The following is a 1,153,433-nucleotide window of genomic DNA, read 5'->3' as shown; positions in this document are numbered from 1 at the left end:
AAAATTTTCAATTGATAGAGGCTTTTCTTCTTTTGAGTGTTTATTTTAACTATGTACTAGTATTATTAGACTGTGATAAGTACATGTTTCTGTATTGTCTTCTTTTTAGATTTTTATTGAACTAAATTGTCAAAAGCTCTGCCAGCCAGAATTAAGACTATAATTATTTAAGATACAAGATCTTTGTTCTCTCCAACTTTCTATTGGCAGGAAGCAGGCTAAGACAGCTTATTCTTTAGTGCCAGCTTCAGAAGTAGCTAAGGAACATGATGGTAAAGAAAGACTCTTCTAGAGAGCAGCATCAAGAGTCTGAGAACTATAATATGAGGACTTACTCTAAGTGGGGGTAAAGTTCAGGCTAGTAAAGAAAAATGCTCTACTCCCAGGTTAAGTGGCAGACAATACTTGCCCATAAGACTTGCTGCTGCTGCTGCTAAGTTGCTTCAGTTGTGTCCTCCTCTGTGACCCCCTAGACAGCAGCCCACCAGGCTCCACCATCCCTGGGATTCTCCAGGAAAGAACAATGGAGTGAGTTGCCATTTCCTTCTCCAATGCATGAAAGTGAAAAGTGAAAGTGAAGTTGCTCAGTTGTGTCCAACTCTTCACGACCCCATGGACTGCAGCCTACCAGGCTCCTACGTCCATGGGATTTTCCAGGCAAGAGTACTGGAGTGGGGTGCCATTGCCTTCTCCCATAAGACTTGAGTACTGCCATAAACCAGTGACAGTCACGTAACTCCTTTTCATGCCCTGTTTGAATGGCTGTGCCTGTAGAGGTTAGCCTGTCTGTGCTCCATCCATCAGGATGGATAAGAGGAAATAATTTACAATTCTCCTAGGCAAGAGGAACCAAATTCAAAACTAATATTAATGAGAGCCCAGGTGTCATAATTGGATGAAATTTTGGCATGTCTTAAATAAGAGTAAGTATATTCTGCATGTGAGATGGAAGTAAAGATAGATAAAAGAGTAGACTGTGGTAGACTAAATCGTTGTTCTCAATTCTTCAAGTCCAGTCAGTTTTAGAAGTCACTTCCTTTGCCATGTGATTTTACAGTAACACCTCTTGGCCTTTAGCTTGGAGCCCTGTGATCCAGCCTACCTGAGTGGAGTTACAGCTAACTTATAGATCCACGAACAAAAAATAATGTTTGTTGCTTTAAGCTACTGAGACTTGAGTGTTTTTTTATACAGCAAAACAAAAACTACAGGGAAAAGTAGAACAAACCACAAAAACATACATTTTTTTAAGAATTAGAAAGAAATAAGTCTAGATAAGAGATCGTTCTCAACTTGCAATAGGGCTACATCCCAATAAACCCACTGTAAGTTGAAAATATCATACATTGAAAATGCATTTAATAAACCTAGTCTACCAAACATCATAGTGCAGCCTAATCTACCTTAAATGTACTCAGAACACTTACATCAATCTACAGTTGGATAAAGTCATCCAACGCAAATCCTCTTTTATAATAAAGCATTGACTGTCTCATGTACCTTACTGAATACTGTACTGAAAGTGAAATACAGAATGGCTGGATAGAGAAGAGTTGTGAGTGTATGAACAGGGTTGTGAGCATTGACCCCAATGACCGTGTGGGTAACCGGAACCTGGGCTACTGCCCAGCATCATGAGAGATTGTACCACGTTATCCCTAGACCAGGAAAGGAACAACATTCAAAGTACAGTTTCTACCGAATGCGTATCATTTTTTGTGCCATCGTAAAGTTGAAAAATCATCAGTTGAACTGTTTTAAGTCAGGGACTGTCAGCATAATGATAGAAAATTACAAAAACTGTATAGACTTCTTTGCCCAACTCTATGCAGATAAATTTGAAAAGTGAGACAAAATGCATAATTTTTTAGAAAAGTACAATGTTCCCAAACCAGCTCCAAATAAGACAGTAAGTCTTAACAGATCCAGTTTCTATAGAAGAAATAGGAAAAAAATTGTCAGAGCTCTCTCTCTCATCAATTTCATATTAAAAGCAGTGGACTCAAATGGTTTCACAGGAGAATCCTAAGAAATCTTTAAATAACACACACCTCCAGCATTATTTGAACTCTTCTAGAGCACAAAAAGCTTCCCTGGTGGCTCAGCAGTAAAGAATCCACCTGCCAACAGAGGAGACACAAGAGACATGGGTTCAATCCCTAGTCTGGGAAGATGCCCTGGAAAAGAAAATAGTAACCCACTCCACTATTCTTGCCATGGAATCTGGCATGCTACAGTCCATGGGATTGCAGAGTCCAACACGACTTAGGAGCCCGCCAGGCTCCTCTGACTGAACAACAAGAAGAGCATAAAAAAGGAGGGAAATCTTCTAAGTATTTTCTAATGAAGAAATAGTGATACCAAAATCCAGCAAAGAAAAGTCAAGTACAGCACAATCAAGTACAGATCAAACTGATGTATGAATACCAATAGAAAAATATTTAATAAACTATTAGCAAGTGATATCCACTTCTAATAGGTAACACGTCTGACCTAATGGACTTTATTCCAGAAACACAAAATATATCAATACTAAAATAGTTTTATTAATATGTTTCACCATACCATATTCTAAGAATAAAAGTTGTATTATTTCCATGAGTGATGCTGATGATGTGTTTGATATATTCAACATACATTCATACTAAAGAGTCTTTTTCTCTTACTCAATATTTTTAATCGAATATAAATACATGGATATTCTCTTAACATAACAGAAGAAATCTGTCTCAATCCAGAGCTGGCCTTATGCTTAATGAAGAAACATTCTTTTTTAAAATATAAGTTTCAGGTGTGTGTGTGTATATTTGTGTGTGTGTGTGTGTGTATGTGTATGTGTGTGTGCGCTCAATCATGTCCAACTCTTTGAGACTTCAAAGACTACAGCCTGCCAGTCTCCTCTGTCCGTGGAATTTTCCAGGCAAGAATACTGGAGCAGGTTGCCATTTCCTCCTCTAGGTAATCTTCCCAACCCAGGGAGAGAACCCGGGTCTCTTGCATCTCCTGCATTGGCAGGCGGATTTTTTACCACTGCACCAACTGGGAAGCCCCAAGCTCCAGATGTACAGCATTATAATTCAGTATCTTGTACCCTGCAAAATGATCCCTACCATGAGTCTAGTTACCATCCATCACCATAGAGTTGATCCCTTTCACCCATTTCACTCAACTTCCAGCCCCCTTCTACTATGTTCTCTGTATCTATGAGTTTTGTTTTGTTTGTTTTTGATTCCACATATGAATGAAATAATAAAAACATACTATTTGTACAAACAGAACATCTATATACATATGAATACACAAGGTGGGCATGAGTTGGTGATGCATTTCAGTTCAAATCAATTCAGTCGCTCAGTTGTGTCCAACTCTTGGTGACCCCATGGACTGCAGCACACCAGGCTTCCCTGTCCATCACCAACTCCTGGAGCTTGCTCAACCTCACGTCCATCAATTTGGTGATGCCATCCAACCATCTCATCCTCTGTCGTCCCCTTCTCCTCCTGCCTTCAATCTTTCCCAGCATCAGGGTCTTTTCCAATGAGTCAGTTCTTTCCATCAGGTGGCCATTGGAGTTTCAGCTTCAGCATCAGTCCTTCCAATGAATATTCAGGACTGATTTCCTTTAGGATTGACTGGTTTGATCTCCTTGTAGTCCAAGGGACTCTCAAGAGTTTTCTCCAACACCACAGTTCATTTAGGTGGGTACATAAGGACTCTAGAATTTCTGGATTAGAGTATATGAAGCTCCAATTTTATAAGACAATGAAAAATAGTTTTGCAAAGGGACTCTCCCAAATTACCCTCCCATCAGCAGTGGATAGAAGATCTTATTGATCCATATTCTCACATACATTTAATGCTGTCAAACTTCTTACTTCTATGGCAGGCTGTAGTTATGTTAGTCCAAAATAAATAGCATTAATTACACACTATGTGCCAGGCAATTCCACACGGACTGTCTTATTTTAACCCTATGCTACCATTAGCATTGTCGTTTTACAGATGAATTTTGTTCAGAGTCACAAAGCTCCCCCAACAGGCAGCCCTTCCTCCCAAGCCATAGAGAAGTTAAAATTTTATCAGCTGGGATGGAGCAGCCCACCAAGGAGCAGAGAGGAGAGAAGCAGACCCGGGACAAGCACAGATGTGTCCTTAGTAGCCTCCGGAACGCCCACTGCTGAGACAGCTTTAGGTGTCAAGGAAAGAATAGAGACTTAGGAGCGTGGAATGCAATCTATGTCCCCCTGCAGACCAGTTTAACAAAAAAAATAGGATAATTACAGACAAGATTTTCATGGAAACCAGAAATCACTGTTCTAGGTAATTTTACATAGATGTGATGCTACAGGCATAAAACAAAACATGTATTCTAGAGACCAGAAAAATACAGAAACATAAAATTCACTTGAGACAAGCAGAGCTTCAAATATAAGCAATACTTTACAACTTAGCTTCCTAAAAATATTAATAGTTTTCCCGTACATTCTCTACAGAATTGTCTGTTCTCAATATCTCTGTTTTAGCCAATGTAAAAATAGCATTCCCAAGTTATCTGGACTCTCCCTAACCTGAGTTAACATTGACGCTACCCTTGCCAACCCCAATCGGCTAACATATCCTGCAGATTATTCCTTACGTAAAACCTGTCTCATCCATCTCTTCATGTCTCCCTCTTCTCCTCCAACTATTTCAGACACCCTCTTGGTTTTACTGAAATTTTCTTCTCATTCTCATTCCTTAATCCACCCACTAAACAATAAGACTCTAAAATATTGTGTTATTCATACCATTTTCCCTGTTCAAACACTTCAAATAGAATCCTACTGCCTAGAATAAAGCCCCAAATTATTTACAGGGGCATTTTCAGCAATCTGACTCTAATTCCTAGTGTCATGTGCAATCCTTCTTTCCTTCCTTCCTCCCTCCCCTTTTTTTTAAACTTCTTTCCTTCAATAAATATTTATGGAGCATCAAGTACATGCCCAGCACTCTGCTAGCCAGAAGAGATTCAATAGTAAAGAAAGAAGACACAGACCTTCCCTTTAGGAGGCTTAGGGTCTCGTGGAGAAAGAGACTGTAATCAAATACTGACACAGCTATACAAATGTGTGTGTCATACAAGTATATAGCAAGGGTTTTAAGCTAATTAAGAGGAACACGTGACTTCACACCACTCCAGAATGGAGTGTACCCAGAACGGAGTTGTGCCACATAGCAGCCATGGTCTGGACAATCAGACAAAGCTTGAGTAAGGGACATTTGAGTTGTGAGTCAAAAGATAGACTGGGATTGACCAAGCTCTGTATCCATGATCTGAGGGGAAGATCCTTCCAGGCCCAGAGAATAGTATGCTCAAGTCCTTGAGGCAAAAGGAGCTTGACATGATCACAGAGAGGAAGCCATGTGAATGCAGTGCAAAGAGCACATAGAGTCTGAGTCCCCCTGAGCCAGTCACCTCACTGTCCCCATATCACACCTTGGAAGCATCAGCCTCCTTCGCTTTGCTCCCACATATTTTATTATCTCCCTCCTTCCTCTTAGAATTTAGTTTATAACTCAAAATGGATCACAGCCCTTGATGCAAAACCTAAACCTATAAAACTTCTAAAAGAAAACCTAGGAAAAAGAATTTGTGACCTTGGGTTAGCCAAAGATCTTCTAGCTATGATACCAAAAGCTTGATCAACAGACAAAAACTTCTTAAATCAGACTTCATCAAAATTTAAAACCTTTCATTCTTCAAAAAGTACTATTAAAAGAATAAAATGATAAGTCACAGACTGGGAGAAAAATACATGCACATTACATATCAGATAAAGGGCTTGAATCTAGAATGTATCAAAAAGCTTTCTGGACCAATACTGAAACAAACAACCCAATAAAAAGTGGACAAAAGATCTGAATACGCACTTGACCAAAGAAGATATCTGGATTGAAATAAACACAAGAAAAAGTGCTCAGCATTATTAGTCATTAGGCAAATGCAAATGAAAACCATAATTAGATACCACTACATATCTATTAGAATGGCTAAATTTAAAAAGACTGGCCATATCTAGTGTGGGTGTGGATGTGGAGCAAGTGGAATTCTCATACGTTGCTGGTGGAGGTGCAAAATATTACCACCGTTTTAGAAAAGGAAAACTTTGGAAAATAGTTTAATAATTTCTTAAACAGACACTGGGGCTTCCCTGGTGTTTTAGTCTGTAAAGAATCTGCCTGCATTGCTGAAGACCCAGGTTTGATCCCTGGGTCGGGAAGGTCTCCTGGAGAAGAAAATGGCAACCTACTCCAGGATTCTTGCCTGGGAAATCCCATGAACAGAGGAGCCCATCAGTCCATGGGGTCACAAGAGTCAGACAAAACTTAGTGACTAAGCCACCACCAAACAGACACTGATCACTTGACCTAGCCGTATGGTAGTTACAAGACTTCCCTGGTGGCTCAGACAGTAAAGTGTCTGCCTACGATGTGGGAGACCCGGGTTTGATCCCTGGGTCGGGAAGATCCTCTGGAGAAGAAAATGGTAATCCAATCCACTATTCTTGCCTGGAAAATCCCATGGATGAAGGAGCCTAGTAGGCTACAGTCCATGAGGTCACCAAGAGTCAGACATGACTGAGTGACTAAACTTTCTATGATAGTTACCTAAGATAAATAAAAATATACATCTCCTCAGAGAACATAGCCCTTAAGAGAAAGCAGAGCATATGTACTCCTCCAAAGACTTGTACATGAATATTCACAGCTTCTTTATTCGTACCAATTAAAAACTAGCAATAATTTAAAGGCCCATCAATAGACAGATGAATAAGCAAACTGGGTATTCAACAAAAAAGAATGAACTATTGATAAATACAACAACTGAGAGGAATTGCAAAATAACTGTGCTATTTAAAAGAAGATGTGTGCTGTGTGCTCAGTCGCTCAGTCTATCCAACCCTTTGCAACCCCACGGACTGCAGCCCACCAGGCTCCTCTGTCCATGGGATTCTCCAGGCAAGAAAACTGGAGTGGGTTGCCATGCCCTCCTCCAAGGGATCTTCCCAACTCAGGGATCGAACCCAGGTCTCCTGCATTACAGGCAGATTCTTTACCACCTGAGCCACCAGGAAAGCCCTAAAAGAAGGTAAGACACACATTTTTAGCAATGCAAACCCTAGTGACAGAAAGTGACTGTCTGGAGGTAGGAAGGTGTAAGTGGGAGGAACTCCAAAAGAGCACAAGAAAACTCTTGGAGGAGATGAGTACATTTATTATCTTGACTTTGATGATGGTTTCATGTCTGTATACATATGCCAAAATATATGAAATTTTATACTTTAAATATATATATAGTTGATTGATGCCATTCTAATCCTATATGGCTTCTATAAGTAAAAGCAATTTCATAACACAGTTCATAATTCAAATCTTTTAAAAATTTTATTTATTTATATTTGTCCGCACTGGGTCTTCACTGCTACACACGAGCCTTCTCTAATTGTGGTGAACAGGAGCTACTGTTTGTCACGTTGTGCGGGCTGCTCATGGTGGTGGCTTCCCTTGCTGTGGAGCACAGGCTCTAGGGCCCTTGGGCTCAGTAGCTGTGGCCCACAGGCTTAGTTGCTCTACAACATATGGGATCTTCCCAGACCAGGGCTCGAACCTGTGTCCCCTGCAGTAGGAGGCAGATTCTTAATCACTGGCTACACCAGGGAAGTCCCATAATTAAAATCTCTTAAAAGGTATCTCTGACCCCTTTTTATTCACCTCCCTTGAGACACATGAGTATTTAATGCTTCTACTATTCATTTGACTCAACACCTGCTGTGTTACTGATTATCATTTTGGGGGTATGTTTCTGAGTTACCACCTCATGAACAGAATTAAGGCATCTGTTTCTCCCTTACCCCCTAGACCAGTTCTTTCCCCAAAGTAGGTCCTCAATAAATGTTCCGTTGAAAGATTTCACCTTGCACCTCTGGAGAAAAACATTTTGTGTTGCTTTTCAGAAGACAAATTATGGAACTTCCCCCGACATTTGATCAAGTTTATAGGAACAAATCCCTAATTTATACTTAAGCAGCACATTGCCAAACACAGCAATTTTCAATGTGAAAGATATTTACTAATCTAAAAGCGCCATAAATCAAGTGTGACAAAAATCAGGGTGTTTTGGCCAAGGATCAGAGGATTCACATCATAAGCCACTCAATTAACTGAGGCTGCCAAAGTAAATGTCTCAAAAGAAGCTAATTTGTAACTGATCTTATTTGTTTGTTCTTTATTTATTTAGATCTCACATCATTCCAAAATGTGTGTGAGCAGAAAAAAGTGAAAAATCATCCCAAAAAATCATGTGTTCCAGATCAATTTGGTATCTCAGCTTCAGAGCATCTAAGTTTTGTGTCAAGGCATTTATTTCATCCTATACAATATCACTGAGTAAATGTTACATCAGACAGCAGCATAGCAAAGGAGGTAGAGTGCTGCAAATTCTGTATCTCTAGTTGAAACCTGAGTGTTAGCTATGATAACCACCATTTCCTCTCCAACATTTGGAGAAAAACTGCCATGAACCCTTGTTCCTGGTCGAAGTGTAATGCTCTTGCCAAGGTTTTAGCAGATGTCAGAGGGGTTCAGAGTCTCCAGATCTACCTCTGGTCTGAGATCCCCTCATCTGTGAATTCATTCCACTTTGGAAATTCTTGACCCCTGTCCATGCTCTCTCTCTCCTGTACCACAAAGAACCAGCCATGGAATGCAGCACTTAGCTAGTTTTCAACAAAACCACCACCCCTAAAAAACAACTGTGTGCGTGTGTTATGTTTAGCAGAACTTTAGGAAGACTCGCCATTACATCTCAACAATGCAAATAGAGCAAAAATACCAATTCTAAAAGATACATGCATCTCAATGTTCAGAGCAGCATTTTTTAACAATTGCCAAGGCACGGAAGCAACCTAAGCGTCCATCAGCAGATGAATGGATAAAGAAAGTGTGGTACGTATATACAATGGAATACTACTCAGCCATAGAAAAGAGCGATATTTTGCCATCTGCAGCAACATGGATGGACTTTTGCCACATGAAATTAGTCAGACAAATACTGTTGGACAGCAAACTAGTGAATAACAGGAAAAAAGAAGCGGACTCACAGATACAGAGAACAAACTAGAGGTTACCAGTTGGGAGAAGCAAAGAGGGAGAGGCTACACAGGGATAAGGGATTTTAAAAAGGGGTTATTATGGGATTAAATGAAATCATGTGTGTGAAACTTTGGAACCCTGTAGTGCACCAGGTGGCTCAGTGGTAAAGAATCCGCCTGCTGATGCAGGAGACACGGGTTCGATCCCTGGTTCGGAAAGATCCCCTGGAGGAGGAAATGGCAACCCACTCTAATATTCTTGCCTGGGAAATCCCATGGACAGAGGAGCCTGGCAGGCTACAGTCCATGGGGTCGCAAGAGTCAGACACAACTTAAGAACCGGACCACCACCACCATGCTGTATACAGTATAGTAGGGTATACAGTAGTAGAAACAGAACGTTGTAACATGAAACTTACATAATGCTATAAGTCAACGTTACCTCAGTAAAACAAAGTGTTTAAAAGTTGAAGTGAATATTGAAATAAAGAAATAAACAATACTTTATCAGGCCATATAACCATCTCAAAAAAACCCAAAAAATCACTGAGTGGCAAATCAGATACTCAGTCCCAGATAACAAACGTGCAAATCCCTATGAGAGTGAAGCTGTAATGCCACAAGTTAGAAATGGCCTTTTAAACCCATACAAACAACAAAACCAAAGAGCTTTTCAGCCCAGAAAGGTACACAGTGTACCTTTGATTGTTCAGCTTCTCCTGGAGCAGGCTTTCTGCAAGCCTTGGCTTTCTGCTCTCAGCAATTCTCTTCTAGCTGTGCGGCCTCTGGAATTCGCAGAGCCCACTTCACTCCGCGATGACTCATACTCGCCATGTAACAAATTGGCTCCATTTTTATACCATTTGGGGGCCCTAGACAGAAAGACCATAACCCTGTTCCACCACAAAAGACGGTTTCTCAGTAAAGAGTTTTCACCCACCTCCTCTCTCAGCTAGTTTTCCCAAGAATAATTATAGAGCAAAAGTGGAAGCTCCCTGAAAATATGAGCTGTGTCTAACCTTCCTGTATATGACATCGTACATAAACTTGACCTTAGTAGGTATTCAGTACATGCTGAAACACACGGAAATAACTGTGAAGTAGATTCAGCACAATAGTGACTTTAACAAAATATGTATATGTGAATAGGTATGTATATGTGTGTACATGCATGGTATATATCCATACATATATACCTATGCACATACACACAGAGAGAGAGCCTGCATTGTAGATAATAGTATTGGTGCTTGATCATTTATTGTTCTGTATATACCACACTATACCATCTGTTTATTCATTCATTCCATCAATATTTACTAAGTTATGACATGCCAGAGAGAACTCTTAAGATGGGAGGAAACAATTTCTTGTCTCTTGACAGCTGTCTCTGATTTTTCTCTCTGTTGGAGCATAGAGGAGGAAGAGGAGATGGAAAGATAACACAGCCTCACTTTCTAGCCCCATCACTGTTGGAGAATATAGATGAGGTTATTAAAGAGCAGAAGGCATAAACCCCAGGCAGGCCCCAGCACCAAGGAAGTGCCAGGTAAGGGCTGAACAAACATCAAACTCACGTGCTTCAAAAGAGGCTATCAGACACCTGATCTCAGTATGAGGGAAATGTGACTGGGTAAGACAATATCTACAGAATCTGATTCAAAAAAAGAAAGGCAAGCACTGTATATGCATGGCGTGGGCTAACTGCCACATTCAGAGGACAATGATCAATACCTATTTCAGATGGAGGTGTTTATCAATCAAAACCTCAAAACCCATACTATTTCAGAGCCAAAAAGACCTTAAAATTCCTCTGATCCAACGCTTCCCAATTTTTTATGTGCACACATAGAAAATGACAGTATTGGTAAAGCTTTCTGGAATAAATGAAGACAGATGCTCAGGGCAGGAGGATACTGGCTGAGGGACCACCCAGCCTCCCTCAGGGCTGTGGGATACCGTCAGTGTCCCGAGACACCAGCTGGGAAATCGGCTTCAGGTCAGTTTCTTAACTTTGTGCTGTGTTAGTTGTTCAGTCGTGTCCGACTCTGTGTGACCCTGTGAACTGTAGCCTGCCAGGCTCCTCTGTCCCTGGTATTCTCCAGGTAAGAATACTGGAGTGGACTGTCATGTCCTTCTTAACTTTAAAGGTGAGGAAATGAGATCCTTGTTCACGATCTTCCAGCAAGAGAGTCACAGAAGAGCCAAGAAAGGAGCTTTCAGTGTCTCTCTTGATTCAGATTTCTGTGACTCCAGTGGGCTTCCCAGGTGGAACTAGTGATAAAGAACCCACCTGCCATTGCAGGAGACATAAGAGACATGAGTTCAGAGATGGAGGGGGTGAACCCTCCTGCCATGCCCTGGAGGAGGGCATGGCAACTCACTCCAGTATTCTTGCTGGAGAATCCCATGGACAGAGAAGCCTGGCGAGCTACAGTCTATGGGGTCGCAAAGAGCTGGACACAACTGAAGCGACCTAACATGCACACACGTAAGTGCATATGGACCATATAAGTAAGGTCCCAGACCAGCAGCTTCAGTGCCACCTGGGAACTCATTTAGATGCAATTCTTCAGATCCAACCCTGGACCTACAGAATCAGACAATTCAGAAGCCTTCCAGGTGATTCTTACACTCACTCAAGTCTGACAACCACTGACGGAATCTGCACTAACTCTCAGTGCTTCTACAAGCTACAGGGTTAACACGCAGGGTGTCTAACTCAGGGACTGGCAAAGTTTTTCAGGAAAGGGCCCGATACTAAATATTTCGGGCTTTCTAGGCTGTCTGGTCTCTGTCACAGCTTCTTAACTCTGCCACTATAGCACAAAAACAGTTATGGGCAATACTTACATGAATGAGCATGGCTGTGTTCTAATAAGACTTCGTTTATAAAAATAGGCACTGGGGTGGCTGCAAGCCCAGGGGCCATGGTTTGCCAACCCCCTGGTATCAAATGACTGGAATAGATTCTTGAAACTCATAATTCAAATGCTTGGGCATTCTGGTTAATATCAAAATCTGTTAGGAACTTATGGCATCTCTCAATGTTGGTGTCAATATCTGTCTTTTCCCATTCAATTGACATGTGCTAAATGCCTCATAAGTACAAGACTCTGGGCATACAGAGATGAAGAGATCCAATCCATGCCTCCAAGTATGAGAATTTCATGTAGCAGAGGAGCAAGACATCAAGTCAAACGACATTATTTTTGAATGTGGCCTTGTTGAGGGAAATGCCCACTTAAATGTATTAATTTTGCTGCTAAATATGTTAAGATTTTCCATTTATAAATGGACAAAAAGCATGATAATGCATACTCCAAATTCTATGCCAGTGGGGATGGCAATTGAACTGGCAACCACTGTTTGATTATACCCATAGATTCTGTGGGTCGGGAATTCAGACAGGGCAAACTGGGGATGTTTGCACCCGCTGCACAAAGTTTGGAGCCTCTATGCAGAAGGTTTGAAAGACCAGGCATGCCAGATTTGAAGGCTTCTTCACTCACGTGTCCAGTATCTGGGCTGACATGCTAGTTGCTCAGTTGTGTCCAACTCTTTGCAGTCCCGTGGACTATAGTCCACTAGGCTCCTCTGTCCATGGGATTCTCCAGGCAAGAATATTAGAGTGGATAGCCATCCCCTTCTCCGGAGGATCTTCCTGACCCAGGGATCAAACCCAGGACTCCTACATTGCAGGCATATTCTTTACCATCTGAGCCACCAAGGAAGCCCCCTGGATGTGATTCAAAGACTAAACTAAACTGGGATAGCTGGCCAGATGCTCTGTACATGGCCTTTCCACGTGGCCTGGGTGCACTCACAGCATGGTGGCCTCTGAGCTGATAGACTTCTTACAGGGGAGCTCAGGGCTCCAAGACCATGTATTCTCATGAGCAAGGGCAAAGCAGCATGGCCTTTCATGATCAAACTTGCAGAAGCGCATTCCATCATTTTGCCATAGTCTATTGACTGAAGCAACAATAGTCGGCCCAGATTCAAGAGAGGGAGGTACACACCCTGCCTCTTAAGAGGAAGAGAGTCAAACAGCTTTCATCCATGATTTAAAACTGCGAAGAGTCAGAGACGACTAAGCAACTAAAGAATGTTTTAAAACCACCAGTCACGGGAACCAACAATGAGAAACGCCCTATTCCAGAGTAACAGGGAATTTGTGGAATTTTCAAAACTACAGATAATATGTTAAATCAAAACCAACTCTGCTAAACATCCAAAATGAAAGAACAGGTCTGGAAGTTAATTGGTTTGGTTGTCCTCATTAAATAAATGATTCTCCAAAAGAGGAATTTCAGAAATGTTTCTGTCTCTCCATAGAACAAAAAAAGACTACAGATGTTGCATAGATCTGAATAACCTAAAGAATTCAGTTCAGTTCAGTCACTCAGTCGTGTCCGACTCTTTGTGACCCCATGAATCGCAGCACAGCAAGCCTCCCTGTCCATCACCATCTCCCAGAGTTCACTCAGACTCATGTCCATCGAATCAGTGATGCCATCCAGCCATCTCATCCTCCGTCGTTCCCTTCTCCTCCTGCCCCCAATCCCTCCCAGCATCAGAGTCTTTTCCAATGAGTCAAGTCTTCGCATGAGGTGGCCAAAGTACTGGAGTTTCAGCTTTAGCATCATTTCTTCCAAAGAAATCCCAGGGCTGATCTCCTTCAGAATGGACTGGTTGGATCTCCTTGCAGTCCAAGGGACTCTCAAGAGTCTTCTCCAACACCACAGTTCAAAAGCATCAATTCTTTGGCACTCGGCTTTCTTCACAGTCCAACTCTCACATCCATACATGACCACTGGAAAAACCATAGCCTTGACTAGACAGACCTTTGTTGGCAAAGTTACTGGCCCATATATTAGACTGATATGACTGGCCACTTCCCTTGTGGCTAAGCTGGTAATGAATCTGCCTGCAATGTGGGAGACCTGGGTTTGATACCTGGGCTGAGAAGATGCCCTGGAGAAGAGAAAGGCTACCCACTCCAGTATTCTGGCCTGGAGAATTCCATGGACTGAATAGTCCGTGGGGTCGAAAAGAGTCGGACACAGCTGAGCGACTTTCACTTTCACTTTCATACCAAGGCAGGTAATTGGCTATCATCAAAGAATAGATGCTCACAGTCCTTTACCAAGCTGCCAGAAATCTTAATTATCAGAGAACAAGGGTGGAATTTCAAGTCTTTATTTGTACATTTTCATGAGTGTATCTTGAAAAAAAAAAAAGAAGCAAGCTTGAATTTTCCTTCTCTTGTATCTTTCATTTAAAATTGCTTACTTCCTGAGAATTCAGCACTAATTTAGAAATAACTTTCTAATCCTTTAATATAGGAAGTTGAATAAGTGTTTTTCTTGGTGAAAAATGAGTTGTTTGTACATATGGTAGATCTTTTTCATCATCTGCATGAGAAGTAGTTAGGACAATAAATGATAACAATTTTCTTAAATTCTTCCAACTGAAGAATTTGTTTTGAAAGAAGTTTAGCTCAGAGAAATACTTCTTTCTAATTTGTCTATTTCTTTCTCTAAAAATAAAGAATTGTTTTTCTAGTAAAAGGAGTGAGACTATTCAATTTAAGACAATAAAGTGAGTGAGTGGAGATAATGCTAATCTACTTCCTTTAAAAGTAGAACTATACTTCAAGGACAAGTTTGAATACTTACTCTGAAATCACGGCTATGTGGTTAGTCATAGCCTCTTAGATATTTACAGCTATAACAGGGCCCTGAAGAATTACCCAGTTTAATCCTATCATTTTGTAGATGAGATGGCACAAAGGTGCCAAGAGTGGAAGAGACAGTTTCTGCTCACCAAATATTCAGAAGATCTTTTCTATTTCCCAGTCTCTCCTGAAGCTAGGCCATGTCCTCAGTTCTGGCCCATGAACCATGAGCAGAAGTGACATGTCAGTTCAGTTCAGTTCAGTCGCTCAGTCGTGTCCGACTCTTTGCGACCCCATGGACTGCAGCACGCCAGGCCTCCCCGTCCATCACCAACTCCTGGAGCTTACTCAAACTCATGTCCATTGAGTCAGTGATGCCATCCAACCATCTCATCTTTGGTCGTCCCCTTCTCCTCCTGCCTTCAATCTTTCCCAGCATCAGGTCTTTTCCAATGAGTCAGTTATTCACATCAGGTGGCCAAAGTATTGGAGCTTCAGCTTCAGTATCAGTCCTTCCAATGAATATTCAGGACTGATTTCCTTTAGAATGGACTGGTTGGATCTCCTTGAGGTCCAAGGGACTCTCAAGGGTTTTCTCCAACACCACAGTTCAAAAGCATCAATTCTTTGGCACTCAGCTTTCTTTATAGCCCACCTCTCACATCCATACATGACTACACTTTCTGGCTAAATTAGTGAAGAGCTAATATGCCCCCTGCATCTCTTTTTCCACTTGGTGGCCCCCATATTAATGGTAGAGCCTCCAAATAAAAAGCTGCCTGCATCTCTGAGTTATCCCTGAAAAAATACTGCCCTAGAGAGTTGCCCAGGGCTCATCAGACTTCGCATAAGCAAGAAACCAACTTTTGGGATGTAAAGTCATGGGGATTTCAGGATTTATTTGTTCCCACAGCTTGGTTTATCTAGCTTAACGGAGGTACCAATCAACTTGCTCAAGTTTGCTCAGCAAGTGAATAGCAGAGCTAAGATTAGAACCGAAGTCTCTTGAATTGTCAGCTCAGGACCATATACTTTATTATCAGGAGAATCAGTGTAGGCACCACCACACCAAGTCATTCAGAAAATGGACTAGTCAGCTGGAAACAGACAGACTATGTAGTGGGCCAATACAGATGTGGCACCCATGGATCAAAGCCCAGAACCAGAGAAGGTGTGATCCAGAAGGACAGAAGCCTCAGTGTTCAGCCTTCACATGGGACCAGAGAAGATGTATCTGGGGGTACAGATAACCAAGATTATCCACAATGGTTCCTTTATGCCCAATTTGCACATATTTTCCAAGTTGATGACAACTGCCCCTAGACCCTGTAGCCCAGCAAATAAATTACATGCCCAAAAAGAAGTGTTTCCACCTTTTTGTGTGTGTACAGCAGCCATTAAACACAAACAGGAATCCTATGTCTCAGACCCAGATTAATTCAACACGATGTAGAATTTTTAAAAACAACAAATTGGGGTGGGAAGGGATGAAGTTTTGGTTGCTAGGCAACGTTAGTACAAAGCTCTTCCCTTCTCTTCCAGAGCATTCTCTCCATCTTCATGGACAAAAAGTCAGAGAGTCCTCAGCGACAGGCATATATTTGGTTGTGACATCAATACACAGCAAATTGAATTCTTCCTGAAAACAACGCACTGCATTGCGTCAAGCACTTCAGGGTTCCAAATCACTCCCTTTGGTGCATAGGATGATGCTTCCTGTTCTGAAATACTCATTTTTCTCTGTACAAACAGGTCAGATGGCTACCTTTGGGCAGTAATCAAAATATAAGCAGAGATTTTGCAAAGTCATGCTAGTTTCTTCTCTCCCAAGGACCCAAGGGGCTTAGCTGGGAACCATTCTCTGTCTGCATGTCAGGCAGCATCTGTCAAAGGGAGGTCTCTCTCTCTCTCTCTCTCTCTCTCTCCCAGTCTCCTCCTGAGAAATGGATGCCTCACCCCTGCTCTAACCTCCTTAGATACATACACTTATACTCAAATGTGAACAGAAGGAAAGCTAACCATAAGCATGGTGACCACATCTCTGGAACAGTCTAGAACACTTTCCACTGACCCTCTGGGTTACACAACTTCTTGCATTTCTTTGCTCAGTTTCTTCTTCCCCCACCCTTTCACTTTCAGCTTAGCTTCACCCTCTGGCCCTGATAGTTACTTCAGCATCCTTTGCCCAACATCTATTTTAGACCCAGTTCCCAGGATGAAGCTTACCAACATCGCTGGAACTCGTTTTTGCTAGGAGCCCCCAGCTCCAAACAAAAGGGCAACTTCCTGGAAGAAAGGGAAATGAAAATGCACTTTAGGGGATGACATCCAAATGCAGTTGCCCTAGAGATGCCACTTGACCTGAAAAGAACCAGGGATTAGGATGGTCTCCATAGCAGTCCCCTCGTGGACACAGAGAGCTTCTCTGAAGAACTCACTAGGTGTAAGACACCGTAAGAACTATAAAAAACATAAAAGAAGAAACGTCATGATGTTAGAGGAAGTAAGACCAACACAAAAGAATGCAGCCCTGACTACTCACATCACTCAATTTTGTTTTCACGAGAATTTTACAAGAGATGAGGAAGCCAGGAAAGGGGAGACAAACGATAATTTTAGAGATGGTGTTGGACCACTTGGGATTATCAAATACCAAATTCCCAGTGACCCTCCTGTTGGACAGGAGGCCCCCAGAACACTGTCCAAGGTACTTGGCAGAAACAGGGACCTGTTAAATCCTGACTCCCTGGCTTGGCCTTTTTATTGATCCCTCCCAAGCCTGATCTCTGAATGGTTTGGGGAGATTGGGGTCTCACTCTCATTGTTCTCAGACCTGTAGAATTTTCCTGCTTCATTGCCAATGCCCGATTCCCGTCTTCTCTGATTTTCTCCTCTTCCACCCCATCTATCTGGAACCAGCTGCCCACATTAGATTTTTGAATTCAGCACATTCCCCCTCTGCCTGACTTCTGTCTTCCCTCCCCAAAGCCTACATTAGATACCACAGTGGTAACCACTGGGAACACAAAATCAGGGGAAAAAATTTTGCCTTTATCTTTATCTTTGGGTTTATCATCCAAAATAGGTAACCAACACACATGCAAAGTTACAAGTACCACAGAGGCTAACACCTGGACAACGTGGATGCTCTTGGTTGGAGCATCTACATGAATGGCAACAGTTAAGTTTTTCCAGTTCGTTTCAGCTGAATCTGGTGCAAGCAAAACATCTATACAGGAAAAAAAATTCCCACCAAGAAAGTTCAGTTCCTATCCTTCAGACAAGGATAACGCTTGAACTTCCCTGCTTAATCCAATATTCTGAACACAGGGCATTTCTGGACACAGAAAACTTGCCCATTCAAGTTACAATATTGAAAGGTAATTCATTCAAAGGGACTTCTGGTCTTTTTCTGCTTCTGGTCTCCCTGCCTCTCCCTCTTATACTGCCACCAACCCCACCTACCACATACACACTGACACACACACACACACTCCTACAGCAATTTTTTTTTACAGAAATATGCTTTGCAAATTTCGAGGGTACTTCACAAACACTGGATATTATCATTATATCCTATTTCCCTCCTATTCCCTGTAGGAATAAGACACCCTGGGCATCACAGCCCAACACGTGCATTTCAATCCATTTCCTTCACCTCCCACACTGTCATGGAGGTGAAGCCAGCATCAGGCAGAAATAAAGCCAGATCCCAGTTAAGGAGCTGTCTCTTCATCTCGGCACTGCCCAACCTTGTGTGACCCTGAAGCAGCTTATTTTTCATTTCTTGATGAGTGTTCTAGTAAGAACAGACCTCACATCTTTGTAAAGTCAAAGCAGATTACATCCTTGGCTTCCTCTCTATTGATTTGGCTTCCCACGATGTCCTTGAAAAAATGGAATTGGTCTGCCAGGATTTATACTTTATGAGGTCTCACATTATCACCCTGAAATCTGTTTTCCTCCAAGGGCTTTCAGACCCATACCAGTTTCTTCAACATTTTTTCAGGTAGAGAAGTGCATCTTTGAGGATCTTCTCATCCACACTGAAATCTTGCAGAAATGAGAGCTCTGTGTGTGACGGATTTGATAGAAAAAGTTCATAGCACGAGAAAACTGCCTGCACAGGATGGTGATCAATGGAAGTCGTGACAAATAGCATCCTTCAGATATTGTAAAATGGTTTAATCGGTGGATCCAAACTCAGAACTCTAAAGTAAAAAATTAATAAATAGAAAGTTTGTTCTATCAGACTGTTGACTTGAAAAACAGTCACAGCCTAAAAATTGAGAGTGAGGTTTTATTTGATGGGAATTTTTATGACTTCAAGCCCGGGAGGCAGTATCTCAAGTGACAGTGGGAGAGAACTGTTCCGAGGAGGTGGGGAGGGCGGGGGAGGAGTCGGGTTATATAGAAGTTTGCAAAAAGGAGCAGGTAGTCTGAACATCAAAATAGTATTGTTAATTAAGGAAAAGCAGATATCTCAAGTTAAGGAATTGAGGGCTTTTCTGTGTCTGGGAGGATGAAAGGTCTGGGCTTACTGAAACCTTTCCGTTCACATGCATCTCAATTATCTGGGGCCAGAATCCTGCATTTTTTCAGACTCCCCCACACCCCAGCTCCTCGGTGCTCACTGTCAGAGAGGTTGTGCTTGATGGCTGCTGGATAGCAGGCGTTGTTTTTCCTGGATGCCCTTCAGTTCAGTTCAGTTCAGTCGCTCAGTCGTGTCCGACTCTTTGTGACCCCAGGGACAGCAGCACGCCAGGCTTTTCAGAAATTCACATTTGGAGGGCCGGAATGGCTGGTGGCTCTGACAGCCTTGTTTATTGATATGGCAGGAAATACTCCATTTCTCAAAAGAGAAGCTCATTTCCGAGGGCAAGAAGATCCTGCGGCAGTCCGAAGATGGCTTCGATGATTCTAAGAGCCCAGTTAGTTGCACAAAAGGCATGCCACTCAAGGAGCAACAAATATTATGTCCTTCTGTCTTTGGAATCCTAGAACCAAGTCCCTGTTTCCGACATGACCTAGCTCTGAGTGCTTGCGTGCTAAGTCACTTCAGTCATGTCCAACTCTGTGTGGCACTATGGACTGCAGCCCGCCAGGCTCCTCTGCCCATGGGATTCTCCAGGCAAGAATACTGGAGTAGGTTGCCATGCCCTCCCCCCAGGGGATCTCCCAGCCTAGCTCTACCTGTGTTCTTTCCTAGAATGACTAAGCTCTAAATATTTTAGCAAGAGCACTTTCAGCAGGGTAAAAGCACTTTTTAATGTGGTTTTTGTTTTTGTTTTTTGCAGTTGTTCTCAGCAAGGCAGCAGTGAGCAGTGATATGAATTGAGATCTTAATTCCCTACCCAGGGACTGAACCTGGGCAGCCTGGATGGGATCCAGGAATCTTAGCCACCAGACCAGCAGAGGTTAGAGGCTAGAAGCTACTTTTCTCTGGATCTTTGCCCCCAGTGAAAAATGCATCTATCCCAGAAGCAGATACTGTAAATGCAGGTACAAAGTTCATCACTAGAGACACAGCACAAGAACAAGTGGGAAAGCACAGAGAGAAATGGTTTGTTTAATCAAGACGGAAGAAAGGCAGAGATGCAGACCTAAAGAGAAAGGCTGTGGGCGCCCCCTTAGTGAGGAGGAGCATAGTAAAGAGGCAGTTAAGCCAGTTACATAGGACAGTTCTTCTGGGTCTTTGTCTACCTCCAGCCAACTATCTGGCTCCTTTTTCCACACCTAACCTACCCTGGGACACTCCCTTGGATGTGCGTGCTCCCCTTAGCCAAGATGGATCTCGAAGTGAAGGCTTCTGGGAGGTACAAGACTCATTATGGCCTGGAATTATCCCTGATTTTGACCCACAAAGAGCCTTTCTGTGCATGTGTAGTGTCTCCCTTGTCCTATAAGAGGTGAGGAGGGGGAGTAGAGATCCCTTAATCCTTTACTCAAACAAGGTTTTGCCCCTCTTTGTCTTTCCCATGACTATTACCTTACAGTGTTTACAAGAGATAAACACTGGCTATTTACCCTATCTCTGTTGGTACTTCCATTTCGGAGGGCAAACAGGAGGCTGATTGTAAATGCCTTTACTGGAGCCCACCTATCTCATGTCTCAGAAAATGCTAACAGTTGTTAAGCATCCAGCCTGAAGCCCACTTCTTTGTGCCCCGTGGAATGTAAACAGGAGGCCAGTTGTAAATGTCTAACCTGGAGCCTGACTGTCAGTATGAATAAATTCCTTTTTGAAGACCCTAAGCTAGTTGGGGGTGGGGGTGGGGGGTGGGGGGAGGTTGTGATTAATCTCTAGACCTATCCACCAAAAATATAGGTATATGTATATAGCTAAGGTATACCTATAGCTGTAAACATATATCTACATACATTCAAAAATATTTTTGAAATGATTGGAATTCTAGCGTCCTAATATTTTCTGCGGGTACTGCTTTCCTACTGCCCTGCAAGTTTTTCTATCTTAAAATATATTGTCTAAGCAGAAAAAAGTCGTCATATTGATCAACCAGTATTTATAGAGAACTAGCCCTGCACCAGCACTGTGAGATTAGTCTGGGGAGGAAACTACAGAAGAGTCATATGATGTGATATCTGTTTCAAACAAGATCACTGTCTACCCAGGAAAATCAACCCATGAACTTGCATAAGAATATTTAACATTTACATTGTATGACACTGTCCGGGCTGTATTAAGAGGTGAGGATGGACAACATGTTGAGAGGATCTGGGATGGACATGTGCTTATTTCAGGGATGTGCTCTGCACTTATTTCAACCAGAAGGGCCCCTGGTCCCATCTCAAAATCAAGGTCAATGCTCCCCTTTCAGCGAATCCTTCATCAATCCCTTTGGGACCGCATTGTTTCCTTGGGACTGCATCAGTCCCCTTTGTCAGCACTAATTATTCCTTTTGCCAAACTCCTAAGTAGCAATTTGCTTGTACTTTTGTTAAAATCATTACTTAATTCTGTGTTCATTTATAATTAACTAGTAAATATCTATCTCTTCTAATAAGCATCTTGAAGAAGTTTCCCAAGATTCTCTCCCAAATCAGCACCTTGCATTTTTAAAAAAATAAATTGTCAATGTTCAATAAAGATTTGTTGATTTTATTTACTTTTGTCATGATACAGAGATTATACTTTGACAGAATAATTCATGTGCCTTTTCATATTAGTGTCCTATTGACTATGGAGCCTCAGCTGAAATAAGATATGTAAAGTTCTAATATACTGTTCACCATTAAAGCACACATATTCAGGTTTTCAATGATGTATTACTTTCCTCTATACATTATACATCAGATATTTTCCCATAGGATAAAAACGAATTCAATCCAAAAAAAAGTATAATATTATGCCAATAGCATGATAAAGTTATTTTTTCCTTCTTTAACATTCACATTTGGAAGTAAGAGCCTGGTTAAGTACAAGGAAGCTCTTAAATCACACGCAACACATTTAGAATATTCTGGGGGGAAAGTGTTTTTAAAAAAAGCAGTATTATGTCATATTAGTAATATCTAGCATTTATGATACACTTACTGGTTGCCAGGCAGTGTGCTAAGCCTTTTACATAAATTGTCTCATTAATTTATCACAAAACTTCAGATTCTAACATTTTGTTGTTGTTATCACATGCTCTTCCCCTGTCCTTGTGAGGCGGTCTTTTTAAAAATCTTTTTGTTTAGTTTTAGTGGAATTGCTGAAGGGAAAATATTCGATGTTTGTGTTTAATCTGCCTTCTTAGTCTGACCAGAATCCAGCATTTATTAAAATGAAGGTATTTTTAGGATTGTAATCAAGAGATCAGGCATTGATGACAGACTGCTAGAGTTTGAATCCCTATTCTAAAAATTATTAACTATGAGACCCTTAGATACTATTCATAGAGAAAAAAAGAATTTTAAAATATCTTTAAATCCCTCAGAGACAGAAGAGAAGGTTTTCAGCCATGAAATAAAGACAGAAGGCTATTTTTAAACAAACAAGTAAATATTCAAGAAACAAAAGAAATGGCTTCTTGAAATTACAAAACACAATAGCACAAATTTAAAAATCAGCTGAAGTGGTGGAAAATAAAATGAGGAAATCTCCTGGAAAGATAATAACATAGAAAATAAGAAAGAAAAGCAGGGAAAATCAGAAGACAAGTCTAGAAGCTGAACCTTAAATAAAGGAAAGAGAGAGTAAAGAAAATGGGTGGGGAGGAAATCATCAATGAAATAATGCAAGAAAATAACTAGAACTGAAGTGTATGCATTTCTAGAATGCAGGGGCTCCCTTTAAAACTGTTGCTTGAACACAGTTTACTAGGGCATGGAACCAACTTAGATGTCCATTGACAGATGAATGTATAAGGAAGTTGTGCTACATACATACAATGACATATTCAGATCAGATCAGTCACTCAGTCGTGTCCGACTCTTTGCGACCCCATGAATCACAGCACGCCAGGCCTCCCTGTCCATCACCAACTCCCGGAGTTCACTGAGACTCACGTCCATCGGGTCAGCGATGCCATCCAGCCATCTCATCCTCTGTCGTCCCCTTCACCAACTCCTGGAGTTCACTCAGACTCACGTCCATCGAGTCAGTGATGCCATCCAGCCATCTCATCCTCTGTCGTCCCCTTCTCCTCTTGCCCCCAATCCCTCCCAGCATCAGAGTCTTTTCCAATGAGTCAACTCTTCGCATGAGGTGGCCAAAGGACTGGAGTTTCAGCTTTAGCATCATTCCTGCCAAAGAAATCCCAGGGCTGATCTCCTTCAGAATGGACTGGTTGGATCTCCTTGCGGTCCAAGGGACTCTCAAGAGTCTTCTCCAGCACCACAGTTCAAAAGCATCAATTCTTCGGCACTCAGCCTTCTTCACAGTCCAACTCTCACATCCATACATGACCACAGGAAAAACCATAGCCTTGACTAGGCGAACCTTTGTTGGCAAAGTAATGTCTCTGCTTTTGAATATGCTATCTAGGTTGGTCATAACTTTCCTTCCAAGGAGTAAGCGCCTTTTAATTTCATGGCTGCAGTCACCATCTGCAGTAATTTTGGAGCCCAGAAAAATAAAGTCTGACACTGATTCCACCGTTTCCCCATCTATTTGCCATGAAGTGATGGGACCGGATGCCATGATCTTCGTCTTCTGAATGTTGAGCTTTAAGCCAACTTTTTCATTCTCCACTTTCACCTTCATCAAGAGGCTTTTTACTCTACATACATACAATGACATATTACTCAGCTATAAAAAGGAATACAACTGAGTCAGTTCTAATGAGGTAGATGAACCTATAACCTGCTATACAGAGTGAAGTAAGCCAGAAAGAGAGAGACAAATATCATATATTAATGCACAGATATGGAATCTAGAAAGATAGCACCAATGATCCTACTTGCAGGACAGCAAAGGAGACACAGACATTTCGGACACAATGGGGGAAGGTGAGGTGGGATAATAGGAGAGAATAGCATTGAAACACATGTATCGCCATATGTGAAATAAATAGCCAGTGGGAGCTCAGAGCCTTCATCTGTCTCTGGTGTATCACCCCCTTCCCTACCCATCCAGGTGTGCTCTCTACTCAGGTTTTCAATCAATGCATCACTAGGGATACACACTTGCATGATAAAACTCTGAAGAAAAGCACAATCATTGTTAACATGAAAGCCAGGGTTTCCTCCTTCTGGGGGAAGGAGGGCAATGTACTCAGGGAGGAGCGAACAGGACAGTGGGGAGGGGGGCAGCAGGGTGTCTAAGGCCTGGGACTGGAAATGTTCCATCTCTTAACCTGAGTGGTGGCTATAGAACATTCATTTCATCATTATTCTTAAACTTGCACATGTAAGTTCTATACATTCTTCTACATCTTGTTGGTGTTCAGTCAGTCAGTTGTATCCAACTCTTTGTGATCCCATGGACTGCAGCACGCCAGGCTTCCCTGTCCTTAACCATCTCACACTCATGTCCATTGAGTTGAAGGTGCCATCCAACCATCTCATCCTCTGTTGTCCCCTTCTCCTCCTGCCTTCAAGCTTTCCCAGGATCAGGGTCTTTTCTAATGAGTTGGCTCGTCACATCAGGTGGCCAAAGTATTGGAGCTTCAGCTTCAGCATCAATCCTTTCAATGAATATTCAGGGCTGATTTCATTTAGGATTGACTGGCTTGATCTCCTTGCTGTCCAAGGGACTCAAGAATCTTCTCCAACACCACAGTTCAAAAGCATTAATTCTTCAGTGCTCAGCTTTCTTTATGGTCCATCTCTCACATCCATACATGACTACTGGAAAAACCATAGCTTGACTATAGAGACCTTCAAAGGCAAAGTGATGTCTCTGCTTTTTAATATGCTGTCTAGGTTGGTCATAGCTTTTCTTCCAAGGAGCGAGCATCTTTTAATTTCAAGGCTGTAGTCACCGTCCATAGTGATTTTGGAGCCCAAGAAAATAAAGTCTCTCACTATTTCCATTTTGTCCCCATTTATTTGCCATGAAGTGATGGAACCAGAGCCACGATGTTAGCTTTTTTTTTCTTGGCTGTGCTGGGTCTTTGTTGCTGCTCACGGGCTCTGTCTAGTTATGGCAAGTGAGGGCCACTCTGAGGTTACAGTGCTCAGGCTCCTCATTGCCATGGCTTCTCTTCTTTTGGAGCATGGTCTTTAGGGCACACGGGCTTCAGCAGTTGCAGCTCATGGGTACTAGAGTGCAGGCTCATTAGTTGTGGTACATGGACTCAGTCGCCTGGCACCATGTGGGATCTTCCTAGACTAGGGATTGAACCAGTGTCCCTTGCATGGCAAGGTGGATTCTTAACCACTAGACCACCAAGGAAGCCCTGATCTTAGTTTTTTTAATGTTGAGTTTTAAGCCAGCTTTTTCACAAAGGACACAATTCACAGTTCATAAAAAAAATAAGATGACTGAACCTCAGCTCAGAATACATGAGGCTTTCTCTACCTTTGATTGCCCAGATGACTTTAGACAATTTATTTTTTTTAATATTTATTTATCTGGCTGTGCCAGGTCTTAGTTGTGACATGTGGGATCTAGCTCCCTAACCAGAGATTGAACTCCAGGCCCCCCGCACTGGAAGCGAGGAGCATTAGCCACTGGACCATGAGAGAAGTTCTGACAATTCATTTCTTATGAGACCCTGTTTCCTCAACTGCCAAGAAAGATAATTCCTCTTCCACCCACCTCAACATGGGTGCTGAAAGAGGAAATATTATCACACATTTGAAAGTGCTGTCTAGTATATACACTGCAAAATAATGTAAAAGTAGAGGTATTGATACTATGATAAGACCTCTTGCCAGGGACAGCTGTAAATAGAGTAATGCCCATGTCAGGGCCAATGTATTCCATGCCTCCTGTGTATCCCAGAGATTCGTATCAGGCTCTTTGCTATTCTTGGATTCCCTTGGTTGTAGCACAAATATTTGTTCTCTCTTGGGAATAAATGGGTGAAATAAAAGTTTTGCTGTTGACAGCTTTCTAGAGAGAAGGCACAAAATTTATATCCTTAAGCGCACTACAGTTTAATAATAATTTTAGTTGCTGTGCTTGATCATTAAGGAAAAAAACCTTCTAAACTGTTATAGCCACAGGACCTGAGAACAGGGTGAGTCTTGTCCATAAAACAATGTACCTGGAAGAACTTGGAGCAATTTAGGTTATGTAACCATCACCAGCTGCTGTTTTCTTCCTGTGTGCACTAAGAGAAAAGCCAGAAGTGGAAATATTTTTTGTTAACAACTTGTACAGGGGATTCCCTGGTGGCTCAGTGGTAAAGAATCTGCCTGCCCATGCAGGAGACACGGGTTCAATCCCTGATCTGGGAAGATCCCACATGCTGAGGAGCAACTAAGTCCATCACCACAACAACTGAGCCTGTGTTCTAGAGCCTTGGAGCCGCACAACTGAGCCCACGCCCCGCAACCAGAAGCCTGTGCATCCTAGAGTCCACACTCCAGAACAAGAGAAGCTGCCACAATGAGAAGTCGGAGACCCGCATGGAGAGGGTAGCCCCAAATCGTCACAACTAGAGAAAAGCCCACACAGGGATGAAGACCCAGCACAGCCAAAGATAAAGAAAGGACAAGAACCTGTAATGGGTTGAATTTTGTACCCTCCCAAATTCATATGCCGATGTCCTAAACCTTGTACCCTTATGTGGAAATAGGGTCATTCAGGATGTAATTAGTTATGATGAGGTCATTAAAGTGAGTCCTAATCCAATATTACTGGTGTCTTTATTGTCATCTGAAAAAAAAAAGAAAAATGCACAAGAGTTGTGAGTCAGGTTTAACCTGGGGCAAAATGAGGAGTATAGCCCGGGAGACAGCATTTCAGATAGCTCTGAGAAACTGCTCCAAAGAGGTAGGAGGGAAAGTCAGTGTTATATATGATTGTGAAGTGAAGTGAAGGGGGGCGGGTATGTGCAGTCAAGCACATTTTTTTTTGGCAGAGCCTTGGTGCTCGCATGAGGAGCAGATGTCACCATTAATGATTTTAGTGCTTTTCTAGGTATGGGGAGATGCAAGAATTGGGCTCATAAAATCTTCTCCTGAAAATACCTCTCTGAAGACTTGTTCAGTTTTCCCCAGTGCACAGAGTATCTCATTCTTCATCTCCACCCTGAACCCCCTTCAGGGGGTGATGAAGGTCTGCAGTGGCTCTCGATTCAGTCCTTGTAGAGCTAGCTGGCAAGTGCCAGTTTGTAGTTGGCAATACAAAAGGGGAAATCTGGACACGGAGATGGGTACAGAGAGAACCCAAGGGATGTCTGAGGCTACCCCAAGTTAGGAGAGATGTCTGGGATGCACACTTCTGCACACCCCTTAGAGGAACCCATCCTGCTGACACCCTGACCTTGGACTTCCAGCATCCGCACTGTGGGAGAACACATTTCTGTTGCTGAAAACCACCCAGTGCGTGGTATTGTGTTACAGCAGCCTTCAAAACTAACAGAGGTAAAGTGTGAAAGTGTTAGTTGCTCAGTCATGCCCGACCCTTTGCGACCCCATGGACTGTAGCCCTCCAGGCTCCCCTGTCTGTGGGATTTTTCAGGCAAGAATACTGAATGGGTTGCCATTCCCTTCTTCAGGGGATTTCCCAACCCAGGGACCAATCCAGGGTCTCCTGCATAGCAGGCAGATTCTTTACCATTGGAGCCACCTGGGAAGCCCCAATAGCAGTAAAAGGGAGACGAAAAGCATTTCTATGTTGTCTGTGTGGAACCGCATATCCCCCTGGTCACGTTTTTCTGTATTTTCCCTTTTCATTTGGCCTCCAGTGTCTTGTGCATCTCCCAGAGCCTGAAGCTGAAATGCGAGCCATCTGCAGGCAGAGAAGGTCATGCCTGCCGAGTGTCCTGCCTGCCTTTCATCCCTATGATCCTGCAAAAATTGGCCTCTTCCATGCCTCAGACCTGGGCTATGAAAAATGAGCCACACTCCTGGCCCCTGCTTCCTTCTCCTTTATATCTGTTTGTGCTGAGGTCCAGGCAGTGCAACCCAAGCCCATAGGACCCCGACTGCAGCCTTCTCCCCAGCAGCACTCAGCCCCCAACCCAGAGAAGCAGTCCACTCCACTGGACCAAGCCCCCTTAAGCCCTCGCCTCCTCAAGTCTGCTCCCCAGTCCTGTACTGCTTCCCCAAACAAGCCCCTCCAAACAGTCCTTGCTGCTTTTCCTCCCCCCTTTCCATCCACCAAAATAAATTTAAAGAACAGACATGTCAACACAGGGCAGCAGGGGGTGAATTAAGGGATTGGAGTTGACATATATACACTACTGTGTGTAAAGCAGATAGATAGTGGGGAGCTGCTGCACAGCACTTCTCAGCAGCGCAGGGCTCTGTGATGACCTGGAGGGCTGAGATGGGGGAGGAGGGGAGGAGGTCCAAGGGGAGGGGGTATATGCATACATATAAGTCATTCGCTTTGCGGTAACAGCAGAAACTAGCACAACATTGTAAAGCAAATATGCGTGTGCGCTCAGTCGCTTCACTCGTGTCAGACTCTGCGATCCTATGGACTGTATAGCCTGCCAGGAGCCTCTGTCCAACGGATTCTCCAGGAAAGAGTATTGGAGTGGGTAGCCATTCCCTTCTTCAGGGGATCTTCCCGACCCAGGGATCAAATCCATGTCTCTTGCGACTCCTACACAGCAGGAAGATTCTTTTACTGCTGAGCCACCGGGGAAGCTCAAAGCAACTAGACTCCAATTTAAAAGAAGAACGGCTCTTTGAGGTTCTCCACACTGGCTGTATATTAGTCTCTGTTGGGTGGTTTTTTTTTTTTTTTAATGTAGATGTCTGGGCCCACCTCAGACCATTTCAAGCAGAATCTCTGGTTGGAGGCTGCGGTACAACATAAATATGTACCTGGTCTTTGCGCTCAGTTCTGAGCACAGAGACCCTGAAACCCCTGGAGTTTCCAGGGTGGTAGGACTACCTTTCTTACCCATAACTTATTTTGATGAGCTCCCTCAGGCTATCTGAGTCTATGCTAACAAGGTGACTCAGCATTGGGTTCCTGGTAGGTATTTTCAGCATGGGGGCTGGTCACCAGAAAGACCAAACCTGGATTAGAAGGCTGGAACTTTCAGCCCCACCCCCAGTTTCTAGAGAGGGGAGGGAGGTTGGATGTTTGAGTTAAAGCTCTTGAGAGTCCGAGAGCCCCCAGGTGGGCAAACACTTCAAGACTGGGGATGGGTGCACCTGGAGAGGGCATGGTGCCCCCCTCCCTGGCACCTCGCCTGGGCCTCTCTTCACTTGGCTCTTGCTAAGTGTGTCTTGTAATAAAGCTGGAACCACAAGTAAAGCTCTTCCCTTAGTCCTTTGAGTCATTCTAGTGAATCATCAACCTGAAATGGGGGGTGAGGACCCCCAAATTTGTGGTCAGCAGAAGTGGGGGTCACCTGGGGACCCATCTTACAGCTGATGTGGGGGCAGTCCGGTGTTTGGTTCCTCTGGCAACCAGAGCCCATCCTAAGCTATCCAGGGACCCACCCAGAGTCAGTTCATAAGCGTACACTCAGGTACAGTTGAAAGGGGCTCATTACAAACAACAAGAAACGCTCCTCTCCCCCTGTCACTGAGGTAATTCCAAGAATTTTAGAAGTCTTAGTGTCAGGAAGCTGAAACAAGGGCCAAATATTAAATAAAACATGCTCCTATCATTTAAGAAATGATAAGAGTTTTAAAAGCCTTATGCCAGGAACGGAGGACAGGCCATATATTTCTTAATTATATCATAATATCACACAAATTCACAAGACTCAAATTTGATTTCCAGGGAGTTCTATCGAAATCAATAGAAAGAAAACCAACTTCTTCAAACACCCTGGCAAGGGAAAGTGGGAAGGGAAGGAGGGAGGGGGAGGAAGGGAGAGAGACTCTGTGTGTGTGTGTGTGTGTGTGTGTATAACACGGCTTCCATAGCCTGCCATGCTATCAACACACATACTTTTGAAATGTAGAGATTTTTACATCAACTGTCTCCAGTAATTTCTGGCTTTCCTTTTAAAAAATGCATCACTAATTATAGGATAGTTATCCCAGCTGGGAGCCTTTTATCCTTGCTGGATACAGCCATTTCCCAGCAAGGCTAAAAACCAGATAAGTGCTATGCGTGGCATTTAAAAAGTCAAATATTACACAAGGTCACATACAAATCACTTTTTCCCCAGATGAATGCGTTATTTTGATATTCCAGGAAACGTGTTCTAATACATATTTTCTTTTAGCTTCAATTATTAAGCAATTTAAAACACAGGCCTACATCACATCCCACCAGACCGCCAATCTCTGAGAGACAGCTTCACATAAGTATAGCTAAGCAGCTCTCTATAAATGTGGAACAAAAAGAGAATAAAAAAGAAAACACGAATATTTTCTGTAGCACTTTTCATTTGAGCTGTCATCTGAAGTTGAAAGAAGAGTGGCCACAATAACTGTTTCATGCACAAGTTTTATTGCTTTCTTTTGTTTTTTTTTTTTTTACCATAGCAACATGTATAGAATATAAAATTTACCATTAACAACACCTAATTCTTTTCATAGCACATTGGCTTCTGGCATACTGTATGTTCACATCCTGTCCCCAGACACATACACAGTCCCTCATACACTCACAACATGTGTGCACCTCTAACCTCACCAATAGACATGAGTTTGAGCAAACTCAGGGAGATGGTGAAGGACAGGAAAGCCTGGCATGCTGTAGTTCATGGGGTTGCAAAGAGTCAGACGTGACTTAGTGACTGAACAACAACCTTGCCTTGGGAATCCTGACACCTAATTGAAACATGATGAGCATCAGGAGGTGAGTGGACAAGAAGAGTGAGATGCAGCTTCTATAGAGGAAGAAGACAGGATTTGTCCCTGTTGGGCAGAAAATAGATATCTGAAAATCTAAAACAATGAAAGGGGTTAACATATATAGAACTGCTTTGCATGCTGCTGGGGCTGCTAAGTCACTTCAGTCGTGTCCGACTCTGTGCGACCCCATAGATGGCAGCCCGCCAGGCTCCCCCGTCCCTGGGATTCTCCAGGCAAGAACACTGGAGTGGGTACTGATTTGCATAGGAGAGCACAATTCTGCTTCTTTAGCTGTCCATGGTTCCTTCGCATAAAGATAGGAATGAAAGTGGAATTTCAGAAACATGGACGGAAACAACTGCCTCCTCCTCAAGCCATCTCCACATCTCCTGGTGCTTTTCATAAGCAAATACTTTCAAGTCAGAGTCTATCCTCATCTCTCTTAAGTCCCTTGCATTCTCAACCCAATGCAACCTTCATTTCTGCCCTGACACAGCTCCTAATAGTTATCTCCTAATGACCAGCCTAGTTGAAGCCTCTACAGCACTTGACATTATTAACAAATGGCCTTAACCTCCACTCCCTTAGCTTCTAGAACACCCTTCTCTTGTGACTCCTTCTTCGGCTGCTTCTCCTGCGTGCCCATAAGTGTCTGGATCCCCAGCTTCTTTCCTGGCCTCCTGCTTGTACTTATTCTACATCCTTTTCTTGGACAATCTCCTGCGTTCTCTTGGCTTCTGATTCTATTCTGAGAGTTCTCCAAACCATCTCCTGACCTGTCTGTGGAGCCCTATCCCAAGGTCAGAGGCATGGAGCCCTGTACCAAGGTCACAGGATAAAAATCTCTGGAACTGACCAAAGTGAAGTCATTCAGTCATGTCCAACTCTTTGCGATCCCATGGACTGCAGTCTACCAGGCTTCTCTGTCCATGGGATTTTCCAGCCAAGAGTACTGGAGTGGGTTGCCATTGCCTTCTCCAGGGGATCTTCCTGACCCAGGGATCGAACCCAGGTCTCCTGCATTGCAGGCAGATGCTTTACCCTCTGAGCCAAAGCATCTGCCTACAACCCCATAGCAACTGTTGCCTTGAGCCTCTGAGTTTAAACCAGTACTTCCCTGACCCCATATTACATAAAATACCCACCCTATAGCATCCTAACCAATCCCCTAATGCCACCATTCCTGTAGGAATTTTCTCTGGCTTGAGGCTATAAAAATTGGCTGTAAGCCTGCAAAAGGGTTTGGCTCTCCCTTGAGCTGGTCTGCTGTTCTAACAGCATCTCCCACTCGAATAAACTCAATTCTCCTCTCATTCTGCCTCATGTCTGGAAATTCTTGTCCAGTCCATGCACGGACCATGACACTGACTGCTCCCCATTGGTCCTGGTCCATGTCCCCAGCTGCCCACTGGACATCTCTTCCTTTCTGCCTTATGAGCATCTCATACTGCGCATGTCCAAAACCAAACTAAAAATAAATAAACACAACACCAAAAATCCCCTGTACTCTTTCTTTACCTGAGTTAATGGTACTTAACAGTTAGTCATGGCGCTTGGGCTGTGAAGACAAAATGCCATAGACTGGGTGGCTTAAAGAACAGATATTCACATCTCACAGCTCTGGAGGCAGGAAAGTCCAAGATCAAGGTGCCAGCAGATTGTTTCTGGCGAGAGCTTTCTTCCTGGCTGGGAGATGGCCATTCGCTCACTATGTGCCCACATGGAGCAGGGACTGACAGACAGAGACAGAGAGGGACAAAGAGAGCTCTCTTGTGTCTTCTAAGGACACTAATCCTATTAGATTAGGGCGCCATCCTTATGACTTTACACTTAATTATCTTTTAAAGGCCTTATTTCCAGACACAGTTACATTGGAGGTTAGGGTTTCAACACGCAAATGGGGGGCAGGGGGTTGGGGGCAGGGGGACACAATTCAGTCCATAGCAGGCACCATGTCCCAAGGTAGTGAGCACCCTTTCCTCTTCCTCTCCCCCACAGTCATCTGGACACCCCAGTTTATGAGCTGTTGGCCCCAAACTTCTCTTTAACCCATTCCTTCATTCCGCCTCTACCATTACACTTCCAGTTCAGGGTGCCCTGTGCCTTGCCTGGGCCACTCCCTGTGGTTGAATGGCTGTTGCTCCTCTGTGGTCCTTCCACTGTGGTGCTGCTAGGTCGGCATCGCAAATAACAGACCTGGTCAGGATGTCCATGAACTGTTCAAGCGGCAGTGTCCCCTAATCTAGCCCTCATCTAACCACGCGGTGGGTATGGTCTCATTTCCAGCCCTGGTCCCATGCTTCATGTTTTGAGCATACTGAGCCTCCAGCTGCCCCCCATGTGCCACCCACTTCAGACCTCCTCCCTTCCTCCTTCCTTCAGCCGGGACTTCCCGCTACTTGGAATGTGCCTCCCTTCCTCCTTCACGTGGTGCATTCACCCCCACCTTTCAGGCCCCAGTTTAGCACCATCTCCAAGGAGCATTTCTCAGCCCCCAGGACTCAGCCGGCCCAGCACCCCATTCTCATCCCTGGTGCGGCACCTGCCAGGTTTATCCATTCGTCTCCTCATCAGACCTGCGGTTCCTCATGAGTACTGAGGGATTCTCCCTTGATCTCGAACACCTGCGCTCCACCCAGACTATCTGATAAATGCAAAGAGAAATAAATATGTTTTAGGGAACCCAGCCTGGTGCCCTGTGACAACCTAGAGGGGTGGGATGGGGAGGGGTGGGAGGGAGACTCAAGAGGGAGGGGCTAAATATACACTTATGGCTGATTCGAGCTTCTGTACAGCAGAAATCAACACAACTTTGTAAAGCAATTACCCTCCAAGTAAAAAATAATAAATAAATAAGAAATGAGTGTGTTTCAGGAAAGTCACGAGCAGACATGCTGTTCAAACTTTGCCCTTAACTTTTCTAATTTAAAAAAGTAAATATTAAAATATTTTTTCTTATTAAAATATATTAAAGTCTTAAAAATAATAGTAAAATCTTTAAATATTTTCAATTATGTATTTAATAGACCATTTAATTCCTCTGAATACTGAAATATTAGACTTTAAATATGGATGCATTATTCCTTTTATGTTTACATACATAATGTTATTTTTTTAATTAAGAATATCACCTAGATAACAAATCAATTCTTCCATTTTCAAAAAAATGTATGCTACTTACAACCAGATATTTCATGTAGGATTCAAATATGATTTTAAGTCAATTTTATAAAGGTAAGGACCATTATATTTTAGTGTCACTCAGCTTTAATATTTATTTTAGGTTTAATTTTAAAGAAATCTAAAAGAAGAAGGTTACAAATGTCCTGAATTTAAAGCTCCTCTTGGGATGAATGGTCTGACCTCTGGTCTAGAGCACCAGGATTTTTAAAGATCGTATAAAAGGTGGGTTGATATTAAAACAAAAGTCTTCTTAATTAGCCAGGATAAATCTCTGCGCATTGCTGGCCATATGCTCCCAGAACAGCATCTCTTCTCATGAGAATCCTTTGAAATGAAATATCTACCAGAGGTGGAAATGGAGACAAAACCACACGGAATCACGTGAGGAGAACAGAGCCGGAAACATCAGGTGGTCTTTACAGGAATCGCTTCTTACCTATTAAACCAGATTTTATAAAATCAAGCCACTGAGGGAAAGCTTTTTTGTGAGCAGGAATCCTACGGTGAGGAAATTCAAAGACACAGAAATGTTCAGGTCAGGACGTTTCTATGACCTTAGACGATGCTTCAATATTCCCTCTAATTAACATCATCTGGGAGCTTTTGCTTAACGATGAAGGGAAGGAAGTCTATCTCTGAAATCAGAGAAATCTCAGGCAGAGCAGAGCTAGCCCTCCCAGTGCCAAGACTGGGTCCTGAGCAGTCCAGAAACACGGTATTTCTCTCGCAGCTGAATAAAGATGAATCGACATCAAGGCACTGATTTCATGAAACTAAGAAGTCGAGCCACCAGGGCTCAGCAGTGCTGGGCAATGGGGACAGGGGCAGGGGCTTGGGTGTTCCATGGGGGTTTCCAGCCTGGGACGCCAGTGATTGCACCCTTAACGGGTGTGGGAACACATCTGCTATGTCTTTACAGGTTGGTGTGCACCCCACACCTTGTGCTGGCCAGATCCTGGTAGTAGATTTCTCTCTTCCTACTTCCTGCTTCCAAAACTGCTCCCCGCCCACATCACCAATGCCTACTGCTTAGTTGCTTCTCATCCCGTTTGCCTCTTGCCACCCCATTCCCTGCAATGCCATTTTAACACCCCACTCCACCCCCTCACCTGAAAACTTGCTGTTCAGTTCTTACAATTCAGCTCTGTCACCTCCTCCAGGAAGCCTTCCCTGACCCTTCCCTCCCAAGCTGAGTTAGGGTCTTTCTGCAGGCTGTGAGGAAGACTGTTCTGGGCCTCTCTCCTAGCTTCTGCTGGCTTTCTGGCAATCTCAGCTGTTCGTTGGCACGTAGAAGCATCACCGCGGTCTCTGCCTTTACCGTCACATGGCATTCTCCCTGTGTACCTGTGTGTTTCCCATGTTCCCCTTTTTACCAAGACACCAGTCATACTGGCATAGGACTCACTCTAAAGACTTCATTTTAACTTGATTACCTCACTAAAGACCCTCTCTCCAAATATAGTCACTTTCTGAGGTCCTAGGTATTAGAGATTCCTGGATATGAATTTGGGGGCCGGGGACATAACAGACCCCATTACCTGTATTTCCATAAAGGCCTCAATTATCCCTGTCATTACTTTATAACTGTACCTGCAAAGGGCTGCTTCCTTCACTGGACAGTGAGTGCCTTTACGGAAGCTTCTGTATTCTCTGATCTTTATGTATCCACTGCTCAACATAAGAACCAAATGAGTGAATGAATGAAAGTGAAATTGTTAGTCACTCAGCTGTGCCTGAATTTCTGCGACCCCGTGGACTTTAGGCCACCAGGTTCCTATATACATGGAGTCCTCCAGGCAAGAATATTGGAGGGTGTAGCCATTCCCTTCTCCAGGGGATCTTCCTGACCCAGGGATCAAACCCAGGTCTCCCGCATTGCAGGCAGATTTCTTTACTGCTGAGCCAGCAGGGAAGCCCTCACAATTGAATGAATGAGTGAATAAGGCCTTGGAGAAGAGCCAGAATGAATGAACTGTGAACAGATTCACTTCAAAGCCACCTTAAACATGCATTTTTGTGTTTGTTTTTGTGTGCCAGATTATACACAGACGACACATTACACACATGCTATGTAGGTATCACCGAGAGGGGGCTTCTCCTGAATCTCTTCTCTTTCCCACCCCAGTAAGCAGTTTCCCCGAGTCACAGCCATTGGGTGAATACAAAGACCGTCCTGGGGCTCCTGGTGCATAACCCTGTTTCCATCGCTATTTTTGTTCCTGTTGTCTTTGCAAAACTCCAAGGCACTGAACTTGCCCTTTCCAAGGCACTGCCCTTTGGCACTTCTTGCCCTGCTAGTTCCTCCCCCAGGGGAGATTTGGGCAGGAAGGGAAGTGTTCTCGGGCAGAATTCTGCCCGGAAGGCTATCCCCCTCCCACATTACTTGGAAATTGTTGGTTCCATAATTATTTCCCAATTCTCACTGCAAATATTCTCATAGCAAATCCAGAGACCTCAGACCCAGCCACTCTGGGGAAATGGCAGCTGAGCTTGTCCTCGGATGCAGATAAGCTCTCCTGCTCTTCTGTTCCCACGACATGCGGGTCACAAGTGCTCAGAATGTTTTCAAAAGCTCTGAGACATCTCCACATTTGAGTTTGCTCTGGTTCATTCCTAGTTGTTCTCAGTGTCTTCATCTCTGTTATTTCCACCTCTGGGAGTTTTACTCACTGGCCATTAGAAGGACCTGGCACCCCAACACGACACAGTCAGATGCAGAAAAGAACATATACAAGCATGTGTGTGTGTGTGTGTGTGTGTGTGTGTGTGTTTTAAACTGTATACTGGCCTGATTTGCACAAGTATTTTTAATAAATAGTTACATTAAAATTCAAGAACAAGAACTGGGTCCTAAGTGTCAATGTGGCTCTGAGTTTCTAGGAGTGAATGGAAATATCAATCCATTGGAAACCTGCTCTTAGCTTATAAAAGGGCTAGTTGAGTTAAACTTTTACTTTTACCTTTGTATGCTCAGTCAGGTCTGACTCTTTTGTGAGCCCATTGACTGTAGCCTACCAGGCTCCTCTGCCCATGGGACTTTCCAGGCAAGAATAGTGGAGTGGGGTGCCATTTCCTACTCCAGGGGATCTTCCCAACCCAAGAATGGAACCTGCCTCTCTTGTGTCTCCTGCATTAGCAGGAGGATTCTTTACCACTAGCGCCACCTGGGAAGCCCATGTTAAACCTCACAGTGACTTAACCATGGGCTGCCTCCAGAAGTCACTCTTAGAAGCTTTGAAGTCTACCCTTTCCTCTGCTGCTTCCTAGCAGTTGGGCCTGGGGTTACCTACTACAGTTCTATTTCTCTTCTGCAGAGTGGCCATGTGAACAGCAGTTCACGCACTGGTTTCTGATCATTAAACAAGAGAATACACCACATTTAAAGCTTCAGTCAGTTCACTCACTCAGTCGTGTCCAACTCTTTGCGACCCCACAGACCACAGCACACCAGGCCTCCCTGTCCATCACCAACTCCCGGAGTTTACTCAAACTCATGTCCATCATGATGTCAGTGATGCCATCCAACCATCTCATCCTCTATCGTCCCCTTCTCCTCCCGCCTTCAATCTTTCCCAGCATCAGGGTCTTTTCCAATGAGTCAGCTCTTCACATCAGGTGGCCAAATTATTGGAGTTTCAGCTTCAACATCAGTCCTTCCAATGAACACTCAGGACTGATCTCCTTTAGGATGGACTGGATGGATCTCCTTGCAGTCCAAGGGACTCTCAAGAGTCTTCTCCAACACCACAGTTCAAAAGCATCAATTTTACTTGGTGTCTAATGGCACACAACGAGCCCCGAATAGATATTAGTTAATGTTACTAATGTGTATAGGTCTGTGTGGCTCAGTGTCATACTCTTGAAGATACCTAAGAAATTTTTCTGTAGGTTTTCTTTTTTTGCATTTTCTCTTTTTTATGGTTGCTGCTGCTGCTAAGTCACTTCAGTCGTGTCTGACTCTGTGCGACCCCATGGACGGCAGCCCACCAGACTTCCCCATCCCTGGGATTCTCCAGGCAAGAATACTGGAGTGGGTTGCCATGCACTCCTCCAGGGGATCTTGCCAACCCAGGGATCACACTCGCGTCTCTTACATTCCCTGCATTGGCAGGCGGGTTCTTTACCACTGGCACCACCTGGGAAGCCCTTACACTGTGGTAGAAAATAGCAAATACAGACAAACAAGCAGTTTCCAACTGAGACAAGTGCTTGAAATAATAAAAGACGGTGTTAGGAGATAGTATGATACAGGACGCCCTTTAGAATGGATCATCAGGGAAAGCTCTCCTGCAGTAGTGACATTTAACTGAAGCCTGAAGGATTAAGGATGAATGGGAGACCATTTGATGAAAATAAGCAAGATATTCCCAGAATTAGGGAACCCAAAACCAAACTGTAAAAAGATATCCTGACCCACAACTCTGGGACCCCACTGGTTGCCCCTTTAAATGACCCACCATGTTGAATCAACAAGAAATGTCATTGACTTTTCCTTCTCCATCTTCAGCCTGAAGTTTTCCTAGACCGCCCATACTGTTTTGCTCATGGTTTAAAAAAGAAGAACAAGAGCAGTCAGGAAGTATCTGACTGCTGGATGTTCAGTCAGCATTGCAATAGTCCAAACGACCACAATTCCCTCTGCAGAGGTGGTTTTCTTTCATTCGACCCTAGTCAATCACATTTCAAACTCAGATGGCCTGGGGTTTTGAGACCAGGACCTCTCGTGTCCCTTTGTCTGAGCGCAGGGTTTAGACGGATGGTGGCCCACATGCTAACAGTGTGATCACCTCGTGACCTGACAGGTAGAGGTCACCACATGCTCTACCTCAGGGAGGAAAGCGTGGAGGTGGGGTTCACCCCTCCCCACTCTTTACGCTGCTCTGATCATGCCGCCAATGCCTTCCGCATTCCAGCCATGGTGGGAGGAGCAATAAAAGATAGAACTGGGAGTTAGGGAGACAGCAGAGAGGAAAGCAACAAGAAAGGAAAATGTATCAGTACAGGAGGGGATAATAAAAGCCCAGAGATGGGAATATTCCATAGGAAACTGGAGCTACTCACACAGGGAGAGAAACATTGAAAACAACGATAGATACTGACACATATACACTAGTGATACCATAAAACAGACAACTGATGGGAACCCACTGAATAGCACAGGGAACTCTACTTAATTCTTTGCGCCCATGCTAAGTCACTTCAGTCACCCAACTCTTTGTGACTCCATGGACTGTAGCCCACCAGGCTCCTCTGTCCATGGGATTTCCCAGGCAAGAATACTGAAGTGGTTGCCATTTCATCCTCCAGAGAATCTTTCTGACCCAGGGATTGGACCCGCTTCTCTTATGTCTCCCGCATTGGTTGGCAGGTTTTGTTTTTTGTTTTTTTACCACTAGAGCCACCTGGGAAGCCCACTTAATTCTCTGTGGTGACCTAAATGGGAGGGAAATCTTAAAGGAGGAGGATATATGTATTTGTATGGATGATCCATCTTGCTACACAGTAGAAGCTAACACAACATTGTAAAAAAAAAAAATGCAATAAAAAATTGAGAAAAAATAAAACATCTATGGATAGCTACAAAAAATAAAATAATTTGTTAAAAGACAGGTTTATCACATTCCTTTATTCCTGCCCCCAAGTACACATAGGTACATGCTGGGCCCAAAAATATACAGATTTCTATTTTACAAGTGCCTATAAGAAGATTCCCTACATCCTGCCCAAACACCAAAACAAAACACTGAGCCTGTGATCCAGGTTGGACTATGCATCTGTGTGTATTAATATGTTTGTTTTGCTTTTTTCAGTAACACAAGCCTCAAGACATCACACCTCATGGGTTCCCTCATAATGCCCCGGCCTAGTCTGCCTTTCCAGTGTTCTGAGGAAGAAACTGCTAGGCCCACATTGCTCCCCTGCAGAGGAGGTGCCACTATTTTCTTCATGAGGACGTGCTTTGATGTCGTCCTTGCAGGGGGAAGGGAGACAGAAGGAGGAGGAAGCGGGGAGGGAGATCAGCTCCGAGCAGGAGGCTGAAGGCACACACCAGAGTTGAGGATGATGTGTGACCGGCTATGATTTTGACATCAGTCAATAGATTGTCACTGGCCTCTTGGTGACCGCTGCTCTGTTCACTCTGCACCTCCCCCCAGCCCCAAACAGAACCCAGTGTGGAGCTCTGGATGGCAGTTCATTAACTGAGCACCCCCCAGGCTCTGTACTCAATGAGATACTGTTCCAGCTCCTACAGAGTCCATCCTCTGAAGGGGAAGAGAAATGGACATTGACGACCACCTAAAAAAAAAGCCACACAGTTCTACTGTCCAGACAAATATAAATCCGTACACACTCATACACTCACTTTTCTGCCCCAGCTCCCACTTCCCACTACTGGAGAATTAGAAAAGCATGTCCAGCCCTTTGGGCAGATGAGCCCCGAGCTCCACAGGCCCGGGGTTCTGCTCATCACAGCTATCCAGAGGAGCCCTGTTCACTGCACACATTTTACATCTAGAATCCGAGGGAAGAGGATCTGGGGTTTATTCTAGATTCCAAAGAGTATTAAGGTAGCATCTCTGGATATTTTGATAATGTACCAAAAAAAAAAAGAGGGATAATAACTGAATATCCCTTTGTATCTTTTTTCAAGACACCAACTGAAGCTTCCAAATGTTAAAAGAATTTTTCATTAATGTTTTTGATATCTGTCTAGGCATCTGCATATGCTAATGGATATTTCTACTTAATCCAGATGACAGGGTTCCACATCCCTCATAAAGAAAAGTTCCTCTGCTGTGGTTCTCTGTTTTACTAATTCAGAAACCTGACATTTCTGGAGGTGCCGCGACAAGTAATTTCACGATGATAAATTTTCTGAGACAAAATACTCTGCTCTGCGGAACTCAAGAGTAATTTAAAAGGAAGATAAACAGTTCCGACATTTAATGAGTAAACAAATGTGGCAGGATAATTTATTGAGATATTAATTTGTGATTCTTTTCTTGCTCCTAGAGGAGCTTGGAAAGATGGAAAGGGACTGTCCTCCTCCCAGGCGAGAAGGTGGGCGTGTTCTAAATGGGGACGCCTTTGCCTCTGTTGCTGACAGTGTCTTGTCCTGAGATCTATGATCGAGACTGCAGAGCACACATCCATGGAAGGAACTACACATACAGAGAGCGACAGACCCACAGCGGCTGGGCCTGGGGGGCAGAAAGAGAGGTTTCCCAACATACGGGAAGGGAGGGGGTCATGGTCATTCTGTAGAAGGACCAGGAGGATCTGGAGGAGATGGTCCCCAGGTTTCCCCAAACAGCTTCATCTGAACTACTCTGGTTACAGGTAATCATTCCCAGTGCTACCCTTGGTCATGAGACTTCTGAACTAAACTGGTCCAGGCTTCACTCCCCAGTGTTATATTCTACTAAGGAACCTTAGGTTAAATTACAGAGACTGGTCATCAGTTTCTCACATCTCTGCCCATTAAGAGGTGGAGTCTGTGTTTCTCCATCCTCTGAATCAGGCCTTGGCTATGTGACTTGCTTTGGCCAACAGAACACAAAAGGAAACCTGAAAGGGATCTGCTCGTTTGGAATTGTCTTCTCTTGCTTTTTCTGGAACAGTCCTCAGGTGCAGAAGCCTGAGACTGCCTGCTTGAGGCTGGGCAAACACGGCCCAGCAGCCCGCATTCTCAGAGCCCACCACCAGACACGAGGGAGGCTGCCAGAACAACGGCCCCTAGTGACCCAGCTGCACAGCCGCCAGGGCGAAGGCATTAAAGACCACTGGAAAAACCACTCGGCTAAACTCAGGCCACGCTGGCAACCTATAAAAAGCAGGAGATACGGTGTGGGGAGGTTGGTGCTGAAGCGGTAACTGACACCAGGTTTTAACAAGACTCAGACAGTAAAGAATCTGCCTGCAATGCAGGAAACCCGGTTTTGATCCCTAGGTCGGGAAGATCCCCTGGAGAAGGGGATGGCAATCCACTCCAGTATTCTTGCCTGGAGAACTCCACGGCCAGAGGAGCCTGGCGGGCTACAGTCCATGGGGTCACAAAGGGTCAGACATGACTGAGCGACTAAAACCTTAACAGGATGGCATTCTAGGTACCCCCCTACTCCAGTGGCATCACACGAGTCATGCTAAGCCTTGCCCATAGCGGCAAGCACAGGAGCCAGGTAAAAACCCAGGCACCAAATTAGCCAGGGATCTCCCACAAATTGACTGCATTTTCAAGCCACAGTATTCCCTGGGCACAGTTTTTCTCTCCAGAAAGTCAGGATAGAGCCTGTCTTAGTGCTTCCGGCTCACTCTGTGGCCACTGCCCCCGTCCCTCTTCCTCACCATGGACTGTCTTCACCTGCCCATTCCTCCCCGAGAGGAACTGTAACTTCACTGCCACGGCCTGACCTGGAAGCAGACCCTGAGCAGCGGCACTGTGGCCATCTGATGGCTTTCTCTTAACTCAGGGTCTCCAGATGTTACAGGTGGACTTGCGTCCTCCCCACACCTCAAGTTCGTATGTTGAAGTCCCAACCCCAGCGCATCACAATGTGATCTGATTGGGAAACAGGTTCTTAGGAGATGTAATTAGTTAAGGTGGGATTATACTTGAGTGATGTGGGCCCCTAATCCTCATAAAAGGGGGAAATGTGAGTCTCCCTTATGTGGTAGAAGGTTTCCTGACACCCAGTGTTCAACAAATGTTCGGTAACCCCTTGCCAAGGAGGACCATTAAATTTAAAATGTCAACACCTGCTGCCCCCACCCCAGTATTGCTAGCTTCTGCCCCTATATTATCTTTTTCATAACACATCACTTTCCACTCTAAAGCATGATTGAATCATGTATGTGTATATCATTGGTCTGTCTCTACTGAATGTAAGCTCCTTGAGGGCAGGGTTTTCATCGGTTTTGTTCACTATCGTAACCTCAGTACTGAACTCATGGTAACCACTTAGTCAGTATTAGCTGACTGAATGAATCAACCGGATGAAAGGTTGAACTCTGTGACCTCTAAGACCCTCGACAAAGCTAAAATAAAGTATGTGTGTGCATATATTTGGGGAATTCTCCCGCCTCCGTTTCTCCACCTCTACCCAAGAAAATCATTGACCCAATTCTCACCTTCCATAAGTCTTGGGATGAGCATCCTTGATCACATACCTCAGGCAAGCACGGCACATCCAGCACTAACCCCTGGCCAGCCCACCGTATGCTGGCAAGGAGTCCTCTAGCCATGACTGGCGATTAAATCTTAATCACAGCCTTCTCCTGCAATCAAGAGCCTTGATTAACTCTATTCACAGTCCTGCAAGGTCAAAAATGAGGAGGTGGAAAGAGCAGAGAAATCAGAGGGTAACAGTCACAATCCAGTCCTGTAACTTGTCCCGAGCAACAATTTCATTTCCTGCCAGCCCCTAAGTGATGACATCCCAGGATTGTCAGGCTCCTGTCCTGCACTTTCCCTCTCAGGGGTTTTTCTGCTCTGAGCCCCGCTGCCAATCACTGCTCCAAGGGGAGAAGCTACCACCAAGAGAGGATTGGATACGAAAAAGGAAGCCAAGCCAAGAATATACCTGGTCAGGCAGGAAGGACTCCTTGTCCAAAAGCTTAGTGATGTAAGAGTGGAAAAACAGCAGTTTCAGAGGCCACCACCCACGACCTTGAGTGTTCCTTACAGGGGTACAGTTCCCCCTATAATCCAAGCCTTGCTTGGTTTTCAGCTTACTTAGTAGAATTTTGACTGTTCTTGGGAGTAGCTGTCTGACCCCATCGTGACGATGAGGTCAAGGTTAAAGCTCTTGATCCCTTTCTGTCTCTTCTGTGAGTCCACCACCCAGGATATTTTTGGTTTTGAACCTCACCTTACATTGTAAGGGCTTCCCTGGTGGCTCAGATGATAAAGACTCTTCCTGCAATCTGGGAGACCTGGGTTTGATCCCTGGGCCGGGAAGACCCCTGGAAAAGGAAATGGCAACCCACTCCAGTATTCTTGTCTGGAGAATCCCATGGACAGAGGAGCCTGGCGGGCTACAGTCCATGGGATGGCAAAGAGTCGGGCACAACTGATCAACTAAGACTTTATACTGTAAAGACTTTCCATGTTTGGCTGCTATTTCAAGAGTTTTCTGTGATCTAAACAGTCCTCATTAGATCAGATCCTCCACAAAGCACTCTGAGGACATGTCTGGAAAGAAATCTACAACCTTGGGCAAAGCAGAGCTTCAAACAAGGTCCCCCTGCCAAAAAAAAAAAAATGATCATGGGCTTAACTGTGGTTGAATCTCATCTGATGGGAATCCAGAAAGTCCTCAGGGGGGAAAAGAAGCTTTAGAGATAGGCGTAAAAGAAGGAGAACTATTTCAACAGGTGGGGATGGGGTGTGAATATAAAATGTTCATGTAAGCGTCTCAAACATTCACACCTTTAAATTTTCCCCTGAAATGTGCTGGGCTTAATTAATTCAGTCTAAACCCCTCATTTGCCTCTTCTCTCTCTGCTTAAGATACAGAGAAATGGGAACACCGTGTTCCTGCTTCCTCCCACTGGCTCCTGGAAGCAGAATGCTTGGAAGGTACTGAGAGGGTGAGTCGAAGACTCTATTCGTACCTCGTGGCCCGGGCTGTGGTACTGCAGCTCATCAGACTCAGGAAAATGCGCTCCACAAGTGTGATGTTTTTGCACCGAAAATAGGTTTAAGCCAAGTTAAGTTTTGTGAGACTGCTCAGGCAGGACACTCATATTTAGATGAGTCCAAAAGGCATCATTTATCGACTGCAGCTCACAGTGCCTTAACCACAGGTCACAGACAGCAGCTGGGCTGAGGCACGTCTTCCTCTGTATTCAGTTTCCCAGCAAGGTCAGCACAGGGCCTGACACAGACAACAGAGCCCGCACTGGAGCTGCCCGGGAGACCCGTCCTTCCGCCCTGACCCTGGCTCCTTTCATCTGGATGATGCCAGGAGAGGCAAAACAATGCCAGTGTTTTCTGTGTGCTCATTAATTAACTCTGCAATTAAGACACTGTCATCAACAATCGAACAGATGCCAAGGGCCCTTCTTGTTTCCTTTGAAATCAAGATAGCTTTGGAACAACATCGTGTCTAGAACACACCACCAGGGCTACAAACACGTGCACTGCACACCGTCTCCTCTAATTGCACCGTAAGGACACCCAAGGATTTGAAAACATATTTTTCAGGGAGCTGCGAGGTCTCTGATTTTTTTTTTTTTTTTTGGAGTATGTTTTCATTTCAATGCTTATATCAATGTAAATATGTCCTCTGGGTAATGACTGTGTAACCAATTATCTCCCCAGATGTTACTGTTCATGCTTGCATTTATACTTAGAGTTATGTTGGAGACAAGGAGAGCTATCCAGGCTAATAAGAAAAGAAGTGCAATTAATCCATAAATGAAGCATTATCACCAAATGAGAACAGACTGATACTAAAGTGACCCACTAGACAAACGAAGATGTATCACGGTTTATATGGAAAAAAGTGCTGGGATAATTGATTGATCACACGGCCCATGGGTGTGTAAGCATAGGTAACTTACTATTTCCTTGCATTCGCTATATACATTTGATTTTAATCAATCATTTAACAGAGTTTACAAATAAATTTTTAGAAACTAAGTTAACAACACTAATTGGATATGTTATTCCGAGTTTGGCTAAACTAAACTGCTATTACCTGAATATGGTAATAAGTGCCTAGTTTTATGTCTGCATATGTGTAGGTAAAATTACAAAAATATTAAAATTATTTCAGTCAAAACTACAACTCTCCAAAAAAATTCTGTTATCCTTTTGCTCAAATATGAGGAATAATGAAATATGCCTAATCCTTTCCATTTGCCTAAAATGTGATGGGCCATTTTTTTAAACCATTCTATTAAAAGAGAAGAGCTTAGTATAACGAAAGAGAAAAATGGTCCAAGAGCTAAGAATTCAAATCCCAACTATGCCATTGAAAGGCTGAGAGTCCTTGAACAAGCCACTACAGCCTCTCTGGACCTTGATTTTATCATTCGTGAAATAAGATCTTAGCAGATTTTTTTTTTTTTTCAGGTTCCTTCCAACTCTGAAATTTTATGGTTCTGTTTGTCCTTTAAGTCTGCAGATGGTGAAATTGAAAAGTGAAAGTGTCAGCAGCTCAGTCCTGTCTGACTCTTTGCGACCCCAGGGACTGTAGCCCGCCAGGCTCCTCTGTCCATGGGATTCTCCAGGCAAGAATGCTTGAGTGGGTTGCCAATTTCTTCTCCAGGGGATCTTCCTGACCCAGCGACTGAACCTGGGTCTCCAGCATTGCAGGCAGATTCTTTACCATCTGAGCCACCAGGGAAGCCCCCCGGCTCACAAATGCCTGCCCTCTGCTGGTCATAACCCGTTGTTGCAATCCTGACACCAGCCAAGTAGGACTGGGGGTAAATAAAGGTGACTAAATAGGCCTTGGAGAAGGCGATGGCACCCGACTCCAGTACTCTTGCCTGGAAAATCCCATGGACGGAGGAGCCCGGTAGGCTGCAGTCTGCGGAGTCGCTCGGAGTTGGACATGACTGAGCAACTTCACTTTCATTTTTCACCTTCATGCATTGAAGAAGGAAATGGTAACCCACTCCAGTGTTCTTGCCTGGAGAATCCCAGGGACGGGGGAGCCTGGTGGGCTGCCGTCTATGGGGTCGCACAGAGTCAGACACCACTGAGGCGACTTAGCAGCAGCAGCAGCAAATAGGCCTCACCTGCAACTCTTTCCCTTCCTCTTTCTCCTATTTTCTTCCTTCTCAGATTCTACCGTTGAGGACAAGTGAATACTACCTGGTTGGTCTCATCTCTACCCTGTTATCAGAAAAGAGCTACAGTATGTAGGCTTATCCCACAAGGTCCCACCCCACACCTCACTATCCCTGAGAGCAGCTCATCTTGAAACAATTCAGCAACTACAGAGCGACCTCAAGTGGTGTGGTAGCCCACTTCCAGGACATCCCCAAGGGAGCCCCCTTCCTGACATCATGTCCTGGTGTTATTCCTCCCACAGCAACTAGGGCAGACCTGGGTAAGCAATAGGATGTTACAGCAATGGTACTGTGTGATTTCCAAGGCTAGTCATTAAAGGGAGCTGCTTCTGTCTTGCTCACTCTTGGATCACCCCCTCTGGGAGACGGAAGCCAGTCGCTGCGTCTCGGGGACACTCAGCCTGGGGAGGGTCCAACATGGTGAGGAACTCGAGCCTCCTGCCAACAGCCGTATGAGCGAGCCATCTTGGAGAAGATCCTCGGGCCGTGGTCAAGTCTTAAGATGATTGTGGCTCTGGTCAGGGTCTTGACTACATCCTCATGAGCCAGAAACACTCTTGAATTTCTCCCTTGAAATCCTGATCAACATGAGCTCAGAGATCACAAAGGTCTACTGCTTGAAGCCACCAAGTTATGGGGTAATTATTTATACAGCAACATATCTAACATGGGACTCCCCTGGTGGCTCAGCAGTAACAAATCTGCAGGAGATGTGGGTTCGATCCTTAGGTTGGGAAAATCTCCTGGAGGAAGTCATGGCAACCCACTCCAGTATTCTTGCCTGGAGAATTCCATGGACAGAGGAGCCTAGTGGGCTACAGTCCATATGGTCGCAAAGAGTCAGACACGACTGAAGAGACTTAGCATGCATGCACACATATCTCTAATACAAGAGTTAAAGCTCTAAGGGTATCTTTTATGGAAGCTAGGGGAATTTCCATCTTTTATGGCAACTAGGAGCCTCTGACGTTATGTCCTCCTGCAGTCAGCCTTACCCAGATGTCCTAAGAAAGAGGGTCTAGAAGTTCTCACAGGAGTGTTACAAATAGCTCTGTATGGAGGCAAATCTCTGGCCAATTGGGCAGATAAACATAATAGAATTATGGCATAAGAAATTAGTCAGAGAATACACAAAATTTAAATCCACAAGTAAAATTACGTGGCAATTTTGGCAACAAGACTTATTAAGACAAAAGTAACTGAGCTAGAAAGAACATGTCTGTGTTCATGAATGCCTTCAGAGGGTGGGGGATGTGCATGCATGTTGGGATATAAGGGAAGGATGAATACAAAAACCAAGACTGATAAAGACAGGGCTAGGGGAAATGGCCAGCACTGTAGGCCAGTCCCTGTATAAGGTGATCAGAAAGTCCTATCTGTTGTGTCCAAAAGAGCATGGCCAATCTGCTTGCTTGGGGAAGACATCAATATCCAGGGAGGTTTTATCTGAATGATGAGACATCAGCGTAGAGAACTATAATCACTATTTTATAATAATCTAGAAGGAAAAAGAATCTGAAAAAGAATAGATGCATGTGTATAACTGAATCACTTTGCTGCACATAAAACTAACACCACATTGTAAATCAACTCCAGTGAAAAAATTTTTTAAATAAAAAAAGTTTTTAATTGCATAGAAGTCTGAAAATAAATAAATAATTAACTGAAAATGAATGGTGAGACATCACAGCTATTCAGGTCTTAGGCAATCAGGCCTAGGAATAACAAGAAAGCAGAACATGGCCGGGAAAGTCATCAAGACTCCCTTCCTCAATAGAAATGGGGTTTGGAGGACTTCCCTGGCAGTCCAGTGGTTAAGACTCTTGGCGGTCCAGGGGTTAAGACTCTGCACTTCCATGGCAGGGGGTGTGGGTTTGATTCCTGGTCAGGGAACTAAGACCCCACATGCCATGCTGTGTGGCCTAAAAATGAAAAAAAAAAATCTAAAAAAAGAAGTGGTCTTCGGATCAAGACTTCTGGCTCAGGAGAGAAATCGAGGCAGTGGATAGGTTGGATCATCTCAACTAGAATAAAGGGAAGGCTAGGACTCTTCAATAGATACATGCATGTCTTGGTTTAGCCAAACACAGTGGGTGACAAGACTCATCTAATTCCTGATCCCTGGAGCTTCAGGGATGATTCCAGAACTGGGTGAGGCTGGGAACACAAGCACTGACAGACAACCTGGATGGTGCTGATGATACTGCTCCACCGCGGCTGTTGGGGACAAACCAACTTTGCAGAATATTTATTGATGTTGATGAACTATCCACGCTGGTGAGGGAGGGTTTCACCTGAAGATTTCTGTAAAGTTGTTGTTGTGGTCACTCTGTAGAATCGCATGGACCCTCATGCAAAAGCTGGTTCAGATGTCAAGACTGATGATGCCTAGAGAGTAGGAAGGGCTTGTTATTCATATCATGAGGCTTCTGGGGGAAAAGCAGGATAGGATTCCTAAGCTGGTTCAAAACCGGCCTGGAAGAGCAGGGAAAGGAGACTAGGCTTTTGTTGTGGTTGGGGGTGGGGCTGGATCAGGGTTACTGGTATGAACCTCCTGCCAGCTCCACAGGAGGGAGCACCTGGGCTTTCTGGTCAACTTGCCTAGTTATGGGACACGCGGAAAGAGGGAAGGTAATGCTGCCAGCCATCAAACATCAAGACAAAGGGTCAGACTCTATTATAATTCTTAACTATACTTTGTGTATCACATTTTACACTTTTCAAAGAATGTTCATCTCTTTTGCAGTTCAGTTCAGTTCAGTCACTCAGTCATGTTAGACTGTTTGCGACACCATGGACTACAGCATGCCAGACTTCCCTGTCCATCACCAACTTCCAGAGCTTACTCAAACTCATGTCCATTGAGTCAGTGATACCATCCAACCATCTCATCCTCTCTCGTCCCCTTCTCCTCCCACCTTCAATCTTTCCCAGTGTCAGGGTCTTTACAAATGAGTCAGTTCTTTACATCAGGTGGCCAAAGTATTGGAGTTTCAGCTTCAGCATCAGTCCTTCAGTTTGATTTAAATGAAATCAATTTAAATGACTAATCAGGAAGACCCAATCAAATTTTCCTATAAATATGAATTTTTGGGGTATGACCTTAGTATACATTTTTCAAAAACCCTGTTAGATGTCACAGAAATCATAAAATCACAGAGGTACACACTAGACCATGAGTCTGACATTTTATGATTAATTTTCTAGTCATAAAGAAAACCAAACTGTTACATGATTATTTTGTTCTGGATTAGTCACAGAATGATGAAGCATTGCTGACCCAAGAGGTGAGTCAAGAATATGTAGGGATATTATTTTTATGCTGTACTAGGAAAACAGCTGCCATCAAAGCCATAATCAAACATTACACTCAACATTTGAATTGTGCTTTATAGCTTAAAATCCGATTTGCATTTTGTTTATTGTCTGTCTCCCCACATTAGAGTAAAAGGTCTATGAGAACAGACTTTACTTCTGCTTCCCCCTCTATGCTATCTTCAGAGTAACAGAATCTGGCACGTAGCAGGCACTCATGAATGAATGAATGGGTAATCCAAAGAGATTACAAAGAACCAGAACTTGAACCCACATCTCCTCCTTATATTAAGACATAAAATTTTCACCAGTATACTCATTAAAACAAGAGCAGAACCCTTGGCCAGAAAAGGACCTATCCCAACCATTGCACATCATAAAAAATGGTTAGAATGACTCCGTGATCATCTGTTTGACTGTTCCACGTGAGCAGGGGCAAGCAGCCATGACTTGTGGCTTCTTGTCAAGGGATCAGCAGTGATTGCTGTACAAGGTTTCAGCCACCAGGCAGAGTCAAATGCTACCAGGAATAAACACAGGTGCAATAACAGTCGAATGCAACACAGATAACCACTTCTCTAATCAGAAAATCAGTTCAACTGGATTAAATATTCACATTTTTAAATTCTTAATGAGTAAGTCAGACTAAGACAAGTACTGTATCTTCTAACTTACACATGGAATCTAAAAAAGCCAAACTGATAGAAATCAAGTGGAGACTGAAGGAAGGGGGAAGTGGGTAGATGATGGTCAAAGGGTACAGAGTTTCAGTCGTAAGATGAGTAATATGTAAAATAGATAGCTAGCAAGAAGCTGATGTATATAGCACAAGGAGCTCAGCCTGGTGCTCTGTGATGACCTAAATGGGTGGAGTGGGGGGTGGGGTGGGAGAGAGGCTCAAGAAAGAGGAAATATATATATATATGGCAGATTCATATTGCTGTATAGTAGAAATTAACACAACATTGTAAAGCAGTTATATTCCAATTTAATTTTTTTTTCATTGAAAAAAAAGATGAGTAAATTCTGGGCATCTATTGTACAGTACAATGATTAAAGTTAATAATACTGTGTTGTATACATGACATTTGCTGAGAAAGTCGATCTTAAATGTTCTCAGTATACACACACACATAAAACGGTAACTGTGTGAGGTGGTGGATATATTAACCTACCTTATGTGGTGGTCATTTCACAGTTTAAACACAGACCAAATTATCATATTGTACACCTTCAACTTCCACAATGTTATGTGTCAGTTATAAGCTAAGAAGAAATCTGGGGAAAATATTTTTAATTAATGAATTAAATTGTTCATGAAAACTATGTATAGTACAATCTAACTTAAAAAAGGAATATATTGATATATGTATCAGATCAGATGAGATCAGATCAGTCTCTCAGTCGTGTCCGACTCTTTGCGACCCCATGAATCGCAGCACGCCAGGCCTCCCTGTCCATCACCAACTCCCAGAGTTCACTGAGACTCACGTCCATCGAGTCAGTGATGCCATCCAGCCATCTCATCCTCTGTCGTCCCCTTCTCCTCCTGCCCACAATCCCTCCCAGCATCAGAGTCTTTTCCAATGAGTCAACTCTTCGCATGAGGTGGCCAAAGTACTGGAGTTTCAGCTTTAGCATCATTCCTGCCAAAGAAATCCCAGGGCTGATCTCCTTCAGAATGGACTGGTTGGATCTCCTTGCAGTCCAAGGGACTCTCAAGAGTCTTCTCCAACACCACAGTTCAAAAGCATCAATTCTTCGGCACTCAGCCTTCTTCACAGTCCAACTCTCACATCCATACATGACCACAGGAAAAACCATAGCCCTGACTAGATGAATCTTTGTTGGCAAAGTAATGTCTCTGCTTTTGAATATGCTATCTAGGTTGGTCATAACTTTCCTTCCAAGGAGTAAGCGTCTTTTAATTTTGTGGCGGCAGTCACCATCTGCACTGATTTTGGAGCCCAGAAAAATAAAGTCTGACACTGTTTCCACTGTTTCCCCATCTATTTCCCATGGAGTGATGGGACCGGATGCCATGATCTTCATTTTCTGAATGTTGAGCTTTAAGCCAACTTTTTCACTCTCCACTTTCACTTTCATCAAGAAGACATCTAAAAGGATGCAGCAAAGTTTTGTTCAGAACCTACTGTTAGGAAGTGGAGATCTGGAAGGACAGCAGAAGACACGAATAAGTGAAGAGCATACTGAAGATTTTTGCTGTTTCAGATGATTCTAAATTGTTTTTTTTTTACATAAACATAGGATTTTTCTAATTTTTGAATGTTATAATTACAATATAACATAATTCTTTACCCTATATATAGCACGTACTCAATGATACTGGTTGATAATGTTGAAAATATGCTTCCAGTGGCCACCCATGCCAGATTTGCCTTAACTCCTATGCTATTTTATCCACATATTCATATTTATTTAAATATACACTTATATTTCCCATAAAATAAATGTATGTAAATATTTACACTCATTTTAGAATTCTGTATCTCATACTAATAACTCTTATTGGCATGATTTCTAAAACTGGCACAAACTTTTATAAAAAAACAGAAAATAACAAGTGTTGGCAAGTATGTGGGGAAATTGGAACACTGTATACTGTTGGTAGGCATGTAAAATGATACAGTCATTATGGAAAACAGTATGGAATTCCTCAAGAAATTTAAAATATTGATAGAATATCAAAAATAGAATTACCATATGATCCAGTAATCCCACTTCTGGGAATATACCCAAGGGATTGAAAACAGAGTCTCAACGAGAAATTTGTATTCTCATGTTCATAGTAACACTATTTACAATAGCCAAGAGGTGGAAGTAACCCCAGTGTCCATCAAGAGATGAATAGATGAACAAAATGTGGTAGAACATATATAGTGGAATATTCTTCAGCCTTTTAGGAAGGAAATCCTATTACATACAGCATGGATGAACCTTGAGGATATTATGTTAAACGAAATAAGCCCATCATGAAAAGGCAAATATGTATGATTCCACTAATATGAAATATCTAAAGAAATAAAATTCATAGAAACAGAAAGAAGAATGGTGATTTCTAGAGCTGGGGGAAGCATGAAAGGGGAGGGGTTGTCTAACAGAGTTTCAGTTTGGCAAGATGAAAAAGTCCCAAAGATGTTTCACAACAATGTAAATATTCTTAACACTACTGAGCTGTACACTTAAAATTGTTAAAATGGTAAATGTTTGACCACATAGTTTTTACAATTAAAAGCAAACAAACAAAACTTAAAAAGGGGCATAAACTACTTTGTACTCATAACAATCTTTTCAACTAACTATTAAGCCCATTTTACAGGCAACAAAGCTGAGGCTTAAAGAAAACATGGAAAGATTCCAACTAGGATGCATCAGCCAAGTTGCCTAGGCCTTACTGATTTGTTGTTGTTTAGTGGCTCAGTCGTGTCAGACTCTTTGCGACCCCATGGACTATAGCCCACCAGGCTCCTCTGTCCATGGGATTTTCCAGGCAAGAATACTGGAGTGGGCTGCCTTTTCCTCCTCCAGGGGATTTTCCCGACTCAGGGATCAAACCTGCATCTCATGTCTCCTGCATTGACAGGCAGGTTTTTTACCACTGGGACCACCAGGGAAGCCCATAGGCCTTATTGATTGGGCTCAACTCTGGGAAACAGTAGAAATGGTGCCAGTCAAATTGGATTTCCAGTTATGTGTTAACTGTTGAACTATAAACTGGTTCCACTCCCATCAAATTAAATAGCATTTGTAAATGAGAATCAAAATAAACCCTTCTTACTAGCTCTGGCCTGTCTCTGTTTGGTGCTTTTGACTCTACAACTGCAGACGACTGGATATCCAAAGCAGCGCACAGTACTGTGCTCGTTATTGAGGACTGTGCTGTGCTGTGCTTAGTCGCTCAGTCAAGTCTGATCCTTTGCGACCCCGTGGACTGTGGCCCACCCGGCTCCTCTGTCCACGGGGATTCTCCAGGCTGGAATACTAGAATGGGTTGCCATGTCCTCCTCCAGGGGATCTTCCAAACCCAAGAATCAAACCCAGGTCTCCCACATTGTAGGCGGATTCTTTACCATCTGAGGCACCAAGGAAGCCCATGAAGACTGGTGTGGATAGCCTATCCCTTCTCCAGGGGATCTTCCCGACCCAGGAATCCAACCAGGGTCTCCTGCATTGCAGGCGGATTCCTTACCAGCTGAGCTGCCAGGGAAGCCCTGTTGAGAATTAGTCTCATATTTTATTATCTAAAGTCTAAATGCTTTTATCTACCTTTCAGAAAGTTGTTTTGTTTAGAAAATTGCAGAAGATATTCAAACGAGATTAAAAAAAAAAACAAACTACAGAAAAAGTGTGAAACATTTTCTCCACTTGGGCCAATGGAAAGGAACCAGTCCATCAATCTGGTTTTGTAAATAACTTCATTAAGACGACATCTGTGTCTCTGGGGCTTCACTGAGACATGCCTGAGTAAATTCTTAAAAGATATCAGTGTGATAGAAAGACAATTTTGACTTCTTCGGAGCACCAACTTCTGCCGCCTTGGGCTATCAACCCTTGGTCACAGGACACTCTCGATCCTTATGCACCTCTGTCACCACACTTACCTTTAATTTTTAAGATAATGACCTGTAATTACGTATTTCCTCCACTAAACTGAGCTCCATGAAGGTGGTACAGTTATCATCTTTGCATCCCTGGGTCTCAGTAACCAGCCCGGTGCCTGAAGAACAGGAGTGCCCATAAATATTTATTAAGAACTGAACGGGGCTTCCCGTATGGCTCAGTGGTGAAGAACCCGCCTGCCAATGCAGGAGGCCCAGGAGATTCAGGTTTGTTCCCTGAGTTGGGAAGATGCCCTGAAGACGAAAATGGCAACCCACTCCAGTATTCTTGCCTGGAGAACCCCATGGATAGATGAGCCTGGCGGGCTACAGTCCATGGGGTCACAAAGAGTTGGACATGACTGAGCATGCATGTTCATAAAACAACTGAATACATTAAAAAAAAATGTAAGTCAGTGTTTGAAACATGTGACTAACCCTCATTCACTTGGGAAGACTATAAAGTCCTAGTTCACTTGGGAACACTATAAAGTCTAGTTAAGCAACTCAGCAGAAATTGGAGTTCGACAACAGTGCAATCCGATCTCATGAGGCAGTTTAATTAACTGAGATTTAAAGACGTTTACTCCTTGGAAGGAAAGTTATGACCAACCTAGATAACATATTCAAAAGCAGAGACATTATTTGCCAACAAAGGTTCGTCTAGTCAGGGCTATGGTTTTTCCTGTGGTCATGTATGGATGTGAGAGTTGGACTGTGAAGAAAGCTGAGTGCCGAAGAATTAATGCTTTTGAACTGTGGTGTTGGAGAAGACTCTTGAGAGTTCCTTGGACTGCAAGGAGATCCAACCAGTCCATTCTGAAGGAGATCAGCCCTGGGATTTCTTTGGAAGGAATGATGCTAAAGCTGAAATTCCAGTCCTTTGGCCACCTCATGCGAAGAGTTGACTCACTGGAGAAGACTCTGATGCTGGGAAGGATTGGAGGCAGGATGAGAAGGGGACGACAGAGGATGAGATGGCTGGATGGCAGCACTGACTCGATGGATGTGAGTTTGAGTGAACTCTGGGAGTTGGTGATGGACAGGGAGGCCTGGCGTGCTGCGATTCATGGGGTCACAAAGAGTCAGACACGACTGAGTAACTGAACTGAACTGAACTGAACTGAACACCTTTATGTATTATGGGCTTCCCTCATAGCTATGGGCTTCCCTCATAGCTCAGTTGGTAAAGAATCCACCTACAGTGCTGGAGACCTCAGTTCGATTTCTGGGTTGGGAAGATCCCCTGGAGAAGGGATAGGCTACCCACTTCAGTATTCTTGGGCTTCCCTTGTGGATCAGCTGGTAAAGAATCTGCTGGCCAAGCAAGAAACACAGGTTCAACCCCTGGTTCAGGAAGATCCCCTGGAGAAGGAAATGGAGACTCACTCCAGTATTCTTGCCTGGGAAATCTCATGGACAGAAGAGTCTGGAGGGTTACAGTCCATGAAGTTGCAAAGGAGTAAGACACAATTTAGGGACTAAACAACAACATCAGCAATCCTCTTTCCCTCCTCGGTATCCATTCATTTGTTCCTCTATATCTGTGTCATGGAGCTTTCGAAAGAAAAAATTATGTTGAGAATATGGTAGTGGTGAGAATACAGCTTTATATCAGGTGGTGAAGGGGGACCTCAATGAGGAGATGGCATTCCAGTGAATTAAGAAGGGAATGAGTTAAGCAGTAGCTGGAGCAATGGAATTACATGTAGCAATGGAATCCCATGTAGCAATGGAATCCCAATCTGCACTCCAGCTATGCCAACCTTCGAAGGCTGGAGGGAGCCTGGTGAGGCTGAAGCCAAGTCAAACAGGAGGAGAACAGTGGGAGAGATGTCAGAAGAGAGGTGGAAGCCGGGCATGACACACACCCACCCTTCAGCCTAGCTCATCCTGGGTTCTTCTCTACAGGGTATCGCGATTGGAAGAACCAGGGCTTTAGACTCCAAAAGGTCTGCATGGGAATTCCTTCTTCACTTTTCGCCAGCTCTTGAACTTGGGGAAGTGGGTCCGTCTGACCTGTAAAATAAGCACTTTTTGCCAGTCCTCTCAATTAATCCTTTGAAGTGCTCCCTGAGAGTTAGAGGCTTTAGAGAGGATTCAATAATTTACTCGGAATTGTCAGCCTGAGAAATGACAGAAACAAGACGCGAATTCCAGCGATCAGATTCACGCCGAGCGTGTGTCCTTCCTGGAACATACATGCTGTGCTCTGTGCGTCAGGGACATGTGTGCATGTGCTCAGTCGCTTCAGTCGTGTCTGTGACCCCATAGACTGCAGCCCACCAGGCTCCTCTGTCCATGGGCTTCTCTCGGCAAGAAGACTGGAGTGGGTTGCCATGCCCTCCTCCAGGAGATCTTCCCAACCCAGGGATCAAACCCACACTTCTTATGTCTCCTACTGGCAGACAGGTTATTACCACTAGCGCCACCTGGGAAGCCCGTCAGGTACATCACGTGCCCAATAAATGTAATTAGTTTCTCTCTCATGACCTTGAAGTGGTTCCCTGAGGTTGTCTGCCTTCTTGGAAGGGTGCAGCACCTCTGGGTGCTGTCAGCTCCTAGGATCCTCATTTTCACATGAGGACCCTCTTGTTTCCCAACACAAGCCCTACCCACAATGCTAAATGCCTGTCCAGTATCCCGGCCATATGGCCGGGGGAACGTACATCCTCTCTAGTAAACAGGGTTTGATGATGCTTGCTCTGATGGTGAACACACAAGAGGGAATCCCCAGAAGGCATGTCTCACCGAGGCTTCCAACCTCTAAGAGGCGCCCACCGCTAGTTGTCATTATCATTGTGTCTTCTGGGACTTGCTTTGGACCTTCCGGGCTGGTCTCTCACCAGCCATTGATTGGCCTGCCCCACTTCAAAGGTGGACAGGATTGTGCATTCTCACCCCTTGTGGTCTGCTCAGAAAGCCCTCTCATCATTGGCCCTGGCACCAGATATGACAAATACATCTGATTTTTCGAGCAAGCATGTAGATTCTAATACTTTTAATGTTTTAGATACAGACTGGGGGATGGGGGGCAGGAAGGGCAACTAACTCCACGGGAGCCAATTTATCCTGTTTATGTACTTAGAATTTTCCTAGAATTCATATGCTGGAAATAAAAGTCTGCTAATTATTACAATTTAGAACATGTTCCCTATTTAGAAAGATTAATATAAACAGGGCTGTAGTCCTGCACAGCACCAGGAGGTAATGCTCATGTGTTACTGTATGTGGCCCTTGGAACTGGGTGACCCTAGGTGCACAGAAGGCCTGGCTGTGGGTCAACCCACAGCTGCTGTGTCACTGGTGGGTGCTAGCTGTCACCTTCTCCAGAGAACTGTCCTCGCCAAAGGGAGCCTCCGCCAGGCCCACGAGGCCAATGGGAAGGTGAAACAGTTAACGTGCAGAAACATTTGGCAAATGTTGCCAGTTCTCTCTGTTCCTGGTGGCAGAGGTGTTTCATGACTGGTTGACCCGGGATGGTAAACCACGACTCCTCATCCTAACTCAGGCCTCTTCCACCGGGTGACATCCTCTACGGAATTCAGCTCACTCTGACATCTATGGTTTTGATCCACCCACTCTCTAAATCAAAATTCAGACCTATCTCCCCAAGTTGGCGTTCTTTCGAGGTTGAACAAAAGTTATGAGTCATGGAGAAAGGAGGCCAAGAAGAGGCTCAGATTTCCAGCTCTAAACCTCAGAAAAACAGCAGCAAAATGTTTTCTTTGGAGAACCCAAATCCCTGCCCTGAGAAAGCAAAAATCTCAATTGCCAGCACTGAAAGCAGAACCTATCAAACTAGCTAGGTTGGGCTGAGTATATTGAAGCTGTGATAAATTTCATGATTTACCATCAGTTTAAACAATGCAGATCTTAACATTTGTCAGTAACTCTGAAGACAGAACAGCACTGTTCTGATATGCACCCATTTGTGTATCAATATGTCATGCTTCCTTAAAAGAAGACTCAAGAAAGGATTTAATTCAGAACTCCTTGAACTGATTTAATTCAGCTACTTAGATGCTTCAGTTTTCAGCTAACTGCCCACTTTCTTTAAAAGTCACCTTAGAGTATTAAAAGACATTAAATAGTGATGATGTTTATGGAGGCATAACCCTATCTCAGGCAAATTCTCTTGGATGTTAATATTGGAAATATATTTACTTTCTCTAAAGGAAACAGTCAATGCTTGGAATTTTCAGCCGCAGAACCAAAAGAGTTAGAGCCCCATCTGGTGGATCTGATACTTATTCAGGAGACAAAATGAAAGTTTTCACCAAGCCTTTCCTGAGTGCTATGCTATTACTGCTTTCAGAACATGGCAGTTAATCTCTGTCTCTTCATTTTATGTGTGGTGTATATTTCCTTTTATCTGAATGACTGGACTTCTTTCTCCCTCCTGAATCTGGCTCACTCCCTTTCTATTGTGAGAAACAGCCTTCAACTTGTGCATGATCAGCAGTTTTCTATATATTAAGCATAATATACAAAATAACATTTCAAAAGGGTGTATATAACAAAATAGATTATACAACTTAAGCACATAAATATATCACAACATAAATATTATTGTATATGTGATGTGTATTGAATTTTATCATGTTAAAATGAATTTTAACATGATAATTGAATTTTATCATGTTAAAATGTATATATTAAACTTCATGCTGTACTGTACTTAGTCGTGTCTGACTCTTTGCGACCCCTTGGACTGCAGCCCGCCAGGCTCCTCTGTCCATGGGGAATCTCCAGGCAAGAATATTGGAGCAGGTGCTCATTCCCTTCTCCAGGGGATCTTTCCCACCCAGGGATCGAACCCAGGTCTCCCACATTGCAGGCTGATTCTTTACTGTTTGAGCTACCTATGCTGTCTCTGAAGGTATGTTAAATTAAGATTTTATCTTGGTGCAGTATTATCACTTCTTTTTAATGAAAAGCAGGACATATGAGCAAAGAAACACTGTCTGCATTCTCTACTATCTACTCTAATCACCCCTCAGTGTCCATAGGGAACTGGTTCCGGGACACCCGCCCCCCCGACCCCACCCTGCGAATACCAAAATCTGTAGATGCTCAATCCCTTACAGGCAGACAGACCTCGTTTTTTGGCCCTTTGTTTTATTGCGTTGCACAGATACTGGGGTTGTTTTTTTTTTTTTACAAATTGAACCAAATGGCAAGCCCACATCAAGCTAGTCTATTCGTGTCATTTTTCCAACAGCATTATTTTATATATATATAATTTTATTTATTTATTCTTGGCTGTGCCGGGTCTTTGCTGTTGCGTGGCTTTCTCTAGTTGTAGTGAGCAGTGCTCAGGCTTCTCACTGCAGTGGCTTCTCCTGCTGCCGGGCATGGGCTCCAGGGTCCAAGGGCTCCAAGAGTTGCAGCTTCCAGGCTCTAGAGCACAGGCTCAATAGTTGTGATGCACAGGCTTAGTTGCCCCACGGTATGTGGGATCATCCCTGCTCAGGGATGGAACATGTGTTCCCTGCATTGGCAGGCGGATTCTTGACCACTGAGCCACCAGGGAAGAGAGAAGCCCCCAGCAGCACTATTTTTAAATTGAGGTATGTACAGTGGTTTTTTGAGACATAAATGCCATTGCATACTTAATAGACTGCAGAATAGTGTAATGGTCACTTTTATATGTGCCAGGAAACCAAAAAAATTCACGTGGCTCACTTTATTGCTAAATTCATTTTACTTTGGTGGTCTGCCACCAAACCCATAATATCTCCAAAGTAGGCCTGAATAAAATGGCATAGTTCAGTTGGTAAAGAATCCACTTGCAATGCAGGAGATCCCAGCTCGATTCCTGGGTTGGGAAGATCCCCTGGAGAAGGGAAAGGCTACCCAACTGCGGTATTCTGGCCTGGTGAATTTCATGGACTGTATAGTCCATGGGGCCACAAAGAGTCGGACACAACTGAGCAACCTTCACTTTCTACTTTCACTTTCTTTCAGTATTTGCCCATAAGCTACACACATTTTCCCATATACTTCACATCATTATAATACTTAACACAAGGTAAATGCTATGTAAATAGTTGTAAATACAATATAAATGTTATGTTTATAGTTGCCAGTGTACTACAGCAAATTCAAGTTTTGCTTTTTGGGAACTTTCTGGAATTTTTCTTTAATAGTTTTGATCTATGGATGCCTAACTGGCAGATACAGAGGGCTGGCTGTATTTTCCTAGCAAGGCTTTATACAATGAAAGTTGTGCCCCCCCAAAAAAAAATTGTGCCAGTTTCTAACTTATTGCTCCTCATCTCCAAACATGCCTTGCTTTGCTTTGATTTGTCACTGTCTTATGAAACACTTTTCCTATTATTGTTTGGCTTTATTATTGAATGCATGTAGTTCCCTAATTGTCTCACAATATACCTGTTCTGCTCAGTAATGTAAAGTTTGCCATAGCTGGCATTTTGTTTTAAACGTCTCTATATCCCCAGCACCCGGAAAAATAAGTCATACATAACACTTACAGACATGCCTAGAATGAATGGCAATGGCAATGTCACAACTAGGATAAAGTATACTAAGATTGTAACTATTTATTATATACTCCTAGACTTAAAGAAAGTTAATGACGTAGTTTTTTCTAGAAGACACATAAATATGATATGAAGCTTCAGTAATTAAAACAGGGTGGTATTGGTTTTAATTCCTTAAATCAATCAAACAGATATAAGGGCTCAGAAACTACAAAGTACAAATGGGATTTTGTTATCTGAAAAAGGTGGCATGTTAGATGGACTTGGAAACTGGGTACCTCTCAAAATATAATGATGAGGAAATTGGCCATGTATTTAGAAGAAAAGTTAGATTCCTGCTTCTTCACTCGGCAGCCCCAAATTGATTCCAAATAGAGTAAGATTTAAATGGCTGTAAATTTTTATATTCTGGTAATGGTGAGTTAGGTTATTCAAACTCTCCCAAAGGAAACAGCTAAATATTCCAGGTAAAATATTTTAAGATATTAACTGCATCAAGGAGCAACAGATAGAATGGAATTACTGAGTTAAAAGCAAATAAAATTGCATATCCAGAGAGCTAAACTGACATGGAAGCCACTTATGCTCTAAAAGTACTTGCCAATCCAGGCAAACTTGAACTTTTGTTTGAGTAGACTCAGGGAAAGAGTGGAATAGAGGAACTCTTTGAAATTATAAAGGTTGAGACATTTTCAGATGTGACTATACCACCAACCAAAAGAACCCCAAGTTGAAGTAAACTTTTAAAAAAAATTTAATTAGATATATCATTGTGAAACTTCAGAAGACCAAGCACACAGAAAAACCTTAAAAACAGCTGAAGAAAAAAAAAAATCAGAGGTAAATTTCCTACCATCAAAAAAACCATCATGAGCCTGACAGAGGACGTCTTTAGAAACAGTGGAAGCAAAAATGAAGGCTTTCTCTCAAGTTATTCTATAGATCTTTGCCTTCAGCCTGTATTTTCTGTTCCAGTATGTCTCTATCTCCCTTAAAGGGAAGGGGAAAGATTCAGAAAGTTCAGTATTCCTCGCCATAAAGTGATCTTGGAGCACCCTCTCATTAGCGCTTAAAATAATTGAGAACAAAGCTCTCCGGGCAACTGCAGGGCTGCAAACACACCGCCCTGATTTAAGGTGAGTCTACTGCATCGTGGAGTCTATTTGCCATTTCCTTCAGGAACGTGAATCTCGTTTATGAGAATGGCACCTTTTATCCGTGCCACCAATATTAGGCGTTGCGTTAGGTTCTTGATATATACTATTTAATTCAATATTCACAAGAAATCTGTGAAGAATGCTTTTATCTCCTTTTGTCAGATGAAAAATTGAGGTTTAGAGAGATGTAATGTGTTTTATGATTGCACAGAAAATGCAGGGAGAGTCGGAAATCTAACAGGTTCTCTGCCCTCAAGTTCTGTGTGTTTTCCACCCCTCCTATCTTCCCCAAAAACCCACAAGTCAAAGGCATGATGACATAAATTACACGTTATTACCAAATTCTGTCTGCTTCTGTCTAAATCCTAACAATTCTGCATACTGCACGAAACACACACACACAAAAGCATCATGATACGTGTATAATGCAAAAAATTATTCTCAATTCCAGATGTTTGTACCTGGGGAATAACAACAGTTTTCCCCTATTCAAATGTCAGATTTAAACAGGAGAGAACACTTAGGAATTTCCACAATGGGCCACTTGCTGGGGATTATTTCTGCACGTAGATTTCCCAATAAAACAATATCTGTCTAAATACTGTATAATAAATTTTTTATTTAATAACAAGGCTGTTTCTTTTAATAGAAAATAACTCTCAGCACACACTAAAGCCTCCTATTTGTTTTATGTGACAAAGCAGTATTTTACTGCCAAACGAGAGACCTTTTTACAATGCACTGGATTTCTTAATTTTTATAACTCAATTTCAGATTCTTCTTTTATGGATAAGAAGAACTTAGAAGAAACTACCTTTATTTTTTTCCCAACTGCTTCATAATCTAGTGTTATTTAACAAAACATTTGGAAGGGTATAGAAAGCAGGCTTGATGTTGTTCAATTGCTAAGTCACGTCTGTCTCTTTGCGACCCAGTGGACTGCAGCATGCCAGGCTTCCCTGTCCTTCACCATCTCCTGGAGTTTGCTCAAAGCAGGCTGGATTCAGTGATTTCAATATAAGTAATAACCTCTTGAGTCTGCTCTGCCCAGTGTAGTAGCCACTAGCCCCGTTTGGCTACTGAGTGCTTGAAATGTAGCTCATGTGAACTGGGACACACTCTAGGTATAAATCCTGGAGGAGGGCCTGGCAACCCATTCCAGTATTCTTGCTGGCAGAATCCTATATAGACAGAGGAGCCTGGCGGGCTACAGTCCATGGGGTCGCAAAGAGCTGGACTTGACTGAAGCAACTTAGCATGCACGCTAGGTATAAAATGTGCAGTGGATTTCAGAAACTTAGTATGAAAAAGAAATGTAAAATATCTCAATAGTAATCACTTTCTATTGATTACATATAGAAATGATGGTATTTTGAAATACTGGGTTAACCAAAATAATTAAAGATAATTTTACCTGGGACTTCCCTGGCAGTCCAGTGGCTAAGACTCCACGTTCCCAATGCAGGGGGCCTGGGTTCCATCCCTGGTTGAGGAACTAGATTTCACATGCCGCAACTAAAAAAATCCCACACACCAAAACTAAAGATCCAGCACGGGCAAGGAAGATCCTGGGAGCTGCCAGTAAGACTCAGCACAGCCAAATAAATATTTTCCTAAAAAATAATTTTACTTGTTTTTTTTTTTATTTATTCTAATGGGATTACCAGAAAATTCTGAATTACTTATATGGATCAATTTATAGCTCATACTGTATTTTTGTTGCACGGTGTCATCTTACAGAAAGGCATCGGCCCCCTAAGTGGTGTACCTGCTTCCACGTAAGACTCCTTAGTCCATTCACAACAGAGGAGTTCAAGTAAACCCTATAAAACAGGAGTCAGATCGTGTCACTCCTCTCTGGAAACCCTCTCTCAAAGTGGTTCGTGCCTGAGCCAGAGTAGAGGACAAAGTCTTTACAACAGTCCAGTGGGCACTCTGCTTGATCCCCATCCTTTCCACGACCTCCTTTCGCCCAGCTCTGTCCCCACACATTCGGCCCAACCATGTCCCTGTTCCTTACAAACCCCCCAGCGCTCTCACCTCAGGGCCCTACCACTGGCTCCTCTCTTTGTCTGCAACACTCGCGCCCTAGTTATCCTCCTGGCGGACTCCTTTAGCTTCTTCAACACTGCTTAAAACTCACCTTCCCCGTGAGACTTCACTCTCCTCTCATTTAAAGCTGCAACTTCTGGGGGCTTCCATGGTGGTCCAGTGGTTAACCCCACACTCCCAGTACAGGGGGCCCGGATATGGGTTAGGGTTCAATCCCCAGTCAGGGGAACTAACATTGTTGCGTGCAGCACAGCCAAGAAAGAAAACCTTCTTAAATAAATAAATAACAGCAAAGCTGCAACTTCCCAAAATTGGCACACCCCTTTCCTCTGCCTTACCTTTTTCTTTTTGTCATAGTCTTTATCATCTTTAAAACCTACCAAATAATTTACTTATTCTGTTATTACCTACTTTTCACTGTCTTTTAATAATTGTTGAATGGATGGGGGGAGGGCCATTATTACATAGTACAAATTCTTAGCACTTTCAGGAAATCCTTGGCAGTAAAAACAGAAAAACTGTTACACATAGAAGAAGGAGGGGGGCGGGGAAGAAGAGTGGGGAAAAAATCAACAGACAGAGCTTCAGTAACATTACTCTCCTCACATAGACAGTATCTTCAAGACAAGAACTGTGTCTTAATCATACAGTTAACCTATACACCTAGTATAAAACCTATAGTATATTGATTATTCACTCTCCCATAGTAAAATTACTCATTCTTACTCTTTGCATGGGAGAAGCAAATGGAGTATATTTCCCCATTCATTGACTTCGGACTTGGCCGTGTAACTTGCTTTGGCCAGTGAGAGATTAGCAGGCATAATATAAGTGGAGGTTTAAAATGTGTGTGCGCAGATTGCCTTGACCTTCTTGTGCTTCCAAAATCCTTTGTGAGAACACTCTCCAGGTAGCCACTGATCATCCAGTCTGAGCCTCAGAGTGAGATACACAGAACTAACCTGAACATGACCCACTGGCCCAAACCCAGGAACAAAGAGTAAATGATCATTACATGCCACAGATATTTTGTGGTTATTTGTTATGCAGCAAACACTGACTAATACAGCACCTGCCACATAATGCTACTATAAATAAAGTATTTATAGAAAGTTTTCAAATATCAAGTGAGAAGATGTTATATAAACTGTCTGTCATATCTGATGTCTGACCTCCTGCATCAATGTTCAGAGCTTCAGGAACATTATTGAATGCATCAGCGTTCAGTATTTGTTGCTCCTGACTCTTGATTGCACGTTTGGTTTCTGCTCTTTGCTTTGTGTCTAATGGAATGAACTTACTACTTGGCCCCTGACTAATACAGATACATATCTCACTCATCATCTTGTTCCCAAAGCTTGAACTTGACTAACCCAGCCTAGCCACCTACCATGTCTAAACTCTGCCACAGACCATTGCCCAACCCTAAGTAACAGCAGGTCTATCCAAAGAGGTAAAGAGCAGATAAACTTGAATAAGAGGGAATAGGACACTGGGCAACATGGTTAAGAGGGGAAAGAAATGTAGAGTATGTAGAGAAAACAAACTTCCAATAATCGTCTGAAAAACCCAGCCACATATGTACAATGATTTCTGCAGAAATCCAGCTCTCAAGAGTCTGGCGTTTTCACCCAGCAGGAGGTAGAATTTATTTCACATTTTTTCTTTGCATTCTCTTCTCAAAGGCCTCCCAAGAAGCCCTTGTCTACTACCTTGAGAAATCATCACACTTTCTCCAAAGTCCATCAGATGAAAGAGGTCACCTCACTAAATGGAAAACATCCTCCAGAAAAGATGACCTTCCCCGTGCTGCTGCTATGGGACTCTTAACAAAACAATCCACTTTCATCTTCAATGCCACTGCCATGCAAATGCTGAGGCATGGCTTTGGCATCAACTAAAATCTCCCTAGTGTGAAGTTTTCATAACCACAGAAATTTCTTCTTTTGAATTCATTTGTATAAATGCTGATTACTTGGCTTCAAAAGGACAGAGCTTTTAGAGACAATTCTCAAGCCATCAGAGGTTCTTCCCCTTTTCTGATGGTCTTCCTCTGGATCATATTTATCAGTGAAGTCCATTTCCTTCATTGGTTCACCAAATCATTTCACAGTAAGGTACAGGGTCAACCTTCTTGATGATAAATCCAAACTATTGGATGCATTTTATCCGGAGTCATCTTCTTTCTTTCTCTAATGATAATAATTTGTGGGCATTTTCTTCATGTGTGTGTTGAAACATGAAGAGGGACCATTTTTTTTAAACTTGGCAGTGAAGTGCAGCATACATCCCCAAAAAAAGCACTAACCAAATATCTTGAAGACTTTTCACAAAGTAAATACACCAATGTATTCAGGACTTAGATCAAAACACCAGACCTTACCAGCCCCCTAGAAACACCTATTACCCATGCTCCCTCACACACCCAAAGGGAAACCACCATCTTGACTTCTAACACCATGACTTAGTTTTACCTGGCTTTGAACTTCACATAAATTGCAGTCATATAGCATGTAAGCTTTTGCATCTGTCTTCCTCCATTCAAGATTATATCATCTTTATTCATTTGCATTATGTAGTCACAGTTCAATCATTCTCATTGCCATATGGGGTTCCATTGTAGAAGAGTACATTTGTTTTATCCATTCTACTGTTGATGGACATTGGGATTGCTTTTGGGCTATTACACACAGTGATATGAAAACACTCTTTGATATATCATTTGATGAGCATACATGGACATATATGGAGCTCAGTGGGTAAAGACCCCACCTGCAATGCAGCAGATGTGGGTTTGAACCCTGGAACGGGAAGATCTCCTGGAGGAAAGCATGGCAACCCACTCCAATATTCTTGCCTGGAGAATCCCATGAACAGAGGAGCCTGGCAGGCTACAGTCTATGGGGTTGCAAAAGAGCTGGACACGACTTAATGACCAAACAACAACAATATGAACATATATTTGACAAACATGTATGTTTCTGTTGGGATTATACCTAGTAAAAATCATTTTAATTTAGAGATTCTACCTATAAAGTCACTCTGAATATTCTTGAAGAGACTAGTACTTTTACATTCTGAGTTCCAGATCCAAACCCCCAGGAAAGGTCCTTTATATATTTTCTTATCTGGAAAGGAAACAGATCTCTGTGGAAGAAAGCGAATCAGACGCGACTGAGTGACTAAGCACCCATATACACACATACATTAATACTTGAAATGTATCCAAGTATTAATAACATAAGAAATGTAGTTGAGAAGAATATTAACACTTAAGTAATTTATACCTTAGGTTCAGTGTTTTGAGTTTCATTTTGGGGAGCATTCAAAATTTTAATTTCCTTAATATGCTTTAATCTCTAAGGAAAATGAAATCTGGCAGCCAGAACCCAAAGCCAAGCAGGTTTTGCCTCCGTTCAGTCCAGCTTCACTCTCCAGAGGGCTGGCTGGCTGAAGGCTGTACTAAAGGAGCATAAAAACAAGATCCTGCCAGTTGTCAGTGATCCATCTGCAGCTTTGTCTCCCCAGGACACAGCAACTAAGAGCAAGGACAGTCAAGGGACGTGGGTAACAAGAATAATGCATTCAAAAATAATCGTTCAAAATGCAAAATGGGACAGCCACTCTGGAAGATATTTTGGTGGTTTCTTACAGAAATCTCACCATATGTTCCAGTAATGGCGCTCCTTGGTATTAACCCAAATGAGCTGACGGTGTTTGTCCACACGGAAACCTGCACACAAACATTTGCAGCAGCCTCGTTCATTAAGAGCCAAAACCTGGAAGCAGCCAAGATGTCCCTCAATAGGTGAACGGATACACAAACTGTGAGACACCTACACAACGGGGTATTATTCAGGAAAAAGAAACAAAAAGAAATGAGCTGTCGACCACAATGAGATACAACCTCCCATCCACGAGGATGGCTATTGTTAAATAAACAAGCAAATAAACGATAAAAGAAAATAACAGCTATTTGTAAGAATGCAGAGAAATCAGAAACTTTGTGAATGGTTGTTAGGAGTGTAAAGTGAGGTAGTCACTAACACAGTATGATGATTTCTCAAAAAAAAATAGAATTACAATTTTTTTAGATTCAAAAATAAATAATTATCTTTTCTCCACACTGTGTAATATATAGACACACACACACACACACACACATATATATATACACATACATACAGGGCTTCCCTCCTAGCTCAGTTGGTAAAGAATCCACCTGCAATGAAGGAGACCCCGGTTCAATTCCTAGGTCAGGAAGATCCGCTGGAGAAGGGATGGGCTACCCACTCCAGTATTCTTGGGCTTCTCTTGTGGCTCAGCTGGCAAAAAATCTGCCTGTAATGTGGGAGACCTGAGTATGATCCCTGGGTTGGGAAGATCCCTTGGAGAAGGGAAAGGCTACCCATCCAGTATTCTGGCCTGGAGAATTCTATGGACTGTAGTCTATGGAGTTGCAAAGAGTCAGAGACAACTGGGCAACTTTCACTTTCAGTTTCACACACACACACACACACACACACACATATATACATACATACACATGGGCTTCCCAGGTGGCACAGTGGTAAGAATCTGCCTGCCAGTGCAGGAGATGCAGGAGACCCAGGTTCAATCCCTGGGTCAGGAAGATCCCCTGGTGAAGGAAATCGCAACCCACTCCAGTATTCTTGGCTGAAATATCCCACGGACAGAGGAGTCTGGTGGGCTACAGTCCATGGGGTCATGAAGAATCAGACACAACTGAGTGACTAAGCACACATATACACACATACTCAATATATATTCAGAATTACTGTGTGACTCGGCATGAGGGTCTCAAAGAGATAAGTGCACAGTCATGTTCACAGAAGCATTATTTTCCATAGCCAAAAGATGGAAGCAACCCAAGTGTCCATTCAGAGGAATGGATAAACAAAGCATGGTATTATCCATACAAGGTTTACGGATGAACACTGAAGACCTTGTCAAACAAGTGTTAGCTGCTCAGTTGTGTCCAACTCTCTGAGACCCCGTGGACTGTAGTCCACCAGGTTCCTCTGTCCATGAGATTCTCCAGGTAAGAATACTAGAGTGGGATGTTATTCCTTTCTCCAGGGGGTCTTCCCAACCCAGGGATCGAACCCAGGTCTCTTGCATTGCAGGCAGATTCTTTACTGTCTGAGCCACCAGGGAAGTCCCTATTCTAAGTGAAATGAGCCAGACAAAAGGCAAATACTATATGACTCCACCCACGTGCAGTACCTGGAGTAGTCAAATGCACAGAGACAGAAGGTAGAATGGCGGTCCCAGGGGCCAAGGAGAAGGCGGATATGGGGAGCTGGACTTCAACGGCTACAGATTTTCAGTTTTACAAGACAAAGGTACTACTGGAAAGGGATGGTGGGGATGGTTGCACAACAATGTCAAAGTTGTTAATACCACTAAACTGTCCACTTCAAAATGGTTATGATAGAAACTTTCTGGTATAGATATGTTATTGTTGTTGTTTAGTTTGTGACCACATGGACCGTAGCCCACCAGGCTCCTCTGTCCATGGGATTCTCCAGGCAAGGACACTGAAGTGGGTTGCCATTTCCTTCTCCAGGAGAGCTTCCCAACCCAGGGATCAAACCTGCATCTCCTGCATTGGCAGGCGTGTTCTTCACTGCTGAGCCACTAGGGAACCCAATAGACATGTTACCACAACTGAAAACAACTGAGAGGAAGAAAGAGTGAAGGAAGAAAGGAAGCTATCGAAAGAGTGAAATGAGCTAGTGAACAAAGAAAGGCCACGGGCGGGGAGGAGGTTAAATGCATATTGCTAAGTGAAAGAAGTCATTCCAAAAAGACTACATTCTCTGTAAGTCTAGCTACATGGCATTCTGGAAAAGGCAAAACTACAACGATAATGAAAAGATCAGTGGTTACCAGGAGTTCAGGGGAGAAGGAGGGAGGGACATACAGGTGTGGCAGGGGAGAATTTAAGGGCAATGAAATTATTCTGTGTGCTCCTGTGATGGTGGATACATGTCACTATACAACTGCAAAAACTCGTAGAGCTGAACAACACAAAAAGTGAACCCTAATATAAACCACAGACTTTAGTTAATAATATATGAATATTCATTCATTCATTTGAACAAATAAACCGTTCTGTTTCAGTCAACTCAGTTGTTATAAGAAAGTACCACAGATACTGGGGGACTTATAAACATCAGAAATTTATTTCTCACAGTTCTGGAAGCTGGAAGTGCAAAATCAGGGAGCAAGCATGGTCAGGAGAGGGCCGTCTTTTTGGTTGCAGACTTACTGTTTCTCTTTGTTGTTCTTGTTCAATCACTCAGTTGTGTCTGACTCCTTGTGACCCCATGGACTGCAGCACGCCAGGCTTTCCTTTCCTTCACTGTCCTTCTCTATCTCCCAGAGTTTGCTCAAATTCATGTTCATTGAATCGGTGGTGCTCTCTTTCATAGTTAAAAGGGCAAAGAATCTTTCTGGGGCCTGTTTTATATGAGGGCACTAATTCCATTCAGCTCTTCATGACCTAATCACCCCCTAAAATTATCACCTGGAGCATTAGATTTTAAACACATAAATTCTGGGGAGACACAAGCTTTTAGACCACAGCACAGCAATGTGAGATGTTAATAACAGGGGAAATTGTTGGTTGGGGTGATAAGTTTATATAGGAACTCTATAGTTTCTGACGGAGAAGACGATGGCACCCCACTCCAGTACTCTTGCCTGGAGAATCCCAAGGATGGGGCAGTCTAGTGGGCTGCCGTCTGTAGGGTCACACAGAGTCGGACACGACTGAAGCAACTTAGCAGCAGCAGCAGCATACTTTCTGAACAGTTTATCTGTAACCTAAAACTACTCCAAAAAATAGAGTTTACTAGGACTTCTCTGATGGTCCAGTGGCTAAGACTCCAAGCTCCCAATGGAGGGGGCCTGGGTTCAACTCCTGATCAGGAAACTAGATCCCAGACCGCAACTATGAGTTCGCATGCCTCAAATAAAAGGATCCCACCTGCGGCAACTACGACCCATCACAACCAAATAAATAAATAAATGCTTTAAAAATGAAGCTAGGTAATTAAAAAACAGTCTTGGACCCTGTTGTCTAATAAGCAGAATCCTGGAAATGGACTTTGCAAAGCTCCTCCCCTCTCTTGGAAGAGTCAGGTCGCCATTCTTTTAGTGGTCATGAAATCCCTCCCAGGCCACCTCTGATGCCTTTGCCTTCATAATCCTAGCTGCCACAGACCCTCCTATTTGTCCAGCATGGGCTCACTTTGCCCTAATTCTGTCTGGAAGATGTTGCCATGATGGCAACCCGCCAGCCATCTCTGCTGAAGCTGCCCTGGCCTCTGGCGGTGGTCTTGCTGGAGGAGGACACTGTCTCTCCCACCAAGAATATGATGAGCACAAAGTGACTGAATGGGGCGATCCTGATTTTTCAGTTTCCTGCTGCAGTCTTTGATACCCTTTCATCAGGTCTCAGCTCTCCTATAGCTTCTGCCTCCTTCCCATGTCCAAGAAACCTAACATAAGCTGCCCTTGAGACTGAATACTGTGTCACATGAGTGACCCTCCACAGATCACATGAAAAATGTCCCTTTGTGCTGGAAGCAAGTCAGTGATTAGAGAGATTATGCTCTCTGCCTTCCTCTTACCTCTGACATTTCCTTATCACCAACAACATCACCAAAAACATGGAAGCCCTAATGCCTTAATAGAAGGTCCTATGCACCTCAAAATTAGCCACTTCAAAGACCTTGAAACTCTCTTTCCTAATGGAATCATTGATTCTACATGAAATAGGTCTCTAAGGGCTCTACCCTAGTGTTCCAGGGATCTCTAGAGCTGAGATTCCCAACTATTGGCCCATGGCAAAGCACTCATAATTCCATAGCAAAATGAGAAAAATGATACTGTAATGACTTTTACCATAAAGTCAATCTTGTTGTTGTAGTTTAGTCACTAAGTCATGTCTGACTCTTTTGTGAGCCCATGAACTGCAACCTGCCAGGCTCCTCTGTCCATGGGATTTCCCAGGCAAGAATACTGGAGTGGGTTGCTATTCCCTTCTCCAGGGGTTCTTCCCTATCCAGGGATTAAACCCTCCTGCATTATAGACCGATTCTTTATCACAGAGCTCCCTGGGAAGCCGAGTCAAACTTAACTAAACTTAAAAGTTTGCCTTTTTGTCATAAATTAAATCCTTCTATCATAGAAAAAAGTAGGGCTATTTAAATGTCAGTTTCGTAATGAAATGGTGATACAAAAGTCTTTTTTTTAGGTAGATAATTATCTTTTAATTCAGTAAATTTTAAAAATCAGAAGCTTACAGAAAAGTTACAAGTATTAGTTCAGTTTACTTGCTCAGTCATGTCCGACTCTTTGTGACCCTATGGACTGCAGCACGCCAGGCTTCCCTGTCCATCACCAACTCCTGGAGCTGGCTCAAACTCATGTCCATTGAATTGGTGATGCCATCCAACCATCTCATTCTCTGTCGTCCCCTTCTCCTCCTGTCTTCAATCTTTCCCAGCATTCGGGTCTTTTCAAGTGAGTCAGTTCTTTGCATGAGGTAGCCAAAGTATTGGAGTCTCAGCTTCAGCATCAGTCCTTCCAATGAACACTCAGGTCTGATTTGCTTTAGGATTGACTGGTTTGATATCCTTGTAGTCCAAGGGACTCTCAAGAGTCTTCTCCAACACCACAGTTCAAAAGCATCAATTCTTTGGCGCTCAGCCTTCTTCACAGTCCAACTCTCACATCCATACATGACTACTGAAAAAACCATAGCCTTGATTAGATGGACCTTTGTTGGCAAAGTAATGTCTCTGCTTTTGAATATGCTGTGTAGGTTGGTCATAACTTTTCTTCCAAGGAGTAAGCGTCTCTTAATTTCATGGCTACAGTCACCATCTGCAGTGATGTTGGAGCCCAAAAATAAAGTCTGTCACTGCTGCCACTGTTTCCCCATCTATTTGCCATGAAGTGATGGGACCAGATGCCATGATCTTCGTTTTCTGAATGTTGAGCTTTAAGCCAACTTTTTCACTCTCCTCTTTCACTTTCATCAAGAGGCCCTTTAGTTCTTCTTCACTTTCTGCCATAAGGGTGATGTCATCTGCATATCTGAGGTTATTGATATTACAAGGATAGGATAAGCAATTTCCCCCCACCCTCGGACCATTTGAGACTAAGTTGCTGACCTGAAGCCCTAAGTACTTTAGTATTAAGACAAAGAAATCTTCCTATATAACCAAACTGCAACCATCAACATCGGGAGATTAACGTTAATTTCTACATGGCAAAAGAAGTTTTTTAAAAGGCCTTATTTGGCTAAATACAGAGAGCCAGCAACTTCTGTTGATCCCTAAAGTTGTTTAGAAATTTTTCTGGTCCATAAAAATTCAAAAGTCTGGAATTCACTATCCTAGATGAATATACTGACAACTTCCTCCCAGAGTCTGAAATATATAGGGAAAAAAAAAAAAAACTGGATACCTGAAATCACCTCCTCACCCAGAAACTGTCCACAACCAAAAGGTCCCACCACCTCTGTCTTACACCAAATCTCCTGCTGGAGCTGCCAACACAGACAGGCTTTTCTGTGCACCTTCCCTTCCTCTCCTTGATGAGTTACTAAGTTTAGGCAACAGAAGGGAGGAGATAAAGACCCAAGACTGACTCATCCATCTCCTGGAAAACAAGAGCCTTGAAAACAAGGTTTCTCTGTAGCCCAACCCACGGTGAGACTTGGTGTCCAGTCAGAACCTCACACACCAGACCCGAAATCCTGAATTGAATTTTCTAATTAACAGGAGCAGGTGTCAGGAGTGAAAGCACCGACATATTCACCGAATAATGAAAGTTATTCATTTTGGTATGAATAACATTTCTCGGAGCATAGCCACCTGCAGGCTTAGCGTGGCCCTAAAGATCATAAGTTTGTATGCGATCTGCCTGTCCCTGTGGAGTTTTAAGGAGCTTGCACCAAAACCATTTTCCAGGAAGAGCATCCCACAGTGCTTGAAGCAGAGGACAACACTGCTTCTACTGGAAAAAGGGGGTTCAGTGGCTTTAGAAGAACCCTCTGGGAGCCATCCCACTAACAATTTCTTTTTATCCAACCCCCAAAGTTAGACAACTCCATTATTAGTCATTAAGCCAAGATTTATATAAAAATTGGCATCAAGGAAAGTGTTGGCTTATCTAAGATAGAAGAAAATTTCTTTACCCATATCCATTTTCAAATTAGGTTCGTTATTTCTCTCTGGCTTTGCATAATGATTCACAGTGAACTTGAATCCCTTTGCTGGTATCATTGAAAACAGAAGGGAGGTTGCTATTAGTTAATATAAGCATTTTGGAGACAGGGAAATGGAGAGAGAGAATGAATCAATAGACCAGCTGGAAAAAAAAATCCCTTTGCTCATCACCATAGCTTTTGTCCTGAGTTCAGACCTTATTCTCTTAGAATAAAGCCCCTTAAGAAGTATGTGTGTGTGTGTGTATATATATATATATATGTGATCTTAGTGAAAACACAGTTCTTTGGCTTCTAAGATTCTCTATTACATATAATGTCTATCTGAGTCCTAAATTTGGTCAAATGAAATGATGCAACAGTGAGGTTTTCAACTGTGCTACACAGGCAGGGACCACATGAGGGGAGAAAAAGGTGTAGATGTGGGTGTGGGCATTAGAAGTGTTAAAAATCCACCCCTTGTTCAACCAGAACAAACCCACTTTTATATCTGCTTACATATTGTGTGTTTGTGTGGTATTTCAAGAAAATGCACATTCCTTTTTTTAAAAAGAAAAAAGTACAGATTACTCATAAATATGAAAATGTTTTATGAACTGTAAGGCACCATGCAAATGTAGATTCAGTATAGATTTTTCTACTACATACACACAAAGAGCGTGAAGTCCGCTCATTAGTGGGGATAAGCAAACCTTTATTGAATGTCCATTTTACAGATGAGGAAAAAAGAGGTAAATTCACACATTTAACAATATCTGAGAAGACTAATTCCAAAGTCTATGCTTTGTCTTCTTTATCAGTTTCTCTAAACTTTAAGCCAATGTATGTGTCTGGCTCTTCAGAAAATTCAGCAATCTTGGTTGTAAAACACCCTCCGTATTTCAGGAGAAGTTAAAGAGTGGTCATTTCAGCTTTTAGTGTTAATAGTATTTATTAGTTTCACACTTAGGAGAAGAAGAATAAATTTCCTTCTACCATTCTGAGACCCCCATAATAAAAGACAGATTATTGGGTTTTCCCTGCTTTCCAGTGGTTAGCACACAGTGCTTTCACTGCCTGGCTCAACCCCTTCCTAGGGAACTAAGATCCTGCAGGCCACACAGCATGACCAAAATTAAAATAATAATAATACAAGGAGAGAAATAACATGTCTTGTTATATAATAAGAGATATAACAATTCTTGGATTGGAAGAATCAATATTGTAAAAATGGCTATTCTACCCAAAGGAATCTACAAATTCAATGCAATCCCTATGAAACTACCAATGGTATTTTTCACAAAACCAGAACAAAAAAATTTCACGATTTGTTATGGAAACAAAAAGACCTCGAATAGCCAAAGTAATCTTGAGAAAGAAAAACAGAGCTGAAGGAATCAAGCTTCCTGACTTCAGACTATACTTCAAAGCTAGAGTCATCAAGAGAGTATGGTACTGGCACAAAAACAGAAATATAGACCAATGGAACAACATAGAAAGCCCAGAGATAAACCCACACACCCATGGGCACCTTATCTTTCACAAAAGAGGCAAGAATATTCAATGGAGAAAAGACCTCCTCTTCAATAAGTGGTGCTGAAAAACTGGACAGCTATGTGTAAAAGAATGAAACTAGAACACTTCCTAACACCATACATAAAAATGGATTAAAGACTCAAATGTAAGTCCAGAAACTATAAATCTCTTAGAGGAAAATATAGACAGTACACTCCTTGACATACATCACAGCAAGATCTCTATGACCCCCCTCCTAGAGTAATAGAAATAAAAACAAAAATAATCAAATGGGACTTAATTAAACTCAAAAGATTTTGTACAGCAAAGGAAATAATAAGATTAAAAGACAACCCTCAGAATGGGAGAAAATAATTGCAAATGAAACAACTGAAAAAGGATTTATCTCCAGAATATATAGGCAGCTTATACAGCTCAACATCAGGAAAACAAACAGTCCAATCAGAAAATGGGCAGAAGACCTAAGCAGACATTTATCCAAAGAGGACAAACAGATGGCTAATAAACACATGAAAAGGTGCTCAACATCACTCATTATTAGAGAAATGCACATCAAAACAACGAGGTATCACAACAGAATGGCTATCATCAAAAAAAAAAATCTACAAACACTAAATGCTGGAGAGGGTGTAGAGAAAAGGGAACCCTCCTGCACTGTTGGTGGGACTGTAAGTTGATACAGTCACTATGAAGAACAGTATGGAGTTTCCTTAAAAAACTAGGAATAAAATTACCTTATGACCCAACAATCCCACTACTTGCCATACACTCTGAAAAAACCATAACTGAAAAAGACACGTGTGCTCCAGTACTTACTGCAGCATTATTTACAATAGCTAGGACATGGAAGCAACCTAGATGTCCATCGACAGATGAATGGATAAAGAAGGATGTGGTATATATACAATGGGATATAACTCAGCTATAAAAAAGAATGCATTTGAGTCAGTTCTAATGAGATAGGTGAAACTAGAGCCTATTATACAGAGTGAAGTAAGTCAGAAAAATAAATATCATATATTAACACATATATATGGAATCCAGAAAATGGTACTGATGAACCTATTTGCAGGGCAGCAACGGAATTGCAGACAGAGAACAGGCTTGTGGACACAGTGGAGGAAGGAGAACAAATTAAGAGAGTAGCACGGAAGCATACGTTCAGTTCAGTTCAGTTCAGTTCACTCGCTCAGTCATGTCCGACTCTTTGCAACCCCATGAATCGCAGCACACCAGGCCTCCCTGTCCATCACCAACTCCTGGAGTTTACTCAAACTCATGTCCATGGAGTCAGTGATGCCATCCAGCCATCTCATCCTCTGTCGTCCCCTTCTCCTCCTGCCCCCAATCCCTCCCAGCGTCAGGGTCTTTTCCAATAAGTCAGCTCTTCGCATGAGGTGGCCAAAGCATTAGAGTTTCAGCTTGCATCATTCCTTCCAAAGAAATCCCAGGGCTGATCTCCTTCAGAATGGACTGGTTGGATCTCCTTGCAGTCCAAGGGACTCTCAAGAGTCTTCTCCAACACCACAGTTCAAAAGCATCAATTCTTCGGCGCTCAGCCTTCTTCACAGTCCAACTCTCACAGTCATACATGACCACTGGAAAAACCATAGCTTTGACTAGATGGACTTTTGTTGGCAAAGTAATGTCTCTGCTTTTGAATATGCTATCTAGGTTGGTCATAACTTTCCTTCCAAGGAGTAAGCGTCTTTAATTTCATGGCTGCAGTCACCATCTGCAGTGATTTTGGACCATATGCAAAATAGATAGCCAATGGGAATTTGCTATATGACTGAGGGAGCTCAAACCCAGTGCTCTGTGACAATCTAGAGGGGTGGGATGAGGTAGGAGATGGAAGGGAGGCACAAAAGGGAGGGGACATATGTATACCTATGGCTGATTCATGTTGATGTATAGAAGAAACCAACACAATATTGTAAAGCAGTTAATCTCCAGTTAAAAATAAATAAAAATAATTTTTTAAAAGAAAATAATAATCATAAAAGATTATCAAAAGAAAAACACTCTGAAGTTTATTAACATGTATTCTGCTTTATTGACTATGCCAAAGCCTTTGACTGTGTGGATCACAATAAACTGTGGAAAATTCTGAAAGAGATGGGAATACCAGACCACCTGACCTGCCTCCTGAGAAATCTGTATGCAGGTCAGGAAGCAACAGTTAGAACTGGACATGGAACAACAGACTGGTTCCAAATAGGAAAAGGAGTATGTCAAGGCTGTATATTGTCACCCTGCTTATTTAACTTATATGCAGAGTACATCATGAGAAACGCTGGGCTTGAAGAAGCACAAGCTGGAATCAAGATTGCCAGGAGAAATATCAATAACCTCAGATATGCAGATGACACCACCCTTATGGGAGAAAGTGAAGAGGAACTCAAAAGCCTCTTGATGAAAGTGAAAGTGGAGAGTGAAAAAGTTGGCTTAAAGCTCAACATTCAGAAAACGAAGATCATGGCATCTGGTCCCATCACTTCATGGCAAATAGATGGGGAAACAGTGTCAGACTTTATTTTTTTGGGCTCCAAAATCACTGCAGATGGTGACTGCAGCCATGAAATTAAAAGACGCTTACTCCTTGGAAGGAAAGTTATGACCAACCTAGATAGCATATTCAAAAGCAGAGACATTACTTTGCCAACAAAGGTCCGTCTAGTCAAGGCTATGGTTTTTCCAGTGGTCATGTATGGATGTGAGAGTTGGACTGTGAAGAAGGCTGAGCACCGAAGAATTGATGCTTTTGAACTGTGGTGTTGGAGAAGACTCTTGAGAGTCCCTTGGACTGCAAGGAGATCCAACCAGTCCATTCTGAAGGAGATCAGCCCTGGGATTTCTTTGGAAGGAATGATGCTAAAGCTGAAACTCCAGTACTTTGGCCACCTCATGCGAAGAGCTGACTTATTGGAAAAGACTCTGATGCTGGGAGGGATTGGGGGCAGGAGGAGAAGGGGACGACAGAGGATGAGATGGCTGGATGGCATCACTGATTCGATGGACGTGAGTCTCAGTGAACTCCGGGAGTTGGTGATGGACAGGGAGACCTAGCGTGCTGCGATTCATGGGGTCTCAAAGAGTCGAACACAACTGAGCGACTGAACTTAACTGAACTGATTCCTCATGCATATACAGAAAATATCCAGGAAACAATGAGTGACTCTCCGAGGTGGTTTAGAATTCAGGCTTAAATAATACCGCCTTCTCTTAATAGAGAAGTCAGGGCAGGATGTAGGTCTCTCAAGCAGAGAGTGAATGATGTTTAGGAAAGATGAATGAGCCCTTGGAAGAACAGATGGGAGGTATGATAGTTTGTGAAGAAGTTGGTCTGGGTGTGGGGTCAACTCCTGGTAACCCCTTCTGTAACAAAAGTCAGTCTCCCCTAGTTGATAAAACTCCTAGAGAGTTGAACTAGGACAGTTGAGTTCTTTTTGGAGGACTGGTCTTCAGGCAGGTAGGTGAGTTCAAAGAACGCCTCTCCCTGCATGTGCTGTCTTTCTAGTGAGTCTGGCCCAAATTAACCAGTATACCAGGGTGGTATATTTAGGGGAGGCACACCCTGAACTCCTACAGTCTGTTTGGGGGTGGTGTATTCTGCAACTCTCCACACCAGCTATCAATACATGTTTTTAATTTTTTTCTATATTCTTTGTTTCTTTTCTGAAATAATACATGTTCATTTCTTTGAAACATATTCCTAAATTTTTCATTAGCAACAAAGCCACTAGGTTCTATATGGTGTGTATTAGCCTTCATGAGAAAGAAACAGCCAAAAATGTGAATCTCTAAAAGTGTTTTATTCAGTCTACACTGCATTTTCCTTTTCTGCATCAGCTACAGCCCATATGGATGAACCTGTCGCTTGAAAAATGATTGTCATCTTTCTCAATAATTCTGATGAGGAGCCTTATTTTTAACTCCAATCTAAAACACATTAGAGGAGCCATCTAGTGTTTTGAAGTTGGCATTTAGGAGTTATATAGAACATTCCTCCTCCCCAAATTCAATTTACCATCTGTGTTCTTCTCAATGTTCCAAAGCATCAACACAGGGTATATATTTCATTTGGGGGAGAAATAAGATTAAAATTAAAGGCTCTAAGCTGCCTCACACCTGATCCCCTGGTATTTGAATAAGGAACTTAACTCCAAAGTTACTGTCAGTTTCTCCTGAGGACTGGGTACAGGAAGGTGATGTGGAAATACTTGGCCCATCTGAAATAAACACATTGCATGTTCAGAAGTCTCCCAAACAGGAAACCTGGACTCTAATTGGCTATCCTTCTACACCAAAATAGAGCCATACTTGGATGTAGGCAGTCCAGGTAACAGTCGACTTGATGAAATTTCCAGGAGCATCAGGAAAAACTGAACATCCTCCTCTGCCTTCTGCTTTATGAATGCTGATTTCATAACAGCTTTATTGAGATGCAGTTGATGTATCATAAGCTGCATATATTTAATAAGCGATGCCATTACATGAGCTTCAGCTTATGCACACACCAAAAAAACCATCACCACAATTAAGATAAGGAAATCTTATTATCCCCAAAAGTTTCCTCATGCACCTAAGCCACCTTCATCCTCTCCTCCCCTTCTCATCGCCAGGTAACCACTGTGCTGCTTTCCGTCAATAGAGATTAGTTTGCATTTTCTAGAATTCTATAAAAATGAAACCATACAGTATGTAGCCTTACCGGACTAGAGCATAGGGATTTTGAAATTCTTCCATGTTGTCATATTTATCAATATTTTGTTGCTCCTTATCAATTGATAAGGAGCTCCTTATTGATAAGGAGCAACAAACTAGGCTTCCCTAGTGGCTCAGCTTGTAAAGAATCCACCTGCAGCGCGGGAGACCCCAGTTCGATTCCTGGGTTGGGAAGACCTCCTGGAGGAGGGAACGGCTCCCCACTCCAGTATTGTGGCCTGGAGAATCCCAGGGACTGTATATAGTCCATGGGGTCACAAAGAGTCGGACCCGACGGAGCGACTTTCACTGCACTTCACTCACATTCACTGCAGTGTGGGGATATGCCACAGCTTGTTGATCCAGTCACCGTTTGATAAATATTTGAATTTCAAGTATTTGGCTATTACCAATATAGCTGGTACAAATAAGCATGTTTAAGTCTTTTCATTAGTGCAGTATAGTTGCTTCACAATGTTGTGTTTCTGCTGTATAATAAGGTGAATCAGCTCTATGTATACACATATCCCCTCCCTCTTTGAGTCCTTCTCCCTCCCCCTCATCCCACGACTCTAGGTCATCACAGAGCACCAAGCTGAGCTCTCTCTGTTCTGCAGCAGCTTCCCACCAGTTATCTGTTTTACAAATGGTATACATATCAGTGTTACTCTCTCAAATTGTGCCACCCTTTCCTTCCCCTGCTACGCCCACAAGTCTGTTCTCTGCATCTGCATCTCTATTCCTGCCCTTGAAATAGGTTCATCTGTACCTGGAAAATCCCATGGATGGAGGAGCCTGGTGGGCTGCAGTCCACAGGGTCGCTAGGAATCAGACACAACTGAGTGACTTCACTTTCACTTTTCACTTTCATGCATTGGAGAAGGACATGGCAACCCACTCCAGTGTTCTTGCCTGGAGAATCCCAGGGATGGGGGAGCCTGGTGGACTGCAGTCCACAGGGTTGCTAGGAATCAGACATGACTGAGTGACTTCACTTTCACGCATTGGAGAAGGACATGGCAACCCACTCCAGGGTTCTTGCCTGGAGAATCCCAGGGACAGGGGAGCCTGGTGGGCTGCCGTCTGTGGGGTCGCACAGACTCGGACACAACTGACGGGACTTAGCAACAGCAGCAGCAGTACCCTTTTTCTAGATTCCATATATATGCATTAACATATGATATTTATTTTTCTCTTTCTGACTTACTTCACTCTGTATGACAGACTCTAGGTCCATCCACATCACTGCAAATGACCCAATTTCATGCCTTTTATGGCTGAGTAATATTCCACTGTATATATGTACCACATTCCTCTTTATCCATTCATCTGTCGATGGACATATAGTTTGCTTCCACGTCCTGGATACTGTAAAGAGATATTTACTTTTCTCTTAGGTAAATTCCCAGGAGTGAAGCTGTTAGGTTGAGTGGTTGGTATACATATAACATTCAAGAAATAGCCTGTTTCCAAATGGTGGTATCGTTTTTAATCCCACCAGCAATGTATTAGAATTTCACATCCTCATCTACACTGATATTTTATTTGAATAAAATAAAAGTTTATGTCTTCCTTTACAATCTGTTTACCTTTTATTAATATTTCTTTTTCTTGCCTTTTTGTACTGGCTAAAATCTCCAATACAAGGTTGAATAAAGGTGGTGAGAGGAGACATCCTTGCTTTCTTCCTGATTTTAGGAGGAGAATATTCATTAAGTATTTTGTTAACTATGGTTTTTTCACAATTTTCTTTATCAGAATGAAAAAGTTGCCTTCAATTCTTAGCTTCTGGGAGTTTTAATCATGAATAAATATTGGATTTTGTCACATGCAAAAGCTCTCTCCCTACTAAAATGACCATATGATTTCTTTTTCCTTTTCTTCTTTAAAAGTAGGATTTATTTTTTTTAGAGCAGTTTTAGGTTCACAGCAAAACTGTGTGAAAGATACATAGGTTTCCCATAATCTTTTTATTCTGTTAATAAGTTGCTTCTCAAATGTTAAACGAATCTTACCCTACTTGGTCATGATGTATAATCCCTTTAATATATTGGTGAATTGACTTGCTAAAATTTGTTTTAGAATTTTTCTATCTAAATTTTTAAGGGATATTAGCTTATAGCTTTCTTTCTTGTACTGACTTTCTTTCAAGAAAATTCTGTACCTATAGAATGAGTCAGGAAAGATTTCTTCCTTCTTATTCTCTGGAAAAATTTGCTTACAATACACATTATTGTTTTCCTTAGATGTTTGGTATTTATCACTAACAAAACCACTCTGTCATGAAATTTTCTTTTAGAAAGGTTTTTAGCTACAACTTAACTTATGTAATAAATATGGGTTTATTTAGTTTATCTATTACTTCTTGAGTGAGCTTTGGTAGCTGTTGTTTTTCAAAGTTGGAGAAGGAAATGGCAACCCACTCCAGTGTTCTTGCCTGGAGAATCCCATGGACGGAGAAGCCTGGTAGGCTGCAGTCCACGGGGTCGCACAGAGTTGGACACGACTGAAGCGACTTAGCAGCAGCAGCAGCAGCAGTTTTTCAAAGTATTTATCTGTTTCATATAACTTATCAAATTCATTGGAGTAGAGTTGTTAATTAAATTCTCTTACCATCCTTTCAGTGTTATTTTAATTTCTTTAATGTTCCCTCTCTCATTCTTGATATCGATAATTTCTGTTCTCTCTCTTCCTGATTATTCTACTAGAAATTTTTTCATTTTAGTAATCTCAAAGAACAAATCTTTGTTTCACTGATTTTCACTATTCTTTTTTTAAATATCTCATTTACATTTGCTCTGTTTTTTATATCCTTTCTTTTACTTACTTTGCAATTAAATTTCCTTTTCTTTCTGTTTTCTTGATGTGGAAGCTTAGAAAATTAATTGTACATTATTCTATTTTCTAGCATAAGTATTTAATATTATAAATCTCTAACTCTGATTTCACAGCATTCCACAAATAATAATGTCATGTTTTTATCTTCATTCAGTTCAAACTATTTTCTTGTTTCCCTTATGATCTCTTCTTTGACCCATTGGCTATTCCAAAGTTTCCAAATCTATTCCAAAGATTTTGTTTCCAGTATTAGACAGTTCCAAGATCTCTTTCTGGAACTGATTTCTAGCTGAGTTCCAGTATGGTCTGTGAACACATGCTATATAACTTCAGCACTTTTAAATTTGTTAAAGTCTATTTTATGGCACAAAATGTGATCTATTTTTTTAATGTTCTGTGCACACCCAGAAAGAATTGTGTTGTCTTGCTGTGGATAAAGTGTTAAAATAATTTAGAAAAATTTAATTTGATCTAGATGACTGATGATGTTTTTCAAGTATCTATATCCTTACTAATTTTCTATCTACTTGTCTCAGTAATTGTATTGACAGAGAGGTGTTGAATATCTAACTATAATTGTGGAGTTGTCTGTTTATCTATTCAGTTCTGTCCATTTCTGCTTCACATATTTGAAACCCTGGTATTATGTACCTAAACATTTAGAACAATTATAACCTCTCTTTTAACTATTATATCCACTTAATGAACGGACCCCTTTATCATAATGAAATGAATCTTTTTATCCCTTGAAATAGTCAAGATTCTGAAATCATCTTTGTCTGATATTAACAGCCACTTCAACTTTCTTTTTATTAATGTTTACCTGGAATATATTTTTCCATCCTTTTTATTTAAGCCTAGCTATGTAATAGATAGCAAATAATTGGATCTTGTGTTGCTATTTTATTTTTAATCAGTTGACAATCCTTGCCTTTTAAATGGGATGGTAAGACAATTTATATTTAATGTGATTATTGATGTGGTGGTGGTTTTTAAATCTACTATCTTGATATTTGTTTCTATTTGTCATATCTGCTCTTTGCTCCCTTTTTCTTTTTCTGTCTTCTTTTGGATGAACTGCATTTTTATGACTTTATTTTTTAAATTTATTGTTAGCTATATGTCTTAGTTTCATTTTCTTAGTAACTGACTTAGGGTTTACACTATGCATGTATAACTTACCACACACAGCCTCAGTTCAGTTCATTTCAGTTCAGTCGCCCAGTCATGTCCAACTCTTTGCGACCCCATGAATCGCAGCACAGCAGGCCTCCTTGTCCATCACCAACTCCCGGAGTTTACCCAAACTCATGTCCATCGAGTTGGTGATGCCATCCAGCCATCTCATCCTCTGTCGTCCCCTTCTCCTCTTGCCCCCAATCCCTCCCAGCATCAGAGTCTTTTCCAATGAGTCAGCTCTTCCATGAGGTGGCCAAAGTACTGGAGTTTCACCTTCAGCATCAGTCCTTCCAATGAACACCCAGGACTGATCTCCTTCAGAATGGACTGGTTGGATCTCCTTGCAGTCCAAGGGACTCTCAAGAGTCTTCTCCAACACCACAGTTCAAAAGCATCAATTCTTCGGCGCTCAGTTTTCTTCACAGTCCAACTCTCACATCCATACATGACCACTGGAAAAACCATAGCCTTGACTAGATGGATATTTGTTGGCAAAGTAATGTCTCTGCTTTTGAATATGCTGTCTAGGTTGGTCAAAACTTTCCTTCCACACAAAGCCTACCTTCCAGTAATATAATATCACATCCCTGAAGTGTAACAACCTTACGACAGTGTAATTCCATCCCCCCCATCTTTTCTGCTATCTTTGTCACACATCTTACTTTACATTTGTTCCATTCCTTTAGACACAGGCTATAATTCTTGTCACTGTTCAAACACCTTTCTGGGTTCATGTTTGCTGGGGTGTGAACGAAGCATCTGAACAGGTTTTTATGAAAAATGGGGACAAGAGGAAACCTTGACAATTCTTGGTGAGTAAACACAACACCAAGAGATAAATAGGATGAAAAAAGACTTTTGAGAAGGCACTCCTAGCCAAAGGCTAATGGTTTGAGACTTCTCATCAGTTTTCCTACCAGACTCAAGATTTAAAATGCTAGACAGTACAGTTAGAGCAAGAATCTATGCACTTAAAAGCCACAAGAGTTAGTCAAGGTGAGGAGAGTGTTAGACTGGGGCTTTATTATGGGTATAACTAATAATAGTTCATTCAAAAATCAGCTGATTCCAAAGAGCAGTCATACCGTTATTGTTACCACATGGGGTAAACAAATAGTCGAATGTGGATCCTTTTTCACTTTTCTGCTCTTATTTTCACTATCACGTAGGCCTGCTAATTTCTCATAGACCAAACCAAATATATATTATAATAGAAATAAAGCAAAGTTAAAAATAAAGGAAATTTTACCAAACATCGTGCTATACACACAATTGTTTATTCACTGCTGCTGCTGCTGCTAAGTCGCTTCAGTCATGTCTGACTAGGAAGTATTAAACTCTTTGGGCTATAAAGCATAAAATCTTACAAAAAGACTCAGAAAATATGAAGTCTTCCTCTCTCTCTCTTATCATCCCTTACACCCACTCCTACTCTTCCATCTGCCTGGACTCCAACACCCAGAATAGAAAGAGATTGGAAATCCACCAATCCCATCATCTTGGCAAGGTTTCAGGCTTAGGGATTCATGTTCCTATATCTCAATGATATTCTAATATGTCACTAAGAATTTTAGGTATAAAAGAGCCATTGTAGATAGAAAGTCTTAGGGATTCTTTTTTTTTTTTTTTTTTTTTTTTTGCAAGATATGTGTTGGCCAAAAGTTAGTTAGATCTAAGTTTTCTCTAGATCAGCTCATTTCTGTAAAAGATGTGTCTTATCTAGGGTGTGGTCTCTAATAAATTTCACTCTCCCTTTCTTCCTCCCTTTCCATTCTCTACTATCTCTTTCCCCCTTTTTTCCCTCCCTATCACCCCCTCTTTGTCTCTATTTTTCTCCTCCTTCTCTCCTCTAAATAGATATGACTTGCCTGTGCAATGAAACACTGTTGAAACTGAGCTACCAGTGGAAGTTCATTTATCTAAACGTCCACTAGATTGTGAGGTCCTTGAGATCTCAAATAATGTCATGCTCCATGGGTGCCCAATAAGTGTTTATTAAGTAAGTAAATGAAATTGTACCTAGTAACTATGTGAGCTGACAAAGAGTAATAGAAATAGTGGTCTACAAGAAATGTACCCAATTTACCCAAGAGTTGGAAAAATGTAGGTAGTGTGTCCAAAAACACCCAGACCACGTGTAACTCAGCATCCACTCTACAAAAATTTTAAGAAGGAAAATGATCTTGGTGTTTATGCCCGCCTAAATTAAGCATGATTAATGAGATAAACTACAACAAAAGTTTTTTCTTAAGGCACTCCAAAGCAAAGTCAGACCAAATAATGTTTAATTGCCTGGGTGTTTTATTCAAACAACGTCATTAACACCACTTGAATTGCAACTTCTGGGATCATAAACTTTATGTATACCTGTCATCAAAGTCCTTGAGGGGCTCCTAGTTTAAATGCGTTTTACTACACAATGATTATATGATATTAAAGAAAGAAATGAGTTACTTTTCAGTTGCTGAAGGATAAAAAAGGTTGTTGGTGTGAGATGAGCAATTTATGTATCATGATCAAAGAGATGCTTGGCTCTTTGAGAATATTTTATATGTATATGTAATCTCCCTTCAACACATGTTTAAGTTATGTGGCATTCCACTTTTAATGCTATCAGAATCCTAATGGTTCTCAAAAAACACAATTGTTTCAGGACCCCAATTCAAACTCTACGTGAAATACTGATTTTAAAAATCTGTCAGAATTGACAGCCTTCACATCCTGGAAACATAAATTAGACAATTTGGCTTGAAGATGAGGCCAGGGAGAAACGTTTCTCTCATGTTATTGATAGATGTCCCAATCTGTCTTCAGATTAAGCAGATACGCTTCCAGTTTATTCATAGAGCACATTTCACACCTCCTCTGTGTCATAAGTTTAATCTTCTTCTTACAACATATTGTATCAAAATGCATCACTGAAATTGGTTCTGTTATAAACTGTTTAAAAATGACAAAATTCTAAAATTGGATTAGTACTGGGCACTATTCATACCAAAAGATGTTGATGAAAGATTTCCACTTATTGTTGCAATTACTTTACAGGAAAATAAACTACTATCAGGTATGATTTTTCAGTGTTAATGTCACTTCCTTTTGAAAGATTTGGATCCCTCCTCCCTTTAAAAGCTCATTATGATTTTGCAAAATATATTTAGTCCATAAACCATTTGATATTTACAATTCAATCACTTTTAAGTATTCTTAGCAGTTTTGTGACACCAATTATTCCAATACAATTCAGGACAGATGTTGGCTAAAGTGTCAAAATTTTTTTTCCTTTGAAAACATGAGTTATTATCATTTCAAATGTGCCCCTGAGATTCTTTCCAGAACATTCAATTCTGTGTATATTCAGTTGGCAATGCTAATCCATCATCAGTAGGAAATGCACTGAATTATTCTGCTCGCTGTGAAGAAGGGTCTGTAATTAGGCATTTTTGCTCTCTCAAAATCTTGTCTTTGCCAGTGATGTTCAGGGAGTGTAGCTTTCTCTCAGCAATGCTACCCAAACAATGCAGTAACTAAATTCATCACTGAGGTCACATTAGTACCATGCTAATAACCTGAGTTACCAAATCAAGACACTTTCTATTTTGGACACTCTTCTCACAGGTGCCATCAACAGACACCCAGTTAAACTGGCTCGGTCAAAACAGAGAACTGACGGGCTCTTGGGATAGCTATTCAGTCTGAGGGCCTGAGTTCACAGCCAGCTTACGACTGAATTCACTGGCTCCACATAGAATGTCAGGGCAGGTGCCTCACCCTCTAATGTCCCAGCACCGACTTTCTCTGACTTCATTCACGGGCAGGACTTGTTCACAGTAGGGTCCCAGCTACAGGAGGCTTACACACACCAATTAGCCACACAGGTAGAAAGTGTGTCTCTTTCCAGATTCCTGGGCAAGACTTTCATACGTCCATCTTTGAACTGATTACAGTGCCCATGGGATGGACAGGACACCCTTACCGGCCAGGGACAGGTGACAGTTTCAGCAGGTGGGGTGAGTCCCTCATGAACTACGAACTGAGAACAAAAGAAGGGTTGTTCCCCCAAAGGAAGGGTCTGTGTGCCTGCCCAGGAGGCAGAGGAGTGGGGCTGGGCCCGCTGGAATGACAGCCATGCGCTCTGTCCTCCACGGATGGCAGATGAGGAAGACCCCACGTCCCTCGGTGACCCTCAAGTTGGTACCAAAGAAAACACAGCGAAGTCCCCCGGTAGCAGAAAGCACACGTGGCTCTCCGTGAGGATGTGGGTTCTCCTTCCCTCAGTAATTACAGAAATGACTGAGAGAGTTGCTGACTCTTCTAGCCCCATTTCCTTGCCGTTTCATAAAATTCCCTGGACTAGGCATCGGGCATAAGAGGCTTCAACAGTGATGCTCCCGCTGAAAGCCCCTCAGTTTAAGGTTTTCCAGATTTAATACACTTGGGGTCCACTCATTTGACCTCTTAATTGGGGGTCCACTCATTTGACCTCTTAATTGAGCACTGGCATAGGCAGAATAATAATCCGAGTGGCCCGGTATAATTCTATCCTTAGAAAAATGTATAATACAAAAACATGTGTGGTGTTAATGGCTCAGTCTTGTTCTGATATTGTCTGATATTGCCTGACTGACTCAGACCTAAATACTTGAATAAAGGGTGAATACATAAGTGGATGGGTGAACAGATGGATGGATGGATGGACAATGAGCCCATGGGTGGGAAGGATGGTGGGCCTATTTAATAGCAATATAATTCTACAGATAAAAACAACAGCTTATTCATCTTACACAGGACACATATTTTTAAGTCCCAGGAAGAGAACCTCATACTGCTTTACAGAAAGTGTTCCTACCCTTCCGACTGTGATACCAGCAGGGCCGAGGGAAGCAGTGAGGAGGCAGATGCTGGCCAGTGGTCCATGACAAGGGCTCCTGGCTCATAACTTTCTACTTCCTTCAGGTTCTCCTTCAGCTGCTTTGTGACCTCAACCTATCCTTCCTTTCCACCTCATTTCGCTCCTCCTTCTCCCCAGCCTTTCACAATGTCGCGCCTTTCTCTTCCATCAGAGCACAGTTTATTAATAGAAGGGAGCCTGATACATAAAGAAAACCTGATAGATATTTGTCAGTACTTATTAATAGCATCTCAGCATCCTTAGAATAGCTTAATTCCCTCTAATCCTTAACATGGCGGGCTACAGTCCATGGAGTCGCTGCCTAAAATGTCAAAATAACTATATGAGGTGTGGTATTTTTGTGTGTAACCCAAAAGAAATGTAGCCTGCTTGCTACTGATTCGAGATTTAGGTTAGGTCTGAGACCCATTACAAGTCGAAAAACAAAAAGCCACGATGAGAAAATAGCAAAGTATTCTAAATGTGTCTATTAAGCCCCCATCTCCCTTAAGTCTCTCATTGTTGTCTCTCTCCAAAAATCAAACATCAAGAGGGCTTTTGGAAATGGTTCCTGAGCACCATCCCCCTACTTCTCCGGTCTTCCCTCCCCCTGACTCACTTCCCTCACCTTGTGTGTGAGTGCTAAGTTGCTTCTGCTGCTGCTGCTGCTGCTGCTGCTGCTGCTGCTAAGTAGCTTCAATCATGTCCGACTCTGTGAGATCCCATAAATGGAGGCCCACCAGGCTCCTCCGTCCCTGGGATTCTCCAGGCAAGAACACTGGAGTGGTCGTGTCCAACTCTTGCCAGGCTCCTCAGTTCATGGGGATTCTCCAGGCAAGAATATTGCAGTGGGTTGCCATGCCCTCCTCCAGGGGAATCTTGCCAACCCAGGGATCAAACACACGTCTCTCATACCTCCTGCATGGGCAGGTGGGTTCTTTACCACTAGCGCCACCTGGGAAGCCCGCCTGTGATCTCCTGAGCAGGTAAATCCCAACTTCCCCAAGTAAATTACAAATTTCCCAGATATCTTCACTTCCTTCCCCGGATGAGCACAATCGAGGCATGGGAAACGAGGCAGGGAAACGCTGTATTTAGGTACCTGTCACGTGTGATTTGTTGCAGTTGGTTTTCACCACAACGCACCCGATTTTGTTCCGGGGAACGCCAGGTCGGTCTCGGAGCTGGCTGCGCCTCGGAGGTGATGTGCGTGAACGCATCGCTAGGTGGTGACAGAGCATCGCTACCAGCCCTTCACTCTCAGAGCGCGAGGAAGAGAACCGAGTTCACGCCCCGGGAAATCACTACCAACTCTCCTCCTATATCACAAGTCACTGAACCTCCTGTCACGTGGCAAAGCAGGCCAGGGCAACAGGCCTCTACCGGTCTCTTCCAGTTGATGATTTATTGATTTTGTTGGCTGGCATTTTCACTTAATCCTTGGTTTGATTTAACTGAGCTGCGGGAGTTTGTTTGTTTGTTTGTTTTAGTTGGTCAGTCTTGCTAGAATTCTACCCAAAGAAAAATAAACCTTGTTTATTATCGCCTATGGTGGGTCCAGTAGTTCTATGGATTCTAACAAGAAAACTAGCTCATGGGCACTGTTTAATCCAGATGAGGAGAGAGCAGTAATGCTAATGAGGAAAAGGTCAGCAGGTGGGCGGCTGACTCCCAGCTGAAGTTATTCCAGCCCGTGACCCCAGGCTGGGCCCCTAAATCTTAGTTTCTATTTGTACAAGTCGTGTGTCACAGAGAGGCTGGCTGAGAGTTGCAGCAGTCTGCTTCTGCGACCAGAGAGTCCAAGGGAGGGGGTATCGGTGCCACAATTTCACATGCAAATGACAGCCACAGCGAATCCATCCAAAAAGCTTTGTTGAGTTTCCTAAAAGGTCCAGATCCTTGGTGGCTCTTGCTAAAGGTTGATTTCATAATCAATCTGATTTAAATCAACAGCATAACTGCAGATTAAAGAAAAGTATCATAGTACCATATGATGCTTCAACATGTCTTGAGGGAACTCTAACTCGCATTGATTTTTTGTTTTGTTCTGTCATTGCATGTTCTAGAAATCACATATGTCAACTCCAAGAGAGGAAGTCATTGCACCAAACTGAGGCTTAAAGAGTTTAACTGTTACACAGACACTAAATGGAAGGATTGGAAGTACCCTGGTCCTTTCCCCAACACTCTAATCTGACAGATTTTGGAGCAGTAGTCTTCCTTTAATAATAATTCATATTACTAAAGATGAACTATGGGATACTACAGTGGATTCACCGTAAAATTTACCATTAAGTTTTGCAAATGAGTTTCCAGCTTGGCTTACTAAGACAAGCCAAGGGAAAATTGGACAAATTCCTTGAACCAAAATCTTTCAGGTCTACAAAATCTGAACATGGAGGGGCTTCGTGCAGGGTTTCTGCGCTGTTGTTTAGTCACTGAACACAACACCTGCAGGAGACCTGGCTTCCATCCCTGGGTTGGGAAGATCCCCTGGAGAAGGGAAAGGCTTCCCACTCCAGTGTTCTGGCCTGGAGAATTTCATGGACTATACAGTCCATGGGGTCGTAAAGAGTCAGACACGACTGGGCGACTTTCCCTTTAGTCACTAAGTCGTGACTCTTTGCGACCCTGTGGACTGTAGCCCGCCAGGCTCCTCTGTCCATGGAATTCTCCAGGCAATAATACTGGAGTGGGTTGTCATTTCCTGCTCCAGGGGATCTTCCCGACCCAGAGATCAAACCTGGGTCTTCTATGTCTCCAGCACTGCAACAGGGTTACCACTAGTGCCGCCTGGCAAGCCCTTTAGAAGCCAGAAGAGGCAAGAAAATAGGCTCACCTCCAGAGCCTCCAAAATGGGACACAGTCCTATAACAGCTGGCTTTTAGCCTCATGAGACCCATGTCAGATTTCTAATAATACACAGAAGTGTGAGAGAAGTTGTTTTAAACCATTAAATTTGTAACAATTTGTTGAGTAGTACTACAAATCCCAACCCAGGTCTCCCGCATTGCAGGTGGATTCTTTACCAGCTGAGCCACAAGGGAAGCCCAAGAAAGGGGACTGGGTAGGCTATCCCTTCTCCAGGGGATCTTCCCAACCCAGGAATCAAACCGGCATCTCCTACATTGCAGGCAGATTCCTTACCAACTGAGCTATCAGGGAAGCATAAATCTAATACCACTATATTACTCTAAAAATACTTTATACCCAACTGAACAAACTAAACACCTGCATGCATGCTCAGTCACTCAGTCGTGTCTGACTCTTTGCAACCCCATGGACTGTAGGCCACCAGGCCCCTCTGACCATGGAACTTTTCAGGCAAGAATACTGGAGTGGGTTGCCATTTCCTTCTCCAGGGGATATTCCTGATCCAGGGATCAAACCCGAATCTCCTGTGTCTCCTGAATTAGCAGGCAGATTCTTTACCACTATACCACCTGGAAAGCCCAACTAAACAACTAAATAAAGGATAAACTGGTTAACACCTAATCCCAAAGTTATAACAATTCTGAGTTTGTATGTGCTTGAATAACATTGCCTTAAGATATGCATGGCAAAAGTAGGAATTACTAGGAGGAATTAAACTTAACAAACTTCTCAATAACTGACAGATTAAGAAAGTAGTTAAGGAACAGAAAATCTAAACATGTAATTCCAACTTTCACAGTGCAGGCAGAACCTATGGAACTTTATTCTGCTTTAGTGTTAAACAGAAGAAAATTATAAGATTAGGCTGAAAGTAATCTGAGGAAGTAACATTTTAAGAAAAATTGGAGGACTTCCCTGGTCCAGTGGCTAAGAACCTGCCTGACAGTGCAGGGGACATGGGTTCGATAACGGGTCCAGGAAGATTTCACATGCTACAGGGCTTTGCAGCTAGTGAACCCACGTGCTCTAAAGACCATGCTCTGCAGCAAGAGAAACCACTGCAATGAGAAGCCCCCACACCACGACTAGAGAATAGCTCTCGCTCACCACAACTAGAGAAAGCCTGCACCCAGTTATGAAGTCAAAACATAAAATCCCATTGTTTCTTTTCTACAGTTTATAGATAATGCTATCATAAAACTTCTGAAATATTTATGCTATTACAGGAAATATCAATGTCGAAAGATCACGTGATGTCAGAAACTAGAACAACTGAAAAATCGTGAGTTCAGCTCCAAGTAATGGGTCACAGTGGCTGTGATGAATGTTGGTTCCTCTTGGCGGCCAGGTCTCAGGTTACCTCCTCACTAGATCTAAAAACAGTACAGGAAACACTGAGGAATGCGGCAGGTTCTAACACAGGTATGTCTCACACTTATAGAGAAGCAAAAACAATGTTTAAGAGACAACAAAACCCTGGCCTTGCTTAGAGTTGGGTAGAAACCACTGGGAATGAATCAAATTGAAAATGCCCGGTGAGTGACCATTGAAAGTTGATGAGCCTGGTTCCACAGCATGGCCAGGTTGAGTTAAATGCATTCCCCACACAAGCAGAGTCATTATTTCAAATTCAACCATCCACTTGGAAGTCATTTTCTTAGCTCTGGCTGATTACTTGGCTACATGAAAGGGACAAATTACCCCAAGGGGGTAAGCCACCTCAAATTAATTTTTACCTTCAGACCTCTTCCTATCAGAACTAACTCGAATGACACAGGGTGCCCTATAGCTCAGGAAGGCCCAGTACACTGGGGAGAGCTGTTTCTGTGAAATTACAAACGGGGGACACAGGGGCAGCTAGGTCACCCAGAGAAAGCTTGTCCTGCCCCCTCCCCCAACCCGATCTGAAGTTCTCTTGAGTGAGTGAGTGCAAGTCACTCAGTCGTTTCCCACTCTTTGCAACCCCATGGACTATACAGTCCGTGGAATTCACCAGGCCAGAATACTGGAGTGGGTAGCCTTTCCCTTCTCCAGAGGATCTTCCCAGCCCAGGGATCGAACCCAGGTCTCCCACATTGCAGGCAGATTCTTTACCAGCTGAGCCACCAGGGAAGCCCAAAGCTCTCTGAACCAAGCTGATAACCCATTCACACAACAAGAGCAAGATGTGCAAGAGTTGAACAGAAGGACACTGGAAACACAGACTGGGTTGTAACTTCTCCTTCCTTGGTTGCAAAATGATAATGAAAAGACACAGTTCATATTAACAGCGGCTTCACCTTCCAGTCACCTGTTAGACAGGTAAGTCAGCACACCTAGAGCTGACACCCCACATTTATATGGGGTGCCTAATCTGAAAATCTTAGAGGTCCCTGCTGAGTATGTGAGAGACATGTCCCCATTCTGTCTACACAGACATTAGCTGCAGGATAGGGGGAAGTCCCTAAAGTTCAGCACGTTGAGATGAAGGATGATGGGGAATAAATAGCAGGGGGACTGCCAAGCCGAGGTAGCAGCTCTGCAAGCCTCTGAACCAAGAGGAACCTTGATTGGGTAAGGGAACAATCAGCAGCACAGCGCCCCTTGGTCAGAGGGCACAATACAATGGAGAAATTGGCAACACTGGCAAGACATGAGGCTGAAAAAGGGAAGCAGAAGTTGTGTCTTATTTGAAGGCAATGGTTCTCGCACTCATTTAGCGACAGCAGAACCACCTGGAGGGCTTGTTAAACTGGAGAAGCGTGCCCACTCCGAGTTCCTGGTTTCATGCATCTGGGGTGGGCCATGAGAACTGCATTTCCAACGAGGTGATACCCGATGCTGCAGGTCCAGCAAACCATGCTTTGAAAAATCACTGCTCCGAGATGTTGCTACATTATCTCGAATGCCTTGGACATGAACAGATACAGAAGGTTTCTGGAGGTGTGTCATAGCCGACTTGACCAGTGCGTGGTACCTGCCGAGGGCAAGGGCATGGCTGGGAGTCAGGAGGGCACACGGGGCCTTGAGGGGAGTGAAGGTGTTTTGATATGTTTGTGGCAGAAGAGACAAACCTGTGCAGTGGTTCAGGTGGGTGGCTGAGCAAGTGTTAAAGTAAGGATGCAGGGGATCTCCCTGGTGGTCCAGTGGTTAAGACCCCACACGCCCAATGCAGAGGTACCAGGTTTGATCCCTGGTCAGGAAATTAGATTCCACTTGCCCCAGTGAAAGATTCCGCATCCAGCAAGGAAGACTGAAGATGCCACGTGTTGCAATAAGACCCAGTGCAGCCAAATAAATAAAAATAAATATACAAAGAGAAAAAAAGCTTGGATGTGGTTGGAGATGATATCCTTGTAGTGGCAAAATGTTACCAGTCGTCTGACTTTCCCAGCATGAGCAGGACGTGCAGGTGTAACAAGAGAAGTACAGTGGTTTAATATCAAATAAAAAGAAAAGGGGGAAGAAAGAGGGAAAGTGTTGGGCAGTGGTATGATTTTGTAATCTTTTAAATTTATTTTTAGCTGTGCTGGGTCTTTGTTGCTGTGCTCCGGCTTTCTCTAGTTGTGGCGAATGGGGGCTACTCTTCGTTGCAGCGCACGAGCTTATTACAGTGGGCTTCCCTCGTCGCTCAGCTGGTAAAGAATCCGCCTGCAATGCGGGAGACCTGGGTTTGATCCCTGGGTTGGGAAGATCCCCTGGAGAAAGGAAAAGCTACCCAACTCCAGTATTCTGGACTGGAGAATTCCATGGACTGTATAGTCCATGGGGTTACAAAGAGTCGGATATGACTGAGCAACCTTCTTACTGCAGAGCACAGGCTCTCGATGCCCGGGCTTCAGCAGCTGCAGCAGGCAGGCTCAGGAACTGTGACTTGCTGGCTCTAGGGCACACTGGCTTCAGTAGTTGCAGAGCTCAGACTTAGCTGCCTCACAGCATGTGAAATCTTCCCAGACCAGGGATTGAACCCCTGCACTGGCAAGGCAAGATTCTGATCTACTATACCACCAGGGAAGTCCATGATATCGTAATTTATAAGAAATACAGATATGGTCATTCAGATGAGCCAGCTATATTTCTTGTTTGTGTTTGGTCTTTATTTATGGTTCATGGCCCATACCTCCTCAAACCCTTGGAATTTTCTGAGTGAAAAGACAACGGTAGTGTCTTTTATTACAATGTTTGGTCTCTAGTTTCCAACTCCTAAAAAGCTTCAGAGCCAAAAAGGTGAACTGGGTATATTGTTATTCCTGATAGGTCCTTTCCACCACAATTGGGCTTAGGTTAATGAGATGACTTTTGTTTAGTCTCTATTTTTTTAATTGAAGTACAGTTGATTTACAATGTACAGATAATTTCTGATGTGCAACAAACTGACTCAGTTATACATACATACATAATACATATATACACATTCCTTTCTATTTCTTTTCCATTACAGTTCCAGGAGATTGAGAGTTGTTCCCTATACAGCAGGACTTCATTGTTTATCCATTCTACATGTAACAGTTTGCATCTCCCAACCCTAAACTCCAAGTCTGTCCCTCTCCCTGCCCATCCCTTGGGAGACACAAGTCTGTGCTCTGTCTGCAAGTCTGTTTAGTAGGCAGGTTTATTTCTGCCGCATTTTAGATTCCACATGTAAGTGGTATCATATGGTATTTGTCTCTCTGCTTTTGACGTACATCACTTAGTATGATAATCTCTAGTTGCATCTATGTTGCTGCAAATGGCATTATTTCATTCTTTTTACAGCTGAGTAATATTCCACTGTGGAGAAGGAAATGGCAACCCACTCCAGTACTCTTGCCTGGAAAATCCCATGGATGGAGGAGCCTGGTAGGCTACAGTCCATGGGGTTGCAAAGAGTCGGACACGACTGAGCGACTTCACTCACTCACTCACTCAGTGTTTGCATCAGAGAAGGCGATGGCACCCCACTCCAGGAGTCTTGCCTGGAAAACCCCATGGACGGAGGAGCCTGGTAGACTGCAGTCCATGGGGTTGCTGAGGGTTGGGCACGACTGAGCGACTTCACTTTCACTTTTCACTTCCCTGTATTGGAGAAGGAAATGGCAACCCACTCCAGTGTTCTTGCCTGGAGAATCCCAGGGACGGCGGGGCCTGGTGGGCTGCCATCTATGGTGTCGCACAGAGTCGGACACGACTGAAGTGACTTAGCATCAGCAGTAGCAATATTCCACTGTACATATGTACTACATCTTCTTTATTCATTCATCTGTTGATGGACATTTAGGTTTTTCTATGTCTTAGCTATTATGAATAATACTGCTATGAACATAGGGGTGCACATATCTTTGCGAAGTGACTTTTGGAAAGCAGCAAGGGAACCAACCATGAATAGAAGGGTGAAACTTTCAGTCATACCCCCTGGTTTCTGGGGAGGCGAGAGGGGGTGAAGGTTGAATCAATCACCAATGGTCAATGACCTAATCAACTGTACCTATGAAACCAAGCCTTTGTAAAAACCCCAAAGGAGGGGGTTTGGAGAGCTTCCAGGGTGGTGAATCAGAATGCTTCCATATAACACTGCACTGGGTCCAAACTCCATGAAAGTCTATGTCTACATACCTTGGTCACCCACAAATACCATTTTAAAAGATGGACAGGACATCAATAAACTGAAGGAGTCAACCAACAACATGGGAGGGGTGACAACCATGGTGAGGGATGCAATTGGCAGACGAGATGAGAACATACACACCCCAAGCAAGTCGAGTAAAGCTGGCTGCAGCAGCCACGTGAGTTACCTGTGGTGAGGAATACCCAAGACGCTCAGGGTCACGTGGTTTCTTTGTGAGCTGACTGCTACACTCTAAACGAGGGGTGCCCAACCTCTGGGCAGTGGACCGTTATCTCTGTCCAATCGGTGGCGGCATGAGGTTTGAAATAAAGTGCACAATAAATGTAATACACTTGAATCATCCTGAAACCATCTCCCCAACCCCTGGGGAAAAAAAAAACAACAAAACTGTCTTCCATGAAATTTGTCCCTGGTGCCAGAAAGGTTGGGGACCACTACTCTAAACCAATAATAAGTAAATAGCCCTCACCTCATCATAAAACTTGCTTATCCACAGTGTCTAAATAAATGAAAGAAATTATAAGATATCCACCACACATGATCTATTTTAAATTGCAAATGGGTCAAGGGATACTCACCATTACCCCCAAACCATATCAAAGACTGCTAGGCAACAGCTGTTATCCACCTCATTGAAGAGAACGTTCTATGAGAAGCGGGCCAAGCGTGGAACCTTTGGGAGGCCAGCCGAATATAGCACAAATGTCTATATTTGTGATCCCAGAGGGATCCAGGGATCCAAGAGCTGGCTTGCAGCTGTTCAGCTTTCAAAGACATGAATCCTCTTGGATATTTCTGGGCCAGAATTAGCACCCATGTTCTGTGAGTTAGCTCCCTTATGCCGTTCGGCTGACATTCTTCCTGCCCTTTCTGAGAAAGTAGCTGACCTGAGAGGGTAGGGTAAAAAGTTCCGAAGAGTTTCATGCTCTCCTATTTCCCTAAATAGCTGTGGTCTGTCTTTAGACCTGTAAAGAGCTACACAGCAACAGTGGATCACAGATGACCCTAACAAAGGAAATTACTTGTCAAGGAAAAGCCTGCCCCTTTAACCAGAATCCAAAGTCCAGTGGATGACCTTGCCATTTAATTTTTTTCAACATCAAAAGCATTTTGTATTGGGGGTTTCCCAGCTGTCACTAGAGGTAAAGAACCTGCCTGCCAATGCAGGAGATTTAAGAGACGTGGGTTTGATCCCTGGATCGGGTAGATCCCCTGGAGGAGAGCATAGCAACCCACTCTAGTATTCTTGCCTGGAGAATCCAGTGGACAGGGATCCTGATGGGCTATAGTCCACAGGGTCACAAATGAGTCAGACACAGCTAAAGCAACTGAGAACATAGCCAATTAACGATGTTGTGACAGTTTCAGGTGAAGGGACTCAGCCATACACAAAAACCTTAGCATTTCTGAATCAAGAACTGTCCTCGGACTAGAACAATGAAAAAGCATGGTGGAAAGAGGGCTGAAGCGGGGCTGGAGGACTTGGTTTCTTATCATTGTTGTTAACCTTGGGCAAGTCAACTGAACTCTAAGCCTTCATTCTCGCTGTCTTTAGAAACAGGAACAGAGTGTTCACTGGCTCCTCTGGCTTCACTCTGCACCCTGCTCCAACTTGCTTTCTACCTTGAGACGCTGACCTGTAGGAATGACAACAAAGTGTCTTTCACCCTCTAGATTCTGGCTGGGAATCTGCCAAAGGGTGCTCCTGGTGATCTCAATGAGGCAGCAGTGAGCGGCAATGTGAAGCAAGATCTTAATTCCCTGTCCAGGAATTGAACCTGGGGAGCCTGGAATCCTCCCTGGAGGAGGGCATGGCAACCCACTCCAGTATTCTTGCCTGGAGAATCCCCATGGACAGAGGAGCCTGGTGGGCTACATACAGTCAATGGGGTCGCAAAGAGTTGGACACGACTGAGCGACTAAGCACAGCATAGCGCAGCCTGGGATCCTAGCCACCAGACCAGCAAGGGCTAGAGGCTAGAAGCTTTTTATCTTTGCCCCCTGAAAAATGTGTTTCTCATGGAGGCCAAAACTGTAAATGTGCATACCCAGCTTATTATTAGAGATAACCGCAACAAGTGGGCAAGCACACAGAGAAACAGCTTAACAAGATAGAGGCAAAGCTGCACACCCAGAGAGGAAGGGCATGGGCGTCCACCCCCTAGTGAGGAGCACAGTGAAGAGGCAGTTAAGTCATTATATAGGGCAGTTTTTCTGGGTCTTTGTTGACCTTTAGCCAATTATCTGTTGTCCATACCTGATCTATCCTAGGACCCTCCCCAACATGCATGCACAACTTTCTCCAAGATGGATTCCAGCCCAGAGGTGTACAGGATCGCATATTAGCCTCATATATAATGGGGTGGTGCCCCCTCCCTTCTCACCCCAAGGAGCTTTTCTGTGCACGTGCAATGTCCCCCTTGCCCCAGCGATGCGAAATATATGACCCTCAGATCCCTTACTCAGAAAAATTTTAGCCCTTCTCTGTTCTTTCCAAGATTGTTGTTATCTTAAAGCGTCCACAGGAGACAAAGCCTGACTATTTACTCTGTTTCAGTTGTTACTTCCACAGTTGTAAATATCTAACCTGGAGCCTGGAGCCCACCAATCTCCTGTTTCAGGAAATGCAAACAGGAGGCTAGTTGTAAGTGTCAGACCTGAAGCCCGTAATTTTTTTCTTGCCTCAATAAATGTAAACAGGAGGCCAGTTGTAAATGCCTAGCCCAGGGTCCATCTATCTCATGCCTCACTGGAAGGCAGTAGGATAAAGGAGAGTGAGACTGGGTATATACTCGTTTTTTTCCTGGAGGGCGTCTTGGGAGTGGTGGAGACCCTCTCCTGAAAGTCTCTGCTCTCTCAAGACAGCACCGCCTACACGGTCATCCTCCAGGTTCCCAGCGCTCGCTCAGCTCACCCTCAGGTCTACTGGTGAGGCGTCCCACCACCCTGTGTGGCTCCGCAAGCCTGCCTCCACTCTCGTAAATGCTTTAATAAAATGAAAGTCTCCTGGAAGCACCCTAATTTGAGAGTGCCAACTGCTTCCTGTTGGGGCTGTGGCTGATACAATGCTAGATTAGAGGTATACTGAGTATCATGGGACACTTCCAAGATTTCATTTGCATTTTGATTTGAACTGTATGCATGTTAGCTAAATCTGACAGAAGACCGCAAAACCAGAAATCACCAAATATGAGTTTTGGATTCTTCCAAATTGCTTGGGCTCCTGTGGTGGCTCAGTGGGAAAGAATCTGCCTGCAGTGCAGGAGGTGCAAGAGATGTGGGTTCGATCCCTGGGCTGGGAAGATCCTCTGGAGGAGGAAATGGCAACCCACTGCAGTATTCTTGCCTGGAGAATCCCATGGACAGAGGAGCCTGGAGGACTACAGTCCACAGGGTTGCAAAGAGTCGGACACAACTGAGCACACACACACACACAGGAGTTGCTTTACTCTTCTTGTTGATTGAGGCTAACATAAGTCCACACAATACCTTTCAACTTAGAAAGGCATCTTAATAGCCAAATTTCATCTGACTGGTTTTGCAGATCAGTGTGTCATGTAAAAGGAAAACAGGCTTTACTGCTTTCAAATGTTTGAAAACCACCAATAGGTGGCTTCTGGGTTCCTTCCAAGATTCTTAGATATATATTCCTTTCAAGAGTTGAGCAATACCTAAATCTCTCTCAGCCACGCTTCTGGGTGATGAAACAGGGTGACAGCCCCTAGAGGTAAAGTACAGAGGGAACTCTAAAGGCCACTTCCACCCCTGCCCAGGGTGACAGCCACTGGAGGCGGGACACCAAGAAGGTTACGTCACAGGATGCAACAGCATCCTCCCACCCCCGACGCCCTCATCCCCTCAGCTCAGACGGCTCATTCTTTTCCTCATCAGGATCTCTCCAGTAATAATATAATGATGCTCATAACTACCAACCATTTCTTTGTGCTACTATGTGCCTACTATGTGCCAGGCACTGTGCTTAGAGCTTTGTATTTGTAACCGGTCACTGATATGACAGTATTATTCCAAAATGGAATGCTGTCAGCCCGATCGCCCTGCCCAGCAGGAAGTCCAGGGCCCCATCCCAACCCCTCCCACCAGCAAAGTGCTCCCCTACCCGATCCCCACTCTGGGGCGGGGCAGGGGGCTTTCAGGTGGTCCCACTGACTCCATCCTCTCAGGCTAAAACTTTACCCCAAACTGGACGGGGCTCCCTTTTAGGTTATTCTTCTGAGCTGCTTTTTCTAAGGTCTAACTCTGCCCTCGGGAGGGCCAGGTAGGGGAAGGTAGCAAGCAGGCTGGCTTCTTGGGGGACCAAGAGACACCTGGACTCTGCGCTGTTCACCAGCTCAGGGCTGCAGGCCGGCCACCACCCCCAGGGCCACATGTCTTTCTACCTTAGTGACAATTTTACTTCAGCATCTTCATCAGCCTGTCTCTGCTTGGAGTCCCCCTGGACCTTTCAGAAGAGTGTTCTGAACCTCGATTCTTGGGGACAAGAGGTTTCTCTTAGAAGGTCCAGTGCTCTGTATGCGGGTGTTGAAGAGCCATCGAGCACTCTGCTTTCCAACAGCATATGTGATGGGAGACTGATGGAGGCATTCTCCCTGTGGGCCGCCGCCCCCCACCAGTAATTCAGATCTTCTGCAAAGTAATATTTGCAGTCTCTACCAAAGGCTCGCCAAAGTTTTAGGACCCAAATCACCAAGCACTGCCAACTGTCCACATTCTATTTTCTCAGCTCCATTATTCCCGTGTTACAGCGGCAGTCTAGAGTGTCCCAGAGCCTAAACACAGAAAAGATTGAGCTGTAACTGTCAGCTTTCAGGGCAGAAGAAAATGCCAACAATTATGCCTATTTCTAATTTCTATTATGAGCAGAGATCTCTCAAATAAATCCTCCCGCTCTGACTTTAAAGTCATCCTGTATTGTCAGGACACCAGATTCTAAAATAGAGCCCCTGGGGAGCCAGGGGTAATTTTTAGAATCACAATGAATTACAGAGCATGCAGAGCCTCAAAGTTAGAGTAAGGCACGTGTCTCTGATGAATGAGTTAGCAAAAAAAAAATTTTGTTCTAGTTCAATTCAAACCCCAAAGTCAGACTCTGCTGTTTTTAGAATCTGTAAGGGTTCTGCCTAAGTGCAACTCGAGTTCAATGGTGTAAAGAAGAGGCGTTCGATTGTCACTGCGATACAGGAGGAAGAACTCCAGCTTTGGAGGCAGGGGAGCAGACTTTAGTCCCAGCTCTGTCTCGGGTGGGTGCGTTACTTAACCTGCCTGCAGCTCAGAATCATCATCTATAGAAGAGAAACAGTAGTAGCGACTTGGTTGTGAAAAGTCAGAGATAACACAAGCTGAACCCCAGACAAGTCCTGCCACACTGGAGACAATAAAGCACCTGGTATTCACGCACAGACTACTCAGTAAAGTTGATTTCCTCCTCTAAGTTGAAGCATAGGTGTGATTGAGGTCATCCAAGGGGAGAACAGACAGTGAAAAGAGGGAATTCCCTGGTGGTCCAGTGGTTAGGCACTTTCACTGAAGTCCCGCAAGCTGCTCGGTGTGGCCTAGAAACAGAAAAAGAGCCATGCAGGCATGCAGGGATGGGCAGGTGAATGAGGTGGTGCCCACAGATGACACCCATCATGGGGACCACCAGCTGCCAGGAGGTGGGGCCGGGGTGAGAGGACATGCAGAGATGTCCACCACCTGGTGCTGAAGATCAGAATGGAAATATGTCCCAGTGATTAGAAGATTAGGAGGCCCTTGGGCTCCAGGGTCAGAGTTCCAGCAGAAACGGATGGCAGGTCCAAAGAGAGCTTCATAGAGACTATGTGGAAGGCTGGGGGCAGACTTACAGAAAAGTGGCCAAGGTGAAGAACCTGGCACTGAAACAGCAGGAAGCCACTACCACCCTTGGGCATACTGGAGAAGGTGGATCAGGTTCTCCAGGGCCCGGGGACACAGACTGGAAGAGGGGCCATCCACGTGGGGCCTTGGGAGAGAAGGCACAGCCCTTCAGAGATGGCCAGATGGGGCAAAACTGCTGCTGACTCTCCCCTGTCCCTCCTCCCTCTGCCCACAGTCTCCGGACCTCCCCGCTCCCCTCTCCCCACCTCCATCTCTCTCCACCTTCCCTGTATGCATGCTGCTGCTGCTGCTGCTGCTGCTAAGTCGCTTCAGTCGTGTGTCCAACTCTGTGTGACCCCATAGACGGCAGCCCACCAGGCTCCCCTGTCCCTGGGACTCTCCAGGCAAGAACGCTGGAGTGGGTTGCCATTTCCTTCTCCAATGCATGAAAGTAAAAAGTGAAAGTGGAGTCGCTCAGTCCTGTCTGACTCTTAGCGACCCCATGGACTGCAGCCCACCAGGCTCCTCCACCCAAGGGATTTTCCAGGCAAGAGCACTGGAGTGGGGTACCATTGCCTTCTCCCTCCCTCCTTTTTCCTCTCCCCTCCCGCCTCCCTCCATCTCCCCCTCCCTCCACCTCTCCCTGCACCTCCTCCTTCCTCCCCCTTTCCTCCCCCTCCCTCCACCTCCCCATCCCTCCCTCCCTCCCCAACTCTCTTCATCTCCCCCTCCCTCCTTCCCTCCCTCCATCTCCCCTCCCTTCCACCCCTCCCTGCACCTCCTCCTCCCCTCCCCCCTCCCCCCTCCCTCCCCCATCGCTCTCTCCCTCCCTCTCTCCCTGCTGGCCTCCACCGGCAGCCAGCAGTCAAGGGAATCCAGGTGGTGCCATGGGTGAAGGGTGGACCTGTGGCCCACCGTCCCACCCTCAGTGCCAGAGCAGTTTTCACAGCAGGGAAGTGGGGAGAAGGTACATCAAGCCCTCTACTCACAGCAGCTCTGGGCACAGCCCAAGTCTCTCTGTAACCCTGAAAAACAAACCACTACACACTGCACCTCCTATAAGACAGTCTGTTGTTCAGAATGAAGACAAGGTCTCCCTGGCTCCCCGCCCCTGCTGAGCTGGGTGTTCCTGCCCTCTGTCACCGTGAGCTGCAGATCAAGCGCTGTTGGACACTAAATAGAGACACCTCAGCAGCTGTATTGGATGGCAACAAGCCACGGCACTGTTTCTCTTAGAAACTGTAATTCCCAGACCTGAAAACCCTCTGACAAAGAACTAAAAAAAGGAGCGTGTCTGCTCCGCTTCTCTCTCTTACGTCATCACCGGGCAGGGATGGGAGATATTTCAGCTCCTCCTTGGAGGACAGACGTGCCCTGACCCACCTTCCCTACCCCTGACCGCCCGGAGCTATCTTTGAAACTGGGTCTGCGCTGGGGCCTTGTGTCCTCAAAACCTTGGAGAGCGAATCAAGCAGGCACTAAGGTCTGTGGGCAGGGAGTCGGGGAGCAGGGGGCTTTTGCTTTTCAGGACGGCCCACCGTCTACCCGACGTGCGCATGCGCACTGGCACACCACACGCCATGGTCCGCACCCTCCAAACTTGAAAAGCGGTGTGTCGCCTCCACCCCGAGGGAAGCCAGGCCTCCTGGATGGCGCTGGAGGTCCTTCATCCCACCTGAATACCCCCAGGCCACGGGGCACATGCAGGGAGGTCTTGCGGCTCATGGAGCCGAGGGTCAATGCACCAACTCTCTTACAGACCCTGCGCTGCTCGCATCAGCAATTCTGACAGCATTCGGCTTGTTCCATTTTCCTCCAGGCCCTGTTAAAACATCCTTTGCCAGCAATTTCCCAGACCTTCTGAACGTGAAATATGACAGGGTCAGGGGACATTGGGGGCCCTAAGCATCACTCTCCATCTCTTCAGGGGATTCCATCAGTTGATGCGTGGCTTGAACCATATGGAATTGCTGTTATTCTTAGCTCAAAAAAATGGTTGAACGTCAGCATTCGAGTGATCCAACCTAAATCACAGAAAGAACCAACCGTCAAAATATCAGCTTTATGAATGTCTTGGACAATGCCCAGCAACGTCCCAAAGACAAGGCTCTCTGGGGAAAACTAAATTAGCTGAAGCGCATCCCAGAGGCCTGAGTGGAGTCTCCAGTTGCCTTTGCCTAGAACTGCTGACCAGGGCTGCCACACACGTCCCCCCAGGGCACAGGGAGAATGCGAGTCCCCCCTCCAACCTGGGGATGACTCACCGAGGTCTCCTGTAGAGGTCACAGGAGGCAGGGTAGGGCGAAGGTTACCCCTTTACTTCATTCTGAACAGTGAAAAGTGGCCACCGAACAAGTTGTCCTGCATTAGCCTGGGGTGTGGACACAAGAGTGAAACTGGAAGAACAACATGGTTGCGATGGTTAATTTTATGTCAACTTCACTGGTCATGAGGTGCTTAGTCACTCAGTCATGTCTGACTCTTTGTGACCCCATGGACTGTAGCCCGCCAGGCTCCTGAGTGGGTTGCCATGCCCTCCTCCAGGGGATCTTCCCTGGAGATTAAAAATCAGTTCTGATGTGTCTGTGGGCTATCTCCAAATGAGATGAGTGTTTGAATCCGTGGATTCGGTGACACAGATCATCATCCTTCCCAATGCACGTGGCCATCATCAAATCCACTGAGGTCCTGAAGAGAACAAAAAGTGGAGAAAAGAAGAATACCTGACCTCCCCCCCACCCCCGCCCTGCTTTTTTTCCTGCCTCACTGCTTGAACTGGGACCCTTCATCTAATCTTATTCCGTTCTTGGACTTGGGTTTACACCATGGCTCTCAGATCTTCAGACTTAGCTGAGTTACACCACTAGCTTTCCTGAGCCTCCAGCTTGCCGGCAGCAATCCTGTGAGCCAGTTCCTTGTAATGAATCTCCCTTTGTACATGAGGATTGTCTCCTATTGGTTCTGTTTCTCTGGAGAACCCTGGCTGATAGAATGGTTCACCAAAAGAGCACCCTGGTACTTTGCTTCCCCAAGCTTCTTGTGGCTTCCAGGGGCGTAGGTAGAACCAAGAAGTTCCTACAGTCCCTACGTTGAGGACTCAAAAGGCAGCTGAGTTAAAAGCAGCCATGGGCCTGCCATGGTGACAGGAGGAACAACGAGAAACAGAGGCCTGGGGTGGACTCCCGACCAGGGAGCCAATCCAGAGATTCAGTGTGCTTCAGTTCAGTTGCTCAGTCGTGTCCAACTCTTTGAGACCCCGTGAACTGCAGCACACCAGGCCACCCTGTCCATCACCAACTCCCAGAGTTCACTCAAACTCACGTCCATCGAGTCGGTGATGCCATCCAGCCATCTCATCCTCTGTCGTCCCCTTCTCCTCCTGCCCTCAATCCCTCCCAGCATCAGAATCTTTTCCAATGAGTCAAGTCTTCGCATGAGGTGGCCAAAGTACTGGAGTTTCAGCTTTAGCATCATTCCTTCCAAAGAAATCCCAGGGCTGATCTCCTTCAGAATGGACCGGTTGGATCTCCTTGCAGTCCAAGGGACTCTCAAGAGTCTTCTCCAACACCACAGTTCAAAAGCACCAATTCTTTGGCGCTCAGCCTTCTTCACAGTCCTACTCTCACAGCCATACATGAGCACTGGAAAAACCATAGCCTTGACAGAAGGACCTTTGTTGGCAAAGTAATGTCTCTGCTTTTAAATATGCTATCTATGTTGGTCATAACTTTTCTTCCAAGGAGTAAGCGTCTTTTAATTTCATGGCTGCAATCACCATCTGCAGTGATTTTGGACCCCCAAAAATAAAGTCTGACACTGTTTCCACTGTTTCCCCATCTATTTCCCATGAAGTGATGGGACAGGATGCCATGATCTTTGTTTTCTGAATGTTGAGCTTTAAGCCAACTTTTTCATTCTCCTCTTTCACTTTCATCAAGAGGCTTTTGAGTTCCTCTTCACTTCCTGCCATAAGGGTGGTGTCATCTGCATATCTGAGGTTATTGATATTTCTCCCGGCAATCTTGATTCCAGCTTGTGCTTCTTCCAGCCCAGCGTTTCTCATGATGTACTCTGCATATGAGTTAAATAAACAGGGTGACAATATACAGCCTTGACATACTCCTTTTCCTATTTGGAACCAGTCTGTTGTTCCATGTCCAGTTCTAATGTTGCTTCCTGACCTGCATATAGGTTTCTCAAGAGGCAGGTCAGGTGGTCTGGTATTCCCATCTCTTTCAGAATTTTCCACAGTTTATTGTGATCCACACAGTCAAAGGCTTTGGCATAGTCAATAAAGCAGAGCTTAGAACACCAGTAAGAACCAACGCCAGGTCACAGGGGAGGGCTACCAGGCTCCATGTTATTTGTGAGAACAACTTAACACATTAGTTCCCACCAAGACTGTAGATGCAAATGCCAGGAGGGTGTGTGGCAACCAGAGCCGCCAGGAAAACTTACACCTGAGCAAGCTGTATTAGTCACTATCCATGCTCCATGTATCCAGAAGCCATCTTAGATGGCAGAGAACAGCACTGAAATAAACAACAGCAAAAACACAAGCAACACCAACTTGCTAAACACTCTAAAACACTGACTTACTAAAGAACCTGTTTACATTTACTAGATTAGACCATGTTTTTCCTCTCCTCCTTAATGTGGTGATATTTATGAGAAAGACTAGATAGCTATAGAAGAAAATTAAGAAACATCTGAGAATAGTGTGAGCAGAATTTGTGACCCTACTATACTTATGAAAAGTAATTTATTCTGAAGAAACAGAAAAAGACTACACTATACCTTTTGCTGGAACCTTATATAATCTAGATGGATTCTGGTACATACCATATATGCATGACAACCAAAAGGCTTAGATTACAAGAATGCAGTGGATAAAACTATTGGTCCAAACTCTTCCTTCATCCCTATATCTATGCCCTTTGTCATGTGATTTTGAAGTTACTGCTACACAAAATGTGGTGTGAACTTCCCCACCCCTTGACATTCTATGTGACCATGTGACTTGCTTTAGCTAAAGAGATGTTAGTAGGAACTAGACATGTGGTTACCTATTGAAGCCTGTTCTCTATTCTTCCATCACTGATAGGTAACGGGCCTTGGCTGATCTCAGAAGAATGAGAGCTATTTGGTGCAGAGATATCCTCACTGAGCTGGAACATAAAACAGTTGACTCAGCTGCCTCAAATTCATGAGCAAGAAATAAATGTTTATGGCTGTGTGACATTGAGATTTTGAGGTTGTTAGGCAGCGATAGCTGACTGACACAAAGAAAGAAAGCTGTTTAGTATGCCGGAAATAGTCCCAACTCAATCTAGGTGGTGGTTACATAGGTGTATAAAATTCATTGAGCTAATCACTTAAGATTTGTATTCTTTGGTGTTATATAAGTTACGCCTCAATTTAAAAAACAAAAAATTATTAATATTAGTATCAGTAAGCTTTTTTAAAAAATTGAAATCAGACAAAAATTTAAGATAAAATCTGCTTGATTTTCACTCATCTCTTTTCCCTTGAAGCATCTTTAGTTTGGAGAATTACCTGATATACTCAATGGGGACACATTTCTAAAACAAAAACAGTTGGCCATTTTTAAATGTTATACAAAGCATAATGCAGTTAAATCTATTTTTAATCTTTTCTTTTTCATTTTATCTTATAACATGGGACAGTCTTTTCTTCTACAGATCCTTCTGAGCTGTAGTTAGTTGACTTGTAAAAAGAATGAGAATTTTCTGTGCCTTATCTGAGCCATAAGAATTTGTGAACAAAATCCTGCTAGCATTCAAAAACATTTGGATGTTGTGAGGAATATTTAGAATATGTGATGTGGCATTCTAGCCTAGGCTAGCCTATGCACCAAATGTGTTGGCAGATTCCTTTATTAATTAATGAGATTTCTTTCATTGTGACCATTTCCCCTTTTTTAACTTCTATCTTTTGAATATAGACTGTATTCTGAAACATAAAGTCTAAGAAGTGTCTGACACTTTAGTTTAAATCACTAAGATACTAGACTCTCAAGCTTTGCCTCCCCTGGAGTAAAATGTGTGTTTGAATGGAGTTCCAAACAGACATATCGAACTCCAAACTGTAGCTTATCAGGGCACTTTCCATAGCTTTGTAGATGGGGCAAGAGGCTTGTCTGCAGAAACCCTTTCCCTGTGTACTGAGGACTTACCTTTTCAGGGTCAACCCTAGATGTTCTTTGACCCCAGAATCTCCTTTAGAATCTACCCCCACTGCCTCTCTGACCTGGTTCTCCTCCAGATACCTGATGGTTGGGCACCTCCTGACTACAGTGACTTCCCCCATGACTACTTATTATGAATTAGAGTGGTTCCAAAATCAGTGTCATTCCCCATCTCTTTAGCAAATTTGCCTCACAGCACATCATCCATCTACAAGATAAAAGAACATTTAGCTACCACCAGTTCTGCTAATGAAATGCCTTTTCCCTACTGGGGAAAAAACAACCAAGGAACCTTTTCCTCCATCTCTGGGGAAGGCTGGGGGATTCATGCTTCCTAGAGTTCCTCCCATGCTTTTCTACTCAGCATCTTCTAGATCTAAAAATCTCCATCCCTCCCTCTGGGTGTACCGCTACCGCTTCCCACGTGATGGGCACTCAGTTCATTCATCATATGAACTGAAGCTGGAATAATGGCATTTAGAATTCCACACTGATTTCCTATTAAAAAGAATCTAGGCCTGTGCCCCTTGGGAACAAGAGTTACTTTTACAGGCTTCCATGAATATATCAGTACTAAATTAATTTAGAATGTCCAAAGTTTAAAAAAAAAAAATCTTTCAAAGAACTATGACCACAATCATAAAATTCAGACCACAAGACTAAGAGACAATAAACAGGGAATGGTACTGATGATTTTCAATCCTACAGAGCCTTTTACAAAGCAAAAAGAGCCTGAGCTGAAAACAAGATTTACACATTACCTATTTCCGTGGGTTTTTTCCCTTAGACGCCACCTGGGCAGCTGACCTATTTCCCTGTCAGCAGCAATGACATGAGGCTCTATGTGATATTTTCCTACATCTGTAGGTTTGAAAATAAACAATTTTGAAAACCTGCAGCTCAGCACTTGGCATTTCACCAGAACTTTCCCAACTCCCAAAAGCCAAATCTGTTTTTTATTCCACTATGCAGTGCCTCATCTATCTTTCCAGGAGAAAATATAATAAAAACTAGAGAATTTGGTTCAAAGGGTATATAATGGATACTTAAAACAATCCTATAATAACAATTTTTATGAAAAGCATATCAGACAGATTTATATATATACATATATATTATGTAGATAGATTTATATTTATATACACACATATAAATAGATAGGTAGATTATATATAAGTATATTTATATTACATACATATGGTCTAGTAACCCAGTTTTTATTCTTTTCTATCTCTTCATTAGTAGAGTAATAAAATTTGGGGTGAGAGATAGCAACAGAGCTAAATGAAACAGATGCAAAAGACCAGTATTTTAGTATAATTATTTACAGAATCCTGAGGATAAATTTCATAATATAGCTAACATCATACCTTTAGTCAAGAAGGGACAAATGGGCTGGTGCTGTCTTTAGAGCACATGAAAAATTCATTTTTTCTCAGCAAAAAAAAAATGATAAAAATTGATCTATTCCTTCTAAGAAAAAAATTTACTATGGTGGAAACACTCAATAGTGCAGTCATTTATTACAAATGTTGAATTCAAGAAGTACAGACTTGGTCTGCCCTTGACTGGTCAGATTTATTTCTCTAGGAATAATGTGAAAAATCCCTGTACAAATGTAAACCATCATGTGAGTCAGGGTGGCCAAAGGCCTGACATAGGGCCTGCTGATTTAAAACATGTACATGGGCAACTATACTCCAATAAAAATAAAATAAAACATGTCCATGTATTATGTTGACCGAAACTTTAAACACTGTCAAAATCTTAGAGCGTCTAAATCAAAAGCCAATTATCATTTCCTGCAAAATAGGGCACTTAACCACCCATGCCATCTGCATTGTCAGGGGCAAAGGCTCGCCTCCGTGATTATCTGAAAGGCCCCCCACCAGTTCACCCAGGGCTTGAGGGAGCCAAAGAGCTATTCAACTGCTTCAGCTACCCACAATCCCAGCCCAGAGTCAAAACAAAAGCAGAAGCTGTTGTCCCAGCAAGAAGAAAGCTGTGCACAAAGGGGAAGACCCCACTGAGCCTGCCGGTCCGTCGAGCAGGTGTTAACACTGTCCCCACCTTCCGAAGAACAGGAAGGCTCAGCTGGTGGAAATGGCACAGAGACGCACGCCCCCACCCTTAGTGGCCTGCCTGCCTTGGGCCTTAGAAGAGGAGTTCCCAAGTTCATTCTCAAGGGATAGACCAGACTAGGATGTCGCGTCTAAAGAAAGACACTTTGCACAGGTTAACTCAGAATACAGAGGAGCTCTGGCTAAGCTGGTGGAAGCTTTCAGGACCAGTTACTATGACGGATACATGGAGATCTGCCATTACTGTGGGGCAATATACAGGTCCAAAAATTATCTGTGGCTCTCATTGCCAAGATGGAAAGGGAAGGGCTAAAGATTTTACCACCAAACTGGGATAAAAGCACAATGTTAACTTTTCTGTGAAGAAAGCTGAGCGCTGAAGAATTGATGCTTTTGAACTGTGGTGTTGGAGAAGACTCTTGAGAGTCCCTTGGACTGCAAGGAGATCCAACCAGTCCATTCTGAAGGAGATCAGCCCTGGGATTTCTTTGGAAGGAATGATGCTAAAGCTGAAACTCCAGTACTTTGGCCACCTCATGCGAAACGTTGACTCATTGGAGAAGACTCTGATGCTGGGAGGGATTGGGGGCAGGAGGAGAAGGGGACGACAGAGGATGAGATGGCTGGATGGCATCACTGACTCGATGCACGTGAGTCTGAGTGAACTCTGGGAGTTGGTGATGGACAGGGAGGCCTGGCATGCTGCGATTAATGGGGTCACAAAGAGTCGGACACGACTGAGCGACTGAACTGAACTGAACTTTTCTGTACATAAAAAATACAAATTACCCTTCAAATAGACTCAACCCCATAACACTATCTTCACTCTCCAAATTCCCATACTGTGACTATGTCCTAGCACATGCAAACACATGCATGAATACATAGGACTGCATGCTGTTTTCTTCCATTGAGTTAAGGTGAGTGACATGTCTTCACTAGCTAAGTTCTAATGTACAATTTATAATCTCCCCAAGTCTAGAAAACGTTATCACTCTACCTTTTATTTTAATTACTTGGTATCTGTTCTAAAGCTCTCCTACCAGGCTGCAAGTTTACTGGGGGGAGAACGTGTGTTACTCATGCTTGGACTTAACTGATTTATGGCTAAGATCATGTTGTTGTTGTTGTTCCTGTTGTCAAAGTTCCTCATGCAGTAAGAGTATGGCAGCAAATGAGCAAAGCCTAAAGAGGGCCCCCAGGAACTCCACCATGTGCCCAGATCCACGTCAGATATCAATCTCCCCACCTCTGGGATTATCTCAACACTGCAAGTGGTGAATGGGTTGCTGCTGCTGCTGCTAAGTTGCTTCAGTCGTGTCCAACTCTGTGCGACCCCATAGACACCAGCCCACCAGGCTCCCCCGTCCCTGGGATTCTCCAGGCAAGAACACTGGAGTGGGTTGCCATTTCCTTCTCCAAGGCATGAAAGTGAAAAGTCAAAGTGAAGTCACCCAGTCATGTCCGACTCTTAGAGACCCCATGGACTGCAACCCACCAGGCTCCTCCATCCATGGGATTTTCCAGGCAAGAGTACTGGAGTGGGGTGCCATCGCCTTCTCCAGTGAATGGGTTAGTAGTTCCCAATTCTCTCATGGTTGCAGGACTTAAAAGAATCAGCATCACACTAGACTGAACTACAGTAACAAACAGATGCCAAAATTTTAGTGGCTTCTCAAATCCAAAGTTTCTTTCCTATTTACAAAATGTCTGATAGAGCTGCTGTCCTGACATGGTGACTCAGTAATAGAGACCACCTCCCTCTGTGATTCCTCCATGTCAAAATACCACAAAAAGGAAGAAGATTATAAAAACCTAGACTTCTTTAACTCCCTTGGACCAAAAGTGACAAAAGTCCCTTTTGCTCATGGCCCACTGGCCTTAATCTAGGCACCTGGTCCCAACTCAGTTATAAGGGAGGTTGAGAATTAGGGGTGTCCATGGAATTATCTGTTGAATATTGCTGGCTCACCATACAACTGAATTTATAAAATGAAGCAGGGACCAGTTAAGGAATGACACTTGTGTAGAGAGATGGCTGTACCAACAGGGTACACAACGAAGATGTAATGTTTCATCATATCATTGAATCAAGAGCTCCACCATTTTTATATAAGATCTAAGTTTTTGCAATTTACTTTTGCCATTTTCAAGGAAAGCAAGTCCTATAATAAAAAACATGTTTTCTATTGCAGATAAAGCAATAAGGTGTTATGACTTTGGAGGAAAGTTCTTAAAATAATATATCAGGCTCATCTGTTGAGGCCCTTCTGCTGCAGCTTGCTATTGCCCAGTTTGCTGTCTCTTATAATAGTAACCAGCTTTGAGGCCAAAATAAACTCTCTAGTTGTTCTTTAGGACACCCCATCTGCCGCATCCTTCAACACCAGGAGTGCTTCCAGAGCTCTCGATGGTTATGGCAGTGTGTAGTATAAATCAATGGTCACGTGGCTTCGTTCCATCCAGGCTAAAAAGATGTGCTCATTTCATCACTATTGCAAGAATACTTGAATTTTTAAAATTTCATACAGCAGTTTTCCTCATATCTCTAGCTTAAAGACCATCTTTGGGAAGGCAAACAAAAATTATCTAAAAACATTCCTTGGAGATCAAAATAATATCAGAAGAGAATAATTACACACAAAAAAATAAGTTTTGCATTTTTTAACAAATGCATTTGTTCTATTTACATGCATAGACTAATCATTTCATCATAGCCCTTTTCTTAGTTTACTAGAGGGAAAAAAGAAAAAGACCTCTTTTTGTAACTTATAAATAATGTTTTTATAACTTATAACTCTACTAACTCCTTAAAGTCTGTGACCAAAAAAAATCAAAACAAAAAACAATTATAAAAATGACACTGGTGTTTCACAAATTCCAATAAAAGGGCATCCTCCAAAATGCCAGTACTCTTCCAAACTGTCAAGGTCATCAAGAAGAAGAGTCTAAACATCACAACCAAGAGGCACCTAAAGAGACATGACAAATAAATATACTGTGGTACCCTAGATGTAATTCTAGAGCAGGAAAAATATCATTAGATACAAACTGAGGAAATGTGAATGAAGTATGCACTACAGAAAGCAGGAGGCTGAGGCTCCAGCTGAGGCTGGAGGGGGATGGGAGTTATTGTTTAACGGGCAGAGAGTTTCAGTTGAGGATGATAAAAAGTTCTTGAGATGAACAGTGGTGACGGTGGTCCAACAAAGTGAATGTACTTAATGCTACTGCATGCCCACGTGCTCAGGCACGTCCAGCTCTTTGTGATTCCATGGACTTTAGCCTGCCGGGCTCCTCTGTCCATGGGATTCTTCAGCCAAGAATCCTGGAGCAGGCTGCCATGTCCTTCTCAGGAGATCTTCCCAACCCAGGGATCAAACCTGTCTCTCTTGAGCCTCCTGCATTGACAGGCAGATTCTTAACTACTTGAGCCACCTAATGCACACATAGAACTGGTAAAAATGGTAAATTTTATGCTGCATGTATTTTACCAAAATAAAAGCAATCATAAAGTGTGAAATGTGTCACAGTGGTATTACTCAGTTTAGAGATAGGTTTTATAAGCATCAGGTGTGTTCTCTGTTCTCAAGGAACTCCAATATATTCTAAACATTAATAACAATGGGATATAATTCTAAGTGAAGGCTCAGGAAGTGTTGCTTAGTCAAGAACAGGGACGCTTTCCCAAAAAAGTGTAACCTGAAATCCTTCTAGAAGAAAAAGAAAATTTGGCTGAGAGGAGGTGTTGATGGAGAAGGCAACATTTGATCCAACAAATGTTCTTCTGCAAAGAATTAGGCTTCTAACTGATTTTGGATTAGATTTGCTTGAGTGGATTCAGGCACAGAATGTGGCTAACTCTGACTAGCCTTATGGTTGCCACCACCCACCCACACCTTTGTAAAATAAACTTCCCCAAATTACCCAAATCTGAGTAAACCATCTGTGTCTTGTTAGGACCCTGACTGGCACATGGAATCAAATTATAAGTCACGGAGTTCGGATTCAACCTTGGACAAAATTAAAAAGAAAACTGTAGGTAACACAATATTTGATGAACAGTTTTTTGGAAGAAATAATATGTTGATATAATTTGCAAACTCAAAAAGATGCTGGTTATTATCCTTGTTGATAAGATGAGAGGACAGAGACAGTAGATAGAGGTCAGCCTGGGCTTCCCTGGTGGCTCAGACAGTAAGAATCTGCCTGCAATACAGGAAACCCAGATTCGATCCCTGGGCTGGGAAGATCCCCTGGAGAAGAAAATGGCAACCCACTCCAGTATTCTTGCCTGGAAAATCCCATGGACAGCAGAGCCTGATGGGCTACGGTCCATGAGGTTGTAAAGAGTTGGACATGACTGAATGACTAACACTTTCACTTTCAGAGCAGAAAGCAGGATGGAAAAGAGTTGAAAGTGTACCTGGAAGGGCAAAGGGAAGCTATCCAGCACATCCCGTGGACGCAGGAGCCTGGTAGGCTACAGTCCGTGAGGTCGCAAAGAGTCAGACACGACTGAGCGACTTCACTTTCCTTTCACTTTCAGACCAGAAAGCAGGATGGAAAGCAGGAGTTGAAAGTTTACCTGAAAGGGCAAAGGGAAGCTATCCAGCACATTCCACAAGAAAAACACTAAAGAAGGATTGTGAGCTGTGTCGATTATGATATTTTGGACTATAAGAAATAGTAGACCCAACTGATAGAAATTAAAATAGGGATTTATTATTTTACAGTAAGTCTGGAGAGGGAGAGGGGAGCTGTTTCTAGGTAAATCCATGATGTCCTCAAAAGTCAGGGGCCTTCCATTTCACAGGCATGAGAGCGAAGTCTCTCCTCTGGGCCACAAGATGGCTGCAGATGTTCCAGATGTCACACACTAATCCAGCAACATCAACATCTAGTCAAGACTAAAAGTGTTTTTCCTCCACAGTTTTATTCAGTGAGGAAAATCTTTCACAGACTCTCCATGTAGGATACCTCAGATCTCATTAGCCAGAATTCAAGCCTAAACCATTCCCTAGCAATGTGATTGAGACTATCACTTAAATTCATCATGATTGACATCTGGGATCAGGATGGACCCACCAATTCAGAGCTCTAAAAACAAAGAGAAGGGTGGGAATTTCTGAGGGCTGTTATCCAAAATGTCTAGCTCTAGAGAGGATAATATATTAATAACATTCTTTTCTAGAAAAAGGCTTGGCTTTCTTGTAGCTTCTCCCTCCTTCCCCCAAGAGATCTTCAAAGTTAAGGTAAAACTTTTTAGTGAGAGGAAGATTGGAAATTCCTATTCCTCTCTGCATCCCTGCCTTTAAGAAAGTGCATTATGGGGCTTTTTACTTAATCTTCTCCTGCTTTCATTCATTCATTCATCAAATATGTGTGGAGAATTTAACATGTGTCCAACTGGAGATATAACCAAAAATAAAAAGACAAAGTCCCTGAATTCTAGAAGCTCACAACTGATATCAAGTGAGCGACCATAGAAAGCAGCCTGTGTATGGAGGAAGGGCAGGTAACTGCAGTCAAAGAATGGGCAAAGGTGGCCAGGAGGTAGCTTCCACTCTGGAGAGCTGGATGGAGAAAAGGAAGCCCCAGGAGACAGTTGCTGACAACTTATTTTAGATGTTGACTTTTTAAAAAATTTTATTGAAGTATAGTTGACTTGCCATGTTGTGTTAATACCTTCTATACAGCCAAGTGACTCAGTTATATATTTTTTTCATATTCTTTTTCATTATGGTTTATCGCAATATGGTTCCCTGTGCTACACACTAGTGCCTTGCTGTTTATCCATCCTATATAAACTAGCTTTCATCTTCAAATCCCAAACTCCCAATCCTTCCCTCCCACGCCCCACTCACACTTTGGCAGCCACGAGTCTGTTCTCTATGCGTCTGTTTTTGTTTCATAGATGTGTTGATTTGTGTCATATTTTAGATTCCACCTATAAGTGATATCATATGGTATTTGTCTTTCTCTTTCTGACTTACTCTGCTTAGTATAATAACCTCTAGATCCATCTATGATCTTGCAAATGGCATTATTTGATTCTTTTTGATGGCTGAGTAATACTCCATTGTGTGTAGCTATACAATATCTTATACACATATACACACACACACACACACAACATCTTCTTTACCCATTCATCTGTTCATAGATATTCAGGTTGTTTCCATGTCTTGGCTATTGTAAACAATGCTATGAACATAGGGGTACATGTATTTTTTTCAAATTATAGTTTTGTCTGGGTATACACACAGAAGTGGAATTGCCGGATCATATGGCAACTGTTTTTTTGAGAAGCCTCCATACTGTTTTCCCTACTGGCTGTACCAATTTACATTCCCACCAATAATATAGGAGGGCTGCCTTTTCTCCACACTCTCTCCAGCATTTGTTAATGATAGCCATTCTGACCAGTGTGAAGTGAACTCCAACTTTAGAAGGGAGGTGCAAAGACCTTACTAGGATAAGAAATAGGGAAGCAGGACAAAGTTTCTTTAGATGAAGGTTGTACGGTTGACAGAAGCCCTCTCTGAGCTGCATCTCAGGAACCAGAGTGGAGCAGCGATGACTCATGTTGAACACCTTCTCATAAAAATGCAGGGAGGGGCATGGTGGGACATCCCAGCCAAGAGATTTCACCGGAGCCAAGGTTCAGAGATGAGACTCCCAGAGCTAAATGCATACATGTGCGAGATAAACCTCCCTTGGAGCAGAGGTCCGTGACTACAGAATGGTGGAATATGGAATACAGGTCTATGCCACATGCAATGAGTTCCTAAATGAACAATCCTAATGATGGCTGTAGAGATGACCACAGTGATAAAGACGATGACAATGACAACATCCTGACGGTTGACTGTGATCACTATTACAAGCCTTAGGTTAATGTAGGTCTTTCCTTGACTGCTCTTACAGTGTCACCTACAGGTAAGCTTGGGAACGACCTGACCCTTTTTATCGCTTGACCCATAAATCCTGACAACCTCTCTGATGCTTTTCAGGAGGATGTTGCTAAATATGAATATTTAGCTAAGTAATACTTCTATCACTTCACATGATTATCATTTCTTTTTTATAGTGGGAACAATTAAGATCTAGTCTCAGGACTTCCCTAGTGGCACAGTGGATAAAGAATCCACTGCCAATGCAGGGGAGATGGGTTCAATCCCTGGTCCGCGAAGACTCCACATGCCATTGAGCAACTAAGCCCGAGCGCCACAACTTCTGAGCCTGTGCTGTAGAGACCATGTGCCCAGAGCCTGTGCTCTGCAGCAGGAGAAGCCCTTGCACCGCAACAAAGAGAAGCCCCCGCTTGTCATAACTAGAGAAAGCCCATGAGCAGCAATGAAGACCAAGTGCAGCCAAAAATAAATAATTTTTTTAACTTAAAAAAAATCTAATCTCTTAGCAGTTTTGAAGTTTATAATACAGTATTGTTTTCTAATCAGTATGCAGTGCATTAGATCTTCAGGATTTATCTACTAGTTCCAAGTTTGTATCTTTAAACAATGCAGCCCCAATTTCCCTACCCCCACCACCAGCATCTGGTAGCCATGCTTTTACTCTGTGTTTCACCAATTTGTTTCTTTGGATTCCACATATTAATGATATCATAAGTATCTGTCTGTCTTATCTTGATGCTTAGCATAATGGCTTCAGATCCAAAGGTCCATCCATCCTGTTGCAAATGGCAAAAGTTACTTTTTTACTGTGGCTGAATAATATTCCATTATATGTATACACTCCTATCTTCTCTATTCATCCATTGATGGGCACTTGTTTCCCCTCTGTTGACTGCTATGAATAAACACTGCAATACATATGGGATTGCATACATCTCCTTGATATCCTATTTCCATTTCCTTTGGGTAAATACCAAGAGGTGGAATTGCTGGATCACATGGCAGTTCTATTTGTAATTTCTGGAGAAACCTCCATACTGTTTTCCATAGGGACGGTAAGATTAATATTTCAAGGAAGAGAGAGCAATTCCCTGAGGCTGTTCTTCCGGGAAAGTCTCTGGGAACGGGTAGTCGTGATCTCCGGGGAGGACTCCTAGGCCCCTCACTGCTTCGGGTGCAGCGCGAAGACACAAACAAGCTCGGTGCGATGGCAGGGCTCGCACCTGGACCTGGTGCAGTCCTGCACCTTGCAGACGTTAGATGGGGCCCCAGCGGCCCACAGCAGAAGCCTGGGTTCCTGGCGTGGCCCTTCGGCCTCTCAGAACTTGATGCACTTGCAGCACAAGCACGAGCAGTTCCCTCTCCCACTCGGGCCTCGGGTGCTCCAGCCCCTGCAGAGCCACAGGCCTGAGCCGGGTCCTTAAGAGCCGGGGGTGCAGCTGGGATGAACAGGCCGCCACACAGACAGCCTCACGAAGAACGGCAAGAGGGGAGGCAGCCCCAGGAGCAGCTTTGGCCGGGTAGACGATGGGAACCAAGCTCCATTCTGAGTGAGGCACCCACGTGTTTCCCCTTTCAGGAACCTCTCGCCAACCTCTTACAAACCCGCGAGATCCTGTGAGACTTGGCTTCCACTGGGGAAAGGGCTTCTGGGAGGAGCCTTTCGGGCCTGATTCTGCCATCCTCTGGGCTACCTCCTGCGGCAACGTATCCCAGCTCATCTTCTTCCTGCCTTTCCATATGGTCTTTTATTTACCACCCCTCCCCAATCCCCGCCCCGCCACCCATACACGTTGTGGATCACAACAAACTGTGGAAAGTTTAAACAGTTGGGAATACCAGAACACCTGACCTGCCTCCTGAGAAATCTGTATGCACGTCAAGAAGCGACCGTTAGAACAGGATATGGAACAACAGACTGGTTCGAAATTGAGAAAGGAGTGCCTCAAGGCTGTATATTGTCACCCTGCTTATTTAGCTTATATGCAGAGTACATCATGAGAAATGCTGGGCTGGATGAAGCACAAGCTGGAATCAAGATTGCCAGGAGAAATATCAATAACCTCAGATATGCAGATGACCCCACCCTTATGGCAGAAAGTGAAGAAGAATTAAAGAGCCTCCTGATGAAAGTGAAAGAGGATAGTGAAAAAAGTTGGCTTAAAACTCAACATTCAGAAAACTAAAATCCAGTGGCATCCGGTCCCATCACTTCATGGCAAATAGATGGGAAAACAATAGAAACACTGACAGACTTTATTTTGGGGGGGCTTCAAAATCACTGCAGATGGTGACTGCAGCCATGAAATTAAAAGACACTTGCTCCTTGGAAGAAAAGCTAAGACCAACTTCAGTTCAGTTCAGTTGCTCAGTTGTGTCCAACTCTTTGCGACCCAATGAATTGCAGCACGCCAGGCCTCCCTGTCCATCACCAACTCCCGGAGTTCACTCAAACTCATGTCCATCGAGTCAGTGATGCCATGCAGCCATCTCATCTTCTGTTGTCCCCTTCTCCTCTTGCCCCCAATCCCTCCCAGCATCAGAGTTTTTTCCAATGAGTCAGCTCTTCGCATGAGGTGGCCAAAGTACTGGAGTTTCAGCTTTAGCATCATTCCTGCCAAAGAAATCCCAGGGCTGATCTCCTTTAGAATGGACTGGTTGGATCTCCTTGCAGTCCAAGGGACTCTCAGGAGTCTTCCCCAACACCACAGTTCAAAAGCATCAATTTTTCGGCACTCAGCTGTCTTCACAGTCCAACTCTCACATCCATACATGACCACTGGAAAAACCACAGCCTTGACTAGACGGACCTTTCTTGGCAAAGTAATATCTCTGCTTTTCAATATGTTATCTAGGTTGGTCATAACTTTTCTTCCAACTTTCTGCCATAAGGGTGGGGTCATCTGCATATCTGAGGTTATTGATATTTCTCCTGGCAATCTTGATTCCAGCTTGTGCTTCATCCAGCCCAGCATTTCTCATGATGTACTCTGCATATAAGTTAAATAAGCAGGGTGACAAGAAGTAAGTGTCTTTTAATTTCATGGCTGGAGTCACCATCTGCAGTGACTTTGGAGCCCAAAAAATAAAGTCTGACACTGTTTCCACTGTTTCCCCATCTATTTCCCATGAAGTGATGGGACCAGATGCCATGATTTTAGTTTTCTGAATGTTGAGCTTTAAGCCAACTTTTTCACTCTCCTCTTTCACTTTCATCAAGAGGCTTTTGAGTTCCTCTTCACTTCCTGCCATAAGGGTGGTGTCATCTGCATATCTGAGGTTATTGATATTTCTCCCGGCAATCTTGATTCCAGCTTGTGCTTCTTCCAGCCCAGCATTTCTCATGATGTACTCTGCATATAAGCTAAATAAGCAGGGTGACAATATACAGCCTTGACATACTCCTTTTCCTATTTGGAACCAGTCTGTTGTTCCATGTCCAGTTCTAACTGTTGCTTCCTGACCTGCATATAGGTTTCTCAAGAGGCAGGTCAGGTGGTCTGGTATTCCCATCTCTTTCAGAATTTTCCACCGTTTATTGTGATCCACACAGTGAAAGGCTTTGGCATAGTCAATAAAGCAGAAATAGATGTTTTTCTGGAACTCTCTTCCTTTTTCCATGATCCAGCAGATGTTGGCAATTTGATCTCTGATTCCTCTGCCTTTTCTAGAACCAGCTTGAACATCTGGAAGTTCACAGTTCACATATTGCTGAAGCCTGGCTTGGAGAATTTTGAGCATTACTTTACTAGTGTGTGAGATGAGTGCAATTGTGCGATAGTTTGAGCATTCTTTGGCATTGCCTTTCTTTGGGATTGGAATGGAAACTGACCTTTTCCAGTCCTGTGGCCACTGCTAAGTTTTCCAAATTTGCTGGCATATTGAGTGCAGCACTTTCACAGCATCATCTTTCAGGATTTGAAATAGCTCAACTGGATTCCATCACCTCCACTAGCTTTGTTCGTAGTGATGCTTTCTAAGGCCCACTTGACTTCACATTCCAGGATGTCTGGCTCTAGGTGACTGATCACACCATCATGATTATCTTGGTTGTGAAGATCTTTTTTGTACAGTTCTTCTGTGTATTCTTGCCACCTCTTCTTAATATCTTCTGCTTCTGTTAGGTCCGTACCATTTCTGTCCTTTATCAAGCCCATCTTTGCATGAAATGTTCCCTTGGTATCTAATTTTCTTGAAGAGATCTCTAGTCTTTCCCATTCTGTTGTTTTCCTCTATTTCTTTGCCATTGATCGCTGAGGAAGGCTTTCTTATCTCTCCTTGCTATTCTTTGGAACTCTGCATTCAGATGCTTATATGTTTCCTTTTCTCCTTTGCTTTCCACTTCTCTTCTTTTTACAACTATTTGTAAGGCCTCCCCAGACAGCCATTTTGCTTTTTTGTATTCCTTTTTCTTGGGGATAGCCTTGATCCCTGTCTCCTGTACAATGTCATGAACTTCCGTCCATAGCTCATCAGGCACTCTATCTATCAGATCTAGTCCCTTAAATCTATTTCTCACTTCCACTGTATAATCATAAGGGATTTGACTTAGGTCATACCTGAATGGTCTAGTGGTTTTCCCTACTTTCTTCAATTTAAGTCTGAATTTGGCAATAAGGAGTTCATGATCTGAGCCACAGTCAGCTCCCGGTCTTGTTTTTGCTGACTGTATAGAGCTTCTCCATCTTTGGCTATAATCAAAGAATATAATCAATCTGATTTTGGTGTTGACCATCTGGTGATATCCATGTGTAGAGTCTTCTCTTGTGTTGTTGGAAGAGGGTGTTTGCTATGACCAGTGCGTTCTCTTGGCAAAACTCTATTAGCCTTTGCCCTGCTTCATTCTGTATTCCAAGGCCAAATTTGCCTGTTACCCCAGGTGTTTCTTGACTTCCTACTTTTGCATTCCAGTCCCCTATAATGAAAAGGACATCTTTTTTGGGTGTTAGTTCTAAAAGGTCTTGTAGGTCTTCATAGAACCGTTCAACTTGAGCTTCTTCAGTGTTACTGGTTGGGGCATAGACTTGGATTACTGTGATATTGAATGGTTTGCCTTGGAAACGAACAGAGGTCATTCTGTCATTTTTGAGATTGCATCCAAGTACTGCATTTTGGACTCTTTTGTTGACCATGATGGCTACTCCATTTCTTCTGAGGGATTCCTGCCCACAGTAGTAGATATAATGGTCATCTGAGTTAAATTTCACCCATTCCAGTCCATTTTAGTTCGCTGATTCCTAGAATGTCGACATTCACTCTTGCCATCTCCTGTTTGACCACTTCCAATTTGCATTGTTTCATGGACCTAACATTCCAGGTTCCTATGCAATATTGCTCTTTACAGCATCGGACCTTGCTTCTATCGCCAGTCACATCCACAACTGGGTGTTGTTTTTGCTTTGGCTCCATCCCTTCATTCTTTCTGGAGTTATTTCTCCACTGATCTCCTGTAGCATATTGGGCACCTACCAATGTGGGGACATCCTCTTTCAGTATCCTATCATGTTGCCTTTTCATACTGTTCATGGGGTTCTCAAGGCAAGAATACTGAAGTGGTTTGCCATTTCTTCTCCAGTGCACCACATTCTGACCAACTTAGACAGCAAATTAAAAAGCAGAGACATTACTTTGCCAACAAAGGTCCGTCTAGACAAAGCTATGGTTTTTTCAGTAGTCATGTATGGATGTGAGAGTTGGACTATAACGAAAGCTGAGTGCTGAAGAATTGATGCTTTTGAACTGTCGTGTTGGAGAAGACTCTTGAGAGTCCCTTGGATTGCAAGGAGATCCACCCAGTCCATCCTAAGGGAGATCAGTCCTGAGTGTTCATTGGAAGGACTGATGCTGAAGCTGAAACTCCAATACTTTGGCCACCTGATGCGAAGAACTGATTTATTGGAAAAGTCTCTGATGCTGGGATAGATTGAAGGCAGGAGGAGAAGGGGAATGACAGAGGATGAGATGGTTCGATGGCATCAGCGACGCGATGGACATGAGTTTGAGCAAACTCTGGGAGTTGGTGGGGGACAGGAAAGCCTGGCGTGCTGCATTCCACAGGGTCACAAAGAGTCGGACATGACTGAGCAACTAAACTGAACCCATACCTAAAGCCACAAACACACCCTGCAAGCTCCAGCCTGTAGACTCTGCTTCCCTTCCTGGCAAACACCAGGCACTATCGCCAGTGGTTGAGAACCCATTTGGTTCAAATTCCAGGTCAGACACTATTGGTTTGACCTTGATAAATTCCACAGAAAACATAACCAGATAACAAAACTAATCTTTCTAATCCTTAGCATCCTCATCTGTAGACTGGGCACAAAAATATTTACATCACTGCATATACAAAAACTATACAAAGCAATATATGTAAAGTACAAAACATAGGGCTTGCCACATTTTTACCAGGGTGGCATTCATTTAAAGTATCTTATAGGGCTTTTCTAGAGAAGGAAATTGGTATCCCACTCCAGTATTCTTGCCTGGAGAATCCTGTGGATGGAGGAGCCTCGTGGGCTGCTGTCCATAGCGTCACACAGAGTCGGACACAACTGAGGCAACTTAGCATGCATGAATGCATTGGAGAAGGAAATGGCAACCCACTCCAGTATTCTTGCCTAGAGAATCCCAGGGACGGAGGAGCCTGGTGAGCTGCCATCTATGGGGTCGCACAGAGTCGGACATGGCTGAAGCGACTTAGCAGCAGCAGCAGCATAGGGCTTTTCAGCTCTCCAAACGTGAGGAAAATGGATATAAAGTGTATGTAGAAATGTAAGTATATGTCCAATATGCACACATACACTATAGATAGGTAATAAATATGTTTAAATATATACATACAAAATAAAAATGTGTAAAAGAAAGTACAGTGACTGAGATGATTTCTCTATTATACTGTTTCTGGATTATTTTTTAAATTCATCTATATTTGTGTATTTTCTGCAATAAACATGAATGACTACTTTTTGTAAAATTTATATATATATTTAGCTAAGGTGATATATATGTATATCACATCTAGCTAAGTGGCTCAGTGGTAAAGAATCCACCTGCCAGTGGTAAAGAATCCACCTGCCAATGCAGGAGACTCCAGAGATGCAGGTTTAATCCCTGAGTCAGGAAGATCCCGTGGGTCAGGAAATGGCTACCCACTCCAGTATTCTTGCCTGGAAAATCTCATGGACAGAGGAGCCTGACTGGCTACAGTCCATGGGGTCACAAAGAGTCAGACACGACTGAGCACATATACACAAGGATTTGCAATTGGATTTTCAACCATACCAACAGAAGCATGATCATCCTGTTTGAAAGGCTCCCACTTCAGAAACCGGTACCACCCCACAAGTTAATGAGCTTTCTATACATAGTTTCTTCCAGTGTATAATTACTGGCCTGGCTTCATATTATTTTAGGATAGTTCAGCAGCTAATCGTGGTACAGTCTGAAAGCTCTGAAATGAGTTCGGCTGGGGATGAGAATAGCTCAGCAAATTTAGGGCTGTGTGTGCATCATTTTTCAAGTCTATTGTTTAGAAGGACACTGAACATGGCAGATTAATGGTGGCGTCCAATTCAAAGGGCAAATGACTGTGGAATCTGACCTGCCTCACATTTCACTTTGAACTTCCTAAACTGCTCATTCCTCGGTACCTATTTGTCACATGCAACCATCCTAGGATATTTGAGTTGACCTAAGCGTGCAGGGGAGCCTCTGGTCCTGGCAATTCTGAGTCCCTAACATTGTTGCAGGATCTTGTAGAAAAGGGAGCATTTATTTCCTCCCCCTTCAGATTTCCCTTAAAGGAAGGGAACTCCTTTCCATTCACCTGGAGGCAAAAATGCATGCAGAATTTTTCTGGCCTCTTTTTTCTTCCTTTTTTCATTCCTTAGGGTACAGGAGTATGTTATCTGATGGATCTTTGGGAAAATTAATGACATTACTAACTTAGTTACCATCACTCACTCTTTCTGTTACTCCTGTTTGGAGATACAAGTCTTCTTTTCCACATGAAAACTTGCCCCTGTAGGGGAGACTTGTACTTACTATGGCAAGCTGTGTTTCCCTGACAGTTTTCCCAATAATTAACAAAATCATTTAAAGTGAACGTGTTAGTCACTTAGTTGTATCCAACTCTTTGTGACCCCATGGACTGTAGCCCTCCATGCTCCTCTGTCTATTGAATTCTTCAGGCAAGAATACTGGAGTGGGTTGCCCTTCCCTTCTCCAGGGGCTCTTCCCTGGCCCACAGATCGAATTTGGGTCTCCCACATTGCAGGTAGATTCTTTACTGTCTGAGCCACCAGGGAAGCCAAATTCCACATATTTATTGAACCAAAAGTTGTAGTATAACTACAGTGGGAGGATAGGGGAGATAATGAAGAACAACAAAGCTAAATACTTACCTACCATCATGCAAAATTAATAGACAATGCCTAAAACTGATGAGTCATAAGATAGTGCCATATGGAATTCAAATAGGTAGGACAGGATAAATGCCAGAAGAAACAGTTTAATCCATCTAAAATTGTTACCAGTAGGAGAAAAACCAGAAGCAGGGAAATATGGAGATATGAGTCTGCTCAGACTGTCATAATGAAACACCACTGGGCGGGGGTGGGATGGACTTGGACAACCGAAATGTATTTTCTCACAGTTCCTATGGCTGGGAAGTTCCAGATCAAGGCGCTAGCCAATTCAGTCCCTGGTGGGGCTCTCTTCCTGGTGTATAGATGGACTCCTTCCCATCGTGTGCTCATGTGGCCTTTCCTTGGCACCTGCATGAGGAGGGGGAGAGCAAGTTCTCTGTGTCTCTTGTTATAAGGGCACTAATCTTATCAGCTCAGGGCCCTACCCTTATGACCTCATTTAACCTTAATTCCTTCTTTAAATACAGTCACACTGGGGGTTAGGACATCAACAAAGAAATTCTCAGCCCATAGCAGAGGACCTCTGTGTCCCTGTACATCTGGGAACTAGCGTGACACAGCTAGATCATAGTGTTCTCCTGTTGCACATAAACCACCTCATGGGAGACCACCATCAGTCAAGGTGTGATGTGATGTAGTGAGACAAAGTAAGCTCATATCTAAATTTTGTGTTTTTGTTTGGTCACTAAGTCATGTCCGTGTAAGGAAACTAAATTGTGTGTAAGTAAAGACAAAAACAAGATTTCTCTGCTACCCACAAAACACCAAGCATTCTCCTTCCTACTTAATAAGAGTGGCAACTGCCTTCACCAGTCATAACTTTATCAAGGTCTAGTCTGCCTTCTCTAACACAACTACACATGAAGTTGGAGAGACGGGAATGGACTCTGATGGTAGTGAAACTGTGCAACTTAGAGTGGGGCTTGAACCCACCAGCCAGGACTCGAACCTAGCCAAAACCCAGACTGGGACTTGAATGCAGTCTCTCAACTGAGATCACATCTGATCTCAGGATTTAAAGAAGCTCAGTTTCTTTATGTCTCTTTGAAGAAAGAATTCAGTGAGCAACAAAGTGATAGGTAAGAAATAGATTTATTTAAAGAGAAACACTCCACAGAGTATGGGCCATCTCAGAAAGAGAGAGTTGCCTGCAGGTATGAGGTTGTCAGTGTTTATAGACTAATGAGTGGAAGAAGTATTCCAGATATTTTGGAGAAGGGGTAGGCCAGGAATTGGGCTTCCCTGGTGGCTCAGACTGTAAAGAATCCACCTGCAATGTGGGAGACCCAGGTTTGATCCCTGGGTTAGGAAGATCTCCTGGAGGAGGAAATGGCTATCCACTCCAGTATTCTTGCCTGAAGAATTCCATGGACAGAGGAGCCTGGCAGGCTACAGTCCACGGGGTCGCAAAGTGTTGGACACGACTTAGCAAATGAGCACAGCACAGCAGGCCAGGAGTTGAGCTGCTGCCCACTTTTTGAACTTTATAGTTGGCTGTCGAACTGTCTTGGCACCTGTGGGTGTGTCATTTAGCTTGCTGGTGTGTTCCAAAGACTGTATACTGAGGTTCAAGATCTAGTGGAAGTTGACTCATCTGCTATCTTGGACCTGTTTGGTTCTAATCAGTTTACGTCGTGTCCTCAGGCTATGTCATTCTTTCCAAGACTGTGCCCTGCCCTTCTTCCTCCTGTATCATTACTGCCAAGGGCCTAGGTTTGATCCCTGGTTGGGAAAACTAAAATCTGACAAGCCATGCGGTGTGACAAAAAAAAAAAAGGTACTAGATCTATCTGTATGAATATTAATATGTTTTTTAAAAAGTTCAGTGGAAAAATCTTGATGTAGATCAAATATATTGTATAACATCACGGATATAAATTGAAAGCAATAACCTCACAAAACAGTTTTATATACTGACTGTAGATCCATATATATATGAAAAGAAGATGAAGTGAGCAAATATCTACAAAACTCATAATAGTGGGACATGAAGTCAAATGTCACTTAAATGTTTATCTATAATACTTAATTTAAAAATAAAATGATAAATATAACAAAAATATTCCATGTTGATCCCAGGTGGTTAGAAACTAGTGTTTTTTACACTATTCTTTTCTGTTTATTCTTCCTACCTTTCTATCCATGTAAGAAATAGTTAATCTGTTTTACAGCAATTAGTTGAAGGAAAAGGAAAGTCATTTTGCACATTTATGCCCATATGAGATTATTTTTGCCTTGAGGAGATAAAATCAGATCTCTGTTTTGGACTCAAGAAGAAGATTAAAATGTTTTCCTGCCTTTTCGTGGGTAAAAGAGGCCTTTTAGAATTCTTACAAGGCCTCTGTGCCTTTGGGCCTTGGCAATCACTTCCTGTTAATCCTCTTCAACAACCTCAGAGGTAGGGTCAATATTGCTTTCGTTGTTTTACACAAAGAGGTCTGTTCACACAGTCCTTCAACCTACATCCAATCAATTAATTTAAAAGAAAAAAAAAATCTCTCCATCCCTGGGATGAGGTCCAAACTCTGAGATACCATGTGGGCTGGTAAGAAAGTTTAAAGCAAAATACTGACTTAGGCTTATTGATTTCATTGATTTTATTCATCTGGGGGCCTGGATGGGCCCCAGTCTCATTGGTTATGACTAGAAAGAAATAAAGTGAGTTACATTTAAACTACAAGGTAATAATCAGGTACTTCCTGCTGGTGCCTGTGGTGATTCAGGTGGGAAGATGGGGTGGGTCCACTTCTTCCTCCTAATAAGCATTTTTTGCAAATCTTAGAATTCATTTTTTTGTAGAGATTTCTGAACATGTATCCAATTCCAATCGATATTGGTGTTAAAAATCTGATCTCATATTCATTTAGCTTATTTCATTTACATTTCTACCAGATCTTAAATTTCTTTATGCTAAGATTTCAACCTCTGAAGCTGACCTTCAAGGGGAAATTGATCTCTATCACTCCTATGCTTAAGCCCTAGCCTTCAGACTCAGCACACACAAAAACAGTGATTTCCCTTCTCTTCTCTGTGGCAAGTGGTGGTGGTTTAGTTGCTAAATCATGTCCGACTTTGTGACCCTACAGACCATCGCCCACCAGCCTCCCCTGTCCATGGGATTCTCCAGGCAATAATACTGGAGTGGGTTGCCATTTCCTTCTCCAGAAGATCTTCCCGACCCAGGGATCAAAATCAGGTCTCCTGCATTGCAGGTGATCTCCTGCATTGCAGGCAAATTCTTTGCCAACTGAGCCACCAAGGAAGCCTTCTCTGTGGCAAGTGATATGTTTATTTCTCAATACTTGAGTATGAGAAAGTAGGTGCTTCTCGCTAAGCCAGGTAAATCATGTAGATTCCCACTGGTGGTGATCCTGGTCAAGAGAGGATCTCTCCACAGTTCAAGGAATTATGAGACTCCTGGTGCCAGAAAGCAGGAGGGCTGGTCCAGGGCTTTCACCTCACTGCTGGGGCTCCCTCTGGGATGTTGCCCAGGTCCTCTCTGGGTGAGCCTTCATGTCAGGCAAATGCAGGAGTCCCTCTGTTGATCACCTGTGGAGCACAGAATCCTCCCTAGAATGCATCTCACTGCTGCCAGCCTTGGTCATCCACAGAGATGCCCATTGTACAATGTTTCAGGGGGTGGAGGATAAGTGAGGACTTTGGGATGAACATATGCATACTACTATATATAAATCTTCCCTTGTAGCTCAGACAGTAAAGAATCTGCCTGCAATGTGGGAGACCTGGGTTCAATCCCTGGGTTGGGAAGATCCCCTGGAGGAGAGAGATGCTACCCACCCTGTATTCTTGTCTGAAGAATTCCATGGATAGAGAAGCCTGGCAGGCTACAGTCCATGGGGTCACAAAGAGTCAGACACAGCTGAGTGACTGACACGCACACACACACGCATACAATAAAACAGATAAGCAACAGGGACTTACTATATAGCACAGGGAAATACACTCAGTATTTTTAATAAACTACAAGGAAAAGAATCTGAAAAAGAATAGATACATATATACATAGATTATATTATATATAGATACATATATATAATACATACATGTATATATAACTGAGTCACTTTTGCTATATACCTGAAACTAAAACAACATTGTACCTCAACAATACTTCAATAAAAAAATAAATTTAAAAAATTATATTAAAAAACAATTTATTAAATAAATTGTACCAGCAGGCAAGGACCTGTATATGACAGTGAACTATAGTTAATATCTTGTAATAATCTATAATGGAAAAAAATCTGAGAAAGAATATATATATTTTCCATATGTATCTTTTATATCTATATATATTTTATATATAGATTCAGTTTAATATCTATATAGATACAGCTATTAAATATTACTGTATATATATATATATAGATTCTATTAAACTGAACCACATTGCTGTATACCTGAAACCAACACAACATTGTAAATCAACTATACTTCAGTTTAAAAGGAAGTACCAAAGGGTACATTTCTCCAGCAAAGAAGCCTGCTATGTGTTTCTAAAGGCCCTGGGCTGCCACTAAACCCCCACCTCATCATCTTCCACTTCTCCATTCCTTTCCTGGGGAGGAAGAAAGTTTTTATTTCTCACACCTTTTGAGACTAAGGAAAAATAAACGTGACTGATCAAATTATACCCACCAAATGAACTCTGTTTTTAAAATGTCTTGACATTTTTTTCCCAGACTTCCACACCAAACGTGAGAAATTAAACATTTAAATGTTGAAACACATGCATAAAGAAATCTCATTTTTTGACATAACTACTAATTTTTTAATTAAAAGGATGACATATATTTTGCAGATTTTAATGTGTTCATATCTCCCCTTGCCTTCTTACATGTTATGAATTCCTCTCTGGGTTTTGCCCATCATCTCACGTCGGTCTCCCCCAGGAAAGGAAGGGTGACAGTTATGAGTCTATCCTGGAAGATGCTAGATTGTATTCTAACTTAAAGAAATCGTTATCAAACGTCAGTGCTTTATTATAAACATAGATAAATTGTGGAACGCCTGACCGATAGATGCACTCAAGAACTCATTCTACCGCATTTCTGCTTCTATATTATCTCAACCTTTCCCACTCTCTAAGGCCAAACCCAAACATGTTTCTCCTTCCGCATTCCCCAGGGTGCCTGCCTCCATTTCCTGTTGGGCCAGAGTCCTGTCCTTTCTCTGGCTTAAAAATGCCAACCTGACCAAGTTCCTCTCTCCTGACTGCTTACTGCCTTGAGAATAAAATCCACAATACAGCCTCACCCCTGGAAAAGTGATGTGGGGTGCCTGCTTCTCCTTCCCTCCCCCCAAACCACCCCCCCCACCACCCACCCCAAATCCCCCAACAGGTTCCAATTAGCAAAGACTCTGCCAGGAATACCACTTCCTCAACCTTCTCTCCCTGACCACCCCTCCCACTCAGCATCACCTTTGCTTACTCACATACTTTTAATGCAGGTGGGATCTCAGACCAAACTACTTGGATTCAAGCCCACTTATACCTCTGTGTGACCACAAACAAGACCCTTAATTTCTCTGTGTTTTAGCATCCATAAGTATAAAATGGATATATGTGCCAAGTTGCTTCAGTCGTGTCCAACTTTGCGACCCCATGGACTGTAGCCCGCCAGACTCCTCTGTCCATGGGATTCTCCAGGCAAGCATACTAGAGTGGGCTGCCATGCCCTCCTCCAGAAAAAAATGGATATACTGAGATGTTAATTTAACAAATAATGATTGTTGATTAAAATAATATTAATAACAGCACCTATTGGCAGGGTGGTGGTAAGAATTAAATTAGCTACGAGCAAGCTCCAGGAGTTGGTGATGGACAAGGGAAGCCTGGCGTGCTGCAGTCCATGGGGGTCGCAAAGAGTCAGCCAAGACTGAAGGACTGAACTGAAATGAAATACTATTCAGTGCCTGGAGCAAAGACCAGCAGGTGAAAAAACCATACCACCAGCTCTGCTCCAGCTTGATCTCTGAGGAGTCTCCCCTCACTCCTCCCAACTGCCTCTAGCTTCTCCTGTCTGTGTTGTGATGGTTTCTCAGCGTTAGATAGAGGGTTCTTCAGGTCAGTGATGTCTTTGTCACTACCTCTGTGCCCAGAGCAGATCACATTACAGTGAAAACAGCACCGATACTGGCGTTCAGCCAGACCACAGTTTTCCAATCCTAGCTGCACATTAGAATCACCTGGGGGAGGTTTTAATACGCTCTCCGATGGGCTCCTGACGTCAGTACTTTATAAGCCCTTCCCTAAGTGATACTAAGCTTCCCTGATGGCTCAGACGGTTAAGTATCTGCCTGCAATGTGGGAGACGTGGGTTCAATCCCTAAGTGGGGAAGATCCCTTGAAGAAGGAAAAGAAATGGCAACCCACTCTAGTACTCTTGCCTGCAAAATCCCATGGACCAAGGAGCCTGGTAGGCTACAGTCCACGGGGTCGCCAAGAGTCGGACACAACTGAGCGACTTCACTTTTTCTTTCAGGTGTTAACTAACATTCAGCTAGGAGTAAGAACTATTGCACAACATACACGCAGGCTTCAACTCTTCCTCACTTACTAGCTCAAGGACCTTGGGCAAGTTACTAAAATGCCCAAGTCTAGGCGTGGGAAAAAAATGTCTAACTGCAAAAGTCGCGTGCAGAACGTGTCGCTACCGCCCTCACCCCCTTCACAAATACCCGAAGAGACACAGAGCCATGTTCAGCCTCCACCTCCTCCATCCCCCACACACACATCAGGGATAGACCCAGCGAGGTCAGGGCATTTATTTCTCGGCCTTCCACCCTCCCAGGTCATCTCACATGTCTTGAGTCCAGCCCCCAACGGCCACAACTGCCGCTGGGCAGTGTTTTCCTACAGGCAGAGTAACCGTCTCCCTATTGTAGTAACCGTAGCATTCCCTCGCTTTTCCAGTGCAGGCGCCATGATGGCTGCTGTTCTCTCTGTCCTCAAAAATGTTCGGTGCGCCTTGTTGCTTCTCCTTAACCGCCCACGTATTTACAGATACAGATGCGTTAAAATTTCCCATAAGCCCCTTGGAATGTGCCATTCTTAATCCTGCCAAGATTGCATTGGGGCAGGGAACAATGACAATAAAGAGAGAGAAGAAATTAGAGAAAAAGTGGAACATATGGTTAAATGTTTATAAAAGTGTAAACACACAACACCCTCTAAATCCTGTGTTTACTTGCAAAATTCTCCCATGGAGCCCTGTGCTATGCTGTCTGTGCTTAGTCGCTCAGTTGTGTCTGACTCGGTGACCCCATACACTGTTGCTCGCCAGGCCCCTCTGTCCATGGAATTCTCCAGGCGAGAATCCTGGAGTGGATATCCATGCCCTACTCCAGGGCATCTGCCCAACCCAGGGATCGAACCCAGGTCTCCCGCATTGCAGGCGGATTCTCAGCCACCAAGGAAGCCCTCTAATACTGGAGTGGGTAGTCTATCCCTTCTCTAGGGGCTCTTGCTGACCCAGGAATCCAACTGGGATCTCCTGCATTGCAACCAGATTCTTTACCAGCTGAGCTACCAAGGAGCTCTAGAATGCTTCAAAAGTACTCTGGGTAACTATGGTTCACTATTTGGGGGAAGAAATAACACAGCAAACTGAATTTTATCTCATGTTTCTCTGAGACTTTGTTTCAGACTTTTTTCCCCCTAATTCATTATATTGTTCCCTTCTTGTTCTCTTCACATTGGCATAAATCATCTAACAGGATCACTGTGAAGATTAAATAAGATACACCACGAGGATACATACCTTGTGGTAACAGTGCAGTGGAAGAAGCTTGGGCTCTGGTACTCATGTAGATACAAATTTGAATACCAATCCTTGTTCTATAACTATGCATTTTTGCATATTGCCTCTGAAAATGGGGTATTAATTCTTATCTTACTGGGTTGTTGTAAGATGATATATCATAATAATGATAATAGTTATTATTTCTGAGCACCATTGTGTGTCAGGCGATGTGATATGTACTTTATATGCCTTAGCTCACTTAATTCTCATGAAAACCTGTGAAGTAAGTGCTGTTTGTTGTCCTTATTTTACATATGAGGAAGCTGAGGATCTGGGAGGTTAAGGAATTTGTTCAAGATCAAATAGCTAGTAAATAACAGCATTAGGCAATAATGTATGATGTAAGGTGACTGGAGTGCAAATTAGGTACATATTAATGATATTCCCTGATATTTTGATAATGATTAATTTTCCTTCAAAAAAAAAAAAAACAAAAACCAAGATGAGTTCAGGATAATGTCATGAAGTTCCCAAGCTGAGTAATCGTATCATTTGTTTCCTACCTCAATAGTCTAGCTTTCAAAGTTTTTCTGTCTGGAAATTGAAAATGGGGTATAACGTCCAGTATTTTTACTCCTACAAATTTTCCCAGTAGAGAGTTGTATTCTTTTTATTTGTATTTATTTTTTGGCTACTTCTTTTCTGCACACTCTTTGCTGTGCACCTGGCTTTCTCTAGCTGCAGCAAGTGGGGGCTACTCGTCCTTGTGGTGTGTGGCCTTCTCATTGCAGGGGCTTCTTTTGTTGGCTTCTCCTGTTGCAGAGCACGGGCTCTAGGTGTGCAGGCTTTAGTAGCTGTGGCTTGAGGATTCTAAAGCACAGGCTCAGTAGCTGTGGCTCACGGGCATAGTTGCTCTGAGGCAGGTGGGAGTCTTTCTACACCAGGAATCGAACCCATGTCCCTGTGTTGGCAGGTGGATTATTAACTACCGGACCACCAAGGAAGCCCAAGAGTTTTATTCTTAACCATCTAAAACTAGAAACTACCCAAAAGATAGTGACAGGTGAAAGTCTCTCAGTTGTGTCCAACTCTTTGAGACCCCATGGACTATATAGTCCATGGAATTCTCCAGGCCAGAATACTGGAGTGGGGAGCCTTTCCCTTCTCCAGGGGATCTTCCCAACCCAGGGATCGAACCCAGGTCTCCTACATTGCAGGCAGATTCTTCACCAGCTGAGCCACAAGGGAAGTCCAAGAATACTCGAGTAGGTAGCCTATCCCTTCTCCAGCAGGTCTTCCTGACACAGGAATCAAACCAGGGTCTCCTGCATTACAGGTGGATTCTTTACAAACTGAGCTATGAGGGAAGCCCAGAAACTACCCAAATGTCCATCAATGTAAAATGGAAGAATGAATTGTAGTATAGCCATGCAGGGCTTCCCCGGTGGCTCAGACAGTATGGGAGCCATGTACCTCCTTATTCCCATCCAACAAGCGAGAGTGAAGGAAGGACTTCCTGTTACTCTCTTAATAACAGAGAGAGGGCTTTTCCTGGTGGTTCAGTGGTAAAGAATCCTGCTGCCAATGCAGGAGACATGGGTTCGATCCCTGGTCTGGGAGGATCCCACATGCTGCAGAGCAAATAAGCCCGTGCACCACAACTATTATGCGTGTGCTCTAGAGCCTGGGAGCTCCAACTACTGAGCCCACATGTCACAATTACTGAAGCCCGTGCACATAGAGCCCGTGCTCCACAAGACAAGCCACCACAGTGAGAAGCCCATTCACGTCAACTGGAGAGTAGCCCAAGCCCAGCACTGAAGACTCAGCACAACCAAAAAAAAATAATTTTTTTTTTTAAGGGAGTGGAGAACTTACCTAGAAGTCTCTAGCAACACCCTGCATCTCTTTGGCCAGCATTGGATTGCTCACATGTTTATGAACTAATTCACTAGTCAGAGGACTCAGTTATTCTTAGAACAGTCAAGCGTGCCCTGGAGGAAGAACAATCTCCCAGAATGCACGCTGCTGCTCAATGGGGAGGAATAAACTTGGGCGCGCCAGCCATAATATCCGCTAGAGGAGCTTTAGGAGACCGAGGCCAGATGGTAAGGGTTAACCCAGATTATGGAGATGCTTTAATAACAGACCAAGGAATTTGGATTTAACATAATAAGGTGCAAGAAAGCAACCTAACGCACATGATAGTTGTAGGATTGAGAGAAGGGTATTGGATTTGAATTTGCAGGTTCTAAATCTGTTTCTGCTGCTTGCTGACTGCCAAAAAGTGGGCAGTGGCCCAGTTCCTGGGAAATCCTCACCCTTCCCCCAAATAGCAAGAATATTCCTCCCACTTGTTGGCTTATGAAGTAACTCAGTCCATAAAAATCCTCAACCCCATGCCCTGGGGCTGCTCACACGTTCTAAGACGGTTGAGATCTGTCTATAGAATGTGTATCTGTCCCAATAACCTGCTTTCCCTTTACTTTGGCTGGGTCTTGAATTCTTCCCTGGGCAAAGTCAAGAACTTTCACTTGGCATCCCAAGGACTCTTGACTTTTCCCTGTCCGGTAACATCAACATGTGAAAGTGAAGTCGCTCAGTCCTGTCTGACTCTTTGCAACCCCATGGACTGTAGCCTACCAGGCTCCTCTGTCCATGGGATTTTCCAGGCAAGAGTACTGGAGTGGGTTGCCATTTCCTTCTCCAGGGGCTCTTCCTCACCCATGGATCAAATCTGGGTCTCCCACATTGTGATTGCGCGCAGACACTTTACCATCTGAGCCACCAGGGAAGTCCCTGTACATCAGTGTACAAAGTATTAAAGGATGCTGTCATACTTGATCAGTATTTAGTCAAGATTAAAAACAGGATTTAGATATAAGAGAGAAAAGACATTTTTGCAGGTTGATCAAAGCTGTCACAGAGAGAATAGTTGACAAGGTAAAACCAAGTTGTCCCCTGAAGACCCTGGGATGTGTAAACTGGAAAGTTCTAGATTTTGCAGGAAAAGAATTGATTTTTCCCTCTCACAAATTCCTAGTTTAATCTGAGATCCTCTATTTTAAAAGGGAAATGTTTTTCTGGAATTACATCATACATATGGTTAAGTCCCTAAATCTCAAATTTATAGCTCAATGAATTTTCACAAAAGGAACCAACATTGGTAATCTCCACCCAGATCAAGAAACAGAACATGACCAGCCCCTGAGAAACCCTCCATGGGCCACTTCCGAATCTTTACTCTCTTTCACTGCAGAAACTTCCAGTATTCTAACTGCTAATCATATAGTATACTTTTTTGTGTGTTGGAGTTTTTACTCAACACTACATTTGTGAGATTTATATGTAGTTGTTTATAGAAGTAGTTTTTTTTTTTCATTTTCTTTTTGCATAGCATTCTAGTGTATGAATATATCACGATTTATCCATTCTACCATTGATGGAAATATGGATGTTATCAGTTAATGATTATCACAGATATGCTGCTCCATGCATAATTTTACATCTTTTAGGGATTTATATGGAGACCTTTCTACTGTGTATACCTGGAAGCCGAGCTACAGAAAAATATAGTCTAGATGCCTAGCTTTTAATAAATAGTTGGACTGGGAGACTCTTCTGAAAGGATTTTATGTTTGTGGCCAGTTTGCATTAAGAACGTATGTATTGCCGATGTAGAGCATGGACTTGTGGACACAGCGGGAAAGGAGAGGGTAGAATGAATAGAGAAAGTAGCATTGGCACATATACACTCCCATGTGTAAAACAGATAGCTAGTGGGAAGCTGCTGTGTAGCACAGGGAGCTCAGTCCGGTGCTCTGTGATGACCTAGAGGGATGAGATGGGGGGATGGGAAGGAGGCTCAAGATGGAAGGGATATATGTATTTGTGACTGATTCATGTTGTGGCATGGCAGAAACCAATATGACATTGTAAAGCCATTATCCTCCACTTTTAAAAATTAATTTTAAAAAAAGAACTTATATAGCAAAGAACTATTCAATATTCTGTAATAAACCATAATAGAAAAGAATATATATATATATAAGTGAATATATATATATATAACTGAATCACTTTGCTGTACAGCAGAAATTAACACAAATTATAAATCACTGATGTGTGTTAGTCACTCAGTCGTGTACAACTCTTTTCGACCTCATGAACTGTAACCCAACAGGCTCCTCTGTCCATGAAATTCTCAGACAAGAATATTGGAGTGGGTTGCCATTCCCTTCTCCAGAGGATCTTCCCAACCCAGGGAGCAAACCCGGGTCTCCTGCATTGAAAGCAGTCTTTACCACTGAGCTACCAGACAAGCCCCCCTAAAATTGCCTATACTTCAATAACATAAAAAAATTTTTAAAGATAATTACAATCCATAGGGTGCTAAAAATAACAAAAAATAGAAACAAACAGAAAAAAAAAAAAGATATATCAGTTACTGCTGCTGCTGCTGCTTAAGCACGTCAGTCATGTCTGACTTTGTGACCCCAAGGACAGTAGCCCGCCAGGCTCCTCTGTCCATGGGATTCTCTAGGCAAGAATATCAGAGTGGGTTGCCATGGCCTCCTCCAGGGGATCTTCCTGACCCAAGGATTGAACCCAGGTCTTCTGCACTGCAGGCAGATTCTTTACCACTGAGCCACCAGGGAAGCCCCATCAGTTACTATGTGGACCATAATAAACAAGACCAGAATTTAGAATCTATTTTGCTGTTGTGATTCATGACTCTGTAGATCAGCAATTTGGTTGGCTAAACCAATAACCTTTTCTGCTGGGGTCACTCCTGTGGCTGCAGCTATCTGACAGCTCAAGGAAATTCAGTGGGATAAAACATCCTTATTTATGTCTTGGCTGAGCTCTAAGTCTCCAGCAGGACAACCTGTGCTTTTCACAGGAAGCAGAATTACAAAGGACGAGAGCTGACGCTGTAGTACTTCCTGAGTCCTAGGCTAGGAGACTGTACAGCATCACTTCTGCTGCATCCCATAGGTCAAAGCAGGCAAGCCCCATTCAAGAACAGTAAACACCTCTTTTTGATAAGAGAGCCAGTAAAATATTGTGCCCACTTTTTTTTCAAGTTCCCATGATCTTCCACCTGACCACAATTACTTATTTTCCTCTCACAGGCAAAATATGCTCACTTCCACCCCAGGAACCCCAAGTGTCTCATCCAATTATGGCATCAGGTTCAAAGTCTAAGATCTCACCACCTGTGAAAGTATTAGTCACTCAGTCATGTCCAGCTCTCTGCGACCCTATGGACTGTGGCCCGCCAGGCTCCTCTGTCCGTGGAATTCTCCAGGCAAGGATACTGGAGGGGGTTGCCATGCCCTTCTCCAGGGGATCTTTGTAACCCAAGGATTGAACTTGGCTCTCCTGTGGCAGGCAGATTCTTTACCATCTGAGCTGCCAGGGAAGCCCATTTGGTCCAAATGAGTGATATCCTCAGGTGCAGCTCCTGTGAGGAAGGACACCTGCCCCCACAAAAAGGCAAGTTTCCCACTCCCCACACACCCGAAATATATTAGGAAGGCAGGATAACCACAGCAGACGCTCCCATTCAAGGGAGGGGGAGGTTGGGAGGCACATAATAGTCACTGTTCCGTGGAAATTCTGAAATATAGCAGGGTACATGGTTACTAGGTCCCCCTGAACCAGAAATAGGAAGGGACTCTTTTTTTTTCTTTTTAAAAAATATTTATTTTTATTTATTTATTTGGCTGTGTCAGGTCTTAGCTGCAGCGTGTGGGATCTTCTGTTATGGCTCACAGACTCCCTAGTTTTGGCCCATGTGCTCAGTAGTTACGGCTCACAGGCTTAATTGCTCCCTGGCTTGTGGGATCTTAACTCCCCAACAAAGGACCGAACCCGAATCCCCTGCATTGTGAAGCAGATCCTTAACCACTGGACCACCAGGGAAGTCCAAGAAAAGTTTCTTGATCAGGGTCCATCACAGCTCCCTGGGTATTGAACCATCCAATCCATTTTTCTGGAAGCCTCTTGACTCAGCTTCTATCAGACATGGCCCATTTTGCAGCTGAGTAGGTTTCTCAGTCTGCCTACTACCTGTGTTGACAGCCCAGAGTTTGTTGATTCATTATGAACTGTCTCAGTTCCTTTTAGTCTCAGCTGGCAATGATTTTTCCAGCAACACTCTCTTTAAAATTTTGTGTATTTCCTCTGACTCTGATACAGGTCTACTCGGTGGGGCAAAAGTCACATTTACAGTTATTTTTGAGGCTGGTCTCTTTCTATGTTGGGTCATAAATCAGGCAACAGTCGGACAATGCTCTTTTGTCTCCTGAGAGAGTCTAGCTGACTCTGCCTCAAATTGTCCAATGATCTTAAGTGTGACATTACAGCTGTATGCTGGATTTGGACCTTGGCCCCAGGCCTCCTTTTATTTTGAGAATCTTATTTGCTATGGACACTGGGCATAATAAACAATTTTATTTTACAGCTGAGCACGTCTTGGATACATTATGTTTTTCTCAAAACTGTGCTTGCAAATTAAGCAGTTGCATTTTGACCTCGTCCATCTCTTCCATATGCATCCAGGACCAACAAAGTGACACTCACATCATTCTGCCTGGGGATTTCTTTAGGCAAATCCAAAAGTTTATTAGTAGCATTTCCTATCTTCCAGGTTGTTAGAGACAACAGTTTTGTACATTGTTGGGGCACTGCATAATGCCACATGCCATTACCCACATCGCTGATGAAGTTTTCTCACTGCTTTTCTAATCCCCACTAACAGTTGGTTTGCCACTAATCCAGCTTCTACTGAAAGTTTTCTCATCACTGCCTGCTCTTTTTCCAGGGCAGAATAGTTTATTCAGGTGGTAACCTCGAGCGATGGATTAGTATCTCCCCAGGGATAAGGAGCAGGCTTGCTTACTGCTCGCTCTAAAAGCAGTGGATTCCCCAAGCTCAGTGTTTCTCAGCTGCATTCCAAACCCACTGCATAGAGAGCACTCATCTGGGCTGTATCACATCACCCACACAGGACCCAAGGGCAACGAGAACTGAAGCAAATATGCTGATGTGCATGCTGCTTGCTCTTCCATGAATAATAAAGTCCCACATCTCAGCCCCGGGAATCTTTGTCTATCACCAGCACTCAGGAAATAGTCACAGGCTCGATGATTCGCTTGTAAGTAGGAAAAACCAAATCCCGGATCTAATAGTCTCCATCTCCAGGAGGCATTTTCAGTTTAATTTTCAATAAAACTTAACACTACCAAAGTCTGGCCATGACCTGAAAAGAAGTTTCATTTTCCAAAGATAAAAAGGGGAGTGAAAAGAATTTTTTTTTCCAAAGTTAAGAACTATATCACAATTCAGAACTGAAAGCAAATCCTGTTGACACCTCTGTACCCGTGTTACTTTGTGTCTCCAGAGCTGGCCTGGCCTCAGATCAAAAGACAATATTACAGCATTGTTGAAAATTGTGTATTCTCTTCAAGAAAATGTTCTCTTTTAGGCCATTTATCAATCCAGCAACAGAAAAATTCCAACAACTGGCCAGCTTCAATGATTTACATAATTTCTAAACAAACATAGTCATCTTTTAAGTACTTTTTTGAAAACAATTTCTTGGCCACACCATGCGGTATGTGGGATCTTAGTTCCCCAATCAGTGATCAAATCCATGTGCCCTTCATTGGGTTTGGAGTGTGAAGTTTTAACCGCTGAAACACCACGGAAGTCCCACGGAAGTCTTTAACTCTGTGATCCCCAAATATGTCTGTCTTATAAAACAATAAGTCAAAGGAAGAAGAGGGGTATCAGAAGTGGGGAAAAAAGATCAATATCATTCATACAAGAAAGACAAATACTGCATGGCATCACTCAGATGTGAAATTTTAAAAATTCAAATTCATAGAAACAGAGAGTACATTGGTGGTACCAGGGGTTGGGGGGGTTGGGAGAAATGGGGAGATGCTGGTCAAACAGTACAAACTTCCAGTTGTAAGATGAATAGATCTTAAGAATTAGATTTGAGGATATAATGTGCAACCTGGTGACTATAGTTAACCAAAGTGTATTGCATACTTGAATGAACTTACAAAGCAGAAACAGACTCACAGACTTTGAGAACAAGCTTATGGTTGCCGGGGGGAAGGATAGCGGGGAGGGGATAGTTAGAGAGTTTGGGATGGACATGTACACAGCGCTATATTTGAAATGGATCACCAACAAGGACCTGCTGTACAGCACAGGGAACTCTGCTCAATGTTATGTGGCCGCCTAGATGGGAGGGGAGTCTGGGGGAGAATGACAACATGTATATATAGGGCTGAATCCCTTTGCTGTTCACTTGAAACTATCATAACATTGTTTGTTAATCGGCTGTATCCCAGTACAAAATAAAAAGTTTAAAAAAGTGTATCGTATACTTGAAAGTTTGCTAAAAGAGTAGACCTTAAGTGTTCTCACCACAAGAGAAAAAAAGATTTAAAAAAATTATGTGAGGTGTTAGACGTGATAACTAATCCTATTGAGGCAATCATTTTACTAGAAATACGTATATCAAGTCATTGCATCACACATCTTAAAACTTACGCAGTATTATATGTCAATTATATCTCAATAAAGTTGTGGGGAAATTCATGGATCACTTGCCATATGCCAAGGAACTGTAAAAAGTTCTTTTACTGACACTGAAGTGAAACTTTATTATGCCTGTTGTTGTTTTAATCTTCCAAGAAATAGCATAGCTTAGTGCCTGAGATCACAGGCTCTGGAACCAGACACCTGGGTTCATAGCGTAGCTGGCTGGTAATTAGCTCTGAAAGGACAGGTGTGTTATTTAGCTTCTCTAGGCTTTGTTGCTTCATCTGTAAAATAGGGGAAATACTGGCTGTGAATTCACTGGGGCATTGTGTTGAATTAAAAGAGTGGCACATGTAAAGTGCTTTTCTCAGTAAGTGAAGAGGATGAGAGAGGATTGCTCCAACATGCAGGATCAAGAATGACAATTTGCAGGACACCCTGAAAATCCAGAAGACTGAGACGTCTTTAATGCCTGAATTTCTGGATAATGATAAACAGACTCTGGAAGCATCTTTCTATAATCTAGGAATCTAGTTTCTTTGATCTTGGGTTCTAGTCTCCATAACTGTGAGACATTACATTTCTGTTGTTTAAGCCTCTCAGTTTGTAGTACCTCGTAGTGGAAGCTCTAGAAAACAAATACAAAACACTGGGGCAATTCTGTCATTTTCTTTTTTTTTAATTGAGATATAATTAATTTACAATGTTATTAGTTTCAAGTGTACAGGAGAGTGATTCGATTATACATACATATATTCTTTTTCAGATTCTTTTTTCATTATAGGTTATTGCAAGATATTGAGTATTATTCCCCATGTATTTTCTTTTCTAATCAAAGTATGACATAGCACTGAAAGGCATTATAACAAGTAACAACTTCCTGCCCCATCCTTCCCCTCTCTCAGTGCAGTTCTTTTAAAGGACCCCTTTATAAGTCAAACAGAGAAGTAGAAATATCGTATGACATCGTTTATATATGGAGTCTAAAAAGAAATTATATAAATGAGCTTATAAAAACAGAAAGAGACTCACAGTCAGAGACGGAATTTATGGTTGTCAGGGGGAAGGACAGGGGGAAGGGATAGTTAGGGAGTTTGGGATCGACACGTATACACTGCTATATTTTAAATGGGTGACCAACAAGGTTCCCAGGTGACTCAGTGGTAAAGAATCCCCCTGCCAATGCAGGAGACAAGAATTCAATCCCTGGGTTGGGAAGATGCCTTGGAGTAGGAAATGGCAACTCACTCCAGTATTCTTGCCTGGGAAATCCCATGGACAGAGGAGCCTGGTTGACTACAGTCCATGGGGTCGTGGAGAATCGGATACAACTAAGTGAATAAGCATGAATAGGGGAGTAATAGCTCAACATATTAAGCTCAGTGCTCTTCTTTCATCTTTTTTTCTTATACCACACAATTGTTTTATAATCTCTTTTCATGAGGACAAGATCTCTACCTGTCTACAAATTTTTGCAAACATGGAACAGTTATTTTAAAAGCCAAAACATTTTTTTTTCTCCTTCTGTCCTTTCTTTCTTCCTTCATTTTTTTTTCTTTTTTTCTTCTTTTTTTAGAAAGAGTCAAAAAGCAAAGCTCTGAAGATGCCACTGGTAAAGTTTATCTTTAAACAAGACCTGGGAGGAAGTTAGGTTTTTCTGGCTGAGGATGAGAACTCTGGGGGGTGGTGAAGGGAAGAGGTAGGTCCCCCATTCCTGGGGGTTCCTTTCCTCAAGGAGCAGAGTCCCCTCAGGATAGCCTGGCCCCTCCAGGCGAGCATCTTTGGTCTTGGTTCCCGGAAGCTAGGCTGGGAGCTCGGTCAAAGTTAGCGACCACCACTGCCATTTGGGAGCACTTCGTACTGCAGTGCTAAGAAGCTGCAATGGTTTTGTTGTATCCCTAGAGGGCCTCCCAGCAGCAGCCAGTGATGTGCCAGGTGACCCTCAGCAGGAGGGACTCCTGTGAGCAGCTTCAGACTTTGTACAGCCCATCCAGAATTACACAGGGCCCAGGACACAGGTCTGTGTCTGACCCTATGTGACTATATGGACTGCAGCCCACCAGGCTCCTCCCTCCATGGAATTCTCCGGGCAAGAGTACGGGAGTGGGTTGCCATTTCCTTCTCCAGGGGATCTTCCAGACTCAGGGATCAAACTGGAGTCTCTTGCATCTCCTGCATTGGCAGGTGTATTCTTTACCACTGAGCTTCCTGGGAAACCCCTTTGTGTCCCTAAGTGTATCCCGATTCTTGAGCAAAATACCAGCTGTCTTCAAGGTTTGCTTTAAGGATGCAATAACCAACCTGGAAGTATCCATAACAGAGTCAACCTCAGCTGTATGGAGGTTTGTTTTCTTAGGCAGGCCCATCTCTAACTCCGATCACACAGGAATTGGGGGAGTGCTATCGCCATCTGTACAAAGTGTTCTATTTGCTGATAACTCAAGTAGCGTGAAAGAGAGGGAAAAGAAACACCAGTCACCTCATTGTGTGACTGTAAGTAATGAGGTTGGTTCTCCTGAAAGATGGCCATCTGACTCTGAACAAAATTCCCCACAGAGGAGGATCCATGCAATTTTGAGCAATGCCGTCACTGGGAAAAGCACGCAGACTCCCTACTTTGAAGATCAGCACTTACTTAGGTGTGTGAACGCTAGTGACTGTTGTTCAGTTTTCTAAGTCTCTTTATGATGTAACTGGCCTCCTGAATATTATGAGACATTTGTGATTGTTTAAGAGGCTTTAAAAGAAGTTTATGTTTCTCAGAAATCATTAGACCCACAAAAAAGTCTACCTGGACTGTAAAATGTTTATTGTTACATTTTTATTTAATCACCGCTTCCATCACAAGGCAACAAATGACATCAGTATTTCCTGAGTAAATACCAGGTAACTGCATTTTTATAGGCCGTGAGATGTTACAAAGGAGAAATGAGACATGATCGCTTAACCTCTGGTTTCTGAGATCTGACCAGAAAGATAAGACAACAGTGAAATCAATAGAGAAGTGGGGGAGGAAGGGTCAACTAGAAATATGTTTAACCATTTTTTATAATTAACATCGATTTTTTACAAGGCCAAATTTGCAAGGAAAATATTTTGTTGACTTTTTTATGTTCTTAGCTTTGTTCACATTTATCATGATTTCATCATGCTTTTATTTTCATGCGTATTTTATTTTTTACTATGCCATATTCACTATTTTTTTAAAAAATTGTATTTATTTGGCTGTGCCAGATCTCAATTGTAACATATGGATCTTGTTCTCAAACCAGGGATGGAATCCAGGTCCCCTGCGTTGGGAGTTCAGAGTCTTAGCCACTGGACCACCAGGGAAGTCCCTTTATTAGTTTTAAGAGGAGATGATGAGATCGAAGTAAAATGCGCCACCCTAAAAATTAGGCGCCATAAATATTCTCCAAGGAAAGAATTCTTTCAATGACAGCATTTTTGTTTCAATTTATAAATATACAAACCACTGTTAAAATCTTTGCATTACAATATTTGCTCATGTACTCATCAGTGGGAACATTTCTTAGAGAGAGGTATGTAGCTTATATGAAGCCCATTTGACTTAAAAGGAAATGTACACGAGGGGGTCATGTGACTTCTCCAAACTCTCACCATGAGTCATAAAAGCAGAAATCAAGTTTCCTAACTTGCTTGGTCTTCCGCTGCGTCCACTTCATACTGTGTTCACTGATTTTAAAACGCAGCTACTTCAATCCGGTTTTAGGTTCTTTGCAGAGCTGGTTATAGTTATGCCTACAAGTGGCTCAGGAAAATATCCATATTTTATGTGTCTAGTTTTCTCACAGGACACTGACATCTTCACAGGACTTCAGAGCTGCAGTGGGTCCCTGAGATCTAGTCCAACACTCTCATTTTATAGATTGGGAATCTGAGGCCCAGAGTGGTTCAGAAGCTCCAGGAGAGGAGATGCTCCAAGGCAAACAATGGTGTAGAAATGGATACTATGAAAAAAGGTGAAAGGCGCTGACGTTGCTTCCTCCAAACAGCTGATCAAATATGACCTCTGAGTATTAGAAGCGTCATGATTCAGGAAGTTTAATAAGGAAGTTGTTTCCCTCTCTCTGTCTCTACCAAACACAAAAGGGAATAAGTTTTGCTTAGAGTGAGCAAAAAAAAGAATGAGAATAAATATAAAAAAGAATTTTCTGGCAGCCAGAATGATTAAAAAAGCTGAGATAGGAAACCTAGAAATACAGTTCACCTACTGCATGATTCCCCTATAGAAGGTGTCAAAGTCAATGGTTGTTAGTATAATATAGTCACTGTTGTGCAATGGTAAACATAATCCATTTTAGAACATTGTCATCAACTCAGGAAAAACCCATACCCTTTAGTTTTTGCTCACCGTCCCCTCCTTTCTCCTAGCCATAGGCAACCCCTAATCTACTTTGTCTTTACAGATTGATCTATTCTGAACATTTCATGTAAGCAGAATCTTATAATATATGATCTTTTGCGACTATCTTCTTTCCTTAGCATCAAGTTTTCAAAGTTCAATGTTGTAGCATGTATCAGTTCTTCATTCCTTTTTTAAAGTATTTATTCTTTATTTAGTTTGGGCTGTGCTGGGTCTTATTTGCTGCACATGGGCTTTCTCTAGTTGTGTGGAGCAGGGGCTACTCTCTAGTTGCGGCATGCAGATTTCTTACTGTGGTGGCTTCTCTTGTTAAGGAGCATGGGCTCTAGGCACTTAGGCTCAGTAGTTGTGGCTCACGGGCTCCCGAGTGCAGGCATGGTTAGTGTGGCTCATGGGCTTAGTTGCCCCGTGACATGTGGGATCTACCCAGACCAGAGATCGAACCAGCATTGCAAGTTGGTTTCTCAACCACTGGACCACCAAGGACGCCCTCTTCATTCCTTTTCATCGCCAAAATAATACTCTGCTGCTAAGTCACTTCAGTCGTGTCCGACTCTGTGCGACCCCATAGACGGCAACCCACCAGGCTCCCCCATCCCTGGGGATTCTCCAGGCAAGAACACTGGAGTGGGTTGCCATTTCCTTCTCCAATGCATGAAAGTGAAAAGTGAAAGTGAAGTCACTCAGTCGTGTCCGACTCTAGCAACCCCAAGGACTGCAGCTCACCAGGCTCCTCCGTCCATGGGATTTTCCAGGCAAAAGCACTGGAGTGGGGTGCCATTGCCTTCTCCAAATAATACTCTATTGCATGGATATACCACATTTTGCTTATCTGTTCATCGGTTGACAGGTATTTGAGTTGTTTCCAACTCTGGCCTTTGTGAATAATGCTGCTGAAAACATCCATCTGCCAGTTCTTGTGAGGACATCTGTTGTTATTTCTCTTGGGTATGTACCAAGATTGTGGAACTGCTGGGTCAAATGATAACAAGTACATTTAACTTTTTAAGGAACTGCAAGACGGTTTTACAAAGTGGCTGCCCTGTTTTCACTCTCACCAGTCGTGTAAGAGGGTTTCAATTTCTCTGCATTCTTACCAACATTGTTATTATGACTTTTTGATGCTGGCCATTTTAGTGGGTGTGAAGTGATATCTCATTGTGGTTTTGATTATTATTTCTCTAATGATTAACGATATGGAGCATCTTTTCATGTGTTTATTGGTAATTTGTGTGTCATCTTTGGAGAAAGTTCTATTCAGATCCTTTGCTCATGAAAAAAAAAAATTGACAGGTTAAGTGCAGATTAGATTCTTAGTCTCTGGGTTGCTTCAGATCAGATCCTCTATTATATAAGAGTCCTAGTTGCATGAATTTGAATTGTTCCAATTCTGGTTCCATGAATCTACAATTTGGAAGAATTTATGTATTTTAAGTTTGAATTTTATAGAAGGAAAGGTGAGGAATAAAATGTTGCAAAAGGTCCCCACTTCCTACAGAGATGAACTTTCAAGTTAGAAGAGCTACAGAGACGCCTTTCAGGAAACTCCTCAGTTTGCGTGTAAGTCCTGCAAAACAGGTTTTCCATATTGGTGCAAAATCTGGCCCAGAAAGGAGCCAGTGGGCAGATGTGCTTAACTTCCCATGGCCTTTGAAAAAAATAAACCTAGTTTTGGTCTGAATTACATTATGGGATGATCCATCTTCAACCAGCTAAGAGGGTAGCTACGTTGTGATGGGGAACACAGGTATACCTGTGGTGGATTCATTTCGATGTTTGGCAAAACTAATACAATATTGTAAAGTTTAAAAATAAAATAAAATTAAAAAAAAAAAAGAAAATATACATCCCAAGAAAAGCAATTCAACAGGGTCTCTTTATAGACATGCTCATGAAAGGTGCAGTCTTGGCAGGGAAAGCCAGCACTTTGCTTCCAGTCCTTTCCCTTCCTCTGAGTTCTTATGTCACTTAATTTAAAGATGAACATTTAGGCCCTTCCTGGGGTCCAATAGTTAGGACTCCGTACTGCCACTGCAGGGGGCACAGGTTCAATCCTGGGTTGCAGAACTAGGATCCTGCAGCCACACGGTGTGGTCAAAAAAAATTAAAAAAAATTTTTTAATAAAGATGAACATTTAAATTTGTTTTAATTTTTTTTTAAGTCTGCAGGCTCTGCATTCCTATGTACCAGATTGTGCGTGCGTAGATGTAGTAGTTTGAGGTTTGAGAATTTAGGGTAAAAAGATGTGACCTGGGGCCAGTGAAGGCACCACAGTTGATCATTTAAACACAGTATGAGCTCACTGAATATTTAAGAATGAGTGACAGGAATTTTTATTTTTTCGAGAACAGAAGATATTTACATTATCCATCACTAATATGTCCGCCACCATCTCAAATAGAATTTAAATGGTGAAGGCTACATGAACAGCTTAAAGGATTCAAACCTATTGTTGAGTGAAAAAGGACACCGTATCTAAGTAATCATTAGAAGGTTTACATTTTAAAAAGAAGAAGGGATCGTGGTGTTTTCTGATTATCCAAAATTCTTATGGCTCATTTTGTGTCTAAACATGATGCATGCATGTTCAGGCACTTCAGTCATATTGACTCTTTGCCACCCTATGGACTGTAGCCTGCCAGGCTCCCCTGCCCATGGAATTTTTCAGGCAAGAATACTGGAGCGGGTTTCCATCCCCTCCTCCAGAGGATCTTCATGACCCAGAGATCAAAACCACATCTCCTGCATTGCAGGCAGAATCTTTACCACTGAGCCACCCGGGAAGCCCTTGCCTAACATGGACTGCTGCTGCTGCTAATTCACTTCAGTCGTGTCTGACTCTGTGCGACCCCATAGACGGCAGCCCACCAGGCTTCCCCGTCCCTGGGATTCTCCAGGCAAGAACACTGAAGTGGGTTGCCATTTCCTTCTCCAGTGCAGGAAAGTGAAAAGTGAAAGTGAAGTCGCTCAGTCGTGTCCGACTGTTAGCGACCCCATGGACTGCAGCCTACCAGGCTCCTCGGTCCATGGGATTTTCTAGGCAAGAGTACTGGAGTGGCTTGCCATTGCCTTCTTCACTAACATGGACTAGAAGGCAAATAAAGCCATAATGCAAAGCATCCACCCCAAGCCCTTTATACCTGATTTTCTAGCCTACCCTTACCTCTATGATGCTCCCTACTCAACTATTTTTCCATCAGTTGCACCTACTGATGAAGAAATCAATAGATAGTCCCCAGATTACAGTCTTTGGTATTGGTTTGAAATGCCCAAAGGTCAGCCAGGGCAGCCAAGGTCAGCCAGCAACTGGTCACTTTCCCAGGGGCTGGAGGAATGGCTGAGATTCACTCCTTTAATATGTTTGTCATACGTCCTACGATCACCTTGTAATCAAGCATTGATTCTTAACCTGCATAACTTCTGATTTTGGACTCTTGGTAGGATCCTCAAGCAAAATGCCATGAGGACACCTCACAGACATGAGCCCTGCTCAGGAGCCAAAATATTAGAACAAATCACACGTGATGGAACTGGGGACAAAGAAGTGGGAAATTGGCACCAAAGAACTTTCAGGATTGGCAGGGAGACCTTGAAAGTGCTGAGACCTCACATTTTACCAAGGGGGGAATAAAAAGTGACCTTTACAAAGGGGTGTGCATGTGTTTTATGAAACAATTTTATAAACTGAAAATATTGATTTTCAGTCATTAGTGATGAAAATTAAGAAACAGAAGAAATACTAAACACAATGAAACTAGGTCATCAAGGACAATCTAGGCCAAATTTGATCAATTAATATATCATATAAGAACTTAAAACTACAGACCAAAATGCCATATGCTTATTTAACAGGGCACTGCCTTCTGCTTCTATATAAATTTGTCTCTATCTACTTGAGAAATCAGTTTCTGTTTTCAGTACTGAGTAGTAGAATAGAAGTGAAATCCTAGGTCAAGAAGCTAAGTAGTTTCAAAACTGAAGTTGTTGACATATTTGGAGTCTGAGTAACCCCCAACCGTATGAGTTGTCCCTTCCGTGGCTTTGGGAACAGTTGGGTCAGCTAATAATAACTGAACGGCTGAGCAGCCTGGGAAGTCTGTATGGTGGGCAAGTTGAAGGGGGCCAGCAGCGTGGTACTGCTGACCTGCAGCGGGTCACAGTGGTAGTTGGCGGTCTCCATGGTAACGTCTATGAACCATGAGGTCGGAACTGTGGGATTAATGACATCCCACAACTGGAGCAACCAGAGTGCTGAGAACAGCTTTGACTACGGTAAGTCATCCCTGGACCTGAGATATAAATGAAAAACTGGAAGAACTCAATTCATACTGAGGACAAATTCAGGAGATTCTGGAGGGCAAGTCTTTCGTGTGAGATCCTGCAGGGTCTTTTCTCTTTCTCCCCATTTGCGGTCCCCACAGTGGTACCAACAAGGGAGGAAAGGCCAGAAAAAGTGATTCTGAGAATGGATTAGACAGAAACCAAGAAAGAAAGAATGTGAATTCTGTGACCGCAAGTTATTCCTTGAAACTGTGTCTTAAATTAGCCGTTGACCGCCTTTGTGTATTTAAGGAAGCATCATTTGGTTAGAGTTGCCCAAAAGAATGTAGACCATTGCCCGAGTGATCTGGGTGGCCATCCTGAAAGAGTTGGAATTGCGTTTTTGTTTCATTTAGGTGGTTCTGGGAAGAAACTTTTCCAGGACCTATGTATGGGCATGGCTGTTTCCCCTGATCAGGATCCTTGCAGCACCCAAGTAAGACTAAAATTATCAGATACATTTTGTTATATATCTGGCCACTGCTAACTGCATTCTTTGTTTCCTTTATAACAAAAAGTATCTACTCTTTTCTTCTACAGTGATGATATTCATTTCTTGATCATTTAACCTTCTAGTCATCAATAGATTGCAATCCAAGTCACCAGGATTTTCCACCTGACTTTCCCACAGGAAAATAATCACTTAAAAGCAGTTTGACTCTTAGCGTCTTTCATTTCTCAAGCATCTCAAGATAAGCTCTGTTTAAAGTCTTTAGAATTTCCATCCTAGGCCTCCATACATCCTGGCTGCTTCCTCTCAGAGGCTGAGGACACGTTATTTTCATTTTCAGGGACTATAGGCTAGTAAAGGAGGGATAACATAATTCATTTTCATTGCGGGAAAAGTAAATCACTTAGTAGTCAAAAGACTACTTACTTGATGGACTACCTTACTTAACTGTTTCTCTGAGAACTTAATCCCCTAACAAGGTATATGAAGTTGCTGAGTCGTGTCCAACTCTTTGCGATCCCATGGACTGTAGCCTACCAGGCTCCTCCATCCATGGAATTTTTCAGGCAAGAATACTACAGTGGGTTGCCATTTTCTTCTCCAGGGGATCTTCCCAACCCAGGGATCAAACCCAGGTCTCCCACATTGCAGGCAGACGCTTTACCATCTGAGCCACCAGGGAAGCCCAGCAAGGTATAAAAAAAGCCAAAATTACAAAGAAAATGATTAGATACAGGCGACTTGTCAATGGCAATGCTCTTATTATTTAAAGTTCTAATTTAGGCCTCCCTAAACACTTTTGCTCCACGTTTTTAAATGTGTTGAAACATATATATGTCGGAACCTCTGTAACACTAGCAGTGAGAGGCAGCTTTGTGCTGGGGCATTGGGTCTGCACCTGCTTAAATGTTTGGAACACAATTAGGAAGCCCTCAGTGAAAAATATCTGAGAGGCCAAATAGTAGTAAAGTTCATGCACGGGACTCTACAGAAAATATACTCAGTTTTCCCTATTTCATATACCATTTAATATACTTGGTTATTCAGTCTCCAGAGTCCACAGCAAACCAGATGATGAGAGCAGTTGACAAGGAGAGACGGCTGTCATTTTACGTCAGCAGCTATGAAAAGTGGCAGGAGACCTGTGTTCGATCCCTGGGTCGGGAAGATCCTCTGAAGAAGGAAATGGCAACCCACTCCAGGACTCTTGCCTGGAGAATCCCAGGGACAGAAGAGCCTGGCAGGCTAAAGTCCATGGGGTCACAAAGAGTCGGACATGACTGAGCGACTATTACTCACACACTCACTCATAAGAAGTGGCAGCTGAACTGACAGGAAAAATGAAAAACGAAAAAGAGAAAACTTCTAAAAGCCAGGCAGATATAAGACCTCAAATCCCAGAGGTGCAGAACAACTTTGTTTCAGGACAAGCACCTCTAAGTGCCCTCTGTAGTCATCTGTTTCAGCAACAGAGAGATAATTGACTTAATTATTCTCAAAGCTTGGTGCTGGAAAGATTTCTTGGGACTCGGCCCAACTCTGCCAATTCACAGATGAAGAGATGGAGGCCTAGGGAAGCTCCAGGGGCCCAGGTCAGCATTGTAGCTGGTTAGTAGTGGGGCTGTAGTTGGAACCAGTTTTATTCTGACCCCAATACACTTTTTTCTTGAGAAAATGGTTGAAGCCTCATTGGTTAAAGATGAGGATCGACTGAGATCAAGTACAGAAAGTTCATACAAAAACAGAAAGAAATTGAAATCTTGTTAGCTATTATTATGAATTTTTAAATCTGATCTAAACAATGGTTGAGCATTTTTAATACAAATCTTTTAAATATTGTTTCTTCTTCTGAAAATTAATTTCCATGAAGCAACCCATTCTTGGGTGCTAAAATGTCACCTCTTCAGAAAGGTTCTCCCTTGATCACCCTGTTAAAAACAGTGCCTCTTTCTTTTACTTTCTATCTCCTTACCTTATAACCTACCACCATATGAAGTTATATATCAGTTCAGTTCAGTTGTACAGTCATGTCTGACTCTTTGCAACCCCATGGACTGCAGCACTCCAGGCTTCCCTAGAGTTGGCTTCACCAACTTCCAAAGCTTGCTCAAACTCATGTCCATCGAGTCGGTGATGCCATCCAACCATCTCATCCTCTGTCATCCCCTTCTCCTCCTGCCATCAGTGTTTTCCAGCTTCAGGGTCTTTTCCAATGAGTCAGTTCTTTGCATCAGGCAGCCAAAGTATTGGAGCTTCAGCTTCAGCATCAGTCCTTCCAATGAATATTCAGGACAGATCTCCTTTAAAATTGGTTGGATCTCCTTGCAGTCCAAGGGACTCTCAAGCGTCTTCTCCAACACCTCAGTTCAAAAACATCAATTCTTTGGTGCTCAGCTTTTTTCCATAGCTTTGACTAGATGGACTTTTGTCGGCAAAGTGATGTCTCTGCTTTTTAATATGCTGTCTAGGTTGGTCATAGGTTTTCTTCCAAAGAGCAAGCGTCTTTTAATTTCATGGCTGCAATCACCATCTGCAGTGATTTGGGGAGCCCAAGAAAATAAAGTCTGTCACTGTTTCCATTGTTTCCCCATGTATTTGCCATGAAGTGAAGGGACCAGATGCCATAATCTTCATTTCTTGAATATTCAGTTTCAAGCCAGCTTTTTCACTCTCCTCTTTCACTTTCATCAAGAAGCTCTTTACTTCTTTTTCGCTTTCTGCCATAAGGGTGGTGTCATCTGCATATCTGAGGTTATTGAATTTCTCCTGACAATCTTGATTCCAGCTTGTGCTTCATCCAGCCTGGCATTTCACATGATGTACTCTGCATATAAGTTAAATAAGCAAGGTGACAATATACAGCCTTGATGTACTCTTTTCCCAATTTATTTATATATATATATACACACACACACATACACATACACACACATATAGAAAGGCTTTCCTGGTGGCTCAGTGGTAAAGAATCTGCCTGCCAATGCAGGAGACACAGGTTCAGTCCCTGGGTTGGGAAGATCCCCTGGAGAAGGAAATGACAAACCACTCCAGTATTCTTGCTTGGGAAATCCCATGGACAGAGGAAACTGATGGGCTACAGTCCATGGGGCCACAAAGAGTCACACACGACTGAGCCACTGAACTGAACAAATTATACACACACACACACATATATAAATGTAAATTATTATAACAAGCCTAAATTATAACATATAACAAAATCCTTTTATAACGATGGTGTTTATATATAAGTACCAATATTCCCACCTTAAACTGAGTTCTATCAATATTTTCTATCTGGAGTTAGGTTTTAAGAGGAAATATTTGGGCTGCAGTAGAGGTGAATTCATGTAACACAAGCATTCTTTTTTTTTTAATTAATTTGTTTAATTGGAGGCTAATTACAATATTGTAGTGGTTTTTGCCATACATTGACATGAATCAGCCATGGGTGTACATGTGTCCCCCATCCTGAACCCCCCTCCTACCTCCCTCCCCATCCCATCCCTCAGGGTCGTCCCAGTGCACCAGCCCTGAGCGCCCTGTCTCATGCATCAAACCTGGACTGGTGATCTATTTCACATATGGTAATATACATGTTTCAGTGATATTCTCTCAAATCATCCCACCCTCGCCTTCTCCCAGAGTCCAAAAGTCTGTTCTTTATATCTAACACAAGCATTCTTATAACACAGTTTCAATGTTACTGTTACTGGACATGGCATATAAAAATTAGAACACCTTCCTGAATCTTCCAATTTACTTTCTATGTTCTTTAAAAGGGCCTGGACTTTCCTCTCTGAAGATCAAGCAAAAACTTAAGTGTAAACAAAATTTAGATAACAGCTTAGATTGAGATGGGAAAAGAATAGCATTTGACATCTTAGTTTTGATTTGATCTTGTAATTGCTTTAAATGATCATTTTAATTCCATATTGTTAAAGCGTGGTTTCTAAGTGAGCTTGAGAAGTAGATGAGATAGTAGGAAGGCTGATAGTCGAAGATTCAGAGAAAATAGTATTTCCTCAGTACCACCACCACTACCACATCCCCTGAAACGTGAAAAATAAAAATAGGGAGACTTCCCTCATGGTTCAGTGGTTAAGACTTCACCTTCCCATGCTGCAGGGGCACCAGTTCCGCTCGCTGGTCAGGGAACTAGATCCCACATGCCTCATGGGCCAAAAAACCCAAACAGAAAACAGTAACAATATTGCAACAAAAGCAGTAAAGACTTTAAAAATGGTCCACATCAAACAAAATCTTTTTTAAAAATCCCCTCAAATAAAATGCTGTGCAATTGACATTTAACATTTGTACCGACTTGTTCCTTTGACTACCTGTACTTTCGCCCTTAGTGGACGCCTAGATGTTAAAACAGCCCTTGCAAACAGATCAAAGGAAATTAGAATATAAGGGGACAGGTTCACTGTGCCAGTTCCCTCTTATGATGATATGTGTGTTATGTACGAATTAGAAACCTCCTGCTTGACCTCTAGTGTTAAGACGTCTCGAGGCTGAGTCCTTGGCCCCCTTCTCTCTTCCCCAGGCAACATCACCCACTTCCACAGCTTTAAATGCCATGAATGTGATGGCTGAAGTTAGTATTTCCAGCTCTGCCCTCCTCCTTGATCGCCTGGCCTCTCTGTCCAACTACTTGCTGGACATTGTCACCCAGGTGCCTAGTGGCATCTCGAATTCACCATGAACAAAACCCAACTCTTATTTTCTTCTCTCCAGACCTTACCCTTAAAAGATCTTCATCTAAATTCCATCACCCATTCTCAGACCCCAAACCTAGGTATGCTTGATTTGCTTGATTCGTCCATCTCATCTTCATCAGAGAAGGATCCACCATAACGCTTATGAAGTTTCATCTGCCATGCCTTCCACACGCACAGGACCCTTGCAAGGCACCCCATTTTGTGTTCGGGTTTTCATTTTTCTTACAGAGGGCCCTCAACTTGTGTATATTTCAGGTCCCATTAAACTTGGATCTGCCTCTGCACCCTACCTCCTGCCCTATTTCGTAAGAAAAGTATTTCAAGCCACCACCTTCTCTGACCTCGAGTACAACAATGACCTCCTGATGTTCCCCAGCTTCCTCACTTCCCTCTATATAGCAGCCAGAATGATCTTTTGAAACTGTTTTCCAGTGGTACCCCTTACTTAACCCACTGGCTTCCCGTTCCACTTAAAATAAGTCATACCACGGAACCATCACAATGCCTGTGGTCATCTGGTCCTTGCTTAGCTCCCAGGCCTTTCTCTGCACAGCTGACTCCCCTCTAGCTGTACCCTTCTTTCCTTGCTGGAATATACCGCAGTCTTTTTTGCCTCAAGGCTTTTGTACTAGCCCTTTCCCTGGCTTAAGGGAATCTTCCCCATTTCTTCACTTGTCACCTCATCATTCAAGTCTCCCTCGTGGCTCAGACGGTAAAGTGTCTGCCTGCAGTAGAGGAGACCAGGGTTCGATCCCTGGGTTGGGAAGATCCCCTGGAGAAGGAAATGGCAACCCACTCCAGTACTCTTGCCTGGAAAATTCCATGGACTGAGAGGCTCCTTAGAGCCTCGTAGGCTGCAGTCCGTGGGGTCGCAAAGAGTCAGACACGACTGAGTGACTTCACTTTCACTTTTCATCAAGTCTCAGCTCAAACGTCACCTCCCCTCAGAAGACTGTGTTCTTTGGGTGGAGATTCAGCTCCACCCCAGTCATTCTTGATCCCATTATCCCCTTTTTTCACTTGTCACAATAAGAAACTATCTACTCAGTTTTCTTTATTGTCTGACTTCTTTCAAAAGATTATGTACTCCCTGAAGGTTCACTTGCTCACCACTGAATCCCCACAGCCTAGCAGTATCTACTGCAGAGAAGGTTCCCATAAAGTATTTGCTAAATAAATGCACAAGTGAAATGTGTGTTAAATAAATACTGATATAGTAAAATATACTACACATAGTGTCAGTAGGATTGAGGAATACGAACTTTTTATGAAGTTTTTTTTCACTTGTTCCTTATTAACTGTAGACTGTTAAAACTTTATCTTTCCAGTGGATGCAAATTTGAGATGTGAATTGATGTCACAATTAATATTCCACTCTGTACAGCATCATAATATGTGAGCTAAAATGTATATGGCATTGTCTCCAAACTGTAAGGTATTTGCCATAAGTAGCAAGTAAATGGAGAGGAAAATATACAGACTAAATCTTATCTGAATCTCCCCATTCCTCTTGCCCCCAGACATTGGTTCAGGAGTGCTCAGGTTTAAGAGTTATGAATGCCATCCATATATTCTTAACAGAACTACATATATTGTGAAAAAAATAGGAAAAAAAATCAGTATTTGAAATCTGCATCAATTTCCTTCATCTAAGGAAAGGCATTTTTTTTTAATATCCATTTTATCAGAGATATAATTCATATACCATAAAGTTCACTCTTTAAAAGTGTACAGTTGAGTGTTTAGTATATTTACAAGAGTTTCACATCCATCACCACAATCACATTCCAGAACATTTCACTCCCCCAAGAAACTCCAGACCTATTACCAGTCACTCCACATTCCCTCCCCTCCTCTCTTACTCAGCGCCCTCACCTCCCGGCTCCCGGCAACCACTAGTCCATGTTCAGTCTCTCTGAATTTGCTGATTCTGGAAATTTCATAACCATGTAACCAAAAAATATGTGACTTTTAACATTAGGTTTCTTTCACTGATAATGTTTTAAAGATTCATCCATGTTATACACTGTGTCAGTATTTCATTTATTTTTATTGCCAAATAATACCTCATTGTGTAGACAAGCAACATTTTATCTGTTCCTTGGTTGATGGACATTTGGATTGTTAATTCTTTTTGGCTATTATGCATAATGTTGCTATGACCATTCATGTACAAGTTTTGTGTAGATATACATTTCCATTTCTCTCAAGGATATACTTCAGTAGAATTGCTGAGTCATATAGTAGTTCTGTTTAACTTCTAAAGAACTGTCAGACTGTTTTGCAAATCGACTGCTCCATTTTACATTCCCATCAGCAGGGTACGAGGGCTCCAGTTTCTACACCAATCTTTCCACCAGAACTTGCTATTATCCTTTTTATTACAGTCATCCTTGTGGTATGAAATGGTACCTCATTATACATTTCCCTAATAATTAAGGATGTTGATCATCTTTTAATGTACTTAAAGCTATCGGTATCCATATATCTTCTTTGGTGGAGTGTCTATTCAAATATTCTGCTCATTTATTAGTTTTGGGGGGTTTTTTGGCTATAGAGTTGTATAGTTCTTTATACATTCTGATGTAAGTCTCTTAACAGCTATATGATTTGCAAATATTTCTCCCATTCTATGGATTGTCTTTTAATTTTCTTGATGGTTTCCTTGCAAGCACAAAAGTTGTATCTGTTTTTTTTTTTTTTCTTTGTCTTTTTGTGATTTTGGTGTCACATCTAAGAAACCAATGCTTAATTCAAGGCCATGAAAATTTGATCTCATGTTTTCTTCCAAGAATGTGATAGTTTTAGCTCCCACATTTAGATCCATGCTTCATTTTGAGGTCTACACACTGTGCAAGCTAGCAGTCCATTTCATTCTTTTCCACGTGGATATCATGCAAAAGATAATATCAAGTTGTACCGGCAATCTTTGTTAAAAAAAAGAGTGTTCTTTCACATTGAATGGTCTTGGTACCTGTATATATCAGCATTCTCCAGAGAACCATTAGCATACATTATAGAGAGATTTATCTTAAGGAATTAGCTACCACGATTGTCAGGCCTGGCATGTCTGAAATTGTAGGGCAGGCCAACAAGTGGAAATTCAGATAAACGTTGATTTTGTAATCTAGAGCCTGAACTTTGCAGATCAAGTAGCAAGCTTTCTTATGTTGCCGTCTTGAAGCAGAATTGCTTCTTCTTCTGTAAACCTGTCTTTGCTGTCCAGGCCTTCCACTGGTTGAATGAGACCCACTCACATACTGAGGGTAATCTGCTTTACTTGGATCAACTATTGTAAATGTTACTGACATCCACAATACCTTCCCAGCAATATCTAGACCAGGGTTTGACCAAACAACCAGGCTTCATAGCCTAGTCAAGTTGAAACATAAGACTAACCATCACAGCACCCTTGTCAAAAATCACCTGACCACAAATGTATCATTTATTTCTAGATTCTCCACTCAATTTCATTGATCTATATATGCCTATCCTTATGCCAGTACTGCTGTTTTGATTATTGAAGCTTTATGGTAAGCTTTACAATCAAGGTGTGAGTCCTCCAACTTTTGTTTTGTTCAAGATGTTTTAGCTATTTTGTAGTCTTTGCAACTCATACGAATTTTAGGACCAGCTTGTCCATTTCTGAAAAAAAAAATAAAAAAAGAAGTTGAAATTTTAATAGTTACTCCCTTGAATCTGGGCTTCCCTGGTGGCTCGGACGGTAAAGTGTCTGTCTGCAGTGCAGGAGACCTGGGTTCGATCCCTGGGTTGGGAAGATCCCCTGGAGAAGGAAATGGCAACCCACTCCAGTACTCTTGCCTGGAAAATTCCATAGACTGAGGAGCCTGGTAGGCTACAGTCCATGGGGTTGCTAAGAGTCGGACATGACTGATAATTTGAGGAATACTGCCATCTTAATATTGTCTTCAATTCATGTACATAGAATGTCTTTCCATTTATTTAGCTCTTTATAAATTTCTTTTAACTATGTTTTATAATTTTCAGTGTACGAGTCTTACTCTTTTGTTAAATTTGTTCCTGAGTATATTATTTTTGATGCTGTTATAAATGGGATTTCCTTAATTTCATTGTTTTGATTGGTCATTGCTAGTTTATAGCAACGTAATTGATCTTTGTATATTGAGCTTGTGTCCTGCAACCTCGCTGAGTTCTAATAGCATTTTTGTGGATTCATCTGGATTTTTTTCCATACAAGATCATGTCATTTATGAATCTACAGTACAATGTAAAATAGAAATGATGAGAATGGACATTCTTATCTTATTCTTGATGTCAGGGACAAAGCATTGATTTTTCCACCCAGGAAGCATGATATTAGCTGTGGGTTTTTCATCAATGGCTATTATCAGTTTAATGATGTTTCTTTCTTTTCCTAGTTTGTTGAGTGTTTTTTGTTATGAAAGGGTGTGGGATTCTGTCAAAGGCTTTTTCTGCATCATTGAGAGAACATTGTGATCTTTGTACTTTATTCTATTACTATGATATATTACATTGATTGATTTCCTTATGTTATACCAACCTGGCATTCCTGGGATTAACTCACTTGGTAATAGTATATAATCCTATTATATGTTGCTGGATTCACTTTCCTAGGATTTTGTTGAGAACTTTCACATCAATATTTATATTGGTAAGTGGCTCTTCTGAGCTGTCTTTAGTTTTGGTATCGGGTTAACATTAGCCTCATAGAATAAGTAAGTGTTCACTACACTCCTGTTTTTTGAGTTTAAGAAGGATTGGAGCTAACTCTTCTTTGAATGTTTGGTAGAATTTACAGTGAGTCCTGGAATTGTGAAAAGTTTTTTTTTAATTATTAATTCTATCTCTTTTCTATTCCAATTTTCTATTTCTTCTTGAATTTACTTTCAAAGTTGAGATTTTCTAAGAATTTCCCCATTTTATTTAGGTTATTTAATTTGTTAGCATATGATTCCTCATAGTATTCCCCAATAATTCTTTTTATTTCTGAAAGTTTAATAGTGATCCCCTCTTGTCTTATTTTATTTTGGGGGGCTGTGCTGTGAGGGTTGGGGGATCTTAGTTCCCTGACCAGGGGCTGAATCTGGGCCACTGCAGCGAAAGCACCAAGTCCTAACCACTGTGCTGCTGCTGCTGCTGCTGCTAAGTCGCTTCAGTCATGTCCAACTCTGTGTGACCCCATAGATGGCAGCCCACCAGGCTCTCTCGTCCCTGGGATTCTCCAGGCAAGAACACTGGAGTGGGTTGCCATTTCCTTCTCCAATGCATGAAAGTGAAAAGTGAAAGTGAAGTCGCTCAGTTGTGTCCAACTCTTAGCGACCCCATGGACTGCAGACCACCAGGCTCCTCCATCCATGGGATTTTCCAGGCAAGAGTACTGGAGTGGGGTGCCATTGCCTTCTCTGCCTAACCACTGTACCACAAGGGAATTCCCCCCTTTTTTATTTCTAATTTTAGTAATTTGAATCTTCTTTTCTCGATCAATCAAGCCCAAAGTTTATCAATTTTTTGACTTCCCAAAGAATACAAATTTTTTTCTATATTGTTTTTCTATTCTCTATTTCATTTATTTCCTTTCTTTTTATTTCTTCTTCTTACTCTGGGTTTAGTTTGCCCTTTTCCTAGTTTCAGAGAAATTAGATTATTCATTTGAGATCTCTCTTCCTTATTAATAAAGATCCTTACAACTCTGAATATTCCTATGAGAATTGTTTTCACTGTATCCCCTAAGTTTTGGTATCTTATGTTTTCATTTTCCTCCATCTCACACTTTCTAATTTCTCTTGTGACCTCATCTTCAAGCCACTTTTTATTTAGGAGTGGGATGATTAATTTCTACTTATTTGTGAATTTCCTTTGTTCTTAATCTCTAATATCATTTTACTGTGGATGGAGAACGTACTTCACATGACTCCAATCCTTTTAAGCCCACTGAAGCTTGTTTTATGGTCTAACATATGATCGATCCTGGAGAATGTTCCCCATGCACTTGAGAAGAATGTGCATTCTGCTGTCACTGGCTGGAGTGCTATAGAGAGACGTCTGTTAGGTCTTCTATTTATTGTTGCTTTTCTGCCTAGTGGTCCTACTCGTTATTCAAAGTAAAAATTGAAGTCTCCAACTATTTTATTAAATTTCCCTCTTCGGCTTATTAAAGCTTTACTTCATGTATTTTGGGGCTCTATGGGTAGGTACATATGTTTATAATTGTTAAGTCTTCCAGACTGATTGACACTTTTATCATAATAAAATGTCCTCCTTTGTCTCTGATAACAATTTCATTTTAAAATCTATTTTATCTAACATTAATATATCCATTTCAACCCTTTTTTGGATACTGTTTGCATGTATATCTTTTTCTATTCTTTTACTTTTAACCTATTTGTGTTCTAAGGAACAACATTAAACTTAAAAACTAAACTGTTGTGCTAAGTATATTTTTGTCTCAGGTATTAAAATGCAGCAAATGATGGCTTTAAAATCCATTTACCACATTTAAATGAAAATATCTAAATAATAAAAGATAGTCTTCCATCCCCCCCATCTCTTAACCAGTCCTTGATTTAACCCATAGCGGTTTATTCCACAGGATTAAATCTGGAGTCTTACTTACCTTCTAAAGGTTCACCAATCCATTTATTGTCAAACCAGCAGGGAAAGGAAATTCCTAAGCAAGGAACACTGCTCAGAAAGTACTGTACCATGTCTCCAAATCCCTGAGAATCAATTCTGGAAAACTGGAAGCAACGGAGAGCACTATAAGGTAACTGATTTTCATTTGAGTTCCTAAATCTAAGTGAACAAAGTACTCAGGACACCTGAGTTAGTTTTATTATTTTATTCTCTGGGAAAGCACTGTCCAATAAAAATATAACATGAACAAATGCAAATCACATATGTAAATTTTAAAGTTTCTAGTAGCCACATATTATTAAAAAGAAAAAAAAAGCCAAATTTATTTATTATTTAGCTAATAATTATAGTTTATTAATAAATATATTTTATTTAACCCAATATAATATCATTTCTACACATGACTAATACAAGATTATTATTCTTTGCTGTTGTTCAGTACTAAGTCATGTCCAACTCTTTGCAACCCCATGGACTGCAGCACACCTGGCTTCCCTGTCCTTCACTATCTCCCAGTTTTCTCAAATTCATGTTATTCTTAATTTCCTATTGAGTCTCTGAAATTTACACTTAAAGCACAACTTAATGAAAGCTAGCCACTTTTCAGATGATTAACAGCCATAGTCACTAATGGCTACCACACTGCACAGTGCAACAGTGGTATTTAAAGCTGAGAATTAGCCTTGAAATCCTCTATGATGACCAAATCAAACCTAAAATGTTTTTCTAAACCACAACTATTGTCCATTGCTTATATAATAGGAGCATAAAAATGTAATAACCTAACAGGTGGTACAATCAGAATTAAATTTACAAAATTTGGAAGTTCCAGTCTGCATTGGTTCAACAGACTGCATGGAACAGACTGGTTCCAAATCAGGAAAGGAGTACACCAAGGCTGCATATTGTCACCCCGCTTATTTAACTTATATGCAGAGTATATCATGCGAAATGTCAGGCTGGATGAAGAACAAGCTGGAATCAAGATTGCCAGGAGGACTATCAATAACCTCAGATATGCAGATGACACCACCCTTATGGCAGAAAGCGAAGACTAAAGAGTTTCTTGATGAAAGTGAAAGAGGAGAGTGAAAAAGTTGGCTTAAAACTCAACATTCAGAAAAGTAAGATCATGGCATCCAGTCGAATCACTTCATGGCAAATAGATGGGGAAACAATGGAAACAGTGACAGGCTTTATTTTGGGAGGCTTCAAAATCACTGCAGATGGTGACTGCAGCCATGAAATTAAAAGATACTTGCTCTATAGAAGAAAAGCTATGACCAACCTAGACAGCATATTAAAAAGCAGAGACATTACTTTGCCAACAAAGGTCTGTCTAGTCAAAGGTATGGTTTTATCAGTAGTCACGTATGGATGTGAGAGTTGGACTATAAAGAAAGCTGAGTACTGAAGAATTGATGCTTTAAATTGTGGTGTTGGAGTAGACTCTTGAGAGTCCCTTGGACAGCAAGGAGATCAAACCAGTCTAGCTAAAGGAAATCAGTTCTGAATATTCACTGGAAGGACTGATGCTGGAGCTGAAACTCCAATACTTGGGCCACCTGATGAGAAGAACTGACTCATTAGAAAAGACCCTGATGCTGGGAAACATTGAAGGTGGGAAGAGAAGGGGACGACAGAGGATGAGATGGTTGGATGGCATCACCGACTCGATGGACATCAGTTTGAGTAAACTCCGGGAGTTGGTGATAAACAGGGAAGCCTGGAGTGCTGCAGTCCATGGGGTCACAAAGAGTTGGATATGACTGAGCGACTGAACTGACTGAATCTGCATTGGTAATGATTTGTAACATTCATTAAGCATTTGCTCTGTGCCAGGCACTATGACAAGTATTTTAAAACATGGTGAAAGTTACTTCTGTTATCTCCATTTCATGGAAGAGGAAACTGGGGCTAAGAAAAGTTAATTAACTTGGGCAAGATCAAGCAGCATGTAAGTTGTGAAGTCTCTTTATGGCTGGCTCTGGAGCCTGTAAGCCTAGCCTCCAAATTCTACTGCCTCCCTAAAATGAATCAACCACTTGCAGACATATAGTGAATTTCATATATAAAGCTATGAGAGAGAGTCCAAATTTCCCCTGCGTGTGTTCAATTCAGCAATTTGCTGAGGGCCTATTGTGTTCAGTGCCCTTGGGAATCAGGTTTCACTCACCCCTGGCTGGCATGCTCTGACTGAAACTGACTGCTTCAGAGAGGGGCTTGAACATTTTGATAAAAAGCGGCAGAAGAAATGTGAACTATTCAGCATTTTTTATTTTGAGTAAATAGCTCTTCAACAGCTCTCAACTTTTTCTGCTTGCTCTCATCTAGGCAATTGATAACATCAGTAATGGAAAGAGTTAGAAATCTTCTTTATAAGCCAAGTGTCTACTAACTATTCTTTAAATTCATCCACGTACTATTTTAATTTGTATAATTGAAAGATTAATAGAAACTATACAGATATATTTTACACACACAGAAATGTGATTACACATTTATATCATATGTAGCTTTAAAAGTAATTATTTAAGGCCTGTTTATTATTTAATACCCAAATCCATCTAATAATAGCTGCAACTGCCAAGTAAATACGATGCAGATGCCACACTATGTACATTTACAAATGTTATCCTAGCTTTTACAACACTCCTATGAAGAAGTATTATTCCCATTTTACAGATGAGGAAACACAGCCAACTTTTTTTTCAGTATGTTATGTTATTGGGGAGAGGGCAATGGCAACCCACTCCAGTACTCTTGCCTGGAAAATCCCATGGATGGAGGAGCCTGGTAGGCTGCAGTCCATGGGGTCTCTAAGAGTCGGACACGACTGAGTGACTTCACTTTCCCTTTTCACTTTCATGCATTGGAGAAGGAAATGGCAACCCACTCCAGTGTTCTTGCCTGGAGAATCCCAGGGACGGGGGAGCCTGGTGGGCTGCCGTCTATGGGGTCACACAGAGTCAGACACGACTGAAGTGACTTAGCAGCAGCAGCGGCTATTAATAAAATACAAACATCTGTAAATAATATCATCACCTTAAACCTGTGTACAGTTACAGATGATAATACTTCCATTTACATCATCCAAACTGACTCTCATAATAAGTCGTGATACAGAAAGCCCATGTGCTTATAACTACCAGGATAGGTAATTAAGGTTCTTTTGGAGTCCTGCAGCAACTTTAAAAAAATTACAAATTGTTCATTTGGGAGAATCTTATTTTATTTGCATTCAGCACCTAATGAACCAGAAATGACAGACAAGACCAAATTCTACCACAGCTGACAGGAGCTTCCACAGAAGTTTTATAAGCCTCATTTCCCCAGTCTCCTCCCATTTTTAGGACAGGCCCATCCATGCCCAGAAAACGAAGAGCAGCAACCAGAGAGGATTCTGAGGCTCTCTTTTGCCTCCTGTAGCTTTATAAACAGACTGATGGCCAGTCAGCACAGTGCCTTCTCATAAACTTCAGATATCCTAAACTACCTAGACGTCAGGTCGCAGGTGACAGAAACTTGCAGCTTTCCATTTTTCCCACCTCACTGTCTTTTACAGTGAGTTGTAAATGCCCTAAGCAACTATGCCTCCAGAATTTAATAGAGGTCTGGAGAATTCCAGACTGTACAGTCCATGGGGTTGCAGGGTCAGACACGACTGAGCGACTTTCACTTTCACTTTCAATAAGCTAAGACAAAGGCATCAAGAGCTGGCTGTTTTCCCAGTTAACCAGCCCAAAGCAATGCCAACCCATTGGCAGTAAGACTCAAAAAGTTTTCTGCTCCTCCATTTCATTCCCAATTATACTTTAATGTTAGAACTTTTGTGATTAGTAATATCATACCTTATCAACCATTATTATTCCTTTTTATAGATGAGACATTGAGTTTTAAAGACATTAAGTGCTCACTGAACTTCACATGACTAGTAAGAGACTAAAGACTCAAACCGGTTCAACTCAAGTTCAAGGTTCTTTATATTAAACCATCTAATCTCCTTGGGAAATAAATCTCTATTCTTGTGGACTGCCTTTATACAATATCTGAGCTATTTTCTTATGGGGAGATAATACGCAAAAAACAAACTGCATTATCTCCATGGGAAACTGGTTTCCAGTGCAGTAAATTCCTAGAAAGCCGAGCATTACAAACTCTTCTAAGGTGGCAGGCAGCCCTGCTGCTAAGAGGACAGTAGGTCTTGCGATCTATCCACCTAGTAGGTGTTCTGGATGCCAAAACTGGTCTCAACTGTTCTGTTACCTACTCCAAGGTTATAGGCATTTCTCCCATTTGGGAATCTCCTTATTCATTACCCTTAAAAATCTCCTTCTCTTTTGATTAGATGCTTACAATATTAAAAGAAAGATGGGCTGTCCGTCCATATTCTAGCAGTTGATGTCACCACTAATACGAACTTGTGTTGTTTCTAGCCTGAAATAATTTTATGCTTTTTTGCCTCATCAAGCTTCCTATTTTGACAAATCTGTAGACTTAGGTTGTGGTTTAGTTGCTCAGTCATGTCCAACTCTTTGCAACCCCATGGACTGTAGCCCAGCAGGCTTCTCTATCCATGGGATTCTCTAGGCAAGAATACTGGAGTGGGTTGCCACTTTCTTCTCCAAGGGATCTTCCCGACCCAGGGATCAAACCCGCATCTCCTGCATCTCCTGCACTGGTAGGTGGATTCTTTATCACTGAGCCACTAAGGGACCTCTAGGCTTAGGTTGGATTTTCTATTATTTGAGATATTTGAGATAAATATATGTAATCTACAGAGTCATTGCCTATAAACACACATACTACAGCAGGTGTTAGATCAGGCCATACTCTGAGCAAGCCTGTAGGCAATTCACTTCATAGGTAAGCTAGTCATTAAAAGTAATTGTTGTAGTAGGTAATTCCCCAAATCCTAATAAACCTTGGGTGAGGTTATTAAGCCTCCTCAGAATCCAGACATGTCCACTGCAAAAAACAAAAATCAAAACCTACCCCAAATTAATGTACACAATGGTTTGTCTTTGAAGAAATAACGTGTTGTAAGGATGACAAATTGTCACACCTAAGAAACATCAATTCTACAAAGCTAGGTTGGCAATCTTCTTATGGACACCACCGTCACAGTCAGAGATAAAACTCTCTAAGGGAGTTTTCTCCATGAATCAGTCAGAATTCTTTAAAAATATTTTGGCCAGCAATCATAGTTTCATGTGGATCCCTGGCAGCTCAGCTGATAAAAGAATCCGACTGCAAAGTGGGACACCTGGCTTGGGAAGATCCCCTGGAAGAGGGCATGGCAACCCCTCCAGTATTCTTGTCTGGCAGGCTACAGTCCATGAGGTCACAAAGAGTCAGGCACAACTGAGCACACCTAAGCCACAGCACCCAAGCCTTGGCCCACAGATTCTGGACACAGTGGTCTAGACTCTAAATGTACAGCCGAGGGTTTATCATTCACTCAGAAGCAAATGTTGCAAGACTTTCAAAGACTAGAACCTCAATAGAATAGTCAATGGGAAATTAAATCCCCTAAATAAATACTACGAGCAGCGAGAAATGTAGTCATCTCTATGTACTCGATGTGGAAACTTCTCTCTACAAATGTGTCTTCTTGAGACAGAAATGAATTGTCATTTTCTTCACTGTCACCTTTAGCCCAATGCATTGGACACAGTAGGAACTCAACAGAAGTGCCCTTTGATTGGAACATTCCTACTCCCTCAGCCTTTGGCACCTCCAATGAAGGCAGATTGGGGGTATTATCCATGCATTGAGTGAAGCAAAAGTGTTATTTGCTCAGTCCTGTCCCACTCTTTGCGGCCTGTCCGTGGAATTCTCCATGCAAGAATACTGGAGAGAGGGTAGCCATTCCCTTCTCCAGGGGATCTTCCTGACCCAGGAATAGAACCTACATCTCCTGCATCGCAGGCAGATTCTCCACAGTCTGAGTCACCAGGAAGCCCAGGATCTATGGATTAGTGAACTTCAAACTGCAACCAGGTCTCTGAGCTCCTAAGGACTGGTGTGAACCAAACACTTATTGAAAGATCACTACAAGCCAGTCTTTCTTTAGGAAAGGGGATGGGGGTCTTAATTTACCCCAGCCATTTAAAGAATGGCATCACCGATTCAATGGACAAGAGTTTGAGTAAGCTCCGGGAATTGGTGATGGACAGGGAAGCCTGGCGTGCTGCGCAGTCCTTGGGGTCGCAGAGAGTCAGACACGACTGAGCGACTGAACTGAGCTGATTGAAAGAAATGTGACCCCCAAACAAGGAAATCAAAGGAATAGTCTAGGATCCTGGGGTGAGAAGAGGGGGAGGAAAGTGTGCTACGTGGCTATCTCAGGACGACAACGGGCTAGGAGAGGAGGGTAGGCCTGGCGGCAGGGCCCGGGGCTGAGTAACCCCTCTTCCGGGCAAGCCCAGGGCGTGAGTCACCGGTGAGCGTGGCGGGAGGAAGGGGTGGCCTGAGTCACAGCCCCGGGGAAGATCAGGTCTGACTGACGGTGGGATCTGTGGAGCTGGGGGTAGAATGGAAGTAGGAGGTGGATTTTGAAACCCACTCACTCCCTCTGGGGCGGGGGCGGCGGACGGAGTGAGAGGGGTCTAACCTAGGGTCCCAGGGGCTGGGGGCGCTGCTGGGGTAGCAGGGAGGGGCTGGCGGACAACAAGGGGAGGAGACCCGCCCGCCTGCGGCGCCGAAATCTCCCGCGCTCTGGAGTTGGCCCCTCCTCCCCAGCCCGGTCTCACGCCCCCTCGCAGCCCGGCAGGCTGGCCCACCGGCTCCTCCCGCTTTCCCCGCGACACAGCCGAGACCACAGCTGGGCTGCCAAGGCCCCGCCCCCGCCCCGCCCCGCGCCCAGCCAGGCGGCCAGCCGCGCTGCCAGTGACGGCGCTGCAGGGTGCGTGGCCAATCGGCACGGCCCCCGAGGAGGCGGCCTCGGCTCCGCCCCTCCACCGGCGTCCAGGGCCAATGGGGCGCTGGCGCCGGCGGCCGCGGCGGGGGTGAGGGGTCACGAGGCCCCGCCCCGTCCTCCCCTTTCCCCTTTGCCCCGCCCTTTCCAGCCCGCTCCGCCCCCCCGCCCCCCTCCTCAGTCCCGCGCCGAGGCTGGTGCCGGTCCCCGCGCTGGGCCCGCCCCCGCCCCTCCCGCCGGCCCGCCAGCGCGCCTCACGGCTCCTGTCTCCCCTCCCTCCTTCTCTCTCTCTCACGCCTAGCGCAATGGCGGCGGCCGCGGCGGAGCAGCAACAGTTCTACCTGCTCCTGGGAAACCTGCTCAGCCCCGACAATGTGGTCCGGAAACAGGCAGAGGTAACCAAGCGCGCCGCCCCCCGACTCTCGGCGCCCCGGGTCGGCGCGCCGACCCTGCCCCCCGACGCCGCCCGCCCGGGCCTCGGTCGGTCAGCTGCGGCGGCGCAGGCCAGGCCGGGCCGGGCCGGGCCGGGCCGGGCGGGCGGCGGCCGCGCAGCCCACGTGTGAGGCAGCCCGCGGCTCCCTGCGGTGCCCCAGGGCCCTTCCGGCCCTTGCAGCCGCGGCGCCCGGCGTCAGTTACCTCCCCGCCGCCGCTCGCACACACGTGCGGCCGCTGCTGACACGCTGCCCCCGCCCAGATGGGGAAGCCGGGCGGCGGGGAGGGATGTGGGGTGTGGGGCGGGCCCCTCGGCTCCCCTCGCCCCTTTCCCGCTTTTCTCCGGCTGGGGGCCTCCCCCGCCCTTCCAGCTGCCGTCTCCACCCTGCCCAAGCCCTTTGGTCCCCCCCAAACCCAGGCTGCTCCCTGAACCATCACCCCTGCTTTTCTTCTCCTGCCCCTCAACTCTTCACACCACCGTCGGTCCCTCCCTTCCCCGACCCCTCCTACTGAATAGTGTGCCTCGTCTTCTTTCCACCTATTTCCATTTCGTCCTCTTTCTCACTCTAGTTCCTAATATCAGAAGCCGGATTTCCATTCCTCTCCCGCCTCCCCCCTCGCCCCCACACACAAGTTTTTGCGAAGTTGCCTTTAGGATTTCTTTCTAAGCAGCTTGCACCTTACTTTGCTCATCTTTCATATAAATTTTCTTTGGTCTCTAGAGACCAACGGGATATCCCTGGACTTCCGTTGTCTATCTGGGCTAGTGCCACATGTTTAAGGCTTTTTTTAATTTCACCCAATCTAACCTGAATTTCTCTTTTTTTTAACCACCTTATTGGCTCCTGACCGCCAAAATGTGGAGCTGTGGATAAAGTATCAAGAGACAGTATTTGAAATGTATCTGCAAGTTCATTTATCAGGTAGCGGTAAGGCACACTTGGTTCTGTAGAAGACTGTTGTTCGAGTGTGTTGAGATGCGATTTGAGACACGTCAAGGGAAGGGCAGAAACTTTCCAGTTTCTGTTTAGTGCATTATCAGATCCTATCCTCAGACTTGATTACATATGGAATTTTTGGTCACCACGTGATTGAAGATTTTTATAAGATTCAGTGAAGGAAAAGAAAAAGATTCAATGAGGGATGTTCAGCCAGATATTCTTACAGAGCAAACATTTATTTTTACGTAACTAATGAAATCCTTTTCAGGACTCACGAGATTTTATAGTTGTTTTTAAAATCACAGCATCATTCCTACTTTAAATAGAGGATCTGCTAGTTACACTTAGTGGTTTTATGATCTGTGAGGTAAATACTTTGGAAGTTCAGTGCTGTGTGAAAAGCATTTTAAACTATGATTAACTTTGTCCTAATGACTGTCGATTCATTTATTATACACGTAATACATACTCAGGGTAAAAAATTCAAATTGCAAATAGTTTTTTATCCCATTCCCCAAAAGTAACCACTTTTAAGTGGTTATGCATCTTCCTTGCAAAATATTACATCTATATATGTATACATTTATTTTTACACGAATGGGTTTATAATATGCATCCTGTTGCCAAACTTGGAATTTTTTATTCAGTGTATTTCACATTGCCCTATTAGAGGGTTTTGTTTTGTTTTTTAAAGCAGCTATGGATGCCTTTACTCAACCAGCCTCCTATGAATGAACGTTGAAGTTTCTAGTGTCCTGCTGGTAGAAACAGTGCTGTACATAGGAACACGTGTATACTATCTTTTCAGACTTCTGCCAGGTTTGTTTGTATAATACTTAAAAGTTGTCTTTTCCTTAGAAGTGATATGCATTTGTTGGTTGCATCACTTTGCACTGATACCAGTGGGATGTGATGAGCCTGTAAAAATGTTTTAATGCTGTCTGCTAACTCTAGAGGTGATTTTTCACCAAAATAAGTTCTTAATCCCAACCCATAATAGAAATTTCCATGTGTTGCAAAGCAGAACAGCATTGTAATTAGTAAGCTAGTTTAATTCTCCCTCTTCCCTCCAGTTGCTTAAGTCTCTATTGTCAGGCCTAGTGGGGAATCTCTCTTCTATTGAACTAAATACCAATGTCTGGTTCAGCTTGAATTCCAATTGGTGCCTGTTGTAAATCTTTTATCTCTCCCATCACTTTGGGGATAGTTAGCAGCATTCAGCACATTTTCTCATCAAGAACAATTGAAAATAAGTACTTTTACGCTCTGAGTCTCTTTATTCTTAGTGAAAACATTCAGATACTATATTTTTCCTTTCATTGTCTATCCTGGGACTATGTTAACATGTAAAGTAAGTACTATAATACACAATTTTCTTAATTTGACAGAAAAGGTAAATGTTTGAGAGGAAGCTCCCTGGCACCATATAATATAGCACTAAACTTGTCTGTAGATAGAGCTCCTTAGGAAAGCAAAATATTTGAAACAGAAATGGCTGCATGAAATGATACCTTAATACTACCTTCTTCTCTTTTTTGCCTTACAAAGTGAACCTTTTATAACTAATCAAACTAAATAAAATTGAATATTACAGTTTGTTGTAACCTGGAAGCCATTGGGCTTCCCTGGTGGTTCAGCAGGTAGAGAATCCACCTGCAGTGCAGGAGACACGGGAGACACCAGTTTGATCCCTGGGTGGGGAAGATCCCCTGGATTAAAAAATGGCAACCCACTCCAGTATTGTAGCCTGAAAAATTCCATGGACAGAGGAGCCTGGCAAGCTATAATCCATGGGGTCGCAAAGAGTGAAGCGACTGAGCGCGCATACACACCACAGCAAATAACAGAATTTTTTCTTAACTAAAGAATTGGCAAGGGCTCAGTAAGTATTTGTGTAATTTACTCAGTCAAAATAAAAATACTTAGTTGACACATAAATACCAAACTGTTGACTAAGGTGACTTGTTTTGACTCCAGATATGAAGTCAAGTACATTTAAAAACTTATTGTTATATATTGTTGAAATCATTGAATGGCTTCAGAACTTTTAAAAAGATAAAGCTTTTTACATTGTACAAAGCATTTGGTAGGCTTTATTTCTATTAAATCTTAAAGGATTTTTCTTTTTAGCTTTACAAAAAAATGTTTCTGGTATTTGGAGAAATGATTTAAATGCCTCTAAGTCCCAAAATTCAGTAATTAACAGAATAAGTTGAATGTCCATGGCATTCATGACTGGACATTCTTCTATGACATAACCTTGAGTATTTCACTAATCATATATGCATGGATTTTATATTCTCAGTTGTTTCCAATGACTTATATTCTTCATTGATTCTAGTACGACACTTGATTGATGAGATTTGAAGGAGGGCAACGTTTTAAAATTTTACCTGAACCACAGTGTTCATTAGATAAAAGTTGTTTGTCCTCTCTACATTTCCACATACAAAGTAAGTGAAAGTGTTAGTTGCTCAGTTGTGTCTGACTCTTTAGGACCCCAGGGACTGTAGCCCACCAGTCTCATCTGTTCATGGGATTTCCCAGGCAAAAATACTGGAGTGGGTTGCCATTTCCTTCTCCAGGGGATCTTCCTGACCCAGGTATTGAACCCAGGTCTCCCACATTGTAGGTAGATTCTTTACCATCTGAGTCCACCAGGGAAGCCCATATACAACATAGGCTTGCCATAAATATGAATGGAATGAGTAAGATGAGTGCATATTTCTCCTTTGGGAGGGTTGGATGAAGTCTGCTTTACATTGTGTGATTGTTTTTGATGGTATCAAATGGAATTGCGCTTTTATTACAGTGACACTGCTCACATTTCATTGAACCTGCCTGGTTTAGTGCTAGGAATATTCTTAGAAAAATTGTATTTGCTGTTCTCTAACCTGCTCGGTGCTGAGAATACAACCAAAAAGTGATACCATTTCTGTCTTTGTGGAACTCCGTCTACTTACACTAAGAAAAAGGTATTCTTTTGACTTGAGGGCTGTGTTCTTGCTGCCAAACTATCCTGACGATGTTGTGGTATAAATGTAATAATACTAGATATGGATTGCCACACTGAAACATATCAAATGGGGAGAACCCTCTTGCAGGAGTCAGGGATCACACTAAACTCTCATCTAGTTGACTTTTAATTTGTTATGGAATCGAGTTTAATAAGTTTTCTGAGCATGGTGTCTTAGTGAAGAATATTTTTTTTTCAGAACTTGATTTAGACCACTGAAAACTTAAATGTTTATAGCATCTACAGGGCAACAGGGGCTAAGCTAGTACAAGGAACAAAAAGACATTTTTATTGTACTGTGAGAGAATTTGTTTAAATGAAAATACCTTTACATGAATTACCTCATTTCTGGATAAATTCAGACCCTCTTCTCTCCTCAGCTGTGAATGCTTTTGGTCACAGTTTTCAGCAGTGTTATGTTCCTATATGTTTATGTACTAGAGAGGAACTTGAGGTCATCAGAAGATTTTGTATTGTCTTTTCCTCAAAATGTGTTCTTCCCCAAATTCAGATACTAAGAAGTTTGAAAACTAAATAGCACTGGTTGTTTAGGACAGTCAGGCTCCAGAGGTGAAACCCAGAGAGAGCATTCACTGTTGGGGAGGTTCGGGGTATGGTTAGCCTCGGAAGACCAGAGTTCTTTGCACTATTTATTGGCTGTGATATTGAGCCAGTTGTTTAACTTCTGAGCCTTTATTTCCATATCTGTCAATATCCCAGGGTACCACAGAGCACTAGACAAATGGGAGATGTGGATTCAGAGAAGTCCAGTTTTCCTTTCCCTGTCTTCGTCACTTCTGACTAGAAAGAAACTAGGTAAATTATAGGGCACAGCTGTTTAGAGTGCAGGCCAGCTCTTTGAATTTAGCCTGCTGAGATATTAATGTGTTATCTACATGTTATACCCTTAAAGTGGATAGATGAGAATAGAATGTTTACTCAGAGACTTCTTGGGGAAAACAATTCCAAGTGTACTTAAAAGAATGATTTCTTTCCTACATTATTTGCATGCACATAAATCTATTTGTTGTTCAGTCTCTAAGTCATGTCCAACTCTATGCAACCCGGTGAATTGCAGCCCGCCAGGCTTCTCTGTCCATGGGGATTTCCCAGGCAAGAATACTGGAGTGGGTTGCCATTTCCTTCTCTAGGGGATCTTTCCAACCCAGGGATTGAACCCACATCTCCCACATTAGCAGGTGGATTCTTCACCACTGAGCCACCTGGGAAGTCCACGTGAATCTATACCTCTCTTAATTTACTTTTGTAGGCATCATATACTTAGGTCTTTTATTTTGATCCACTCTAACAATCTGCCTTTTAATTGGTGTCAGGTTTTGTTTTGTTCAGTTCGCTGTCATTATTTATGTGATTAATGGAAAAGGGAAGAAGTGTCCTGAGTTACAAAACCTAGATTTCTAGATCTATTAAAGTGATATCAAAGAAATGATACTAAGTTTTCTGGCCAATTTTCTCCTGACCTTCTATTTATGTATATAAAATGATTTCAGTATAATCCTTGCTTGAAAGAAAATGTAGCATAGAGAATTTGAATACTTGCCCTTTCTCTGACTTGCTTCATCTGAGCTTGTTTCTCTGGTGGTTATAAGTGGTAATTTGAACCAGTTCTACATCATCTAATCAAAACAATGTTGACAAAATAAGCAGTTTTCCATGATGGAGAAGGATATTGAGTGAGCACTTAACTGGCAGCATGATAGCCCAAGTCACATTGATCAAGGTTTTGGTTCTCTTAGGCCTTGAATTTTTGTTTTGTTTTGTTTTTTCCTTTTAATTTATTTATTTTAATTGGAGGCTAGTTACTTTACAGTATTGTAGTGGTTTTTGCCATACATTGACATGAATCAGCCGTGGCTGTACATGTGTCCCCTGTCTGAACCCCGCTCCCACGCCTTGAGTTTTATTAGTTAGAGGAGCCTAAGATCCTGTACATCAGAAAAATCTATTTAAGAAGGGTAGAAAGGATCTTAATTAAGTCACTTATTTGATATTTTCCCTTTCCTGGCCTGTCCAAAGTATGTTCTGTCACAGGAGAAAACTTCCACCAGACCCAGATTGGTGGACTCATCATGCATGAATCTTCCCTGCTCCTCTTGTCATTTCCTGTCACTGGTATACTCGTGAAGTTTTCTAACATGATATTCTAATCTTTAATGTTTTTCATGTAGGAAACCTATGAGAATATCCCAGGCCAGTCGAAGATTACATTTCTTTTACAAGCCATCAGAAATACAGCAGCTGCTGAGGAGGTACTTCTTTAATACCTGAGAAATGTGCCTTTTTTTTTTTTTACAAACAAGTTGGGTATCAGATGGTGGTCAGAGTGAGTAATGCGAACTGTTGTTTACTGTGTAGACGTTACCAGAACTCTGAACTTAATTCGTTGTGAAAAGCTACTTGGAATGATAATTTTTTAAAATACTCTGTTTTAAGAGTGAGAATTTCTTTTTTTCCATGTAAGATGGTGTATCTCGAATGTTTTCGAATTAATGGTTCTTAAAATAATTACATACAAATTATTAAATTTAAGTGATTTTTTTAAGAGTTATAAAAATTTTTCTTCCTAGGAACAGTTCATTCTAAAGGAGGAAATTGAGTTCAGTGTTCTAATGTGTTGCCAAATGAAAAAATACTTTATGCTTAAGCTATCTCTGGATGGTGAAGAATTTGTGCTACAGATGCGTAAGAACAAGGACACACTTTGTTAGAATCCTTTAAAAATCATGATTTTTAGCCAATTACCTAACTTCTGTACTGAATTCAAATGTATAGTTTGTTACTGCTCTTCTATTCGTTTAACAGCCAACTTTGTCTTCTCAAAAGTAATATCCTTGTGTATAATGAATGTTCATTGAATAGCCTCCCTCATGGAAAAGGCATCAAAATACCCAAGTCTAGAAAACTTACTCCAAGTACAAAACATTGCATTAGAATTTTGTAAAGTGATACTTTATTGCTAGCAGTACATTAGATGTAAAATGCGTCTATTAACACATGATGGAAATGAAGTCACACTCATCTTCTTATAGTGTTAAACCTGCCTTCTAGTAGGTCAGTTTAAGCTGGCAATTTAGTGCTTTCCAGTACCACTTAGGAAACACTATAAATGTGCCTCAGTTTTTTAAAACAGGTGATAAAAGACACTTCTTCACCTTTGTAACATACTATTTTTAATTCAAAATAAATGTCAAATGTGAGGAACAAACATAGAAGTAACTTAAATCCCTAAAATAGTTGGCTGTTTTAATTCTTGAAGATCGATGCAGGTTAGCTGTGAAAAGTTTTCAAGCCAAGAATAATGTGAAAATTATTGAATTTTATCTTTAAAAACCTATTTTGAACCCTCTTTAGATCTTACTTTTATTTATGAACTAGCCTCAGAACCTCCAAAAGTCAGTGTATGTGTGAGAAGAATTGCACTAATTTTAACCATTGTTTAACCTCTCTTGAGGGGCTTCCCTGGTAGCTCGGACGGTAAAGAATCTGCCTGCAGTGCAGGAGACGCGGGTTCACTCCCTGGGTTGGGAAGATCCCCTGGCGAAGGGAATGGCTACCCACTCCAATATTCTTGCCTGGACAATCCCCATGGACAGGGGAGCCTGGGGGGCTACAGTCCATGGGGTTGCAAAGAGTTGGACATGACTGAGCAACTAAGCACTGCGTAGCAACCTCTCTGAATCCTTTGTAGAGCATAAATTAAATTTTCTCTCTGCCAGAAATGATTCCAAGTAAGATTCAGATAATGGAAAAAGTGGAAATTTTTATTTTTCTGGCTTTTTGTTTTCACAATATCAAAATACAGTGATCCATGAGTACTTGCAGTCCAGAAAAAAAGAACATGAAAAATTCAGTTTAATATTTTCAGTGGTTTATTGACTTATGATAAAATTTTAAAATGGCGTTTGTTTCAGCTTTCTTTTAATAATCTGAAGGACTATTATGTAGGAAATGCCAAATTTAAATACATTTTACAGATTTGAAAATGGGTTAGTAATACACTTGCTGAGATTAGTTAGTACTTTTTAGGTGTGGGGAACTTGTAATATTTGCATGAATGAAATATAAAGACAGATGGATTTGATAGCATTTTATGTAAGAGGCTAATGAAAGGGTAATAATATAGTAAGATAGGCCAGGCTGAGAGCATAAGATTAAATAGGAAAGGTACTTTATATACTGGAATGAGAGCCAGATAGAGACATAAGAAAAGACTTATTATAGGGTTTTTGACTTATATAAGATTTGCTTTTCTCCAAAGAGAATATTAAAAATACAAATTAAAGACAGGTTTATCATTACCAAGATTCAAGGTATAATATGCTCAGGACTTTTCCTCAGCTATAAACAAATAGCTTTTGTATGGCATTTTCTGTACAAAAGACTAATGTGATTAGAAAGATTTTTATATTTTTTATGTATTTTACCTTTTTTTAAACAAAATGCTTTTGAAATGAACTGTAAAAATAGAATAGTGAAATATATCAATGGCAGAGTGAATGTAGTTTGTTGGAAATTTTTTCTCCAGTAAGACACCAGGTCATTAACAATGTTATCTATTTATAGGCTAGACAAATGGCTGCCGTTCTCCTAAGACGTCTTTTGTCCTCTGCATTTGATGAAGTCTATCCAACTCTTCCCACTGATGTTCAGACTGCCATCAAGAGTGAGCTACTGATGATTATTCAAATGGAAACACAGTCTAGCATGAGGAAAAAAATTTGTGATATTGCTGCTGAACTGGCCAGGAATTTAATAGGTGTGTATGCAAATACAGTTATCATTATGTTACAAAAGAAAGTGAGTACATATTTTTGTTTGTTTGTTTCAGTGGAATCTTAGAGGACGAATCACAAGTACTTGAGTATCATTTATTCTGTTCAAAATGAGAGTGATTGTGGATTTTGCATTTAAAACCAAACATTACAGATGTTGTGAAATGCAGATATAATTCTTACCTCTTAATCTTCAGAACCATTTCTCTGTAGAGAAATAATTTTCTAGTTTACTGTACAATTGTCAGTTTTATCTTCCCCATAATCTGTAGTTTTGAAAGTACAGTCTAACTTACAAACCTGGCAATAGAAGTAGAAATCATGGACTCCAGGAGATTTTGTGCTATATATTTGTGTTTATAAAGTAAGCACATGTGCTTACTATACTACTATAGTTTGTTATTCAGTACCACAAAATATTTTTAGAAATTAAGTTAAAACATTTGAAAATGCATTTTATCAGCAGCCAGATCTTTTTTTGGTCACACTTAAAACAGTAGTAGTATAATTGGATATGCTGTTACTTTTTTTTTTGACAGAATCATCATAAAGTCTGTTCACTTAGGTGGTATTTTTTAAAGGTTGAAAAGAATAATTCACTAAGATAAGGCTAACTTGGAGAATATTTTTAGTTGTGCTTAGTGAATTATGACATGACTTTTTAAATCTCCTTTCCTGGTGGCTCAGTGGTAAAGAATCTGCCTGCAATGCAGGAGATGCAGATTTGATCCCTGGGTCAGATCAGAAAGATCCCCTAGAGAAGGAAATGGTAAGCCAGTCCAGTATTCGTACTTGGGAAATTCGGTGGGCGTAGCAGCCTGGTGGGCTGCAGTACATCGGGTCACAAAGGGGCCAGAGACGCCCGAGCAGCCAGACCACCACCACTAGTGATGCGTATGTCCACTTACCGAGACGACCAGTTCTTGAAAATTAATAGGAAATGTGTTAAGTTTTTAAGTAAGTTCTAAACCCACAGAAACTTGAATTTTTAAGTAACTTGGGAAGTTCTATTTTCAAGTTTTTTGCAGATGAAATTTTTATAGGTTACATCACTCCTAACTCAAAATCACTTAATAATGGAAAAAGTGCTCTCTCCATAAATTTTTTTTGTCATCCCACTTCTCCTTTCAGAGAAGTTCAGCAAATATGGGGGCGATTTTTAAAAAAGAAAAAATGCATAACATGTCTATATTCTCTGTAACTCCTAAGTTCTTTGTGACAGTAAAACCAACAAGTCTTAACTGGTTCAGTAGATTTTTGTGGTTCATTTTTATCGCAAGGTATCACAAAAATCTGTGTTTTGAAATCTGTTTAAAATGTCAACACATTGATAACATCCTGTAGCACTTAAAACTGCAAAGCGTGAGCAGTGCTCTGGGATTCCCATTCTGCAGTTTGTAAGCAATAAGTATTTTGGTTTCAAGACTTGTTATCAGATACTAACTTTGCCTACTTTTTAGCCTCTTTAATAGCAATAATATGTGTGAAGGATTCAACTAGTCACATAGTCAAAGTGTGCTTTCTTTTCTCCAAATCCCCCTCCTGAGAAATAACCACCACTAATACCTGTGCTTCTGTAACCCAGATTTACACAGTTGTTTTTTACTGGATTATAATGCCATTTTATGATTGAAGGACTTGATTTCATTAAAATTTTTGTAAAAACAGAGCAAGTGACACTTTCTATAGCCACATATTTTGAATGAGGCTTATGAAATGAATTCACCATCAATATTTTGAAGTTTAACTTACACACCTTATGCCTGGATTTCTTTACTTTTAGATGAGGATGGCAACAACCAATGGCCTGAAGGTTTGAAGTTCCTTTTTGACTCCGTCAGCTCTCAAAACATGGGACTGCGGGAAGCTGCCCTTCATATTTTCTGGTATATACATTGGGCTGATAAGCTTGGAAGATTTAATGTTATAAGTGCCCGAAGTGCATTTTAATTGATTGTTTTACTCTAGTTTAACGTTTTAGCCTTAAAGAATGCCTCTAGATAACCTTTGTACTTTTGTTGGAAGCAAAATTGGAAAGAACAAAGCTTTTCATTTGATATTATGAATCTTTTTGTTATACGAGGAGTCTGCAATTTTTATTCCTTTCCTTTGTCCTTTATGATTCTGAAAAAATTTCTGGGACAGTTTGTTCTTCAAGAGATTAACAGTACCAACTGTAACTTTTAGAAAGCCATTCTAATATTAGCATCTGAAAGAAAAGAAAGAAAATTGTGAACCCCCACTGTCTTGGTCTGTGACCAAGTCTTATAAAAATGTATTTTAATTACATCATTTATAAGCAAATGATCTAAGTTTAGAATTAAATGATTGTCTGCATTTAAAAAGTTTGGCCTAGTGTACAGTTCTACTGCATTTAAAATAATAATATATAATTGAATTTGTAACTTACCAAGATCTTTTTTTTTTTTAATGAGATCTACCTTGAACCTCTAAAGAAGGGTAGATAATACACCATTTTCTACTTTAGTTGTCAAATGTATCTTGTTTCTATCAAAGGTCCAAACTGGAGAATTAAGTAAAGGTATTCAGTTTAATTATTTACCAAATTTAAAACAGAGCAGAATGTGGACTGCCTGGATACCAAGGCTGGAAGCAGCTTGTGAGCGTGGTTAGTATAGTTACCCCTGAACCCCAGTGCTTGCTCTTGTCCCGTCCTGCACACCAGATCAGCTTCCTGCTGAGACAGAGCAGTAAGGGTAAAGCAGAGACCTGGGCAGGTGTGCTCCTGCGTCTTCTCTTCTCCCAGTCTGATCTCCTCTGCTGCATTGTTTCTGTTCACCCAAGCCCAGAGTAGAATTGCTTGGAGGTCGGGTAGGTGATGTTCAGCCTTAGGGATTAATGTAAACTATTGAGTCATGTAAATAAACATAGAATTAGATGTTCTAGCTGACACCTTACTAAGATATAACATAGTTTTCAAAGGATATTTTCTATCGTATTTTCAGGAACTTCCCAGGAATTTTTGGGAATCAGCAGCAACACTATTTAGATGTCATCAAACGGATGTTAGTTCAGTGCATGCAAGATCAGGAACATCCATCGGTGAGTAATTTCCATTCCATTAATATTAACACATAATTTAATACAGCATCTAACTTGTGAAAGAATCTATGTGTTTGGAGATTGTCTTGGCTCTTATACTTGAAAATATAAATACTAGTTTTACTGATAAAGAAAATTTCATCTTGTGGAAGGAAACTTGAATTTGCATATCTGTCAAAAATGTCTCATGTTTGACATTTGTCCTGTCTTCATTTCAGATCCGAACATTATCTGCTAGAGCTACCGCTGCGTTTATACTTGCCAACGAGCATAATGTTGCTCTGTTCAAGCATTTTGCAGACTTGTTACCCGGTTTCTTACAGGTAAGAAAATAGGTGATAATTATATCCTTAACTAGTTTTCTGTTGCTTAAATTCTCATCAGAGTTCTGTATTGCATTCATTTATTCATTAAATATTTATTGCCTACTGTGTGCCAACTAAGGATACAGCAGTGAACAAAACATGCACGTTTCTTAATATTTTTTGCCTTTGATATACCTTGGGTCTCTTCATTTCAAATTTTTCTTTAAGGCAAATGATAATAAGCAACATATGCTTATTATTGAGTATATAATCACAGTAGTTATTTCTGTTAGAACAACCAAATAACCTATGAAATGCTCATTTTACAGAAGGAAAAGCTAAGGAGGGGATAAGAAACTTGCCCAAGGTCACAGTGTTGAGTGGTGCATGGTGGAGTTGTGCATAGTTGAAACCCAGATTGGACCATAGTCTTTACTGTTAAATACAGGGCTTGTGACAGTTTATATCACAAAGTAATTTTACAGTTAAACATTACTGGAAGCCAAGGATAAATTATTATTTTAAGGACATCTGCCCCAATGAGAAAGTAAAATAAACTTGGGGAAGTTAGAGTAATTGGTCTCAACCTTGTCAGACTTCAAACCTCCTTTTATAACAAGTATTTTATAATTTTCCATATTCTCTCTTAAAATGAAATGAATTTGTGTGCGTACAGCTCATGTACGCACATAAGTTTTTAAAATATCAATGTATGGTCGTAAGTGGATACAAAGGAAAAAGAGAAAGTAATGTCTAGTAAAATGATATGCTTTTCCACATATAAATGCTAGGGCCTGACCCAACACAGACATAGGAGACGAGGTGATTTCTACATGGTCTATACGAATGCAATAGCTAAAAATGTGGACTGATAGAGAGATATCATTGGCAATTTGAACACCATGATTTCTGTTACTGTTGGTGTTTTGAACTGGTGATTTCCAGAAAAGGTACGGTTCCAGATGAAACAAAATACGGGTTCCTTCTTTATTTGTACAGTATCTGCATTTTAGGGAAGAAATATATCATAGTACATTAAAACCAGGCAAAAAGGAATTTGTGAGTTAGGGTCTAGGTTGAGACCATTATAAATGAGTTTTTTATATATATGTTTGACATAATCATGTAAAGATGCATGATAAGGTCAAATGAATTTCCTCATAAGCATTAGTGTCACAGGTGTGGGACATCTAGTACCCCAGCCTTTCCATGTCCTCAATCTTGTGACAACCAAAGAAACACCTCCTGAGAGAGATAGTGCCCTATTGAGGGCCAGATTAGAGAGGGTTTAGGGCAACTGAAATGGCAACCCACTCCAGTATTCTTGCCTGGAGAATCCCAGGGATGGTGGAGCCTGGTAGGCTGCAGTCCATGGGGTCGCTAAGAGTCGGACACGATTGAGCGACTTCACTTTCACTTTTCACTTTCATGCATTGGAGAAGGAAATGGCAACCCACTCCAGTGTTCTTGCCTGGAGAATCCCAGGGACAGCGGAGCCTGGTGGGCTGCCGTCTGTGGGGTCGCACAGAGTCGGACACGACTGAAGTGACTTAGCAGTAGCAGCAGCAGGGAATCTGAAACTAAAAAGTTCATATGTGATGGAATTGCTGCCAGGACTTAGTAGAAACTGTTTTGTTTTTCCCATGATACTAAGCTGAAAAGATAGTTTAGTCAATGACAAAACATTAGCTGATGAAACAAATGTTTTATATTACTGACACATCTTGACTTACTATTTAATTTTGTATTTTTCTTGTCTCAATTTAGAGTAAGTTAAAATGTTAGCCAGAACTTCTAGGAGTTATGGCTGTGATATAGGCAAAGGTAGATACAGAATGCTATATTAAAATTCCAGTGACTGAACTTGTCATTAAAGAGAAATACAGTATAATTGGACACTTTAAATATATCATGGGATCTAGTATTTACTATCTGTATGAATTTTGGAAGGACAGAGAAAAGGAGATTCCTCCTGGTTATGAAAACACTTCCTTGCCGGTCTTAAGTTTTGTCGTTGTGGTTATTGGAGATTGACTGGTTTTAATTTTGACTTAGGTTTAAATCTTTATATTATACGTTTCTAGTTAACATTAGACTAGAGTAAAATATGTACGTAGTTGTAGGTAGAACATCTGCATAAGATTGATTGCAAAGTTACTTAGTGAAAAACAGCACGCTAGTGTTTCTCTGTTGTCCATTCCTCTTGATATTCTGGCTAATGAGGCATCATAAAGTGACTGTTGAACACAGACTTTTTTTTTTTTTTTTTTAATCTATTTCATCTTTTCTAGGCTGTAAATGACTCCTGCTACCAGAATGATGATTCAGTCCTAAAATCCCTTGTTGAGATTGCAGACACGGTTCCAAAGTATTTACGTCCTCATTTGGAAGCCACTTTACAGCTGAGTCTAAAGGTAAATTAAATACTGCAGTGAATGTTCTGTTTCTTGTTTTCAATGAATCAACTAAATGTGTACAAATATATCTTCTTTGTAGTTGTGTGGAGACACTGGCCTCAATAACATGCAGCGCCAACTTGCCCTGGAAGTAATCGTGACCCTCTCTGAGACTGCGGCTGCTATGTTAAGAAAACATACCAATATTGTTGCACAGACAAGTAAGTCAAAAGTCTAAATAATTTGTTTTAAGGTGGAAAAATTGTCGGATAGGTTTGCTGAGAGTTGTGCAAGGCCACAGATTTATTGGAAGACCGAACGTCCTTTCAAACTCAGGTGAATCTGTGAAAATGCACCCATACATTCTTAACTGCATAGGCCCCGCATGATGGCCATGCTCCAGCAGCCTGAAACCTCCGCGTAGCAAGCGTAGTTTGTCATACTTGGAAGTAAACCGAAAGATGTATAAGACCTCTGGGGAAAATTGGGTAACACATTGAAAGACTAATAAGAGAACCCAATGTCAATACCCTTCAAATTAACCTAAAAATTTGGTATAATTTCAGCCCAAAATTATAATAGAATTGGTCATGATAAGATAGAGTCTAATGTAGGGCCTGGAGTAGCCAAGACAATTTTGATGACTGAAGTGCAGGTCTTGCCTCTCAGCTATGAAGATTTAGTTTGTTGATGGTACAGCTATAGACAGATGAATCAGATGGGACAGGGTGGCCCAGCAGCAGATCCAATCACGTGGAAACAAATTGAACTTTGATAATTCATCAAAGATAGTTTGCACGACTGGTTGTTTCTATGGGAAAAACATATTCGAACCTCAATTTTCAGTTGATTAGACATGAAATAATACAGATACATTGTACATGTAAAGCTTAATAGTAGAAAGTGATTTTTTTTTTAAAGACAGAGTCAAAACCATAAGTGCAAAACATTGCTAAATTTGTACTAAAACAGTTGTTTGACCAACCAAATACACCATAAGTGAGATCAAAAGATAAGCCAGACTGGAAGAAAGTAGTTGAGTGCACACATCAACAGAGTTTTGCTGTGCGGAAAACAGTGGTTGGAAACAGGAAATTCACAAAAGTTATAGCTGTTGAACACTGCTCAGTCTCAATAAACACAAGTGTGATTGTGGAACACCAGTTTTCAGAGTTTGACATTGTCAGGTGTTGGTTGATCAAGGGTGTGGGGCAGAGAGGACTTACAGGAGACTTCACAACTGTGACATAAGATCAGCCTCCTTTTGAGCTTCCCATAGGAATTAAGTTTATGGTGCCACTATGGAGAGCATGTGAGTGGGTTCTAGTAATAAAGATACTTGTAACAGTTTCAAGCACAGAAACCGAGGAAAGATTGATTTTCCAGGGTTGGATAGCCTGGTTGTACAGACCGGGTTTAATATATGTTCTCTTCCTTTTCCCAATGCCCTGACCTTGCTCTTGTTAAGGAAATATGTGTATCTCATCAAAGCACATTTTGTCATGTCCACCGCAAGGTTGATGTGTTTATGTAATGGAATGCTGTGAAGTAATTCAAGTGAAATCCATGTGTCTTGAGGAAAAAGCAAGTTGCCGAAGGGTATATGTACCATTTATTATATAGAAAATAAAACCTTTGAATACTGCTATATGTTATACACAGAGAAAACTGTAGTTCAAGTGTAAAAAAGAAAAAAAGTTTGATAATGAGGAACACTGATTTTATTACGGTCTTACTTCTGATGAGGGAGGAAGAAAACGTAACAGGACTTGGAAATTTTGATTTTTCGCCTTAATGTTTACTTCTTAAAAAAGAACAAAACGTAAAGCCAGGGAGATGAGAAAGGTGAAAATAGAACAAGCCACATGTGGGAAGCACAGGCAAATAAGTTTTTTGTTTCAGTATGTCCTTTGTGTTTTACCTCTTACAATTCTTGAGGGTGACATTGACAAGATCATAGCGTCATGGTCTTTGGGTATGAAGTAGTTCTTTTCTTTAGTTCCACAGATGTTAGCCATGATGGTTGACCTTGAAGAGGATGAGGACTGGGCAAATGCGGATGAACTGGAAGACGATGACTTTGATAGGTAATCACACGCCCCGAACACTGTACGGAGCTTCCCTGGTGGGACAGAGCGAGGCCAGCTGGCGGTGAGAGCTTAGGGTTACACGGTCTGTCTCTGCCCCACGTGGTGGTCTACAAACCTGAGGTTAAGCTTTTAAATTTGAAACGTGGGACATTTTGGCTTTCTCCATTGTGTGTTTTCCTATATCAAATTTTGTAGATATTTATTTCTAGTGAAGGTAGCTGTCTTTTCTACCCTGTCTTACTCTAAACTGTTCGTCACGTCAAAAATTTTTTAGGAGTATCTTCAGAAATATATATGAAGGAGCTCTATTGTGGTAAATACCTTTGTGTATGTGTAGACCTTAACTTATAATAGTTGTTTCAGCAAATTCCTTGTGTTTTCCTCATATAATGCAAGTTAAATGTAGAATAGAAAAGGGGAATGATGGTGAGATTTACACACTGGATGACAGTGACACTGAACTTACTGATTCACTTGTTTTGACTCAGTAGGCGCCCATGAATACAGATTCCTATGGAAAAGTCCCCAAAATGTGTATTCACTGTGAAATGGTGAAAATGGCCCCTTAAACATGTATGAAACATAGCGCCTCAGAGCTACCGTTTTAATTGACCTTTCAGTGGGCCTGAGGGTTTAGTATCCTATTTTAAGTGCAGAAATGGAGAGAAAGATTGAGTGACTTGTCCAGGGTTTATGGCCAGTTAGTAGACTGGACTTAAAACCAGTTCTCTTACTCTTCCCAGGACATCAGACTGCCTAACCTCCTTTTCTTAAAAACAACTGAAACTATTTCCCTGAGAGATTGGTAGTCAGTGTAAGCTACTTTTAGAGATATAATTAAAGACATTCGACTTCGAAAATATATGGTGTATTTTTGAAGCTTGATCTGTCATTAAAAATGACTGACTTTTGGCCTGAATACCCTATAGAAGTATATGAAAATAATCCTTGACTGGAAACACCTAAATAGGGCTGAAGAGGAGGTGGGGCTCTGATTGAGTTTCCTTGTCCTGGTTCAGTTACTGTGATGTGTTGCTACCCTGGCTTTTAATTTGCCCTGTAAAAGGCACTAAGGTGTATGTGGTGTTAAGAAGCTATTTTTTTCTGAACTAGATGAATAAGATTTTATCTCTGAGTAAGTAGGACATAAATACATTTTCAAGGTCAGGCTAAGTCTTAAGAGCCTGTTTTCAAGGTCATAGTGTTGTCTTTCTGGTCTTACCTTCACAAAGCAGTTAGAGGTCATGTACGTGGCAACTGCTAATCTTGAGGTTCTAAAACAATAAATGTGCAAAGGCATTAATGCCCAAATTCCTTCAATTTTCAGTGAAAAAACTGTAATTGAGTTTCACTTACACATAATATTTTATAGGGCAGACTGCACCCCTTTAAAAGATAAATAAGCTCCCAGTTTAGAGAAAATCACATACAGGCTCAGCACCCTTTTCTGTTTTCTGTGTTCTGATAAGTTTGAAGACTATATTTCCAGGAAATGTGATTCAGAGGCTCTCCTAAACACTGCTGATCCCTCTGAGTCTTCAGAGTGTCTGATTCAGAGGCTCTCCTAAACACTGCTGATCCCTCTGAGTCTTCAGAGTGTCAGAAGCGAAGTTTTAACCAGTGAGTGGGGACAGAGGGAAGTCGTGAAAGATCAGATTCAGACATAAGACTTTTAAACTATTGATGAGGCATGATAAAAATTTTATCCACACACCCCCCCCCCCCCCGCCACTTTTTAAATTCTAGGGGTTTTAACCCAAAACTTCAGTACATATATTAGAAAATACTACTCGAGCTATCTTCTTCAGTCTCGGTTTAAAAACATGTCCGTGCAGTGTCCTGTTTTTACGTGTTTCCGTATGTCAATTATATTGTTCTCTGTGTAGCAATGCGGTTGCTGGTGAGAGTGCTCTAGACCGGATGGCTTGTGGACTCGGTGGAAAGCTCGTCCTGCCGATGATCAAAGAACACATTATGCAGATGCTTCAGAACCGTAAGCTATTACCTCTTTGAAATGCTGGAATAGTGGGGCTTGGCTTAGACTGTGTCTGAAAGTTAGTCTTTGCCTTTTTATATTCTCTGTTTAACCTACTTCTCATATTGATAAAATACTACTTAGTCATCTTTAGAAGCACTCAGTCTTAATGGTAAAGAATGTTTTTTCCTCGATACTGCAGCTATTGCTCTGTTCTCCCTCCTCAGAATTATTAGCTTCAGTATATAGGAAAAAGTTTTTAATTCTAGGAAAAATTGTTTTACTCCCTAGTCAGAAATACCTAAGTTCAAATTTAACGTACCAGTATTTGCAATGTTTATGAAATATTAGTGTATTTGATTTAGTTTTCCTTCATCTAATATCTTTTATTTAAAAAAAATAAAATGCCTTGTACAAATCAGAGGGGAAGCCATGTCAGTTTTTGTTTTTATAATTTAACAAATACTTGGTCACTAGCCTTGAACCATGTAATTTTTTTCAATAAGAAAAATTGTCATTTTTGTGTTTTATATTACAAAGTGATTGTGCTCGACATATTTTAAAAAGTTCAAATCTGAAATGTATAAACTGAAAGGCCCTTAACTGAGATTCAGAGGTGTTCACTGTTAACAGTTCTCTGAGACTTGAGTCTCTGTCCTCATTACGCACATAGGCAGCTGTGTTTAACGTGAGTAAAGCACCCAGACCCCATGCTTCCGGGAGCTTCTGCCCCACAGCGCATCCTGTCACTGCACAATAACCTCCCATTCGCTTAACAGCGACACAGCGCTGCACAGTTCCCCATTAAACTGAACAGTTTTGTTGGCAACAAATAATGCCACTGCATACATTCTTGCAGAAGTCCTGGCTTACCTGTATTAACGTGTATGTTTGTAGCGTAAATTGCAGGAGACGGACTTGAGGGTCCAGCCTTTGATTCTGGGTCTCAATAACAGCTTCATACCAGCCCTTATGTTTTTTATTATGTAGGTCCTCCTTATGCTATAAAGCTCTTATGTATTCTAAAAGGGCATTGTCCAAAACCATTGTTTCTTTAGGATGATGGTGATTTTACATCTGGGTCTTGAACAATAGGTTCCGCTTTTATTACCCCTAAATTTTGAAGGATTTTTCCCCAAACAGAGATAGCATCACAGGCTGGTCAACCTGTAAGAGCTAGTAGAGAGAGTCTAGCTTTTCCATTTTTAAGATGAGGAACGTAAAGGCCAGAGATGTGAGAGTTTGCACAAAGTCACCCAGTTGTCAGTGTTTCACACTGCTTAGTGCCAGTCTTCAAATATATTGTGGACCTGCTCATTTGCAGTTAAAGAATTTGATTGTAAGTTTCTGCTACAATATTAGCTGGCTGCAGAAGGCTTTGCATGTATTACAGTGAACTCACATGTGTTCACAGTAAGGCAGTGAACTTTTGGTACGGATTTGCTGTTGTTAAATGTGTGGCTTGGAGCAAGTCTGGACCTTTGATTTCCTTGTTCATGGAAAAAAAAAGGCTCTTCCCGTGGAATTAGGGTCCAAAAGTGTATTTAGTGTTAATACTAATATTTAGTGTTAATAGTGTGAGAAGGAAATGGCAACCCACTCCAGTATTCTTGCCTGGAAAATCCCATGGACAGAGGAGACTGGTGGGTTGCAGTCCATGGGGTCACCAAGAGTCGGGCATGACTGAGCAACTAACACTTCACTGCATGTGAAAAGAGTGTTAAAAATGACAAACAATACTTTTTCTCTAGTAACTTAACATCTCAGTCAGTTCAGTTCAGTCTCTTAGTCCTTTCCAACTCTTTGCAACCCCATGAACTGCAGCATGCCAGACCTCCCTGTCCATCACCAACTCTGGGAATTCACCCAAAGTCATGTCCATTGAGTTGGTAATGCCATCCAACCATCTCATCCTCTGTTGTCCCCTTCTCCTCCAGCCCTCAATCTTTCCCAGCATCAGGGTCCTCTCCAATGAGTCAGCTCTTCGCATCAGGTGGCCAAAGTATTGGAGTTTCAGCTTCAACATCAGTCCTTCCAATGAACACCCAGGACTGAGTTCCTTTAGGATGGACTGGTTGGATCTCCTTGCAGTCCAAGGGACTCTCAAGAGTCTTCTCCAACACCACAGTTCAAAAGCATCAACTTAACATCTACCCCACTGTAATTTTTTTTTTTTTTTTTTTTTTTGTTTATTTTCTTTTTGGCTGTGCTGGGTCTTCACTGCTGTGTGGGCCTTTCTCTGCTTTCAGAGAGTGGGTCTGCTCTCTCGTTGTGGAGCACGGACTCGAGGATGCTTGGGCTCAATAGTTGTGGCTCCCAGGCTCCAGGGCACAAGCTAAATAGCTGTGGCACAGGCTTAGTTGCTCTGCAACGTGTGGTATCTTCCCGGATCAGGGATCGAACCCATGTCTCCCCCTTGGCAGACGGAGCCACTGAGCCACCAGGGAAGCCCTTGTTTTTTTTCTAGCATTGATAAACAGCAATTTTTTTTTTAATCTTAAAATTCAAAGCAGGAAGACCATTTTCACATCCCAGTACCATCCCATCATATTTGCTGAATATACTTCCAGGAACTCTGCCCATTGAGAATATATGAGACATAACTTTTAAATGTCCAAACCAAATATAGACATTTTTCTATTTCAATATTTGTTGCATTAAAGTTTTTTCTTTACTATTTATTTTTGTTTGAGTTATTGTCATAACAATATATTGGCTTCAGATGTATAGCATAATGATTCAGTATTTGTATACATTGCAAAATGACCACCACAGTAAAAGTCTAGATTAATCTGTATCCAATATTCGTTTCTTAAGATTCTTATTCCTCAGTTGAGAAATTCTGGCTTAATAGTATAATGATAACTGGAATACATTTAAAGTGTGTATCTATTTCTGCTTTATTGACTATGCCAAAGCCTTTCACTGTGTGGATCACAATTAACTGGAAAATTCTGAAAGAGATGGGAATACCAGACCACCTAACTTGCCTCTTGAGAAACCTGTATGCAGGTCAGGAAGCAACAGTTAGAACTGGACATGGAACCACAGACTGGTTCCAAACAGGAAAAGGAGTACGTCAAGGCTGTATATTGTCACCCTGCTTATTTAACTTACATGCAGAGTACATCATGAGAAATGCTGGGCTGGAAGAAGCACAAACTGGAATCAAGATTGCCGGGAGAAATATCAATAACCTCAGATATGCAGATGACACCACCCTTATGGCAGAAAGTGAAGAAGAACTAAAGAGCCTCTTGATGAAAGTGAAAAAGGAGAGTGAAAAAGTTGGCTTAAAGCTCAACATACAGAAAACTAAGATCATGGCATCTGGTCCCATCACTTCATGGGAAACAGATGGGGAAACAGTGGACACAGTGGCTGACTTTATTTTTTTGGCTCCAAAATCACTGCAGATGGTGATTGCAGCCATGAAATTAAAAGATACTTGCTTCTTGGAAGGAAAGTTATGACCAACCTAGACAGCATATTAAAAAGCAGAGACATTACTTTGTCAACAAAGGTCCGTCTAGTCAAGGTTATGGTTTTTCCAGTGGTCATGTATGAATGTGAGAGTTGGACTATAAAGAAGGCTGAGCACCGAAGAATTGATGCTTTTGAACTATGGTGTTGGAGAAGACTCTTGAGAGTCCCTTGGACAGCCAGGAGATCCAACCAGTTCATCTTAAAGATCAGTCCTGGATGTTCGTTGAAGCTGAAACTCCAATACTTTGGCCACCTGATGCGAAGGGCTGACTCATTTGAAAAGACCCTGATGCTGGGAAAGATTGAGGACAGGAGAAGGGGACGACAGAGGATGAACTGGTTGGATGGCATCACCGACTCGATGGACATGGGTTTGGGTGGACTCCGGGAGTTGCTGATGGACAGGGAGGCCTGGAGTGCTGTGGTTCAAGGGGTCGCAAAGAGTTGGGCACGACTGAGTGACTAAACTGAACTGATATAATAATGTTATCATAAATAATAAAGTTTGAATGTTTAGCAAATAATTCAGCAGTTTTTTCAGTAAAGTTAGTTACAACATACATCTTTACATGAGTTTTGGGCTTTTCCTTTGGGCTCCCCAAAGGAAAGAATTAAGTCTGATCTCTCATTTAGGATTTTCTTTTATAACTTAGTTAGCTCTTACACCAGCCCTTCTCAAACTTTATAATCTCAGGACCCCTTTACAGTGAGGATCTCAGAGTGCTGTTATTTTTGGGTTTTTTATATGAACATTTGCTTCCCTTTATAATATGATGAGAGCTTTTTTTTTCATTGAATATAGTTAATTTACAATGTTGTGTTAGTTCCAAGTGTACAGCAAAGTGAATCAGTTAAACATATTTATCTATCTATCTATATATATGTATCTCCACTTTAAGATTCTTTTCCTATATAGGTCATTATCGAGTAGGGTAGAGTAGAGTTCCCTGTGCTATAGAGTAGATCCTTATAACTATTTTATGTATAGTAGTGTGTATATGTCAATCTCCCGTCTCCCAATTTATCCTTCCCCCTCCCCCTGGTAACCATTGGTTTGTTTTCTACAACCATGACCCAGAGTGTGTTTGTAAAACCTGTTACATGTTAACAGAAATGACATATTTCATGAAAAACGACTCTCTTTTCCAAGACAAACAGGAAAATATTAGTGAGAATGTCTTTTTTTTATTTTGGGCATTTTTGTAAATATCTTAGGTAAAACTGAATTCTTATGTCTGCTTTTGGGTTGATTTTCTTGATATTCCACATATGCTGTAATCCTGAGAATGCTCTCTGTACTCTCAAAATGAAAGTGAAAGAATAATGTTATTAGGAGAATGATTTTGACCTTGTGAACCCCATGAATGAGTCTTAGGAAATCGCAGGGTTCTTGAACCCCACTTTGAGAACTATTGCTCAGGTTTTTATATTTAGGTGTATCTTCTTTTGTTCCACAAGGAATTTAAAGCAGCCTTAAAGTGAATGATAATATAGTAAAAACAAATATTTAGAAATGAGAGTCAGGGAAACTATATAGAATAGGATATGAAGTCCAGTAAAATAAACATTGGTTTAGTTAATATTCCCTTAACGAAAAAGCAGATAGCCATTATTAATGTTAGAATACAGATAAGGTTCCATGCTCATTTACCATATTATTAAATAAAAATTTTTCAAAAACAGCATCTTTTCTCCTTGGCGTTTTTTCTTTTTAGAGAAATATGACTGTGGAGATCATTATGTCTCTGTTCAGTGAACAGCAGTGTGTGACACAGAAGATCCGCATCTTCACTGCCCATAGTCAGTCTGTGGGGATGTGTCCTAGTTTAGGCGGTTGGTATAAATGACAAGCCCTTTGCCGCCACACTATCTTTTCAACTTTGGGAGTGAAATGCTTGTGTGACGTAACCGCTGTGACAGTAAAGTAATCCAGAAACAGAGTTTTTCTGTTTGCCTACCTAATAGCCATGTATAACCATACTTTGTTACTGTCATACTCCTGACGACTGGAAGGCCCCATCAGTGGTGTCTAATTGCTCTTCCCCGCCATGTAACTGTTCCACAGCTGACTGGAAGTACAGGCACGCGGGGCTCATGGCCTTGTCCGCCATTGGGGAAGGATGCCACCAGCAGATGGAGGGGATTCTCAACGAGATAGTAAATTTTGTTCTGCTTTTTCTTCAGGATCCTGTAAGTACCAGTAAACATTTGATTCCTTAATATATTGCCATGGTTTCGCAGGGGACCCTGTTGCCTTTACTAACACACGAGCTCCTCTTCCAGCATCCCAGGGTGAGGTATGCGGCCTGTAATGCTGTGGGACAGATGGCTACTGACTTTGCACCTGGTTTCCAGAAGAAATTCCATGAGAAGGTAAGTAATGAGTCTGCAGACACTGAAAAACTCCAAGAAGAGGGGTGGTGTTTGAAAAGCCTGTGTGATTTCATTTCACAGGTGATTGCAGCGCTGCTGCAGACCATGGAAGACCAGGGCAATCAGCGTGTCCAGGCCCACGCTGCCGCTGCCCTCATCAACTTCACAGAGGACTGTCCCAAGTCACTGCTTATTCCATACTTAGACAGTTTGGTGAAGCATCTGCATTCCATCATGGTCCTTAAACTTCAAGAGGTACGTTTCACGGTCTTTTAAGCTGTCTGTTTGGCTGGTAATAGTGGAAATCAGAGGGAATGGTGATTCTGAAAGAGACTTCTCAGGAAACGTTAGCAGTTTCTGCCACTTTGATTTTAAAAAGATGAAAGAGAAGGAAGCAAAAAGTGCTGACCACTCTCTTAACCAGAATGACAGACATAGAGAAGACGTGAAAAAAGAATATCCTTTTTGTATTATTAAACATGTTGAAATCTTAAAATAAGGCCTGGCCATCCAAATAGAAGATGGTTTATAGTTTACAGCTTAAGTAAGAGGCAACCTAAAAACAAGTGAATAATAATCAGTGCAGCAGCAGAAAAAGACAGGATGCAGGTAAGACAGGCAAAAACAGAAACCTGGTTTGTTATCAAGTAGAATGAAATGAAATTTTTGCTATAAAATAAAAAGGACGCACAAAATAAAAGCCTTTTAATTTGAATATTCAGCAAACATAAAGTTACTGTCAGATTGCTATAAAAAATTTTTATAAACACTCAGCGTCTGTACTTTGGCTCATGATGAACTGGTAACAGTTGGTAAACCGCACTTCACCTAGCCCTGGTCTAAAGGAGAGCAGAGAGGAAGACAGGAAATTACAAGGTCCCAGAAGGCAGAGAAGGGGTTTGAAGCAGAGGATGGGCACTCAGTGAACTACGATAGCAAACTAAGAGCATGATACAGGAAGGTGAGTGTAGTATGTGAAGACAGGGAGGTAGTCGAGTTGAGGGCAGATCAGTTAGGTTAGTTAGTTAAATCAGAAATAGATGGGTCAGATAGGACATTCGAGTAGATTTGGCTGAAGGGTGGCTCTATATAACCCAGCTCCCCGCTGGGGACCCGTGTGTGAGGTGCAGACTGAAGGAAGGGGCTGCTGAGATGGGATAGGGGAAGAGGGTCGTGTGTGTGAGAAGAGCTGTGCGGAGGCAGAGTAGCCAAGGAAGAAAGATGTTCCTGTGGGATCACAGGCTGATCATGACGTTAACCGCAGAGCAGATGCGAGATGCCAAAGGAAGGAGTGAGCTCACCTTGCAGAGTAGTGTGGGGACTCGAGGTACAAGTAGAAAGAGCTCTGCCAAGAGTGGCTGTGGTTGATGAGGGGGTGAAGGGTCCGGAGCAGTTGCCGGCTCAATTATTTCTATGAACCCCCAAGGAATTACAGAATAACATTGCCAGGAGCTGACATGGCCTGACCGCAAGTACCCAGGAAGGATTTTCCTCGGCAGGTCAGAGAACACTGGATTGTTGGTGCAGGGGGAAGGCTGATCTCACCTGTTGCACCAGGGTGGAGAAAGAGGGCACCTCTCAGGGGTGTCCTCAGTGGTATTTTTCTGGAGAGAAATAGAAAATAAAGGAATGGGCCATAAAGGGAACTTTCTCCACGACCTAATCGGACAGCACAAGATATAAAATTAAGTAGTGGAAATAAATGCAGAACAATGAGTAAAATTAAGCTTGCTGGATACAAAAATTTAAGGGAGTTCACATTTATGCTCGAGAATTAGCCGTGCTTTGAGATAAAGTGGACACAAGTGAGGAGTGCTGTGCTGACAGGAGAGAACACCTCACAGATAGTTCAGCGGGGGCTCTTCAGTTTGCGCCGAGACCTAGTCTCCACTCTGGCTGCCGTAGGGTGGGCTCAGCGTGCAGTCTCAGTGCAGCCCTCGGGAACTGGCCAGGAGTGCTTGCCCCATCTTCTCCTCTGTGGGGCTGATGTTCTGTTGTCTTCCTTCCAGTTGATCCAGAAAGGCACCAAGTTAGTTTTGGAACAAGTTGTGACGTCTATTGCATCAGTTGCAGATACTGCAGAAGAAAAATTTGTCCCCTACTATGACTTATTCATGCCGTCACTGAAGCACATTGTTGAGAACGCAGTTCAAAAGGAACTCAGACTTCTCAGAGGAAAAACTATTGAGTGCATCAGCCTCATTGGTCTGGCTGTTGGGAAGGAAAAGGTAAGTGACTTGTCAACAATGTGTTGGGTTTGTTGTGTGTCATCTGGCTTTGGGGGCATCAAGGGTACCAGAGGATTTTTTCTTTCTGATAAAAGGTTTTCTGAAGATTTAGTTGTTTTCCATCATCTTATTCTTGTATTACTTTAATTTTATATATAAATTGTCAGCTTCATTTTTTCATTGCTAATAAGATTTCTTCTTAACTCAGTCATGCTTTTGAAACCTTCCCTTACATGTGCAGTCTTATCTCTGGAGGCTTGTGGAATTCCAGACCCGTATGTTCAGTTTTACCCATATTTAAACATATGCTCGGGGGACCCAAGTCCAGTGATTGAGACTCTGTCTTCCAGTGCAGGGGGCACAGGTTCCATCCCTGGTCAGGAAACTAAGACCCACATGCCTCAGGGTGTGACTGAAAAATTTTTTTTAAAAAACTAAAACAAAAAGTGCTTGGGAACATTCCAGTTGCAATCCTGTTAATCCCCAAAGCTTTGAGTGTCCCAAGAGAAATATGCATTTAGATCTTCAGAAAAGAATTAAAAAGGACCGTTGGCCCATGTGTTTTTCATCCTAGCCAGCATCTCAGCTGTCAAAGCTAACCCCAAAAAAGTTTCTGTTGTCAGCCCCTCCCATTCTGATTCTCAGAGCTTTCAACATAGAACCTTTCTCTCTGGTCTCCTCCACAACTAGCACTCTTATCTTACAAATAGTTTTCTGGGAGACACTGAGAACCTAATCAGTAAAACATTTTTATGTTCCATACTCTGTATTTTGGCTTTCAAACTATCTTTGTGCAGCACTGCCTGTTTATACAGTGGAGATAGCCAAAACTAAACAGAGAAGTGAAAACCATACAGCTTTTGCAGCTCAGTCACTCAGTCGTGTCCAAGTTTGCAATCCCACGGACCATAGCCCACCAGGCTCCTCTGTCCCTAGTAGGATTTTCACAGAAAGGATAGTGGAGTGGGTTGCCATTTCCTCTTCCAGGGGATCTTCCCAACTCAGGGATTGAACCAGGGTCTCCTGCATTGCAGGTGGATTCTTTACCACTGAGCCACCAGGGAAGCTAGAGAGCAATCCAGAATTGTTTTTCTGAATTTGAGTTATCTTTTTACTGCTGGAAATGCATAAGCCATGGACCAAAACTGGATGCCACGAGAACTATCTTTATACTGTAATTCATTTTGACTTCAACTGGAAAACATTTTTCTAGAAATTCTAGAGCACTAAATCTATTGAAGTATATGTGAAAACTTCTCTATATAGTACTTTTATCTAGTACTTTTATCTGAGGGGTTAAAACTCACGTGGGAAATGTTAATAGATTTGGGGAGAGAGATTTATTATTATGTGAGAAACAAAATTAGGTGGCAGTAGTATCTCTGTGATGAGATATACATGAATAATATGTGTCTTCCCCAAACATTTCCTTCCAGTTCATGCAGGATGCCTCTGACGTGATGCAGCTGTTGCTGAAGACACAGACAGACTTCAGTGACATGGAAGATGACGACCCTCAGGTAAAGCAGCGCTCACGGTCCCCTCCATCCTGGTTGATAGCGCAGGGCTAAATACTGAGAAGAAAAATTGAGCAATAGGTTTCTTGAGATAATACCAACCCCTGGTTTCAGGGGCATTCTTCACTGGCTTCCACACCGTGTGTGCATACATGTGTTTACTTTGCACACCGTGTTTTTCCTCAGTCGATTTTCAGGCTGCTGCTCTTGTGACTGAAGGTTTTTGGTGCTGTTGATCTCCATTATCCTAGGTGCTCAGATCTCCTCACTTCACCTGAGCAGTGTCATCCACAGTCGTGGCTTTGGTTTTCCTCCATAGGGTTGTGACTTCAGTCACTGAACGCAGGGTTTATTTATCCAGCCACTTCCAAGACATGTCCGTTTGGATCTCTTCTGGCCCGTTCAGTGCCACGTGACTTCCTTCCACTTTCGAAAGCAAAAGAAATGTCGCAACCAACAATTTTAGAATGTGTTGTGCTCTTTTCTCTGCCCAGGAACAAACATCTTGTAGCTTAGAAAGAGCCGTTCCCACTCAGCCTTTCTAACTCCTGCCCAGATTTCCTAGCCGGTACAAGTCTCAGTGGTGGGTGCTTAGGACCCGGTTGTAATAATGTTGCAAATGTCTATCCTATTCTTGGCGATATTCCCAGTGCCTGCTGCACAATGAGCATTCAATAAATAATTGTTGGATTAAATTTTAACTTTGCACAGCCATGCTGTAATTGTTTTCCATACTTAAAATGTTTTGTGGTTTTTTTTTTTCAAACATTTTTTGGTTTTGTTTTTGAAATTAGGAGTAGGGGAGTATGTTTGCACATGCAGCCACATGAGGTAAACAGGTATATAAATAGATGCCAGAGGGTAAAAATCCCTTTGTGGGCAATAGAGATGAAACAGAACCAGATTCTCTAGGGTACTTTGTAGTGATTAAAGTCTTCGTAAATTGAGTAGTAGAAGAAGTATCTTAAATGTGGACGACCCCCTACACAGAAAACTTAAACAAAGAGGAGAAAGGGGTGATTAATATTGACTGAGTGGAGTGTTAGGCTGTAGGCAAAGTCAGGTAAAGTCCTGCCTTGGGGAAAATTAGCGGCCAGGGGTTGATAAGTCTAAGTGGATTTTTGTTACATGAATCATGTGCTGTTATGTACTGCTTGAAAACATAAGACATAGCACTGGTCTGTCTCTTGCCTCACCTGTTGTCTGTATCCTTATGTAGAAGTAAGTTCTCAGTGACTTTATTGTTTCCGAACATTTTAAGTATGTGGTCTTTAGCACACTTGTTGCTTGAAGGGCCAAAATAAAACATCATTTCTATGAGAAGGGGAAAGGGGCTTTACACATTTTTGAAACATCAATTTAAATTTAATTTCTAATTGTTTTCCCCCCAGATCTCTTACATGATCTCCGCATGGGCCAGGATGTGCAAAATCCTTGGGAAAGAATTTCAGCAGTACCTACCGGTGGTGATGGGGCCTTTAATGAAGACAGCTTCAATTAAGCCTGAAGTAGCCCTTCTAGATAGTAGGTGTCTTCATGAGGAAGTGGCACTTGTAGGATTTCTCTTTGTTATCATTTTTAACAAAATTAAAATGAATTTGCTTTGATTCTTTGTTAATAGCTCAAGACATGGAGAACATGAGCGATGATGATGGTTGGGAATTTGTGAACCTTGGAGATCAGCAAAGTTTTGGTATTAAAACTGCAGGACTGGAAGAAAAGTCAACTGCTTGTCAGATGCTGGTAATTATGTTTACTGAACTTTATTTTACAACTTCTCATGAATACGTGTGTGTGTAAATATATTTCATAGGAGTGCTTTTTATAGATATTGAAGAAGTTAGTTTGAAGAGCCAGGAATGTATTCTTTAAGAAATAAGATATAGAAACCTTCAGACTCAACATTTCCACTTACAGATTTTGATCCTAAAGAAATCATGTGGATGAAACCTTTCATTACCAGTGCTGTTTTTAATAACAAGAACAAAGTGAATAGCCCCAATACAGTGAACAGCCCAAATACCTGTTGTTAGATGATGATCAGGAAGCACTGTGCCTTGGAGTATTACAAAACTGTTACAGAGCTAACTGAGGGAAGGATTTTTGCCCATTTTGTGCTTAGTGTATGACAGGGGCTAAGGAATGTTTTTGAATGAACAAAAAATGTGCTCATAGTATTAAAAATAAAATTGGTATGATTTCATTGTATGAAAAAAGACATGGTAGGAGAACCAGGATATTTACAGTGATTATCTTAACCTGTATGAGCATGTGTTGTAGACAGGGAGGGGTAAGTTTTGTTTTGTTATTAACTGGTTAAGAGACTATGGGAACACAACTTTGTGAGTCAACTAAACTTGAGTAAAAAAATTTTTAAGAGATTCAGTTCAGTTCAGTTCAGTTCAGTCGCTCAGTCATGTCCGACTCTTTGCGACCCCATGAATCGCAGCACGCCAGGCCTCTCTGTCCATCACCAACTCCCGGAGTTCACTCAGACTCACGTCCATCGAGTCGGTGATGCCATCCAGCCATCTCATCCTCTGTTGTCCCATTTTCCTCCTGCCCCCAATCCCTCCCAGCATCAGAGTCTTTTCCAATGAGTCAACTCTTCGCATGAGGTGGCCAAAGTACTGGAGTTTCAGCTTTAGCATCCTTCCTGCCAAAGAAATCCCAGGGCTGATCTCCTTCAGAACGGACTGGTTGGATCTCCTTGCAGTCCAAGGGACTCTCAAGAGTCTTCTCCAACACCACAGTTCAAAAGCATCAATTCTTCGGCACTCAGCTTTCTTCACAGTCCAAATCTCACATCCATACATGACCACTGGAAAAACCATTTTATGATATATTATAAATCTAGCAGTTAAGTAAGCCTAAATAAAAACTAATGGCTTCAATTTTATTTTTCTATTAACAAGGCATTGTTTTCTAATTCATTTAAGCATATCTCTTGAACTTACTCTTATCAGCACCTGTGTGCTTATTTACTCTATTGTGTTAGACTCTGTGACCACATGGACTGTAGCTCACCAGGCTCCTCTGTCTGTGGAATTCTCCAGGCAAGAATACTGGAGTGGATAGCCATTAGCTCCTCCAGGGGATCTTCCTGACGCGAAGACTGAACTGCATCTTGTGCGTCTCCTGGGCAGGCGTATTGTTTACCACTGAGCCATCATATTTGCCTATAATTTATAAATATTTTGGAATTTTTATAGTATCAACTTGAGAAAAAATATAAATGTAACATCTTTTATAGTTACATAAACACAATTATCAAATCTTTTAATGTGGTAAAAGAAAAGAATTACGATTTTTTTTTTCGTTTGATTGTTGTAATGATTTTTTTTTAATTCAAAACAGAAACTCATAGCTGCAGATTTACAGAAGAGATGTGCCGTGATTACATTTTCATGGTTTTTAAAATAACTTTTTATATTGCCTTAATTAAGTGGTATCTTTCGTTTGAAGTATTTTCAGAGTACGGAAGCTTTTGCTAAATTCTTCCCCACACTAAATAAGAATATGAAACATTCCACCTTTTAAATGACAATATATTTTACAGTTGTTTCATGGCCCTTTCCCATTTTACAGTTCCCATGAGTTTGACTAATTTCCTTGTCCTGCATATAGCTTTAAAAGTAGTTAACTCTAGTTAGGGTAGAGCATTCTGTGGTCCTTAAGTTTTGCAGTTTGTAATAAAAAAACAAATGCATGACATGGATCTTGATTTCTCTTCCAATACTTTCATTTCAGGTTTGTTATGCTAAGGAGTTAAAAGAAGGGTTTGTGGAATATACTGAACAGGTTGTCAAACTCATGGTACCTCTACTGAAATTTTATTTCCACGATGATATCCTGTAATTTTTGAACAGAAAATATTTCTAGATAGACTTCAGGTGTAGAAGTATTAGACTTTGTGCTAGCTGAAGTAAGTGGACATCACCAGTATTCTGTTTGCACTGACGGTGGTTTCAGATTCTTTGCTTGTGCCTTTGTTTCACTTGTGCCAAAAACCGGGAAAGGAGAATGTCAGCTATCCACTAGTTTGACAGTTCTCTGTGAAGCACTGAAGAGTTTTAAGGACTGGGATTTTATTAGCAAATATCTATAATTGTGTATTGCCACTTTCCCCAAATATCTTTTGGTGATGTTAAGAAAGTAAGATTCTTTTTAATAGGTTAGAGACCAGCTTAACTTTCTAGCTCATTTCAAATGTGGATAATACCTCTGGGGAGAAATGTCTCTTAATAAATCTGCATGTAACAATTGTCCTCTTCAGTATAATGGTAGTTGTAATAAGTATAGGTATATTTTTACACCTTTTTGCACATGCACACACACACACACACTTTAAGATGGGTTAAAAAATGACAGCGCAGTGGATTGAGAGCCACACACGCGGATCTGCGGCCCCAGAGCCCCTTGGTTGCGGTTCCTCGCGCAGTACCTGACGGTGGTGTCCTTCACAGAAGGGGGCTTTTCCCCAGCAGACGTCCCATAATGCCTGAGGACAGGGCAGAATCATTTCTAAGAGGAATTCTCAAGACATTTATTTTAGACATGATATTAGATGGGGGAGGCAACTGTGCAGAGACTGATTCAGGAAGAGATCGTTGGTAGTTTTCTTAGTAAAGTCATTACTTCAGTTGCCTTTGTAAGAAATGTACTACCCGAAGTTTGGGGATAGGTATATCCTGAGATGCTGTGAGAGTCCTGGCTCTTTCCTCTGTTATTTTTGTGTTGAGGGGTTATATTTGAACCTTTATTCCTGTTATATTGTAGGTGATTGGAAAGACAGGAAGTATGTCTTGGGGCGGGGAGACTTGAGTTTTTATACACAGGTTATATTGAACGCAAGCTCTTGGAGAGCACTCTTAGATGAACAGAAGTTGCCTAGCACTCCTGTTAATAACTGACTGAGCACTTCAGTATGTAACTGAGCAAAACAATAGAACAATATTGAGGATAGTAATCACGCTAAATGTTGTCTAAGGTTCGTTTGAGTACGTTTTCCTTAACAATAAAACGCGTTCGAGTGGCAGCAGCAGAATCCATGCCTCTTCTCCTGGAGTGTGCAAGGGTTCGTGGTCCTGAGTACCTCACACAGATGTGGCATTTTATGTGTGATGCGCTAATCAAGGCCATTGGCACAGAACCAGATTCAGATGTCCTCTCAGAAATAATGCATTCTTTTGCAAAGGTAAATATTTTTCTCTTCAAAATTAGTGTAAACGGTTTGTGTGTTCATATATTTGTCTTACTAAATAAATGGGGGGATTTTTTTTTTTATGCTGTAACATAATTTGCAACCAAAAATATTTAATTTGGTGTTATGACTCTTTTCCTTACTTTTTAAGAGTAGCTGCTCTTGTATTCTGGTCTTGATTAGTTTCCATCGTCATTTACCCAGTAATCCAACCACCAGATGACACTTGGGTGTCATCCAAGTCAAGTCTAGTCTCTATCCTCTTCTCTCCTAGATTTCTCTGTTTTTTGCTGTATTTTTTCTTTTTGCTTGAGCCTCACTTAATCTGCTCCAGAAGCCATTCCTTCTTTCCCTCACAGTTCAGTCACCTTTCCTCAAGCATTAATTTGCTCTTGAGTCACTCCCCATTTTCCAAGGCTTACAACTCCATAGCTTGCTCCACAACTGGGTTTAAAAATTCTTTGTCCTCATTTGCACTCCTCAAGTTCAGATTTTGTTACTTTTCCAAAGAATGCATGCTTCCATGCCTTTACTCATCTCATTCCCTCCATTTGTGGCACAAGCTTAGTCTTTCTCCAGCACCATCTCTGTACAGAGTATGCATGTGATAACAGCTTCTTAAGAGCTGGTTGGTCTTTTCCATCTTTGAATTTGCAACACCCAGCATAATTCCTGGCACTTAAGACGTGCTCAGGACATGTTTAAAGGGAAAATATTTTTTAAATTATTTTTTTTAAAGTACTGATGTGGTAGCAAATATAATCCAAGTGTATCTACTGTTTAATCTCAGGGTAGGAGTTATGTTCATTTTTCTCAATGCCTCCATCTGATTCTTAATGGAGTTTAACTTTTGACTCCAAAACACTTAAATCTCAAGAGTTGCTTTCTTTCCTCAAACTCATTTTTAGTGCATTGAAGTCATGGGAGATGGATGCCTTAATAATGAACACTTTGAAGAGTTGGGTGGTATACTGAAAGCTAAACTTGAAGAACATTTTAAAAACCAAGAATTGCGGCAAGGTAAGTTTTCCACGCTTTTATTTCTGGATGTAATTCTTGACCATTTTTGGCGACCATTTAAAAAGACATTTATTTGGGTGTGTTTTAGTTAAAAGACAAGATGAAGACTATGATGAGCAGGTGGAAGAATCACTACAAGATGAGGTAAGTTACCCCATTTAGAACTTAACTTATGTGACCATTTGCATTAATGCTTAAGCTTCTCATTCATCTGACTTCTCCTAAAAGGTACTTCTTAGTAATTTTCAGCAGAAGAATCTGATGTGTGTTTGTTTCATTTATTAATTTAGAGATTAAATGGTTTGAGGTTAGCTGGTTTGTGTTTTGGGTGCTGTGTGTGCGCTTTGTTGCAGTGACCTTACATATAAAACCTTTGGAGTTCCCTTGTATCTTCTACACTCTCTCACAGCACTCATCTGTGCCTGCTGGTGCTTTCCCCATTTTGAAGATGAGTGAACTCAAACTCAGATGTTAAGTGATTGCCTAGAGCCACACTGTTGACACTCTCATGCTTAAGGCCAGGTCTTTCTGTAATACCAGCTCTCTTTCCCCTGGACCACAGAATTGTGCAAGTTTCCCTATCCCTATAAACAATAGGCATGTGGTTGACATAATTCTTCACGTTGTTACTCAGAACTCCTACCATCAGACCACTTGATGCCATCAACATATGTCAGCTCTATATGTAGGGTCTGCCGTGTGTGGCATGTGGCCATCTGATGGACCCGTGCTGGCTCGTGGGACTCATCCCTGTCCTTGGCAGGTACTCACCCTGACACGCACATGGTTCCCGGGGATGAGGTGTTGTAAATAACTGACCCCACATCTCCCCACCATCCCACTCCAAAGCTAAAGAAATCCTAGAAAACAAACAAAAGATAGTAAAGTAAAATCACTCATTTCAAAACTTTGAAATTTGGGATAGTCTTTCAACCATCTATTTTAAATATATTCCAAGGAAAGTATTTGCAGTAAGTGTAGTACTTCAATACTCCTTCTGTCTTTTTATTGCCAGACAAGATATCACTGGAGTAACCTCAGTCTCTGGACTCTTGCTATGCTCTTAAGAAAGTGACAAGAAACTTAATTTTCTGTGTTTCTTAGATTTTTTTATAATAAATGTTAAGAATAGTGAGGACACTTTTTAAATACATACATACTGTTTTTAACACATAGTATGCCCACTTGGTTTTTTTTTAGGATGATAATGATGTTTATATTCTGACCAAAGTGTCAGACATTTTACATTCAATATTCAGTAGCTACAAGGAAAAAGTGTTACCATGGTTTGAACAGCTGCTTCCGTTAATTGTCAACCTAATTGTGAGTATTACCTCTTTTTGAAAATTATTTTAGATAGTTGACCTGAAAATCTATTACAGCATTTGAAAATTTAACACTTTCAGGTTAAAATGGATCCTAGAAATCATAGTTTTCACCGTACCTCTTTAATTTACTGAGTTTATTGCATTGCCTTGGATACTTTCTCAGTGTATGCTTGGAAGTTTACTAATTAGGTTTTCTGTAGTCCAATTAATTTATAATGCAGTCTAAAAATATACAACTGACTTTTTATTATTTCAGATTATCTATACTCTGCTAAATTAATAAATGGAAACAAAATGGTTACAGGTTTTTGTTTTAAAGTAGACCCTAGAAAATTCAGTTTTGATCTTTATTATGTACCACCAACAATCATAGGTTCTGGATGATAGCATTACATATTCAGTTTTTTTACATGTATTATAAATTAAAAGCAGTCATTGGATATTTACCCCTTTTTGGCTTTTAATTTTGTGTTTTGTGATACTTCGTAGCACAGTATGTTTCTAGAAGTGATTTAGGCATGTGACATGCTGTCGAATCAGTACTATAAAGTTTTGCAGCTTTTGCTGTTGTTGTGTTTTTTAAATATAGCATTGCTGTTGTCTTTTTTGTAAAGTAAATGTATGTACGTAGATGCTGCTGTCATTCTTCCTCATACTTGGTAATTTCAGATGGTGGAAAATCTGTAGAGTAGTTTGAGGGTTGTTATTCATAAGAACTGATTGTTGCAATGTTTATTTTTCATTACCTGTATCAGGAATATCCCTGTGAAATGACAGCCAATAGTGAGTGTTTGTTTCTTTATAGTCTTCACTCCAGTATCCAAAGCTTAAAAGAATGTCTCTTTTGTAGTGTCCACATAGACCATGGCCAGACAGACAGTGGGGACTGTGCATCTTTGATGATGTCATAGAACACTGTAGTCCAGCCTCATTTAAATATGCAGAATATTTCTTAAGGCCAATGCTCCAATACGTATGTGACAGCAGCCCGGAAGTCAGGCAAGCAGCTGCATATGGCCTGGGAGTCATGGCACAGTATGGTGGCGATAACTACCGTCCTTTCTGCACAGGTACTTCTGTTTATCTGGTTACGTGCATTTCGCCCCAGACATCCCTGTTAGCCCTACCTTGCTTTCTGCCCTGACCCTGAAAACAGTATACACTGCTTCCTTCTCTTTTCCTTTTGCAAACACCTTATTACAGCACTTAGACATTTACCATCCTCATTCGCATAGAGATGGGAATGAAGTCTGAGTGGGACCAGCGCCTCCTCGCCCCGGTCCCAGGGTGCAGTTCATCTGGGGCTTGGAGGACGTGCTTTTAAGGCACGTCTGGGTCCCTGTGAGTTCAGCATAGGACTAGAGCTTGGAGGCTTTTAAAAGCTGTAGTACGCTGAGGTGATCAGGAGTGCAAGTCTGGAGACTGCTGACCTCTTGGGGCCTATAAATTAATGTAGTGAGGCTGGTCCTGAGCACACCCGGCAACCTCCCTCTCCCCTGTCATGGTTCTGAAGTCATGAAAACAAAGTGCTCCTTACACTTGAACATTTTCTCACTGTGATTTGTAGCTGGACCAAAAAATAAGACATATTTTTGATCATTTGCATGTAAATGAGCCTTGAACTGACTTCTTTCCAAATGCTTATTTTAGAAGCACTTCCACTGCTGGTAAGAGTTATTCAGTCTGCTGATGCTAAGACCAAAGAAAACATCAATGCTACTGAGAACTGCATCTCAGCGGTGGGGAAAATGATGAAGTTCAAGCCTGACTGTGTGAACGTTGAAGAAGTCCTCCCACACTGGCTCTCTTGGCTTCCACTGCATGAGGATAAAGAAGAAGCTGTTCAGACTTTCAATTATCTTTGCGACCTCATTGAGAGGTGGGCAGCGGGACAGGGCAGCCTTACTTCCTTCCCCTTCATGCAGCTTGGTGATTCCTGTGCGTGCCTCTCAGGCGTTCAGGTCCTAATAATGCTGTGTTTATAAATCAGGTTAAGAAGCCTTGTCACAGTTAGGAGTGCCTTATAATCACATCTAATTTTGAGTTATGTGCAATTCAGTTCAACAGATGAGGCATTATAGAATAAGATGTTCAAAGAAGGTTCTGTTCTGTCTTCCACCCCATTCATTCATTCTTTTATCCATTCAGTCATTAGCTTTACGGAGGCATCATTGGCATATCATTTATTAATAGAATGAGACGAAAGAACATGGGTTCATACTGTTATTTGACCCTCTGAAATACTAGTGTTTTTCTTTGAATTAAAAAATCAGTGGTCTAAGGGAAATATACCAGCAGGGCACTCATGGTCTGGCCCTTGACCTTTGGCGTTATTAGTGTTATTTTGTGTCTGTGAGTATTGCTAAGAATTAGAACAACCAGGAGGTTACAAAAGCTATCACATCAAAGTTGTGTCCATTGGTGGTCTGGGCTCTGTCACTATTAACTACTGCTTTTAGTTCATAAATCCAGGGGCTACAACCACTCATCTCATGGGGGTTTGTAGAAATGGGCCAATGGGTGTATTCCTTCACACCTAAGTTCTCACTGGTCATAGAAATACTAGAAGTGTTTTCACTGAGGACATCATTAAGGAATACTTCAGAGCCTTCATGGAGACGCGTTAACCTGTTCTTGCCTCTGAAGTGACCTGTTCTCCATCATGCTATTTAATCTTCTCCCTTGGAAATGACTGCTCTGGAATTTTCCTGATGAAAAGGATTAAACTAGTCAGATTCACTGTTAGGGTTCTTTCCATTAAACTTGACTGGAACTCATTTCCCAGTTTACTTTTGAAATGCCTGTAAGTCTTTTTGAACTTCAAATTTATTTTAGAAACCATTCTGTAGTATCTAAATAAAATTTATGTTAAGGAACTGTTCTTATATGTATGATTTACATGGGAAGAAACTGCAAAGCTAATCAGGTTTCCTCCTACTGGATTTAAAAGGCAGTTGATTTTAGTGCATAATCATTGTGTAAGGAAGGACCTAATAACAGAATTTGGTATTGGGGGAAGGGTATGGGAAAGTATATGAGTGCTTGAGTGATTTTCTATTACAATTTTCACTTTGATGGTTTTCTTCTCTTATTTCAGTAATCACCCAATTGTTCTTGGCCCAAACAATACCAATCTGCCCAGAATATTCAGTATAATCGCAGAAGGAGAAATGCATGAGGCAATTAAACATGACGATCCTTGTGCCAAACGTCTGGCAAATGTAGTTCGCCAAGTACAGGTAAGCTGATTTAGTTAAATTGGGAAAGAAGAACTAAAATGGTTTTGGGGTTTTTTGTTTAGTTTTGTTTTTCTGTATTTTTTCTATTAGAGGAAGAGAATAGAAATTCAATAAGCTAAGGAAATTTCACTTTTATATTATCTTGTCATCAAGCCTCAAATAGATTATACTTAATATAATCTATCCGTATATTCTCATTATCTATTAAAACTGAAACCTTTGTCTTAAATCTGAGATTAGCACATACTCGTTATGTTCTTTTTCTGTATATATGTGAAAACAGAAGGGCGAGACGTTAATCGTAGTAACTGTCAGCTACCAACGTTTTATAATCGAGTTTTCCTCCCTAAGTGGATGTGTGTAGATAACTTGAACAGATCATCAAAAGTGTAGCTTTATCGATGTAAAAATGAGAAAGCTTACTGTGAGTGAAACATACTTCATAGAAATGAAAAGATGTCTTGCTTGTCCAATGGTGTTCATCAAGCTAATCTACTGGAAAGAGTACTTTGCCATTACCGTCTGCCTAATGCTGGTTATGAGAGCACTGCCCAGTGACCGTTTTGCCAAATCTAAACATGTGACGTTGTTCTTTCCTAGACTTCTGGAGGACTGTGGACTGAATGCATAGCGCAGCTCAGTCCCGAGCAGCAGGCAGCCATACAGGAGCTCCTGAACTCTGCCTGAAGGGCCTTACTACCACCACCAGATAACTAACTCCAAATAAACGTTTACCCTTTTGTTTAGGTTTCTTTGTTTTGTTTTTGAGCAAAAGAGAACGGTAGAGTTGTGTGTAGGCCATTCTTCTGCAAAGCCACAACAGCAGAACGAGAAGCCCTGGGCTTCAGGATGGTGTGTAAGTGGATTTCCCACCACCCGACTACTGAGGAAGTCCCGTGAGCCCTGCAGTAACACTGAAGAGTATTTTTCTATTGGTGTGACCCACCCATGTGAAGGCAAAAGGGAAATAAAATTAATTTTCCTCACTAGATATAAGGAAACTTAAGACAAAACAGCTTTAATTAAGATCCGTTCCTCAGCATAAATGTGTGTTAAAACAAGTTGCTGTACACCTAGTATTAATTGGAGTGTGAGCCTTTTTGTGGGGTAGAAAGAAGCCTTCTACCCAGCAAGCTCATGGATCCAAACATTGAAGAAAAGCTGAAGACAAAAACAACAAGCATGAAAATGTTATTTTACATCACTCTCGACCCTTTTCCCTAAAAGGCTTATGCAGTGACTCAGTTTGGAAAGCTTTTTGGCTTCCAGCCCTTGAATGTGAAGTGTCGTTGGCATGTCTGGCAGTAGTCTCGTTCACTCCTCAATAAACAACGTTGAAATACAAAAGAAGTTTGTGTAAAAATTTAGTACTGTCTGGCTTTGATTCATTTAATGTTTTTAATATAAGAGTAATATTTTTTAAACTGCTGACAATGGCTCTGAGTTTTGTTTCCCCCTGATATTTTCTTCGTGCAATTCAAAGTTAAAAGCATCTAGTTTTTACCATCTTCGACTTTAATTTAAGCTAAGTTATGATACACCTACACCATTCACAATTGATGTGCAAACTTCAGTCGTTTTAAAGCTAGCATTGTTCTTGTTAGAAAAAAAGAATTTGGCTTAGTATTTTTATTGCAAATTGTAATTGCTATGGAGCCACACACAACTTTTAAACGTTTAATTTTATGATAAGTATTATGGCTAAAAGTATTTACTGATAAATTCAGTAAAATGTGTGAATGTTTTTTTCTTTATGTATTAACCTCATAGCAGTAAATGACTTGCTGTTGTTTCTTTAAGGAAATTTTCTAAGAGGTCTTACTAGATTTCTGTTGAAACTCAAGTGTTAACAGTTTTATAGTTTGTACTGAATTTAACCGTGATACAAAAATGAATTTTATGCTTAGATCAGAATTTAAAATTAAAGGTTTTTTTCTTTAAATGATTTGCATTACTTTATTAAAAGTAAATCTGAAATGAAGTAGAAAGTAGAATAAATTATATAAAGATGGTTTGGTTGGGAGCAAATACCCTTCACATGTATTTTGTTTCCAGCCCAGAAGCTTTGGTATCTGGCAGGGCACACACCATGTTGAATGACTTCCCAAGAAGATCATTGCCTTCAGTGGTACCTGTTTGACTCTCTTAATATGGTGGGAGGGGATATTTGAAGCTCCCTAATAGCCTGTCTTCCTGTTGGAGTAAAATGTGGTAGGACAACCCATCAGTCCTTTCTTAAACAGAATGCTGTTTGGAAAGCTCATTCAGGTAGTGATGGCAATCAACTGGAGCAAGTTAGATTTGCTTTTTTTTTTTTTTTTAACTTATTACTATACTTAAAACATTAAAAATGTGTGTGCTCACCTAATTTGAGATGGAATATGGTCAGAAGATGGGTACATTTTTTTGGAGAGTCTAGTGTTTGTGGAAGGCTGTACTGAGCACTTACTTAAATGTTTTTTGGAAAAAGTCAGAAGACATACCCCTGTCACAGGGGTCTAAGGTCCCTGAAAGAAGTAGGTGGGTACAGATCAATCAATTGCAGGTTGACTGCATCCTTCTGCATAGAAATAGAATAAATAATTGGAGTTGAACCAAATTAATCAGAGAAGTTGGGTTTTAAAGACAATGTGACATGATCCTGAAATCCAGGGCTTGTAACTAATTGTGACACACAATTCTTTGAAATTACCTGGGGAAACCTTTTTAACACCTCTACAAGATTTTGTCTCTACAAGATGAAAATTCATGTGGTTTTTTCTTTTGTACCAAGTTTAGTGGCCTTGCATGACAGCCAATAATGATATATTTACGAATCCGAGCTATTTCTAGAGGAAAAAAATGTGTGTGACCCTTACATTTTCTGGGTCTTTTGTAACACAGAGGGTTAAGCTATGTGCACAAGTGTCAGAAATTTTTAGCATAACTCATTTGGAATATTTTTCTTAATGCTGTAAATCTGAAGAAAAAATTGTCTTAAAGCTCATATGGTACTTCCATAATGAGAGTCAACTTGATCGTAACTCTGTAGTTGTCGTTTGACTAACAAAACCATCAGTAAATACGTAAGCAAATAAACATCCATGATGCACCTGGTCTCCTGATAAATACCGGGCAGTGCATGCTTGCAGTGCCTTACGCGTTGTGTCCTCGTGATCTCATGTTGAATGACGGCCTATTTGGAGGGCTAAAGAGCTAAACTAAACGGTTCACTTAGTAGTTAGTGCAGCTTCATTCTGCCTACAAGTATTGCATCAAACCATCTGGCTCTTGGCTTGTTCTGTAGAAATCACTTTGTTCCTCCTAACTCCCTGCCTCAAAGGAGTCATAGCCAAAATCTTTCATTTCCTCAGCCCTGAAGGTATGAAGCTTTAGAAGGAAGTGAATTACCTGCAAGGAGTGGGGTTGGATTTTTACTTCCAACACTTGAACTTCTGACCAGGTAGGGTGTTAGAACCATCCTGGACTGACTGACTCCACCCGCCCCCCCCCCCCCCTGTGTTTCCCTCACACAATCTGTAATCTTAACAGTCGATTGCTGGACAATATTTGGTCATGTTTTTTCTGTGTATGTTGTATGTTTGAGTGGATGAATACAAATTCTTTGAAGATAAACTGTAGCTCAGTTACTCATTTCTAAGAAATCCCAAAGCAGTGTGATCTTAGTTTTTGTGTAAAACACCACAAAAATTGTTTTAAAAAAAAATTCCAGTTAGAGTAGCAGAATATTGTTTTGAGACAATACTTAAAGGGTGTGCCAGTAGACTACAGAAACAAGATGGGCCATCATGCCTGACAGCTGATTAAAAGCTTTGTTTGGGTTCCAGAATCTCCGCATACACGGTACATGTGCTGAGACTCCAGACAGGCTAATAACTTCAGTATGCTAGTTGCCTTCTCTTTAAAATGGAAATAAAATAGTACCCACCTTATAGAGAATTGAGTTGGGTTTAGAAGTCAGGCTTGGTATTAGTTAGCATCATTTAAGTTTTCATTTTTTCAAAATCAAGTATCTTTTTTGCAAATTCCTTGAAAAGCCTCAGCATTGAGAGGAAGTTGTGAAAAGGATCATCTTTGCAGAGTCAGCGGAGTGGTACCAGGAGTGTATCTGGCCGATGGAAATGGGATTTTACTTGCTCAGCACCAAGTGGCTGGTGTTTGGAGATGTATGCATGTGGCACAGCCCCTGAAGCCACCCATTACCTCGTCTGTACCACGACCTCAAAACGAAGAGTTTGTCCTTGATTAGGGAACACACTTCAAGCCTTGGGTGGTTCTGTCCACCAGACCAGGGACTCGTGCCCTTACGGTGACTGCCCCCCCTGTAGGAGGAGGTCTCCGTGGTGGCCATCCAGAGGTGGGCAGCCTGACCCCACTGTCGCCAGTCTGGACCCTCGGGAAGCTCTTTGGCCTTTCTGTGCCTCAGTGCTCACTTGGAAGCTGTCCATCTGGGCATTCCAGCAAACTGCACCAGACACTGAAAGTCTGGCCTCCCCTGGTCACTGGGAAGCCCTCCCTGAGCGGAAGCAGTCTCTCCAGGCCTGCTACTGCCGCAGGCTGTGTCGCAGATGGCCCACGTGGGAGCACTTGCAACCAACGTGTAGCGTGTGCTGTCTTGGAGGGTGAAAGAACCAGCAGCAAAAAGAAGGCTGAGTCTCTCTAAGCCCTCCTCACACCCACCTCTGGTTCCTGCTAGGGACTGTATTGCTGCTAAGTCATTGTTGGGTTGACAGTGAAGTTCAGTTCAGTTCAGTCGTGTCTGACTTTGGAGTGGGGTCTTTGTGACCCCATGGACTGCAACACGCCAGGCCTCCCTGTCTATCACCAACTCCCGGAGTTTACGCAAACTCATGTCCATCGAGTCGGTGATGCCATCCAACCATCTCGTCCCCTGTTGTCCCCTTCTCCTCCCTCCTGCAATCTTTTCCAGCATCTGGGTCTTTTCCAATGAGTCGGCTGCATTTACCCTCTTACTTTACCTCTTAGTGGGGCATCCAGTCTTGTTTGTTTCTGGCCTAGCTGTCAGTGGCCGCTGCTTTCCACTCTGTTTCACACACTCCTGGATTTTCTCTAACCCCTCACCCCTTGGGGGCTTCCCGGTGGCTCAGACGGTAAAGAATCTGCCTGCAATGTGGGAGGCCCGGGTTCAGTCCCTGGTTTGGGAAGATCTCCTGGAGAAGGAAACGGCAAACCCATTCCAGGATTCTTGCCTGGAGAATTCCGTGGACAGAGGAGCCTGGCCGGGTAGAGTCCACGGGCTGGCAGACAGTCGGACAGAACTGAGCAGCTGACACTTGCGCTACTTGCACTTGGCTCTCCCCTTGGAGGTGAGTTTTAAACAGCCATTGAAATGAAGTGGATCCCCCTTTGATCAGGAAATAGTGAAAGAATGTTTATAGGGTTACAACCCTGTCGCGTCTTTTTACTAAAAAACACACATTTAAATTTATTAAAAGGCCAGAAAAGATAGTTCTACTTTGGGAAAAATACAGCCCATCAATGTCATGTTTGTGAACTGGGTCTTAGGGGGAATGGTTACCACTACTATGAATGATCGATAAGCCCAGATAAGCTCTTCTTATGGCTGCTGTCTCAAGACGAAAGTAAAGATACAAATAGCATCACCAATTTGGAGATATTATAATGCATTGAAATAATCATGTCTTAAAAGAGCAGTTGGTGAAGGTGCATAAGCAGAGTGGAGGTTGCGCTTGAGGACACCAACTCACTTTGTGTCGCAAAAGGGATTGCTTCTTCCAAAGTTAGAAACCTCAAGGGCCCTGTCAGCAGAAGCAGAGTGAGCGGCACCTCCCTGGCCCTCAGACCTGCCATTCACCCTTTGGCAACTTGCTTTACCCACACAGCCTGCCCACCTCCAACACAGCAGCCAGTTCCTGGAAGTCACTCCCGAAGGCCTGCAAAACGGGTCGGCCAGCCAGGCCGGAGCCCATCCCCACATCTGACTAGTCACCATCCCTTTCAGTCCCAACTCTTCCCACCTGATAAGGGAGCCCTAGACCCACAGGCTTCCTGCCTAAAAAACAGTTTCCACCTGAAGGTAAGGTCTTTCCCTCTGCTTGCTCCTGCTTTATTACACAGTATACAGAGAGCATTTGCATCCAAATAGCTCAAAGGTCAAGATGGGATGTTTGCAATGAACCAGGTCGAGGTAAGAAGCAAATGCTCTCCCCTTGAAAGTGAAAGTGCTCAGTAACATTTTCATATGGAAAGCATTTGCTTCTTACCTGGACGGTTCATTGCAAACATCCCATCTTGACTTTTGAGCTATCTGGATGTTGTTCAATCGCAAGTCTTGTCCACCTCTGGCAACCCCATGGACTGTAGCCTGCCAGGCTCCTCTGTCCATGGGATTTCCCAGGCAAGAATACCAGAGTGGGTGGCCATGCCCTCCTCCAGAGGATCTTTCCAACCCAGGGATCAAATCTGCGTCTGCTGCTTGGCAAGCATATTCTTTACCTCTGAGCCACCAGGGAAGCCCATGGATTACATTATTTCCAAATAGTTTGTTCTGGGTGCTCCAAAGGCTTCCTCTGGTTGGTGTGTGGTGGAAGGTGGTGGTGAGGATTGGATGGAGTAGTGTAACCGCAGTGCAGCGTGCTTGGGGAACTCCAGTAGTGGCTGTTACTTGAGAGCTGCATCCAGGCCTGGGGGCCAGTCCCCAGTCAGGCAGACATTCCAGATACCAACAGAAGTGGAGAATCTACTAGCAATCTGAGGTTCCTGTTCCTGCTTCCCAACACTTTGCTGGAAATATTATGGAAAAAAGCACTGACATATTTTCTCAATTCAGGTGGTAGGAGCGAGTGGATAAGTAAGGGATGCTCTCTGCCTTTAGTTCTGATATGTTACAAAAATATGTGGGTATTTTGAGAAAGGGGCCCAAATTCTCGAGAGTCTTAATTTCCTTTTTTAATCACTTAAATTTTACAAAAAGGGCCACTTGAACCTGGTTCAAAATTTAAGGTTTATAAAACATTATTTGGTGAAGTCTCTTCCCACACTTTCTCTTCAGCCACCTCCACCTAGCTCTACTCACAAGGAGAACTTGATCCCTCCAGAACATTTTTGCTTGATGCAATTCATAACCACCTTCTGGAAGGAAATTAGCATCCCTGATGAAAATGCAGACATGTCTTTCTGTGGATATGAGTCTCAGGTTAAGAATTAATCTGAGAAACTGCCCACCCTCTTAGGTAACCTAGCCTGAGTTGTTTAAAACATTTGGTTATGTTCTTCCCACCCTACCCCCCATTAAGTCAACAGTGATTATCTACCCTATTTTTCTCTTTTGGCTTCTAAATACCTCTGCTATGAAAGAAATTTTTTAAATTGGCCAACTCAAGGTCTGTGCCCTTGCAATAAGTGTATAATAAAGTTCCCACAGAACTAAATTATCCGACAATTATTTTTTAAAACATTCTCAGAAGGAAAGATTGTCTATTTTAATGTATGCTTCCAGGGCGATAAACATTCAAATGCATTTTTGGAATAAAAGTACCGTCCTTTTGGTTAGGAATTAATTTTCAATATTGAACTTTGTTAAAGATGGAGGTTAAATGTCTCTTGTCCTTTCCAAAAAATGAGGATATTTAAAGTAGTATGTGCGGTGCTGGTTACCATCAAAATTTTAAAACTAGCTCATTATATTGATTTAGAACCTCATTTCATCTTAAACTAAGTGACATCTGGCCAAAATCCTTTTATACTAAATCAGCATAAAAAGTTCCACTCTCTTTAGGGAGCATATTTTCAAGAATGCATTTTCCTAAATTAATTGTCTCATTTATTTCATTTCATCTTTTTTAAGTTTAATAACACTTCTGTTTTTAATGTGTGTATTTTGTGGTTGCATGCTATTTTCATAGCAAATGATATCAGTCTGTGTTTCATTCATAGTAGTAATTTAAAATTTTCCTTTAAAAAGGCACTGAGTGGACTTTTTAAATTATACTGTAAACAGAGGCACAGTTGCTTTGAGGTATGGCAAGTACATGGACAGTATTCATGAGTGAAGTTCAGGAAACACTTTTTCTTGGATGAGGTTTGCAACACAATTGTATAGGTCCAAGAAGTTTTGTTCTACTTGATTAGAAGAAATACAGTGTGGTAATTATTCTGTCACATTAGATGAACAAAAGCCAGCAAGAAGAATATGGCTCAGCCAGTGAGACACTTGGAGGTGTGAATCAGAGGAAAACAGGAGACCTCCATAGGTTTGTTGGGGTTTGCGCGGGGGGGCAGGTTACTTTTCATTTTGAAATAATTTTCAGTTTATGAGAAAGTGTAAAAAAAAAAAAAAAAAAGACAAAAACTCCCAGGTATCTTTTATCCATACTTTAAAATACTGTGACATTTTCTCTCTGACTCCCCTGAGAGTGACAGACTCTCCTTGACCCAAGTTCTAATAAGACTCCTCTCAGCTGTTTCCCTCATCTTGCTGTTGTTCAGTTGCTCAGTCGTGTCTGCCTCTTTGTGACCCCATGGACTTCAGCACACCAGGCTTCCCTATCCTTCACCATCTCCTGGAGCTTGCTCAAACTCATGTCCGTTGAGTCGGTGATGCTATCCAACCATCTCATCCTCTGTTGTCCCTTTCTCCTCCCGCCTTCAATCTTTCCCAGCATCAGGGTCTTTTCTAATGAATCAGTCCTTCACATCAGGTGGCCAAAGTATTCGAGCTTCAGCTTCAGCATCAGTCCTTCCAATGAATATTCAGGACTGATTTCCTTTAGGATGGACTGGTTGGATCTCCTTGCAGTCCAAGGAACTCTCAAGAATCTTTTCCAACACCACAGTTCAAAAGCATCAATTCTTTGATGCTTAGCTTTCTTTATGCTCCAACTCTCACATCCATACATGACTACTGGAAAAACCATAGCTTTGACTACAAAGACCTTTGTCGGCAAAGTAATGTCTCTGCTTTTTAATATGCTCTCTAGGTTGGTTATAGCTTTTCTTCCAAGGAGCAAGCATCTTTTAACTTCATGGCTGCAGTCACCATCTGCAGTGATTTTGGAGCCCAAGAAGATAAAGTCTCTCACTTTTTCCATTGTTTCCCCATGTATTTGCCATGAAATGATGGGACCAGATGCCATGATCTTAGTTTTTTGAATGTTGAGTTTTAAGCTAATTTTTTCACTCTCCTCTTTCACTTTCATTAAGAGGCTTAGTTCCTCTTTGCTTTCTGCCATAAGGGTGGTGTCATCTGCATATCTGAGGTTATTGATATTTCTCCCGAAAATCTTGATTTCAAGCTTGTGCTTCATCCAGCGCCGCATTTCGCACGATGTACTCTGCATATAAGTTAAATAAGCAGGGTGACAATATACAAAAGGAGTACTTTGATGTACTCCTTTCCCAATTTGGAACCAGTCTATTGTTCCATGTCCAGTTCTAACTGTTGCTTCTTGACCTGCATACAGATTTCTCAGGAAGCAGGTAAGGTGGTTCCTTCACCTAGAGCTTGACATTTCAGACTGCCATGTTTGTCTCTGCATCATCCAGTCTTAGCAAGAATCCTCCCAAGTCTGTTTGCTAGCTGCTAACCACAGACGGCAGCCCACCAGGCTCCCCCGTCCCTGGGATTCTCCAGGCAAGAACACTGGAGTGGGTTGCCATTTCCTTCTCCAATGCATGGAAGTGAAAAGTGAAAGGGAAGTCGCTCAGCCACCCTCTAAACAGCCACATACAGTATTTGCCTTTCTTAGTTCACTATGCATAATACTCTCTAGCTCCATCCACATTGCTGCAAATGGCAGGATTTCATTCTCTTTTTCTTACAGCTGTACAATATTTCAGTTTCTATATGTGCCACATCTTTATTCATTCATCTGTTGATGTACACTTGGGTTGCTTCCATATCTTGTCTATTGTAAATAATGCTACTGTGAACACTGGGTACACCTATCTTTTCAAATTAGTGGTTTCATTTTAGTTGGATGTAAATCCAGGAGTGAGATTGCTGGATCATATGGTAATTGTTTTTAATGTACTGAAGACCCTCCATACTGTTCTGCACAGTGGCTGCACTCATTGACATCCCCACCAACACCGTGTGAGGGTTTCCTTTTCTCCAACATTTAAGCATGGCCTTCACAGTCAGACCAGGCTGGATTTGAAAGTCCAGTCATGTCTCACTCTTTGCGACCCCATGGACTATACAGTCCATGGAATTCTCCCGGCCAGAATGCTGGAGTGGGTAGCCTTTCCCTTCTCCAGGGGATCTTCCCAACCCAACCCAGGGATCAAACACAGGTCTCCCTCGTTGCACGTGGATTCTTTACCAGCTGAGCCACAAGGGAAGCCCAAGAATACTGGAGTGGATAGCCTATCCCTTCTCCAGTAGATTTTCCCGACCCAGAAATCGAACCAGGGTCTCCTGCATTGCAGGCCGATTCTTTACCAACTGACCTATCAGGGAAGCCCCATTTGAATTGCAGGCATCCTCATTATTAGTTGTGTGGTTTGGAAAATGCACTTGGCATCATAACCTCTCTACCTCAGTTTGCTCATTGTGAAACAGGGAACTACCTGCTCTGCTGGGTCTCTGAGAACTCAGTGAGGTCAGGCGTGCAGACGTTCTGGTGAAGGCTGGGTGCCCCCATCCCTCCCACAGACTCATTATGCCTGTGGAACCTGAAGGGGACCTGTTCACAGCAGTTTACAAATAACTTAAAACACCTTTTCGAAATTTGACCTTTCACGATGTCTAGTAAATTCTTTTATTGCCGAGCAAAAATTGAGTTGATAGGTTGATGATGGACAGTAAAATAATCAAAATTGAATTTATTCTGACAAATGTATACTGTGGGTATCTTTTAAATTTTATTTGTTTATTTATTTATCTTTTGGGCGTGCTGGATCTTCACTGCTGGGGCAAGCTTTTCTCTAGTTTCAGCGAGCAGGACATATGGGCTTAAAGCCATGTGGGATCCTCCAGGACCAGGATCGAACCTGTGTCTACTGCACTGGCCGGCAGATTCTTTACCACTGAGCTTCCAGGGACGTCCCTGTGGATATCTTAGAGTCTAAAAACATTTGAAGAAAAGGTTTTGCTGGGTACTCCTTGGTGGTCCACTGGTTAAGACTGTGTTTTCACTGCAGAGGGTGTAGATTCAGACCCTGGTTGGGGAACTATGATGTTGCAAACTGCATGGTTTGACACCCCCAAAAAGAAACTCTTTGGGTTCTTTTCTTTTTTTTCTATTTTACCTTAAAATGTACACAAAATACATTTGAAAGATACATCATCCTTGAATTTTGCTCAATGGAAAGTAAACAGTCAGCCCATGAAATAAATGTCTGGAGGACAAGATTACTGGTTTTTGTTTCTCTGTTCATCTTTGTTTTTGGCTGTGCTGGGTCTTCGTTGCGGTGCGGGCTTCTCTGTAGCTTCAGTGTGGGGGCTTCTCATTGCAGGGGCTTCTCTTGTCATGGAGCACGTCCTCTAGGTGTGTGGGCTTCAGGAGTTGTGACTCGTGGGCTCTAGAGCTCAGGTTCAGTCGTTGTGGAGCACGGGCTTAGCTGCTCTGAGGCGTGTGGGATTTTCCCGGACCAGGGATCGAACCCGTGTCCCCTGCACTGGCAGGCGGACTCTTCACCCTTGAGGGAAGCCCCAAGATGACTGTTTTTAAATAATTGATGCTGTCAATAGTTTGCACGGTGAGCAACGTATGTATGGTTTTTGTATTCTATTTGGGACAGGATTGGGGGTTATTTAAGATTTGTCTCCCTGGAGAAAAAAATGTGAGAACCTTGAGGGGGCAGCAGAGGAGCGTCACTGCTTTAAAGAGTTAGCGAACAATGACTTTCTGTGTTTCATACTTTTGGAGAGAAAAAATGCTGTTCTGTCTGGAAGCTGATTCTGAAGAATATACTGCTTATATTAGAGACACTGCACACTGAGGCCTTCTCTTCAGTCAGGTGGATAATGTGGCTGCCATCTCCTGTCACAGGCCAGGGTTACATTTTTATCCTTCTGTGGTCAGTTTTCAAAGCATAAATGGGCAAGAAATGCAGATTATCGTGAATTAGAGCCCTTGGGGCAGAAAAGATAGCAAATGATTCTCAAGTGGAAAGATTCTCTCCGGGCTTAATTACGAGTGTGTTTCTATTACTGTTTCTGACCCTCCTTCATTGTTGAGACAAATAATTCAATTAACAACTTGGTAAGGCTTAAGTCTTGAGTTATTATTTGGAAAATTTTCCACGGTGGAGGACTTAAAACTTTCTGTACTTTCAGTGCCCGATAAATGCCAACCAGTTGTTTGATCTTCAATAAATATATGGTGGAGAATTCATTGCTATTTGATATCTAGGATTGTTTTTTACAACAATATTTGGAACCCAGCTTCTAGGCATTCCCTTCAGAATTAGAGCCTCATACAATATGGTGAAGCAAGCGAGCTAGAAGAATTAGAAGAAACCACAAGAATTTTATGATCAAATGAATAACACAACAGAAGTAAGGGACTCATTGAGGATAAATATTTTAAAATATGAAAAATAACATCTATTACCCTAAAATACAGGTGAAGCTAGCTCTGTGTTCTTAACACATTTCTGAAAAGGAATATGTATACAATATGGTGAATACTTTTTACATTGTTATACATTTGGCATATGCCTATGGAGAAAATAGTAGCCTTTGTATATGATAAAAACACATAATTTTGACAGTACTGAATTTCTTAAGTATTTCTTTTATCATTCAGTTCAGTTCAGTTCAGTTCAGTCGCTCAGTCGTGTTCGACTCTTTGAGACATCATGAATGGTAGCACGTCAGGCCTCCCTGTCCATCACCAACTCCCAGAGTGCACTCAGACTCATGTCCATCGAGTTGGTGATGCCATCCAGCCATCTCATCCTCTGTCGTCCCCTTCTCCTCCTGCCCCCAATCCCTCCCAGCGTCAGAGTCTTTTCCAATGAGTCAACTCTTCACATAAGGTGGCCAAAGTACTGGAGTTTCAGCTTTAGCATCATTCCTTCCAAAGAACACCCAGGACTGATCTCCTTTAGGATGGACTGGTTGGATCTCCTTGCAGTCCAAGGGACTCACAAGAGTCTTCTCCAACACCACAGTTCAAAAGCATCAATTCTTTGGCGCTCAGCTTTCTTCACAGTCCAACTCTCACATCCATACATGACCACTGGAAAAACCATAGCCTTGACCAGACGGACCTTTGTTGGCAAAGTAATGTCTCTGATTTTTAATATGCTTTCTAGGTTGGTCATAACTTTCCTTTTATCATTAGTGTATCTCTCACACTAAATAGGCAACACGAACACTCAGTATATTAATTTTTGTGGTTAATCAAAGTTTGTCAGTATTAAAATATGATGTGGTTAATGATGGTAAACATCTTTCCATGGGCTCAGTTGCCATCCCTAATTCCTGTTTGATGAAATATTTATTCATATCTTTTTCCCATTTCACAATTAGATTGCTAGTCTGTGTTTTTTTGTTTTGTTTTTTACTGTCAAGTTCTGAGAATTCATTGTACATTACAGATATAGGTCTTTGTCAGATATGCAATTTGCTAATTTTTTTTCCCATTTGGCAGCTTATCTTTTCAGGGTCTTTTGTAGCACAAAACAGGGCAGGATCTGTGTGCTCAAAATCACATGTTGATTAAATAATCCAAAGAAGACCTGGATAAATGTAGAGATATATTGTACTCTTGGTTGGAAGACTCAATATCGTAAAGATGTCCATTTTTCCCCAAATTGATGAATAGTTTCAACACGTGCATGCATGCATACACCCTAAGTTGCTTCAGTTGTGTCTGACTCTTTCTGACCCCATGGACTATAGTTCACCAGGTTCCTATGTCCTTGGAGATTCTCCAGGCATATACTGGAGTGGGTTGCCATGCCCAACTTCAGGGGATCTTCCCAATCCAGGGATCAAACCCAGGTCTCCCACATTGCAGGCAGATTCTTTACTAGCTGAGACACCAGCGAAGCCCCAGCTACTGGTAGGTATACCTCTAACATTTTTTTTTTTTTTTTAACATGGCTACTTATTGTCCTCCTGAAAGGACAAACAAAAACTGAAAGACTCCTGTTTAAACTACAATATGCAGTAAAGTCACTCAGTCGTGTCTGACTCTTTGCGACCCCATGGACTGTAGCCTACCAGGCTTCTCAGTTCATGGTTTCCAGGCAAGAGTACTGGAGTGGGTTGCCACTTCCTTCTCCAGGGGATCTTCCCGACCCAGGGATTGAACCCAGGTCTCCCGCATTGTAAACAGATGCTTTACCCTCTGAGCCACCAGGGAGGCCCAATATGCACTACGTGTCCTTATTTAATTCTCCCACCTTGGTTCCTCAAAAGTCCTCTAATTCTGTCCTCCATCTGGGAAGAAAGCATAGAAAACCCAAGATTATTGAACCATGTGCTTTTAAATTGGTTTCGCAATCGTGCTGATGGATGTACCCACACCATCTCACTCAGACCCACTCTGAATCAGTGACATGCATTTTTAGGAGGGCTGAAATCAAAGTACAGTTTGTATTAGTAACTGTGTTAGGAGCAATGTTGAGGGTCCACATAGGGACTGAACCCATGACCAAGGCCTCTTTCCGGCTGTCCCCAAGCCACGGAGACAGCAGATGTCCAGACAAGTAGCTTTTTAGGAAGATTCTCTCTTTCCAGGGATCCTTACTGACCAAAACAAGCTTTTGAAGCAAAGAAGACAAGCTCATATTGGTTTTCTGCCTTGAAATGGAGTCGTCTTCCTCTGCTTCCTCCAATTTAATAATGAGTTGTTAGTTTCAAAGGTTCATCACACAGCTGTTGCTGCTGCTGCTAAGTTGCTTCAGTCATGTCCGACTCTGTGTGACCCCATAGATGGCAGCCCACCAGGCTCCTCTGTCCACGGAATTCTCCAGGCAAGAACACTGGAGTGGGTTGCCAGTTCCTTCTCCAATGCATGCATGCATGCATGCTAAGTTGCTTCAGTCGTGTCCAACTGTGTACAACCCCATGGACAGCAGCCCACCAGGCTCCTCTGCCCACAGAATTCTCCAGACAAGAGCACTGGAGTGGGTTGCCAGGTCCTTCTCTGACACAGCTGTTAAGAATCAAGAAATAATCTCTGACCCCGAGATTCCCACAGGTTCCCGGGTGATGCGCATGTTCCTGCACCACCGGCCACACTTCGAGGAGGAAGAATTTCCACTGCGAGGTCGATTAGATAACTTCATCTTGATCTCACACGGAAGAAATGAGGAAATACCTATTTTATGATACCTGATACTTAAGAACACAAATATGATGAGACTAAGAATAGACTCAAAGAAGGACTTTGGGAGAAATGCTTTATTAAGTGCTCTAGGTAGGAGGTGAAACCAGAAGCACCAGGGAAGAGACAGCTGGACAGACAGAGGCTTCCCAGAGGGTCGGAAACCGAGTGAGAGGAGAGCGTGGGCAAGGTCACGTGGGCCGTCCCCGCGTCCTCCCCAATCAGCAGGCTCCTGGTCTTGGTCGGCGGGGAGAGGGCGTGGCGCCTGAGTGCGCGCACTTAAGTGTGCGTGGGTTGGTGGGCGTGGGGTGGGGCAGGGCGAGTGCCTGAGATATATCTGGGTTTTGCATCTAGGCAGGCAGTGCACGGCCTGACGCAGAGCCAGCAACAAGGGTGAAGTGGACCAGGGGTCAGCTGACATCCGGTTGTGGAAAAGACCATCTTAACGAAGATAAACACACACGTGACAGTTATAACAGGGACCAATTCCTCTAAAAAGAAAGAGTCACCGAGTGAATTGAAACACCAAGTCCAAGGATTTGATGGATTTGGGATTATGTCCAAAGACCCATTAAAAAAAAAAAAAGCCAACTAAAAGGAATGCCTGTGCCAATGTAAGAAAGGCAGGAGTTTAAAAAACGAGCGCTGACAACACAGACTTAAGCAAAAGCGAGAGGCAGTAGCCACGTTGGCATGTCAGAATGAGGAAAGGCACAGTAATGAAAACACAGCAGATTCATTAGGTACCATGGACTTCCTGACTGCAGAATGTACGAATGAAAAGGTGACAGTGATCCAGGAAGCAGTCAGTGAAAATCTATTAGGATTCCTTAGAACTTCGCTTCAGAATATGGCAGATCGCATACAGGAAAGAATGGTTCTAAAGATTCAGAGCACAACAGCATCAGACAATTAGATGAATTGGAGAATCGACCTTTTCAAAATGTGTATGAGTTTCTCTCACACTCCAGATAATCATAGATGGAGAAGTTTCAAGTAAATAAAAAGAATGTGCAGACAGCACAGATATTGATAAAATTAGAAATATAATAGTAAACACTTGCATGATGTCTGTTATGTGACAGGCATTGTTCTCTGTGCATGTTTACAAATATTAACTGATTTAATTTTCATTAAATGAAATCTTATGAAGTGGATTTCGTTATTATCCTCATTTTACAAGTGGACCAACTGAAGCAGAGAAGTAACTGGCCAAAGGCCTTACTAGGACATGACAGTGACTCCACTGTATACACGGAGGTGGCCACTCTGTTTACAACAATTCTTCATTCTGTGACCCCACATGTCAGGGGCCCTGTCTGTGATGTTCCTCCCACTGGACCCAGAAGCAGACACCTGACCCAAGCTGAGCCAATCAGACTTTCTCTTCCAGCTGTTTAAAACTGACCCTGAGCTATCTGGAGTCTTGACTTGATTTCCCAGCTAAGCCCACAAGGGGGTGCCCTAGAGGCAGCCCCAGCCAGGGCTCCCAGGCACTTGCATTTGAGAGCTGGCTGTTGAGCTCTTTACTATTCAGGGCGGTCCCAGGATCCTTCTAGTACTTTCTCCCTTTGCATAAGTTACCCAGTAACCAGAACAGCCTTCACGAATACCCTGCAGCATTTAAAAACTCCCCAGGAGAGCACTGGAGTCCGTCCACCAAAACCCATGAGTGCAAAATGTTATTTAGAAGAAAGTACATTTCTGTAAATATATCAATAAGAAGGTAAAAAGATAGAAAATAGATCTCATAAGGGATTTAGAAAAGAAGGTAATTAAACATTGCTCAAGAGAACTGAAAAAACTAGAAACTTTAAAAAAGAAAAAAGAAGAGAACTTAAACCAATGATCATTTCCTCAAAAGGTTAACCAAAGTAACAAACGATTGGATCAACTTTAAAAGTTAAAAAAACCAAAAAAAAAAAAAAAAAACAATTAAAGTTTTAGAAAGCTATTAATTCCACAGGAGGAGGGAATTGGCAGTCAAATTAGACAACCCTTGTTGTAATATAAATGCATGGGATTAGCTGTGTTTATGGGCTTAAATTACCCATTTATTAAATCTGTGTATGGCTCAGCCACTCTATCTTTGTCTCTTACCAGCTAATCTCTTTGGTTTTCTGGCATTTTTTTAAAGTGCCATGTTAAGTACAGCTGCCAGGAGTTAACAAATCACAACAGTCCTGCCTCAGAGGATGGAAACAGCTCCGCCAGGGGTCAGACCTGGGTGCCTGGAGGACCTACAGGACACGGGAGCTGTGCTCGGGTCCTCTGAGGTGAGTGGGCACTCAGGCTGGTAGCCCTTCCACAGCCCATGCCCCTGCCGCCAGTGCCACCCACAGAGATCCTTGCTGCTGCTCCCATGTGGGGTGCAGCCTGAACTCCGTTCTCCATATTCGAATTCCACTCCCACCCCCTTGGAGCTGCCATGTCTGCTAAATGCAGAAATCCCCAGACCACCACTCTGGCCAATTCAGAGGAGCCTCAGACCACCTCTCCCTCCCTTCTTCCTCTCCCTAAACCTCTCATTCCAGCCTCTCAAAGCCTAGGGCTTTCACAGCCAAACACAGCAGTGGGACTTGTCCACTGGGTGCCTGGTATTTCTGCTTTTGGCTCAGCATCCCCTAAACCACTAATGAACCCCCAAAGCCCTGAAAGGCAGGTTCTTGCTTCCTGAGAAATGAGAAGAGAGAAAAGATAGCAGCAAGAGACAGACACAAATTAAAATCTCCCCTGACGTGGTCCCTGGTTCCCTGTGGCTTCCAGGGAGGGGTCCTCAGCTCCTTGAGTGAGAACTGGCTGTGTTTTGAGCCCCAGAGTCGGGCTCTTTTGGACATCCACCAACGAGTGTGGAAAGCAGAGGATGGGCCACAGAGAGAGGTGCTGAAGCCTTGACAGCAGATGGCTACTGTTCTGGCATGTTCTCTGTAAGACAGAAAACACAGTTTTTAAGAGGCTAGGAGATATTGTGCCTGTAAAAAAAGAAACCTATTTTTTTTTATTTTCTGAAGGAATCAAGTATATTCCAAAGAAAGTCAAAGGAACCTTTAACAATAGCTAAAGTCTGGGGGTTTATGGATTTTCTTTGCGAACACTGGTTTTTGTTCAGTTCAGTTCAGTTGCTCAGTCATGTCCGACTCTTTGCAACCCCGTGGACTGCAGCTCGCCAGGCCTCCCCGTCCATCACCAACTCCTGGAGCTTGCTCAAACTCATATCCATAGAGTTGGTGATGCCATCCAACCACCTCATCCTCTGTCGTCCCCTTCTCCTGCCCTCAATCTTTCCCAGCATCAAGGTCTTTTCAAATAAGTCAGCTCTTTGCATCAGGTGACCAAAATATTGGAGTTTCAGCTTCAATATCAGTCCTTCCAATGAATACCGAAGACTGATCTCCTTTAGGGTGGACTGGTTGGATCTCCTTGGAGTCCAAGGGACTCTCAAGAGTCTTCTCCAACACCACAGTTCAAAAGCATCAATTCTTCAGTGCTCAGCTTTCTTTATAGTCCAACTCTCACATCCATACATGACTACTGGAAAAACTATAGCTTTGACTAGACGGACCTTTGTTGGCAAAGTAATGTCTTTGCTTTTTAATATGCTGCTTAGGTTGGTCATAACTTTCCTTCCAAGGAGCAAGCGTCTTTTAATTTCATGGCTGCAGTCACAATCTGCAGTGATTTTGGTTTTGGTTTTTGTTAGCAATAAATTATTGCAAAAAATACAGTTGCTAAAATATACTTATTCATAAGTTTTATTACTGAAGATCTGGCCAGTGTTTTAGGTATTTGTTATGGAACACCCATTTCTGTGGTCATCAGATTAATACTCTGAGATCTATTTCTTGGCATTTGGACTTGTAAAATATAGGAACATTTTAGGATCTAAAAATATATCTCAAGATGCACTGTTAAAAAGCACCATGAGCACTGTGCTATTTTAGTTAGATTAAGAAATTATTTGGAAGGAAAAACACACTAACTTGCTAATAAATTTATTTAATAATTTATATTTACTCTAACAATAGGATTATGATAATAACAGAACCTACTTTATAATGGCCAGTAGACTAAGTGCTAAGTCATTGCCTATACTTTTCTGAGCACTGTATACGTATTAACATATTAAATCCTCACAAAAAGGGAGGTCATTTTGTTTCTAGCTAATTAAAAAAAAATTTTTTTTTCAGCTTTATTGAAGTTTAATTGACAAACAAAGTTATAAGGTATTTAAAGTATACGTAATGGTGATTTTTAAAGTTTACTCTAAAGTAAAATTAGATTTTTAAAGGTTACCTACCATTTATCGTTATCACAAAATATCGTCTCTCTTCCCTGTACAACACATCCCTGTAGCCTGTCTAATAGTTTGTGCCTCCCAGCTCCTCGCCCCTACATTGCCCCCTCACCACCCCACTGGTAATTACTAATTTGTTCTATCTGTGAGTCTGCTTCTTTTTTTGTTATATTCACTCATTTGTTGTATTTTTTTTTAGATTAAAAGGCAGTTATCATTACTACTCCTTGTTTTAAGGTGAAATTTGAAACCCCAGAAAGTTAAAACACTTGCCCAAAGTCACACAGCTACTGCATGGTGAAGCTGGGATGGGACATGAGAATTACAGCTCTTCCCTTTCTGTCTTTATTAAAATAGTCCAAGCTTCCTGCCAACGCAGGAGACTTAAGAGAAGTGGGTTCGATCCTTGGATCAGGAAGATCCCCTGGAGGAGGCATGGCAACCCACTCCAGTATTCTTCCCTGGAGAATCCCATGGACAGAGGAGCCTGGCGGGCTACGGTCCACAGGGTCGCACAGAGTCGGACACAACTGAAGCGACTTAGCACAGCACAGTACAAGCTTAGTGGTTAAAGGAAATAACAAGATGGCCCCATAGGAAAAGCTTCTTCTTTACTTGTCCTCATGGTTGTAGACCAGCATAACAAGCCAGCATCACCACCTCAAGGGTGGATTCCCAGTGATTTCCACAATGTAGCATCTGTCTGAGAGCTTTTTTGCCCTGCATCCCAGTTGGCTGATACTCACTGAGTTCTACCAGTGTGGAACCTTAGCAAACCTCCCCATCACCCAATAGGCATGGCCATGCCCCCTTCAACAAGGTCTGTATCCCCGCCTGGGCAGGCGATGGGTCCTTCTTTCAGGTTTCTTCCTTTTTTAGATGCTCTGCCTCGGCCTGGAGGTAGTGGCTGCTCCCTACGCCTTCTTTTCAGGTAATTAGTTAACAGTTCTTTACATTAAACTCTCCCTGTTTGGATTACTGTGTGGTTTCTCCCGATTGGACCCTGACTGACACAGTGAGCTATTTCCATAATTTGTAATAAAGGCTACCATTTGTTGAGTGTTTCTTACATAGGAGATACTGTTAAGCATATAAAAAAAACAAACCAACATTATTTGCCTTAATCATACAAATAGTGCTGCAATGTAAATGACATTATCTGCATTTTCAGATGAGGAAGTTCATGTCAGTATTACATGGGTAAGAACGACAGGCCTGATGGAACGGACTCAAAGTGTCTGCTCTTAACGTCATGCCACGATCAAGGACCATTAAGAAAACAATGCCATCTGACCCAACTAAGGCATAGGTGCCAATGTACCGGTAACTAGTCTCCATTACACATCCGTTCCACAGCGGAAATCACAAGCTCTCTTGGAAAGCCCATAAATAACTAAAATCGCCTTCCCTTTAAGTATGTCCCTCTGCTCCAGGGCAGACTGTCTTCCTCGGCAGTTTTTATCTCATCAGCTTCCCCAAAGACCAAAAAATTAAGGGCAATCTCTGGTCCACAGATGGTCTGTGATTTTTACTTTATAAACCTTGCCCTGACTTTGCTCAGTGACATTTGATTTATAGACAATTAATCTTCCTTGTGTATAAATTCAGTTTCAGCTGGCCTTTTAACTAAACTCATTTCTCTGAATTGCCCTTTGAGAATTCTTCCTGGAGGGCCCGCTGAGATCTTTCTGTTTGTGTGTTCATGGGAGCCTGGAGAAGCATGCACTTTGCATGTACACCTCAGCAGGAACCCTGGAATGCTGGCTTGCTTTCTCTCGGTCCCTCTGGTACGTGTCGTTCTGAGCCAGTTAAGCTCTGTATTTGTTGTTGTTGTTGTTAATGTGATTTTTTCATTTTTGGTTGTGCTGGGTCTTCGTTGCTTTGCGCCAGCTTTCCCTAGTTGCAGTGAGCGAGGGCTACTCTTTGTTGCGATGTTTGGGCTTCTCATCGCAGTGGCTTCTCTTGTTGCAGAGCATTGACTCTAGGGCGCACGGGCCTCAGTAGTTGTAGCATGTGGGCTCTAGAGCATGGGCATAGTAGCTGTGGTGTGTGGGCTTAGTTGCTCTAAGGCATGTGGGATCTTCCCAGACTAGGGATCAAACCTGTGTGCCCTGCAATGAGAGGTGGATTCTTATCTACTGTGCCACCAGGGAAAGTCCTAAGCTCTACGTCTTGCCCACTGCTTCTACTTCCTGGCCTAGTCTGGTTCTACTATGTCCATGGCCATTGAGCGGGGCGACAGGTTACATAGTGAGGATTCTCTGGGAATGTGGCTTTGGGGGAGCTCCAGAGCTGTTCTTCTTCCTCCATGGACTGATGGACTGCTTTTCCAACTGTGGTTCTAAGACTATTGGGTTCCAAGACCACTGCAGAGCTTGAGAGAGGGTGCAGAGTAAGGCAAATTAAAATGGTACAAAGATCATGGTTCTTACCAAGATTCAGCCTGTTTTCTTGAAGAAGCACTTTTTGGATTGTTGCAAGCCTTTGGTTAATTTTCAGACTACTGAAAAATTTTGTTTTGACCCTTTTTGCTGGTGTTCTCATTGTTTTTTTGGAAGATTGGGTGTTCAGAAGTCTTTACTCCCTTGTTCTAAAGTGTTTTGATAGCAGCATTGAAATAAATAATAAATTTGAGGCCTTGATTTGACTAACATTATTTCCATACAAGTACATCAGGAATCAGTTGCACAAGTCTAGAGTTACCGTATCTTGCCTAAAGTGATTTTTCCATTGCAGTGTTTTGGGGAGATTTCTGAACAAATTGATTTTTGTTATCTTTGGCTAGCTCTGGAGGAGGTTAATAAATTAGACTTTAAAGTCTCTTAAATTAAAAGGGCTTCCATTCCGATTGATTTGTGGAGATGGATAAACTCAATTTAAAAAATTCTCTGAGTTGCAGCATATCAAGTATTTGAGCTTTTTCAAAGGACTAGCCTTTGTAAACATGTGGAGTTAAAATTTATTTTTTCTCTAAGTATTCTTGGATTATGTTGTGTTGATTTATACAAGCGTATGTTAATCTCCATAAACTAAAGTATTGCCTTTACATGTTAAATTATAAGGTTAAAAAGCAAGAAAAATACAAGTTGTTTTCAAGCTAAAAAATAATATACTAAAAAACCCCACAACTTTGCAAGAAAATGCAAAGATTTGGAAGATCTTGGTATATAAATACAGAAAAATTGTATAAGGGCAAGTGCAGGTAATGTTAATAAGTATGATTCATCTTCAAACAACTTATACTGCTTTGATATTTTTGGTTTAAAAAGAATTATGTTTCTCTATGATTTTTCAGCAGTATAAAAAAAAGCATAATATTCTAGCTGATGTAAGGCCTGAGTTTATTCTCACACAGAAAACTTAATATGTCCTTAAATTTCCTATTCTGTTTTTCATAATCAAATAATATTTTCACTAAATGTTTAATATTATAAATGATTAATTATCATAATTGATGTCTTCCAAAATACAGCTGACCCTTGAACAGGGATTAGACGTGTCCACGCTCTGACCCTCTGCATAGTCAAACTCTGTGTATGAATTATAGACAGTCTTCTGCATTCCAGGTTCTGCATGTGCAGATCCAAACCTCCATGGATAGTGTAGTATATAATATTTACTACTAAAAAATGTCATGTATAAATGGACCTAGGCAGTTCAAACCCTTCATATTCAAGGATCAACTGTAATTTATTCTTATAAATTTCACACAGGCTGTCAGGATGGCCAGGTTGTCTGAGGTGCCAGACTCAAACAAATTTCACATAATGCTGCAAATTATACAAATTGTGGTTTTCCATTTGCACTGTGTATACAATTTCAGGCACCATATTTCTCCTAGATACATTTTTTTTTTTTACCATGCATCGGTGTTAGAGCTTTTTCTTTTAGTTTTTATTCTCTTTTTAAATTATTACATTTTATTGAAGCACAGTTGATTTACAGCATTGTGTTGGTTTCGGGTAGATGGCACAGTGATTGGTTTAGACACGTGTATCTGTTCTTTTTCAGATTCTTTTCCCTTATAGGCTATTACAAAATACTGAGTATAGTTCCCTGTGCTACACAATATGTCCTTGTTAGTTATCTGTTTTATGTGTAGTCGTGTGCGTATGTCAATCCCAACCTCCTAATTTATCCCTTCCCTTCGGTAATCATAAGTTTGTTTTCTGTCTGTGAGTCTATTTCTGTTCTGTAAATAAGTTCAAGAGAAAGAGCGAACTTTTTGGCCAACTCAGTATATGTGGTTCTGGAACTACCACCATCCCCCAAAATCCCCCAGTGCTTCATTTTCAACACCTCCTCCATCCACGGTTCCTAGCAACCACAGATCTGTTCTCTCTTCCTGGAGTTTGCTTTTTCCAGAATGTCACATAAATGAACTTATACAGTATATAAGTTTTTGAGACTGCCTTCTTTCACCTAGGCTAACGTTAATGCTTTTGAAAAACTTGATCAGTGTTTCTCCATCCTAGATATTTTCTGACTACTGCCATTTAGTAATGTTATAAAAACGTCACCTCCCACCTGCTTATCACCCTACTTGAGGGTCTCTGGGTACAATACCCTCTGAGACCCTTCCCAGTGTTATTAGCATGTTGTAACTCACAATGTGTGACTCACAACAAGAGCCCACTGCACTTTGTTGACCGACAGGTGTGTAAATACCACTAAGAAAAGTGTTTCCGAACTGACGTCCAAGTAACCTTTGGGAAAGAAAACCTGAAATGTGAGAGTGATGTGTGCATTCTGCTGGTCTATTCATGAACTCTCTAACGTTTTCTGTTTTGGTTTTTTTTTCCAGTTTTATTTTTATTTAGTGCTGATGGATTGAACTATTGACATTAGTCTCCCCACTACCTCATCATCTCAACTTCTTACTCTCCAGGGGTCACTGTTTTCGTTCTTTAACTGATTCTTTTATTTTTCTTCTTCTCTTTACATAATATGCTTATTTTTATATTTCTTCTTCAACCTTAAGCAGTACCTGTTGACTTCCTTCTCTCTGGTAAAGAATCTGCCTGCAATGCAGGAAACCCAGGTTTGATCCCTGGGTTGGGAAGATCCCCTGGAAGAGGAAATGGCAACCCACTCCAGTATTCTTGCCTGGAAAATTCCATGGACAGAGGAGCCTGGCGGACTACAGTCCATGGGATGACAAAGAGTTGGACACAACTGAGTGACTAACGCACATTTGACTTTCTGCGATGGAATGTAAGGATTTAACTCTTTCTTACACCTCTTATACCTTCTTATCCTCCTAATAGAACAAGAGTATAATTTTGCTTAGAATAATTTTCAGTGTCACATTCTTAGGACCATATAATTGCAATTGATACAACTGTTATGCAATAAATTCTGGTTATTTTCCTTTCCTATGCAATTTTTTCTAACTGGAGGGAATAATGATAGTTTTTTAATATCCCAAGTTTTCTATATTCTTTTTTTTTCATTTAAAAACATTTCAATTTAATTTAATTTAATTTAAAAATTGAAGTATAATTGATATATAATACTGTATTAATTTCAGGTATACAATGTAATGATCCAATATTTGTATATATTGTGAAATGATCACCACCATAAATCTAGTTAACATTCATCGCTACGCATAGTTACAAAATTTTTTTCTTCAATGAGAACTTTTAAGATCTTTTCTTTAGCATCTTTCAAATATATAATATAGTGTTATTAACTATAATCAGCATACTATGCATTATATCACTGCTGCTGCTGCTGCTGCTAAGTCGCTTCAGTTGTGTCCAACTCTGTGCGACTCCATAGACGGCAGCCCACCAGGCTTCCCCGTCCCTGGGATTCTCCAGGCACGAACACTGGAGTAGGTTGCTATTCCCTTCTCCAATGCATGAAAGTGAAAAGTGAAAGGGAAATCGCTCAGTCGTGTCAGCCTTCACAACCCCATGGACTGCAGCCTTCCAAGCTCTTCCATCCATGGGATTTTCCAGGCAAGAATGCAGTGGGTTGCCATTGCCTTCTCTGCATTATATCACTGCTGCTGCTCCTAAGTTGCTTCAGTCATGCCCGACTCTGTGTGACCCCAGAGACGGCAGCCCACCAGGCTCCCCTGTCACTGGGATTCTCCAGGCAAGAGCACTGGAGTGGGTTGCCATTTCCTTCTCCAATGCATGAAAGTGAAAAGTGAAAGTGAAGTCTCTGAGTCATGTCCAACTCTTAGCAACCCCAGGGACTGCAGCCTACCAGGCTCCTCCGGCCATGGGATTCTCCAGGCAAGAGTACTGGCATGGGTTGCCACTAGGACTTACTTATTTTATAACTGTCAGCTTGTCCTTTTTGACCACCGTCACCCATTGCATCCATCCTTTGCATCTGGCAACCACCAATTTGTTCTCTGTATCTATGAGTTTGTTAGATTCCACATAAGTGAGATCATTTTTTCTTCATATAGGCATTTATCACTATAAACCTCCCTCTTAGCATTCCTTTTGCTGTATTTCATAAGGTTTTTTAATACATAATTTTATTCATTTATTTTTTTTTTTTGGGCTGTGTTGGGGTCTTTGTTGCTGCACGAGCCAGGAGGGGCCACTGTCACGTCACAGCGTGTTGGCTTCTGGCTGCGGTGGTTCTCCTGTCGTGGAGCCTGGGGTCTGGGCCTGGGGGCTTCAGTAGCCTCAGTGGTTGTGGTGCAGGGGCTTTAGTTGCTCTGCAGCTAAATCTGGGAAGTGGGATCTTCCCAGATCGATTCAATCTTCCCAGATTGAACCCGCATCTCCTGTATTGGCACATCGATTCTTTACTACTGAGCCCCCAGGGAAGCCCACCTCATAAGTTTTTATATGTTGTGTTTTCATGTTCACTTGTTTCAAGATATTTTTGAATTTTCCCTTGATGTCACCTTTGACCCATTGGTTTCCAGGAACGAGGTGTTTAATTGCCACATAATTAACCATTGTGGTTGGAAAAGATACTTCATATGATCCAAGTTTTCTATATTCTTATCCCCAAACTTTCTCCCATTTATGTAATAAATCTCCTCTTACTGTTTTTATATGCGTTAGGTTTCTTTCTTTCGCTTTCCCTCTCTCCCTTCTTCTTTCTTTCCCGCCTCCCTTTCTTCCTTCCCTCCCTCCCTACTGAAAGAAATCTCACCTAGAGTATCTAACATGCCCCCAAGGAGACCGGTTGATCTCTGAACTAGGTGTGCAAGTTGGCCATCTTGAGATTTCTTTTGATCATCATGCTGAGAATTCCCTCATCTTTCTCTCTTGTTGGAATCCCATGTTTTACTACATTTTCGTTAACTATTGTTTTTGTAGAACGTATCATCCATTAGCTCCCTGGAAGGTAAATTCTTTTGAGACCTAAAAATGTCTTGATTCTGTTCTCCTTCTTGATGGGTAGTTGCGCTGGTACCAGGTTCAAAGTTAGATATCTTCTTTTCCTAGAATTTTGATGGTGTTTCTTCATGATCTCAAACTTCCAATGTGGCTACTACTGAAAAGTCTGCTCTTCTGATCCTCGGTCCTTTGTAGGTAACCTTACTCTCCCTCCAAGAAGCTCTTAGGATCTTCTCCTTGTCCCCAGCATTCTGAAATTTCAGAATAATGTGTCTTAGTGCGGGTTCTGGGTACTGGGGGGGAACTTTTCAATTTTAAGACTTTTTTTTTATCCTGAGGTATACTTTACTCAAAATACACTCATTTAGAATGCATGCGTACATGTGTTTTGACAATTACACACACCATGTAATCATTCTGCATCAAGATACGTTACACATTTCCCACCACTGAAAAAAAAATTCCTTTGTTAATCCCTCCATGTTAAGCCCTAGACAACCACTGGTCTGCTTTCTATAAATACAGACTGGTTTTGCCTGTTCCATAACTTTGTACTAATGGATTCACATAGTATGTTTCCTCTGAGTCTCACCGCGTTGACTGAGCACGCTGTTTCTGAGACTCAGACATGTTGTGAATGGGTTCCTGTAATTCAGGCCTTTTTTCTGCTAAGCAGGATTCTGTTGTATGGATATATCACAATTTGTTTCACTGGTGGATGATACTGGGTTATCTCCAGTTTGGGGCTATTATGAATGATACTGCTACGAACATTGACCCACAAGTCTTTCTGTGGACATGTTTTAATTATCTTAAGAAACTCTAAATGGTTTTCCAACATGACAGTACCACTTTTTTTTTTTTACTGTGATTAATGGTAAAGTTTAAGAGCTGACCCCCAAGTGTCTTTTCAATGTCCTCTGTGCCCGATACTATCACCATTGGGCTGGTTAAAAAAATAAATAAAAGGCCTGTGGTATAAACGGAGTTGTTGAGAAGAATTTCCTCCCCGTTTTTCTGTTGGCAAAACTAGAAACACTTTGCCCATTTCAAAAGTTTTTGACAAAGCCCCCTTAATGTACCTCTCCTTTACTCCCCCATCTCCATAGATGCCTATGTACTGACAGCCTTCATACTAACCTTACTTTAAACCCCTGATGGGGACTTTCTGGAGGTCCAGTGGCTAAGACTCCCTGCTTACAATGCAGGGGACACAGGTTCAATTCCTGGTGGGGGAAACTAAGATCCCATGTGCTGGATAGTGTGGCCAAAATAAATGAATAAAATTTAAAAAGAATTAAACCCCTGATGAAGCTACAGAACTTCCGAAGTGTTCTATTTTCTAAAGCTACATTCTCCCCCTACAAGTCAAAGCTTCTGTTCCTCTGTTCAGTTGCTCATGTTTAGGGATTAGAAAGGCAGTATGATTAAATGGGACTTTGCATAAAGGACTGATAACCCTTAAATGTCAATCTGAAGACTTAGATTCTTCAGTTCTGGGAAATTTTCTTGTTTTATTTTTCCAGTGACTTTTCTCATCTCTATTTTCCGCCCCCCCCATTTTCTCTTTCTAGAATTTCCATAACCTGGCTGTTGAGAATCTTGAACTTGGCCTTTATTTTCTTATCTTTACTTTCTAAATTTTTCTTTTTTCTTTGCTTTCTGCTCCCAGAAATTTATCTATCAAAATTCCTTCAAAATTATCTCTCAAATTTTCTTTTAGGTCTTTTGTTTGTGGTTTTCCACTTTTAATTTTCAAGACCTCTTTTGTGTTCTGTAATTTACAGAATAGCATCCTATCTTTGTCGACTGATGATTCAGTATCTTCTTATAAATTTCTAGGTATTATAATTAAAGTGTCTTTCTCTCAATCTCTCCACAGTGTCTATTTTTCCCAGGATGCTTTGCTGTCTGTTTGTTTATTTCCTGGCCACTGTCTTCGGTGATAGGGGCTTTCCTCCAATAGCTGGGGAGTTGGCTCTCTGATCGCAGGGGCCCCATAGGACTCACTGAATGCTCTGTGTACATGGCTAGGCTTGTCTACAGCTGGCATCAGGGTAGGTAGGGGGTGGGGCTTGGTTCGCATCAGGTCTCTATGTGAGCTTCTCTTTTCATCAGATCCTCTTTTCATCAGATTCCTCTGAGGACTTTATAATCTCGAGATTGGAGGGTAGAATGATTCCTGCCAGGGTTGGGGAGCCAGATTCAGGGCTCTGAGAAAGTGGCTAAGTGACAGTATTCTGCGTGTGACCTTCCGTTTCATCCCTCCGTTGGTTATCTGGTAACCCTGCCCTCACCTTTGCCTGGTAATTCACAACCCAGAGGCAAACGGGAAGGGAACTGGGGACTTTACTGATTCTTGAGCAATCTCCAGTCATCCTTCATTTAGCCCGTCATTCACCTCCTAGAGATGAAAATGACAGCTTGGTAGAGGAACCTCTGGAGGTTTTGGATTGTTTCTCAGCTTTCTCCACTGCTGGCTCATGAGACAGAATTCTTGGTTCTAGCCAATCCATTTGTTTTATGTGTCCTTCCCAGCCTCCAAAATTGTGTGCATTGCTGTTTCCTTTTTCATTCTCTTTGTCCTGATCGTTTTACTCCTTGGCTAAAAACAGATTCCTTTACTGAGGATTTAGGAAGTTGGGGGGATTAATGAGCACATTCAACCTGCCATCTTGTTTGGAAGTTGGAAATCATTTCATTCTTTGCCCAGAACTGTGAAATAAAAGCAATTAAAAAAACACAACCATTTCACAACCCTTCCCCGTTCTTCCATTCTTCCTTCACCTCATATTTTGCTCTTGTTGTATTGAAGTTGGGAGCAAAGATGTTTCACCCTGGAGACAAATAATCCAGGAATACTGCATGTCCCCAGGCAAGAGCAGTGTGCACCCATGCACTGCTGGGGGACGCCAAGCTGTCAGGGATGGTATCATTCATCAGATCAGATCAGTCGCTCAGTCGTGTCCGACTCTTTGCGATCCCATGAATCACAGCACGCCAGGCCTCCCTGTCCATCACCATCTCCCGGAGTTCACTCAGACTCAAGTCCATCGAGTCAGTGATGCCATCCAGCCATCTCATCCTCTGTCGTCCCCTTCTCCTCTTGCCCCCAATCCCTCCCAGCATCAGAGTCTTTTCCAATGAGTCAACTCTTCACATGAGGTGGCCAAAGTACTGGAGTTTCAGCTTTAGCATCATTCCTTCCAAAGAAATCCCAGGGCTGATCTCCTTCAGAATGGACTGGTTGGATCTCCTTGCAGTCCAAGGGACTCTCAAGAGTCTTCTCCAACACCACAGTTCAAAAGCATCAATTCTTCGGCACTCAGCCTTCTTCACAGTCCAACTCTCACATCCATACACGACCACAGGAAAAACCATAGCCTTGACTAGATGAAACTTTTTTGGCAAAGTACTGTCTCTGCTTTTGAATATGCTATCTAGGTTGGTCATAACTTTCCTTCCAAGGAGTAAGCATCTTTTAATTTCATGGCTGCAGTCACCATCTGCAGTGATTTTGGAGCCCAGAAAAATAAAGTCTGACACTGTTTCCCCATCTATTTCCCATGAAGTGATGGGACTGGATACCATGATCTTCGTTTTCTGAATGTTGAGCTTTAAGCCAACTTTTTCACTCTCCATTTTCACTTTCATCAAGAGGCTTTTGAGTTCCTCTTCACTTTCTGCCATAAGGGTGGTGTCATCTGCATATCTGAGGTTATTGATATTTCTCCCAGCAATCTTGATTCCAGCTTGTGTTTCTTCCAGTCCAGCGTTTCTCATGATGTACTCTGCATAGAAGTTAAATAAACAGGGTGACGATATATAGCCTTGACAAACTCCTTTTTCTATTTGGAACCAGTCTGTTGTTCCATGTCCAGTTCTAACTGTTGCTTCCTGACCTGCATACAAATTTCTCAAGAGGCAGATCAGGTGGTCTGGTATCCCCATCTCTTTCAGAATTTTCCACAGTTTATTGTGATCCACAGAGTCAAAGGCTTTGGCATAGTCAATAAAGCAGAAATAGATGCTTTTCTGGAACTCTCTTGCTTTTTCATGATCCAGCAGATGTTGGCAATTTGATCTCTGGTTCCTCTGCCTTTTCTAAAACCAGCTTGAACATCAGGAAGTTCACGGTTCACATATTGCTGAAGCCTGGCTTGGAGAATTTTGAGCATTACTTTACTAGCATGTGAGATGAGTGCAATTGTGCGGTAGATTGTGCATTCTTTGGCATTGCCTTTCTTTGGGATTGAGGGTGCCTAAGCATAGCAACAAACGTCCAGTATAAGCAGAAACAAACATCATTCATTGTGGGTTTTCTCTACGGGTGTTAAAGACCTAATGCCTCATGCCATACCTAGTGGGGCTTCTCCAGTGGCTGGGCAGTATAGAATCCACCTGCAATGCAGGAAATTCAGGAGCTACAGGTTCAATCCCTGGGTGGGGAAGATCCCCTAGAGGAGGAAGTCACAACCCACCCCAGTGTTCTTGCCTGGGAACTGTAGCCCACCAGGCTCCTCTGTCCACGGGGTTCAAAGAGTCAAACACAGCTTAACGACTAAACCGTTACCACCACGCCATACTAGTAATTCTTCTTGGAGAACTTACCCTCTAGATCCACTGGCATGTGGAACAAGGGACCCACATGCAGGAATTTTTGGCGCAAGGTTGTCTATAAATGCAAAATCTTGATTACAGAACAGATATCTGTCCTGGTGGGGATGGTAAATAGCATGGGGCCCACCATGCTGTGGGCATCGCTGCTGTGAAGAGGGGCTGATTCCCTTAGCGCTGATACATTAGGTGATACATTGACGTGTACTCCTATTTATGTAGGCACAGGGACTCGTACATAATGGTAAAAATATCTAGCATTTACAAGATCTTGAAATAGTCCAGGCTCAGTTCCAAGCACTTATATGCATTAATGCATTTAATCCACCAAAAGCCTTACAAGGAGATTCTGTTATTATCCCCTTTTTACAAGTGAGAAACCTTAACTTGGTCAGTGGTTCACTGTTCCTAGTTGAGCCAAGGTCCAAACCCAGACAGCCTGGTGCCAGAGTCCTGTACTTTACCGTGGAGGGGTGTGTGTACACACACACACACACACACACAACACTTCTGGAATGAGAGAAGTATCAGTAGCTGCCTCTGGGGAGGGAAGATTTTAAGGGGTAGGTGTCTTAGTGACAACAAAATATTTATTATAGAGCACCTTTTGTGTTAGCATATATTCTTTTTTTCAAATAACAAAATATTAGTCCATTTTGACAAGTCATATGGGTTTGAAGAATGACAAAACAGGATGATTAAGATATCACATCTGTGACTATACTGTGAATATTTCTTTTGTCCTCACTCTTTACCTCAACTTCCTAGTCAGCCTGCCATTGACCTTAAATCCTTGTGAAAAGGCTTTTCATATTAGCTGCATTTCATGGCAACTTTTTGAAACTATAGCATTGGAATAGCTTTTGTTAACATTTGGATAGTAGATAAAATAATCCCCCTCTACCAGAAATTGCACTTGGTTCTATAAACCAGTTATTAAACCCAGTTTATCACTGGAAAGAAAGATTTCTAGTATTTATTTGTACATGGCTTACCACAAGAAGCATCACACATAGTAAGTGCACAAGTTGCTTTTCTGTCTACAGTGGGACCTGGTTCAGTTCAGTTCAGTCGCTCAGTCATTCTGACTCTTTGCAACCCCATGGACTGCAGTGCGCCAGGCTTCGCTATCTTTCACCATCTCCCAGAGCTTGCTGAAACTCATGTCCATCGAGTCGGTGATGCCATCCAACCATCTCATCCTCTGTCGTCCCCTTCTCCTGCCTTCAATCTTTCCCAGCATCAGGGTCTTTTCTAAGGAGTCAGTTCTTTGCATCAGGTGGCCAATGTATTGAAGTTTCAGCTTCAGCATCAGTCCTTCCAATGAATATTCAGGACTGATTTCCTTTAGGATTGACCCGGTAGAAAACCAAGAATGTGACCAACCAACCTTCCGATTCTCAAGACTGTGGTTTGATCAAACCCACGTATCTTATATCTACCTGTGTTGGCAGGTGGGTTGTTTAGCACTAGCGCCACCTGGGAAGCCCAGCCATTTACTAGGTCCTGACTAATCTCTCTCTTCCACTTTTCTGTGTAAACTCTCCTAGGTTTACGAACAAAGCTAAAGAATCTACTTCATACTTGTAAAATTCTGTGTCTTTTTTCTTTACAAATAAAATATAAAGGGTCTCTATAATATATAAATATAAAGAGTAAAAATCCTGACATGGGCATCAGTGGCTGTTCATAGATAACTTGGAGGTCTTGGTCAAAATATGAAATGCCTATGTCTGGGTACTGAAATCAACAACCCAGAAAGGGAGGAGGGAAACTTGGATTGGTAGAACAGGGCTGATTGTGAGCTAATTACAAACCAACAAGCTGATGAGGCTGCTGGAAAACCCAGTGCAGGCTCCAGCCAGCTCACTAGTGGGCGGAGACAGATGAAGGAGATAACGATTTGCTGTCCTTTCATCACAGGCAGTCCTATGTTAAGACCCAAGAGCCGTAGTCTTAGAGGAGCCTGGAGAGTCAGAGTGTGTAGGCGGATGTGGCAGCCATGGGGTTATAGAGTTGGGATTGCCCTGCAAGAAGAACTTGCCCTTCAGCCTCAGGGAGTATAGGTAACTGGGAGCCTTCAGTCGCATCACCTTTAGGCTCTACTCAGCCTTTGGATGAAGCCACGCTGTGCCCTGGGTCTTCCCTGGTGGCTCAGATGGTAAAGAATCTGCCTGCAATGCAAGAGTCCCAGGTTCAACCCCTGGGTCAGGAAGATCCCCTGGAGAAGGGAATGGCAACCCACTCCAGTATTCTTGCCTGGAGAATCCCATGGACAGAGGAGCCTGGCAGGCTACATTCCATGGAGTCCCAAAGAGTAGGACGTGACTGAGCGACTCACACACACACACACACACACACAGACACGCACTGTGCCCAACAGCCCTCTGCCATGCCTGGGCTCCCAGATAGTATGAGGGACTGGCCGTTTTTGCCCAGGGCAGGACACCTCTCCTGGGAAATCGTGGAGCTCTTAGCTGGTCAAGTAAGACTCTGAGAGTAGCATGGATGCATATACACTAACATATGTAAATAGCTAGCCACTGGGAATTTGCTGTATGACTCAGGGAACTCAAACAGGGCCTGAGTTTGAGTTAATAACCCTCTGTAATAACCTAGAGGGGTGAGAATGGACAGGAAGTGGAGGGAGAATCTAGAGGGGGGACATCTGTACACCTATGGTTAATTCACCTTGATGTATGACAGAAATCAAACCAATATTGGAAAACAATCATCAGTCAATTAAAAATCAATATTTAAAAAAAAGGAAAAAAGACTCTGAGGCCTGCCACGCAGTCCGGGCTCTCTCCACTCAGTCCCACTTGCTTCCCCCTCTCCTTCCCCAAGGGTCAGGCTAGCATCCTACTCTGAAAGCTTTCCCTGCCTAGTTCTCATTTTCCCCTCTTTATCTCCTCCAGGCTTTCCTCCCACCCCTTTCTCCAAGAAATTGCTGGCACTCTTAACTCCATCTCAGCTTCTGCTTCCTGAAAAAGCTAAAAGGAAGAACTATGTTCTTAATACTCTATCTCTCTAATCATGCTATCAAAGAACCAGGTTACAGCAGGGCAGAAACTAAAATTCTATCTTTTTCCAAGAAGGCCATTTCACTGTTGGCAGCCTCCTTTTTACACTTTGATAGTTGATATAAAAACCCGGGGTCTCACCCGACCGCCTTTGTGTACCAGCAATGGGCTGTATGTCTCTGGCGAGGCTCCCAATGTGATCTCCTCAGATACTTTGTAGATTTAAAGTTCTTTGGTTCTGGGAATAATTGAGCGTTGTCACATAAAAGTGAAAGCCAATTTCTTCTGGGCTGTTCTAACAAGCAGAAATAAAAGTAGTTATGGAGAGGAGGATTTCACTCAACATAGAAAAGAACTTTTTCACCACCAGAGGAATCAGAATGGAGGGATTGCCCCTAGAAGTTGTAGGCTCCTGTATTAGTTTGCTTGGTTCAAACAATAGAAATTCTGTTTTCTATTTTCTTTCTTTTTCTTTTTTAAATATTTAATTTTTTAAATTTTTTATGTTATATTGGAATATAGTTGATTTCCATGGAGGAGGTCACGGCAACTCACTCCAATTTTTTCGCCTGAAGGATCCCATGGACAGAGGAGCCTGACGGGCTACAGTCCATGGGGTTGCAAAGAGTTGGATACGACTGGCGTGACTTGGCACGCGCATAGTTGATTTACAGTGGTGTAATTTCTGGTGTACAGTAAACTGCTTGATTTACATATATGTGTGTGTGTGTTGTGTGTGTATATTCTTTTTCAAATTCTTTTCCCATTTAGATTATTACAGAATATTGAGTAGCGTTCCCTGTACTTACAGTAGGTCCTTATTGGTCATCTGTTTTCTACATTGCAGTGTGTCTGTGTTAACCCCAAGCTCCTAATGTATCCCTTCCACTCCCCTTTCTCCTTTGATAACCACAGATTTATTTTCTATATCTGTGAGTCTGGTTCTGTTTTGTAAATAAGTTCATTTGTGTCATTTCTTTTTAGATTCTGCATATAAGTGGTGCCATATGATGTTTGTCTTTCTGTGACTTACTTCACTTAGTATAATAGTCTCCAGCTCCATCCAAGTTGCTGCAAATGGCATTATTTCATTCTTTCTTATGGCCAGTTAATATTCCATTGCGTATATGGACCATATCTTCTTTATCCATGCATCTGTCAGTAGACATTTAAGTTGCTTCCATGTCTTGGCTATTGTAAATATTTTCCCATAACATCTTACAGAAAAATCCAAACTAACTTTTTAGCTGACCCAACAACTGCACCTTTGGAACTGGGTGAAAATGAAACAGGAGGAAAATTTTTTTTTCACTCCATAGCTTTTTTTTTTTTAATTATTATTTTATTTTATTTTTAAATTTTACATAATTGTATTAGTTTTGCCAAATATCAAAATGAATCCGCCACAGGTATACATGTGTTCCCCATCCTGAACCCTCCTCCCTCCTCCCTCCCCATACCATCCCTCTGGGTCGTCCCAGTGCACCAGCCCCAAGCATCCAGTATTGTGCATCGAACCTGGACTGGCAACTTTTTTAAAAATAAGCAATCAGTTCAGTTCAGTTCAATTGCTCAGTCGTGTCCGACTCTTTGCGACCCCACGGACTGAAGCATGCCAGGCCTCCCTGTCCATACCAACTCCCTGAGTTTACTCAAACTTATGTCCATCGAGTCAGTGATGCCATCCAACCATCTCATCCTCTGTCATCCCCTTCTCCTCCTGCCCTCGATCTTTCCCAGCATCAAGGTCTTTTCTAACGAGTCAGCTCTTCGCATCAGGTGGCCAAAGTATTGGAGTTTCACCTTCTACATCAGTACTTCCAATGAATATTCAGGACTAATCTCCCCTAGGATGGACTGGTTGGATCTCTTTGCAGTCCAAGGGACTCTCAAGAGTCTTCTCCAATATCACAGTTCAAAAGCAATAAGCATCCTTTTTATTGTGGTAAAATATACATAACAGAATTTACCATTTTAACTAATTTTCAGTGCACAGTTCAGTGGCATTAAGTGTATTCGTATCTTCATGAAAATGTCATCAGTACCTATCTCCAGAGCTTTGTTCATCTTTCCAAACTGTAACTTCCTGTGCACTGAACACTCACTCCCAGTGCTTCTTCCCCCAGCTCCTGGCAGCCTCCATTCTTTCTGTCTATGAATTGGACTACTCTAGGTGCCTCAGATGGGTAGAATCATGTAGTCTTCTTGTCCCTGGTTTACTTCACTGAGCATAATATCCACAAGGTTTATCCATGTTGAAGCATGTGTCAAGATTTCTTTCCTTTTTAAGGTTAAAAATATTTCATCATTATGTATATATTAATTTTTGTTTATCCATTTACTCATCAGTGAACAGGGGTTGCTTCCCAATTTTGACTATTGTAATTAATAAGGCTGCGAACATGGGTGTATGAATATCTGTTCATGACCCTGGTTCCAGGTCTTTGGGTATATCCTTAGAAGTAGATGGATTATATAGTAATTCTACATTGAACATTTCAGGAACTGCCACAGTTTTTCATTACTCCATGCCTTTTTTTTGCCATACCCCACAGCATGTGGGATCTCAGTTCCCCAACCAGGAATTGAACCCACACCCCCTGCATTGGTAACTAGGAGTCTTAACCACCAGACTGCCAGGGAAATCCTAATACCTTTTTGAAGTATGTAAGTTATGGTATGTGGACCCCATTTTTAAAGACTATTCAAAGTTACTAAAGCGAAGAGGAACTAAAGAGCCTCTTGATTAAGGAAAGAGAAGAGTGAAAAAGCTGCCTTAAGACTCAGCATTAAGAAAACTAAGATCATGGCACCCAGTCCTATCAGCTCATGGCAAATAGATGGGGAAACAGTGCAAACTGTGAGAGACTTTATTTTTTTGGCTCCAAAACCACTGCAGATGGTGACTGCAGCCATGAAATTAAAAGACGCTTGCTCCTTGGAAGAAAAGCTATGACCAACCTGCTGCTGCTGCTGCTGCTGCTGCTAAGTCGCTTCAGTCATGTCCGACTCTGTGCAACCCCATAGATGGAAGCCCACCAGGCTCCCCCATCCCTGGGATTCTCCAGGCAAGAACACTGGAGTGGGTTGCCATTTCCTTCTCCAGTGCATGAAAGTGAAAAGTGAAAGTGAAGTCACTCAGTCGTGTCCGACTCTTAGCAACCCCATGGACTACAGCCTAGCAGGCTCCTCTGTCCATGGGGTTTTCCAAGCAAAAGTACTGGAGTGGGGTGCCATGACCAACCTAGACAGCATATTAAAAAGCAGAGACATTACTTTGCCAACAAAAGTCCATCTAGTCAAAGCTATGGTTTTTCCAGTAGTCATGCATGGATGTCAAAGTTGAACCATAAAGAGGGCTGAGCACCGAAGAATTGATGATTTTGAACTGTGGTCTTGGAGAAGACTCTTGAGAGTTCCTTGGACTACAGGGCAATCAAACCAGTCCATCCTAAAGGAAATCAGTCCTGAATATTCATTGGAAGGACTGATGCTGAAGCTGAAGCTCCAATACTTTGGCCATCTGATGCAAAGAGTTGAGTCATTAGAGAAGACCCTGATACTGGGAAAGATTGAAGGCAGGAGGAGAAGGGGATGACAGAGGATGGTTGGATGGCATCACCAACTCAATGGACATGAGTTTGAGCAAGCTCTGGGAGATGGTGAAGGACAGGGAAGCCTGGCGTGCTGCAGTCCATGGGGTTGCAAAGAGTTGGACACAACTGTGACTGAACAACAACAACAAAGTATACTTAAACACAAAAAGAAAAATAGCATCTAAAGGGAAGAAGAGTAAAACAACATGCGTTTCCTTCTGTGATGTGTCCTAGAAGAGCATGTGACTTAAGGTTTGAGAGGTATATGGTGAGTCCCTCATCCCCAGACATCAAGGCTCTTCTCTTAGTCACTCTGTTGAAGTTCTCTCCCATCTGTGACATATTCCAGTTATCGTTGCTTTTATGCCCACCACTGAAGCTTCCAGTATGGGTGTCTGCTCTTCTCTTCTCTAAATTTTTCTTTGATCGTCTCAGAATTCTGATTCCTTCCTCTGCCCCAACAATTTTCATCTTTTTGCAAAAGGGCTGGCCTTTAAACTTTCAATTGGTCAATCAGAAAACTTCTTTACAGTTCTGGGATAAACTGATCAATTACTGTCCGCCAGTAAAAAGTTCTGGGTCTGTAACATTTCAGGGTTGTGTTTGTTTACTGTCTGCAGTCACCCAGGATGAATTCAAAAGAGTCAAATATAACCAACAATGTATCTGTATCTTTATATATATCTATGGTATTCTTTTATGTAATACAGCTCTAAAGCCTTGACTTCATATAAGTACATGGGATCCTGAATAAACATGAATCCATTCAGATCATGGTGGTGGGTTATAATACAAGAGGACTTCCCTGGTGGCTCAGATGGTAAAGAATTGGCCTGCAATGCAGGAGACCCGGGTTCAGTTCCTGGGTCAGGAAGATCCTTTGGCAAAGGGAATGGCAACCCACTCCAATATTCTTGTCTGGAGAATTTCACGGACAGAGGAGCCTGGTGGGCTACAGTTCATGGTGTCACAAAGAGTCGGACATGACTAAGCAACTAACGCACATACATAATACAAGATGAAAAGGAATTTCAAACTATAAAATATTTATTCTAGAGAACAGTAGCAACCTGGTCAGGAGACATCTGCTCTGAGTCACCATAATGTAAATAGCTGCTGCTGCTGCTAAGTCACATCAGTCATGTCCAACTCTGTGTGACCCCAGAGACGACAGCCCACCAGGCTCCCCCGTCCCTGGGATTCTCCAGGCAAGAACACTGGAGTGGGTTGCCATTTCCTTCTCCAATGCATGGAAATGAAAAGATAAAGTGAAGTCACTCAGTCATATCCAACTCTTCGCGACTCCATGGACTGTAGCCTACCAGGCTCCTCCGTCCATGGGATTTTCCAGGCAAGAGTACTGGAGTGGGTTGCCATTGCCTTCTCCGAATAGAGTTGCCCTCAAAAATACCTACTGTTCTTTTCTCTCACTCTGTGTTTCCCAAGCAACCTCCTGGTTAGTCACGTAGCTTCACAAGATCCATGATGCCTGAGAATAAGGATGCAGGTTGGATCGCTATGCCTTCCCAGGGGCATGAGCAAAACAATGCAAATAAACCAGTCCATGTATCATCAGAAATTAATGAGTTGACATTCTGGTCTCTTCTGAATTTGGTTAGCACACAACAACATTGTGCTTTAAAATATATAAGATGGAGCATCAGATTTGAGATTCTGGATTCTGATAAATTACTGAGATGCTGTGCAATGTACTGTCAGGTTCCTCCCAGATGGCTCCCTGTCTCTCACTGAGCTTATTTTCCAAAACAGCAATTATGTCTCCTTGTCTGTCCTTTAGAAACATTCCGATGTTGTCTCACAAAAGGACTGTTTCTGTAAATTACAACAACAACAACACAATGCATTGGAAAATAGTCACTTAGATTCTTTCATCCTTCAGTATTGGAACATCATAAGTGTCCCTGTTCAACCTTTATAAGAAGTTACATCTTTTCTAAAAATCTGAGTAGTTGATAATCATTGGATTGCACTTCTCTTTCTTCTTTCTAGTATATAAAGCTATCACTTTCCAGGATACATTCTGAAAGGCAAAACAGAAGGAAAAGTTGCACAGTGCTAACTAAGTTATCCACTCTGAATGACGTTAATTTCTTTGGAAAAGGACAGCTGTCCACCATGAAGTTACTATGAAGTTTCACGGATAGAACTGAAGCAATGGCAGCATCAGGTTAGGACATGACTCATGCAAACCTACAAGCTAAATGTTAAGTTCATTTAGGTAATGGTCATAATAATTATCAAGCTTATCATACTAAAAGTAACATTAAGCATCTGTGACATCTTCACATTTCTAATATCTTTCCTTTGGGGAGTTTTTTCTGTCATTATTTGTATTTCAGAATCATTAGATTTTATATAGGGTTTGATCCCTGGGTTGGGAAGATCCCCTGAAGAAGGAAATGGCAACCCACTCCAGTAATCTTGCCTGGAAAATCCCACGGATGCAGGAGCCTGGCAGGTACAGTCCATGGGGTCACAGAGCTGGACATGACTGAGCGACTTCACTTTCACTTTCAGATTTTATGCAGTATCTACAGTAGTGGTCCCCAACCTTTCTGGCTCCAGGGAGTGGTTTTGTGGAAGATGGTTTTCCATGGACCAGAGAGATGCAAGCCATGGGGAGCAGCTGTAAATACAGATGAAGCTTCACTCACTCACCTGCCACTCACCTCCTGCTGTGAAGCTCGGTTCCTAACAGGCCCCAGATGGGTACCAGTCCATGGAGATCCTTGTTCTAGAGCAGGGGTCTCCAGCCTTTTTGGGACCAGGGACCCATTTCGTGGAAGACAATTTTTTCACCAGCCGGGGTGGGGGATGGTTTCAAGAGTATTTCATGTATCGTGCACTTTCTTTTTTTTAATTATGTAATTTTCGGCTGTGCTGGGTCTTTGTTGCTGCACGCAGTTTTTCTCTAGTTGCAGAGTGTGGGGCCTCCTCTCTAGCTGTGGTGTGCGGGCTTCCCACTGCAGTGCCTTCTCTTTTTGTGGAGCATGGACTCTAGGTGTGCAGGCTTCCGTAGGTGTGGCACATGGGCTTAGTTGCCCTGCAGCATGTAGGATCTTAGTTCCCAGACCAGGATCGAACCCATGTCACCTGCGTTGGCAGGTAGATTCATCACCACTGGACCACCAGGGAAGCCCCATCCCCTTCAGTGCCTCTCCGCCCCATGCACTTTATTTCTAATCTAATGCCACCACTGATCTGACAGGAGGTATCTGTCTGCAGCCCAGAGGTTGGGGACCCCTGTTCTAGAGGACAAAGCTCTCGTGTTCATTCAAGGTAAAGGAAATTCGGGCTGGCTTCCCTGCCCTCCTCTACTTACTTATATATACCAGGCTGAACAGAAAAATGATTCTAATATGAATATTTACTAGCTTCTTCTCCAAACACCAGATGCCTCAAAAAGGTCCCCTAACTCCTGACTAACCTACTTAGATTTTCATTTAAATTGGGTAAATGAGCTCAGGTTATAGAAATCGGTGGTAATGAATATTTGAATTCTGTTAAAACTGTTACAAAACGAAAATGTTATTGAAGAAAGCTAGTTTCAGTGTATCACCGTAGTCTAATTATTTTGAAAGAGAGAATCTGACCCAGAGGTCTAGTTAAACCATTAAAAAGGGTTTCATATCCCTTGTTAATTGAAAATGAAAGAGATTTTCTTTTTCTGTGCCTCACTTCAGGGAAGATTGTGCAGGGCTATTTGTATGGAGGGGACGGGAGCACAGTAGACCGCGTCTGGACTCCAGGGCCATATTGCTGCCTGCTACCCAAGGTCATGTTCAGGGTCTTCAGCGAGAAGTACTCTTGACCCTTGAGCAACACAGGTTTGAACTGCACAAATCCACTTATACATGGATTTTTTCCCCCAATAATAAATAGCACTACGTGATCCGAGATAGGTTGAAAGCACAAATGTAGAATCATGGATACAGAGGACTGACTTTAAATGATCTGCAGATTTTCAACTGCATACAGATCAGTTCCCTAAACCCCTGGATGTTCAGGGGTCGGCTGTAATTAACTCTTTTTAAAAAAACATTAATCTTTTAAAAAATTTATTAATTTCTTCTTGGCCACACCCCACAGCATGCAGAAATTTCCCCACCAGGGATCTAATCCATGCCCTGGAAGGGTGGAGTCTTTTTTTTTTAATCGATTGATATTTTGGCTACGCTGGGTCTTTATTGCTGCATACAGGCTTTCTCTAGTTGCAGACAGCAGGGGCTACCTCTAGATGCGCTGTGCAGACTTCTCATTGCGGTGGCTTCTCTTGTTGCAGCGTGCGGGCTTTAGCAGTTGTGGCTCAAGGGCTTAGCTGCTCCGTGGCAAGTGGGATTTTCCTGAATCAGGGACCGAACCCACGTCCCCTGCACTAGCAGGTGGATTCTTTACCACTGGTCCACCAGGGAAGTCCTGTAATTCACTCTTAACAAGCTGAGATATTGTCAGTGAGAGGGGTAATTTCTCCAAGCTGCCAGAATATTCTGGAAAGCCCAAGATTCTGGATTAGAATCTGGCCTTGAGAGGTTTACGAAGGAATGTTTGCAAGGTAAGCAGTAGAACATGTTGACTTTGGCACTTTGTTGGCTTGGCTGTGACTGGTGGACTATGGTGACTCCCATGGACTGGGGACCTCCCTTTGCCCTCTGGCCCTGCCCCCCACAAATGAGAAGGGCTAGTCTTTGCCACAGGCACTAGCCTCGGTGAGTGCCAGAGCTAGATTTGTCCCCAGGTCTCTTTTGCTCATACGTTTGCCTTCTTTCTGAGCTGTTTCTCTTCGGAAACAAGGTCTAGACTATATTCGTTTCCTGACGCTGCCATAGCAAAGTACCACAAATCGGATGGCTTAAAACAATAGAAAGCTTTCCTCATAGTTCTGGAGGCCAGAAGTCCAAAATCTAGGTGTTGCCAGGGTGGACTCCCTCTGGAGGTCTAAGGGGATTTTGTCCCAGGCTCCTCCCGTGGCTTCTGCTGCTTAGCTGGCAACCTTTGGTGTCCCTTGACTTGCAAATGCATCACCCCATCCCCTTCTCATCTTTGGGTGGTTTTCTCTGTGTGTCTGTGTTTATTAGCCTGCTAGGATGGCATAACAAAGGACCACAAATTGGGTGACTTACCCAACAGAAATTTATTTTTTGCTGTACCATGTGCATGTGGGATCTTAGTTTCCTGACCAGGGATTGAACCTGTGCCCTCTGCAGTAGAAGCTCACAGTCCTAACCACTGGACCGCCAGGAAGTTCCCCAGCAATTTTTTCTCACAGTTCTGGAAGCTGGAAGTCCCAGATCTAGGTGCCATCAAGGTTGGTTTCATCTGAGTACTCTCTTGCTGGCTGATAGGTGGCCACCCTCTTGCTCTGTCCTCCCTTAGCCTTTTCTCTGTAGGCATCTGGAGAGAAAGGGAACTCTCTGGTGTTTCTCTCTTCTAAGGACACCAGCCCTATTGGATTAGGGCCCCACCCTTATGACCTCATTTTACCTTGTGCTCAGTCACTTAGTCATATCTGACTCTTTGTAACCCCATGCACTATAGCCCACAAGGCTCCTCTGTCCATGGAATTTTCCTGGCAAGAATACTGGAGAGGGTTGTCATTTCCTTCTCCGGGGGATCTTCCTGATCCAAGGGATCAAACCCATGTCTCTGGCATCTCCTGCATTGGCAGGTGGCTTCTTTACCACTCAGCCTCCTGGTAAGCTCCCATTTAACTGTATTGCCTCCTATAGGACCCTATCTCTATAAGCAATCACTTTGGGGGTTAGGACTTTCAACATATGAATTCGTGGTGGGACACAGTTCAGTCCATAACAATTTTATGCCACTCGCCTCTTTTTATAAAAACACTAGTCATGTTGAATTAGGGCCCAGACTATTCCAGCATCACCTCATCTTACCTTGATGATATCTATAAGATGCTATTTCCAAATGAGGTCACATTCACAGATATCTGAAGTTAGTACGTGAACACATCTTTTCATGGGGACACCCATGAATTCAACCCAACTAATTTTTCAAGTGTGAATACATGTTGAATGACTCAGCCATCCTTTCGACCATCGACCGTGCTTTGGATATCTCATATAAGTGGAATCATACAGTGTCTGTCCTTTTGTGGCCGTCTTATATCACTGAGCATATTGTCTTCTGGCTCACCCATGTTGTAGCCTGTGTCAGAATGAGCTTCCTTTTCAAGGTGGGGTCATACTCCACTGTGTCTACATGCTTCATTTTGTTCATCCATTCCTCTGTCAATGGACAGTTGGGTTGTTCCCACCCGTTTGCTATTATGAATAATGCTATTATGAACGTGGGTGTGTGCACATTGTTTTAAATCGATTTACTTCATAATTAGCAATAACCTCAGCTACCATTATTGAATTATTTGCCCAGCTCAGATCTGGACGACCAAGAACTAGAAGGGAGTGTATAAACCCTAGGGCATGGCCATCTGATAACTGGGTCATCTGAAACCTGGCCCCTGCATATGACAAATATTTTCCTGAACAAATATAGCTATAAAAAACACTACGTCATACCTACCCTAAGAATATGCTTTTAGGCTCAATTGAGATAATGCCCGTTGAAAATGCTGAAGGTCTATATAAAAGTATAGATACTGCTATTATTTATTGGTATGGCTTTTTCTGGCCCTTATTTCCTTCAGTTCATCTGCTTCCACTGTCCCTACCTACTTTAGGGAAGGGACTAACACCCCTGAAACATCCACAGTTCCTTTCTTTATCTCTCAGATTTTATTCATTTTGGTATTTTGTATCTCTTTAGTTTCTTGCCTGATTTCCATATACTTCTCTCTTTGCCACCAATTCCTCTTGGGATCAAACAGCCGGTCCCAATGGGCCATGTAGGATTTCTGCAGCTTCCCCAGCTCAGAGCTGCTGCCCTCATCTCCCTCATAACTAATAACAGCTCGGTTGGGCTCCCCTAAGAACTTAAAGACACAGGAAGCCTGTCTTCCAGGAAGGGGAGGGGAGGCATGGCTGCCTATGAATTATTAATGCATTCCATTTGCCGCAGTTTCAAGGGTAACTAATTATCCCTTTAATAAGGGTCTGCTCATCTTTCTGCAGCACCCTTGGGGGTGGTTTCTTAAGGTCCCAGAATCCCTGAGTTTTGAGAGCTGCCGCATGGTGGCATCAGCAGTGATATCCATCCTGGAGTCAGTCTCCCCTCCCACTGTTGTCTGGGTGGGCAGAGCTGAGCATGTCTGCTACCCAGCTAATAGGAGGATGCTAATGAATTCCTTCAGATGAGCTCTATCAGCCATAGAGTCACCAGGTGATGGAAGAATTAACAAAGAACACTGACTGTTGTCTTATCATCTCTGGTTATTAGACGTGGGGTTAGGCTGAGCACACAGCTCATTTCCTACCTGACTTTCATAGAGAACTGCAGGGGCTGTGGGATTAGTTCTCTTATCCCACATAACCCCTTCTATAAAGGGGAAAAAAGAATGGCTATTCATATCAGAAGACTCACTATGGCCCCAAACAGTGGGAGCTTGGATTAGCCAAGGTCAAAGTTCACATTTTCTCCTTCTGGTCAGACTTCAGCCCCACCATTCACCATCCTTGGGGAATTGAGCAGTAGGTTTCCTTGTTTGGAACTTCCTTGCTTAATGTCCCTAAAGCGTTTGTTCCTTAGGCCACATTTTAAAACCCTTCTTGTTCCCTATCCTGTCACCACATTATTTTTTACTGTTGTTTTTTTTGAAAAATAATTATCATAAGAAAGTTGCTTTTACAGTTATCTAGGTCTAGGTGCAGTGCCCGAACATTTTTGGATAAAAGAGACCATGTCACATATTAACGATATTAAAATCCATGAGTCCACATTGCAATTGCTTGAAAAACCAACTCACCATCCTAGGAGTCCTATAGAATCAATGTATTATTTTGAAAATTGATCAATAAGGGGGAAAGAATGAGTCTTTTGATCTGCTCTTCCAATATGAACTATTTCTGCTAGATATTTCTCTTTCCAGAAGCTTTTCAGCTTCTGTACATGAAGATACAAGATTACATGATAGAAAAATCTGTAAATATTTCAGTATACATCTCTAAAAGATAAAACTGTTTGTTTGTTTGTTTTCGACACATGGCCATGATTTCACTACCACATCTAAAAATATCCAGTTGGTGTCCAAGTGTTTGCGAATGAAATAGAGTTTAGACAAGGATAGCCCATGGTCACAATGCATAAAAAGAGACAACGAGATGTGAGCTGCCTCTTGTTGGAAGCTTACAATTTCCACTTATAAAGTATTCTGCCCCACTCCCGCCCACTGAACTGAACTGGATCAAGTCTTTAAATCTAACTACAAACCACGGGAAGTACTGGGGTCAGAGGAGCATGTGAATATTATACCAGGAGGATGTTGTCACAAAACCCAGAATGTGGGAAACTACAGTATACAAGGCAAATGACCTGATTTTTTCCAACAGCAAAAAATTACAAGAAAAAAGAAAACAAGAAAAAGAACCTGTGCGTTAAAATACTTGACATATTGACAAGGGACTTCCTTGGTCGCCAAGTAGAAGGGGTACTTCCAAGGCAAGAGGCGCTGGTTTGATCCTAATTTGGGGAACTAAGATCCCACAGGCCGTGTGGTGTGGCCAAGAAAATATTTTTTACAAGAAGAGCCATATTGATGAAATGCAATGTGCAGATTGTTTGGGCCCTGCCTCCAACAGGTCAGGTGTACAAACACTGATGAGACAACTGAAGAAATCTGAGTATGAATAGTTTTAGTGAAAATAATGATATTGTGACTATATGTAAAAATAATCATACACCCACACACCCTCATACATCCTACACCAAAATATTTACAGATGATATCTAGAAGTCACTTCAAAATAATGCCAATTTTATATACATTTCTCATTAGTTTCACTTAAAGGCAGAGAATTTACTGGTAGGTGAATAGCACTTTAAAGGTACATGAAAGTTAAGCTTTTAATTTCTTTAGCTATAAAATTAAACCATAAAAATTTTTATAAACCATAAAAATGTGTTGAATGTATCCACTCCTTTAAAATAAAAAGCTTGGGACTTCCTTGGTAGTCCAGTGGCTAACACTCTACAATCCCAATGCAGGGGGCCTGGGTTCAATTCCTGGTCAGGGAACTGGATCCAACATGCTCTAAGAGTTTGCTCACCGCAACTAAGGGTCTCGCAGGCTGCAATGAAGACCCTGCATGCCACACCTGAGACCTGTTGCAGCCAAATTAATGAAAATAAATATTTAATAAAAATAAATGGTGGCACTTGTGGTAAAGAATCCACCTGCCAATGCAGGAGATGCCATTGACGTGGGTTCAACCCCTGAGTTGGAAAGATACCCAGGAGAAGGAAATGCTAATCCACTCCAGTATTCTTGCCTGGAAAATTTGCAAAGAGGCGGATACAACTGAGCTGCTGCTGCTGCTGCTGCTAAGTCGCTTCAGTCGTGTCCAACTCTGTGCGACCCCAGAGACGGCAGCCCACCAGGCTCCCCTGTCCCTGGATTCTCCAGGCAAGAACACTGGAGTGGGTTGCCATTTCCTTCTCCAATGCATGGAAGTGAAAAGTGAAAGTGAAGTCGCTCAGTCGTGTCCGACTCCTAGCGACCCCATGGACTGCAGCGACTGAGCACGCATGTGCAAATAAATAAATAAAATACAGAGCTCTATCATAAAATGTTAGTGACAAAAATGTGACCAAAAAGAAGTTAAAAAAAAAGTGCCTGGGGGACTTCCTTGGCAGTCCAGTGCTAAGACTCCAAGCTTTCAATGCAGGGAGACCCAGGTTTGATCCCTGGTTGGGGAGCTAGAGCCCACAGATCCTGCATGCCACAACTAAGGCCCGGGATAGCCAAATAAATAAACATTAAATATATATATATGTGTGTGTGTGTATAAAATAATGCCAGATTGTGTGTATTTGGAAAGGTGGCTGTATAGGATTACAGATGAAACAAGATTGGCCAAGAGTTGGTCAGTGTTGAAGTCGGTTGTTGCAAGTTCATTATATTATCCTTTCTACTTTTGTTTGTGCCTGAAGTTTTCATAACAAACCATCAAACAAATGAATGAATGAATAAATGAACAAACAAATCAACAAACACTCTCTGGTCCCTCCAAGGGACAGCATCTAGTGATGATAAAGTTACTTCCTCGCTCACAGTCATCCCAGCTCTGATTGTTCATCCCTCTGCTGAATAACCTCCCAAGAGCCTGAGGCTGCCAAAGCCTTGACATTCATTTTTCAATTCTCTGAAGTCACTTAAAACAAAAACCTTTATTGATTCAAATCATACCAACCTTTAAAAGCAATTAAATGTATACATTTCATGAAGCAGAATCAGTCCACACAGAAATGTCATCTGGTTCCTAAATATTTAATATTTTTCTCCCTGGCCCTTATAAACATTCCCTGTTTTCATCATGGGACTTGAAAATTGATACTGTTTTCCCTGGGTATGATAATAACATTTTTATTATCAACCTGCCTTGAAATGAGGTCAGCATTAATATTTTAAGGGTTGATTTTCTTCTTTCTTGTGTTCCTCATGCTTTTGGCCTACTTAATCTTTGTCAATTCTCTCTCCTTTAGCCCAGTAGCAAGGCTTCTACTGAATATTTGTCACTGAAACCACACCTCTGAGTCCTCTGGCTTCCTTTGCAGGCTCCAAACTCTGCGGCCCCCTCATTTTAGAATAACAAGGAGAAAAGCACTTCTTTTGGATCAAGAAAACAGGTGATTAAATTTTTTTCCTGAGTAAAGGGTTAAATCTTGGAAGGCTATTAATTTTTAAGAGCAACCAAAACTTGAAGGCTTTTTCAAATGAAAACATTGCAAAAGTTCTTACTTAAGATGCTCTTGGACGTTTTCTTTGTTGTGCTGGGAAAAAAAAGTCCTCAAGGGCAATAAAGCACAGAATAGACAGAGTATAATCATTTCTTTTTAACTGATATAAAGCAGCTTCTAGTTTCTAACCCTTAAATTAAAAATAAAAAAATGAATTCCCAAGTCCTTTTTAAGACTAATTTTATTTTTAAAACAGCATAATAAAAATATGTAATAAAGACATGCATCAGTTTAACACATCCCATGCTCTAATTTAAGAAGCATTCATGGGAAATGTGAAAATATTCTACCGTTTTAAGTGGGTGTAGAGGCAGAAAAAATTAGCGGTTCTTTGAAAAAATAGTTTTCCTTCTAATTTTATAGTTCTCAGTTTTAATTTGTCTTTTAAATTCTTTATGGGCAATATTCATAATTTTGGTACTACTGACTGCCCAGAATTCATTAATTTTAATATGTTGGGAATATTACATCATGATTTACCAATAATTACATCTTTGCTCTGAATGAATGTCATTGCCATGTGTCATTCCCAAATTCCCAAATGTTTTATCTGTAAAATGAAATTTTTATGGAGCAAACAACCCATGAATCTTAGTTACAGTAAGTGTTAGTCGCTCAGTTGTGTCCGACTCTTTATGACACCAGGGACTGAAGCCCGCCAGCCTCCTCTGTCCATAGAATTCTTTACTGGAACTTCACCATGGAAGTTACAACAAAGGGTGTCCCAGTTTTTTAAAAAGGAGGTAAATTGAAATTCCAGGACCCTTAGAATAATATGTTTAGCTACAATTTCTGACAAGCGTTTTAAAAATAACATGATGATTACTGGAAGTCCATAGGGATCAACTCATATTCAAAAGCAGAGACATTACTTTGCCAACAAAAGTCCATCTAGTCAAGGCTATGGGTTTTCCTGTGGTTATGTATGGATGTGAGTGTTGGACTGTGACGAAGGCTGAGCACCGAAGAATTGATGCTTTTGAACTGTGGTGTTGGAGAAGACTCTTGAGAGTCCCTTGGACTCCAAGGAGATCCAACCAGTCCATTCTGAAGGAGATCAGCCCTGGGATTTCTTTGGAAGGAATGATGCTAAAGCTGAAACTCCAGTACTTTGGCCACCTCATGAGAAGAGTTGACTCATTGGAAAAGACTCTGATGCTGGGAGGGATTGGGGGCAAGAGGAGAAGGGGACGACAGAGGATGAGATGGCTGGATGGCATCACTGACTTGATGGACGTGAGTCTCAGTGAACTCCAGGAGTTGGTGATGGACAGGGAGGCCTGTTGTGCTGTGATTCATGGGGTCGCAAAGAGTCGGACACGACTGAGTGACTGAACTGAACTGAACTGAAGCATAAGTCACATGATATTCGTCCCATTTTTTAAGGTTGACATTGAGGCAAGCGATAGTCCAATATCTTAATTTTCCCAGGCAATTAACATTGGCTTGTATGTTATAGATGGACAAATGTGGAGATTTTAGAGAAGTTGGAATAAGTTGACCCTATGTCTAAATTATATGATGTGTGCTTAGTTGCTCAGTCATGTCCACCTCTTTGCAACCCCAGGGACTGTAGCCAGTCAGGCTCCTCTGTCCATGGAGTTCTCCAGGCAAGAATATTGGAGTGGAGTTCCATGCCCTTCCCAATCCAGGGATCGAAGCCAGGTCTCCCACACTGCAGGCAGATTCTTTACCATCTGAGTCTCCAGGGTGCATTAACTTAGGGGGTCTCCAGGGGAACATCACAGGCATGGTCCGTGACTGCTCCTGGTGATGTGATGTGAGATGAACGTGAACATGGACATGCAGGAGACATTCGGCCACTCTGTAGGTAATGCAAAGATGGGAGGGATGCACACCGTGAAAGGAGATGAGCCAAGAGCTAGTTCCCATCTTGGACCACCAGCCAAGACTGCACGCGTGCTTAGTTGCTCTGTCATGTCTGACTCTGCGACCCCATGGACTGTAGCCTACCAGGCTCCTCTGTCCATGGGATTTCCAAGGCAAGAATACTGTAGTGGGTTGCAGCAGATCTTCCTGATCCAGGGATCGAACCTGTGTCTCCTGCATTGCAGGTGGATTCTTTACCTGCTGAGCCATTGGGGAAGCCCCAAAGGCCAAGGCTAACAAAGGGAAGAAATTTAATGAAGATAACTGTTTAAAAATGTACCTGGATTTATTAAAGAAGACATGAAGACATGGAAATGACTATTATGAAGGTGGAAGTTTTTTGTTTTTATATTTGAAGTCCCCTGGAGACAGGAGACAAGCCATACCAGGCCATGTGGGGCCACCCTGGGGAACACCAGGGTTCTCAAGAGGCAGACAGGTGCGAGAGGAAAACGTGGACAGGAGCCTTTATTGTGATTTCTTTGGGAAAGGCAACACAAGGGGAGTGGTGAGCTGACTTAGGACTGGCTAGTTTGGATAATCCCAGTGGGCTCTGGGGTGTAGGAGACATCCTTACTGTCCGGTGCCTGGCCCTGGGGTGATTAAGGCAAGGGAATAGTGGCCTGGAGTGTGAGGGCCCAGTAGAGGCAGCAGTTGGTGGATTGGTTGGTCTGCATTTGGAAGGCGTGCTGGCAGGAGAATTTACCATCTCCAGGAATTGGCTGGCCCTTGAAGGGGGTTGTCCCTCCAGGATCCACAAGGCCTCAAGTTGTCAAAGCATCAAAATGTGGTTATTATGAAAACACAACGCGTAAATCTCTTGCTGAAGAAAGCCCAGGAAGATCAGGTTTAATGATTCATGTGAACAAGTGTAGGTTTGGCTTTGTTTTGTTGGATGATGGGTTAACGAATCAATAATGTGATACCTTGCTGTCTATGTAGCAACTTGTCATCACTCAGGTCTAGGCTCCAAAGCCGCCTCCTCAGGGAGGTCCTCCTTGACCACCCTGTCCAGCATTGCTTCCCATTCCTGGTCACTCCCTATGACGTTGGACGGTTCTGTTCCCCTAGCACTTATTATCTGAAATGACTGAGCTACTTACCTGCGAGCTTGTTTAATGGCTGTCTTCCCTGCTAGAATGTAACCTCTTGTTCATCTCTGTGTCTCTAATATCTAGAACAGTCCCTGGCACATAGTAGGTACTCAAAAATATTTGCTGAGTGAACAGATGCAGAGTTAAAAAAAAAAAAAAACCCAGCTGCATCTTTAATTGAATTGATAGGCATCTGGTAGTTGATTGAAGGCAGGAGAAGGGGATGACAGAGGATGAGATTGAGCAAACTCTGGGAGATGGTGAAGGACAGGGAAGCCTGGTGTGCTGCAATCCATGGGGCTGCAAAGAGTCAGACGTGACTTAGTGACTGAACAGCAAAGTTGATTGCAGAAAATAATAGTTCTTCTGATTTTGTTAATAACAGATTTTATTAATAATGATTTTGTTAATAATGTTAATAAGAACATCATGTCAGATTTTGTTTTTTTTTAAATTTATTTAAATTGGAGTCTAATTACTTTACAATATTGTAGTGGTTTATGTCAGATTTTGGATGCCAGACATTTTAAGAAAAATCTGACAAACTAGAGAGACAAGAGCATTGAGAAGTGCACCCAGGATAGTCTATATGTCATCTCATTTGGGATTAAGGGGGAGAGAAGGAGCATTTAATTAGCAGCCACGATGTACCAAGAACTGTGTTAAGTTGTGATAAACTTCTAGTTGCCACATGTACGTCCCTTGCCTCTGAATTCACCTGGCTGGGGTTGTGAGTGTGCGTATAATGGGAAAGCCCTGCTCCTTCGTGTGGGATTAGGGTTCAGCTCAAACTGACGTTGTTCTATGGGAGGGGGTAGCCTTCAGCAGAAGCCATAAGGGGATGGGCAACCTCAGGAGAGAGGTGGAGTGCATGGGTCCCTGATTCTCTCAACCTTAATCATCTCAAGTGTTAGTTGCTCAGTCCTGTCCAACTTTTTGCAACCCCTGGACTGTAGCCCACCAGGCTTCTCTGTCCATGGGATTTTCCAGGCAAGAATACTGGAGTGGGTTGTCATTTCCTACTCCAGGGGATCTTCTCGACCCAAGGATCGAAACTGCGTCTCTTGCATCTCTTGCATTAGCAGGCGGATTCTTTACCACTAGTACCACCTGGGAAGCCCATAATAGGTAAATTGAAAAGTGAAAGTTGCTCAGTCCTGGGACCCCATGGACTGTAGCCTGCCAGGCTTCTCCATCCATGGAATTCTCCAGGCCAGAATACTGGAGTGGGTAGGTAGCCGTTCCCTTCTCCAGGGGATCTTCCCAACACAGGGATCGAACCCAGGTCTCCTGCATTGCAGGCAGATTCTTTACCAAATCATCTCAAGAAGGCTTCAAAGGCACTCATGGACTTGGCCCTTGACCAGCCTGACTTCACCTGGTTGTACCACAGTCCACTTCCAGCCTGCTGAGCGTGCGTGGAGATCACCCCTCTGACTTGCTCGTTCAGGCTCCTGCTCCCATCTGCCGTGGTTAGTTTCACGTTTCAACTTGACTGGCCCCTGATCTCCAGAGATTCAGCTAGCCGCTGACCTAGGTGTTGCTGTGAAAGCATTTTGTAGATGAATGTATTAACATCTACCATGAGCTGACTTGAAGAGTAGGAGATCACCCCACCACCACCACCACTGCCCCGCAACCTCAGTGGACCTCTCCCCATGAGTTGAAAGCCTTAAGAATAAAATCCAGGTTTGCATGACACAAGAGAAAGCCCACCCAAAGACTGCAGCATTAGCTGCAGTGGGAGAATTTCTAGTCTGCTGGCCTGCCCTGCAGATCTCACACTGGCCAACCCCACCGTCACAAGAGCCCATGACTTGAAATGAATCCCTTTACCCACACATATACCCCTTTGATTCCATTTGTCTGGAAGCCCTGGGCTGATACAAGGCCCCTGGCTTTTGAGAGTCAGGTGCGGCCATTGTGTTTTTCTGGCTTCAGAATGTAGAACAAGCTTTCCTTTCTGCTCTGAGCAGATGCTCTCCATCAGTGGAGGGTCTTGACTCCGTGGACACTTCCTGGGGCAGGCTGTGCCCAGGGAAGCATGACCCTAGCGTTGGCATTCAGAAGGGGGTGGTCTCTGCCCTCCCTTGTGTTTCTACTCCTGGAGGAGGAAGAAAGGGGGACCCTGGCATCCTCCATTCCCCACTTCCTCCCTCCACTTCCCATGCTCTGGAAGCCTTCCTGCTGCCTTCAAGGCCCTTATGCCAAGAAAGAGCCAGCACCACCATCCTCGACGCTAACCCTGCAGGGTTAGCCCTGGGCGGGCACCTAGGAACTTAGATGCGGGAAGGTTCCCACAATTAGGTGAGTGGCTCATCGTCCCTAAGCTGTTGGTGCAAACAATATGCTTTATGCTCAGCACCTGCTTTCCTTCTGGGAGTCTGGGTCGACAGGCAGAGGGTACCCCGTGGCCAGTCCTCCGTGAAAGCCCTTGGCACTGGGTCTAGAATGCGTTTCCCTGGGGGTCAGGAGTTCATGCGCATTGTTACAACACGCAGCTGGCGGAATACAGGGTGTTCCGTGTGGCTCCACCGGGGAGGGGACTCTCTGGAAGCTGCAGCTGGTTTCCCAGACTTCACCCCACGCACCTTTTGTCTTTGCTGACCTTGCTTGGGATCCTTTAGCTGTAATAAATCACAGCCATGAGTATGAGTATGGATGGAGCCCATCCGTCCTCTTGAGGATCCCTGAACCTGGGGGTGGCCTTGGGGACCCCTGGCTCAGCCCTCCATCATCTGGTCCAGGTTCCACTCTGACCTCATCACCCGTCACGCTGCCCCCACGACTGTCTCCTGACTCACCAACACTTGCTGTTCCCTCTGTCTGGAGTGCCCCCTACTCGCAACCACGTGGCCTGTTTCCTCACCTTGTTCAAGGCTCTTTTCCAGTATCACCCATCAGGAACGCAATGCTGGACCACCCAATGTAAAACTGCACGTGCCCCATCATTCTCTGCTCCCTTATCCTGCTTTATTGTTCTTGTTAACACTTACCACCTGATACGTTTATATCTATTAGTTTCTCGACTTGCTGTCCTCTGCCAGTGGCCCTCACCAGGATGAAACCTCCGTAAGGCAGCAGTTTTTCATTTCGTTTCTCATTTGAGCAAACCGCCCTGAAGGATGCTTGGGCGAAATGACAAGATCTCTGGGCTTTGCTTTAAAGGCTTTTATCGAACTAAACGCTGCTGTGTCTGAGAGAGCTGGGAAACTCACGTGATAAATGGTCTAATGCAAAATGAGTGTTTGAGTTTCTGTTATTTTCATAGGTAAAGATAGCTTATCGTGTGATAACTGCTAGAGGTGTTTTGCTTATATATATTTTCTAAATTTACCATGAAAAATTCAAGAGAAAGAGTCATAGAATAATTTCCCATAAAACAAAACCTAGATTATCATCAAGATTTTGTCATAGTTGCTTTCTGCTTCTCTCCTTTCCAATATTTTAAAGCACATTTCAGATTTCATGTCATTTTCTTCCTACATACTTTATAATATAGTTCTAGAAATTATGGGCATTTTCTTATATAATCACAAGACCATTTATCACACCTCACAAAATTAACAATAATTCTTAGAATCATAATACCCAGCCCATAATAAAAATTCCCTGGTTGTCTCAAAAAGTTTTCCATGTTTGCCTTGGATTCAGATTTCTGGATTTCTACATTTGTTGGATTCAGAATCTAAACATATTCCACACATGTTCTTTTGTTCTGTCCCTCAAATCTTTTCTAATCTAAAACAGTCCCCTCTGTTTTTTTCATGTCATTTGTTGCATAATATGTTTTTAAACTCAAGTGTTTATTTCAGAAACAGAGATTGGAATAAATGAGGGTACCAAAAAAATGAAATTTGCATGTGCAGTGGAAATAGGATCTTATTTAGCAACTTAGAAACTTGGAATTAGAGAGTCAGGATCTCACTGGTTTCTTGTGTAGAACTTGTTGGGTGGGACCTTGATTGAATTACAGTCTGCTTTCTGCTTTTCTAAAGACAGTAATGATTTTTATTTATGTATTTCGTCAGGTGCTGGTGGTGAGCTCTGTTTCTGGAACATTTAGTTTAGTGCTTCTGTGGACTACTGAAAAATCAGTTTCATCGATAGATATTCTAAAACAATACATCAGTGTTCTGTCTTAACACTGACTGTGATCGTCAGAATTGAATCACAAGGCAAGAAGGTGTTACTAGTCTTAGGATTTAAACTCCTAGTCAGGTTTCTAGTCTCTAGGCTATAGGCAACATTCTTTTACAAAAGGTGCAGAGCCAACGTGACAGCCCAGGCAACACAGCACAAGGGTTAAAGGAAAAGAAACAGATCTAATATGGAGTCAGACTTGTTCTTCTCTGTCACCCTTTGGGTCCCAGCTTACTGTACCTTCCTCCCAAAAGGCTTCTTATGCCCTGTCTATATGGGCAGATGTGCTTGCCTGGTCCTGAGTCCCACCTTCACGGCGTTTACCTTGCAGCATCATACCTTCTGCCAGCTAGTGCCTCTTCCCTGGCAGAGCCTGCCCACTATGAACTCTCATGTGTTTGAGGAATATATAAATGGATGATGGAAATATTTTGGAGATATTCAGATTTTCAAAAGCTGACGAGAGGTAGTGCTTCCAAAGGAAACAAGAAAAGATAAGGGATTTCCTCCAAGCTAAGAAGGAAAAGGGGGTCTGTGGTCCCATAGGTAGCAGGGCCCTCATCTCACTTGTGGTCGCCAGCTTTGCCAGAACTGCCCCTGCCCTAAGCAACGCATGAACATTGCAGAGTAGCTGCACTGATCCCATATGAAGCCCAGCGCAGGGACGTGTTGTCGTTCAGTCGCTCAGTTGTGTTCGACTCTTTTTGACCCGTGGGCTGTAGCGTGCCAGGCTTCCCTGTCCTTTGCTATCTCCCAGAATTTGCTCAAATTCATGTCCGTTGCATGGATGATGACATCAAATCATCTCGTCCTATGTCGTCCCTTTTCCTCTTACCCTCAATCTTTCCCAGCATCGGGGTCTTTTCTAATGAGTTAGCTCTTTGCATCAGGTAGCTAAAGTGTAGGAGCTTCAGCTTCAGCATCAGTCCTTCCAATGAATAGTCAGGGTTGATTTCCTTTAGGATGGACTGGTTGGATCTCCTTGCAGTCCAAGGGACTCTCAAGAGTCTTCTCCAACACCACAGTTCAAAAGCATCAATTCTTTGGCACTCAGCCTTCTTTATGGTCCAATTCTCACATCTGTACATGACTACTGGAAAAACCATAGCTTTCAATATACAGAGTTTTGTCGGGTGGGCCCCAGAGGGTCTCCTAATACCTTTGCTACTTGAGCTGCTGGGATTCTACAGGCATGCAGGAGGTACGGGGGAGGGGCCTAGGTCAATCTCCTATGCCTGGGGTTGAGTTTCTTCCTGCCTAGTGGGATGAAGTTTGGAATAAAAATTGATTTATTTTTTCTTTTTTTGAAAATGTATTTATTTTAAATGAAACAAAGATAAATATTTTTAATGGTTAAAATTTATTTAAATGCTTTTTTTTTTTGCTTTCTTGAATTTGGAAACTAATATGGAGTTTCCACCATGGGGAAAAAAAATCAAAGTCTGTTAATTTCAATACAGAAAAAAAGATCAAAGTCATAAGTTAATTACAGTGTGCATCTATTTTGATGAGAGCTGAAGAAAAATTTAGGAGCAATCAGCATCTCATTCTGTTAAGATGGTCAATGAGATCATTTTGAGGTGATAGGTGATAGTTATTTAGATGGCTGGATCATAAACACTGGAATGGGAGAATTATTGAGAACACAGAAGTGCTTTCCTTGGAAATCCTTTAAAACAAGAAGATTGAGAGCCTTTGTCTAGCAAGGAGCCTGGGGGATTGACTAGATGCCATTAGAAAGTCCTTATTTGGTCTTCTAATTTATACCAACAGAAACCAAACTAAATAAGAGAGTAGACACACATAAAATTCTCAAGTTAGAAAAGGCCTGGGGGAAATAGTAAAGTATAAGTCAGAAGTTTTGCACTTTTAGGTTGTGAGGAGAATGCTAAAAGTGTAAAAGTTGCATACATAGGATGTTTTGAATTTTGGATGATTAGCTCAGTTTGGAGCAACTTAATACAAGGCAAATGTGAAAGTACAAAATGGCAGTTTAATATGGCTAATGATAGTATCATTGCACATCAATACCCATAAAAAAGAACCATGTAGGGATATGGGTAGAAGTTCAGTTCAGTCGCTCAGTCGTGTCCAGCTCTGCGACCCCATGAACCGCAGGACGCCAGGGCTCCCTGTCCAAAACCAACTCCTAGAGTCTACCTAAACCCATGTCCATCTAGTTGGTGATGCCATCCAGCCATCTCATCCTCTGTTGTCCCCTTCTCCTCCTGCCCTCAATCTTTCCCAGCATCAGGGTCTTTTCAAATGAGTCAACTCTTGGCATCAGGTGGCCAAAGTATTGGAGTTTCAGCTTCAACATCAGTCCTTCCAATGAACACTCAGGACTGATCTCCTTTAGGATGGGCTGGTTGGATCTCCTTGCAGACCAAGGGACTCTCAAGAGTCTTCTTCAACACCACAGTTCAAAAGCATCAATTCTTCAGCACTCAGCTTTCTTCACAGTCCAACTCTCACATCCATACATGACCGCTGGAAAAACCATAGCCTTGACTAGACGGACCTTTGCTGGCAAAGTAATATCTCTGCTCTTTAATATGCTGTCTAGGTTGGTCATAACTTGCCTTCCAAGGAGTAAGCGTCTTTTAATTTCATGGCTGCAATCACCATCTGCAGTGATTCTGGAGCTCAGAAAAATAAAGTCAGCCACTGTTTCCACTGTTTCCCCATCTATTTCCCATGAAGTGATGGGACCAGATGCCATGATCTTTGTTTTCCGAATGTTGAGCTTTAAGCCAACATTTTCACTCTCCTCTTTCACCTTCATCAAGAGGCTCCTTAGTTCTTCACTTTCTGCCATAAGGGTGGTGTCATCTGCATATCTGAGGTTATTGATATTTCTCCCGGCAATCTTGATTCCAGCTTGTGCTTCCTCCAGCTCAGCGTTTCTCATGATGTACTCTGCATAGAAGTTAAATAAGCAGGGTGACAATATACAATATGGGTAGAAAGGCTTCTACAATTATAGTGGAATTTTGAGCTGTAAATCCTAATTCCTCTGTTCTCTTTCATCCAGAGAATGTGCTTTGCATATATAAGGCATTCAATTAATATTATAGGAATGAACAAAATATTGTGTGTAATGATGCATTGGGCATGTAAACAGTGTGAGTCCCTTTTGTCAAGGTTGGAGAGATTCCACTTCTCTGTCTGTCCCTCTGTCCTCCCAGAATGGTTAACTTATTGGGTAGTGTGAAAGTGAAAGTGTTAGTTGCTAAATCGTGTCTGACTCTTTGTGATCTTATGGACTGTAGCCCACCAGGCTCCTCTGTCCATGGGATTCATCCAGGCAAGAACACTGGAGTGGGTAGCCGTTCCCTTCTCCAAGGGATCTTTCTGACCCAGGGATCGAACCCAGGTCTCCTGCATTGCAGGCAGATTCTTTACCATCTGAGCCACCAGGGATGGTGTGGACAGAGGTAAAACCATACCTTTGAAGGAGATCCTATCTTTCTTTTATGCCACTGGTCAGCCATAATAAGTGGCCAACGAGTGAACAATGATAGGAGAGGAATCTTAAACATAAGGAAAGACATACAAGTTCAAAGAAAGGGGAAAAATGAGCAAACCAGTGTATACTGAGATATTATTTTTTAACCTATCAAATTGACAGAAAACTTGGAAGTGTGACCATTCACAGTGGTGAGGCAGTGGAGGAGGGGGGTCTCTCACACATTGCTGGCCTGAGCATCAGTTTAAACAACGCCGAGGAGGGCAATCTCACAACGTTCATCAAAATTATAAATGTACCACCTTTTGTCCCAGAAATTCTGCTCCTAGGAATTTCTCCCATGGTTACCTTCATGCATGTGCACGAGGGCAGGACAGAGTTACCCATGGGAGCGTTGGTACTCATAGTACCAGATAAGAAATAATTTAAATGCCCACCAGTAAGTGATTTTTCAAATAAAATTTGGTGCTTCCATGTAATGGAATACTAGGCAGAGGTAGGAAAATGAGGAAGCTCTTGATACAAAGTTTTTTTTAAATTATTAATTTATTTTTGGCTACGCTGGGTCTTCTTTGCTGCTCAAGCTTTCTCCAGCTGCAGTGTGTGGGCTGCTCACCGCGGTGGCTTCTCCTGTTGCAGCTCTCAGACTCCATGGTGTGGCCTCGGTAGTGTGGCGCAAGGGCTTAGTTGCTCCGAGGCATGTGGGGTCCTCCTGGACCAGGGATCGAACCTGTCTCCCCTGAATTGGTAGGTGGACTCTTAACTGCTAGACCACGAGAGAAGTCCCACAAAATAAGTATTGATACAAAATTATTTCCAAGATTTTCCCAGAAAAAAGAATAGCATAAAATTCTACCTTTTCTGTTAAAAAATAAAGGAAATAAAAATATACACCTGGATTGACTTGAGTTTCTAGTAAGGTGAAGAAGAAACCATTGGTAGTTGTGACCTCTTTGGGGACTGGGAGGGGGAATAAGAGTGGAGCCTCAGGAGGACAGAATAGGAGGAAACTTTTCATGAAATGCTTTTTAATAGAGTTGGACTTGGAATCAGGTAATGCATTCTCTTTTTGAAAAATTAAAAGGTGATAATGTCATGCTGTTGTCTCTGACATACATTCGCCCTTGCTGGGGGGTTCTTGTGTCTTGGGACCACCTAGAGAGGAGTGAAACCCTGCTATTTGGATTTAGGTTCTGATCCAACCCAGCTCTTCTAGAGCTCAGGATGTTGTCCTAGATCAGTGGTTCTCAGCCTGGTTGCTGCTAGAATCTCCTGGGTGGGGGAGGGTAGTGTTGAAAAGTTCTGATGCCCAGACTGCAACCCAGATATCAGGATCTCAGAGAACGGGAGGAGGACCTGGGCACCAGTGTTTTATTTAAAGCCCCCAGGTGTTTCCAACATGCACCCAAGTGTGAAAACCTGTGGCTCGATATACACATAAGTAATAACTTCCCCATTTTACACACACTCATTCCCCGTGTTTCTCTCTTTCTGGTGACCTCTTTAGGGTAGGAGGCAGGATGAGAACTGAGTCACAGGAGGACGAGATAGGAGGAAAGCTATCTTTTCTCTCCCTCTGGGACCTGGGCGACCAGGAGGGAGTGTACAGGCATAGATACACCTGTGAGACATTTGTAACTAGGAATTGTTAAACAAGCAAACAAAAATCCGTCTACTAGCATATCAGAGTCCTCTACTAAGAGTCAACTTGACAAATGTAAGATTAATACCAGGTTCATGTGTTTGATGTATTTAGATACTCATTATTAAGAAATGTGTATCAAAATATACATTTTAGAATGTCTGAGAAGGATTTTTTTTCTTCATCTAAAGTAAGAGATCTGAAAAAAAGAGATGAGAGAAAAATCTATGGCATGAACGATTAGTGATTCCAGATGAGTCAAATTCAAATTAATAAAGACTTTATATTATTCATTGCTACAAAGAAGTAGAGACATCCGTAGTTGACAGGGCGATTAATTGTGTGATAATGGGGCTAATTCTAATAATTTGTCCAGTATTTTTTAATAACAGTTGTATTGAGTTATAATTCACATACTATACATTTTGCTCAATTAAAGTCTAAAATCCAGTGGCTTTTAGTATATTTACTGAGTCTCACAGTCATTTCTACAATCAGTTTTAGAACAGTTTTATCACCATAAAAGAAAACCCACGCCTCTTAAGAGTCAATCGCTGTTTCCTTCAACCCTCCCAGCCAGAGGCAACCTCGAATCTGCTTTCTGTCTCTATAGGATTGTTTCCTCTGGACAATTCATATAAATGGAGTCATATAACATTTAGTCTTTTATGACTGGCTTCTCTCACTTAGCGTAACATTTTGAAGATTCATCCACGTTGTAGCCTGTATCAGTATTTCATTTCTTTTTATTGCCTAATAATAGACAGACCACATTTTGTTTATCAACTCTCATCTGATGCACCTTGGGGCTGTTCCCACTTTTTGGCCATCATGAATAACACTCACGTGAACATTTCTGTACAAGTTTTTGTGTGGACATATGTTTTCATTTCTCTTGGCACATACCTCGTAGTGGAATTCATCATTTTATTACAAAACTTTCAAACATATAACAGAACTGAATTTTATAGTGAATATGCTTTCCACCACCAAGTTTCTGCTATTATGATTTTATTCTCCTTCATTAGATACTATCCTTCTATTTATCCCTCCAGTCATTTATCAACCTAATTTTTTAAAAGTTTAGTTTATTGAGGCATGGTTTATAGTATTGTGTTAATTCCTGCTGTACAACAAAGTGATTCAGTTTTATATATATTCTTTTTTATATTCTTTTCCATTATCATTTATTATAGGATATTGAAATTATAGGATATCATTTATTATCGGATATTATAGCACAGTTCTCTGTGCTATACAGTGGGACCTTGTTGTTTTATATGTAAAAGTTTTGCATCTGCTAATCCCAAACCCTCACTCCATCCCTCCCCCACCTTCCCACCCTTGGCAACTACAAGTCTATTCTCTGTATCTGTGAGTCTATTTCTGTTTTATAGATAAGTTCATTGGTGTTATATTTTAGATTCCACATATAAGTGATATCACATGGTATTTGTCTTTTCTAACTTCATTTAGTGTGATCATCTCTAGGTCCATTCGTGTTGCTGCAAATGGCAGTGTTTCTTTCTTTTCTATGAATGAGTAGTATTCCATTGTATATTGAGTGTTAGTCACTCAGTTGTGTTTGACTCTTTTTGACCCCATAGACTGTAGCCTGCAATGCTCCTCTGTCCATGGGATTCTCCAGGCAAGGATACTGGAGTGGGTTGCCACGCCCTCCTCCAGGGGATCTTCCCGGCCCAGGGACTGAGCCCGGGTCTCCCGCACTGCAGGCAGGCTCTTTACCGACTGAGCCACCAGGGAAGCCCATTCCATTGTCTATATGTGTCACATCTTCTTTATCCACTCTTCTGTTGGTGGGCATTTAGGTTGTTCCCATGTCTTAGCTATTGTGAATAGTGCTGCTGTGAACATAGAGGTGCATGTATCTTTTTTAAAGTTTATTTTTAATTGGAGGATAATTGCTCTGTAATATTGTGTTGGTTTCTGCCATTCATCAACATGAATCAGCTGTAGGTATGTACCGTAGAGTACATATGTCTCCTCCCCCTTGAACCTCCATCCCATCCCATCACATCCTTCTAGGTTGTCATGAAGTACCAGGTTGATCTCCCTGCGTCATATAGCAAATTCCCACTGACTAGGCTTCCCTGATAGCTCAGTTGGTAAAGAATCCACCTGCAATGCAGGAGACCTGGGTTTGATCCCTGGGTTGGGAAGATCCCCTGGAGAAGAGAATGACTACCCACTCCAGTATTCTGACCTGGAGAATTCCATGGACTGTATAGTCCATGGGGTCGCAAAGAGTCGGACAGGACGGCGTGACTTTCACTTATCTATTTTACATATGGTAATGTTTATGTTTCCATGCTACTCTCTCAATTTGTCCCTCTCCTTCCTCCACTATGTCCACAACTCTGTTCTCTATGTCTGTGTTTCTGTTGCTGCCCTGCAAATAGATTCGTCAGTACCATTTTTCTAGGTTCCATATATATGTATTAATATACAATATTTGTTTTTCTCTTTCTGTGTAACAGGCCCTAGGTTCATCCACCTCACTAGAACTGATTCAGATTCATCTCTTTTTATGGCTCAGCGATATTCCATTGTATGCATGTACCACAACGTCTTTATCCTTTCATCTGCTGATGGACATCTAGGTTGCTTCCGTGCCCTGGCTATTGTAAAGAGTGCTGCAGTGAACACTGAGGTACAGGTGTCTTTTTCAGTTATGGTTTTCTCAGGGTATATGCATAGTAGTAGGATTGCTGGATCGTATGGTGGTCTTTTTCTTAGTTCTTTAAGGAATCTCATACTGTTCTCCATGGTGAGTGACTGTCGCTCAGTTGTGTCTGACTCTTTGTGACCCCATGGACTGTATAGTCCATGGACTTTTCCAGGCCAGAATACTGGAGTGGGAAGCCTTTCCCTTCTCCAGGGGATCTTCCCAATAGCTGCCTCAATTTACATTACCACCAACAGTGCAAGAGGGTTCCTTTTTCTCCACATCCTCTCCAGCATTTATTGTTTGTAGATTTTTTGATGATGGCCATTCTGACTTGGATGAGGTGATAGATACCACATTGTAATTTTGATTTGCATTTCTCTAATAATAAGTGATGTTGAGCATTTTTTCGTGTGTTTATTAGCCATTTGTATGCCTTCTTTGGAGAAATGTCTGTTTAGGTCTTCTGCCCATTTTTGATTGGGTTTGTTTATCTAATATTGAGCTGCAGGAGCTGCTTGTATATTTTGTAGATTAATCCTTTGTCAGTGGCTTCATTTGGAATTATTTTTTCTCATTCTGAGGGTTGTCTTTTCATCTTGTTTATGGTTTCCTTTGCTGTGCAAAAACTTTTAAATTTAATTGGGTTCCATTATTTATTTTTGTTTTTATTTTCATTACTCTGGGAGGTTGGTCATAGAAGATGAATGCATCTTTTTGAATTATACTTTTGTCTGTATATATGCCCAGTAGTGGAATTGCAGGATCATATGGTAATACTCTAGGGGACTTTCCTAACCTAGGGATTGAACCCAGGTCTCCTGCATAGCAGAAGATTCTTTACCACCTGAGCCTGCAATGCAGGAGACCCGTTTGATTCCTGGGTCAGGAAGTTACCCTGGAGAAGGGATAGGCTACCCACTCCAGTATTCTTGGGCTTCCTTGGTGGCTCAGATCATAAAGAATCCACCTGCAATGCAGGAGACCTGGGTTAGATCCCTTGGTTGGGAAGATCCCCTGGAGGAGGGCATGGCAACCCACTCCAGTATTCTTGCCTGGAGAATCCCCATGGACAGAGGTGCCTGGCAGGCTACAGTCCATGGGGTTGCAAAGAGTTGGACACAAATGAGCGACTAAGCATGGCACATGGTAATCCTATTTTTAGTTTTTGAGGAACCTCCATGCTGTTTTCCATAGTGATTCTACCAATTTACATTCCCACCAACAGTGTAGGAGGGTTCCCTTTTCTCCACACCCTCTCCAGCATTTGTTATTTGTAGATTTTTTGAATGATGGCCATTCTGACCCATGTAAGGTGGTACCTCATTGTAGTTTTGATTTGGATTTCTCTAACAGTTAGTGTTGAGCATCTTTTCATGTGCCTGTTGGCCATCTTTATCTATTCTTTGGAGAAGTGTCTATTTCGGTCTTCTGCCCATGTTAAGCTTATTTTTAAATGTATTTCAAGGTAAATGACATCAGTACTTCTCCTCTAAATATCTCAGTGTTTATATCATTAGCTAGATTAGAGTTCAATATTTGTTTTGTTTCATTTCTTTTGCAATAACATTTACATATGATGAAACTGCACAAATCTTAAGTGTAAATTCCCTAAGTTTTGACAAACTCATCTGTTTGACCCAAACTTTTATTGAAGTACATTACTATCACTCCAGAAAATTCTCTCATGTACCCTTCCAGCCCTCACCTTCTGCTCTTCAAAGACAACCTCTATTCTGAGCTTTTCTCCATGTATTTGGTTTGCTTGTTGTAAAGTTTCACGCAAATGGAAAAGTACAATATGTACTCTTTTTTGTATGCAAAGTTCCTTTTACTCAGCAAAATGTTTTTTAGTTTCATCCATGTTCTACCTGTATCAGGAGTCCGTTTCTTTCTCTTGTTGAGTTGTAAATCCATTGCGTGTGAATAGACCATTCTCCTACTGATGAGCATTTGTCTCCTAACCTCCCATTTTTTTTAAATTTTATGAATAAAGCTGCTATGAACATTTTTGTTTAAGTCTTTTTGTGGCCATAGGTTTTTATTTTGCTTAGGTAAAAACTATTGCACAATTGCACTCATCTCACACGCGAGTAAAGTAATGCTCAAAATTCTCCAAGCCAGACTTCAGCAATATGTGAACCGTGAACTTCCAGATGTTCAAGCTGGTTTTAGAAAACGCAGAGGAACCAGAGATCAAATTGCCAACATTTGCTGGATCATAGAAAAAGCAAGAGAGTTCCAGAAAAACATCTATTTCTGCTTTATTGACTATGCCAAAACCTTTGACTGTGTGGATCACAATAAACTGTGGGAAATTCTGAAAGAGATGGGAATACCAGACCACCTGATCTGCCTCTTGAGAAATTTGTATGCAGGTCAGGAAGCAACAGTTAGAACTGGACGTGGAACAACAGACTGGTTCCAAATAGGAAAAGGAGTACGTCAAGGCTGTATATTGTCACCCTGCTTATTTAACTTATATGCAGAGTACATCATGAGAAACGCTCGGCTGGAAGAAGCACAAGCTGGAATCAAGATTGTCGGGAGAAATATCAATAACCTCAGATATGCAGATGACACCACCCTTATGGCAGAAAGTGAAGAAGAACTAAAGAGCCTCTAAATGGAAGTGAAAGAGGAGAGTGAAAGAGTTGGCTTAAAGTTCAACATTCAGAAAACTAAGATCATGGCATCTGGTCCCATCACTTCATGGGAAATAGATGGGGAAACAGTGGCTGACTTTATTTTTTGGGGGTCCAAAATCACTGCAGATGGTGATTGCAGCCGTGAAATTAAGACGCTTACTCCTTGGAAGGCAAGTTATGACCAACCTAGACAGCATATTAAAAAGCAGAGACATTACTTTGCCAACAAAGGTCCGTCTAGTCAAGGCTATGGTTTTTCCTGTGGTCATGTATGGATGTGAGAGTTGGACTATAAAGCAAGCTGAGTGCCGAAGAATTGATGCTTTTGAACTGTGGTGTTGGAGAAGACTCTTGAGAGTCCTTTGGACTGCAAGGAGATCCAACCAGTCCATTCTAAAGGAGATCAGTCCTGGGTGTTCTTTGGAAGGACTGATGCTAAAGCTGAAACTCCAATACTTTGGCCACCTGATGCCAAGAGTTGACTCATTGGAAAAGACCCTGATGCTGGGATGGATTGGGGGCAGGAGGAGAAGGGGACGACAGAGGATGAGATGGCTGGATGGCATCACCGACTTGATGCACATGAGTTTGGGTGAACTCCGGGAGTTGGTGATGGACAGGGAGGCCTGACGTGCTGTGATTCATGGGGTTGCAAAGAATCGGACAGGACTGAGCGACTGAACTGAACTGAAATACGTAGAAGTGGAATTTCTCAGTCTTACTGTAAGTATTTATTTTTAGTTTATAAGAAACTGCCAGATTTTTTCCCAAAGTGGTTGTACCAGTTTACATTCTCATCTGCCACATGTAAGTTTCAGTTGCTTCACACCCACAATATCAAACTTTGATGTTGGCAGTTTTTTTAATTTTAGCAATTCTATGTGGGTGTGTAGAGTGTCTAGTTGTGTCTTTGATATGTGTTTCCCAGACTAATAGTAAACTCTCCCATCACTGAATGTTCATAAATCTTCTTCAGTGTGCTCAAATATTCTTCAGTCTTCTCAAATATTTTGCCCATTTTTGAAATTTTTACTACCTGATTTATGGGCCAGTTCTGAAGAACTGCCACTAATAATATACAAACCTACTCTATTTTTAAGTATTTCTAGGAAAGGAAAACCTTATCTCCCTCTCTGTCTTCGGTATTGCAAAACTTTGAACTGTAAGAAAATTAACTTCAGATCATTGTCATTTAAGTCCATTTTTCTTGGTTACTCCTTATTCAGAGTAAAAACAGAAATATTATCACAGTGCTCTGTGATGAGGCATTGCACATTTATTTAGCTTATTTTCATTTTTATTTTTTAATTAATTTTTACTGGAATATAGTTGCTTTACAATGTTGTATTAGTTTCTGTACAGCAAAATGAATCCATCATACACATACATCTATTCCCTCCTTTTGCACTTTCGTCCCGTTTGCTCACCACTGCTGCTGCTGCTGCTAAGTCACTTCAGTCGTGTCCGACTCCGTGTGACCCCATGGACTGCAGCCCACCAGGCTCTCCCGCCCATGGGGTTTTCCAGGCAAGAGCACTGGAGTGGGGTGCCATTGCCTTCTCCGTTGCTCACCACAGTGCATTAAGTAAATTTCCCTGGGCTATACAGTATGTTCTCATTAGTTATCTATTTTATATATTAATATAGTATCAATAGTGTATATATGTCAATCCCCATCTCCCAATTCATCCCCTCCCAGGTTATATTTGGATGTATGACAGGAATTTTAATTTATTAAAGGATAGAAATTATTTCACAAACGATATGCTTTATTTCTTCCTTTCCACTAGTATTCTCAATATGTATGAAAAGGATAAAAGGGAATAATTCAGTCAAGTACCAGTTTACTGCTGTGTTTGTGCATCTTCAACCCCTTTACTGATGAGCTAAAGAACAGGGCTCTTTTCGCTGGGAAAAGCACCACCCCACTACTTAGGAAAAAGGTGTGTCTATAGATTGAATTCACTTTCTTTTCAAGAATTAGGAGTTGCACTTAAGCCGACTTGATTCCATGCAGGAGGACAAAGAGTCCCCAGTTCATCAAAAAGATTTCCCCCCCAGAGATGGTAATTTGGGGGTGAAGAGGACTGATTGGCTTTAGCTTCGATACACTGAGGGAAGAGGGAAGTATAGCTAGGAGGTGCAGGTGTCCTTGTGACCAGTTGTCCCTCATCCTACCCAAGTCGGGGCAACCAGGCGCGGGAGTGCATGCTCAGTCGCTCAGTCGTGTCTGACTCTCTGCGACCCCATGGACTGCACCCGGCCAGGTTCCTCTGTCCATGGGATTTTCCTGGCAAGAACACTGGAGTGGGTTGCCATACCTTCCTCCAGGGGAATCTTCCCAACATAGGGATTGAACTTGCGTCTCCTGCATTGCAGGTGGATTCTTTACCACTGAGCCACAGGGAAAGCCCAGCCACTAGGTGATTTCTTATTAAATGTATCCTTTGATGATCCTTCAACATGCATTAGACCTATGGATTTTAGCAGCAATTGTTGGAGTGGGCATGGGGTGGGGGGTGGCAAAGAACATTTTTCTTTATTGTTACCTTAAAATGTATGGCGGTCCAATTTTTTTTAAAGGGTATAATTAAGCAAATATATATGGAATTCCCAGTGCTGATTTTTAAGCATTAGAGTGATTTTGTAGATCACTTGAGATCAACAGTCCAAAGGGATTTGCTCTCTTGACCATGGAGACACACACACACATTTTTCCACTCGTTCCAACTTCAACTCGCAATGCATTTCTGAACGATGAAAAATGTTTCCCATAACCATCAACAGTGATATACCTTCCCCTTAGGTATCATTTCCTTCTCTGAGAATCAAAAGGTGAGGTCACAGGCCAGATTAAAAATGATTCTAATCTATGACCTTTCTCTGGTTTCCTCCTAAATGTCTCCTTTTGAAAGTAAAGTGGAAAAAATATGACCTAGAGTCCTTACTTTTTATCCTGTTCTATTTTCTCTCCTAAAAGAAGTATATGCTTAATGCATTTCTCCAGCTGTCCTTGATTTATGGATATAAAGGCAAAACACAGCATAATCACTGAGAGTGTGGCTGCTGGAGTCTGCTTGCCTGAGTCTGAATCACCATCTCTGCCATTTACCACCTGTGTGAACTTGGCTAAGTTACTTAGCCTCAGCTGTAAAATGGACATCATAATATAGTTCCTACTTTATAGGGTTGATGTGTTAGTTAAATGAGTTAATACTAAGTTCTAACAGGTATGCTGTATGCTATGCTTACTCAGTCATGTCTGACTGTGCGACCCCATGGACTGTAGCCCACTAGGGTCCTCTGTCCATGGGATTCTCCAGGCAAGAATACTGAAGTGGGTTGCCACGCCCTCCTCCAGAGGATCTTCCCCACCCAAGGATTGAACCTGTCTCCTGCATTGTGGGCTGATTCTTTACCATCTGAGCCACCAGGGAAGCCCAAGAATACTGGAGTGGGTAGACTATCCCTTCTCCAGGGGATCTTCCCAACCTAGGAATCGAACTGGGGTTTCCTGCATTGCAGGCGGATTCTTTACCAGCTGAGTTGCCAGGGAAACCCTCTAACAGGTATATGTTTTAGCTATTCTTATTATTGTAAATAGAAAAGAAACTTTAGAAGGAGTTGGAAGTTGAGGGTTAAAATTTCAAAGCAGTTCTAATCAAAGTGCAATATGATTAGTTTTAGAACTTGACAGAATGATACTGAAATTCATCTGGAAAAACAAACATTAAGGCTAGCAGGAAAACTTTGAAATTATAGAATGTAAGTTCTATCAAAGAGTAAAATACATTATGAACATTTTGTTACTGGGACACAAACAGGCAGATCTTTAGAAAAGAATATGGACTCTACCTCATGACAAAATTGGTATTTCAAACAAATGTAGAAGAGATGGACTATTATTATTTTAAAGATATTTTTATTTATTTATGTGATTTGGCTGCACTGGGCCTTAGTTGTGGCATGTGGGATCTTTAGCGGTGGCATGAGAACTCTAAGTTGGAGCACGTAGGATCTAGTTCCCTGACCAGGAATGGAACCTGGGCCTCCTGCATTGGGAGTGGAGTCCTAGCCACTGGACCACCACGGAAGTCCTGGGATGGATTATTTAAATAGTGTCTATTTAGCCACTTGGAAAAAAGAGAAGTTGGATCTGTGCCTCATTTTCTATGCCAAAACAAATACTGTATAGATTAATTATATAATATAAAAATAAACTGTTAAAGTGTGAAAATACAGCGATTTCTAAAAAAGCCTTGAATAGGGAAGACTTTTTCAAGCATGATGCAAAAATGTGAAATCATAAAAGTAAACACAGATAAATCTGACAATACAAAGATATTAAGAATCAACAAAAAAAGACAACCCAATGGCAAAATGAGCACAGAATGTAAAGTCAGTTTGTGGGGACTTCCTTGGTGGACCAATGGCTAAGACTCCACACTCCAATGCAGGAAGCCCGGGTTTGATCACTAGTTGGGGAACTAGATCCCATGTGCTGCGAATAATAGTTCACAGGCCACAACTAAAGATCCTGAGTGTTGCAACTTGAAGATCCTGAGTGCTGCAACTGTTAGTAAGACCTGGTGCAGCCAAGTGAATAAATAATTATTAAAAAAAAAAAAAGTCAGTTCATGGATAAAGAAATGTCAATGGATAATTTTAAAATAAAAATCCATTTTACCTATTAAACAGACAAATTTTAAAAGCTTGCCAGGACCCAGCACGGACTAAAGGGTAAGTAGTAAGCGTTCCCAAGCACAGTTGGTTAGTGGTATCTTGGTTATCTATTGTTTAACAGCAAACACGCAAGTTTTAATGGCGTTGTTGTTGCTGTTCAGTCGCTAAGTCATGTCCGACTCTGTGACCCCACAGACTGCTACATGCCAGATTCCCCTGTTCTTCACTACCTCCTGGAGTTTGCTCAAATTCATGTCCGTTGAGTCGGTGATGCGATCTAACTATGTCATCCTCTGCGGCCCCCTTCTCCTCCTGCCTTCAATCTTTCCCAGCATCAGGGTCTTTTCCAATGAGTTGGCTCTTCACATCAGGTGGCCCAAGTATTGGAGCTTCAGCTTCATTTTAATGGCATAAAGTAATTTTATCATGGATTTGGTGGATCAGGAATTTGGAAAGGGCACAGCAGGGGTGGCTCTCCTTTGCTTCCTGCGAAGAGCTGACTCATTGGAAAAGACTCTGATGCTGAGAGGGATTGGGGGCTGGAGGAGAAGGGGACAACAGAGGATGAGATGGCTGGATGGCATCACTGACTCAATGGACATGAGTCTGAGTGAACTCCGGGAGTTGGTGATGGACAGGGAGGCCTGGCGTGCTGCGATTCATGGGGTCGCAAAGAGTCAAGACACGACTGAGAGACTGAACTGAACTGAACTGAACCCTTAGCTGGTAGGACCAATAAGCCAGGGGGTGGCCAGCATGGCTGAGCATCGAGAGGGCTGGAGTAGGCCTTCTCTAAACACTTCTTTACTCCCTGGTTGCTGGTCTGAGACGGTAAAGGATCTGGGACTGTCAGTTGGAGCCTCTCACTTAGGTGCCCTCATGTAATCAACAGTTCCTATTCTCTTGACCACAGATCAGCACTGCCCTAAACAGAGAGGCTTCCCTGACCCAGCAACATGCTGGCGGTGTGTTCTAGGGGCTGTGCTGTGCTTAGTCGCTCAGTCGTGTCTGACTCTTTGCAACCCTATGGACTGTGAGGCTCCTCTGTCCATGGGGTTCTCCAGGCAAGAATACTGGAGTGGGTTGCCATGCTCTCCTCCAGGGGATCTTCCCAACCCAGGAATTGAAACCAAGTCTCCCACATTTCAGGCAAATTCTTTACTATCTGAGCCATGGGGGAGGGGGTGGGAACTGTGAAATAAGAAGTTTCATTTCACTGTGACATGTTATCACTTTAGTATAAAACATTTGCCCACATACTTGTATAACTTTAGAAAGTTTCTAGAAGACTAAAAACTGATGGGAAAATGATTTGTGAGAAGTGAGACTGGGAATGCGGGCCAGGGTGTCTTATATGCTTTACGTTTTACTTAATACCCTTCTGTACTGTTTAATTTTTTAACTTGCCACATACACACATTTATTGTAATAAAAAATAGCTAAAATTAATAAAAGTAAAAATTGAGAACAGGAAAACTACTTAATTCAGAGAGATTTCTAAATAACCCGATGGCATGAGTTATAAATGAGACTAGGTAATTATATAATTTTATAATTAAAAATCTGAAAATGAGGCATAAATGACACAAAATGACAAGTAAACACCTCAATTATTTGGGGGTTGATTTTCCAGGTGGAAGATTTTCCAGGCCAGATACCTCTGGTTTTTGGTTGTTGTTGTTCACTGGCCAAGTTCTGTTTGACTCTTTGTGATCCCATGGACTGTAGCACGCCAGGCTTCCCTGTCCTTCACTATCTCCTGGAGTTTGCTCAAACTCATGTCCATTGAGTTGCTGATGCCATCCAACCATCTCATCCTGTGTCGCCCTCTTCTTCTGCCCTCAGTCTTTTCCAGCATCAGGATTTTAGGTAAAAGAATATAAAAAGTGCTTTCAATGAGATTAAATACAAAAACCAGAATGTTTGTGAGAACTGGAAGGGATCTGGGGAATTGCTCCTACAGTGAGAACCCCCTTTTTTTTTTTCCCTAAGATTTTTTTTGATGTGGACTATTTTAAAAGTCTTTATTGAATTTGTTACAATATTGTTTCTGTTTTGGTTTTTTGGCCAGGAGGCATGTAGGATCTTGGCTCCCCCACCAGGGATCAAACCAGGACCCTCTGCATTGGAAAGTGAAGTCTTAGCCACTGGACTGCCCGGGAAGTCCCTGCCCTCACCCTCCTCTCTTCCTTCCTCTCCAAAGTCTACTACCTTCTGCCTGTAAACCCCCTCAGACTGTATCCTTTAAAAGTCACCTTCCCTGATAGCTCAATTGGTAAAGAACCTGCTTGCAATGCAGGAGACCCTGGTTCAATTCCTGGGTTGGGAAGATATGCTGGAGAAGGGAGAGGCTACCCACTCCAGTATTCTTGAGCTTCCCTTGTGGCTCAGCTGGTAAAGAATCCACCTGCAATGAGGGAGACCTGGGTTTGATCCCTGGGAAGATGCCCTGGAGAAGGGAAAGGCTACCCATGCCAGTATTCTGGCCGGGAGACTTCCATGGACTGTATAGTCCATGGGGTCACAAAGAGTCAGACATGACTGAGCGACTTTCACTTCACTCCCTTAAAGAACAAAAACAAAAAACAACTAACCAGCATCAGATGTCATGTATTATGATCATAGGCATGTTAAGAGCAAAACAACACAAACCTTACTCCAGACATAGAAAGAAGATGAAGCAAACACTCTAGAGGGACTAGGTAAAAGTTGGTTTTCTAATTTTCTGCGATTCTACAGGTGTTTTTGTTTTTTTTTTTTTGGTTTTAGCTGTGAAGTATGGCAAGGCACCTTGCTTCTTGCTCAGTGAAGTGCCCTGAGTAGCAAAAAAGAGCACCAGAAAGCTTGTTAGAAATGTGTCTCAAGCTTACTAAGCTGGAATCTAGGTTTACCGTGGTCTCCAGGTCTGCCACATACCTGACCACGCATTGGAATCACCTCCAGAACTTTAAAAATGCGATGCCTGGGTTCTCACCCAAGAAATCCTGGTATATTTGGCTGGGGTGAAGCTTGGACATTGAGGTTCTTCTCTTTAATCTCAGGTGATTCTGTGATTCCAAGACTCAGTACCCTAATCCAGTGGTTCTCAAAGTGTGGGCCCTGTGCCACCTGAGAACCTCTAACAAACACACACGCTCAAGCTCACTCCAGACTCCTTTTCCTGGAGTTTCTGATGCAGGAGGTCTTTGATTTAGTGCTGCCGGCAATTCTGATGTTCACTGAGGTGGGAAAACCTGCTAAGGTAGGTCTGGGAGGTAGGGAGGCCCAAGAATTTATATTTCTTAAAGTTTCCAAGTGCTGCTCCTGTAGCAGGCCTGAGAACCGCATGTATAGAATCAGGGAACCCTCTAATTTATGGCTGCTCCAGAGCCATACCTCCAACCCAGGGTTTCTGCTCTTTCACCACAAACTCCCCATCTGCCGGTCTTTTGGGTTTGAGGCCTGAATGACCCTTTTTAATTCCACCTTCACCAAGTGCTGTCTCTTCAGTCATGTCCAACTCTTTGTAACCCCATGGACTGTAGTCCGCCGGGCTCCTCTGTCCATGGGATTCTCCAGGCAAGAATACTGGAGTGGGTTGCGGTGCCCTCCTCCAGGAGATCTTCCAGACCCAGGGATCAAACCAATGTCTCTTATGTCTCCTGCGTTGGCACACAGGTTCTTTACCGCTAGTGCCACCTGGGAACCCCCTTTCCACCAAATAGAAAGGGGTTAAAAACAAAAAAACAGGGACCTCCTTGGTTGTCCAGTGGCTAAGATCCCAAGCTCCCAATGCAGAGGGCTGGGGTTTGATCCTGGTCAGGGAACAAGATCCCACATGCTACAACTAAGACACAGCCAGATGAATACAAACTTAAAAAAATGTATTAACCACCCCCCCAGTTTGGTACCCCAGACTCAAAATGTCTCTGTTCCAGAAACTGCTCACACTGGCTATGCATGGGTGCTCCCCTCCCTCGATGCTCCCTGTTCTCAAGGGGACCCACTCTTCTACAGACGGGACCCCCCCACCCCTTCCAGTTCACTTGTGGCCTCTCCTAAGAACCCTGCGTGGAGGGTGGAAATCCAAAACTTCTCTGTGCTCTGCTTAGTCACTCAGTTGTGTCTGACTCTTTGAGACCTCATGGATTATAGCCCACCAGGCTCCTCCATCCATGGGGATTCTCCAGGCAAGAATACCGGAGTGGGTTGACATGCCTTCCTCCAGGGGATCTTCCCCACCCGGGGATGGAACCCAGGGCTCCCGCAGTGCGGGCAGATTCTTTACCATTTCACCAGGGAAGCCCAAGACTACTGGAGTGAGTAGCCGATCCCTTCTCCAAGGAATCGAACCGGGCTCTCCTGCATTGTAGGCGGATTCTTTACCAGCTGAGTTACCAGGGAAGCCCAGAAAACTTCTCTAAGGCGCCAAATGGCCAGGGCGCTGTAGACGGTGGCCGTCAGGGGTGGGTGTCCTCCGGATCTAGCCGAGGGTGGTTTTTCCTTTGGAACCTGCCGCCAGTCCTTTGCCCTCCATATGTAGAGGGCCTATCCAAGAGAAGAAAGGGCAAGACCCGGGGCTGAGGATGGGGGATGGAGGTGTAAAGCGGTAGCTCTCAGCTGGAGGATGAGAACCATTGACTTTTCCCTCTTAGGTCCCTGCCTGCTGGGTCCTTGAATCTTGCTCCCGCCTCCATCGAGTTCCCGGAGCTCCGAGGCCCCACAAGAATCTGTAAACAGCTGACCTATTCCACTCCTTTCCCGTGCGCCGGCATCGCTCGGGTCCCCGGACGGGGCGTGGAGGAAGCCGGGCCGCGGTGGGGGAGGGGAGGTGACCACTGCCCCTCCGGGATTAAGTCCCTCGTGGCCCAGGGTGGTGCCGGAAGCCCGCTCCAACGGCCCCGGGGAAGGGGAGGTGCTCGTGGGTCCCCGCACCGCGCTGCGGCCCGCGCGGAGACGGAAAGTCCTAGGAGGTAGGCTCACGGGCGGGGCTCCCTCTTGAACGACCGTAAGCACGACTCGCCGAGTCCCGATCCTGGCCGATCCTCCGCCAGCGGCTGGCGGTGTCGCCCGGGCGCTCGTCTCCCGCGCCCTCCTCTCGCTTTCCGACCGCAGCGGCGGGACTGGCGCGTCCCTGCTGGCTCGGCGCTCTCCCCGGCGCCTCCTGCGTTCTGGCCGGGCGGTGGCCGAGCGGCGAGCCCGGCTTGGGCCGCAGGACCAAGTAAGGCGCGGATCGGAGGTGGGCTCGCCGGGCCGGGGAGGGCGCTCGCGGCGGGCGGCCCACAGGCGCACCTGCCCCCGGGGCGGAGCGGAGCCGTGGCGGGGTGCGCCGGCTCGCAGGGCGCGGGCGCGGACGCTGGAGGGGGCTGTGGCTCTCCCGTTGTCCCCGCGGCTCGGGCGGCGCGGCGCTGGGGCTCCCCCGCCCCTCGCCGAGGGGCCGGCCCAGGCCCGGGGAGGGGCTCGCCTGCCTTCACTTCCCGCTCGCCGGCCTGGAGGCGGCGGGGTCGGCGCGGGCGCAGAGGGCTGCGGGCAGCGCTCGGCTGGCGCGCGGGGCGGGGACGCGGCCGCCGCCCGCTTTGCGCCGCTCCTCCCCGCGCGAGCGCCGCTCGGCCCGGCGTCGAGGCGGCCATGGCGACCCTGAGCCCGCTCCCCACCCACCCAGCCTGCTCCGCCCTCCCCTCCGCCCCGCGCCACCTTTGATGGCTCGGACCTCGGCCGGCCACCGCCAGCCCCGTGCGCGCGTCCGCGCCGCTGCCGCCGCCCGCGGGTATTAATAGCCGAGCGTCCCCGCCGCACGCGCAGCCGGAGCCGCCGCGCCCTCGGCCGCCCGGGGCTCGGAGCTGCGGAGCCCGGAGGCCGGGAGCGGGAGTGGGAGCCGGAGCCGCCCGCGCCGTGGAGGTAGGAGGCGCGCGGCGAACAATGACCGCGGCGGGCGGGCGGGCGGCAACTTGTGCGAGTCGAGCGCCCGGAGCCGGCCGATTCGGGCGCGGCTGGAGGGAGCTGCGTGGCCCGCGGGTCCTGCCTGCGGGAGGTGTGGCGGGTGGCATCGGGCTTCCTTTTAACTAAGGCGGGAGAGTCGCCCTCCAGCCAGGCAACAATAGCCGGAGCTCCGGGGCCCCAGGGCCCCGCGCCGCCCCTTGCGCCCTCTTCTCACCTCGGCGGACTCGAGCCGCGGGCTCCGCGCGCGTCCCTACTCGCCTCCCCCCGCCTCGGGGCGCCCTCCCCCCGTTTCCTCCCATCCCACCCGGCGCGCTGACAGCGCCCGACGCGGCTTCCGGACCTCCGGCCGCAATCTGGGCTCCCGAGGCCGCCCGCTGGCCGGGTTGGGGCGGGGGGGGGATGGCCGCTGGCGCGGGTGCTCGCGGCTCGCCCACGCGCGGCGCGGGGACCCCGGGTGGGTGACAAAGAGGAACACGCCCTCTGGCCGAATTGCATTTTTGTCCCTCGTTATCGCTAGCCTTTATGGAGACCAAAGTTTCTCTCCCCCTCCCCCCCCCTTTTTTTTTAAAAAGCAAAGGACACAGATTTTTGTGGTGAACGTTTCAAAACAACTTCTGATTGTGGTTTTACGATTTAAGTTCCGGAAACTTCAGCTGTGTGCTCCGGCCAGACCCTTTGAGTGTGTGCATGTGTGTGTGTTTTATTCGAGGGGGAACACGCGTTCCCAGGCATCAGTCTGGATGTCGTGTTTGGCCGTGGGAGCCCAGCTCTGAAATTTGTGCAGGGTCTCCCAGAAAACGAGCGAGGTGCGACGCACGAAGAACTGAGGACTCTGGTTATCAGATCCGCCGCTTGAGATGCGGAGAGATTGTCTCGCATCTGGAACAGTTTAGCCGGCTCAGCCTGTCTCTGTGATCCTTCTGGAGTACCATGGTGGCCTCTGGCTGTTTCATTTTATGGTCCTGGTTAATGTCTTGCTTGTTAGTTTCCCAGGTTTGACTTGGTCAGCCCCGCCCTCCCCTGTATTACTGTTCCACCCTGAGCCATGGCTTTTGGGGACCCCCATCTCTCCCAGCCCTCAGGCAGCGTCTTCAGCCGGAGCCAAAACCCAGCCTAAACCCTGTGGGTTAGGTTCACTGTGCTTTGCGCCTGGTGACTTGGCCAAACCCATTTCAGAACATCTTCCAGCATTGTCTTACTTTTCTTAGTCTAAACCGGACAGAAAGCAGGAAGAAAGGCTTTTTCGGTCCTGAGAGCTTTGGGACATTTGCCTTAAAAATTGTCCTCACTGTTGTGATCAGGCAGGCCCTTCTGAAGTCTCCTGCTTTTGGCTGTCTTCCACATTCCACAGCCTTCTGGTTGGGGCTTTACCTTCAGCCTTTCCGTAGGGTTGGTCTTCTGGGTATGATAGTTTCTGACAATGCTCTTCATGTGGGCTCAGCATCCACATGGCTCACTTTATATTCCTGCAGCATCCTTCTGCAGCAAGGCACCAATATTGGAGTTACTCCAAGCACAACGGAACGTTTGTGTTTTTAGAATGTCTGGCTAATAGATCTGCTTCTGGGTAAAATAGACACATGATTGGCCAGTGGCTGGCTTCCTGGGCGAAGTGTTGGTGGAAATAGTAAGCTGCTAGCCTAGCGCTTCCCATAATCTCTTCTTCTTTGTGGATGAGAAACTTGAAATACCTGGTGATGATGTAGCTGTTCTCCATAGGGTCACAGACTCAGTAGCTTGCCCCCTATAAGTTGGGGTGTGGTTTTTCATTCAAGGAGGGCTTCCCCTTTGGGAATCCTGAAGCGAGTTTTATAGTGTCCCTTTTCACACAATTAGTCTTTTCCTGGAATTTTATACGGGGATTGAATTCCCTAGGTCATAATAGAATACTAAGGCTACTCTGTGGCCAAATTTACCAAAAGGAGACTTAAAAATCTACCCTAGATAATTTTCTTCTGGTGTACTGCAGTTATGTTATAATTATCTTAAGACTATGAGGAGCTTGGGTGAACATTTTTGTTTTGCTTTTTATTTAAAAAACTGTTGGAGGAAATGCCTTCTAAGAAGATAAGAATTGAATGTAGTATTGAAAGGGTTACTTTTTTAAAGTGGAATTCATCCTTTAGCATTCACTGAACTCTAATAGTCATAGAAGAGTTTAATTCATTTGGAGAATGGTATATATTTGTAAGGATATATAAATATATATGCATGTGATAGACATCAGAAATGAACATCTTTTTCCATCCTTGAGGAGGTTAGAGAACACTAAAGAAGAGATGGGAGCCCAGTTTTTGCTTGCTGAACACTTTAGGAAAGATGGAATGTGGGTTTCCCAGAGGATGAGGGAAGTTGTGTGAATTTGTAGGTACTTGGCTCATGCTTTGACAGCATGGTGAACCAGGCATGTCAGACAAACCTTTTGCAACTGACCTTGCATATTGCAGAGAGCTGCTTAGTGTTTTTGAGAAAGGCACTTTCCTCTTGAACTGAAGATGCTACACATAAGAGAGGAGCTCCTGTAATCCCAGTGCTTCCCAGGTGGTAAAGAATCCACCTGCAATACGGGAGACCTGGGTTCGACCCCTGGGTCGGGAAGATCCCCTCAGATCCCCTGGAGGAGGGCGTGGCAACCCACTCCAGTATTCTTGCCTGGAGAATCCCTTGGACAGAGGAGCCTGGCGGGCTACAGTTGTGGGGTCGCAGAGTCAGACACGACTGAGCGACTGAGCATGCACTTGTAATCCCAAAGTATAATCACTGGAGTCCTTTCTGTTGCTACTTTGAGTGCCCAGGTATTCCAGGTGTTGCTTACCATTGCTGGGAAGGGAAAGGGTGGGATTTTAAAGGTTCCCGCGGCTGCACCTCTCCTGTTATTTGGTGCTTTGATTGAAAGGAGGGCTCACCAAGCCTGACTGTTGAATGGGCAATGGTGGACCAACTTGTTTTTTCCCCCTTGCTTTGTAATGGTTCGAGTTTCTGCTGTGGCCTCACTTCATCATACAGGCCCCTCACTCTATTTCCGCCAGGTTACTGCCTTAACCACTTCCACATGTCGGGCAAGATCAGAGCCCAACGGTTTCCATTCAAATTACTAGAAATACTGATTTCACCAGTCCTTTTATGCCAAATGCCGCCTTTGTTTTTAATCAAGAAGCCCCAGAAACTGTTTATTTAAAAAGTGGAGAAACTGTCTTTTAATAGGCTTCCCTCCTCCAGGTTTAAGTCAGTTAAAAATATTTTGCCAAGTGGATACTTTGAGCAAAAGGGAACAATTGATACATATTAAATGCCCAAGCCCTAAGCCTTTGATACTTGTGAAATAAACCAGGGACCATAGGGTACAAGGGGCCTAAAAGTGAGTGCATGCTCAGTGCTGCCCATGAACTCAGGCAGTTTTCTTATTTAACATGGGATGGAAATTAGAGACAGATGGCAAGATTGGCAATTAAATTAATATGAGAATTCATCATTTACACTGAATTAATTTCATGTGTTAGATGGTCATATTTGTGCATACATTTTCAAACAAAAGGGCCCTGGGCCAAATTAGATTATCTTTTTTCTATTATGTAAAATTCTTCATCCACAAGAGCAACCGCACTCTACATGTAGACTTGGGCTTTCCGTAACGGTATTGTGTAAGAGAAGACATAAATCCAGTATTATGATGCCTTTCACTTTTTGTTCTCATCATATTAATTCAGGATCTGCTATTTAGTGCATGCCACGCAACAAATCTTTGCTAAATACTTGCTGAGTGAATAAATAAACCTCATTTTCATGTCCTTTCAAGTTAGCCTTTAAAATTTTTAAGGGAAATTTGATATTAGCCCTGACAAGTTGTTGTTCTCTGGGAATTTGAAAATTTGATATTTGATTTCATTTCTGTTTTGTTCTAATTTAACCATTGAAGCTAACCTTTAAAGTCAGGTATTGTAAAAATATACAGACTCATTTTTAAGAAATCCGACACAAAAAAGCATGAAGAAGAAAGTAAAACCTACCTGAAAAATTTGCTTCTGGGATAACTTTCCTTCTTCCTGAGAGAGGTTTCTTTGAAAGTTCCATGAGTGAGCATTTATCGGGGTGTGCGCTTGTGTCAAGTTGCTTCAGTCATGTCTGACTCTGCAACCCCATGGACTGTGGCTCACCAGGCTCTTCTGTTCATGGGATTCTCCAGGCAAGAATACTGGAGTGGGTGGCCATTTCCTCCTCCAGGGGAATCTTCCCAAGCCAGAGGGTAACCTCAATTTTTGTGGGCCTTGACATCTGTTCCAGAATGATGAATTAGCTGGGTGTGCAGTTCTGGATTATTGCTTCTGTGTTAATCCACTGTCTTCTGGTCCATTTGTTGTTGCTGTTATGTCCGCTGTCAGGCTAACTGTTATTTGTAAATAGTCTTCGTCTTTTCTCTCTGGCCGCTTTTAAGGCCCTTTGGAGTTCTGCAGTTTCACAAAGCCTAGGTGTAATTTCACCTCTCCTTTTATTCCTCTCTCCTCCTCCTCCCTCTTCTTTTCCCTCCTCCTTCCCCCTTCCTTCGTCCTCTTATCAGTGTGCTCCTTTCTGCTGCCCTGAGTATTTCACTGTCTAGATGTGCTTCTCTTTGTTAGTCTGGTCACCCTTGGCCACTCTGGTTGTTTCCAGTCTGGGCTGTTATGAATAAGGCTGCTAAGAACATTTGTGAACAAGTCTTTGTGCGGAGATCTGTTTTCCTTTTTATTGCTGGGTCTTATAATAAGTGTATGTTTATAAGAAACTGCCATCTGTTTTCCAAAGTGTTTTTACCATTTTACATTCCCACCAATGATATATGAGTGTTCCACTTACTGTAATCCTCATGAGCACTTGAAATTACCTATCTTTTTCATTTTGGCCATTCTGGCGGATGTGTTAGTGGTATCTCCTTGTGGTTTAATTTTATATTTCCCTGAAGGAGAAGAATAGGTTTTCCTGTGCTTTTTGGCCATTTGGCTATCTTCCTTCGTGACGTGGCCATTCACACTTTGTTCTTTTCCATTGATTTTTGTCTGATTGTTTCATATAGCTTTTGAGTATAACTGACATGTAAGAAACCGCACATACTTAATGTCATCTTATTTTACAGTTATGAGAGTTCTGTGTATATTCTGCATACAAGTACATTGTTAGGTAAATATATTACGAATGTGTTCACCAGGCTATTTTTTAACCTTCTCCTTTTTTAATGGCATCTTTTGAAGAGCAAAATTTATGAGGAAAACATTGTACATGGTCCACTTATTGAGCTTATTAAAGGTCAGAGAATTTTTTTCAACTTTGGAAAAATAGCACAGTTTTGTGTGTAAGACATACACTAATATCACTCCGTTCAGGAGGTCAGACCCCATTTACTTCATGCAGTTCTGATCTTTCCTAACTGAAACTGAGTTGAAAAGACATGAAAATGGGAAAAAAAACCCGAAAACCCTGCTCGTTTTGAAAAATCTTAGGAAACAAGGGGTTTAAGATTGTGATCAAATAAATAGATTTCCAAAATTCAAAATTGAGTTGTTTGTTCTTTTAGCACACAGAAGGATTGTGGAAAAGAAGTATTTTCAAAATCAATACCAAAAAATGGAGCCCTAGGAAAAAGCAAGATGTAACATTGTAAAAAGAGGTCAGAAGGGCATATGTGGGTGCTTGTAAAAGGCGTTTAGTTTTCCTATTTTGGTGTGAATTTCATCGTGTTATTTATGTATTCTCCTCATTTTCTGAACCGGATAACAAGGGTTGTCAGATCAGAAAGCATGTTTTCCTGATTTTTGTTTCTCCTGCTCATAGAAGGTAAATAAATATTGCTTGACTTGAATTAAAATTTGTGTCATGACTGAAACAGAAACAAGACTCACAGAAACAGAGAACAGACTTACGGTTGCCAAGCGGGAGGAGGGTGGGGTGGGATGGATTGGGGGTTTGGGGTTAGCAGATGCAAACTGTTATACATGGAATGGATAAACAAGGTCCTGCTGTAGAGCACAGGGACCTCTATTCAAAATCCCGTGCTAAACCGTAATGGAAAAGACAAATACATACATAGATAAATTTAACAATTTCTGTATTGAAAACTCCATGACATGTTAGGATACGGAAGTTAGAGATTGGTATTAAAGGTGAGAAGAGTTGGGAATACAGATATTAAGATAAGACAGATCGGCCCTTCTGTATGTTGTCCATCTTTGTGATGTTGGGCAAGTTATTGATGCTCAAGCAAGGGGCCTTCAAGAGTGCGTTTATCGTCAAGTGATAGAATCTTTGACTTATAGCAGTGAAAGTCACCAATTACTGTTACTGCTGCTGCTAAGTCACTTCAGTCGTGTCCGACTCTGCGACCCCATAGATGGCAGCCCACTAGGCTCCTCTGTCCCTGGGATTCTCCAGGCAAGAACACTGGAGTGGGTTGCCATTTCCTTCTCCAATGCATGAAAGTGAAAAGTGAAAGTGAAGTCGCTCAGTCGTGCCCAGCTCTTAGTGACTCCATGGACTGGAGCCTACCAGGCTCCTCCGTCCATGGGATTTTCCAGGCAAGAGTACTGGAGTAGGGTGCCATTGCCTTCTCTGAAAGTCACCAATTAGTTGCTTCAAATAATAAGAAAGGAAGGGGTCCCTGGTTCAGTGTCTCGGCTCACAGTATCACCCAGGACACGAGTTCTTTCTGTCCTTCTACCCTGCCATGCCCAGCTTGTTGCTTTCTGTACCTAGGCTTGTCGCCCAGAGGTTAATGGCCCCGCTGCGGCCTGATGAGCTGTTACAGCTAAGGGCTGCTACGGTCCCATGCTGCTTAGTGTCACACATTTGTTGTCATCAGGAAATGATGGCACAGCCTTCTTCACACTCCTTTTGTCCTTAATCAAAGTGCTTCTCAGAAGCCGCCAACATTTGGTGGTCTTTGAGGAAGGATCTGGGGAGTGTTTCTGTACTCTCACAGAGATACCCGATACCGGACTGAATGTGATGTCTGGAATCACAGCAGCCATGTTGTGATCAGCCTTGGGATGAGGGCAAGAGGATGATGGGCTGAAAGATGGAAGCAGAGTTCTTGTGGGCATCACTTAGTCACCAGTCTTCCTGCACCTGGAGCTTAGTATACTAAATAATAGCAAGTTTTGTATACCAAATAATGCCAACCTGGACTTAGTGTATTAGACAATAAATTTACCCACTTTCTAATTCTGTTCTTGTCGTCCAAAGCATCTTGACTGATACATTCATCGGAAGACTTTGTCTTTCTTTTTAAAAAATATCTTGTCTTTTTTGGTCTGCTTTTTAAAAAATGAAGTGTAGTTGATTTACAATATTATGTTAGCTTCTGGTATACAAAATAGTGATTTGATATTTTTGTAGATTATGCATCATGCTAGGGTTGCTGCTGCTAAGTCGTTTCAGTTGTGTCCGACTCTGTACGACCCCACGGACTGCAGCCCACCAGGCTCCCCCGTCCCTCGGATTCTCCAGGCAAGATCACTGGAGTGGGTTGCCATTTCCTTCTCCAATGCATGAAAGTGAAGTCGCTCAGTCATGTCCGACTCTTCGCGACCCCATGGACTGCAGCCTACCAGGCTCCTCCGTCCATGGGATTTTCCAGGCAAGAGTACTGGAGTGGGGTGCCATTGCCTCTCCTCATGCTAGGGTTATTAGAACATTATTGACTGTATTCCCAGTGCTATTCATTGTATCCCTGTGACTTTATAACAGATCATTTGTCCGTCTTAATGCTCTTCACCCGGTTTGCACATTGCCCCACCCCTCCTCCCTTTCGGCAGTTTTTTCTCTGTACCTGTGAGTCTGTTCCTGTTTTGTTATATTTATTCATTTGTTTTTTAGATTCCACAAATTTATTCATTTGTGTTTTTTATTTTGTTTTATTTATTCATTTGTTTTTTAGATTCCACATATAAGTGAAAACATACAGTATTTATCCTTCTCTGTCTGACTTATTTCACTTAGCATTGTTCCCTGTAGGTCCATCCGTGTTGTCACAAATGGCAGACTGTCCTTGATGGCTGAGTGACAGCCCATTGTGTAATATCCCTGTGTTTTCTCTATCTGCTCTTCAGTCAGTGACCATTTAGGTTGTCTCCATGTCTTGGCTATTGTGAATGACGCTTTAGTGAACACAGGGGTGTGTGTTTCTTTTTGAATTAGTGTTTTCCTTTTCTTTCAGTAAATACCCAGGAGTGGAAATGCTAGATTGTATGATAGCTCTATTTTTAATTCTTTGAGGAGCCTCTGTACTCTTTTTCATAGTGTCTGCACCAATTTATCAATATATTCCCACTTCCGACGCTGTAGGGTTCCTTTTCTCTACATCCTCACCAATACTTGTTATTTCTTGTCTTTTTGATGAGAGCCATTCTGACAGGTTGGAAGACTTGATCTTTCATCTGCCATTTGACATTATCTATGAGAAAAAGAGTTTCTTACTGTTAATTATGTGGAAAGGGGCTTAGTGATCATACCAAGTTGCTGTGAAAGATGAATGATTTTTAAGGACTGTAGGTATTTGATAACACGTGCGAATCTGGTCACTATATCTGCATAAATTTTACCTTTTCCTCTCTTGATGGCCTTGCAGGACATCTACTTAGAACTGACCATTTGGGGTTTGGATTAGGAGATTTGTGAGGCCATTATTAATCAGAGATTAATGTCTTCCTTTATAATCTTGCCAAATCTTTTGATTATCTGGCATGAAATCTTATTGAGGGCCAGTGTTATTAGTAGAAGGAACTGCTTGAAAATGTCAGGATTTGGGTAAACTAGAGATTTACTACATTCAAAAATTAGACACAGGTATTTATGACCCTGTAAAGAAAGGTTGAATGATTTTATGATAACCTTAATCCAAGCAAATGAATTGAATGGAAAATATCCAAGTGAAGAACTTGCAGAGTATAGAATTAGAAGACTCCAGTCTGTTTTCTTTTGATTGATACAACCTTTAAGAAGAAATCTGGTCATTCCCCCACCCCTTACTATCAGGGTGGTCAGGTGACCAGGGTTAAGTTGCATATTCACTGCCATTTTATTTTTACTTCGTTTTGTGTGAGGATTTATCAACGCAACAGGTATTTGATTGACCAGCTGTGTTGAATTACTAGTTAATATTGGTGCCACAAAAATAGGGCCCAGTTCTCTGTATCCAGACCAGATTGGAGAGGTTATCTAGATAATGACAATATGACGAGAGCTTTGCAAAAGCTACTGTCATGGCGGAAGTGTTCAGACATTAAGGCATTGGATTCTGGTTGGAGGTTGCATTTAAGTGGAGCTTTCAGTAAAGACGTGTGTTTTTGTTAACTTGTTTGCTCATTTTAGTATTCCCTTTGTACACTACTTTTTGTAACAGGATTAGAAAAGTATTTATGTATCAAACAGAAAGTAAAAATTCCTTGCAATCCTGCTGGTCAGAATTTATGAAAATTAAAACTTGATTTATTTCCATTTGATTTTTGGCATATTCAATATATTCCCAGTATTTGTCTCTCTACAGACAGACATACTTTTTAAAAAAATTGTGAGAACAATGCATGTATAATTAGAAGCCACTTTCCCGCCTTAACCGCTGAGTGTTTTTCATATTGAGTTTTCTTTGAAATGAAAATTTTAATGACTTTATAATGTTTCCCTGTATAATTCTACATAATATACCTAACATTGCCCTTTATTGGTCTTTTTTTTTTTTTTTTTTACTTGCAATATTTGACTGCTGCAACCATCTGTATATAAATCTATGGAAAGAGGGTTCTTTTGTTGCAAGGGGCAGACACCCACCCACCTTGAGTCATAAGAGTTAGAACCGGGAAGGGGCAGACACCCACCTTGAGTCATAAGAGGTAGAATGGGGAATTTGGTAGCTCTCAATACCAACCCCAGAACAGGCGAAGGTGAGTCATCTCAGGAATCGAGACCTGGGTCCGAAGACTCCAGCCACGTGTGGGATTGGCTTCGTGTTCCTGGTTCTCCCCACTGGCACTTGGGACAGTTTGCTGGTGATGGTGGGGCTGCCCTGTGCGTTGCAGGAACTGTAGCATCCATTGTTGTTTAGTCACTGAGCTGTGTCCGACTCTTTGCGACCCCATGGACTGTAGCCCGCCAGGCCCCTCTGTCCATAGAATTTCCCAGGCAAGGTTACCAGAGTGGGTTACCGTTTCCTTCTCCAGGGGATCTTCCTGATCCAGGGATTGAACCCGTGTCTCCTGCCTTGGCAGGTGGATTCTTTACCATTGAGCCACCAAGGAAGCCCATAGCATCCACAGCCCCACCTTAAAAGTCAGGCAGCACCCCCCCTCCACCCCCCTGTCATGCTGGCGATTAATCATACCTTCGCACATGTTCCGTTCCCGGGGATGAAACGTTCATGCCACTCGCACTGGGATTGAGACTCACCAAGTTGAAGTTTGAACCCCCATCTCCACCCCTCCAGGGAAGGACTCCTGTTTCCGCCAGATGAGGGACCCCTCTTGTGATGGAGGGATGTACAAGGATGGGGTGGGGATGGGGAACCCGCCTTTCCAGGTGGGTAGGATTGACACACAAAAATAAGGGGAAATAACTTCCTGGGGGAGGGCCCAGCGGGGAAGAGGGACAGAGACAGGAAGGAGGGGCACCGTCCACACCTCCTGGGGCTGTGCCGAAGCTGGAGGATTCCTATCACGTCAAGGTTGATGTCCAAGCACTGAGAGCTGCAGTTCTAACCTAATGGTCCCTTGTGAGGGGCGTCACAGTGGTTAGATATCAGCCCCAAACAACCTTCCTCTCGCTTATATTCAGATACACCATCCAGATTGGGAAGAGAGAGGTGGAAGCTTGCTCAGGGTGAGTCTATAGCAAAGCTGGCCCCTGCAGAAGTGCACCAGGCAGGCTGGGATGGGAGCTGTGCTTCTACGCTCTTTTCTTATCACTTGTGACGACTCTCTAGGTGCCCCCTACCTTCTTGAATTCTGGCCACACTGGGTCTTCGTTGTGGCATGCAGGTCTTCTCTGCTTGCAGCCCTTGGGGTTCTCTTGTTCCTGGTGCATGGAATAAGTTGCCCTGTGGCACGTAGGATCTTAGCTCCCTAATCCAGGGATTGAACCTGCACCCCCTGCATTGGGAAGGTGAATTCTTAACTGCTGGACCATCAGGGAAGTCCCATGTGCCCCCTTTCTCTGTTGTTGGCCAGAGGCACTTAGTAAGCAAGGATGTTAGCTCCTGGCAGCCCTAATCAGTCCCCAGCAGACAGGACTGTTTCGGGACAACCATATTTTGAGAGAGAAGATACCCATATGTGACCCAGCCAAGCCATGCCCGTTTTGCTAATTCCCGATCAAAGCAGTGTCTCTGTCTCAGTTCCATTGGCTTACCATTGGAGATTATCCACAGAAGTTTTGGCGAGCCCCCAGGGGAGTGCCGAAGGCGGCTGCTGCCAACGGCGGCCTGACTGGTTTCATCTGTGGTGTAGCTCACATCATTAGTTAGTCCCCAATGTGTGGATTTTGCCTTTTCCCCCAGAGTTCATTTCTGGAGGTCAGGAGCTGTGTCTCAAAACTTCTGTTCTACTTTCTGGGTACTTAAAACAGAGCCTTTCTTTGATGGATTAATGAGGATCTTATCATAGGATCTCAGGTAGCCGGAAAAATCACAACTCATTAGAGTCTCAATAACTCTTCACAAGTTTCTCACAAAGGTCTGTCAAGCACCTTTTACCCGGAGGGCACGATTCCTGAGATTGACAACAGTGAAGAAAACAGGCCGAAAAATCCTTGTCTTCAAGGGGACAGTGTATATATATATATATATATATATATAGGTCCAAATTGAGACATTTTTGACACTGAAAGGTGCTAACTGCCTGGGGTGTCAGAACAAAAGGCGTCTAAGTGGATGGTCACCCTCGTGCTCAGAGAGTGGCCCAAAGTGTGTGCATGCGTGCTTAGTCGCTCAGTTGTGTCTGACTCTGCAACTGCATGAATTGTAGCCTGCCAGGCTCCTCTGTCGGAGAAGGCAATGGCACCCCATTCCAGTACTCTTGCCTGGAAAATCCCATGGATGGAGGAGCCTGGTGGGCTGCAGTCCATGGGGTCGCTAAGAGTCAGACACGACTAAGCGACTTCACTTTCACTTTTCCCTTTCATGCATTGGAGAAGGAAATGGCAACCCACTCCAGTGTTCTTGCCTGGAGAATCCCAGGGACAGGGGAGCCTGATGGGCTGGCCTCTATGGGGTCGCACAGAGTCGGACATGACTGAAGCGACTTAGCAGCAGCAGCAGCAGCAGCAGCAGGCTCCTCTGTCCATGGAATTCTCCAGGCAAGAATACTAGAGTGGGTTGCCATTCCCTCCTCCAGGGGACCTTACTGACTTGATTGAACCTGGGTCTGTTGAGTCTCCTGTATTGGCCGGCGGGTTCTTTACCTCTGAGCCATATGGGAAGCCTGGCTCAAAGCAGGGTGTTGGAGGGGTGGGGCCTGGGTTTTCCCCTGAGGCTATCGTATGCCCTCAGGATAGTCTGGGTCCTGTGACTTCAGGGACCCCATCATTCACTCACTGGACACATTTATTGAGAGTCCGTGAAGTTGTGTTTATGTCCTCCTAAAAGATGGTTTGCTCCCAGGCAAGGCTGTTTGCAGGGATATACAAGTGGGAGGTTTTGTCCTCTGGAGGAAAATAATGAATGGAATTGTTTGAGAGACCGTGGACTCCTGAGATACAGATCAGCAGATTCCAAGTAACTTGTAGAAGTCCTTTTGACCAGCATTTTTTTTTTTTAAGCTTTGAAAATCAACAGGGCTCTAGGCCCTGAAGGTGATTTAACAAGACACAGTTAAGGGTGAAAAGGAGTTGAGATTGCTTTGGAAGGAAATCACACGTGCATTAAATTAAAAAATACATATGTTTACAGCAAAAGTGCCCTCTCCGCCCCCTGTAGCGTTCTGTGAGTTTTACCACGTGTATGGATTTGTGTGATCAACACCACAGGATATGGAATTTTTAAAAAAATAATTGTATTTATTTTTGGCTGTGTGTGGTCTTTGTTGTTGCGTGGGCTTTTCTCTAGTTGTATGAGTATGCGGGCTTCTCACTGCTGTGGCTTCTCTTGATGTCAGTCACAAGCTCTAGGACACGTGGACTTTACATGCAGCACGTGGACTCACTGGTAGCTCCCGGGCTCTAGAGCACAGGCTCAGGAGTTGCTGCATGTGTGTGGTTGCTCTGTGGCATGTGGGATCTTGCCGGGCCAGGGATCGAACCTGTGTCTCCTGCACTGGCAGGCAGATTCTTTAACCACTGAACCCCCGGGGAAGCCCCAGGACATGCAACATTTTGAGCAGCTCAAAAAATTCCCAGGTGTTGTTCCTTTCCTTGGGTTCACCTTCCCCTGTCCCCTTCCGCCACCCCTGTTAACTGCTCACCTTTGCTGTGTCACTATCTGTTCTTTTTCAGACGTCTTATAAGTGGAATCACAGTGCGTGAACCTTTTTTGAGACTGGCTTCTTTCATTTCACTCACACAACGTCTCTGAGATTCTTCTGAGCTGTTTTTAACATCACTCTTTCCCTTGGATTGCCGACTACTGTTCCGTTGTATGGATGTACCCCGGTTTGCGTAGCCATTCACTTGTTGAAGGACGTTGGGGTTGTTTCCAGTTTGGGGCAAGTGTGAATAGAATGGCTACATGTGTAGCTGCTAGAAGCTTTCACGTGCAGGTCTTAATATGGGTGTGATTTCTCACCGGGAGGTGCCCAGAAGTGGAGTCCTCCTCAACACGTGATGTTGTCCCTGCTTTTCACTGTAGCCGTTTGAACAGGTGTGTACTGGTGTGTCAGCATGGCTGTTTATTTTTTTTAACACAACATGCTGAGAAAACATCAGTATATGAGGAGCTTATTCAAAGATATTGACTAGATGCTTTCCTGGGCTACCTGGTGGTGGTTTAGACACTAAGTTGTGTCTGACTCTTTGCGACCCCGTGGACTGTATCACCTGCCAGGCTCCTCTGTTGTTTTGCTGAGAAGTTTCACTTTCATCTCAGGGTCAAAGGATTTGTTAACAAAGTAAGCCACTTGTTATATACAAATAAATAATACCAGTATTTATTAGAGAAGTAGGACTTCCCTGGTGGCTCAGACGGTAAAGCATCTGCCTACCATGCGGGAGACTGGGGTTCAATCCCTGGGTGGGGAAGATCCCCTGGAGAAGGAAATGGCAACCCACTCCAGTACTCTTGCCTGGAAAATCCCCTGGATGGAGGATCCTGGTAGGCTACAGTCCATGGGGTCGCAAAGAGTCGGACACGACTGAGAAACCTCACTTTCACTTTCATTAGAGAATTATCTAGCTTACTTTCAGTATACTAACATGAAAAGAGAAACAGCAGAGAGTACTTCACCATATTGGGTTTAGACCAACACCCAGACTCAAAGAGCTCTGGGAAGTCCCGGGACATAGCACATCTGGAGTCTCAACTGGGAAGATGTCCCAGGCAGCACATTGGCTCTGTGGGTGAGACTTCAAAGATTGCAGTTTGGTTCCCCATTTATAATCCTGGGAGGAAAACTGATATCATCATCAATCTGTGAGCAAGTAGCAACTCTGGTGTCATGCTAATGTTGTTTGTTTTGTCTTGAAGAACTTGGAATATTGTTCAGCCTGGGGCTTGGTTGGCCAGACCTCCTCCAGGGGCTCAACAATCTCAAGACCAGCTCATCTATGGTGCAGCAAGTCTTGCACTCGCAGCAGGCAGTCACTCACAGTCAGGGCAGTGTCCTGGCAGGTTAGAAGCAAGGTCAGAGGCCTGTTCTGCTTTGTCTCTGAAGCCTAAAGAAGACTATTTAATTTCCCTAACATCTGTCCATGGGATTTCCCAGACAAAAATACCAGAGTGAGTTGCCATTTCCTTCTCCAGGGCCTCTTCCCAACCCAGGGATTGAACCTGTGTCTCCTGCATTGCAGGTGGATTCTTTACTACTGAGCCACTAGGGAAGCCTACAGGCAGAGGCTTAATAAACTCTGTTAGCTGCCCATTTTTGGAAGGGATGACTCAAAAAGAGCAATTGTGTCTATGAAAGCTGAGGCTCAGAATGTAAAAAAGCCAGCAAGAAATAGAGGTAAGTAGCACAGAGTTGGACACGACTGAAGCAGCTTAGCAGCAGCAGCAGCATGTGGCATAGATACTTAGCTCAGAGACCTGATAGGGTGTGGAGGTTTGATTTGAGTATCTTGTTAATTCTCTATGTGAATATCCAGTGATAATGATTAAAAGAATTATAGAAGCAGCTGAAAGGCAGTGGAGACCTGGAGGAAAGAACACAGGCTTCAGGGCCTGGATTCATTATCTGTTACTGTGTGACACGCTACTCCCAATTTGAGTGACTTATGTCAATAGACCCTGGGTCAGGAAGATCCCCTGGAGAAGGGAATGGCAACCTACTCCAGTGTTCTTGCCTAGAGAATTCCATGGACAGAGCAGCCTGGTGGGCTATAGTCCATGGGGTCACAGAGTCAGACGCTACTGAGTGACTAACCCACACGTCAATAGTAAATACTGTCTTTCACAGCTTCTCTGGGGCAGGACTCTGGGAGTGTCTTAGATGGGCAGTTCTGGCTTGGATATTTGCAGCAGAGATGTCCGCTGGGGTGGTAGGGTCTGTTTCCAAGGAAGCATCTCAGGTAGGCTGCTGGAGTATCCTTACAGCATGGTGGCTGGGTTGTCCCAGAATGAGTAGTTTGTGAGGAGACCAAGGTGGAAACTGCCTTGACCTTAATGACCTAGACTGGGAAGTTCTACTTGGTCGCGTCCACAGATTCTTGATCACACAGGCCAGCCATGATTCAGTGGGGGGTTGACTACACAAAAGTGGGGGTGCCAGGTGGCAAGGGTCATTGGGAGCCATCTTGGAAGCTGGCTACCATGGGACTGAAGGGACTTGTGTTATATCCTGTGTTATAGAACAGAAAGAGACAGACTTAGAAAACGGACTCCTGGTTGCTGGATAGCATATGGAACTCTGCTCAATGTTATGTGGTAGCCTGGATGGGAGGGGGTTTTGGGGGAGAAAGGATACATGTTTATGTATGACTGAGTCCCTTCACTGTTCACCTGAAACTGTCATGACATTGTTATTTGGCTGTACCCCAATACAAAATGTTTTTGGTGTTAAAAAAAAAATGAAATCCCAGAGTCGGCGTTATCAGATCCACAGTTGGTGGTGAGGGTCAGGGCCTGTGGCAGGGGAACAGTGGCTTTTCCCTGGGTGGTAGGTACCTTGGCAAAGACTGAAGGTTGAAAAATTGTCAGTTTTTCAAGAGGTTGAAAAATTGTCAGTTTTTCAAGAGGTTGAAAATTGTCAATTTTTCAAGAGGTTGAAAAATTCTCCTGGTGGTTTGATTCCTTTTATTTAAATAATGCCTGCGCTTTGCTGTAGGATGGAAAATCTGAGAGACACAGAGGTGGTCTGTCTGCTCACTGTGCCATGCTGTTTGGGTATGACTTTCCTGCTTATCCTGAGGAGCTAACCAGGGTAGGCGTCATTCTCCATCCTCACTTGCTGTCTTCCCCTGGCATAGCTCAGTGCTAGGAATGGCCCTCACTTCTACCAGCTGAAGATGCAAATAAGAAAAGTCTAGTGGCTGAGACTCCGTACTCCCAATATAGGGGTCCCAGGTTCAATTCCTGGTCAGGGAACTAGATCCCTCTTGCCGTAACTAAGAGTTCGAATGCCAGGACTAAAAGAGCCTGCATGCTGCAACTAAGATCTGGCATGGCCAAATAAATAAATATTAAAAAAGAGAGAGAGAAAAGTCCATCACCAGAGTGATGGTAGGGAAAACCCATCAAAACCTATCTCCAGAAAATTGCTTGATAGTCTCCCTCATGGGCCAGAAGTCCTTCTAGGAATCATATTCGGCTTCTCCTTGGAATCAGGATTTGGGCTTCCAGTTTTAAACCAGGTACTGTGTTAGACTGCGGGCTTGCACGTTTGTTTGGTCCTTTCTCAATGAGGAAGATGTTGTCCCCATTTTACAGAAGAGGCAGCTAAGTCTTAGATTTCTGGGTAACATGCCCACAGTCATACACAGTGGATCAGCGAAATCAGGCTTTCCTCAAGTCCATGCTCTTTGTGACTCAGTTAGGGATCTGCTCCTAGTACAGCTGTAGGCAAGCACAGCAGACTAGGGCGACGTGAGATAGATCTGCAGGTTCAGGATCAGACGCTGTCTTTGTTTTGTTCTTGTTCTGTCAGCCAGTCTTGTCTACCTCTTGGCGACCCCATGGACTGCAGCAGCCAGGCTTCCCTGTCCTTCACCATCTCCTGGAGTTCGCTCAGACTCATGTCCATTGAGTCCGTGATGTCATCCAACCATCTCATCCTCTGTCGTCCCCCTCTCCTCCTGCCCTCGATTTTTCCCACCATCCAGGTCTTTTCCGGTGAGTCATCTCTTCGCATCAGGTGTTCAAAGTATTGGAGCTTCAGCATCAGTCCTTCCAGTGAATATTCAGGGTTGGTTTCCATTAGGATTGATTTGATCTCTTTGCAGTCCAAGGGACTCTCAAGAGTCTTCTCCAGCAGCACAGTTCAAGCCTTGCCTGGTGGCTCAGATGGTAAAGAATCTGTCTTTGTTTAACAGTGTGTTATTCTGTTCATTGTAAATTAAAAAAAGAACTTTTGATTTTTAAAAAATTGATTAAAAAAAGATGATCTTCGTTGCTGTGAGTTTTGGCATCCCCTTAAATTTCACATCCAGGGCCATGCCTCCCTTGCCTCACCTTGACCCCACGCAGCCAGTGGCTCTGGAGTCAGATGAGGAAGGTCTGATCAGCTCCTGGGAGTTCAGCATCCTTTTCAGCATTGTGATACTATTTTATTTTCCCTTTTGAGACATTTTGGGGGATGAGTCACCAGTCTTAGAGGACACGTCTTGGCCCTTTGCAGTCGCTGCTCCGTCCCTGCTTGACACAAGTGGTTGGTTCCAGGGTTACTTCCAGAATTTCAGCTGTGAGACCCTGACGCCCAGGCCTGATGAAGGCCTGTTAGAGTTTCGGAGAGTGCTGTTTTGTCACTCGGCGTGGACGTTTGGGAGCTGCAGCAGGAAGGAGATCTGTTTTCAGCTTAATAGCCACATGACAAAGGACCTGTGCCATGAGGCTTTCCCGGGCGCCGATGCCAGCCTGGCAGCGAGGACTGTCGCTCTGCTGGCAGGGCTCGTGTGGTTCAGGGCTGTGGCTGCTCTGGCCTGGTGCAGGGGGATGGCTGCCCGCTTCTCCCTTGCGTTGCTTGCAGAGTGGCTTGGGTAACCCGAACAGATCATAAGCCTGGCCTGGTGTATTTCATGTGGGAATTAGCTGTGCTTCCTTGAATCCTTTTTTTTTAAACAAAGCTTTTTAAAATCACCTTGTTTCTTCTGCATGTCTCTTTTATAATTGTAAAAATAATAGGATTGTTGTAGAAACTTTGAAAAGTGAAGAACGGTGGTTTGGCAAATACACGTACTCACACACGGATTGTTCTCCTCTTCATATTTGCCTTACATAGTTTTCTTTCCTTTGCTTAATTAAAAAAAAGGTTATTTTAAGAGCAGTTTTAGGTCCACAGCAAATGGAGTAGAAAGCAGAGTTCCTATATACCCCTTCCTCACCCACTACTGCCCCCATTACCAACATCCAACATTTTCCTAAAATTTAGATTTTTTTTTTACTGTTTAATTTTTTTCAACTTTATAATATCTTGTACATTTGTTTTTTGAATTTCTCCCCCCTTAACGTTGCTTCCGTAGTCCTTAAACTAACGTGGTTAAGTTCAAAGGTCTCATGAGGTCACTTCCTGTTGACCTTTCTTCAGGCGAATGCAGTTTGGGCTCACGAGGCGCGGGGCGGTGGGGGGGGGGGGTCTCTGGATGACCTATCATGTGGAGATTGCGCAGAATGTCCTTATAAGGATGTAGGGGCCTGATGAAGACTCACTACTTCTGCCTGTCTTATCTCTAGATTCTTTTTCCTCATGGCATTTGTGGGCAGGGGGCTTGGGATCTACTTTCTATTGGAAGTGTGTAGCCTTCCTCACGAGTTAGAAAATAGAACTGTAGTCCTAACTCTGACGGATGCTTCTGGAAGTGAATACTGCTCCGGGGCTCACCTGCTTGCCAGGTTGGGGGGTTGAAAGTGGTGCAGGATTTCCAAAAGAAGGGGTGGGTGAGATCCGGGAACACAGACTGCCTTCTCAGTGGTGTGTGCTGGGAAGAAGCACCTTTCGCTGGTGTACCTGTAGACACGGGTTTAGTTTGCTCCTTTCTGTGGGGCTGCTGCCTAGCACAGGCTGTGGCCATTGTCAGTAGCCATTAAATCTTTGTCGAATGAAGAGAACTGATATCCTCTTTGGGGCCTTGTTGGTAAAATGACCTTGAACCTCTAAAACCTGAGCCGACCTTCTCACCAGCTGTTGGGCTCCCATGGTCTGTAAAAGCCTTGAATTTATAGTCGTGCGTTGATGGCAGATCTAAATTTACTCCTCACCCTGCCCTCTAGACAGCATGTTAAAAAGCAGAGACTTTACTGTGCCAACAAAGGTCCGTCTAGTCAAAGCTATGGTTTTCCCAGTGGTCATGTATGGATGTGAGTGAGAGTTGGACCATAAAGAAGGCTGAGCACCAAAGAATTGATGCTTTGGAACTGTGGTGTTGGAGAAGCCTCTTGAGGGTCCGTTGGACAACAAGGAGATCAAACCAGTCAGTCCTGAAGGAAGTCACCCCTGAATATTCACTGGAAGAACTGATGCTGAAGCTGAAGCTCCAGTACTTCGGCCACCTGATGTGAAGAGCTGACTCATTTGAAAAGACCCTGATGGTGGGAAAGATGGAAGGCAGGAGAAGAAGGGGACGACAGAGGATGAGATGGTTGGATGGCATCACTGACTCGATGGGCATGAGTTTGAGTAGACTCCGAGAGTTGGTGATGGTCAGAGGAGCCTGGCGTGCTGCAGTCCACGGGGTTGCAAACAGTCGGACACGACTGAGCGACTGAACTGAATTGAACTACCCTCTGACACTGTCTGCTTTGGCATCCCCGTCCTTTAGCTTCTGGCCTTGGTTTTAGCCTCTCAGACACAGGCCTGCTTAGCCTCTTGGGAAGGTAGAGATGCTTCATGTTCTGTGAATGGCAGAGATGCCTTGCACATCAGATGCTTGACAACAAATGCTCACTTAGAGGAGAAAAATAACTTGTTTGGGGGCCATGATATCCTACATTAGTGGTCTGTACATTAAACCGAGGATGATCTTTTCTAATATTCTTAATTACCCCTCTTTAGCTGACTTATGAGTAAATTACTGGATACTTTGAATCTATGAATAATGCCATTGGCACCAACTCCAGAAATAGTCTTACTTTTTAGCGAACAGTAAGTGTACCTAATCGCCTTTAAGACTTCGGGGGAGAGGAGTGAAGAAAGGATGAGGAAGTTGCCATGTGGGTATTTTGCCTCTGTTAATATTTGTTGATTGGCTGGCTACCTAGGCCAATTTCTTTTTTTTTTTTTAACTTTTTATTTTATATTGGAATATAGCTGATTAACAATGTTATGATAGTTTCAGGTAGACAGCAAAGGGGCTCAGCTATACATATGCATGTGTGCATTCTCCCCCAGATAACTCTCCTCCCTTTCAGGCTTTGGCCAATTTCTTTTTTGTAAATACGTTCATTTATATATACATATATATATATATATATTTTTTTTTTTTTTTTTAAAGGAGTGTCATTTGTCTTAACCAGATGAAGGTCGGTTGACCGTCTGGACCCTGTTTGCCTGACACCGACTGGTCAGCATTTCAGGGACCCTTGTTTTTGTGGAAGAAGACATTTTTAGTTGAGACTGAAAGAGCCAGAGAGTCTGGGGTGCTCTTTGTGGGTTTATGCTGAAGTGTCTTGATTTTTCCTCACCGAATCTCTTGACTCCTTTGATTTGTGTTTGATTACACAACAGACGGACACATCGGGGACTTTCCCTTTGTCCGCACGTTTACCTGCTGCTGTGCATCCAGTGGAGGCGTTATGAATCTTCATAGAGCTTAGGTTTTGGTTTAATATGAACCAAGTTCATAATCTTAATTGTTTTTAGGGTTGCAGAGCGAACTTCACCGCCAATGTAGCTTCCTGCTCTGTCCTCCACTGTGCATTGTGTGTGGAAGGAAAGTCTCCTCTGTTTCTCTGAAAAGAGCTGGTCTGGCAGGCCAAGAGGTTCCGTCAGGAATTGTATTATTCATCCTCAAAATACTTTGAAATTTAGTTTGATTTTTAAATTCTTTTTGACTTTGGCAAAGAATAGATATATGTATGTATATAACTGAATCACTTTACTGTATCCCTGTAGCTAACACAACATTGTAAATTATACTTCAATCTTTTAAAAAAGGTGGTTAAAAAAATACTCAAAAAAAGAATTAAAAAAAATTTATTTTATGTAGAAGTATAGTTGACTTTTTTGGAAAAGACTCTGATGCTGGGAGGGATTGGGGGCAGCAGGAGAAGGGGACGACAGAGGATGAGATGGCTGGATGGCATCACTGACTCGATGGACGTGAGTCTGAGTGAACTCCGGGAGTTGGTGATGGACAGGGAGGCCTGGCGTGCTGCGATTCATGGGGTCGCAAAGAGTCGGACACGACTGAGCGACTGATCTGATCTGATCTGATCTGATAGTGGTAAAGAATCTGAAAAAGTATATATGTGTATATATCTGAATTACTAAGTCAACTATCAGATCAAATCAGTCATAACTTTCCTTCCAAGGAGTAAGCGTCTTTTAATTTCATGGTTGCAGTCACCATCTGCAGTGATTTTGGAGCCCAGAAAAATAAAGTCTGACACTGTTTCCACTGTTTCCTCATGTATTTCCAATGAAGTGATGGGACTGGATGCCATAATCTTCGTTTTCTGAATGTTGAGCTTTAAGCCAACTTTTTCATTCTCCACTTTGACTTTCATCAAGAGGCTTTTGAGTTTCTCTTCACTTTCTGCCATAAGGGTGGTGTCATCTGCATATCTGAGGTTATTGATATTTCTCCCGGCAATCTTGATTCCAGCTTGTGTTTCTTCCAGTCCAGCGTTTCTCATGATGTACTCTGCATTTAAGTTAAATAAACAGGGTGACAATATACAGCCTTTATGAACTCCTTTTCCTATTTGGAACCAGTCTGTTGTTCCATGTCCAGTTCTAACTGTTGCTTCCTGACCTGCATACAGATTTCTCAGGAGGCAGATCAGGTGTTCTGGTATTCCCATCTCTTTCAGAATTTTCCACAGTTTATTGTGATCCACACAGTCAAAAGCTTTGGCATAGTCAATAAAGCAGAAATAGATGCTTTTCTGGAACTCTCTTGCTTTTTCCATGATCCAGCGGATGTTGGCAATTTGATCTCTGGTTCCTCTGCCTTTTCTAAAACCAGCTTGAACATCAGGAAGTTCACAGTTCACATATTGCTGAAGCCTGGCTTGGAGAATTTTGAGCATTACTTTACTAGCATGTGAGATGAGTGCAATTGTGCGGTAGTTTGAGCATTCTTTGGCATTGCCTTTCTTTGGGATTGGAATGAAAACTGACCTTTTCCAGTCCTGTGGCCACTGCTGAGTTTTCCAAATTTGCTGTCATATTGACTGCAGCACTTTCACAGCATCATCTTTCAGGATTTGGAATAGCTCAACTGGAATTCCATCACCTCCACTAGCTTTGTTCGTAGTGATGCTTTCTAAGGCCCACTTGACTTCACATTCCAGGATGTCTAGGTTATTATAAAACATTAGATATAGTTCCCCGTGCTATATGGTAGATCCTTGTTGGTTATCTATCTTATGTGTGTATATGCTAATCCCAAACTCCTAATTTACTCCCTTTCCGCCCCCACCCACCGTACTTTCCCCTCTGGTAACTCTAAGCTTGTTTTCCACATCTGTAAATCTATTTCTTTTTTGTAAATAAGGTCATTTATGTATATATTATACATATGTATGTATATATATTTTAGATTCCAAATAGAAGCAATATCACATGGTATTTGTCTTTCTCTAACTTACTTCACTTAGTATGGTAATCTCTAGGTCCAACCATGTTGCCGCAAATGGCATAATTTCATTCGTTTTCATGACTGTGAATACACGCCATTATATATATGTGCCACATTTTGTCTGTCATTTGTCAGTGGACCTTTTTAGGCGTCCATTAGGTGCTGCCACGTCTTGGCTATTGTGAACAGTGCTGCTGTGAACAGTAGAGTGCATGTTTGAATCTGGTTTTGAACTTGTTATTTGTCTTTCTAAAAATTAAGTGTACTGTCATTTGGCATATCATGCTGATATTGAAAGAAGTGAAAACCGTCTCAGAGCTTTAGGACAAATTGTAATGCCTGAAGTAGGTATTGTGGACATGCTGCTCTGCACGTGGACCGTCAGGCCTTGGTTTTCAACCCCAATAATTCAGGGTTCACGGCAGTTTGAACTCTGTCAGGCTGAAGTTTGTTTTAACACAAGGCTGTGGGAACAAGGTTTGTAGAGCAAATAGTGAAAATAAAGTTATACGGGGAACGTTTACTCTCCTTAAGAAGAGAGACTTTTCCAACACTTTGGAAAGAATCATTCTTGATTCTTGCCCATTAAAAACAGACCTGGTAGGACCTCTATATGATAACCTCCCATCATTTTAAAAAAAAAGCATATTATTCCAGAAATATTTTATGCATAACCATTTAACACAAATGGTAGCATATACTAGATGTTATGTTGGATTTTGTTCACTTAACACACCCTGAAGATTATTTTATATTGGTATGTACAGATCTGCCTCATTTTTTATTGGCAGGTAACATTTCATTTTATGGGGAACCTTTAATTACCTGTAAAGTTGTCCCTGTTGATAGACATTTATATTTCAAATGGTCTGCTGTTAGTAAACAATGCTGCAGAGAAGGTTCTTGAAGTCTCTTTGTGAGTACATCCGAAATGTAAATCCCAGAGGTGGGGTCTGCAGTCAAAGGGTGTATTTCTTTTTCATGTAGATGGATATTGCCACTTTGCCCTTCAGGAGTTCGTTCATTTGTTGTACTAACTCATGCATAGTTCTTACTTGATGCTTTTTCAAGTACTTTGTGGATGTTAACTTGTTTAATCCTCAGAGCAACTCTTAGAAGTACTGTGGGTATCACATCGTTACAGATAAAGGAAACTGAGGTCATAGAGATGATGTAACCTGGCTAAGGGCCAGCTCCAGTGAGTGGTGAGCTAGGACTTGAACCCAGGCCATCTGAATCCAGAGAACCCTCTGAATCATTGCATTAACTGCCTGTTCCATTGAGCAACCACAGTCATGTCCAGTGTTCGTTTTTCGTAATCTGATCAGTGAGAAATGCTGCTGCTGCTGCTAAGTTGCTTCAGTCGTGTCCGACTCTGTGCGACCCCAGAGACAGCAGCCCACCAGGCTTCCCCGTCCCTGGGATTCTCCAGGTAAGAACACTGGAGTGGGTTGCCATTTCCTTCTCCAATGAGAAATGTTAGGGTTTCTTAATTATCACTTGTGTTTTTCTTACTGCTTTTTGATGTTGGAGACATTTTCAGATGTTGACGAGCCACTTGGACATTTTGGGGGGATCTGTCCACTGCTTGTTCCTGTCCTTTGTCCATTTTTCTGATTGCTGTATAGGAGAGCCTTTGCCTGTGGAGGAGATTAGCCCTCTGTCAAGGGTATTTAAACGCTTTGTCCTGCTCTGTACTTTGCCGTTCGGCTCTGCACTTCGTCAGCCTTTCCTTCTGTGGTGTCTGGGGTCTAGGTCATGTTTGGAGAGAGCTTCTGCTGTCTGAGAGCATTTTTTAAAGTCTCATAACTTCTTCTAGAACTTTGTGGTTTATTTTTTTTTAATTTATGTTGGTTCAAAGAATAATGTAAGAGTCAAAGGTGGCTAGTTTCCATTTTTGCCCAATTTTCCTTTATAATTACCTAACTTTTCTTCCACTTCATTTTCCATATAGTTATATAATTCACTCCAAAATTCTCATCTCCTGCCTGAATCCCTCTTAGTTTATTCAAATTCATCAGATGCTCAGATAGGCCCTGTTTTATCCCCAGTCCTCAAGGGGATTTGTCTGGAGGTCTGAGTTGCTCCAGTCTGGCCTGGCTTCGTCTCTGGCCTGGTGAGCATCCTGCCATCTCCCCCTTGGTGACCCTGGCCATCCTCCTTACCTCTGTTACCCGGTGTAGGATCTCTGATGTTATCCTGGGAATCCACCCCCCACCCCTGCCCCGACTTCTCTTCCTGAAATCTGTTTTCTGGAGCCTCTGTCTTCTCAGTTTTATGTCCTCCCCCTCATTTTGGTGGAACCCCTCCCTCAATGTCTGGGAAGAACTTGTAGGGTGGAAGATCTGGAAACTGGATGATGAGTTGAGAGGCTGTTTAGAAAGGAGTTTGGGACTTCACTGGTGGTCCAGTGGTTAAGAATCTACCTGCCAATGCAGGGGACACGGGTTTGATCCCTGTTCTGGGAGAATTAAGATCCCACATGCCGTGGGGCAACTAAACCTGTGTGCCACAACTGCTAAGCATGCATGCCTAGAGCCTGTGCTCCACAACTAGAAACGGCACTGCAATGAGAAGCCCACACACAGCAATGAAGAATCAGCGCAGCCAAAAATAAATTAATGAATAGATATTTTAAAAAAGAAAAGGTAAAACTCCCAGGGTGCAGTGGGCAGTGACTGAGTTCTCTTGCCCCACCCCGCCACCTTCCTCCTTCCCTCCCGCTCCCCGCGTGGTATGGTGCAGGGCTGGCTAAGTCATTAGTGTGCCTGTTTCCACTGTGTGTTCACTGCTGGGTCAAATACTGTCCTGTGATTATTTCCTTCAGAAACTTTGTTTTCTCTGGAGATAATTCAGTTCTTAAAAATTGACCTGATTTGCAGTATACCCATAGCTAATTTCTATCAAATAATTTCAACAGAACTGCCAGTTTTCTTTCATCTGATTTCCCCCAAACTTTAAAAGCACATCACGTAACCAGTTTCCCCATCTTTTTCCCCTGGTGCACACTGTCTGGGGCCCCCACTTTCAGCTCTCATGCAGATAGCTTGTACTCGAGGCCTAGTCCACAGCCATCTTTCAGGGACTTTTCCTTCACTGTATTTCTTTTCTGGACCCACAATTTTCTGGGTTACACATCTTCTAATTTCATGATTTACTCCATTGTTTGATAGAACACATACTCAAGTAGCTTTCTCAGAAAGGTGCAAGGTAGCTAAATTCCTTTTGCATCGTTACATCTAAAAATGTCTCTAATGTCTGCTTAGATTTGCTTGATAATTTTACCACATGGAATTAAAAACTGAAGATACTTTCTTTGACATTTTAAAAACATTGCTCTGTTGTCTTCTAACATTTTTTGTTATGTGATTTAACTTTTTTCTTCTGGAAACATTTTGGGATCTTCACTTCCCATATTTTAAAGTTTCACAATTTTTGGCATATGTCTCAGTGGGTTCTTTCAAAAATTATGTTGGGCATTTGTTTTTTGTATGGAGACCTTGTCTATCAGTCTGGGACACTTCTTGAATTAAAAATTTTTTTTTCTTTTAAGTCTGTCTTTCTGTAATTCCTATTTTGAGGATTAGGCCTTCCAGAAGATGCCCTACTTATCTTTTAGAATTTTCCATGTATTTATTTTTTGCTCTACTTTCTATGAAATTTCCTCTAATTAACAAATTTAATTACCCATATGATTAATTTCTAGGAGCTATTTTTCTCACAGCATCTCTTTATTTGTTAAGTTTCCTCTATCCCCTGTAATGTCTGCGTATTTTCACCAGGCTTTTTCCCTTCTCTGTGTTTTGGTCCCGCCTTTCATTTCATAGGCTTTCTGTAAAGGTTTGCTCAGCCTTGGCTGTTACTAAGCGCAAGTGTTAAAAGTAAGATACAAAAAATCAGACCTGATTCTCTGTGCATGTGACAGGCTTGCCAATTGTTGATGTTTCTTTAAAGTGATGAAGCAGCAGCTGGTCTTCTCAAACGTTAGTATGTGTGTTCATTCAGGTTCTGCAGAGAAAAATTCCACCAGCCTTGTCTGGGATAAGCCTGGGCTGGGATAAGCTCCGTGTGTTCTGGAAGCAGAATGGAGGGAGGGGGATGTGGATCCCATGGGGTAGTCAGTAGACTCTCCCTTATTCCCACGTTCTCTTTCTGAGTTTTCAGCCCTGAATCACATCACTTTCTCATTGTGCCATCTGTCATCTGTGATCTCCTTGGTTCAGTTTGTTTGGATAATAAGCCTCTTAGCTGGCGCTTGGGGGCAGATAGGAGGAGGGGACTGGGAGCCCCAAGGTCCATCCTCTGTATCGGACCATCACCCTCTGTTCCACCCCGTCTCCCACCTTCCCTTCAAAGTGGGAGCCTCCCAGAGACTCAAGAGTGGAGAAGTGTAGGACAGGCCTGCTGGTTGGACCCTCTCTGAGCATCATTTATGATCGAAATCACCAGTTACATGTCTGCTTTCCATCCAAGTGTCAGTTGAATGTTTTGTCTGTTCTCGTCTCTGCTGCTGTAATTTTTGTTTTTTTAAAAAGACACTTTACTATCCTTTCAGTCGGGTTTTTGGTGGGAGACATGTTGCTGGCATGTGGTTTATCTGCCATGTTCAGCTCAAAGTTTATTTTACTTTGTCAAGGTGCAATGTAAAATGATAAAAAATTTACTGTAGAAGCAATAATACATGAGACCAAAATGGTTCCAAAAATTGCAGAATTTTCATTTTCCAAGGGTGCAGATTCAGCCTGATTTATGGATCAGTCTAAGAATGTCTATGATTTGTTATGATCTAGGTTTGCCATTCAAACATACACATGCCCCTGTTTGTACCAGCACACACCTTCCCATTTTTCTGTCTCAGTTTTCTCACCATCACACAGAAAATCAGTCCGTGTGAGAGGTTTTTTTTTTTTTAATTGTTTGACTACAGATGTTTTCGCTCTCCCTGTGGGTGTTTGCCAGCTTCACACCAGGTTAGCAGTTCTCTCCTGGATGAAACAGAGACTTGTCACTGTTGATAGCTCCCAGACATGCAAGAGTATGAGAGTCCTAGTTCTGATTAGCCAGAAATGAGACGTTTCTAAGTTGGAATCCAGCTACTGAGTTAATTTTGGCCGCTGAGGGAGATCTTGGTGACCCCAGGGAGGAAGTGCTGGGAAGGAGAGAGAAACTGGCAGAATCAACACAGCTCCGAAAATAGGGTGTCATGGGGGTGGGTATGGGGGATGGGAATGGTCTCAGGCTCCTTGGAGCAGTTATGTGACCCCCTCGGAATTTCCCCATGACCTCACCTCCGGGGGGGGCGGGGGCGGTGTTGGGGGTAGCCAAAAGAACCAGGATTGCCTCTGGCAAACCGCCCTTAACATACCACCCAGCTCCTTAAAGTTCAGCATAAAGGAGCCGAGAAAAATTACCTGTGAGTGCTTCACCTGCGCACTTCCTGGTTGTTTTTTTAGACGTTGGGCAAGCATGATCATTCCCATGTTTATTTTTTGGGATGTGGAGAAGCTGGAAAGAGGAGGAAGTGAGCTCATAACCAGCTTTTGGACAGTGCTGACTTGTGCATTTCTTTGTACAGTATTGTGCCAGGCTCTTGACATTCGTTTAAAGCAAAAACAAAACAAAACAAAACTTTCTCCTTGAACATCTGTGCAAAATCAGAGAGGGTGGAGAGTTTAGAGCTCGGTGAGAGCTTGGGGTAATTGAGCACATCTCTGAGCGCTGGGGTGAGAGACAGCAAACCCCCTCTATTGTGTTGCGTTGGCAACAACCCCGTAGCAAAGGCAGGCCGACAAAATGTGCCAAGAAGAGGCATTCATAGTGCTGCATAATCACATTTTGAAAAATGTGCAGCCGATAAGTGGGGAAAATAACGCATTCTGGTTGCTTCATAAATAAAAATGGTTAAGGATGGCTGTCATGCTCACGGTTTGAGCTCTGACGCTGTTGGGTACACACACATCAAAAAAAAAAAAAAAGCAAACCCAGTTTGCTCAATCGGTTTGGCTTACAGCCCCTTTCAAATTTAGCATCGTTTCATTGCATTTTAGTCTTCTTCGTAGCTGTAAGCCAGGAAATCTGCTTAATTAGGTCATTTGTTCCTGAGTTCTGTCCTTGCAAAGCAGGAGAGGAATTTTTATGGGCAGTTGGCATAAATAGAGAAGTCAATGGCAGATCGTTCCAGGGCTCGCCTTCCATTTCAGGTGGTACTTAGGCAAATTCTTGAGAAGAAATGTATATTTTAGGATATCCATCAACCTGGGTGAAACGTCTTCACGTTTTCATTTTCATTTACTCTGGGATTTTGCCTCTCAACCTGGAGTCTTTGGACCCCTAAGGGGTTTGTAACCCTCGAATGCATTCCTGTGAGCTATTTTCAGGATTTCTGCAAGATTGTAACCAGAATCCCGCAGTCAGGGGGGCTATGGGTGGAGGTAGGAGGGGGGCACCTCTCTTGAAATTTCAGGAAAGCATCCAAGCCTGTTTGGCTTGGCCAGAGCCTTCTCACCTGGGTGTGATCAGAGGCTCCATTGACCATTCATTACATGTGCCTTTAGTCAGTGAAAGAAGCAGAGTTAGTTTTTATTGCATTTAGTTGCTTTGAGCCTCTTCAGCTGCATGCAACAAATTCTGATAAATTCTCTTTTCATTTTTATTGTTACAAATATTTTCTAGTTTTTCTTGTTATGGCTTCTTAGATACGCCCATCATTTAAAAGTGGACATTTAATTTCCAGTTACATGGGGTTTTTAAAGTATCTTTGATATTAAGTTCTCATTTTGGTATTTCTTATTTAAATGTTTTCTTTGCAATCACCCTCTGTTTTTTCATTCTTCTAACTATTGAGGCTTTCAATAGCTAAGTCAAAGATCTCTTTTGGTAAATGTCACACTGCACTTGAAAATATGTGGATTATTTTCAAATATTATTTTGATCTTGATTTCTAACATAATTCCATGGTGATAAGAAAACAGACTCTGTATGATTTTAATACCTTTAGACCATGAAATTTTTGCATGTTTTATGTCCCTGGATATGTTCTAGTGTCTCCTGGTTTACAGTCTATGGGAACTTGAATAGAATTTTTATCTTACTGTTGTGTGAAAATTGTATAAGTCATGTTGAACTAGTTCATGGTGCTTTTCAGGTCTACTGTATCCTTCTACTTTTCTGTGTATTCATTCTATTAAATTTTGAGAGTTTGGTATTAAAACTCCAAGTAAAAATCTTAATTTATCTATTTGAAAAATAATTATATCATATAGTGGAAATATATGTAACCTTATTCTGTATTTTCCAAGTCTCCTGTAAATGTGTTACCATACTTACATAATTAAAAAAAAAAAGAATTAAAAAAATGTTTTTTTAAAGTAGAGTTTCTGTGTCCTGGCAGATCTGCTTTTTGGATCCAGGGATTGGGGTGTGATGTGGTGGGCTTTAAAAACCCCATGAACTGGTAAATTAAATGTCCACTTTAATTTAAACGTCCCTTTTAGTGAAGGGGGCCGCCCCCTCCAGTCCAGAGAGAATAATGGGTCGTGACCCCAGCCGCTGCACCCTACCCCACTTGCTGCGACAGAGATGGTGCCAGTCTTGTTTGCAGTTGTTGAACCGGAAGCCAGGGATTCGCCGCAGCCCTGATCTTGGAGCTTGGTGTTGGGAAAGACTCAACCACCTGTGGACGCGTGCATCCAGGACTCAAGACCAGCCTTGCTTCTTTCCAATTACAGAGTGTTTATTTCGAACCTTAAAAGTACACAGAGTAGAGACAAGGAAATTGACCGAAATGTGGTCAACTTTTGTTTACCAGTCTTAAACAGGTCAACCGAAGTATCAATCAACCAAAGTATCAAATTTAGCCACGGTTTGCGGAGATGGCCTTTCTGCTGTAATTTTGCAAATGAATCACTAATGAGACATTCCAGTATTTTAAAGTAGAGGAATGTATCTTTAAAATACATATTTGTATGTATAAATATGTCCATATATTAATGTTCATCTGGAATGTTCTCAAAGGTTGATGGCTTGAAGCACCTGAGAAAGTTCCAGGTTGTATAGCTGAGTCTAGCACGCTTCAGAAATTCTCAAACACATGTGAAGTGTGTGGCAGGAACTCTAGTCAGAGTTGTAGGGAGATCTGGAGCAGCAGCTTAGAATTTCTGCTTATCGCTGCCTGAAAGTTTCCTATTTCTTCTTTTGTGCAGATTCCAAATGTTTTTGGAAGGTTGAAAGTGAATAAAATAACCCTTTGACAGAAACTGAGGGATGAGGGGAGGAGCGGACTGGTGAGTCATTGTGCAGAAGCATTGTGCTATTAACTTTGGCAAAGACAATTCTCAGAGAAAGCTCTGCAAAATGACCCACTTTTATGGAGCACTTGAACTGTCTGCTTTGTCTCCTGTCCGATCACCACTTTCCCACCTTGAATAATAATAACCAACACTTTTAGAGTGCTTGCTATATGTCAGGCATGCTTCTAAGCACGTACAATGTTAATTTGTTTTCTCAAACCAGTATTGAAGAGTAGATACTATCCCCCAGGAGGAAACTGAGACACAGAGAGGTCAAGCAACATTCTCAGAGTCACACAGCCGGTAATCTGTCAAGCTGTGATTTGAAACCAGGTTGGCCACTGATCTACCTCTGATTGGAACCTGGGTTGGTGGATGAGTGAGTGGGTGTGGTTAAAGTCTGGCTGAGGGTGTTGCTGAAGATTTCTGTAGCAAGTGTTTGAGTAGCAGATGGCTGGGCAGTTGAATGTAGTTAATTTTTGCTAATCAACCAGTATTTACTGAGGGACCTGCTTTGTGGGCCATTCAAAAACAGGAAGTGTTAAGACATAGTTTCCATCTTCAAGGAATTCACAGCCAAAGTTGAGATATGAGTTAGTTTCTCTGAAAATTTATTTAATTCCCCACAGAGTCCCTGTAAATAACTCCGTTGGCATGATTGTGTTTACCTTGGGAGAGGAATAAGTTGCCATCTTAAGTTAGAGATGGAAATCTCCCCAGAAGAGGCAGATTTTTCAGCTGGCTTCTCCTCCTACTTTGTAAACAGACTTGTCTTTCTCATTTTAAAAAATAGTGAACAGCAAAGTTTCTTTCCCAGACCTTCCCCTCTGACCTATTTCTCACTCTCAGATGAATTTCTTGAAAGGCTCTTCATTTACCTTTCAGCTCCCTCACCTAGTGCTCCTTTTTCAACACATTCTGATAGTTTCCCGTGGAAGCCCTTGCAATAGAGGTTATTCTGAAACACACACTTTCAAAAGATTTAAAAGTAATATGTGCTCAGGACAGAAAATAAAAAACACACATGCAAAGAAATACAAAGAAAAAGTAAGATACAAACTAATTTCTAATATCTAGAGGTGATGGGATTCAAATATTTTAACTCTTTTTCTCATATTATCTTACATATTTTAAAATAATTGGTTTATATGATTTTGTGTGATTATAATTCTTCATCATTCACCGGATGTAATCATAAAGTAGTGTATATAATTTCTTGACTTCTTTTTTCAGATTTAGGTTTATCACTTTACCAGCTAGTTTGAAAGATGAGCTGAAACTCACTTGCAGAGTCTCCCCAGACACCACCAGTGTGGGATGTGTGAAGATGTTGTGTGTGGGTTTCTCTTCCTGGGTACCAGAGCATCTCTGATTAGAGCCAATGAGATGAATGAGCTTCCAGTGAATGAGCGATCAGTGTAAAGACCTGTTGATCATTTGTCAGTTTTCTTTTAGGATGGTAATTCTAGATTTTTCTTTGATTTGTTCCCATTTTTCATGTTTGAAGCTTTCCTAAAATATCTGGTTGCCTCAGGCTGTTTATATGTAAGAGTGAAACACTTCAACAGGAGCTGGCAGAAATCTGAAGATGTTCATAGGGCTTGTACGCTGATGGATTGGAACCCGTTTTATTTTTTCTTGGGGACCTCCACGTTCAATCTCCACAGGTGGGAAATGCCCTGCCTCTGCCAGGGGTGGGAGATCTTCTAAATTTCCTCCGGAACTCCTGTGTTCACCCCTTCTGGTTTCACGGTGTCTGATGCCTACAGATCCTGAGCTTTTCAGGGTTTATCTTAGAATTTGGTGAGCTGCTTCTTGTCTTCTTCCTTCTCAGGCATAGGTTCAACTTTGTTCTACGTAGTTAACATTCTTGAGGTCACTTTCTTTTAAAATGTTTCTGCTTAAATCTTGTTCCCTTCTGTCTGTTTCTTCTGACTCCTTTTGTGGGACCTCACCTTTTTAATTTGATCACCACCATTGAAGTGGGGGGTGGGGTGGTTAGCGAGGAAATAGACATGAGTGCCTGAATGTAATCTGTATTGTTTAACCAGGAATGCTCAAGGGCTCTCTTTACTTATGGAGGCACTTAGTATTCCTTTGTAATATGCATGTTAATGCCTGCATAGTGATCACCTGTATGATTCTACTATGCTTTAGTGTACCAGTCCTCTGTTGTTAGACATTGTACTGCTAATTTTTGATAGTAGAAGTGATGCTTCATTTAATGTTTTTATTTATGTACTTTTTCCATGTGACTGTTTTCTTCCATTACATTGCTGAAAATAGAATTACTGTGTTAAAATATATAAGCATTTTAAGGACTCTTGAATACTTCTTTCCAGTTTGTTTTCTAAGAGCTGTGTCAGTTTCTGCAACTACCAGACAGGAATGAATGTATCCTTTTCATTGTAGATCAGACTTCTCCCTGCTGCTATAGGCACAGACACACCTCCTGAATGAAACAAAGTTAACTCCAGGAATTCTGCCAGCCCACCTGCCGTGAAGGTGGGGATCTAAGGTCACATCCTGGCTGGGTGCTCTTGGGCAGATTACTTAACTTCTCTGGGTTTCAGTTTTTTCACCTATGAAAGGGAGATCATATAAGAAATGGAGAGACTAACATTTAGGTTTTTGCCTGCCTGGCAGGCATGGAGAAGATCAAGACCAATAAACTTACTCTTTTAGGTAGTAATGATAAGATATTCTTTGCTGTTGAAAATTAACTCGTTGTTGTAGGGCAGTGGTATGTAGTTTTGTTCAGTCGCCCAGTCGTGTCTGACTCTTTGCAACCCCACGGACTGTAGGACCCCAGGCTTCCTGTCCCTCACCATCTCCTGAAGTTTGCCCAGGTGCATGTCCGTTGCATCGATGGGCCATCCAGCCGTCTCGTCTTCTGACGCCCTCTTCTCCTTTTGCCTTCAGTCTTTCCCGGCATCAGGGACTTTTCCAGTGAGTTGGCTGTTCACATCAGATGACCAAAATACTGGAGCTTCAGCTTCAGCATCGGTCCTTCCAACTTTCTTATTACAGAAGGTCAAATAATACAAAATAGTACAAAGAACAAATATATAAAAAAAAAGTACCCCAAGTTTCACTATTTAGAAATTGTATTGACATTTTGTAAATTCTATCTGGAAGGTGTTACTGGCCAAATGAGAAGGATGGCTGGAATCTTATCATACGTGTTATTTACATAAAGGTATAAAATAAAACTGACCTTAAAACAAAGGAAAGGAAATTTAAGCAAGACTGAAAGAGCTGCTGACTTCCTCATCAAGACAGAGATTAGAGGTATCTTTAAGAAACTATAAGAAGAGATGTTGGGATTAGAACAATTTCTTATAAACTATGTATTGCAAATGGAGACATGTTGACTCCTCTTTTGAAAGTAAAAGATTAGCACTGACCTTGTGTTCCCCCTCTCCCCAGTTCCAGTTTTTTTTTTATCAATTATGAATTTTAAAGTGGAAAATATTGTAGCATTTGTTTTCTGCTCTAATACCACAATTTCCATAGCTCTTTTCCCTTAGTCCGTTTTTTCCCATGGATTCAGGCCTTATCACCAGTCTCCCACCTGTGATTTTGCCATTCTTGAGATTTTTAAAAAAACTTGGTGATTAATTCTAGTTTGGCTGCATTTCATCATCAGGTTGAAGTCCTCATGGATACTGTGTTCTCAACTGCTTCAGAATGGCTGGTTCTTCCCTTGATATGTGAAAGACGGTTTGAGGGTTGAGCTCTGAGGTCACCCTTTGTTGACCTTGGAATTGCAAACATTACTCTCCCTTCTTTTTTAGCATTGGGTATTTGTGGAGGGGAAGGCTGAGGCCAGGTTAATGTTTTTCTCTCTTGCACGTGACTGACTAGCTTTTTCCATTGGACATGCCCATATTGGGTTCTTTCATTTCTTTTGGGATTTAAGCCTCTCTGAGCATTGGCTATTTCATGTCACTTTCCTGGGACTTCCTGTACGACAGTATCTGCAGCGTCAGGTCTGTCTTCTTTTATTTATTTTTTTTTTATTTTTAAATTAATTTATTTATTTTTGGCTGTGCTGTGTCTTCCTTGCTGTGTGTGCAGGCTTTCTGTAGTTGCAGCTAGTGGGGCTACTCTTCCTTGCGGTGTGGGGGCTTCTCACTGGAGTGGCTTCTTTTGTTGAGGAGCACAATTTCTAGAGCAGGGGCTCAGTAGTTGTGGCACACGGGCCTAGTTACTCCAAGGCATGAGGGATCTTCCTGGACCAGGGATCGAACCCGTGTCCCCTGCACTGGCAGGCAGATTCTTATCCACTAGGCTGCTAGGGAAGTCCCAGGTCTGTCTTCTTATCAAAAGTTTTTCATGGTTAGACCTTGTAACACTTTGTACGTATTTTGGATTGTCTTCAGTTTTCAAGAACTGTAGTTGTTATGTTCTGTATCCTTGTCTTCAAAATCTCTGTTTTTGCAGTCATTTATGCAATGATTTTGGAGAAGGAAATGGCAACCCACTTCAGTGTTCTTGCCTGGAGAATCCCAGGGACGGGGAAGCCTGGTGGGCTGCCGTCTATGGGGTTACACAGAGTCGGACACGACTGAAGTAACTTAGCATAGCATAGCATGCAATGATTTGGAGAAGGCAGTGGCACCCCACTCCAGTACTCTTGCCTGGAAAGTCCGATGGACAGAGGAGCCTGGTAGGCTGTAGTCCATGAGGTAGCTAGAGTCGGACACGACTGAGGGACTTCACTTTCACTTTCCACTTTCATGCATTGGAGGAGGAAATGGCAACCCACTCCAATGTTCTTGCCTGGAGAATCCCAGGGACGGGGAAGCCTGGTGGGCTACTGTCTATGGGGTCACACCGAGTCGGACACGACTGAAGTGACTTAGCAGTAGCATGCAATGATTGTTTCTTCCTACTTTGAGTCATTTCCTCAAGTTTGCTTCCCGTGTGTCTTTGTGTTTTCAGGTGCTTATTGTCTGTTTTATTGGTGCAGCTATGTGGCTTCATTCTAGAATCTTTTCATTTATTTTTTATTCTGGCTGTGTTTGGTCTTTGTTGCAGCACGCATGCTTCTCTAGTTAGTGCTCGGGCTCTCTGTGCCGTGCAGGCTCGGTTGCCCTGCACCATGTGGGATCTTAGTTCTCTGACCAGGGACTGAACCCTTGTTCCCTGCATTGGGAGGTGAGTTCTTAACCACTGGATCACCAGAGAAGTCCCCTATAATTCTTTTTTAAACTCCATTCTTTATGTTAAGATGTCTCACTATGTTTATATATATATATCTTTTCCCTTATATTTTTTTCTGACTTTTGCTTTATGTATCTGTTTCTTTGCTTTTAGGTGTCTAATGATTTATGATGTGTATCTTCTTTGTGAATTGTACTTTTTATCATTAAAAATATTCATCTTTGTTTCATGTAAAAATAAATTAATAGACTCCATTTCTTCAACTTTATCAGTCCATTTAAAATCTCTTAGATTGCTAAGTCACTTTAGTCATGTCCGACTTTCTGTGACCCTGTGGACCACAGGTGGCCAGGTTCCTCTTGTCCATGGGATTCTCCAGGCAAGAATACTGGCGTGGGTTGCCATTTCCATCTCTAGGGGAGCTTCCTGACCCAGGGATTGTACCCACATCTCTTAGATTATTCTGCACTGGCTGGTGAATTCTTTACCACTAGCACCAAAACTCCATCTCTTCAGCCTTATCAGTCCATTTGAAATCTCTTAGATAAATGGTAACCAATTCTTACCTCGTCTCTGAGCCTCTTTATTTTTTAAAGAGGCAGTTTTACCTTGAGTAGTTTGGAGACAAGGGAGAACTGTTTTTTCCCCTGACCTCTGAGTCTGTTACCTTTGTTGATTTCTGTGGCCAGCTTCCTGGGCACGTGATCCATACATTTGCTCAGGGCCCTACGCTTAGATCACACACTGCTATCGCTGTCTTGAAATTCCCAATAATTCCTGAACAAAGGGGCCCTGCGTTTTCCTAATGTAGCCCTGTTCCTGGTAATTGTTTTTACTTGTGCATATTATTATCTGTCTCCTGCTTGCATTCCTGCTCCCTGTGTACTCATATTTGAATGAGGCTGAGCTATTTGCTAACAAGGCTGATGTGTAGGAGATGTTGAAGGTCAGAAGGCTGGGGCGGGAAGGACAACGAAACATGTGCTTGTGTGCGTTTCATCCACTGCCCTTTTTCCCATTCTCTTATTTCTTATACCCTGAAAAGAATCTTCCTGCAGGGTTTTTTTTATTATTATTTATTTTTGGCTGTGTTGGGTCTTCATTGCTGTGCGTGCTTTCTCTAGTTGTGGTGAATGGGGGCTGGTGAATGGGGGCTTCTCTCTAGTGTGGTGCCCTGGCTTCTCACTGCGGTGGCTTCTCTTGCTGTGGAGCACGGGCTTTAGGGCCCGAGGGCTTCCCTAGTTGCGGCACACGGGCTCAGTAGTTGCGGTTCTCGGGCTCTAGAGCACAAGCTCAGTAATTGTGGTACGTGGCTTAGTTGTTCTGTGGCATGTGGGATCTTCCCGGACCAGGGGTCTAACCTGTGTCTCCTGCATTGGCAGGCAGATTCTTTACCACTGAGCCACCAAGGAAGCCCCTTCCTTCCCTTTTAAAAAATATTTTAACATGTCATTTTAAAGGTTCAGGCTATAATAAGGGTATGGGAGACTATTTGATCAATGGAAAATTATTCACACTAGATTTACATTTAAAAGCAGTTTATAAAACAGGGTGTGTGGTGTGATCCTGTTTTTGCTTCTTAGAAAAGAATGGACTGGTGCATTAAAAAATATTTGAAGGAAAAAAGATACCAAAATGTTATTTCCTAGATTTGTAAAGATCAGGTTGCTCTTCCCTGTGATGGCTGTGGGTAGGAAGGCTCTGGGGCCTTTAGAATATCTCAGTACTAATAAGACCTAAGAATTTGTGAGAAACTCATCTTTCTCAAAGATTGTTTCAGTTATTGAACCTCCTCTGCTTTTGTGGATTGAAGTAAAATTCATTTTATGTTTTTGGCTAATAGTTGGTGATCTTTCAGTTTATGACTAATTTTTAAGGTACATAATTTTTTGATGAGGTGCTTTGGATGGGGAAGAACTATTTAATGATCAGCTGTCTTGAAAAGCAAAAACAAGAACAGCACTCTGGTTCAGAGCATTCACTGATTCCTGTGGTGTATATATCTCCACCGTGGCCAATTTCAGGCTACCAGAGAGACGTGATTGAACACAGGATTAGAAACGGCCATGCGCTGGTGGGAGTGTTCTGTAATATTGTCACTAGGCAGATATCATAGGCAAAATTAACCTGAAGAGCATAGATCATAGTAAAAATCCAGGGAAATAATTAGGAAGTTGAGTCAAAAATATTTTAGTCTGGGCAGTTGGATGGATACCACGTGGAGCTGGAGATTATATTTGCAAAAGCCATTTGACTGTTGAAATAATCTCATGGAGAGGTTTGATGGAGAAATGCAAAGTTAGTTCTCTTATTCCCATTTTCCTCTTATTGATGTAATTAATTTCCATGACCAGAGTTTGGGTCAAGTTTTGTCCATCGGTTTTTTACCTTTATTTAAATTCTGCTGTTAAATATAGCATACAATACATGTGTTGAATATTATTTAGGGAGTTCATCCAATCATTAAGACAGTTAGCTGTGACTTGAGAAAAATAAAATACAAAACTTGAGGGGGAAAGTGTTCAGATGGGGTCTTTTGAGCCATGAAAACAAATACCTCAAGCTCTGAAGTTCTTTCCAATGAGCGTAGTGTGTGTTCTAGTGAACATGAGTTGACGGTATTACCAGCTTGAACTTGGCCATTGGTCATCCTTCATGGCCTGTGGACTCTTCTGGTGAGACTTTCACATTTTGGCAGGACCCCTGAGGGCAGGGACCTTATTTCATTCCTGAATGTCTAGAACAGTTCTTGCAAGAAAGAAGACCCAATAAACACTTGTTGAATGAAGGGAGTGTCAAGATATCAAGGTGAGGGCATGATATGTGAGAGGCTTATGGTGATGCCCTGGTGCCTTGACTGTGCCTGAACTGGCCAAGTTTACTTGAGCGTCTGTTGCAGCCCTGACTGTGAACTTGAGGGTGGTGAAGGCTGAACTGGCCCTTTGAAGACCACCGCGCCGCACTGCTGCACACCCCCCTCCTCCCCCTGCAACCACTTCCTAGAGACGAGTTTCTAAGCAGTCTTCCTTCAGAACTGTTTGTAATGTCAGATAGGAGTGCTTGTCCTGGCTTTCCAGGGTACAAGTGGGTTCAACTTCAGTTGACATTAACCTTGTGTGTGGTTAGGGAAAAGCATTGGCCTCTTCAACATTGGAGGCTTCTCTGGCGGCTCAAACAGGAGAGAATCTGCCTACAGTGCAGGAGACTCAGGTTTGATCCCTGGATGGGGAAGATCTCCTGGAGAAGGGAATGGCTACCCACTCCAGTATTCTGGTCTGTGAAATCCCATGGGCAGAGTAATCTGGCGGGCTACACTCCATAGGATCCCAAAGAGTCTGACGTGACTGAGCCACTAACGCTTCATCAGGAAACCAACCCTACATCAATCCTAAAGGAAATCATCCCTGACTGAATATTCATTGGAAGGACTGATGCTGAGGCTGAAGCATTTGGCCACCTGATGCAAAGAGCCGACTCACTGGAAAAGACCCTGATGCTGGGAAAGATTGAAGGCAAAAGGAGAAGGGGGTGGCAGAGGATGAGATGGTTAGCTAGCATCACTGACTCAATGGACATGAATTTGAGCAAACCCCAGGAGATACGGGAGGACAGGACAGGGGAGCCTGGCATACTGCAATCGAAGGGGTCGCAAAGAGTCGGACGTGACTCAGTGACTGAACAACCACTTCAACGAGACATTTCCAGGTTTGCAACTCTAGGTAGACTGCAAACGGATATGGCCCATGGACGTTTGCCAGCATGGTGGGTGTCAGACTTCCATTGGCTTCCCAGCGTTCCTTTCCCCGGGGTGGTAGAGAGAGCACTTCCTCTTCTACCTGTTGTATGATGCATGACCACTTCCTGTTTTCTTCCCCGGAAGAGAGCAGGACTCGGTAGCCTGATGGGTGCTGGCTGGTGGTGATGTCCTCACTGATGGGGAACAAGATTTAGGTGACAGGATGGTCAGGTGCACGAACTCATGCCCTCTGAAGGGTTTTACGTATTGCGTTGGCCAAAACATTCATTCGGGTTTTTCCATACCATGTTGCGAAAATCCAGAATGAACATTGTGGCCAACCCAATAGATTGGGCAGCTGCGGCAGGCTTCTTAAGGTTGTGATGGTCAGAAATGAGTGTTGTTTTTTTTTTTTTTCTTTTGTGATCATGAAAAAGTAATAGAATTTAAACTATATTAAAGACTTTGTTTTTCATACATTTCTTTTTTTAAAAATGTTTATTTGTATTTATTTATTTATTCGGCTGCATCGGGTCTTGGTTGTGACAGGCAGGCTTTTCACTGTGTCATGTGAGGTCTTTCATTGCTGTGCACAGACTCTCTAGCTGTGGCACATGGGCTCCCAAGTGCACGGGCTCAGTTGCCTCACGGCATGTGGGATCTTAATTCCCTGACCAGGGGTGGAACACGGTGTCCCCTGCATTGCAAGGCAAACTTTTAACCCCTGGACCGCCAGGGAAGTATAATACACTGCTAAGTAATTGTTCAGTGTCTACCCAGAATATCATTGGTTGCTTTAAACACATTCACAGAGGATGCCTGTTCCTTTTTTCTTTGCCACAATTTGGTCATTGTCACAGGTAGTAAGAGCTTTTAATTATCTGGGAATAATTACAGATTCTGCTAAGACATTTGGTATTATAATGAGCAGTACTGACAAAGATTTGAATTAATGATACATTAGTTAGCCAGATTATGTAAATCATAGACATAGAAATTCCCTCACTAACCAGATGTAATATTAAAATTAAATACATTCTCAATAGAGAGAATATTTACTTATTGCCATGCATATTGCAAAGACATTTCAAGTTGGGCATAGTGAATTTTTAACTTAAAATCTACTTAAGGTCTAATGTAATACATATGTATATTTTAAAATTTATTTTTGATTGGAGGACAATTGCTTTACAGTATCGTGCTGGTTTCTGCCATGCAGTAACATGAATCAGCCATGGGTATACATATGTTCCCCTCTCCTTGAACCTCCCTTCTACCACCCACCCCACCCCACTCCTCTCGGTTGTCACGGAGCACCGAATTTGAGGTCCCTGTGTCATACAGCAAATTTCCACTGGCTATCTAATTTTACATATGGTAATGTAAGGGCCTATTATAAGAAAGAGCAAAACAAATACTATACATTGATGCATATACATGGAATGTAGAAAGATGTCCCTAATAAATGTATTTTGAATTTTTGTATTCAGCTCCCCAGAAAAGATTTCAAGTGTACCTAGTGTATTATCCCAGTTTCAAGAGCAACAGCCGAGGTTTGTGATTTCTGTGAACAGAAACCTTCTGGGTGATTCTTGTTGGAAAACTTATTTTTTTATCATGTAAGTTCTCCATCTTCACATTATGTAATAGTTTTTCTTTTTTCTTTCACCTTTTACCAGAATGTCTTTATTTCATGGCTGAGATTTGCTGTCTTCTGTCTTTTGCCTGTTGCCACCGTCATTCCCCTTCTGCCCCTGTCCCTTTGGTTATCTTGACCCTGTCTGTAATAGCCTTTCTTAGCTTTTCTCTTTTTGAGCTGAGCTGCTGAAGAAATGTTGCTTAGCAATGCCTCAGTGTCTGCAGCGGTCATGGGATTAAAGCAATCTCCAGTTCTTTGTTATTTTCTTTTAAAAATATTTTACAATGGTCTCTTTTCTTCAAGGATATTTTGCATTGATACATGAACAATTACTGCACAAAACTTTTAGGTGAACCCTTTTCCTCTGTTGCACCTCTGTACCATCTTAATAAATCATAATACTCTGAGAACGTTCCTTGCTTTTTAGGCTATTCTTTCTCCAGATCCTTTCATTATAGATCAATGTTTGAAGAAGACCTCAAAGTTTTAAACTCTGTGTTCCTTTTGTATCTTTTTTTTCTCTCTCAAACTTATTAGAACCAAAATTGAGGTTGATGGGTAGGTAATATGTAGAGTTCATTTTCTTCCCACCCAGATAAATTGATAAATATTAATAATAGTAGTCATGATATTTCAGGTAAATCTATAAACTGTAGTGTCTTAGCTCAGTCTGCCAAAACAGCAAACCCCAGACTGGATGACATAAAAGTAGAAGTATATTTCTCACAGTTCTAGAAGCTGGGAAGTCCAGGATCAAGGTGCTGGCTAATTTAATTCCTGGTATGAGCTCTCCTCCCAGTAGCAGCCACCTTCTCACACGTGCTTACATGGTCTTCCTTGGTAGGTGTACATGGGAGGTGAGATCCCTCTCTTCTTAAAAGGCCACCTACCCTATGGGATTAGGACCCCACCTTATGACTTCATTCAGTTTTAACTACCTCCTAAAAGCCATATGCTTCCCAGGTGGCTCAGTGGTAAAGAATCCGCCTGCAACGCAGGAGATGTGGGCTCCATCCCAGGGTTGGGAAGATCCCCTGGAGGAGGAGGAAATGGCAACCCACTCCAGTATTCTTACCTGGGAAATCCTATGGACAGAGGAGCCTGGTGGGCTACAGTTCAAAGGGTCACAAGAGTTGGACATGACTTAAGGACTAAACAACAACAGAAGCCATATATCCAAATGTAGTTACACTGGGGGTTAGAGCTTCAGCAAATGAATATTGTGGAGACATAATTCAGTCTGTAGCATTTAGCTTCTTTTCTTTCTGGGTTTTTTTTTTCATGCTAACTGTTACATAGGTATCCTTGACTCCAGAATGCCAATTACAAATACTCTAAATATGCAAACGCTGGCCTCCTACCACTTCCCCTAGACCAGCTCCTGTCTCTGTCACCCATCAGTGCCCTAACCCTCCTGAAGAGCGGACACAGCCAACGCGGCAGGGCCTTTCCTCCCCTGCCCCACTCTGCTGGAGGCATGAGGGGACCCCCCAGTCCTGTTTCTGTTGTCACGTTCCCTCCGCTGCTGCTGCCCTGCTGGGTACCCCACAGTGGTTCCTAGTTCTTCGTGCTTGAGAGAGCTCCGACCTGCAGAACCCTGACCCTACTGACGCCTGGGAATCTAAGAGTGTTCTCAACATCTAAGACGCTGCTCGGATGGTCTCCCCCTTGCCCCCCACCCCTAGTGGAGCCGTCTGAAACAGGTCAAGTGAGCAGTGACTTTGGGCTACAGGATGTACTTCTCAATAGAAATGAAACTGTAAATTGTAGTTAGAACTTGTCTGGACTGTTGCTGAGCTTCATTGTTCTGAAATGGCCTTTCAGGGTTGGTTTGAGAACCCTTCCACCAGGTAACAGTGAAAAATGGTTTTGGGGTTCCAAGTATTCATCATTATGGGAGAAAATATATGGAATACAACCTGTTTATAATCTTTAGACTACCGAGATGAATGTAATCCCAGTTACAAAGGCATTGTAGAAGATTCTCCTCCTTTATTTTATTTGTGTGTGTGTTAGTTGCTCAGTTGTGTCTGACTCTTTGCAACCCCATGGACTGTAGCCCGCCAGGCTTCTCTGTCCATGGGATTCTCCAAGCAAGAATACTGGAGTGGATTGCCATTCCCTTCTCCAGAACTTCCCAACCCAGGGATTGAACCCTGGTCTCCTGCATCACAGGCAGATTCGTTACCATTTGACCTATAGGGAAGTCTTATTTTATTTTTAGTATTTCTTTATTCCCACTCCTACAATGTAGCAATAAAGCCAACTTGTCAAAGGAGAAATTCCTTGCATCCGACACCCACACCCTGCCTATGGTGTCTATAATCATTGTGCAGAAGTGATTTTACCTTCTTTTTTTAGCTTTAATATAACCAGCTGATTTTTCTATACTGTGCTGTCTTCATGTTCATAATTTTTGAGTGTTTACTGTTGCAGGCCATAGATATACCATAGTTTGGTTAGTCATTCTTGGGGTATTTTGAGTTGACATTTATGTAAGCAAGACTACAAAGAACACATTTGTATTTGTAGCCTTTTCATTCCTTGGGATGTTTTCCCAAAGATTAATTCTTATAAGTGACAAATTATAGACACTCCATAGTATTTACGGTATTGGGACATATTAGTTTCTAGAAGTGTTATGGCACATTTCCAGCAACACCAGCAAGGTAACTTTGAGTTATACTTAATATTATAATAGTAAGTTATACTTACTGTTACTGAGCACACTCCGGGAGTTGGTGATGGACAGAGAAGCCTGGCATGCTGCAGTCCATGGGGTTGCAAAGAGTTGGACATCACTGAACTGAACTGATTTCTACTTTCAAAAAAAATCTCCCCCAGTTTTTCTTTTGACATTTTAAGAAGAACCATGGTTTACAGGCAGATGTTTTAGACTGACAAGAAAAATGATGAATGTGGAGAATTTAGCCCATGTAAGTAATAAGAAAGGGCTCTGTCCCTCAGTGGGGCTTCAGTGGACATTTTATCAAGCAGAGCAGATTTTATGAGATGTCTGTGTTTCTCCAGTCCGTTGCCTATGCAGCAAATTGTACATAGATGGATAGATCAATCAATAGATTGATCGGGGCTCAGGAGTCTTTCCCAGGAAGATGCCATGCTGAAACCCTGCTGCTGCTGCTAAGTCACTTCAGTCATGTCCACCTCTGCGCGACCCCATAGAAACCCTGAGCTTCTGATAATTACGATAGCCGAGCCAACAGAAAACCTGGCTCTTCTTGCATTTATCCATTTCCTTTCAGAGAAGATGTGTGCTCAAGTAGAAGCAGTCAGCTGACTTCTTTATTCAGAGTGTTCCGGCGGAGTAGTAATATCATGCACTATAAAAAGATGTAATGTGGGCCGTTCAGTACGTTCTTATTAAATTTCCTCCTGGCGTTTCTCTTTGTTAATGCTTTGTTATCCATAAATACGATTTGCATGCCGTTAAAACCTTCACTGGAGCAATTAATAAAGGATAGCTGTTAAGTTGCAAGGGCGGGGCCTTTTTCTGGGACTCAGCGCCTAGGGAGATGTTCTTCAATTATTCAGAACTCTTTGGGCACAGTGTTCAATAGCAGATGAACGTCACCCTCCTCGTAATTCCATTTATTGCACAATCACGTCCTAAACATTTCTTCCAAATGCCTAGCCGAAATTCCAGTTAGATTACCGCTCTCACAGTCTCCTGATCTTTGAGAGCAGAAATTTGTCAAAGACAGAGAGGCGGTGATTGTGGCCTGATTTGTTCTTAATGAAGCCATTTTAGCTTCTAGTGATCATTGCTTCCCTTTCCGATTCCTCTCAGCTTATAACGATCCATCTTGACAGTTATCTTTAGCAGTGCATTTTAAGTTCTACAATGACATAAAATGAATATTTCCTTTGCTTTTTCATTGCCTGTTTATTTTCTGGATGAATTCTCTATGGCTTTGTCATGCTCTATAAATATTCTGCATGGATTTTTCTATTGCAGAAAAATCTTTATATTCATTTCTAGAAAATTGTCCTAGCTACCATATTGGTTCCTTCTCAACACTAACAGGGTTCTCTCTCCATTTACCTGTGTCTTTTGTAAACTGCTCGTTCAATGCCATTGATTTTCAGCATTGATCAGTATAATTATTCATCACAACTTAAAACATGAATAGAAATGAAATAGTTACTATTGGAATGCTTATAATCTTTTATAAATGGTCCTAGTAAATAGAGATCTGCAAGGGCTTTCAACTTTGAAACTTGTCCATTTTTGTAAAGCATGGTCAATATGCTGCTCTCTGGGTGGGGGGGCATATGGATAAATCCTTGCTGATGAGCAGAAGTGGAGTCCCACACAGTTGCCCCTTGTACGATGCCAACTTAGAGGCAGCTGGTTACACATGAAATATATGCTATACGTAACATCCATGGCCTTCCCTGTGCCTTATTTAGGCAAAGCAGCAATGGGCACTGGAAGCTGAGAAGGTCCCAGAATCGGGTTTAAGAGGAGGGATAATATACTTTCTGCTCTTTGTCAGAATGCCCCAACACTAAGTTTGAAATGTCTGAATTCCAGATATAGCACCACTGGAATGATATATATGTTTAAGTTCACCTTTCTGTTTTAAAATAATAACAACCTTAAGCCACTAAGTCAGTGTTTTCCCTGGTGGCTCAGATGGTAAAGAATCTGCCTGCAACGTGGGAGATCTGAGTTCCATCCCTGGGTCGGGAAGATCCCCTGGAAAAGGAACTGGCCACCCACTCCAGTGTTCTTGCCTGGAGAATCCCATGGACGGAGGAGCCTGGCGGGCCACAGTCCATGGGGTCACAAAGAGTTGGACACGACTGAATGACTAACACACACGCACAGATTCCTTAGCACATGGAGCTGGAGCTTACATTTATAATTTCCTTTTACCCAACCATACAGTCACGTGTCCATGGTGGCCTTGGTAGGTGGACAGCCATGCATCCCCTGACTTGACCCACGTGTCACCTCCCTCTGAAGGCCAGCTCTCTTACCTGGTACTGACTGTGGGCCTTTCTAGAATTGTGACCTGCTCTGGAGGATGACCAGGTAGCTCTTCTAGGTATTCCTTGCAGGCACACACATCTGCCTTTTCCGGTTGACCGAGAAAGATTTCCTGCCATTTGTCCTTGAGAGAGCCTGAATCCCTTACAGCTTCAGCTGGGGATCCGCTTCATGTTGACTTGAGAGTCCCTTGGACAGCAAGGAGTTCACAGCAGTTAGTCCTAAAAGAAATCAGCCTTGAATATTCATTGGAAGGACTGATGCTGAGGCTGAAGCTCCAGTATTTTGGCCACCTAATGAGAAGAGCCCACTCATTAGAAAAGACCCTGATGCTGGGAAAAATTGAAGGCAAAAGAAGAAAAGGGCAGCAGAGGATGAGATGGTTAGATAGTATCACGGACTCAACGGACATGAATCAGGGCAAACTCTGGGAGACAGTGGAACACAGAAGAACCTGGCATACTGCAGTCTATGGGGTTGCAGAGAGTCAAACATGAGTTAGCCGATTGAACAGCAACAATAAAAAGAAACGTAAAAATTGTTCCTAATCTCAACTCTCCCCAAAACCTGCTTTGATATATCTACTACGAGTTGCTATTCAGTGCTTACATACATTTAGGAATATTCATAAAGAATAAAAGTTCAATTTTCAAATGCCTTTTTTAACATCTAGTAGTTATTATAGGATTGATACTGTCATTTCCGATAATAATGAATTAAGTGGCTAATTTTCCATGAGTTATTCCATCTCAGAATTTCCAATTTAAGTATGTATTACTTATTTATAGTAGCTTTTCTTTTTTTCCTTTATTTAGGCTTTTTAATAATTTTTGAGTATAACTTTCTTTTGAAATGTTTTGCTTGGGCTCAAGTAAAATGAATTTGGGAGTATAACTTTTTGTTTTTAAAAGAAAAGATTGTTTATCTGTTGCAAGTTTGGAAAAATTTCCCAGGCTTGTTTATTTATGTAGACTTGGGGGAGAGGAAGATTCCATAATTTTTTTCTGATTTTTCTTTTTTTGGTCTCTTCATGTTTTCTGTAACAGATGATATACTTTTTTGTTGTTTGATTTTTTGCTTAATCTCATCAGCTTCAAAATTCTTTAGATAAAGACTTTATTTTTCTTGCTTATATTGTCTTACATCTTCCTTTCAGTGGGACTTTGGTAGAATATCATTTACTTATATTTGTCTTTTCAGTGTTAGAAATATTCTTCGTAACTTAAATTGTTTTTCTCTCATTCATTGTCTTTCCATAAAACAGTATTTGAGTTTGCAAATAATTGGTTGAGTTTTGCTTTGTTCTCTTTCAAATTTTATGCTGTATGATCTGGGAATATATATATTCTATACATAGAACTTGTTGTAGGAGGATTTTTGTGTTCTAGCAAAACAGTTAGTCCCCAGTGGCTCAGTGGTAAAGAATTTGCCTGCACTGCAGGAGACCTGAGTTTGATCCCTGCATTGGGAAGATCCCCTGGAGAAGGGAATGACTACACACTCCAGTATTCTTGCCTGGAGAATTCCCATGGACAGAGGAGCCTGATGGGCTACAGTCCATGGGGTTGCAGAGAGTTAGACGTGACTGAGCACACACACAAAAACTGTTACTATTTGAAAAAATGGACTATAATATTTAAAAATGTATGTTTTTTATTTGCCATTTCTTGCTGTCCAGATATTGTTAACTTCTGTCCTTGTTTGTTGTACTGGGTACACTTCAGTTCAGTTGCTCAGTCGTGTCTGACTCTTTGTAATCCCATGGACTGCAGCAGACCAGGTTTCCCTGTCCATTACCAACTCCCAGAGCTTACTCAAACTCATGTCCATTAAGTTGGTGATGCCATCCAGCCATCTCATCCTCTGTCATCCCCTTCTCTTCCTGTCTTTAATCTTTCCCAGCATCAGTGTCTTTTCAAATGAGTCGGTTCTTTGCATCAGGTGGCCAAAGTATTAGAGTTTCAGCTTCGGCATCAGTCCTTCCAATGAATATTCAGGACTGATTTCCTTTAGGATGGACTGGTTGGATCTCCTTGCAGTCCAAGGAACTCTCAAGAGTCTTCTCCAACACCACAGTTCAAAAGCATCAATTCTTCGGTGCTCAGCCTTCTTTATGGTCCAGCTTTGATATCCATGCATGAAAACTGCATACAGATTTCTCAGGAGGCAGGTCAGGTGGTCTGGTCTTCTGGTTACACTTATATTTCTTTAATTATTGGCTTGTTTGGCAGGTAATAGAATGTTGATGACTTCTAGACTTTGCTACGTAAGTGAGCCCCAGGCACCCCGTTTGGGAAACAGCTGGTGGCCCCTTCTTTTAAGCCATGAGGAGGGTCTGGGAGACCCCTTGTAGAAGTGAGTGTTCAGACCAGAGCCTGGCATTCAGCCAAGAGCTCACTTGGCCTCTTGTTTGCCCTTCTCCGTTCTCCAGCCTTTCCCAGCCTCTCCCAGTAAACTTCCTTCTGCAGGTATCTTATCTGCCCAGTGTAGCAGTCAGTCTTGTAGAATTGTGAGTAGTAAAGTCATGCAGATGAGTGCTTAATGGATGGCACATGTTACTAGACGAAACCGCTTTGTGAGAAAACGGTTGGAATGAAAACTTGTGTTTCTCAGCAGTGACAGAAACAGCTTTGTGCTTCAAGGTCTCATTTCACAAGGTGACGTGTCCTCTGAGCTGACGACCGATGGAGCTCAGTCCTCAGCCCCACTTTAGTGTTGCGTGTGCCTGCGTGGCATATGGATCGGGTCTGGTTTCGTATGTTTCAGTCGAGCAGTGAGCTCCATGGGAACTGAGGGTTTGGGTTGGGAGAGGAGCCGTTATCTTAATTTGCCTTGGACTTTCTTTGACTTTGCCCAGGAGGGTCCCCTCGATGCTTGGCAGTTTTCACACTGAAGGCCTTGGCCTGCCCTCTACAAGTGTCTTTAGTGCTGAGAACTCAGCTAATTCACGGGTGTTCCATGAAGCCTCTCCTCTACTACGTGTATAGACATTTCGAAAAATCGTCCCTTGTAGAAGTGAGAAATGATTTAAGACAGCTAAAAATGCATAATTCAGAACCATAAAAAGACAATGCACCGTGGGAAAACTAGATAACTATATTGTAAAAGAATGAAATTAGAACATTTTCTCACACTGTGCACAAAAATAAACTCAAAATGGATTAAGGACCTAAATGTAAGACCGGAAACCATAAAACTCCTAGAGGAGAACACCGGCAGAGCACTCTTTGATATTAATCATAACAATCTTTTTTGGATCTGTCTCCTAAAGCAAAAGAAACAAAAGCAAGAATAAACAAATAGGACCTAATTAACTTAAAATCTTTGCATAGCACAGGAAACCGTTGACAAAATGAAAAGACAGCCTACCAGATGGGAGAAAATATTTTCAAATGGTATGATTGATAGGGGGTTATGCAGACAGCTCATACAATTTAATAATCAAAACCAAGTGAAGTGAAGTCGCTCAGTCATGTCCGACTCTTTGCGACCCCATGGACTATACAGTCCATGGAATTCTCCAGGCCAGAATACTGGAGTAGGAAACCTTTCCCTTCTCCAGGGGATCTTCCTAACCCAGGGATTGAACCCAGGTCTCCTGCCTTGCAGGCAGATTCTTTACCAACTGAGCCAGAAGGGAAGCCCAAACAAAGAACCGAAAAGTTACGTCCACTCTTTGTGACCCCGTGGACTGTATGGTCCATGGACTTCTCCAGGCCAGAATACTGAACTGGGTAACCTTTTGCTTCTCCAGGGGATCTTCCCAACCCAGGGATCGAACCCAGGTCACTCACATTGCAGGCAGATTCTTTACCAGCTGAGCCACAAGGGAAACCCAAAACCAAACAACCTTATTAAGAAAGGGGCAGAAGACCTGAAAAGACATTTTTTCCAAGGAAGATATACAGATGACCAAAAGACACATGAAAAGATGCTCAATATCGTTAATCATCAGAGAAACGCAAATCAAAACCACAATGAGGTATCACCTTACACCTGTCAGAATGACTGTCATCAAGGAGACAACATGACAAATGTTGGTGAGGATGCGGAAAAAAGGGCATTTTTACACTGTTGCTGTTGGCGGGAATGTAAATTAGTGCAACTACTGTGGAGAACAGTATGGAAGTTCCTCAAAAGCCTACAAATAGGACTGCCATATGACCTAACAGTTCTGCTGCTGGGTGCATATCCAGAGACAATGAAAACACTGGTCCATAAAGTTGCATCCACCCCAGTGTTCACGAAAGTGAAAGTATTAGTTGCCCAGCCATGTCTGATTCTTTGCGGCTCCATGCACTGTAGCCCGCCAGGCTCCTCTTCATGGGGTTCTCCAGGCAGGAACACTGGAGTGGGTCGCCATTCCCTTCTCCAGGGGATCTTACGGACCCAGAGATCGAACCCGGGTCTCCTGCATTGCAGGCGGCTTCTTTACCCTCTAAGCCACCAGGGAAGCCCTAATGTTCATAGCAGCATTGTTTATTTATTTATAAAAGTGCCATCAACAGATGAATGGATAAATGTGTGACACACACACACACACACACACACACACACACACACACTACTCAGCCGTAATAAAGAATGAAAGTTTGCCATTTGAAACAACATAGCTGGATGGACCTGGAGGATATGAAAATATGAAATAAGTCAGACAGAGAAAGACAAATACTTTGTGCTATCACTTATATGTGGAATCTAAAAAAATGCAACAAACTGGTGAATATAACAAAGCAGAAACAGATTTACTGATATAGAGAACAAACCAGTGGTTACCAGTGAGAAGAGGGAAAAGGGGAGGGTCAAGATAGGGGTAAGAGGTTAAGAGGTACAGTCTTCTATGGATAAATAGGTTACAAGTATATAGTACACAGCATGGGGGATTATTGGCATTGTTTTGTAATAACTTTGGAATATAAAGTGTATAAGTGCTGAATCACTATGCTGTATACCTGAAAATAATACAATATTATAAATCAACTATACTTTTTAAAAGATAGAAAAAAATTATCGTTCAGTTGCTAAATCATGTCCTACTCATCGCAGCCCCATGGACTTTAGCATGCCAGGCTCCTCTGTCCTCCACCGTCTCCTGGAGTTTGATCCAATTTATGTCCATTGAGTAGATGATGCCATCTAACCGTCTCATCCTCTGCCATCCCCTCCTTTTGCCTTCAGTCTTTCCCAGCATCAGGGTCTTTTCTGATGAGTTGGCTCTTCACATCAGGTGGCCCGAGTATTGGAACTTCAGCATCAGTCCTTCCAGTGAGTGTTCAGGGTTGATTTCCTTCAGGATTGACTGGTTGCAGTCCAAGGGACTCGCAAGCCTTCTCTAGCTCCGCAATTCAAAAGCATCAGTTCTCTGGTGCTCAGCCGTCTTTATGGTCCAGCTGTCACATCTGTACATGACTACTGGAAAGACCGTGACTTTGACTAGATGGACCTTTGTTGGCAAAAGGTGTCTCTGCTTTTTAATACACTTCTAGGTTTGCCATAGCTTTCCTGCCAAGGAGGAAGCGTCTTTTAATTTCATGGCTGCAAGTACCATCTGCAGAGATTTCAGGGCCCAAGAAAATAAAAGCTGTCACAGAAGAAGTACCCTGTACTCTTTGGAGGTCTAGGGATAATTCAGTAAGCGTTTTGATTATTTGTTGAGTTTTCTCCACTGGTGTCCTTTGCAGCTTACATGGGTGATTAGCCTAGTGGTTAGCTTGATTGACATCTCTGTGCTGGAAAAGGTGAGAAGTTGGGGAAGAACTTGATTTCATCTAAAGTGACTGAGTCATAAGGTCACTGAGTATTAGAGAGGGTGACAATTTATAGATTATCTTGTCCAGGAGGGCTCATGCCAAGTGGTAAAACCAGCCTGTCCGCTGTCTGGTCCCTTGTCTGTGACTTTGCTAGCTGGGTGACCGTGGGAAAATGGACTTAATCTCTTTGCCTCAGCTTTCTCATCTGTGAAAGGGGTCACTAGTAGGTATCCACATCATGGTGGTCTTGAAGATTAAGTAAATTGGTATTTACAAGGCTCATAGAACAGTATCTGCTCTAGAAAGGGCTACATAAGTGTTGGTTAAATGAAAATGTTCTGTTCTGTGCTTAGTTGATTCTCCACATTCTGTGAATGACAAGTCTAAAATTCAGGAAAGTTAATTTTATCATACACTCACAGTTCAGAAATGAGGATTAGAACCTGATGGATTTGCAGTCTGACGGATGATATCTAAATCTTTTCTCTTCCAACACCCCGCAGCAAAAATGTGCTATTCATCATCATTAATTTTATTAATGGACAACATTGTTTAATTAAATACCTTATTTATTAACCAAGCTGACATTTAAATTCTTTTTGTTTTCACAAGGGGTTTCGCTTTTTTATTATGTTCTTTTTTTCCCCCTTGACCTTCCATTGTTTTGACTAATAATTAATTCTAGGGGAAGTGTTTACAGAATTTGATACCATTTACACTCTGTTGTATTTTATTGTATCATTCGGTCTGTGATAGCAGAACCCAGTGTATTTCTCAAATAATATTGGAAGGGTGAGAGAATTTCACAGTCGATCCTTTAATGGTTTAATAGAAATTGCTTTCCTTTGCCCACCCTGAAGGGAAGCCCTGTCGTTTATGATTCATTGGATTTGGTCAGCTTTAGGAAATGCTCTTCTTTTTTCTTCAAGTTATATGAAATAATGTTGTTACTCACTCTAGAAAAGATGTCAGTAGAATGTTACACAGGATGTAGGACACACTTCAGTGTTGCCATTCGGTTCTTGAGCATCATCTTCTGAGTGTTTGAAACGGCAGCCGATAATGATAGAGGGTAAATTAACTCTTTTATTTAAAATTTATTTATTACATAATGAGGTTGTTGGAGATATCCTGACTTATTGAAAACAAGCTTAACAATGCTTTAGAGTTTGTTCAGGAAAATGCCTGGTGCCTTTTTTTTTTTTTTTGCATTCCAAAAACATTTTTAGTTATTTATTAAGCCCCGTCACTGTATCTTGAAGTAAAGGAGGAAAGGTATCTCAGAGGACCTTTGAGATAAATTGCCTGCCAATGTGTGGGCTTGACTGAGCCTGAAATTGACAGCAGATTTGTCCATTAAGCCCCAGGACTTGCTCACCTCAAGTTTCTAATCTCAAGTGGAGCTGGTTACTGTTGGAGGTGCCAGCTACATTCGCCCATGCCTGTAATTGGAAATCCTGTCAGAGTAGCCCCAAGCTGAAAGCAACCAGTTCCACTGGGTGGATCAATAAATGGTGGTGGTGCTGTTTTTCAGTTGCTGTGTCATGTCTGACTCTTTGTGACCCCATGGACTGCAGCACACCAGGCTCCTCTGTCCTCCACCATCTCCCAGAGTTTGCTCAAACTTCTATCCATTGAGTCAGTGATGTCATCCAGTCACCTCATCCTCTGTCCCCCCCCAACCCCCGTTCCTCCTGCCCTCAGTCTTTCCCAGCATCAGGGTCTTTTCCAGTGAGTCAGCTGTTCACATCAGGGGGCCAACGTAGTGCAGCTTCAGCATCAGTCCTTCCAATGGATATTCACGGTTGGTTTCCTTTCGAATTGACTGGTTTGCTCTCTTGGCAGTCCAGGGGACTCTCAAGAGTCTTAACCAGCAGCACAGTTCCAGGCAGTGGAATCTTTTTCAGTAGTGAAAAGAATTGAGCTGTCAGGCTTGGAAAAACAGAGGAATCTTAAATGCACATTGCTAAGTGAAGGAAGCCAGTCTGAAAAGGCTGCATACTGTCTGATTCCAGCTATAGATGACTTTCTGGAAAAGGCAAAACTATAGAGATGGTGGTTGTCGGCGGACAAGAGGGGGAAGGAATGAATAGACGGAGAACAGAAGACCTCTGGGTGGTGAAAGGATTCTATATGATACTGTAATGGTGGATACGTGACATTGTGCCTTTGTTAGACCCCAACTGTATAACCCAGTGAACCCTAATATACACTACGGGCCTAAGTTCATCATAATTTGTCAGTATTGGTCCATCAGTTGTAACAAATGTACCACAGTAATGTGAGATGTTAATAGGAAAACTGTATGGGGAGAGGGGGTATTTAGGAACTCTCTGGGTTGTGTTTTTGGTTTTGTTTATTTTTTTAAGATTTTCAGATTTTCATCAGCTGTATTTGCAAAGTTTGAATCTATTAATATACTCAATCCAGCAGCACTGAATTTTTTCTTTTTAAATGATTTTTAAAAATTGAAGTACAGGACTTCCCTGATGGTCCAATGGCTAAGACTCTGCGTGCCCAGTGCAGGAGGCCTGGGGTTCAATCCCTGGTCGGGGAACTAGATCTACCACATGCCACAAGTAAAGATCCCATGTGCCACAATTAAGACCTGGCAAAGCCAAATAAATAAATATTAAAAAATGGAAATACAGTTAATTTACAATATCGTATAAAATACTGCAGGTGATGACTGCAGCCATGAAATTAAAAGATGGAGGAAAAGCTATGACAAACCTAGACAGCATATTAAAAAGCAGACACATCACTTTACCAACACAGGTCTATCTAGTCAAAGCTGTGGTTTTTCCAGTAGTCATGTATGGATGTGAGAGCTGGACCATAAAGAAAGCTGAGCACTGAATTGATGCTTTTGAACTGTGGTGTTGGAGAAGACTCTTGAGAGTCCCTGGACAACAAGGAGACCTAACCAGTCAATCCTAAAGGAAATCAGTCCTGATGCTGAAGCTGAAGCTCCAATACTTTGGCCACCTAATTCGAAGAACTGACTCATTGGAAAAGATCCTGTTGCTGGGAAAGATTGAAGGCAGGAGAAGGGGACGACAGAAGATGAGATGGCTAGATGGCTTCACCAACTCGATGGACATGAGTTTGAGCAAGTTCCAGAAGTTGGTGATGGACAGAGAAGCCTGGGGTGCTGCAGTCCATGGGGTCGCAAAGAGTCAGATGCGACTGAGCAACTGAACTGAATTAGTTTCAAGTGTGCCGCAAAGTGATCCAGTGATTATATACATACCACATACATACATACACTTTTTCAGATTCTTTTCCACTTTAGGTTATTTAAAGATATTGAGTATAGTTCTCTGCTATACAGTAGATTCTTGTTTACCTATTTTATATATAGTGTGAATATGTTAATCCCAGGCTCCTTCTCTTTATTTTCTTAGAAACGTAAAACTGCTCTAAAATATTAAGTCTATTAAAAACAGATTAGTAAGGGCTAATATATTTGCTCTCTCCATTATTAATAATCCCTCTGGCTCTACATTCATTTCTCCCCAGATAACTTTTCTCTTCATACCAGTGAATACCCAGTCATATCAGATCTAGTGAACGAACTTTAATTCTTAATCCTCATTTGCCTTGTTGCCCCAAGAGCATTCAGCATTGTGGTTCCCTCTCTAGTCCTTGGTGATGCTCTTGCCTCCTTGGGTTCCTGCTATAATTGTGGAATGGATTTTCAGCCTCAGTCTTTTATAAATATGAGATTTATCCATCAGGGACAAGGTGGTCATACATCCTCTCCAACGTGCATGCTAAGTTTCTTCAGTCTTTGCAACTCTATGGTTGATAGCCTGCCAGGCTCCTCAGTTCATGGGGCTTCTCCAGGCAAGAATACTGGAGTGGGTTGCCATGCCCTCCTCCAGGGGATCTTCCCAACCCAGGGATTGAACCCACGTCTCTTATGTCTCCTGCATTAGACACATGGGTTCTTTACCACTGCCGCCCCCAGTGAAGCCCCAGTGCTCTCCAGAAGTCCTTCCAGTTCTGAGAACCTTTGAATCCTTCACCAAGTCTGCTTATTCCCTCTTTCTGCGCATGCGTCTTGGCATGCACTCCAGGGTACTATCTTGGTTTTGTCTTTCTGTGCCCTTTCCAAGCTCTCCAAAATGTTACCCACTGGCACAGTGTCACCTCTGACTTATACATGGATGACTTTAAAGTCCCTTTCCTGAACCTCAGGCCCCTCTACTCAGTTACTTTGAAGAAAGCATTTGGGAGGCGGTAGACGGGACAAGGAAGAGTGGGCATTGAATAAATGGAGAGAATGACCTTTAGAATATTCTAGGACATTCCACCTTCCTGTCTTGCAGTCATCTCAGTCAGTCACAGCATGGACCTTCCCGCATGTCCTTGAGTTCTGTCTCTCACTAGCATTGAAGTTGCGGATTTGCCCATAATCCCATCTTCTTATCCCACCTCTAATTTGTCATCAATTTGCAAAGATTCTTAATGTCAAAATATTCCCAAAATATGCCTCCTTTCTCTCTGTTCTCATTGTGGCTACCATCCTTTCTTGCATGGAGTATCACAGAGTTGTTTCCTAAGAGGTAACCCATGTCGTCATCTAACCAACACTTCACTGCCAATTTTTTTCTGGTTTTTCTCTTTAGTAGCACCATATGCCTTTTGGGGGGCTTCTCTGGTTACTCAAATGGTAAGGAACCCCCTGAAATTTGGGAGACCTGGATTTGTTCCATGGGTTGGGAAGATCCCTTGGAGGAGGGCATGGCAAACCACTGCAATTTTCTTGCCTAGAAAATTCCCATGGACAGAGGAGCCTGGTGGCCTGCAGTCCATGGGGTCGCAAAGAGCTGGACACGACGGAGCGACTTTCACTTCACTTCACGCCTTCTGGGATCTTCGTTCCCCAACCAGGGATTGAACCCAGGACTGTGGCAGTGAAAGTGCTGAGTCCTAACCACTGGATCGCCGGGGAATTCCCTGCCAATTTTTTTTTCTTAAAGTTGCATGGGTTTACCTTGTCTTAAAAACCACAGTGGTTCGTTCTGATCCATCAGATGCGCCTCCTATCCCTTGGCCCCTATTATTTCAGGCAGAGTGAAAGCTGCATCCCCCCGCTTTCTCCTTTTCACTATCTTCTTGCCTCTCTTGGTCTGTATCCATCTTGTGCACAGCTCTTGGCATTGGGCGGACACTTCCTTACTGAATGCAGGCGTGACCTCCGGCAAGACTGTGTGTGTTCTTCATACATTTCTATCTGCCCTCAGGGCTACTCAAAAACTGTTAGTTTTTTCCCAAGGACAGGTGACTTCCTTGACATTCTCCGTAGCTTTTACAGTTCACATAATACTGTACCTATTGTCAGAATAAAAACATTGCCTTCAACAGTTATCACTGAGTACTTTCTTCTGCTTGAGGGATGAACTTGTATGGTTCAATGTTCCTGCTTGGTGTCCAAAATGTAAGTCCCTGGATTATAACAGGTCCTTCAGAATGCTTGTGAATGGCAATGATACCGGTTATTGTGATATTTCAGTGATAGCATTCTTTAAACAGTCTGTCATTTTCAAGGACGTAGAGTAAGCAGATCCAATAATATATACTGCACCCTCCTTACGGGCGGAGGAGATGAGGGTTTTGGAGAGCTGGCCAGTATCAGTTGGCGAACAAGAGGATTTTCCTTAGTGAGTGGATAAGAATGATGTGTGTTACTTAGAGTGAGCTTGACTGCAGCCTCAGAAATACGGCCTCTGGGTCCACTGCAGTGCCCTTGCTATGTGGGAACCGGAAGAAGCTGCCAGCTGGTTTCTTATCTTACAGAAGACTACCTTTCTCCTTCCATTTTATTTACCCAGGGCTTTCAATTAGAGAGAAAAATGGAGGGGAAGCTAAAATTTAATTTCTTACTCTCAGAATCACCAAGAAATGGACATCATGAAAATGTGAATCAGTGGAGATTTTTTTTTCTGGTTTCCTGATTTTTTTTTTTTCCTCCTACTGGAGTAAGAGCCTTCTCTTCCTCACGCCTTTTATTTACTTCCACCCCTATCCTACATTTTTGTCTTTGCCTGTTTATTTCATTGGATGAAGTAGGTGCTACCAGATCGGTGAAAATGCAAACAAAAGCGATGTCTTAAACCGTTTTCAGGACAAGGTTGGAATACAAATGAAAATCGGATGGGAAAAGGAATGCCACTTTTTCTTGCCAAGAGCTATTGAGAGAATCTTTCTATAGCTCTTTCTATAGTTTTTTCTTGGTGAAGTTAACAGGTAAGTGCTTGATTGGTGTCAGGTGGGTTTTCTGACCTCAGCTGATCCTCACTGGGGATCCTAGGAAGAGGCAGTGGTCCCGGGGTGGAGCCTGCGCCCGGGTCTCTTGGGAAGCATGTTAACTCCACCCCACCCCTCTTTCTGATTCAGGGGGCCTGTGCCGAGGCCGATAATTTGCATTTCTAATGAGCTCCCAGGTGGTATTGATGCTGCCAGTTTGCAGCCACTTTCTAAGAAGCCCTGCAGGCAGAGGTGGGCTTTTTCGCCATCTTTTAGGAAAGTGATGTTTGCAGTGGAGACGCGACTCCTGAAATTTTTACAGCCCCCGAGTCGGGCGGGTTCTCGCCCTAAGACAGGAGAGGAATGTCACATTCCCAGGTAGCGGCAGCCAGACTTGTCCTGCCCCTCTGGACTTGTAATTGAGTTCACAGTGCAGGAAATGAGGAGAGAGGCCTGGAAAGCAAGTGAAATGTAAGGCACAGACAAGCAAAATGCCAGGGAGACTGACGCAAGGTGGGTTTTTTCCCCTCTGAAAGTAGACCAAGGAAGACTTATGGAGGAGGTAACATCACAACCCTCTGTAAAGTAGAATATTTTACAGAAGGAAGCAACTACACAGCAGTAGGAAAATGCAGGCGTGTGGAACAGAATCCAGTTGGATTAGAAAGCAGTTTATTATTTACAAGGAGAGAGATGGGGGCAAGTCGTTGAAATGCCCGGCTGGGAATTTTCTCATTTATCTTGGTGTGGGTAAGACTCGGGCTTTTGAGTAGAAAAGCGATGTGGTTAAAACTAGACACTGGAAATAACCTCTACAATGTGAGAAGCTTTCTCCTTTGCTCTGAGTGTTCCTTGAAGTACTTTGCAGAGGTCTGTTAGAGGTATTTAAGAGAGCCTGCTTAATTTTTCCCCCCTGGGATTGGAGAGGCAACACAGTGAAGAAATTCTCTTTTATCAGGTTTCTGCAGTTGAGTTTTTTCCCTACTTTGTGGGTGAAATTTGGCCCATGACTTTGTGGCTCAGCCGGTAAAGAATCCACCTGCCATGTGCGAGACCCCCGTTCGATCCCTGGAGTTGGGAAGACTTTTTTTGAAGTAAGCAAATCTATCCGTCCAGATAGCTGTGTTTTGAACTTTCTTAAAACCCCATATCTAAATCTCATGAAGCTTTCCTGATAGCTCAGTTGGTAAAGAATCCGCCTGCAATGCGGGAGACCCCCGTTCGATCCCTGGGTTGGGAAGATCCCCTGGAGAAGGGAAAGGCTACCCACTCCAGTATTCTGGCCTGGAGAATCTCGTGAAAGGCCAGCTGTGGCCATCTGTGCTCCAGAGTTGCTGGGCCGCCTGCCTTTCTGGGGCGTGTCTCCTGGCCCCTGGCCTGTGGCTCCCCAGGGACAGGATCCCAAGGTGGCTTTGTCTCCCACTGCTAAGCTGGCGTGAACAGCCTTTGCCCTCCTGGGAGTTTCACATGGTCCGTCTTTGCCTCCCCAACCTTCAGCCCTTGACTCTCCAGAGGCTCTAGAACCCAAGTCTTGTAGTTTCCTGCTCATCTCCCTTGGGCTCCTGCTTCTGTGAATTAGTCACTTTCTATGAGTCTTTGCCTGGAATTTTCCAGTGACTTACATTTAAAACTGGAAAGAAGACCTCTTGCCAAATTTCCTCTTGATCAGCTTGTTTTGGTTGATGATGGGCACCTTGTTTACTCTGATTTCATCTTAGTCGATTTCATATTCTCAAGAGGACCCGGCTGGACTGCAGGAATGTGTCTGCTTAGAAAGTGAAATTTTTAAAAATTGTCTTAATTTTGTTCTGAATGGTATAAAACGTTAAAGGTCTCCAAAAGTATACAGCGAAAAGGCGTTTCTCAAAGCTTCCTCACTCTTGTTCGTAACCGGGTTGGTTGTCTCCACGGATCTAGCTCCCCTACCCCTGCCCTTCCAAGAGTATTCATGTGTATGTCCATCTATATATCATGTATTTAACGTGCAATTTACATATTCTACCTTTGACCTGTTTTGAAATGTATGAAGGATTTTTGTAAATCTACAGATTTATGTGGCCATCACCACAATCTAGTTTCAGAACGTTTATATCGCCTCCCAAAAGATCTCCATCCCCCAGGCCCTTTGGTGTCAGCCCAAGCAACAACTTTGTGTCACTAAATTTGTCTTACCTGGATATTTTCATGTAAGTAGGGTCATATGCTATGGAGTCCTTTGTATCTGGCGCCTTTCACTTAACAAAATGTTTTGGGGATTCATCTGTGTTGTAGTGTTTTATTTGCATTTCATTTTCTGTTATTAAATAATAGTTCCTTGTATGGATATACCGCGTTTTCCTTATCCATTCACTGGGTGGTGATCATTTGGATTATTTCCATGTGCTGTTCTTTTTTTTTTTTTTTAAAGCTCTGACTGTTCCTATATACACGAGTCTTTGTGAAGACATACATTTTCATCTATCTTGGGATGATGTCTAGGAGTATAATATCTGAGTCACTAGGGGAACCCAATCACTAGGTTATATGTGAAATTTATGATTAAGTTTTAAGAAGCTTCCCAAATAGTCTCCAAAGTCTGCCCCTTTTAGTATTCCCACCGACCATCAGCAGTGTATGAAAAATTCCAGTTTTTTCCCCCACTGTCAATAACATGTTACTGCCCGTTATAGTGGGTGTGAAATATCATTGTGGATGCAGTCTGCATTTCTTAGTGGAGAACAGTATTGAACATATTTTTGCATGCTTATTAACCAGTTGTATATCTTTGGGGATTTAAATTCCCTTTTTATTATCAGTCTTATGGTAACATATGGTAACAATTAACCTACAGGCCTCTCGCCATCTCAACTCCTTCCTTTGCCAGTTTTTAAATTATTTCTGTGTTGTCAGGAATTATAATATTCTGCATATATTAGTGCTTTTAGCCTTCCTCTTACTGTATACATGGATTTAAAGTTTACCAGTAATTGCTTTCCCTTGTCTCACCACTTTGCCTCTTGTTTTGCAGTTTATCCTTGAATAACTTACCCCAGAAGGGCCTGAGTTCTTGATTCATTTAAATGTTTGAACGAAAATTCAGCTAGATTTCATGTTTGGATTCATCTTTTATTTCTTGGAACAGTTTGGTCATTTAAACATTGAACATGTTATTGAGTGCACGTTTGTGTACTCAACACACAGTGAGGCCCAACAAACTGAGACGTCAGAGTTTGGAGCAGAGAAAGTATTGTTGCAGGCCCAAGTGAGGAGAACAGGTGGCTCGTGCTCAAAAAACTCCCAGACTTCCCAAAGGGTTTCAGCAAAGCATTAAAAAAAAAAATTGTATTGGAGTACAGCCAATTAACAATGCTGTGATTATTTCGGGTGAACAGTGAAGAGACTCAGCCAGACATACACATGTATCCATGCTCCTCCAAACTCGCCTCCCATCCAGGCTGCCACATAACACTGAGCAGAGTTCCCTGTGCTAAGCAGTAGGACCTTGTTGGTTATCCATTTTAAATACAGCAGTGTGTATGTGTCCACCCCAAACTCCCTAACTATCCTTTCTCCCATTCTCCACTCCCTGCCCTTCCCCAGCAGCAAGCAACTGTAAGTTCATTCTCTAAGTCTTTGAGTCTGTTGAGTCTGTTACTGTTTTGTAGGTAAGTTCATTTGTATGTTTCTTTTTAGATTCCACATGTCTTAGATACCATACCATATTTCTCCTTCTTTGTCTGACTCACTCAATATGGCAATCGCTGGGTCCGTCCATGTTTCAGCAAAGCATTTCCAAAGGCCAGGTGAAGCAGGGTATGTGAGTGTCTCGTGCACATTTTCTGATTGGTTCATGGCGAGGTAACAGGGTGGCTAACTTCATCAATCCTTAGGCATCAGTAGATCTGAGGTCCATGTGCTCATGATCATCAGGTAGCTAATTCCTTCCATTTGGTGGTGGTTTCTAGCATCTGAAAAACTCAGGAAAGATGCCTGAGGTGGGGGGGAGCTATAGCAGGGGATGTGGAACAACTCATGAGTCCTGCTTGCTTACAACTGTGGATGGATCTGAACTTTTGTCCCCTCATACATATATATATATTTTTTGGACTTTTATTTAGATTCCCAAATGATTCCTTCTTAATGTTTGAATTTCTGTGATGACACAGGAAACTTCCATGTGTTCATAATTTTAGTTGTTTCTGGGACATGATGTGTTTATTTATTATGGAGACTTTTATTTCTAAAATGTTAGTATCTTCTTGTTCCATTATTTAGTTCTTTTTTCTTTTGGGATACCTGCTACGGGTGTGTTGGGTCTCCTCTGTTTGTCTTCCATATTTATGATGTTCCTGTTTTAAATCTTCTGCTTGCTTTTTTTTAATCCCCATTTTTTCCCCTCAAGACTCTCATTTTTTCACCAGTGTGTATTTCCTTTTAGCTACTTCCATCTTGGTGTCTGTTATAGCAACCCAGATGGACTCAGATAAAGTAGCATAAACAGGAAAACAACAGAAATTTATTTCTCACAGTCCTGGAGGCTGGAAAATCCAAGGTCAATGGTCAGTGGGTTCGGTGTCTAGACCTACTTCCTGGTTCATAGATTACTGTCTTGGGTGGTATGTTTTCCTCACATAGTGGAAGAGACGAGAGTTCTCTACATGTTTTTCATAAGGACACTAACCCCACCCACGAGGGCTCCACCCTTAGTCTCTAGTCACCTCCTGAAGGCCCTGACTTGGGGTATCATCATGCTGGGCATTAAGTTTCAGTCTGAATTTGAGAGTGACACAAACATTCATTATGTAGCAGTGCTATTTGTAACCATTCTTCTGGCTTTTCATCTTGAGGTCTCTCCTCTTCTATTTCCTTCTCTTGCTTCCCTGAACTCTTGCAAATCCTACTCTGTTTTTGTAGACAGAATCAGTTATTTCATTGTTTTGTGAATTTATGAAAATACATTTGGGTAAAATTTCATCTGTTGCATGTAACATTGCTTTGGTGGGTGTTTTTCATCTGTCATTCATTTTCATATTTCCCTTCTTGTGGCATCTCTGTAAAGGTTTTCTTTTCTTGTGATTAGGTGAGTTCCTTATGAAGTAGCTATTTATAGGAACTTTACCTGGGCAGGAGACAGGGCCATATTCCATGCCCATGGGAATTCTTGTGACCTGAGAGTGTGTCTGTGAGTGTGATCCTTTCAACTTTCGTTTTTCCTCAAGGTTGCAGAGACTGGTTGTGCTCCTAGTGGGGTCTCTCTTTTTTGCCTTGCCTTGGCAACAGACTGCTTCCTGCTAATATGTCTTACCCGTACAGTATCTCATTTAATTTGACCTTTTCTGCTTCTGGAAATGTCTCACCATACCGTGCCCAGGAAAGCTTTTAGTGCTCCCTGCACATCTGTTGCCCTTTCCAGAAAGTTACTGCTGGGTTTGTTGCTGGATATCCTCATTATTTGGGCAGCATGGCTCTGCAGGCATGGACAGCCTCTCCAAGCCTTTTTCTTCTCCTCTGTCTGACCTTCCCTGCATTTTGGCAACTCCGCCTCCTGTTGCGTGGTTCAAAGCTACAGATGTCTTCCAGTTTCCTCTGGGATGCAGTTTGCATTTTCATGTTCCTTGTTGCTTTTGGGTGAATTCCAAGAGGAAGTTTTTAAGCCAAGAGACTGTAACAAGACAATTTGAGTTTTTTATCTTTTCTTTGCCAGCCAAAATCTTCACTGCTTTCTTTGTTGTTGACGTTACTGCCTTTAAAATAACTTTTCAAAAAGACCTGAAGAAGAAAGTAGTTTCACAGACAGCTCTGTACTTTTAGGTCTGGAATGATCACGTTAGTAATAACATGCCACAAGGAAAGAAATATTAATCTTTTTTACCTTGACTATTTAGGAATTCAGAAGTCGGAAGAAGTTAAGGTAAAGTCAGAATCAAGTATGGGTTGAGGCCTTTAGGCTTGTTAGATATGTATGTAGAAGGCTGTTTTATTACTGGACTCGCCAGTTTTGCTATCCTGCCTCCGTTATGGTTACCCATTCATGCCTTGCCAGCGTTCCTCAGATATTCCCTTGACATTCTTAGGCTGCTCAAAACTCTTGGCTGGATTTATGTTTGAGTTAAACAGCACTTTCCATGTACAGCAACAATCTGCCTGTAAGTATCAAAACAAAAAGAAAGTGTGACAGGCTTTGTTGAAACGTTAATATCCAGAAGTAGTAATAATCCAGGCATGAGGTCATTTGAAGACTAAAGATAAAGAAGTTAAGGTACTGTCTATTAAGTCAGTAGCTCAATGTAATTTTTAAATGCCAAGCTGTTAAAAATGACAGTGTTTACCTGGGGATCTTGGGCCAGCGTGGACAGAAAGGGTCCCATTTAGAGGATGGGAGCCTTGCTGTTTGCTTAGGTCGGACACAGAGCAAATGTGTCTGGAACACCTTTGTGGTCAGGTGACATGAGAAGACAAACTCTTTCCTCCCTCTCTAGCTGCGCCTTAGAGCCACAGCCAGACCTATCCTGCTCGGACTCAGCAATAGGAAGCCGTGTGCTCAGGCTCAGGGCCAGTGATTGAGGGCGGGGCCTGTCCACTCTGATGGAGTGCAGGGAGCAGAAGGTGAGGTTGGAGATGGGCAGCGGAGGATGCTTCCAGAGGCATGGAGGGGTCAACACCAGAGTAGGCAAGAGCGCAAGGAGGGAGGCCGGCGATGGCGAGGGTGAACTGGACTGATAGCAGTGTTTTCCGGCAGTTGTGTTTATTTTTAACCATGAGACAAAATTTAGAAAACATGTAGGGGAGTCATTTTGCCTGCTTTGTGAAGATTATTCTAAACACAGTGAGGTCATAATTAGATCTATGCCACCCACACGTGGTTCATTGAACCAATGTAGGTGATCTGTTTCACTTCTGTGTAAAGTACAGCAAAGTCTAGTTGTCTTAAAACTAGGAGATGATTAAGCAAAGGATGATCACATAACTAAAACAGTTTGGGATTATGTGCCTTAAAAAAAGCTTGGGACAGAAATTATAAAGTGGCTTGTGTGGCAGACCTATGGAATCAGACCTGGCCTTTCAAAAACGAAACAGGTCTCAAAAGGCTGGTCCTTAGAGAGTGCGGCCTTGACACTGAAGTCCAACCTCAAAGGACTCTAGAGGAATGCATAATAAGGTCTAACAGGCTTTGGTGGAAAGTTGGTGGGGAAAGTAAGCATGGGATAAACGTTCAGTTCAGTCGCTCAGTCATGTCCGACTCTTTGCGAGCCCATGAATCGCAGCACAACAGGCCTCCCTGTCCATTACCAACTCCTGGAGTTCACTGAGACTCACGTCCATTGAGTCAGTGATGCCATCCAGCCATCTCATCCTCTGTCGTCCCCTTCTCCTCCTGCCCCCAATCCCTCCCAGCATCAGGGTCTTTTCCAATGAGTCAATTCTTGGCATTAGGTGGCCAAAGTATTGGAGTTTCAGCTTTAGCATCATTCCTTCCAATGAACACCCAGGACTGACCTCCTTTAGGATGGACTGGTGGGATCTCCTTGCAGTCCAAGGGACTCTCAAGAGTCTTCTCCAACTCCACAGTTCAAAAGCATCAATTCTTCGGTGCTCAGCTTTCTTCACAGTCCAACTCTCACATCCATACATGACCACTGGAAAAACCATAGCCTTGTCTAGACAGACTTTTTTGGCAAAGTAATGTCTGCTTTTGAATATGCTATCTAGGTTGGTCATAACTTTCCTTCCAAGGAGTAAGCATCTTTTAATTTCATGGCTGCAGTCACCATCTGCAGTGATTTTGGAGCCCAAAAAAATAAAGTCTGACACTGTTTCCACTGTGTCCCCATCTACTTCCCATGGAGTGATGGGACCAGATGCCATGATCTTCGTTTTCTGAATGTTGAGCTTTAAGCCAACTTTTTCACTCTCCTCTTTCACTTTCATCAAAAGGCTTTTTAGTTCCTCTTTACTTTCTGCCAGAAGGATGGTGTCATCTGCATATCTGAGGTTAATGATATTTCTCCCGGCAATCTTGATTCCAGTTTGTGTTTCTTCCAGCCCAGTGTTTCTCATGATGTACTCTGCATATAAGTTAAATAAACAGGGTGACAATATACAGCCTTGACGTACTCCTTTTCCTATTTGGAACCAGTCTGTTGTTCTATGTCCAGTTCTAACTGTTGCTTCCTGACCTGCATACAGGTTTCTCAAGAGGCAGATCAGGTGGTCTGGTATGCCCATCTCTTTCAGAATTTTCCAGTTTGTTGTGCTCCACACAGTCAAAGGCTTTGGCATAGTCAATAAAGCAGAAATAGATGTTTTTCTGGAACTCTCTTGCTTTTTTCGATGATCCAGCAGATGATGGCAATTTGATCTCTGGTTCCTCTGCCTTTTCTAAAACCAGCTTGAACATCTGGAAGTTCATGGTTCACATATTGCTGAAGCCTGTCTTGGAGAATTTTGAGCATTACTTTACCTAGCGTGTGAGATGAGTGCAATTGTGCGGTAGTTTGAGCATTCTTTGGCATTGCCTTTCTTTGGGATTGGAATGGAAACTGACCTTTTCCAGTCCTGTGACCACTGCTGAGTTTTTCAAATTTGCTGGCATATTGAGTGCAGCACTTTCACAGCATCATCATTTAGGATTCAGTAAATGATGTGTCCTGGGTGGTGGTCAGACTGTCTGCCTGTCCAGTTAAAGGGTTTGGCTTTTTAGGCCAAAGTGCTTTGAGTCAATGACCCAGTTTATTGAGTGACTCCACAGTTTCTAATCTATTGGCCTCTAGGCCAATCCTCTGTGTCACAGTGAGAAAGTTCAAGGTTCACGGAGAGGAAGGGAGAGGTTTCCGTAAGGAATTTAGTGGGAAGCTCCTAGAAACCTGGCTTACCTTTCAGGATAAGGAAGAGCCTTGGGCAAGAAGAACCTGCAAAATAAGCATGATTTATCCTGAAAAGGGTGACTTGTTTACAAGTGTGTGAAACACAGCCCTGAGCTCCATACCTCTCGCTACAGGTGACCATGAGTGTCCCTTCTGTGACTTGGTGTCGCTAAGACAGAGGGTCACTCTTTCTCTACCTCTTGTCCATGGACCCGCTTGTGAATTTACTGCCATACCGAAGTCCCGCAGGCCAGGTGTCTTATCAGAGATTTATTTTCTCTCAGTCCTGGAGGCTGGAAGGTGTTGGCAGAATGGGTTCTCTGGAGGCCACCTTCTCCCTGTGTCCTGACGTGGCCTTTCTTCTGTGCATCCCTGGTGTCTCTTTGTCCAAATTTTCTCCCGTTATAAGGACGCCAGTCAGATTGGGTGATGTTGTTCAGTTGCTAAATCATGTCTGACCTCATGCTACCTCATGGACTGCAGCACACCAAGCTTCTCTGTCCTTCACTCTCTCCCAGAGTTTGCTCAGATTCATGTCCATTGAGTTGGTGACTAACCATGGTTAGTTGCCATCTAACCATCTCATCCTCTGCCTCGCTCTTCCTTAATGACTTTTTAAACTTAGTCACCTCTTCCAAGTCTCCTCCCTCCAAATACACATTCTGAGTTTCCTGGGGTTAGTGCTTCAACATAAGAATTTGGGGTGGGAGAGGGGCGTAGTTCAGTCCATAATAACCCCCATGGTTGGATATGTTTGTTCTTTCTGCTTTTTCATTGCCATGTTCCACCCACCCCTCTCCCACCGCACCCCCTTCATATTCTCTCTCCCTGTGGCTTACACTTCTGCAGTGATGTGGGCTCTGAACCCACAGCCCAAATTCAGCTCCACCTCCCCTACAGCTTACTGGATATCCATCCTTTCATAACCCTCAACAGTGACCCCAATCACACACACACCTCTTCCCCTCCCACTTCTTCCCTTCTGTCCTGACTTAAAACTTGCTGTTAAACTTTAATCTCCTCCTTCCCAGGAGCTCACTGTTTACAACATCAGGTTAATCTTTCCATGAACATGTGTTTTATATCATCATCTTTTTATTTCCATCACCACTGTTCAAGTTATCCCCTCAAGCTCATATTGTTGCGATAGCTGTGTCCCTGGTCTACCCCAGTCCCTGCCAGCTCGTCTCTTTTTCTCACCCGTTAGTATATATCATCTTCAGGTTCATTTTCCTCAAGTTGTACTTCTGTTGTGTCATTATTCAGTGACTCCCAGCAGGGAGAAGACCATAGTTTTCTGCTAGGCTTTTTGATGTCCTTTGTGGTCTGATTCCCACCTAGTTTCCAAATGCATCTTGAACTTGGCAGCAGTGAGTCTCACTCATCTTCCTGAATGCCTCCTGATTTCTGTCCCGTGGCTTTCTTTGTGCTGTTCTGCTTCACTGGAATTCCTTCTCCTTGTGTGTTTCTGTCTCTTTCCACGTATTACCCAACATTTGAGACTCAACTGAGTTTAGCTCTTGCCTTCTGAATGGTGGAGAAGAGAGCTTTGCCAATACTGTAATGTGTAGGATGCTTTCCTGGGAAAGGGGGAACAATTGAGGGAGGGGTGTGGCAGGAAAGAAATTGGTTAGGAGGTAATTGACATGGAAACCAACAAGAAATTGAGAGAAAAGATCCTACCTAATGTCATCTGTGTTTGGGCAAGTGCCTGTTTAGTTTCTTCAACCAGATTGTAAGCTTGGGAGCCACAAGATACGTTTTATCTGTTTATCTTGCTAATGTCTGCATTGCTTGGTCTGTTCCTGGATCCATAAAAGGTAACTAATGGATGCTAATCATATGGATTAGGTACTTCTCATTATCTTCCCAGCAGACTGGAAATGTGTGATGAGTGGTACCTGACTCCTCGTAGAGCCTGAATAATCATAATAATACTTAGAACACAATCTATTGTGTGAATAACTAAGAGCTGAGTGTAAAACTAGAAAAGGATAAGCTATGTAAAAATATGCAGAAGAATAAAACACACTCAAATATTAGCATGCCTTGTGTGGCTAAAGGTGACATTGTTCTTGAATGAACTGAAGCCTCAGCAGGTGATTGCTGCCTCAGGGGGGTGGGGGGCTGACCGGCCCTCATGTGTTTCCGGCGGGGCAAGGGGGGATTCCTACAATGAAGAGCATAGAGGGCAAATGTTATTGAAGTGGTCTCAGTCTTCTCTTCTGATGTATCTTTCTTCTCTCTCTGCTTCTGGTAGATACTGTATATAATCTGCTTTCATCATGGGAGAGATAGAGCAGAGGCCAACTCCAGGATCAAGACTGGGGGCCCCGGAGAATTCGGGGATCAGTACGTTGGAACATGGACAGAAGCCGCCCCCCACGCCTTCAGGAAAACTCATGTCCATCAAGATCCAGATGCTGGATGATACCCAGGAGGCCTTTGAAGTTCCAGTAAGTTGGGGGCAGCCTTCAGCGTGGGGGCGCTCATCTCAGTCCTGTGTTTAGGTGATGCACGGTGGCGGGAAGACAGTCTGTGTATTCAGCAGCCCTCTTCCCACCGTCACCATGCTCCTCTGGTTCCGCCCGAGCTATGGATTTTCTTGGTTGATGTGTGTTGATTTTTTGATTGCATGCGCCGACTACAAGTGGTATCGGTGGATGTGTCACTTGAATTTTATTCTGACTTTCCATATACTAAGACACGTGTGTATATGCCTGTGTATGTATTACTTATATTTTTGAGTTGGAGGGAATTATGGTTTCAATCTCAGTTTAATTTCCTTTGTTGTTGTTCAATCACTCAGTCATGTCCGACTCTTTGCGTCCCCGTGGACTGCAGCACACCAGGCTTCCCTGCTTCACCATCTCCTGGAGGTTGCCCAGATTCATATCCATTGAGTCGGAGATGCCATCCAACCATCTCATCCTCTGCTGCCCCCTTCTCTTCTGCCCTCAGTCTTTCCCAGCATCAGGGTCTTTTCCAGTGAGGTGGCTCTTCGTATCAAGTGGCCAAAGTATTGGAGCTTTAGCACCAGTCCTTCCAATGAATATTCAGGGTTGATTTCCTTTAGGACTGACTGGTTTGATCTCTTTCAAACCAGTGAGACTTGTTCAGTCGTGTCTGACTCTTTGCAACCCCATGGGCCATACAGTCCATGGACTTCTGCAGGCCAGAATACTGGAGTGGGTAGCCTTTCTCTTCTCCAGGGGATCTTCCCAACCCTGGGATTGAACTTTGCTTACAAGCAATTCCTCTAAACATCAGTGCATGTGTGTGAGCACTCCATTACTCTGTGTGACTGGCAGAAAAGTCAAAGAGCTGAATGAGTGTTCTGACATCAGGAGAGAACTTGCTGACCATGTTTGTGTGTAGGGAGTGGGGGTGAATAAAAACCCTGAACCCAGCCTGTAGTCCAGCAGTCCTAGAATTGAAGAGACCCCCATCCCAGGGGCTGGGGGAGGACACAAGATCTGTCCAGGAGGCAGGCAGAGATGAAGGAACAGCAGCCTTGCCTTGTTCATCAGCTGGAGCTGCACACTCCCATGGTTCTGCTGTTTTCCTCTGAACCTTTGCCCTGTTGCCCCTTCCCCACTTTTCCTGTCCTTCTCCTCATCTCCTCTTAAAATCCCACTCCTGTTTGAGGCTCAGGAACCACCACCAGTTACGTGCAGGTAGAGGATCTCTTCCAGAGAAAGCAATGGCACCCCACTCCAGTACTCTTGCCTGGAAAATCCCATGGATGGAGGAGCCTGGTGGGCTGCAGTCCATGGGGTCGCTAAGAGTTGGACACGACTGAGTGACTTCACTTTCACTTTTCACTTTCATGCATTGGAGAAGGAAATGGCAATCCACTCCAGTATTCTTGCCTGGAGAATCCCAGGGACGGGGGAGTCTGGTGGGCTGCCATATATGGGGTCGCACAGAGTCGGACACGACTGAAGCGACTTAGCAGCAGCGGAGGATCTCTTCAATGGCAGAGAGAGTCCGATGTATGTTCACCTTTGAACAGTGCTCATGGCACTTTTCTCAAGAATTAATTAGCATCCGTAGAATTCACAGCACACACTGGCTTTTCCCCTGCGTTCTCTCTTGGATACTAAACACCGTATCTCACACTGCTTGCGTGTGGGGGTGAAAAATAACTCTTGAATTCCAAACAGCCCAATTATAAACAAACTTTGGGAACGTAACCTGTTTTTAAAGTGGAGACAATCTGTCTATTATTCCTGTTGGCTAGAGCAACTAAAATTTTAACAATCGGCATTAACGTCTGCAACCCATCATTTAATCGTTTATGTGATATGAGTCACTCAGTCATATTCATTTCCAAGACTATTGTTCTAAAAGTGTGAATTACCATTAAGTGTCTCAGGGAAGACAAACCTCAGAAGAGCTATGTTTAAACCTGCCAATTTATCACACACTGCAAACGACCTTTGTATCTTTCTGATTTTCTCGTTGTGGAATTTCTATCTCTTCAAGGACTTGGGAACTTCATATTCTGAGGAAGAGAGTCGCTGTTTATCTGCTGAAATTGTAAAAAATAGAGGGGCACACCTGCTAGCCTGGTAGACTCAGACCTTCTGGAACATGTCCTACCCCCTTCCACCCCGCTCTCCCCCACTTTCTTTTTGTTGCAAGACTGGTTTGGTGAGGTATTTGGTTTCAGTGTTTCTCCTTTGCTACTGTTAAGGATTTCTGAGCCCAGATCTCTAGCAATATGTTCTTTTAAATGGTATTCCCGTTTATGGGTTTGGACCAAAGGGCCATCAAGCACTGCTGTTATGTACACAGGGAGCATTGTATGTATTCATTTGCAATTCTTGTTTCCTTGAAGCAAAGAATGTCAAAACTCCATTCCTAGCTAGTGTTTAGCTAGGAACTAGATAGGAACTCTCTGCCTAAATAGGAATAGAAATTTGTTTGCATCTTTTAAAATGATTTTACTTGATAATTTCTGATGACCATGCTTTGCATTTATAACTCCTCTGCCTGGAAGGTTTCTTATACCACCCCCTCCCCACCCCCACCATAAACTCCTATGCACCCTTGCTGCTGCTAAGTCGCTTCAGTTGTGTCCGACTCTGTGCGACCCCAGAGATGGCAACCCACCAGGCTGCCCCGTCCCTGGGATTCTCCAGGCAAGAACACTGGAGTGGGTTGCCATTTCCTTCTCCAGTGCATGAAAGTGAAAGTGAGGTCGCTCAGTCGTGTCCGACTGTTCGCGACCCCATGGACTGCAGCCTACCAGGCTCCCCCGTCCATGGGAGTTTCCAGGCAAGAGTTCTGGAGTGGGGTGCCATTGCCTTCTCCGATGCACCCTTAGTGGCCCTCTGTGTTTTACCCAGATGCTAACTTCTTGAGACAGTAGGTGGGACTTTTTCTTCCCTCCTTCAGACCTCTTCACTCATAGGTATGTCAGGGTGGAGCTGGACCACTGAGATTTAAATCACAGCTTCTCCTCCCGACGCACTGATCACCTTGGGCAAGGTACTTAATCCTCTATCTCAGTTTTCTCCTTTGTAAAATGAGGCTCATCATAAACCCTGCCTCATTTCTTGAGAACAAAAGAGTTGATACAAATGAACAACTCTTGGCACATACAAAGAGCTTGGAATGTAATATGATTGATGATGTTGTTGCTGTTCAGTCACCTGGTTGTGTCTGACTCTTTGGACTGCAGCACACAAGGCTTCCCTGTCCTTCACCATCTCCTGGAGTTTGCTCAAACTCATGTGCATTGAGTTGGTGATGCCATCCAACCATCTCATCCTCTGTCGTCCCCTTCTCCTGCCCTCAGTATTTCCCAGCATCAGAGTCTCTTCCAGTGAGTCAGCTCTTCACATCAGGTGGCCAAAGTCTTGGAGCCTCAGCATCAGTCCTTCCAATGAATATTCATGGTTGATTTCCTTTAGGGTTGACTGGTTTGATCTCCTTGTTGTCCAAGGGACTCGCAAGAGTCTTCTCCAGCACCACAGTTCGAAAGCATCAATTCTTAGGTTCTCAGCTTTCTTTATGGTCCAGCTCTCACATCCATATGTGACTACTGGAAACACCATAGCTTTTACTATGTGGACCTTGGTCAGCAGAGTGATGTCTCTGCTTTTTAATATGCTGTCTAGGTTGGTCATAGCTTTTCTTCCAAGGAGCAAGCGTCTTTTAATTTCATGGCTGCAGTCACTGTCCACAGTGATTTTGAAGGCCTCACCCATGTGTGTTTTGCATCTCACTGCTAGCTGCTTTGGCCTGGGTCCTGCCTTGCTGCCTCATCTCCAGTGCCTAGCATGGTGCCTTGTGTGTATTAGGTGCTCATTAAAAGTTTCACTATTAGGGTGAGTTGATCTGACAAGTAGAATTCATGTTATTGTTAGTTTTCCACATGCCTCCTCCATTCATGTTTAATTTTTAAAAATCTTATTCGAGTTGGGTCAGAATGTTCCTTCTCAACCCATAGGCAACAGATGTTTTCCATAACTGCCTGTAGAAAGTCAGTGATCAGCATTTTTATTGACTGTGCTGATTCTAAATTGCTACCTTGTGGTCTTTAAGAAGAGAACGGGCCAGGACTCCTCAGCTGGGAGGCAGCAGGCTGGCCATGGTGACTCAACCGCTGTGCTTGCGATTAGAGAGGAGGGACTAGGATTGCAAGAGACGCATCTTCCCACAACTGCTTTTTAAACCTTGCTCTAAAACTTTCTGTTGTGAATTCATGGAGGCCAGGTGTCGAAGCCTCCCTCACCCACCCTTGTTCTCTCCTTGGATTGGGTGCCCCGTGATGATGAATTCTCGTTGCTAATTCACATTTGTCACACAGATGGGCAGGCACTTGGCTGGAAGTCATTATCATTCCCTTTGGGGAACATTCCTCCGTGGACCACATCGTTCCCTAGGGAATGAGTTTCCTGGGTCTTTTCCTGATACTTTGGTTTCGGAGGATGGATGGAGGCAAAGTCATCGTTTTAAAATGTACGTTCCCCAAACGCTTTCTGGCCCAGATAACCACACCAGTCTGCATCGTTACTTACAGCCTAGAATGAAGTCTTATCAAAGAGTTTAATCCTTTGAAAGGCCTGGGCATGGAGCCTCAGACTTTGCTTCGCCGTGGCTCATTCTCCCGGTCACCTTTGCTCTTAAGCTTGGACGGTCTTTTTAGGTATTTTTTTCTGCAGAGTTGAAAGTTCAGATGCAATATTTATAGCAAATTCTCCCAGGACATTTTATCGTCTTTATGTGGAATATGCTGTGCAGAGAAGCCTCACCCTGTGGCTTGTGGTATCTGCCGTGTTCCCTTCCAACCAGAGGGTATACCTCGAGGGACTCATGTGGATCTGATGGGGTTAAATGACCCCCCCCCACCCCTATCCCCCAAGAAGGTTCCTGAGAAGGTTTTGTGTGTCTTGTCCTCATGACCCTGCTGGTAAACAAAACGCTGTTCCTACTGACGTTTGTAGGATGAAGCAGATGGCTTCTTCCCCCAAGTGTTTATTCAGTTTATGTGTTTTCATTAGCAAGGCCGCTCTAGGAGGAGCAGAGAAGAGTGGAGGAACTGAAACGGAGCCATGTTTTGCTGCTTTTGAGCAGCCCTGGGAAGCCGGCCTGGAAAAGATGCTCACAGGTGATGGGAAGACCCCTGGCTTGTGTTGAAGAGCGAGCCGGAGTTGCCGTGGTGTGGGTGCAGGGCGCTCCATGTCAGCCACCACCATCCAGGGGGCTGATCATCCTGCCCTTGTATTGGTGTTTTGTCGAGGCTTTCCTAAGAAGCCTTTCTAGCTCCTGGGTGTCTGAGGATAAAGTGTGGGTTTCTTAGTTTGGAGAGGCTGGGGGAGAGGTGGATGGCTGAGTGCTCCAGTGACTTTTTCCTTATTCTCCACCATTGTCCTGGGTTGGTTCATTCTCTGCGTTAGCGTCTCAAGCTGGAAAATTCTCTTGACGTGCTTATTACGCTTAGTTTTGACTTCCTGCAGGTAGAAGGGGAGCTCTGTGGGGGCCTGGCCCCTTTGGTTCTTATTTATCCTTATATTCTGTTCCTCCACAGTGCCTCAGACTGATGATGCCATAACCTGTGACCGACTGCCCACACCTCTGTTCATTAATGTGCTTCTTGCCCATGAGGAAAGCTGGGTGGTACTGTCATCTCTTTAAGATGAGGGGGACCCCTGGGGAACTCTTCGAGTCACCTCCTCACATTTGGGATGAGATATGGTGTTGGGATAGCACTGGGATTGGAACCCAGCCCTTGTGACCCCAACTTTGTCCACCTTCCCTCACCCCGAGCTGCTGCCTCATGTAAGATCTGTGGGCTTCCACTGTCTTGCCTTATTCAGTGTTTCCAAACTTGCCTCCAAGGCTCCTTTCAAACTCTCATCTTCCAGCTGCTCTGGTTCCTTTCTTATTTGTAAACACTGCCCAACATCCACCAACAAATTTGTCGAGATCCCCCAACCACCCAGGCCTCTCCCCAGGGCTCCTGGTGGGGGTCATCTCTGTCTTAAACTACTTGTTGTCCGTACCTCTAATTAGACTTGGAATCAGAAGCTCTAATCTTGTTTCTCCCTCTAATTATAATCCTACTGAGACTCAGTTTCCTTATCTGCAAAATGAAGAGTTTGGTTCAGATGACAATCCATGCTTTTTTCCCCCTCCCTTGCTTTTTTTTGAAAGTCGGCTCCTTGCATTTACATCTTCTGTTGATGAATTACCTCTCCATGATTATGTTTGTTAATTCCTCAGGCAAATAGTAAACTCTTTCAGAAAAGGGATTTTAATCTAAGAAATATTACAAAAGCCTCATCAGAGATAGTATTAAAAGTTATTGGGTAACTAGTAGGTGCTCAAATCAAATATGGCGAGAGTGAATAAGCATGCATGAACATGAGCAGATTCCAGGAGATGGTGAAGGACAGGGGAGCCTATTGTGCTGCAGTCCATGGGGTTGCAAAGAGTCAGACATAACTCAGCAGCAACAAATATGCTTATGGGCATCAGGAAATGGTAGGATTTAATGTGTGTTTGTGTGTTGTGTGTGTGTGTGTTAAGTCATGTCTGACTCTTTGCGACCCCATGGACTGTAGCCCACCAAGCTCCTCTGTCTGTAGAATCCTCCAGCCAAGAATACTGGAAGGGGTAGCTACTCCATTTTCCAGGGGATCTTCCTGACCCAGGGCTTGAACCTGAGTCTCCTGCACTGTAGGCAGATTCTTCACCGTCTGAGCCACCAGGGAAGCCTAGGTGGGTGGGGTAACTTAAATAAGTATCACTGAACTAAATTGGGCTAAACTTCATGCCCCTTGAGAAGACAGAAAGAAATCAGGTATTTGCTAGACAACACGTTATTAGCGGGCACAAACAACTTCGTTGGAAACAGACATCTAAAATTTTTAAGAAAAATAATTAGTTTGCATGTCATAATAAGAGACTGCAAAAGTTTTTCTTTTTTTTTTTTAACTGAGGGCAAAAGTGCCTGTGTTATCTCAGACCTAATTAGGAGTCTGGCATGGTCAGTCCATAAATGATTAAACCTTTATTTCAGTTTCTTAGCTTTTGAAATGAAGCAATCGTTTATTTTTCACTGAAACCTGGCCTTGACATTAGTCAAGGGCTTGTTCTTCCAAGTGCTTTGTGGTTCTGCAAAAGGTCTTAAGTGGTTGGAGAATTTTTAAACTGTCTTCATAAGCTAGTGCTCAGAAAAAGAGGATGTAGCAGAAGTTTGTCTCTTTAAAAAGCTTTGTGTTGTCTTTTTGGGGACTCCCTAGTTTACATCGACAGCTTCCTGGTGGCTCAGATGGTAAAGAATCGACTTGCAATGCAGGAGACGCGGGTTCGATCCCCTAGTCGGGAAGATCCCCTGGAGGAGGGCATGGCAACCCACTCCAGTATTCTTGCGTGGGAAATCCTGTGGACAGAGGAGCCTGGCGGGCTACAGTCCATGGGGTCACAAAGACTTGGATGTAACTGAACGACTAACACTTTCAGTTCACTTTCCCTATTTACATCAGGAAGAAGGGAGGCTGCTGGCTTGGAGCTGGACTTGGGTAGCTCACCGCAACTGTGCCTGTAGAAAAGCAAGGTCCTTTTCTCCATCTTTGTCTTGTTGAGAATGATTTTGTTTCCCTGTTTAATTTCTATGTTAGCCATCTTAGAGATGATGCCCTTTTGGATCTAAAGCCACTGAATGTCTTTGTTTTTTCCTCTCCCCAAAGAGGTGGAATATATATTTAACCTAAGATCTTGGGGGGGAAGTATTAGTATATCTTTCTTTTTAATATATGCCCTGCTTCTCCCCTGGAATCACACATCCCCGGCAGCGGGGTTATTCCTTGCAGTTGATTGGATTATATGATCTTAGACGGGAGGTATGAGTTCAGGGCTCTTTTATTTTCTTCTTTGTATAAAAGTGCACCTAAGAGCTGGTGGCGGCCATACTGAGACCTAAATAAAATTTAACCGACCATTTAAAACCAGAAGGGAGCTGTGTGTGCCCAGAGCTCCATTAACTGCCTCTTAAGCAGCTGCAGTTTGAACCAGAAAGAGGGAAAGGAATTTCACAAGTTCACTCAAGCTTTTTAAACATGAGTCAATATTTCTTTCCCCTTATCAGTGTTGCTTTTGGCTCCATCTCTTAGCAGAGTTTCTGAAAGAGTATTTATGTCCACTCTGCTTTTGCACAGTCCACTCTGTGTTTTATTTAACTTGAGTGATAAATGGTCCGTCTGGGTCTGGTCTCTTGAGGTTAAATTTAAAGGCTATTTTAATAGATAAAAAATTTTTTTTCATAAATCATTTCAGTGAAATCCTGTTCGCCTTTTCTTTCTGGTTCCTTAGATGTGAAGAGTGGAACTTCAATGTTGGCCCAAAATGTTCGTGTGCCCCTTTCAACTTCAGTGTGGACTCTTGATCAAAGTCGTTTCTGTGGCTCTGACGCGATGGCAGGAATTCTCTAACAGCTGTTTGCTATTTTCTCCCTGAAAATCTCTCAGTAGACACTAAGTAAAGAAAAGGAATGAACTGTAATCGAGAATGTCTGTATCTGGGGGTAAAATGGGCCGATATTCTGGGAAGATGTAGGGAGTTGGAGAGGCTGCTTTCCCCTGCTCTTTTAAGTGGAGATAATAAACTGTCCTAATTATAAGAAACAGTGGTTAAAGGGGAAAATGGGGACCTGGGCTAGAAGTGTGTCCTGGCTTCGTGGCTTACTGGCTGGGGGCCTGTGGGCGAGCAGATAACCATTCTCAACCTGTTTCCTTGTTTCTGAATCTGGAGAACACACACTTCGTGGGGCTGAGGTGAAGCTCAGGTGAAATACCTTCGAGAAAATACCTTGCAGAGTCCTAGATGGAGATTAGATTACGCTAAAAGCTAGTTGTTTTTCTTCCTTTCACGCTCAACTTTACTTTTCTTGTTTATTAGCAGGGTTGAGACTGTGCTTTTATTGTAGGGATTTTGGGTATGTGAAGTGGAAAAAAGAAAGCATATGAAAACATTTTGAAATAAAAAAAGCATTCTTGTGTCAGGTGGAGTAATTTTCTTTCTTTCTTTCTTTTTTTTTTTTTTTAAATTCCCCCAGCTTTCTCTGTCGTCTTGGATGAGTCTTTCCTGAAATAGAGATGAGGATCCCAGGTGGCTTTCGAGGGTCTAGGAGAAGGAAGTGCCACCTGGACAGGTGTGATGAAGTCTCAGCTTCTCACAAGCACACTTACGCCCTTTTTTCAGTCTATCTGTGGCTCCTCCGAGCTTCAGTTCTGGTAGCTCTAACACTGAGGGGATATTCTTAAAGCTTAAATGTTTTATGTGCATATTGGTTTTACTGAGTTTTTGGTCTCCTTCATTTACTTAGCCTGTCTTTCCTGGTGGCTCAGCAGTAAAGAATCTACCTGCAGTGCAGGAGATGCAGGTTCGATCCCTGGATCAGGAAGATCCCCTGGAGAAGGAAATGGCAACCCAAGTATTCTTGCCTGGAGAATCCCATGGACAGAGGAGCCTGGTGGGCTACAGTCCATGGGGTCACAAAGAGTCAGACACGACTGAGTGACTGAGCACACATTTATGTAGCCTAAAGCCTCTCTGTTTTCCTAGAGTCAGGATTTTCCTAGGAGAACCTCACTTCCCTCTGGCACAGGCTAGATGTAGGATCTCAAGGTGGATCGTTTTAGGACTCTCTCATATGGGTCTTCTCTGTGGGTTCCTTTGAAGGAAGCATTTAGCTGGCTAGGAACCTCTGTTTAAATGTGAATATGAAACATATTAACATATAAATCAGTGATGTTTAAATTATCGCTATTTTTTTTTATGATTCACTTATTTGCTGTCTTTTATCAATTTGAACATTGGACATCCTGGTTTTCATACCAGAGATAGATATTGGGATGATTTAATCAGTTTGTGATCTGTAGAGAAAGTCATTGTGTAAAAGCAATTCTGAAAGTCATACTTTATAATTGTGAGTGAGAGCTTTATAGGTTTCTCTTTCCCCATTTATATAAACAGGAAGCTAGACTTGATACTCAGAGTGGAATTAGGGAGCGCTGGTGTTGTTTTATGGAACGTGATCTTGGAAACCTAATATGAGTCCCACATATGTTTCTGGACATTCACAGCAAGGTGCTGCTGATGATAAGACAATGAGCAAAAGTAATGGCTGCCCTTTTAAAAACCCCTTGCTGTGTGCCAGAATTTGTCCTTACATTCTCTCATTTACGGCTGATCAGTGGATCTGTGAGGCGGACATGAATGAGCCCAGTGAGCAGAGCTCAGAAGGGGCTTGATCTAGGTCGCAGGACTGAGGACAGGAAGCCAGGCCTTCTGGCCCAGCCCCTGCCTCTACTTAAGCCGTGCTCTCACCAGGCCGTTCGATGGTCCCAGGCCACAGGGATCCCTTAGAGAGGACAGCCCGTCACATGATCGTGCTGGTCCCTGAGACAGATGCCAAGGATAGATACTCCGAAGCAGGTAGGGTGAATTAACAGGGCTGAGGGTGCAGCGGGGACAACCCAGGGACCAGAGGGCCTCCCAAGGCCATAGACACGGTGGTGGCTGCTAAGGGCCCCAGATGGAATGTTGGAGACCTGTCCGACACAAGAGAAGCTGAGAAGGTAGAGTTGTTTTTCCTTCCATCAGTCAAGTATATTTATTTAAAGCGTCGTCCTATAGCATCAGTTAGGTTTTCACAAATTGATGAGCTAGGATTGACAGGCCTTGGCAGCACGTGGGAGGGGAGTGCCCAAAGAGAGGGGAACACAGACACTCCTTAGATGCACACCTTGGCGGCTCCCTGCCGCCACGGAGGACTGGGACATCAGCCGGCCTTTCCATGACAGGTGTTGTGCTGGAAATGATGTCTTTTTTTTTTTTTTTTTTCCCTCAGTTGACGTGAAAGACGTGTTGCTAATGTTCCTAATAAAAGCCACTGCTTCATTTCTAATCATGAAGAATCTGTGACTCTGTAAATGAACCTCTGAGATTCATACTGATTATGGAGATTGTATAAACTGGAAGTATCAAAGGGAGGTTGATTGCTTGCTTCCCATTTGTATTAGGAAAATTATATTTACTCTCTGCATTTCAATTAACTTGTCATCCCAGGAGCTACTATGTTCGTCTTGAAGGCCTGGCCGGGAAAGCATTGACACCCAGCGTCTTCAGGTTCACAGTCCTTTGAAAGGAATGGGGGCGTGGCCTGCCCTTTAATTTTAATTCCATTTACTTATGAACTCTCAAGTGTGTTTGAGTGTCGTGTCATCTTCCATGGCCATTTGTTGGAAGGTTTCTGTCCAACAACAGATCTCAAAGGTTCAGTTACCTTTGCTCTAGCTATGATGTGGTTTAGTGTTGCAGTTTAGTCCCTAAGTCATGTCCGGCTCTTGCAACCCCATGGACTGAAGCCTGCCAGGCTCCTCTGTCCGTGGGATTCTCCAGGCGAGAATATTGCAGTGGGTTGCCATTTCCTTCTCCAGGGGATCTTTCCCACCCAGGAATCGAACCTGGGTCTCCTGCATTGCAGGCAGATTGTTTATCAACTGAGCTATGAGGGAAGCCCTTGAAGCTCAGTTGGTAAAGCCATGATGCTTTAGACACTAGCTGTGATGCTGAGTGTCTAAAGCATTGAAAAGCAAGAGCTCCCCTGGTCACTGCTTTCCTGGATCCCAAGGTGGCTCTGACAGCCCTTCCCAGTCCCTTCTGGTCAGCTCTCATTCCTGCAGTCCCATAGGAAGAGAGAGAAGATGGGTCTTAAGCAGGTCCTTCTGCAGCCTGGCCAGCAGGAGCGATGACCAGAGGAGGGGCAGGTGGTGAGTCGTCCCCCTCTCCCCCGGACCACCCATCCCCTATTAGCATTTCCTGTTGCTGAATTAGAGACCCATGAACGAGGAGCCCAAGGTGAGCAGGCTGGAGAGACCAGTCAATGGGAACCGCAAGAGGACACCCCGTCTCTTGGGAGATGCCCAAGACTCCCAGAGACAATCAAGACCACAGGCATGGACCCCCAAGTTCGTATCTCCTAACACAGGCTCATCTCTCCCTCTGCCTTTGTTTCCACCCTTGCCGCCTTGCCTCTGACCCTCCAGCCTTCATCCTGTCTCCTGTGGGACAATGTACTGCACACAGTAGGTGCCAACAAAAATTCCTTTTATTCGCATATAAGTCCTGTGATTCCTGGGCATGTTTTAGTTTATAGACAATTTAATACTAGAATCCCAACGCTGAACGGGACAGGGAGGTGCGATAGCCGTAGCACATGCTGAGTATGTGAGTTAGAACAAAACTTAGATGTTACTCTTCGCCATCTATCATGTCTTTGCCTGATGTAGATTTTTTGTAAGAACCAGGATAACAGATTTTATTAGAGCGGTTAAATGGAACGTCCGGTTTCGTAATGAGCACCAAGAATTACTCCTTCCCATAGTTAACTGGGTTTCAGGTGAGCTGAGAGGCTCACGCATCCAGGTAGGTTTCATGGAGGTGATCAGAAATGTCTGCTGTCCCCACAACAAGGTGCCTGCTCAGGGGTCTCCTGGTTTAAGCTCCCAGCCATTATTCCCATCTCAGAGGAAAACCTTCATTCCAAGTCAAGTCTCGATGTTGGCTCTCTGTGAACTTTCTGAATCCCTAGTAACAAGGTGAATCGATCTTTCCGCGCCCCTCCCCGCCTTCTGTTCCAAGGACAGTTTCTCTAAGGTGGATTTCCTCAGTTCCTGCCCTTAGCTACTTTCTCTTTTGAAGCTCCTGAAAGGTACATGGCAGCCTTAGAAAATAAAGTCCTCACTTTCTCCAGAAAACTGGTTCAACAGAAACCAAGCCACTGCCAGCAGCCCTGGGGCATCCTGCCAACCCAGGGCTGTTTAGAGATTTATGTGGGTACCAGTCGCAGTGCGTAGCTTCCAGACTTATTTTTGCCCTCTGTCTGGCTCCAGAAATGCCTGCCCAGGGAGGCCTGGGGAGTTGGTTTGGTTTTTGGTCCTTATTTTCTGGTACACAAGGTACAGATGAAGGCAAGTTCTTTTTCTCTGGGCCCTGTACCCGTGTGAATCCTAGAGGCCATCGGTGATGCTCTAAGGCCTACCAGCAGCACTTGGTACTCGGGCGTTGAGGTTATGCTTCATTTGTGGTCCATCTCCCTGGCTGTTTCATCACTCGGCAGCTCAGTCTGACAAATACATCAGTTTGCGAGAGCTGGAGTCACGTACCCCAGATGGGCAGTTGGAGCAGTGGATTCACAGTTCTAGAGGCTGGAACTCGGATCAAGGTGTGGGGCAGGGTTGCTTTCTTCTGCGGGAGAGTCTTGTCCAGGCCTCCCTGCTAGCTTCTGGTGGGCTGTGTGCTAAGTTGCTTTAGTCATGTCTGACTCTGCGACCCCAGGGGCTGTAGCCCACTAGGCTCCTCTGTCCATGGGATTCTCCAGGCAAGAAGACAGGAGTGGGTAGTCATGCCCTCCTCCAAGGGATCTTCCTGACCCAGGGATCGAACCCATGTCTCTCTGTCTTCTGCATTGGCAGGCGGGTTCTTTACCACTGGAGCCACCTGGGAAGCCTGCGCATAGATGTCTCTCTGCCAATCTCTGCCTTCCTCTTCACCTGGCCTTCTCCTTTTGTGAGTTTGTCCTGCTTTCTGCCTTCTATAAGGCCACAGCCATACTAGCATCAGACTTCCCTTATCGCTCAGTTGGTAAAAAATTTGCCTGCAATGTGGGAGACCTGGGTTCGATCCCTGGGTTGGGAAGATCCGCTGGAGAAGGGAAAGGCTACCCACTCAGTATTCTGGCCTGGAGAATTCCATGGACTGTAGAGTCCACGGGGTTGCAAAGAGTCGGACATGACTGAGCGACTTTAACATACTTGTGTAGGGCCCTCGCCGTTGTACCTTGATCAATTGCAAAGACTCATCTTCCAAATAAGGTCACTAGTTCCTGAGGGGTGGGGGATAGGATACAGTTGGGGCGATACAATTCAACCCACGCATATAGCAAGTTTCATTGTTTGGCTTCCTTATGAAACATCATTTGAGAAAAAGTTGGGCCACTTCTGTTGTGACTTCTATATGGGCGACTTACGGACCAGTTTTCTTCTGTGGTTCCTTTACTCACAGTGTAGAATGGGGCATCTCCTTAGTAGGTGGAGGAGAACTTGATCACGTAACACTTTCTTAAATCACGTTTATGTGTGATTAAAATGGGAACTGGAGTGTGGGTAGTCACACTGGATGAGATACCGTGACTCTTTCAGTCGAGTGAACAGTAGGCGTGGGTTGGTTTGGAGTCATTTTCCTTCCTCCCCCAGCATTTTTCCATGAATCAGTAATGGGAGAGAGCTGGCTTGAAAGTCACCATGTAGTATCTCCCAACATCATTCACTCTAATTCTGGCAGAGAGCCGTTCTTTTGATGAATTGGTCCAGGTTGAAAAAAATCAGCTTTCACTGCCCTCCCAGCATCCTTTGTCTTCCAACAGTTATGCCAAAGAATATTACTAATCATTAGAGAAATGCAAATCAAAACCACAATGAAATATTACCTCACATCCATTAGTATGGTTGCTATTAAAAAACAAAACACGGATACAACAACTAATAAGGATGTGGGGAAACTGAAACCCTTGTGCCTTGTTGGTGGGGATATAAAAATGGTAGCCACTATGGAAGAAATTACGGCAGTCCCTCAAAAAATTAAACATGGAATTACTGTGTGATCTAGCAATTCCACGTCTGGGTATCAACCCCGAATAATTGAGAGCAAGATCTTGAAGAGATATACCTATTTTTATTTTAATTTTATTTTTTTAATTGGAGGATAATTGCTTTACTGTGTTGTATTTCTGCTGTGCAACAGTATGAATTAGCTATAAGTATACATATGTCCCCTGTCGCCTGAGCTTCTCTCTTGCCCCTCGGGCTCATCCGAGAGCACTGAGTTGAACTCCCTGTGTCATACAGTAGCTTTGCACGATGTATCTAGTTTACACATGCGTCGTGCTCAGTTGTGTCTGACTTTTTGTGACCCCATGGACTGCAGCCCACCAGGCTCCTCTGTCCTTGGAATTTCTCAGGCAAGAGTACTGGAATGGGTTGCCATTTCCTCCTCCAGGGGATCTTCTTGGCCAGGGATCGAACCCATGTCTCCTGCATTAGCAAGCAGATTCTTTACCACTGAGCCACTGGGAAAGTCTCTTAAGCATGGTAATGTACACCTGTCTTTCAGTTCAGTTCAGTCGTGTCCGACTCTTTGCGACCCCATGAATCACAGCACAACAGGCCTCCCTGTCCATCACCAACTCCCGGAGGTCACTCAGACTCACGTCCATCGAGTCAGTGATGCCATCCAGCCATCTCTTCCTCTGTCATCCCCTTATCCTCCTGACCCCAATGCCTCCCAGCATCAGAATCTTTTCTAATGAGTCAACTGTTCGCATGAGGTGGCCAAAGTAGTGGAGTTTCAGCTTCAGCATCATTCCCTCCAAAGAAATCCCAGGGCTGGTCTCCTTCAGAATGGACTGGTTGGATCTCCTTGCAGTCCAAGGGACTCTCAAGAGTCTTTTCCAACACCACAGTTCAAAAGCATCAATTCTTCAGCGCTCAGCCTTCTTCACAGTCCAACTCTCACAGCCATACATGAGCACTGGAAAAACCATAGCCTTGACTAGATGGACCTTTGTTGGCAAAGTAATGTCTCTGCTTTTGAATATGCTATCTAGGTTGGTCATAACTTTCCTTCCAAGGAGTAAGCGTCTTTTAATTTCATGGCTGCAGTCACCATCTGCAGTGATTTTGGAGCCCCAAAAAATAAAGTCGGACTGTTTCCACTGTTTCCCCATCTATTTCCCATGAAGTGATGGGACCGTTTTCTGAATGTTGAGCTTTAAGCCAACTTTTTCACTCTCCTCTTTCACTTTCATCAAGAGGCTTTGTAGTTCCTCTTCACTTTCTGCCAGAAGGATGGTGTCATCTGCATATCTGAGGTTATTGATATTTCTCCCAGCAATCTTGATTCCAGCTTGTGCTTCTTCCAGTCCAGCGTTTCTCATGATGTACTCTGCATAGAAGTTAAATAAGCAGTGTGACAATATACAGCCTTGACGTACTCCTTTTCCTATTTGGAACCAGTCTGTTGTTCCATGTCCAGTTCTAACTGGTGCTTCCTGACTTGCATACAGATTTCTCAAGAGGCAGGTCAGGTGGTCTGGTCTTTAAATGGTGTAATGCACAATAGCCCAGAGGTAGAAGCAACCCAAACCTTTGTTGATGGATGAATGGATAATACATGGAATATGCATAGTATGGAACAGTATTCAGTCTGAAAATGGAGGAAATCCTGTCAAATGTTACAACATGGATGAACCTTGAGGACATCATGTTAAGTGAACTAAGCCAGTCAGAAAAAGATAATATCGTATGAATCTACTTGCAGGAGTTACCAGGAGTAGTCATATTCATAGAGACAGAAAGTAGAGTGGTGATTGCCAAGGGCTGGGGGTGGGTTGGAAATGGAGAGTTGTTGTTTAATGGCTTCCCTGGTGGCTCAGACTGTAAAGAATCTGCATTGCAGGAGATCTGGGTTCGATCCCTGGGTCAGGAAGATCCCCTGGAGAAGGGAAAGGCTATCCACTCCAGTGTTGGTGCCTAGAGTATTCCGTGGACAGAAGAGCCTGGCAGGCTATAGTCCATGGGGTCACAAAGAATCAGACATGACTGAGCAACTAAAACACGGACTGGGATGGGGTAGAAATGGAGAGTTGTCGTTCAATGGCAATATAGTTTTAGTTTTGAAAGTTGAAGATATTCTGGAGTCCTCTGTGAATCTGTCTAACACTACTGAACACTTAAAAATGGTTAAGATAAATTTTATGGAATTTTTAAAAACCACATATTTAAAAAAACTGGAGACTAGTTAAAATAGCCACAACTGATTTCAGCTCTTGAGAAAACTAGTCCAGACCTTCATTTCCATGTACTGTGCTTCAGTTGAACACTGAGAGTATATCAGGTGGGTGTCAGGGGATATGGAAATAGATTCAGCTGTGGGTAAAAAGACTTCAGTCGCTCAGTCGTGTCTTGACTCTTTGTGACCCCATGGACTGCAGCACGCCAGGCTGCCCTGTCCTTCACCAACTCCTGGTGTTTGCTCAAATTCATGTCCATCAAGTCAGTGATGCCATCCAACAATCTCATCCTTTGTCATCCCCTTCTCCTGCCTTCAATCTTTGCCAGCATCAGGGTCTTTTCAAATGAGTCAGTTTTTTGCATCAGGTGGCCAAAGTATTGGAGTTTCAACTTCAGCATCGGTCCTTCCAATGAATATTCAGGACTGATTTCCTTCAGGATGGACTGATTGGATCTCCTTACAGTCCAAGGGACTGTCAAGAGTCTTCTCCAACACCACAGTTCAAAAGCATCAACTCTTTAGCACTCAGCTTTCCTTATAGTCCAACTCTCCAAAAAACTTGGAGGAAGGAAAAACTTATTCTGATAAACTAAAATACTAGCTCAAAAGTATTGTGACCTCATTTCTGTAGATGACTGATGAAGGCGCTTTGAAAACACCCAAGGTAACATCTTTCACTAGTGTTTACAACATCATTTGGTGTTGGTGTTGATGTTTATCTTCTGTTTGCATATCCTTCATTATCATTTTATGGCTCATGCCTGCCAGAAAGACTATAAATTCCTTTAAAACTGGGGCTGAGTTATTTTGTAACCTCCACAGCACTAGTGAGTTTCCTGCACATACCAGGGGTAAAGAGTTAGTAGACCTATTCTGTTCATTGGCTCATCTGTGGTAGCTTCAGCAAATCACTTTATTCAAAGCGTCAGTTGGCCTCCAGTTGCATGATCTACTGGGTCTTAGGCCAACTAATGACAGAGAACACTTTGCAAAGACAAAATTTCAAGGTGATACTCAAGTTACCAACATGTTATGCATTCTTTATTTTGTAGCTCTTTCTGTGTGAGTGACCAGTTGAATAATAAGCTTCTCATACCCTCAGAAACGGAATCTTTTAATATGCATATAAAACATACATTCAAGGCAGCAGGCCAAGGAGTGTCTTCTTGCTGCACTTGGCACGCAGATCTGCAATTAAATACTGTTTTTGAATAACAGATGACATTCTAAGCAGATAGCTGCCAAGACATACCATTTGGACCTTGTTCTAATTAATTCCTTGCAAATGATAAATTTTCTGTTCTTTGCCCTTCTGCCCACATTTTCTCCTCCTTTGCGAAGCTTCATCTGACAGTGAAGATGAAACAAATCATGATGGTATTTATTCTACTTGTGTTGCAGCATTTAGAAATTTGTAGCTCAGAAATTCTTATAAGGAGTCTTAAATTTTTAGAAAAATATTTTATTTTTGATTGTGCTTTTTACTTTTTTTTTTTTTTTTTTTTACTTTTGATTGTATTTTTGATTGTGCACAAGGGCTTTTTCTAGTTGTGGCAGTTGAGCATTACTCTTGATTGCCGTGTGAGGGGTTCTCATTGAGGTGGCTTCTCTTGTCGCCGAGCACAGGCTCAAGATGCTCAGACTTCAGTGGCTGCGGCTTCCAGGCCCTGGAGCACAGGCTCATTCGTTGTGGTGCATGGGCTTGGTTCCTCTGGTACGTGGAATCTTCCTGGACCAGGGATCAAACCTGTGTCCCCTGTATTGGCTGGCAGATTCTTATCCACTGTACCTCCAGGGAAGTCCAAAAGTTCTAAATTTTTTGTCCCTAAAGTAGAGCTTTTGGGTTTATTTTCCCCATTGTGAAATCCTTTTTACTTGTGCTTTATCACATCTTGAGGCCTCAGAATAACCTTGTAAAATATCATCAACCTAAGGCAGCAGCGGGACATGTAACATAATCTCAGAAGTCTTTCTGTTTGCAGATAAGCTCACAGCTCGGCATTTGATGGAAGCGAAATGCTAACAACACTGTGGAAAGCCCAGCGCCTTGCAGTGTCTCACCTGGATTACTCAGCCTCATTTCTGTCTACTGTATTGCCCATTACAGCTTAGAGAAGTGGAAAAAGAAAAAGCAGGTTGACTATGTTATTTTTAGGATATGAACGTTTTAGGAAAGTGTTCAGTAAACATTATTTAAAAGCCAGTTTATGGTAGTCTAATGACATTTCCTAGCAGGTTGTGTGATGGTCACAGGTCAGACCCAAGATTATAGGCATTTTTTTTTTTTTTTAAGATACTTTTTGGATTCAGTTCAGTTGCTCAATCATGTCTGACTCCTTGCAACTGCATGGACTGCAGCACACCAGGCCTCCCTGTTCATCACCAAATCCTGGAATTTACTCAGACTCATGTCCATTGAGTCAGTGATGCCATCCAACCATTTCATCCTCTGTCGTCCCATTTTTTTAAACATCTTTACTGAATTTGTTACAGTATTGCTTCTGTTTCATATTTTGTTTTTTTTTGCCCTGAGGCATGTGGGATCTTAGCGCCCTGACCAAGGATTGAACCCTGGGTGTGGTTTCTTTGTGACCTCCACGGGGTCATGAAATCAGGGAGTTACTGCCTCTTACTTGCCTTAGAGAACTGGGTACCTCCTGTCTCCCAAAAAGATTTATTTGAGCATCGTGGAGACCTTGTCATTAGCCATGAAACTGTCATGAGAGCTCATTTTAATAATTGCTTGTTAACATGATGACTTTGAACATTAGAGGCTTGGGCATCTTTGAACAGTTTAAGAGGTTTAGTGAAAACCAGGGAAACACTTGATCTTTAAAAGAAATTAACCCTAACATCATTTAAGTTACCCCTAAAGTGATCTGTTTCCGTGGTAGAAAACCGAGAATGTGCATGAAAATTTAAAATCCTCCAACTAGACAACAACATTGATGTTTCATGGATCTTCCATGCAGTTGTTTTATGTATTTCCTCAATTAAAAGTCTTTGGGCTGTAAAAAAAACAGAAGATTCTGGCTCATGGGAGTCAGGGGGCTTGCTGGAAGGTCACTGAGCAGCTCCCCTACAGCCAGATTGCAGAGAGGTGAATTCTTGTGAGCCAGGCTACCACCCCATTTGTCTTTTAGAATATCTTCTTTTAAAACCAGGACATACTGTACATGCTGGGTGAGCGTCATTCTGTCTTCCTCGGAAACAGAGTGTTACTGATGGATGGAGAGATTCTCAAAGAGGAAGAATTTAAGGGCTTAGGAGGTGCACGCAGAGAAAATTAACCTCTATCTTGCTCTGTTTCTTTCTCTGTCAGCAGCCGTGTGATTAACAGGTAGCGGTTTAACAGTTCCCTGTGACGAGCTCGGGGAGCAAGGCTAACCCCCCACTTTGTGGACGATTCCTGATATTTGGCCAGACTTTAGATATGGGCCAGAGAGGGGTAGAAAGGTGACAGCAGAAAAGTAAAACCCTGAACAAGTTTATTGGCAGTCAGGGGAGGAGAACAGAAGCAATAAAGCAGTTTATAGGGCCACACGTACATTTTCCCATTTAGATACTATCTTGTAACCCATTTCTATGGCAGCTTTAGCAGTCATAATGGGAATAGAGTTTTTTTCTTTTTATTGTAAGGAGCACAGTTTGCCCTTCCACTCCCTTTTTTTTTTTTTTTTTTGCTTAACTAATGACTCCTTGTGTCTCTAAGACCCTGTTATCGTTCCTTCACATAGTCTTATTTTGCCATTTACATCTTGGTTGCAAACCACAGCTTAATGTGCTGCAAGATTTTATTTACTGTTGTTTTAGAGAACTGTTAGGGTTCGTAGGAAAAACAAAGTGTTTACTGGAAACGGTTTTTAAGTTTCTGTGTTTAAGGGAAGATTTCATAAATTGCCCTAATTAATAAGACATGTAAAGATCATATACTTAAAATTACGTTCCTACTGAGAACTCAGTGCTCTGAACCTTTTGTTTAGGGTGAAGTTTTTATAGTACTATCTGATTTTACCAGGAAATGTTCATAATAGTTTCTCCATTTATGGAAGATCAAGTATGGACCCCATGAAGGGCTTCTGTGGTGTGTTGTCCTTCCCAGTTCCAGTTCAGTCGCTCAGTTGTGTCCGACTCTTTGTGACCCCATGAACCACAGCACGCCAGGCCTCCCTGTCCATTACAACTCCTGGAGTTCACCCAAACCCATGTCCATTGAGTCAGTGATGCCATCCAACCATCTCATCTTCTGTCGTCCCCTTCTCCTGCCCACAATCTTTCCCAGCATCAGGGTCTTTTCAGATGAGTCAGCTCTTCGCATCGGGTGGCCAAAGTGTTGGAGTTTCAGTTTTCAGCATCATTCCTTCCAATGAATATTCAGGACTGATTTCCTTCAGGATGGACTGGTTGGATCTCTTTGCAGTCCAAGGGACTCTCAAGAGTCTTCTCCAACACCACAGTTCAAAAACATCAATTCTTCTGTGCTCAGCTTTCTTTATAGTCCAACTCTAATATCCATACATGACCACTGGAAAAACCATAGCCTTGACTAGACAGACCTTTGTTGACAAAGTAATGTCTCTGCTTTTTAACATGCTGTCTAGGTTGGTCATAACTTTCCTTCCAAGGAGTAAGCCGTCTTTTAATTTCATGGCTGTAATCACCATCTACAGTGATTTTGGAGCCCAGAAAAATAGTCAGCCACTGTTTCCCCATCTATTTGCCATGAAGTAATGGGACCAGATGCCATGATCTTAGTTTTCTGAATGTTTAGCTTTAAGCCAACTTTTTCACTCTCCTCTTTCACCTTCATCAAGAGGCTCTTTAGTTCTTCACTTTCTGCCATAAGGGTGGTGTCATCTGTATATCTGAGGTTATTGATATTTCTCCCGGCAGTCTTGATTCCAGCTTGTGTTTCTTCCAGCCCAGCGTGTCTCATGATGTACTCTGCATATAAGTTAAATAAGCAGGGTGACAATATACAGCCTTGATGTACTCCTTTTCCTATTTGGAACCAGTCTTTTGTTCCATGTCCAGTTCTAACTGTTACTTCCTGACCTGCATCCAGGTTTCTCAAGAGGCAGGTCAGGTTAGGAACTCAGATATTCAAGGACCCCAGTTTGCAGGTGTGCATTATCCTCCTGTGCCCGCTGCCTGCAGATTTTTTGTGGTTCTAAATGAGCAGTGTTGCCTTGGGTTTAACTCTGGCCAGATGGTTAGGCTTTTTTTAGCAAGGTATGGATGGTTCAGGGCATTGGTAAAGCATTGCCTTCAGCCCATCTGACATTTTTATTGATACTTTCCATATTATTAAGAATATAATATATAATATTACAGTGTAACAAATCTAACAGATAATATGGGAAAGTACAAAGTACCCATTTTACTACTGAATATAGGAACAATTATAAATAAAATAGTTTAATTAAAACCAGGTGTGGTATTTTTAAAAAGTCAGGCCAACTAAGGTTTATTCCATGAATTCAAGGATGGTTCAACATTAGGGAGTCTTTCAAAATAATAAAGAAAAAGTATCCTTAGATTTTTAAGTGTTTCTAGTTGTTTGTAGCTGTGATTTTAAATATCTGATTAAAATAGTAGATAGAAATTACATAAACATGATGACTGATTACCAAAATCCAGCAACATTCTATTAAATGATGAAATACTGTAGCTGTTCTTACTAAAATCAGCTGAACATGCGATTTCCTCTCACCTAAACATTATTCAATAGTATTTTAAAGATGTTAGCTTATACAACGAGAAATTGAAAAGACTGGGCAAAAAAGTAAAGAAATTGTTTTTGTTTTCAGAGGTTATCTTATACTTAGAAACCTAAGATACTACTTTAAATAGTTTTGAAATTAAATGGATTTGGATGACTAAATAAAAGAAATAATAGAAATGAATAGCTTTTTTTTTTCATCCTTGAAATAAAAGCTTAGAGATGAGAGAACGTTCAAAATTGTGAGTAAGGGTAAACAAAATACTGATTTAACCAAAGAGAAACATGCCTGAAAGGGAAGAAAAATGTAAAACTTAATAGAAGGACTTAAGAAGATCTGAATAGTGGAAGAGTGGGCTATACTCCTGGGTGGGAAGATTGTAAAATGCTTGTCCCTAAGTAAGCAGAAACTTTCGCTGTAACAAAACAGGATACTAAAAAGGTGTCATAGACATATCTATTAAATTGTCTAACTCAATTTAAAAATATTTGGTTAATATTTGTTAAATCCATTTTGAAGGGTGTAAATGGCCAGATGGAGGATGAACTAAGATGCTGGAAACAGCTAAGCGTAGTGGTGAATCCTGAAGGACTCAGCCCTTTTGTGACCAAGCAAATTACTTTATTTTATAAAAGGCTCACTAGGTTAAAATATAGGCAGTTTATTTTAGAGTACATAGGTCATATAGTAATTCTGAGGTCAACCACTGCTGAGTAGTATTTACTATGCTTAATGGGCTTCCCAGGTGGTGCAGTGGTAAAGACTCTGCCTACCAATGCAGGAGACACAGGTGTGATTCCTGTGTCGGGAAGATCCTCTGGAGAAGGAAATGGCAGCCCACTCCAGTATTATTGCCTGGAGAATCCCATGGACAGAGGAGCCTGGTGGGCTACAGTCTATAGGATCGCAAAAGAATTGGACATGACTGAGTATGCATGCATTGTGATTATATACAATTATTAGTTATTGAAATAATAACTTTTTGCTATGTTTACATAAAACTATGGAAAATAATTGGGCTCCCCTGGTGGCTCAGACAGTAAAGAATCTGCCTGCAATGCAGGGACCCTTGTTCAATCCCTTAGTTGGGAAGATCCCTTGGAGGAGTGAGATGGCTGCCCACTCCAGTATTCTTGCCTGGAGAATTCCATGGATGAAAATAATTAGATCCAAGTGGAAAATCATAGAATGCTTTAACTTTATACACTGTGGGTTTATAAAATAAATGTTTAGTCTTCCAAAAGAAAATACTAGTCCTCTCTGAAGGCGTTTACACCTGTTCCACCCCTTCAGTCAGAGCACTCTTATTCTTTGGGGAATGGGGAAGCAGGCAAAGGGTTCATGTGGGAGAGGGAATGTTTAAGAATCACCGAGACATTTTTGAAATATTTAAAATGGGCCTTGCTGTTTCAGATGTTAGAATTTTGGAGCCACTATAATTAAAACAACAGGTTTTGGCACAGAAATAGAATCAAGAGCCTGAGGACATCTGGGAAATTATAGATGGTAAAAGTGCGTTTACATTGGTGGGGAAGGGATGGTTTATTTAATAAATGGTGCTGGCCGAGTTAGCTATTCATTTGGAAGAAAAATTTCATTTTCATTTTATACTAGGTACAAGAAAACCTTTGAGATCAAATGAAGGTCTAGCTTTAAACATAAAAAAGACATTAGGAAAACATTTGGTAAACTATTTATATAGCTTTGGGGTTATACAGGAAACTAAGACAATAAGGAAAAAGATGAGTAATGTATACCTAGTCATTCATTCATTCCACTTGCTTTTCCTGCTGGAAATACACCAACTTCAACTTAACTCAACCACCCCCACACCCCAGAGTGATTTTCAATGAGGACACATTGCTGTGGTCTAATCACTTTACATCTATAATCACTTCTTCATGTTCTATGTTGTTCATAAACTCTGCTTTTACTGTCAGTAAAGCGATTCACTGAGGATGCTGTCAACGCTTGGGAAAATCGAAGTTGCTGCATTAGCCCTATAATTACTGAAACTCCATTTACAACTGTGAAATTGGAGCTAAACCTTGGAGCCAATCAAGTACATGGTGGATTTGAGAATTAAAGCCCTTTTTGGCTTAAGAACTAGTATCTTTGGCTTCCCCTCTCTTCACAGGTATCCTGGGTACCTCGCTGCATTTCCCTGTCTTTCCTGACACAGTAGACCAGAGCTTTTTGTAGTCAGTGCATACTCCACCTCCTGTGACCTTAATTTACACAATAGACTGAGCAGTTTCCTAGGATGGTTTTTGTCCAGCCTGATTTTAAATTCTGTCTGTTCTTGCGACCTACTTTGCCAGTGCTCTGCATTAACAATCTAGTTCCAGACTATGGCTCTGATGAAAGAGGGAAAATTCATATCTTTCCATTTATTTGCGCTAAAGCAAGGGTGCTGATTTTTTGGAGTGCTTACGTTGGGGGGTGAGGATGGTTGGGTAAGGATAAAGGGATGGGGAGGGGCTCGAGTAGGCTGAACTGAGGAATGTGTCTGATAATGTTTATTTATGCCCAGTAGTTCTCAGAATCGTGAAAACACTCTTAGAAAAGTATGCATTGTATATACACATATACACACTCATTTTCTGCTGTATTCTAAAATGTAAGCCCAAATCATTTGGCACCATTTCTTAAAAACAACAAGTAGTTGTATTTTCAGTTACTCAGATTCTATGTAGACATCTCAAGGAATGTTACTTTAGTAAGTAATTAAGCTCTTTGGCTTTTAAGAACACCCCAGTGTGGTGGTGGTGGTTGGTTAGTCATTGTCTTTGTGACCCCGTGGACTGCAGCACACCAGGCTTCCCTGTCCTTTACTGTCTTCCGGAGTTTGCTCAAACTCATGTCCACGGGGTCAGTGATGCCATCCAACCATCTCATCCTCTATCGCCCCCTTCTCCTCCTGCCTTCAGTCTTTCCCAGCATCAGGGTCTTTTCCAATGAGTCGGCTCTTCGCATCAGGTGTTCAAAGTATTGGAGTTTCAGCATCAGTCCTTCCGATGAATATTCAGGGTTGATTTCCTTTAGCACTGACTGGTTTGATCTCCTTGCTGTCCAAGGGCCTCTCGAGAGTCTATAGAACTTAGACGTCTTAAGGCAGACAGTTGTCTGAGGAACTCAGAGGCTCGTCTGAACCTGACTTTCCCCCACCTCTGAGGGGAGTGGTTGGGGGTAGGGCCTCTTGTGATTGATTCTGTGTGCTCTCTCCTCCCCTTCTCCTCTGCCCTCCCTTGGGCCCTTCCCACTTGGGGACAGAAGCCCCCAGGCCAGCTCGTCTGAGGTCGGTGGGAGATGGTGTCTCCATCTGTGGCTGTGGCTCGTCCTGCTCTGGCCCCAGTTCCGCTGCGGCTCTTGGGGCCGCCACCAGCTGTTTGGTTCCCCTGCTCTCTTTGTTTTGAGGCTCTGCTTTCTGGCAGGTTGAGCAGTGCAGCTGAAAAGATGATTTTCTAGTTGTATCTAGTATCTTTAGCTGATTTTCTAGTTGTATCCAGTATCTTTAACCATTTTCAGCAGTCATGTTTGTTCAGGGTGGCCGGGCTGAAGTATGCTGGGAAGGGAAATTCATCATTTCTTTGAAAGAACTTGGAACAGCGGCAACAAGGAAATAATAAAAAGTCGTCCTCCGAACTCTGTTCACAGGTGATTTATCCTCACAGGTGTGTATATTAGCTGTTGGACCTTCAGAGAAGGAAGTATTCTTTTTTCCAATGTACCTAAAGATCTTTCTTAACAGCGTTAGAATTTATTTTCCCGTAGTTTCCACATTTGACTTTGGAGATCTTCCAACTTTTCTGTCAAAATGGTGTTTCAAGCTGCTGTTTGCAGTGATTACTCACAGCTTGGGTTTTCTGCTCACGTGATCGTGGAGGCTGATGAGCCCCAAGACCCGCAGGCTGGAGACCTGGGAGACTGCGTGGTATCCCTTCCTCTGAAGGCTGGCAGGCTTGATACTCAGGAGGAACTGATGTTTCCATTTAAGGCCTCAGAACAGGAAGCACTAGTTTGCAGAGAAACGGGTAAGAAATGACTGCAATGAAATATTGAAATATGGGCTTACAGAAACCTCACTATTCCAGAATGGCAGAACTTCTAAATGGAACTGTTAGCTGTTAGAGCAGGTCTCCAAAGGATAGGTCCAAGGACTCTGAATAGGCTTATTAAAAACACTTTGAGTGTCAGTGTTTTATATCTTAGCATCACTGACTCAATGGACATGAGTTCAAGCCAACTCTGGGAGATAGTGAAGGACAGGGAAGCCTGGAGTGTTGTAGTTCATGGGGTTGCAGAGAGTCAGACATGACTCAGCGACTGAACAACAATCAAGAAAAAAGCCAATGTCCCTTGTGGGAGAGGCAGCCTTTCTGTTTTAGTGAGGCCTTCAGCTAATTGAGTGAGGCCTACCCACCTTAGGGAGGGCAATTTCCTGTACTAAGTATACGATTTAAATGTTAATCTTATTTTAAGACATCTTCACAGGCACATCTAGAATCATGTTTTACTAGATATCTGGGCACTTCATTGCCCTGTCAAGTTGACACACAGAATTAACCAGCACACTGTCTAAGTCCAAACAACGCCTGTGTTTGTCCCACTATACCGTGCCACTTTTTTTCAAAAGAGCCTGGCTTTCAGTCTCATAGACAGTGGTGCTGCTTACAGATACATATGACGTCTATGGCAATGGTACTCGGACTGTGCCCTGTGCATCAGCAGTACCCGGGTCACCGGGAGGTGGTTAGAAATGCAAATTCTACCCCCCTCCCCACCCCACCCCCCACCATAGAATCAGAATCCATGTATGTGGGGCCCAGTTATCTGTGTATTCAGAAGTTCTCCAGGAGATGCTTCTGCAAGCTCTACTTTGGGAAACTCTGATACAGGGACATATTTTCATTTCCATAAAAGATGTGTGTGTATACACATGAACTTAAAATTAGCAACGATTATCTTTACTGAAAACTTGTAATCTATGTTTGCTCAAAATATTTTTAAAGACATGGGCACGGTACTGATGTTCACACAATTGACAATCTTCTCCTACAATAAAAGCTCATTAATTTGGGTTTCACTAATATGCAAGTTTTCATTCTGACAAGGCATCCACTGATTTTTATGTTTGGATTGTGCAGTAGAAAGATTTGCTAAATGCTAATAAGCAAATTAACTGTGCAAATAAGGTTGTTTTGAAAATAATGGCCTATGCAATAAAAGTAGGTTTTTGACAGTGCCCCTATTTATCACTGTTTGGTCAAGTTAGATTTATGAGATATAGTTAGAAATGGTCAAATCACGTGTAATATGGTCTTTTCATAAATTAAGGCACTCTTGATTTTTCATCCAGTGGCTGAATCTTCTAATGCTTAAGCGTCACATTGACAAAGACAGGCTGGAGTATGTTTGTTTTTATTTTATTTTTAAAAAATGTTTATTTGGCTGTGCCACAGACTTGTAGTTCCCAAACCAGGTATTGAACCCAGGCCCTTGGCAGTGAGAGTGTGGAGTCCTAACCACTGGACCATAAGGAATTCCCTATAGTATGTGTAAAATCAAGTGTTGAACTCTTCTTCCTTGTTTTGGGATCTATACATGGAAAAGAGGCTGCTCAATTAAAAACTAGACAGAGCAGGTGCTGTGAGATATATTTGTTATGAATATTTTGGCTTTTTCCTATCTACAGCAATTTACTGATCAAAAAAGACATTTGCTGAAATCTCAAATATTTTTAAATACTCAACGAACCTTGATGTCACACTTTGATGTCATTAAATATTACTCTAAACATCTGGAAATAAATCTGAAATCTTCACATTAATAACGCTTTGCCTAGTGAAACCTAACAAAGTGAAATTGTGTTCATTATTACTGGAATAATGTAAAAATTTTTTTGCATAAAGTTACACCTGAAATACAGTGTTTGGGGTTGGGGACACACCATGAGGCATGTGGGATCTTAATACCCAAACCAGCGGTTGAACTTGAGCCTACTGCATTGGAAAGTTGAGTCTTAACTGCTGGACCAACAGGGAAGTCCTCGAAATACATTGCTTTTAAGTATTGATTGGGAACGAAGAAAGAAGTATGGACAATTAGCCAAACATGTGGCTCAAGGATTTTGTAGTATTTCTTTGAAAGTATATCTACAACACAACAGCCTCATTTGGAGACAGCACATTGGCCTGGGAAGTTCCACTTAGCCCATCAGTTCATATCTGCCCAAAATGCTCTGAGACATTTCCAACTTCTCTGCTTTCTTTAATACTTTTAGGAAACACTGGATTTATAATAATGCCTTCCCTAAGCTGAGGATTAGTAGCATCTTTCAACTCTAATGATATTAAACAAAAGAAATTTTATGTAGAGGATAAATAAACATAGCTAACTAGATTTCTTCCCATGCTCCTCATTGAATGATTAGAAAAAATAGATCAAACGTTTTGGGGTCTCTCAACTTTGGCAGTAATATTGCTCCGTAGATTTGTCTTGGTTTCAGAGTGAAAAGGAGAGGTACGTTTGGGGGCACCTTTTCAGGGAGAAGGTGTGTTTATTTGCGGTCCTGGAAAGTCATTGTGCATAAATATAAAAACATCTTGATACTAACTGATTGCCTTCTAACAGGATCATTCATTTCCCTGTGACCTCTTTTGTAATAGCGATCATACAATTCTGAATGCAGTCTAATCATTCTGGATAGTTCTGAATACGTGCTAAGTCACCTCAGTTGTGTCCAACTCTATGCTACCCTGTGGATCATACTCGCCAGGTCCTTTGTCCGTGGGATTCTCCAGGCAAGAATACTGGAGTGGGTAGCCACGCCCCCCTCCAGGGCATCTTCCTGGCCCAGGGATTGAACCGGAATCTCTTGTGTCTCCTGCGCTGGCAGGCAGGTTCTTTACCGCTAACACCACTTGGGAAGCCCACCACCTGGGAAGCCCAGATAGTTCTGAGGCAGTGTTAATGAAGCATGTACTGTGTACACTGGTTTACAAAAATAAAACCCTAGATGAACTTTTCACTATTGCACGTGGTCTTATTAGTTGGATTTATCTTTAAATGGTTGGGCTCTGTGGAACCACGTGTGTGTTTGGTCACTGTTGTGTCCCACCCCTTTTGACCACGCATGGAACGGAGGTACTATATTCATGTTCTAAAGCTGCTGCAACACAGTACCACAAACCAGGTGGCTTAAACAATAGAAATGTATTTTTCACTATTCTGGAGGCCAGACGTCTAAGAACAAGGCCATGCTCCCTATGGAGGCTCCAGGGAAGGGTCAGTTCCCGGTCCCTCTCCCAGCCCCTGGTGGTCGTTTGGCTTGTGGCAACATCATTCCCGTCTTCACGTGATGTTCTCCTGTGTGCGTGTGTGTGTCCAAATTTCCTCTTTTTATAAGGACACCAGTCCTATTGGCTTGAGGGCCCACCCTACTCCAGTATGACCTCATCTTCCCTCGTTATATTTTCAATGACCCCATTTCTAAATAAGGTCACATTCTAGGGTCTTGGGGGTTAGAACTTCAGTATATGAATTTGGGCAGGACACAGTTCATAACAGGTACCTAAACATGTGCTGAGTATAGATGAATGAGATTACACTGCCGTTATTTTCACATTGGTGGGTCAGATTTTGAAAAAATATTCTGAGATCATTAACTCCTTTTGTTACTGTTCTTATTCTTGACCCTAGAATTTTTTTTTCTAAGACTGATTTGCTACTTCTAATCTATTATTTGGGAAATAAAACTGCAGACATTGTTAGAAACTTGTATGTAGTAAGAATAAGCAATTTCTGAATTAGGCACTTGTAAGTTAGGTTACATAGGTTTTACAAGATCTTTCTACAACCACTGCATTTTGTGTGTGTGTGTCCTTGCCAAGAAGTTGAAGCTGGTACGTATAACCAAACTCTACACTGTTTTTATGAGTGCTGTGTGTATTTTGTGACGTATAGCTTCTGTTTTATCATTCTTAATGTATGCTGTGGACTGCATTGTCCCTCCCAGCATTCCTATGTTGAAGCCCTAACCTCCCAATGTGGATGTATTGGGCTAAAGAAGTAATTAAGGGACTTCCTTGGTTGTGCAGTGTTAAAGAATCCACCTGCCAATGTGGGGGATATGGGTTCGATTCCTGGTCTGGGAAGATTCCACATGCCGCAGAGCAACTGAGAGTCGCCCCTGCTTGCCGCAACTAGCAAAAAGCCTGCATGCAGCAATGAAGACCCAGTGCAGCTAAAAACAAAAAACTTAATTACTTCTTTTGATATATATATATTTTTTAACAGTTCAGTGAGGTCATAAAGGTGGAGCCCTAATCCAGTAGGATTAGTGTCCTTCTAAGGAGCCACCATAGAGCTCACTGCCCACTGCCCCCTTGTGGGGACACAGCCAGGAGTCGGCTGTCTGCCAGCCAGGAAGAGCGCCCTCCCCAGGACCCGAGTCTGCCGGCACCTTGATCTTGGACTTCTCCGTGTCCAAAACAGTGCCAAATCTATGATGTTGAAGCCACCCAATCTGTGCTATTTTATTATGGCAGCCTGAGCAGACTAACATAATATATTAACAGAATACTATTTTTAAAATGAGCATACTGCCTAATAACGACAGTAATAGCAGCGTATACTTACAGAGCCAGGTACTATTCTGAGCTCGCAGGGAGGCACCATTATTATTCTCATTTTACATCATGAAAGATCCGGTACCCTGAGGTTAAGTAACTTGCTCAAGGCCACATAGCTGGCAAGGGAAGAAGTCCTTTAGCTCCGCGTCCCTGACCGTGTTTTCCACCTATGGGCTTGCTTCACCCTGTATGTAGTGTGAAAGTGCAAGTTGCTCATTTGTGTCCAACTCTGCAACCCCATGGACTATAGAGTCCATGGAATTCTCCAGGCCAGAACACTGGAGTGGGTAGCCTTTCCCTTCTCCAGGGGATCTTCCCAGCCCAGGGATCGAACCCAGGTCTCCCGCATTGCAGGCAGATTCTTCACCAGCTGAGCCACCAGGGACGCCCTGAAGTGTAGATGCTCAGAACTTCAGCTCTCCCTCGCCTCCCAGTTCCAGCATCCGTTTAATGAGGATTTTTCCCTGGCTGAACCCCCAGAGCCACATTTACAGGCACGAACCTTGCTGCTCTACCCTGGCTGTCAGCCCCAAGGAGTCCAGTGCAATATTCTAATAGAAATGGAAATCAGCCCCAAGGAGTCCAGTGTAATATTCTAATAGAAATGGAAAGTTTAAAACAGCCACCGGTGAGTTCAGAGGCACTATCTGAGGGGCAATTCTGCTAAAGTAATTTGTATGTAACCTTTTGATTATGCCTGATATTTCTAGTATAAGAGAACCCGGGGGGATGTGATAAAGGGAACCTCCTCTCTCCATGGCTTGTGGATGCTAGACCCATGCTCTCAGCAGGAAGACAGAATGCAGATGGCAGCTTTGAACCACGTGGGGTGTTTTTCCAGCCTGTCTCTCTTCCACTCTAAAAAATTATTCTAAAAAATTTCCACTGGTGCCCCCCGCCCATAAAACAACATCATATGAAGTTTACCATCATAACCGTTTTTTCCAACGTAGAGGTCAGTAGTGTTGAGTATATTCCTATTGTTGTTTAGCCAAGTTCCAGAATTTTTTTGTCTTGCAAACTAAAACTGTACCTGATGAGCAGCAACCCCCATTCACCCTCCTCGAGTCCTGCCAACCATCTAGGCACAGTTCTTTATGGTTTTATTTTTTAGTTTTTAAAATTTTATTCAGTTAAAAAAATTTTTTTTGATTGTGCGAGGTCTTCATTGCTGCACTAGCTTTTCTCTAGTTGCAGAAATAAAGTGTTGTTCAATCGTGTCTGACACTTTTGTGACCCCATGGACTATAGTCTGCCAGGCTCCTCGGTCCATGGGATGTTCAAGGCAAGAATAACTGGGGTGGGTTGCCATTTTTCTCTCCAGTGGGTCTTCCCGACCCAGGGATCGAACTCGCGTCTCCTGCATTGCCGGCAAATTAGAGCAGGGGCTATTCCCTCTAGTTTTGGGTGTTTGGGCTTCTCATCAGAGTCGTTTCTCCTTTTACAGAACACGAGCTTTAGAGCACAAGCTTAGTAGTTTTGAAGCATGGGCTTAGTTGCTCTGTGGCATGTGAGATTCTCCCAAATCAGGGATCAAACCTATGTCCCCTGCATTGGCAGGTGGATTCTTTACCACTGAGCCACGAAAAAAAACCCAGGCCCAGTTCCTTTAACTGTGATATTTACTGTAATTCACCCACCATACAATTCGCTCATTATTTATGCAGCAATCAGTTTCTGAATATTTTCATCATCTCCAAAGGAAGTCTCAAACGTATTTGCAGCCTCTCCCCATCCCTCCACAACCAGCCCTTGACAATCATTAATTCACTTTCTGTCTCTAGATTTGTCTATTTTGCCATGTTTCATGTAAATGGAATCATAAGATATGTGGCCTTTCATGTCTGGCTTCCCAAAAGCCTTTTTTAAAAAAATCATTGATTAATTCATTGTGTAACTGATGGAAAAAAGTTTGCTTGACCATAACACTCAGTTCAATGGCTTTTTTTTTTCCTTCAAAAAAATCTTAGTTTATAGCCAGGAACATCAGACTTTGCTAAGATGTCAAGATCTCTAAGTGCCACTTGCCTGAAGACTTAAGAAAAAGAAATGGGCTTCCAAACAAGCGATTTAATTAAAGCCATACGGAGTCATAAATCTAGTCATATTACACCTGGGTCCAAGACTTACTAAAGTGGAGCAAAAAAATGCATAAACGTTGCCAACATCTCCTCCACGCATTCTAAAATAATACTTGGATTTGCAGAGCAGGTAACAGAGAAAGCAGGCTTTGCCTTTGTTATTTTCAGGGGAAAACCCATTTCCTGTCTGGGACAGATGGATCAGATCTTCCTTTTTAATCCGCATAGAGAGTTGGACTTCCTTATGGCTCAGTTTGTCCTCAGACTGAGTTAGCATATTATTTCAGCTGTGGGGAAATAGTTAATACTAGAACTCAGTACACCATGGCCTGTGGATGCTGGACCTGGATGCGATGAGAAGCCCAAACACCCAAAACTAGAGAGAATAGCCCCCGCTCTAATTTGCCTGCAATGCAGAAGATGTGCGTTCAGTCCCTGGGTCTGGAAGATCCTTTGAAGAAAGAAATGGTAACCCACTCCAATATTCTTGCCTGGCAAATCCCATGGACCGAGGACCCTGGCAGGCGTATAGTCCATGGGGTTGCAAAAGAGTCGGACATGAGTGGGCAACAAACACTTTACTTCTGCGACTAGAGAAAAGCTGGTGCAGTTAAATTATTTACCACATCAAGAAAGAATCCCAAAGGGAATGTGTGCCCGTTTTCTGCCAGTCTCTCCTCTTCATCTCCCTTCTCTGGACAGGCCCTGTCTGTCTTTCTCTCTTTTCTGCATCATCAAAACAGGAGCCCTGGATGCCCCAGGTTCAGCCAAGGCCATCTGGGCAAGGGTTTCTGTTGCCACATTTATTGGTTTCCCCTGGTGGCTCAGAGAGTCAAGACTCTGCCCACCATGCGGGAGACCTGGGTTCCATCCTGGGTCATGAAGATCCCCTGGAGAAGGAAATGGCAACCTACTCCAATATTCTTACTGCAGAATTCCATGGACAGAGGAGCCTGGCGGCGGCTACAGTTCATATTTATTGTTTGTGATCCAAGCTCCCTGGATCCAAGTTCCTTCACTTTCTTGCAGCCATGCCTTGACAAAGATGTTGTTTCTGTTTTATCCAGCATTTTTAGTTATTTGGATGATTTCTGTACTGTGGAAGGGTTTTAGGCGGTTTAGGGAGAGGTGCCAAAATCAGAGTTAAAGAGCTAATCCTCAAGCGAGAAAAAGGCTGAGGTCAAGGTTAGCATGTAGCTGCTCCATCGTGTCTGACTCCTTGTGACTCTGTGGACTATAGCCCACCAGGCTCCTCTGTCCACGGAATTCTCAGGCAAGAATATGGGACTTGGGTAGCCATTCCCTTCTCTAGGAGATCTTCCCAATGCAGGGATGGAACCCAGGTATTTTATAGGGCAGGCAGATTCTTTACCATCTGAGCCACCAGGGAAGAGATCAAGGTTAGGCAGAGTGGTTTGGGAATCCTTGTGGGGTCCATGCTGGAGCAAAGGAGCAGTGGGAACAGCAAGAACCCAGGTATAGAGGATGTGACCTGGGACTGGGGGTTGCTGGTGTGCAGGAGAGAGGAAGGCACTCAGGTGTGGCCCGGGACTAGGGGAGAGAAAGATGCCCAAGCATCTTCTGGCTGGGCCACTCAGTGGCTGATGGTGTTAGCTAGTGCAGGGCTGCTGGGGACGGCAGAGGAGAGCAAAGTCGTTTGGAGTTAAGGCGAAATGTTGTGGGGAAAGGAGGGCAGCCTGAGTCCCGGGCACGGGGCAAGGATGCTGGTCTTTGCTGGGCCCCAGCTTCCCCAGGAAGAGTGAGCAAGGCTGTGCTTCTGTCCTAGGAACAGAGGAGGAAGGGTGAGCCCAGAGTCGCTGTGGACAAAGCTCCTCAGCAAGGAGGAGACTCCCCCGCTCTCAGACAGAGATGCTGAAGAGACAGGGAGATGCTGGCAGGGAGGTTGGCCACCGAAGGAAAGGGAGGAGGAAGGCCTGGACCACTTCTCCATCATTCCACTGGCTCAGGGCTCGGAGGCGCATGGACCATGATGCCTTCTGATGGATAAAGCATAAGTTTCATAACAGGGCAGATGCATTTTTTTGTGTGTGTGGGTTTTTCCTTTAAAAAAATAAGCAGAAAATTATGAATAAAAATTTAGGGCCAGGGCTTGGGAGTGTCAGCAAGTGACCAGCAGAAGCTCATGCTGCTTCCTGGCAAATCTGCCTCCAGGTCATCACCTGCGTGATGTTCCGAGCCAAGCAGGAGAAAAAACAAAGGGAGGGGGCGTGTCTAGTCTGTAGAAGCATGAATGTTACATTTCAGCTGTTTTGAGAGAAGTAAGTAAAGTGCAGGGTATTTCTGGGGCAGACAAGAAAAGCAAATTGATGCTTTCTCGTATTTCAGTGACTGACAAGTGAACAAAATTATACGTCATGGCACTGAGTCTTTTGTTGGGTTCTCTGAGTCTTCGGAAAATGAAAACATTTGAGCTGAGGTACAATGGAGAAGAGGTCATTTGATAGGAGGGATTTAGGGGGAGATTGGAGTGGAGGTCACATGGAGGTGAGCTGTGGTCATGAGACTTGTCATGTGAGGAGACCTGATCTCTCTGTCCAGCTGAGAATGATCATTTTAATTATTGAAAAACAAGATCACCATCCTGACAGACACTCCCCCAGAGAGAGAGAGTGGTTTTTGTAAAGTTTTCCAGGCCGTATGTCCTTGTTCAAAGTAAAGATTGTAGGATTGGGAGGGGTAGGGAAGAGTGAAAAGAATTGGGTATAATCGAGAATTTCAGTATTACTTTAAGTCAGGCATCGCATTTTCTCCTTTGACTTACCATGAGTTACAGTCCTAAAGGAAATCCACCCTGAATCTTCAATGGAAGGACTGATGTGCTGAAGCTCCGATACTTCGGCCCCTCATGTGAAGAGCCAATTCATTGGAAAAGACCCTGGTGCTGGGAAAGATTGAGGCCAGGAGCAGAAGGGGGGAACAGAGGATGAGATGGTTGGATGGCATCACCGACTCAATGGAAATGAGTTTCAGCAAACCCAGGGAGATAGAGAAGGACAGGGAAGCCTGGTGTGCTGCAGTTTGTGGGGTAGCAAAGAGTGGGACACAACTGAGCGGCTGAAGAACAACAGGATCTGAATATCATGTCCTAGATACCAAGGCAGGACTCTAGGAGGTAAATTAGGAGAAAGACATGAGAAGACAAAATGCCTACCCCAGTGAAGAGTCTAAGCCAGCACACGTACACGTGCAACAGTTGATGGATAGTTGGAGTGTAAAAACATGAGCAAATGTAAGTGATGAGAGAATGGCACCCCACTCCAGTACTCTTGCCTGGAAAATCCATGGACAGAGGAGCCTGGTAGGCTGCAGTCCATGGGGTCGCTAAGAGTTGGGCACGACTGAGCGACTTCACTTTCACTTTTCACTTTCATGCATTGGAGAAGGAAATGGCAACCCACTCCAGTGTTCTTGCCTGGAGAATCCCAGGGGCGGGGAAGTCTGGGGGGCTGCCGTCCATGGGGTTGCACAGAGTCGGACACGACTGAAGCGACTTAGCAGCAGCAGCAGAGAATGGTAAAATCAAAATTCATGAGTGCTGACGGAATGCAGTCTGGCGATGTGAAGACCTGAGGATTAGGGTGGCTTTCTGCCATAGATAAGCCCGACGTGAAGTTTTCCAAAGAGCCATGAACCAGTGGGCAGAGTTCCTTGGCTATCAACATGTGTGCTGGCAGGAAGGAGCCAGCGAGCTTCCAGAGAGAGCTGTGCCATGTACGGGCAGGGCCGGAAGCACCATACAGAGGTGGCCTGGCGAAGAAAGGCCGCGCAGTTGTGATGGGCGAGGCCCTTCCACACCAGCCTGTTGTGTTGGGTGAGCTTGACACCCTGCACATAACTGGGAGGGAACCCCTTTGGGGTGCGTGTGTGCTCCACGCAGCTGGATGGGAAAGTGCAAGCCTGCGTTCTGTCCTTTGCTGTACAGCTTATTTCTTTTCATCTTTTAGGTGAGAGGCGTAGTAATGTCTTGCATTGACAGGCTCTGTTTAAAGTCATTTGGCGTTCCATCGTGACCTGGTTTTCTGCCTGGACCACCCTGAAAGTTCTGTTTTAGATCTGTTCAAGAAACGTATTTCTCTAATGTATAAATATTTCTAGTGTTCTCTCCTCCCACAAGGCTGCAGAGAAAACTGGTGTCAACTCCCTGCACTAAAACTGGTCTGCCAGATGTCTGTCTGAAATAGTACTAAACTCACAAGCTGAGTAGGAGACGTGCTTCAGGGGGGTTGCTTTTCATGTTAAAGGGGGGTTTGAAAAATCTGGACTTCTCTTACTGAACCTAAGTTCAGTATGCATTTGTGTATGTAAGGCTATTTATATTATATATACACACACAAAAATAAATATTCCTTCAATCTAAGGTCTGTACCTATGGCATAATTAATCTCAAAAACTCTTCAGTTTTATTTACAAAGAAGACTTTATTTTGACTCAAAGGGAGTGGAAATACCTACAGAACTATGTATGTGGATATATAATAGTATTTCCTTTGTTTCTTTCAAAGATGCAAGAATATTGAAAAGCATAGTAACAACACTCTTCAAGGATATTTTATAATGCATGAAAAGCTCATAAAAGACTATTATATTTAAGCATATAAATATATTTTAGAAGAGATTCGGCTTTTAAAGTGTGTATGTTGTTTATGAATTTCATTAAGAAGTCAAAGCTAAAGTGGATTTACTGTGGGAAGAATTTAAGTTTTAGACGGTTAGCTCAGAGAAAGTGAAAAAGAAACTTCTACTGCTCAGTTTTGACTTTTAGGTTTCTATCCCAAGCCTGCTGTTTTTCCTGCAATGGGGGAAAAAGACTCATTATATTTTATGGATAAAGGTTTTCCTTGTTTTCATGAGGAACTGTGATGGTTCTCTGTGGACTTATAGGTGATGAGCAGTAGTTTTCAGAGATGTTTAGTGCAGTATTATAAAATCAAATGTGTGATAAGGTGCATCAGCTCCAAAAAAGTTATATTGACATCTGTTGATTCCCAGTCTAAGATTTCAGTTTAGGTTTTGAAATGTTGATTTGTTATTAGTTTTAATATTTTTCTTGAGCACGTCAAATAAACGAGGACTCAGTGCCTTGTGGAGTGTTTCGTCTTCAATCCATTATTCAGTTCTACACAATGAAAAATCAGTCACATGGAGATATTTTCGTTGTGTTCTGTTAAGGAAGAGGAGCATATAACTTGCCCTGCTCCTTTAGATAATAAATTCTCCCTTTTTATCTAGCTTGATAAAGGATCTATTAATCATCAGTTACTATTTTTGTAACAAAAACTGGGACTTCAAATTGACTTGACTGTTGACTTTTTTTGAAAGTGAAAGAAAGAAAGTGAAGTCGCTTAGTCGTGTCCAACTCTTTGCTACCCCAGGGACTGTAGCCTACCAGGCTCTTCCGTCCATGGGATTTTCCAGGCAAGAATACTGGAGTGGGTTGCCATTTTCTTTTCCAGGGGATCTTCCCAACCCAGGGATCGAACCCAGGTCTCCCGCATTGTAGGCAGATGCTTTACCATCTGAGCCACCAGGGAAGACTTTTTTTGAGAGGAGTATTAAATTTTTACCTGCCAACTCCTGCACACACATGTTGGATTTCAGTGCAATTTTAAACAAATTCTTTAAAGTACATGAGACTTATAGTCTTACTATTAAATAATTACAAAAGAAGTAAGCTTTCCTCACTCCACCTTATTTCCAGAATCTTTTTCTAATCAGTAATCTTCTGCAAAGAGTATCAATGATCTCTTTCCTTTGGGGCAGTTTGAACTTGATTAAAATTTCAGAGAGGCCTTTTATTAATTAAATATATTCACGTAAGTACTAGAGCATTCTGCATACTTTTAAAGTGGAATAGAACTGGGTACAGAATTGATGGTGGAAATAATAGTAATCCCGCATTTCTAGCTGATTGTATGTTGGCAGGTTGATGTTTCTGGCAAGTGTTACTTCAAGAGAAGTAGCATGTGGGACTTCCCTCGTGGTTAAGACTCCCAGCTTCCAGTGCAAGGGGCTCGGGTTCGATCTCTGATCAGGGAACTAAGGTTTCCATATGCTGTGTGGTGCGACCAGAAAAAAAAAAAAAAAAGCCTTGAACAGTTTGGATACTATGAAGTGCAATGAGACATTTCTGTATATGATCATGATGAAGAGAAGTAGCGTGTGTTCTCCTTCCAAGGATGCTCTTCGGCCTCTTTCCATTCTCCCTCCAAGTGCCTGATCCACTTGGGTCTTTTTGTGGTCCTGTGGCACCCAAGCACTTAACCACCATTTGCACATCATTGCCAAGTTTGGAGACAGCTGCCTTTTCACTCAGCTGAGCGAAAGGCTCAGTTTCTTACATAAATGGGCCTTGAAGGTAGGGGCTTAGGGAGAGCAATCGCTGAGGAAGAGCTGCCTACTCTCCACTGAGGTAGGACCTAAAGTCCTGTTTCATTATTTCACTGGACGCTAGTGATTGGCCAAGGCTGGAGTTACATTGAAATGTGTTTAGGAACACACTTGAGTGCCAAAGAAAAGTTACTTTTCTGCTGGGCTGATGTAGATGGAGGTGTACATTCAGGTCAGGGAAGCCCCCTTCCAGGAAAGACAGCCAATCAAGGCTAGATACTGGGGAGAGAGGCTGAGCTATCTCAGAATTGTATCCCCTTAAAGGAGAAGAAAGAGGCCTTCCCGCTGTGGGTGGTTTGATTCTGGGGAGACATTCTCTTCTCTTCCAGACATAAATTAGACCAAAGAGAGGAATTTGGTTTATTGCTAGTGCTGAAGTTAAAAACCATCTCCTTTTCCCAAGTGGTCCCTTAATTAGATTCATTAGTTTTAAAATGTTAATTGGAATTGTTGCCGTTCAATTCCTGAAAGGTATTAAATATAAAAGGAACAGCTCATTTACCATGTTACTCTGTTCTGAGAAGTCTGCTGTGATTTCTGCATAAGATGTTTTTGAAATTTAAATAATGGATTATTCACTGTAAAGCCTTTTAGAAAGATCCATAAAACCAAGTATCTACTTGAATTCATCCGCCTTATCGGTTTCTTGATAAGCGTTTTTTAAGGAGGGCAGTTAATTTTGATGAGAAGAATTTTCAGCTCCCATGTTTAATTCAGTGTTTCCTATGATAGTCATAGCACCTAAGTAATAGGAAGAAAATGGTGTCACTGAAACAGATCAGTAACATATAATGATGTTTTTACCTGTACAAACTCAAAGCTTTATTTTTAAAAGCCCCCTCCAGTTTCCTTCCCAGAGTAAAGTAGATGATTCAACCTGAACTAGTTAGAATGGTGGTGGTGGTTTGATCGCTCGGTCGTGTCTGACTCTTGTGACCCCATGGACTGTAGCTCACCAGGCTCCTCTGTCCATGGGATTTCCCAGGCAAGAATATTGGAGTGAGTTACCATTTCCTTTTCCAGAACTAGTTAGAATAGCGGATGTTGATTTCAGTATTAATGCTTGCATGATCTTTTGAGGGTTGATAGAAGAGTTCTTCAAAAGAAAAACTTCTTTGGTAATCAGAGGTAGATTGTGATTACGTGGCAGTAACAATTTCAAATAACACAGAAAATACAGAGGTCTCTCCCATTCGTCTTCTGACTTTTGAAATGAATTCTTAAGTGTCGTGGAAAAATCAAAAGAAGATGCATAGTCTTCTCATTCTTGTAACTTTTATAAAATGAGATTCTTTAGTTTTTTTGTAGGAAAGGTGACTAATGATTGTGTTAGATAATTCTCAAAGTAGGAGTGTGTGTGTGTGTCCACATAGTCTACTCCCCTTCCTCCATCTCCTTCCCTGGGATAATTTCGAAAGCTCAAAGTCCTTAGTCTCAGATATGGAAACAGTGCTCCAAGTGGGGCATTTAGAAAAGTTTAATTTTAACCAGGCACTCAAAGTGCAAACAGACCAGATGACATCATCTAGGCACCTAGCACTTGGGTGAATAGAGGCTTTGTCTGAGCTTTTCTAGACCAGAGCACTGAAATGGAACATTAATAGTTAATTAGGTTAAAGAATCCAGCTGCTCAAGGAACCCACGAGTCCTGCCTTGGCACATTCTGCAGAGAGCTCAGAGCCGAGACTGCTGTGTCCCGCACGCCTGCCTTCTCCAGCGGACAGCCTGTTCCGCGCACACCTGCCTGCTCCCCGTGTCAGTGGTGTGCAGTCTTCCACACACCTGGCTGGCGTAGTTGGACCCACTTTGGTTCCCACATGATTTCTGGAACTGCTCTTGAAGAAAGTCACGTGGCCAGGCTAGGTCACCAACATGGACGCCCTAGTTCTGAGTGGGACTGGCCTGGGCTATGACAACCCACCACTGTGGAATGGAGCATCCTGGCAGGATCAGTGGCCAGATGAGCTGCCAGGAGCGGCTTGGACCAACGTGGAGTGATGGCAGGGAAAGCAAAGAGGGTTCTGTTGGGATCAAAAGCAGCAGAGAAACCTTTCCTAAGACAGAGGAGAGGTCGGATTATTCACCACACACACACAGTTGTGTGTGCGCACACGCTCAGTTGCATCCAACTCTTTGGGACCCTATGGACTGTAGCCCACCAGGCCCCCCCATCCAAGGGATTTTCCAGGCAAGAATACTGGAGTGAGTTGTCATTCCCTTCTCCAGGGGATCTTCCTGACCCAGGAATCGAACCTCACATCTCCTGTGTCTCCTACATTGGCCATCGGGTTCTTAACCATTCCCCAGCTTTACAAGGGATTAAAGGTGACTGCCAAGAGAATAGACATGGAAACTGAAAGTAGGTTCCAAAAAACAAAGGGAGACCAAACGTATGTGAAAGTGTTAGTGGCTCCGTCATGTCCAACTCAACCACCCCTTGAACTGGAACCCGCGAGGCTCCCTCTGTCCGTGGGATTTCCCAGGGAAGAATACTGGAGTGGGTAGCGTTCCTTTTTCCAGGGGATCTTCCCAACCCAGGGATCAAACCCAGGTGGAGTCTCCTGCATTGCCAGCAGATTCTTTAGCATCTGAGCCACCAGGAAAGCCCACAGGAAGACCAAGGCAAGTGGTAAAGTGCATCCAAGGAGGAGGCCTGTTCACAGAATGGAGGCCACCAAGTCCTCAAGGGGAGGTGTGAGCTTTCCAGCAGTTGTGATATACTGGGTCCTCTGTGCACTTGTGTATTTCTTTTACCTGGCATGATAAGAACATAAACATTTGTAATACAAGACCTTTTTTGACAAGGGTCATTCTCTGACCCTTTTATTTAGGAAAGAGGACTTCTGCCTTTTTTTTTTTTTTTTTTGCTTGGGGAATACTGAGTTAAAAAGAACTTTAGATCTAGCCAGTCTAACTTTTTCCTTATGTTGAAAGTGCTATTTTAATAAAAGAAATTTCTGCTCCCCACCATGTTCTCCACCCAAGTTACAGTCCTTTGATGAAACCTAAATTGTTTGACAGTTGAAATGAGTGATACCACAGCGGACGGCATCTCAGGGAGGAAGGAAGGTAACCAGATGAATGTCTACCAAAGATCACAGAAGCCCTGTGCTTATACCTGTCTTTGAGCATTAGAGAAGGAAAAGACCAAAGGAAGCCTGGCGTAGGACCATTTTTTAGTGACAGTTTCCAGTGGTGGTATTTAAAAAATTTCCAGTGGGAAATGAACCCTTTGGTTACCCGCCTCTGTCCTTTCAGTGACATATGTGATGTTTGACAGCTCCTTCCTGGGTTTCTTCTGGAAGTCTTCAAAATTAAGCAGGGTTTATAGGCTGTGTTGACTTTCTTGAAAACCTGATTTTTGGTAATTATAGTTCTCAAGCGTTTGAGCGTCAGGTAGGCACTTGATAAAAGAGAGAAGTGTGTGTGTGTTTGTGTGTAGTAAATAGTACATTACTTGAAGTGTACCTGTGAAATGTACCCATCCAAACATGGGGGCTATCCATTCACTTAATGGAAAAGCTTTGACACTTTGGGAAAAAAAAATGAGCTTAAACCAAACCAGAACTGAGGAGGTGGCTCTTTAAAATGTCATCTCAAGTTACCTCGAAGCTATTATGCTAAAATCTGGCACTAAACATGTTTTGGATGCTTTGGTTCTAAAAATGTTTTCTGTAATGCCATTTTGGGGGTTTGTACATGATTTTTTTTTTTTTTTATGTTATCTGTTAATACTTTAAGTTGTGAAATATGGCATATTTGCAAATGAAGCTATAAAATGAGCACATGTAGTTTAATAAATAATGACACAAACATCCAAGCTTATAGTACAGCCTTCCTGGTATGGGCCCTCCCCCATTGCTTCACCCTCTCTCCCAGAAATAATCACAGCCTGGATTTCCTGTTAATCATTCCTTTGCTTCTCTCTATGGTTTGGCGCACATGTGTGAGATTCTAAACAATAGCATGTTTGAGTCGTAAATTACTCATTTCATGTCTGTCTTCCCAGTTAACTCTGAGAAGAGCAATTGTGTGGATTCTGGTCTCTGGTCTGTTCCTAGCCTCAAGCATGGCCCTAAGCACATAGCAGGGGTTTAATAGACGTTTATGGATTAAATTAATGAATAGAGATGTTTTATTCTTGTAAAAAAAAAAAAAAACAGTTTCTCATGTATGGCTAAGATACATAAATGTGTATTTGAATAACCATAAAAGATAGGGAATATCGAAAGGTTTTATGGGAACATGAGTTTTACACGGATGGCTGTCAGAGGATCAGTCCCACATGCCCATTTACTAACTAGAAAAGTGACGAAACTAGAAAAGCTCTCAAACAGATGAGAGCGTCACTCAACGTCATTTAGCCAGTGGTGGCCAAAGTGGGGCCAGAATGTGCATCTGCTTCCGCTGGCCCAGGAGTCTGTGAACTGGGCCACGGGGCACCCTCTCAGTGGTTTTGTTCAAGAGAGGAATGGCTTTCTTCAACTTAATAGCAACCTCACCCCTGGGGAAAGAGGCGAACACAACTGCAGAAAAATTCCTCAAATTCAGTACATTAGAGTGTTCGTGTAATATTCCTGGTCAGCTAAGAAAGCAGACTAGATTGGAATCATCAAATATGTATATGTAGTTTTAGTAATGTTAATAGCCTGTATACTATTATTAATAGAAAACTCGGAAAGTTTAAAGAGCGACTTTATTGTGCGGTGAGTTTTTCGAAATACTTGTTGGAACAGATAGGCGCTTGATGAAAGAGAGAAGAGTGTGTGTTTTCATTTGTAGTAAATAATACATTACTTGAAATATAGCTATGAAATTTACTGATCCAAACATGGAGGCTATCCATCGACTGAATGGAAAACTTTGACACTTTGAAGAAAAAAAAAATGAGATTAAACCAAAACTGAAACTGAGGTTGTTGGTCTTTAACATGTCATCTCAAGTCATCTCAAAGCTATTATGATAAAATCTGGCTCTATATATGTCTTGGATACTTTAGGTTCTAAAGTAGCATTCTATAAGGCCGATTTTGGGGGTTTGTACATGCTTTTTTTTTTTCTTATGTAGTCTGTTAAAACTTGAAATTGTGAAATATGGCATATTTGCAAAAGAGCTATATATAAAATGAGTACATATAGTTTGACAAATAGGAACACAGACATCCAAGTTAAGAACACAGCCCTCCTGCTATGGCCCCTCCCACATTGGTCTGTCCAAGCTCCTTGATTATTCAGCGTGAGAATGACAAGGCTAAAAGAAGATTAGTGCGTGCGGCATCACTCAAGAACTGCAGATGTCAGATGTGGCCCTTATCCAGTTGACATCAGATGGTCTTCAGTAGATTTCGGTATAAGGCTTGTGACCTGAGTTTTTGCTTGTTTTCCAGAAAATGGCATTTGCCAAGGGCAGGGTCTGGGTTTTGGTATTTGGAGATTCTTCTGACGCACCTCCCACCACCCCAACCTTCAGGCACACACACACATACACACGCATGGTGATTTTGTCATGTAACTTTGACATGAACCCAAAGTTGAGCCATTAATGCCCAGCGAATGGGCAGGAGAGGTGTGATAGCAGCTGGCAGGCTGGCTGGATCCCTTGGGTACCACAGAAAGCTCAGTGCTTCTGTGTTCACAGGTTGCTTTAGAATGTGCCCTCCAAAAATACCAGCCATCTCTATACTTTAAACACTTCTGAAGACTTTTATCTTGCATAACCAGCCCTCTTAGTCATCTGTGCCTTCTAAGGGTCTGACATTGTGTGTAAGTCTGTGTTAAAGGAAGTGTCTGGTATTGGGGTTTAAATTATCTATTAAGCCCACTCGCATATTCAAGTCTATGACTCTCTGAGCCCTGGTGATAATTTATACTTCAGAGGAAGCTCATAACTGCCTCAGAGTCTCAGGGTATTATTTTTAGAACATTTCCAAATAGCTTGACACCAACATTTTCCAACTCGATTTTGGCAAGCATCGATCCCCGGGATTTTAAAGTAGCTCTTTATCAAAATAAAACCAGCTACTTGGTTATGAGTAGGTAGAATTCCAAAGGCTGGCACAGATAACTGCAAGTGTGGAGTGTGATGAATTAAGAGCTGCATGTTGATCTAGAAGGCAACAAAAGCAGTTTTGAAGCTGAGTTTGTTCTTTGTTACTTGCAAAGAAACATGTGAAGTTTCCAAGCTTTGGAAAGGGTGCTTAGGGAAAATAAAAATAGTTTGAAGCATTAAGGGAATGTTGTTCAGTGTTTATGGGCAGTGGCCTTCAGGTGAGCATTTTAGCCTCTCTGATCAGATGATTATGGTGGTGGCGATGAGAACATCAGTAGCTACTCTATTCATTGAGTGTGGCTGCAGGGGACTTTGGGGGATGCTGTCTCAGAAATAACTATAGCAACCCTCTTGTGGATATTGCAATGATGTATCTTTAAAAAAAAAAAACAAACCTGGATTCATATGAAAAGTGAAAGTGCTAGTCTCTCAGTCGTGTCCAACTCTTTGTGACCCTGTGGACTGTAACTCACCAGGCTCCTCTGTCCATGGCATTCTCCAGGCAAGAATCCTGGAGTGGGTAGCCATTTCCTTTTGCAGAGAATCTTCCTGACCTGGGCATCAAACCCGGGTCTACCGCGTTGTGGGCAGATATTTTACCGTCTGAGCCACCAGGGGAGCCCCATCAAAGATACTGCTGCTGCTGCTAAGTCGCTTCAGTCGTGTCCGACTCTGTGCGACCCCATAGACAGCAGCCCACCACGCTCCCCCGTCCCTGGGATTCTCCAGGCAAGAACACTGGAGTGGGTTGCCATTTCCTTCTCCAGTGCGTGAAAGTGAAGTCGCTCAGTCGTGTCCGACTCTTAGCGACCCCATGGACTGCAGCCTACCAGGCTCCTCTGTCCATGGGATTTTCCAGGCAAGAGTACTGGAGTGGAGTGCCATTGCCTTCTCCGGGTATCATCTTAGGGTTTTGCATTTGGAGTGAGTGTTCGAACCTTAGCTCCACTCTTAGCAGCTGTGTGATTCCAAACAAACTTCTTCACTTTGGGGAATCTCAGTTACATCTGCTGTAAAATGCGGATGAGGGTAATAACAGGTCTACTTTTGAGTTAGCAGTGGGGCCTGCAAAGGGACTAGAGAGCATAGGTAAGATGATGAGGTAATTCTGTGCATCTAGTAGGTGCTCAATAAAGAGGAGGTGTTCTGTCTCAGTGCTTGAATCTGAAGCTATTGTCAGAAGTTTGTCTGTTGTATTTGTCTGAAGTCTATCAATGAGCCTTGTATTCTTCTGCTTGTGTTGCTCAAAATACAGAATAGGATTTAAGCCAAATAAGCCAAATGCATAACAGTTTAGCTCTGGTCAGCTGTTCATACATTCAGATTCAGCCTCAGCGTGAATAGCCTTACCATGAATTCACAAGAAATTGCTGAGTGCTCAGGATCTTAAGCTCATGGCTGGGATTAATTTCTTTTTTTTTTTCAACAGACTGACTGTCTAGAGAATATCCATGATGCTGTAAATGAAAACACATGTGAGAATAACCGATGACAGTGGGGAAACGGGAAAAGTGACCATGGGATGTTCAGGAACTGCTTCAGGGAGGAGAGCCGCTGGCTCGGCCACCACTGGGGCAAAGAAAAAGATACACGTAGTACAAAGTTCCTTTTATGGCATTCTCTCTTTTAAAGGGTTGCTTTGCCCTGAAAAGCAAAGGAAGACATTTTTGCTTCTAGACGACATTTTTTGGATCGATAAATTTACACAACCAGAGGGTTTAGCTTCCTTTGAGAAATGAAATTTTGAACGGTGTACGAGGAAGCAAGTATGGGGAGTCCCTTTGGAGCCCCTTTTGGCCATCCTGAAGAAGCTTAACTAATGTACAGGACATAAAACAAAATTAGAAAATATTGTTGACTTGGCAGATTTCTTATAAATGCAAAAGTGGTTGCTGTGTGACCATAAAATTTGCTGATTAGCTGATCCCTTAAAATATGAAACAATGCTGTTTTTCATTGCCTTTACTTTGATGGGTTGGTTTTGAAGAAATGTTGGTAATGAGAGTAAGGTGGAAACGTGTGCTTCGTTTATTGCCTCTTTTACAGTCCCACGCAGCAAATGTTTGTTGGAGGTGCAAAGGGTGATGTATCTTCAACCTGATTTTTAGAAATCTTATTTATTTATTATTTTTATTTTTGGCTGTACTGGGTCTTTGTTGCTGCGTGGGCTTTTTTCTGGTTGTGGTATGCGGGCTTCTCATTGCAGCGGCTTCTCTTGTTGCTGAGCACAAGTTCTAGGGTGCTCAGGCTTCAGGAGTTGCAGGACATAGACTCAATAGTTGCAGCTCCCAGGCTTAGTTGCTCCACTGCATGTGGGATCTTCCTGCATCAGGGTTTGAACCCATGTCTCCTCATTGGCGGATGGATTCTTTACTACTGAGCCACCGAGGATGTCCTTCAACTTAATTTTAAAAGAAGTCCTCTTTGGAAAACCTGATTCCTGGCTCATGACCATTTATGATCTTTGTAGATTTCTTAAACCCTGTGTAAGTCAGAGATGGTGAGGGAAAGATCTCTTACTATAACCATGGGAAAAGGGTGTGTGTAGGAACATTTAGCAGGAACTGTAGGCCATTGTTTTGAGCATCATCTGGCCTCCCTCCCATCCTCCAAATCCAGAACCATCTCTTTGAACATTAAAAGCTTCACCAAAACTTAAAGCAGCAACTCTGTTGGAGGGCACTCTGGCAATGAGTCAGAAATCTTAAAAATGTGCCAAGGTTAGCTCTGCAGATTTTAGGAAGTGCTCTTACAAAGTGAGTAGAAGGAAGAAGCCCAGCAAAAGACGTTCATGAAAGGGATGTTAATAATAATACCTTTTGCCCAGTTCAGTGATTATTTGTACACAGAATTCTACATAACTACTGAAATGTCGATAAGTATATTTATTGTAAATATAATGGAGTGCCTCTAGTATGCTGCATTTTAAGTGATTGATGCAGCAGTATTTGAAATGTGAGGGAGGTTTCTTTCGGTATTGCGTTATTCATTCTGAATTGGTGGAACGAAGGGAACTCTGGGAAACGCATGCGTGGTAGAGACAGAAAATAGAAGGGTGGTTGCCAGGGACCCGAGGGAGGGTGGAGGGGAGTCCCTGCTTAGTGGATGCTCAGGTAGTGTTTCTTTTTTAAATAATTAATTGATTAACGAACTTCTGGTGCTGCTGGGTCTTCATTGCCGCCCATGGACCTTCTCCAGGGCTTCTCTCGTCATGGTCGCTTCTCTCGTTGCGGTGCACGGGCTTCAGTAGTTGCGGTGCTCGGGCTCAGTTGTCCCACGGCATGGGGAATCTTCCCCGACCAGGGGTTGAACCTGTGTCCCCTTCTTTGGCGGGCCGATTCTGCTCCACGGTACCATCACGGAAGCCCTACAGGTCCAGTTTTGCAACATGCAGAAAGTTCTGGAGATATGGGTGGTGACGATGATCGCACAGTCATGAGAGTGTTCTTAATACTTTGAATAGGGAACTGTCCACAGAAAAAAGGAAACTTCTGTGTATGCGATGGTACCACAGATCCTAAGGAAATGAATGATGGATAATAATCTAAACATGTATGTGTGGGCACCACTCATCAATGAAGTTTGATTTTCTGAAGGAACTGTAGGTTTTGTTTATAAACAGTTTATATCTCCTAGAACAGGGGTCCCCAGCCTCCAGGATCTAATGCCTGATGATCTGAGGTGCAGCTGATGTACTAATAATAGGAAAAAAGTGCAGAATAAATGTAATGCACTTGAGTCGTCTTAAAACCATCCCCCACCGACCCCAGTCCGTGGGAAAATTGTCTTCCACAAAACTGAAACCTGAGGCTAGAAAGGTTGGGGACCACGATCTTAGAAGATCAAGTATTTTCAGCCCCATTACTGTAGCATCATTATGACTAAAATACTTAACAAAAACTCCTTAACATCACTGAATGCAAAGAAAAGCTTTTTGATGAAAAAATACAGTATTTTCTTATTCTTCTATTCCTCCAGCTTTTTCAGAGATGGAATCATCTGTGTGTTTAAAGCACCACTGGCCTTGGCAGTGTCCGTGTTCTGGAAGCTTTTGGACATGGTGGGATTTTATGATGAGGGAGGGAGAGAGGGATAGGGTTTTCTTACTGACACGGCCTAACCCTAATCATGTCAAAATAAAAATACTCATTTTTTTGGGTCCTCTTTTGTTTTCCATTAACTTTTCACCTTCTATTGCCATTTTCCTGCTCTCTGTATATCTGTTTGAATTCCTCTTTAAGAAGTAAAACCATAAGTGATGTGTGGCTGTAGAGAAGGTATCCACGCTAGAACTTTTGACCTGCCAGATAATGAGCTTTACTCATTATTGACCTAATGAAAAGGACCTGAGAAGAGCAGATTGTGAAGCCCTCCCACGCTGACTACACTTTTTCCTTTAAAAACTGTTAATAATGGTTGGAGTGTATACAGTGACTAAGCAATAATACCATTGACACCAACCAGTAATAGTTGGCATCTGTACAGTCATAATGCTGCCACGTCAAGATACGTCAGCACCTCTTGAAGATGCGTTAGACACCCGAGCATCACACTCACTCATTTGTCACCTTCGACAGGTATCACTTGACCTGAGGAGGTCAAGTTGCCAAGAGTACAGGCGAAAGTGAAAAGCCTAAATAGTTGCAAAGATGGTAAGAAAAGAAGAAAACCAAAATCCATCACTAGTTGTCTGCTGCGTCTCTCTCATTCTCCGCCAGGCCTGTAGTTTCTTGCCCTCAGGATGAAGTGGCAAATTCTTGATCAAGCAACTAAGGAATGCTGCCAGCTGGTAGGATTCTTCGCGTGTATTTTTGTGATTTCATGTGGTAAGTAATTCAAGAATTTAAGATGTTCTTGATTTCTGCTGTTCTTTTAATCATCCAGATGCGTTTGTTGGTCTGTAACATGTCTCAGGAATGTATTTGGAGGGGGAGCTTTTGCACAGCCCATCTTTCTGCTCACCTGCCCCCCAGTGTTAGGCCATCCCCAGACTCCACACGAGGGACCAGAGGTTGTAGTCTCAAGGTTGCCAGGCACTGACCACTCAGAGCATCCTCTTCCATGGTGTTTGATTATAAAAATGGCAGCACTACTATTTTGAAATTAATATTCCAAAAGTTTCTTGAGAACTTGACTGTTTGCATACTTTGTAAGGAGAAGGGAGAGTTCCTGGTGAGAGATGGAGCTTGGCTTACTCTTCAGACCAAAGATGAAGATTAAATGAAGGAGAGATTGCTTGGGGAATGTTGCAAGAGCTAGAGAAATGGGAAATTCAAAAACACCTGGAAAGGGTGTCTGTGTATGCACATGTGTGTGTATATGTGTGTCTCTATGTAGGTGTGTATGTGTATTGAGAAGATCAGTATGTCCTCTGGCCAGTTAACTTTTATGCTCATAAAACAAGGGAATTGGAATCAAGGTTCTTTTCTGCTTTTAACCCTTCAGCTTCTGGACTATATTAGATGTGTAAACTTCTACATCTGCTAGATAGACAGCTCCTTTCAAGGAAAATTCTAGAATAACCACTCCCTGTAAAAGTGTTAGTCACTCAGTCACGTCTGACTTTGTGACCCCCATATGGACTGTCACCCTCCAGATTCCTCTGTCCATGGAATTCACCTGGCAGGAAAACAAGTATGAAAAGAATACTGTAGGGGTTGCCATTCACTTCTCCAGGAGATCTTCCTGACCCAGGGATCAAACCCGGGTCTCCTGCACTGCAAGCAGATTGTTTATCGTCTGAGCCACCAGGGAAGCCTTACGTTGGTTAAATGCAATTGAAAAAAAATTCATCAGGCTTCATAATATGTTTTTTTTTTTTTTGCTTCACTATTCAGTTAAATGCTGAGTGCCTTATTGCTTGCTTTAGGGAGGGGACGTTTCTTACTTTAATACAATTATGGATCTCTTCTACTCCCCAAAGAATTCTGTGTGCCTGACGTTAGCTTGTTGAATAAATTCCTTCCTTATTCGTTTTCTTATTTCTGATTTTGGATGCTAACTAGTTGCCATCAGTGGTTCTGGACACAATGGGAAAGGCAGAATATGTTATTTTGTGTGTTACTTCGGCATCATTCATCTGTCTAAAATACGTAAACCTTGTCTTATGTTTCAGGATGCTTATCATCATGTTAGAATTCCCTCATCACATGTTAGAGCTTGCCTTATATTTTAAGATGCTCTTAACCCTGTGCTGCCTATTGATTGGTGAAACGTTGCATTGTTTAAAATGTTTCTTTGCTCTTTTCCATCTATTCCATTAAAAAAAAAAAAAAAAAAAAAACAGTTTCAACCGGCATTGCCCCCTTCCTCCATATATTGCCACCTTACACATTGAGTTCAGCCATCACAAATATTCCCTACTTCTCACATGAACTATGCAGTCACCTGAAGATCAAGGTTATGTATCGTATTCAGAGGTCTGGAAGCCACCCCAGCTCAACTCTGGGCCTGAGCAAACACAACATGAGGGTTAACGTCAAGCTCACCCACAGTGCTTGGTTTCTTAAAACTACCCGGACCCTCTCCCCCTCCATGTGCCTTTTAAGCTCTTGTTCCTGGAGTCCTTGATGCTTTCGATAGAACTGTCCTTTTCATGGTTTCCCAGGGCAATGAGTTCCGACACGAAAACTATATCCTGGCTTTCATCACCCTGTTCTGCTGAGAAGCTGACCAGTGTCGAGACTCACTTCTTACCTGCTGCTTGCCAGGGTCACCAGGCTGAGGGCAGCGTTAACTTGCTTGCCAGGTTCACCGGGCCGCAGGCAGGGAGCAGGGGGCTTGGGTGTGATTCCCGGGTCCCGTGGTCAGGGGGACTCAAGGCTCTCGTTCTGAATCCGTTCGACACAGGGGCCAGAGGAGAGACTTAAAACAGTTAACTCCTGTGCCATTGGAGGCCTTACAAGGATGTCTAGGTCTCAGGGACAGACCGGTGTGGCGGCTCCCGTGGCAGAGTGGGATTCTGCGATCCTCACCGGTATGGTGGGAACCCAGGGATACTCGAGTGTGGGTGGCCTTCTGCCTTTGCTTTTTTTTTTTGTCACTTGTTTTATCGCAGTGTAGTTGATTTACAATATTGTGTCCATTTCTGCAGTGCAGCAGCGTGACTCGGTTATACGTATAGATGCATTCTTTTTCATATTTTTTCCCATTCTGGCCTTTATCCCAGGATATTGAATATAGTTCCCTGTGCTGTACGGTAGGACCTTGTTTATCCACTCTTGTTATGATTTTGGGGTTAGCCAGAAAGTTCGTTGGGGTTTTCCCATAAGATCTCCTGGAAGATTCCTAACAAACTTTTTGGCCAAGCCTGTAGCTTCCAATTGCTAATCCCAGACTCCCTCCCCATGCGTCCCCTTGTGCCTGATTTATCGGTGAGGCCTGAGACGGAGGGAGAGAGATGGTTTGCTCAGGGCCCCGAGGAAGCACTGGCCCCCACCTCTGGGCGACTGAGCCGTGGGGGGATTTGCTGAGACCTGGCTCTCCTGGCAGTGGGGAATGCCTGCCTTCCAGAAAGAAACCCTGGCGTCCATCTGCCTTTCCCTCCCCGCGGAGTGTGACCTGTTCCAGACCCTCACCGTCACCTCTGCCTCTGCTTTCTCCAGACTGCATTCCTCCTCCTAGATTTAAGCCAGCTCCCATAAATCTGTGTGACTTTGTGCTTCTTTTTTTTGGTGGGGAGCTTTGCTTGGAACAGGGATGGGTGGGTAAGGAAGTCATGTGTGGGAAGGAGTTTATGGTGTCCCAGGAAGAACATTCATGGCTGTTTGGAAAAATATCAGTGAGTTACGCAGATGCTGGCTTTCTGATACATGACATGCTCGCGTGGGAGTGGGGGAGGGCGCGGAAAAGGCGCCAGCACAGGTTGAATTTCTCCACGTGGAGAATTCCTTGACCAGCTCTCCTTGTGCTGACTTGGCTTCCTCCAGGTCGATACCACGTCATTTTCACTTGCCAAGATTCCTCTTCCTCCAGGCTCCAAATGTGTCATGCACAACACGCTTGGCTTACTTTAGCCATGTTTAAGCAGCTGGAGGGCAGCTTATACAAATATGATTTGCCTCTGGGCTGGGTGAGGCAATCAAGCGTTTTTCCACTTAAGATCATGGAAAGCTGCGTTCATTGAAGAGATGAGCAAAGCTCTCTAGTTAAAATAGAAAAGATTGAATTATAATGTTTATGGAAACGGGTCATTCCGGGTGTATGTTCATGGGATTTGTGCAGTTTTGTGTTCTTTGGAGGTAACCTGGTTGCATTACTAGCATTGAGTTGGTGTGTTAAAATGGCATTTTGATCAGTTAGTTGCATATGAATTTTAGCTGAAAAGTTTATCAAGTAAAATTGGAACCATGGTAGAGGATAAGGATTAGAGCCAATAATCTGAGGTTAATTTACCAGATCATTTGATTATTGTTCATGAGTCTGTAGAGGTATTGGGTGGTTTTTTGTTTTTGAGAGCCCAAGTATTACCGTGGTGTTGTATAAACATTGATAGATTTAGAAACATTTATAATGAGGGGCATTCACCAAATCATCTTACTATCTCAGCTGCTTTTTCCTATTACTTTCCTAATTATAGTTCATCTTAAACATTATTTTTATTAGTGTTTATATCCAGAGAGAATATATTCAGATCTCTGGCCATCTCCCAAGAAGAGAAATACAAGGATAGTTATTACTGAATTGTTTTTCCAGAGAAAAATTGGAAACAACTGAAATATCCATTAATAGGCTAGATAAATAGAAGATGGAATATTTAATGCTATGCCAGAGTTCAATGAGTAAACTGCAGTTATAGAAACCAACATAGATTGAGTGCAAGAACATATTGTTGAGTGGTATAAGAGTACGGTTTAATTTATCTTTTAAAATAGTATACGCAGTTCCCTACATTTCTGTAGATGTGGGATGTGAATGTATGTGTGTGTAAAATAGATTGGAAAGATACGTAAAATATAGTGACTGATTTCTCAGAAAGGAATTTGGAATGGGAATAATTTTATCCATAGCGTATTTTTTCTATTATTTAAAAAGAGACCTGAAATAAATGTGACAAAAATATTATTTGTCATTCCTGGGTGGTGGATATATAGTTAAGCTTTTATCATTCTTTGTTCTTTACCCGATTTTAAAAACCGTTCCCCGTAAATAAAAAAATCTATGCCCATTATTCAGAAGTCATAAACTATTGGACAATATAAAGAAAATAAAGATCTCTTGTGACCTTATATAAAAGTACATAACTTTATGGGAAATCCTGGACTGTCCAGTGGTTTGGACTCAGCACTATCACTGCCAGGACCTGGGTTCGATCCCTGCCCGGAGAACTAAGATCCTACTAGTGTGTAACATTAATATACACGTCTTCGGTGAGTACTCCTTAATGGAATTTCTTCTAAGGAATAGCTTGGTCTGTGTGAAAAAAAAAACTGACCTTAATAGATATCTAGCAGTATGATTGAGTAAATCATGGCATAGCTACAAAGCAAAGTATTCTCTAAGTGTACTTACATCTTACCGTTGAGCTCGTGTTTCATTATGAGTCCAAACCTTTTATACTGTGCCGTTGTTCTATTGGTTTTCCTTTTCCCATTTCTTTTCAGGTTTCCTCCCCCAACTTTTTGTTAGTTATTCCTACCCAGTTTGGAAATACAGTGGCTTTTGTTATAAGCATTGGCGCATCCTTGATTCTAAAACACTGATTGATCAATGGCCTTGAGGAAATCACCTGCCTTCATCCTTCCATAAATCACCTTCCATGCAGCCAGCTCTGCCTCTGTCCTGGTTTCCTGTTCAACAACATGAAACTATCATTCCTGCCTCTTGTCTTGCCGTTTGGGGAGCACATGGGAAAATGCCCAGACTCCTACACTCCTTGGCAAAAGATAGCTTCTGCCTTTCTCTGCCTGTTGCCCCTGCAGTGAAGAAAGTCCATCTCTGGTTCCCCAGACACCTGACCTGGTGCAGTAGACCAGGGCCTTTTCACGTGCTGTTTTCTGCTTCTAGAATGCCTTGCTTACATGCTGTTTTCTGCTTCCCTAGCCCCATCTTGAAAACTATCCCCCTTCCAAACCTTGCTCACACATTATCTTATTTGGGAAGTCTGTGCACATCTGTGTCTAACACGTGCTTAGTTATTGAACTTCATAAACGGTATCATAACTACTCACTTCCATAGCACTATACCTGCCAGACCTGAGTTTGTTAAAGGTAAGATGCTGGTCCTACTTAGTGTTCTAACCCAACGAGGTCCCAAGTGTGGGCGCTGGCACATACTGGTGCTCAGAAAGGGTGGAAATGAACTGAACCCAAGGCACTTTGGAAAGTATAGAGTGCTAAGCATAGGAAAGGTGGTGTTGCTGAATGTAGCTGAACGTGGCCATGTTACCTTGACCTATAGAACGTGATCTTTTTGTGTTAGCAATGCCGATCAATGATGCTGGGAAGGATTGAGGGCAGGAGGAGAAGGTGGGTGACAGAGGATGAGATGGTTGGATGGCATCACCGACTCAGTGGACATGAGTTTGAGCAAACTCCGGGAGATGATGAAGGACAGGGAATCCTGGCGTGCTGCAGTCCTTGAGATCCCAAAGAGTTGGACACAACGGAGCAACTGAACAGCAGCAATGCCGGTCATGGTGTGGCGCATGTGCATGCTTGCGCACATGTGTGCACACACAATGCGTGTGCACACACACACAGACACACACATCTCCTAGTGAATTTCTGTAAGTCCAGTGAATTCACATCCAGCTGTTTAGGCGCATACAGAGCTGATTTCAAATGTGCTTCTCTGAGCTACACCAGCTCTTGATGCTGCATTCCAGAGGTGTTTATTTCAATCTTATTTTCGACAACACGGGGACACTGGGCTTCTGTTCTGCTGACGGCTGTGGGTCCTGTGGTGGTGCTGGGGGAAGCATCTTGGAGCTCACAGTCTGATGGCAGAGGCAGATGTAGACGCTGTGTGTGTGTGTGTGTGTGTGTGTGTGCGCGCGCGCGCGTGTGCGCGCGTGTGTGCGCGCAGATGTAGATGTGAGCCCCGCATGTAAAGCTGGAAGTCAGACTGCAGCTGAAATGGGTCGGTTTTCTCTGCATGTTATAAAGTTCTCTGCCCTGCCAGAATCATCCCCTGGATTCCCAGGGGTGATAGTGATCATTCTGTGTGACAGGAGAAGGCAAGCTAAAAAGTGCCCGGTGACTTTAAGTGCCTTTTTCCATTTCTTTTCCCCCCTTGGCAGGTGTGACTGACTAATGAGGGCAAAATTGGTGTCAAGAGGCGTTATATTAATAGATGCTATTCGCACCACCCAGTCCTTTATTGATAAGAAGAGGGAGATTTCAGCATAAGTAACCGAGGGGTAGGTGTTCTGTCTAAAATGGTTTTCCATCTCACTTTAGCAATGATTGTCACATTAATGGACCGCTTTTCTGTTGAATCTATCTGAAAGGCAGCAAGACAGCAATGGTGGGAGGGAGCATTAATTTCAGTGTCAAAGATCTGGGCTCAGATCCCAGTTCACTTAGTACTGGCTCTGTGGTCTTGGGCACGTTTGCTCTCTGGGTCTCGCTGTCCCTCTCTGTACAATGGGATTCACAACAGCAGCTTTGTCCTTTGAAAGCAGTAATGTTCCACAGGCCCCAGGGCCCAGAGCGCCACCCTCCACACCAGGTAAACATCAGCCCTTTTTAATCCAGTTTGAACATTAACACACAGCTTACTCATTCACTTGCTCAGGGGAGAAGCCAGGGTCTAGGTTAGCTGTGAGTCAGTCTTTGGAACAACCTCCTTTGGAAAATTTTCTGAAGTCACAGATTGCAAACCAGTTTGCCAAATGTCGAGATATTACATGTAGATCAAAGAGGGAAGGCGATCCCCAGATACTCTACTTGTTAATGAAACCTTTGAAAACTAGAAATGGATTGGAGGAGAGACACAGAAAAAGGGATAATTTTTTTCTTTTTTAACCAAGGTGTTCAACCAATTAACATCATAGGAAAAATATCTTTGCATAAACAGCAAGTTTTAGCCACAGGCTCATTCCCAAACAAGGGGCCTATGTTTTTCTTAAAGGATCCCTCACCCTCTGGCCTACGGCTTCAGGTTTGTGGCATCCTGGGGGTTGTCCTAGGGGCTTGGCTTCCTGCATCACAGACTGCTTTGAGAAGACTTGGCCTCCCGCCTCCATCTGGCTATTGGTGTGGACGTGGGAAGTATGGGCTTTGTAAATACAGTCCATTTCCCTCCTTGGTGATGAGGTAAATGCTTTCCAAGTCTGGCCGTCGTGCCCCAGACTTTTAGCTCAGACCTGTATCAGCTTTGCTCCGAGTCCTCTGTTGGGCCAGCCCCTTCCCACGCTGGGATGCTGGCCCAGCATCATCAAGGGCTTTGTGGATGGCTCCTGGGGTGGGGGTGGTGGGCCTATGGGGACCTTCCTCAAATCCAGTTTTTTCCACTGTGGGAAAGGATTCCAATTGATTAGGCTCACAGAGGCCTAAGGGGAGTTCACAAGCCCTCAGGCTCGGTCAGCAGAGCTATGACAAGAATCCAAGCAATGTCTGTGCCCTCAAAGGCACAAAGGACTCCCAGACTCTGGTTCACTGTGCTGGGAGTCGGTATCTAGAGATTGCTGACTGCCGTTTTCCTCCTGCTTTTCATTAACCTGCTGGACGCCTCATGTCTCACTTCCAAATGAAATGGGGAAGCGGGATTACATAAGGGTTTGTAGATTACAAGCTACAGTTTATAGGCTGGATCCCACCTACCAGACAGGAATGGTTCTAAATTATAAAATACACATAAATATACACAAAAATACCATAAAATCAACCACGCCAACTCTTTAAGTGTAGAGTTCAGTAGTGTTAAATATATTTGCATTGTCTGACAGCCAGCCTCCAGAACTTTCTCATCCTGCAAAATTACTTCTCTGTGCCCATTTACCTTTTTAAATGGTTGAAGAGTAAAAGGGGTATTTGGTGACTCGTGAAAATGACATGAAATTCATCTTTCAGTGTTCCTATTGAAAGTTCGGTTGCAACACAGCCCTGCCCATTCATTTATCTCTTGTCTGGGGTGGTTTTTCCTGCTGCTGTGGCCAGTTTAATGCTTGTGATGAGAGGGATGAGGACTGAAAACCCTAAAATATACACTGTCTGACCCCTTACTGGAAAAGTTTGCCTCCCTCAAAGCAAGTCTAGTTGATTGCAGTTCTGCTTATCCCTTCCTGTAACTGATTTAAGGTGCCCAGTAGATAGCATTTTTGTACATCTGTAGTATATAATAAATATTGCTGATTCACTGGCCTCATGTTTTAATATAAAAACTATGGTAAAATGCTCTGCTGTGACCCTTGATGATCTTATTACCCCCCTTACTTTGAATCATTCACCTCCATAGAAATGAATCTTCTTCACTTGGCAAATCTAATGATGACCTTTGCAGGTGAATATAATGAGCTTCGTTTTAACTCTTTCTCGGTTTTAATTATCCGTGAAAAGGGATGTTAAATAGTTACAGGGGTAACACAGATGTAAACAATAAAATCCTAATAGATTCTTCTGGTGGGAGAAGAAAATGAACTTGAATTTGAAAGCCCTGTCCATTCATTAAATTCAAACATTAAGATGGGAAACCCCAACGATGATTCCAGTTATGTTTCTCAAGCCATGTGCCGTTGGAATGACCTTCACAGCGGCCCTCTAAGGTGGACGGAGCCGAGGTCGGCCTCTGCTTTTGGTAAGCGAGATTCAGAAGAGATCTGTCAGGCTCTGAGAGGCAGAAGTGTCAAAACTGGGGCTCAGATTAAAAACCAAAGGCTCAGATACAGGCATTCCCCCCCCCAGCGAGAATTCTACTTTCATAAAAGGTGAATATAGACGGGTGCGTCTATACATTACCTGATTCCTCTCTCCTTCCCTAGGGACAGTGTTGATAGGTGTATACACACGTCTTCTCCTGGTTGTCACGGTTACTCAAGTAAATCTCTTTTTTCTCCCTCTTATCCGTTTTTCTCCTGTTTCCAACTTTTGTGTAACTGAAACAGGTCATCCCAGTTCTATCCCTGGGCTTGGTGAGATGGAGGTTGGTTTTAGCCCTTCTGGAGCTTAGAAAACTCCAGAAGGTTGTTTGGGGGCATTTGTATCTCCCTACATCTCATTAGGCTGTCCCTTCCTCTTGCCAGAGACCCTGTTAATTTCTATAAATCACTAAAACTATTTGTGTGAACACCTTGGAAATCCAAGTACATTCTTTATTATAAGAATTTGAGGGAATTCCCTGGCAGTTCAGTAGTTAGGACTCCTTGCTTTCACTGTCAGCGGCGCGGTTCAATCCCTGGTCAGGAAACTAAGATCCCACAAGCCACGTGGCACAGCACCTCCCTCCCCCCCAAAAAAAGAAAAACATACAGAAACGTAGATAACTGTGTTCAACAATACAAGATCCTTGTATTCAACAATTAACAGTCGCCATATTTGTTTCATTCACCCATCCATCCATCCGTCCAACCTATTTATATCTGTTGAACCTTTTAGAAGTAAATTACAGACATCCGATTCTCTCGCTCTTCTTTTTAAATAAAGTTTTAATAGAAATATGTAGCATATGTACAAAAAAACCGCACAAATGACAGCTTGATGGGTTTTCACAAAGCCTTTGCTCTTAAATACCTAGAGTACCTCTCCCCAAAATAAGGATATTCTTTTGACCACAGCATAAACCCCATTCTAATGTTAAATTCTTGGCATAGTGAGATAAGCAGGAGCCTTGTCCTTCTTATGGGCCAACCTGTTACTTAACTTTCTAATGGCGGCTTGATTCTTTGCCTTGTTGCTGCTTAAGGGAGAGGTGGAAGAAGGGAAAATTTACTTAAATCTTTTCCTCCTTAGGTCGATATTTAGATCGTATTGCCTGAGTGAGTAGGGGTACTGATAAAAAAAAGGTCTGGTTTGAGGTAAATTAATATTTAATATTTACCATGGATCCAGCTTACTGCTTCTAATCAAAAGGCTTTGAGAACAGGAAATTTTATAGATGGGAAAATACGTAATCCTTATTGCCAGGTAAACCTAGGTTATTATTCAATAGCATGTTTCACATTTGACCACTAGAGAAACATGTAATTAAGCCATAATAACCCTTTTCATTTGGTCAGGGTCCTAAGCTGTTCATGTATGTTCAACAACACATAACTGGTAAATCTGACAAAATGTGTTTTGTGCTTATATTTTTAAATTGTATTTTTCATTGAGGGGTCACTGCTTTACAATATTCTGTTGGTTTCTGCTGTATATCAGCATGAATTAGCCATGGGTATACATATGTCCCCTGGAGAAGGAAATGGCAACCCACTCCAGTGTTCTTGCCTGGAGAATCCCGTGAACAGTGGACCCTTGCAGGCTACAGTCTATGGGGTGGCAGAGTCGGACACGACTTAGCGACTAAACCATACATGTGTCCCCTCCCTCTTGAATCTCCCTCCCACCCCTCTAGGTTGTCACAGAGCCCCAGTTTGAGTTCCCTGAGTCATACAGCAAATTGCCACTGGCTATCTGTTTTACATATGGTAGTATATGTGTGTGTGTGTGTATACATGTATAAAACATATATACATATGTTTTACGTCTTGCCTGGAGAATCCCAGGGATGGGGGAGCCTGGTGGGCTGCCGTCTGTGGGGTCGCACAGAGTCGGACACAACTGAAGTGACTTAGCATAGTGTATATGTTGCCATGCTACTGTCTCCATTCGTTTGTGCTTATTTTTTCAGAACTCTCGTAGACAGCCCTGCACATCTGGTTTTCAATACGTGCGTCCATGGGCTTTGTTGTGTCTTGGTTTTTAAACTCTTCATGATTTGTGACACTCAGTATATTTTTCTTGGAAGTATCCACTTGGTTAGACGTTCAGCATGTTGGCTCCGTTCCCCTCCTAGACGTGGGGCAGTACATGGGGTCTGACAGTTCTTTGTGTTTGCAGCTGTGTACATGTGCGTCCAATGAATTCACAGACACTGGCTTCATGAAACCTGCCAGGGAAGATGGGGGGTTGTGAATATTGTCATGATGTGTATCAGTTACATAGCGCACATATGAGTATTGTCATGATCTGTATCAGTTATGTAACCCACATATGGATATTGTCATGGTCTACATGAGGTAGGTAGCCAACTCTCTCATTTTGATGAGAATGGTTTTCTTAGTCTGAGAACTGGGACAGCTCAAAAACTGAAACACAGTGTGTTTTTAATTTTTTCTTTTTTTAAATTAGTGGGCCATTCATTTGAGGCAGTGTATGGAGATAGCATGGTGACCTGCAGAAAGCAGTGGCCTGAGATCAGAAGACCAATGTACGAATCTAGAGGCTGCTTTGAGTAATTGTGGGTCATGATTTCCTCATAGTTTTACACTGTTGTCCTCTGAATCAGAAATCACTAAGTAAGAAAAATCGGGGATTTTCCTGGTGGTCCAGTGGCTAAGACTCTGTACTGCCAGCTCAGGGAGCCCGGGTTTGATCCCTGGTCAGGGACCTAGATCCCACATGCTGTAACTAAGACTCAGGGCAAGCAAGTAAATAAATAATAAATATTTAAAAACAAACCAAAGTGAAAGGTCAAAGTTGTCCAAACCCTTTTCATGTGTATTATTATAGGTTTTGCTGGTGTCCCAGGGATTTCCCAAGTCAGGATGACAGAAGAGTTGAAAATGGCCTACTTGAGATTATTTAAGGAAGTGGAGGAGCTGTTTCTTTCCTTTATAAATATTTGAGAGTCTGCTGTGGCTTAGACACTATGCTAAACCACATAGCTGTTTGGGGAAACAACACTCAACAGAGGAGACCTGGAATCTGCCCTCATGAAACTGTAGAATTTGGAAGAAATGAGACACTCGACAAATGATAACACCAGTGGCTACAGCTTTTCAAGTCCAGGTGACAGCGGTGAATTTGGTGTCATTCACTCAGTGCTCCACTTAGCAGTTCGGCGAGTCAGCCTAAGACGAGCTAATCTCATGGACACATCTTACATCTTGGAGTGTATCTCATCTCCCACTAAGGAATATATATGATTTTAAAAGCACCTCAAATAGCCCTGTTTGCACTTTAGAAAAAGCCCAACAGTCATTACAGAGAATGATTTTAATTAAAAGATAAGAGGAAATTTTAACTTGGATCAACTCATATGACGTGCATGCTCTTCTTTCTTTTTTCCCTTAATTCCTTTCCTGACCTTTGTGTTTGCCAGCTTAAGGGGTCTTTATATTTCAGCCTTCACGGGGCTGATACTAAAGTATAGATATGTGGGAAGAACTTGCATTAGTCGGTTCAGTTTTGCCAACTCGATAACCATTGGTAGCAGCTGCTCAGAGTGTCTTTTCCAGAAGGGTTTGGAGCTGGAGTTCAGGATCGAGGGTGCTGTGCTAGATTAGTGAAGTCGGCTGCCGAGATGGCACAAGGCCTTGATTGGAGCGCCCATCAGCTCACATTTGAGAGATAGTAAGTGACAGCTATAAGGACTGGCTGAGGATGGAACCAGAAAGAAGGGGCGGAAAGAAGACACTGACTGGCAGGATGAAGAGGGGGAATGAGGCACAAGTATTTGCAGTTTTGTGTAGAGCTAGGAGGGCCCAGGCCACACTTAATCTATGCAAGGACCAGGGCCCAGTCTGATTTTTTGCCTACAATAGTGTCTGACCCAGTAAGAGTTCAGTAAGTATTTGTCAATTAACGTGGAATAAAATTGTCAAGTTTGTTGCTTATATAGCACCCGTGAAGTTGCAAGTGCTCCTTTGTGTGGTGGTGTTCAGTTGCTAAGTCGTGTCTGACTTCTTGCAACCCCATGAACTGCAGCATGCCTGGCTTCCCTGTCCATCACCGTATCCCTGAGTTTGCTCAAACTCAGGTCAAAACTGACCACTGAGTCAGTGATGCTATCCAACCATCTCATCCTCTGTTGCCCCCTTCTCCTCCTACCCTCAGTCTTTCCCAGCATCAGGGTCTTTTCCAGTGAGTTGGCTCTTTGCATCAAGTGGCCCGAGTATTTGAGCTTCAGCTTCAGTATCAGTCCTTCCATTGAATGTTCAGGGTTGATTTCCTTTCGAATGGACTGGTTTGATCTCCTTGCAGTCCAAGGGACTCTCAACAGTCTTGTGCAGGGGCTTAAAGTAGAGAGATGACACCAACTAAACTTTGTGACTGCTGTTTCTGACCTTTAGGAAGGAATTCAAGGTCAAACAGAGAGAGAGACCAGCAGAGCAGAGATATGAACATACGTTTATCTCCTGACATGGCTCATCTTTTTGTACTACAGAAGACAGGCAAGAATCATGTAGGCTAGTGACAGATTTTAGCCACTTATAATCTGTTTCTTTGTTTAAAAAATGGCAAAACCTATGCAAAAGCATTAAAAAAAAAAAAAAAAAAAGAGTTTGTGAGTGTGCCTGCTAGCCTCAGTCACTTCCAAGGAGGTATGGACCCAAGGATGTTTCCCTTCGATTAAACACCGTTTCCACTAATTCATTGTATATTCGCTGCTTTGTCTGGGATTTTTCTTTCTCATCACCTTTCATCGTTATTCAGGTGGCATCCGTGTTAGGCATGGTCATTTTGTCAGTGTGATCTCCACTGGGAAAATTTTAAAGATTTGAAAAATGGTAATTGAGGACACAAGATATCCTTAAGGTATTCAGCTAGATTCTCTGGCACTTCCTGAGGGGCACACACACAAGCTTAACTTAGAAAAGGCATGCTGACCCTTCAGGTTTCTCTTTGAAATGCAGAGCTTCACAGACTAACCCCAGGTTTCCTGTTCTTGAGCAGGGATCATTGCTTATTCATTCCCCACTTCTATGGAAGCAGCTTATCTTAAAAGCTATGAGGTGACATGCAGGCTCTTAGTTCCCTGGCGAGGGATCGAACCCCTGTGCCCCTCGCAGAGGAAGTGCAGCATCTTAACCACTGGACCGTCAGGGAATTCCCTCACTCCACTATTGATGCATAAAATAAATGATTTTGCTTCCACAGAGAATGGATGTGTGAGTATTTTTGGAGAGATAAATGAGGTAGCAACAGCCAGTGAATTGACTGTCACGGAGGTTGGGTGCAAATTTGATATATGTTTTAAAATATGCTACAATCAAAAAATGTTAATAGGTTTAGTTATGTTCGAAGGCAGAAATCTGACAGGTTTCTAGGAAGGAAAATGCTTGTCTGAGCAGTTTTTGTGTCTCTGAAACTGAGCTGAAGTATGGTGACAATTAATGTAAAAATCCCACTTTCCAGTGAGTGGTTGGCATTGGTGGCTGGTCAGTTTCAGGCCTGAGACGAGAAGAAAGTGACTGATGAATGGCTGACAACTAACTTCCTGGTCACTCTCTGGACAGGAGGCAGTGTGATTGGTGTGATGGTTAAGCAAGGTTGAGAAACACAAAACACTCCTTCATGCGTGATCTCTCAAGGCATCATAAAAGTGTTTTCATGAGAAGCTGCAGAAGTTCCAATCTGCACGTAAAACTAACTGAGGTGAAGGACATGCTGCGTGTAAGCGTCCTACGTCCTCAGTGATGCTGACAGTCGCTGGTCTTTTCTGAGTCCTGCAGGCGACGGAGTCGCTTGGTTTGATGTTGGCTGCTCCCTGTAGCATGCTGAGAGGCTCACAATGGCTGGTCCGGCCAGCCTGATGGCTCCGTGCCTGTCACCAGGGCTGTTCAACGATACAGGACGCTGGAGCTCTGTGTTCGCCCTCCCTTTATTCCTGTGGTTGATGGAGCCCCAAATCGCAAGGACGAGGTCCATTTCTAGATTAGTGAGGGTATCAGAGTCTCTGAAGAAGACTTCTAGAGGAGCCTCAGAGCCTGTTGATTTTTGTCTGGGGTGTCTGGGATTTGTAACGAATGTTGTAGAACAAGAATTCCCATTCTGTAGAACGGTTGCTTCAGCACGTGATACTGTAACTGTATGAGAGCAGAGGTGGAATATGAGATGATTACTTCATATATACACAACATCTACAAAAGTTGTATGAGGATGTTGCACCAGTAAACAAAATCAAAGAACTAAACAAACTTATAAACACAGGTATCCCCTGACTTCTGAAGGGCCGAGTTAGGCCACTTCACTTTTACAAAAGACCTTATATTTAGTGCCTCTTTTTGCTAATTGAGAGATCAAACAAAAGTGTGGGATACTCTTTGCTCTATGACGTTTCCATTTACGAAAGTTTTCCTAGGAACACTCTCCTTTTGGGATGGTAGGAAACTTCCAGTATGTAATTGTGTTTGGGTAGAGGGAATATGGCTAATGTTTTTTCTTTTTCGTGATTAAAATTGCCCTTCAAGTTGTTTTTTTTTAACATTTGGTTTTTTTGTTTACAAAAGAACTAAAATAAGTTGACTTTATGTCATTCAGAAAGTTCCAAAGATGGAATTTTCCGATGCAGTGGTTTAAATAGTGGTTAGGTTCCATGATGTCAGTGAAGAGGATTTAGGGTCTGCCCATGTCTTTCCCAAGACCTGGATTAGTGAAAGTGGCTCAGTCGTGTCCGACTCTTTGTGACCCCATGGACTGTACAGTCCATGGAATTCTCCAGACCAGAATACTGGAGTTGAGTATAGCCTTTCCCTTCTCCAGAGGATCTTTCCAACCCAGGGATTGAACCCAGGTCTCCCGCAATACAGGCAGATTCTTTACCAGCTGAGCCACAAGGGGAGCCCAAGAATACTGGAGTGGGTAGCCTATCCCTTCTCCATCAGATCTTCCCAACCCAGGAATTGAACCGGGGTCTCCTGCATTGCAGGCGGATTCTTTACTGCCCGAGCCACCAGGGAGGCCTTGGATGACACCTCTCAAACCCTGTGCAGGGGAATGGGGTTCTGGCTGCTGCCCCACCACCCACCTACCCGGGGTATATTTCCAGCAAAGCAGGCATGGCCAGGAAGGGGGAGAGAGGTTGGCAGAGGAGGGGCATTCCAGTAGCTGTTCACAGATAGTTTTCTTTGCTGTTCTGTCCTTAAGATTTTTTCGATATTTTGTTTTGACAGTCAAACCTGATGGATAAGAAAGCCTCCCCATCATAAATAAAAAAATTTTGTGTGTGTTCCAAGTGATTTGGGAGATCAAATCAGGACATGGTCTCAAAGCATTTCTGGGCTCTTGTATTTCCTCTCAAAAGAAAGATTTTAATATACTCACCTTTTATAAAAAGAGTATCCATAACCAGATCAATTGGTTCCATTTGATTCAACAGGCAGTTTTTGAGTGCTGATTGCTGCCCATGTTCTCTGAGGACGTGGGAGATGGTGGTGTTAAGAGCTGAGTGAAGGTTTGTCCAGAGCATCTCCTGGCTACAGCCTCGGGGATAAATTCCTATACTGGTGGCATGATTTTAGACAGATTCATTGGAATGAGTCTGATTGCCCTGGGCTTATTTGGGCTGCTGTTTCAATTTTCTAAGCAATAAGGCATTTGGTTCACCCAGCGCAGGGGTTCTCCATCTTAGCTACCTCCTAGAATCCTCTAGGAATCTTGTAAAATACACAGACAGACAGACAGACACACACACACCACACACCAGTTCTGCCACCAGAAATTCTCTTTCAGTTTGGGCATTAGAATTTTTAAAGAGCCTTCTAGATGATTGTAACACGCAGCAAGGGTTAAAACCCAGTGACTTGGCTGATAAGGGGATGTTGCTTTAAATTGAGCTTAAGGAAAATATTGTGACTTTTAAGAAGGGCTGTGTTTGCTCCCATGGGTCCATAATGAGGCTTTAATGTGAGCACATAGATGACGGCAAAGCTTTGTCTAATCCCTGTCGTCGTTTCCAGTTCCTTCTGCATGTTGGCATCTCCTCAAGGGCTCTTAAAAAATATAAGTGCTTGTCCCCACCTCCCACCCCCAACCCACTGGATGGGCATGGTCTGGGTTTGAGTAATGGTGCTCGCATGTATGTATGTGTGTGTGCAAGAGAGAGAGAGACTCCCCTGCTGACCTTGGACTAGAGCAAACGGTGCTTTATTCCAAACCTATCCCTACCCTGACGGTGTAACTGTTTGAATATTAAGGGCATGTATTTATTGGTATAACTACTACTATCCATCAATAAACCTGTATTAAAAACCCATAGGACTTGTTAGATCTAACAATCCCTAACTGCTACTTGGAGCAGTTCCTCAATTCTGGTTTTATGCTGCTTGGTTTTATGGACTATATCATAAATTTAAAAACATGAATTGTGAACATTTTGGAAGACTTTTTGATGCCCCCCCACGACCAGGCTGCAGTGTTTGTCTTATTGTTTTAGTGCTGTTTATCCACATTGGCAGCATAATAAATGAATAGTAAGTTTAGATAAGCACAATGGAAAAAATGCTAGCAAAGCAGTGCCGGTTGAAATTTGTTGCTTCAATTAAGGTTCTTTGAGTCTTTTGTATCTTCAAGAGAATGTCAAAGCAGTTTTTATTTTTATATTCCATATTGATTCCCTTCACTGAGAACACTGAGATAATCAGGGTGATGCGGAGCTCAGCCACAGTTCATCCAGGTCTCATTCCTTCTTGTGATGGTTCAGATGCCACTTCCTGCAGGAAGCCCCCCCACCCATCCAGAGAGGTCATGTGTCCCCAGCACTCCTGTTTTCCCTGTTGCCTTCCCAAGCCTGGCAGTGCCTGGCGGGACACTGAGCCACAGCCTGGCCTGTGGCTGTGTTTGGTGAATGAGTGACATAACCAAGTTAATCATTTCACTCAACCCTGGGGTGGTTTCCATCTGTGCTCATGTCTGTAAGTCCTAAGTTTGATCAATTAATGATTTTTTTTTTAAACAGAAAATCTGACCGCTTGGACTTTAGTAACTGATTACTCAATGTCATCGACTCGATTCAAATTTTTCTTTTTCCAAAAACACATTAGTATTACTTGGGGTACTCTTTTTTTTTTCCCCCCAAGCTTCAGTTTTTTATTTTGTATTGGGGTGAATCCAGGTAACAGTGTTGTGGCAGCTTCAGGTGACCAGCGAAGGGACTCGGCCCTACATACACGTGTATCCATTCTCCCCCAGACTCCCTTCCCCTCCAGGCCTGCACACACACTGAGTAGAGTTCCATGTGCTGTACAATAGGTCCTTGTTGGTAGTCCGTTTTGAATAGAGCAGAGTGTACTTGACCTTCTACTCAGGGTACTAGTCACCCACTCAGGGCCCATTGGATGTTATTCATAGATGGCTATGAATGAATGTAGAACAATCTAGATTATTCTAGATGGTTAGATTGCCCTTATAAAAAGAAAAATATACAGTGGCTTGCCTTTGTTATGAATGAGTTTTTAAGAGGACTTCATGTAATACTGTTATAAAATTTTTTTGGACAATTATAAATAATAAAAGCAGAAATGAGAAAATTTACATTAGTGGATCACAGGTGATAAAAATAGTTTTTTGTTTTTTTTTTAAAGAAAGTTTTCAGAGGAATGGCTTTTTGGTGGCCCTCAGTCTGCGCCCCACCACCCTCCCGAGTGAGTGCAGGGTCTGCCCTCTGGCTTGCGTTTCCTGACGGTCCTACGGCCTCCTGCGTTCACTCCCTGTTTCCACCTGCCCACAAAGCCAGCCCAAGCACATCACCGGAGTGCATTAACCCCCACTAATTTTAATGGGAAAAAGTTCAATGGCGCCAACAGCGTGCGGAAAATTTGCCCTGTGGTCACCATTCAAGATGATAAGGCTTTTGTATTTAAAGATTTACGGCGAAGCTGCCTCTCAGCTGCGGATAAGCTGTGCACCTCTGCGATTATTACAGGAATCAGCTAGGAAAGTTAATTCTGGCTAAGGCTAAATTAGCCAGTTCATTTTATGTTCATTGGAATTTGGACTTTCGGTGTTTGAAGGCCCCACTTCTGGCCTGCTCAGCTTCTTTTAGCACAAGTAAACTTCGGATGTGGGTGGCGGGTGGGAGGAGGGGACCAGTGACCCTTTCTCTGAATGCTTCACTTGGCACAACGCCGCCGCCCCACAGGCCTGTACTTTACTCTTCAGTTCCCCATTCAAAGCATGATTAACTCAGTTAACCTACAGAGGCTGGGCTATTGTTTCCCCTACGGAGAAACCTGGAAGCTTATCAATCAGAAGACTAGGCAGAGAATAGATAGCTGGGTGATGCTCTGACTTTGAAGAAGTAAATAGTAATTCAGAAGCAGGCACAGATATCTCGAATGCTACAATCAGGGTAGTGGTAGTAATGACATCAGTAACCATGCACGATCCAATGAAAAGTGGAAAATTCCATTCTTTCGGAACGAAAGGAATTATCAACATATTAAGAAATGGCTTCTATCAAAGAGGATTGAAAGATTTGATCGTAAAAGGGAAGTTCTAGAAAATTCTCTCCTGTTGAACGCGTCATTTTTTTAAACATTGCTGTAAATATGAGATGCCTTTGTACTCTCTCTTAGAAGATGCATTTTACTAAAATTATGTTAAGTATGCACATGTTATTATGCATTTCTCTGTATAATGAAGGGCTTTATGTGTACTTGAGAGAATTTGTCTTTCTATACTTTAAAAAGGATCATTTTTCTTGATTAAACAAGATAACTTTACATAAATGCTGTAATCTGTGTATGTGCTTTGGTGAATGAAAATGGCTTTCCTGTAATTTGACTTAGTTTGAAATTTTCATAAGGAAAATGAGGACATCTTGATTCATTCCAAGGAGAAAACCAAAGGGGAATTGGAGGGGAAGCTATTTATGCAAAATGAATGACAAGAAAGGCTAAAATTACTTGGGGTTTTGACCTATCCTCAAGCTCTTTAGAACATAGAATACAGCAGGCATTCCTTTTGGAAAGCATTTTGCATGATGATTAAAACCTTGGTATGTCCTCTAAATGCCTAAGGAACTATAACAGAGTTCACTGAGGTGTTGGTGTATCACCCAGAAGACTGTGGAGAAGAGCCAGAGAATGAAGAAAAGGCCACAGAACCAGACAGAATCCAGGTCATGTGTTGTGACGGTAGCCAAGCCCTGCGACTCTTATGGGATTCTACGACATTATTGTTTGGTTTTGGTTTTTTACCTTTTTCTTTTTGGATAAGATGCCTCCTGATATTATCAGCCAGTTCATTATAATTTTTCTAGGTATTCGCTCTTATTTTGAAGTAATTAAAGATTTGTGCTTTTACATAATTGATACACCTTTAAACTGAAAATATGTTCCATATGGTAGTCTATGTATCTCTGAAAATGAAAAGTAATTGGCTCGTTCATAAAACACACTCCCCAAATATGGGTTTCACGGATTCTTTACCAACTGAGCTGTCAGGGAAGCCCTTTACTGACCATTCTTAAGGAAATATACACTCCTTAATAAAATTCTAACATTTTCAAGGTTAGAGTTTTGTATTTGGATGGGCAACTCACAAAGAAGTTGGGTTGTGTTTTCCAAAGGCTACACTGTCCAATATGGCAGCCGCATATGGCTTTTAAAATTGAATTATAATTTACATGTTAGTTCCTCATTCATACCAGTCATGTTGCAAGTTCTCAGTTGCCCCATATGGGTAGTGGCTACCCCATTGGACAGGGCAGAGTTACGTAGAACGTTTTTCTCTCTGCAGAAAGCTCTGTTGGTCAGCACTTTAGATAACCACTGTCACCACTTCCCCTCTATGTATAAATGTCTTTAAAAAGTCAGATGAGGCACACACCTTAATTTCCCCTCCAGTGCCCTGCCCTAGTTCTGTCGTCATTTCCCAGTAGAACCTAGGCAATGAAAAATTCCCTGAGAAGCATGCATGTATAAGAAATGAGCTAGAAATTGATCCCCAGAAGTAGGTGGCCAAGTTGACTTCAGCAGACATAAGGATGCTTGGAAAAAACAGTAATAATAACTCTTTACAATCTCAAGAATCAGTTGAATGGATTGCTTTTATTATTCTCCTAATTATACTAGGGATTCCTGGACGTTCCAGAAATATGAATCCCAGTTATATCAGATTGCTGGCTCTTTTCTTCCTCGCTCTCTCTTTCTGGTTATATTTGCAAGAGAAACTTGGTCCCATAGTGAATTGAAAAGGCTAATTTTAACATTCCAAGGCTCTTTGTGTCTCTGGGTGATTTGTGCCTGAGATTAAAAGCAGGCACAGGAACTGCTTTTTCATCACCAACTGCTGACTATTGACTCTCCTCCTGTTAAAGCACACGTCTTGGTGATGTTGAGAGTATTCTTTCCCTATTGGGTAGAGAGGAGAATGGTTATTCCTGTAACAGAAATGAGTTCCCTTGGGCCTGAAATCCACACGCCGTCTATCTGACATGAGCTGACTCTTGATCTGATTACAGAACAAATGATGTTGAAAGTGGCCTCCGTGTTGCTGTTTTCCAAAAATGTATGGTAACTGTAACCACGAAATTAAAAGATGCTTACTCCTTGGAAGAAAAGCTATGACAAATCTTGACAGCGTATTAAGAAGCAAAGACATGACTTTGCTGACAATGATTCGTATAGTCCAAGTTACGGTTTTTCCAGTAGTCATGTAGATGTGAGAATTGGACTGTAAAAAAGACTGAGTACCACAGAATTAATATTTTCAAATTGTGTTGGAGAAGACTTGTGAGGAGCAATCCAGGTGGTAACAGGGTACATTTCCCCTTATCAGACTTAACAAAGCTATTTTAATTTTGAAGGGAAAAAATGTACACATTTAATTTTTTTTTCCCCTAAATTTGTTCTATTGAGAGATTCTCTCTCCACCAACATGGACTTGGAGACCTTCTTACTAGTAAGGAGTTAAGAAGATTGGAAGAAAACAGGTTACTTTAAATTTTCTGGTCCTGAATCTCAGCTGCATTTCCTTTTTGCCTGGATCAGCTATTCATTTTATTTTATTCAGAACTGTCTGAGCATTTTCTCAAATAGGCTCCGTGAAGATGCATGGCTGCTTGGTGATGTCACTAGCATCTGAAAAAGCCAGGTGCGTGCCAGACATTAAAACATGCTCATTATCTTCCCTATCATCTGTCCCCCTGTTCTCAGAGAAACCCAAAACCCTGGCTGGATCCTGGTTGTAGTGAAAAGAGTCATCACTGTCCTCTTTGCATCTGACATTAGGGTAATATTGTTATGCATATTTGTTCGAAATTGCTTTTTAACCCCATAGCCAGCATTCAAGCCACTGACTTCCTTGTGGATATAATCTGGTTGCTGCTTTAGCTCTTGGCAGTGTTCAAAGTTGAAAATGAACGGCTCGTAGCACGTCGCTCAGTGAGGTCAGTCTTTGCTTTCCCATATTGGTTCATGGTAATAACAGTGAACTCCAAGGGAGTTGTTACTTGGCACAAAACCGTCCCAGGTTCACAACATCTAGATGAAAGCCTCTCTCCAGGCTACTCTGTCCTCACTGGTGACCTCCTGGCCCCTTTAATGACCACCTGTATTGATTTAGGGCCACATTGCCCCACCCCATTTAGTCAGACCCAAGTCTGACTTGATAGCTCCCCTTGTCTGCTCCATAGGTATCAGATACTCGGAGCTGAGTGTGCCTGAAAGGGAACTTCCTCTCCCTTGTGGCAGTGGTTTAGCCGCTCTGCTGCTGCTAAGTCGCTTCACTCGTGTCCGACCCTGTGTGACCCCATAGACGGCAGCCCGCCAGGCTTCCCCGTCCCTGGGATTCTCCAGGCAAGAACACTGGAGTGGGTTAGTCGCTCAGTTGTGTCCAGCTCTTTGTGACCCCATGGACTGTAGCCCACCAGGCTCCTCTGTCCATGAGATTTTTCTAGGCAAGAATACTGAAGGTGGGTTGCCATTTCCTTCTCCAGGGGAACTTCCCGACCCAGAGATCAAACCCTGGTTTCCTATATGGCAGGCAGTCTCCCGCACTGCAGATGAATTATTTATTGACTGAGCCACCAGGGAAGCCCCATACTCTCCCTTACTTGTCTCTAAAATTTGTTCCTTACACTCAGCCCCACAGACCATACCGAGAGGCATCTGTGAATTCTCCCCTAACCAGTCTTAGAGCAATCCTATAACTGGCTGGTCTTTCTGCCTCCCGCAGATCTCCCCCTTTGAACCCACCCTTCCCCAAGACCACTCACTGATGGATGGATGGATGGATGGCTTGATTGATCCATTCAGTGTCCACCCAATATCTTCCCTGTTCCAGGCAATTTATTACGTAATAGGAACACATGGGTGTTTGAAGCCAACTTAATCCCTGCCCGTAGGGAGCTTAAGGTTTAGGGGGGAGAACTTGACATTTAAGTAGTAAGCAGCCCAATCAAGAATGATGAGAGCATTGTAGCTGTGTTTATGCATACCCGAGCATGTCATTCTTCACTGGTTTTTCTTCATCTTTGGGATAAAACCCAAACTCCTTAGCCTGTACACAAGGCCCTTCATGAACCAACCAGGATGAACTAATAGGCTTACAGATCCCCCAAGCTTGCTGCACTTCTTGGGTTTCCTGTCTGTGCTTCTTGGGAAGTGCCTTGTGCATCTTGGCCCCTTGTTTCTTGAGCAAACTTCAGTGTGGACCTCAAGCTGTGACTGTGACCGCTTGTGAGCCTTTTCCACTTTCTTTTGTGTGCTCTCTCTCCCTTGTGCTCCTGTGGCCTCTCTGTGTCTCCTCGCTGATCATTTCACCTATAGAATTTATTTTCTCCTCCAGTAGATTCTGAGACCCTTGAGGATAGAAACGATGTCTTCTATCCTTGGACTCTAACATGACATCTAGTGTGTAACAGATGCTTGATAAGTCTAACGGTAAGAGCTGCCTACCAGTGGAATCATTGTCCCAAAGTGGGTAGTACCATCTGGTTTCCATAAGTGTCAGACTTTATAAACCCCCTTCAGAGATCTGACGAATGAAACCTCAGTATTCGGTGAGATATTCGAACTTCATGCCATTTAAATTCTCTGATTCTGAATTGTTGTCCATTACGTAATTATTTATCTCTGCCAAGCTCCCAAATGTCTTAATTGGGCCCATCATATGTTATGAATTCTATTTCTGGGTGTTGTAGGAATTGCTGTCTTAATGTTATTTTGTTTTTCCGTACATGAGCCATTTGACTCAGTGGGATGATATTTTATAACTCATTAATGTTTGTGATCCTGTGTACCCAAATATTCAGGATTAGCTGTCAGCTACCACTGGAATTGATCCCAGGGACCATTAGAATGTACTTTTGTGCTGTAATTATCCTATGCCAAGAATTAAGCACCATGCAGCCAGTGACAGGCGGGAACCACATGCTTGGCCTGGTAAATGTACATGGTGGCGAGTAAATCCAACTGGATCTTTCTTTCTCCAAAGAAAGAACTTTAATGTTTCTTTGGCTGACTTAATTTAACTCTGAGTTAAATTAAGCACAGCACTTAATTAAATTAAGCACAGCATAGGAAATTCTAAGAGATTTTCCTCCTAGAAAATGGGAAGCAACTTTATTCCTACTGAGTGCAAATCTGGCTGCATGTATGGTGTCTAAGATCGTACACTTAATATGAATTCTGGTAACACCATAGGGTGATGCTGAAAAAAAAATGCATCTTTTCCCATTTGAACCGTCCTTGTGCAGTAAACACTGTTGGGGTAACTATTAATTTTTGGGTGGTTGGCACCTACCACATCCAGAGACACATTTCAAGCTTTTATTAGGTGTAGGTCTTCTGTGAGGCACCTGGGCCCACAGTGAATGGGACAGAAACCCTTGCTGTCAAGGAGATCCCCATCCGGGTAAAGAGATGCTCTGAGTAGTGATTTTCGTGTGGCTGTCGGCCTGACCTGTGCTGTATGCTTCCTCTTCTGCAAAACTCTAGAGGAAGACCCGCTGTCCTGGAGGTTAAGATGTTTAGATTAGTCTGGAGGGGATAAGCGGGTGCTATCGCCGAGGGCCTGGCAGCTGGGACTGTCAGCATTGATTATTGAAGGAACCGCTGAGATGGGATTAAAATGAGCCCGAGTAGAAAGAGCACAGGGACTATTAGTGAGATGCTGTCTGCTGTCCTGAAAATGAACGACCAAAGCATTGCTATGTGGCCAACTTTTTCAAGGTTTCCCTAGTGGCTCAGACGGTAAAGAATCTGCCTGCGATGCAGGAGACCTGGGTTCAATTCCTGGGTGAGGAAGATCTCCTGCAGAAAGGGAATGGCTACCCACTCCAGTGTCTCACCTGGAGAATTCCAGGATAGAGGAGTCTGGCGGGCTGCAGTCCATGGGGTTGCCCTAGTCGGACATGACTGAGTGACTAACACTTACTCAGCTTTCTCTAAAGAGGAAAAGCAGCCTCATCTCCCATGACATCTCACATACTTTCAAGTCCACTCAGCCTGAGGGTTACTAGGGACAGGTTAGCTATGGCTCACCCCCAGATTTGAACCGGCATCTTCATTGCCCTGCAGACGTTCAGCTGATGTCCCTGCGATGTTCCTGGCCCTGGGTATGGAGGGTCAGATGACCCAAAAGGACAGGTCTGATATCTTCATGGGGTTTACAGCCTCCTGGGGAGGGGGAGGGTAGAGCCGGGAGCAGGCCTAGAGGAGCACACAGCCCCTTGTTGATAGAGAAGAAGGGAATGTAGGGCCTGTTGAACGGACTTTCTGGCACACAAGTAAGTGACGCACACGCACATGTGTGTCCATTTCCACTCCTTGTTGCCTAACCACCCTTTGATGTAGATGTATGCAGTGGACTCAGCCCTTTTTTCAAGGGGAGAGGACAAGCAGGACCCCCAGACCGTCGGTTACACAGACCCCCGAACCTCACTGTACACAGATGGGGCGGGGCAGCCAGCGTCCGCCTCCGACTTGGGCTGTCTGGTGGGTAGACGCGTTCTCTCCTCTGAGAATTCAAGGGAGAGCCTCCGAGAAAGAGCTAGTTGAGAATCAAGTGAACCTAAACTTGAGTCCAGGTCCAGTTACGCAGAACCGTTTTGTCTTAAATTCACTTGCTTTGTATAAGTTAAATAGTTGTATAAATTAGCGACTTTATGATCTGTAACTTATTTGAGTCAGCCTCCGGATGCCTACTATAGTCACACGAGTCTCATTTTGAGAGTCTGTTTCGTGAAGGTGAAAGCAAAATACTCAAGAAGAAAAGTCGCAGATACTTAGCACCCGGTGGTGGTGGTTTAGTCGCTAAGTCATGTGTGACTCTTACGATCCTGTGGACTGCAGCCTGCCAGGCTCCTCTGTCCATGGGATTCTCTAGGCAAGAACACTGGAAGATGGTTGTCATTTCCTTCTCCAGGGGATTTTCCTGAGCCAGGAATTGAACCCGGGTCTCCTGCATTGCAGGCTGATGATTTACCAACTGAGCTATGCCTCGTATGTGCTAAATACGTATGGCCTGGGTATATACTGTTGACCCAAGCGGAGAATACTCCTGTCCCCATGGAACCTATATTCCAGTAGAAAAGAAACAGAACTAAATACAACATAGGCAGTGGTATTTGGTGCTAAGAAGGAAAATGAAGCAAGGGAGAAAGAGAGTGTAGCAATATGTGGATGGATGTATATGTGTCCATATTTTATTTAGAATTTGTCCAGGAAACCCCTTGGATGGAGTGACAGCTTCCCTGTGGCTCAGATGGTAAAGAATCTGTCTGCAATGTGGGAGACCTGGGTTTGATCCCTGGTTTGGGAAGATCCCCTGGAGAAAGAAATGGCAACCCACTCCAGTATTCTTGCCTGGAGAATCCCATGGACAGAGGAGCCTGGTGGGCTACAGTCCATGGGATCACAGAGTCGGACGTGACTGAACAACACACACACACACTTACAGGGATTGAGAGAACAAGCCCTACATTTGAGAGGTGAAAGTCATTTCAAAGGACGGAAGAGGCCTTGCCAAGATCCTGAGGCCAGAGCATGGTTATTGCATTTGAGGAACTGAGGGACAACCACAGTGGCTGGGTTAGAATGAGCAGGGGATAGAATGCCAGTGCATGAGGTGTCCAGAAAAATAACAGGGGTGTCCAGAAAAATAACAGGGGGCCTGGTGAGCCCGAGACAGTGGATGGGTTTTATTTTGAGAGACACAGTCTGACCTGACTTCGTACAGGGGTCACACCAGCTGCCTCGCTGAGCAGACAGCAGTGGCTGGGTGAGGAGGTCAATTACAAAGTCGCTGTGGTCACCCAGGATGCCACAGTGGTGGTTAGTGGTTGGTCTTGGGCGTATTTTGTAGATCTGGCCAGATTTGCTGAGGAACTAGAGATTAAAGGAGAGAGAAAGAGGAGTTGAGGATGATTTCTCGGGTTTAGCCTGAGCCACTGGCAAGATGGAGTCGCCAGTGTTGAGGAGGGGCAGACCAAGGGGTGAGCGCGTGGAGAGGGACATTGGTCCCGGAATCTTACGTATGTCCTTTGCTCCTTACAAGAGCTTCGTTTGAAAGGATGTGCATCTCTGAAATATGATCACTGCCTGATTTTCGCGGTTGTCTGAGTCTGTGAAGTTGGCCTTCGTGTCCCATCCCAGCAGGGGGCTCTGATCCCACAGTGTGTGGGTGGATTCCAGGCTCGCATCGTAAGTCTCCTGGTGGGCAGGTTTCTGTCGGTGGACACTTTTCACTCCAGCCCACGTGTTCCTGACACTCAGCAGGACGCTGTGCCCCATTGCTGAGTGTAATTCCCTGGGACCGCCCACCTGCCAGGTTACCTCTCCCCGCAGCCAGCTCCTCCCTACCCCTGCCTCTCACCCTCAAAATCAAGGTGAGTCCCTCTTATCCACCACTTGCTTTCTCCTGTTTGAGCGTGGAAGCGGGGGTGCCGAGACCCTGCCTATGGGTCTCCACTCTTTGGTGCCCAGGGACCCTTGGTCATTCAGGAGCAATATGTGCAGACGCTCCAAGTGGACATGCTTGACCCAGTCCTTCGGCGGCATTTTCTCCGAGAGTGATTGTTTTTGCAGGCATTGAGACAGAGCCCTGCTTGAGGAAAGTTGCTGTGGAGGGAACAAAAGCTCCTGTGTTCTTGAGTTTGCCCTCCAGAGAGGTTCTTGTCAACTTGGGTGGGTGGACACAGAAAAGGCTTTCCTAAGAGTGGGAAGCCAAATGCAATTCTCCTCCTCCACCGGACTTTTTCTGTTCACGTTTCCTGCTCGTGAGCCAAGTGTGTGCGGTGTGTGCCCACATTGTGTGCTGTGGGTGCATCCTTAACCCCTTGCTGTATCCCCCAGGCTGTGACTTGTCTAAAAAGTGCAGTTTATCACAGAGGTGGGACGAGAAAGAATCACTGAATTCAATATACAGCGTCAATAGTTCTAACTCAAAACCTCACATTGGAATTGGTTCCTGTTATTCCATTAAACCTACCTTTAACACTTGCTTCGGGCTTCCCTGATAGCTCAGTTGGTAAATAATCTGCCTGCAATGCAGGAGACCCCGGTTCGATTTCTGAGTCGGGAAGATCCGCTAGGGAAGGGATATAGGCTACCCACTCCAGTATTCTTGGGCTTCCCTGGTGGCTCAGCTGGTAAAAAATCTGCTTGCAGTGCAGGAGACCTGTTCGATTTAGAGAACTGGGGACCCTAAGTGATAGAAGATGCTAGTCAGTACTTGGTAGGAAAGCTGTTGGGGGGAAAATGTATTTGCTGAAACATGTTACTAAATAAAGGAGTCATAAATGTATCTCACAGCCTAGAAGTACACCATCCCGTCCAGGAGCCACTAACCACACGTGACTACTCCGGTTTAAATGAAATCTGATTAAAGACGCAGTCGCACTGGCCATCTTCAAGCGCTCAGCAACCGTACGTGACCCGTATGTGACTCATGGCTAGTGGACCATCGCCCTCATCAGAGAATATTGTACTGGGCAGTGCTCGTCTACACTGTAAAATACGGACCGCCTATAATGAGTGAAATCATACATTTCACTCCTTGTCTGAATCTGCCTGAGAATAGGAAGGGGTTGAGAGGCTTGAAGAAAATCCCCACACTTGTAGAATGATGTGACCTTGCAAAACAGTGCAAGTGCTTGGTGAGAGCTGGTTTTTTTCGCCCTTCGGTTTGGACGTTTATTTCTCTGGTAACCCTGATTGAGGACAGTAACAAGTTGCCCGTGTAGGTACTATGTTCACTTCCTCGCAAGACTCTTGGATAGAAGTATAACCCATCTTAGTAAAAAGGAAATGGAATAGTTTAAATCCATGATGTCTTAAGATGTCGAAAGGAAAGCAGAAATGGAGGGCATCTTTAAAATCGTGTGTGTGTGTGTGTGTGTGTGTGTGTGTGTTGCTCAGTCGTGTCTGACTCTTTGCAGCCCCATAGACTGTAGCCCACCAGGCTCCTCTGTCCATAGACTTCTCCATGCACGAATACTGCAGTGGGTTACCATGCCCTTCTCCAGGGGATCTTCTTGACCCAGGGATTGAACCCCCAGTCTCCTGCATTAGCAGGCAGAGTCTTTACCATCTGAGCCACCAAGGAAACGCTTTAAAATCCTATGTAGATAGTATTATCCAACTTTCATTAAAAGCTAACCAGACGGAGGGATCTTTTCTCAACGGGACTGTAGATTACCGACATGCTATCACCTTATTTATCAGTGACGTTTAAACAGAGTCAGTTGTTCTCTTTTCTGGTATGAAGAGCAGGTGAAGAGTGGTTATCATGCTTTGGCTGAGGCTGGACTTGCTGGATAAATATTGACTAAGCTGTCTGCGCCTGCGAGAATGGAACCAGGCTGGGGGTGCTGGGGCGCGGGGCGCATTCCCCTCATAGCTGAGCTGCTTCACGACGCTGCTGCCCCAGGGCCTGGAGGGGACCCTGCAGAGGAGGTGACTCCAGGCCACCGGACAGGGCAACTGGGCTTTCCAAGACGGGACTGTTAAGGAAGTGGGACCCCCAGTCCCTGGGGTGCTCAGTTCTACACCTCAAGTGATGCCAGCGTCCTTGGGAGAGCTCCAGGTGTGAGGCCACCCACCCACGGAGAGGTCTGGGAGCAGCCCAAGTGACACAAGGGAAACGGTCAACAAACACAACCTGAAATGTAGTCAGTATCAGTGATGAAAGGGTCTCAGTTTGCAGCTTACCAAGCACGTGTGTTGAATGAGCCTGGGGCAGGGGCGGGGGTACTGTAATGATACACAGTGATGGTGGAGTCTGGACGAGGACAGAACAAGGATCGACCAGGCTAGCCTGGGAATGTTCTCAGGCCAGAGGGAGGGGACTAGCAGCCTGCTGGCCACCCGGCAGAGGGGACTGTAGGACATTAGATTTGCCAAGACAGCCTCTTTCTCACCTACATCTCGTGATCACTCTCGAGTCAGCAAAGCTTTTGATCATGGCTGGGTTTCCAGGCATCTTTTAGACCATGAGATAAATGTGATGATCCCTCAAGATACACTGGTCTGGTTGGCCTTTATTCTTTCCAAAGTCAGTCGGTGTATTTATACGTGGAGAAACCCATCTTGCGAAATTTCGGTAGGCTTGAACCACTTCCCCCAGATTGGAGTCATCTCAGCATGCTGATCATTTTTCCTTTCTGAAAGGACGGGATAAACACACATGTTGACCAGCATCATTTTGGCCCCAGGGTTGTCTTGCTAAACTCGCACGTGACCCTCAGCCACCTCCTCAACGAGGGCTGGGGGAGCACAGCTCTGTGATGCCAACATGATGCTTGTCAGGAGCAGCAGGGAAGTGACACACTTCAAAAGCGGCGAACTTAGCGCGAATTCCTAGGTGGCTTGAAAGAGTCAGCCATCACTTACACACGTCTGATAAATATTAGTATAATATTTTTATAAACTTTATACTCAACTGGCAGTTGACTTGTTCTAGATGTTAATTTTAAAATAAACTTGCATGTGAGGCAAACTGAGAGAGTAGCATTGACATGCATACGTCACCATGTGTAAGATGGTTAGCCACTGGGAAGCTGCTGTGCAACACGGGGAGCTCAACTCCGTGCTTTGTGATGACCTAGAAGGGTGTGCCGGAGAAGGCGATGGCGACCCACTCCAGTACTCTTGGCCTGGAAAATCCCAGGGGTGAAGGAGCCTGGTAGGCTGCAGTCCATGGGGTCGCTAAGAGTTGGACACAACTGAGCAACTTCACTTACACTCTTCACTTTCATGCATTGGAGAAGGACATGGCAACCCACTCCAGTGTTCTTACCTGGAGAATCCTAGGGACGGGGGAGCCTGGTGGACTGCTGTCTGTGGGGTCGCACAGAATCGGACACGACTGAAGCGACTTAGCAGCAGCAGCAGAGGGGTGGGATGGAGGAGTGGGAGGGAGCCTCAAGAGAGAGGGGGTACATGTATACTTACAGCTGATTCACATTGTTGTACAGCAGAAACTAATGCAACGCTGCAAAGAAATTACACTGCATTAAAAAAAAATTTAATGTTGAGCAATGAAACAAAATCACATACCCACAAATCTAAACACACACAAAACAACTCACAAGAGGCAGTACCTTCATTACTTCTTCATGTGATTACAGAGAAGGTCATAATTAAATAGCTACAAACCTGGCCCTTGGCATGAAGGTGAATCCTCGGAATTACTTTGGAAGAGAGTGTGTTCAGAGGTTAGTACCAGAGGCTGTTTTGAGATTGAGGGGTTCCCCCCGACCCTATTTCTTCTTGTTTTGGCAGCAGTGAAAAGCATTTCGTTCTTTCCCCACATTTATATTTACCAATGTTTTTTTTTTTTTTTGGACGTTCTCTTCTCCTGATCTCAGAGGCTGTCTTGTTAGTTTAAATGAGTAGAATCAATGTTTTTGGGTTCTTGCCTGGTATTAATTGGTGCTCTTTGAAAGTAGCCGTTGTGAGTGGTTCTTTTTAAAGTGGTGTTAAGTCATACATAAGGCAGGGATCATAAATCGAGTTTGATTCCATTCCTGAATCTAGTTGGTCCACAGTAGCTGCTGGAGCGGCATGGAGAAAGACAGTGGGCAGCTCCGTGATGAGCAGTGGCCTTGTTGGCCGTGAGAGGGACCAAGGGGCCAGGAGACACGACCAGGTTTGCTGACCGCATTACCTGGGGAATGGCAGCCATTTAGATTTATGGAGGTTTGTGGGGTCATTACCTCTGTCTCACCTGGTCTGCTTATGAACTCCAGGTTTGTCCATATGATGGCCTTTGAAAGCTCTGATGCTCTTTAGATAAACCTCACCTCCCAGCTCACCTTCTCTGCCCCTGCATCATGCTGGCGGGTGAGTTAGCCCAGGAACCCTATTTGACTTGTTGATATTGTTCAGCAAAGCATCAAGGCCTTAAAGAAAGGTGTAGGGGATAAAGAGACTTTGAGTTAGTTTGTTTGTTTTTTAACACAGTCCAAACACATGCTCTACAAGCAAAGGTCAGTTCGGATTTGTTAACATCCATATTAATCAGGACATCTTGCCTAACAAATACCAAAGCATTTTGTGTTGAATGAGGTATGAGTATATGGGTTGTTCTAGGAGCCGTTTCTTCCCACCCTAAAATTTTTTTTCTTTTTGCATTTTATTTATTTATTTATAGCTGCACTAGGTCTTCGTTGCTATGCTTGGGGGCTTTCTCGAGTTGCAGCAAGCAGGGGCTACTCTGGTTGCGGTGCTAAAATCAGACTTCTCATTGCAGTGGCTTCTGTTGTTGCAGAGCACGGGGCCCTAGGCGTGGGGGTTTCAGTAGTTGAGGCTCAAGGGCTTAGTTGCCCCACGGCATGTGGAATCTTCCCAGACCAGGGGTCGAACTTGTGTCCTTTGCATTGGCAGGCGGATTCTACCAGGCCACCAGCAAAGTCCCTCTTTTGCATTCTTTTATACAAGATTAAAGGGAAATCATTGCGGCACTCAGAGTCCAAGAAGAGCCCTGAGCGTGCATGACCTTAGGCGGCTACCTAACCTCTTGCCTGTGACTTGTGTACGTGAACTGCACAGTAGACTTGCCTAGAGAGCTTTTTAAGGAGAGTGCTGATGCCACAGAGTCTGTGGGCGTGGGACCCAGGCATCAATACACTTAAAAAAGTCCCCATGGGGACTTAATGCACATCTTGCTTTGAGAACAGTTATTTCAGCAGATCTGGGTCTTTGACCACTGCACCTATAAAAACGCCCATTGTCACCTGCGAGAGGATCCTTCTAGATTTGATCCATCTACTTCTCCAGGCTCCTTCCGCATCACTTCTTCGGCTCCCCGACACAGGCCCGTTCTCAGCTCTCTCCCTTTGTATTCTCCCTGTTCTTTCTGCCTTGATTGTGGTTTCTCCAGTCTCCTCCCTTTCCAGCTCTCTGCACAAAGTCGCTTCCCCCTAAGAACCAGATTTAGTGTTCCATCCCTTGTGAAAACCCCCCTCCCTCCCCTAGACAGACTTGGCCCTCTTGTCCTACGTTCCCATGGCTGTTGAAAGACAGGGACCACCCTTCTTCACGTGCACCCTTCTCGCCCAGCTCAACGAGTGCAGAAAGCATTTGCTAATGGCTGAGTGGGCTGGCAATGCTCGCTGCCTTTCCTTCTGAGCCCCGCTAAAGTACTTGTAAAGGGCAAAGCATTTTACACACACCGAGTGGTTTACAGTTGTCGTGGGCTTTGATCGTTAAATGACAGCACGTGGGTATTCATATGCCACCGTTCTGTAGACTCTGTTCCTCTTTCAGCCAGGATGCAGGATGTTTTGCATTATTTATTGTTTAGAAGGCATCCGCTTGCCCTCTAGGTAGATATGGAAGCAGCCCCCTCCCCCCTATACCCAGTCTCAGCAAAATCCTGTTCAGCTGATCAATCGGAGCTAATTAGGTGATGTGTTTGCCTCGGGCACCATCTCCCTAATTCCAAAACCTTGTGCAAATAGCCGAGCTGCCCCGTGAACTTTTATTATGTAGACTTACGCCTCTCAAAGCCATCTGTGAGTGTGGTCCTGTGAAGCAATTATGCTGCAGGTGTGCAATAGAAATGAAGTAATGGCTTAATTATTTGGTGAAGCAGCAGGCGTTTTGGACTGAAGACTGACTGCACAAACGTCCCAGGGTTTTCTTCATGCTGTTTTATTCCTTGGAATCTTAACCCAACCTAGAGAGAGAATTATTGGGACTGCAGCCAGCTGTCTGTACAATAATCTTAAGAAGTCAGCTTGTTCTGTATTGAGATCATGAGAAGGTCGACCTGATTCTCTTGTATTACGGCTGTGGGAGAGGGGCTACAGCCTGGGATGTGTGTTTCTGAATTGCCTGAAATGTAAGCAAAATTTGGATATATGTGTATATTTGGGGTGGGGGGGAGGGAGGCCTTTCTCTTTCCATCAGATTCTCAAAAGGGTCCTGTGGAGCCTCCACCTCCATGTCTGCAAAAGAAATGAGAGGATTAAACGTTGATTCATGTTTCTTTGAAGTCGTCAGTTGTGTCTGGGAGTTAAAGATAGATCTCGAACAAGTTCCTTGTCTTCTTTCTACAACACAGAAGTGGATCTCTGTCAGAAGCCTGCTCCTTTCTAAATTATCCATTTTCTTGTATTTTGTGTGTCATCCCTAGTGGCTCAGATAGTAAAGAACCTGCCTGCAATGCGGGAGATCTGGGTAAGATCCCTGACTTGGGAAGATCCCCTGGAGAAGGGAATGGCAACCCACTCCAGTATTCTTGCCTGGAGAATCCCACAGACTGAGCAGCCTGGTGGGCTACAGTCCTTAGGGTCTCAAAGAGTCAGACACAACTGTGTAACTCACACACACAGACACACACACACACACACACACACACAGGTATTTCATGGGGGTCCAGTGTGCCATTGTCCTGTTGAGCGTTTCTGATGAGAAAAGGCAGAGAGGTGGAAAATGAAATGAACCCAACATGGGATGTTAAGAACGGTGATCCAGGATTTGCTTGCAAAGTCAAGTAAGACTGTGATGGGAATGCTTCACAGCCCCAGAGCTGAGTTACACGGTGGCCCTAGGTGTACCCCACTTTTTGAGCACCTGTCATATACGAGGTACCTTGTATTTACTTTAACTTCTAGCATTTGCTTTAACGTCTATATCAGCATTTTGAAAGATGCTTGGTTATCCCCATTTTACCAAAGACAAGGGAAGAAACTGTGGCTCATACTTAAACACCATGCTTTAAAGGGCCTGCCATGGGGTGGTCCTATACCCGAACAAAGATGGGGCTCAGGAACTATTTGTCAAATTTAACTGACTCACCTAGAAAACCCAAGTCCTAAAGCGGTAGATATAATCTCTCAGGGACCTGCACTTTGTTTTTCATTTTGTACCATCAGCTGGTATGAAAGATTTGGTTTGGGTGCAACCGTCAGCTTTAAATTCTTTTTGGTTTCTTCATGCGTGCTTAGTCGCTCAGTCAGGTCTGACTCTTTGCAACCCCATGGACTATAGCCTGCCACGCTCCTCTGTCCATGAGATTTTCCAGGCAAGAGTAGTGGAGTGGGTTGCCTTTTTTCTCCTCCAGGGGCTCTTTCCGACCCAGTGATCGAACCTGCGTCTCCTGTGTCTCTTGCTTTGCAGGCAGATTCTTTACCCACTGAGTCATCCCTGTGGTTTTCAATCATTGTGAGTTGGTTCTGCCAGCTGTTCTTAAGAATACAGCACACTCCTCGTTTGGTTTTTAATCTGTGCGTTAATGCTGTTGACCTTCCAGATCTTTTCTTCCTCAGACATTTATTAATTCTCTGGTTATGTGTATCTCTAAGAGCTTTCAGACTGCTCAGTGAGACCACTGTGTGGAAAGTGGGGTGGGTTGCCAAGCGCAGAGGCATCCTGCTTAGTAGATGCCATCTGGCCAGAGAGGCAGGATGGGGAAACAGGGCTTTCATTGGGAGAGTGGTGAGCAGGCCCAGGCATGACCCCACAATTCACAACTTCAGAGAATAACAATCCTTTTTTTTTTTTTTAAATTTTAAATAAAACAGTAAGGAATACCTGTTCCTGTTTTAAAAAATTGAAGCCAAAGAAAGGAAAAAGGAAAAGAAATTCTATGCATGCGTGCATGCTAAGTTGCTTTAGTCACGTCCACCTCTTTGCGACCCCATGGATTGTAGCCCGCCAGGCTCTTCTGTCCATGGGATTCTCCAGGCAAGAATACTGGAGTTAGTTGCCATTCTCTTCTCCGGGAGAATCTTCCCAACCCAGGGATCAAACCTGGGTCTCCTGCATTGCAGGCAGATTCTTTCCTGTCTGAGCCACCAGGGAAGCCCAACAATGCATAGTTGACCACTATTATAAAATTTTGGTGTCCATTTTTCCTTGCACTGGACATCTTATTAATATTGTTGTTGCTGTTCAGCCGCTCAGTCGTGTCTGACTCTTTTCGACCCCCTGGACTGCAGCACACCAGGCTTCGCTGTCCTTCACCATCTCCTGGACCTTGCTCAAACTCATGTCCATGGAGTCGGTGATGCCATCCAACCATCTTGTCCTCTGTTGTTCCCTTCTCCTCCTGCCTCCAATCTTTCCCAGCATCTGGGTCTTTTCTAATGAGTTGGCCAAAGTATTGGAGCTTTCCTAAAAGCAGCCTCTTCTCTTTATACCATCTCTGCCATGCCTCGACAATGAGCCTGTTACTGGTTGAGAGACCTAGAAGCGTGCCCTGACCAGCTCCATTCAGAAGCTAGAGCCTAAGAGGTGAAGTGGATGAAAGTGTCGGGGCTGCCTGTTGAAGGCAAGATTTTGTGTTCACACAATTTCTCTCCTTGCCTCTTCTACAGAAAACTCAGGAGCCTTGAGTGTTGGGTGGAGCGTATGCCCTTGAGGGCACAGTATAATTACTACAGAAGGGAAAATGTTATAAAGATCTGGTCCCACCCAAAAGAATTACACTAAAGTCTTAACTCCAGTAATCCACTTGGAAACCAATAATTCACAAATTATAAGAACGCTACACAGAAGTCCCTCCCTCCTTTCCTTTTCTATGAGCAGCCTTAACAAGAAATGTAATTCTTTAATCATTCTATTTGAGAGTTTCAATGGAAAAAAATAGTAACAAAAAGTTGCTTGAGGGAGCAATGTGGCTGTAAACCATGACTGTGTGTACCAAAAAACGTGTACTGAAATCATTCCTGCTTTAGTCATCCAGGCATCTGATTCTGGCTCTTTCTTATTTTTAAATGGTTTGAAATAGTTTTACATAGTGTCTTTGCTGTTTTTCTGCTTCGCAGATTATCTGATGCTTCATTTGGGACTAAAATGTGCTAATCAATTGGGATTAAAATACTCCAGGAGCTTTGAACATCCCCTCTCTTCTTCTGAGCTCACCTTTCAATAGTCTCTGGTGTTTCCCCAAATAATGTAAGAACTCATTGATCGACTCCTTCTAGGTCCCCAGGGCATGGCAAGAACTCCACCAAACTGAGACTTTGCCCATACCTATGCCCTAAGAGCCCTGTATCTTGATTCAGATTATTTGTTTGGCAAGGAGGAAATAGGTCTTGGTTAGCAGGTGCTGGCGTCCTGATTTGGTGATGGCTGCAGGCTTCACCGTAAGTCACTTGGCAATTGCTGGAAACATATTCTTCAGGTCCTGGGCCACTGTGGCACACGTGGGCCCTGTGGCTGTCCAGATTTTGGTGATAATTATCTAAACCACACCATTCCTTTATTTCTAGTAGTCTGTTCTTTGAACAGCGGTGAAAGGATGGCGGGTGCTTGGACCCCTTTTGTCCAAGCACCTGCCTAGCATCTACAATGTATATGCGTTCACTTCTTGGAATGGGTTGAAATTTTGTACTCCATCAGAGTAATTTTAGAAAGGTATGCAAAATGGCTTTAATAAGTGCTATTTTTGTGCTCCGACAGTGCCCTCTTGATCGTTGGCCTCATCAGATCCGCCATCTCAGCAGCTGGGGTGTCCCCACGGGGCCATCTCTCCTGGTTTCCTCTGTACTTTTTCTTCTGTAAAATAGGGAAGGACAGACAGGCATTGTTAATACTATTTTATTTTACCCAGCGGTGGTTTTGAAGATGTATGATGCACTTTATATTAAGTCATTTCATGGGAAAAAGGCTTCTCCAAAAATGGTGGTCTGCTCAGGTACCCTGGTGTCTGGTTTCCATGCTGCCACGGAGTAGGGGCTCAGCCCCCTTTATTTTTAACTTTTTAAATTAAAAAGAGTTTTTTTAGCCATACTGCATGGCATGCTGAACCTCCCATCAAGGGATCAAACCCATTGGAAACATGCAGCCTTAACCACTGGACCACCAGGGAAGTCTAGGACTTAGCCCCTTTAACTCCTTAACTCAGACTCCATCAACTCCTCCTAAACAGTAAGGTCTTGGCCCTGGTGGTCTCCCAGATCCCTCCAACCCTGAAAATGATGATTCTATAGGTGGTCTCGCCCAGTGGTCCTCGACTGGGGGCCACTTGGGAATGTCTGAAGACTGTTCTGTTTGTCTCCTAATGGCATCTCGTGGGCACTGGCCGGGGAGACTGCCAGTCAGCCCGCGATACACAAGGCCCCCCACTGCAGCAAAGCATTATCCATCTAAAGTGTCAGTCGTGCGAAGGTCGGGGCACTCCCACGTGGAGGAAGCCAGGGTGTGCACTGGTTTGGCTCCTGCCTTCCCGTCTCAATGCTCTGCTCTCCTGTTGGATTGCAGAGTTTCTCTGGTTCGTGCACCGCTTCCATTGTTCATGTGCCATCTGCAGGTTTTCTAGGTGAAACGATGGAGGAGCTTGCTTCTGGGATAAGTCTGATGGGCTCAGTTCAAGGAAACAGAGCTTCTCTTGTGTGCTGCTAAGTGTGAGAAATCTGCAGTTACCACGGACACAGAGGTGTCAGTTTTCTAAGCCACGTTAAAAATGTGTGGCTCGTTTTCTTCTCTCATTTAGAGTTTTCCTGGCAGTAATTTCTCAACATGGCGTTTCTTTACTCTTCCGTATTTCCAGTACATTCCTGGGACTTGGATTATTCAAAGCTTGGAGTTTTCTAGACTATAGTGTATCATTTAATCTTCCTAGGGGCTAATGCCTAAAGAAGAAGCGCTTCAACAAAGTAAATTAACGTGATTGTATAAATGTTTTGGCAGGGCTCTTTTGGGGGGCAGGGGAGGGGGGTGGAAACAAGCCAAGAAACGGTGGTACATGGAAAACACATGCAGGAACGCTTAACCTGCTTAAGGACGAAATGTTTTTGTTGTTTATTCAAGCGCACATGGGCTCAGCGGCATATGGCTCAGACCTCTTTAAAAAGCAGAAACCGAAAACTGCCCTTTTGAGCACAAGCCTGGGCCAGGGCTGCGAGGTTGCTCAGGGCAACCTGGTTAATTAGGGTGACCGGATTTCACAAACAAAACAGATCAGCCTGGCTCTAGCCACGAACATTCACAGACAAACATTCTTTGCCCTTAGGAAGCCAGATTCTGTTTAAGGAAAACTTACTGTAGACATACCTCAATGTTGACCCCTCTGTAGATCCTCTGTGGACCCTGCTGAGAACCAGGAAGGAAAAAGGAATTCTCCATGCTTTGGGTTTGCTGCCCCACGTTTTTTTTTCTGACACAAAAGCAGGGGCCGGCCAGTTAGCTGTGACTCCACTCCTGAATGGAAAGCCATAGTCACACCTCCATAAAAACACGGCGAGTGCACTTAAAGAAATTCATTCATCCACTTCTGTAGTCTCCTGTGAGTACTCAGTGCTAATTGATGCGTGTCTTTTTTTTTTTTTTTTTTTTTGGATGCTTGTCATTTTGCCTCTAGCAAATAATTAATTTGTATCTCACATTCAGTCCTCCACTGCCTACTTGATGCGTTCACCCTGCCCACTCCCCCCTCACCCACCGCCTTTTTTTAACCGTTGCAGCTACGAATCACCAAAGATGGCCACTTTTGCTTTCCTTAAGCCTCTTCTTCCAACCACAGGTGGATCTAGTTGACCAGACCTGTCCTTGAGAGGCATAGTCAGGCAAGCACCATCTTTTCCCCCCGTTTGCCAGACAAGAGAAAAGGTAAGATGAAGAGTAGGGAAGAACTTCTTCAATATCTCATTAGGGTGAAAATATAGCCATTAGGTCTCAGTTATGGGATATATCCCTTCTCTCTAGTAAATTAGCAAGCTGAGTAGCTTGGTAGGTATTGATCTGCAGCTGTGGCTGCTTTGAAATCAAGGGCGATGGAGAGGAAGGCAAGTGATAAGCCCACCTGAATAAATGATCCAAGAGGCCCCAGAGTCCTGGTAGGGGGAGATCATGGAACCAGGATGAGCTGGGGTGCCCCTGGGGTATTTGCTTGGGGTTCTGGAGATGACCAGTTGACCCGGTGCAGTTTTCGGTATTTCTTGGACTTGCTCTCTGGGTAGCAGGCTCTAGACTGTAAAGGAAATCTCAGTAAAATTTCCCTTGAAGGGACATTGCAACATGTGTGAACCTCAGACAGCATTATGGTAAGTGAAGGATGCATGCATATATAGTCACTAAGTCATGTTTGAATCACTGCGACTCTATGGACTGTAGCCCACCAGGCTCCTCTGTCCATGGGATTCTCCAGGCAAGGATACTGAAGCAGGTTGCCATTTCTTTCTTCAGGGGGTCTTCCCACCCCAGGGATCAAACCCAGGTCTCCTGCTTGACAGGCAGGTCCTTTACCACTGAGCCACCTGGGAAGCCAGGCCAGGTCCAAATGACTACATCTTGAAGTGAGTTTATAGAGGCAGAAGGCAAATGGTTGTCTGGGGCCAGGAGCAGGAACCACTTGCAGACCAGCTGAGGGAAATGTTTAGGGGAGTGGAAACGTTCTAGAACTGAATTGTGGTAATATTAGTATCACCACCTACATTTACTAAAAATCGTTAAGACACTTAACAATGGTCGGATTTATTAAGTGACTTGGCCCAAGTCACACAGTTAGTGGCAGAGCCAGAATTTAAAATTGTAGTTGTTCTGTGACCTCTAAAAGTTGGCATCAATACATGAAAAACATTATTGCTGTTAGTTATAAATGTAGAGGGAAATGAAGAAAACAGTAAAAACTCATACATATTTAGTATGCCATAATTTACATTTTGAAACATATGAAGTGAGAACTTTTAAACGTGTGAGAGGGGTTTGAACAGTGCTTGCCGCCTCCTTGTCCCGTCATTAGGACGTGACGCTGAGTGAGCATCTTTGCTCTGCCGTGGTCCGTTGTCATATCCCTTTCTCAATGTTTGGCTCAGCTTCCAGCACTTTATCCTTTGCCCTTTCAATGTCAAGATGTATCTCTGAGAATTTCTTTCACGTGAAGCTGTTCTCCAGCCTCTCTTCCTGGGACATCTTCATCCTTTTCATCATAACCACTTTCTTCATTTATGCCCGTAGAGTCTCATATGTGGCGGCAGCATCAACCTTCTTGCATTGGATGTTATTTCAGCTATTTCCAGCTACTTCCTTGACATCTCGTATGTTCCTTCACATTTTGCTTCATTTTGCTCCGTGTTTTACGTTCACTTCTTGCCTCTACTTGCCTCTCTGTGTGTCAGTCCCTTTTTATGTGACCCCTTTTTGTGAAACGTTGTATGGATTTATCACGGGGAGACGAGGTCACACTGCCATAGGCTTTGCCGTCTGCGGGCAGTGACCCACCACCTAGAAACCGCAAGATGTGATGTGATTGGTCATTGATCAAAAACGTGCATCTGATCTTGACAGGGTGAAAATGTGGGGAAAGAGGAATTTAAAAATTACAAACGCATAAGCTTCTTCATCCTGGACGTTATAACCTGAGATTTGAATGTGCGGTGGATATGAGCCACAGGTGGGAAAACTGTAGATTTTGGGTGAGGGGAAGAAATGTTACCTGCAAGGGCTGTATGCAACCAGCAGCTGAACAGGTGGTGGCAAAGTGGGTCATCACGTAGATACGTTTTAAGCAATAACTTTATCTCCCCAAGAAATAAAGTATTAACATTTTTTATTGAAGTATAGTTGATTTACAATGTTGTTAGTTTCTGGCGTACAATAAAGTGATTCATATATATATATATATATATAGTATTTAAGTGGGGCTTCCCAGATGGCTCAGTGGGTAAAGAATCCACCTGCAATGCAGGAAACATAGGAGATGCAGGTTCGACCCCCTGGATCGGGAAGATTCCCTGGAGGAGGAAATGGGAACCCACTCCAGTATTCTTGCCTGAGAAATCCTATGGACAGAGGAGCCTGGCAGGCTGCCGTTCAAAGGATTGCAGAGTTAGACACGACAGAGCAACTAGCAGAGCACGTGGTATTTAAGTACATTCGAATTGTTCATTGAGATTTTGTTGTAAATTTTGCATTTGAGAAGAAGCTGTATTTATCCTTCTTCCTGCTCACCCCTCTTGCAAAGGAGTCAGAGGCATCCTTGGGGTCAGGGGTCAGCCCATCCCTCTTCTCAGTCACCTGAGAAGGAGAGGTTAAAGGGCGAGGACCTGCATTCCCAGAAATCGTCAGGGTTCTGAGAATAAGAGGGTGCCACATTTGGAGGCCCGTGGAAGGTCTGGAAGAGGTAGTTAGGAGGTTTAGCAGGAGACTGGCCTTACGATCTGGTAGTATTCCACTCACCCATCAGCAACAGCATCAATACTGGATGCTGAGCTTCCGCTGTAGGCCTGGTGCCCTCAATACACTTTTTACATGTGAGACCTGCATTCAACAAACCTGCAGGGGAAGTTGTATGATCCTCACTTTACAGACAAGGAAACTGGAGCCCAGAAAGATCAATGCTGTATCAACGTCACTGCCAAGGAGCAGCTGAATGGAATTTTATCTCAGGTTTTCTCACTCCAGAAGGAATGCGACTGGTAAAGCACCAGCTGATCAGAAGCCCCCCAACCCCACCACCCCCGTTGACTTTATGAATTTTGACCTTTAAAATGTTTAGTGTCTTTTAGTGTCATGACAAGCTCTCTCAACCTTTTTTCAGCCAGCTCAAAGTGAAAAGTGAAAGTCGCTCAGTCTTGTCCAACTCTTTGCAACCCCCGTGGACTATACAGTCCATAAAATTCTCCAGGCCAGAATACTGGGGTGGGTAGCCTTTCCCTTCTCCAGGGATCAAACCCAGGTCTCTCCTGCATTGTAGGCGGATTCTTTACCAGCTGAGCCACAGGGGAAGCCCAAGAATAGTGGAGTAGGTAGCCTATCCCTTCTCCAGCAGATCTTCCCGACCCAGGAATTGAACCAGGGTCTCCTCATTGCAGACGGATTCTTTACCAACTGAGCTCTCAGGGAAGCCTTCAGCCAACAAAGACAAGGAAAATTGACAGATGGTAAATCAGGTGTATGCGTGCGTGTGTGTGTGTGTGTGTGTGTGTGTGTTGGTAAAATGATAGCTTTTTAAATGCAATTCTAGTGTTTTGGTAAGTGACCCTTTTCGACTTTTAAAAAAATCTTTTCTTTCTAAGAGAAATTTTCTATATAACTCTCAGCTCCCAGAAAGAACTTGTACTTTAAAAACTAAATTTTGATGAGCAGGACTGGCCTTCTGTAATGATGTGTTTGCCTTGCTTGCGATTCAGCTCTCTTTTTAAGATGGTCTTTGCTACATTGCCGAGGTTCATGCTTGCTCTCCAAATTATAAAGATTAGAGATGGAGAAAAGGTAGATTTCTTCTAGCATTTTGGTTCTAATTTTGATGATGTGTGAAGACATTTTGAAATGCTTTTTTTTTTATCCCCACTTGTAAAGAGGTTCACATAACTCAATGGAATAGTTCAGTGACTCCCAGCCAGGGCAGGGTTGGGTGTTTTGTCTTGTTTTAGGAAGATGTGGAGGCTGGGGACATGATTTATAAGAAGAAAACTGAGAAAATAAAGCAAGCATCTCTGGCATAAGAGTGAGAGTAAATTTTGACACAGAACAGAGTTGGATGCTACTCTTGGGTTACTCTAGGGTCTGACCTGCCAGACTGGGGCTCTTTCTGCCTTTTGTCTCAGCCAGTGTCAACCAGCTGCCTTCATGTATTTATGTTGTTCTTTCTGACTTGATCGCAGGCATAATTTGGATAAATAGGGCAAGAAGAGGAATGGGTGGAATTTTTCATGGGCTGTTCAGAAAGCGAGAATGAATTGTGCCCCTCATCAAGCGGCCTGTTGACATCCTAACCCTTACGTGCTTGTGAATGTGACCTTGTTTGGAAAAAGGGTCTTTGCAGATGTAATTAAGATGTGGGCTCTGATGAGGTCAGACTGGAGGTGGGTGGATCCTTGATCCGGTATGACTAGTGTCCTGAGGAGAAGAGGAGAGAGACTCAACAGAGAGCCAAATGAAGACGGAGCAGAGGCTGGAGTGATTTGTCTCCAAGCCGAGGAATGCCAGGGATGTCTGGACGCCCCAGAAGGCAGGAAGCGCAGCCAGAATCAGATTCTCTCTTGGAGCCTCTGGTCGGAACCAGCCCTGCCCACACCTTGATCTCAGACTTCTGGCCGCCTGCATTGTGACACAATAAAGTTTTTGTCTGGAGCCGCCCCGTTTCTGGTACTTGGTCACAACAGCCGTAGGAAGCTGATACACACCCCCACATCAGACTGCTGCGGGCACTTAGCTCCGCCTTTACAACCCTCACAGGCTGCTGCTTCAATCTACATGTGTTCTGTGATGAAGGGAAAAGTAGCTGTCGGACAAGAAATGTGGAAGAAATAGCCTCACACAGCACCGGGAAGGGGTGAAAGACAAAGACCCCGTCAGCCTGCCTGTGAGGGCCACTTACACCCGCCCACCTCCCCCCGAGACCAGAGGCCCTATTATATTTCACTTTTAGGGAAGGATGTACATGTCAGCAAGAACTACTGTGAGAGTCGCCAGGGTCTAAACAGAGACTGGACTTGGAGGGTCACATGCTGGTGACTCCTTCTCCTGTTTGTCCCGAGACCTTCCCCAAGCACAGTGTCCGCGTGTGTGATGGGCTGGGCTGGGTCCACTGTCCTGTCGGGTGGGAAGAGCCGTGTGCTTGAGGAGTTGGTTCAGACCAGGGAGGGGCGAGTACACTTGGGGTGAACATGGCTCTTGTCCTCCATGTGCAATGTGGAGGCTACTGTGAAACTCACAGCCCCGCTAAGAAAGTAGAAGGAATGAGCATTTTCTCAAGCTCTGCGGTACATCTGGTGCTCTGCTGGGCACCAAAATGTATTGCTTTAATTTTTAGAAACACTTCCAAGCCAGTGATTTATCGTAGTACTTCCAACATGACCTAATAATAATTAAAATATCCTGCAAATAGTTCCTACCTTTTGATGTAATGTTAGGATACACAAGGTCAGGTATATAAGGTACAGACCTTGGTGATGTTTAGGGTTTGGTTGCAGACTGCTGCAGTAAAGCAAATATTGCTATAAGGCGAAGTCACATGAATGCTCCTGGTTTCCCAGTGCATGTAAAAGTTGTATTTATACTGTAGTCTGAGTGTAAATAGCATCATATCTTGAAATATATATAATTTAAAAGGACTTTACAAGAACTTCCCTGGTGGCCCAGTGGTTAAGAGTTTGCTTTCCAGTACAAGGGGTGTGGGTTTGATCCCTGGGAGCTAAGATCCTACATACCTTGGGGCCAGAAAACCAAAACAGAAGCAGTACTGTAAGAAATTCAATAAAGACTTAAGAAAAAATGATCCACATCAAAAAAAAAAAAATTTGTTTTTTCTTTAAAAAAGGACTTTATTTCTAAAAGTAGCTAACAACCTTCTGAGCCTTCAGTGAACTGTAATCATCTTGGCCGGTGGAGGGTTTGAAATATTTCGGGAGTTACCCAAGTGCGACACAGAGACATGAAGCGAGCAAGTGGTGCCCATCGCCTCGTTTGACGCCGTTTCCACAGATGTTAAATTGCCAAAAACAACAGCAACAATGACAACACCAAACCAACGTGATATCTGCAAAGCATGATGAGGCGAAGTGCAGTGAAACGAGGCCTGCCCATGTCTGGTTCAGTTTGCATCGTTTGGTGGGCGCTCAATAAATGCTAGTTTTTCGTTTCTTCACATCAGTCAACCTGAAAATCAAATACTAGACTGTAAGGGACAGTGCTAAGGGGTACTTACTATATTCTTCAAAGTACTGTTGTTAATTTTGCAACTGGAGATGGCTCAAAAAAGAGAGGAAAAAGCCTCTGGTGGATTCCTGTGTCGTTTGATGTGGCTGCAGTATCTGCTGTAAGGAAATCTCAAATACAGGGTACCCTTTCCTGGGGTGACCCGGCCACTGGGGAAGGAAGGAGGTTGATCAGATGAGGGAAGAGAGCCCAGTAGACCATCTTCACATGCTGCGTTGATGTGTCATTGAGAGAAAACTTTTTGTTCTCCTGGGGCCTCGGGTTGGAGGCAGCAGATGGTTTGCAGATTTGGAGCGAGGATTCCAGAAGGGGACCAGGGTGATGTGGGGGAGAGAGTGGCCAGGGGCCCAGTGGCAGATGGACAAAGGGGAGCGGAGAGCCCCTGGGCTCTGCTTACGCCTCCTTGGGCCTTTTCAGATGGTTACACAATGACAATTGATAGCAAATTAAGGATGAAATGTTTTAAGCAAAGATGTTCTATTAATATGGCTGATGGATTGTCAAGTGCTGATGTATTGTCGACTGAAGCCGGTGAACATCGTAACTCAAGTAACTTACCTGTGCCCTTCCGTTTCCCCCTCCAGAGGGAGTTTCAGGGAATGAATATGAGGATAAAAAGGAAACTTAGTTGCACAGTCATGTCCAACTCTGTGATCCCCATGTATAGCCCTCCAGGTCCTCTGTCCATGGAATTCTCCAGGCAAGAGTACTGGAGTGGGTTGCCATTCCCTTCTCCAGGGGATCTTCCTGACCCAAGGATCGAACCCGGGTCAATGTCCTGCAGGGATCTCCTGCATTGCAGGCAGATTCTTTTCCAACTGAGCTACTAGGAAATATGCAGCCTTATATCAAAGGACTGTGTGCTATAGGAGGATCAGGCTGCTTTTGGGAGATCACGGCCAATGCAGGCAGTGGTACCAGCCAGTGATACACGTCTGTGCTCTTCTCCTGCTTTCCCCTCGTGATGTGATGGGGAAGTTACGATGTAAAGGTTGTTCTTAAGGTTTGAGTCACCATCTTTAGGAGAATTTACTGATGGCTTTCTGAGCTCAGGTTCAGCCGTTGAGCCGTCGGGGAATACGAAATGCCAGGCATATCTTGGTTTCAAGTCTGAGTCATAATTATTATCCTCAAATAAAATAGCTCTTAAAGCTTTGTTTCTCAGCACCTCATTACCATTAATAATCTGAGATGGTTTCAGATGCTTAGCAAATTCAGGCCTATCCCTCCTACGGGTATTGCAGTCAGTCCTTCCCGACTATAAAAATAAATACGATCTTATGTAATGGGGCCGGGGAGCGCGGGGGAGCCTGTGAGAGGAGGTGGTTTCGGTGGATGATACGGGCTCCACTGGCAGGGATTGAACGCCCGTCTCTGTCCGTGTTGGCTGGGTTCTCTTCTAATTCAGGATTTATTGTCAGTCTGCATCCCAGGAAGGTGCTTGGCTGCCCACACAATTGTCGGGATAGGAAACGCTCCCCTTGGGTGGATGGATTTGGGGCAGGTGACCTCTCCAGGCAGAGACAGCAGCCCTACGCCACCCCCAAACTCACCAGCTCAGCTCCTTCCTGCAGACTTGACTCTGCTCTGGGACCAAGGCCAGAGCATCAGAATCTTATCCACTCCTTCCTTCGGGTCCTACCCCTGGGATTGTGCTGGGCCTTGGGCGCCAGTGGCCGCCCTTAGACGTTTTTATCTTGGTCCCGTTTGTATGCAGTTTTCTTCCTGTCCGCTGGATTCTCGCTCAGCGGAGAGGGCTGTCCCACCTTGGGCTGGGACCCTCTGCCCCACACCCCACAGCCCCTAGCTGGCCTCTGGCTATTGTCCTGCTTCTGAAGCACAGGGACGTCCTGAAAGAGCAGCCGTAACTGATGGGCACAGATACCCACCCGTAGCGCCTTGTTATCAGCCCCTGCTGACTGTGAACTTCTGCGTGTGTGCTCAGTCGCTAAGTCATGTCTGACTCTACCCCACACCCATGAGACCATCACCCCAGAGGGTGCAGCCAGCTCCGAGCAGCCCCGCGTTTGCACAGTCACCTTCCTCTCATTTCAGGGCCTCCCAAGCCAGGTGCACCCCCTCCTTCTTCTTTCCCCACTGGGGCACCTTTGAGTGACAGCTGGCTTCATTGCCAAAGCCGTCTGTGAACAGAGCTAAAGTTCCATTTGTAACAAGCTGATGCCAAAAGACCACATCTCAAGTCTGTTTATAATTTTTTCCAATGATTATATTATCGGGAAATTTAGGTGAAATGGGTCTTGCTCCTTAAAGTGGCATTTGGGTGGCCAGTGATGTGATGTAGGCAGAGATCAAATGAGGCCTGATGTTTGAACATGTGTGATTAGGAGATTGATTGTAAAGAGTCAAGACCTGCCTAGAAGCAACCAGTGGGAATCGAATAGGTGTTCTTTTCATCCTGTTTGGTAACCTGTTTTTGGTAGATTGGTAAACCTGGAAAGGAAGACTTATAAGGCTGATTCTAAATATCCCCCAATGTTAACAGTTTTTGCATCAGAAACTCTGAGTCAAAGTGTTGGGCTTCCCCTTGATTCTCATCTGTACTGGATGCAGGAAGCTTCTATCAGCTTCCACTCCCTGTTCTGATATCATCTGGGAAAGATGCTTTCTTGTTTTGACCAAAGTCCAGTATGAAGGGCTTTCTTCATGGCTCAAATGGTAAAGCATCTGCCTACAATGCAGAAGGCATGGGTTCGATCCCTGGGTCAGGAAGATCCCCTGGAGATGGAAGTGGCAACCCACCCCAGTATGCTTGCCTGGAGAATCCCATGGACAGAGGAGCCTGGCGGGCTGCCATCCAAAGCAACGCAAACAGCTGGACGTGACTGCACGACTAACACACAACATACGCACAAGCGTAAAGGAAATCTTGAGGTTGAGAGAAATTTTTTAGTGAAACCCCACCTCGAACGGTCTGTGCTGTTGCTTAGAAATGGAGACATCTACTCCATAAATATATTTGGAAATGAAAGTTTTATTCTTGAGACAAGATTTCCCTTCCTTCGCCTCTAAGGCCCCTTTCCACTATGAAGGTGATTGTTTTGTTTCTATCCACCTGTTTTCCAACGACGGTAAAGATGGAATTGTCCATTTTTCCCCTCCGTCTCTGGGGATAAGTGGCTGTCTTGATCAGCTCCAGCTGCCATAAGGAAATGCCACGAGCTGGGTGGCTTAGACAACGAAAATGTGTCTTCTTACTATTATGGAGATTGGGAAGTACAAGATCAGAGTGCTAGCTGATTCAGTTCCTGGTGAGGTCTCTCTTCCTGACTTGCAGACGGGGAGAGGGAGAGAGAGCTTTCTGGTGGCTCCTCTTATAAGGACACTAATCTCTTACACCAGGGCTCCACCCTTTTGAGCTCACTGAACTGTAATGACTTGCTTACCTCAAACTCAGCCACATGGGGATTTGGGGTTCAACATATAGGAATTTTGCAAGGACACACAATTCCATCCATAAGCCCTGTAATCAGGGAGAAGATGAGACCCAAGGCAAGAGACTGGGAGGTAGCCAGACCACCCTGTGTCTCCCTAGCATCTAACAGTTGAAGGTGGCTGTTGCTTTCCTGGGCTTCTTGCCATGTTCCCTGCCTGGTCTTGTGTGCTCCTGGGTGGTGACGTGAGCTGGGGAGACCTGGACTGGTATCCAGGCTGCTGCACCGCCCGCCTTTTCTTCCATTTCTTTTGCCATCTGCTGTGTTCCTCTAGAGTTCCTGCCTTGCCTTCAGTTCCAGGTAGTGGGTCATGGGGTTGCTATTGCTTGTCTAAGCCTCTGGTGGCTTTTGCATATGGATAGTGTGTGTGTGTTTGTGTGTGTGTGGTTGTTTCATTTGTGCATCTGTGTAATATGTAAGATACATATGTTTTCAGACGTATATATAGTACACCCTTTAGAGTTTAGTTTTTAAACAGTAAAGACTAGGAAGTGTTGCTCAGTTGTGTCCAACTCTTTGCGATCCCATGGACTGTAGCCCGCCAAGCTCCTCTGTCCATGGAAATTTCCGGGCAAGAATACTGGACTGGGTTGCCATTCCCTTCTCCAAGCAATCTTCCCAACCCAGGGATCAAACCCTGGTCTCTCCCACCAGGGAAGCCCCATATACTAGGAAGAGAAGACTGCAATCCATTATGGAAAACCAAGAATAAGCTTACAGTCTTCATTATTTCTCTATTTTCTCACCATAAATTTATTTATAAACCTACAGTGGAGCACGTTTAAAAAATTTACAACTCAAGTATAACTAGGTAGGATCAAATTAGTTTTATTTCTTAAGCAACTTGTTATCATCCACTGTTCTAGAATATTTTTAAAATTTCAGCTTTATCGGGGTTTAATTGAAACAAATTTGTAAGATTTCAAAAATGTCTATTGTGGGATTTATGTGTATATGAAAGGATTCTCCCTATCTAGTTAATTAGCACATCCATTGTTTCCCTTGGGCTTCCCTTGCTGCTCAGCTGGTAAAGAATCCACCTGCAATGCTGGAGACCTGGGTTTGTTCCCTGGGTTGGGACTATCCCTTGGAGAAGGGAAAGGCTACCCATTCCAGTATTCTGACCTGGAGAATTCCATGGACTGTATAGTCCATGGGTTTGCAAAGAGTCAGACACAACTGAGTGACTTTCACTTTCACTTTCTTATTTTTGTGTGTGGGTAGGAGCATTTCATCCTTGGAAGAAAAGTTATGACCAACCTAGACAGCATATGAAACAGCAAAGAGATTACTTTGCCAACAAAGGTCTGTCTAGTCAAAGCTATGGTTTTTCCAGTAGACATGTATGGATGTGAGAGTTGGACTATAAAGACAGCTGAGCACCAAAGAATTGATGCTTTTGAACTGTGGTGTTGGAGAACACTCTGGAGAGTCCCTTTGGACAGCCAGGAGATTCAATCAGTCCATCCTAAAGGGAATCAGTCCTGAATATTCATTGGAAGGACTGATGCTGAAGTTGAAACTCCAATACTTTGGTCACCTGATGCGAAGAACTGACTAATTTGAAAAGACCCTGATGCTAGGAAAGATTGAAGGCAGGAAGAGAAGGGGACCACAGAGGGTAAGATGGTTGGATGGCATCATCAGCTCAGTGGACATGGGTTTGAGCAAGCTCTGGGAGTTGGTGATGGACAGGGAGGCCTGGCGTGCTGCATTCGATGGGGCCGCAAAGAGTTGGACATGACTGAGGAACATTTAAATTCTACTCTCTTAGCAGATTTCAGTGTTTAACCATAAAGTGTTGTCAACTACAGTCACCAGGTCACCCACTAGATCCTCAGAGCTTATTCATCTTATTGCTGAAAGTCTTTACCAACTTCTATTTCCCCACCCCCACCCCAGCCCTTGGCAACCACCGTTCTGTTTCTATGACTTTGACTTTTTTTTTCTTTTTTTAAAGATTCCATGTATAAGTGATACTGTGCAGTATTTGTCTTTCTCTGCCTGTCTTATTTCACTTAGCATAGTACCCTCCAGGGCAAAAATATGGTGGAATATTTTTAATACAGATACAAACCTCACCGTTATTTTTGAAATCTGGATACCTATATTCGCTGAAAAAGACATTCTTTTCTTGAAGTCAGATGGGAAAAAAGACTTAAAGTGTATTTCTGAATTACATCGACAAAAGAGAATTACTGAATTGCAAAACTTAGGCTGGGTACGGGTAGCCAGCAAATTGGGCAAAACTGTAATCAGACAAAAACCAGGCAGCAAGGGATCTCCAGATTGTTCAGAGGGCAGAAATCATCATTTCTGAATTACTGTAAACAGAGAACTTAAGTAGAAAATGGAAATAGATTCTCAGGCTCCAAGGACATCTCAGACACCAGGTTGGGAGTGCAGTTGAGGACTCTGATGTTACCTGAACCTGGTCTGGGGCTCAGACACACACTCTTTCCCCCTCGTGGGCCTGCCTTCTTTCTTCTAACTGCTGACCTGCATTCCTGGCTTCGCCAGGCCTCATGGAAGGTGGAAGATGCCCGTCCTGGGACATGAGCCCAGAGTCACAGCCCTGTCCCCAGGAGAGAGGCAAGGTCATGTTCTCAGCTGCAGTTCCAAATTCCCCGAAAAGGCTCTCCGATTGGCCCAGATGTGCTCAGCCTGCCCTCTGTCTCTGCACCCAACCCTCTGCCCTCTGAACAATCTGGAGGTGCCCCTCTTGCTGGCTCGTTTTTGTTATGTCTGCTTATAGTTTTGCTCAATTTGCTGGCTACCTGTGCCCATCCTAAGTTTTGTGAGGCTGAATTTTTAGGATCATCTTTAGAAGATGAGGATGAAATGGAAGGGAGAACTGGGATTCATATCCCTAATTTATCCCAGCAGCTGATGGCACAGTCAGTGCCTAATGGGCTGTTCAGGTGGGCTCTTAAGTCAGGTAAGAACGAGCAGATTCAGCTTGCTCCCTTGGTGTCCCAGTGACACCTTAGACCATTAGATAAACTTCAGTATGAGTTGGAATTTGAACTGTAAACAGAACTGTCCTAAAGCAGTCATTTAGTCAGAACTCCTCCAACAATGACCTTTGAAAAAATGCAGTCATTGTTCTCATACCTTTTTCTGTTTTTTTTTTTTTTGAAAATTCATAGCATTAATATTTCTTTTTCTTTTTTTTGGTATTGTCTATATTTTATTCATTGTTCTGAATTCATTATTATATTTAATTCATATAAGCCAAGAAAGTAGGCTTGTTGATATTTTGTACCTAGAACAGTACTCTCTCTCTATATATATATTTTAGTTGACTGTAGTTGGCTTATAATATTAAATACGTGTTCATTTCAGGTATATAGCTTCAGACTCTTTTCTTTGTAGGCTATTAAGAGATATTGAATATAGTACCCTGTGCTATAGAATAAATCCTTGTTGATCTGTTTTACATATAGCTGCGTGTTATCTATTAATCTCATATCCCTAATTTATCCTTCCCTGTCCCCTCTCCCCTTTGATAACTGTAAGTTGGTTTTCTATGTCTGTGAGTCTGTTTCTGCTTTGTAAATAAGTGATTTATATTATTTTTTAGATTCCATATATGAGTGATATATAATATTTGTCTTTGTCTGACTTACTTCATTTAGTATGATAAATCTAGGTCCATCCATATTGCTGTAAATGGCAATATCTCATTCTTTTTATGGCTGAATAATACTCGATTGTGTATCTGTACTGTATCCATTCATCTGTTGGTGAACATTTAGATAGCTTCCATGTCTTGGCTATTGTTAAGTGATGCTGCTACGAACATTGGAGTGCATGTATCTTTTTGAATTAGAGTTTTCATCTTTTCCAGGCGTATATCCCGGAGCAGGACTGCTGGATCATATATGAGAACTGTTTTTAGTCTTTTAAGGAACCTCCAGACTGTTCTCTGTAGTGTCTGTACCAATTTAGATTCCCACCAACAGTAGAGGAGGGTTACCTTTTCTCTATACCCTCTCCAGCATTTATTATTTGTAGACTTCTAAACAGTGGTCATTTGACCTGTGGCAGGTGGTACCTCATTGTAGTTTGATTTGCATTTCTCTAGTAATTGGCAACGTGGAGTATCTTTTCATGTCCCTGTTGGCCATCTGTGTTTCTTTTTTGGAGAAATGTCTATTTGAGTCTTCTGCCCATTTTTTGATTGGTTTGTCTTTTTTGATATTGAGTTGTATCAGCTCTCTGTATATTTTGGAAATTAAGCCATTATTGGTCACATCATTTGCAAATATTTTTTCCCAGTATGTAGGTTGTCCTTTTGTTTATGATTTCCTTTGCTGTGCAAAAGCTTGTAAGTTTGCTTAGGTCCCATTTGTTTATTTTTGTTTAATTTCCAGAATGATTAAATACTTAAGAATCAGAATAGAATTTAGTCACCTTTGTATTTATAACTAATATACCTTCTGAGCCGCGTAACAGATGAACTGTGTCTAAAGAATTTCATATAAGTCAGAGTTGTAGCACTTGATTAATATGTTCAATGTACTAGGAACATTTGCTCTTGAGGTCTGTGATGTAAGGGTTACAGTAATCCTTTATTTCATCTATAAATTTGAATTTTGGTATAGTCTTGGTTGCAAAGATGTTTTCTCAGTTCCAGGTGACTCTTAGTTTTCTTTGTTATAATTTGTGGCTTGGAAAGAATAAAGGCTCAAGTTGCTTTCAGACTTTATTGCCTAGCCTTTCTTGAAGGAAATCCCATTTTCAGGAGGAAATCTTGCTACATCTAAACCAGCCTGTGTATTTTGGCAGTACAGACAAGGAAAGCACAGTTCTTACTGCTCCTTATGTAAGATTTATTTTGTAGTGGATAACCTGGGTATTCAGAGTTTTCACATTTAATTTATAACTGTCTGCAAATTGTTACCAAGCTGAAATTCATGATTCATCTGTGGAGTCTGAATAGTTTGATGTAACAGTGATTTGACATTTTCTGGAAAGAGTCTACTTTTGATATGTTACTTTTAGAGAGCTCTTTTTCTAATGCCTTCAAAAAAAAATAGTTTACTACCATCAGAAAAAATATGAAGACCTCACTGGTCTATTTTTTGTCGGCAAAGCATGTTGACCAAACCTGCTGTGTGTTTTGACCATCTTCCATGACCTGTTCTTTCACAACCATTCTCTTCCCACACTCCTTTCCTTTTTCAAGCCTTTGGGCCAGTAAGACCCTTGGAAGCATCGGGTCCCAGTGGGCTGGACCCCATTCCGAGGGTCGTCAGGGTCTGTGCTTCTGTCATCATCCAAGGCAGACTCTCCCACCTGTTGGTTTCCATGCCTCTTGGCTGCCTTCCTACCGATCATGCAAGGCCTCCTGGGGTTCTGCTTGTTGAGACATTAACACGTAATTGACGTTTCTACTTAGCCAAACTGGGTAGAGAAAGTGAAATGGATACTCCTAAAGCCATTCTGGACACTTTGTCGTGAACCACACTTTGTCGTGAACCATTGAGAGCCAATGAAGGTTTCCCAGCCTGGTTGGCAAATAACTTAGAAGGAACATTTGTGAGAATGAAAGAAGAGTAGCTGGCGATGGCGTGGCCATTATTATTATGGAATAATAAACGGCACTCTCTTGAAACCTCATGATGTTATGGGGTTTCCTTTAGTGCGTTACAGCAGCTCTGCCAGCCCTGTGTGTTTTCTGTTTGTCCTAGAAATCCTTGACGCATGATTTTTATTATTTTTGCTCGCCAAGGAACACATGCTTTGGTAGAAGGTCAGCGCTGGGGAGTGGTCCTTCCACCCTTTTATCCACGCTTCAGAGCTCCTCTTCCTGGGAAATCGAGTTTCCATAACACAGCCCAGGGTGAACAGGAATTCCCTGGCTGGTGGCTTTTTATTTCCAGGCCTGGAAGGGATCCTGGCAGAAACCCACAGAAGGCAGCAGGGAGAAGCAGTGGACAGGACAGAACCTGCATTCTTGGGGCTGTCCAGACGACATTCCTCGAGCAGGCAGTGTGTGGGGCCCTTGTGGTGGGTTGCTGTTCAGAACCGTTGAACGTTAATGTGGCAGAAACCCAGCTGGAGGAGTAAGAACCCAGGATTTAGATGTTTGTCAGATTTTAGGAGCATAGAATTAGGTCAATCATAAAAATAAATGAGCTCTAGCAAGTGGAGAAGGCAATGGCAACCCACTCCAGTACTCTTGCCTGGAAAATCCCATGGACGGAGGAGCCTGGTGGGCTGCAGACCATGGGATCGCTAAGAGTCAGATACAACTGAGCGACTTCACTTTTACTTTTCACCTTCATGCATTGAAGAAGGAAATGGCAACCCACTCCAGTGTCCTTGCCTGGAGAATCCCAGGAACAGGGGAGCCTGGTGGGCTGCCATCTATAGGATCGCATAGAGTCGGACACGACTGAAGCGACTTAGCAGCAACAGCAAGTGATAACAGTAGCTTTTAAAAGCATTATTATAGTATAAAATTCATACAGAAGCATGCCCAGATCACAAGGTGGACAGCTCGAGTGTCCTTCACCCACACCAAACAATAGATGTTCAGACCCACCCCCAAGTCTTTCTGGATCGCTGCTTCTCCTCTGGTAGCCACTATCCTGATTTGTAACACCGTCGATTAGTATGGCAAGGGGCTTTGTAATCGGTGGCATCCATTACAGTCATCCTTTGTTATCCACAGGGGATTGGTTTCAGGATCCCCTCCTCCAGATACTAAAATCCATGGATAATCATGTCCCTTATATGAAGTGGCGGAAGACAGCTCCCCATATCCAGTGTTGGTTGAACTGGCAGAAGTGAAACCCCTGAATTCGGACGGCCAACAGCACGTGTCCGTTTGTGTGAATTCTTTCATTGGCTTCCCTGGTGGCTCAGAGGTTAAAGCGTCTGCCTGCAATATAGGAGACCTGGGTTCGATCCCTGGGTCGGGAAGATCCCCTGGAGAAGGAAATGGCAACCCACTCCAGTATTCTTGCCTGGAGAATCCTATGGACAGAGGAGCCTGATGGGCTACAGTCCATGGGGTCGCAAAGAGTCGGACACGACTGAGCAACTTCACTTTCACTTATGTTAGGGAGATTCGTGCCTGATGACACTCTGGCCGCAGTGTGTTCATTCTGATTACTGGAATGAACACCACAATTTATTTATTCATTCTGTTGATGATGCCTTGTTTCTAACTTGGGCCTATTGCAGTGTCTTTTGCTGAATGTATATACCGATTTCTGATGCATGTTTTTGAAAATGTTGGGTCTCTGCCTGTGTTCCGCTTAGAAACTGTCTAGCAGTTTCCCAAAGGAGTGGTACCTGCTTGGTTTCCCAGGAGTTCTGTCCGCTCCACGTCCTCACCAACATTTAGTATTGTCTGTCTTTCTCACACTAATACCCTTTTCAAAATGTTTTTAATTGTGGTAAAATATATGTAACATAAAATTGACCCCTTTGAATTTCAGTGCATTCACATTGTTGTACAGCCAAACCCTAGAACTTTTTTCATCCTGCAAAGCTGAAGTATGTTTGTGAGCATCCAAAGCCCTTAATATCAGGTGAATTGCCTTGGAGGGGTTCATCCTGCTAGAATTTAGTGACGTCTTTGGGGTGGTGACCAAAATGACTATGATGAATCACAGTACTTTATTCTTTCAGCTGGGAAACATCGAAGGGATTTATTCTCTCCATAAACATAATTCATTTGATAGTCTCCTCTTTCCCCTCGGGGCCAAAAATTGGATCCAACTTATGGAAAATCCCAAACTGTAGGCCTCCTCCTCCTTCAGTCCTTTTATTACTGATCCTACTAATCTTTAGATCTGTTGTTTTTTTTTCAGAGGTCTCTTTACTGTCATATGTTTTCAATTCTGTCCCTTCTTAGACTTCACTAAGCTTTAGTGGAACTTTTTTTCTCCCCCCACAAAGTGGCAAGCTTCATGGCCTTTTACATCGTAACGGTAACATTTTTTATTTAGTGGTGGTGGGGGATGATGTGTGGAAGAGAGTGTGGAAAGATCTTGCGTTCTGGATGCTGGGGGGATGAATCAGCACAGTAGGAAACCAGCTGTCTCCTACGAGATAAATATTTACTCAAGATAGAGAGCGCCAGGCCATTTGTAAGTTTGATTGTGCAAATCGTTTATGGGCATGTGTGCACATTCTCACACACGCGTGCAGGTCACTGTTAATTAACAGGTCGGCTTCATGCCTTCTGAGTTTCTGGTACCATGTTGCTTCAAGTGACTTTGTTTTCCCACTACATCTCGGTGTCTTCGCATCTGATGGTACCTGAGCTTATCTAGATAGAGAATAGCCTGCCTCATGTGGTGTCTTACAGTTGTAACCTTCTTCCTGAAGCCCACATCTTCTCTCTCATCTCATGTATCTTTAAACCCCGTTGGAGATGACAGCTCATTGCTTTCCAAGACAAACTGTTATGCAGCTGAATGCTTTTACTTTGGAATACTCATTCTCTTTAAGCTTAAAATCTCCTTTTCTATAATATTTTTTTCCTTTCCCTCATTCTTTGAGCCACAGCCCTGTCCAGTTTCTCTGGCTGAACCAGCAGAGCGCCTCTCTGTTATCAGCCTCAGGGTCGGCTGCTCTTGAGTTTGGACTCAACTGTGTCCACAGTATTTGTCATTGGAATGGTCCAGGGTTTGCTTTCCTGGTGCTGTTCTTAGGAGGTGGAGAGCGACGTGTTGTTAATGTTGCTATCGTTAAATTTTCCTGGCCAGCTCCTGTTTCTGCTGCCTGCTAAATCTTGGTGTCCCTTACCTCTCTTCATGAATCTTTCCATACTTCATGACACCTGTCTGCAGGAAGCAGATGTATTTTAGATAATACGAGTAAAGTTTAAGTTTCCCTCCCAATTTTCTTCTTTCAAATGTAAAATTTGTTTTGGATATAGCCCCCAAGGGTCTTAGTTTGGGCTGCTGTAACAGATACCATAGACTGAGTGGCTTATAAACAAAAGAAATTGAGTTCTCTCTGTTCCAGAGATCCAAAATCAAGGTGCTGGTCAATTTAGTGTCTGGTGAGAACCCAGTCTTGGCTCATAGATGGTTGCCTTCTTCTCCCTGTGTCCTCACACAGAGGAAGGGACAAGAGAACATGAAATTTAGGGTTAGGGTTAGGGGACCTTCCTTAAAAGGGCACTAATCCCATTCATGAAGGCTCCACCTCCCTATACTATCACAGTGGGGATTAGGTTTCAATGTATGGCTTTTGAGTGGGCTTCCACGGTGGCTCAGATGGTAAGGAATCTGCCTGCAATGAGGGAAACCCGGGTTAGATCCCTGGGTTGGGAAGATCCCCTGGAGAAGTAAATGGCAACCCATTCCAGTATTCTTGCCTGGGAAATCCTGTGGACAGAGGAGCCTGGTGGGCTACGTCCATGGAGTCACAGAGTCAGACACAACTGAGCAACTAACACTTTGACTTTTCACTTACGGATTTTGGGAGGACACATACATTTGATTTTTTTGCACCAGGCAGGTTGAGTTTATGCATTTGATGTTGTGCTGGGAGAAATTATTTCCTATATTTCAACAGCTGTCTTCCCATGAGTACTGAAGCAGTACTTCTAGGAATATATATATATATATATATTCACAATATTATTAGATCCATCTTTATGCTCAGCTTATTATCAATCTGATTAATAAAACCATTGATCTTTGCTCCTCTTGCTCGCTTTCTCTCTTATGTACTGTTCTGAGCGGTATTTGCGTAACCATACGATGTTCTTAAATGTGAAAACTCCTGCTTGCCTCACTGGCTTGCTGATTAAATTCAGGTTAGACTGGTTATTTTGGAGTAAACAGTCTTATCGGCGCTCTGCCAGCTTCTTTATTCGTGAACTATTGCAGACCTCTAGGTAGAGGGTTACAAGCTGAGATCCAGGGGAAATGCTAGGCTTACCTATCTTGCTGTCGTACCTGTGAAGGCAAAATCAGGTTCCCTAAATTCAAAATTACACATGTCAAATGTCATTTGACAAATCGGAGAGGTAGCTTCTCGAACACATGCTCAGAAGATCCTTCAAGGATATATATCTTACTATTTGTAGCATTTCCGGTTTGGTCTTCGTAGAGCTGTCCTACAAGAAGAAAGTGTAGCTGGGCAGTTGGCATAACGTAGTACGTTATGCCAGCACGCTAACACGTAGTGTGTTAACGTAATGTGTCGGCTCGAGTTAATGTCTTGTGTGTTTAAAAAAAGTAAAAGCTGGAACCACTGAGTCTGAAAGCTGCGCTTTGTTCCTAATACCCTGAAAGAGCCACCGGGCGTTTCAGTTGAGAAAACAAAGCTTGTTTTATCCCTGCTCTTCGTAGGTTTGTCTGACAGGCTTGGATTGGAGGCACATTGGGCTTGAAACAGAGCTGTTAATGATATAATAAATGCCTTTGAAATTTTTCCATCGGGCAATCCATCAATAGATGACTGCTTTGAAAAATGAGTGAAAATCAAACATTAAGACACAAATGGCTCCCTCTACTTGGCAATGAATAAACACACGCCGAAGAACATTCAAGTGCCTGTGTGTCGCCTGCCTTTAGTCTTTTATTTATGCTTTCTGCTTGCGTTCCGTGCAATTAATAAACCAGCCTGGCCTACAGTATCCTTAAGGAAGGAAAGGTTCATTTTCACAGGCCCCAACTTGGAGATTTAGTCTTCCTTGCTTTCTTTTCTGTTTTCAAACTGTGGTTAAAACCATATAAAATGGTCCGTTTTACCCATTCTTAAGTATATAATCTGGTGTGTGTGTGAGCGTGTGAGCTTGTATACTCAGTCATGTCCGACTCTTTGCCACCCATGGACTGTAGCCCACCAGGCTCCTCGGTCCATGGGATTCTTGTACGTGATCAAGAATACTGGAGTGGGTAGCCTTTCCTTCTCCAGGGGATCTTCCCGACCCAGGGATCGAACCCGCATCTTCTGCATTACATGCAGATCATTTGTCACCTGGGAAGCATTAAGTATGTTCACAATGCTGTAAAACTCCTTTTCAGAACTTTCTCAACTTGCAAATATGAATCTTTATCCCCCTACCCTCTGATAACCACTGTTCTGCTTTCTGTTTCTATGAATTTGTTCTCTGCTTTCTTTCCCAAATATTCATTTCTGAATCCTCTCTCTTGCTTCTGTGCAATTTGGGCTAATCATGCCTTTAAGGAAAAGAGAACCATCCATAATTTTCAGAGGCTTCGTAAAATAGAACCAGCATATACCCACGAGTGTAGGGAGCTCTAATTAGCATTTCTTTTGGCATCACTGTTTAAAATATGTTAAAGTCATCTTGCATAGTGAACTAAGAAATTAGGCGGTGAAAGACTGATCCAACCTTTAAAAACTAGACCTTTTATTCTGTCTCAGCCAGAATGAGCCTAACTATTCAGTTTCTAGGCAAACCTGTGAACTCTATTTCTTCTTATCAGTGTGTATTTAATTTTCAACAGATGATAGACTCTCAGAAACATGCTTATTGACCTCCAGTATTCTAGTTTAATTTGGCTTTAGCGCTAATGTAATAATTTGTGAGTTTGGACACAATGCATTTAACGAGTCCACAGCATTGATAGAATGCTGTCATCCTGAATAACCTCAAATTAAGGGGAACTCGCTGAGTTTTCAGTTTGCACATCCCTTTTCATCCGTCCCCATTGGAGGTGAATGTTTCAAATGTTATTAAACTGTAGCGGACAGTTCTTGTTTTTGTTTTTCAGAAATGTCTGTATATGTTTCCAATATGGCGTTTTTCTCGATGATTACGTTGGGAAGACCATAGGCTGCTCACAATACTAAATTAGAATTGGGCAGGATTCCATATAAAAGAAGTAATTTATACCTGTGCGTTTAATTATAGACCTTACCTCTGTTTGCCTTTTATTTCCCACCACTCACTCTGAACAGCTGTGATGGTACAGAAAGTGGAAGGATCACTAAAATGAGGATTGCTTGGATGCTTTTTGGGGTTGGCCACAAAGTTTGTTCAGGTTTTTCCATAAGACGTTACAGAAAAACCCTAATAAACTTTTTAGCCAACCCCATACTTCCAAATAAGGTATTATCATAGGGGGCTTGCATCAAGCCAAACTCTTGGGAGCCAGTGTGAATGAACAAAGAATGCACTAAACCCAGGGCATCTTTCTCTGTACCAAATTTTGAAATACTCTTGACAAGAAGAAATGAGTGAACCAGTTCAGAAGAAAACTGAAATTCCAGGTACTCTAGGAGTACTTGCATCAGGAATTGCCGGCGTGTTCGTCTCGTCTCTGAACAGTGTTAAAAGCATGCAGACCCTCCTTTCTTTCACTTTGTTGTTGTTCAGTCACTAAGTTGTGTCCGACTCTGCCACCCCTTGGACGGCAGCACGCCACATGTCCTTCCCTGTCTTCCACTATCTCGCAGAGTTTGCTCAAACCCATGTCCATTGAGTCGGTGGTGCTACCCAACCATCTCATCCTCTGCTGCCCTTCTCGTTCGGCCTTCAGTCTTCTCCAGCATCAGGGTCTTTTCTAATGAGTCGGCTCTTCACATCTTGTGACCACAGTATTGGAGCTTCGCCTTCAGCATCAATCCTTCCAATGAATATTCAGGGTTGAGTTCCTTTAGGATTGATGGGTTTGATCTCCTTGCTGTTCGAGAGACTCTTGAGAGTCTTCTCCAGCATCACGATTTGAAAGCAGCAATCCTTAGGTGCTCAGCCTTCTTTATGGTCCAACTCTCACATCCGAAAATGACTACGGGAAAAACTATAGCTTTGATTAGATGGACCTTTGTCGGCAAAGAGATGTCTTTGCTTTTTAATTTGCTATCTGGGTTTATCATGGCTTCACTTACACTCACTCACTTAGTGTGTGCAGAGAGGCCCCTGGCCGATTGCTGTTTGTGATGGGACAGTCTCACTGTGCTGTGCGCAGCGTTACTTCCTGGAGGTGTTTCTGTCCCTGTGCGGCTGTCGTGTGACTGTTTGTCGTGTATCGTGCCCAGTGTGACGTATTCCCTGATCAATAGAATGTGATCTTTTATTTTCTTGTTTTCCTTCTAACATTTCCCCTAAGGTGGGCCTTTCCTGAATGGTTTCCATGTATGTTTTTTGGAAGATGTCAACTCTTGGAGCAACAATTTCTTGAAATCAGAATATATCCTCAAACTGACTTTAGAATCCAGACCCCCGTTTGAGAGTTGTTTTTGTTGAGGACTGTGCTATTACGGTCTCTTCATCAAAATTGCGGTTCTAAAATGGTCTCATTCATTCATCCATTCGGCAAATCTTGACAAGCACCTTCTGTGTTTCATGCTGTTTTTAGTGAACAAAACAGATGAAGATGCATGCTTTGGCAGAACGTGTGTCCTTTCAGAGAGAGATTGCCGTGTATTGTATAAGGAACATGATGGGGAATTCCCTGGCAGTCGGGTGGTTAGGGCTCCGAGCTTCCTGGTCTGGGAACTAAGATCCCACTTGCTGAGGAGCAGCCAAAAGATAAATACAAGAGATATAATGAAGAGATACATTGTTTTGGGTGCTAGAGAGTGATAACTGAAAGTGAAAAATGAAAGAAATAGGCCAGAATAAGAGGTTGGAGGTGTGGGGGTAAGTTGTGGTTTTAAGCTTGGGTACTCAGGGTCTGCCCTATTGAGGAGCTGACGTTTGTGCAGGTTCCCAAGAGGAAAGGGAATTATTGATGAAGATTTCTGGGGAGAGAGCCTGTCAGGCAGAGGGAGCAGCCAGTGCAAAGGCCCTGAGGCTGCTGTTTTCCTGGTATGCTCAGAGTGGCTGGAGGCCAGTGAACAAGGGGGAAAGCAGCTGGATTTGACCTCCCAGGTGGCACTAGCGGTAAAGAACCCGCCTGCCAGTGCATGTAGATGAAAGAGACACCGGTTTGATCCCTGGGTCGGGAAGATCCCCTGGAGAAGGCAAGGGCAACCCACTCCAGAATTGTTGCCTGGAGAATCCCATGGACAGAGGAACCTGGCAGGCTACAGTCCATACAGTCGCAAAGAGTCAGACACGACTGAATTGATAGCACGCATACACATGGGTGCTGGGGTGGCGTGGTGACTGCGGGGTGGAACTGCCCCAGCGATGGGGTGGCGTGGTGGCGTGGGGTGGAACTGCCCCAGCGATGGGGCGGCATGGTGGCGTGGGGTGGAACTGCCCCGGTGATGGGGCAGGGTGGGACTGCCCCGGCGATGGGGCGGCGTGGTGACGCGGGGTGGAACTGCCCCAGTGATGGGGCGGCATGGTGGCGTGGGGTGGAACTGCCCCGGTGATGGGGCGGCATGGTGACGCGGGGTGGAACTGCCCCGGCGATGGGGTGGCGTGGTGACGCGGGGTGGAACTGCCCCAGCGATGGGGCGGCATGGTGGCGTGGGGTGGAACTGCCCCAGTGATGGGGCGGGGTGGGACTGCCCCGGTGCTGGGGCGGCATGGTGACGCAGGGTGGAACTGCCCCGGTGCTGGGGGCGGCGTGGTGACGCGGGGTGGAACTGCCCCGGTGCCGGGGCGGCGTGGTGACGCGGGGTGGAACTGCCCCGGTGTTGGGGCGGCATGGTGATGCAGGGTGGAACTGCCCCGGTGATGGGGCGGCGTGGTGGCGCGGGGTGGAACTGCCCCCTGGGACCTTGTTTTGCATTGTCAGGACTCTGGCTTTTACTCTGAGTTTTGAGCAAAGGAATGACAACGTCCAATTTAGTAGATGAATTGTTTCTAATAGAACGGACTTGAGAAGCTATTTAGGAATTATTTATGTATTTAATGAGTCAGATGGTAACCAGAAGTGACAGCAGTCAGAAGCAGCAGAGAAATGCAAGGAATTGTCCTGAAAAAAATTTCAGCAAGGTATTCAAATTGGTGAATTTGAAAAGAATGCCATAAAAGGGTAAGCTGCATGGTTTCCAGGTTCCCAGGTGCCACAAATGCGTGTGAGGTGTGTGTTCATTAGAATCCTGCGGTAGGGGAGAGGGCAGGTTCCATCTCCAAACTCTTCAGTCTTGTGTAACTCTCTGGGGATGCCTGGAAATAGAGAATGTGAACGATTCGATGTCTCCAGGTGAACCTGATCTTCAGGGTCCCTTTGGAATCATTGCTATACTGGAATTAGTTCCTTAATTACATCCAGGCTGGTGATCAGCATTCCTTTCTATTGAAGTTTGTAAGAACTTAAAGAATCTGCGTGTGAAAATCGTGTGTGTCAGCACTGTGGTACACTCAAGGAGCTTGTTGTCTGATACGTAAAGAGAAAATGCATCTTATTCAGACTTTCAGTCCTTCTAACAGACGTTAGTATTTTGAGATGAGCTTTCTGTAATTTTGTTGTATATGTAAGCTTCTTTTGCTGAAGTCTAGGGCCTGTGTGCTCATATTTCGTCTTACTCTGGCAGCTTGCTGGCAGGAAAGGATTGTTCACAATAGTGAACGCATACAGTTTTGGGGGTTTGTTTTTGCTTTTTAGTATTTCCTAGTTTATACATCAGTCCTTCTCCCCCACCCTTCCTCTAATATAAAGGGATATGGATTCTCCAGCCCCTCATCAGAAGATAGCTGGAGGGTTTCCCTGGTGGTCCAGTGATAAAGAATCCACCTGACAGTGCAAGAGACACGGGTTCAATCCTTGGTCTGGGAAGATCCCACATGCTGTAGGGCAACTAAGCCTGCGCACCACACCTACTGAGCCCGTGCCCTGGAGCCTGTGCTTTGCAACAAGAGAAGCTACTGCAATGAGAAGCCCACCGTGCATTGCAACTAGAGAGCAGTCCCTGGCTTGCCACGACTAGAGAAAGCCCACCCACAGCAACGAAGACCCAGCCAACTATATATGTGTGTGTGTGTGTGTGTGTGTGTGTGTGTGTGTGTGTGTGTGTGTGAGATAACTGGAATATAAGGGCAAATACGAATTTTGTTTTGTAGTGGTGAATGTGTTGTGAGGCATAAACATGCTATAGAGGAAGTTTGCATAGCTCCCAAAAGTTGGAAATAACTTGGGAAAGGTTTCCACTAAAAATGAAGCTTAATGGTTGACTATGATTTATTGAGTCTCTGCTGAACACTGGCCCTGGGGATTGGCACTTGATGTGTGTTTCCTTCGTTTAGTTTTCCCAGCCACCTCTTTCCGGGACATCATTCCTCCGTTGCTCAAAAGGGGAGATCAATGCCCAGCCTGGGCCGTAGTTGTAACCTGACCGACACCAGAGCCTGTGTTTCCCCACTGCTTGGCAATATCATCTCACACGTTTTAATACGTAATAGTGATAGTTTTCATCCATTGGAAATGTCGCAAATGTTAGATTCCCCCCTGCCTTTGTGGTGCAAATGCTTTCTATGGTCCTTGCCTTTTTCTTACCCCTCACCCCTAAACTTATCAGTTCCTTCCATAGATTGTCAGAGCTAAAAAAAATAAATTTTTTCCATTTATTCTTATTGTGGTGAAACTCACCAAAAACGAACGTGTAAGATTTGCCATCTTTGTAGCCTTTTTAAGCGTCCGGTTCAGAGGCAGTAAGTCCACTCACGCTGTTGTGCACCCCCCGCCACCATCCAGCCCCAGATCTCCCTCCTTTCGCCCAGACTGAGCTCTGTACCCATTAATCAAGGACCCTTCATCCCTACTGACTCCCTGCCCCTGGGGACCACTATTCTGCTTTCGGTCTTCAGATATGCATCTTGTATTTTTGTTATCGACTTGTTTCTTTTCCCTAAGTCTAGCGCCTCTGTGCTTCCCATTCATCTGAGCTTTCCAGTTTTTCAAAGGAGGAGAAGTCCTAGCTCCTTACCTGAAACTCGGACCTCTTTGCAAAATACATAAACCTGGGCTAGGGCCCACCCCACCCCCGTCACTTCCACAGTTACAGACTCTCAAGCCTAAGAAGAACATCAAAAAGATGGGAAAATAGTAGCAGCTTGTGGGGAATAAAGCACTGAGCCCTAACCATTGGGCCACCCAGGAATTTCCCAGAGCCGAGGATTCTTAGAGGATGCAGAGAGCGATGTTTTCGCCCTTTGATTTACATTTTTTAACATTTGAAAGCCTTTGCGGAAGAGATAATTTTAAAATCCCTCTTCAAGATTGAGAAAATGGTTAGTTTTCATTTTCTAGAACTAAGTGGGGTTAGCTCTCCCCACTAACTGAAAAACATTAAAAATGTTTTCTGCTGAAAGTGTCTGTAAACATACAAAATAATTTTTCTTTCACTTGACATTCTCAGAGGTTCTCCAAGAGCCTTGGTGATTGGTTTTGGGGAACGTTGTGTTTCAGAAACACAATTGAAGATCTGTCTGCACATGAAGAAAAAAACGAGAACCAAGAACCACAGGGGTCATTCGGTGACTTGGGTTTACAAAGTCTTCACCTTTCTGTTAAAATGTTAAGCTAAATTCAATCAAATATCTGCTTTTCTTCCTTTGGGGTACTAATTTTGGAGGCTGCTGCCGGTGCTGCTGCTAAGTCACTTCAGTCGTGTACGACTGTGTGCGACCCCATAGACGGCAGCCCACCAGGCTCTCCTGTCCCTGGGATTCTCCAGGCAAGAACACTGGAGTGGGTTGCCATTTCCTTCTCCAATGCATGAAAGTGAAAAGTAAAAGTAAAATTTTGGAGACTAAGGTATGATATAAGGTGTATTTTCAGAGAGTTTAGGCACAAGGGGCTGAATGCACTTTTGAGGTTTAATTAGACCATCGAGTCCAGGGAGAAAAGCACCAAAGTGCAGAGACCTGAGAAACAGGCGAGCGTATTTCTGCTGTTGGAAAGGGTCCAGTGCTTTTTCCTTGAAACCTCTGGTTTACACTTGCCCCCTTCATTACCTGTGGGATCTTTTGTCCATGGTCTAACAAAGTGTCAGTAAATCTCAACGTTTTTCATTTTCATCTACTCCAAAAAGTGATTGAAAGACAGTGAATTGTTCAACATCAGGGGCAGACAAACCCTGCAGTATGAGTAGCCGATTTCTCCATCAATATTTTTCTTTTTTTGTTCACATATAACAGGTTTGCACGAAAGCAGTAGAAATCCTTCACCTTATGTGCACACGTATACACACACACACACACACACACACATGATGTCTTGGGGTGAAGGAAGGTGGGCAGTTTTAACGTAGCTGAATTGCAGCAAAGTTGCTGAAAGGACCGTTTCTCGTTGCGGCCCAGAGCCGGGACTCTGAAACCCAATCTGAAGTGTGTTTAATGAGCACGCTAAACGCGGGGGCTCAGTGCGGAGGGAACAGGAGCTCAGTGTGGGCCCGCCAGACGCAGTGCCCACCCTTGGAGTAGCGGTGCCAAGGAAGAATTAGGCGTTTGTGCACCCAGTAGATGGGCCGGCCTCCACGTTTAGCTCCATTCTCCCAGAATGAAAGCCTTGTCCTGGCCCCACAGACTCTGGTTTTACTGTTGTAGTTCCTGTTCTTGCTCTGCTTGGCATCTCACAGCAACAGAGATCACAGATCACGCTGTTCGCAGTCGAGGCTGCCACTGGCTCTGCTGTTGGGCTTTGAGTCATTTCCCTCCTCCCCTCCTCCCCTCTCCTCTCCTTCCCTCCCTCCCCTCCCTTCCCTCCCTCCTCCCCCTTCCCCCTCTCCCGTCCCCCCTCCTCCATCCCTCCTCCTTCCAGCACCTCTTTCTTCCCCTCCCCCCCATCATAGCTAATACCTGGGAGAGCTTGCTTTGTTCTGGGTACCGTACTGTCCTCGGGTTTGCTATATACTGAGTTGTTTCATCTTCCCCACATCCTAGGAAGTGTTCAGTCATGTGCCTATTCTGCAGAAGTGGAAGCTGAGGCCCAAAGACTTAACACATCCCAGGTCACAGTGCCTGAAGTGGAGATATGGGATTTGCAAGAATGCATGTGGCCCCTGAGTTTGTGTTCTTTATAATTTTATTACAGTGCTTCTCTAAGGCCCCCGAGGGGCTGGAGACACAGCATGAGAAATATCCCCCACATGTCAACTGTCCGATTTCTTGGTTAACTGAGGAGTCCTGCCTTTGCAGCACGTCACTGCTGGTTTATGTGACACTCAGCCTGCTCGCAGGGGCTGTGTCATACTACGGTCACACTATGTATCAGCCCATGTGCCATACTGACCGGCCTGGGTGCCCCAAGTTACAACACGGGCAAATGCAGTCTCTTCCCTTGGTTTTATCAGCATGTTTTCTCCAGGACAGTTTGTGTCCTCAAAATTGGGCATGGAAGTCTTAGAGGAGAAAAGAGGGAAATACAGTCTTGGGAGCAGATTCTCTGAAGCTGCATTGGAATCTCAGCTCCACGGTGAGCATGCCCATGGTGCCAACTCCAGGCCCTGTAGCCTGGAGTGTCCCTGGGTACAGCTTAGGTGTGTCGTGGGAGTGCAGAGGCACCCATCCACACACACACACACACACACCCCGGGGCAGGTGCATCTTCATTGACTCCTGCACGTCACACAGACAATATTAGTGATATCCCATAAGAGGATATGGTTGGGACTCTGTTCTGGCTTCCAGCCTACCGCCCAGAAGTCCTGAGCCCTTCCAATTCACTAGCCTTTGTTTTTCTCATTAGTTTTGGGCTTCCCTGGTGGCACTAGTGGTTAAAAACAAAACAAAACAAAAAACCTCATCTGGTAGCTCAGCTGATAAAGAATCTGCCTTGAGTGCAGGAGACCTGGGTTCAATCTCTGGGTTGGGAAGATCTCCTGGAGAAGGGAATGGCACCCCACTCCAGTATTCTTGCCTGAAGAATCCCATGGACGGAGGACCTTGGCAGGTTATAGTCCATGGAGTTGCAAGGAGTTGGACACGACTGAAGCGAGTTAGCACGCACACATGCTTGTTACTTTTAGAATCCTTTGTCTTTCCTGGTGTTCCCAAGTTTTCCAATGATTTGCCTTGAAATAGATTACACTCATTCATTCTGCGAGATACCTTCTGACCCTTTTTCAGTCTTGGAAACTTCCTTAGGTTATTCTTGCATCGTCCCCCTTCCCCTGGGGTCTCTCTGTTGTAAGGGTCCCAGGGTTGGTTCAGTTGCTGACCCTCTAAATGTCTGGCCTTCTCCCCTCGCTCCCATTCATTCATTTGTGGCCTGGTTTGGTTTCTAGGAGAATTTTCAACTGTGTCTTTAAACTCTCCCCGTGACATTTTTATTTCTACTGTGCTTTTTTTTCTTTTTCTAAGAGCTCTTTCTCGTTAACCAAATACTCCTTTTTATAACCTCCTGGGGTAATGTTCCTTATAAACTCTGAGCTATATGAGGATACAAATTACAGTGTTTTTAAAAGTTTTTAACTCTACCCTGAAGCAGCGGAAGTACCTGGTGTCTCCCACTCCTGACCTTTTGGGGAGTTCTGCGGAATTAGGCTGCTCCCTTACTGCCGCGTCTCTTCTCCTCTGTAATTAGACTGCAGTTTGCTCCTCTGTCATCTTCTAAAATTTGGGGGAAATCTGTCACCTACTGTCTGTCTTCTCATTTTATTTGCTCTATGGATTTATTCCTTATTTCATTTCTTTACTTTTTTTTTTTTTTTTTAAAGCAGGGTTTCTGGGTATTGTGGAGATAAGCTGCAGGGATTCAGTCTGCCATCTTTAGCCACATCTTCTTTTCTTTCTTTATTTTTGGCTGGGCTTCCCAGGTAGTGCTAGTGGTAAAGAATCTGCCTGCCAGTGCAGGAGATGCAGGAGACAGGTGTTCGATCCCTGGGTCGGGAAGATGCCCTGGAGGAGGAAATGGCCACCCACTCCAGAATTCTTGTCTGGAGAACCTCATGGACAGAGGAGCCTGGCAGCTACAGTCCACGGGGCCGCAAAGAGTCGGACACGACTGAACGCACACGTTTTTGGCTGCGCTGGGTCTTCGTTGCTTCCCATGGTCTTTATCTACTTGCGGAGGGCGGGGGCTGCTCTCATTGTGGTGCTCCCCTTTCTCATCGTGGTGGCTTCTCTTGTTGCAGGCACAGGCTCTAGGGTGTGCAGACTGCGGGCTTCTGTCATTGTGGTTTGTGGGCTTAGTTGCCCCGCGACACATGGAATCTTCCCGAACCAGGAATCCAACCCATGTCCCCCGCATTGGAAGGCGGATTCTTAATCACTGGACCGCCAGGGAAATCCAAGTATCATCTTCCCAATCATTTCTATTAGGCCCAGGCTGGCAGTAGCCTTGTAAAATTTCTAAGAAAAATATATTTATGGATAGATCAGTGAGTTCCTAGGGGATTTCTTGAGTTGTATTCTTGGCCTTCTGCTTCCTTCAGTGGCAGCTCCTGACTACATGCTGGGGGGCCAGGAAGGGGGAGCCCTGGATGGAGGACTGGGATGGGGAGAGCGTGTGTGAGCTGGGTGACCTCCCAGCCTGGACCCCGCCTCTCCCCACTCATGGGCAGAAGGGTCCAGAAGAGACTAGGATATAAAAAGAATTTTGATTGTAGAACACAGCTCATATCTAGAGCAGCAACAGGGCTTCCCTGGTAGCTCAGCTGGTAAAGAATCCGCCTGCAGTGCAGGAGACCTGGGTTTGATTCCTGGGTCGGGAAGGTCCCCTGGAGGAGGGCATGGCAACCCACTCCAGCGTTCTTGCCTGGAGAGTCCTGTGGGCAGAGGAGCCTGGCAGGCTACAGTCCATGACGTCGCAAAGAGTTGGACAGGACTGAGCGACTAACAGCACAGCAACAGGAAAAAGAGGAACACCTTTTAATAATTAGCAGGAAAAAAATCAATCACTGCCTATCATTAGTCTACTACTTACTGAGTTTATTTGATTTTTTGAGTTGGAGGAATGTTCAAGGCCAGAATGTTTATGTTATCTCCAGTCCACTTAACCTGTTATTATTTCACTATCTCTTCATTTACAAGGGACAGTGCAGTTCATCATGTAACTGTGTGATCTGTGCCTCCACGTGCCTGAAAGGTCAGTAACGCCCCATGGAAGGTGGCTGTATGAGTTGGATAGTACCGCTATAACAAAGAACCGCAAACTGATGGCTTGAAACATCAGAAATTTCTTCTCTCGCAGTGCTGGAGGCTAGAAGTTCAGCATCAATGTACCAGCAGGGCCATATTCCCTCTGAGCCTCTGGTGGGGGCCGTCCATCCTTGGCGGGCCTTGGCTCACCACCGCATCACTTCCCTCTGCCTCGGTCACGACACATGTGTCTCTGTCTTCACACCATCTTATAAGGACATTCATCATGTTGGGCTAGGGCCCACCCTAATGACCTCAGCTTCACTCAGTCACCTCTGCAGAGACCCTGCTTCCATTCACAGGGACCACGAGCTAGGACTTCATATCTTTTTTTTTTTTAATAGTATTTCTAACTTTATATTTCGATTATCTTCAAAATTACAGAATTGCAGTAGTACAAAGACGTCTCAGATACTCTTGGTCGAGAATAACAAATTGTTGATTTTTTGTCAATAAAAAAATCTCTTTCTCTCTCACTGTCTCTTTACACACACACACTCACTCAGATCAACATTATTTTTGTCTTAACCATTTGAGAAGTAAGTTAGATATCACTTTTCACTTTATTCCTAAATACTACAGATCTGTTTCCTAAGGACAAGCACATTTTCTTACATGAACATAGTATTGTTATCAAATTCAGAAAATTAAACCTGTATATACTGTTTTACAATTTACATTCCATTTGTAAAATCTGTTCATTGTCCCAAAGTTGTTTTGTTTAAAGCAATCTTTCCTCCTTATCTCAAGATTCTATCCAGGGTTAAACTGGAACCACATATTGCCTTTATTTTTTTTTTTAACCATCAGTTCACTTTATTTATTTATTTATTTTTTTGAGACACATTTCAGCACATAACAGTAGGTTTGGTATTTTTTGCTATGGTTGAGTCTCAAGCTTGAAGTTATCCCCAAATGGAGACTGGAGCCAGAGACCTCCAAGTGGGCCAGCCCTGCCTGGTGAGTGAGTGAGAGTCACTCAGTCATGTCTGACTCTTTGCGACCCCATGGGCTGTAGCCTGCCAAGCTCCTCTGTCCATGAGATTCTCCAGACAAGAATACTGGAGTGGGTAGCCATTCCCTTCTCCAGGGGATCTTCCTGACCCAGGGATCAAACCCGGGTCTCCTGCATTGGGCGGATTCTTTACCGTCTGAGCCACCAGGACAGCCGTATGTCCTTGTAGCGATATGACTGGCCCCTTGCTCTCAAAGCAGAGCCTTTGCAGCATCCCTGAGAGCTTCTTAGAAATGCAGACTCTCAGGGCTCACCCCAGCCCTCCTAAATCAGCTCCTGTAGCTTACCAGGGTCCTCAGGTGATTGCTGGCCCCACAGATGGGAGAGGCTCCGCCCTGGTCACCTCCAGTGGGATTCTAGGGCAGAGGAAGCATACCCAACTCTGGACCTGGACTCTGCCCTTGGGGACACGGTCACACACCCAGCAGCACAGAGATGGGCTTTCCATCCTGTGACCATGCAGAAACTTGCCCGCGGGGCTGGACATCCTCATCACTGTCAACCCGTCCCCCTGCCCTTTATTCCATCAGCTAGCATTTCCCCATCACAGTGGAAGCTAGGGCACCAGAGAACTGGTGTTCCGTGCCAGGCTCTTTGCTACATATTTTGCAGTCAGAGTTTTCTTTCTTTCTCCCATTGATCCGAAGGGGTTGACAGCATCTCCAGTCTTTTCATGGCCCCATGTACCATGGGCTGAATGGTCTCCCCACTTTCCATAATTCGTTCATGGCCACCCCAACTCCCAGTGGGGCTGTATTTGGAATAAGGAGGTGTAGGTAGGGCCAAGTGAGGTCATAAGGGTGTAGCCCTGATCGCATAGGATTAGTATCCTTCTAAGAAATGACATCAGAGTGTGCATGCACTTTGCGTGTGTGTGTGTTTCTCTAACTTAGCACTTACCATACATTCTAATTTAGTCGCTTTGTCGCTTTAGTGTCTGACCCTTGACAGAGAGAGAAGGAGACGTGTTGAATTGATCTCCATTCCCTCTGCCCCTAGCACAGTGCCTGTATGTGACTACTCACTTGACAAATGTACCCCAGGCTTCTTAAGCCACTGTGGCTATTAATACTTCCACCCAGCTGTTCAAAACCTGCCAAAGGGGCAGGAGGAGAATTTGCGGTGTTAACAGTGCCTGTGTGGAGGGTTAGTGGGCTGTGGAAGTCTGAACAATGTTCTAATGGGTAGTAATGGTAGCAAAAAAGGGGCCGAAGGCTTTGAGAGAGCCTTTCCCTCTTGCAGGAGAAGAGCATGCCCTGGTTGTCATGGTTACGTTAATCCCAAATGAGAGAAAAACAAAATACTTCCCAGAAACTGCTCTCTGAAAGCTCAGCAGACGCACATTTTGTGAACTTGGTCAAATGTTATCTTTATCCATTTCCATCTTTGAGATTATTTTAGCATGGCAGACGTTAGCTTCTATCAAGTGAGGTGACTCCTTTGTTCAGCCCTGCAGAGGAGGTGGGGAGGGTGTAGAAGACACTCCCAACCCAGAAAGAATTGTCTTTATTCTTTTAGAGGAGAAAGAAAATACTTCCTCATAAAACCTGATGTGACAGAAATAACCTGAAGGCACAGACATATTTTAAAGGCACAATAAACCAAAGCGACTTTGATTCACCATTTTTAATAGCTTGAAGCTCTGTGTGAATTCGTACTATTTATTATTCACCGCTTCGTTGCCAGACACTCCCCAAGAATGTAAACCTCCTCCTAAAATTTAATTTTATAGGATTCCATGAAAAGCCTGTTCAAAATGGAGAAAGCTGTGGGGACTCCAGTAGGCAATCAGCCACCTTATTTGTGCATCAGATTAAAATTCACATGCCTCTTGGAGCATAACTGAAAGTAGCCAATAAGAAAAAGTGATCAAAATTTGATTATGTGGCTTCACTAATCACCAGTTTGCTCTCTCAAATATAACATATAATTACTATTTGGTTTCTTCTCTGTAAGGAGTATGCTTCTGGACTGTTTCAATCCAGACTGGCCATGTGTGGGGTCGGCCAGACTCTTACTGAGTTTCTTAGAGGCTCTGGGAGTCTCAGAGGTCTGGCCTCTCAGCCCCAGTAGAAACACTTGGGAACAATTAGGAAAACATGCATTGTAAGGTCCCTTTCATGTTAAACCACTATTAACATGTCTGGGTTTTCAAACGATGCCTACGTGACGTGGTTTTCCTTCCTCATGTATGATCGTTTGTGCAGTCGTAAATGTAAGTCTGTGTGTGTCTTAAAGGAAGCTGCTCTTTGAGAAAGTGCCTTTACAGATGAATGTTCTGAGCGTCTTTTCTTTGTGTTCTGCCAGCTTAATCTGTGCTTTTGCTACTTTTCCCCATGTCCAGACTGTATTGGCTCACTCACAGGTTTGTTTTAGCAGCAGAGGGCTGGTGGACTTGTAGCTGTTGAATCCCATCATCCGTCTAGTGCAAAGCCTGTCCCAGGAGCACAGTTTGTGGTTACTTTCAACAATGTTCGTATCATGCCCTTTTTTTTGCCAGACAGGTAAAAGAGCCCTTTGCGCTGTTAAAACAGCCCTTTCGTCACACACATGAATATGCACTCATTTCCCCCATGTGATAAGGCTCCTGGGCCCTACCACCCTCAGTGTTATTCTAAGATCTAATGTAAAGGAAGTGGATTCTTTATTTTGTTGTTCTTAAAAACAGTTTTTAAACAGGCTCTATGGGGAGTAACCCTCTTCAATCATTTGTAGATATGAATACCATCCTCTGGTTACTTTTTTTTTTTCTGGTCTTCTTTCTTCTGCTTTGTTAAATTTTGGTAAAATGAACATAGCAAAAGATTTACCATTTTGGCCATTCTTAAGTGCACAATTCAGAGGTGTTACGTACATTCACAGGGTTGTGCAACCATCCATTTTAGATTCCGTGGTGTGATTTTTGAGCAGAATAACTCACAGTGTGAAGTTCAAAGAATTCTTTGGAGATGAGCATAAAGGAAGGATGTTGATAATTAATGGAGCAGATCCACTGTTGGAAGGAAGGAGGGGATGACTTTTCTTAAAGAACATGGATGAAACTTCTCTGGCTTCCCTTCTCTGAGGTGCCTCCTCTGAAGCTGAATTCAGCTCTGGGTGCATTAATGAAACCCAGACATTTCTACACTAACTCCTAGAAGAGAATAGGGTCCCTGAACTCTGCTGTTGTGATGTCTAGAAACATTTCAGGCGTAGCTGCCTGGTGTGCATTGAGACGTCAATGCCATGTCCATTTTCCCAGGCAATTGTCATATGGTGACTGCATTCCAACCCTTAGAAATACTTTCTAGTAATGCTACATACTGGCTTTCCTTATATCCCTGAAGATAGCCGGTGTTGACAGGAGAATTCATATAATGCATTAAAGGCATCTATTTTACAGGCCAATTTTAAGAGCTATAATATCAGTCAAGTGAAAACTATGAAAGTGTTAGTCATGTCTGACTGTTTGCGACCCCATGGACTGTAGCCCACCAGGCTCCTCTGTCCGTGGAATTCTCCAGGCTAGAAAACTGGAGTGTAGTCATTCCCTTCTCCGGAAGATCCTCCTGGAGCTCTTCCCAGGGATCGAACCCACGTCTCTTGCGTCTCCTGCATTTGTGGGCAGATTCTTGACTGTCTGAGTCACCAGGGAAGCCCAAACTTGAAATTAACTTCTCCCTATATAAAAACTGGGGTCCCATTGAAAAGTTATTTTGTGTCAAAGATTTGTACAAAGTAATGAATTTTAAGGAAATTTTTAAGACTTAAGACAAAACTTACATCATGTATTAACTAGATTGACTCCAAACATCTATTTCCAGCCTCTTATTATTACCAGTATGGTCAGTGTGATCAGTATGGTCACAAAAATCCCTGTCAACTCCGCCAAGGACCTAATTCAGCGGGAATACTCTCTCTCCTCGGTATGTTCCACCAAGTGCTTAGTTGAACATTGTTCTATAAAGGTGTCCATGGTATGCTGATCTGATTTTTGTAAACTTGTTTAGACTTTCAGCGTTGAATTGTAAAGTCTCATTTCCCAGCTCCTGTAAATCTAGATGAAGTTATCAAATTCACTTAGTTCCAGGAATTCTTTGGAAGACAGTGAGTGCTTGCCAGCTGGTCAGATAATTGGTGCTGCATTTTAAGACAAGTAGGAAATGTCAAGAATGGTGAGAAAAAAGAATTGTGAAACTAGAATGTGGTCTTCTCTTAAAAAAAAAAAAAGATACAGAAATTTCTCTACAAGTTCTCGGCACCCAACACATTCCCATCATGATTTTATTAGCTGGTGTCTGCAGATTCTACTCGATGGAGAGGAGGCCCCCGAACAAGGAGCTGTGTCTAAGTTCTTCATGTAACTCTATGGAGGCAGGTGTGAGAATTTGAACCCAAGGACCCCATGGGCCTGGCTAGTGAATTCCCAAGTGCTCTCAATATGATATTGCTCTGCCAGAGAGGTGGGAAAAAAGATTGGTGACCAGTAATCCATGCAGCTGTTAACACTGGATAAATGCAGGGGTGTGTGTGTGTGTGTGTGCACGCGCTAGGTGGGGAGCTTCCCTGGTGCCTCAGTGGTAAAGAATCCGCCTGCCAATGCAGAGACATGGGTTTGATCCCTGGGTCAGGAAGATCCCCTGGAGGAGGAAATGGCAATCCACTTCAGTATTCTTGCCTGGGAAATCCCACGGGTATTGGAACCTGGTGGGCTACAGTTCTTATGGTCGCAGAGTTGGACACGCACGTGTGTGCTGGATAGGGTGGCGGGGATCTGTTTGATTGACACGAATGGGCTTTACACTCCATCACGTTAGTTGTGCCAGCGGGATAATTGAGACGACTCTCCCAGTTACTTTGGACCAGGCATTCAATGTCTAGAGCCTTGTGAATTTGAGATTATGCATGGAGACTGCCGCATGCCTTTAGATAGCTGTGAGCATCTTCTGAATTCCAGTGAGGAATATAGGAGCATGAAGTGTCTGTTTAAAAAAAGAGAGATTCTTTATCGCTGGCTCCTCAGGTCACGCTGTTGGGCAGCCTAATGGACGTGCCTGTCATTGCGCTTGTCAGGGTCTGACTCGACTGCCTTTAGTCTCCTGGGTTACTGCTCTTCGCAGAAGGGAGGTAAAAGTATAAAACCAGTAACTGGAGATGACAAGGTCTTTGAAACATTTTTTCTTGCTGGGTTTGATCTGGGTGGTGGAAATGTATCTATTTTTGCAAGTGAGTCTTTAAGAATTGGTGTTCGTTTCAGCAGCACATATACTAAAATTGGAACAATACAGAGAAGATTAGCAGATTATTAGCAGATGACGCAAATTTGTGAAGCGTTCCATATTTTTTGGGCTTCCTTAGTGGCTCACCTGGTGAAGAATCCGCACACGATGTGGAAGGCCTGGGTTCGATCCCTGGGTTGGGAAGGTCCCCTGGAGAAGGGAAAGGCTACCCACACCAGTATTCTGGCCTGGCGAATTCCATGGACTATATAGTCTGGACACAACTGAGTGGCTTTTACTTTCACTTTCTTTCCTTAAAGAATTGACCAGAGAGTGAAAAGAAACCAAGGCGTATGATGCTAAGCTGTTGAGGGTAGAAAATGGATTCTTGCATATCATTTCCCTTTCACTATAGACTCAAGGTATAGGATATGTATGTGTAATACGGATTTCAGCAGACATTGAAGGAGTGCCAGGGACTCTTGCCAGGAGGAACAGAAAGGTGACCACATAGCCCAGAGTTTCATCAGAGAGACAGACTTGCGGATACTTAACTACATGTTAGTAGAATACGATGGAATAAGTTGATTGTATTCATTTATTCTTTCCCTGGGCATCCTGGGTAAGGCAGTTAAGAACCTATGGCCTTAAAAACACTCTATTTGTTCTTTTCTTTCTGACTTTGTTGTATGGCAGAAACCAACACAACATTGTAAAAAAAATTTTTAATTTAAATAAGTAGAAAAAAACATAACCTATGGCTCTTATGCTCATGCATATGACGTCTAGATGAGCCTGTACAAAGTCTAGAGAAAAGCCGTGCATTCTGCCACATTTGTTGGGGAGGGAGAGGACCCAGGGACAGGCTTTCAGCTGTCCCAAAATGGGCATGGGATCATAAAGGCTTCCACCCACACAAAACTGCACACAAACAATATTTGTAGCAACTTTATTCATAATTGCTCAAACTTGGGCAACTGAGATGTTCTTCAGTAGATGAACAGTTAGGCAAACTGTAGTCCCCTCAGGCAATGGCATTATTATTCGGCAATAAAAAGAAATGACGAGCATGCCATGGACAAGAATGGGGGGAATTTTAAATTCATGACACTAAGTGAAAAACACCAATCTGGAAAATCTCCATACCGTATGATTCTAGCTACGTGACATCGTGGAAGGGGCAAAACCATAGACTGTAAAAAGATCAGTGGTTGCCAGGGGCTCAGGGTAGGGGAAGGAGGAGGGGTGGAAGAGGGGAGTAGTGGATGTTCAGGGCTGATGAAGCTCGCCCGTGTGATCCTGTGACGGGGGCTTTATGATGTTATGCCTGTGTCAAAAGCCATAGACCATAGACACAGTGAATCCTAGTGTGTGCTGTGGTCTTCCCACGGTGGTAATGTGTTAACGTTGGCTCCACAGTTGTGGCAAATGCACTATACTGTCCCAGTATGTCAGTAAGAGGAGACCCTGCGTGCGGTGGGCACCTGGCACACACGTACTCTGGGTACGCACTTCCTGCTCAACTTTCTGGAAACTGCTCTAAAAAATAAAGTGCATTTTAAAAAATGTGTTCTATTGACGTTGATTCTACAGTGTTGTGCTTTCCCCTACCCTGAACCCTGCTGTACAGCAGAGGGGTTGTTATACATACATACACACTTCTTTTTCACGGCGGTTCATCACGGGTTACTGAATGGAGTGCCCTGTGCTCTGCAGCAGGACCTTGTTTTCCCATCCTCTGTATCGTAGCCTGCATCCGTTCATCCCAGACTCCCAATCCGCCCCCTCCCGCTCGGCACCCACAAGTCTGTTGTCTGTCTGTGAGTCTGTTCCTGTTTTGTAGATAAGTTCATTTGTGTCATATTTTACATTCCACATGCAAGTGATACTGTATGGTATTTGTCCGCTTTTTTAAGGGGCGTAGTGCCCGGCATTGGGGTGAGGAAACGATGGCAGAGATCAGCCTCTAAGCGTGAGAGCAGCATGGGACAAGAACCAGCAGTGTGCACAGCGGGGCTGGTGGCTGGGGGCCACAGGGCGGTGGGTGGGGAGCTCTTAGAGACCCGGGCATGAGGGGCCTCCTGCGGTGGGAGCCGTGGTTTGTTTCCATAGCTGCCTGTCTCAGAGGCCGTAACACCTGCTCTGTTTGTTCCCAGCAAAGAGCCCCTGGGAAAGTGCTGCTGGATGCCGTGTGCAACCACCTCAACCTCGTGGAAGGAGACTATTTTGGCCTCGAGTTTCCCGACCACAAGAAGATCACGGTAGGTGATGTCCATGAGATGTTGCTGTTTTGCCATCTGTTCGACTTAAGAGAGGGAAATAATTGGGACCTTTCTGGGCCTGATGGAAGTGTACACCAGAAAAAGAGCCCAGGAAGTCCTTGGTGATCTGTCTTTGAAAGTAATGTGTGCATGATTGGCAGGTCCACAGAGTGCGCAGTGCAGGCCACCTCCCTCCCTCTCCCTCTCCCTCCAGGAGCCACCAGCACCAGAGTCTTGTGTTTCCTTCCTGTAAAAGTCTGTGTGTATGTGCACACAGACACATAGTTTTGAAATATGATCGTGTGAAGAAGCAACACAGTGCCCTATACTCCACCCACACACTACACCTGTATCCTGAGATCTTTCCTTTTCGGCACATAGAGTCTACTTCCTTCCTTTTCACAGTTTCATACTATTCCACTGAATGGATATACCATCACTTACAGCCTTTGCTGTAAAGGGTGGGATACTTAGATTGTACTGAATTGTTTGCTGTTACAAATGATGCTCCAGTGAACATACTGATGCACTTGTGTTTGCATTCATGGTCAAGGATTTATCTCAGTTCAGCTCCAAAGGCACAGAATTGTATCATCTATGAGTTCAAGCCTTTTTTTTTTTTTTTTTAATTTTTATTGGAGTATAGTTGCCTGCTTTAGTGTTGGTGTTGATCAAGCATTTGAAGTTTGCTAAATATGTCATGTAGGTCTTTAAAAAGGTTTCATTGACTTGATCCCAAAGTTTAGAGTATAACATTGTGACTTTCTCTCTTTTGGCTGATGGCACTTTCTCAAGGTTGTATCCTAGTCTGCCTCTTATGAGGCACCCTTTTAGGGTGTAAATTTATTGACTGCATTTCTATCTACCTTTTCATTCAGTCCACACTGAATGCCTAGAACTTTTGCTGGCCACTGCAGACCCAACAGGAATGAGATGGAGAGAATATAGGATCCAGGTGGGGCATCAGACTGAGTCTTTGGAGGAGGAAATGGCAACCCACTCCAGTATTCTTGCCTGGAGAATCCCATGGACAGAGGAGCCTGGTGGGCCACAGTCTATGGGGTCACAAAGTGTTGGACACGACTGAGCGACTAAACAACAACAATAACAATCAAACTGAGTCAGTGGCTAGTTCAAGACATGTGGCACGTGGGGCACTGGGACCGCAAGCGACACTTGTGTTCAGGAAATCCTCCCAGATACTGCGAAACTGAGTCCTCTGAGGCCAGTAGGAGTTGACCTGATAGCGTGTTCCAGGGAGGGGGGCACCAATGCCAAAGCCCAGGTAGCAAGTAGGCTATTCTGGAACCTGCAGATGAGGCTGAAGTTTAGAGGTAGGTGGAGGAGGGCTCTGCCGAAGTCGGGAAAGATAAAAGCCGTGAAAGGTGAGCAGGGAGCCGGGTCTATTTCAAAGGGCTTTCTGTCCCATTACTACCCACTAGCAATAGAATATGAGCCACAAACTTTATTTCAATTTTTCTAGCAGTTGATGTTTTAAAAGTTTGTAATAAGTGAAATTAATAGCCTATTTAATTTGATATAAAACATCCAAAATCATTATCATTTCAACATGAAGTCAACATCAAAACCTACGAATGGGAGATTTTACTTTTTTTTTTCCCTGCTCAGTCTTTGAATCCAATATGTATGTGACTGTCACAGCCAGATCAGCTGTATTTCAAGTGCTCGGTGGTCACGTGTGTGGGGACAGCACAGCTCTGTACTGAGCTAATATGTTTGGGAAGCTGTAAATGCATTTTAAAGAGAGTGTGACATGATCTGATTTATGGTGTAGAAAGAGAACTGTTACTGGACTGGAATAGGGGAAGACTGGGGGATCTAACATGTGTCTAAAGATGGGCACAAACTGTGTTTTCTCAACATACTTCTAACCTCTAAGCCTTCTGGGATTCCCTGGTAGCTCAGTTGATAAAGAATCTGCCTGCAATGCAGGAGACACCGGTTCGATTTCTGGGTCGGGAATATCCGCTGGAGAAGGGATAGGCTACCCACTCCGGTATTCTTGGGCTTCCCTTGTGGCTCAGCTGGGAAAGAATCCGCTTGCAATGTGGGAGACCTGGGTTTGATCCCTGGGTTGGGAAGATCTCCTGGAGAAGGGAAAGGCTGCCCACTCCGGTATTCTGGCCTGAAGAATTCCATGGGCTGTATAGTCCATGGGGTTGCAAAGAGTCAGACATGACTGAGCGACCCTTTCTAAGCCTTCTTGGCCATTTTCTGGTGCTTACATTAAATCGAAGCTGCCCTGACTCCCAGTCCTCTTTCTGATGTGACAAATGACCACAGAGGGGCCACATCTAATTCCACATTCATTTATGCGTCTAACAATTATTTGTGCCAATGCCAAGTCCAGCATCAAACTTCATACAGAAGACGACACATGCTTTGAAGGGACAGCTTGTCAGCAGTAGTTACTGTTTCCAGTCATTAGAAGTGCCTGCTTAGGGGGGTTGATAAGGAAACAAATGATTATCATACCATGGAGCAAGTTCAGCAGAACATTGTTTCTTAGACTTGTTCTGTATTACAGTAATGATTCTCAAAACACCTGAAGATTTCTTCTCTCATTATTTCTAACAACCTGCCTGCATTACTCAGAGTTCCAGTGGTTTTCCTGACTCCAGTCTTATCCTGTTCTGATCTCCTGAAGTTTCTTTTCTCAACTGTAAATTAGCAGTGGTGAGGGTACCGAGACTGGATAGCAAGAGGATTGTTCCATTTCTGGGTCAACCAGTTAGCTATCAGCGGAGCTAGGATTCTAGCTAGCTAGAACCAATCACAGGCTCATCTTCTGACCTCAGGCTTGGTGTCTTTTGTATTGGCTGTGGGTGCTTCTCTTTCACTAGGGTTTACAAACCTGTTGATCTTTCAGAGATGACTTGTTTCAGCTTTTATCAGGCTTGATTTTTATGATTTCACTGTTTGCTTATTATATTGTTTTGGAGTGTGTTCAACTGCAAAATTCACTAAACCCATTAATGATGGCTTAAAGACATAGAAGCTAATCGTTACAAATACAGGCCACTACCTGAGAGCTTACCATACAACAGAGTGCTCTAGTTCCTGCAGACTCAGCAGTGAACAAGGCCCACATTCTAAAGCAGGGAGCAGCAAAGTTTTGTGTGTCAAGGGCCAGATGGTGAATACTAGAAGAGACTTTCCACACCAGAGCGTTTCTACTCCAGCTCTTCAGCTCTTCCCTTGTAGTGTAAACGCATGGGCATGGATTTGTTTCAATAAAACTTTATTGTTACCAGTATCATCATTACCATTTTTTTCACTATGGTCAAAAATAGATAACCATGAAATTTACCATCTTAGCCATCTTTAAGTAAGTGTGCAGTAAGCAGTGTGACGTATATTCATTGTTGTGCAACAGAGAGGACTTTGTTTATATAAAACTGAAACTCTGCACCCAATCCACAACTACTTCCTTTCCTCCTCCCCCCAGCCCCTGGTGATCACCATTCTACCTTCTGTTTCTATGAGTTTGATTGCTTTAGATAGCTCATGTAAGTGGCATCACACAGCATTTGTTCTTTTGTGTCTGGGTTATTTCACCTGGCGTGATGTCCTCAAGGTCCATTGATGTTGAAGCATGTGTCAGAATGTCCTTGCTTTTTAAGGCTGAATACTCTTCCGTTGTTGGCTGCATCACATTTTGCTTACCCACTCACCTGTCGAGGGACATTTAGGTTGCTTCGCCCTTCCTCGTTGTGAATAATGCTCCAGTGAACATGGGGGTGTTGTCATTATTACTTGTAATACTGCTGTCGTGATTATTACCTCTGCCAGGCTTCATTTGGGAGGCTGCTCACACAACTGACAAACCAACAGGAAGCCTGCATGTGTGCTGAGTTGCTTCAGTTGTGTCTGACTCTGTGCAGCACTATGGACTGTGGTCCCTGCAGACTCCTCTGTCCATGGGATTCTCCAGGCAAGAATACTGGAGCGGGTTGTCATGCCCTTCTCCGGGGGATCCTCGAAACCCAGGGATCGAACCCACATCTCTTTTGTCTCCTGCATTGGCAGGCGGGTTCTTTACCACTAATGCCATCTGGGAAGCTTAACAGGAAGCGTGGTTGGTATCAAATGCCCAGACCTGGGCTGTCTGTCACTACTGACTTTGTTTATTTATCTGTATGTGATGTGCTGGAAACGAATTGTTCCCCCAAGGTTCCCAGCATGCAAGGTTGTGAACCTTTGTCCCGAAGTGGTAAGGCCAGGCAATTCGCATTGCAGCTCAGCCTTCCACCCTTTTCTCATCATTTCTATCATTAAATAGCCCACATCAGAGCATTCTTCATTGCAAGGGTTTGAAAAAGCTTAAGCACTTAAGAATGAATGCATTCCACTGTCTAAGGTGTGTTTCCTAAGACTGGGAATAAACCAGTGATAATTAGTAAGTAATCAATTGTGCTCTATGCTCAATTAGACTTGCCCCATGGCTTGTCTGCTAGTAGAGTTGATTGCTATGTTTACATGTAAGTCAGGCCCATGTTGTCCTTGAGTCCAACAGCTGACCCATGGGACTTGCCCCATAGGAGCAGAGAAATCTTTTAATCAGCTTTTTTCCCCACCATTGATTTGCCTTCCCATGGCAGGGGACACTATGGAACTTAGGAGTCAAGACCCTCTACCTAACATGCCAGCTAGTGGGTACCTAGAGTCTGAAGGCTGGTAAAGGTCAGAGGGGTTGGGTTTCCAGTGGACTCAGAGAGCTCACTGTCCTTGAACTTCTGCGGTGTGCCATGCACTGTGCTATTAACTTAAATGCACCTTGTTTGTTCTTCACCTTGTTCAGTCACCAAATCGTGTCTGAGTCTCTACAGCTCCATGAGCTGCAGCTCGCCAGGCTTCCCTGTCCTTCACTATCTCCCACAGTTTGCTCACATTCAGGTCCATTGAGTTGGTGATGCCATCCATCCATCTCATGCTCTGTCATGCCCTTCTCCTCCTGCCCTTAATCTTTCCCAGCATCAAGGTCTTTTCCAGTGAGTTGGCTCTTTGCATCAGGTGGCCAAAGTATTGGAGCTTCAGCTTCAGCATCAGTGCTTCCAGTGAATATTCAAGGTCGATTTTCTTTAGGATGGACTAACTTGATCTCCTTGTTCTTCACCTTAGGGGTTGGCAAAAAGAGCCAGAGAATAAATTCGTTAGGCTTTGCAGGCTGTACCATCTCTGTGGTGACTCCCCAGCTCTGCCACTGCCGTGCAAAGCAGCCATAGATAACGTACATGGATGATGGTGGTTGGGTTCCAATAAAACTTTATGTATGGACATGGACATTTGAATTTCATAGCGTTTTCACATGTCATGAAATATATTGCTACTATTTTTTCCCCCAACCACTTAACAGCCCGTGATTGCTCTTGGACTGTAGCAGAACCAATCACAGGCTGGATTTGGCCCATAGGCCTTGGTTTACCAATCTCTGCTCTACGACATTTCTCCGAGGTTGGTATTTTTATCATCCATGTTTTACAATGAGCAAATTCAGTGTGGACTGTATGACCATGAGTCACAGACAGGCCTGTCTCGGGTGTTGCAAGTTCTCTCTACTTCACTTGTTGCTTGATCTTCCCGCTGCAACGAGCTGTGCACACCAGGCAGCAGAGATGGGTGTGTATCTAAGATTTATCCAGTGGTTACTGGGGAGAGTGTTCTGTTCTGTGTTACAGCCTGTAAATCTGTTTAAACCTTTGCTTTGCCATTTAGCAGCTGGGTAGATTCTGAATGTCTTTGATTTTTGTGCTTTATCTGAAAACTGGGATTAATAAATGACTATTTTACAAGGTTATCATGGGAATTCTTCAGATGCTTTATAATAATGAGCCCAGCAGAATTTCTGGCATAGCAAGACACTCAGATATCTATTGGATTTTCTTCTTACATTCTAGCTCAGAAACTGGTGTGGCTGGCTCACCCATCTTTCATGAAAGTGATGATGCTCAGAGACCTGATTAAAAAATTCCCAGTTTTGTATAAATAAATACTGGTAAAGCTTGGGCTTACCTGATGGCTCAGTTGGTAAAGAATCCGCCCTCAGTGCAGGAGACCCTGGTTCAATTCCTGGGTTGGGAAGATCCGCTGGAGACAGGACAGGCTACCCACTCCAGTATTCTTCAGCTTCCCTTGTGGCTCAGCTGGTAAAGAATCCACCTGCAGTGTGGGAGACCTGGGTTTGATCCCTGGGTTGGGAAGATCCCCTGGAGAAGGGAAAGGCTACCCACTCCAGTATTCTGGCCTGGAGAATTCCATGGACTGTATAGTCCATGGGGTCACAAAGAGTCAGACACGACTGAGCGACTTTGACTTTCAAAGCTCAGGAAGAATCTTTCATTCACTTTATAATCTCCTTTATGCCAGGAAAAACAGTTTTGCCATTGGCAGGTGTCTTAGCTCAGGCTGCCATAACAGAATACCAAAGACTGGAAGGCTTGAACAACAGACATTTCATTTCTCTAAGTATTAGAGTCTGAGATCAAGGTATCAGCATGATCAGATTCTTGTGAGGACTCGGTTTCTGGCTTGTCAAGGGCCACCTTTTCACTGTGTCCTCAAGCTGAGCAAAGACAGAAATCTCTTTTTCTCTTCCTACAAGGCCACAATCCTAATAGATCAGAGCCTCACCTGTATGACCTCATTAAACCTTAATTACCGTCTAAAGACCCCCATCTTTAGATACAACCACATTCTTAATGACCTTCTAAAGACCCCCATCTCTAGATACAGCCACTTTGGGGGGTTAGGGCTTCAACACAGGTGTTTGAAGGACACAATTCAGTCCATAGCAGCAAGCATGCTTTCTAGGGCTTGAGGTCAGAGAGCACAGCTACTTGGGATAACAGCATCACTTCCTGCTCCTTGTCCAGCACTTCTAGGGTTGGGCAGATGTCTTTCATCTCTACTTAGTTGCAGCCTTGTGACCTTGCTTCTTCCTGGGGGCCTCCGGACATCTGAGACCAGGAGGGGCTCCTTACAGAACACGAGAGGAGTAAAGGATAAAGAACATTGCAGGCTTTAGACAGATGAAAGTTTGGGAAGCCAGCAGAGGTGGGGTGGTAGAGCAGCCCAGGGACCACACAGAGTAGCCCTGTGGTTCGATCCGACTGGCTGTGGCTACGGTGACAGGCAGGTCCCAGAGGAGGCAAAGCTTTCCTCCAGCAGAGAATCGGGGGAAGGGCGACTTGCTGGAAAAATACAGCTATGGGTAATCTTCCATTTCTTAGACTGGAAGAAAGCTATCTGAGGGTTTTGTTTGTTATCACTTTGTGTTTTATTTAATAGGCTTCATTTTTTAGAAAAGCTCTATGTTTACAGAAAAATTGAGCAGATAAGTCAAGAGTGGTCCCCCGTGCTTTCTCTCCGTACACCGTGTCCCCTCTTATTAACATCTTACATTATTAGTGTGATAATACATTTTTGTTACAGTTCCAGGTTCACATTAGGGTTCATTTTTCACGTTGTACCTTCTGAAGGTTTTCACAAGTGTATAATGACATTTATCCATCCTTGCAATACCATAAAGAAGAGTTCACTGCCCTAAGAATCCCCTCTACTCTGTGTGTTGAGCCCTCTCTTCCCTCTGAGCCCCTAAGAACCACTGATTTTTTTTTTCCTTCAGTATTTTCTATGTTCTTGATGCTTCAGCATCTGGGGCCTCGCTGAACGAGAAAAGACTGCCCTTCCCAGAGCAGGCCAGTTCTTAGAGATGGCAATGGGTCCCCTGCCAGCACACCTCCAACATGCAAGTGAATGAATCCAGAGCCCACACCCCCTCTTCTGTCTGGCTCTTAGGCTTCAGAAGACAGAATTCGTTTCCCATAATTATTCCAGGTATTAGACACCTAGAGATGGCCCGACACCCAGAGCCCACTACGAGGACTCATGCTCCTCACCCTGACTTAGCTTGCCTTTCCCCATGGAAGCCACGGTAATGCCTCCTGCACATGCTCGGTCCTTGCCCTTTCTGCTTCCGACCCTGGTGCTTCCCCACGTGGCCCTGCATGCTGTGACGTGTCTCCTCCTCCTGGAGACCATGAGTAACAAACTCTCTTTTCAGTGGCAGTCATCTCCTCACCCCACAGTATGTGAGTAATGAAGACCCTCATCTTAGTTTGGTTAAGAAAAAAAAATACAGGGAAATAGCTTTCTAAAATGGATAGTCTTGAGAAGATGGAAGTGGAATCATAGTTTTTGGATCTTCATAAACCCAAGGTCCCGCATAGAAACTGCTACTTGGCAAAATCAAAACACCCATGAACCACATTTATGGCAAAGCTGGGTGTCAAAGTGTAAGTCCAAGACCTCGAAGCACAAGTAACCAGAAACAAAGCATCAGTTGGACACAAGGTTTTGTGTGCTATAGCAGGGCCTGTATGGGAGGAGATAGAGGGGACCACTAGGGCATTCGATGGACCAAAGAAGGGAACCCTCAGAGAGCCACTGGAAACCACAGGGAACAGTCTGAGAACAGTGGGAATTGGGAGCTCGGAAGAGGCTGGATCAGTCCAGCTCCAGTGAGCTGGTGTAATTAATCTTCCAGGACAGGCCATCACTTAGGAGAAACTATGGAGAATGGAACTGAAATTGAGTCAGGTAAGGACGATAGAGAGAAATAACAGAGGAGGGAAAGAGAGCCAGGGTATCTCAGAAAGCAAGCTGCCATTAAAAAAAAAAAAAACATGGCCCAAAATCAATAGAAGAGGAAGCTCTGGGAGGTTAGGAAAGCTACCGTGACCCATACCTTCTTCTTAAAAGGTTAGAAAATAGTTTCCACATAAAAATGAGCAGCATAAATGTATCACAGTCATATTTAAAATAACACCTTAAGCGGGTTGTTCCCAGCACACCATGTATATAGCCTTACCAAAGGGACCAGCTGGATGCAGCTGCCAAATTGCACTCAATGCAGAGAACAGAGGAACATGTCGAATGATACCCTTGAGTATATGCAACGTGCAAAATCCAGACTCTGGGAAATTCCACAGATCAACAGATTTACTATAAAGAAAAGAGGGGTAGAGGAAGAACCTATAGGTGAAAAGACGCTTGAAGGACATAACATTTTTGAAAATAAGGAAGAACAAGCACTAGTGTATAGAGATATACCACTTGATGAAGTGAAACATCAAGAAATGTAGAGGGTTACTGTGAAAATCTAGATAGCGGTTCCTTTTAGAAGGAGGGGGTTGGTTTTAGGATGCGATGGCTGATTGGCTGACAGAGTTCTGTCTCTTGACTTGGTTGATACAAGAATGTGTGTCATTAAATAATTCACTAAGCTCTACATTTGTTTTCAGTAGTTTTAAGCACTTGTATGTTATTTTAGTTTTAAAATGGAGGAAAAAAATTAAAACAGAAGAAACAAACTACAGATTAAAGGAGGAATATCCAATTAAGTAGCTCCAATGCCCAAGTGAAATCCTTTGAACTGAATTTTTCAAAGCTAATGCAAATCGAACAAATGATTTTAAATTGGTTAAAACCAAGTAGTTGATGTGTTACGAGTACCAGGCCTAAGGTCTACTGCTGAGCTCTTCTTAAAATGTTGAGGTTCCCAAAGGTTAAATTTTTCCTCCAGGCTAAGGTCCTCTGAAGCCCCAGGCATTGCATTATAATATTCTTAGTTCTTTTTCCAAAACTTTCCTTTGCATACATGCATGAGTGCTAAGTTGCTTCAGTCACGTCCGACTCTTTTTGACCCTATGGTCCTGCCCGCCAGGCTCCTCTGTCCATGGCATTCTCCAGACAAGAATACTGGAGTGGGTTGCTATGCCCTCCTTCAGGGGATCTTCCCAACCCAGGGATGGAACTCGTGTCTTTTATGTCTCTTTTTCTGCCTGCCAGTCCATTGGCAGATGGATTCTTTACCACTAGCGCCCCCTGGTAAGCTGCCTTCTCATACATCTGGGATATCAAATGCTGCCTAGTGAATTTAATGGACTGATGCATAAATACCTTTATACATTTCATCTCATATTTTGGTTTACAGATCTATCTTTAATTCCTTTTTATTTAAAGCTTTCCTTGTAAATAAGTACATTCTCAATTTTTCAGTTCAAATTTTATTCATGTGTTCCTTCAGTCTTTTTTTTTTTTTTTTTTTAAGGGATGAGTCTAGATTAAGAGAGACTTAATGGACATAAGCAGATATGAAGCATGGTCCTGGATTGGATGTTCCAATCACAGTAAGGACATTCCTTCAGTTCATTTGCTCAGTCGTGTCTGACTCTTTGCGACCCCATGAACTGCAGCATGCCAGGCCTCCCTGTCCATCACCAGCTCCTGGAGTTCACTCAAACTCGCATCCATCAAGTCAGTGATGCCATCCAGCCATCTCATCCTCTGTCATCCCCTTCTCCTCCTGCCCTCAGTTTTTTCCAGCATCAGGGTCCTTTCAAATGCATCTGCTCTCCGCATCAGGTGGCCAAAGTATTGGAGTTTTAACTTCAACATTAGTCCCTCCAATGAACACCCAGGACTGATCTCCTTTAGAATGGACTGGTTGGATGTCCTTACAGTCCAAGGGACTCTCAAGAGTCTTCTCCAACACCACAGTTCAAAAGCATCAATTCTTCGGCGCTCAGCTTTCTTTATAGTCCAACTTTCACATCCATACATGACTACTAGAAAAACCATAGGCTTGACTAGATGGAACTTTGTTGACAAAGTAATGTCTCTGCTTTTTAATATGCTCTCTAGATGGTCATAACTTTCCTTCTAAGGAGCAAGCGTCTTTTAATTTCATGGCTGCAATCACCATTCGCAGTGATTTTGGAGCCCAGAAAAATAAAGTCTGACACTGTTTCCACTGTTTCCCCATCTATTTGCCATAAAGTGATGGGACTGGATGCCATGATCTTAGTTTTCTGAATGTTGAGCTTTAAGCCAACTTTTTCCCCTCTCCTCTTTCACTTTCATCAAGAGGCTTTTTAGTTCTTCTTTGCTTTCTGCTTTAAGAGTGGTGTCATTTGCATATCTGAGGTTATTGATATTTCTCCCAGCAGTCTTGGTTCCAGCTTGTGCTTCATCCAGCCCAGCGTTTCTCATGATGTACTCTGCATATAAGTTAAATAAGCAGGGTGACAATATACAGCCTTGGCGTATTCCTTTTCCTATTTGGAACCAGTCTGTTGTTCCATGTCCGGTTCTAACTGTTGCTTCCCGACCTGCATATAGGTTTCTCAAGAGGCAGGTCAGGTGGTCTGGTATTCCCATCTCTTTCAGAATTTTCCACAGTTTATTGTGATCCACACAGTCAAAGGCTTTGGCGTAGTCAATAAAGCAGAAATAGATGTTTTTCTGGAACTCTCTTGCTTTTTCCATGATCCAGCAGATGTTGGCAATTTGATCTCTGGTTCCTCTGCCTTTTCAAAAACCAGCTTGAACATCTGGAAGTTCATGGTTCACGTATTGCTGAAACCTGGCTTGGAGAATTTTGAGCATTACTTTACTAGCATGTGAGATGAGTGCAATTGTGCAGTAGTTTGAGCATTCTTTGGTATTGCCTTTCTTTGGGATTGGAATGAAAACTGACCTTTTCTAGTCCTGTGGCCACTGCTGAGTTTTCCAAATTTGCTGACATATTGAGTGCAGCACTTTCACAGCATCATCTTTCAGGATTTGAAATAGCTCAACTGGAATTCCATCACCTCCACTAGCTTTGTTCATAGTGACGCTTCCTAAGGCCCACCTGACTTCACGTTCCAGGATGTCTGGCTCTAGGTGAGTGTGAGCGATCACACCTTCGTGATTATCTTGGTTGTGAACATCTTTTTTGTGCAGTTCTTCTGTGTATTCTTGCCACCTCTTCTTAATATGTTCTTCTTCTGTTGTTGCTGCTAAGTCACTTCAGTCGTGTCCGACTCTGTGCGACCCCATAGAGAGCAGCCCACTAGGCTCCTCTGTCCCTGGGATTTTCCAGGCAAGAGTACTGGAGTGGGGTGCCATTGCCTTCTCTGTCTTCTTCTGTTAGGTCCATACCATTTCTGTCGTTTATTGAGCCCATCTTTGGATGAAATGTTCCCTGGGTATCTCTAATTTTCTTGTAGAGATCTCTAGTTTCCCATTCTATTGTTTTCCTCTCTTTCTTTGCATTGATTGCTGAGGAAGACTTTCTTATCTCTCCTTGCTATTCTTTGGAACTCTGCATTCAAATGGGTATATCTTTCCTTTTCTCCTTTGCTTTTTGCCTCTCTTCTTTTCACAGCTATTTGTAAGGCCTCCTGAGACAGCCATTTTGCTTTTTTGCATTTCTTTTCTATGGGGATGGTCTTGCTCCCTGTCTCCTGTACAATGTCCTGAATCTCCGTCCATAGTTCATCAGGCACTCTGTCTGTCAGATCTAGTCCCTTAAATCTATTTCTCACTTCCACCAGGGCAAACCGTTCAATATCACTTGGTAATCCAAGTCTATGGCCTGACCAGTAATGCTGAAGAAGCTGAACAGTTCTTTGAAGACCTACAAGACCTTCTAGAACTAACACTCAAAAAAGATGTCCTTTTCATTATAAGGGAGTGGAATGCAAAAGTAGGAAGTCAAGAAACACCTGGAGTAACAGGCAAATTTGGCCTTGGAGTACAGAATGAAGCAGGGCAAAAGCTAACAGAGTTCTGCCAAGAGAACGCACTGGTCATAGCAAACACCCTATTCCAACAACACAAGAGAAGACTCTACACATGGACATCACCAAATGGTCAACACTGAAATCAGATTGATTATATTCTTTGCAGCCAAAGATGGAGAAGCTCTATACAGTCAGCAAAAACAAGACTGGGAGTTGACTGTGGCTCAGATCATGAACTCCTTATTGCCAAATTCAGACTTAAATTGAAGAAAGTAGGGAAAACCACTAGACCATTCAGGATATTCTTTATTCACATGCAAAAATTTGAGTAGTGTGAGTATTTGGTGAGGAAAAAGTTTACAAAATGGAAAGATAGACATCATTGACTAAAAAGCAAAAACTAAGTTATAAACAATATGACCTCATTTGGGATTTTAAAAAGTGTACACATGTTTGTATCCAGGGACAGTGCTCATAGAAGAAGATGTGGAAGGGATATACAGGAAGTCAGTGGGTCTTAAATCACACTTCCCAGGCCAACAAGCAGTAACAGCATTCAGTATCACCTTAGCATTGCAGATTCTCAGGTCCTCACCTAGATAAGGAGCTCTAGGTATATGTTATAACCCATGGTATATGTTTGAACAAACTCTTAGGGTGAATGTGATACAAGCTGAATTCTTTTTTTTCTTTTTTATACTTTTTATTGGCGTATAGTTGCTTTACAATGTGTTAGTTTCTGCTGTACAGCAAAGTGAATCAGCTATTAGGATACATATATATTCCTCTTTTTTAGATTTCCTGCCCATTTAGGTCATCACAGAGGATACAAGCTCAGTTCTGAGAACAATTTCATTAAAGTGTTAATCATGATCTCTCAGTGGTAGACTGTAATTTTTAAAATTTTGCTTATGTGAATTATCTATAATTATCTATAGCTTGCATGTAGATGATTCTATACCAATAGATTATTTTTAAATTAAGAGGCTTTTAGGAGCATGTCACAAATTTTAATTTATTGTGTTTTCGCTTTCTTTTCAGTTTAAGGTACTTTCTAATTTCCTTTTGGTTTCCCTTTGACTCAGAAGTTTGTTATTTAGAAGTATGTTATTTTGTTTCCAAATATAGGGATTTTCTGTTACTGAGTTTTAATGTAATTCTCTGCTTGTTGGGGAATGTAGTTTGTATGACATGAAAGGCTTTTAAATAATTTATTGATATCCCTTCATGGCCCAAAATGTGGTTTGTTTTGATAAATGTTTTATGTGTACTTGAAAAGAATGTAAATTTTGGTGGGTGGAATGCAGTATCCCATCTATGTCAGTTAGATCATACCCGTTGATATGTGTGTGCTCAGTCACTCAGTCATGTCCAACTGTTTGTGACCCCGTGGACTGTAGCCCACAAGGCTCCTCTGTCCATGGAATTTTCAGGCAAGAATACTGGAGTGGGTTGCCATTTCCTTCTCCAGAGGATCTTTCTGACCCAGGGATCCAACCTGCTTCTCCTGAATTGCAGGCATGTTCTTTACCAGTGAGCCATGTGAGTTGATAGTGATGTTCAAATCATCTCTATCCTTACTGAATTTCTGTCTTATATGTTCTACTAGTTATCGAATGAGTGGTATTAAAATCACCAACTATAATTGTGTTTTTGCCTCTTTCTCCTTGTAGTTTGATCAGTTTTTGTTTCTTGTATTTTGAAATTCTGTTATTAAGCATATAAATACCTAAGATTTTATTTTCTCTTAATTCATTGACTTCTCCGCCATTAAGAAATTACCTTCTTTATTCTTGATGATATTCTTTAATCTAATGTCTACTTTGATACTAATCTAACCATTTCAGTTTTTTAGAGTTTTTAATGTTAGCATAATGTACTTTTCCCCCCATCCTTTTGTTTTTAACTGTGTGTGTATTTGTATTAGCAGTGTGTCTTATAGTCAGCATAGAGTTGGATCTTGCCTTTTTTATCAGATCTGACTATCTTTGCTTGTAAATCGATGTGTAGACCATTTACATTTACTCTTAACTATTGATATCATAAAATGGGTCATCTTGCTATTTGTTTTCTGTTTCGTATCCCTCTTTGTTCCTTTTTTCCTGTCTACCTTTTGATTAATTGAATATTTTGATTTCATTTTACTTTTTTTATTGGTTTATTAGCTACAGCTCTTTGACTTGTAACCTGAATGGTTGTGTTAGGGTTAAAAATGTTCATCTTCAACTTATCACAGCCTGTCTTCAAGTGATCCTGGTTCATTTCACATAGCTCAGTGGTAAAGAATTCAGCTGCAGTGCAGGAGACCTGGGTTCAGTCTCTGGGTTGGGAAGATCCCCTGGAGGAGGGCATGGCAAGCCGCTCCTGTATTGTCACCTGGAGAATCCCACGGACAGAGGAGCGTGGTGGGCTACAGTCCATGGAGTTGCAAAGAGTTGGACACGACTGAAGCAACTTAGCACGCCTGCATTATGCTTCCGTTCTCTACTTTTTTGACCTTTTTGCTATTGTTAGTTTTTCTTTTACATGAGTTATGAAACCTGTATTACATTGTTTTGTTTACCAATCAGTTATATTTTTATTGAAGTATACTTGATTATCAGTCAGTTACCTTCTATGGAGACTTAAATAATTTAAAAATTCTTAAACATATTAACCATGAAGTTGCCATTTTGGGGTTCCTCATTCTTTGTGTAGATACAGATTTCTTATCTGATATTGTTTTTTTCCTGCTTCCTTTAACATATCTTATTACGTGGCTCTGCTGATAATAAATTCTCTGAGCTTTCATGTTTGGAAATGTTTTTTATTTTGCTTTCCTTTTTAAAAGATATGTTTTGCTGAGTGTAAAATTCTAAGATGATTTCAGTATGTTGAAAAATCTTTTACTATTGCATTTTCATTTGCATTGTTTCTGTCAGGAAAGCTAATGTGTTCTTTATCTTTGCTCCCTTGTATGTAATATCCCTTTTCCTCTGGCTGATTTAAAATTTTTTCTTTTTATCATTATTTTTGAATAATTTGGTCATATAATAGCTTGTGCTTTCATACAGATTTTTTCATGTTTCTTATGCTTGGGGTTTGCTTAGGTTCTTGGATCTGTAGGTTTATAGTTTTCATCAAATTTTGAAAACTTATGATCATTATTTCTTGAATATTTTTTCATTTCTTTCCTCCTCCCCTGCCATCTCCTCTCCTTTGGGACTCCAATTACATGGGTGTTAGGCTACCCAAAGTTATTCTATCGTTCTCTGACACTCTTAATTTTTTGGTAGTTTTTCTTTCTGTTTCATTTTGGATGGCTTCTATTGCTGGTTCACTGGTATTTCTTCTGCTGTGTTTCATCTGGTGTTAATCTCATCTTGTGCATGTGTGTGTTTATGTCACATTATGTATCTTCGTCTCAAAGTTTAGTTTGATTCCTCTTAAAATCTTCCATATCTCAACCTTGTGATCATAGAGAATACAGTCTTACTGTCTTCATATCCTTTTTATTTTACTAATTTTAACATCTGTGTCCTTTCTAGGTTGGACTTGATTGTTTTTGTTTTGTCCAGTTATGTGTCATATTTTCCAGCTTCTTTGTATGCCTGGTAATTTTTTTGATATCAGATACTGTGAATTTTACTGTTTTCAGTGCTAGGTAATTTTGCATTCCTGTGAATGGTACTGTGTTTGGGGGAGGGAGGTGCACGTAAGTTATTTGGAAATAATTTAGTCCGGTCAGAACTGGCTTTTAGTTCTTGTTAGGTAGGACTGGTGTAGTGTGCGGTCTGGGGTGAATTAGTCCCTACTCCTTAGCGATGACCCTTCAGTACTCTACCCAGTGTTCATGAATCAAGAGCGGATAGGTTGTATTCCTGGCCTTGTGTGAGCATCAAATCTGTTAGCTCTAATCCTTCTGTGTTCTGTTCCTTAAATTTTTTGAGGCATCTTGGCTACTTTCCACATGAGCACTCACTGATGAGTCCTCTGCTGCTTTCTTGGTAACGCTCTGTCCTCTCCTGCGTGCTTCCTACTTTCCTGCAAACCCTCTCTGCCTTGATCCCTGGCATGCTCAACCCCATCTCTTCAGCTCATGGAGTTTGCCAGGTTCTGCTATATTCGTTCTGTCTGCACCATATCCTGAAGACATGCTCAAGGCAGAGGCTGGTATAGTCATCGGCGTCGTGATTCTAGTTTCTTCTTCCTTGGGGATGACTCAGTTTCTCTCTGGTGTTCAGATCTTCAGATATAATGGCTTGTTTTTTCTTTTTGTTGTTGGCGTTTCATGTAACAAGATAAATCTAGTTCCTGTTATTCTCGTTTGACCAGAACTCTTTAAAAATTTATAGGTTTTTAAAAAGAAAGCCACATTTAATATCATATATATATATATATATATATAGCCATATATGAAAAGAAAGAAAGTTAGTTGCTCAGTCATATCCAACTCTTTGCAACCCCATGGACTGTAGCCTGCCAGGCTCCTTTGTCCATGGAATTCTCCAGGCAAGAGTCCTGGAGTGGGTTGCCATTTCCTTCTCCAGGGGATCTTCCCAACCCAGGGATTTAACCTGGGTCTCCTGCATTGCAGGCAGATTCTTTACCATTTGAGCCACCAATTAAGATCAATATGAAAAATTGCATTCAAGCAAACTATTACAAACAAAAATTCAAAGTAAAATCATTTCTTATAGGAGCCAGCCTGCAGGAAGATTAATTTATTGCAGTGAGTTCTAGACACCAGTTAAATTTTTGTATCAGATTTTATCTGGTTCCTATATATCTTATAGTTGATGGTGAAATATTTCTGTTGTATGCAGCTTTGACATTAAGAAAAAGAAGGATGAACTGTTGAGTCTTTTTAGAGGAGCAGCATATTATGTTGCAGAAAAAGCACAGGTGTGGAGTCAGATGGATTTGAAGTCAAATCCCAGCTGTCTGATCTTGGACAACTTAAATAAACTCTCTGAACTTGGCTTCCTTCATGTGTCAAACAGCCGTTTTGTTGTGAATATTAAATGAAAGTGTGTAAAGCACCTATCCAGTGCCTGGCACACTGAAATCATGAAATCACCTCTTGCCTGTCCTTCTGCCTAATGTCATGTTAAGTGACTTTTTTTTTTTGTTTGGCTGCACTGCACAATAGAGGCGATCTTAGTTCCCTGACCAGGGATTGAACTCATGCCCCCTGCAGTGGAAGTGCGGATTCTTAACCAATGGACTGCCAGGGAAGTTCCTAAGTGACTCTCTTTTCATAAGACCCTTTCTAAAAGTACCTCAAATATTTCGGTTGCCTACAAAACCCACCTGAAATGCCTCTTACCAAACAATAGGGGGAAAAGATGTTTAGGAAAAAAACAAAGGCTTTGGGGACAGCGATTCATCTTGCTTTGCCTTTGAAACCTAGGCATTAAAGCATTTCTTCTCTAAGCGTATTTCAGGGCAGAAAACACATGCCAAAAGAGGAAAGTGACATTAATAGGGGATCAAAGGAAAACAGGGGGGCTGGCTGAGATGCAGGCAAGCAGGGCAAAATGGGGCTGAAGAGCTGTGTTGAAACTAAATTGTGGAACACAGGTATTGTGGGCTCTATTACGTCCCCCCACCCCGGAAAAGTGTATGTTGCAGCTCTGATACCCAGCACCTCTGAATGTGACTGTTCTTGAAGACAGGGCCTTTGGAGAGGTGATTAAGTTAAAATAAGGACGTTAGAGCGGGCCCTAGTCCAGTCTGAACCGTATCAATTTTAAGAAGAGGAAACTAGGAGATACCCGGGAGACACTGGACGCATGTGCGCAGAGCGGGGACTTGGTGAAGACGCAGACAGAAGGGGGTCGTCCGCAAGTCAGTGCGAGAGCCCTCAGGGGTGACCGGACCTGGGTCGTCTTCAGCCTCCAGAACTGGGAGGAACTAGATCTCTGTTGTTTAAGCCACTCCATCTGTGGTCCTTTGCGATGGCAGCCTGAGCAGACTCTTAATTTCCAGGCCTTCAAAGCCCAGTGGGGGAAGTGTTTTGTTTCCATGAGGTCTTCCTGAGCAGGTGTGGCATTTCTGGAAGCCCATCCATTTTAACCACATCTCTCTGCAGTCAGGTAATGTGGATCTCCAGCTGTGCTCTGGAGACCAGCAGCGTGATTTTAGTGCGCACAGGGCTGTGTGGTTTGGTTGCAGAAGTTGCAGGAGGTGGGTGGTGACATTTGCGACCTTCTGGGGATCTTCTGGCAGCCAAAGGCGGATGGTGCTCTTGTTGCCTTTGTTACACATCCGGAACGTGCTTCTCTTCTTCTTAGGCTGAAGGAACAAGTGAGTTGTCTAGGAGGACCTGGTCTAGTTCAAATACTTCCCTGTAGCCCTCTCTGTGGGCTTCCCTGATAGCTCAGCTGATAAAGAATTAGCTGGCAATGCAGGAGACCCTGGTTCAATTCCTGGGTTGGGAAGATTCCCTGGAGATGGGTTAGGCTATCCACTCCAGTATTCATGGGCTTCCCTGGTGGCTCAGACGGTAAAGAATCCACCTGCCATGCAGGAGACCTGGGTTCAATCCCTGGATTGGGAAGGTCTCCTAGAGGAGGGCATGGCAACCCACTCCAGTATTCTTGCCTGGAGAATCCCCATGGACAGAGGAGGCTGGTGGGCTGCAGTCCATGGGGTCACAAAGAGTCAGACACAGCTGAGCGACTAAGCACGCCAGAGCCCTCTCTATATATCAAGCTTCAGTACTAGTAACCAGTCGAGTAGCAAGCCTATATTCTTTCTTGCTGCCTCCAGCTTATCCGTTTAGAGTGGCTTATGTCCTCCATGGGCAAGGTGTTTTCTCTCAGCCCTGCAAATATCAATCTCGTTGGTAAACAGAGGCTCTTGCAGGAGAGGCACAGTGTCCTCACTGAGGCCGGTTTAGCCGTGATGTTACCGAGGCCCTGGAGCGTCATCGCTGTAGAACTCTACCCGACAGGCTCATTCGGGCCAGTCTGATGTTCCCAGACCTCCGTGTTCTAAAACCACATGCTCAGTTGGCTCAAATGGGTGCTTGTATTTGATGCATTCCGCAGAAATGCCAAAAACAGAAGAGAGATGTTTCAAAACAATTCATAAAATTGGCAGCTACCGCGCCAGAGCATAGCTGTTGGGTCCTGAGCGGGTTTGCAGAAGTTTAGGCGGATTCTGCAACAGAACGGGCGATGGTGAATGAGCTCAGAGACAGTTCCCCTGAGGCGGCCCCAGAGGCCACAAGAGCACAGGCTGGCAGGCTTGTAAGTGGGCGCTCAGCCGTCACGGGAAACCCTTCTAGAATTCTCCAGTTAATTCAACTCCAGCAAACACAGCTGTGTCAGAGTTTCTCCATTTGCCTTGATCCTCCAGCCCTCAGATGTTACAGGGGTAGACAGATGACATCAGAGGAACTGTCTCATCTTCCCGATGCAGAAGTGGAGACAGATGTATCTACCATTAGACTTTCTGCTGCCTCCCCAATGCCCTGTGTTCTCAAGCTGTCTTTTCACACCATCTCAGGTGTCTTAGGGTAGTGGTTATCCCTTCTTGCTCATATTCTCAAACCCTCCCCTTTCCAGGCACAGCAGGTCTTTCCTATGGGAGACAAGCGGTTAACAGTACCTTTATTAATGAACCTAGAGCCTACAGAGGTGAAGTAAGTCAGAAAGAGAAAAGCAAATATAGTATATTGACGCATAGATATGGAATCTAGAAAAATGGTCCTGATGAATCCGTTTGTAAAGCAGGAATAAAGACACAGATGTAGAAAATGGACTTGTGAACACAGAGAGGATGGAGCTGCTACTGCTGCTAAGTTGCTTCAGTTGTGCCTGACTCTGTGCGACCCCATAGACGGCAGCCCACCAGGCTCCCCTGTCCCTGGGATTCTCCAGGCAAGAACACTGGAGTGGGTTGCCATGGCCTTCTCCAGTGCATGAAAGGGAAAGGGAAGTTGCTCAGTCGTGTTCGACTCTTCCCGACCCCATGGACTGCAGCCTACCTGGCTCCTCCGCCCATGGGATTTTCCAGGCAAGAGGACTGGAGTGGGGTGCCATTGCCTTCTCCGGAGAGGATGGAGAGAGGGGGACAAATTGTGAGAGATGCATTGGCATATGTACACGACCATGTGTAAAATGGGCAGCTAATGGGAGGCTGCGGTATAATACAGGGAACTCAGCTCAGCCCAGTGCTCTGTGATGACCAAGAGGGCTGGGATGGGGTGGGGGTGGGAGGGAAGTCCAGGAGCTAGGGGACATGTATGTATGTGAGTGTGTGTGTGTGCGTGTGTATGCATATAGCTGATTCATGTTGTAGTACAGGAGAAGCTAACACAACACTGTAACGCAATAAAGCAGTTATCCTACCATTTAAAAAAATTAAAAATTTAAAAGACAGTACCTTTGTTTGATTCTTCTCTCTCCTCCCCATTCCCAGTCTCTGGCCTCTTCCTTCACAGCCAAGCTTCTTGGAAAGGCCTTTCATCCTTCCTGTCTCCTCGCTGTCCACCCGACTCTCAGACCCACCTCCAAGTCCACTGACCCACAGATCCTGTAGGTCCCGCCTTGTCTGATAGTCCAGCAGTTCTTGCTCTTCCTCCTTCCCGAAACACCGTGTTCCCATGGCTTCCGTGACCCCACTCCCCTTTGGTTCCTTCTGTCCTCATCTGCTCCCATTGGCTGTTCTCTGGCAGACGTGTTATCAGTCCCCATGGATTTCATCCTCTGGGCTCCACGAGGCTGCCTTGTCCTCCTGGAGTACTAGGTGTTGGGAGATCTCCTGTCCAGGCTTCTCTGAGTTTTGGGTGTGTGTGTCCCACCGTTCCCACGCTCTCTCTTCCTCATGAAAGTGTCTAGAACCCCTCTGTCCTGACCCTCTTCCAGCGCTGCCTGTCTCGGCATGGACCAGCCTCCATCCAGACGCCTACAGCAGACATCTCAGTGTCGCTCTGCTTATTGTCTACTGCTCGGCCGCCTCATCTAGCCCATCAGTCAGTCCCACTGGATTTTACCTCTTAACATTTTTCTTGAGTCCGCCTTCTTCTCCCCAACTCTGCTTCTCCCCTCCGGATCCAAAACGCCATCATTTTTTTCCTGCACGAATACAGCAGGCATCCTGCATCCGTTCTGACCCCTCGGTCTGTTCTCACATTGCTAGACTAATCTTTTCAAAGTGTCCATCTGATCGTATCAGCCCTGTACTTATAGAAGTCTTCACCATGTTCTCAGGATGATAGTGAAGTGCCTTCATCTGGCCCCTTCCTGGCCCACCAGCCTTGTTCTGCAGTCATGTTGGTCTCCCGTCACGATGTTGAGCCATCTGGACAGGGGTTTCTACTGCAGGTCTTCATAGCTTCTCCTCACCTCTCTCATCCCCTTCAGATCTCAGCACAATGTCACGTTCAGGCAAGCCCTCCTCCTGCCTCATCCCCACCTGTAACTGAGTCAGACCTCTCTGTCCTGACGCTCAGAGTCATCTGGGACTCCCCCTGGTTTCTTTCGTCTTCAGTTCAGTCGCTCAGTCGTGTCCGACTCTTTGCGGCCCCATGGACTGCAGCACACCAGGCCTCCCTGTCTATCACCGGCTCCCGGAGCTTACTCAAACTCATATCCATTGAGTCACTGATGCCATCCAGCCATCTCATCCTCTGTTGTTCCCTTCTCCTCCCGCCTTCAATCTTTCCCAGCATCAGGGTCTTTTCAAACGAGTCAGCTCTTCATGTTAGGTGGCCAAAGCATTGGAGTTTCAGCTTCAGCATCAGTCCTTCCAATGAATATTTAGGACTGATTTCCTTATGGACTGATTGGATCTCCTTGCAGTTCAAGGGACTCGCAAGAGTCTTCTCCAACACCACAGTTCAAAAGCATCAATTCTTCGGCGCTCAGCTTCCTTTATAGTCCAACTCTCACATCCATACATGACTACTGGAAAAACCATAGCCTTGACTAGATGGACCTCTGTTGGCAAAGTGCTTTGGTCCTAGGTATTTCTTTACTTTTCTTGGGAAAGTCTTGGTTCCTTTCTCACTAGACCCTACTCTCCATGAAGCAGGGATCATGACTGGTCTCTTATCATTGCATTCCCAGAACCCAGCAGAAGGACACAGTGGTGTGTTGTTGAAGGAGTAAATGGGTTTGAAGAACAGGGTTCAAATCCCAACCCTGGGCAGCTGTGCTCCGAATCTCAATTTCTTCATCTGTCAATGAGGATTTTTTGCTGTCTTTTAAGATTCTTGAGAGGAAAATAATACATCTCACAAGACCCTTGTTTTGAATGGTTATTCTCTCTCATTTAAGGTTGGGTCTTAAAAGTATGACAGTGGAGATGATCCTAAGGCAATGTAACGCCTTTGTTATTTTTCTCACATAACAGAGTGGTTGGGGATGGGGAGTGTAGAAATGAGAATTTCATTAGGAAAACATATTTATTTGAAATAGGTGATGGGGAAGATTAACCTGAATAAGTAAATAAACACTTAAAATTTTTACTTACTTTTTTCATTATGAGAATTCCGATGATCATTGAAGGTAATATGGGTAATGTAGAAAGGCAGAAGAAAAGAGGAAATAACCCACTTTCTCACCTCTGAAACAGTTTCCCACACTCTCAAATATTCGTCAAAAGTCAAGTTACTGGATGAAAGAGTATCTTTGTGAATACTTTTTAGGCTTTAGATAATCATTCCCTAATTGGTCTCCAGAAACATGGTACCAATTCATGCATCTACCAATAAAATAAGGCAGTGTTCATTTCATGGCACCCTTGCCAACTTCAGGTTTATCAAATACACACGTGCCCTGCATACAGGCACATCTAGTTGCATATTTACTGGGTGGAAATGATATTGACTAAACTTGCGTTTATAGTGCAAATTACTTCTAAACTTAGACATTTTCATGTGAGCGATTGGCATTTTTTTGTCATCAGTTACCCTGTTATTCTTTTGCGTAGTTTTCTTTAGGAGTGTTTCTCTTTTTTGTATTTACTTATAAAACCCCTCTTCCATTAAGCCCATTAACCTTGTTTTTATCGTATATGCAAATATGAGCTTCTGTAGAACCTTTTCACAGGATCACAAGTTCAAGAGTCAACTTATACTTTATTATGAAAGGCAACTGGTTTCCCTCTCTCTCTCTTTAAAATTTTGCTGTTCAGATTGCATGCTCAGGAGACTGTGTGTGAAGAGAGTCTGGACTTTGAAGTTGGACAGACCTATTTCAGTCCTAGCCCTGACACACTCTCTAGCTGAGGGCCTGGGATATTTATTGAACCTCTGCAAGTCTCAGATTTCTCTCCTGAGTAACAGGAATCCTCTGGCCTTGCTTTTGAGAGGTAAATAGCTTATGGATGGCGTCTGGTGCAGAGGTGTGTTCTATAAATACTCCCTTTCCGTAGCCCTCAAAGCTGTGCTGTTCTGTAGGTGCATCTACATAAGTGAATTTTGTTTCACTAAAGAGTGTGTGTACTTTACTCCATTTATAGCCAGACATGCAATCATGTATTAATGTTTACTGAATAAAACTGTGAACTGTGATAAAAGTACCAGTGAGAATAGAAAATTCTTAGCCATGTGAACTATTTGCGTCTAGGAGAGAGTTTGATTTCCAAGCTCAGGGATACTCTTAGCAAATTCGGGTCTGTTCTATAAATGCGGGAGACAATATAAGTTACAGCATTCTAGAGAAAAGAAAAAAAAAGGCACAGGCAGCCTCAAGCCCTCAAAATTATTTTGATTTGAACAGCTCCTAGTGAAGTCTCAAAATACTTGCAAGTTTCATCATTGAGAATTTGTGTCTCAGAGTCTGCTTTCTTCCTTTGTAGGTGTGGCTGGATCTCTTGAAACCTATTGTCAAGCAGATTAGAAGTAAGTATGCGCCCCTCCTGTTTAACAGTGATGTCAGATGTAAGCCTTGTCTAGACTTCCACTGCCCTGCGGCAACGAGCCCTGGAGCCGCCTCTTCTGTTTTTGCCCTACAATTGTGTTTTGTCGTCCACTAATTTACATGCTATTCAAATGCATCTTCTGCAATTTTAATATATAACAATTTGGTAATCAGAACCTTGCTTGGAAAAGTCAAATGTCATTTTGATTAACAACTGAAGCAGGCTGTTAAGGCCCAGAGCAGTTGAGCTGGTTTCTGTCTGTGCTCTTGTTTTTTATTGTCACTTTTGCAGAGGGAGGTGGAAGTATTTATTCATAAAATTGCCATTAGGATTTCTGTGCTGCCTTTTCAAAGCCTGTGAAATTAGAGTGCAAGTGGTATTTGGGGGAAAAAAAAATAGGTGCCCCAAAATGTGTCTGTCTGAATGGTAAGCAAAACAGAGGAGGTCTGGCCTGCATTTAGACAGAGTTGTCGAAGAAAAGATTAAGGAGGGTCTGGGAGAGAAGTTAGAAAAGGACACACTTGGATTTCCCCTTCCTCTCATTGTGCAGCAGCACCAAACCGCTCTCCCCTCCCTCTGATTGGGGGTCAGGTTCAGAGACAGCTCTCTTCTCCAGTTCATCCCACATGGGGCCTCACTGCAGCCAGAGACCAGGCAAGAGTCTGAGGCTGGTACCCAGGCTGCATGCCTTTAGTTGAGCATGAAACACGCAGGACCTCGTGGGGTCGGTTTTATGTCTGATTAAGAAACCCCACCAGGCCCCTTACAGCAGTTTATGTGAGTGTAATAAACAGGCGCACTGTGTTAAATGGGCCTTTATGCAATTGAAATTGATGTTGATCTTCTGTCATTGAAATTAAGCAATTATTAATGCAGAAAACAAAACAGCCATTGTTCACCGTTTATTGGGCGGCTGGCCAGGGACTAAGTGTGCGGGACACAGGGCTGAGAAAAGCCCCCAGGCCTGAAGGCTGGAGGGAGCATACGTAGCATCTCGAATGATGACATTGGTCCCTGATGGGAACCCAAGATGGGAACTGCAAATGGTGGAAGGATGTCAGAGCTGGGACCGCGGCTGTGGCTTGGGTCAGCAGCTGAGCAGAGGTTCAGCTTTCCAGCTCCATGGGTTGTGACTCGCCTCGTGTGACAAGGCTGTCTTTCTCTGTTTAGTACCAGCATCTGCCTAGCCTCGGGTTGTCTAAGGATCCCAAGTAGCCTCGTTGAAATCCCCGTTTGTGAAAATTGCTGTGCGGAATTAGCTGGACGTTCCTGTCTTTTCCATTTTGCTCTTCTTTCGTGAGCCAGAATTGACAGGCGAGGATTTCTGTTAATTTGGGGAGTGGTTAGCGGAAGGAAGCCTGGCTGCTCTTGGCTTCAGTGCTCATGGGCCTTGTTTTCTTTCTGTTTTGTACAAATCACTTAGCATCACCTTATGATACGTCATTTTAGTTTTCTTTATATTTGAATGTGTTATCATAGAAACGATAGCACAACATCCATTTTTTGTGATAGTGAAAGGTGGATCGGAAAGGCATTTTCTGCTTTTATACCACTGCTGTTAAGATTTGGATTTCATCATAATACCTTGTATTTTATAGAACATAAACTTATTGCTGTTATTCTAAATGTCAGAACCTGTAAGATTGCTTTTGCATTGTGGCTTATACAGCAAAATAAACTCTGACTCAGGTGACAAATGGTTATTTTATCATCGATTTGATATTCTAATTCTGTGAAGTTCCCTATCTCATTCCCAGTCACCCTGCCCACCCCCTTCCAGGCCTGCTTCTTAATTTTGTTGGGCATTATTAATAAAATGGTATACCAGACCTTTAACAAAGGCTTTGACCAACAGCAATGAACACATTAGCTGCTGTGGCTTGGAGACAGAAATAATAAATTACATAACTGATGTACTTTTTCATTATGTTTCCTTAAGCTCTCTAAAGCCTATATTTGGGCTAATGTGCATGCATGCTAAGTTGCTTCAGTCGTGTCCCGCTCTCTGTGACCCCATGGGCTGTAGTCCGCCAGGCTCCTCTGTCCGTGGGATTCTCCAGGCAAGAATACTGGAGTGGGTTGCCATGCCTCCTCCAGGGGATCTTCCTGACCCAGGGATCGAACCTGTGCCTCCTGCATTGGCAGCGGGTTCTTTACCACTAGTGCCATCTGGGAAGCCCGTATTCGGGCTAAAGCAGACAGAAAAGGTTTTGAAGAACATGTCTGCTTTTAAAATCTGGATATAGTTTAAGTCTCCAGAGAAAAAGTTAGATGCCTCAGTGTAATACCCTTGTCACAGTATTTTTAAAAAACAGGTATCTGGACTACCTTGGCAGTCTAGTAGTTGAAAATCCACACTTCCGATGCAGTGGGCCTGGGTTCAGTCCTGGTCAGGGAACTGAGATGCCGCATGCCATGAAGTTTTTTGTTTTTTGTTTTAATTAAAAATTAATTTAATTAATTAAAAATTTTAAATTAAAAAAATTAAAAAATTTTTAATTAAAAATTTTTAATTAATTAAATTAATTAAAGATTAATTTTTTAATTTAAAAAGCTATCTGTCTCCCCACAATGTGAAAACATGAATAATAACCAAACTTAACCAACTAATTAAGTGACTTGCATGTCGGCAGAACTCCTGTTAGCAGCTTGGAATGAGACTCACTATTAGGTGTATAATATTGCCTCTTGTGTCTTTTTCTTTAATGGCATTTGCAAGATAAATCCATAAATGCTTTGCTGCTTTCCCCCCCCCTTTTTAGGGCCGAAGCATGTTGTCGTCAAGTTTGTGGTGAAATTCTTTCCACCTGACCACACTCAACTCCAAGAAGAACTCACAAGGTTAGTGGTTTGGAAACGGGGTGTTTGTTGCTGTGGGTGCCACAGAGAGAGAGAGTGAATGTTATAAGTCAACTGATGAAACACTTTGATGTTGCCTTGACCAGCGTGTGCTCTCTGCCAGACAGTTTAACCTTCCTCTCTCCCAGTTGTGTTTACAAGCGTGGGAAGAAAGAAAGTACCACGCTTTCCCTGCAAGCTGATTTCTTAAAAGCTGTGCTATGAAGTGTCTGGGCCTGTAGTCTGTTACTGTCACATTTCTCCCTCTTCTGTCTGTCACATCCCAAGGCAGTTTTGGGGAATGGATCTCTTCTATGGAGCCAAGGTGTGAACTCAGAGTTTCTGTCTGTTGCTGCGGTGGCCGAATGGCTGTGAACTGTCCGTTTCTTCGAAAGCATGGCTGAGCCCTGCCCTTGCTGTGTGGCCAGCCAGTTACTTAATCCCCCTGCGCTTCTGTTCGTTGCCGTGTCAATGTGACTGCAACACTTGCTTTGCCAGGGTTGTTTTGAGGATAAGCGCTGATATACACAGGGCGCCTGGAGCCCAGTATCAGGCAAGTGCAAGTGGTAGTCACTCAGCTGTGTCCAGTTCTCTCTGACCCCATGGACTTGTTAGCCCACCAGGCTCCTCTGTCCATGGCCTTCTCCAGGCAAGAATACTGGAGTGGGTAGCCATGCCCTTCTCCAGGGGATCTTCCCGATCAAGGGATCAAACCTGGGTCTCCTGTGTTGTAAGCAGGTTCTTTACCATCTAAACCACCAGGGGAGTCATTTTCTGAACCCATCATCCTCACCCCTACTATTACATTACCCATTTTATAATTTGCAGCAAGCACATGCTGTTCTAAAAGAGAGCAGAGCCTGGTGGGAATACGTGAAGATAAAATGCCTCCCTTTCAAGACTAAGTACGCTAGTCTGACCAGCCAGATTGTTGCCACACTTGCCTTTCAGCTTTAGCTGCTCCCAGTGAAGGCTGTCACATCTTTCTCATCCCTTAGTACAGAGCACAGTATCTTGGGTGGTTGACCATGATTTATCAGAAGGGTGAAGGCAGTCAATCAACCATAGTGATGAAAATGTACACGGTGTGAAAGCCTTGTCCCAGGAACGGGGGATGTACTGGTGAAAAGACAGGCCTGACTCACATGGGGCCAGACACAGTAATTAAACAAACATGAAAAATATCAGATAATGGTAAGAGCCTTTAGGTAATGGAGTAGATGATGTGATAGAAGGAGACTGGTGATGACTTGACTTCTGGTGACTTTACAGTGTTGGATCTGGGATGCTGGGGCTGAGAAAGCAACAAGGATCTGTTGGTCATTTTCAGAGGACAAGCTTTCCAAGTAGACGGAACGGTTAGGCAGTGCCCAAGATCACAAGAGGCATCTGATGTTCAAAGACCGAAAAGAGGGCTCTCGTGGCAGGCACATGGAGCTTGAAGTGATTGAGGTGGGACCAAGGCCGGATGATAAGTAGTGTTGAGAGACCAGTTGCCATGGATACCGAGGGGAGGATGGCAAGAAGAAACGGCAGCTACCCAGGCCAAGATGATGGTGGCAGGGGAGGTGGTACGAGTGGGAGTGGAGGAGACGCATGCACGTGGAACACGTGCTGGAGGTGGGGTCGTTCTGAGCTTGTCATGGGTTGGAGGTGGAGTCGGTGAGGGAAGTGAAGGGAATGCTTAGGTTTTGCACTTAAGCGACCAGGTGGGTGATAACTAGAATGGGGACAGGTGGAGGGAAGGTAGAGGATTGGGGAGAGAGTCGAGAGTCTGCTGCTGCCAGGTGATGTGGGAGGTCCCTGCCGAGCATCCCAGGGCTGCATCAAGAGGGGCACTGGGTACCCGAACGTGCCATTCCAGGAAGCCCCTTCCCATGCCTTTGTATGTTATTTATTTATGGCTGGATCTTCATTGCTGCACGCAGGTTTTCTCTCCTTGCAGCGAGCAGGGGCTACTCTTGGTTGCGGAGCCCGACTTCTCGTTGCGGTGGCTTCTCTTGTAGCAGAGCACAGGCTCTAGGCGCACAGGCTCAGTAGTTGCAGCTCACGGGCTCTAAGGCACTTAGATTTCTCTCCTCGCAGCTCCCAGGCTCTAGAGTGCGGGCTCAGTAGAGTTGTTCCACCGCCTCTCTGCAGGGGCAATCTTCCCGGAGCAGGGATCGAACCCGTGTTCCCTGCATTGGCAGGCGGACTCATTAACGACTGGACCACCATGGAAGCACATTATGTTCTGAATGAGTCACCACTGGTTGATTTCCTCCACTTGCATCCCTTGAAAGCAGCAGTTATGTGACCGGGACCTGTAGAAACCGTCAGCCTTCTGGGACCCACATGGCTGGGACGCTTCATGTGAAGGAGAAGCAGCTGAGGCTGCACCCCCTGCCCCAAGTTCCAGGCTGGAGGGGCCGACCCCAGTAGCATCTTCATGCCGGGTCATTATTGGGCTAATGTGTCAGTTTCTGGGCCTGGTTTTCCTGTTGTTGGAATGTGCAATGCTCGAAGCTCAGAACATTGAAATGAATCTAAAGGTGAGTTCAGCTGTTGGTCGGCAATGAGCCTTTTTGTCCTGCATCTCACTGGGCCTTCATCCTGCTTAGGGAGTTGGCAGCATTAAATCCCGCCCCCACCCCCACCCCCACTCCCCGCACCTTTCTCCCCATTCTACTTTCCAATGAGTTTTGCACCTTTTCAGTTTTTCTCTAGAGACCTGGGAGTTTTCTATCCTTCTGGTCCTGGTTATAAAATTCCATACAGCTTGTGACCAGTCAGCCGTGTGTGTGTGTGTGTGTGTGTGTGTGTGTGTGTGTGTGTGTGTGTTCGTTCCTGGTATCTTGACAGCTGCTCTGACCGATCTGATAAATTCCTCAACTGCCACAAGCAAGTTTGGGGTTTTGTTATTGCCATTTTCTGGCTCCCAGAGTTAACTGACATCTTAGAAGTCTTTCCCGACGAGAGAATTCCTTTGGCTCAGGGTTGATAAACTTGATCGGAAGTTTAGAAGCCCCACATCACTTTCTGCCCTGCTGCAATATGTGGCGGGAAGGCGACCTCCCAGATCCAAGGGGTCAACTCCCACACTCGCAGAGTCCTGTTTAAGCAGAAATCTGGTAATGTGACCATTGAGACTCCTGGCAGTTTTCCATGGCAGATGGTGAGGGAGGGAGGATCTGGGAGAAGCCCTGTGGGGACAGTACTTCAGGCGAGGGACATGCGGATGAGAGCGAGACAGACGGAAATGGGCCTGCAGTTGAGCGGACTTGAAGTGCACTCGACCTGGAGCTAATTCTTCAGGCCTCCAGGAATAGCTTTCAGCTCCCCGTCTGTATAGATCAAAGATTGAATTGCATCTCGCTGTTAAACAAGAGACTGAATTCCTTTCTATTTATTGGACTACATTCTCACTGGATCTCTCACTGTCCTGACACCAGGTCTCAAGCATCTGGAAGGAGCTAAGTACTGACTCTTCGGTGCAAATTTAAAACCACTTAGGAGGAGTCTTTGAAAAAGAAATTACCAGGCTTTTTTCTGGCCTAGCTGGGAATTACTTGGCTATGCTGGTGAGGTCAGACATAGTACTCTCTGAGCATCGCATCTTAAGTAGGATCCAGTTCCTACTTGGCTGTGTTTTTGCAGGGAGGCGGTTTGGCCACACTACATGACGCTCAGGATCTTAGTTCTCTGACCAGGGATCAAACCCCCACCCCGTGCAGTGGAAGCGGAGCCTTAACCACTGCCAAGGAAGTCCCCTGGCTCTGTTCTTCTAAGCGGAGGGCACCTATCTGAGTTTGCTGCCATGCAGGGTCTGCTGCAGTGTTGTCTTTGGCTGGCTGGGACACCGTCAAGTACGTTGAGTAAGTGGCAGAAAGAGTAAGAGCTCCCGAATGTGTTTAAAACATGGCTTCCGAGGGGTGTGGCTTCCTCCCCCGAGGGCCCTGGAAGTGACAGCCCTCTGGCCCCACCACTATCGTCGCCTGCCCCCTCATATGCCCACCCTTCTGCCAAGGACAGTTGATTTCTGCTCTGAGCACTTTGTGTGAATGGGAATTGCTTCAGTTATGGTGCAGAAAGTGCTGCTGAATTTCTGAAGTTAGCCCTGCAGCCGGCGTGCCTGATTTACAGCTGACATTACAAGATGACACGGTGCCCAGTGGGATTACAAGGGCCTTAGGACAGGAAGAGTCAGCGTAATCAGGGAGTGACGGGCTCCTCCTGCATCCTTTAGCTCGGGCTTTGCACTCTAATGAAAGAGGGGAGCTTTCGGAACCCCACACCCTCTCGACACCCACAAGAGACCCTCCCCAGAGGCCCTGAACCCTGAGTTCTGTCTCTGGACCGCAGGGCCCTTTGTTTAAACTGATAGCTGGTTACATTTGCAATGTCATGCTTTTAAAACACACATTCTTCCTACTTATCTGAAAATTAACAACACAGATAAGAATTAAAGCCTGTAGTTCTAAGAAGTGTTGGCTTCAAAAAACAATAACCACAGCCTAATCCAGAGAGATGGTTTGTGCCACCTCTTCCCGTGTAAACCTGTGTGCTGATGTTGTGACTATTTCTGTATGCTCTGTTTTACTCTGCTTTGACTTCCCAGGAAGAGAGACAGAGAAGGAGAATGAATGAATGAATGAACATTATGGGGGCTTGGGGAAAGGTCGTTGTCAAGTGGTAGACCTTTGGGTGTTTGTGTTTTTCTGGTTATGAAATGCCTCTGTAGTTCTTGAGTTCTTACTCATGGTCCTACATGACTTAGGTGGCGCTAGTGGTAAAGAAGCTGCTTGCCAACACAGGAGACTTAGAGAGACACAAGTTCAATCCCTGGTTCAGAAAGATCCCCTGGAGGAGGACGTGGCAACCCCCTTCAGTGTTCTTGCCTGGAGAGTCCCATGGACCGAGGAGCCTGATGGGCTACGGTCCATAGGGTCCCACAGACTCAGACATGACTGAAGCAATTTAGCACGCACACAGATGACTTAAAGGGGACTCATTCTTATTCAGTTTTTTAAAATTGCTAATTTGTATTGAATGCTTTTATTCTAGTCACTGTGCTTTCCATGTGTTATGTCATTTGATTCTTCACGACACCTCTGTGGTTAGTCTTGCTAAAAGCCCTTTTTTAAAAAATTAAAAAGACCCTTTTGTTGTTACAAGAGTAATCCATGTACAGTGTAGAAAGTTAGAATATCGAGATAAATGTGACTAAGAAGATAAAACTACCATGTTCCTATTGCCCAGAGCTGAGCATTGCTAGCACCTCAGGGAGAGCTTTTCTGATTTTTTTTCTGTGTATATACATGTACTTTTCATCTCATTTAATACCCTGGCTGTATTCAAATGTCCCCCTTTGTCGCCTAGATGTCATTTATATCGGCTCATCTAAAGTGAGATTCACTGGAGGACCCCACATTGCAACTGTTTGTTACGGCCTTTGAACCCCTTTTAATCTAGCAGACTCTCTTTCTTCGTGGTACCATCTTGTTGAAAAAACTGGACCAGCTGTACTGTGAGATAACCCATCTCCTACATTTGTCTGACTGCTTCCTATTTAACTTATTTCTCTGTCTTCTGTATTCCCTGCGAACTAGACCTCAGTTCTAAAAGCTTGACAGATATAAGTTACACATTCTTGACTAGAATCCCCTCGTAAGTGATGCCGTGTGCTTCCTGTTTCATTCGTGATGCTGAGATTGATCGCTGAGTTAGGGTGGTAGCATTCGGACCTTTCCCTTCTGAAGGAAAGTCTTGTGAGTTTGTCTGCATTCAAATGTCCAAATGCCTAAGTGGTTTTCACACCAAGAACAATCCTTGCCAGAGTCAATAATTTCTTTAGAGGCTGTAGGATGAGTGTTTTATAATTGTTGTTTTGTTGTGTTATTTGTTGGTGTTCTTCTGTAAAGTAGAATTTTGCCTCATCTAGCTGGAGTATCTGTGCATGCTAAATCACTTCAATTGTGTCTGGCTTTTTGCGACCCAGTGGACTGTAGCCCACCAGGCTCCTCTATTTTCACCAGGCAAGAATATTGGAGTGGATTGCCATGTCCTCCTCCAGGGAATGTTCCCAACCCAGGGATCGAACTCACATCTCTTAGGTCTCCTGCATTGGCAGGCAGGTTCTTTACCACTAGAGCCAGCTATCCGTATATCATGAAATACTCTTCCTACAGGAGAGACAGATTACATGCCCAGTTTTCTGCCTTAGATTACCAATTTTTATTGGGCTTCCTTAATATTGATACTGGGCTTCCTTGTTTTCCTGATAGCTCAGCTGATAAAGAATCCTCCTGCATGCAGGAGACATCAGTTCTATTTCTGGGTCGAGAAGATCCGCTGGAGAAGGGATAGGCTACCCACTCCAGTATTCTTGGGCTTCCCTTATAGCTCAGCTGGGAAAGAATCTGCTTGCAATGCGGGAGACCTGGGTTAGATCTCTGGGTTGGGAAAAATCCCCTTGAGAAGGGAAAGGCTGCCCACTCCACTATTCTAGCCTGGAGAATTCCATGGACTGAATAGAGTCCATGGGGTCGCCAAGAGTCAGACACGACTGAGCAACTTTCATTATCACCAATTTTTAATACAGAATGCTTTGATAGACTCAAATGGTAATACAGTTCATTTTTCCTGCTTTCTCTGTCTTTTTTTTCCTGAGTATTATAATATACTCATGACATTTCATTAGTTCCATGTATTTTGATTCACGTTAATCCTTCATGTTGCTGTTAAGTTGTCCCAGTGTTGGCTGGTGGACACCTCTTCCAGGTTTTTTCCCCTTATAATAGAGCCCGTTTATATTTGCAAGCTGTTTGCCCTCTGGCATAACTAGATAGTCTAGGTTCACTCTGTACCTTTCCCTCCTCCGTGCCTGGAATCTACTGTTTCTCCCTGCCTTCATATCCTTCAAATGGTAGTTGTGTGAGAGCCAGAATCTAGCTGCTGAGGGTTGCTTGCTGCCAGTGTGATGCTTCTTCTCGACAGTGGACAAAACTAGCAAGGAAGGAAGGAACTGTGCTGAGTCGTGTCCAGCTCTTTGCGGCCCCATAGCCTACCAGGCTCCTCTGTTCATGGGGATTCTCCAGGCAAGCATACTGGAGTGGGTTGCCATGCCCTCCTCCAGGGGATCTTCCCAACCCAGGGATCAAACCCAGGTCTCCGGCATTGCAGGTGAATTCGTTACTATCTGAGCCATCAGAGAAGCCCCAAACTAGCCAATATCTTCCTACAAATCTGTGAGTTCATATTGATATTCTCAAATCGATTTTAACATCACCCTGGTTTTACTTAATTTCTTTGATTTATAAATCCAGTTTTCTCTTCCACTAAAAATGTTTACTAGCTTCATTCTACCACATAAAGAAAAGAATCTTTAAATAAATGGATTTTTACACATCTGGCAGCTTATGGAAGAAGCTGAGTGACTGTTCACCACAAAAAAAGATACTCGTGTGTTTCCAATTCCAGCGACAAAGCTCTTCCTAACCATAATAACCTACTGTTATTGTCCGAGCCATAGAGCCATTTTTTTAGTATATTTGACTGATCTGTGAGAAAAGTTTAAATGCGTCCTATGCCCCACAAAAATATATAGGGTGGTAAGTTATAGTCTTAATTTTTATGGTTGTTATCTCTCCATATAAAATGAAGTGCATCACTCATTGTGTGAAGATTGCGGCATATGTCTCCCATGAGTGTTTTTAGGGAGGTGTGAACATTTACATTGCAGCCAGTTGCACCAGGAATTCATCCCACCTGTGCAGACTTTTCTTGTTCCCTGGTTTATGTACCTTTCACCAGGTCCTCACTGTAAAGGCAGGTTGCCACGGTTGAGCCTGATTTTGTTGCGGAAACTCTATGCCCTTTTCGCTGGACGCCCACCTCTCTGTGTATGACGCCCGCCTCTGCTTCTGTTTGCAGGTACCTGTTCGCTCTGCAGGTGAAGCAGGACCTGGCTCAAGGCAGGCTGGCGTGTAATGAGAACAGCGCTGCCCTCCTGATCTCGCACATTGTACAATGTAAGTTCTTTCGATCTCCTTCAGGAAGTGTGTGGGGAATACACAGCGATCTGCTTGGTGTGTGGGGTGGGGGGGGGGGGAACGACATCTAAAAACAATGTTTTCGTCTTATGTTGCGTTAGCACAAAAGCCAGAGGATGGAAAACAGCACTCTTAACATCATTTAATACTCCTGTCCTTCCATGGGCTTCCCTGACGGGAAAGAATCGGCCTGCAATGCAGGAGACCTGAGTTCTATCCCTGGGTCAGGAAGATCCCCTGGAGAAGGGAATGGCAGTCCACTCTAGTATTCTTGCCTGGAGAATTCCATGGAGTCTGGTGGGCTACAGTCCACGGGATCACCAAGAGTCAGACTTGATTGAGCGACTGACACTTTCACCCTCCTCCCCCAAACGTTGACCTGGGAATTCTGTGTCCTGGTGGTTGCCTATGCTTTTCAAGATGGAAGATGCAATTGTTGAAAACTCAGCTGACTCGAATTCAGTTGAATGGACGGTGGCCAAGTAGACGAAACTAGTTCTGTCCTGTTCTTGGATTTAATCTTTATGATTGAATATGACCCTTTAGCCTTCAGACATAAGACATAAAACCGTCAAAGATTTCCCTTCCTATACTCTGCTCAAGAGTTCAGTAAACCAAGACACATGACCCTGGATAGAATCCAAGTGATGCTTGAAGTAGACATTTTAACTTTCTTACACTAAATAAAGCATAATTAGATTGTGCTCATTCTAAGGCTTATTGACTACCCACCTGGGCAGTTTGTTTCTCTTGATAAGGCAGAAGTTACTTCAAATACACACATTATGTTTCAGGAAGGATATTATGTACATAGACCAGGGTCAACATATATAAACACTAGTATATAAATACTGTCATACCATTTTAAAATTTCCATTGTATACAAAGCGATCCCATGTAATCAGGCCCAGCCTGTCCATACAAGTGCCCAGTTAACAAGACTCCACAGGTTTGTAGGAAGGGTCACTCCTAGTAGTCAACAAACTACTTTAGTCCAAAATGACGAGGTGTTTGTAGAAACCATGCTTACCTTTTTTGTGTGTGCATGAAAATGAAAGTCGCTCAGTCATATCTGACTCTTTGCGACCCCATGGACTATATATACAGTCCATGGAATTCTCCAGACCAGAATACTGGAGTGGGTAGCCTATCTCTTCTCCAGCGGATCTTCCCAACCCAGGGATCAAACCGGTGTCCCCTGTTTTGCAGGCAGATTCTTTACCAACTGAGCTATCAGGGAAGCCCTTTTTGAACATTGGCATTGTTGAATATCTACCAAACTTAATAGATGGGTGTTTTCTTCTTAATTTGAAAAAAAAAAAAAAAAAAAATGATGTGAGAAAGAAAAGACAGGCCCCCCCCCCCCACCAAAAAGTAATCTTTATTAGACTTTACCATGTTCTAGTTCTGTGTATTATCTCAGATTTGTGTATTATCTCATTTAATTTTTGTAACAACCCCCATGAGCTCAGTGCTGTTTTCCCCATCTTAAACTGAGGACACTTCGGTGCAGACAGTTACCTAACTTTTCCCTTTCATGTGTTTGGTCTTCTGTCGTCTTACAGTAACAGTGAAGTGAGCAATGTTTTGAATCAGGCAGTCCTCATTTCTATTAGTTGATTGATCAGCCTGCAAGTTACAAAGTCCCTCACCTCTCTTTCCTTTGGAACAGGGGACTAATAGAATCTATTTCCTACAGCTGTGAAAATGAAACGATAGCATCAGGATTCAGAATACGCTAGGAGTTCAATAAACGCACCCACCTTTCTTTGTTCTCGCTCACCTGCGGCCCTCCCTTTCCAAACAATGGGAAATTTTGAAATAAAACTTCCTTATTGGAACAACCATTTCAGGAAATGTCTCCGAGGGTACTCAACGATTTCTGATGCCATTTAGTCTTGCACCCGCTTTCTCTTAGGCCCCTTCCTTTTTAAAGTCTGTGGTTAGAGTAAACCACGCACTTGGGAAGTGGAGGGTGGTCACTGAAGTCCAGAAAGCCGTGTGCTTGCTCCAGTCCCAGACATCAACAAGGGCTCAGAAATCCCCTGAGAATCTTGAATTCTCCACAGGAGATGAAATAGTTGGGTCCAGAAGTACTCCTGCTATTTTCCCTTCTCTCTGATATGCAGTTTGGTGACACACTTTGAATATTCTTATACTTACAAAGCCCTATTTCTGTGTTTTTGAGCATCCCATACATTGTATCGGGCTTCCCTGGTGACTCAGTTGGTAAAAAATCCACCTATGATGCTGGAGACCCATGTTAGATCCCTGGGTTGGGAAGATCCCCTGGAGAAGGAAAGGGCAACCCACTCCAATATTCTTGCCTGGGTAATCTCATGGACAGAGGAGCTGGTGCACTACAGTCCAGGTGGTTGCAAAAGTCTGACACAACTTAGCAACTAAACCATACATCATACATAGAAGGAGAATCTTCTGTGAATGGTGTGTTTATTTAAATGAGTGATAATTATTTACATGATCAGTACTGTAGAAAGGGTCAGTTCGTCTCCTTTCTGCAGAAAGTGATATTAATGCTGATGGAAAATTATCTCTACTGAGCTGTATTTTCATCTCATCTTTTCCTATATACACAATCCGATTTTTAAAAATTTTCCTCTTTTCATTTGAATTCACTGTCATCTTTCAGACATATTTTTCATTGGTTCCTTTGTTGCTGGTCTTAGATATCCCCTGTACAAACTTCGAACTTTTAATTTTCCCTAATCGACTCTGAGAAGACCAGTAGGACAAGCTGATGAAGAGAAGATTCAAACCCTAGGTGGGCCTGTTCATAAGAGGACCTCTCGTGTAGCGTGGAGGCCGACTGGGGTGCATTTCAGCAGGTTGTATGTGCATCCAGTCTGAGGTTATACAAGCACGAGTTTGCCTAAGCACATCTGCATGAGAGTTCAGGAAAATCACAAGATCTGGAGTTGTTGTTTTTAGTTTTTGCTGAGAGGAGACAGATAAAGAATTCAGTGTATACATCAGCTGATATAAGGGCTTCCCAGGTGGCGCTAGTGCTAAAGAACCCACCGGCCAAGGCAGAAGACATAAGAGATATGGGTTTGATCCCTGGGTCAGGAAGATCCCCTGGAGGAGGGCATGGCAACCCACTCCAGTATTCTTGGCTAGAGAACCCCATGGACAGAGGAGCCTGGTGGGCTGCTGTCCACAGGATGGTAAGGAGTCAAACACGACTGAGGCAATTTAGCTTGAACACATCAGCCAATCTGACACCTCTGATTAAAAAATAGCAAGTCATATCTTGAACACTTATCAATTCTCAAACTCTCCAGACATAAGGAGGTGCCACTTTCTAGTTCCAAGAAGAAAGCATGTGGGAGAAAGTAAATTTCATAGTCATGTTGCCCTTGCATTTTAGGAGCTGAAAGGCAAGTGATTCCAAGGAAAAGACAGTTCAGGTGTATTGATCCTGATGCCAGAGGACAAACAGGAAGTCTTAACTCTTATATTGAATTATGGAAAAGACTGTGTTTTGAAATCCATGTATGTTAAGAAACCCAAACTCAAAACTCGTAAAAAAAAAAAAAAAAAAAATTCAGGATTTAGGTGAGTCCCCACTCGACCTCACCATATGCAGTCAGTCTTCATTATCTGTAGATTTCATGTTTGCAAATGCACCTGCTCACTAACGTTTCTCTGTAGCCCCAGAATTAGCATTTTTGGTGCTTTCATGGTCACGTGCAGACATGCCCAAGATGGTAAAAACATCTGAGTCACCTCCCACACACACCTCCCCAGCTGGGGCCGGAGAAGGTGATGCTCTGCTTTCTGGTTTCAGCTCTCATACTGGAAACAAGTATCCTTTTCGTGATCCATTCAGTGCCACACTTCTTGCGTTTCTGTGCTTTGTTGGTGACTTCCCTAATTAAATGGCCCCCAAGTGTCGTTGCTGAACCACTGTGTAGTCTTCCTAAGTGCAGGAAGGTTCTGACGTGCCTTATGGAGAAATAAGGGCTTCCCAGGTGGCTCAGTGGTAATGAATCTGCCTGCCATTGCAGGAGATGCAGGTTCAATCCCTGGGTTGGGAAGATCCCCTGGAGGAGGAAATGGCATCCCACTTCAGTATTCTTGGCCTGGAAAATTCCTTGGACAGTGGAGCCTGGCAAGCTACAGTCCATGAGATCATAAAGAGTCAGACATACCAGGGGCTGAGCCCACACGCACATGTGGAGAAGCAAACACGGGTGCAGATGTGCTTCATTCGGGCATGAGTTACAGTGCTGTTGGTGTGGGTTCAATGTTAATGAATCAACACAGTGCATAAAAGAGGATGTATTTCTACAGAAGCATACAGAAAACTCAGCTAGTTGATGAAAAAGTGTTTCAAGATTCTTGGAGGAACCTAAGCTCTTATTTCCCCTGGGAATGATGGTTCAGTATTCATTAATTTGATATTTCATAGGGACTTGATAGAACACCATTACTATGAATAATGAGATGAACTGGGCTCTTTTGAGCCAGGAAGAAGGGATTTCCGAAAAGACGGTGCCGTCATCATCAAGGCCACCAGTGGGTGGTGGCAGTGTGGTGGGGAGGTTCCCCCACTCCCACATCGTCCTTGGGACAGAAACTGGCAACTTAGGGAGGAGGAAATTTGTTAAGAAAGGGCAGTTAGGAAATAATACTGATTTTGCCATAGCGGTCGGAAGCTAGCGAGTGATTGATTGTTCGAGTGGCCCAGCTGGTGCCAGGCGAGTTGGCAGTGTTGGGTGCAAAGCAAATATTCTCGGGGCTGTGAATTATAGCAACATACAGTGCATATCCTGCGTGATTACCAGGGTGCATTGACCAAAGTGTGACGAGCTGCTTCACAAGACAAAGTGAAAGGTGGGTTTCATAGCAACGGTTAACTTGCCTTTCCTCTAAACAGCTGGGCTCCGCTCGTTTTATTAAGCTTGTTACACAGCCTATATGATAAGGCACACTGTCCCATCTGTACTGAATTGCTATAAACTGAGCTGGAGTTAGTGTTGTTAAAGGTACAATGGTTACTTTAAAGCTCGATCCTTTAATTTCCCAGGTTAGAGCAATTAGGGGACTGTGTTGAGGTTACATGAGAAAAATAGGCACCCTCTTTCTTGTCGATGAAAATTTTGTAAGGATTTGCAGTCTGTTGGGTCATTTCTGATAATAAGACTACACAAAATTTAAGAGCCATATGTTTTTACCAAATTAGATTAGGTACCTTCTGTTGTCACTGGTTAGTTGTATCTGGCTCTTTCGCGACCCCGCGGACTGTAGCCTGCCAGGCTACTCCGTCCATGGGATTTCCCAGGCAAGAATACTGGAGTGCGTTGCCCTTTCCTTCTCCAGGGGATCTTCCTGACCCAGGGATCAAACCCGTATCTCTTATGTCTCCTGCATTGGCAGGTGGATTCTTTACCACTGAGCCCCGTGGGAAGCCCATTATGTGCTTTTACTCCTATTTACAATCATCTTTTCTCTACATGATAAAGCATTTAGGCTTTGCATTAATTGTTATATGTTCATTTCCAAAGTCGATTTTGTCAAGTCCTGAAATTCTGGGGCTAAATTATTTAGAAATCAGAATGTTTTGATCCACTTGTTTAGAATTTACTGCCTAAAGTAGAAGCAACCCTTAGTTGGGTGGGGAGGAAAGAAAACCAGGAACATGGATGGCCAAAGATGAATGATTCTGAAGTTTTCTTTCCAACGGGAAGAGATGAGAAAAAGTGGAAACTGTCATCTTACATTGGCAGAGCTGTTAAATCCGTCCTCCCGTCCACAGCTTCTCACATCTTGCCCTTATGATACTCACCAGCTGGGATCACCTTATGTTCTTGGCTACTTTTTCCAGTTTACTAGCTGGGGAACAGTTCACTGGGAATGTAACAAACTGTGAAGTATTAATCGTATGTGGCTGGTTTTCCTTTCTCCCTTTCTTTGTAGCTGAGATTGGGGATTTTGACGAGGCGTCAGACAGAGAGCATTTAGCAAAAAATAAGTACATACCTCAGCAAGATGCGCTAGAAGACAAAATCGTGGAATTTCACCATAACCACATGTAAGTCTCCTTTGTTGCTTCCTCTGAGCTGTTTCTCTCTGTCCTCCGACATTCATTAAGTACCTGTACACACGCACAGAGTAAGTATTGGGAAGAAATATACAAAGAGGGAGGGAGGGAGGAGAGCCCAGAGGCTTAGTCAGTGTTGTTACTTGTCCTGGACTCTCAGAGATGCAGGTTACCCACTCAAGACCATACCCCTGGACTCCTTCCTTGCTTTTTTGTGAGACAAGAATAACACTGGCATTTTAGGACCCTGTGATTTTGAGTAAGACAAAGAGTGTAAGACCAAGTACCAGGAAATCAGGAAGGGGACCTCATGAACTCGGGACAACATAAAAAGAGTGTGGAAATGGGGAACCTTTGTTCCACCTCCATTTTGGTTTCTTTCTTTTGATCCATAAAATATCTTCAACTATTCTCTGTGCCTCCTGTTTTTGTTATTGTGTTTCAAGGAAAGCACTCGAGTCCTGGTTGATAGTTGCTTTTGATAGAGTGTTGCCTTGAACTTTGCAAATTTAGGGCTGTTGTTAAGTGACTAGAAACTTGTTTCAGCATGATGGTGTTTTGCTTTCATATGACCTTAAAGTAAACTCTTTGAGATTCCAGAAAAACTGGCCGAGTATGAGACAGACTTTGGGGGTTTTGTGTTACACAAGCAATACAGCTTTTGTTCTACTGGCTTGACTTTGAGTTATAATGAACTGGAGGCCGGGTGTCGTCTGATCAGGTAGCCCCATTGTTAGTGATGAAACACCTTTTTATTTGCCAGGACAAGGTGCTTAATCTTGAGTTCATAGACACAGGGAGTTCAAATCTCCTGGCCTTTCTCTTGATTTTTTTGTACTGTCAGTGGACAAACACCAGCAGAATCGGATTTCCAGCTCCTAGAGATTGCCCGCAAACTGGAGATGTACGGCGTCCGATTGCACCCAGCCAAGGACCGGGAAGGCACGAAGATCAACCTGGCCGTGGCCAACACGGGGATTCTAGTGTTTCAGGTAAGAGCTTTAGAACCAGCTCGGTTCCCTTGGTGATGGAGAGATAAGAGTTGACCCTTCAACTTTGAATCCATGTTGGGTGGTCCAGGCTAAGATCTCCAATAATTATTTTTAGGTGACGAAGGGAACAGGCAAACCTCGCTAGTAGGTTTCCTGTTTCTTTCCATGCCCTCACACTTGCAGACTGGGTTTCCTTTGCCCTTGCTCTACTTGGGGAATCCGTGCTTGCAGATTTGTTTGTGTTTAGTGACTTTGTGGGCTTCCCAAGTGGTAAAGAACCCACTTGCCAGTGCAGGAGATGTAAGAGATGCGGGTTTGATCCCTGGGTTGGGAAGATCCCCTGGAGGAGGACATGGCAACCCAATCAATATTCTTTCCTGTAGAATCTCATGGAAAGGGGACCTGGCAGGCTATGGTGCATAGAGTTGCAAAGAAGCGGACACAACCAAAGTGACTTAGCACATTGACCTTGTAGGATCGCAGATATCTGTATCTCTCTGTGGACCTAACGTAGAACATAGTTGAATGGAATCGAGATTTCAGATCCACAAAATAAGCACCTTTTCCACACTTGCTCATCACATTCATCTCATTTGTTTAACCTAATTGGAGTTTGTTTGTTTTAATTGATTTGGACTTTACCTAAGTCAGCTTGTTGATGATTCCACATTTACCTAACTTAGAGGATACAGCAGTTTTAGGAATTCCTAGAAGCTGTGTCCATATCCTGCTGTACGTTTGCAGCAAAACATACTGTTCTTGGACCCTTACCTGTGTTTTATGAAAGGACATAATACTCTGCATTCTGAAACGTGTGCACCCTTGATCACAGCGCTGCTGTAATGTTACTGATGAATGCATCTCTGTTTCTTAATAACACCATTGAAGTGTTATTGACATGCAATTAAATGCAAACATTTAACATGTGCCATTCTTCAATATGGGTAAGTTCTTAACCTTGTATATCCTATGAAACCATCCATGAAATCAAGACAGGGAACATATGCACCACCTCAAAGCTTTTCCCCAAGACTTTTTTCTTTTCTTTAATTGAAGAACTTTTAATTTTCTTTTTTATAATCGATTTACAGTATTATATTGCTCTCAGGTGCACAACACAGTGATTGAGTATTTTGTAAATTATACTCCATTTAAAGTTGTTAGAAAATATTGGCTGGATTCCCTGTGCTGGGCAATGCATCCCTCAAGGCTTCTCTTTTAAACAAGAGTGGATAATCTGTGCTTTGGTTTCAAAGGGATATAAAGCAAGCATCTGCCTGGCTCATGAAGTAGAGTCAGATTTCACCGTGTTTCGAATGTGTAAACTCATGCATGACCTAAAGTGTTTTTGAACTCTGCTGGATTGTGTTCCATCTCCCCCTTTGTATTTTACCAAAATAACCAGGGATTCTGTCTCTCCTGTATCAGATGTTTATCTGCATCTGTGTGTTAGTTGCTCAATTGTGTCCGCCTCTTTGCAACTCCGTGGACTGTAGCCCGCCAGGCTCCTCTGTCCATGAGTTTCTCCAGGCAAGAATACTAGAGTGGGTAGCCATTCCCTTCTCCAGGGAATCTTCCTGACCCCAGGGGTCGAGCCTGGGTCTCCCACATTGGCAGGGTGAGTTCTTTACCACTGAGCCACCTGGGAAGCCGTCAGATGTTTACAGTGAACCCTAATCACTACAGATTCAGGTCCCAAGAGAAGTTGAAGTCGGTTTCCTCTGAGACACTAGGAAGCAATATTTTAAGAGCAGTGTAGCGTTTGAGGAGGTGACTGTCCCTAACAGTTCTTGACCCACAGACATAATCTAGGAGTCCCCGATGAGGGAAAAAAATGACAATAAAACAATGCAGTTGTCAGTCCTAGCATCCCATTTCAAAATTAAAACCCTTCAGCATTTCTAAAGATCAGGGTGGTGATGGGGGAGATGGGGAAGATGTGCCTCACAATTGAATTAATTTGCTTTGATTGTGTTTGAGACACTTGAAATGTGGAGAACTGCTCAGTAATGTAATCATGTACAAGGACTGTGTCTTGGAATTAATCTTCCTGCCAGTGCCTAATTGCTTCATTCCAGCCAGTTTAAACAAATGGTCCTGGTGTTCCAGTGGGCTGGAGGAATTCTAATTTCAGCTGAGAGGATGGGACAGATGGGAGCTGGAATATGGGGGCTCCCCTCTGTGGGTCCCCCACATCCCACCTGGCGATTGAAGATGAGGATACATGCATCCCTCCCAGAGACTGTTCTCCGGTATCAGAGACACCCTGAGGGTGGGGTCTCCCTCTAACCCATGCTGTGGGAAGCCCGCCGGGTCCAGGGGCCAGAGCAGTGTGGACAGAGTGTGATTGCTAACTGCTCTGTTGCTTCTGTGGCTCCTGGTTTAGGCAGACGCCTGGGAATCTCATTCTGCTGCAGGGACCATATGATTTAGAACAAATTAAAATCTTGCCGTGCTGCAAGTTCCACATGGGTAGAATGAGGATAAACCAAGCTCACTGGGCTTTCATGTAAGGTTTCACAAGAAAAGGCCTGTAAAGGACTTGGGACCATACCTGGCACTTGCTCAGTGATGGTCGCTAATAATTATGGTGGTTGTCATGGTTATTATTTTTATTTATCTTTCTCTTTTATCAGCTGCTTGGCCAGCCTCTTCTCTCCCTGGAGGCAGACTTAAGTGTGAAACTCAGATCATAGAATTAGTGCAAAACAATGAATCTAGGAAGGGAGCAGGTATCACTCACAGCCACAGAACCCTGAATTCTGCAGCAGGAAGCATTCTTATGAACAGTCACTCAGCCCTCCTTTCTGATCCCCGGGAGCAAAGCAGACCAGCTCCCATGTTGCTTATCATGCAGTTCTCGGCTCACCAGATGATGCCTCTCCTCAGGGTTTTACAAAGATCAACGCCTTCAACTGGGCAAAGGTGCGGAAGCTGAGCTTCAAGAGGAAGCGCTTTCTTATCAAGCTCCGCCCGGATGTGAACGTAAGTGCCTCTCAGGAACCTCCATGGGGACAGGATTTGACGTTCCTCAAGTGAACTTGAGTCACCTCGGGGTGGAGTGGGTCTCACTAGGGCGCAGGTGGAGCCCGAGGCCAGCAGCCCTCCAGGAGCCTGCTGGTCTGTGCGGTGTGTCCAAAGGCTGAGCCACTCCACAGCTGCCGTCAGTAGACAGGGCACAGATGTGTGCCTGGGAGGAGTCACTTCCCTGGGCACAGATGTGTGCACATCCGACGCCCCCCTCCCCAGCCCCACTTTGTAGTCGCTGTGTCTCCAGCCTCGGCCACCTCCAGATCCCGTTCAGCATTCTTCCATGTTCCAGGCCGGTCCCTGCCCATCCAGGGGCCACCCACCCCTGATGGTGCATTCTCAGGAACTGACCCAGCCCCTCCCACACAGGCTGCCCACAGACCCTCTAAAGATGTTACTCACGTGGCACTGGGTCAAAAAAGGAAGAAAGCATCTTCTCCTTCCACCATAAATAGGGATGGAGGAGGTGATGACAGAGCACTGGTGTCCCCAACCAGAACTGCAGTGCTTTTTTCCCATGGGGGGAAAAGATTATAAATGGCAGTCTAGGTTTATAGTCTCTTGGACAGCAAAGGTCCGTCTAGTCAAGGCTATGGTTTTTCCAGTGGTCATGTATGGATGTGAGAGTTGGACTATAAAGAAAGCTGAGTGCTGAAGAATTGATGCTTTTGAACTGTGGTGTTGGAAAAGACTCTTGAGAGTCCCTTGGACTGCAAAGAGATCCGACCAGTCCATCCTAAAGGAGATCAGTCCTGGGTGTTCATTGGAGGGACTGATGTTGAAGCTGAAACTCCAATAGTTTGGCCACCTGATGCGGAGAGCTGACTAATCTGAAAAGACCCTGATGCTGGGAAAGATTGAGGGCAGGAGGAAAAGGGGACGACAGAGGATGAGATGGTTGGATGGTATCACTGACTCGATGGACATGGGTTTGGGTGGACTCCGGGAGTTGGTGATGGACAGGGAGGCCTGGCGTGCTGCGGTCCATGGGGTTGCAAAGAGTCGGGACATGACTGAGCAGCTGAACTGAACTGAAGGTTTATAGTCCCTTGGACAACAAGGAAATTAAACCACTCAATCCTGAAAGAAATCAACACTGAATATTCATTGGAAGGACTGATGCTGAATCTCCAATACTTTGGCCACCTCGTGTGAAGAGCTGACTCATTGGAAAAGACCCTGATGCTGGCAAAGATTGAGGGCAGGAGGAGGAGGGGTCGACAGAGGATGAGATATTTGGATGACATCATTGACTCAATGGACATGAGTTTGAGCAGACTCCAGGAGATGGTGAATGACAGGAAAGCCTGGCATGCCTCAGTCCATGGGGGTCACAAAGAGTTGGACATGACTGAACAACTGAACAACAACAAGGCTTATAGTAGTTTGGATACAGTATGGATGAAATGGGTTTTTATGACCTGACCTGGGAAGCAGGCACCCTTGGAAGTTATTTTGTATGAGAAAATGTGTTTTGAGTCCAAAAGACTGTGTACTATAGCCTGACTTGTCTGTAAGTTGAAAAAGAACTGTGAGATTCCCCCAAAATAGCTGGGACTGCTGGGAATGTTCAGGACTGTGGTAACCTTTGTTTACATAAGCTGGTTACTTAAATTGGGAGCATTCAGCCTAGGAGTAGAAAATTACCATATCCCCTTTCTCAAATCAAAGGACATAAATTTTTCAGCCTTGACTGATACTTTTGTGCCCCAGAAAAAAAAATGTTCATTTCCTGTACGGTCCCTGGGGCCACCTGGAGGCTGGAATCTTATGCTATTTAATGGAGGAAAGGCTTAAGCACAATATTCAAAGTTGGCATGAAGCACGAGAGAGAGAACGGAAAGAAAAACTGATTCTTTTAAGGAGACATAAAAGGAATTTCGGTTCTTGGGTTTTTTTTGAAGAAGGAAATGTAAGCCAAGTGAACAGAATTTGTTTATGAATTCAGTCAAAGGGAATGTTGATTTCTACTGAGTGTCCTGTTGTCTGTTCCTCTAAGGAATTAAGTGGGGAAGAAAATGGTTGAAAGATGACAATATGGCATCGTAAGGAACTCCTGTATTTTACTCAGTATGTGGATTTATGGTCATGCCATAATGGAATACACGGCTGAAACTTTATGGGACAAATTTGTTTTCTGCCCCCTTTCCTGTTTTTCAACTGAACGTCTGTGGAAATGGGAAAACCCATGATGGTCTCTTCTCTTTTTAGAGCTCATACCAGGATACCTTGGAATTTCTAATGGCCAGTCGGGATTTTTGCAAGTCCTTCTGGAAAATCTGTGTTGAACATCATGCCTTTTTTAGACTTTTTGAAGAGCCCAAGCCAAAGCCCAAGCCCGTTCTCTTTAGCCGAGGGTCATCGTTTCGGTTCAGGTAAGGATTATACTTCCCATCTCCACGTTTATCATGGATTCATTTCCCCAAGACTTTCAAGTTATTCTCCAAGACAACTTGGCAGATAGGGTGTTTGCTTGGTCATCCTTGGTCATCCTAGAAGGCTCCTAGTTGTGTTCTGTTTGAATCTTAGATGGCCACGAGGCTGTCTACCCGGCCATGGTCAGCTCCCAGTGGAACTCTCTAGTGCACAAAGAATTCCCTTTCTAGGTAGAAGCGAAAGTGCCTTGTTAACATTTGCTGTAGAGGAAATTCCCTGGCGGTCCAGAGGTTGAGACTTCGCCTTCTAATGCAGCGGGTGTGGATTCCTGATTCGGGGGCTAAGGCCCCACATGCCTCACTAGCCAAAATATTAAAATATAAAATGTAAGCAATATTGTAACAAATTCAATAAAGACTTTAAAAATGGTCCACGTAGGGGAAAAAAAAAATTTGCTGTATCTTCACCAAAGACTGTGTAGACTCGTGGCTTCAGTTTCTCTCAGTCTTTCAATAAATCCTTGAGAGTCTGCTGCGTGTCAGATTCCATCCTAGGCATTGGTGTGTGTGGTGACTAGAACTGTCCCACTTTTGTGAAGTATACAGGCTCTTGGGATGGTTGCTGCATAACCAAACACAGGATTATTGGGTGGTTGGACCTTTTTTCTGTTATATATTGATAAGGGAAATATCAAGACGGAGAAGGGACAGCAAAGCACAGGTTCTCCTGGGACTGCTTACGGGAGGAGGGGAGGCAAAGAGGGAGGAGGGCTGGGCTGAGTGTGACCTGAGAACGCCTTGCCATCTTCTCCCTTCCCGCCCGCGGTCTTTGCTGTAGTGGTCGGACTCAGAAGCAGGTTCTCGACTATGTTAAAGAAGGCGGACATAAGAAAGTGCAGTTTGAAAGGTAAGAGAAACGTCAGTGCTGCTTCTGTTTGAGGGAAGTCATTCTTGGTGGGCCACGGGTGGGGGCCACAGGTCGGCCCTGCCTGTTCAGTGTTAAGAACAGCTGCAGACCCTCATTCCGGGGTGAGAGGAAGGGGGCAGGAGACAGGGATGGAGGAGGAACAGCAGCTTACAGAGAGGATACAGTGCTGTGAAAACCTACTCACCCTTGAGTCCTTAGATATTCGGGGATTTGAACTGACAGTATTTCTATGAAATCTTTTTTAATTGGAAAAGTTGCAACCCCTTTTCTTTAGTTTTATTTATGTATTTAATTAATTTTTTTGGAGTATCATTGTTTACAATGTTAGTTTCTGATGTGTACAGCAAAATGAATCAGTTATACATATATCTCCTCTTTTTGTATCCTACTCCCATAGAATCTACATTGCAGGTCATTACAGAGTACTGTACTGAGTAGAGTTCTATACACTTTTTAACTCGATGAAGTTTGATTGAAGAGAAACAATTTGTTATTGTTGTTAGCAAATGCTGGTAGCTCTTGTCATATGCCAGGCCTTGTCCCAAGTCCCCTAGACATATGAACTTATGGAGTCTTTATGCCATCTCTGCAAGGTTAGTGCTATTTTCTTCCCTTTTTAAAGACTGGGACACATTAGCTCAAAGATGCTAAGTAACTCGCCCAGGTCACCCAGCTCCAGAGCCCATTGCCCTTCAGCATTGTTCTGCCTAGAGGGACTAAAAGGGTTAAGGGATGAAATGTTGGTTCACCAAGGACTGTTTAGTAACAGAGCTTCCCTGGTGGCTCAGACAGTAAAGAATCTGCCTGCGATGCAGGAGACCCAGGTTCAATTCCTGGATCTGAAAGATCTCCTGGAGAAAGGGAATGGCTACCCACTCTGGTGTTCCTACCTGGAGAATTACAAGTGTTTGTTTTAATGTTTTTCTTTTTTCACTTGAACACATTTAAAAAGTATAATAAAGCACAGAGAATACAGCAAGCATGCATGTTCCTACTACTTAGAATTAGCTAGTAACATTTTTAATATTTTGTTCCTGGGGTTTTATTTCTTCTTTTATTCGTAGCTATTGTGGTTATGGATGCAGTGAAAAAACCCCTTTAAGCAACAGCCTTCGTTATGCCCCTCCTCCTCTCCCCAGAGGCAAAGTACCTGATTCACGTTACTTCTAATAGAAATATTCGCGCACCCAAGAGAACAGGCAGAATTTCCCTGGGGATGTCCTTTTTCATTTGAATAAGCAGTATTACATTGTACATAATTGTGCATCTTACTTCTTAAACCCTACCCTGAGTTTGAGATCTAGGTTCATCATTTTATGGTATCACGAAAGTATTATTTTTAATTTATCTGATTCCCTGTTGACAAACATTCGGGTTGTTGGGTGTTTTGCTTTGCTGAAACAAACACACTGCCGTGACCATCCTTGTATATTGTCGTGATTCAGAACTGGGCTTGTTTCTACCTCCCCGTATCCAGAGACGTAAGGTTCAGAAGGTTATCTAGATGTAACAAACCCCATCATTTTTTCAGATGATTTAAATTAGTCTTTTGGGGATCATATGAGAAGGGGCCCTGCTCTCTCCGACTCAGAATGTGGGTGCTCCAGAGCTTTGGTGTGTTACTTTGGAGTATTTTAAAGAAAAGCTGGATAGACATTGGAATTGAATCTCTCTACAGTTTCATGTGTGTGAATGGGCTTCCCAGGTGGCACTAGTGGTAAAGAACCCGCCTGCCAGCGCAGGAGACACAAGAGACTCGGGTTCCATCCCTGCATTGGGAAGATCCCCTGGAGAAGGAAATGGCAACCCACTCCAGTATTCTTGCCTGGAGAATCCCATGGACAGAGGAGCCTAGCATGCTACAGTCCATGGGGTCGCAGAGTCAGGCACAACTGAGTGGCTTAGCGCATGTGTGTGAGTGCCTTAAAGGTTTCTAATGCTTGCTCCCTGGGCAGGTGGGACCCGACTCACTAAGGGAAAGAAAAGATGAAAGGGGAGGTGTTGGTGGCACTGAAATCCAGCTGCTTCTACTATGGAGTCTATAAATTCATTCCTGGGGCAGGGCCTTTTCTCTGAACCGAGGGCTGTGAAGGAGTCAGCCGATTAGTGCCAGTGGCCTCTATTACAGAACTGATCTACAGAATCAGTACCCAGAGCACGCAAATTGATTTCGTATCGTCACAGCATCGCTTGCAATTCAGAGCTTTTGTGAGTGCAGCTACCTTCTCCCTCCCGGCGACATTTCCCACGACTAGAGAGTGAGCCTTCAGTAGCTGGTGCTCCCAACCAGCTGGACCAATCCAGCAGAAGCTAGGGACACCGAGAACTAGCTCAAGGTTGAAGCAACCCCTGGATCCTACGGGTGTTATAGAAGGGGTGGCGGGGTCTGTTTCCAGGGATCATTTATCCAGACTACTTTAGGTGCCTTCCCTATTGAGTGAGTAGCTAGTGCTGTTTGGTTTGTTTTTTTTTTTTTTAATCAACAGCAACAACAACAAAAAAAACATGTCATCTAATTTGGTCTGTCTTGTGTGATTTCTCCCAGGAAACACAGCAAGATCCATTCCATCAGAAGCCTTGCTACACAGCCGTCAGAGCCAAATTCAGAAGTGCCGAAACAAGTCAGTGATGGTGTCAGTCGCTCTCATAGCTCTGTTTACCACCAGACGTCCTCTGCTGAGGACCGGGTCTGCTTTTGAGGTCTTCGTCCTTCACCCTTCAGGGGTGTTTTCTGGGGAGTCGAGCTCTGTGCTCTGACCCCGGCAAGCCTCAGGCTCTGCGCTCCTCACCTCGGAAGCCTGGGCTCCAAGACCCCGGCCTGTATCCCTGCCCCTCTCCCTCCCACACCCTTGCTCCTGAGGATGTTTCTCTGTTGGCCTGAGCTCAGCATAGGGCTGGTGGGGCCCCCCAGAGCCAAGCCCACCCTCCTCCAGCTGTGGCCGGGTGTCAGGAACCTAGTTCTCGAGGGATGGGTGTAGCTCCCCTTTGGTGCCAAGGTCAGAACCTCGCGCTGGCAGAGGACCGGGTGGCCAGTTCCCAGGGCTCGCGTTACACCGCAGCGCCCGCAGTTGGCAGCCGAACCCATTATCACTCTTGCTCTGAGGGTGGCCAGAGCTCGTTTGCCCCGAGCTGGTCTCTGGATGTGCTCTCAGGGTTTTCTCTACAGGAGAATAAGACCTTTGTTGGGGAAGCACACGAAGGCGATTTCATTGTGTGACTCCAAAGAGAGCTGTGACCAGCTCATTCCTGCCCTTGGGCATTGAAACAAAGATGGTTTCTGTCATTTGTCTGAAATCCATGTCAACTGGCTTTGGGGCCCCTGGGCGGGTGCCTTTTCCTCTTCCCCCTGCCCCTACACCACCTCGGGAAGCCCCCTGTGGGCGGGAAGGGCGCTCTTGTTCCAAAGAAAACTCGGGAGACCCCGGGTCCTAGAATGCTGCGGCCCTGCGTCACTTGGGCTGCCAGGGACCCTGAAAGAACATTCTGGAACCTGGCGAGACACCCCTGGGAGGGCCCGCTTAGTGCCAGGGCGCTTTGTTCCAGGACCGGAGGGTAGGCTTTCTCAAGCATTCCTTGGCCACTTGGTGCGCAAGGCTCTGCTATTCGTTAGACGCCGCGTCTTGCTTGCTCTTTCTTTGCGCTGGGGTCTAATGGCTCCCTTTTCTATCTCCCCCCACCCCCACCCCGCTTCTTCCCCCAGGCTCAGCAGAGTGTCAGCCTGACCCTCGGAGAAGGCTCTGAACCCCCGGGCGGCCAGAGCTGCCCGCAGGGCGGGGACCTGACTGCGGCGTCGGCCGAGGACGCTGAGCGGCCGCGCGGCCCCGGCCCGTCCAGGAGCCCGGCCGGGAGCGCGAAGGGAGACGGGGCCAGCGGGGCGGCGGCGGAGGAAGACGAGGAGCTCGTTAAGGACAGGCCCCAGCAGAGTAGGCCGCGGGCCCCGCAGCCAAGCACAGGTCCAGCATCCGAGGCTGCCCGAGGCAGCAGCGCGTCCATTCCTTTCATTGACTGCAGTGACGTAGACAGTGAATCCGACCTGCTCAGGGAGCACGCGTCCCGGTCCCAAACAAATGACAACTATGAGGCTGACGTGACCAGTGGCGTTTATCTGCCATCCAGGGATGATGAGAGGCGAATAGAGGCTAGGCCCCGGGCTGCCCCTCACCCTGCCAAGTCCTCCCGGCCCCCTTCCAGAGAATTCCTTGACGATGACTCAGCAGACCTCAGCTTCGATCTGAGTGGGAGCCCCAGACTCCCACGACACAGCTCTCTGATAGACGAGGTGTTCAGAGGTTCAGGCAGTCACAGTCCCCTGGCCACTCCCTTGTCTCCCAGCAGCAGGAGTTCAAGTCCAAGTCTGAGCTGGGACAGGACCGGGTCTCAAGGCTATGTTTCTGAAAACACACATGACCGCAGAGAGAGAGGTGTGGGAGGAGAGAGTTTCCCAAGCCAGGAGCCCCATTATGAAAACGGTTCCCCCAGCTCACAAAGGCCATACTTAAAGAATCTGAGATATAACAAGTCAGAGACAGATCCACTCATTCTTAGCCAGGTAGCCTCAACCCCGGAGGCAATGGATATGCTTGATGGCCTTGGAAAGGGAGGCCTGGCTGGTTCAGGAGGTAGAATGCTAGCTAATGGCACACCTCTCATGGGTCCAGCCTCAAGGATGGCGCGGTCAGTGGGTACCGCTGGCAAGGCACCTCTGCAAATGACCGAGGGCTCCACCAGCAGTGGAAGTGAATCCAGCGATTCAGATTCTGAAATGGTGAACCCTCTGAGCCAGCCCCTGGTGTTTGGCAACCCAGCCGTGCTGAGCTCCCCCTCCAGGGTGAGGACAAAGAAGTCCTTGGGTGGCCTGCCTCTGAACCAGGAGAGAGAGGAGGATGAATGAGGAAACAAGAGGACCAGTCCCCAAAGGTTGGAAACCTGGCGTCCAGGGTTTCCCTGGGGAGGATGAGTCCTAGCGGCTTGTTAATTTGTAATTGACATTTGTCACAGGGAGTTTTGGGCAGACAGGTTTGGATAAGCCATGCCTGACTTCTCAAATCTTTCAGACTAACAACTTCACGTATCATGACAAGTTTCTCTGATTATACCAAGAGCTTGTTTCTCTTTCTGGTTGAAGGCGAGGAAGAAATACTAATATGAATCTGATCCTGTGTTAGTGTGTCTTATTTACATGGAAATTTTCTACGTATGTTCAATCATGTACACAGATCATTCTCCCATTTGGTTGAGTGTTGGGACTAAAGTGTCTTTGAGGTCCCAGGAAAGGTGCAGGCTTTACTTTGAACCCCTTCTTTAAAAGAAGGACTGCTTTGCTATGCCTCATAAGGTGAGGAATTGACAAAATTCAAGGCCCAGTGTAAGTTGGTTGCTTGTTGAGGTGAAGCGTGGTTGAAATCTTAGTGAAGACTAATCAATATTTAAATCAGAAGCTTGTGGAATTCTTTCTCTTCTTTGCAGACTTCCGATGAAATGATATAAATCCTCATGAACTGTAATTGGCGTGGGATTGCTGGTTTGGTTTGGGTTTGTATTCGTGAGTCAAATGTTAGTGATGCTTGAAGAAGCTGTAACTGGCTGTCAGAACCTCTTGGGGAAGCACAGAGATGCTTTGGAGTGATGACACAGGAGAAAGTAAGATCTCGAAGGGTGCATATGCTATCGTCGCCAAGAAGTTAGCAAACTCGGTGTCTGCCTTTGAATAGTGCACTCTGCTGAGAAGGACTGTTTCCCAGTCTCATGGCCTTTGGTTGATTTTTATGCATATTCTTAACATTCACACTCTCAGGAACAGTGTCTTCTCCCCGGATCAGTGACTTTGGGCTGTTTCTCTGTGCAGGAAAAAAAGAAAGTTGGAAGTATTGAGAGGTTTGGTTTCTTTTTAAATCGTCCCACCTATACCAGTGCCTTCCACCCAGTATTCTGCATTTCAGATGGAAGGTGGTTTGAACTTGCATTGCTTCTCAGCCTTAGCGGCACTTTGGAATCACCTGAGACATTTTTAAAATGGTTGCTGCCTGAGCCCTGACCCTAGAAATTGAGATATAATGGGTCTGGAGTGCCTCTTGGGCTCCCCACATGGCTCTGCTAGGCAGCCAGGGTCATCTCTCGGCCAGATGGTATTGCCTTGTAGAACCTAGTGGAATGTGATGAGAGGGTTAGCTGAAATGTTGGCTTGCTTGCCGAATAAGAAAAGCATTACAAATGAAATGTTTTTGGGTATTTTGGTACTTTGCCTGCTCTTTGGTACTTTTTAGTCTTTGGTACTTAAAAAAAAAAAAAAAAAAAGATTAATTGTAGAACAAAAATTATAGATCCTAAGTAACTAAAAACTATTGGAAAGAGTTGTAACAGTGATCGATCCCTGGGGTGCTGCCTTGCCAGTGGCCTTATAAAAACTCATCATGTGGCTTTGTCATGAAGAAAAGCTAACTAAGCGTGTTTAGGAAACTGAGTAGAATTTGGCAGCAGCGTTGAACAAGCAAAAATATTGACAGACCCTGTGGTTCACATGTGACTGTCTGTCCACATGAATGTCAAGACATTGGTTTTAAAGATTCTGAAAACTTAATCCATTTTTATACACACTTTGGCTTCATCTTCCTAGTCATTTGATTCAGTGCATGATTGATGAATCAAATTGATTACTGGAAAGCTTGAAAGATGTTCATTGAAGTAGTCTCTTCATGACTTGCTTTAGATTTACATATTTAACAGTCGCAGAATTTTAAAACCATAAGGGACCTTAGAGGTCACCTAGGTTAAACCTTCATTTATTGTTAAGAAACCTTGTTCTGATGAAGGTAAGAGACTTCATGTTGTCCTATAGCTATTGCATGACAAAGCTAAAACCAGAGCCTTGGCCTCTAGACTTCAGCGTGTTACTCTTTGTGGCATCTTAATGTACTAGGAACTTTTGGATTCAATATTTTATTTTTTGACATTCTTGTGTGGATTAATAATTAAAATCATGAAGACTAGGAATCATGTAGCATTAGGTTGTTAAGAGTCCATACTAGGTAAGATGAACTTCTGCTTTTTATTTTGTGGGATTTTTGCAGTTTATATCCCAATTTTGCTTTTCCTGTTTTGAACTTAGAAAAAAATGTCAACTTGCTATATAAAAAGTAGTCAAATGTGAGTTAAACAGAGTCACATTTGGAATCTGTGGTTTATTTGTGAAGGTGGTTTGCCCAAATGAGTTTTGTTTTTACCTCTAATCATATAGCAGTCTGATCATGAAATATGGAGGAGCGAAAGGTATGAACTTACCCGGATTAGAATGTGAATCATCAGATGTAAATCCCAAAGCAAAACATATCCCATTGATTATCTTGTTTTGCTTTGGCCTAGAAGAAGTCGGCTTTTATCTAAAGTGTTTTCAAGAGCAACTGATCAACAGTGGTGTACACAGTTCTGTGTTGACAAGATTTCCCACTTTTAGGGTCACTGGGAGAGTTTTTCTCAGGTTGGTTTTGTACCAGCCAAACAACCCAGTTTCTGCTTCTCCGCCAGTCTTTGTGAGAGTGGCAATTTTGCTGTGGTTCATGGTGCTTACAGGAAAAGAAGGGCATGGGTGGAGGGTATAGTTTGTTCAAAAGCCACGTGTTCTGAAGTGCTCAGAATATTCACTTGTTGCCTCTGGGAGAGCTTGCCTGCACTGCGGGGGGAGTCAGCCTAAGCGTTGTGTGAGCCGGGCGGTAGAGCCAGTTCACTGAGGTGAGGTTGTCCGGGAAAGCCAACAGCCTCCACCCTCCCACCTTCCATGCTCCCTGCCTGTAGCAAGACTGGTCCCCAAGCCCTTCCCTGGCCTTTGCAATCTCCCTGTGTGGTCTGTGAAGGGCAGACACATCCATGAAGTTGAACTGAGTGCAGGGAGGTCAGAGATGGGCCCGAGTATAAACAGAATGGGCAGCAGAGATGACAGACCGTGAATTCTTTCAAATTTCCAAAGGGTTTCCCAAGACCTGTCCACCATTTTTACTAAGGCTGTAGCTAGTGGAGGGGGTTGCCTGCACCAGCAAGGAAGCCAGGTCTTCAAGTTGTGGCTGCTGTATGCAATGATGTCTTCTTAAGGCCTTGGATGGAAAACAAGCCAGATATAGAAGCAGGAATGTTCAAGCCACTCAGGGCTACTCCAATGGCCTCCCTGCATTAATATCTTTCGCTCGGTAGTAGTTCAAAATATGTAAATTATAGACCCTTTTGCAGTAGATACTTTGTTGTTGCTCATTCAGGGCAAGATAAAAATGCAAGAAATTCTCGTAGCATAAAGAATGAGTTCTCGTAGCACTTAATGAGTTCCAGAACTCAACAACCGGTTGCCCTGGCTCCTTTACCAATCATCTGTATGCCATTGACGACATTTTATTAGACAGGCATTTAATTAAAGAACGTCTGTTGGCCAGATTCTTCCCTGCGTGTGTGACTCATTTGGAAACTTCTCACGGATTTATCTCACCAAGTTGTGCTGCTGTGGCCTGCACTTACAATGTGAATAATTCCCACTTGAGTCTTCAGAACTGCTTTGAAGATTCAAACCAAGCAATGTGTTTTGTTTTGTTTTGTTTTGTTTTTGGCAAAACCAAAATATAACATGAGCCTCTTGAAATTTCCACCAAGTATACGAAACCCAGCCTGTCCACAGTTGAATCAGAAACCCCACTTGCCTCTTAGCTCTCAAATCAGTTTGACTGCATTGTCAAGCAGTTTCTAAAAGAAGAGACAATTAAAATATCAAGATGCCATTTTAAATTTTGTTAAAACTGGTGAACATGCATATCAGCTTCCCTTTTTCCTGTCTTTAACCGGTGTGCCTATGTTTTGAATCAACTTTTTCCACTTAAAATGCTATTCCCTACTTCAGCACAGTATGTTGCTGTTGTTCAGTCACTCAGTTGTGTCCGACTCTTTGTGACCCCATGGACTGCAGCACGCTGGGCTTCCCTGTCCTTCATTATCTCCCACGGTTTGCTCACACTCATGTCCATTGAGTTGGTGATACCATCCAACCTTCTCATCCTCTGTCACTGCCTTTCCCGTCTTGCTTTCAGCCTTTCCCAGCATCAGGGTCTTTTCCATTGAGTTGGCTCTTCACATCAGGAGGCCAAGCTATTGGAGCTTCAGCATCAGCCCTTCCAATGAATATTCATGGGTTTGGTGCAATTGAAGGCGTTAGTGAGTAACTGTACTACAGGTAGGCCCAGCCTTAAATTAAGAAACTTGGGGTCCTCCTCCTTATTAAGTTTGAGTTTATTTGCTTCTGTTTCGATCACTCTTCTTTGTCTGAGTCCTTATTTTTATTAACCAGAATTTAAAGAGCTCTCTGAGTTGCTTCCCCAAGAAAGGCTCTTTTGTTCTCCATCTTCTCCTTTGTACTGTATAAACATCCATCCTTTGAAGAGCTTAATGACTGTAAGGCTGGCCTTCCTCTAGTTTCCTGGGGATGAAGCTCCAATTGACTTTAGAAGAACAACATGGATTTGAATAATGCAGGTCCATTTACACTTGGATATTTTTTCAGTAGTAAGTAATACTGCACTACCCAATTCAAAGTTGGTTGAATCCGCAGATGTGGAAGTGTAAAGATATAACACAGAGGGCCAATTCCAAGTTACATGTGAATTTTCTACTGTTCAGAGGGTCTGCACCCCAGACCCCTGCAGCATTGTTCAAGGGTCAACTCTCTTGCTGCAGATTTTACAAATCAAACTGCAGAAGAATCTTCCAGCGCAACCTCTGCAATAGAGTATGTTTCTTTTAACCTGGAAGAGGTGGACATTTTGAACTAAACCATTGCTGATAGCTCTCAGATAAGTTTTACAGTCAGCCGTGTTAGCCAAGCTCATAAAAATGTATGGAAAGAAAGGTGCTAGTGGATGAGCTTCTACAAGAAAGAAGTGATTAAAGAACTTGACTCTGGTGACATTTAAAGAATTCACTGGTTCTGTGTTTTCCTTGTGAGTCTAATTCCATCTGTCTCTGTTTAGTTCAGTGAAATGTAACGCAGGGAAATCGGTCTCTAGTGTACACTGTGTATACCTCTAGCACCGGTTGCTGGTTTTTAAATTGAAGCCATGACTTTTGGATCAAAATAAGCATGCCACTTAATGTGGCAGCCTTTTTAAAAATTAAAAAAATCATCATCATGAAAAGCAAAAATACCCATGATTTGGCCTAGTATCTTAGACATCAAAGATCAAAAGTGGCCTGATTTCCACCTGTTTGGACACATACTTGGAAAAGGACTATTACTGTTTCCTGGGAAACTTAGGGATTTTGAGTATTTCCTCTATGCATGAAGTTGCAAATGCTGATTTATATGTCATAGATATATCTGAGAGGAGGTGAGTTGACTCTTGTGGAAACAAAAAAAGGTCTTGCTTCATAAAATTCACACACATTACTCCAGAAAACATAGACGAACCCTCCAACATGGGGAAGTTTTTTTTTTTTTTTTTTTTCTTTTCTGATGAAAGCAGTTAAAACCCTGGCGGAACCTGGGGTAAAATGAGAAAATCTTCTTTTCCTAAAAGCTTTAAAAATCAAAGAGACCCTGATTTGTTCAGAATCGTTTCCGTATGGACGGACTAAACAATGCAGACATCACAGCTTAGCCTGAAAACAGCCTTTGGCAACCTTCTTGGCCTCTGTTTAGTTATAACTTCTGGTAGAAGACAGCTCCTTGGCATCTTGGTGTGGGTGCTAGATCAGGTTACCCTGATACATCTTGGGGTGGTTTTACATTTGAAAGTAGGGAGGATTAAAACCTCATAGCAGTTGACATGGGTTATCTGATCTAAGGGTGTACTCGAGAGCCGGTGTGGAAGGTTAGCTAGCTCCTAGGCAGATACTGTTGATGTAAACATGGAAATGGTCCTAGGAATCGCGTGAGCTTGCTGCTAGAGGCCAAGTGCAAAGACTTCAGGCTATTGCAGAGTAGTAGTTAGAAATCACTGCCGAGTGCAACGTAAACCAAAATAGTAAGGAGAAAGGATCAGTGTGTGTGTGTGATGTGTGTGTGTGTGATGTGTGTGTGTGTGGTAAAAAAGCATCGAAAGAGGTGGAGGTGTTAGTTTGAGAGTTTGGAAGCAATGCTTTTCCTTTATTATAAACTGGGGTTTTTGACTGCCTTTCAAATAGGAAATAATAGAGGGATCATTTTGGAACCTGTGATGGGCCTGTAATTTTCACAGATGACCTTTCTGGCTCATGAAACTAGGCCAACAATTGCTTTTTCCTGGGCCTGGAAGTTCCTTTGTAAGAAAGCAAGCATTTGTCACTCTGCCTACAGTGGTTTATAGAAAGACCAAAGACAAGCCTTCCCTAGTTGAGGACACACCCCCGCTGCCATCTACACTCGCACCTGAATGGCCAGTGGATTCAGTCCCTTGCCCTCACCTCCTTTCTGCCTGGAAGTTGCCATGAAAACCTAACTAACCCCATCTCACAAGCTTGGCCTTTATTATTAACCCAATTCCCTTCTGTTCTTTCTGTGTGCATATGTAATATTTTATTAAAAATTGCTAACACTAAATTAATTTTACAATAGACAAGGCTGGGGACTTCATTCTCATTTTTGTCATTTGTTTAATCGAGTTGAGAAAACATTTTTCTGTCGTGCCATGGTATGCCCTGGATGGTCAGCATGTACCTACCTAAAAGAAAGCTTTATTTTTTTTTTCCCCAATGTTCTGTCTTTATCCTCAGAGCACGGTGTACCTTCTGTTCCCTGCATTGTTGGAGCACTGTCTGACGTCTTTTTTTTTTTTTTTTTTAACATGACTGAATACCAATTTGTACTTGGAATACCTGTTTCTTCTAGAATACAGTGATCCTGCTCACTAAACAGCAAGCTTTACCATGGAGACATCCTGAGCGGTCTTGCTCGGTGGTACCGTATTTCACTAAAGGTGGGGAAATCGAAGATGAACAGGACGGACTTCGTTTTCCTGACTTCGTCTTCTCCAGGCCTGCATTTCATACTGTGTGGGGTGGCCTTTGCAAGTGAGCAGGATCTCTGTAGTACGGGGGCACGGCAGGGCTCATGGAAACAGAGGGCATCTGTGAAGGAGCTTACATAGGGGAGCTCAGACAGCTAGCCAAAAGATTGGCTTCCTATTGTTCAGTGGGAGCATCTATTCCAGTAGGCTTCCCAGGTGGCGCTAGTGGTAAAGAATCCACCTGCAGTGCAGGAGACTCAAGAGGTGTGGGTTTGATCCCTGGGTCTGGAAGATCCCTTTGAGGAGGAAACGGCAACCACTCCAGTATTCTTGCCTGGAAAAGAATCTCACGGACAGAGGAGCCTGGTGGACTACAATCCATGGGATCACAAAGAGTTGAACACGACTGAGCAGCTAAGCACACATGCACATCTCTATTCCAAAGGGACTGGCAAACTTTATGTAGCTTATAAGAGTTTAGCTGTGTGTTTTGTTAGGGAATCGGGTAGGTAGAAATGTAGAGAGAACTCTGTGATTCCGCCCTAGTTGGCACCTTGTGGCCAATGAGCTGTTTTGAGTAATGGTTTGCTATCGACCCAGAATGTAGGCTCTCACAGATACTGTCTGATTCCATCTTCTCACCACGGCTGAGCACAGTATCTCACTAAAGCATGGGTTTACTCCACTGGGATGGTAGCTGGTTTCTCCAGTAACCGTGAACTCGGTTGATTCTTTAAGCAGAGAAGGCCAAACTCATGTCATGGTGTATGCACGGGATTAATAGCTCTTGTCAATCTCACCCAAAAGAGGGTTGTACTTGACCTAACAGGTATCTTGCTGTAAAAACTGTCAATTGTAACTGTTCTTTCCTACTGATGGCTGAAGCTTTGTTCTAAGTACAAGATGGTGTTTTTCACTGGTTCAAAGCACCGTGTACCCCAACCCAGACACTGTGACCCCTGCCACCGCCATATTCTCCCATTAGCAGCATTTCTCTTTATTTTTCTGCAACTTGCACCGCTGTTGCTTCTCTGAATTGCTTCATGATGAACAGTAACGCTGATGTTTGGCTGCTTGTAAAACTTTTCTTCAAGGAACTTGGTCTAAGAAGCACGTACATTTCCCACAACAACCTAAGCTGTCAAGAAGAAGGCAACCCTGCTATGATTGGTAATCTTGTAATCTGGTTTTTCTTATGGAATCTTGTAATTTCAATGAAATACTGTCAGCCCTTTTTCCCCCTCACATATTCCACTGGGGTGGGATCGAGCTTCGTTATCAGACTAGAATGAATCATGCTTGTTCTGGAAACTAGCCATGAATCAATACAATACTGACCTTTTTTCTTTTTCTTTTTTTTTTTTTAATAACTGGCTTTCAAATGCAGCCATCTCCAAAGAAACTCTGTCTTCTCTTTTAGAGGGAGACTGTGGATTTAGAAAGAGCCTTTTTAAAAATAAATGAAAACCTGCATCTGTAATGTATTTTCTACATGTGCTTTGAAGCACGTCATGGGTACATAGAGAGACAATCTCCTATATCTTAAAACCAAATAACAGAAGACAAGTAATGTTGGAAGAATGACATTTAGAAGCTTGCCAAATGTGTAACTCTGGGGGAAATACTGAGGAACCTACATGGGTATTTTTTTAATCATTGTACTCTCTAAATTTTGGAAAGAGGATTTGAGAAAGCCATCGACGGTCTTGTTTTCATCAGGATTCTTGATCTCAGATATTTTCGTATTTCACACACCTGTGGATTACTGTTTTAAAGTTGTCAGGTTTTCTGATTCACTCCTTAACAGGAAAAATAACACTTACCTAATTAAAAGCAAGGATTCCCAATTTATTGGCTAATTTAAAACAGGGCAGGTACAACCAGGTGTTCAAAATGCCATTTTTTATGACTCAAAAAACAGAAAATTCTCTTTTCCCAGGCTGTGTGAGTTGGCTCTTAAGCCTTTAATAGAGTCGGAGGAAGAGATGGCTATCCAGTGGCTTGTGCCTAGTCCCAGAAGGGGAAGGAGGGTGCGAGTCTGGCTCGTTGACCATAAACTGTGATCCTGCTGTTTATGTGCCTCTGCCGCAGAGTTGGTGGAGAGACGCCCCAGTGTGGGTGAGGCTGCAAACCCAGCTCCCTGTGTGCAGCCAGAGAGAAGAATTACGAATGTATTTTACGTTAAAGTGATAAGCCATTTTCCAGGCTGGATGATACACTGGAATCCATAAATACTGCAGTGCTAATTTGAAGTTCCATAATTGTCCGTGCCATGAGAATGTGTACATGTAAAAGGGTTTTCAAAAGCAATTACCAGAAATGCCTCCCTCGAGAGTAACGTTGGTGAAGGTGTGTTTAGTCCTTGGGAGTGACATAAATTCATCCCGCTGGATACAGCTGAAGGGTAGGGAGGGGTGTCAGGAAGTTATTTGGTACAGGTAAGGGACCTGAAGGTTATAAACCAGAACTATAACTGAATGCTAAAAACATGCAGGGCGATTTCTAAAAATAGGGGAAATTTTTTTTTTTTTTTTAAAGAATCAAAAGCGTCCAGATTTTCAAGGTATAACTGATCTTTTTCTAATCTCTTCATCCTTCTTTCTACCCATTGCCTTAATAACCAGGTGCTTTTCTCAGATGACACCCACTCCAGTTATTTACCTAGAGCCCCTTGCTGAAAGAAGGTCCTTTGTGTCAGTGAAGGAGATGTATAACATTGTGTCAAGGAGGAAAATGACACAATTCCCGGGCATTAATATGTTCAGGGGTAGCAGTGACTGCCAGTGGCCATTTCTCCTCAGCGTGCAGGGCTGCGCCTTCAAGGCAGGTGGCAGACTGTGTGATGAGAGCAGGCTCTATGAAGCTGCAGAAATCTGGCAAACTCATTTTATCTAACACCCCCATGTTTGCTTGCCTTTTTTTTTTAGAATGGACTACTTCAGTGAAAATTGGTTACATGTAGCTCTGATAACCGTGACCTCAGACATTGACGTTTGGGTCACAGGTCCTCACACCGGACCAAGGGCAGGCCCCTTGTGGACATCAGTTTGGACAGACCCTTGCCACACACTGGCTCATAGTTGAAAGAGAATTTTAATTACTCATCAAGCTGCCAAATTCTACTAATGCCTCCCGTCCGCATATTCCAGTGGCTGCTGAATGGTAAAGGAGCCTTCCTGCTTGTGTTTGCAACCCTGTCATCCTTGAACTTGCAAAGCCTTGAGGAGTTTCTCTTGCAAGGGGAGGAAAGAGGCTATTCTCCACGGATGTGGCTCAGATTGGTAAAATCCAGCTTCAGAGTTTTGGATCCTTCCCCTTGCTAGCATTGCTGATAGATTTCTAGAACAGGCTGCTTGGTATTTATTGATTTATTGGTCTTGGTGTCATCGCCTTGGCTTTCTTGGGCCCCATGATCAGATACAAAGCCAGCTGAAGTAATCTCTCTGGAAATGGACTTTGTCTACTGTAATTTGGTCCTCCTCCAGACTTGTGTATTGCACGTGTACTGTTGGTGACACACGCATCTTTAGGCCACATGATAAGTGACAACGCAGCTGAACCCAGAACTCTAGGACTCTAGAACTCCCCGACTCTACCTAGGAACCCAGTTACCATCAGGCTCACTCTCAGTGAGTGCCCCACTTTCTGATTCCTGTCTCCAGTGGTCCAACGGGGAGCCTTCTAGATAGCTATCTTCTCTGCCACGTGTCCTGCCTTCGTGGCAGTGTGGCACCTCTCCAAGAGCCCTCATCTGTTAGATCGTCCTTCCTGCCCACTGGGTCTACCAAACCGAAGCGTCCCCGGGGGAATTCACAAGGGCGGCCACAACAGCTTTCGGCCTTGGAGGGTGGATGTGGTTGCACTCGAGTGTGTTCACCCTCATTCTCACCCTCGTGATGTGGCAGCTGGTTTTTGATCTGCTGCTGGATGTGGTCCAAGGCTTCCTTGGTACTATCTCCCCACCCACACTCCTCATCCACGCTAGCCTTCTAACTGCTTTTTGTTCTTGGCTCCAACTCTTTGAATGACGAGGCAAGTGCTTTTTCTGTCCGCGTCACTGCAGATTCAAGGCCCAGCACGGTCTCACTTAAACTGCCTCACCTGGTCTCACACACTGTGAGAACTGAAGGTAAGCCCCCACATTGTGCCAGATGTGAACAAATAAAAAGTGACTCTCCAGCAGCGACTCACAAATGCATGAAATGTTTCGATCTCCAGACAGACTGCCAGAATTTCTCTTTTTCTAATTCCTCTTTGTAGTGATAACATTTTTCTTTTTGTGATTTTTTTTTCTTAAGAGAATAGCATAGTACCTTGAATCAATTAGAGTTATGATTGTTGTCACTATTTCTATTTGACAAGTTCAAATTCTCTCAAAATTATTGTATTCAGTTGTGCACTAGTGTCAATAAAATTGACATTTGTGAAGCAATTTCTGGCCTTTTTCTCCGGGTTTTCCTGGGTCTGGTGGTGTGAGAGGGGCAATTGGGTCTTTGTCTAACATCAGGACTTTGTTAAAATGATGTTTATGAAAATGCAAGGCATTGAAATGGAGGTGTTTTTTTTTTTTTTTTAATGCAAAAAACTTCTGGAATCTAACGTTTCCTGACATTTTCTAATCTTGTTCTTCAAGAATGATTGTACTGACCAATAGTGGGCAGGATGTCTGCTTTCTGTTTTTGTGGGCGTGGTGGCTTTTCTCCCCATGCATAGGTGACTCAGCTAGCTGGGCGACCTGAGACTGGGTGGGCCTGGTGGGGGTTTCTGCATGGTTCATTCATACTGGGGTCACGTTCACGACCCAACTCCAGCAGCTCCATTCGAGGCGGACCTATCTTGTAATGTCCAAGCAAATATGAATGAATCCAGAGAGACAGGATAGAGGCGAAAAAACTGGGGAATTCCAAGAAAACTGCCCTTCACCTCTCTCCCCGAGCTTCTTGATACTGGGCTGAGTAGCCACAACCATGAAACTGGATATTGGAAAATAGAGAAAGCATTCACATAGTTTTTCTCTATGATGGTAACTGACAGGGCTGCAGGCTACTTAAACTGTGTTCATCCTAATCCTAGTTTCTGCATGAGAAGTATAGATCTGTTAGGCCGAAACATTTGAGTTTAGAAGTAGATTTTGAAACATCCCACTTAGTTTCAATAGGTTGAGGTATTGGTATTTGCAAAATTCTGTTGGCAAAGAGTTTTCATGTGCATGTCATCTCATCTGGTTGACTCATAATGGGTAATTATACATTTTACCCAGTTATACAATTTACATATATCTGGTATCGTTCTCAGAGGAATAACTAATTACCTGTCATTTTTTGACTCAAAAGGGGGAATTGTGACAATGTGATAACCTCCAGCTTTGCATTTTTAAGTGATCACCTTTGCTATAATTGTGATACTAGTGTTTCTGTCCCAAACAGTGAGAGAGACATGGAGTGCCATCACCAGGTATAACCAGCTTGCTTCTGTTCTTCGTAGAATGGGGAGGTAGCTGCTTTCCCTTTCTTTAGCTGTGACCATTGTTCCAAGACGTAGTCTGTCCTGGGTGTCCCAAGTCCTTTAGTCTTCTATTAGAATAGCACTATTTTCTAGTCATTTTCCACATCTCCTTGTGATATAGACCCTGTGTCTTTCTCGAGGAATTCTTAAGACATTAAGGAAGTAGTTAGGAGATGAAGATGCTATTTGCAGATACACAATGCTTTTAAAACTATTGTAATTATGCTCTACACAGAGTTCTCCAGCTTATCATTAATGACGTAACTGTGGTTCCACTGAATGGTGTCTTAAGGATGAAGGCTGCTGAAACTTAGGGAAAAAACTAGAAAGTCATGGAGGGCATTTTAAGCGTGCCATATAGTAATATAGTAGTCTAAGCTTCTAAAGGTTTGAAAAGGTGAAAATTGTAAGTGGAGACTGGGTCCCAGAAGAAATTACTTTTTTTTTTTTTTTTTTAATACTTCTCATCCCCAAACAGGCTCCCTGACTGGCAGCCCTCACCTTTCAGAGCTGTCCATCAACTCCCAGGGAGGAACGGCGCCCACCAACGCCATCCTGTCGCCCAACCTGAGCCCTGACACCAAGCAGGCCTCCCCCTTGGTCAGCCCCCTGCTGAATGACCAGGCAGGCCCCCGGGCTGAGGACGAGGACGATGGCCGGAGAAAGGTATGAGGACTGGCAGGCACTCGCCTGTTGACTTTTTGTTTTTTTTTAATTCCAATAATTTGCTCAGTGGTAAAGAATCCACCTGCTAATGCAAGGGACACGAGTTTGATCCCTGGTATGAGAAGATCCCCTGGAGAAGGAAATAGCAACCCACCCTAGTATACTTGGCCTGGGAAATCCCATGTGCAGAGGAGCCCGACGGACTACAGTCCATGGAGTCACAGAATCGGACACAACTTCGTGACAGAACAACAGCGATAAAGTGGAATCGTGCAGTGTCTGTGCCTTTGTGACTGGCTTATTTCCTTGAGCATAACATCGAGGTTTATTCATGTTGTAGCCTGCGTCAGAATTTCCTTCTTTTTTAAGGCTGGCTGGTCTTCCACGGTCTGGAGGGTACTTCAGTTTGTGTATCCATCCACCCACTGATGGACAGTTGAGTTGTTTCCCCCATTTGGCTGTTTTGCCTAATGTTCTGGGAACACTGGTGCACAAGTATCTGGTCTCATCTCTGCTTCATGTGTATCCCCAGAGGTGGAATGGGGTGGACTCCTGTAGGAAGTAAGCAGGGTGGGCAACAACAGGGGATTGGTTTCCTTTTACTGACTGTTTAAAGAGAAGCAAAACCAATGGTAGACCTCGCTAAGGCAGTGCCACCTGCCCCCCTGACAGGGACTCTGCCTGCTGCCACCCTGGCCCTTTAGATCAGCCACTTTCATGTTCCCAGGAGCAATGTAACTTCCGCTTTGTAAAAACCAATACCACCAGCCCACAATGCCCAGGACAAAGGCTGCCCTGGTTCTTTTTCATTCATTTCTTTCTTTTTTTTTTTTTTTTTCCCATTCATTTCTTGAAGGCTGCATCACTCTGATACTATCCTAATTAATTAGATTTTCAGGCGCCCAGTTTTGAATGAACAGTCTTCAGTGATAACTGACACACTCACTTGAGTTCTTTCACTGCCAGTAGGATTTACTTGGAAGGAAACATTCCTAGACAATTTTCTCATCATAGAAACTCGTTCTTTATTCTAGTTCCTCTCGCACAAAAAGGAGAATAAGAGTTTATTTAGCCTTGATACCAACCAACCAAAGATCGTAAGTTAACAATGCGTCACTTTGGTTAGGACTTTCTTATAACTAGGACTCTTTTAGAAACTGAGGTGCAAATTATTGTGTTTTTTTTCTTTTTATGAATTTTGCAGAGATTCCCAACTGACAAAGCATACTTCATTGCTAAAGAAGTCTCCACCACTGAGAGGACATATCTGAAGGATCTTGAAGTCATCACTTCGGTATGCGTAGCATTTCCCCTAAAGTGTTAAATTACATAATTTATCTTGACTAAAACTCAGCTTTAGGAGACAAGCTGGATCTAATTCAATATCGGGTTCTCCAACTCCAGTTAAAAGGATTTTAGTCCTGAGTTGTACAAATTAGGCAGTAATGGTATGTTTAATTTGGAATATGCCCTAAAAAGGTTTTATAATTGTGATTTTTTAAGTGCAAAGGAAGGAAGTTTCTAAAGTGGAGAAATTTAATGTTAAACATTTTACTGAATGTACCACCTGCACTGATGCAGAACTTTGTGTGTTTTGCCTCATATTTTTCTTGAGAGAGACCTCAGAGGTGAAAGGGAAACCCCGTTTTATCTCTGATAATAAATTGAGCCATGTCAGCAAAATCTGCCTCAAAGACTGCCTTATATCATTTTAATCCGTCTTGTTCAGTCTTAGAAACAAATTCAAAGTGTGGTGGCAGATGTCTTTATGACCCTGGATTCTGGAAGGGAGCTGGCCAACTGCAGGTCAGTTGGGATGGTCTGGTGTCTGCCTCTAGAGCAGGCGCTCAGCAGTCCTCGTGGGGCCCAGCCCAGCCTCAGCTCGGTGAGATGAGTGGTGAGTGTGCTGGCAGAGGCAACACCTCTTTGGTTCAGCCACCTTTCTGCTCAGCGTTTCAACAAAGGAAGATAAATAGAAGTTTCTTCAGGACTGAACTGAGGGCGTACGGGGGCATAAATCAGGGCTGACCCAGGGAGTTGGCCATAATGGAAGTTTTGATTTGAGTAGCTGCTCACTTCAGAGATTTCTCCTGGCTTCAACAGTACTTGGTAACAAATTTCAGGAAGCGGTAATGCAGAGATGGTCCTTCTTACTCCATCTAATCAAAGGAGGGAAAACAGAAAAGCCTCAAAGCCCTTGACGCTCTTGAAATCCTACGGATGCGGCAGGAGAGCCCTTATGTCTCCAAGCGTGGCGGGCTGTACCTCTGAACAGCTGCAGACCTTGGTTCTTCACCTCTACGCCTCTAAAAGCGCCCTCTTTTTTATTCCCAGTGGTTTCAGAGCGCAGTGAGCAAGGAGGACTCCATGCCCGAAACCTTGAAAAGTCTCATATTCCCAAATTTTGAACCTTTGCACAAATTTCATACAAATTTTCTCAAGGAAATTGAGCAACGACTCGCCCTGTGGTGAGTACAATTCTGGCCGACCATTCTGCCTCATCCCCACCACCCTCCTCTTTCTTTCTCTATTTCTCATTTTATTTTTATGTTGTTCCGTACAAGCAGTAGCTATGAGCAAAGATAAAGCAAGAAGCTGGCTTCAGACAAGCCAAGTCTACAGTGATTTCCCAGTAAATCTATTCGAGTTAGATCTCACCCCCAATTTTCTTTGCCCTCTTTGGCTTACAGTTCTTCAAAATGCATGTATTCTGACGATAATGAAATGAATCCCACAGAATATAGTCATGTCTTCTGGAAGGTTGATGAGAATTATAAAGAGTAGAGGCAGAAGAGGAACATTTAGTGTGTTGGTAATATTTTACTGGTGCTTGCTTTATAGTCATTTAAGTATCATCCGTCTCACGCTGTTCTCAGTATTATATTTCACAGTGTTTATAAAGAGTGCTTTGAAAAATAGACCCCGTAGGGACTTCCCTGGCAGTCTTTTAGTTAAGACTCCACACTTCTACTGCAGGGGGCAAGAGTCTGATCCTAGTTGGGGAACTAAGATCCCACCTGCTGTGTGGTATGGCCAAGAAAAAAAAAAAAAACAGAACCCCGTACCCCACACATGCATACATTTTTACCATGATTCCCACTACTAAGAATTTATCTTAAAGTTGCATTCTAATATGTGAAATAACAAATGGCAGTGATATCCATGACAGAATTAAAAGATTGGAACTGACCTAAATACTCAGGAAGAGCAGGCTGGATAAAAATATTAAGTCTGTTTTATTAAGTACCATATAAAATATTAATCTCTGGATGCAAAACATCAGGAGAAATTGTCTGTACTGTGGAATGCAAAGTCCCTTGGCCCAAAATGGAAACTTCTGCAGAAAATTCTTACGGGTTTTTTTTTTTTTTGAAGACATCTATAGACACATGAGGAATTGACTATCTAGTAAACATGCGTTTGAAAAATGCCAGGAGATAATAGCAGAAGCTTTCTATCCACTGCATACTGTGTCCATCCTCACTACAGGTGAGAGTTTGGTTCAAGGTGTTCTCAGGGGTGTTTTAGTGACTGTAGCCGGAGACCTGGATAAGGTGGTCCCACCCTGGGGGATTCCAAGTAGGGCATTCGGGCACTGGTTAACAGGCTCACAGAGCTACTCCCTGTGCTGTGAAGCAAATGTGCTCAGATATCCAACTTTGTATGTTTTTTATACCTGGAGAGAATTCAGTGCACCTTTCTTTGCTGTGATAGAAGGAAGTGGGAGGCTTTACTCACGTGCCCCAGGCAGGAGAGCTCAGCTTGGACTGAGGAAGAATAGGTATAAAAATCAGCTCCACTGGAGATGACAAGAGACTGAAAATGCGAGTTTAGACTCTTACTCTAGATTGGTGCTATGAATATAAAAGAAATACCACTTTTAGAAATTTTTTTAAAAATGCTCTGTAACATCTAACTCTGTGTTCCCAAAATTGACTGGGAAGCTTTCAGTTGTGTTCTGCCATGTTGCCTCCTCAAGTCATGCAAAGTTGAGTGATGCTTTGGTAGTGGAGCTGAAGACATTCTAGCTCTGGAGAAACCAATCCAGCAGTTCATTTTCTGGCCAGTGAGATGCGTGTTCACACAGTCTTCTGTAAGCGCAGAGCATCTTGAGATGTGTCAAACGGCAGTTTGGTCCACATAGCAGTTGATTTAAATAAGGTTGGGGAGGCCATACACAGGAGCTGTCCTCAGTTGGCAGTGCCCTGACAGCCCAGTGTGGCGGCTTCAGCTCACTCGCTGCCACCGGCAGAACAGTAGTTGCCTCGGTTCTTGTCCCCTCAAGGGAAAGAATTCAGACAAGAGGCATAGAGCAGTTTTCAGCAGCAAGACTTTTATTAAGCAAAGTGAACGTATGCTCCTGAGAAAACAAGAGTGTGAGCTGTCTGGAAACCAGAGCAGTCCCACAGTGGGGGTGTGTGTGTGTGCTCAGTCGTGTCTGACCCTTGGCAATCCCATGGACTGTGGCCCTCCAGGCTCCTCTGTCCATGGGAATTCCTAGAAAAGAATGCTGGAGTGGGTTGCCATGCCCTCCTCTAGGGATCTTCCCCACCTAGGGATGGACCCCACGTCTTCTGCCCTGGCAGGCAGATTCTTTACCACTGCACCTCCTGAGAAGCCTACGATGGGGGTAGGGTTGGATTTTTAGCTTAGTGGTCCCTCCCTGTGTCCTGCGTCCTTTGACTGACAAGTTGATTGACAGCTTTGGGTTGTATAACTTGCCCCTGAGTATGCAGGCGCCAACCCATAGGCACCCAAGTGAAATCCGGGGTAGGGGAGGGGAGGGAGCAAAAACTGTAATGCTCACTTATTTTAATGACAGTGTCATGAACCCTGGGTTGCTGAGTCACTTCTGAGGTCTTGGTGTGCCTGCAGCAACCTGTTCTGGCGCTTTTATCTCGCTTGGCCCTGACTGGGCTGGAAACTTGAAGGGTGGTCCTTGACCACAAGGGGGGAGGATCTGTGGGCATGTCCTGATTCCCAGTGTCCAGAGTGAGGAGGGAAGGATGACCCCGTCCGGATGGAGGGGCAGGGATCTTCTCGCTTGTAACTACTGACACTTCTCAGTACTGACACTGCCACCAGAGAACTTTGCCGAGCTGTACGAAACACATTTCATTTTAGGAGGACTGCCACGCTCTTGGGTTTATCCATGATCATACATCTTTAGCCTTTATCTGTGAAAGAGTGTCCAGCTGCTTTAAAAAGCACCTGCTATCATTTATTTCCCCAGAGAATTTTCAGTAGCGTGTCTTTCAAAGGTCTATAATTTTATTCATGTTTTCCATGAGGATGCCAGAAGCGTGTTAAAGACTCAAGGCTAGAGAGAGAGCACACACAGTCAATATGCAGCTCCATCAACTTGACCTTCAGCAGCTTTGCAACAATGGACCCGCAGCATACTGATGACGTTTATCGGGAGTCAGTGTCCAAGTGTGCCATTAAGTTCAGCTAATCAGTTCCTCGAGTGCATGATGAAAATGACCTGGCTCGGCAGGAATTCACGACAGAAGGCTGAGTGTGAATGAGTTGAGTGTGAGCCAATAGAATAAGAGAGAGAGGGAGAGATCAATGTCGGTTCTATCTGTGGCTCTCAACATTGGCCGCTCATTAAAATCACCTGGAACCTTTAAGGAAAAAAAGTATCTTGATAACCAGGCCGAATACCAGACAGTCGTATCAGAATCCCTGAGAGGTAGAATGTAAGCGTCAGTAGTTCCTAAAGCTTCCTAGGTAATTATTCCAACGTGCAGCCAAGGTCGTGAACCTCTTCCATAGAATGTGCCTCATTAGAAGGAGACCAAGGATTGCCCCTTGGAACTTCAAGGCTCGGAGCTCCCTCAGAATACTGTACCCAGTTCTGAGTGTCATGTTTGAAATGGGCTAATAGAATGCATTTCATTAAAAAAAAAAAATGTTGGAAGTATGGGCATTTGGCCTCAAAGAGAAGATTTTGGAAAAGAAGATGGCCCTTTTCAGGCTGGTTGTATGAAAGAGGGTGTCAGCATCATCTTAGTTGTACCAGAGGACAAAATTTAAACAAAGGAGTGAGTTTCCAAAGAGGTACCTTATATCTGAGCATAGAAAACGGTTTCATAGCAAGTGCAGCTTAGCGATGACAGGCTGCCTTCCAAGGCAGTTGGCTCCTCCACCTCGCTGTTTCTTGAGCTGAAGTTGCCCATTTCCAGAAGCTACTTATCTATTGGACAAAACCCCAAACCTGGCAGGGCATTAGGGTCACTTGGGGTTGGTGGGCCAGTGGAGTTTTGAAAAACTAGAAATTGCTACATTGTACCCAGCCCTCCTTTATCAGAATGTTGGGGTGAGATCCAGAAATTTGGACTTTTTCAGTGCTTTTTGAGATGACTGTGATGAATGATTTTTCTGGAACAATTCATGTGCAGTGTCTGAGAAACCAGTGACCCTATGATTCTTTGGTTTGCATTTTACTTATAACTCTGTTTCTTCTATAAGCAATGAATGAATGCATGGGTGATTGAGCATGTGGCAGGCTTTGTCTGCTGGAGACTTGAAGTCTGAGGGGAGGGGGCAGGCCCTCTCGTGGCTGAATGGGCCATGTCCAACGAGGGCATCACTGGCTAGTTCTGTCTTGGAGGACATGTGGGCCATTAATGCCCGCACAGAAGAAGCAGGCCATGAGCAAATATGTTCAATGAGAAGAAGGGATCACATAAGGGATCCCTTAATAAAGGGATCCTTTATTAAGAAAGGAGGTTGCTCTGGGTTATTGACAGACCATGTGTGTGTGTGTGTGTGGTGGTGGGGTATTCTGAGATGGGAGACACGGACTGGCCCACGTGGAGTGGGCTGGCAGTGTCTGCATCCTTCATCACACCAACACCTGAGGTCCACGTCCAGCGGTCTACAGCCTCATTTCCTCACCTATAAGACGAGATGTGGCCTCCACCTCACCGGGATGTTACACCAGTAAATGAGACAGTGTCTGTAAAAGGCTTGGAGTCCTGTCCCCCACAGAGGAAGGGGGAAAGGCTGACCATCTTTTAATATAAACTTCTCCTATAAATTGAAATCTTAGATTTAGGAAAAAGTTGCCATGAGAATAGTTTCTGCACACTCCTTTTCCAGACCCTCCCCTTGATGTCAGCTTCTTACATCACTGGGCACATTCCTCAAACCTAAGAAAGCAGTGTTGGTTCTTCTGTTAAAAAGCAAAATCTAAGCAAGTAAAATTGAAAGGTCTAATTGGCTCTACTGAATGATTCATGAATGGGCAGTGTCCCAGGTGGCAAGGAAGGAGGTGCTCCGGAAATGGAAAGGCTTCCCTGGTGACTCGAACAGTAAAGAATTTGCCTGCCAGTGCAGGAGACCTGGGTTCCATCCCTGGGTCGGGAAGATGCCCTGGAGGAGGGCATGGCAACCCACTCCAGTATTCTTGCCTGAAATTCCATGGACAGAGAGCCTGGCGGGCTACAGTCCATGGGGGTCACAAAAAAGTTGGGCACGACTTTAGTTAACTAACTAGTGTTAGAAAACTAACACTTTTAAGTTTACAAGCAAAACAAGGAATAAACCACGGTATTTCAGATGTAGGTGCCCTACCTGGGAGACAGCAGGGGTCTGTGTGGCAGATGAGCTCATCTTCCTTTGGGGAGCAAGAGGGCCATGTGACCAGTGACCTCATTGGTGCTGACCAGTGGCTGACTGGTTAGGATGACCTTCCTTGGGGAGGTCGTGACTGTGGGTTGGTTAGGTACTAAGTCTTGGCTTTAGCCCAAGTGACTCCGTTTTGGGCCTTCCTTTCTCTTTTAATGCTACGTTATTAACTAAACTCCAGACTTTAACCAGTGATAGTATTTTTAATAATTGTTAATGGACATCTAAAGTTTACCATGTACCTCAAGGTCCCCCAGATTTGGGGCTGAAATGTCACCGCCGCTGCGCTTTCTTTGCTGCCCTAAGTTAGGCTGTCGTATACTTCCATCAGCAGCGGGAAGTTATAAGGCAGAAAAAGTACCAGGACGTTTTCCTGTATGATTAGGCTGGACCCCGGCTCAGCAAACACACCTGCTCCTGTCCAAACGGTGCATTCTCCCAAGTCAATGCTGGGAGAAGAGGCTGGACCGTTTCTTTCAGGCCCAAGCCCAGGTTACCCCGTTTCTTCAAAAACAAGGAAACGGGTTTGGTGACTTCTGAAAACACACATTGTGCTTTTTCTTTTGGAAAGTGAGGACGTTTTACTCAGCTGTTCAAATGCATTCAGAGAAAGCCACTAAAGGTCTTTGGGCAGGAGCCCCAAATTCCAGCCCTAAAATGACTGGTAGGTGCTGGGCACAGACTAGGCCACATCCTTCCCCAGAGATGGATGCAGACCTGCCCCAGGTTCTGCCAGGGATGGAACTCGGCTGGTGGGGAACTGGGACCCAGGGAGGGGCATGCAAGGAGGCATGGGTAGGCTCTGGGCACGCAGCTTCCAAGAAGGGTCAGCCGGGTTCAAGAAAACAATGTGATTGCCGTTGAACTGAACACTTGGAAAATGGTTATGGTGGTAGATATTAGGTTTTATAGTGAAAAAAGAAACTGTAAGTCACCCAGTCGTATCCGACTCTTTGCGACCCCATGGACCGTAGTCCCCCAGGCTCCTCTGTCCATGGCATTTTCCAGGCAAGAATACTGGAGTGGGTTGCCATTTCCTCCTCCAAGGGATCTTTTGTTGTTGTTCAAGCAGTAAGTTGTGTCTGACTCTTTGCTACTCCATGGACTGTGGCACGCCAGGCTACCCTGTCCTTCACTATCTCTTGGAGTTTTCTCCAACGCATGTCTATTGAGTTGACGATGCCATCCAACTGTCTCATGCTCTGTCACCCCCTTCTCCTCATACCCTCCATCTTTCCCTGCATCAGAGTCTTTTCCAGTGAGTTGGCTTTTTGCATCAGGTGGCCAAGGTATTAGAGCTTCAGCATGCATCAGTCCTTGCAATGAATATTCAGGGTTGATTTCCTTCAGGATTGACTGGTTTGGTCTCCTTGCTGTCCAAGGGACTCAAGAGTCTTCTCCAGCACCACAGTTCAAAAGCATCAGTTCTTCAGTGCTCAGCCTTCTTTATGGTCCACCTCTCACATCGGTACATGACTACTGGAAAAACTGTGACTATTCAGACCTTTGTTGGCAAAGAGATGTCTCTTTGCTGACAGTCTTTATCTAGCCACAATTATTTAAAAAATAGAAAAAAACAAAATCATAGGGAATCCGATGCAGAAGAAGACAAGAGACTTCAAAACAGTGCTTTGCACACGAAGGTCACCTTGCCTGTGGGCTCTCTGTGGGGCCCCCAAGGGCTTTCCTGAATTAGCTCATGGGAACCTCACAGAGGCGGGCAGGTGAGCCTTACGTGACAGGTGCGTTGGCTGATTGAACTGCCTCCATTGTGACCCAGTCAGCATTCGCAGCCAGGCCTTGAGATGTTAAGTTGAATGTTAAGACCTCAGTTTGAAGCTAAGAGTACCATTTTACTCCCAGCAGAGCTTGGGGGTTCAGAATGCAGCTGGCATGGGCGGGGCTTACCCGTCCAGTGCGTTTCCACCTGAAGGCAGACGGCACAGTGCAGTTTCAGTTCTCAACAGCTTCCTCATTCTTGGAGGCGCTTTTCAACTCCCATTGTTATTTCCCTTGACTGCCCTACCGCTCTGTGAGGTCCATGGGCTTTGTTTTAAACAGGTGGGAAAGTAGAAACAGGCTTTTTTTTTTTTTTAACCTTTCTTAAGTGACCCATTGAGGGGTGTGGTAGGCGATGATCCCGGCTGGTCAGACACTTTTATCCTGAGGTGGAGACCTTTGACGTTAATAAACTCCATGTCTTCTCTGGCCTGTGCTTGAGCTTGGGGTCGTCAGGAGCCTGGTGACCGGACAGCCTGTTGTCAGGAGCTTGATGTGCGCCGGCGGCTCCTGCAACAGGGCGGGAAGAGGCACCGTTCATTTTCCTCGTTCTGTGGCCGCCACCACCCCCGAAGGTCGCTCGCTCGCCCTCCAGCCAGGGCAGTTTCTCCAGTGTCCTCTTGTGGTTGGTTGAGTCAGGAGCACACACGTGTACCGCACACACGGACACGCCCCCCACCCCCACCCCGCCCCGGCCCCTCTTCTCAACCCCGAGAGTCCGCCTCCCCACACTTCATCTCTGGATCCCCGAGGATGGACCGGACCCTGGCTACCATCCTTTTGAGAGGTGGCCAGTGGCAAGTGGTTCCTGCCACACCGTGACGCACTGGCTGACTCTGCCACGCAGGTCATTTATATGACATTAAAGCTTTGTTCCCCCCGAAGTTGATGACTGTGGACTGTTTCCCACATCCACGTAAAGGAAAGGATCCGATTTCCATATTATTTTTGTTGTCGCCCAAGATCAAAATATTTGTAAAGGTTGACTGCAGAGAAGCCCTGTAATTATGTCATGGGGGAATTAGTCCTGCCTCGCACACTGTTCATGGTTGGATTCATTCTTCCGTGCTCCAGCTCCTGTCGTCGCCATACTGCGTTTACCACCGGCAATGACAGCTTTGCTCGTTTAGAGTAAAATCAGCTGTGCTGCCTCGTCTAGTGGAACGAACGTTCTCATGTGACGAGGGGTCCCACTGCTTCACAGGCTCGCCATGCTCCTGCAGCTCCAGCCGTAATGAGTTTTTTGTCCTGAGGAGGAAGTTAGGATGTCGGCCCTGCATGTCAGAAATCCCCAAGTCACTCTCGAATCCAGCAGGGTCGATTAACCGTATTGATTTTCCACCTGTAAAATTGACTTAGCCCAGCTCAGTAAGCTATGACTCCTCCCTCCCTCCATCCTCCACCAACCTCCATCTTTCCTTCTCTGAATTCCCAAGACGTTTACTAACCTTCCTGTGTCACCCGCCCATCCTGGCTCACCTGGAATCTCAGCTGCTGATGCACGAGTCTGATGCAGATGCTGATGCATCTGCCAAGACTGTAGTTTCCTCCAGGCGGACCTGCTCCTGGGTCTCAGAGTCTCGGGTGGAAGTCCAGGTGATGTGTGCCTGTTAGAACGAATGAATGGTTTCTCGTTGGTAAACTGCATCACAACTCTTGTTAAGGCTCATTTTTATCTAGGGCTTCCCTGATAACTCAGTTATCAGGAGAAATCTGCCTGCAATGCGGGAGACCCCAGGTCGATTCCTGGGTCATGAAGAGGTGGAGAAGGGATAGGCTACTCTGGTGTTCTTGGGCTTCCCTTGTAGCTCAGCTGGTAAAGAATCTGCCTGCAATGCCAGAGACCCCGGTTCGATTCTTGGGTTGGGAAGATGCCCTGAAGAAGGGATAGGCTACCCACTCCAGTGTTCTTGGATTTCCCTTGTGGCTCAGCTGGTAAAGAATCCACCTGCAATGCAGGAGACCTGGGTTCGATCCCTGGGTTGGGAAGATCCCCCGGAGAAGGGAAAGGCTACCCACTCCAGTATTCTGGCCTGGAGAATTCCATGGACAGTCCATGGGGTTGCAAAGAGTCGGACATGACTGAGCGACTTTCACTTCACTTCATTGCACTTAAATTCTTTTATGCTTCATCTTCCACAAAGATTTTGAGACAGTTAACAAGTAGAAAACAATACAAGATAAGGATAAGCGAAGACATCGAAAGTGCACTGTCCCATATGGTAGCCACTAGCCACTTGGAGCAGTTTAAAATAATTTAAATTAAAAATTCAGTTTCTCAGTAACACGAGCCACATTTCAAGGGTTATTACACCCATGTGGCTAGTGGCTGCGTTTAGGATAGCAAACATAAAACACATTTCCATCATCATAGAAAGTGCTTTTTCACAGCATCAGGAGGTACAAACTATTGGGTATAAGATCAGCCACAGGAATATATTGTACAATATGGGGAATGGAGCCAATATCTTGTAGTAACTGTAAGTGGGTTGTAACCTTTAAAAATTATATTAAAAAGAACGAATAGTACTCATTACACCAAACACAGGGCCCACCACACAACAGTTGCTCAAAATACATAGGAAACAAATTCATGAAAATGTCTTGGTTTCCTCTGGGGTAAATCGTAAAGATGATTTAGTTTGTTGTTGTGTTTCAAAGGCTCAAAGCAGAAGGGCGCCTGGCAAATGATGATGGACCGAGCTTTTACACTTAGAAAATCTGTATTCACATGCAAAGTCTGCAGCATGTTAATATTAAAAATAAAATACCGTTAGTGCTTTCCACCAGGGAAGCTGTCCAGAGTCACTGAGGTTGTATTCAAAACGCAGGACTCAAGGACGGGCCATCCGAGCCCTCTGCTCCCTGCTTCAGGCAGATCTACTTCTCTTGTGTAAAAGCTTTTGTTTGAAAATATTTTCACTGGTTTTTAAAAGAAGGTTGTGCAAAAAAGGTTTAAAATCATTACTTTCAAATTAAACCATGAAACTCACTGGAGACAAGGCAGTGTGATCTACCTGGAAAAAAGCTTGGAAGAATACACAGTGGAAAGAAGTTAGGGCAAGATGTGGATCGTGGATATACAATGGCGGGCAATACACTTTTTAATATAAATTAATTTAAAATTTCATCTTTGTTTCAAAGGCAAGAAAAACACTTTAAGGATGCTGGGATCTTCCCACTGTATCCTGCACAGACTAAGCTTCGCTCCCTCCCCCTAGGGGGCCAGTGGTGGTTGGTGATTGTTTCCTTTTAACACAGGAGTAAAATTGCCTGTTCTCAAGCATATGCAGGAGCTATTTTTCTTGAATTGTCTGCCTTGTTCCTGTCTATGTAGCCCACTGTGCTTGAAGAGCAAGCTACCGTTTTGTTTGTTTGTTTAGAAAAATGGAAATGATTTTCCCAATTGCAGGTGGATTTCTGCTGGAACACAGGCCACTGATGAGTTTGAAAGTGCCCTTCTGTTGTGCTGTGTTTTAATGCATGGCCGTCAACAGAACCAAACCCAGGTCTCATCTGGTGCTATCAAGCCTGCCTGTGAGTGGGCTGTAACTCTTGTGCCTCATATTGAACTGGACCTGGTAAACTTGGAAGAAGAAAAGCTATAGCTTTAGGCAAATCTATAATGTATGCATAGCTGACAAGCACAAGGTAGCTGAGGGCTTGAGGCTGCCGTGTCTACCTGAGCCAGAGGACAGGATGGTTGCGTACCTGTCGCTACTGGGGGGAAATAGTGTCCCCCAGCCTAGCAAGAACGCCTCACAAATGCCTTCCCTGCAAGTGGCAGTGCGAATTAACGTTCACATTCATGAGGTTTCTCCTCTCCGGGGATTTCAAAAGCTATTGAAATTCATCAAAGAATATTGAAATCCACATCTATTACATGCAGCTAATATATATATACACACACATATGAAATCTATTACTCTGGCTAATTCGTTGCTTTTTGAACCCAGCTGCCCTTCCTACCCTACATATTAGTGGAAGATTTGTCTTTACTCATTTGCTCACTTACATATTCTTTTATTTAGATACACATAGACATACAGATACATAGATGCATAGCTTCCCAGGTGGTGCTAGCGATAAAGAACCCGCCTGCCAATGCAAGAGGTTCCCTGGAGGAGGGTGTGACAACCCACTCCGGTATTCTTGCCGGGAAAATCCCATGGAGAGAGACGCCTGGCGGGCTACAGTCCATAGCGTCGAACAGAGTCAGACACAACTAAAGCAATTTAGCACAATAACAGCACAGATACACACACACACAGACATAATTACAGCCTCTTCCCCCCCCCCCCCCCCACTTAGAATCATAGGAACCACAAGGAATGGTAAGAATTAGGGCATGATGTTTGTTTTGCAAATGAGGCCTAAAAATTCACAAAGTTAAATCTATTTTCTTGGAGTCAGAGAGCACCCTGACCCAGAGCTGAGTTGAAAAAGTCAGCCCTTTTAGCTCCAAGATATGTGGTTTTGCTTTTATGTTTTAATCTAATGAGCTGATTCTTTGCTTTGTTGTGAGAGGGAGGAAAGGGTGGAGCCTTGGTCTGTCTGTAGTGGTGAATGAAACATTTACAGAGGGTCTGGAAGAGTCAGAGATTCTGTGTGTGTGTGTGTTCAACCTTGTGCTGAGACAACACTTAGTTGTGCCCTGGAGCACGTTAATCATGGTGCACAGGTCAGAATTCAGCATCTGGGAGGCTTCTTGGTACATGGGTTTCCAGTGCGAAATTGTCAAAAGAATTTTCCGCTGCCTTGTCGCACAGTAATTAGCCAGACAGTGAATGCGCAGCCCCACCTTCCCAACAAGGACCCTTTTCTTGTGAGGTTAACATCCAGAGGCTGTTCCGGAAGAGCTGTAATTACTTTTCCATGTTCTCCGTAATCAAGTGAGCTTTTAGCTCCTTACAATAAGGCCAATGCACAGGACTTGCGGGTTCGCTGGCGTTCACATGCAGAGGAAGCGTAAGCATGACCGTAATTCTCTACGGAGCAGCCGGGGCGCAGGTCTCACCCCCTTTCCCGAGGACTGACTCCGTGTTCCGCCCCTGCTGAGTGCCAGCCTGGTTTCATCACGTGGCCTCAGTCTGCCCCCACTCAGTGGATTGACTGGGCACAGAGGATCCGTGATGCCATCCCAGAGCAGTTTCCCAAATGAAATAAAGACTCTGAAGACTGAGGGAGACAGATAAGGTTCTGCCGGCCAGCCAAAGCAGGAAGGAAGGTTCCCCCTTGCGTCTGGGTTTTAGCATCAGTGCACTTCTCTTTTGATAAAGAGTTGATAATGGAAGAAAGGAAGTGAAGTCAATCCAGCTTGGCCTCCATCACCACTCCCTGCCCCTCCTCCCTGCCCGCTCCACTGCTCCTGGTTTTCCGTGGGTCAGGATGCTGTCTGTGAGAGACAGAAGATTGTTCACTACCAGTGGCAGCCAAGACCCCCAATTCTCCCCCCGCCCAGTCCAGAGCATTCTCACTAAAATATCTAGATGATGTCCTTTGGATGAACTGAAGACCTGTCTCATGTGCGTTGCCAAGTGGCATGCCCATTTGGAAGTTCTGGGTCAGTGATTTAGGTTCCGAGATGATAGCTGCATACCTGGAAATCAAGCATAAGTTGTGTCTTCCCTCTGTTTATTGAAACCAGGCTGTTCTAGTTCAGCAGTTCGGTCCTTCTGTGTTCAGATGTGGTGGAGAGGGAAGGAGAATTTCCCAGCTCCTAAGAGAGCTTCGCCGTGTTGCTGAAGGTGCGAGGTTGGGTGGTTCTGAACAGCAGGAAGCCTCCATTTCTGGCAGGAGCTCCTTCCTGCGCGAAGTGTGTAAGGAGAAGAAGCAACCTGTAAATTCACAACTGCACCATGCACTCACACAGGATCCATAGAATAGCCAAACGATAAACATCTGTGTTGTGACCCAATTAAGAACCTTTCGCCAAAGATCCAAAGAACCACACCCCTGTAGCTGATGGGGTGGAATAATTTCTGATCATAAGTAGAGAGCTGAATGCTGTCTCAGGAGGAGAAAGGGAAAGTGTCAGCTGCTCAGTCGTGTCCAACAACTCCATGGACCGTAGCCTGCCAGGCTCCTCTGTCCATGGGTTTCAACAAGCAAGAATACTGGAGTGGGTAGCTATTCTCTTCTCCAAGGGATCTTCCTGGTCCAGGATCGAACCTGGGTCTCCTGCATTAGCAGGTAGATTTTTTACCATCTGAGCCACCAGGGGAGTCTAGTCTAAGTCAGAGGCTGGAGCATTCTCCACCGAGGCTGCTTTGGGGGAGAATGACCCGATGGATGGGGATGAGGGAGGCAGACCAGTGTGGATAACTGAGGCTCCTGGCTTGAGGCTGAGGCAGGACAGTTGCTTCATTAAGGAACAAAATGGAGGAAGGAGATTAGATTTTGGCAGCAAGATAAATACCTCTGTGCAGAATCTCTTGAGTTTGAGATTCCTATGAGGTGGCTTCCCTTGGAGCTTAGTTGGTAAAGATCTGCCTGCAATGCAGATTCCTGGGTTCAATTCCTGGGTCAGGAAGATCCCCTGGAGGAGGAAATGGCAACCCGCTTCAATATTCTTGCCTGGAGAATGCCCATGGACAGAGGAGCCTGGCAGGCTACAGTCCATGGGGTCGCAAGAGTCGGACATGACTGAGTGACTAAGCCACCACATACACTGTGTCGTCTTCATATCCACCACCATGAGGTCACTCGGGCAGCAACCTCTGAAAGTCATAAAATACAGGGCCTGGGTCAGTAACTACATAGCTCATTGAGGTTAGATGTGGCATCGTGAGTTGAAACCATGGAGACTAGAAAGGCTTGCTTAGGGAGAGGTAGAAATGAAGAGAGAGAAGATAGCCAGGGATGGGTTTTCAAAAACAGAAACAGATTAGGAATGGTCTGAAGAGGAGGGCTTGGCAAACAGGGCTGAAGATGTCACCTGGAGAGAAACCAGAGAGCAGGGCCAGGGCGTTTGGGACCAACCAGCCGCGCGTGGGTGACCAGGAGCAGGAGTGGCAGTACTTCCTTGGTGGATTAGGTAACTCAGAGCAGCGGCAGTGTTGCACAGAGCCATTTCAGGCAGTGGCGAGAAGAGAAGCTCTGCTTCAATCAGAAGAGAAGTGCGTAGTAATTGAGGCCATCGGCCAGCTTGTTTGTCTTGGCAGCTAAGAGGAAGCAGAAGGATTGAGGAATTCTGCATCGGGGTGGAAAAGAATGGAATAGGTTAACAAGAGGACAGCCCTTCTAGAAAAATGATACAGATGAACTTATTGGTAAAGCAGAAAGAGACACAGATGCAGAGAACAAGTGTACCGCGACACCAGGGCAGAGAGAGAGAGAGAGGGTGGGATGAATTGGGAAATTGGGGCTGACATAAACCCACTACTGTGGATAAAATAGGTAACCACTAAGAACCTACTGCAGAGCACAGGGAACTCTGGTCAATGCTGTGTGGTGACCTAAATGGGAAGGAAGTCCAAAAAAAAGAGGATGTGTTTATACATGTAACTGATTTACTTTGGTGTACAGTAGAAACTAACAGCATTGTAAAGCAACTATATTCCAATAAATATTAATTAAAAAAGAGAAAGACAGCCATAAAAGACCCTGGCAGGGGCTGGGAACATCGTGGGCACCCTTGCTCCTTTTATTTTATAGAAGCTTTAATGCCCTGATGGGTCTGGCTGCTTCTCTCTCCTGTGATGTAATTCCTCGTCTACGCTCAGTTATAAACGGTGGAGTACGTGGTGTTGTCACTGCTTGGTGTGGGGAGAGGGGAGCTAGGAGAGGAGCCAGTCTTCCTGTTTGTCTGCTCCGACGTTTCTACCTCCTTCAGTGCTAAGTCCCTTCAGTTGAGTCCAACTCTTTGTGACCCCATGGACTGCAGCCCACCAGGCTCCTCTGGCCATTGGATGCTCCAGGCAGGAATACTGGAGTGGGTTGCCATGCCCTCCTCCAGGGGATCTTCCCAACCCATGGATCGAACCCACATCTCCTACATCTCGGGCGTTGGCAGGTGGGTTCTTTACCACTAGCACCGCCTGGAAAGCCTCACTCAGTCCCTTCCTCCCTGCCCTCCTCTCCCCATCCCGAGAGCCTTGCTGTGTGAGAGGTTGAACAGGTAGTTCTGGAAAGCTCCTAGTGCCGAGGGGAAGGGGGCATTAGCCTCCCGGTGCTGGAGGCTTCAGGCAGCAGCGTCTGTGGTTGTGAATTACTGTCCTCCACACTCGGGGTGCAGGTATTTTACTCCACCCTGAGCACGTCTCACCTCCCTGCCCAGATGTTTACCTTTTTTTCATTTTTAGTTTGTCCCTTTTCCTTAAATTGGCTTCTGGCTGTCCTGAACAGTTGAAGATATTAGCCAGGTTCGTTGTTGAAAAATCATGTTTTAAGTTTCTCTGGGAGATTCAGCGGGTTAATTAGCAGATATGCACAGGTATGGTGGCTAGAAGCGTATAGGCTGGGTTCCTGGGCTCGGGTCCAAGCTCCAGCCTTGTGATCACTGACATTAGACATGTTGCTTGGTTTCTTTGTGCCTCAGTATTTAGCTGTTTAAAGGGGGTGATGGTGGTACCTGGTCACAAGGCTGCCAAGAGGATTCAGTGACTGGTCAGTGCCTGTAATATGCTCAGCACTGTGTGGTCAGTGCTCAGTAACTGAAGCTGCCATTATTATTAATAATATTCCTTTACTCACTGCTGTTTAAGCCCCTAGATTATCAATATTGGATACAGCCTAGAGCCAAAGAGAAATTAATATATACCCAGATGCTCCATTCAAAACACCCATGTCTTTGTCTTCTGCCACCCAGCATGTCCGGGGGACCCCTGACCCATCTCAATACCTGGGACCCCATCCTGCCCTCTTCTGGGTCGTTCTTCACATAGCCACCTCTGTAAGGGGGTCTCCTGCACGCCCTCATTTATATTTTTCTCTTGCCAAGGGCTTTTCACACAGCCCTTTGTCTGCTTCAGGTAAGGACTCTTGGGAGCAGAAACCTTGGTTTTTGAGGCTAAGCCTGGCTTCTTACAAGTGTCTGTTAGTCTCTGTCTGTGAGAAAGAATCAGTTTCATGAGCTTGTTCCTGCAAGTCATCTCCTCATTCTAACGCTGAGAAAATCACCCAAGTGTGGATGGAAAAAGAAATGTAAAATGAGATCAAATTAAAGTGAACAGATGTGGCTCTTCCCTGCCACTTTCAGAGCACAAGTGGACTTCTTTGTCTGCAGGAGGACTGGGGTCATTTTGAAGTCTCCTTCTAGCGCCGATGTCCTGTGAGACAGAGAAAGCAAAATACAGATAGGTCAGTGGATTGGAAGATGTGAAGGTTGATGGTTTGTCATCTGGGGGCTGGCACGTTGATCCAGTCATGTTTTCACTGCTAACGCTTTGGTTTCCAACCCTTTGCTCCCAGGGAAGGCCGCTCGAATGCCCACATCAGAGGAGATTACCAAAGAATTGGAGACGTGATGCTGAAGAACATTCAGGGGATGAAGGTAAGCTGCTGGGGCGGGAAGGGAGGTGGGGGCGGGGCTCCCCTGGGAACATAACTCGGACTGTGATCCCCGCCTGTGATTCGCATCTGCATATAGTACAGCTTTGGGGGAACTCCTGCCTCCTCTGGATAATTTTATTTGGCGGCATAAAAGACAATCTAGTTCAGTACTTTTCCAAAGCTCTGTGTTGTAACCAGAACAACAGGTATTCTCTATGAGTCATTTGAAAAAAGCTGTGTAAACAAACATTGGTTGACTGAGCATTTCACTGGTAGTCAGTTGTTTTGGCTTCTTCGACAGAAATATTGGATTCAGAGCTATGTAGGAATTCCAGGCAAGTCTGTGACTTTCAGTCAGTTTATAAGGTAAATATATTTTTGACCATTAAATGATACCTGACACCAAAGAATGAAAGTCTCCCAAAATGTTGGGACAGTGAACCATAGTCTGCCTCTTGTTTGAAATCTTCCCACCTCTTAGGTCTGAAATTTCATTTTTGCCTTTCGCTCGAATCCATTAGTAATTCCTTTAAAAATGGAATGTTTTAACTCACACAATTTGTCTTTCAAATATGAATACATCTGTGTGTGTGAGTCAGTCAGTTGTGTCTGACTCTGCAACCCCATGGACTGTAGTCCGCCAGGCTTCTGTGTCCTTGGAGTTCCCCAGGCAAGAATACTGGGGTAGGTAGCCAAATCAACCCTGAATATGCATTGGAAGGACTGATGCTGAGGTTGACTACTTGATGCAAAGAGCTGACACCCTGGGAAAGACTGTGGTGCCGGGAAAGATTGAGGGCAGGAGGAGAAGGGGGAGACAGAGGATGAGATGGTTGAATGGCATCACCAACGCAATGGATATGAGTTTGAGCAAACTGCAGGAGATAGTGAAGGACAGGGAAGCCTGGTGTGCTGCAGTCCATGGGGTCGCAAAGACTGCGTCCATGGGTCAGACATGACTGAGTGACTGAACAACAACATTCATTCCCTTCTCCGGGGGATCTTTCCAACCCAGGGATCAGACCTGGGTGTCGTGCATTACAGATGGCTTCTTTACTGTCTGAGCCACCAGGGAAGCCTGAATACATTTGTAGTTAACGTTTTAAAGCAATCTTCCCGTAGCTCAGCCTCCAAAGCCTAACAACCTTAACTGTTAACTAAGCTTGTCGTTTAATCTCTAAGTCGTGTCTGACTCTGCGACCTCTGTCCATGGGATTTCCCAGGCAAGAATACTGGAATGGGTTGCCATTTCCTTCTCCAGGGGTTCTTCCCAACCGAGGGATCAAACCTGCATCTCGTGCATTGCAGGCGAATTCTTTACCCCCTGAAGAAGGCAGGTTGCCTGTGCCGTCACCATTTCAGTCCATCAGCCGTTCTGTCTGTCTGTATCTACCATCCATCCACACTAGCTGAGAGCCTACAATGTCTAAAGCACTTGTGGAGTTACCGTTATTGTTGAGGTTTGAAAGTGTCCCACCCCCTCGGGATAGCCCTGGAGTTCTCCCTGTTTACCAGCTCCCCTTGCGACCCTCCCACGGAAGGGTGCCCTTGCTTAGACTAGACATCCACGCTCCTCTCCGGTCACCTAGCACCTAAAACCCCCTAAAAATAGACCTGATTTCCGCCCAGGGCAATTCTTCCCCCTCCATCTAGTGAGCTGGCATTTTTGCATTTAGTCGGCTTCCTTGGCCGTGCTGGCATTTTAATTACTGTGCCAACGCCGCAAGCATTTATGGCACGGAACTCTGTGCAAACAGAATAAAAATAGATGGGGAGGCTTAGACTCTGGCAGCGTTTTAGAGAAATTGGTTTTTCTTTTATTTTTATTTTTTATTGTGGCTGTTATTGTCGGTTATAGGGAATTTTTATAAAGCGTGGAGGGGAGCAGCCGAAGGTTCCAGAGAAGTGCCAACGTTGGCACTTCTGTCTGCAGTGCTTCGCACAGGCTCCAGCTCGCAGTCTTTCCTGCCCATCCCCCTACCCGGGCGTCCACCTGCACACGTGCAGATGTTCAGCAGGGCTGGGGACATCACTGGCTTTTGTCCCTAGACCCTCCACATGGGATGAGCAAGCCGGCCAGGGCTCCAATCCCGCCTAAAAGTCAGAGGCACCCAGCTGGTGATCTCTCACCCGGGCTGAAATGTTCTACTGGCAGCATCAGCATTTCACAGTCCACACATGCAGAGGAGGCCCTCGCCTTGCACTTTGACCCTTCCCCTGTCGTCTAGGCTGTGACCTTCACCCCCCAGGCCCGGTCACCTCCTGCTCCCTCTCCTTGTTCATTTCCTAGCGCTTCCCTCCCTCTGGCTCTCCGTTCTCTTCCCCATGACTCACTGGCTACCTCTTATCCTCTCCAACCACCATTTACATCATGGCCACCCTGATGAGGCTCCAAACCCGCCTTGTTTCTCGGTGGTTTAGAGAATATAGTCCAGACTCTTAAAGCCTTCCCTGGACAGTTTTGCTAGATCCCTTAGCCCTCACCCACCCCACCCCATCCTTAATATTCTACTCTGTGCTCCAAGGACCTTGCACCCACCTCTCCAGGCACTCAGGGCCTTGCAAGGCGAACCCCTGCCCGAGCGGGATGCCTGCGGCAATTCGTCTGTTCATTACTGCAGGCGGGCAGCGGGCCTCCTGGAGGTGCCGACTGTGTGTATGTAGTGACAGGACGGACACCCTCAAAAAAAGGGATTGCACGTGTGCAAACACTGCATAGAGCTACATGCACACACACCCATGCACACATACTACATATGCACACACAAGTTGAGGGTGTGTATAACCAGCTGAATGGATGCTGGACTCTCCCAGTGTCAGCAGCCTGGTTGGGCTCAGTGCTCAGTAGTTAGACAGGATGTGAGCGGGAGGGGAGGCTGGGGAAGAATGCGTAAGACCCCCTGCACTTGCCTTTGCAACTTCTGTGAATCTATATGGGGCTTCCCTGGTGGCTCAGCGGTGAAGAATCCACCTGCAATGCAGGAGATGCAGGTTTGATCCCTGGGTTGGCAAGATCCCCTGGAGGAGGAAATGGCAACTCACTCTAGTATTCGTGCCTGGATGGGAGGGCAAAGAGTCAGACACGACTGAAGCAACTCAGCACAGCCCGCATGAATCTATATATTTTTTAAATCACCAAATAAACTCAACAGGGAGACCACGTGATAATGGCTAAGGGGGACAGGAAGTCCGGGAGGAGGAAGAGTCACTAACTCAGCCTGGAGAGCAGGGAAATGAGCCTGAAAGGGGGTCCTTAGGAGCAGAGTGCCCCGTGCCATGGCTCTGGGTGCCAGAGCCCAGCACATTCAAGGGCAGGTTGTTCAGTAGTGCCCGGAGTGAGTAGCAAGAAGCCACAGTGGAGGGGCAGGAGAGCTCACTGATCAGGGCCCCATGCGCCCTGCGGAAGACTCTAGAGGTTGTCCTGAGATGGTGGGAGTTCTTGGGATATCCCAAGCAGGAGGCGATATGCTCTACTGCATTGGTGGAAGCTCCTTTTGGAGCCACTCGAAAATCAGGGGGCAGAAGTGAGGCAGAGACCCCGATGGAGACACCCTGGCAGTGGCCAGAACAAGGGCAGTGACCACCGGGCGAACCCAGGAACAGGCTTGCTGTTTGCAGGAGGTAGAATCTGTAGGTCTTGGCGAAGGACTCAAAACCTGAGGGCATCTGGAATCTTCTCCCGGTTTTTCTCTCTTGAGTAACAGGTGGCAGCACCCATCCTGCGTGAGAGGATCAGGGGGCAGCCTCAGTTGCAGTAGGGTGGGGGGAGTTAGGGGGTTGATGTCTGGACTCCTGGATTTTCAGCGCTTTGTGGGCTGTGGGAATGGAGATGCCAGGATTGGGAACCCAGATGATCTGGGAATTAGCACACAGATAGCCAGCTTCTGGGAATGAGGAGGAAGACAAGGACAATAGCTGCCATAAGGAATTAATCCCTTCTGGAATGCTCTATCAGACTTCTTACCCTGCAGCTGTCTCCACCACCACCCGTTAAAGGAAAACGATATTCAGCAACAGTCATTCAGCAACAGTCGTAAAGGATGGTAGAGCAGACTTTGTTCTGGACCTTTGCAGTAGGTGCGGGGATGCTGCAGGGGATTTTACAGTGGGAGAGAGACTGGAATCAGCTCTCAGTGCAGCGGGAATCTACAGCCAAGGATCAGGGCCAGGCTCAGAGGGTGAAAAAGTACTAGGAGGAAACATCAGGGTCGTGAGGGGGAATTCTAGCTGAACCAATCTAATGGGATTCTTAGGTGAAGACATCATCTGGCGGGCAGGGGCAGATGGAGACCCCCCCCCCAATGTCAAGGGTGACCAGATACCCAGGGTGGAGGGTTCTGGTTGAACTGACTTATAACAGGATTCTAAAACTGGATGGTACATGGAAGTGTACAGCCCAGCCTGGGAGAAGGTTCAGGAGCCTGACAACAAGTTTGCCCAAGCAAAGGATCTCGGCCAGACCCCAGGAGAGAAGGACTGAGGCTCATCACTCCCATCCGCTCCCCAGAATCCAGCAGAGCAGGTGTCTCACGGCAGATGCTCAGTTATTACACAAGTGAAGGGGAGGGAGCCAAACAGAAACATGTACTTTTCACTATGTGATGTTTATTGAGTGGCCCTGGCCTCTTTGTCATTTTCTTTGTGACATTTAGGAGAAAACCCCAAGCCCCCTGAAGGCACTCCCATTCATTTATTTCCCCTGAGTTTCACCAGTCTTGTTTTAAAAGGATACTTACATCTCTAGTGTTCCATATACATCTCAAATATTTTATGATCCCTGCGTATTTTAAACTGCTCTGTGCTTTTATAGAGCTTTTTTTATTTCATCTTGAGAACTTAAATAGTGAAATATTAAAAGCATGAGATTAAACAAGTAGGATGAGATAATGAAAGCAAAGGTGATGCCTTGGGAGAGTCAGGCTGGGGTGGACCACGTGGCTGAGCCAGACTCCGCTGGTCTCCCTGGCCCCGCCCCCTCCCGGCCCCGCCCCCTCCATGTCTTCCCCACCAGCAACTGGCTGCTCACTTGTGGAAGCACAGCGAGGCGCTGGAGGCGCTGGAGACCGGCATCCGGGGCTCCCGGCGGCTGGAGAGCTTGTGCCGAGACTTCGAGCTGCAGAAGGTGTGCTACCTGCCGCTCAACACCTTCCTCCTGCGCCCGCTGCACCGGCTCATGCACTACAAGCAGGTCCTGGAGCGATTGTGCAAACACTACCCGCCCAGCCACAGCGACTTCAGGGACTGCCGAGGTGAGTGGGCGGGTGTGTTGGGGGTCGAGAGCGGGGAGGTCTCTGGGGTTGTGTCCCAAGCCGGGCAGACTCGCTTTGTAGGACCTGGGCCGGTATTTTCTGTCCCTCTTGGTCTGTCCTGTTAGGCAGTAATGATTCGCTTCTCTTCTCCATCCTCTTGCCTGCATTTTCTCCTTCTGTCCTGGGTGGTTAGTGCAAAGAATCCTGGAGAAGCTCCACTTAGAGTCCGTCCCTTCCGAAAAGCTTCCATTCACCTACACGGTAGAAGCTCATCACTGTGCCCTTGGATGGGCCACTGGAAATGGCTGGTAACAAACACTACTCGTGGCTGCAGGGCATCCGCGAGGTCACCACACTGAGCATTTCAGGTGTATCAGCTCTCAGTCTTCGAGAAATGCCTACAAGATACTGGTGAGCTCATTTTACATATGGGGACCGCTGAGACCAGAGAGGTTAAGGAGCCTTCCCAGAGTCACACAGCTGCAAAGTAAACAGCTGGTAACCTAAACCCAGAACCCACATTCTTGACCATCCTTCCCTACCAGCTGATGATGCTATTACTCACTGACCCTCGCTCAGCACCTGGGCCAGGTACTCTGCCAGGTATCTTTCTCACATTAACACCTTTACTCCTTTAACGACCCCATGAGAGAAGGGTTATTATCCTATTTTATAGCTAAGAAAACGGGCTTCCGAGGGGGTAAAGGATTTGTGAGCGTTGCTCAGCTGGCCAAAGATGGGAGTTGCCACTCTAGCCCATGCTTTCCCCACTGTGTCACGCATCGTCTTTTTGAATTTACATCCTCTTCTCGTGTTTGTGGTCTGTTACCGTCTGCGCTCCCTGGCCTGAACTTGTAGCCCTGGGGGCCAGGACACTCTGCAGCCAGTCTGTACACAGTGCACCCTCTCCAGGTGGTTCTTGACAGATTATGAGACTTTGCACACCCGTCAGTATGACACGATATGTGTCTCTTGCCTAAAGTATGTAAATTTAATCTTGGTTTTTAGAAAGGCAACCCAAGGGAAGATTTCATAGAGTAATGAAGACATTGTTTCCTGGTAGCTCAGTTGGTAAAGAATCTGCCTGCAGTGCAGGAGACCCGGGTTCAATCCCTGGGACAGGAAGATCCCCTGGAGAAGGAAATGGCAACCCACTCCAGTATTTTTGGCCTGAGAATCCCATGGACAGAGGAGCCTGGCGGGCTACAGTCCATGGGGTTGCAAGAGTCGGACATGACTCAGTGACTAAACCACCAATACCACCACCAGTGAAGACACTGGTAATTCGTGCAACAGGAACAGAAATGGCTCGAGACGTGGTTTTGACTTGCTTTAGACAACAGTCTTTAAACCATGCAGCCTCACGCCTTGGCATATTCCATTCCTTCCGCTTGGACTCCCCACCACCACCTCCTGGTCCTTTCCCTGGCAGAATCCTCCTCCTCCTCCTCCTCTAAGGCTCAAGTCTGTGCCTGACCCTCAAGGCCTCAACCCTGAATGTCCGTGAGTGTAGGGGAGATGTGCCCAATATTGGAAAAGTTAGTTGCAGTTTTTCTTTGCAGCCATCGTGGTAAACACTATAATAAATGAGCACAGAAGGACAAACCAGGACATGCTGGAGTGTTTGTTGCCCAGAAGTGTTACACTGTCAGCTGGACTCTCTGCCAGAAAGCTCTCTCCTTCACCCGGGATTTTTCTGTGGCCTCTTTGCTCGCTCTGCTCTTTCCAGCTAACAGGGAGGGGAGAAAAATATCTGCCTTGGGGGCAAAATTCCAGGCACTCTTACGCCCTCACTGCTGCCCCTTTATGCCAACAAGTAATTCTGACTCCACCACCGAGCTCTGAAGGGCGCACTGACGTTTTCAAGATGGTTTGCGGGAAACTAAAGCAAGCAAATCAATACATAAAATAAATCACGCAGTTTTTATTATCACTCAAAAATAGCGGTGTCTTCCCTAGAAGGAAGGTTTCTCACATGGTTCAGCTACCAGAGGCTATTACCCTGGAGAATGAAGCTTCAAGATGTAAGGGGAAATGACCCTTGTCTGCTGTGACTGCTGCAATTTTTGCGTCTGTTTCCCTCCTCAGCTGCTTTGGCAGAGATCACGGAAATGGTGGCCCAGCTTCACGGTACGATGATCAAGATGGAGAATTTCCAGAAGCTGCATGAACTCAAGAAAGATTTGATTGGCGTTGACAATCTTGTGATCCCAGGAAGGGTAAGTTCTCTCTGTATGCTCTGGAGGTGGAGCCAGAAAGAACGTGTTTACTAAGTCACTTTAGTCGTGTCCAGCTCTTTGCAACCCCATGGACTACAGCCCACCGGGCTCCTCTGTCCCTGGGGTTCTCCAGGCCAGAATACTGGAGTGGGTTGCCACATCCTCCTCCAGGGGATCTTCCCGACCCAGGGATCAAACCCGTGTCTCTTATGTCTCCTGCATTGGCAGCCAGGCTCTTTACCACTAGCGCCACCTGGCAAACCCCAAGAAAGACTTGCAGTGACTTACATTGGAGCCTTTTGAATACGGACACCCCAAAATTAAAATTCTGAAGTGGCTTTCTTCCCCAGACAGGGAGACAACTGGGGAAAATGCCTTGAATATTACAGTGGCAATTCAGAAATTTTGGGTCAGAAGAAGATAAATGAATCCTTCAACCTCATATTCTGCTTTTTCTCCTTATTGGTTGATATGCTTATATTCTTTTTCCCCACCATATTCTGAGAGGCTTTGAGATTGCTTGTTAAACAAAAAAAAATTAGGTAAATGAAGATGGAAAAAAAGGAAAAAAATTTTTTTAAGAGTTGGGTAGAGGATTTCCCGGTGGTCCAGGGGTTAGTTCAGACCCCATGCTTCCACTGCAGGGGGCACAGGCTTGATCACTGGTTGGGGAGGGATTCCCCCATGCTTTGTGGTGTGGGCCCCCCCAAAAAATAATTGGGTGAAGGGGCAATAGAAAGCAGAGAAGTTAGTGCATGAAAGTGTGCTATAAATTCCCATGTAAGTGGGAAAGTTAGAAATTAAAACTGTAGCCAGAACACAGTTCTGGGGGAGAGACACATTTCATTTAATGCTGTTTAACCTTTACTTCCCCATGGGGCTTCTCTGGTGGCTCAGACAGTAAAGAATCCACCTGCAATGCAGGAGGCCCAGGTTCAATCTGGAGAAGGCAATGGCACCCCACTCCAGTACTCTTGCCTGGAAAATCCCATGAATGGAGGAGCCTGGTAGGCTGCAGTCCATGGGGTCGCTAAGAGTGGGACACGACTGAGTGACTTCACTTTCACTTTTCACTTCCATACATTGGAGAAGGAAATGGCAACTCACTCCAGTGTTCTTGCCTGGAGAATCCCAGGGACGGGGGAGCCTGGTGGGCTGCCGTCTATGGGGTCGCACAGAGTCGGACACGACTGAAGCGACTTAGCAGCAGCAGCAGCAGCAGCAGGTTCAATCCCTAGGTCAGGAAGATCCCCTGGAGAAGGGAATGGCAACCCACTCCAGTGTTCTTGGAGAACTCCATGGACGGAGGATACCGTCCATGGAGTCACAAGGAGTCAGACACAACTGAGTGACTTAACACTTTAACTTTCTCCATGCGCATGACAGGTAGGTCATTCACAGTACAGGACCGCAATATCAAACATGCTCCCTCCAGGCCAATGGGCATTTTAAACATACAGGGTAACCTACCTTTTTCCAACTCTCTTCCTAGGAAACAGTCATTGACCAGGAATTAAAAACAGTTGCTCCATCTCATCAGGTCTCTATATGGGAACTTTCTCTACCAGCTCTCCTGTCTCAAACTACACCTAACCCAGATTCAGAGGGGCATTTTATTTTAGCTTCTTTGATCTGTTATACCTGCCTTAAACTTCAGACAAATACCCCTCATCCTTTTGGGTATTGGGTCTTTCTGTTGGGAAGCCTAATTACAAAGCTGGGCAGGGTATCAGCTATAAAACGTTGTCAGAAGAGTTATGTGGTAACTGTCTGCTGGAAATTAAAGCTGGGACTTAACTTCAGCTCTGCTGGTGAGAAAATTCTGCCAGGACTCAGCACATCACAACCCGTGTTCACCCATCCATGCAGAAGCCTTTAAAGCCTTGCAGAATCGGTATAATTTTCTCTTAACTTCGGATGTTATAAAATACTTAACATATTATATGCTACACGGCAAACAGAGCATCTGTAAGGAACTTATTTTGAGAAATAGTTTCCACGGTGCTGTGAAAAGAGCAGTGGAGTGGAGTAGGTGGCCCTGGGTTCAGTGTCTGGCTCCACCAGAACTGGACTGTCTCACCTACTGGGATGTTCCTTTCATTCTGTAACATGGGGACCATTTCTCTGTCATAGGTTGTGTGTGTATTAGTCACTCAGTCCGACTCTTTGTGACCCTATGGACTGTAGCCTGCCAGGCTTCTCTGCATGGGATTCTCCAGGCAAGAATACTGGAGTGGGTTGCCATTTCTTTCTCCAAATGACCACTGCTGCTAAGTTACTTCAGTCGTGTTCGACTCTGTACGACCCCATAGACGGCTGCCCACCAGGCTCCCCTATCCCTGGGATTCTTCAGGCAAGAACACTGGAGTGGGTTGCCATTTCCTTCTCCAATGCATGAACGTGAAAAGTGAAAGTGAAGTTGCTCAGTCGTGTCCCACTCTTCGCAACCCCATGGACTGCAGCCTACCAGGCTCCTCCATCCACGGGATTTTCCAGGCAAGAGTACTGGAGTGGGGCGCCATTGCCTTCTCTGCCAAATGACCACAGCCTGCTGTTAGTCATATGGATCCAGCCCACAGTTGCGGGAGTTTTCCTTTTGGTAGACGAGAGGCTAAGTTTTTGATTGAGACATAGCTCATCACTCTGATTGAGTCTGAGTGACCCCAGAAGAACATTTAACTCTACGGCCAGGGTCAGAGCAGGTATTAATTAATTGGCCAGCTGACAGGAATATCAATCGTGACTGACTGAACATGACTTAACATTTTCCCTTTAAAGTAAATTTCCTCAGGGCCAACCAATTAGAACCTTGGAGCACAGAAATTCATCAAGGTAACCCAGAAATACTGGACACAGGTAACTGGCCACAAACCCGACAGTTGGATTGATTTCTAAAACTAGCATAGCATCATGCCTATGATAGAAAAGCATTTGATTCCTATGCAAAGGTCCAAGGAGGTATTATGGATCAAATGAGACTTAATCTGCAAAAACTAACATAGTAAATATGTTACCTTCCTCTTCTCCCACCTACACTCATTTGAAGAGACTACGTATATGCTTAGTATAACATAACTGAGTACACAGCACAGCCGGCTTCCCAGGGGGCTCAGCTGGTAAAGAATCCGCCCACAGTGCAGGAGACCTGGATTCCATCCCTGGGTTGGGAAGATCCCCTGAGGAGGGGAAAGGCTACCCACTCCAGTTCTTTGGCCTGGAGAATTCCATGGGGTGTATGGTTCCTGGGGTCACAAAGAGTCGGACACGACTGAGCCACTCGGGTTCCCTTTCACACTACAGCATTGTACGGGGCACAGACTTGTTTCACCAGATGTGGGCTCTGTTCACCCACTGACCAGGTGTGGGCAAGTTCCTTACTCATTTTGCTCCTCAGTTTCCTTATCTGAAAAATGGGGGTGAATTTACACATTTGTGCCTGGACCTAATATAAGCAGCCAGCACATGTCAGGAACACACCGTGTGCTAATCAATCACTATTGATGAAGCTGAAGTCAGAACTGGGGTGCTGGGTACACACTGCAGGACCGGCCTTTTCTGTATGTTCTTCTGTGGATCAACCAGCTTCATGACCCTTCAGTGTTTCAAGTCATCCCTGACAGAAATGGGAAGGAGGGATCCGAGGCCCTCAGAGGGCCACGTTCTAAGGTGGGCTGTTCCACACACCGAGGGCTAGTTGATTATCTTCTAAAAATTATCAAAATTACCTGATGAGTGGAAAGACGGCTCCAGGAGGTTTGTCTACATGTGGAATTTGAAAAATTGAGATTTCTAAGTGAGCATCTGATGTTCACGCTCCCTGCAGTCTAATTCCTAACACAGCTTTCGGGCATAATCCTACCACCCTCTTGCTGGGGTCAGGCTGAGATGGGGGTGCCACATCCTAGAAACAGGATTTCTTCCGAGGCAAAAGACCCCAGCACAGTCTGGCCTGAGCCAGGGCCCAGGGTGTGTTTTCTGTCCTAGGCATTGTGTGCCCAAAGAGTCCTTCCAGGAGCGCAGTGGGGGTTCATTTGGTTAAAACTCAGAGGCCTGGACTTTGTGAATTTTGTTCCAGAAGGAAGCCGATTGAGCTTAAGGATATTAAGGGCCTTTTCTTTTTCTCCTATTTCACAGGGGCTTGGGGTGGGACGGGGCAGGGGGGGGGGGGGTGTTTTTAATACTTTTTAAAATTTTATTTTGGTTTTAATATTTTTTAATTTTTACTGATTTGTTTAGTCAAGACAAGTCTTGGTTGCAGCTTGCAGGATCTTTGTTCTTCCTTGCTTGTGGCTCTTTAATTCTAGAACACAGTTACTAGTTTTTGATAACCAGTGTTTAAATCGTGAAGATGATCCTCTACTCATAGTTCTCGCCTATGGCATATCTCTCATCCTTGGTCCCCTGTTGCCCTGTTGTATCCCTCCCGGGTCCTTGGTCACCTCCTTGCAGCGGAAGCCTTCAGGGCCTGGGGGTGAGGTGCATGGTGACAGGTTCCAGTATGAAGCTGCCCATAGACCTCTGACCACCGGCTTCCCGTCTGGTACTAGAGCTGAAGTTAGCCTCAGCCTTGCAGGTTGCTGGCAAGGCGAGGCGCTGAGAGGCAGCACAGCTGGGCATTCAGTAAACAGGGGCTGTGATCGCTACGATTTTTAGCATGAAAGGGACCACGGTGGGTGGAAGCATCTCACATGGCTGTTGAATCTGCACAGACATGGGTCTGCAGGCTCCGAGCCAACTCGTGGGTGTGTTTTCTCTGCAGGAATTCATCCGCCTGGGCAGCCTCAGCAAGCTCTCCGGGAAGGGGCTTCAGCAGCGCATGTTCTTCCTGGTAAGTGGTGAGAGCCGAGCTGTCTGTCCTCACCACAATCGGTGACATGTGGGCCTGTGGAACCAGCAAGGGGCACGTGACTGGGCATCAGCCACCCCAGAGCGGGCATACGTGGGAGGCAAGAAGAGCAGTCAAAGCTGCTCAGACTGGAGATGTTGAGGTCCACGGGTTTTCAGAGTTCTGAAAATGTATCAGTTGTTTCCGCCCTTGTTGGTTTCAAATGGTCCCGTTAGTCTCAGCCGCTCTTGTCCTCCGTCCTCTAGTTCAACGACGTCTTGCTGTACACCAGCCGGGGGCTGACAGCCTCGAATCAATTTAAAGTCCATGGGCAGCTCCCGCTCTACGGCATGACTGTAAGTATGCGCCTGGGGCCCAGGCTGGGGGACCTGGTCCTCTGGGCTAGGAGCCAGTGACCGCAACAAGGAAGGAAGGGACGGAGGGACTTGATAAGGAAGTGAGAGCATCACGGGCTCCGTGAAAAACCTGGGCTTGGCTAGGGCTGCCCTGGAGGGGCCCTGGGACAGCACTCCTCCTACAGTGGGATGCACGCCCTGTTTCTTCTGGAGTCGGGTAAAGAGGCAAGCTGTCATGCCACGTGGTGTGGACGTGCCTCTTACTGCCTGGTGCCTGGCCCCCAGACCCTGATAAGCTGTGACCACACTGCCCACGGGGAGTAAAGACCAGGAAACCATCTTTCTCCCCAAAATGCCCCGTAGACGGGTGTCCACATTCTGTGAGCCTTGGTGAGCGAGGCAGACAAGGAACCAGTGTCCATAGGATTCTTTCCCTGGCTTATCCCCAGAACACTCCTCGGTGGTCAGGAAGAGAGAAGTCTATGGCTCTGCTGAGAAAAAGATAGTGCATTTTCACCTTGTATTTATCCTCCGGATTGGGATTTTTCTGACTTGGTCCCTCCGGGCTGTAGCCAGTTCAGTGAAACTTGGAAAACGCACAGAGTGTGGCCCGCCCCCTGCTTGACCCTAACTTACGGCCACGCTCGCCCTACAGGTGGAGGAAAGTGAAGAGGAATGGGGCGTCCCCCACTGCCTGACTCTGCGGGGCCAGCGCCAGTCCATCGTGGTGGCCGCCAGGTAACTCGGGGAGCCTGACCTTTGACCTGGGTACCCTCCCCCCCCCCCCCGCCCCCATCTCCCCATGGCCTGGAAAAAATCTGACGTCCATCTCTCCTCCAGTTCTCGGCCGGAGATGGACAAGTGGGTGGAAGACATACAGATGGCCATCGACTTGGCCGAGAAAAGCAGTGGCCCCGCCCCCGAGTTCCTGGCCAGCAGCCCCCCAGACAACAGTAAGTGTGGGGCACACAGGCCCGGGCCCCGGAGGGATTAGCCAGGACGCTGAGGGACCGCTCTGGCTCTCCGAGAGCATCCTAGGCACTGCTGCTGCTAAGTCACTTCAGTCATGTTCGACTCTGTGCGACCCCATAGACGGCAGCCCACCAGGCTCCCCTGTCCCTGGGATTCTCCAGGCAAGAACACTGGAGTGGGTTGCCATTTCCTTCTCCAATGCATGAAAGGGAAAAGTGAAAGTGAAGTCGCTCAGGACTCTTAGGGACCCCATGGACTGCAGCCTACCAGGCTCCTCCGCCCATGGGATTTTCCAGGCAAGAGTACTGGAGTGGGGTGCCATTGCCTTCTCCTGAATATCGCCTTACCAGTGCGCCTCATGTCCACAGTCTACATTTGTATTTTAAGCTAAACATCCAGAAACTGAGCAGTTATGAGCGAGCAGAGAAATGCCCTTTTCTGGGCCAGCCCTGCTGCTTGTCAGCGTCTGGGGGGGCGGGGGGGTGGGGGTGTGGAGAAAATACTATGAGGGGCTCCCGGGCCGGGGGGCTGGTGGGACGCCCCTTGGCCAAGCGCAAGCCCTCACCGCTATAATGTGACTTCCTGCCCAGGGGGGTGCCTAGGCTCTCCCTGTCTTTGCATTGCCGTAGGCCCCCCCAGGAGCAGGCGGGGAAACGCCTTCCTGCATTTCTTGGAGGGCAGAGATGGAAGCTCCCTTTTCGCCTCCCCCGGCAGAGTCCCCCGAGGAGGCGGCGGGCGACCAGGAGTCGGAGGACGACCTCAGTGCGTCGCGCACCTCGCTGGAGCGCCAGGCCCCGCACCGCGGCAACACCATGGTGCACGTATGCTGGCACCGCAACACCAGCGTGTCCATGGTGGACTTCAGCGTGGCGGTGGAGGTAGGGCCGGGGCGGGGCCGGGCGCGGCCTTCTGCGCATGCGCGGCGGGGCTGCTGCGGGACCGCGGGCGTGGGCCTCAGTCCACCCCCAGGCTGTCTGCATGCTGATGGTTTTCCCTTGCTCCCCCAGATCTCTTCTCTCGTGGAGTCAGTCGTAGGGCAGAGATGGTCCGTGTGGTTTTTTTGTGTGTCGGCACCGGAAGTTGGGGCTGGGCCACCCAAGCCCTGTGCTGGCGGCACCCTGGAGCCCCCCACCACCCGAGTAGGGTGCAGGGAGGGGGTGTGGTCGGGAAGCTGCGGCCAGCCAGGGCTTCGGCAGGTGTCGTTCATGGGAGAACCTGCGAGAAGCCCACTCTCTGGCGTGTCTGGGGCCAGGAAGCTTCCAGAACTCTCCAAACCCCATTCTCTAAGCATCCCCCAGTCCAGATTCATCATCCCTAACCTTTCAGAAAACGCAAAGCCCAGGACGTTCTAAAACCCATAAGTTACAGACATAGCCCATTGGCGGCGGAAGGCTGTTTACTGGTTTTATGGGCGCCCCTGTTTTGCTGAAGAATCAGTTAGATTCTGTGCTGTGACCCCAGACTCCACTGTCTGGGGTGCTAGGGAGGAGAGGCACTGGGGGATCTTTCTAAAACCTGACAAGTTCTGGATCCCCAGGTACACCTGGTCCAAAAGATGTCACATAAGAGATGGTGAGCCAAGAACAGCAGTTCATTTAGTTTTTGAATCAACAGTACTGGGACTGTGCCTAAGGTTTCTTGATGAACGTGCTTAGTTGCTCAGTCATGTCCGACTCTTTGCAACCCTGTGGACGGTAGCCTGCCAGGCTCCGCTGTCTATGGGGATTCTCCAGGCAAGAATACTGGAGTGGGTTGCCATGCCCTCCTCCAGGGGATCCTCCCAACCCAGGGATCTGCCGCATTGCAGGCAGATTCTTTACTGTTTGAGCCACCAGGGAAGCTGACTATCTTGATGGATAGGGTTGTCTGAGATGATTCTCTGGCAGTGACTGTCAGTTCCAAACAAGTGCTTTTATTGAGTTTCCCTGCTACAGATAATGTTTTAAAACCCATGCTTCCTTCTCAGAACATCCTCAGGGGACTCTGTGCGCACTGTCCCTGGCCTTTGGATGGGCTGGGCTGTCAGAACCATCCCCCCACCCCCCTCCAGAGAGGGAGGGGCTCTCTCTTCCCAAGAAAATACCCATCCTCATCCTCCTTCCCTTCACACTTACCACTGCATCTGTTGGCAGAGCTTGCCAACCAGAGATTTCCTCCAGGGAACAGGGATGTTTCCAGCAAGGAAGGAGCAGGGAAGAAGAACCAGTGATATTCCCTGAAGAGATACCTGATCAGATCTGCTGTCCAGGCGAGGCCAGGGGGAAAGGGCTGTGCTGTGCATGAGAAATCCTCTTTGCCTCACTTTATGCTCACCTTTACAACATGTAGTCAGGGCCGTAGAGAAGTCGAGAATTCGGTAAGAAAGCGCCTCTATAATCCCTGGAGGCACACAGGCCGCCGCCCAGACACAGCCCTGTGGGTGACAGTCGGCCCTTGTGCTACAGCCCCGCGTGTGCGGGGTCGGCTGAGTGGCAGAGCCGGTCGGCATGTGGTGACCACAGCCCAGATCATGCCCACCTCCTGCCTGGTTCTAGCCTGTTAGCGAAGAATGGGGTTTTCCATTTTTGAATGGTTACTACAGAGATCCAAATACTTGCTCTGTGATCCTTGGAGGAAAAATCTGCTGAGGGCTGCAGCCTGTGGAAGTGAGCCCCGGGCCAGTGCCAGTGGTTTTAAGGTGGCAGTTCCAAAGACAACTGCAGCCAAGAGAAAGGTTTTTTTTGGACTCTGTCTGGAGGAAGTTATTGGATTCGGTATAAAAAAATAAGCAGCATAAGAAAAGGAAAATGTGCTAATCTCATTCGTCCACATTGAGGCTTGTTTGGAACCTTAACGCTGTTGCAGAAGCATCAAAGCACCACTTGGTTGCCATGCTCACCTGCTGAAACTCTCGCCAGTGGGCGAGCAGCAGCCAGAAGGGGTGATGGCACGCTGTCTGAGTGCCCCTGGCCGTGGGCAACAGCTCTGCTTCCTTCCTTCACTCCGTTTCCCCATCAGACCACGGGCAACCTGTCGTCAGAGCCATTTAAACTCTTTTCATAGGGGCATTAATTAAAAGTGCCTGTTTGAGTAAATACAGAAAAGTCCCAAAAGGAGAGAGTACAGTAGACAGGTATAGTTGTGTGTGTGTGTGTGTGTATATATATATATATATATATATATATATATAGACAGGTATAGTTGTGTGTGTGTATATATATATATATATATATATATATATCTATTGTGAGTTTGCCCATTTCACCATTTTGAAGTGAACAATTTAGTGGTGGTGATGACAAGGCTATGTGATCGTCACCGTCCACTTTTCGTTGAGTCTTCCTGGCAGGCAGCTGCTGGCTTGTCAGATTCGTGTAGGCGCCTTCTTAGGGTCCTCTGAGAGGTGACAAGGGGGCTCTGGAGGGAGGACTCGGCTGGGAGTGCACAGTGATGTGAGTTCAGGAATGCCTGGTCCCACCGGTGCTGGGCAGGGCGGAGGACTGGGCAATGAGGCACTGTGCTGAAACCCACGTTCCAGCCACGGCCACCAGGTGGCGGTCAGGAGCCGCTGGCTGGCGTGGGGCTCCCGAGAGCTTAGAATGGACAGGGAGGGGTCCTTTCTCAGAGAGGCTGTAACAAGCACCTCCAACAGGTTTGTCCTGGAGGTCAGAAATCCAGACGTAAGTGTGACTAGGGGTGCAGGCTCCCTCTGAAGCCTGTGTGGCAGGAAGTTTCCTTGCCTCCCTGGCTTCTGTGGTTGAGGGCCAGCCTTGGTGTTTTGGGGGTTGTAGACACATCACTTGAGTCAGTCTCCGTCCACGTAGGCACGTCCTCTCCTCCTCATGAGGACATCAGCCATAGTGGATACGGGCCCGTATCCTCCTCATTCTACATCTGATGACCCTATTTCCCAGTAAGGTCCCATTGGGAGGTACTGGAGTGGGGAGTTAGGGCTTCAAGATATTATTGGAGGACATCATTCAACCAGAGACAGGAAAATTAAACCAGGTTCATATAGTCACTCTCCCAAGGGTTTCGCCCCCTATCAGGGAGAAAGGCCGTTTTCAGGGTCACGGCCCAGCCTGGGAACCCAAAGCAGGGGCGCCCCCACCTGTACTCCTTCCAGGCCTCCCTGTCTTGCAGAATCAGCTGTCTGGGAACCTGCTGAGGAAATTCAAAAACAGCAACGGGTGGCAGAAGCTGTGGGTGGTCTTCACGAACTTCTGCCTCTTCTTCTACAAATCGCACCAGGTAGGTGGCCAGGGTGGATGCTGAAGGAGCCTCCCCCAGCACCCTCTGTGCTTGGGGGACAGGCAGCTTTCCTCTGGAAGGATGAAGAACTTGACCCTTGAGCCACCCAGCCAGGCCATGCAAGGGCACAGCCGTCAGAGACTCCTCAGGTCCAAGTGGAGGCTTCCACCTTGAAAAGGGCCATCTGTCTGCTGGTTGGACAAGGGAGGGGGGGATGGCTTTAACTGGTGGCCAACACACTGGTGTCCACCTAACCCATCCAGGCCAGGACCTCTCAGCTAAAACTGACCATGGTAGGGTGAGAGGCTGCGGGCAGGCTCCACGCCTGTGGCCGCCTCTCCAGAACATCCCCCCCCCACCCTCTTTCCAGGACAATCACCCCCTTGCCAGCCTGCCTCTGCTTGGCTACTCACTCACCATCCCCTCGGAATCCGAGGACATCCACAAAGATTACGTGTTCAAGCTGCATTTCAAGTCCCACGTGTACTACTTCAGGGCCGAAAGCGAATACACGTTTGAAAGGTAAGTGTTCCCGGGCACCTGCAGACAGGACACTGCTGAGCTGTGGGCTCTCTCCCAAGCAAGTGAGCGGTAAGGCCACCCTAGCAGCAGCTACCTGCAGCCTGGACGTCCGCTTCTTTAAAATGAAAGTATCTCATGAGATCTGGGTTCCCTCTGGCCAGTGCAAGGACGCACCTGTTTTCCTGGGATAATGGAAGCGTGAGTTTCCCTGGAAGCATCAGCCCTTAACCTGGACGCTTGTTCACACACTACGCATGGCACACTTTTTGATCTTGAACTTGTTTTTCAGTTAATGGCAAAAGTAGCTTAGTCCTTCAGGCCACTTAGTCCTTTAGTGGCCCAAAGGCTAAGTTTCAGGTCAAAAGACATGAGGAAGAAAAAAAAAATCCCAGTGCCCCTGAGTGTTCCCTGATCAATGAGACTGGTTCCATGGTATAGAGACCCAGGGGCAGTGGTCTTCCTTTTAGCCAAGAGATGGAACAAAAGGAGCCAGGCTAGCTCATTTGCCCACATTCAAGTACAAGTTCTGAGTCTTCTGGGTCCTAACATCGTGGGGCAGGCTGTGAAAGCAGTTGTCAGTGCCAAACCACCCCTATTAGGGTATTTCTCTCCTGGCCCCACTGCCGTGAGCCCATGAGGCTTTCTGATCGTTGCGCCAGTTATGATCCATGCACGAGCCCTAGTAAAGTTAGCTTGCTGCAAAGAGCACAGAGGTTTAAAACCAGGGTTGAAGGCGCCTGAGACATCCCAGAGCAGTGGTCCCTAAGCGACACTGCCTAAAAAGTGAGCCCGGGGATTAGCAGTCCTCAAATGTAAACTGAGATAATGTCGCCTGGCATTAGGGACTGTCTTCCCTGGTGGCTCAGATGGTAAAGCATCTGCCAGCAATCCAGGAGACGGGGTTCGATCCCTGGGTGGGGAAGATCCTGGAGAAGGGAATGGGTCCCCACTCTAGTACTCTTGCCTGGAAAATTTCATGGATGGAGGAGCATGGTAGGCTAGTCCATGGAGTCGCAAGTTGGACACAACTCAGCGACTTCACTTTCTTGTTCTTAAGCCCTCTAATCTCCACAAAGGCAGGAAGCTGGGCCCACCGCCCCGAGTTTTCTCCATCAGGCACTACTGACGTTTCGGACCAGAGGCTTTGTTGGGGGGGCGGGGATGGATGTGTTCAGCAGCAGCCCCGTACTACAAATACTTCAATGTATAAAATGGTATTCCCTCGAAGCAGGATGGGGCCCCACCCATTGTCCTGAGGAGGATTAGGAGTGGCCAATGCAGCCCCACCTCCGGCACTTCTGCAGGATGAGTGTGCCCATGTCAGTGGTTCTCAAAGTGGGTTCCTCAGGAGTACCAAGAGGAACCCTTACCCCCCACCCTCCGCCTTGGTTTTTACCTGGGAGCTAGGAGTTCATTTACAATCTTTTCTGTTAAAATAGATTATCTAGCAGACTGTGTGTGGCTTTGTGAGGAACAACTGCCAAGGGTCAGGAGCTGTAACAAAGCAAGCACTTTTTCGCAGGCCCTGACAGTTATTTCTCTTTCTCGTCCTAGATGGATGGAGGTGATCCGAAGTGCCACCAGCTCGGCCTCACGTGCCCACGCCCCGAGTCACAAGGAATCTCACGTGTATTGATGGTGGGGACACACGTGTGGATTGCTTCAGCCGTGGTGACTCTTGGCAGGCGTTTCCTCTCTTCTGTATTAATGAAGCCTAGTAAAATTAACACCTGTCTGGAAAACAAAAAAAACAATGGTTTCGCAGCAACTCTCACCTGTCCCCACAGGACCATTTTTAAACCTTGTCTTTTCAGCTGGTAATCTCGCATCTGCACGGGGCCGCACCCGCGCCACCTCCGCTGCGGGCGGCATCTTGGCCCCTAGGTGGGCTCTCTCCAGCCCGTGCCAGTATTAAAACACTGTCATGGAGATAGTGCCAAATGACCTTTTTTCCTCCACGGCTGCCCCTTAAAGCAGTACCAACACATCTGTTCAACCACAAGACAGGGCAAGTGTTTTTTTTTTTTCCTTAAAACTCGGGGGGTTTTTGATTTCTAGGTTGCTGCATTTTACAAAATGGGTTTTCCAGTGTTTGCAATACACGTGGCACAATCTTAACAAATGAGATCATTTTCAGATTTGGGTTCCCCCCCCACCCCAATCTTTCTACTTTTATAATGATAGGAAATTAGTAGGATTTTACTTCTTTGATAAAACGAGCAATTTGCAGCATCCTTGTAGCCCACTGGGGGCTTCAGGCTCCAGGGAGACGCTGGTTCCCAGACCTACTTCTTGGCGTAGGTTGACCAAATTGTTGAAGTGATGGCTATTTACGCGGTGTGGTGGGTTGTTTTTTGTTGAGAGAAGCTCTCTGGACTGTCAAGTGTACCGAGTGCCGTGTCGAGGGGAGGGTAGTAAGCCGTGGTGTTTTGCTGTTTCACAAGCATGAGAACGTGTATGTCAGTGGCCAGGGCCATCTGTGCTGTGTTGGGGCGTGGGTGTGGGGGCTCCGAGTTGTGGTGCGTACCCCCCACCATCATACCTGTGTCCTCCTGCAACTGTGGTTTGGAACTGCACCCTCATATATATCTATCTCGTGCCTGTCTTCACAAACCAGTCTTTCCTCCTTTTGGTACTCACCACCCCCAGGCCTGGGCTATGGACGGACATGTGACATTGCACATCCTTGATAGACGACACAGGGAACAGGGCTCCAGTGACCGCTGGGGCCGCCAGTCAAAATCCGTTTGCCTGTCTCCATGGGGAATCGGGTGGCCGCCATTCCCTTGATACTGTTGAGCCCCTGTGGGGGGCGGGGGGCGATGGGGAACCCTCACCTAAGACACCGACAGGAGGAGCCCAACTTGAGGGGGCTGTGACCGGCGTATGCGGAAACACACAAATGGATGAGGAACTCAAGATGTGTGAATCACTTGCCTTACAATCTGTACAGATCGTTTTAAGTACTAACAAAAGGGAATTAAAAAAATACCTCACGCCACAATCCAGCACACTCAAGTTTTAAGGCAAAACAACCCATCTTGTCTCGTGTCTTTTAACTACCTCTCGGGGTGGTGGGTTGGGGAGGGGGCTGGTCACGGGGAGCGGGGATGAAGGGGTGCCGAGGTCCAGCCCCGGCTGATCCAGGGCATTCGAAGGAGAGACGGCTAGGTGACCTATTCAAATGTTAATTAGAGATAATAAAAAGTAATAGAATGAGGATAGCTCAGTAGGAAAATTCAGTGGAGAAAAGAAGCTGAGTGGCTTGGTTTACGCAGAAAATCAATATAACCCATGACACCAGGTTAGCTCTGACCACGGAGGCCGCAGGCGCCCTCTCGAATAGCAGAAGGTGCCCCACCTTAGACAGACACCTTCTCGAGTGGGTCTTAGAAGCCCAGGCAATGGTCGCAGAGGATATCCGCGCTCCAGATGGACACTCAGCTGGAAGTTAAAGGGAAGAAAATGACATGGGGAGACCAAGCGTTGGTGAGCAAGGCCCCTAGCTTTATTTTCAACAGGGGTTTTTATACCCTACGTTTTACACATAGAGGATAATAGGGGATGCAAAGTCAGCAGTCTTTGATGCTTATCAAAAACCAGGGTTTCTTTCCTGCAAATTTATCGTATACAAATGGTTTAGGTCATTTACATCATCTTCTGGCCAGAAGGCCTATAAACATTTTATGACTCTTGACAAGGACTTATCAACAAAGACTTCTTTTCTCTAAGAGTAATTATTTTAAGGTTTGGCGCCATCTTTCGAAGATAAAATTACATTCCTATAGGGCGGATGTGTAAAGAATTTATTACCTTAAGGGTCTAAAGTTACTAACACCAAGGCCACTACTTATTTTTTCTACATACCAACTATATTAATTAATACACATTCAAGGATACAATACAGGGGATGTGGAAACTTGGCAGCAAGCATTGGCTCATCAATGAAATCTTTTACTAGTTTTATTCTGACAGTTTCTAACTCTCTGAGAGGCTCTAAGCTATTTGAATATCTTAGGCTTCCCGTGCCTCTCGAGGCTGGGAGACTGTAAACAATCGTATGCATAGCTGTAGGTGTCCGGGTAAACTTGTCAGGCGAGTTAGAGAGCCATCTGAGGGGTTTGGATTTAAACACTCCTAATTGCCCAGGAACTTTATTAATTGGAGCTGTAAGTTAACTCTTAGAGAGAGAGAGATGGTGGTGGGGGACAGCCCCCAGTAAAGTCAGAGGTGAGAGCACAAAGCAATAAAGTAGGCAGACTCTGGTTTTGGGGGGGAGATGCTCGAGAATATCTGGGGGCACTCCCGAGGCTCGATCCCGCCTTTGCGTATGCCGCGCCTCCTTCCTCATGACCTTTGTCACGAGTGGAATGTCTCTCGCCGGCTCCCGGCAAAGGGGTGAAGACAACTGCTCGCGAAGACAGCGTCTTTGGAAAAACTTGGAATCGGATAAGTTTCATCTGCTTCTCCCAACTTGGGAAGCAGAATATTCCGAGAGACCTGTCGTGGCTCTGGAAGATTTAAGGCTGAGGACAAGATGGGGGTACCAGTGCCCATTGGATCCCAGTCCGCGAGCATCTCCAGAAGCCTCCCTGGTCACTCACCTCTGTGAGGCTTGGGAAGAAGTTGTCTCCTAGGTCAGTCTTCTGTCCACACCTACCTGTGTCCCTCTGCGACGTCAAAGAGAACCCAAGTCCAGATCACAGGGGTGATTCAGACCACCCCCAAGCTGCTGGAAACACTGGGTTTCAGGGACACCCTCCACCTCAGCCCATTCAGGCTGCTGTTAAACACACCATCAAGGGGTCGCATATAAAACACATTTCTTAATAAACAAGCAGGAAAACCAGTCTGTCTTAACGGTTTGGAGGCTGGAAGTCCAAGATCAAGGTCCCGGCGGATTGGGGCTCTGGTCCGGGGGCCCGCTTCCTGGCTCACAGAGGCCGTCTCCCCAGGTGGTGGAAAGGGTGACGGATCGCTGTGGAGCTGACCTCAGTCCTGAGGGCTCCACCCTCATCACTTACCTCCAAGGACCCCACCCACCACCTCATACATGCAGACCTGGGGTTGGGGGGCGTGGGGCGGAACCACAACACAAACATTGTCTATTTGCTCTACACACAAAGACACAATTACAAAAACAATTTGTTTCTGTGAACTTTATTGACCCTCGAATGATCCAGACCCTGTGCTTAAGAACACGCCTTGCAGCAGCACTCCCCAGTTATTGCCATTATTTTATAGCAGAAATACAGAAGCCATGTTTAAGGAAGGAAAAAATATAAAAATGCTTATAAATAGACCGCATGTTTTGCCAAAAGGAAGGTACAAAATGCCGCGTAAAGAATAGAATGCTTCAAAAGACCCACTGGAGAACAAAACCGTCAGGTCGGGAAGGTGGGCGGCACTTGGTTACAGCGAGGCAACCCCAAGGCTGTTAGGGCGCCGAGGCCCCCCGACCACAGTGATGCAGCCCCTGCAGAAGACACAACTTTGAAAGTGTAAACCACCAGCCACGGCTGGCCCACCGCTTCCACTTCCAAAAAGGCCGGCTGTGCTTCCATGTGGGCGCCCCTGCCACCTGAAGTGTGGCCAGACAGCCCGCTGACCGCCAGAGGCTCCGGTGTGGCACTCAATGCACCTGGAGTGCTGAGCTCACACATCTGGCTGAACACCACCTGCTGCTTACAGGCCCGAGGGGGTCCTGCTGGAGCGCTGGTGCCTGTCTTTTAACAAAGGACCTGACATGTACCAATGCTAGCCCCCTTGACTCGGCGAGATGTTCTGTCTACAGAAAGCAAGCCGGAGAACTCACAGGGGAAGGGGACCCACTTTCCAAAGCCGGTCAAAGTGCGCCTTTCCCCTCCTCGAGAAGGCCATCAACATTAGATATTTCCAACCAAATCCCAAAGCAGTCGGCCGCTTGACCTGGGAGACGTGCGTTGCTGCCCACCAGCGGCTGCTAACCGGTCGCACCACCTCCCCGAGCCCAGAGTCCCGTTCACCCGTCAGCGTCACCATCACTCACACCAGCGTCTGGTCTTGAAACCACTGTCCGTATGCAGGTCTGAAGAACTCGAGGTCAGAAAGCTGCTGTGACGGGGCTCTTGAGACCAGCTGAGTGGCACACCCCCAGGGGAACACGGCTCTGTCCTCTGATGCTTTTCTCCAATCATGATTGAAACTCACCTGTGGCTTATGCCTCACATAGGGAAACAGCCAGCCCCCTCATAACTCTCTCCAAAACACAAAACGAAATCCTCTCAATTCTTCCTCTTTAATGTATTTGCATGAGGAGAAGTCGCAATTCGGTTCTATGTCTCCTAACCAAAATGTATCCCTTATAGAAATCAACAACAACCGAAATCTACTTTTAATTTAAAAATCATGACAATTTTAGAGTTTTAAAAACTAGGTCCATTCCATTGCCGAACAAGAAGCACCCCTCAGAAGTCTCTCCCGGTGACTTCCAGGACACGGGGCCTGCAGATAACTGACCTGTCCTCAAGTTTTCCCAGTAACTTCCCTCCTTCCAAAAAGCCTTGGATTCCACCTCAAGAACTGCTACTCCAGCAAGAGTCGACTGTGATTCGTATCAACAAATATACAAGAATGTCACACGTAACTCAGATCGGTGAAGAAGCACGGCAAGAACTCAACTTCCCATCCCAGAGACCCCTGCCATGGGCTGAAAAAAGTACAGACAGCTGGCTGACCAACTGGTAGACACCCGCTCCTTGAAGGAAAAAAGCAAATGCCTCGGAAGACAGAACAGTTTCACCAACCAGCAGCAGTCACCCATCTCTTCAGAGGACAATTTTTAGAAGTTGCATAGGGAGCTGACCTGGGCATTTCCATAGCTTGAATGTGGGCACTTCTTCCTGCAACCTCATCAGTGCACACGCACGCACACACACATACACCACACACGGCAGGTACACCGCCCCCTCTTAAAGAGTCACGTTCCAAGGAGAGTATGCAAAAATCCTGTTATAAAATTTATTTGTGAAAGCATTCAGACATGTTGAGGTTTCGAAAGATGATATGCAGGTTTCACTACAAGGTGCAACAGAAAACCCTACTGGGAGGACGGGCCGGCGGGCGCCGGACCCGGGCCGGGCGCGGCTCCGGCCAAAGCGAGACAAGGACGCTTCATCGGGGACAAACTTGAAATAATTTAAAGCTTCATGAGGCGCGATATGTTTCCATTTAAAACACTAAGAAATAGTACCATCGATGAAAACAGGAAAATCAACTTCTAAGTGTACCGAAGGGGTCGTAGGGCACGCAGGAGGAAAAAAAATCTGCATTTGCTGAGGTACAAACAGAGGGAGTGTTCCCGAAGAGGGGCATTTAATTATTATTAATGGCAAACCCTGCAGATACAAAATAAAACCCAAATCACTGGTCACATAATTCAAAATTTACATGTAATAAAGGCAAGGCAATAGACTCAAGTCATGGCCTGTCAAATATGTACTCCACTGACGGTATCTACAGAAGCACTTGGCCGAAGCGCACACAGTGATTCCTATGCACGCCGAGAGGGTTTTCCGTAAAAATGACGCTATTTACAAGTCTGTACACTGATCCACCAGAGCGATTTCTCCATCTCCTGGGGCGGGGGCGGGGGTGGGGGTGGGCGGGGCGGGGGGGTTTGCTTATCAACGTAAAGCAGGATACCTGAGGTTTCATTTCTTCAGTCGCCTTATCATAATCCCAGATATACACTTCAGGGTTTATTTTTGTTTTCAAAGACACTTTCCTTGATATGTGCACTATGGTCAAAATTAAAAACGAGAATAAAATAATCGCTTGGAGGAGCTGGCCTTCCCCCACCCCATCCGGAGTCCATCAGGCCCCAGGCCAGCAGGGAAGGGCTGTGGGGCCCTGGACAGGTGACCCTGCGGCGGGAACGGCCCCCCGATGGTGCGCCTCTTCAGCGGAGTCAGCAAAGGCTCTCGTTGAGTTTTGAAAACGAAGAGGGTGAAGAAGGAAAAAAATAAAAGGAAAAACAAAACCCCAAATGCCAAAGGGATTTCAATGGGATGAAGTTCCTCCACCACTTAGAGAATATCTGGGAAGAAACAAAACAAGAAACAGAAGTCAATGTCATTTTCTCTAAATTAAAAAAAGAAAAATTAATTTGCAAAACTTCAAGCAACGATCAAAGTCCTAGTTTTCATAGACAACCCCAAGTTGTAACAAATTAATTAATGGTACAAGCTACCAGTGAGCTAATTATAGTATGACATGAAGAATTCATAAAACTACGAAAATCACAATTCCAACACTAAAAACTTAATAGATAATTTAAAAGTTAGAATGTGTTCAGCGTCCCAGGAGAGAGAAAAAAAAGATACAAATAAAGAGGTAAATGATATACCTTTACTTACAATCAATTTTTAAAAATTGAAATATTGATAATACCCAATGACACAGTAAGATCCCAAGGGCGCACGTGCATTCCAATTTGATCAGTCTAAGAAACTCTTTTTGGCCACAAAAATATTGATGGCTTGTTCATGTAATCTGCTTCCTAAAACTCTCTTAGATTTTCAGTAATTACAATAATTAGGAAATGATTCTGATGTCCAACAATAGAGAAATGGTGACATAAAAGCGAGCTGAATGAAACAGATTACAAATCATAGTAATATTTAAGCAACATGAAAAATACAGATTAAGAAATATACACAAAATTACACGTCTGGCTTTACACGATTTATTCTACATAAAGACCAAATATTACGATCCAAAAACTTGGGTAGGTTCACGGCTCGTATGCAGCAATGGAAAGCGATGCAACACCCCAAAAATCATGGTGGTGGCTAGACTCAATGGTGGGACAGCTCCCCTCCCCCAAGAATTCTGCACATGGTCTCGCTTTGGGACACAAAGATGGGGGCAAGGTCCCTTTGATGACCAAAATTCCCTTAGTTGCCTCAAAATGGGCTGACCCAACCACAGGAGATGGCTGAGGATGAGTTTAATGGGACTTGCTGCAAACATTCCAAATTACGGGTCCTCTTTTAAGGACACATGACGCTCGCCCAGGGAACAAATGATTAGAAGATCACTGCAGATGGTGACTGCGGCCATGAAATTAAAAGATGCTTACTCCTTGGAAGGAAAGTTAGGACCAACCTAGACAGCATATTAAAAAGTAGAGACGTTACTTTGCCAACAAAGGTCTATCTAGTCAAGGCTATGGTTTTCCCAGTAGTCATGTATGGATGTGAGAGTTAGACTGTAAAGAAAGCTGAGCGCCAAAGAATTGATGCTTTTGAACTGTGGTGTTGGAGAAGACTCTTGGGAGTCCCTTGGACTTCAAGGAGATCCAACCAGTCCATCCTAAAGGAGATCAATCCTGGGTGTTCATTGGAGGAACTACTGTTGAAGCTGAAACTCCAATACTTTTGCCACCTGATGTGAAGAGCTGACTCATTGGAAAAGACCCTGAAGCTGGGAAAGATTGAAGGCAGGAAGGGAAGGGGACGATACAGGATGAGATGGTTGGATGGCATCACCGACTCGATGGACATGAGTTTGAGTAAACTCTGGGAGTTGGTGATGGACAGGGGGGCCTGGCGTGCTGCAGTCCATGGGGTCACAAAGAGTCGGACACGACTGAGAGACTGATGTCATGGGAGGACTGATGCTACACAAAAGGACCCACACATTAACTCAAAGTAAAACATACAGAAGCCTTTCAAAATGCTTCAGACAAAAGCCAGCCCTTCCTGTTTCCTCGGTGACCCAACTGGAATGACACTGAGGGAGGGAAACTGGGTCTGGGGCATCAGCCACGACCAGGCCGCTGTGGATGGCTGTGCCTCTGGATGGGGGACAACACAGGGAGAGCTCAGAGATCCAGACAGGGACCGCCAGGAGCAAAGGTCATCCAAGGGCTGGGGCAGAGTCCCACATCAAAGGAGGAAAGAAGGGGACTTCCCTGCTCGTCCAGTGGTTAAGACTGTGCTCCCAACACAGGGGGGCCGAGGTTCCATCCCTGAATAGGGAACCAGATTCCACATGCTGCAACCTGAAGTTCAAAGACCACAGCTAAAGATCCTGCAGCCAGAACAAAGACCCAGCACAGCCAAATAAATAAGGAAATATTAGGAGGAGGAGGACAAGAGAGAACTGGGGAGGATGGGGAATAAAATGCTAACCGTAATGCAGATGGCGGGCACTTAAACCCGTGTTATCCTGTGTTACGTACGGTCACACTCGACGCTGACGCCGGCATCGAGATGCAGGGAGTTTCCAGTGACATGTGCCGTAAAGTGTGAAACACAGCTGCTCCTGAGACTCAGCCCTACAAGGGGAAAGGCCTCTACGCTGACTGCATGATGAAACAAGAGCCAGACGCAGTGCGCTAAGGACTACACTGTTAACACCAACTTCACTTTCTTAAAGCTTTTTTTTTTTTTAAATAATGTGGCTACTAGAATATTTAAAGCCACACACGTGCCTCACACCATCCTTCTATTGAACAGAACTAGGACAGATCACCTGTGTCAGCAACTACAGGAAGGGAACAGACACAGGGATCAATTAAAGCCACACAGGCCACAGCCTCTGGGCCTGGAGCTGCGGGGAAACAGAGTCACGCACAGGCAATGCTGGTAACAACCTCAGGCGGTCCAGGACAACGTGGAAAACCTCAGTTCTCAGGGGGGCACCACAGACGCAGGGAACCAAAGCCAACACCGGTTTCTGGTTTGGTTCTATTTGTTTGACTCGAAGAATCTTTCAAATGAGAAATAAGAGCCGGTATGAAGCAGGACCAGAGAAATCAGAAAGATGGACCATTATTAATTAACTAGGGCAAAGTCTACGTGACATTACTATAGGATAAAATGTTCAATAATTTTAACAAAGCTATGTTAGAAATGTAATTGCACACACACACTGAATGGAGACACAAACCTGGGGGAAAACAAGGGTGTCTGGGTAAGCATATGGGCGACTGTTTAATTCTATTTTCCTCTATTTCTGTAATCTCTTAGTATCAAAAGTGGCGGGGGGGGGGGGGAGAGTTACCCAGACACCATACTGGATTCCCTCAACTGCCTCAAAATTGATGGTGGCCAAGTAAACAGTCTTCCCTCCAGCCTGAACATGAGAGCAGGTTAGGAAGTTGGAATGTTTTCACGAGGGAGCCAGAGTTCCATAGAACCAACCTGAAGGGTCAGCACTGAGGTTTTCTCTGATGCCCCCTTTGGGGGGCCTCGGGCAGCCCCTTCATGACCACGTCCATGTGGAAGCAGTGACCCTCCACGCCCCAAACCCCACGCGCCATCCAGCCGACATCTCAGGACAGATCTGAGATGCCCCGGTTCCCATGGAGGCCCGGCCAACCTCTAGGGAGAGCTCGGCACCTCACCTGGAAGGTGAGCCTCAGAACAATGACCTGCCTGGTGTTTTGCAGGGAAAAGAAAAGGGTTTGGGTGTGGAGGAGAGCTCGGCTCACAGAGCTGCGGGGCGGTCCACCTCCGCTCTCTGCAGCAGCCCCAGGGGACTGCGCTTCTGTGACCTCTTCCACAGGGAGACTCCCCAACAAACAAGCTCGGGGGAGCGGGTGGGAGGCCAGATGGGCAGTCCCACCTCCTCACTCAGGAAGGCGTGCCACCAGGGCCGCTGGCGAGGACAGGATGCCCCCAACTCCACCCCCCAGCAGGCTGCCAGAGACGGGGCTCCCTGCCAGCACCACAGGGCTTCTGGGCACGAGACAGAACCGAGAACCCGTACAGCCACCCGCCCAGAGAGAACACAGCTGTGTCCACCCTCGCTGAGCCCCAACCTCTGGGGTTTCTGGACCCCTGACTTAATTTAAAGCACAAATCCAAACAAGGAGTTACAGATGCCGGGCTCAGGACCACACCCCTCCAGATGGGCATGAGGCTGCATCTGGAAAGCTCAGAGCACCCGCCCCCCCCGCCCCCCGCCCCACCATCATCCAGTGTTTATGAGACAAGCGCCACAACCACAGAGCTCTCTGGGCCCTGTCAGGAGAGTCCAGATACACACGGTTCACCCGTAACCAATTTCTTGAGGACAGAACCCCCTCCCTTCCCCGGTTTTGCAGCCAGCCCCAGCCCTAGGGCACTGGGCACAGACACCACTCACCTCTGCAGCCGCTGCACCAGCTGGGCCACCATGGTGTCCGAGATGCCGGGGCAGGCCTCCTCCGCCAGGTAGATGGCCCCGCGCAGCTCCTCGATGGAGCCCAAGTTTCCTCCGCATGCCTGGCTCTTCTCCTTCAGCTGCAAACACAACACACGGGGCCGGCGTGACTCCCCCGAGGATGAGAAACCACGGGCATCTGTGATATGATGTGTGGCCCACACCTGCTCCAGCCACAGGGCCCCGGCAGCCTCAGCCCGCGCCATTCCCCTCCGGGAGGCCAAGAGCTCCAGGCAGGCCCTAGTCTCTGCCTTCCCCGGGGAGGGGGCTTCTGTGCACCTCTTCGTCCACACCCTCTGCTCCCTTCTTCCGTTTCAACCACCAGCAAAGCCCTCCGATGCCCATTCAGCTCTGGTCTGCAGCCAGAGCTGCAGCGCGGGCTGGAAACTCGGAGCTCCCAGGGTTACCAAGCGGGTGGCTAAGGCCTTGGGGTGCTGCCGGAACACTCGACTTCATGGAACCAGTGAAAAGTGAGTGGAAGCCACTCAGTCATATCCAACTCTTTGCGACCCCATGGACAACAGAGTCCGTGGGATTCTCCAGGCCAGAATACTGGAGTGGGTAGCCTTTCCATTCTTCAGGGGATCCTCCCGACCCAGGAATCGCACCCAGGTCTCCCGCATTGCAGGTGGATTCTTTACCAGCTGAGCCACCAGGAAGCCCATGGAACTAGGTGGCAGCCCTAAATCCTGGGGAGCCGGTGTCCCCTCAGCACCTCTGCCAGCCAGGAACTCCCCAAGGGGGATTCAAGGCCAAGCAGAGCCCAGGATGACCCTGTGGGTCCCTCCCACCTAGGATGCCCCACCCAGGACTGAGGAGCCCCTGCTCGAGTCTCCCTGGAGAGCTCTGATCACGACCTGAACAGAAGGGGCTGGGTGGCTCACTCGGAATTACCTTAAAGGCGGCGTGAGCCAGGAGAGTCCACAGGGCAGTGTCAGAGGGGACTATTTCCAACTCATCTCCTAGTTGATACGAACCCGATGAAGAACAACGTTCACCCTAAGACCCACTCTCGAAACACCTCTGGATGCCGTACACACGCACCTATCTACAGGGAGTGGGGTGCCGAGAGGGCATCGGGATGCAGTGGCCGCAATCAGGGCCCCTGTGGGGTGAGGCCCCTATTGTGGGGGCTCCCCAGGAAACCTGAGGACTCCAGGCAATCTGGCATCCCCTTAAAGTAAACATCTACTTTTCACACTGCCATCATTGGGAGGACTGATGTTGAAGCTGAAACTCCAATACTCTGGCCACCTGATGCGAAGAGCTGACTCACTGGAAAAGACCCTGATGCTGGGAAAGATTGAGGGCAGGAGGAGAAGGGGATGGCAGAGGATGAGATGGCTGGATGACATCACCGTCTTGAGTGACATGAGTTTGGGTAGGCTCCGGGAGCTGGTGATGGACAGGGAGGCCTGGCGTGCCGTGGTTCATGGGGTCGTAAAGAGTCGGACACGACTGAGCGACTGAACTGAACTGAACCCAAGTCTGGCAGAAGCAGAGAGGCCAGGCTGCACCCAACCAGGTTCAATAGAAAGCAGCACAACTGAAGTTCAAGTCGCCCTGGGCCAGGCTGCTAAAGTCCCCGTGGACACTGCTGGCAGCCGCGTGGCGACAGCTCCCAGGACGATGGGCTGGAGCCCTGGGGAAGCAGGAGGCCCTCCTGGAAGGCAGGGCCCAGCCCAGCCGGCCTCCGGGAGCACAACCCACTGTCCTCCTGCTTGTGTCAGCCGCTCCGACCTCCCTGATTCCAAGGGCACCCTGCCAGAGACATGAGCACCTGCGCCCCCTTCTTCCCCTCTCACCTGGCCCCCAGCCGTCCACTGGGCATCTTACCTCTGCAAAGAGCGGAGAAATAATCGTAGATAAACACTGGGAGAAAGGCCTCTTTGGGATGTCTTTCATCTTGGGAGGAAAGAAAAGGTAATGAGCAATGTTGTAACATCCATACTTGCCGGGGTTCCCTGGACTCTGAGACACGGCCGCAGTGGCAGCTGCCTAGGGCTGCCTCACTGTGTTTCAATTGACGATGGGGGACCACAGATACCATCCCCTGTGGAAAGGCACGGAGCGCCAGGGAGTGGCATCCTGCATGGACGCGGGCAGGGCCGAAACTGCACCGCTGGGCCACGCATGGAGAGGGCCTGGAGACAGCGCTCACGCCAGGGCCGGCTGCCACAGGGGCCGTCACAGGACAGCGCTGCCTTCTTCCTCTTCTGCAGCCTCCATCTGAATGCGTAATGATGCCTGCTTCTCAGAGCGGGACTCTAGGGTCGCCAGGGGACAGCCACTGGTCCGCTCTACCGAGGAGAAACTATGCCTCTGTGCTTCAAAACCATCCCTCAAAATATACAGTTTTTCATAAATGCCAACAGGCACAAAACCAAGTCATCGAAAATTACATTTGTCAGTCGCTCGGTCGTGTCCGACTCTTTGCGACGGAAGCCCGTGGACGACTGTAGCCCGCCAGGCTCCTCTGTCCACCGGACTCTCCAGGCAAGAATACTGGAGTAGGTTGCCCTGCCCTCCTCCAGGGGATCTTCCCGACCCAGGGAACAAACCCGGGTCTCCAGCACGGCAGGCAGATTCTTTACCACCTAAGCCACCAGGGAAGTACCAAAAGCGATGTGTTTAAGATTCCTTAAAACTCAATCCTCAAATCCCAGTGCCTTGGTGAGGAACGCCATAGTGCACCAGAGGCAGAGTGTTGTCAAAAGCTGGAAAGTCGTTTTGAGCATTTCCCAGCCACCCTTCCCCACCCCCTACAACCCAGTGTCAGAAACGCTGAGCTGACAGTGCGGCCACAGAGAGCAGCGGCAGCACTGTGAACCAGGCCGGCACCCAGACTCGCGGCCCGGCCTCGCTGGGTAGTCAGACAGAATGGAATCCCTTAATCTGTCGACTTCCTGACAGCAAAATTCCAACACAGGCAGCCCACGAGAACAGCAGGCTTCACGCCAAAGTGGGTCCGAAACGTCGCCAGTCCTGATGACGAGGGCTAGTCTCTCCGCACGCACAGACGTACCTTGTTTCTTTCCAGATCCGACGGCTGGAGAGCTCCGTTCTCCAGACTCTTTGGATCCTTCTCCCGGATCGTGAAGATCCAGTCCCCCGAGTCGCTGCCTCCGGAAGCCTGGCCGTCTGTGTCCGTCTCCCTTAACACAGAAACCCAGGTGCGCCCGTGAGAGGGCGCCAGCTCCATGGAGGGGGTGGGGACGGGGACTTTGTGGGCGGGAGGGGCGGCCCCCCCCCCACACTCCATGCCCGATCCAGTCCCTCTGGGGCTGCAGAATCCCACCCTGCCCTCACCCTCTCAGTGGTGGGACACCCCGTGGGGATGTGGCTCCCATCACTTCCTGTGGAGCGGCTGCACCACCAGCTCCGTCCACCCCGACGTGAGCACGCAGCCCTGCCCACTCAGCTCCCTCCCGGCCCTCAGTCACAAGCTCCATCCACCCCGACATGAGCACGCAGCCCTGCCCACTCAGCTCCCTCCCGGCCCTCAGTCACAAGCTCCATCCACCCCGACATGAGCACGCAGCCCTGCCCACTCAGCTCCCTCCCGGCCCTCAGTCACAAGCTCCATCCACCCCGACGTGAGCACGCAGCCCTGCCCACTCAGCTCCCTCCCGGCCCTCAGTCACGAGCTTGGACACGTCACCTCCACTCCTGCCTCCATCTCTTACTCTCCGCTCACCCCCAAAACCCACCCTGTACCTGCACGCACCATGACCAAGGCCGCCCTCTGTCCTCATGCTGTTGGGGGCTCAGCAGCGGAGGCTCCCACTCATCGGCCTCACCTAGAGCCCGCGGCTCCCAGCACCCAGATCTCCTCCCACCCGAGCGGTCCCGCAGGCTCTCCCTTCGTGCTGCTGTTCCCCAGGGCTTGGTCCTGGGCCCCGGCCCTTCCCCGCAGGAGCGTCCTCAGGGCTGCAATGACCATTCACAGAGTGGCGCTCTAAGTCCACATGGTCTGCCTGTACCTCTCGCCTCAAGGCCAAATCGCGCCGCTGCTCCAGATGAGACACACCCTCCTGGAGACCCACACGTGCCCTCGTCAAAGCCGGCTCCCTGAGCCCTGGCCTCCCCAGACCAGCCTGGTCTCCAGGGCCATCCCTTCAGTGGACTCCTGACACTGCTCAAGTTGGATGCCCCCCACCACCCCAAATCAGAAACGTCCAGAACCACCCCCGCCCAGCACCGCCTGTCTCTTCATCCTCGTCCTGACCACCAGCATCGCTCAACACCGTGACCTCAACAACGTCCTAGTCTGTGGGTCTCACCCCTGACCCTGCAGTGGAATCACCTGGGGACCCTGAAACACACTCTGCATCTCCCCCAGTGGCCCGGCATGTGGGCCTGGGCCAGGGGTCAGCTTGCACTTCTGGCTGAGGTGTGAAGGGGCGCAGGCGAGGAGCCACCACCCCTGGGAGCCTGAGCCTAACCCTAACCTCCAAACCCCTGACCCTCTCCTCTCGGCTCCAGTCTCCGCTCAAGTCAGCACAGCTGGTCCATCCAGCTCTCCCCACCACTAAGCACCCAAAGGGCTCCCAGACCCAATTCACCTCTTCAGCTAACAGATCTCCTAGATGTTCAACCCGACACCAGGTTACAGGAAATGTCTGGGGCGGAGCTCTTACAACACCAGGCACATACCGGCACACAACAGGGAATCACCTATACCCTCACTTGTCTCTTCTTAAAAATGTGTTTGTTTAAGAAGCCTGGCATGCTGCAGTCCAGGGGTCGCAAAGAGTCGGACATGACTGAGTGACTGAACTGAAAGATGTGCTTAAAGTCATTTCACCTAACCAGTATTTCGAAAAAAAGAAACCAGGTCCAGCTCTTTACAGATTTTGGACATAAATCTGAGCAAGCGCCCAGAGATGGTGAAGGACAGGGAAGCCTAGAGTGCTGCAGTCCATGGGACTGCAAAGAGTCGGACGCGACTGAACAACTATTACAGATTTACTCAGAGAAACTCCACTAGCAACAAAGAGAGACTCAAGGACTCCCAAATACAGACCCATACTAACACCAGAAGCACCGTCAGCCTGGATGTTCTTTTTTTAAAGAAAAAAGAAACCCCAAACCCAGCCCAATCAGGAGACAAGGACAGACAGGCCCGCGTCACGCACAGCTTGGGGTTCAGACACAGCCTGGGGCTTCGGGAAACCTCCCCTCTCCCCCAAGTCACAGTCACCCCGAGGGACTCAGGCCGAGCGGACTCACGTGTCTGAGTCTTCCGAGCTGGAGTCTTCGTGGCTCTGCTCGGCCTTCCACCTCTTGTACCTGTCGATGAGCTCGGTCAAGTAGGATGTTTTCTTTGCGTTGCGGATTATGAACTTGTGCTTCAGTAACTCCTTAGCGGTGGGTCTCTGGAAATGCATCAACCGACACATGAAGAGGAAAACATGAGATCAGGGTCTTGGCATTCCACGTGACTCCACCCCCAAGGACAGGCTTCTGCCTGACAATGTCCAGCAACCAATTCTAATACATACAGACGGAGTCCTATTTCAAAGTTTTCTCCTTTAAGATTGATTCAAAGACTGTCATTCAGCATCAGTGGGCGGGGTCCCGTTCACAGTGTGGACAGGTACCTAGTATCCACTGGAGTCCTTAACACCCTGGAGCTAACCATCCAATGAAAGCACATGCCCTTTCCCCCAGGAAAATGCATTCACACAGAAATGTTACAGAGAATTTCACAGAGGTCATTCAACCATCATCACTAATGCTAGCAAGAGAGAACACGTGTTCTGTGTATCACCTCGTTAACTTTTTGTTTGGCTCCATCCCCCCAAAATAAGAAGATAAATGTTCATTTGGATTCATCTGGAAGAAAGGAGCCAGGAGATAGCTTTTTTGTGGATGCTCAAAGGGCAAGTTCTCTTAGTCACCAGCCTTCCCGAGTTGGAGACGCTGGTTTCCCAGGTCGGCCTCTTTCCTTGTGATCAGAGTGAGGACTTCCTCCAGGGCCTGGGCTCTGCACGGCCCCAGCCAGTGAGCGTGCACTGAACTCAGCTGCTCGCTTTGAGGATGGCAAAACCACCTGTAGGGCATATGCCTCCCGTGCAGCCCAAACAGGAGCGGACAGCAGGAACACGAACCACACGAGTCAGACCACATTCCCACTTGCACTGAATCACTGCAGCTTCCTGAATGACCGCCAGGCACACTCCGCCGACTCAAGCCTGTGCAAAAGCCTGGGTCACTTCTGGTATTTCTCAGTCCCCGTCCACACGAGTGTGAAACTCCAAGCACCTCAGAAGAGCCCAGACCCTCAGCCTCTCGTCTTCCCCTCGATACATTTGGGCTAGAGATGTGTACACTGGGCCAGCAAGCAATACCAGACCTGTTATCTGTAATGGGAGGATGTGCGAGCGTCTGCTTAGGGCTGGGAATAAACTCCTGGTAACAACGTTCAGAGCTCAAGGACATGAAAAACAGTGACCCCCATGGCACCTGATGAATGGCGTATTCTACATCCCCAAGGGGGTCTTAGAAAATGTTGGCATTCCTCACTGAATTCTGCTACCAAAACCTGGTATGGTATTACAAACCCATAGTGCTCTTATTAAAACCAACCACTGGACTGCAAGGTGACTGAACCAGTCAATCCCAAAGGAAATCAACTCTAAATATTCATTGGAAGGACTAATGGTGAAGCTCCAATACTTTGAGTCGGCTCTTCATATCCGGTGGCCAATGGAAAAGACACCGACGCTAGGAAAGATGGAGGGCAGGAGGAGAAGGGGGCGACAGAGGATGAGATGCGTGGATGGCATCACTGACTCGATGGACATGAGTGTGAACAAATTCTGGGAGATGGTGAAGGACAGGGAAGCCTAGTGTGCTGCAGTCCTCGGGGGTCACAAACAATTGGACATGACTGAGCAGCTGAACAACAAAAGCATATTTTTAGATAAGAGTTCTTTGTAGGGAGCAGGGGGGTGAGGGGGGACACAAGTTCAGAAGTTTCAGCCTGACCTGTGGCTAACCCTGCTGGAAAATTCGGAAACCAAACAAGGACATACAGTGTTACACATGCAACACTAAAATACACAGACAACTCTGAAAGAAATATCCTAATTCAGAGAGAAAATGAGGCTGAAGCCATGTAGTTCTCTCTGCCACATGGCTCTGCCAGGGTCGACTCAACAGCAGAGACAGTCAGAAGGAAGAGGGGAAAGCAAAGCGGGACTACATTTATATCTCATTCCTCTTTTCCTTCCTAACACATGCCAAGAAGAAACTGAAAACGTTTAAAGACTTATTTAGCCACTGTTTCTCAGGCCGGACTTTGTGGTTACGACAACAGCTAAAAATAATCCAACCTTCCACTATAAATATTAAAAATGTATGATTCCACATAGAATATTAAGGAGAACAGTCTTCAAGCTCAATGCGGTAGGAGATACCAGAAAATCTGAAAGACGGTAAGTAGACTTTGAAGCCTTAAAAAGATAAAATAACAATAAAAAGCATTTCCACTTCAGAGAAATCAATCATACCCATTTAGAAAAAGAAATGAGATCATGAAGGCAGCTGAAAGCAGAGAAGGAAAACAGGCCACTAAGACCCATCAGGCCCCCGTGGGGGGAGACGCCCGTTCCCAGGTTGAGACACTTACAAAGCTCGGCTCCTTGTTCAAACAGGCCTCCACGAACTCCTTGAGGGGTTTGCTGTAGTTCCCTTCCAGCGTCGGGGGGTTGTTCTTTGGGATAAGGAACAGGACCTTCATGGGATGCAGCTCGGAATGCGGTGGCTCCCCCTTGGCAAGCTCGATGGCCGTGATGCCCAGGGACCAGATGTCCGCCTGCAACAGCAAAGCACAGCCAGTTACACACTCGGGGGAGGCAGTTCAAAGAAACACACTTCCCAGGAGGGAAAAAAAAAACCCTCCATGTGCTTCTGAGGTCTTGAATAAGATACTCATTCTTAATTGAAAAAATTTGTTAAACATAAAGCCTTTGGTGTAATTTCAAACAAGTCAACACACAGGAGGACATGTAATAACAACATCTTCTGCCTCGACGTGGAAGCCGGCTCTGACGATTACGCCTCTTCCCTTGGCTGCCGGAGGTGGGAAACGTTCCACGTTCGTTGAAGTCCGAGTCAACAGGACAGGCAACCTGAGGTCAGTGGAGCTGGCGTGTCCGGGGACCACGGCACGTTTGCAGCCACCGCGTCCAGAGATGCTTACAAGCCAGCACAGCCCTTAAAGCCACACCAGGATGAAATGCGACCCCTGTTCCCAGGCGCCAGGCCAGGAGCCTGGGCCCAACCCTTGGAACTTCACTTTGGTTCCTCCTAAATCAACCAGCTGCCAGGTGTGTGGCTCTTGACCTCTTGGCACCCTGAGTCCCCACCTACCCCTCCTGCCCCCAGCTTAGTTCAGAGCTGTCTTCTGTCCCTAAGGCTTCTGTGGGGGCTCCGGAGTGGTGTTCCTGCCCGCAGGCTCCCCCTGCATTCATCTAACATCCTGCTGACTGACTTGGAAACCCTGACTGGCACTTGAGTAAATGGCAAGCAATTCGACATTATGCAGAAGTCATAAAAATACCCACACTTGTTAAAACCAACTAATTTCACTTCTAGGAATCGATCCTAAATACATTTTATATTTAGAAAATGGTAAGGGATGCCTAAAATATTCAAAAACAGCATTACTTATGCTAAAACCTTAGAAGAATGACTATCTTGCTATGAGACATTAACTTGACTAAAGTATTGAATATTCACCAATGACGCTGATAGAGAATCAACTGAGTTTGTCTATTACGGTATCTAGGATTTACGACATCAAATGTAAAAATGTATCTGGATTTTAAAATAAGAATTACATGGGAGAGGGCAATCATTTTCCAAAGCAACTAAAATTGAGGCATAAGAGGAGACCTGTTTTACCACCGTTTGGAAAATTAGCCATTAAGGGAAACAAGTAGTGGTTTTCAATAATGAGACTAAGTCAAAAATCACAACTGAACTGCAGCTTTTACTCGTGAACAGATTTTCTTTCCGTATGTGGTTAGTTCTGCGTAGCATTCTCCTAAAAGTGACAACACAGAATTATCCATTATTGATGAGCAGTGGGGGTGAGGGGACCCAAGTGGGGCAGTACTGTGAACAGCAACTCTCAAAACCCTTGCAGTAATACCAAGTACAAGTCACCTGGCTACATCTCTGCAGACAAAATACAATTTAAGTGGCATTAAAACATTTATGTATAGAAAATATTCTATGAAGAACCACAAGAGGGGGGACTTCCAGTGGTTAAGAATCCATGAGTCTCTTGAAGGGAGCATGGGTTCGACCCCTGTTCAAGGAACTAAGATACCACACAGTGTGCGGGGCAGCAGGAAAAAAAAAAAAAGGAAGACAGGAGAAAAAAAAAAAACACGGAGAATCCCAAATAACAGTTATAACTAGTTACAACACAGCTCAAAATGGATTTAATAAGAAACTATTTAATAAGATGCAATATTCAGAAACACAGTAAGTAGCACAAGAGGTATAAAAACCGTCTGTGGCCGACTCTGTAGCAACACGCGGCCCCAGCATCACACCTCGCGCTGGGATAAAGCTGGATGCTTTCTCCGCTCACATCCTTCCCCCGCGTGCAAAGTGCATCCCTCCCAGCCAGGAGGTGGGAACTCCTGGTCCTGAGGATGGAGCCGGGGAGGACATGGGCTGCCATCGGGACGGGAGGGTTGGTCACGTACCCAGTGGCCCAGCTGGCTGTACACATTCCAACAGATGGGCCGGTCCTACTGTGTCTCCACTCATCTTTATTTTTCCATCAACACATCACCTGTTTTCATCCTTCACCATGGTGACTGCAAACAGTTATTTCGGACGCAACTGGACACCAAAATAACTTAGCTTGTGCTCGGGTACTAGGCCTACAGATGTTTTTCCTTTTGTCTCATTTTTTCCAGTATTTTCCAGATTAAAGACTAAGTGCTGCTTTTGAGACCAAAAAAGGGGAAAGTTGTTTACAAGGAGAACACCAGCGCTGGCCACTCAGCCTCCACGGGGGTGGCTAGCAGGGAAGTCCATCGACAATTCCAGCACAAATGTCTCTCCTCTCCTCCTGGCTCGTCTCTGAAGGGCTGAGAAGCCCGCATCTGTGCCGCCCGACACCCTCTCGGCCCCCCTGAACCAGCTCACGGTCAGAGCCCCCGACGCCCAGCGCCGCACTGGCTCACTGAAGCATCAGTCACCCAGCATGGCGCTGGGCTCAGCCACAGCGGGGGCAGAACGGAACGAGCACAGAAGGGGGCAAGGTCCCCGCCCCCGTCCAGCCCACCCGCGGACATCATCCCCCTTACAGAGAAAGGGGGAAAAGATGGAAAGGTCTTCGGCCCAAGCCCCCGCTCCACGGTTGTGCCCGTGGGCATCTTAAACTAAGCTTCACTAAGTCACCTTAAAGAGAACAATAATGATGAAGAAGGTTCTAAAGGCCTCTGAACTAACATGGCTTAGAAATGCCGGGCTCAGATCAAGACCTGAGATCAGCATTCTCAGTTGGGGCGAATGACAAAGGACCAAACGTACTGGTTCCAGAAGTGACTGTGCCAAGCTGGTTCTAGACACACAGACACACACACAACACTGAGGCCGATGCCCCTTTAAGCTCAGGGCAATGAAGGCTCTGGGGAGGCAGGTACAGTCCACCCTCACCCCACCTGCTTCCCCTTTTGAGAATCATCAGCACGTGGGCCCTGAAATGAAACTGCCAGGAGCACCCGGCTTCCCCAGGGGACACACTCTTTACCTGTAACGCAGAGACCAGTGGGGGGACTGTCTAAGGATGCGGGGAGGAGACAGGCACCAGCAAGAAGCCGAGTGTGTGTCTCAGGCGAGCATAACCGCCCTGCCAGACAGGCCTCGGGTGGGAGGCGGCCCCTGGGCAGAGGCCCTTTGTCAGGCGCTGCTGGCAGACCTCTGACAAAGCTCCGCATTCACGCTCTGCACCTTATCTGCGCTTCCCACACCTCCTGTGTCAACAAGCCGGGGAGGCGCATTTCACAAACTTCTTCACACTAAGTTCCAGCTAAGGGCTGTTGGGTCTGATCCAAGTGAACGAAAGAATCGGCTTTTTGCCATAAGCCAGGAAGGCCGTGGTCTGTGGGGTTTCAAAAAGAGCTGGACACGACTTAGTGACTAAACAACAAGAGAGTCTAATGTAAGGTGGGTAAAGGTTTGCGAGAGGTCGGACGTGTTTTCTCAAGCTCCCCAACCAAGCGTGCATTTCCTGTATGTCTGTGACAGCATCTTCTAACCTGCCTAAAAAAGAATGCCGTAGCATCTGCAGACCACAGAAGAGCATTCTGATCTAGACAGCTCCAGGGAAGAGGCAGCCAAGCTTCCTGATGTCCTGGGATCTCCACGGCGCAGAGCATTGCCCTCAGTAAACACGAGGAGAGGCCCCCACCCCGCTCAGGCGGAAAGGTGGGGAGGGGGTAGTCTCAGGAAAGCTGGATAGTTCTTGAGGAAGTGTGAAGTAGGCAGTGACGAATAAAAGAGATTTTACCTGAGAAGGTAAAAATCTGAATCCTGAGTCACAGGGGGCCAGAGTTGACCAGCTAACTTATCAGTAAGGAAGAAAAGAGAAACATCAGGGGTGTTATCAGAGAAGTTAAGAAACTTGGATTCTAGTCCCAGCCCTGCCTAAAAATCTAGACCTGTGAACCTGGATAAAAGAAAGTGAAAAAAAGTCAAAGTGAACCTCACTCAGCCGTGTCCAACTCTTTGTGACCCCAGGGACTGTAGCCCGCCAGGCTCCTGTGTTCATGGAATTCTCCAGGCAAGAACACTGGAGTGGGTTGCCATGCCCTCCTCCAGGGGATCTTCCCCACCCAGGGATCGAACCTGGGTCTCCTGCACTGCAGGCAGATTCTTTACCATCTGAATCACTAGGGAAGCCAATGATAAATGGGCCTCAGCTTAAAATAGAACAAACTGAATAAATTCCTGTAGAGCCTTAAAAATGTTATGACTCCAGGAAAAGGGCCAAAAGAGATCAGACATAGCCTCAGGGGCAAATCCATGCCACAGGGCAAGGCACCCAAGCAACAGACACACCAAAAGCCAGGCAGCTCTGCTGAAAACCTACCGTCGATTACTGGCCAGTGGCTTTCAAGGCCATGAGCCTATGGAAGTCATGGCCCTCAACAGCAAGAGGGCCAGGGCCACCTCGGCCCTTACAGACAGGCCCCTCCAGCAACTTCAGCACCCATGTGACGGCTCACCACGTGGAGCTCAGGTCCCCAGTGAAAGCCACTCTACGCTCTGTGTGCTATGTTTCACAAGGTGGGGGGATCTGCCAGGGATTAAGAAGATTTCCACTTAAAGAGAAGTAGTGGTGTCTGGAACGTAGAAGTATCTGAGTTAACTATTTGTCTGCCTGGAAATCCTGGCTTAGAGAAGCCTCTGCTCTGTGCCCACGTGGAGACTTCGCTGCATCCAGGCGGCTGAGACAGAGCGGCCTGGCATGCAGGTGTGAAATCAGATCCAGGAGGCAGGGGTCCTGGTAGGCTTTTTAAGCCCATACTAAACAGTTTACCAAGCTGAAGGGCAATAGGGAAAAAAGAAGACGGACAAACTGGGAGAGTGCAGCACGTGATAGGCAAGAGAGACCGGAGTAAGGAGACTCTGAGAACAATCCCAATTGGGTGGGTGGGTGGGTGGGTGGGTTCCCCTAAATGTGACAACAGGAAGGGTCTGCAGTGGCCATGAAAGGTACACCTCCTCCCAGGCTCCAGCCTTCCAGCTTTGTGACTGGTTTCTCCTGGGGATCCTTTCTGCCCTGGTCCCTGAAATACTGCTCAGCCTCCTGTCCAAGGCCCTCTGCCCTCACCCACTCCTTGGGCTCCCCCTGCACCCCCGGCCCTTCTCCACAGACCTGCGCCCTGCAGGCCTCTGCCTGGACACCTCCACCAGGTGGGCCACCGGGGCCTCTGACCCTCCACGTCCCCTGCCCCGTCAGACAGACACTGTCAGCAGCGGGGACCAGACACGTAAAAGGGACTGACTGAGGCGGCAAGAGAACCCTGTTTCTAACTGAGGCGCACGCTTCACCCTAACAGGATGCACTGTGAGGCTGGAGCCCAGGAGGGACGCCCCTGCCCTCCACAGACCCCGCCAGCCCAGGTGCCAGCCTCACCTTTGAGTCGTAGGCTGACTGCTTGATGACTTCGGGCGCCATCCAGAAAGGGGTGCCCACGAAGGTGTTTCTCTTTATCTGGGTGTCTGTCAGCTGGCCCGCCACCCCAAAGTCCGCCAGCTTCACCTCCCCGTGTTCAGAGAGCAGGACGTTGGCAGCTGCAAAATAAAAGCCAACACGCCCTGCCATCGGCTGCTGGACACTTCCGTCCGCTCCCTTGCAAACAGGTTTGTGTGTCCCCCAGAGTCATCAGATCTTGACAACAGCAGACAGTGGGTAAGACCCCCTCAGAGCCCCTCACCCATCCTGGGTGAGAGCCCCTCAGGGGCCCCACCCACTCAGGCACATCGAAGGCACCCTCCACGTGCCCACAGAACCACTTCCCTTGAGAAGAGAAGCACAGTTAAAACGCTACAACAAACCTTTCTTTCTACCTGCCTTAGGGATTTCAAAGGACCATAAACAGGATGCTTTCTTACCTTTAATATCTCTGTGAATTTTCTTCTCCGAATGCAAATAATCAAGTCCTTTCAGTATTTCTCTTAATATAGTAGCAATCTGGGTTTCATCTAAAGGGCCAGGTTCTAACTAACAAGAAAAAAAAAAAAAAAATTAAGGTTAAACAATTAGATGAAAAAGTATGAGATGACAGGACAGAGTCAACGTTAAATGAACAAGAATAATCAAGATTGAAATCTTCATTTCAAAACAGATATTTTGCCCACACAGTTAAAACCTATTTAAAAGGAATTGCCCCACCTCGCTAAAAAAATTAAAATAATAACCAAAAGAACCAGAGAAAACGACTTTGCTGAATGAATCAAAGTGGGGCCAACGATAAAGGTCGAGGTCACCTCGCCAAGCCTGCAGCCCGAGCAAGGAGGGAGGTCAGGACAGAAATCCAAAGCTGGCACCTCTCAAGGCTTGCCAGGGAGGGCACCGGGCAGTCTGGCTCTGTCCTAACACAGGCCACGGGTATCAAAACACGCGCTGTCACGAAGAGAAGGCCTGGGAGCTGACAGATTTCCGAGGCTACCCCTGCACCAGAATTTTTTATTAATAAATCTAAATTTTAAACCTTGGGGGAAAGAAAGCAGAAAGATCAATCCCTCATGATGAAATTTTTTTTGCTATGTGATACGACATGTATTTCAAATCCTAAAAGATGATGCTGTGAAAGTGCTGCACTCAGTATGTCAGCAAATTTGGAAAACTCAGCAGTGGCCACAGGACTGGAAAAGGTCAGTTTTCATTCCAATCCCAAAGAAAGGCAATGCCAAAGAATGATCAAACTACTGCACAATTGCACTCATCTCACACGCTAAGTAAACTAATGCTCAAAATTCTCCAATACTTGAGCTGGACACTTCCGTCCGCTCCCTTGCAAACAGGTTTGTGTGTCCCCCAGAGTCATCAGATCTTCAGCAATACTTGAACTGTGAACTTCCAGATGTTCAAGCTGGTTTTAAAAAAGGAAGAGGAACCAGAGATCAAATTGCCAACATCTGCTGGATCATGGAAAAAGTAGAAGAGTTTCAGAAAAACATCTATTTCTGCTTTATTGACTATGCCAAAGCCTTTCACTGTGTGGATCACAATAAACTGTGGAAAATTCTGAAAGAGATGGGAATACCAGACCACCTGACCTGCCTCTTGAGAAACCTGTATGCAGGTCAGAAAGCAACAGTTAGAACTGGACATGGAACAACAGACTGGTTCCAAATAGCGAAAGGAGTACGTCAAGGCTGTATATTGTCACCCTGCTTATTTAACTTATATGCAGAGTACATCATGAGAAATGCTGGGCTGGAAGAAGCACAAGCTGGAATCAAGATTGCCGGGAGAAATATCAATAACCTCAGATATGCAGATGACACCACCTTTATGGCAGAAAGTGAAGAAGAACTAAAGAGCCTCTTGATGAAAGTCAAAGAGGAGGGTGAAAAAGTTGGCTTAAAGCTCAACATTCAGAAAACAAAGATCATGGCATCCGGTCCCATCACCTCATGGCAAATAGGTGGGGAAACAGTAGAAACAGTGGCTGACTTTATTTTTTGGGCTCCAAAATAACTGCAGATGGTGATTACAGCCATGAAATTAGAAGACACTTACTCCTTGGAAGGAAAGTTATGACCAACCTAGATAGCATATTAAAAAGCAGAGACATTACTCTGTCAACAAAGGTCCGTCTAGTCAAGGCTATGGTTTTTCCAGTAGTCATGTATGGATGTGAGAGTTGGACTATAAAGAAAGCTGAGCGCAGAAGAATGGATGCTTTTGAACTGTAGTGTTGGAGAAGACTCTTGAGAGTCCCTTAGAGTGCAAGGAGATCCAACCAGTCCATCCTAAAGGAGATCAGTCCTGGACGTTCATTGGAAGGACTGATGTTGAAGCTGAAACTCCAATATTTTGGCCACCTGATGCGAAGAGCTGACTCATTTGCAAAGACCCTGATGTTGGGAAAGATTAAAGGTAGGAGGAGAAGGGGACAACAGAGGATGGGATGGTTGGATGGCATCACCAACTCAATGGACATGAGTTTAGGTAAACTCCGGGAGTTGGTGATGGACAGGGAGGCCTGTTGTGCTGCGGTTCATGGGGTCGCAAAGAGTTGGACGCGACTAAGCGACTGAATTGAACTGATGACATGTATACACACACAGAGGTTTTCATGGTGGCTCAGTGGTAAGGAATCCACTTGCCAATGCAGGAGACACAGGTTCGATCCCTGGGTCGGGAAGGTCCCCTGGGGGAGGAAATGACAACTCATTCCACCATTTCTGCCAAGAAAATCCCATGGACAGGAGCCTGGTGGGCTACAGGGTCCTGCCTGCCGTCACCACAGACCAGGACAGTTCACTACACACCTCAACCTGCAGAACCGAATTCCTTCCCAAGTTATCTGCCTTGGAGTCTTGTTCTCAAGGAACACACTGACTGCTCCGAAGCACACAAGTCCGGAAGCTCCGACTTGTCTGCCTTTGCGTCTAGTTCTGAGTTCGTAGATTGTGGGAATTTTAATACTCAAGATACTCAAGATGAAGAAAAATGCACTTTTCTCATAACCGAAGGCAAAAGGAGGAGGAGGCAGAGGAGCTGGCAGATGTGCCCTCCTCCCCGGCACAGCGCACAGAAGGCTCACCCCACTGGCCACACCGCTGTCCCCACACAGGGCTTCTATCTCCTCCACCAGCAGTCACCCAGGCGGACAACCCGCAACATCTGGCTGGACCCCCTCCCTCCCCACGATCAAGCATCCGGAAAGGAACGGCATGGCAGCCTGGAGTCATCTCACCCACGGGACGTAAGAGCTGAAACCTCTTCCCTGGACCATTTGAGAGCTGGCTCTCTGACTGATGCATGGATGGTTATTCCCTTTTATGTCTGGCCCAGAACCCACCCACCAGTGAGTCACAGGCAGGGGCGGGGAGAGAAAGACTATTTTATTTACAGAGCAGGGAAGCCCTTCGAGGGTCAAAATTCACTGTAAAGGGTGTCCAGTTGTTCCCTGGAGCACAGAACTCAATTTGTAGGGACTCACCTTCTCCACCACTAACAACGCGTTTCCAAGCAGTCTCTTCAGTTAAGAGGACTGTGGAACTCTTCCAATAATCTCTATAGAACAAAGACTGGGGGGCAGGGGGAAGGATGAAGAATGCTCTTCATCTCTAAGAAAGAAAAGTGGAGTCGCTCAGTCGTGTCCGACTCTTTGTGACCCCATGGACTGTAGTCAACCAGGCTCTTCTGTCCATGGAATTTCCCAGGCAAGAATACTGGAGTGGGTTGCCATTTCCTTCTCCAGGAGATCTTCCTAATCCAGGGATTGAACCCGGGTCTCCCTCATTGTAGGCAGGCGCTTTACCATCTGAGCCAGCAGGGAAGTCGCTCCTTGTCTCTGGGTGACCTCTAATCCCTCTCCCAAGTCTGTCATCCCTCCCTCCTCTTATGAAACCCTCAGCCTGCAGGCAGCCACCCAACTATGGACCACGTCTGCTGGCCTCTACGGCCGCCAAGTCTGGCTGCATGACCAAGCTCTCACCAAAGGAATATGAGCAGAAGAGCCCCTTCCTAGTCCTAGTCTTGGCTTTGAAACACTGGCTGCCGGAGAGGACAAGGACTTAAGACCACAGGAAGTCACCCACCACAGCAGGGCCCTGACGACCACGTGGCCTGAAGGCCAATGAGCCCACGTGCGGGAGAGAACTGAATTTCCCATCTCCTGTGAGACACTGTCTGGGGCGGCCACCACAGCAGCTTGCCCTAAACATTAATGCGTATGTCACCCTACTTCTTAAAACTTATGCTGCATATTCGTTTTTTAAGTTTGTCAAACATCTCTGCCTGATTGAGTGACAGTTTATATAGCCTTGTTCTTGCTGTGTGTACACTTAAGTCATATTCGATTCTTTGCGACCCCGTGGACTGCAGGCCCTCCAGGCTCCTCTGTCCGTGGGATTTTTCCCTGCAAGAATACTGGGGTGGGTTGCCATTTCCTTCTCCAGGGAATCTTCCCGACCCAGGGATCGAGTCATGTCTCCTGCGTTGGCACTTCTTGACCACTGCGCGTGGGAAGCCCCCTTACGCTTCATGTAGCTGCTTCATGTAGCCCGGTTCCTTCTTAGATTCCTTAGATCCTGCTGTAATGTTGACATCTTGTGATCACTGAAAAATCTCTCCGTTGTCAGACCCTCTGTTGCTAATCCTCATTCCCCTTCTCCCAGCTGACTTCACGCTACTTTCCCTTCCTTGTAGCACTTCCCCACATGCAGTATAATCCACTGTCTGCCTCCACTCGGAACCTCAACTCCAGATGAAAAGAAAGGAAAAGTAAGCGTTAGCTACGCAACACGCTCAAAGGTAACCTTGGGTGAAGGAAGGTGCCGTCTTCCTGCTCCAGGCTAAGGTGTCATTGAGACTACTGTCTTGCAGCCTCAGTAAAAAGGCATGATAACTAAAATGCAGACTGAAAAAGGCCATCGGGCCTGTGGCGTCACGCTAGAGCAGCTCCGGTGCGTGAAGACGAAGTTACGTCTCTACAGCGAGGACAGCGCCAGTGAGACCTCTGTGCTCCAGGAAACAGCAGAGCGCTGCCCTTAACAAGACACGGTCATCTCCCCCCGACGGGCCTCATGTACGTGGGCTGCTCCAAAGACACACACACACGCATCAGCACCGTGTCCCTTAACACAGACGCTAGATAAAGCAAGGTGGAATTTTTCAAAGAAATGTCCCAAACCCGTTTATTCAACTACCGTCATATGCAGCCATACTCCAGTTTTTTAAATCTTGTATAAACACTTAATAGACCCTCTCAAAATAATCCTAATAATAGTCTTCAACATTCAAAACATAAATAAATAATTCTTGTATCTCATTATTATTAACGTGCATCTTCTTTGAGGACTGGAGTCAGGACAGCAAAGAAAAAAAAAAAAACAAAGTGAGAGATTAAGAGAGAAATGACAAAGAGGGCTTTGCAGCTGGTCACAACAACCTGCAAAGCTCAGCTCCATTTGCTGGCTGGGACACCTAATTTCTGAGTGTTTCTGTTTCCTCAACTAAAATAAGATGATTTGGGGACATCCAAAAAGGGTGCCTGGAGCCACTGATGTAAGAAGGCGGATGGCTCTTTGCTGGGACTCACACCAGATGGGATTTTTTCTAATAAGAGGAGAATTCTACGCTGCCTTGCAAACTGCCGTGTCCATGATTTCACAGACTTCAACTCAAAAATCCAAAGAAAGTTGCCACTAAATAAATTCAATTATGGTGGCATTAGGAATGAATAAATAAAGTACCTAGAGACTAGAACTGCTGCTCTGAAGAGCTCAGCTTTGGGAAAGCATCTCCACAAATAACTTCACACATGCCACAAATGAAATTCACTTAAGATAATAGTAAATCTAATTATACAAAATGAGGCAATTTTCTACATTTCTGTAGTAGTTCTCAAAAGGGTAAAAAAAAAAAAAAAGAAAGAAAGCTCTTTGTGTAATACGTATATTTATGGAAAAGCAAAGCGAGTCATAAAGTGTATCCAGCTATTTTGTCACTTTTCCATTTAAATACAATTGTTGGGACTGTGTTGAATTTTTTTCTTGAAATTTCCTTTCAAACTCTATTTTGACCAATTGCTTTTACGGTTTATAACATTATGTGATTTTTTTTAAAACTTGGGTACAGAGCCTTTTATAATATACACAGTTTTAGAGGTTTACCTTCCCCCGCGGTCAGGGAAAAAAAGAGTGCTAATTACCCTGATTTCACTGCATGACCACGTTGGGGTGAGATATCAGGTGCTAAACAGCCGTGTGAGATCTTTTAAAAATCTTTGTTTTACACATACTATGTTTCAAGGATGACCCAAGTAATGCTTATGATCTGCTGGTGATCTCTGAGCATCTCCCTGAGGCCAACATGTAACCATGTTTTACCATGAGAAACGAATCGCAGACTCTGACTCTGAGGTCATCCCACACTGAGCTGCCACTACCGTGTGTGGGGGCCAGGCAGCTAGGTCCAGGCCAGGCAGGAGACACTGCCACCAGCAGGGGTCGGCTCCCCCAGAAACGCACTGTGGGCGCAGCGAGGCCCCTCTGCATGCGCACCCAGGAGACAGACGTGCGTTCACACGTGGCCTGACCACCGCTCCCACGTGTGACGCTGTGCCTGTCTCTTACCCCTGAAACCAAATTTTAATTTTTAAAAATTCTAATGAATTATAAATGAAAACGCTCCACGCAAGTTTTAGAAGTGAAGTTACCATCTGAAACAGGAAACAATGATGGTGTTTGAATGCCACAAAACTTCAAACCAGTTTTAGAAAATTAGAAACTGTTCTGAGGTCAGACTGAGCAGGCAACACCTTTCGTGGCTGCGTGGAATGAATTCACTGGTTTCCCACGATACAGCAAAAACTGGCTTCACAAGGGAACCTCTACTTTTCAGCAACGTGTCAGGAGCAGAAATCCCTATTACAAGGAGTATTTTGGCCCTTTTTTCATGCAACTGAAGAGGGAGACAGAAATGTAAACAGAATCATATTTACAACAAAGACCACTGCTGCATGTTCAACATCCGACGTGATACTTACGAGGTCCAGTGCAGAGCCCCCGCCAAGATATTCCATTATTATCCACAATTTAGTGTCCTGCAAAGACCAAAAAAAAAAAGAATGAAAATTACTTACCAAAAAAAAAAAGGCAGAAATATTTTAAATAACCTAAAGGTATTTTCCACTGTGATTCTGGAACTAGAAAATTTTATAAATACGTAACAGCAGGTAAGGCACATCCAAGGGAGAAGTGTGTGGAGAAACCCGGACTGTGTCAGAGGGACCCTGCAACAGAACCCCCTTGCACCGGGTTCCACCCCTGCTGCACCAGGGCTCTGGGGGGGGGGGTGGGGCCTTGTTTTCACACAACATCAGCAGGTGACCTGGCACAGGAGGGTCGGAGGGGAATCAGCCCTCAAGGCCAGGCCAGGCCAGCAGCAGCCACTCAGGTCCGGCCCTGGGGGTGAGCCAGGAGGTGCCCAGAGTGCAGCGCCGGGGACAGGCCACCTCCCTCCAGCCTGCTGCTCTGAGATGCGCGGTGGGGACAGGTGGCTTGGCTGGTGCAGCCCATCACCCAGGAAGGACGCATGCCTTTCTCGGAGATCTCCAGGTGGGGGACAGTGGGCGGCGTGCTCCCCGTCTTCCAGCCTTCTCCCCAGCCTCTGTGTCTTGTGTCTCTTCCTTCCATCCCTTCTGAAGCCCCACGGCTTCCCAGGTTCTTTTCAAGCAAAAGTCCCAAAGTGCTCCTCCCCTGAAAGCCAATGTGCTTGGCCCTGAGGACTACAGGCTCCACTGGGATTCCTCATCCTGGGCGCCACTGACATTTGCGGCAGATCACCTCTGTCCGGGGGCAGCCCTATGCCTGAGAGGGTGTTGAGGGGCATCCCTGGCCTCCGACCACTAGAGGCCAGCAACGCACTCCCAGTCCTGAAGACCAGACCCGGCCAGTGTCTTCTGGGGGCCAAAGTCGCCCCCGCTGAACTGCATGATCGATGTCCATCAGCCTCAAGTGTTAACCGCATAGCAGTGCTGACCGACAACTCTCTCTTGCCCTTGGCAAAGCCAGCGTACACCGGGCAGCCTCCGAGCTGGGCGCCGGTCACCAACCCACTGTGAGACGGCCAGGTTGTGAGTGCGTGGGCCAGAAAAAGATGGCAATAACAAACCTCGCGGTTCATCTGATAATAAAATGAGATCGTGAATGTGAAAGCGCTTTGCAAAGCTCAGGGAACTAAAGGACCCAAGAGCTTCCGCCACAGCGTCACCCTGAAGCGCCTCAGAACAACCTGATAAAACCAAAGCGGTCCAATTACCAAGGCCAAATAGTTATTTCCCTGCATGGGAATTTCTCAGCCAAATAAAACCCGGAACACTGATTCATACACATTCTACGGTAGAATGAAAAAATAATTACTGCCCCACAAGCCTTGAGGCCAGAGTGCTTGAGAAAGAGGTCTGCTCAGGGACACACAGGACCTGTTTTGGGGACCAAACTGGTGACCAAGTGATCAAGCACAGTCACGATCCAGCTATACAGTCAGTGTCCTCATAAAACGTCCCGCATGAATGACTCTAAGAAAAATAAGAGTTCTAAAAATAAGAATGATCTTAATTAGAATATTTCATTTTTTAAAAAATGACCTCAAACCACGTCGATTATGAATGACCTCGTAAGTTCCTCATAAGGGAAAGAAAGTATTTATTTATAAAGACCTTCAGGATTGAACATTTTAAAGGCACCCAAGTGTCCCCAGGTGGCGCTAGTGGTAAAGAACCCACCTGCCAGCGCAGGAGACGGAAGGGATGCGGGTTCGATCCCTGGGTCGGGAAGATCCCCTGGAGTAGAAAACGGCTTACCCACTCCAGTATCCTTGCCTGGAGAAGCCCATGGACAGAGGAGTCTAGAGGGCTACAGTCCATGGGGCCGCAAGGACTCAGACGCGACTGAAGCGACTTGGCACGCGCACGCAAAGTGTGTGGAGTGGGAAGTTTCTGTCTCACCCCTGGCCCTTGGCTGCCCAGCCTCCACATCCAACTTCTCATCACGTTTTCTGTAACGTCAGAGACTGTCTTCTGCAGATACCTACGAACCCTTCCTACACTTCTATCCAAACATAACATGCTATGCAATGTTGTGGGCTAAGTCACTCAGTAGGGTCTTAGCAACCCCATGGACTGTTGCCCCACAGGCTCCTCTGTACATGGGGATTCTCCAGGCCAGAACACTAGAAGGGGTTGCCATGCCCTCCTCCAGGGGACCTTCCCAACCCCAGGTCTCCCACACTGCAGACGATTTTTTTTTTTTTTTTACCATCTGAGCCACTGTTCTATACCTTGCTTCTCCTCAGAGCACTCTATATCTGTCCATAAAGGAATTTTTTTTTGTAGCCATAACCAACCCACACCCTACTGACAATGTTTTTTCCATTCTTTTGCTATCATGAGCCAGCTGTCAATTTAAGAACCTCCCAGAGGTATCATTTTAGGAGTTCCTGGATGCTGAGTCAAAGGAATCCACCTGAATTTAAACAGATAATGCCAGATGATTCGTCAAAGAGGTCGGCTCAGTTTCATCCTGCCTCCAACAATGTATGGGCGCTAATTTTTCCCCTTGCTTTGTCAACACACTATCCCTTAACCAATGTCATGGAACTTAGGAGCTGAATTGTAGTCCCCCTCCAAGTCATACGCTGAAGTCCCAACCTTGAGCACCGCAAAATGTGACTGTGTTTGGAGACAAGGTCTTCATGAAGAGGTGAAAGGGAAAGTGAAGTCACACAGGTGGGCCTTGTCCAAAGTGACTGGTGTCCTCCCAAGGAGGCATCAGGACCCAGGCTCACAGAGGGGCAACCACGAGACGACGCAGGGAGAAGGAAGACAGTACCTCCCAGCCAAGGAGAGAGGCCTCAGAGGACACCGGGACTTGAGTCCGAGTCACGTGTGTTTTCTTTTTTGTAAGCCCTTATTATATCCTTTATCTGCTTTTCTGTTGACCTAATATTAGAGAAAGCAGCTAGCTCCCTGTAACATGAGCCACAAACACAGCAATGTCCTCATCTGTCTTTTGATTTTGCTTTTGGCAATTTCTGCTTGTGGAGACTAATTTAACGTGGACATGACGTCTACAACAATACCACTGACAGGCAAACTTGCCCTGTGCCGTCTGGAGCTGGTGACTGAAAGCTGGAACTCCCCACATTCACAGACATTCAGACAAATGAGAAAAGGGGCAGATTCGGCGGCGTTAACAAGGATTACATTTTACAGTATGAATTCTGAAATGAAATAAGTTCTGCTTGTGCATCTGTGCTGCAAGATAAGGCTGGGCTCAGGAGGTCTTAACAGTGCAGGAGGTCTCAGTAAACCAGCGAATGGTTTATAAAACAAAGGTGCCTTCTGCGAAGATGCCGGGCGTGAACGCAGAGCTCCAAGCCCAGGTTTGGATCTGCCTCTGGCCCTCACCAGCTCCGCGACCCAGAGAGCAGGCTTGAAGCCAAGTTCAGTGGACCGTCTGCTCCGGGGACGGAAGGACGGCCACCTCAGGGGCAAGCCCTGCACACCGCAATGCCCGTGAACTTGAGATGTTACGACCACACGGACTTTACAGAGTATCCCCTGTTTGAACCCAGGTCCACCGGGAGGCTTGTGAAACTAGGAGGCAAGAAACCAGTTTCAAAGCCAAACCCCTACCCTGTTTTACAGTCAAACCAATGCCCTGACGATCACGGCACCTTCCAGTTGTACTCCAGGCACAAGAACCCCATCCCTGACCTCGACAAAAGCTGATTTAATTGTTCCTCTGTCCCAGAGACATCAGCATCCTCAGTGATTCAGAAACCTGCCACACACACAGTGTCGTGGGGGAATTCTGAAGTGACAGGGCCCAGGCTCTTTTCCTAAATGAATCACTTTTCGTGACAGAGACGTGGCCAAATATGTACCACCAGCTGGCCTGTGGTGGGACCAAATGCCGTGGGTGCTCAGAGGAGAGGCCCGTCTGATCAATGGCTGTCACCACGGAAGTAATAGCGAGAGAAGAAAATGAGAAGACCCATCAGAAAACCAACGGCCAACAGGCGCCTGAAGAGGTATTCAACACCACCAACAACTAGCGAAAGGCAAATCAAACTGCAGTGAGGTATCACCTCATGCGGGTCCGAATGGCCATCATTAAAAAGATAACAAGTGCTGGAGGGGATGTGCAGAAAGGGGAACCCTCCTGGAAACTGCTGGTGGGAATGTTAAGTTGGTGGGGTCACTACAGAGAACAGTACGGAGGTGCCTTGGAAAACGGAAGAGTTTCCACATGACCCAGCAATCCCACTCTTGGCACACATCCAGACAAAACTATCATTCAAAAAGGTAATACACCCCCCGTGTTCACAGCAGCGCTACTGACAAAGGCCAAGGCGTGGAAGCAACCCAAATGCCCATCGACAGATGAACGGCTAAAGAAGGTGTGGCAGGCACAGACGATGGAATACTACTCGGCCATGAAAAAGAATGAAATAATGCCATCTGCAGCCACGTGGATGGACCTGGAGAGCAGCACACGGAGTAAAGGCAGGCAGAGAAAGACACGTATCATATCACTCACATGTGGAGTCAAGTTAAAGAAAAAAAGTATACAAAGAAACTTATCTACAGAACCAGAACAGACTCACAGACACAGAAAACACGCATCCAGGTCATCAGCCTCTTCTATCTGACAGAACTGCATACCTGGCCGAGTGCAGGGCGGGCAGGCGACTGGGACTCAAGCCCAGACTTAATGCTGAGTCAGACACTGAAACAGCAAGAACCACAGGAACCAACAGCACAGACGCTAAGCAACTTCTAAAGGATGCCAGCGAGGGAAACATGTTCTAACATAACTGCTCTTAACCACTTTCCTTTCAGAAAGCAACCAACTCTAATCCAACTGCCTGAAAAGGACCTCAATTTACATAATGTGCGTCTGGGACTTGCGGCATTCCCACACCCCGCTCCCCTGTGCCAAGAAGAAGAACTTTTGCCCTAATGTCCTGCGGTAAATTGGAAAGGACACGGAGCCGTCCCCCAGATGCTCTTCTCGGGCTCATGTAAGGAGAGTCTCTCTCCTGGAAGAGGCTGCCTTCTAACTGCGTGCATGTGTGTGCGTGAGTCTCAGTAATTAAGTCTCCCCAGACGGGTACTGAGATATTCTGCACTTTGGCATCAACACAAATCTGGCACAACACAGTAAAAGATGTGTTAATGCAACGTTTCTGTGCTGAATGCTGGTATAAACTAAGATGGATAAAAGCAATCTGCTTGAAGATCCTTACAGGGTCTCAAGGAAATACAACTCACAACCTAAATCTGACGGAGAAGAAACAAAACGAGAGAGAGCGTGGAAGGAGTGCCTGGGGAGGGGAAGAGGAGGACTCTCCCTCCCCTGTTCCCCCCCCATACAAGAGCAAACGTAACAGTCAGTGGGCATAAACTGCCAAGTCAAACAAGTCTGCCATAATCATGGTAAGCTAAAAATGGACTCTTCCTAAAAGTGAAGTGTTTCTAATAAGTATAAGAGTAATCCTTCTGCCAGGCAAAGATTTTCATATCATTGCACATCATATCCAAAATCACTGCAGATGGTGACTGTGCCCATGAAATTAAAAGATGCCTGCCCCTTGGAAGAAAAGCTATGACAAACCCAGACAGTGTACTAAAAAGCAGAGACATCACTTTGCCGACAAAGGTCCATACAGTCTAAGTTATGGTTTTTCTAGTAGTCATGTATGGATGTGAGAGTTGGACCGTAAAGAAGGCTGAGTAACGAAGAATTGATGCTTTCCAACTGTAGTGTTGGAGAAGACTCTTGAGAGTCCCTTGGACTGCAAGGAGATCCGACCAGTCAATCCTAAAGGAGATCAGTCCTGAACATTCATTGGAAGGACTGATGCTACAGCTGAAGCTCCAACACTTTGGCCACATGACATGAAGAGCCGATTCAATGGAAGGAACCCTGATGCTGGGAAAGACTGAGGGCGGGAGGAGAAGGGGGCAACAGAGGACTGAATGGCATCACCAACTCAGTGGACATAAGTCTGAGCAATGGTGAAGGACAGGGAAGCCTGGCGTGCTGCAGCCCATGTTGTCACAAAGAGTTGGACACGACTGAGTGGCTGAACAACAACACAGCACACATCAGAAATATCTGCAACAAAACCATAAAACCAAAACAAGTGATTGCTAGGGTGCAGAATTCTCTGATAGAGGTCCAGTCCAAAGATGGGACAAGACCAAGCCTGAGGGTGAACACAGCTGAGAAAGAAGACTTTACTGTGGTTTGCAAATTGAAGAGGAGCCTGAAGTGTTAAGACAATTTATGGAATTAGGATATTCATGAATAACAGATGCTATTATTTCAAGTGCACAGGTGGCGAATTCTCTTATGTATTTATACTTCTATTTCCATCCTGCAGGGTAATTACCACACCCCAACAGTAAACCGCTTCCGAAGGAAGGGACTTCTCAGTGTGCCGTCTGTTCAGAGCTGGGTTGTACTGAGGAGACGTTTCTGCCACCCGAATTCTTGCTCCTCTTCCTCCGCACCTCCCAGCCACCTCACTCGCTTTTATCTTCTGCACAGCTCTACTCCAGAATAACAGTCAGACAGACGCAGGTACTCGATTTACAGTTAGTTTGTTCACGATGGGCGACTGGACACAGTGAAGCTGTGCATGCATCAGACGTGCAACCCCTTCCCGGGGCACAGACCTGAGGTCACTGATGAGACCGGTGGTTCTGGTCCCTGACACCCGACTATGACGTCAATTACCACCTCCCCCGGCTCCCCTGCTGCCTTGGCCGGAAGACCCCATCGCGGCATTTATACAAATGCCATATAGCTCCATACACAAAGCTCCGTACAGATGCCCAGAGAGGAGCCACGCTAAGTTCCCCAACCAGCAATTGGCAAACTGTGGTCAGTCGGTAATGACCGCCACACTGTGTGGCTCCCGGACAGGGTTGGATAAAAGGGCCTGGCCTGAGCAGTCCACGTCTGCATTCTGACGTCCTTATTCACCCAAAGTCCCGCTTGCGCTGTGTGACAACGGGTGGGGAGGAGTCCATTCCCCTCACCCACAGGAAACTTCTCTGTAGTTACAGGCTAAGCAGCTCCTCATTACATAATCTAAGTAAGGGCTGTCATCTCAGGACACCTTTTTTCTTCCCCCCAGAAATTTACTTAGACAACGTGACGTGATTAGTCGCTCAGTCATGTCCAACTCTTTGAGACCCCACAGACTGTAGCCCACCAGGATACTCCGTCCATGGAATTCTCCAGGCAAGAATACTGGAGTGGGTTGCCTTTGCCTTCTCCAACTTGGACAACAGAAGCTTTTTGTTTTTGTTTTTTTTTAAAAAAAAAAGCATATGGCATAACTGTGAGTGCTAAGTCGCTTAAGTTGTGTTAGACTCTTTGCAATCCCATGGACTGTAGTCTACCAGGCTCCTCTGTCCATGGAATTCTCCTAGCAAGAATACTAGAGTGGGTTGCCATTCTCTTCTCCAGGGGAGCTTCCCAACCCAAGGATCGAACCCGCATCTCTTATGTCTCCTGCATTGGCAGGCGGGTTCTTTACCACGAGCGCCACCTGGGAAACCCAATATGGCATAATTAATTATAATTATTGTATCTAAATATATCAGCTGTGTTTAGATAATGTCAAAGGTTTGAATGTGCAGAAGAGGTAAGGGTTGGCCAAAAAGTTCACTTGGGTTTTTCTTTTTTTTATAAATTTATTTTAACTGGAGGTTAATTACTTTACAACATTGTATTGGTTTTGCCATACATCAACATGAATCCGCCACGGGTATACACATGTTCCCCATCCTGAACCCCTCTCCCACCTTCCTCCCCATACCATCCCTCTGAGTCATCCCAGTGCACCAGCCCCAAGCATCCTGTATCATGCATCAAACCTGGACTGGCGATTCGTCTCATATATAATATTATACATGTTTCAATGCCATTCTCCCAAATCAACCCACCCTCTTCCTCCAAACATCAGTTGTTAAACAGAACTAGTAATACAATTAATGCTTATTTTAAATCATAGGTAAGTAACATCAGCCAGAAAACAGACCTGAGTTTCTTTTTGGTGAAGTAAAATATTTCACCTAATTGGAAATTTAATTCATTCAACTTTCTTGAAAACCATAAAATGGAGCTGCGAGTGTCTGCAGGGATGTTCTTCAGTTACAGCTGGGTAGTGTGTTCGGGGAGAGAAAGGAATCCACGTCCCCGTCCTTTGAAACACCTCAACGTTTTCTGTTCTCTTTGGTGCTGAGCCGACTGCTCGATTCCCATGATTGATTGTGAGATGAACTATATTCCCCTGTGATTTCACAGCCAGATTTACTTGGGGATTCGTTTAGTCCACCCACCAGTCAGTTGTTCTGCTTCTACCCGCGGTCACCCTGGGGTCTGATACAAAGGGCTCCCAGGCTGTTTCTATTTTTCCCAGAAACGCAAGGACAGATGCTCGCAAACTAAAAATCACTCTCAGAGAAAACAGATGTTCTTTCCCCTCTCCCAGAAGCAGAGGCTGCAGCTGTTCCAGGACAACGGGGAATGAGGCAGATGACTTCCAAATGGCCACGGAGGCTGGGAGGGTGGCTGTCACTGTGTGGGTGCAGGTGGAGGGGACACGGGGCTCCCCCCACATGGCTAAATGACCACGCAGATCAGTGCAGTGAAATGAGGGCCCCACTAGCCCCGGGGGTGGCAGGCAGCTTACGAGGGCCAAGGACACGCTGGTCCCCACACACGGGAGTCAACAGCACCATCTCCCAACAAGGCAGCAGACGTGGATGGGGCGAGAGTGTACAGTCCGAGGCCCGGGCTCCTGTTTGGGGGAAAGGCCCTCCTCGCAGAGCTGGGGGACGTGGGACCTGCGCCGGCATCGGGGGCCCCTCTGGGCGTGGACCCACCATCTGGCCATTCCTGTAGAACACTAGGGCTCCCCCATCCACAAAATTGAGAAAGAGAAAAAAAAAAAAAAAAATCCAACATCTGGGAAACAGCCACTCAGAGGAGGTTCGAGAGAGCTGCGCATCTGCTCATCACGTTTATGAAAATGTGCGTGAATTTCCTCCCTTTTCAGAGACTCTACCTTCTCATAGCCATGTTGCTCATGTGGAATCATAAGCCCCAAGCCCGTTTTCTTTACAGAAAATTACTTGGAGCCAACAAATAGCGAACACAGAAGGAGCACAGGAACAGGGCAGATATTTGGAAGTAACTCTGAAATCAACTGTGTTTAAGAGAGTTTGAGCCAAAAACCTAAGAAAATGACCCAGAGGATTTACAAACACATGATAAAATGGACAAATCGGATCATTTCCTGGCAGAGAGTCCACGCTCCCCTCCAAGTTTTAATACACTGAGAGTGTAACGTCAATAGGTCGAGCGCGTCTAGAACCAGCAGTTTTCCAGATTCCTCCTGACCCCGCCAGGTTCAGGCACAGGCCGACCCAAGGGAGGCAGGTGGGCAGCAGCCACCCTGCTCGGCCTCTCCTTGTGGGTGGCCCATTCACCCCAAATTAGGAGTCGAGGTCCCTGAGGACTGCAAAGAGGGGAGGCGGGAGTGCCCATCCACCCACCAGGCTTGCACATGTGCAGGCCCAACGCTGGGCAATAGCAGGCGGCCCTGCAGGAGAGGCAGGAGCCCGGAGGGTCCAGGCTGGGCAGAGAGGCCCATAGGGCAGGCCTGGGACGGCTTCTCCAATGGTACCTTCATCCCTCAGTTACACTGTCTGCTCAGGGACGAAGCAATGAAAAGGGAACTGCACCCCCGCTGAGGCAGAGGAACCCTTAGAAACAGCTTTGGCAAACTTTTATGAAAAAATGAGACGAAAAGATTTTAGGGACATGTGGTATTAATCACCCCACCACCACCACCACCACCAAGCCCCCAACAATTTTTGTCCGTTAAGATTTTAAATCCACCGTAGATTTTGGCTCTCATGATCTCTCTGTGTGTGCTAACGTATTACCTTGTGTCTCCTACGGAACAAGGCTTGCACAAATAATTCATTCACAGCTTATTTCCTCTCAAATCCCATGGTCTCACTCACAAAACTACTGGAAAATAAAACTGTTTAAAACATTACCATGCTATTTCATTAACTACCTTTTATTTCATGCTTCATGGTCCTTTAAACCACCAACATTGAAAGGAATGCTTTTCTAAAGACAGTGAAATAGCAGGAGACCCACAGAAAATTGCTGCTTGGTGCCAACTTGGCGTCTCCAGGCTTATGTTCTCCACCACACTTGTCCCCTAAGGATTATCCTCCAAGTGCTGACTAGAGAGCTACTTCCAGAGGGATCTATCAGGGATTTCACAGAACTGAAATTTACCGAGCGAGAAACACAGAGAGATAGAGAGAAGGGTCCCACAGAGAAATACATTTAGGAATGCCACATATTAAACTTCCTCTTCAAGGCGCAAAAGCTCCGAGAACACTGTAACAGAAACCTACTAGACCCAGCGTGTCCAAACATCTCACCAGGCAGCACCTACTAACATCTTCAAGGACCGGGCGCACCCAGAAACGCTCCCTTGGCTCGAGCCCCCACCCTCGGAGCCGTCCAGCAGGTAGCCAGCCTGCGCTCCAATCGATGTGAGACCCTCCCCATCCACCCCACCCCCGCCAATCCGTGGAGCCCAATTATGTACCAGTTATGTGGTAACAGGGAGATTCGGCTCACAAAGACCGAACAGGCCCGAATACAGTGTGAAAGGCTGGTGGTCAACTTCATTATTCACGAGAACCATGCATGCTCACAGTCTCCATGACACATCTAGACTTTAAGGGCTTCCCCGGGGGGCTCAGCTGGTAAAGAATCCACCTGCAATGCGGGAGACCTGGGTTCGATCCCTGGGCTGGGAAGATCCTCTGGAGAAGGGAAAGGCAACCCACTCCAGTATTCTGGCTTGGAGAATATAGTCTGTATAGTCCATGGGGTTGCACAGAGTCGGGTACGACTGAGCAACTTTCACTCACTAGACTTTCAAGTCACACCTCAATGCCCTCTGGTGCCCGCACCTTTTCTTACTATCCACGATAAGCAGAACTGTATACGCACGTCAGATGAGCCAAGAAACTTGTCTTTCTATAAACAGTCTTGTCATTCAACGCTACTGCTTAAACTTTGAAATGAAAATAGAAGGGGAAAAAAAAAAGAAAGGGAAACCACAATAGAGGGTTCCAACAATATTTATATCACATCATTCACGCCTCTTATGTGTGGTTTGAAACTCTTGAGTCTCTAATTAACCAAAGTGATGAAACACAGTTTTCAAGGGACCGGGGTGGGGTTCACGGGCACAGCACCAAGGGAGTCCCCAAGGTGGCCAGCCAGGAGCAGGACCCACACACACCCTCCTCACACCCCCAGACGCCCCTCCACTTACCTGGCAGCAAGGAGCGGGGCGGGGGCCACTGGGAACAGCTGAGAGAGGCAGGGAGAGAAGTGGGGCATCAAAGGGCAAGACCCAGCCCTGCCAAATGCTTCAAGTCTATTTTTTTTAAAAATAATTTAGGAGCAGAAATCACACCACCTTTATAACAAGCTCGGAGAACTCAGGAGTGTGTACAGCTGTCTGACGTGGGCGAGTTCAGTTCAGACTGTTATCTGACTTGGAACGACACTGCTCTGTGGCCCTGTGGTGCGACCCGCAGGCGGGAGTCACGTGTGTCAGCGTCCGCAACGAGTGGCTTTCCCTTCTCCCTCCTTAGGTTGGCATCTTCATCACCACAACCCCCCTGCTATCTGCCCGCTCCATCTCCAGGCCCTCTGGCCCAGGGCAAGTGTCCCAGGCCAGGTGGTCTCTTGCCTTTGAGCTGCTCTCTGGACTCCCCAGTCTGAAGCCAGAGCTGGAGAAACTCTGAGAAACAGATCCAGGAGGCCAGGCTCTATCTCACCCTGACCTAACACGCCCTCTCCCCTTCCTGGACGGGTCCTGACCACTGGAGCACTTGCTCGGGGTTGCAATGGCCAGATCACGCGTCTCCTTCCTTCACCAACCGGAGAAGATCCGGGCACAGGGCCCCCACCTGCATTCGTGCCCGACGGAGGCAGGGCAACTGGGCTCCGAGTGCCTAGAAGCAGCTAGTCATGTGACACGGTGGCAGGAGGGGTGGCTGGACCCGACGCGAGGGGGCCCATGGCCCTAAAACCCAGGCCAGGTGGTACCAATGGTAAAGAATCCACCTGCCAAAGCAGGAGACAAGACGCCATAGACACAGGCTCCATTCATTCCTGGGTTGGGAAGATCCCCTGGAGAAGGAACTGCCAACCCACTCCAGTATTCTTGCCTGGAAAAATCCTATGGACAGGGGAGCCTGGCGGGCTGCAGTCCATGGGGTCACAAAGAGCTGGACATGACTGAGCTCTTGTCAGCAGCAGCAGCAGCAGGAAGGGAGGCAAGCTTCCCACACAAATGACCAGCATAGTCAGAACACACTCCAGGAGGGAGAGGCCGGACTCCGAACCCCCAGGCCCTGCGCGCACACACACAGAACACCACTCAAAGTTTTTAAAAAGCAAGTGTCTTTCTGTGGGGAAAGACACTTCAGACCCCAAAGTCCTTAAAGGCTCATATACCTCACTGAATATGTTGCAAACAATTCCTACATGCCCGCCCCCCACCCCAGTATGGCACAAGTGAACACTAGTTAAATATGCTCTAGGGGACCAGTCCTTATCCTAACCCAACTGCCAAAGACCCCAGTTTACCCAGAGAATGCTTTCCTGAAAAGAGGTAAAGATAGACACAGCTCTGCACACTGCAATGCATCCAGGGCAGGACCGAGAGCCCCAAACCTCCTTAGGTCAAAGACAGCAGAGAGCCGGGCTAGGAGCTTGCTGCTCCTGTTGACAGCCAACTCCAGGGAACCGGCTCTAATTTTCCGAATGTCAGACGGAGGCAGAAACATGATTCGAACCGGAAAAGGTAGTATCAAACTCGGTACATTATTAAAGCAAGAAAAGAAGCTAGAATTAAAAATTCTCTGAATAACCCTGAGCTCATAACTTGCTGCTCTCACACGGACGCTGGGCTGGAACTGACTCCCTTTGATTAGAGGTGCAGCCGCCTCGTCAGACAGTCCATGAAAGAAAGAGCAAGGGACTGCGGGTGGCTTACTGCGCCTCTTGGTGTACACACGATATGGGGACCTGGGAGGTACAAGAGCACGTGAGAACCAGGAGATGATGTTGCTAACGCTCTCCACATGGGCCGGGGGCCTCGCCAGAGCACACGGCCCAGAGCTAGGAGGGAGATCCTGGTGACAGGCAGAGAGGTGATCCTCTGGGTTAGAGAAGTTACCTGCCCCCTCCAAAGGGCAATAATGAAGACGCTTCCTTTTTTCAAAATGTGGAAAAGCTGTCATAAAGGAAATGGTGGCGGTGAGGCGCCTCATGCCCCACCCCAGACATAGGGTCACCCTGGACATGGGTCATCCTGGGCAGAGACCCCACCGACCAGCAGCCCCTCCGTGCCCCACCCTCATGCTCTCAGCACTCAGCCCTGCGAAGACCAGACCCCCGCAACCTCCCAAGCCTGCATGGCTGGCCATCCTGCAACACCCGCCTGCCCAGTCGCCGGCTACTGCCGGAAAGGGAGATGGGAGGTCTACGCACCAAGTCCAAAAGACAAGCCTCGGGTTAAAAAGTCCACTTCTCTCGACAGCCACACCTCGGCTCCCAAAGTCTGACTTCATTCCAACAGCCCAAGGGAAACTTGACCCCCAGCACCTTTTCCCAAGGAAGACAAGTTAAAATTTCTCCTCTCTTTAACCCAGACACCTAAGCCCTTCAAGACAAAAACACAAATGACAAAACTTTGCTAGAAAACAGAGTAATTCGTTCCGCTCTCCTGCTCCTTGAAGAGTGAAGCGATGCGGGCTGCCGGCAGCCAAGCCAAGCCGGCCCTGGGGCTGCGGTCCGATTTCCAGGGGAGACGTGGAGTTGTGGTCCGTTGGGCCTTCCCCAGGTCCGGATCCGGAGCCATTACCTCCCAGACGGTCAGAGCTCGGTTTCTAATTCACACACACCGGCACCAGACTCATGACAGTTGACAGCAACCCCATCAACAGTGTGTTCTGCCTCCCCGCCACCCCCGCTACAAGCAAGAAGGGCAGGAGACTCTGTGCAACTTGCCCCTGAAGCAATAATGGCTCTGAGTGACCAGAATTAAATCCACTGTGCAGTGAGTGACAGACACAGACCCGCAGCAGGCTGACCATGAGTTCAAGATCACCATCTCAGTCAGGGGAACACCTGTCCTCAACCAGGAGAAAGCGGCCAGGCCTGCCTTGCACTCCACTCATTCCTAAGCCCCACGTGGTTATCCGATGAGGCAGAGCCCCAGCCCTAGCTGGAGACAGGAGAGAGAAAGTCTCGGGGCCTCTGACACGCGTATACCAGCTGTGGGTGGAGGCTGAGCTCAGGCGAGGGCGCACGTCTGTCCGGGCAGCACCGACAGCAGCTTACCTCCGCAGAGTCTGGCGAGGCGGGCGGTCATGTGCCCACTGTCCATCGGGCTGCCATCCCTTTGAGGAGAGGGAGACATGGATGGGAACCAAAGGATCTTCTAAAGGCAAGTTCTTAGCACAAGATGGCCCCAAGGTCCCTGCAACCAAAGAAATCATTGTGGTTTTGCGTGTGGCGTATTTATGCCCCTTTTCCTTTAGGGACAAGTCTGTCCCCCTCTGAATGGAGCTCCATTTTCAAAACACAGTGTCCAGAAATACTGCTCTACTTAGGGGCGGGGTGAGTTAAGGGTGCGAGAGAAAGGCAAGCAGTCTTGAAGGCCACAACTCAGGACAGAAATCAAGCCTAAGAGCATTTCCTTCTCAAAAGAGAGCCAGAAATCAACTGTTACTTTTAAAGAACCAACCATTTTCTACCAAACATTTCAACACCTGCAAACTCCTCCTCATCACAGCCGTTTTAAAAATGTGCCCAATAATGATTCCCAAATCCACATGGCTCTCTATACCAGCCTGCTTAAAAGCAGTGGAAAAAGGCTTCTATATAAACAAAAAATGCGGGCGATTAGTTTCAATAAGCACTGGTCTATAGCCAACCTCATCACTGGCTGATCTCCACTGATTCTCACTTATTTCGACATGGAAAAGTCATTAGATGGAATTGAAGCATATAATCGAAAGCCAATCTCACACTAAGGCAATGAACAACCATCAAAATCCAGGCAACTAAGTTAAAGACCTAAACCAGTGTAATGATGCTTGGTCTACTTAACAGTTATAGAAACTGCTTTTAGCAACTCAGCCTGCAGTAGGCCAACAGCCACCCAATGCCAAGACGTCAGTAATTCCCAGGCTTCCCAGGTGGCACCGGTGGTCAAGAGCCTGCCTGCCAATGCAGGAGATGTACGAGATGCGGGTTCGATCCCTGGGTCGGGAAGATCTGGAGGAGGGTATGGCAATGCACTCCAGTATTCATTCTTGCCTGGAGAATCCCAGGGGCAGAGGAGCCTGGTGGGCTACAGCCCACAGGGTTGCAAAGAGTCGGACACAACTGAACCGATTTAGCACACACGCGCGCAAACGCACAGCTAGCAAAGCTGTCTGCACAATGTCACATCCCAAGCTCCTTTTCTTCAAAAAGAACTCCTCTTTTCTTCAAAGAAATGCCTGAGGGTATTTGCTACCTGCCACCACAGTAACGTGACTAACAGACATCAGAACACTCTGTCTGGTCATCTGTGCATCAAGCATATGGAGACAAGAGCAGGGAAACCTACTCATGAGGAGTTTAAAAAATCTAGGTTTCAGACATCCAAAGAGAAAGGAGAAGAAAGTCACCTACAGATCAATTTACTTCTTTAAAGATGAGTCATCACAGGAGGGGACAAATGGATACCTATAGGCTGATCCATATTGATGTATGGCAGAAACCAACACCATACTTTAAAAGAAGAAAAAGAAAGTGAAGTTGCTCAGTTGTATCTGACTCTTTGCGACCCGGTGGACTGTAGCCTAGCAGGCTTCTCCGTCCATGGGATTTTCCAGGCAAGAGTACCAGAGTGGGTTGTCATTTCCTTCTCCAGAGGATCTTCCCGACCAAGGGATCAAACCCAGGTCTCCCACATTGTAGGTAGACGCTTTACCCTCTGAGCCACCAGGGAAGCCCTTTAAAAAGACGAATTGTCACGACCGGGACAAAAGGACTCTCAAATGTACCAGTAAAACCTTTCAATTTCATATGTAGGTTTCTCAAAAACATTGCAAGCACTTCAACCCGCCTGAAAGGACCAAAAGCTAGCTAACTCTCCAGCAGTCAGTCCTCCAGACCCCAAGGGGTCTCAACTGTCAAACCAATAGGCAACACCATCACAAAGGCCCCACCCCAGGATGCGAGAGCACAGAGCATCAGACGCCAGCTGTCAGGAAGGGCTGAGCTGAGGAGGAAGGGGACGGGCTCGGGCAGTGGGCAGGCGAGGGCCGCCTGGTGTTCCACCCTCGGCCGAAGCAGCAGGCCGGCGGTGCCACCGGGACCACAACGCCACCAAGCGAGTCCTGGCAGAGACGAGGCTGGGCGCGGGCAAAGCAGTGGGAGGGGCAGGGCGGCCGGGACCAGCTGCCCAGCCCCACGGGGTCTTGGCAGCATGGGCGAGGCCTCTGGGTCTAGGTCGACATGGGCCCCGGCTCCTGGATCAAATCCGAGTCCATGTGGTCCTCATACGTGCGCCACAGAGGGGACCATCAGCTCTGCCTCGGAGAGCGAAGAAAACCAAAACCATTTCCCCGTGCCAGGCAAGAATTCTCCCGTAGGGACTACCCAGGAAACGAGGGGGCAGTAAATAAAAATTCAACACGAGGACAATAAGGCCCCGTGGAGACGACACCGTCCAACCTGAGAACCAGGACACGAGTGACAGGGTGACCTGGGACCTGCAGATCTGCCGTCTGGCCACCTGCTCAAGCTTCCCGTGGGGTCTCCACGGAAAGGCTGACCTGCGAGCAGACGCCGGGTTCCACGGGATGCTGGCGGCGGGCGCTGCAAACATGGGCACGGCAGCCGTCGGGGCAGGCCCCCACAGCAGCCGCCCAGGCGGACAGCTGGCTGCCCCCCCTCCCGCCCCGGCCCTGGGACTCTGGGAAGCCCGCACTCCTTCCAGCTCCAAAGGAAAAACCCTGTTTGGCGGGAGCCACTGAGGTGGCTTCTCCAGCCGCAGTTTTCTGCTCGAGAGAACAAAGGGTGAGGCTGGGAGCCTCCCAGGTCCCTTTCTGCTCTAAAATCTACGATTCTAGCAATTTCTCTCACGAGACATGTTTGTTTTTTAAATAATTTTACTCATTCATCTAATTTTTGGTTGTGTTGGGTCTTCACTGCTGCATGGGCTTCTCTAGTTGCAGACAGCAGGGGCTCCTCTCTGGCTGCGATGTGAAGGCTTCTCATTGCTGTAGCTTCTCTTGTTGGAAGACGGGCTCCAGGGCACGTGGGCTCAGTCGTTGTGGCTTGCAGGCTCTAAAGCACAGGTTCAAGAGTTGTGGTGCAGAGGCTTAGCTGCTCTGTGAATTGAACCCACGTCTCTTGCGTTGCAGGCAGATTCTTTACCATTGAGCTACCAGGGAAGCCTTATTAAACAGCAAGCCATGCTGAATCGCACAGAAAAAAACTTGAAAGATCAATGTGTCCCTACTGTTATTTTGCAGGGAAGGACACACGTCCGACACCAGGTGACCAACTACAGGGCTGGTTTAACTTGGAGCTGGGACCCCCATCTTCAGAAGCAGGTAGACTATCTCCAGAGCTCGAGCCTGGGGGTCAGAATGGCTAGAAAAGCACAGAGAAGTGGGGACACAAAGCAAACCATCACTCCCTTTTCCATCACCTCCAGCTCGCTTATGATTTTTCTTGAAACCAAATCTGCAGGCCTTTCCCCCTCCACAACCTCCAAACTGCTCTCTCCCAGTCAGGCTGGGGCCACGTCATCCCACCAAGCTGCCTGGCCTGAAACATGGAAGGAAAGTATTGAAGTGGAACTTGAAAGCAATGGAGGAAGAAGACTTAATATTACAGTAAATTCAGGAACATGTGAGGCTCACCAAGGCTGTCCAAGCCCCGCAGAGCCCCACTTCCTCCCAAGCCTCCTGCCACTTGAAGCTCTTTGCTCCCGTGTGTCTCGGACCAATCCCAGCAAAGGCAGAAACAGTTTCAAGCCACACACAGAAATGAGGACCACCCAGGGCCTCTGCCCGCTGTCATCTGAGTGACCCCAACACATCACTGCCCCTTCTTGCTGGTTCCAAGACACAAACAGTCCATAAACTACAGACATCTCAATGTAACACATCGGCCAGTTCAGCGTTCTCGGCTCTGTCACTCTGATCCAAGTTAGTCCCCCACCCCAGAACCCAGTGACAGTTTAGGAGTCGAGATGCAGAACAGCCAGCCCAAAACAGAGTCAATATTCAATGATTCAAAAAAAAAAAAAAAAAATCGATGATCAACTGAACAAATGGCAAAAATGCTGCATCAGCATCCCTCCTGACCCACGAGCAGGAAGGAAGCACCCGGGGAGGGAGTCGGCGATGGGAACGCTGTCCGAGGCAAGGTCAGGTTCTATTTTCCTGTTCTGTCTGTGAGCACCCTGCAGAATTCAACAGAAGAGAACTGACGTGTAACAGAAGGGGCTCACAGTTCTCAGCTAATAAAGGAACTCTCTGAGCCTCTCGGCAATGGCCAAATACAGAAGACTTTCCCTGCTCTATGAAACCAATTTACTTTCTTAGAAATCAGAAAGGGCACGCTGGAGATCTGGCTATTTGCCATCTACTTACAGTGAGATGGAAAGAGAAAAACCGCTAACCTATCTTTACAATAACAGGGGGGAAAAGTCCATGCTATGGTTTGTTTGTTTAAAAACGAAGACCAAAACAGTCTAACCAGGAATAGAAGCAGACTTTATTAATTTAAAAAAGAAGAGGCCACACATCAAAATTCTATAGCAAATATCCTAAAGAAAAATTTAATGTGCATTTTTTTTAAGATCAAGAACAAGACCAGTGTATCCCTCCAATCGCTGCCAGCCCACACAGTTCTAGAGGTCATGGTCATCAAAACATAGGCTGTAAGATGGTGATGTGAATGGACAGGGGCACAGAAAACCACCATTATTTACAGACGTGAGCGTATGCATAGAAAACCAGTAAGAGCTCAGCAAGATTGCCAGAAACGATGTGGGGAAAAAAAAAAAAACACTTGTCCCCTTAAATAGGTGATAACCAACCTGAAAATATATCACTCAAAACAGCAATAAAAACGTGTCTGGAACTGAAGGAAAACTTTTACACTGCATTAAAGCTCAAATATGAAAACCTAATTTAAAAAATGGACATTCATAGCCAAGGATGGGATGACATAAGATGTCAATTCTCAAAAATCAATTCTGAAACTTCAGTAAGATTTTAAACTGAAAATGTACAAACTCATTCTAAGACATGGAAGAAAAATGGTCTTCAGAGACCTCATGTACTTGTTAAAAACAGCAAAGGTTTTTGGATGTATGTGGGCAGAGGTGGAGATCATTATCATTCCAGATATTACAACTCAAAACAAGGCCACAAAGTAACAATAATTCTCTCTCACACACACACAGACCATGAATGATACTGGCTCAGGAATAAAACAGAAAATCCAGAAACAGGCCTAGACATACAAGAGGACTTTAGTATATAACCTCACATGTAAGTGGGGAAAATATTATTTTATACAATAGTATTATAAAACTTATTTCTACATGGAGAAAAATAAAATCCTCACTTCAAACTATATGCCAGACAGATAAAAGAGCTAAATGCAAAAGGCAAAATTATAAGGCTGATAAAAGATGGGAACTGTCATATAATTCTTAACCTTAGGTAACTGGAAGTTTCCTTAAACAGGATCCCAAAAGCAGAAATCTGAAGGTAAAAATTGATAACTACATTAAGGATTTTTTTCAACAAAGGACACCCTGAAGTTAAAAGAACTGTAACAGAGTCAGAGAAAATACTTGTGGTATCTAAAACTGAGAACATCTCAATCTACACATCAAGTGTTAAAACACAGGAAAGCCAACTGAAAGCTTAAAAAGATATGAACAAAACTCAACAGAGTGAGAAATCCCAAGGGCTAAGGATTTGCGAAGATACTCAAACCCACTATTGACAGAAATGCAAACAAGCATAATAAAATGCTCTATTGCACTTAAGGAACTGGAAAAAATTTTAAAGTTGTGTATCAAGGCTGGCAAGGAAGCAGAAAAATAAGGCCCAACATCATTAACCACGAGGGGAATGCAAACTAAAACCACAATGAGATACTTACCTCACATCCCTGAGGGTGCCATCACCAGGAATGCAAAGAGGATGTAGAGAAATTAGAACCCCCTGGGTGCAGGTTCTTTGGAAAAGAAAACAGCCTGGCAGTTCCTCCAAGTGTTAAACACAGAGTTACCATATGACCCAACCATTTCACTCCTGGGCACATACCCAAGAGAAGCGCAAGCATGTCGACACAAAAACCAGAAAATAACGTTCACGGCAACGTTGTCCATAACAGCTCACAAGTGGAAACAGCCCCAAGTGTTCATCACCTGCCAAAAGGGTAAATAAAATGTAGTGCGTTTGTAGAATGGAATATTATCCAGCAACAGAAGGAAATAAAGTACAGACACATGCAACAAAATGGATGAGCTTTCTGAAACCATCATGCTAACGGACAATCAATCCACAGCAGGATCGTCTATACTCGCATACAACACTAAAACCTGTGAAGGGACTTTGCTGTATTACTTTGCTGACAAATACAGCTGATAAAACTACCCTAAAAGTTCTAGGAACTGAAGAAAAACTTACTCTAAGTAAAAGATCTGAATGCACTATTAGACAAGGACTAAAGGACATGCTTCGGAGAAGGCAATGGCACCCCACTCCAGTACTCTTGCCTGGCAAATCCCATGGGCGGAGGAGCCTGGTGGGCTGCAGTCCATGGGGTCGCTGAGGGTTGGACATGACTGAGCGACTTCACTTTCACTTTTCACTCTCATGCACTGGAGAAGGAAATAGCAACCCACTCCAGTGTTCTTGCCTGGAGAATCCCAGGGACGGGGGAGCCTGGTGGGCTGCCATCTATGGGGTCGCACAAAGTCGGACACGACTGAAGCAACTTAGCAGCAGCAGCAATGGACATGCTTCCTTCATATCGATAATACAACAGAAATGACTGGGAAAAGTAAAGGTTTGACAAACACAGCTTTATTTTGCCTTGCGCCTGATTTGCATTGGTTAAACTGGCCTGATATTTAAGAATATTACAGAATATACTATAAAAGAAAGTGATAACCCTAATTTTAACATGCTAAATGTTAAGACTTAAAACTTGCCAAGATAGCTTTTCCTTTAATTAAAAAAAAAAAAAATCTTAAATTAGTATTTAACTAAAAATCTAACATGCTGGACAGTTTATCTATCTGATTTCAATCTTTACAGTAATCCCACAAGATACGAGACAGTTAGGTAATCATGATCTAGGATTCAAGACTAAAATCCTGGCTTATAAACTCTTAAGCAAGAATCTCAAAGTAGAGATTCTAAAACGCTGGCAATCTTCCCAAGACCAAAAGACCTACAGAGTTGAGATGCTGAACAGAATGAGTGACTCTAATGAATGCTGCTTAAAAAGAAATCAGGCTTAGATTGAACTATAGCACCGCACTCTCCACTGGTACAGTCTTACGTCTTCACAGAGTAACTTAGAGCCAAAGAAGTCTCTCTCTCCTGCACACCACACCCAAACCACTCCTCACTCCCCCCACACACGGTTTCATTATGACCTTGTATTTTCGTGGCAGAAAGTTCCAGTGGTATTACATAATGGTTGGGATACGAAAGCGTTTGGTTAATATTCCTGCTGGTTTTAACTTTCCCCAAATTAAACAAACTACAGTGAATGAAACTTCTATGGCATGTGATCATCTTCAAGACCTTTTCAGGCCTCAGATTCATCAATGCAAGTTTTCACTTGCATTATTCGCCCTCCTCCCTAAATTGGTGGTGGTGTTTTTGTTTTTACTATGGGGGCGGGGAGGCGGCGAGTGGGGGAGGGGAGACAGGCTACATAGCAACTCTGTAATTTGATTATAGCTACAGTCAAAATTCGCTCCACTCTGCTGACCTTCAGCAACTTTCAGTATATTTAAACCACTCACCTATTGTTTTTTAATTTCTCCTTAAGTACAACACTGAAACAAAAGCATAATTATGAGACCTTCTAATGCAAATCCAGCAAGAGAGAAACCAGTCTCCGCGCACTTCCTCTTTACTCAGTCTCGCTGTGTGAAAGTCCCTTTTCAGTTCGGTCGCTCAGCTCAGTCATGTCCGACTCTTTGCAACCCCATGGACTGCAGCACGCCAGGCTTCCCTGTCCATCACCAACTCCCAGAGCTTGCCCAAACTCACGTCCATTGAGTCGGTGATGCCATCCAACCTGCCTTCAATATTTCCCAGCATTGGGGTCTTTTCCAGTGAGTCAGAGTCCCTTAACACAAGGTGAAACCCTGAGGTCCTCTCCCCGTCACCACTTAAAGGACTAAAACACTATCCCTGAAAGCTATGGGGAGTTTAACAAGGCAGGCACAGCCACATGAAACACAGTAATTTTCAACTTTGTGTCAAAGATTCATTCCTCTTACATGTCAATTTAAAGTGTATCTTACTTGACAGTATGGGGGTTGTGGTTTAGTTGCTAAGTCGTGTCCAACTCTTGCAACCCCATGGACTGCAGCCCACCAAGCTCTCTGTCCATGGGATTCCCCAGGCAAGAATACTGGAGTGGGCTGCTATTTCCTCCTCCAGGGGATCTTCCCCACCCAGGAATGGAACCAGGGTCTCCTGCATTGCAGGCATTTCTTTACTGTCTTGAGCCACGGGGGAAGCTACTTGACGGTACAGGAAGTGAACGTGAAGTCACTCAGTCGTGTCCGACTCTGCGACCCCATGGATTGTAGCCTGCCAGGCTCCTCCATCCATGGAATTTTCCAGCCAAGAGTCTTGGAGTGGGTTGCCATTTCTTTCTCCAGGGATCTTCCCAACCCAGGGATTGAACCTGGGTCTCCTGCATTGCATGCAGACGCTTTACCATCTGAGCCACCAGGGAAGCCCCTGGCATTATGGACCATACTAATCAAACTACCGAATCCTACGGAGATGGTAGGAAAACGGCCTCTGGCTCATGACTGAGGGTCTTCCTCTGGGCCAAGGAATTTTGTGTGGCTCTCTCACAAAAGAGTGGGCTGAACAAGGGGTCTGGATTCTTGTCCTGCTCAAGTTACAGTAGTTAACACTGTTTTAACAAGAGCAGTTCATAGGTTTTCATCAAATGTGATAGAAAGGTTTAAGAAATGAAGGGTGACTTTTCACAACAGTGATATTATTCCTGGCATTTTTGAGGCAGTTACGTTCTCTGCAGGACAATCTGCCTGGTGAAATACATGAAGCACCACAGACAGAATTATTACCGCTCTTCATCCTGCCTGAGCAGAGCGAGTGGAGAAAGTCACCCCTGGGGTTCTTCCGCTTCCCTCTGAGAGCAGATGGCCTTGGAAAGGACTGCCTGGCTCAGCACTAAGCCAGTCTGCTCTGCAGCCCTCGACTAGATGGCCCTTTCCAGGCTCTCCCGGGTCGGGTATGGTCTCAAGGCTGAGACTGGCCAGGGTGTGTGGGCAGAAACAAGGTACCCTGGGTCCTGGCCTGAGTGCATGAGAACTCCCCACAGGAGCCTCCATTTTCACCCCCGAGGTGACTTAGGGAGGCTGAACACAGCCACACAGGTAGGGGAAGAGCGACATGAGAGAAGGCACCTGGGTTCCTAGTAACTGGAGGAAAACCAGCCATGGATCAGGCTAGGCGTGAGCAAGAAATAAACTTCTATCATACTGAGCCATTAAAAACCTAAGTTCATTCCAGGAGCAGCTGACATGAGGTTAACTCACTCACTGGCCGACTCTGGAACGAGGTTAGACTGACTTGGGATTAGCGGCTCAGGCGAGACAAGACATGCAGATGGACTCTCTCTGTAGACACGCACGGTCAAGACGATGCCACGTTTGGCCACAATAAAGCAATCTACTCGGTACGCGGTAAAAATTCCACTGAGGAGCCGAGGCTGAAGAGGACACCTCTGAACCACTGCTCCTGAACTTCCATAGTTAGATAGTAGCTGGTATATTCATCAGCAAAAATTTGTGAGGTTCTTCCATACTTCCTTTGCCAAAGTGACCATAATTCATGTTAAAATTACAATGCCTGCGTACCACGTGAAACCCAACTCTGGATTTACTACGAAACTATGCTGAAGTCATTTCTCAAGGGATAAGTGATAATCAGCAGACAGAGTTCAAGATGAGTCTCTTTAGCCGTTAGTTTTTTCCTCTCAACAGAAATTTAACATCAAGAAGACCTTTGCCTTCCTGTGTGGCAGTCACGTGTGCCCGTCTCTCGTACCATGAAAATGATGGAGCTTCTTTACAGCGCTTCCCCTTTGCCCCATCGAGACCCAAGCTGGATGCTCTCCCACGGCAACTGTCATTGCTACCCAGCTCCTCCTTACTTCCAACCTCAGTGGATACATGCTCCACTGCAAGGTAATATGAGATAAATGGAAATAAACCCAGCCAATTAAGAAAGGAAATTAACACTCAAGAAGTACCCACGACACGCCAGGTACTTTCATATACTCAATTCTATTTACTCTTTGCCACAATGAGGGGTATAACATGATTTTCCATTTTACAAATGAGGAAGCAGGGAAATTTAAACACAAAGTCCAGGACAACTGACTCCGAAACTTATTCTTCCCATTTCAAACTGCTGCACTTGACCTATGACATACTGCCACTCTTTAGGCAATGAAAAAAAGACAGCATTACCATCCAATATTTATTTCCTTTAAATATGCATTTCAGGGAATCAACAGCTCACCGATGTCCCATCCTCCCACTTATACCTTATTACCGCATTTCCACAAAATCGAAGACTGCACCAGGCCTCTGAGGTCAGAGCAGGCTGCCGGCTACAACACGGCAACCCGAGAGGACAGGCCCGGGGCAGGACGAAGCCTGGCCTTGCATTACCCGGGCACACTGCCCGGGCACCTCAGGAAGTTCTTTCTGTCTGCCAAGTTCCAGTTTCCACAAGAATTATTTCAGAAAGCTTTCCACCAACTCTTTTAAGATTTTTGAAACCCCATTTGAAAATGCAATAAAACAGATATATGTCAAGGAACCTGAAACATGAGGAACAATCTCAAACTTTCCACGCAGGACTGGGAAGCCATCTTTAACAGAATTCTTCCCCACCTGAAGAACTGCGTGAAGCCTGAGGACTATTTGTAGTATTATACTGTAACCACCACTTTAATTATTTACTAACTGAGAATTCTTCGAAGTCAAACGGAGATAAAATAGCTCACTAATCAAAATTCTCAGTTCTCAGCAGTTAAAAAAAAAGACACTAAATTAAAACACATTTGATATGAAAATATCAAAAGACTCATATTCTTAGGTTGGCCTGAGTCTGCATCACAAAGCATGCTAAAATTAGTTGATGAGTGGTTGTCATTCTAACAGCTTTAAAAAGAATGCACTTTTGATGACAAGGTCTTACTCAGAGCTTACGCTTGTTTGAAAGAGAATTTCAACATCAAACACTTTCTACTGAAAATACATTTCCGTCAGTGACATTTAAGATGAGAGCACCATCGGAGCCAGGTCCTTTCGACTGCAAAGGTCGGGACACTTCTTCCTGAGAGGCTGCTGTGCTCTTTACTGAAGTCCTTCCCGACCGCGGCTCACATCTCAGTCAGGCGCGGCCCGATGGCAACGCGTGTTCGCCTCTTTGAGCCTTACCTTCAGGTAGGAGCCATAATATTTGGTTACGTAGGGACTGTCGCATTGACTCAGCACTGTGATTTCCTGCTGAATGTCCTCGATCTCATCTTCTGCCTCCTCCAGGTCAATGATTTTTATGGCGACCACTTTCTGAGTCCGATTGTCAATGCCTTTGAACACCTCGCCGAAGGAGCCCTTCCCGATTTTCTCCAGTTTGGTAAAAAGCTCTTCTGGATCTGCTTTTAGGTTCTGCAGGAGAGAAGGAAAAGGGAAACTTCAGTAACTCACAGGGGTACTGACAACCGCTAGACCACGGTCGTTCAAGGTCAGATTCGTTTTCCTCACTTAAGGATCAGGCTGGTGGTAATCATGGGTCTTCACACTCAGGACACAAACATTTCTCAATCTCACCTGCGTGTGCAAGTTAGACTATCAAACACAGCAAATGTGTAAACAGGAACAGTGACCCAGCTCTATTACAGAAAGTGAGGAAGGCTCCAGCTTTTGTATAAACAAGTATCAAACCACTTATCTGAACATGATATATGGATTTATTGATAAATCACTCGTGTCTAAGCAAAAATTCTACTTTTCTCCCTACATGCCCCACCCCCAACTTTCTTAGGTAGGTATATACTGAAACATAGGTTAACCAGCAACATCATGTAACAGAGAAAAAGACATACACCCTAGCTTGTTTCAGAGCAGGCCGTGTCCAACAAACACAGTGCCATGCATCTGCACTTAACTGCTGCTGCCTTGGCCTAAATATTTAACCGGATCCCAGGAAAGGACGCCCAGTGTCCTCGCTGCCCTATCCGGGCCAGGCCAGCAGCTCTCCCGCCGACCACAGGCAGTGAGCGAGCCCTGAGGAAAAGCCCCAGGTCAACCTGAGGAATCGGGAGAAACACTAAATCACTATTTGTTTCAGGCACAAAGTTCTGGGGTGATAGGTCACCCTACTGATAACAGAAATCAACAGAGATCGCTGACCACTGCCAGACAAAAGTGTCCATTCCTGAGGACAGGGTCCAGACAGACAGACTTTCTGTACTCGGGAGAGGAGTGTGTCATTTCAATAAACTGCCCCTTTCCCTTGTGCTGGGTTTAAAACCACTTAGGAAAAAACAGCTGTTTTCACTACTCCCTTGACCCTCCTCGCTGAGGCCCTTTCCCAAGCATCTGCACCCATGAAGTCAATGCAGGTCTTCTGCCTCGCTCCTGCTCAAGTATGGTGCGGAATTCCACCCTCTGCCATTGGGCCACCAGCTGTAAACCGAACTAAAATCCACCCCTGGCAAGAAGGGAGCCACACTTTCCTGGTGGTACAGTAGGTGGGAAACCCACCTGCTAATCCAGGGGGACACGGGCTCCATCTCTGGCCTGGGAGGCTCCCCCCTGCCCCAGAGCAACGAAGCCTGTGGGCCACACCTACTGAGCCTGAGCTTGATACCCCTGGAGCCACCACTACTGAGCCTGCACACCACAACCACCGAAGCCCGTGAGCTTGGAGCCTGTGCTTTGCAACGAGAGAAGCCACTGCACCCAAGAAGCTGGTGCAAGGCAAAGAAAGAGTAGCCCCCGCCTCTTGCCACGACTAGAGAAAGCCTGAGTGCTTTCAGGCTTAACCTCCTTAACAACGAAGACCCAGTGCAACCGAAAAATAAATACATTTTTAAAAAGAAGAAGGGAGCCATCTGTCAAGATGGTGACGGCAGAGCCCTGAACAAACAAGGGTCCCCGCCCTTCGGCAGTTCTTGCACAAGACCATCACCAAGCACTGCAGCCCGTGCAGTGCGGTCAGGAAATCAAAGCCAGAGATGACCTAGTGCACAAAGGAACGTCAAGATTCTGCCGCCAGAATCCGCTCTCCGAAGACAGGAGATCTCCTGGGAAGGAGGGGTATCATCCTGCCGACCATCTCGATAATTCTCTTTTCAGAGAGGTCTAAGCTGAACCAAGCACTGGTCATCACCCGAGGTTTGAAAGGCCTGCCCTTCACCCCACCCGTCCCCCACGTGCCTGAAAGGCAACCAGCTTCTGAGCAGGAGTCAGGACACACAAAGGCTTGGTCTTCTCTGAGCAGGGAAAGCCAGGACCCTTCCCCATCCTTCCCCTCTCCTAGGGCAACAAGTTGGGGGACTTGGGCAGAGACCAGGTTGGGGGTGGGGGTTGGGTGTTGCCTGCACAGCCCGCTCTTCAGGTTCCAGACCAGTCACTCAAGAACATCACTTCGATGCCCAGTGGAACTTTCCCAGTCCTGCAGCTGAGCCAGGAGATCATTACTCCATGGCCGAGGGGGTGTGAGTCTCACAAATTCACTAAGGTCTGTCTAGTCAAGGCTATGGTTTTTCCTGTGGTCATGTATGGATGTGAGAGTTGGGCTGTGAAGAAGGCTGAGCGCCGAAGAATTGATGCTTTTGAACTGTGGTGTTGGAGAAGACTCGAGAGTCCCTTGGACTGCAAGGAGATCCAACCAGTCCATTCTGAAGGAGATCAGCCCTGGGATTTCTTTGGAAGGAATGATGCTGAAGCTGAAACTCCAGTACTTTGGCCACCTCATGCGATGAGTTGACTCACTGGAAAAGACTCTGATGCTGGGAGGGATTGGGGGCAGGAGGAGAAGGGAACGACAGAGGATGAGATGGCTGGATAGCATCACTGACTCGATGGACGTGAGTCTGAGTGAACTCCGGGAGTTGGTGATGGACAGGGAGGCCTGGCGTGCTGCGATTCATGGGGTCGCAAAGAGTCGGACACGACTGAGCGACTAAACTGAACTGAACTGAACCTATGTGATCCCACCGAACTAACTGGCCCCTGAGTTTGTGTTTCCCCCCCTGAGGGAAGGACTGGAGAGAAAAATAACAGAAAAAGGAGCACCTCTCCAGATTACATGCACCGAAGAGCAGGGATCTGGTACCCACCAACCAAGAGATGGGTCTGTAAGAGATGGCACTCCCATACTGATGTCTCCTCTGCTCGCACCTCTCCACATCCCTCAAAACCTTCCCCACCTGGGTCAGGAAACAGCCCAAGATCCTATCTGGGGGAGCCTGGAAGTTAAGTGAAAACTTTCAGGAGATGACACTGGCTTATCCTAATTCTTATGGCTTCAGTCTTTCCCATCACCCTCCTTACCACAGCAACTCCAAGCCATCTGTCTCTGCAAACTTTGGTCAGTGAAATTCTAAGCCTTTCTACCCACTCACACTTTGTCTTAACTTCAAAATTTAGAAAAAATCAGGGCATTCATTACATGTCCTAAGGTCAGGATCCTTGAAACCGACCAAAATATGGAGACGCTGCAGCTCCCCCGGGGTAGGGGGTCCAGGCACAAGTCTGGGCTCTGCAAAGGCTCCCAACATCCCTTCCCCATTGAGCTCAGGAAAGCCTGGCTCAAGATCATGGAAGAGCCAAAACCAAGGGAATGTGCCCAGGCGATCTGGATCACCAGTTCAGCAGATGTTTCTCAATAACTATGATACCAAAGTGCCAGGGCTACCGGCTACCCCAAAGCCTGGGATCTCCCGGAAGCCGGACGTGAACAGGAATGAGCGCAGAAGTGGCTGTCACCGTGCAGTCGGCACAGGGAGGGGTCCGGTCCCTGAACCTTGAGGAAGGATTCTGATCCCCCTGAGAAAAGAAACCCTGGGTGCGATGCCTGCTCCCCACCCCCCACTGGAGCACCCCGCTGGAACACTGGCCTCTACGTCATTCAGCCCATTTCATGATCCATCTAGAGAACTCATTAAAATACTTCCGCGATGACTTAAGTATTTTATATTTTTAAACCTGAACAGCTATTACTGTGTTCTTTTGATCACTTCTGGCAATGAAAAACTGCATCTGGCATCACTAATCAACCTTCAAAGGCCCTCAGCTTCAGACGTACTACTTGTACAATTGTGCACACGGCACCACTCTGGGCTGAAGCCAAAATTAGGAAAAGAAAAAGGAACGGTCCAGGTTTGCTGCACTCTAATACCTGCACCTTATCACATCACTAGCCCCAAAGCAACAGACGAGAGGGCAGCAGGGTTCGGCCAGGTCTGGACTAGGCGGGCCCCTTCCTTCTTCTGAACTTGGTAAGCATCCAGAGTGAAAGACAGAACTCTCCTCCTGGAGCCCAACTTGGCCTCAGAACCCCGCTCTCCCCACCTCCCCACGGCACCCAGGCGGGCGCTACAGGCCGGCCGTTTCCCATGACCTCATCTTCCCAGTCGGTTTCCCCATGGGTCCCCTTATTAGCAATGTTACCATCTGTTATTCCCAAAGCTGGAAACCCCTGCACCGCAATTCCTGTCTTACGTCCACCGACCAAAACTGTCTCTGCATGCGGTCCCCCGACCACACCAGGCTCACCCAGAGCGGCTACACCCCCAGACCCCCCTGCACACCATGCTGGCAGAGCTCGGCTTCCTCGCAGCTCGTGGTTTTTCCTTCACTGCTTAAAGCAGCGGGGACAGCACACCACCTCAAAGCTGAAGTCCCACACTCGCCACGAAGCTGAAGCCCACAGCCCCTTCCCACCCCCACTTCCTGCTGATCCCCTAACTTACCCTCCGACCACCCAACTTCTCAACACTGTCTAGGAGCCACCCAGGGTTACAGGCTGTAGTCATGACTCTGTGGATAGAGAATTCTCCAGGGGCAGAATGAGGGAGGGGTAACACTGGGGCTTCCTCATCCCGACTGGGTGATTCTACTAGAATTCTTGGTCCTTTCTACACCTGGTTCCTTGTGCCCCCAAAGAGGCTGCTATGACTCCACTGTTACAGCTAAAAAGTTCCTGTCTGCTGATGCGAACCTGGAGCCTGGCTCCAGGGCTCCTTTCTGCCAGGGCACGTGCTTCATGACACTGGTATTCACGACATTTTACAGAGTATTTTCCCCCTCGAGACTACGATTGCCACTTAAGAACATTATCTTGTGATCCTGCCAACCTAACCCAGCAAAGAGGTGAGCAGCACGGGAACCTGCAGCGACACCCAAGCCCCGTTTAAAAAAAAAAAAATCAAGGGCTTCCCTGGTGGTCCAGTGGTTAAGAATCCACCTTGCAATGCAGGGGAGGTGGGTTCGATCCCTGGTTGGTCCAGGATGATCCTACATGCCTTGGAGCAACTGAGCCTGCACGCGGCAACTGCTGAAGCCCTCGGGCTCCGTGCTGGGCAGTAAGAGAAGTCACGCAATGAGAAGCCTCCGAACTGCAACAAAGAGGAGCACCCGCGTGCCACAACGAGGAAAAGCGAGGAGCTCCCGCATGCTGCAACGAGGAAAAGCCCATGAGAAGCAACGAAGACCCCCACAGGCAAAAACCAAATGAGTCAATCTTAAAAAAAAAAAAAAAAAAAAAAAACACATCACAATAAAAATTAAAAAAAAAAAAACCCAGCCAAAGTTCAGCTCATACTGAGGAGGAGACAAGGAAAACCATGCAGCTGACTGAGCAACTTCACTTTCACTTTTCACTTTCATGCATTGGAGAAGGAAATGGCAACCCACTCCACTGTTCTTGCCTGGAGAATCCCAGGGACGGGGGAGCCTGGTGGGCTGCCGTCTATGGGGTCGCACAGAGTCGGACACAACTGAAGCAACTTAGCAGCAGCAGCAGAAGCATGGCCTAAAACATTACAAGGTCCTGGGCACACCAGACACTCAGCTCTGATTCTGCAAAGCATCCTTTGGGGCAGCAGCTGGACAAGACCTGCGGAGAAAAGATGCTAGATACACCCCCGCCCCTACCCCGGAGAAGCTACCAAACACAGAGATTCAATGCGGTCCTTCTGAGTGCTTAAACCATCTGCCAGAAATTCAGGCTTCCAGGTGGCCACAGGTACCTGCATTCTAAGCAACCCGAGTTCAGGTCTCAGCCCTACCATACTACCAGCGAGTCATGGAAACACCCTGCCTGCTTCCACGTATGTACAACGGTAACACTCCTTACTGCCTAGAATGCCGAGAGGATAAAGTCAGAACCTAACGAAAGCTCCTTGAATGGTATCTGCTTGAACACTCCTTAGTAAACAGAAACCACTTTGGCTGTTATGGTTCTTTTGTGTGTACTTAACACCAAGCTATTCTTTCTGACAACACTTAGTCAAGATTGAGCAGCTTCCTAGAAGTCTCTTATTTGAACCAGAACCAGAATTAAAACCCAGATCACAAGACTCACAAACCGGCACGCCCTCCATGGCACAATCCTAAAATCAGCTAAAATCCCCCTTCCTCCCTCAGGAAGGGGACAAAGGAGAATGCTAGGAGGCCTGAGTGAACATCCTCAGAAAGAGAGAAGGAAGCAGCTATGAAACTCCCAAGTACAGAGGCCACCCTGGGGTGCACTAGCCAGAGAGGCCAGAGGGCCCTGTGGCCCGGGTGGTGTTCTAACACGAGGGTCCAGGGAGGGTGCTGAGCCACCAGGGCAATGACACCTCCCCACCCCCAGTATGAGGCTCTCAGGGCTAAGAAAGGATGCTTCTGCTAAGTTGCTTCAGTCGTGTCCGACTCTGTGCAACCCCACAGACAGCAGCCCATCAGGCTCCTCTGTCCCTGGGATTCTCCAGGCATGAATACTGGAGTGGGTTGCCATTTCCTTCTCCTGGGAGCTATAAATAAGCAAAAGATGGTGCCTATGAGAACCTTCCAAGCCTTCATAAACCTTCCTTTTAAACTTGCCGATAATGTGACTACTAGATCCCTTAAAATAGAGAAAAGGACTTCACTGGTGGTACAGTGGACAGGAATCCACCTGCCAGTGCTGGGACACAGGCTCGATCCCTGCCCCCAGGAAGAATCCACATGCCGAGAGGCTACTAAAGCCCTTGTGCCACAACTACAGAGTCCAAGAGCCGATAAGCCACTGCGATGAGAAGCCGGTGCACCACACTAGAGAGGAGCCCCTGCTCGCTGCAACTAGAGAAAGCCCTCAGACAGCAATGAAGACCAGCACAACCAAAAATAAATTCGAAAAGAAAAGAAGGGTCCGCTCTGCATCAGCAGCCTCAGGAGAAGGGGCTCAAGCTAGATGAGCAGAAGGGATTTTAAGTGGCAAAAGGAACGCAGGCCCAAGTTCACGGAGAAAGAAGGCAAGAGGCAAAAGGCAGAGGCCTTGGGACACACAAACACCCCACCAGCTAGTCAAGAGGACACAAACACATACTTTTGGTCTGTGTAACAGGAATCCTGTTAATTGTTTCTGAGCAGAAACCCAAATCTAAGAAATCTTGCAGAACAATCTGCAGAAGGTTTGAATGCATAAGGCCGCTACATGCTGACAGTCATAACCGAGCTGGAATCCTGGCTCCCCAGGTCACAAAGCAGGTGCAGTCAGAGGCCGTGAAACTCTTCAGTCTCGGATCTGGCCTGGGCGGAACGAACCCTGAGAAAGACGGCTGCCGTTTCTGCACGTCCCCCATTTCCAAATGCGCCCCCGGAAGGAGAGGTTATCTCTGCCTTATGGTGGCTACGGGATCTGCCCCAGGACACAGGGCCTGTGATAGACCCGGAAATGGAACTCAGGGCCATCTGACTCCAAAGGGCGAGCATGCTGATAACTGCCTTCCAAGCTCTGGCAGCAGACAGAGCACAAAATTAAGACTCAAAAGACCTGGGTCTCCCTCCTGCAGTAACGCACTGCTGCGCGACCTTGAGCAAGGTCTTAACTTCTGGGTAAAATGGGAAAAACAATGCCTGAGTGTTTACTGACCTCACAGGTGCAGGCAGAGGATCAAGTCCACCCAAGTGCAGAGGGGAAAGTGAGGCCCACCGCAAACCCTTTTGCAGAGCACAGGTGACGCCTGTTACCTTGCAGGGCGGGCGCCGGCGCTCAGCAAGCACAGCCAAGGCGAGTGAGGTCGGTTTTTAAACCAGCACTCGGCTTTGGAGACAGTTTAGAAATCACTATAAAACACTGGCCCGGCAAACACTGGATGGCATCACCGACTCATGGACATGACTTTGAGCAAGCTCCGGGAGTTGGTGATGGACAGGGAGGCCTGGCATGCTGCAGTCCATGGGGTCACAAAGAGTCAGACACGACCGAGTGACTGAACTGAAAACACCGGCCCAAACACAGAAAACAAATCATGCACAACACATGGCCCCGACGAGATGAAAAGTTATTGTCTTAAAAATATGGCTTAACTTCATATTCCTACTTTTTAAAAAAACACAAATTATTCTTCCCATAAATATTTTTAAAGCTAATTAGAATAAAAACTCCTGAAAACTTGCCTCATCAGCTTAATCTAACCACTACACTTCAGGAGGCTTTCTGGACTCAAAGTACACTTGGGCCGTTTGTCTCATCAAGCCTAATGACCCACAACAGGGTTTCCCTCCTAACAAGCTCAAAGCTCACTCTATACCAGCGTCTTTCCCACACCTCACCCACCTGAAACTCAAGCTGCCTTCTCATAAAATACACACAGGAATATGTATACATACACATAAGGCCAATGCAAAGTTAATAAACCGAAAAGGCACCCCTCCCCTCAAAGCCAAATACTCTTTTAGGGGGATGTTCCCAGAAATCCTACAACGAAGAGTCTCTACAACATTCAAACCCCATTCAACTCCAGGAGCAGAGGCAGAAAGAAACTTGAGGTCGGGGGGAACCCCTGCTTCTCCCTGGCTGGGGAAGCCCCTCCCACACTTCCAGGAAGGCTTCCAGCCACCGGACATGGGTCATGGCCACATGTCAGCGTGCCCACCCCACCCACCAGACATGGCTGCACACAAGCAGAACAGGGGAACTTCGGGCTCCTTGTTCCAACCTGGGGAGGTCTCAGGATCGGACTTTCTCTTTCACCCCCTGATGCTGCCTCGGGACCCGGGGAGCCAGAGCAAAGCTACCATGGTTTCCTTCTCCATCAGCCCGCACCCCTCAAAGGCACCAGAGACATGGCGGGTGTCTCTGGGAGGAAGAAGGAACCACCCAAGGCGTCTGCCGTCTCCTCTGCCTTGTCAGAAGGAACTCAGGGGCCAGGGGAGAGACTGCAAACCTGAGGGACCCACAGGGCACAGGGGACCCCACAGGGCGCGGGGGGGGCAGACGCAGGGCCAGTGGTTCCCAGCACGGGTGCAACCAGCCAGGACTGCCTGTGCACCGGCCCCACCAGCAAACCCCAATCCCTGGGGCAAGGGCCCCAGCCCCAGCATTAACCTCCCTGTAACCCACCCTGAAGATTTCACCACGCAGCCAAGGTTGAGAGTGGGAACCTGGCCCCAGAGGCCGCCTGCAGTCACAGGCCTGCAGAACTCCCCTCAGCGTGCTCACCTGCTCTCCTTACAGCAGAGCAGGGGGCGGGGGACCCCCCCACACAGCTTGAGTGTCCAGTCTTTCCTCTCCAGCCCCTTCCTCTCCTGCCTGGCTGACCAAGGACACCCATTCTCCGTCTCTAGCCCCAAGTGTTTTACATTAACTAGTTGGTTGACTTAAAGTCCCCAAAATAAAAACCGTTGTTGTCGTTCAGTCGCTCGACTCTTTGCAACTCATGAACTGCAGCATGCCAGGCTTCCCTGTCCTTCACCAGCTCCCAGAGTTTGCTCAAACTCGTCCACTGAATCAGTAACCATTATTTACCAGATAAAGCTCTTTCGATAGCAAGTGGCTTGAATTAGTTCAGCATTAACAGATTTCTATCCTCAGATGGTCTTTTAGAAGAAGTCTCACTCTGAGCTAACTGATGGGAAGCCACTTTTCAGGGTGAGACCTAAGTCCCAGGTTTGCACAGAAACGGGTTTCCCCACACAGCGCATCAAGCCCCCGGCACTCCGGGTGAGCTCCTCGCAGCCCATTTCCACGTCGGTAGCTGCCTCCGATGAGCAGCCCATGTAGCCTCTCACCCCAGAGCTCTGAGGCACGTGCCACGCACTCCACAACCCTGTCAGTAAACCCGCCTCCCCCGCCTGTGCTTCCAACCACCTGGACAAACACTCGACAAAATGTGACAAAAAAGAAAACCGAGACGGAGATGTTAAATGCATGAACTTATGTCTAGACTTACATATCCAAATTACTAGAAATTCTCCTAAAACTCTTAATATTTAGGGAATCCTAGTAACAGCATTCTATTCTTTTATGTGGATGTTTAAGGTAGAAATGGCTCTAACAAAATTTTCTAACAATTTTTAGAAAAATTAAAACTGAGGGGGAAAAAAGTGATTGCAAACACTCAAGTTACTTGTTTCAAGCAGGACACGCTCCTGGGGTGTGCGGGATGGGGGTCCAGGCTGGAAGCCGCCTGGAGAAGCCCTCTGCCATCACTCACTCAGGGCTAAGCTCTTTCTCAACACGATTGAACAAAGGCTCTGGGTACGACCCCGCTGACAGCCTGCCCAGCACCAAACGCTCCCAGACACTGTGCTGGACGCTTGGCGGGGTCACCTCCTTCGCAGCCCCTGCACCCCGAGGCCCGACTGCAGCATGAGCCAGGGGCCTGAGGCTGCAACTCGCCCCGGGTCACGAAGCTCAGGGGGAGCTCGGCACCCCAGAGTCCCCACGCAGGGACCTGTCACCCCCCGGCCAGCTTCCCCAGCGGATGCTGGGTGTGCTTTTCTGCAGTGAGAGGCTCCCCGGCTGGAAGACAAAGGCTTGGGGTTTCTCTGAGGGGGCAAGCAGGCCCAGGTGTCGCGGCAAAGACTGAATTCAGGCTGGTTTCGTTTAGGCAAGCACTTGATGAAAGATACACCATGCGTTCCAAATGAAAGTATGTATATAGCTCATTGAGAAATGAACCCTGGCAGCTTCTTTATTAAAACCAAAACACAAATAACAAGCCAGCCACTGAAAATTCACTGACCAGACCTGACACGGAGACACCCTGATGACTAGCAGTTGCTCCTGTTCCCAGGAGCTCCTCTCGCGAAGGTGCATGCTGAGCAGTTCTGCCAAGGCCTCGTCTGCGGGCCTCCCAGCTGCCAGCCCACAAAGAAGGGACCTCAAGCCTCACACAGGGGAGAAACCTGGGGTGCAGAGGGCAGCTCACTCACACAAGGTAAGAGGCATGGAGGAGGCTGGTCCTCACACGGGGCTCAAATAACAAGGTGCACACACCAGTCCAGGCAAGAGCGACACTCTGCCACCTCAGGGGGCTCCAAGCAGACCACGCGCCCACTGGTCCCCTCTTCTGCACAGAAGGGGCTCACGTCACACAGCCCACAGCCTGGCAAGGAGGGGACCCTCAGTGAGTGTCTGCTGTGGTGGTAGCGGAGAGGAGACAGGCGGGAGCCCTCTCCCCGGAGCGGAGACCCGGCTGGGCACCCTGGCTGCTCGGCCTCCCCAGCAGGTAGCACCCAGCAGCGCAGACGGGGGCTTCGGGCAGGCAGCACTGCCTCCCAGGTAGGAGACCCCATGGACTGCAGCCCGCCAGGCTCCTCTGTCAGCGCGATTTCCCAGACAAGAATACTGCAGAGGGTTGCCATTCCCTTCTCCAGGGGATCTTCTCGACAGGGGATCAAACCCGGGTCTCCTGCATGGCAGGCGGATTCTTTACCACCTGAGCCACCAGGGAAGCTCCAGGATGTGACAGCGGAGACGCAGAATCGCCTGCATCTGATTCCCAGACCTGATGAGGGACCCTGGACAAGTCATCCAGCTGACCCGGACCTCAGTTTCCTCTTCTGTAAACAGGAGAGAAGAGTGCCTCCATTCAAGGCCACGCGGGAGGGGGAGATGAGAACTGATCTATGCGGAAGGACTAGGCGCCTCTCGTTCCGCTCAGTTCAGAGGGTTCAGCTCAAGGTCACAGTCAGCGGACCCCGCCCAGCCTCCAGCTGCCGCCCCGGTTTCGCCATCACGACAGATTACTTGCTCTCCGTCACCCCTCATCAGTGTCATGGGTCCACAGGCAATCAGCAAGTGCCCTCCGCTTCCAGAACCTCTGCCCTGAGGATCACCGTGGACTTCAGGTTTCAGCAGAGACGGGCGTTCCCACCTGGGCCATCACTCTGCTGATCCCTTCCTGGGCGGCGGCTTATCTCCACCTTACACTGACCTTCGGCTCCAGGGACGAGGTGTCAGCTCATCTTATCTGTCTCATCATCTCCTGTCTCTGTGGAGCGTTTTCTCCTCCTCTTCCCAGCCTCTGTTTGTGTGACACACACACGCCCCAGGAGCACTCCGTGTGTGGGAACCACTGCTCTCGCATGGGTTCCCCCCAGTGGCTCACCTGCCGCTCAACCTCCCGGGCTCATTACCTCTCCCACAGGCCCCCACAGCAGCCTTTCTTTCTTGCTCGCTCCTTAATCAGACCCAAACGGAGGTGAAAGAATTTCCTCATTACCCACAAAACCATGGTAAAGGGATCACTTTGTCCTGCCCTCTCAAAATCTGTCAGGATTTTGGAAGATACCATAAGGAAAACTAAATAAGTAGACATAAGAATCCAGGGCTGTGGTTCACAGGGATGACCGAAAGAAACGGGTTAATAACCAAAACTTACATAAAAAGTTGCCCCACCAAAACAAAGCAGAAGCTTCCCTGGTGGCCCAGACGGCAAAAAATGCAGGAGACCTGGGTTCAATCCCTGGGTTGGGAAGTTCCCCGGAGAAGGGAATGGATACCCACTCCACGACTGTTGCCTGGGAAATCCCACGGACAGAGGAGCAGGGCAGGCTAGAGTCCACGGGGTCACCAGGAGTCGACAGGACCGCGTGACTAACACTTCCAACCTGTTCACTCCAGTTGTGTCACCCTGAGGCACACCCCTTTCTCGTGGGTGGGTTAGGCTGGCTCTAACACTCAGGTGCCTCCAGAAGAGTCAGCACTGCATCACAACTTTTGGGTTATTGGCTTGGTTTTCTCCATTTTGCCATACTGATGTACCATATCCATGCTATACTGGAAGCAGCAGTAATAAATCTATGAAAACCACAATATGTCCCACAATATGCTGGAGGGAGAGGAAATGGTGCAGCCGCTTCAGAAAGCAGTTTGCCAATTTCTCAAAAAGTTAAGCATAAAACCAACTTAGGACCCAGCAATTCCACTCCCGAGAGAACTGAAAACATACAGCCACTCAAAGAATTACAAAGCGGACGTATGATACGAAGCATTCAAATCAGGCAAACACTGGAAATCAGCTCTACGTCCATCAGCTGGTGATGGACCAAGAAACGTGGTGATTCTTAACAACAGACACTGTTCAGCACGAAATGGGCACTAACTACGGACACGTGCTACATCATGACCCTCGGAAACACAGGTCAAAGCCGCCAGCGACGAGGGACCACGTGCTGTACAACTCCCTGGATAGGAAACACCCAGAAAAGGCAGACTGATGGAGAGAAACAGCACGAGGGACCACACTGGGGGAAGGAGAATGTTCTACACCGACTCAGGGGTGATTTTACCACTTGGTAAAGTCACTAAAGTTGTTCAATCACTGAGTTGTTCACCTGGAAGGAGGGCATTTTATGACGCGTAAAAGATGCCACAACGACAAGCTGTTTACAAGCAAAACCACACAGGGCGTATCCTTCCTAACCTGCCTCCCCAGTCACTGCGGGGAAGGGCAGAGATGCCACCTGGCTCATCCTACCCCAGCACTCTGCCAGATTTCTGGCACGGAGGGAGTGCTCAACATCCAGGAAATGAATTTTTTTTTTTTTTAAAAAACAAAACATAGCTTCGCCCTCTTCCTCGGCTCCAAGATTAACCTCAGCTTCACACTCCATCTACTCCCCCCACCCAATCTAGCACCCCGACAGAATGGTCTGTTGAGGCCAACGTGTCCATGAAGCTTCAAGACCAAACGTGACAGGACCTTGACAAACTACCTATGAAGTGCGGTGCCTGTTCAAAGTTTAAAAAGTGTTTTCCTTTTATCTTTGGAAGAGCAATAGGATTTAAAAAAAAAAAACCTTTGGGGCTGTGGGAAGAGAAGAAAGAGAACAATCTCAGTATCAGATTTCAAACATGGTGACGATTCGGGAAAAACTTCAATTTAAAATAAATCTTTAAGTTCTGTCGTGAAAGATTTGTTGCTTCTGACTCAGAGGCAGCCAATGTAATAAGCACACCAGGGGAATTAAATGCTGTGAGCGAAGCCCTGACTCACCTGCATTCTGCACCATCTGTCTGTCTGGCATTTCGCTAGACCGTGATTATTAAGGAGAAACCATCAATCTTTGAAATGCAGGACTGTATTTTCTAGAACTAGTCCCACTACTGTTGCAAGCAGGGAGTAAGCACGGACTGCCTGCTACACGGCAGACTACCTGGAACTCACGTGGCCTGTGCCACTTAATCCCAGGTTTCAGCAACACCAGCACCTGCCGCTTACACAGGAAATGCAAGGCTTCCTCGTGTGTGTGGGGTGTCGTGGTTCAGGGTGTAGCCTTCTGAGACGAATGGGTTCAAAGCCAGGCCCTACCACGTGCCTGCTTGATACTTGTGGGCAAGAACCTCTGAAGAAACTGTGGTTTCCCAGTCTTTGAAGAGGGGAGGATTCAGTGATTTAATTTCCTCTAATCACAGGCCATTAACAGCTTCTTGTTTCTGATCCCAGCTTGAACACCAGAAGGCCTTCCCAGGCCTGCATCACTTTCTGGACTGGTAACGCTCCTGAGTTACGGCACCAGAGTCCACCAGCCTGGGTGCTGAGTGCTCTGTCAGCTCAGTTCAGTCGCTCGGTTGTGTCCAACTCTTTGCGACCCCATGGGCTGCAGCACGCCAGGCCTCCATGTCCATCACCAACTCCCGGAGTTTACCCAAACTCATATCCATTGAGTCAGTGATGCCATGCAACCATCTCAAGCTGTGTCGTCCCCTTCTCCTGCCTCAGGGCCTTTTCTAATGAGTCAGCCCTTCGATCAGGTGGTCAACTGCTCTGTCGTGGCGGGGGGGGGGTGGGGGGGGGGGGGGGGGGGGGGGGGGGGGGGGGGGGGGGGCCGGGGGGGGGGGCACCAAAATAAGCAACTTTTTGAAAGGCAAGCAAACTTGAGTAAATACAGCTGAATAAGGACCGTTCGTGCCAAGTCTCTCTTATATGTTAGGTAAAGGGCAAAGGACTGACAAATACGATACACTCATGCTTTGCAAAGTCAAAAAATAAAAACAAAACACTCTACCTGAAGGTTGGTTCCAACTTCCTCCCAACCCTGCGTTTTACTGATGGTCATTAAAATGGAGCCAGCCTTGCAGATTCGGGTTCAACGCAACTGCTAAGATGGTAATCCCTCACACCCGTCTCTCAGAAAACCATCGTTTAGCTGACATCTCAGATCCAGGAAACAATGGACACGACAGTCCACTGACTTCAGATTAAGTTACGAACAAACACTCAGTCCTCTTGGCTCCTGATCTCCAGGAGGAGAGCATCTGTATCAAATCTCCCTCTCTTGGAGCAGAAAACACGCAGTGAAACTGAGAGGACGCAATGCAGACCCCTGGGACCGTGGACAAGAGAGCCTACCTCTGACTCTCTGTCTTTTACTGTATTTTCTCCATCCACGTGTCTGAGTATTAACTCTCAGTACCCAGCCGCAACAGCTTAGCTGAAGTTCAGACCCCATAATTTTCAATCTCCAGAGCATTAACATATAGGCTGGCAAGAATAGGTCTGTTGTGGAGGTAACGGCGGGACAGAGAACAAAGTCTGAGACCCTCCGGGCAGAGTGCAGGGGAAGCCACCTAACCAAAGCTGCCCTGGGCCAGAAAACTCCAGCACAGGGAAAAGGGGTGGGGGGTGGGGAGTTGGCCTCCAAGCTGCTCTCTGGCTGAGTAAAAAAGGACAGCCCCTGCCGCCCTCCTCCAAAGCTCCCCCTTCACCCCCCGCCCCCGGCATTGAGCATCACCCCCAAAAGAGAACTCAACACTTGAAGGGCAAATCAAACGAATAATGCAACAAATCCGCTCCGGGGCTGGAGTACGCCGGCAAGTATGCATACATTTAACTGAAGCGCGCACAACTATTCAGCTTTGATTCAGAGGTCACAGGTTAGAAACCTCAACTCTCCAGAAGCACGAAGCCAAAAAAAAAAAGGCCTCTGAGCACAGAAATAGCCGTCACGAATCCCAGGCCTGAACTCCCACGCACTGCTCTTCACACAAGGGGTCCTCGGCTCTCTGCTCTCCCACAGAACATTCTGGTCCACCGTCAACACGCTCTCAGCGAGGCCAAGCCCTGGGGTTCCTAACCCACAGCAGCAGGCTGGGCACCTGATGGCAACCGGGGCACAGACCCCGCCATGCCAGGCAGTGCCCCGATTCATCACTAAATCTTGGACCATCCAGGACCCTGCCCCCTCCCCGGGTAAGTGGGGGAGGGGAGGGGGAATGCCAGCCAGCTCCCATGGGGAGAAGTCTGGAAATACCAAACTGGAATAGTCAAGATGCAGCCCCCAAAGGGTCTGCTGCAGACACACAGATCCCAGACCCTGCCCACAGTTGGTCCCTAGAGCTAGCTTCTTTCCAACAATCTCCAGAGGGGGACCAGGGAGACAACCTCCGCAAGTCCCTGCCATAAAGGACCTGTGGCCGTGGGACCGAGCCGGGTCAGAACAGAACCAGGGGAGCATCAGAGGCCCCGCGAGCACAGGGTTCCTGCTTTCCCAGCCCACCCACCGGAATGACTCAGGACTCACAAGACCTTGTTCAGCAAACACTGTGAAAGGAAGCTTTGACCTAAAGGCAGATCTTTAAAGGACTTCCGTCAAGATGGTTTACTGCCAGACATTAGTAAGGTCATCCCCGCGGCGCTCTACCCCAGATGAACCACCTATTACACAAACGGAGCTGCACTCCTCCCAGGTCCTCTCTGGTCCTACCCTGGCAAGTGTGGACGTCCCAGCTCCCATTCGAAGGAGCCAGTCCTGCAGAGGGAGCCCAGGCTTCAACATAACTAAGGTGACACTTCCGGTAAAGGAAGGCGTCCCTGGTGGCTCAGATGGTAAAGAATCTGCCTGCAATGTGGGAGACCTCGGTTCCATCCCTGGGTGGGGAAGGTCCCCTGGAGAAGGGAATGGCTACCCACTCCAGTATTCTTGCCTGGACAATCCCAGGGACAGAGGAGCCTGGCAGGCTATACCCACTGAGCAACTAACACTTTCGTATGTATTTTACTATTAAAAAGACAAAAATAGCCTCTTTTAAGAAGGCAAGCGAAAGGCACGTTTACGCTGCTCTCCTCTGATCCACAGTGAAGTTAATAAAATGAAAATAAGAAAAAAGGTCCATAGGTCCATCTACAATCAAACTAGGAGATGCTGGCCGAGTCACCTGGAGGAAGAGCGAATTGGACAGAGGATAGGGGTGCAGGACAGAGGCGACCCGGGGGCCCTGCAGTGTGCTGGGCACCCTGCCAGACAGACGGAACTACCCCCTCCAGAGACGTCCAGGCCAGAGCAAGCCCCAGAGAAACATGCAGAGACGCCTCTAAAAGGGAAGGGACGGTGAAAAAATGCAATAGGGAAAAGGCAGAAGGAATTCCCAAGGGAGAGGGGAGACATTTCAGACAAATACTTCTCTTGACTCAAAATTAAAGAAAACTGGGACTCTCTTTTCAAAATCTCCCAATCAACACGGCTGGAGACAGAGATAATAAAATCATTACCAAAATAAATATCACATTAAGAGCAGCAAAAAGTAGACAAGACATTGCCGAAAACAATGACAGAACAAAAATAAAACCGTGTAAAAATGGAAAAACTGCAAAGATGAAAGGGAACACAGAAGCTGCTAGATACGGAAGCAAAGATGATTCCACATATACATATGTATTATACCTAAAAATGGATATAAGGAAAAGGCAAAAAAAAACCTCACTTCTGGTTTATCCTCAGGAAATAATTAAGACGAGTGGAAAGATTCACAGAGTCATTGGAGATTTCCATAATTTCTTTTTAAGCTGCAAATTACCTAAGCAGACATCAATTAATTACGGGAATTACCCTGCAGTCATACAATGAAATACCAAGCAGCCACTCGAAACAGTGTTGATTTACTGACATGGAAAAGCATCTTGATGTTTAAGAAGGAAAAGCACAATTCAGAGCAGCAGGCAGAATGCCTCCAACCGTTGTCGTGTGTGGAGAGGGGGCAGGTGACACAGTCACAGAAAAAACGTGGAGGGATGCACACTGAAATGCTAGAAGTGGTTCTGTTTCACTTCATCTGCTTTTCTGCATCGTCCCCATTGTTTAAGACGAGTTTATTTTGCGAATTTACTAAGAGCAGAACAATATCATTTCCATTTTTAATGAACAGAATCACGTACAGAACACACACTAAAAGACGAAAAAACGCCAGTGTTAAACTTCAGGAAGGAGATTCAGTTTTCAGTCCACAATCCTTGGATTAATGCATTCTGGCTACAGAAGATCAGAGATCTGTAACCCCATTACCCTAAACCAATCTGGACAATAATAAAGAAGCTAAAAGCAGCCAATGTCCTTCTATATTAGATTACACATTTGGAATTATATTACACCAAACACTAATTACTATGTTACTTTTAAGTAATTCTCCCCGTCAGGAGAACCGGTATACAAAACAAAAATACCGGAAGAGAGAAATTACCTGACAGAGCTCAGGAAAACGTAATTCCTGCCATAGCTGCATTTATTGTCAAATCCACTTAATTTTTTTTTTTTTTTCCTAATGCGAAACAGGAAACATGGAAGTGTAAAGAAATTGGGAGCTCATACGAATTCCTCAAGAGACAGGTAGTTCGGGACTCCTTTTAAAATCTTTGTCGTTCTAGGATGCACTCAAGGAGAACAAGGAGAGAAATAAATTACATTCTATGACATCGTTCCATTTAAAAGACAGCACAATTAATTACAAGTGGCTTCTCACTTACAGGCAGAGAACAAGATGTGACAAGACAGATGCGAGGCGGATGCAGGTGTCCAGCCGATGAGAGGAGGTTCGCCTCCCACCACAGACCCCGACGAAGGCCCTCTGGGGGCCTGCGCGGGGCACTGATCACTTCTCCCTGATGATGGTCTTCTCCTGCCAGGGGTGTCCCTCCCAGTCCAGGCAGCTCTCCAGGGGCCAGGCTCACAGATGGAAAGACCCTCCCCCACCCCCACCCTCCGCTGTCAAACACCTGCTTCCCTTCTTTCCAATAATGTCACAAAATCAAGCAGCATTTGAATCATTCATTTTAAAAGCCTTTCTGCATTTTTCTGTTTTTTTTTTTTTAATGATGAAATTATCAGAACTGTCAAAAAGCTTAGGTGCTGTGGATGGTATCGCCACAAGGTGACTGATTCTGCCAAGAACACAGTAAACAGAAGCCAACTCCGGTGCTTCTCAGAGGCAGCAGAGGCCTTGCCCGCTGGGGACTGCCCTCTCTCCTTTCTCCAGGCCTCCTTCCAGCCACCCCAAAGACAAGGGCCCTTTATCACCCAAAAAGGCCTTCGTACCTCCAACCCCACAAACACAGGTGCTACAACCTCCGGCCTGGAAACTTAAGTCCCGTTTCTGACTTCCAAAAAGGCACCGAGAACCAAGCAGCAAGCTCCGAAGAGCCAAGAAGACGGATTTTCTCAACTAAAAACTGACATAACACGTTGACTCTTTGTGCGTGTCATGTGAACCCTCTTAGAGCTTTGATCCCTGGGGCCCTGTAAGAGCCTCAGAGCTCCTTCCTTCTATACTTGTTTTAAAGAGAAGTGAAGTCGCTCAGTTGTGTCCGACTCTTTGTGACCCCATGGACTGTAGCCCACCAGGCTCCTCCATCCATGGCATTTTCTAGGCAAGAGTACCGGAGTGGGTTGTCATTTCCTTCTCCAGGGGATCTTCCCAACCCAGGGATCGAACCCGTGTCTCCTGCATTGAGGGCAGACGCTTTACTGTCTGAGCCATCAGGGTTGTTTTAAGGCATGATTTTTTTACATTAAAAAATTAACAACAGGGCTTCCCTGGTGGCTCAGTGGTAAAGAATCCGCCTGCCGATGCAGGAGACACGGATTTGATTCCTGGTCCGGGAAGAACCCAGATGCCAGGAAACAACAAATTCCGTGTGCCACAACTACTGAGCCTGTGCTCTGGAGACCAGCAGCTGCAACTGCTGAGCAGCTCTTGGGCACCAAGAGCCGGAGCTCCACAAAAGAAGCCAGTGCACTGGGAAGCCCGTGCACCGCAAGGAAAACCCAGCGCAGCCAAAAATAAATAAAAATTTAAAAGATGATGCCCATAAAAAGAAAACATCAACAGGGTGCTGACTGTGAGATGCTTTCCCCGTATTTGCACTGAGACACCTTTTTGTCTGCTGACTCTCAAAAGGGTATGGTTGCCGTGAGAGTGGCGGAGGGGAGGTTAGGAGCTGTCAGCTTTAACTGCCCATCACTGTTTTCTCTGCAAGGACCCCAGTTTTTTTAGCGATCAACCCAATAACCTTGGCCTTATTACCGACTCCTCCTGACCAAAACTGAACAAACTGAAAAGAAAAGGACAACACAGACAGCTAACCTTTTCTAGACGTCAGCATCACAGCTTCAATCAATCCCTCCGATGTATCGGGCCCCCAGCTGCGGTCTTACCCATACTCAACCATCTGCTGCTAAACCCTCTGGCTCCACCACACTGGCCACCTGATGAGAAGAACCGACTCATTGGAAAAGACCCTGATGCTGGGAAAGACTGAAGGCAGGAGGAGAAGGGGACGACAGAGGACGAGACAGTTGGATGGAATCACAGGCTCAATGGACATGAGTTTGAGCAAACGCTGGGAGATGGTGAAGGACAGTAAAGCCTGGCGTGCTGCAGTCCATGAAGTCATGGTCACAAAGTCAACTCTTTGAGTTGAGTGACTGAACAACAACCAAACCCTCAGGGAATGGATGCCATCTATGGGGCTGGGTCACCAGTCCCTCCCTTCTCCCTTGAGAACTCAACTCACACTCCAGTGCGGAAATCCACTGCAACATCGGGCACAGTGTGAAGAAATAACATGGCGCCCAAGGCCAGATGCCCGGGTTCAAACCCACCTCCGTACTAGTGATTTGCTTCTCTAGGACTTAGTTTATTCAACTGTAAAAGGACAGAAAGGCGCATACATGTATACTATAGTTTTCCTGAGAATAAAATATGAAAATTAACTTTTAAAGCTGCACATAACAAATGATCCTGGGTTTCCACTCCAGTTTGACCTGAAGCCTTAGCTGCATTCCTTTTCTGCCTCATGACTGCCAAATTCCACGCAGTTGTCGCTGAAATGCAGACAACTGGCAGCCTGTAAATTTCAACTAATGGCTGGATATGGACAGACAAATCACCAAGTGTCAAGCAGCTGACCCATCTCAAGGATTTATCCTCAAAGCACACACCTGACCACATACACACATCACTCGCCTCCCTCATGCCAAGTCTTTCTCTAGGAAACACAAATGAACTACTTAATCTACTGCATGACCTTCAACATGCATTCTGATCTCTCAGGCAAACCCTAAGTAACAGTAAGTAGACAAGCCTGGAATCATGACCCAGGTTTAGGACCAGAGTGGTTCCGACTCAGAGGCCTCTGCAATCGGGCTGTTGCTAATACAACCGCACGGGAAGCTCCATCCTGAGACTACAGGTGACACAGGCTGGGAAACGCAAAGGTTTCAGCGAGAAGGACTTTTTGCTGCAACCCCTTGAAATATCATCAGCTAACCATCGACGAAGCTTAGCGACTCCCTCCGTCAGCCACACACCTCTTCCCTTCCTGCCTCTGCGTGCAGAACCTCAGACCAGGCTGTCACCCCTTACAACTCTTTAACTGAATGACCCTGACTTTTTCTACAGGAACCTCACTCACTCATTTAACTCATGACGACGTTATTTCTAGTGACCGGAGCTGTGACTCTGCAGGGTCCCCCACGACAGCCAAGTTCCATCCTCCGCAAAGGGGCTGTCACCCTAACTCACCAAAACTTCACCACTGGTTGCTGCCAACTGAGCTAATTCTTCAGAAAACATGAAAGCATGATTCTCCTACCCCTCTTCCCCGCCCCACTTTCAATAGGAGCAGCCTCCCCCCTATAGTTTTGTCTTCTCAAAAGATAAACGACCAGTTAACTGTCACCAAGTCCAACTGTGCTTCCTGATACCCTGGCCTCCCGTGAGAGTTCACGGACACAGCCATCCTTTTCCTGGACCAGAGAAATCAGCCCCAGGGCTCTTGGCTCCCATGTAAAATCACTAACTTGCTAGTCATTTTTGTAAAAAAAAAGAAAAACAAAACTGTCCTGTCTCGTCTGAGGCCCGATTCTAACTATGCACAAGAAAACGAGACCATCTACACTGTCTACTCTGCTTCAAGTGTGTTCAGTCCAATTTAAAAAAAGAAAACAAAAACATCTCTCTTCTGAATCAGGAATGAAGACTAAGCTCAACTTTTTAAAAAAAAAAAAAAAAAAAAGACACACAGAGAATACTGCACGTATCAAGCCTACCCAGGTTTCCAACTGTTCCTTATCACCTCTTCCTCAAGCAAACCAGAAAGAAGCTAAGCCCCCTTCAGGATTGGTCTGGATTGTCCATCCAAGTCAGGAGAGACCACCTGATCTGAAGCCCCCATCAGACTTCCCCTTTGTTTTTCAACACTTGTATCCTACTCCAAACTAACAGTGCCCCATACCTTCTCTTCCCCATCATCTCAGGTGGGAGAAGGCAAGGAAAAACCCGTCACCTTACTACACCAGTCACCCCAACCTACAGCCAATTCGCGGAACAGACCCGTCGGCCTGCAGAGTCCTGACCCACTGGACCGCCTTGAAGAACTGCTCAGATACACACTTGCGTGCCGCCTGCTCCAGGAAGGCCTCCTTTCTCTCTCTCACTTTCTCTCACCCTAGAGTGCCTAAGGCCTCCTCTCTTTCACTTTCACTCACTCTAGTTACATCACCCTAGACTGCCACCACTCACTGCAGCCTGCCCATAGCTGTCAGTGCATTAAGGACAGAGGGCACAGCTCGCCCCTGCCAGCCCCGAGCATGGCGCCTTAACACAGCAGACTAAGCCTCTGCTGGTTGACGAATGAGTCTCATGTCTCATTAGGAACATGAAAAGCACTTAAGTGCTGGGAGAAACCCAACTGCTTCAAGGGTCCTGATTAGAGGTTAGTGACATTTCTGATGGAACTGCTGCACAAGGGAAGAGAAAAAACCATCAAATGGAAATCCCAGCCTTCCCTTCAGTTCTGAACACAAGAGAGTGAGCACGCCTTTGCAATTAAACAACCAGACTCCTTGCCTTCAACGTACGTTACTCCCCTGGGGAACAAAATCATACAATCCTGCATTGTTTTTTCTGTTTAACGATTATACACTACTTCTATAATATTTTTAATAAATAACATTTTTGACAGCTCAACTTTTTTTTAACAGGAATCTTTACATTGGCGGGGGGTAGGGGTGGAGTGGGGTGTGCACTACGTGGGTGTTTGTCCCTTCTTCACACACACACAGCCCCACAGAGGCTGAGTCAGCACCCATCCATCCCTGGGGGAGAGCTCCATCCACTCAACCCTGCTGGGAAAGGACAGGATGAGGGAGTCAAGACAAAAAAAGGGGGGGAACCTACTTAGAGAAGGAGGTGCTTCCATTTTCAGTTTTTGGACACTTAGATTTTTAACTTAATCTCAAAGTAACTGAAGGGTCAGAGAACCGAAATGAGCTGTGCAGAAGTGCATTGTCACAGAATCTCCCTGTCGGGTTCGGGGGTGGGGGTGGGGGGGTGGCTGCCAAGAGCCACTCACTTCTTTCTGAGGTGGCACACTGGGTCTGGGCGCCCCGAGAACCCCAAGTGTGAGCGGCGTTCGTGGTCACAGGGACACGGGCAACCGCAGGGCCACCACGCCAAGAGACACCAGAAACTGCAGAAGCTGATGAGGTTTGGGAAATGGCGTACATTCACAGAAAACCACTTCAGCTGGATGAAAGTGACATCATTTAAGAACGCCCTCCTTGATGTTTTAGGGCAGTGAAACTCTTCTGCAGGATACCAGAAGGGAGGATACACGTCCTGACACATTTATTAAAACCCACAGACTGCAATGCACTGTCCCACGGAAACTATGGACTTTGGGTGACAAGTATGTGTCACAGAAGGTTCATCCCTAATAAAAAATTACAAGAGTCAGGTGCAGGAGGCTGACAGTGACGAGCAGCACAGAGGGCCTGGGAAAATCTCCGCATCTTCTGCTCAATTTTGCTGTGAACCTCAACTGCTCTAAAAAAATAAAGTTTATTTTTAAAAATGAGTAATCTTCATTGCTCCAGTTACCCACTCCCCCAGCCAGTCCATACTTCCCCAAAACACTTACGGCCACTGCTCTTTACCGAAGGGTATTTTTAAATGGGCCACTTCACTTTAATTATTAAAATCACCTCTGGCTAAAACTGTAATAAAACAGGCGATCTGATTTAACCTGTCAAGTTTTATAAACGGACACCCCCCAGACCCCCAAGTGTTCTAAAATATCGTGCCTCCTAAGAGATTAGATAAACCAAAAGTAAACCGACTCAAACTCCAAAATCCCCTTCTCATTTAAAACTAGCATTTTAGGATGCTTAACCTGTACAACTATTAAAGAGAATTATTTTAATAACATAATCCAAAAAAATCCACCCTGAACACGGCTTTCCTTTTTCCCCATTACTCTCCAGGCTGCACCAGGCCAGGTAAGAAGCACCACAGGAAACCCAGCATCACCCGTCTGGGGTAACAAGAAAGCTTGGTTGGGGTTAGAGTTAACCCAGAGGCTTCGACGGGCTTCCGCAGTGGCTTAAGCAGTAAAGAATCCGCCTGCAATGCAGGAGACCCAGGTTCAATCCCTGGATGGGGAAGATCCCCTGGAGAAGGAAACGGCAACCCACTCGAGTATTCTTGCTTAGAAAAGCTCATGGACAGAGAAGCCTGGCTGGCTACAGTCCATGGGGTCGCAAGAGAGTTGGACAAGATTTATCCACTGAGCAACAAGGGGCTTCTACAACGATTTCTGCAAGTTTAACCGAGGTCTAAGACGTCTGAACAACATTCTTGCAAAATTCTGCTCTCCAGCTCAGAAAGTTATTTTCTGAGCCACTTCAGGCATACCATTCATCAAACTACACATCAAAGGCTCGCGGGGTCAAAACTAAGTCTGTACTAGGTATTTGGAACGCTGGCATACGGTTTATCTAATCAAACTCCCATCACCCAAGCAACGACAAGCTGCTCTGGACTTCCGGACAATCGGCTCATGAACTGCTCCCGCTGGGGACAGACAGACAAGCCACGCCCCCATCCTGGGGCCAGGGTGGAAATCACTGATGCTGTGACGGCGGCAGAGCTCAGCGCAGAAGGCCTCACAGGTGCCTAACAGGTAAAGCGGGGTGGGACAGCAGATGCCTCTGAGAGCTGAACGCAGGCTACACCCTCTCCAACAGCCCTCCCCACAGTGCCCACGCCCCTCCTCAGGAGGCTAACCACCCTGATGACCTCATTCATAAATCAGTAGCCTGGTCAGTCCCCAGCCTGGACTCTTCGCCCAAGCTCCAGGTCCATGCACGTAACCAGCTATTCTGTCCCTCCACCTGCATTCCAGTCCTCTGAAACAGAAACTCTATCTGTGTAGCTTCTTCCTTGTCTATGCCAATAGGTGGTCCCGTGACTCACTCACCCCCACACCCAGGCCAGATCCCGAGGGGCTATGCCAGGACTCCACCCTCCCTCCAGTCCAGTCCCTATCACCAAGCCGGCTCATTCCGCCCACAGCTCCCTCCTGAGTCCCATCCACATACGGAGACCTCTGTCCACCAACAGTTCATCAACAGCCAACCCTCCACCTCTCCTCCAGTCCAAGCACCAAACTGTCAAAACAAAAACTGGTCTCATTCTGCCCCTTCAAACATTCTCCGCAATGCTGCATCACTTAACCAAAGCCCGAACCGCTAAGCACAGTCCTTTATGAGCTGGTCCCCTTTTCAACTTCGTCTATCTCGTTCTTTAACAGTCCTGCAAAACTGAATTACCCTAACCCTGCCCTCTTCCCAACACCCTGTGCTATTAAAACAAAACCAAAAAACCCCCTATGCTTTTAAATACTCTATTCTGTCTAGATTCCTTCTGTGTGTATGTGCGGGGGTTGCTCACTCGTGCTGACTTTTTTCGACCCCAGGGACTGTTGTGGTTCGCCAGGCTCCTCTCTCTATGGGATTTCAACCAGGCAAGAATACAGGAGTGGGTTGCCACCCACCTGCTCCAGGGATCGAATTCGGGTCTCCTGCAGGAGCCACCAGGGAAGCCCGGATTCCTTGTGCCTTCTTTTAAAAAAGAGCTCAGGCATCATTTCCTTCATTGATCTTCAAACTGCCACCTCTCAGTATAATTACTCCTCCTCGGTGCTACTTCTGGGCCTTATACTTCCTTCTACAACTGCATGTGTACCAGTGAAAGTGTCCACTCGCATGCCTCTGCTCTAAGACTGTAAGCTCCCTGAAGTCAGGGTTATCATTCCTCTTCTTCATCAATGCCAGCACAGACTATTCTGCAGCCCTAGACATCATGCCTGGCCCATGCCATCAGTCCTTCCCTGCCTCACATTCTACCTATTAGGCATCTGCTTAGATCAACATACCTTCTTCCTCTCACTGAGGAAGATTGCTACCGGTATGAACTTGTATAAATGCTTTCCCAACGACTAACTAACATCAATTTTAAAACAAAGAATAGGAACTTTAACTGAGAACTTCTCAATGAAATGTAGCAAAGAGGGACTCACTCCAGAGATGCAATATGAGGAAGGCATCAAAGGATGGAGAACAAGGGTCCTGGCGGTAGCCGGGAGGCCCAGTAGGACGAGAGACCAACCTGAACTCAGATGTTGCACAGAACCAGGCCTGCACCAAGAGTTGCAAAGAAAAATCTTCCTTCTTTTCCAGCTCTCTTACACCAACTAGCTTCCTGCCTGAAGAACCAGAAACTCTTAACTCATAGTTCAGTTAGGCTTTTCAAGCCTAGCCTCACAATTTAACCACTGTTTACAAATTCATTTCTGTTAAAAAAAAAAAAAAAAACAGGCTGCACTTCTAACCAACAAACTTACAAATGAAATCTGAAATGTACTTGGGGATTGCCCATATTTTAAACTTCAGACACATGAAATCAATCTGGTTTTTTTTGTATCAAACTGTAACAGAGGTGATCATGGAAATTACAAATAAAAACATTAATAAATCCCTTATTGTGTTTTATAAAGTACTATAAAGTAAAATGGCCACACTGACTACATTACTACATAGAATTTCAGCTTCAAATAGCAAAGATCTTTTATAAAGTCTGACAACACGTCCTCTATTTCTTTCATTGTTCTCTTCCCCAACAGTTTCCCTTTCTGTGACCACTTTTGTAAGTGTGAAACAAATAACTAAAGACAATCAGTCACACAATAAGGAAAAATGTTTTAAATCTGAATAAAGAAAAAAGCAAATCGGTTCTAGCAAAATTCAGTCATGCTGTATTTTCATATCATTGCTGTGTATGTTTCCCTACGTTTTTCTACTCATCAAACATGATAGAAATCCAGTAACGCAGGTCAGTGCCCCTTAACCGAATCCTCAAAGTCTCTGGGACCGAAGAGTTTTTCGTAACTCCCCTGGAGGTGGGGAGACTAAACTGATCAGAACCCACATGTCGGGAAAACCTTAAGTGGCTCGGGCAAGGCAGGCACCATCAGCACCAGCGGAACCTCACTCAGGCGCGCACCCTGGGCGGGCAGAAAACACGTGCACACGGTCTGCGCGACTTCACTGACTGCGGCCCCATCGCTCGAGACAAAACTAGGGAGAGACACATTCATCCTCATCTGGGGTGGGGGGCTGGGGGGGCGGGAGGACTGTTCATTCGCAGCAATGATTAAATTTTTAAGTCACATTATTTGCACCTATTATTACACCTGCTAATTTCTACCTCTTCTACAACTTTTCATTCAAAGACTTTTTAAAAGAGACACGCAGGACATAAAAAGCTGTTTTAAAACTAGGACTTTTATCACATACACAAAATATCCATCTGAAGAACAACCAGGAAGAATGCGATTCAGCCAGGCAGAACTCCACATCCCGCATCCACAGAGGACAGGCAGTCAGGAAAGGAGATCAGCTGTGTTGTTCTGAGTTAATGCTCACTGTTACACATGCGTGTACACACACAATGCTGTTACACACACGTGTACACACACATACACACGCACAGTCTCTGCAGGTTCCTGTCCACACAACTGTTACAGGGCAAGGGGCCCAGAGTGAATATGTAATAACACAAGGAGAGCTATCTAACTCACTCGTGTTAAGTGAAGCAATTACCAACAAAAACTTGTTAAATAACAACAACCAGTGCTTTCCAATAACACTGTTGTGGGAGGGGGAGGATGACTAATTTTTCTTTCTCTAAAGGCAAAAGGAAAAAGCAGCAAGGTAATTCCATATCCACCAGCAGAGCCAAACGGGAACGAGTTTCTGGCTAGAACTCTGTGTCCTAAGGATGGGCAGGCCCCACGTTAAGGAGGTGAGTCAGAAACACCATTAAAATCATCACAAGGAAAACTGCAGGGAAACGGGCGTGATATTCACGATCCATTTCTAAATGGAAAACAATATACCAAGTGCACCTACGTGTGACCGCCATCGCTTAGAGAGACACGCATACAGAGACAACAACTGGAAGACAGCTATATTCAAGAAGTGGGTTTACAGATGCTCCTGCTTTAAAAGCAGGAGCTTTAATGGCCGATGGACTGAAGGTGTTCGTCCATTTCTGGACTTGACACGAGTAAGTTAGATGCTCTCCTCCTCAAACCCCCACTTCATGATGTGCAAAGTGGCCAGAAGTCCTCACGGCAACCCCCGCCACCACCCCGCCCAGCACCTCCCCCTCCATCCCCACCCCTTCTGAACTGGATCATCGCTGCTCTGATGCAAAAAGATGAACCAAGAGAGAATCGTTTTCATGGAATTTCAAAAACCGAATCATTTAATGGCTTCAGCTAACATATAAAGAAATAACTGATGCAACAGGCTAGGTATAAAATATAAAATACCTCAGAATGTTGAGAATTTTGCCACATTAAAAAGGCTTGTGGGAGAAAGAGAAGCTGGGATGAGTTGAGAGAAGAGCATTGAAACATATGCATTCCCACGTGTAAAACAGATAACCAGTGTGGAGTTTGATGTATGACGCAGGGCACCTAAAGCCAGTCCTCTGTGACAACTTGGGAGGGATGGAGTGGGGAGGGAGGGGGTAGGGGTTTTCAGGATGGAGGGGGACACATGTTTAACTACAGTCAATTCATACTGACGTATGGCAAAAACCATCACAATACTGTAATTATCCTCCAATTAAAATAATTTTTTTAAAGGCTTAATAGTATTTTATCAATTTAATAACTTTTCACTCCCATTAATTTTCAGGATGTGGAGGGTTTTATCTTTTTCCTTTTGGAAATATAAAAGTAGTAAAAAATGAAAACCCATTTTATAGGCGTGCACACACATATCAGTATGTATTTATTTGGGGAGGAGAGCTGAGAAGGCGGCCTCTCACTAAACCGTTTGCTTCACATAAGCAGTAACTGATCCACAAGATCAGAAAATGTATAGATTCCTGGGAAAACTGCTTTTCCACTAAAAACTATTCTAAACTGCGTGATCACTTTAGAAGACGGCTCTGCTTCACGGTATGGAGAAACAGAATTTCATCCCACAATAGCCAGGGCCGAATCTTGGTGCTGGGGGCGCTGAAGGCCCCAGGCCCACTGGTGGGTGACCTGAGATCCCCACCACTCAGACCCAAGCACGTCCCACCCAAAGCACAGAAAAATACAGGCAGCCTGGGTCAGCAGGCCAGGAAATGCAAGCAGTTTCACTCCACGTAAGCACTTCATTTTTTCTTGAAGAAGACACTGGGAGGAAGGCATCCTGAAGGACACAAAAGGGGTTTTCTTGTTTTGGCTTTAAAGAAAAATAAAAAAGAAACCCTTCAGATCCTTTATTAACAAAGGAAAGGGAAGAGCCCCCAGAATTCACAACCGCCTTTCTGGACACAGTTCATCCCCTAAATCTGCTTCATATGCCATTCACCCTCATACTGGAAAATGCCCATACAATGAACTGCAAAAAAAAATTACAACACAGTTAAGAAAGAAAAAGTCCCCTACCCCTTCCCCACCACCAAAAACCACCCTCAAATAAGCACGTCTAGCTAATCACAGGACACGCTAATAAAGGGCTGCTAATGGGGGGCTCAGACGGTAAGGAATCTTCCTGCCAAAGCAGGAGACTCAGGTTTCGATCCCTGGGTCAGAAAAATCCCCGGGAGAAGGAAATGGCAACCCACGCCAGTATTCTTGCCTGAGAAATCCCATGGACCCAGGAGCCTGGAGGGCTGTAGTCCAAGGGGTCGCAAAAGAGTGGGACATGACTGAGCAACTAAACAACACAGAAATCGATTGTTTTTTAATTAAAAAATCAAATCAACCAATTCTACACAAAAGCACAAAACCTCTGACCTCCAAAACATGGAAAAGACTACTGGTCTGGAATAGTATTCTCAGTTCAGAGACATGCAGATCTTTAGTTAAGTGTTAAGCAGAACAACTGTGAGAGAAGAGCGTCAACTTTGCCCAGGGGCGCCCACTCGTTTCCTAGCTGCCCCCCACCCTCCACCAGGCACAGCAGCAGGCCCCCCTCCTGGGCCAAGCACCAACTCGGAGGCGGACGACAGGGACCTTCACTGCAGGTCTCTCCTCACAATCCAATCAAGGGGGAGAAAAGGCGACAGAATATCAACACTAATGGCTTGCCAGGGGTTCCTGGGCACAGGACCCTGGGGTGACCCCAAGGGGTGGGCAGGGAGTGTCTCCTGCAGGGTGAGGGGGTCCTGGGTGCTAAGCTGGAGTTTATATCTGGTCAGGAAGCCACCAAAGGGTTTTAAGCAGAGGGCGACTTGATGGAAACAGTTAAGAGACGACCCTGACAACGCTGAGGAAGAGCTTCGGGCTCAGGACCTTTGTTCAGGCTCAGGGTTTCCCAAGAGAACCACGAAGGCTAGTCTGAGATGCATTTCTTAAAAAACAAGGTTCCAAAGTCAGACAGACATGGAGCACATGTCTTCCTCTGCCCCTTAGCCAGTGTGTAATACACACTAAAACGGTTAAGTTCAGTCAGTTCAGTCACTCAGCCGTGTCCGACTCTTTATGACCCCATGGACTGCAGCACGCCAGGCCTCCCTGTCCATCGCCAACTCCTAGAGCTTACTCAAACTCATATCCATCGAGTCAGTGATGCCATCCAACCATCTCATCCTCTGTCGTCCCCTTCTCCTCCTGCCTTCCATCTTTCCCAACATCAGGGTCTTTTCCAGTGAGTCAGTTCTTCACATCAGGTGGCCAAAGTATTGGAGCTTCAGCATCAGTCCTTCCAATGAATATTCAGGACTGATCTCCTTTAGGGCGGACTGGTTGGATCTCCTTGCAGTCCAAGGGACTCTCAAGAGTCTTCTCCAACACCACAGTTCAAACACATCAATTATTCGGCGCTCAGCTGTCTTACGGTTCAACTCTCACATCCATACACGACTACTGGAAAAACCATAGCTTTGACTAGATGGACCTTTGTTGCTAAAGAGTCCAGCACTTCTTTCCACTGAAAAGCCTATTCAACTTTCAAAGTCAGACCCGTGCTTCCAAAGTCAGTTTCTGAAATATACGCCCCAACTCGCCAGCACTGACTACCCACTGAGCCGCTCTGCAAATGGGCACCAACACAGTATGCGTCCATGATGAGGATTTTTAACTATGGTGCAGTGGTTCTCAAACTGGCCCTGGCACACCTGGCATCTTGTTAGAAACACACAGTCCACCCCAGACTGTCTACATTTTACCAAGCCCTCCAGGCAATGGATGAGGGTAAACGCTGAAATCTGAAAAACCACTGTTACAGGCTGCTTTTTCCAGTTAACTACTTCAGCACGTTTCAAAACAACCAGGGCAACACCCTGAGAGGCAAGAAACAGACGGCAGAGGCTGCTCTCCCACCCCAAGGGTGGCCTAAGGGCTCAGCAGAGAGAACTGAGACAAAGAGAATGGAGACCAGTAACCTCCCCCAATACCCACCCTCCGAACTCCAGGAAGTCAATTAAAAATAGCCCTGGAACGTGAACAAAATCTTCTTCAAAAGTCAAAAAAAAATTATGGAAATAAAAGTGCCCTCAAATACCAGCAGTTACTGGCCCTGGACTGGGGTGGTCTCAGAGAAGATAGAGGAGCAACCAGGTCCTTAGGGAAACAGCAGCCACGTAGACGGCGGGGCAAGATCAGAAATGCTGGGTAGGAGGCACTCTGGTGGAGTGAGGGCTAAAAATCAGGGCTCTGCTCCCAGGCACGGAGCCTCAGTCCAGTTTCCTTTAGCCTCAGTTTTCACATCTGTAAAACTGGTCCAATAGCCCTTCTCACAGCGGAAGCTCTGAGGATAGGCCAAGGGCATGAGCTGCCCCCGCCTGGGGCCCTTGGGAGGAGAGCAAGAGAACAAAGTTCCCTTCCTACAAGGACCCCACTGTCTCCTTGACAGGCATCAATGTGGCAACGCCCAAAGACCTTTTCCTTTCCCTGCTTATCTCTCCAGGTTCCCCAGTGAGGCAGAAGGAAAAAGCCACCCGCCTCCCGGTAGCAACTTCTGAGGAAAAAAGCAGTTCTTCGTACTCATCCCTCTTTTTCTTTTCAAATTACCTCTCAAGAAACATTTGGTGCCACGATAGGGCACTGCACACATGGGAGGTGGCGCACACAGGGCTTTCTACCGCAGGCTCTCGGTTCAGCAGGAGTTCAGGTGCCAGTTTGACAACTGTGAGTCAACCGCACTGAACTGGATTTTTACAGCGATGCTGAGAAAACTGCTGAAAACAGCTGCTGGCCAACGCCCGGCCCCTGAGTTCTAGATTCCTTTCCATTTCCACTCGTTTATCACCGTGTGCTTCTATCCCCAAAAGGTACTTTGTTTTCAGTAAGAGATGCAGCCTTGGAGCCAAGTGCCCACTAATGCGAGCGTCTGAGGAGCAGCACGGAGCCAGGAACGGGGTCACAGGGACACACGCCCAGGGGCAACCGGGTCGCATGGCACCTGACCCACCCTGGCGGTGCCACCCCCGTCCTCCCAGGAAGCCCACACTCACTCCCGGACCACAGCTGCACGCTCCAAACAGCAGTCAACTTAAGCAAAAGTTTCTCTGACAAGACACTGCAGGCTGCCCTGAAAACGGTTCTGGGTCCATGGGACCCTGAGACCAGAAAATGAGAGACAGAAGGGAAAAGGGGTATTCAAGTCGGGAGAGGTGGGGGTCACAGACAGAAAAACAAGGGTGTGTGTACACCGCCTCTTTCTGACGGAGAGAAACCAGAAGGCAAGATCCCAGGAGGAAGAGGACAGCGGCTCAGAAGGCCCTCCATGCACCACGGACTGGGCAGTCCTGACCTTGGAATTCACCTTCTACTTCATTCATCTGTTTAATATTAATATAAACAGTGGAGACACTGTCACGATTCTGGAGGAAATAATTTCCAACCCGTAACTAAATACACTGCCAAAATATCAACAAAGGAGAAAGGCAAAAAGAAGAAATTTGCAGATATCCAAGACCTTAAAAACAAAAAAAACCCACTATCTCGCATGCACCCTATTCACAAGAAGGCCACCACAAGGTATGTTCCAACAACTCGGTGGTGGAAGCCATGATGGCAGGAGACACAGAACACGAGCCAACCCAAGACAGCAATTCGAGGAATCCGGGCGATGAAGGAAAGGACGACCCAGGATGCCGGCGGTCCGGGCCAAGAGGCTCATGGGAAGGAGTCTCCAAAGAAGTGAAACGTGACAGACAGCCTGTGTGCTCCACCTGGACTCCCCCAGGGAAGGTTTCAACCACTGGTCTGGGGCTGGGGTTGAGTGAGTTACAAGTGCTGCTAAGGACTAAACGTTTATGAGTACCCCCTACCCCATCATATGGTTCAGTATTCTTGCCTGGAGAATCCCATGGATGAGGAGCCTGGCGGGCTACAGTCCATGGAGTCGCAAAGGGTTGCACACGACTGAGCAACTAACACACATACCCCATCATATGGTGAAACCCAACCCTCCACCAGTGTGATGGACATGACTAGGTCACAAAAGTGGAGCCCTCCAGATTGGCAACAGTGCCCTTGGAAGGAGAGCCCCAGAGTACCCCCCAGCCCCTGGGCACTCAGAAGACACCTAATCTGCCAGAGCCTTGACCTTGGGCTTTCCAGCCTCCAAAACTGTGACAAGTGTTTGTTTAAGCCACTAAGGGTTTTTAATGCTATTCTGTAACAGCAGCTCAGACTAAAACAATTACATTTCCAAAAAAAGAACTTCCAAACAAGACTTGAAAAAGTAATCCTGGTTTAATAATGACCGGCTGGGCTTCGCGATTCTGGAGTCCCATTAATGTACACACAAGCATCGGACCCAAGTTATCCTGTAACTGCACTGGGCTGGGGGAGGGGAGGGACAAGCCAGGGAAGGAGGCAAGGACTCAAGAACTAAATCCTCAACATCGTCGGGGTCCAAAGTCTACAGACAGGGGAAAACCCTATTTGCAAATGCTCTTTGTGAACAAAGAAGTAACAGCAACTTCCAGCCAAGAGCAAAGGGGCTGCCTTCAGGGAGAAAATGGAAGCAAAGGGCAAGGAACTGCCTCTGTTCCAACAAACCCTTTATCACATACATAACTTTTTAAATAAAAACTAAAAAAAAAAAAAAAACCCTAAATAATTAACATAAGACAAAGTGTCTGGACCTATGGGGTCCTTTCAAATCTTAGGGCCAGAAAAGTCTTTTGAAAAACAGGAAGGGACTAAGCGGGAAGATAAACACAGGCTGACTCTCTGGTAAGCATTAATATAAAACTCACAAAGTTCCCACAGTGTATTCAGATACCAACAGGGCGCTGAACACACAGCCTCTTCTACTGACTGAGGTCTTCCTGAAAATACGAAGGTCTGTAAATGGAATGCTGTCCCCAGTAGGGTGTACACAAAATACCTTTAACCCACAACTGGGATGTTTTATAATTTGTCTCAAGCCAGGCACATCTTATTTCTCTCCTCTCAACCTTGGTACTAGTCTAATGGCAGAAAGCAAAGGGGAACTAAAGAGCCTTTTGATGAGGGTGAGTGAGGAGAGTGAAAATGTTTGCTTAAAACTCAACGTTCAAAAAACTAAGATCATGGCATCCGGTCCCATCACTTCATGACAAATAGGGAAAAAGTGGGAGCAGTGACAGATTTTGGGCTCCAATATCACTGTGGACAACAGTCATAAAATTAAAAGACGCTTGCTCCTTGGAAGAAAAGCTGTGACAAATCTAGACAGCATATTAAAAAGCAGAGACATCACTTTGCCAACAAAGATCCACGTAGTCAAAGCTATGGTTTTTCCAGTTGTCATGTACAGATATGAGAGCTGGACCATGAAGACTGATTGCCGAAGAACTGATGCTCTCAAACTGAGGTGCTGGAGAAGACTCTTTAGAGTCCCCTGGACTGCAAGATTAAACCAGTTGATCCTAAAGGAAATCAACCCTGAATACTCACTGGAAGGACTAATGCTGAAGCTCCTATACTTTGGCCACCTGATGCAAAGAGCCGACTCACTGGAACAGACCCTGATGCTGGGAAAGACTGAAGGCAGGAGAAGTGGGCGACAGAGAATGAGATGGTTGGATGGCATCACCGACTCAACAGACATGAGTTCAAGCAAACTACACAAGATGGTGAAGAACAGGGAAGCTTGGCATGCGGCAGTCCATGGGATCGAAAAGAGTCGGACCCGACTGAGCGACTAAACAAACAAAACCTTGGAAACCAGGGAGCCCTTTAGGTTTAGGAAACTCCATATCATCCAGGAGCCAGGTGCTGTAACAGCCCTGTTTTTGTCCTCCTCAAAGCATTTGGCACTGAGAGTTTGAAAGGCATTACACTGCAAAAACGTAAGTTCTGGGAGGGGAAGGGCTGGCCGGATGACAGGGCCTGACTCTGAGCAGCAATGGAGGGATAACAGAGTAAACTTTTTATTTCCTGCACTCCAGCCCGCCCCAAGATTCCATTACTGATAACAATGCTGAGCCCAGCCCAAGCACCAAAAAAGCCCCAGCTGGGCTGGTTGGGTGTGGTCCATTTCCTGCAGGTATGGAGTTGCCTAGGCGGCAACTCTGAACCACTGGGAGAAATTACCCAAAAAGAGAGCAAAATGACCTGTTTCACAAGAAACCCTCAGACTCCTGGACAGACCTCAGTGTTGTCTGTAAAACACACAGCAATTGCCAACAGGTTCATTTCCTGAGAAACCTGAACCCAAGTCCTAGAAAAATACTGTTCAACTGAAAAGCTGTGTCAATCTGCGTCAAACAAGCTCCATTATGCACTCCAAAACGGTGACTCGAAGATGGCCACAAAAATTACAGAAAGGAACAAGAAAAGGCGATGGAGACTGCCATGGACACGTAACCACCCTCCTCCAGGACACAGTGCTATGTTATTGGCCCAGAAAAATCTAATCAGACCAATTTCTACTTGAAGGTCGACTGGTTCCATGCGAGATACTATCAACAACGTTCCCTGATACAATATTAGAACCAAAACGTCCTGGACTCCTCCAAGCTGTTTTCTTTTTTCTAATCTTCTGACAACCCTCTCCCTTAAGAGCTGACTTTACACAAAACAAATTCTTAACTTTCTTAAATTTTGCTGAAAAGAAGAAGAAACATGAAGTCTTGAATATTAAAAAAAAAAACAACTTAAAAACACGCTACTAACAATAACAGCAAAGTGTCTTTATTTTCCTTGTAACATCGCGTTGGGAAAAGGTCAGAACAAATGCAAGGGGCATGAAAGAGTAATAAAGACTATAAAACAAAGGTTAAGAGTTCCCATCATGGACTTCCCCTGGTGGTACAGAGGATAAGAACCCGCCTGCCAATGCAGGGAACACAGGTTCGATCCCTGGTCCGGGAAGATCCCGCCTACCACGGAGCAACGAGGCCCGAAGCTCACCTCTGAAGAGCTGCCACCAACTCCTGAGCAGGCACCAGCGCGCCCAGCATTCTTCCACCTTCTCCCACCACAGGGAGGAAGCAGGCTTCTGAGGGCACTCAGCCCCAGGCAGCCGGGAATGCAGGGCCTCACCCTGGGTGCCACCCGTCCAGCTCCAGTCCCACCTAGGCCCCTCAAGCTCACTTGCCCAACCCCGAGCCCTGCTCTGTGCGGCCCCCCACCCTTCCGAACCTTCCTCGGCAGAGCACCCTGATCGGCCCTCGCTAGGCTGCAGACTTCCTGAGGACAGGCCAGGAGGAGGCTTCACCTGCCAGGGCTGCTGGAGAAACACGCCGCGTGTATGCGGGCTCCCCATCCAGCCCAATGCCAGATCGCACTCCACAGATTGGCCTTCCCTTCCAGTGCCTCAGGGCCCCCCACCTCACAAATACCCCAAGTCCACACACTCACACGGACCTCTGCCCAGGGTGCAGGGTGGCAAGAGGCTGAACGCGGGGAGGCCTCTTCCACAGAAACAGGAAAGAACTGTGGAGATGGGCCACCCAGAAGGAAGAGTCAGAGAGCGCTGAAGGCACAATCAAGTTCAGCCATCCTCCATTTGTCTCCAGATCGCCGGCGCACACGGGTGTCCCTGCAGCCATCCTCCATTCGTCTCCAGATCGCCAGCGCACATGGGTGTCCCCAGGGGGAGCGAGAGCGCTGGTGAAGTGTCCCAACTCACTGCCTATGGCCATTCAACGTTTCTCGCTCCCCACGCAAAAGGCATTCTCAGCAAAGGGTTCTCCAAGCAGCAAGAGAAATAGAAGGATGATGGTGACAAGTAGAGACTTTTCTTTTCCAGCTTTTCCTGTCAACGGTCTGTACTTTCAAATATGAGACTATCTTATATGTAGTTGCATGTTAAGTCGCTCCAATCAAGGCTCTTTGTGACCCTATGGACTGCAGAAAACCAGGGTCCTCTGTGGATGGGATTCTCCAGGCAAGAATACTGGAGTGGGTGGCCATGCCCTCCTCCAGGGGATCTCCCCGACCCAGGGATCGAACCTACGTCTCTTTACGGCTTCCTGCATTGACCGTGGGTTCTCTGCCACTAGCGCCACCTGGGATGTATGACAACACAGGCTAGAGCTGACTGGGCCCTAACACATGTGTTACACATCAACAGAGTATACTTCAGTGGAAGGACGAGATGATCGGATGGCATCACTGACTCAATGGAAGTGAGCTTGAGCAAATTCCAGGTTAGTGAAGGACACGGAAGCCTGGCGTGCTGCAATCCATGGGTCACAAAGAGTCGGACACGACTTAGCGACTGAACGACAATACTTTAGTCAGCTGTGAAATCAATTTAGTTTTGCAACGGCTCCTTTCTTCTCTTGAATAAAACTCATCGCACAGCAGCACACAAGCAGTGAGGATTTTGAAGTAAAATGTATTTCTTACATGGGTCACAATTCAAGAGGTTTAAAGTGACTCATAAAATTCCATGATAGAAATTTATAAACCAAGATCTAATTCTAACTTACAACTTCTGCAACTAAAAGCTGATCAGTGCTGCCGTCTCCAGCTGATGCTTGCTCCTCTTTTAATCTGAATTAAATTGAGAGAAGCAACAAATGTTCAATGAAGGACAGGGAGTTATTAAATCTACCACTCAACCTAATTTCTTTATGTCTATTTGTAGTTACTACATTCAGCTCGTGATTTCCATTCTTCCCTAATGCTAATGAAACTGGATGTGGGAGGTTAAAAAAAAAAAGGAAAACTGTCCCCCACCCCCAACTCTTATGAAACAGTTATTAAAAAGGATAACTCATTCCGACTTACAGCCATCAACCCCTCATGGAGTACCTGGCACAACAGCAGTTCAATAACAGTTGCTGATGGAACAAACAAAATATCAATCTCATATTTTAATTTCTTCTGCAAATCCAAGTTAGGATGAAACAAATGTTACTTTCTGCTAAAGTAATAAGACAGTAATTCAGCAAGGCCAGTAGGAGTATGAGTTCAAAAGTAGGAAAGACCTGGTCTCTAGTCACAAATTGCCACATAATGCACCTTCTCACCTTCGGTCAGTTCAATTAGTTTCTGCTGGTTTCCACCTCTAGAAAATAACATAAATTACACCTGTGCCTCAGGTGGTACCAGTAAGAATCAAGAGGCATAAAAATGATTTGCAAGACAATGAAGAAGGATGTTTTAACTGCAAGTATTCTTTTAATTCAGGTTTGTTTTTTTTTAAGGATCTTTGCCTAGGCTGCCTGAATCCACTCTGCTGTCTTTCTTGAAATTTTTAAGCCATCTCCACATAAATCCTGGTCAGGAGATGAAAGAGGAAAAAAGGGAGGGAGATGGGATTAACAGGGCAAGGGCACAGGTGGGTTAGTACTTTCCTCCCATTTTATCCTGGAGAGCCGGCCGAGGCAGGTGTGCCTTTAATTTAATCCTCAATAACAACTCTGAGGAAGGCCTCCCTGGGCACCAGCAGCTGCTGATTCAAAGCAGAAAATAAAATGTGTGTGTTGTTTTTCTTTTGGAGTGGAAGGGAGAAGGAAAGACTATTCCTTCCCAAATGGCACATCAGAAACAATCATCATACATTGTATGGAGGCACTTCAAACACAGGGATGACTCTGTCCAAAGCCACCTTGCGCCGCTAAAACTGCAACAGCTGAAAATCTAGTTGTTTCAACCAAATAAAAACTTACCAGCCTTTATACTGAGAAAGCAAAATAAAAACAGCTCCCTTGTAACCTTATGGAGGAAATATGTTTGGGGAGGCAAACTTTTTTGAAGAAATGTATCTTCCTTATCCAAGACTAAGAATTCTGGCCCACACTCCTGAAGCAAAAAATTAAAAGGTGAGGACAAAAAAAAAAGTGTTGAGACTAGATAACCACCTGGTGACCATCTGATACTGACTTGAGGGCATCAGCCAGAGAGGCTTTAAGTACCTTTTTAAATAGATTCGCTTTCCACAAAGGCTGACTACACCTCCGTGGGAGTACTGAGCAGGCCATGTGTACTAGATTACAACCTGATTAACAGCATAAGCGTGTATCTCAAGAAAGTACTGAGCAAATGTGGGTTTTGGTTTTTTGTTGGTTTTTTTTTTCCCCAAATCATTACAAGAAGTCCTTCTTGCTCTACTGGTCAGAAATACATTTTTACCCAGTTCACCCTGCTTTCCTGTATCTAAATTCAAACCAAACCAAAGCAGGAATTTTAGGAAATACCAAGAAACCACATCTGATTTCTACCTAGCGGTCAGCAGTAGCTTAGGTTTTTAAATGCGTGTTGTTCAAAAGCTCTTTACAGGAGGTTCAAGGACAGTTTTCTTTTTAAGCACAGTAAAGTTATTAATGTTAACTGTTACTCCACTTTGTGCTCCTATTTTTCTAGATATCAAAGCTGAACAAGGAAGTCGAGTTTTCTACTTCGGATTTAGAGAGAGAGAAGATCTCTCTCTAATGAGGGGGCAGATTCCTGGCTCCCATGTGGTCCAAATACTTCTCAGCCCTCAAGAGGGAGGGGAGGAAAAAACAAAAACAAAAACGAAACAGCACGTTGAACACTGAAATACGAATAATCCACTCGGATGCTTGTGCTTGTTTACTTAAAGTTCGTATGTTCCCTCGCCCGGCTAACCTGGGGGGAACAAAACTTTTGAGAGATATCGTAACCCTTTCGTGAGATTTTTAATCCCAAACATTTGCCACCATTTACCCGTTTACACACATTACAAACTAGCCGAGGAAGGTGGTTTTATTTTTCAAAGGGCTAAACATAATCCCCGAAGGCGAAAAACTTTCTTTGATACATCTAGGTTAAATGTGTAATTCAATGTCTCTCCCCGCCCCCACGCCAGAAAAAAAAATAGTAATATTAAGTCCCTGGGAGGCCAACAGGCCACAGAGTAGCCACGGAGAGGGTTAGTGGAAAGGGACTCTCAGTGGCCGGATCCAATCGAGTCTCCAAGTCCTGCCCAGAGTCCCGGGACCCACGCTGTCCTAGTGCATGCTGTCCGATCGATTCCTCCCTTCCAGAACGGGCTTCCAGGCTTCGCACCTTCCCGGTCCGTCTGCACCGGGAGGAAGCGCGCGGACCAACGCGCTGAAAGCGGAGCTGGCGCTTACCCCTTCCTCTCCCCGCCCTGTCTCCTCCGCCCGCCGGGACGAGCCGGGGCGCGCCCGGGGGCCCCCCTCTCCGGGGTAGCGGGGGTGGGGAGGGACCAGGGCCTCCACCGCCGCCCACCCCTGGCCCGCACACGGGCTCCGAGAGCGAGCCGGGCCTCCAAGGGCATTTCTCCACATCACTTCTTCCCAGGGGATGGGCCGGCGCGGGGCCTGCTCCTCGGGAGGGGGACGCGAGGAGGGCGACGCGGCCAGCAGCGCACATTTCCCCCTTCCCGGACCACCGCGACTCCCGACCCGCGAGGGCCGCCTCCGGGCCGCGGCCCCCCAGGTCCCTGCACGGCCCCCACCCCACCCCCGAGACCGGGGCCGCGGGGCCGGGCAGGGCGCCCCGGAGGCGGCGAGCGCGGCGCGGGAGGCCGGCACGACCCCGGAAGGGGCAGCGTTCGGGGGAACTGGGGGTGGGGGGAGCGGCCGTGTTTACACCGCCAAGTTCCCCGCTTCCGCCCCGGCCCGCGCATCCCTCCCGCCCCTCGGCGGCCGGGTTCCTGCCTGTACCTGCATGCCGGGCAGGCCCGACTGCACCGGGGAGTGAGCCATGGCGGTCAGGACGGCCACTTCCTGGGACGGGACGGCCGGGCCGCGGCGATCCGCGCGGGCGACGAGGCCCGCGGGCCGCGCGCAGCCCTCCTCGGGCGGCCGGGGGCGGGGGATGGGGGGCCGGCCGGCCGGAGCCCGAGGCCACCCTAGCCCCCCGGTGGTCCTGGGCCGGGCGGCGGGCTCAGGGGCGGACGGTGGGCCTCGTCTCCATACACCGAGCTGGAGAGGGGCTGCGAGGAGCGCGGGGCCTCCCCGCGAGCGGCCGCCGCTGCTGCTGCTGCTACCGCCGCTGCTGCTGGGCTGGAACCGGGCGGCCTGGGCCCGCGAGCTGGCGCCTGGAGCTGGAGTGGGGCGCGCACCGCCGGCCGAGCCCGCGAGCGCCGAGCGCGCCCCGCCCCGGCCCGGCCCCCGCGCCCGCCCCCGCGGCCCGGCCGGGGACCCCGCCCCGCGCTTCCGGGAGGGGGAGGAGGCTCGCGGCCGCCCGGCGCCCTAGGCCGCAGCCGCCCTCGCCGCCGCCGGCCGGGCCGGGTGGAGGTCTGCGCGCCTCCCGCGGGCTGTACCCTCAGTTTCCCGCGGGCCGGGCCAGGTGGAGGGGGACGCGCGGGCGGGTGCAGGGCTGGGGGCCTCAGTTAGCGGGGGACAGGGGTCCTCCCCCGGTGGTGAGATGGGGGGGCGGGGCGCGGGGATCTTCAGAGTCAGGGATGGGCCATGCGCCCACCCCGCCCTGCAGGCCCGGGCCGGTAGGACGCCCCGGGGGATCTGGGCTTGCCCTCCAAGGAAGCCCACCCCTCTCGGCCTGGCGACGGGCCCCAGGCCACCTCCCCGAGGGCAGAGCCTGGGGGTCCGGCGGGGTCTCGGCCAGCGGCCGGTTCAAAACTACCGGGGCGGAGCTTCTTCGGTGTCCGGGTGAAGTTTCCAAACCAACCCGAGGAGGAAGCCCTCCGGGAGGGGAGAGGCCGAAAGCGGTTCGTTTCCCGTGCTTTGGCTGCTTGAAAGCACTTGGAATACTAGCAGCTGTGAACTTAGCCAAAAAAAATTGAGGGGGCTGAACCCCATCGTCTCTGGGCCCTGAACCAAGGCGTGGGGGCGGGGGACGTCCACCCACCAGAAGGGAGAAGCGGGTAGGGAGGGCCAAGGAGGAAGGGAAGACAATGGAAGGAAACGATGTCTAGACTTTCCCCTGGCTCTCTCCCGCTCTTTCGGCTGCCTCCACCTTCTAGTCACCTCTTCTCCGACTCCAGAGGAAAGAAACAAGAAGGAATGAGTCACTGCTGCCTCCAGAAAGTAGTAGTTTGTTTACAACGACCAACAGCGGCAGCCCCCTGAAGGGACCGGCTGCAGCCGGGGTTGCTAGGACCCCGACGTCTACATTCGTGCCGGTGAATGACGTTGCACCAAGGCTGGGCGAGGCTGGACCTCCAAAAATGAGCCCCAAAGAGTTCGCAGACCGTTGGAAGAAGTTAAAAGCCCTCCACCGAACTGAGGAGTGTTTCTTCTCAGAGGTGTCAACTGGATTCAGAGTTCCCTGCGGCGCTCTGGATCAGACAAGAAGTGAGGTGCTTAAAAACCTACTCCCCGCTTTCCTTTGGGAAATTATGCATGTTTTTTATCCTCAGCATCTTCCAGGATACTTTCAGATACCTCACGATGGCCCCTAGTGTGCGACCTTCACTGAGCCCTGAAACCCTGCCACCCCCAAGTACTGTGATGAGAATAGAGCAAATACAAACTTAAAAAAAAAAAGCATGAACCTTGATGCTTAGGGGGCTCACCGGCTTGTGTAAATTGTGTTTACAAAAAAAAAAAAAAAAGCGTACATAAAGAGATAAACGGCAGAGCAGACAACTGTGAATATTAAAAATGCTCAGCATCTTTAACCCAGGCATTTTCCTAAGGAAACAAAGGAGAAGTGCGGAAGAATGGATATAAAAAGATGCAATGCGGTGATATTTATGATGGTGGTAAAATTGAGAACCGATTAAAAGTCTGAGACTTACTTAAATGATAATATATTTGTACAGTCATTTAAAGTGATGTACTTCAATATTTACTAACACGGGAAAATATCTTCAAGATATATTGTTAAGGAAATGCAGGGTAGAAAACAGTCTGATGTCAAGTTACTTCATATATATGAAGTTATATTTAAATATATAACCCTTCATATATATGTGTGTGTGTGTGTATAATTTTGTGTGTAAATGTATAAATAGAGAAAAACCTGGAGGTATATGCCCCAAGATTTAGCAGTGGCTAGCCTTAGCAGCAGCAGCCCTGGAATTAAAGATAAATTATTTTTTTTTTTAGTTTGTATTCAACCAATAGAGACCATTGTGCTAATAGGTCTTTCCTGAAACTCCAATACTTTGGCCACCTCATGCGAAGAGTTGACTCATTGGAAAAGACTCTGATACTGGGAGGGATTGGGGGCAGGAAGAGAAGGGGACAACAGGATGAGATGGCTGGATGGCATCACTGACTCGATGGACATGAGTTTGAGTGAACTCCGGGAGTTGGTGATGGACAGGGAGGCCTGGCGTGCTGCGATTCATGGGGTCGCAAAAAGTCGGACACGACTGAGCGACTGAACTGAACTAGGGTCAGCCACCAGGCCAATAACATGGCAGCTAAATGAGGAAGAAATAGGACAAGTGAACAGGAATATCCAGGCACTGATCTGAGGCAGTAGCATAGAAAATTCAAAGAACCCTTGGGCCCACTTTGCAGTGGGCTAGTTTCCAACAAATGACCCGGGGGCGGCAGGGGTGCATAGTAATCTAGGCATAAAAAGTATTCAGGGGACTTCCCTGGTGGTCTAGTGGCTAGGACTTCAAACTCCCAATGCAGGGGACTTGGGTTCAATCCCTGGTCAGGGAACTAGATCCCACATGCCGCAAGTGAGAGTTTGCATGCTGCAACTAAATGTCCTGCGTGCTGGGGCTTCCCTGGTGGCTCAGTAGTAAAGAATCCACCTGCCAGTGCAGGAGACATGGGTTCGATCCCTGATGTGGGAAGATCTTACATGCCACAGAGCAACTAAGCCCTAACACCACAACTATTGAACCTGTGCTCTATAGCCTGGGAGCTGCAACTACTGAAAGCCTGTGCTCCCCAGAGCCTGTGTTCCACAACAAGAGAAGCCACTGTGCACAGCACAACTAGAGTAGTCCCTGCTCACCGCAACTGCAGAAAGCCCATGCACAGCAACGGAGACCCAGCACAGTCAAAAATAATAATTATTTTTTAAAAAGATCCCACACGAAATAACTAAGACCTGGCACAACATGACCCAGAACAGCCAAAAATAAAAAAAAATTAATTAAATTATTATTTTTTAAAAGAGCCCACATGCCACAACTAAGACCTGGCACAACCAAATAAATAATTTTTTTTTAAGTATTCAGAATCCCAGAGACTAGTGAAGCTAAGCCCGTGTCAGTTACAACAGGATAGGATTTATCTAGACACAGTGACTTGCATTCATTAGCTGGTCTGTTTCCCTATTTCCTGCTTATCTCCTCATCCCAACTAAACTTCATTTCCTCCTTCGACCAAATATATACAACTGAGCAGTGTTCTCCTTCAAAGAGAAGAGAGAAACCAAAAAGGAGGTACTGGTTTCGCTCAGCCATAGGCAGACATTCTCCAGTATGGCCGACAGTAACCTCCTCCCTTTGTTTCAGCAGAGCAGAGATGATTGACAGGGCTGAGCCAATGATGAGATCCTGCCCAATTGTTCACTGCATTCATTTCAATACTAACCCATTCTTTGAGTGCCAACTTATGTCAGACATCTACTTCAGTGCTGGGCATACAAACAACCAGATCCTCACGTGCTTCATCCCACCCTTGGTGACAAGGCCTCGCAGCATCCTAACTTCAGAATCTTACAATACTGATTGATTAAAAGCAGAACCACACTAGACGTAATTTCCACTAAGAAGATTATCCTCTCATCCCCTTCCTCTTGTCACATTACCTCCACTCTCAATTACAATGACAACAGATCATACATTACTGTAATTTCAGAAGGAGAGATTTTGAGGGTCTCCATAGAGATTATGCATTTCCTGGTCTCCATGGAGATGCTAACCCATGAAATTATTTTCATCCCCTGACTCTCTTTGTCTTTTGTGTTGACTTAAAGACATGAGTTCAGCAATGAATTGTGCTCTCACATGTATTCGGGACCACAAAGGACATTTGCATACCCCTCCAAATATAGAACCCTTGTGCTTGACTTCCCCTCAGCCAGCTCACAGTCTCAGCAGAGCTCAGTGGAAAACAAGAATTCAACAATCAGTCCCTTCACTTCTCCTTCTGAGTTGAAAAGATAAACACCCCCAAATGCCACTTTATAAAGAACAGCTAGACAAGTAGCACATTAGCAATTTAAATTTACAGATTAAAGAAAAGGACTCACACGGTGAACTTTAAAAGAGAAATATGAGTAGCTTGGATAAGTAACAGAAGGCTTAACAAATTTCTATACGTGTTAAAGCAGGTGAAGACACAAAAGAGGAAGACAGATAATTAACATCAGCATACAGGAAGCATGTCTAGTCACGGTCGGATGACATGACAGCAAGAAAATATATCTTCCTAGGGCTTTTCTCAAGCCCTAGGAAAAGATCTAGCTATACTGAGGAATGGTGCACATGAAGTTTTATTCTGGGGGTGTGGGGCTCAGAGGGCAGGCTCCACAACAGCATAACACTAAGTCAGTCTGGGGTTGCATCCTGCCTGTATGTCCTAAGGATGCCATTACAGAGTACCACGGACTAGGTGACTCAAACTGCAGAAATGCCTCATTCCCTCACAGTTTTGGAGGCTAGAAGTCCAGCGTCCAGGTGTCAGCAGGGCTGGTTTCTTCTGAGCCGTCTCTGCTTGGCTGGTGGCTGGCCGTTTTCTCCCTGTGTCCACACCTGGCCTCTCCTGTGTGTCTGTATGTGTGTGTGTGTGTGTCCTGAGCTCCTCTTCTTGTAAGAATGCTCATTATATTTGATTAGGCTCCACCCTAATTACTTCATGTTAACTTAGTTACCTCTTTAAAGACTATCTCCAGGGACCTCCCTGATGGTCCAGAGGTTGAGAATCTACCTTCCAACGCAGGGGATGCAGGTTGAATCCCCGGTTGGGGAACTAAGATCCTGTGTACTGTGGGGCAACTAGAGAAAGCCCACATGCACGCTGCAACAAAGACCCAGCAGAGCCAAAAAAAGCCTATCTCCAAATGGAGTCACATTCTAAGCTATTTCAGATCAAGACTTCAACATATGAACCAGGTGAGGGGACCCGATTCAGCCCATAACACACCCTTCTCACTGTAAATGCACCTCTGGTCACCCCCTCTAAGCAGCTCTTCCAGGCTTAGCTCCATGAACACGCGTTTCCTTTTTCTTTTCCCAAGGCCTTTCTACACACGTCACATTTTACATTTCTGCTCAGAGGCATTGCTTCATATTTCCCTGGGCGTAGTCCCTAAACTTTATGCTGCACAGAAACCAGAACACCATCTCTAATCACTGGGCCACTCAGAGCAGTGGCAGGTGTTTGCTTGATAAAATATTTCTAATTAGGAGAATTCATCTGGAATACATAGCAATACGTACCAGAAAAAAAGTTCAGAGTATTTTGCAGGGAGTACATTAAAAGTCATAACCACTCATTTCAGCCAAAAGGTTGTGCTTTCGTAAGGTCTGTTTTTCTTTCTAGTTCTCCTTCACCCCTGAGTATCACCACAGTTGGGGATGCAATTCATCAGAAGGATTGGTGTCTGGGGCCCCAGGGTGCTTTCTGTTGTGTGATCCTGGCATGACAGTTCTAGGGGCTCACAAGAGGGAAACTTAGGCTGTTCAGACCGACTCGCTGAAACAGGCTCACTAGAAAAATTCTCTTGTGCAATTTTGCCTGGCAGAGAGCCAATTAACTGAGCACGTCACCCTCTCAATAGTGGCCACTTGACCCTGCCAATCAGCTTAGAAAGGCTTCTGTATACAAAGACTCATCAAGCAGTGTGTGTGTGTGTGTGTGTGTAGTTCCCTCTCTCCCAAGGCTGGGTTTGCTCTCAAGAGTATCCAGAACAGGCATAAATGAAATCCTCCCCAGAAGGGTGATGTCATCCATCCTACAATCACGGAACCGCAGTAAGAGTTCTTAAAAGCCCTTGGCCCTGTTTTGTGACAAGGAAGATAAATTGTAGAAAATGATTTTAATTTTCACTTCAAGGCAATCTAGGGAATTAAGAAACATTGTGTAACCACACAAAGGTAAAATCTGCCTCTGAGTTGCAGGCATTGATGGTGAGCCTGAGTTCCAAAACGCACAGAACCAAGTGTATATACTTGGAATCCTCATGACAATACTGGCCTTATACTGCCCTGTCAAGACTTCACCTGCAAAAAGATAAGCATGTAGTCCCATACATTGATTTTCCAGCCCAGATTTATTTGGTTTCCCAAGAAACTATGCTTAGTGATACTATCAGTCAGAGATCCTCGAATAACAAGTGACTGAAACCTAGCTCAGGCCTCCATAGGCACAAAGGGAAAATTTTAGCTCAGTGGTGGAAATCCAAGCTTGGCTAAATCAGGCGTGGAAACATCCATGAGGGTGGGCACAATGATAAAATCAGAGCTCTGTCCTTCTGTCACGTCCACCAACCTCTGTGTGGCTTCATCCTCATATAGGTTCTCTCTACATGGTCCTTGCAACCCCAGAGAGAGTGACTTCCTCTTGCCCAGTGTTCCTAGGCTACACCTAGTGGAAAAACTCAAATTTGTGCCTGTACACTCTTGTGAGACCAACCAGAGGACAAGAAGACACAGCCATGGAAGAGTCCAATACAAATAGCGTGCAGTGTGGAAGTGGGGTTTACCAAGGGAAAAAGGACGCTTGGCTGGATACATTCCACCCCCTGACTGCTGAGCCGGAGCCTGCACATGCACATACACTTGTGCACATGTATGTGTTCTCTTTTTCCATACATGTAATTTCTTCTCCAACATGATATGGCCAAGCTACGCATATCCAACCATGTACTTACCTCTTCCCCAAAGCAGGTCAAGCCCTAGTGCCTTCTAGTTAGACCATCCATTTCCTAGTCCAGATGCTCCGGATAATACACATTCCCTTTTGTCAAATATAGATGTGGCTTTTCACAGGCCAGTTACATTGAAATGTTAAATCTACGTCTAAATGTTAAGTGTTAAGAATAGAACCACCGTATGACCTAGAAGTTCCACTCCTGGGTATACATCCAAAAAAAACTCACAAAAACATTCATTTGAAAAAATACATGCACCCCAATGTTCAAAGCTGGACTATTTACTATAGCCAAGACATGGCAACAACCTTAGTGTCCACCAACAGGTGAATGGATAAAGAAGATATGGTACATATGTACAATGGAATACTGCTGCTGCTGCTAAGTCACTTCAGTTGTGTCCAACTCTGTGCGACCCCAGACGGCAGCCCACCAGGCTCACCCATCCCTGGGATTCTCCAGGCAAGAACACTGGAGTGGGTTGCCATTTCCTTCTCCAATGCATGAAAGTGAAAAGTGAAAGTGAAGTCGCTCAATCGTGTCCGATTCCTAGCAACCCCGTGGACTGCAGCCTACCAGGCTCCTCCATCCATGGATTTTCCAGGCAAGAGTACTGGAGTGGGTTGCCATTGCCTTCTCCGAATGGAATACTACTCAGCCACAAAAAAGAACAAAATTTTACCACTTGCAGCAACATGGATGGACTTGGAGGGCATGATGCTCAGCGAAATAAGTCAGTCAGAAAAAGACAAATACTGTATGATGTAATATATGTGGAATCTAAAAAATAAAATAAACTAGTGAATATAGCATAAAAGAAGCAGACTCACAGATAGAACAAATTAGTAGCTACCATTTCATTGCATTTTCTGGCCTTTTTATACCAATAACCTTCCAAGTGTTGGGCAATGGTACATTTATATGGCAGCTGCCCATGCCTGAAGGTATTACCGGCTGGGCAGTACCAAGACACCCAGAGCCCTAGCCCAGTGTGCTATACAAATGCTAACCTTTCTATAGATGTGGATTTCATAAATTTTCATCCTCTGTCCCTCCTGAGTCCAAAGCATACACATGATCCAGGTCCTAAATCATTAAGAGGTAACAACTCAGTCAGATTCAGATCAGAATCCAGAGACAGAAGACAGTTTCAAAGTCATCAGGGGAGGGGAGTGAGGGCACTGTACACTAAATGAAATGGTAATGAGCAGACAAGAGCCCTATGTCCATTGGAGTCGGGGGCCTGGAGGCTTGCTTTGTACAGCTGCTTAATCTAGTAGACGGGAAATCTCTTACTCAGTTCAGAATCTTCTCACAAAGATCCATGGATCAGGGGTTGGCAGATCTTTCCTGTGAAGGGCCAAACAGTCGGTAGTTTTTACATTTGTGGAGCACACGCCCTCTGTCCTGGTCACTCAGGTCTAGTGTCAGCAGAACAGCACAGACAATATGCATATAACCCAAGACGACATGTTCCAAGGAAACGTCATTTACAAACATGGCTGGCAGGTGTGTGGACCCCCGATACGGATGAGTAACTTGGAGAGTTGGGTGAGTAGTCAGACCACAGAATGGAGTTCAAGCAGGACAGGTTCAGGGAAGGACAGGGAGAAGGAGGAAAAAACTACAGCCACACCACATGGATAGGAAGAGTTGAGACCAAGGAACTATCCTGGACTGTATATTGTAAATAAGTCTGTAATACATGATTGAGGTTACTGATAAAGGCAGAGTTCAAAATATAGACATAACTGGCAAGAATACGAGGAGGCCAATTTCCATATGAGGATGCAAGCCTTCCGGGAACAGTACCAAGAAATCTTCATAATGAAAAGAGAGTCATAGAATATCTATGAAGAATCACGACGTCAGAATTAAGGTCAGGGTGCAAGTTTAGTTTCTTTCTCTTGTGATCCCAAGAGTGTTCCTGGTATGGGATAATAGAGGAATCATATAATAAATACTTATTCATTTATGTCAGACACAGACAAGTTTAAAAATGCTATTATTTAGAAAGTGTTTAAAAATTAAAGGAATGGAACTTATATAGTGCTGGTAGAAGCGTAAACTGGTATGCTTTTCCTAGAGGAATCTTTAGTAATAGAACAGAAACCTTAAAATAGTCATACTTGAAAAATTTTTATTTCAAATAAAGTAAATATTTTGTTTCAAGGTATAATAATTAGAGAATAATTACAACTACTTAAGAATGTGTATATGAAGATGAGTATTGTGTTGCTGTTTATAATAGATAAAAAATTGAAACAGTTGAGTTATAAGGGCTTGTCTAAAAAATTATGATGTACTCATAGAATGGTATACATTCTATGTAATGACTTAAATTATTGTGTAAATTAATATTGACATTTATTTGAGATACACATGATTCACATAAGGGTAAGTGAGAAAAGTAGGTTATAGGAATGTAGTATAATAAGATTTTTCAGTAGGTTGTTTTAGAACAACCCTGCCATTAAAAATGATGAGAAAAGCTAGACAAATTGATTAGTAGAAGACTTAATAAAGAAGAAAAAAATCCCATGTGTTGGAAGTTACCAGAGAACTAGCAAGGCAGTTTCTGGAGCCAGATCCAGAAGAGAGTGAAGCCAAGAGGTGAGCCTAGCATTCCGGGCTGCTTTTCTCCTTGAAGCAATTGCTAATTTGAAAGAGACAATTTAGTGGCAAAAGAACAAAACAGACAGAATTTTGGCATTTTCACAGGGCCAGGTGGGCAAAGTTTAGATTGTGGTGCCCTCTAAGGAAGATAAATTCAGGCAAATAATCCAGACTTTTGCTTGGGGACATAAAGCATTACTTCTCTAGAGTAAGGGTGAGTCAATAACCAGGCACAGTGAACTAGAACCTACAGGATATACCTAGGCATAAAAGAAGGCAAGACTTGACAGAAAACCAAGAGAAGAAAAATACAATAGAAATATATTCATAGGCGCTATCATCAGAATGAACATGAAAATAAATATGACCAATATAGTCTAGACTTGGAGCAGGAAATGGCAACCCACTCAAGCAGTTTTGCCTGGGAAATGCCACGGACAGAGGACTCTGGTGGGCTACAGTCCTTGGGGTCGCAAAGAGTTGGATACGACTGAGCACACACACATGCAATATAGTCAAGAAATTAAAAGGTGGAGAATTTGCTACAACACTGGAAGCTATAAAAACGAATCAATAAAAATTCTAGAAATAAAAAATATAATTGAATTTTTAAAAAAAATTAGTGGGTTTAAAAGCTGATTAGATACAACTAAAGAGAGATTTAACAGAAAAAGTGTGTGTGTGTGCATGTGTACACTGCAGCTTAAACATAATATTGAATAAAAGAAGACAGGCATAAAAGAATACTGTACATACAGAATACTGGATAGTTCCACTTACATGAAGTTTAAAAACAGATAAAAATAGGGACTTTCCTGGGGATCCAATGGTTAAGACTCCATGCTTCCAATGCAGGGGGTGTGGGTTCAATCCCTGGTCAGGAAATTAAGATCCCACATGCCACATGACCAAAAAATTTTTAATAAAAACAGACAGAAATAATCTACAGTGTCAGACATCAGTGGTTAAATTTAGGGAACATAAAGGGAATAATGGTTAGGTGTGGGAATGGGGGAGGCTATTTCTTGTCCTGAGGTGTGGTTACACTGATCTGACTAAATTATTCCTCAAGCTGCTATGATTTGTGTACTTCTCTCTGTATATGTTATACATCTAGAAAATATTTACCAATATATGTATATGCTGCTGCTGCTGCTAACTCACTTCAGTCATGTCTGATTCTGTGCGACCCCATAGACAGCAGCCCACCAGGCTCCTGTCTCTGGGATTCTCCAGGCAAGAATACTGGAGTGGGTTGCCATTTCCCTCTCCAGTGCATGAAAGTGAAAAGTGAAAGTGAAGTCACTCAGTCGTGTCCGACTCTTCGAGACCCCATGGACTGCAGCCTACTAGGCGCCTCCGTCCATGGGACTTCCCAGGCAAGAGTACTGGAGTGGGGTGCCATTACCTTCTCCATATATGTGTGTCAGTCAGTCAGTCAGTCAGTTCAGTCGCTCAGTCATGTCCGACTCTTTGCGACCCCATGAATCACAGCACGCCAGGCCTCCCTGTCCATCACCAACTCCCGGAGTTCACTCAGACTCACGTCCATCGAGTCGATGATGCCATCCAGCCATCTCATCCTCTGTCGTCCCCTTCTCCTCCTGCCCCCAATCCCTCCCAGCATCAGGGTCTTTTCCAATGAGTCAACTCTTCGCATGAGGTGGCCAAAGTACTGGAGTTTCAGCTTTAGTATCATTCCTTCCAAAGAAATCCCAGGGCTGATCTCCTTCACAATGGACTGGTTGGATCTCCTTGCAGTCCAAGGGACTCTCAAGAGTCTTCTCCAACACCACAGTTCAAAAGCATCAATTCTTTGGCGCTCAGCCTTCTTCACAGTCCAACTCTCACATCCATACATGACTACAGGAAAAACCATAGCCTTGACTAGACGGACCTTAGTTGGCAAAGTAATGTCTCTGCTTTTGAATATGCTATCTAGGTTGGTCATAACTTTCCTTCCAAGGAGTAAGCGTCTTTTAATTTCATGGCTGCAGTCACCATCTGCAGTGATTTTGGAGCCCAGAAAAATAGTCTGACACTGTTTCCACTGTTTCCCCATCTATTTCCCATGAAGTGATGGGACCGGATGCCATGATCTTTGTTTTCTGAATGTTGAGCTTTAAGCCAACTTTTTCACTCTCCACTTTCACTTTCATCAAGAGGCTTTTGAGTTCCTCTTCACTTTCTGCCATAAGGGTGGTGTCATCTGCATATCTGAGGTTATTGATATTTCTCCCGGCAATCTTGATTCCAGCTTGTGTTTCTTCCAGTCCAGCGTTTCTCATGATGTACTCTGCATAGAAGTTAAATAAGCAGGGTGACAATATACAGCCTTGGCGTATTCCTTTTCCTATTTGGAACAAGTCTGTTGTTCCATGTCTAGTTCTAACTGTTGCTTCCTGACCTGCATACAAATTTCTCAAGAGGCAGGTCAGGTGGTCTGGTATTCCCATCTCTTTCAGAATTTTCCACAGTTTATTGTGATCCACACAGTCAAAGGCTATGTATATACATACCTGTAAATAAGAAAGTCTATTAATAGAGGTTATCTTTGAGCCTTATCAACAATTTTTTTCTTTTCTTTATGTTTTTCTGCAATAATCTGGATTCTTTGCAGAAAAGGAAATTACAGAGAGAAAAAGGAAAAAAGCGAAATACCGACCATTGTTTTTTAATTGAGGTATAATTGATGTATAACTAACCATTTTTATTTATTCAAATCTCCTGATCCCAGAGTAAAAATGAGATTTAGATTTGGCTTAAGAGTCTCCTAGAACTGACAGTTGTTAAACAGAGAAAATGATGGATTCTTCTTTCCTGATAACCTTTCAGAATAGAATAATGGTTAAATATGTTCCTCCTGAGGGCATGACTATAGACCAGAACACCTCTTAAGATTCATTTTTTCATCTGTGATCCTATAGTTTTCCATATGAGGAGGGGGATACATTCAAGGAATTTCTTTTATAGTGAGTTTACTTTCCACATAGTGGGCTGGTGGCTGGGAATAATAATATGTAATCATGATTCTAGGACCTTACAGTCCATGGGGGTCATATACTTGTAGATGAAATGTGATAAAGTAAATGCCACTCACGCCCTTACTAACCATTATGAATTGTATATACACAAGTTGGACTCTGAATCAGAGCCTGGGATATTGCAGTAAACAAAACAAAATCTATGCTCTCATGGAGACTATAGTCTAGTAAACAAATATATAATACATCAAGTGGTGATACGTGCAATGAAGGAAAAACACAGCAGAGTAAGGATGGAAAACGATGGTGGAGTTGGTGACACAGACCACCTATTTTAGACAGGCTGAATGCAGGAGTAAGGCCGCTGTGTCTGGGGACACTGGGACACACATCTGAATGCGGTGATATACGTGGCTTCCGAGCAGTCCTGAAGAGCCAGTGTGCTTGGACCACGCCTGAAGCAGCAGGCAGGAGAAAGATGAGTAGGCAAGAAAGAATGTAACACACAAAGTAGCCTGGAGCAGATCACGTAGGGGCTTAGGGTCTGGGATAAGGACTTTATCTTTCTGAAATGGGAAGCTGCTGGAGAGTTTGGAACAGATGCATGATCAGATCTGACTTAAGTTTTAAACGAGTTTCTCTGGCTGCTGAGTGGAGAACTGCTGTGAAAAGGCAACTGTGGGCAAGATCATGAAAAGACTTGCTCTTCTCTCAGCAGGATGTGGTTTGAACCACGAAGATATTACAAGGAAAAGGGAAAAGGGATATTATTCTGGATATAATTTGAAGGCAAAGAACAATAGGATCTGTTAAAGGAATAGATGTAACAAATATAAAAATAAATAAATAAAGTCAAGAATAACTTCAAGAATTTTGTTCTGAGAAACTAAGAGATTTGAGATACAATGTTTATTGGATCAATGTAGTCTTGAGAAATGCCGTTGGGGAAGGGAATGGGCCTATAGGAGCAGAACCAACTCATTGTTGTTTTAATGCAAAGGAGGAAGCAACTAAAAAGACTGAGGGTGGCAGGTAGGCCTCTGAAAATCATGCATACTACAGAGACTTTGTAATGCTAATTATATAAAAAGCTGCTATTCACTTTCCTCAATTTTCTTTTTTTTCACTGTTGCATTTCAGTAGGGTCATAATTAATGGTCAAACCACAATATTCAAACCTGTAAATCATTTTAATTCATAAACATCCTTTACCACTTTCCTTAAGTATTACCCTTTCTGGAAAGTTTTCCCTTGTCTCTTCTATTAAAGTTAGGTAAGCCCTCCTGGGCTTCCCTGGTGGCTCAGGGTGGTAAAGAATCTGCCTGCCAATGCAGAAGATGCAGGAGACATGAGTTCAGTCCCTGATCTGGGAGGATACCCTGGAGAAGGAAATGGCAATCCACTCCAGTATTCTTGCCTGGGAAATCTCATAGACAGAGTAGCCTGGCAAGCTACAGTTCATGGGGTCACAAAGATTCCTCCTGTAGACTTCCCTGGAACCTCAAAGATCCTATCATACTCCTTATCGAATAAACTGTCTTACCATCACCCATTTCTGTCTGTCTGATCAAGTCCACAGGTCCAATTAACTTTATGGGAGTAGACGACTCAAGACTTAGCACTCAATAAAAAATATGAGAAAGAAAGAAGGGCAGGGAGGGAAGAAAAGTGGGAGGAGTCTAGAGTGTATCATCTCTCCATTATCTGGAGATTATTTCATTGCAATAGGTCCAGCTTGCTTGAACTCACTCTTGCTCTTTTAGGCCAGGTGAGCTGTAGGTATATTCTAGAAATGTTGTCCTAGTATAATTAAGTGGAAAATTATAATGTGATGACTTCTGGAAGCATCTTACCACATTCCCTCTGTTGCACTTGTATTAAAACTAGAATTATAGATCAGAGCTGTCCTCTAGAATGTTCTCTGGTGAGGGAAATATTCGATATCTGGGTTGCCCAGTAGTTATACTAGCTGCCTATAGCTACTGATCATTTGAAACGTTGCTAGTATGACTGACAAAATGAATTTTAAATTTTATTTAATTTAATATATTTAAATTTAAGTAACCACGTGTAGTTAGTAGCTATCATTTGGATAGACTCTTGATATTAGAACTCATATTTTCTAATTTTCTACCTTTACAGATGAATAAACCCAGATGAATAAAGCCTAAAAGAAACCAACATTATTTGCCCAACTTCCTAATTCCTTGTACGAAAACATGTCCCTGGTTTTGTCATTAGTTATACATGGTGTGACCTTTATGTTGAAATCTATTTCTTACATAGAAACTTTTAATTTTCAGATTAGCAGACCAAAAGCCTTCCTTACAGACTTGTAACCAAGAGAACACTTTGAAGGGAAAAAAAGACCTTACTGCTGCTGCTAAGTCGCTTCAGTCGTGTCCGACTGTGTGCGACCCCATAGACGGCAGCCCACCAGGCTCCCCCGTCCCTGGGATTCTCCAGGCAAGAACACTGGAGTGGGTTGCCATTTCCTTCTCCAAAGCATGAAAGTGAAAAGTAAAAGTGAAGTCACTCAGTCGTGTCCGACTCTTAGCGACCCCATGGACTGCAGCCTACCAGGCTCCTCCATCCATGGGATTTTCCAGGCAAGAGTATTGGAGTGGGGTGCCATTGCCTTCTCCAAAAAGACCTTAAGTCCAACTATATTTAGAAAAAGGTGATTCTCTCCATAAGGAATTTTTAAAAATTATTATGATTATAATAAATTACATACTGTGGCTCATCTGACGATCACTTTTCTTAAGCAGAATCATTTGTTGAAACTCAGAATCAGCTGTGCATAGCATTACTGGATTACCAGTGGTAAACTAAACACCCGAACAAAGAATCCAATTTCTGGGGCTTTACAATCGTCCCTGAATAACAAGGAAGTGGGGATACAGAAAATAACTGAAAAATGAACAACTATTAATATATTTTAAAAAATCACATTTACCTTTGAAAGCCCCTCTACTTTCTGTACAGATACCTTGGGAACAAAGAGGTTGGAGTTGTGTGTGTAGGCGATGGTGGTTGGGCAGGAGCTGTGGAAGGCTTGGGGAGCTAAGGAATTTTCTCTCTCCCCTCCTAATAATAAACACAAATCTTGGGGACCTTACTGGGTACCAGGCCCTAGAGCCCACAGAATGTTCTTTTCCATAGCTTAAACTAAACTCTATGTCTCTTTGGACTAGTGCGTGCATGCTTAATTGCTTCAATCGTGTCCAACTCTTGCGACCCCCTGGACTGTAGCCTGCCAGGCTCCTCGTGCTTGGGATTCTCCAGGCAAGACTACTGCAGTGGGTTGCCATGCCCTCCTCCAGGGGAATCTTCCTGACCCAGAGATCGAACCTGTATCTCTTAGGTCTAGCTTGCATTGGCGGGTGGGTTGTTTACCCCTAGCGCCAACTGGGAAGCCCTTTATCTTGCATATCCACCTGGCAAGTCTCTAATCCTAGATGAATCAAATGTCCATCTTCTCCCTCTGGCACCTGAGAAGTGGAGCACCTGGGATAATCCTCACTGTGGAGGGGGATGGGCTGCAGACCTCAGATCACTGGTCTCCAGTGGGACCCTAGGCTCCCTGTAGACCACCTCTGAGACCCCAGGAGGGCTTTCTTCCCTCTTCTGGCCCATCACTCTCAGCAGACATTCTCCTTTCCTGCTTCATGGAGAACAGATGCTGTCAGATGAGAAATCTCTCTGTATCTCACCTCCAAGTCTCCAAACCTATTGACCTTGACCCCACTCCTCGCTTCTGGGGAAAGAAGGGATGTCGTGACCTTCCCCACATCTAAGTCTGTTTCCTCCCACCCTCCTCTCTTCACAGTGACCTTGTGCTATCTCTGGTTCTCTATTTCTCTTTGCTCAATATTTCTCATTAGCATTTAAACACACTCAAGTCTCTTCTATTTCAAAAGATACAAAAATGACCTTCCTTTGACCCCACGGACCCCCTCGAGCTACCCGCCCAACTGTCTCTCTCTTGGAGCTGTGATCTACTTCCTCACTTTATCCTCCCTTTCCCAATCCCTCCAACCTGGCACCCACTCCCACCTACTCCACAGTTCTCTCCAATCTCTGCAACCCGCTGCTCTGCAGAAGTGGCACTAAATTCACAAATAACTGAGGCAGATGTATCTCAAAGGCAATTTGAAAAATTTCATCTTTTCATCTGAGCATCTGACAAGGTTGACTACACTGCCTTCTTGCAGCCGTCCCTTCTGCTGCCACCTGTCTCACAAATCCTCTTGGCTTGCTCTTACATTTTAGGTTTCTCTTTCTTATTCTCCCCAGTGGGCTCAGTCTATTTACCAAACTTTTAAATAGTGGGAGGTCTTAACACATTATTGACCAGAGATGCATTATGCTGTCTTTTGTTACCTGAACATTATTGACCAGAGACATATCAGTTCAGTTCAGTTCAGTTCAGTCACTCAGTTGTATCCAACTCTTTGTGACCCCATGGCCTGCAGCATGCCAGGCCTCCCTGTCCATCATCAATTCTCAGAGTTTACTCAAACTCATGTCCATTGCATTGGTGATGCCATCCAACCATCTCATCCTCTGTCATCCCCTTCTCCTCCTGTCTTCAATCTTTCCCAGCATAAAGGTCTTTTCAAATGAGTCAGTTCTTCACATCAGGTGGCAAAAGTATTGGAGTTTCAGCTTCAGCATCAGTCCTTCCAATGAATATTCAAGACTGATTCCCTTTAGGATGGACTGGTTGGATCTCCTTGCACTCCAAGGGACTCTTAAGAGTCTTCTCCAACACCACAGTTCAAAAGCATCAATTCTTCAGTGCTCAGCTTTCTTTATAGTCCAACTCTCACATCCATACATGACTACTGAAAAAACCATAGCTTTGACTAGATGGACCTTTGTCGGCAAAGTAATGTCTCTGCTTTTTAATATGCTATCTAGGTTGGTCATAACTCTTCTTCCAAGGAGCAAGCGTCTTTTAATTTCATGGCTGCAGTCACAATCTGCAGTGATTTTGGAGCCCCCCAAAATAAAGTCTCTCACTGTTTCCCCATCTAGCTGCAATGAAGTGATGGGACTGAATGCCATGACCTTAATTTTCTGAATGTTGAGTTTTAACTCAACTTTTTCACTCTCCTCTTTCACTTTCATCAAGAGGCTCTTTAGTTCTTCTTCACTTTCTGCCATAAAGGGTGGTGTCATCTGCATATCTGAGGTTATTGATATTTCTCCTGGCACTCTTGATTCCAGCTTGTGCGTCATCCAGCCTGGCATTTCACATGATGTACTCTGCATATAAGTTAAATAGTAGGGTGACAATATACAGCCTTGACGTACCCCTTTCCCAATTTGGAAACAGTCTATTGCTCTGTGTCCAGTTCTAACTGTTGTTTCCTGACCTGCATACAGATTTCTCAGGAGGCAAGTCAGGTGGTCTGGTATTCTCATCTCTTTAAGAATTTTTCAGTTTGTTGTGATCCACACGGTCAAAGGCTTTGGTGTAGTCAATAAAGCAGAAGTAAATGTTTTTTTGGAACTCTCGTGCTTTTTCCATGATTCAATGGATATTGGCAATTTGATCTTTGGTTCCTCTGCCTTTTCTAAATCCAGCTTGAACATCTGGAAGTTCACAGTTCATGTACTATTGAAGCCTGGCTTGGAGAATTTTGAGCATTACTTTGCTAGCATTTGAGATGAGTGCAATTGTGCGGTAGTTTGAGCATTCTTTGCATTGCCTTTCTTTGGGATTGGAATGAAAACTGACCTTTTCCAGTACTGTGGCCACTGCTGAGTTTTCCAAATTTGCTGGCATATTGAGTGCAGCACTTTCACAGCATCATCTTTCAGGATTTGAAGTAGCTCAACTGGAATTCCATCACCTCCACTAGCTTTGTTTGTAGTGATGCTTCCTAAGGCCCACTTGACTTTGCATTCCAGGATGTCTGGCTCTAGGTGCGTGATCACACCATCATGGTTATCTGGGTCATGAAGATCTTTTTTGTATAGTTCTTCCATGTATTTTTGCCACCTCTTTTTAATATCTTCTTCTTCTGTTAGGTCCGTACCATTTCTGTCCTTTATTGTGCTCATCTTTGCATGAAACGTTCCCTTGGAATCTCTAATTTTCTTGAAGAGATCTCTAGTCTTTCCCATTCTGTTGTTTTCCTCTATTTCTTTGCATTGATCACTGAGGAAGGTTTTCTTATCTCTCTTTGCTATGCTTTGGAACTCTGCATTCAGATGGCTATATCTTTCCTTTTCTCCTTTGCCTTGTGCTTCTTTTCTTTTTTCAGCTATTTGTAAGGCCTCTTCAGACAACCATTTTGCCTTTTTGCAGTAGCCATCATAGTCAACAAAAGAGTCTGAAATGCTGTTGCGGCTGCTGCTGCTGCTGCTAAGTCACTTCAGAAGTGTCCAACTCTGTGCGACCCCATAGACGGCAGCCCACCAGGCTCCCCCATCCCTGGGATTCTCCAGGCAAGAGTACTGGAGTGGGTTGCCATTTCCTTCTCCAATGCATGAAAGTGAAAGGGAAGTCGCTGAGTCCTATCCGACGCTTCGCGACCCCATGGACTGCAGCCCACCAGGCTCCTCCGCCCGTGGGATTTTCCAGGCAAGAGGACTGGAGTGGGTTGCCATTGCTGTCAGTTCAGTTCAGTTGCTCCACTGCTGTGAAAGAAAGTGCAAGTGAAGTCGCTCAGTCGTGCCCGACTCTTTGCGACCCCATGGATAGTAGCCTGCACCAAGCTCCTTCATCCATGGGATTTTCAAGGCAAGAGTACTGGAGTGGGTTGCCATTTCCTTCTCCAGGGACGCTGTACTTGGATGCAATTTCAAAAATGACAGAATGATCTCTGTTCATTTCCAAGGCAAAGCATTCAATATCACAGTAATCCAAGTCTATGCCCCAACCAATAATGCTGAAGAAGCTGAAGTTGAACGGTTCTATGAAGACCTACAAGGCCTTCTAGAACTAACATCCAAAAAAGATACCCTCTTAATTACAGGGGACTGGAATGCAAAAGTAGGAAGTTAAGAGATACCTGGAGTAACAGGCAAATTTGGCCTTGGAGTACAAAATGAAGCAGGTGAAAGGCTAACAGAGTTTTGCCAAGAGAACACACTGGTCATAGCAAACACCCTCTTCCAACAACACAAGAAAAGACTCTACATATGGACATCACCAGATGGTCAATAATAAAATCTGGTTGATTATATTCTTTGCAGCCAAAGATGGAGAAGCTCTATACAGTCAGCAAAAACAAGACTGGGAGCTGATTGTGCCTCAGATCATGAACTCCTTATTGCCAAATTCAGGTTTAAATTGAAGAAGGTAGGGAAAACCACTAGACCATTCAGGTATGACCTAAATCAAATTGCTTATGATTATACAGTGGAAGTGACAAATAGATTCAAAGTATTAGATCTGATAGAGTACCTGAAGAACTATGGACAGAGGTTCATGACATTGTACAGGAGGCGGTGATTAAGATCATCCCCAAGGGACGTTATCAGTATCACTTTTATAACAAATCAGGGGCTACAGGCATTAGCCTCTACAAAAATGCTCTGATCAATAATGAATTAAAGCTCAGTTCCAGGCCTCCTCATTCTCTTACTTTTCTTTACTCCCTTGGGTCCAACATACCATTTAAGTTATCCTGATGATTCCTGAATTTATATCTCTGGCCCTCTCTTTTGAGCTCAAGACTTGTAAAGTCAACTATCTGTGATATTCATTAGGATGTTTGCCAAGGTCAAAAATTTGGTTCTCCTCCTCCGTTCTCAGTATTGACTAATCTGATCATACAAACTCACTCACTCAAAAATCCCTGACCGTACATCTCTTTCTCCTGGTTAATCAGTTGGTCCCATTATCCTGTACTCTACATGGCTCTGAACACTGTCTGTGCTGTTACTCGTGGTGGTGGTTTAGCTGCTAAGCCATGTCCAACTCTTGCAATCCCATGGACTATAGCCCTCCAGGCTCCTATGTTCATGGGGTTGTTCAGGCAAGAATACTGGAGTGGGTTGCCATTTCTTTCTCCAGGGGATCTTTCCAACCTAGGGGTCGAACCCAGGTGTCCTGCATTGTAGGCAGATTCTTTACCATCTGAACTACCAGGGAAGCCCTATTGCCCTATGCTAAAACAAGACCAGGAGCTGACTGTGGCTCAGACCATGAACTCCTTATTGCCAAATTCAGACTTAAATTGAAGAAAGTAGGGAAAACCACTAGACCATTCAGGTATGACCTAAATCAAATCCCTTATGATTATATAGTGGAAGTGAGAAATAGATTTAAGGGCCTAGATCTGATAGAGTCCCTGATGAACTATGGAATGAGGTTCGTGACATTGTACAGGAGACAGGGATCAAGACCATCCCTATGGAAAAGAAATGCAAAAAAGCAAAATGGCTGTCTGGGGAGGCCTTACAAATAGCTGTGAAAGAAGAGAAGCGAAAGGCAAAGGAGAAAAGGAAAGATAGAAACATCTGAATGCAGAGTTCCAAAGAATAGCAAGAAGAGATAAGAAAGCCTTCTTCAGTGATCAATGCAAAGAAATAGAGGAAAACAACAGAATGGGAAAGACTAGGGATCTCTTCAAGAAAATCAGAGATACCAAAGGAACATTTCATGCAAAGATGGGCTCAATAAAGGACAGAAATGGTATGGACCTAACAGAAGCAGAAGATATTAAGAAGAGATGGCAAGAATACACAGAAGAACTGTACAAAAAAGATCTTCATGACCCAGATAATCACGATGGTGTGATCACTGACCTAGAGCCAGACATCCTGGAATGTGAAGTCAAGTCGGCCTTAGAAAGCATCACTACGAACAAAGCTAGTGGAGGTGATGGAATTCCAGTTGAGCTATTCCAAATCCTGAAAGATGATGCTATGAAAGTGCTGCACTCAATATGCCAGCAAATTTGGAAAACTCAGCAGTGGCCACAGTACTGGAAAAGGTCAGTTTTCATTCCAATCCCAAAGAAAGGCAATGCAAAGAATGCTCAAACTACCACACAATTGCACTCATCTCACACGCTAGTAAAGTAATGCTCAAAATTCTCCAAGCCAGGCTTCAGCAATATGCGAACCGTGAACTTCCTGATATTCAAGCTGGTTTTAGAAAAGGCAGAGGAACCAGAGATCAAATTGCCAACATCTGCTGGATCATGGAAAAAGCAAGAGAGTTCCAGAAAAACATCTATTTCTGCTTTATTGACTATGCCAAAGCCTTTGACTGTGTGGATCACAATAAACTGTGGAAAATTCTGAAAGAGATGGGAATACCAGACCACCTGATATGCCTTTTGAGAAATTTGTATGCAGGTCAGGAAGCAACAGTTAGAACTGGACATGGAACAACAGACTCGTTCCAAATAGGAAAAGGAGTGCGTCAAGGCTGTATATTGTCACCCTGCTTATTTAACTTCTATGCAGAGTACATCATGAGAAACGCTGGACTGGAAGAAACACAAGCTGGAATCAAGATTGCCAGGAGAAATATCAATAACCTCAGATATGCAGATGACACCACCCTTATGGCAGAAAGTGAAGAGGAACTCAAAAGCCTCCTGATGAAAGTGATAGTGGAGAGTGAAAAAGTTGGCTTAAAGCTCAACATTCAGAAAACAAAGATCATGGCATCTGGTCTTGTCACTTCATGGGAAATACATGGGAAAACAGTGGAAACAGTGTCAGACTTTATTTTTCTGGGCTCCAAAATCACTGCAGATGGTGACTGCAGCCATGAAATTAAAAGACGCTTACTCCTTGGAAAGAAAGTTATGACCAACCTAGATAGCATATTCAAAAGCAAAGACATTACTTTGCCAACTAAGGTCCGTCTAGTCAAGGCTATGGTTTTTCCTGTGGTCATGTATGGATGTGAGAGTTGGACTGTGAAGAAGGCTGAGCACCAAAGAATTGATGCTTCTGAACTGTGGTGTTGGAGAAGACTCTTGAGAGTCCCTTGGACTGCAAGGAGATCCAACCAGTCCATTCTGAAGGAGATCAGCCCTGGGATTTCTTTGGAAGGAATGATGCTAAAGCTGAAACTCCAGTACTTTGGCCACCTCATGCGAAGAGTTGACTCATTGGAAAAGACCCTGATGCTGGGAGGGATAGGGGGCAAGAGGAGAAGGGGACAACAGAGGATGAGATGGCTGGATGGCATCACTGACTCGATGGACGTGAGTCTGAGTGAACTCCAGGAGTTGGTGATGGACAGGGAGGCCTGGCGTGCTGTGATTCATGGGGTCGCAAAGAGTCGGACACAACTGAGCAACTGATCTGATCTGATCTGATCTGAAACCCTGGCCACTCAAGTGTGGATCCATGACCAAGAGCATCCATTCACCCAGGAACCTGTCAGAAATGCCATGTCTCCCACCTCACCCCAGACCTCCTGTGCAAATTTACACTTTATAAGGCCCCACATGATTTGCCTGTATATGAAATTTGAGAAGCACTTCTCTTAAACCACTGTAATTTCTCCCCCTGACCTTCCTGCTTTGTCTCTGGTTCTTTCCAATAGATTTTCCACATAGCAACACAAATCACGTCCCTCACATACTAAAAGCCTTCCAATAGTCTCCTGTTTTTCTTAGAATAAAGTGTATTCTGTATAGTTTGCCTTTAATATACTGCGGTTTAAGATACTGTTGTCGTTTGTCTAACTTTCATCTTTATTGTATCTCTTTTAAGATCAGAAATATATGACAGCCTCATTTTTTTTTAAAGTACCTTAAATCAAGAAATGTTTCCTTTGATTTTGTCCTTCTTTGTACGAATGTTATATTTGCATTGCAAATGGGACTATTTCTCAGTTCAAGTCATTAGTTAATTCATATAATAAATGCATGGAAAAGGCCCTCAAGTATTAAAGAAGTGGTTTTCTTTGCAAAATTGCCATAAATTATGTTCTGAAAGCTTGAGAGAAACCCCTCTGGATAAAGAATCAAAATTCAAATGTTGTCAGTATGGAAAATAGAAATCTTTCTAGCTTTGTTTTGTTTTAGGAAGACTATCCTGGACATGATGGTTATTTCTTTGAAAGAACATTATCTGACATACCCAAATATGTTAAAAATAGGTTCAGCACTCTATTTCAATCCTGAGTCAAATGCCAGTGTGGAAAATGTTTTTGTTGTCATAGGTAACCCACAAGCCTCTGAAAACAAGCACTGCTCAAGCCTGTAAAATTCAACTGAAAAAAACAAAACAAAACATTTTTCACTGGTTCAAACATAAAAGAGGATTTGGGGGATACAAGTATTTCATAAGGCTATAGCACCCAACCCAAAGTATAAAATGCAAGGCAGACTTTCTTCAAAAACTCTCTATTCCTTATCATTTGCAACTGGATAAGAGATAACTGCTGCTGATAGTGCCTGGAATGTACGCTGAAATCACCAGGCAGCTTACATTTCAGGAAGCCGAGTCCAAGACACCTTGGGAAAGAGGGAAGGGGTTCCCCAGAACACCTCTGATTCATTCAAAGCGCTGAATGGCAGTCATCGGAGTTACAGCAGAGTGTCTTTTCGCCTTGGAGGGCCACGAGCAGAGGCAGGATTTTCTAAAGACAGCTCCAGTGGGCGGGGAGCAGGGTGACAGCGGTGTCTACAAAATAGGACCAAAGAATCTGAAACTTGGGGATGGGTTTGAAAGGACAGAACTTGGGGAAGAAGAGGAGGAGGGTTTTTTAAAAAATTCAAAACTGCAAAATAAAAGAAGCCAGTTAAAGAGGATGACGTAATGTATGAGTCCATGTATATGAAACAGGGTAGGCGAGTCCGTAGAAGATAGCAGTAGATGATTGATTGCCTAGGGCTGGGAGAGGGACAGAGGGATTAAGCTTGATGACTAAGGGGTTCAGGGGTTCTTATCTGACTTTTTTTTTTTTGCTGCACCACACGACATATGGGATCTTAGTTCCCTGACCAGGGATCAAACCAGCACTCCCCGGGTTAGAAGCACAGAGTCTTAACCACTGGACAGCCAGGGAAGCTCCAGGGTTTCTTTTTGGCTTAATAAAAATTCTAAAATTGGTGGTCATGATAGAATATACTAAAAGATACTGAATTGTACACTTTACATAGATGAATTTTATAGTATGTGAGTCATGGCTCAGTAAAGCTGTTAAAAATAAATAGAATTAAATTATAAACATGCTGCTGAGTCACGTCAGTCGTGTCCGACTCTGTGAGACCCCATAGACGGCAGCCCACCAGGCTCCCCCGTCCCTGGGCTTCTCCAGGCAAGAACACTGGAGTGGGTTGCCATTTCCTTCTCCAATGCATGAAAGGGAAAAGTGAAAGTGAAAGTCGCTCAGTCGTATCCGACTCTTCGCGACCCCGTGGACTGTAGCCTAGCAGTCTCCTCCACCCATGGGATTTTCCAGGCAAGAGTACTGGAGTGGGGTGCCATTGCCTTCTCCGAAATTATAAACATACCACCCCCAAAAAAGATAAAGAAGAAAATGTTAAGATATGGAGATACAGAGTAGAAGTAATAGGGAGGATTCTTTCTTATGATGCATATACAACTATTTCTTGATTTTTCCCCCCAAGTTCTCTATCAACCATTAACTTCTTGCCATAAAAGATGAAAACTCCACTTCTTACACACCACCCCCTCCATGCACACGTCAACTTTTTCACCTCACCACCCTCCCATTATAGCTGTATTGTAATTTTTGGTAAGATCAATATTCAGTATTGATGAGTCTCAAATTTATATCTCCAACAGAGTTCTTTCTGGAGCGTGGACCATATCCAAGTGCTTACTAAACATCTATACTCTAAGTAAAAGTGAAAGTGTTAGTCGCTCAGTCGTGTCTGACTCTTTTCGACCCCGTGGACTATAAACCCACCAGGCTCCTCCTTCCATGGAATTCTCCAGGACAGAATACTGGAGTGGGTAGCCATTCCCTTCTCCATGGGATCTTCCCAACCCAGGGATCGAACTCTGGTCTCCTGCACTGCAGGCAGATTCTTTACCATCTGAGCCACCAGGGAGCCAATCTAAGTAGGCATTGCAAACTTAGTTTGTCCAAAACTGAGCCCTAGATCCCTCTCCAAAATCTGTTCCTCTCATTGCCTTTCACATCTCAGTATATGGCAATGCCACTTTCCCTGTCAAGAACCCTGGAGGCATCACTGACTTCACTCTCCCTCCCCCATCCCATAACTGATCTGCCAGCAAAACCATGTGGCTCCACCTTCAAAACATACCCAGAACCCAACACCTTCTCACCACTTCCATGGGATACCCACGCCCATCCCCACCCAACTCCCAGATCCAAGACACAGTAACTCCCCCTTGAATTATTACAATGGCCTCCCAGTTAGTTTTCCTATTTCTGTTCTCGGTGCCTTGATCTATTCTCAACAGACTGTTGCAGTCAAAGGTCAGATCAAGCTGCTCCTCAGCTCCAAAGCCTCCAGTGGGTCCCCACTGCCCTGCAGGAACACCAGTGGTACTAAGATTCCTGAACCAGGAAATTCAACTGGCCCAGTTTCATCTGTTACCCAAGCTCACAAGCCAGAGTTAGGCTTATTTCTGGTTTTCTGGAAAGGCTGCATGCACTTAAAACATCAACCACAAAGTCAACTCGAGCTTTGCCTGTTATGTTTATAATGATCTCCATAAAGACTTTTTTTCATGCTGATAAACAGAAGTCCTGGTTACTGCCCAACACTTGGGACAAGGGCCCTGGACTATTCTTCTACTCAGCTAAAAGCAAATCCAGCTTTCAGTGCCTTGAAGAAGAGAAGGGGAAAACACCTGCTCATTTTCCTAAACCATCCCCCATATATATAGTCCTCTGGCTCCTTACACAAAGCATCTGCTGCCTTTTCAGGGTCCTAATTTGGGGAACAAACAAGATTTTCAAAAAGGAGAGTCTTAAGCCACATTTACCGGGGCCACCCTTTGGATATCTTAAAAGCTGTTTCCTTTTTTTGAAAATGGTTCTGCCCTTAACTAGCATGGCATTGTTGACCCAGTAATTGTTCTATTAAGCAGCAGTAATCGTCTTAACCCGTGAAATCCAACTACGTTATCTAGGAAGTAGTGTCATCGGAAGGAAATGAAATACAGAATTTCCTTCGTGGATTAGAAGCAGCACCGGAAGGATTTATAGAAAAATTGTTATAAGCTAGTTAGGAAGCCTGCTTATGAAAATAATCCTTTTTGAACCTATTTTTCTCTGACTTCCTGGAAGGGGATTGTGGCAAAAGCATTACCCTCTGCTGAAGCTCTTAGACCCTCCTCCTTTGCCTTCCAGTGAAGGAGGGTCATCCTAAAGGAAATTAGTCCTGAATATTCATTGGAAGGACTGATGCTGAAGCTGAAACTCCAGTACTTTGGCCACCTGATGTGAAGCACTGACTCACTGGAAAAGACCCTGATCTTTTGAAGATTGAAGGCGAGGGGAGAAGGGGACGACAGAGGATTGAGATGGTTGGATGGCATCACCAACCCAATGGACATGAGCTTGAGTAAACTCTGGGAGTTGGTGAGGGACAGGGAGGCCTGGCATGCTGCAGTCCATGGGGTCGCAAAGAGTCGGACACGACTGAGCGACTGAACTGAACTGAAGGAGGGTCCTTGGGGAAACCAGCCTCCCTAGGTCTTTTTCTGACTGGTGAAGCTACTTCTTGGTCCTGGCTCTCCTTCCCTTGTGTCTTTATTTATTCATTCAAGTTCCTGGGGATTCACTCAGCTTTTTTCCCCTCTTCAGGTCTTTCACTAAGTATCTATTTCTTAGAGTTCTTCCAAAACTGACTTCAGTTTTCTCAGCTTCCTTTTTCCTTGCTGTCCATTGTTCTCCTACTCACAAATACTTGTTGAACACCTACTATGTTTTGGTAAGTATTTACCTCAGACTCCAACTCGGCTCCGGTGGAAATTACAAGCGTGAAGCAGGCAAAGAAAAAACAATCAGAAAACCTATAGATTCACAACAAGATGCATGACCTTGTACTTTTCACTACTTCTGAAGTTCACATGCATCTTAGAAGTGATGAGAGAGGAGGAGGAGGAGGACATGGTGGGGATGGGGAGAAGAGAGAAACTTTCCAGTCTCCAAGTTAGAGAACACTGCAATATAATTGTACTTTAATACTTTTGGCTTTTGCCTCTGCTATTTGCCTGGATGCTTCTAAAGAGTGTGCTGAAGCTACTCTGTTACGCTGTGTTCCTCCCATGAGTAGAGCCTGGGGCAAGAGTTTGCATATGGACAGTTTACTTGGGGCCTGATCCCAAGAAACAGGCAGAGGGCAACACGGTAGGAGAATCACCCTGGTGTCCTGGAGCCCACCTGTCCATGGGGCTAGGAGCTCCTGGGCGCTTCTTGCTTCCCTCCATACCTCCTCTCCCCATGCTATGATTCAGGAGATGCAAGAGACATGGGTTCAGTCCCTGGGTCAGGAAGATCCCCTGGAGAAGAGAATGGCAACCCACTCCAGTGTTCTTGCCTGGGAAATCCCAAGGACAGAAGAGCCTGATGGGCCATAGTCCACGGTGTCTCAAACAGTCAGACACTACCGAGTGCACACACGCATGTGCGCGCACACACACACACACACCCACATGAAGTAAAATAGATGGGAAAGTTGGTAGCCAGAGAAGTGCAGAGAGTCACCTGGGCCTGGGAGATGACTAGCACTGGTTCAGGTCCCCCAGGAGGCCTGAAGCTTTTTACCCATGGGTTCGGTGGTCTGCTCCTAAATCTTCAACTCACCCCGCTGCAGGGTTAGGCTTGAATCAGCCAATTTCTCTTGACTTGTTGCCCTGAAGATCCAACTGGGTCACCCAGCATGCCCTCGCTGCTGGTGGTCATTGTCCTTCAGAGCTTCCAAGCTTTAACTTTGATAAATTATTTATTTTCGATTGGTCAGCATTTGGAGATGACATTATCAGCAAGACAAGTTTAGAATTTATGAGAGGCTCAGCTTTTACTGGAAAGTGATTTCCAGTAGAATTTCTAGACCTTGCAGTCACTCATCAGTGTTATTCTGGGCCATGCTTATGCTTGTGTCTTTATTTCTAGAACTTTATAAGCTAAATATGCATTATACTTATTTGTTTATATAAAAGAACTATATTTAATGTATGTAAATCTTTTATGTACATGCAAATTTATTATATATGTGTGTCACTCTTGTCCTAGAGCAAAATTTTTACTGCAGTGAACAGCTTTAAAAATATTATTTTAATGGAAAGTTCATGTCCTTTGCCCTTTTATCCAAAAGTCTATTTATAAAAATGAAAAAAAGAGAGAGAGACTTATGTTCCTTATTTGGTGTTTATGTTTCTCCTACTAGAGCCTGCCTCACAAAGATATTTTTGTTGCTGACCTAGAGATTTTTATTTGCTATTGTTTTTTTAAGATTCTTTACTGAAAGTCAGGGACTTCTTTGTACAGTAGCTGTTCCTCCCAGGCTGTGATTAAAAGGAATATTGCTTAAAAGACTTTTCTGTCAGTAGATTAGGTGTTTCCATTGTGTTGAGAGCACACTGTAAGATAATTGATAAATACAGAAAATCAGGCTTTGCATTGCTCCATAATTAAACAATGAAGTGGACGTTAAAACCTCGATGATTCCTTGTGAAGCTCAAAATGGAAATCTGGAAGGCGATATTGGATCACGCTGACTTAAGAAGCACAGGACTGGACATTAGTTCTAATTCCTCGTTCAATGCCTCCTTTTTTTTTTTTTCCAGCATCTTTAAGGCTGGGATCTTTTCCACTTTCTCCCCAAGCTGTTCCTTTGTTTTCAGTTGCTCTTTGGACTTCCTGTTCGCTTTCCACCTTTAAACCCAGATGAGCAACGCTTAGGGGCTCTGGTGCGGCCAGAGACCCCTGCCCTTGATATGTTGCACGCTGACCACGAGTCTGGAGGGCCCCTTGTGCAGCTCCTCACATAGAAAGACTTCAGTAAACACTGACTTAGTGTCTGGGTCCAAGGAGAAATGGTGTGCAGAGATCCCTCAGGACAGGAAGGAAGGACTAGCACTCTACTCACTTTATTACACACGTATTAGCTCTTTCGGAAACCAGTTTTATTTTTTATTTTATTTTGTTTATTTATTTGGCTGAGCTGGGTCTTAGTTGCAGCATGTGGGACCTAGTTCCCTGACCAGGGATCTAACCCAGGCTCCCTGCATTGGGAGCTCAGAGTCTTAGCCACTGGACCAGCAAGGAAGTCCCTCAAAACCCAGTTTGAGAGCCAAGCCTCAAGACCCATGCCTTTCCGGAGGGCTGGGATTGTGTCATAGCCACGTGTTTAATAACAGAACAACTGCAGCCGTGAATGAGCGCTGAGTACATGCCAGGCATTGTTCAATCACCACAGACTCCAGGAGGGAGGTCGCACCGATTTCATCAGTCCTAATATATACACTAATGACATATGAAAGTGAACGTTGATTAGTCGTGTCTGACTCGTTATCACCCCATGAACTATATGGTCCACAGAGTTCTCCAGGCCAGAATGCTGGAGTGGATAGCCTTTCCCTTCTCCAGGGGATCTTCCCAACCCGGGGATCGAATTCAGGTCTCTCACATTGCAGGCGGATTCTTTACCAGCTGAGTCACAAGGGAAGCCCAAGAATACTGGAGTGGGTAGCCTATCCTGTCTCCAGGCGATCTTCCTGACCCAGAAATTGAACCAGGGTCTCCTGCATTGAAGGCAGATTCTTTACCAGCTCAGATATCAGGGAAGCCCCTAATGATGTATATAACAATGCTAATAGTACTACTAACATACTATGAACTATATACATGCTAATATATATTATGTATTAAATATATTTTTTCCACTAACCTCTCAGAATCCTGATGCATCTTATAACTGATGGCATTTTACAATCAGTATGGACTAGGCAGCAGCAATAAGTAGCTGTCTTCTCCTATATGTACACAGATTCCGTCATTGCTGTTAATATTCGCATTTCAACTGAGGTACATGCATTGCCAGGACTACGTGAGTACAGAAACAGAGCTGGAAACGTGTTGATGGAGAAATGACTGCGCTTCTACACTTTCTTGCAGAGCAACAACCACGGGCTTCAGGGACAGAGAATATTCCCCAAAGGTGGATGGAGCTGTGCCACCTTGAGCTCCCGAGATGGGCACAAAGGGAATGCCCATCACATACTGAGCAATGCAGCAAGAGACGTGAAAACCATGGGAGGCTGCTGTGACCAATTCATACTCTATACAGGGCTTTTTTTTTAAGGCAACATGCCAAAGTTTAAATGGCACCGTTTGCCTTTCTGAGAGGTAAATAATGTATGCTTTTACTCAAAGACATCTGAGATTTGATTAAATATATTATGTCCATTTCACAGATATAAAAACTGAGGCATGAAGAAATTGGGTAATGTGCCCATTTCACAATGCAGGGGAAATGACAGAGCCAGGAGGCTAACCCCAGGCATTCTGATTCTAGATCTCATGGTCCTAATCACAAAACCGCACCACCCCTCAGGGCACTTAGCCAGGTGCCTGGCAAAATAAATATTTGTCAGTACAAACCACACTGTTTAGAGGGGGCTTACTCTTGGTGAGAAAATAATGTAGAGAATGTCTATAGACATGGGAAAACCATCATTCTGGTGGGAGAAAAATTCAGAATATGGTTGCATCCAAAGCTGTGAGCCTGGGGATAAAAGGGGCTTCTCAGGGGATCCGATGCCTACGTGGTCTCCCGTCCAGACCACTGAATGAGAAGCACCTGGGCCTGAGCTGAGTGTCATGGGGCCCATGGGCAGCAGCATACTTTCGGACCTCTGGCTTAGAGTGTGTAAGAGCTGGCCCCCAAGAATTCTCCAGGCAAGACTACCAGAGTGGATAGCCTCTCCCTTCTCCAGAGGATCTTCTCAAGGCAGGGATTGAACCTGCGTCTCCTGCATTGCAGGCAGACTCTTTACTGTCTGAGCCACCAGGGAAGCCAAATTTCAACCTAACTTAAACCAACTTGAACTGAATTATTTCTGATTTTTGAAACTTAAAAGTTTCAACATTCATTATTTGTTCTGATGACTAAAGTAACTCAGGGGATTTCCCTGGTGGTCTGGGAGCTAAAACTCCGAGCTCTCAGTGCAGGGGGTGGGGGCCAGCTTTGATCCCTGTTCAGGGAACTAGATCCCATATGCCACAACTAACCAAATAAAGAATTATTTGCTGCAGCCAAAATAAATAATTAAATAAATAAATATTAGAAAATAAAGTAACTCAGGCCCCCCAAAATTGAAAAATTCATAAGAAAAATAGTAGCTGCTCTGAATGTTCCAGTGTACATACATGTTCAACGTTTGGGTTGTTTCATCTTTTGGCTATTGTGAACAATTGGTTCATGAGTGTCTGTTTACATCTCTGCTTTCAACTCTTTTGGGTGTATTCCTAGAAGAAAAATTGCTGAATCACATGCTAATTCTATGTTTCATTTCTGAGGAGCCACCAGACTATTTTCCACAGTGGCTACAACCATTCTACAGTCCTGCCAGCAATGCATAAGTGTTCTAATTTCTCAACGACTTTATTAGCACTTGCTATTTTCAATTTTCTCCATAATAGCATACTCATATTCTAATAGATAGGGCCTCCCTCATAGCTCAGTCGGTAAAGAATCTGCCTGCAATGTGGAGGACCAGGGTTCGATCCTGGGGTTGGGAAGATCCTCTGAAGAAGGAAATGGCAACCCACTACAGTATTCTTGCCCGAAGAATCCCATGGACAGAGGAGCCTGGCAGGCTATAGTCCATAGCGTTGTATGAGTCGGACATGACTTTGTGATTAAACCGCCACCATTCTAATAGATACAAGTATGACCTCATCTTAACTTTACATTTGGAAAGATCCTATTTTCCAATAAGGTCACATTCTGAGGTTACAGGAAAGACGTGAATTTGGAGGCATGGGGTTGTGTACTCTTTTCAATCCTATCTGGAGAAGGAAATGGCAACCCACTCCAGTATTCTTGCCTGGAAAATTCCATGGACGGAGGAACCTGGTAGGCTACAGTCCATGGGGTCGCAGAGAGTGGGACACGACTGAGCGACTTCACCTTCAACCCTACACATGTGGTAAAGAGGATTTCCCACAGGCAGAGTGGGATTTAAGAGTACAATTCCCAGAAATCAAATTTACTAGAGACAGGCTGTGATATATAACTCTGAGTGTGAATGAGGAATGATGGAGGTTAAACTAAAGGAAATAAAAACTAATGTTTCCCTCATCTTAGTGGCTGAATTGCTGCCCACTGTAGGAGAAAACAGTGTTAAATTAACTGGACTGATAAATGGATTTTTAGTTTGCAGGCAATGTATCATGGGTTTAAGATGGTAAATGACAAAGCCATTCTGAGAAAAATAATTTAGCAGATGGAAGCCAAGAGAAAGGCATTGATAGGCTAATCATCTCTTTTAATCTATAAAGTGTGTTTTCGGACATGAGAGGTAACTTTAAATGTAGAGCAAGAAGATGCTCATTGCCCCGCCAGAGCCTTTGTGTATACAACCCCTTCAGTAACGCTTGACAAGAGTACAGAAGTAGGGTGCTGCCTTTTGAGGACCCTGAGAAATTTCATCCCTTGGGGTGTGCTCTCACAGTTTACCCCGCAGCCATTACAGATGTTTTTGGTTGGATTAATGCCACTGAATTGATGCATTCAAATTGTGGCGCTGGAGAAGACTCTTGAGAGTCCCTTGGACTGCAAGGAGATCCAACCAGTTAATCCTAAAGGAATCAACCCTGAATATTCATTAGAAGGACTGATGTTGAAGCTGAAACTGCAATACTTTGGCCACCTGATGTGAAGAGCTGACTCACTGGAAAAGACCCTGATGCTGGGAAATATTGAGGGCAGGAGGAGAAGGGGACGACAGAGGATGAGATGGTTGGATGGCATCACCAACTCAATGAACATGAGTTTGGGTAAACTCCAGAAGTTGGTGATGGACAGGGAGGCCTGGAATGCTGAGGTTCATGGGGTCGCAAAGAGTCAGAGACCACTGAGTGACTGAACTGAACTGAAGAGTGGAGAAATATATTCTAGTGGCTTAATCAATAATGAGTTAATTAACAGGTGAATAATTAGGTAGCTAATTAGGGGTGCGGATTCTGGAACGATTGGCTGACTTTAGTCACAACCTCAGGCTCAGATCCAGTGTCCTATTTGACAGGGACCAGTGAAAAGAACCGAATGTACTTTCCTAGCCCTACATGGCATTTGGGGAGGATTAAATAAAGTGACATTCTTGAGGGTTTTATCTCAGGTCCTTCTCATTCCACATCTGCTGACAGGCCCCCGCCACCTCTCACAGACATTCCATGGGTATCTGCAGGTGGCTGTCTTCATCCCAGGCTGCTATGCTCAATTCAGACCCTAATGCCCAGCTGACCACCAGCCACCTTCACTTGGCACCTCACCGCCATCACATGCCACTTTCAGAACTGAACTCACCATCTTTCGCCATCAACCCTGGCCTCCTTCTCTTCTCTGTCTCAGGGAATAACAATAACACCCCACCCACCTGGCTGCTCCACCGGTAACCTGGGAGGCATCATGCCTCTCCTTTCTCCTTCACCCACGACAGGTCATCAGACACACACCGAATTCTCAACTGAGATTCTCTCCTTGACTAGACTCTACCCAGGCTCCTCTGAGTCCTCTCCTTGGTCAGGCCTCAATGTTGGCCCATAGTTCAGTTCAGTTGCTCAGTTGTGTCTGACTCTTTGCGACCCCATGGCCTGCAGCCCGCCAGGCCTCCCTGTCCATCACCAACTCCCTGAGTTCACTCAAACTCATGTCCATCAAGTCAGTGATGCCATCCAACCATCTCATCCTCTGTCATCCCCTTCTCCTGCCTTCAATCTTTCCCAGCATAAAGGTCTTTTCAAATGAGTCAACTCTTCCCATCAGGTGGCCAAAGTGCTGGAGTTTCAGCTTCAGCATCAGTCCTTCCAATGAATATTCAGGACTGATTTCCTTCAGGATGGACTGGTTGCATCTCCCTGCTGTCTAAGGGACTCTCAAGAGTCTTCTCCAACACCACAGTTCAAAAGCATCAATTCTTCAGCGCTCAGCTTTCTTTATAGTCGAACTCTCACATCCATACATGACTACTGGAAAAACCATAGCTTTGACTCGATGGACCTTTGTTGGCAAAGTAATGTCTCTGCTTAAAAGACATTACCAAAAGCAGAAAAAAGTTGGCCCATAAGACTTGGTCAAATGTTAGCAAGGTTTCTAGCATATTAAGGTCACATCCCTAGGGTGGCCCCAGCTTCCTTAAAGTGTCTTCTGAGAAAACTCAAGGCTGCCCAGGGAAGTGTCTGTTGCAGCCACGCCTGAAGACGGGACCCTGCTCCCAGCCTCTGTGGGAGGGGATGAGCCTAACTTACCAAACCCAGATGGCTTCACATGTACCCACCCTGTTTTCTGTTTTTTGTAATTTTTCACTTCCCTGACTCTTCTCAAGTCCCTGCCATTCCCCGCCCCTCCCCTCCATTTTCCTTTTAAAATACCCAGTCCACCTCTGCATAGATCAGAATGAACCCCGGGAGTTTCCTCTTCTGCCAGCAGTTAACTGAATAAGATCTGTTTCCACCACTTTACTGTCTGGCTATGTTTCTCTCTAACACCCTCTGAGCTCTTCTCAGCATCTCTCAGTTCCATCCACATCTTTCCAACCCTTCGCCTGAACACCATAGACTCTCCGACATTCCTGCAGCAGTTTCTGGAGATGTTCAGGCCCCAGTCTTTCTGAACAGAGTACATTTGATCTGTGCCCCTCCTCTGCCCCTACTCAAAGCCCTCAAAGATGGCTTCCCTCAGGACACTATTTGAACTCTCTGAAATGGTCACAGTAATCACCACTGATCACCAAAAGAACAAACTCTAGGAGTTTGGTAAGGAAGCAGAGTCCTTTGGGACAGGATGGCCTGTCCTCCTCCTCCCTGTCTGCAACGGGGCTTCCCATCTTGCCCCTCTGTCCCTTCCTGTCTCCCCATCCTCCCACGTGGGTTCAGCCTTGCAGGTCCCTCTCTTTGAGATTCTCTTGGTGTAAGATCCCAGGTCTCAGGAAGAAAGAGGCAGCAGGAAGGAAGTAGGAGGCTTTTGTGCTCCTTGTTTACCCTTTTGTTTACTATTCTTTTTGGCCACACCTTAGGGCTTATGGGATCTAAGTTCCCTAAGTCTGACCAGGGATCAAACCCATGCACCATTCAGTGGGAGCGTAAAGTCCTAACCACTGAATCACCAGGCAAGTCCCTCTCTTGTTTACTTCTTAACACAACATTGCTGGCACACAGCCCCACTCCCTGTTGCAGGTCTAACCCTAACAATCACCTTGTGAGGTAGGTTTTATTCTTCTTTCCATTTTCCATGTGAAAAAGCAGGCTTGGAGAACTTAGAAGACCAACGCCAAGTCCCCCCGTCAGTGCAAAGCAGGGCCAAAGCAAGTCTTCTATACTCAGATCAAGACTTTACTCTCACCAGCACCCCTTTCTAGGACACGGCCTTTCTGCTTCTTTTGTATAAATTTCACCAATTCTATTTTCTTCTGCATTTTTACCTCTTGGAAGCAAGCTCATTGGAAAAGACCCTTATGCCAGGAAAGATTGAGGGCAGGAGGAGAAGGGGGCGACAGAGAATGAGATGATTGGATGGCATCACCAAATCAATGGACATGAGTTTGAGCAAACTCCAGGAGATAGTGAAGGACAGGGAAGCCTGGTGTGCTGCAGTTCATGGGGTCACAAAGAGTTAGACACGACTTAGCGAATGAAAAATAACAACAACAAGCAAGGAAAGTACTTCTCCTTCTGGTTTCCTGTCTCAGTTTTCCCGTACTCTTCTGTCTGTTCTGTATCCAGCGGGGAGAATGGATGATTTATCACTGAAGCTTTATCTTGTTTGAACACATAACTGTGAATTTATTTTCTCAAACAAGTAATTTACACAAATGTCTCCAAAATGAGCCATACAGTAAGACACAGACTGAAGATTTTGTTTCTGCTCTTATTCTCCATCTTTCTGTTCCCTACCCTCTCTTCCCCACCGATAAGCACTTCCAGTATTTTTCCTGTTTATTTTTCTAGAGTTTCTTTATGCAGTACAAGTACCAATACCCTTACTTATGCGTGCGTGCGTGCAGCTAAGTCACTTTAGTTGTGTCTGACTCTTTGCGACCCTATGGGCTGTAGCCCACCAGGCTCCTCTGTCCATGGGATTCCCCAAACAAAAATACTGGAGTGGGTTGCCATGCCCTCCTGCAGATCTCCCTGAATCAGGGATCGAACCCGAGTCTCTTAAGTCTCCTGCATTGGCAGGCAGATTCCTTACCACTAGTGCCCCCTGGGAAGCCCCATCCTTCCTTATTCCCTTCGCCTTTTGTACAAAACAAGCATACACTACACACCATTCTGCACCTTGGTTTTTTTTTTTCACTTAACAATAATGTATATTGGAAATCATCCACTATCAGGGCATAGAAAGTTCCTTCACTCTTTTTTATAGCTACAGAGCAGCTCAATAAATGGATATATTCCATGGTTTATTCCGTTTGTCCCCTAGTGATGGAATTTGGCTAGTTTCCATTCTTTGGCTACTATAAAAAATGCTGTAAGGAATGACGTTGAGTATGCTGCATTTTGCCCAGAATAAATATGTCTGAGTCAAAGGAAATATTTATAGTGCTAAGTCTTCTAATATACATTCCCTCTAGCAGTAAATGAGTGTGCTGGGGAAACAATTTGTGTTGTTGAACTTTGACATTTTTTCCAGGCCTATAGATAAATGGGGTATATTGCTGTAGCTTTAGTATGCATTTTGCTTATGTGTAAGGGTGACCATTGGAGAAGGAAATGGCAACTCACTCCAATATTCTTGCCTGGAAAATCCCATGGGCAGAGTCGTCTGGCTGGCTACAGTCCATAGGGTTGCAAAGAGTCAGACATGACTGAAGTGACTTAGCAAGGGTGACCATCTATTTATATTTTTAAGTTATTTGTATTTATTTTAATGTATACTCTGTTCATATTATTAGCTCTTTCAGGAAGCAGGTGTTTTGGTCTTGTTATTGACACCAAAGAGCTTTTTCTATATTAGGGTGACTAGTGCTTTGTGATATGCATCATATAAATACTTTTTCTAACACTGTCATCTGTCTTTTGAATTTGCTTATGATTCTTTTGGCCATGCAAAAGGTGTTTTTTAAAAAATTAACATAAAATACAACTGACCTCTTTTCTTGGTGTACAGTTCTTTTTTTTAATTTAAATTTATTTATTTTAATTAGAGGCTAATTACTTTACAATATTGTATTGGTTTTGCCATACATCAACATGAATCCGCCACGGGTGTACACATGTTCCCCATCCTGAACCCCTCTCCCACCTCCCTCCCCATACCATCCCTCTGGGTCATCCCAGTGCACCAGCCCCAGGCTTCCTGTATCCTGCATCAAACCTGGACTGGCGATTCGTTTCTTATATGATATTACACATGTTTCAGTGCCATTCTCCCCGTGTACAGTTCTATACACGCATAGATTCATAGAACCGGCACCGCCACAATCAAGACACAGAACAGTTCCATCACCCCACAGACTCCCTGGTGCCATTCCTGTGTAGCCATGTCTTCCCCACCCCTGGAAACCACTGATATGTCTTCCTTTCACTAGAGTTTTTCTTTCCAAGAATATTTTATAAATGGAATCATTCTGTGTGGAGCTTGTTTTAGCATCACGCCTCTGAGATTCATTCAAAGTGTGTTTATATCCTCAGCTCATTCCTTTTGGCTGCTGAGGCCACTGTACGGACGTACCACAGTTGGTTTATCCATTCACCAAGGACATTTGAATAGTTTCCAGTTTTTGACAGTTATGAACAGAGCTGAACAAACATTCATGTAAGAGTTTTGGATGTGCTGCTGCTGCTAAATCGCTTCAGTCGTGTCCAAGTCTGTGCGACCCCATAGACGGCAGCCCACCAGGCTCCCCCGTCCCCGGGATTCTCCAGGGAAGAACACTGGAGTGGGGTGCCATTTCCTTCTCCAATGCATGACATGGTAAATTCCCAGGAGTGGACTTTTGGGTTGTACCTTTGACTTTATAAAAAGCTGCAAATCGTCTTCCAGAGTGACTGATGACTGCGCATCCCCAGCAGCACGGTTGCTCCTCCTCTTCCTCCGCAGTTGGTGTCGGTAGGATGTTTTTTGTTCTGTTTTTTTTTTTTTGTTTGACCACACCCTGTGGCTTGGAGGCTCTTAGTTCCCCAACCAGGGCAGGGATGTAACCTATGCCCGCTATAGTGGAAGTGAAGTCTTAACTGCTAGACCATCAGGGAAGTCCTGATAATATTTTTCATTTAAGCTATTAAATAGCTAGTGGTATCTCATTGCAGTTTTAATTTGCATTTCCCTAACAATTTGATGCTTATTTCCCAGTGTCCTCTTGGGTGAGCATCTGTTCAAATCTGTTGCCTATTTTTGCATTAGGTTGTTTCTGACTTCTCAGTTTAGAGTGCTCTTCATATATGCTACATATAATCCATTGTTGCATATGTGATTTGAAAATATTTTGCCCCGGGGTCTGGCTTGTCTTTTCCTTAACATAATTCTTTGTGCTTTACACAAAGTTGTATAATTTTGATGAGGTCTGCTTAATCATTTTTTCATTTATTTATCATGTTTTGGCATCCTGCCTAAGAGTTCTGCTTAACCTAAGTTCATGAAGATTTTCTCCTACGATATCTGGTTATACATTCAGATCTATGATCCACTCTGAGTTTATTTTTTATAAAAGATAGAAGATTTAGGTCCAGGCTCGTTTTGTGTGTGTTGATATTCAGTTGCTCCAAAGCTACTAAAGCAAAGTCATTGAAATGACTATTCATTCTCCACTGACTTGCCTGCATCTTTCTCAAAAACCAGCTGGCCATATTCATTTGGCCCTATTTCTAGCTGCTCTGTTCTGTTCCATTGATCAATATGACTCTCTCTTGCAGACCACACTGTCTTGATTACTATAGCTTTATAATACGTTCTTCAAATGAGAGGAATGATTTGTCTGAATTTTTCTTTTTCAAAATCATTCTGCCCATTCTTGTTCCTTTGCCTCCCCATGTGTATTTTAGAATCAGCTCCCCTGTACCTAGAAAAATATCCTGCTGGGATTAGAGCTATGTTAAATTTGTAGGTCAATTTGGGGAGAAATGACATCTTAATTATACTGAGTCTTTCCTATCAACTCTCCATCATTTAAACCTCCTTAAAGCAATTTAAACATTAATTGCTTTCAGCATTAATGTTTTGTAGTTTTCAGCATATAGATGCTATACACATTTTATAGATTTACCATTTCATTTTGACTAAGCTATTGTAAATAACATGTGTGTGTGTGTTTAAAAATTTCAGTATATGGTTTATTGCTAGTATGTAGAGATGACTGATTTTCATATTGACCTTTTATTCTGCAACCTATTAAACTCACTTTAATACGAGGTTGGTTTTTTTTTTTTTTTGGTTTGTTTTGTTTCCTTGAGATTTTCTGTGTAGACAATCGTCTCATCTGTGCAGAGAAACCATCTGGGTCCCTTTTCAATCTGTGTGCCCTTTCTTTCTCTGTTTTGCTTTACTGCACTGGCCAAGGCTTCCAGTGAGACATTGAATAAAATGAAGAAGCCTTTGTGGGCTTTGTTTGTTTTATTGGCCGAGGCTGCGTTTATCAATCTTATATGAATTTTGGATTTTGATGAATGATAAGAAGACTTTGCACTGAAAATTATTTTATAACTCTCTTTTCCCCCTCTTTTTGGAAAAAAGATGCCAGGGCAGCTGTAAGGGCTAGATGACAGAGTAAAAGAGATTTAAAGAAGCAATTTGGTAGTCTGTGTATTTCTTTTCATGATGTCTGAGAACTGCAGTACAAGAACTTAAGGTTCTTTAAGACTACTCTTCAATTAATGAACTCTCTTCTTTGTCACACTCCACTCTGACACTGAACCATGGGGGTGAGAGCTCTTTGTCATATTACCAAGGATCCTAAGAGCATCCACAGTTTTAACACGAGTCCGTTTACTAATGCAAAGTGAGATAAAATTCCAGTGGCATGACAAATTTGAGTCTGATTTCAAGAATGGCCAATAAACATTTGAAAAGACTCTCATTCTTATTAGACATCATGAAAGCACATTAAATCTCTAATGTGACACTATTATAAACTCAACACAATGGCTAAAATGAAAGAAGACAAAAATATAATGAGGACTAGTCTGGCTGTGGAACAACTCGTCTGGCTAATTTCATTCATACAGTGCTGTTGGGAGAGTAAATTGGCACAATCACTTTGGAAAATCAGTAATATTTACCAACTGTTACCGTACATCTCCCCTGACCCACCAATTGCAGTCTTAGGCAGATGTCCAAGACAAATGCATACATGTGTCTGATAAAAGATATGTACAAGAATATTCATAGTAGCACTACTGGAATAATCCCAAATTGGAAGCTGTCCAACTCTCCATCAACAGAAGAACAAAGAAATTATGGCATATTCACACTGTTGTATATAAAACGAGATTCACTGGGAATGAATCCACTTTAACTACATACAACAACAGGCTTGAATCTCACAAACTTAATGTCAAGTGAGAGAAGCCAGACACTAAAGAATATATATTGCATGAGTCTATTTATATGAAGGTCAAAATAAGCATAAGTGACCAGTGGCGCTAGGAAGCATGATAGTAGATCACCTTAGGTGGGTAAAGAGTGGGATTCTGATAGTGTTCTGTTTCTTAAAATGAGTGCTATTACCTGGAATACTATTTCTGTATGCCAGAATTTTTTTTAATGATAAAATTTCCCAAGTGGGAGATTATTGGTCCAAAGGATATAATGTTTTTTAGATTCTCAATATATACTTGGTAGGTGTGACATTTTTCAAATTAGGAAATCAAGGCTAAGAGAATGTTAAGCAATTCATGTAGGGTTTGCTGTTTAATTGCTAAGTCATGTCCAACTCTTTTGCAACCCCATGGACTGTAGTCCACCAGGCTCCTCAGTCCATAGGATTTCCTAGGCAAGAACACTGGAGTGGGTTGCCATTCTCTTTTCCAGGGGTCTTCCTGACCCAGCCATCAAGCCCAAGTCTCCTGCACCGCAGGCAGATTCTTCAACCTTGAGCCACTGGGAGCTCATAAATTGTATAGGTCAGATTCAACTCGTACTAGGATTTCCAGTGGTTAAGAGACAGTGCTTTCCCTGCTGTGGACCTGGGATTGATTCCTACTCAGGGAACTAAGATCCCACAAGTCGAACCACGTGGCCAAAAAAAAATTTTTTTTTGAATAAAGAGACTCTCACAATTCAAAACAAGAAAGCAGATTAAACTCTTATTTTTATGAAATGCCACAAACTCAGAACCCTAATCCTTGTGGTGTGGGAACCTAAATTAAATCCTTTGTGAAAATCAGCTGTGTGCAAGCTGCCTTATGATGCCATGCTTCTGCTTTGACGGGTCATTCCCCTCAGTAAACTTTCATGGGTACACAGGAGGGACGGGGCGGCTGAAGTCATCAGCTTTCGTCAGGGAATCAGGATGTCTGCCGGTAACTCTCCGGGTTATCTTGGCAGAATGGCCATCATGACTGGGCCACAGTTAGCTTATCTGGAAAGTGAACACTCTGAATGACTCCTAAGGTCCTTTCTGGTTCAAAGTCCTGTCGTTAAAGTAGAGTGATTACACATCTGGGGAATCAAGGCTGAAACTCTCTTCCTGGACACCCTCCACTAAATATTATGCCACAGCTGAAATGATTGCTGCAAATGTACATGTTTTGCTTTACATTTCCTTTAAAATATCTTCAGAGACCAAAAAAACAACTCATATATGCCAACCCCACAAATGTTCCTTTAAAAGCTGGTGTTGAGAACTTAAGAGGTGGATCTACTCAAGAGTATAGTGTGTAGGGAAAGCATGTCTTTGTATAGTTGAGAACTAGAAGGAAAGTGAAAAATGAAAGCCTTGGACTTGGCGGGATGACCTAAGAGGTTTTTTTTTTTTCTTTTCGATTCCTCTCAGTGTTGTTTGTGCAATGCCAACATTGACAACAAAAATACTACTTTCTAAGATGCTGGTGATGAATTCTGGCTTTGAGAACTTTGCCTGGAGGATTTTTTAAAAGTAAAACCTTATTCTTTAAAAAAAATATTTCAAGATCCTGGTTAGTTTGAGTCAGAGTGAGTATACGTAATGGACGCAGGAAGCCTTCAGGGGAGCTCTGAAATTGGCCAGAACCTACGAAACGAAAGAGCAGGTTTCTGTACTTAGCATATTTATTGACTGGCTGCATAAATCAGTTTCTGAGAGGGAGGGGCAGGGGACCAGACCAGCTGAGCCCTCTGGTTCAGGATATTCTTTCTCCAACACTCCCCTCCCTCCAATCTCACCCTCTCTCTGCACCCACCTGAAATCAGAGACAATTAGTGTCAACTGCTTTCTCTCCCTGACTTCTTTGTATGATTCAAAGCAGAGTTGCCTTTCTATCTGTGGTTCTCAACCAGGGGTGGTTGGCTTCCACCTACACCCCAGGGGATATGTTCCAAAGTCTGAAGATACTTTTGGTTGTCACAAAGGAGGAAGATGCCTACTGTCTAATGGGCAGAGGTCAGGGATGCTGCTAAACACCCTCCAATGCCCAAGACAACCCCCACCCCCACCACAGCAAAGAATGACCCAGCTCCAAATGTCAATGATGCCAAGGTTCAGAAACCTTGCTTTAGGGATGAAATAAGTGAAGATGGGTTTCTTGACCTAGTCCCTCATGGCAAGCTGTCATTTGCAAAGGACACAAAAAGTAAGTAAGGGGTCATGGCCAGGCCTGCGGTTCTGCCTCAGTGACATCATCAGCTCCTGGAAATCTGATATCCAGTAGCTTTGCCCGGATGAAGACCGACCTCACCAGTCGCCTGGGTTGGCAGGGGTTGGCCCCGGCCCTGATGCGGTGCCTGTGACATACATTCCTATGGGCTCAAGAGGCCTTCATGCCAACCGCCCTTTCTGTAAAGCCTGTTTCTCACCACGGCAAGTTCCTGTCAAACCAGTTTCTCAAGCCTGGCAGCCGAGCCCTCATATTTCCAAATCTCCTCTCCCTTAATGATGTGAGCTCAAAGGCACAAGAGAACACAGGGACCAGGAAGCCCAGGACTAGGTGAAGGGGAAATTGGCCAAGAAGAGAAGCTATCAGAAATGTCACAAAACCACCAAGTCATATGAGGAAGCGCAGCCAGAACCGGCACAGGCTGCACCCAAAGGCTGACCGTGAAACAGCTGTTCTGGGAGCTTGGCTCAGGGAGCTGGCGCACAGCACTGAAGAGGGAAGGACAGGGAAAGGAATAGGTCAGAGAGCTGGAACCAGTGGAGAAGTCTTCATGGACAGGATAAAACAGTCTCGAGAGTGAAGAACAGAAACTTATCACATGAACCACGGTTTGGTGGAAATACTTCTTATAGCATCTGGCTTCTCTCACTTTAATTTTGTATTCACTGTGCAACTCTGACCTCAGTGAGGTTTTCTGAGGTCATAGTTTTCTGTTGACCGGAAACATAGTTTGTCTGTTGAAATGAAGACATGCCTGTTTTTAATTGTAATTTAATAAACGAGCATTTTGGTTTTGTTGGAGTCTGGCCCCTTCACCCTCGGGTGAATCTGAATTTCGGGACTTGAAATGCTAAGGATCCTGGAAACAGAGCTGGAGGCCCTGGGGGAGCTTCATGGCCACAGATGAGGGACCATCTTGCTTCTGGGGGAGGCTTTTGGTTGACAGCATTGATGGAAGGGAGACTGACCACAAGGCCGCAGAACCGCCGGGTTACTTGGCTCTCCCTCTGCCACGAGGGCTTCCCTTGTAGCTCAGCTGGTAAAGAATCCGCCTGCAATGCAGGAGACCTGGATTCAATCCCTGGGTTGGGAGGATCCCCTGGAGAAGGGAAAGGCTTCCCACTCCAGTATTCTGGCCTGGAGAATTCCATGGACTGTTTGGTCCATGGGGTCGCAAAGAGTTGGACACGACTGAGCAACTTTCGCTCGTTGCCATGAGGGCTTCCCCAGTGGCTCAGCGGTAAAGAATCTGCCTGCAATGCAGGATACATAGGAGACATGGGTTCAATCCCTGGGTCAGGATCATCCTCTGGAGGAGGGCATGACAATCCACTCCAGTATTCTTGCCAGGAAAATCCCATGGGCAGAGGTCCATGGGGTTGCAAAGAGTCAGACATGATTGAACATGCTCTGCCATTAGCTTCTTTTCCTTCCATCAACCCAGCTGAGGATATTTGTTGTTTAGTCGCTCAGTCATGTCCGACTCTTTGGAACCCCACAGACTGCAGCATGCCAGGCTTCCCTGTCCTTCACCATTGCCTGGAGCTTGCTCAAACTCATGTTCATTGAGTTGATGATACCATCCAACCACTTCATCCTCTGTCGTCCGCTTCTCCTCCTGCCTTCAATCTTTTCCAGCATCAGCATCTTTTCAAGTGAGTCAGCTCTTCCCATCAGGTGGCCAAAGTACTGGAGTTTCAGCTTCAGCATCAGTCCTTCCAATGAATATTCAAGACTGATTTCCTTTAGGATTGACTGATTTGATCTCCTTGCTGTCCAAGGAACTCTCAAGAGTCTTCTCCAACACCACAGTTCAAAAGCATCAATTCTTTGGCTCTCAGCCTTCTTTATGGTCCAACTCTCACATCCATACATGACTACTGTAAAAACCATAACTTTGACTAGATGGACCTTTGTTGGTAAAATAATGTCTCTGCTTTCTAATATGCTGTCTAGGTTTGTCATAGCTTTTCTTCCGAGGAGCAAGTGTCTTTTAATTTCATGGCTGCAGTCACTGTCTGCAGTGATTTTGGAGCCCAAGAAAATAAATTTTGGAGCTGAGGACATAATCTTATTAATTAACCCAGATAATGAGGGATAAGGAAAAGAGAGGGCCTTTTAAACCCAGAGGTGTGGGACAGATGGATGAGTAGGTCAGTGGGCATGAAAGATTTTCACTGCATTAAACTCAACAAGAAGTCTTAAGAAGTAGTCACAGACAATGTGGTTAACAGAGCAGGGACCACATGAGGTAAGGAAAGCACCATGTCTCAGAGTCATGCAGGGTCACATACTGAGCCCTGGCCAGTCCCTCACTCTCCCAACCCCTCTCCTGGTGGTTTGGGGTCTTCTTCCAGTGGTTCGCTTCTAGAAGTACCACTGTCTTAAGTCTCCTGTTCCAGACTCAGACTTTGTCCAGTAGGTTGAGCTCAGATTCTGCTCAAACTCTGGGTCTGGCTTCTCCACCCTGGACCTCCACTTGGCTTAGTCACACCCAGACCTGCCTGGACAGCTTACTCAGATTCAATTGAAAGGTTCTATCAGAGGTAAATGACTGTGCACCCCCTTAGCCAAATGGTGTATTCCTGCACCCCTTATCTGAGATCAGAGCAACCGCAGACAGAGTTTGAGCTGGTCAGCCAGGAAAAGACACCCATGTAAAGAACCCACCTGCCAATATAGGAGACATAAGAGATGCAGGTTCGATCCCTGGGTTGGGAAAATCCCCTGGAGGAGGGCATGGCCACCCACTCCAGTCTTCTTGCCTGGAGAATCCTCATGGACAAAGGAGCCTGGCGGCTACAGTACATGGGGTCACAAAGAGTCAGACACAACTGAAGTGACTCAGCACACAGCACCATGACAAGTGAACATCAGGACCCATGGAACCCTGTGGAGGCCAAGTTACAGTCATGAAGCCTGTGAGGCAACCAGGAAAGGTGTTTGTGGGGAGCACTTCCACGAACAGGTGAAACAGAACAGGGACACATGTGATGCCAAGAGGGTGTTTCTCATAGATGACGACATCTGAGACATCGGAAGTATCTAGATCTCCTACATCTGCTGGATCAGAATAACTGAGGCCAGAGCTCAGGAGCCTGAGTTTGACCCAAGTCATCCTGGTGGTTCTTACAGACTCCAAAGGGAACCATGGCGGAAAGAACTGTATGCCTAGGACACAGAGCTGCAACCAGGATGCACATCAAGTTTAGGGGGGTTCTTGCTGGATTTCTCTTACCCCACACTTTTTGCTACTGCTACTTCACAATGAAAAGTGAAGTATTTTTACTTTTATGATGAAAAATAAAATAGAAATAAAACCAAACTAAATTAAAAGATTTAAAATATATAAGTAGAAAGGAAGAAAGAGGAATTGGATGGAGGCCTAGAGATAGGGACAGAGGTAGGCAGCCCCCGAATAGCCCAGGTGAGAGACGATGAAGACAGGGCTGATGCAGTGCAGGTACAGAAGGACCGGACCTTTAGACCTAGACTTAGAAAGCCCTGGTTTGAGTTTGTGAAATCTGAATGCAATCATTACTGGCATCACTGCCCACTTTCCATATGCCAGTTACTATTCCCAGGGCTTTCCATACGTCATCTCATCCTATTATCACAGAAACATTTGGGGATAGATACCCTGTTTATTTAACTTATATGCAGAGTACATCATGAGAAACACTGCACTGGAAGAAACACAAGCTGGAATCAAGATTGCCAGGAGAAATATCAATAACCTCAGATATACAGATGACACCACCCTTATGGCAGAAAGTGAAGAGGAACTCAAAAGCCTCTTGATGAAAGTGAAAGTGGAGAGTGAAAAAGTTGGCTTAAAGCTCAACATTCAGAAAACGAAGATCATGGCATCCGGTCCCACCACTTCATGGGAAATAGATGGGGAAACAGTGGAAACAGTGTCAGACTTGATTTTTCTGGGCTCCAAAATCACTGCAGATGGTGACTGCAGCCATGAAATTAAAAGACGCTTACTCCTTGGAAGGAAAGTTATGACCAACCTAGATAGCATATTCAAAAGCAGAGACATTACTTTGCCAACTAAGGTCCGTCTAGTCAAGGCTATGGTTTTTCCTGTGGTCATGTATGGATGTGAGAGTTGGACTGTGAAGAAGGCTGAGCGCCGAAGAATTGATGCTTTTGAACTGTGGTGTTGGAGAAGACTCTTGAGAGTCCCTTGGACTGCAAGGAGATCCAACCAGTCCATTCTGAAGGAGATCAGCCCTGGGATTTCTTTGGAGGGAATGATGCTAAAGCTGAAACTCCAGTACTTTGGCCACCTCATGCGAAGAGTTGACTCATTGGAAAAGACTCTGATGCTGGGAGGGATTGGGGGCAGGAGGAGAAGGGGACGACAGAGGATGAGATGGCTGGATGGCATCACTGACTCGATGGATGTGAGTCTGAGTGAACTCCGGGAGTTGGTGATGGACAGGGAGGCCTGGCGTGCTGGGATTCATGGGGTCGCAAAAAGTCGGACACGACTGAGCAACTGATCTGATCTGACTATGATCACCCCAATTTTTCAAATGAGGAAAGTGAGAAACAGAGAGGTTAATTAACTTGCCCAAAGACACACAGCTAGCAAGCGACAGAGCTGATAAATAAGTATGAATGTGCTTCGTTTAGTACTCTGCTCTGTATAATGTCAGCGAACAGCTTTTCTCTTTCTTTTTCCTTCTTTTTTAAGTGGCCAAGTATTCCCTTTAATCAGTAGGAAAACTTCCGATCCTTCCCCGTGACTTCAAACATTGTCTGTTCCCCAAAGGGTCAACCCTCGCTGAGATCAGCACCACCTGAGACAGACTCTGAACTGGACCCACTGGGAAATACCATCCTCACCCTGACCAGTCCGTATGGCCACAGAAAAGCCCCGTAGAGAACAGCATCTTCACACCACCTCTGCCTCATGACTCGGAGGTGTTACCTGTGCTTCCCTGAGCTGGCTCATTACCCAGAGTGTGGGTTTCAGTGTCAGGACACCTGGGTTCCAGTCCCAGCCCTGCCACCTGCCGGCTGTGGGATCACGGGCAACTCACTCACCCACTGGCCCTGCTGCCCACTGGCCAAACATTGAGCAGCTTTGCAAATCCCTGCAGGTGATTCCAAAGTGCCACCGGATGGAGCACCTTTGGTTTGCCTCTCCAAGCTTTTTGTTTCTTATATTCCTTAAAATGGGAGTAACCCTTCACAAGCAAAACTTCTTGAGCACTGATTAGGCATTTTCTCATTGAGTCACCAGAAAAAGTCCACAAATCCAGAACTATTTATCCCCTAGTTCAGACTGCTTGCTTAGTGGCAGAGCTGAGACCCCAACCCAAGTGGTCAGACTCTAGGCACAATTCTTTTCACCGCCTGCCATCTCTCCATCAGCAGTTTCAAATACGGTTGTTCTGCAGATCAACCAAGACACTCCTAGTATAGTGCCTAGCATGTTAGTCAATAAATGGGAAAACTGAATTGTTAACTTGAGACGAAATTTATTCTAACCTACACCTTTCAAGATGTCTTGGATTCCACAACCCCACCCTCTGCTGCCCAAAGCACAGAAGGCATCAAGTTCCTTTTCTGTGATTATTTGATGCATAAAAAAAAAAATCAGGGTCCTTACTTACCCACAGTCCTGGATTTCCCAGACCAACTTCGCTCAGCCACAGTCTACACCGGGGGGATCCTTTGGGGCCACTACAATGCAGTCTGTTTTCTGGAGTCGAGACAATGATGGTCTTCCATCCAGGGTGTGGCTTGTGCTGCATCGCCTCTGTCTTCCTGAGGATCTTCAGGTAATCTTTCGACTGTTGTATTTGGATAGCCAGACGATATACTGATGCATTCCAGGGGTTATGGTCACGGCTTATCGGCCCAGTGGGCTGGCTGAGGGCTGTGCCTTCTTCTGGGGACACTCTGGATCACGAGGAGGTGTGTGAAGGGCCCAGCATGTCAGCAAAGCCTTCCTTGGAACCCACTGCCCACGTTTCCTGTGTCAGGATCACCTGTGGGGCTTCTTAAAGCATCCAAGGGCTCCACACCCAGAGCTTCTGATGGAGCGCAGCTGTGCATTTCGAACTAGCGCTCAGGTCACGTTGACGCTGCTGGTCCAAGGACCACTCTGGGTTCCAGACACAACCACCATATCACCTGGGCCTTGTGAGGCTGATTCCTGGCAATTCCAACAGTGACTCTGAGGCCACCTCATGCCTGCCCTGGTCATGGAACTCCTCCTCTCTTTGGTCGCGCAGGGCCAAAGGTCCACGAGGAGCCGCCTGAGGTGGTGATGTTGGGCGGAGCCAGGACCAGGGGTCTAGAACTTCCACTTGTTGGATCAGACGACTTCCAGAGCTGAACAGGGATGGTCTGCAGTTAAGGAAGCCTTGCATGCCAGGAGTGAAGAGCAAAGTCCAGAAGAAACACAAGGCTCCAACATCAAGAAAGTCTTTTATGTATTTATTTTTTGGGTCTTAGTTATGGCATGTAGGATCTTCAGTCTTCACTGTGGCATGTGGGATCTGGTTCCCTGACCAGGGATGAAACCTGGGCCCCCTGCATGGGGAGCTGAAGAAGAGTCAGAAAATGACAATGCACCCTGCTTCAGACTGGAAGGGGCTCAGAGTCCTGGGAAGCAACCCTGCCAAAGCCACATGAAAATGTCCGTGTGATGGATGCATGCTCGTTACCTAAAAATACTTGTCTGGCGCTGAGTAAGGTAAGAAATTGATCTTGAGAAACCATTTTGGTAGAAAATGTCAGGTGTCGGTGGCTTTTACCCACCGGAGACAGTCAACGCACAGCTCCTCTGGCTGACCTAGAGTTGCCCGCTGCCTTGGATTGGCTGGTTCTGTTCCATCTTGGGGAGCGTCACCTTCATTCATTTTGAAATTCCACTTTGCTCTTCTGCACTATGATGAGGAGCAAGCGAGATGGCAAAGTTGAGGTCAGGAATGGCTGTTTTCCCCTAGAACACAGGGGAGTGCTGGCAGGGCCCTGAGCCTCTCCTAAGCTCCTCCATCCATCATTCAGGCTCTCGTTGACATTTCCAGACCAAATGAGGACACACTGCTTTAAATGAAAAAGGAATGTGACCTAACCTAGGAGTTAGAAGTTTTTAGTAAGAAAAAACGTTGTACCCTGCTTCATCATAATAATGTGCTCCAAAATGCAGCGGTACCCAGCTCAGAGAGGCCTCGTTTCCTCTCCCGAGCGCCTCTAATGAAAAGAACACTGGAATGAGAATGTTGAGCAGTTTCTGCTGGTTAGCACATTTTTGTTTCGTCTTTCGTGTGCTTGCTTCTAAATGGAGTCTTAATTGCATTGAACACTGTATTGAACCTTGGCGAAAATAAGGTTCAGTAACAGACAAGAAGTATTAAGATGAGTAAGCACAAAAATGGAACGGGAAGTGAAAAAAAACCCCAGGGTGATGGCTGACAGTTAAAAATGAGAAAGGCCGAGGCGACTCCCAGAGCTGATAATCGTCTTCAGTGTAGTAATTATGCTAAAAGGGGTTTGGAATATAATGGTGGAGACAGGGGAGTTTGATAATGCTCCACACTCTCTTCTGAAGGCTTTCTGAAAACATTTTTCTGAACTCGAAAAAGGTCCATAAAGTGGAATTCAGAGCCTTCACCAGGCTGAGTGGTCACATGGGTATCATTTGAGAACATTCTCAGACCAAACGAACATGACTGCAGTCACCACCCAACTGGGAAGGCTCTGCATCCATTTTGGGCCACATTTTGATGACAAGATCAAGTCTAAACACTCCTCTGACCCAGGGGCCTCAGCATACAGATGCTTTGTAGATTCCTTTCTTTTCCCTGCTGGCTCACATGGTAAAGAGTCTGCCTGCAATGCAGGAAACCTGGGTTTGATCCCTGGGTCAGGAAGATCCCCTGTGGGAGGAAATGGCAATCCACTCCAGTGTTCTTGCCTGGAGAATCCCACAGACAGAGCAGCCTGGCGGGCTACAGTCCATGAGGTCACAAAGAGTCAGACACAACTGAGCGACTTCACTTTCTTTTCATCCCAGTGCTTTAATTCTGTAACGTCTACAGGATGTTTATGGATAGTAACAAAACCAAAACCAAACCAACATGAGAACAATCCTGGAGTTAGCAAGGACATTTAGTGTCCCATTTAGTCTCCGATGGGTGCAGATACTTTGGGGCCTGCTCAGGGAGGCTTCTTCAGAAGCTCCCAGAGCATCTGATATGGCTGAGTTGACATTCTCAAAAATATGGGAAAATCAGCTTTAAGGCAATAAGAGTGTTTTTCCTGAGGCTTTAGCATAAAGGATGAAGGCAGGGGAGGGGACACCTCCTCTGAATACTTTCATGGAAAGTTATTCTACTTTGTGGAGGAAAAGCTGGAAAAGCACATGAAACTCTATTCCACAAGGTTTAATTCACTATGTCAAAAGGGAAACTAATTCATTCTTTTCTGAAGGTGGTGTTGGGCTGCCTGTGTTCTGTATCTGATCATTGCTATCACCAGCCATCAGATTACCCCAAGCAGTCGCCAAGCACAATCCCGCTGATGCTGTTATGGTCTTTCATAGCATTCTCCTTCCCGCCCCCAGCCTGTACTGCCACCTCCACACCGCCTACAGCTCCGCAGGGTGACTTCCAGGGGGAATTTTGTTTGCTTTCCAAAGGAGATGGGCCAGAGAGTCACTTCCCCTGAAACTCCAAAATGATGCCCACAGATATGATGGCTCAGTAACCAGAGCACTGACACTGGGGAGATGATTCCCAAACGAGTGAAAACCACCCCAGACCTCCATCTGATCATCTCCCCCCGCCCTCCATCCCTGGGGTTGGCAGGCTGGGATGATGTGGCTGGCCTATGGGGGAGGGTAGTGAGGATTCTGGAAAGAAGATCTTCAGGCCCAAGATGGCACATGGCAAAATATCTTTTATAGCCTCTGCCTGTGGTGACCACGGACAATGTCCCTGGTCCTCAAAAGCATCTCTAGCCCCCTGGATGCATCAGAGGCACCTACCCTGGAAGAAGAGTATCCTACCCTGGATACTGCCCTCACTCTACCCATCCCCCACACTGGAAGGAGCCTTCTGTCTTCAGAAACTTGAGCAGCTGGTCTGACCTTTGTGGAAATAAAGGGCAACCAAATGGGTGTTCCTGATGGCTCAGACGGTACAGAATCCACCTGCAATGCAGGAGACCTAGGTTCCATCCCTGGGTTGGGAAGAACCCCTTGGAGAAGGGAATGGCTACCCACTCCAGTATTCTGGCCTGGAGACTTCCATGGACTGTGTAGTCCAAGGGGTTGCAAAGAGCAACTTTCAGTGAAACTGAAAAGAGAAAGGGGAGGCTATCAAGTCAGCCCTTGCTGTAGCAAGGGAGGCAGCAGCCAACACTTGCCTTTGGTAGAGACTCAAGGGTAGGCAGAGGGGTGGGAAAGATTTAGAGAACAGGTAAGGCTCCTCCCTGATTGGAGGCTGCTGGCCGTGGGAAGCTGGGGGCGGGCCAGTAGGAGCGGAGCTCCTATGTGATTGGTTGGGGGCCACGTTGGCTTTCTCCGGTTGGCTGCGAATTGGAAGTGAGACCAAAAATTAGGGAAGCTGGCAGTTGTTAAGCGAGTCCCGGCCTTTTTTTTTTTTTTTTTTTTTTTTTGCCCAATTGCTAGAATGATTATTGCTTCCTGGACTGGTTGCTAGAGTTACTGACCTGACCTCCTACGAGTCTGACGTACACAGCTGGCTGGCTTCCTGGACTGCACATCAATGTCCTCACAGACCCCTCCCCACGGTGCCCCCTCTACCCACATTTACACGCCTAACTCTCAAACGACTATTTTCTTAACCCGTCTCTCTTCAGTCCTCACCTCCTCCTGGCAAAGCTTCATTAAGTGTGAAGTCTCCGTGGACATTTGCAAAAAGCAACCCGGTTAAGGTGTGACGCACCCCGCAGTGCCTTCCCAGGTGGTTCTGCGCCTCTAAAGACGCTGAATGAAGCTCATTCAGCAGCAACTCCTGAGAGTCCTGGGGTGACTCAGGGAAAGAATGCTGGCAGTAAGGGAGGGGAGTATCTTGGGTCAGGTAATTATGTCCTGTGCAGCGGAAGGGCCTCTTTGATTTCACTGTTTTGCTCAGAGGACAGCCACAGCCAAGGGCAGGCTGCACAGGGACGAGGTAGCAAGGGATCTGGTGCCACGTGGAGTGACACAATTCCTAGGACTTTCACCGGCCACCTGGCCTCTCAGGTGGGAGATGGACTCAAAACACGTGGGCCATCGGCAACCGTCTTGGGACATTTACAAAATTCCGTTCCTGTAGATTTAGGCTCAATATTTTGATGCTCACAGAGCATGTTCTGCCTACAATTCAAAACCCACAAGTAAGAAATTCAGCAGCTGGGGACTTCCCTGGTGGTCCCTGGTAGCTCAGTCGGTAAAGAATCTACCTGCGGTGTATTAGACTCAGGTTCGATCCCAGGGTTGGGAAGATACCATGGAGAAGGAAATGGCAACCCACTCCAGCATTGTTGATTGGAAAATCCTATGGACAGAGGAGCCTGGCGAGCTACAGTTCATGGGGTCACAAGAATCAGACACGGCTTAGGGACTAAACCACCACCGCCAGTGGGTAGGAATCCACCTGCCAATGCAGGAGACTGCATTTTGTCCCTGATCTGGGAAGATTCCACATGCCAAGGAGCATGTGGAACTAAGCCCAAGCACCACAACTACTGAGCCTGTGAGCTAGAGACCAGAAACTGCAACTGCTGGGCCCACGTGCCGCAACTGCTAAAGCCCCAGACCCGGGGCTCCACCGCAAGAGAAGCCACCACAATGAGAGACCCACGCACCGCAACCAGAGAGCAGCTCCTGCTCGCCACAGAGAAAAGCCCCCACACAGCAATGAAGACCCAGCACAGCCAAAAATAAATAAATAAATCTTAAAAAAAAAAATCAGCAGCTGAAAACTTTGGGAGAGAAGCTGCAGACCGCTGGGCCTGGACTGCCTTCGTCGGGTCAATAGGATTCGTGTCTCTGCCTGTCCCTGACATGAGATTCATTCCCGGTGCTGTGCAAAGTGTGGGGAATAGATTGAAAACAAAATCTGCTCCTAAGGCCGAAAACCTCTCCTCCATGATGGTAGAAGAGAAAGAAAACGGTTTGACTATTGAGCAAGCGTTAAACCAGAAAGTGATGGGTATGGCAGGCAGTCTGCTGAAGGGATGCAGACAGGAAGTAGCCTCGTTCTTAGGCAGCTCAGTGGGTACATGGATTACATCTGCAGGTTTCACAACGAGGAGTCAGATGACAGTTCGGGTCCATCTTCTCCCCGGGCACTGGGAGCCAAGGCCTTATCTCCTCTGACTTTGCAAAGGGACAGCTCCAGGTCCTGGAGGAAACGATTGTGTCGTAAGACTGGCAAGTGGCTTCCTTGACCATTAAAACGATTTACCCAAGTTTGAAAGGACAGAGAAAAAGAAATTCTGAAAGAAAAGGGGGAGGGTGGAGAAGGCTTTTTTCCCCCTCCTTTCAGCTACAAGCAGTAAGCCTCTATTCTTAACTTATACTTCCCCTTACAAAAGCCACCCCTGTCAGACAAAGGCAAATATTCTATGCTATCACTTAGATGGGGGCTTCTGAGGTGGTTCGGTGGTAAAGAATCTGCCTGGCAATGCAGGAGACCTGGGCTCGATCCCTGGGTTGGGAAGATCCCCTGGAGGAGGGAATGACAACCCACTCTAGTATTCTTGCCTGGGAAATCCGATGGACAGAGAAGCCTGGCAGGTTACAGTTCATAAGAGTCGCAAAGAGTCAGACAGGAGTGAGCGACTGAACATTCAAGGAGACACCACTTATGTGTAATCTAAAAAAATAAATGTACACAAAAGAGACTCACAGATACAGAGAAACTAGTGGTTATCGGTAGGGAGTGGGAAGGGGGGAGGGGCAAGATGGGGAAGGGGATTAAGGGACAGAAACCACTGTGTATAAACCAGGTTAGCACCGAGGGTATGTTGTACAGCACAGGGAACAGCCGTTGTTTAGCAGTAACTTTAAATGGAGTATAATTATAAAAACACTGAATCGAAATGTTGTACACCTGGCACTAATATAATATTGTGAATCAACTATACCTTAATTAAAAAAAAAAAAAAAAAACACCCACACCTGACTCGGGAGTCGGGGACTCCTGGTTCAGAGGGACCAGCCTGGCAAGGACACGGCGGAGAAACCCGCGGGTGTGGGTGCGGCTTCCCCCTTCGGATGAGCTGCCCCCCACCCCACCCCCCACCGTCCCCTGCAGCTAAAGAGAGGGCAAGGGGCTCCGCGGTCCCGGCGAGAGAAACCCTCGGGGCAAAGCGGGGATTCACTGGCAGGGGGCTTCTGTCTCGGTTCCTTGCCCCCCACGCAGCCTTTACGCCCTCCCCGCCCCCACCCTCGGCCAGGCTCACGCTTTTCTCTCTGATCCTGACTCACATGCTAAGGTTTCTATAATGGAAAACGAGAGCAAAAAAAAAAACGAGCGTCAGGTGATGAGTCAGAGCCATTCAACAGCAATTTAAGACGCTCTGCTGGAAGGAGTGCCGCTGGGGCTGCAGCGGGAAGCAAAGGAGAACGCGAGCTGCCAGAACACGGTGGGGTGGGGTGGGTGGGGGGAAGGGGGAAGGGAGGAGGGAAGGGGAGGGGGCGGGAGCCTGAAGCACACAGGTTTTCTCCCCTTCCCTACAAGGAGTCTCTTTGCAACCTACCGCCCCTCCGGAAATGCCGACCCCCCACCCCGATCCCGCCTCCCTCCAGGAGCCCCCAGGTGGGTTTTTAGCAAAGCAATCAGAGCTCAAGAAAAGATCTCCAGTAAATCATAAGGTCAAACTCTCCGTCTTCAGATTGGTCCTGGCCCGATGTCCTCAGGCAGGTGATTGCTGGTCTGACCTTCAATAAAATGTGGCCACCTGCTGCCATTGACTGGACATCCAGTCATTCCTGCACTCATTCATTCTTTCTCCAAAAATGGGGTGATGGTCAGCTTTGTGAAGGGCATTGTTCTGACGGTGTGGATATAGGACAGATGCTGCCTCTGTGTGTTCCTAGAGAGAGAACAGATATTTGGAGCTGTGTGTGTGTGGTGGGGGGAGGGGGGGTTAGAGCCATCCAGCCCCCAGAGAGGCTTGAGTGGGGCCCCAGGAGTCACCTGGGCCTTCCCAAGTGGCGCTAGTGGTAAAGAATCCACCTGCCAATGCAGGAGACACCGAGCTGTGGGTTCGATCCCTGGGTCAGGAAGATCCCCTGGAGAAGGAAATGGCAACCCATTCCAGTATTCTTGCCTGGAGAATGCCATGGACAGAGGAGCCTGGTGGCTGCAGTCCACAAGATCACATAGTCGGACCGGCTGAGCACAGCAGGGGTCACCTGGCATGTGGTCTAATCCTGCTACACCTCACCGTCCTGAAGAAGGTTCAGTACAGAGACCGGAAAAGCTTTCTTGAAATATACCTAATAGCAGAGAAGCCTGCGAGGGTGGCTTAGCCCTGGCTCTTGGCGCAAATCTGTGATTCAGCTGTGTAGTCAGGGGCACCTTCTTTGTCTTTTCAGGCTCCCCGACCTGAATCAGGTGCCTAGATTCCCATTAACTCTAGTCGGCCAGGTGAGGCAGGTGATACAAGGAATGCTGTTCACATTTATTGTTATCCCTGAATACTTACTCTCAAATACAAGTAGGCATCTGTAGTGGATCAGGACTCTATGTGGCCTTCCTGGGACAGACCCCTTCTGCATATCCCCTGCCCCTCTCTGAACTATCTAGGTAATAACAGGATGTGATGCACATTTTCTGAGTTGTTTTGCAGGTGCTAATATGGAAGACGGTAACTACTTGATGACCAGGAGCATGAAGCCCCCAGACCTACTGGCTCCTAAGGATTGATCATGATAACCCCTGTGACCCCGCCCCATGACCTCACCATCAACCAGAGAACAGTACATGAACTGGAACTCCCCTTCCTCACCTTCCCTGTGAAAAGGCTTGCCTGAACCTCCTGGGGGAGTTTGGGGGGGTTGATCACAAGCTGCCTTGGACTCCTTGCTTGGTGCCCTGCAAACAATGCTGCACTTTCCTTCACCAACACTGTGTCAGTAGGTTGGCTTGACTGCTCGAGGGCGAGCAGATCCAGGTTTGGTTCAATAACCCATCACTGTGTAATAAAGCATCCTTCTCAGAGCACTGAGAAGGTCTCAGTCTGCAGGACTGCTTCGGTGAACTTGCATCATTTCCACGGATCAATCTCTAGGTTCAAGTGTTAAAAGAATAAATAAATCTTTACCTTTGTCACTTGCCACTGGAGAAGAAAGGAAGCTTAATACTTGGTGACAGCATTATCAGCATCAGTACCTTGTCCTGCAAAGGCGGTGCTAGTGGTAAAGGACCTGCCTGCCAATGCAGGAGACATAAGAAATGCGGGTTCGATTCCTGGGTGGGAAAGATCCACTGGAGGAGGGCATGGCAACCCAATCCAGTATTCTTGCCTGGAGAATCCCATGGACAGAGAAGCCTGGCGGGCTATGGTTCATAGGGTCACAAAGAGTCGGACATGACTGAATCGACTGAGCACACAGAACCTGCAAAACTCAGCCAAAGAAATCTTGCTCCCCCCACCAAGTTCCGTTGAAAGTGGGTGACTTAATATCAGGAAAATGTAGTTTTGTGACCACAAGAGAAATTGTTTCAACAGTGAAATGTCAAATTCAAAAAATTAACTTCTAAATTTTTTAATATAACCTTATAAGAATAATCAAATTGTTTTTGAGGATATGTCCGATTTTTTTTTTGTAACCCATGAACTTGGTCTTTGATATCCTGCTTCAGCATTAACCAGGTATCAATTTTAACACCCAGTCACACCCGTTCAGTGAAAATGAACATTCAATGCATCTGTAGTCACTGAGGACTCTGAGTCTGCCAGACTGAGTCTGCACAGTTCTGAATGGCTGGCCATGGGGAAGTTGGGAGGGGTGAGGAAGGGACAATGAGGCAAATATCAAAGGGTAACCAAAAGAGCTGAAGGAATTGTGAGCTCAAGAGCTCCTGACAAAGTTGGTCTTGCAGCTCACCGGACACCCATGCCCCAGGCACTTCTGTTTTGAGACCATGGCTTTTCAGGTGGTGCTAGTGATGAAGAATCCACCTGCCAATGCAGAGAATGTAAGAGACACAGGTTTGATTCCTGGGTGGGGAAAATACCCTGGAGGAGGAAATGACAACCCACTCCAGTATTCTTGTCTGGAGAATCCCACGGACAGAGGAGCCCGGGGGACTGCAGTTTGTGGGCCTGCAGAGTGGGACGTGACTGAGCACAGCACAGCCCTATTCGGATAAGCAGTTTAGCACCCAGACCCTCATCTTGTCCTCACTTCTGCTCTGAGTTCTTTTGTCCAGAGATCCTCCAGGGCTGGGACCTTGCCTTGTCTCCTAAGTCTTGAGGGTCTCCAAAGCCAACCTTGAAACCCTGACCTTGGGCCTGTGCCCCTTCTGGCTGGGGTCGGTTTCTCCAACAAGAACTTTCTTTCACTGCACGCCCCTCCCTCCGCTGAATCCCAGGTTTCTAGGATGGGCTGTTTCTGCTCCTGATTTCGCCTGAGCTGAAACCCCATAGTGATGGGAAAGCTGCCATATTAAGGATGGAAATGGGGACTGGATCAGAGCTTTACGTCAAAATAAGCTGGAATTTAAAAATCTTTAAAAATGAACAGGGAAAGGAAGAAAAACATATCATAGGTACAGGCATTTTAAAAAACAGCTCTTGTACCAAGCCTCATAATACCTGGCTTTAAGATGATACCCATTGTATCAGTTATGGGGAGGGGGGCCCCCATGGGAACTCGTACCAGATAACTAGGGGAGGGCAACTACAAAGCTTCCTACGGCAGCATCTTACTTCATCTTGATTAGGTGGCTAGAATAGCGGCAGGAAGGCTCAAGATTTTTTTTTTTTTTTGGCCAGGTAATTAAATGAATTGGAAATCCTTCTGTCTTTTCAAAGCAGGCTTATTAACATTTGATTAAAACGTTTACAATGCTTATGTATTCTTCGTTAAATTTAAATTTTTTATCCCGGAAAAAAAATCTCAGACATCAGAAAAGATACAAGAATAATATAATGAACTCCATATATCCTTTACCTGAATTAACCAATTAGTCATTTTTACACATTTTCACTTTTGCTTTCCTGCTTTCTCTCCCTCCCCTTCTCTTGTAAGAACAAAGACGTTCTCTTACCTAATTATAGTACAGCTAGTCAGTCAGGAGATATTTTAACAATGCCATCCTATTATCTAACCAACCGTCCAGTAATATCCTTTTTTCCTGATCCAGGATCTCGTACAGGATCATGCTTCGTGTTTATTTAGTTCTCACACCTCCCTACTCTCCTTTAATTGGGACCAGTTCCTCAGCCCTTTTCTTCAATGCCACTGGCATTTTTTAAGAGGACAGGCCATTTGCTTTGTAGAAGTTGGCTCCATTTTATCTCTGATTGTTTCCTCGTGATTACAATCAGCTTCCCTCCTGATTAGAATCGGGTCATTCATTTTTAGCAGGATATCTACATCAGTGCTCTTGGATCCTTCTCAGAGTATCACCTCAGGGGGGCTGTGATGCTGGTTCTTCTCCTTATTGGTGATCAAAGAACTGCCATCCGAGAACTTTTCCAGCAGTCCAGTGGTTAAGACTCCCCCTTCCAATGCATGGGGGCACAGGTTTGATCCCTGGCCGGAGAACTAAGATCCCACATGCCACACAGTGTGGCCAAAACCCTCCACCAAAGCCAAAACTGCAAAGTTTCCTTTTTTTCCTTTGTAATTAATAGCATTTTTAAATTGTGGGAATTTAACTAATATAATGCCATTGTATGAGTCAGGGTTTTCCAGAGAAACTAAACCAGCAGGATGTGCATCTGAGCGTCTGTGCCTGCACACACACACGTACAGAGAGAGAAACTGCTTTTAAGGAACTGCTCAGTTGTAGGGGCTGTCGAGTCCACACTCTGCAGGGCAGGCTGGCAGCCTGGAGGCAGAAATCTTACTTCCTCTGGGAACCTCGGTCTTTTTCTCCAACCGCCTTCTACCTGTTGGATGAAGCCCACCCACATTATGAAAGATAATCTGTTTTGCTCAAAGCCTACTGATTTAAATGTTAATTCATCTTTAAAAATACCTACACAATGGCATTTAGACTGGTGTTGCACCAAATATCTGGCTCAGCCAAGCTGACGTATAGAACTAGCCATCAACTTCTCCAAACTTTCATTCAGTGGTTTTAGCATCGTCGATAATTTTAGCTTTCATCAATCAATATGACGATGGTTCAAAACAGCAAGGTGTCTCTATCATAGAGCAAGGTGACTCTATCATTCCTGCTATATTTACTAGCCTTTAAAAGGGAGAAGGCAATGGCACCCCACTCCAGTACTCTTGCCTGGAAACTCCCATGGATGGAGGAGCCTGATGGGCTGCAGTCCATGGGTTCGCTAAGAGTCGGACACGACTGAACGACTTCACTTTCACTTTTCACTTTCATGCATTGGAGAAGGAAATGGCAACCCACTCCAGTGTTCTTGCCTGGAGAATCCCAGGGATGGGGGAGCCTGGTGGGCTGCCGTCTATGGGGGTCACACAGAGCAGCAAAAGAGTAGAAAGTTTCAGATAAAGTCAAGTTTCCCAGAGGTAGTATATATATTACATATATAAATGGTTACTTTTATATACACCATTCCACAGTTTCATTTTTTATTTATTTATTTTTTCATTTTTTAAAAATGATTAAATATCTTCTTCTTTTGGAACTTATTCGGAGTATATTGTGACATATGGAGCCAGCTTAATTTCCCCCCAGATAATTCCTCCATTTTCCTAACACCATTTGTTGAAAAGCCATGTTTTTCTCCAATGATTTGATACGACACCTTTATCAAATTCTAAATTCCCATAAATCTGGGTCTGTTTTTAATATACTTATTTATTTATTTATTGGCGGCACTGGGTCTTCATTGCCGCACGAGGGCTTTTCTCCAGCTGCAGAGAGCCGGGGCTACCGTCTGGTTGCAGTGCTCCTCGCTGCACTGGTTTCTCTAGCTGTGGAGCACCGGCTCTAGGCCCACGGGCCTCATTAGTTGCTTCATGTGGTCTCAGCTTTTGTGGCTCCAGGGCTTAGTTGCCCTGCAGCATATGGGGTCTTCCCGGACCAGGCATCGAACCGGTGTCCCCTGCATTGCAAGGATTCTTAACCACTTGGACCACCAGGGGAGCCCTATTTGGGTCTGTTTTGATCTTTATGTCCCATTCCATTGGTTTGTCTTTTCATGATCCACATTTCCTGTTTTAATTATAGGGTTGCATAATGTGTTATCTGCTGGGAGACAGTCACCTTTGGGTCTCTTGCATTTTGGCACATCTTTTGAGCTGAAGACGCCTTTGTTCTGGGCTGTCTTTCAAGGATATGTGTATAGCAGACAGCCTTGGGAGACAGAGGCAGTGTCTCCTGGAAGCAACAGGTACGCGTGGTCCTGCCCATCATGAAAGATGAGGGCTTCCTGAGCCCAGGGTCTCCTTCCTTTCATGCAACCCACCTGGCCAATTCAAGTCACTCTGGGAATTGAGGCTTGGGGAAGCCACACAGCAAAATGTTGCTAATGCTGACACTTCAGATTTACCGAGGGGTCTCATGTCTTCTACCGGCATCATGAAACTGTGGTGGGGTAGCTTGTTGGCTCTTCAGAAGGGTAAAATCTCCCACTCTTCCCAGTTCTTGACATTGTCCTGTAGGGGAGTCTTTCCTTGGTGGTCTTCTTGTGTAGGATTTTCTGGTATCTTTGTATGTTTATGCGTTCATGTCAACTTCAGAAGTAGTTCATCTAGTTCCCAAAGTTAACTAGTCAAACAAGAACTTGTATTTTTATACGAGTGTTAATTTCATTAAAACTTGTATTTTTACATGAGTCTTAATTTCACAAGTTTCTCTGGTGGCTCAGTAGTGAAGAACCTCCCTGCCAGTGCAGGAGATGCGGGTTCGATTCCTGGGCCAGGAAGATCCCCTGGAGAAGCGAACGGCTACCCACTCCAGTATTCTTGCCTGGAGACGCCCATGGACAGAGAAGCCTGGTGGGCTACAGGCCACACGGTCACAAAGAGTCAAACATGACTTGGTGACTGAAACAACAATTTCACAAAGTCATTTAGGGTGAATCTCTGACTTCACTTTTGAAGATTTATTTTTTTTTTGTATTCTCATGGTCAGTCTTGTAATCCAGGTTCTTATCAGTTTGCACTTGAACCATAGATCTTCTTAAAATCATATCTTGAATTTTGTTTTACACAAAAAGGGAGAAAACCCTATTTCAATAGCAGGATGAAAAACATCGTGGCCAAAACATGGCCTGTCATTGGACAGGGCCTGGGTTCCGTCTGTAAAATGAGCAGACCCTACAGGGCTGTCGTGACGAGTCAATGAATTCATGTGTGTGGATCAGGCATGGTAAGAGCTCAATAAATGGTGGAAATTGCTATTACAATTATTTCTTTTTTGTAATAGTGATCTGGCCCCCCAAATCCCAGCTCTAGCCATTTTAATATGTGCAGATCTGTTGGTGAGGAAGCTCAGGATAGCCTTTACAAAACAGGAATGATTTATTGGACACCTATCCAACATGGCTACATTAACTTGATGAATATGGTTATGACCGTCTATAAATAAAATCCTCTCCCTCAAATGTATCTTTTCATTAAAAAACACTTTACATTTCTCATGGAGGCCACCACTTCATCATTTTTACAATTTAATGAGGATGAAAGACTTATGCAGAAGGGATAGTAATGGATGGCTTTGTTCTATATCAGAACTATTATAATTCTGAGTTCTCTGCCCTTGAAAATGTTTGCTTCACAGATTAATGTTGACTGGAGCTGTTATATAAAATACTCTGTAAAAAAACAGGCCACTGAGGCAATTCAGAATTAAGTAGAAAAAATTTCTCATTTGCTTTTCATTTTCTGGACATGTGTAGAACCCAAATAACTTTATCGTCTCGTAATGACAAATTAATGCAAAATATGACAAACAATGCAAAACTTTGTAAAAAAGCTCAAGTTTGAAATAAAAACAAACCAAAAAAATCCCACAACAACGGAGGGCACAGCAGTCTTCAGTGTTTTTAACTGGAATTTGGTTATTTGCTTTATTCCAAGGTATAGTTTTCAATTCTCATTATTTTATTTGCCTGTTAAACACTCTGCCTTTTATGCCATAATAAAGGGTCTGAGTGATTCCAGAGTAACATGCTAGCCTTTTGTTGTTTCAAGCCTAAATCTGAAATGTGAAGGGAGTGCCGAGTTGTTGGGAATAGGTTCCTAGGCACGGTAACCTTTTGCAGAGGCTGGAACAGAAGTCAGGCAAGACCCATGAGGGGGTCTGGAGCAGCCACTGGGATGGGAGGTGTGGCCTCCCAGCCCCACACCATGCCGCTGGCCCCAAGACCCATTCCAGCTAGGAACCAAGAAGCTAGTTCACATCAGCTGGTTAGACAACCAGCCTATTTATGGTTTCTCTCAGAATGTTCTTTGCAACCCCATGGACTGTAGCCCGCCAGGCTCCTCTGTCCATGGGATTCTCCAGGCAAGAATACTGGAGTGGGTTGCCATGCCCTCCTCCAGGGGATCTTCCCGACCAGGGATCGAACTCACGTCTCCTGAGTCTCTTGCACTGAAAGCAGATTCTTTACCAAGAATACTGGAGTGGGTTGCCATTTCCTTCTCCAGGGGATCTTCTCGATCCAGGGATCAAACCCATGTCTCCCAAGTCTCTTGCATTGCAAGCAGATTCTTTACCCACGGAGCCATTGGGGAAGCCCACCAGAAGGTTCTAGCTTAAACCACATTCTCTATTTTTTCTGAGGAGTATTTTCCATGGGCCTCTTCGGGTCCATTCTCTGCCCACCCCACCCCACCCCCAGTCTGCTCTGTGCCCCAGGAGGCTGTCTAGGAGAACTGCCCACTGGGCTGCCTTGCTTGGGCTTCTGGTTGGGTTCAGCCAGTGGGAGGCTGGGAGGTGGAGAGGAAGGTCAGGGCATCTCTCCTCCCTGGTGGCCTTGGGTTGGCCGCATCCCTTCCTCCAAGGGCCCCAGCCCTCCCCAACAGCTGGGCTGCCGGCTCCGGGTTCCAGGACCTGCTCCCTCCTTCAGTCTCACACTGGTAAGGTCTCCACCACAGCCAGGTACTTGATCGATGTGCATCTCCCCACAGCCTCACTCACACGCTTTTCTGCTTCTGGTTCCTACAGACTTGTCTCACTTCCCCACCTTTGCCATCTGTTGTCTGCTGGGGTGGGTGTGAGTTTCTTAGAACTGCCATAACAAATTATGGTTACGCTGTAACCATCATAAAAAAAAACCCACCAACTGGGTGGCTTAGAAAAGCAGAACTTCATTCTCTCAAAGCTCTCGAGTCCAGGAGTCCAATAGCCAAGTGCCAGCCGTTGGCAGGGCCAGGCCTTCTCGGAAGGCTCTAGCAGAGACTCTGTTCTAGACATTTCCCTTAACTTCTGGTGCTGCCGGTCAGCCAGCCTGGGCATCCCGGGCTTGTAGCTGCTTCACTCCAGTCTCTGCCTTCCTCATGACACTGTATCTCTGCATCCCTTCTCTTCCTAGAAAGACACCAGTTGGGACTTCTCTGGTGGTCCAGTGGCTAAGACTCTGCTCCCAAGATAGGGAGCCTGAGTTTGATCCCTGCTCAGGGAACTAGATCCCACATGCTGGAGCTAAGCGGTCTCACGCTGCAACTAAAGATGCTGTGTGCCACAACTAAGACCCTCTGCAGCCAAATAAATAGATAAATATTAAGAAAAAAAAAAAAGACACCAGTCATATTGGACAAAGGGCCCATCCTACTCTAGGATGACCGCACCTTCACTTGATGACATCTGCAAAGACCATGTCCAAATCAGGTCACATTCCCAGGAAATGGTGCCCTCTCCTTCTGGGGACTCAATTCAACCCACACCAGCGCCTGAGCGATGTCAGGCCCCCAGGCGTCTCTCTCCCCCTCCAGATTCTCCTGCCCCCAAGTCTCCTCCGCTGGTACTTCCTCCCTACCTTCAAGACGCTCCCCTGATTGATTTTCCAATCACCTCAAATGAAGTCCCCCGAGAACTCTTCTTTCTCACCTGGCCCCATGACCACCGCCCTAGTTTCAGGCATTCACTTCCTTTGCCCTGCCCCGGTCTCCTGAGGAACCTCCCCACCGCCTGGACCCGAGCGGGCTGTGCACTTTCTCTGCTAACAGTGATGAGTGCAGTCGGCGGTCGGCATGCTATACACATGAAGGGAAGGACTTTGAGTTGAAAGTCTCTTCTCTGTCATGTCTGCACTGAAATTGACCATGACTGAAGGACTACTGCTACCAGCATAGCCCTTATAACCCTGAGGGGAATCGGTTTCCAAATGAAATGAGAATGATGTGGGTAGAGGAAGAACTGAAAGGAAATAAAGACTGAAAGAACGAAGCCACTGACGACATCACAGAGCAGCTGGCTCAGCCAGGCCGGAAGCCTGTCTCATCTTTGGACTTTCAAGCACGTAGCCAAAAAAAATGTCCACGTTACCTCCGTCAGTGTGGCTTGGGGTTTCTCTTACTTGCAGTCAAAGACAAGTACATGATGAGTGTTTTTCCTTTTTTCTAAGTCTAAGCAGATAGGGGGAAATGAAAGACAAATCAGAAAACAAGTTCTCTGGATGTGAGGTGGCCAGATCAGGATTTGAGGCCGCCTGGTTCTCAGTGTCAGGATATCTATGGGGATAAATAACTTCTACTCTCCCTGGATCCCAGGACTTTCAGCCCCACCAGGTCTGTCCTGAGTGGGTGAAACAAACTGGCTTATGGCTTGAAGTCCAAAGGCAGGAGAGTATGGGGTGAGCTAACCTCTGCAGGGCTTGGGAAGAACAGGTCACCAAACTAGACCCGGGGAGAAGGCAGCTTTTCCAGGCGTCTGGAATAAGGTGTTGGAAAGAGTAGAGACAGCAAGTCTGTTCAATCAGAAGAAAGGCGGCAATTATAGAGCTGGGTCCCGGAGGCAGTGGACTTCTGGATAGAGATGAGGACTGAATACAAATATTTACATCTACTCCATCAACTCACTTAATGACAGTGAGGATGGTGAAAAAAGAATTTTTTTTTTAATGTAGCAATTCAAAGAGTTGGAGAGAAGTTAATATTGACAAGTTTAGAAGCTGAAAAGCAGATAGATGAGTGGTGAGTAACTTAGCCCATTCAGGAGCTGGCTTCAAAATTTTATAATAAGGAAGCTATACAATAACTCAAATCGCACACACCCACGCACACATGCACACCCATCTCAGGAATCAGCAGCACTAACACCTCGGGAAACATACATGAAGGTGGGGCAGCACGTGGAATCAGATGGTTAAGCTCCCCCCACCATCCATTCCTGGGTTTCCCTGGAGGCTCAGACAGTAAAGAATCTGCCTGCAATGTGGGAGACCTGGGTTTGATCCCTGAGTTGGGAACCCACTTCATGGCGACCCACTTCAGTGTTCTTGCCTGGAGAATCCCTTGGACAGAGAGCCTAGCGGGCTACAGTCCCTGGGGTTGCAAAAGAGTCAGACACGACTGAGCGACTAAGCACAGCACAGCACCATCCATTCCTACACAGCTGGTATATCTCCTCCCCAGCACGTCCCTGGCGGCTTAGTCTCTGGAAAGAGTAAAATCCAGGGTCAAGGGCTTGGGGACAGCTGGCACACGCAGGATGTAAATGAAGGTTTACACACTGAATGCTAAGCTCCTCCTCTCCTGCCACCTGACTCAGAGCTCAGGACAGTCACACTCTGGTCTGAATCAAAAAATATCTAAAAACGCCAACTTCTGGGTTCTGCAATAAAATGGCTCATGCAGATTTCCCTAGCATGAAAACCATGCACACAGAACTTCCAAGCAGCTCTTCAGATCCCTTTGCTTAAACATGAACTAACGACCAAGAATCACAGGACATTTGAGGAAAAGCAACACGGAGGGACCAGAGACTAGATAGGGGAAGAACTCTTCAAAATACCCATGGGCATAGTCTAAAAGTTAGGAGAGAAGACGCGGTCATCATGAAAGACATGTTGGAGACCATCAAAAATACTTTAGATAATTAAAAACTCTTTGAATCAGAGCTGGTAGGAATTAAGAAAAAATAAATAGGGAATTTGGGAAATAAACTGAGGATTTTTCAAAAGTAAAACAATAAAAAAAGTAGGAGGGAGAGGAGAGAAAGGATAAGAAAGACATGATAAGAAAATTAGAGCCTGGTCAAGAAGGAATAGCATCTAAATAATGGCAGTTGTAGAGGAAGCAATGTGGGTTCAATCCCTGGGTTGGGAAGATCCCTGGAGAAGGAAATGGCAACCCACTCCAGTATTCTTGCCTGGAAAATTCCATGCTCAGAGGAGCCTGGTGGGCTACAGTTAATGGGGTCACAGAGAGTTGGACATGACTGAGCTGGCATGCAGACACAGAGGAAGCAGGGGATATGGAAGGGAGAGAATGAAAATTCCAGAACCCAAGGACAGGAGTTTCCATGTGAAAAGGGCCCACTGAGCGGCCAGCATAATGGCTATAAATGGACGCCTCAGCAATATACATCACCATGAAATTTCAAATTACTAGAATCCAAGAGATGATTCTACAACCTTCTAAAGAGAAACATGTTTTCATACAAATGATCAATAACCAGAATGGCTTGGGCTTTGCAATAGCAACACTGACAGCTCAAATGGAGGAATGCTTTCAAAGTTCCAGGGAAAATGGCTTTCAACTGGAATTCTACACCCAGCTCAGTGTCAATCAAATGGGAGAGTAGAATAAAAATGTTTTCACTCAAGACCTTAGAGGAAAAAATCTCCCTCCCGTGTCTCATTTCTCAGCAAGCTATACAGAAAAGTTCCCCACCAAAAAAAAAAAAAAGCAATAAATCAAGAAAACAAAACAAAACAAAAAGACATGGGATACACAATATAGGAGGTGACAAAGCAGAGAGGCAAAGAGGACCCCAAGATACTTTTGAAAGGCTCTTTCTGTCTTCCAAATTGGAGTTCTTCAGAAGCTTCCAGAAGAAACCTCTTTAAGATGATGAAGTTGATAGAACATTTAGCGTATCTGACCAATTTGAGAGGCGATTTACTAAACCAAGGAAGATTTGGAGGTTGAATTAGTAAAAACATATAGAAAAGAAAGCAAATTTTTAAAAGAATAATTAACTCCAGGGAAACCAAACTATGGTATTGGTGCAGAGAAGTAAAAACTAGTTTCAGTACACTAGGTAGCTTATGTGAAAGTAGCATTTATACGAGCATAATAATGTGATGGGGAATATTGAAAGAAAGAAAGAAAGTGAAGTCACTCAGTCGTGTCCGGCTCTTTGCAGCCCCGCGGATTGTAAGCTACCATGCTCCTCCGTCCATGGGATTTTCCAGGCAAGAGTACTCGAGTGGGTTGCCATTTCCTTCTCCAGAGGGTCTTCCCAACCCAGGGATCGAACCCAGGTCTCCCGCATTGTAGGCAGACACTACCATCTGAGCACCAGGGAAGTCCTGGAATATTAATATTAATCTAACTAAATAAATCTAATATAATAATCTAAGTAAATAAATCTAATACAATAATAAATAAATCTAACTAACTATTAATCTAACTAAAATTACTATAAAGCTGTATTGGGTGGATACCAGTGTGCATTTGCAGCTGGGGCAAATGGCAAGGTATGTGTGTTGCTGTTGTTCAGTCGCTCAGTCGTGTCTGATCCTATTCGACCCCATTGACTGCAGCACACTAGGCTTCCCTGTCCTTTACCAGCTCCTGGAGTTTGCCCAAACTCATATCCATTGAGTTGGTGATGCCATCCAACCATCTCATCCTCTATCGCTCCCTTCTCCTTCTGCCCTCAATCCTTCCCAGTATCAGGGTCTGTGAAGAAGAGCTAAATTCCTTTGGTCTACAGTAGGAAGCTAATATATACAGTTGAAAACTAAGAAACCAACAAGTAGTTATGTAAGCATGCTATTTGGAGATAAACCCTCAGACTGTTTGAAACAGTTCAAAGCGGTGCCTCTAGGGAGTGGAAATTGGCTGGGGGAAGGAAAATGGTGGATTGCGATTTTGCAGAACAAGTCTTGTAGAGATCTTTGCCTTTTTAGACTGCATGTACTGATTTGATTTAAAAAGCTAATTAAAAAATATATTACATTAGTACAGAGTATTCAAGATGGATTGTGTTTGGGCAATCATTTTGATTCAGGTGGGTGAGGGCAGATTTCATGGAGCCAAATCTCTGGTGAGAAGGCTTTCTGGGCGCCTCACCTCTATCTTGTCAAAATAAACTTGGGGTAGCAGGTGGCCGGCCACTCTGCACACAGTCTTGCCAAGCTATTGACTAAGGGAACGGTAATCTGAAAGCCTCGCACCACTGTTTACTGAAGAAGAACAAAGAAGGGCTCGTGCAGTGCTGTTTCCTAGCTCTGCTGCTAAAACCACATTGTTTAGGGTCCACCATTCTTTGAAATTTTTTTTTAATTGCAATGAGAGAGAAATTTCAAAGACCAGTCAAAAGGCTTCACATGCACTTAATCAGTACTAAATAACATACCGACCTGGTAATCTGTTCTAACAACAGCACTGAGGAAATTGGAACCGTGCCTTGGAGAGTTTACATCTAAACACACCTGACGTATTTACAGAAATGGACACACGCCCCGTGTCTCAGCTGTACCATCCGGCTTTCTGCACTGGTCATCACACACCTTCGAAGGACTCACGGTGCTTTAGAAGTTGTATTTTCCCCAGGAAAGATTCAGTAGTGTTGATGGGAGACAGGAGTTCCAGCTTACAGTTCATAGTTTTGAGTGTTGTCTTCGGTGGCCCACACCCCGCCTCCATACGCTCATGGGCTCTGAAGCTGCTCCTGAAAGGCACACAGGAGCACAGTGCCCACCACGCCCGGAGGCCTCTGTTGTGCTCATGCATGACAGCGGAAGCTGTGTGCCAGCCTCTGTTATTGATACTCCCTGTTGTGTTTAGGAAAAAACCCAGATGCTCAGGCTACAACCCCAGAATGCTGAATCTGGGTCTAGGGAGGCACAGGCACTGGGGCTCCTCAGATGATGCTAAGGAGCAGCCCAGGTTGAGAACCATTGACAGCTTCCCGATACACACAGGAAAGAACCCCAGGTCTTATCACGGCCCCCAAAGGCCCTACACGACCAATCTGGTCACCCTGCCCTCGTCCCCTGCTCACCACACTCTGGACATGGGTGCCTCTTGGCTGTTTTTAGACCCATGAACCCTATTCCCATCTCATGCATCTGCTCTTGTCAGGATCCTCCAGAATGTTCTTTCCCTTACTCCATGCAGGTCTCTGCTCAGATGTCACCATTTCAGAGAGGCCCTCCTGAGCTATTCCTTCTAAATATCAGGCTTCACCCCTCACTCAGTTTATTTTTTGCTTCATAGCGCTTATCAACACCTGACACTACATTTATTCGTTTATCTGGCCTGTATCAGCATCTGGAAAATGGGAGAAGCTTAATAAATATGTACCGTACAAATACATGAGTGGATGAGGATGTAAGTTAAATAATGCAAACTGCCATGCTTGATAAATGTGAGTTTTTTCCCCAACTACACAAAGCCAGTGGTGATGGCATCCCACTCCAGCACTCTTGCCTGGAAAATCCCATGGATGGAGGAGCCTGGTTGGCTGCAGTCCATGGGGTCGCCAAGAGTCAGATAGGACTGAGCGACTTCCCTTTCACTTTTCACTTTCATGCATTGGAGAAGGAAATGGCAACCCACTCCAGTGGTCTTGCCTGGGGAATCCCAGGGATGGGGGAGCCTGGTGGGCTGCTGTCTATGGGGTCGCACAGAGTCGGACACGACTGAAGCGACTCAGCAGCGGCAGCAGCGGCTTCCAGATGCTGCCTAGTGCCAAGTCGGGGAACAGCGACCCCTGCTGGAATCTGTACCCGAGTTCCAGAGAGAACAGAATCTATTCATGCCAGTCCCAAGAATGAACCGTTTAGAAAAAAAAATACATAGTGTATGAAGAGACCTTCGTATGCGCATTCATGAAACATTCCTAATAAGGTATTCCCAACATTTACAAAAGCCTTTTGCTGGCACGTCCCGTTTTCCCAAGGATGTTCTCTTCTGCCATCTTGTGGGCAAACTGGGGAACTTTCAGGAGAGCAGTTTGTGATGGCCTGGCTTCCCTGATAACTCAGTTGGTAAAGAATCCGCCTGCAATGCAGGAGACCTTGGTTCGATTCCTGGGTCGGGAAGATCGCTGGAGAAGGGATAGGCTTCAGTTCAGTCGCTTAGTCGTGTCCAGCTCTTTGCTACCCCATGGACTGCAGCACCCCAGGCTTCCCTGTCCATCACCAACTCCCAGAGTTTACCCAAACTCATGTCCTTTGAGTCAGTGATGCCATCCAACCATTTCATCCTCTGTTGTCCCCTTCTCCTCCAGCCCTCAGTCTTTCCCAGAATCAGGGTCTTTTCCAATGAGTCAGCTCTTCACATCAGGTGGCCAAAGTATTGGAGTTTCAGCTTCAGCATCAGTCCTTCCAATGAATATTCAGGACTGATCTCGGTTAGGATGGACTGGTTGGATCTCCTTGCAGTCCAAGGCTTGGACTCTCAAAAGCCTTCTCCAACACTACAGTTCAAAACTGTCAGTTCTTCAGCACTCAGCTTTCTTTACAGTCCAACTCTCAGATCCATACATGACTACTGGAAAAACCATAGCTTTGACTAGATGGACTTTTGTTGGCTACCCTCTCCAGTATTCTTGGGCTTCCCTTGTGGCTCAGCTGGTGAAGAATCCACCCACAATGTGGAAGACCTGGGTTCGATCCCTGGGTTGGGAAGATGCCCTGGAGAAGGGAAAGGCTACCCACTCCAGTATTCTGGCGTAGAGAATCCCACGGACTAGACAGTCACAAAGAGTCGGACTGAGCTACTTTCAATTCACTTTTTTCTTTTCTGCTTAGTCAAAAGGAAGAATCTGGGCTGGGCTTGCCCAGGGCCATTCGGTAAAACACCTGTGGTCATTTACCCAGGACCCCAGTGCTACCCAGCTTCTCCGGCTTCTGTTTTTTAGAAACAGGAAGCAACCAAAGTGACGGCCTCGATTGGTGGCTTCTGCTGGGGGACAGCGGAGAGAAGTGTCTGAGGGCCACCTCTCCAGAGCCCAGGCTGGCTCGACCTTTGTAGTGCCATTCTGACACATCCCTGCACCAACCCATCACAGCTAGACTTTGACGATCTGGTCTGGGGACTCAGTAAATGCTCGCCACCTCCACGACAGCAGGCTTTATCTATTTTGTGCGTCTAGTATGTTAAACCGCATTGAGCACTGTGTAGGCTCTGACTTAGTTGAAGGGATGAAATAATAATTGTATTTATGGCGCACTTACTACTTGCCACGCACTGTAGGAAGCCCGAGCACTTTATACGCATTGTCTCCTAAATCAGGCTGACCAACCTGTCCCAGTTTGCCCAAGAATGTCCCGGAACACCCCCCACCCCCAGTCCCTGACAGACAGGGACAGTTGGCCCCTCTATTAGTCAGCTTGGGCTGCTTTAAAATGCCACAGACTGAGTGCCTTCAACAACAGGAATTCATTTCCTTACAGTTCTGGAGGCTGGAGGTCCAAGGTCAAGATGCCATCAGGGTTGGCTTTCTGGTGAGGCCTCTCTTTCTGGCTTGGGGGTGCTGGGAGCTGGGGGGCTAGAGAGAAGGAGGGAGGGAAAGAGGGGGCAGCGGGATGGTGGGGCAGAGAGCTTTCACTTCTAAGAGCGTGAATTCCAACGCGAGGGCTCCCTGGCTCCCTCCCAGCTGGGCTGCCTGCTCTAGGTTGTCAGCACTTACTGGACACACGTGGGCTGTGCTGTCAGCTGAGTGGGATGTAGGAAGAATTCTTTGCAGGTTTGAAAACCAAACCAAGGACCCAAGTTAAGATGGATGACCGATTGAAGGTTAGTCTTACTCCAGGTTAACCTTACTGAGGGTGAGTCTCACTGAGATAGAAATCTGCCAAACAGCAGGGGGCAGCTGGGAATGTCCTCTCTGCCCAAAGGGGCCCTTTAGGGAAGGGCTCCCGGCACCTTTTTGCTGGTGATTGCAAAGCTCGGAAACCTGTCAGAGCGAGTTCTGTGAGTTGGCTGCACCTCCCTCCTCTTGCCTGTGGTGATGGGGGCAGAGACCATTTTAGGAGCTGCGCGTGAGATGGAAAGTGTCCAGGGAAGCACTTCTTCACTCAGCGCTGAGGACAGGACAGTCCCCAGGCACAAAGGCCTGACGTTGGGACCCATCCTCTGACTCCTGCACGAGTAAAAAGCTCTAAGGGCTTCACAGCAGCCTCTGGCCTTAGGAAGCTCAAGGATGTGATGTCAGAGGCCTGGCAGGCTTTCTGGAGAAGTCCTGTGTGTCAGGGGCCTCAGCTCACCCCTGATCTAAGGTGGTCAACAGGACAGAGCCTGGCCAGTGCAAGGCCGTCTCGAGGGCACCAGGACAGCAGCCTTACAGATCTGTCCCCTGTTCCCTTTAAACCCATCTATGGAGCCTCCAGGGGCTTCCCAGCTGGCGCTAGTGGTAAAGTACCCACCTGCCCATGCAGGAGACGTAAGAGACGTACTTCAACACAGCCAACGTTAAAGTCAGTGAATGATTTTGGTTGAACATCAATCAGCCTGGAACTTAGAGAAAGGTGTAAGGCACAGAAAAATGGGGGCCAGGGAAAGGGCAGAAGACCAGAGGTCGTGGATCTGGCCCCAAGTATCCCCCCCAGCCACTCCTGCCCCATGACACCTGCCACTGTTCAAAGTTTTGTGAACAAAGTCTAAAACACCCATGGTGGCTCCTATCAGTATTGATTCTGTTTGGAAGAAATGGGAAGATTACAGCAAGTTTACTCTGAAAGAAGAAAGAAAGAAAGTGAAATCGCTCAGTTGTGTCCAACTCTTTGCAACCCTAGACTGTAGCTAACCAGACTCCTCCATCCATGGGATTCTCCAGGCAAGAACACTGGAGTGGGTTGCCATTTCCTTCTCCAAGGGATCTTCCTGACCCGGGGATCAAACCTGGGTCTCCCACATTGCAGGCAGACGCTTTACCATCTGAGCCACCAGGGAAGTCTAAAAACACACCTCTAATGATCAAAGTGCCCTGGTGCCCCTCGGGCCTTCCTCTTATCCTTGAAAGGCCAATGGAGATCATGTAGCTGTAGTTCCTGTCCAAGTGTAAAGCATGCTCAGTGTTAATATCAGAGTTAATTGAGGAGCAGGTCTCCACTCAACGTTTGGAAGCCTGGTGTGTGTCAGGCACCCCGAAACAAAGGATTGCAAAGACCTCAGTGTGTCTCATGTTCTCTTCATTTCGTAGGAGAGGAAAATGAGCTTTGCAAGGTGAAGAGTTGCCCATGTTATCCTGCAGTTGTAAGAAGTGTTAGGACCAGAGTATCTTTTGAGGATTTAGGAGGAGCTGTCCTTGGATTATTGGTGGCTCAGATGGTAAAGTGTCTGTCTACAATGCGGGAGACCTGGGTTTGATCCCTGGGTTGGGACAATCCCCTGGAGAAGGAAATGGCAATCCACTCCAGTACTACTGCCTGGAAAATCCCATGGACAGAGGAGCCTGGTAGGCTACAGTCCATGGGGTCGCAGAGTTGGACACGACTTAGTGACTTCACTTTCCTCCTTGGATTATTGACAAGAGTCGGGTAAAGAAGCTGAGTGCTCATCACCGTGACTGCTGGTTTCCCCCATCAAAGGCACACTGTGCAAGTTGGGGGTAGAAATGACCAGGGAGGCAAAAGTCATAGTCCCTTAGAGCTAGTCTTTCACACTAGACTTTGTCAACAAGGTCATTCAAATCACTGCCGAATGCTCAGTTCTCAGCCTCTTCCATTTCACTCCTTGCAGTCCAAGAGATTTTGAATTGGCATCTAACACAGAGAGGCCAACCAACTTCTGGAAATTAAATGGACAAAAGGATACAGAACTTCCGGTCAGAGAGCTTCTGATCCAGGGAAAGCTGGACAATCTCAATACCCAGGGGTGAGTGATGGAAGTGCAGAAGAGAGACAGCCAAACTGTTGTCAGGGCAACATGAACATGTTCTTGTTCAAAATCTGCCAACCATACCTGTAGCAGGTGTGAGCAAAATCTTAAAGGGTCTAGAGATAAGAAAGGGAGCTATAAACAAACAAACAGATGGAACCAGCTGGGACCAAGATGGCAGCAGAATCTGATCTCCGACAGACCCTGAGTCTCATTATACATTGATTTTACTACATTAGCATCATTAGCATATTAAATGATACCAACATTCCATGACCGGACACTGAGGACCAGAAAAGCATAAGCAGAGCGGCACTCCACTTCCTGGAAACAGCCCTCCCCCCACCCCCCGGGGTAGATGGCATATGTTTCCCCATCATCGGCCTCAGTCCACCTCCTTTTGTCTTTATTCTGAAATCAAATCTCTCTTGCCAGGAGGGTGAGAAGTTGATCTGTGAACTCAGTCTCCATTTCTCCATTCTTTGGCTACTGAATAAAGTTTGTGCTCAGTCAATCTCAGCTTCAGTTTCGCTATTTGTCTACTTGAACCCAGCTTGGGCGAGGGCCCAAGCAGGGTCCATGCGACTCAAAGTGAAGAGGAAGTTGCTCTGTCGCATCTGACTCTTTGCGACACCATGGACTTCTGCACGGAATTCTCCAGGCCAGAATACTGGAGTGGGTAGCCTTTCCCTTCTCCAGGGGATCTTCCCGACCCAGGGATCGAACCCAGGTCTCCCGCATTGCAGGCAGATTCTTTACCAGCTGAGCCACAAGGGAAGCCCAATGCAACTTAAATCAGTAACAAAACTGAGGGGCAGGACAGTTGCTGGAAGAGGTGGCCTGGATCCCAAAGACGAAGAGAACTTTGCCAGGAGGGGCACGCGAGCGAGGGTGGGTCAGGACTAAGTGTCTCAGGATCTGATTTTTTTTTTTTGCCTTTGATGGGAAAGAGAACCCACTGCATTCCAGGAGACAGAAGCTGGTGGATCACGGTGAGCGGAGAGAAAGGTGACATATCCATGGAAGAAAGAGCCTCCTCAGTTGAGAATGGGGACTTGCTCCGAAGGACTGAAGAGATCCCTCAGCAAGCTTTGCTCATCTCGTTCGCGTTTCTCACTCTGGACTCTGTCTCTGCGTCGTTCCCTCTCCACTGTGTGATGATCAGCTTGTGCAGAGGCGTCTCAGAGATCCAAGCTCCAAACCCAGGAACCAGTGCCCACATTCAGAGCTGGGCACGCGTCTGAAATAAACTGTTGCTTGTTTTTTACGGGAGCATCAAGGCAGACTCGGTCTGGCTCAGACACCTGGGAATGGCTGTATGATAAATACTTATAGGATGGACTGGGCAGGGAGTATTTACAGTATTTTGGAACGATTTTTATTCAAGCAGAAAAATGCTCACGAGAATTGAGATAAACCCTTTGAGATGGTACAGAAATATGAACATAGGAAGCTTCTAATAATAAAAGAGAAGTGTAGGTTAGAGATACCCCTGAGAAAAGCAGGACCAAAAGAAGCAAACCTTGACATTTCCTGTTTCTGGAATTCCCCGTCTATGGGCCTTGCTTTGTTCACGCTTTTGTCACCTTTGATGAAATTCCAATGAGCGGGCACCGCTTGTATACTCAGGAAGCACAGTAAGGACTTCTTACCCTGCCCCCCAACACACAGACACTTACTCTTGAGAATGAGAGTTTATTTCATACCGTTGAAACTCCAAAAATCATGACTTGCCTTTACCTGAGTGGTTTTTCAAGTTATACATAATTTACAAAGAGGTAGGGAATGGAAAAACAGAACTAAAAACAGAAGGTAGAGTTATCAGGTAATACCAGCCGGCCCTTATTATGAATACGTACCATTCAAAAGCCTAACCATTCACTTTTTGCCTCATTTAACATTGTTTCCACAGAGTGTGCGAATGCAAACAGTACGGAATTTTGCCACCGTTTCAAAAATTCAAGTTAGTCCAAAATAACTGTATTTGTGTGTTAGGAAAAGGAGTTAAGGCAGAGTATGGACTCTGTTATAAAAGTGTGTGTGTGCGTGCACGCTTTAAATAAGACTTCTCTAAAAACAAACAAACCAAAGGACTTCTTTTGGAGTTTCGGGTTCGTTGCCGGCTGCTGAGAAAGCAGCTGACTTGGTTTGGTCCACAGTTCTGAAGTCTTCCCCATCAGAGGCCACCCAACAGAGCATCCTGCCCCCAGGGGACAGGCCCCTGGGCACACCCTGGGCCCAGCCCCGGCTCCGCGGGCTTCCTGACATTCACATTTGTGTCTGTGAGACGGAGTCCAGCTTGGCGTACGGGTTACTCTTTTCCAGGTAATCTTCCTTTTCATCCTTATCAAACTGAGCTTCAATCTCTGCTGGGTTGATGTACGTATAGAATCGAGCCATGATGGCAAATATTATGCAGACGACCAGAAGCAATGCCGCAAACAGGACGTACTCGGCCCACTTTGAAGAGTTTGAGTTGGAGCAGGAAAAACACAAAAACAGTACAGGTTACGGGAGTGCATGTATACACTGCGGGTAGTTTTTCTTTCGACATCCAGATCGAAGGTGTTAGAAATGCAGTTATTAGGGAAAATTGGCAGGCTATGGCCGCAGACACAGAATGGCCAGCTTTTCCTGAATGCCCAAGTGTAATGATAACATTCTTCTAACAGCTCTGGAGTACAGACACCCATAAGAAAATGAGAAAAAAATCTCTAAAAACCCAAGTCTTAAGGCAAAAAGCTGGACCAAGAGAACACCAGGCAGTACTCTTGAGGGAAAAAGAACATGCTGAAAAGTTCTAAATTACCCTTTGGCAATATCGTGAGGTCATGAGCAGGCAGGATAGACCCTGATGGGTCCTGGTGCGGTTGGTAATGAATCTGATAAGCTAAGGGACAGCTCTCTTATGAGGCAGAGATGCTGAGTGCTGAGGGATAGGGTTCTAGAACCAGAAAAGCCCTCATTTTAAATGGGAAAAATTACAACAACCTTTAGAATGGTTTTAACTTTTGGTGGTATGAAACTTTCTGGATAACCTGCCTGGTTTGGGGCCATTACGCTGCATTCAATGAAGCTATGAAAAGACGTTTCCTTTGATAGTAAATGATATTAGGGTGTCGGTATGTTAATCTCAGGCTTCCCTGGTGGTGGCTCAGACAGTAAAGAATCTGCCTGCAATGTGGGAGACCCTGGGTTTGACCCCTGGGTCGGGAAGATCCCCTGGAGGAGGGCATGGCAACCCACTCCAGTATTCTTGCCTGGAGAATCTTCATGGACAGAGTGGCTGGTGGGCTATAGTCCGTGGGCAAAGAATCGGACACGACTGAGCACAGAGAACACATCACAGCCTGTTAACCACACGTGGCTACATCTGGTTATATTCCGGCCGTGTAACACCAAGGAGAAACAAGCAGAATGAGCACATGCTTGGCCGTGAGGGTGTTTGGGAACTGCTCTGTCTGGCTGACTCTGAGGGTGTTATTTGGCCACTGGTGGAGATGACCACGTGTATATACGTGACGGGAAATGGCAATCCACTCCAGTATTCTTGCCTGGAAAATCCGATGGACAGAGGAGCCTGGCGGGTCCATGGGGTCACAAGAGTTGGACACGATTTAGTGACTAAACCACCACAGGGAGGGTCATCAACAGACAAGACAGAGGTACACGTGATCTCTGTTTGCATCCGTACCTGTTCACTGAACTGGCCTGCTCCTGCCACAATAAGCACGATGATGTTGCCGACGGCCACGGTCAACAGCCATCCTGCTTGAAGTACCGACTTCATGTTGGAAGGAGCCTGAAGGGAAGGAGACAGAGTGAGTCCCAATTTAGACGCCAAGCTCAGAGCAGGAGATCACGCTTAACTCAATAACTCCCTTAATGAGGCTGCCGACCCCCCAGAAGGCACATTAAGAGTTGCGTTGGTTTAAATGCGAAAAGGACTATCACTTGGATGATGAGACATCCCAAATGCTCATGTTGTATGAGCACACACGAGTCGTTTGGTCTTCACTGTCTGCATGCTTGCGGAGTTATCATCCTAATGAATCGGACGAATCTACAGATGAACCGATTCTACCTCCATAGAAGAATTTTCAAACAAAGCCACCCAGCCTGACATCTCCTTCACCCTGAGTGGAGGCTGCTCTCTGTGTTGTCCGCTTGCTCTTTGGAGGGTTTTCCTGCCAAGTCACCAAAACTACTCACCAAGCAAACTCTCGTCACCTATGTTGTAGTCATGGCCTTAACTAGACTGTGAGGTCATTGCAGAAAAGGATCATCCAGCTCACATTTACCATCTTTACTGCAAAATGTGAGGATACTAGGCACGCGGGGGTTATGACGGCCCTGGCCATGTTGTGATAAACCAGTTCAGAACCTAAGCTCTAAATTCAGGTATCAGCAAAATGTGCCTCATTAGTCTAACGTTCACAAAAGCAAAACTATTTTTTAACTTTTAAGAGTGAGACCTTAATCGGTGGGTTTACTGGGAGTTACGAAGAGACCTCAAGGGAACCTTAAAGACAATGAGGACCTGTATGTGAACGCTGTTACGGATGGGGTTGTTTGAGAACATGGAAGCCATTGACCATCTTGACCCTGGTAATGGTCATTAATAGAGTTTTTCCTACTTAGGACCCCAAATTCTAACATATAACTGGGAATTCAGACACCTATAGGTGGACAGTCATAATGCTAAACAGTAATATTCCTTTTTTTGGGCAGGGGGGCCTTACCATAAGGCTTGTGGGGTCTCAGTTTCCTAACTAGGGATTGAATCTGTGCCCTTGGCTGAGAAAGCATGGAGTCCTATCACCAGGGAGCTACCTAAACAGTAATATCCTTATTCAGTAAATAAGACTGGGTAGTCTCTAAAACCATGTTCAGTAGAATCTACCATAATCTACCCACATTTCCAGAGTTTTCTTTTACACTGTACGAGCATGGCTGCTCCAGCTCACTGTTAAGCCCCAGCAGCGTTTTCGGAAGGCAGGGCTGCAGGCGAGGGGTGTAAAGACAGTAGCCGAGAGACCTGAGAGTAGGAGAACTCCAGCCCGGTGACGGAGAAGACCACCTCGCCGCAGGTGAGGAGGAAGTACTGCGGGATCTGCAGAGCCATGCTGACTGTGTTGGGGGAGATGTCTTCGAAAGCCTTTGCTTCGGGGCAACCGTTACTCTGGACCAGGGAGGCAGAGACAAGAAGAAGACATGAAAATCAAGACTGCTTTCAGAATACAAATCACGCAGCCGGGCCAACTGAACCTGGACCTTCGGGGTCCCCTCATACAATCCATGCAGAAAGGACACCTTGTAAATGTAATCCTGCAACCCTGCATTTTATCCTCGGACTGGGATGGCCTTGGCGGGACTGGAAAGTCTGTTCACTAGCTTTTTCCTCTTCAACGAGAGAGTAGGTTGGAAGTCAGGTTTAATGAAAACATTCCCAGCTCTTTGAACTAAAAGTTTTCAAAGTCTATGTTAAATGTCTACGAGGAAGCATCAGATACTGGTCAACATGAATTTTTAGAGTAAGTCAGTCTGTGTAATTTTATTCTAACAGCAAACTTAAGGCAATGATTAACTAAAGAATTAGCGGTGAACTGAATTAATCCTAAAACTTGTTTAAAATACAGACCCTTATATTACTCCATTAAATCATTCCTGTGTTCTGTTTGCAAGGACTCTCATCAATAACGTTTGAGTGGCATGTCTGACTCAGTGCAATGAGTCACTAACCTTTCTGGTGATTACGTAGGTAAACGCACTACCAAATTCAAGGTAGGATGTTTTGAACTCTTTTTCACACTGTTGTGAAATCTCTGGTGAGTTTATTGTGAAGCTCTTTCTAAAAAAAAAAAAAAAAAGGTTGATATAGGTTAACATTCTTGGTATTGAAATCTTCAATGTACTAATTAAAGAAAAAGGCTTGAAACCCTTAACTGTAGAGCAAAGTGGCCATTGTAGGCACTTACACGCCAGAAGAGAAAAAAAGATATTCACTGGCATTGTGACTGGAGACGTTGTTGTAAACTTCCCCATCCATTGTGACGTTGAAGCTCTCACCAAAAGCATTTACGAATCTGAAACAGAAAACCATCGGTCTTGTGAGCGGACTATTTGCTCTAGGTCAGAGTATGTTGCACCTGAAGCTGGGCTCTGTTTCCTTTTGGAAGGAATTTAAGATGTTTGCAGAAGACTTCTAGAGCAAAAGACAGAAAGTAACCACATCTAGGTCTGTCTTTGCTTGCCTGCTGGTTAGAACACACCTAAAAGAATTTATTTAACACAGCGAAACGCTGGGAACTCTTCTAACTACTTTGTAACTAGGAACTATTTCAGTGATATTTGGGGATATTAAGTATGGGGTCGCTAAGAATCGGACACGACTGAGTGACTTCACTTTCACTTTTCACTTTCATGCATTGGAGAAGGAAATGGCAACCCACTCCAGTGTTCTTGCCTGGAGAATCCCAGGGACAGGAGAGCCTGGTGGGCTGCCGTCTATGGGGTCGCACAGAGTCAGACACGACTGAAACGACTTAGCAGCAGCAGCAACAGCAGCAGCAAGTATGGGTTGAAATAGGTGCTGATCTCTTTTCTTTCCAGAAGGCAGCCGTGTTTTTGGGCTTCTTACTCCAGAAACTTGAAAGCCAAAGCAGTGAACGACCAAAAGCAGAAGTTGCTGAGTACCTAAAAGTCAGTCTCCAACTGGGGCTTCTCTTGGGGGTTAGAGAAGCCCAATTATTTCCTTTACCTTTTTAAAGAGCACCCTCAGGCAAGGAGGGGCTCCAAGGAGTGGAGAGGATGACTTGGGCCAGCCCAGGAAGCAGAGAGAGTTTTAAGGAATTCCCTTTAGACGGCAGAGACCTATGCCTGCAGATCACAGAGTAACAGTGACCAGCATCCCGTAGGAATATGGCTGGGAATGGAACACCCAGGAGCACTGGGTGCTGGGTCCCAAGGTTTCTAGTCTCTGCAGTGTCCCCTGTGCCCAAGCTTCCATGGGATCCGTTGAGTTATTTCCTCCAAAGGACCATATAGGTGGTGACCAGGGAGACAAATGGTTCGAGACCCCTTCCTCAAACGTTCCAGGCTAGAGAAGACTCTGACATTCTTATACTGCCCCAGGGAGGAGAAGTGGGCTGCCCCAAATAAGACCGGTGGGTCTTTTCTGATAGAGAGACGAGTGAAGGTATACAGATCATCCAATTTAGAGAATGAGAAGTGATAATGGTATATACTTAAGTACCATAAAGAACAATGTAACTTTCACATCCATAAAATATAGGGTGATGGAATAAAATTTATGTTTCAAGGCAGGACAAGAAAATGAAGCATAACATATTCCTTACCCATACTGAGCCCTCCCTAATGGCATGTGTCTTCATTATACATTAACCAGACCTCCTCAAAGGTGAGAATGCTGGCCCCACCGCAGAGATCAATGCTTTTTTGTTTTGTTTCCTCTGATGCCAGCAATGTGAGTCCTTGGAAGATAACATTGCTTCCTTATTCAGCAGGGGGTCATGGTCATGGTTACCTGCTGCTCGCATTGTACATTCGGACCTGTGTTTTTGGTGAGCCTGATGCAAAACGTCAGTGTGTCCTTTTGATGTGTAATCTTTTGTCTGAAAAATGTATATTTTGAAGTACCTTTGTATACATGAAGTACCTTTGACTTCCAACAAGTGAAGCAGATCTCAGAGTTTTCTGGAAGAGTGCTTCCTGGGTTATACTTCTCAGATCGGCTCAAATAAAATTCTCTATTTCTTCTTTAGATGGACTATTAATTTTTTTTGTCAACGGTGGCCAAGCTTCATCTACGTTTGTGGCAATAAGTAATAAGTCAAATTCTAGGGACTGAGGCAACATTTTTATGAATGAAATTCAAGTCCAAAAGTCCTTAGGCATTGGACTTGGTGTCATTTGACAGGTGATTCAAGTAGAAAACTGAACCTGATGGTGGTTGATAGGAGCCTAACAGAATGAATTCTGCTCCAAACTGTAAACGCCACTTTTATAGAAGACTAAGATGAACCATTTGAAACACAGACAGTGGAAATAGCATGAACTTAGGAGTAGGCCCTTGGGCCTGGGGCCTGGCTTTGTACAAGACATAAGACTTAAAACATTACCCTAACGCTTGAGTACTATTGCCTGCCTGACATATGTCTTAGGGTTGGTATGAGATACCAGTAAGAATGGAAATAATCTGAGAAAAAAAAAAAGCAACATCACAAATATCAGATGTGTTCTCATATACACACAGAAAATAGTAAAGCATAAGCAGCAAACACATTCTGAGCTCTTTGAAGGGTGAGGAAAGCAGAGGTTCGAGACCTACTGAGCTCTAAGAGTTTTGACTAGGGCAAATCCTAGGGTCCTGTTAAGGGAGCCTTGGCGTTGGCCTCTTAGAGCACCAGGATCTAAGCTGCAAAGTTTTCTCAGTGGGAGCCAGCTGAGGAAAGGACACAAATGGGACCGGTTCCTTAAAGAGTAACTGGGGGACAGAGAGATTTGCTCCTCTTCCATTCAAAATAAATAGGCTTTATGAGACAGAATTCACATGCAGCAAAACTCACCCCTGTAAATAAAGCCTACAATTCAGTGATTTCACCGCAGCCACAGGGCTGTGCAAGCGGCACAACAGCCCCGGTTCTCGTCAGTCCAGAAGGACACGCGGCCGTGTGGGCAGCGCCCCTCCATGCCCCTCCCGCCCCCAGGCCCTGGCAACCACCTCGCCCCCTGGCTTTCTCTCTCTGTGGATATGCTGCTGTTTCACGTAAACGGAATCACACGGCTGGAGGTCTGGGTGCCTGGCCTCTCCAGCTTGGTATCATGCCTTTAAGGTGCATTCACACTGCAGCAGAGAGCAGTACTCCATCCCTTTTCGTGACTGAATAATATTCCATTGTATGGCCAGACCACAGTTTGTTCATCAGCTGATGGGCATTTTAATTGTTTCTACATTTTTGTCTGTGCTTTGACCATTTATCTACAAGTTTTTGAGTGGATATATATTTCTATTTCTTTGGGGTGCATACCTAGGTGAAACAAAAATGAGTGGCAGTTGCCAAGGAAGGGGAGAATGGGGAAGGGAGATGTTGGTTGAAGGGCATGAGCTTTCAGTTTTGAGAATATATTTATTTATTTGACTGCACCAGGTCTTAGTTGCAGCACGCGGGACCCTTTTACTTGCGGCATCAAACTCTGAGTTGTGGCCTGTGGGATCTAGTTCCCTGACCAGGAGTTGAACCCAGGCCCCCTGCATTGTGAGCAGGGAGACCTAAACACTGGATCACCAGAGAAGTCTCAAGTTTCAGTTTTAAGATGAATAAGTTCTAAGGATCCAAAGTACAGCACAGTAACTATAATTAATTAATACTATATAATATACTTAAAATTTGCTAAGAGACTAAATCTTTTAGCATTCTCATAATTTAAAAAAGGTGAAATAGATGGGGAAACAGTGTCAGACTTTATTTTTTGGGGCTCCAAAATCACTGCAGATGGTGACTGCAGCCATGAAATAAAAAGACACTTACTCCTTGGAAGGAAAGTTATGACCAACCTAGATAGCATATTCAAAAGCAGAGACATTACTTTGCCAACAAAGGTCTGTCTAGTCAAGGCTATGGTTTTTCCAGTGGTCAGGTATGGATGTGAGAGTTGGACTGTGAAGAAAACTGAGTGCCAAAGAATTGATGCTTTTGAACTGTGGTGTTGGAGAAGACTCCTGACAGTCCCTTGCACTGCAAGGAGGTCCAACCAGTCCATCCTAAAGGAGATCAGCCCTGGGTGTTCTTTGGAAGGAATGATGCTAAAGCTGAAACTCCAGTACTTTGGCCACTTCATGCAAAGAGTTGACTCATTGGAAAAGACTCTGATGCTGGGAGGGATTGGGGGCAGGAGGAAAAGGGGACGACAGACGATGAGATGGCTGGATGGCATCACCGACTCGATGGACATGAGTTTGAGTGAACTCTGGGAGTTGGTGATAGACAGGGAGGCCTGGTGATAGACAGGGAGGCCTGGCGTGCTACGATTCATGGGGTCTCAAAGAGTCAGACACGACTGAGCGACTGAACTGAACTGAACTGAACTTTGAGGGGATGAATACGTTAATTAACTTGATTGTGGTAAATATTTGACAACATATACATATATCAAAACATCACGTATATTTTAAATATTTACGATTTTGTCAATTATATCTCAGTAAAACTGGAAAAATCATAAACCAAAAAAACTAATGCTACAATTGAGATAGGAATTGCATTAAACCTATAGATCAGTTTTGGGGGGATTGATATCTTTGCTGTATTAAGTTTTCTAATCAATGAAACCAACGTATCTCTCCATTTATTTAGCTCTTCCTGATTTTTCATCAGCCTTTTGTAGTTCCAGCTCTCAAATCCCCCGTGTCTTATAAAATTTATAAATAGTATTTCATCACTTTTTTTTAAGTGATATTAGTCAAGGCTATGGTTTTTCCAGTGGTCATGTATGGATGTGAGAGTTGGACTGTGAAGAAAGCTGAGCACCAAAGAATTGATGCCTTTGAACTGTGGTGTTGGAGAAGACTCTTGAGAGTCCCTTGGACTGCAAGGAGGTCCAACCAGTCCATCCTAAAGGAGATCAGCCCTGGGCGTTCTTTAGAAGGAATGATGCTAAAGCTGAAACTCCAGTACTTTGGCCACCTCATGCGAAGAGTTGACTCATTGGAAAAGACCCTGATGCTGGGAGGGATTGGGGGCAGGAGGAGAAGGGGACAACAGAGGATGAGATGGCTGGATGGCATCACTGACTCTATGGACATGGGTTTGAGTGAACTCTGGGAGTTGGTGATGGACAGGGAGGCCTGGTGTGCTGCGATTCATGGGGTCACAGAGTCAGACACGACTGATCGACTGAACTGAACTGAAAAGGTACAGCTTCCAATCATTTATTGCTGGAATATACAAATACGTTTGTCTCGTCATTGGCCTTGTATCCTGTAACCCTCCTAAGCTCACCTAGTGAGTCTATGAGCTTTTGCTATCAAGTCCATGGGACTTGTGATGTAGACATTCATACCTTTTGCATGTAGAGAGAGTTTTATTTCTTCCTTTCCAATCTAGGTGCTTTTACATATTTTTCTTGCCTCATGGCACTAGCATCTGCAAGGATCTTGAAAAAGAACGGAGTAGGCGACCTGACCTAGTTTCTGGTTTTGCGGGAGGGAGCATTTAGACTTCTGCCATTAAGTGCAATGTTAGCTGGGATTTTTAAAAATCCTATTTATTTTGCTGTGCTGGGTCTTTGTTGCTGCGCACCGGCTTTCTCTAGTTGCGGTGAGCGGGGGCTACTCTTCTGCGGGGCACGGGCTTCCCATTGTGCTGGCTTCTCTTGTGGAGTGTGGGCTCTAGCGTACCCAGGCTTCAGCGGTTGCAGTATGTGGGCTCAGTACTTGTGGAGCAAGCTTAGTTGCCCCGTGGCGTGTAGAATCTTCCCTGACCAGGGACTGAACCTGTGCCCCCTGCACTGGCAGGCAGACTGTTAACCACTGGACCACCAGGGAAGTCTAGTACTTTTTCAGAATAAGGAACTTCCCTTCGGCTCCTAGTTTGCTGAGGGTTGTTAAATGAATGGATGCTGAATTTTATCAAGTCTTTTTTCTGCATCAATTGATTTGATGATGTGGATTTTCCTCTTTAGTATATTAAGATGATGGATTTTATTTATGATTTAAAAAATAATGAACCAGCCTCACATTCTCGGGGGAAACCCCAGACTCTCATTTGATATCCTTGTCACAGCTGGATTTTACCATGGGTACACATTACTTCCATAAGAAGCTGATATAACTTAAGTGTTAAAGAAGTACACATACCTGATTCCATTTCTCCCTTTTTCTGGCTTCTGGTTAAGGCCATCTTTTACCTGAGAAAGAAAACATTATCAAATCTAACTCCTTAGAATAAGTTCCGATGAACAGTTCAGGCTTTAGAGAAGGGGAGTGCTAGAGCCCTTATTCTAGGAGCTAAGGGCACCGTGATTAAATTAGCTAGGCTCCACCACTCAGCCTTGGTTTATGTGAAGTTAAAAGGAGCCTTTACAATTTTAAAAAACTTTTTTATTTTGTATTGTGAGTGCATGCTAAGTCACTTCAGTTGTGTCTGACTCTTTGCGACCCTGCGGACTGTAGCTTGCCAGGCTCCTCTGTCCATGGGATTCTCCAGGCAAGAACACTGGAGTGGGTTGCCATTTCCTTCTCCAGGGGATCCTTCTGACCCAGGGATCGAACCCACGTCTCTTATGTCTCCTGCACTGACAGGCAGGATCTTTACCACTGTGCCACCTGGAAAGCCATTTTGTATTGGGGTATAGCTGCAGTCCATGGGGTCGCTAAGAGTCGGACACAACTGAGCGACTTCACTTTCACTTTTCACTTTCATGCATTGGAGAAGGAAATGGCAACCCACTCCAGTGTTCTTGCCTGGAGAATCCCAGGGACGGCGGAGCCTGGCGGGCTGCCGTCTATGGGGTCGCACAGAGTCGGACACGACTGAAGTGACTTAGCAGCAGCATAGTCAATTAACGATGTTGTGATAGTTTTGGGTGAACAGCGAAGGGGCTCAGCCACACATATACATGTATACATTCTCCCCCGAACTCCATTCCCATCCAGGCGGCCACATAATATCGAGCAGAGTTCCATAAGCCTTTACAATTTTTAGTGCTTGCTTTTTAGTGGTTCCACAGATCACTGCTCTCTTAAGAATTTAAGGCAAGCCTCTCAACAGCCCCCTAAGTACACACATTACCAACAAGTCTTCATTCTGTATTGCAGTTTTGTAGAAGCTCACCAAAACTCACCTTACAGAATGCCCACAACTCCCTCACTAGGTCAGCTACACCTTCATAGCTTCTTTATATGCTGAACAGAATACCCAGATGTTCATATTTTGTCATGAAATCATTTTAATGCATTTCTATTGCTTTTACTTGATGGAGTCACTATTTTTTTCGGAGATGGCTCTAATCTCCCAATTATTCACTGCCAAGTTTTAAAATGAATACTATTAAAGGTGCATTTAAAACTTTATCTCAAAAAGTCTCTGAGAATGCACACAGGTGCTGTGCAACTTGTGTTCAAACACACCATACTGTGCCCAGAAGTTCTTTTTAAAATTTGTCAAATTCCTATCAACCCTCCCATCCACCAGTCAAACCTTTATTGGAAGTCAGATGACTATGTCCTTGAAAAAGCAAGAATCGAGGATTATCTAATACAATACCACATGGGGGTAAAACCAAGTCACACCACTAGACGGCCGTATCTCCAACAACACACACAGTCAGAGTCGGCTGGGAACGCCCAGCTACTTACCACTTGATAGTTACTTGGGGCCCAGACGAGAAGGGTATGGCGATGGCCGGACTCAAAGTTATGAGTTACTGGAGTGACTGGTGATCCAGTAGAAGAAATGTTTATACTTAGGTTGTCTACGTTGAAAGTCATAAAGTCTTTTGGCTGTAATGGGGGAAAAGGGTCACAGTTTACACCGGAGCCCTGTTCTGTACTAAGTGACACTATCATGCATGCGATTTGACATTCCCAGGTCATGTTCATACACATCAAAAATGCCTCGGGGGGAGCTGGCGTTGGTTCATCTCAGCTTCTGCACCAGCCCACCCTGTGGACTCTAGCCTGAAGTTGTTTAGCATTACCACAAGAACTATGACTTTCATTCAGCATTTTACTTTCATTTTATGATAATAAATGCTATGGAAATTATTTCTACCATTGGGCAAAGAGCCACATCCAGGAAAAGCAACAGCCTGGGTGAAAACCAATGGTGGCCTTTCCTAAGCATCGGGAGTCAAGCACTCTTTCTTCCTGCACAATTATTAGTTTGGCGAGATCTAAGGGAGTGGTCCTCAATAGGACTGCAACAGGTGGCTGAACAGCAATGAGACCAGTTAAATCAAAACTTCAGGAGCTGGGATGCCAGTGTGAGAATTATCAAAGCTCTCCAGAGAAGAAAAGCTCTAATCAAGACCCATGACCATCCATCCACAGCAGGGTGTTCCAGCCTCAGACTGGTGTGTCAGTATCTCTAGTTTCTATGAGAGTGAGTGTGTGTGTGTGCGCATGCTGAGTCACTCAGTCACATCCAACTCTTTTGCGACCCCATGGACCTCAGTCGACCAGGCCCCTCTGTCCATGGGATTCTCCAGGCAAGAATACTGGAGGGGGTTGCCATTTCCTTCTCCAGAGGATCTTCCTGACCCGGGGATGGAACCCGCATCTTTTGCTTTTGTGCCACCTGGGACGCTCCTAGCTGCTACACAGGAGATGCCAGCAAAATCCCACTTGTGCCAACAACAACGTCTGCAGAGGCTGCCCAGCGTTCCCTGAGGCCCAGAACGGCACTGGTGGAGGACCACTGACCCAGAACTGTGCCCTTTAAAGTGTGGTTCCAGGTGCCAGCCAAAGCACGGTCACCAGAAAGCTTGTAAAAATGCAGCATTTCAGACCCACTGGTCACAAATCCGCATTTTAACAAGCTCCCCGGGTGATTCATAGACACTGGTCCAGAGTGAAGCCAGAATTAGATTAAAGATGAAGACATTTCACTTTGGGGCTCGTCTTGGGATTGCTCCAAGAACCCAGAAGATCGGCTCTCCAAACCCTATTATTATAGCTCGGGTCAGAAGAGGGAAAAGAAAGCTCACTTCTACTTACTTGAGACATCTGGTTATATGTCTCTGTCGTTCCGGGAAAAGACACGGTCATGTTACCATTTCCTATATTCAGGACTTTGATTTGGACTTCATTTCCTTTGGGGAAGACGGGCAGAGTTTTCTGAACAAAATAAAAGAGACGTGGCCTTGAGGTCCTTGGTGCATGTTGACGATGACCTTAACCTTGGCACTGTGATCCTATCCCCCTGGCTGAGGCAGCCATGTTGGCTGAGGCACACCAGGCATCCACCACGAAGCCCAGGAGGCCTCCATTCCCACGTCTCCTGGCACTCGTAGAAAGTGACGCTCGTACAGAACACAGTAACGGTCAGCAAGAGGCTGCCCCAGCTCCTACCTGGCCACCTCCAAGTCAAACCTGGTCAAAAGATGCCAGGTTACACAGCCCAGTACACGAAGGGGCAGAGAAACCATCCCCTACACAAGGCTGCTCTGGTAGGGCCTGGGATCTTCTCCCTGCAGATGTCAGCCTCCGTGTTCATAACTCTGGAAGCCCAGACCTCAGCCCTGGACACAGTGCTCTGAAGATCCCCTCACAACGCTTTATGGACTCCTGCCTCACACCCTGCTCAGGGGTCCTGCCTTTTCCCTACCATGTCTTCTCTCAAATCCCAGGGTCACTGAGGCAATCCATGTCGATTTTAGCCCCATAGTTTTCCATAAAGTGAGTCATGTCCAAGAGAAGGTGAGCACACCCAAGTTTATGGCAGGATTACTGACAACAGCCACGAGGTGGAATGACCCAATGTCCATCAAGAGGTAAATGGAAAACAACAGGTGTTACATCCACGTGACGGACTATTCTTCTGCCTGAAGGGAGGAAACTCTGACGTGTGCTACATGACGACATCGTGCTCAGTGAAGTTAGTCAGACAAGAAGACAGGTACTGTATTGGAGTCATACAAGTGGAGCCACTTCCACGAGACACAGAGAACAGTCCAATTCATGGAGACAAAAAAAGAAAGGTCGTGCCTGGGGGACTGGAGAGACGGGGCACAAGGAGCTGTTGTTCAATGGGTACAGGGTTTCAGTTTTGCAAGACGAAAAGAGTTCTAGAGATCGAGGTCACAACCATATGGATGTTCTTAGCGCTACCAAACTGTACACGCAGAAATGATCAAGATGGTAAATTTTATGTTATATATATTTTACCACAATTAAAAACTTAAACAGAGAGGAGGGAGGGAGGGAGAGACAGAAAGACAGAGATGGAGAAAGAGACAGAGAGAGAGAGAAAGACATGGGGTGAAGGAGTGGGGAAAGAAGGGGAGAGCAGAGAGGGTGTGAGAGACAGAGAGAGAGAGAGGCCTTTTATCTAAGACCTGATCTCAGACGAACAGCCTTAGTCCCATTCTGAGCCCAAATGACATGGATGAGCTGCGGAACTAACCATATCGGGAATGTTAGAATACAAAAGGTGTCTTCCCATTAACAATTTCCCATTGACGAGCTTTTTGAAGGACTGTGTGAGTGACCAGCCTCTTTTAACCAGATCTCCTAGGAGTTTAGATTGCAAAACAACAAGTTCCACAACCTTCCCTCCATCATAAAAACTGTATTCTAAATGGAAGCCCCCATGTAAGTAAGTGCCACCTACGTTTTCTCCTGAGTGTGCCCTTTCGGCCCTGCATCCTGGCTGTGTCCTCTGCAGGGAGAAGAACCCGCAGGGCATGCTGACTGAAAGGGTACACCGCCCACAGCTCCAGGACCTGCTTCACCAGCCAGTCCCTGCCTGGCCCCCCTCACAGTCTCAGTCCTGGAGGAGGATGTGTCCCCAGATCCACCAGGAAAGGCCACTGGAGAGTCAGAAGGCAACTCACGTCAATCTCCACCTGCACGATGGCAGCCGCCACAAAAGCCATGGAAGCCAGGAACATGCCAACTGTCATCTTCTTCAAGGAGCTGGAGGGGATGAGCGAGAGGGTTACTCTCAGGAAGCCATGGGCGAGTGATCTGAGGGCAAACCCCTGTAGGGAGCCCTCCTCTCCCAGCCCCAGACAAAACTAATTCCCCACTAAACACGTGGATCCCAAGGGTTTCTCTTTTATTTTTTAAATTAAGCACACATTTTCATTTATTTATTTTTGGCTGTGCCACAGGGCTTGAGGGAACCTAGTTCCCCAACCAGGAATCGAACTTGTGGCCCCTGAAGTGGAAGTGCAGGGTTGTAACCACTGGACCGCCAGGGAAGTCCCTCCAAGGGCCTCTCTGGCTCTTATGAACGACCAAGACGAAGGAGGATAAACGTAATACAGTTTCTCACTTGTGTTTGGACGTTTAATTTCTACAGACTCCTCTGGATCATAGTTGAAATTTCTATCCTCTGCGCTCATCAGGGAGTCTTAATTAGAGGCTTCTGCAGATGGCCATTAATAGCACTATTATTTTAAGGGCAAATTTTCAGAAACGTCAGCACATAGACATCTTGGAATATTTCTTGGAAATATTTCTTGGAAAACTCCCTCAGACACATGGAATTGCGGGAGAAGAGCCAGACATTGCTACCACCAGGGCTCTGGGAGGCGAGGGAACACAGCCCCAACCCAGACCCTAAGCCGAGTGTCACCTACGTGAAATTTAAACCACACTTTGCGATCAGAGGATATACCACGGTGTCCACGATGGGGACCATGATGACGATCAGGATGGCGTTCACCGTCTGCAGGTGAAGCGGAGAGGGGCTGTTACTGTCTCAGTGGTGGCTCTGAGCTCGGAAAGCAACTGAAGTATTTTCTCCTACCTGCATCTGATCCGGCTGGATTTCAATGATTCCCTAAAAAAGAGGGGGAATATCTCACTGATAAGTTCGCATAGAGGATCACTTGAGGGCTTGAAATGTTATGAGAGGGAAGCAGAAAGAGGGCAAAGGAATAGTGACCTGGGGTTGTCCATACCTCCATGCCCCAGACTTACAATTTTCCCACTCATGGTCGTTGCTTGCAGTGTCCACCTGGAGCCCTTAAAAAACAAATAGGCTTACTGCATCATTTGGGAACATGGGTTTTAAATGTTTTACAAGTCAGTGTGGAGTCTTTTCCTAACCAGGAATGAGGTCTGAATTGTCACGGGGTTTAAAAATGTTTGTCAACATCAGGCTGGTCTCCGGCTCCGCTGTGACTATAGCTGAGGAAACTGCTTGCGTTTCCACTTTAACAGCAGATAGCACTCCAAGCCCTCACGAAGAGTGCACAAAGTACTGCTTTGAGATAAGCTAGCTCCAACAGTTTGGCCACCTGATGCAAAGAGATGACTCACTGGAAAAGACCCTGAGGATGGGAAAGATTGAAGGCAGGAGAAGAGGGTGGCAGAGGATGAAATGGTTAGATAGCATCACCGACTCAATGGACATGAGTCTGAGCAAACTCGGGGAGACAGCGAATGACAGGGAAGCCTGGCATGCTGCAGACCATGGGGTCACAAAGAGTAGGACATGAACAGTGACTGAACAACAACAACATTCTTCAGAAAGACAAAAATGCACTTCTGAGGTTTGCTGGGAAGCTGACATCACCTGCAAGGTGAGAGCAGCTTCATACCCTGAGGATATTCTCTATTCACCGGGATCACAGTTTCAGGAATATCATAACTGTTCAGAGTTCTACTGCGGACCGCTGCTGCTGCTGCTGCTGCTGCTAAGTCGCGTCAGTCGTGTCCGACTCTGTGCGACCCCATAGACGGCAGCCCACCAGGCTCCCCCGTCCCTGGGATTCTCCAGGCAAGAACGCTGGAGTGGGTTGCCGTTTCCTTCTCCAATGCGTGAAAGTGAAAAGTGAAAGTGAAGTCACTCAGTCGTGTCCGACTCTAGCGACCCCATGGACTGCAGCCCACCAGGCTCCTCCATCCATGGGATTTCCGCAGCTAGACTGTCCTAAAGTGTAACTCCATCAAGAGGGTGATGGATTTAAACCTGGGCAGCCTATTGACATTCAACCTGTTTTGCAGTAACAGATGATGCAGGACTGTACAAGTGGATGTTATATAGCCCATGGAGAACTGGATATGTGAATGTTTCAGTGTAATCTATCACATCCGGTCCCTCCACTGGGAGAACAGCATAGAAAGTCAGGAAGTCTGCCACTGGCTGAGTTCTTAATCAAAGCTGGTCACTGACTACTTGATGCACGTTCTCTCTTTGGATCCTCACCACCGTGTCCTGAGTCGTTACACTTTCAGAAGGCTCACAGGATGACACCAAGTCACAGCTGAGAGGTGCTGGGTGCGTTTCTAGTGCAAGCCTGACTCTAATAACTGCTCCCTGCCCAACATGGAAACAGGTTAAGATGCTGGTCTAAATTCCATACTTTCAAATGAGGAGATTAATGTCTACACTTTTTTCCCCCCCAAGAGATGATATATCCTTTTAATAATCATACCTGTGCAATAAAACCATGCATGTGTGCAAATTTTTTTCTTCAACTTCAGTTTCTAAAAGAAAGGCTATCTTATGACTTTGGCTCCTGAGCGTCATGCATTGGGTTTTCTAACATTATTTTGAAAAATTCCTAGGTACGTGTCTTCCCGCTGTGACAAGTCAATGATGTGTTCTAGCTCCTGCTCTGGGAAGAATGACTTGGGCAGAGTCATTCTGCATTTCTGGATGGTACTTCTAGCCCAAGCATCCCACTTCAGTGTGCAAAATATCAAGTTTCAGTCTAAATAATTCTGTGGATCCCATACAAGACAATGCATCTTTTACTTGCTGTATCAAACCGGTCAATCCTAAAGGAAATCAACCCTGAATATTCACTGGAAGGGCTGTTGCTGAAACTGAAGCTCCAATACTTTGGCCACCTGTTGCAAAGAGACGACTCACTGAAAAGTACCCTGATGCTGGGAAAGACCGAGGGCAAGAGGAGCGGGTGACAGAGGATGAGATGGTTGGATGGCATCACTGACTCAATGGCCATGAATTCGAGCAACTCTGAGAGACAGTGGGACAGGGAAGCTTGGTACACTGCAGTCCATGGAGTTGCAAAGAACTGGACACAACTTAGCAGGGACTAAACAACAACCATCAGTAGAAAAACTCTTTGTTCTTACTCTGACTGGCAGGAGTCCTGGATACTTGGGTCAAATCTTTCGCGAGACTCCTATGGACATGTACACACTGCTGTATTTAAAATGGATAACCAACAAGGACCTACTGTATAGCACAGAGAACTCTGCTCAATGTTATGTGGCAGCCTGGACGGGAGGGGAGAATGGATTCACGTATATGTATGGCTGAGTCCCTTGGCTGTACACCTGAAACGGTCACAACATTGTTAATTGGCTATACCCCAGTACAAAATAAAAAGTTAAAAAAACATTTTCCAAGGCTCCTTTACTCGACCCTTACCTAATTTTCTTCATTATTTTGCCACCCAGATGTGGATAGAACCATCTAGAGTTAATTTTTTTAAAAAAAGAAACCCAGGTGATTTCCTGATGCTGGGAAAGGTTGAGAGCAAGAGGAGAAGGGGTGGTGGAGTATGAGATGGTTGGATGGCATCACTGACTCAATGGACATGAATGAGAGCGGACTCCGGGAGATGGTGAAGGACAAGGGAGCCTGAATGCTGCAGTCCATGGGCTCGCCAAGAGCTGGACACGATCAGACGGCTAAACAACAACAAGGTGATCTAACAGTTACCGTATAAATGAAACATGAAAAAGGAACTGGAAGAGAACATTTTCAGGAGCTAAATACGCCCAAAGCATGTTCTGTTAACGAAGATGTACAGAAACATAGTTTCATATTACCTGCTGATCAAACAAGGCCCAGAACATGGGGAGAGGAATGTACAGGAACATCACCCTTGTAACCATCTTAATTTGAGAGATGAGCCGCTCCTGCAGTTGGAGGAAGAGAGTGTGTCAGTCACAGCCCGCCACAATCAGCACAGCTCTCCCGCAATGCCATTTTCAGCTTAGACATGGTCTCATCTAGAGACAAGCTGGGAGGTGAGTCATTGTTCCAAGAACTCTATCACAGTTTTCTTTAGAAAACCCCAGATTCCTAATGTATTGAAAATATGAATGAAAACATCTTTAACACTTGAGGTAAGTTACTCGTTTCAAGGTAAATTCACTAAATGTAAATCCCACCACCATCACTTAACTTTTCCATATTTGATCTAAAGTTATGTGATCTTAATGACACATAACTCAAGGCCGATGATTCCACACGAATGTCTACGGAAAGGTGATACTGTTTCTAGATAAATTATATATCACTGTTTCTCAAGTTCTTTTCAGTGTAAATAAGCTCTCTCACACATCGTCTTCTTTAAAATGCTAATAAACTTGATGAAGATACAACTGATAATTTTATCCATGTAGCCTTAATAACATGAATTGCAATCACTGGGGCCCTTGCAGCAACAATCAACACTTACATCGTATTTCTCGCTAGCCCAGTCCAGCCAGTGCTCCCTCTTAGGAAATTTCTTACTCCGATGCCTAATCCTATTTTTGATGGCAAACTGAAAGGAAGGAAGAACAAGCAAGTTTCAGAACAGAACCGACTCCTTTATCAGTGAAACACATTTCAGTTGAACTCCCTTCAGTGGAAGACTCGGGAGAGAAGACATGTGTCATGACGATGCAAAAGGCCTAACATGCATTTATTTTTAACCTCTCACTAACTGGGAGTGTTTGAGCTGCAGTAAAGAAAACCACACTGTTACTACTTCACTCTCTGGATTCTCTACGGAGCAGCATTCAGTAGAATTACAATCTTCTAATGTGAAGCTGTGTTCATTTTTAAAAGTTATTTTCTTGGCCTTAGTTCCTGAAAATAAGATCACTGACACTGTCCATGCTTCCACTCTGGATATACATTACAAAACCTGGCCTCTCCATCTTAGTTCCACTGCTCCCTGACGAACATCAGATGCTGCTTGTCATTTTTAAAGAAGCGGAGAGTCCCTCTGATTTGTTTTTCTTTCACCGCTGATCTTATTTTAAAGGTTCAAGAGCTATTTTTCCATCCCTCCCGTTTTGAGTTCTATTTGTGTCCTTTTCCATTTGGTAAGTTTTATAAGAAACTTCAATTTATCAAAAGAGTAAAGGCCACCAAGAAAATGTTTAGAGCAAAGTCAAAGGTTCATGGAGATTTAATTTAAAGGAGGCAGAAGGTTCGGGGTGGGGGGAGTGGGGTGATGAAATGTGATTGAGAGAGAGGAGTACTGAAATACTCACCCCAATGCATCTGGCTACTTTAGACATGATGTTTCCCTGGGGCTGGACCTTCTTGTACATTCCACTGCCAATGACAAACACGACTGGGGAGGGCAGAAGAAGACATGTCAACAAGGTGTTTGACAGAACTATCTGTGACCCAGAACATGTGTTTTTATCTGCGTTACAACCTTATTTTGGAAATACTGGGGTGACTCAAAGGGTGGGTTTACCTCCCTCTCCCCCAGGTTCCACAGTGCTTTTGACTCTAATAATCACAGGGGCTTCTGAGAAATATTACACTGTGTTTTCATATGCAAACATTGAAGCCTAATACCATCTCCTTCCCAGAACTGCAGCTTGCAGACGCTCAGTACAGCTATTTGAGCGTGAGTCCTATTCCTCTTTAAAGGGATAAGTGCTTTGACAAAGCAGATTAATGCCTTACTCTACAAGGGCAGAGAACACAGATTTAATTTTCTGGGGTTGCAATGGGAAGAGAAAGTTTTTTCTTCTTTTTTCAGATCTACAGATAAAAAATAGCAATTAATCTGTTGAAACTTTTACTTAATCACATGTGGCAGAATTTACTCTGTGGTCATGAGACAGAAATAGATCTGTCCATCTATGCATCTGCAGCTACAGCTTTATGAAGGTTAAAAGTACTTTTTCAGTGAGGTCATTCTTTCATGGACCTTCTTAGAAAATGCATAGTATTGTGAAAATAACTTGGTGGGGGGGGAGGGGTTGGGTGGAAGTCTTTCTGGAAGAGATTCTGAAAAACAATCCCTATGCTAGAATTTCTGATTATCCAGTACCACAACTCAGTAATGTTAAAACACTGATGGACTGTTTGATGATCTATTTGTTTTTCTCCGTTTAAGAAGGCTTGAAGTTTTGACAGGTGCCAGCTCTCAAGCATATCTCCAAGTATGTGCCAGATTGTGGGTGTTCTTTACAGTTAAAGGAAGAGAGGTTTACTTGTATTCTCACTCAATGCTAATTTTCTTCAATCCAGCCCCCACAAATGTGAGATAATAAATTTTTGTTATTTAAGCCACTCAGTATGTGGTGTTTTGTTATGGTAGCCCCAGGAAATGAAGACATCTACCATCTTTCAAATTGGACTATCTTCTGTGGAATACTCTTCCCACTTTCTAAGCAGCCAAAGCCAAGAACTGAACGTGTAAATGACTATACATACACACAGACTCCTCCCAGAGGGAAGACAGTCTTGCAGAAACATTTAGAGATGATACATTTCAGAAAACAGGTTTGTTTAGAAGTATTTAAATGACCTTGCCATGTCTTTAGGCGAGTTGTCGATGATAAGAACAAAAGCTTTCAGCCATAGGTTCACCTAGTCCAGCAGATTCTATCTTTATCTTAAGATACCTTCTTCTTAATCTGCCTAAATAGTTTTAAATCCTTAAATGTCCCACTCAAGAGATCTCTTTTCCTGTAGACTCTTTTTTTCATCTTGTTCATTCTGAAACAATATGCCAACTCTATTTTCTTCGAATTCTCAGAGTGTTTAACACGGGATGGCAATTCTTCCGGCTACTCACTATTACAATTTGTTACATGAACTTTTAAAAGTTGGTCACAACAATTTATGTGAGGGCCTGACCTGACCACAGGACTGTATTAATGTAACTGACTTCTACTTACTCAGAGATACAGCCATGAGTGCAGCAGGAACCCCAAAGGCCAGGGGGTAACAAGCTTGCTTACTGTGAATTCCGCATACTTGAACTGGGGGGAAATGACAAGATTAAAATTCATTATGGCAATGGTAGTACTTATTTATTTCAGTTTTTAAAATCCTTAACTGGTAATTACACACTGTTTTCATTCAATTTTCTAGACTTACTCATTTGTCTTACTGATGTCATTGCCAGCTAAGCAAAGCAGCTTTGTAGCAGAAATAGCAGGAGATGAAGGGAGGTTCTAACCTTAGCCTCTAAATAGATGTCTAATACCAGCCAAGCCAAAATCAGTGGGAACCCTTATGTTCTGTGGACTTAGGAGGAGAGATGAAAATGACCTGAAGAAAGTGGGACTGAGAAAGTAAAATCAAAGGGCCCTGGAAAATCAGGATTGTATGCCCCTGAATTTATGCCAATTAGAAAACAGGGGTTTTCCTGGTGGCCTAGTGGTTAACACATTGCACTTCTACTGTAGGGGGCACAGGTTCGATCCCTGGTCAGGGAGCCAAGATCCCTCAGGCCATGTGACATGGCCAAATAAAACTAAATTAAACTAAATGAAATTTTAAAAAGAAAACCATTAGATCGCCCAGGGCAGGGATCAACAAACTTTTCTGTGAAGAGTCAGTAAATCTTTTAGGCTACAGATCTGTCCTACCTACTGAGCCTCGCCTTTGTAGGGTGAAGCCAGCCACAGATAATACACACACTGATGGCTTTGTCCAGATTTCTGAATTTGGCCTATGGGCCATAGTCTCCCAACTCCTGACTGAAGGTCTGTTTTAGCTCTGAAATCCTAGGGTTGGTAGGGGAAAAAAAAAAAAAAAAAAAAGACTCTGGAAGGGGCAACAGAAATGCCTGCAGCCTCCAGGAACCATCTGATCCTAAAGGGGTTCGGCTCTGTCTTTGATCAGCCGTCTCACAGTTCTGCAGAGAAAAAAGAGTCGACTGGGCAGAAAACTGTGGTCATGCCAATGTTTCCTGCTCATGACTGTACAAGCAATTCCTAGTCACAACAATGCAAAATAATGTCCCCAGCCAGTAAGGAGCATAAATCTCAGGCAGATCCTTATTTAAACTGATGGCAGCAGGTTTCCAGTTCCCTCAGTGACTAATACGTTATATAAAATCTTTGTAAAACATTCATTTTATATTTGTGTAAGAGCCATGACTTTCCTTTGACAATTATCCTATTATACATTCTCCAATTCAAACATGCACAGCACATCCCAGAATACGGCAGAACCTGGAGGCGGAGGAGGTTAGGGGAGGTTAGGAAACGTAACGGAAGAAGAAAAGCTAGTAAACGTTCACACAGAACAAGTTAGACTGAGGTTTAAATCTCATCTTCAGAGTACTGCTCCAGGCAGAAGTACATTAACCCCACGGATTATCTTCTTCCATGATTCATTATGATTCGAGGTGTGGACACCATGGACCCACCAAAATGGACACCTATTTTGGTCTCATTTGTCCCCAGATATTTCCTTCCACGTGGGAAATTCATAAACTCTTAGTGGAGTGCCAGCAAGCACAAAGATCTGAGTGCTGTGGATAGCTGTTATCTCTTTCTCTTTCTTGGGGGCAGTTCTTTTAGAAATATCTAGTAGAAGATGATAAGGAAAAAGGAAAGAAGATGATAGGAAAACAAAGAATAAAGCCTAGCCTGCTAAATTCTTCCTGACTCACTGCATGTCACTGGGGAGCAAGGTCTGAAGGCAAAAATGTCAACTCTGGCCTACCCAGTTTAGTTTCCAAATAGCCTCTCTGTCTTAGCTTTTACCATAAATAAGAACCTTGCATTAACAATAATATGGAAAAATCAGGGTGGGATAGGGTGGGAGGTAGGAGGGAGGTTCGAGAGGGATGGGACATATGTATACTTATGGCTGCTTCCTGTTGCTATATGACAGAAACCAACACAAAATTGTAAAGTGATTACCCTCCCACTAAAAATAAATACATTCAAAAAAAATAGTATAGAAAAATCGATTGCTATGCTAAGGATAGTTTAGATTTTGCAGGGGTCTCTAGGATAAGGGATTCTAATAACGTTAGAAAAGGAGATAAACCCCAAAAGAAAAGCAGTCGGCATTCTGGATTTCACTGAGTCCTCCAGCATGTATATGATAGCTGAAATGTTATGAGAGAATTGAGGGACAAACAAACCAACAAATTCTAAACCTTTCCACCTGACTTCTCTTCACAATTAAAAAAAAAAAAAAAGAATAACCAAGGTCCATTTCAGATATATATATTTTTTTACCTCTGAGCATGGGCGTGATGATAGTAGAAAGCAAACTTCCAGCATTAATGGCCAAATAAAAGATGGAAAAAAATCGGTTCCTTTGCTTTTCCTGTAATGGAAAGGATAGGGTATGGTGACTTGGCTATATAGCAAAGGGTCAGCGGTAGCTGATGATCGGACTTGACTTTGAACCTGGCTTTGGTCAGTGTCTTACTGTCACGTGTACCCGAACCATCTCCAATGGAGAAAACACTTTGTGTCGCTGGGATTTGATTCCTGGGTGTTTATAATCATTGATGTTGTTTCAGTGGAGGCACATGTGCTTACCTGGCCCTCTTCAAACTGATCTCCGCCAAATGCAGACACGCAAGGCTTTATCCCTCCGGTACCCAGAGCGATCAGGACCAGGCCAATCATGGAGAGCGCCCTGGGAAAGAGGTGGGGATTTCGAAACGTGAGGTCCTTAGAAGTAGGAGCTTCTCTTTCCCCTAATTTCCCTAAGATGACCAGGCACACAGAAGGGATTCAACCTGTATGAGAAGATAGTTCACAGGAATGCAGTCTTGACAGTTGAATGAAACTTGAACTCAAGTGCCTTCAAATCCGTACCTTTATCTAATAATTTATCATCTAGAAAATTTAAAGCAATGGTTTGGGTGTGGAACAAAGGTTTATGCATGGAATTCTTTTGTAACCTTATGATTTTTAGCAAAAGAATGTGTAAGTGAAATTTTAAGCATTGTCTCTGATACAGTCATAACAGACTCGAAACAGTTGTTGGAAGACTTTAGAAAACATGATTTAATTGCAAAGCAGAATAGCAGTTTATGTACTAGGATCTTAACTTGTTTATAAAGTAGAGAAGACTGGAAAAAAGTAGAGCAAAAGGTTTATAACTTTTTTATAATACAGAGATCGTAATAATAAAAGGGATTAAATATTATCTTTAAATTCTACTTTTGTATTTTTCAAGTTACTTGTGTTTTACCTCCTGAATTGAAGAAAATAACTCATAGGATCTACCAAACCTCATTTTTAGTTTTGTTAGATTTACAATAGGTTGCTACAAATTTTGAGCTTCCCAGGTGGTGCTAGTGGTAAAGAACCCATCTGTCAATGCAGGAGACGTAAGAGCCATGGGTTTGATCCCTGGGTTGCGAAAATCCCCTGGAGGAGGGAATGTCAACCCACTCCAGTATTTTGCCTAGAGAATCTCAGGGACAGAAGAGCCTGGTGGGCTACAGTCCAGGGGGTTGTGAAGAGTCAGACACAACTGAATTAACTGAGCCTGCACTCACTACACATGTCAGCTTTTATAAACGCTTATTCCATATTTTCTTGGTTGTTAATATTGCTTAAAATGCTAAAAATATGAAACAGATAAAGTCAAGGATGATACTTCACATAGCAAGAATTTTTTAAAAATTAAAAATTAAAAAAAAAAACATGTCTATCTTCCTGGATTAACATCTCTTTCAGCCTATTTGCCTCTTAAAACAACTTGTCTTTGATGGTATTACTCTAAGCATTTTAAAGGACAACAAAAACATAGCCAATTGAATATTATATACCCTCCACTCTAAGCAGGGTTTCAGTACTAACCTCACGAAATAAAATAAGTCACTATGCTTTCTTACGGATGTATTGCCTGCCAGGCAGTGTTCCGGGTTCTCCACCTGGATTAATACACAGGCAGGTATTATTACAAATGAGGACACCTGGGCACAGAGGTGAAAAACTTGCTGAAGATCACACAATAAGCAAGAGGCACAGGAAAACCTTGAATCCATACAGCTTGGCACCAAAGTACATGTTCTTAATTGATACTGTAGATTAGAAAATTGAGGCATGGAGGAGGTAGGTTGGCCCAGGTCTTACAGCTCGTCTGTAGGACACAGACCCTGGAAGTCTGAGCTGCGGGCTGAGTTTATACCTACTGCCCTGCCACCAACACGGTACCCTGGGGGGACCATGCATGTCCCATCCAGGGACTAGTCTGGAGGGCAATCTGATTGACCAACAAACCAGAAACACAAGATACTGCAGATACTAATTTGAATTTCAATGGTATTTTCCTAACCCATTAGATGGTTTACTATAGATCCAGGAACTGAATTGAAAGACCAGGAAGTGAAATAAATCTTTACAACTTGTCTGCTAGGCCAGACTGCTGGGAAGGGAAATTCATCTCACAGGGGAGCTGGTGTCAATAGTACTTTTCATCAAGAAAACAGAACATCAGACTGGAACAAACTGAATTACTGAAAAATGAGCAGAGATGTGGTACAAGACTGAAAACTGAAGGTACAGAGTCTTGAGGAAACCCGGGGAAACCGAGGATCTGGGTCCATGTGGTCCATGTCCCTCCACGGAAGATAGAGATGAACACAAACACCGTGTGAGCTGACCGTGACCCACAGGAGGTGCACCCAAGACACCAAGCCTCCAAGTGAGCAGTGAGTCCAGACAACGGTTAGGGCAGTTACATCCTGAAGACCCAGCTCTGAGTCAGTCAAACACCTCTCTCTACGCTGATGGGGAAGGAAAGTCTTCCTTCCACTTAGGATGAAGTTTCAAGTATGCTATGTGCCAAGCTCCTTCATTCATCTCTGACTCTGCAACCCCATGGACTGTAGCCTACCAGACTCCTCTTCCCATGGGATTCTCCAGGCAAGAATACCGGAGTGGGCTGCTGTGCCCTCCTCTGGGGATCTTCCTGACCCAGGGATCGAACCCACATCTCTAATGTCTCCTGCATTTTCGGGTGGGTTCTTTACCACTAGTGCCAGCTGGGAAGCCCAACGTTTCAAGGAAAATGATTAAAAATTAGAGCAGTAAAGGGAGAAGGGATAAAATAGGAGTTGGGGATTGGCAGATACAAACTACTATATATAAAATAGATAAACAACAAAGTCCTACTATAGGAACTGTATTTGATATCTTGTAATAAACCATAATAAAAAATATGAAAAAGAATATGTATAATGGAATCACTTTGCTGCACATCAGAAACTAATGCAACACTGTAAATCAATTACACTTCAATTTAAAAATTAAAAAAGAAAATCAGAGCACCAAACAAGCAGCTAGTGAGAAGGCGGGGGCAGGGCCACAGGTAACATCAACTCACACGTGCACAGAAATACTGTCCGGGGTTCCATCATGGTTGAAGTCCGTGAGGTCATTAATTGAGCTCACAGCAATGACTACCTGCCCAATGGTGTAGACGATGGACAGCGACACAATTGTCCTGTGTTAAAAGAGGTCAAGAGAACCCAAGTCAATTGCACAAGGACCGTCCACTTCCGACACCAGCGCAAAAAGGCCTCTGCTTCCAATTTTCAAAAGCCCAGTCACAACGGTCCTTGTTTCTCAAATTGGGACAATAACCGGATACCCCTTTGAAAGGCAGCCTTTTGAAGAATTTGGCCCCCAGCACGTAGGCGTTGAGCAAAGTTGTGGCTGGCGGAGCCTGGGGAGAAGGAAGATCTGTTTTCTCTTTGAACTATGTGAAAGACTCAATGTCTAACTATCAAAATGAGGACCTGTATCTTTGAACAGTGAGAGAGCATGATCGTGTATCTGGTAACAACACTTGGGCAGGAGTGGTCCATTGGTTAATTTTGAATGATACTGACTTATTTTGAGATGGTGAATATTCCTGCATCTGCCCACGTCACGCATTTCAGCTGGAAGAGCCTTTACTTCCTTCTGTGTTAAGTCCAAGGAAAATTCCCGAGGACCACCCCAACCCCCCACCACTGAGGGTGCTCTTAGACCTCTCCGTGCAGGACTGGCTGAGCACCCCATGCCCCACCGTCTAGCAGTTTGAGCCTCTCAGCTGCTGGGGTGTTTTCAGGGAGCTTCTTTGTTCTCCCAGCCCTTAATTCCTCATGCATCATTAACAGACCATATTCCCGCTACTATTTCAACATGAGACAGGAGGCCAAAAATCCTACCAACGCTACTTGCATCCACCCTGCTGAATGCCAGGCCGCTGCTGAACTCTGGCCGTACGAAGATGAGCACAAATGGGGCCTCTCCTCAGAGTTTTTTACATTCCCTAATTCTTCGTGCCCCGAGCCCACCATGCCAACTCTCAAGGCTTATCTTCATTACTCGTCGGCGTGCTCATTAACGAGAGAGCTGCCACGACTCACTTGAACTTCCCCAGCCAGGAGTCGGCGATGAGAGCTCCGAGGATGGGCGTCAGGTAGCACAGGGCGACGAACGTGTGGTAGATGGCGGTGCCCAGGTTGTCGTTCCAGCCCAGGAAGCGTTGGAAGTACAGGATCAGGAGTGCTTTTTGCAGAGGGTAGCGGAGGAGGAGATGGCAAGGAGGTAAGCAGTGGCAGAGGTAACTCGGGCTCCTCACTGACCGGGGGTGGGGGGGCGGGGGCGGGGGTGGTGGGAATGGGGGTGAGGGGTGTCAAAAAGAGTTACCTCTCATTCCATAGTAAGAGAACCTTTCGCAGAACTCATTGACCACAATGAAGAAGATGCTCAAGGGGTAACCGAAGCAGCTCTGCCAAAGAGAAAACAGTCTGGGCTGGAAACAAGCTCCTCCCTGGTCCAGCATCATCAGTGAGGACGAATAGCAAAAAGCAGCTGGTGTGTATTTAGTAACTTACCGCAGACCCTCCAGAGGTGGGATCCAGGATTAAGAATTTCTTATTCCCTAACACTCTACGTAGCGACAACAATGAAATGAAGGTTTTTCTTGTTTTACAGTTTTATTGTTAGCCTGGGAAGGGCTATTCAGGCAGGCCTCAGAGATACAGTGGGTTTGGTTCCAGACCACTGCAGTAAAACAATAACTGTGATAAAACAAGTCACACAAAGTTTTGGGTTTTATGGTGCACACGAAAGTCACGTCTACACTACGCTGTGGTCTGTTAAGTGTGCAATAGCATTATGTCTAAAAAACAATGTTTAATTTAAAAATGCCTTATTGCTGAAAAATGTTAACCATCATCTGACAACACAGGGTTGCCACAAACCTTCGGTTCGTACAAAAACAGTCTCTGCGAAGCATGATAACATGAGGGATGCCTGTACACAGGAGTTTCTGAAGAGATGAAAAGGCCACACAGGGACTCAGGATGGTTCCCTGTGGATGCCAGATGCACGTTAAGTGAATGGTATGCAGCTGTGGACAACGAGGGGCAAAACAGGTTGTAAAGCTTACAGCTTACATCATGAAGCCACATGGGGAAGGAGCAAGGAGACTCACCTTCGGCACGGACATTCCTGAAAGAAAACAAAACGCCACAGTGAGAGGCGAGTATGCCAAGCGCTTTTTGCTGAGTCTGAGCTCAGCCCCTCCGGCCGGCCGGGCCGCTGCGGGTGTTGTCCCCGGAGCTCGGGCCCCATCCGCGGTCCAGGCCTGGGCCTCGGCCTCTTTGCTGAGCGGGGCTGGGCTGGTAGCTGCGTTTTCTTTTCATCAGCTCCTCATCAGGGCAAATGCGTGGTCAGGATGGAGAACCAGAGACTCAGAGGATCTACCGCAACCGTTTCCTCCTTGAGAGGCTTCAAAGGCTGCCCGGCGCCCGCGGGATAAGACCCCAACTTTCGGAATGTCCTTCATGGTCTCACGAGGCCAGGGGGTTTGGGTGAGGGTGAGAAAACGGAGATAGAAAACGCAACGCGAATCCGACACGTGGTGATGATCCGATCTCCGCCTGGTTCCCCAGCCGCCTTTCATCTTATAGTAGGCTGTGGTCTGTTATGTGTGTGTGTGAGAGAAACTTGCTCAGTTGTGTCCGACTCTTTGTGACCCCATGGACTGTCCATGGAATTCTCCAGGCCAGATTACTGGAGTGGGTAGCCCTTCCCTTCTCCAGGGGATCTTCCCAACCCAGGTCTCCCGTATGGCAGGCGGATTCTTTGCCAGCTGAGCCACAAGGGAAGCCCTGTTAAGTGTGCAATTAAACATTGTTTTTTAGACAGAATGGTGTTAAGTGTGCAATAGCATTCTGTCTAAAAAGAAGGTTTAGTTTAAAAATGCCTTAAAAATGCTTTTCTTCCCGCCCAGCCCCCCAGGCACACAGGCTCCCGGACACCCAACCCACTCCCTGTCCGCATACCCACAGCCCTGAACTCGAGACAGCGAAACCACCTCCGACCTCCCTGCATAACCAAAGGGCAATAACCGACAGTTTCCATCGCCGCCTCCCTGCTGCCGGAAGAATCACGGGGCCTCCAGCCCCTTATCCCCAGTGTCTTTTCCAGCACCCACTGCCCAGCAGGGGCTTAGCATCAGAAGAGGGACTTAGAAGAGCAGGAAGAAAATGGGTAAGGATCCAAGTGAGCTGGCACAAATGAGGTGCCACTGACGGCCTCCTCCACCTTAGCTGTACCCCTCATCCCCCCTGCCCCTGCCCTACTGTCTCCCTTGAACGGTGACCAGAGCTCACCTGGAGTCTTGCCCAAGTCCTCGTATCTCCTGCCTGGCATGCTGTGGTCCACGGGGTCACAGAGTCAGACACGACTGAGCGAGCAAACAACAGCATCTCCTGCACTGCCCCCTGTCCCCGCACACCTTGGCCCCTATTTATCAGGGGCTGTCCTGTGCTATTTCACATGCCTCTGTCCCTGGGGACCCACCCCCTCTCCACCCCCTCACCCCAGCCCCACTGACCACAGCTTCGAGTTCCTTATAGTCATGATCTTCAGACTTACAGATCCGTGGCTCCACAGCTGTGTGTGTGTGCGTGTGTATGTCTGTGTGTGTGTGTCTGTGTCTGTCATATCCAACTCTTCACGATCCCATGGACTGTAGCCTGCCAGACTCCTCTGTCCATAGAATTTTCCCAGCAAGAGTACTAGAATGGGTTTCCATTTCCTACTCCAGGGGATCTTCCCAGTCAGGGATTGAACCCACATCTCCCGTGTCTCCTGCGTTGGCAGGCGGATTCTTTACCACTGTACCACCTGGCAAGCCCATGAGCAGAGGTTCTCAAACTGGAGCCTGCCTCAGAACCAACCCTAGGGCTTGAGAGAGCAGTTTCTGGATCCCATGCCCAGAGTTGCTGTCTCTGGAGGCCTGAGGAGTAGGCTGCATTTCTAATAAGGAGGAGCAGGTCACCCGAGCTTGCATTTCTAACAAAGTCCAAGGGCACATCAGTGAGTGCTGCTGGTCTGGGGATGGTCCCCTGCAAACCACATGCAGACTGTGAGGTCGAGTCGCCTGCCTGATTTAAGTACCTAAATTTTATCCCGGCCCTGGGCACCTCAGGACGCTCCTGGGCCCTTGTCTGGGGCAGGGGGTGGAGAACTGGTACAGAGGCTGAACCGCTCGCTGGCATCTCCCCCACGGCCCCACCGCGAACTCTTACACCTTCCCTGTTCCAGGCCCTTCCTCTCCGACTGGCCGCCTTGTATTTTCATCCTGTGCTCATCCAGGGCCCCATCCCATAAGATACAACTGCAACTCTGTCTGAGGAACCCCCTTCTTGGCCTGGACCACGTGGTTTTCCAAGCCACCACCCCCCATCTCGTAAAGAGGGAGCCTTCCTTCCTGAAGCCGGTCCCTCTGGGTAACTATACTTCCCCCGCCTTAAATTAGACACCCTCCCACTTCAGAGCCCCTGGTGGCTCAGAGGGTAAAGCGTCTGCCTGCAATTCAGGAGACCTGGGTTCAATCCCTGGGTCGGGAAGATCCCCTGGAGAAGAAAAAGGCAACCCACTCTGGTACTCGTGCCTGGAAAATCCCATGGATGGAGAAGGCTGGTGGGCTGCAGTCCATGGGGTTGCAAAGAGTCGGACTTTACTTTCACTTAAGAGCAGTGATGCTGTCTTAGTCCTTGTTCTCAAGGTGGGAGAGATGAAAATTCTGGAAGGAGACTCTTCACCGCTGATGGACTGGTTTTCTTCCCAGTTAGACTTTCTTATAGGAAGGGGCTGTTCTCCGGGGCAACACGTGAGGAGTATGGCATGAGGTTGGATAGGAATGGGATCCTAGTCTTGTTGCTGACCCCATCTCCCTGCGCCCCTGGGCAAGCCCACCTCCTCCGCACGCAGCCTGCCTACCAGGTGATGGAATCCCACCCATCTCCTAGGTTGGCAATGAGAGTCTGCGGGGGAAGCCCCGGCCCTGGGCTCGATGCGTCCTCCAGGGGAAGCTTCTACTATTACAGCATCCTCGGCCCCTCACGTGGTGCTTTTCACAGACTGGAAACCAAATGTCTGCTGAGTGAATATGTATCCTGAAGAACCAGCCACTCTGGTCCTCAAGGACTGTGCTCACATCCTGGCTGCTTCACTCCAAAGTTCCATTAGCCCCTCCAGGGAACCCGGTGAACCTGGACTCTCGGAGCCTGTGAGGCTGACCTGGTGGGTTTCATCAGTGCCCTCATGTCTTCCCAATCCCCACACGGTTTGGCCCCAGGGGAGCAGTGGCGGGAGGTCAGAGGGTCAGGGCATTTTCCTCCCTGGCCACTTCAGACGGCTGAATCCTCCAGGGCCAGCCGCTCCACCCCCAACATGGGGGGTCCTCTCTCTCCACGCGACTCTCCTCCGAGGTTTCTGTCCTGGCTCTGTACCACTTCCTACTAGTGGCAATGGTAAGGCCACCACTCTGGGTCCCGCCCGTCACTTAGGGAGCCCTGGCCCCCACCCCCATCTAAATGTCTGAGTATGCCAACTGTTCCCTGATGGGGCCCTGGGGGATAAACAAGCCATGTTTCACACCCAGACTACATGCTTCCGTGTTTCATCACCAGAGTGGGGAGAGGCCCACTCTGCTCTGAAATCAAAGGACCTCCCAGGAAGATGCTTTTGCAGAGCTCCACAGGACGAGCCTGTTGGTTGTATTTGAAGCCTGCCCATTTCTTTGTTCCGTCTTCTTGGGGACCTGGTAGGGCCGTACGATGCTCCGCTTACTTGAGGCTTCAGATAATGTGGCCTTACCAATGCATCCCAAAGACCAAACAAAGTCACGAGGTTTGTCCACACCAGAGGTCAGGTTGGTTCTTGCGATGGGCCTTCTAGAGAAAAGCTGGAGGGTGTGAACACCTGGATGACAGAGACAGCCTGGAGCTTTGCTCCAGTCATGGCGTTCACACATTTCTCATAAATGTTGGTTAGCAGGGAAGACTCTGCCGAGTCAGGGTAGCGCCTGTAAACTTCTGGCTGAACATTATTTAGCACGGGCTTCCCTGGTGGCTCAGCTGGTAAAGAATTCGCCTGCAATGCAGGACAACTGGGTCCAATCCCTGGGTTTGGAAGAGCCCCTGGAGAAGGGAAAGGCTACCCACTCTGGTATTCTGGCCTGGAGAATTCCATGGACTGCATAGTCCATGGGGTTGCAGAGAGTTGGACACAACTGAGTGACTTAACACTGGCAAAGGTTTAGTTCACAAGTGAGTAGAGTCACAGAAAAGAAACGCTGAGCCTTGTTACAGCAACCATGACACCCAAACTATGTCATGGAAAACGAAATTCCTACACTCACTCAGGTGAAAAGCTGAGACTGACTACCCAGTCGGCACTCAGGATACCTTTTATTTTCTGAAAGCTGTGTGTTCCAAGGAACCACTTTTATTGCTGTGGGGTAGAGGTTGCTAAGCTCTTCTTTCATAGAATTCAGATGCAATGGATGGATATAACACTGCAGTTAGTGCTTAATTAATACACCTGTGTCCTCTCAGGGCTTCTGTCTGAGGAAGCTCAAGTGATCAAGCACTTGAACTCAAATTTCAACTGTCGCCAGATTCTGTTTACTTTGGTACGGTTGTGTCTATCATTGATATTCTGACAGTAAATCTCATTGGCATATTCGAGTGGTCCGATGTTTCTCGAATCACTCATGGGTCACTTGGTTTTAATTACAGATCAGAGTAAAACAGCTTACCCTAGGCACACAGTAATTGTGGAATCAATGCCAGCCCTTGTTGTTATCCTAAGCCTAGCAGTGCTTTTCACTCTCTTTTGGCTACAGACTTTGGTAAAATAAATGCACATCATAAACTTCTATGATCACTGACTTTTGGGGACAGCAGGAAAAACCAAGAAAGACACAGGGTTGCTTCCTCCTCATTAATGGAACCTTGCCATGAAGGTGACTATACCGAGTACCTAACGAAGCACGTTCCACATTTTGAACCATTTGGGGATGGAAACCCTAAATGGACTGTTTTATTACTTAGAAACTAGTAACTAAGTAACTCCTAGTTACTAGTAACTCTTCGTTAACAAGATGGGTGTAAAGGATGCTTTTCTAGGATGCGGACTTGGGAAAGGAGGGGATGCGGCATCTTTGCGGGATATAGAGAGAAGCTTGCTCCTGCAGGCAAAGGAAAGTGTTCCCTATCATCGCTGAGAGGGAAATCAAGGGAGAGATTAAGCACTGCATGATTCATTGAGGATGACATTTCTGAAATCTCATGGTATGGGAGGCAGAACTTTGGTCCCACAAAGATGTCCACATTCCTGATCCCCAGGGTCATATAGATATGTTTCCTGCAAAAGGGACCTGGCAGGAGTGCTTCAGCCAAAGACCTTGAGGGCAGGGATTTATCCGGGATCATCTGAGAGCTCCAGTGTAATCAAAAGGGTCTTTAAAGGAGTCAAAGGAGGAGATATGAAGACAGAAGCAGAGGTTGGGATGATGCCAACTGCTGGAAGGCCACCACAAGCCAAGGAAAATGGTGACCTCTAGAAGCTGAAAGGACAAGGAAACAGAGAAGAAGCCTGCCCATACCTTGATTTTACCCCATTTCAGACTTCTGACCTCCCAACTTAGTGGCTTAAAACAACACAAATTTATTGTCTTAGAGCTCTGACCTCCTGAGCTCTAAGACAATAAATTTGTGTTGTTTTAAGCCACTAAGTTTGTGACGATTTGTTACAGCAGCCATAAGAAACTCATACACATGGGTTTGTCTCAAGCTCTGGTAGATGCAGGTCTCATCACTGTTTACGTGGGCTTCCCTGGTGGCTCAGATGGTGAAATATCTGCCTGCCTGCAATGCAGGAGACCTGGGTTGGGAAGATCTCCTGGAGAAGGGAATGGCTACCCACTCCAGTCTTCTTGCCTCGAGAATCCCATGGACAGAGGAGCCTGGTGACTTGCAGAGAATCAGACACAACTGAGTGACTAACACTTTCACTCTTGGGGGCTTCCCTGGTGGTTCAGATGGTAAAGAATCTGCCTGCTATGCAGGAGACCCAGCTTTCATCACTATTTACATAGATCTAAAGACTCAAACTTCCTACCAAGTTTTATTTGTTGGCGAAATTTCCTTTTTATCTTTTTTTTTTCCTTAAGCAACATTTTCTATCTGAGGCTTAGGAGTCTGTATGTGGCACCTGCCTTCTTATCGGAATTTGGCAGAATCTGTAATTAATTGCTCAGCTAGATTCTGCAGGTTCAGTTCAGTTGCTCAGTCATGTCCGACTCTTTGCGATCCCATGGACTGCAGCATACCAGGCCTCCCTGTCCATCACCAACTCCTGGAGTTTACTCAAACTCATGTCCATTGAGTCAGTGATGCCATCCAACCATCTCATGCTCTGTCATCCCCTTCTCCTGCCTTCAATCTTTCCCAGCATCAAGGTCTTTTCAAATGAGTCAGTTCTTCACATCAGGTGGCCAAAGTATTGGAGTTTCAGCTTTAGCATCAGTCCTTCCAATGAATATTCAGGACTGATTTTCTTTAGGATGGACTGGTTGGATCTCCTTGCTGTCCAAGGGACTCTCAAGAGTCTTCTCCAACACCACAGTTCAAAAGCATCAATTCAAGGTTATATATTGTCACCCTGCTTCTGCAGGTTACTGACTCTTCATTACCTGTCTCTAAAGTGGGGTTGCTGCCTTACAGGACTGCTGTTAGGAATGAGGGTGTCTGAAATTGGTTCTGTAAGCCAAGAGTAAAATGAGTTTCTTTGATGATGGCTCTTGTAGGCTGTGTATGCTGCTGCTGCTGCTAAGTCACTTCAGTCGTGTCCGACTCTGTGCGACCCCATAGACGGCAGCCCACCAGGCTCCCCCGTCCCTGGGATTCTCCAGGCAAGAACACTGGAGTGGGTTGCCATTTCCTTCTCCAATGCATGAAAGTGAAAAGTGAAAGTGAAGTCGCTTAGTCGTGTCTGACTCTTAGCGACCCCATGGACTGCAGCCTAACAGGCTCCTTTGCCCATGGGATTTTCCAGGCAAGAGTACGGGAGTGGGGTGCCATTGTCTTATGCCTCCCCAAATCAGTCACATGAGACCCCAGCGAACACAATGGTCCCGCTAGAGCACACTTAGCCTCACTCCTGGCAGAGGCAGCTTTGGAGCTGAGGCGACAACTCCTCTTACAACGTTGGCTCTGCAGCCCGTTGGTGGAAGGACATGCGGCTTTGAAATCAGCTTGGAGGTGTTCCTCCCAGCCATGAGGATCTGGTCAAAGCACTCAACCACTGGATTCTCCATTCCTTCATCTAGACGTGCTAACACTTTCTTTACCAGTTGGTTGATAAGATTGAACCTACATTAATGAAGTTTGTTGTTAATTGCATCCCAGGAAAACATCTGGGTAGTGTGGGTGGATGTTTGGCATGGACTGACTTGAAAATATGGATAAGAGTTTGCCATGGGAGCCCTGGCAGGGGAGAGAGGTGGCCCTTGAAGAAAGAGGCCGTCCCCTCCAGGGATGCTCTCATTGATCAAATCAGAAGGTCCTTATGATGTCACTGGGGGGAATTAGGTCATGGGATGAGGAAGTTGTGGACAGAGGAAAGTCTGACTTCTCAAATATAAGCCACTGGCAGGCATGGACTTTCAATCAAGCTGCTCTCAAACGGGTAGCAGTATAGTGCGTGACCACGTGAGTGGCTGCAGGGGTTAAAGGAACATTTAAAAGCTCTCCAGTGCAGCAGTTCTCAAAGGGTGGGCCCTAGACCACCACCACCACCACCAGCAGCTCCTGGGAATTCAATGGAAATGCAACTTCTTGGGTACATCGCAGACACATGGAATCAGAAACTCCGAGGGTGGAGCCGGCTGCCTTCACAGTAGCAAGCCCTCTTGGGATACAGTTTGGAGGCCACTCACTCATTGCCCCACATCGCAGGAGGGGACTGGCACGCCATCAGGCACTAGGCAGTGCTCCCATCCAGGTGATCAGCTCCTATAATGTGAGTCTGGCCTTGGCTCTTCATTCCCTGTTTCTTAAGCTCCGTCCTCTATTTACCAGGACGACGGTGCCAAGCAGATGCCTTGCCTCGCCTTCCCCATCTCCTGTCCACCCCACTGACCTGAGTGTCCGGGGTGGAGGCTCTCAGGACGTCCCTCTAACCTCTCAGGCTCTGCCTCCTGCACGGCCCGGCCTCTGCTGGGGACCTGACTTCCATCGCCCTTCACCCCAGCAGTCGAGCCAGGTCTCCTACTTCTCCCCCTCTCCTGACTCCTGCATGGCTCCCCGCAGCATTAGGGCAGTGAGCGCCTCCCCTTCCCACCCTTCTCTCCTCCCTTAGATCCTTTTAGTCTCTTTACAACCACCCCGGACACAGCGAGCTGTTCTGACTTCTGAAAAGTTTCAGAGCCTCATGTATCATGTGATTGCCCCCTCCTTTTTTTTTTTTTTTTTTGAGCAAATACAGCATTGGTGACTTAAAAAAGAGCCTGGCAAGAGATACATCAGGTGTAATTGCAGCTGGCGACGGCAGAGGATGTGATGGTTGGATGGCATCACCGACGCGATGGACATGAGTTTGAGTAGACTCCGGGAGTTGGTGATGGACAGGGAGACCTGGCGTACTGCAGCCCATGGGGTCGCAAAGAGTCGGACACGACTGAGACCGAACTGAACTGAGGCTTGGTGGCGAAAGCACAGGGGAAGAGGCACGCTGGCTTTGATTTTTTTTCCCCCCAAATCTATCAACTTTGATCAAGAAGCCAAAGGGCTTTTTCCTTCCTTCAGTGGGCTTTTGCCACCAGAGTCAGGCTCGTTTCAGAGCAGACAGCCTGCGTCTATCACCCGAGGCCCTTGTTTTCCGGAGGGCCTCTTCCTGACCTGATGAGTTTTTTTTCCTTCCTGGAATGTCTTGCCACATTCCCCCACCTCAGGGTCCCTGCTTGTTCACACGGCAATTTTGTGCACTTTGGAAAATTGTGATCTTTCTGGCCGGATCTCGCCCAGGGGCACAGCTCAAGAGTGGAGAATGGCTCAGTGGCCCCAGGCGCTGCCTTCCAGCCTGGGCCTGCTCTGGGGCTTCTGGGCAGGGCACAACCTGTACCCCTGGGGGCACTGGTCCTGCCCGTCTGGACTTCTTTTTACAGAAATAGCCTCTTTTCCACAACTCCCTTCATCCCCACTGAGAGAACCTTCTTCCCCTGCTACATTGACAAACAGCTATATAAATCACCTGCAGTTCAGGAGACCCGGGTTCGATCCCTGGGTTGGGAAGATCCCCTGGAGAAGGGAACGGCGACCCACTCCTGTATTCTTGCCTGGAGAATTCCCATGGACAGAGGAGCCTGGGGGGGCTGCAAAGAGTCAAACATGACTGAGAGACTAAACCACCACCACCAGACATCCAGCACGCTGATGTGTGGCTTCCTGAAAGGTTCCTGGCTGTTCTGCCAGCACCACTGCGAAAAGCAAAAGCGTTACCAGGCCTTTGAGAATCGGGAACGTCCACTAAACTCTAACGACCTGGAGCTGCTTGAGGAATTCGGGGAAACCAGCGCCAATGGGAGGGTGGAGGTTTTATGAAGCGACTCTGGCCACGATCCCAGGGCAGGGACCAGACATCTTGGGCGCTGGCGACCTTGTCGCCCGACTGGAAAGGCATGGGGCTCTCTGTCCAGTGGCCCTTCCCTACCCCCAAGCAGACAGACATGGCATACTAAGCCATACGAAGCCCTGGCTGCAGCCAGGCACTGGCTCCTCGGCCACAGGGCCCCTCATGACCACGCTGCCATCATCAGTCTGCTGCTTCAGCGTCGCCCTTTTGCTGGGTACCGGGAGGCAGGGGGCCCGTCTTCCTTCCTGTGTGTGGATGCAGTGAGCTACCTCGGGGCAGCTTTCGCCAACCAGCGGCCGGGCCTGTTCCTACATGAATCTGATGGCCGGATCTTCATCTTTCTTGAAGCTGTCTCCGCCTTCCCTGAACTGGAGGGGGTCCCCTGGTCAGGGCTGAGACTGGCAGTCCTTAGTTAATGCCCCTAGGGGCACTTCTGTTCATTTCGCGAACAGAGCAGCTTAGAGCAACGGAAATGTTATCATCTTGCGGTTCTGGCTGCAAGGTGGAGCTGGTTCCTGCCAAGGCTGTGAAGGGCGAATCTGTGAGGGACCTGTCCCCCAGCTGGTGGGTTGCTGGCCAGCCCTGATGGTCTCTGGCTTGTTTTAGCATCACCAGATCGCTGCCTTCATCTTCACCTGGTCCTCTCCCCGCTGCTGTGTCTGGGTCCAAATCTCCCCCTCTTTTTAAGCATACCAGTCACAGTAGACTGGGGCTACCTCCTCCAGGGTGACCTCACCTGGACTGACTCCATCTGCAATGAACCTGTTTCTATGTAAGGTCACATTCTGAGGTACTGGGAGTTAGGACCTCAGTATATGGACCAGGGGGAGGCAGGGGGTGGGGTGGGGGACACAAACCCCAAACAGAGAGCATTTGTAGGCACACTCCTGGGCTTAGTCGCTCAGTTGTGTCTGACTCTGTGACCCCATGGACTGTAGCCCACCAGACTCCTCTGTCCATGGGATTCTCCAGGCAAGAATATTGGAGTGGGCTGCCATGCCCTCTTCCAGGGGATCTTCCCAACCAAGGGATCGAACCCAGGTCTCCTGCATTGCAAGTGGATTCTTTACCATCTGAGCCACTGGGGAAGCCCAACCTCCTAGTAATACTTTTTTAAAAAAAGATTTCTATAAAGAACTGTCTAAAATCACAGGCATAAGAGATCCATAACGGCTGCCTCTGATGGTTTTATAAATCACCTGCAGCTTTCAGCATCTTGTTTCCATAACCACAGGTCTGAATTCCTGACGGCCATTCCCATTCTCCCTCAGAAAGAAATCAGCTCTGGGCGCCCCAGATCTAAGCTCCCAGGGCGTGCTCAGAGACAGTGTATTTCTCTACTGCAGGGAGAGGGCAGCCAGAGTTAGTACCCAGTAAGTTCTTACGCAAAACAGAAAGGTCCAGGGACGGGCCTAAGTTCTCCCTCAGGCGGAGGCTAATCAGTGACTCAGGGGACGAGTTTACTGGGGGTTACGAAAACCATCCTTGCTCTCCAGGGATTTCCTGTACCTGCACCTGGACATTCTTTTTTTTTTTTTTTTTTTTAATTAATTTTTTATTGAAGGATAATTGCTTTACAGAATTTTGCTGTTTTCTGTCAAACCTCAACATGAATCAGCCACAGGTTTACATATGGCCCCTCCCTCTTGAACCTCCCTCCCATCTCCCTCTCCATCACAGCCCTCTAGGTTGATACAGAGCCCCTGTTTGAGTTCCCTGAGACATAATGCAAATTCCCATTGGCTATTTTATGTATGGCAATGTAAGTTTCCATGTTACTCCCTCCATACATCTCACCCTTTCCTCCCCTCTGCCCGTGTCCATAAGTCTGTTCTCTATGTCTGTTTCTCCACTGTTGCCCTGTAAATAAGTTCTTCAGCACCATTTTTCTAGATTCCGTATATATGTATTAGAATATGATATTTATCTTTCTCTTTCTGACTCACTTCACTTTGTATAATAGATTCTAGGTTCATCCACCTCAGTAGAACTGACTCAAATGAGTTCCTTTTTATGGCTGAGTAATATTCCATTGTGTATATGCACCACAACTTCTTTATCCAGTCATCTGTCCATGGACATCTAGGTTGCTTCCATGGTCTAGCTATTGTAAATAGTTCTGCAATGAACAATGGGATACATGTGTCTCTTTCAATTTTGGTTTCCTCAGGGTATGTGCCTAGGAGTGGGATTGCTGGGTCATACGGTGGTTTTATTCCTAGTTTTGTAAGGAATCTCCATACGGTCTTCCATTGTGGCTGTATCAATTTATGTTCCCACCAACAATGCAGGAGGGTTCCCTTTTCTTCCCACCCTCTCCAGCATTTATTGTTTGTAGACTTTTTGATGATGGCCATTCTGACTGGTGTGCAGTGATAGGTCATTGTAGTTCTGATGTGCATTTCTCTAATAATGAGTGATGTTGAGCATCTTTTCATGTGTTTGTTAGCCATCTGTATGTCTTCTTTGGAGAAATGTCTGTTTAGGTCTTTTTCCCACTTTTTGATTGTGTTGTTTGTTTTTCTGGTATTAAGTTGTATGAGCTGCTTGTATATTTTGGAAATTAATCCTTTGTCAGTTGTTTGATTTGCTATTATTTTCTCCCATTCTGAGGGTTGTCTTTTCACCTTGCTTATAGTTTCCTTGGCTGTGCAAAAGCGTTTTACACCTGGACATTCTTATATTCTACAAGGATACCCTGTAGGGATTTCCCTGGTGGTTCAGTTGTTAAGACGCTGCCTTTTCAACGCAGGAGGTGCGGGCTCAATCCCTGGTTGGGGTACTAACATCCCACATGCCGAGTGGCCAGAAAAATAAAATAATAATAAAATGGAGGCTGGCAAATTTTAAAGAAAAAAAAAAAGGAACACTCTGTATTCCAAACTTAAGAGTGAAGCTGACTCTTAAATGCTATGACAGCTGACAGTGAATAAACAAATATATTCTCAGGGTAAAGGCAGACCATGCCTCAGAGTTGCTGTAAAAGGAAACAGGAGAGAATGGGAGAGGAGGGGTTCCCGGCCTCTGGACGCCACCACCACGGCGAGTCACGTGCACCCAACGCGTTACTGTTGGCCCTGACCCGTTGAATATCCTCACAGGAGGAAACAATGCCTGGGGCGGGCAAGTGTCACTGAACTGAAACAAAACAAAACACTAAAACCTGTCCTCTGGTCTTTGGGGGAGTTTCTTTGGAAGCAATTAAAAATAAGTTAAAGACCTGCAATTTTAGACATAAAGATTTTTTTGCTCTAAGCTGTTAGATCATGACTAGAAAAACTGCTTCCTAATCATGGTAAGTGTGAAGTTAGGCTGCAAAACTAGGTACAGAATGCAAATACTTTCCTTCTGTTGATATTTAGGTTGAACATGGCTCCATCCTGTCATGAGAATACATGAGAATATCCGTAAGAAATTTCTAGAAGTAGAATGCTGATAAAACATTGTGTGTATTTTAAATTTTATCAGATATTACCTAACAGCTCTCCACAGAAGCTGTTTATATATATATAAACAAAAAGCTAAACACTATTCATAGTTAAAGATTGCCTGGAAACTTTATCCACTGATCCAGAACACAGCATCAACCGAGTCTGGACATTACTTTTAGAATTAATGAGGTAAATCACCCATGTCTATGACATCACTTTGAACATTTCTGATTCACCTACTATTACGTACTCGGGGGTGTGTTTACAGACCAGTTCTGTTATTAAGTAGACTGTTGTTCGGAATGGATTAGAGCTATGACTGGAAAAACCCATCTGTCTTGCTGGGGGAAGACACTAGTTACTAAATGCAGCACCTAAATTGAGGATGCCGGCCACAATGGAGCGATCTATGCACACTATGAATATTTCCTAACTAAAGTTACTGATAAATAATACACATATTTCAGAGAGAATGTTTTCTAGTACCATTTACATTTTAAAGTGTTAGTCACTCAGTCATGTCCGACTCCGCAATCCTACGGACTGTAGTCCAACAGGCTCCTCTGTCCATGGGACTTTCCAGGCAAGAATACTAGAGTGGGTTGCCATTTCCTTTTCCAGGGGATCTTAACAACCCAGGGATCGTCCCCCTCATTGCAGGCAGATGCTTTACTGTATGAGCCACCAGGGAAGTTTGCTTCTAGTACCATGTATAGGGTTAAACAGTGTTCTCCCAAAACTACAGTCCTTTCCATAATCTTGGAAGGTGATCTTATTTGGAAATGGGGTTGTTGCTGATGTGAAGACTGGAGACAAGGTCATCCCGGAGTAGGATGGGTTCCGATCCCATACGACTGGTGTCCTGATAAGAAGACAGCCACGTGCACACAGAGGGAAGACAATGGCCATGTGATGATGGAAGCAGAGACGGGAGAGCAGTATCCACCAGCCAAGGCATGCCAGGCTGGCTGAGAACACCAGAAGCCAAGAGGAAAGGCAGAGAATAGATCCTCCCCTATGGCCTTCAGAGAGCGTGCCCTGCTGACACCTGGGTTTCTTCCAGCCTCCAGAAATGCAAGACAATAAATTTCTGCCATTTTAAACAACCTGGTTTGTGATACTTTTGTTACAGCAGCCACAAGGGAATGAATACATCATGGAACTTACGTGTTTGGACTAAATGAGAAAAACATTTGTTCCTCTAAGAACATCTCAGTCGTCCCTCCCGACATGTCCTAATACAGCTTACATGAAAACCCTGCAGAGAGTTTGAAATGTTGAGTCCGAGCACTTTTAATGGGTCTTCTTATGGTTTGGGAATTTTCTGGTCTTACGTCTGGTCCTTGAACCAAACCTTCCTGCCGGGCACAGCTTCAGGGTCACACATCTCCATGAAATGCAGGCAACTCGGAAATGCAGGCTGACGGCAGTCCAGGGGGAGGTGCTGGCTGGTCTCCAATCTCGGAAGGACTAGACCTTCCTTCTTCCTCAGGAGAGTCTGTGGACAGTTGCATCCCTTGTCTTGGCTGTAGCACCTTCCACCTGCCGAGACGGTCCTGTATCCCCATGCTGCCTGCTGATAGGAGCTGCACCTGCCAGCCCTGTTTACATCGACCCCACGGGGTGACCCCACCACGCTGTTTCCTCAGGGATACATTTCTGACCTCTGAGACCAGGGGACAAAGTTCCGAAACCAGCAATTCTCTGCTTTTTGATGTTGCAATCCCAGGGCTATGAGCCAACGGTTTGCATTCATCTTCTGATAATAGTGCCTCCTTCTTTCACCACCATCATGGAGGAAGGAGGAATGTCCCGAGTCCACCCTTGTTTTTATTTCCCTCTCTGCTCACCTGGGACGCCCGCCTACTTTCTCTCCTGCCAGGGATGGAGCCGAGATGTGGGGAGAATTGTGTCCAAGAGCAGCCATGGCCCAGAGAAGTGGGAACAGAGCTGGCTGGCAGTCCCTGCACTGTGGTTCCATTCATCAGCTTGACCCCAGGGAACAGACGGCTCCCTGGAAACAAGCCTGGTGGCTCAACCAGCCCCTGGAACAATCCTCCAAGCTGTCTCTGTCCTTCAGTAACTCAAAGGGCAGTGGGAACATTATTGATCAGAAATCTGAGTAAACCAAAACTGGAATAATTCCACTCATGACATTTTGTGGGGATGGGAAGGGCTATGCAAAAATTTATCATGAAGATGGCAAATTCTCCAACCTTAACAAGACACCGTATGTGACTGCTTTCACTGGTCTCCTAATAATTTATTCCCCTCAACTGTAATTCGGTGTGGGAAAATGTTGTTCATGGGCTTGTGCTTCTGCCCCCGAGGATATGAGTTTGTTCAGGGCTGGAGAGTTTTGCACCCTTATGTGGTAAAAGTACAAAAACAAAACACCTGCATACATAGGTGATTCAGGTCAACCCGTGCCAGCCTTAGCTGGCTCCCTTCGCAAGCTAAGTGTCTGATTCTAGCTACTAATGTGTCCCCAGTTCAGTCATCAAGGACAGCCCAGGGCCCAGGCTGCACTTGATCTTGCCACAATCTCATTCTGGGGGCACAGTAGTAACATGGGGATGTGGGCGAGGGTCAAGAAAAGAAAGTTGTCGTTTAGTCACTTAGGGTGGTGATTCTCAAAGTGTGGTCCTGGGCACTGGCAGGAGCAGCAGCATCTGGGAACCTGTAAATCCTTGAATCCTGCCCCGACCCACTGATACAGACATGTTAGAGCTGGGGCCGGCCACCTGTTAGGATAAGCTGTAGCTCAAGTGATCCCGATGCAGGCTGAAGTCTAAAAACCACTGCCTTAGAGCGTGTGTGCTCAGTCACTTCGGTCGTGACCATCTCTTTGCAACGCTGTGGACTGTAGCCCGCCGGGCTCCTCTGTCCATGGGATTCTCCGGGCAAGAAGGCTGGAGTGTGTTGCTGTTATGTCAGCCTAAAAGGACCCAACGTCAGAAGTTTTCTTTTCTTACTCTGGGGAGGAAGAGGTTCTCCTGAGGTTCAGATGCCCTCAGCCGCCTCTGGTGTGGGACTCCCCCGCCCCCCCGCCCCGGCTTCCGGCCGACAGCAGCAATGCCAGCCTCCCTGGCCCTTTGGCTCTGTTCACAGGTCTACCTGAGAGTTTCTAGAAAGAGGAGAGAATGTGGAAGGACTTGTAAATGCCCAGGGTTGAGGGACCTTCCAGGCTGTCCCTCCTCGTATATTCAGGCAGGAAACTGGCATGAAAAACTCTTCCAAAGGACGTGCGAGGCCAGCAGGAAGCCGAGGGCTGGGGCAGGGGTGTGATAACAAAGTGAATGAACTGCTCAAGTTGGCCCGGAGGCCCTGGCCTGGGTGTCAGGGGAACTTGCTTCCTAGAACCCGAAGCCCCTCAATTTCCATTTCCAGAGTCCCACGTGGGGCACATGACAGAAGCAGGATCTACGGTTTTCCAGAACCAGAGCTAGGGAAGGAATTTGTGAGAACAACTTCAGCATAAATCTTTGCTAAGCTCTTGGCCAGGGGCTGGGGTGGGGTTACGAGGAGGAACACTGAATATTTGAGATTTTCAGCAAAGGCATCCCAAGCCCTCCAAAGGCCTCAGAGGGAGCTCCCCAGTCAAGGAAGGTCGGCCCTGGCCCCCTCTGCACCTCGACTCATAATCTCACTCGTTCACTGAAGCAAAGGTCAGCAAGCAGCTATGGCCTGGTGCCAAATCCAGCCCTCTGCCCTTTTCTGTAAGGCTTGCAAGCTAAGAATGATGTCTATATTTTAAAAGGATTGAAGAACACACTTAAAGACTATTTCGTGACACCTGCAAGCTATATAAAATGTACATTTCCATGACCATCAGTAACATTTTACTGGAACACAGATTTGCCCATTTGTTTCATATTTCAAATTCCAAGGGTGGAGTTGAATAGTTGCCACAGCCACTGTGTGGCCTCCCTAGCCAAAAAAATCTCCCATCTGACCTTTTTCAATAAAAATGTTTCCCTAAGAACTTTTCCTCACTTCTTTCCCTCCTGCTGAATTCACCAAGTGTCCCCTTGCAGTCATGAGCAGAGCTGAAACAATCCTGGCATCATCTCAGTCACAGAGGTCTGCTCTTAAGACGGGAAGTCACTGCTGCTTTTTAAGTTAAAAGACATTTCCTAATTATTCGTTTCATTTATTAGCTAGACCCAGATATCGAAAACTTAGGACCTGAGTAAATACACAACTCTGGCCACCTGATGTGAGGAGCTGACTCACTGGAAAAGACCCTGATGCTGGAAAGATTGAGGGCAAGAAGAGAAAGGGGCAACAGAGGATGAGATGGTTGGATGGCATCATCTACTTCATGGACATGAATTTGAGCAAACTCCAGGAGCTGGTGAAGGACAGTGAAGCCTGGCCTGCTGCAGTCCACGGAGTCAGAGTCAGACAGACTGAGCCACTGAACAGCAACAAAGATGCAACTGGTGTCCGAACATAGACTTTTTGTTGCTTCTCACATGCTATGCCTATCTCAGTTGGAAAACACACAAAAGAACCCGCAAACCCTTAAGGGTCAATCTGTAAACTAAAAGGCCTGTTCACTGGGGACTACATAGTGTTCATTCACTGGTAATCAGGGAGCAGACAGCTACCCCGCCTGCAGCTACCTTTGGGAAAGTTCCCATTCCTCACAGAAACTACTTAGGTATGGGGACCTGAAAACCAAAATAAAGATTTCAGAGCACCTCCCAGGAAAGCTGCACTGAGTGACAAGCGGATGGTGTTTTTACAGCTAGATCCAGAGCACCCGCCCAGGAGCCGGTCCGCCGGCCAAGCGGCGTTTTGACGGCTGCCGCGGCTAACCGCCTGCACGCGGGAGGAGGCGCACGCTCAACACCCCTGGAAACCCCAAGTGTGACCCACTTGCCCAGCCCCACTGCCTCTTGGACCAGGGTTCCCTCTGCAGCTCTGGGGTCATCTAGCCAGCCAGAGGCAAGGGAAGTGCCAAGGGAGCCTGCCCCCTCTCCCACTGAGGTTCTGCGGACCCCTCCCATCACCAGCACCACCCCGTCCAGCCCACAACCCACAGGGTGGGCACACAGAGGCCGTGGACTCCCAACAGGTGGGCAGGTCAAGGTTATGGCGTTAGTTCTTACGACGAGCGTCTGCCACCGGGGCCCCCCTCCCTCTGCGCTCCCCCCGCCCCAGCCCCCAGGACAGGACAAAACTTCCCCCCGAGCTCCGCCCCCCGGCTCCGGCTCCGCGGGCCCCGGGTGGCCGCTTCCCGCCGCGCCGAGATGTCCCGCCTGCGCGCGCGCATGGCCGCCCGCGGTGCTAGCCTTCCCCGCTCCGCGTGCGCGCGCGCAGGTCCCCGAGCCGCCGGTGGGGACCGCGTGGCAGCCCGGCCGCTTCGCCCCGCCTGCGCCCGGCTCCCCTCCGCTCCCCGGGACCCCTGCCCGCCCTGGGCGCCTACCCATGCTGGCGGCTCCGAAGGCTCCCTGCGACTGGCGAGCGAGGAGTCCAGGTGGGAGGAATCCGTGCTAAGGTGTTGTTTCCTGTGACTCGGTTTCCAGGCCCTGCCCAGCACCTGTGCAGCTGGAGGTGTGCAGGCGGGGCGGCGGGGCTCCACCCTTGGAGGCGGTGGAACGGCAGGGGCAGAGGTCGGCGCCCCTTGAGCCCCAGAGGGGGGACACCTGTCGGCGGCCCGCGCCTGGACTCCGCCCCGGCCCCCGGGGGCCGCCAGAAGGGAAATCTGGGCCGGGATGCCCTGTCTTGAGCGTGCATCTTAGCCAAGGAGGAGGGCTCATGAAATGCAGGGTCCCCGGCCTCACCTGGATTTGCTGACTCAGTCGGCCGGGGTGGGGCCGGAGAATCTGCATTTCTAACACATGCTAAAGGTGAGGCAGACGGTCCGGGGACCCCAGTTCGGAAAGCAGTACTGCGCTGGGTAAGCACCAAGTCTGCAACAATGGGCAGAAGGTTGGTCAGCTCAATGTCTGTGCGTGCTGCAGATGTGTGGCTTTTACCTGGCCTGTGAGCTGTGGAAAGCACTTCTGGAGAACTCTATAGTTCCTTCCTTTAAGAATAACAAAACCAAAAATAATAATACAGCTAGGAGCTCCAGATCTTTTTTTCTGTTTACTCCTCTGACTTGAGGAGGGGTTTTGTACTCTGCCAGCCCTGAAAGGACCATTAAAAGGGAAAAGGAAGGCGAGTTTCTGTTGTCTTTTTTTAAAAATCGTGTAAAATATACACAAAACTAACCATCTTAACTATTAAATGTGCATTAAGTGGTATTAAGTACACACACCGTTGTGCAACCGTCACCATCATCCATCTCCAAAACTTTTTCATCTTCCTAAATGGAAATTCATTGGAAAAGACCCTGATGCTGGGAAAGATGGAGGGCAGGAGGAGAAGGGGACAACAGAGGATGAGATGGTTGGATGGCATCACCGGCTCAATGGACATGAGTTTGAGCAAACTCTGGGAGCTGGTGAAGGACAGGGAAGCCTGGTGTGCTGCAGTCTACGGGCTTGCAAAGAGTCAGACACGACTGAGTGACTGAACAACAAACTGAAACTCTGTACCCCTGAAATACTAACTCCCTATTCACCTCCCCAGCGCCCACCATGCTACTTTCTGTCTCTATGAATTTGGCTCTTCAAGATACCTTATATAGCTGGAATCATTCAAAATTTGTCCTTGCCTCTTACATGTGTTGTAATGTCTTCAAGGTCCATCCATGTTGGAGCATGGGTCAGAATTTCCTTCCTTTTAAAAGCTGAATAATATTCCACTGTGGGTACACATTACATTTTGTTTAGCTGTTCATCTGTCTCTGTCTTCTTCTGAGTCTTAGCGATGTCCCTGGCCATGCTGACCGGAAGGCTGTGGTGTGTAGGGAGAAACCCAGGCAGGCTCTTCCTAGAGGTGGAGAAGTAGAAGTGAAGAACAAAACTCCAGGGGATGGAAGAGACCAGCCCTACTGATCTGCTCTGTGTTAACCCAAAACAGCATTTCCAACCCTCCCTGTGTCCACCAGAGCAATCCCACTGTATATTAGGAAATGGATGTGATAGAGTGAGGAACTAGACAAACGACAGAGCTCTTCCCCAGCACGGCATGGCACCATTTCAAGCCAGCTGTCTGCTTTCACAGCCCAGGTCATTTCTGCTGGACCAAGTCCCTTCCATGTGGCTGCTGGGACCCCATCCTGCGGAAGCACCTCATTGGGAAATACATACAAATAAAACAAGACGATTTCCTCTTCTTTAACATGCCTCCCATTATAAAGCTTCTAAATGACTTTAGCCAAGTGCGTTTATAGCTGATCAAACTCTTTCTTAAAGCAAGGGAATGGTGGACTCACATTTTAGGGTGCGGGGCCTTGTCTGTGAGGGCAAAACCTGCAGAGGGTGGAAGGGAGAGCTGGGGACACGCAAGCTTTCGGCAAGTTCTCGTGCTGGCTTAGAGGTGGGCTCAGGCTGTCACAGTATCAGTGAGGAAGAAAGGCCAATGGTAGCAGCCCAGACTGCTTTCTCAGCATCTTCTTGGGTCAGGGAGCTATGCATTTGCATGAATTCAAGAGTGGATTCAAACTGATGTGAAGAACTGACTCACTGGAAAAGACCCTGATGCTGGGAAAGATTGAAGGCGGGAGGAGAAGGGGACGACAGAGGATGAGATGGTTGGATGGCATCACCGACTTGATGGACATGAGTTTGGGTAAAGTCCGGGTGGTGGTGATAGACAGGGAGGCCTGGCATGCTGCGGTTCATGGGGTCGCAAAGAGTAGGACATGACTGAGCGACTGAACTGAACTGAACTGAGGGCCCAGTGGCGTCACCCTGGGTGACCTTGGGTGGGTCACCTTGCCTCGCTGGGACTTTTTGCTCTCCTGTTAGATGGGAGCTTGGCCTTCTGCAGCTGGGTTCATTTTCTTTACAAGGTTCCAAAGTAGAGGCTGACTGTGGTGTTATGTTTATTGTGGGGGAGAGAGAGTCTCTTCACCGTTGGAAGGTAGTTGTTTGTGAGCTGAATCATTGCCACGAGTGCTTGTGGGGTCTTGTTCTCGCTCGTCTGTGTCCCCATCTACAAGCACAATGTCTGGCGTTTAGTAAGTGCTCAACAAATACTTGTTGTTCATGCTCATTGTTATAATGACATGGATCAATCTTGTACCATGTTAAAAAGAAGTGTATACATTTGAAAAATACATGTGTGAGCATATGTGTGTACATATGTACACATATATACAGACACATATGTTATATATATAATTTATAAGATATATGTTATATATATATAACATATATATGTATACACACACATACATATATAGTTTCTAAGACGTCTTCATAATCTCTCTCAGAAAAGGAATCTAATCTACTTTCAGGAAGAAATCTGGTAACTCACCCACATGATGAAATAAATGTCCCTGAAACCTTAAAATGCTACTTTTTTCTCAGAATATCTGCATTTTAACAGAAGAGGGGAGGAGCGTCTATTTAAAATAAACTCTAGTTGTGAAATTGAGAGAAGTTTCTAGAGGCATGAGTTTCTTCCCCATATTCAGGAACCTGCAGTGCATGGGCTGCCTCCCACACACAGGACTGGCTGCCCCAGGGCGCTGGGTGGGGTGGCCGAGGTGCCCCTGAGTCACGGCCTCCCAGGCTTTCCTCTTTCATCCTCACAACATGGCCTGGCCTACCAGCCACTGGGCCGAAAGTTATGGGAAATCAAGGGGGGTCTGGGGGAGACAAGGATACGTGACCTTACCCTGGTGTTCCCTGTAGGTCAGCGAAGAGAGAAACGAAAAATGGGGGGCACTTATCTGGGGGGGTGCTGCAAAGTCTAATCTCTGTCATCACCGACATGTCCCTGTCCTCCTTCACATGGAGCAAGAAACCGACCGGGGAGAATGGATACGTGTATGCGCACGGCTGAGGCCCTTCGCTGTTCACCTGGAGCTATCATGACACTGTTAATCGGCTCTACCCCAATACAAAACAAGAAGTGTTTTTAAAAAAGAAAGAAACCAACCAAAGAACCTAATTATTATATAATATATTATATATTAATATATTATATAATATAAAAAATTATATCACGTTTTGGGGAGGTGAGAAATAAAAGCTATCAAATAATTCTTCACCTCCATCTGTTGAGAGGCCAACGTACATAATTAAAGACTATAACTGTTACCCTCAAATAAAGTTGACCTTCCTTACGCACCAAGGAACAAGAAACAGTTTCAGGTGACGGGGATACAAGGAATTACAAACACTGTCCGTCTAGACGGAAGCTTTGCCCTCATAGCTCAGTGGTAAAGGATCCACCTGCAATGTAGGAGACCTGGGTTCAATCCCTGGGTTGGGAAGATCCCCTGAGAAGGGAAAGGCTACCCACTTCAGTATTCTGGCCTGGAGAATTCCATGGGCTGTACAGTCCACGGGGTTGCAAAGAGTTGGACATGACTGAGTGACTTTCACTTTCATTTTCCTTATCTGAAATATCACTGCTTCAGAAAGTGTTAGAAAAATGAATTTTGGAGAAACTTCTTCCAATTAATTATACAGAATCCCTGGGACATATATCAAAATAAAAAAAGGAAGCAGAGATCCTTATAACTTCCAGTGTGCTCTCTCCACTGCTCTTGTCTTTTAATTAAAAACAAAAACAAAAAACCCTCATTAGAACTCACTTTCCGAAATCATCCCTAATTGCCAGACGAAAATGGTTACACCTTATGCATTATTGATTTCTGTACCAATAATATTACAACTTATTTATCATCTGACACAAGTAAGACACAAATGCCGCATTTATTCACTTCATGTTCAATTATGCAAATATCAGAATTTGTCAAAGTGCATTTATCCAATGACTTGCTTTAGTAAATTACTATAAATCTAAAACAGTATAGATGATGGAGTCTTGGGAATTCATTGTGAATAAATATATACCTTTCAGGTCTAAGTTGCTCACATTTAATTATTCAATTTTATTTCCTAGAATTAATAAAGTTATACCATCACTTTAAATGCCATGGATGGCAAGATTTAGAAAATTCAGGTATTTCTATAACATATCATTTATCTTTCAGATTTTATACCACTCAAATCTATATTAAATTACTAGCAAAAGTAAATATTAGTTTTTTTTTAAAGCAATGTATTAGTTTCCTATTGCTGTTGTAACAAATTACCACAAGCTTAGTGGCACAGAATAATACACATTTATTACAGTTTTGGAAGTCAGAAGTCCAAAAAAGGTCTGGTGAGGCTAAATCAAGGTGTTAGCAAAGCTGGGTCCATTCTGGGGCTTCTAGGGTAGAATCCAGCATCTAGTCCAGGCCTGGATTACTTGTCAAGCCGCCCTCCCACTGGAGAGATACAAATATTTCTGTACCAAAGTGTTTATTGAGTGTTTATTGCAGTGTTGTTAAAATAGCCCCAAACAAGAAACCAAACCTAAAGGACCAAATAAAAGGGAATGACTTGATCATGGTGCCTCTTTACAAGGAAATTCTTGCAGCCATTGAAAAATTCACTTTAAGGGACTTGCCTGGTGGTCCAGTGGTTAAGAATCTGCCTGCCAACGCAGGGGAGACAGGTTCAACCCCTGGTCCAGGAAGATTCCACATGCCTAGGGGAAACGAAGCCTATGAGCCACAACCACTGAGTCCACGTGCTCTGGAGCCCCGTGCTCCGCGACAGGAGAAGCCACTGAAACGAGAAGACCGCACACCGCGATTAGAGAGTAGCCCCCACTCGCCACAATGAAGAAAAGCCTGCTTGCAGCAGTGAAGACCCAGCACAGCCAAAAATAAATAAAGTAAAATGCTTAAAAAATTATAAAGAAATAAAAACTGTAAATGTTCACTGTAGAGCCAGACAATATAATCTATTTTCCTGGTATTAATACCCTTTCTGATCACATTTACTCCATGGTTTCACTGTTACACTCCTGTACCAAGGAGGATGTCCCAGATGTTGGTTTCTTTTCTAAGCCCCGCCGATCGTTCCATTTGCGGCATGTTTTCGTTTGCTTTACACCAACTATTGAATCACTTTTCTTTTTCATAATTGCCTTTAGCTTGTTCTTACTGCTAGAATAAGTGCGTGTGTGTGTGTGTGTGTGCGTGTGCACGTGCGTGCTACGTTGCTTCAATCGTGTCCGGCTGTTTGCAACCCTACGGACTACAGCCCTCCAGGCTCCTCTGTCCATGGGGATTCTCCAGGCAAGAATACTGGAGGGGGTTGCCCTGCCCTCGTCCACAGGATCTTCTCAACCCAGGGATGGAACCCAGGTCTCCTGCACTGCAGGCAGAATCTTTACCATCTGAGCCACCAGGGTGCACTTGAATAAACTTTGTTGGAATTCAATTTCCTGCGGAATTACAAAGACATTGCCTCTTATCTTCTAGTATCAGGTTGCTGGACAGCCTATTTTTTCACTGTAGGCTTCCCTCTGGAAACTGTGTTTTTAACTCTTATCATGAGAATGTGTCTAGAGGTGGTGGGTTTTTTTTTTATCATTCATTTTCCTGAGTATTTTTAACTGGGAGGTATCTTGAGCCCTGGGAAATTTTCTTCTATCATGTCTTATGTTATTTCCTCCTCTCCATTTCCTTTCTTCTCCTTTTCTCAAAAACCGTTAGTCAGATGTTAGGATCAGGTCTCCTGATCCTCTCTTTTCTTTTACCCACATTGTCTGTCTCTTGGCATTATGGGATATTTCTTTATTTTTCATCCCTTGAAATTTTATTTAGCAACAAACATTTTTAATTTCTAAGAGCTCTTTATTGGTTTTCTTTCTTTCTTTCTTTTTTTTTTTTTAAAAGATGGAGTACCTTCTTGAGTCTCTGTGAGGATCCAAATGGAAATTTCAGGATAAAATCCCTTTCTCAGACTTAAATCATCTCAGCTTTCCTCCAGAGTTTCATGCACCCAACCAGGGCTTGTCCCTTCCAAGTTGCTGGATTTATGCCTAGTGAGCCTTTACTTATTTGTCCCTTTAAAGAATGGAGGAACGTGTAGACCTTTCTAGGCAGCTGACAAGAGTTGCCCTGCGGTTGGGCAGATGGATTAGTGGGCCTTCCTCTGAACCGAGAGGCTAGTGATGGCTGGTCTGGTGTGTAAGAAGCTCCACCCTGATCCGGGAGCTGACTGCAAACCCTTCTTCCCAACTCCACTTTCAGACTACATGTGGGTGGCTTGGGATCAGCCATGGTGGGAGCATTTACACCAAGGACACTGGCAGATGCTATTCATTAGGGCTGTTTTTCCCCTGATTGTTAATATTTGCCAACACATCACTGATAACGAGGGTGACAGGCAGGTTTCACTTTAGGGATATGAGGGTGGAGTTTTAATTACCACTTTCCTAATAACTAGTAAGATTGAGCACTTTTTCATGCACTTAATAGTGATTTGTATATATCCTTTGGGGGAATGTCTATTCGAACTTTTGCGCATTTTTAAATTGTGTGTCAGTCTCATTATTGAGTTGTGAGTCCTTTATATATTCTGAATATAAGTCCTTTATTAGAAATATGATTTGCAAATATTTCTCCCAAGTCAATTGCATACCTTTTAATGTCTTTTGAAATGCCAAAGTTTTAAATTTTGATGAAGCCAATTTATCAATTTTGTTTTAAAAGATCATACTTTCATTGTCACAGCTATTCATATCCTTTTCCTTTACCAAGATTGCAAAAACTTGCTATTATGACTCTTTTGTAAGTTTTTTATAGTTCTTACATTAAGGTCAATGATCCATTTTGAGTTAATGTTACTATATGGTGTAAGGTAAAGGTTGAGGTTTATTTTTTTTCCCATATGGATAGCCAGTTGTCACAATGTGTGTGGGTGCTCAGTCATGTCCGACTCTTTGCGACCCCAAGGACTATAGCCTGTCAGACTCCTCTGTCCATGGGATTCCAGGCAAGAACACTGGAGTGGGTTGCCGTTTCCTTACCAACTGTTAAAAAGACCATTATTTTTTCCATTGAATTGCTGTGGAGCTTTCATCAAAAATCAATTGATTATAAATGTAAGGGGTTATTTCTGGACCTGCCCTTCTTTTGCCTTGGTCTATATTTCTGTTTTTAAGCTAATCCCACACTCCCTTGATTACTGTAGCTTTAGAAAATAAGTTTTGAAATTTGGTAGTGTAAGTCCTCCAAAGAATGCTCAAACTACCGCACAATTGCACTCATCTCATACACTAGTAAAGTAATGCTCAAAATTCTCCAAGTCAGGCTTCAGCAATACGTGAACTGTGAACTTCCAGATGTTCAAGCTGGTTTTAGAAAAGGAAGAGGAGCCAGAGATCAAATTGCCAACATCCGCTGGATCATTGAAAAAGCAAGAGAGTCCCAGAAAAACATCTATTTCTGCTTTATTGACTATGCCAAAGCCTTTGACTGTGTGGACCACAATAAACTGTGGAAAATTCTGAAAGAGATGGGACTACCAGACGACCTGATATGCCTCTTAAGAAACTTGTATGCAGGTCAGGAAGCAACAGTTAGAACTGGACATGGAGCAACAGACTGGTTCCAAATAGGAAAAGGAGTACGTCAAGGCTGTATATTGTCACCCTGCTTATTTAACTTCTATGCAGAGTACATCATGAGAAACGTTGGGCTGGAAGAAGCACACGCTGGAATCAAGATTGCCAGGAGAAATATCAATAACCTCAGATATGCAGATGACACCACCCTTACGGCAGAAAGTGAAGAGGAACTCAAAAGCCTCTTGATGAAAGTGAAAGAGGAGAGTGAAAAAGTTGGCTTAAAGCTCAACATTCAGAAAACGAAGATCATGGCATCCGGTCTCATCACTTCATGGCAAATAGATGGGGAAACAGTGGAAACAGTGTCAGACTTTATTTTTTGAGTTCCAAAATCACTGAAGATGGTGACTGCAGCCATGAAATTAAAAGACGCTTACTGCTTGGAAGAACAGTTATGACCAACCTAGATAGCATATTAAAAAACAGAGACATTACTTTGTCAACAAAGGTCCATCTAGTCAAAGCTATGGTTTTTCCAGTAGTCATGTATGGGTGTGAGAGTTGGACTATAAAGAAAGCTGAGCACTGAAGAATTGATGCTTTTGAACTGTGGTGTTGGAGAAGACTCTTGAGAGTCCCTTGGACTGCAAGGAGATCCAACCAGTCCATCCTAAGGGAGATCAGTCCTGAGTATTCATTGGAAGGACCGATGTTGAAGCCGAAGCTCCAGTACTTCAGCCATCTGATGCAAAGAGCTGACTCATTAGAAAAGACCCTGCTGCTGGGAAAGATTGAAGGCAGGAGGAGAAGGGGATGACAGAGGATGAGATGGTTGGATGGCATCACTGAATCAATGGACATGAGTTTGGGTAAACTCCAGGAGTTGGTGATAGACAGGGAGGCCTGGCGTGCTGCGGTTCATGGGGTCACAAAGAGTCAGACACAACTGAGTGACTGAACTGAATGGAAGTCCTCCAATTTTGTTCCTCATTTTCAAAGTTGTTTTGGCTACTTTAGGCTCTTTGTACTAAGACATACATTTTAGGTCTGCTAAAAGGCAGGTGAGGGAAGAGAAGAGGAAGCTAACTGGCAAGCATACCATTCTAAACACCAATAATGTAACTTTTATATATCACGTTATCTTAAGGCCATATGTTTTTCTGTTTCTTTTATGTTTTATATTTCAAATGATACAAAATCTATTATTCATATGAAATTCAAATATCTATACAGACCTACCATCCTCAAATATCTGCTCACACTATATTGTTTAAATCTATTTCTTGGAAAAAAAAAAAAAAAAGAAAACACTGGGTAAACAGCATGAAAGTAACAAGAGTACAAAACACTCCCAACTGCAGATTAACCAGCTTCCCTAAGGCACAAATCGACGTGCCAGGCAGGGAGAAAACTGCATGTACAGAAGTGCACAGAGGAAAGCGAGTTTGGCAGAAGCCAGATTGTAAATGAGTAATGTGAGAGCATCATTTTGTTACATGGTTCATTATACACAGTTCTTTCTAATGATTATATAAATCCCACAATCTCAAAATTAATTATAAAATACATTTATAAAAGTATGTTCTTTATAAAAACTGTGTTCTTCCAAAATGTTGTCACTAAGTCGTGTCTAATTCTTTTGGGACGCCATGGAGTGTAGCCTGCCAGACTCCTCTGTTCATGGGATTTCCTAAGCAAGAACACTGGAGTGGGCTACCATTCCCTTCTCCAGGGGATCTTCCCAACCCGAGGGTAAAACCCATGACACGGCATTAGCAGGCGGATTCTTTACTGCTGAGCCACCAGGGAAGCCACGTTAACATCTACAAATTCCAGGAATTAGAACCTGTTTTTGGAGAGGCCATTTATTAACCTATCTCACCTACTGACTTTTTTTTTTTTTTTTAACTTGTGCTGGTGAGCCTTCAAGACTCTCACCTCTTCTGGGCAAGGTCAACACACAGCAACTGAGATGCCACCTCAGTGAAACACGACGGGCTTGCCACACCTGGGGTGATGGACACGGTCTCAGAGCCAGCCAGTGGCAAAGAAAAAGTCACCCTGGGCGCGCTGCTGTGTGACCATGGAATTGAGCTGAACTGATGAGAACTGGGGACTGGCATTTCTTTGAGGTTGAAAATGTTACTGAAATTTCCAAATCTGCAAATATTTACAGTGTAAATGTATTGGCAAACTGGACAGCTGTTTGTCAAAAGGTCACGTTTACATATTTGTGTGTGTGTGTGTGTGTATGTTTGTGTGTGTGTATTTCATTCAGGGCCAGTTACATAATTTTTGGATTTGGACCTGGCACAAAATGAACATGCAGGGTCTCTTGTTCAAAAAGCAGGACAAAAGTGACACTGAAAATACAAAAACCGATTTTTTCCCTCCACAGTTTCCCTCATACTATTTGCTATTTAACACTATTTTACATAAAGAAAACTTTAAATTATCAGCATGACTTTTACTGTTCACCTTTATATTATGTGATGCTAGTTTCATGTGCAAATATACACACATCTGGGCTTTCCTGGTACCTCAGACAGTAAAGAATCTGCCTGCAATGCAGGAGACCTGGGTTTGATGACTGGATCAGGAAGATCCTCTGGAGAAGGGAATGGCAACCCACTCCAGTATTCTTGCCTGGAGAATTCCATGGACATAGGAATTCCATGTAGCCTGGTGGACTACAGTCCATGTGGTCACAAAGAGTTGGACATGACTGAGAGACTAACACTTTCACTTTTTTTCACTTTATGAAGTATAAAATGTGTTTAAGCGTCGATGGTTCTGTTCAAGTTCTTCATCCCTCGCAGTCCCAACCTTTCATGACATCACAATTAGGAACACACTGGAAAACTAACAAGCTCTGGGGTCATACATACCTGATCTGGGGTCTCAGCTTTGTTGCTTATTTTGTGTGTAAATCAGCAGATTACTTAACCATTCTGGCCACAAATGAAACAAACTCAGATAATGATACTTAATTCAGAGTGATGTTGTGGAAATTAAGGGTATAATATATAAAAGATCTAGTCCTAGGAGCCCCTTTCTGTAACAGTAACAATATAGCTGGCCTCATCAAGTTACAGACAAATTTAATGGAGATAGCATCAATATAAATGAAAGCGTTCTGTAAAATACCATCAAAAGCTGGTCACTTTGTTAGCAGACTACCATGCTTGTTGAGTTGGAAAAAGTGAGGATCATTTATAAGAAGCTGGAATTAAGAAAGAAACTTAGTCGATCCTTTTATATCAATCTTTCTGAATCACTTAGTTTTAGGTGTATCTCTTGCAAACAACATAGAGTTGAGATTTTCTTTGTGAACCAACTGAAAACTTTTTTTTTTCTTTGACAGGCAAGTTAAGCTTATTTAAAGATATCTGATTTTAATTCAGTCATGTTATTTTATTTCCTATTTTATGTTTTCATAGTTTCTAAACGCTTTCATTATGTGGTTCTCTTTTTTTTTTTTCACATTTTTGAACAGCTTTTTAGAGATACAATTCATATAACGTTCACTGATTCTAAGAGTGCAGTCTGATGAGTTTTTAGCTCTTTGTATTTGGGGAGGTCTTAGTTTCTCCTGATATTTAGGGAGGAAGATTTGTATTTATGTACAGGTGGTTATTTATAATTATAATCTTACATATAATACTCTTCAGATCAGATCAGTTGCTCAGTCGTGTCCGACTCGTTGAGACCCCATGAATCGCAGCACGCCAGGCCTCCCTGTCCATCACCAACTCCCGGAGTTCACTCAGACTCACGTCCATCGAGTCAGTGATGCCATCCAGCCATCTCATCCTCTGTCGTCCCCTTCTCCTCCTGCCCCCAATCCCTCCCAGCATCAGAGTCTTTTCCAATGAGTCAACTCTTCGCATGAGGTGGCCAAAATACTGGAGTTTCAGCTTTAGCATCATTCCTTCCAAAGAAATCCCAGGGCTGATCTCCTTCAGAATGGACTGGTTAGATCTCCTTGTAGTCCAAGGGACTCTCAAGAGTCTTCTCCAGCACCACAGTTCAAAAGCATCAATTCATTGGTGCTCAGCTTTCTTCACAGTCCAACTCTCACATCTATACATGACCACAGGAAAAACCATAGCCTTGACTAGACGAACCGTTGTTGGCAAAGTAATGTCTCTGCTTTTCAATATACTATCTAGGTTGGTCATAACTTTCCTTCCAAGGAGTAAGCGTCTTTTAATTTCATGACTGCAGTCACCATCTGCAGTGATTTTGGAGCCCAGAAAAATAAAGTCTGACACCGTTTTCACTGTTTCCCCATCTATTTCCCATGAAGTGATGGGACCGGATGCCATGATCTTTGTTTTCTGAATGTTGAGCTTTAAGCCAACTTTTTCACTCTCCTCTTTCACTTTCATCAAGAGGCTCTTTAGTTCTTCACTTTCTGCCATAAGGGTGGAGTCATCTGCATATCTGAGGATATTGATATTTCTCCCAGAAATCTTGATTCCAGCTTGTGCTTCCTCCAGCCCAGCATTTCTCATGATGTACTCTGCATATAAGTTAACAGGGTGACAATATACAGCCTTGACGAACTTAGTCATCTATCTATTTTGATATTATCCTTCCTGACTATGTGAAATAACATTAAAATGTTTCTCTTCTTACTTCATCCCTTTCCTTCACCATGGGATTTAGTGGTGGTCTCTTGCTTAGTGTTTCCATGTGTACTGGTACATACACTTACACTTGTTACTTGACTTGTCCCTTTAAGGGATATTCTGGATTCCCAGCTAGTACAGGTGAGCAATCAACAAGCTTATTCTGCTTTCCATGTCCCCTTCCCCAGTGAGCTTTATCACGTGCGTCCTTTCTAGCTTCTCAAAGCAAAAAACATGTACATTCTGCCCTGTAACTTTCTTCTCAACTCTGCTTTCCTCTCAACCTTATTTTTAAGTGGATTCTGTGCCCCCATCGGTCCTTTGGCTGTAATTTCTCAGTTATCTTTCGGTGAATAGATTTCATTCATTCATTACCATGGAAACAACCTTCCCTGAAAATTGTCCTACTTATTAGCAAGGTGAACTACGCCACTTCTGTGGGGACAGCGTGAAACCATAAAGCATGCTTGCCCTTTCAACATGGGAGTCGATGATCAGACAAGAAAAACAGCTGCCATTAACTTTATGTGTTACTGATCTCTGAAAACAAGGTTTTCTGGAACAAACATCAGGGTATTGTATTACTTCTGGGGATTTTACTCTCTGAATATCCTACAAGCAACAACTCAAAGAATAAGTCTTACTTTTGATTTTATTGAACCAATAAGCCTGGAGGGAAAAAGTTTTCTCTATACGGAAGTCTTCTTATCTGTAAAAAAAGACCAAGTAATACTCCTTTTTCTCATCGTCCAGGAAACTGTGTCCTAAGAGCCTAGTGTGTTACTGTCAGTGAGGACACAGTGGAATCTGCAGAGATTAGATATGCTCTGCCGAGCCTAGTCTGTTTGGTAGGTAATGTTTGCTCTCCACAGTAAATGCATATTCTCTTTTAATTTTTAAAAAAGTTTTTTCTATTTTTTTGTCCATGCCACATGCTATGTGGGGTCTTAGTTCCCCGACTAGGGATTGAACCCATGTCCCCTGCAGCAGAAGTGTGGTGTCTTAACCATTGGACCATTAGGGAAGTCCTAGGACATTCTCTTTTTAACCATAAAAACTGTATCTCTAAACCTAGTTCCCAAGAAGAGCTAACTTCCTTTTTGAAGATAAGAAAGTTACTCCTGTGTCAGCAAAATCAAGGGGACATTTAGTGTTATTTAGCTTTTCTCACCCTCTGAAGGTAAAATTAATACATTTTCATTATGAAAGATTTTGAAAAATTGTGAAAAGTTTATAGGAAAAAAATCTAGAGACCACTATGTTAATATTTGGCTGTACTTCTTTGTAGACTTTTTTCATATATAAGTTAATGAACTTTGCAACATCAGATCACATCATACATGTTGTTTTATAACCTTTTCATTTGACTTTCTATCATGGACATTGTTCCATGTTGCTAAGTCGTCTTAAAGTGATTTTTTTAGGGGTTACAGTATTTCATTGTAAAGAGAAAGAGGCACCATGATTAAGTTGTTCTCTTCTATTTGGGCCTTTAGGCTGGTGTCTTGTTTGGGGTTGTTTTAACAACCCGGCAGTAAACACTCTAGGACAGAAGTATTTATGTCTCTCCAGTGGTGATCTCTCCAGTATAAATCTCTAGAAATTGGAATTTCTTGGTCAAAGGGTATGGAAACAATTTTAGGCCTTCTTTATATGCATTGCCAAACTGTCTTCCAGAAAGAGTCTTGCTTGCAGTGCGTGAAAGCAATGAACCAAATATACTGAATGTGAAATAAAATCTCATCAATGTAAGGAGAATATTTCATGTCACCCTGATTTTAGGGAATGTTTCCAAGACTGCTGTGAACACTTACGGATGTGAGCTGGCCACGCAGGACGTTGTTGGCAAATAGCCAATGGCCGACGACAGGTAGTGGCCACCAGCTCCCTGGGGTGAGAACCCCTCTGCAGCCGGCCTGCTGCCCTGTGCCTGCTTCTTCCTCAGTCCTTCTCACCCTCTGACACTTGATCTTGCACTGGTCCGCGGCCTCCACTTCCACCCCAGATGCAGCCCATACAGTGTTTTTGCAAAGCGCACAGTGGCGGCTACGTGTGTCCTCAGGTTTGGCTTTCAAGTTGCTGGGAACCGCAGGACAGCTGGTAAACCAGGCACATTTGCTGGAGTGATGGCTGAGTCAGGCCGAGGAAGGGAGCCCCCAGGCTGGAGGGCTTGGAGGAGTGCAGCTCTACCTTCAGCCCCAAGAAGATGTCCTTCATTAACAGAAGGGCAGACTGACCACACATGTGGCTGCCTGGAGACTCGAGCTGTCTGCTCCTCCGATTCCTCTCTCTAAACAGAGGGATGGATTGGGCTGGGCTGAGAGGTGGTCTCCATTCAGTGTGTGGCGTATAACAAGGGCTGTCCGGATACTGTCTTCACATTATGATTCATGGTGTGACTCTGGAATATCCAAAACCTGAGTGTAGAATCAAAACTGACTTGAGCAGCAGCTCTTAGAGGAAATAGACTTCTGCCTGTCCTTTGGTACACACCCTTCCGCCCACCCCCACCGCCAATTTCACCAGAGCTAAGCTCCCAACTACCCTGAGAAGCTGCACGGATCACTAAGAAAGAAAACAATGACTAAACGATGACACAAGGCTTTCTTATCGCTGGCTGCAGGAGGTATCTGATTTTAGAGAGGTTTCAATAGGAAAACGTGTGTCTTAGAGCCAGTGAGGGATGGTTTGCAGTGTTCATCTAGATAATCTCTGTGACTTTGGACTTCACCAGGGCAGGGAGCAGGGGAAGGAGATGGGCAGAGGCAGGCGAGACGCCTCTGAGCCTCAGCCAGGACTAGAGGGAGGGCAGGGTGGTTTGTAATACTGCACACACGGCCCACATACACAAATGGCCTGAGCTGTGAGTACACAAGCTACATTTCTCAGAGAAGGCTGGGGGCTCAGGGATGGGTGCTAGAGGCTTCAGACATTTTGCTTTAAATTGACTCTTAAGTTGCCCCTTAGGGTCTCTGACGCTTGGAAATGTGTTTAATGGCTTTTTCAGGGTGACCTGAGGAAATATTACTGTTCTCCTGCCTTGCGGGCAGATTCTTTACTGTCTGAGCCACCAGGAAAGCCCATTTTATACCCAGGGCATAAAAAATGCTCTGAGCAGGATCCACTCTTTTGCTCAGAAATATTTACTGAGTGTTCATTATGTGAATGGGCCTTGCCGCTAGCTCAGACAGTAAAGAATCTGCCTGCAGTGCGCGAGATGCAAAAGACACAGTTTCGATCCCTGGGTTGGGACGATCCCCTGGAGAATGGCTACCCCCTCCAGGAGTCTTGCATGGAGAATTCCACTGACTGAGGAGCCCGGTGGGCAACAATCCAATGGGTCGCAAAGAGTCAGACACGACTGAGTGATTAACAGTTTCACTTTCATTATGTGCATAATACTAAAAATGAGAAGCCCTCCCAGGTGTAGGATTTGCAATCTTGTGGGACAGGCTATGTACACTAAAGGGTGATTTTTCTGCATTTACGTGGCCCATGAGGAAGGGGAAGCTGTACAAAGAGCCATGTGTCACATGGGATCTTAAGAGCCTGGGCCTGGAAATTGCTCCCTGGCTTTGACGGCTTGGACACCCAGCTCTGTGGAGGTCTCTGTGTCTCAGTTTACTCATCTATAAAATGGAGCTTCACACAGGGCTTATGTCTTATTAAGAGCATTACTTGTAAGGACCCGATGAGTTAACAAATGCCTGCCTGTTATAAGTACTTATTAGATGTTCATTATTTTAACAGCTAGAATACTGGAGTGTAGTAGATGGCCATTTCCTTCTCCAGGGGATCTTCTCAACCCAGGGATTAAACGTGGGTCTCCTGAATTGCAGGCAGATTCTTTACTGTCTGAGCTACCAGGGAAGCCCCAACAGCTAGAAGTCACTATTCAAAATTTCTTTTTAAATATTATAATTCAAACTAATATTTTTAAAAAGTGCAAACTTTTCTTCCTATCCTATTCCCTAGCTACTTGCTTCTCTTCTCAATAGCCAAACTGTCTTCCAGAGATAATTTAGGTTCATACAAACAAATGTTAGCACCTATATAAATGGTGGCAGTCTGTACATACATTCTGTACCTCGGTTCTGTAAGCTTAAAAGTTTATCTTAGACAACTTACCAAATTAGAAGTAAGAAACAGAGGTTTCCTATTCATATTTTGTTGGTGTTGAATTTTTTTATTAATAGATATATCAAAAATTGCCTTATAATCTCTTTTAAAAAGGCACCTTTTAAAAAATAATGAAATATTATTTTAAACTCAAAGCATTTTTATTGTTGTACTTGTAAATTTTAACATTAAAAAGAAATTTTGGATATTCTAATGAATATGTAGCAATAAATTTAAAAATATATATGAAATAGACAATTCCCTAAAAAATAGAAATGACATATGGGGCTCAGGATAATAACCAGAATTCAGAGTTAGAATGATATAGTATGTAGAATGTCCAATTTCAACTAAAAAAGTATGAGACAGGTGAATAACAGGAAAGTTTCCCCCTCCACCCCCAACTTAAGAGAACATAGTCCACAGAAACTGACTTGGAATGGGCCCAGAGACTGAATTTCATAGAAAAAAATGCTCTGCAGCTTTTATAGCTGTGTCCAAAGAATTAAAGGAAACAATGTTTAGAGAATTAAAGGAAAATATGATGATAGTGACTTAACAAATAAGACAATAACAATAAAGAAATTGACACTATAACCAGGAACCAAGTGGAAATTCTACAGTTAAAACAGCAATAGCCAAAATGAAAAATTCACTAAATGGGCTTAATAGCAGATTTGAGAAGCAAAAATTATTCTTTAAAAGATAAATGCATTAAAGAACCTCCAGTTAAACAAAGATTGAAATATTTAGTTGCCAGCAAACCTGCCTTACAAGAAATACTAGAGGAAGCCCCTTAGGCTGAAAGGAAATGACACTGGACAGTAACATGAAAAAATTAAGAGTGCTGGAAATAATTCAAGGGGAAACATAAAATATGATATAAAATATAAAACACTGTGTAAGTAGACTTCTTTAATTTTCTACTCTTAATTTCTTTAAAAATCTATGTAAATCAATAACTGTAGCATTATATTGTTGGGTTTATAACATATACAGATAATATATAGTTAAATGTCAACTATTCAATAATCTAAATTGATAAGTGATAATCTAAATGAAAGGACAAATTCCTAGAAAGATACCAACTGGTAGACTGATTGAACAAGAAATAGAAAGTCTTAATAGCCCTTAATAAGCACTTCCCTGGTGGCTCAGCAGTAAAAGAATTCACCTGCAATGCAGGAGACGCAGGTTTGATTCCTGGGTCAGAAAGATCCCCTGGAGGAGGGCATGGCAACCCACTCCAGTATTCTTGCCTGGGAAAAATCCCATGGACCAAGCAGCCTGGCAGGCTACAGTCCATGGGGTCACAAAGAGTTGGGCATGACTGAGCGACTAAACAACAATAACAAATAAAGAGACTGGATGAGTGAACAGAAACTTCTCCCAGAGGAAAACAGAGGCCCAGATGACCTTATGGGTTAATTCTACCTAACATTAGAAGAATTAATGCCAAATCTTTATAAGCTCTTTTAAAAAATAGAAGAGAAAAAGTAGAACACTTCCCAATTTATTCTATGAGGCCGGGCGTGTGTGCTAAGTTGCTTCAGTCGTGTCCGACTCTTTGAGACCCCATGGACTGTAGCCCGCCAGTCTTCTGTCCATGAGATTCTCTAGGCAAGAATACTGAGTGAGTTGTCACGACCTCCTCAAGGGGATCTTCCAGACCCAGGGATTGCACCCACGTCTCACGTCTGCTGCCTTGACAGGTGGGTTCTTTACCAGTAGCACCACCTGGGAAGCCCCTCTATGAGGGCAGTATTTCCCTGATACCAAAACTAGATAACGACATCACCAGAAAACGTCAATATCCTTTGTGAATAACAGAAAATTTCCCAACAAATACTAACAAACTGCATCTGGCAACAACTAAAAAGGATTATGTGTGACTAAGTGGGATTTATCCTAGGAATGCAAGATTTAACACACAAAAATCAATGTAACACACCATATTAATAGAATAAAGGGCAAAACCATATTATTTCAATAGACACAGGAAAAAGCATTTGACAACATCCAACAACTTTTCATGTTAAAAACTCAACAAACTAGGACTAGAAGGAACTTCAACTTGATGAAGGACACCTTTCCCTTCAGGTCAGAAACAAAGCCAAGGATGCCTGCCTCCAGCCACTTATATTCAGTCTTGTATCTAGCAATTCCACTACTAGGGATGTCGCAAGAGAGTTGAAAAAAGAGAAACATGTAAACAAATATTCATAGTGGCATCATTCACAATAGCCAAAAACAACCCAAAATATCCATGACCTGATAAACGATACACAAAACGCAGTATATCCATACAGTGGGATATTACTCAGCCATAAAAAGGAATGACCCACGCTAGAACATGTATGAGCCCTGAAAACATGATGCAAAGTGAATGAAGCCAGAAACAGCAGGCCACATATTATATGGATATATGTCTACTAATGTTCAGAAGAGTGAGATCCACAGAGATAGAAAACCGATTGACAGCCGCCAGGAGCGGGGAGGAGGGGGCGGGGAGTGACTATTAATGGGTATAGGGTCTCTTTTTGGAGGGATGCTGGCCATGCTTTTGTTTCTGGCGGGGATGGATGGGGAAGGAGCGATGCTGGAGCCCTTGGGAAGACAGAGAGTCTAAGGAAGGGCCGTTCTCAGAAGTTAGGAGACTTAGAGCCTTGGGTCACAGGCTGAGAGCAGGATGCTGGGAGCAGGGTGGTGGTCGTGAGCAGAGGTGGACTTTGGTGACTCAGGTCCACCCTGGAAGGAAGCAGGCCTGCAGGGATGTGTGTGGCACTGTGTGGTGCACTGCTCACAGAACCCCTCCTGTCGGGCTGCTCTCCTGTGTGCTGCCTTTGATTTTTGATACACAAGGTCTACTGGAAGCTTGTTGCCGAGGTGGCCCTTCTTTAGGGACACTAAGGAGAAGTTCAGAACCTATTTCGGTTTCAGGACCGCTTCTGTTTTCCTTTGGCAATTGCTTTACTCACTTACTGAAAACTGAGTCTCTTTTTCTTTTCTTATTTATGTTTAACAGGAGGATAGTTGCTTTACAATGTTGTGTTGGTTTCTGCCATGTATCAACCTGAGTTTCTTTTCCCAGTGGCAACTAAAATGCCAAGTGTGTGTGCCTCTCTGTGGGCAAATGTCTAGGTCTTGGTGTGTGTTATTCACTTGTGTCTAACTCTTCGTGACCCCAGGGACTGTAGTCTACCAGGATCCTCTGTCCATGGAATTCTCTAGGCAAGAATACTGGAGGGGGTAGTTATTCCCTTCTCCAGGGAGTATTCCTGACCCAGGAATCAAACCTGGATCTCTTGAATTGGCAGGCGGATTCTTTACCATGGGAGCCACCAGGAAGCTGTCCAGGTCTTTATATATAATTTCGTCTCAGCCCCACTCTTGCCTCTCTTTTATGTTCCTGGCTTGGTTATCTTCTTTCTACCCACCTTCCACCTGCCACTTGAAATTACTTCTGGAACGATGTGAAATATACATAAATTAGTTCAACTTGTTAAAGTCAATATTACGAGGAAAGGGCTGTCTTTTCTCACCTTATCATCTCTTGAGCAGCCTGTGAATGACTGCTGTTTGCACGGCTCAGGGGGCACTGGCTGGGGGCATTTGGGGTTTCGGTCCTGCCTTTGCCTTTGCCAGTAAATCACTGTACCTTTGAACCTCCTCCTGTCGTGCAGCTCAGGATGAAGCGGTGAAGAGTAACAAGATAAGCGCAGAGCACTCGGGCAGACGCTTTATCAGCCCAGTGACAGGCATCGTCATGGCAACAGCTGTTACCGTGACTGAACGCCAGCCCTCGGGTTTCCGCTCGAGTGTTCATGGGAGGGGAACCGGGAGTGGGCAGACCGCTCAGGGTCAGGTTCACATTCTTGCCTAGCGCCCTGGCCAGTCCACAGAGATGGGCCTTCCGGAAGTGGTGTGCTGCTGTGGGTACAGAGGGAGAAAGTGCAGGCTCAAGCTGATGACTCCTGGATGGAAGAACATTCTGAAGCAATCCTCAGACCTGAGAGGGGACTGGAGGGAGCTGACCAGTCCTGCTAGCTCACCGCTTTCCCGGCCCTTTGAGCGGTGGGGGTGACCGCAGTGAGGCTGCACTTGCGGGGGCTTTGTTCTCCTGGACGCCTGCGTCAGCGTCCTCAGTGTCTTGCAGAGGGAGCCTCCCTCCCTCCCTCTCTCACCCTGCTTCCCCCGACTCTCACCCCCACTGAATCTCAATTCCGTTCATCCAACGCGTGGACCATTTACTAGCCGCCCGCCGGGCACTGCGCTCAGCACCAGGAGACACAGTGAGAAGAAGCCCCCATCTCTGCTCCGGTGAAGCTTGCTTTCCAGGCAGGTTACTCTGATACTCAGGCAACAACTGGGGCTGGCTGGGTGGAGGGTTTCAAAGTTGCGTCCTCTGTAACCGACCAGGAGATGCGCCGACCAAAAGCCTTAATGGAGGAGCTTCAAAACCCTGAAACACGCTCCTGAAAGGTTTGTGGAATCTTCCTATCTTGAGATGAAAAATCGAAACGATGGTGGTACCTGCCTCCACAGGTCATATGGTACCTATATAGAATTTCATTAGGCTAAGTCGTTCCTTAAAATAAATGTCTTGAAGATTTTAAAAGAGCTGGCTATTGAGACAACTTCAGCTGTCTTCAGCACTGAGTTTTGGTGGGAGGTCTAACTTTTGCTACTTTGGGTGGGAGATTGGGGGTTGCTAGAGCAGCGATTCCCAGACCTCACTGGACAGAAGAATCTTGTTGGAACATAGATTCTGACTCAGGGGTTCGGGTGGGGGACCAAGACCCTCCATCTCACAAGCTCCACGTGCTCATTGAGGCTGCTGGTGTGCAGACCAGACCAAGACCAACAACGAATGGGATCAAGGCCTCTCAACATCGGCGCCACTGATGGCTGGGTGGGGAAATTCCCTGTCGTGGGGTCTGCCCTGTGCAGCGCGGACCCTCAGCAGCATCCTTGGGCTCTGATAGCGAGATTTCAGAAGCAGCCCCAACCCCCGAGTGTGACAACTGAGAAAAGGCTCCCAACATTGCCAGATGTGCCCTGGGGACCAAACCAAAGTTGTTAACCCAGCTGAGAACCACTGGGCAGATGACTGTCAAAGACTCCCCTGAGTCCAAGTTTCTATGATCGAAAGCCCACATCAAGACACACATGCCACTAAGCCCCGAAAAGATGACTCCAGAGCTGGTCAAAGTATCCTTTTAAAGGTATAAAGTCCAGGGTCAACCTGCCTTTACCAGAGCCGTGGGCAGCAGCCTGCCCACCCCCAGCAAAGACTGGGCGAAGCTGCATTTGCACAATTAAAGGGACCCCCATGTGTGGTGTGGTGGGTGTGGGGACAGGGAGAGGACACCTGCTCTCTGCACACAGGGGCCTCACCTCCGGAACAGGTGTGAGCCTGCCTAGGGGAACCGGCGCTGCTCACCCCAGATCTGAGAGAGCTTCCTTCAGAGGCTGGAGGGCAATTCATAGAAATCAGCAGAAAACAGACTTTCTTTACAAGGGGACTTTGCTCCTATTATCCGCGGGGTTAGGAGGCGTGCAGGGGCTTTAGACGGGGCTGGACGAGCAGCCGGTGACTCAGCACTCATCAGTGCTCGGAAGGACAGGACAGGGCAGAGGCCGAGGGCCGGTCCATCCCATAGCCAGCATCTCAGCCCCGCCGGACAAGAGAGGTGAGACAGAAAGCCACAGAGAGAGCGAAACGTGCCTACGTGGATGCCCGCTTATTTGAAAATGCGCTATTCGCTTTTACTGCTCTGAGAGATAAACAAGATGGTATTTCGATAGTTGGGAAAACACCTGTGTTTCACTAGTAACAAAAACAAGTCTCTGGATACAAAGTTGGAGAAGGCAGTGGCACCCCACTCCAGAACTCTTGCCTGGAAAATCCCATGGATGGAGGAGCCTGGTGGGCTGCAGTCCATGGGGTCGCTGAGAGTCGGACACGACTGAGCGACTGCACTTTCACTTTTCACTTTCATGCATTGGAGAAGGAAATGGCAGCCCACTCCAGTGTCCTTGCCTGGAGAATCCCAGGGATGGTGAAGCCTGGCGGGCTGCCGTCTACGGGGTCGCACAGAGTCAGACATGACTGAAGCGACTTAGCAGCAGCAGCAGGATACAAAGTTACCTGTTCAAGAACTACAGAGACATCCCCAGAGAGAGTGGGAGGTGGGCAGGGCAGGCTGCTACCTGTCTAAGGAAGCGGACAAAGGGTGGGTGTGTGTGTGTCTTGTACTGAAGAAATGAATGGGATCATCCAATACATTTAAGATTGGTTTTCTTTAGGGAGCAGGAAAGACCAGAGGGACAAGCATAGAAGTCAGACTTCTTTAACTGTACCTCTTTTTCTTACATGTTTGACTTGGCAACTATGGGAATTAGAAGAAATAACAGACTTTACTTTTTAGTAGCATTGGATTCCTGGTATAACTGAGTGGACAGCACAGATCGCTCTCATGTACTTCCTCCCTATGCCCCTGCAAGTACAGCCCCTGCCCCCCAGGTGGAGATCCTGCACCAGAGTGGGACATTGCCATACTGTGAAGCAGCAGTGATGATCACCCCAAGTCCATCACTCACATTAGGGTTCACTCTTGGATTCTGACAAATGTATGATGACCTGAACCCACCCTGACGGTAGCTTTCAGACTATTTTCACTGTCCCCTGATAATCCTCTGGGCTCCACCTAGTCGCCTTTCCTCTGCTGTAACCCCTGGCAACCCCTGATCATTTTATTGTCTCCAGTTTTGCCTTGTCCAGAATGCTGGCGGATCACATGCTGAGAAGTCACACTTGCCCTGCGTGTTCTGTTGGCCGTGTGGTTAGCTGGAATCACGTGGTTTGTAGCCTTTGCAGGTTGACTGCTTTCACTTATCAACATGCACTTCAGTTTCTTCCATGTCTTTTCGTGCTCTGTGAATCCTCTACCAAATCATAAGCAAGATGTAACTTGAAAAGATCAACCTTTACAAACGGTGATAAGAGCTCTGAATGAACAAAGGCTAAGCAGGAAACACAGGGCACCATGTGGGTCTGCCTCTGCTTGGGGGGAGGTTGTGGGCTGTGCCCCAGAGGAGCCCACAGCTCACCAGCACCCCCATTTCAAAGCCCTGGCCCATAAGAGGGCTGCAGTAGGGCCAGGGCACCCCAGGCCAAGGTTGCTTCGTGTGTAGAGATGCTGAACCCTCAAGGTCAGGGCAGACTGAAGCAACAGAGAAGAGTTTGTTGGGCCCCAGTGGGGACAGAGAGCTGGTCCATGGGTTCCCCAGGATGTTTCTGAAGTTCTGTCCTCAAGGCAGTGCAAGAGCAGGGCGGAAAGGGACATTCCCTAACAGCCCACCAGGTGCCAGGCTCTGTGTGCACATCAAAGGGTCCTGCCAACAACCACGAGAGGCTGGCAGGGCCAGACAGCACGAGGGGCCCACACAAAGCCGTGTCGCTGGTGAGTTGCCGAGCTGATCTTTGAACACACAGACCTTTGTGGTTTCAGAGCTCCCTAAAGAGTTGACAGATTTTTTTCCCCCCCAGATCCTTCCCAGCTCTGCAAAACTAAAACTAGAGCAACGTTTATAAAGTCCCACTTCATGACACATAACCTCATTTTTTGCATGGCGGGGCGATGAGTGATGAATACTTGGGCTTGGTACATGCTGAGTTCAGATTCTAATCCATTTCCAACTGGGGTTCCGACAAGGTAGTGTCTGCAGTTTGCAGGAGTCTGTGCTGAAGACATACACGTGGATGTCGTCATACAGCAGTGCGTAGAGGAGGTCAGTCAAGGTCACCGAGGGACGGGGTGAAGGCAGACAGAGGAAGTGATGCCTTGAGTCCCGGGGCCTCAGGAAGGCAGCAGCTGTGGGGCAGCAAGGGCATCTGAGGGTCAGGGACCCTGAGGTGGAGGACAGCCAGAGAGGTTGTGTTCTCGCAGTGAGCGAGGGCAGCCTGTAGGCAGGGTGATGACTGTCCGGGGACTGAGCACCCTGGCAGGCCACATGACTTCCCTGCACAGCCACGGAGCGGGGGCTCTCTTGCCTCCCCTCAGATCTAAGGTGACTTCTGTGTGTGCTAGTTGCTCAGTTGTATCCAACTCTTGGCGACCCATGGACTGTAGCCCGCCAGGCTCCTCTGTCCATGGGATTCTCCAGGCAAGAATACTGGAGTGGGTTGCCCTTCCCTTCTCCATGACTTCTCCTATGCCCTCCAATAAGCCTACCCTCACCCCACTGCCCACTGGAGAAGGTAGCATCATTTGTAAGAGGCGGAATCACAGGTAGAAACAGTTCTCACAAAGATCGATTGATCATATTTATCCTGGAAGATTTCTGAATGACATGTGTTCATTTGTGTGAATCTGCCATTGATGGAATTCCAAACAGTGAAGAAATGGCAAGAAAACCCAAGTGCCAAAAGGCTTTTTAAAAACTTCTTTTCTATTATCGGTTATTACAAGTGGTTGAATATAGTTCCCTGAGCTATATAGAAGTTCCTTATTGTTCATCTATTAATATTTTTCACATAGTAGTGTCTGCTGTTAATCCCATATTCCTAATTTACCCCTTCCCCACGCTTTCTCTTTTTGTAACCGTAAATTTGTTTTCTTATGTCTGTGTCTGTTTCTGTTTTGTAAACAAGTTCCACTGTATAATTTCCTACTAGGTTCCACATCTGAGTGATATCAGATGATGTCTGTCTTTCTCTGTCAGCCTTACTCTACTCAGTATGCTAATCTCCAGGTCCATCCATGTTGCTGCAAATGGCATTATTTCATTCCTTTCTATGGCTAAGTAATATTCCATTGTGTATAGGTACTGCATCTTCTGTATCCATCCATCTGTTGGTGGACACTTAGCTTGCTTCCATGTCTTGGCTGTTGTCAACAGTGCTGCCATTGGGGTGCATGCATCTTTTGGAATTAAAGCTTTCATCTTTTCTGGATATGTGCTCAGGAGTGGGACTGCTGGATCATACGGTAACTCTATTTTCAGGTTTTAAGGAACCTCCATACTGTTTTCCATAGTGGCTACAAAAGGATTTTGGAGGAAAAAAGTGGGGTGGTTATGAGGAGCCCCTTCGCCACGTCCACTAGGTTTCCAGAGAAATTTTCACTGAAAAGATAGGAATGTTGGGCGAAGAGATGACAGAGTCTTGGAGTCAGGTTTCTCACTAGGCTGGGCTCGCCTGCAAATTGTAGAACAGAGCCCATTTTGGAGCGGGAATTGGTAGCATTTGGTACCCAGTGCCAGCATCCCACATGCTGCCCGAAGCTCTCCAGGCAGGACGAGGGGAAGGTGGCCCAGGACGGGTTGCTTAGCTAGCTTTTAAAGGAAGTGAGCTCCAAGTGCAGGAGATGCCGACAGACTGGTAATTCTAGATGTTCCTACACAGTCTTTACTCAGAGCAAAAACTCCCCAGGCTGAGGCAAACCAAAACCCAGGTTCAAGAAGCACTAGGAGATTCAAAAGACGTGGAGGAAACACTGGAATGGGGTCAACTGAAATGTCGACGGCAGTTATCTGGAAGGGACAGGGCATGGAGGACTATGAGTGGTTTTATTCTCATTTATATTTTTCAGAATTTTATACATTTTCTCCCAGGATCAGGGATTGCTTCCCAACTAGAAAAAATCCTAGATGCACTTTTTCTAAAACGACAAGAAAAAAGTTTACTGACTTTGCCCAGAACGTGAGATTGTGACTGGGAAGTGATTACAGGGATAAATTAATCTATTCTAAATAGGCCTGGGGACTTCCCTGGTGGTCCCAATGCAAGGGGTATGGGTTCGATCCCTGGTTGAGGAAGTAAGATCCCGCATGCCACGTGATGTGAGCAGTATAAAACAAAATAAAAAACTAAACAAGTCTAGAAAGCTTAAAATGCCTAAAAATGTAGGCAATTTGAGTTCAGAACCTGGATAGAGTCTATTCTTCATGTTTGGAATCTGCACATTGAAATAAAATAATCATTTTTAGTACAACATAATGTTTTACTTTAAATGAGTACAATAAGTGAAACAGCAATATCTTATACTTCACAGGGTTTTTCCCCTATTTTTGAAGGTATTTCACTTTTCCCCTTGGCTGCCAGGATGCTCAGAGCTAAGCTTCAGGCTCCATGTTGTAGAGCTGTACAACCATCTCCTCCCTCTGTTCACTGACTTCCATGATTCTATGCTTGTTTAGATGGTTCCATGTAATAGTCTTTTCTACAAGGTCCCCACAGTACTTTTGGAGAGTGAGTGGGACACAATAATAATAAATGATCTTATTTGAGAGAAAACCTCTGTGAAGAGGAACAGGGATTTATCTCATCTACAGATGACAAAACTTTTGAGATCCACTTTGAACTAGAACCCAACTTTTCAGACTTCTCATCCAGTGTTTCTTCTACTGTGCCACGCCTAGCACCGGGGTATCAGGATGGCTGTCTGCAACCGCTTGTCAGGGAGGGTGACAGGAGGGGCTGTCCACATAGCCGCCCACTCCTGGTCACTCCCCATCGGGAAAGGCTGAAAGCAGCTGACCAGGTGACAGGCCCACACAGCTCTTGGGGAAGAACCAGCCGAACAAGACTGCCGAAGCCAATGGTGACGGTGAATATTTCCCAATCTTGGTTTCAGAGGCAGGGTTCGTTCCTCCAAAGACTTGTTGTCTTCATTCTGTCCTGGCTTGGTGACATTTCTGTTCAAACTGCCTTCCCCCTGAGGGTCCCGAGTCTCTCCACACAACGGGGAAGCCTCTGTTCTGTCGTCTCTCATGTCTGGGAATCTCGCTTGGTTATACTGCTAGGGCTGCCAAGCCGTGGTGACATAGAGTGACACAGAGTGCGGGGCTTAAAGGACGGAAGCTAGTTTCCTCATAGTTGTGGAAACTCAAAGTCCAAGATCGAGGTGAGGGCCATGAGGGATGGATCCGTTCCAGGCCTCTCTCCGTGTCTCGCAGGCGGCCGTCTTCCCTTTGCGTCTTCATACCATCTTCCCTCTGGGCATGTCTGTGTCCAAGCTTCTTCTTCTTAAAAGGACTCTCGTGATACTGGATTAGGGAGCACCCTAATGACCTCATTTTAACTTGATTATCTCTATAAAACAAGTCAATCCTAAAGGGAAGCAACCCTGAATATTCATTGGAAGTTCTGATGCTGAAGCTCCAATACTTTGGCCATCTGATGAGAAGAGCCGACTCATTGGAAAAAGACCCTGATGCTCAGAAAGATTGAGGACAGAAGGCAAAGCGGTGAGAAGATGAGATGGTTGGATGGCATCACCAACTTGATGGACATGAATCTGAGCAAGCTACGGGAGTTGGTGATGGACAGGGAAGCCTGGTGTGCTGCAGTCCATGGGGGTTGCATAGAGTCACGTGACTGAGTGACTGACCAACAACAACCTCTATAAAGACCCTGTCTCTAAACAAGACCAAATTCTAAAGTACAGGGACTAGGACTTCAACATGAATTTGAGGGAAAAGAATTCAGTCCATAGTGCTTGCTCTCTGCCTGTGCTTTGGATGACAACCCCTGCAGAGGCCCACGTTGCCAGGTGGCCCCGGGCATGCAGACTGGCCAGGGCATAGTCGGCCAGCCGCTGGCCTGGATTCTGGGTCAGAAGAGTCTTAGCTAGAACCCCAGCTCCATCGATTACTGTATGACCTTGGCAGTTTCCTCCATCTCTCTGAGATTAGGTTTCTTCATAGGAAACCACTTTCTACCTAACAGGGTCATTATGAGGCGGAAGAGTAACCATGTCTGCGAAGTGTTGGCACCTGGGAGGAAGCAGTGAGGTGAGGCCATGGCCGATACCTGAGCAAATCACCAGCTTTGGCTGCAAGAGGCCAGGCCCGTTCTACCTCTGAGATGCTGGGTCAGCCCCACCCAGAGCAAAGGTGGACCCGGGACTGCCTCTGGGCCTCTGCTCTGAGGGACACACATTCCTCCCTGAGCACCTTTCAGAGCTCAGCTCAACGACCTTGCGTCCAAAGAAAGAAGTTTTCTTTCAACTTTCCTCATGCCTGGTGACCTCAACAACCTAAGGATGGGTTTGGGCCTTGAATCAGGAGTATGTTAGGCACTCAAGCTGTGTCTGACTCTTTGCGACCCCTTGGACTGCAGCCTGGCAGGCTCCTCTGTCCAGGGACTGAACCAACCCAGGGATTGAACCCAGGTCTCCCACATTGCAGGTGAATTCTTCAATGTCTGAGCCACCAGGAAAGCCTGACTCAGGGGTGATGCTGCTCCAATTTCTAAGGTTTTGCAATTCAGCCTCATTTCTTCACCCATGGTTCCTTCACAGTGCACAGATCATTGGCGTGAAGGTTGATTTTTTGTGTGTAAAGTTGACTGGGTCATGGGTCGCCCAGGTATTTGGCCAAACATTATTCTGGGTATTTCTCTAAGGGTGTTTTTGGGTGAGGTTAACACTTAAATCAGTAGACTGCCCTCCCTATATGGTGGGCCTCACCCAATCAGTTAAAGGCCAGAATAGTACAAAAGGCTGACCCTCAACCTGAGTAAGAGGGTAGTCTTCCTGCCTGCCAGCCTCTGAACTGGGCATCAGCTTTTTTTTTTTTTTTCCTGCCTTTGGACTCAAAATGAAACAGTGGCTCTTCCTGGGTCTCCTGCTTCTGACTCATCCTGCAGATCTTAGGACTTGCTGACTTCCATAATCGTGTGAACAGGTCCCTTAAACAAATCTTTACACACACACACACACACACACACACACACGTTCCAGTGGTCCTGTTTCTCTGGAGAGCCCAGACTAATAAAACACGTACACTCCAGGTGACTATTGCCAGCATAGCTGTAGATGCCACCGCCCAAATTCCAACCAGTGGGTCCACATTCCAGCAAACTCTAATTGACACCGACTTCAGGGAACCATCGCAAGTGCTGTTCTCGCTTTTCCGAACAAGAGGAGGGCATTCCTTCTCAGCCTCCAGGGTCCCCCTTCAACATGTGTATCAGCCCCATCTGAGGTTAAGCCATGATACAGCTTTATCCCTGCCTTTGTAGACAGAGGGTCAGAGAGTGAAAAATACGTCTGCTCATGTCATGTGTGGACACGGAAGGAGCAAGCTCCAGACTCTGATGCCAAGCCTCTTGCTCAATGTTGGTGCAGCGTGACACGCCCCAGGCACTAGCTGGGCGACATGAAGTCTCATCTGTACACAGGCTCAGCTGATCTCAGGTTTGGGAGGTGACCCTTCCCGCCTAGGGCATCTGCCCAGCTGGAGGAGGAGGCCACTGCATCCGTGTGCCCAGCTGGAGTCTTGACAAGTGTCCTGGGGCCACTGCTCCTCACGGAACAGGGAGAGGAAGCAGGGCAGGGGACGGGTCTCGTGGGATCTAATGGAGGGGTCCCCAGAAAGCCTTTCATGAAACACTGGTCCTGGGACAGAATACAGAGAGGCAAAATGGAGTGCCTCAATCAACCTATAGGGGAAATGGCCCTTGGGAGAGATCTAGACGTCTTGGAAGCAAAGTCCATAAGGAAGCTTCTGAGGAGCACCGCAAGCAGAGCCTGCTAACTCCAGCCTTGCTGGACCCATAAAATGCGGCACTCATCCTTTAACTGTTTCCTCATAACACCCATTGATATCCCACATCCTTTGGAATCAGCAATGTTCCATAGAACAAGTGCAGGAAAACAATGGCCTAAGCAATTATTGAGCAAGAATTAATTCTGAATTTTCTCCTCTTTCCTCATTTGGGCTGAGTCATGACTTTTAAGTGACATTTACTCAGAGCTTGCTACAAGCCAGTCAGTAGTTAAATTCTTAATTCCTGTAACTCTCAGGACCACTCAGGGTTTTGGGAACCATTATCATCCCCATTTCACAGACAAGGAGTCACAGACAAAGGAAAGTTAAACTTACGCTACGCTACGCTACGCTAAGTCACTTCAGTCGTGTCCGACTCTGTGTGACCCCATAGACGGTAGCCTACCAAGCTCCCCCATCCCTGGGATTCTCCAGGCAAGAACACTGGAGTGGGTTGCCATTTCCTTCTCCAATGCATGAAAGTGAAAAGTGAAAGTGAAGTCGCTCAGTCGTGTCCGACTCTTAGCGACCCCATGGACTGTAGCCTACCAGGCTCCTCCGTCCATGGGATTTTCCAGGCAAGAGTACTGGAGTGGGGTGCCATTGCCTTCTCCAAGTTAAACTTGCCCAGGCTCAATAGCTAGGGTAGACTGAATGAAGACACGCTTCACCTCTGCTGGCTTAATTTCCTTGTCTTTTTCTAGTTACTCAGATTCAAAAAATACAATCAAGCTGTCCCAGGCATATTTTACGGTGCAAAGTGAATTGTAATTGGAACATTTGTCAGAAAACTCTCAAATACTACCACAAACCCAGGAAAGATGCTTAGTTTTAAAGGAGACAAAATAAAGAGCTCTGTCCTTGCCCTTGTGTAATTTTTGGAGTGCAATCTGGGCAAACTGCCACTGTTACACTTCTTTTAATATGCTTCTATGGGGCTTCTTTGGTGGCTCAGACGGTAAAAAGTCTACCTGCAATGTGGGAGATCCAGGTTCAATCCCTGGGTCGGGATGATCCCTTGGAGAAGGGAATGGCAACCCGCTCTAACACTCTTTCCTGGAGAATTCCATGGACAGAGGAGCCTGGTGGGCTACAGTCACTTGGGTTGCAAAGAGTCGGACACAACTGAGCAAATAACACTTTCACTTTCATATGCTTCTATACTCTGGATTTTCTGCAAGGTGCAGGTGTAACCCTTGCAAATCAGAAAAAAAGAAAATTATAAAGTGCCCTGGGCACAGGGGTGGTCAGAGGGGAGGTGTACATGGGGGAGGACAAAAGTGGATTGGTCGCTGCCAACCAGAATGAGGTGGTTATGCCCAAATCCCGGGGGCTGCCCTGCTGTTCAGGCCTGTGCTGGACTTGTCTAGAACGGAAGACACCTCTGCCTCCTGGGGTGACATTCATGGACAGAGGAAATGGAACTTTTCGACAAATGGCACAGTTCATCTGAGGCCAGCAAGGCTCCACAGAGCACACAGGGGCCTTTGGAAGAGAAGGGGGCTTTGGATTGCATGTCGCTGGAAGCGCAGGCCAGGTGTTGATGATTCGCTGGTCAGGTCCTAGTGAGTGCCAGTTACAGGAGTACCAGGCGCATCACTTTCCCATTGTTGCTGCAACCAGATGGCATCAACTTAGGGACTTAGAACAACACAGATTCATTATCCCACACTTCTGGAAGTCAGAAGTCTGAAATCAGTGCCACTGGGCTAAAGTCAAGGTGTTGGCAGGGCGGGTTCCTTTCAGAGTCTCCAGGAGAGAGTTGTTTCTACGCCTTTTTCAGCTTCAGAGGTTGCCCCTTCCTGCATTTTGCAAGCGCATCAGCCCAATCTCTGCTTTGTCATCACATCACCTTGTCTGACTCTCACCACCACCCCCCGCATCCCTCTTATAAGGACCTCCCTCTGATTACATCAGCCCACTCGCATAATACAGGATGGTCTCCTGCTCAGAGGCCATTATTCAGCTCATCACTCCAAGGAACAGGGGCTACTGTTTCCTGTGAATACTGAGCAATGCAAGTATTCAAGAACTGAAGATGTAACGTGGAGCCCATCAGCTGGTGAAAGCAGGGAATGGGAATTGATGCGTACGATGGCCGAGGGGATGGTGTGGTTGACGGCAGGCCTCTAGGCCAAGTTCTCAGGCTCTGTCTCAAGGCTGGCATAATCCAGAGACTCGCTTGGCCAAGATCTCACTGAGTTGACTGAAAACTAAGAGGGCCGAGAGAATGACAGACGTGCATCCAAATTCTACCTGTGCTCACGGGGACCCCCTCCTCCTTACTTGTCAGAACGAGGAAATGTTGACAAGGAGAATGGAGACATGGATAAAGCTATGAAGACGATGACCAGGGTCAGGAAAAGGCAACTTCATCATTTTCCTACCACCGTGAGGCCAGCTTTACTTCACCAAAACATGTGACAGCGTTTGTGTCCCCAATTCCAGGTAGAGCCTGGCCCCGAGTGGGCAGCTCAAGGTCACACACACTCTGCTCGATGCCAGACGTGGTCTTGGCTCGAATGACCCCACTAAAGGTGACACAGGCCATCCTGGCAGTAAGAGGGCTTGGCTGGGCAGGAGACAGGGCCGGACCAGCAGCACTAGCCTCGGGTACCCCTTGGGCTGCCCTCTCACTTCCTTTGCACCCCACCCCCTCTTTAACCCCTGGCAACCACTAAACTGCCCTCTACTTTCGTAATTTTGTCTTTTCAAGAATGTTATGTGAACAGAATCATACCGCGTATAACTTGGGGGGCTAAGCTCTTTTCGCAGGCACAGTTCCTGGAGATGGACAGGTGTCATGCACCTGCGGTTCACTCTGCTCTGCCACTGAGTAGCCTCCACGACCTGGGTGCACCGCGTTCTGTTGAAGATCTTCTAGGTTGCTTCCAATCCTGAGCTATTTGTATAAAAAGCTGCTGTTAACACTTGTGTAATGCTGGATCATCGAAAAAGCAAGAGAGTTCCAGAAAAACATCTATTTCTGCTTTATTGACTATGCCAAAGCCTTTGACTGTGTGGATCACAAGAAACTGTGGAAAATTCTGAAAGAGATGGGAATACCAGACCACGTGACCGGCCTCTTGAGAAACCTATATGCAGGTCAGGAAGCAACAGTTAGAACTGGACATGGAACAACAGACTGGTTCCAAATAGGAAAAGGAGTACGTCAAGGCTGTATACTGTCACCCTGCATATTTAACTTCTATGCTGAGTACATCATGAGAAACGCTGGGCTGGAAGAAGCACAAGCTGGAATCAAGATTGCCGGGAGAAATATCAATAACCTCAGATATGAAGATGACACCACACTTACAGCAGAAAGTGAAGAGGAACTCAAAAGCCTCTTGATGAAAGTGAAAGAGGAGAGTGAAAAAGCTGGCTTAAAGCTCAACATTCAGAAAACGAAGATCATGGCATCTGGTCCCATCACTTCATGGGAAACAGATGGGGAAACAGTGGAAACAGTATCAGACTTTATTTTTTGGGGCTCCAAAATCACTGCAGATGGTGATTGCAGCCATGAAATTAAAAGACGCTAACTCCTTGGAAGAAAAGTTGTGGCCAACCTAGATAGCATATTCAAAAGCAGAGACATTACTTAGCCAACAAAGGTCCATCTAGTCAAGGCTGTGGTTTTCCCAGTAGTCATGTATGGATGTGAGAGTTGGACTGTGAAGAAAGCTGAGCACCAAAGAATTGATGCCTTTGAACTGTGGTGTTGGAGAAGACTCTTGAGAGTCCCTTGGTCTGCAAGGAGATCCAACCAGTCCATTCTAAAGGAGATCAGTCCTGGGTGTTCTTTGGAAAGACTGATGCTAAAGCTGAAACTCCAATACTTTGGCTACCTCATGCAAAGAGTTGACTCACTGGAAAAGACTCTGATGCTGGGAGGGATTGGGGGCAGGAGGAGAAGGGGATGACAGAGGATGAGATGGCTGGATGGCGTCACCGACTCAATGGTCGTGAGTTTGAGTGAACTCTGGGAGTTGGTGATGGACAGGGAGGCCTGGCGTGCTGCAATTCATGGGGTCACAGAGTCGGACACGACTGAGCAACTGAACTGAATGTTTTTTTAAGTAAATAAATAGAAGTTTTCATTCTTGTGGGATGAATGCCCAAGACTGCAGTCCCTGGGTCACAGGGAACCACATATTTGGCTCCTTAAGAAACTGCCAAACTGGCAAATTTAGTTTTCCACCAGCAATTTATGAACGATCCAGTTACTGTAGTCTCACCAGCATTTGGTGGTGTCCCTGTCCTCCCCAGCCAAATGTTCTTCCCAGTAGCTTTGGCCCATGTTCTAATTTTTTTTTAACTATCAAGTTTTGAGTATTCTTTAAATATTCTAGTCTTTTGTTAAATGTATTGGTTTGCAAATATTTTCTCCCAGTCTGTAGTTTGTGTTTTCACACTCTTAACAGGCTCCTCTCAGAGCAAAATTTTTCACTTTTACTTTTAAAATTCAATTTATGGCATGGGTCAGGGGGGGCAGTGTGTGGCGGTGGTGGGAGGGAGGCTCCACAGGGAGGGGATATACAAATACTTAAGGCTGATTCACCTTGTTCTACAGCAGAAACTGACACAACACTGTAAAGAAATTACTCTCCAATTAAAAAATAAATAAATAAAGAGGGACCTCCTTCATGGTCCAGTGGCTAAGACTCTGTGTTCCCAGTGCAGGGGGCCCAGGTTCAACCCCTAGTCAGGGAACTAGATCCCCCTATGCCACAATGAAGACCTGGTACAGCTAAATAAATCAATAATAAAATATTAAAAAAAAAAAAAAAGAACCCCTAAAGTTAAAGAAAATTCAATTTGTCCTTTCATGGGCCGTGCTTTTGCTCCCTGGTGGTCTCCATGGGTGGGACTCTTGCTAGGCAGCATGGATGAGAGTGCTGGCTCACATGAGGCCTTCTCTGACTCCAGCCGGGCAGGTGTGCCGAAGCCTTGCTCCAGCCTCGAGAGGGTGGGCGTGCGCTCTCCATGCTGCTGGGGGTGCGGGCAGGCCGGGGCGTCAGCTGCGCGGTGGGCCCCAGCAGTACCACTAGTGCCTGAGCATTTTCTGTCTTGCTACACTGCCCTTTGCATTTTCCTTTGGCTAGGGAGAGCAGGTTTTTGTTTTTTTTTAACTTTGGCTGAAAACATATAACATAAAAGTTACTCTTATAAAGTGTGCAGTTCTGTGACACTAAGTGAAGTTGCTCAGTTGTGTCCGACTCTGCGACCCCATGGACTGTAGCCCGCCAGGCTCCTCCATCCATGGGATTTTCCAGGCAAGAATACTGCAGTGGGTTGCCAATGCCTTTTCTCGGGGATCTTCTGGACCCAGGGATTGAACCCGGGTCTCCTGCATTGCAGGCAGGCTCTTTACTGTCTGAGCCACCAAGTATATTCACGCTGCTTTGCAACCAACACCACCATTCAGCCCCACATTTTCTTCGTGCCCAGCTGCAACTCTGTACATTAAACACCGACTCCCCATTTCCCATCCCCACCCCCAGGCCCGAGCAACCGCCCTTCTACTTTGTCTCTATACATTTGGCTGCTCCGGGATCTCATACAAGTGGGATTACACAGGATTGTTCTTTTGTCATCGGCTTGTTTCACTGAGCATAATGTCCTCAAGGTCCCACCATGTTGAGGCATGTGTGAGAATTCCATTTCTTTTAAGGCTGAAGAACATACTGCTGTATGTGTATACCACAGTTGGTTTACCCATCCATCCATCCACTAGTGGACACTTGAATCGCTTCCATGGTTTGGCTACTGTGAATTATGCTGCTATGAATACAGGTGCACAAATATTTGTTCAAGTACCTCCTTACAATTCTTTTGGGCACATCTCCTTAAGTAGAATTGCTGGATCATATGGTAGTTTTGTGTAATTTTTGAGGAACCATCACACTGTCTTCCAGAAGAGCTGTATAAGGTTACATTCCTACCAACAACGCGTAAGTATCTCAATGTCCTCATCCAGCTATTTTTTTAATAGCTATAATAATGTGTGTGAAGTAGTGTGATTTTTTTTTGTCTGTTACTGTACATGTTTCTGTGTTGCTGTCTTCTTCAGCTCCAAGTATGAGAAATATGAAGCAAAAAGAAAACTTTGGGAGACTTACCAAAGTAAGTCTCATTTGTATCTATTTGTATGTATCATTCTTTGGATTCCAAGGTTTCCAACTGGTCTCTTTTTCATTTTTTCTTTCAGAGTCTTCTGATGCTTGTTTTTAAATGTATAATCTCCAGGGATTTTAGTTGTATTTAGTGTAAGGGGTAGGGAAAAGTTTATTTACTTTATATGGTGGATACACCGTATCAAAAGAACCCTGAATCTCTTTCAACATGTAAGTGCCTTCGCCATCTCTTTCACTCTTGTCAGTTACTCAGGACACCAGGCTATTTGATGTGTGGAGCTTTCCCATAGGTTGGATTTGCTGGTTCCATTCCCTGTGCTGCCGTTTGGCATGTTCCTCTGTGCTCTCTATTACAGACTTGATCAGATTCAGGCTAGGGTTTGTTTTTTTTTTTTTCCCATTGAAAATGGCATCTTATTTTTTAAGTTTATTTTTAATTGAAGGATTTAATTTTAATTAAAAGATTTATTTTTCATTTAATGAGATGGTTGGATGGCATCACCGACTTGATGGACATGAGTTTGAACAAGCTCCAGGAGTTGGTGATGGACAGGAAAGCCTGGTGTGCTGCAGCCCATGGGGTCACAGAGTCAGACTGAGCGACTGAACCGAACTGAAGGATAGTTGCTTTACCAAACTGACATCAGGTTAGAATTCTTGGCAGGACTCCGTCACAGAGCGTGGTGTATACCTCGGAGGCACGTGTCACCTCTTGGTCTTTCTTAGTTATACTAACTCCTTTGATTGTTCCCAGTTTTCTTTATTTTTCTAGTATTATCAGGAATGAATAGACCAAATTTTACCATTTTAATCCACTGCTATTATTTTCTTGTTTATGTTCACCCCTTGCCTACCTAAAAAGTGCTTTTAAAAATACTTCTGACGGGGTCTGTGGTGTCTCAGCCAGTCCTCTGGAGTCAGGTAGGACAAGATGCTCAGACTCGCCTTGGACATTTTCTGCCCTACAACTGGAGTCAGCCATTCTCTAGCAAGCCTGGATCCTTTTGGTAAGAAAGCTATTTAGAGACCACAGTTTGGGCACGTAGGGTTGCTCATTATTTATCCGCTTGGTCATTGTTTTTAGGTCTTTTCAAGCTAGGAAATAAGTGTATATTTAAGATAAATATCTGATGAACAAAAATTCATACTTCCATATGAAATTCAGAACTGAAGGGTTTTAATTTAACCTGTTTTGGCTTACAGAGGCAACCTTTTCTTTCTCCCATGCCAAAAACGTGGTTCCCAATGATATCCACACACTCATTCACTCTCTCCAGCAATAAACACACAACTGTCTCAGAATGACAGTACAGTCAAAAATAAACGACAAACAAACAGATGACATACAGTCAAAAACAAAACACTGCTTCCACGGAACAAAACAATTACTGAAATTTTTTATTAACCAATCATTTATTGATTTGTTGCTACTACTTTTTCTCCTGAGGGCATATCTCACTGGGGATGGATGGTGAAATTTCCTGTATTTTAAAGTCATTTGAAATAGGTCTTAAGTATCTGTGTTGCCAACTTGATACATATATGGTTATGTCCCTTTATTTCATTTTATTTTCAATTCTTAGAATTAAAATTTTATTTTAATGATGATATATTCTAATGATTCTAAAGCCAAATCTATAAAGCAAATTATATTTGGACAGGTTAATCTTCTAATTCTGTCCCCTATATATCATTCTCCTTCTCCCATAGAGGCAACAACTTTTTTTTTTTACTTTCCCTTTCATCTAAAGAAAAACAATCATCTCTGCTTACTTATCGCTCCTTTCTTAAATAATGGATAGCGCACTATTTGCTTTTCTCTATCTTATGTTCTTCACTTAGGGTATCTTGAAGATCACTCTATAGCAGTGAACAAAGATATTACTCCTTTTTTTAGCTACACAGTACTCCACTGTGTGGATGTACAATAATTTATGCAAACAATCGTGTTGCTGGAAATCAAATGTTTTTTTGAATGGAGTTTCTACACCGAGTGACTCTGTCATATGGTTATGTAAACCCTGATAATTATTACACAAGTCACCTTTTAATTTTGCATCCCTTCTCTCTACAGCTTTCTCCATGCAAGGGCCTGGCTTTATTTATGTGTGCTACCTAGTGTTAGTTAGTTCCCAGGTGACAAAATATCCCTGATAGGGTACTAAACAGTGTTTTAATTCCAAAGTTACTTCAAACAGTTTTCCCTGAGGGGGAACAGGGAGTTCTTGTTTAATGAGTACAGAGTTTCTATTTGGGAAGATGGAAAAGCTCTGTGGATAAAGGGTGGTGATGGCTGAACAATGAGAATGTACTTAATGCCACTGAAATGTATACTTAAAAAATGGTTAAAAGGGCAAATTTCATGTTATGTATATTTTACCTAAAAAAAAAAAAAGAACAGGACCTCCCTGGTGGCACAGTGGGTAAGAATCCACCTGCCAATGCAGGGAACACAGGTTTGATCCCTGGTCCATGAAGATTCCACATGCCTGAGGACAAGTAAGCCCATGCACCACAACTATTGAGCTTGCGTGTTGCAACTACTGACGTCTGTGTGCCTGGAGCCTGTGCCCCTCAACGAGAGAAACCACCAAAACGAGAAGCCTGAATACCACAGTGAAGAGTAGCCCCTGCTTGCTGCAACTGAAGAAAACCGACGCAAAGAATGAGGACCCAGCACAGCACCTCCCCACCCTCTAAAAAGAATAAATAAGATCTATGGAAAGCATTTAAGAATTTACTGAAAAATAGCAATAAAGATTTCTTAATATAAAAAACCCCCACAATTTTCCCCAATAAATGGATACTTTAATGGGTTGCTGCTGCTAAGTCACTTCAGTCGTGTCCAACTCTGTGTGACCCCATAGACAGCAGCCACCAGACTCCCCCATCCCTGGGATTCTCCAGGCAAGAACACTGGAGTGGGTTGCCATTTCCTTCTCCAATGCATGGAAGTGAAAAGTGAAAGTGAAGTCGCTCAGTCGTGTCCGACCCTCAGCGACCCCATGGACTGCAGCCTTCCAAGCTCTTCTATCCATAGGATTTGCCAGGCAAGAGTACTGGAGTGGGGTGCCATTGCCTTCTCCTTAATGGGTTACATTATACCAAAATTAAAATTTTATACATAAACTAAATAAGGTTTTTAACATATGTGAATGTGTTTTGGTACAGCCTCCACAGTAGATGTCTTCAACTTAGAGATAGCTCCTTTCTCTGCTGTTGTAATTAACAAGGGTTGGTCACCTTCCAAGCTGAATCTTATCTGACATGAAATCTGTACAAACTATTTTCCAAGTTTAACCATGAGATAGCAAGATAGCTCTTTCTAGACATATATTTATCTTACTGCATGATGACTTGAACTTTATGGCTTCTAAATGAGGCATTTATGTTGAGGAAATCCAGCCCAGCAACAGGAGACAGACTTGTAGACCTCTTCCCTGATGGTGTTAGAGTTAAGGTTTATTACATCGGGCAGGGATGTCAGTGACTCTGGGCAAACGTAGAGAATGTTCTCAAGCCCTAAGTCCAGATCCGCTAGTGAATGGGCTGCAGACTGGTAGGCTGTCATAATGCCTCACATCTCTTCTTCATAACCTTGTCTCCATCTGTAAAATACAGCCCTGCCCACTGACAGAGAACATTCCAAAGGCACCAGAAGATCCTTGGCTTCTGTGTGCTCAAGAGGTACACAGTGTCACGCTTTCTTTCCTCCACCGGTTATGAAAAAAGACAGCTTCCAAAAGCCCCCAAGTAGGAAAAGCGGCTATTTTATTTCTTGTGGAAAGACTCCTTGTCCTTCTGTTGCTGGAACTCTCTGGGGCTGAGTGGATCATGGTTAGGGCTCTGGGCGTGTCACAGGCAAGACCAGCACCTGTGGTCCGAGCCGTCACTTGACTCGGGTCCAGCGTTGGTGACGCTGTAGGGGCCCAAGAAGGTGAGCTCACCTGGCCAGGATACCCTGCTGGGATAAACGACCACCTGTCCCAGAGGAGTCAACCAGGGAGGTGATGAAGGAGTGGAAGGGGAACAGACAGAGGGATTAACGTGTCTACGCATCCTTGGGAACAACCAGTAGAATTCAGAGCCAGACTGCAGGGTGACAAAGGGCTGATCCAAGTCGTCTGGGAGATCCGGACCCCCAGTCCGCCTCTTGAAATCTATACCGTGGAAACTTAGACAAAGGCAGAGTACAACGGTCCCCAGGCACCCAACCTCAGCTTCCACGATTACCAGCCAACATTTGTCAAGCTTGTTTCAAATCCCTACCCTCTTTTTTCCCCTTCAAGCATTTTTAAGCAAATTTCATATACCACGTTATTTCACCCCCAAATATTTCAATATCCTGCCCTCTCTTAAGGCTGTCCGACAATAAATACCCAATACTTGCTACAGGAAAATCAGCAATGTTGTTTTTAATACAGATGTGGTACAGAATGTTTAATTACAGCAGGGCAGAGATTCTAGTTAAATAAAATTAAAAACCTTTATTTTTCCCAAATATAAAATTACTCAATTAATGTCTGAAAAGAAAATATAACATGGTGAAGGCTTTACATTACACCACTATTCACCACAAGATTTATGGTTTATCAATGACATACTCCACCACTTTGGCAAAAGGATGAAATTTTTAAAATGGTTTATAAACCTAACATAGCAAAGACTGTATACACCTCCATACTGCACTGCTTTTATGTACAAGAATAAAACAGCAGAGTCAAGTGTGTTGCATATACTAAGAACAGCACAAATCTGTCACAATTAAACTTTATGCAGAAGCTGACGTATTAAAAACGTAGAAATGTCATACGTGTATGTACACAATGCCAAGACTGTATTAACAAACTCTATGTACATAACAGTATACTGTACTCCTTTAAACGTTTAGCATAGCTGTGTTTATTAATACAGGCCTTTGGTTCTAAACTGCTTGACTAGTTTTAAGCTCCCATAGTTTCTTAAGCTTTCCTATTTCTTAAATGCAAGGAAATGAGTACAAAAGCACTAGCTTTCCTGGTTCACTGGTACAAAAACTACAACGGTCAGTTTCCTCAGGTCATCAAAAACTAGTCACAAAAATAGTTCTTGTTTTCAATCTGAATGTGCCACAGGAAAAAAAAAATATTTTCAAGATTTTCCAGCTTAGCCTAGAGGCCAAGGGTTACCCTCCAGCCTCGACTTCAGTGCTATGTGCATTCCAAAACATGTGTTTTCTCCAGGCCGTTTATTTTTAATACTACTTCTGTAAGGAAGAATAACATTTAACTCCAGCAGAAGAGTGTCCACCACACACCTCTGTTAAGACACAATGAAAACGTTGAATATTGCCAGAGAGGTTTAAAAAAAAAATAACGAGTGCTCTCTTGAGGAGGACTCCTCCAGGAAACGTGCTACGAAATTACCCGGTTCTTTATTTCCCGTAACTCTTCCATGCCCTTGGCTCCTCCTTGTGCTCGGTCTCCCCGCGTCGGGCACGTGCCCAGGGATTAGCTTTGGAGTCATCGTCCTGAGTTTGCAAATGACAGAGCAAGTCCCCACCCGCAGACCAGGCGGCGGGGGTCACACCACAGAGGACGAGCTGGTCATGCCGTGCACCAGCGTGCTGGTGGGCGTCCCGCTGATGGCGTTGAAGATGTGCAGGGAGTTTGGCAGAACGCTCGTCTTCTCCTCCAGGGGGCAGATCTCGAGGCACAGAGACACAGCGTTACCCATGCGCAACGCGCCCAGCGACACTTCTCACAACTCATCACCCGGCGGCCACTGCGTGACCGTGACGCCCCCAGGGAGCTCAGCCTCAGTGCAGGGCTGAGGGAGCGGGTCAGCGCACCTCCCACTGTGTATCAGGGTTTATCGGATCAGGGTATTAAAGAGCAAGTCAAGGACAGCGTGTTTCGTTTCCTCTACAGGTTAGTGAGTAGAGAGCCTTCTACGCTCACCAGGTCATAAAGCACCTTGAAGTCTATCCTGCATGTACCTGGTGGGGACACGACCTGGTCCCGGCCCTTGGAAAAGTCTTTTTTTTAAAGAATGAATCTGGAGCATCGGTGTTCTCCACCAGCTCCTTTTCTCAAGATCTTACAGATTTCCATGCTGGGAGAGAGAGAGTGGCCGCCTCGCTGACTCTCAACAAGTCTCTTTCACACTCAATAACACAGGGAAGAATTCTAAGCACAAGACTTGACCTAGTGCTGGGTGGACACTGAGAGGAACATACACACTCAGAGGCTCCCCTGGAAAATCCAAGACTCCAGGCCAAGACCCTTTTTGCTTAAGGGTTCAAAGTTTAATCTTCACAGTTGTTGGGATAATGGAAAATTCAAGGTGCAGTTAAGAGCCAGCACGGCATTATGTCCACACAGTCTGGGAGTTTAATATTCTCAGCTCTGAATTTCTTTCCCCCTCCTTTCATCTTGTCTAGAGCCAAGTGCTGACAGCCACTGATGAAGCTCTGCATCCTACCTGGAGGCCCCACACAAAAGACCCTGAGCTTTCTCCAGACACTTTTCCCACAAAACCCTCTCTTTCTGCTCAATTATTCACATATTTATTTCTTTAGTCATTTCTATTTTTTTTTTGTACTTTTCTAAATGCCCAGAAGAGGGCTGCCTTCTTTTTGCACATGTACTGTCATTATGTCGGTGTCTACAGTTGTCCAAACTCAGTCGCAACTTTCTGTGAGCCAGTTATTAAGATCCAGAGAAATAAAAGTAGAAAATGACATTACCATCCCATCTGAACGTGTGAGCATGGAGGAGGAAAAAAAGCAAGTTAAAGCTTAGACATTTAAGTTAGTTTTCTGCAACAGAAGCCTCCTAACTAAATCATCACAGGTTAACTGACACAATGGCACTGGCTTCCATTTTTTTTAAAGAATGAAAGCCAGTAATGTAGGCAACAGACAGAAGCAGTCACGTGGGCCGCTTACGGGGCCAACACTGATCAGAAAGACTGACACAGAAGAAGTCTCCATCAACTCTGTGGTTGATGGAGAACAGACCCCTCAGAAAGCAACAGGAAGCGGCCTTTGACATCCATTTAGTCCCTGGGCAGCTGTCCCCGTCGATGACCGCTGAGCCCACATATGTAATCCCACTGCAAGGAATTCATACAGGAAGATGGTGGTCACAGTGTAATCAGGAAAGCTGCCCAGAATGACAAGGAACAAAGCAGCAGCCTTGAGGACTGACGCACTGGGGCACCCAGGTCAGCTGTAAGGAGTCACACTCTGCACAACCCTATTTTTTTTAATGGTGAAAGACATTTACTGCAACGGAGAATTTCTTAAAGCAGGCTGGCAAACCCTCTTCTTCCAAAGGATTGGGTGAATAAAGAGTTCCAGGAATAGTACTGTTTTTTTTTGTTTTTTTTTTTAATGTGAGTTGTTTCTGAGCTATTGACGGATTGAGTGATAGAGAGGGGGGTTAGGCAATGACGCTTGTTGTTAGGCTTGTTGTTAGCTGTTCCCCAAGCCCCTGTGGTTAGACAGTAGCAGCAGTGCAGCATGCTACACTATCCTTCAGAGAGCAACATTCTGGGAGGATGTTGGGGCATTCAGACCATTGCAGGTTGCACCTGAGACCCCCACGTGATGCGGTGGGTCTACACATGAGAAGCGCTCGAGTGTGGCACCTACCTGCTCGTGCATGATTTCAGAAAGCTCTTTTGTCATTTCCCTGTAGTTGGCCTTCATTTCTTCCTGATACTCTATCTGGTCCTCTTTGATGAGCCTTTCGTTCACCACTAAGGCTTGACCGCAAGCTTCCACAAATTGCCTGAAACAGTGCGGGAGAGGGAAATCAAGGCATGAACAGAACAAAGGGTGAGCCCCACTGGCAGGATCTCTTTCCTGAACGAGCACAGAAACGATCGCTACTTCAAGAGAAAGACATTTCCAGTGTGCGTTACCTGAAAACTTCTTTAAGCAACTTCACTTTATTGTCAGGGTATCTTTTTGTGTTTGTGTCATCTAAGAAAGCTCGGGCATATGCTAGTGGACCGGCGTTGACCTGGATAAAGAACAAAAATTTTAAATTAGGTTTTGAAGAAAATGCCCATCATCGTTAGTTTCAGCTGGCATTTGCTAAAAATGTTGCTTGAGTGAGTTAGTTATGACCTCTGCCCTCCATGAACTTAGGACCCCAAAGAAGAAACCATGAATCAGGCTCATATTGCTATAAGCTATTTGATGTCTGTCATCTCAGCCATCCTCAGGGCACTTGTGATGATGGTTCATCTTATGTAGGAAGAACTAATGCTTGGAAAATGTAAGGACCTGTTTCAGGTCGAACAGCCAACAAGTAAGACACCTGAGATCAGAGCCAGTCTTCCAGCTGGTATTTGTGCTAAATGACACTGAACTAAGAGGTCAATCTGGTGAGTTCAATGAAAACTGAAAAACAAAGTACATATGCCAGTTTTAAAGAACCAACTCTTCCCCTTGTGGAATTGCAAAGCCGATCTGCTATCCTTAAATGAACTAACCATCTCAGGGGCTGGGAGGCCGAAGATTCGGGGGAATTTGGCAACAAGATGAGGGACTCAGAGCCCTGCATGTCTCCTCTAATTCACCAAGCAGAGTTCTCTGAGGCTGAGTAAGTCAGGAAATGTGGGAATGTGGAGAGAAAGAGGGTTAGACACACTGGATGGGAAGGGGAAAGTTCCAGGCACTTGGGACTTGGGAAAGGGCCACGTGATCATTGCATGACTTTTCTGGGGTGGGGGTGGGGTGTGTGTCCTGGAGGACTTGGAGGTAAGTGAGCAGGGAGGGCGTGGCTGTGGCTGTGGGTGAAGGGCATGGGCGGTGGTCTTGGCCCACGGCATGTAGGACTTGCAGTAATGGCAGGGGAACTGAACTGACAGAGTTCACACCAGGGGTGGGGAGACGGGGGGCACAGAGGTTAGAGGGGGGCCCTCTGACATAGGGACAACTAGCTAACCCTCAGGGATGACTGGGTATGATCCCTGGATATATGTGGGGAGCTTTGTCAATAACCTAAAAGTGACCCGAATGAAGGAATATCCAGAGTGATGTGTATCTTCAGTTTTAAGAAGGTGGAGAAGGAAGCTCATGACACTTCATAAGGTCAACATGCCAAGACCCTGGAGTGGAGCACAAAGTCATGAAGCCACCCGATGGCTCTGTCCTATGCAACAGCCACCCCAGAGAGGCTCTCAGTGGAAGAATTAAAGACACACAGATAAAAGGATCAGGCTTCTCTCCCCGGACTCCAGCTTTGTTGTTACTCTGGAGGGTGCACACGCATAACCTTCACCTCGTTTCATCACAGAATGCTTTGCTCTTAAAGGTGATCAGGCATCTATCCAACGCTAAGGTCACTATCAAAAGGCAGGGCACGTGCCCTTTGGAAAGTGCATCCTGCCCAGCCCCACCCTTCCCTGGCACGCCTTTCCCTCCTCACTGGCCTCTTCAGAGGCTGGCTGTTTCCAGGCCCAGGCCACGTTACTGAGCAGTTTTTGTTTTAAGCTGCAGAAAATCGTGGCCTCTGGCCCGTTATGCAATCACTCACGTGGTTGGAGTATTTACCATCTTCACCTGATACCTTATTTTGGTACATTAGTCTTTTGGGCCGTAAGAGAAGAGGTTGAAAACATCTGTAAATACTTTTGAGGTGAATGACATTTAGAAAAATGTGAGGTAACAGCTTAGCATTGATCTGATAAAAAAGTTGACAAAAACCGATTTCAGAAAATGAAACCAGTATATTACAATCTACATGTAACCTTCATAAACACATTCTTCTTGAAAGAGAAAAGAAGCGGATATAGGAATGTACACATAATGCAGGTGGCTAGAATTATTTATACATACTTAAAAACATCAATAAAGCAAGAAGCATGCTGGTCACTGGAGGGAGTAACTCAACACTTATTAATTTCTTAGGAAACCATGTAAGCACAATATCTGAAAAACATCCCTATGATTGAAGTGTACCATACCAACATAAAGGTGCATATAAGTGTTTAGCTTGATGAATTTTTACAAACTGAACATACCTGTGTAAACAGCACCTGGGGGTGGGGTGGGGGGGGGGTGGGAAAAACTGGAAGATTGGGATTGACCTATACACACTACTATGTATAAAATAGATAATTAATAAGGACCTACTCTATAGCACAGGAAACTCTACTCGTAGTACTCTATAATGGCCTAATGGGAAAAGAATCTAAAAAAGAGTGGATATATGTATATATATAACTGATTCACTTTGCGGTTCAGCAGAAACCAACTGCTGCTGCTGAGTCACTTCAGTCGTGTCCGACTCTGTGCGACCCCAGAGATGGCAGCCCACCAGGCTCCCCCGTCCCTGGGAGTCTCCAGGCAAGAACACTGGAGTGGGTTGCCATTTCCTTCTCCAATGCATGAGAGTGAAAAGTGAAAGTGAAGTCACTCAGTTGTCCTACTCTTCACGACCCCATGGACTGTAGCCCACCAGGCCCCTCCGTCCATGGGACTTTCCAGGCAAGAGTACTGGAGTGGGGTGCCATCGCCTTCTCCAGCAGAAACCAACACCACATTATAAATCAACTACACTCCAATAAAAAGGACAAAAAAAGGTCAGCACCTAGATCCAGTATGACTTCACCTGAACAGCTAAAGGAAAATAAAAGGTCTTGACCCCTATTTCTTACCACATAAAAATCAATTCAGATAAACAAAGAAAAGAAGAACATCTCTGAAACAGATCTCTATAGAGGATACAAAATCTGCTACTAATAAAGGAACTATTGATTAGTTGGGCTATGTTGAAATGAAGAATTTCACTAATCAAACGATACCATTAGAAGAGTGAAACTTAAGGTACCTTTTCAGTTACAATTTTCATAGAAACCAGAAAACAATAGTTTCATATGAAAACCTATAGCTCTCCATACTTCATCCTGTTTAAGTCTTGATGCTTCCATTAGGCAATCAGAATTAACCAAATTTCTGAGAAGCCAGGCTGTACCTATCTCCAGCCCTCGCAGACAGCTTGGTGACAATGACGCTCTTGTAGCCAAAGGGCTGCCGCCCGTCTGGGATCGGGAGAAACCGCACAAATACGGAAGGGAGGGGGTGGGGATCGCCTCTGGACCTGGTGTGAACGACCTGAAATTCCCCGGGTCCACAGGAGCTGCCCTGCGGATTGCCTGGCGCGGCGTCCGACTCACCTGGACGCTCACGCTGCCCTGGAGCTTGAGCTGCAGTTTGATCATGTCCACTTCGGCCGAGGAGCACAGCTGCCGGAGCTCGGCCACCTTCTTGCTCATCTCGTCGATGGCCACCTCGATGGGGTTCAGGTCCGTGTGGTGCTGGTACATGACCGGGATCCGCTTCTTCACGTACGGGAAGCAGTGTATCGCTGCGGAGGAACACGGCACAGAGTTAGGCCATGGCTCGCAACGCTACATTCGTCCCGACGGACAGCTCATCACGACGCCCCAGTAGGTAAGGAACCTGAGGCGTGTCTAGGACACATGCTGGCACTTCGTGGAACCAGAATCCAGCCTTCCTTTATTGTGGTGTGCGTTTAACCACAGGCACCACATAAAGTCAAGAGGGTCGGGTTCTTGTTAACTTTAATAGAGAGGTTTGCCTTTGAAGAAGTCATTTGATCACTCTTGCTCAACTTTCTTGCCCATAAATGTGCTAAACCTTTCTTGGAAGTTGTGAGAGCTGAATGAGCTAGCAGGCATGAGACAGCTTTGCAAATATAAAAAAGACTAACTAAACATTCTTGAGATATCATATAACAGAGTTAAGTCCAGAAAAGAGTTCCATAGGAATATCCTTGAGCCATGGAACAACTTGGAATCACATGCTTAAGTTTGCACAACTCAGAGAAATCAATGAAAATAACATGTGAGAATGTATTTCCAAGCAAAGTATTTTATGAACCGGAAATTCACAAACTTTGAGTTGCAATAATAAAGATGTTTTAAAACTTGAGTGATTGAACAACATTAAAAAATATTTAGTTTTTCTCACATATTTTTTTAACCAAAAAGATGCCACTCAATATTGTTTTCATTTCTTTTAAGACACCTGAACATAACACCAAAGAGTTGGTTTAAAAAAGAATAGAAAAAATAGCACTGAAACATGTATATTACCATATGTGAAATAGACTGCTAATCCAGGTTCGATGCATGAGGCAGGGTGCTCAGGGCTGGGACGACCCTGAGGGATGGGGTGGGGAGGGAGGTGGGAGGGGGGTTCAGGATGGGGGACACATGTATAACCATGGCTGATTCATGTCAATGTATGGCAGAAACCACCACAATATTGTAAAGTAATTAGCCTTCAATTAAAAAAAAAGAATAGAAAAATAGTTGTTTCTAATTCAATACTGTTTCACATTTCTCCCCTACTGCTTATATATTGTACATGTAAATATAATATTCTTATTTCATATATGTATTTATGAATAGGCAGGTAGCTATATGCTTAAAGCTTGTATTACTTTTTAACAAGTGGAAATAAGATAGGAGTGTTATGTTTAGATTCTTTACTATTTAGTAAGTGGTTGGGGAGGGATTACTCAAAAAGGACTGATCACAAAATGAGAAAGGCTGGCTCCCAGAGTTCCCTCAGGACCACCCAAAAGTCCAGAGCGGGAAAGACATTCAACCTGATCCAGCCCTGTTTGTCACACCCTTTACAGGCCTGTCCTTAGATGCTTTATCAATCTAAGGCCGAGGGTCCGTGTCTGCCATTTCTTCTGTGTTCCCTGCGGACACACAGTTTTTAAGTGGCAACACTGGGATTGGTAAGTCCTCTTTGGACTGAAGGCTCCTGTGACAAGAACTAGATGCTGCTGTTTATCAGCCAGGGAGATGGGAACAGCCCTGCAACCACAGGTGTGCCCGGACGTGACAGACGTGCTTTACAGTGAGGAGAAAACTGTGTGCTCATTTGTCAGGACACACGTCTCGTGAGGCTCACGCCATGTCAAAACACACTGACTAGTGTTATCACAGTGCTTCTGGGTGATATGGGGTGGTAGCACCATTATTTCAGAGAGAAAAAAAAAACAACTCCAAAGGTATTTGTGAGATGTCCATGTTACACTGATTCCACTCAGCAAAAGGTCTGAGTCACTGCTTCTTATGATGGTCACAGGGGGCTAAAAGAGGCACAGGAGAGGTGAAATGATAGAGAAAACTCAGGGTCTGTGCATGAGCCCACCAAGGCACATGATCCAGGACCACCCCCTGGCCCAGCCTTCCTTACTGGCCTCATGTCTCCTCTCACTGGGGTCACTTGGCTCCAGCCACGCTGGCCTACTGGTCACCCCCTGAGCGTGGTGGGCACAGGGACCCCCACCGCTGGCCTCTGCCCCCATAGCTCCATCTTCCTTCAGACACTTGCACAGACCATTCCCTCATCTCCTTCAAGTCTGGACTCTCCATGAAGCCCAGAGGGCTTCCATTTAACCCACCATGTAACCTGCAGCCTTCCCCTTCCCTGACCCCCCCATTTCCAATCCCCCTTTGCTTTTGTCCAGAACACGTATTACCTTCCAACACAGACACATTGACTTGTTATGTTTACTGTTTATCCTCTGTCTCCTCCTGCTAGAATTCAACTGCACAGAGAGTTCTGTTTTGTTGATGTGCCGGGTTGGACATTGCCCTCCCGTGCTCCGTAAGTTTTGCTGAATGTTAGAATGTATTACCTCCCAAATGGCTACATGAAAGAGCAAACAGGCCTGGAAAGTGGAAAATTAGGTGGTGGACTGAGTGAGCCATCACATCATCAATCAACAGCCCGCATCAGTGGTCTGCAGCCCTTTGGTCAGGATGATGAGGAAGAGACGGCTGAGGGGTGTGAGTGTACGGTCTGGTGAGGCTGATCGGGGGTGAGGGCTGGGGGAATTATTTCCAACCTGAAAAGGAGTCTGGACGTGATTTGGGAGACTGGGGAATAATGACCAGGAAGAAACTCCATGGGATGAGCTCCATGAAAGAAGGAACAGATGGGGTCAGGTAGGGAGGCAGGCTCAGAATTGACACCGAGGGGGATGGGAGGGTGATCATTAGGTCTTTCAAATGACCCCACCATTGTAGCTGACTGAGGGAACTATCCAGGAAAGTGAACCTGTCTGGGTTTGGAGGGCAGGGACTTCTACACAATTTGAAGGCCAAAGGACAGCTCTAGAGCAATGCAAAGGAAGAAGAACCTAAGGGATTAATAACACAAGGGAAAATGCAGAATATCCTGGCCTGTGTGTCTTTAACTGAAGGTTGGTATAGTTTATAGGTTCTCAGTAGCATCTTTATAACCCCTTCTCTAAATCTTTGTGCTACCAGTAGTTAAGCCTTGTGAAATTCTGAGATCTTTCAGGGCAGAAACTGCACCCTTTCTTGCTCTTTTGTTGCATTATAATCTCCTTTTGCTCATCATCAACCTCAAAAGGCAAGGAGCTCAATGGTAGATGAGATTGTAGCAAAATGAAGTGCATTCCTTCCCCACCTGGGCATAATTTACCAAATCCTTTCACACAGGATGGACAGTATAACTTTGTTTTTACAGATGAAAAACTAAGGTGCAGAGAGGTTAAGTGACCTTCCCAAGGTCACACAGTGAGGATGTGATGGGGTCTGTGCTGCCCACACCTCCTCAGGGTGATTATTTCCTGAGTCGATTATTTCCTTTCTCTGTAGCAGCGGTACTCTTTGTCCCCTCTGCTCAGGCGGGTACAGAGCTTTGCTCTGGTCTGTTATCTAATCTAAAATATTTCTGTGACAAAAGGGGAAACTGGCTAGTGAAAACACCCCATGGTAACTGTTTATGAATCAGCATGCTCCCTGAGTGGGATAATCATGATACAAATCCTGACCCTGACTCATCAGTGAGCTCGGTTTATTTAAATCAGCAGTTCTCCAACCTGAGCAGTGTCAGAAACACCTGGAAGGCTAAGTTAACCACACCAGCTGGGCCCCGCCCCCAGCGTGCCACAAGTTCCCAGGTGTTGCTGACACCGCAGACAGGGAACAACCTTTGATAAGCCCTGATCTGAGGTTATCACTGCTGGAGAGATAAACATGATAAGCTGGTAATTCTTGTAAAATGACTCCATCTAAAAAATGCAGTTATTTTGTTTAATAAGGATTTGCCACTGTGTCCATCAGAAAAACAATTCATTACTCAGATGGTAAAGAATCTGCCTGCAATGCAGAAGATCTGGGTTCAATCCCTGGGTCACGAAGATCCCCTGGAGAAGGGAACAGCCACCCGCCCCAGTATTCTTGCCTGGAGAATTCCATGGACAGAGGAGCCTGGCGGGCTACAGTCCATGGGGCCACAAGAGCCGGATATGACTGAGTGCCTGACACTTTCACTTTCAATCTATGGGGAGGGGCTGATGTTTTTGAGGACAATATTGTTTGTGTTTTACAGGTCGTCTTATTTTTCTAAAAACAGGAGCAGAAGCTCCTTTTTAAAGAATGTAGGGTGGGGGAGGAAGGAGAGGGTGGGATGTATGGAGAGAGTAACATGGAAACTTATCTTACTATTTGTAAAATAGATAAGTCAATGGGAATTTGCTGTACGACTCAGCGAACTCAAACTGGGGCTCTGTAACGACCTAGAAGGTGGGATAGGAAGGAGGTGGGAGGGAGGTTCAAGAGGGAGCGATATGTATACCTATGGCTGATTCATGTTGATGTTTGGCAGAAACCAACACAATTCTGTAAAGCAATTATCCTTTAATTAAAAAATAAAATACCTTCGAGAATAAGAAAAAGAATGTAGGGTTTCGGGGGTTCTTTGCTGAATTTTAATTTTTATCTCAGTTCCCTCATAGGAAGAATAAAAAATCCTATGCAATATGCTGTCCTGAACTATTTCATCATGAACCACACTCTTTCTTTCGTAACCGCTAAATCACACACCACGCAATTCACCCATTTAAAGTATATCATCCCCTGGCAAGGGTGGAACCTCACCCGAAACTGCGCCATCCTCACAGAACTCTTTTCATTGATGATTATAGTGCTCCCTGCTCCTGACCAGGCGGAACACTTGACAACATCAACCGCTGGACAAGGACTGGGTGCCTTCCTGGTTCGACTTAACTATGGCCACTCTGAAAAATGTGCCTCAATAGCAGATACAGACAACACGTGGCATTCTCAATAGCCTCCTGATTTTTTTTTTTTTTTTTAAGAAAGCCTTTTATTGCCTGTTCAAGGTTAAAGGTTGCCTGTCATTTGCTGACCCTAACCTAAGAGCGATGGTGACTCTTAGGTTACTCCCAAGACGGCTCTATATGTGTCACACAGCATAGTTCTGGGGGGTGGGTGATCAGTGGCTACTAAGCGGTGCCAGAGGAGCCACTGAAACTCTTGCCACCGCTGAGTGGGCAGCCTGTGAATGCGGTGGGCTTCCTGGTACTAGCAGCTGAGACTGTGCTGTCTTATTCTAAAAGCAAGAGCTGTGGCTGGCCAGCCACTCAGGGAGGAGGCGGGCCTCTATCCCACTTGTTCCCGCCCCCTAGAGTCTGAGCAGGCTCAGGCCGGGACCTGCGAGGCACAGATGCTTCAGGGGGCTGCTCCCACGATGTAGGTAGCCTCGGCACTGTGCACAGCGGTTCTTGACCCGGGAGTGGGACACGTAGCTGGAGAGTCTGCCAACTGCCCGAAACAGCATGCCAGAGCGTTCTGGGAAGAAAATGGGCCCACTGGTTTCACCAGATTCTAAAAAGGGTAAGTGACGTGACATTGGACGTGAATTCTGGTCTGATGGAAGATACCCAACAGGTAAAACAGAAAAATGTCCTTTGAGTTTTCAAAACCGAGCATGAGATACGTGTTAAACTGAAGCAGGTATGTAAGGAAAATTAACTAAGTTCCCAAGGCCCTTCCGGTTCTAGAAGCTTCTGGATCCCTTCTGGAGGCTCTTTCTCTCGCCCTCTGTGCTAAGAGCTGGGTGTGGCTCTTACCGGAAGGGGTCGGGGGAGGGGGAAGCCGTACCTGTCAGGATGGTGCGCCGTTTGCACTGCTCCTCAACGCCCCCTTGCCGCTTCCCGCTCTGGGTGAAGGGCATCTCAAACATGAAGCGGCGAATGTTGTGGGATCTTTCGAACTCCGTTTTCCTTTCTTGCAGTTCTTTCTCATCAAAGAACGGGATCACGTGAGTCACCTGGATGTACGCATACTTGGAATCCAGATCCTTGGGGTTGACCTTTAAATGAATAAAGGGAATGGAATACAGCTTCTGGTGTGTGAAGGGCTCCTCCAATGCACGCTGAAGCTGTGTTTTCCCACTTTGTATGAGTAAAAGTTTGGAGACTCAGAACGTTTGAAAAAAACAGTACAACAAATGCCACATACCCACCACTTAGAACAATTGCTAATACTTTGCTGTTTGTTTATATATGTCTCTTTACACACACGTACAGGTAGATTTTTTTTTTTAGCTGAAGAATTTCAAGGTAAGTGGTTCACATCATGACACTTGAGCCAGCATCTCCTAAACATGAGGACAGTCTCCTCCATAACCACAATACATCATCATTTTGTTAATGTTACAAAATTAACACTAATCTCCTAATAGTACCCAGTATACCAAGTTTAGATGAAAAATTCTCAAGTGTCCCAGAATGGTATTTTTGGCTATTTGTGTTTGAACCAGAATCTAATCAAACATTGCATTTTACATTTAGTCATGGGTCCTTAGTCTTGTTTAATCCAGACTATTCTTCTTCATGACATTGACCTCTTTAAAGACATCATGCTAGTTTTCATGTGGAATGACTCCCTATCTGGATTCCTCTGATTCTTTCCTAAGCTATATTTTTACATATTTGGCTTAGAGAGAAAAATGTTTATTTTAGTAATAGTGTTTAAAGCCAAGCCCTCAAGTCATAATTAACCTGTAGATAGATTAGACATAAACACATGGGTATGAATTAATTTAATACAAGTAATAGATGAATGCATGAGCATCTTGAGAGAAGTTGTTAGGTCAAAGACACAGCCTGATCCAGACAAAGGTTTTGGCTTTAGAGAAAAAGGCAAGTTGGACTTGAGTGATTTGGTCTAGAAAGGAAGTAGGTCTTAATAAGGTTGTGTTGAGGTTTCTGGCTAAAAATGGACCAACAATGCATGTTCCTTCCTCTTCCTTTGTACAGCTCTGTCACAAAGTATAGAATTAACTGGCAAGGACAAAAAGAGAGGACGGAAGAACAGCAGTGGGTGAGTTTAATGAATATCTGGAAGGCAGGTGCATGGGGGTTAAAGTTCTAATCCACATTCCCATGAAAGGGGCAACAAGGAGGAAGCCAGAGCACCCCTCAGAAGCCTGCTGTGATGGACTGGACATCTGTGTTCCCCCAAAATTCTCATGTAGAAATCTTAACCTCTAATGTAATGGTATTGGGAGGTAGGAGATGATTAGGTCAGGAGGGTGGGGCCTTCATGAATGGGATTAGTACCCTTATACAAGGCCCTCACAGAGCTCCCTCAGCCCTTCTTCCACATGAGGACACAGCGATAAGTCTATGCACCAGTTAAAAGAATCTCACTCGGAAGACTGAGTCTGCTGGTGCCTTGACCTTGGACTTCCCAGTCTCTCTCCTGAATTGTGAGGAATAAATTTCTGTTGCTTGTATGCTAACTGATCTGTGGTATCTGTTACAGCAGCCTGAACATACGGGCATCTGGAGAAGACTAGGATTAGGGTGACCAGGGGAGGTACGGGTTGGTGAGTGGCCCAGAGTCTGTGCCGGGTAGTGGCAGAACCCCAGGCTCCCTTCCCAAGTCCCCACCCCCAAGAAAAGAACAGATCGTTCCTTGGACAAACTGGTCTGGAAAGAGTCTAAGTGGGTTCGCCAGTCTCAGCAGAAAGCGGGGGCAAGGTACAGAGTAGGACGCAGGTGGAAGGGCAGGTGGAAGGCTGCAGGTTGAACATGGGACCGTCACCCTTGCTCATCTCCTGCCTCCAGCATCCAGAATTACCTCCTCCCTTGTCCCCTTCCTACCACCTGGGCAGGAGACTGCAAGATTCTTCTCTGGAGAAAGGGAAGGGCCCCAAGGACATGAATTCCAGACACTGGGGATGCCTACGCAGGGCTCAGGACAAAATCATGAACTGAGGCTCCTCCAAAAGGATGAACGGAGAAAGAGGTCGAGCTTATTGCTGTTGGAAACTGAACAGGAGGGGCGTTTGTAAATGCAAAGAACAGGGGCTCCTCTAGACCTGAGTTTCAGGAGGCAAGAGGATCTCATCTCTTGGGAGATGTCCTGAAGTCGGTGCAACACGTAAATACACAAGGAAAGTGCGGAGGTTCAGAAATGGTCCTCGTGTGAGGGCAACTCAGCAGAGGACAGCCTCTCTAAGGAGAAAATAAATCTCATTCCTACAGATGTGCTGGCTAGTTAATTCCTTCCTTGGTCTGTCTGTCTGCTCATCCCTCTGTCCGTCCATCAGTCAATCAACCAGATATTGTGCTAAGTGCAAGGAAAACGAGCAGCGACAGACAGAACGTAGGACCCTACTCCGATGGAGTTTCTAAATAGCTGGACTAAACATGGTATGTCCTTTCAGATATTAATTATTTTGTAAAAGAATATCTGTTTAAAGTTATGAAATAAAGGACTACTTCATGAAGGATATCAGGGAAGCACAGAAAAGTATTAGGGGAAAAAAAAATACACTTGTCACTCAAAGTCAACCATTCTTAACTTTTCCCTGCATCTTCTTTTTTTGGCACACATTTATGAATATATATGATCAATCATACATGAAAAAACAATATTACATTGCTGTGATACATTTACAAGCATGGTCCATACCTTGCCAGAATCTTGTATCATCTTTACGTTTTCAGCACCAAATTTATCTGAGTAAAGTTTGAGAAGTCTCTGAGAAATTTCTGACAGAGGTGTGAGTTTGGGCTCCTTGTAAATATACTCCTTTCCATCTTCATCTTCAAAGAACCCCTGTGACATAATGCACAATTAGAGCTGCCCCCAGATACAAGCCCAAGGCTGACCACAGGGAAGGAGTCTTTTGTTACAAGGGTTAACAACAACAAAAAAGGGAGTGATTCTAAAAACAAAATCAGGCTTTCCAAATAGGAAGGAAAATAATAATAATGTGAGGTCTGGGTGCGAAGATAAAGGCAAAACACGAAACTGCAAACTCATCCAAGAATGTGGTCATTAAGTGTTGAGTGAATGAGAAATTGGGGATTCAAGACTGTGTTCTCTCGGTGAAGTCGAATGATGGCACTCAAGCCTGTTTCACATTCCCAAGGAACAGAAGAACTCACTAAGACATGTCTCAGCAGCCGATGGGCTGACCTCAGACACGCACACACACCCCTTCTCCTGACCTCTCCCATCTACACGGGATTTTACAGTATAAACAGAAGCATTCTGGCCTGGAGAGTAGGTTTGGCAAAAGTTATGTAAAGTTGGTGTAAATTCCATTTTGCCTCACTGATGAGAAAAATAGGAAAGGACGTCGCATAATATCAGAAAATATTTTTATAATCGCCAGTCATCACCTGTTTTAGCACCAGTTGGGTCTGAATACGACAAGGCTTAGAAAATTGCTTGGGAAGTGAAAAAGGTTGAAAACTAAAAAGCCCGAATTTGAGTTAATATTTGAAATAAATTTTTAAAAAAACATTTCTCCTCTAAAATAAAAGAGAGAAAATGGTGCAAAAAACACGGTATATAAAAGAAAAAAACGCAGGCTAACATGAGACAAAAAACACCCACATCAAACTCAGAAGTTTAGATGCAGTGATTCACTGTATTACTTGCTTTTTAAGCATTTACTGTAATTACCTCCACATCTGTTTCACTGTCTGTAAACTGGTATTGCTATAAAGTTATAAAAGACAATAAATAACAGGATAAATCGAAGGTTATATAAAGCTCATTGAAAACCACACACCCTAAATACATGTATTATAATTTATACTATTTAATCATGTTAGAGACTTGGAGGTTAAACTTTCAGTTAAATATAAATGAACCTCTTTATAAAGGGTTTCTGAAATATTACAATGGTAAATCTATTTGCAAAGATATTATAAAAGATAAAGAGACGCACAGGGACAAAGGAAACCAGAAAGTCTTAATTTTGGTTTAAAACATGCAGTATAGATGTGTAAGGGAACAGGTGATTTATTTCTGTAAATGGAATAAAATGTTAATCTGGTTTTTTTTTTGAGTGTGTAATGACTGGACAGATACACATACAGACTTGAAAAGGAAACTTGCAAACCACACTGAGGTACCAAAGATGCCGCTAAGAATGTCTTATGGGAGGAGAACTTACCGCTGCCTTAAGAAAGTAATAAAGAAAAGACAGGAAGAAAGAAAAAAAAAAAAAAAGCAGAAAGTTTACTACTGAGGAAGATAAGAACCATAGTAAACATGACAAATTCATCAAATTAGAATTTCTAGAAAATGGGAAATTTACAAAATACCACTTTATAGGGTCTAAACAAGAACAAAAAAGGACTGGGGATGCGCTAGAGGACTGGGAGGAGGCTCACCTGCCCGAAGAAGGCCACTCGGAAGTAGGTGCCCAGGAGCCGGCGGCCGGAGTGCATGACCTCGGTCACCTTGCTGTAGGCTCGGTGCAGCGTGTCGTACAGATGGGCCAGCCTCTGCAAGGAAGAACACAGCTCGTTTCTTCCCGTTTGCAGCTAGTAGAACTCATGTGAAACTAACAATGAAATGAGATCATGCAGGTGAAAACTCCTTGGACTTGAGTTAAAAAAAAAAAATCAAGAATGCATTTTGACTGGACAACTGGTAGTGATCATTTCCAAGTGTTAGGTTTCCAACTCGAAGGGCCATCTGGCATACTGAGAACCCATCGGATTCCCAGTGCAGTGAGTCAGTTCAGTCCTCTGATGCTGCTTGTAGTTTTTGCTTTTCCTACTCCATTCCTTAGCATGTGCTAAAGAGAAACCGGACGGCATCCCCAGCCCAGAAAGGCAGAAAGGGTCACTCTTTTCCCCCATCAGTGGAGCAAGGGAGAGTTCTAAGAGAAGAGGCACCTGGGGATTTTAAAAGTCAGGATCCTGGCAACTTTATGCAAGTGGAGTGCCAGAATCCCCAACCCCTGTCCTTCGAGATTGGAGGTCTGGGTAGAGGTGTGATATCTCGTGGCTCCGAGGGTGGTGGCCTCCAGGGTCACGTGCAGGGGCAGAGACCACGTGCTCAAGCGGCCTGCTTGTGTTCTCTGCGTGTAAGAATGTCTGGGGATGTGTGTCACTCCCCCGTCCTCTGAAAAAGTTAACAAACAGACCACTCGGATACCTCAAAGTCCCTCCGCTTCTCGTAGATGGGGATGATGAGCTTATAGATGTCGGCGATCAGCTCGTAGCGCTCAGCCTTCCAGAGCCCATCTGCACACTGTTCCAGGAGCTCCGTGAGCACGTCCTGATCAAAGAGAAGGAGAGAGTGTTACAGGAGAGAGTGTTACAGGGAAACTGACACTGCGCTCCTTGCAGAACGCATAAATGGTGAAGATGATTTCAAAATATGTAATATATTTTTAAAAATTATTTTACTTTATTCGACTTTTTTGGCTGCACGTGAGCATGTGGGATCTTACTTCCCAGACCAGGGATTGAACCCTTGCCCCCTGCAGTGGAAGCGCAGAGTCTTAACCACTGGACCACCAGGGAAGCCCCTCAAAATATGTAATATTTTTAGATACTAACGTCTACATTCATTTTGCCATGAGCTACTTTGCAGTCATGTTTACTGACAGAAATTAAGGTCTCATTGTATGACTGTGGTAGTAGTTAACTGCATGGGGAAAAAAATGGAAATTGATAGCTTCACACAGGCTCTCAGTTTTTGTTCTTAGTTCTCATTTTCTAAATATGATTTAGATTTTTTTTTTTCCCTTTCTGAGGAAGAATGACAATGCTGAGACATGGAGAGTCACTCAGCATGACTTCAACTTAAATATATTAGAGGAATTTAGTGATGGAGTCTGGGAGGCACTGTGCCTGCCTCGCCAACATCCTTTTCCTTTCAAAATTCTTACCTACTGAATTTGGGCAGTCACCCTGCCTCCGTTAAAGTCCTTGAACTTTAGAAGAAGCTAACACCGTCTGCGACTCAAGGGCTGGACATGTGGCTCAGGTTTAAACTAACCAGCGTGAATCTATTTCCTGGCCAGTCATTGCTTTATCATGTGACCTAAATTGGCCAATCAGGGTGAATTTCAGGACCCATTTGGAATGTTGGGACAGACACTGTCAGCAGAATGGACATAGGGAGGCGGCAGGTAGACTGGCTGGGGCTGGTGGCATCCCTGCCCTGGCCAGCCAGGGGCCTGTCTGCCATGGTAGCAGCGTGGAGGGCTCCTCCCTCCTTCCAAAGTGACTATCTTTTATCACTTTGTTAGACATTCAGGTTGACTTCTGTCAATCTCTCTGTGAAATTTCCTAACCATCCCCACTCTGCTTTACCTTGAAATCGGGTAGCATGGCTCTTCCAACTTTTTAAAAATTGTTTTGGCTACTCTAGTTCCTTTGATTTTCATATAAATTTTAGAACCCATTTGTCAATTTCTACCAAAACTCCAGGTGCAGTTTGATTGGGATTGCTTTGAATCTATAAATCAATTTAGGAAGAACTGATGTCTCAACAATACTGAGTCTCACCCTGCTGACTTAGGACTTCATTGATTTCTTTCATCAGTGTTTGGTAGTTTTTAGCATACAAATCAGAGAAGGCAACAGCAACCCACTCCAGTACTCTTGCCTGGAAAATCCCATGGACGGAGGAGCCTGGTAGGCTGCAGTCCATGGGGTCGCTAGGAGTCGGACACGACTGAGCGACTTCACTTTCACTTTTCACTTTCATGCATTGGAGAAGGAAATGGCAACCCGCTCCAGTGTTCTTGCCTGGAGAATCCCAGGGATGGGGGAGCCTGGTGGGCTGCCGTCTATGGGGTCACACAGAGTCGGACACAACTGAAGCGACTTAGCAGCACCAGCATACAAATCTCTACATATTTATACCTAATTTTTCCAGGTTTTTAATGTTATTATAAACAGTACTGTTTTTAAATTTTGATTTTTTTTTTTTTGCAGTAAAAGCCTTTGTTGAGTAAGATTTAAAGTCACCCGGCATATGTTTGTAGGAATTATACAAAGTGATTGTTGACAGCATGGTGCAACTATGGTATAAGTATCTAAGTGTGAAGAAGGTTGGTTGAGTTTTGTATACTGATCTTCTATCCTATGATCTTGCTAAACTCAGTTTTAGTAACTTCTCTTGTAAATTCTTTTGGATTACTTGTCACAAAAGACAATTACATCTTCTGTCAACATAGGCGATTTTATTTCTTTTCTTACTGCACTGACTAGAATCTGCAGCACAGTGTTGAACAGGAGTGGTAAAAGCATATATTCTTATCTTGTTCACAGTTTTAGGTGGAAAGTATTCAGTCCTTCACCATAAAGTATGATGTTAGCTGTAGGTTTTTTGTAGATAATCTTTTTCTTGAAGAAGTTCCTTTCTATTCCTAGGTTTCCCCTACCCCCTGCAAACTCATGAGTAGATATTGAATTTTTTCAAATGCTTTCTCTGCATCTATTGTGATGGTCATATGATTTTCCTTATATGTTCTGTTAATATGGTGATTTATATTGATTGGCTTTCCAGGGCTGAACCAACGGTGCATTGTCAGGGTAAACCCTACTTAGTCACAATGTATTCCTCTTATTTATATATTGCTGGATTAAATTTGTTAATCTATTTTCAAGGCTTTTATAGTTGCCTTGTAACGTGTGTATTCCCTATTATTCTGTACACGAATGGCAGGACCTGTGTGTTTCATTACCAACCTCATGTTTCATTATAGTCCTAATGGCTATGATTTATAGGTCCAAAGAAAATAAACATTTAAAAAGCAGTTTCGAATCAATTCACCAGAAAATATGATCTGACTTAAATAAACCATCTTTAAAACAAGACATTTAACTCCTATGTCATATTTACAACATACAAATCATAAAGCTCATCTGTGTGACTGAACTTTGTACCAAAGCTTATAAAGAGGTATACCAGTTGTCTCATACTTTTATTGTGGGTCTCATTAAGTGCAAACACTAAAATCAGATATGTGTAGTAATTATCCTAACAGCTACAGACAAAGAAAAACATCAGTAAAGGTCCTAACACCATATCTGTTCATCTGTATCTGTATTATGAAGGTGCAAAGCCTCTCTCAGTTTTCTCTTAGTTTTGTCTCAGATCTTTTCCAGTGGAGAATCTATCCAGGTTAAACATGGCAAACTTTTATGATTCTTCTCATGCTTCTCTGATTATAAAAAGCTACATAAAAGAAAAGCGTAAAAATATAATCTATATAATATCAGTATCCATATACTTACTTTACCATATTTATAAAACTGGGAAATGTAATAAAGGTCTAATCTAATTTGGGAGTTGTAAGGATGAAATAAAATCTTGCTCATCAAAACGCTCTGAAAACCAAATGTTGTAAGTAAATAACAGACCAGTAAAACAAACTTCTCTTATTTCAATCATCACTTCTACTTTGTATTCATTTTTGAAATGAACCTTGTTTCTACTGAGTAATGTAATATCCCACAGTGCCACAATACATATTTGGTAGGCAAGAATTTCTTGGATGAGTGAATCATTCTGCATTTTTACAATATTACTAACAGCTGTCCTTCACTGTAAGGAAATGAGTTGAGTTCCTGTATCAAAGCCTTGCAATTTTTACATATCCTACATCATAGACATCACCACTGGGGATTTACTGAGCATCTTCATTCTCCTTGATGCTGTGGGACTATGGCAGAGGTGAATGAATTCTGAGAAGACCCAATTTCCCATCAGGAAATTTTGTACAACCAAGGTATTCTTCTGATAACGAAATAGACAAAGGCATGGGAAATTACCCATCTTAAAACTATTCTCAGGTTTAACTTACGGACTAGTCATTTGGCCCCTTCTTTTCTCACTACTGGGCTTTGTTGAAACTATATACGGTCCACACTGTAGATGTAAATACCTATAGTGATGACACCCGACTTACTGTGGATGGGATCAGAGAGACCTAAAGATTCTTAATTCTACACTAGAGCAGTTAGAGCAGCACAGTGAGACTAGAGTAACTTTAATGTAATCTCGTAGAAAACTGAAAATTCTTCTCAAAGAGTTATAGATGTTATAACCAGGCACAGTCACTACCGCATCATTAACTTGATTCTTCATTCATTCACCTACACATTTTACCAAGAATCTATTATGTGCAAGGCATTGTGCTTGACACTGGGTTTATAAGACAAGTCTATATAAATAAAATTTAGTTTCTGTAATGTATAAAAATGGCTCTATAGATTTTTACCAAATGTGGAAGGCAGGTTGGGATAGTTTAGCAGGTGATGTGGTATACATGAAACTGGCTTTGAGGAGGAGGCCCCCAAACACACACATGGGTTATCCTTCAGAGCAGCTAGAACTGATGGACTAGAGACTCATGACCACCAAATGGAAGAGATGTGACGTACATGTTCAGATAACTGAGGACAGAGAAAAAAACCCACAGTGATTTCAGAGATATGCCAAACTGCAAGTCAGAAGGGTGGCACTCTGAACTGAGAGCAGTAGGCACTTGCTGACTTTACAGTAGTCTGTGTGTCTCTGGGTGAGTCCTGGGGTGGCCAACAATCAAACGAAGAGAGCGCTTCCTGCTCTCATGGAGCTCAGAGTCTCTCCGCAGACCCATAAAGAGATTGTAAAAGATGGTGGTGAGTGTGCTGATAAGGCTAAGCCCAGGGAACCAGGGATGCAGAGAGGAGCAGCAACCATCCAGTGACAGGGGAAGGGAGGGGCATGGAAGGTTGCTGAAAGGGACAACTGACAGAGTATTAACAATGATCAGGAGTTAGCGGGGTAAAGGTGAAAGGTGGGAATAGCAAGGAAGCGAGGGGAGACATTTCAGGAGAGGGACCAGCATAGGTGGAGACGTGGGCGTGATGGCAGCGTGATGTGTGAGAAATTCTTAAGTAGTTTGAGGGGCTGGAGAATAAAATCTGAATCAGACAGTGCCAAGAGATGAGGCTGAAGAGGCAGAACGATTAAAAACCCTGATTAAATAGCCACACTCAGGGTTTTAGTGTCTAACTCTTTGCAACTCCATGAACCATAACCCCTCAGGCTCCTCTGTCCATGGGATTCTCCAGGCAAGAATACTGGAGTGGGTAGCCTTTCCCTTCTCCAGGAGATCTTCCCAACCCAGGGATTGAACCAGGTCTCCCACATTGCAGGCGGATTCTTTACCACCCGAACTACCAGGGAAGCACCTTTCCATGTTAAAAATAAATTAATAGTTGAATAGAGATAATTTTTATGAGACATGAAAATGCATACAAACATAGATTAACTGCCCCAACCAGGAAGTATTCTATGAGGAAGATGTTCCTTGATTCTAAAATGATGTTATGTCTATCCTCCTAAGGTATCTGTGTATACCTTAGGTATACCCAGCCTTTCAGGTATATTTTAAATGGTTTGCGATTTAGTCACTTAATAAATATATATCAAATACAGCATAAATGTATATCAAATAGAGCTTATAAATAATCTCCTGGGCCAAGTGCTCCTAATTGTGAGACTAAGTTGTGAATACTACTTTTACTCATTTGTCAAACAAGAAACACACGGGAAGTTTAATAACAAGGACATCTGAATTCAAGCAGCGTATCAGTATGATGAGCAATTCATTTCATTATGGAAAAATCTGCCATTCAACCAGAGCAATGCCCCAGAATGGCTGGAAAACAGGAATGTCTGATAAAGTGAATAGAGCCTAGTAAATAATTATGAAATAAGTATCACAATTTGATGGTGCATATTGACTTATATATGCTCCTGGACATTATTTTATCTTTGCTTCTGATCAGGAGGCATTTAGGATTTATATTTTATCAGTCTAAATATCACTTATTATAAAAATGATAATGTATACCATAAAAAGCAGAGTAGTTTTAGATTTTACCTAATAACAAACTAAAAATGGCTTTTATTTTTAAAAAGGTTAGTCCTTCTCTCATAAGGGTAGAGTATGGATTACTGAGCATCAAAGTTTAATTTGGTAGGCTTTATTTTTCTGGGCTCCAAAATCACTGCAGATGGTGATTGCAGCCATGAAATTAAAAGATGCTTACTCCTTGGAGGGAAAAGTCATGACCAACCTAGACAGCGTATTAAAAAGCAGAGACATTACTTTGTCAACAAAGGTCCGTCTAGTCAAGGCTGTGATTTTTCCAGTGGTCATGTATGGATGTGAGAGTTGGACTATCAAGAAAACTGAGCGCTGAAGAATTGATGCTTTTGAACTGTGGTATTGGAGAAGACTCTTGAGAATCCCTTGGACTACAAGGAGATCCAACCAGTCCATCCTAAAGGAGATCAGTCCTGGGTGCTCATTGGAAGGACTGATGTTGAAGCTGAAACTCCAATACTTTGGCCACCTGATGCGAAGAGCTGACTCATTGGAAAAGACCCTGATGCTGGGAAAGATTGAGGGCAGGAGGAGAAGGGGACGACAGAGGATGAGATGGTTGGATGGCATCACCGACTCAATGGACATGGGTTTGGGTGGACTCCGGGAGTTGGTGATGGACAGGGAGGCTTGGCGTGCTGCGATTCATGGGGTCGCAAAGAGTCGGACACGACTGAGCGACTGAACCGAAATGAATATCAACTCTACAACTAGATGTTTATAGTTGGTACATTAGGTTCTTTGAAATAACCAGCAATCACAGATAACTAAGTTTGAGAGACCATAGTCAACACAAAATTACAAAGAGTAATAACAACTAAACCTTCATAGTAACTAAACATTGGGGCATATATGAACAATTTTCTCAACAGAAATTCCACGTGTTAATTTACTTTGAATTCTCAGGAATCCCTTGAAAATCAGAACTAATACTGATAGTAGTCAGATAGCAGTGACCTTGAAAAGCAGTCATACAGAAAGTCTAACAGTTTCCCTCCTTGTTTAAAATCTAAATGCCAAGTTTTTTTTTTTCCCTAAATTGTCAATACGCTCAAAGAACTGTAAGTAATTAATGGTCAGGGGGAAGGATAAAAACCTTGATGAATTTTATGCATCTGGAAAGTACACATTTTATGATATTAGACTAGTCTTAAAAAGGTCTCTGTACACTAAGCTCATGAGCCATTCAGGAAGCTGTTTAACCTGGAGCTAGTCAGTTGTTTTTAGGTGTGGGCAACTGAGGGCAGCGAGGACCTGTCTCTGGAAATGGCTAACGCTGAGCATGGGTGCACATGTGTGGGTGTGTGTGCATGTATGCTTGAAAATGCCTTATGAGCCTATGTATGTGCAGGGGATTTAAAATTTTTTTTTCAGTTAAATAATATTTGCTGCATCTTACAGTTGACTGATTTAATTTAACCTTTCCTATGAAGCTTGTTGTTGCTCAGTCGCTCAGTTGTGTCCGACTCCTTGCGACCTCATGGACAGTAGCATGCCAGGCTTCCCTGTCCTTCACTATCTCCCAGAGTTTGTTCAATCTCATGTACATTGAGTTGGTGATGCCATTCCAACCATCTTATCCTTTGTGCCTTCTCCTCCTGCCTTCAGTCTTTCCCAGCATCAGGGTCTTTTCTGGTGAGTCGGCTCTTCACATCAGGTGGCCAAAGTACTGGAGCTTCAGCATCAGCCCTTCGCTAGCTGTCTCGATTATCTACCATTTGGGAATAACTGTCAGCATGTGACCTGACTTGGGCAATGGCCTACATCATGGCATCATTCATATTTCCACTGTATTATCATTTTCTCAAGATATAGCTAAAAATCCCTTGTATCAGAATAATCACCTGGGATGCTTGTTAAAAATACAGATTCCCAGGCACTACACTTACCCAACTGGATCTGGGGATGGGTGGGGATGGGGATTTGGATTTGTAACAGGAATCTAAGTAAGTTTTAAGCAAGCTAAAGCTTGAGGACTATCACACCAGGTGAAACTTCCTGAGGCAGGTGCCCCTCTTATATGCCCCGGGTCAGCACATGGCATATAGCTAGTTATGGAACAAATCGACACACGTAAGTGCTAGACGTTTCCAGGCCACATAGAGCTGAGATGACTTTCAGTTCAGATTGTGGTTTAGGTTTAGATTCTCCTCAAAGGCAACAAAGCATCAGAAGTCGTGCCGTGTGCTGAGGGCAGCGGCTGCATCACGTCCACCTGTGTCTCCAGCACAAGGAAGCTTAGGAAATCCTTGCAACGTGCAACAGGGCGGTATGTCCTGGTATGAGCCGAGGGAGAGCAGGTAAGTTACGTGGGCCACGTTCCCTACTGCTACTGGCTTGGAGAATCCTTGTGAAAATGAAGATATGCTATATAGCTTTTATGGTTCTAAGAGCAGTCTCAGTCATGGAAAAGTAGATGCTTAGCCCTTACAGGGTTACAAAGTCACTGAGCTTGGATGAGATGGAAACAGAGGAACCACAGAAGATGTTGTGTTGATAACTCTCTCTTGGGATGTTCTGTAGGTGTAAACGTTTTATGCTTGTTGTTTCTGAATAGAGACCGTTTGGCTAATACAAAGCAGTAACCTGCCTGGTTGACCTCACATGCTTACTCTGTGAACAGTGACCATTATTGGTCTGGGGAACAAAACTGGAGTGTGCCAAACAGTCGATCCTCATTATTCACTGTGGTCATGTTCTATAAGGTCACCACCAACACTGAATGTGTGAACACTGAACCCCCACTCCTCAGGGAAATACAGGTTAGGCTCGGGTTATAAAATTTTGACAATTGATTAGTACATAAGCTTGTTTTGTGTGTTTCTGTTTAAAGACAGCTAATTTAGCATATACCGCTGCGGCTAAGTCGCTTCAGTCGTGTCCGACTCTGTGCGGCCCCATGGACGGCAGCCCACCAGGCTCCCCCGTCCCTGGGACTCTCCAGGCAAGAACACTGGAGTGGGTTGCCATTTCCTTCTCTAATGCATGAAAGTGAAAAGTGAAAGTGAAGTCACTCAGCCGTGTCCAACTCTTAGCAACCCCATGGACTGCAGCCCACCAGGCTCCCTCATCCATGGGATTTTCCAGGCGTATACTGCTACTGTATGATTAACGTTGAACCCATGACCAAAAGTGCTGTTACTGCTGTGTAAACAGAGCTTATCCAACAAGTCAGGCACATCCTGAGCTCAGGAACACTGGACAGCATTTTAGTACCACACTCTGAGGCTGGGCAATGACCCCTGTTTACAGCAGGAGCTAAACAAGGAGGCAGAGTGTTACTTGCTTGGCCTCATCTGGGAACGTGTGGGCTCTAAACTTGTTGCGGCTCTGTGCAGGTCCCCAAATGACTGCAAAAGCGCTTCAGCGCATGTTGATTTGGGGGGTTACAGAGCAATTTTAGCACCTGTGAGAGTAACGAGGGTGGACCGTATTTTCCATTTCCCCACTGCAGTCCCTCTTAGTCCCGTTTCTCCCTTGCTCTGTGCTGTGGGGGCCAACGCACCAGGACCGCTGGCCTGCCTGGTGGACTCCTCATCCACTGGCTGCTGGCTGTGCTCAGCCAGTGCCAGGCCAGCAGGAGACTGGTGGGCAGGAGGAGCAGGGGGTGGCCGTCCCTCCCTCCCTCCCTGCCCCCGTGCCAGGACTGAGCCTGGGCAGGGGACCCCCTCTGTGTGGTTTCTCTCTCCCTGCCCTTAGCCCAGGGGTGGACGGTGGCAGGCCAGCTGCTGCCCACCTCCAGGGTTCTGCAGTGTTCCTCGCTGGTTCCCCTAAACCCTGACCAAACTTCTCAAAACAGTCTCTTTTTTAGAGCTGCTTCCATTGCTGCATGTGCGGTTTCCTTCTGGGACTCTGACTGTATGGGATAAAGAGGGAGGGTCTCGAGATGACACGGGGTTGTATGCAATTCAGACACCCCAGGAGACAGAATGCTTCCATCTGCATAGGCTCCGGTTTGTAAGACAAAATGCAAACAGGAGTGGGCTGTTTCTCTTTAATCAAAAGCAGCTGGGAGGGAGTCTGCTCTTTGGGTCGGAGTCAGGCAGGACGGACTGCTACCAGTGAAAGCTCATCTGAGGTCTCCTGCCAGGAGAATCGCACATTTTTAGGTCGTGTCTCTAAAATCACATAGGAGAGCATCTTAGGCATTTATATCCAACAATGCAGATTACAAGGGCAATGATTCTTATTAAGCTATTGTTCCACACCCATTCCCACCAGCTTTCCCCAAAACTCCTCTGGCAGAGATATTCAACTTTCCCTTTTTCTTGAAACCTCTTGAGGGCCAGGGCAAAAATGGTTACATGGCAATTTCCGTCATTGTGACTTTTGGTACACACTATTTTTTCACTGCTGGCTGCTTTCCATCTTAACGTGCAGGGCTTGCTTGGGACTTTACAACCCCCCAGGTCGCATCCTAATCATGACAGGTCGTCATGGACTATGGACCTTGTTAAAGATTTACCAACTTTATGCTTTGAGGACAGGGTGGAAAATCTATATTCTGAAAAAGAGCTGATAAAGTTTTCCCCATCACATGTTTAGTCATTATTCAGAGTGGGTGCCACTCACAAATTTCCCCAATGAATCTGCCCTTGGTTTCATGGGGCTCACTTCCTAGGCTACTGCCTAGGCTCTGCTCCTGAGTCTCTTTCCATGACTTAATCTGATGAGCCATCCTGAACTTCATTTTATCATCCCTGAGGACAGATTATTCAGAACTGTTTAACTTTCAAATCTTTAGTTGTTCTTGGTATCGCTGTTTTCCTTATCGCGAATTCTAAACAAAAGTGCTGTGCTCCAGAGAACTGATTGGGCGACAAGGGACAAGGGTGGTTCTTCCAGGGAGCCGATGCATTCAGGCTTCTTTTCAGGGAAAAACCCAGTCAAGCTCTCCTTGAGGTGAAGAGTTCAATGCCAAGAGCGTGCGGGCCTTGTTGCTGAGGGTCAGGCTTACATGTCACAGTGAAAAATTTAAAACTATCATTGGTCCAGGCATGTCAAGGTGGAGAGACAGTTGAATGGTTAATACCATGTAATAAACAACTGGCTTTTTTTTCCCCCCCTTCAAAATACTTAAGAGAACTTTACATATTTTGGCTAAAATTAATTTCTACATATAAAGTCACTCAATATATTATCTTTCTTTCTCATGGTTACTTTTTAATTTAGGGAGTCATTTGAAACCACAGAATTTTTGATGGTGGTTCTTAAGCCTTTGAGGCTTAAGATCCTTTTATATATTATAAAAATCATGGAGAATTCTTCAAAAATAGGTGAGAACTTTTATGTATATGGGTGTTATCTCTCAATATTTACAATATTAGGAGTGAACACTGAAGAAATGTAAAAACATTTATGCATTAATTTAAACTCATAATAATAAACCGATTACATGTTAACAAAAATAATGTTTTTAATGGGAAAATTTAAAAAAAAAATTAAGAAGAGTGGCATTGTTCTACATTTTTGCTACTCTAATGTCTGGCTTCATAGGAGAAGCCTGGATTCTGGCCTCTGCTTTTGCATTCAGTCTCTTCAATATATTATTCTGGATGATGCAGACAAAGAAAATCCAGCCTCAAGGAGACAGGTGGAAAAGGAAGGACCTCAAAGACGTCCTGAAAGGTTACTGGGGACCCCAGGTTCCTCGGGGCCTCACTTTGAGAACTTCTGATTCATGGATGGTCAGTGTCATGGAGGATGCTTGCTCATGGGCCCTGCTTACTGGCATGAACATGATCAAAAGTCCTGATATTAAGTAGGACCTCCACTCATCAAAAACAACTACAACAGAGGCAGAAGATGTTTACTCCTTTCTCTGTTCTTTCTCTCCACATGAAGAAACAGACCACTTTATTTTTCCTTAAAAGAAGGGCATGATTAAAAAGCTTTCTCCCGACTGTTTCATTTTGCTTTAAAGTTGAGGGGAGGCAGGCACACATGAAAAGCTCTTCTGGCAGACACTCATGGAAGAAGAAATCAGGGAACGTAGCAGAAAACTGGCTTTTTTTCAGATACCTAGCTTTATTTCAAAACTGTCTACTTGCAGAGAAGTGGCTGCAAGATGACCCCGCTTTGGCAAGAAACTTGCAGAAATTGCTACAGTGATCTAAAGTCAAATGTTTTGGTCTCTCTGAGGGGTGGGACAGGGTGGTCTTATCTACTCATGATGTGCAGACCCTGGGGGCAGCACTCAAGCAGAAGCAGGGATCCAAGGATGTGGACAGGGGCTGCTCAGCCCCCAAGCCCAGGCTGGCCTCTCATGGCCTTGCATGACTGGGGACACTGATTGAAAAGTCAGATTAAAACAGATAAACAAATAAACCCCATAAAACAGAGAAATTAATTGCTGAAAAGAATGAGAAACCTTATGGTTCAAAACAGTGTACCTTTTACCACGAGAGTTTAAGCTCTCAGTCTTACATCGCTACTAACTGGCTTGGCAAACTCTCAGGGCTTCCATTGTGGCTTAGTGGTAAAGGATCTGCCTGCCAATGTGGGACTCGTGGGTTCAATCCCTGGGTCAGGAAGATCCCTTGGAGAAGGAAATGGCAACCTCCTCTAGTATTCTTGCCTGGGAAATCCCATGGACAGAGGAGCCTGGCAGGCTACAGACCATGGGGTTGCAAAAGAGCTGGACACGACTGAGAAACTCAACAACAACAAACTCTCTCCAGAGGAGAGGAGGAGTTCCAAGAAAGGGGACTGGCAGGAGCTTGTGCCAGTGTTCTGGAGAATTATCTTAGTTAGAGCAAAGCGTGTACACAGCGGCTGCAGAGAGTAAACCCTGGTTTGGGGGCAGGGGTGGGGAACGGCAGCACCCGAGAGTCTCGGTGACCCGAGCTTCCGCAGGCTGCGGTCCTCACCTCGTTGAAGTGGACGTCCTGCATGCCGACGTCTTCCATCATGGAGGCCTCCTCGTCGATGTTCGGGGTGATGGCCCTGAAGGCTGTGCATCCTTGTCTAAACATGCCTGGAATTGAGAGCAGGAGACAGCTGGAGTCATCAGCCTGAAGGCAGATGAGCCGTGAGGGTGCTTCCTGCCCTGGTTTGTCTCTGGGCTGAATGAAAACCAATCTAGAAATCTTGTGTCTCACGCCAGCTTTGCCACAGGGAACCTTGGGGCCACCAGGCACTTGCCTTCATTTGCTTCCTCGTATTTGACCCCCACTGCCCTCCATTTATTTCTTTTTCTCATCCATTTAAAAAATTTATTTATTTATTTGGCTGTGCTGGGTCTTAGTTGCGGCACATGGATACTAGAGTAGGTTGCCGTTTCCTTCTCCAGGGGATCTTCCTGACCCAGGGATCGAACCCAGGGGCCCCTGCCTTGGGAGCACAGAGTCTTAGCCACTGGACCACCAGGGAAGTCCTTTCTCATCCCTTTTCATTTTTCACCCACCTTTATTAAAACGTATGTAATCCTTAAATAAATTGAAATAGGCACTGAGTCAAATTAACAGCAAAATACAGTAACAACAATAGTTTGATAAGATGACCCATGCTCAGATACCAAGAAAACTGAAGGAGCCAAAGCCAGTCAGAGAAACAGGCTCAGAAACAACTCTGTTTCTTTCCAGCTCTCATGTCACCCCCTTCGCTGGGGGGTGACCCAGAACTCGGAGAGAACTCGCCCTGCTGCTGCAGGAAGCGGTCCGCCAAGATGTAACCGGGCGGCCGCAGTGGCTTAACATTATTCCTTACACAGTGCAGGGTTCAGCCAGACCCGGCGCAGCTGTGCTCCAGGACACATGAGAACACAGCTGGCTTTTCTGAAAGCCCCGTGTTCTCAATTGGGAAGTGGAGATGAGCAATGGGTGTTTGACTAGAGGGGCCGTGAGAGAACTTGCAGCCTGCTGACGTGGAAACCAGCCCTTACACACGAGGGGGCGGGGCACACTCCCACCCGCCCCTTCCACGGGGAGGTGAGGTCCCAGCCTGCACACTGCCTCCTTGCACGACAGAGCCAACTCGGCTGTGCTCCAGAAAATGCTGTCTGATGACCTGCTACAGCTGCCGTGTGATGGATAAACAGTTCCAGGGAACTACCTTCAGGGAAAATAAAATCGCTCCAGCTGGAGACCGGCCAGCCAGTCAAAGACCGGAGGCAAAGCTCATTAACTAGTTTTTGCAAGATGGAGTTATTAGCAAGAGGTTATATGACAACATGCCACCTACTTTTGTTTTGCATTTTTGAGGTGCCTACCACGTCAAGTAAATGTCACATCAGCGAATTAAAAAAAACAATGAGTAAGTATAGAAGGAAATGGCAACCCACTCCAGTATTCTATTCTTCCCTGGGAAATCCCACGGACAGAGGAGCCTGGCAGGCTCCATGGAGTTGCAAAGAGTTGAACATGACTAAGTGACTAAACAACAACAATATAGTGTATACACACACACACACACACACACACACACATCCTCCACCTCAAATCTTTCTGAATGGCTCTCGCTTGTCTTTGCTGCTTTGTAAAATTTTATAATTGTTTCACAAAACACAGAATCATTTCTTACCTTTCCGTGTGAGATATTCTGCCACCAGGGCTGTGACATGGACATAGCACATTGCTGCCTATAGTAAAAGACACATGCTTCAGAATCACCAGTTATAACGCACAAAGCTCACCATCAGAAACCTAATGACTGTGTGTACTTATGTTAGATCTCAAGGCATCAGCTAGTGTTCCTAATGGCTGACATCTTACCTATAGAAAAAAGTGGGACAATTCACACAAATTGAAATTATGAAACTCTGAATTCAGATGAATGGCAACAAGCTTGGTAAGGCCCATTTCTATCTAGAATTATTTAACTTTTATTAAAGATAAAAGATTTTTAAAAAGCATTTTATCTTACTATATCTAAAATTTTGGCATTATTTCTCTTAAAGGGAAAAGACGATCCCTTGAAGAAAAGGCATGTGCATTCCTATATTCAGAGAGAACTGCTCAAACTTCAGGGGCTAATATATTTTTCTGTCAACCTAAAAAACAATGAAGTTATAAATTTTTTCCAAAAATAGAATTCTAAATGAAAGTAATGTAATGTCCAATGGATAACATTATAAACACCTTTAAAATGTAAGAAAAAACAAAAATAAATTCTTTTAACCAAATTGCCATGGTTTATAAAACATCAAACATAGCTGTTAGAAATAAACCTACTGTAAGGTTCTAATGCCTAAGCCCTGGTTCTCGTCAGAATGGTAGAAAAATTACTACTACTAACAAGTGCGTAATTCATTTTTATTATGGCTAATGGATATTTTAGATTAAACTTCTGATCAAACAGAATGGACTCTGAATAATCAAAAAGTAAGAATTGCTACATACACTTTTCAGATATAGGACACAATTTCACTAATTCAAGCAATTAGCATGTTTAAAAGTAAAAGCATATTTCTTTGGTCGTTCTCCTGATCACATCTAAATGCCATGGGCGTGAACCCTGAGCAGAGTTTTTGTGGGAACATGAAGAGAACCCTCCTTACAGCCCATCATTGTCCTTAACTGCCCCCATTTTACAGATGATGTCACTGAGACACAGCGGGGTTAAGAACAGGCTCAGTGTCACCGAATTAGTGGATGCTGGATCTGGGAGCCGGTCTCCTCGAAGCCCGCGCGCCCCACCTCCGCACCTGCCATGCTGTCGCTCACTGAACCATGGCTCTGCACCCGGGGCGGCTCTGACCCCTGCTGTGTTCACAGACAAAACCACTGCCTCGAAGAGGAAAAGGCCATGCCCCGGCTGACTTCTGTATCAGGAAAATCTCACTTTACCATAAAACAGTTGCATTTTAGATCAGGAGAGGACTTCTGATGCAGAAGCCAAACACACCTGCACTGACGGGCCCGTGTGAGCACGGGTGTCTTCTAAGAGCTCACAGACTATGCTCCTGGGGCAGAGAAAGCCGCTTACGATATTCCCAACTGGACAACTGCTAAAGGACTATGAAGGAGCTCTGAGCCCAACACTGAAGTATCACATGCTTTTAGCTGGCTTCTTGAATGACTGGGAAGTTTCTCTCATAATCAGCTTCTTTCAGTGAGTGGGGCATAACTCGTTTTCTCAAAAAGCCTGGACGGACAGGCGCGTGGGGCTACCTCCGACAGGTCCCCGTTCTTCACGTGGATCCGAGCCATGCTGTCCAGCCACGTCTTCCGGAGCTCGGGGGTGCTGGCGTAGGACTTGGCCAGGCTGTACTGGAGGTCCACCAGCATCTCAGGGTCAGCCTCATGCTCCTTCATCTGTGCCGTGGCCATCAGAACTGTGCGGATCCTTTTCGTCAAGTCCTTCACGTCCGAGGAGAAGGTGGTGTGCTGGAACAAGGGTGGAGGGAAGACAGGCTTTCAGCTGTGATTTGTCTGTCTGCACACATTTCCCAGATGATAAGGCCGGGTCTCGGGGGGTAAAAAGTAAATCGGCACTGGGCCACCTACCTTGATGAGCCTGTCACTGTTGGCGCAGTTGTTGATGATAGACAAGGACTGCTGGAACCTGGTTCCCCCGATGCCAACAACATCTGCTATCAGCTGGCTGACTGAAATAACAATCTGAGGGACACACAAACGTGAGCTAATCAATTCACCTTCACGTGATGCCCCTGGCTCGGCCCCTGACTTTGGTCACGGTGTGCATGGGGATGGGGCAACGGGAAGCCTGCGAGCAGGGGTCGCTCCAGTGTGGGAAACAGTGTCTGAGTATTCCCCTCCCACTTCCAAGAATTATTCCAGAAGGTGACTCTGCTCTCCTTGCGTCTTTTGTTTGTATAGCAAAATGGTGACCAGGCAAGTGTAGAGGAATGAGAAGCAGATGAGCCCATGTCACTTGGATAATTACGGATCACCTTCTCTAATAGACGTGGAGACCTTATTATTTACTTCTTTGGTTTTGGCTTGGATTTATATGGGCTCAGTATTCAAAAGTGGATGACCCTCTGCATTTATTATTAAAACATGTACATATTAACCATGGCATGGGGGAATCTGTCTTTGGGGGTCTATATTAGCACTGCCTTGACCTAGTTACTCAACTAAACTGTGACCTGTCCCCCCATCCTGCATCACAGCCAGTACTAAGTACTGTCACCAAGTACTGTTAACGCAGTCTCCTTTTCTTTCTAACCTCTCCTTGACCCAGGACTCCATCCTCTCTGGCCTAGACTTGACATGGTTTCCCCAAGGTCTTCCGAGCTCAGGCCTCGACTTCCCAATCCTTTCTCAGTCTGGAGTCCAGGTGATCCCCCTGAATATGCAATGATGCCTCCACATTCTCAACCCTACTGTCCAGACCTTCTCCAGCTCCCTGGCTGGCCCCTTTCTCATCCAGGGCCTGGAACATGCTCACCCCCAAGCCCCTGTTCATCTTTCAACCCGCCGGGAAGCCCCTGGCCCGCTCCTTGGTGCACTGAAATTCTCCTGTTATGGCCCTGGGCACGTGGCACAGAAGCCTTGCGGTCTGCCTGTCCTCCGGGGATGACGACACCCTGTCTGGGCCAGGAGAGGGTCCTGCTTTGTTCCCGGCACCCAGGAATTCTAGCATGTAGTTTGCAAACGATAAATACTTGTTTTCAAAAAGGAATAAGTACAGAGACACAGAAGGCACTCCTGTGTGTGTTTGTAGAAAAAGAGGGTCTACAGAAATACCTGAGACCCCTAGTGTCAGGCAGTTTACAGGACGGGGAATTTGGCGCATTTTAACTCTGGAGAAATGGCAGGTGTATTGACAGACGGACGACAGAAAAGGACTACTTTGGGCTCTCTGTGTCTTACCTGAGATGTTTACTGCGAGGAATCCTCTCATAGGTTCTGTACATCCTAGCTCAGGGTAATTTCAGTCAGTCCAGAACTGACTCAATACTTAACTGTCAATTTACCAACAGAAACACATCCTGGGCCCAAATTGTACAACGTGGAGGATGAAATTAACCAAACCAGTAAATGTGACATTCGAGTTTTCCATCTTGCTGCCAGACCGTTCAGAACTCACACTGAGGTAACTTGGTAAACGTCGACATGCACGGCCTTCCTGCGGAAGCAGAATTCCACAGGGCGCACGTGTCCTGGAAAGCTAAAGCACACGCACCTGCAGGTGGGTCCGGACAAAGGACTTCTTGCCGGTGTAGTCGAAGTTGTTCCGCATCAGGAAGTACAGCAGCTGGGAGGCCTCGGTCCTGATGGAGCTCAGCTTGGAGTTGCAGCACTTGAGGATCTCGTAGCACAGGGCCGCACACATGTCCGCTCTCCCCTCGTAGAACGTCGAGGGAAACTAGATGGACCCGAGGAAGCAAATGGGCCCAGAGAGGTTAGTTAGCGCCCCCTTCAGCCCCAGGGGGACAGAGGAGAACAGGTGACAATTGGGGATGACCACCCCTGATGAGACCATGTACCTTATAGATCAGTGACCTTAAGGCGGTGAAGACATGTTTTAAAGCTGTTTCAGACTGATGTTTTTGAAGAAAACACAGGTAGACGTCAAAAACTTTCTTCATGAGGGGATTATGTCCATGGTCAGCCAGGAGCTGGTTCTTAAAATACAGGAGAAGAGCCTGGTCAGTGAGACATGCCAGACATTGCTAACAGGTTTCATATAACTGCCAGCCTCAAAGGTTACATTTTCCAGGTACTAGGACAACTTATAATTTAAACAAACTTGCCAGAAACCTTCTAGGAGAGCACAGAAGTCTCCTGTAGTACAAATAAGCTTATCAATAAATTTATGCTTTTATTCTTAAGGGAGGGACTAATTTTAAAAGTTCACAGCAAATGGTGATATAGTTTAAAGGACCACAGTATCTCAGTATTGACTGGGCTTCATTTATTGACTTATTTTTATTGTGCCCAGCAACTGATAGAGAGGTAAGGTTTGTGACACCTCAGTTCCAGCAGAGAAGAGTCGTTACAGGTATCGGCTAATGAATGGGCTGGAAAAATACTGAAGTGAGGCCTATGAAACAGATACCCTATCAGTGATGGCTGGGTTTTCTCACCCACCGCAGGCTCTCAAGCACACTGTGAAGCCATGCATCACCCACCAGGCAGTCTGGTGAGGGCAAAAATGCACAGGCTTTGGTCAGGCATTGTTTCTCATGTGTATTTTCCAGGTGGCACTAATGGTAAAGAACCTGCCTGCCAAAGCAGGAGACTTAAAAGATATGGGTTCGATCCCTGGGTTGGGAAGATACCCTGGAGAAAGGCATGGCAACCCACTCCAGTAGTCTTGTCTGGAGAATCACATGGAGAGAGGAGCCTGGCAGGCTATGGCCCACGGGGTCACAAGAATTGGACACGACTGACGTGACTTAGCACACACTCCTGTGTATGGATTTGCAGGTAAACCAAGCCTGGTCCTTCTCATCCCTGAAACAGTGACCCTAAAACTGAGCTACTGTGAAGACTTGAGGTCAAGTATAGGAAGTATCTGGGCTTCTCTGGTGGCTCAGACTGTAAAGAGTCTGCCTGCAATGCAGAAGACCTGGGTTTGATCCCTGGGTTGGGAAGATCCCCTGGAGTAGGGCATGGCAACCCACTCCACTATTCTTGCCTGGTGAATCCCCATGGACAAAGAAGCCTGGCAGGCTACAGTCCATGGGGTTGCAAAGAGTTGGACATGACTGAGCGGCTAAGCACACATAGGGAGTATTTGATCCACCCTTTGATTTGTTCGGTAAGTGCCAAGAGGGCCACCACTAATTTCTCCTCTTCGTTTTTCATGATTTCCTCCCACCAGCAGCAAATCCACACTGATTCAACACCGCGGAAGCCTGGCTGGCTAAAACTCCCAAAGATCGTTGAACACGTACAGTAGACAGATGTGTTGCCCAGCCAGAGGCCAGCGTGCAGCCACGACACGTGTGTGACACTGGAGACCTGCCTCTTCAAATACAGACAGGCCTGTCAAGACAAAGGCGTGCTTTTGGGAGAATATGTACATTTTGCAAAAGTAGGCAAAAATGATTGTCATTAAAAAAAAAAAAACAAAGTCCAGAGGCCAGTACCTGAAACCAATCTTATAATTCAGTGAAATGAGCAGAAATGACTTATGTCTGGCCAGTTCTGTTGTAGAGCAAATTATAGCTGAAATAATAGTTTTGAAATTCACCTCATCTTATTGTTGGAGAAAAAGTTTAACTCAAGGAGTAAGTTTTGTTTTTATAGGTCCACTGACTCACAGGTGTATTCACAGCTGGTGGACACCTGGAATCCTGTGATCTTTATATCATGTAATACTGAGATACAGCATTGAATTCCATTGTGTGAAAGAGAAACAATTTAATGAGCAGAAAATGTGACTTAATTAACTGAATATGATGTAATTCTCAACCACGAGCAGCTGTTCACCAACTAGAAAAAACAAACAAAAAAAAGAGGCTGCTTTCAGTGTTCGGGGAACTGCTTACACGGTTTGCTGTTTGTGAGCATTGCTTTTCCCTGGAGCCGCAGCCCTTCCTCATTACAGCTGGAGGAAGGTTTGCATGAATCTGGATGTCAGCTTTTATTTTCTCAGCACTCTTCTGGGAGAGATGGTTCGTACAAAAATGGCGAAGACCTCTGGTCTTGTTCTGAACTGGCCTGTCTTCAAGTTCTTACACTGGAGTTAAACTTCCTTACTCTTGCCTCTGGTCAAGGTTTTTGCTTCCCATTTTTAGGATTTAGTCTTCCTGGGCTCTGATCGCAAAAGTTGTTTGAAGAATGGAGTAAAAACTCACACCAAGATATACATAACTGCTCATTTAAAGGGGTGAAGGGCCTTTCATCCTGAATATACCCCAGTTTACCAGGTGCCTTCCTATTTTCTTCTGTTTGTGTGTCTCTTTATTTCTCATTAGAAAGTAATAGATACTAAACATAAAAATCTTTGAACATTCAGAAAGACCCAGAGAAGGGGGGAAAAAAAGCAGAACAAAAATCGCCTTCATTTTTCCATTTATAAATAACCACAGATAACAATGGAGGATCTCATTTCTACCTTTATCTCCCTATAGATGTTACTGAAGATGGGAGAATTTCATTGAGAAAATTAGATGAGATGTTAGAATAATAAGAAAGGCATGACGCGTTTCTAGCAATAAGGTGGAGCAGAGGTTACAAACAGTTCTCAGGAATTGTCTGATGTGGATTCAAGTTTGTTGTCAGCCTCCTCAGAGAAATGGGCCTTTCAGAGAACGAACATGCAGTATCAGGGATTTCTAAAGAGCCATGAACAGGAGAACAATTTAAACCTTGGATACCAAAATGAGATATCTGGAACTGTGTTATTTAAGACAGCTCTGTTCTTCCTAGGCATATGGCTTTATTTTCGTCTAAACACTGATTATAAACATCTAGTTTAGAGAAGAGCTGTCTCTGTTACAGAGGCTCGCCGGTCGCTGAGCCAACCTGAAGCCCAGGCTCACGGCTATATAAAGTGGACCCCAGTCTCCCTAGCTGACCCCGCTGTCCACGCGTTCCCCACCCTGGCCATGCACCGCAATCCTTCTCAGCACGTCCTGGTTCCCACCGTGCACCCCAAATCAAGAAAAGGCACCATGTGGCATTGCTTAAAATACATTTTTGGATTAAATTTGTAAGTATATTGAAAGTATTATCAACTATTTAAAGGTTATCATTGGTTTGCAAATGAAAGTCACTCAGTCATGTCTGACTCTGTGACCCCAGGGACTGTAACCTGCCAGGCTCCTCTGTCTGTGGAATTCTCCAGACAAGGATACGGGAGTGGGTTGTCATGCCCTTTTCCAGGGGATCTTCCTAGCATTGGTTTGGGACTGTATTAACAGACATTTTAAAACAGCCAGAGAAGTGGTGTATTTTTCTGCATATAACTACCCTGGTTTACAAAACACATCTTTTTATGAATTAGATAACCCATGTGAAAGTGCCCACACAGTGCCAGCATCTAGTCGGTGCTTGCTCATTTCCTTTTTTCTGTCTGGGAGGTGATTCAACTACCTCGACACTCACCCAGCTTAGTTCCTTTCCCCCTCCGCCCCTCTGCCCCATGCACATGACTGCCTTAGCAGGGAAGAAGGGCTTGACATGTCACTTGTATAGTGATCTTGGGCAAATTTCCCAGCCCATCTCAGCCCCAATGTCCTCACCTGTAAAAGGGAGAAGAAGCTCTATGGGCTAGGCTGTAGTGAGGACTGACGCTGAAGACAGAAGGCAGTAAACAGCAGGAAGCTAATATAATAATAAACTGGGATTCAGGGCTTAAATCTTTTCAAACATTTCCTCTCATTTAGAATGTGATTTCTTGATTGCCTTCGGCAACTTATGAGATGTGGTCATTTAAGAGGCTCAGTAATGATGGAGATCCATTTGTCGAAGAAGACTATCTGCAAACAATTATGTCAGCTAACTCAATGTAATACTTTAATTTTTCTGATAGGCTCTGAGTGATGCTTCAGCTGAATAAATATATACGTAGGAAGATCCCAGGGCCTGCTACACCAGTGGGCCTTGTGGACCTAGGCTGGGTACTACTGCGGATCTACTGCTTGCCATGACATCCTTTAAGGCCGTTAAGATTTGCGTATCTTCCCATTTTTTAATGGGTGTGTATATGTGTTGAGCTTTAAACAAAGATTTTTGCACAGAGGCATACAGACCTTGATAGAGGCCACCTCAGCCCTAAAATTCAACCTTGCCTGTGTGTCTGAGGAATCAGATCCTTTATTTTGAGGACCAGGAAGGCATGAGCACAGCGGAAAGTGCTTACTGCTGAACTAGAGTCAACATTTGAGCTCTTGCTGCGTGCCAAACACAGGGTAGGTGTTTCTGGGTACTTCATATCAATTCCCGACACAGCAGGCATAACTGACATGTTCTAGGGAAGGAAATCGGGGCCCACAGATGTCAAGGAGACCTGCCCAAGGCCTAACGTCTGGCTAACAGTGTGGCTGGGGCTTGAAGCCCACAGTGTTTCTGTACAACGGCCTGATCCCACATGTCCTGGAGCCCGGTCTGTATCAGCAGAGTGCTCGGCCCTTCCAGGGGTCATCTTGCTGTAACTTACAACAGCCTGGGAGGCAGATCCTACTCTTTCAGTCTTACAAATGAGATTATCTTAGGTCTGGAGACATGAAGTGATTTTTTTCAAAGATGGTCACCCAACAAATGTCCCAATCAGTCATCAATCAGAGACCATCAGATGTTGTTTCTCTCGAGTCAGAACCTGTTAGTTAATTTAACAGTGGTCAGACACTGGAGACCTGGGAACCTTGACCAAGGCTCTTCTTTCATATGAAGCAGGCGATTTAAAGGAGGCTGAGGATGGACTGCAGGCTGTGCAGCAGTAAGGAGACCGTCACTGACCTCACGACACTCCCAGACCACACCTGTGCTGCGTGTGCGCTCACGTGCCTGTGGGGCCAGACCACACCTACTGGGCAGCCCTGAGGCTTCCTGCTGGGGCCCAGGAGACAGAGGGAGAAAGCGTCCCAACTGCTCTTCTGACCTTACAGATGCATCTGAGCTTATCAGCTAGCATGGATGCATATGCACTGGGCAAATATATTACAAATTTCACTGCCTACTTACAGAAGAACCGTTACTTAAAAATCTCCAAAAGAAAACAGAAAGAGGCTCAAAATGTGGTTCTAGTACAGCAGTGCTCCTCAGCCGTACTGTTTACGTCTCACTCCCAGGGTTGGATTCGGTCAGGCAGGACCCAAGAATCTGCACCTCTAACAAAGCTGCAGGGCCTGCAGCTGCCGCCAGCTGGGGGCCCACAACCGAGAACCGCTGGGGTCAGGCTCCACATAAGACACGGCTGCCCCCATCCTCACCCTAGGGACTCACCATTTCCTCATCTCTCGGCGGGGTTCCTAGTGATGACACTTCCTGGGGACACGGGTAGCAAGAATGCTAAGAGCAATGGTGAATTACAATAGAGCAACGTGATGGCCCGTAACTATCTTTACTCTGTGTGATAAGGGAATGTACTTCACGAGAAGACAAGATGAGTACAGAATGCCTTTGGGTATGTTTCCCAAATTGCCTTGCAAATAAACATGCTGTTTTCATATTCGGAGCATATTAGCACTAACTCAGTCTCTCTGAAAACCTAAGCAGTTACTGAGCAAGAATGGGAAGGGGTAGGTCCCAAAAAACGAGAGTGGCTGAAGAGACCGTCTTTACCTGTGCAAATGTGACTCACTACAACTTAAAGATAAGACTAAGACCACTTTTTATTCTCTATACCTGAAATGTTTTCTATCATTTAACTTAGTAACGGATAAAAAAAAAAATTGAAAAGGTGAATGTGTTTTTACGTATTGCTCCTCTATGTATGGGCTTCCCAGGTGGCTCGGTGGTCAAGAATCCACCTGCTAATGCAGGAGAAGTGGGTTTGATCCCTGGGATGGGGAGATCCTCTGGAGTAGGAAATGGCAACCCATTCCAGTATTCTTGCCTGGAGAATCCCATGAGCAGAGGAGCCTAGCAGGCTACAATCCATGGGACAGCAAAGAGTCGGACACAACTGAGCACACACCTCTACATATAAATATTTAATTTTAATTGCTACCACATTTGGATATGTTTAAAGACAGTGAAGGCAAAAATGCCTGATTAGGCTCCTGTATTTATCATCCTTGAAGGCAGAGCAAAGCCACGTTCCTGGTAAATGCTTTCATCTGGCCAAGGGTTAACCTCGACAAAGCCTGTGTCCACCAGTTGCAAGCAGGCAGCACACTCTGACCAGTTCAGTTCAGTTCTGTCGCTCAGTCGTCTCCGACTCTTTGCAACCCCATGAATCACAACACGCCAGGCCTCCCTGTCCATCACCATCTCCCGGAGTTAACTCAAACTCACGTCCATCAAGTCGGTGATGCCATCCAGCCATCTCATCCTCTGTCGTCCCCTTCTCCTCTTGCCCCCAATCCCTCCCAGCATCAGAGTCTTTTCCAACGAGTCAACTCTTCGCATGAGGTGGCCAAAGTACTGGAGTTTCAGCTTTAGCATCATTCCTTCCAAAGAACGCCCAGGACCGATCTCCTTTAGAATGGACTGGTTGGATCTCCTTGCAGTCCAAGGGACTCTCAAGAGTCTTCTCCAACACCACAGTTCTATAAGCATCAATTCTTCGGCGCTCAGCTTAGAGTTAAGCTGTACTATATTTCAGGGAATTGGGGTCATTAACTGTGGAATGCTTTCACTAAGGGAATTTAAGGATTAATGGCTTCCTTACAGGGGCAAAAACAGTTGCTGCAGTAAAACTGCAACATTAAGAAGTTCTTGCTGATTCAGCTAAATAAGCAAAAAATGAGTTTCAGAAAGGCTCTGACCATGAACAGCTGTTCAATACAAACCTTAAACGCCAGTGTGAAGAGAGAGAGGGTGTCCAGCGCTGTCAGGCACACCTCAGTAGCAATATTGGCTTCAAGTAACGACTGGTGGAGAACGTCAGCGTCCGAGTGGCCGTAGCCTGCATGGGTCATAACACAAGGTCACTGTCGGTGGCTGCAGAGCACAGGCTGGCGGACAGTATAGTCACAGTCAACTTTTGATTATTTCCAGAAGGCTTCCTTCAGGGCCTTATTTCCCTGTTGGCCTTTTTTTGGTGGGTGGGGAAAAGGGGGTACTAATAATGTTTCCATTCCATTATGACTCTTTTCCCACTCTGGACGGGGAGTAACAGCAATAAGCATGTGTTGTGCACTTGCTATGTGCCAGCCACGATTCTGTGAACTTCACATGGATCATCTCATTAATCCCTCGGTAGCCCTATGAAGTGTGTACACTTATTAAACCCTTTCTGCAGGTAAGGAAATGGAGGCACAGAAGGGCTAAAACTTAAGTCACACAGCTGGTAAACAGGGGAGCCAGGACTGCTACTTGGACTGGAGTTCACTCAATTGAGCCACTTGTCTGAGTTGTTAGGATGAGGGTAGGGGGGTGGGGGAATGCAGGAGGCTGAGGTCTCTGAAGCTTCCATACAGACAGAGGCAGCAGCTTAATTGGAAAGGGAAGGAAAATGAGCTGAGGGTCAGGTTGCTGGTCAATGAATCCAGCTCGGCCCCTTACTAGCTGTGTGACCTTGGGCAAGTTATGTGACCCCTTTCTACCTCAGTTTCCTCATCTGTAGAATGGGGATAATAACAGTACCTGCCCTCAAAGGGTTGTGGTGGCCATTAAATTAGTTAATGGTTGTGAAGCTCATGGAATAGTGCCTGGCACATAGTGGATGCTATGGATGTCTCAAGTCAATAACATAACGATTAGTTTTATCAGCTAGAATCATGAATGATAACCAAGAGTTGACTGTACCGCTAATAGTATTCTACTTGCTTTAATAAAAAGCATGAAAGCCACTATGACTGAAAGAAATGTTTAAGAAAAAGAAGAGACTTGAAGAATCATAATTTAAACACAAACTGATATCTTCTGTACGTGGCTGTAAAATCCATTTAGTACTGATATAAATGTAGTTTGACATATAACTTGAGATATTAAATTATGAAATGGTAATGCATTAGCAGAAATATATATATAGGGATGCAAAGATGTTATGGTATTGATCTAGATTACAAAGAAAGATGGCAATATAATAAAACGTCATGTAATGCCTTTCTCCAAGGAGCAAAACCAATCAACATTTACTATGTAGGTAATTTTCTTAATACTCCAGAGAGGAGGACATTTTGTACACAGTTCAGGAAAATGAAGTACAGAAAGCCTAAAGAGTTTTCTGGAGGCCAGTAATGGGAAAAAAAAACCCCCAGAAACTACACTCCAAGTTCCTTATCCAGGTCACTGTATCATAATCTCCATTATAAAGTAACTAGCATGATGTTTTTCTGACTTTAATAAATGTCAGCAAGTCTTGAAAGGCTACACAAGCTTCTAAGTTGCTTTTTAAAGTATGGCTTAATAAAAACTATTATGTGTTTTCATCCAACTTTGTTTTGCTTTGAAAATGGTTTTGTGTATCCTGCCTCATTTTCACACTGCAACAGCGTCATCGTGTCCTTACTGAAGCTACGGAACACATCTGGCCCTAGTACGATGCTACCAGCTCTGTTTCTTTTTATTTCTGCTTTTCGGGGGCCAGAAATCCAGCAGAAAGAAAGACGGACGTTTTTGGGGACTAATATTCATTGAACCGCCTTTGTAAGCCAAGGCATCTCCTCATTTGGCAAGGTCTGTTTGGTGAGATACAGAGCCAGCAAAAGAGGAAAACAAACTGGTGATTATTGTTGCAGTAATCACAGACCAGGGCGAGAGAGAGGACGAAAACACCAAATACAACACCCTTTATCAGACCAACCAAAAACTATCATGCACGGGATATTTTGAGGGCTGCCATTTGCCCCAGATGAAGCTTTAGAATCTGAGTTAACCTGTAACAAGGCAGTTGCTTCGGTGATGAACTGTAATCTCTGCACAGAATGATCCTTTTCTCTTTCTAGACAAACTGTTGGAAAAGTGTATCTGAGTTTGATCATTACAGGTGAGATGGTCTACACACCGAAGAACTCCAACAGAGTTTACTTTTATCTAGCTGAATGTCTAGAACGATTCAGGAATTACAATTTGTGACTATGTGATTTTTTTTAAAAAAACATACATTATCAATGGGCCATGCTAATTAATGACAAAATTTCTCTAAGCTACTATAATACACCACCCATAAGCCATTACACTGGCTATCTAATCTCTTTCAGAATAAGACTCAAATTCATATAAAATCTTCCTGCCTGTGTCCGATTCATATCAAAGAAGCAGTTCTTTTAGCCACAATTGGTTATAATTTGTTGTTGCTGTTGTTGAGTGGCGCAGTCATGTCCAGCTCTTTGCGACCCCATGGACTGCAGCATGCCAGCCTTCCTTGTCCTTCACCAAACTTCTCCTGGAGTTTGCTCAAACTCATGTCCATTGAGTCAGTGATGCCTTCTGCTTCTCTTTAAACCGTTTCGTCTCAAAAATCAGTAGGATTCCTGAGCTAGTGTTCCTGAATTATTCCTGAAAATAAGTAGCAGCATAGGATGCTATGTGAGTGATACAGATTGACTGGGCAAACCACCAACAGACACCCCCATGGGGACAGCCTGTCTTAAGGCCTGGAACAGAGCAGTGTATGAGGGAAGTCTCTAACAGGTGGTCACCGTGTTACTGGGTAACACAGGAAAATCAAACTGAGCTGGCAAACTCAAGAAGGGGTCTTAAGAGACACAGTCATTTCTCAAAGCATCAGTCAGGAACTTTTTAAAGCTGATGAAGAAGATTCTGACCGAGGCCAGTAAGGAGTGCTGTTAACCCTACTGACTTCCACTAGGGGGCAGTGGTGCCTCGGGGCACAGGCACTGAGCGTGGTCACTGAGGAAGGTCAGGGTGGGGAGGACTTCCCTGATGTACCATCATCTCTGGCCAGCACGTCAGGGGTCACTTTAGAGACCTTAGGACCCATTGCTCACATGCACACAGTTTCCAGTCTGTTGTCACTCAGATATGGGATTTATTCTAAAATCCCACTCAAAGGCTAAGGATGAGACCTTCTCCCCTCTAATGTCAGTTGCTGTGTTTAAACTAACTCTACTCCGTTTTATGCAGTTCTGTTTCCTGAAAAGCCTGGTGTAGCAATGCTGACCATACCTATAACTATCCCTGGCCCCCGGCCCCAGCGCACATCAGAGGTGATGCGGTGGGAAGGGCGGAAGCTGATCCACAGCCACTTGCCTTTTCCAAATGTCACAGGACATCTGGGCACATCTAATTCTCTGCAAGGGCTTCCCAGGTGGCTCAGCGGTAAAGAATCTGCCTGCCAATGCAGGAGACGTGGGTTCGATCCCAGGGTTGGGGAGAATCCCTGGAGGAGGAAATGGCATTCCACTCCAGTATTCTTGCCTGGAGAACACCATGGACAGAGGAGCCTGGCGGGCTACTAGTCCATGGGGTCATAAAAGAGTCAGGCACAACTTAGTGACTAAACAACAATTCTCTGCAACTTAGTCCAGTGATCTTAAACCATCTCTTATACTGAATTATATGAAATACAGGTTTTCTTCAAGGGTTTTTATCTCTTGACTGGCTTTTCTCCCATTAATCAGTGGGAAATACAGATTATCATTCAAGTGAATTTAACATATTCCTGGAATAATATATAACATTAAATACAGAGTGTTATTTTATTTTGTGAATGTACCACTTATTTGCAAATGTGCTTCACTCAGTTTTCCCCTCATCACTTGGTTTATATAAAATATCCTCCGGGCACCTACCGCTCTCAATTTGTCCTCTGGCATAAGTCTTTTCTACCGATACACAGTGAGTACATGTTACAGTAAACAGGTCAATACCTTAATGTTGCAAACATTTTCTTTTTATAAGCCTGGGCAATGACCCATGCAACAAACTCCTATGCTTTGAGTGTTTTTAAAATAGCTAAGCCCATTGGTCACCGTGAAATTGTTACTTTCATTAATTGCTGTAAAAATCCGAGAGTAAGTGCCTGCTAGGGTTATACCTGCAGTAAGTATGGGGTCTCTTCCCTTGTCTTACTGTTAACTGGTGATGGGGAGGGGGCAGTCTGGCCTGCATTGGCTTAAGTTCTTTGCGGTCCTCTGCTGCCCCCTGCTGGTCATGCTGAGGTCTAACAAAGCCTTTCCTTCTTGAACTAGAGAAAAGAGGAAATGAAAAAATGCCCGTGTTTACGGGATTCTCAAAGAGTCGGACACGACTGAGCGACTGAACTGAACTGAACTGAAGGGATTCTTTCTATTTTCATCCTTTTCTAAAATAAATACATTTTAGATTCTGGCATTCCAGCCAAGTCTCTCACATACTGGGTATCTGTCATATTGGTTGGCCCAACAGAAGGTACTGTATTCACTGTTAAATAGGAATTTTCTTAAAGACACATATATGGCTACAAATTTCCCATAAAATGCCTATGTTCCAGATGTAAAAAATCATCTATGTATATATACATATACATGCTCACACACATACACATGTATACATACAGCATACACTCCCTTCTCTCTGGCTTTTGGCTGAGTTGATGATGTGGAGCTCAAAGAGCTAATGGAGGCAGGGGCCAAAGCCCCCCAAATACAAAATCAGAAATAGAGACATAAGGGAAGACTGAGTTCCAGGGGAAGATGCATGGACTACGAGACACTGGAAGCTATCTGGGGTGAGTGGGAATTGCAGGCACACTTTAGAAGGCTAAAATAATCAGCTATTCACTGTTGATTGGAAAGGCCAAAGGAGAAGCTTTGATTGAGGATGGTCTTGCTGAAAACTGGCTGAAGAAACACATTCAGGATGAAAAGAGGAGAGGGGCGGGTAGGACGGGGTTCTCTGTGGGCAGCAGGAAGACGGGATGGAAATCAACAACGCTAACAATATGGTCTTTGGCAGCAGAACACAGCCAGCTGTCTCTCTCCTCCAATTCAAGCCACCACCGCCAAGTCCATTTGCAGTGGGAGAAACTGCTGCCCATTGTAGTGGATTAAGGTTATTTATTCATGGGCTGATCATTCCGTTTATTTTTGTCTGTTTTCTATGTTTCCTAAACAATTACCTTGGCAGGCGGGGCTGCTTGTGATTTTTTTTTTTTAATGCTTTAAAGTGTAAGCATGTATTTCAACTGATAGTGAGATAATCCTTGTGTTAAAAATTTTCTGGGCAAAAGGCAATGTAGCAGGTCCTTCAGAAGAATGGAAATTTGATTTGTGTGCTAAATAGGAAATGAAAACTAAAAATAGTGAAACTCCTTGTTCTGTTTGTTTGAACCTCATGTCTGCAGAGCTGAAAAAGCCCTAACAGAGGTGGATAAATCAAATTCTTACATGTGTTGTACAAGGTACAGCTAAGTATAGAACTGAGAACTAGCATTTGAAGGCTACCGGCTCAGTGTGTGGCAGACTGACATAATATTGGTTTAAATTAAGCCTAAAAGTTTATAGAGAGAGACTGTACCCACTACATTTAACTTTGCTGGGGGTGGAAGAGGGGGTGGAAGCTGCTGTATTTTGATTTCTCAACCTGAACTATTCTCAATTTAAGGTGTCAGGAATATACTGTCTTGACTCTCAGCCTGTACAAAGAAAGAGGTATGGACATCACAGTTCATGGGATGAATTCTTATGATTAGAAACAATGAGAAGATATTAATGACTATGTATTAAAGATGTTGCTTAGAATGAGTATAAATAGTTGTCTACATGGCACAATAACTAGCTAACTCATGCATGGAGCGAGGATGGGACGACTGAGACCACACCAGACAGAAATGATCGCGTTAAAGTGCTGCAAGGTTGACATAGGTTTCCTGCTTGAAGAAACCCTTAAGAAGATTAAATTTACACTTAGGTTTCTGGAAACAGCACAGGTGCCCTCTGGCAATTGATAAGAGTGAATTAAAGATAATGCTCCTATGTTTTGGCAAAGTCTGTACTGTGAAGTTAGGAAGCCCCAAAGTTAGGAAGGCAAGATGAACGAGAGGTCTCGGTTTGCAAGTGAAGCAGCCTCATAAGCAGACTTTGACCTGATTAAATCTTACCATTGTCTACAGAAATCCCAAGCACACTTGATATCTTTCTCACACTGAAAACACAGAAAAAGTCACTTTGTTATTGGCTTTTCCACACCCTCACACATTGATTCACGGGCTTTACAGCTTCGCAGCAGTTTAAAGATTAACATATGTTCAGGGCTGGAATGTCAGAATGGGGACGCTGGGTCAACTACACGCATGGCCTCAGAAGGGTGAAAGGAACCTGCCCCAGAGGTTTCTCAGGAGTCACGGAGGGGTGGGGGGGCAGTAAATGATGATAAGGTGGCTCCTGGCAATGGATCAAAATACTGAACTAAAAATATCAGAGGATGTCCCACTATCATCATCAATTAGGCTGGATTTTGTCTTAAAAGCACCAAGCGGAGCCCGTGGGGCAGAGGGGCTGAGCGTTCGGGTCTGCTGCCGCAGTTGACCGCGTCCCACATTGTGTCATTCTCCTCTGAGGAAGGGGACTGCGCGGCGAGCTCCTGGTCCCACTGCTCTGAGCTGGAAGAGAAGGCGAGTTGGTGACGCGGTGTGCGGCGCGGTGGCCGGTGGGGGGGGCGGTCCCCTCAGGGCTGTCACGTGGGATGGCTGGCTGTTACGATGGTGTGTCATGGGACTTACTGTGGTTAAAAGTGAGAGAGTTATCCAGGCTGCCCAGCGGCTGCAATCTCGCATGCATCATCCCTGTTCTGTTACGGGAAACAGGCAATGTCTGAGACTTTCGATCATGAACTATGGGTCCCAGCCCCTCCTGGTTCCTGCAACATGAGTGAAATGGGATAGGAGCCAAAGTTAGACTTGTTACACTGCGGCGAGACGGGGAGGGGCGTTAGTGAGGCCGGGGACACAGCACGGAGGAGACGGGCCACGCACAGACCAAGCACAGCGGAGCCCGTCTGGGGCCCGGGAGCCAGAGACACACAGGCGGCGGGGGCAGCGCTCACAGAGTTCAGAGCAAAGCACCTGAAGACGAAGGAGCGAGAATCAGGCCAAAGCAGAGGCCTTTCCAGTGTCGGAAAGCCCTTCAGAGATGCTCCTTTTTAAACAGGTGAGCATCAGTCCAGTGTGGTGCCGAAGACCAGCATCTGGACAACGGCCAAAACAGCACGTGCTTTTTCAGATCATACATGTTACTGAAGAGCGGAAACAATTTTATTTTTTTAGTCAAAACAAAGGCATTGGAAGAAAACAGAGGTCAAACATGCAGTGGGATGGATTCTGTGAGGCGGTGTAACACCTTTGATTCTTACCCAGGCAAGGAGGAGAAGAGCCACACCCTTTGTTAGACTTGTCAGCAGCCAAGTGAAGAAAACAGAAAAGTGATCTGGGTTAGCGGTCAAATGGCTGACTTCCTACTGTGTACCATCACCAGAGCAGACGAGACCTGAGCCCAGCGCCGGAGCGACGCCTGTCCCCCGTCCCGCGGCCAACCGGCTCCCTCACTGTGTTACTGTGTGGAGTGCAGCAGGGCATGCATGGAGTCTCATGGGGCAGCATGCTGCTGGGTGATTTCAAAGGGACACAATGAGAAGGTGCGGTGTTCCCAGGACGGGAGCCCCACGGAGGCCAAACACGGACGACTCGGGATCCTGTCCGCATGCAGCAGAGACCACGCACGGTTTCCTATAGACCAGCACGCAGCTCTGCACCAAATGAAGCAACACCGGCCTCCTCCCCCGCCTCTCTGCTCATTTACTTCTAAGACAGTCCCAGGAAGCATTCTTTTACATGCAAATATATACAGGGTGCTTAGGAAGTCAGAAGATTTTTTCTTAAAAAAAGGTTAAATTTATAGCCATTGAAAAAAAATCAGTTAATTGTTTCACAAAACCCAATTCCGCAACAGTTTGTTGGGGCCGAAATCTTTGGCTTCTCACGTTCACCACGTTTAGCTCTGAGGCATTTTATTCTATTTGCACAACACATTCCAAATGCCATCTTGTGACGTGGGTGACAGTTACTAAAAGAGGATGAGAAGCTCCCCCAGCACAGTGTCTTTCTGCTACAAATATACTGTTTAACCATCTTCACGGGACAAAGTCAAAAGGAATGAAGTTACCATATAAAGAGGTTATTGCATAAGGACACACTGTATATACTTGCATTTAGGACTCAAAAAACTCAAATGCAAAAATTACTGTTATGATAAAAAAAAATAAAGAGTTGAGATTAGCGGACGTTAAGCGCCACCATATTTCAATTAAAAATAGTATTAATGGGAGGAAAGCATAATATAGTCTCTCTCAATCTGTTTTTTACAAGAAAACATACTTTTACTTTTAACACAATTCTGAAAATTTCTCAGATATCTCAAGAAAAGAACAATGTTACCATAAAAGCAAAATCTTGACATTCAGAAAGTCTATTAAAAATCTCTTTCCTATTTCATTGCTGTAAAACAGAATTACAGATAAGCGAAAAACCTCAATGACAACTAAACTTTTAAAGTTTTTCTTAAAACATAAATATGTTTATTTATCATTAAAATTTTAAAACAGTAACAAGAGAGAAATAAGACACTTGGACCAAGACTCCACAAATACATCATCACAGGATACACAACACGGAAGTGAACAGACACAGACACGCTGGGTGGCGACAGGGCAGGAGGAGGGAAGAGACGCCCTCTGAGGAGATACTGATACTGCCAGAGCAGGGGCTGCTCAGCCGCCTGCCAGCAAGGAGTGTCCAGCTCCCCCCGACTCAGTGCGGAGCCAAGGGGCAGGGCATAGGGCAGTGAGGCTCCACAACGCTCAACAGAGCGCTCTGGTCAGGCGATGGCAGGGCACAGACGGCTTACTCGGGAAGGGCGGAGAAAAGGCTCAGTTGGAGAGATGGTACTGGTGGCAGTCCGAACGGCTCGGAGATGGGCTCAAAACCTTCTTTCATTAAGAAGCAAAGGGGCTGGATTGAGAAGTTAGTGTCTTGGGAGCTGGGAGGCAGAATGGTAAGAAAAAAAGAAAAAAGGACCTTTTGAGAGTGAGATGGTCAGAGAGATCATTGAGGAAGGAAACAGAGGGAGTGAGAAGACACAGCCAGAGGAACGGCGAGAAGAGAAGGAGGAGACAGAACAGAGCGTAGGGAGGGTTTGGAAGGAGCTGCGGCACCAGGCCGTGGAGGAAAAGCTTTCCAAGAGCTTCGCCTGAGACAGCGAGCCAGAAGGAGCGCAGGAACGCCGGCGAGCGAGGCCGCCAGGTTTCATGGCAGCGATCCAAGGACCCGCCAACTGTCTTCACGGCTGTTTGTGAGAATTCTAACTGCCAATCACCACAGACGACAACTCCCACACTTTCGGGTCCAAGTAATACACAGAATGACACAACACGTCACACTAAACCCCCCCACAGTACCTGGCGATATAGCGCTTCCCCATGTATTGGAACTGGTGCAAGCAGACTCTGTGGATAGGATGAAAGATTATTAGGGGAGGCGACAAAATTACTGGGGATAAAATCACTTCTGACACGTTACTTTATTTAAATGCATTTACAGTAACACGTTCATTCAATAAGCTCTTACCTATATTACTGGCCCCTTACTTCTGGTTTTCAGAAATTCTCTGCAAGGTGCCTTTAAACCCACAGAAAGTGATCAAACTCAAGGCAGGCCCTATGTTGTGCTGCTATCAGAACCGTGGAGGATGGTTTGAGCGACACAGAAGAAAGGCCCAGGAGGGACAGGATTGACTCTGACTTAGAGCTTGGACACTTATTCTACGTTCGTCTTGCAAGTCACAGTGAAAACCCCATGCACTGCTCCGAGTTGCTTATTCATCCTCATTCAACCTAAGAAGCTTTCTTTTTTTCTTTTTTTAACATTATATTTACTCCTTTTAGCAAGACAACATCTCTTCATTTTATTTATTTATTTTGACTGCACCACGTGGTATATGGGGTCTTAGTTCCCCAACCAGGGATCAAACTAGTGCCCCCTGCATTGGGAGTATAGTCTTAACCACGGGACCACCAGGAAAGCCCCTGGAACTTTCTTTTTTGATTCAAGTAAATGGACTGGTCCCTTACAGACATCAAGTATGTTTGTTGTTGTTGTTGTTTATTTTACTATATCCATAACATTGCTTTAAAAAAATCATATATTTAATTAGAGGCAGTTAAAATAATGTCTAGGAAGTTCTTCTGGTGGTGAAGCTTATCTCAAATGTGACAACTATTATCTTTGTTAAGTATCAACAAGATATAATATCTCTAATATTATCTATACTAAAGAGGAAATGGCCGTGAATTCATGAATCAAGGCCATTAACTCCAAAATGCACAAAGCTCTGACCGTCATGGACTTCAACCCAAATTCATGCAAACACGTGGGGCAGCAAATCATGACCCCAACTAGCAGACATAAAGCTACTTGTGAAAGTCACTCAGTCGTGTCTGACTCTGTGGCCCCATGGACTATACAGTCCATGGAATTCTCCAGGCTGGAATACTGGAATGGGTAGCCTTTCCCTTGTCCAGGAGATCTTCCCAACCCAGGGATAGAACCCAGGTCTCCTGCATTGCAGGCGGATTCTTTACCAGCTGAACCACAAGGGAAGCCCGTGATTTAACCGATTACTGTGAACAATCACAGTATTGAAGAAATAAGTTCTTAATGCAAAAACAATAATGTGCTTGACTGTGGGTTGCTCCCTGACACCCTACTGGGTGTTACGGAATATACTCTCTATGAAAATTTTTCAAAAATCCCCCAAATTCTGGATTTGAAAAACCATCTGGCCCCACTGGTTTTGGATAAGGGATTGTGGATCTGTGTTTCTAAAAATAAAAAGCTTAAAGGAAAAAATAGAAACTTAAAGAGATCAAATAATATAGACTGTATTTAAGATTTCACTTTTACTTACTGTATATTTTTAAATTATAGCAATTTTTCTGTCTTGGTTACGGCATCTGCTTAAGTTAGAGTCAACTCAGAAATGCAGCATCCACCCAATTCAGCTAACAAATGTTGTGTTATTTTATTAAAGCGGCTTATCCACACAAGTAGTAACTCTCATCTATAATCATCACATACGTAATAATTCAGGGCTGTCACTGTCCTCTGGGCCAGGGTTCCTGAGACTGGGTGTTGGGGTCAGCTCCAGGAGAAAGAGCTTAACTAAGGATAAGAGTGGATGTGACCATACATTGCATTCCTGGTTCAACAACAGAGTATTTTTCACACCCCTTAATTAGCCAGGAAAAATCAAGAGTCAATGAGCAAAGACAAAACTACTCACTCTGATATTGTAAAAAAATCCATAAGTTCAGCTGTTGAGGCCTTGTTCCAATACGTAAACAAAGCATCTGGAAAGTAAACATGTATTTGGTCAGAATCAGGATGCTTATTTTCTACATATGTAATATGGGAAGAGACCTGAGTGTAGGCCTCCAAACCCTCCCAGCCCCCTTTCATAACTGATCAAAGAATGAACTATGGTGACCACTCTATACCAGATGACACGTACAACAGCTTAGTCAGGGTAGAGAAGCTACATTTGAACACTTGAACTTTAATTTCATCATGCATCATCTAACCCGACATGGTACATATTTTAATTTATACATGATGTGCTCTTAAATGGGTTAGAAAATTCAAAGAATAGATTGTGGGTATACAATCTAAAGGGAGGTTCACTCTTTACCAACTACAGAATCCCTCCCCAGTAGAGAATCTCCTGAAAATTCTTATATGTACATAAGTAACCCCTTCCCAACACACACACTGAAATGGAAACACGCATGCTATGTGCACTGTTTCACTGAGTTTTAATTCAACAACAGAGCTTCGATCTACCCCAATCTTTTCCAAGCTGCATAATATTCTTCTCCATGGACGCACTGTAACAAAGTTACCAGGTCCCCGACTGACAGATGTTTACTTGTTCTTCCCCTCAATTTTTTGCTGTTATAAATCATGCTTCAGTGAACATGGGTCTTTGCACACTTGTCCAACCACATCTACAGGACAAATTCTTAGAAGTGAAGTAAGCGTGTTAATGGTTTGTACATTTAAAATTCAACAGATACTGTCAAACCACTTTCTGAATAATCAGTGTATGAGAGCTCCTGTTTCCCAGCCCGATGGCACAATGTACCTGTGCTTAAGAACCTCGCCTACTGGTTGAACCTCTGGGTCAACCTACTCTTTATCACAAGCAACTGGGCACATTTTCAGTTAAGGCAAATCCTACGAATTCACTTACCGGAAGCAATCATTATCTGTGTCTGACCCTTACCCATGCAGCACTGCACACACAGTGTTATCATTTGGGAGTTAACCATTTTTACATGGTTACATTTTATATAGAAGCTGAGACATGTGTTATAAGATTTCTCTTAGGGAAAAAGCCATTGAGTCTTTGGGGCCTGAGATGAGGGAGTGGGTGGGTGCAGAGAGGCTGAAGGCCCACAAAGATACATGGCCGTAGACTTCTATTCTACATGGTCAAGAGCAGTGACGACAGGCGGGAGAAGTGGGGGGATGCATAGCAAGTAGCTGTTATGTGCCAAGCACTCCACTGGGTCTCAAGACTTCACATGTGTCCCGTCATTGAATCTTCACCGTGTTCAAGGCAGAGTTCCCATTTACAAATGGACTAACTGAAGAAGTAAAGAGCCTCTTGATGAAAGTGAAAGAGAAGAATGAAAAAGTTGAGTTAAAACTCAACATTCAGAAAACTAAGATCATGGCACCTGGTCCCATCACTTCATGGCAGATAGATGGAGAAACAGTGACAGACTTTATTTTTGTGGGCTCCAATATCACTGCAGATGGTGACTGCAGTCATGAAATTAAAAGACACTTACTTCTTGGAAGAAAGTTATGACCAACCTAGACAGCATATTAAAAAGCAGAGACATTACTTTGCTGACAAAGGTCTGTATAGTCAAGGCTATGGTTCTCCTGTAGTCATGTATGGATGTGAGAGTTAGACTATAAAGAAAGCTGAACGCTGAAGAATTGATGCTTTTGAACTGTGGTATTGGAGAAGACTCTTGAAGTCCCTTGGACTGCAAGGAGATCCAACCAGTCCATCCTAAAGAAGATCAGTCCTGTGTGTTCATTGGAAAGATTGATGCTAAAGCTAAAACTCCAATACTTTGGCCACCTGATGTGAAGAACTGACTCACTGGAAAAGACCCTGATGCTGGGAAAGATTGAAGGCAGGAGGAGAAGGGATGAGATGGTTGGTGATGTCAATGGACATGAGTTTGAGTAAACTCCGTGAGCTGGTGATGGACAGGGAGGCCTGGTGTGCTGCAGTCCATGGGGTCGCAAAGAGTTGGACACGACTGAGTGACTGAAGTGAATAAAGGCTCAGAGACGCTAAGCAATTCTCCCAATGACCAGTGGAGAGAATGCTGGTGGAATGGAGATTTAAACCAAGTGCACCTGATTTTGAAAGCCACGTTTGGCCTTAGAGACCAGAGGGTGGGTCGCAGAGCTTCCATTTCCTGGGGGCGGGGTTTGAGTTCAGAATCCAGATAGACAAGACTCTGGTTACTGGAGGCTGGTCATCTGGGTGTGGTGGGAACCTAGGGAGTTCCTGGGATGCTGAGAGCCTCTCTGGGTCAACCTGCAGACCTCTGAGACCCCTTCCCCATGCACATAAGAAACAGAACTGGTTGGCCAGCTGGGCATACCATGGCGGCCTTTCCTTACTCTGGCTGTTGGATGTGTTGGGGGTGCGGGGAGGCAGAGCTAAGTTCTATTAAGGAGGGCAAGTGAATGTGAAAGCCGCTCAGTCATGTCAGACCCTGCAACCCCATGGACTACACAGTCCATGGAATTTTCCAGGCCAGAATACTGGAGTGGGTAGCCTTTCCCTTCTCCAGGGGATCTTTTCAACCCAGAGATTGAAGCCATGTCTCAGTCATTGCAGGCAGATTCTTTACCAGCTGAGCCACCAGGGAAGCCCAAGAATATTGGAGTGGGTAGCCTATCCCTTAAGGAGGGAGGAAGCACAAAAAGGAGCAGAGGGCGAGTGAGGGGCCCTGCGTGTCCAAGGTGCTCATTAAATGTGGGATAAAGCAAGGAGACCAGTCCTGGATGTTCACTGGAGGGACTGATGCTGAAGCTGAAACTCCAATACTTTGGCCACCTCATGCGAAGAGCTGACTCATTGGAAAAGACCCTGATGCTGGCAGGGATTGGGGGTGGGAGGAGAAGGGGACGACAGAGGATGAGATGGCTGGATGGCATCACCAACTCAATGGACGTGAGTTTGGGTAAACTCCGGGAGTTGGTGATGGACAGGGTGGCCTGGCGTGCTGCGATTCATGGGGTTGCAAAGAGTCGGACACGAATGAACTGAAAGCAAAGAACAGCACAGAGCTAGTTACAGAGCTGATTCTGATTGTCTGTCTGGTAAATTATTCTAAAGGCAATTTTTCTCCTGCCTCTCATACCATACACAAAAATCAATGTTTGGTAGACATTAGGATTTAAGTGTGAAAATTGAAATAATACAGCTTTTAAAGAAAATACAAAAGAATATCTTCAGACCCTGAGAGTAGGTACAGATTTCTTAAATGAGACACACACATAAAGAAATTCTAATTATAAAGGGGAAAAAATTATACTTCACAGTAATTGATAAAAGAGAATATTCTATAACTATTTTGAAGAGGTTGTTGCATTTTAAAAATATTTGCCTGGCCTTAACAAAAGGCTGACTTAAAAGGGTATACTTCTTGTATATTTGTTTTTTTAAAAACAGTGATGTTCTAGTTATGCATCATATTTAATATTTGAAATGTAAAGTATTTTAAAGAAAATCTTTAACAAAGGAAAAGCAGGATTATAATGCTGGCTAAAACTTGCTACCATGATGAAAATTCAGAAGTTCTGACTGAATGGGAAGAAGTTCAACATTCTAACTGAAATATTAGAATAAGTGCCCGGTGCTTTTATATTTGGTCATCATTCGCCAAAACAAAACAAAACAAAACCAAACCTTGTCTATTTGGTTTTTTTTTTTTAAATAGCTATTTTAAAGTAACATACTGACAGAAGAATAAAATACCCCAGTCACAAAGCATTTCAAGGACTGGCACGCTACTCCTAACCTCTGAGCCAGGGGTCAGCTCTTGGTGCTGCTGAAATGGGAGCTCGATAGGAAAGAAGCACTATCTGCAGGCAGAAGTGCCGTTCCCTGGAGGCTCAATGGCCACAGCCCCTGCCGCCAGACAGGCGGGCTTCCGGTCTCCAAAAATGGCATTTTCCTTTCAGAAGAGTTCATCTTCTCTCCATGACCCTAACAGAGTTCACAGAACACTTTCTGATTTGTTACAGGGAAAATAAGAAGATTTTTTGGCCAAGACAAGAACTGTGACATTGTACCATTGCTTATAGCACACTAAATCAGAGTTGCAACTGTCCTGCCATGGATGTTCACAAGCTTCACAAGGTGCGGATAAAGCATTAACGGTCGTGGTCATTTCTGTTTAAAAATGGGGTCGTCAAGCCCTTAATCAGAAACTCAACCTACCAGGATACCACTACTTCCATTAGAAAACTAAACGCACCTCACTTGTAGTTAAAGCCAGGAATGCTGCACACACGTGCTCAGGTCGTCGACACTACAGTCTCTAATTCAGGAGACTGACTAATAAAATTAGGCAAGTGGTCCATCCGCTTGTTTGGACAAATGAAACTTAATAATAATAATAAAAAAAAGCTCCTTTCATTTATCTGCTTCTGTCTCCTCTGGCGAAGACGTATGTCTGAGTTCAGTACAAAATTTTAAAATTCGCACTTTAGAACTTCACACTTTAGAACTTCTTTTTATAGAATATAGTAATTAATGAAAATAAATGTCCAAATTAAGACTTTCATTTCTAGTACATTTATTAAATTAACATGTATTTCAAACAAGAGAGAAAAAAAAATCCACTTAAATCCTTAAACCCTCTCAACCAACTACAATTTTTAAAGGATAAACCGAATACTGAAACAAGGAAAGTAAAGCAGATTTCTTCATTTTTTTACCTACCGTCAGACATGCTTTTTAATATGTAAAGGAAACACATCAGCAGGCTCTTAATCTCAGACTGGTCCAGTTTGTCACAGCGAACGACAGAATTTCCCAAAGTGCCACTTTGTTGGTGCTAAAGGAGGAGAAAACACAGGTGACTTTTCTCCTTTGTTACAAGTAAAACAAAGTTAGGTTCACTTTTCTCCCTTGGAAGAGAAAGATTTTCAGAATTTAGTCAAATCATGTAAGTTGGCAGGTATCCATGATTTGTCAACAGACCACAGGCACATCGTCACCAAACACACACACATGTGCTAATCCATGGGAGTGCTGTCTTGTCTCCTTTGCATACTCTCCCAGGACAAGGCAGAAGGCACGGACCTTTCAAACTGAATAACCACAGTCGTGGTTACTGGCTTAGTTCTGAAATGCCAAGTAAAACTTCATGCAGAAAAGTTTATGTGCTAAGACAGAACACAGAAACGATGCTTCAGAAGACACTGCCAAACCAAGCCACGTCAGTGGCTGAAACAGCAAACTGAGTCCAAGGTGCTGCCGCGGATCAGCCACTGAAGCCTGGAGCTGAGTCACGGTCATTCTGTTACATTCTAGAGCAGCCTTAAGGGAGGACCACGGGCAGCGGCCTGATAGGGGCAAACAGGGTCATCTCAGCCCAGCAGGGCCAGAGGCCCTGAGCTGCTGCTATCACGCCACCATCAGCTCAGCGCACCACTGCACACTTCACACAGCTCAGGGCACAGGGCGAGGGCAGTTTTGCCACCAGGCAGCAGGTTCACTTCCAAACTATTCACATTAAAAAAAAAAAAAAAAAAAAAAAAAGAACAAGAACCTCATCTCATTAAAAAAGAACACAGGAAATTAGAAAATCTTCAAAGTTATAATTCCAGTTGGAATCAGGAATTTTTTTTTTTCCAAATACCAAAGCAGAAAGATCAGTGAAAAAAATATTTTGTCTTTCATTTCAATATTTCATTCAAGGCACTGGTGGGCAATTGAAAAAATATATAATTATTTTTCAATTCAGTTCAATTTCAATTCAATAAATCATTTTTCAATTTATTTTCAGGCTCGAATAACAACATACGTGAGTAGTTCCATCATAGGGAGGAACCCGGTGCCATCAGTGGCAAAGCTGCAGCGTGGGGGCACCCTGCTGCCCACCCACTTCCTCAGTGCCCCTGGGACAGCTCAGGCCTCCTCCCAGCGGGGCCTCCTCCGGCAGAGGTGGCAGCGTCAGGAGCGAGAAGTCCACGGTGGCCCGGTGTCTCTTGGCCAGCTGGTCACTCTCCTCCTCCTCCTCTCCAGCACCGTGGACGACACAAGCCGAGTGCCTTCTGAGCAGCCTCTCCCTCTATGCAGGAAGGCGTGTCAGGGTCAAGGGAAAAGTTCGACAGGTCATGACCCCTGCACGGAGACGTCCGCATGGCTCCAGGACCGTGGCTGAGCACCATCAGGGAGAGGCCAGACCCGCAACCCCATGGTAAGGTTACGCACCTGATTCCAAGTAAGGATGGCCTCCACGTGTCTGAGAATTGGGAATGCATCCCTAAGTGGGTCACCTGTTGACTGATACACGTGCTTGCCTATAACTTGAAATAACTTAGGAAAACAGTGGCCAAGGTGAGACTCATCTATCATGGTTCCAGGTCTAAATCTAAGTTTTATCCATGCGCACAAAATTCAGAATAGTTTTTGTTATTTCAAGAAAAATAGTTCAATATGAGCAGATGTGTTGTGTTGGGGGCACAGGGTGAATGGAGTGATTCCCAATAAGGATTTATCCCTGAGTCATCCATAATTAATCTTTTCTGGAGCCAGCTTTGGATCCAGCGCCCATTTGCATGGGTAACTGTGTTATAAACACTGTTCTCTGGCACACAGACTGTGGGGATTCTTAGCGAGTGGCATTCTGACTTCCCTATCTATCTAAACTGCCAGAACCAAAGTGCTCACTGTGAACACTGATGAAATGCTGGAACAGGAATAGAGGGGTGCAGGGGATGGGCCCCACCCTTAGACCACACTCTGACCGACTACCCCGGGTTTAACTGAGTTGTTTAAGAAAGAAAGGGAAAAAAAAGGTCCAACCTGATGAACATGTGAACATGAAGCATGCCTACTTTGGGCTGAATCCATCAGTTATAAGAAAACACTTAAATTACCGGAAAGGAACTTACCTTCTCCAGAGAATTGCTCTTCTCACTATTCCTTTCTGGAAGGCTGTTCCCGGAATCTGTGCTTATGAGGGAGCCTCTTGAATCAGCATTTCTCACGCTATTGATGTTGGGAGTTGAGTTCGTATATGGAGAAGCTAAACAAAGGTCAAGCCAAGACCCAGATTTGGTGAGACAGAACAAAATAAAGGTAAGCCCTCAGCTTTAAAGGAGACTGCTTTTAGGGCACTTGTTTAAACTTGTTTTTTCTGTGAGGAAGTTGGCTCAAGACTTTTATTCAGTTACCTCTCCTTTAAAGAACTGGGCCACGTAGCGTAAAAGTAAACTTGAGTCTGAAACATTCCGACATAACTATCAATTCACTTACGAGAAACCACCTTGGATTGCTCAGACTTGGGGAGAACATGCTGTTTCAGACTGGGGTAGAATAAAGACTTCAAAAAATTAAAAAGATAAATCCACCTATAACCTTCAAATAAAAAAAACTTAAATCATGCAATAAACCCACTGTACTCAAATGGCATGCCCAGGAGCCCCAGAAAACCCCGAGGGGTGTCATGGGACATTTTCAATTTTCAAGGAAAACACAATACTTGACATCTGTCGGAAACCGTAGTTTTGACCTCAGACTGCTACATTCCTTTCCATGATGTCATATCTCTCTGAAGTGGGGTTGCTGTGATAAAAGCCAAGTACTGGGTGAAAATCAGTGTGGAACAGGAAATGAGAATGCTGGTGAGCAATCTGATTTCAAATGTGAGAAGCTGTGCAGCGTCCAATAGGCACACACACCCCATTAGTAAGAACTGTGGTTATTAACAATAAAATTTTTTTCCTTTAAATTTACGTACATAGGTTTCAAATGACTCTTAAGTTGTCAGGTTATACACACTTACTAAGTTATTTGGCCTTAAGTACCTAATAAACGGAACCGCTCGGTGTTTCTTTTGGCCTGGGGATGCCATGAAAAAAACCACTTTGATAATGAGGGTGCTGTGAACTGAGACTGTTTGGGAATCTCTGCAATAAACATTTACGAGCAGAGAGGAAATCTAACTTGGAAATAAAATTCATGACATCTGTGAGGGGAAAAAACAAAAAATTGCATTTTAAGGCAGAAGTCAGCCCCTACCTCGAGACTATGGAATTTTAAAAAGTACTAGATTGACTTCCTGCTTAGATAAGATTTCATTAAATCACATAATTAAAAATGACCCTCAGACTCGCACACTCTGGGCTGAACCAAGAGGCACGCCCCTGGTGGAGAGGCCTGGTTGGCTGTGCAAACCGCAGGAGAAGACCCCTAGCCCCACGCAGCAGGCTGTGACCATGGCCCTCTCGTTCCCAAGCTGCCTTCACGAGAGATGCCATCACCTGGCACCTCGGGACAGGCAGGTCCTTCTGGGTTTCAGCCTGCCAATTAGCTGCCGTGGACTGAGACACCTCTAAGTTAGTCCACCCCCACCCACAGGCTTATCCACCATCCCTAAAACCGATTCAGTGAGTTAAGTACATCAAGGAAAGAAGGGTCAGCAGAATCTGAAAATGTAAGTGAAGGCCGGAACATGTAAACCACAGGCCACCAGCAGCACGGCCCCAGGACAGGAACTGTGTGACTGCCGCGAGAAGCAGGTCAAAACGCTATGAAAAAGCAATGAGTCTTTTTCTGTACTCAGAAAAGAGACATGCGCTGTGACCAAATTATAACGATCAGCCTCCTAATATAACCGGACTTCATATTTAATGTGGAGCTCAGGAGAAAGAGACTCTGGGGAAAGTAAAATTAGACCCTGAATTCTCAGAGTTTAGGCTCAATTCCAGAACAAGAGTCCTAATCTAAAGGCAAACAGATGGAAATGCAATAAATCAAAATCAACAGGCTTAGTTAGAACCATGTTCCTGTTGCCTGTGTTTGTCTGTATTTAATATCCTGGCCCGGTGCATAACTTTTCAGAGAACTTTAGTTCAACTCTCTCCCCTTTGGTACAGACAGCAAAAAGCAATACACTGAGTAGGTGGAAAAAAGAACTCTGAGCCTAAGAATGCATGCCTTTTAAAATGAATGTAATCTTACAGTAGTTTTTATTCAGGCGATGAATTGGTTTTAGAAATTTTCATGCATCATGTTCCAAAGGCATTAAAAAAAAAAAACAATGCTGAGGGCACATCCTCAGTAAGTGTGGAAGGAGAATCTCCTCGAGATATGGAATTCCCTGGTGAATAAAAGAAGAGCTAAAGCTACCAGAAAACAACCAGCAAACCCAGTTCAAAGGTGGGGGCTTCCCTGGAAGGCATTTCTAAAAGGAAGTTAGGATTACAGTGTTTAAAGATGGGGGGTGAGGGGAAGGTGGGGTCATAGATAAAAGCCCAAGTATAAATAAGTCTGCTGCGGTGAATCCCCGTGAAAAGTGGATCCAGATCTTAAAATTCAAGAAAGAATGAAAAAGACAAAATTAGTCTCAAGTACTTTTCATAACTTCACCATGAGCACAGAGCAATCGAAGGCCATTTATGCCACTGAAGTTGTGCTGAAGACCCCCCCCCACGGCTCAGCTCTATGTTCTCAAGGAATCCCAAACCCTAACCGGGCGAATGTGGAACTGGAGAAATTAAGCCAGAGTCAAAACATCACCTCATTCTAGTTTCACCGTTTCCGCAAAGCCTTGGATCCTACAGAAATGCTGGTCAGAGGGAACACAGAGTTAAGATTTAGGCTGCGGGACTCATTTGACTGGCTACTAAGAGTCCATCACAAAGCATGAATAACGCTGAAGAACTGTGCCCGTTACAATGGCAGTCAAATAACAACACTGAGGTGTCTACCTTGCCAAGCTCTGCAGCACCACACTAGCTCTTCTTCCCTCACCAGGGCTGTTTTTGAAATGTGGGCACAGGATGAAGAGGACAGACATCTTGCCCTTGCAATTGTAAATGGTGGAAGTCTGGACCCAAGGACACAACTGTCTGACTTTAAAGCCAGTGCCATGGACCGCTGCAGACAGAGCCTGGAAGGGACCCCTTCCCACTTCCAGAGAGTGGCTGGGTGAGTGGTCAGCGTGAGAGCCCCAGGAGGAAGGCAGTGGAAATGCTGTGTGCCAGGCTCTGCATTCTGGATGAATTAACTCATTTCATCTTTACGGTGCCAAATGAGGTAAACAGAACTATGAAAAATACACATAAACATAAGCAAGATTAAAGACTGTATGGGTGTTCGAGGATAAATCTGAGCACTGGTGTGAGATTTCCAATTTTATAGTCTGGCCAGCTTCGTTGCCTACATGAAATAGCATGTTAACAACAAGAACAACACAAAAGCTAAGGACATAAACTCAGAATGAACAATAAGCCTGCAGATTAATTAGATAAAAGGACTGCCCTTTTATTCTGCCCTGGGGGTTAATTCCATCATTGGGTGGTCTGAGCACCAGCCACAGTTGGGTGCTTCATTTATTCAAACTGTGGTGTAAAACAGAGGGAGAGATAGAGACAGCATAAGCCTGTGAGTGTCTGTGAAGATGTATGTATATTTTTGTACCATTATCTTTATGAAGGAGCTGGCACATGGGCTCAATTAGTCAGAATATTAATCAGTACATTTCTCAGGCATTTTTTTAAACGGAAAAACTACTCAGTTTGAATCTTGAATTATGCCATCTGTTTTCCTCCCCATGGGGGCTGCTCTAACATTAGTTTAGATAGGGAAAAAAAACATTCTAGGAAAGAGATTTTAGAAAACTGATTTCAGCATTGCATTCGAGCCATAAACCAGTAACTCCTTCAGGAATTACTTTCTCACATTTCATCTAAATGGTTAACACTACAAATAAACCCTAACCCCCCCCACACACCTGCAAAGATTTTCTTCTCCTAATGGCATAAACAATCTAATTTGAAGATTTAAAATGAAAAATTAACATGCATTAAACACAAAGCAAACAAGACAAATATGCAATTAAGTGTACTATATTCGGAATTCCTGCAAATTGGGGATCTTTATTTCAGGGTAGGGTTGAGGGGGGGTTTCAGAGCTGAGCGGCAAAATAAGAAAAAGAACATGTGAAGCAGAAACTCAAGACTTCAAAGTTCTGATCTGAAAGCTAATGGATGACTGGATTAAAGACACTTTTTGAGTACAACTAGCCAGAAGCAGGTCAGAGTCCAAGCATTACCAATGCCAGAGATGGCGCCAAAGAGGTCCTTGTGCAGGCTGGCGTCCAGCGTGCCCCCAGACTTCTGGGGCGTCACTAACGGGTTCACTGCCGGCAAAGTGAGGGATTCTTCCTTCACAGTCTGTTGAAGGGGGAGAGAGACAAGAAATCATTAAAGATGGTTTTAAAAGAGTCACCGACCATTCTTGGAAGTGTGAGTGTGAGCGGGAGAACAGGGCAGAATGGCCTGGCCTGCCCATCACGTGTGGGTGGGAGGACCAGCATGGAGCCTGTGAGGGGAGGACGGAGGGGGCGGGTTGCAGCAGGAGTGGGGAGCATAGGGCACTTCAGGCCTGGGGGGCAGAGCAGCCTTGGCCCAGGGAGTCCTGTCTTCCCCCAGAAGGTCTAGCATCTCTCCCTTTCCACAGCTTGGATACCCAGCATCTTTCTAGGTTATTTCAGCAGGTTTCTTCCTTCAGAAGAAGCCTCGAGTGCTCTAACTAGAATGTTGGTTTTTCTCTCACATCAGAAATCCTCCCAAATGAGCAATCATGACCTCACAATAGCGGTGGTGAAAACCTCTGCAGGTTAGGCGCTTCTTGTGAACTCCCAAGAAATTGTGTTCATTGTGAAGTTGTGTCGTAACAGAGATTATACTTCGGTGGAAGCCAGAGAAAAAGATGGTGTTCACGTTTCTCAGGGTTGAAGGAGTACAGAGAGGACCCTGAACTGCTTATTCTGATTAGAAAAGCAGACAGATTTAGAGAACACACAGGTGCTGGGCAGTGTTGGCAAGGGTGAGATGAGTGTGGTGAAGCCCATTTAAGGACAGTGACCACTCATGCTCCTTGGAACTATTGATACAAAACACGCTCTACAAATAGGGCTCCTCTCAATGCACCATCAGGTAGGAGATGTACTCAGAGGAGAGAGGTATAAAAACCAGGACAAAGCTCCACTGTAGGAGAAAAAGGGACAGAAAAGAAACACACAAGGGAACTCCCCAGTGTATGCCATCATGACAGTGGTAAGATGAACGATGGAGCCAGTACAAGGGTCTAGAATAAACAGGAAAAGGACACTGAACTGCTAACCTGTCCAAATTAACAGCTGACTGTCTCCAACCAAAAGGCTCTGAGATCATACCTGGCATCACCCTTCACTCAACTTCATTTCCAATATACCTTTAAATATCTGCATAAGGCTAAAATAAATTAAGGTGGTCAATTAGGGAAGGTGGGATTGCTCACCTTGGCCCCGCCGACATCTAGTCTGATTATCTTTCTAATTTTATAGACACATGGAAAATTAAGCCCAAAGAAGTGGCTTTTCAAAGACTGTGTGGTATGCTATTAATACACCAGGACTGGGACTAGCACTGACATCTCGTAATACACAGGTTAGAATTATGTAGAATTATGATTTTTTTTTTAATAAATTCCTTCCTCTATAAGTTTTTCTTGGATACACAAAGATCCTGACATCTTATAAGAAAGTGAGCCATCAGGAAAGCATGGCTTTTTATAATATTTTTCTTTTTAAGAATGATTTTTAACAAGAGCTGAAGGTTTACTGATTGACCCCATCTTAGCCAGAAATGCAATTTACCAAGACTACTGTAGATTATTATGGTTTGGGGGGCAAAAAGGAGGGGTATACAGTTGAAGAGTGTCCCTCCAAATGCACATCCACCCTGAACCTCAGAATGCAACCTTATTTGGAAAGAGGGTCTCTGCAGATGTCATTAAGATGTAAGATAAGATGAGGTCACTGTGGATGAAATCCAAGCCCTGGTGTCCTTATAAGGATGGGACAGGATACCAGGGACACGGACGCACACCAGAGAGAACACCATGGAAGACAGGCAGAGACTGAGTCACACAGCCACGGCCAAACACGGCAAGCGTTCCAGGCAAGCACCAGTGGCTGGGAGAGTGGCACAGCCCTAGCTCTTCACCCAGCACCTCCAGAGGGAACCAACCCCGCTGACACCTTGATTTTGGATCTCTGGCCCTCTGACAGTGAAGGAATAAATTCCTACTTGCTCTGGGCCACCCTGTCCGAGGTGTTTTGTTAGGGAAGCCGCAGGAAACAAATGCAGGCCGTGTCTGTGTGAGTGTGCTTACGTACACTGCCAGGGTTCACTGGGAAGGGAGACACATCTCTCACGTTGATCCGCTGGACGTTCTCAATCAGCAGACCGAACAGAGGCAGGTAGAGAGTGGCTATCCTCGCCTGATGGCTCTGGAACAAAGATGCACAGTGTAAGTGAATCCCAGCCTTGGAGAGCTTAACGATGGCCTGGGCGAGCACTGGCCAGGCCCTGTACTGGGACCCTTCCTATAAAGGCAGCTGTTAGATTTTATTGCATAAACAGAGAAAGCTTTTGTGCTATTGTTACTAATTTTCTAATTGCTTGTTTCTTTGGATTACTCAAAATGAAGGTCATGTTATCAGTCACATTTCCATGCATCAGAGAACACTCACCCTGGAAGCGTATCTGTCGTCAAAAGAGTGCTTTATCAGCAGGTTCTTGAGCACGCTGATGGCAATCACTCGGACCTCCCTGAACTCCTGGAGGGCGGCCCCCACCTCCCTCAGTAAGAGTCCCACCAAGAAGTGGTTTCTGCAGAACTCGTCTGTTAATGCGTAGTCAAGTTGGAGATCTGAAATGAGCATATAAACAAGCTGCTTTAGTTAGAAGGGATGTAATACTCTTTGAATAAAATAAAAACCAAGCCCACCCTTTCCTTTCAGGCTCCCCTGTGTGTGTCAACAGGTGGTCACATCTGGCTCCCAAAGGCTGATAACCTAAAACACTGCTCTACACTCCAAAATGTAAACAGAGTTTAAATACAATTAAATCAATCCACAATGCAGGAGACTGCCTGCAATGCAGGAGACCGAGGTTCGATCCCTGGGTTGGGAAGATTCCCTGGAGGAGGAAATTTCTACTGACTCCAGTGTTCTTGCCTGGGAAATCCTATGGTCAGGGAGCCTGGTGGAGTACAGTCCACAGGGATCGCAAGAGAGTCAGACACGACTTAGTGACCAAGCCACCACCACCATATAAATGCACTGGATTTTGATTATAGAAAGTATTACATCCTACATAATTATTAAGTCAGTAAATAGTTTTAGGACCAATTTTTAGAATATAGAACAGCACATTATATTACAAATGTAATTTTGTTACTGATATGAAATTCAAATATTGTAGTAATTGAAAACATTATAGAGGAGTAATTTGTGCACAACAAACACATAACTAAGGAATAAATATATACATGGCCTATTAAAATGTTCTTCACTACATGGGTTCATTTATCTATTTCCTGGTCATTAATGCCCATATACTCTACCCAATGTGTTTAAAATGACCAAGTTAGCATATAACCTACTTATTTTGCTATCACTGAAGATCTTATTTAATATAGAATCTTCTCAAATATACTCTTAAAACTTCTGTACCTCAAAAAGCAAATAGAAAACTAATATAAACTAGAACTAAAATGGACAAAGCACCAAATCAAACTAGCTAAGTCATCAGCAAGCTAAGAGACAAGACTGAAAGCTCTTCTAGAAAAAAGATGTAACCAAATGTGAACTCTACTGAGGGAAGGTAGAAACAAGTAGCTAAACACCACACTCTAAAGCTGAAATAACACTTTTCCAGTAAGCTGTGGCTTGGATTTAAATTCTTATACCGCATCCATTGTTAGAGGAAAGTCAATGGGCCTCTACTTTGGTTTTAATCTCACGCTGGGCAGTTGTTTCTAACCCTATTTAGATTCTCACTCAAGTCCTAGGAACCCTTTCCAGGACCTTCCAGAACACTCGTGTCCACTGTTTTAAGCAGAGATTATTGAAAAGACAGTTCATAGCCTGAATTCACATGAGTCCCTTAGAAGAAAACTATTTATGGGTTTAACTGTACACATGTATGTGTGCATGTGAGTACGTGTGTGTGCAGAGAGGAAGGTGGAAGAGCAGGTGAGAAGGGTGAGAGGAAGGAGAATGCTAAAACAACAAAAAAAAAACCTTATTCCTACTGGTGCAGTTATGAAAATTCATACCGAAGCCACCTGTCCCTCTAGCTCCAAATTCTCTGATAGTCTACAAGAGTTTGTGCAAGTCTCACGGTGGGCCAGTGGGGAAGATTAGTACAGGTTCACTGCCCTACCACTGGGCAGAAAAAGAGGTCCTGAGCACCCTGACAGGTGAGAGGAAAAGACAGTCATGGTCCCCAAGGACAGATGGGCCAGTAACTGCTGGTGGGCTAAGGGTGCAGGGTGGGGTGCTGGGAGAGGCAAGGACCTGGCCAGGCCCAGATCCAGTGACTGGCCGAGAGGAACACGAGGACCCCAGCGAGGTGCTGTGTGAGGCTGAGAATCATCAGGAGTGAGGAGCTGGGACCAGCAGGTGTGTCTGGCGTGTGGGGAACAGCTCAGGGGGAGACAGGTGGTGGGGCAGGGTTGGGCGGGGGATTCTGAATGGCCCAGAATGCTCAACCCTGCACCTTTTCCAATTATTACCCCAAAGTCACCTTCTCAGTGAGGCTCTTCCTGGCCACCAGATCTCAATGTCACCTACTTCCTATCCCATTCCCTCACTTTTCCTCTCCATAGCACTCATCACTCTGACAGGCGGGGACTTCATCCTTGTTGTCCACAACTGTATCCCAAGGTTAGGCAGAGTTGGTGTTGGGCAAATATTTGCTGAATGCATGATAACCAATGTCAGGCCACGGTCCCTATCTTGCTTTTTATAGACAGTTTGAGCCTCTTTTGGGCATTTAAGATATTTATGTCTCTGAATGAATGCCTTTGTGTATTTCTCTCTGAATTTCAGGGTCACTTGATTTAGGTGTCATCAATAATTTGATGGAGAAGGAAATGGAAACCCACTCCAGTATTCTTGCCTGGAGAATCCCATGGACTGAGGAGCCTCACGGCTACAGTCCATGGGGTTGCAAAGAGTTGGACACAACTGAGTGACTAGGCAACAACAAAGTTTGGTGGCATCCTTCCACTTTTTCTCTCCTGCAGCATAAATAATCCTGAGCGCATGCAAGGTGCTAAATACCGCACTATGACAGACCTGAGAGACTAGGTGGATTACCAGTCTTACTACGACAGACCCGAGAGACTAGGTGGATTACCAGTCTTACTCAATTACGTACTCAGTGAAGACTAAGAAATCTCTGTGAGCTTAATTCTCTTCAAACTCAGAAAGGATACAGAACAGTTAATAAAGACTCAACATGCAAACATAGAAAGCATGTGAAAAGCTGTGTTGCGTGTGACAAAGGTTACGGCTACTGCTATAAACAAGGACTAGGAAAACAGTGGGAGAATACACTTTAGAAGTGAAGCAGTGTTTTTTGTTTGTTTGCTTTACTTCTTAAAGAAACCTCCTAGAGGACCTAGTGATCCCAGGAGCAAGAAACAAGACGCCTCCCGGGGATGTTACGGATGTGTTAGCTACAGTGAGAACAAATTCACTGGCTTATCGTGAATTTTAAAATTGATCCAAGTACATGGGAAATGCCTAAATGCATAGCACACGTAAGCATTTCAGCAATCACTTGCATTCTTTTTCTTTTAAAGGAGGAAGATGCAAGAAAGCAGCGTCACACCCCACACCTACCTACAGGAGTGTCATTTGACTCCACAGTTGGTGAAAGAAAAGCTAATTCATAAGAAAAAAGGAAAAGTGAAACAAATAAAAATAAACTACAGTAAATAAAAAGGATTTCTATTGTTTAAGCAATGGGATCGTTCAATGAAAAAAGAGTCACACTGGCATGATCAATGGTCTGTTAAGTTTGCTAAAAAAAAAGTTAAGTTCCTATGAAGCATTTTATCAATTTTTTTTAAAAAATGGAAACGAGAAAAAAAATGAATTCACCAATGAAAAACGTCAGATATTCTTAATGTCATGTGTGAACTAATTCTCTTATTTAAAATGAATGGCTCTGTTTTTAAAAAGACTAGGATTAATATATTTAAAGATAGATTACCTTGATATCTTTGAATCCTGCCTTTTCCAAATGGCATTGGTAAATTCAAAGGAATATAATGTTCATGATTGCACACCACACGGAGAAATTCGAATTTGTATTCAAAGAGGGTCTGCAGGAAAAAAAGGGTTATAGTCATAAGTTATGGATACTCTGCACAGCCTCCTAAGAAACCCCTGAGGAATGACGTGCCTATGGCTTCTTCCCTGTCTCAGGGCTACATGCTCTAGGGTACTTTACAGATTTCAGCATGGCTTCAGGGATTCACTTGAAAACAGGGAACACATTTTGCTAAATAATGTTCTCCATTGACTTTTAGGGCATTTATTATTTATGCTCCTCCAACTTCAATAAAGGATTTCAGGCAGCTTATAATTACAGACCAGATTCAAAGCAAGAAAAAAATGAGAAAGGCAGACCTTTAAAATAGACACACAAGGAAAGAAACAGAAAATTCTAGCAGAGAAAGGCTGTGTGGTTCCTTCTGTTATCTTGTTAAATAAACTATGATTTGTAACAAGAATACTTTTAGTTGTGCAGCTGAGAGTCATTTCAGGTATTTATGAGAAAAACCAACAGGTATGTTTATGTTGCATTTGGAATTACTGTGTCTCTAATATCTTACACAGGCTTCCCTGGTGGCTCAGTGGTAAAGAACCAGCCTGCTAATGCAGGAGATGCGGAATGATCCCTAGGTTGGGAAGATCCCCTGGAGAAGGAAATGGCAACTCACTCCAGTATTCTTGCCTGGGAAATCCCACTGACAGAGGACCCTGGTGGGCTAGATTCCATAGGGGTCATAAACAGCTGGACATGACCTGGTGACTACGCGTGTGTGCGTGCACACACACACACCACACACACACAATATCTCACATACTACTGTGAGTTCTAGTTATTAATAGTTAGTATCTCCAAGGGAGGGCAGTGAGTAGTGCCTCTGGGACTGAAAGAAAATTCTGATGTGAACCCAGAGAAATAGGTAGGTATCTGGATTCACTCAGAGAGACAAAAAGAAGTGTGTAACACACACACACACATGCACATGCAGGCACACACACTACCTTAGGATCTCCAGGAGCAAAGCAGCTGATGTAGTTGTTGATCTGCTTGAAGACAAAGCCCCTGTCCATGAAGGTGAAACATCTCTGCGGAGGAAACAACCCACAAAGATTAGTATTCAGGCTGTCGTGGAAAGTTGGGTTCAAATCAGTGTTTACTGTGAATAAGTTTGTCCTCTGGCATAAACACATTCGCTGAGCACCTACTGCGTACGAGTCACTCTGCTAGAAAGAGCACATGTGGCCCCCAGTGGACGCCCTCCCCGCTGGAGGGCCCCCCACCTTGATGAACACAGCCAGGCTGTGGTTGGCGTTCCTGGACGCATCCGGGTTATCTCGGTACTTCTGCGTGATGTGAGGCATTAGCATGGTCACAACAGTTTCCACCGCGTGATGATAGGAGGCAGGGAATCTCTGGTTTCGCAACAGCTGAAAAGGGTTTAGAGCAAACGCTGATTATTTTTTTAAGTTGAACTGTTTTTTGGGGAATAGAAATCTCATCTCTGAAAGGTACAGGCATTCAAATCAGCCAAAGTAAAATGCAGAGATTGCTTTAGAAAGCACTGGCTTAGGGTTAAGCCTCAAGTATTCAAACTGAACACACACAGAATGGTGACTGTATGTCACTAGTTGAAACTGCTCAGGAGGAGTCCTCTTTAACTTTACATAGTAATTTTTTTCTCTGTCAGGAATGCATACCTAAGAAATTACACACGATCACTTAGCGATTAGCTACTACTTACCATGTGTCTTCTACATACTGGGCACTGTACTAGATATTTTTATATAGCCTTTTCATTAAATTCTTAAACACTCTCATTTTATAGAGAATCAGAGAGGTCAGGTAAATGCGGCTTCAGTCACACAACTAACAATAACAGAGACTCAAACCTGGATCTATTTATACAGTGAGTTAAAGGCCTGTGTGCTTTCTGCTCTGTGAGGCCGTACTGCCCCCTCTCCCACCCCTCTCCTGCTCCATAAGTGGAACAATTTACTGAGGACCCAGAATGGGAAGCGGGCTGTACTGGATGGTCCATGCATGCATGTGATTCTAACGCCATAGCAGGGGGTGTTTCCATCCCTATGTTACAGACGAGAGGAAACTGAAGCTTGAAAAGATTCAATAAAGAATACTAACTGACCTTTAATATCCTTCCTTCCCTTCTCCCTTTTAGTGGCAGAATGCCAGGGTTTGACAGGGACACATGGCCTCCCAGCTAGAGGCTACGTTTCCCAGGGTAACTTGTGGCAAGATAATGGTCATGCGACTCATTCTGGCCAATGGGCTATAAGAGGAAGTTACGCTTGCCTTCCGAATCCTTCTCTTTGCCACTGCCTGGAATGTGGGGTGGTGGTGAGCCAGCTTCTCAACCATGCAGACAAGGATGCTACCTGGGCTGGATAATTGGATAGGAACATGAGTCCCCAAATGACCTTGCAGGACAAGCTTCCCACTGTTTGAGCTGCCTATGGATCATAATTTTCTAAAAGAGAGAAATTAACCTATTGTCTTATCAAAGCCACTATTATTTTGGCCTATTTTGGAGGAGCCAAACCAGTATCTTAATAGCAAACAAACAGCATTTTGTAAAACTAGAACTGGAGCCTAGGTATTTTGGTATGAGAGCATGCATTATTTTATGCTTTAAATACCAGAAACTATAATGAAATTTTGGAACTCCAGCTTTACAGTAATCTCAGTTCTCACACCAATAACAAGACAATCTTTGTAAATGTACATAAACTCAAGAATCCAGTGAGGGAAGGATCAAGTCATAAGAATTGGAAGTTTATGTACTTTCATAAACAGAACAGTAAAATCTGAAATTCCAAAAGGATTTTGTTCCATTCTGGCAAACCAGTAACTCTAGATCCCAAGGTGTCAGCCTCCATCAACCATTAGCTATCAGGAACTCGGGCAAGGCCAACTCTAACCACTAGACATGACTGCCAGGTAGCTTCCAAGCCAGCCACTCCTAAAAAACGAGGTCTCCCAAGAAAAGCCTACCGAATGGTGCTGAGTTAACAGCTGCTTAAACCATGAAAAGTGGATGGAAAATTCTATAATGGAGGGATGGGGTGGGCCACATGGACCTATGAGTCAATATTATCACAACTAAAAGTGGGACAACTGGGCATCCTATACCTCCTGATAAGTAAGATACAGGAGTACCAACTAAGGTGTATCCTTGCCACATAGAAAATCAAACCTGAAAGGAGTTTAGCCTCTAGATATCACTACACAAGAAACAGAGGGTACAGAGACTCAGGTAGTGTATTACTGCAAGCTTACAATCGGCCAGATCTAGAGTGTGGGAAATTCTGCAGGTCAGGTGGCCTACTTTCTTCAACAAATACACTGCATTAAGAAACAAACAAATGGAGAAGGAACAGTGTGAGGGTCCAAGAGAACTTCAGGGCCACATCAACCCATGGCAATGTGTGGACAGTGTTCAGATCCCGATTCAGACCAATTGTAAAATGACACTTTCGAGACACCTGGGGGAAACTGAATACAGATGGGGTGTTAGATGATAATAAAGAAATATTGCTAACTTTACTGAGTGTCATAATGGTGTAATGGTTATTCTTTAAAGGCTTTTCCCACTGGATATTATCAAAATGGTGCAATGGCTATTCTTTAAAGGCTTTACCCATTGGATATTATACACTATAGTTTTACAGAGGAAATGATAAAATATTGAGGAAATGTTCTTAAAATACGCTAGGAAAAAGAGAAGTGTGGGGGTGGATACATAAAGCAAGAATGGCAGATTGTTGATAACTGTTGAAGCTGAGTGGGTGAGAGGTACGTGAGATTCATTAAACTACTCCCTTTCCTTTTAAAATTTTCTATAATAATTTTTTTTTATTAAAAGGAAAGAAGTGTGGTGACGAGTGGTGTATAATTAACATACCAACCAACCAACAATACTGCTTGGCGATTAGGAGGTGGTAACTCAGTGCCTTTGAAGGGTGAGATGAAGCTCCCCCCTTGTGACAAACAGCTATTGTCAAGAGTCCTAATTTGGCAACACAGCAATGAGGTAAGATGCACATGGAAGGGTGATAAAGACTGAGGTGATGAGACGATTTTACGGAGAGCGCTATAAACTGAGATGGAAGCACATGACCTAGGCTAACGAGCTGATGTCTAGGGCAGTAAGTACATGAGTGGTGGCTCAGGACAGGACGCTGAGATGGCAGGGGACTTCCTGGCCAAATGAAACGCTACTCCTGACTACGTCCTGCTGCGGGATCTTCCCTCAGTGCTGCGGCCGCGTCCATGGCGGCCCAGCCCCCACCATCTCTGCCTCCAGCAGATGCTGCTGGTGAGAGGTCTGCCCGCCCACAGACTATTCAAACTCCAGGGGGAAGGCAGACTTGTTGGTATAAAAGTTTTCCAACCACTCTGGTAATGCACACTCAATTTCACCTTGTCACTACCCTTCCTCTCCAGGATCTCTAACTGTCCGCTGCTTGCCCGCAAAGCTCCCCCACAGTCTCATCGCTGTCTCTGAGCTAATCCTGTTTGCACTCTTCCCTCTACCCTCAGCCTGAGCCCGTACCTGGGCATGAGCTCCTTCCTCTGCCGGACCCGCATTCTCCTCCCACAAGGGAGGCGGCCTTCAAGGCCCAGGTGGAGCTCCAGCTCCAGCACCACACAAATGTCCTCTTGTATTGGAGCTCACACGGACACCTTCACACACTTTCCTCTAAATGCGTGTTCTCCTTCTCCAAGGACTCTGTCAACTGCACGGTGGAGGCCACACTCTCCACTCTGCCTGCATCTCTCCTCAATGCTCTGCCTGGAGCACACACTGTTTGAAACACGCCCTTGTGGATGGAAGCATGGCTGTTAACCATTCTGCCATCTCAGATGCACAGAGTTTCACATATTGTTCAGGAGAAGTCTGGGCAGTCCACTCAGAACAGGAAACACACCTCCCTTCTTTCACTCTTCAAATGGAAGCTCTTTTCTTGCTCAATTAAGACAGAAAATGGCTGAAAGCTAAACAACTGAGACTTAAGGGAAGAGGTTCGGCCTGTCCCCACCCAGGTTTCCAGCTTCCTGCAAGAGCACCTGTGGAATGCTAACAATTTGCTTGAGTCAACGTGGGAGGGAAGGAAACTCAAAATGAGTCTGCTGAAATTATAGCTGCTAAAACTAAACCACAGGGAAGAAAAACCTAAAGTACGCTGACCTTAGAGGCAGGGTGGAGCTGGGGGTTGGGAATTCCTCAGGAGGCCACAGTGAGGCCTATTTTGCATTTTCCCCCCAAAACTACTTATTATACATTCTAAGTACATCACCTATGGAACACTGAAGTCTGGAATGGTCACAAGTAATCAATCCAAACTTCGCAGGTCCATCTGCAGTGATATGGAAATTGACTATTTCAGATGCTAATTCAGAGAGAGGCTCTGATTCTCAGCTCCCCTCCGCAAAGGGGTCATAGTTTGATTGGCTGGGGATGGGAAGGTGGACACATGACATTGCCTCTACCTTCGGCACGACAGCGTGCAGGTCTATCCCTCCCTATACGTGTGCATCAGATGAAACAGCCTGGCCAGCACCAGGAGTGGACAATGAAGACCGAGGCTCATCACACTCTATGACCCCAAGTGCTGGTTTGTGGCAGACTTTCAAGGACACTGAAAGCACTGTCTAGCTCTTCTGTGAACCATGGCCCAGGTGCTCCTATGAGACAGGTGTGTGCCTGGTTACAGCAACTGAAGATAAGACTCACCAATGAGGAAAAAGGTCAAGGTCAGGATTATAAACACATTGGAGTATTTTGACAATCTTCAGCCTAAAAACAGAAAAACTCTAAGGGGATTTGACCATGATTCTGGAAACCACCAATGGTACAGAAATGGTGAATATGAACTTGTTCCCTAAATCCAGAGCACAGGGGCTGGAGACTAGGGCATGCAACTCTACAGATGCAAGACAAGCACTAAAACAGCTGATGCAACCATACACAACTCATCACCTAAGATATGAGGCAAAGTGACTGCAGGCTTCAAAAGCAGAAAAGAAGTTCCTAGACCAAGGTGTGACTTAGCTAGTGGTTACCATGGGGAACGGAGAAGGCAATGGCACCCCATTCCAGTACTCTTGCCTGGAAAATCCCATGGGCGGAGGAGCCTGGTAGGCTGCAGTCCATGGGGTCGCACAGAGTTGGACACGACTGAAGTGACTTAGCAGTAGCAGTATCATGGGGAAAGGGAATTGGAAGGGGCAATATAGAGCCAGGGGAAGAAGAGGCAAGAACTATCAGATGTAAAATAAGCTGCAAGGATATATGGTACAACAAGGGGAATATGGCCAATGTTTTATAATAACTACAGATGGAATATAACCTTTAAAATTATGAATCACAATTACAATTACAACCTGTAATTTATATAATATTGTAAAGCAACTCTACTTCAATTTTTAAGTCCTACAAAAATTAAAAACGTGTGGTTTCAGGGAAGGGAAGCATGATTTAGGGAAAGGGTGGTATCTTGGGTGACACGGAAGCAGAAGTCACGGGGGAGGGGAGCCCCTCTAAAAGTGACCAGTGTCGGACTCCCCCGAGTGGTGGGCAGGTGTTCAGAATCCCTTTTTATAGTAAATTATGTTATGGTTAAGCATTCTCTTTTTGGATGCCTGTGTTTCTTTTCAAGCTGGAATGCTTTAAAATAAACTACCTCTAAAAACCCTCCGAATGCTGTTTTGAGATCAGGATATAATTAACTTACAGAAAAGGTTGTGCATGGCAGCACTTGAGTGGCCTGTGTAAAGCCCTAAAGGATAAACTAAATGTTTATCTGTGGAGCTAGAGAACTGGGCAATAGGCTGGGAATGGCAAGACACTGGTGAGGGGCTGACTCTGACTTTGGCATGATTCTTGGTTCTGTGAGGCTGTGTGATCCTGGGCAAGGATCTAGATCTTCATGGGTCTAGACCTCCACCATCCACGTCTGTGAAATAAGGGGGCAGCTGCACAAGAAGGTGGCTTTCTGGTCGCTACTGATCCCAAAATTCTGTGGTTTAATTTGGCATCTTGAGAAAAGAACACACACAATCCTTTATTAACTTTCCATCACAGTTCTAGGCTAGACACTGATCTGTGTGTGCTCAGTTGTGTCTGACTCTTTGCAACCCCATGAACTGTAGCCCACCAGGCTCCTCTGTCCATGGGGTTTCCCAGCAAGAATACCAGAGTGGGTTTGCCATTTCCTCCTCCAGGGGATCTTCCTGACCGAGGGATCAAACCCATGTCTCTTGCCTCTCCTGCATTGGCAGGTGGACTCTTTACCACTAGTGCCATTTGATATTTGATTTTAAATACACTTCTCAGAAATGTTTCAGACGTGTTCCTCACCTCCTTGACCATAGCTCCTGTGGTCTAACTGCACATTTTCCCACCTGATCTCCATGAGGGCACGAACCACAGTGCATTTAACTGCATAACCTTTGAGACTAGCATATAATAAGGGCTCAGCGAATACCTTCTGAACAAATTGGCTATTTTAAAAAATATAATCAAGTCGCCAGTCTCTGAAGTGATCCCGTTTAAAGACAAAAATAATGAAAATCCAGTAGGGCCTTGTTGTGAACTGAATTGTGTCCCTCTCCCCGACTACCCCACAAAAGCCCGATGTTGAAGTCCTAAGCCCACCTCAGAATGGGAGCGTTTTTGGAGATAGGGGCTTCGAAGAGGAAATTAGGATAAAAATGAGGTCATCAAGATGAGCCTTAACCTTACAGGACACGCAAGGAGGATATTAGGATGCAGACAAGCAGGGAGAAGACCCCCCATAAACCAAGGAGAGACACCTCAGAGGAAACGAGCCCTACAGACACCTTGCTCTCAGACCTTTCCCCTCCAGAATCACAAAGAAATGAGTTTCTGTTGTTCAAGCCCCCGGAGTATTGTATTTCTGGTGGCAGTCTCAGCAGACTAAGACTGGCCTAGAGGCTGTCTTGAATAGGAGATGACATCTTTAACAGAAAGGCACTATAACATAACATGGTGAGGGTGTGTGTGTGTGTGCGCACGCACACGTGTGTGAGTGTGCCTACTTAGCTGCATACTGCCAAGGAGACAATCTGCTAGATTTTTCCCTTGGCAGGCTGTGCTGGCATGATTTAGATGGTACGTTACTCTGTGGAAGGCAGGGCCCACCTCCATCTGGCATCTTCCTGTGCACTAAAATTGGATTTAAAAAGGGGGAAAAAAAAAGGAAACCTCCTCAGGCTCCAGCACTGGCTGTATAGCAGAAAGCACAGCTTTAGGTTCTGAGCCACACCCTCCCACCTGACAAAATCCACAGGCCCTTCCCCAGGCTTGCTCTGCACCCAGATCCCTGGTCCAGGGGGCCCAGAGCTCAAGCCTCCCTCCCTCGGGCCCCCTTATCCTTCCCACATTCACTGCAGGGGCTGCTGGGCTCCAAGACGGCTGCTCCCTGCTCAAGCACCCACTGCGCCCAACCACATGCCCCGAGACTCCACTTCTGCGGAGCTAAGATGCAGCAAGAATCCCGTCACACAGCAATTCTGGGACCCAGAGAGTCTCAGAAGCAATTCTGCCCATGGCCGCCTGGGTTTACTGCATTGGAATCCTATAAATATGTATCTACACTGAGCCTCAGACAGCCAGCGGTGGTGTCAGTCCAGAGTCAGTTCATCTTGTGGCAGAATCCAGCAGGGACCAGGGGACAGCCTGGGACCCAGAGAGTCACACCCATCTGGGAACCACAGGGAGAAGGTGTGCGGTGGGGATGGAGTTGTGTCTCTGAGTCCACTCATTGGCTACCGAGGCTGTGTTGTCATATTAGATTTTCCCATCCAAGTTCCTGAGAATAATGTACCATGTTCAAGACACTTAAGAAACACCGGGTAATTACATTTTAAATGAATGCTTAAGCTGCTACTCCTACTTCCACAAATGTGAAGACTTCTAAGCTAGTCAAAGGAAAAGACATACTTCTGTTTGGATTTTTAATAACAGTGCTCCATGAACGTGGGCTCTGGAGCCTGACTGGTCACAAAGCCCCCTCCCTCCATGCACCATAGCACGGCCCTGGGCACTCATGCACTCTGGTCTTAGCTTCTTCATCCATAAAACAAGGGGCGAGACTAGCACTTCCGCCTGTGGGGTTGTTGTAAAGCTAAAATGCCTTACTACTCAGAAAGCCCCTAGAGCAGTACTGGGACTGGCACCCAGAGAGCTTTAATAAGTGCTGGCTACAATGAGAGAGACTTTCCCCTGAGAACTGCTAGGCGAACTTTGAGAGGAAGTGACGTACCTTAACTTTGGAGTTCTCTATCAAATGCTGAGCCATGGATTTTATCAAAACTTCAAAGAAAAACCACGAATACTAAAAAAAAAAAAAAAAAAAAAAAAAAGAATCCAGTAAGGAAAACAACAAATCAGAAGATGAGACATTTACTCTCTTAGTAAGGTCACTGACACGAAACAAGTGTGACCTGAAAACACAGCTGAACCTCCTGACGAACGGTCGGACCCGAGGGGCAAGGCAGATATGCACCTGCTTCCACGTGTCCAGCAGTAAACAGCGCTGTCCCACCGGGAAACTGGGCACTTACACCTACCATGGCACAGCCAGCCACGGGCGCCCTGGATCTCATACGAGGCCCTTCCTCTCGGCTGACTCCCACCTGCGGGCTCTTGCCTCTACAGTCTCTAACTCAGTGTCTGCCACTGGTCTGAATATGACTGTGAAACTCTGAATGTAGTAATGCCTTGTGGCTCGCTTTGGAGCAGAAGCATTAACAGCAGAGTTGCTACTGAAGAGTTATCTCTGTTACCTGCTTTGAGGAGCTGCTGACTGTCTCCAAAAGCACAAAGAGGGTGAAATTGATCAGGCCAGGAAGTTTGAAGTTTCTTCAATTTGCCCACCGCAAAGCCACACTGGCCCTCCCGACGTACCTTGAGTAGTTTGTTGCTGGTGAGGAAGTCGGCAGAAGGCTTGAGAATCGTGGTCATGGATTTGGTCAGCTCTTCGTGCACTGTCTTGTATTCGGAAGCAATATATGGCTCGGCCTTATATGCATACTTTGAAGAAAGGGGAAAGATACTTTAGTGCACTGGTTCTCCAAGATGGATTGAGAGTTGGAGAGGCTCCCAAGGTTGGAGACCAGGGACCAGGTATCACTGATGGGTGGGAGAGGAAGGTGTGGACACGGAAGGTGGGAAGGGTGGGTGTCATGTGACAGGAAGAGGGAGCCCAGGGTGTCTTCAGGGAACCCATCAAAACACGTGAACCATCTGACTCAGCTGGTGGGTCTTCCAGGACAGAACTCTACCTCCCCAAAACTGTAATCAACGTGTCACATGACTGACATGCAGCAACTGATTCCTTGAAGCACCCCAACTTAGTTTAAATATAAATTAATACACAACTACAATTCAGAGGTGTTCAAGGCTAAATAGAACATGTGTACTATTCAGAACAGTAAAGGCCACTATGTTCACTGAATATTGTATGTAAATGATGAACTTTTTGACATTTATCTAATGTCATCTCTTGCTTTCCTACATAGTCCAATTTGATGGTGGCTAGAGCTAACCTTCCATCTTTAAACCTCTATATCATTTGGGTCACATTATTTGAAAAAACCCTTAAAGAAAGAAATGTAGCTGAAAGGATGAAATTAAGGAAATAAATGAATGGCTGCCCCTCTTTGGACATCCCCCTCATTCAGGTGCACAGGAATAGAAGAGAAAGCAGAGGTGTTAAGTGTTATCCAAAATACACCTTCAAATAACTAGATTTAAGGAAAATAAAATAGGTCCTTAGAAGAAAAGTTGGAGAGCCACAGATCTGAATGACCGGGGCAGTTTAATTTACATACCTTAACATATGACCTCAAGTGGCCCTCCAATCCTTCCTCATGGCACTGGGCAACGACATGAATAATGACCCTACACACCACAGGAATGAATAAAGCAATGAATAGTAATGTGGAAATGGAAACATTTCATTATTATCACAGTAGCAGTAGAACAATGATGATGCTATTGGCACCACAGGAAACGAGGAAACGAGGCATTGGATGGGGTCCCCACATACGGGATCAAAACAAGTTTCTTAAATATCATGTTCAACATGTACTGGCACCCCAGATACGTATGGCTGTGCTCCAGATGTGGACACACTGAGAGGGAAGAAGGGTACCACCTTTCCACCTCGCTCACCGTGTCACGTTGACCGCAACCTCCTCCTGGGTTGCTCGGGTGAGGACGCGGAAGAGCTGGTTTAGGATGGTGGGCAAGAAGGCGATCATCACGTGACCCTCCATCGCGTGCAGGCTCTACAGGCGTAGGATGGCAAGGTTCGTGTTATCATTTTAAAAGTAAACCGACCCCAAGAAATTTCCACTCAGCTTCAAACACAGACGGAAGAAACCCATTGAAACAAACGGAGACAGTGGCAACCTACTGGACAGAGATGTCTATGTCCGAAGCCTCAGAACCTGTGACTATGTTATATGGCAAAGGGGAATTAGGGCTGCTAGTCAGATTAGCTGGCCTTGAGATGGGAGACTCTGCTAGATTATTCAGGAGGGCCCAAAGCAATCACGAGTGTCTTTAGAAGTCAAAGAGGGAGCAGGAGAGTGGTGGGGAAGAACGCTCCGAGATGCAACATTGCTGGCTTTGAGATGTGGGAAGGGGCCACAAGCCAAGGAGTGCAGGATCCTTGAGGAGCTGGAAAAGCCCGGGAAGTAGATCAGCTCCCAGAGCTTACAGAAAGGAACTCAGCCCTGTTAATAACGTCCTGGGTTTGGCCCAGTGAGACTCATGTCAGACTTCAGAGTTACAAGACGTGCAAGAGAACAGATTTGTGTTGTTTAAAGCCACCAAAGTGAAAGTGAAAATGAAGTGCTAAAGCCACCAAGTCTGCAGTAATTTGTTAGAGCAGCAATGGAGAATGAATAAAAGGTTCCTCTTCAAGTCGCATGGCTCCTATGATATAGCTGAAAGGGGACTTGAAGCAGGGATTTCAGAATCCCCATTCCATTTTCCTTGCTTAAATCAAACCATTTCCACTTCTCACACTATGTCTGTTTTGTCCCAATGCCTAGAACACATTTTTAGCTACTGCTCCCCTAGAATCACGTTCTGGGTGAGACTCCCCTGGACCAACCCTCCTGCTCGCCCCAGGAGCCTCCTGTCTGCACAAAGCTAGGGCTGGTTACGTGCATTGTTGTTGTGCAGTCACTCAGTCGTGTTTGACTCTTTGCAACCCCATGGACTGCAGTACATCAGCTTTCCCTGTCCTTAACTGTCTTCCAGGGTTTGCTCAAGCTCCTGTCCACTGAGTTGGGGATGTCATCCAACCATCTCATCCTCTGTCATCCCCTTCTCCTCCTGCCCTCAGGAGTTTATGTGCATTATTTCTGTTGTTCTTTTTTTTCCCACCTAGAATACATTTACCAAGGTTATGTTGTCCCCTACAATGAACTAGAAGTTACTTAACGGTGGGACTGAAGTCACTGTCTTTTATGCTCCTGTGACCGTGCTCTGTGTGCAGTGAGCACTCATAGAAAAAGCCTACAGGTGGCTGGTTTTCTATGTGGAATCACGTTTTAGGCCGGCCTGAGAAAGTATATGTGGGGCTGGGTGAAGACTGCCATACCATACTCAGAAGTCGTATCATTTCTGAGTCTACTCCTTGCCCCTATCTAAAACCCTAGAGACGATATCACTGTGAGAACATCTGGTGAAGAGCAGCCTTATAAGGTTTTCAGGGGTGGGAACAACACTCACCACCAAACAGAAAAAAGGGAGTTACTAAGAAAGACATCTGATACCTTAAGGTATTTTACAAGTTCACTTCCTAAAGCCTGGGCTCCGGATTCGGTTTTCTGACAGTACTGGAAAAAGTTATGTACGTGCTGATCCTGCGGAGATAAAAGAAGAAAGGAAAATGAAAGCCTGTTAGCATATCTGTGTGGACACAGAGGTATTTGCTTCTGCAGCATGCGTGTTTTATTCAGACTATGAAACATCATAAAAAATAAAATTAAACAAAAGACTTCAAAGGTCCTCCAACAAAAGTGGAAAATTTATTGTGAGAACTGTTATTTGTACTATCCATTTATATCATTACATGAGAGCACCATATATGTACTTTCTTTCTTTACAAAAAGACTTACAGAGTGAAAATATATCTATGTAACATATCAATTATGATTTTGTTCTGCTAATAAAATCATGCAAATTCATTCACAAAGCCGTCACTGCTAATTTTAATGGAACAGCATGTACCTGAGTGTACACTGTGGAAACCAGATGAGTTGAAACTTTGAGCAGAGGCTTGCTTCCATCTACCCATTTAATTTCTGGACCATAATGCTGAAAAAATATGGAGGGAAAAAACACATCCCAACAGATTAGTGACCTTGGCTTCAAACAGCATCTTCAGTTGAGTGTACTGACGAAGTACTGAATGCCAGACAGCTTCACTGACTTGTTATTTATGCCTGGCTCATGGTAGGCATGTAACCATGCCCACTTCCTTCTCCCAAGTACAATGCTCTTCTTAATAGATTGTCTAAGCTATCTTTTCTATATAGTTGCAGCTCTACAAATTATTGTCCATCTGAGAGGGAAAGGTTCCAATTTTACCAATCACTTGACCAAACTTGAACTCAGGATTCTGAAAGTGATGGCATAAGGTACCAGATAAAATAAATAGGACAGTAAGTATTCCTAGTACCTGAAAACGGTTGGTCATGTTTGTGCTTGTTTTTATTTCTGAAACCTCCACTTTTCTCATTCTCAGACTAGGAATAATATAATAACAATCATAACAACTGAATACTATTATGATTTTACCCTTATTTTTGAGTATTTTAACTACCTGTCCATAACATTGGCCCAAATTTGGTGCTATTTAAATGCAGAGATATTAAAAGCCATTCACAATGAAATGGAGCAGATCTTAACTAAGTATGTTATAAAACTGAAGTCGATAAAATTTAAGATGGCTAAAAAGAATATAAAATCAACAAACCAATTGGAGAAATCTGAGAAGACTCAGGCTTTCACGAATCAGAAATGTATCAGAAAGGGATACGAAGTGGATAAAGGATTTGCTTACTAGACTTACAATAAGCTGGAACACAATTTCTAATCATTTGCATGGCTGTAAGAACATATTTTTATTTGAGCATGGCTAATTTGCAGAGACAAACTCCCATCTCATCCTCAAGTTTCCATTTCCCTGCTGAAGCAGTGCCAGTTCAGGGCTTATAAAATGCCCAAACTATAACTCTAGATTATGATAACTATTACCAGCACTGCCTTCCAGTGGCCTAGTGAAAGTCACCTAGTTGTGTCTGACTCTTTGCAACTCCTTTGGCTGTACCCTTCCAGTCCCCTTTGTCCATGGAATTCTCCAGGCAAGAATACTGGAGTGGGTAGCCATTCCTTTCTCCAGGGGATCTTCCCAATCTAGGGATCGAACCCAGGTCTCCCACATTGCAGGTTGATTCTTTACCATCTGAGTCACCATGGAAGCCTTCCAATGGGCTAAGTTTACTTGTAAAATGAATAACTAAAACCAAAATATTGGGACTGGAAAATATATTGCATGCTTTTGGAAGGAACTGGGGTAAACTGATCTTAAAGTCCCATACCCGGCCCATCCCATGCTCCTGGAAGCCAAGGTAGCCAGACGGGAGATTGGCTGAGACAGGGATGTGCTGCTCACTAGTCACCACCCTTCCATCCTTCAGGAGAGGAAGCCAGGAATATCCAACTGTTGAAACAAAGAACAACAACAACAATTACTGGAAGTGTAGGAAAATGATGCAGACAGCCACGTTACTAAACTGCCCGATCTTTAAGAACTGCTAATACCAATATGACTAAGAAACTGAGACGACTCAGAAAATAGCCTCTGCAGAAAAGAGTCATAAAGCATGTCGGCCTCCACGGGATGAGCATTCTAAAACTATGTTCTATAAAATGTACACATGTGAGCCAGGCATGCTACCTTCTCTAATTCATCTAAACACTCCCTCAGTGAAAGTACTCAAATTTAGAATCAAAACGAAATTTAAGAACCTAATGCACAAGCTGTGAACAATCAAAGGGACGATGACATTCAAACCTTGTGTTTCAACGACGTCCTTCTTCTTTGTGCTTCCTTTATTTGAATTATCGCAGCTGACATGGAAGAATGTGAATAGCAAGTGGTGCTTTTCATGTAGCTGGGTGGGCAATTCTATCTTAATCTGCAGGGAAGACAAAAATAACAATCTTTCTTATATTCCAAAACAACAACATGTCACCCATGCACAAATGTGTGTTTGGTCTCCAAACTGATTTATTAACACCTGCAGTTAAAGGGATCTGAGACTGTTGAAGAAATGGATCCTTAACACACTGTTATGGTCTAACTGTTTGTGTCCACCCCACAAATTCATAAATTGAAATCCTAGCTCCAAAGGTGATGGTTGTAAGTGGGGCCTTTGGGAGTGATTAGGTCATGAGGGTGGAGCCTTTATGAATGGGATTAATGCTCTTGTAAGAGATTCTATAGAGCTCCCCAATCCTTCCTGCCATGTGAGGACACAACTGAGAAGTCTGTGACCTGGGAGGTGGCCCTCACCTGACCATGCTGGCTGGTCCCTGATCCTAGACTTCCAGCCTCCAGGACCATGAGCAACTAATATCTGCTCTTTACGAGCCACCCCGTTTGTGGTATTTTGCTAGAGTAGCATGAATGGACTAAATTCACTGACCCAAAACAGGAAAGTTGGTATTTCAACTCTAGAAAGAACTGGAAAACACATGAGAGATGCCATTTTGTTACCACAGCCAAGCCATAATGAAAAACCAGGTTTGACTATTTAAAAGCAGGATTCCCACAGTAGTTTGAGTGAACTACATTATAATTCTCCATGCGTGTGTGTTAGTTGCTCAGTCGTGTCTGACTCTTTGTGACCCCATGGACTGTAGCCTGACAGTCTTCCCTGTCCATGGAATTCTCCAGGCAAGAATACTAGAGTGGGTTGCCATTTCCTTCTCCAGGGGATCTTCCCAGTCCAGGGATCGAACTTGGGTCTCCTGCATTGCAGGCAAATTCTTTACCGTCTGAGCCACCAAGGAAGCGTAAAATTCTACATAAGGAAAACCCAAAATAAGGAAGATTCTCAGGCCCAACAGATGTTTAATTATACTTAAGTATGAAGAGAAATAGGTGAGAATATTAATTGTGGTAGTGATACAGGAAGAATTTTGACTTCTTCTTTTCTGCATTATCTGTACTTTCCAACTTATTTTTTTAAATAAATGTGTTGCTCTTATAATTAGAAAAGTTAAGTAAACTAAATATTTCAACATTTAGTTCTAACACTGTAACTTCAGTGTTATATGCAGCTTCTCTTGAATTTTGCTTTGCTAGGCAAAGAAATTAGAGTTTTCCTCAAAACTGGTTAAACTAGGTTTTCCCTTGAAAACCTCACTTACCTCATCATAAAATTCTGGGTTTTGGTGATGGTGTAAAACCGCAGCAAAGGCGCTTTCTGTGAATAGTGGCCCACCAGGTCTGCCATAAATGCACTAAAATGAGAATTAGCAAAGGGAGATACCAGAATTCAATCAATAGAGCAAGAAATTAAACTCAGATGTGTTGTAAAGAAAGCAGCATTCCTATAGCATAAATGAAGCCCCCTTTGATGGATTTCTCCTACTTACAAGACTCCAGACCCACAAGCCCCCTTGCTCCCCTCGCTCACCTCCCAGCCCTCCCCTATCCCTACTCCACTCCGTGGACAGCAACAGCTCACTGCTTACTTTCACCTCCATGCCTTTGCTGACACAATCCCTCAGTCTGAAGAACCTTCCCTTCCATGTACAACAAGCAAACTCTCATGCGTCCTTCAAGAAATGATTCATTTCTTTCCTGTATCCTTTTTGGCAATGTTTTACACTAATCATTCGGTTTTATCCAAAAAAACATTTCAGTATCTTCTATGTGTCAGGAGCTTTTCCTTCATGACTGCCTTTCCCACTAAACTATGAATTTCTTGAGGGCAAAAACTGTATTATATTCTTCACATATTATCTCCTTCCCTTTGGGGAAAGTCACTTCCACATAGTTAGAGTGAAGAATCTAGGGTCTGGAGCCAGACTGCCTGGGTTTGAACACTGGTTCCATTAATGTATGGTCCTGAACAATTCATTTAAATTCTGAGCATTAGTCCCATCATGTAAAAAAAAAAAGCAGGTAATAATAGTTCCTAACTCAAAAGACTGTTAGGAGCATTAAAAGAATCTAATATCTATAAGGCTGTACAGCAGAGCCTGGAATATAGTAAGCACTCAATAACATCACCAATAACCTACTACTATTACTATTACAACCAGAATCAACATTTTCAAGCGAGGTACATGATGTTTACTGAACTGAATACGCGTAAGAAAACACCATCCCTAAAGAGTGTCACAAAACAGAAATTGCCAATTAAGAGCAAGCACTCAGTTATTCCTGTTCTGTAAGGTTCAGTGTACGTGGCTATAGTCTGTGATGTCACATATTTTGTGTCAACTAAAATGTGCTAAGAAGTCCCTTTAGCTATGCAGTATCAGGAACTGCATTTTTAAAATGGAAAAACGTGGACACATAAAGTACCAACCTTCAGAGGCTTAGCGTCTTCCTCATCTGAATCTTTGAATTCAATGCAAACAGCAATATTTCTGGCCTGCAGCGACAGTTACATAAAAAAGAGAATTTAAAAAAAGATTAAAGTATGCAACTATTTATGAAAGAACATGAGAAGCCAAAAACCTAAGAAAGTTTGGTATCGAAAAGAAAACTTGGGCTTCCTTGGTGTCCAGTGGTTAAAAACCTGCCTGCCAATGCAGTGGACGCAGGTTCGGTCTCTGGTTGGGGAAAAGGCCATGTGCTGCGGAGCAACCAAGCGCGTGCACAACTCGAGAAAGCCCTCGAGCAGCAATGTAGACCCAGCGCGGCCAAAAATAAACAAACAAATAAAGCAAATTTTTAAAAAACTAAATAAAAACTCAATTTTGGCACTCACCTTGGCAAAAGACTTTTGACTGTCATATTTCAAGGACTTAGGATAAACATACAGGTGATTGTTGTAGATGGTGTAAGGTTGAGTGTGTTTAGGGATGCAGGGTACAAATTCCTCCACCTCAAACGTAATCGGCATTTTAGTACAGGTTTCAAATTGCTTTGTAGGAATGTATGATGAGTTGACATAATCTAAAAGAAAAAATTAAACAAACTGAAGTAAAAACCAAACAAAAGCTGGTCTGTTTATTACACAGAAGGTACACTTACTAGGAAAGTCTGAGGAAACGTTATCAATTGTAATGTCTAGATTGCCCAAAATCACGGGGAGTTTAGCCATCTTCTCAGGTCTACAAATAAGAGAAGAGAAAAGTCAAACAAGTTAGTTAGCTCTGAATTCTAGAGCAGCACTTCCTAGAGAAATATAATGCAAGCCACAAAAATAATTTTAAACTTCATAGAAGCTACACTTAAAAAGAAACAGGTAAAATTAGTTTTTAAAATATTTTATTTAAACCAATAATATATTAAAAATATTATCTCAGTATGCAACAAGTATAAAAAGTACATTCTAGTTCTTTGAAACCAGACGTGTATTTTATACTTCGAGCTCATCTCCGCAGGACATATATTTCAAATACTAGACGGTCACACGTGGCTAGTGGCTGCTGCGCTGGGCACCACAAGCCCAGATAAGAATATTGACAAAGTGCTACAGTGGAGATTTTCCTGAACCACTCCATTCTCAACATACATTCTTGGCTCAAATAGAATTAAGAAAGTTCAGGAGCCATCTGAGGCTCCATTGTCTAGTGAAATGCTGGATATAAAGAAGGTGCTGAGTGAATTGTCTGGTGTCTGTATTTGGTCTGACTCCATCCAATACAGGGGTGTCCTCTGTGCCAGTCCTGACAAGCATGCCCTCAGCCCTTCCTAGTGACAAGGAAACCTTCAACATAGCCATTTTGACACCCAGATTGCTCTTCCTTACAGCCGGGTAAAATTTACCTCGCTGAAGCTTTCACTCATCAAGGAGCCTAGTTAAATTTCTCTAACACTTTTTAAATCATTAATAGACAGCTATCACATCTTCCTGAAGTCCTTGCTTCTCAGTCCTTTTGGGTCTTCCTCCAATGCCATCTCTCTCCCCTAAATACACCCCATTTATATCATGGCTCCCAGAACTGTATCAGTAAGGTCCAGCGGGGCCTGAACAGGTTGGGTAGAGCAGCTGCCTGGTTTGAACAATATACCTTTCTACTGATGCAGCCAAAAGTCTACTACTTTTACACAGTCACACCACTCCAGTGAGGCACATTAAATATACAGTCACCTAAAATAACTATATCTTTTTTTATATGCTTTACTATCTTGTTATATCTCTCCATCCTGTCTTTATACAATTATGTTTTTAGAAATCAAAACAGGATTTGATTTTTGTCCCAATGAAATTTTACCTTTTTACGACTGAGTCATTTGTAGTTGATCAAGACCCTCCTAAATCCAGATTCTGCTGCTGCTAAGTCGCTTCAGTCGTGTACGACTCTATGCGACCCCATAGAAGGCAGCCCACCAGGCTCCCCCGTCCCTGGGATTCTCCAGGCAAGAACACTGGAGTGGGTTGCCATTTCCTTCTCCAATGTAGGAAAGTGAAAAGTGAAAGTGAAGTCGCTCAGTCGTGTCCGACTCTTAGCGACCCCATGGACTGCAGTCTTCCAGGCTCCTCCGTCCATGGGATTTTCCAGGCAAGAGTACTGGAGTGGGGTGCCACTGCCTTCTCCAAAATACATATGTCACGAAGACATTCATCAGCACTTTACATTCTCATAAAAGTCTCATGAAGATACTGCGCAGACTATTGCCAAGAAGCAGCTCCCTCTCAAACCCCTAGAAGCCCATTGCCAGACTGAGACTAGCCACCCGTCACCCCTCCTCGCATCTGGTTACTCCAGCACTGAACAATTTTTCACTCTCTCATACTTCTCTGACTTCTTGGTCATCTTGGAATATGTGCTTTACATTCTTCTGTCGAACCAGCTTAGTGACCCAAGTAAAAAAGGAGAGGCAGAAATCTGGTTAGGATGACTAGTTCCCAGAACACAGGATGCTGCCTCCTGTATTCTTCCTCAGAAGCCACCTGTTTAATAACATCTTTGAGATCCCTGGCAAGAAGCATCACAGCTCAGTGGCTCACAGATTCAGCATTTGGTTGAATTGTTCCCAGTTTTGAAAAGTTCCCAACTCTTGTTTTTAAGATTCCTCAGACATCATCATTGTTGTCTTGAGCAGTCTCACGGTCAAGATATCTTGCGGTTCTGTTCATGTGAACCTGGATGTCCCTAATGGTTCCAAATTCTTGCTCCCACATGACTACAGCCTATGATGAATGTCATCATCTTTGCCCCTGACCAGCCCCAACTAATGGAATCACTTTATCTCAGGGTTCCTCTCATTTCCACCAGCCTTTTGTATACATCTGTAAACCTCGTGCAGAAACTAACAGCATCATCACCTAAACTACCCAATATGGTAGCATTTAAAGAAGATCTGCATTTTAAAGAAAATGTTCTATTTTTATACTTGGCTTTCAGATCCCCTGCAGAAATAAGACACACAACTGTGAGCAAATCAAATAAATATAAAATATTGCATCCCTCTTCTTAGACGGATGCTTCTTGGAGCACACATGCCAGCAATACCATCTCTCTGACAGGATTACTTTCTGACTAAATCTTGGACTCGCTCCTCTGATGATCACCACAAGGGGGAGGGGCAACATGGCTCATGAGCTTTGACAGCTATTTTCTAAACACTAGGGCAGCTTCAGAACATGTTTCTCGTCCACTGCTAAATGACTTTTGAGAGAATCACGGGAGCAGAAACTATAGCTTTGGATACAAGCTGGGGTCCAAGCCACCGACATGTGATTATTTTTTGTTAAAAAAAAAAAAAAAAGGAAAGAAAATAAAGCAACACTAAGGTTTAAAAAAAAAAAATGAAAAAGGAATTCTCTACTTCCCTAACTCAAGTGTGACAAACACTCAAAGACACAGTGGCATTTCTTCGGATTCATAATGAAAAAGGACTGCAGCCTCCCTCATGGTACTGCATCTTCTGTGCTTGACAGCACTGGGTCCCTATTTCCAGGTTTCTCAGTCTCTCGCTGACCTTCTGGACCACTCTCTCCCCAGGAAACCCTTCCTACGGGAGGCCTGGTGCACAGGGAGAACCACCCCGTGCTCGGGACCAGTGGAGGCCTGTGATCTTAGCTGCTTGGCCGTAGGCTCTCTGCTCGTACCACGTTTTCACTGATGGCCCTGCAAACTTCACCCTCCAAGCACCACCCAGGAAGCCAGACTGTGAGCCGAAACCACCCCCAAACGGGGTCACTTTGGGCAGGGTGTGGGGTTCAAGCTAACCAGCCAAGGGAGTGACTTCTGACACAGGGCTGCCCACCCCCATCTCATACAGTAACTTCTGTTTCTCTGGTGTAGAAGAAACAGGCAAGGCCTTGAGACTCACTTCCGAAAGTCTGCAAGTAACTTGAGCATGTCTTCATTGGATAGCTTATTGCTGTCTTGCTTGTAGAGAGCAGAAAACCTGGCGCTTTTGTCAAGGTTTCCAGATGCATCCTTAAACAACGTCCTGAAATAGCAGAACGACATGTCTAAGCTGAGTTTCCAAGTGACCAAAATAAATCCACAGCTGGACTCTGGTTTCTAAGTGAAGACTAATTGTCATTCCACTGGCTATGGCCAGCAGAAATCTCATTATCGAAAGACGAGGAAGGTATTTATGAGGATGAACACAGCTAACTCAATTTACATAGAAAATATTTCCAGCAAATGGCCTGCGCTTAGGAAATAACACACACAGCCAAATGCTTATGACTCAAAATACAAAGGTTCTGTGGGCCTCACTGACCGGGCTGCCACCCCCTTCCCAGCTGGAGGCGCGTGCTGGAACCCGGAGCCCCAGCTCTGCCACACACACTCCTGTCCATCCTGCCAGGGCTGACAGCGCCCTTCTCCAGCCAGCACCACCTTTCTCTGGGTCTCTAATAAATGATGTTTCAGATAGGCAGCTTGCTTGGTTTTCAGTTTGATTTAAATCTTCTGCTTCTGGACAACAAACAGAATGGGTTGGTCAGTCTGTCTGTCTGTCTCTCCATATAGCTGTACCTATATAAAAGGTATAAAGGATGTTCTCCTCCAGACTCCTGGACACAGCAGGGGAAGGAGAGGGTGGGACGAACTGAGAGGGTATCACTGACATATATACACTACCCTGTGTAAAACACACAGCTAGTGGGAAGCTGCTGCACAGCACAGGGAGCTCAGCCTGGTGCTCTGTGACGACCTGGAGGGGTGGCATGGGGGGTGGGCAGGCTCAAGTGGGAGGGGAACTAGGTACACATATAGCTGATTCACATTGTTGCATGGCAGAGACCACCACAACATTGTAAAGCAATTGTCCTCCAATTAAAACAATAAACCTAGAAAAAAAATGCAACTCCTTTAAAAAGTGACATGTACAAAAAACAATCAAAATACTTAAAAAAAAAAAAAGATGTTCCCCTTACCTTGCTGCCCAAGCAAATGGCATTCTGTACTGCCCTAGTCTTTGGCATGCCTGCTTGGCATTCTTCAGAACCTTCTGAGCAACCTTAAAGACATCAGAGTAGAACTATGAGTTACTGTATCCCACTGAAGGGAGAATTGTGAACTACAGTTATTATCTCACAGTCACTGAACAAGCTCTTCCTGTAGTATCAGATGCATGGACAAGCACATCTAAATGTAACACAGCTGGATTCACTCTAGTGCAGAGGATTCTGTTCATCATATTCTCTAGCACGATTTCCAAAGAATATCAAATGAAAACTGTTTCCAAAATGTATGTTTTTTCTTTGGACTTCATAGGCAACAGGCATGCCATTTCATAGGCTTTTGTATTTCTTTATGACTAAGGGCTATGTAGTATAAGCCCCTGAGTTATCAGTAATTACTAGTACTTGGTATTCATGCCCCAATATATCCCATGGGAGTTTAAATGAGGACACTAATGAAAACACTAAGCTTAACAACTCTTAATGTGCACTGGCCTATGCAGACTTCCCAGATTTGGGGAGTATATGCTTGTTATTAAGGCATGATAGGTACTGACTTAAGTTAGGCCAGGGCTTTCAAACACCACATTTCTCTTTCTAGGTATAAATTACTGCTACTTTCACTTTGTCAAGATCACTTTTGGTTTGGGTGGGGGGTGGATTAACTCTAAAGTGCAGAGGGAAGCAGATTTAGTTTTGGCCTAAGATGCATGCATGGCAGGTCTCTTTATCAACAATACCCCTACCACTAAAGCAGATGACACCTAATATCCCCAGATTTTCTTGTTCTGGGATACTGCACTGTTACCACTACAAAGTCTGACTGATTCAGTCAGAGTAGAGTGTGAAGGGTCTTTTGCTATTGCTGTTCAGTCGCCAAGTCAGGTCCAACTCTTTGTGACCCCATGGACTGAAGCACACCAGGCTTTCTTGTCCCTCATCTCCTGGAGTTTGCCCAAGTTCATGTCCATTGAATTGATGATGCCATCCAGCCATCTCATCTTCTGATGCCCTCTTCTCCTTCTGCCCTCAATGTTTCCCAGCATCATGGTCTTTTCCAATGAGTCGGCTCTTTGCATCAGGTGGCCAAAGTACTGGAGCTTCAGCTTCAGCATCAGTCCTTCCAATGAATATTCAGGGTTGATTTCCTTTAGGATTGACTGGTTTGATCTCCTTGCAGTCCAAAGGACTCTCAAGAGTCTTCCCTAGCACCATAGTTCAAAAGCATCAACTCTTTAGCATTCAGACTTCTTTATGGTCCAACTCTTACATCCGTACCTGACTACAGATCTTTTACATTACTTAAGTAAATCAGAATCAAACCAACGTTGGGCAACATGCTGTACTGCCGGTGAACCAGTGTGAACTCTGCAGAGCTGCAGCATGGGTTCCACCGGGAGCTGGTCAGGAAAGCTAGGCCTCAGGCCCCACTTCAGACCTCCTGGGTCAGAACCTGAAATCTGACCAGAACTCTGGTGATCTGTGTGCACCACGTCTGAGAAGCGCTCATCTAGAAGACTCGGAAGGAGAACAACAGCATCCTGTCTGCTTCTGAGTCAAACCGAAACCAGCTGTGTGAGTCTGGACCACTGAATCTCTCTGGACTCTGCTTCCCTACCTGCAAAATGAAGAGCATGGGCTCGACTTGCCAGCATCCCTTCCAGCTACTAAATATGACAAGTGTACTGAAACCACGTTGGGGAACGGAGGCCTTCAAGAGTGATGATGGAAACACTTCTCCACTGAAACAGGTTTAGGATCCAGTCCCTCCCTTTCTCCTTCCAGGGGGGCACGTCCACACAAACTCGGAGATCATACAGTAGAATGGTCAGCCTTCCTGGAGTGGCCATTTTACTTGCACATTTTCAAGTAGAAACAATTGCTTTTAGGTTTTAACAATAATGACTGTGTTGTGGACTAAAATGAAATATTTGCATATGTTTCACTCTTGCCTGCAGTGAACTCTCAGATTTACTGAGGATGCACATGGAATACAATGCACGTGAAAGCCAGCGAAAAACTAGTGTGTGCCCTTTGGGTTTTTTCCCCCACTTTTCTTTTTTAAAAAAATCTGTTCATGGTGGACACCTACAGAGACTCCTCCCAAAAATTTCCTCCAAACCAATGATTTCCTCCAAACGATGCCCTAGGCCATCTTGGGAAACATGAAGAGACAATTTTTTTTTTTTTTTTACAGCTCAATTACAGCTCAGAGTTTTATTCGGCAAGCAAAGGAAAATACACCCTTGAGGTATGAGGGTGGGCCAACCCCAAAGGAGAGGCCATGAAGAGACAATTTTGATACACAGGAAAAAACTATCCCTCAGTAAAATCTCTACTGAAGCTTCTATTTTTACATAAGATGGCTGAGTCTTAATCTCTGCTTGAATTGACTGCTTTGGAGCTGTGGACGCATGGGAAAATGTACACATGGCTGAGCTTCACATCCCGTAAGTACGAAGGAGGAGTAAATTCAGCAGATGCTCAGTGGACACTGGGAAGAACGGCATCCTGCCTGCGAGGATACGTGGTTTTCGCACCAGCGTGAGCTGCCAAATTCCAAACCATGCACATGGCAGGCAGAAGCGGCCAAGCTGGTGCACACTAGCCTTGGAAACGTGTTGCGCACACAGCAGGGGAATAGATCTTATCCTGGGCATTCACTGATTATTAATCAAAACACCGAAGAGACTAAAAGAGCTTCTCATCCCAGGTTTTACAGACTTGATTTAAAAAATAAAACAGCTTCTCTCCAGATAAACTTGACTCAGCTTTTATCAGCCAGAAGGGCATCCTGTCTGAAGCTGTGTGCCTGGGTACATGGGCTCTTCCTTGATGGGGGCTGTAGTAATTGATGATGATGTCCCATTATATGTGTCAGTGGCTTGATTTACAGTCTCCCAGCACTGACTTGTACATTATCTGTTTGATCTTAGCACTGTTCTGAGGGAAGGGAGGGACAGGTAGCAGCACCATCTTTCAACTACACATGTGACACCCGGGGCCCAGAGAGGTCACATGACATGTCCAGGCTGGCTGGGCACTCAGCACCCAGGTCTCTGACTCCTAGGACCTGTCATTTAACAATCATCCTGCATCTTCGTGGACACGCCTGTGATGGACTGGTGACCACAGAGAGGAAGCTCTGAATCAGCTGAGAAGACCTCAGTGAGAGCCGCCAGGGTGTCCCGAATCCTGCTGACCAGTCTTTGTCAATCAATGTATCAGGGTCATCTCACAGATGATCAGTTATTAAAAAAAAAAATTGTTTAAGAAATAGAAGTACTGTAAAACTGGCACGAGCAGCACTCAAATGGTTGACTCAAACCAGGCAGCTCAATATGCTGGAAAGTGACAGTCATGTGTCTTTTGGCGACTCTGGCTGTGGGAAGCTGAGCAGGCAACTAAACCTTTGTAAATCTAAGTTTTTGGAAGTGTGACTTATGTCCACTCCTAGGTACCCCCAGGTACCGAACACTACACCAAAGTAATGAACACAGAGCACATACACCACATGTGTATTTCCCTTCCCTCTCCTGCCTCATGTCACTCTGCCTCTGCCACCAGAGCCCTGTCCCACCTGACAAAACACAAGTGGGCTCGATCGGCGGACACTACCGGCCAGACCATCCCAGCCAGGTCACCTCCTAGTCTCCGGACTCACATATAAGAGTAAATGGATCCAAATTTACATTTCCGGGACCTTGGACACATGCCAGCAAGTGGAAATGAATTCCATATAAATATAATATATGTACTTTTTAATGAAAGAAAGTTTACTATTAAGCTGGTAATTCCTTTGCCAGGATAGTCTAGCCAAATGAAGTATTTATTTATACATGGAATTACTTTTCACTGAAAACTGGACACACAAGGTTAACTCTTAAGAGTAAATCTACAAGAGTAGACAAACCTAGACAGCATATTAAAAAGCAGAGGCATTACTTTGCTAACAGAGGTCCATATAGTCAAAGCTATGGTTTTGCCCATAGTCATGTACAGATGTGAGAGCTGGACCATAAAGAAGGCTGAGTGCCAAGAATTGATGCTCTCAAACTGGGATGTTGGAGAAGACTCTTGAGAGTCCCTTGGACTGCAAAGAGATCAAACCAGTCAATACTAAAGGAAATCAACCCTGAATATTCATTGGAAAGACTGATGCTGAAGCTCTAATACTTTGGCCACCTGATACAAAGAACAGACTCATCAGAAAAGACAGTGATGCTGGAAAAGATTGAAGGCTCCAAGAGAAGGGGATGACAGAGGATGAGACGGTTGGATGGCATCACCAACTCAATGGACTGGGAGACACTGAAGGACAGGGAAACCCGGCATGCTGCAATCCATGGGTTGCAAAGAGTCGGACACGACTGAGTGATTGAACAAAGAACAGTGAAAGCTGTCTATTTCTTTTAGAACATAAATATGGCTTAACTGTGATTTCTTTAAGCATTTCTATTCCTATTTTTTTCCCCCACTGCTTTTTATCATCCCAAAGTCATCCATACCTTGGAGGAGTCGGAACTCTTCATGTATGGCTCAGCACCATGGGTGATGCTCCCCTGAAGTACTTTTTCAATTCTAGCCACAAGGAATATATCAGGATGAGGACACGTGACTGAAAATATCCCCTAGGGAACAAACCATCTTCTTTAGCGAGCAGAATTTACAGTCACATTAAACAAATCTCACGAACATTAAAGATTCTTAATCAGCAAACAGCAGAACTACTCAGAAGCACCCAGCACCAAACTGGTTAACTCAGCAACAAACAGTTCATCGTTCAATCAAAAAGGCCCTTTGGCGGAGGAGGCAACTAGCAGCAAGTTTAGAAAAAAAGAAATGAGAAGTCAAAAGCCATTTCTCTTTCAGCTTGCTTTGACAGCCTCGTGATATACGCAATCAATCTAATTAAGAGTCTCATTTACTCAAACTGCGCATTTTACGCTTCATTTATGTATTTACACAGCTTGCACAAGGTAAGCCTTAGCAGCGTGACCACTGGGCCAGCCCCCCACCTGCTTCGGGTACTGCATGGAGGCCTCGTGGAGGATGCCCAGCGGGGCAGGCGAGCTCTGCCGGTCGCCGTTCCTCAGAGACGGGGACGTGGTGGCCAGCATTTGCCGCACTGAGAAGTGGTTCAAGTCCACATGGAAATCGGCAGAAATCTTCCGGTTGCATTTTACGTCAAACAGGGACAGAGTGACAAAGAAAGGCTCGACCTGGACAAAACAAAACAATCCAGACCATCACTAGGGCTCAAACTGTTGGGACAAGAGAACGCTGCTATCAAAGAAGAGACGACTAGACCTGTGTGTGATTGCTGCTACAAGTTACTGCCAAAGTGCAACAGCCTCCCTCCCTGTCCTGTACCGTGAACGTCCTGTCTGGTGGCCCAAATGACCCTCTGCGCTCTGATCTCACCCTCCGTTCTCCAACACCAGGAACTAGGACTGCGTGACATGACCACACTGCAACGGGCTCACCTGAAACCTCGGAATGTGTTGTTTTTTTTTAATTTTAGTTTTTCAAAAGGAAAATTACGTTTGTAGTGGGCCCTTCTTCATTTTCGGCAACACAGCATTGCAAATTGAAAGATAAATCATTGCACTTGACGAGAATTCTTTTTCCAAACTTCTCTTCAAATGGCTTCACTTCTGGCTCAGCTGATGAGAAGTCAAGCTTCTTTAAAAGAAAATGCAAATATATAAATGTATTATGTTCCCACTAAGAAAAAAAATCCCATAATAAATGTATCCTAAGGAAACTGCTTAAAATATGGAAAAGCTATACATATTTATTTATGCAAACTGTGTTTACTATTTTATACATTTACGTAGTATATAATACTGGTCAAATAAATGATGGTATATCTACTCAATGACTGATTATTTAGAGCTTTAAAATTATTGTTATGAATAACTCAAGTGTTCATCAACTGAAGTACCTATAATCAAAATGTGGCATATACTATAAATCCAATGAAATATTACTCAGCCATAAAAAGGAATGAAGTTCTGACATATGTTACAACAAGGATGGTCCCTGAAGACATTATACTAAGCGGAACAAGCCAGACATGAAAAAGAAAATATCAAATGATTCCACATATATGAGCTTCCTAAACAGTTAAAATCTTAAAGACAGAAAGTAGAATAGAGGTTACTAAGGGTGAGGGGAAGGAGATACAGGGAGCTGTTGTTTAATGGGCACAGAGTTTCTGTTTGGGAGGATGGAAAAGTTCTGGAACGAGATCGTGCTGATACTTGTGCAATAATGTGACTCTACCTAATGCCAGTGAATAGTATGTTTAAATGGTTAAAGCGGTAAATTTTATATTGTGCATATTTCATCACACTAAACAAAAACCTATCCAAAAAACTATATGGTTTTGAAGTCTGAGAAGAGACAGAAATACTGATTATTAAATGGGGAAAAGAAGTTCTATTAAAAAAAAAAAAAGACAACAAATGAAGAAGAGGAAACTATGGGAGGAGACACAGCAGGACAGCTGGCCCTCCGAGCAGCCCTGTGTGTGGGCAGCCCTGGAGGCCCTCGCCACGTGTGTCTGGGGTGTTCTCAGGACACAGGTGTGCACAGAAGGATGGCAAGGCTTGTGTTTGGAACTGAGCTTGGGCCAATCAGGAAACAGTACCGTCTACTGGGCAACTGTAGAGATCATGTTATTTTCTTGGTGGTGGGTTTACGGGGTAAATTATATATGTTCTTTGTGGACTAGCACATCTTTGGATAAATCTCCTTCAATTTTCAACAATCCATGGAATATCAAATGAAATTACCAGTTTTTGTTTTCTCTCTTTCTCCTGAATTTTCTATATTATCATATTGCTTTTCATCCAAAATATATAAATAAGCAAACAAATAAGCAAGCAAATAACCTATCAAAGCTTTTCTTTCCTTGAACTAGTCTAAATATTAAAATACTTCTTACCTGAGCATCTGGGTCCAAGTAAAAAAGTTTAACTCTACTTTCACTTTTCAGTTTGATTTCTGCTTCTCTGGCACTCTGATAACAAGATAAAACAAAAAATAAAAATCACATTTAAAAACCTCCTTTTCTTACAGAGGTGTCTAAGTATGTTTGAAAGCTACCCCATCCTGAAGAGCCAGACGCTGGACAACTCTGCCCTCATCTTGGTGGGTCACCTGCACGTCAACGAACAAGGACAGACTATGTAAGTACTGTGGATAGGCGGTAAGGACAGACACAATGTAAGATCTGTGCGGGGAAAAGAGAAACTAAGACTTGATCCCTGCCCTTGTGAAGCTGACAATTGACTGGAGAGTCAAAACCAATGCAAATAAAGCAAAAGAGAATAATTAAACATTACCATCAGGAAAAGCTTCATAGAGTAATGAAATAGGTGACCAGCTCTGAATGAAGAGGTAGAATTTAGACAGCAAAAAGGAGGAAAACATGTGCATTTCAGATCAAATGAAAAGGATGCAGAGAAAGGATAGATAAGGACTCACAGTCCAGCCTGTGACTTGAGGGTAAAAGCAAAGGATGGGGAAGGAAGACGTTCTGGATGGTGGAATAAAGAAAACTATGGCAGATCTTGAGGGACAGCCATTGGTTTCGGTGGCAGGCAAGGGGGGAAATGCTGATTCATTCAATAAATATTCATGAGCACATATTCTATGTCAGGCTAGGGACACAAACATGAGTGAAGAGCAGTCCCTGTCCCCAAGGAATACCATCTGGGAAGACAGGATATGAATAGCAATACGAATGGCAAAGGAAACCGTGCATACAGCGAGCCAACCTGCACCAAGGGGTGGCCACGAGAAAGAGCTCCCAGAGGAAAGTCCATATCACAGGATAAGGACACTTGGCCAGAAAAGGAGAGAAGGGCGTTCTAAGCGGAGGGACTACAGGTATAAAAGCACAAGTTCACACTTGAGCAATGACCAAGTCATTCATTACAATGAATGGCACATGATGAAAAATGTAGAGAAATGAGTCAGGTTTGTATAGTGAGGCCTGGGGATTTCATTAAGAAACCAAAATCCAGAATCCAGAATCAAAAACTTGTGCAATATTTTTATCAGGGGAATTTACATTTTACAATAGATCTGCCCCACGGGTAGGGCTGAAGCAATGGATTAAAAAGGGAAAGACCAAGAGATCTACATGGTCTCTCCCGGGTTATGACAACAGGCTCCCAGCCTCACAGCAAGGCCCATAACAAACCCCACCTTCCTAGCCTTGGGTGGCCTGCTGGCTGACAATTAATCTGGGAGGAAGAGCAGGCTTATTGAGAAGGTGGTAGACTGGATTCTGGAGATGCCTGAGGGATTCCCAACTGGTAACATCCAGTAGACAGCCAGAAAGATGCAATGTGAACACAGGGTGGGGAGGAAGGCTGGAATCACAGACAAGGAGAACCTCAGCACAGAAGTCTTGGGGGGTGAGTGAGGGTCCCTGGGGAAAGTGTGAAAGCAAGTCTGTGGACGGAAACCCAGAAGCCCCAACACTGAAGGGATGGACAGAAGAAGAGAAGACACACAGCGGCAGCGATGGGGGCTGGAGCAGTGCGATCTGGGAACAGGCAGAAGAGGAAGCTTCTAGGAGAGTCACAGAAGTCATCTCCAGCCACATTATGCCTCACACCTGATGCCTCTAAATCTATACCCTGCTCTTCCTGGCAGTCAGAGCTCTTAATAAAACGTCCTCTCTCATCTGCTCCTTTGCTCAAAGATCATGAGTCACATCTCAGCACATGATCAGCAGAGACAACCACTGGAGAGGGCATCTAGTCCTCTCTGCTGGTAGCTTACCGAGGTCTATTATCACATTTCTAATCATGGCCAACTGGAAATTAAGTATCTTCTTCATTTTCCCAGCCATGGAGTTATTCGAAAATGTTTTTAGCCATGATGCAAGGCCTTCCCTGGTGGCTCAGACAGTAAAGAATCTACCTGTAATTCAATGACCCAAACTCCATCATGACTATATTTAAACAACTGTCTACATCGAGCAGAATGAAATGACCACCAGAATATCAGCTAAGAAACTGGATACTAGTTCTAGTTCAGTTGTGAACTAGCTGTGTGAACTTGAGCAAGCCACTCAGCCTCCCTGGACTTGATTTTCATTTCCAAGTAAACATATTCAACAAGGTGCTGGCTCAAGTCTCCTTCCATGACAAAGTTGATCTTGTTCCTCTCCCTGCAGCTTTTAAGGCTTCTGGAGGCTCAGGGGCCTTCCTACAGATCAGCTCATGCTTTTGCCCATTGCAGGGCAGCTGGGAGGTAGTGGACAAAGTTTGAAATCCATCAAGCCCATCATTTTCCCTGGTTTTTCACATCAAAAGGGCCAGAATATGTGCACGCAGAATATACTTAACTGAACCCAAAGAAGAATTTGCTTTACTTTGTCCATGAGGTTTCCTAACAAAAACATCAGTACTACATGCTGTGAGCCACCACCCACAGTGACACATTCTTTTCCTGAATTTCTGCTGGATTCTTTGAACAAGGGCAACCTTTATGATCTCAGACACTGGGGCACAACTGGCATAGTAGCAGGAGAGCGTGCTCTCACTCATGTCCAACTCTGCAATGCCATGGACTGCAGCCCACCAAGCTCCTCTGTCCATAGAATTTTCCAGGCAAAAATAGTGGAATCGGTTGCCATTTCCTACTCCAGGGGATCTTCCCGAACCAGGGATTGAACCCGAGTCTCCTATGTCTCCTGCATTGGCTGGCAGACTCTTTCCCATTGAGCCACCAGGGAATGGGTCCTTTATGTAGAAGCATTCCCCGGTGCCTTTCTGAAAGATGTTTGTTGATTCAAGCGGACTAGGAGATGAGAAATGAACAAAGCAGGAATGACTGCTAAGGGCTCCATATAATTGGAGGGCAAACAGGGATGCAGATACATTAAAAGAAAAAAAAAAAAAATCAACTAGCCAAAATAGACTCAAAGCATGCTGATGTTGCCACTAATATCCAAGAGATATATTCTTCACCAGAAAAACCACTTAATGGGGAAGAAGGGACAATGTTAGATGTAAAAATAACCTCAGAGTGTATACTCTACCTTACACACGTCAACAGCTCTGCTCTGAGATAGATAAAAAGCAGGCTCAGCTTCTTAAAGTTCCTCCCAGCCCTCCCAAGGCCTAGAGTGCTTTAAAAAGAGGGTACGTCTGATAAATAGTGTTTGAAACAATTACCAAGTAAAACTTAGGCAGTAAGAAAATGTGGCTTTGCCCCAGAGCCAGAGAATAATAAAATACACGAAGGTATCAGTGATAAAACAGGGTATTCATTCATAACAGCCAATATCTCTATGCTAGATGTTACCCTAAGAGCATATTTAAATTTGGTACAACCTTAGGAGGCAGGTCTTATTTTATCCTTGTTTAAGGGAAAACACTGAGGCATGAGGGACATGTTTGGAGCAAACACTTTGCTCCAAAGTTTGCTCCAAACTCACAACACTAAATAGAAATCTGGCTTCTAGCCGAGGTTGTCTGGTTTCAGTACCGACACTCTTTAATTATTAGACCAGAAAAAATAAAATAGGTAAAGAATATAAATAGGCAAGTCAGACAGCAAAAATACCAAATGGCAAATAAACATGAAAATATGAAAAATATCACTACTAAGCAGCAGAATAGAAATTAAAGCAGAGAAACATCATTTTTTATTCCTCTGGATGCAGATAAACAGGAATATGAGTTATTATAACCTTTTGGGGAAGTACCATGGTAATATTTAAAGCGCTAAAAACATGATAAACTGTGACCCAGAAATCCCACCTTGGGGAAGTCCTAGTACTGAGATAAGAGCATGAGTTTTCAAGTTTTAAATACGTCACGATGTTTATTGTGCACTGCTTGTGTAGGCTAAAAACAGAAAATTATCTAGATGCTCGTGAATAGGGAGATGACTAAATAAAGTGTGCAGTATCCATATTTGGAATATTATGCAGCTACGGAAATGAGTATGAAGACAAAAGATTGAAGGCAGGAAGAGAAGGGGATGACAGAGGATGAGATGGTTGGATGGCATCACCAACTCAATGCACCTGAGTTTGAGCAAGCTCCAGGAGCTGGTGATGGACAGGGAGGCCTGGCATGCTGCAGTCCATGGGGTCACAAAGAATTGGACATGACTGTGCGACTGAACTGAATGATGGCAATGAGTGAACTAGACCCTGTGTGGCCCTAGAGGGACCCTTAAACAAATATTTTTAAGTGGAGCAAATTTCAGAGTAATGTGTAGATCATGAGCACATTAAAAAACAAATAACCAAAACCACTACACATGTGTATACATGTTTCCATCAGCAATTGGTTTAGTGAAGGAGAAACTATAACAGGTTAATAACATTGGTGCTCTCAGGAAAGTGGGGATGGAGGTTGAAGGGAAAAGATGAACTTTTCTTTATGTGACTTTTAATATTTTTAGTATTATAGAAAACATATTTGTTTTCACTTAAGTTCTAGTAAAGACAATGAAATAAAATAAATTTGGGTAATAAGTACTTTCACAGTCTAAGAGCCCACAAAACAGAACTGTAAAAAAAATAGCCCACAGACAATGCCGTCCAGCACTTCTCAAAGTGACAGAAACCGGCCCTACTCTTAAAAATAACCTGAGGTCAGTCCATACTGTGGATGGAAGAAGAACTCAATTGCTTCTCCCTAAATCCGGTTGCTGCCGTCCTACCCACTGTCCGTCTGATACTTTGGGTTCCACGTACAGGAAACCGAGAGGAAAATGCAGAAAGAAAAGTAACGACAGAGCCATTCTCTGTAAAAATTGACACTTCTCAGAAATCACAGAAGAGAATGAATTGTCTAAAACAAAAGCCATTCCACCCACTCCTGTAAAGCCCAAGTTTAATCACTAATGATACAGCCTGACAATGTTTTCTTCTTTTCTTCAGTTATGAACCATCCATTCAAGAGTTCCCAGAAGAACTACTGCAGAGTTTAGGCCCGGCATGCTGCAGTCCATAGGGTCACAGAGTTGGACACAACTGAATGACTGAACTGAACTGAACAGCTTAAGTTTACCTCTGAACAGGTAAAACAATCGGAGGCCAGAGTGTTGTACTTTGAGGGTGAGTCATCAGAAAAATATTCTGACTGTTGGCTCATTTAAACAGAATGGGTTGGAAATAGGAAGACTTTGCAAAATCCTTTGAAGTCAGAATATACACTTTTTAATTTAAAGAGCTGTCATGATTTGTTTCTACTACTTCCCTGATATTTAACTCCCCGGGACTACTATCGCACCCTCTGTGACACAAAGCTGCAATAAAACATTCTAGATAAGGAAGCCCAAGGAATGGAATGCCAGCTGACCTCACAAACACAACCCTAGCCAATCCCTTTGTGTTGTAACACAGTGACATAGTTTTCTGGACTAGGATACAGGGAAGGAAGCATTTATTATAATGTGGTTTAAAAACTCAGAGAAAGTGTCTGAAATTCTTTGGTTTCTAACAAATACTTGTGAGTTTGGCACCCTGATGCTTACTGAACCTCAGCGAGACTCTAAAGTCTGAAACACCACCTTCTAGCCCGTATTCAAAACTGTGGAAAATTTACCTAGGAAGGTAAATTCATTCCCTAAAAACAAGTTACACAGTAATAGGATGGGAGCAATTTTGGTTCAGCATCAAACAACGATTCTCTTTTGCAACCACTTGGGGAGACCAAATTAAGACTGAGCAGCTGTTTCTGAGTACAGCAAGAACACAAAAATAGAAAAGTTATGGAGGAAAATATAAGGAGAATGAGAGTTTTCTTCATACTATCTTTACACAGTAGAGGATATATATATGTGTGTGCATATTCATTCCAATGTTACCTAAGGTAAATGCAACCAGAAAAAAAATATTTATCAAATAAATCGTAATCAGGTTTACCACATGATCATATTACCCCTCGACACTGAAGAAGAGAAACCAATCAACTAACTTTAACTACAGTTTGCATATTTAATAAAAATGTTTATAAGACTATGTACTCTTGATACTTTAAATGCTGGTACATTTAGAACAAATACTTGGTTCTGTATTAGACAACAGAAGGAAAGGAACAGGTTTTAGGGTATACACAGTATGTCTCCATCAGAAAACAATGAAGGTGTCCAGTACTAAATGTACAAGCAACAAAAGGGCCAGGAATATACAAAATATGCCGAAAACCTGAGTCCACATCACTCCTACTGTATGTCAAGGGCCCCTGCATTTCATTCCACAATGAAATATCAACTATTTTTGTACTAAAACAACTTCCTCTCACTCACATCCTGTTTGGTTATGTCTCAGGCACAGCAGAAAACAAAAGCTGAGGCAACAGGATGAATGAAGCAGAAAGAGTGGCTACGCTGAGAGGAGCCTGCCATTAAATCACACCTTTGCCTGCCCCCATTGTTCTAGTCCTTTCTCTGCAATCCAGCTCAACGGTGGCCTGACCTCCCCACGGACTGTTTCCCACTACTGACCTCTTAATTTCCTCATCCCCTGACTAAACTCTCCCTTCTCGTACAGCTGTGGGACTCCAGCCTTGCTCCCCACCTCCCCAGATTCAGTCTCAGATTCTGCAGCTCTGGAATCCATTCCTTCTAAAATCAGGATAACCAGTGATCAATCAACCTTCCTCCTTTCTTAACAGGTACCGATGATCCCCGCTCCAGAAACACTGAAGGGAGTTGGAAACAGTCAAAACCACTCACACTCGGAGCCCTGGATGACGGAGGGGCTGAGAGTCGGGCACACAGGTGCCTGAGCCCCTCATACTGTATTTGGCCACCAACCAGCCACCTGGACAAGAGGTCTCGCGAACAGACACCTGCCCCACAGTGGGCAGGGAGGGCAGCATGCCGATGAGCGATGGCACAGCTTAAGTTTTCTTTTTCCCTTTGAAAAATTACCTTCTGCCTTTTTCTACCTTCTTTAAGTAAAATAGTTTTAGAACACTTGAGAGCTGGCATGAGGTGGGCTGGCGGGTAGGGAGGGGGAACAACAGTTAAGCCCCTTATCAGTTCAGTTCAGTCACTCAGTCGTGTCCGACTTTGCGACCCCATGAATTGCAGCACACCAGGCTTTCCTGTCCATCACCAACTCCCAGGGTTCACTCAAACTCATGTCCATTGAGTCGGTGATGCCATCCAGCCATCTCATCCTCTTTCGTCCCCTTCTCCTCCTGCCCCCAATCCTTCCCAGCATTAGGGTCTTTTCCAATGAGTCAACTCTTCACAGAAGGTGGCCAAAGTATTGGAGTTTCAGCTTTAGCATCAATCCTTCCAATGAACACCCAGGACTGGTTTCCTTTAGGATGGACTGGTTGGATCTCCTTGCAGTCCAAGGGACTCTCAAGAGTCTTCTCCAACACCACAGTTCAGAAGCATCAATTCTTCGGCGCTTAGCCTTCTTCACAGTCCAACTCTCACATCCATACATGACCACAGGAAAAACCATAGCCTTGACTAGACGGACCTTTGTTGGGAAAGTAATGTCTCTGCTTTTGAATATGCTATCTAGGCTGGTCATAGCTTTCCTTCCAAGGAGTAAGCGTCTTTTAATTTCATGGCTGAAATCACCATCTGCAGTGATTTTGGAGCCCCCAAAAATAAAGTCTGACATTGTTTCCCCATCTATTTCCCATGAAGTGATAGGACCAGATGCCATGATCTTAGTTTTCTGAATGTTGAGCTTTAAGCCAACTTTTCACTCTCCTCTTTCACTTTCATCAAGAGGCTTTTTAGTTCCTCTTCACTTTCTGCCATAAGGGTGGTGTCATCTGCATATCTGAGGTTATTGATATTTCTCCCAGCAATCTTGATTCCAGCTTGTGCTTCTTCCAGCCCAGCGTTTCTCATGACGTACTCTGCATAGAAGTTAAATAAACAGGGTGACAATATACAGCCTTGACGTACTCGTTTTCCTATTTGGAACCAGGCTGTTGTTCCATGTCCAGTTCTAACTGTTGCTTCCTGACCTACATACAAATTTCTCAAGAGGCAGGTCAGGTGGTCTGGTATTCCCATCTCTTTCAGAATTTTCCACAGTTTATTGTGAGCCACACAGTCAAAGGCTTTGGCATAGTCAATAAAGCAGAAATAGATGTTTTTCTGGAACTCTCTCGTTTTTTCCATGATCCAGCGGATGTTGGCAATTTGATCTCTGGTTCCTCTGCCTTTTCTAAAACCAGCTTGAACATCTGGAAGTTCACGGTTCATGTATTGTTGAAGCCTGGCTTGGACAATTTTGAGCATTACTTTATTGGTGTGTGAGATGAGTGCAATTGTGCGGTAGTTTGAGCATTCTTTGGCAGTGCCTTTCTTTGGGATTGGAATGAAAACTGACCTTTTCCAGTCCTGTGGCCACTGCTGAGTTTTCCAAATTTGCTGGCAAATTGAGTGCAGTACTTTCACAGCATCATCTTTCAGGATTTGGAATAGCTCAACTGGAATTCCATCACCTCCACTAGCTTTGTTTGTAGTGATGCTTTCTAAGGCCCACTTGACTTCACATTGCAGGATGTCTGGCTAAAGCCCCTTATAATGCTGTACTTTTTATATTTCAACCATGACTCAAAGTAAGAAATACATTTACATCACAACCACACACACACATATTCTCTCTCTCCCTCCATATATAAGTGTTTATATGCATGATATATAGTATCTTAAATAATATCTATCATTATTAAGGGCAGGGCACTTTAGTATTCTCTATGCAAGTCTATCCACTTTTTTATCCTGGGTCACATACTGTTGAGCTTTAGCCTGCCACAAAGAGTACGTATGTATGCTTCCATTTTTAGGAAGTTCTAGAAGAGTTAGAACTATGGTGATAGAGGTCAAAACGGTAAGGGTATCAGCTGAGATGGAGGATACAAGACAGTCTGCTGAGGTGCTGGAAATGTTCTATATGTTGACATGGGTGGGGGTTCTGTGTGTGTGCCAATGTGAAATCCAGCAAGCTATACAATTAGTGCCTGGGCACGTCATTCTATGTAAGTCCTACTTCAGTTAAAAGAAAAAAAAAAAAAAAGAATAAAACATTCAAACAAAAAATAAATGAGAAATGGAGGTTAAAACCAATTTAATTACCTTTTACCAATTAAAACAGCTTCAGCTAACTTGCTCGTTACCCACTGTTTGAAAACAGCTTCAAATATATCTTATAAATATACTCTTTAAAGAATAAATGTATGTGATCTATGTCTCCTTTAAGTCTGACAACCAAGGAATTCTAAATCATGCTGTCCAGGCAGCAGTAGTCAATATGAGAAGAAAGGAAGGCACAGCTCTTACATGTCTTCACAGGAAAAATACAGACTTCTACTTAATATTAAGCTCAAAGAAAAGCTATGACAAACCTAGTCAGCATATTAAAAAGCAGAGACATTATTTTACCAACAGAGGTCCATAAAGTCAAAGCTATGGTTTTTCCAGTCGTCATGGATGGATGTCAGAGTTGTACCATAAAGAAAGATAAGCACCAAAGAATTGATGCTTTTGAACTGTGGTGTTGGAGAAGACTCTTGACAGTCCTTTGGACTGCAAGGAGATCAAACCAGTTCATCCTAAAGGAAATCAGTTCTGAGTATTCACTGGAAGGACTGATGCAGAAGCTGGAGCTCCAATACTTTAGCCCCGTGATGTGAAGAGCTGAGTCATTAGAAAAGACCCTGATGCTGGGAAAGATTGAGGGCAAGAGGAGAAGTGGGCGACAGAAGATGAGATGGTTGGATGGCATCACTGACTCAATGGACAAGAGTTTGAGCAAGCTCTGGGAGATAGTGAAGGACAGGGAAGCCTGGCATGCTGCAGTCCATGGGGTGGCAAAGAGTTGGACACAACTGAGTGACTGAACAACAAAAACAAAGCTCAAATAATATGAGTCTTCTCTTAGGTATCCACTGTGTTCACCCAGTAAATGGACAAAGTTATGTTTTTGAATTATAGACTGAACTGCATATATTATCTGTTTCAACAAACATTTTGCTTTGAGAAATCACAAACCCCAAAATATCCAGAAACAAAAAAGCAAATCTCAATGTAAATACGGTACACAGAAGTTCATAACACAAAACAAACACATGAGCCAAAACTCTTCCAGCCTAGAAGGTTACAGCGGTGGTACTAAAATTAGCCGTAATAGGCAGGTGCTAAAGACACCGCGGTAACAGTCAAGGTCCAAAGAAAAACAATATTCTCAAGTCCCAGCCAAGGAGGTAAGTTTTATATTTTAGAACAGCTATGTTGTCTTAAAGTGAAGATCAATGTTGAATGCCAGTCTGTTTATAATGGTATATAGATAAACCATGTTGTCTATTACAGTGTTTAAGATGTGGGTGTGTAGGGTCTCTATTTCACTGTATTCTCACACACAAAAAAAGAGAGAGACAGAATAAAAAGGGAATAACAGAGGAAGAATATAAAGGGCCAAGGAAGACAAAGATATTTCTCTCATTTAAAAAGAATCATTCATAGATGCACACAAGGAGACAAGTACAAGGATATTCACTGTAGCATTGTTTGTAACAAAAAAATTGAAAATAAGAGAACTGCTAAAATAAAATGCTTACACAATGCAATAAAGGGTATGAATTCGATCTACACACCAACTTGGATGGATCTCAAAAATGAGGCTGAATTAAAAATAAAAGCAAGTACAGAAGACTACGTAATCATTTAAATAACATTTTAAACATGCAAAACACAGCTGTATATTATTATGCTAGATATACTGGTAAAGATAAGAAAACAAAAGGAAGTATCCCCAGAAGATCAATAATAGTGGTTGTCTCTAGATGAGGCTGTAAGGGAAGAAGGGAATGGAGTAAGGATGATACTTAAAAAAGGATTTCAACTATAAAGGATATTTTATTTCTTTAAAAGATATTGAAACTGAAGGAACAATACAGTAAGAAGTGTGGAATCTGGGTGGTAGGAATGTGGATGTTTTGATCTTCTCTGTGCTTTTCAGTAATTTATGAGCTTCTCAAAATTATATAAAAAAACAGGTAAAACTATTTTTTTCTTCCATTCAGAGTGACCCAGCAACAATTCATATAACTCAGGCAACCCTTTTTGGTTCAGTAACAAGATTACTAGTAATACAGATCCATCCTCTTTGGAACTGTCTCTATTAACTTAAATAAGGGAGCATATGTGTGAACACAGTAAGTAACATGTTACCATGGAAACATTTACCTGTGCATCTTGGTTATTTCTTCAATATGTGTAATGTGGCATGAAATATTATGGAGGAAAAACAAAGAATAACAAAAAGAGAATATGTCACAAGGTACTTTCTGGAAAACAAACTGAAACCCGACTCAGGTCAGTAATGGTATTCTACCTCACCAAAGACTGTGGTCAAAGATCAGCAGTAACTGCACCATGAGTTTCGGAGAAGGCAATGGCACCCCACTCCAGTACTCTTGCCTGGAAAATCCCATGGATGGAGGAGCCTGCTAGGCTGCGGTCCATGGGGTCGCTAAGAGTTGGACATGACTGAGCGACTTCACTTTCACTTTTCACTTTCATGCATTGGAGAAGGAAATGGCAACCCGCTCCAGTGTTCTTGCCTGGAGAATCCCAGGGACAGGGGAGCCTGGTGGGCTGCCGTCTATGGGGTCACACAGAGTCGGACACGACTGAAGCGACTTAGCAGCAGCAGCAGCAGCACCATGAGTTTAGCAGTTCACTACCACGTATTTTTGAAGCATTTCAACCCCATCCTATGAAGAGTGGAAGATTTAACATGGGGTTACCTTGGCAAGTTCAGGCAGGTAGCTGTCTAAACCGGAACCAGAACCTTCCAATTTGCTTTGTTCATCATCTAAAACAGTAAAAAAGATCACCCAAGTCACTTGGTAGTTGAGTGTATTTTATTTAAAACAGGAGAAGGAAAGCTCTTTCTCTTATGTGGCCTGGAACACTGTGGTTTTCAATCTGGATACCCAACAGAAACACCTCAGGGCTTTTAAAAAATGCTGATGCCTGGCCCAGGGGTGAGCGTGGAGTATTTGATGGTGGAACAGCCTGGGCAGTGTTTAAGCAGAACTGGCATTAGCTATGGACAGCAGGCCATGTGGCCACACCCACCAGGCCAACTAAAACAGAATCTCTGGTGGGACAAAGGGAAGGGCATTTGTTAAAGGTTCCCAGGCACTTCTAAGGCATAGTTAGCAGGGTTGGGAATCACCTGTCCAAAGGCCTGAAATAAAACGTGAATTGTCAAGAATGTAGCCAGATTTCCCCACCCACTGATTTAATCTGTGGCTTCTGCCCATCCTAACTCTGACTTGAAAATTCCAAAGGATATGATTAATGATAACAATAAAAACCATAATTAGCATTTTATGTGCTGACTCTTCTGCCAGGCACTTGAGATACACTATCTTGCTTAACCTTCCCACCAACCAGCAAGTTCCATTTTTATTCCTACTTTACAAGTGAGTAAACCACAACTCTGAAAACATAGGGAGCTCGCCTGAGGTCTCACAGCTGACGAAGGGTATTGCTGGGACTTGAACTCAGGTCTTCCTTTCTGCCTCCAAAGCTGTGGTTCTTCCCATTACACGATTTCCTTACACAAATGATGCCAGCGTAGGACATCCTACTGTAATGCAGACAGCCCATCTGTAAGGAGCTCACGTGTGTCCCACCTCCATGTACCTGTCAGTAATCTACTTCCTGCATCCTCTGGGGAAACGGAAGACACAGTGGAGCGTTCGCACACCTGGAGAGAGCCACACCTGCCTACCTTCATGAGAGTCTCCGTTCCGCTTTTCCTGCATCGCAGCTTCAAAGTTGAGCTGGAGAATCTTGTTCAGAATTGTGATCCACTCTTCCATTTCCACTTCACTGTCTGCTGCCAACAGGTAACTACTTTTGTCCTGCATCTTGAGCTCAAAAGCAAAACGCCTGACTTTGTTGTTCTGAAAGGGGGAAGGAGGGAAAGAAACATATTTTAGAAGAATTGGGACACCCTTGAAAATTCTTCTCTTTATTGTCTGCTGGTGAGTACTATCTCACCAGCATTTCAGATCGAGTCATTTAAAAAAGCCCTCATCACTCTCCACCTTCCCTGATTTATCTTCTTTGTGGCTTTATTTTCCCATCTGACACATTACAGGTTTTACATATTTATCTTATTTGCTGCCTGGCCCATCCAATGGAATGGGAGCTCCTCAGGGCAGAGATTTCTGTTCTTCCCTCCTTCATCCCTGTTTCTAGAACACTGCCTGGCAGGTAATAGGCCCTTAAAAAATATCTGAATGAATGAAAGTTCACTGAAAAATTTCAATTTCTCTAGCTCCTATTTTTTTTTTAATGAAGTAAAATGTGGTATCACATTTTTAAAGCAAACCATTATCAGTGGACTTCCCTGGTGGCTCAGATGGTAAAGAATCTGCCTGCAATGCAGGAGACCCAGGTTCGATCCCTGGGTCAGGAAGACCCCCTGGAGAAGGGAAAGGCAACCCACCCCAGTATTCTTGCCTGGAGAATCCAATGGACAGAGGAGCCTGGCGGGCTGCAGTCTGTGGGGTTGCAAAGAGTTGGACACGATTGAGCAACAAACACTACTAAACACTACTATTATCTACCAGTTAGGTTTGACTCCCTTACTTGGAACTTTCTCACCACTTATGAGTCTCAGAAGGTATTTAGGCACCAGGTCTCCCTTCCCCCGGCTTCCCTCACGCCCCCAGCTTTTCTGCCCAAAGTATAAAAACCGTAATCCACGTGCACTGTATTCAAAGGATGAATGTGCTGGGAGACCAGGGTTTCTGCATCTGGGCACTGCTGACTCCTGGGCCCTTTATTATGGGAATGGTCCTGGGCCCTGCAGCCTGTGTGGAAGCAGCCTAGCCTTACCCCCGGATGCCAGTAGCAGAACCCCCCAGCTGTGACGATACAAACCTGCCTCCATATAATATCAATCTTACCCCGGGGGTACAATCACCCTGGGGCCTGCACTACACAGAGGTTCAGCTCCGAGGAGTATGACACAAGACTCCTGGCGAGGACAGGGTGAGGGACGTGACGTCACACACACTGCCACCTACATGCGGGGGCCAGGCAGAGAGCTCACTCATTAAAATGCTGGCTGGTTAGCCGCTGGCCCTGGGGGCCCTCAGTGAAGGTCTCAGAGACAGGGTGGCCTCCCAAAGGTGGCTCTGAGTCCTCTACAGCATGGTTCTCAGGAGAGAGCTGCTCCCGAGGAGCACGTGGACCACCACGCCCTGGGCGCAGTTCACAGCAAGCGTCAGAGGAGGGGTTGAAGGCAGGTGTGAAAGAAGTTCTCAGCACTCCTCATGCACTTCTTATTAGGAAAATATGGTAAAAGTGGGGCTAGCAGCAGGTCTTGATTCCCAGTTATTCCTCTCTCTGAGCCTCAGTTTCATTCTCCACAAAATAAGTGTAATCAACTTCAAGGTCCTAAAATAGGGGCTCAAGATTCATTTCGGGTCTATTTTTAATTTTAGTTTAGGCATTTCTTTGAACTCACAGCATTGATCAACTAACTTTTTTACAATGTCCAAAAGCAATATTAGGAAAAAAAAACAAACCTGTAACACTTAAGCCATTAATTTTGGTGATTAGCTTACAAACAGATATGGAGATAGAAACAAATGATTTAAAAATTTTGAAGCCTTAGATACAATTCATTAAATGCAAAATGCCATCTGCCACACCTGCAAAAGGAATATAAAGGAAGTGATGGCCACTGAGCTCAGAACCTTAGAGTCTGAAATATGCTCCAGAGACAAAATGATCAGGAATTCTTTACTGCAAACCATCTATGCATTGACTCTGTACTGCAGACCATCTATGCACTGACTCTGTATTGCAGACCATCTATATACTGTGCTGAAGACAGGCATCACAACTATCTTATAAAACAAAAGTAATTATTTCTACTTTCTAAATGATGTTACCAATTATATATATTTTTGCTTAAAAAAAATTTTTTTTAAAGTCAGTGATAGAAAATTCAACTAAAACATAAATGAAAAGGTCTCTCAGCTTAAGAATACAAATGAAACTCCCACTTGGGAATCCCACACAAGAAGTTACTTCACTGTCATTGATAATGCACTCTGGTATGGCTCCCTTTATGTGCTGAATAAACATTCTTTGATATAATTTGGTTTACATAGTGGCAGCTTTCAGCTGAGGCTGGGTCACAAGCTGAGAGCACCCGTGGGCTCAATTAGCTGTTGGTGCAAAATTAATTTTCAGCGGACATTACGTGGTGCTGTCATTTCGACCTAGGGCCTAGGTACACTTTCCTGTATTCCACCCCCTTTTAAAATTTCAGTTCTGCACAGTGTTTGTGGGTTTCTGCTGTTGTTGTAACCATCAGTAATTTAAAAGACCAGGATTTAACTAAAATTTTGTATTTCTGGTTTTCCTAAAAAAAAAAACTCAGATGATCTAGCAGCCTTGAGCTGGCAGTGCCACCAGCAGCATCAGCTCCCCATTGAAGGGAGCCCTTGTGTTCCAGTTCGTCAGAGTCCCCAGCATTCCCCATTGCTTTACAAGCACGCCTCTTCTTCCACCTAACTTATTGGTTTGGCACCTGCAGCCATCTGAGTCTGGACCCGTCTGGACCCCTAACTTCCATGCTCACTGTGATGAAACAACAAAGTCTGGACTTCTTCTCCCATCATTAACTACTAAAAAACTGGGCAAAAGAGATGAAACAACTGTTTCCAGATATTTTGCAACCAGCGGTGCAGCCCTACGATCCCTGATGGAAAGGAAACGAATGAGGTGAGCCCTACCAGCACCTTAGCTCTCTGCCTGGACCCTGGGAAGGTGAGCCTGAACAGAGTCCAACAGTTCTGCTGACTGAAGAGACTGCCCAGAGTTCACAAGATGTAGGTGGACAGAACACGCAGGACAGAGTCTCCAGAACAAGAACAGAGTTCTCATCACACACAGACAACAGAGACCCAAACTTAGTAAACACATTCATTGTGTGGTTTCTATTTATATGTTATGCTTCACCAAAAAAGCTACTCAAAAAAAAACAAAGCCAAGACAATAACCTAAACTTCAGGTTACCATCCATAAGGGATAAAGAGAAGATCAATAGGGAGTAAGAATGGCATCAGACTCCAAAAATAACACTAGCACCTAGAAGACAATGGAAGATCTTCAATGTCTAAGGTAAATTTCACCTTGGATTTTGATACCCAGCCAAACTGTCAATCAAGTATGAATGCAAAGCTAAAGGTGTCTGTAGACAGACTAACTCAAAAAACTAAGATCCTATGAATAATTTCCCAGGAAGCAATTGGAGGATGTGTTCCTCTCAAGTAAGAAAGCAAAGGGTGAAAGAAGATGACACAGGATCCTGAAAACAGGGACTCCGACACAGGGAGGAAGGCAAAGGGAATTTCCAGAATGGTGACTGTAGAGAGTCACCATCTAATTTGAACTGGTTCAGATTAGAGCAGTTAGGAGGGCTGCAGGAGCTGAAATCCTCTCTAGCATTACATAACGTCCACAGTTGATGAACAAAGAGAAGCAAACACTCCTTATCTAGCAATATGGACATAGAGCCCAGAAAAAATTTTAAAATAGTGGGAAAAGTTGAAAATGATCATTTCAGGGAGTGGGGAGTAGGCAAAGTGAGGGTGATGCTGGCAGGAATGCACCTCTAGTGCTTCCTCTCTGTGCTCTTTGACATTTAAACCAAATGAACGTACTATTTTGGATGAGAACAAAATTTAATTCTAAATAAACATGTGAATACATAAGCAAGGGCCAAACCAGAGAGCTGTGTCTCTAACCTTAGTCACACTGGCCCCACAAAACAACCCTTCTTAAAGGACCGAGCTTTGGGCCGATGTCATCAGCAGATACTGACTCATTTTAAGGAAGCACTCTCTGATCACGGTGACTGCGTCTATTGTGAGGAATCGTCAAGGAGATTGTTCATTAATCACACAGTGCCCTCTGTATGAGGGCCCCCAAGAGAAATGTCTGAATGGGCTTCATTCTGAGATTACTCGGGCAGCTTCTGACTAATTGGGTTGTTTGTATCTACAGACACTGTGCCACCAAACGGGTCTCTGAGCTAGAAAGCGCAGAGCTGGTGTGTCACCCACCCATAGCAGGCGTTAGTTCTTTAAAATATATGCTTTTCCCTCAAATTAATCCTACCTCATCTCTTCCCTACTCTGACTCCTGGTTCACCTTTCACACCCACTTTAAATGTATAATATCCTATATTTTTGGTTTTCCTTGTAAATTGCTACCTTAGATCCTCCTGGGAAATGGGAGGGGAGGGGATAAGTGGATGGATGGATGAACGTGCAGATGGAGAAACTGCCAACCTGCTTTCAAAGGCAGTTCCGCACAGGTATGGAAGGAACCACATCAAACTGTTAACGGCAGCTCTTTGAGAAAGGGAAAGATGGGGGCCAACGGGGACTTCTGCATTACCTGTACTGTCTAATCTTCTATAATATTAACATGCTCATGTACTGCGTGAGTGCTAAGTCACTCCAGTCTGTGACCCTATGGACTGTAACCCATCAGGCTCCTCTGTCCATGGGATCCTCCAGGCAAATATACTGGAGTGGGTTTCCATGTCCTTCACCAGGGCACCTTCCTGACCCAGGGATCGAACCCATGTCTCTTACATCTCCTGCACTGGCAGGCGGGTTCTTTACCACTAGTGCCATCTATTATGTATAATTAAAATAACGTTTAAGATTCACTCTACAACTATAACAGCACTTATGGCAGCAAAAATACCTAATATTGGCTGATGCTTAGCAAGTGCCAGCCCTGTTCTGAGCTCTTTACATGTATTGATTAATCCTCTCCATAACCACATTCAGTGCTACCACTATCCCCATTTAACAAACAAGGAAACTGAGGTACAGAGAAGTTAAATCATATCTCCAAGGTTACAGAGCTGGTCAGTGGCAGAATGGGGATATGAACTCAGTCTGCACCTGAAACCCAACCTCTTGATCCATATATACTACTCTGCCATGGATATTATGATGATAAAAGTCATCACTGAGATGGTAAGAACTGTCCCGAATATTTCCAAGTTAATTCATCTAATCCTTTAACTCATTTACCCTATTAAGGAAATATTATCATTATCTGAATTTTGCATATAAACAAACTTCAGTCAATAGCTGGTCCAAGGTCACACAGTTAAAAAGTGGATGAGCCAGGTTTTAAGAAGAAAAACATTTGCCAGAGCACTCGGGCCTCCTACAACATAATTCCACCTGTCGCGCATCCACTGTCTTCTAAACTGATGAAAAACAAACCCTTACTCAATTTTTACATCTGCCATTATATTTCTACCACAAATATAGCCATTTTTGGAAGTGTTTGCTTAAATCTGCTAATTCATAAATAGTATTTTTACAAATGAGAAAACTCAATGATAAAACTTGTTTCATATTTACCTGAACCACACCCATACAGGAATCGAGAAATATTGATCCTTTTGGTTCCTTGGAGATCTTTTCATCTTTATAAAAATTCAAATTGTAGGACCCATCACCAAGTTGAATCAGGTGGAAAAATCGTCTTTTAAATGACTGAGAGAAAAATATACACACAGTGATTGTTTCAAAACGAAAGAAGCCACAATCTCTCTCAATAACTCACAATGATGCCCTGATGTAAAAACCATTTCAGTTCTCTCCAAAACAAATCTCATTCTGGCCAGCGCCCAGGTAGCTGGGTGAGTTAAGACTCTCCATCGCATCTAATAATTTCCCTGCATTTAAATTCTGAGGGGCTGGTTCACTTAACATTCCTGGGTCATTTTTCTCACCCAGAGAATCAGAGATTTTTACATAACCACCCAGAATCGGGGCAGTGCGTTCTGATTTGGGATGCAGCTGGAAAGGATGGAAACTTTCTCAAATCCCCAGGGTTTCTCGCCCAGAGTAGAAAGTGTTCTCGGCCTCACGATACTGGACGACTTTTCAGCCTCAGGGTTACGACAGTCAGCATTTCCCCTGATTTAATTTTCTCTCCTGCCCATCCCACCTCCCTTCCATTGCTTCTCTTTACTATTAATTCTGGTCTTTCTCTGCTCCTACTTCTCTCCTGGACAGTTTTTACACTAGTTTTACTTTTCTCTTGGCAGCCTCCTTTCCAACTTAACCATATTCCCTTTAGTCACTGATTTCCACTTTTCTTGATTTTGTTGCAGGAAAGCAAAATTGCTTAGGTGTAGCCCCTTGGTGATGCTCTGCGAGATACTGAGTACCCCTTTTGTAATCAACACAGAGAAAGAAAGGCTATATGGTGACTGCTCCTTCACACCAGCCTCCCAATAATCTTGTCACACTGGTGGTCGGAGGGTGACAAGTGGAGGGGGTAGAAACTGTACCAGTGAGGGTTGATCACCGATCACCAGGGAAGCATCTAATTAACCAGACAATGTCACTTTTGTTGGGAAGAACAGCATCCCCATTCATCTTGAGCATCATTCCAAGACCTACAGCAGAAAGGGCTTAATCAGGGGAGAGCAGGGTGGTGGGCCTCCTTACCCTCATGGTCACGCTGATTGCACTGTTCATGTTGCCTTTGTACAGCCAGCCATGCTTGGTGATCCCACCCTTCTGAGAGCCGAGGGAGGCGGCATCCTAGGAGAGAAGGACACCACCAGTCAATCTCCCATTATCACAGATGGTAGATCCGTTCAATTCATGCCAGGTGGCCCCTCACTCCTTTACTGGAATCCGCCTGGCACTTATACCTACTAAGTTCACTTACCAGTATATAAGGGGGACAAGCCTAAATTTCTGCAAACTCCAGTCCATTAAAAAGCAAAGCTTGTTCCAGTCCAAGTTGTTTCATTTTTAAGTGTTTAATGAGCCACAGAAAGTACATACCATACTCGACCACTCAAGTTGTAAGGTCTCGCCCGGTTTCATGAAAAATGTTTTCACATTACACTCCCCTATAGTTGGAAGACAAAAGCAAATTCCTGGAAAACTTCCCAGAGGCTTAGTTCAGGGAAAGGTGAGTAAGAAAGGAAGGAAATATGAGGCAATAGAGAAAGGAGAGATAAAATGCTGGGGCAATAGAAAAGAGGGAAAGAGAGGCGAGAACACAGCAGGGAGAGAGACAAGGGAAGAGCAACAGCTAGAAAAGTTAATAAAACTTGTTTCTTCAAGTTCTGACCCCAACTCTGAGATCTGGGTTTAAGGGCATGGGGCAGCCAGATGCTGCAAAAAATAGGTCAAGTATACATTTGTACATACAATAAGCAGACGTGAAATACACACACACAAACACACAAACTTTCCATGACACTCTGACCAGGGCCCCTTCCTCATTCTCTAAGATCCCCCACTGGTGATGCCGTTTCCCCTTTAAGGCTGGGCCCAATACACACTTCAGTAGGAACTTTAGGAAGAGAGGACCACACAGTGTCAGTCACCCAGCTCACACCTCCTACGCACTAGTCGAATTATGACCCGTTTCTACAGTCCAGTAGATAAATGCAGGACCCATCTTATACTTTGTCTGAGATCACCTCAATGTTAGTCTTGGTGATTCTACTGCTGCTGTTATTATCTGCAACAATAGAAACAACCCACCTGCCTAGGATTTCACAGTTTGCTGTGTTATTTCAATTAGTCCTCCTCTCACTATTAATTCACGCCAAGGTTTTAATATCTTGTTTTTCATTTTGAATGACCACTGACTCTTCCCAGAATATTTCTAAAGTGGTTTCTGAAATACTTTGCTGCTGTGCACATTGTTAATGCCCACAATGAGCTGAGTAGGGGAGAAGAAGAAATGCAGAGACAGGCAGTACTAACTTTTTTATTAGGTTTTCCTTGCTAGGTGTACACAATACACTTAATGCCCCAGCTCAGCATCCTTTACACATGCCTAGTCATCATCCATCCTCCAATAGTAGGGAAAGTGGGCTGGTTAAAATCAGAGCTTCTGGGTCCCATTTACTTCACTCAAAGCTCTCCCTGAAGAAACAGCCATTTAAAACCTACTGGCTGCCAGTTTGTGTCAAATATCCCTTGAAAAACAACCCAAACTTGGGATCTAAGTTATCTTGATCTTTTTAACAATGTAGCCAAATCTTGCCTTTGAAAACCATCTCAGAACAAATAAACAAGGACCAGAGGAACAGGCAATGCTATGCAGTGGAGTTGAAACAGAGACCATTATTTCAATCAAACAAGATATTTTTAAAAAATTCTTCCCCTGTTTCAAGAAACATTCCAATTCCTGTTTTGGATACATGTTGGTAATTTTCCAATAAGTCGTCTAACTGTGAACTAAGTCGATTTTTAAATTCATAAGCGAGCAATCCTACCTCGTCTTTGTCGACCTCCTCGTCCACTTCATAGACATGAACCGGAAGTTTATCCAACTTGGCCATTTTGCTTTAAAAAGAAGAAAGAAACTTGTTTTATAATTACCTAGTCTATGAAGAGATGCCAGATTTCTTCCCACATCAGAGGAGCAAGCCTTTAACAAATCCAAAGCTGGCCCACTTGGCTGAAGAATGGAAACAACTGACGACATTGCTCCCAAAAGCTATACAGACAAGATGGCATAGCTTGCTGGGAGTTAGGCATGTTAATAATGGTAATGTGTACGAAAAAATAAAGGCGTGGTGGAAAAGGCAATGCCAACCCACTCCAGTACTCTTGCCTGGAAAATCCCATGGACGGAGGAGCCTGCTAGGCTGCAGTCCATGGGGTTGCTAAGAGTCTGACCCGACTGAGTGACTTCACTTTCACTTTTCACTTTCATGCATTGAAGAAGGAAATGGCAACCCACTCCAGTGTTCTTGCCTGGAGAATCCCAGGGACGGGGGAGCCTGGTGGGCTGCCGTCTATGGGGTCGCACAGAGTCAGACACAACTGAAGCGATTTAGCAGCAGCAGCAGAATAACTTTAATATGAAGCTTAAATAAGGTCACTGCCTTTGAAGTGACTGCAAAGCAGTCTTAATGAAGATGGTATTAATGATAAAAGGAGGACAATAACAGTTCCAGCTATTACATGCTAGGCACTGTGCTGCACTCCACATGTGGCACTTCCCTTCATCCTTTAGATGGCGGGAACCGGTGCTAAGACCACTTAACAGATGAGGACACTGAGGCTTACAGAGGGCAGAGGAGGTAGATGACGCCAGCAGACTACAGAATCTATGTTCTTAAGTCACTGTTACAGACTCCTCCTCCTCATCACATGATTGAAACTCTTATTAATGCTCAGAGGTAAAATCCACCAGCAGCAACAGTATATCGTGTAGTAAATATACTATATCCTCAGTCTATTCTCTTTCAGTCATGAGAACAGCATGAACAAGCCTCTCAGTAACCATAGGTGAATTCAATCAAAGGGGAAGAATCAAGGCCCCAGATGAGTGTTGGGTAAATATAGAAGCAAGGAACAGAGCCATCTGGAGAAGACAATGCTGGAAGGGAGTGTTCTCAGCCGAGGTTTAAAAGAGAAGACTGGGAAGTTGGCTGAACACTCTTAAGGAGTGGCTGAACCACACAAACAGAAAAAAAACAAACAGCTAAGTCCATTGAGAACATTAAAAACAGTTCAAACTCACAGATGCAACAAACACAAAGAAAAAATATATTAATAGAGTCTCAAGTACAATTTTCATTGGCAACAGTTACTTTTGACACAGAATCCATCATTGTTTGCTTTCAACTTTCATAATAAACCAAAATTTGCCAACTGTATCATTTCAGGATGTACCATTTTATAATAGATCTCCTCTCAAGGCGAGACCTATCTATACCTGGTTTACTTTAACTACCCTTATCAATCTAAACACACTGGCTTTTGGTGTAGTTCAGAATGAGTTAATACATTAAAGGAAGTGAAGAAATTTGGGAAAATGCTTTTTAAAATATAAAATTTGTTCAATATAAAATGCTTTTCATGTCTCTTCAAAATAGTCTTCTTAAGATAAAACACACCCCAACATAGTTCAATACCCTTATATTTACTTTGTTTCCTATTTCTCACTTAAACAAACAAACAAACAAACCCTCACCTGTTTGTGTTTTATCAGTGGTACCCTGAGTGGTACTGAACACAATTAAACCATCTGTGAGTTTATCACCGACCAATCCCATACTACTAGGTTTGAGTTCTATGGTCAAATTCCTTATAAACAACAGCTAACCCACATACACACAAAAAGTGAAAAGTATTGAAAGTTAAAGTCAATCAGTTGTGTCCAATTCTTTGCCACTCCATGGACTATACAGTCCATGGAATTCTCCAGCCCAGAATACTGGAGTTGGTAGCCGTTCCCTTCTCCAGGGGATCTTCCCAACCCAGGGATTGAACCCAGGTTTTCTGCATTGCAGGAGGACTCTTTACCAGCTGAGCCACCTGGAAAGCCCAAGGATACTGGAGTGGGTAGCCTCTCTCTTCTCCAGGGGATCTTCCTGACCCAGGAATCGAACCAGGGTCTCCAGCACTGCAGGAGGATTCTTTACCAGCTGAGCTACCAAGGAAGCCTCCACATACACACAAACCATCTAGAAACACATTCTCTGATCACTCTGACTGCATGTGAAGTTACTCACTTCCCTGGGTGTTTCAAGTACAAAGAACTTTTTCTGTGTGTTTAACCCCATCTTGTGCAGTCGGATCGTGTACTCACTTTGGAAGCTGTCGAAACTCTCCTGAGTAATCTTCATATTTATAGTTCACAAGATGCCAGTCAGAGTTATAGGTTTTGATGCACTATTGGGAGAAGCAGAAAAAATAGAAAGCATAAGAAAAAAAGGAAAAAGACATGTGATGACTTCTGGAGAACATTTGGGAAAGTTTATGAATGCACACCCACACCAACATCAAAATAGTTCTTTCCCCTCAACCCTCTCATGCCTGAAATTCCACCACGGAGAGAGGTTCCCTGAAGCTTAAGAACCACCGAAACATTACCCTTGGGAGAGGGGTCATTAAAGTCACTATCATTCGTGGTCCAGAAGCAGGGGTTACAAGGAGACAAACCTCACCTCCTCTTGCTGCATTTACATAACAACATGTTGCTCCTCACTTAAACCCAATAGGTTCCTAAGAAGTCATGTGGCCTCTATGAGAACATGAAAGTAAATGAAAAGTGCGACCCGAAAGACTCTTTCATGGTATTTACACACATTACAACTTGCTCATGAGTCAGTATTACATACATTTGCCCTCAGCATCTCATTTATTTATAAGGGATGGTGTGAGGTAACTAGGAAGAAAGATTTAGATTCCAGTTCACAGAGACACCATGACCTCTTCACGTATGCATGAGTGCTGGGTCGATTCAGTTGTGTCCGACTCTTTGGAACCCCACGGACTGTAGCCCGCCAGGCTCCTCTGTCCATGAGATTCTCCAGGCAAGAATACTGGAGTGAGTAGCCACGTCTTCTTCCAGGGGATCTTCCTGACCCAGGGATGAAACCCGCATCTCCTGTGGCTCCTGCACTGCAGGTGGATTCTTTACCCCCGAGCCACTGCTGCTGATGCTGCTGAGTCGCTTCAGTCGTGTCCAACTCTGTGCGACCCCAGAGACGGCAGCCCACCAGGCTCCCCCATCCCTGGGATTCTCCAGGTAAGAACACTGGAGTGGGTTGCCATTGCCTTCTCCAATGCATGAAAGGGAAAAGTGAAAGTGAAGTCGCTCAGTCGTGTCCAACTCCTAGCAACCCCATGGACTGCAGCCTACCAGGCTCCTCCGCCCATGGGATTTTCCAGCAAGAGTCCTGGACTGGGGTGCCATTGCCTTCTCCACTTGAGCCACTAGGGAAGCCCAAATAAGTATATACTTGTACACAATCAGTGTATTTATGAACAGACACCTGAGTGCCCAGATTTTTAATATCTTAGGCAAAATGGATAAGAAAGATAATTACAGTTTACATATTTTAAACTATTTGTTGTTCAGGTGCTAAGTCGTGGCCGACTCTGCGACTCCATGGACTACAGCATGCCAGGCTTCCCCCTCCTTTACTATCTCCCAGAGTTTGCTCAAACTCATGTCCATTGAGTTGCTGATGCCATCCAACCATCTCATCCTCTGTCATCCCCTTCTCCTCCTGCCTTCAATCTTTCCCAGCATCAGGGTCTTTTCCAATGAGTCAATTCTTCACATCAGGTGGCCAAAGTATCAGAGCTTCCACCTTCAGCATCAGTCCTTCCAATGAATATTCAGAACTGATTTCCTTTAGGATGGACTGGTTGGATCTCCTTGCAGTCCAAGGGACTCTCAAGATTTTCTCCAGCACCACAATTCTAAGGCATCAATTCTTCCGTGCCCAGCTTTCTTTATGGTCCAACTCTCACATCCATGTATGACTGCTAGAAAAACCATAGCTTTGACTATATGGACCTTTGTTGGTAAAGTGATGTCTCTGCATTTTAATATGCTGTATCGGTTTGTCATAGCTTTTTTTCCAAGGAGCAAGCATTAAAAAAAAAAATTAGAAACTGCAAAAGATATAGTTAACCAGGTTAAGTAGCCAGAGAGTCACTTGTTTCATAAGCCATTGTTGACTGCCCACATGGCAGGCACAAGCTGAATTCCAAGGCAGAAACAGAGAACAAGCTAGCAACCTCCATGAGACTGGGGGTGCAGAAAGTCCAGAAGACAAGGGGTTCGATCAGAAATCAGTACCTGGAGAACTATCTCTAAAGAGGCAGGAATCTGGCTGGTTTCATGACTGACCTTCCAAAGTCGTGAAATTCAATAATATTTTGAGGTTATACTGAAAGGGTTTTTTTTGTGTTTTTTTTTTTTTTTTTTTTTTTTAAGCCATTAGGTCATTCTCCCATGGACGAGAGGACGGGGAGGAAGTGCTGGGGCACTCCACCCTGGTGGAAGGGGCCCAAGAGGGTGGGGCTGTGCTGGCCCCTGCACACAGGGTAAAGTCGCTATTGCTCAGACTGCAGCGATGAAAGAACTCGATGGAGAGGCGTCCTTCAAAAATCCTATTTTTTAAGAAACTGGGAGAGTTGAATTAGTAATTAACAGTTTTATGATATGCCTTAAAACAAATATCAGCAAATATTTTCTGCAGAAGGCGAGATAGTGAATGTTTTCGGCTCTGAGGGACACTCTGTCTGTTGCAACCATCGATTGAGTCTGAGCAGTAATGTCAAGCAGTCACAGGCATATGTGAGCGAGGGGTGTGGCTGTGCCACAATGTGACTTTCTTTAGCAAAACAGGCTGCAGGACGGTTCGCCTGTGTCCTGTTTTAAAATAAACATTTGAGATGATGTAAACTGAAACTTATCGGACCGCATTTGTCTTGCATCAGTGTTACGAACAGAGTGGCAAAGGAGATAAAGCAAGAAGTTATCTTTTCAGAACGATAAGAGAACACACTTCAGACAATGTAACCGCGTTCAGTTTTTTGAAAAATCCCAATGGAGGGCTTCCCTGGTGGCTCAGTGGTGAAGAATCCACCTGCCAATGCAGGAGACACGGGTCCGATCCCTGATCCAGGAAGATCCCACGTGCCTTGGAGCAACCAGGCCCGCGTGCCACAACTTCTGAGACTGTGCTCTAGAGCCCGTTCTTTGCAACAGGAGAAGCCACTGAACAAAAAGTGGCCCCCGCTCACTGTAAGGGGAGAAAAGCCCTCAAAGCAACGAGAACCCAGCACAGTCCAAAATAAGTAAGCTATTTAAAAATGGCCCACATCAAAAAAAAAAATTCTTTAGTAATCCATGGAATCAAATGTTGTTATTGTAATCGGCCTTCACTTACAATAGCATGTAACTTCCTTGTAGCAGGCAAATTTATTGATGGCACGGTTAGCTTCTAAACATCAACTAGAAGAATGGGGATAAAAATTCACTATTTTTTTTTAAAATGAAGGAGCACTTCAAGAAACAAGGTTAAAACACCTAATTCATTCATCCCATCTAAAGGCACCTGGAGGAAGAAACAAACCCCAAGAAAGAAAAAGAAGGCAATCTCGATGCAGTAATTTCTCTTTCCTCCTTAACAAAAGAGTCATTACCTGTATGAGCAAACAAAAGTAATAATAATCATATATTGATAAAGGATAGTTATTATGCTCATTATTACCTGCCACTTCATGAATACTGAACTAGTCTTGATAAAAAGTTACATGTACAAACATATAAATGAAGTCAACAAATACATAAACGCGTGTGCTGAGTTTCCCTTGAAAAGAATATCAATGTCTGCCTGGTGTCCATTTACAAGTTACTCTTTATTGTTAAGCCTATGAAATAAGTTCTGTCAAATTTGTGTTTTGTCATAAATGGACCCCTGTTGACATTTCTGCCCACGTTTCAGACTCGGAAAACTGCACTTTATTCTACTGACTATTTTAACGGCTATGATAAAAATGTAATTATCTCTCCCTGACACTGTCTTGAAAATACCACTGAAATTTTTAAAGGGGGAGGCGGCACTAGAGAAAAATCACTTAGTTAACACGTGAGCTAGCGTAGAAGCAGCACATTACCTCTGTCACGAATAGGCTCTGGGCGTCCTGCAGTGCGCTGGGGGGCACGGTGGAGCGCTGGTACCGGTCCTGTCGTCTCAGGAGGGCCGTCTGTGAAGGAGAGCACCAGGACGAGGCTTGATGAGTGGAGACGGAAAGGCGCCGGCCTCTCGGGGCAGCGGGCCCTTCCCCTTCGCCTCAGGTTAGGCGCTGCAGACCCCAGACCCCAGCTGGCTCCTTCAAGTACAAAAGGTGAGGGCAGTGGCTCCCAAGTTCCTCTGCACCTCGGGGCCCAGGGACCCCCTGCAGGCAGGGACGAGGCCACTTTCAGAGACCCTCACGCTCCCCCCGCCCCATGTGCTTGATCTAGTCCCACTGTGTTGCCTTTTACTTGCCTTAATTGCCTTTTTAAAATCGTGGTAAGTCAGACACTACGTTTACCATTTGAACCATTTTAAGTGTCCAGGTTCAGGGCTATTAAACACATTCGCATTGTTGTACATCCACCTCTTACCTGCCTTTTACACCCATTCTATTTATTGCCACATCCCCAGTGGGACACGCAGCAGGTCCTTAATCCATGTTTGTTGACTGAATCTGTAATTTGTGAACACTAACTTACCCCCTATAACTTGGAACTGCTCTTATATTATGAGGCTTAAATGCATACTTTAAAGAATAAAAAGTCTCACTTTAGGCAGCAAATCTACCTAATTAATCTACCCTAATTAATGCTGTTTGGAAGGGATTGTAGTGTCAGTATGAGATAACCAGGCCCTGGGATTCAGAAAGGAATGTTCTAGATTTTTTTTTTCTCCCATGGACTGTAATTCTTGGGTTACTATTAACAGATCACAGCTATAAAAACAGCACACGTGAAACTGTCGTGTTGACAGAATCCATCTTTGGGCTAATTACTAAGCTGGGATTGCCCAGCCTCTGTCCAGCTGTTTCTCTTCTTTCTAAGGCTGGAGGAAACTTTGGGTAAAATCTGTGGTCCCTCCCTCTCCAGCACAGGGGAAGAACTCCAGGGCATACACTGTTTAAAAATTTATTTTTAATTGAAGGATAACTGCTTTACAGTATTATGTCGGTTTCTGCTTAGTTAGTTAGTTAGTTAGTGTTAGTCGCTCAGTCGTGCCCAACTCTTTGCGACCCCATGGACTGCAGCCCACCAGGCTCTTCTGTCCATGAGATTTTCCAGGCAAGGATACTGGAGTGGGTTGCCATTTCCTTCTCCAGGGGATCTTCCCAACCCAGGGATCGAACCCAGGTCTCCTGCACTGCAGGCAGATTCTTTACCGACTGAGCTACAAGGCTGGCCACAGGTATACACACGTTCCCTCCCTCTTGAAACTCCCTCCCACCTCCCACCCCATCCCACCCTTCCAGGCTAGTTCCCAGAGTCACAGAGCAAATTCCTACTGCTATCTATTTTACATAGGGTACTGTGTATGCTTCCATGCTACTCTCTCAATTTGTCCAACCCTCTCCTTCCCCCCAAGTCCACAAATCTGTTCTCTATGTCTGTATCTCCATTGCTGCTGCTGCTAAGTCACTTCAGTCGAATAGGTTCATTGGTACCATTTTTCTAAATTCCATATATATGCTTTAAAATATGATCTTTTTCTCTAACTTACTTCACTCTATATAATAGGCTCTAGGTTCATCTACCTGATTAAAACTGACTCAAATGTGTTCCTTTTTATGGCTGAGTAATATTCCATTGTATATATGTACCGCAGCTTCTTTATCCATTCATTAGTTGATGGACATCTAGGTTTCTTCCATGTCGTAGCTACTGTAAATAGTGCTGCAATGAACACTGGGGTACAAGTGTCTTTTTCAACCATGGTTTTCTCAGGGTATAAAGGGCATACATTTTTTAAATAATCTTATTTCTTGCCTATGTTTACCCCCTGTTGTGTCCGCTTCACCTGTATTCACTCTTTACTTGCACTGTGTCCATCTTTGAAAATAATCAAATTCAACTTTTAGAATAAGCCTCCTTTAGCAATGGCACCCCACTCCAGTACTCGTGCCTGGAAAATCCCAGGGATGGAGGAGCCTGGTGGGCTGCAGTCCATGGGGTGGTGAAGAGTCGGACAGACTGAGTGACTTCACTTTTCACTTTCATGCATTGCAGAAGGAAATGGCAACCCACTCCAGTGTTCTTGCCTGGAGAATCCCAGGGACGGGGGAGCCTGGTGGGCTGCCATCTGTGGGGTCGCACAGAGTTGGACACGACTGAAGTGACTTAGCAGCAGCAGCAGCAGGCTAAAGGAAGGGAGGCGAGGAACTCTGTTCTCTACCTAAGTCCTTTACAGGTGAATTGTTGATTCATCCAGCCTCCTCCAGGAGGGCTTTCAACACACTGGCCCTTGGTTTCTTCGTGAAAGTCACAAACAGTGACCCTCATTATACACCTGGTTCCACGAAAGGCCACAGAGATGAGTGACAGTAAGCACTGGAGGCATAATCTATTCCAAAAGCTTCAAAGTCACACATTAGAAGAGATTGTCAAAAGTGCTAAGAGTCAGGTATAATAAAGAAATTACATACACTTCAAAGGAGGACATATTCTATACCCTCACTTACTGTGTCCTTATCTTGATTTATTTGGTTCTCTCAAGATTTTTTAAAAATTAATTATCAGACTTTTAAAATGTTCATGAAATAACTCAGGCCAAGAAATAGGACTTTTAGGGTCATTTCTGGCCCAATCCCCATCACAACATCAGGAAGAAAGAAAACTTACTATAGAAATTTTCCTGGTGGAATTAACAACTCAAGAAACTTTAATTATGTGACACTTTTCCAAATACTTCTTTAAGGTGAGAAATAGGAAATGAACCTTTTTTTTTTTTATTGTGGATCAAAGTGACATTATGCTCTCATTCTAAAAAGAAAGCAAATTTAATCATTAAAGACAGACGATCTTTAACAGATAAGAGAGCATTGGGCATAATTAAACCAATCAATCATGTGTTTCTAACCACCCACCATACCAGAAAGGTGTAGGAAAGAAGAACACAAAATCACAGGCTGGAATGAGACGAAAGGGTAGCAGAGTCCAAATCCAACAGGGAGGAAAAGAGAACGCCAGGAAGATGTGCACCAAGGCAAAGACGCTTCAGTTAAACTTCACAGGACGAGTATAAGTTTTGTTTAGTACGGAAAGGAAGAGAAATGTGAAGATAACCCTACCCTTAGAAAGTCAAAATAACAAAATCAAGTCATAATAGATGAGATTAACTCTTCATGTGTGTGTGTGTGTGTGTGTGTACACACAAAAAAACAAACCCATTTAGTCTTAGAATTAAAAAACACATCCTATGCCAAAGGAAAATGCCTAGAACTCTTTAGGCTTGAAGTACATGACTCTAAAACTGCACCAACCTATAGCTTAGTCGATGGTTTTATAAGGAAAGAATGGGCCAACAGAAAGAACTGGGCTTGTATGACCAGAACCCTTCTGTCAGTGTCTTTGTTACCATCTAATAGGAAAGACTGGGACCCCCGGGGGACTCCTGGACTTGGTTCCAATGAGGAGTCACTGTTTGATGCCACTGGTTTCCAAGGTCTTTCCACTTGTTGCCTTTGCTTCCAGTCTAGTCTCACCAAGTCACTTGTTTATTATAATTCCCATGTCGACTCTCCTAATCAGAGAACACACAGCCAATGAATGTATTCTGATCTGCTTATTAATTCTAGTTCTCAGTGAATTGAAGTGAAAGTGGAAGTGAAGTGAAGTGAAGTAAAAGTTGCTCAGTCATGTCGAATCTCAGTCACTCTTTGCGACCCCATGGACTATCTAGTCCACAGAATTCTCCAGGCCAGAATACTGGAGTGGGTAGCTGTTCCCTTCTCCAGGGGATCTTCCAACCTAGGGATGGAACCCAGGTCTCCAGCAGCACAGGCAGATTCTTCACCAGCTGAGCCACCAGGGAAGCCCACTAGTTGTCAGTGCACAGAATCAAATGGTATTCTGCTTTGTTCTCTCATAGTTAGCTGCTACAGGTCATTTCCACTGAGCCCAAACAACTCTGGTCACACTAGCCCAAACCCAGTCTCCGGGCTTTGAAAGTCGAGATCTGAACCCAGACCTTGGTGACCTTATAAACCACACCCCCCGAGGCACCCTCTGATAGCTCGTCAATCTCTGACTCCATTATCCAAAACCCTTCTGCAGACACATGTCCTTTTTTCCCCTTCCATCCAAACTCTGGGTTCCTTTGAGGGCAGAAGACGTATCTATCTATCTGCTAAGTACTCAATAAATGTTTCAAGAAATGAATGGATAAAACAGTCAATGGAGATAGAAATAGGAGCCTACCAATAATCATCCATTCCTTGCAGCTTTCCTCCCTATTATTTCAAAAAGTCCTCCGGTCCATTATGGGAATTGACAAGGGAAGACTGTCGCATAAGTAAGTGAATGCTCTATTTTAATTTCTCCATATAGTTTATGTATTAAAAGTCACATTCAGGTAATAGTCTATTGGATGCCAAATCAATTCACATTAAATTTCTGTAGTTTCATTTATCTGACTTACAACAGACTCCAAATCAATATCTGATTTCTACTCACTGAAGACTAAAATTTATCTCAAAAATGAGCTTAGTTCTCTTTTTCATTGCTGTGGTATTCTTTCCCACTCATTAAAATCATATTCCTGCTAGAAAACAGGTCTGTAGCCACTTTATATAATCAACACCAAGGTGGACATTTAAAGAGCGTTAGTACCATTCCTTTGTTTGGAAATAAATCATTTCCACTCTACTAAAAAGTCAATGTACAAGGGGTGCATGTGTGCTAAGTTGCTTAGGTCATGTCTGACTCTTCTGTGACTCCATGGACTGTAGTCCGCCAGGCTCCTCTGTCCATGGGATTCTCCAGGCAAGAATACCAGAGTGGGCTGCCATTTCCTCCTTCAGGGGATCTTCCCCACCAGGGATCGAACTCATGTCTCATGTCTCTTGCTTTGGTAAGGGTGGTTCTTTATCACTAGCACCACCTGGAAAGCCACAGGTGGCCCCTTTTTCTACTGAAAAAGTACAAGTCTTTTTTGTGCAAGGGGTAGGGAGAAAAAAAATTACACACTATGAAGTGTGAAAAAATCTGAAAATTGAACCTAAACATAGTATTTCAGACAACCTTTGGGATATAAATCTAATAGCACAAAATACAGTTTAAAAATAAAAGTCTTCTTCCAGCTACTATAATAGATTAAATCATTTCCAGTCGATACTGTTACTCAGGTTAAATCTGGGCAGTGCTTGACGCACAGAAATCCTTAATCACCTTGGCCAAGCATGGGCATGAGTCTTATGAGACCTTTCACAAAATTTTAAGATTAATTAAAAAGGAAACTTACTAGGACTGCAAAAGGAGGAGGAAAAGGTGAAGTTCTCTTCCAAAGGGCTTACATAACGATGCATGAACACCTGAGAGCCTTTATTGGCTTTATTAGATTTTTTTAAAGCTGTATTTTCTTAAGTCTTTATTGAAACCTTTTAATGTTTCAGTTTTGGGGCACAAGACATGTGGGTTCCTTAGCTCCTTGACCAGGGATCGAACTCGCACTGCCTGTGTTGGAGGGCGAAGTCGTAACCTCTGGACCAACAGGGAAGTCCCTGAACTTTTTTTTAATGGAGTGAAATGATAAAATGCAGAGGTACCCCCAGACCCCAGTAGGAAGGTTACATTTTATGACTATAGCCACGTCTAGTTTGGAAGGCCAAATTTCAAATAGAGACTTTTATTTTATAAACTTTTTTCTCTTGGCTTACATGATTCCCTCCAAAAACGGGGGTCACTTGAATAGCTATGAGCCACATACAGAAAGTGGGATGCTTAGCCCAAAGAATCAGGGCCTCTGAAGGGTACCATGTTTCCGCACCTGGGCCCCAGCCCAGGCTTCCTGGCATCTTCTGCTCCTCTTCTTCACCACTCACTGCTCTTCCCTGATGGCCTGCCACGGCCCTGTTTCTTTAGCTTCAACTTGGAATCCCTCTTACTAATGAATTTCCAGCCCCCAACCTGGCCAGGGCTCCGTCTTTCCTGCACCAGTGTGGTCTAACACGCCACCCTGACCCCACTCAAGCCGGGATACCAAGGCGCTCATGTTTCAAACCACAAGCAATGTGAGGCGCATAATTTAATTAAACTTCCTACGGAAGAATCTGAGAAGTGATCTTGGAAAGAGGTTGGACTTGAGGGCCAGGAAACCTGAGTTCTCATCTGAGCTCTGCCTCTAATTAGCTGTATGGTCTTGGAGGAAAGTTTTAACCTTCCACATCCAAGGTTTTCTAGGATCTCCAGGTTTCCTTTGTGGTTTAAAAACTCCACAGTTCCATGGAATTCTGTCTCTCTCTCCACAAATGATTTATTATCTGAGCACTACGAATTGCTCTTTGAGAAACTAAAAACTTAAAAGATGTCCACAAACAAGATGAATATCTTTTTTGATTTTCAGTCATATTATCCCACTTATTTTCTTAAAGGAATAGTTTTAATGTGTTTTTTTGAAAGGAATTGGATTACAAGGAGGGGAGATTCACTGTGTTGACTTAAATACAGGCTGTTAGTATTAACAAAGATGTTCTTTTGTATCATCATTTCTTTATTTTTCTAATCCTCTCAATTCGTAGGTCATCTGATTTTTTTATTAATCGTTTTATAATGGGCATTAAACAACCCTCTTCATTCCTGGTGGGAAGTAGGCATATCTCTTGGGTGTTTAAAATATCATTATTTTATAGGACTTCAATTAAGACACTGAAACAAAAGGCCCACCCTCCCCCTGGGACACAGGAACAATGAGCTGGAGACAAGATCCCAGAGAAGTGGGTGGCCTGGAACCCGAGCCAGCTGTGCAGATCCACAAAGACTCTCCCCATCTCTTGGTTCAAAGGAGCACAGGGCTGGGAGTCTCTACCCTAAGGGAGAAAAACAAATACCAGTGGCAGCCCAGGAGGGAGTGTGGGGCTCAGAGCCGGCTCCTCGGGTGTCCTGAGCAGAACAGCCTCAAAGGAAGGCAGGGCCCTAGTGCACCAGATGAGACAGAGCTAGAAGAGGTGTAGAGGGTCCTCCCTGGCAACTGGTCAGCAGGTATGGCTGCAGAGCAGAGAGACAGAAGGGAATACCTAGGCTCCCACTGTCTTTAAGATGGATCTTGGGGCCTGGAGATGGCGTAAAGTCAGAGAGGAGAGGGCCCCAGGCTCACTCTGACCACCTGCTGGACAGTCCAGCCCACCAGGCCTCCACCAGGCCTCAAGATCTGTCAGCTCCAACCCACCCACAGGCTGAGATGTGGACTGTCTTAGCAGGCAACCTCTCCTGTCTGTAATCCCAAATGAAGGAACTGTGTGTCTGTGTGTGTGAGACCAGTCACTAAGTCATGCCCAGTTGACTCTTTGCGACCCCGTGGACTGTAGCCCACCAGACCCCTCCGTCCGTGGGATTCTCCGGGCAAGAATACTGGAGTGGGTCGCCATTTCCTCCTCCAGGGGATCCTTCCAACCCAGGGACTGAACGCGTGTCTTTTACATCGCCTGCATTGGCAGGCAGGTTCTTTACCAATAGCCACCTGGGAAGCACCTGTACTTGTGTTGATTATTAAGTTTGTTATCATTTTCTTAGCAGAGCTAGCCCTTCAAATGCATTTGCTGGAGAACGAGTACTCTGGTCTACCAGAAGCAAGGCACCCTTGAAGTGGGGGTGGGAGAGGCCAGGGCTCTGTGAAGGGAGGCAAGTGGGTGTGTGAGAAACGAAAGCCCAGGAGGGCTGAGTTCCCAGGCGGGCGTCGCTGGGGCCCAACCCCTCTCCCTCGCTAAAGAGTTAAGCCCTGGGTTGAATTTGTATTGTGGTCAGGTGGGCCAAATGCATTTTCAACTATCCCCTGCTAGAGAGACAGCGCCCAACACCTACTTCCTTTCGTCTCTGGGTCCCTGCGAATCTGCCGGAAATGCCCCCTTGAATGCATCTGTCAGTGCAGTAAAACGCTGCGAATCCAGCGCAGTGTTAGACCTCCCTTTGGACGAGGCTGGGGACTTTACTGCCACTTACTGGGCACAGCAGTAATGGAACCTTTCCAGATATCTGGCAGAGGCATTTGTTTCAGAGCAGATGACTCGCTTTCGAGAAGATTCAATCCCAAGCTACACTGGAAACTAAAATTCACCCAGGGCGTTCCCCACATCTCACTGCGGAGATCATAGCTTGGCCGCGGACCCACAGTGTTCCATGAAGATCAGACAAGTCCATTTCCAGGGAGGCAGTTTCCTGAGGATTTTCAGTGTTTAATTCACTAATAATCAAGGAAACAAACAAAGCATTGGGACCAGACAAGAGTCGGGAGAAAGATTTCCATTTAGGTTTCTAAAGGGATTTAAACAAACATACAAAAAAGACAAACTCCCAGGACTTCCCTGGCGGTCCAGTGTTAAGACTCCACCTTCCAGGCCAAGGGATGCGGATTCAATCCCCAGTCGGGGAATTAAGATCCCACATGTCTCACGGCCAAAAAACCAAAACAAAAAACAGAAGCAATATTGTAACAGATCCAATAAAGGCTTTTAAAATGGCCCACATCAAAAACAAACAAACAACAACAAAACGCCCAAGAAATGAATTAAAACATCACAAGGACAAGCCTGATGTGGACAGAGAAGTGGACATCTGCCTCTGACAGCTCCTCTTTACCAGCCCCTGCACGGCCCCCTAGCTTCTATCTTTTAACGGTCTCTGTTCCCTCACAGTGTCACCTTGTGGCTTCAAGGACTTTCCTTGCTGTCCGTTGCCATGACAACACACGATTTAGGGCGCTCTTGTGTGACCCTCAGTGTGCACCCTCCCCGACAGGTAGGCCTACCTTCCCTCCACCACCCCTCTGCACAGATGTCAGTCATCTTACTAAAACTCTCATCCATAGCGTCAATGTCTCAGCTTAAATTCTTTCAGTGACCCCCTCACTGCCATCAGAATAAACTCCAGACTGCTCGGCATGACCTAAGACCTTTGGTGACCAGTGGTACCGACTCTCCTGGACTCTCCTCCTGCCCTTCTTCCACCGTCCAGCACACAAGCTACTTCTCACTCCCTAAGGAACTGGCCCCCTCTGCCTGGCTGGTGGAGCGGCTCACTCCCACCTCCTGCAGCACACAGCAAGCGATTCTGCTGAAATGACTCAAAAAACCTTGCTGTATCACCTACCAGACTCAAGAACCGCAGACTGTGCTAGTCATCTTCGCTTCTCCACCACCTTTAGTAACATAAATGTCTGGGTGAATGTGTCATCGGGACTTTTAAACGGAGGCTGTCTTGTTTAGTTGTTAGATCACTTGAGGTGGACTCCCCTGGTGGTACAGTGGATAAGAATCTGCACGGGTTCAATTGCTGGTCTGGGAAGATTCCATGTGCCTGGAGCAACGAAGCCCGCGTGCCGCAAGTGCTGAGCCTGTGCTCCTAGAGCTGTGACTCCTGAAGCCCGTGCTCTGCAACAGGAGTAGCCCCCGCTTGCCACAATTAGAGAAAGACTGTGCACAGCAACAATGACCCCGCACAGCCAAAAATAAATAATTTTTTTAAAAAAAGAAAGATCACTTGAGGCTCCAAATGAGACACTGTCTTAGCAACTGGTGAGACATCAAGTAGCTCTGTCACTGCATAATGTCCTGTTTCCTAAAGTGACATATATGTACATTTATAAATGTCAGCAGACCTTTGAGAGTCATAAAAATTTCATTCTGCTACCTTGCAACCCACCCTCCCAGATTATATATGACATAACAGCTTATTCAAGTGCAGTAAATTCTAACTAAGTTAAATGTTCAGAATACTTAGTGACTGGACTCGTCAATTAAGTTCAGTTTTTAGAGAGATAGGGGGTTGGTATTAAACAAAGAGGCTCGTTTTTAATCACTTCCTAAGTATCACTGCACAGGTGAGGATGGAGAGAGAGAGGGTGCCCAGAAGACCAGGAGCAGCCAGGGAACGAGTGGCAGGGCCAGCTTCCCCATGAGTAAGGGCTCAGCCTGCTCTCCACATCGTATGACTTTGCAACTAAAAACTGCCACCCTCAAAAACAAAACGATGCTACTAGAGAGGAAACACGCTCTGATAGGCACCCTGGTCACTCAACCCCCTCTGTGCCGCCTAGAGGACACTAGTCAGGGTGTGCAGACAGCTTCCGTGAACGGTGCTGCCCCTGTGGATTCTCATACATCTAATGAGAACCCAGATTTTAGGGCAAATGTACCCTCTGAATAACAGGTTAAGAAAAGTGAATTTTAGGACGGTTTCTTGCTTACCAAAATACCCAGATTACTAACAGACAGACTGGGGCTAAAATCTAGAACCAGATGACTGTATCTCAGGTCTTACCCCTACCTTGGTGCCTAGGGAAGTGAAATGTGAAAGTGGAAGCCGCTCAGTTGTGTCCGACTGGAATTCTCCAGGCCAGAATACTGCAGTGGGTAGCTGTTCCCTTCTCCAGGGGATCTTCCCAAGCTAGGGATCAAGCCAGGTCTTCCACATTGCAGGGAGATTCTTTACCAGCTGAGCCACAAGGGAAGCCCACCCTGGTGCCTAGAGCACCTAGCATTCCATTCAGTAACAAAGCCTTGAGGAAGGAGTGGGCAAGAATAAGTTCTTTTATTTTCTAGTTGTCTGTGTCTTCTTTAGAATGCAATTTTAGTTGTTAAAAAGACCCTACCTTTGGTCTTCCCTGGTGGCTCAGACAGTAAAGTGTCTGTCTATAATGTGGGGGACCTGGGTTCGAGCCCTGAGTTGGGAAGATCCCCTGGAGAAGGAAATGGCAATCCATTCCAGTACTATTGCCTGGAAAATTCCATGGACAGAGGAGCCTGGTAGGCTACAGTCTATGGGGTCGCAAAGTGTCAGACACGGCTGAGCGACTTCACTTTCACTTTGTGGGAACACCTAGTATAGTGAATAGTGAATATGTTGTTGTCTAGTCGCTCAGTCAAGTCTGAGTCTTTGAGATCCCATGGACTGTAGCTTGCCAGGCTTCTCTGTGAATGGAGATTCTCCAGGCCAGAATACTGCAGTGGGTAGCCGTTCCCTTCTCCAGGGGATCTTCCCAACCCAGGGATCAAACCCATGTTTCCGTCATTGGCAGGTGGACTCTATACCACTGAGCCACCAGGGAAGCCCAAATAGTGAATATGTGTCAAGTTAAAACATGTCCACTATTTATATAATTCCAATATCCCAATAAGGTTCCTTTCAGGGCTTGCCTTAGGAAGGCACACTCCTCCGTTCACATGTAAGGTCTCACTCCTGCATGAAGGGGAACCTCACACAGACCCCTCTGTGAGCACCATCACCACGGTGGTCCTGTCGGGGCAGCACTTCCACACCTGGCAGGCCAGGCAGAGTCCATCTCAATCACAGTGGAGCGGAGGTTACGCTTTCTGGATAAAATGCTGAGCAGACGGGGAAGTCCTGACTGGAGGTCTCCTGCCGTCAGGGGACTTCGTGGAGCTCCCTGAACTCGTCCTCAGGGGCCTCGGGCCCACACTCCAGGTGCTGCTGATACGAGGCCGCTCAGGCCCTGGCAGGACACTCAGCAGGACCTGGGCTCGGCCAGGCAGAGGGGCGGACACAGCAGGACCTGTTCAGGTTGCAGGAACCACAGCGTGTGCCTCTTGTTGTTTAGTCAATAAGTTGTGTCCGACTCTTTGTGACCCCATGGACTGTAGCCCGCCAGGCTCCTCTGTCCACGGGATTCTCCAGGCATGAATACTGGAGTGGGTTGCCATGCCCTCCTCCAGGGGATCTTCCCGACCCAGGGTTCAAACTTATGTCTCCTGCATTGGTAAGTGGATTCTTTACCACTGAGCCAGCAGGGAAGCCGCAAGCGTGTGTCCAGTAATATGTTAAATGGCATCTGATAATTCTGAGGCCCAAACCTCGGTTTGCATTTTCTTCAAGGACTTGGGGGTTTTGTTGTTGCATGCAGACACGTTTCCCCCTCTTCTGTCTCCCTCATCCACCACCTTGAGCTAGGCTTTCACGATCTCAAAGGCAGCTGGTGTTGAGATTCCAAATCCATCCATTTATTCAAGACATATTAAGTTCTTACCGTGGATAAAAACACTGTCATAGGAACATCGCAAATGCAAAGGTGAATTAAAAAAAAAAAACCACTATGATTTATAATAAAAACCCAGTGACTATAGTTTGCCACTCTCATGGAGATTTTATTTTTTATTTGGGGACAGAATAATAAGGTCTTATACTTACAAATAACTATAATAAAGAATGACTTCCAATGAATGGTAGACAGACAGTACAAATAGCCCTCCACCTGCTTGCACTGTGCAAAGATTCCCTCTTGCTTCAAATCTTCCCCTATCAATGCCTGTGCGTTGTGTTTAATAACCTAAGACACGTACGATGATCACACAGATAGAAGTGCCCTTCTGCGCTTCACTGGCTGCTCGGTGGCCTGTGCTTAGTCCCACTCACCATGCAAGTGTCGTCATTCTCTCAGGCCTATTTAAAATGTCAGCTAACAAGCCCCATTATTTTTAATAAGCGAAGATTTGAGAAAGAGAGAGAGAGAGAATGAGAGGGAAAGAAGGGAGGGAGGGAGGGAAAGGGAAAGCTGCTCTGTCATGTCTGACTCTTTGCAACCCCATGGACTATACAGTCCATGGAATTCTCCAGGCCAGAATACTGGAGTGGGTAGCCTTTCCCTTCTCCAGGGGAATCTTCCTAACCCAGGGATTGAACCCAGGTCTCCCGCATTGCAAGCAGATTCTTTACCAGCTGAGCCACAAGGGAAGCCCAAGAATACTGGTGCGGGTAGCCATTCCCTTCTCCAGGGGATTTTCCCGGCCCAGGAAACAAACCGGGGTCTCCTGCATTGCAGGGGGATTCTTTACCAGCTGAGCCACCAGGGAAGAGGGAAGGAGGAAGGAAAGAAACTGTGGCCTGATATGGGGAAGACACTGCTTCGGTAATGGACTTCCAGATCCATCCAATACCTTTCATTCCACCTGAGAAAATCAAATCTTAGACTCACTTATGCAGGTGATATTGTGAGTGTGTGTGTGTTTTATTTCATCTAGTTATTTATGTAGGTAATCTCAACTCCCTGCTCAATAACAAGTTTTCCTAAGCACCACATAGTGTTTCTAACAAAAATCATGCCATACATTGCCTGTGTGGTGGGGGGAAAAAAAAAGCTACTGCCTCACCAAGCTGTCTTGAGGAAAAATGAAGATGTCTGAAGTGCTAGGTAAACACAGAGATCAACGTGACAGATGTTTTCTCTAAGGGTTTCTGCAGGAGGAGCCGCAGCTCCCGGGGCCGCCCAGTTGCTGGGGCAGCCTCACTCCACCTTCTGTGTAAATGCCGCAGCTCCCTAACAGAAAGCAGAACACACATCATCACGCCCCCGAGAGCTGCCCACGGGAGCGGGGCACTGGCCCCGCTCCACTCTGGGATGGGCCTTCTCTGCCAGGACAGAGCATGGGACCCAGAGGGGTGCCAGGGGGGCAGCGAGGAGGGCTGGAGCACCCACCTGGGTGCCACGTCAGTTGGACTGCGCTGGGTACAGCCAGAAGGCCCAGAAGCAGGTGGAGGGCCTGGCAGAGGGTGAGGGCTCCACCAGGGTGCAAGGGTTGGAGGGATGCCTGCTGGGAGGTGGGGGAGAGCTTGGGTGAAGAGTGCATCGGGCAGAGGGAACAGCCTGAGAAGAGGCCCTGGGGCAGGAGGCTCCCAGAGGAGCCCCAGGGAGGCCAGCGGGGCTGCAGCAGAGAGCGGGCCGGAGGCAGTGATGATAACACAGTAAGCCACAGTAAGACTTCACTGAGGGCCTTTGAACACAGGCGTGAGGTGATCAGACCTGCCAATTGCTTACTTTTCAAAAGATCACCCTGGCTATGCTGTTAGGACAGACGGGAAGAGGGCAAGGACAGGACCTGGAAGACTTGATTGGATTAACCAAGGTAAGAAAGGATGAGGGCTGCGGCCACGGTGACAGCAGTGGGGGGTGACCTGCGGCCACGCCCTCCCCACCCCTGCCCTTCCGAACCCTCCCCCAGGCTGTTCTTCACCAGGCCAGCCTGACATTCCCTCCCTTAGCCCAATCCACCTCTCAATTTCTCTAATACCCAATCCTCTGCTCCCGATTAGAGATAGAACTCTCCTCCTTCCTAAACTCTTCCTGTAAAGACCCTTCATTCCATCCCCACAGATTCCTCTGAAGAGCCCTCGCTTCCAAATACATCCCTCATAACTCTTCGGCCTCTTCCTCACTCCTGGGCTTCCCTTCCTAGCTTGTTCTCTCATTTCCCCAATCCTGATCAAAACCTCCTGTTACTGCTCTGAGTCATGAGGATTCCTTCTCTCTGCTACATTCAACGCTGACCTCTATGCGCCGCTCAGTCAATTCTTCAGCCCCAGCAGGAAACGACCATCCTAGGCAACAATGCCTAGGATGCTTATTCATTGGAACGACATGCCTATTCATTGGAAGGACTGATGCTGAAGCCGAATCTCTAATACTTCAGCCACCTGATGCAAAGAGCTGACTCATTAGATGCTGGGAAAGACTGAAGGCAGGAGGAAAAGGGGACGAGAGAGGATGAGATGGTTGGATGGCATCACCGACTCAATAGACATAAGTTTGAGCAAGCTTCAGGAGATGGTAAAGGACAGGGAAGCCTGGCATGCGGCAGTCCATGGGGTCTCAAAGAGTCGGACACGACTGAGTGACTGAACAACAAAGACAACAACGCCTGGGTTATTGGCACCGAGGACCACTCTCCCACCTCAGTGGCAGGAGTGCGGGGCCACTGGCTCTTTCTGCCTGCCTTCTTCAAAGCCCTCTCAATGCCTTCCAGAGCCCCTTGCTTTCCTGGTCCTCCTCCCACTTTCTGTCTGATTCTCACTCACCTCCCTTCCTCCTAGGTGAAGGTGCTCCCCGAGATCCAGTCCCTTGAGGGCACCCTCAAGCGCTCGGCCCCTCTGACTGCTGTCTCATGTTTCTGTGGGTGAGCCCAGATCAGTAACCCTGGCTTGGCTCTTAGGCTGGACCTCTGCAATTCCAACCACTATGGGTGTCCCAGGTGGCGCTAGTGGTAAAGAACCTGCCTGCTAATGCAGGATTAGGGTTAGGAAGAGCCCCGGGAGAAGGGCATGGCAACCCACTCCAGTATCCTTGCCTGGAGAACCCCATGGACAGAGGAGCCTGGTGGACAACAATCTATAGGGCTGCAAAGCGTCAGACACGACAGAAGCGACTTAGCAGGCACACAAGCACAAAGGACTCAGCACCTGGACGTCCCACTATCTTAAACTTCCAAAAATAAATTTCCATGGGATTCAATTTGTCCTGATACTAGTCACATTCTCCTTCTCATTATTAAGATGAATTCAGTAGCTCCTTTCCTAAGTTTTGAGCAATTCAAAAGCAAGAACCCTGTCTGAGCCCTTTGCACAATCAGTATAACTACAAACTATATGCTAAATAAACACACTCTTCAACTCAGCTGATTGGTGCTGTCCAAAAAACTAAGCTCTTCTTTTTAAGACATAGTTGATGATAAAAAAAAAAAAAAAAGATAAAAAAGACCTGTCACCGTTTTCCATTAAAGGCATTATCTGACGTAGAATTAAAATCCTTATCTCCTGAGAGTCTGGCCAATGTCAATTCAGAAACATTATTTATCCAGATTTTTCAGGTAGGTTCAGTCCTCGACATGAACTAATATCCCAGAAACCACAATGCTCACGGAAATGGACATCACTGACCACTGAATGCAGACTGATAAAAATTTTGAGGAATTTTATCAAAAGAGCACTTTGCAATAAAAAGCCCAAAAGAAAGTATTGAAATTATTTTTTGGCAGCATATAATAAAAAGTGAGGACAAAACACCTCACTCAGGAATTAAAAAAAAGTTCTTTTCAAAAGGACAGATGGGAAATGAGATGAGGGACGTCCAAGCCCTTTGTAAGTAGTGGGGCCTGGTTTCCTTTTTAGGTCAGTGGTTTGTAGATCTTTATCAGTCTCATGTAAGCCAAAGAGGAAAAGAAACAGAGGAAAAATAAATATCAGGATGTTGTTTAAAGGAAAATGAATTAACCACATTTTTTTGATACAATGCTGAGAATACTCTAGGATTCTCCTGTAACTAAACATTTCCAAAAGTGAACATTTCTAGCGCTTCCAATTATTAATAATTTTCCCATTTTCCCTTAAAATTTTTTTGTTGAAGAGATCTGACACTGACAATACACCTTGAAATGTCAATTGAATGAGCATCAGAGAGTCACGCTTTGCCCTGACTGCTCATACAGCTTCTAGAAGACAACAATTTCAGATCTGTATGGCACAGAAATCTCATAACAACCTGCTCTTTTTTTCCATTGTGGCATAATATTCGTAACATAAAATTTACATCTCAACCATTTTTAAGAGTACAATTCAGTAGCATTAAGAACATTCTCCATCTTGCACAGGGCTCTTTTCATCTTGTGGAATCGAAACGCTGTACCCATTAAACAATTATCTCCCTTTATCTCCTGGCAACCACCATTTCACTTTCTGTCTTGATAAATTGACTATTCCAGGTATCTCGTATAAGTGGAATCATACAGTATCTGTTCCTTTTTGACTCATTTCAATTAGCATAACGCCTCAAAGTTCATCCATGTTGTAGCATGTGTCGGAATTTCCTTCCTTTTTAAGGGTGAGTAATATTCCATTGTGCATATGCATGCAATTTGTTTATCCATTCTCCCATCGATAGACTCTTGGGTTTTTTCCTGCCTTTCGGCTACTATGAATAATCCTGCTAGGAATGTGGGATGTACAAGTAGTTCTTTGAGTCTCTGCTGTCAACTCTTTTGGGTATATCCTCAGAAGTGGAATATGACATACTCTTTTCATATCTTTCTTACAAACCTTATGCCTCGTTAGTTTATGTCCAACACCAAAGTCTAATGTCTGGAGGTCAAAGAGGCACCAACCGAGTACCTGAGCCTTCCTCAAGGCCACAGTCTGGGTGGAGACACTTGAAGACAGAAAGCATGAGAAGCCATCACTGAAAAGCTCTAGACAATGTACTTAGGTGTTCAGATACACAGTGCAGACAGTAAGTATTAGAAGAACGAAGAGAAAATGGAAAAAATTACTGTGGACTTGAACAGCTTCAGAAGACATGGAATCTGAAGTGGCCTCATGGGTGAAAACATTCTAGAAGGTTGGGAAAGAAGAGAAGATATTGCTGGGGAGGAGAACCAGGACGCCAGGGCAGACACAGAGCAGAACGACCCCAGAGCACCAGAGTCTGATTCTGAAAACACAAGTGCAGTCAGCTAGAGAGGACTGTCTGAGCTTCAGCATTCCTGCCCTAATCTTGGCAGATAAAACTTCATACATATTCTGACAGCTGAGAACTGTCTTTTTGAAATTCACATTGACTTTCTGTCTCTCAGGATTTTTTGTTTTAAACACTCTCCTCCCACCTTAGACAAGTAGATCCAACAACAAATCTTCTCTCCACAAGGTTCGTTCTCAGACATCCTTAGGGGCTGACCAATACCAACACAGATCTACACGTGACCTGTATAAATGTATCATTGCTATACACACCTGCTGCTGCTGCTGCTGCTAAGTCGCTTCAGTCGTGTCCAACTCTGTGCGACCCCATAGACGGCAGCCCACCAGGCTCCCCGGTCCCTGGGATTCTCCAGGCAAGAACACTGAAGTGGGTTGCCATTTCCTTCTCCAAAGCATGAAAGTGAAAAGTGAAAGTGAAGTCGCTCAGTCGTGTCCGATTCCCAGAGACCCCATGGACTGCAGCCTACCAGGCTCCTCCAGTCCATGGGATTTTCCAGGCAAGAGTACTGGAGTGGGATGACATTGCCTTCTCCAGCTATACACACCTACAGTTTAGTAAATTACCATTCTGAATATATGTGACAGAATTTCACACCAAATTCTATTATCTTATTAATAATAATATAATAATATATATTATATATTATAATATATAATAATATAATAACTAATATTGTTTAACTGGAAAGTGTAGGATTACAACTCAACCCCACTATGCATTTTGCTCACTAGCTGACCCATTTCCTAACCAACTTGCTACCTTGATTTCACATGAAGTAAAATACTTGCCCCTGTCTAATTTATTCCCTCTGCCTCTGATAATACAATAATAATTCTGCCCTCATTCTGCCTAAAAATGCAGGGATAGACAGTAGAAATCCATGATATCACTAAGACATGTCACTGGATCAACTAACTACATAGTCATAAAAGCATTGAGACAATTTAGCAAGAAAGCACATGGCCTTCCCAGACTGGGATACAGGAGGACTCCTAGAAAGAAAACAGCAGCATCTAAACTTCCACGTGGCCCATTGCAATTACTGTGATGGGGATCGAAGCTGAAATTCAAGCTCCTTAATCTTTGAAAAAGCTTCCCCTAAACAGAACTTAACACTCTTCATCAATCTTGGCTAGCAAAATGTCAATGAGTTCTTTGCTGTTCCTAGAATATTTATGTCTGATATCCCCAGAAAAGTTGTTACAGGCGAAAGGAAAAAAGGAGTTTTTCTCAAAGTTTTAATCATCTGTTTCTACAACTGCTTAAACATCCAGGTTCTCTGTTGGTGAGATAAAAAAATGAAATTATAATTGTATCTTATTTCTGGGGTTGGTTTGCTTCTGAAACAACTGGATCTCCAGTTTTCAACTAAAATTTTTCATTTTAGGCTGCAAAACTAGAAATAACTTTGTTACTCTAACTGATACTAAGAAGAACAGATACTAATACTTCATGCTCAAAGAAACTTGAGATAAGCTTTAGCTTCCTCAGAGCACAGTGCAGGAAAAATATGTCAACATGGAGTCTAATTTATAATCATCTAATTTAACTCCTCATGTTAACAAAACTGTTGTCAAAATCACAGAGGAAAGACTTCATTCTGAGGTTTCCATTTATTCATCCTTTAGTTGGGTAACCTATTCTTGTAATGAAGTTTTCAAGGGCACTGTATTTTGGGGCATGATTTGAAACCATTTATCAGTGGAACATCCCATTAATGCCCAATTTCATTTCTGTGGCATTCCTAATTTTTCAGGAAAGAACTGAAGAATCATCATTTTCTCCACAAGTATCTCTCACAAGTTTGAACAAGTGAATATTTGTGAAAATTCTCACCTTTGTTGTAAACTGGAAGCTCTTAAATTTGATGGGGGAAACAAAACTTCAAGGAATATGATTTGATGATTGTTATTAACATGGAAGTTTCCAAAGACAATTGAATATATAGAAAACTGTATATATAGCAAGTGATGTTCTGGGGAGTGGGATTAAAAAGAAGGTGGAAGGGAGGCTTTTTAATGTCAAGTGTTTCAATAGGACCTGCTTATTTGTTTGTTACAAGCATATATTAGTTTTTAAAATTAAACAACAAAGAATCAAAGAAGCTTCAAAAAAAAGGCAGAGTCGGGGACAGGGGGCGGTAGTTTAATTCAGGACAGAGAAGTCTAGGATGATAACGGCATCAAGTAGAGAAGAAGGACGCTCCAAGGTTAAATCCCAGGAGAGCAAGGGCAGTAACTGGAGTCTCCAATGGATGGATGTGACTCCAGGCTGCCAAGCATCTAACGCGACTGGGGTTCCATCACTCCTCACTGGCCTGGAAGCTGTTGTGGGTCACTGAGCACAGGACATAGTCTGAAAGGCTTCAAGCAGCCATCTAAAGAGCTGCTCACAACAAAGCTATGCTGAGTGCCCTGCCGGCAGCTACTGAGTTCCCAGAAACAGCACCTGTCACTGCATCAGTGAGGTACATGTTAGGACGTTCCTGGATGTCAGGAGCCCCAAACTCTTCTCAGTGAGCCCACGCGCAGTTCAGGGCCTCTCTCCAGGCAGTCTCCCAAAGTGACAGCTTAAAATGATGCCTGACAAAACCTTCTGCCACTTCTGAGCCAATCCCATCCTTAAGACTCCAAGGCACTGGGCAAAACCCTTAAAATCCTCTTCAAACAAATTTCCTAAGATGTAGGAGGCACTTGAATCTACAGAATTAGCCTAGACTATGGACAGGGAAGTCTGGCGTGCTGCAGTCCATGGGGTCTCAAAAGTTGAACACAACTGAGCGACTGAACTGATACCACTTCTATTCAAGATAAAAGATAAATGCTTGAGAAAACATTTGTGTTATATATGTATGTGTGATATGCACACACGTAACATATATTCATATCTGTGTGTATACACATACACACACATGTAACACATATATGTACAACAATACCAATAAAAAAATCAAGTCATGAGGGAACGCTTGGAACAAGATAATGGCAATAACTTTTCTCTCTAAAATAGCATCTCTTCTTTTCATCTTTTTAATTCCCTAAACAATAAACCAAGAGACAAAAAAGAACTATTTGTAAAGCTCGACAGCACGGTGCTATTTACCCTCACCTGAAAGTCATCATACGGGAAGAGCAGCATCTCCCGTAGACAGTCGTTCAGGATCTGTGTCTTCTTCTGGACGATGACATTTTCATAGTCCAGTGGCTCAATGAGCTTTGGCTTGGCCTGGAAGGTGAAGAGATAAGCAATTGAAACACCTACAGATAAATGCAACTTCTCAAGACTGAAGAACTTTATACATCTTGCATGCATGCGCTCAGTCGTGTCCAACTCTTCACGACCCCTAACTGTATGTAGCCCACCAGGCTCCTCTGCCCATGGAATTTCCCAGGCAAGAATAAACTGGCTGAAGTGGGTAGTCATTTCCTTCTCCAAGGGACCTTCCCAACATAGGGATTAAAGCTCAGTCTCCTGCAATGGTAGGCGGATTCTTTACCACTGAGCCACCCAGGAAGCCCGAAGCATAGGTCCCTTATCCATCCTACTCTACATGTTTTTGCATTCTCCAACTTCTCTACAATGAGAGTGTGGCAGCTTTGCTATCAGGAAGAATCAAAAGCAAGAGAAACAAGTTGTTTTCAAAAGAACAGAAGACACTTCCTGGTCCTCTGCTTGTTTGGTTATTTAAGTACAAAGGAGGCTATGGGGTCTGGTGGAACTTCCAGTCACATCTTGGGTCACCCCTGGCTAGGTCAGTCCCCTACTAAGCCTTAAGCTTTGCCAGAGCCACTCTGCTTGGGAATCCAGCCATGATCTGGCAACGATGGCCAGTGGCTCCAGCCATGACCATCTCTTCTTGATCCTGGGCTAACCCTAACCCTAACCCTAGGCTTAAAACATCCACAGAGCTCAATATTTTATATAAAACTCTGTGAAACTCTTCTCTGAGTCTCAAAATAGCCCTGTCTAATCTATCTACCTACTTACATATGCAACACTGAAATATAGAGAAATGTGAGCAGGACTAAAACCAGGCCAGTAAGGGGGAAAAAGTACTTAAACCAGGGCTTGTGGGTGAGCCCCAGGGGATAGGGGTGACCATCCCTAGCATGTACTAATCAGAAGAATGAGGCAACGAGCTGGAGAGAATATGCCGTTTCTAGCCATTTCCAAAGTTAGTAAAAAATCTCGTCTAGTTCTAGTCATTGTCACAGTGTTTAGTGATCACTTTCCACATGCAAGGCACTAAGTGGGCTAACTCAACAGTAAAGATACATATTCAACTAATTACAGCACAGTATGCCAAGTGCTAAAGAGATGCATTTGCATGCACGCATGCACACACACAGTTATCAGAAATAAATTCATTATATCAATAAATCCTTTACTGCAATATTATTTCTGAAACTATTTATAAAAACATCCGATATATACAATTTCAACAAATGCTCTATGTAGTAAAATGTCAATTCATATATAGGAAAAATACTAAAGATATCTGGTATATGGCAACTAGATTAGAAATTGTGACAGACTGCCCTGTGTTCCTCAAATTGGTATCCTTTCCTTCCAAATAGAGCTGGACTACATTTCCCAGCCTCCCCATAGTTGGGTGTGGTCACATGACTGTCTTATGACCAATGGCATGTGAGTGGAAGGGATGTGGCCTGCTGCCAAGCCTGGCTCATAAAAAGCCTCTGCTATAGACTGACTGACTGACTGTGTCCTGAAAACCCATGTGTTGTAACCTAATCCTGAAAAACAATGGGATTTCAAAATCGGGCTTTGGGGAGGTGATTAGATAATGAGGGTAAAACCCTCATGAACAGGATTAGTGTCCTTATAAGAGAGACCTCCAAAAGCTCTCCTGTCCATTCCACTATGTGAGGACACAGCAAGAAGAGAGCATCCATGAACCGAAGTGGACCCTAGGCAAACACTAAATCTGCCCATGCCTTGATCTTAGACTTCCCAGCCTCCGGATCTGAGAGATAGCCTCTCTCCCCTGCTCCCTCCCTACGCCCCCCTGCCAGCAGCACACAGTGGACCCAGCAGTGGACTCAGGAGGCTGAGCGGAGGGTGCAACCCCAAGATGGAAGGAGTCTGGCTTCTGAATCACCCAGCAGAAGGCTGCCTGCTTACAACAGGCACTGAAACAGCCTGTGAACAAGAAGTAAAGCATCTACTGTGTTCTGCCATGGAGTTCTCAATTTTCTTACTGAGGCAGTCACCTTGCTCTATGCTATGCTAAGTCACCTCAGTCGTGTCTGACTCTGTGTGACCCCATAGATGGCAGCCTACCAGGCTCCCCTATCCCTGGGATTCTCCAGGCAAGAACACTGGAGTGGGTTGCCATTTCCTTCTCCAATGCATGAAAGGGAAAAGTGAAAGTGAAGTCACTCAGTCGTGTCTGACTCTAGCGACCCCATGGACTGCAGCCCTACCAGGCTCCTCCACCCATGGGATTTTCCAGGCAAGAGTCCTGGAGTGGGGTGCCATTGCCTTCTCCGCACCTTGCTCTAGCAGAAGTATAAAATGCTCATCTTTAATGTCAATTACTTGATTTAAGTAGACTCTACAAAACATGCTGAGATAAAAAACAGTGCCCAAATAAGTGCACAATTATTATAAAAGTACATGTTTATGGATGGAGATTAAAAATATATACAATCAAAAAAAGTAAAGCTATCTTGTGAAAAGTGGAGGTAATTTCTTCTTTCAAAATATTTGTAATGTTAAACTGTTTTTACATTTAAAAGAGGCCCAAAAAAGATTTGAAAGTGAAAGCGAAAGTCACTCAGTTGTGTCCGATTCTTTGCAATCCCATGGACTATACAGTCCATGGAATTCTTCAGGCCAGAGTACTGGAGTGGATAGTTATTTTCAAGTAAGAACTGTCACAGAAAATGAAAGTCTTCTCCAAAGTATGTTGCTATGCTATGCTAAGTCGCTTCAGTCGTGTCCGACTCTGTGCGACCCCATAGACGGCAGCCCACCAGGCTCTGCCGTCCCTGGGATTCTCCAGGCAAGAACAGTAGAGTGGGTTGCCATTTCCTTCTCCAATGCATGAAAGAGAAGAGTGAAAGTGAAGTCGCTCAGTCGTGTCTGACTCTTAGCGACCCCATGGACTGTAGCCTATAGCCTACCAGGCTCCTCCGTCCATGGATTTTCCAGGCAAGAGTACTAGAGTGGGGTGCCATTGCCTTCTCCGCCAAAGTATGTTAATTCAACTTAAATAATTTCCTCCTTTATTTCAGTTTGTTATGCTGTATATAGTAATCAGTCTACGGGTGCTTGTTAGCAAAATGGATGTTAATTGTCCACATTCAAATAAGTGATGTGTTTCCTGCCCATGGACCGATACAGACAATACGTTTACATCTTAAGTGCATTTAATGACAGCTCTCACCATTTGACTGAACTTGGACTTCTTAAATCTTCCATAAATGAAAACTATCTACATAGTCATAAATCACTTTTGGTATTTAGCACAACAACTAATGCTTTTGTTAATGAGGTTAATTATTGTTTTCCCCTGAAGGTATCTTGGCAGTATTTAATGTAACGTTGTAGGTATTAGGGCTACCTTGCTTCTGTGGGCCGCTGTTAACTTTCAAGGTGTTTTCACACAGATGATCACACTTAATCCACTGTTAAGTTAATTAAACTCAGAGGCCATCAGTCCGAAGTGCTTCTAATGCCATAGGTGGCTGCCTATGTAAGCAAATGGAAATGTAAGCCTGTAAATGCCTCAAGGTTATGAAATCAAAACACTAAGGACAACCCAGCACAAGCAGCCAACTAGGCTCCGTGCTGGAGCCAGTCGACAGCTCCTTTCCTTGCTTCTGCGCTTTTCTTTACAGAAGTCTCTCCCCAGCTCCTACCATCAGAGCACTCCCAACCTCTGGCAATTGGGTATTGCTCAATTCGAATCTATTTTTGCTCAAACCAACTCTTGAAATGTTTAATATGCCTCAGCTGTCCTTTAACACCACAAACAGGTAGGCGTGGAAACATCACTCCACTTGACGGAGCCCCAGAACCAAGGATCAGAAGTTGAGCTCACGGCCTGACACTGACCACCACCCAGTAGCCAGCAGACGGGACGAGGACACAGTCTCCTGTCGGTCGGAAGTCTTCCTTCCCCAGGCTGCTTGTGAAGGGTCAGTGCTCACCAACGCTCAACCACGGTACAGTGTCGACCTCTCTTTTAAAAGACGGATGGTGCATGTGAATCAGGAAAACTCATAGGAGGATGGCAATGTTTCAAAGCCTACCTCTCAGGGAAGAATTAGAAATAAAGGAAATCTCAGGGAAGAATCGGAGAAGGCAATGGCACCCCACTTCCAGTACTCTTGCCTGGAAAATCCCATAGACGGAGGAGCCTAGTGGGCTGCAGTCCATGGGGTTGCTAGGAGTCGGACACGACTGAGTGACTTCACTTTCACTTTTCACTTTCATGCATTGGAGAAGGAAATGGCAACCCACTCCAGTGTTCTTGCCTGGAGAATCCCAGGGACGGGAGAGCCTGGTGGGCTGCCGTCTATGGGGTCGCACAGAGTCGGACACGACTGAAGCAACTTAGCAGCAGCAGCAGGGAAGAATAACATGTCTTCTGTGGTCTCCAGGACTGGGAAAAGTTGACATGTGTACACACCCTTAAGTTGCTCAATGAAACAACTCCTGGAGACCTGACCGGGGGGAGGTTTTCAGCAACTGCACAGGGCACTGTCCCTGACAGAGCCACTGACACCAGGGGAAAGGGGCCAGAGGAGAGCCACCCACCTGCTGCCTAAGAGCAAGGCATAAAGCTCCTGCTTCAAACACGGATAGCTGGCCCAGTGCCTGCCTTCCATACGTGGCTTTTAGGAGGAGGGAAGAAAGAAACCATCAGAGGATAAAGGCTGAGAGTGGAGACTGGTGAAGAAAGACAGGAAAAGGGCCAAGATGGAGATGGGGGAGAAGAGTCACAGGTGACAGCCACCTTGGGGTGGCGGAAGTAGAAGATACAGAGATGGAGGAAACATAAGGGCAAGATAAAGACAGCAACAGGAGACACACAGAAATGACAGAGAGGGGGGCTTGGGAGACGTGAGGGAGCCAGTATCTACCAAGCTGTGGGTTAAGACGTGAGGGGGCCAGTATCTACCAAGCTGTGGGTTAAGAGCACAATTGCCTATTTTCCACTCCTCTTTAAACTGATGATTCACTGGTTACAGCTGTTCACTGTTCTTCAGCTCCACTAAGCTTTTCCAGCTGGTCACATGTGTTTTTTTTTTTTTGTGGGGGGGGCTGGTGTCGAGGGGAAACCTCAGCCTACCAGTGTAGGAAGCTGGCCTGCGGCATCACTGGTGACAGAAACGACACACAAATAGCACAACGACTCGATGGACTTGAGTTTGAGCAAGCTCCGGGAGTTGGCGGTGGACAGGGAGCCCTGGTGTGTTGCAGTCCATGGGGTCGCAAAGAGTCGGACATGACTGAGCAACTGAACTGAAGAGCAAAACGAGATTAAGTTAATTATCAGACAGCCAGACTCCTGGTTCAGAAGAAAGAGGCTTAGCGCAGAGCTGGCTCATGACCTTGGCTTTAAAGCCATCTCGACAAACCTAAGCTCAATGTTTCTCCTGGTGACATGACTCAAGAGTGTTGGACGGCATCCCCACAATCCTGCAATCCTTGCAATTGCCCAGCCATGAGGCCAAAGAAAGAACCTGGAGTCAGTGATAGAGAAAATCAACAATGTACTGGGCGGGGACTCTTACAAGTCAGAGGCCATGTACAGCTGACGGGAGGCAGGACATTACAGCAATCTTCACTGCAAGGGGGAGGGCTGGCCATCAGTGACAGGGGGCCTGACGTCAGAAGGGCCCCTCAGGTGCCAGGGAGCAGCTGGAACGCATGCCCTGCAGCTCTCTGGGCTGGAAGTCGCAGTGAGGACCGCTGTTTCCTGCTGATGACTTCGCATACTGGAGCCCGTCTAGACTCAGGGCTAGGACAGCCACTAGCTGAGGGGTGCGGGGGATCGGGCCAATCACACAGGGGGTTACTGATTAAACTTCCAGCTTAAGGTGGGGAGGCAACCATGCACATAAAGTAAGGCTGAGGCAGCGCCGGGCCAAGCTGGGATGTACAGAGAGCAGGAGTTCAGGCATCTTATGAAGCCTGATTATATGAAGGGCTACTTTATTTTTTTCAGTTGAGGTATAATTGACATACCAGTTCTTGATTTATGTGGGTCCAGAATTACCTAAATTGATGAATGGCCAATGCTCTTACAATGCTCCTGGCCATTAGAACTACCAGGTTTTGGAACTCTGCACATTTACCTGCTTGAATTTTCAATATTCCAGGACACTTGTGTCTCCCTAGGCGGGATGGGGCTCAGCCAGCTCCCGAGTAGGATGTTTGGAACATGTCCAGTGCGTGACTGTGCTTTCATAGTGTGTAAAAAGTGCAGCTCAATCTATACTCAAGTCCTTCAGCTTCCTCCCTCGTTGGGAGCTTAAAAGTTCTTATCTATCGGACGAGCCTAGAGCCTGTTATACAGTGTGAAGTCAGTCAGAAAAAGAAAAACAAATGTCGTTTACTAATGCAAATATGTGAAATCTAGAAAAATGGAATCCCCATATGGAATGTACCAATGAACCTATTTGCAAGGCAGGAATAGAGACTCATACATAATGTACAGACTTATGGTTATAGTCGGGCAAGAGGAGAATGGGACAAGTTGAGAGAGCAGCACTGAAATACACACATTACCATGTGTAAAATAGCTAGCTAGTGGGAAGCTGCTGTCTGACACAGGGAGCTCAGCCTGGCGCTCTGTGATGACCTGGAGGGGTGGGATGGGGTGGGAGGGAGCTTCAGGAAGGCAGGGGCCTGTGCATGCCTATGGCTGATTCATGCTAATGCGTGGCAGGAACCCACACAACGTCGCAAAGCAATTATCCTCCAACTAAAAATAAATACTTTTTTTAAAAAAGTCCTTAGGTATGAACATTCATTTCTCGGTTACTGTGAAATTAGATAGGGAGAGGTCTGTGGTGCTACGAGGCCACAACAGTCTACAGCAGTGTTTCTCAAAGCAGGGGCCGGGGAACAGCACCGTCAGCATCACCTGGGAAGCTGATACAGATGTAAATTCTGAGGCCTCATCCCAAGCCTGAATCAGAAGCTCCAGGCAGGGACCAACTATCCTAGAAGAAGCTCTCCCAGGGACTCTGAAGAACACCTGGACTATCATGATGGCCCAGGAACTGTGCTGGAATTTGTGAGTTCAGGGGTGAACACGGAACAATACCATGGTGAGAGACTTAATCTCCCTGAGGTTATGGACCCCCTGAGACCGAGGGCCCCTCCCCTCAGAAATGTATATGCACAGTACTTGCCAAAGTTTTTACCTAGTTTGGGGTGGAGGGAGGGCTGCCCTTCCCTGGAGACTAGCTATGGAACTGAGTCAAAGAAACCCTGGAAGGTGGGAGAGGCAGGCTCGTAAACACCTGATTTAGTTTAGTGGCAGGTGCCGGCAGATGCTGATGCAGAGCTGAAAGTAGAGATGAGATGGCACCAGCTGCCGTCCATGGGCTGTGAGATCTCCTCATGTCACCAAGCAAGTGCTGCCTCACCAGGGCTGAGGGAAGAATGAGAATTCTTCAGGAGGCAAGGGTTTGAATTCCTTGAGCTGACAGCTCAGCCCTCCTTGGGCACGTGGATACGTGGGTTGCAGTGGCGTCTCTAACCCGGGGGCCCAGGACACAGGCAGTGCGCTTGCACTCCCCGCACAGGCCCACCTGTCACAGTCCTACAGCCCTTTGCAGCGGTCCACAGAGGCTTTATTTTAGCAGCAGAATCGTTGCTCTAAAAAAACAAATCTGACACAGGCAGAGCTGCCAAGAAAGTGAAAGCAGGGTTGCTCTAGCCCCGTGGCAGGCAGCGCATGGCCACACAACTGGGCACCACCTCAGCCCATCAGAAGGCAGCCTATCCCTTCTCTGACCACTGCGGCCTCGTTAGCAGCAGTCCTAGGGTGCAGTTCCTTCAGCCGTGCATTGAAATGACCCATGAACAGCTCATCTCCCCCACTGTTAGCGCCCTGGGACAGGGCCGGTTCTCCTTGTCTCTATGCCCCCTCAGCACGGAGCCAGGGACGCCGTGACAGCTTAATGCCCTTCCCTTGCACAGCCCCTCTCCAGGCTCCATACATCCCTGTTGAGGTTGACTGTTGCTTGGCATCTTGGTTTAGGAAGATTTACAGGAACGTGGCTCATTAAGTCGGTCCTCCCAACGTCATGTAGGCGATACGACAAGGAGGTGCACAGAAGCAGTACCACAACACAGGTACATCCCAAGATTTTGGGCCAGAACTGCTTGGAGGTATCGCAGATCAGTTGTCACACAAACTCAGAATGCCCCCAAGGCACACAGCTCCTATATGATGACCCTAACAGAGATTTATTCAATCCTAAAAGTTCATGTGATGTCACCAAACATTGCAAAGCTAAACGCTTCTAAACTATGATTAATCAAATACAAATTTCAACTAATCTTGCTACAGGAAAGACGAAATGATCTAATTCTTGTGACACCGACTGATAACACAAAGTCATGATCGTATGAAGAGGTGATATGAGTATGAAGCCAAAAAATGTCTCAAAGTATTACTCAGGTGTGTCAAGAGGTTCACTGATTAAAATGTATTGTTTTCCTGTATTTTCGATGTCAATAATTTGGCTTTTTAAACATTGTAATTGGTTGTGATTTCTTTTCAAATTCTAAATAAATATTCACTTCCGTGCCTTATTATGTATTTGTAACTTAAGTTATTTTTCTTAAAGCCCCCAAAGTCTAAGCTTCACTGCTCGGAAAATCTGGATCTGCTCTGATAGGGCCATATATATATCACACAGATACTGATCAAGTTGAAGGCCATCTTTAGCACAGTGGTTAAAAAAACTGAGCCCATGAAGTTACGTGGGGCTGTTATTGGGCCTCGTTGAATTAATGCTCAACACAGCCTGGCAAACAGCAGGCACATAATAAATGTAATTATTACTATTATGTGTTGCTTTGACCAGTAGATGGGGACGGGGGGCACTTTTAATACCACTTTTAATAATATTATTATTAAAAGTGTTGCTGGCATGACAGCAATCTGAATTTTTTGTTCTTGAGTGAGTACTACACGTACATTCAATGTCACCAACCTGTTTACAAAACCTTTCTTCTATGCTCCAAGAACATATTAAACAGACAACAATGGCTAGGACTTTCATAGAGAAGGAAAAACAAAAGGCCGAGCATGGAGAAAACTATATGATAATAAACAGAGAGGACACTGGAATTCAGGGTCTGAGCCCAAAGAAAACCCAGACAGACGCTTCCATTACAGGTGGTATTGGAAAGGACAGAACAGTCTTGGCGGGGGCGGGGATGGAGCGAGCAAACTCCTCGGGGCCCAGAGACGGTTTTCTCTCAATGAATCAAAGCCTTGGCTTCTTTGGACAAGACTCGGAACAGCCTGAGGCTGTTTATGTGACCAGATGGTAGGAAGAAGCGGCTCCATCTGAAGGGATACCCTGGGCCCAGGTGAGCCACTGATGCCCAGGGCCCCCTTCCCCATCTACTGGTCAAAGCAGGAGGCAGCAGGCCGGCTTCCAGTGACCACGCAGCTCTCACGGGCGCCAAAGGCTAGGACCCACACACCCTCCTGTCCATCTCCCTCAGAGCCTTGCTGAACTCAGTCCTTTCGATCGCATTTGCTGCTCTGGGTTTGGCCGCTTGACATCCACGCAAACTGAAGTTCCAGATCCACGGGCAATCGGAGGTCAGGTAATGTTCTCAGCACCAATAAAACAAGACTCCTCTGGAATCCAGCAGAATGGGAGAGCGTCGGCCCACGAATGAGCTCGACATTGGCCAAGTGTGCACAGAGCCTCGAAAACCAGGGGACGAGCTGAACAAAAAGGCTTTCTGATTCTATTGCTCTCCCCTCTGACATGATGGCTTCCCGTGAACTTTCTAGTCATTTCTTGCCTTTGTGTGTCTGGTAACTAAATGTTAACACAAGCTGAAACCCTGAACGCCACTGCTTGAAATAGCAAACTGAGGAAACGGCAGCTCTTGGAGCACTCTATTTTAAGACATGAGAAATGCGTCGCTTCTGCTTATAAAGAATTTAGGACTTCCTTGATTTATCTGTGAGCTACAAAACCTCCTCCATCGGCTGGGATGAAAAGGCTTCATGGAACTGAGTCCATTTTTCAAAATGGTGCACTTCTCCACATTGCCCCACAGGGCCCAGCACTGCTGCTGGGGTGGAGGGTGGGGAGGGGGCGCTTGCAATAAGAAGGAACGGGGCTTCTGAAGGCAGAGTTAATCCTGCAGCCCTGAGCCTTTTGCACCTCCGTCTTGCACACAACTCTCACTCCATACTCCCACCGGGAACTTCTTGGAAGCTGTCAGATTTGAAGGAACAATCCTCACCTTCCTATAATTAGGGTGAGCGCAGGACATGAGCAGCTGTCCCCCTCCCCCAGTGCAAGGGCTGTGAGCAGATAGATATGTGTTCGTTCTCTCCATGCGTTTTCATGCAGCCTGTTCACGTGCATGGTGCCAGGTCTTTGGGATCCTGAGATGAAAAAGACACAGCCTACCCCCCTGCCCGAGCAAGCTCACAAGCCAGTGGGCAGGTGGACGTGTGAACGAGGCAGAACACGGTGACCGACAGCAATCGGAACCCAGGAGTGGCACTTGACCCACTAGAGTGAAACTGACTCTCCTCCCCTCCCCACTCCTGTTAGAGTACCAGCTACAGGAAGGGAAAGATCTCTGTTTTATTTACTGGTATTATGTCTAAATGATTTCTGCTTTGTCTAGCCCCTGAAACAGAACCTGCATTGCACAGGCACGCGGTGAGTGAAGGGGCCTGACAGTGCGGTGCTTCCTAAAGGAAGTGGTTAGCGCTGAGTCCAAGAGGTGAACAAGTCAATCAGGCTTCAGGGTGGCCTGGAGACCCCTTGCAGAGAAAACGGAGAAGCCAAGGAGCATGCTCACGGGTGGAATCAGATTTTGTGGGGCCTTAAATCTGTATCATCAAAAGGGGAATGGGGTTTAGGAAGTTGCTGGGGTCTCCTCTGGGGCCTGGTCAATCCCCTCTGAACAGGTAAGTTCAGGAAGTGAAGTGAAGCGAAGTAAAAGTCCCTCAGTCCTGTCCGACTCTTTGCGACCCCATAGACTATACAGTCCATGGAATTCTCCAGGCCAGAATACTGGAGTGGGTAGGCTTTCCCTTCTCCAGGGCATCTTTCCAACCCAAGGATGGAACCCAGGTCTCCTGCATTGCAGGCAGATTCTTTACCAGCTGGGCCACAAGGGAAGCTTAAGAATACTAGAGAGGGTAGCCTATCCCTTCTCCAGTGGATCTTCCCAACCCAGGAATCGAACCAGGATCTCCTGCATTGCAGGCAGATTCTTTAGCAACTGAGCTGTGAGGGAAGCCCTGAGTTCAGGAAGTGGTGGGCAGTTCAGGATAGCCAGGCAGAGCTCACAGCAGGCACGGGCCCCCACAGGCTAAGGGCTCGGAGCACCTCCTGTAGGGTGCGACAGCGTCGCTGGAACCCAGTGTGACGCAGAAAACTGTGTTTATGAGAACTCCTTTCTGAGAGTACTGGATGCGGCTGCAAAGCACGAATGAACAAGCCACCTGAAATCAGCAGTGGACTCTTGGATGGATATGCTTAGGAAGCAATGGATAGTTACCCGCAAGGCCTCAGTTTCTCTGAATGGGTAGGAACCCTGGAGGCTGAGGCGTAGAGCTCTGCGCAAGGGGTCCCACTCCACCAATGCCTCAGGCAGCCCTTGGTCCTCGTCTAACACAAACGACTCTCTGAACAGCATCTGTTTGAGGTCGTCCCAATGATTAGCTCACATGTCTCCAAGCCACCCCTGGACTACAGCCTATGGTGAAGGATGAGGCTACAGTGCAGACAGGCCATGTTGGGAAGGGCCCTGAGGAAGCCAGCAAACCAGTGAAGGAGCAAAGAGACTGAGAGACATAAAACGAGGCGCGTACATCCTCCAGCCGTGGAGAATGGCCTCCGATCTCCTTGTAACACACGCGGTCTTCTTCCCTTAACCCAGGACATTAGGACTCGGGAGACCCTGACAACCAACATCTGATCACCTTCTCCTCCAGCAATACACGTTCTTCTGCAGACTGCTAACAATGTGTGCTAGAACAAAGGCCTCAGCAGCTGTTCAGAATCGGGCATGTTTAAAACGAGCAGGAGGTTCAGTAAGAACAGAGCTGCAACTGTGCAAACGTCAGAACCTGAGATTTGTCTGGTCCAACCCTCCCGTCTCACAGACAGGGACACCTGGGAGCATGGGTAGGAGCTGTGTGACTGTCCTGAGGTCCCAGGAGGAGCTGTTGGCAAAGCTGGGCTGGTGTCTGGGGTCTCCTGACCCCTGGACTACGCCCTTCCCTGGTCCCTGCTCCTCCTCACAGCCTCTACATTTTAAATTTTTGCACACTCGCTGACAGCATGCACAAGCACCTGGTCCAGAAGACTGGAGAAAAGGGGGACCCTATCTTAGCGTGGACTGAGAAGAAAGCTCGAACCTCAGCATGAAACCACAACAGCTGGTGAACTGGAGAATGTTTAGAAGGACCTGTAATGAACACCAAACTTGCAGACATCTAAATATATTTCTCATGCTGAAATGTGGTGCTATCCTCAGAAGAGACTAACACCAAGAATGACACACTTGTGAATACCGCTTTTTTATATTACAAACACTGATAAGATGCTGAATTCTTTTACACAGGGCTGAAATGAGCACTCAAATGAGAGAACTTGTCACTGACAGACTGTACTGAATCACCATGGCAGTATGAGCAATACTTGGACATGCAAAATCAATCAGTCGGATGGAAGGAAAAGAGCCTGCGTTTTGTATTTGTCACTTTTATAAATAAGTGTGGTTTTCCAAAAATTATTATCCTATTACTAAAGTGAACAGAATTAGAGACTATGAAAAACTGTCGAATCAATGGCATCTAGAAAATGGAATGGCAATGGAGGTAATAATGAAGCTAATACTAATTAACGAAAGCCCACATAACTGCTTGCGTGCAGTCAGCTGTGCTCAGTGGGGGGGGCACAGACAGTGAGGGGCTTAGGCGGGCCTCCTCCACACCCTGTTCCCCTGAGAATCCTGAGCGGAGCTGAGTGCGGCCTGTGCAGACTGCATCTCAAGTGTCTTCTTTCTGCCCTGAGGCAGGGCATGAGCCAGAGAGGCAGGGAAGGGAGGGAGGAGACAGCCAACAGGCGGAGAGCCCGAGGGACGCCTCTGTACGCGTCTCTCACACACACAACACGCCAGCTGCTGATTCTCCTGACATTTTTTCACATGTGAAAAGCAACGATGAAGGCAAAAGAGAAAGACACACACCACGATAGGTGCCTAAAGAAGTTTAGCTTCAATCCACACCACAGACTCCGTTCCCGTCAATAATTTCCCTCCCACTTTTTTTAGTATTATAGACTGAAATTCTTCACTCTTCCTATGTCAATAAAAGTTATTTTTGAAACCCTGAAATGAAGAGGTCAAGTAATTAAGCTGAAAGGCTCTAAAAACCAGATTTAGTCAGATTTCAAAACAACTTACTTTAAACTACTTATCTGTGAACACTGAGGGGGGAGTGAGGTGGGGAATGGAACATTCAGAACACGGTTCTGGTTCACAGGAGTTTCTGAGCACGTCATCACCAGGAAGGCAGTTCAGACACCAGCAAAGGCAGGAATGGGGTATCAGGATTAAAGTCTTGATCCCCAAAATAATTGCTATTGTTGCAGGTGGTGATGAGTGGATGGGGGTTCATCATATCAGACCAGTGTTTCTCAAAGTATGGCCCCAGGCCAGCAGTACCAGAGCTGCCTGGAACTTGCTGGAAATGCACATTCCCCCCAGAGCCACCAAATCAGAAATTCTGGGGGTGGGGCCAGGCAATCTGGGTGCCTGTGATGCCACCCAAGTCAGAAAACCACTCTCCTAGTCTGTCTACCTTCATGTATGTTCCAGAAATTCATATTACAAAGTGTTTTTTAAAAATCCTGGCTCGACTGCTTGTTGACTATGTGGCCTTGGGACAAATTACTCAATCTCCATATCCACATTTGAAATGGGAAAAATACTAATTTCTCTTATCTTCATCACAGGGTCACTGAAGGGTTTCAATATTAAGTGCGTGGTACAAAGCACTGAAAAATACCACTTTCTCTTATCTTCATCGCAGGGTCACTGAAGGGTTTCAATATACAGTGCGTGGTTCAGAGCACTGAAAAATACCACTTTCTTCTTATCTTTATCACAGGGTCACTGAAGGGTTTCAATATACAGTGCGTGGTTCAGAGCACTGGTCATGGGGATCATACGTAGTTAAGCTCATTCAGATACAGAGAATTTTAGTCCCTAGAGCATAAACAAGCCTTTGCTGGATCACACATTAATTCTCTCTCTAAACCTGCCCCGAAACTCTTAGGGTTGCATCACCATCTTTTCCTAGATGGGGAAACTGAACCTCGGAGGGGTTCCATGAATCAACAAAGGTCTCACAGATGGTGACCTGCGGGTCTCCTGGGGCCAAGCCCACGACCTTTCCCATGTGACACGTAACAGCACTGCAGAGTTCCAGAACAGGAAGCCCCTTCCCAGAGCCCCCACTTCTTGTCCCGGGAACGCACAACCCTGGGCCACGCCACGCTGCCCCAGCCTCCACACCTCCAGGGAGGACAGGAATCTGAGGCCTTCTGCCCACCTCTGAGATCCAGAAACATAAAGCTGCACTGAACTGCCCAGGTACCACAATCTCACACCGGGAGAGAGAAAAAGCAGAGTCCTTCCCTGAAAGATCATTTTCTGTATCAAGTATTGATACATTACAAATCATACTCCAAAATACTAAATCTTCCTGAAGAATCAGATTTGAACATGAGGTTTTAATGCCACTAGGTAAAAGCTCATTCACATTATTTCCAAATACTTCAAGGACATGATCGTGGCAAGAACCCAACCTTAAACTTAAATCATGCGTTTCCTCCCCAACCCAGATTCACAAATATGACTCACTCCCACAAAAAAACCTACAATTTTTCTGATTGGAGGTGCTGACGCTCTGGAGTGTGTATGGTTCCAGACCTGCACTGTTTGGTACAGTAGCTTCTAGCGACATGTGACCATCTTGAATTCAGACATGCTACAGGTGTAAAATAGACAGCCAGTTTCAAAGACTTAGTATGAATAAAAGAATGTATAATGCCTTGATATTTTATAAGGATTAAAAGCTGAAAGGATACTATTTTGGAAATACTGGGTTAAAAAACTGTATTACTAAAATTAATTACACATATTTACTTCACTGTAATTTGGCTACAAGAAAATTTAGAATTACATATGTGCCTCAGGCTATAATTCCACTGGGGCTTCCCTGGTGGCTCAGACGGTTAAACATCTGCCTGCAACGCGGGAGACCTGGGTTCTATCCCTGGGTCAGGATGATCCCCTGGAGAAGGGCATGGCAACCCACTCCAGTATTCTTGCCTGGAGAGACTGTATGAAATATACTTTTTGTTTTACAAATAATTTTTAACACTTCAGGGCAGAACAAGGAACAGAAAACTTCCTGAAATTTTCACTTAGGGAGATAAAACTACCCACATTGGAGACAAAACAGTCAGGTTAAGTTGTGACGAAGTTAAAGCAGAGAACTGGATCGTTCAGTGTTGCTAACAGGTCCCACTTAACTGTCTTCTTGGCCCTACATCTTGTGGGTCTCCACTACCCTTTCCACATACAATCAATTTATTGGGATTCTGGTAATAGGGTCACACAATGAGCTTTCCCAAATGTCCTACAAGAATCAGAGATCATGATGTTACAGTTTTGGTGTAGAACTGATACAGAAACGATGGGTGCTGGCTGAGAGGAAGAGAGAGAGACAGGTTTGGACCCTGATCACCCATGTTTGCATTTGTGTCCTTAAGTCACAAAATGTAAGCCAATATTTTACTTTAGATCAAAAATAACAGAAGCACAGGAGAGTTTGGGGGCATAATACCCACATCACATTTAGTCAAGCAGGCTCCTCTAGTGCACCCCCTTTTACTTGTTCTGGCATTTCAGCATGTTTGAATATTGGTGGCAAAACCGATGAAGGTGAAAGAGGGAAGAAAGAAGAGGGAGAAAGATCCTCAGGTCCAGTCTCTCCTAAAAGCCCTTTCGGCAACCTGTGCCTTACATCCTGCAAAGGTGACAAGGGCCATGCCAGAAGGAAAGAAAATGAGGGGGGGGCGGGGTGGCGGGAGCTTTGACATTACGTCAGAGATGGAACATAAAAACAAAACACAGGGTTCCTATGGGGTATATACCCCCGCCCCCCACTAGAGAGGGAGACTGTACAAAGCTCAGCACAACACAGCAGAGAAGCATGATAACCTAACACGCTAGAATAATGATTCACGGTGAGCCATGGAGCACACAGTCTTCAGGGAGATGTGGGGAGAGAGTACAGGCTTTTTTGAGGAGCTGGTATGTGACCGGGACTTGAAAGATGAAAGAAAGTGGTTGGGCAGTGAAGCCTTGCCAGGCAAAAAGCAGCGCTGTGCCCATGTGTGAAAGCACCCTGAGCAAAGAATAGAAGGCCAGGGTCCGGACGCATTTTGGGAAGTGCAGCAGACAAGAGAGACCTGCAAGCAACTTCAGCCCCGCCTCTGAGGGTCAAGTAGGCGTGCTTTGCCTTTTCTGCAAAGACAAGTTATCGAAAGGGTTTAAGCAGGAAATGAACGGCCGTTATCTGCACTGTGGAGCAACTGGCTTGGTGGCATACAAGGGCAGGGCTCAAAGTAAGGAGAGACTGAATGTGGTTAAGTTGACCAGGGCAGCCCAGACAGCCTTTCAGAGACACGGGGCTGGAGGACAGCCATGGTGACTATCTCCATCCGGCAGAAACAATCTCGGCTTAGAAAAATGAAGTGTTTAGAAGACATAGGGCCCAGGACTTCTGACTGCGAGGGCAGGCCCTTGGCACGACCCACTTCTGCCTTAGTAGTGGCACCAACGCTCCACAGCAAGGAGACCCTGAAACAGAACTCCGGACCAGCTCCTCCCCGAGCCCTGCTGGCAAGTGGCACGTCCGCTTGTCTGGAAGGCGAGCACTAAAAAGTTCTCAAGCCTCAAACGACACTCGAAGAGAAACTTAGGACAGGCTGTATCACATTACAGGGATATTTCCAACTTCTGGAAAGTTGAGGATAAACTATAATTTCCAAGTCTTCTTGCTTCTAAAATTAGACTCAGTCGTCTCATCTGTAGGCTCAAGCCAGATCTTCTTGCCTTTCCTGTACATTATTCCCTGCTACCACTTCTATTTGTTTCGCTGGTGGCTCAGATGGTAAAGAATCTGCCTGCAATGTGGGACTGGGTTCAATCCCTGGGTCGGGAAGGTCCCCTGGAGGAGGGCATGGCAACCCACTCCAGTATTCTTGTCTGTCTACAATCCCATGCACAGAGGAGCCTGGCGGGCTACAGTCCATGGGGTTGCAAAGGGTCAGACACAACTGAGTGACTTACAGACATACCACTTCTATTTATTTCCAGGTTTGCCAACCCACTGCACTTGTCTTATTCATTACATTGGGTTGAAATCCAGTATCTCCTGTTTTATAGCTCCTCCAACTCAAAACCCAGACGATTCTGGATAAACTGAGCTCAGAACCTAAAACAAACCCCCAGGTCCTGATGTGACCCCAGCACAGCATACTGTGGGCCAAAGTGAATGATCCTGAAACATAGGCTTTTAGTGCCAGATGGAAACTTTGAGGTTATTTACTACACGCTTCTCATTTTACTTCTTTTTTTTTTTTTTTCATTTTTCTTCTCATTGGGTTTCCCTTGTGGCTCAGCTGGTAAAGAATCCGCCCACAATGTGAGTGACCTGTGCTCGATCCCTGGGTTGGGAAGATCCCCTGGAGAAGGGAAAGGCTCCCCACTCCAGTATTCTGGCCTGGAGAATTCCATGGACTATATAGTCCATGGGGTCGCAAAGAGTCAGACACAACTGAGCAGCTTTCACTTTCACTTTCTCATTTTACAGACAAGAAAAGTGCTGAAGTCAGGGTAGGGCTGGTATGGGAGGGAGGGAAGGGCGGTCACCTGCAGAGATTAAAAGGCAGATCCCTGACCAGATCTGAAGCTGGTCTCCAAACGGTCTTCTTGGGACCAGCCACATCACTCACGGGCGGTGACATGGCTCTGCTGTCTCGTGTTTGGCCACCACCTATCAGAGGCTAGGCAACACTGAGCAGATGGCAGCCTCCTATAGACACCGTGAGGACCACAGTGCCTTTTTCACTGATTAGGAAATAAACATTTCAGGGTTATCATGGAAATCAATTAAAAAAAAAAAAAGAAATCTAGGGAGGAAAATAAGATATCTCCAGATTCTCAGATATTCTACCAATCTATCTATGCTCCTGTATAATTTTCTGGGAGGATGATAAAACGGGACCCAAAGGAAGAGTGACGTGACCCCCAACTCCATCCTGTTCACGTTTCCAATTCCTTTAGCCATGACCATCCTCTTTGTCTGTCTGTGCTGTTCAACTGCTGTCATTTTGCCACTTAGAAATTGGCCTTTCTCTAACCAGTTTTAAATTTCTTAGGGGCAGGGAGTTTTGAACTTCTCTTTTTTCTTTATAATCCCAACTTCAAGCATAAGGAATACATTGGTTTTTGGTAATGAATCGTACATATGTGTTCAGGTATGGGTTCTGGAAAACCTGACTGGCACCTTAAAGCTGGCTCTGTCACTTCCTAAAAGTACAATTTTTTGTAGGTTACCTCTCTGGGCTCAGCCTCCTCATCTGTAAAAAAGACTAATAATAATAGTAACTGCCTCTTGGAGGATGAATTGACATAACATATTTAATAGGTTTAAAACAGTTTCTGGCACAAAGGAAGACACTATATAAATATTTTCTATTTTTGTTTTTACATCGGAAAAAAAAACCACAGTGCAACTGCCAGTACCTTGTCATAAAAAACAGTGCCTAGCCACTCTGCCTCCATGTTACTGACACACATGAGAAAAGAAACGAGCAAGCCTCCTGGAAGGTGGGAGAGGCCCAGAGCTCTAAGGACACAGTGACGCGAGCTGTGGAAGCCGCTTCTCTAGGGTGAGAGAAGCATCCACTTGCCGAAGATTCCTCCCAGCAACTGCCCCCCAAAGTACAGGTGGCACAGCGGGGCCTCATTCACACAGAGTGCGCACACAAACGATCAGGGTCCCATGCCCTCAGTAAAGCAGGGCTACGCCTGCTTTAGGTGCTAAAAACACAGAACGCGTCCTTGCTGGAGCCGATGACAAAGATGACTTAAGCGCTGTCTGCCTGAGTGGAAAAGGATGGGTGAGACCGACACTTGCTGGGCCTAAAAAAATACCAGGGAACAGCATTTCTGAGGAAAGAAGCCCCTCATTGCCCACGCCGCGCTGCTTGGGGAGAAGAACGGGGTCTCGCTCACCTCTGTATCCCTGCACTACCCAGTACATTTGCAAATCTCGGTTCTTAAAAAAGTGGCTGAATGAACAAAGACACAAGTGAAGGGGAAACAGAGGAGCACAGTGAAGGCGGTGGTTCTGAGTAAGGAAAACGTCCTGTTTTTTTTTTTTTTTTTGGTCACCTGGGAATATGTCATTACACAGAGCTTGCAGGAATTTCCTTCCTTCACCACTCAGTATATTTCAAAAAAACAAAAACAAAAACAACTACCTACTGAATAATATCAATGTAATATAATTAATTAATTATTTCTAAAGATAGTATAAGGATGCAGAAAAACATGGAGCGCAGAGGGCTTTACAAATATAAATTAACTCAATCACAATATGCTAAAGTCTTACAGGATACTGATAACAACATGAACATTACCCATAAGCTTATCCTTCAGGGTTTGTATCTTAATTCGCTTCTGCTAGTTCTAGGGTAAATAGAACTTATGGAAGAAAGGGCCTCCCCAGGTAATACACTGACTTAATAAGAAGCCCAGTCTCCTATTTCTTTCTACATGGGTACATGTGCTGCCTTCTCATATGGTCATTTAGCTAACTACTTGTTCTTTAAAACAGTAAAATAAGAACTCAGATTTAGTGTTGAACACTTGAAGATCCCAGAAAAATATCAAAAACTGGGGATTCCCTGGCCCTCCAGTGGTTAGGACTCTGCACTTCCACTGCAGAGGGCACAGGTTCAACCCCGGTCTGGGAACTAAGATTCCGCATGCTGCACAGCCAATAAACAAATGCACAAATAAATTATTTCTTTGAAAAGAAAAATATCAAAAATACAACAGATGTTTCTAAAAAGATACTGCTTTAAAAATACCTAACAAATATACCTAACGTGTGAAAATGCAGCTCTCTCCATCTTCACATCTTTCAACCTTCAGAATTCCCCAAGACCTGAGCTGCGGTCCTTACCTGCCTCTTGAAAGTGAGCAATGCAAGGGCAACACCAGGAGGTAGGCCCCAGCCAGTCCCGAGTCTCTGAAGCCACACCCTTTTCCTCTAAATTGTTGAGCCGTAACAATTAGAATACATTATTTCCAGGAATTGCATTAGAGTTTGGGGAGCAAAAATAGGTATTCAAATGTCAGCGGGGTAACTAACTTGTAGACATCAAGAGTATCCTGATTGTTCCCCTGTTAGTCACTCAAAGCCCACAGAGTCATTTTTCCATGGGGTTGGCAGTAAGCCTGGAGAGGAATGGGGAAACTTCACCATGCACTTCCTCCCCAGCTACGGTCACAATGAAGGGACAAGACCCACCTGCGTAGATGCCTGTTAGTTGAACCTTACAGCCTCTGAACACGTACTTCTTTTAGAATAGAAACACTGACTCTACCCAGCACGGAACAAGCAGCCACGGCTAAGGGAGACTTAACTGTTGCCCTGGCAGAGGCGAAAGAGGCATTAACTTCTGATAGAAGTTTTACAGGAAAAGGGCTTCTTCTCACTGGCATAAGTGCTTTCAGAAACATTTACCAGTACATTCACTGCTAGTCACTCACAGGCCACAGAGTCATTTCTCAAAGATTGTACACTGTACTAGTGGCCAAAACTGGAAACAAACTGAATCAAATTATGGTACAGCCATTAAAAATAATGGCATATATCTATACATGGTGACAAAGAAAGATGTTCCTGATATGTTCTGGGAGAAAATTAATGCAGAAGTTTACAGTAGAATACATTTTCCAAAGACATACAATAAGTTATATTTTCACATGCATGGGAGAAAGTTATTTACCAAGTAATTAACTGTGGGCACTTTTGGAAATCAAAGGTAAGGACACTTTACATTTCCCTATTTTATACTATCCTTATTTCTAATTATATGCATTAATTATTTTTTGGCTTTCTAAACTATGTCATATTTTCCCCGAGGACTGATTGTGTACATAACAAAAACTGGTGAAACTTGATTTCAAGATTCTACCTCTTGAATAAAATAAGTTACTTACATTTAAACATTACAGACTTGGGGATTCTCAACAAGCAAGCGAGCTACTGACATAATAATAATGAATGGTGCCAAAACACACAGATCTCAAGGTTGCGCTGTGTAACTCTTAAAAACTCGTCTTGGAGAAAAGCTGCACTCCTAGCAGTGTGTTGAATGCTCATTTGTCGAGGGCAGCAAGAATCACAGGTAAGGAGATCTGCCTAGGGCAGAAGCTCTGCTTAAGTATCCTTGCTTCTCTTATCTGTGGTAGCTCTTTCTATCTTGTTCACCACAATGCGAGAGAAAAACACTATTAGACAAGAACTGGTTCCTTCTCGGATCACTGCTGCCTCCCCGTCCCCCTCACGCCTCTCCGCAGGTATACAGCCAGAGCTCCCTACGCTCCCGGGAGCTTCTGGGTCCCCCACGAGCACCCCCACCAGGTGCAGCCGCAGCCGGCCCAGCCTTATCCATTACAGCGGAGAACAAACTCCCCCTGGAACTGCCCGGGGTGAGATTCGACCTAGACAAATAACTGGGACATGAGCGGCTGAATTTCTCTCTCTCTTTTTTTTGAGCACAAGAAAGAGAAACAAATTTTTTAAAAGTCACTAGGGTGATTCAAAAAAAAAAATCACAGAGCATCTTTCTACAGTGTATTTAATCTTCTGGACAAATATTTCTACACATCTGGAGAATCACTGACAAAAGATTTTTAAGACTATTCACAAGGGAACCCAAACCACACAACTTCCTCCAAGAAATCACAAGCGACATCAGCTGGGAGCTTTAACCGGTTTAATCTATTACCGCATGTAAGCAGCTCATGCTTCTCAATGGATAAATGAACTATTGTGCTAGCAGAAAGGAATCCGAGATAACGAAAAACATCTTTAAACAATGTTGGGGGTAGGGGGGCCTAAATCTCTCAGATGAAAAACCTACATGCAAAAAGCCCCTTACCGTTTACTTTCTCAGTTCTGGATTAGCAACATAATTTTGAAGGCAGTACAATATATGGCTGTCTCACAGATCAAAGGCGATTTAATTCAAGTCAAATCCATTATAGAGAAGTTTAGGTTTAGATTCTTAAAAACATTAATTGAAAAATAAGTTAATTAACCCAACACTTTATAACAGCAAATGAACTTTGATGTTTAAAAAAAAAAATCACTATGTAAAATTGCTAAGTATGAGTGTAACGATCCCTTTAACAGATCATTTGAAAGGCTTAATTGTCCCCTCCCATGTGCATGTTGATGGCTTTTTGCAGTTTGCTTTAAAAGTTATGTGCCTTTATTGTACTGAAGAAATTCCAAGAGAGAAGCACAACCTACTCATTGGTGCTAACAACAAAACCATTTTTCACATTCTGCCCTTACAAAGTCTACGGAGGCACTTGAATTTATCCAGACTGCTCTGAGTTTAGCTAATGTTAAGAATAGAAACTTTTCTAGCAACTGGTTTCTAAGCACAGGCTCTTTCTTACTTTGTTCAATTCAAGGCAAACCTCTTAAAAGGGGTGAGGACACATTTAAGTTCAGCAGCTAGGTTCCCTAAACCACACCCCCACGTTACCATCCTAATTTTCACAAACACATAATGTGAACAAGTTTTAATTCTGCAAAGGGCATCTTTTTCAATCCTTTAAAGGGCAATTCCAGTGTGCCTCCCAAGTTTACATGTGGCAACTGTGCAGCGAGGTGAGACAATTTTCAACAATATGTAGTTGTTGTATATACAAATAAGCCTCTTGGAAACCAAGTTCACCTACAAGAGGTCAACCTATCTTTCCTCCCAAAGAAGAATCAAAGTGGAACCCAAGTCAAATCTAAACGAGGAGACAGAGAAGAGAGCTCGCCGGAGACAGGCAAGTTTAGAATCAAACCGAAGGGCCAGAAGGCACGAAGCGTGCACAGGCAATGAAAGCACGGCATCAGGAAGACAGCAGAAGCCCCGGGAACCGGCCCCTCTTACCAGCACGGGCCCTGGGCTCTCTGCTTCCACCTCGCCCTGGGCTGCATCCCTGCACCGCAGCGGGGACTCGATCACCAGCTCCTTTTTGACACTTCGGCTACTTGTCCTGCATTTATCAGCCTGCATCCTCGGCTGAGAATGCAAGTCACAGAGTCTGCAACTGAGACAGCTGCGAGTCCTTGGCCGGGCGAGGCACACGCGTGCCAGGGGCCAGAGGACGGAAAGGAAGCTGCCTTCCCAGGCACAAGTGGTCAGCCCCGCCGGCTGGGTCTGCGGAGCCCGCCAGGGTGGGAGGGCCAGCCTCCAGGGGTGTTACTACTGCTCGGAAAATGGGAGGTTCCCACTCGCCCGGCCGGAGGAAAACAAGCCCCAAAGCGTACAATGCACAGTGCACTGCCTCTCCCGTGAAGACCAGCCTCATTGTGTCTGCTCCACGCGGCGTGGGCCACATGGACCCCAATCAAAACAGTGCAGTGTGGAAAAGCAAACCAGTCACCGTGAGACTCCTTCGTAATTACTCCATATCGGGAGCTGAAGAGAAGCCAGGTCATCTGGCTGTTCTCAGATTCTTACAGTTTCAGGAGGCTCTCCTTCATGTTATAACTAAACACCAAATGCTTGGCTGATGATCAAAGCAGGGAGGGGCAACCAGGAGGGATTCCTGTAGCCAGCACCCCACACAGGCAGGCAGAAGGGGAGACTTTCTCATTGCATGACAGCCCCTGGCAGGGCAAACTTAATTTATCTACTATTTTATACTAGACAAAAAGCGAGGTCATCACACATTTTCATGAGATTCCACATATCACAATAAATGCTTTTATTAAACAGAATATCCATCAACGGTTGTGTGGGTACCACCTGGTAATGAGTCTGGTACTAGGTACCGAGAGGATCGTGGTGAAAAGGTAAGGCAGAGGAGAGGGTCTCCACCTTCCACGAGTGTCAGAACAAGCTGAGAAGGCAAGATGAATAGACATCGTGAAGGACAGAGTCACACGGTTAACAGGGATTTACACAGAAGCACAGGCAAGTAGCAGGTCACCATCCGTGGTTCAGCGGTGACAGCACTTAACGCGTTTCCCCAAAAGCCTCCTATTTTCATCATTTCCTCACAGTAATAGTGGAGTAATTTTTAGATCGTTTTAAAATCATCTCAGGAAAAACCAAAAGCGTTAACAGATTTATTAATAAACTACATGCGAAAATGAGCATAACATGGGATTAAGTATTTACCTGTACTTCCTGGAATGCTGTAGAGCTTCTCCCAATTAGTTATCCTGCTTATTTCATTGAGACTGGGGAGAATTTGGTAACAGTAAATAATAGCAGCGGTAGTAGTAACATGTAAACAATGGAACAAGGTATCACTAACAACAGTAGGTGCCAGAGGTATACAGGTACCTATACCCAGGAAACACAGAAGCTGCTGTATAAGATACAGGCACAAGTCTCCTCGTCCCCAGCCAAGTGACTGAGGCTGGCAGGGTCCCCAGGGGGCAGCAGGGGAGCCCAGATGGCACCCTATGTCCACATGTTCATCCTCTCACCAGGGCCTGCGAAGGTTGCCCCAGTCTCTGCCACCCAAATTTCAGGAATCTTTCTCAGTGTGGATAGCACTGAGTAATGAGTCACAAAGGTTCTATGAATCCATTAAAAAAAAAAAAGTGGTCTCTATAATAATTTATTTTAAACTACTCAATTTCTCAATCTTGGGTAATCTTTCAGGGTAACATAAACTCACCATATCTGTGCTCCAAAATAAATACAATCTGTGAATTTTTAAAATCTCTCTTTGTAAGGTTATAAGAGGATAGGAAAAAAAAAAAAAAAACAAAGAACCTCAGTTACATAAATATAGATGTGAAATAATGGTTAAATCAAAACTTACAGATGTTCTCTAAACTAGAGGAGGCAAGCCACAGGCACTAAACAGACAAGCTGAACCGCAGTAAAGCACGTGGGTAAGTGTGACGTGCAAGTCGCTCAGTCGTGTCCGACTCTTTGCGACCCCATGGACTGTAGCCTACCAAGCTCCTCCCTCCATGGGATTCTCTAGGCAGGAGTACTGGAGTGGGTTGCCATTTCCTTCTCCAGGGGATCTTCCTGACCCAGGGGTTGAACCCGGGCCTCCCTCATTCCAGGCAGACGCTTTAACCTCTGAGCCACCAGGGAAGGAGAGTAGGCCACCAGAAGTTCTAGACTTTAAGGAGAGAAATGCTATCCTATTTAATGGGTCAAAATACCCTGACGTTCTATAAGCAATGAAAAGGAACTTACAAGGTTATTTATTTTATGAACACTGTTAAGCGCTGTGTCCCCAGACCTGCAGAGGTGATTTATTTAATCATTATAACAACCCTTGTTGTCGCTCTTGTTCTTTAGTCGCTAAGTTGTGTCCAACTCTTTGTGACCCCATGGACTACAGCCCACCAGGCTCCTCTCTCCATGGAATTCTCCAGGCAAGAATACTGGAGTGGGTTGCCATTTCCCTCTCCAGGGAATCTTCCAGACCACAGAGATTGAACCAGAATCTCCTGCTTAGCAGGCAGATTCTTTACCACTGAGCCAACTGGGAATTCCTTTAACAACCTTGTGAAGCAGAAACATCCTTATTCCCATTTTACAGATGAGGAAACTGATGGCCAGAAAGGTTGCTTTATGTGCAGAAGGTCACATAGTGCATTATAGATGCAACGGACACACTTGTCAGCATGATGCTATGCAGAATCAGTTGTCTATTGCAACTACGCCAACTGCTAGAGAGCACAAATAGGTAAAAGCTACTGACCACCAATTAAAGACAAAGGCAACATCTGGGTTTAATCCAATTGAGATAATTTCAGTGAAGAGGCAAAAGTGTAAAAACAGCACAGCACAGCGCCTGTTACATAGCAGGTGCTCATTTAATGGTAACTATTATTGTTGCTGTTGCTGTTCCAATCTGAAGAAATTAACCTTAGTCTTAAATTCAGGACTTCAGCAGTGTAATCAAAAATGACAATTCCGCCAGCAGCGTTGCTACAGCACATAACAAAGTGCTTCAGCAATTTAAAACCCACTGCCCTTCCCTCTTTGCTGTTTGGTTATGACAACTGTCTTCCAATAGCTGTCTTGATCCCCTTGTGTTCTGCCATGATCCAGGCATCTTCTGGAAATCTTTCTACTTTTCACAACTGTAGCTGTGAATTTTATATTTCTTTTGTAATCAAGGAAAAAACTATGAATTGGTTCTAAGCTTCTAAGTAGTCAAGATACAAAGGCAAACATAATCGGTTCCATAATTCACATCCTCAAAAGGAAAAACATACCAAGCTATAAGGCAAGTACATTTTTTCTAGTTTCTCACAGAGAAATTTACATAGAAGAGAACTGATCAGTGTCTAGATAAGGTGCCCAGCATGTTCACAGGAAATGCAGTAGCGAAATTCACACAGCTTTCTCACCACCAACTCAGAGCATTATACCTAAATCCAGATAAAGGAAAGCAATTCTGAGAGCAAGACACTGGTCTGGTCTGTCACCTTCGAGGGGGTCTAATTTATGAAGGAAGGAAATTCTCAGGACATAGAGGAGTGGAGATACTACCGTCGCCTTTCCTGCTAACTAACTTCTCAGGCAACGTAAGAGGTCCTTGTTTGATTCTGCTCATTTAACACACACTAGTATCAGTAAGTCTGCCTGTCAAGGGGTCACACGGTACAGCACTGAGCGTCTAAACCTAAACCAACAAGTAGGATGTGGTTTCTCTAAGGGCTTCATGAAATCGGTGTCTGAGGACAAGAGAACGACATCTGGTCAGAGCAGCCACAAGAGGAAATGCCATCATAGAAGGACAGGAAGTATGTGGTCAAGTTTTCCTTTACAATATTTCAAAGGGAAGGTATATGCAGGACCTCTGGATTCAAATCCACAAATATTTACCAACCTTCAGACACTAGCAACCTTAAGTTCTTTCACACATTAACCAGTTTAACTCTTATAATAACACATACATCTATTAACATGCAATAAAGGAGGAGGTGATATATGTATAATTACAGCTGATTTGTGTTGCTGTACAGCAGAAGCCAACACATTACAAAGTAATTTTCCTCCAATTAAAAAATAAATTTTAAAAATGGAAATAGGTAAATATCATCCATATACTGACAATTCCTCCTCCCCCCCAAAAAAGCATGCATTAAGGGTATAGAGTTTTATTATTAAAACAGAATGGGAATGGAGGAAAACCCATGGCAAAGTAGGAACATTCCAGAGATAAGATGAAATAGATGCTTCCATATATGGATTTCAGCTCTCAGATTTTAATACACACACACATTATTATATAGGTTGGGTACAAAACAAACAAACAAAAAAAAAACATGAAAACTGTATAGGGAATTTAAGGAATTTTCCAAGGGTAATTATTTACTATAAGGAAGTCTAACTTTAGACTCCAAAGACCCTGTCATCCCCCACCCACCGTACAATGAAGTTCCATCAAATTCTGAGAAGCAGGAAATTGAATAAAGGACCCTCTCACCCACAGGACACCTACGCGACCTTCAAGACCCAGTTTAAATGCCACCTTCCTAGGAAAACCCCTGGCTCCTCCCGGCCAGGCTGCATTAGCTCCTCTTCTGGCACCTTCTGGGCATTTCTTTCATTTACTGCCATCTCGGAGCTTGTCACAGTCTACCTTTTACCAAGGGTGTATGTGCCGCACTCTCCAGTGAGCCTTTAAATTCATGAGGACAGGAGCTGAGTCCCCAGGGTCTGAGGTTCTGCAAGCATTCAAAACGTATTGGTTGAACTGAATGCTTGTGTCAGTTTTATGTCACTGATTATCTTTAGCCCTGATGCACAAATTTGGTGGATGTAAAAATATGCAAATATTTTCATGTGGCCCAAATTAAGGCAGGAGCATTCAACTGCTCATATGCTAAACCCCAATGGATCATTTACTAATAATTAAAGTGTTTCTTTCTCCCAGCTAAGAAAATGTTATTCTGCAAAACTTGCCAGACATTTTTTAAGACCAAGATATCCTTGGAAACAGTATAACTGAATCTTTAAGAAGTGTAAATAAACTTGTTTTTAGCAATGAATTATATAAAATTTGAGACTGCATTTTGCTATAGCTAGCAGCTATATAAAGAATGACTGTACAAGGAATAAATATCAATTATCTCAGCAGAATTGTTTTTACTCTCCTATTAGAGGCTCTTGGCCAATCAGGAAGATATTTACAAAATAACAATTAACTGTAAAGGCAACATATATATATACACACACACACACGTGTGTGTGTGTGTGTGTGTATGTGTGTGTGCATATATATGTGTGTATGTGTGTATCTCTGTGTGTATCTCTGTGTATGTGTATATATATCTGTGTGTGTGTGTGTATATATATATATAGTGTGTATATATGTGTATATGGTTATATATATATGTTTGTATATGTGTTCTGTGTATACGTGTGTATACACATTTATGTGTATGTGTGTATGTGTATATATGTGTGTATGTGTGTATATGTGTGTATGTTGTGTATACATGTGTATATATGTATGTTGTGTGTATATGTGTGTGCATGTGTGTGTGTGTATACTTGTAAAGTATATTTAAATATATAAAACATGTGTTTATACCAGTCAATCCTAAAGGAAATGAATCCTTCATATTCACTGGAAGGACTGATGCTGAAGCTAAAGCTCCAATACTTTGGCCACTTGATGCGAAGAGCTGACTCACTGGAAAAGACCCTGAAGCTGGGAAAGATTGAAGGCAGGAGGAGAGGGTGACAGAGGATGAGATGGTTAGCAGAAGGAGAAGTGGGCGACAGAGGATGCGATGGTTGGATGGCATCACCAACATGTTCATGTTCGTGGACATGAACTTGGGCAAACGCTGGGAGATGGTGGGGGACAGGAAAAGCCTGGAGTGCTGCCATGCATGGGGTCGCAAAGAAGTCAGACATGACTTGGCGACTGAACAACAATAATAAAAAATATACATATACACATACTTTGAAGTGGAGACTTAAATACATATTAAATATGTACTCCGAAGTAATCACTCCATTTCTCCTTTATGGGAAAAAGTGAAAGAGTAAGAAAAAATTATTAAGAAAACTTACAAAAAGAAACAAATGACTAAAGATTTCCATAGTGTACTGTTACCGGTCAGCTTGCTGGCCAAAGAAAAGAAACAGTGTTGGGAATGCGATCTGCCCCTGAGGAAACAAAAATACGGTGCGTAGAAGCGAGAGAACAGAGGTCAGGACAAGACCAGAGACGACGGGTGTGGGAACAGGCTGCTGAACAGCAAGCTACAACGGAGGAGGGGCATGGCGACAAACAGGCAGGTGGAAGTGGGAGCGGAGAGGAGGGAGGTCTGCTAAATCACACCCTCGGGGCCTCTTAGAAGAGTTAATATCAAAGAAATACATTCTGATATGAAATCTGATAGGGCTTCCCTGTTAGCTTAGATGGTAAAGAATCTGCCTGCAATGCAGAAGACCTGGGTTCGATCCCTGGAGAAGGGAACGGCAACCCGCTCCAGTATTATTGCCTGAGAATTCCATAGACAGACCATGGAGTCGCAAAGAGTTGGACATGACGGAGAGGCTAACACTTTCACTTCACTTTTCACGAAGTTAGATGCTCACCTCAATGATGATTTTTGTCATTAGAGATTTAATCAGATAATCACAAAAAATGAGATGCACGTTATCATCTAGCCTAGTGTTTCTTATTAGCCTGGAATCCATCCAAGCCTGGATATGGAGGAAAATGGTCCACGAACCCTTCTAAACCTAACTGTGTGTTCCTGTAATTTCTACCGAGAAGCCCCTAGAGTTTATCTAGTTCTTAGACAAGGGACCAGGGGAAGATCCTCCACTTACAGAATAAGGAAACTGAGGTCCAGAGAGATGAGCCAGATAGTCAACCAAAGTTTTAAGACACAAAGCTCTTGAGCAGGTTTAAATTTGACCGAAGGAGACACTAAAGCAATCTAAATGGTTAAATCAGCAGACACTAGACGGCAATCAGCGGGGTCAACACTTGCAATCTTACTCATTTGCCGATTGATGTCCTGTGCGTGCTTAGTTGCTCGGTCGTGTCCGACTCTCGGTGAGCCCGTGGACTGTGGCCCTCCAGGCTCCTTTCTCCACGGGGATTATCCAGGCAAGAATACTGAAGTGGGTTGCCATTCCCTTCTCCAGAACATTGAGGGAGACCTGGGTTCGATCCCTGGGTTGAGAAGATCCCCTGGATCTGGCTGAATGAACAAGATCAAGCCACCAAGGAAGCCCCAACTGACACCCAAGTAAGGCAACAGATCATCAGATGAAGCCTTCACTGAGCAGCTTTTAGCGAAGGCAGGAGGAGACGGGGGCAACAGAGGAGGAGATGGTTGAATGGCATCACCAACTCAATGGACATGAGTTTGAGCAAGCCCCAGGAGACAGTGAAGGACAGCGAAGCCTGGCATGCCGCAGTCCGTGGGGTTGCAAAGAGTCAGACACAACTTAGTGACTGAACAACAACAAACCACTCCAATGAGATGTTACATACACATTTCAGCATCATATTGCCCTAGAACACGTGGAAGAGAAATACACAGACCAAAAGGTGGATCTATGTTTAAATGTGTCAGAGCCTCATTTCCAACAGAGGCAGAGCTGAGAGTCTGGCAGAGGACAAGGATGTCCTACTGTGAAGAAGCGGGGGAGCAGGCCTACTGCCCTCTCTCCACGTCTGGGGTGAGCCCACGGTGCTGGGGCAGCGGAAGGGGCCCTAGAGAAGACTCCGTTTTCAGATGAAGGAAGTAAGACGCGTGGAGTCCTCCCATTTCTAGATGGGGGAGGCTTAGGGTACTCTCTGGGACTGGCTCTGTGAATGTAGGACAGTGACTTCACCACTCTGGGGGCCCACTTCCCTCACCTGGAAGACAGGGATCACCATGATGACCTGAGCTAGACATCGTTCACTCCCAAGGCCCAAGGGGACAACGGACATGTCCCACTGTCAGCACTGCCAGCAGCCGTGAATGATCTAGAAGCTTCTCATGAAGACAGCCCACCTCCACCCATGACATCCCCCTTCCCTGCCTACACTCCCGCACAGCCTCTGTCACCATCTGGCGTTCCATACTCTTGTTTCCCTTCTTTGTTTAGTGTCTGTCCAACTCCACTTTAAAAAAAGCAGCAGCTCTGGGAAGACAGAAATTTTTGTCTATTTTGTGTACTGGTCTATTCCCAGGTCCTAAGACAGGGTACGTACTCAGAACACATTTATCAGATGGATTCACTGAAGGATCAGGATCCCCTTGGGCTGGATATAGAGCTCTTATACTCTGGACACCAAGAGTTTTTATGTGAACTATTTGTTTTGGTCACAATGACAATCATTCAGCCAGCGGGGTCAATGATTTGTTTCAGAGATGGAAACTTCCAAAGCCAAGGGAAACATAACGTGCTTGGGATTTTTCTCAGGAAATGAAACTCCCGGCCTGAGTTACCACAGCGGGGCCGCCGTGGCCCCCACCTGGACTGGACCTAGCCTGGTGTGTCATCGGCCCTGGTCAGCTCTGAGCACCGGGGCGGTGGCGGGGAACGGCTGTGTGCTGTGTGCACAGTAGATAACCCATACATGTCTGCTTATAGAACAAACAGTGAAACTGTCTCACCTTGGCTTGATTTATCACAAACTCCAGCACCAAGGGAGTTCACACAACGTAGCATTTTCTAACTTTCCTCACCACATGACAAACGTTGAGGTGAAGGGCCAGAGAATGTGTGCTTGGTGAGAAAAGATAATCAAAACCTTCTTTTAAGGCCCTAAGCACTAGAGTTTTCCCTTCAGATGCCTTATTCAGCTATAAATGGAAGACCAACGTCCGTTCTTTCACTTTTCCCCCATCCACCTCTCAAAAGAACATAATGAAAAATGCAAAGAGCCACCCTCTGAGGTTATAGGTTTCATAAAAATATCTGTGTATGCTAATTTACTTAAAGCCAGTCCCATGAGTGTTTAGAAGGTAGAAAGTTGGGGACCATCCTGATGTGTCCATGACAGAAAAGCGACAAGCTGGAGAGGTCACAGGGCTCTGATTACCCTCCAGGTGTCACAGTCCATGGCCATCAGCTCCCTAACCTGGGGGAAGGAGAGAGAATGGTCCAGCCAACACGGCATACCGACTTCTGCAAAAACAGAAACACACCCAGGCATCAAGGGGCAAACCCACCCTGAGGAAACTCCACAAAGCGATCCAGCAGATCTGGGCAAATTCAGCTTGCATTAAAAAGACAATGTGGCTCAGTGGTAAAGAATCCTCCTGCCAAGCAGGAAACGCAGGTTCGATCCCTGGGTCTGATCCCTGGATCAGAAGGATCCCTTGGAGAAGGAAATGGCAGCCCACTCCAGAATTCTTGCCTGAAGAATCCCATGGACAGAGGAGCCTGGCAGGCTATAGTCTGTGGGGGTCACAAAACAGCCTGACACGACTGAGCGACTGGACGACGAAAAGATAATGATTGTTGACAGTCATGCCGGTCCCTTGACAATGATTGGGAAGTCCCCTCTTTGGCAGCGGCAGCAGATTACGTCCTTTCCATAAGATAAACTCATCAGCGGTGAAGATGATGTCTCCTTTCTCATCCTGCTGCCTAAACGAGCGCTCATTGTGACTGATTTCCTTTGTGAAGTTAAGAGACTGACAAGGAAGAGAAAACAAAGCCAGCGGTTTCAGGGGCTCAAACCTTATTCCCGGACAACCACACATCCTGACAAATCAAAGTTTCCCCCCGAGTACTTGTAAAAATACATAACTGAACTCAATGAATCTTTCATAGATAAGCTACAGATAAAAGTAACCAGAGGTGGAGATAAAAACACGGTAGGTGAGGAGGGCAGATGTCAGGGAAGGTAGGCTTTGGGGGCTTCCTTTCTCCCCACTACTGAATTGACACGCACACATCACACAGCCTGGAGACCAAAGGTGGTGGTGGAGGTGGAATGGTGACGGAGCTGCAGCCACCTCTGGTCCTTCGCTGAAGCTGCCGAACAGGCCAGTGCTACTTGTCACATTCCTAAAGTGTGACACACGCAACACAATGGGCTTCGGCTTTGCCCTCCCACACAAGGGAAAACACTCTTCCAGGAAAAGCACGGCTAAAAGAGACAGGGTGAGGGGGGTGGCGGTGGGGTGTTTAATCAGGCTCTGAGAAGTAGCTATGACTATCCCACTGGCCTTTCCACCAAGAGGGGCCAGGTCTTAAAGTCCCGCCGTCGATTCAAAGCTAGCAGGTTAAATAACTACAATATAAATGAGGCTTCCAATGTTCCATGAAGCGTTTGGGAACTCTCCAGGCACACGCTTCAATTTATGCTCTGCCAAGACCTATATCTAGAAGTCAATGATTATTTATTTGTTTAGGTGACTGTCACACAGGAATTTCAATACAGAAGAGAAGTGGAAAGGAATGAGAATGAATGGCCTTGGGATCTGGAGGAGAGGGGCAAGGAGAACATTCCCAAGTCCCTCCTGTGTGCTAGGCGTTCAGCATACATACTCGTTTAATTCAGTTCAATTCAACCCTTACAATAATAACACTATAAAGAGGTATTTTTCTTTAGAGAAACCGAGGTTCTTATAAACTAAATAACTTACCTTAAGTTCACATAGCTACTATGCTTTGGAGCCCTGCTTCAAAATTAACATTAAACCTAATAATTAAGTAGATCAGAATATTTTAAGTTTTATTTCAAACGAATTTGACCTCCCTTTCGAACACACACATCTCCTTAAGGGAGCCACAGAAAATACTGCAGAGTTTTCTGAGGCCTGAAAATATTAGGATGGAAGATAACAAGAAATGAAAACTGAAGTTCAATGTTGATAGAGTTGTGTCTGAAATATGGAACAAAGGCTTTCTTCTTCCCGACTTTCTACTTATCTATACTTTTTAGACTTCCCTTAATAAGCATGAATTATTTTAAACTAAACATTATTTAAAATTTCTAAAGCCATTTATTCCTATTTGGAAACTTTTAAAATAATGTCTAATAAGTAGCTAATGCATAAATAAATACTTCCTCCATGGTCATGACTGGGATGAGTTAAGTGGAGCACTCAGTTGAGGGACAGAATTTAAGACAGCACTAAAAACTCAGTAATCAAGTAAAATTTAATGAAACACTCAAATGAAATCACAGTTCATATCCTCCAAAAAAGCCATGATAAACAAATCACAACTTGAAATAAAGATCAGTACTACTGACTTTTTTTTCCTTTTGCTTCAGGCTCCAGTACAGCTCTGCTCAGTATGGTTTTACTCGGTGCCTGGCAGTGCGATGAGCAGTATATTCCTCCACCAACCCTTTCTTTACAGACGAGGAAACCGAGGCACTGAACTTAGGGGGTCAGTCCAAGGTCACAGAGGTCCTACGTGGTAAAACTACTTTTAAACAGATTAACGAGAGGTCATTTTTACTTGCCTTGACCATAAAGATAAAATCAACACCTACTTTTAAAACTGGTCTACAAGTGATCAGACCTTCAGATATCATCCACAACTTGAAATTTGAAATCAAGCTCAACATGAGTTCTTCTTCCTGTGTTCACTTCGTCTTCACTTGAAGACGAAGTAAACGCAGGGGCCATGCCATGCTAAGTCAGTTTCAGTTCAGTTCAGTCACTCAGTCGTGTCCGACTCTTTGCGACCCCATGAATCACAACACGCCAGACCTCCCTGTCCATCACCAACTCCCAGAGTTCACTCAAACTCACGTCCATCGAGTCGGTGATGCCATCCAGCCATCTCATCCTCTGTCGTCCCCTTCTCCTCCTGCCCCCAATCCCTCCCAGCATCAGAGTCTTTTCCAATGAGTCATCTCTTCGCATGAGGTGGCCAAAGTACTGGAGTTTCAGTTTTAGCATGAGTCCTTCCAAAGAACACCCAGGGCTGATCTCCTTTAGAATGGACTGGTTGGATCTCCTTGCAGTCCAAGGGACTCTCAAGCGTCTTCTCCAACACCACAGTTCAAAAGCATCAATTCTTCAGCGTTCAGCTTTCTTCACAGTCCAACTCTCGCATCCATACATGACCACTGGAAAAACCATAGCCTTGACTAGACGGACCTTTGTTGGCAAAGTAATGTCTCTGCTTTTCAATATGCTCTCTAGGTTGGTCATAACTTTTCTTCCAAGGAGTAAGTGTCTTTTAATTTCATGGCTGCAGTCACCATCTGCAGTGATTTTGGAGCCCAAAAAGATAAAGTCTGACACTGTTTCCACTATTTCCCCATCTATTTCCCATGAAGCGATGGGCCCAGATGCCTAGTCATGTCCAACTCTGTGTGACCCCATGGACTGTAGCCCACCAGGCTCCTCTGTCCAAGGGATTTCCCAGGCAAGAGTACTCGAGTGGGTTGCCAGTTCCTTCTCCAGGGGATCTTCCTGACCCAGGGATCAAACCGCAATCTCTTGTGTCTCCAGCATTGGCACACAGGTCCTTGACCACTAGTGCCCCCTGGAAAGCCCCTACAGGGGCCATGTGGGCCAAAACCTCACTCTACTGAAATCTTTTTCCTCTTATTTTATTGTTCACACATAGGTGAAACCTAATAGTTCAAAGTATGGAACAGAGTGAGGAAAGATGGGAATGTGAGGGCAAAGACTTTCTGCCCATGTTAATCCCCCCAAGGAGTGAAAGAAGAAACAGACAGTACACCTTTGAGATCCAGCTCCCAGGGCAGGATGGCCTCTCCACGGGCTAAACCATGACTGCCCTTCACCTACAGCCACCTACAGCCACTGTGCTCTCCCCTGCCCTCCTCACCACCCTCGTCCCGAATCTTACGAACAGGAACACTGACTGTATTGCCTCCTCGCGCCTCACCTCCACGCCTCCAGAAACGCTGTCAACCTGGAAAGTTCCCCACCACCTCCTGATCTTAACCTGCCAGATGCCTGCTCACCTCTGTTATACAGATCTAGGACTCCACCCAGAACTGCTGAATTGGAGCCTTGAGCTGAGACCCGGGAAGTCCTCCAGGCGATACTTAATGCTGTAGGCTTTCACCTCAGCCTGAGAGTCACTGATCTTAGAAACACAAAAGAGAGGAAGAACACCCACAATGTTTAAGCCCAGATCCAATACAAGGAAACATGGACGGGTTCCCAGATATATTAGCATCTCTCACAGGCATGACACAGATGACTGTACGTAGCTGAAAGCAGAGGACAGGGATGAGGCCAAAACTTTCACTATCCTCCAGGGGATGGACACACACTTTCGTGCTCGGGCTCAGTTGCTAAGTAGTGTCCGACTCTCTGCACCCCCACAGACCTGGCCCGCCAGGCTCCCCTGTCCACAGTATTTTCCCAGCAAGAACACTGGAGTGGGTTACTGTTTCCTTCTCCACAACACACACCTTAGTCTTACTGAAATGCCATGGCAGGTTTCCATGGATCATTTCTACTTACCTGGATTTGTGGGGAAAAAAATACAACTTTGCGGGTGGGCTCTTCCATCAGAATCACCCTTCATCCACCTTCCTTGCCCCGTCTTCCCCGACCCCTGCCAAAATAAAATGCCTTTCAACTCCAAGCCAATAAGAAAGGCCATCCAGAGTAGCAAGAGCCCCCTGCATCTCTCCAGATGTTTTAATGGTATGCTCACACACTGAAATGGGCGCTCAGCAGGATACTTCCCTGAAGAGAATATAGAACAAAACCAAGCCCCTAGGGTTTTGTTGCCTAGAGTTCCTTAATACCTTATTTGCCAGCCGAGTTACAAGCGCTCAATCAAGTTCAAATTTGTGACCACAATGGCGGCTAACTAAAAGCAATGAAGCAATCTGTTTAGAGAAAGGCAACATGCATTTCTAAGGATTTCCTTTCTTCCTGCTGCAGAGGAATAAGATGCCAAAGTGACATCCTCCATATGTATCCTCCACACTGCAGTTAGGGCAGTAATGAAAAAACAAAAAAAAAACAACAAAAAAAAAACCCCTAATCCAATACTGCTGTCTAATGTACCCCTGTCTGTCTTCCTCCTCAGTAGGATCTCAGATGTGTACACTAGACTGATAAAACTTACATGAGCGTTCCTAGTTCCCGACTGGAGACTTAAAGAAAAGGTGGTAAAACAAACAAACAAAAAATCTGAAAGAGGTTCTGTTTAGCAGCATTTTTAAACTGAGACCATGTTAACAATTTTCCTAGCATCTCGTTTTGAAATAATGGCAGCATGTTCCATGATATGTGTTCATTAATTCGGGGGGAAACACAGGGCTTTAGATTTACTGCAGTAGAGTTAAATCAACCGAAAGTGTCAGCAGACCCAGCTCCCTGGAACTAACATGCCAGCTCCAAGTCTCCACTCGTCTCAGGGACACGTGCTCATCAACGAGGACATCAAACCTTCCGACGATCAGGTGCTCTGTTCAAGGTTCCTGCAACTCAGTACTACATACTAGCTCCCCAGCTAACCCGGCATACTCTTCTGCTGTGACACTAATCTTGTCAGACTCTGTGCAAACCCGCACTTGTCACAAAAGAGAACTTCTTAGGAACTTTCATGAGAGTAGTTCCACAGAGCCAAGTGGAATGCTCTCCCATATTTACTCATTGCTCCATTCATGACTCAGTTGATTCATGCATTAAATCTCCTGCCTGCTCAACCACTCACAAGCATTTCTTAACCACAGAGCACTGTGCAAGGACTGAGACGTAAGGAACACAGTCCAGTGGGAGAGGAAAGATGGAAGGATTCAAATGAGGAACTTACATACCAAGTGTGGCAGGGACTGGCTAGAAATGTGCTGTCCACTAGGAATAGCAGAGCCACTAGTCACACCGGGCTATTGAGCATTTGACATTTGGTTAGTCATATGGAAATAAATTCTCAGCGTAAATTTCAAAGGCTTTGGATGAAAAAACAAACAAACAATACAAAATATCTTACTCATAATTTTTATTGCTGACATGCTGAATAATACTGGTATATACTAGATTAAATTAAATATATTATTAAAATTAATTTCATTTGTTTCCTTTTACTTTTTAAAATGCAGTTACTAGCAAATGTACAATGACCTCTATGGCTGGCACCGTATTGTGACTGGACAGAAGGGGACCAGATGCTCCCCAATCCCATGTCTCCTTCCTGGGGTAAAAAGAAAGACCACCCTTCCAATTTGTCTGGCAGTCAGGCTGAAAACTATGTGACTGGGTTCTGGCTGAGGAATATCATAAAAGTGAGGTAGCAGAGCCTAGGTGCGGTTATAAAACATGGTGCACAAGACTCCCAGCTCGCTCGCTCGCTCTCTCTCTCTCCTTGACAGGCCCACGGAAAGTGCAGACCACACAGAGAGCTGTGAGGAGGTCATGCGCAAGGGAGAAGCCCTGGATATAAGGGAACTAGGCTCTGAATCATCACATGGAAGACCACGGGAGGCAGACCCAATGGGATCCTGTCGCGAGTGAGAAATAAACTCGTTGTTAAGCTACCACCATCTGGTTATCCCAGCTAGCCTTCCCTGACTAACACACTAACAAAAAGTATCTCAACGTAAGAGACGACTGCCTGCTCAAGAATTCTCAGGACGAGGCTCTGGGATGAGGTGCCATGTGAAAGGTGTCTGAATGTGGTGATTCTCAAACTCCATCACGTCAGAACTACTCAGAGAGCTTGTTAGAGCACAGACTGCCGAGCCCTCTTCCAATCCTCTCAAGGACGATCCAGCTGGGGAGGGAGGTCTGTCTGTGCATGCTGGCCCTCTAAGGGCATAGGGGCTCCCCCAAGACCCTCCGCTGAGCTGCTATCTCTCTCTCCTGCCCCCAAAATGTCCAGTGCAGGCACCTGGAGGGCCGGTGAGGCTCTGCAGCTCTGACGCGTTCTCAAGTGTGCTGATGCTGCTAACCCACGCAACAAATCTTGAAAACCAACATCTTTAAAGAAGGAGCAAGACTTTGTGAACAGAACAAAATGCACTCAAAGGAAAAGAAACCACTGTTCAGAAAGGTTTGGAGGGTTGGAAGAGCATGGTGTGTTTGGGGAGCCGCAAGACTTTTCAGGAAGAAGCATCACGGGGCATAGGAAAGGAGTAAGGGGGAGAAAAAGAAAAACAGAGACTTGCATTCAGCAGTCAGGAGTGAATTCTGCCTCCTCAATGAGAACTTTAAAGCAACCATTTTTCCTTTCACAGCATATGTAGTAATACAAATAATTACTCTTCTCTCCTAACACTTCAATTACCTACAAAATTGCTGGGGAAGGGACTGAGGTCGAGCATGGTGATTTATCCATTATGGACAGGTATGAGACTCCAAAATCATAATTTCTGGATCAACCACCCCTTTATTATAATCTTGTTTTGTGACCCGAGAAACAATTGAACTGCCATGTAATTGCTGTGTGTGTGCTATAAGCAGAGTAACATTTGCCTTCAATGTACTTTATAGAAACCCTTGAGAGATTACATGTGGAAGTTTCAAAAATTTGTTCCCATGAAAAGATACATAATTCACATTCAAAGAGTATCTATTATTTTAATAGGTGCTGCTCAACCTGGTGAGATACAAATGGCTAAGTGTCTGGGAGAGAAGCTACCAGAACTGACAAATACCATGATGGAAGACAGATGGGCTTGGGCTAGATTAGGGAGGCCAGGGACCTTGAGGACACGACTTCACCAGGAATCCCTTGCAGTGGTAGAGTGCTGAGTGCCCCTCCTTCCCACCATTCAGGACACACACACAAACAGTGACGGCCCCCAACTCACTCAACTCATTGGTGCCCTCCGTGTAGCTACAAAGTGTGGCACTGAGATAGACAAACTCTAATATCACTGTTAACAGGATTCTATGAATCATAGCCTAGTTTATGACTATACCAAATTCCCATTCCTACCACAGATGTTTATTCATACAGGCAACATGACTTTTTAAAAAATTAAATGGTAAAAACAGACATCTAGGTGCAAGATGCTGAAACAGGCATGCTATTTGTGCTGTATCCAAACAAATGCTGGGGAAAATATTTTAGTAAGCGTTTTTCTTTCTACCAGTACAAGGAGGAAGAGTTTTGTTTCAGCAAAACATATTCTTTGCTCAAACAGAAATGGTCCCTTTGTGATCTAAAGATCTAAAGGCCTCTTTGTTATCATCTGTGCGTGTGTGTATGGGCGGGGGGGATGATTTAAAATAGTTTGTTAAAAAACAGTTTATGAAGTGTTTTCTCGCAGTGCAGTTAGAATTAGATTAATAATACATGGCGGAGGGTGAGGAGGAGCAGGGGTAGATGGGGAAGAGGAGGAGGAGAAGGCCTTCTGCCACAAGGGATGCAGTCTCAGAGAGCTCAGTGCATTCATCCCATAATCACACCTTATAGAATCATGTTATTTAAAATCATATTTGTGAGTGGAGCTTCCCAGGTGGCTCAGTGGTAAGGAATCCGCCTGCCAATGAAAGAGGTACGGGTTCAATCCCCCAGTTGGGAAGATCCCCTGCAGAAGGAAATGGCTACCCTCTTGAGTATTCTTGCCTGGAGAATCCCATGGACAGAGGAGCCTGGCGGTCGCAAACAGCTGAACACAACTGAGTGAGTGAGCATTCCACTCCATATATATGTGTTATAAATAATCATGTCCCTAATCAAGGTCAATTAATTCATTATCTTTGTTCTTTCCTCCCAATTGTGCTCCTAATATAAAGTGGTAGTTTTTCTTTTCTTTCCATTCTTTTGTATGGCTTCTAGAAAAAAAATTAGAAACATGCTTATCAAAAACCCAGGCCTTACATATGGTAAGTAATTTTTTGTGTTTAAAATATTTGATCATTATGTTTTAGAACAGTACATTCTAGAAGCCAAACAATATTAAACATTAAGTTTCATGTTTGCATTCAGTTTAAACTGTAGACAAGTGGAAAACTTTTAAAAAGTTAGGAACATATGGTTACTACCATTTCACAAGCAGGAAATTGTATAAATGACCCAGGTGTTCCAAATAAATGTACACACAGGGGAAAAAAAAAAAAATACCCTGGGTCTGAATCATACTGTTGGAAGTCTCTCTGCCAGGTCAATGTGCAGGTCATGGGGCCACAGAGGACCCAGAGTCCCACCATGACAGAGACATCTTTTCCCAGAAAGGGCTTTGCTTGTGGACATTCCACTAATAGCATCCCTTAATGTAAAGCTAATGCCGGGGACCATTTGAAGTGATAACATCACTATGGTTCACCACATGCAATGGAAAGCAGGCTGGGAGGAAGGAGAACAGTGAGACGTGCTGGCAGTCCAAGGTCTCTATAAACTCGTGCCAAGGTCCCTATGGAATCACCCAGTAAGTAAGGAGCCACACAACTGCTGGTTTACATGCAGCTGTGATAAGTGCACTGAAAGAAATGCAGAAGATGCTCAACCAGTCTGGGCTCAAATAAGCCTCTCTGAGGGAGATACTCTTGAGCTGTGGCCAGAGGAAGAGTGCAGTTGAATAAAGAATGGCTGAGCGAGCTGGGGAGAGGGGATAGCACAGCATGTGCCAAGATGCTGAGACACAAAAGAGCTTGCGGGTTTGGAGAACTGAAAGATGGCCCACTCAGCTTCAGCGCAGTGGTCTGGGGGAGGGCAGCACAGGCTCAGCCTAGTGGGGTGAGCAGAGTACAGATCGGGCTGATAGGTGTATTAAAGACTGTGTGTCTTAGCCTGAGCTGCACAGGAAGCCATTAAGGGGTTTTAAGCAGAAAATGCAGATGACACCACCCTTATGGCAGAAAGTGAAGAAGAACTAAAGAGCCTCTAGATGAAAGTGAAACAGGAGAGTGAAAAAGTTGGCTTAAACCTCAACATTCAGAAAACAAAGATCATGGTATCCGGTCCCATCACTTCATGGCAAACAGATGGGGAAACAGTGGCTGACTTTGTTTTTTTGTGTTCCAAAATCACTGCAGATGATGACTGCAGCCATGAAATTAAAAAGACGCTTACTCCTTGGAAGGAAAGTTATGACCAACCTAGACAGCATATTAAAAAGCAGAGACATTACTTTGCCAACAAAGGTCCATCTAGTCAAGGCTATGGTTTTTCCAGTAGTCATGTACGGATGTGAGAGTTGGACTATAAAGAAAGCTGAGCACCGAAGAATTGATGCTTTTGAACTGTGGTGTTGGAGAAGATTCTTGAGAGTCCCTTGAACTGCAAGGAGATCTAACCAGTCCACCCTAAAGGAGATCAGTCCTGGGTGTTCACTGGAAGGACTGACGTTGAAGCTGAAACTCCAATATTTTGGCCACCTGATGCGAAGAACTGACTCATTTGAAAAGACCCTGATGTTGGGAAAGATTGAAGGCAGGAGGAGAAGGGGATGATGACAGACAATGAGATGGCTGGACGGCATCACCAACTCAATGGACATGAGTTTGGGTGGACTCCAGGAGTTGGTGATAGACAGGGAGGCCTGGCATGCTGCGGTTCATGGGGTCGCAAAGAGTCAGACATGACTGAGCAACTAAACTGAAGCAGAAAATGACATGTGGCCACACATGCATGGAGATAAGAACAGAGCCTCAGCTGCAGATACGGTGGGAGACCACAGACAGGGTGGTGGTGGCTAAAATAATGAGAGTGGATGACATCACCCAAGAAGATGAGGGCCCTGAGTAACACAGGTGCTACCACTAGCAATTACTGAAAACCCACCTCGCCCACACTGCTTCCATGGTACAAACCAGCTCAACGATGACAGTGATCACACATCTTTTTTCCAGATCTGCACGGCAATTCACCAGTAGCTGACTTACACCTTCTACAGTCACCCCAAGGTAAGACCAAGACTGATATTACACACTTTGTCAATGTTTCATATATTTATATCCCATACTCTGGCTGGACCATATTTTACTTTTCTTTGATGACCTATATATGTTCCAATTATCCATTTTAAAATAAAGGAGTTTCTGAGCTTGAAGAGATAATCCAGTCCAAACCTGCCTTCACACAAGAGGAAGGGTAGCTCAGGGAAGTTAAGGAACCTGGACGACATTTGTCCACCCTGGTCATGGGCTGGGTGTTACAGGAGGATGTCCAGGACCACAGTGCCTGATTTCCCATGTAAACCTTTATTTGTGTCTTATTATAATATTCATGTGGAATTAAGTTGCTCTGCCAGTGGTAAAGCAAACAGCATAAGCATTCCACAAAAAAGTCTGAGTGTTCTGAAACCCAAAGAGACTCCATCTGTGCTGAGCCCAATGTGTACTCATTTCTTAGCTGATTTAACAGGAAAAAAAAAAGAAGAAGAAAAGATGCATGCTCCCGTTTCCCTGACCTCTGAGAAGGAAAAGAGACCTGCACAGGGTGCTCACCCTAGAACACACCTGCTTAACAGGGGCCCCCGAGGGGCCATGTATCGAACTTCAGGGACCAGAGAGTGAAACGTGATTCCTCCAGAGATGACATCACATTTTCCTTCTACTGAAAAGGTACGGTTCCCCGCCCCCATCCCCAATCAGGACCAATACGAAAATGCGGGATAAAAAAACAAAAAGAATCCAATTTTGCACAAACTTCTAAATAAACCCTTCTGTTTAACCTCAGCCATGCTGAGCCCTCAGAGCTGCCGTGCCTAAAACACTCTGCAAAGAAGACCTTTCTCAAGGGCCATAACACGTCTCCTGCTTGACTGTTAGATTCCTATTTGCCACACCTGAAATAAAAACAACGTGAAACAAGGTTAGTCTTCAAAACCAGCTGCTGTCCTTCGGGTCCTCTCAGCACTTCCCGCCCACCCTCTGGCCCCAGCGCCCGCGTCTCTGTTCTCAGACTATCTCCCAGGGTTCGCCATGCTCAGCCTCCACGGCTTCTTCCTGGGGAGCTCACCCTGCTGTTTCTGTGCGACGCAGAGTCTCAGACCACCATGGTGAGACGCGAGGTCCTGGGTGGTCAAGAAGACCCCACATGCGCCCCTGGTTTCGAGCATCTTTGTGACAGGACAGAAGACACTTCCACGTGGGATGGTGGGAGGACGGCTGAGAAGCCCGCGCACCACTCTGCAACCTCACAGTGAGGGAGGGCGTGGGGCTGCCAGGTCCGGCCTCTGCAGACCCCATCCCTGCTGAACCCCAGCGTCCTCTTTGCTAACACCCTGAGGGGCTTCTTAGAGGGGCAGGCAGAGGCTGGTCTCCTTGCCAAGACGTGCTTCCAACCTGAGAAACATCCCGGGATGGTGGTGAGTGAGTCCACAGCGGCTGACCTGACAGCCTCCCCCACCACGTCTGCTTCGCACTCGGCTGCTCCTCTGTGGTGAGTCACGGCTGAGAAGAGCTCACCTAGGACCTGGATGCAGGATGGAGCCACAGCGCAGGCGTGAAGGGACGCGTCAGAGCAAAGCCACACGGGGTGCATCTCGCTAAAAGAAACGGAAGCCCCTGAAGACAGGAACCACCCCACCTCTGAGGCTCCAACTGTGCTCACCCTCTCCTGTCGGCAAAGGGCCGATCATCTGGCCAGGCGGACAGAAAAGAGGAAAAAGCCTGTCCCTGATGGGATGAGCCCTTTTTGACCTCAAGTGCACTTACAGCACTCCTAGCTTTGGTTTCCATCTGAATCATGCAGAAGCAGAGAGTCCAGAGCCAAGGTGCCCAAATACTATACAAGCTTCTGACCCAAGAGACTCGTTAAGGTTCACAAAGTCTGCAAAGGGCCTGTGGTTCAGGGCACGTAGTCTCGGTCAGCATCTCCCCCTTCGGTGCACCCTCCCCAGCACCCTGCCGGGCTGAGACCTCCCCAGTCTACCTCCTACCAGGACACCTCTCAAGGCAGGCTGCTTGGCAGCTAACACTCCCAATTCCTTAAACTCTGAGCACACAAACTCTTCTAGATCATTCTGGATTCTCTCCATGAATTCTGAAATAGGAACAGAGAGAAGCGATGGGGCAGATAGTCCGTCGTGGTGGATGACCCAAGGCCATCTGTATTTGCTTATGGATCAGAGCAGCTGGATTCATCTTGAGGGCTATTTTCTAAATTAGCATGTGATCCCAAGTATACGGTGAGTGGGTAGTGGAAGAAGACAGCCACAGCATCACCGGGGGTGAGTGGAGGAGAGAGAAAAGGGTGAGGAAGCTTGGAAACAGAGTTCTGTTATATCTAACCACAGACAACAGAGTGGACAGGAAGTCAGAGAGAGGCATCAACGCCCCCTTTTACTTTTGTAATAAACCCAGACTCAAGAGTTTGGCACTGGAAGCTCAAACATTGTATATATGCAAAGAAACGGTCTAAGTGTCCTCTCAAAACCTAGTGTGGCAATTCTCTGAGTTCCTTCAATAGTCTTTCTGACTCATTAATCTTGTTCACAGACTCAAGGGTGGGTATGTGGCCTGGGACAAGGTTCGTAAGAGCAGTTTATGAATGCACACATGAAGACGGCCAAGGAAACGATAACAAAACAACTCTTTTTTAATAAGAAAAGCAAAAAGAGTTTAAAGGGCTTTTTTTTTTTTAATTCATTTCCCAATAGAAAAAAATTCTTCAACTATGAACTCGCTTGCATGTTTCAAGATCACCCACCCTTCTCCTGAATTCTTGAATTGCCTGCTTGCAGCCAAGTGCTCCAAGTCTGGGGCTGCAGGACGGACAACATCAGCAATCCTAAAACAGCTTCAGTGATCTTTTTTTTTTTTTAATGTTTCATTTTTAACAGAGGGTGATTAGACATAAAAATGAAAAAGGTTTTAAAGTTTTGGTACAGCTGAAGGTTGTTTTTGAAATTGAGACCATTACTGCCTGCTTTCCCTTTGGACAGGGCCCAGCATTTTTCAGATAAACACGCATCTGCAGAAACCATCAGAGTTTCCACTGGTTTTATAGCACCGGTCACAAGAGAGTATGACTTGGACAGCTGCCTGCAGCCCTCCATAACACAAGAGGCATGTGCTCTAAAGGTGGTTGAGTTCTGAGAGTGAAAAGTGAAAGCGGAAATTCAGTATCAACTCTCTTGGATCCCTCCAAGTTCCCAGAAACTATCAATGTGCCCTCGTTTATTCATTTGCCGAAGGGGGACTGGTGAAGTCCCACTCCAGTTAGCATCAAAGGGGAACCAAAAATAAGACTATGGTGTCCACTTTTCTGGAGTGGCTAAAACATTCAGGGCTCTGCCTGCCTTCAATAACCCACACCCCAGTCATCCCCGCAAGTCAGATTCTGGTGTGACTCAAGGCTCTTGGGCTTCCCAGGTGGCACTAGTGGTAAAGAATGCACCTGCCGATGCAGGAGACGCAGAGATGCATGTTTGATCCTGAGTCGGGAAGATCCCCTGGAGGAAAGCATGACAACCCACTCTAGTATCCTTACCTGGAGAATCCTATGGATAGAGGAGCCTGGCGGACTACGGTCATGGGGTTGCAAAGAGTCGGACACGACTGAAGCAACTTAGCACGCATGCATGCAAGGCTCTTGGAGAGAACATACTTAGAAGGAGCTCCCACACACCAACTTTCAGTTAAAAATACACACTCGTCCTTTTACAGCCCTTTCGCTGGCTCTTTGCTCTATCAGGTCTTTCTTCAGATGCAGCACTCAGTTCTCAGCACTGACTCCAGAACACCAGCAGGTCATGGATACGAATCAGAAAGCAACATCTCGGTACTCTTTCTTTACAAGGCCCTGGGATTTCAGGCCCAGTGATGTAAGTTGCAGATATTTTCAGTTCACAAGAGCAGGAGCCAACCTTTCCAAAGCAACGTGCTAGATTTCCAAGATGCTCTTCTTTCTGGGAATTTGGTAACTTGCAGGTGGCAAAAAGCAGCAGATAAGGCCATCACTGAAAATCTCACCCCCTCCCCAATTAAACATTTAAAATTTGCGCTGTGGTGGTTTAGTTGCTCAGCCGAGTCTGACTCTTTGGGACCCCATGGACTGTAGCCCACCAGACTCCTCTGTCTATGGGATTCTCCAGGAAAGAATACTGGAGTGGGTTGCCATTCCCTTCTCCAGGGAATCTTCCTGACCCAGAAATCGAACCTGGGTCTCCTGCATTGCAGGCAGATTCTTTACCGACTCAGCTACTAGATAAACATAGGTAGAAAACCTGTGCCTACCTGGGGGTGGAGGAGGGGGATGGGGGAAAGAAAAATGAGATAAAAACATTCTCCTCCTATAATTCAAACAAAACCCCAAACACACACAGGAACTAGCATACAAACTCCATTCAGTTCTGCAGTTTGAAAACGAATGATAAATGGCTCCAAAATCTTCCATCATCTGTAGTGCTCCCCTTGGTTAGAAACTCCCCTCTAAAGTGCAAACACCCTTTGACAGATACATTTCTGTGAGCTATTTATACCACGGTGTGAATGTTTTAATCAGATAAGAGCCTAACATCTAGCTGAGATCATTCACACGCAGACTGACAGTGAAAGGAGAGTGGGGGTAGATTTCTGGAACACTGGTTGGGGTGGGGGGCGGCTGCCCAGAGGACGAGGCACTGGCGGGGGGGAGTGTCCCAAAGGCCAAGGTGCAGCAGGAGAGAAGACATTTGACCCAAATGTAACCTTGTCCTTGGTAATGTCAGTAATTATCTCCCTGCAAGAAAAGGCTTTGCAGCCAAGTAACAAAGACACAGACTAAACAATGACTCTACGTTCTCTTCTCCACTCCCTCTTATAGCTAGAGACCTCTCTATGTACACATTATTGGAATTATTATCTAAATGTGCTACCTTACATTGACTGGCTCTTATGAAAACATTTTTAATCTCTGTCAGGAGACCACACAAATTTGACTTAAAAGACTCTATTCTAAGAGGCTTTAGGTAAAATAAGTCCTCAAAACTCTTTAACAGGAAAAGCTGGAAGTACCACGCAGTTCAATGTATACACATGGCCGCCAATTCCTGCTGATGATCTAAATAGAACGTAACTTCGCATCACTGTGCTCTCTTAGTCATAGAGAGTGGTAACAAACCAAACCCCTGGGCCTATAATATAAAAGCCTTTTGTGGCTTTTTGTTCTGTTTCACTTGTGTGTCAGGGAGATGGGGGAAGAAGGGTACCTTTTCCACTGAAAAGTCAGAAGGTACAGCACAGGCCTTCCTCACATTGAGGTAACCCTCGGGTTAACTTTAATTTCTGTGGTGCTGGAGAAGACTCTTGAGAGTCCCTTGGACTGCAAGGAAATCCAACCAGTCCATCCTAAAGGAAATCAGACCTGAATAGTCATTGGTAGGACTGATGCTGAAGCTGAAACTCCAATACTTTGGCCACCTAATGAGAAGAACTGACTCACTGGAAAAGACCCTGATCCTGGGAAAGATTGAAGGCAGGAGGAGAAGGGGACGATGACAGAGGATGAGATGGTTGGATGGCATCACCGACTCAATGGACATGAGTTTGAGTAAACTGTGGGAGTTGGTGATGGACAGGGAGGCCTAGCGTGCTGCAGTCCATGGGATCACAAAGAGTCGGACACAAGTGAGCGACTGAACTGAGCTGAACAGTCTACACAAGATGACGACCTGCCTGCAGCTCAGAGAGGAACCTGGGGGTTTTCTGACATGCAGAAGGACACAGCAGGGGACACCAGAGAGGGAAAAGGACCCCCAGGAGCCTGGGCATCTGCCCAGACGCAGGAGGAGGTTCACTGGAAATTACTGAAGCTCACACTTCAGGACCCTTCCTGGCAGAGCCCCTCCCAGAGTCCTGTATCTAAGCTGGTCTTTAGAGTTCCTATTAGTTCCCTTAATGAGGGCTCTTAACTATAGGAGCTTCAGGCCCGACAAAAGCTGAATCTGTCCCTGACCTGAAGGCCCCTCTGGCATTTGAACACAGCAAGACCAAAAGCAAACCCATGATCTTTTCTCCTTCCTCTGCTCCAAGCCAACTATGCTTAAACCCATCCCTCCACTTCCGTGCCTCCATTTGATTAATGGCATCACCACCTCCCGAGTTAGAAGACTGCTGCTGCTGCTGCTAAGTCGCGTCAGTCGTGTCCAACTCTGTGCAGCCCCATAGACGGCAGCCCCGTCCCTGGGATAATCCAGGCAAGAGCATTGGAGTGGGTTGCCATTTCCTTCTCCAATGCGTGAAAGTGAAGTTGCTCAGTCATGTCCGACTCTTAGCGACCCCATGGACTGCAGCCCACCAGGCTCCTCCGTCCATGGGATATTCCAGGCAAGAGTACTGGAGTGGGGTGCCATTGCCTTCTCCGAGTCAGAAAACTGGGCATTGTTATTCCCTGCTCTCTCATCTATTTCCAGCGTGCAACAGTCAAGTAAATTCTAGCTCCAGAGAAAATCCCTCTGGTCTGACCTGTTCCCTCCATGACCTCCTTCAGAGAAGATTTGTCTGGATGCTCAGAGCTTTCACCCCTGGTCCCCCTGCCTCCAGTCTCCCCCTTTCTGATTCTATAGCGCCCTCTGCAGCTGTAAGGAGGTCTCAGCTTTCCCCCCACCTCCCTGGGACTCTGCTCCTTCTGCAGACATGTCCTTCTCTTAACCCCTTCATCTGGTTGACTTCTTTGTCTCCTTCAAGACTCAAGTAAGACATCACCTCCTCCTTCCTTCACTCTGCCCCCAAGGTGAGCTACGAGTCCCTTGCAGGTTTTCTCGTGGTGGCTGGGCTTATCCCCATCACACTGTACCCCACTTAGGAGTTCACCAGGCCTTCTGAGAGCACGGACAGCGGGCCATTCACCATTGTTTCAGCAGGCATCCAATGGCTATCAGGTGCGACATAGTATGAAATATGTATTTGCTCTCTGCCCTGTTTCCTGGCCCAGAGCTTCTGAAACTCTTGTAATTCTGTGAGTAACAGGGGCGAGAGAAGTACCCTGTGATACATAATAACTCCTTTTCAACTATGCCTGAGTTTATGCTAATGAGGTGACTCTTAGAACAGGAGGGGTTGGTTACCTGAGGAACCAACCCAGTGAATACAGGGTCTTATTTTCCGGCTCTGTTCCCTGACTTCCCAGGACGGGAGAGAGGCTGCAGGTTGAGTTCAATAACCGATAGCCAATGATTTAATCAATCGTGCCTACATAATGGGGGTTTCCCTGGTGACTTAGGGATAAAGAAGCTGCTGGCAATCCCCAGGAGACGCAGGTTCCACTCCTGGGTTGGGAAGATCTCCTGGAGGAGGGCACGGCAAGCCACTCCAGTATTCTTGCCTGGAGAATCCCAGGGACAAAGGAGTCTGGCAGGCTACAGTCATTAGGGTCGCCGAGAGTCGGAAATGACTGAAGCGACTTAGCACGCACGCACGCCTACCTAATGGAGCTGCCGTGTTCACCCTAACACAGGGGTTTGCAGAGCTTCTGGGCTGGTGAAGACACAGAGGTGCTAGAAGAGAGGCCTGCCCGGAGATGCATGGACACCCCTCAGCCCTTCCCCACACCCTGCCTCACACAGCTCCTCCATGTGACTATTTCTGAGTTGTACCTTTTCTAACACACCAGAAATAGGAAGTGTTTTAAGTATTTTTCTAAGTTCTGTGAGCCTTTCTAGCAAATGATCAAATCCAAGGCAGTGCGGGTTTGGGGGGAGGTCCGACTGATTTACAGCTGGTGGGTCAGAAGCACAGCTGACAAGCTGGGAATATATGAAGTGGAGGAAGTCTTGAGGAAGTCTTGTAGAATTGAGCCCTTGACCTGTGGGGATCTGCACGAGATCTGGGCAGTTAAGAGTCCAAATTATTTAATGTGAGGGAAAAAAACCCACACATTTGGTGTCAGAAATGTTGTTAGTAGGGCTTCCCAGGTGGCGCCAGTGGTAAAGAACCCGCCTGTCAATTCAGGAGACACAGGAGACAAGGGTTCGACCCCTGGGTCAGGAAGATCTCCTGGAGGAGGGCATGGCAACCCACTCTAGTACTCTTGCCTGGAGAATCCCATGGACAGAGGAGCCTGGCGGGCTACAGTTCATAAGGTCGCAAAGAGCTGGACACGACTGAAGCGACTTAGCACAGCACATGCTGTTAGCAGAGAAAATAGTTTTTCCAGTGTAATGGAAAAAATAAGAAAAAAGTTTGGGTTCTCTTCTGATTGCTCTACAACAATAGAGAAACCCTAGAGAAATAAGAGTAACTTATAAGACTAATTCTTTGATGATGCTATTACGATGCTTTAATGATGCTATTTCATAAGCCCAGAAAACACAAGGAATAGCAAATATGCAGAAGGGTAAAACTCTTCACAAATAGGACTGCCTGCCACCAAGCCCACATCTTAGAACTGTATAATATAAGCAAACTCTCATTACACAGACCCTGCAAAGGCAGAAGCTACTCCAGAAGAGAAGAGAAAGCCTATCCACTGGGAACTAACTCCATGCCCCTCTGCTTAGGCTCACAAGTCACATCTACTTCATTTTTCTAGAATATGGGTTTTTCCTTGGCAGCAAAACAGATGTTTATTGAAATGCACCCTGGGATAAAGCCTTGGATTGTTCACTGACATATGAAAAAACTAATACTTTATCCAATATATCAGCACTGAGATGACAACAAAAAACATACACACATACACAAGTAGACACAGTCGAATACAGATTCACACACACACACACGCATGCACGTCCAAAACTTAACACACATTTAAATGTAGGTAAGGAGGGAAATGAATTATCTTAAAGGAAAAACTAGAATTCACTCTTCATCTGTTAAGATACAGATACACTTCCTGTAGACACAAACAATTAGTTTGGAAGCTCTGGTAGTGCCTCTGCTTGTAGTTTGCTGGGACTCCTTTTGTTAGCAAGAGACCGGATACGCAAAAATGTAGATTCAAACCAAGGTTACCTGAGGATGCAGCTGCTACGCCGGAATGTTGCTTTCATCAAAATGCACCAGAGAGTCTTCATAAAGACAAGCTCGATCTCCTCTATGAGCAGGCTGCTTCACAAGAGAGCAAATTTACAAATATACACATCTCTACACTCAGTCTTTATCCCTTAGCCCCTGAACCTTTATCAATATATGCTTTATAAAACTACCTAATTCAGCAATGTGTGCAGTACAACCTGTTTGTAGATAAATCTTAAAACTGTAGTATTTGTTTCTCCAAATTTCTTGTTTCCATTTTTATTAAACTGTAATTGAACTCACAGCTGGATAAGAACTTTGCTTCTATAATGGACAAAGAAACAAAGCTCAGTACAAAAAGGAACAGAAAATATAATGAAGACAGGATCACAAGTCAGTGTCTAAGGAATGGATTATTCAAAACACAAAATTGAGAAAAATGAGTGTTAGGGGTAAGGAAGGAATCAAATTAGGGCCTCGGCTAAACTATATATCAAATAAATTCTAGGTTGACTAAAGCAAGGGTTGGCAAACTTTCTATAAAGGATCAGCTAATAAATATTTTAAGCCAGAAAGTACATATTATAGATCTCTGTCACAACTATTCTGTTCTGCCACTAAGAAAGAAGATATAGACATGAAAAAAAATGGCCTGAAAAAAATGCCAACTAAACTTCATTCATAAAACCAGTTGGCAAGAAGGACCCTTGGATGCAAGAGCCAAATATAATAGTAAATAAATAAATAATCAAGAAAACAAATTCCAAAAGAAAACACTGGTGAATATCTGATCTGAGATAAGCAAGAATTTCTAACCATAAAAGTAATGGAAGAAATCACTGAGGAAAAGACTACTATGCTTATCACTTACATTTAAACTTCTGTTAGTAAAATAAGTGCTATAGCTGTTAGTGTTAGTTGCTCAGTTGTGTCCGATTCTTTGCAACCCCATGGGCTCCTCTGTTCATGGAATTCTCCAGGCAAGAATACTGAAGGGGGTAGCTACTCCCTTTTCCAGGGGATCTTCCCAACCCAGGGATCAAATTCAGGTCTCCCGCATTGCAGGCAGATTCTTTACCATCTGAGCCACCAAAATTAAAGGCAAATGACACAATGGAGAAATACTTGAATATGACAAAAGATATAAATTTGAAAATTATCTTTTGTGTCTCAAATTTGCAAAATGATGCTGGCAATCATCAGCTATATAAAACAAGACTAATATTCACTGGGTAGATCAGCTGGTAAAGAATACACCTGCAATGCAGGAGACCCTGGTTCAACTCCTGGGTCAGGAAGATCCCCTAGAAAGAAATGGGCTACCCACTGGTGTATTCTTGGGCTTCCCTGGTGGCTCAGGTGGTAAAGTATCTGCTTGCAATGTGGGAGACCTGGGTTTGATCCCTGGGTTGGGAAGATCCCCTGGAGGAGGGCATGACAATCCACTCCAGTATTCTTGCCTGGAGAATCCCCATAGACAGAGGAGCCTGGTGGGCTACAGTCCATGGAATCACAAAGAATCAGACATGACTGAGCAACCTGTTCTACACCGACAGCACAGAACAGGAATGTAACTTGGATCAATCATCAAGCAATAAAACAATATGCATTAAACAGCCTTTAAAAAATTCATTCCCGCCTTAACAAGTTCATGTTTATGAATCTAATGTATAAAAATAATTACAGACCCATAAAAATATGTTTGGGTAAAGATGTCCTCAGTAAACGTAGTCTATAACAACCTAAATGCCTAACAAAAGAAAAGCATTAAAATAAATTTGGTATATACGTTACAGTGGAATATTAAGCATATATTAAATAGTATGTTAGCAGAACACTATGGGCATAAGAAAATGGCCATAAAAATGATAAGAGGAAAGGGCATCAGGATTATTTATGGGATATACTATTTTTGATATTTGTATAAGCACAGAAAGATATCAGAAAACATGCACTACATGTTAGATGTGAAAATAAAAGTGTTAGTTACTCAGTCCTGTCCAACTCTTTGCAACCCCATGGACTGTAGCCCACCAGAGTCCTCTGTCCATAGAATTTTCCAGGCAAGAATACTGGAGTGGGTAGCCATTCTCTTCTGCAGGGGATCTTCCCCACCTAGGGATTGAACTCGAGTCCTCTGCATTGCAGGTGGATTCTTTACTGTCTGAGCCACCAGGGAAGCCTGCACTACATGCTAAACAGTAATTAATTCTGAGCTGTGGGATTATGGCTGATTTTGTTTTCCTTTTTATATTTCCCTGTAGTCTCTAAATATTCTAAAATAATTATGTATTCTAAACATGAAAGACAATCAACATTACTTTTAAAAAGCAAAGAAGTTGTTGCTTCTCATCATTTCTGAAGGAGAAATATAAATCAACTACTTTGAATATCTAGAAAGCAAGACTTGAACAAAGCAATAACGGCCTTTACTCATTTGTTTCTATTCAGTATTTCTGCTGCTCTTTCCTCTTTAATGTCTATGAAACAGCTACCAATTCCAAAAGGTTGAAGACCTCCCAGAACAAACACATTCCAGCCTCCACAATGGAACATTTCAGAATTCTTCAGGGAGATTTAGCACTAGTGGTCATGCTTCCAGAAGTTGAGACAAAATTAGTACTAATTTGAACCCTGGTGTGAGTCTTACTGCCTAAGCATACAGCAATCTAAGTTGATATTATTCTATTGAGCAGATAACTCCATCAACCGCTTAATATAAAGCCATTACGAAGGCAAACTGCTTGAAGTCACAAGGGGAGAAAACAAATTTTCTTGTCTTCAATTTTTAAAAAAAATCTCAAAACAGTTATTTCTGGAGGACAGTCTGGCTATAGATATAAAAACCGCTTAAATAGCAAATATTCTTTGACGCAGCTATTCCAAGTCTAGAAGTCTGTGCTAAGAAAATAACAAGTGTTTAAATTACATATGGAAAGATGTTTATCACAGCATTTACAATTGGAAAAAATGGGATACTGGGTAATGTGTTAAATAAAATGTCACTTCCAGATGTCTGTGTGAAGTTTGTGAATACGGGGAACTAATACTTTACAAAATGCTACAAATTGGTTGGTACCAAAAAAAAAAAAAAAAGGTAAAAAATTTAGGCCTAAGTCTGCCTTAGAGCCTAACTTAGTCCATTTTTAAAAAATATAGAACACTCGAGGAGCAGTTTCACATGTTAGATCTCTAAGCATTCATCAAGGTCATGGATCTTTGCCCTTAAATCAACGTGTGGTAGAATAAATAACAATGTCATGAACAAACAAATAGACAAAATGTCACCTCCTCCAGTGTGACTGTTTTTTGAGTCCCCTCAAAATTCCCCATGTGACACTGTCTGAAGGGGAAGCCTTTGGGGGTGGAACCCTCAAGAAGGGGACTGGGGCTTTCTACAGAACAGGCTCCAGAGAGCTCGCTCACTGCCTCCTCCAAGAGAAGTTACTGTGAGAAGACGGCCATCTGCGAGCCAAGAAGCAGGTCCTCGTCAGGTATTAGATCTGTAGATGCCTCCATCTTGGGTTTCCCAACCTCCTGCAGGAAATAAATGGGAGGGGATTTCCCTGGTGGTCCAGTGGTTGAGACTCTGTGCTTCCGACGCAGGGGGCCTGGGTTCGGATCCTGGTCAGGGAATCAGATCCCACATGCCACAATTAAGAGTTTGCATCCTGCAACTGGAAGATTCCACATGCCACAACAAAGACTGAAAACCCTACATATCGCAACTAAGACCCAGTGCAGCCAAGTAAATATGAAAAAAAAAAAGAAGGAAAGAAAGAAATGGTAGTTGTTTACAAGCCACTCTGTCTATGTTATACCGTTAATAGCAGCCCAAAATGGCTCATCCATACAATGAAATGACACCATTAAGAATGAGAAATAAACGTGTACTCAGTGATATGGAAAGATGTTTGTGAGTCTATTCAAGCAAGTAACAAGACTATATAACAAAATACCATGTATATTATTATGTATTACTTGGGTTGCCAGAATAAAATATCACTGACTGAGTGGCTTAAACAACAAAAATTTATTTTCTCACAGTTCTGGAGCTTGAAGTTCAAGGTTAGGGTGCCAGCATGGTCAGCTGGTGCCTGGTAAGGACCCTCATTCTGGCTCGCAGACAGCTGCCTTCTTACTGTGTGCTCACATGGCAGAGAGAGATTTCTTACTCTTCTTAGAAAGGCCACAGTCCTATTGGATTAGGGCCCCACCCTTATGATCTCCTTTAATGTAATTATATCCTAAAGACCCTATCTCCAGATGTAGTCACATTGTGGTTCTGGGCTTCAACATACAAACTGGAGTGGGGGGAGAGACAACACAATTTAGTCCACAGCAACCCATTATATAATTTTTATGAATAAGACTATACATGGATGAAATTCTAGAAGTGTTAGTCATGCAGTCGTGTTCAACTCTTTATGACCCCATGGGTTATAGCCCAAAAGGCTCCTCTGTCCATGGAATTCTCTAGGCAAGAATAATGGAGTGGGTTGCCATTTTCTTCTCCAGGGGATCTTCCCAACCCAGGATCGAACCCAGGAGGTCTCCTGCATTTCAGGCAGATTCTTTACCATCTAAGCCACCAGGAAAACATAGAAGGTTTGCCTCAAAATGTTTCTATCAGTGGTTATCTTTGTGCAGCAAACACCACAGGCTTGGTTTCCACAATGAATGTTAATCTCCTGCTTATGATTTAATAAATATTAAAAAGATGGTCAATTCTTAAAAAGCACTGAGGAAAGGGACAATATAAACTCTCTTGTGCTAGCTCGCGCTGGCTGCACTCACAGCATCAACAAAGCAACGCAATCCCAGGACGCAGCAAATGGATCTAGGAATCAGAGCAGACGGTTCCTTGAAAACATCAGCCGAGTTTACTGCTCCAGTCAAACAGGCAACAAAATCCACATGGCATCATTAGGAAGGATATGAGCAATAAAATGGAAAACACAAAGCCATGGTCCCATGACCGAACCAAGAACCAAAGGAGTGTTCCAGAAGGCAATCAAGCAGATTTCTGCTTTCTTACACCTCAAGATACTTATCACAGTTCAAAAAACAGTTATGAGAGAACATCTAAAAAATATAAAGATCCAGCCTTTACCTTCCCCACAGCCTCAAGCTGATGTGTATTATTATCCCAGTCTCCACTAACCCCAGTCATTGATTACACCGCAACCTCCACCTTCCCCTCCCACCAGCCACCCATCCGCACAGCCCCACAGCCCCACAGACACACACAAGCAGGGCTGCAGGCTCTTGTGATCATATCACCTTCAGCTCTGTTCTCTTTGCACAGTGCACACAGAATAAACCAAAGGAATTTCATAACCAGTTGGTGTTTCACATGAGGAAGGCCTGTTTCGCCTGGAGAGACTGAAGTGGTCTCTGTATAAAATTCTATACAGCAGTAAAGGTTGAGAACATGTTGAAGACGTGCAACAAATCTTTCAATAGGAGGACCATGAAATACTTCAAAGCTTTAAGGAGGCAAGAAAAAAAGATCAACTGTCCATTTACAATGGGTAAGATTATCGCTCTGTTATCCCAACATGTCATGAAAGAAACTGAGGATGAGTTTGTCTTCTCCCCTTGCAACTTGCAGTAATGTGCTGTCTGTGAAGGGCTGACAGAATCCTAGCTGCTATCAAGGTTAGAACTGAGTGGCTTCTCCCACGTCAGTTACATTACGCAAAACGAGAACATGCTACAGATAATCCCACAGTTCCTCAATTCTTCCATGACAGACACATCAAGAAGGGAAGCAGCTACCACCGGCAGCGAGGAAAACAGATCAGGTCCTGGTCAACAGGACTGGGTCCATCACAAACCTTCACAGACGAGGAAAAACTGGGATTTACAAGAGTTTTGTCTCAGCTCGAGCTGCCCCTCCTCATGGAAGGTGCCTGGGCAATGGGTGGGGCCTCCTCCCGCAGCGGAGACTGGAGAGCTTCCTCCTTATTTCTGTACACCTAGCACCCAGCACAAAGAAGCACTCAAGGGTGTTCCTTTTTCACTCTAATTAATTTACTTCTTTCTTTATTTGGCTGTGCCAGGTCTTAGCTGCGGGATGACGAGATCTAGTTCCCAGGCCCCCTGAACTGGAGCACAGGGTCCCAGCCAAAAGATCAGCAGGGAAGTCCCCTCAAGGGTGTTTCCTGAATGACCTGGACAGTCCATTACTTAGAAAAGAGAAAACGTTAGGAAAATTCTGTAGTCACGAATGAAATCTACCCTAACTCAATCCTGCCCCTCCACCATAGTTTAGAATTACTGGTCAAAATCAATCTGAACCTCAAGGGATACACTTGAAGGGTCAGTCCACAACTTCCAGAGAAGCCCTTTTCCCCAGGTACTACCCACCACGGAGCTGATTCATGTCTTTTGGACATAAAAGGAAAAAAGAGCTTCCTGCACAAGATCGGACAGCTGCAGCCCTACAAAGTTAATGTTCACACTCAAGACATCAGATTTTTAGTCAACTTTACTAATCTTAAAAAAATCACAGAGGTAATTTTTAGGTAACAGATAAAGATGTAACGTGCACTGTAAGTGTTAACTGAATGATATAAAAATGTCTTAATTCTGATTTAGCCTTTGGCACAACAACAACAAAAAAGCAGTCAACTTATGTTAAAATAAAAAGTAAAAAAAAAAAAAAAAAAAAGCAAGCTAAACAAAACAAGATTTTTATGGAATTAAATTAACATTAAAAAAAAAAAAAAAAAGACATCTGTATCTCCTCACATCTAGAAAAGCACTAAAATCCTTCATGGTGATGACTGTTCCTCATGACTAGCCAAAGCTTCATGAGACTGGTCAAAACCTTCTGGAAAAATGTATGCCTGACTGCATGTACTCCCTCCCCCTTCAAAATCACATATATACTGATCTCCCTACCCTGCCTCTTTTCACAGAGAGATCTGAGGTGCTGTCTCCCAGGCTGCAGTTCTCATTTTGCCCCAAATGAAACTTAACCCACATAAAAAAAGACATCTGATTTTGCTTCAGAGCCAACCTGAAGGTTTGTTCTTCACCAAAGTTCTCTACTAGCTTATTAATTCATGCTCTGCTTTGTTTCAATGGGATTTAAAGTGATTTACATAAGCAAGAAGAAGATTAAAAGTATTTTGATAAGCCGATGAGAAAAAGCAGGCAGTGATAAAATAGTAGTACAGGAAAAAAAAGGAGCAAAGTTTAAAGGAAATATAAAACAAATCATTTTGAAAGAGCCCATATATCTGTTAGAATCAGGTCATGTGTGTGAAACTAAGCTTTCTTTTAACAGTGGACTGAAGAGGTGGCTGAGGTCAGTTACGTGAATCATAATGTATATAAAATAAATACAATTCGATTAGCACTTATGCTACACAAAGTAGCTCCTCAGGAAAAGCGCCATCATTCAGAGCATGAAGAGAAGAAATTCCTTCCAGGGCTCTTCATAAAAGAAACACTAAAAAATACAAGTAATTATAATTGCTAACAATTAGCACTAACTTACACAAAGACACTGTCCTAAGGACTTTAGATACAGTCACTCATTTAACAACCTTATGAGGTAAGTACTGTTATTATCTGCATCTAATGGATAAGGAAACTGAGGAACAGAGAGGTTAGGTAAATTGCCCAGAGTCACACAGCCAGCAAGTTGTGGATTTGGGACTCTCAGTCACTACACTATGGTGACTCTTCGCCATTCCGAAAGCAAATGAGCAGCGCCCTCCACACCCTCGTGGTAGACATCACCTAAGTAAGGATGTTTTTCATGCCCTTCACTGTGGGCAAGAGAAAAACAAAAAGCTTAGTTCAGAAGCAGCAATTCCTCTGAGGCCAGAATGAGCCAGTCCACCCCAGTGAATTCTGACAGACAGGCAGATAACTGGGGTATTTTAGAGTCTCTAGAAGAGTAGTGGCCTCATGAACGTTATTTTTGCTCCATACGGTTTATTATGTACTGAGTGGCCAGGGAGGGGGTTATACTCTGAGGAGCGGTGAGGGACAGCTCTGGCGTGCTGACAGTTCATGTGCAGCCACAAGCCAGTCACTACGTCAGCTGAAAGAAGGACAGACACTCTCCCAACCAAGGCTGAGGAGCCTGACAAAGACCTACAAAGGATCAGTCTACTTTGTATGGAGCAGGCCCAAGGGAGGGCCATGGGGCAATTCTCCCTTAATCAACAGCTTGGCTGGATCAAACCAAAGGATGAGAAGGTCCTCAGAAGCCCACGCCATGGAACAGGTCTCAGCAGAGCCAGTCTGGATAATACCCAAAGACAGCATCCTCAACTGTTGCTGAAGGATCATAGCAAACCCCTGGAATGGCCAGCTTAGGACCATGCAACTTCTTAGGGTAACTCCAAGACAAAAATGTTTTGGGGAAAAAAAAAAGCCTGGTTTCAGAAGATCTTCTCAACAGCTTCTCCAAGTTCGAGTTCAGGACCATAAAACCATTTCCTCGGAATTCACTCATTAGCTGAGCATTTACTAGGAGTCAGGGATTGTTCTGGCTGTTGAAGGCAGAAGCAGTCAGTAAAACAGACAAAAACCCCTGCCATCATAAATCTTATTCCTGTGTAAGTACCGTAAGTAACACTTACCAATAATTACTATTACTATACTTACGGTATTAGTCTCACCTAACTGTGTCAGGGGTATGGCGGGGACTCAGAGAAGAGTGCACAGGTGGTGTGGCACAATTACACCAGGGGTCAAAGAAGCCTCGCTGCCACGGGGAACTCTGGGCAAAGCCTACCGGGAGGCCAGGGTGGACCAGGTAAACGCCCGGGTCGAGATCCCAGGAGTGAGGAGAAAGGTGAAGAGAGGAAGCAGGGCCTGGGGGGCAGGCTGGGGATGGACCCAGAAGTCATCTGAAGGATTCTGGATCTGACTCTGAGCAGAAGGATGGTCTGCCTTCCCTTCCCCAGAGACCACTGTCAGTTACGCAGAGAAGACTCCAAGGGGTCAAGGAAAGAGAGACTGGGAGGCCAGTTTGGAGTGAGGGGGTACACCCTTCCACCCACAGCGCCTCGGCCACAGGCACATGTGGTCTCGTCAACTTTCCGGGTCTGCTAGTGCAGGCGAGGGTGGCAGCTGAGGGCATCCGACCCGAGGCACAGGACCAGGGCTTCACATCCAGTCCTAGAGTCCCAAAAAAGCCCTGGGGCAGGTTAGTATTCCCTCATGCAATAAACGATAAGGAAAAACAAGTAGGGTCTCTCGCAGGCAGGTTAACCAAGCACCAAGTCAGTGTGGGCCACAGAAGCAGGAAAGAGGCTGGTGGCGTGGGAGAGGGGCTGGCACCACGGCCAGGCAGTCCTAGGGCTGCCGGGGTGAGGGACTACCCCAATGGGACAGACACTCTAATGGGCCAGTCCTCCTCAGCTGTGATGCCAGTCATTCGCAAAAGCATATCCCAAAGTACTTAGGAGTTTAAAATATTTAATAGTTAAGACAGCACCACTTAAAACTGCATGCCCACACGTAACACTCATGCCTTCCAAAACGCATCTGAGGCTCATCCAAGGCTCTCTTTCCCTTTCCTCCCAGGGATTCTGAGAGCTAACACCATGTAAACCTCTCCCTAAGACGCATCCTCTCTTGGGGCTCCTGCAAGGCTGGGCCGACCTGGTTTGATCCTGGGAGGGGAGTGGAGCGTGGGGGGAGAGATGTGGCATGCCAGCCCTCCGGGTCTCGGATGACAGCCCACGACCAGGAAGGTTTCGGGGGTTCCGCACACCCTGCTCTGGCCATACTGGGCTCCTGCTGGCCGTCCCCCTCCACAAAAAACGCCCACATGTATTATTCCCCTCTTATTTGGACAAGAACTGCCATAAGAACAGAAAGAAAAACGGCAAGGCATTCCGAGGGAGGAAACCAACACGGAGCTTTCTCATGAGCCTGGTATTTGTGAGAAGGCCGCGGAGAGGCACACCCATCTGTGACCTGACACCTCCTCGTGCCCCGGGAAGGAGGAACCATCACAGGAATGTCAACTGAGCTTCCTTTGACTCTTAAGAGCCTTCACTCACAAAATTCTAAATGGCCAGATTTAAAATAATAAGCCTGTAAATATCTTTCTCACACCCACTACAGTTTTCTTTCATGTTTCCTTTACATTTCTGCCCCAAATCAAAGGACGAACCACAAGCCATTAGTAAGGAAAATCTAGCCAAGTGAAAGGAGAAGAGGTAAAGGGACTGAGCAACTCACCATCACAGGCAGAGGGTTCAATCCCTAAGACCCTAGATACCGGCTGTGCCGTCTGTTATTTCTGGCACTATACTGAGAACATGTAAGCGCATAAAGCTAACTCAGAAAACTGTTCTGTGACCACATGCCTTACTCCAGCTGCTCTCTCTGCATGTATTTCAGGTCTGATTAACACATGACATTCTCACACATACAAACAGGCACCTCACAATTGGAAACTGAAGGCCACTCACTACCCACTGACACATGCAAGCTATATATACATAAGCATACTGAAATAAATGAGTATATTTGCTTTACAAGTAAAGGCTAGTTTTATTCTAACCCCAACCAACTACTTGTTAATTAAGAGACAGCATTTACCAGACAGGAGGCGATCAATAGTTCTGAGTCTTCTTTTGTCCAATTGTATGCTGTGCATTCAAGGGCATTATTCTCTCCTTGATGTTTGCACATATAAGCACAGTTTCTCTCGAAAACGGTGCGGATGCCTTTAAACAGAATCACACTAGTAGCGCAGCCCATCCCCAGGCTGTGGACGCTCAGGTCTCTAGCAATCTCTACTCCATTTCCACACTATCTTCCTTGGCTCCTCAGAGCAGACTCCCACTGTACCATCTTCACGACAGGCAGTTGCCGACACCAGAACAGAAGGGAAGCTCCGAGCTGCTGTACTAGATGCTGCTCCTGCCCAGCCGCCTGACAAAAAAAAAAAAAAAATTCCGAGCTCCGAGTGTAACACAGGAGGTGTGGTGCAAAACAAGATGACACACCTCGAATGCACCAAAATCTTTAAAGTATTGTATTTTTTCCAACAGACTTCCTCACTGTTAATACCAAAGGATAAATAAGCAGAAGATGTACATGTGGTTACTGGAAAACTGCCGGCTCCGGTGATTTGCTCGGGATTGTTCTGAATCTCAGAACCTGCCCCAAAATGAAAAAGACGGAGCCAGACAGTCACCCTGCTGCAGAGGCTGCCGGAGGCACAAAGAATGTTCATCTGCTGCAAGAAACCTCGCTCCCAGAATGCTTAGCCCAGCATCTATATTAGCAAACATCTCTTTCCTTGACCTAAATATGCTGTTTGTTTAATCCCGCATCAGTGAGGAACAGAGAAGCAAAAGGGGAAAAAAAAAGTCCAAAAAACGAGAGGAATCACTAAGATGACTGCTGCTATGGAAACATGTGTAAGCCCACTTCAAACAACCTTTGGCGTGTGTGGGTAACAGCTTTGCTGACAGCAAACCACAGGGGAACATGAAATTGCTGTGTCAATCTTGCCTTCTGCCCACTCACACTCTTTGCTGGAGAGGGGGCTAGCAAGTTTGCACTGCTTAAAAGAAGAATTCCCCCCTGTCTGGTACCCAAAGATGCAAATGAGAACACGGATACAGGGTTACCTGGCGCTTCCTGAAGCAGTGCTCTGGTATGCAAGGGTAAATGCACACTTAAGGGCCACAGGCAACAAGGTTATTATGTTTGGTACATAAGTAATCCAAGTCCTTCAACTGCAGACTGAATTCAGTAACACTGTTCTACCTTGTGATATCTTTGGGACTAGCTGATAGGAAAGCTTGTCACTGATATAATACCAAGTTGACTCTTGCCATTTTTCCTTCTAGAAAATGAAAAGCAAATTATGTAAAAAGACCATCATGAACACACAAGGAAACCCCTCCCACCTACAACATGTATCTAGAAAAAAGTTACTGCTCTTTTAAAATCTATTCTGACATTCTTCCTTATTTCACAAGGCAACAGATGGTTTTCATTTTCTAGCTATAGATTTCAAAGTTAGAGTGAATTATAATTGAGTACCTACAGGTTAGTAACAGAAACCTGTGTCATGCAGGGAAGGTAAATCTTTAGAGAATAACATGCAATCACATAATTCCAACATTTGTGTTTTCTACGGCTATTGGGACCAACAGATAGCAGAAGTCTAGGATTTGTCTATCTCCTGAATTTTTATGCAAAGTGTATCAAATAGCTACAGAGATCAAAGGAGTAGATACTGGCCACATGCAAAAAACAAACAAACAAAAAAAAAAAACCAGAATAACTATATGTGGTCTAAAGCAATCAGCTTCAGAATGGTAACTCTGTTGAGAGAGCAGCAGTGAAAGGTATAAGATATCATTTGTAAAACAGACAGCTAGGGCGAAGTGGCTGTGTAGCACAGCGAGCTCAGTTCAGGGCTTTGTGAGAACCTAGAAGGCTAGGACGGCATTCAGGAGTGAACGTCGACATTCGAGGAATCAGTGAACTAAAATGGACTGGAATGGGTGAATTTAACTCAGATGACCATTTTATCTACTACTGTGGGCAGGAATCCCTCAGAAGAAATGGAGTAGCCATCATGGTCAACAAGAGAGTCCAAAATGCAGTACTTGGATGCAAACTCAAAAATGACAGAATGATCTCTGTTCGTTGCCAAGGCAAACCATTCAATATCACAGTAATCCAAGTCTATGCCCCAACCAGTAATGCTGAAGAAGCTGAAGTTGAATGGTTCTATGAAGACCTACAAGACCTTCTAGAACTAACACCCAAAAAAGATGTCCTTTTCATTATAGGCGACTGGAATGCAAAAGTAGGAAGTCAAGAAACACCTGGAGTAACAGGCAAATTTGGCCTTGGAATATGGAATGAAGCAGGGCAAAGACTAATAGAGTTTTGCCAAGAGAATGCACTGGTCATAGGAAATACCCTCTTCCAATAACACAAGAGAAGACTCTACACATGGACATCACCAGATGGTCAACACCAAAATCAGATTGATTATATTCTTTGCAGCCAAAGATGGAGAAGCTCTATACAGTCAGCAAAAACAAGACCAGGAGCTGACTGTGGCTCAGATCATGAACTTCTTATTGCCAAATTCAGACTTAAATTGAAGAAAGAAGGGAAAACCACTAGACCATTCAGGTACGACCTAAATCAAATTCCTTATGATTATACAGAAGTGAGAAATAGATTTAAGGGACTAGATCTGATAGAGTGCCTGATGAACTATGGACAGAGGTTCATGACACTGTACAGGAGACAGGGATCAAGACCATCCCCATGGAAAAGAAATGCAAAAAAGCAAAATGGCTGTCTGGGGAGGCCTTACAAATAGCTGTGAAAAGAAAAGAAGTGAAAAGCAAAGGAGAAAAGGAAAGATATATGCATCTGAATGCAGAGTTCCAAAGAATAGCAAGGAGAGATAAGAAAGCCTTCCTCAGTGATCAGTGCAAAGAAAGAGAGGAAAACAACAGAATGGGGAAGACTAGAGATCTCTTCAAGAAAATTAGAGATACCAAGCGAACATTTCATGCAAAGATGGGCTCAATAAAGGACAGAAATGGTATGGACCTAACAGAAGCAGAAGATATTAAGAACAGGTGGCAAGAATACACAGAAGAACTGTCCAAAATAGATCTTCATGACCCAGAGAATCACGATGGTGTGGTCACTCACCTAGAGCCAGACATCCTGGAATGTGAAGTCAGGTGGGCCTTAGAAAGCGTTACTACGAACAAAGCTAGTGGAGGTGATGGAATTCCAGTTGCTGCTGCTGCTATTAAGTCACTTCAGTCGTGTCCGACTCTGTGCTATTTCAAATCCTGAAAGATGATGCTGTGAAAGTGCTGCACTTAGTATGCCAGCAAATTTGGAAAACTCAGCAGTGACCAAAGGACTGGAAAAGGTCAGTTTTCATTCCAATCCCAAACAAAGGCAATGCCAAAGAATGCTCAAACTACTGCACAATTGCACTCATCTCACACGCCAATAAAGTAATGCTCAAAATTCTCCAAGCCAGGTTTCAGCAATATGTGAACCGTGAACTTCCAGATGTTCAAGCTGGTTTTAGAAAAGGCAGAGGAACCAGAGATCAAATTGCCAACATCCACTGGATCATCGAAAAAGCAAGAGAGTACCAGAAAAACATCTATTTCTACTTTATTGACTATGCCAAAGCCTTTGACTGTGTGGATCACAATAAACTATGGAAAATTCTGAAAGAGATGGGAATACCAGACCACCTGCCTGACCTAACCTGCCTCTTGAGAAACCTATATGCAGGTCAGGAAGCAACAGTTAGAACTGGACATGGAACAACAGACTGGTTCCAAATAGGAAAAGGAGTATGAAAAGGCTGTATACTGTCACCCTGCTTATTTAACTTATATGCAGAGTACATCATGAGAAACACTGGGCTGGAAGAAGCACAAGCTGGAATCAAGATTGCCGGGAGAAATATCAATAACCTCAGATATGCAGATGACACCACCCTTATGGCAGAAAGTGAAGAGGAACTAAAAAGCCTCTTGATGAAAGTGAAAGAGGAGAGTAAAAAAGTTGGCTTAAAGCTCAACATTCAGAAAACTAAGATTGTGGCATCTGGTCCCATCACCTCATGGGAAATAGATGGGGAAACAGTGGAAACAGTGTCAGACTTTATTTTTGGGGGCTCCAAAATCATGCAGATGGTGACTGTAGCCAGGAAATTAAAAGACCCTTACTCCTTGGAAGGAAAGTTATGACCAATCTAGATAGCAGAGACATTACTTTGCCAACAAAGGTCAAAAGCAGAGACATTACTTTGCCAACAAAGGTCCGTATAGTCAAGGCTATGGTTTTTCTAGTGGTCATGTATAGATATGAGAGTTGGACTGTGAAGAAAGCTGAGCACCAAAGAATTGATGCTTTTGAACTGTGGTGTTGGAGAAGACTCTTGAGAGTCCCTTGGACTGCAAGGAGATCCAAGCAGTCCATCCTAAAGGAAATCAGTCCTGGGTGTTCTTTGGAAGGACTCATGCTAAAGCTGAAACTCCAGTACTTTGGCCACCTCATGTGAAGAGCTGACTCACTGGAAAAGACCCTGATGCTGGGAGGGACTGGGGGCAGGAGGAGAAGGGGACGACAGAGGATGAGATGGCTGGATGGCATCACCGACTCAATGGACGTGAGTCTCAGTGAACTCCAGGAGTTGGTGATGGACAGGGAGGCCTGGCATGCTGCAATTCATGAGGTTGCAAAGAGTAGGACATGACTGAGTGACTGAACTGAACTGAAATGAGAGGGGTAGGATGGGGTGTTTATTGTGAACACCATTAAGTAAAGTCTTTATTTAACTTGTTACAAAAAAAAAAAAAAAATGACAATTCCTTTAAAGAAAAGTTATCACACCCACGTTCTGACATTAGAAGATCTAAGTCTTCATGTGACATCACAGTGAGAGTGATAGTCATGTCTGATTCTTTTGCGACCCCATGGACTGTAGCCCGCCAGGCTCCTCCTCTGTCCGTGGGGATTTTCCAGGCAAGAATACTGGAGTGGATTGCCATTCCCTTCTCCAGGGGATCTTCCCGACCCAGGGGTTAAACCCAGGTCTCCTGCACAGGTTGTGGATTCTTACTGTTTGAGCCACCAGGGAAGCCCTTACATCACAGTGATGGCAGATAAATAACATGGGCACTCACCTGCACAGAAATTGAATCTTGTAGACTGTAAATCAGTAAACACCTGGGTTAAAAATTGTCTTGCTGCTGCTGCTGCTAAGTCGTTTCAGTCGTGTCTGACTCTGTGCGACCCCATAGACGGCAGCCCACCAAGCTCCCCGTCCCTGGGATTCTCCAGGCAAGAACACTGGAGTGGGTTGCCATTTCCTCCTCCAATGCATGACAGTGAAAAGTGAAAGTGAAGTCACTCAGTCGTGTCCAACTCTTAGCGACCCCATGGACTGCAGCCTACCAGGCTCCTCCCTCCATGGGATTTTCCAGGCAAGAGTACTGGAGTGGGGTGCCATTGCCTTCTCCCAAAAATTGTCTTAAGATTTCATAAAATTCACCAACTAATCTAACTCCTATACTGTAAGGGAAACATTTTTTAAAAAGTAATAGTTAAATGAATTAAATAAAGATAATACCTACAAATTTAAACTTAATTTACTAGTATTACTTAGACATCTGGGGTGCAGAAGCCAGTGAATACTACTTAATATACAAAAGATGATGTTTGAACTTTACAACAGATCATAAATGATAAGCAAGTGAATATGAAGCTGCTGGTATATTCTATTTGATTTACTTAAAAAAAAAAAAACAACCCTAAAAGTTAATATTTAAAACAATGAAAGAGAATGAAACAATTTCCTAACAATCATTCAGAGGAAAAAAGAAATTTCTCCTAGAGATACATTTAATAACCATTTAAGCAACCTGTATCAATTGTAAATATCAATCATTTTCCAACCAGCAAAATTAGTGAGCAAGGAAAACAGAAAACATTTAGAGTGAAGGATACAAGGCCAAAAAGTGATTTTCATGCTAATAGAAGCATGACAAAATGAATCACTCAAAATGTGTATTTGGTTTTGCTGAGTTCTCTCATCAGAATGAACTTGGACTAGTGTAAAATGATAATTACCATGAACTGCATCAGAGGACATGAATAGATGGCTGATATCTATTGGCAATCATCTCCACTACCTAGAGAGGACATATTTCAATTTGGAGGATCACGTTTACTCTCACATCTTGAAATGTAACCCCTAATTTACACATCTCCCAAGACAGGATGTCTGCCTTTGACTCCCTTTGAGATCCAAGTCTATGTCTATCTCTCCTGCTAATAATGATACCTGGTTCTCCCATCACCTGCACACCCTCAGATCCAAGGTAATCACCTTTTAATATGACAAAGTAGGAGAGCAGCAGAATATTACTCAGCCATAAAAAGGAATGGTATCCCAGTGCATGTACAAAGGGGATGAAGCTGGAAAATGTTACACTGAGTGAAAGAAGACAGTCAAAAAGACCTCATATTATCTCATTTTTTTAAATGTCCAGAATTAGGTCAATTCATAGGGATAGAGAGTAGATTAGTAGATTTCAGGGAATGCAGGATGACTGCTGATGGGTATGGCGTTTCTTTTAGGGTTAATGAGAATGTTCAGAAATTAGTGGTTCTAGCATATACGCTATCTATACATAATACATAGTCTGTAAATATACTAAAAACCACTAGATTGAACAGTTTTTCTTTTTTATTGAGGAACAGTTGATGTATAATTTTATATAAGTTACAGGTATACAATATAGTGATTTCCAACTTTTAAAGGTTATATTCCATTTATAGCCACTAAAAAGTACTGGCTATATTCCCTGTGTTGTATAAAGAACACTTTTAAAAAGTGGATTTTGCTGTAGGTGAACACAACAAAGAGCCTGACTCCATTTTTGATGTTTTACTGCTATCGGCTTTTAAGTCTTACCTCTCCTTCCTATCCTTGTGGGCAAGTGACAGGGAGGGCCGGATGGCTCCCTCCCTTCATGCCAGTGGGGAATTCAATCCACTGTCAGGAACTCTCAGCCCAGCCCCAGCTCCCACAGGATCCCCAAGCCAGTCTCCTTTCCCTGCCCTGTCCAGCCATTTTCAGACATGCTTGGGTGTAGCCCCCCTCTCCTTACAGAACTTCATTACCTGAGTAGTAAACCTTATCAAACTCTCTTGGTGTGTGTATGTGTAAACTCTCTTGGCATGTGTGTATGTGTGTGTGTGGTATCATTACTCAACATACAAAGCAAATTTTGTGTGGGAGTCAATCCTATGTCTGTAGAGCAACTCCAATGTTAAATTATATCTCAGTAAAACCATTATTTAAGATAGAAGAGGTGAATAGGATTGTACCTAATTCTGCCAACCCCCTAAGGTCCTCAAAATTCAAATAAAATAACAGGAGAGAACTCAACCAAGAAACTGTTGTAAATACATTCATAGTTGTTGCTTTATACTTCACAAAGGATTTACAGTGCCACTCAAAACAGCCACCGTGCTTAAGGAATTCAAGGGTGTCTGAAGGTTGCTTTGGCCCCAATTCTCAGGAATGGACTTCCCTTGTGGCTCAGCTGGTAAAGAATCCACCTGCAATGCGGGAGACCAGGGTTGGGAAGATCCCCTGGAGAAGGGAAAGGCTACCCACTCCAGTATTCTGGCCTGGAGAATTCCATGGACAGTCCATGGGGTTGCAAAGAGTCGGACACGACTGAGGGACTTTCACTTTCACTTTGCTTCACTTTTTCTTGGACTACACTAACCAAGTAACAGGGAAGGTGCCTGGGGCTGTCCTCAGGGCATGCATGCCAGAGCTGGGAGAGGGGCTCCATACTGTACTAAGAGTAAGGTCAGGGAGGGCTGGGTCATCTGGCCGCCTCAGCCATTCAGCCACAGACGCCTCGGCACACAGGTGTTGCGCATTGAGTCCCCTCGCCCCCAAAGCATACCACCTGGAGCTGCTGCTCCCACTGGCAACCTCTCTCCTTGCCGAGTGTCCTTCTGTTTTAAATAACTTCTACATCTTATGTAATAATATACCACATATGATACAGTCACATTTCATAAAACCCAGATAAATGCGGCATGGGTAGAATTCGATCTTATGTGTCATTTATTCTATTTAAGTGCCCTCATGATGGCCAGTCCATACGAAGAGCTTATTTCCAACCCTAACAATCCATAAGTTAATGCAGTGAATCCTGCTGAGCAAAGAAACCTTACATAAATTGACCTGTCAACACTCTATTTTTTATTCAATTAGTATAATCAAACACTAAGTCTACTGTCTAGCAGAGGGCCTAGTATATACCACATGCCCAATAAATGCTGGTCTCTCTCTTTTACCCCACGTTAAAAATTTTCCTCCTTGATAGTAAGAAGAAAGAGCAAGATAGTTCTTCCAAAAATATAAGCACCCTTTTCACAAAATCCATGTATATGAGAATGCAATCAAGTCAAACTATAGATTACTTCTATTAATAAAAAAATAATTAAAAGAGAGAAATGTGGGTGTAGGAACAGGAAAAAGGAGTTAAGATAGTTGATGAAGGGGCAGAAGTTTCAGCAAAGATCATTAAAAAGGGCAGTGGTCTTCCAGAGACGACCAGAGCACCCCCCCCCCCAAAAAAGGGAGAGAGACTCCTCCTTTTTCTTTGGCAGGAGACCAAGTTAAACCTTTAAAATAAAACAGACCTCCAAAAGGAAGAAAAGTTTGGGCTAAAAAAAAAAAAAACAAATTACTTATTGGTAGGAATGTCAGATAGTGCAGGTCACTTTGAAATATGGTATGGCAATTCCTCACAAAATTAAACATAATTATCTTATGATCCAGCAGTTCCACTTCTGGGTCCAGCCCCAAGAGAACTGAAAGTGCAGTTTCAAAGAGATGTTTATATACACCCATGATCATAGCTGCACAACAGCCAAGAGGTGGAAGCAATCTAAGAGTCCATCAAAAGATGAACGGATAAACAAAATGGGGTATGTACATGCAATGGAATATTATTCAGCCTTAAAAAGGAAGGAATTCTGACACAGGCTACAACAACACGGAAGAACCCTGAGGACATTACACTAAGTAAAATAAGCCAGCCACAAAAGGACAAGTTCTATATGAGTCCACTTACACAAGGTGCCTAGAACAGGCGAATTCATAGAAACAGAAAGAAGAGGGACTTTCCTGGGCGATCAGGGGTTAAGACTCTGTGCTTCTACTGTGGACAGCAGAGATCTGACCCTTAGGGAACTAAGACCCCGCATACCATGAGGCGTGGCCAAAAAAACAAAAGAAAACAAAAGGTAGAATGTGGTTTCCAGGGGCTGGAGGGAAGAGGAAATGGGGAGTTGTTGTTTAGTGGAAACAGAGTTTGTAATGATGAAAGGGTGCTGAAGATGGGTGGTTACACAACAAGGTAAAGCACTGAAGGCCACCAAATGGTACCTAAAAAGATGGTACATGTTATGCTATATATACGATATGTTATATATACATTAAAAAAATAGAAAACCAACTTACTTACTAGGCACAGATTTCCTATAACTTCCAGGAACAACTGATATGAAATAACAGGAAACCCGGTAGGGTAACTGGTCTTACCTCCCATTCTCTCCTCCCACCCCTCACAAAGGACAGATAAGCCCAAGAAACAGGCTTCATGTGCCCATTTTCCTTCTATCTGTTTTAACTAGTTTATATTAGATTAACTTATGTAGTATAATTTCTATAACTAATAACTATAGTATTTCCTCATTACACTTGGTAATGAACTTCTTAGAAAAACGCTTCAAACTATGTACCATCACTGAAAAAAACAAAGCTGAGACTGAAATTCTTCACTGATAGACAACTGCTTCTTCATTCCACACTACAAAAGGAATGAACCCAGAGCGTTTATACAGGTGCTGATTTACCCCTCAGCTCAGGAAGCTGCAGGCGAAGTCGGAACTTCAATCACAGTTACCGGAGGTCGTGGAGCAAAACCACGGTTTCTGAGGGAGCTTAGTTTTTTGAAGAGAAACCAATAAACCCACAAATGCCGATGCTTTGTCAAATATGAGAAGCTGCCAAAGAGCTATTTGCAAAGCTTTTCATCCTTATTGAACACATTGGTAGGGAGGGGCGCACTGGAGGGGGCTGGAGGCACGGAAAAGCACAATGAATACAGCGAGCGCCAAGGCCCAAGCTGCAAATGAGACACGAGTGAAAAAGAAGGCAGCAGGGCAGATGCAATGGCTGAGTGAGAGGCCTCCGCCAGCCTCCTCTAAGGAGACGCTGTTTTAGGCAGGCATCTGAAGAAATCACTCGGTGGCAAGGTATACTGAGCTTAAACGATGGAAAAGGTACACAGCATAATCTGTGTAAAAACGCACCCACTCCAGTATTCTTGCCTGGAAAATTCTAGGAGGAGCCTGGCGGACTACTGTCCAGGGGGGTCATGAAGACTCGGGCACGACCAAGCCACAGAGCACCCATGCACTCACGAAAACAGTTCATGTGCTTCAAATACGGAGTTACAGCTATTGGAAAGCTGTTCTCACATGTGAGGAGAGACAAAATTCAGATTCCGTAACACTTCAAGTACGTGTATCTTGGATTTTAGCAGCTGAATATTTTAAAAATTGTACTGTCATTGTGTCCATATAGAAATATTGTCTCAATATGAGTAAGGAAAGGAAATAAAGGAAAATATAAACATAAAATTTGTCTGCCATTTTAAAACTATTGCAATTATACTTCAAAAAAACTGCAGCTCAAAATCTCACTCCTGTGTATATATCCAAACACAAAAACACTATTCGAAGATACAAGCACCCCAACGTTCCTGCAGCATTATTTACAATAGCCGAGATATGGACACAACCCAAGTGTCCAGCAGCAGAAGAATGGACAAAGAAGACACAGCACCCACGCACAATGGAACACTGCTCGGCCGAAAGAAGGAGGAAGCGACGCCATCTGCAGCGACCTGGATGAACTCGGAGGGCATTATGCTTAGTGAAACAAGTCAGACAGAGAGAGACAGACACTGCATGGTATCACTTGTATGTGGCATCTAAAATATGCAACGAACTAGAGAGTGTCACAAAAAAGCAGAAGACTCACACATACAGAGAATATGCTAGTGGTTACTAGTTGAGGAGAGGGAACGGGGAAGGGACAATATAAGGGGAAGGAACCGAGGTACAAACTATTACCTATAAAATACATTACAAGGATATATTTTACAAGGGGAATACAGCAAATATTTTATAATAACTACAAATGCAGTTATTCATTTAAATTTTAAAAACTGTGAATTACTATATTGTACACCTGTAGCTTATTTAAAAAAAAAAAAGCTGAATTTCTCCTGAAGGCACTCTATCCTCGACAGAGTTATCTCTCCAAAGCATAGGACTGTCTCCAACACATGAATTCCCAAAAGTATTCCTGGCACTGAGAATTCAGAAGGGAATGGTAAGATGACTTCTTCAATGATGGCCAGTTAGAGCTATCCAACTTTATTAAATTCACAGAGCACTTCAGGGAAATCTTTGGTGAGTCAATAACTTTGGCTCATTCATTCTGTGAGGCGAGGTCTGGGCCTGAGGGCTGAGCCATCTATCCCAATTCATTCTAAGAAATTTATTTTGCAGATCTTTCCCCACAAAATTTTCATCTCTGCTATAACCACAAGGCTTTCAAGGTCCAAAAAAAACCAAAAATTTCCACTTGGAGAAAAAGTCAGAGGAGGGATGGAAAGAGAGAGATGATAAACGGGGTAGCTGAAGTTTTATTCAAATCACAGAATGGGCTCTATTTAGGACACTCTAGTCACCTAGACAATGAAGGGGATTTACATTTTAAAAATAACTTCTATGGTAAAACTTAAAGAAAAACTTTATATAAACAGTGCTGGGCACATCTTTAACAGAGTCTGTCACACGTACCTAATTCCTACTACATGCCAGAGGCTGAACACAGAAATTCGGTCACACGGTCTCACTTAATTGTCTCCACAACTCTAAAAGTTAAGTTTATAGGTGATCTCACCCATGACTGCCATCCCTTGATCTTGCTGCACGTAAACAAGGTCTCCACAGGAAGCCCTCCTGGTGCACTGGCCCAACACTGACACCGTGTGGCCTGGGGCTGACCAACCACAGGGGGTGCTGGACAAGAGGAACCCACAAGCTCAAATGTCCCCTTAGACTGGTAGCTCTCAAAGTACTGTCATCGTGAATTACGCTAAGAAATGAATTTTAAATCATGATATATGTGTGTAGAAGAATATTTCCCCCCAAATACGTACCCTTGCAACATGTGTTACTGCATTATTTTCTGTCCCAGCCTCTCTAGTCCATTCTAGCTCACTGGAAAGAAGGGAAGAAAAACAGAAGGAAGTGAGGAAATGTAGGAAGGAGGGAGGGGGACAGTCAGAGCCCACTAAACCGTCTTCAGGACCACCACAGTTCACGCATACAGCTGGAAACCCCACATGTACCTGTCCTCTCTCCTCGACATGGTACCATGACACACAGTCGTGTCTGTCAACACTTGGAATCACCAGTTTCAAGACACATCCCATTCCCTACGAGCAGCTCATCCCGGCCCAAGAGTAGGATGGAAGGGCCTGCTGAAGATGACAGCTGTAAGAACATTACCAAGTCAGAAGAAGCTGGCCCAGGAATCAAGGGGTAGAGGTTAGAGCGGCCACTCTGTTACCCTAATAACACACTCCACCCCTGCTGGTCACAGGGCCTGGTTTGAAAGGGAAGAATGCTTGCAATTAGAGGAGAAAATGAAGCACAATGAATGGAAAGGTGAGGCGGCCACCTGGCCATTTGGGGGCTCCGTAAGCTGCTGAACCAGAAGGCAAATGAGCAGGATACTCTACCAGCAAAGGCGAAACTGGGCTGCTGCCTTCCAAAGGGTCAGGAAGGACCATGGCTGGACCCCAGGGTGGATTGTCCAGGACATCTTAGTATTTCTAGCTCCAACAGTACAAATTCATGAAAAACCACAGCGATTCAAAGAAAGGCAGGACTACTGAGAATTCAGATGTTCAGGTAAAGAAGGCTAATCAGTTGAAGTGGGCAAAAAACATATGGAATGAGTAAGAGGACAGTAAATGTATAATTATCAACTACAGCCAAACAGCCAGCTAGAGAAGTGAACACTGCAACACCTATGCATATTTCCTTCCTGCTTGGGTATGTGTGTGTGTACCAATTTCATCTCTCCTCCTCCTTCCTCTTTCATTATTTTACACAAGAGTTATTGTTGAAACTTGACAATTTAGACTTTGCATAGCACATATTCACACGAAGACTGCTACTGAATTTAAGGATTAATTAACAAGGCTCAGAAATGGGTGCTGATACTCCCTCCCAAAGAAAGATACAATGGAAACTTTGTGACTCCTTGTTTGAGGGGCCAGTGAACACCTTCCTGTGCCTGAAGGATAGCTATGCTCTGTTAGGCTGAAACACGTATGGAAGGTCAATTATGTGCAGAGGCTGGGTGTGCAGAGGCTGGGTCTGCACGCTGACGAGTCAAAGGGGAGGGCTGTGCCAGTTGCTAAGCTATTGTCTGTCAGCTCCACTCCTCCCTTCCACACTCAGCTCTAGGATGCCAGGGCTGGTCCTCTGAAAACCACAGTTTTACTGGTTGGGTTCCTGTTAGGTTCACCAGCAGGGGGCACCAAAGGGAGACTGCAAAGCCTGGGGGAGAAGGAGCTTGCTCCTTGATGCCAGCTTCCTACTTGCTTTTCGGTTCCCAGTATTACCAGCAGGAAATCAACCCTGAATATTCACTGGAAGGACTCATGCTGATGGTGAAGCTCCAATTCTTTGACCAGCTAATGCAAAGAGCTGACTCACTGGAAAATACCCTGATGCTGCGAAAGTGAAAGTGAGAGTGTTAGTCGCTCAGTCCAACTCTTTGCAACCCCATAGGCTATATAGCCCACGAGGCTCCTCTGTCCATGGGATTCTCCGGGCAAGAATACTGCAGTAGGTTGCCTTCCTTTCCCTTCTCCAAGGTATGTTCCCAACCCAGGGATTGAACCCTGGTCTCCTGCATTGCAGGCAGATTCTTAACTGTCTGAGCCACCTGGGAAGACAATCTTGGGAAAGACTGAGGGCAGAAGGAGAAGTGGGCAGCAGAGGATGAGATGGTTGGATAGCATCACTGACTCAATGGACATGAATTTGAGCAAACTCTGGGAGACAGTGAAGGACAGAGGAGCCTGGAGTGCTGCAGTCCATGGGGTCACAAAGAGTCAGACACGACTGAGTGACTGGACAACAACAACAATCACTGAGCAAGACTTCCTGCTGCTTCACCTGGGAGCAGAAAGTCCTCCCTGTGCAGCAAGAGCATCAGGTCTGCCATGTCTCCAGCATTTACAGGACCATCGTTACACTTGCCACCAGAAACACCATCACCAGCTGCCTAGCACCCACTCCTCAGAGGTCTGGGTATCAGCTCCGGGGAGCTCCTCCTCTAAGCTTCTAAGATTTAATAACACAGCCTCAACCCTTGGTCCTCCCTAGCTCCTGCAGCCACTACCACCATGATATGTGAATGTTCTCTTGTTATCTTTTAATACCTACATAACAATTTTATACCTAATAGCAAGTCTTTATGTTTAATTCTATTAAAACAACTGATGTGATTTCTGTTTCCTGGCTGTACCCTGTGATGCTATAGTCAGCCCTTGTTATGTGCAGACGATCGGTTCCAGGACCCCCTGCAGATACCAAAATTCAAAGATGCTCAAGTGGCACTGTACAGTCAGCCCTCAGTGTCTGCAACTTTTGCATCCACAGATACAGAGGCCCAACCATACTAGGTTCTAATTAGTTTTGAAATTTTTAAAATTATCACCAAAAAATGAGAATAACCAATAAGCACATAAAAAAGATGTTTAACATCATTAAGAAAATGTAAATTAAAACTGTAATGATATTTCATTATATATAGCCCACCAGACTCCTCTATCTATAGGATTTCCCAGGCAAGAGTACTGGAGTGGGTTGCCAGTTCCCTCTCCAGACATACCAACCAGGATGGCTAAAATCTAAAAAGACTGGCCACACTAAACATTGGCAAAATAGCTAGAACTCTAGTAAGTTGCTAGAAGAGCCACTATGGGAAACACTGTTGCCAAAAACTGTTAAAGAGTTACCATCAGGTCAGATCAGTTCAGTCACTCAGTCCTGTCCGACTCTTTGCGACCCCATGAATCGCAGCACGCCAGGCCTCCCTGTCCATCACCAACTCCCGGAGTTCACTGAGACTCACGTCCATCAAGTCAGTGATGCCATCCAGCCATCTCATCCTCTGTCCTCCCCTTCTCCTCCTGCCCCCAATCCCTCCCAGGGTCTTTTCCAATGAGTCAACTCTTCGCATGAAGTGGCCAAAGTACTGGAGTTTCAGCTTTAGCATCAGTCCCTCCAATGAGCACCCAGGACTGATCTCCTTTAGGATGGACTGGTTGGATCTCCTTGCAGTCCAAGGGACTCTCAAGAGTCTTTTCCAACACCACAGTTCAAAAGCATCAATTCTTTGGTGCTCAGCTTTCTTCACAGTCCAACTCTCACATCCATACATGACCACTAGAAAAACCATAGCCTTGACTAGATGGACCTTTGTTAGCAAAGTAATGTCTCTGCTTTTCAATATGCTATCTAGGTTGGTCATAACTTTCCTTCCAAGGAGTAAGCGTCTTTTAATTTCATGGCTGCAGTCACCATCTGCAGTGATTCTGGAGCTCAAAAAATTAAAGTCTGACACTGTTAGAAGTGTTCTAAAGTTAGATCACTTGCACAAGTCTGCAAATTTACTAAAACTTGTTGAACTGTACCTTCAAAATTTAGAATGAATTGTGTGGTATATAAATGATACCTCAATGAAGTTGTGAAACAAAAATCTAGGGGAAAAAATTGAAGAAACTCTAGTGAGGTGAGCAAAGGAAATAAATCATGATAAGAAACCACAATGCACTAATAAATAAAATGAAACATTTGTGTCTGGACATACATATAATTGCATGTGATAAATACAGGATGCCTAAGAACCAAACCATTTCAGCAAACAGAATGTCTTTATTTCAAATGCTTAAGAATAGGTCTGGTGTGTAGCACTAAAGAAATGCTCAGTTCTAGTGAATGATGGTTTTTTGACTGCTTCAAAACTGAACAAATAGGATAGTACCAGCATTCACATCTAGCCAATGTCATCAAATAGGGAGATACTGTTTTGAAGCTGAGAAAATTCTTTCCCGTGAACAGACAGGCTTTTTTCATTTTTTAAGGAATGCCCTTAACAGTGATAGTGTCATTGCCAAGGAAGACAGACTGCTGATGCCTTATTACAAACCAGCAAAGACTGATCGACCACAGGTGCGTAATACAACTAAACACACACATCACGGAAATTATTCTTGACCTTGAAAAAAAAGGTTGAACACAGACATCACTACAATGTAAAAGTAAGGGATCTCTAAAGATGGAAAAACTCCCTCCACTGGACTAATGATTCAGACAGGCAAATACTTTTTCTTAGAACGAATGACTCAGATTTTGAACTCTTGTGTTGATTCTCAGGCTTCCCTGGTGGCTCAGATGGTAAACAATCTGCCTGCACTGAGGTAAACCTGTGTTTGACGCCTGGGTCAGGATGATCCTCTGGAGGAGGGCATGGCAACCCCCTCTAGTAATCTTGCCTGGAGAATCCCATGGACAGAAGAACCTGGTGGGCTGCAGTCCACGGGCTCACAAAGAGCTGGACATGACATAGCGACGAAGCACAGCACAGATGACATTTACGTTTACTATGAGAAAAGAACTATCCTTTACCCCAGAGTTCAGAGCATTCGCATTGCTGTTTTGTTTTTGAAGCTATAAAAAATTTATTTTGTGAAATTCAGTACGTACTGGAAATTTTTTTTGTCTTATTGTAACACTGTGTTTTGCTTAATATTCTACGAGGCATCAGCACCAAAAATTTCAGATGAACATCTGCAGTGCGTTCATATTTAAAGAAGACTTTTCCCCAAAACTCCATGCAAAATATCTCAAAAAAGGAATATAATGATAACAGATTTTGTAATAAATATCATTTTACATAAATGTTTATAAAAGCTAATACTCATTATTCCAACTTATAAATCATCTTTCATGCTTTTATAGTATAAAAGTATGTTCTACAAAAGAAACTCAGTTTGTAACATTGTGCTTAAGAGAAATGTACGGGAAATTTAATGTTATCCAGGAACTAATTAGGCCATGAGACATGGGTTGCCTGTATTATCTCCCATTACAGATGACAAGACCAAGGTTCAGAGAAGTGGAGCTGATGTGACCAAAGGCACATAGTTGGTATGTGGGATAAGAACCAAAGATCCCTGGCTCCTAGGCCCTTGCTCTTTCCAACATGTCTTCAATCCCATTAACAAATGATGATGATTACACAAGAGGTATTTAAAGCTGGTAAAGAATCTGCCTGCAATGTGAGAAACCTGGGTTTGATCCCTGGGTTGGGAAAATGCCCTGGAGAAAGGAAAGACTACCCACTCCAGTATTCTGGCCTGGAGGATTCCATGGACTATATAGTCCATGGGGTTGCAAAGAGTCGAACACGACTGAGCGACTTTCACTTTCACCAATACATGTAAGATGCTACAAAATATGAACTTCCAGTGCTTTATCAAGTTGTGTTATTAGTTTAAAATAGATTTGATCCTCTATTTGGGAAATGTAAGGCTGGGGTTAGGTCCTTTTCATCAACTGAAAGGTGAGGTACATCCTTTAGAGCTGAAGAGCATCGAAGAAGATGCTCAGTAAGCAGGCAGGTATACTTTTTATTATTCCCGCCTTCCACCGAAACTTCTAAAATATGAAGTGGTTCATACACAGCCAGTGCAGTTTCCATTTTCAAAAGGCCAGCCTTGTGTTCTACTCAGGACATAGATCCCTCCAATCCACAGAAGGTAAGGAGTCAACCCTACTGCTCCTGGTAAGAACCACGGAGGACTCAAGGGCCGATGTCACAGCTGGCTGCTGAGCACACACCACTGATGGGAGGGACAGACTGGAGTCCCCCTCCTTCCACAAATGAACAAACTCAAGGCCACTTCCCCTAAGACATGCTTCTCAATTTCATAATGACCAGTGCTTGATTACACCTATCATGTGACTAAAGAAATATCTTGATGATTCAATATTTCCTAGGAAAAACGAGGAATGATGCATTTCCTTCTGTTAACCCATCAGAGTCACCATCGCTGGTCACTAGCTGGAGGTCACAGGAGATCAAGGTACATCTTTATCCTTAGTGGCCTCTGTCTGAGGAAGCTTCTCAGTTTATCTCCCTCACCCACTGGAGAGGAATACGGTGATACACACTTACTCCATTACTTCAGTGCCAATGAAGATACAATGGAGATTATACACGAAAGTTCAAACTGATTCCAAAATCCATTCAAATATATGAACTTTTAAAACCCCTCTATTTGGGAAATAAAATATTGAGACTAGGTCCTTTTCAACAACCAAAAGAAGTGGTACTGTAAATTTACTAATTTATATGTTATAAATTGATGCTTTATTGATTTTCCACTGAGGATACCAAACATGTGTAATTTTAAAGGAATTCTGAAGAGTATGTTTCAACACTTCACAAACTTTTTTGTGCTTGGTAACGAATAAGAAGATCAACCTAAATTAAAGGTCTTTATTCAGCAGACATCTACTCAATTTAAAATTACCAGAAATTATGAATGGTAAAATTACACATTCCCACAGAAAGTTCAAAGTAGCCTAAAAAAATGAAAGTTTTTCATTTTACTTCACCACACATTAATAGCAGATTCAAGTAGTCTAAGATAATCACTGGCTTTTAGGAAAAAATGTGTCAACCAACAACTGCTGAAAAATAGCTCCCTGCTATAAAAGCTAAAAAACTTAGGACATAACAATGTTTTAGCATATATATGTGGGCACAGATAACAGATGTAAATATATATGGCCACTTTCCAATCCACCAGGTAGAAACTAAAGACTGAGAAACATTTTTACAATACTTTTTCTTTCTTATAGATCATTTAATTCAGCCAGGCAAAGAAGAATGTTCCACCTTGGCTCTAAAACAGAAAATCTGAATAGGGAAGACTGAACACACTACAAGATCTGGGTTGCTCTAGAAGGGATCACCAGAATCAATATGCAAAACTTCTCTAACAAACAGGAGCAGGAATGCCAGTGAGTGATGACGTACTGCAATGGCAACGGAACTAGAGGACATCAAAGGCCCCTTGGGGTCCGACAATTTGATGGATTCTCCGCTTTATAGGCACTGGCTGTGAGTGCGATTCCAGCCAGGCGGAATGGGAATGAGTGAATCTTTGGTGGCACAGGTAACTTAAAGGGATTGCACAGAAGGCCCAATATGCCTCATAAAGTATGTAAGATATACCTTGTAAGGTTTATCTGACATATTACCTAGGCTTCCCCATAGCTCAGCTGGTAAAGAATCCGCGTGCAATGCAGGAGACCTGGGTTTGATCCCTGGGTCAGGAAGATCCCCTAGAGGAGGAAATGGCAACCCACTGCAGTATTCTTGCCTGGAAAATCCCATGGACAGAGGAGCCTGGCAGGCTACAATCCATGGGGTTGCACAGAGTCGGACATGACTGAGCCACTAAGCACAGTACAATAATGTCACCAGCGAGGACGCTGAGGTTCAAAGACGTTTAAAGAAGACATGACCAAAGTCAAAGCACACTGGGTGTCTGAATTAGGACCTCTCGTCCCTCATCCCCAGACTCAGGCTCTTTCTACTCTACCATGATGCTTTCCCGTCAGGCCCCCAAAGAACCTCATTCCTTACACACAGAAGTACTAAGCAAGTAAAAGAAAATTTGACATTTATAGAGGAAAAAATAAAACCCACAGATTAAAATGCCTGCCCAACTTCAGGAGTGGGGGGGGGCTGCAATATGGCTCCAGTGAAGACCACATCTTTCTTCCAAGGTTTCATCATGAAACATATGCAAACCATGTGCTCCATCTAGTGGATTCATGGGAGAGCCTCAGGAAGAGGGAAATGCACGTCTTTAGCTCTCTTCAGTTCACACACCCGTGAAGCATACATTAGCGCAAACCTCCACCCAAAATGCCAATACTAAAAAAAGAGATTAGAAACATTCTAAGCTTCCAAGAGTCAAGGATAAATTTTTTCCAACGAGTTAAAACCGGTCTCCACACTTGCTTCCTCCCTCGTTCCCTGTTTTCCCCAGCATAAGGAAATAAGTCAACGAGGTAGGTCACCTCACAGGTAATCAAAGTAAAAGCTCTCACATGACACATGCCCCGCAGGTATAACTCAGACTTGACTCTGAAATTCAGAGTCTCTTGATGTTACTGTGGTTACTGTCACCTCAAACCCATGAGCAGACCCTCCTCTCAAAAAAAAAGAGTAAGATGTGATGGGAAAAACCCAACTCAGAAGTCAGCCAACATTCCTGGTCCTGCCAAGTTTCTGAATGTTGCAACCTTCAGTCATTCAACTGCTGCCTAAGTCCCTCCTTTGTAAAACGTGGACGATGCCACAAGGATGACGAGGGATGACCGGTGTCAAGCACCTCCAGGGGCCCACAGCGCTCAGTGAACGGCAGAGACAGACAGGTGGATTCAAGTAGGCTTCTTGTTTATGGGTGCTTCCTTTCCTTCACCCCCGAATTTTTATTTTAAAAAGGTAATACATCAAAATGGCAAGCAGAGTTGCTAGAATATATGGAGATGATAAGAAGCAGTCAAGAACCTGTCCCTTATTCAGTATGACCAGAAAAACAGAGAAACAAGAGGGGTCCTTATAAACCTCACTAATGTGGCTGAGTTTCATCCAACAGTCAATGAAAAGCCACGACATTACCCTTTCTTGACCCTGATCCCACACGGATCCAAAACTTCATCAACTTATTTCCTAAATTATAAAATAGGATGCTCTTAAAGTTGTGTTTCTGTCTTCTGTCTCAGCTTTGCAACTGGAATGTCAACTGTCACGCACATGTTCACTCTAGACTTGTGTTTTAAGTGCTGAAGAAACATCAAATAATGTCCATTATGAACCTTTTGCTGTGTCATAACTCTCAACCTATCCGTTTTGAGCAAGCGTGTTTCCTAACAGCAGTAAACATCTTTGACTCCAATTAAACTATTAACTGTAACGTAACATAAAATATGAATGAGACAGCCGATTGCCTCACTCACCCCAATGTCTATCTTCCCCTTTCACAATGAATGGGTGGCCACCCGGCCAGAGACTACGTTTCTCAGCCTCTCTCACGTGAGCTGTGGCTACAGGAGCAGGTCCTGGCTAATTGGATGTAGGCAGAAGTGATGCGTGCACATGTCAAGTCGTGCACTTAAACGGGAAGGCGTGTGCCGTCCTCATGCTATCTGCCCTTCCTGCTGGCCAGAACACAGACCAGCTGGCAGGAGCTGGAGCACCCTTCTAAAACTACAAGAAGAAATATCTTGTGGAAGATGGCAGGACAACAAGCTAGCAGGAACTTGGACCCCACATGGTAGAGTCTTCAAGCAAGCTGTTTACACTTGGACAATTATTGTGAGAAAAATTTGCCATCCTTTATAAGCCACTGTTTTATTAGTCTTTACTAAAGTTAATCCTAACAAATACTGAAATAACTACAAACCTGAAAACAAATATTTTGTCCAGTCAACAGATATTTATCGGGGATCCATTACAGCCAAGCATACTACAGACTCTAAATGTACAATTGAGAATAAGACTCAGTTCCTATCCTCTAAGAGCTCATACACTGATGGGCTGAATGACTTTGGATCATGGTATTAAAAAAGAAAATAATGCAAATGTATGTCATGCCATTGAACAAATCACTTAAACAATGTTTAAACAGTACATTTTATATGTACATTTCCATAATGAAAAAAATATTGTCAAAAAAGGAAAAATTCAGAAGAAACAAATTTTAACTCAGTGTTTTAAAGTTTTCAAGTCACATATCTGATAAAGGATTTTTATCCAGATAAGAAGAAATCCTAAACTCAGTAATAAAGTGAAAGTCACTCAGTCGTGTCCAACTCTTTGCAACCCCATGGATGTTACAGTCCATGGAATTCTCCAGGCCAGAATACTGGAGTGGGTAGTCTATCCCTTCTCCAGCAGATCTTCCTGACCCAGGAATCGAACCCGGGTCTCCTGCATTGCAGGTGAATTCTTTACCAACTGAGCTATCAGGGAAGCCCAAACTCAACAATAATAAACAATAAAGATAGACAAAATGTTTTAAAAAAATCGTCACAAAACTATATCTAGATATATTTAGAAACATTACAAAATGCACAACATCATTAGTAGTTAGCAAAATTTATTTTAAAACCTATTGAGCTACCTCTACACACCTACTGAAATGGCTAAAATTAAAGTCGGACCACACCAAGTGATTGGAGAAGGGAATAACAACCCACTCCAGCATTCTTGCCTGGAGAATTCCATGGACAGAGGAACCTGAAGGGCTCCATGGGGTTGCAAAGAATCAGACATGACTGAGTGACTAACACACACACACACACACACACACACATACACCCCCCCAAGTGATGCCAATGATGTGGGATTAAGGAACTCTTATACACTCAGATGAGCTGTTTCTGGGAATGTAAAATGGTACAACCACCTCGGAGAACAGTCTGACAGTTTAACAAGTAAACACATTTACCAACCATATAACCCAACCATTCTATATTTATTTACCTAACAGAGATTAAAACATGCACCCATACAAAAGTTATACACAAACATTCATGGCAACTTTATCTGTAATAAACAAAAACTGAAAACAACCCAAATGTCCAAGTGACTAGAAAGACTGATCAATTATAGGACACCCTTATACTCCAATGTTACTCATCAATTTAAAAAAATGAACTAGATGAATGAACCTGAATATAATTATGCTGAAAGAAAGAAGACACACCAAAAAAAGTCTGCAATGTATGCTGGCATTTTTATAAAAAAACAATAGTAACGGAAAGCAGATCTGTGATTCTCTCAGAAGATAAAGCAGTACAAAAAGACTCAAGGAGACTTTAGGGGGTGACGGATCTGTTTCTTGTCTTGAATATGGTGATTGTTTTACAGATGTATACATATGTCAAAACATATCACATTTTACATTGTCAGTATGTGCATATTAATGTACGTCAGGTATCCTCAATAAAACTACTTACGGGCAAAACATCTTACTGGAGCATTTTCACTCAGTCTCTCAAATGTACACGTTTTTAGCTTGAACTAATCTAATTCAGACCGTGCGCTAAGGCTATTAAAATATCCCAGTATTACAAATTATTAAGATGAAAACCTGACATTATGCCACTTTTAAGTGAAAACAAAACTGATTTCTGAAAAAAAAAAGGGGGGGGAGAGAGAAGAACATGCATTTCAGCCTCTCCGTCCTTTGAAAAATAAGGGTTCAGTTTTCCTGTGTGCCATTTTTGTGTACTATGGTAAAGTAGACTTACACTCAGTCTGTGAGTGTGTATATTCTACAAAGGGGGATTACAGAAGGAGGATAAGTGGTACCTAGAAGTTATCATGCACCAGCGGATGAAGGAAAATTCTCCTGACTCCAGAATGAGAATGTCTCCAAACACAAGGAGAAACAAATACAGTATCTGTTGGCTATCTTGGAAATCATGCACATTTGGGGCATGACAACTATTATTCCACATCATGCTCAGAACAACTGTAAAATATGAAGCAGTAGTTTAACTTTTATTTCACTTAATTTATATCCACTTGCTTTCCTAGAGAATTTCTAAATAAAAATCTGTGCTATTGTATTTGGTATATCCAGGATGAATTACCAAAGTTTTCAGGAAACGTCTTTCATAGATTAACACTTTAAAATGCATTATTTAAAAAACAACATCTGTGTGGGCAATAGATTAGTAAATAAAATACTTCACTTTTTGAAGTTAGAAAATGTATTGTTTTGTACACATAATAATTATGCTAGTAAACTCTCCAATACATAAGACAAGACCTTAAAAGTCTTAACACTCAGCTCATAAAACAGGCTCTGTAATTTATGGGTATTAAAATGGCTGTACGAGTTAAATGACATTACTGTCAACCATGACTCACAGGAAGAGAAAAATGGTTTTCATTTCTTAACACTTGGGAGTCGCTTCATTGTTAACTACTAAAATTAAAAACAAAAGATAAATTTTTTAAAAACCTCTCTCAAATGACACTGTGGGAAACTATTACAAGGAAACCTTGGTAGAAAGTTACATATATAATACTTCAGTCGAATCTTGGTAACAATAGAGCAGTGGCTGCTCTCTGCCCAGCGATGCCTTGGGGTTATCAGTCTTTCAGCAAGCACTATGCTGGGCAGAGGAAATGCAGTGGAGAAGAGGTAATTCAATCCCATGAGGGTCTCTGTCTAGTGAAGAAGTTTTCTGCACGAAAGGTGAAGACAAGCCCATTCTTGGCAACTGACTCCAAGTGTTTCCTCCTCCACATATGTTCAACCAACAGCCCAGCCACAGCTTAAGAAAGGCTGAGCACCATTATACTTGGATTACAAATTCCTGTTTGAATCACCTGTGGGAGTTACACTTTTCTGATACTACTGAGAGAGTGCTCAAAACCCGGAGGGGCTCTAGAGTCTGACAGCTCTGGTTTGAGGAGTTCCAGCTCCACTTCTTACCGGCACATAACTCTGAACAAGTTACTGAAGCTCTCCAAGGCTCAGCTTTCCCATCTCTAAAATGGTGACAGAGGCAGTACCCACCTCTAAGCATAGTAAGTACCCCGTAAATAACATCACTTCACAGTTCTCTTTCTATCACAATCAGCAAGAGGAATATCTACAAGAGTTGCTGAGAACTGAGTAGAAATAGAAAAAAAAAAAAAAAAAAAAAACCTGACACTGACTTTCTGAGAAACCGAAGAAATGGTCAGAGATATAAAAATTTCAGCAAAGTGTGTACATAGTGATTAAGTAAACTATACTACTTCAAAATTCAATCCAAATATTGCACCAGATATCTAGTGGCTGCACAAATCATTCATGGATCCCCAGAATTCAAGTATTCATTCACCAAACATAGAGCCAAATACAGAGAGCTCCTATTCCGCTCCAGACCTCAGGGACGGCACACAGAGGGAAGGCCTGCTCGAATTCTAAAGGAGCCGATGACAACATGCAGGGTGGGCAGACTGGGGGGAGGAGGGGGAGGACACGCTCTTAACAAATATACTGACCAACCCCTTCCTGCCCACTGCTCCACTGAGGAACCGCCTCTTCCCCGCCTCACCCCCAAGTAACTATCACTGCTTAACTCAGCAGTGTAACAAAAGATGGCTTTTAGTATTGGGAGCTTCAGCTTCAGCATCAGTCCTTCCAATGAATATTCAGGACTGATTTCCTTAGTATTGACTGGTTTGATCTCAATCCTAAACGAAATCAGTCCTGAATATTTATTGGAAGGATTGATGCTGAAGCTCCAATACTTTGGCCACCTGATAGGAAGAACTGACTGGTTGGAAAAGAAGACCCTGAGGCTGGAAGAGTGAAGGCAAGAGGAGAAGGGGGCGACAGAGGATGAGATGGCTGGATGGCATCACCGACTCGATGGACGTGAGGTTGAGCAAGCTCCGGGAGTTGGGGATGGACAGGGAGACCCGGCGTGATGCAGTCAATGGGGTCGCAAAGAGTCAGACACAACTGAGTGACTGAACTGAAAAGATATGTCCACCTCCTAATCGCCAAAATCTGTGGAAAAGGGGCTCTGCGGATGTAATGATGCTGAGATGAGATCATCCTGGATTACCCAGATGGACCCTAAATCCATTAACAAGTGTCCTTACATATAATAGAGAGAAGAGGGGAAGACACAGACCCAGAGAGGCCATGTGGAGTGATGCAGCCATGGGCCCAGGAAGAGGGGGTCCCCGGGAGCTGGAGGAGGCAAGGAAGGCACCTCCCTGAGAGCCTTCAGAAGGAGCAGAGCCCAGCCAGATTTCACATTGAGAGCGCCCGAGCTGAGAGAGTAAACCTCTGTTGTTTTAAGTCACCAAGTTTGTTATAATCTGTTACAGCAGCCATAGGAAACAAACACAGAGACCCACATGATTAATACAGGAAACCCTGTGGTTTTAAGGCCTTTCTAGTGGGCTTTTATTGGCAGCGGAGGGTCAGGCACCTTTATTTCTGTTGTAGCTAATAATTCTAAGCAACTGCCAAGGGAGGAGGTGTAATCTCCACCCTACGACTTAGTCACGGATGCACCATAACTGAACTTGAGGATCAGGGAGCAAGAGACGTTGCTGTGGCATTCTACACCCCAGGCTCCACTAAACGTGGTCTTCTCCCTGCACCCCACGCCTTCCAGCCAGACACCATGTAAATTCACCACACCGTCCAGCCCTCCTCCTGCGTATCACCGGTCACCGGCCTAATCCTGCCAGGCAGAATGAGGCTTCCCAGACTTGAAGATCCCCGGTCAACGGAGGAAGGAACCCGGACAGGTTTTCAAACTTTTGAGTAAACTATGTCAACACCAGTGAGTAACAACTCCTCATGCGTTTACAGTTTAAGACATTTTGCTTTCAACTGTGGCACAGAACGCTGTGTCAGTGTTACATAAATGAGGCAAAGACGTCCTCTGTGCGTTGGCCCCAGGGTCATTTATTTCTTCACTGCTGAAGAAAGAAGAAATCAGGCTGAGACTGGTTAGCTCAAGAGCCCACTGGCATCAAACTCATTTTTCACACATTTGATTATTTTGAAAACAAACAAGCAGATTTCTAACCATGAGGCTGCTTTACAGAACCCACGGAACAACACCTGACATTGACAAGGTGGGATCTTACAGTTATAAGTTGCTAGGGCTCTCGGAGCGCTCTGCCGCTGAGCAAGGTCACTTCAACATGGGAGCCCCTTCCAGCCACCTACCCCCCAGCCAGCCCACTCCAGGGAGGGGAGTCCCCAGCCCTCCTCCCTTTCTGAATGGTGCTCCCCTGGCTGGAAGCCTCTGGCTAGCTGGTCTCGTACAACTTTGTCCAAGCGCTGTCCAATCAAGCTTGCGTGTTACTACTGCCTCTCATGATTGTGCCTTTTTTCCTTGGTCAGCCCCCAAATCCTCAAACCCCCTACAGTCACAGCATGACTTGGAGGCAAAAGAAAGAGACTGGGAAGAAATGATGCTGTCTTTTCCTTGCCTTGGAAATTGAACTTCCCTGCGAACTGGCCCTGAAGCAACTACAGTCGCCTGGGTGGGCACACACTTGGCCCTCTGCCCCAGACATCCTGGACAGGCTCTCCTTCTCTACAGCTTCCTGTCCTGGGATGTCAGCCCCTCCAGCTTTCTCTCACTGAGGAGACAGAACTCAGCCAGCAGAGAGGAAGGCAGCCAGGCGCGCACACAAACAGGACCCAAGAGCAAGATGAGGCAGATGAAAGTGAAGCTGCCAAGGACCACCTCTATCCCTTATCCACCAAAGGTGGGGCAAGGTGAGCGAGAACAGCCCAGAGGGATCTGAGGAAGATGGTGCAAGTAGGCAGGGGTAACTGGAGGGGAACTGACCCCTTCACCCAAAGCACCAATTCCCTGCCCCCTCTCAGCTCAGCCCCTCTCTGAAGCCCTCCAAGACCTCTATGTGGGCCTCACTGCAGTTGGGACCGCACTGATGTGCCCACATTTCTACAAGGCAGGGGTAAGCATCATCTGGTGCCAGAGGCCTCTAGTAAATGTTTGCTGAATGAATGACATGAGCACGGACTTCTCCTTTACATTTAATTACTGTGATTCTTATTCAACACATTAATTCTGCTATAAAGTATCTGCTAACAATGGCTCGGGGAGGCTCGGTCATGGTTTGCTGGTCGTCAAGCACGTTCAACTGCTCCTGCGACATTGCTGAAATTCATAGGTGGAGACCCAGGGCCCAGCCTGACTGCTCACGCCCCACATTGATGACACCAACTGATCTTAAGCACCAACACTGAGGGAAACAATCAGCCAGCTCTCCTGAGACTGCAAGACTCACCGGCGCAAGAAACAAGAAGCCTGCGGGCAACTCGGCAGCTGGAGCCGGGTTATTTATGTGCGTCCCCTGGGCAGCTCGCAGGTATGCAGCAGGACATCCAGAAGTGCTCAGTGCAGGCTTTCCTGGAGCAGCAGATGCTTCCCACAGCTGAGATGCTTCGAGCTCTGCAGACAACAGATGCCCTCTCACCCGGCCGAGGGCCCCGGCCAGACCCACACCACCCAGGACCAGCACAAGGTGGCCACTGGAGAGGAACAACAGACCAGGCCTCTATGCACGAAAACAAGCATGACTTCCTGCTTCTTGAAAGTAACACAGAGTGACGACTCACTGATGCTTTATCAGTGCAAATTTTGACACACACACCAAAAAAAGGGAATTGGGAAATCCAAAAACTTAGAGAGCAACTTAAAAGACACTTGCTTTGGGCTCCCTTAGAGATCATTTCCATATGGGCAACAGGTTGAAGACAAGGGCAATCATTTCCCCTAAATTATTAGTACAATGCAGTTATTAAAACCATAAGTAGAAGTTACAGTAAAAGAACCTGCCCGATTACAAGCTTGGCTGCTGTCAACACACACTCGCTTCCACCCCACACCTTCCCACCCCTCCCCCCGTAACACACCTATTCCCATTTCTCCCAGTGTTTTTCAACAGGAGGACAAGATTTTACCACACAGAGGAAAAAAAAAGGAAGGAAACCTCCCACCTCATCCAATCCATAAAATCATCACCCACAAGCCACTGAGTAGCACCCAGGTGGACAGATCTTCTACAAAACTTGCCTCACTATGTTAATCAGCTTTTTTTAAAAAATGGTTATCAAAGAAACCTGTAGGAAACCCAGCAAATAGCACTGAGTGTTATTTACAAGTGTCCCCTCAACACCTAGCGGGTATACAGCAGAACTGATATCACTGCCACTAAGAAAACAACCAGGAAACCTTAGAGCAGACAGAAAAGGAGGGAACTCCTTTTTAACCCAGTGACCCCAGACTCGCAGAACCCAGCTGAGTGACCTCTCCAAAGTTGCCTTTCCTCCAGGGAAGGTGGGACGCCCAGCAGTAGGTTTTGCTGGATCGATGCCCACATGCTCTGAGGAGGAGGAACCTGACCTCAGGGCCACTCATGTCCCATAACCAAGGGCTAGGCCTCATCACTCGCCCTCTCAGACATTAAGAACGGAAGTAGTTTGTTGGTTTTGAGGTTTTCAAAAGGAGGAAGGATTTTACAACCAGTGTGCTAACCCTGCTTTGGCTCTACTCTGGAAAACAACAATTAAACGGTTGCCCAACTTTTAGGCCCTGTCTTGGCGGCCAACAGCCTGTAGAACTTGCCCGGTCAACAGGCAAGTTGAGGGGCATGGGGGCGGGGGGTCCTGCAGAGCCACTCTGACTCACTGCAGTATTAAATACCTTGAATGCATTTCACCCACACCCTTGAAACCTGTTTTACTCAGAGTATAGACTCAGATATGGGTATCTCTGCCTGATTCCACCATTTGCTTTTTCCTTTTCATTATATCCAACTCCCGTGACCCATAGCTCTTAGCCCCGGAAATAACCTATGCTTACTTTCATTGCATTGATGCTACAAGAAGTAGCTCTGGGTGTTTCTTAAAGACATTTTTTTAAGTCTTTATTAAATTTGTTACAATTTTGCTTCTGTTTTATGCTCTGGCTTTCTGGCCATGAGGCATGTGGAATCTCAGCTCTCTGACCAGGGACTGAACCCACATCCCCTCCATTGGAAGGTAAAGTCTTAACCACCGGACTTCCCTTTAGGTGATGCTTCAGGTGAAAAATCCATCCTGAAATTTCCTCTCCGGTCAGGGCGAGGATGAAGAGAGAGCAAAAGCTGAGCAAACCAAGTTTACTCTCTTGTATCCCTAAGAGTTAACAGACAAAATGTTTATTTAAAACAATGTCAAAGAGCCACTGAAATCTATGCCATTTTTTTGGTGGCTGTGTTGGACTCACATTTGGAAGCCAAATAAATAAACTGAGCCAAGCCTTTCAGTACACTTTGCTCAATGATAAATTTCCTAAGATGATGTGCTAATTAAAATACATGCCAGTTGACCCTGGAAGTAAAGTACGGCCTATTTGCAAAAACAAAAAAAAAGTAAATATTCTATTCTTGATCTCCTCAGAACACACAGCCTTTCCTACGGGACCACCTTAAGAAGAACAACTGCACAGATTCTAGAAAGAGCCACCAGACTGAGAAATGCCCCTACCATACAAGTTTGTCCCTACGCAGGTTTGTGACTGTCAAGGTCCTAGAATCAGACAACAAGAATCAGGGGATTATTTTTTCAGGTCTAAGAATATTTTCTTTAATACTTTCTTTGTTTTTCACTCTAGGGTGTGGTATGAAAGTAATGAAACAAAAAATTAAACTCCACAGTCAAACTTGTTCTCAAATCAGTGGTTCGAAGAAGCACCAGCTTTAAGCAACATCCTTTCCTGCAAAGCGTCCCTGAACATAAACTCAACATTTCACTCTCCCTTCCTTTCTCCTCTCCTATTTGTAACTCACTTTCTTGCTTTCACGTCCAGGAGTGCAGGACTCCTCATCAGCAGGGCTCCTGCTAGTCCAGTAATCGGCTCTGCCACAAGTTTCTCACCCCGGCAAGTCCCCCCAGCCACGGGCAGCTCCGGTAACCACAGTGGCAGCACAAGCATTGATCCAACACTGGTGCCCAGTGACAGATGACGTATCCCATCAGGCTCAAGGTCGAAGAAGAGGAGTTAAAAAATGATCCACCGCTGTTTGCTTCTTGGTCTATTTCTCTGTTTGTCTTTCCTTCTTGGTTTACTTCTCTGTTTGCCTTTCCATGTACAAAGCTCTGGCGAGATTTTCACCAATCTGTGAGCTTTGGAGACAGGACTCTAGGCATCCCAAACTTCATGCCGTACTCCCACTGCGCAACTTTATCACTCTGCTACTGTCTGGCCCTACTCTGGCCAGAAGATAGCTGGAATTTTTAACAATATATGTTTTGTATCCGTCAAAGTACATATGCACATAACAAAAAACATAAACACTACCAAAGGGCTTATAATGAAAAGCAAGTTCACCCCACTCCACTCCCAGCCTTGCTCCTCAGAGGCAAATCCTTTCAGTGACTTCTCCTGAGCTCCCTCTGTATCTAATATGCAGATTTTCTAAACGTACCCTTTCTAAGCATTTTCAATCAACTTTGTACTATGAGAGATAAGGAAGCACACAAACAAAACTCTTGTGCTCACACAGTCACTATTTTTACCTGTGTAACGTTAAGTAATACACTTTATAATCTTACTCCATCACTGAGAGTTTCTCATGACTTCCCAATGTGTAAGGTAAAGATGTCAAGTACCAAAAAGTGAAATTTCAATCACTGAAATTTAGCTTTGCTACTAGGTGGCACTAGTGGTAAAGAACATGCCTGCCAAGCAGGAGACACAAGAGATGCAGGTTCTATCCCTGCGTTGGGAAGATCCCCTGGAGGAGGGCATGGCAATCCACTCCAGTATTCTTGCCTGGAGAATCCCATGGACAGAGGACCCTGGCGGGCTACAGTCCACAAGGTCGCAAAGATCGGACACAACTGAAGGGACTTAGCATGCACTAATACTAGCTGATAAATCATGTGCCTGAATATGGAATGAAAATGAAGAGTAAAAAATACATTTTGGCATTATATGGACCTCAATAAATCCCTCCATTTCATGGTTCTAACTGGCAGAGTAATCAATGGGTAGTCTCAAGAATTTGGGAGGGGAGGCCCAACCATGAAGCAAAAATTCATCAACAGTAACACTGAGTTCATGTGACTATGTTTACAACACCTCTGAACTCATACACCCTTCCCACCCCCTCACCTTCCAACCTCAGGGTATCTTGCCAAGCAGAGGTAGCAGGTGATGCCAATGTGTCTCATCAGACCTTGGCCAGCCCAGAGCTTCAGGAAGCTTGCCTCAGCCAGGGGGTAAGGACGTACCAGAAAAAGGCAAATCTGATTTGAGGGTGCCAGTTAAAGGTTACTGGTATATCAGATAATTGAAGATAAGACATATACTATAGCCAGTTAATGATCCCTAACACAAAACATTGAATTTCATTTGGAAACTGTTGATCTTTCAAGATCATCAAAGCTGGAGATCAGGGGTCCCCAACCCCTAGGCCATGGAAGGGGATGGGTCCAAGGTGTCTTAGGAGGTGGGCTACAGAGCAGGAGGTGAGCTGCAGGCGAGCAAGTGAGCAAAGCTTCCTGCGTATTTACAGCCGCTCCCCACTGCTTGCATTACCACTTGGGCACAGGACAACAAGTCCAGGGCTCCCCCTGATTCTGCATTACGGTGAGCTGCAGAATTACATCATTGCGCATCACAATGTAATAATAATAGAAATAAAGTGCACAAAAAGCGTAATGTGCTTGAATCATCCTGAAATCATCCCCCGACCTCCCTAGTCGTGGAAAAACTGTCTTCCATGAATTCAGTACCTGGTGCTGGCGAGGCTGAGGACCACTGCTATAGATACTCTCTTAGGCCAATATCCTCATTATACCTAAAAACATAAGCAACAAATATAGCAAAAATACTTTAAATAACTTACAAAGTTTTCCAAGTTTATCAAGGATATTTAAGCTTCAGAATGTAAAATGACATCGGATTACATTTTGGATCTTGCCGAAAATTTCCAGCAGTAGAAAGTGAGTAAAAACTTGAAAATGAAAAACTGAAACACACATGGAATATGTAGTTCTTTGTGCACATACACGTGTGTGTGTGTATTCTTTTCCATACTCTTTTCCATTATGGTTCATTATAAGATATTGACTATAGTTCCCTGTGTTATACAGTAGGATCCTATTTATTTTATACATAGTAGTTTATATACACTAATTCCAAAGTCCTAATTTATCCCTCCCCCACCCTGGAATGTGTAGTTTATACTGTGTCATAAAGCAGCAGATAAAACTTCAGTGATGTTTTCATTATAACCCAGTGCCTATACTTTACCCCATACTTCAGGCCTGTAGGAGAAATATAAACAAGACAGCTTTGGGGTGATATGTCAGAAGAAATACCTAAGAGAGCAGAAACATGAATCAGCCATGGCGTGATCCTCAATGACTCACTGACTCTCCTGGCCACTCAGTAAACATTTCATAAGCACCCACTGTGTTCCAGACACCATCATCAAGTTCCATAAGCTCTCTTCATCTATCTCTTCATCTATAACCTGGAGCAGCTGCAGCCCGACCCACTCCAAAGTGCCTCTGGCTCTCAAACTGGATCCTATTTCAGACCCAAGACCACCCCAAATGTTGGTTCTTCTCTGACGCAAAGGTGCCTGACCCTTCAAATCAAAGAGCAAACCTTTTCAGAGACGGCTGCCCAATGCCTGAAGCCAAGCCCGACAAGCCCATTTCCCCAGGTGGAAGAAGAAGGGTGAGGAGCAGGTGGGAGACTGCCTTCCACCCTCCCACCCTCGCTCTCACCCCCTTCCCACCTCTGCCGGGGCCCCTCCGTCCAGCAGGCGAAGGTGCGGGAGCCACTGCCCTCTGTGGACTCACAGCCGTCAGTCCCTCCGCTGTCACCTGGTGCAGCAGGAAAGACAGCACCTGGAAGGTGGGGACACCTCACCCAGCTCTCTGCTCTGTGGCCAGCTCCACATGCCCTTTACCGGCTGGGAGCCGGCAATTAAAACCGTGACCTCTGGGCCACCTATCTCCCCCAGCTCTTTGGGTCCAAAGCTCAGCTAGTGCTTCCTACTTCACTGATTTCCACACATGCTCATTCTTCCTGCACACACACCTCAGACTGCCTCAGAGCCTGGGACACGCATCTCACCCCAGGTTTGGGGCCTAGGGCCTGAGGCCTCTTCATCCTCCCTTCTTCCCTGCCAATCCCGAACAAGAACCTAAGCCTGCATCTTTCGTACCCAGGAAAATATCATCCAAACAAATTCCAGGGGGTTGTTTTTAATTGAAGTAGAGTTGATTTACTATATGGCGTTAGTTTCAGGAGTACAACATTGACATTGACATTGATGTCGCTCAGTCGTGTCCGACTCTGTGACCCCATGGGGTGTAGCCTACCAGGCTCCTCCATCCATGGAATTTTCCAGGCAAGAGTACTGGAGTGGGTTTCCATTTCCTTCTCCAGGAGATCTTCCCCACCCAGGGATCGAACCCAGGTCTCCTACATTGTAGGCAGACGCTTTACCGTCTGAGCCACCAGGGAAGTCACATAGAGATTCAATTATCTATATTTTGTTCAGATTCTTTTCCATTATAGGTTATTACAAGACATGGAGCGTAGTTCCCTGTGCATTACAGTAAATCCTTGCCATTTATCTATTTTATATGTAGTGGGATATATCTATTAATCCCATACTTCTAATTTATCCTTCCCCCGACCGCCATGGTTAACACCCAGAACTTAAAGCTATGAGAATGCTTTACAAGTCATTCACTGATAGATAGGCCAATCAAAGGAGCAAATCAAAGAAAGCAGAGACAGGAATGATGGGGACAGTCCCTGGGAGGACCTGAACCAGCTCCAGAAAGCAGTCTGTCTCCATCACCATATTCATCCCTTTTACCTGCAGTTACATCAATACCCAGACAAAAATGACCCCAGCTGCTAAGAATGAGCCACAAAATATATAAACCCTCTCAAAACTCAGCAAATAAAAAACTATGTTTCAGAGGGTGGGGCACTTTGAGAGAGTGCCCACTCCAGTACTCTTGCCTGGAAAATCCCATGGATGGAGGAGCCTGGTGGGCTGCAGTCCATGGGGTTGCGAAGAGTCGGACACAACCGAGCGTCTTCACTTTCACTTTTCACTTTCATGCATTGGAGAAGGAAATGGCAACCCACTCCAGTGTTCTTGCCTGGAGAATCCCAGAGTCAGGGGAGCCTGGTGGGCTGCCGTCAGTGGGGTCGCACAGAGTCGACTGAAGCGACGCAGCAGCAGCAGCATTGAAATATATTTATCACCATATGCAACCCAGATAGCTAGTGGGAAGTTGTTGTGTAACACAGGGAGCTCAGCCCAGCGCTCTGTGACAACCTAGAGGGCTGGGATGGGGTGGGAGGGAGGTTCGGAGGGAAGGAATACATGTACACCTACGGCTGATTCATGCTGATGTACGGCAGAAACCAACACAACACTGTAAAGCAACTATCCTCCAATTAAAAATAAATTAATGTAAAAAAATAAAAACAACCTATGTCTCCAACTGGGAGATAAAGATACTTCACTCCTCCAAGGGCTAAGAAAAAGTCGAAATTCACAATCTGCTGAACTTCCCTCAGGATACATTTGCCCACAAAAATACAAGGACTACAGGAAATACCTCTTCGGAAAGAGAAACGAGCTGGCTTTTTTGAAAATAAAGAAGAAATTCAAGGAGCAACAAATGCCAAACTGATATTCAGCCAAGGGACTGTTCCTGTTTAAAGATTCAAAACATCCTTAATTACCATAAGTCATTAGCTCTTGGCATCTCAGCATGGTCGTCTTCTCATGGAAACACGCGGGTGCCAGCAGAACCGGGGCGTGCGGTGGAGGGAAGAGGCATAAGCGGACCACTCCACACGGAAACCCTGAGACACCTGCCAGGTATGGTGGACAGCCAGCAAAGGAAGAACCCTAGCCTCCTCTCCTCCACAGGGACCACTGCCCCTGGCCCACTGCCCACCACCTGGGCCTGAGGCAGGATGGAAGAATCTCGTGTAAAACACAGGCTAGCACCCAGCTGACTCCCACGCTGGCTCCCCATCTCCCTACACTCTCTGAAGGAGTAATGATCAACATATAAAATACTCTCTACTCCAAGTATCAATTTCTTCATTTATCCTCTTGCCTCAGTCTCCAAGGAAGAAAGATAATATGGGGTTTATTGTAACATTTTTTACCCAAAAGGCCTTTGCCTTTGGTTGGATGGCATCACTGACTCAATGGACATGAGTCTGAGCAAGCTCCAGGAGGTGGTGATGGACAGGGAAGCCTGGCGTGCTGCAGTCCATGGGGTCACAAAGAGTAGGACACAACTGAGTGACTGAACTGAACTGAGAGTAAAACTATATTATTAGTGATTGATAACTACCAACAACATTTTTAAGAGGCTTCAAAAATTCAGTGCCTGTAAGGTGCCAAAGCTTAAGCCAGATATTTTATACACACCATCCTTTGTCTTCCCAGATTAGAATATAAAATTAGGGATAGATAAAAGCTGCTTTGGATCACGGCAGATCCATTCTTGCCAGAAATGACTCTGATAGTGAAATTTCCAATCTTATTGCTAACCCAGCCTTGAACCAAGGTCACTGGGAAGCTTTACGAAGCTGCTCTCACATTCTGTGCTCTTCCCCTTTTCTATGGCCTCTCTTATCTCAAAGGACAATTATCTCATCGAAAATTTAATCAGAAAATCTCATATAGAAATGAATTTGTACTGTGATACTAGTGAGTTGAGGCATTATTGCTCCTAGAGATAAATCCTCCATAAAGGAGTCCACAGGAAGAAAGCTGTGCTTAACACAACTAAATGAAGGACTAATGGTAGATTTTTGAAGCCTCAGGAGTACATGGTGGGCTGAAGTCTTTGCCGTCACCCCTTTCAGTCCCGTTTTTCAGCTGTCTCCACAAGCACAGTTCCTAAACAGTCCTGGGCGGCAGCTTCGACCTGCCCCCTCAAAGGGATTACTGTGACATCTCCACCATTCCCCTCCTCATTTCCACTGTTTTACTTTCCTACTGTCCTTTCCTACTGAAGCCAGGCAAGAATTCTGTCAGTAACTTAAACCACAGACATCACAAGGACTTTGTTAAAGGAGAAAAGTAAAAATTCACAAGCCTATAATATTGCAAAGAAGGTAAGTTTGCAAAAAGAACTAAGAAGGTAAGTTTTGTCACTCGTACGTTATTTAAAACTGCAGCAGTGGGTACCATCATGTCCGACTCTTTCCAACCCCATGGACTGTAGCCTGCCAGGCTCCTCTGTCTATGGGATTTTTCAGGCAAGAATACTAGAGTAGACAGCCATTCCCTTCTCCAGGGGATCTTCCCGACCCAGGGATTGAACCCAGATCTCCCACACTGAAGGCAGATTCTTTACTATCTGAGCCACCAAGGTCCTTTAGATCTTCAGTCTAACGCTCTCCCAACTGAGCTATTTTGGATACCCAGTACATTAATTAAAACTGTAGCAAGAGCTACCACAATTTCCCACACTAATCACGTTTGTCAAAGGGGGAGGAGGGAAAAAAGACCCAGCAACTCTGATACCTATTTTCAAAATATCACATTAGATTTTTAAGAAAAAGCTTAAGATTATAAATTTAATTCTTCAAATTCAATTTAATCAAATTTAATGTACTTGCATTAAATTGTTTAAATTGTTTTCAAAGATATTCTTTCTATAAGCCACTTGATCCAAAATGTCACCTGGTTTTATTTAAGATCAACAGTAAGAACTTTCTGAGAATAGCAGGGACCTCTGTAACTTGGATACCAGGATCAAGGAATAAAAAAAACAGGGTCCCAGGTTTCAGTAACTGCTAGAGGAATCTGCTTCCTGCCATGGCCTGGAGTCAGGATCAGTTACTGTAACTGGGAAACCTCAAGCCGTTACCTGGTCCCCTGTGATAGACAGTGCCTGTGCCCTGGGCCCATCAGATAACACGAACGCAGGGTTATCACCAAGGGAAGCAAAGCTCCCAGTGCCCACCTGTGCCCCTCACCTCCCTACTCCCAAGAAAATATCAGATGGTTCTGAGAATAAGGGTCATTCTGCACTGAAAAAACACACAACAGATGGGGCTAAAGCAGGTTAAAAGCCACATCTCAGAGATGATCTGCCCCAACACATCAAGCAAGAAAAGGGGACCATGGAGAAGCCCAAGTGAATTTTTATATAGCATCATTTTCATTTTTCTCCTTTTCCACCATAAAGGACATTGCGGTACTTGGAGTTTGTCAAAGGATGTGGCTCTTCTGCTGGGCTGCTCCGAAATCTAGTTCATGGGGATTATCGGATCTATTTATAAACCCCAAAGGCTGCGAAATTACAAATATCAGTGCTCTCACCTAGAAAAATGAAGACTCGGTTTATAATTATAACACAGAAAATGTTCCTCTCCATTCTCTAAGACTCTTAAGGTAGGTTAGCTTCTCACCTAGCTGAAAATGTGAAAGAAGGTGGGCGCATGTGACCCATTACCACCTAGGACTGAGGCCAAGATAGCTGAACCCAGAATCCTAGTACATCTGAAACAGTAGAGAGACACTGAGCTCACGACAGCAGAAATAACGCAAATCACTGTGAAGCAGGTTTTACAGAGTAACAGGGGAAACCACGTTCTCACTAGCTCTGCACTGGGAATTTCAGAGGCTGCAATACTAAATAGTGTTTGATATAAGTACACAAATAAACACAGATAGAGTTAAAAAAAAGAAAAGAAAAGAAAAGGAAAGGGGAAAAAGGCCTAGAAGTACTGGGAAGTCAGACTAGTGGGATTTCAGACTAGGGAAGAAATTACACCTGGTTCATCCTTCACCTGTGTTCTTTCAGGAAGATGATCAGTAATAACTGTGCCTACTGTAAACACCTAGGGGCGCTGGGTAAAGGGTGCACAGCACTCCCTGGTTTCAGTCTTGCCTTTGTGTGCAAGCTTGAAATTCAATAAAAGTTCCAAAAATAGAATGGGGGGGGGTGAGTAATTTGCCTTCTGTGTGGGACAGGGTTCCTTCTGCCGAAGACCAATGCTAAAGGAGCTTTCTAGAAACTTTCAAAAGCAAAATCTGCATCCCTGTGTGGAAGCAGGATTCTTCTCCTAGGAGAGGGGGTGTTTGTTTGGGCGGGGGGCGCTCTCGCGAGTGGGAAAGGACATCTCAGGACACCTGGCAGGGAAAGCCAGCTGGGCTTCTCTGCTTGGAGATGGAGGGCGGGCAGGGACTGGAAGAAAAGGCAGCCTGGCAAGCACTCAGCTAACTGCGGTCGGGCCAGAAACACAGGGCTGAGGGGAAAAGAGGTACAAGGAATTTGGATTGGGGTTTTAATGGAAAACGATATGCAATTACACAGGACCTAAGCGACGTAATCAATTATATTAATTACTACTCTGCACCCGAGTTCCTAACTTTTCTCCAGGCTTTCAACAGGACTCCCTCATAAGCCTGTACAGCCTCTCTTCAGCTTTAAATGCAGACAGACAGCAGATACGGAGAAGAGAGCTCGGAATGGTCCTAGAAGTATGCCGTGCTAGACCCAGAATCTGAGGCCTATTGTAAATTCCTAGCCCAAGGCATCTGCGCTTTTTCCGAGCTTTCCCAAAGCACCCTCCAAACCGAGGATCGGCTGCACTAGCACGGCAGGGACGAGGCATCTAACCAAAGTGCCTTTGTAGCTGAATGAACAGAACCTCGTCTGGTTATTGTATTCCACACCAAATGCTTCGAAGATGACAAATTTAAATTCCAGAAGGTCTTCTTCCAGTTTAGTGAACACAAGTACCTCCCTGGAAAATTTTTTTTTCTTTTTCTTAGGAAGAAAGCACTAGATATACTTTTGGACCATTTTTAGAATATATGAAAATGCAACTGTGAGAGTAGTTTTGCCATACAGACTAATAATAGGCAATTTAACTTCCCCCTGGGCACCCAGCGACTTTATTGTTTGACACTGCTTTGGAACCTTAAATGGTGCTGAGGAAGTTGTTTTTGAGCTTGTCCTTTAAAACAAATCTTATTGGAAAACATCAAGGGGAGACTTAAATACTAAACATTCAAAATATTATATAGATATGTTAATATCTTTATAAAAGATAACTAAATTTTTTTGTACAGTATTAACTTTGAGGGGAAAAAAGATGTTATGTCTGTAATGATTCAACTAGGTGTGGCCCAGGCTTCACTGTGAGTAAAACCAGCTCCTAGTCATCCAGAACAAAGAAACGAGCGATCTACAAGTCATTTCTGAATAGATTTATATTTTGGGGCAACAAACTGTCTTCCCCAGTTCTGTTGTCTAAGTTAAAATAGGTGTTGTGAAGTGAACACTTGCTGGATGGCTGCCCAGCGCTTCCCTCAGCCCCATCACACACTTTTTTTTCTGAAATGCCCCTTTTCCTATAACCCCCTCCATAGCAGGGCGGGCTCACTCATGCCAGAACAGGTTGGAAGGCGGCCCAGGCCAGTCCATCCCTGGGGCCAAGAAGCAGTCCCTTGCTCTGACGAAAGGCAGTAAGTAGCCTTACAAAATCAGAGGTGTAGCCATGGGGCTCCCTGAAGCCATGTTCCTACAATGACCCGAGGCCCCAGCTACAGAGGCAGGTTCTAAGTATGGTCATCAGATCCAATCCAGGTCCCCTCCTTGTGGGTATCAGAGATGGGCCAGTCTCTTGTCAAGTAGCTGGATTCTCAAGAGTGCCATTTCCCACCACGTGGATTGGGAGCAAAAGAAGAAAGGGGAGGCAGAGGATGAGATAGTTAGAAACGATGATCACTGACTCAATGGACATGTGTCTGAGCAAACCCCAGGAGACAGTGGAGGACAGAGGAGCCTGGCGGGCTACAGCCCATGGGGCTGCAAAGAGTTGGACACAACTTAGTGACTGAACCACAACAAGACTGGGAGCAAAGCAAGGCAATCTCCAAGTAGAGAAGGACTCAAAACCTTAAGGAGAACAGCAGGGATAAGGGAGAGTTTACTGAAGGCTGGGAAACCCCTAGATACACCCAGCTGCATCACTCCCCTAAGGCTCTGGGAGACACCCTGCACCTTTATAATATACTGACTGTCCTTTTTCACTTAAATTACTTAGACTGACTTATGTCACTTGGAACCAAAATTCCAAATTAATACCAAGATTTTCAGCAGTCACACTAAAGAACTGGTCCAAAATACCAGGTGAAAGATACCTTGGGTATAAAATCTTGCAAGCACAAAATAGATACCATAGAATAGGGGGGAAATGATATTTTTAAAGCCCTAATTTAAAAATCATTTCCCTGCCACTCAGGTAGGGGAAGTCCTGGCTTGAGCTGGTTGACTGGTTTTCATCTCTGATTTCTTTACTAAACCACTGACTTAGGGTCAATTTTGCATTTAGGGGACTTCCACATCTTGCTATTACACAATTTTCCTCCAAATAAAAGAATAGTTATTTGGATATTTAAATGTTTCTGTAATACTAATGTCCTGCCTTTAACACTACTGTGCTGCCTCTAATAAAGAAAAAACTGTATCTTATAAGATAAAGGTTAAGTATGCATATTATAAATTAAAAGTGGAACAGCTTCAAAGCTCTTTGAAACAATAAGTAAAACCTCCTTAAGGGATAGTGGTTTCAAAAATACAGATAAACAAACGCGGAGTTCCATGTTGGCTTACAAGAGACTAAAAGACGCTAGTGCTTAAACAGTAAACAGTAAACAACTTGACATGTATTTAACTGAGTTTGAAGACACTTTCTTTCGCATTGATTTTTCTTATACTGACAATACACCGTTAATTTTATTATGTTGAAAACTGATGAGATCTACATTCACAACTCTAAGAGAATCACCTAACTTGTATTGGACAATATTTCAAAAGGCAAAATCAGAGTTGGGGGGGCTATTTCAGGTATTTGTATAATATCTCTCCCAAAACCAAACATGACCCACATACCAAGAAAAATATGAAATGCCCAACTTCAAAAATCCCAATCTTAGCCATTTAGACCTACAGCATAGCAGTCCAGGGCTTCCCCGATGGCTCAGTGGATAAAGAACCTGCCTGCAATGCAGGAGACACAGATGTGGGTTTGATCCATGAGTCAGGAAGATCCCCTGGAAGAGGAAACAGCAACCCACTCTAGTATTCTTCCCTGGGAAATCCCATGGACAGAGGAGCCTGGTAGGCTACAGTCCTTGGGGTTGCAAAGAGTCAGACACGACTGAGCAACTAAGCAGGCACGCATATGGCATTACCTGACATCTTGACACAGGCTGTGCCACTGGGCTCAACCAGTCAAGTGAAAACCCAGACGGGACATCTACCTGTGTCAGCGACCCCAGGACCTTCTGCCCTAAGGCTGCATCTTCCCTTACCCTAACCAGGCTCTATATGTCTCACAGGCCAGAGCCACTAACCAAGGGTTTTCCCCAAGCACCCTGGTCAAAAACTCACCCAGCGGAGGCCCTTGGACATATCTATCGTGCTCCAGTGAGGCCAAGCTGTGGAATGGAGCAGAGCCAAGGAGAGCGTGCTGGGTGGCACTGCCCATCAACACCCGCATTCTGTCCCTGCAAGGACCCCGGGGCCTCCTGTGGACCCCCACGCCAGCCCTGCTCTGGGTACATGTCTGCACCATCCACGGCCCTTACCCAGCACCACCTCGTCGGTAAATCCAACACCCAGTTTGCATCTATTACCTTACCTGACTTCTCAGAAGCTTATGACAAGCTCATGTGTCCGTGCTTTGAAACACTCTTCCTGGCTTCCCCGACACCCCACCCTCCAGGATGCCTTGTATCTTTCAGGGTCCAGACCCCCTGTGAGGTCTCCTCTTCCACCACCGAGTCCATCAATGGTGATGGAGCCACTTCTCTTCTCCTCCAGAGTCTCTCCATAGGAAATCTCACACCACTCTCTTCCTTTCGAGCTATATCCCCAGGGAGGCCTTAAATTAGGTTACGGTTTAGCCACTAAGTCATGTCCAACTCTTGGGGTAGATCCACCCTGACCAGAGATACCGACTTAATACACATAAAGCGAAGCCTAAGAATTTGCATTTTTAACCAGCCCCCCTGAGGTTTTGGATCCTGAGCTCTGTATCAACCACCTACTCAGCACCTCTATACTGAGTAGGTATCTCAGCAGGCATGCTGAGCTCACCTGCTCACTCCTCTACCTGTGGCTTAAGCTGGGCATATAGGCACAGCCCTTGAGGGCCCCCTACCTCTGCCCCTCCCACATCTAATCAATCACCGAGCCCCGTTAAGTTCACTGTCCACTTCCTGTCATTCCCACTGCCATTTCCTTAGTTGAAGCCAGCAGAGTCTCTTAGAGGGATGCCTGCCTCTGGTCTCAACCTTTCCAAGCTACTCGCCCTGCAGCCAGAATGATCTTCCAAAACCAAATCCAACCATGTCAGCACCCTGCTGAGGATCCTTCAGGCGACCCCAACCAAGTTCAGGATAAAATTTACATTAAAAAAAAAAATCTATTAAGATACAATTCGGGCTTCCCCGGTGGCTCAGTGGTAAAGAAGCTGGCTGCAACGCAGGAGCCAAAGGAGATGCAGGTTCGATCCCTGGGTGGGGAAGATCCCCTGGAGGAGGGCATGGAAACCCACTCCAGTATTCTTGCCTGGAGTATCCCATGGACAGAGGAGCCTGGCAGGCTACAGTCCATGGGGTCTTGAAGAGTTGGACACGACTGAAGCAACTTAGCACACACATATGAAAGATACAATTGAGACACCATAAAATCCATTCAAAGTATACAATTCCCTGATTTCAATATATCTAGAGTTCTCAACATTCACAACAATCTAATTTTAATCACTCCAAAAAGAAACCTCGAACCCATGAGCAGTCTTTCTTCATGCCCGCTTTCCCCAGTCCCTGGCAATGGCTAATCTCCTTTCTATCTCTGTGGACTTGCCTATTCTGGACATCCTAAATATGTGTGCTTTTATCTGGCTTCTTCCGCTTAGCATGTTTCAAAGTTTATCCATGTTGTGGGATGTATCAGTACTTCACTCCTTTTTATGGCTAAATAATATTCCATTGTGTGGTATACTATATTTTGTTAACTATATTTGTTCTTCACCAGTTTTAGATATGTGGATTCCCTACTTTTTTCTTTTTTTTTTTGGCTATTACCCATAATATTACTATGAACATCTGTTGTGATGGTTAATTTTATGCGTCAACTTGACTGGCTCACAGGGTGCTCTAGGTGTGTCTGTGAGGGTGTTTCTGGATAAAATTAGCATTTGAATCAGTGAACTCAGTAGAGCAGCTTGCCCTCCCAGTGTGGTTGGGCATCATCTAATCAATACAGCCCCCTGAAACAGGACCAAAAGGCAGAGGAAAAACCTAGCCCTTCCTGCCCGAGGACTTAAGGCAGGACGTCAATCTCCCTCTGCCCTTGGTACTTTTGGTTCTCAGGTCACTGGCTTTCCTGGGTCTCCAGCCTGGAGACAGCAGACTGTGGGTCCGCTCAGTCTCTGTAATTTCACGAGCCAACTCTTCACAGTAAACTTCTTCATGGGTGTGTGTACGTGTGTGAAAGTCGCTCAGTTGTGTATGACTCTTTGCAACCCTATGGACTGTAGCCCGCCAAGCTCCTCTGTCCAAGGAATTCTCCAGGCCAGAATATTGGAGTGGGTTTACCGTTCCCTTCTCCAGGGGATCTTCCTGACCCAGGGATCGAACCCAGGTCTCCCGCATTGCAAGTGGATTCTTTACCATCTGAGTCACCAGATCAATATATATTAATATATATATACCCACATGTGTGTGTGTATGTATATGGCTTCCCAGGTGCCTCAGTGGTAAAGAATCCGTCTGCCAAGCAGAAGATATGGGTTCAATCTCTGGGTCGGGAAGATCCCCTGGAGGAGGAAATGGCTACCCACTCCAGGATTCTTACCTGGGAAATCCCATGGACAGAGAAGCCTAAAGAGCTATAGTCCATGCAGTCGAAAGAATTAGACACAACTTAGTGACTAAATAACAACAACAATATAGGTATATTGTCAGTCGCTCAGGCATGTCCGACTCTTTGTGACCCATGAAGCAGAAATAGATGTTTTTCTGGAATTCTCTTGCTTTTTCTATGATCCAACGGATGTTGGCAATCCGATCTCTGGTTCCTCTACCTTTTCTAAATCCAGTTTGAACATCTGGAAGTTCTCGGTTCATGTATTGTTGAAGCCTGGCTTGGAAAACTTTCAGCATTACTTAACTAGCGTGTGAGATGAGTACAATTGTGCAGTAGTTTGAACATTCTTTGGCATTGCAATTATTTTTTTATTATTGAAGTATAGTTGATTTACAATGTTGTGTTTCAGGTATATAGCAAAATGATTCAGTTATGTGTGTGTGTGTGTATATATATATACATATATACACATCTATATCTGTATTTTTTCAGATTCTTTTCCCTTATAGATTATTACAAGATACTGAGTATAGTATATAGTATATGCAGATGACACCACCCTTATGGCAGAAAGTGAAGAAGAACTAAAGAGCCTCTTGATGAAAGTGAAAGAGGAGAGTGAAAAAGTTGGCTTAAAGCTCAACATTCAGAAAACTAAGATCATGGCATCTGGTCCCATCACTTCATGGGAAATAGATGGGGATACAGTGGAAACAGTGTCAGACTTTATTTTTCTGGGCTCCAAAATCACTACAAATGGTGACTGCAGCCATGAAATTAAAAGACGCTTACTCCTTGGAAGGAAAGTTATGACCAACCTAGATAGCATATTCAAAAGCAGAGACATTACTTTGCCAACAAAGGTCCGTCGAGTCAAGGCTATGGTTTTTCCTGTGGTCATGTATGGATGTGAGAGTTGGACTGTGAAGAAGGCTGAGCACCGAAGAATTGATGCGTTTGAACTGTGGTGTTGGAGAAGACTCTTGAGAGTTCCTTGGACTGCAAGGAGATCCAACCAGTCCATTCTGAAGGAGATCAGCCCTGGGATTTCTTTGGAAGGAATGATGCTAAAGCTGAAACTCCAGTACTTTGGCCACCTCATGCGAAGAGTTGACTCATTGGAAAAGACTCTGATGCTGGGAGGGATTGGGGGCAGGAGGAGAAGGAGACGACAGAGGATGAGATGGCTGGATGGCGTCACAGACTCAATGGACGTGAGTTTGAGTGAACTCCGGGAGTTGGTGATGGACAGGGAGGCCTGGCATGCTGCGATTCATGGGGTCGCAAAGAGTCGGACACGACTGAGCGACTGAACTGAACTGAACTGAGTTTAGTTCCTTGTGCTATACAGTAGGTCCCTGCTGGTTATTTATTTTATATATAGTAGTGTGCATATGTTCATCCCAAACTCCTAATTTACCCCTCCCCTCTATATTCAGCTTTCTGAAGAACTGCCAAACTGTTTCCAAAGTGGCTGCACCGTTTCACATTCCCCTCAGCAATGGACGAGGACTCAAATCTGTCCACAAGTTCACCAACACAACAATAACAGGCGAGGGCTGTTGCCTGTCTTTGGGCTCCACATCCAAGCAGGGGTGAAGTGGTAGCTCACTGTGGCTTTAAATTACATTCCCCAGATGACTGATGATAAGCAGTTCCACTTGTATATTTTCTTTAAAGAAACATTTCCTTAGATTCCTTGTCATTTTCTTAACTGAATGGTCTTTTTATTAACGAGTTGTAAGAGTTATTTTACACATCCTTTTCTCTCATTCAGTGGGTTATTTTCCCACTTTCACAGTGTCCTTTGAAACACAAGTTTTCATTTTGATAATATCCAATTTATTTTTCTTCTGTTGCTTGTGCAAATCTATGAAACCACTGCCTAGCCCAAGGTCATGAAGATTTACGCCTGTGCTGTTTTTCATGTTTTATAGTTTTAGGTCTTAGACGTGTAGGTCTGTGATCAGTTTTGAGTGGGATTTTACACGTGGTAAGACAGAAGGGTCCTGCTTCAGTCTTCTGCGTATGGATATTCAGTTGTCCCAGCACTGTTTGTTACAAAGATTATTTTATCTCCATTGAGCAGTCTTGCTACTCCTGTGAAAAATCAATTGATGACAAATGTATATCCAGTTCAAGCCTCTACACTTGCCACTTTACATGCTAATCCTACATTACCAGTAATAAAATGGCTAGCATATGGTATATAAGTTTCCACACATTTTTTTTAAAAGCAAGATAATTTAATCCCTATCTTATAAAATTATCTCAGTAAATCTGAGATTTAAATCTGACTAAAAGTATGGCCTGCTGACAGCTGCTCTAAGTGTTTACTGAGAACAACAGTGAAACAAGCTTACTCCATGGAACACCTAAGCCTGCCAATATTGCGAGACATGGAGGAAGTGGGAAGGTCAAGAAGACACAGAAGGATGACAGGGGCCATAGTTTTATACATTTCTCCCTCACCCCATCTCCCCCCCAAAACTGTGTTTTACTCTTCTGCATCTTCTTTTACAATTTCATCTCCTTTACAGCCAAGGTTTTCAGATTTACTTACACGCACACACCTCTCACTCACTCGCTAAGATAAACCTGTCTCTCTTCAGAGATACTCCCTGGCTAGCACTCCATCTACACAGACAAGGTGTGAAACACGGTGAGTCAACTGGCCTTTCAGCTTGTCAACACACAGTTTTCCAGACCCAAACAATCTTGGAACGATCAGATCTGACCTGTGGCAGAGTGGGGATGCCAGCCTCAAAGGGTAAAAAGTCACCACTGAAGGGTGTGGCATGCACGCAAGACGGCCTTCTGGGGGTGCCGGGGGAGGGCTTCTGACCCTTCCCCACACCCACTGCTCCCAGAAGACACTGATTTTTCTCTCCTTTGCCACACTGTGCTAATTTTCCATTTCCATGTCTTGCTAGCCCACTCCTGTACTGTTCTGTTGTCCCTACGTGCTTTCTAATTTTCCTATAACAAACATGTCTTGCTCTTGTAGTGAGATGAAATAGTTTTTAAAAGCACCAAAGAATGGTTCCCTAAGAGCATATACCAAAACGGCTTCTTACAAATCTAATTCAACAAGAATTTCCCATCTTAAGTGATTTTTAAACTTAATAATAAATAAAACTTGGACAGCGTTTACATTTACTCGTACAGTTCACGGCCCCCTCCCAGGCAAACTTAGAACGACCTCATGGGAAACAAAAAACTATTTCATTTCTTCCAATTTGTCATGTGCTACTACTGATCTCTGTGTCTGACAAATTTTTAAATCACACAGCACACACTTTGTAATCTTATTAAGCACCGTAAATAAAAGGAGAACCCTCTGACTTGGCCTGGCTGATTTCCTTCCCAACTCCTCTTATTCCTTAAAGACACGGGAAGAATGAGGTGTGTTTGTCGGCATTCACACCCCAAGCCTCCTCCAACAGGATATCTCCATCCGCTGCTCGCTTTTTGTTCATTGCTCAGAACAGGAAAACTCGCTTTCCTGCTTTCTCAATACCAAATGGGTTAGAGCGGCGAGGGAAAACATCCCCTCAGAACCCACCCCAAGGCTACACAGAAGGCAAGAGAAACAAAAGCTGGTCCATTCTTTTCCCAAATATTCCCCTGGCAGGCAGCCGAGGGCCGCGCCAGCTCAGTGGTTTAATATCCTGTCGCTTCGGCGGAAAAGATAGAGAATTAGGAAGCTGCCAGCCCAGGAAGTCAGAATCTGCTCTGCTGGTGTTAATATCTATCTGCTGGGCATCCATCACACCACCACCTTCCGCAGAAAGAAAAGCCGGCCATTGGCAGACAAGTGACAGAATCAGGAAAAGGCCTACGGAAAGGTGCACGGTTTAGAAGACAAGGGGTCCAGGAAAACCATCAACAGAAGGAATCCTTTTTAATGTTAGAAAAATTGTAAAGAAGCATTGGGGAAACATTAAGGTTTGTGCAGAATGTCTAGACAGAGTCCAAGCAGGAAAGAATGAGGACAAGTAAAAGAGGAAAAGCAATCTCAGGGCACACAGAAAGACGATAACCTGTTCATATCTGGTGAGCCCAAAGTCACACCATGAGTGATGGCCCAGAAGCCCCAGCTTCTCATCCTCTGTCATCCCCTTCTCCTCCTGCCCTCAATCTTTCTCAACATCAGGATCTTTTCCAATGAGTTGTCTCTTCACATCAGGTGGCCAAAGTGTTAGAGCTTCAACTTCAGCATCAGTCCTTCCAATGAATATTCAGGGTTATATTCTTGGCAGCTGAAGATGGAGACACTCTATACAGTCAGCGAAAACAAGACCTGGAGCTGACTGCGGTTCGGATCATGAGCTCCTTATTTTAAGATTCAGACTTAAATTGAAAAAAGTAGAAGGGCTGGCGGCGGGGTAATACACAGTCCTACCAAATCCTAGGGCTGGGCCTTACCTGGGTGTGGGACATGAGGAAGCAGAAAAGGGAAGAGTGAGAGAGAAACAAACACATGAACAAACACTTAGCACGACTACCACTATCAGATACTGATGAATAGCCAGGGAGTGACCACACTCTCCAAAATCACTGCAGACAGCAACTGAGGCCACAAAAGTTAGAGACGCTTGTTCCTTGGAAGAAAAGCTATGACAAACCTAGCAGCATATTAAAAAGCAGAGATGTCACTTTGCCAACAAAGGTCCATGTAGTCAAAGTCATGCTTTTTCCAGTCGTCATGTACAGATGTCAGAGAAGGCTGAGCACAGAAGAACTGATGCTTTCAAATTGTGGTGTTGGAGAAGACTCTTGAGAGCCCCTTGGACTGCAAGGAGATCAAATCAGTCCATTCTAAAGGAAATCAGTCCTGAATATTCATTCAAAGGACTGATCTGAAGTTTCAATACTTCAGCCACCTGAGGTGAAGAGCAGACTAACTGGAAAAGACCCTGATGCTGGGAAAGATTGAGGGCAGGAAGAGAAGGGGATGACAGAGGATGAGATGGCTGGATGGTATCACCGACTCAATGGACCTGAGTTTGACCAAACTCCTGGAGATAGTGAAGGACAGGGAAGCCTGGCGTGCAGTCCACAGGGTCCTAAAGAGCTGGATACGACTTAGCAACTGAACAACAGCAACAGTATCAAAGGAAGATGGGATTTCAAAGAGGCGAGATCTATGGCCAAAGGAAGCAAAGAAATCCAAGAGGAGGAAAACTGAGAACGCTTTTCCATCTATAATTTATCAACCCATGCAGTGACTTAGCTTGTATCAGAAATGTTAAAGAAGCTCACATCCAAAGATGAACTGGGGCCCCACTGTACAAAGCAGTCACATTTATATTCTCTTGTCTAAACCAAGTAAATGACAGAAATGTGCACAAAAAATGGGTAACAAAATGAATTACTTATTATTTATCTTCTCTCTAAATAATTATGAACCTACCATTTTTAAAGGCTTTAACTTTTCTTTAAAAGGGGAGGGGGTAAAGGTCATTCCAGAAAACTGATATGAAGGCAGACTATCAGCCTTGAGGACATAGTGGTGGTGAAGGCAGCTGGTTGGGGCACGCTAATTACGGAGCAGTTTAAAAAGGACAACATGGGTTTTTAAAGCTATCTGCTGTACCCTAAACACTCTAAAAAAGGAAGGCCCCTAGCAGGTCACTGCCGATCCCCTTCTCCAGTGAGGGTGGAGAGTGGGACATGAGACTCTCACCTGTCTGTTTATCTGAAAGCAGAAGACCAGATAAACTGGACACTGGACACTCCCTTCAAAGCCTGAGGAAGAGGCGTGAGTGTTCTTGGATTTCTATGTCACCTCCTTCCTGGTCTCCCACCTGCAACCTAAGGCTCTGTTTAATGCCTCCAGCTTCCCAATCTCACTTAGCCATGGACCACCCAGCTCACCCCGGTGCAGGAGGTGGAAGGATTATTGGTAAATATTTACTAAATAAATAACCAATCCATGGCTGCAGATGGTGAGTGCAGCCATGAAATTAAAAGATGCTTGCTCCTTGGAAGAAAACTTATGACAAGCCTAGACAGCATATTAAATAGCAAAGACATTACTTTACTGACAAACGTCTGTATAGTCAAAGCTATCTATGTATGTGAGAGCTGGACCATAAAGAAAGCTGAGCACCAAAGAATTGATGCTTTTGAAGTGTGGTGTTAGAGAAGACTCTTGAGAGTCCCTTGCACTGCAAGGAGATCAAACCAGTCCATCCTAAAGGAAATCTGTCCTGGGTGTTCATTGGAAGGACTGATGCTGAAGCTGAAGCTCCAATACTTTGGCCACCTGATGTGAAGAGCCGACTCACTGGAAAAGACCCTGATGCTGGGAAAGACTGAAGGCATAAGAAGGGACAACAGAGGATGAGATGGTTGGACAGCATCACTGACTCCATGGACACGAGTCTGAGCAAACTCCGGGGGCTGGTGATGGACAGGGAGGCCTGGCATGCTGCAGTCCATGGGGTTGCAAAGAGTCAGACATGACTGAGCAACTGAACTGCACTGAAACCAAATCCAATCAGGCTCAAATACTTACCAGCTTTATCCCAAAATTCTTCTTACACATGACCTCTTTACCTCTTGCCTAATTATGGCAAAGCACCATAAGTAACATCTAAACCCCCAGTTCTCTATCTCCAACCCCACCCTAGCCACTGGGCTCAGCATCGCTGTCACCGTATTTCCTTAGCAAAGCTCTGATCCAGGCACCTTCCAGCACAAAAACCCAAACAAAGAAAAAAGTTCACACCCAGCACACACTCTTTCCAGCCCTCCTTGGGTCACCAGGATCTGGCTGCTCTCCCAACAGCACACCAGACTCAAAAGACCACGTTCAGCAGATTCCTCCCTCGAGACCTTCACCTTAGGGTCCCTCTACCCAGAGGAGCTGTCATCTCTCAAATCGACTTCCAGCTCAAATTGCCACCATCCTCATTAAGCTCTTTATGATTCCCTCCACTACTCTCTTTGCTGTTCAGTTCAGTGGCTCAGTCATGTCCGACTCTTTGTGACCCCATGAATTGTAGCACGCCAGGCCTCCCTGTCCATTATCAACTCCCAGAGTTTACTCAAACTCATGTCCATCGAGGCGGTGATGCCATCCAGCCATCTCATCCTCTGTCGTCCCCTTCTCCTCCTGCCCCTAATCCCTCCCAACATCAAAGTCTTTTCCAATGAGTCAACTCTTCACATGAGGTAGCCCAAGTATTGGAGTTTCAGCTTCAGCATCAGTTCTTCCAATGAACACCCAGGACTGATCTTCTTTAGAATGGACTGGTTAGATCTCCTTTCAGTCCAAGGGATTCTCAAGAGTCTTCTCCAACACCACAGTTCAAAAGCATCAATTCTTCAGCACTCAGCTTTCTTCACAGTTCAACTCTCACATCCATACATGACCACTGGAAAAACCATAGCCTTGACTAGATGGACCTTTGTTGGCAAAGTAATGTCTCTGCTTTTCAATATGCTATCTAGGTTGGTCATAACTTTCCTTCCAAGGAGTAAGCGTCTTTTAATTTCATGGCTGCAGTCACCATCTGCAGTGGTTTTGGAGCCCCCAAAAATAAAGTCTGGCACTGTTTCCACTGTTTCCCCATCTATTTCCCATGAAGTGATGGGACCAGATGCCCCGATCTTAGTTTTCTGAATGTTGAGCTTTAAGCCAACTTTTTCACTCTCCTCTTTCACTTTCATCAAGAGGCTTTTGAGTTCCTCTTCACTTTCTGCCATAAGGGTGGTGTCATCTGCATATCTGAGGTTATTGATATTTCTCCCGGCAATCTTGATTCCAGCTTGTGCTTCTTCCAGCCCAGCGTTTCTCATGATGTATTCTGCATAGAAGTTAAATAGAAGGGTGACAATATACAGCCTTGACGTACTCCTTTTCCTATTTGGAACCAGGCTGTTGTTCCATGTCCAGTTCTAACTGTTGCTTCCTGACCTGCATATAGGTTTCTCAAGAGGTAGGTCAGGTACTCTGGTATTCCCATCTCTTTCAGAATTATCCACAGTTTATTGTGATCCACACAGTCAAAGGCTTTGGCATAGTCAATAAAGTAGAAATAGATGTTTTTCTGGTACTCTCTTGCTTTTTCGATGATCCAGTGGATGTTGGCAATTTGATCTCTGGTTCCTCTGCCTTTTCTAAAACCAGCTTGAACATCAGGATGTTCACAGTTCACATATTGCTGAAGCCTGGTTTGGAGAATTTTGAGCATTACCTTACTCAAAGTAATGAGTAAAGTACTCATTGAGATGAATGCAATTGTGCAGTAGTTTGAGCATTCTTTGGCATTGCCTTTCTTTGGGATTGGAATGAAAACTGACCTTTTCCAGTCCTGTGGCCACTGCTGAGTTTTCCAAATTTGCTGGCATATTGAGTGCAACACTTTCACAGCATCATCTTTCAGGATTTGAAATAGCTCAACTGGAATTCCATCACCTCCACTAGCTTTGTTCGTAGTGATGCTTTCTAAGGCCCACTTGACTTCACATTCCAGGATGTCCGGCTCTAGGTGAGTGACCACACCATCATGATTCTCTGGGTCATGAAGATCTTTTTTGGACAGTTCTTCTGTGTATTCTTGCCACCTCTTCTTAATATCTTCTGCTTCTGTTAGGTCCAGAATGTGGTCCACTGGAGAAGGGAATGGCAAACCACTTCAGTATTCTTGCTTTGAGAACCCCATGAACAGTATGAAAAGGCAAAATGATAGGATACTGAAAGAGGAACTCCCCAGGTCAGTAGGTGCCTAATATGCTACTGGACCAGTGGAGAAATAACTCCAGAAAGAATGAAGGGATGGAGCCAAAGCAAAAACAATACCCAGTTGTGGATGTGACTGGTGATAGAAGCAAGGTCCGATGCTGTAAAGAGCAATATTGCATAGGAACCTGGAATGTTAGGTCCATGAATCAAGGCAAATTGGAAGTGGTCAAACAGGAGATTTAGTTCTAGGAATCAGCGAACTAAAATGGACTGGAATGGGTGAATTTAACTCAGATGACCATTATATCTACTACTGTGGGCAGGAATCCCTTAGAAGAAATGGAGTAGCCATCATGGTCAACAAAAGAGTCCAAAATGCAGTACTTGGATGCAATCTCAAAAATGACAGAAGGATCTCTGTTCGTTTCCAAGGCAAACCATTCAATATCACGGTAATCCAAGCCTATGCCCCAACCAGTAACGCTGAAGAAGCGGAAGTTGAACGGTTCTATGAAGACCTATAAGACCTTCTAGAACTAACACCCAAAAAAGATGTCCTTTTCATTATAGGGGACTGGAATGCAAAAGTAGGAATTCAAAAAACACCTGGAGTAACAGGCAAATTTGGTCTTGGAGTATGGAATGAAGCAGGGCAAAGGCTAACAGAATTTTGCCAAGAGAACGCACTGGTCATAGCAAACACCCTCTTCCAACAACACAAGAGAAGACTCTACACATGGACATCACCAGATGGTCAACACCGAAATCAGATTGATTATATTCTTTGCAGCCAAAGATGGAGAAGCTCTATACAGTCAGCAAAAACAAGACCAGGAGCTGACTGTGGCTCAGATCATGAGCTCCTTATTTCCAAATTTAGACTTAAATTGAGGAAAGTAGGGAAAGCCACTAAACCATTCAGGTATGACCTAAATCAAATCCCTTATGATTATACAGTGGAAGTGAGAAATAGATTTAAGGGACTAGATCTGATGGATAGAGTGCCTGATGAACTATGGACTGAGGTTTGTGACATTGTACAGGAGACAGGGATCAAGACCATCCCCAAGAAAAAGAAATGCAAAAAAGCAAAATGGCTGTCTGGGGAGGCCTTACAAATAGCTGTGAAAAGAAGAGAAGCGAAAAGCAAAGGAGAAAAGGAAAGATATATGCATCTGAATGCAGAGTTCCAAAGAATAGCAAGGTGAGATAAGAAAGCCTTCCTCAGTGATCAATGCAAAGAAAGAGAGGAAAACAACAGAATGGGAAAGACTAGAGATCTCTTCAAAAAAATGAGAGATACCAAGGGAACATTTCATGCAAAGATGGGCTCTTTGCTGAGTAACCATTAATTTTCTTATCTTCGATTTGTTATTTGTGTTTAGTTGTTGAATCGTGTCCAACTCTTCTGCGACCCCATGGACTGTAGCCCACCAGGCTCCTCTGTCCAGGGGATTTCCCAGGCAAAGAACACTGGATTGAGGTGTCATTTCCTTCTCCAGGGGATCTTCCTGACCCAGGGATCAATCCCACATCTCCTGCATTGGCAGGTGAATTCTTTACCAGTGAACAACGTGGGAAGCTCATCTTCAGTTTAAACATGTATAAAGTTTATTTGGCCATCTTCTCTCCCCTATCAGTCCTTCAGCAAGGTAGGAAAGGATATCTTATTCATCCTGGTTCCCCCTAGGTGCTCAGTGCTTGGCACAGGCAGGAGCCCAACAGATGTTCAATTAACTCCATGCATGTGTACAACATGGGGAATGCAGTGAGTAGTTTATAACAACTGTAAGTGGAATATATCCTTTAAAAATTGTGAATCAATATTCCCTGGTGGCTCAGCTGGTAAAGAATCTACCTGCAATGTGGGAGACCTGGGTTCAATCCCTGGGTTGGAAAGATCCCCTGGAAAAGGGAATAGCTACCCACTCCAGTATTCTGGCCTGGAGAATTCCATGGACTGCATAGTCCATGGGGTCGCAGAGTCGGACACAAAGGAGCGACTTTCACTTCACATACATACTGTACAGCTATAATATACAATATTGAACATCAACTATAGTTCAGTCAGTTCAGTCGCTCAGTCGTGTCCAACCTTTTGCAACCCCATGAACCGCAGCACGCCAGGCCTCCCTGTCCATCACCAACTCCCGGAGTTTACTCAAACCCATGTCCATTGAGTCGGTGATGCCACCCAACCATCTCATCCTCTGTCGTCCCCTTCTCCTCCTGCCCTCAATCTTTCCCAGCATCAGGTTATTTTCAAATGAGTCAGTTCCTCGCATCCGGTGGCCAAAGTATTGGAGTTTCAGCTTCAACATCAGTCCTTCCAATGAATATCCAAGACTGATCTCCTTTAGGATGGACTGGTTGGATCTCCTTGAAGTCCAAGGGACTCTCAATAGTCTTCTCCAACACTACAGTTCAAAAGCATCAATTTTTCGGCGCTCAGCTTTCTTTATAGTCCAATTCTCACATCCATACATGACCACTGGAAAAACCATAGCCTTGACTAGATGGACCTTTGTTGGCAAAGTAATGTCTCTGCTTTTCAATATGCTGTCTAGGTTGGTTATAACATTCCTTCCAAGGAGTAAGTGTCTTTTAATTTCATGGCTGTAATCACCATCTGCAGTGATTTTGGAGCCCAGAAAAATAAAGTCAGCCCCTGTTTCCCCATCTATTTGCCATGAGGTGATGGGACCAGATGCCACGATCTTAGTTTTCTGAATGTTGAGCTTTAGGCCAACTTTTTCACTCTCCTGTTTCACATTCATCAAGAGGCTCTTTAGTTCTTCTTCACTTTCTGCCATAAGGGTGGTGTCATCTGCATATCTGAGGCTATTGATATTTCTCCCAGCAATCCTGATTCCAGCTTGTGCTTCTTCCAGCCCAGCGTTTCTCATGATGTACTCTGCATAGAAGTTAAATAAGCAGGGTGACAATATACAGCCTTGACGTACTCCTTTTCCTATTTGGAACCAGGCTGTTGTTCCATGTCCAGTTCTAACTGTTGCTTCCTGACCTGCATACAGGTTTCTCAAGAGGCAGGTCAGGGGGTCTGGTATTCCCATCTCTTTCAGAATTATCCACAGTTTATTGTGATCCACACAGTCAAAAGCTTTGGCATAGTACAATTAAAAACTTAAAATCTATTCAGATACATAGAAATACAGATGTGGAAGCACCTATAATATGTATATTTATTTGTCAGTCAAGCACTTGTTCATTTCTTTTCCCAAGGGCTTACTAACATAATCCATACAGTCTTAAAGTAGGAAGCAAAAATCAAAATCAATCAATGAAACTAAATAAGAAGTTAGCCTAAACCAAGTAACGCACCTTTATATAGAACCAGTTTTAGTATTTTATGAATAAAGATATTCCTCTGCACTTGAAAAGTGGCGCTTTTCACGTATCAGCTATGCCTGTTATTACATATCATTATCAGTATTGTCACCTATCAGTATTAGCCTAACCGCAATCAGCAGGATGTCACCTTGCCTCCAACAGCCCACATGCTAAGTAGTCACTATCTTTTACAATCACTGAAAACCCAGGCAATAGCACCATGCAAATCTGTGTTCCATAGAGCTTAAAGTCACCAACAATTTTGCATAAAAAACTGAATTTCCTTTTCATGCACAGTTCTCACAATCAATTCAGATTATTTTTAATCTGGAGCCCCACGAAAATTGGTTTCCTTTTCACTTCTGAAGAAAGCTGAGGTTTTACAGTTCTTACACCCTCAATGATAGCAATATAAATAGCTATGATAATACACTACCATATTATTTAACATAAGTTTAATATGTTAATATGATACTATATTATTTAACATAAGTTTCATATGACTTAAGGACTAAATAAGGATCCAGATCCAAATCCTTGCATATTTGGGGGTCTTTGTGACTCAGAACATATTTTAGATGCCATGAGAAATAAATCTCTTAAATGCCCAATCTGTTCTTCCTAGTTGGCAAATTACTTGTGCACAGCTAAAGATCTTAATTTAGGCCTCTTTAGGACATCAATAGCAACATTATCATAAAAATGAAACCCCTTCCCTCCCTCTCTTGCGCTCCTGCTCGGTGCCTTTGAGCCTCACCCACAATTCCCACTGCACTCTTCCCATTGAGGTGCATTTCCTCTATTTAATACCTTCATGAGACAAACACCCTGTCGCTACTCCTACAGTGAACATGCAGGTCAAGCTTCATGTTTCCTGGGTCTCAGGAAAGCAGTGTAATAGCTGAGGTCCCAGTACGCTTCTGGTCCCCCAAAAGCCACCTTCACTCTTAGCACATTCCTAGGAACTTGACCTGCTCTCGTCACAACTGTCCTTCTTCCTTCCAGGGTGCAAACAGCCAAGAGGCAAAAGACTGTTGAAGGAGAACACCAACACAAGAGCTCCCTGGGTCCTGTCTGCGCTCCTTTTCCCTCTAGGCTGCACACTCTCCGAGGACAAGGTTTATCTCAATGTTTATCCTTCAGAGTCTATTTGAGTACATTGATGACCAGAGACAACTGGGGATCTAGTGAACATTACAGCGCAAGAGATTAAAAAATGGTATTAACAACAGGGCATTTTTGTCTGCTAATGTCATTGTTAAGTAGCCAAATAGAAAAAAATGCCTCAAGATCTGCTAAGATCCCAACTAAAGGATAAACAAGAGGAGCTGAATCTCAGGAGGCTCCAGGGCAAGACACCCTGGCCTGATAATAGAGAAGATCACGAGGAAGCCTGGAGCAGAGGAGACTGGGCTCCATCTGGCCTCTGCCCCTCCTCTCCCAAAGGTCACCTCTGATGGAAATGAGCTCCAGGGCAGCACCAGGCCAGGCTCCAGAGCAAAAAACCTGGTCAGAAAGGAGCTTAAATCCCCTGCAGGCTGGTCAGCGTCCCCCCACGTCACACAGGTGACACTGGGTCAAGACCATGAAGAGGCGGGCATCACAGGGGGAGTCCAGGTCTCCTGACAGGGAGTATGGGGCTCACTGGGGCATGCTGGGAGGATGGGGGGTAGGTGGGTGGGGCTTGCTTTAAGACACCAAGACGCCAAGTGGTAAGCAAAGAAGTCAGGACTCTTCCTGGTCATTTCCAACAACTGAAGCTATGGGAGAGGACATCTGTGATTCTCTCAGATTCTGGAAGCTATTCTGGACCCCTCTCCCCAATATCCACCAAAGGAGCCCATCCCCACCATCCCACCTAGACAGTCTCCAGCAGGTACACCTGATACAGTAACTGGAGAAACACATTGTGTCAGGAATCTCAGCCCATCTCGGGTTTAAGTGGCTTCAAGTTTTAAGTCCCCTGCATGGATCACAGCCTTGCTGTGGTGAAGGGGCTTGCATGACTCAACGAAGCTGTGAGGAGACAGTACCTGGCATGCTGCAGACCATGGGGACACAAAGAGGCGGACAGGACTGAGGGACTGAAGAACAACAAATTTGATGCATTAATTGGCTTCTGATAAATTAAAATTTGATGTATTAATTGGTTTTTCACAAAATCACCTACAAAGAAATCAGTAGAGTACACACATTCTTCCATTTAAAAAAAAATCATAAAATAGTTATTTCTGTTCTTTTGAAAACAAATAACCAACATTCTCTCAGAAGGTTTTCTTCCAAGAATAAAAAAAATATTAAATGGCTATGAACATATTAAAAGACTGGAGAGAAAAAAAAAAGTTAACCTCAGAAATTAAATACCCTGTAAATTCTAGCTAGTGTAATGGTTTATAAATGAATGTAATATACTATAAATATTATGGCACCTCTGCTATCACCATAGGAACTCTGCTTTCTACTTAAGAAAACAGCAATATGTTAGAATGACAGATTAAATAAATTCTCCAAACAGTATTACAAACGCAACTTTCTGTAATGATATAACTTGAACAAACTGCCATTTATAGCTGAATATTTATTTTAGCCAAGGGAAAGCAGCCTGAAAGGTAAAATGACCTAGATTAACAGAGTTTATTATTCTACATTAAAGAACTTTAGATTAGTAGGTCCAGGAAAGGTTTTTTCCCTCAAGCTACATAATTATTTTAACCAAAGTACACCTAAAACTATGATCTTATATTCCTTAAAAAATATTATTTGACTACTAAATTAATTCTTCCTTCATCAATAAGTTTCTATTGAGATCTTTTTTAGATTAATCTTGTCATTCTGGCTTTTTTATTTCTTTCTCTCTGTCCTAATATTCCTTAAACCGAAATGAAGAATGTATTTCTTGGCTTATGGAAAAGTGAATGTCAATCACCCATAAACTGGCTTAGGACCAATGAAATATATAAACGGGAAAGAGATCATGGTACAAATAGATGTTTCATATTCTGATATTATCTGATTACCACGGTCTGTAAAGATATTTGATGAAATGCAAGAGCAAACAAGGTAAATTCAATTATTTCCTGTGATCAGCGGAAAATACATTGGATCAAGAGCCATAAACTGGATCTCACTCCTGTCTGTAATACAGACTGTATGACCACAGACAAATCAGTTAACCACAGCACACCTTATCTTCCTCACCTGTAAAACTAGGAAGCTGGAACAGACAACCTCTAAACTACCTTTTACCTCCAAAACAGTATGATTTCTACCAACCCAGAGAATTCATGGTACTTTCCAGAAAGGCACATAATGATTTGAGTTAACCATTTAAAAGTTTCTGAGAAACTCAAATTTTAAAATGATATCTTCTGACAGTCCCTGCCATCTTATCAAGAAAAAATGTCAGCTATCAGCCAGGTGACCTTAAGTGAGTCACTCGATTTCTCTAGTCTGCAGTCGCCTCATCAAAAAAGAAATTAAAAAAAAAAAACAACAAAAACTCACTATCCCAGTCTGTCTAACTAGATTTTCCAGAGGCCCAAGCAAGATGTTCTTTGGAAAGGATTTCATAAAACTGCCAAACGCAAGATTTAATTATTTAACATGGGTCTCCTTCCTCCTTGAACATTCAAAACAGAACTCTTAACTGGTTGACAGTATTTCTGCTACCAAGATGCACGTGTATATCTTATTCCAGGAACACATTTTACATTAAGGTGCACACGTATATAAACGTTAAGAGGTACAATTTTCAAAGAGTACTAATTTGAGTGTCTTAAATGAAGCACCAAAATTTTCCTTCTATATTCATTACTTTTTTCTTGATAATTATCTATTCACTTATGAAAGCTAGACAATTAAGAAACATTAGAATATATAAAGAACAAGTCATATTCCCTTTTCATGCATTTTCTTTCAAAATTTCTCTTACCCACAGGTTATTTCTTTCACAACTGTGACATGCCTATTAATGTTTCCACGTACTATTTCTTTTTCACCCAACATTATAATTTTCCAGTTATAAGTTCTCCTGAAGGAGCTCTATTAGAGTTATATGATATTCCTTTAGGATGCCCTCATAAATCACAAAAGCGTGTACTATTGGGTATATACTGTGCACCAGACCCTATTCTAAGTGTTTTTTATGCATCTTCTCACTTAATCACCACAAACATCTACAAGAAAGTGTCATTATGATATCCATTCCTGGGGTCAAGAGATTGAGAAAGCAGGGCTTTCTCTGAAGAGCTGAGTCTAGGATCTCCTGAGCCCAGGTTCTTATCCAATATATCCTACCACCACTTGTCACAGAATTACTCCCCTATTAACAGAACTTGGGTATACCAGGGTATTTCCTATGTCCCAGAAGTCAGAGACTAAACATCTGATATTTAACTTATTCCTGAAACAAGAGCATAGTTTAATTTTTTAGATTAATCATCATTTTTGCTTTTTGTTTCTATCTGTCCTCCTTCCTAATGGACTTCCCTGGGGGCTCAGAGAGTAAATAATCCTCCTGCCAATGCAGGAAACCTGGGTTCATTCCCTGGTTCAGTAAGATATCCTGGAGAAGTAAATGGCAACCCATTCCAGTATTTCCTGGCAGTTCAGCTGGTAAAGAATCTGCCTTCAATGAAGGAGACTCCAGTTCAATTCCTGGGCTGGGAAGATTCACTGGTGGAGAAGGGATAAGCTACCCACTCCAGCATTCTTGGGCTTCCCTGGTGGCTCAGCTGGTAAAGAATCCGCCTGCAATGTGGGAGACCTGGGTTCAATCCCTAGGTCGAGAAGATCCCCTGGAGAAGGGAATAGCTACCCACTTCAGTATTCTGGCCTAGAAAATCCCATGGGCTCGCAGAGTTGGACATGACTGAGCGACTTTTACTTCCTGGAGAAGGAAATAGCAACCCAATCCAGTATTCTCGCCTGGAAAATCCCATGGATAGAGGAGCCTGGTGGGCTACAGTCCATGCAGTCACAAAGAGTTGAACACAAGTGAAGTGACTTACGGAGAAGGCAATGGCACCCCACTCCAGTACTCTTGCCTGGAAAATCCCATGGACGGAGGAGCCTGATAGACTGCAGTCCATGGGGTCGCTGGGAATCGGACACGACTGAGTGACTTCACTTTCACTTTTCACTTTTATGCATTGGAGAAGGAAATGGCAACCCACTCCAGTACTCTTGCCTGGAAAATCCCATGGACGGAGGAGCCTGATAGACTGCAGTCCATGGGGTCGCTGGGAATCGGACACGACTGAGTGACTTCACTTTCACTTTTCACTTTTATGCATTGGAGAAGGAAACGGCAACCCACTCCAGTGTTCTTGCCTGGAGAATCCCAGGGACGGGGGAGCCTGGTGGGCTGCCGTCCATGGGGTCACACAAAGTAGGACACGACTGAAGCGACTTAGCATCAGCAGCGGCAGCAGAAGTGACTTAGCATATACCATAATACTTCTTCATCAACAAAATAGTGTTTATACTTTAAAAAGTGAATAACCTATATACACTTTTTATATATTTTTTTAACTCTTCATGGTAAAGAACTTTCCTTAATCTAGATGACAGAATGTGTATTTTCTCTATGAAAACAGTATGTGAATCTGTAAATACAAAACAGTTTGAGAATAAACTTCTCGTGGCCAATGGAGACCGTAGGCAGTTCACTGACATTTGCTTTCAGATTCAGTTTCAGATTAACATTCAACAAATGTTAATCTATAATAAATTAAGTGGGCATGTCTCTAACACACGCACTGACCCAACCAGCCTCCCTAAGCAGACATACCCAAGCACTATCTTAACTGGATTTATTCCTGCCAACTTCAAAGAAATGGGGGACAGGGAGATTCCAACACACCATTTGGCATTAGAGTCCTGATCAGACTATAAGTCTCCTGGCCTTCAACTTGCTGATAAGAGTTAAAGGAGTCCATTCAAGAAAAAGTGACAGAGATGTAAATGAAACTGAAAAAAACTTCCTCATCCAAGTACTCTTGATGATTTGCAGAACTGATGATTCTAGTGATAGAAAAACACTTCCAGATTTTTATTCTTTGTGTTTTTGTTTTGCTCTCAGATAAACGAGTTACCAAATACCTAACATAAGAATCAGATCACTGTGTCGTTTTACACACTGGAGTTCAACAGAGTTAGTGAAAACAAACTGCCCTAAAAAAGGAAATTAACCTTACTTGTATTAAAATGTGTTCGGGTCAGTTCAGTCTCTCAGTCGTGTCCTACTCTTTGCGACCCCACGGACTGCAGCACGCCAGGCTTCCCTAGCCATCACCAAGTTACGGTTAAATTAAACTGTGTAGCCGCTCTCAAAACTTATGCAAAGGTCATACAGGTGTACTGCCAACCGCTTTTTCCTAAACTAAAGCAAAGGGCCAGCCCCAAAATGATGCATTCTTACTTACATGAATGTTATCAAATCTATCAGGCGGCAATGAGAAACTAATGATACAACACATCCTGTACATTAGGAAAATTAACCTGGCGGAGGGAGATAGGCTGGAATGAAATAAATAGAAATGGGTTGCAGGGGAGACAGACAAATTAGGGGCGATGGGGAATCAAAAAAAGATTTTAAAACAAAACATGTCAGATGTAGAGACTTTAGGAATCTTTCATTCATCAAAATATACAGTTATTGCTGTTTAGTCACTCAGTCATGTCCAACTCTGCAACCCCATGGACTGCGGCACTCCAGGCTTCCCTGTCCTCCACTATTTCCTGGAGTTTGCGCAAACTCATGTCTATTGAGCTGGTGATGCCAAAAGTACTTTTATATACATATATATATATATATATATATATGCATAACTGAATTACTTTGCTGTGCACCTGAAGCTAATACAACATTGTAAATAAACTACATTTCAATAAAAATTTTAAAAAATATATGTCTATTGCTGCTGCTGCTGCTAAGTCACTTCAGTCGTGTCCGACTCTGTGTGACCCCATAGACGGCAGCCCACCAAGCCCCGCCGTCCCTGGGATTCTCCAGGCAAGAACACTGGAGTGGGGTGCCGTTTCCTTCTCCAATATCATGGAAGTGAAAAGTGAAAGTGAAGTCGCTGAGTCGTGTCCGACTCTTAGCGACCCCATGGACTGCAGCCCACCAGGCTCCTCCGTCCATGGGATTTTCCAGGCAAGAGTACTGGAGTGGGGTGCCATTACCTTCTCCCATATGTCTATTGAGCCCCTGCTAATTGCCAGGTACTGGGGAAACCATAGTGAACCAACAGGCCAGGGAGGGAAACAGAGGTGACACAAACGTATATATCCGTCAATATATAACTTGTGTTAAGGGGTACAAAGGAAAGAACAGTCTGGGTGGATAGGCAAGGCCTCTGAGAGGCAAGGACCTGCAGGCACAGTTCCAAAGACCCAGGCGGGTGGCCTGGCCATGAGGAAGGAGGCAGGGTGGTGATTTCTATACGAGGCAGGGGCAAGAGCTCTTGCCAAGGCCGTGGGGTACGAGAGAGCCTGGCAACCAGAAGATGGAAAAGCCGGGCTGGTGAGCAATGCACAGGTGGTGCCTAGTAGGGAGAGTGCCTTACAGTCCAGGGAAGAGGCTCCTAATCCCAGGGCAGCAGGAGGCAGTGCGGGGACCGGTGTGGTGTGCAGCGCGCTCAGTTGTGTTCGACTCTTTTGTGACCCCATGGACTGTAGCCCACCAGGCTCCTCTGTCCATGGAATTTTCCAGGTAAGAACAGTGGAGTGGGTTGCCATTTCCTATTCCAACTGGTGCGTTAGGAATTCAGAACTGAAGTCCTAGGGATGGAGTAAGAGTGAAAGCAGAGACCAGAGAGGAAGGGTGTTAACCAGCAGGGGCCAGAGGAGAGGCAGGAGCCGGAGAACGGGGTGGCAGGCGGCAGCAGCCCGGAGCGCGGCTCACCACAGACTTCCACTCTCCAAAGGCCCACAGGCAGGACCGGGCTTCCCTGCCCTCTGCAGTTGGGAGTGTGGCCAAGAGATTTGCTTTAGCCAACAGAACATAAGCCAAAGGGATGGGTGGAAACCCAAGAACCTATGAGGGAAACCCCACATGCTTTCCTGGCACAAGAAAACCCACCTCTTTCAAGGCAGGGGCCATCTCATCAACCCAGATCCCAAGATGTGGACAACGTGGTCCTCAGCCACCCGCAGCGGAAGGGCCGCATGAGGGAGAAACAAGCCTTTCCATTTCAGACCGCTGAGATGCGGGAGTCATCAGCCCATTCTGACTGATGCAGAAATAAAACGTGATAGATGCCGTGACGATAGGATGAGGAAGGCAAAAGGAGGTGAACAGAAGAGACAAAGGAGGAATCAGAGATTTCAGAGTTGGTGACTGTGCAATGATGCCTCTCACTAAAGAAAACAAGTACGCAAGAAAGACGGCTGGTTTGGGACGAAAGGTGACGGTTTATGATTTCACAGATGCCAAATGTAAGGGATTGGTAGGACAGCTGAGTACGTATGTCAGGCAAGTTAGCAGAAAAGCAGCTCTGAGCTGAAGGGGGGGAATCAAAACTGAGATAAAGATTTGCAAACTGCAATGAAGGAACCCAGCTCCTTGCAGAGTCAAGGGAAGCGATAAAATGTTATGAGCCAAAGGAAGACAAGGAACTCTTTAGGAAGGGTGGTGAGGAGCAAGGGGACGGAGGAGCCAGAGGAGAACCACAGGAGGGGGGCGGAAGGGGTGCTGAGTGGTACCAAACGGTGCAGGTGACAGGCTTAAGGGGTGAGGACTGAGACTCTGCCCCACACTAAGGGCAGAACCAGGCTGCGGGGCCACAGCCTGAAGTCACCCCGTGGTTAGTATTAAAGCGGTAACAGAACCCAGGCCCCCGAACTTGACCACAGGCCTCACTGCCTCCCAACATGATCAGGGAAGAATTTTCTCAAGTCATTATTCTTCTAAAACTAAACTTCATGGCATCATAAACAACCCAACCCCACAATTCATTTAGACTACTGTTAAGACCTTTAGAGAGTTTGCAGTGGGTCGGTGGTTTACATTTTTTGTCCTGAACCCTCAGCACTGTGACTTTAGATGCTGTCATTTAGGTGTATTTCAGTCCAGTCCTCAGGGGGAGTTCCTACACTTGTTTAAGAACTGAGCCAAAGAATGGAGCATGTTAAAGTTCTTGATACATATAGCCCAGCTCAAGTAGTCATAGCATTCATCACGTTAAAAAATCTAGGAGACATAATTCTCATAGAATGCCATACGAATGGAACTATGAGATGAGGCGACCCTGCAAACAAAAGTGCCTGGCTCACCCATCCTTGCAAAACCTTCTCTATCTTTGCAAATTTATCGGGCAATGATAGCATCCTGTTTTAATTAGTGTTTCTGTAATCATTGGCAGGGCTGAACTTTTTTTTTTTTTCCTGTTCTTTATTGGCTAACTGTATTCCTTTCTTTAAGGAACTACCTATGAATGTCCTTTCCTATTTTTCTTCCGGCATATTTTTCTTTTTTTAATTGAATCCTAAGAGCTGTCATTATATTTTTTTAAAACTTAACACTATGACTGAGATATAGATATACAGAAGAGGACAAATACTGTTTCTAAGCTTATTATTGGCTTTTAAATTTATGGTGCTTGTGACACAGAGAACGTAGGTTTGAGTGTTTGCCTGAGGAGGCAGGAGGCAGGGTGGTGAGCAGGGACACGTGGTCTGAAGCCACAGTCCCCAGGTTCAAGACACAGATTCCCCCACTTACAGCCTCTGACCTTGAAATGACTTGACCTCCCATGTGTAAAGCCCTGACACATATCCTAGGACACAGTAAGTGCTTAGTAAGTGCTGTCTCCAGATTCATTTAGTCAAGATGAGCAATCTTTTATTACAATATGAGCTTACCTTTGTTAAGCACTTACTATTAAGTATCTTTACACACATTAAATCTTTTAATCTTTATTTTAAGAACTCCCTGCGATAATAATACCCAACAATCCCAATTCTCAGATGAGTAAACTGAGACTTAGTGAAGAAACCTGATCAAAGTCCTCAGCTCATCAACGGCAAGGCCCTGAGTTCACCTCCCAGGCCCAGGCCAAACTGGTTTTGTCCTTTACTTTCATTCTTCAAAGAAACCCCTCTCTACCCTTACATGATTATTCATCCGTGTTTTATGCTGTTTCTTTGACTTATTTTACGTGTGTCTCTTACATGTAGTTATCACTTATTTCAGTATGTGATATATAAGGTGGGGTCAATACTTTTCTGTGACATAATTTACTCAGTGGTGTACCCACCATGTTTGACTTACTGCTCACTCGTGTGTACCCTAAAAGTTGACACACACAGAGGCCCATTTTTGTTCTATGCCAAAGACTTCACTTTGTGTCCTTAGGACTGTGTGACACAAAACTGTCACATAATTTACCCCCAAGATTACGCAGAGGGAAAGATCTCTAAGAAGAGTATGTTCAGGGACTGGTTTGAACCTCTTTCCTAAAATAGGTTTCAAAAAGACAAGAAGAAAAAACGTCTATTTTATGATCTGTTCTCAGCCAGTCATTGAAAACTGTCCTCCAAGTTAGCAACTGTATTTCTCAAAACTTCTCTCCCTTCCTCCTAAACCTTACCCTTCCCTGCCCAAGCTGCTCTGCTCCCTCTTGGCCTAGCCAGGCCTTCGAAGTATGTGCTTGGTCTCTGCCTCTCATTCTTTTCTGGGAGAAAAGTCTCCCTTGTCTCGGCATCTCCCAGGTCCCGTTCAGTTCCTCACAAACCCTTTGCTGAGTGTATCAATTCTCTGTTACGTCATCTTTCTCTGCTCCTTCTTAGCATGTGTTCCTTCACATGTGTTTGATGTGTTTCGGCCTACTGCTATCCTTGTGTTGAAGACTGACCTGTCCACCTGCTGAGAGTTTAGATCATAAACCCTTCAAGGCAAGAGCCTGCTCTAAACAACAGCAGATCCTCAGCACCCAGCAAAAAGTCCTAGCACAGAACAGGCCCTCGACAAACGTGGATAAAGGTTTCACAGTTCCACTCCTCCCTTTTCAAACTCAAGGCATTACAAATGCTCTCCTGTCTCCCAATATTCAAATAGACCAGAAACCAAAGAAACACACACCTGTTGTTGATTATCGAGTTGGAGATGGGCCTTCACCCTGCTTCCTGTATGCTGGGACATTTCTGTTGTTGGGACTCCACCAGAGGGTGGAGAAAGACGGTGAGGTGAAGCCCAGGCCAGTCCAGTTACCGATTTACTATCCTATCTGATTTAAAATTACAGCCAAAATGAAGTTTTACGTTATCTGGGGATTTCAAAGAACACCACTCCTCGGGTCTCAGGTTACCTAGGATCATACTGAACTGGGAGGGTGAGAAGGGCCCCAGGGCGGCACTCCGGAGATTATCATGCCTGTCTGTCCCCCTCCAGTTACACAAAGGGAACTGTGGTGCCGGCCTAACTTGGTTTTACTTCATCTCACACTGCAGGGTTCTCGGATGCCTGTGGAATGGTGTCACCAGCAGGGACTTGATGGCGAAGGAGGGCCTCAAGCTGGGCACGCTGAGATAAGATCGGCAAGGAGGCCAGGTGACTTGGGCAGCGATACCCAAGCGCGTGGAGCTGCCAAACCCACATGAAGGGCCCCGTCCCAATATTCACACAGATCTTTCAGAGAAAGGATATTTTTAGGCCCTGGGTGGTATACTTCCTTAGATCTAGGCCATTACGATGCTATCTTTAATACATCTGAAAGGTCCAATCACTACTCAACACTGCTCAGGGAATTATTTCTAGTTTTTCTCCTCAGCTTGCCTATGATCTGAACGTGCTGCCCTCCTGACTGTGCTCAATCACGGAAAGCTGATTCTGGAACTGTGACGCTTCTTCTTTCACTACCCAAAATCATAAATGACATCTTCCACAGTTAGGAACATTACAAGTAGCAGTAGCTCTACTGCTCTTATAAGAGTCAGACACAATTCAGTGACTGAACAATGACAACAACACCTATAAAAGCATCTTTGAATCGAAGCCTGTTGGTCGGGAAAGGGACTCTAGAGCAATCTAGAACAGCTTCTCATTTACAAGAACAGGAGCCCTGAGGTGCAGAGAAATTGAAGGACCAACCCAGGGTGACTTAAGTACTGGTAGGATATTGACTAGGCACCATTTAAGAGCTTTACCCATATTGCTCACTGAATCCTCTCAATAACCATGGAAAGTAAGTACAAATACTATCTCTGCTGTGCTACACGTGAGGAAACTCACCAAGGCTGAATTATGTGCCTAAGACTGCACAGGGCAGAGCTGGAACTACAGCCCAGGTGCTCTGACTTCACAGCCCACGCTCTGCACTACCAAACTTCTCAGATTAAAACCCAGGACTCCCGACTCTCGGGAGGGTTCACTCTGTCATTACTAATTCTAAAGCTCATGAAAGAACAAACCACATTTGAAATGGCCAGCAAAACTTTTTAGGATCCTGATGAGAACAAACTACCACCATTCAAAGATGTTTCTGAAGCACACTGGGAAGTCTGAAGAGTATTTCAACAGATTATTGCTAACTTTGACATAATGGCATTACAGTTATGTGGGAAAATATACCTATTTTTAATAATATGACTTAGCAACTAAACAACAACTGGGTATTATATGGATGAATGATGGGCACCATAGAACTCGCAATCACACAAAAATGGTGGGGGAAAGCGGGACAGTTAAAGCAAGTTTAGCAAAATCTTGATAATTACTGAATCTGGTTGATGGATTATGAAGGTTCATTATGATATTCTCTCCACTTTTTTGCATTTTTTCCCAAGGTTTACAAATTAATATCATCTTTAAAGGCCCACAAACCTGAGCCTATAAACAGTGAACCTATCAAACAAACAAACAAAAATCTATGAGTACACCTTATTTGTTAATGGCAGCCTTTATCACCCACTGAATTATTTAATTCTGTTGTTTCTGATGTCACAGCCATTCAGCAGTACTAGAAGCATGAGAAGAGCTAGTTAAGTCCATACTCGGTGTTTTTCTTTCAGTCAATCTACAGAGTTGCTATAGGAGTCAGCTAGGTAAGAAGCATTTCCTGTGTGCTTACTATGCTATTAGCACCGACTCGGGCTGCCAGAGAGAGCAGAGTGTTACCTCCATCCAGGCTGACCAGTGCACCCTGGGATTCCAAACCCCGGGCTGGTTGCTGCTCTGCCTCCTGCAAGGATCTGGGCACCTTCTTAGACCTTCCTAGAACTAAGCCGCGACAGGTGCACCTGCTGTGCTTCCTGACAGACACGGAAGCAGCAAGAAGCAGCAGGTGGTGGCAGAGGTCCCGGCAGGAGGTGAGGGGGGTGAGGGTGATGGGTAATTTTTAGTATCTGTAAGTTATTCCAAATTCTCTCCATACTGCAAAGCAGAACCACTGCAACGCAGAACCACTGCAACGCATTTCCCTTTTAGCCCGGGAGCCGTTCAAAGGCCCAAGGAGGCCCACTTGACTTTCCCATATTTTGAGTTTGTTTCATCAGACAAGCGGTTGCAGGTGGACATCGCTACGAGTTGAGACATCAGCCAAACGTCTGACTGTTCATGCTTCAGGGTGTCCAGGGAACAAGAGATGTACTGTACGTGTCGTGAGATGGAACACAGCAGCAGCATGTCACACACAGGAATGGATACTACTGGGTCACTATCAGTAGGCCAGCCCCCTACGGGAAAGGCTGCTGAATTCAAGGACTGCTGCACAGCAGTGGTGAGCAGTGTTGTACTTAACCTAATGGCTTGTTAAATTAGAACCTCCTTTTCAGTCCAGGTCTGTCTGCAGTATGGAACTCATGATTTTATTTATTCTTCTTTTGATTCAAATTTCTAATAGTGGGATATTATTAGTGCCCCCAGTTAAAAGAACTAAGTTTCCTTTCACAACAGAACAGGATGCCACAGATGTTTGTGGGGTTTATCCTTAACATACACATGTTGGCAAAAGTCAGGAAGATGCAGGATATACTACTTAGGCCAAAGCAATGAAAGGCAGGAAGAGATCCCAGGTTTTGGTCATTATCAATTCCCGCTTTACTCCTTATCATCAAATGATCAACTTCAGTAAAAACAGAAAAACAAAAATTCCTTATTACTGAACAGATTGGAGTTTAAGGAATCTAGAGAGAGCTGTCAGAGCCATGGAGAGAAAAATAAAACTGAGCCAACTAGCTATGGAAATCAGTGAAGCTTCATCTCCATTCTCCACAAACATCACTCATGTCATTCTGCGTCTGGCCAGGAAGGGCATCTATCTGCCACCAAAAGGATAAGCCAGGCCCTGTGTTAAGGGACCCAGCAATCCACCAAGACAATACCCCACACACAGCCCCACGAAGCCCTAAGAATCACTTCCAAGGCCCAACAAGCACAAGTCACTCAGCCACAAACAAGCCCCTTCCAAGAAAACAAACGCCAGAGCCCGGTGCAAGGAACTGCTTAAAGTGTCCAGCTACCCACGAGGGCACGCTGCTGCTCAGACATCGCTCCTCTCTCGCACCGTCCAAGCGATCAGGGCGTACTGCGTTTCCAAATACAGCAGGACCAAGACCGAGTAGTCGAAAAGTTGATTTAAAACTTCATCTTCCTCACACTCAGAGGCCTATGTTCAAAAGACTTTCTGCTAGGACCAGATTAATCCCCGGGGCAGCTTGCTACGAATCCCCCAAATCGTAGTCATTTGCACTCTTGCGGAAGTCACCAGCGATTCCTAGCAAGCCTCTTAACCTTTCGTAAGAGGCGCTCAAATCTCAGGATGCCGGCTAGGGAGAGGGAGTGGAAGAGAGATTGCAAAACCCCTGCCCTTCTGGGGTTCAGCCCACCCAAAGGGGGTCCGCGGGGCCGTATCCCACCCTGAGTGTCGGACTGGAAGAGGAAGCTCCCACATCCATTCCCCTGCGCCCCTCCAGGCCACAGGTGTCAAGCACCCACCCCCCCGCGACCCCCCGAAATAAGGGAGGAGGAGAAGGGTGGGGTGGGAGGGATGGAGGAAAGGAGAGAATAAATTCTCAGTTGGTAAACTTGGGGTTGGGGGGTGGGGGCTGGAATGAAGGAGATGGCGATTTCCCTCCAGGAAATTTCCCAGGAGGGAGGTGGGCAGCAGCGGGGAGAGGACCCACGGGCGCAGGGTGGAGTTGGTGCCCTCTCCAGTATCTTCCCTTCTCCCCTGTCCGACACCCGCCTCCTCCACCACCTCTTAATCCTGCAGACCCAGGAGGGTCGGTGGCTCTGCCCCAGCCGGGTCGACTTAGAGGAGCGCGAAGGGGGTGGCCGCCCGCCCTCCCGCCTCCCTCCGCGGTCCCGCACTCACCAGGAGCACCGAGCCGCGCACCACCTCCGACACGCTCTGCCGCAGCTCGGCCGCCGTGCCGGGCTTACTCAGCCCCCGGGTGAACTTCCGAGTCTCCGCCGAGGCGGGGAGCAGCGGCGGCTGCGACATCCTTGCCGCCGCCACCGCCGCCGAGCCTGCTCCTGCAGTCCGGCCGGGCCGCGCCGCCGCCAGGTGCGCCCTGGGCGCTCGGCCCGGCCCGCCGGCGACTCTCCCGGCGCCGCCGCCCGCCCGCTGCCCCCACCGCCCCGCGGCTCGCCGCGCGTCCGGGAGGCGCAGCCCGGGCCGCGCCCTCCGCTGGATGTCACGCCCCGAGCCGCCCCCCCACCGTCCCTAGGCGTCCGGGTCGCTAGTGCTCCGAGCGGCGCCCGGGTTCGCTAGGAAAGACCGTGCGTGTGGCGGCGGCGGCGGCTCCCCCATGCCACCAGCCTCGCTCGGCGGCAGATCGCCGGGCCGCCTCCTCGGGGCGGGGTGTCCGGCGCGGCGCGGGGCGGGGCGGGGCGGGCGGGGGAGGGGCCGACGCGGCGGGACTGCGGGCCCCCGCCGACCCCGGGCTGCTCGCCGTCCCGGAGCCCTGGCGGGGCAGGTGGGGACCCCAAGGGGAGGGGAGTAAGAAGGGGTGGGGGCGCCTCCTCCCGGGTCCGATTACTCCCCTGAGCCGCACGTCCGAAGACCCCAGGCCGGGCCGTGCACCCCGCCGGGAGGGCGCGCGACCCCGGGGCTGTGGCGCCAAGTCCTCCCGGGGGCCCGCACCTGTACGCGGGGACTCCGGGCTCCCGGCTGGCGGAGCCGCAGCATCCCGGGGACCGGCAGGGGTCGGGAGAGGGTGGCACCACGTCCCCCCGGGGCCGCTGATGGGGGGACGGAAGTTTCAGGAAAGCGGCCTGTGAGCGGCCCTCGGGAGAACACAGGGCGGTTGGCAGCCCGGGCCGGGCGGAGCGGGACTGAGCGCCCCGGGGCCGAGGAGCCGGCGAGAGCGAGAGCCGCACGCACTTGGCGGGGGCGCTTCTCCGCCTCCCAAACCCCTTTCGGCCCCCAGAGGCGTCGCGCGAAGCGTGGACGCCTCCGCGAGCCCAAGGGAGGGGTCCGCGATGAGTCACGCAGACCCTGGCCGGCCGGGACCAGCTGCTGCGTCACCGTCAAAACTTCTGAGCCTCGCCCCACTCCTCTGTAAACGGAGGGCCGCAACCTGCCCAGGGGCTGAAGTGACACGGCGAGAGCCGTCGGCCGCCCCCCCTGCTCCGCGGCCCGGCCGGACCGCTGGGCGCCAAGCCCGGGAAAACCCAGGAGCGCCGGCCTGCGAGCCCAACGTGACCCCGGGAGCTGGCGGCCGCGAGCAACAGCCGCGGCTCTGAGGAGCTTCCTCATACCCGCTGTTCCGGCTTCCCCATTCCTAAGGGGATCCCCACCTCTTCTCTTATTTCTGAGGAAACGTGGAGCACCCTAACTGACCCTCCTGAGGTGAGGGCTTGAGTAGAGGGAGGCATTTGCGTAGCGCCCACGGCGCATGCTCACTGTTATGGTTTGGAGGCGGGAGTTTGGATTAAGGAAGGCTCTGCTGATTGGTCGATCTGCGCGGACCACGCCTATCGTGTGCCTGATGGACAGCTCCTCACCTGCGCGCGCGGTGGAGGTGTGGACCCCGCCGTCAGAGGAATCCCTCCCGCGCCGGTGTGGCCTCAGCGCATGGAGGCCTCCTAGCCGTCGTCAGCCAGTGAAGGAAGTCGCCAGTGGCCTCCCACCCTGCTCGAAAGCCAAACACTGGCCCAAAGCAGAATCTTAAATGTGGGAAAACTACTAATCTAGGGTAGAAAGCAAAACACCACCGTTCAGGACTTAATGGGCAGGTCTGGTCCATGATAAAGTCTGGAGTTTTCGGCATGCAGTTGGCACTCAATAAATGTTTTTGCTGGATCGGATTGTTCTCCCCGTGTCTTGAGACGCGGGATGTAGCACTACACGTGAGCCTGACAAGCTGGAAGACAAAACAATAACGTGTGAAAATAATAAGAGCAATTACACACTAATCTATTTCCTCTGCTGTGTAAAGCCTAGATATTAACCAGGCTGCTCGTGTTCCAGGGGAGCGCTGGGTGACCCCAGAGGCAGAAGGCGCAGCTTCACGCGGAAGCCTGCGGTGTCTGGTTTCACCATGCACATCCCCGGTTTGTACCGCTGAGCTGCATGGGGTAGGTTAGTTCACTTCTTACTTCTTCTTACTGTTAGAAGCTGGTCTGAGAAACGTTAAGTTTTCCCTTTGAGCTTCTGACACCTGAAGAAGTTTCCAGATAGCACAGACCTTTACCCCTACTGAGTTGCCTTGGCTCTCTAAATCGCATCTACTTCCAGAGAATGCAAATAATAGATTTTATTCAATTAAAAACAACAGAAACGCACAATGTTGTGCAGCTTTCTTTCTTTTTTCTTTTTTTTTTTTTTTTTTTGCTTTGTTCTGTTTAAGAAATGGATGAACACAGAAAAGAGCATGTATCTGGAAAGTGAAGAGTATCCATTTCTACCAGTCCTAGAAATGCTTACTGATTCATTATGCTCTAGAATTGGCAGATTTTCATTTAGGAAGCAGGGTTGAACTGTAAGATGCTGCCAGTAGTCACAGACAATGTCTAAACAAGAACAAGTTCTGACAGAGAAGGAGGAATGGTAATGTGAACTAAGTCCAGGAAGGCTGATTTTTCCAGCGACCCAGAGCAGAGCCTCTTCTTCCTGGTGAAGTTAACAAATGGGGCATTTATTAGGTTTAAATTTGAGCAGAAATTTCATCCTTCCTGTTTTGGGTTGAACTGTGTCTGCCGCCCCCCACCAAGAGCTTTCCTTGTGGCTCAGCTGGTAAAGACTCTGCCTGCAATGCAGGAGACCTGGGTTCGATCCCCGGGTTGCAAAGATGCCCTGGAGAAGGGCATGGCAACCCACTCCAGTATTCTGGCCTAGAGAATTCCATTTACTGTATAGTCCATGGGGTCGCAAAGAGTTGGACATGGCCGAGCGACTTTCAGTTTCACTTTTTAAGACATATTGAAGTCCTGACTCCAGTATCTGCGAATGTGACCTTATTTGAAAATAGGGTCTTTGCAGATGTCATCAAGTTTCAGTGAGGTCATACTGGACCAATATGACCAGTGTTCTTATGAGAAGAGGAGACACAGTCAGAGACACACAGCAAGAAGGCCTGAGATTGGAATGAAACATCTACAAGTCAAGGAACACCAAGGATTGCTGGCAACCACCGGAAGCTTGATGAAATAAAGGATTCTTCCTTGAATCTTTGGAGACAGCATGGCCCTGCTGATACCTTAATTGGATTTCTAGTCTCCAGAACCATGAGAGAATAAATTTTCTTGTTCTAAGACACCCAATTTGTGATGCTTTATTGTGGTACAATAGTCATCGGAAACTCACACACTTACCAAAGGCTGTTTGTCATTTTTTGTTTTTAATCCCCACCAGAGTGGACCTAGAATTGTGTGAATTCTTACTGCATCAACTCCTGGAGAGAGGCAGTCATACCTTTATTGAAGGAGGCACATCAGGTCAAGGTTGAAGATCCTGCATGGAATGGGGAGGGATGCTGTTTAAGGTGTGGTGGAAGCTACATCTATCTACTTTAACTTGAGGGGGTAACCCCATCTTTGTTTCACCAAAACTGTAGGAAGAAAGCCATCCTTTTTGTTGAGGATCATACTAGTAGGTACTGGAAATGAAATATAATTCAAGCCAGTTTTGAAGATTTGCATATAAGTGACAGTACAACATCCAAATATTTATAATTTAAGCATTATCCACGTTTTAATAATAATCTCTTACTGCATCATTTCTTGTTAGGTTAGCTTTAGGATCTGTGTATTTCTTAATGATACATAATTATTTTAAAACCTCTAGGTTATCCTGAAAGAGCACATCTGTGAAAATGAAATATGAGGTCCTTATGAGATCACTGAAACCAGAGTTTCTCAAACTTTATTGTGCATAAAAATGACCTGGGGATCTGGTTACACTACAAATTCCAATTCAAAAGATCAGGTGTGGTACCCGAAATCAAACTTCAGGAGATGATGAGTGACAGAGAAGCCTGGCATGCTGCAGCCCATGGGATTGCAAAAGCATCAGACACATCTGGGCAACTGAACAAGAATGACAACCCGAAATCAACAGCTCTAACAAGCTCCCCACTGATGTCAAACTCCTCCCCCAGGCGGATGCTGCCGGGGCACAGAGCACGTTTTGTGAGCGCTGAGCATCTAGACTTCCCTTTCCAGCAGTTTGGCAAACCGAAGGCCCTTAAAGCTTCTCCCCTTTTAGAACAGTATGGAAGTTCCTGAATAAATAAAAATAGAGCTACCATATGACCCTGCAATCCTACTCCTGGGCATATATCCAGAGAAAAGCAGGATCAAATAGGATACATGCACCCCCAGTGTTTTTTGTAGCAGTGTTTACAATAGCCAAGACGTGCAAGCCACCAAAATGTCCATCGACAGAGGAATGGATAAAGAAGATGTGGTATATATATACGATGGAATATTACTTGACTATAAAAAGGAATGCATTTGAGTCCGTTGTAATGAGGTGGATGAACCTAGAGCCTTTTATGCAGAGTGAAGTAAGTAAGAAAGAGAAAAATTGTGCTAAACCACTCAGGTTTGAGTGTTGTTAGTTACAGCTACATTGAGAACAGTCTGGGGTTTGGGGAAAGAGAATGGAAGGAGGTAAACCAGGGAGTAGTAGTTTAGTCGCTAAGTCGTGTCTGACTCTTGCGACCCCATGGACAGTGGAGCCTGCCAGGCCCCTCTGTCCATGGGATTCTCCAGGCAAGAATACTGGAGTGAGTTGCCATTTCCTTCTCCAGAAACCAGGTAGGTGGCAACAACCCAACCAGAGGGAACCACGACAATGTCTATTAATTTATGCATAAAAAGCATCCTATGCTTCTGAAAACCTACTCATAGTCTAGTGGAGAAGACCCCTCTGTAAATATAACTGTGATCCAACGGATCAGGAAGGTGGGACCACAAAGGAGAAACAACCAACTTGAGAGGTATGAGCCAGGGGCAGTTTCTCAGAGAACAGGAAGCTGGAACTGGTTGCTCTGCCTGGAGGCTGCCTTGTGACCATTGTCTGAACAACTTCGGCAGAGAGCACCTGAGGCACGTTAGATTTGCATGATAATGTTTGAAAAACACCATCTCAGGATCTGTCTCACGTCATAAATGATCAGTCATTACTAGCTATTAAATAATTATAGGATATTTCAAGAAATTGTCATCAGAGCTGTTTACTGTGCATCCAGGGAGGGTCCAGATTGTGACATAAAACTCCCTACCCCAAGACTAAGCAGATACTTTCATCACCAAGTTCTGCCTCTTTTTGAATTAGTCTCAGATTTTCCCTCCTTTTCAACTGTTCATCAGCAGCACTTTTGCTCTAATTTGTGAACATGGTTCATAATCTCCAAAGGTTGACTGACACCAAAAAAGCAATGTTTGTTCATCTCGTTTTTTGTTCTGCAGCGTGCAGTCCAAAACGACATTAATATTCTTTGTAGCAGTGTGTATTGCAAAGTCTAAGTTCGTCATCATTTCATAAAAGAGAGCTGGGGAAAGATGAGGAATGAAAATTGGCTTTAATATCATTGAATCTCAATAACCTGTGATTATTGCTATACTGCTGCTGCTGCTAAGTCACTTCAGTCGTGTCTGACTCTGTGCGACCCCATAGACAGCAGCCCACCAGGCTCCCCCGTCCCTGGGATTCTCCAGGCAAGAACACTGGAGTGGGTTGCCATTTCCTTCTCCAATGCATGAAAGTGAAAAGTGAAAGTGAAGTTGCTCAGTCGTGTCCGACTCTTAGTGATCCCATGGACTGCAGCCTACCAAGCTCCTCCATCCATGGGATTTTCCAGGCAAAGTACTGGAGTGGGGTGCCATTGCCTTCTCCGATTGCTATACTAGGTATAACCAAATAATGATCATATACAATCACACCAAATGCATAATCCTAATAGTTTGGTTTAAAAATGCTGTTATTGAAACCATTCTGACCTTATCAAATGAATCCCCACAATATTCCTAAGTGAGTTAAAATTTACATCAAAGATGAGGTAGGTGTGTGTGTGTGTGTGTGTGTGTGTGTGTGTGTGTAAAGTCACTCAGTCATGTCTGACTCTTTGTGACCCCATGGACTATAGCCTGCCAGGCTCCTCTGCCCATGGAATTCTCCAGGCAAGAATACTGAAGTGGGTAGCCATTTCCTTCTCCAAGGGATCTTCCCTACCCAGAGATTGAACCCACATCTCATTAGGTCTCATTGGCAGGCAGGTTCTTTACCACTAGCGCCACCTGGAAAAATCTTGCACAATATTCCTAAGTGAGTTAAAGTTTACATCACAGATGAGGTATAGAAACACAAATAGAGATGCACTCCGAGGTAATTCTCTCACCAAACATGCTCAAATGGGACTTGTAAATCAAGAACATATCTGAGGAAATAACTAGAGCTTTTTCCTGAATTATTTCCATTGTAGTTAAGTCTTTCCAATGAGCCAATAAAGCAGAAATTGAGCAGGAATTCTGCATGATTTTGCAACGTCTACCTGGTTAAAATAGGATCCAAAAGCCAGTTTCCTTTGGAAAAGATTTATTTAGCAAAATTTACACAGTTTTTCTAGGAAATACATAATTTAAACAGATGGGGACCTAAAACAGTTGACCATGAAAAAATGAAAATCAGGGGTGAAAAATGAGCTTGGAACAGGGCTATGCCTCTTAAAAACATAAAACTTCTCATAGCAGAAAAATGTTGATCTCTAAATGCCTTTTTCCAGGCTTGGGCTCCAGAAGAATGTGGGCCAGGATGAATGGCACAAGAGCAGGGCCAAAGAGAATCTGTGGTTAGCACAAAGAGGCTTGGCATGGCAGCCCCTACATTGGACCTGGCAGAAACCTTAATGCAGAATCCCTTTTCCACTTGGGAAAAGGTCCAGCGTCTAAAAGGGCAATGACTCTTCTGAGCACTGACTATGTATATAATTTGCCATAATCTACATCATCTCTTCAGGACTGTCTACATAATTTGCAGAGCCCAGTGGAAAATGAAAATGTGGGCCCTGTTTTTCAAAAACAATTTTCAAAGGACTTCCCTGGTGGTCCAGTGGTTAAGAATCCACTTTGCAAGGTGGGGGATGTGGGTTCTATCCCTGGTCCGGGAACTAAGATCTTACATGCTGCAGAGCAAGCAAGCTCGTGTGTCACAACTAGAGAGAAACCTGTACTCTGCAACGAAAGATCCCATGTGCTGCAACTAAGACCCAACATAGCCAAATTAATTAATTTAAAAAATAAAAAGAATTTCAAGAGCCCAAAGGCCCTACTAAGCACAGGCCTGGAGGTCCCTTTCACCATCAATCATTAACCCTTTAAATGATCCCAAGAGGGTACAGAGGACCCAGAGTTACAAGTGGTGGCTATTTATCAGCCAGTAAAGATATTATTTTCAGTGTTTTAGCAACAGGTCCTGTAGTCCCAGCTGTACCAGCTTTAATGTCAACCAGACACTGAGTATATATGGGAATGATACAGACCAACCTTAAAGTTTTCTAACAGATAGGAAATTGAACAAGTAAGGAGAATACATCATCTTGATTAACAGGGTAGAAATATATGTAGATACAATAAACTCTAAAACAGAAATAAACAATAAGCCCAAAAAGATGGGATCTGTGATTGCTCAAAAGCAAGTTTGAATAAACTGATGCCAAGAACTTCAAGAGAGAGAAAAGGAGAAAACAGCAGCGATTCTCAAAGGCTGAGCTGTGTTCTAACCATGACCGTGGATATGGCCATGAAGAGAGAACTGATTGAGCAATGCTGTGTAGAAGCTTACGCAGCAAAACTGAATCCCAGTCATGACTTAGAAATATAGTAAGGGCTTCACACCCATTAAGATGGCTATTATCCAAAAAAACAGAATGTAAGTATTGGCAAGGATGTGGAGAGATTTCACCGTTGATGGAGTACTACAGCTACGGCCACACTGTATAAAGCAATATGGTGTTTTCTTGAAAATTAAAAAGAGAACTACCATATCCAGCAGTTCCATATCTGGGCATATATCCAAAAGAACAGAAAGCCAGATTTGGAAGAGCTATTTGTACACCCATGTTCATAGAAGTATTATTCACAATAGCCAAGGGGTGTAAATGACTCAGGTGTCCAATAATAATCAAATGGATGAACTTGGTATATACACCCAAAGTAATATTATTAAGCCTTAAAAAGGAAGGAAATTCTGACACATGCCAAACGGATGAACCTTGAGGACATTACGATACGTGAAGTCATATGCTCACAAAAGACAAATACTACAGAATTCTACTTAGTGAGGTATATGTAGCTTAGTTAAAATTTGTAGACACACAAAGAAGAATGGTGGTTACCAGGGACTGGGGAGAGAAGGGGATGGGGAGTTAGTGTTTAAATGGGCACAGAGTTTGAGTTTGGAAAAATGAAAAGAATGGATGGTGGTAATGATTATACAACAAGGTAAACATTCATAATACCACTCATCTGTACATTTTTAAACAGTTAAGACGGTAAATTTTGTGACTTCCCTAGTGTCCAGTGGCTAAGACTCCAGGCTCCCAGTGCAGGGCCCCGGTTATACTCCTGCTCAGGGAACTAGATGCCACAGCTGGTAGTTCTCACGCTGCGACTAAGACCGCTGCGGCCAGGTACCTAAATAAAGTAAATAATACATGTTTAAAGGTCTACCGCTAAAGAAAAGATGGTAAATTTTATGTCATATATATTTTACCACAGTGTTAAAATGTATTAAAGATATTTTTTTTAATGTATTAAAGATATTTTAAAAAGAAAAAATATATAAAAGATATAAAGCTTATAAAATTTCAAGAGGCCCTCTTTTAGAGGAAGAGTACACAATTATAAATATCAAATTGGGTTAAAAAAAAAGTGGATATTTAGTATAATAAAAATCACACAAACTACAATTTTTAAAGCTACTAAATACCACAAACATTACAAAATCCAGAAAGGTAACAGTGTTTATAACTAATTGACTTCCTCATGCATCTCTGAAATGCTTTTTTTCCTACAATGTTAGTGCATACATTCTGATAGTCTCTTCAAAAGACAGTGATTTTTTTTTTTTTTACTATTTTTATAGTGTGTATAGAAAGAAAATTCAGTCTTTTCCTCATGCATACTTAATTGAATTTTTTTTATTATTGATAATGTAGAAGAGATTTCTTTGAACCTTGCAACTAGCTGTTAGTAGTGTCTTATAACTCTTGGATTTTGTCAAATTTGGAGAAAGCAGGCAGGTTTCCTAGATGAGCTGTAAGATTTCAGAGTATTTTAAGCATTTTTTGGTGTGTCAGTGTCTTCAAATTGACAATATTCAATAGTTTAATCACCAAAATCCTCAGTGTATTGGAGGATTACATTTTATATTCTCCTTATCAATGTCAACATTTCAGGGTTAATCTGTAAGAATTTTTAGAATTCTTTTCCAGTGAGTTCACACGATCCACTTTTCATTAAAAGGATTTTCAAACAGTCCAAATACCATTTGTTTCTCCTGATAGAATTTTCCTTTTTAATAATGAATGACTGGTTTTAGTATGATCTGAAATCTGTGTTATACTTTCCTTCTCCATACCAGTATAACTTCTATTGACTTAATCACTCATTGTAACTGTTTTATTTCCTATTCCAGTAATTTTTAACCTGAATTCTCTCCTAATTTTTTAATAAATG

At 44.7% G+C, this 1,153,433-nt stretch overlaps 5 protein-coding genes, 9 long non-coding RNA genes and 1 pseudogene across 44 annotated transcripts; 7 read left to right on the top strand and 8 right to left on the bottom strand.

Moving 5' to 3' along the window:
• The first annotated feature begins 91,017 nt into the window (after nucleotides 1-91,017).
• Nucleotides 91,018-91,720, top strand: LOC123328900. The gene is made up of 2 exons (XR_006543901.2): nucleotides 91,018-91,159; nucleotides 91,299-91,720. It is a non-coding gene; the product is annotated as an uncharacterized LOC123328900 (long non-coding RNA).
• Nucleotides 91,721-128,189: 36,469 nt separating this feature from the next.
• On the bottom strand, nucleotides 128,190-137,907 carry LOC123328899. The gene is made up of 3 exons (XR_006543900.2): nucleotides 137,761-137,907; nucleotides 135,030-135,197; nucleotides 128,190-128,464 (listed from the first exon to the last, which is right to left on the bottom strand). It is a non-coding gene; the product is annotated as an uncharacterized LOC123328899 (long non-coding RNA).
• Nucleotides 137,908-160,363: 22,456 nt separating this feature from the next.
• Nucleotides 160,364-165,073, bottom strand: LOC112578411. Its single transcript, XR_003102661.3, has 2 exons — nucleotides 164,947-165,073; nucleotides 160,364-161,975 (listed from the first exon to the last, which is right to left on the bottom strand). It is a non-coding gene; the product is annotated as an uncharacterized LOC112578411 (long non-coding RNA).
• A 7,031-nt stretch (nucleotides 165,074-172,104) lies between these two features.
• Nucleotides 172,105-212,657, top strand: IPO5 (importin 5). The gene is made up of 26 exons (XM_006070295.4): nucleotides 172,105-172,280; nucleotides 178,464-178,544; nucleotides 180,859-181,051; nucleotides 182,851-182,953; nucleotides 184,034-184,130; nucleotides 184,349-184,453; nucleotides 186,727-186,849; nucleotides 186,932-187,052; nucleotides 188,831-188,918; nucleotides 190,808-190,914; nucleotides 196,448-196,572; nucleotides 196,666-196,755; nucleotides 196,837-197,010; nucleotides 198,765-198,983; nucleotides 200,420-200,503; nucleotides 201,892-202,024; nucleotides 202,122-202,243; nucleotides 204,251-204,347; nucleotides 205,525-205,697; nucleotides 206,612-206,723; nucleotides 206,812-206,867; nucleotides 207,924-208,046; nucleotides 208,902-209,121; nucleotides 209,702-209,930; nucleotides 211,149-211,290; nucleotides 211,891-212,657. The coding sequence occupies exons 1-26, from the start codon at nucleotides 172,191-172,193 to the stop codon at nucleotides 211,975-211,977; spliced, it is 3,294 nt and encodes a 1,097-aa protein (XP_006070357.1). The 5' UTR covers nucleotides 172,105-172,190; the 3' UTR covers nucleotides 211,978-212,657.
• A 74,716-nt stretch (nucleotides 212,658-287,373) lies between these two features.
• Nucleotides 287,374-596,380, top strand: FARP1 (FERM, ARH/RhoGEF and pleckstrin domain protein 1). 8 transcript variants are annotated; one of them, XM_044927132.2, is made up of 27 exons: nucleotides 287,374-287,502; nucleotides 358,476-358,671; nucleotides 489,140-489,244; nucleotides 513,628-513,670; nucleotides 516,453-516,531; nucleotides 524,440-524,537; nucleotides 530,499-530,613; nucleotides 531,467-531,614; nucleotides 534,504-534,599; nucleotides 536,856-537,019; nucleotides 537,858-537,926; nucleotides 540,493-540,580; nucleotides 541,648-541,900; nucleotides 555,879-556,066; nucleotides 557,271-557,360; nucleotides 558,401-558,534; nucleotides 574,892-574,973; nucleotides 579,984-580,221; nucleotides 582,310-582,440; nucleotides 587,200-587,268; nucleotides 587,532-587,621; nucleotides 588,277-588,359; nucleotides 588,462-588,574; nucleotides 589,308-589,471; nucleotides 592,716-592,823; nucleotides 593,194-593,345; nucleotides 594,900-596,380. In XM_044927132.2, the coding sequence occupies exons 2-27, from the start codon at nucleotides 358,501-358,503 to the stop codon at nucleotides 594,979-594,981; spliced, it is 3,153 nt and encodes a 1,050-aa protein (XP_044783067.2). In that variant the 5' UTR covers nucleotides 287,374-287,502; nucleotides 358,476-358,500; the 3' UTR covers nucleotides 594,982-596,380. The 8 variants fall into 8 exon arrangements, with proteins under 8 accessions (XP_044783067.2, XP_044783064.2, XP_045018483.1 ...); XM_044927129.2 differs by lacking the exon at nucleotides 287,374-287,502 and adding an exon at nucleotides 288,256-288,427; XM_045162548.1 differs by lacking the exon at nucleotides 287,374-287,502 and adding an exon at nucleotides 347,349-347,372.
• On the top strand, nucleotides 363,768-367,667 carry LOC123328960. The gene is made up of 2 exons (XR_006543995.2): nucleotides 363,768-364,345; nucleotides 367,043-367,667. It is a non-coding gene; the product is annotated as an uncharacterized LOC123328960 (long non-coding RNA).
• On the top strand, nucleotides 487,009-487,109 carry LOC112578586 (annotated as a pseudogene).
• Nucleotides 596,381-600,330: 3,950 nt separating the features above from the next.
• Nucleotides 600,331-742,801, bottom strand: STK24 (serine/threonine kinase 24). 4 transcript variants are annotated; one of them, XM_044927125.2, is made up of 11 exons: nucleotides 742,646-742,801; nucleotides 651,724-651,954; nucleotides 625,805-625,861; nucleotides 619,191-619,299; nucleotides 618,712-618,869; nucleotides 613,174-613,359; nucleotides 610,770-610,915; nucleotides 608,563-608,692; nucleotides 607,374-607,442; nucleotides 605,481-605,617; nucleotides 600,331-601,422 (listed from the first exon to the last, which is right to left on the bottom strand). In XM_044927125.2, the coding sequence occupies exons 1-11, from the start codon at nucleotides 742,784-742,786 to the stop codon at nucleotides 601,386-601,388; spliced, it is 1,401 nt and encodes a 466-aa protein (XP_044783060.2). In that variant the 5' UTR covers nucleotides 742,787-742,801; the 3' UTR covers nucleotides 600,331-601,385. The 4 variants fall into 4 exon arrangements, with proteins under 4 accessions (XP_044783060.2, XP_025118432.1, XP_044783062.1 ...); XM_025262647.3 differs by lacking the exon at nucleotides 742,646-742,801 and adding an exon at nucleotides 693,434-693,871; XM_044927127.2 differs by lacking the exon at nucleotides 742,646-742,801 and adding an exon at nucleotides 692,879-693,351.
• Nucleotides 742,802-746,431: 3,630 nt separating this feature from the next.
• LOC123328898 lies at nucleotides 746,432-747,499 on the bottom strand. The gene is made up of 2 exons (XR_006543899.2): nucleotides 746,872-747,499; nucleotides 746,432-746,573 (listed from the first exon to the last, which is right to left on the bottom strand). It is a non-coding gene; the product is annotated as an uncharacterized LOC123328898 (long non-coding RNA).
• Nucleotides 747,500-748,101: 602 nt separating this feature from the next.
• Nucleotides 748,102-749,501, bottom strand: LOC123328959. Its single transcript, XR_006543994.2, has 2 exons — nucleotides 749,173-749,501; nucleotides 748,102-748,393 (listed from the first exon to the last, which is right to left on the bottom strand). It is a non-coding gene; the product is annotated as an uncharacterized LOC123328959 (long non-coding RNA).
• Nucleotides 749,502-749,529: 28 nt separating this feature from the next.
• LOC123328957 lies at nucleotides 749,530-751,845 on the top strand. 2 transcript variants are annotated; one of them, XR_006639891.1, is made up of 3 exons: nucleotides 749,530-749,639; nucleotides 749,735-749,812; nucleotides 750,849-751,845. It is a non-coding gene; the product is annotated as an uncharacterized LOC123328957 (long non-coding RNA). The 2 variants fall into 2 exon arrangements; XR_006543992.2 differs by lacking the exon at nucleotides 749,530-749,639 and having other exon boundaries at nucleotides 749,678-749,812.
• Nucleotides 751,846-754,018: 2,173 nt separating this feature from the next.
• On the bottom strand, nucleotides 754,019-768,117 carry LOC123328958. Its single transcript, XR_006543993.2, has 2 exons — nucleotides 766,732-768,117; nucleotides 754,019-754,121 (listed from the first exon to the last, which is right to left on the bottom strand). It is a non-coding gene; the product is annotated as an uncharacterized LOC123328958 (long non-coding RNA).
• A 2,720-nt stretch (nucleotides 768,118-770,837) lies between these two features.
• Nucleotides 770,838-819,062, bottom strand: SLC15A1 (solute carrier family 15 member 1). 2 transcript variants are annotated; one of them, XM_006043891.4, is made up of 23 exons: nucleotides 818,627-819,062; nucleotides 800,265-800,281; nucleotides 799,475-799,556; nucleotides 799,192-799,333; nucleotides 798,162-798,281; nucleotides 795,359-795,458; nucleotides 795,050-795,140; nucleotides 792,746-792,829; nucleotides 791,096-791,178; nucleotides 790,291-790,377; nucleotides 789,656-789,745; nucleotides 786,827-786,871; nucleotides 786,654-786,686; nucleotides 786,484-786,572; nucleotides 785,734-785,815; nucleotides 783,896-784,015; nucleotides 782,537-782,680; nucleotides 781,037-781,086; nucleotides 775,137-775,244; nucleotides 774,901-775,009; nucleotides 774,197-774,340; nucleotides 772,853-772,960; nucleotides 770,838-771,618 (listed from the first exon to the last, which is right to left on the bottom strand). In XM_006043891.4, the coding sequence occupies exons 1-23, from the start codon at nucleotides 818,628-818,630 to the stop codon at nucleotides 771,427-771,429; spliced, it is 2,124 nt and encodes a 707-aa protein (XP_006043953.3). In that variant the 5' UTR covers nucleotides 818,631-819,062; the 3' UTR covers nucleotides 770,838-771,426. The 2 variants fall into 2 exon arrangements, with proteins under 2 accessions (XP_006043953.3, XP_044783059.2); XM_044927124.2 differs by lacking the exons at nucleotides 799,192-799,333; nucleotides 799,475-799,556; nucleotides 800,265-800,281; nucleotides 818,627-819,062 and adding an exon at nucleotides 798,991-799,096.
• On the top strand, nucleotides 799,234-803,786 carry LOC123464849. Of its 3 annotated transcripts, none has more exons than XR_006639890.1 (3): nucleotides 799,234-799,372; nucleotides 801,066-801,325; nucleotides 803,092-803,786. It is a non-coding gene; the product is annotated as an uncharacterized LOC123464849 (long non-coding RNA). The 3 variants fall into 3 exon arrangements; XR_006639888.1 differs by lacking the exon at nucleotides 799,234-799,372 and adding an exon at nucleotides 800,288-800,741; XR_006639889.1 differs by lacking the exon at nucleotides 799,234-799,372 and adding an exon at nucleotides 800,288-800,751.
• A 40,455-nt stretch (nucleotides 819,063-859,517) lies between the features above and the next one.
• DOCK9 (dedicator of cytokinesis 9) lies at nucleotides 859,518-1,143,869 on the bottom strand. 17 transcript variants are annotated; one of them, XM_044927109.2, is made up of 56 exons: nucleotides 1,143,625-1,143,869; nucleotides 1,008,733-1,008,849; nucleotides 988,262-988,351; nucleotides 984,432-984,514; nucleotides 982,105-982,174; nucleotides 980,309-980,404; nucleotides 979,211-979,345; nucleotides 973,525-973,699; nucleotides 972,530-972,597; nucleotides 960,706-960,780; nucleotides 959,298-959,438; nucleotides 958,772-958,975; nucleotides 958,262-958,384; nucleotides 953,727-953,809; nucleotides 952,667-952,789; nucleotides 949,415-949,494; nucleotides 949,149-949,336; nucleotides 948,744-948,809; nucleotides 947,575-947,667; nucleotides 946,214-946,337; nucleotides 945,738-945,859; nucleotides 944,365-944,451; nucleotides 943,908-943,997; nucleotides 942,292-942,407; nucleotides 941,949-942,018; nucleotides 941,023-941,148; nucleotides 940,379-940,450; nucleotides 932,354-932,500; nucleotides 932,075-932,158; nucleotides 931,011-931,122; nucleotides 927,476-927,654; nucleotides 927,119-927,232; nucleotides 925,010-925,130; nucleotides 920,844-920,977; nucleotides 918,664-918,778; nucleotides 913,906-913,972; nucleotides 912,023-912,070; nucleotides 910,042-910,170; nucleotides 909,294-909,430; nucleotides 902,476-902,591; nucleotides 895,555-895,692; nucleotides 895,251-895,433; nucleotides 893,606-893,719; nucleotides 893,270-893,485; nucleotides 891,681-891,738; nucleotides 890,030-890,136; nucleotides 877,418-877,540; nucleotides 876,646-876,759; nucleotides 876,426-876,431; nucleotides 875,930-875,965; nucleotides 874,928-875,074; nucleotides 872,105-872,315; nucleotides 866,300-866,490; nucleotides 863,036-863,136; nucleotides 862,764-862,902; nucleotides 859,518-860,812 (listed from the first exon to the last, which is right to left on the bottom strand). In XM_044927109.2, exons 1-56 carry the CDS (start codon nucleotides 1,143,751-1,143,753, stop codon nucleotides 860,690-860,692), a joined length of 6,456 nt encoding a protein of 2,151 aa, XP_044783044.2. In that variant the 5' UTR covers nucleotides 1,143,754-1,143,869; the 3' UTR covers nucleotides 859,518-860,689. The 17 variants fall into 17 exon arrangements, with proteins under 17 accessions (XP_044783044.2, XP_044783053.2, XP_044783043.2 ...); XM_044927118.2 differs by lacking the exon at nucleotides 910,042-910,170 and having other exon boundaries at nucleotides 909,294-909,361; nucleotides 1,143,625-1,143,868; XM_044927108.2 differs by lacking the exons at nucleotides 876,426-876,431; nucleotides 1,143,625-1,143,869 and adding an exon at nucleotides 1,071,542-1,072,008.
• Nucleotides 1,143,870-1,153,433: the final 9,564 nt, after the last annotated feature.

This window comes from Bubalus bubalis, chromosome 13 (assembly GCF_019923935.1).
Source record: "Bubalus bubalis isolate 160015118507 breed Murrah chromosome 13, NDDB_SH_1, whole genome shotgun sequence".
NCBI classification, from domain to species: domain Eukaryota; kingdom Metazoa; phylum Chordata; class Mammalia; order Artiodactyla; family Bovidae; genus Bubalus; species Bubalus bubalis.
The sequence above is the reverse complement of the archived record's forward strand: the minus strand, read 5'-3'. Positions and strand labels throughout refer to the sequence as shown.

What these genes read in the sequence shown, in the direction of transcription:
- IPO5 (XM_006070295.4), top strand. Translation starts at nt 172,191, where the DNA reads ATGGCGGCGGCCGCGGCGGAGCAGCAACAGTTCTACCTGCTCCTGGGA. An exon ending in CAATATTGTTGCACAGACAA is followed by an intron (nt 187,053 to 188,830) that starts GTAAGTCAAAAG and finishes TCTTTTCTTTAG; the next exon opens with TTCCACAGATGTTAGCCATG. An exon ending in TGGAAGATGACGACCCTCAG is followed by an intron (nt 200,504 to 201,891) that starts GTAAAGCAGCGC and finishes TTTTCCCCCCAG; the next exon opens with ATCTCTTACATGATCTCCGC.
- FARP1 (XM_044927132.2), top strand. Translation starts at nt 358,501, where the DNA reads ATGGGAGAGATAGAGCAGAGGCCAACTCCAGGATCAAGACTGGGGGCC. An exon ending in AGGAGGCCTTTGAAGTTCCA is followed by an intron (nt 358,672 to 489,139) that starts GTAAGTTGGGGG and finishes GTTTGTTCCCAG; the next exon opens with CAAAGAGCCCCTGGGAAAGT. An exon ending in CTCCAAGAAGAACTCACAAG is followed by an intron (nt 516,532 to 524,439) that starts GTTAGTGGTTTG and finishes TTCTGTTTGCAG; the next exon opens with GTACCTGTTCGCTCTGCAGG.
- STK24 (XM_044927127.2), bottom strand. Translation starts at nt 693,055, where the DNA reads ATGTGGAGAAATGCCCTTGGAGGCCCGGCTCGCTCTCGGAGCCCGTGT. An exon ending in TGAACAAGGAGCCGAGCTTT is followed by an intron (nt 610,916 to 613,173) that starts GTAAGTGTCTCA and finishes ATGCATTTCCAG; the next exon opens with AGACCCACCGCTAAGGAGTT. An exon ending in TTTCTCCGCTCTTTGCAGAG is followed by an intron (nt 605,618 to 607,373) that starts GTAAGATGCCCA and finishes TTGTGTTTGCAG; the next exon opens with CTGAAGGAGAAGAGCCAGGC.
- SLC15A1 (XM_006043891.4), bottom strand. An exon ending in TCCAGCCGGATCAGATGCAG is followed by an intron (nt 786,573 to 786,653) that starts GTAGGAGAAAAT and finishes CTTCACCTGCAG; the next exon opens with ACGGTGAACGCCATCCTGAT. An exon ending in AAGTGTGGTTTAAATTTCAC is followed by an intron (nt 785,816 to 786,483) that starts GTAGGTGACACT and finishes CATCCCCTCCAG; the next exon opens with CTCCTTGAAGAAGATGACAG.
- DOCK9 (XM_044927108.2), bottom strand. Translation starts at nt 1,071,703, where the DNA reads ATGGGCTGCGCTACTAGTGTGATTCTGTTTAAAGGCATCCGCACCGTT. An exon ending in TTGCTCCTGGAGATCCTAAG is followed by an intron (nt 931,123 to 932,074) that starts GTAGTGTGTGTG and finishes TTTTTCCTGCAG; the next exon opens with ACCCTCTTTGAATACAAATT. An exon ending in GGGAAGCGCTATATCGCCAG is followed by an intron (nt 910,171 to 912,022) that starts GTACTGTGGGGG and finishes ATCACCCAGCAG; the next exon opens with CATGCTGCCCCATGAGACTC.